The following is an 825,449-nucleotide window of genomic DNA, read 5'->3' as shown; positions in this document are numbered from 1 at the left end:
AAAACTCTTCATGCCCACTTTAATCAACGTTTAAATCCTAATTTCATGAAAACTACAGAACTGATCTATAGCAAATCAACAAAAGCACCATCCTTGAGTAAAGTCCTAACTTTGTGGCAAAATTGGTATAAATCTGTTCAGCTGTTTCTTCTGTACCAAAGAGCAAAGAACCCTATGACACTTAACATAGAAAATTGTACCCTTGGGCCTCCCCTTTTTCTTATCCCCCACTTGCTGGATCTGCACAAAACTAGCCATGAAAAACTCAAACTGGATGAACTATTTTTGGAAAGGTTTTGATAGCACCCAAGTTATTAAGAAAACAATTGAAGCCTTTAGTATGCTGGTATGGGAAATGTGCTGTATCCATAACTACAATGGCATATTCATGCTTGTGTTTTAAATAAATATATATATATATATATATATATATATATATATATACACATATATATATACACATATATATATATATTCACTGAAAAAACCATAGGTTTCACACATGTTATAGTTAGCGGAAATTTTACTGATAAAAAACCAATGAAATTCCCCCGTTATAGTTAGTGCAGGCAACTATAACTCACGCGACCGCAATCCTCTGCTGATGCTAATACTGTATTTAGACACTTATTTGCCCATGTCTTCTTCCATACATTTTTAGCTATACATATATTACAAATATTTTTTTTTCATAAAGACACATATGTCATCAGCAGAAGATTGCGGTCGCGTGAGTTATAGTTGCCTGCACTAACTATAACGGGGGAATTTCATTGGTTTTTTATCAGTAAAATTTCCACTAACTATAACATGTGTGAAACCTATGGTTTTTTCAGTGAATTTGCAAGGTTTTTAAAATGCTAATTCCTAACTATAACGTGTGTGAAACCTATGGTTTTTTCAGTGAATTTGTACGGTTTTTTAAATGCTAAGTTACTTTACGCCATTCGTGGCGAGCGCGCCCACTTAACGCAGTTCGTTCCGTGCGCGCACGGTGCGCTTCGCGCACCGTGCGCGCACAGTGAGCACGCGGTGCGCTTCGCGCACCGCGCGCCCACTTTACACAGTTAGTGCCGTGCACGAACGGTGGGCACGCGGTGCGCTACGCGCACCGCGTGCCCACGTTACGCTAGATGGGCCATGTACACACGATGCGCTTCGCGCACCGTGCGCACATGGAGGACATATGATGCACTTCGTTTTGAAAGGTAATGTTTTAATTTTTCGTATATTTTATAAGCCATGCACAAATGGTGCCCTTCGGGCACCATTTGCACACGGGGTGGAGAGTGTGTGGATAATTTTTTTTTTTATTATTTTTTTTTTAAATATTTTAGTTTATCTCAGGTGTAATAATCAATGCACAATTGGTGCACTTCGGGCACAAATTGCACTCGGGGTGGAGAGAGTGTGGATAATTTTTTTTTTTTTTAAATTTTTTACCGGACGCGTACGGTAAGCGTAATCGGCGAAATTACCGAAAAAATACAAATTCCGTTTTTGGCCTTGGGGGATCTTTGGGGACTCCCTCAACATGGCTATGTGTGTGGGAGCTGTCTAAACAGCCCCTTTACATGTTTTTGGGCTTTATATTTTAAAAATCACTCTCAGTGCGAGAGAGAAAATGGCGGCCGCCGCTTCCTGGTTTCGGCCGATTCGAATGTTTACTTAGATCTAAGAGCCAATCAGAATCGCGCTCGCGCACGCCACCGTTCGCGTACGCGTACGGTAAGCGTACCGTAACCGCACCGTAAGCTGGCTCAGATATATATATTGATTTAAAGGCTATTTTCTCAGAATCTACTGAACAGATTTACACCAAACCTACAAAAGGCACTTTCTTGACCTGAGGACTACCTCTCTGCCAAATTTCTAGTAATTCTGTTCAGCCGTTCGGGCTGTAGCCCTGTCTAAAGGTCCTATGGAAAAATGCATGGGAAAAACGCGTTTTGGGACCCCCCTTTTATCTCAGCCCCCGCTTGACGAATCCCCCGAGACTTTCAGGGTAGGAGCGGAGCGTAGCGCCCCACCTATTTTGAAAAATTCGCGAGGATTCGTCGACCGGCGCCAAAGTTATTCAAAATAGAATGTTGCGGATTTCCTATGGAAACGTGGTCCTAACTATAACTACCTACTGGCGACCGCCAGTAGGTAATATATATATATATATGTATATATATATATATATATATATATATATATATATATATATATATATATATATATATATATATATATATGTGTGTGTGTGTGTGTGTATATATATTTATATATATATATTCACTGAAAAAAACATAGGTTTTAGGCCTGATATAGTTAGGAATTAGCATTTAAAAAACCTTAGAAATTCACTGAAAAAACAATAGGTTTTAGGGGTGTTATTGTTAGCTGGACATTTCACTCAAACAAAACCATTGAAATTCCTCTGATATAGTTAGTTGTACTAACTACATCGCGCACGCCCGCAATCCACTGCTGATGATGTCACATATTACATCATTCATGACATGGTCAGTGACATCACTGATGACATCTCAAATGACATCACCGATGACATCACTGATGACATCATCCAGTGAATGTGGTTTGGTTCGTTATTTAAATATGTATTATATATATATAGCAATTTGCATTGAAGAATGAGTGGATATATAAATATAAATATCTGGATGGAGGATTTAGTAGCAGTGTGATTGACTGTTTACTTGACTAATTTATAGTGTCTCACTAAATTTATTGGATAGTGACTAAACTGTGTGAATATCTGTATCACTTTGTAAGTTGTTGTGTAAAGTGCTGCACCAGTTGGTTACTAGCTACGTGAAAGTCTATATTATTGATTGATTAGTTAACTGAGTATTTGTATGGGAGAGTGAATGTGTGTGTGGTTCGGTGGGGGGTGTGTGACTACCCAAAGATGTGTGAATAGTTGATTCAGTAGGTATATGAAGTTAAAACTACGTGTTATAACAGTTGTTTGGGTGAGTGAATATCTTTATGGGTGTGGTGATGAGCCAATACATGTCTCAATGGTACATGTCCAACAAACTAGGAAAATAAAAGCCAGTGTATGTGTCAGTTGTTGTATATAAATAACTATATATATGACTCAGTGATTGTATGAGTGACTGAATGGATAACTGTATACTTGTAATAGTGTTTTTATAACACACTAAGTATGATTTATTATCTATATGAATAGATGAAGTGGTGTTTTTATAAGTGTATAGGTAAGTAAAAGTAAGTATGATCCATTGTTTGCATAAGTGAGTAGGATGCCTTCATAAGTGATTAGGATGTGTGCTGGTGTGTAATGTCGATATAGGTGTATAAGTGATAGTGTTCTATTGATCATTGACAGCATGTATGAGTGAATCTATAGGTAAGTGATTAGATGTGTGTATAGATCTAGGAATCACTGAGTGGGTGTTTAGTAACTTGTATTGGTGTATCAATGGTTTTAAATCTGGCACTCTGTATTTTACAGTGAGTGATGAAAGGTTATACTAGTGTATGAGGAGGTGTATCTGATTGTCACGTGGATGATGCCATCAGTGATGTCATCAGTGATGCCATTTGAGATGTCATCAGTGATGTCACTGACCATGTCATGAATGATGTAATATGTGACATCATCAGCAGTGGATTGCGGGCGCGCGAGATGTAGTTAGTACAACTAACTATATCGGAGGAATTTCAATGGTTTTGTTCGAGTGAAATGTCCAGCTAACTGTAACACCCCTAAAACCTATTGTTTTTTCAGTGAATTGCTAAGGTTTTTTAAATGCTAATTCCTAACTATATCAGGCTTGAAACCTATGGTTTTTTCAGTGATTTTCAAAGGTTTTTCAAATGCTAATTCCTAACTATATCAGGCCTGAAACCTATGGTTTTTTGCAGTGAATTTCAAAGGTTTTTTAAATGCTAAATCCTAACTATATCAGGCCTGAAACCTATGGTTTTTTCAGTGAATTTCAAAGGTTTTGTAAATGACAATTTTTAATGTATTAATTGTTATACTGATTGTTTTGATACTGATTTACTACATTTTTAAAAATATTTATTTTTAGATGTTTTTTTTAAATTACATTATAATTACATTATACATTACAATACAAAATATACTTTCTCAGAATGAATTACTTTAGTTTAAATACTTGGCAAATAGGCAACAGACTTTTAAGTACAGTAGTTACAGTTGTTGCAATAGGCAACACAATTTCAAACACAAAGCAACATTGAGCTCAATGTGAATTTCTATTTAAATGCAATTAGTTACTTTATGGATTACTTTTCTAACCACAGGACTGGATCCTAGATTCAGCCCTTGGACATCTCCTGTAAACAGTTGAGTAAAAGCGTTTTGGTTACAGTAGTAATTTTTAAGGAATATTATTGTATTTTAAAAGTTGACACATTTTTCACATAGAATCACCAATGTTATCCTATTAGAAAATTCACTTAGCAGGTAAGTAGTGTTATCGTTACTTTTTCTTAATCAGTGGTGGATCCTGGACCCAGTACTGGCCAACCTTCTGTAAACAGTTGAAAGAATGTGTTTAAGTCATACAGACGATTTTTTAGGAATATTTTTAGTTTGTGAAAATAGACACTTAGAAACTTTTCTGCTGAAAAACACGCAATGGATTCCTATGGAAGGAAATACAAGTTACTGGTAAGTATGCTTAGAATTACTTTTCAGGGTCAGTGCTGGTCTAAAAGATGCAGCCCTGGGTTCTCTCCTGATAACAGGTGAGTAAATCGGAATTCGTAGTTCGGTTGATTTTAGAGGAATATTTGTACAATGGTAAAGGAAGAGGGCCTGAGGTGACGTGTGCAAACACGCCCTGTGGCGCGTTTTAAGTTGGGGAATTAATTCCTCTTCAATCCTGCGGTCCCCTGGGGGCCAACTAGCCCACCAGGTACCTCCAGTATGCGTCAGGGAGCTGCGTTGCAGAGAGGTGTTCAGAGGCCACACCCCTTTTTACAACACTCTGCAATGCAGCTCCATGGAGCTTACTGGAGGTACTTGGTGGGCCAGTTGGCCCCTAGAGGACCTCTCGATTGAAGAGGAATGAATTCCCCAACTTAAAACGCGCCACAGGGCGTGTTTGCACAGTATCACCTCAGGCCCCGCCCCCTATCTTCACCACTGTGCAAACGCACCCGTGGCGCGTTTTAAGTTGGGGGATTAAGTCCCCTTGAATCCTGAGTTCCCCTAGTTGCCAACTAGGCCACCAGGTACCTCCTGTAAGCGCCACAGAGCTGCATTGCAGAGAGGTGTAAAAAGGGGTGTGGCCTTATTACACCTCTCTGCAACGCAGCCCCCTGGCGCATACTGGAGGTTCCTGGTGGGCTAGTTGGCACCCCCAGAATTCAAGGGGAAGTAGTTCCCCCTCTGCAAACGCGCCAGGGGGCGCGTTTGCAGAGTGGTGTAAGGAGGGGGCGTGGCCTCCGGCCCCATCCCGTTTTTAGGTCTCGCCTGACCCAGCGCATGCGCTGGTCTGGCGAGACTTATTGAGAGGGCTCCAAAAAGTGCTACCAGGCCAGCCTAGAGCCACAGTGCATGTGCGCGGGCGCGTGCGCCGCGCTTTACCGCCATTACTTTCGGTTTTGCGGCCGCACGGCCGCTTTGATGTTTGATCGTGATCGCGATCACTTTCACTTTCGCGGCCGCTTTGCATAGCCAATAGGGCTCGCTTTTGGGACCTTATAAATATTTAGTTATGCAACTGTTGCATGGCTAAACACTTATAAGGTCCTAAAGGCGAGACCTATTGGCTATGCCAATGCTTGTTTTTGTTCCTTCTTGTTTTTTTGTTGTAAATTTAATTTGGGAGGGGGGCCACGTTGCCCCCCTCCCGGGCCACTTCTGGCCCCGGGGACCCCATCCCCCGGGGCCTGGGCTCTCGTTGGAGACCGTGCGGGGTCCCCAATCCCCCCACGGTCCCAGCTGGCTCCCCGCCTCCTGCGGGAGCCGGCATTGCTTTTCCACATGGGGAGCAGCTAACATGCTGTTCCCCATGTGGAAAAGCAATCTGATTTGCTTCATTGAAGCGAGAGCAGGTTTCCCTGCTCTCGCTTCAACGAAGCAAAGCAGTTTGCAATGGCAGGGCGAGGTTCCCGCCCTGCCATTGCAAACAGCAGTGTCCCGGGGGTGGGCACCCCGGGACACTGCAGGAGCCGGCCCTAGGGGGTGGCGGTCCCCAAGGCCAATACAAGGTCCCTGGGGCAGTGTGGGGGGGATTGGGACCCCCCCACACTCTTTTTTTAATTTAGCCCCCGGGATTTGGCCCCCGGGGGCAAATTAGAATATTCAGCGCGGTAGCCCGCTTTTTTTTTTTTTCGACTGAAATTCGTGCTGGGTGCGTGAATCTCACCGATTTAAAAAAAAATAAATCTTTTTTTGGCCCTGGGGGTCCTTGTGGGACCCCCTGAGCAGGCCTAGGTGGTCAGGGTGTTTCTACCCTGCCCCCTTGTCGCATTGTTCGCGTTTGTTTTTTAGGTTTCTTGTGCCTCGGTTCTACCGAGGCACAAGATGGCTGCCAACACTTCCTGATCTGGAGTGTTGACAGCCAATTAGAATACAGCTCGTGCACGGCAGGGTGCGCGCTGGGTGCGGGGAGGGTACGCGGATCCTCTGAGGCCATAGATATATATGTACATTTAACTCTAATTTTCTCAGGAACTACTGAACGGATTTACACCATTTAAGCAAAAGGCACAAGTCTGAACTGAGGACTACCTCTTTGCCAAATTTGGTGTAATTCCGTTCAGCAGTTCGGGCTGTAGCTGCGTCAACAGGGCCAATGGGAAAATGCATGGGGAAAACGCGTTTTGGGACCCCTCTTTTTTCTCGGCCCCTGCTTGACGAATCACCGTGAAATTTTCAGGATAGGAGTGGACCAGATTTGGCCAAAAGTTTTGAAAATCTCGCGAAGATTCGTCAATTGGCGCCAACGTTATTCCAAATAGAATGTTGCGGATTTCCTATGGAAAATAGGTCCTAACTATATCTACCCACTGGCGCACACCAGTAGGTAATATATATATATATATATATATATATATATATATATATATATATATATATATATATTTTTTTTTTTTTTTTTTTGAAACAAAGATGCCCTGAAGCATTAAGAGGTCACTCGACCGTGTTCTCCCCTTTGGTATTTAAATGCAGCATGTCATCTCGCTCCGACTCAGTTTGTCAAAGCCGACGCGTTTCGAGGAATTCTCCTCTTCTTCCTGGGCTTGCATGAACGACACATCGACGACTCACAGCATTAATTTTCCGGCGTTTTTTATTGGCGTGCTGGCCCCCAGTGGGCGTATATGTATAGTACAAGTTCACTTCATGCATGCTGGGACATGGAGTCCGTGCCGTGAGTAAAATTATTCCTTAAGTAAGTTCGGTGTGCAGTCTTGCATTAAAAAACAGTTTTGAACCTTAGTAGGTGTCGGTAACTTTAGACTTGCCTGATTTAGCATAGAACACGGTGCTGCAATGGTGCCAATCAGTGTAGCCCCGCAGCCTCGTCCATTCACGATGGTGCTCCTCTTCACGGCCGGGCCGCCGTGGAATTATTTTTGAAACAAAGATGCCCTGAAGCATTAAGAGGTCACTCGACCGTGTTCTCCCCTTTGGTATTTAAATGCAGCATGTCATCTCGCTCCGACTCAGTTTGTCAAAGCCGACGCGTTTCGAGGAATTCTCCTCTTCTTCCTGGGCTTGCATGAACGACACATCGACGACTCACAGCATTAATTTTCCGGCGTTTTTTATTGGCGTGCTGGCCCCCAGTGGGCGTATATGTATAGTACAAGTTCACTTCATGCATGCTGGGACATGGAGTCCGTGCCGTGAGTAAAATTATTCCTTAAGTAAGTTCGGTGTGCAGTCTTGCATTAAAAAACAGTTTTGAACCTTAGTAGGTGTCGGTAACTTTAGACTTGCCTGATTTAGCATAGAACACGGTGCTGCAATGGTGCCAATCAGTGTAGCCCCGCAGCCTCGTCCATTCACGATGGTGCTCCTCTTCACGGCCGGGCCGCCGTGGAATTATTTTTGAAACAAAGATGCCCTGAAGCATTAAGAGGTCACTCGACCGTGTTCTCCCCTTTGGTATTTAAATGCAGCATGTCATCTCGCTCCGACTCAGTTTGTCAAAGCCGACGCGTTTCGAGGAATTCTCCTCTTCTTCCTGGGCTTGCATGAACGACACATCGACGACTCACAGCATTAATTTTCCGGCGTTTTTTATTGGCGTGCTGGCACCCAGTGGGCGTATATGTATAGTACAAGTTCACTTCATGCATGCTGAACGGATTTACACCATTTAAGCAAAAGGCACAAGTCTGAACTGAGGACTACCTCTTTGCCAAATTTGGTGTAATTCCGTTCAGCAGTTCGGGCTGTAGCTGCGTCAACAGGGCCAATGGGAAAATGCATGGGGAAAACGCGTTTTGGGACCCCTCTTTTTTCTCGGCCCCTGCTTGACGAATCACCGTGAAATTTTCAGGATAGGAGTGGACCAGAGTTGGCCAAAAGTTTTGAAAATCTCGCGAAGATTCGTCAATTGGCGCCAACGTTATTCCAAATAGAATGTTGCGGATTTCCTATGGAAAATAGGTCCTAACTATATCTACCCACTGGCGCACACCAGTAGGTAATATATATATATATATATATATATATATATATATATATATATATATATATATACACACAAACACACACAAATATATATCAGTGGCAGTCGACATTGGGTAATTATAGGTAGGATTGCTTTTCCATAGACGAGGTGTTTTTTGTTTTGCTAATAGCTAGTGAGTCATTTGATAAATCTTCCCCCCAAAAAAAAGAAAATTCACCTCACCTCCTTCCTATAAAGCTTCAGGCAAGGTGATCCATCGAACAGGGGCCGAGAAAGAAAGGGAGTTCCAAAATGCAAAATCCCCATGCATTTTTCATAGACTTCTTTAAGAAGCGCTACTTCAAAAAGTGAAAGTGCTGAACAGAATTACACTTAATTTGGAAGGAAGGTAGACCTTGGTATGCATATTGGGCTTTGTGTGATTTGGTGTAAATCCATTCAGTCGATTTTAAGAAATTAAGGTTAAAATATATTTGTTTAGCTGAATTGTTTGTGTGTTTGTTTGTGTGTTTGTTTGTTTGTGTTTGTTTGTTTGTGTGTTTGTTCATCCTAAGCTGAAATTTCCCACTTTGTATCTGTTTTAGGTACTTGTGGGGAGCTTGAACTACAGTACCATAGGCTCTACCTGTTGTATTTAAGACGTTAAGTTCGTTAGAGTCTTGTGGGAGAGGTATTTTAAAAATAAATCATTCTGCCTGGCCCAGGGAGCTTTTTTTTCTTGGGCTATGTTGCTCCCGTCAGAGTCTGACTCCTTACGGAACAAGTGCTCTAATTGACTGCCTTCAACCTGCGAAGAATTTTGCTGGCTGCCATTACAGGACTCTGGGACTTAGTCCCCTAGCCTGAACATTTAAAAGAAAAATGATGTAAGGGGGCAGGGCAGGGAGAAGGAATGGAACTGAGGTCGGGAACCAAAGCCAAACAAGTACAGCAGCGCAAGTTAGAAAGATATCGAATACTCAGACAGTAGTCAATCTATTGGATTTGGAACTTCATACAGAAGAAGAAGATGTACTTACACTTGGACTGTCGTTCTGAACTCGAACTAACTTTAATTATGGCAAACTAGCATTGAAGTTTTCCGTTTCATGGAAAAGTTAAAACTCAGGACTTTTTTCAGCAATTAGGATAAAAAAGGTGGCAGAGCAAGTGGTAGGGGGAAAGTGTTTGAAACCAACCTAGCAGTCACTGACATGGAACTCATATATGATTTAGAGCAGCTTGAAAGGGACAATGAAGGGAGAAACCTCTTGTCCTCTGCCAAGGAAACAGCAGACGCCCTTGGAATTTACATTTACGGGAGCGCTGAGACTCCATTTAAACCTAAATCAGTTTTTCTTCCAGTTCTACACAGGGACTCTTTGGATATGGTTTTGGAATTGGTAATTATTGATTTGAAATCACTATCAGTGACATCAAGTGAGGAATTTTTGTCAGGCAATGGGGCACAGGGGGCCAAGATACCAGCAAGTTGTTAATAAAATCATAAACAGAAAGGATATAGTAATCTGATAATCGCACAAAGGGGGCAATATTGTTCTGTGGCTCCTAGATAAATATGTCACAGAGGAAACCTGCTGAGCGTAGTGCAGGAAGCGCGGGCTATGGAGCAGAACAGCGTGGGCACAGTTTATTGACAGTGACCGCAGGCGGTAAGAGGGTGGAGGTGCAGCAGCCACGTAGAGAAAGAAGGAAACTCACTGCAATCAAGCCTTGCCCAACGGGCCAGAGTAATACTGTTCCAAAGGGCTTCAATAAAGTAATTATGCTGCAATAAGTGATCCTAATTGTGCTGACGGTATGGATGAAGAGTGTTGAAGCAGATATGGTGATGAACCAGTTCTTTATTAGAACAGGCCGCGACTAACTAAGGTGCTTCAAAGACAGTTGCACGCAGAGGAATCACCGAAGCACTTGAACCGTGCTGGGAGGCAGGAAGACAGCGCAGGAGTGCTATAACTGTACAGGAGGCGTCCAGCAGCGTAGGGCATGTAGAGGAATCACCGGAGCACTTGCACTTTCCTCACGATCCCTCAACCCTGCTGAGAGGCAGGAAGACAGCGCAGGACACGGGCAGGGTGTCCCTAGGCTCGCCCCGGGCGAATTCCGGGCCAAGACACACTCGTCTTAGTCTGTCATAGCCCGTAAGAGGCCGGGTCGGGCAACCCCTCTTGGTTGTGTGGGACGGAAAGAGCAGTTTCCCTGTTTTTCTACTGGTGAGTACCCATAGGGACAGCCCCTTAGCAACTTTTATATCCTCACGGGCCTTTTAAGATAATAATGTAACCAGAACTCTAAGAGTGACTGCGAGACCCGCTGTTCAGATTACACGGCACTATCCCCTCCTAGACTTATAAACTTTTAAAAGGACCCCAAATATTGTTGCCTACTGGCTAAGATCAAACTATGATGAAAAGGAAGGCTGAAGCTAAAAAGATGCCTCTTGCGAAGTCTGCATCTAAGATGGGCTCTCGTTCATCTCTCTTAAACTATCTCACGGGGTGATGGGGGGGATTGAAAAGCAGATATTGAACCTGGAGGAGACCTTAAACGCAGAAACTAGAGGACAAAGCCATAGAGAGGAGACAAATGAAAGAGAGGGGTTCCCAATACCCGAAGGAACAGAATGTCGATCGTCTAAAAACGGCTGTGTGCAAAAAGCACAAGGCAGCCAGGTAGACCTAAAAACAGGGAGCAAAAAGCCACCGAAAAGGGTAACAAAGTAGGAAAAAGTATTAACTTCACCATACGAAGGACATAAGGAGGGGACACCAACTCCTACGAAGCGTTATTGCTCAAAATATGATTTAAACAAGCTATCTAAGCAGATAGAGGGGTTAGAGAGTATACTAAAGGAAGCCCTAGCAAAAATGGCAAAGAGGCTAAAATCCATAGAGGCATCAATAAAAAAACGAAGGAAATGCTTCCCCTAGCAGTGATATTTACATAAATAATCGTGTGGGTTCCACAAGACCTAGGTCTGACCGAGTATCTCAGTCAAAAGAAGTTGGACCGCTAAATAAGCAAACTACACACAAAGGGAATTATTGAGCGTTAAATCTGGCAAACTAGGGAGATCAGGGGAATCCGACAGGCTAGGGGGGTTGAAAACTTGCCCTGGTCCTGAAGGTCACCCTCACCACAGTAATATTAGTAGGAGAGATACATATATAAATTCCCAGAAGAAGGCCCAAAATGAAACATTATCCCTAAATAATCAATCTAACCCTGATCTTTTACGCAATTGAAGGGTCTCTCTTCAAACTAACCTACAATCCTTAGAACTCCCACCCGAAGCTACTCCTTACGCAGTAGTTCTTACAAACTCCCTGACCATGAAGGGGAATCCTGGATCGCCCTGAGAAATAAATCTATTCACTGGATAAGCACACCGATAGGATTAAACGAGGCTCTGTTCTCCGAATTCAAAATGGCCAAAAGAATAGCTTGAATAGGCAAAACCCGTAAAACACTGGAAGGGGACTGTGTGGTGTTACATTTAGATCTCCCCACCTGGTGCAAACAATTTTTGAATGAGCAGGTAGCCACGTCATTAGGTCCCAGGAGGTAAATATTGTTCCATTAGGTTACTTTTACCCACCACTAAAGATGGAGAGTAATAGAAACACGACTGGGTACCACCCAGTCAAAATCTACCCAAGGTATAGTGTCACAGTAACTAATCATTTTGACAGTCTAAACAACTTGGACAATATTGATTGACTGAATAAATGGCTTGAACAACAAATTGAAAATAAGAAGGTTGGAGTTAGAAATCTGCCCACCAAAGCAAGTAGTCAAAAGCATCTTCCAAATTACCCTGCTTCTAAAAATAAACAATGGATATCACTCACAGTGGCTCATTTATCGACTCAGCCTCACTTGGCTGATAAAGTGCAAATTATAAGTCACACAATAGAGGATGCTACCATCATTGCAGGGACAAGCCAGATCCAGATGCCATCTTGTGCCCCTACTGCTATCACTGTAGATGATCCCCTAAAGAATTGCAATTATAGAAATTACTCCGAGATAACTAATATAGTTTATTTGAATGTTGCAAGAATTCTTTCAAAGATAGCAAACCCGTTATGGTGCGCTTTTATATCAAAGTTTTACATTATGTGTTTTAAAGAAACCTGGGTAGAGGACTCTGTTCATATTAACAGTTATCACACTTTCCATACTTCGGCTGAGGCAGGGAGTCATGGGAGGGCAAAGGGGGGATTGTCTACTTATATATCCAACATGCTAATTTTAAGAGAAATAGAATTTAAATTTGTTGAAATCTATTATTAAGTAATAGCATTGCATACTAATAAAAAGCACTGTGTTGTATTGATAAACTTTTAAAACAATGCCCCGACCAATCAGATTGGGAGGACTCTGAAAAAACTCGAAAATTATCTTAAATCAATCCAAAATGATAGACAGAAGAGGGGAATAGTGTTACGCACTTCCCGCATTCACAATATGGGGAATCCTTAAACGATCTTGGTTTTGCAAATGAGATATGCGCGTCACCTTCCTCTTTTAAAAGCACTTTTAATGGCAGAGGTTACTTTACAACAATAGATTACATTCTGATATCAAATAGATATTGTCATAGAGTTAAGTCATTTAGCACCTATAACATAATTCTGAGTGCCCATTTTCCACAGAGTGTATCTATTTTAAGGGTGGGCGCAGTGCTCCGCTCTGCCCGCGGAGTGTGCGTAGTGCTGCCTACTTCGAGCTTCGCAAAGTAGGCCTAGCAGGGGCAGACTACGCACACGCCGCGGCGGAGCAGAGTTGCCCACCACCCGCCTCCCTCCCGCCCTCATTTTAAAATTACTTAGAACCTTACAAATAAAGAAAATTACTTACCTGGGCTCCATCTTCCTGCTTCCTGGCTAGCTTCTTCCTCATGAATGCGCATTCGTATGCGCACGCCCACGCATGCGCATTCGTGAGGAAGAAGCGAGCCAGGAAGCAGGAAGATGGAGCGCCGGGATGCGGCAGCTCAGGTAAGTAATTTTCTTTATTTGTAAGGTTCTAAGTAATTTTAAAATGAAGGCGTGAGGGAGGCGGGCGGCGCGTAATGGGGCTTCGCGAAGTGTGCGGGTGGGCGTAGATTTGCCCCCACTCCGTAATGCTTCACGTAGCCTCACTACGCAAACTAGATCCAGGGCTGATCTATTTCATACATAAACCGACCAACACATTGCGGGATGAAAGGTATGCATGTCCCCTAAACTTATCAATAGATAGAGTGAACAGTTATTTCCTCCGTTGGGCAATGGTGGATCCCTCAGAAATTAAAAGGAATGTATTAAGCAAGACTAAGTCAGCTGTTGCGGCTTGCGTGGCAGAGAACGCCATACATGAAGTAGTCCTGACCTCTTTCCAGCACATCACAGCAGCTATACAGGAGGCCCTATTTGTATGAAAAAGAAAACAAAATAGTAACACAAAAGGGTGGTTTGACACAGAGTGCGCGCAGGCTCATGCCAAGGTAAAACATGAGACACATAAAACTCCTAGAAATCAGTGTGATATTAGGCAGGCAAGATGGGACTACAAAACGCACTGAAGTTACGGAAACCGACGCTGAGAGACAAGGCATGGATGGCACTGCATGAGGCCGAGATGTCTAAGGATGGGGTGGCCTTTTGGAGGGCTGTTAAGACCCCTTTTCTAGATCTCGGGGAAGCTCCATCCATTTAAATCGCAATAACGGAGGAGCAATTGCTGAAGCATTTTGCGAACATATTTAATAGCAGCCTGTCCAACAATACTGCAGAAAGACAACCAGTAGGTGACGAAGACATGGCTCCTCTAATAACAGCAACACACCTTCAGGTAACCCTGGATGATGTAAATCGTGCAATCTTGGCAAGCATGGGAGGGAAGGCCCCTGGTCTTGACGGGATCCCCGTAGATGTATATAAAAATAATACCGCACTATGGGGCCCGTTGTTAACCTAGGTAATTACATCTAGCTGTTCCTCCCATTTAATAGAGACGTGGACTGAATCGATTTTAGTACCAATATTTAAGAAAGGAAATCATCAAGACCCCGCCTGCTATCAGGCGATATCGCTGCTAGATTCCTTGACAAAGTAGTTGGGTGTATCGTGCTTGAAAGACTGCAGGACTGGGCTGAGGATAACAAGATCATCTCCGAATTACAGTTTTGTTTTTGCAAGGGGCTAGGAACTGTTAAACAAAGCTTAAACCTGAATATTATCATAGGGACGTATACCATCGCAAAAAAGGGTAGGTTGTTCCTAACCTTTGTTGACCTCACTGCAGACTTCGACTGCGTGAGGCATGACAAACTATGGAGGATCATCCAGGATTTAGAAGTAGAGCCCACCATCATTCTTTTTGTAAGACAATTGTATAGGAATGCCAAGGCCAGGGTACAGCATGGTACCAATGGAGAATGTATAGCCCTGTTTCAAATCAAAAGGGGGTAAGGCAAGGCTGCATGCTTGCCCCTTTTCTTTTTAATCTCTATAAAAATGGCTTAGGCCATGCACTTTTGAACATCTGTCAAGACCCTCCCCCAAATAGAAGGACAGCCTATACCAGCTTTAGTGTACCATACCCAAGTGGCCCTACAAAGAATTTTAAATAGCTTTTCGGCATTTATGGATGAACTAAGGCTGAGGGTAAACACAACAAAAACTTTTGTTATGAGATGTGGTATTGGCTGCCAAAAGTGTAGAGATATGTACATTGACAAACAAAAAATAGATTTAGTAGACAGATTTAGCTATTTGGGCATCTTATTTGATTATAACGTCACGTGGACTTGTGTGGCCCATGCAAGAAAACTGGCTTTCATGAAAACTACTGCCGCCTTAGTAAAGTTTTCCAAAAAGTTGGGCAGGAGGCCTCCACTTGAGCTACTACAAATATATGGGGCCAAGTGCATCTCAACGGCCATGTATGGTGCAGGGGTATGGAGATATTCTGATATTCAAGCATTGCAAGTTATTGAAAATATGTTTTTAAAATATATTTTGTCAGTCCCGGGTAGCACCTCCTCTTCTGTTTGCCATTCTGAATTGGGGGTCCCATACCTAACAGATCTCATAAAAGTGGAACCAATCCTACTATGGCATAGGATAGGGACATCTGAAGAAACTGATCTTAATAGTGACATCTTTAAAGATATTTTTAAATTGGAAGGTGCTTTAAGAATCACGTGGCTAATGTATATGTGGGATTTTATGCTTGATTTAGGCCACCCGGAGTTTTTTACCGAGCCAAATACAATGACTAGTTGGACAACAAAAATGTTAAAGGCAAAAGACTTGAACCTACTCTTAACTCTTAGACTATCGGAAGAAATAATGAAGCCCACAGTATTGTATAATAAAACAATTCTAATTACTTATAGTATGCAACCTTATCTTTTACATGTCTGTGGTTTATACAATGGGGTTTCATTGACAAGATTTAGACTTGGGATATTACACCTCTTTTAAAAAAGTTTGGAATTAGACAATGTCACCCTGCATTTCTAGTACTACAGTTTTTAGAAAATGAATATGTAACCTGAATTTTGTTAATGTTTTAATAAGTGTAGTAATATGCCGAAATCAGTTTTAATGTGACAGTTTTAATCGTTCAACAAAGTAAACATGTAAGAGGGGTGTAAAGAAAATTGACCTCAACTGTTAAAATGAATTGTGATTTAATGTACTGTTTGTGCTTTTATGATCTTTTTCCTTATGGAAATCGAATAAAGCTTTGTTTCATTTGATATGATGTCACAGAGGCAAATTACAGATTACGAGATGCTACATGTTATCGTAAAGTATCACAATCAAATTTGGCTGAAATTAAAGAAAAGCATTTTGTTGAGTTGTTGAAGTGGAGTGGAACAGGTTTATGTACTCAGGAAGAGTATCCTTATTTGAAAGTTGATACTCCAATAACTCCCATTTTATATTTGATACCAAACATTCACAAGAACTATCAGAATCCTCCAGGCAGACCAATAATTTCTGTCATAGGGAGTTTATTTGAGACCACCTCCCTCTTTATTGATTACTTTTTGCAAAAATATGTTTGTAAGCTACCTTCTCATATTCAGGATACGGAAGAGCTCCTGAAAAGGATTTATGACATCACGTGGGAAGACTCATATGTCCTTATAACATTAGATGTCACCTCCCTCCATACTAGTACCTCCAACAAAGATGAACTCAGGGCTGTGTCACACTTTTTAGGCTCTAAGTCAAAACATCTCCATCAGCACACAGCCATGCTTCTGAAAATGACCTAATGATGTCTAGAGAATAACTTTTTCATGTTTGGGAAAGATACAGACAGGTAAGGGGCACCACCATGGGCACCTGCTTCACCCCAGGTTATGCCAATCTCCACCTGGGGTGGTGGGAGGAGCAGGTGCTCATGAGGAAGTATGCATTGTCCTCTGAACTAGGTGTATTGATGATTTATTTATCCTCTGGAAAGGTACCCTTGAATCTGCACCCGTTTTTGCACTTGAACTGAATAAGAATGATTTAATTTTGAATTACACTGCCAGCATAAGTACTACAGAGGCCTGCTTTTTAGAATGGGTTGTCTTTGCGAAGGACAATAGACTACATACATAACAAAAGCACATAGAAATCCCTTGGCAAGAAATTTCATTTTGCATTCAAGTAGTTTCCACCCGAGTAAACTAAAGCAAAGCATATCTGTGAGAAGTTGGCCTGGTATATGCTGTTCACTAGTTCTAGTGACCACCTTGTACCATGCCAAGCAACCCTTATGGTGTGGTTGTAAGTCAACCTTTTCGGACTAGCTGCCCTAGTGGTAGCGTAGGCTAAGCAGTCTTTGAGGCTAAACTCGTGAAACGTGTTAAGCAAGCTGTTTTACCAAATGCAACCCCCTTTTATACCAATGAAAGGACACCACACAGATATATATTCAAAATATATATGTATTTATTTCTCAAAGTAACGCCTAGTCTCTTTATGAGCACAGGAGCACAAATCGTCAAACAAGATTACAGTAGAATACACAGAAGTTGCACTTTATATGGATAGGCCCTGGTGGCCGCTCGAACCATATACTAAAATAGTGGTATAAGTACCACGAACAGAAAAGGGAAAAGGCCTAGGGCCTCTAGAATCGCTGGGCCTACAAGGAGCTAACTTCAGTTAGTGACCAGGAGGTCCACGGGTTGCGTGTGCAGAGCAAATAGTCACACGCGAGCTCCCATAGGTTTTCAATGGGTGCGTAAAAAGTACAAAGTTACTGCAAAGAGGATCTTCCGGATGGACTAGGAACTCAAGATTTGGAACACAGGCACTAGAGATGTAACACTACACTTGGGCACAGGAGTGCCAGCTTTACCTCACCCACAGGAAGCGGGTGCATAGGCCTCGAAGTGCGTCGGGTTTCTTCTATCTGTTCCGTGGAGCCTGAAGACAAAGATGCTGCAGGCGACCGGTCCGGAGGAGATGCAGTGGATCCAAGGGTGGATCAGAGATGTTGAAGACCTGTAAGCAGAGGGGACAGTGTTCACAGTCACTAGCCAGTGACCAGTGTGGCACCAGGTGGGTACCAGGCGATGTCGGGTGCAAACAGGAAGAAAGGTGTAGCTTGTCTCTGCAGCCACGTGGTCCCTGAAGGTCGACGACGTCCAGGAGTCGAGTCACGAGCTGTCCCACGCAGGATCTTGCTGTCGGCGGTGTCGGCGGTGTCGGCGACTTGATCGAAGCAAACAAGCCTTGGCAAAAGCAATTGTTGTAGGAGATGAAATAAGCTGATGGTTCTGACCAGCAAGGTCAGAGGGATTGCTCCTTTGGAGGGGAGCAAGGGCCAGTCTGGAGCAACCAGACCAGCGGTGTATTTTGTGAAGTTCGTCGCCAAGATGGCCACTAGCCAGCGGGCCAGCAACCGGTTAGGCGCGTCGAGTGGCAAAATGCAGAAGGGCCCCACGCAGATCATGGAGACGCTGGAGGGCTCACCTTTGGTGCAGATGCTGCTCGGGTGTTGGGCTTCTCAGATCCCAAAGCACAACTTGGAGGGAGCCTTGGTTGTTGCGCTTGCAGCTTGTCGTGGTCTTTTCAAGATGGCTGGCTCCATGTGTCTCGGTGCCTCCACGGGTCTCCTCTTCTCAGGGACTGTGGATCGGGCGGTGAGAGGTCTGGAGGTCCAGGTCTTGTCAGTCTCTGGGCTCGGGCTCCGGCGGGAGGCGGCGGCAAAGCAGACGTTGATTCGCTGGATGGTGCTTGCGTTAGCAAGGTGGTCACTCCCTGACCACAGGGGAGATTGGCTTCAGTCCTCTGTGCAGCAGAGCGTCGAAGTTCCCGTCTTCTTCTTAGTTTCAAGTTTATTCCAGGATGTCTGAAGTCTTAGGACACAGCTCCTACCTTTAAGCGGATTCTAGGGGCCGGACTACCTGCTAGGTCCCTCCCTAAGGGTGGGACCAGGAAGGGGGGTGGTTACACCCCCAATCCTTTGTCCAGCTCGCCCCAGGCCCGGGACTGGTGTGCCCCAGGACCGGATTGAACTGGCATATGCACCGAGGCTCCTTGTGAGCCTCAGGCATGTCTGGTTTCTTTCAAGCCCTACCTGACCAATACACAAAATCCTGTCTGGGGTGGTGCATGCACCTCCCCTGGCAGGAAACCCTTTGTCCACACCTCCCAAGCTGGAAGGACTCCCAGCAGCAGGAGGGCAGACTTGTGTCTGTGGTGGCAGCATCCATTTTGTGGAGCTGAGGCTATGTGTGAATTTACCCGGGTTTCAGGTACTGTACATGTCGTGTCCCTCTAGAAGGGTGGAATGCTAACCCCGTCGCCAGAATTGGCGAGGGGTTAGTATTCCAATTCGTATGACACCTTACTCGACATGTTTTGATAAAGCCAAACCAAAGTTAGCATTTAACCGCGAGGTTCATAATGCACTTAAGAGTATATGGTATGACGATATCTGGAAACAGTAGAAGGAAGTTGTTCCGACCACTGCAGACAGGCTCAGCTCATGCCAGAGCACCATCTCACATGGAACCAAGCACTCTGCCTTCAGGATTGTTAAGGCCTGCCTTAGGAGTGACTTATAGGTTACCAGGTGTCCCATTTAAGGTTAGGTATAGGTATACTACACCTAAGTAAGAGGTGGTTACACCAACTTACCCCAGCTGAGTGATCAGCCAGTTGTGTCAAATTTGTTAGGCCAAGCCTGGGGTGGCATAATACATGCTTCAGCCCCTGGCAGGCCTTAGATACACCAATGCCCTGGGTACCTAGTGTACACTGGTACAGGGCCTGACAGGGTGATCCAACCAATTGGGTATGTACCTAGGGTACATGGAGTCCATTTTACAGAGAGAGCAGATAGCCTGAGAGCCTGAATGGCAGGATCTCAGGCCAACTAAGTCGAAAAACCAGCTAGACACTAGGCAAAAATTTGGGGGTAACCATAGTCAGATATCCACCTTCCTACACACCTTCCTACACAACTTCCCCCAAACGAAGGTAAGCCTATATTGCCCAAGTGGCCATATAAGGAGGAACCAGCACTGGCATGGTTACCCCCTGTCTCATGGTCCACTAAGCAATCCCTCACCCTAAGGGTATCAGAGGGTCTCCACCATAGGGAATCTCTACCTTTGGTGTGTCTTGGCAAAGTAAAAGGCTGGTGTTGAGATGGAGTACTGAAGTGAGTGTCCTCAAAGTGAGGCCTCAGCTTCCTCCAATCATCCTCCACCATGGATGCCTTTCTTTCTTTAACTGAGTTGCACTGTGCTCTCAGGGTCAGCCTCTGGCTACCTAAAGCTGGAGGCTGGGTCCCTTTTGTGGGCTTACTGGAGGGACAGGTCAGGTTTGGGGCCCTAAGGTCCCATGTTTGCCTGTGCCCAACAGAATCCCTCTGGGGGAGGTCCCTAACTACCTGTAAAGGAGATCCCTCAGGAATGTTTTTACCCATCACCTGACTAGGGCTACTAGCCAGGCAATCCTCATTCTTTTGATGGGGGGGGGTTCTTGTGGACAGGGGCCCTCTGGGGGTCCACTGGCCTCCCTGACCTCTGCAGCCCTGGGCTGACTGAGGCAGGGTAGAGAGAGGCAGGCTACCTGCACCAGACTGGATCCCACCTTGGAAGGGGCCACTGACATCAGAGGCTCTGCCAGGCCAGGCCTGGCTACCTCTGGTTCAGTTCCTTCACAAGGGGTGAGGTCAGATCCCTGAGGAGGCTGACCTTTTCCTAATGTCTGGGGAGAGGGAGACTTTTCTTCCTCCCCACTACTCTCAGTTTGTGTGGAGTGATCCATTGTTTCAGGCTTCACTACACCTATGTCAGTCTGAGTATAGGCTGAGACCATTACAGCCTTGCCAACCTTTTCAGGGGGGCACTCAGTTTGTGTTTGAGCTGTGACTGTCACAGCTCTGCCAGTCTCTACAGGGAAGTCTGTCTGTGCCTGGGCTGTGGCTACCACTGCCCTTCCAACCTTTTCAGGGAGGAAATCTATTTGGACAGGGGTTGTGAATGGCACAACCCCCCTACCCTTTTGTGAAAGGCCTACCATTTTAGAATGGGTGTCTTGTTCAACTCCAGCCCAAGCTGAGAGTTCTAAGTCATTCCCCAGTAAGCAGTCTACAGGCAAGGTTGGGGACACTGCTACCCTTTTAGGGCCAGTGACCCCTCCCCAGCTGAGACATACCTCTGCCATGGGATGACTGTTCTGTTTGCCATCAATGTTAGTCACCTGGTAGGAGAAACCAGGCAAAAGCTGCTCAGAGGGAACTAGCCAATGGGCCACCATTGTGATGCTAGCTCCAGTGTCTCTGTAGGCCTCAGCTTTTGTACCATTGATGTAGGGCTCCTGTCTGTACCTACCCAAAGTGTTGGGACAGGCAGTGAAGTTGGCAAACCCCATGCCACCATCACAGACAAGAGTGGTTGCTGTAGGGGAATTGGCTAAGCCAGGGTCCCCCTGTGTTCCCCAAGTAAACCCACCCAGATTTCTGGGGGCACTCCCACCACCTGGGGGATTACTGCTGACAGTAATAGGTGGTGTGACAGGAGTAATTGGAGGAACAGTTTTGTTTTTAGCCCTTGGGCAACCGCTGTCAGTTTTCCAATGCCCAGGAGTTTTACACTCATGGCAGTAGGGCTTTTTAGCTGTGTTAGAGGAGGGAGCTTGGGACCCACCACCCTGTGTGGAGTTTTGGGGCCCTGAGGAAGATTTCTCTTTTGTTTTATCCCCACCCTTCTCTTGAGGCTTGGTGGTATCTTTCTTTTGGTCACCACCCTGGTTTTTAGGCCTGATCCTGGTCCTGACCCATTTATCTGCCCTCTTTCCCAATTCTTGGGGAGAGGTCAAATCTGAGTCTACCAGGTGTTGATGGAGAACCTGGTTTTGACAATTACTTAAAATCTGCTCTCTCATCATCAAATTGTACAATCCTGTATAATCAGATACCTTACTTCCCAGCAACCAACCCTCCAAAGCCTTAGTTGCACATTCCACATATTCAGACCAGTCCTGAGTCTGTGTCTTCTGGGTGTCTCTGAACATTAACCTGTACTGTTCAGTGGTTAAGCCTAACCCATCAACTAGGACACTCTTCAGGACTCTGTAATTTCTGACATCCTCTTCTCTAACAGTGAGGAGTCTATCTCTGCCTCTTCCTTCAAAGGAGAGCCAGAGGATTGCTGCCCACTGGTCTTCAGGAACCTGCTGCACTTTGCGGGCTCTCTCAAGAGCAGTCATCCATTTGTGGATGTCATCCCCACTTTTGTAGGGGGGCACAACCTTAGACAGGTTCCTATTATCAAAGACCCTATCTTTGTCCCTAGGGACAATGCTGCCACCAGTGGGTATAGACCCACTCTCTTTATGCTGCCTAGCCTTGCTCAGTTTCTCTTCCATCAGGGCTACTTCTAGCTCCTGCTTCCTGATCCTCAGCTGGGCTTCTTGCATTCTGGCCTCATGTTCCCTCCTCTGAGGGGTGGTCATCCTTCTCCTGGAGTGACCTTGAGAGCCTCTAGAGCCATGGGAAGCATTGGATTCACCTGAGCGATTCCTTTGCCTCCCAAGCCCTGTGTTAAGTCCACTGGGGAGATCCAATGGGGTAAACCCACTGTCAGTCCCCAATAGCCTTAGTTTAGCTGGGCCAAGTATAACACTTGGCACTGGGCTAGTTCTCCCTTCATCCCCACTACCTTCTGTATCAGCCCCCTTCTCACTTTCATCCTCTGTAGTAGGAACCTCATCTAAGGGGTGACTACTGGAAAGGGGTACCTCGGTAGCATCTTCAGAAGGGGGGCCTCCTGTTCCTGTCCCTAAGGGGGCTAACTGGGAAGCTTTCTTGAGCTCCCTTTGATTTTCATCATTTTGCAAGAGTTCTCTGAGCTCAGCAGAGGTAGGGTTCTTGGGCTGTTTAAGGCCTCTAAGAGTTGCCAAATGCCTGAGCTCATTCTGATTAAGGGTAGCAAAGATGGATGGTGCCCTCTGGGGGTCACTCTCAACAGAGATGGGTACCTTGGACCCCTCTGCCCCAGCCATTGCTCTTAAGTGTGGGTGGATGTGTTGCAATCTACCTACACTTGGGTTTACCTACTAAACCTATCTAGTAGTTGTAGTCAGGGTGTGCTACTCCCTTTGCTCTACAACAACTAAGTTCAGTAGAACTTAAGTATATCTAATCTTGTTTTATATGTACCTATAGGTACCTATGTGATCTTTCAATTGGTAACCAAGAGATTACAATGGTAAAACACAGCAAGCTCAAATCCAACCGCTGCTCACCAATGTGAGAAGTTGGCCTGGTATATGCTGTTCACTAGTTCTAGTGACCACCTTGTACCATGCCAAGCAACCCTTATGGTGTGGTTGTAAGTCAACCTTTTCGGACTAGCTGCCCTAGTGGTAGCGTAGGCTAAGCAGTCTTTGAGGCTAAACTCGTGAAACGTGTTAAGCAAGCTGTTTTACCAAATGCAACCCCCTTTTATACCAATGAAAGGACACCACAAAGATATATATTCAAAATATATATGTATTTATTTCTCAAAGTAACCCCTAGTCTCTTTATGAGCACAGGAGCACAAATCGTCAGACAAGATTACAGTAGAATACACAGAAGTTGCACTTTATATGGATAGGCCCTGGTGGCCGCTCGAACCATATACTAAAATAGTGGTATAAGTACCACGAACAGAAAAGGGAAAAGGCCTAGGGCCTCTAGAATCGCTGGGCCTACAAGGAGCTAACTTCAGTTAGTGACCAGGAGGTCCACGGGTTGCGTGTGCAGAGCAAATAGTCACACGCGAGCTCCCATAGGTTTTCAATGGGTGCGTAAAAAGTACAAAGTTACTGCAAAGAGGATCTTCCGGATGGACTAGGAACTCAAGATTTGGAACACAGGCACTAGAGATGTAACACTACACTTGGGCACAGGAGTGCCAGCTTTACCTCACCCACAGGAAGCGGGTGCATAGGCCTCGAAGTGCGTCGGGTTTCTTCTATCTGTTCCGTGGAGCCTGAAGACAAAGATGCTGCAGGCGACCGGTCCGGAGGAGATGCAGTGGATCCAAGGGTGGATCGGAGATGTTGAAGACCTGTAAGCAGAGGGGACAGTGTTCACAGTCACTAGCCAGTGACCAGTGTGGCACCAGGTGGGTACCAGGCGATGTCGGGTGCAAACAGGAAGAAAGGTGTAGCTTGTCTCTGCAGCCACGTGGTCCCTGAAGGTCGACGACGTCCAGCAGTCGAGTCACGAGCTGTCCCACGCAGGCTCTCGCTGTCGGCGACTTGATCGAAGCAAACAAGCCTTGGCAAAAGCAATTGTTGTAGGAGATGAAATAAGCTGATGGTTCTGACCAGCAAGGTCAGAGGGATTGCTCCTTTGGAGGGGAGCAAGGGCCAGTCTGGAGCAACCAGACCAGCGGTGTATTTTGTGAAGTTCGTCGCCAAGATGGCCACTAGCCAGCGGGCCAGCAACCGGTTAGGCGCGTCGAGTGGCAAAATGCAGAAGGGCCCCACGCAGATCGTGGAGATGCTGGAGGGCTCACCTTTGGTGCAGATGCTGCTCGGGTGTTGGGCTTCTCAGATCCCAAAGCACAACTTGGAGGGAGCCTCGGTTGTTGCGCTTGCAGCTTGTCGTGGTCTTTTCAAGATGGCTGGCTCCACGTGTCTCGGTGCCTCCACGGGTCTCCTCTTCTCAGGGACTGTGGATCGGGCGGTGAGAGGTCTGGAGGTCCAGGTCTTGTCAGTCTCTGGGCTCGGGCTCCGGCGGGAGGCGGCGGCAAAGCAGACGTTGATTCGCTGGATGGTGCTTGCGTTAGCAAGGTGGTCACTCCCTGACCACAGGGGAGATTGGCTTCAGTCCTCTGTGCAGCAGAGCGTCGAAGTTCCCGTCTTCTTCTTAGTTTCAAGTTGATTCCAGGATGTCTGAAGTCTTAGGACACAGCTCCTACCTTTAGGCGGATTCTAGGGGCCGGACTACCTGCTAGGTCCCTCCCTAAGGGTGGGACCAGGAAGGGGGGTGGTTACACCCCCAATCCTTTGTCCAGCTCGCCCCAGGCCCGGGACTGGTGTGCCCCAGGACCGGATTGAACTGGCATATGCACCGAGGCTCCTTGTGAGCCTCAGGCATGTCTGGTTTCTTTCAAGCCCTACCTGACCAATACACAAAATCCTGTCTGGGGTGGTGCATGCACCTCCCCTGGCAGGAAACCCTTTGTCCACACCTCCCAAGCTGGAAGGACTCCCAGCAGCAGGAGGGCAGACTTGTGTCTGTGGTGGCAGCATCCATTTTGTGGAGCTGAGGCTATGTGTGATTTTACCCGGGTTTCAGGTACTGTACATGTCGTGTCCCTCTAGAAGGGTGGAATGCTAACCCCGTCGCCAGAATTGGCGAGGGGTTAGTATTCCAATTCGTATGACACCTTACTCGACATGTTTTGATAAAGCCAAACCAAAGATAGCATTTAACCGCGAGGTTCATAATGCACTTAAGAGTATATGGTATGACGATATCTGGAAACAGTAGAAGGAAGTTCCGACCACTGCAGACAGGCTCAGCTCATGCCAGAGCACCATCTCACATGGAACCAAGCACTCTGCCTTCAGGATTGTTAAGGCCTGCCTTAGGAGTGATTTATAGGTTACCAGGTGTCCCATTTAAGGTTAGGTATAGGTATACTACACCTAAGTAAGAGGTGGTTACACCAACTTACCCCAGCTGAGTGATCAGCCAGTTGTGTCAAATTTGTTAGGCAAGCCTGGGGTGGCATAATACATGCTTCAGCCCCTGGCAGGCCTTAGATACACCAATGCCCTGGGTACCTAGTGTACACTGGTACAGGGCCTGACAGGGTGATCCAACCAATTGGGTATGTACCTAGGGTACATGGAGTCCATTTTACAGAGAGAGCAGATAGCCTGAGAGCCTGAATGGCAGGATCTCAGGCCAACTAAGTCGAAAAACCAGCTAGACACTAGGCAAAAATTTGGGGGTAACCATAGTCAGATATCCACCTTCCTACAATATCCTATGCAGAGTATCTTCAGATAATTAGAAACTGCAGTGAGGGAACTACTTTGAGAGAAGCACAGATGGAATTCCAGGACAGGTTTGTTGAAAGAGGATATAGCCCCAAAGTTCTGAATAAAGCAAAAATAAAGCTGAGGGGATCTTTAGGGATCACTTGGTTGTTTTCACAAAAAGAAACAAACAAGAAGGTAAGCGATACAAAGGAACTTTTAATGATCACAGGAATTCATGCCTACCACCAGAAAGTGAGAGGGATATTAACAAGACATTGGAACCTCATAAAGAGTGATACACTAATAGGTCATGGGGTATAGATAAAACCTTTACTCACATTCAGACATGCAAGGTCCATGCGGCAGGAATTGGTAGTCAGCACCCCAGAGTTACAACATTCTGACACTTGGCTAAGAGGAAACCCGGGGTTTCTCAAATGCCACAGATGTAAGGCATGCCAGCATGGTCAAAGTATGAAAGAAGTTAAATCACCATTAGTTAAAACTTGCATTTATTCAATTGCAGGAGTGACCATCTGGGGTATATATTGCAGTGTCCCTGCCTTATTATGTATGTGGAGAGCACCATACATGTGGTGCATGTATAAATTCTGCAGCATTTAAGGTTTATGGAAAAATTAAGATTGGAGCTATCCGGTTGCAAGGCATATGAATGAAGTGCTTAATGTCAGATCAGATGAACTAGTATACTTTGTAATTAACTCAGTACCAAAAGCAGAAGATGAGGAAATAGAGAACTTAAATTGAGGTAATTAGAGTCTAGAAAGTATATTATAATTCTTAATACAAGAATCCCAAACAGTTTGAATTCAGAAGAAGAACTATATGTTAAAATCAGTTGAGTGTTCTTATAAGTAATGAGGGATAATATTCCCTAATAAGGGATTGCTGCTTGCATCTGAATGAGTAAGCTGCAGACCGGTCTGCAGCTTACTAGCTCGGATGCAAGCATAGACTGATTTTAAGGTGGCAGCGTGTTTGCTGACTGATTACAAGATATTTTATGTTCCTGGGAGGATTGTCCTGGCATATGACAAAGAATTCACTGAGATATAGAACACATTTCCCAAATCTGTCTTACCTTGCTTTGAGATACAGTGACAACGCAAATTCATTTCATGGGGCTACCCCCAAATATGACAAACACGTGTTGGCTGAAAGGGTTTAAAGCTCACAAGATCTACTGAAGAAGAAATATCTTCCCACCTTTGCTTTTTCAGACTATTTGTTGTATTGAACCAAGATATAATTATGTGTACCTCATGATGGTATATTGTATTGATCAATCCTAGGATTGTATATAGGGGGAGTGGGGAGTACATCCCCTTCTTGGAAGCACCAGGTAAAGACCCTTGTCATTAAGATTTATATGTGACTGTTAATAGAGCGCCACACACCTATCAAACGCCCATGAGGATATATATAGTTTTTATCTGTATCTAACCTATCACAGTCACCAAACCTACCTTGAGAAATTAAGTTTATGTAACATAAGTAGAAAAGTGGGTACTGTAAACAGTGTTTACTCTATGGAGAGAGTTTACTCTGCATCACACTGTTTGCAGACAGTGAAACTTCCATGAGAGATACACCACAGAGTATTAAAAGAGTATCTGCTAAGAACAGTGTACACTCTATCCAACACTTGTCAAAAAAGAAATTATTCACTTAAACTAACCAAGATCTGAAGGTGCTAAAGATCATACTACCCGCAGTCTTCATACAGGGGTGAAAACATTACAGACAACTCATCGTTTGAAGTAAAACAAGCAAATGTACATAGGTTAGTACCTGGTGCACACACTCTTTTATTTTATGTAGAAACTGTCATTCTGAGACTATGTTGTCTAATAACTCAAGGCTGCTTACGATACTTAGTATGTAGAATCTTTGCCCAGTTGGAAACATTTTCTGCAGAGCCAAAAAACATGTGTGGAACAGGGACCTCAACTTTGCACCCAGCTGGTGGGAGCAGTTACAAAATGCTGCTCCTGCCCGGGCTGGAGCTCCGTAAATGTGCCGGATCCCACCAGAACCCAGTATGCTGATGGTATGGAAGCCGGCTGGGGCTGTGGGGACCATGTGTGGGGACCCACACACCACCCAACAAGACCTGCAGTTTGGGTGCCTCGGTGGGCCTGGAGTGCACTTCAGAGACCTGCAATGTGAGCACCCACCTACAAAAATGAGTGGCTAACTCCTGCAAAAGAAGCCGACTGGGGCTCATGTACTATTCACTGCTCCTTGAAGGACCACCCCATAATGCCTTGCAAGGGCTATTTACAGTTTCTTTTAGTTTTTAGATTACTGATGTCCCTAGAAGGCGCTAGGGCACTGCCAAGTATTTTGTTTTATGTTATGGGGGCTGCAGTAAGTGCAACAAACCCCCAACAACATTTATAAAAAACCTTTAAATCCATGACACCAGAAGAACGTACATATTTTTTTAAATGACTATTAGCTGTAGTTCTATGCTCTTCAGTTGGCATGCAAAACCCTCTTTTGGTTGTTTTTATGATTGCATTTTATGGGCTGAAAAATGACTCAGATACGTTAGCTTTATTTATTTATTTAAATTATAATGTCTCTGAGTCTTTCTTTTAACATGCTTCAGCCCAGAAAATGAAATCTTAAGAACTATTTTAAAAGAAGACTCACAGAGATGTTGATTTTATTTTTTTAAATAAAATGTTATTAAACCTTTTTATAACAATCACTGTCATTAAACATTGTATTGCGTGAATAACTAAATTGTACATTTGATTAAAAATATTGTTGATTTTTCGACAAAGAGAATAGTTTTTCTTTATAAATATAGATATGCTCACCCCTTCATTAAGCATCTTGGCCCACTTTTTATTTCTTGGTGTTGTGACTCTTTGACAAAGTCAGTAAGTCTGACTGAGTGCTACCAGGACCTGCGGTACCAACCGCATGCTACAAATGCCAGAATGCCATGTGCTGTGTGAGATAGCTCACTTGTACAGGGTTGGGTGTAGGGCCTGGCCACAGGCCAAGCTTTTCACCAATTCCCACACCTCACTACGTATAGCGGAAGGCCATGCATGCCATAGGGTTGCTTGCCTTTCAGGGGTTAGATGCAGAGCCGGGCCAATGCAAGGCCACAGACACCTGAAGACAGTAAGCAGCAAGGGGAGGTCGACTGAGTGTGAGGGTTAGACTCCGTTTATCATTTTATGTTAAAAAAACCTAGAAATTCACTGAAAAAACAAAAGTTCAAGTGATGTTATAGTTACGTGAAAATTTCAGTGACAAAGTAACTTTTAAATGAAAAAAAACCCACTGAAATTCACCACTTATAGTTATTTCTAGTAACTGTAACTTTTGCCCTAAGGAAATATATTTCTTACACCCTCGCTACACACAGCTAATTACCCCACAAATTAAATCACTCATGACATCATTGATAGCATGACTGAAACATTTAAAAGTACATCACGGATGACAAAACTGTGCACAATTAGGGCAGAGTCCATGCCCAGGAGAGCCTTGGCGTCGACTGGCTTCAGCTCAGCATCGTTCTCAGTGAAGCCGTCTACATTTGGACTTAGAAATGTTTAAGGAAATCAGATCTCCTTCAGTGGGGCAAACCAACAAGCTGAATCTGATGTAGATGGCTACAGTGTTGACTGTGGTCTCTGTTAGTTCTCCTGGCAGAAAAATAATGAATAATAATAAATCCCATATCATGCAGTATAGGGACAGGAGGAGTGCCCTTGTCCACCCCTAAACCAGTTCTGGTCAGTTCCTTTACTCCCCTGGGTTTGGTGCCAGCATGACTAGCGAGACAAAGGTGAGACAATCCTATGTGTGAGCTTCATCTGCCAGTGAAAAGGTAGAAATCCTTTGAAGCTATTGAAGGAGCTGGGAATAGTCCTCCAGGGCATTCTGTCATGGGAGGAGTCCCCTTCTCACTCCCAAGGCCTTTTGTCCACTCTCTGGGGAAAATACACATCTAACCACAGGGGAGCCATCATTGGACAGGTAACAGCTAGACACTGGCAGTAAAGTCCTACTTTTTTCAGCAGGAAAACCTTCCAAAAGTGTCATTTCCAAAATAGTAATGTAAAATCCAACTTTACAATTAAATTAACATTAAAAACACAATTTTTGTAGCTGCTCCCACCTGAATGAAATTCACACTTTTTAAATGTAATGGTATAAACCAATGATAACCTAATGGAGGATGGGTCTAGTCACAGTAAAAAACTTACTTTAGATGGTTTTCAATGCCAAGACATGTAAAACGTTAAATCTACATGTCCTACTTTATAAATACCATGCACCCTGCCCTATGGGCATTTAGGGCCTATCGCAAGGGTGACTTATAAGTATCAAAGAGGAAGGTTTACGCATGGTAAAAGGTTTGTTTTGTCAGGTCAAATTGGCAGTTTACAAATGCACACCCAGACTGCAATGGCAGGTCTTGGGACATGTTTACAGTGCTAATTTAGTGGGTGACAACATGAGTGCTGTAGCACACTCGTAGAATTTAATTTAAAAGTCCCTGGGTACATGCTGAATCATATATTAGGGGCTTACAAGTAAATGAAAAACTTGCCAATTTAGGATTTGTCAATTCTAAGAGGTTTGAGAAGTGAGCACAAGTACATTTCAACTAGTTAGACAGAGAAACGTGTGTAGAACCTCATGGCCAGCAAAAACAGGTTCAGAAAAAGAAATAAGAAACACTGGGGGAAATACCTTGTGTTAGAAATGGGAATCTCTAGTTGGCAATGGCTGGCCACTGTCCAAGTAGGGACCCTTCTTCCTAAGTCAGAGTAAGCAGCCTACACCCTTTGATAACCCCTGCTCAACCCTGTGGTAACGTAGCACGAGCAGCTAGGCTTATCTCAGAGGCAGTGTGTGAAGCATTTATGACCATACACAGTAATACAATGAGGAACACTACAAATGGACACCACTCAAGTAGTTATAAAAAATAGGTATATTTATATAGACTTAATCACAAGACCAATAACAGTAAAAATCCACAATACTAGAAAAATAGGGTTACTTTAAAAATGCTGCGAAAATAGTTCAAGGTGCACAAAATGAGGTTCAGTTCAATGCTGTGGTCTCTGCGACCCTTTTACTCACAAGGTATCTGGATTCTGTAGCAAAGCAACAAAAATGTCGCTAAGGAGTTGTAGCGATAAATATCCTCACGCTAACCAGCGATGCGTTGAATCCTTACCGCAAGGGAGGATGATGCACTGGGTTGCGGGCAGGAGAAAAGCGACAAACTTCTTCACGCTAAGCCGGTGATGCGATAAAATCCTTCCCGCTAAGGGGGTGTGTGTGCGATCTTGCTGTCATAGAAGAAAATGGCGCTCCGCGAGGGAGCGACGATCCTGATGCGATGCGGGGAAAATGGCGAACGCTCGGCGTCCGTGCTGCGATGAGCTTGGTGCGATGATTCTGGGTTAGCGAGCGCTTTGGGGCACGCCAACAAACAATGCGACAATCCTTGGGTTACCGAGCGTTTTCAGGCCCGCCGTCAGGCGATTCAATAACTTGGGTTAGCGAGTGTTTTCGGACCCGCTGGCAGGCTCTGCGATGATCTTCAGGATAGCGGGTGTTTTGGGACCCGCTGACAGGCTCTGCGACAATCGTCGGGATAGCGGGCGTTTTCAGGCCCGCTGACGGGTGATGCGATAATCTTCGGGGTTAGTGAGCGCTTTCAGGCCCACTGACAGGTGATGCGACGATCTCCTGTAGCGAGCGCTCGGCGGCAGCAGAGTGATGATTTTTCTCACGCTCACCAGCGGCAGTGGCTCGCTAACGGGGGTTAGCGACGATTTTCAGCACTCTTTTCTCAGCAGTAGAACTAGAGGCCCTGGAACTCACAGGAGCCTCACCTGCAGATAGAGATCCTAGCTGGGAGGACACAGGAGGCTGGTGGTGGAGTCTGGTGTGCCTGAGACTCCTGCAGGAGGCTAGCTCTCTTCTAGCCCCTGGGTGATTGCCACAAAATAAAAGTTCCTTCAAAGTCCTTTTCCACTTCTTCCAAGTACAGTGGTAACCACTGCAGGCCAGTCCCAGAAACAGCACACAAGCACAAGGACAGTCCGTCTCCTGCAGATTCCTGTAGTTACACGGACAGAGGTTCTTCTTGTTGTCCAGGAGCAATACAAATTGTAGGGGTTGGGGTACAAATATTTATACCCCCAAAGTCTTTGTTCCTAGGAGCCACAAGTCTCTGAACCCAGCCAGAACCAGTTCTGCCCAGCCCTGGAGCACTTTGTTTACCAGGCTGCATCCTTCCTTTCAGAAAGAGGGGGTCTGCCTTCAGACGCACAGTGGGAGGTGGAGCCAGCATTCACCTTGCCAGGCACAGCCCTATTCAAGTGCAGGAGCTACCCCTCCCCTCACACCAAGGCAGATCTCTCTATTCAACCTGGGTCTGACTCTGCCTGCCCTGTCCCTCCAAAAACAGACAGCCAATAAACATAATAGCAGAGCACACTGGAAGGCTTAGGCAAGAAAGTACTTATACTCTAAAAGTGGTAGTTTCAAACACAGAATATAAAAATAACCTTCACTAAAAGATGTATTTTAATATTCTGAGCTCAGGCATGCTAAATTCGTTTTTCTACCATGTTCTGTGGGTCAGTTAGGACTATAGAATGTAATAGCCAAAACCTCCCATTCTGGCCTATGGAGAACAGGTAGCCTTACAGTAGTGAAAAACGACATTGGGTGTAATTCACTACTAGGACATGCTACACACATCAGAGCATGTCCTACCTTACACATACAATGCACCCTACCATAGGGGTGCCTTACATGATGCCAAGGGAAGATTCAGGGGCTGGGAAGTGGGTGCACTTCACAGCCAAGATGGCAGTTCTGGACTGCACGTAGACACTGCAGTGGCAGTCTGAGACACGCTTTACAAGCTGCTTCTGTGGGTGGCACAAACCAGTGCTGCAGGCCCACCAGCAGCATTCGGTTTACCAGCCCTGGGCACACATGGACCACGCTACTAGGGACTAACAGGTAAACCAAATAAGCCAATCATGGATGTACCAATTCACATGTCATCTTTACAAAGGGAGCATTCGCGCTGTGGCACTGAATGAAAGTGGCACAGCGCCCAGAGCATCTATAACCAGCAAAAACAGAGGAGACACAGCGAAAAAAGGAAGGGAGACTCACGCCAATGGTGCCAGGTCTAACACCTTGCAAATGATGGTCATTTACAACTTGGTTTCCCCTCCCATCCCACAGCAAAAAACAGGGAGAACCACCCACACTCAAGGGAGTTCGCATCGCTAAGGCAGAAAAACATGGAAAGATCATCATCATTAGCATGGTCAGTTCCAGGGTTGTTCCATTGCAAAGTCCATTCCCTGAAGTAAGATGAACAACCTCAAAAGTTTTGGAGTCAACCCTGAATTTGCATGGACCATCTGAAAGGTCTGTGGTCTGTCTCAGTCTAGAGGTGAGTCCCAAACAAGTAGAGTCTCAACTTATTCAGTGCCCAGACCACTGTGAAGGCTTACCTCTATATTGCACTCCATCTCTGTTCTGTGAGACATATCCCCCTGCTGATTAAGACTACAGGTTGATTCCAGCCCTCATCATTTAGCTGTGACAAGACAGCCACAATGCCGTGCCCCGAAGCATTCATCTGAACTAGGAATTCCTTGGAGAAGTCGGGTACCTTAAGCACTGGTACTGTAAACGTCCTCTTTCAGGGTATTAAATATTTCTGACACACATCTGTACATTTGATCTTTGACCTTTTTGGACTGCCTCTTGGAAGTCAGCTCATTTAAAGGGAGGCACAATGGTATCATATGCCTTAACAAGTTTCCCGTAGTGCCCAGTGAGGCCTAAGAAGGCTCTCACCTAGGTGGAGTCTCCCAAGCTGTGATGGCCTGTATCTTAGGCTGGAGAGGCTAACGTTTGCCTCCACAGCCCAAGTACACCACTGATCCCTGCCCTATCTGGCAATTACTGACCTTGACAGTCAGGTATGACTCCTGCAGGCCCTGTAACACTTCATGGATGCTGTGGAGCTGGTAATCCTTGCTGGAGCTGAAAACAACAATGCTATCCAGATAACTTGCACTGAAGTTTTCCATTCCAGCCAGGACCCTTTGACCATCTTCTGAAAAGGGGTAGGGGCATACATTAGTCCAAAGGGTATCACTCTGAACTGGAAGTGGCCCTCCGGGGTGGAGAGTGTCAACATCTCCTTTGCTCATTCAGTAAGGGTCATCAGCCAATACCCTGACATCATGTTGAAGGTTACCAAGGAACGTGGCACCCCGAACCAATCTATGAGTTTATCAGTTCTGGGGAAAGAATAAGGATCTGTATTGGTGATTGAATTGAGGCTCTCTAATCCAAACATAATCTAAGATCTAGGATAGTGTCCAGGGGGGAAGCCTTGGGTAGCACTTCCACTGCACTGGACCAGGGTTTACAGCAGGGCTCAATTGCCACCAAATCTTGAACACATTATCTTTGATCCTGGCCCTCATTTTCTCAGACAACCTGTAGATTTTGTTCTTGACATGGATGCTGTCCCCTATGTATATGTCATAGGTACACCAATCAGTGAACCATAGGGTATGAGAAGTTTGAGGTGAACTGCCCTACCAAGTGGAATCAGTCCCTCTGTTGTTTCAGGGTGAGGGTAAGGGAGAGAACAACTCCTTCTTTTGACCCATCTTGCTCTCTGGAAGACAGGAGTTCAGAAAGAGGCTCACTCTCCTCCTCACCATTATCTGTCATCAAGAGCCTAGTGACTTCAGACCACTCAAAGTGGAGCTTGAGGAGGTGCCTAGGGGTCTTGAGCTCCACAAGGTAATTGATACCCTCTTTGCACATATTGGCCAAATAGAAGTTTAAAGGGAGTGAACACCACTTCATTCTGAGGCACTTCCTGGTATGCAAATAGTAGATATGTCAAGAGAATGCCTCACTTACTCGTCAAGGGATCTGTTAGGTCCATGATCATGCCTTTTAGGGTCTTGTTGAATTTTTCATGGTGTGGAGAACTTGTAGCTTACCCTACACTCATCCCACATTGATTTAATGTACGTAGACATGAAGTTGGCACCTCTGTCAGGCACAACCTCCTTGGGAAAGTCCACATTGGTAAAGATCCCCATCCGTGCCGTAGCCACCACAGGAGAAGTGACCAATCTCAGTGTAATGGTGTGAGGGTACTGAGTAGCATTGTCCACTAAGACCAGGGTAAATATGTTGCCTTAGACAGTCTTGGGGTCCAGAGGCCCAACAATATCAATGATCACTCTTTCAAAGGGTGTCCACACCTCAGGTAATAGAAGCAGGGTGGCCTTTTGCTTTACTTGTGACTTTCTGCTGGCCTGATGGATTACACATGGTCTGCAGAATGCATCTGATTGCATCTTCATCAGTGGCCAATAAAAGTGGGTGATTGGTTGGTCAAAGGTTTTTAACCTGCCCTAGATGTCCTCCCAGAGGGATGTCATAAGCCAACTCCAGAAAAAAGCATATTAATCCAGAGAGACCACCAACAAATGGGTCAACCCTGGCTCAGGGATTTTAGGTTCACTATGCAGGAGACTATTCTAATAAATGAGCTAAAGGTATAGCCAACTTACTGGGCATTAGCCTGCTACTGGAGAGCCTTAAAAGTGGGGCATTCCCTTTGTGCCTTGTAGAACTCTGCCTGGGACACAGCCTCCTTCAGTTTGCCATTCAAATAACTGAGGTAAGTCTCACAGGGCAGCACCATCTTCCCCTAAAGGTTCTGAGGTGTCACCCTTAGGAGCAGCATCCTCCTGGACCTTGCGAATTTCAGGGGCAAGTTTCTCATGCCCCATGCCCTTCCTCCTCTTGGCAGGCACCTGGGCCACCTTTTAAGGCCCCGGTCCATCAGAGTTCCCTGATGGGCTGCCTTGGACCTTGTGGTCAGGCACACCAACTCAGGCAATCTCAACATCTCCAAGTGGGACCTAAGCTCTAACTCTTTCCAGATGGTGTTCTTTAGGTATTTTCCTAGCAGACAGTCAACAGGCATATTTGGATGATTCACAGCTACATTTTATGGAACCTGAGATCCTCTTTCAATCAAAGGGAACTAGAGCCACTAGATAGTGACTCACCTGGTTGTCTGCAGTCACAACTTGGTGGACTACAACAAGTCCAAACTGCTCTGAGGACAACAGATGACTCAGAGTCCTAACAGTAGTCATACTATCTCCTATGTCTGTCAGAGCCTCTGACCTCTGCCCAATGATAGTGAGCTACTGCCTATACGTTTTAGTATTGTAAAAAATGTGGAACAGGACATCTTTACTACGCATACCATCTCCATGCTGACTTTTACAATGAATATGCCTTTACCACACATGCCTTTACAACCAAAATGTAAGCATTTCATAGGTAAGTGTAAAATATACATACATATATATATATATATATAACAGCAAACCTCTCACACGGAGAAGGGAGTGAGCCGCACACATTAGGTGATGTGAAATCCATTTATTTCTTTAAAAGCGCTGGCGCTGGCATGTTGATGCATTTCGGTCAGCATTGACCTTTTTCGATGCATTTCGGTCAGCATTGACCTTTTTCAAAGGAAGCCAGAAGCATCTAAAGGTCAAAAGGAAACTGTCACTTGTTTTAAGTGTTTGCCCCCTGGTGGGCTCCACGTTAGGCTGAAGTGGGGCATGCTGGTATATGGAGTTTCACTTTTGTCCCGCAGTTGTTTCCCTTAATGGGTGATGCTTTAAAGTTTTTTCCGCTGATTAGCGCTGTCACCTAATCCCCATGCATACTACCTTTCAAGTTGCTGGGGACCAAAGCCAGGATCCAGTTCCTGGCGGCTGCCACTGCCCTTGTTGCTTCCGCAAAACTTCATAGAGGGTCCGATTTCGGGCAGTAATGGCGCTCTTTTCCTTGGTGGTGCGTCGCTCTCGGCAGGACCACGCCGAAAAACACAACAGCAAACCTCTCACACGGAGAAGGGAGTGAGCCGCACACATTAGGTGATGTGAAATCCATTTATTTCTTTAAAAGCGCTGGCGCTGGCATGTTGATGCATTTCGGTCAGCATTGACCTTTTTCGATGCATTTCGGTCAGCATTGACCTTTTTCAAAGGAAGCCAGAAGCATCTAAAGGTCAAAAGGAAACTGTCACTTGTTTTAAGTGTTTGCCCCCTGGTGGGCTCCACGTTAGGCTGAAGTGGGGCATGCTGGTATATGGAGTTTCACTTTTGTCCCGCAGTTGTTTCCCTTAATGGGTGATGCTTTAAAGTTTTTTCCGCTGATTAGCGCTGTCACCTAATCCCCATGCATACTACCTTTCAAGTTGCTGGGGACCAAAGCCAGGATCCAGTTCCTGGCAGCTGCCACTGCCCTTGTTGCTTCCGCAAAACTTCATAGAGGGTCCGATTTCGGGCAGTAATGGCGCTCTTTTCCTTGGTGGTGCGTCGCTCTCGGCAGGACCACGCCGAAAAACACAACAGCAAACCTCTCACACGGAGAAGGGAGTGAGCCGCACACATTAGGTGATGTGAAATCCATTTATTTCTTTAAAAGCGCTGGCGCTGGCATGTTGATGCATTTTGGTCAGCATTGACCTTTTTCGATGCATTTCGGTCAGCATTGACCTTTTTCAAAGGAAGCCAGAAGCATCTAAAGGTCAAAAGGAAACTGTCACTTGTTTTAAGTGTTTGCCCCCTGGTGGGCTCCACGTTAGGCTGAAGTGGGGCATGCTGGTATATGGAGTTTCACTTTTGTCCCACAGTTGTTTCCCTTAATGGGTGATGCTTTAAAGTTTTTTCCGCTGATTAGCGCTGTCACCTAATCCCCATGCATACTACCTTTCAAGTTGCTGGGGACCAAAGCCAGGATCCAGTTCCTGGCGGCTGCCACTGCCCTTGTTGCTTCCGCAAAACTTCATAGAGGGTCCGATTTCGGGCAGTAATGGCGCTCTTTTCCTTGGTGGTGCGTCGCCTTCGGCAGGACCACGGCGAAAAACACAACAGCATACCTCTCACACGGAGAAGGGAGTGAGCCGCACACATTAGGTGATGTGAAATCCATTTATTTCTTTAAAAGCGCTGGCGCTGGCATGTTGATGCATTTCGGTCAGCATTGACCTTTTTCGATGCATTTCGGTCAGCATTGACCTTTTTCAAAGGAAGCCAGAAGCATCTAAAGGTCAAAAGGAAACTGTCACTTGTTTTAAGTGTTTGCCCCCTGGTGGGCTCCACGTTAGGCTGAAGTGGGGCATGCTGGTATATGGAGTTTCACTTTTGTCCCGCAGTTGTTTCCCTTAATGGGTGATGCTTTAAAGTTTTTTCCGCTGATTAGCGCTGTCACCTAATCCCCATGCATACTACCTTTCAAGTTGCTGGGGACCAAAGCCAGGATCCAGTTCCTGGCGGCTGCCACTGCCCTTGTTGCTTCCGCAAAACTTCATAGAGGGTCCGATTTCGGGCAGTAATGGCGCTCTTTTCCTTGGTGGTGCGTCGCTCTCGGCAGGACCACGCCGAAAAACACAACAGCAAACCTCTCACACGGAGAAGGGAGTGAGCCGCACACATTAGGTGATGTGAAATCCATTTATTTCTTTAAAAGCGCTGGCGCTGGCATGTTGATGCATTTCGGTCAGCATTGACCTTTTTCGATGCATTTCGGTCAGCATTGACCTTTTTCAAAGGAAGCCAGAAGCATCTAAAGGTCAAAAGGAAACTGTCACTTGTTTTAAGTGTTTGCCCCCTGGTGGGCTCCACGTTAGGCTGAAGTGGGGCATGCTGGTATATGGAGTTTCACTTTTGTCCCACAGTTGTTTCCCTTAATGGGTGATGCTTTAAAGTTTTTTCCGCTGATTAGCGCTGTCACCTAATCCCCATGCATACTACCTTTCAAGTTGCTGGGGACCAAAGCCAGGATCCAGTTCCTGGCGGCTGCCACTGCCCTTGTTGCTTCCGCAAAACTTCATAGAGGGTCCGATTTCGGGCAGTAATGGCGCTCTTTTCCTTGGTGGTGCGTAGCTCTCGGCAGGACCACGCCGAAAAACACAACAGCAAACCTCTCACACGGAGAAGGGAGTGAGCCGCACACATTAGGTGATGTGAAATCCATTTATTTCTTTAAAAGCGCTGGCGCTGGCATGTTGATGCATTTCGGTCAGCATCGACCTTTTTCGATGCATTTTGGTCAGCATTGACCTTTTTCAAAGGAAGCCAGAAGCATCTAAAGGTCAAAAGGAAAATGTCACTTGTTTTAAGTGTTTGCCCCCTGGTGGGCTCCACGTTAGGCTGAAGTGGGGCATGCTGGTATATGGAGTTTCACTTTTGTCCCGCAGTTGTTTCCCTTAATGGGTGATGCTTTAAAGTTTTTTCCGCTGATTAGCGCTGTCACCTAATCCCCATGCATACTACCTTTCAAGTTGCTGGGGACCAAAGCCAGGATCCAGTTCCTGGCGGCTGCCACTGCCCTTGTTGCTTCCGCAAAACTTCATAGAGGGTCCGATTTCGGGCAGTAATGGCGCTCTTTTCCTTGGTGGTGCGTCGCTCTCGGCAGGACCACGCCGAAAAACACAACAGCAAACCTCTCACACGGAGAAGGGAGTGAGCCGCACACATTAGGTGATGTGAAATCCATTTATTTCTTTAAAAGCGCTGGCGCTGGCATGTTGATGCATTTCGGTCAGCATTGACCTTTTTCGATGCATTTCGGTCAGCATTGACCTTTTTCAAAGGAAGCCAGAAGCATCTAAAGGTCAAAAAGAAAACTGTCACTTGTTTTAAGTGTTTGCCCCCTGGTGGGCTCCACGTTAGGCTGAAGTGGGGCATGCTGGTATATGGAGTTTCACTTTTGTCCCGCAGTTGTTTCCCTTAATGGGTGATGCTTTAAAGTTTTTTCCGCTGATTAGCGCTGTCACCTAATCCCCATGCATACTACCTTTCAAGTTGCTGGGGACCAAAGCCAGGATCCAGTTCCTGGCGGCTGCCACTGCCCTTGTTGCTTCCGCAAAACTTCATAGAGGGTCCGATTTCGGGCAGTAATGGCGCTCTTTTCCTTGGTGGTGCGTCGCTCTCGGCAGGACCACGCCGAAAAACACAACAGCAAACCTCTCACACGGAGAAGGGAGTGAGCCGCACACATTAGGTGATGTGAAATCCATTTATTTCTTTAAAAGCGCTGGCGCTGGCATGTTGATGCATTTCGGTCAGCATTGACCTTTTTCGATGCATTTCGGTCAGCATTGACCTTTTTCAAAGGAAGCCAGAAGCATCTAAAGGTCAAAAGGAAACTGTCACTTGTTTTAAGTGTTTGCCCCCTGGTGGGCTCCACGTTAGGCTGAAGTGGGGCATGCTGGTATATGGAGTTTCACTTTTGTCCCACAGTTGTTTCCCTTAATGGGTGATGCTTTAAAGTTTTTTCCGCTGATTAGCGCTGTCACCTAATCCCCATGCATACTACCTTTCAAGTTGCTGGGGACCAAAGCCAGGATCCAGTTCCTGGCGGCTGCCACTGCCCTTGTTGCTTCCGCAAAACTTCATAGAGGGTCCGATTTCGGGCAGTAATGGCGCTCTTTTCCTTGGTGGTGCGTCGCTCTCGGCAGGACCACGCCGAAAAACACAACAGCAAACCTCTCACACGGAGAAGGGAGTGAGCCGCACACATTAGGTGATGTGATGCTCCACAAGGTAATTGATACCCTCTTTGCACATGTTGGCCAAACAGAAGTTTAAAGGGAGTGAACACCACTTCATTCTGAGGCACTTCCTGGTATGCAAATAGTAGATATGTCAAGAGAATGCCTCACTTACTCGTCAAGGGCTCTGTTAGGTCCATGATCATGCCTTTTAGGGTCTTGTTGAATTTTTCATGGTGTGGAGAACTTGTAGCTTACCCTACACTCATCCCACATTGATTTAATGTACGTAGACATGAAGTTGGCACCTCTGTCAGGCACAACCTCCTTGGGAAAGTCCACATTGGTAAAGATCCCCATCCGTGCCGTAGCCACCACAGGAGAAGTGACCAATCTCAGTGTAATGGTGTGAGGGTACTGAGTAGCATGGTCCACTAAGACCAGGGTAAATATGTTGCCTTAGACAGTCTTGGGGTCCAGAGGCCCAACAATATCAATGATCACTCTTTCAAAGGGTGTCCACACCTCAGGTAATAGAAGCAGGGTGGCCTTTTGCTTTACTTGTGACTTTCTGCTGGCCTGATGGATTACACATGGTCTGCAGAATGCATCTGATTGCATCTTCATCAGTGGCCAATAAAAGTGGGTGATTGGTTGGTCAAAGGTTTTTAACCTGCCCTAGATGTCCTCCCAGAGGGATGTCATAAGCCAACTCCAGAAAAAAGCATATTAATCCAGAGAGTCCACCAACAAATGGGTCAACCCTGGCTCAGGGATTTTAGGTTCACTATGCAGGAGACTATTCTAATAAATGAGCTAAAGGTATAGCCAACTTACTGGGCATGAGCCTGCTACTGGAGAGCCTTAAAAGTGGGGCATTCCCTTTGTGCCTTGTAGAACTCTGCCTGGGACACAGCCTCCTTCAGTTTGCCATTCAAATAACTGAGGTAAGTCTCACAGGGCAGCACCATCTTCCCCTAAAGGTTCTGAGGTGTCACCCTTAGGAGCAGCATCCTCCTGGACCTTGCGAATTTCAGGGGCAAGTTTCTCATGCCCCATGCCCTTCCTCCTCTTGGCAGGCACCTGGGCCACCTTTTAAGGCCCCGGTCCATCAGAGTTCCCTGATGGGCTGCCTTGGACCTTGTGGTCAGGCACACCAACTCAGGCAATCTCAACATCTCCAAGTGGGACCTAAGCTCTAACTCTTTCCAGATGGTGTTCTTTAGGTATTTTCCTAGCAGACAGTCAACAGGCATATTTGGATGATTCACAGCTACATTTTATGGAACCTGAGATCCTCTTTCAATCAAAGGGAACTAGAGCCACTAGATAGTGACTCACCTGGTTGTCTGCAGTCACAACTTGGTGGACTACATCAAGTCCAAACTGCTCTGAGGACAACAGATGACTCAGAGTCCTAACAGTAGTCATACTATCTCCTATGTCTGTCAGAGCCTCTGACCTCTGCCCAATGATAGTGAGCTACTGCCTATACGTTTTAGTATTGTAAAAAATGTGGAACAGGGCATCTTTACTACGCATACCATCTCCATGCTGACTTTTACAATGAATATGCCTTTACCACACATGCCTTTACAACCAAAATGTAAGCATTTCATAGGTAAGTGTAAAATATACATACATATAAATATATATATATATCAAACAGCAAAGCGTGGTCAAAGAGCGGCGCGCTCATCTGCTGGTGCGTCGTTGGGGGTAGAGACCACAACCCCTGAATATGTGAACAGCAAGGAGGATTACGACGCACTCTTGGAAGTTCAAGTAAACAGCTTTATTTCAACAGTTAGTCTGACAGCACCACTCTTCATCAGGTGGTTGCAATATGCCGTGCCTCTAGTGCTAGGCATGCTGGTATTTATAGTCCAAATATTATAGGAATAGTCCATTTTTAAGTTATTAGCTAAGTGCTTGTGTTCAGCATAGTTATTGTCTTATTTGTTATTGCTGTAACTTCCATGCCCTTCCTCCACTTAATTAACTTGGGCCGCATCGGTGTTTCAAAAAACTAAAGGAACGCTTCTCACCTCAATTTTTAAAGTGAGGCAGTCCTTTGTAATGGAGTTGCGTATGCGGGTTCATGAAGTTGGGTCCTCCGGTTCCCTTTGTCTTCAAGTGCTGAGTGCGCCCCGCAGGAGATTTGTATCTCCCCGCCTGCTCCAAACTTCCTTGCATGTACCGGGTGCATGGTGCTGTCAGACTAACTGTTGAAATAAAGCTGTTTACTTGAACTTCCAAGAGTGCGTCGTAATCCTCCTTGCTGTTCATATATATATATATATATATATATATATATATATATATATATGGCAGTTGCTCGCTTTCACCTTGTTGCTTTTTTTCACCAACCAATGAGAATGGACACAAATACGGGCAAATTTGTTTATTACCGCTCAAACAGCCTAACCATTACGCGTTTCGACAGTCGCCTGCCTTGATCACATGACAGCGTAAGGAATTCAGATCGCCATTTTTAAAGTGACAGTGCATGAGAAAAGTTAATGAAAATAGAAAAAATACTCTTATTTCAAAGTATTTTAAACGTGACTGGTAATGTTATTGTTTGCTTAAATGAATTTTCATAATTTTATGACCATTGTACTTTTACCTTTCCTCGACAGTACATATTATGAATAGCAATACTAGTTTTATTTCACATGCCCGTAAATTTCTTGCATAAATGCTGCTTAGAACCAGTACCCATATTTATATTATTTCACATTTTCATTTTGTGACTTATCTAACCTAATATGTGATTATACCCATATGTATAAATAAATACCATAACTAAGTGCTAAATCAAAAGAAGTGAAGACAGTGCTAGTGCTGAGTATTTTTTAAATTAACGTGTCCCATCCTAGCCAGGGCAGCTTGTATTGATGTAATGTCATTGACCATACTATTTGAGCAACCCTTGGCTTTAAATGGACATTAAGTGCAAATCACAGCACATGCAAACAAGCAAGTAAATCTGGAGAGAATAGTTAACTATTATTGCAACTGATTCCCATGGTTGTAAACATAGACATAAATATATGTAGATAAATAAATAAATAAATAAATAAATAAATAAATACATATAAATATCAATAAATATACAACTCAATCACTAAAATCATCAGTTTATACTAAAACTCCTTAAAATTGCTTGATTATCAGTCTATGTTTTGCAGATTGAATATACGGACTGGCAACATCATTGTATAAATATCATCTATAAGACCAATATTAATACATAAATAACCTTTCATCGGAACTACTTACAAAATCGACATCATAATTTGAAGAAGTCATAAAATGCCAGAATTTCTGTAATAGTGGACTTAGTTGTTGGGGTTTCATAAAAACGTATAAAGGTCCTCACTCGTATTAGGACCACCTGGATATTTAGTATCTAATTCTAATATAAAACGGGTTTCCAATCGCCTTAATTTCACTTCCCTGTTTCCCTCTCTTTTCTCTAAGGGGATAGCATTAAACACATAATATCGTAAAAGAGTTAGATTACTTTCATGACATTCCTTAAAATGTTTGGCCACAGGGTAGCTTGGATCGTTGTTGGTGATTGCCCTAGTATGGTGTAAGATTCTCTTGTGTACCGCCAATTTGGTCCTTCCAATGTATTTTAAATTGCAGCTACACTCTAAAACATAGACCGCATATTTAGTTTTGCAGGTCAAGTGTCGAGTGATAGCTCGAGGAATGTTATTGAAAGCTGTGCAATACTCTGATTTATCAATTCCAAATTTGCAGGCCTTACAACTGGTGCATTTAAAAAACCCCTTTCTTGCTGTGAGCCATGAACCCACCTCCTGGTCCTCAGGATTATTGTGCACCAGGACATTCCCCACAGATGTAGTTTTTCTCTGTGTTATAGCTGGTTTTCTCGATAGGGATGCCCAATAATCGGGTCATCTAGTATTATGGGCCAACTACGTCTCACTATCCCCCTGATTTGTTTTTCCTGCTTTGAAAATTAAATAATGAGACGTGTGGGTTAATTTTGTGTCCCCAAGGAATTACTATATTCCTTGGGGACATTCCTATATATATACTATATATAAATTACCTACTGGCGGTCGCCAGTAGTTAGTTATAGTTAGGACCTAGTTTCCATAGCAAAAGCGTTTTTTTGTTTTCCCAATAACTTTGGTGTCGTTTGACGAATCTTCGCGAAATTTTCAAAACTAGTGGCCCGCTCCGGGGGTCGAGAAAAAAGGAGGGTCCTTAACGCATTTTCCCATGTTCTTTCAATGGGAAACTTTAGACAAAGCAACACTCCGAACTGATGAACGGAATTACACCAAATTTGGCAAAGAGGTAGCCTTTGGTTCAGAAAGTGTAAATCCGTTCAGTAGTTGCTGAGAAATAAAAGAAAGAAAAAATGTATATATCTGAGCACCGAGGAGGGTTCACAAACCCTCCTGGGCACGAGCTTCTCTCTGAGTGGCTGCTAACACTCCAAACCAGAAAGTATTGGCAACCACCTTGTGACTCGGTAGAACCGACTCACAAGAAAACAGTGAAAAAGAGGTTAAAAAAGAAGAAAAGGAGGCAGGGTAGAAACACCCTGACCCCCTAGGCCTGCTCAGGGGGGTCCCACAAGGACCCCTAGGGCCCAAAAAAGCATTTTTTTTATAATTTTGGCCGAATTCGCGCTGGGGTCGCGAATCCAGCCGAGAGAATAAAAAAAAAGAAGCACGGGCTTCAGCGCTTCGTTATTTATGAGTCCCCGGGTGGGCCAGGTCCTGGGGGCAATGCCAAATTGTATAGCAGTCCCCACAGCCCCGGGGAACGCCACCTCCCCGGGGCTTTTTTTACTGTTTGCGGGGGGCACGCAGCCCCCCGGAGCCCCAGGGTCAACCACCTCCCGGGGCTCTCATGTTTTATATTAAAAAGTATGTGTGGGGGGGTTTGAGCCCCCCCACTTGCCCCGCGGAGCACCACCTCCCCAGGGCACTAAATATGCAAATGCGGGGGTCCGTTACAGACCCCCAAACCCCAGGGACCACCACCTCCCCGGGGCTTTGCACTCGTAGGGAGGGAGCCACACAGCCCCACTCCTGGAGCCCTTGATGGCCCTGGGGACCGCCACCCCCCATGGCCGGATCCTGCAATGTCCCGGGTTGCCCACACCCGGGACATTGCCGTTTGCTATGGCAAGGCGGTAGCTCAGCTCCCACCCTGCCATAGCAAACTCCTGCTTTGCTTCATTGAAGCAAGAGCAGTAAATCCTTCTCTCGCTTCAATGAAGCAAAGCAGAATTGCTTTTGGGCAAGTCAGCAGCTCCCCTTGCCCAAAAGCAATGGCGGCTCCCGCAGGAGGCAGTGAGCCGGGGGGACCATGGGGGCATTTAGGCTTCCCCCACGGTCCCCAATGAAGAGGCCAGGCCCTGGGGGATGGGGTCCCCGGGGCCAGAAGTGGCCTGGGAGGGGGGCACATGGCCCCCTCCCCTTTATTAAAAAAATAAAATTAAAACTTAAAACGGACATGTCGTCCCCAGGGGAAGGGGTCCACGGGTCCATAATTGGCCTAGTCCCCCTCTCAAAAATGAAAAGGCTGGCCAGGCCCCGGGGGATGGGGTCCGCGGGCCATAATTGGCCTTTGGAGGTGGGCTACGCGGTCCCACTCCGCAAAGTTAAAAAAAAACAAGGCTGCCAGGCACTGGGAGATGGGGTCCAGTGAAATTCAGCAGTGATAGTTACCTGAGCTAACTATAACTTACGCCCCCGTAATGAACTGCTTTTGACCTCCCATATTACATCACTCAAGGATCCTTTCTCAGAGGCCCACCAGAGTGAGTGAATGGATGTGTCAGTGGTATATGGGTGAGTAACTGCATATATGAAAGGCAGTATATGTGAGTGTTGGAGTGTATGAGTGACTGTATGTGTGAGTGAGGGATTTTTATAGTGGCTGTATGGGTGATTGTGTGCTTGTGTCAGTGACTGTTTAGGTGAGTGAGTGAGTGTGTGCTGGTATCTGTATGAATAAGTGAGTGGGTGTATGAATAACTGTATAGGTGAATATGTGGCTGTGTGATTGACTCCATAGATGTGTGAGTAGGTGTGTGAATAGCTCTATGCGTGACTGACAGTGTGTGAGTGGCTATATGGGTGTATGAGTAAATATATCAGTGGCTGTATTTTTGAGTGAGTTTGTGTATGAGTGGCTGTAAGGGTGACTGAGTTGAAGTGTGTGTAGATGTTGGAAATGGCCCTTTTTGCAGGGTATCCCCAAACTTTTTGCTTCTTCCTCCTTAGTTGTTCCTGACCTGTGGTTGTTGGCAATAGGACTCTGTGCATATGCTCTCTGTGTACATTGTTATTGTGATTGGTTACCCATGATTGGCTTATTTGTTTTACCAGTAGGTCCCTAGTAAAGTGCACGGAGTGTGCCAGGGCTGGTGATTCAAATGCTACTAGTGGGCCTGCAGCACTGATTTTGCCACCCACATGAGTAGCCCTAAAATGGTGTCTCAGGCCTGCCACTGCAGTGCCTGTGCTCAGTTTGTTAACTGCCATGTTGTCCTGGCCAGTGTACACACTTGCCAGGCCTGACCCTTCCCTTTTCTTACACATTGGACACCCACATGGTACCCCCCTGGGCAGGGTGCATTGTATGTGAAAGGTAGGACATGTACTAGTGTGGGTAACATGTCCTGATAGTGAAATACTGCCAATTTCGTTTTTCACTATTGAAAGGCTATCTTACCTATAGGACAGAATGGGAAATGCTGTGTAATATGTTTACCTGCAAATCTTCCCATAGCAGCAAGATAGAAATTTGGAATCTGGCATCCCTGAACTCAGAATTTAATAACACATCTTTTAGGGAGGATTGATTTTAAATTCAGAGTTTGGAAATAGCACTTTTAGAAAGTGGTTATTTTCTTGTTCAACCTTTCTGTGTGCCTCTGCCTCTTTGTGAATTGACTGTCTGGTTTGTGAGTGACAGAGGCTGGGGTGGCTCCAGGAGACTGGGTGAGGCAGCACTAGGCTGAATAGACCTATCTGCATTTGGAGTGGTGGGAGGAGTAGCATCTGGGTCTGAATAGGGCTGTGCCTGCCTTACACAATGCTGGTTCCACCTCTTGCGGTGCGTCTGATGGCCCTGGCCTACACTCACAAAGGAAGAAGATGTGCACTGGCAGAGCGCACCCAAAACTGGTTTGGACTGGGTCCAGTACCCCTCACACATGAAGAACAAAGACTTTTGGGATATAAATATCAGAGCTGAAACCCCCAAACTTTAGACTACCACTTCCTGATCAGGAAGAATCCCTGCCAAAGAAGATCAGCTGAAGAGACTGAGAAGTACTACCCTTACTGAGTGTCTGGGGTTGGCCTGCCGTTTGTTGTTTCCCTTGAGGAGAGATCTAAAGGACTTTGCTGTGTGCTGTGTCCCTCTGAAGAAAAAGTCTCAAAGGGCCTGAGAAAAGCTGGCCTCCTGTTTCTGAAGTCCCAGGCACAAAAGGACTTCAACCCCAACTCCCTGAACTTCCTTGCTGGGAGTTCCAGTCTGCCAGGTGGACCTGTAACTGTGTGTGAGGTCTTCTTGCTTTTGGGAGCTGGAAGCGCAACGAGAGAGAAGCGTGACGCTGCCGCAGCAGCAGCTTTTGCATCATCGAGGAAGCATGTCGCCGCTGCCGCTGTTTGCCGATGCATCACCAGAGAAGCATGCCGCCGCACAGGGGGTACCGTCGCATCACAGGAGAAGCATGTCGCAGGGCTGTCGCATCGCTGAGGAAGCACGCCACCACTGATCATCGCCGCAACACCGGAGAAGCGTGTCGCAGAGCCTGTCGCAGCTCAGAAAATCACTAAGTGGGTGCACGGCCGTCGGGCGTGCACGCATCGTCTCTACATTGTCGCATCGCAGCAAAGATGCCATTTTGCTCATCTCACCCGATCGTCGCAACGCATCAAGGCACCATCTTGTCATATCGAAACCGGAGCGCAGGAAGAACCGACGCATTGCCTTCTCTGCGCCCCTTTTTGGTTGTTTTGCGTTACGCATCCCAGGTACTTTGAGACTGAGTATCGCATTTGATCATCTACAAGTTTATTTTTGCAACAACCTTTCTAAAGACATTCTACTGAGCTTTGTATGTTGGATTTTGTCGTTTGGGTCTTGTTAAGTTTAGTAAAGATACTTTATTTTTCTAAACTGGTTTGGTATCCATTTGTGGTGTGTTCACTGCGTTACTGTGAGTGTTGGTACACATACTTTACACATTGCCTTTGGGATAAGCTTGCCTGCTCATGCCAAGCTACCATGGGGGGAGCAGGGGTTATCTAAAGTGTGTATCCCCCTCACCCTGACTAGAAGCAAGGGTCCCTATTTGGTCAAAGGTACCTACCTCTGCCAACTAGAGACCCCCAATTCTAATAGTAGACCTATGAATTATTGAGTGGGTGTGTAAGTACTGGTATGGGCGTGTCAATGGTTTTGACAATGATAGTGTGGAAGTTGGAGTGGGTGTATTAATGGTTATATTGGGGGTGAGTGGGTGCATTGGAGATTCTGTGGATGATGTCATCAGTGATGTCATCGGTGATGTCATTTGAGATGTCATCAGTTATGTCACTGAACATGTCATTCATGATATAATATGTGAAGTCATAATCAGTGCATTGAGGGGGTGTGGTTATAATTAGCTCAGCTAACTATAACTGTTGAATTTCTCTGATTTTGTATGAGTGAAATGTAAGCCTAACTTTAATGTCTCTCTAATCTTTGGGTTTTTTTCAGTGAATTTCTAAAGTTTTAAAAATTCTGTTTCCTAACCATAACGTCCTTGTAACCTTTGTTGTGTTTCAGGGAATTTCTAATGGTAATAAATGTTAATTCCCAACTATAATGCCCTCGTAACCTTCAATGGAACTGTGATTTGGTTGCATGAGTCTCTCAGTCGATCTGTGAGTAAGTGTATGAGTGTCTTTGTTCATTTTAAAGTAAGTATATGATTGTCTGACTGGATCTGTGAAATGGATACATGTGTCTATGTGCATGTCTCGGTGGGTGAGTGAATGGGGTGCATGAGTGTCTGAGTGGGTCTGTAACTGAGTGCATAAGTCTCTCAGTGGGTCTATGACTTGGAGATGAGTGTCTGAGTGGTTCTGTAATTGGGTGCCTGGGTCACTGAGTGTAACTGCATGGCCTAGCGGCTAGGGTGGTCAACCTCAGAGCTGGGGAACCAGGTTCGAGTCTCGGCAGGAACACTCAACATTCTGTGGTTCTGGGCAAATCACTTAATCTCCCCGTGCCTAACAAAAATGAATGTGTCCGTCTGTAACATAACTGGTGCACATGTAAAGTGCTCTGATACCTCCGGGTCTAGTTCATGCTATATAAAACTCAAAAAAAAAAAACCTTGAGTCGGTGCATAAGTCTCTGAGTGTATGAGTGACTGGGTGCATACGTCTCTGAGTTGGTCTATGAGTGGGTGTGTAAGTGACAGTATGGGTGTCTGAGTGGGTGTATGAGTGTCTTAGTGAATCTGTGAGTGGGTATGTGAGTGTTTAAATGGGTCTCTGAGTGAGAGCATAAGTCTCTGAGTGGTTGAGTGAACAGGGACATGCATGAGTGTCTGAATGGGTCTGTGACTATGAGGGCAAGTGTCTGGGTGGGTCTGTGAGTGGATGCATATGTTTTTGAGTGGGTGCGTGTACATCTGAGTGAGTCTATGAGTGGATGTGTGAGTCTTCGAGTATATGAGCGAGTGACTGAGTGCATAACTCTCTGACAGGATCTGTGACAGAGTGTGTGAGTGATTGTATGGGTGTGTGAGCAGATGTATGAGTGTCTGAATGAATCTTTGAGTGGGTGTATGAGTGTCTCAGTGGGTCTGAGAGTACATACCAGCATGTGTGAGTGGGTGTGCAAGTGGGCATTTGAGTCTCTGAGTGGGTCTGTACATGGGTGCGTGACTCTATGACTGAGCATATAAGTTGGTGCAAGAGTATCTCAGTGGGAGTGTGTGTGGGTGCATGAATGCCCAGGTGGGTCTGTGAGTGGGTGTAAGAGTCCCTAAGTGGGTATGAGACTGTGCGCATGATTCTATGATTGGGTCTCTAAATAGGTGTGTGAGTCTCTAAGTGGGTCTGTACATAGGTGCATGAGTACCTGAACTTGTATGTGAGTGGGTGCATGAGTTTCTGAGTGGGTATATGACTGGATTTATAAGTGTGTGAGTAGGTATGTGAATGGGTGTATAAGTGTCTGAGTGAGTTTGTGAGTGCGTACATGAGTCTGTGACAGGGACCAGCGAGTGTGTACAAATATATATATTTATATAAAATATATTTTCACCAATATTTGCGATGTCAAAGCGATATTCACGATGTCACCATGAAAGTACATGGGGGCTGTGCTGTCGCTCGCGGCGGAGTCCTGAACATCGAGCATGATCCAAAAAATTGATTTTGGACACATAACTTGTGTCACTAATAACCCAATTTCTCAAACATGGGGTCACAGTATCTCCACCCTGACCCCTTATCTTAGCTTCCAAAGACATTTTCAGCCCCGTAAACCATTCCTGGTCGATAAAATGGCAGCCGCAAGTTTTTTTTTCAGTTTGCGTCCAGCTAATGACAGAATTGCAGCTGGTATGCTTTCGCAATTTACCTCAAAAATGTAGAGACTACAGCAAAAACACCATGGAATATCCGCGACCAGAGATATCACTATATTGCTTGGTTTTAATTTCACAAAAACTACTGAATAGATTTGTGCAAAATATCACAAAGCACAATCTGTGTAACAACATCTACCTCTTTGCCAAATTTGGTGTAATTCCGTCCAGCTGTTCAGGCTGTATGTTTAACAAGATGTTACTTTGGGAATTCACAGTACATACACACCCTTATTTCGTGCCCCTATTTCATGGGCCCCACTGCACAGGTCACCCCCAAGCTTTCCACGACACACAGAACCTACTTTGACATTTTTATGGGAAAATTTCATGAAGATTGGTCAAACTATGCCAAAGTAATGGGCAAGTCAAAAAATGCTTTTCCTATGGAAACTAGGTCCCAACTATAACTACCTACAGGCAACCGCCATTAGGTAATGTATATATATATATATATTACCATGCATGTGCCTTTACCATGCATGCCTTTACTGTGAAAATGGTCATTTTAAAGACGTGTGGTTTGTGGTAAAGGCAAGGTAGTAAAGACACATGCATTGTAATGTCAGCATTATAAAGGCATGCGTGGTTCCATCAGTCAATCAATACTTTTGTATTGGAAAATTTTATCAGGAGTAACAAATGTCATTAGATGTTATAATGATGGAGCAAGAGCAATTTTGTGATACGCTGAGTGGTGATCAAACTTGCTGAATATGGTGGCATTGTTTAACTTGACTTTAAGATCATATATTTTAGGCAGTGGATGAGTATCAAGCTAGATACATTGGGTACGTGTTCTACGCTAATCACAAATTCTTAATTCTTTGTACTTCTTCTTGGTCACCACAATCGGAGAAAGCTAAGTGGAACTATCCACTTGTTAAATAATCCATTCAGATTGAAGTTTTTATTATGATAATGATAAATCCTATCTTATGCTTTAAGGTTATATAAGCAGTTGGGTTATTGATTGAGGCAGAGAAACCCTACTGAAGCGACAATCACAATCCTTGTCAGGGTGAATCACAAAAGTCACCTTGTTAACATGTGCTTAACCCTCTGGTTACTTGGCGGAAGAGCAGCGAGGCTTAACTTGGAGGCACTGTGCAAAGCATTTATCCACCGCACAAACAGTATTAAAGTCAAAACACAAGACAAGAAAAATATTAAACCAATTTAGAAATATAGAGAAATGTGTAATAAATAAAATGACACCAAAATGAATTAAATCCAATCAGTAGAACTGGAGTTATTCATTTCTTATGTTTAGGTAAAAAACAGCACCTAAATGATCAAATCGCCAACCACGGGTATCTTGTTGAGCGAGACCAGGGCAAAGTGAAAAGGTAAAGCCGGAAACACAAAGTAGATTGAACCCAGCTTCAGCTTACCTTCAGACTTAGAAATATTTTTGAAGAATGTTCCTGATAAGGTAAAGTTCAGCGGGCCAAGGCAGCCATCAGTGTCCAATGAGGAGGCGTCATCATTGTTGAGCCACTGGACGGATCCACAGCAAAAATTATTACCTTTAGACTTCATTACTTTTTGGGAAGCGAAAAATCTCCTGTGGGATGAAGCTGCAGGGTGTAGCTGATGTGGGTTCCATGAGGCCCCGATCCTGCGCAGAGAGATCCCACTGAACAGGATTTTCTGCTGCGGAGAAGAACATAGTGGGAACTACTGTGGAGTGACAATGCACCTTGAGAGGCTGGTGAGCTGGTAACCCAGTTTTCAGGCCACTTTTTGTGAAAAGTCCCAACTTTTATGGATAGGCAGGAGCAGTACCTTTAACGCTACAACCAAGGGTACCAGATTTGAGGAGCACCGTTTGGTGTGTTGGAAATCACTCCAGAAGACGCCAGGTGCAGGGTTCAAGGTCTCTGGAGCTTGTTCTGTTCCTGTAGCTCACACAGGAGGCCAGCCAACTAGCCCTTTGAATCACTCTGGTAGTTCTGGGATCAAGCAGCAGCAGGTCTCAAACAGCAGGACAGTCCTCTGAGAGGCAACACAAGCCTCAAGCAGCAGGGCAGTCCTCTAGTAGCAGCAGGACAGTCCTCTGAAGTACAAGGCATGTCTCAAGCAGTGGGGAATCCCTCTGGGGGTCAAAGGCAGTCCTTCTGAAGTCTTCCACAGGTACAGGAGTGTAGTCAACAAGTATTCTGAGGGTCCAATATTTATACCTGGTGCCAGCCTTTGAAGTGAGGGAATCCTCTAGGTTAGGCCCACACCCGGTACCATAAGGCTAGTCAGGTTCTTTTGTGTGGCGTGTTGGAGGCAACCCTTTAAAGTCTAAGTGGGGCACATTCTGACACCAGCTAGTCTCCTTTTGTCTCACTGTCCAGCGAAATACACAAAGCCCTATATCTAAGCTATTCACAGTCATGTGACCTGGTACACTGGCAGCAGGCACCATATGTTTAGGACAAGAAAAGGCTGACTTCCTGAAAGTGGCCTTTTCAAAATTGTGACTTAAAATCTGACTTTACCATTAAAGACAATTTGAAATGACAATTAATTTGATTCATAACATTTGTACCTGTTCCCAATCAAAAGGTTACATTTAATAAATGTAATAATGTTTTTCAATGTTAGACTATGGGATACGTAGGCCTTACAGTAGTGAAAAACAAATTCAGTAGTTTTTCACAACCAGGACTTGAAAAATGTGAAAACACATGTCATTCCTTTTAAATACAATGCTCCCTGCCCTATGGGCACTTTGGAGTGTACCTGAGGGGGGACATATGTATTTAAAAGGAAGGTTTAGGCCTTACAAAAGGTTTATTTAGCAAGCTTGCATTGGCAGTTTACAAATGCACTACAGGCTGCAATGGCAGGTCTGAGACATGTTTTATGGGTTACTGTAGTGTGTCTTACAATGGGTGCTCTAGTCCCACTAGTAGCATTTAATTTACTGGCCCTAGATACACCAAGTATCATATATTATGGACTTATAAGTAAAATAAATGTGCCAGTCAGGGGTAAGCCGAATTTACCATGTTAACAGTCATCATCATCATCATCAAAAGCTTTTATTTGGCAACTCGCCATCAAAAGATTATCACATAAAAACAATAAAAACAGACAATAAAAGCACAGTGTGAATATAATAAGTTACAATACAAAGATTATCTAAATTGCAAATAAATGCATCCAAATAAATTCTTGCATTAAGCAAAAAGTTTGACAACATAACAAGAATTAAGCCTAAACAGTTATAACACTACGGCCTGGGCTTAAATATCTAGTTGTTTTCCTGATCCTGAGTGTCTTACTAATGTAACTGATTACAACAGAACAGAGAAGCTGCATATCTTAAAGCTGCAAACCTTGAAAATCTGCCATAGACGTTGTTGGACGATAATCACAGAGTAAGGGGCATGCCAATGTTTCCTCTGTGCTGTAGAAAAACTACAAAAATGTTACAATGAATGAAGGATTGTGGTGAGACATTGTTACAGGAACAACATAGCAGAGAAGGTAATCAAGAACCAAACTGTGGAAAAGGCAGCAAAAAGTGCGCTGTGCAGAGTATGAAACGGGTCAGATAAAATATCTGTTCTGGGTTGGTTATCTACAGTAGGTAAGGCTCCATTTCACCTGTAGTGGTTATCACCAAATAACGAAGGGGTGACTCGATTTTTAACATTTTAGATTATGACGGCATTTCTATGTTCTTGGGATAAGACTTTAACTGTTTTCTTGGAGTCATTATCTATTTCAAATGGACAGTAAATAAGATTTGGGCTTTAATGTTCTAAAAAGGATTTCTTAATATAGGTCAGCCACTGGATGGAATCCATATGATCTTGTTTTAGGCAATCCTCTAACACTAGGCGGGAACATTTTGTTGAGGGAGAGTGCCATAACTTTACCCACAGCAGTAATGGTGACATTTCTGAAAGGGTAATAACTCTTTTGGTACTCCTTGGGGTTCATAAAAGCCTATTTAAATTCAATAGTTTGCAAATTCCCTGGCTTAATGTGACCCCATACACCTGCATCATACATACTCACAGAAAGGCACATACTTTTATACAACGTAATGAATTATTTTATGGTTTTGTGACCGAGTTTCTCTGCAAAGTTATTGTGGTCAATCCTAAGGTGTAATTTCTTACACAAAAGGATTTCTGTTGTTTGACGTTCAGACTAAAGCTTACCATGAATTCATTAAAAAAGTCAAGTAATACCTGTAGACCATTGGCGGTGCGTGCTAAAAGGACCCATTTATCGGCGCACAGTAAAACAGGAACTGGGTGGTTGTCAATCCTTTGTTAGATCCTATCCCTTTGATGCTAAAACTGAATCAAAGGAATTATAATAAAAAAAGAAATAAAAACGGGGCATGGATTCAAACCTGTCTGACTACGCAGTTAGACCTAAAAAAGGGGTACACTCCCCATTCTGCCCATATCTGACTGTAGTGATCGTCCCCGAATGCAGACGCTTGAGGAGGCCAATAACAGGGATCTTAAAACCCGCCTCTTCGATTAAGATCTAGAGCCTCCCCTTATCCACCAGATCAAAGGCGCTTGAGAGATCAATAAATGCCATATGGATCAAATCTCTCATAACTTTTACATATTTAACACTAAGCAAGGTCAGATTCAATGATTGTTCTATGGTACCCACATCAGGACGAAAACCAGATTGCACGGCTCCTAAAAAAAAATTCTGCTCCACCCAGGCTTCCGGTTTTTGGAGTATGATCCTCCCAGATATCTTAACAGAAGAATCCAAGAATAAGAAAGTTTGATAACAAGACGGTTGGTTTCTATCTCCTTTTCAAATATTGGCACACTAGTAGACTTGCTCCATGAGGACAGGAGTCTGTTTCTGATTGCTTCACGAAGCATGTTAGTTAGTAAGGGTGCCCAATATGTTGGATTCTGTCTATAGATGTCAATGGGCACCCCATCTGGGCCAGGTGCTTTCCCAAGAATAGCTTTTGTGACTATGCTTACAGCTATTGTGGTACTTAGAGAGGGTGATTGACCCAGAATTATATTAGATGAATCTAGAGGGGGTAGCTGCTGTGATGAAGTGTCTTCTTGATTAAAAAGTTTAGAAAAATGATAATCAGCGATTGGGCACTCTCGTATGGGTTTAATATTTACTGAAAAAAGTCAGATTTATAATTTCCCCAATGCCTTATTATCCCATAGGTCAGCAGCAGCTGCTAAGTCCTCCCAAGCCCTCTATCTCAGCTCCTGTTGCCTCCTCTCTAGGGTCACTTTAAAGGTGTGTCTTGCCGCTCTGATGTTCTCAATATTGTGAGGTAGGAAATTTGTTGCTGCTTTCAGATGTTTCAAAGCAACTGTGCATGCAGGATCAAACTACTTTGAATGAGGCGACTCTTATTAGTTCTCTTTATTGTCAGCATTAGGGGTGTGTGGCAAACTCTGCTCTGCTCTGCCGTGGAGATTTGCCATTCTGCGCTCTTCTTGGAGCGCAGAGTTCAGCATAAATTCTGTGAACCACCAAATGGCGGAGTTTACCAACACCCACCCAGAACAATAGGCTTCCATGCTTCTTCCCAAGTTTCCTTGCTGTTTTGTTGTATTTCTGTAAAAGGAAAGTGAAAGTACACAGCAGCAGATTCTAAGACACGTGCTTTCCAAGAAATCAGGGGATTGTCCTCGGCTATTAGTAATGACTACATAAGTGAGGGGGCAGGGCCGGCGAATCAGAGCATCACCTCCCTCCTTAAAATAAAAAGCAGTGTCTGAGCTGCTGCTAGGGCCAGTGGTCGAACTGGGGGAGAAAAAAGTAGGGGAACTGTGGGCAGAGATTCAGAGGGTGGGAATAATCAAGGATTGGTCCAGTGGGCGTAGTCAGAGGTGTGACCAGAAGAGCAAAACATCCCAATTTTTAGCATTTGTTTGGCATTTCACTGACCAGTTGCAGCATATTACATTATTTAATTCAATCAATGGATATACATGTTCATTTAAGGTTTGATATTTGGATATTTGGATATTTGGAGGTGTATTTATAGAGCGCGACGTTCGCTCCGGAAGGAGCATCATGGCGCTACAAGACCTTGATACCAGAACACAGAGTGGTGTGAGGGGGGCTAGATTGAAGCTTTGGACCAGTCATCGGGAAGATTAAAAATCCAAGTTTTGAGGAGTTTCCTAAAAGGTTTCTCGAGCGTCTGAAGTCTGAGATGTCTTGGCATGCTGTTCCAGGCTCTAATAGCCAGGGCACTGAGAGTTTTACCGCCTTTCGATTTCAGGTTGAATTTGGTAGAGGTCATGAAGTTTTCTTGTGAGGATCGGAGGGAACGACTAGGGTTGTAGTGAGGAAAGCGTCTGGTGAGGTAAGAGGGACCTGATTTGTTAAATGCTCGAAATGCGACAGTGAGAATCTTGAAGAGTATTCTCTTGTGCAGGGGGAGCCAATGTAGGGTTTTCAGGGCTGCAGAAATAGAAGATTTACGTGGAAGTTTTAGAACAAGGCGGGCGGCGGTGTGTAAGACACTTTGGAGTTTTGACAGAGTAGATTTCTTGGTCCCTGCCAGAAGGCCATTACAATAGTCTACTCGTGAGAGGATGAGGGCCACTGTGACTGTCTTTCTGGAGTCAAGGGGGAGAAAGTCAAAGAATTTTCGCAAGGATTTGATTATGCCGAAGCATTTACCTGCTACGCAAGCGGCGTGGAGATCGAATGAGAGGTCAGAATCAAAAAGGACTCCGAGGTTTCTGGCCGAGGTAACCGTCTGAGGGGGAGCTACAGAGTTGTCAGGCCACCATAAGGCAGGGCAAAAAGAGGCGTTTTTTCCAATGGGGAGGATCTCGGTTTTATTTGAGTTACAGCGGAGGTGGTTTGCGTCCATCCATTGGAAAACTGCCGTTAGGCAGTGTTTGAGATTGAGCTCTGCCTTGTTTGAGTTGTCATCAAGGGGGATGATAAGTTGGGTATCATCGGCATAGGAAGTTACGGTTATGCCGAAAGATTCTATCAGGGTGAGAAGAGGGATAAGATAAATGTTGAAGAGGAGGGGGCTTAAGATAGACCCTTGGGGGACTCCGGAGGATACCTTTTTCTCGCTCGATTGGAAGGAACCAAGGGTGATGGTTTGGGACCTATCGCTGAGAAAAGATTTAATCCATGATAGGACTGAGTTGGAGATACCGATATCAATAAGTCTGTTGATCAGGATGGAGTGGGAAATGGTATCGAAAGCTGCCGTGAGGTCAAGGAGGATCAAGATCGCCTTCTTCCTTTGATCTTGTACGGTTTTAATGGTGTCGGTCAGCTCGATTAGGGCGGTTTCCGTAGAATGTTTGGACCGGAAACCAGATTGCTGGGGATGGAGTAAGTTGTGGGTTTCCAGAAAGGTCTTCAGCTCTTTGTGGACTAGCTGTTCTGTTATTTTACCCAAAGCGGGTAGCAGGGTGATAGGGCGGAGGTTGGTCAAGTCCGTTGGGGATTTGTTCGCCTTTTTCATAATTGGCTTAACCACGCCTTTCTTCCATGAGAGAGGGACAGAGCCGGTACTAAGGGATATGTTGATTATTTCGTTGACAATAGGGTTGACTTCGTTGATGATGAGGTGGAGAATCTTTGGGGGACAGGGGTCAGCGGGGGAGCCCGATTTGCAGGAAAGGATAGCTTCTCTGGTCTGCGCCAGGGTCACTGGAGTGAAATTTTTGAGGCTGTTAGCGGCCAGGCATGGTTGGTCTGGTATGAGGGTGTTGTGTATTGGAGGGGGAGGGGGAAAGTTTTTTTGAATGGAGGTAATTTTATCGTCAAAGTAGTCCGAGATCTTGTCACATAGCTCTTGTGATGGGGGGATTTCGGGTTGAAGAGCTTTGGGATTGGTGAAGGTTCTTACTATTGAAAACAAAGTTTTATGTTTTTGGCTGGCCTCTTTAATGGCATTTACGTAATAGGTTCTTTTGGCCGATTTGATGGTGGAGAGGTAGCTTTTCCTCTGCAGTATATAGGAGCATCGGTCGCTATTATCGTAGGTTCTTCGCCATTTCCGTTCTGCTTTCTTACAGAGCAGATGTGCGGAGGCTAAGTCGGGGGTGTACCAGGGAGCTTTGATTTTAGTTTTCTTCAAAGTACTGACCTGGTGATTGGATGGGCATCGTTTGGAAATTTCTAGTGCGAGCCAGTTGTCAAGGCGGACTGCATCTCTGTCGATGTTGCCGGATAGAGATGGTGCACTGGTTGGGGAAAAGGATGGAGGGTTAGATTTTTCTGGACCGTTTTCCAATTGGTAGAGTGAGAATGGGGAAGAGTGCGTTTATGGTTGGTAGAAGGGAGGCAGCTGGAGATATGGAAGGGGATCAGGCAATGATCAGTCCAGATCTGGGGTAGGGGGGATAGGGTAGTGATGGAGGGGAAATTGGAACAAACACCGTCCAAGGTGTGACCAAGGGAGTGAGTAGGTGGCTGGACGCTTTGTTGTAGGTTGAAAATTTCAAGAGTCTGCAGGAAGTTGCTAGTTTGGGAGTCGGCGTCAGTCTCGAGGTGCAGGTTGAAATCTCCCAGTAGGGTGAAGTGGGGGTAGCGAAGTAGGAAGTGTCCTAAAGCGTCGTTAAGAGAGTCTATAAACTTAGCTGCATTACCTGGTGGGCGGTAGATCAGGCCACCGGAGAGGGAGAGGGATTGGCTGAGTTTGATGGAAAAACCTAGTCCCTCTGCGTCCATGAGAGGGTCCAGGCAGAAGGTGTGGCAGTTAAAGGTGTTCTTCAGTATAATTGCCACACCTCCTCCTCTGCCTTTCTGTCTGTCCTGTCTATGGAAGGAGTAACCCTGGGGGAGGGCTACGGCTATATCGGGGTTACTGTCCTCAGTGAGCCAGGTTTCAGTGATCATGAGGCAATCAAGATCATGGTCAATGATAAGGTCGTGGATGTCCTGACTGTGCTTGCTGAGTTGTTGACATTTAACTACAGTCACAAAGTAGGACACATTTCCAATCACAGAATGTCCCAAATCCACTTACAAGCGGAATCACAAGCCATTTGTCTCCAACAGTGGCGGCTCCTCTGCTAAGGCAAAGGAGTGTCGCCTCACTGCTCATTTTGAGTATTGGATAATGTGAGAAAGTGGGTTTCTGTTGCAGTAACCCCCCCCCCTTTTTTGCCTAATAGCTGATGCACTTTTCCTTGCTGTGCCCTGGGCTCCTGCCAATCAGGTGCCCAGGGCCTGTGTTCCTTCCCTAAAATACAAACTCCCAATTGGCAAACCCTGGCCACATGTCAGCCCCTAGTAAATGGTACCCTAGGTACCCAGGGCCTTGTGACCAGGGAAGGCCTCTAAGGGCTGCAGCACTCATTGTGCCATCCTTAGAGGCCCTGTGCCCTTACACACACACACTGCCTTTGCAGGCTGAGTGTCTTGGTGCAGGACAAAACAAAGAGTCGACATGGCACACATCTCTGTGTGCCATGCCCATCACCTACACTGCCAAGGCATATGTCAGCCACCCCTCTGGCTGGGTGCCTTATTCCTATGGTGTGGGCACAGGAGCAGGAGCCCTGTGCCCCTATAGTACCCAGGTCCATTCCTGGGCACTGTAAGTACAGTGCTGCCATGTACGAGTACATGGTGCTGAGAGCTCGTCAAACACGAGCTCCACAGCACCATAATGGCAACACTGAAGACTGGGAAGTTTGGTATCAAACTTCTCAGCACATTAAACCCACACTGATGCCAGTGTGGGATTTAATGTACTAAGCACCCCAGAGGGCATCTTAGAGATGCCCCCTTACAGCTAACCTACAATCCACGTCTGCTCTGAGGCTGCCCAGGCTGCCACACAGCAGACACGTTGCTGGACCCCTGGGTGGGAGAGCTCCTGCTCTCCCGGGCCTGCAACAATGCACATCCTGGGTGAGGTGAGAAATCTCCTCCCCCAGGACGAGCAGAGGGAAGCTTCAAAGGCATGCCGCCATTTGGAGTTTACCCAGGCCACTGCAATCCCCCACCCTGGCGGGAAGCTTGGCCGGAAACCCCATACAAGGACAGGGGATGTGCCAGCCTGCCCACCCCACCCCTCAGGTGGGGGAGGCGAGGTGAAGCACATTTCCGGGCTCTCGCCATCTTGAAGATGGGAGGCCCTACCCTATCAGGATTAGGCTACTGCCCCCCTCCCACAGGAGAGAGGCAGAATAGGGGGTGTACCCACCCCAGAACAAGGACCCATTGGTCCCTGGCCTTCACCTACATGTAACGCCCCTAAATCTAGTATTTAGGGGCACCCTGAACCTTCCTTCCTGAGATTCCAGATAGAAAACTACAAGAAGAGCAAGAAGAACAAGGACCTGCCCTGCAGCTGCTAAAAAGAGAAGAAGACACCAACTGCTTTGGCCCCAGCCCTACCGGCCTGTCGACTCTCGAACCTGCACCAGCGCGGCATCTCTCGTGGCCAGCAACCTCACCAACCCCGGAGGACCTGGCTACCTTTTGGCTCTAAGCCCCTGGGACTCCCATGAGTAGAGGCTCTACTCAAGAAACCTATTTTTAACCCCTGGCAGCAGCCCGGAACCGCGGACCCAACCCACTCTGCACCAGCCAAGCCTGGCCAGTGCCAGAGTGGACAAAGACCCTGAGGACGACCCCACGGCGACTGTGACCACGAGTCCGGCACCCAAGGACCCCCCTCGACATTCCGGAAGAAGCCTGCAGCCTCAGAACAGAGTGCCACCCCAACCGCGATCAACAAGAGGGTAAGATTTCCGACATCAAAAGGCACCCCTGCACCCGGCGCCCTGCGGCCCCCTGTGCCCAATCCCGGGGTACCCACCTAATCTACAACTACCCAACTTACCTCTCGAAGTGGTGGTGGCACCTGAAGCATCCTCGTCCCCGAGCTTGCAGCCTTTTTCCAAACCGGAACATTCCCATTGATTTCCATTGAGCGCCCGAAGGCTCAAAAGCACCCTGCACCCAGCCGCCCGAGTGGCCCTGGCAGTGCACTCTCTACACTAACTTACTTCCCCACTTGCCCTGAGTAAGTGACCAGGAGCCCAGCTCCCACAGCCGCGTGACTTGCCAGACAGCAGCCACCAACCAAGGCCCCCCTATCCCTCATAGGATAACATTGGGCCTAACTCTCTCTGCACCCGGCCGTCCTGAAACCGCTGAGGGTGAACCAACTGTACCTACCTGACACTGGGGGACCCCTGAGTCTATGCCCGGAATTTCAACTCTGCCAGTCGAGTACTTACCCTTAAACCGCTAACTTCATTTTCCTCATAGGGTAACATTGACTGGCTTTTTCTTCAAAAATCTTCTAAGTGTGAACTTTTCAAAACTGCAAATATTCACCAAAAATCAGCCATGTGACAAAAACGAATTTACTCACCTGCTCCTAGGTGAGCTCCCAGTGCTGGATCTTGGTGCCCAGCCCTGACTCTGAAAAGTGTCCACAACTATACTTACCTCTAACTCATTTTTCTCCCATAGGAAACCATTGTCTGCTTTTCTGTGAAATTTCTTCTGTGTCTATTTTTGCAAATTTGAAATATTCTTTTAAAATCGTACCATTTCTGCAAACAAAATTACTTACCTGTTTTTGATAAGGACCCCAGTCCTGGGTCTAGGTACCCAGTCCTGGATTACTAAAGTAACGATAAAGTACTCTACCTGCAATTTGAATTTCTTGCCATAGAGATCCATTGGATGTTTTCTTTGAAATATTTTCTAAGTGCTAACTTTTGAAATAGCTAAATATTATTTAAAAATCATTACAGTTATTAAGTCGACTTTCATCACTTGATTCTGAATTCTGACCCAGAGCTGGATCTAGGAGCCAGACCTGGAATTCCAAAAGTAATCTGAAATACAATTTATTACAAATAACCTGAATTTACCATTGAGTTCAATGCAGTTATGTTTAGGAAATAGGATTGTTTATTGCAACCAACTGTAACTGTTTACAAAAATGTATTGCTTAAGACAAAAGTATTTATATCCAACCTCTCATTCTGAGAAAGTATATTTTTATTCCCTTTGTGGTTCTAAAAATAAAACAAGCATATATTTTATATATATAAACCGTTGGCCTGGAGTTCAGTTATTGAGTGTGGTAAACCATTTGCTGACTGAGTGTGTACAATAAATGCTTTACACTGTCCTCTGGTACTGCCTTACTGTTCGACCAAGCTACCACTTTTGAGAGTAAGGTCATACCTTACTTTGACCTCTATCAGCCTCTGGGGGACTGTGGACTCTGTACACCCTGTACCTATTAGGGAACAGTATATACAGAGCCACTTTCTCACAGATAATAAAAATCAAATGATAATAACAAGAAGTTATTATCATTAATTTTCCTTTGCTACTCCAGGTGGGGCGAATCTGGTTCTCTGCAGAGGGAGCATGAGTGGTTTGCACTCCCTCCCTACATGCACATGACGCTTTGACCGGCCCTCTAGGGCCGGCCAAACAGTCACGCGTAGTTGGCATGTTCTCTATTGGGTTGTGTTGTACAGCCCCGTGGAGAACATGCCCAGCCTCCCCAGACACTGCCTGAGGCCGCTCAGACCAATCATGACACGGCACCTGCAACATCGTGATTGGCTGGCAGAATCCAGAATCCTGGGTGCTTTCGGTGCAGGCTGCAGGCAGCAGCCAGGAAGAAGACATGAAGACGGAGGAGATGCATGTGGTGGAGATAGAGGTGGCGGCAATAGCAAAGCAGGTAATTTTTTTCTCCTTTATCTTTTCAGGGGTCGCAAATGAAGTGCCTGGAGTAGCAGGGAGCAAGCTTGAGATCAAAGGTGCGACTCCTGGCTACTCCCAAATGACGTCCATGTGCCGTTCCCTGGTGAGTTGCACTACTACTGCTGAAACAAAGCCCATGAAGGTATCAATGGGTGTGGCGACTGGCCTCAAGGGTCCTGTGACCTCAGCGACAGAGTCACTGTTGCTCTATGGTGTGCTGCTTCATAGGCCTGCCCGCAAGACTGGAGGTGAACTTCAGTATAGATTGTGGTGGACAGGCCTACAAGATTAACCCACACTTGCCTGCTGGTGTTAAAACCTTCTAAGGTCTTCTAAGGTCTAGCGGGGGCTTCTAAGGTCTAGCATGGGAATATGCTCCCTCAGGAGAGTGGTCTGGTGGACTGGTCATAAAGGCTTAACCTGGCTCCCCAGCCTCAAATTCGCTAGCTCTGGCCATAGTGCCACATACTCTCCCCCACTGTCACTGAACACCATACTGCTCCACTGAGAGAAACTCGCACTGTCTTCAGCTACAACTCAATTGTGCCCCACTATAAACACCTGGATGCAACTCAATTCAAATAATGCACTAGACAAGAGTAATATGCTGCCTGAAAAGATGTAAAAGCATTCTGGAAAAACCAAACACTCATAGGGAATGCAAGATGAATTAAAGCATGGGAAATATAAGCAGGAACAACATGGTTACCTTAATACAGTTACACTCATTATTCAGAAATCAATGAGTGTTTGTGACTAAAAAGTTAAGGACATGAATATAGGGCCCTGAAGGGATCCCTTTCAATGTCCATTGCTTATATTCGTACAAAACATAAGCAGTATGGTTTAAAAAGACAGAAGTGGGATGGGAGCACACTGCTTCAGCTCCCAGCAGAGTTCACCCTTAAGCATCCTGGTAAATGCTGTTTAGTTTAAATGCTTACTTGAAGTTCTGCTGACGTGTTTCACCAAAGTTGGTGCAGGTTAGTGCTATTAATCTCTAGACACATATGTTTCTGGATATTATCCTTCATCAGTAGAGATACAAATTAAATTCGCCTGGGGTTGCTGAGAAAGCTGCCACAATCCTCTCAGATCTCTGTATCTCTCCTCGGCGCACAGGTGCATCTCCAAGAGCTCGTCAGCTCAGTGGCTCAAGGGAGCCTTTTTACCAGAAGTGGGATGGGAGCACACTGCTTCACCTCCCAGCACAGTTCACCCCCTAGCATCTTGGTAAATGCAGTTCAGTTTAAATGCTTACTTGAAATTTTGCTGAAGTGTTTCACAAAAGTTGGTGCAGGTTAGTGCTGTTAATCTCTAGACACAAGTTTCTGGATATTATCCTTCCATCTGTAGAGATAAAAACCAAATTCATCTGGGGTTACTGAGAAAGCACCCACAATCCTCAGGTCTCTGTACCTCTCCCTGGCGCACAGGTTTAAAAAGACCACATCCATGAACCCATAGCCCACATCCATGAACCCATAGCCGCGGTACACATTTTATAAACTAAAATAAGGAAAACAGCTGATAAGGATCACATTAAACGTTTTCCACTCCATGCATCAACCATGTATTCTAGTACCTCCAGGAATCGTATGAGAAAACGACAGTATCGCTTCACTGGCAAGCTCTACAAAGTGGCGCTAGTGTGTTTGGGTGTGTATAAAACTAATCTGGCCACTTTGGAACCACCCTGTCCTATTTAGTTATTTATTTATTTATGTTTTGCATTTTGAACTTTATTTTCTCTTCGTGCCGGGGCTGCACTTGGAATAGAAAAATTTCAGAAAAAGAAATTTCCAGCAAAAGCGTTTCTTTCTTTTTTGGATACATTTCACAGGGGAACGAATTAAAGAAAGGAAGTCACGGATTTCAGCAAGTAAGGAGGAGCGAGACAGACAGAAAGAGAGGGAATAAGAGGAAGTGGAACAAAGGGAGGGGGCAGCTGCCAGTAGCGGCTCGTGGAGAAAGTGCCGCAGGGCGGTGGAGTGGGGCGGGGCGGGGGAGATAGTAAACTCTGGCTCACGGCCGACCAGAGTAATGTAAATAAATAAATCAATAAAATGAATTTCATTGCGTGCACTGAAACGCCAAATGCGTTTCAGCGTGCTCAATGACATTCGTTTTAGTTATTTATTTATTTACATAACTCCAGTCGGCCTTGAGCTGGAGTTTACTACCCCCACCCTGCCCCGCCCACTCCCCGCCTCACCACCCCGTGACACTCCCTCCATGAGCCACTACTGGCAGGTGCCAGTGGAAGTGGACACTGTTCTTGTCTTCTCTGGGTAGGAAGGAAGAGACAGAGTACTTTTCCTTCTCTGCCCAACCCCCCGTCCTCGAACGGCCGAGCCTTATCTATAGCCTTGGCTATTTCTGCTGTCTGTGTTTTTAAAATACAAAAGTAGGGTAACGGATTCTATTAAATATGAAAAGTGGGAGCACACCATACCCCGCTGATCCCGCCCACTTCGACCACTGGCTAGGACTGGGCAGAGCACACAGGGCTGCCTTACACTGAGTAATGACAGATACACATGCCGGGCTGCAGCACACACACACTGGCTGCATGGCTTGAGGGGTTATGTTGGCTTTGGCTCTGCGCACGAGGACTCCACAACCCCCCTCGAGGATCTTTTGGAGGGGTACAGTAGCTGTGCATTTCCCCAGCCCGCTTCAGTGCTTTATGTTTGGATTATGTTGCAGCAATATGTGATGCCTAGGGTTGACACATAAGGGGAGGGGATGCTTGAAGCCATTCTATATACACCATTGTGCCCTGTAGCCAGTGGTGGGGAATGGAGAGTGTTAGGGTGTCAGGATGCAGGTTTGGCCCCACAAGGGTACTAATTATGTACTTATACTGAGGTAGGATGTGAGACCAGGCTCCGGGCCTGCATTGGCTGCAGCTCGGGAATCTTTGCAATTTAAGAGATAAATTACTGTCCACAAAGACACAATTGAAGACGTGAGGCTCGCCTGGGAAATAAATGTGTCTTTTGTTGATAAGCAGCCTTATCAGGGATGACTCATGCTTGGGTAAACCAAGGGGAGGGCCGTGATCTTTGCTTGTTGTGAAGCTAGAGGGTCAAGTCGGTGTAACAGGGAGCTCACCAACCAGGGATTTTTTTAATTTACTACAACACAGTCCCCCTTCTAATTTTTTGTTGAGTTTCCCAGGCATCCCACCGTCCAGACTATTAATATCTCGTTGACCAGGTCTGTCAGCCGAGCTGCATTTTTCTTGCGCCAATGTGCGACTTTATTTTTGAAACCCCACCAATCTTCTATTACTTCATTACTTGAAGGAGGACCTCCTTCCAAGACTCAAACATATGGGGTGCAGTCAGTGGGTACTTGCAAGTGAACATTTGACCCCATATTTGTAGGAGGGTATATTTCAGTGCACTATTGAAATATAGGCTGAGTAGTAGTATAAATTGGGGATGGCTTTGTGTTTATATTGCTAGAGTCTTGAATAAACGTCGGAAGGGGGACCTTGCAATGTGTTTTAGACTGTGCAGAGCGATCTGGCTGGGGGTGAGGTCTAATCACTGGGTCAACCTGCTTGCCCATGGACTGGAAATGATGGGATTTTTCTTATATCTGGGTTAAAGCTTTAACTTTAGTTTCTTATGACTTGATTTGCTCTAAAATTCCCCAAAAGGAGGCTAACACCAATTCCTCCATCTTTGTGAAGAAGGGCTTGCAAATTTCAGACAGCTCTGCCTTGAGCCCAGATCCATCCAGGGTCTTACAGCATTTACAATGGTCATCTGTAGCTTCCACCCTCTGTGCTTTGCCTTCTCCCTTCTTGCATTTTATAGGCATGGTTTTGATATACTTTGCTGAGGACTAGATGGTAAGTCCATAGAGATCTCCACCGTAGGGTCACTTTTAATACATTGATTGGCTGAGTTCAGTCTGCCCTTTGTTTTTTTTGCTTGTTAACATGGAGTCGCTTGAGTCAATAGTGGTCAGTCTGCCTGGCGAATTAGTATGACCTTCTGCAGGCATTTCGCTGGATTGCGAAGGCTGGGTTTCATTCATTTTCTGACCAATGTCTATATGGTTCTCCACCAGCTGGAGCTCGGTTGTAATTGCACCAATACATTATGTCAAATACATCGTTATCAATAGAGCCTTGCCTTCTCCCTTCTTAAGTATGCTTCTTTTTCCCCATCCTTTAAGTGGGCAAACAAGTAAGCAAGTTAGGAAAAAACAGTCAATTAGGAAACAAGTAAACAGGCCAACCTTAAGTCTTTGTTGTTTATGGGAGTCTTTCTAAAATCCTGATCAAATAAAGGCCCTGGCCTGCCCTCATATGGCTGCAGATGGGCGCAGATGGCCCCACCCTTGGCCCGGGCTATGCCCGGGCACGTACCGTGCTGTGGGACGATTGATTGCACTATTTATTTATTTTTAAAATTTGTTTTTATTGTTTTTTATAGTTACATAAAACTTTGTTAAACAAAACAGTTTAGGATAGTCCGTCTACATAGTAGAGATCATCCAATACATATGTCCAGTACACATTGTGGCGTGGTTGTGAACAGTTTACAATTATCCGTCAAATAGATGATTATAAATCCATTTGGTGTCAGGCTCAGACATAGTATATAACGTATAAAAAGGAGAAAAGTAAGAAGTGATGGGGGGGAAAGGGTGGATAAAAAAAAAGTCTCAACCGGTTCCTACACATGCTAGTATACTGAATAGTATTTCACTCCATTAACTTCGTCTACACAAGTTAAAGAAAAAAGGAAGGGGTACAAATACAATATATCAAGGAATTGCTGGTCTGGTGTCAGTAGTTAGAGCAAATATAAACACTTTTGTATGTGTGGATACTGTGCAAGTTGGAGAGATAAAGGGAGGGGGCAGGGACGGCTAGGAACTAAGTGTGTTGTATCAATGCATTAATGAGTCTGGGTGGGCATCGGTTTGTGATGCAATGTGGTCATCGGTATGGACTGCCATATCGGGTGCTGTGTCCTGATCCTGATCCGCTGTGCGGAAATCTAACAGTATTGCATCCCATTCTGGAGCTAATGGTTGCCTACTTATTCCTATTGCATCTTCTCGGCGGAGTGCAGCACTTTCCGCCTGTCCCCAACATAAGACAGATCGGTACCAGGGCTTGGCCGCTGGAGGTTCAGGCGACTTCCAACGGCGTGTGAGCAATCGCTTAGCCACTATGAGGCCTTGGTCAATGTATCTGGACGTTACTTTATGTCTCTTGGACCTATGATAAAGACCCAGGATGCACACCTTCCATGTCCAATCCAGTGTCCTTTCTGTGCATGATGTCGTGGGACTATTGATTGCACTATATAGAGCTGAGGAGCTGCAGGTGACAGTGATTCAATGTGCCATCTCCAGGGACCCAAACCAGTCTGGGACATGAAGTCCCTGCAAAGCCAATGCAGGCATTGTAGCAGTCATAAGTCATAATGTCTACAAAAATGACCTTCAGAAAACTGGATGGGTGACGTCAAAAGGTTTGGGGGAAGACCACACCAAGGATGTCAGGTCCAACAAGACCATTCTTCAATTTATGCTTCACATGGATGGATCCCTTCTTAAGTTTTATTTCTAACTCAGAGTTTTACAATAGAACTAAATCCTCTTTAATAAATAAATTGGTGTTGATCGATATGTTTGTAAAGATCATTGGGGATCTGCCTGACCAATTTATCACTCAGTTTTGTAAAGTATTCATCTACACTGAATTGTCTACAGAGATTCATTCTGCAACTTTCAAAGTATTTACATAGCTCATGAGAAGACATTACTTGCTTTTCTGTACCTGGCAGAAGTACAATGTCCAACATGCCTAGATGCATCCAGCCATGAATACTTTCCCTTTAAAAAGCCACAGAGTATTTCTCTGTAATACAACATCCCTCGACTGCTTCGTGTGACATAAGATACCCAATGTAATCAATTTTAGTTCCTTGAAAATATTTAGTCTTAATGGCTGGTTCAATCACAGCTTAATCTTTCCAGTACTTTGGGAAGGAGTAGTGAGTGATGAGTGTGATCCTGGCACCAGAATCCATAAGTAGTTTCAAAGTGAAACCTCCTACATCGATTGAAGCTGTGGGATTCGAGACGTTGTGTTATTCGGACACGTCTACACTCAATACTAAATTTTGGACACAAGGTGGTAGTTTTTAAGTCAAGCCCAGGCAGCGCGCCTGCGCTGTCTGCTAGAGCTGGAGTACTTGAAAAATTGCTTGGCTCCCGCCTGCTGGTTTTCCATTGGTACACTGCACTGTTGCTCTTTTATTCTGCGTCCTAAATGGCTCTAGTAGCATAACGTCACTTCTGGGTACTGGCACAGCAGCACCGCTCAACTACAGTTCTCTTCCACTTCAATTGCGTTTCTAGAATTCCTGAGAACTCTTTTCTTTTATTACAGCACAGGCATGCCCAGCCGTATCTTCAACAATGGCGGCTGCACCTTTGTTTTGTTTTGCACAAAGTGCGTCTCGCACACCTCCATTCACTTACCTGGGAGATGAATGGGATCCGCTGCATGTGTTTATGCGTTTGGCTTCTGTCAACAGATGCCAGTGTTTTGGTGACGTTCAGGATTGACAACTTGGTGGTAGTGGAGATTGTAAACCACCAGTCTGCCAGGGAGGAACAGGTTTTGAAGTTATTGAGGGTGTTTGTTTTGGGTTGCTTAAGTTTTGATATCACTTTCAGAGCATTGCATGTGCCAGGAGTGGACAATGACATAGAGCATGGGTACTCACAAACTTTCTCTCGGGGGCCAAATTTACGGTGTAGTTTGTGGCTGAGGGCCGCACCGGTGGGGGCGGGGGCAGTGGGGGAGGAGGCGGGGCTAGAGCAAAAAAAAACCTATGACCATGAGGTTGAACACAGGCCCCTGCAGCGGACGCCTTCGTCCACTGAGCCACCAGACCCGGCATTCACACATCTATCTATCTATCTATCTATCTATCTATCTATCTATCTATCTATCTATCTATCTATCTATCTATCTATCTATCTATCTATCTATCTATCTATCTATCTATCTATCTATCTATCTATCTATCTATCTATCTATCTATCTATCTATCTCACGCTCCGTCTCCCTCCCTCTCTCTCTCCCTCTGTCTCCCTCACTGTGTCTCCCTCTCTCTGTCTCCCTTCCTCTCTCTCCGTCTCCCTCCCTGTCACCCTCCCTCTCTGTCTCCCTCCCTCTCCCTCCCTCTCCCTCTCTCTGTCTCCCTCCCTCTCCCTCCCTCAGTCTGTCTCCCTACCTCTCCCTCCCTCCCTCCCTCCCTCCCTCTATCTCTCTCTCTCTCTCCCTCTGTCTCCCTCTCTGTGTTTGTCTCCCTTTCTATGTCTCCCTCCCTCCCTCTCTCTCTGTCTCCCTCCCTCCCTCTCTCTCTCCCTCCCTCTCTCTCTCTCTCTCTCTCTCTCTCTCTCTCTCTCTCTCTCTCTCTCTCTCTCCCTCTCTCTCTCTCTCCCTCCCTCCCTCTCCCTCCCTGTCTCCCTCTGTCTCCGTCTCCCTATGTCTCCCTCCCTATGTGTCCCTGTCTCCTTCTCTGTCTCTCTCACCGTCTGTCTCCCTCCCTCTCTCCATCTCCCTCCCTCTGTCTCCCTCTGTCTCCCTCCCTCCCTCTGTCTCCCTCACTCCGTCTCCCTCCATCTGTCTCACTCTGTCTCACTCACTCTGTCTCCCTTTCTCTCTGTCTCCCTCTCTCTCTCCGTCTCCCTCCCTCTCTATCTCTGTCTCCCTCCCACTCTCTCTCCGTCTCCCTCCCTCTCTCTATCACTCTCTCTCCACCTCTGTCTCGCTCACTCTGTTTGTCTCCCTTTCTCTGTCTCCCTCTGTCTCCCTGTCTCCCTCTCTCTCTCTCTCTCTCTCTCCGTCTGTCTCCCTCCCTCTCTCCATCTTTCTCCCTCCGTCTGTCTCCCTCCCTCTGTCTCCCTCCCTCTCTCTGTCTCCCTCCCTCTGTCTCCCTCTCTCTCTCCGTCTCTCCCTCTCTCTCTCTCTCTGAATCACCGTTTGTCTCCCTTTCGCTCTTCCTCCCTCCCCTCTGTCTCCCTCCCTCTCCCTCTGTCTCCCTGTCTGTCTCCCTATCTGTATCCCTCTGTCTTCCCCCTCTCCCTCTCCCTCTGTCTTCCTCCCTCTGCGCACTCTATCTTCCTCCCCCTGTCACCTCACCTGCTGCTCTCACTCCCTGCTGCCCTCCGTCACCTCACCCTGCTGTCCTCCTCACCCTTTGACACCTCACCCGCGCTGAGACAGCTTCCGAGAACACACACAGCCGCCGCCGCACCCAAGTACTTAACAGGTGTTTTAAAAACCATTCACTTGTTAATGAGGCTTTATTGTATTTCACCTCTTCTTAGCGCCCCTGCATCAGGGGCGCTAAGAAGAGGTGAAATTCAACAAAGCCTCATTTACAAGTTAATGGTCTTTAAAAGAAATCGCCCGGGCCCCAGAAGCTCCACGCAGCTGCAACCGGCGATGTAAAAACACACAGGTATGATGTCTGTAAGGTCCGCGGGCCGCCACGGAAGGCTTGCCGGGCCGCCGCCGGCCCGCGGGCCGTACTATGAGTACCCGTGACATAGAGGATGCTTTGTCTCGTTCACAGTGAGGGAGATTCCATGGGCTAGCCAAGGACGCAGACAGGACTCCGACCCGCATGCCGCAGCATTTGTGGTACATAGGCAACACAGGATGTTGGAGCTGGTTTTAGGGTCCCTTGCACAATCCTCGAAGACGGCGTACAGGACAGCGTGGGAGGAATTATTGCTCTCGGGAACAAGTCGGCGGTCTTCACTGGAGCATCGAAGGGATGTGATATAGTTCATGCTGGATTTGATTGATAAAGGACTTTCTAGGGTGACGATCGTGAGTAAACTAGCAGGAATTGCATTTGTGGGAAAGCTGTTATGGGGCAATGCGCCATCCGCAGGAGAAATCGGGATGCGGATGCTGGAGGGGTGGGCTCGGGAGCAAGACCGGTTAGGCAGGTTGAGGAACCCTTTGTCTTGGAGTTTGCTGGGGAGGGTGCTGCAGACTTTACCAGGGTTATGTACCAACGGTTATGAGTCGTGCCTTTTCTCCACACTGATGGTGTGGATGGTTTTTGGGGCTTTTCGAGTGTCGGAAATGTTGGGAACGAAATTGGGGGGGCGGGCTTCAATGGGGGGAAGTGGCACCTTATCAGGATAGAGTTTGCATATGGCTGCGAAAATCTAAAACGGATCAGAGGAGAGTGGGAAAATGGGTGTCTCTTCAGGCTTCCAAGCCACAGCTGACTTGCCCTTGTAGGTGGGAAGCGAAGTGGAGGAGCCTGGCTATCGGCAAGGATGGCTTAGTTTTTGTACATGCGAAGGGGCGTCGAGCTACGGCTTTTCAGCTATTGCCGGTTTTGAGAAAAGCGCTGGCAGAGTTGGGGATTGACGGCAGGGGTTTTGTGACGCATTCCTTCAGGATTGGGGCAGCGTCGGAGGCAAGTAATATGGGTTGGGGTGGGGGGACATTATAAGGTTGGGTAGATGGTCCTCGGATTGTTACCAGCGCTATGTGCACAGCGCAACAGGGGGGATGTAGTGCGGTTTTGTTATTTCTCCTGCTGAATTACTTTTTCTCGTTTCAGGTTCGGTGATGGGTCCCCTCACCAGGGAGATGACAATCTGGATAGTGGGACATTCATTTGTGAAGTGGGTACAGGTCCAGGCCCGCTCCAGTTATTTTGGGGAAAATTTAGTGTTTAATAAAGATTTGTTTAAAGTTTTTTGGAGGGAAAAGGGGGCCATGCTCTAGAGGAAGCTGGTGCAGGTTTTGAATGGCATGTTGGTGGCTGGTAGGTGCCCCGACGTTTTGTTGATCCATCTGGGGGAGAACGACATGGTCAGGGAAACAGGGTTAGCTTTAATGAGGAGTATGAAGCGGGACCTGTCCTTGATAAAGCAGCAGTGGTCGAGTTGTGCTGTCATTTGGATAGAGTTATTTCCCCATAGAGTTTGGAGAGGAGCTGTTAATCCTGGGGCAGTAGACATGGCTTGGAGAAAACTCAATACCAAAATTGTGCGTTTTTTGCAGGTATCTGGGTTTTGCTAGGATAGCACATAAGGACATCAGGTATGACACAGCGGAATTTTTCAGGGGTGATGGAGTTCACTTGTCCAGGATGGGCATGGATTTGTATCTGCTGGAAATCAGGGAGGTCCTGGCCAGGATGATGAATGTTCAGCAGTGCTAAAGGGTCATACAATGAGGCAGGGGATGGAAGGAAAATGGGAAGGCGGCGTTTCAAAAAACAAAAAACAAAAAACAAAAAAAAACCACAAAAAACAAAAAAATAAAAAAACACTATGGCAACCCGGGTCTCGTGCTGAGTCAAATATAACAACCAGGAGAAAGTATATATATCTCTAATCCGACATCTCTTTAAGAGAGAACCCTTTAGGGACAGGACCCATCAATCACAAAAGGTGGTGAGTTTTTCATCATTTGGGTCTGTACATCTCAATATGACGGACCAGATCTTGGAGTAACGACCTGGTAACATACAGAGAGAATGCAACAAAGGAGGGTTGCTGTCAGATCTCCAAAAAAATGTGTCAGAAATGACATTGTATCCAAAAGTTAGTGAAGGGAATCCTAAGGTCAGCAGCACTAAATAATAAGAGTGAAAATAAAAATGGCTAGAGGAACTCAAATGTTCTTTATTCAGTAGAGTGCCCCTGTCATAGTTAAAAAGCAATATGGCAATTTAGCACAAATATTTTGTCATTATGCTAATGTCCATAGCAGTATGGTCGACATGTTTCTGCCCATTGTGATCTACAAGTATCAGGGCTTTCTTCAGGACCTTAGATGCTGCTGTGGTTTAGTGAAAATATGTGACAAAGTAATTCAAGTGAAAAAATACTTAAGATAAAATAATCCTACCGCACCGGTCAATTCAAAAGATATCGAACCCGGGTACCTAGGAACACAAAAAAGACGGTTGGAAAATACAATCAACCTGGTAAATAGAAGAGATTCAGCATAAGGTCATCACTATTCAATGACACTAAGAACAGCATACAATGATGCTTTAAAGCATTTAATTAATAAATCAAATTGCACTTACCCATAAGTATTGGGTGATGCCCTCACCTCAACCTGGTCCTGACTCAGGGAAAAGGGGTCCCGCTCTAGTTAAAAATGAAGAAAGAATTCAGGCTGCTAGTTATCATGCCTAAATTATATCTTCTCATTAAACATAGCGGCAACAGCGAGAACTAGCCCATGTACTGTGAAAAAGAGGGGAAAAGAGTGGATTTGAGGCGACATGGTCATGATCTGAACAATAGCCTTTTAAGCTTCGTGGTGAATTCAAGAGACGATTTACTTAGTCTAAAAAACGATCCCTAATTGGCAGTGATATTAAAAGGGAAACAACGAGCAAAGTGACAGCCCCACTATCATTTGGAGACTATCTCGTTTACAGGTGCCACTATATTTAAGTCAAAGGAAGCATCCAAACATTAAGAAAGCAAGGGAGCTAGCGCTCGCATGTTACGCGCAGAGAGACAGCCCCCTATCGTTTAGAGACATATGTCGTATACTGATGATAGTGTATTTAAGTTTGAAGGAAGCATTCAACACACTGGGAAAGTAAGAGAGCTACTGCTAGACCTACGTCTCCGTCGGTACCCCGGGGCGGTCTTTGAGAAAAGACCGGAGGTGCCGACGAGAGGGTCTAAGCTCTCTTTATAGTCGAAAAAAACCAAAATAGTTCCAGGTGCGGGAATTTCAGAAGGAGGCCAAGTTAGTGCCTGTCCCAATTTAAAGTGCAATGCGCATGTGTAACAAAACAGACACTGATTGAGGAACACCTAGTCCCGGTACGCATGTGCGGTACACAGCCATTAACCAACTGCAGCATGCGAACCTACGTGTTTAAACAGAAAGAAAAGAGCAAACGCATCCGTGTAAGGGGGAAACACGACCTCGTATGCGCTATCTCTATGATAAAAATAATTAGAAATAATTAGATCCCTGCAGGCAGAGGGTACAGAATCCAGTAAGATACATAGTACCAAGTTCTATCTAGTTGCCATACGTTCGAGCACAGAATTGCAGCAACATAGAACTACAACAAAAGCCAAGGAATGTCATCATTGAGCTCCACTATGTCAGAATGTAATCGGTGTACCCATCTTTGTTCTCTGCGTAGCAGAAAGCGTTGGACATCTGTAACATGTGGAGGAATATGCGGTTGTTCTAGGATAACCCAACGTAAATCATTCTCTTTATGACCTGCTGTAATAAAGTGATTAGTGAGTTTAGTCGCACTTTTTTTGCACCGTATGGTGCTTTTGTGTTCTGAAATCCTCAACTTGATCTTGCGAGATGTCATACCCACATAGTCTTTTCCACAGGGGCATTTAATCAAATAAATAACCCTTTTGCTGTTACAATTGGTGTGTTTGCTCAGGACCCAAGGTTTACTCGTGCCAATGTCTATCTCTGTTGTATGTGAGGTTTGAGGGCATGCTGAACAGGTCCCACAGGGAAAATGGCCAATGACCGGAGGTAAGCCCCATAATGTGGTATTTGCAGGGTTTTTCATTACTCTGGGACGTGTATGTACTAACTGATCTTTTATGTTGGAGCTCCTCTTAAAGGCAAATAGCGGAGGAGGCAGAACACTACCTTCAATTTTAAGCACTCTCCAATTCTTTAGAATGCTCTTCTTTAATGCATTAGAGTAACTACAAAAAGTATTGACTCATGTGATTCTTTTGTCTTCATCAGTCGAATTGCAAATCTTCTTCTCTAGGAGAGCCTCCCTATGACTATTCGCAGCCCTTTTCATAGATGTCTTAATAGTTCTCTTGGGATACTGTCTCTCAAGAAGCTGTGTAGAAAGGTAAGAGGCATGTTCTCGGTATTTAGAAATGTCGGAACAATTCCGGCGTATACGGAGAAATTGGCCGAATGGCAGGTTCTCCCTAAGAGCTTTAGGATGGAAGCTCTGAAAATGTAATAGGGAGTTGCGTGCCATCGGTTTTCTGTACAATTCTGTGTTGATTACTCCATTGTTAGAGCCAATTAGTAGATCCAAAAAGGGTATGCTTTCCTGAGAGAATTCACAGGTGAATTTTAAGAATTCGTTCCTGTTGTTTAACCAGGAGTGGAAATTCTTGATCGTGTCAGCGGTACCTCTCCATATGACTAAACTGTCATCTATATATCGTTTCCAGGTCAAAATGTGACCTAGAAACGGATTAGCTGTTGACAGGATCTCAGTCTGCTCAATTTGATGGACATACAGGTTCGCTAGAGAAGGAGCAAAAATACTCCCCATGGATGTTCCGGAGATCTGTAAAAATAATTCATCCTCAAATTTGAAAAAATTCTCCTTCATAGCCAAGGTGGCGCAAGACATGATGAAATCAACTGGTGTGGGACTCTCCAGATCCACTCCTTCCAAAAGCGCTCTAACCACAGACAGTGTCTCATTTTGTGGAATACAGGTATATAATGACTCCACGTCAAAGCTTACCAGGAAATCTTGTGTAATGTCAAATGGCATCCCATCTAAGATACGTAACAAGTCTTTGGTATCCTCAATGTAGCAAGGCATAGTTCTCACAAGTGGCTTCAGGAAAAAATCTACAAAGGTAGATAGTGGCTCCAGGAGCGACCCTATCCCTGAGATTATGGGTCTCCCTGGAGGGGGAAGCACACCCTTATGTATTTTAGGTGATACATAAAAATATGGAGTGACTGGATATGCAGTTTTCAGAAATTGCACCTCATGATTGGTAATCCAGCCTTGTTCTAATGCACCATCTACCAGATCTCTAATGGTCGCCATAAGTCTCTTGGTGGGGTCCAGTTTAATAGGATGGTAGAACTTTTCATTATTGAGTTGTCTCTTGCATTCAAATCTGTATGCTTCTGAGTCCATGATGACCGTGGCTCCCCCTTTATCTGCAGGTTTTACAGTGATGGATTTATCGTCAGCTAATAATCGAAGAGCAAAGCGTTCATTTTTTGACAAGTTGGTAAAAGAACGGTTCTCAGTCTGAAAAAGGGTTTCGGCATCTCTTAGAACCGCCCTCTCAAAAGTGAGTACTTCTGGCGGAACCACATGAGTAGGTGGAGTAAATGTGGATTTAAGACGTAAACCAGTATTAGTTGTATCCTCCTCATCACTTTCATGTGGTTTATCTTTAAAGAAAGCACGTAGTCTGACTTTCCTAAAGAATCCGGCTAGTTCTTGTCTAGTCTGAAAAGGGTCTCCTTTGTATGTGGGGACATATCCAAGTCCTTTCTCTAGGACAATGATCTCATCTTTGGTGAGTGTCCGTTCACTTAGATTAACAATCAAGCTGTCGCGTTGCTTGGGCCTGGTAATGACAGATCTTTCTGTGCGAGACGATGGGGGGCTCCAATGGACATTGGATTGAGCTGTTCTTCTCTTGCCTCTGGAGCGGCGTTGGCCTTGCCCTAAAAAAGGCTGCTGTTGGAAAGTGTCTTGATGCATCGAACCTTGGTACATCGGATGGGGGTAGAAGGGCTGTGGATAATTGTAAGGTCCAGGCGGCCACCACTGTGGTGGCGGAGGACCTCCAAAAAAATTACCTCTCCTAGGCCCCCTCTTCCTCCAATTCTGACCTCTCGATGAATGGTTAGCACCTGGGTCTGAGTCAGAAGAGTCGTTCTCACTACCAGATGTGGAGTAATTCTGGCCAGGTCGTCTACCCTGTTGGTTATACACTGGTGGTACATAAGAGTCACTAGTATAGGGGTATACTCTTGTCATTGAGAATTTAGCCAATTCTTTTTTAAATTTAACTATCTTGCTTGCTAGAATGGTATCTCTGAATTCTTTGCTTGTTTTTTCGGTCTCTTTAGATTGTTTATTAAAGGTGGCTGTGACCAATACAGATTTAATCTGAGACTCCAACAATTGTATCTCAACTAAGATACTATCTGCTATTCTCTTGGCTGTTGTTATAATCAAGATTAACCAGGCCTACTCTCCCGCCTTTTCCTGGGTGGCGGGGTTGTTAAAAGTTGACCAAGATTGGCTGAAGTTTTTAGTTAAGTGTTGGTAGTTTGTGAGCAGGGGCAGGGAAAGGGTAAGCAGGTAGGCTAAGTTTAGACTAGATGGTGCATATTAGGAAGGCCATACGATGATTATTGCAAATAGCGATTAACGCGATTTACATTATCGCCGTCTATCGCTGGATTCCTGCGCCAGGTTAGCGGTGTTTTATCAACACCTTTCACCGAGGCGATGTATAGAGGGTGTGAACCTGCATTAACATGTGAAAAGCAGTGATGATTATCCTCCGATCACAAAATCCTTGGTAATAGACAGGTGTGGGCCTAGCCTTGCAATCCACCTCCCATGTCACAGATAGCTAAGTAGAAAATTTAGCAGGAGTAAAAATCCAGCGTTAAGGGGCATTAGCGCAACTTTTATCATTGCTTCGCAGATCTGGGGCATCCTTGTAAATATCGCGATGCTGTGTTAGCGATGTTTTACAAGGATATTATGTGAGGAATGCCTACTTTGCATCTAATTAGCAATGCGAGGCGAGGCGTTCGGAAAACGGCAGCTAACATGCGCTAATGCATGTTAGCGCCGCCGTGATGATTGTGTGATATTAAAATCGCCCCTTTTTCGGCGATATGTGCCGAAAAAGCAGCGATATGTGTCTTGATAATATGCCCCGATGTTTGGTAGTTTCAGTTGCACAAAGGCAGGTAGGGGTTTGGATCATTGGAGGGCAGGATTTGTAAATGCAATATTGTGCAATATTGTGTAATATGGTTGTTATGTAATGTTATTTTGTTATCAGCAGGGTGGGGGATTTGATGTGGGGATCATAGGGGTGGGGGGAACAGGATGGTCAGGTAATTTATGTATAGCGAGGTTTTAGTTTTGGAAGGCAGTTGCCAGTGTTGATCATTGTGATATGCACCTGTTTGAATTAAGAGGCCTTTTACACACACAAATATTGGTCTCGGTTTGGCTTGTCCCCCTCCCTCCCAAGGTCTTTTTGTAGTAAACTGAAAGTAAAACTGAACGGTAAACATATCATGTTTTGCGTAACCAACGCTTGCTGATAAAAAGTATTTTTGTTTTTCAACTCTTTTCTATTTTCCCTTGGTTCACATGTGGTCTGCTTCTCTTTTATTTGGGCCACCATGGCCTCTGGATAAACAATATGCAATGGCACATTTGAATATATTTTGAATCCTGTCTAGAGGAGTTGGTAGTGTTATTTTATAGCGCCTTTATGCATTCTGTAAGGTTTACAAAAAGGGCACACCATATTATTGCAGTAGACGCCTCCGTGAATTGCTCAACGCTCATCCCTGCGTGCTGCTGCTACTAAACAGAACAAAAACCAAAGGAAATGATGGACGGAGTGTTGCACATTGCAAGCACTCACCCCCAGTCAAATTGTCTGGGTTTAATCCATCACCGTTCTTTAGCCCACTCTGCCACCCCAGTTGAGACATGGCCATATGCAAATCAGTCTGACCCTGTGCCTCATGGGAACAGTCCAGCCCGAACTGCCAAGCCATGTCTTCCCTGGACCGGAAACAAGCTTCTTAGGACCGGTTTCTGGCATTTCAGCCGTCTTCAGCCAGGCTTGCTTGAATCCAGTGGCAAAGTGAGCAAGGGACTCACGTCTGAGCATACCCTGCCAACTTATGGCGAACAAAGCAAAAACCAAAGGAAATGATGGACGGAGTGTTGAACATTGCAAGCACTCACCCCCAGTCAAATGATCTGGGTTTAATCCATCACCGTTCTTTAGCCCACTCTGCCACCCCAGTTGAGACATGGCCATATGCAAATCAGTCTGACCCTCTGCCTCATGGGAACAGTCCAGCCCGAACTGCCAAGCCATGTCTTCCCTGGACCGGAAACAAGCTTCCTAGGACCGGTTTCTGGCATTTCAGCCGTCTTCAGCCAGGCTTGCTTGAATCCAGTGGCAAAGTGAGCAAGGGACTCACGTCTGAGCATAAGTGGGATGGGTATGCCTAGACGTGGGTCCCGTGCTCACTACGCCACTGGAGTCAAGCTATCCTGGCTGATGACAGCTGTTAGCCAGAAACCGGTCCTAGGATGCTTGATTCCGGTCCAGGGAAGACATGGCTTGGCAGTTCGGGCTGGACTGTTCCCATGAGGCACAGGGTCAAGACTGATTTGCATATGGCCATGTCTGAACTGGGGTGGCGTAGTGGGCAAAAGAACGATGGATTTAACCCAGATCTCTTGACTGGGGGAGAATGTCTGCATTGTCAGCATTCTGTCCATCATTTGTTTTTTGCAACGCTTTTCGCCCTAAGTGGGATGGGTATGCCGAGACGTGGGTCCCGTGCTCACTACGCCACTGGAGTCAAGCTATCCTGTCTGATGACAGCTGATAGCCAGAAACCGGTCCTAGGATGCTTGATTCCGGTCCAGGGAAGACATGGCTTGGCAGTTCGGGCTGGACTGTTCCCATGAGGCACAGGGTCAAGACTGATTTGCATATGGCCATGTCTGAACTGGGGTGGCGTAGTGGGCAAAAGAACGATGGATTTAACCCAGATCTCTTGACTGGGGGAGAATGTCTGCATTGTCAGCATTCCGTCCATCATTTGTCTTTTGTAACGCTTTTCGCCCTAAGTGGGATGGGTATGCCCAGACGTGGGTCCCGTGCTCACTACGCCACTGGAGTCAAGCTATCCTGACTGATGACAGCTGATAGCCAGAAACCGGTCCTAGGATGCTTGATTCCGGTCCAGGGAAGACATGGCTTGGCAGTTCGGGCTGGGCTGTTCCCATGAGGCACAGGGTCAAGGCTGATTTGCATATGGCCATGTCTGAACTGGGGTGGCGTAGTGGGCAAAAGAACGATGGATTTAACCCAGATCTCTTGACTGGGGGAGAATGTCTGCATTGTCAGCATTCCGTTCATCATTTGTTTTTTGTAACGCTTTTCGCCCTAAGTGGGATGGGTATGCCCAGACGTGGGTCCCGTGCTCACTACGCCACTGGAGTCAAGCTATCCTGGCTGATGACAGCTGATAGCCAGAAACCAGCTCTAGGATGCTTGATTCCGGTCCAGGGAAGACATGGCTTGGCAGTTCGGGCTGGACTGTTCCCATGAGGCACAGGGTCAAGACTGATTTGCATATGGCCATGTCTGAACTGGGGTGGCGTAGTGGGCAAAAGAACGATGGATTTAACCCAGATCTCTTGACTGGGGGAGAATGCCTGCATTGTCAGCATTCCGTCCATCATTTGTTTTTTGTAACGCTACTAAACAGAAGGCATGAGTTTATTTTTCCGACTTGGGGGCATATCAGCAGCAACCGGCGATAATTATCGCTAAGCGCACTTAGCGCTAGGATAATTATCGCCGGCTAGCGTGGATTTTTATCGCTGAGATAGCGTACTATTTGCAACGCTTATCTCAAAAGCGATAAAAATCCTAGCGCTAACTACCAAACATGAGATTATCGCTGGAAACCCAAGTTTGGCAATAGCTTGCTGATAGGGCCACACATACTTAGCCATGATATCCACCTTACATAGGATATCATGGCTAAGTCAGTTTCAAAGCAGGCGTAAGGCAAGTAGCGATAACAGGCTTTGCGTGAGGCTTGATAATAGGAGAAATGCTTAGCGACATTTCTCCCGTTATCCTGGGGAATGCAAAGTTGGGCGTTAGAAATTCAGGCGCTAAGGCAAGGTTTCAGGCGATAGCGTGACCTTGCTAATATAGCGATAAAATTATCGCCACTTTTCAGCCGAAAACAGCCGCAAAAGCGGAGATAATTTTAAATCGCCGCCTTGTAGATATGCCCCTAAGGGGCATATCGTCAAGGACTGGCGATAATTATCGCTAAGCGCCCTTAGCGCTAGGATAATTATCGCCGGGTAATGTGGAATTTTATCACTGAGATATCATGCTCATAGCAACACTTATCTCCAAAGCGATAAAATTCCAAGCGCTAACTGCCAAATGTGAGATTATCGCTGGAAATCCAAAAATAATCTCACAGAGTTTGGCGACAGCTTGCTGAAAGGGCAAGGCATACTTAGCCATGATATCCACCTTACATAGGATATCATGGCTAAGTCAGTCTTGAAGCAGGCGTAAGGAAAGTAGCGATAACAGAGATTATCGCTACTTTGCTTGTCACTCTGCAGGTTAGCGTGCCCATTGATAATTGGAGAAATGTCGCTTAGCGACATTTCTCCAGTTATGTTAGGGCAGGAACGTTCACTTTGCATCTCATTAGAGATGCAAAGATGGGCGTTGGGGAAAATGGCGATAATGCAAGGATTTACGCGATAGTGTGACCTTGCTGATTAGGCGATAAAATTATCGCCGCTTTTCGGCCGAAAACGTCAGCAAAAGCGGCGATAATTTTTTATCGCCACCTTGATGATATGCCCCCCTGTTTTTTCTGTTGTTAAAGTCATTACTTCATAGGACGATCGACTTCTTGGTCTGGTATCTGCCTGGGAGAGTGTGTTTGTTTCGAAAACCTATTGCAATTTTTTTAATGTGGGCTTCTGTGTCCAATTAAAACTGTCCTTCCATTATATTTTATGTACCTTGCCACTACCGGATTAGGCTTAGGTAATTAAATCTATGGGGCATATTAGCAAGGGCTGGCGATATAATTATTGCCGCTTTAGCGTCCGTTTTTGGGCGAAAAGCGGCGATAATTATATCGCAATATCATCAAGGACACGCTAGCGCGTGTTTCCTTGATGTAGAGCCCGTTTTTTCACAGCCTCGCTAATGAGATGCAAAAGAGGCGTGGCTGTGAAAACAACACATGTTAATATCGTGAAGGCAGCTTCGCGATATTAACAAGGAGGTGCAGCGATAAAAAAAATTGCGCTACCTCAGTCTTAACTCAGGAATTTAACACCTGGTAAATTCCTGACTAAGGCATACTTTTAATGGGATATGGATTATACTGATAGGACCAAAGGCTCCTATCAGCAATGCTATCGCTGTTTTCAATGGAACATATCTGGAAAACCAGCGATGTTCCATTGAAAACACCGCTATCACTGAAATATTATCGCCATAGCGCTATGCGTTGTAAATATAGCGTTATCATGGCGATAATATTCAGCGATAGCTCGCGATAATATTTCTATCGCTATGAACGGCCAGCGATAATTATCGCTGGCCGTTGATAATATGCCACTATATTTGTTTAATTTCACCTCTACATTCATCTATAAATTCGCTAATCCCGCCTTTGTAACGTGGGTTAGGGAAAAATATAGGCAAATATATGTTTTCGGATTTCGGAAATGCCAAGAGGTGTTTATTTTTTTAATGCCCTTTTCGGTTCATTGTTTTTAAGTTTATATTTCTTGAGGGAGCGCGGCTGTTGCTGATTTTTCATTGTTCATTTTATCCAGACCCACGTAAAAATACTGCACACGTCGTAAAATACTGCTAAGCAGTGACGCTAACTTCTTTTTCTATATTATTACGTCGTTGCCGATACCGGTTCTGTTATCGCTGCAGCGTTTGCATATCGAGCCACTTATAGTTTCACCAAATTCTTAAATTAGTGTCATTTTGAGGATTTTGGGATCCTCGGGCAAGAAATATGCTAGGAGGCTGTTCAAATCAACTTTTTATTATTCCCTGTTTTATGATAATTCAAGTCTCATTATCAAACAATATTGAATTTTATGCGAAAGGTTGTGACGAAGTAAACTACAGATGAACTATAAACTAGGCCTGGGCGAAAATTTCGTTCCGTTCGCGGAAATTGCGATAATTTGACATTTTCGCGTTCCGCGGAGAGCGCGAAAATGTCAAAAATTACGGTTTCCGCAGCTTGGTGATAATTTGTTTCTTGCTCGCGCTATAACATAATACATTCTCGCGCGCGATCGCCTTACCTGAATCCCTGCGTTCGCCGACAAGTTTTCTTGATCCGGTCGCGTTCTCCATGAGATGTTGTATTGTTTTTAGCCATTTGCGCTGTCTCGCGACAGTTCGCGCCCGCAGTGACGTCATGCGTCGCGCGATCACATCTTTCTTCTCGCGATCATGCACCGCAAGAAAACTCAAAACAAGATGGCCACGCCCGCAAGCAACCACATGGGTAAGTTGGCGACCCGCAACCATGCAGAAAATCTCGCGAACATGCCGGAAAAAAACTTCCGCATCTTCGCGATATTTCCGCTTGTTTGCGATAATTTTAAACATTTTCGCGATAATTTGCGAAAGTTAATTTCGCAAATTCCGCCCACCCCTACTATAAACGTCATTTTCCGGCTGGGCTTATTAAGGTTTGGAACACATGGCCCCTAGGCAATTGCCCATGTCTTTAAAAGCCTCTGCTGTAGCATTCATGCACCCTCGCCCTTGTTTTGCACAGAAGTACGTAGTTGATATATTTTTTTAAAGGTATTCTTCCGTTTTGAAGGATGCTAACCCACTTGACCTCGATGAACCATAACCTCATAACTAGGTGTAGACGAAAAGCTGCACAAAATATAAATGTACTTTCCATATCCCCCCAGCTTGCATATTCTGATAATTGCATTAGAAACATTTGTGGCACTTTTCTGCATCTGTTTGACCTGACGTGCGCGCTGTCGCACTTACTTTTACACAGCCGCGGTCGGTAGTAGGAGTAACTGCAGGGCGGTGATGTGGGGAGGGGCAGGGTGGGGGGTAGTAAACTATGGATTACGGAGGGTTTACAGGTAAGTTAACAAATAAATTAATAAAACGAATTTCGTTGCGTGCACAGCATCGCATTTGGGGATGCAGTGCACGCAACGAAATTCGTTTTATTAATTTATATGTTAACTTACCTGTAAACCACAGTTTACTACCCCCCACCCTGCCCCTCCCCCTCCCCACGTCACCACCCTGCAGTTACTCCTACTACCGACCGCGGCTGCAGGAAAGCGAAGAGCTGGTCGAGCCCCTGACAAATCGAGCCTAAACTCTCTTGGAACCTCGAGCCCATAACAAGCCGAGCCTCCAAGTGGCTACTGCGTCCCACCCTCCCTCTACCAAGGATTTGAGGTTAGGGCCAGGGCTTGAAACTTGGGAACTAGGTTCCCGTCTCAGTCTCGCCACAGTGTCTTGTGAGGTTAGGAAAATCACCTAATTTTCCCATGCCTATAAGAACAAGCATTGGTATAGTCAATAGGTCTCGCCTTTGGGACCATATAAGTGTTTAGCCAGAGCTATTGGCTTTGCCAACGTCTTTAAGCCATGTTGTAGAGCAGCATGGCTTCTGTGCAGCATGTTAGAAAGTTATAATAAAAAAGTGTTGTAAGCATTTTTGTTACCTTATATATATCCAAGTAGACCTTATGTACAACTGAACTATCCTATTAAAACAGGCATTTGCAATGTAATAGGTCGCACATTTGCAAGTGTTTGAGCTATTGGCATTGTAAATGACAATTCCTTTTATTTATGTGTTTTGAAAACCTGCAAGCGGTGCGTAAACACACACTTGAACTTATAGTCGTTGCTTACGAGAAGCAAGGCTGGCAGTAACTGCACCTCTTTTACTGACAACCTTGCTACAAGGACTATAAGTACAAAGTGTGTGTTTAACCACACCACTAGCAGGTCTTCAAAACACCTAAATAAAAGGCATTGTCATTTACAATGCCAATAGCTCAGGCTCTCTCAAATGCAAGATCTATTGCATTGCTTCCTGTGTATCTTCAGTTTCACTTACTCATACTTTTTTTCATGCACACTTTACAGAAGTGCCCAAAGGTTCCAAAGATTATATGTTTAACATTTACTTCACCTCCACCTACTTGGTCATCGAGTATAATAGTGCCAATTTTTAAGAAGGGTGACCGGTCACAACCATCTTGTTATAGGCCAATCTCCCTTATTGATAATACTTTAAAAATACTAGGCAGAGTACTTTACAATAAAATTTTGACCTGGACTGAGGACAACCACATTTTAGAGAGTTGCCAACTGGGTTTTCGAAATAAGGTTGGTACGGCAGAACAATGTCTTAACCTCAACCTTATTCTGGGCAAATATACCGTAGCTCGCAAAACCCCATCTACCTCGCGTTCATGGATTTATCCACCGCCTTCGACCTCGTTAACAGGTCGCTGCTCTGGAAGGCATTATTGCAATACGGCCTGGATGAATCTTTGGTTCATTTCTTGGCCTATTTGCATAGAGACCTGAAGACCCGTATTAGGATCAGCCAAGGGGGCGAGGTGACTGACGTGGTAAGAGTACACAGAGGGGTTAGACAGGGCTGTGTTTTAGCCCCCCTTTTATTTATTATCTATATTAATGGGCTACATAAGTCCCTGGTCTCCCTAACCCGTGACGTCCCTAAAATTAAGGGCAATTATCTTCCTGCTCTGCTATATGCAGACGATGCGGTCCTTATGGGCTGCACCCCTAGGGCGTTACGAACTCTAGTGAATGGTTTCGTCGTCCATATGGACTCTCTGGATTTAAAGACCAATTTTAAGAAATCTTTCATCATGTCCTGTGGCCCGAAGAAACGACACATTGGAAGTATTGCTGTGGGGAATGAGAGACTAGGGTCTATTAGTAGCTTCCCATACTTGGGGGTGGTCTTTGCTGCGAACAACTCCTGGAGTGGGCATATCGCCCACTCAAGGGGTAAGTTCTCAAAGGCCATTAACTCCATTTTAAGTCTCCCCTGCCCTAAAAGGACGGGCGCATTGACCGCTACTTTAAAAATATATAAGGCCCAATGCGTCCCGGTAGCCACATACGGAGCTGAGGTCTGGGGAATATCTAGATGCTCACCCATCCTCGAAGAGGAAAATAGATTTTGCAGGAAGCTCCTTCATGTCCCTGTCTCTTCCCCTCATTATATGTGCCATAAAGAACTGGGGTTGCAATTTATCGAGGACTCTATTCGTGCACGGCCGGCTCTTTTCTGGTTGGCCATTTGGAAAAACCCTGCTGCTAAACTGACCCAGGATATTATAGAGGATTGTCTATGTTGCGACAGAGGCATGTCTATTCCTTGGCTCTCTGGAGTGCAGAGCGTTCTTGATAGTGCGAACTTTCAAAATGTTTTTTCTGACCCTACCACCACTCAGCTCCCACCCATGTGTGTACTTAGACAAGCTCTCTATACATTGTTTAGCGACGAAAGGGCTGTGAGAGAGTCTGCGAAATCCAGTGTCACTAGATACCTTGCCCGTAATTTTTTAACACACCCCATGTCCTGTTATTTAACTCTTCCAATGAGTTCTTGGGAGCGAGGCCTTTTATTTCGTCTTAGGGCTGGCACTATTAAATATGCTCTGAGCTTCCCATTATGGAATTTTAACGATCAAATTGCAGTGCCCTGCTCATGTGATTGTAGGAGTGACCAAACCATCTTACACTTTTTATTCTTTTGTAAATTTTATTCCAAATATATTAAATGGTTTTTAATTCCGTATTTTAAAAAATTAAAACCGATTAGCCTGGATCTTTCACTACCTATGATATTAACCCTGGATGAGCCCGAACTAGTTTTTCGCGTGGGTTCTTTTTTAAAAACTGCGGTTCGTGCCCGTCTGACCATGTCTTAACATTTGAATGAACTTTCGTTTTTATTATGTGAATATTTGTTCATCTTACATTTGTTCATGTTATTAGTATCTTGTGCTTTTATGGATTTTTCTTGTAATCCGAATAAAGTCTTTTTGAACTTTGAAATATGTTTATCGTGCTGCTGGAAAATATAGAAAAGATGCTATATCGCGCATTGAGCCACACAGAAAACAGCAATGAAAATTATTTTGTGAAAAAGAAGGTCCACTAGACTTGCAAAAACATTTTCTTTGACATCAAGAAGATTACTCTTAATGGAAGAAATAGACTTGTCAGAACTCTTCCTTATTTACTTCATCTTTTCTCGTGAAGATTCAATTATGGCAACTGCTTCAATTAATTAATGTTTTTTAAATGACAGTAACGTTTCTTCTATCACTTTACTATGACATCTCACAGCTCACTGATCCCTATTGGTTGATCTGTAAAATTTTCAAACTCGCAAGTTGAAGCTAGTACTCTGAGTGCTGTAACATATGTCTCAACAAACTCATCAAGACAGTGTTAACTTGCAAAAAAAAGTGAATCTTCTGACTACTATAGTTTTCTGTGAACTAAAACATTGTTTTGAGCAGTTTACAGCTTCTTGGAATTCATCCAACTCCTCTCCTTTAATAGAAGTGAAACAGGAAAACATTCAAAGATGCGATTACTCTCTCTTCCAAGACAATGTTCAAGAATAAATTTCTTCCTTTCAACTCTGAAAAGATGTATCTCTTTTGCAACAAGCCATGCAGCACAAGCAGCAAGACAGCTTGCTGCAGAGCATTGAGTGACAGGGAGAGAGCAGGAATGTGCCAAATCTATGTAGAAAGAGGAAAAATTAGAGAAGAAATAAACATATTTCTCTTTGTTACGCATAACATTTTGATGAATTCCCAGATTTACTAGTGTTAATACATCTGGGAATGCATCAAAAACATGGGTGGATGCATGGGAACACCTATGCTTCACCCATGGAATGCCTTCCCAGGGCAGAGTAAAAAAAGGCAGTGACTTGTGCTGCCTTGCGTTACTCCAGATTTACTAAGCCTAGCACAGTCACGCAAGGTGGCTTTGCGTGGTTTAGTAAATTTCACTGAAGCCCTTGCATTGCCTTGCGCCTCCTTGCGTGGTGCAAGGGTTTTGTAAATCTAGACCTAAATGCTGAACACCATTCTTTCCATTCAATTGGGGTGTTCTCCTAGAGACTCTAAAAACAGTGGAGGAGGATATATTGTTTGCATGTTAACAAGTGATACAACAGAGGGGGATATTCACAAGGATCTATCTCCGATTTAACGGTACTTTAGCTCAGCCTAAGTCGTGATAAACCTACCTCCTTATTCACAAGCCAGTGCAAACAGCCCACATCACCAGCTGCAAAAATCATCGCCACCGATGATTCTCGCAACTATTGCTAATGAGATGCAGAGTAGGCGTTACCGTGCAAAAGCCGCGACAAGACCACTCCACAACATTCACAGCGACCAGACAGAACTGCGATAAGAACACAAAACAGGCAATAAAGCGCGTTAGCAGCAGAAAAATAACACCTGCTCTGACCTGGTGCAAAGTCTGACCACAGCCTGCACCACAAAAGGGAGCACAGCCCACAGCCACATTGGAAAGGCAAAATATGAACCCGGGCAACTAAACATGCAGCCCTGAGGCCCGAAAGGGAAACACAACACCCGCCGCCACCACCCCCAGGACCACCCCTCCCCAGCACCCCCGACAAAAGACATGCCACATCAGCTCTAAACACGTCCAAAATAATCCGCTTGATGTCGCACAATCACAACTGGTGACATGCATGTGTCGTCACAAAAAGGAGCATCACACATTCACTTTCGAAGCAACAGATGAAACGTTATTAACATGAACACTGGAATGAAATGAAGACACATGGCGGCTCCCCGCAGGACAATCTGTAGGCCACAGTCTGCAAGACAAAAATCATAATGAGAAGGTGTGTCCTGCGCACATCAAAGGTCAGAGAGAGAGTGAAGGAGAGAGAGAGGAAGAGAGGGAGAGAGAGAGATAAGAAGAGAGGGGGAGAGAGAGGGAGAGAGAAGAAGAGAGTGGGAGAGAGAGAGAGAGAGAAGAAGAGAGGGGGAGAGAGGGGGAGAGAGAGAAGAAGAGAGGGGAAGAGAGGCCACACTGCTCACCTGCTGCCACCGGTGTGTCTCCAACCACTTGCCAGTATGTATAGTAGTACACTAGGTCACACATCTGAGACAGACCCGTCATCTGAAACAGAGTCCAGATGCATAATTGGCACAGTACACACAATTGCACAAGACAAAATTACCTGCCCGCCCATGCACACCCAGGCAGAGGCACCCCAGCCCCTCCCGCCGCCCATCGGAGCATGCTCGCCCATGCACACCCAGGCCTCACTGCTCACCTTCCCCCACCGGCGCGTAGACAGGAGGTCCCACCACGTGCCGCTGCAAGCCACAAGCCAGGGGCCCGCGGACATGGCACCCTCAACACCATGCAGCTCCGCTCTGCAGGCCACCAGGTCTCACGTTTGGTGCTGGGTCTTGATTTCTCCATGGCATAGGACATACCAGTGCACCCGGCATCATCGCAGGCTGCACACCAGCTCAGCCCAATGGGTGCCACTAACTCTGGGAACCCAGAAGCAACACCACGTGGCGGTAGGCCTGCGCTGCCTGCTGGCTCTGGCCTACAATGCGGTCCTGCTCAATAGACAATGGGGTAACCCTGTGTCCCTCAGAACCTGGTTATAGGATTATGAAAGTACAATGGTTCTGTCGGGTATAGCCACAATATTTCTTATAATTACAATTAAATCTCAAAAGCAAATTATTTACTGCACAGATTGAATGTGAACACATTAACAAAGAACGCACAATCAAGGCAAAGTAACCACAAAGAAATCAGGTTTGCTGGGTAACTGGATACTTTATATAAATTACATCATTTATATTTACCCACATATAAAAGTTTCTATACTGCATATGTACGTGCCAACAGCGTGAAGGTTAAAGTGAATTGTGATCAAGTGACATAGTGTGATCAGTGACACAGTGAGTAAGTGATATGTACAGGGTAGTTAAAATATATACACATTTAGGAGAGGCCAGAGTGAACACAATGACCCTGCCACTCTATACAATTTCAGTGTTTTGGGAGCAGGGCCTTGAGCTGGACCTGGTGGTAGCATCGACGTTTCAATCCTATGTGCACGATAATAATTCATCACAGCAGGTCTTCATCAGGACTGAAATGATGGAGGGGGATGGCAGCCTAATGATGAACTAGTTATTCCTGGTGAGGCTCAGGTCAGGGAAGATCAAGGGCCCATCCGGTTAGTTATCGGTTAGTCTGACCGAAGATATGCGGTCAAGTTGCAGGAAGGTTTACTGCCACTGAATTTCACGGATTAGTTTCCACTATCCAGATATCATCTGCAGAGGTTTATGAGTAAACCCCAAGATCGTCTCCGATAACTAACTGGATGGGCCCTTGATCTTCCCTGACCTGAGCCTCACCAGGAATAACTAGTCCATCATTAGGCTGCCATCCCCCTCCCCCATTTCAGTCCTGATGAAGACCCGCTGTGATGAAATATTATCGTGCACATAGGGTTGAAACGTCAACGCTACCACCAGGTCCAGCTCAAGACCCCGCTGTCAAATCAGTTGAAGTGAGCGCGAAATACAATGCAGCTGTGTTCTTGAAGCCACCACGACCATTTGACACATCCAAGAAACAGAACATTGAGGCCAGGTAGACTGCGTGGATTCAAACATTCAGTGAGTTCGTAGAAGCCCTAGAGGAGGAAGATGATAAGAAAATCATGAAATATTTTAAAAAACCTTGCAGGTGATGGCATGAAAGAAGAACTAAAGAAAGTTTCACAGACTGATGCAACATCGTACCAAAAGGTGAAAGAAGTGCTGGAAGTCAAGTTCAATTCAATGCCAAATGTTGAATATGAAGGGTGTAGGAAAGTAGGGTCTGCTTTCACGGTGACCCCCAATTTTTGCTGTTGTCATTATGTTTTTCCGACTAGTCTGACTGTGATCCCTCTAACCAGGACCCCAGTTCTTTGTGTTTCTCCCCTAAATTGGACGCAGGGATTACTTAGGTACCCCCCAGATTGGCTACTGATATACCCTTGTAAGTCCCTAGTACATGGTTCTAAGGTACCCAGGGCATAGATACACAAGGGGTCCCTCATGGGCTGAAGCATGTATTATGTGACCCATGGGAGACCACTTGGATTGTGACTACAGGCCTGCCATTGCAGCCTGTGTAAGCTGGTGCTAGCACCACTTACTACAGATATACGTTTCCTTATATCTAAAGTCACTGCAATTAAACCAATATGTCACCCCTAAGGTATGCCTTTCAATCCCAAAGGCAGGGTGCTCAGTTATAAGTGTGAGGGTGCCTTTGCATGAGCAGGACACCCCAACAATAAATAGAGCCTATTCTCCCGGGTTGTAAATGCATCAGCCATTACGATATATAGAGTGGCCATGCATCATTACAAGATGGCTAACTCTAAATTGGCTGTAACAAACCCTGTAGTGTTTGGTATAAAACATGTTGGAATCATACCCCAACACCGTAAACGGTGCTGGGGTATGATTCTATGCACTGTAAAGCTCCTCAAGGAGGTCCTCAGTGCTTCCGGTTCCAGACTTCTACACCCTGACAGCAAACTATGGCTGCTGCTGAACAGAGACATGATTTTGCCTCCTGCCGCTGAGCCAAGCTCAAGCAGGGGAAGGCAGGACACTAGGTTTCCTTTCACAGGGAGGTGTGTCCACCACCCAGACAGGACTTAGTGTATTGGGCCATGCTTGGGTTGCTTGCCAGCGCCACTAGAATGCTTTGAAGGGCACATTTGTTGCCCTCCTTGCATAATCCAGTTGGAACCAGTTCAGGGACCTGTTTGCTCCTGCTCTGGCGTGAAACTGGACATGGGAGTATCCTCCCCACTGTCCAGCCCCTCCTGTTGGAGGGACCCCTGAATTGTCCCAACCCTTTCCTTAGGGTATTTAATGGCTTACCTGTGGGTGGTTCCTTAGTTACATCATGGGACAAGATTCAGATCTGAAACCACTTCCTCTTCACCCGTCTGGGAACTTTGGACTTCGCTGGACTTCGCTTTGCGAACCGAGACTGCAACTGGTAAGACTTCTGCTGCTCCTGGTCTTGTCGTCCTGCCAGTCTTCTGCGTTGTCTGTGCCTGTGCTCCATACTAAGCAAAACCAAAGGTGTGAGTGTTTGATTGGTTCTGATGCTGCGTCCATCACCACCCCCTTTTGTACCGCTTTGTTCGCCATAAGTTGGCAGGGTATGCTCAGACGTGAGTCCCTTGCTCACTTTGCCACTGGATTCAAGAAAGCCTGGCTGAAGACGGCTGAAATGCCAGAAACCGGTCCTAGGAAGCTTGTTTCCGGTCCAGGGAAGGCATGGCTTGGCAGTTCGGGCTGGACTGTTCCCATGAGGCACAGGGTCAGACTGATTTGCATATGGCCATGTCTGAACTGGGGTGGCAGAGTGGGCTAAAGAACGGTGATGAATAAACCCCAGATCTGTTGACTGGGTGTGAGTGTTTGATTGGTTCTGATGCTCCGTCCATCACCACCCCCTTTTGTACCGCTTTGTTCACCATAAGTTGGCAGGGTATGCTCAGACGTGAGTCCCTTGCTCACTTTGCCACTGGATTCAAGCAAGCCTGGCTGAAGACGGCTGAAATGCCAGAAACCGGTCCTAGGAAGCTTGTTTACGGTCCAGGGAAGGCATGGCTTGGCAGTTCGGGCTGGACTGTTCCCATGAGGCACAGGGTCAGACTGATTTGCATAGGGCCATGTCTGAACTGGTGTGGCAGAGTGGGCTAAAGAACGGTGATGGATCAACCCCAGATCTGTTGACTGGGTGTGAGTGTTTGATTGGTTCTGATGCTCCGTCCATCACCACCCCCTTTTGTACCGCTTTGTGCTCCATACTGGTTCTTCTACAGGCCTGTGGGCATCCAAGACACCAAAGGAACCTCTCTTGAAGTGAAGGAGTCACTTCCCTACATCTGCAGGCACCAGAACAAAGCTGACCAATCTGCTGTTCTTAAGCTCCTACAGACTCTGAAAGGTACGGCAACACAGGTGGTGGTTCTGCAACTCCCTCGATGCCTTCACGGTCTTCACAGCAAGTTTGAAGCCAGTATTCCTCATCAGAGCCGCTGGAGCAGCACCTCTGTGCACCAGGTTGACTTGCAGTTGCCAAGGCTTGTTGACTCTCTTCACCAGAGATCTACGGGCTCCAAGAAGCCCCAGCCTCAAGCATCTCCTGCAGCCAAAAACTTGTGCTACATCCTCTGCACCATGGGCCTTCATTCTTTGGTGAGTTGCTCGAGGTTCTCTTGCGACTCCTGTGCCTTTGGCCTGTGGGTCCTCTTGAGGGTCCTCTTTGGCTCCAGTGGGCTTCCATGCTTGCTCAGGGACTGCTCTGACTTACCTGCTTGTGGTGAGTCATTTAGACCTTGCTGGTCCCAATACTGCACCTTTTTCGACTGCTACGTTGGTTACCGTTGCCAAGGCTTGTTGGTACCTCTGCCTGACACTGACCACATGGCTCTTGACATCCAACATGGGACAGTTCATGAATGGCTCTTGGTCTTCCACAGCATCGCCTGGTCTGCACTGCTGAATCAATCAATCAAACAGGGAATTGTAAGCGCGCTACTCACCCGTGAGGGTCTCAAGGCACTGAGGCGGAGGTCTGCATATCTGTTTAGCTGAAGAGCCAGGTCTTGAGGGTCTCCCTGAAGGTGTTCAGGGAAGGGGCACATCTGATGTCTGCCGGTAGGTCATTCCAGGTCTTGGCTGCAATGTGAGAGAAGGATCTTCCGCCTGCTCTGGATCTGTGGATGCGCGGGGTTTCACCCAGTGCGAGGTTGGAAGATCGGAGGTTTCTTTTGGGTATGTGGATGTTGATTCTGTCGTTGAGGTATTTGGGTCCGTTGTTGTGTAGGCATTTGCAGGCGTGAGTGAGGATTTTGAAACTGACTCTTTTCTCCACGGGGAGCAAGTGGAGACTTCGTAGGTGTTGACTGATGTGTTCGTGTCAGGGGATGCCGAGGACGAGTCTGGCGGCGGTGTTCTGTATTGTCTGGAGTTTGCGGAGTAGGAACTTGTTGATGCCGGCGTAGAATGCGTTTCCATAGTCCAGTCTGCTGGTGATGAGTGTGTGGGTGACTGTCTTCCTTGACTCAGGGGGATCCACTTGAAGGACTTGCAGAGGATGTGGAGGGTGTTGAAGCAGCTGGAGGTGATGGCGTTGACCTGTTGGTTCATGGTGAGTGATGAGTTGAGTACGATGCCGAGCTTCTTGGCGTGTTCTGAGAGGGTAGGTGGGCTTCCAAGGGTGGTCGGCCACCAGGTGCTGTCCCATGCAGAAGCGGTGGTACCAAGGACGAGGACTTCTGTCTTCTCGACGTTGAGCTTCAGGCAGCCGTTGGTCATCTAGACTGCGACGTCTTGCATTCCTTTCTGGAAGTTGAGTTTGGCAGTGGTGGGGTCTTTGGTGAAGGAGAGGATGATCTGAGTGTCGTCGGCGTAGGAAACGATGTTGAGGCCGTGTTGTCGGACGATGGCTGCGAGGGGGACCATGTAGATGTTGAAGAGGGTGGGGTTCAGGGATGAACCCTGTGGGACTCCACAGGTGATTTTCGTTGGGTCGGAGAGGAAGGGTGGGAGTCTGATCCTTTGGCCTCTTCCAGTGAGGAATGATCAGATCCAGTCCAGGGATGTTCCTTGTATGCCTGCGTTGTGTTGTCTGGTGACTAGTGTGCAGTGGGAGACGGTGTCGAAGGCCGCTGATAGGTCGAGTAGGATGAGGGCTGCGGAGGGGCCTTGGTCCAGGAGGGTGCGGATGTCATCTGTGGTGGTGAGTAGGGTGGTCTCTGTGCTGTGGTTGCTTCGGAATACGGATTGGGGTGGGTCGAGGACAGGGTTCTCTTCAATGAATCGTGTCAGTTTCCTGTTGACTGTTTTCTTTGCAACTCTGGCTGCGAAGGGGAGGAGCGAGATGGGCCGATAGTTCTTGAGGTCGGTGGGGTCAGCTGTGGGCTTCTTGAGCAGAGGTCTGACTTCTGCGTGCTTCCAGTCATCTGGGAAGGTGCCTGTTTTGAAGGTGGTGTTGATGGTGCGTTGTAGTTCGGGTGCGATGGCAGCCGCTGCTCTGTGGTAGATGTGAGGGGGTAGGGGTCGGTGGAGGCCCCCGAGTAGATGCTTTTCATGGTCGAGGCGGTGTCTTCGGCCATGATCGTTGTCCAGTTTGAGATGGTGGGCTGGCTGGTGTTTTCTGGGGGGTGGGGGGCCGTCTGTGGCACCTGGTAGATGGTCGATGAAGTTGTCATAGAGGTTTTTGATCTTGAGGTGGAAATAGGTTTCAAGCTTGTCACAGAGGTCTTGGGATAGGGTGATGTCTGTGGCTTCGCTGCATGGGTTGGTGAATTCTTGAATGACACTGAAAAGTTCCTTTGAGTTGGTGGATTTGGCCAGGATTTTGTTGTGTATGAAGTTCCTCTTGGTGGCTTTGATCTGGTTGTGGTAGTCCATCATGGCGTCCTTGTAGGTGGTGTGGTTTTCGGATATCTTGGTGTTTCTCCAGTTCTTCTCCAGGCATCGGCAGGTGAGTCTGGCTTCTTGAAGAGCGGTGGTGAACCAGGCGGCTTTCCTGGGGCGTTGTCTGTCAGGGTTGTGTAGTGGGCGGATGCATTTTAGGGTGTCACCGGTGCTGGTGTCGATGGTGTTGGAGGCCAGGGTGGCGGTGAGGGTCTGGTGGCAGTGGAGGGAGAAGAACTGGTCGTGGGTCATGTTTGGCGAGGCCTGTTGGCATTCTCTAAGTCTTCCAGGGTTGAGTGCAAGGAGGGTGGTGGTGTCGTAGTGATGGGTAGTGGGAGGTCCAGGGTTACTGGCACTGGCTGCGGTCGGGTTGCGGACGGGCGCAGACTGGCTTGCCTTTGGTGAGCCTGCAGCGCGACAGCGGCGCGTCCGCTGCGCAACCGCGCAGCAGCTGCCATTAAGTAGTGGAGGTGGGAGGGAGGAGAGGCTGGGAGGCGGGAGAGGGGGAATTCCGGGGGGGAATTCCCCAGGGGAATCCTGGGTGGAAGGGGCCGCAGGGGCAGCAGTGACAAAAGGCGAAAGGAACAGGCAGGCACGAGAAAATAAAAACAGTTGTGGAATTAGAGCAAGACACAGATGGGCACAGCTGCAACTTCAAGGGCACCATCAACTCACCTGCAGCTCCAACATCCATGGGCATTCGTCTTCCATGCCTCCTGGTCACTCCTGAGTGGCATAGACTCTGTCCTCTCTGCTTGCAGGTACCTCTCATCTTGTATCCACCTTCGGGTAGCTCCGGACTCTTTCACCTTCTTCGCCAGCGACATCTTCACTGAAGTCCTCCATTTTGGTCTACGGTGGTTTCTGATGTCACTTCTCACCTATGCACCCTGGTGTGGGTATCCTGGTTCCCGGGGTATCCACTAGTGGGATGACTCTCCAACCTTCCATCTTCCACAGGGTTTTTTCAGGGTCCCCTGGGAAGAGTCCTTCTTCTTAAAAACTGCAATGCAACTTAGCCATTGACTTGTATTGAGTCCGCGATCATGTTTCCACTCTGCACACGGCCCCCGTGGGGTTCCTGGGTACTTACCTTGGGTGGTTACTTGGGTCCCCGACTTCTACGTCTTCTGGGTCCAGTCTAGACTTAGGTCATGGTTCGCATTCCACTATTTTAGTATATGGTTTGGTCTACCCCTGGAGACCACTGTGTATTTGTGCTACTTACGTGTTCCATTATGATAGTATTGTGTGTATTATGGTTATATCTCCGGATAGGAGATATTGCAGTGTGTTAGTGAGTGTTTATAATAAATGCATATTTTTATAACCACACTGTGAGGTTCTTTTTCACTTAGCCTACACCATAGATTAAGTACTGGTACAACACGTGCTTTACACTCCTTCTGGACTAAGCCTGAAGGCGGCTCTCCACAGCTACCACTTCAAGAGCTTTTTAAGGTTGTCTAAGACCACTAAAATCACCATAAAGGTTTTCCGAATTAGTGCAGGGCGCTACACTTACATAAGTGAGCACCATATACTAAGCCAGCCTCCAAAAAAGGTATATTTTTAACAAAGCACAACAGGCTGGTGAAACAATGGATGAGTTTGTTAAAAGACTTGACACACTTATTAAACATTGCAGTATCTGTGAATTTACACATGAGGAAGCAATGCTCCTCACAGTCAAACCATGCTTCCAATGTGGATTTTCATTTCCTCAGGAAGGCAAGTGTCAAGCCTTAGGACAAATCTGTAAGGGTTGTGTGAAAAAGAACCACTTCATAACTGTATGTCGAGCTAAGGAAAAATCAAGTGCGTCAGTATGGAAAGAAAAGATGGACATGGGAATATTCCAGAAGCACTCTCGCTACACCCACAAAGTCAAAAAGCAACATCAACTACGACAAGTAGAGACCAAGCTAAAGTAATCGTCAGCAAGTTCGTTGTACAAAGGTTCTTCAACGTTGCTATTGGGTACCAGAGAAGAAGATGGGTGTGTGATGAAGATGTCCACACAAAAGACAATATGCACATGTGGGGTTAGCTGCCTGTGAAGAATCAGTCAATCGAACAGTATTTATACAACATGGCGCTGTCACCCCAAGGAGTATCTGAGTGCTGAAGAAGCTGTATCTCAGTTGAACAGCCAGGTCTTGAGTTTCTTTCTGAGGTCCACCAGGGAGGGAGCAGTATGGAGTTAGAGGGGCAGGTCATTGCAGGTCTTGGCGGCAATGTAGGAGAAGGACCGCCAACTGCTGCGGATGCAGCAAATGCAGAAATTGTGCATGAGAGCTAGAGATGATGAACGAAGGTGTCCAGAAGGCTGATGGAGGCTCAGTTCATGTTTGAGGTAGGATGGTCCTTGGTCGTGGAGGGCTTTGTAGTGTGCATGAGGATCTTAAACTGGCATTTCTTCTGGATGGGGTGCCAGTGGAGGTTTCCGAGGTGGGGGGTGTGATGTGGCACCATTTGCGGAGGTCCAAGGTAAGTCTGGCTGCAGCGTTCTGTATGGTGTGGAATCGTTTGAGGATCTGGGAGGAGATGCCGGTGTTGAGAGTGGTGCCATAGTCGAGGCGGCTGGTGATGAGTGATGGTATTTCTGGTTTTGACATGTATTCATCAGAAGTTTATGCAAGCATGCAAAGTATGTGGAAGCAGGAGGAGGCAACAGCATTGACTTGTTGTTTTATGAATAGTTGGCTGTCGAGAATGATTCCTAGGTTGTGTGTATGGTCTGTTGGTTTGGGAGTGGGTCCAAGTTTGGGTGGCCAACACCTGTGGGCCCAGGTGGAGGTGGAGTTTCTGAAGATCAGTACTTCTGCCTTGTCAGAGTTGAGTTTGAGGCAGTTGTTGCTCATCCAGTTGGCTACGTTGGTCATGGCATTGTAGAAGTTGGTTCTGGTGTTGGAGGGGTCCTCAGTGAGCGAGAGGATAACTTGAGTGTCGTTCCTCATAGTAGCTTATGTTGAGGCCATAGGATCTGACGACGTCTGAGAGGGGGGTCATGTAAGTTTTGAACAGAATTGGGCTGAAAGAAGATCCTTGGGGTACACCGTATATGGTGTTCTTTGGTGCTGAGGTGAAGGTAGGCAGCCAGATGCTATGTGTGCATCCTGTATGGAAGGCAGCAATCCACTTGAGGGTGTCTTGCTGTACGCCGATGTTGTGAATTCTGTTAATGAGGGTGCTCTGGGAGATGGTGTTGAAAGCCGCAGAGAGGTCAAGGAGGATCAGAGACACCGTTTCTCTGCGGTCGAGGAGAGTTCTGACATATTCTGTGGTGGCAATCAGCGCAGTTCGTGCTGTGGTCAGTGCAGAAACCTGATGGTGAGGCACCCAGTATGTGCTTTTATTCCATGAATTCGGTTAACTGTCGGTTAATGGCTTTCTCCAGCACTTTGGCTGGGAAGGGGAGCAAGGAGATTGATAGATAGTTTCTGAGGTCGGTGGGGTCGGCGGTGGGTTTCTATAGGTGGGTTCTGACCTCGGCATGTTTCCATTTGTCTGAGACCGAAGTTATAAAGAAATTCCCCAAACAAAGTGCCGAACTTCTTTTTTACTAAGTCCCAGAATGAGATTGAAGGTGAACGGTCTCCCCATAACCTTCATCATCGACAATGGAGTGTCAGCTAATATCATGGCAGTGGAAAAGTTCAACAGAGTCTCGTCTGTGTCACTCCTCACTCCTTCAGACACAAAGTCCTCCTAGGCTGCTTCTAAAGCATTATGAAGCCAAGGGTCGTTCACAGCGGCAATGCAACACAAAACTACATCAGTATGAGCCACCTTTCATGTTCTACAAGGAACCTCCTCGAGTGCATGCTTGCTCAGTTTTGCCACAGTGGCTGAGATGGGGTTAATATCCCTCAACTGCAACCTCTGTGCTCAACCTGATATCGCAAGCCAATTGCCGAGGTTGTTTCACGGTCTGGTAAAACTCAAGAAAATGAAAGTACAGCTATTTTCTTTTTTGGAGTAGAATTTTAAAAATTCTACTCCAAAAACAGAATCACTTGACTCACTGATCATGATTACAAATCACAGAATGGGGGTAAACATAAAGTATACACCAACAAAGAAAAATAACATTCAGAAAAAGAAATTACGAAATCCATTAATAAATACAGAATATCTAAAAAGACATTTTGAACACATTAATAAATGCAGGATATCTAAAACATTTATTCATATGAAAGTACAGCTTCATTTCAATGACAACATTCATCCTGTTGCCCAGTGGCACCTTAGAGTCGCATTTTATTTGCAAGAGGCTGTACAGAAAGAGTTGGAAACATGACATCATTGAACGTTCCACAGGCCCCATGCCATGGGTTTTGCCCATAGTAGTAGAACCAAAAAAGGACAGTAGTGGAGCAGTGCTCATTTGTGTTTATTTATTTATTTATAAAGTTTTATATAGTGCGAACATGACCCACGAGGGTATCAGAGTGCTTTACAGTAAAGAACATAAATGGATGAGGTGTTATGCACGCATTCAAAAGTGTCAATTCGAACATAAGAAATAGCAAACAATAAGAATAACATATATAGAGGACCATGGAACTGCAGGACATTGTACAATAGATAGTGACAATTAGGTGACTTTGCTAGCAAACATATATACATATTAAGACCACAATCGATTCACAATAGAAATAAAGTGTATAGTAAACCAAGAGGGACCCACCGCCAGCTAAACGTTACATAGCATACAGTTGATGAGCAGTATGAGCTGTGCTAATGGCCTGAATAAAAAATATATATAAAGACTCGACCAATCACATGAGATAGGTAAAGACATTCGGGTCATGAAGATAACTCAGTGACATCCTAGAGTTGAAAAATGAAGGCAAGTATTTGTTCATTAGGTGTATTTTTACTTCTTTTTTGAAGGCGTTAAGGGATGTGATTCCACGCACTACTGGAGGTAAGGAGTTCCAAATCTTAGGTGCAATCCCTGAAAAGGCTCTAGGATTGAGGTTTCAGAAGGAAAGTGTTCGCACTTCGCAGTTGTCTACAACCTCCAGACCTTTCTAACTTTAGAGCCAAGTAGCTGGGTGAATTGTTGTGAATTGCATTGTGTGTCATGCAGGCCACTTTAAGGTGTATTCTTGCCTCGTAAGGTAACCAATTCAGGGCTTTCAAGGTTGGCGAGATGTGAGTATTTCTTTTTGTTCCTGCTACCAGTCTGGCCGCGGCATTCAGTGCTGCTCTCAGCTCCGCCAGCTTGTATTTAGGAAGACCACAGAGGGTAGTGCTTCCGTAATCTAATCTTGGTAACACTAAGGCTTGAACTGCCATTTTTAGATCCGCCTGAGAGAGGAAGGGTTTGAGTTTCCCTAATATACTCAACTTGTGATTAGCACCCTTGGTGGCGATAGAGATGTGCGACTGCATATTCAAATGTTTGTCTATAGCGATTCCAAGTGATTTTGTTGGACAGAGACATTAACCCCTTGTGTGCCCATGACGTGCTGGACACGTCATGGAGCACAGTCACGCTGTGCCCATGACGTGTCCAGCACGTCATGAGGCATTCCCTAGGGCGCCTCACTAAGTTTTGGGCCCTTGCCTGTCGCGGGTACTTGGGCCTCCCAAACGAGTGAGGCACCGTTTTTATCGGGAGACCCGGGGGAACGCTGGGTGGTAGGAAATTTGTGTCAGCCCGGTGATGCCTCAACTTTCCCACACAAAAATGTGTGAAAAAGGTGATTTTTTCAGCTAAATTTGAGGTTTGCATGGCATTCTGGGTAAGGAAATGTTGGGGGATCCAAGCAAGCCATACCTCCCTGGAATTCCCCGGGTATCTAGTTTTCAGAAATGTGTGGGTTTGGTAGGTTCCCCTAGGTGGCCGCCGAGCAACGGGCCAAAAACCCAGGTGACCCCCCCTTGCAAAACCAGGTCGTTTTGAGGTAGGCAATTTTCATGTCGCCTCAATAAGTTTTGGGCCCTTGCCTGTCGCGGGTAGTTGGGCCTCCCACACGAGTGAGGCACCGTTTTTATCGAGAGACCCGGGGGAATGCTGGGTGGTAGGAAATTTGTGTCAGCCCGGTGATGCCTCAACTTTCCCACACAAAAATGTGTGAAAAAGGTGATTTTTTCAGCTAAATTTGAGGTTTGCAGGGCATTCTGGGTAAGGAAACGTTGGGGGATCCTCGCAAGCCATACCTCCCTGGAATTCCCCGGGTGTCTAGTTTTCAGAAATGTGTGGGTTTGGTAGGTTCCCCTAGGTGGCCGCCGAGCACCGGGCCAAAAACCCAGGTGACTCCCCTTGCAAAACCAGGTCGTTTTGAGGTAGGCAATTTTCATGCCGCCTCAATACGTTTTGGGCCCTTGCCTGTCGCGGGTACTTGGGCCTCCCACACAAGTGAGGCACCATTTTTACCGGGAGACCCGGGGGGACGCTGGGTGGTTGGAAATTTGAGTGAGCCCAGTGATGCCACCACTTTCCCACACAAAAATGTGTGAAAAATGTGATTTTTTCAGCTAAAATTGAGGTTTGCAAGGGATTCTGGGTAAGGAAACGTTGGGGGATCCATGCAGGCCATACCTCCCTGGAAGCCCCCGGGTGTCTAGTTTTCAGAAATGTATGGGTTTGGTAGGTTTCCCTAGATGGCCGCCGAGCACCGGGCCAAAAACCCAAGTGACCCCCCTTGCAAAACCATGTGGTTTTGAGAGGCAATTTTGATGTCGCCTCACTGCGTTTTGGGCCCTTGCCTGTCGCGGGTACTTGGGCCTCCCACACAAGTGAGGCACCATTTTTACCGGGAGACCCGGGGGAACGATGGGTGGTGGGAAATTTGAGTGAGCCCGGTGATGCCACAACTTTCCCACACAAAAATGTGTGAAAGATGTGATTTTTTCAGCTAAAATTGAGGTTTGCAGGGGATTCTGGGTAAGGAAACATTGGGGGATCCATGCAAGCCATACCTCCCTGGAAGGCCCCGGGTGTCTAGTTTTCAGAAATGTATGGGTTTGGTAGGTTTCCCTAGATGGCCACCGAGCACCAGTCCAAAAACCCAAGTGACTTCCCTTGCAAAACCAGGTGGTTTTGAGATAGGCAATTTTTGATGTCGCCTCACTGCGTTTTGGGCCCTTGCCTGTCGCGGGTACTTGGGCCTCCCACACAAGTGAGGCACCATTTTTACCGGGAGACCCGGGGGAACGCTGGGTGGTGGGAAATTTGAGTGAGCCCGGTGATGCCACCACTTTCCCACACAAAAATGTGTGAAAAATGTGATTTTTTTCAGCTAAAATTGAGGTTTGCAGGGGATTCTGGGTAAGGAAACTTTTGGGATCCACGCAAGCCATACCTCCCTGGAAGCCCCCGGGTGTCTAGTTTTCAGAAATGTATGGGTTTGGTAGGTTTCCCTAGATGGCCGCCGAGCACCGGGCCAAAAACCCAAGTGACCCCCTTTGTAAAACCAGGTGGTTTTGAGATAGGCAATTTTGATGTCGCCTCACTGCGTTTTGGGCCCTTGCCTGTCGCTGGGACTTGGGCCTCCTACACAAGTGAGGCACCATTTTTACCAGGAGACCCGGGGGAACGCTGGGTGGTGGGAAATTTGAGTGAGCCCGGTGATGCCATAACTTTCCCACACAAAAATGTGTGAAAAATGTGATTTTTTCAGCTAAAATTGAGGTTTGCAGGGGATTCTGGGTAAGGAAACGTTGGGGGATCCACGCAAGCCATGCCTCCCTGGAAGCACACGGGTGTCTAGTTTTCAAAAATGTATAGGTTTGCTAGGTTTCCCAAGGTGCCCGCAGAGCTAGGGTTCAAAAACTACAGCTAGACATTTTGCCAAAAAAGGGTCATTTTTCACTGCGAAATTGAGGTGTGACCACGTTGTGTTTTGCGCCGTTTCCTGTTGCGGGCACTAGGCCGACCCACACAAGTGAGGTACTGTTTTTCTCGTAAGACTTTGGGGAACGCAGGGTGGGTGGAAATTTGTGGATCCACGCAGATTCCGGAACTTTCCACCACAGAAATGTGGGGAAAATGTGTTTTTTTTGTCAATGTTTTAGGTTTGCAAGGGATTCTGGGTAACAGACCCTGGTGGGAGGCAGTCAAGTCACCCCATCCTGGATTCCCCTGGGTGTCTAGTTTTTCAAAAATGTATAGGTTTGCTAGGTTTCCCAAGGTGCCCGCAGAGCTAGGGTTCAAAAACTACAGCTAGACATTTTGCCAAAAAAGGGTAATTTTTCACTGCGAAATTGGGGTGTGACCACGTTGCGTTTTGTGCCGTTTACTGTCGCGGGCACTAGGTCGACCCACACAAGTGAGGTACCGTTTTTCTCGTAAGACTTTGGGGAACGCGGCGTGGGTGGAAATTTGTGGATCCACGCAGATTCCGGAACTTTCTACAACAGAAATGTGGGGAAAATGTGTTTTTTTGTCAACTTTTTAGGTTTGCAAGGGATTCTGGGTAACAGACCCTGGTGGGAGGCAGTCAAGTCACCCCATCCTGGATTCCCCTGGGTGTCTAGTTTTCAAAAATGTATAGGTTTGCTAGGTTTCCCAAGGTACCCGCAGAGCTAGGGTTCAAAAACTACAGCTAGACATTTTGCCAAAAAAGGGTCATTTTTCACTGCGAAATTGAGGTGTGACCACGTTGCATTTTGCGCCGTTTCCTGTCGCGGGCACTAGACCGACCCACACAAGTGAGGTACCTTTTTTCTCGTAAGACTTTGGGGAACTCAGGGTGGGTGGAAATTTGTGGATCCACGCAGATTCCGGAACTTTCCACCACAGAAATGTGGGGAAAATGTGTTTTTTTTGACAATTTTTTAGGTTTGCAAGGGATTCTGGGTAACAGACCCTGGTGGGAGGCAATCAAGTCACCCCATCCTGGATTTCCCTGGGTGTCTAGTTTTCAAAAATGTATAGGTTTTCTAGGTTTCCCAAGGTGCCCGCAGAGCTAGGGTTCAAAAACTAGAGCTAGGCACTTTGCCAAAAAAGGGTAAATTTTCACTGCGACATTGAGTTGTGACCACGTTGCGTTTTGCGACGTTTCCTGTCCCGGGCACTATGCCTACCCACACAAGTGAGGTACCATTTTTATCGGGAGACTTAGGGTAATTCAGATTAGTAAAGGAACTGTTATTATCTATTGACTTTCGATGCATTTCTGCCTTCCAAATGAAAGATATTGTGTAAAAAAGAAGTCATTCTAAAAAATGACTGATAATTCTCATGCTAGTATGAGTATTCCCAATTTCAGAAATGTGCAAATATCTACTGTTTCTAAACTCTATATTTTGTTCCCATTTCAGAAATACATAGGTGTCTTTCATACCGATTTTTCCATGTACACATTTTTACAGAATAATTACTATATACCCGGTACATAATAAAAAACCATTGCAAGTTGCTGCTCAGTTTTTGGCTTTGGGTTCGTCGGGTTCTTTGTGAACCTACAAGTCCTATATATCCCCACAACCATTAATGTCCAGCGGATGTAATGGTATATTGCTTTCAAACAGCTGTCATAATTATAAGAAGTTACAGGTGAAAACGTTGGCACAAAAGGCTGTTTTTGTCAACTAATTTTCAATTTATCCTATAATTAACTGTTAGTTTCTATAAAAAAAACATTGATGGAGCTACACAAATAACCCCTTGCTGAAATCAGAATATTGTCTTCTTCTCGAAAATGTATAGCTTTCCAGGATCCATTATTGATTTTGTACCCATTTCTGCCATTAACTGGAAGGAGGTCAAAAGCACAAAAAATAGCAAAATTAGGCTATGTCCCAGAAAAATGCCAAAACTGTGTAAAAAATGGTGGGTTTCTGACAAAAGTCTGGTATCCCCGAAAAGCTGGGAAAATGGTGATTTCAACCCCATAAACCCTTTTTTGATAACATTTGCAGGGAAAAACCCAGATGCTTTCATTTGCAGCCCGTTTTTCCCATTTTTCCGAAAAAAAAAAAATGTTTGCTGTATTTTGGCTCATTTCTGTGACCCTTCTAGGAGAATCCACAAACCCTGAGTACCTTTAGAATCCCCATGATGTTGGAAGAAAAGGACGCAAATTTGGCGTGGATACCTTATGTGGTCAAAAAGTTACAGGGGCCTCAGCGCGCACTACCCCAAATAGCCAAACAAGGGCGTGGCACAGGAGGGGAAAAGGCCTGCCAGCGAAGGGGTTAAGAGGGAGAGACAACCTGGTCCCCATATCGCAGACATGATCATGTAACTATACAGAGCTAAAGTCTTTTCTCATCTTGACCTAAACAAAGGGTACCACCAACTTGAGGTAGAAACAAATTGCGGATATGTTACCACTTTTCCCACTCATATTGGTTTGTTCAGATACAAGATACTGAGGGGCAAATTTACAAGCCCCTTGCAGCACCGTGGCATCACTTTTTTTGGCACTCAAGTTGAGGCACTGTGTTGGCCTGTATTTATAAGGCCACGCAACGCCATCCTGCATGGCTTTTCATGACCTTGTAAATATGGCCCCCTTTCATGCATTACTGTGTGTGAAAGGGGCATTCCATGGCTGTAGGTGTACGCATGCAACACCTAAGGATTCTGACACATTCCCAGATTTACAAGGTTTCATAAACTTGGGAATGCATCAGATTCTAACGCCTCCCAAGGCATAAAAGTGGCACAATGAGGAGAAATGTCTTAATTTCTCCTTGTTGTTTCCTCTTTCTATATGGGCTGCATTCTGCAGCACACATGGGAGGTGGAAAATGCCATCAATTATTGTTTTTGTGCAGGAAGGTCTCGCTTCCTGCACAAAAACAATCATCCTTGCAATGCAGGCACTCTTGTACGATGGTGCAAGTGTCCTGGCATTGGCACTAGTCAGCTTATTGTGCACCACTGAAGAGGAAAGCACAGGGATGTGTTGGATTGTTGTAAATACAATGCATCCCTGCACTTTCTTAATGATGCAGCTCAGCATATCTCTGCGTCATTATCTTGTAAATATACCCCAGGGTCCTGGATTATCTTCAGCTGCTGATATATTTCTTGATGTTATCCGCAGTGTAATCCAATCTGTTATACATGCTTTCAATTACGGTGATGATATACTGGTCTTTGGGAGAACCCAGAAAGAACACGACAAAGCCCTACTAAAGTGTGCCAGTTACTTGCTAATGCAAATCTGACTTGAATGCAGCGAAATGTGATTTCCACAAAGCCAAACTTAAATGTTTTGAAACATATTCTCTGATGGGGAAATGACTCCAGATCCAGAGAAGGTGCAAGCACTGTCATCCACTTGCCCTTTCCCTCAGTTGTTACCATGCTACGATCCTTTCTAGGCATAGCCGGTTATTTATCAAGATACGTTTGTAACTTCGCCACAGTGAGTGTCCCATTGAGAAACTTGACAAGGCAAAATGTTCCTTTAAGTGGTCTCCTGAATGCAATCAAAGTTTCAAAGAAATAAAGCATGCAATTGAGAATGGAACTGAAATGGCCTACTTCGACCCTAAGCCACACACTGAAGTCATGGTAGACGCAAGCCTGGTTGGGCTGGGTGCAATCCTTGCTAAACACAACATCTATCCGAATGCTCAGAGACATATTGTGGCCTATGCCAGTCAAAGGCTGTTTGAAACAGACGTTCCTATTGTCAGCCGGAGAAAGGGAGCCTGGTTATGGTGTGAACCTGCAAACATTTTTATATATTCCTCTATGAAAAATTATTTACTGTCATCATGGACCACCAGGCATTGCTCACTAATTTGGAAACCAAAGGCTAAGGTGCCCACTCGCATAGAAATGTGTGGGTTGAAGTGCAAGAGTATGACTATGAGGTTGGGCACAAACATAGGAAGGATCAGAACCCAGCAGATTAATTTTCACACGTGCAGCTACATCATCCTAGTGCAACATCCCGGATGGCAGAAGAATATCTAAATTTCATGGTGAGGTCTGGCACACCAGCGGGTCTGTCTGTTGACCAAATAATTACTGCCACCAACATAGACAAAGACACAACTATTAAAGAACTCATTAAGACACATTCATGGAGACAGCACTCATGGCCTCTAGCTAATGATACTGAATTCCAAAAGTTCAAAAATATACAGGATAAAGTAGCAGCCACACAACAAGTCATACTACTGAGAGGCTTGAGAATGGTCATGCCTGAGAGCCTCAGGCAATGGGTCATCGAGTTGGCCCATGAAGGACACCATTGCGATGTAGTCACCAAGAGAACACTGAGAGACACAGTGTGGTTCCCTCGACTAGATGAATGAGTAGAAAAGGAATTGAAAGCATGCCACATCTGCAATTACCTGCCATCTGATGTGACGCAGCACCCTGTGACCATGTTTGACCTTCCTGGCAATGCCTGGTAGACAGTTGCAGCTGATGTCTTCGTACCATTAGGAGATGGACAGCATCTCATGGTAGTCATAGATGAATATTCACAGTTTCCTTTAGTGGAAACACTGTCTTCGATGACTCATCATAAAGTCATAGAAAGGCTTGATGACATCTTTGCAACTATGGGTATCCCCAAAATCCTCAAATCTGATAAAGGCCTGTCCCTCAACAGCAAAGAGTTCAAATCGTTTCTTGTACAACTCAACATCAAACACCAAAGGAGTATACCCCTCTGGCCCCCAGTCAATGGAGTAGTTGAAAAATATATGAGCATCTTCAAGAGGATAATTCAACGAGAATCTATGGAAGGGATCAACTTGAACCAAGCTATGTGCCAGGCCCTCCAGGCCTATCGATCAACTCCTCACTTCACAACTGGTGAGAACCCAGCTACTTTGTTGTTTGGGAGAGCCATTAGAACAACCTACCTCATTGGACATCAGATCAATCAGCGAATACTGACAAACTTCATAACACTGACACTACTTATAAGAGTAAAATGAAAGCATATGCTAATCAGCACCATCATGCCCAGGAAACAGTCTTTGACAAAGGAGACTGGGTACTGGTGAAGCAGAGACAGAAATGAAAGACTGACACCCTTTTTGACACTGATTCTTCACAGGTGGTGGCGTGCAAGGGACACATGGTGAACGCGCATCACCCTGGCAATTCTATCACTTAGGACACATCATACTTTAAAAACCTACCTCGACACTAGGCAGTTCCTGCAACTATGTCGGAGGCAACCACTTCTGTGGGTCTGGCTCTTGAGTCTGAGCCTGTGCCTCTGTTGTCTAATAGGAGTGAACCTTGATCACCTCAGATCACCCGAGCCGGCAGACATGTTTGAGCTCTTTGCAGACAGATTAAGGTGATGTGATTTCAAATGATGCCTGACAGTTTTTAATTAACAAAGGAGGAGATACAGCACACTAGGACCCTTGCGGTTCAGGGTGGAATCTAATGTATGAGTAACATCGCATACATTCACAACACTGTATTTTACATTGTGTTCATTACAACGCAAGTCATTACAACGAATTGCGCTAGAGGGCGCTGGACTTAGGAATAGTATGATTTACTATTCCAACTCCAGTCTACGTAACAGTAGGGAAGGTGTTGGAATAGTAGATCATACTATTCCTTAGTCTAGAGCGCCGTCCAGCGCAAGTTGTTGTAACGACGTGCGTTATGACCGCGATGTAAACGTACCACGGTGTAACAACCGCGTTGTAAAGGTCATTCTCCGGTGGAACCCTGTGATATGTGGTGTTAGGTGTAGTTCTGGGAAATATAAAGTAATGTGCAGTGTGTAAATGAATGTTGGAGAATAAAGACACGTTCAATCGCTGTTCTGGTGTGTGTTGTAATGTATTTGCGTGCTCCAGATCTGGGGAAGAGGCCACACATACAAAAAATTGGGTTCTTTCATTCTATGAGATGATTTCAGCTTATTTACTAAACATGGATAACCTTATCATTTATGGGGATTTTAATCTTCACTCTACTGGGATGACCCTTTTTGTTTTTAAAGCACAAGAATGATTAAATACATGTTAAGCATACAGGTGCTACACAGCTACACATAGTTCTGGGCATAGTATAGTCCTTATGTTTTATTCCGTTCCTTTAGTGTCTCTTCGGGCTTTGGAAGAGTTGGTTTGGACTCACCATAAAATTATTCTCTTTTTCCTCCATGCGCCACCAACCAAAGTAGCCTTTCAAACCTGTCTCAGGCCTCTGCCACTGCAGGGCCTGTGCGTGCAGTGCTACTGCCGCTATGACGGGGCACTTAAAGTGTGTGCCATTTCTGTGACCCCCCTTTTACTGCATATCAGTCACCCCTAAGGTAGGCCCTAGCTAGCCCTGTGGGCAGGGTGCATTGTAGGTAAAATGTAGGACATGCACCTTCAGTGTGTGACATGTCCTGGTAGTGACGAATAGCCATTTGGGGGACATATCATCAAGGTGAAGAGATAAAATTATCGCCGCTTTAGCATCCGTTTTCGGGCGAAAAGCGGCGATAATTTTATCGCCCTATCAGCATGGACATGCTAACGCGTGAATCCATGCCTTAGCGCCCGTTTCCTGAACGTCCAGCTTTGCATCTTTAATGAGATGCAAAGTGGGCTTTCCTTCCCAAAATAACTGGAGAAATGTCGCTAATCGACATTTCTCCAATTTATCAATGGGCACGCTAACAAGCATAGCGATGAGAAAAGTAGCGCTAACCGCGGTTATCACTACTTTCCTTACGCCTGCTTTTTGTTTGACTTAGCCATGAAATCCAATGGAAGGTGGATATCATGTCTGAGTCTGCCCTGCCCTATCAGCAAGCTATTGCCAAATGTTGTGCGATTATTGCTGGATTTCTAGCGATAATCGCACATTTGGCAGCTTGCACCTGGAATTTTATTGCTTTTGAGATAAGCATTGCTGATACCACGCTATCTCAGTGATAAAATTCAGCTTTAGCCGGCGATAATTATCCTCGTGCTAAGCGCGCTGAGCGATAATTATCGACGGCCCTTGCTGATATGCCCGTTAGTTTCTCACTGCTGTGAGGCTGCCCTCCCATAGGAATGCATTGGGGATTCCTGATAAGTGTTTCAGTGGTAATTCCTGATATGAGAGGAGCAGCGTGGTCAAGTTTGGTATGGTTGGAATCGTAATGATAAATTCTGCGCAAAGGTGTGCGCAGATTTATTATCACTATTTTAGAAATGCCACCTTTAGAAGTTGGCATTCCTGTGTGCTATGTGTCTGCCTGCCTGATGTGGATTGCATGTCTGGCTTTGGAGTGACAGGGACTGATGAGGTGCGTGTGGTTCCAGGGAGGGCAGGGTGAGTCAGCCCTAGGCTGAATAGGGGATCTGCATTTGGAGTAGTGGGAGGAGTAGTCCCCTGACCCTGAATAGGTCTGTGCCTGCCTAGGTGAATGCTGGCTCCGCTCCCTGTGGTGGTCTGATGACTGAGCCCCATCTAGCAAAGGAGGGTGTGAGCACAGTACACAAAGTGCTTCAACACCCCCCAGAACCAGTTGGAACTGGTTCCCCCAAGCCCTGTGCCAGCGCAGACAAAGGAAAATGATGTATATATGCTGGGGCTGTGACCCCATGAAAGTGTTCTTTCTTGTGACTTTTGGGGTACCTGCTGCTGCTGGGCCCCAGTAGGAACCGCCTAAGGGACTGCCTCCCTGCTGGAGGGCCCTGTGTGTTGGCCTGCCTGGGCCCAGCTTTGCCCCCCTAAACTCTGGAGTCCTAGCACCTTGGGAGCCCTCTATTTTTATTACTGGAGCCCCAGAGAAGGGGACTCCAATCCTGCCAGAAAATGAAGAAGCGCGTGTGTCCTGCAGTGCTGGACTGAGTGACGATTTAGGAGGTATCCCAGGGTGGGTATTCCCCCGAGTTGCTGGGAGAAGTGGGAGCCCACCCCGCATTGTGTGTTCTGAGCCAGAGCCCACCCCGCATTTGATGGTTATTTTTACGGCGGGAGCCTACCCCGCACTTTGCCCTGAAGAGGAGAAGCCTCTGCTCTGAGAGTGACCCGGAAGCATGCGGCCTTGCCTGGTTGTGGGCAGGGCTGGAAGAGGCATGCTGTGCCATGGAGCCAGGAAGGGAGCCGGATCGACGGAGACCTCGCTCTGTGTGAGCTTCAGGTCAGGCGGGATCTAGTGTTAGATAGGAGCCTACCCCATCTCCAGGAGCAGCAAGGTAAGGCTGCCGGATCCAAGGGGGGGCTCCCATTGAGAGAGAGCCCCGCGGATCATCCGCAGAAGCGACACCTCCCCGTGGAAAGGAGAAGTCCAGTGCACCGGCACAGAAGACAGGCCAAGACCAGCAGGAAAAGCCCCTGGTGAGTGGGGGGCTAAGCGGAGCACATGGGCTCACTGTGCCAATCTCCGTTTGGGCCATTCTTGCTCCGTGAGTCCCGGTGAGTGGGGCTCCCTAGTGAGGCAGTGTCGGTGCTCCCGGAGGGAACCGGGGTGGCCGGGACGATTTCTTCTGGGGCAATTCTTGTTGGGCTCAAAAGGCACAGCGGTGCCTGGCCTAATTCCCCAGCTGCACCGCAAGAGAGAATGGGCAGCTGCAACATCGAGGGCACCACTTTAGCCACATAGAGCAGCTGCGCCAAGTGGTAGTAGGCAGCTGCCCTTACAGGAATAACTCATGGTGTGTGTGCTCTAAGTTTGGGGGCATGTTTTGAGAGAGAGGAGCCCCGATATGGAGGGTCTCCCCAGGCACAGTGGTGCCAGCGCCCATTTCCCCAGCTGCACCACAGGAGCGTGGGCAGCTGCAACACGTGGGCATTTTGGTTTTAAGGAGAAAGGAGTGAGATACACTCCTCTGCCCCAGCTCATTGCGCACTTTGGCTACTTGAAAGGCCCGCGGTTTACACCCTCACATTCTAGACAGAGGGCACTTTGAACCCCAGTGAAAGGCCAGTTAGCCTGGGGTCATTTTGGAAGGTGATGTATGCACCCAGGGAGTTTCACTGAGGTGCCCTCCTGATTGTGTTCTATTGCATAATTTGTTTATGCTGGTGATGCCTATGGCATAATGGGTTTATGCTTTTTTTTTTGTGCATATTTATATAGCGCAAACTTGACCCGAAGGTATTGGAGCGCTTTACATGAGCACCGTATTTACATTACACATTCAGGCACGGGTAGATTAGGTGATTTTCCCAGAATCACAGGATGTGGACGCAACCCCGAGGCTCGGACCCTGGTTTCCAGCACCAAAGTCAGCAGTCTAGCCAACGGACCACATCCTCTCCCTAAGAAGGTTTATGCAGAATGTGTTTTGTGCCTAATGTTATTACCTAATGTGGTGATGCAGACATAATGCGGTTATGTTGCTAATGCTAATGGAATACATAGCTGAGGTCATTATTATGCCAGTAGTTACTGGTTGTGTTTTATATGTGTTACTAGTGCTTTCTAAATGTTCTGACAGTGGCCAGATTGACCCTGTCCTGTATATAATCCCCTGTGAATATTGTCTAGTGCCAGTTAGCACAGTGTATATTGTGTGATTATGATTCTAATGTGTTTATGATAATACAAAGTCTATTTGTTATATAACCTTGTGTGGAGTTTCTTTTGTAGTGTGCCTAGTGTGTTGCTGCTGTGTGTGTGTGTTGCGCAAACACTTTACACATTGCCTCTGGGATAAGCCTGACTGCTCGTGCCAAGCTACCAAGGGGATGAGCAGGGGTTATCTTCAGCGTGTAACTCCCTTGCCCTGCCTAGAGTGGTGGTTTCTGCCTGGCTTAGGCGCATGCCCTAGCCAACCAGAAATCCCATTCCTAACACTTAACAAATACAGCGAGTCAATGGAGTAGAACAAATAATAAAAAATACTCTTCTAGAGCCATAGCTTTGAATGATAACCCTACATAACACAAGTAAGAAAAATAGGTGCGGGGCATGCTCCTCATGAGAAGAGCTGCCTTGCCAATTCATCCAAACAATCCAAATATTAATTTATCCTTTCATTCTAATTCACCCAAAGCTACCATGATTAAGCTTTGCTTTCTCTTGTCCAGTGTTTCAACAAAATTTCCAATCCTTTATCCATCCATTCAATAGCCACCCTTTCTTCAATCTATCCTTTTGCCCTTCCATCCCTTTACCCACCCACGCACCCTTTCATCCACCCACCATTTCACTCATATACCATTTCCTTTTTTTTAACCTTCTAGTCTTTCAGGTCTTCCTCAAGCCATCAAAGCTCATTATGTTAGCTTTTGCTGAGTTGCAGATAGAACAGGCCATAATAATAATCAACCACCGCTGTGGATGGTAAAGCTGGGGTTTTCTCTTCACAGTCATATATTGATGACGGGGCCCTGGCACTAGCTAGTGAGCATAGGAATTGTATGAAATTATGTGACTTACCAGTGAAAGTCCCTGCTGCCGTTTCTCCCCCCAACCCCCAACTAACCAGTCTCCTCCTGCGGCCGCACTGGAGCCAGCATTACCGATGTTCTGTGTGGCTAGAATAAAACATTATATATAGTTCAGATGTCAGATACGCAACCCCAAATACAACTGCAATACAGCAATACAGTTCAATTAGCACTGTAGTATCTTCGAAATATCACTCTGGGTATTTGATTGGTTGGTTTACATAGTTCGACAAGCCAGGGGTGGAATAATGGTCAATGAAAGACATTTATGTGTTGGTTGGCAAATGCCACAGGAGTGGGACCTCCTACTTTTCTCCAGCCATGCTGCACTGTCATGTGAAACTGCTGGTATACTGTAACTATAAATGAATAAGACAGCAGCACACTACAATGGTGGATGGAGGTGTTCCGTGATGACCATGGCCAATCTCTCATGAACTCAACTGTGTTAGAGCCTGAGCAGGAAAAAGAAAGCCTTCTAATCAAACATACATGCTGAATTTTATTTATAATACTAGCTTAATTGAGCCTGCAATCTGCATCTTCATGATAGATAGTAACATCATTCCAATACCCCAAGATTCTACGCTAAGAAGTCCACAGCAATCATAAAAGGAATTACTGGGGTACGCAGAGCCCTCGGCAACAGCGCTGGTGGTCGACACCGGCTGACAAGCTTCTCCCGGACCCTCGACAGCAGCCCTCTTCTTGCCCTTGGGTGCTGATGTAAGAAATTAAGAAGATTTTTAAAAAATAGATTAGTGATTCAGGTAATAATCTCCACAACAATTTTTATGGCAAGAAAACGCAGTCACATTGTACTTCTCTAAAGCAGATCGCCTATAGTACTACTAGTTTTGACTCAAGTCTATCGACTGTCGTTGAGTTGCCCATAGTAGTCCTGAAATCCCTATTCCAAATTTCCTTACCAAAAACTATATTTGGAACTAATGCATTGCAGTGAATGATCTTTGATTCTATTCCCATTTCTCAACCCCCTTGATGGACCAACTCAGTCTCCCTTTTTTGCAATGCATAGATGCATACTACACATCGGTGTGAAATAAATAACTTTGAACTGTAGAAGCTACATAAACAAAGTCACAGAGATAATACGCTACTCAGTGATTCACTGTAGTGGCAGCAGAACAGTCTGCAATGGCTTCCTAATTATTCAGCCAAAGTGAGTGCCAATGATGAGTACGATTAGGTAGCACTGAGTACCTGCCTAGCAGAAACTAGAAACTGGATCACAAAATAATATATCAGGGTGAACTAAATGTAACTTACCTCTGAGTGTGAGCAGCATGGTACTCGGATTTATTTTTTAGAACACAAACACAAAAAAATAATCAACACTCACCGAGCCCCCAAATCTCGATGCCTATCAGATAGAGCAGGTCCTGTTCCCGGTCTAGAATGCCCGCTCAGCAGCGCATCAGCTGCTGGGTGGTGCCCAGAACCTGGCTAGTGTGCCACACGCACCGGCGCGCTGTCCCAGAGTGCCGCTGGTGCTCCCGCAGGGGGTATCCGCTACCAGGACTGATGCCAGCATAGAGGGGAGGTGGCACTGCACAAAAAAGAACTAATGCTGCCACCTCCTCCTATCCAAAATCGCCCGGGCTGCACACCTCAGAGGTGGCGCCGCTCGCAAGGAAGTCGTCCATCTGCCATGGCGCTGGATGGGGTAGAAGAAAAGATGGAAAATGAAGGGAAAGGAAAGTAAAAACAAGGAAGCAAGGGGAAATACTAAACAAAATATGAAAAGTCACAAAAATTAAAAACATTTCCCAAGCACGTAAAATACAAAGACACAAAGATACACTAATATAAAAAATAAAAATGAGAGGTAGATACTTTTTAAAGGAGGAGGATTACAGTGATTAAAGAGAGAGATTAAAATGTAGGCCCAGCACCATAACAGAGAGCAGAAAAACAAGATGGGCGCACCCATGCGGACTGTTTGCGTGCAATTTAGAATGCTGGAATGCACTTGAGAACCACGCAGTGCCGTTGAAGCGTGAATTGGAACGCGAGGATGCACTCTGCATTCCAACTGCAACGCCCAAAACGACCAAAAAATATGTTTGCCTTAAGCCAATGTTTTATTTGATTAACACATGCCCAGCAGCTTCCCAAGCAATAACGTTTTGCAAAAGCCATGATAAAACAAGAATAGCTGATGGAATAGCCAATAGGTCTGGCGGACGACGCCAGACCTATTGCCTTTGCCAGTTTGTTGTATTCTATGAAAGTGCCTGACAGTTGGAAAGCTGAGTGTCCCATTGCTGAGAACTGCAGGCACGGACCCTGCAATTCCATCTAATTTTAGACCTTTTTCTTTATTCCCATTGGCAGCTAAACTCATTGAACATGTTGTTGAAGGTCAACTGCCTTGGTGACTTGAAGCTAACACTTTGTTAGTCCATCTCAGTCTGGTTTCTGACGCAATCTCAGCACTGAAACCATACTTAAAAAGGTCAGTAATGACATCCACATGATTTTGGGCCCTGGGGGTGCAGCTTTGTTAATTCTTTTTGATTGATTAACATCCTTTGACACCATTTCCCAGGCCATTCTGGTAAATTGGCAATTGGGCATTGGTGTTAAGGGCTCTGTATTGAACTGGTTTCACTCTTTTCTGTCTCATTGTTCCCAGGTTTTTTCTTATGGTAACTTTAGCTCCTCAGCCAAACCCCCCTTATTTCTGATGAGCTCCAATTCTCAGCTATCAGTCCAAAACTCTTTAATCTGTATGTTTCACCATTGGCTAACCTTATTGACTCTTTTGGCATCACCTTTTCGCCTATGTGGATGACGCTTAAACAAAACCATCCTTAGATTCGATGGGGAAAAAGCAGGTGCCTGAGACTCTGTTTAATGCTTGTTTATTTATATAGTTATGTGGGTATCTATAAAACTATCTATAAATATCCTTGCTACAAAAGTGACATACCTAATTTAATTATGGTTACATTTTTCATTTGCATCAGTTGTGTTTAAATCACACAAGATAAATCTAATCCTTGCTAAAAATCATTGTATTTGTTTGAAATTAGTTCCGTGAACACTGTTTTTGCATACCCAGGGGCAGATTTACAAGCCCCTTGCGTCACTTTTGCACCGTTGTTGCGTCACTTTTGTGACGCAGCTGCAGCGTAAAAGTTGATAGAAGGAGAGTTGAGCGGAGATGCGTCACGTTGTGAAGCCCTGCGCCACATTAAACCTGTGTCAGGTTTAATGTATGCACGGTGGGCGTTCCGTCGCAAGAAGCCCCGTAAAAGTGACACAGTTAAATCTACAAGATTTCACTAAGTCACTTTTACGTCCATGCTGCGTCAAAACCCTGCACCTGCTTGAAGCAGGCGTAAGGAGTGACGCAGCATGTGAGGCACAGGGCGACCCTGAGCATTACTGGAGTTGCGTTGTGCTTGTAACACGACTCCCGCAATGCGTGACTTTTCCAAAAAATAGATGCGTCAGAATTTCTGACGCATCTGTCAATCCTTGCGCCATGGTGCCCCATATTGTAAATACAGCGCATCCATGGTGACGCAAGGATTTGGCATGTTGCCGCAGGGAAAGTGACGCTTCTCTACAGATGCATCACTTTCTTCTAAATCTGCCCCCCAGTTCGCAAGGACATTTGGGTCGCTCTTGTTCTTTGTGATTTTTGTTGATTTATATTGGCCACCTAGATAAAAGTTAACTCACTCGCCTTAAATGGCAAGAAGATGGTAGTGTCAGTCTTTGGTAATTCCTCTCTGTGGACCTCATACTGGTGGCCAGATATCGTAGGACAGTCCCCATCACTTTCTCTGACAACTCATAATCAAGGCATCATTTTCACAGCTGCCATTTGTATCACATATTAACAAGCTTACTTCGACCAGCCTTCTCTTGATGAAGATCATTCGGAAAGTTCTGCCTTTCTTGACAAATTCTGCCAGGAAAACTTGTACCTGTGCACTAATTACATCCAGGTTAGTCAATTGTAACCCTTATTGTGTGGGTCTTTCCGATTACCTGACGAAAGATACTTTAGTGGATTCAAAACGCAGCTGCATGGTTAGTACAAGGTCTAAGCACGCGTCACAGATTTCTTTGCACCTTGCCCAACAACAATTTCAAAGCTCTCTGCTTTTATCATAAGGCATTGATAACTTACCCTCTGAACAGGAGCGGCCCGTGCAGGTAAGAGTGGTGGGGTGGGGGGGGAACTCGACAGATGACGACGAGGGAAAATTAAATAAATAATTCATTTCCCCTCCTCGTCGTCTGTCGAGTCCCCCCCACCCCGCTCCACCACTCTTACTTTCACGGGCCACTCCTGCCTCTGAATAGTATATGCCATCTTTCTATTAGCATATATACTATTCATAAACATACTTTTAGGCTCACTTAATTGTGGTTCTGTATTAGTCAGCCATTCCCTGGCGGTGGGGACCGCAAAGGCTTGGAATGCCCTTGCTTTTTGCATTCGACCAAAAAGATGCCTTAGTAAATTCAAGAAACTGTTAAAAAACAATTTCTTCAGGACCCCATAGAGTTGGCCTGTCATCATGATGTTCCTTCCAGTGAGCGCCTGGATACCAATTTCAGGGGTATTAGTGCACTTTATAAATTCTTAAATAAACAGAAAAATAAAGAAATCAGGTAGGGTGACACCTCTCTCCAGCCCATTATGGACACTGTCTCTAGTCCTGAACTTTTCACCTACAAATCACTGATTTCAGAAGGGTCAGTCTAATTAGTTCAATGGAAGCAAAACAAAAACAAAGCATCCAGAATGCATTAGGCTATTACACAGACATCCAGGACTGGAAACAGTGCCCTGTGGGAGAGGATCAACCTAAGGAGTAGTTTGAAATATCTTCATGAACAAGAAAAGTAATGAGTAGTTGGTTTTTAAATCAAATTTGAGGATGTTAGACATTGCTATATTGAAATATTGACATATTAAACATTAAGATATTGAGATGTTAGATTTTAGAGAATAGACATTAAAGATACTGGGATATTAAATAATGAGATATTGAGACAGTTCAATATCATCAAATATCATATTTTTGCAATATTAGATTTAGCTCTCACGCCTCTGGCTCTCTGGCACTTTAGACAACTGTCAAATAAATAAATAGCCGAATTGAACTCTTACCACTTGTTCTGTGTCTATATTATTTTTATTTGTGTCTTTTCATGCTAACCTTCCCCTCATTCTTTGTATCCTTTCTGGACTTCCCTGCTTTTGCCTGATCCCTACCCCCTGCCTTCTCACCAACCCTCTTCTTCAATCCAGATCCCCCACCTCCCAATTCCCCCAACTTCCTCCGCTGCCTTCCTATTTTGCCCCATTTCATATAACATGTCATACTCTTTTTTTTGTTGTCTCCCTTTTTAGATATCTCCCTCCAGCTTCTATTTTCCCCTGAAAGTCTCTGCTACATACTCTCGCTGTTAGCTCTCCCTGTTGTCCTTCTACACACCTAGTGAGTCTCTCTCCCTTACCCTGTTCCCGATGCCTTCCCCTTCCCCTTCCTCTCCTTCCTACACTTTACCATCTCCCTGACCTTTTCTTCTCCACATTCCTCTCAAAGTCCACCATCTTCCCCAACTCTCTCCCCGCCTCCAATACTCCTCCTTCCTTCCCTATCCTTCTTCCCTCTCTCTTGCTCTCTTCTCCTTTTCCTCCTCTTCGCCCCTCCCTCCTCTTTCTGTCCTATCCCTCAGCTTTAGCTTTCTCCTCTGAGCCCTCTGTCTCCCTACTCCTCTCCTTTAGATTTTTAGGTCTCGCTGAGCCCAGCGCATGCGCTGGCTCGGAGAGAGATTTTGGAGGTGAGTTTTCAAAGTGCTGCTGGCTGGCCTAGCGCTTGCGTTCACGCGAGTATGCACGTGCGAACCGCTAGCCTTCACCAGCACTTTGAAAACTCGTACTCTTTAGCGCGTCTTCGCGATCACTTTTGCTTTCAAAACGATCGCGATGACTTTCGCTTTTACGGCCGCGTGGCGTTACTTTTACTGCTGCGCTGCCAATGCTTTTTTTTTTTATTTCGCGGCCGCGCAGCGTTACTTTTACGGCCGCGCGGCCAATGCTTGTTGTACTTGTCCCACTGCTTCTCATCATGCCATGATATCTTCCTTTCATTTGTTCTCCTACATCCCTTCCTCTACCTTCAAGTGTCATTTATACCATTCTAGATTCCCCTAAACATCTCTCTTCCTCATGTTCTACCTTTCCTTTCCTTTCTCCTCTGTGCATTGACAATATTCACCCACACCTGGTTTGGTGTTGCAGGTTTCTCAGGCTGTGAAGTGGCTGGCTTCGCACACTCGTAGTGCATCGGAGCTGTGCTGTCAGACCCGCCTTCAGTTCATCGAGGATGGAGTGTGTCGGGAGTTCAGTGTTCCCTTCTGCCATGATCAGGCAGCGCGGCAGAGGGCCGGCCTGCCCTCCCAAGAACCCAGCGCCAATGTGGAGCTCTACAACAGTGTACTGTCATTTCTGGCAGATGTGGTGTCTTCAGATTACCTATCCGAACTGTCCTGGCCTGTCACGGAGTTCTCAGAACCTGGAGGGAATGCAGCACTCCCTCATCTTCAGTGGAACGCCCCAGAGCATCTGACCTGGATGAAGAAAACGGTGCTCTCCTTCCAGATTCCACACATGGATCTTCCTCCATCACGTGGTATGTACAAAATAATGAGAAGGGGAAAGTATGTTGTTCAATGTCAAACTTAAGTTGTTTAACCCCTTTGATGCATGTGATGGAGCGGTTCCGTCATGCGCGTCGGTCGCGCTGTGCGCATGACGGAACCGCTCCGTCACGGCCCCGCCCACGCAACGAACCTTCAGCACGGCGCGGTAATCCGCGCCGTGCTGAAGGGGTTAATGCCAATGCTGTGTGTTGTTGCGATTGGTGTTCATGCTGTGTTTTCTAAAACTGTTTGTATCTAGAAGTGTAGACTTGGAATGACTCTAGTCCAGGCCAGATCAAAGAATACCGTTGATTGCACAACTGTACAACTGTTCTTGTGTTTGCAGCTCCCAGTGTACCTCTTGTAGGGCATGTGGTAGCCCTGGGATGATAGCAAGTGTCCGATGTGACCTTGCACACACCCATCCTCTTCTCTCCCCACCATATCCCCCAGGATGCAGAGAGATGTCACTATCACAGGGTTGGATTGGAGTGGGCTGCCAATGCCCTGGTTGGTCTGCATTGCCAGTGACAGAAAGCCAGATTACTGTAAAAGGGGGTGCTTGCCAGGCAGAGGTTCAGGGGTTTTGGAGAATGCCTAGTCTGACCCACCTGTACTCCAGCCCTTTCCTTCTCACATGTGAGCAGCCTTTCGAAATCAGTCTCAGGACGTGAGCTCTATTCGGTGTATCTTGTGTTCATGCCCACTGTGCCAGGGAGAAGGCTGGGCATGGGGCCAGTAGGGAAGAAATAGGAAGCTGTACTACCAGTACCCAGTGACCACGAGTGCTCGCTGTTAACCGGTTGGCACATATGAACAGGGCACATAGCTAATGTTCCTTCTCTAAAAAGTGGTCTCTACATAAAGAGAAATTGCAAATAATCATTTCGTGGAAGGAACACAAAAAGGAAATCTAACTCTGTGTCCCCTCTCCTGAAGTCCAGGTTACACCAGGGCGAGGACTAGAAGTACAAATTACTTCAACTGAGATTGAGGTGGGAAGAAGCTCGATGGGACCCTGCAAATGCTAGAAACAGGCCTTAAGCTGAACAAAGAGTTGTCTTTTAGTGGGGATAAATTGAGCATTTTAGTATACTGTTCAGAGATGAGCCATGATTCACTAAAGCAAGGAGACACTCGGGGAAACATCAGATTCTGCAAGACATGAGGCGTCCCTGTGGCAATTGAGGCAATCAGCACTCTTAACAGTGTCCCAAAGGGAAATCTATTGTTGAGGAAAAATTGGTAGATTTATATGGTCTTTTCTTTTGGAATCTACAACTGTCCTGCTCTTTTCTTTGGTGCATGCATTTTAGACCTTAAGACCCAGCATGTGCACATTTACATCACAATCATGTTTTTCAAAATATATGAAAAGTTGGTCTTATTCTTAACCATGATTTATGCGCTGTTTTGACTTTTTTCATCAAACAACGATTTATTTGCTCACACAAGTAAAGCAGTTGTGATTATTTGCATCGAGAATGTCTGTTCGTAGCAAAGTGAACATTATCTTTGGTATTTAGCCAGGTACTTTTAATGAAGTGTCGGTCTAGACAAAAATATTGTTTTTCTTCATCTAATCTTATGATCTTTTGAGTTATGTTTCTTCTTTTATGTCACATTTGGTTGAAAGTGCTCATCTTGTGGTTAGAATTACAAATTCTTCTTTTTAGTTTCCTGCAGTTCGAAATCTGAAAATGTTTATAAACAATTGAAAATCTGTCTGTGAGTCACAGAAACTGGTGGCAGGGGGACCCCCCCTATCAACCCAAAATGAGTAAAAGCTGGTCAAAAAGAGGCAAGACATAAATGTATACGTTTTTGTATACAGGAACCCAATGGAAATCATATAATGAGACTGAAAAAAGGAGTTACCCATAAGCAGACATCTAAAGTCATGACGGCGTGCGCAGACTACCTTCAAAATTATTCAGAAATGTAAACTCTTGCCACTGAATAAACTAATCATACATTTCTCACTTCAAGTGCCAATGGAAACAAAGCTTTCCACGACATGGACTGGCACAGCTAGAAGGCATGGTTAGCATGAGCAGGTTGTGCTAAGTCAAATTTTACATCTCACAGTTTGTGCCTATTCCGGCAGGGCTACTTAGTTGACTGGCCTTCGCCACTGGGATTTGGACATCCTTCTTTTATTTTCTTTAATAAAAATATTTATTTCAAAGATGTGAAAAACAATTGCTGACCCCTTCATAGTGGGGTTTCATTATGGACCGACAAGTGCGTGAAAAGGTGTGTGAGCCTACGCTTTTGCTTTCTTATTTTGGGATAAACAAATATGCACAGCAGTGTACATTAAGGCACTTGTGCCTGGCTAGAGCATACCTTTATGCAGGAGTCTATTTATCTTGTTTCTCTAACCTTTGTTGAATGATATAACTTGGACCCTTGTGCAGCATCTGCTGCTTATTGGTGAAAACAGCAGGCGTGAGTGTGCGGTTCCCTTATCAAGAAATGCCCGCCGTCACCCTGTTGGATGTCCAGACCACACCTGGAGCTTCTTTGTGACCTATTAGTGTAGATGTTTGTGCAGTGCTATATTTCATCTTTTAAACATACATTTCTTATAAAGGAAATGCTGTACCTACATTTTAGCATCTGTCTACCTTTATGAACAGGCAGTTACAAGTGGGGCTTTCATGGTGGCTATATTGTAATGTGGCTCATGATGGACTTGAGGTGTATGATGATGTATTTGTTAGCCTCTATGTTGAAGACTGGCATTGGTGTTTTTGGAGCCTCGTTTTGTAATCTTTACCAGGCTGCAACTGAATATGAACCTTTTCTATTTGGTCTTTATTCACACTATTGAATGGCAATAAGATGAAATAATGTACAGAAAATTGATTGATCTGTATATTATTTTAAAATTTTGTCAAAAAAGGGTCCCAGCTGCAGGTCATATGACCACTGCCAGCAACGTTAGACTGCGTTTTTGTATATGTCTTTCCCAAAATAATTAATAAAGCAACAGGGTAGGTTCCCATGCATTTAAATAATTGATAACATCAGTCCGTGTTGAAACTCCACTAAGAATGCATTAACAATGTATTTGAATCTGCTATCATTCACTCTAGGTCCACGCTGTGTATTGACGACGGTAAGTCCATTATATACAGCAGCCAAAACAAAATATATCATATAAGATAATCAGGGTGCAAATAAAGGAAAATAAAGAAGCATTTGTAACTCCAACTATGCCGTCAGAGTACTTTGAACCCATTGTGATATTTTGAATTTGTGATTGTTTTTAATATGGACTAGGATAATTTTAAAAAATTGTTTTATGGTTGGTCCTACTCTCCATTACGATCCTCTGGCAAAATACCAATGATGTTCACTTTCACTAGCTCATTCGAATAAAAAATGACATTCTTAATGTAAATAACCACAGGCTCTTCACAAAGTACACAATTAAGTCACGTGTATTGCAACACGTTAAAGTGTTGCAGCCTAAAATCATGTAAAAGAATAAATAATTGTGTATGTATTAAAAATAGAATTGTGTTATAAATGCATGACAGTTGGCAGGACAGTTGGCACTAAAGCTTTCTAGTTATTGTGCCACCAAAAATACATGAAAGTAATGTAATAGTAAAGCAATGGATCATGGCTGAATCAGGTTTCAAACATAATTTGTTGCTTGAGAGGGCGTGACCTAGATAGAGGTTGCGCTCCTGCCACAGACAGCCAACACATCCTTATCCACCGTATTCTTGAAGCAAATACTTAGCTCTGAGATACCTCTGCAGTTGTTGAGGCTGGGATTCTGCAGTGGTGATGACATTGGACCCTGCAAGGTGTGGAGAACAAGCGATGATGGTGGCCTGAACGGTTTCTGTCTTGGATGCGTGATGAGGGGCCAGAGAGACAGGGGCCTTCACAGTAACCCACCTGAGACTTCCGAGTAGAGGTTTGGGAAGGCTTATGGCGATGCAGGGGTTACACAGCTTCCTGATTCATTGTTGGGACTGGCATGCTTCCCCTTTGCTGCCTGGATCTGCTGCCTGCTGCAGCGCTGTGAACTTGCTTTAGTGAGGCAGGTCCAGGAGAGCCGCTGGTCCACCGATATGGAGTAACGCAATAGCAAAGAAGGGAAGGCCGAGCCCTGAAGACCTGTTGTAGCCTGGAAGCAGTGGTAAGAGGGGCAACTGTGAGACGCTATTTCCAGAGCCCTAATGAGGGTCATGGTATTTTATATTACGTTATGCAGATTTGTAGAGCACACTATCACCAGGAATGTCATCTGGCACTGAGCAGGTGTGAGTCTAGCCAAATGTAGGACCTAGTGGAACTACTCAAAAAGCCAGGTCTTCAGCTGCTTGCTGAATTGAACAAGTGAGGTGGAGGCCCTTATCTGTAGCAGCAGGTTGTTCCATGCTTCAGGAGTGATGTAGAAGGTTCAACCACTGGATCTGGTTTTCAGTATGCATGGGTCCCAGCTACATCTGGTTGGACCCAGCCAGCGAGAAAGTAGGCCTTAGCGTGAGGTGGAGGAGCATTGGCCTAATAGAGGAAGAACTGCCACGGGACAAGGAGGCGACGAGCGTGCCCTCCACTGCTCCTCAAAGAGGGCCCAGTGTGCTGCATGGCAAGAGACATCAACCCCTGCAAGAAATAAAAATTGACAAGTATGTGAAAACTATGCATGAGTTAATTGTGCAGTCTGACCCTTTACTAAGAGAGCCTATAAAAGAACCTGTGATGGGAGTTCTTATCCACTAATGTGATTTTGCAGGCAATCCTGGACACCAAAGCGCTGCTGAAGGGCAATAGCAGAAGTTCGACAGGATGGGTCGGTCCTCCACCAACCCCTCTGCAATACAGTCAATCAAGTTGCTGAGAGTCTCATTTCTGCAACAGAAGGCATTGGAAGCCACAGTGGTGCTTATGGTAGTTGCTGCCAAATGTCTGTAAGGTATGGCTTGATGTAATAATGTCAGGCTGGAGGGTGCCCATGATGGGGTGGAGGGATCAACCAAGAAACATCTTCTTGCTCGCTGGCTCAAGACCTGGATCTCAAGGATTAGAGGGAAGCTCGGGCCAGGAAAAGTAAGAACAGCCCGGCAAAATGTGGCAGCCAGACACAGAACTGGGAACTGTAAATAGTTTTTGGGGGTCATTCCAGAAGGCCTGGGGTCCTCATTCGAAGCCCTGTGGGCTAGATCCACATACTTGTGACACACTGCATATGCAATTGTAAGCAACTATGGGTAAGGCTAACTACACACACTTGAAAGGAAGCCGTGGGTGCTCCTGGGGCAATAGCATGAATAGCTCAAAAACTTTTATTCCATAAATAATGGGTATTGACTGTACGGATAGCAGACATTGCATACATTTATTGCTTTACTTTAATGCTGAAACTGGACTTCACAATGACGCACAGCACACCCAGATGAATTCCGGTGTTGACATGGAATGTTAGTTGCTTACACATCAAAATTAAGAGGACCAGTTTTTCAGTTCATCAAAACCATGCCTCTGACGCAGTTTTACTACAAGGAACTCAACTGTGGGGCACACAGCGCAGCTTTATATGACACTAGGGGTACATGCATGTCTCCCACTCTGGTTTCCTAGGGGATAAGCTAACTTGTTACACAAATCATTCCTATTACAGATTTTCCAAAGTCCACACAGATGAGCTGGGGCATTAGGTGTTCTTAACTGACAACTGCATCTTTTTAAGTCTCTCATCAAAGTCTCATCAATGAAACCCTTCACTCACTCGCAGACCTCTTATTAGAAGTGCCAGTGGGTAAGAAAATCAGTGGATAAAATTAAATACCAGCCATGTCAGTTGGGGGAATAATACTTTTGCACTCTTATTGGATACATAAGCACTTGACTCTCTTAGGATAAAGAAGGCGAGGAATCCATGCCTACTGTTGGTGGTAGTAGGATTAGAAACACATTTAAATTCTGATATACTGCATAAAGCTGAGCAACATCAGTGTGTTATGTTAAAAAAGAAACAAGCATTGGCATAGCCAATAGGTCTCGCCTTTGGAACCTTATAAGTATTTAGTTATGCAGTACAATATCCTTGGTGCAACAACATCAACTGTTGAATTTCTAAACACTTATAAGGTCCCAAAGGCGAGACCTATTGGCTATGCCAATGCTTGTTATGGTTTATATCAGTGATACTCAAAGTACGGAAAGGGAGGTGCATGCAACCCTCCTGACCTTTACATGAGCCCCCTTGGCTGCTGTTTCTTGACTCAGCACTAATGTTGAAAAATATGTTAATTAAAGGGGCACACATTTGTTTACAGCTTAACTGAAGTTAAAGAAAGTAATTAAGGTATCCTGCACCATTTAAATTTAGGAACACCTTCAGCTTGTAAAGACACGTTGCAACTATAAAAATCTGATAGTATCTTCAAAATTCAAAAAGTGTATTTCATTAATATGCAGAAGCACTTCGTCTTAGTACATTAGAATATGTCAGTGCATTGAGGTTCTTTTTCTTTAAAGTGATAGCTTGCAAAGACGAATTTAGAAACATTCATGCTTCTTCTCCACCCTGTCAACACTGTAAATAGTGAACTAAAAGGCGTCAGTTGTTATGTTTACTATCTGAGTGGCCAGGGTTCCTATTATACGTGGATGACATAATAGTTTAGCAAATAAAACGCAAGAGAAGGTTTCATACAGTGCGCATCATGAAGTCATGTATTTCGAGGACCTCTTATACGTGATAATGAAGTAAAACTAGGCAAAGTGAAATAAAAACATCGTCTAGGATCACACAATTCGGTGAAGTAGGGAAGCCGAGATTGAGCCCAGGTTTTCTTGTTTCATAATGTGCAATTCAGCCTTTATATGTACATGCTTTGCAGTCCCTATGCCCACCTTACACCTCCCACCCCCACCTGCTATCAATGCGGACCTCGATCGCAGGACAGGCAAACTTTTTGGCCCCCTGAAATGTTTGCGAGTAGCCATGGTTTATATCAAACTATTTTACAGTGAGGGACTCGTGCCCCTTTTACATATATTTGACATTATGTTGCCTTCTTTGTTAGGTTGTTTCATGTAATCCCTTGAGTCCATGGCATTTCATGTAAAGCGCTCTAATGCTCTGGCGCTATATTAAACCTTTAAATATATAAACACATTAGACCAAGAAACACATTCTTCGTTATTTAAAGCTGCTTACAAAAAAGGACTTTTCTTTGCTAACTAAATTAAACCTTTAAGACAGATATTGTTGCTCATTGTAAGATTACAAGAAGGACAACCGGTGAAGGTGACCTTGGAAGGATTATAATGTTTGACTTTACATTCGCCAGGTTCAAATTTCTGGGTCCTGATTACGATGAAGATGCAAAACGAGCGCAAATTGTGCGAACCTAAAACTGTGGATCCACCCCGCATGGCAGAAGTGCTATTACATGCAGTTTGCATGCCCTGCGATATCGGGTCGTGCATGTGAATCTAGAACATGTGAAAATAGCACACGCCAGATCCGATTGCGCAATGGAAAACTCTGTAGGCGCAAATAGCGCTAACTAACTCATAATCGACCCTGGCGCTGTTTGCTATTTTTTGACCCAGATTCAAATATGGAAATTGGCTTATGGGGCTGAACATGAACAAGGCAATCACATGCTTTACAATCGCCAATAGGATGTCATATCTGACGCAAGAAAAACATGAAATGTAAACAAATACATGTAAAAGAATGATCATTCAAAAAACGCCAAATAACAGAAATCCTGTTCCAAAAGCTTAAGGTCATCTAGAGTGTGTATTACAGTTTTTACAATGACCAGCCTCCTGCCACAAATAAAATATAAAAGCCACGTTATCCGAAGAGTGTTCAGAATATTGTAAATCCGGTTTGAGCCATGCGGATCAGCTTACGTTAGACCACTTCCAGCCTAGTAATGTAATAACCAGAGTAGGAATGTTCCATCTGCATTGTACGATGCCAGATTTATCATCATTCGAAAGTCCCCACGTGTCCCTTCTTTCACAGCAAGAATAATAAGTAATGGAGAACAGATTGCAAATGTATGAAACTCAAGAAGTTGTTGGTAAACCAAAACTCCTCCAGTGACAAGATTTAAAGTAAATAGGGGCATATCAGCAAGGCGAGGCGATAGAATTTTATCGCCTAATTAGCAAGCTCACGCTAACGCGTGAAAACTTGCGTTAGCGCAGGAATTCCTAACGCCCAGCTTTGCATCTCTAATGAGATGCAAAGTAGTCATTCCTGACCTGACATGACAGGAGAAATGTCGCTAAGCGACATTTCTCCTATCATCAAGCCCCACGCTATGAAGCGTAGCGGCAAGAAAAGTAGCGATAACCCCTGTTATCGCTACTTTCCTTACGCCTGCTTCAGGACTGATTTAGCCATGATATCCTATGGAAGGTGGATATCATGGCCAAGTTTGTGGGGCCCTATCAACAAGCTAACGCCACATTGTGTGAGATTATCGCTGGGTTTCCAGCGATAATCTCACGTTAGGCAGTTAGCGTGAGGATTTTTATCGGTTTTGAGATAAGCGTTGCTAATAGCACGCTATCTCAGCGATAAAAATCCACACTAGCCGGCTATAATTATCCTAGAGCTACGTGCGCTTAGCGATAATTATCTCCTGTTGTTGCTGATATGCCCCATAATTCGAGCGGCAGGAGCAGGGCTTTAAGTGGGATGAAAATAATCGGTCGTCTCTTAAAGGGTCGTGGTCAATGGTAATTAAGGGCCTGGCACCATGATTTTCATAGCGCTCTGCCCATAACTGTATTTTAGTGTCTCTTTGAGTTTTCTGTTACTGTATCCAGATATATAACACAACTAATGTACACCTAAAACCAACCAGGACTATTGGCTTTGTCGAAGATTTTGTTGTAAAAAATTATTATTGAAAATGTTTTAGTTATGAGGCTGTGACTTAAACATTACTGTGGCCTGTGAAGTGGGTCTTTAGAGTGTCTGGATCACTCCATTTATGTTCACTCAATGCTATACGTGTGTGCCTTTTTCTCTCCACATCTCTCACATCCAGAAATTACACCTAATCTTTTTACTCTGCAGCACCCATTTTTCACTGTCTACTGAATGCACTTCCTTGTATTTCACCCCCCCCCCCCCCCAAACACACAGCACACCCACCCACAGAAGGACTAAAAAACCAATTGCAAAAGTTCTGTACCTTGTTTCTATTTATAGGTTATAGGTTGCTTGCCATATTGCCATAAAGATTAAATTACAGATAATTTATAGATTGCACCCTAAATACAGCGGGCCGAGTCACAAACGTCTAGCTGTACGACTTTTGGTATTCACAAAGGGTATTTACTACTTGTGAATGCCCTTTATGAATACACAAAGTTTAATTTTACGCCTTTCACTATTCGCAATGAACATTTACGAGTATTAAAGGCCCTTTGTGAATACCGAAAGTCGTAAACTTAGACTTTTGTCTCATTTTACCTTTGTGAATCGGACCCAGTGGGTTTGAACCATGCTTAAAAAGACAAATGGCCAATGATCGAGCCGCTAATTAGCAAATGAGAGGCAATTTTTCAGATTTAGCAAAGGTTTACCAGAAATCATAAATAAATAGCAGAAATGGTGATTAACCACTTTCAGTGGGTTCTCAGATTCTCAGTGATCTGTGTGCATCTATGTTGTGCCATATGCAGGGTGTAAAGCTATGTACAGGCATTGACGAGTGGAACATCATCCATAGACAGAGACAGAGTTTCCTTATTTTTTTGCACTGTTCTAATGTAACAGAAGTGAAACAAGCATTGGCATAGCCAATAGGACTCGCCTTTGGGACCTTATAAGTGTTTAGCCATGCAACAGTTGCATAACTAAATACTTATAAGGTCCCAAAAGCGAGACCTATTGGCTATGCCAAGCGGCCGTGGGGCCGTGAAAGTGATCGCAATCAAACATCAAAGCGGCCGTGCGGCCACGAAAGTGAAAGTAATCACGGTTAAGCGCGGCGCGCACGCCCGCGTACATGCACTGTAGCTCTAGGCTGGCCTGGTAGCACTTTTTGGAGCCCTCTCAATAAGTCTCGCCAGACCAGCGCATGCGCTGGGTCAGGCGAGACCTAAAAATGGGTTTTCACTGTCATCACGTCACAGCACTGAATAACCTGGTTGTTGTGGTGTCGGGGGCTCTCGGCCCACATGCTGATTAAGCACTGACACAGACACAGTGTCTATGGTGATTCAACTGGCCACGAGCACGTGCACTCGGGCCCCTTTATTAGCCGGGTCATGTCACTCGTGACGCCGGTGATGGATGGGTGTGGGGTGTGTGTGTGCCCACTCCCATAGGGGAGTGGCTACTAAGCAGTGCCTGGCGAAACACTAGAACGTGTCTCGCAGGACACAACATTTGTGGATCTGTTTTTTAAGATAATGACCCCCAGTGGCGGGCATATACAACAGTTCGAATTCAACAATGACATAACTCAAAGAAGCTAGACACAATGTAGAATAATCACAGCCTCTAACTGTTTGCGAATGCTGTGCTGTGTACCAAAAAAATGGTGAGTGGCTCAGCTTGCAACATACAGTTAGGAGGTTTAGAGTGTAAACAAAAGGGCATATGGAGGGATCGAATGTAGGTACACAAAAGGGCAATGCAACAACTGGCAGGTGGAGGGAATGTGTGGCCTAGGCAGAATCACATCCAAGCTCAAATACACTTGATGATGGCTGTTGGGCAGTGCCCGCCGGTCTCTGGTCGAGATGGATTCTTGGCACTTTCTGTTCATTACTTTGGCCGCCTACCCATGAGGAAAAGGCAATATGCGTCTCAGTTTTCATGAATCTCAGCACCAGTGTTCACGCAGGCCTCTCTCAATTAATGTGTTCAGTAAGGTGGGGTGGAGACAGTCAATAAAAGGTAGCATGCAAGCCTGCTTTGAGTTATCTGGACCTTTGTATGATATAGATGAACAGATGTTTAACCTCTGCACCGTAAGGCAGCGTCCTCAGGCGCTCCCAAGCATAGTTCATGAGACTCCTATGTTTTGAGACATAGGACACTTAAGGTGGTGATGTGCCCAAGCTCACATCCCATCAGGTGGAAGCTAGGAGAAACAGGAAAAAAAATAGGTGTGAATAGCATTAAAGTGTATGTTGCAAAATGGGTTCAACCCATTTCGTACACCTGGATTTTTAGGTTTTTTTTATCACCCGATTTTGGACTTTTATACTGCTGGTAAATCTCATTACATGTGTCTCACCCCAGGTAATCACAAGGTAAATTGACTCTATGTGTTTACTGCCAGTGTCCACCTTTCAAGAAAAGGCTGCTGCAACGCAGCAGGGGGAAGGAGCACTTGGCTGGGTACATGTGAATATGGGTGCACACGCATGCGCACTTGTGCGGGCTGTGCATGTGAGACTACCGTTGTGTGCAGCCTGGTAACTGTGCACAGGTAGCCTGATGTAGAGGGGATTCTACAGGGTTAGGTAGCCCTTATAATCAGTGGGAACTCATAAGTAAGGCAAGTATGGTTTACTGTTTATCTGCAGTGATACTTTATTATATAGGTAGGGGGTAATCTGCCTTAGATTGCAGTTTCACTTTCCTTAGGCCTACAAAGTTCTTCTAAATATCAAAATGTGTTGAAACTTGGGCACTAGGATGAATTATGCAAGTCACAGGCAGACACATGTACATCTTATGGGTCTTCCAGAATTGTCGTATTTTTCTGGCTAAGCTCAGGATCAGAGCAGAGGGCTTTTGTCACCTTGCTAGGCCAAGTTAATTATGTTGCTCCCCAGCAGAAGGAATAAAGACCTCCCCACACAAAAGTAGTAATTAACATTGCTTCCCTCAGCCCCTGAGGAGAAAGGGGTGGGGAAGAAAATCTGAATCTTTAATTAGCTGTCACACTGTGCCAGGGATGGGGACAGCCCAGGCCCTCTTAACAAATGAGAAAGCCAAGACAACTAGAGCCAACATAGGAGGGGGCTCCTCTATGGGATTTTAATGGGAAAGGCCCTGACAGTGATGTCAGCAAGGGGTGAACCTGTGCAAACAAGAGCAAATGTGACCTGTGACTCCTGGATGATGCCATCTTGAACTGTCCCTGCATGCTGTGCAGTAGGGTTGGGAGAAGGGTGGAGAAGTGATGTGGCACCCTGGGATATTTAGGACTACCTGGCTTCTAGAACCTTCACCTTCCTTTCAAAACTCCTGAATAAGGGAGAGAAAGGGCTGCTTGTGGTTTTTGTAATTTTTTCTGCTGGACCCTGGAACCTCAACAGCCCTAGATAACTAGAAGGAGAAATTCTCTGATGCCCAAAAGGACTAAGGACATGTACTCAGTTGACCTCAGAACCAGTGGGTGCCTCCAAGGGCCAGTGAGCCTTGTCCCCTCAGGACCAGCTGGAGGAAAGATTTGGACTTCTGAGTCCGGAGACAAAGACCATAAAGAAATCTGACACAGGGAGTTAATGGAAGCAGCTCCCTGCAACGTACACTGCTTTTTAGGCCAGGACGCATGCTGGAACTCGTCCCGGTGACTAGAGCTTTCCACCAGGAGTAAAACAAGCCCAGGATTGTCCCGATAGGCCCAACAGGGCTTGAGTTATGGCCGTTTTAAGTTTGGTGATCTTTGCCCCCAGCAAGGATTGAACGTGTGAGGGTCCACCGCTTGTGGAAGATTTACCCATGGGGTGTGTCAGGGCCCAGGGATTGGCACAAGGACTATCTTTGTTTTTTCTCCTAGGGAGGGGACGTGCATGTGGCCCCCATCCCCAGGGCCACCCTATACTCAGGGGGTAATTCAGATGGAAACCGGGGGAATGATGTCATGTCCTGCTAACAAAGGGAAAAGGGGCCTGGGACCTGATCTCTGGGCCTCTACTGGTGGTGGCCTTGCTCCCACTCCCTTTGTCTGCCACCACACAACATACTTCCTGCGCGCATGAAGCGGGAGGAGAAGCACGCTGCCTGCTTCTGCGCCAGAATCAAGAAGTGCTGCATGGGTGGGGAACTGGCTAAGGCAGTTGGGGTGGGCTCCACAAGCTGTCCCACCAAGGAGGTTTAGCCAGGGTGCCCGGTAGAGACAGGGCACCTCTAAATATTAAGTAAAAAACTAAGGAGAAAATCTTTGCGGCTCTCTTTGACACAGCAGGAGAGCCTCTCATAAAATATTCACTGAAGTTCACTACTCACTACCCATAATGCCCTGCGGGACCTGCTAATTTGCATGTTTTTCTTTCCTTGTGCTGGCCTCAGGAGGATAGGGGCACCACCAATGAAGCTGGAAATTGTTGTGGGGAGCTGTTGGAGTTACAGCAGCACCACAGAAATAATCTTTCTAAACTGCCCCTACATTTTCAGTGTCAAGAAAGCTGTTAGTCTCTGGGATTTTTACATTTTTTTAAGCATTTCAAAGGCTGGAACTTTTGATCTACAGGTGGGAGGGTAGTGTCTTCTATGGGCTGGTTGTTTGACTGCGTTTTATGTGATCTGAATATATACAGATAAGACACATGGAATGTACCACCCTCTAGGGGCTTTTTTATGGTCTCAGTTTTTGTGGCCTGAAAGTATATAAAAAGCGCACAGTCACATGTTATGTTTATTTTATACTGCTTTATTGAAATAACTATAATGACAGTGATTACTCATCAAGGTTGATATGCTTTATTGATGTTTAAAACTGCATTTACTCAGGGTAATTAATGATTACTGCATTTGAGCAGAAAATGGTGGTGTTTTTGACATGTGGTATGTTGCTTTTTCAATATGGTGGATCCTTGATAAAGCCAATAGGCCTGTTTAATCTAAAGTGATAGCCTCCGATATTGTGATGTGTTGTCTGGTATAGGTGGGGAATGGGGCACTCTGATTTTCAGAGTCATGACCTTTTGAGGTCAAATGTAATTTCATTACATAATCAAGCTATTTCTGATCTGTTTTATTTATACATTTGTAAATCAATGCATTGTATTTAGTCGTATGTATGTAATATATGTACTTTTCCTTTTATAAAGAACAACAGTGACTGGGCAACCATTTATTGAGTGATATTATTGTGCGCCAGCAAATGGTGATTACTAGCCCACACCACCTCTCCTGAGTAGGCACAAGACTGCTCTGCTTCGCTACCCTGAGAGAGTCAGGCGCTACAACAGGGGTTTGATTCCCAATAGGGGAAGATTGAGAACCTATCACTTCCACGGGCCTCACATCCTGCACAACTAATAACCCAATTTCCTATAAATGAAAATTCCATTTGCTTCGACACAGGTCCTGTATGTGTGCTGACAAGATTTGTTATGTGGCAGGCTTATATCAAGGTGCACTCATGTTCTAAGGTGGTGAAAGTGAGCTTTCACTTACAGAGGGCATGAGTACTGACTCAGATATGCAGGCCTCAATTGTAAGTGACTATCCCAAAAAGAGTAAAGAAGAGGTCAAAAGGATGAGCTTTAACTCAAGGTCAGATGCAAATCCTCAAAAATTGGTGATCACTGTGTATATAGTCACTTGTCACTCCATTCTATCGGACACAGAATATGCTTTGGGCAAATGTTGTGTGCTCGGTATGGCAATATGGAATGGGAATCTCTTTCCAAAAACGCCTGCATGGCATAGTATTTTGTACTGGAAGGGTAGCCTTCCAGTACAAAATCAGTGTTAGACATCATTCACACACCTTTGCACTATGGTGCTGTTAGCGCTTTTTAAATCAAAACGGTCAACCGATGGATCAGGGCTTTGTGCGAGTCTCTAAGATACTATAAATACAGTCTAGAATTTACAAACATAGGAAAATCCACACAGGAAAATCCACTCAAGACAAGGTTCAATTTACAAACTAAGGTGCATATTAACAAGGGCTTTATCTCCACTTTTTTGGCTTTAAAAGCCAAAGAAGCGGAGATAAAAATATTGCCCTATCAACAACAGGGTGCTAACATGCAAAATCACATGTTAGCACCCTTTTTCTTTACGCTTCCCTTTGCATCTCTAATGAGATGCAAAGTGGGCGTTTCAGAGCAAAGTAATAGGAGAAATGTCGCTAAGCGACATTTCTCCTATTATCAAGCTTCACGCTAACCCTGTTAGAGACAAAAAAAGCAGTGCTAACCACGGTTAACGCTGCTTTTTTACGTCTGCTAATTTTCAGACTTAGCCATGTAATCCAATGGGAGGTGGATTACATGGCTAAGTCCACCATGGGCTATCAACAAGGATATCCCTATCCTTGTAGTTTTATCACTGCATTACCAGCGATAACCTCCCAAAATGCCGCTATCGCTGGATTTTTTATCGCCTAGGTGGTTAGCGTTGTTAATAACACGATAACACGATAACCAGGCGATATTATCCAGCGATATTATCCAGCAATAGCGGGCGTTAAAGGAATTAATGCTAATCGCCCTTAGCGTTAATTTTCCCTGTTCCTTGTTAATATGCCCCCATGTAGGTTTATTTAAATAATATAAAGAATCAATATAGAAGGCAAAAGACATTGGTTGGTTAATCCAATCAAATAATGCAAAATATTATTGGCAGCAGAATTAGAACCTTTATCGATTCAATAGCAAAACCAATTATGGTGAGGCACAAAATTAATGGAAAATAAAATGTCATAAAGACTGCTCAGTTTGAGGCAGAAGCGAACATGGAATTATTAAAAGTACAGATCAATAACACACTAGCATGAGTCTGTTCTCTAAGGAGACCACGAAAAAGTCTTAAGGACAGTATGAGAGATCTGAAACTGGAATCTGCCTCTTAGGATAGTCAGGAAAAAATCTTGGGTCTCCTTCCAAATGGAGACACTTTTGGACAGAGATACCATACAGTCACCTTGGGGTGTCAAATAATGTTACACTTGTACACTCAACAGTAGAAGAGAAAACACATCATAGGGCATCAATAACCTTTGCTCTACATCTCTTACACAGAATAAAAGCACATTAAAAAACTATATAAACATCTCTGTGACCATCGTTCTACTGGACAATGTGATGAAGTGAAACAGAAAAAAGGAAGAATCAAGCGAAGTACTCTAGGAGACCCACTGCCTTACCATGCAGAGATTTCCAGCCCGAAAGCAGAGCCTCCCAATGGTAAAGCAAAAGGAAAATTAAAAGGTTAATTAAACTTGGAGAAGAATATTAAAATATTTTGTGATAAATATGTGCAATCTAGTTGTACATGTTTATTTTAAATATAGAACTAAATTCAACAAGCAACTGCATTATTAACTTAGATTTTAATTAAATGTCATGATATTTTTATTGTAATTGTATTATACATTAACAATTATTAAAAGTGATGTAAAGAATTTATTAAAAGTAATGTAACTATATTTTAAGAAAATGTATTGCTACAATATGCTTAACATTTTTAAATGTGAAAGTGTGTATTGATATATTTTATGTTCAAATAAATATGTTGTGCTGTAATAATTAATTATTTGCATCGTTAAAGTATTTATTTATATTTTTAAATGTTAATTTAATTTAATTGAATATTATTTCCTATAGGGTTTTGTTTAAAGACCCTCACTCCATTATTTTCCATGGGAAGGGGTTGCAATACCATGGGGTGCTCATATGTGGTGCTAGACTTACTCCAATTCTGAGCCAGAGTACTTTACTACTTTTTTGGGGTCCTTTATTGCTGTAGTAACTATGGGGCATATCAACAACAACCGGCGATAATTATCGCTGAGCGCACTTAGCGCTCGGATAATTATCGCCGGCTAGCGCCAATTTTTATCGCTGAGATAGCATGCTATTAGCAACGCTTATCTCAATAGCGATAAAAATCCTGGTGCTAAGTGGCAAACGTGAGATTATCGCTGGAAACCCAGCGATAATCTCACGTTAGCTTGTTGATAGGGACAGACAAACTTAGCCATGATATCCTCCTTCCATAGGATATCATGGCTAAGTCAGAAAAATACCAGACGTAAAAAAGCAGCGTTAACCGCGGTTAGCGCTGCTTTTTTTGTCTCTAACAGGGAAAGCGATATTCTTGATAATAGGAGAAATGTCGCTTAGCGACATTTCTCCTATTATTTTACTCTGGAACGCCCCTTGCCCTCATTAGAGATGCAAGGGGAAGCGTAGAGTAAAAGGGTGCTAACATGCGAATTTGCATGTTAGCACCCTGTTGTTGATAGGGTGCTAGTTTTATCTCTGCTTTTTTGGCTTTTAAAGCCAAAAAAGCAGAGATAAAGCCCTTGTTGATATGCCCCTATAGAAGTGCAGACTATAAACACTTTCAATAGCCCTTCTGACTCTCCTTAAACAACTCTTTCTCCTCCCTTACCGCTCCCTTTTATTCATAGGTATTCTCCATTTTCCTGCCAACCCCTCAGTTCCTTCCATATTTACTACTAAAACATGTACCTACATGTGAGGGGACTTCGTAGTCGGGGAATTGTTCTCTGCGCATATAGGTATAGATAGAAGAGACAGAGGTGTAAACTCCACACCTAGGTATGCGAATACCATTTTGTAGTACGTTTTGTAGTAGTAGAAAACAAACTACAAAATGCAGTTTGTGAATAGGCTCCCAGGATCGTACCGTAGATGGAGTGATCAGAAATTTTGTTGCTGAAGGGAGTTACAAGTCAATTGTTACTTTATAAGCATGTTAGTGTGGGAGCTGTCTGGGAGCTGGAAATCTCTGTCTCCTTAAAATCTCTCGCCCTTACTATATAAGGGTTTTGATAACCACAACAGCATGAAGACTACCATCTAGGCACACTGAATCGCCCCCTTTCATTATGTCAATGAGATACGGTACCAGTGTGCACTGCACGCAGATCAGAAAAAAGTAAGAGCCTGGTATTGAGTTTAAGATTCTCTCTACAAGGTAAAAATTATTTTTGCTAAACATATATATTAGTGGTGGGCGGAACTTACAGACTTTCAATCCTGGTAGTTACGTGAAAACTCTGCAAGATTCCGCAGAGTTTCGCAAGTGGGCGGAATTCGTCACCTCTTGCTGCTCACACTGATCTTTAGCACCGGGAGTTTGTTCCACGCTGTAAAATCAGCATGAATGGCACCATGCAGTGCACCAGAGGGCGCTGCTTCTTTCTGCCACTCAAGTAGTTTTTCTATGTGAGCAGCAGCTTTTTCAACGTGCACTGTGCGACCTGCAAGTGGCCACCAAGTTTGAGAAATCTCAGCAGGAGGCGTTCTAGCACCAGGAAATTACGCTAGGAGACACAAATTTTCTCTTGCGCTCGCCAACTTAACGTTGCAAGATAAAACTCTGCCACAAAGAAGTTGGCAGAGTTTTGTCGGAAATCTGCATGCAAGAGGAGCAAAACTCTGCATACTCGGCCGGCGGAGCGAACATATGTAAGTCGCATGCACTAACATTCACAATTACTACTTTAATTGTATTACTGTATTACCTTTTATCATTTGCATACTTTAAAAAATGTTTCAACTGATGGTTCTATAAATGTATTGTTGACACTTTACGTTCAATATTCTTTTGCTGTTGTTAAAATATCCGCATACACTTTAATTAAGAAAACCATTTTCTTATATTTTAGTTTTATATACAAAGTACCTATTCTCAAATTTAAATTACCGAAGATGTTTCACTTTGCATGAAGAATGGATGTCAGTTGAAAGCTTTTCCATACATGCTCCCCACTTGAATAAAGAAATACATTTTCTGCTCATTGTATCTGCTCTAAAACTGCACTACTGAGCAAAGTGAGTGTTGTTTAGGTTTTAGTGCCACCCAGCGTTCAGACAACAAAAATGCAATTTCATTGAATAGGCTGAGGCTGCTGTAAATTTTAAACCATAATGCTCTAGATTTGCCATTATAGTTCCGAAGCACCACACCTGACCAGTCACCTAAATAGTAAAACTATGCTGTTTATTTTCCCAGTTTCAGTTGTTTGTTAATTGTGAGCTACATAATTTACAGATGCTGATAATGAACAGGGAGACATAAAGAATAGGTAAGAATAATGGAGAGAACCATTCAAATGGTCTGTCTAGTTGGGTTTGTATCATTCTTAGTTTACTTGTATGTAAGCGGTTCACCATCATGTATTTGGGTTGCATTTTTAGAGTAAGGTTTTTCCTCCATTAATGTTCACGTAATGCTATCCTGTAACATTAGTGTGTCTTCGAAATGTGCTTCTGCCTGGCATGTCTCTCGCTGCTAGAAAGATATGAAGAGAAACACTAAAAGATTGAAATTGAGTAGGTGCTATGGTACCGAGGTCTAAGAGGCTGCAGGTGTACTCTAATTCAATTTAGCTTCACCTATCCGTCATGACTATTCAGTGACTCACACCCTTACTTCTGCCATCCCATCCTCCTCCAATAAAGCGTCTCCCTCAATCGTGTCTATCACTAGCCCCGCTGACGCTGTCCAATTCTTATTGCGCTAAACATAGGAAAACGACTCTCTTTCAGATTCTAGAGGATCTTTGGGGCATATTATCAATGGCCAGCATAATCCACCCCCTATGTAAAGCATGGGTAAGTCTGGATTTTAGCAGACGTTAATTTTGGGCAAAAACGTCCGTTTTTGCCAAAATCTAACGTGTGCTAAAATCCTGTGGGTTGCCTTGTAAATATCGCGATGTGAACATCAGCGATATTTGCAAGGTAGTCCATCCGGGGAACGCCCAGTAACGCCCACTTTGCCTCTCATTAGAGATGCAAAGGGAGGCGTTGGGACAAAGGGTGCTAACATGTGATTATGCATGTTAGCACCCTCTTGTAAATAGGGCAATATTTTTATCTTCGCTTTTTTGGCTTTTTAAGCCAAAAAAGCGGATATAAAGCCCTTGTAAATATGCCCCTTACTTTTACTATGCTCAAAGTCTGAGATTGATGAGTTTCTGTTGATGAGTTTCTGGGGCATATTATCAAGACACGGCGTTAAAATTATCGCCGCTTTAGCGGCAGGAAACTGCCGCTAAAGCAGCGATAATGGGCTTGATAATATGCTGAGAATGCCAATAGAAGCCCATGTTCTGGTGTCGACATGGGCTTCTATTGGAATTCTCTGCGGCATATTATCAAGCCCATTAGCGCCGCTTTAGCGGCAGTTTCCTGCCGCTAAAGCGGCGATAATTTTAACGCCGTGCTTGATAATATGCCCCTTAGTTTCTTTTCTATGGCAACCTTCTTTATTAAAGCAACGGAGCCGGGCATGAGTCAGCTAACAAATATTCAAGAGGTGTAAGTAACGAATGATTTGCAGAAGGCTGAGACATCACTAGGCATGGATGGGTTCATTAGGCCTTGTCATTCTTTTTTAAAATGAGATTTCCAGGTTGTGGCTTGGCGCCCAGTGGTGTTGGTTGCTTCAGGTGCCTGAATGACAGCCACTTTCTATATGTTTTACAGAGCTTTGAAATTATCTTTAGTGTGCTGGCGCATTGTATCCTCCTACCTGCAAAATGATTATATTCTTTCTCCTGACAGGGTCATGGGCCTGCGATAATTATCGATCAGTGCTCTTAGCGCGATGACAATTTTCGCAGGCTAACGCTGGATTCTATCGCGGAGATAGCATGCTATCAGCAACGCTTATCTCCCAAGTAATAGAAATCTATGCGTTTTCCACAAAACACTGCGATTATCGCTGGAAATCCAGTGATAATCGCACTGTGACCGGCGATACCTTGCTGATAGGGCAGGGTGGATTTAGTCATGTAATTCACCTCCGTTTGGATTACATGGCGAAATCAGAATAAAAGCAGGCGTAAGGAAAATAGCGATAACTGCGGTTAGCGCTACTTTTCTTATCGCTCTGCATGTTAGTGTACACCTTGATAATTGGATAAATGTCGGTTGGCGACATTTCTGTAGTTATTTTGGGGAGGAACGCCCACTTTGCATCTCATTAGAGATGCAAAGCTGGGCGTTCATGAAACAGGGGCTAAGGCATGGATTCACGTGTTAGCGTGTCCATGCTGATAGGGCGATAAAATTATCGCCGCTTTTTGTCTGAAAACGGACGCTAAAGCAGCGATAATTTTATCGCATTGCCATGTTGATATGCCCCTCGGCTGTTTGTTTTTCTCCTCACAGAATGCAAGGCAGCCATGACAGCAGGTGAAAATACTCACTGACAATGTATTTTATTATGCTGCAAGAAAGAATAGGATGCCTTCATTTCTTCAATGTAATACTTAGGTGTTTGAAAGGCGCTTTCAGTGTCGACAGCTGAAAGCGAGCACACATCACTCTAAATAAAGTTATTTCTTTTACAGCATGTACATCTATGTTGCTCATTCTGGGGCTTAATTACAAGCCCCTTGCGCTGCCGGTACTTCACTTTTTCCCATATTAAAAGTGACACACCGGTGGCGCAAGGGGCTTGTAAATATCTTTAACCATATGCCTATATCATAATATGCATAATATGTCGCTCAATGATTCTCATGTTTTGTGTGATTTCCAAATCATTTGCAGTTAAACAATCAAGGCCGCAGATCATTGAGTTTTTATAGGCATTGATATGGCCAGAACATTGGGCTTGATTTAGAGTATGGTGGACGAGATTTACTCTGTCAGGGCGATGAAGTAAAGCACTGAGTTGCCCTGATGGAGCTCCTGTCCACCAAATTTAGAGATGCCACTGCCCCAGTGTTTATCTCTTGCATTGGCAGGAACAGCCGTTATGACAGTTCCTGTTAATATATCACACCCTGCTTAATATATATAACCAGAAAGGGGAGTGAGAAGATATGTAAGGTGCAACCCTCAGCCTCCCAGACTGTTACAAATAACTACATTCAAGAGTGTTAACTTATGCTATCATCATCTTTTCCGATCAAGAGATCAGCTGCGTGGTCCTTGGTATATCCCTAGAGGATGAGGGATACGCTCCCAGATAAATTAGTGCGAGCCTGGCATCTCTTGAATATTTTTGGAGGTTGCTCACTCACAAGTACCACCTGTGGCATGCTTCATCATCGGGTCCTCACCCACCCATGTGAGTGGGTGGGCTCAACGCAGTTTGGAAGCAGAGCTCTTATACTAATAACGTGGGATTATTAGTGAATTAAAAATGCCTCCCAAATCCGTGCTACTTTTACTGTGAAGGTCCTTTGGCAGAGTTTGGGCCAGATGTACAAAGCATTTTTGAGGTCGTAAACAGCCCGATTAGTTTATGCACTCAAAAAAACATTTTTTAATGTACAAAGGCCCAATTTGCATTTCGGTAACATATTACGAAATCGCAAATTAGGATTGCGATTCGATATTAGGAAGGAGTGTGTTTAGGGCATCTCTTCCTTATACAGAATCGCAGTGGTATGTGTAAATTCTTTGTAACTGAAATGCTGTCACAAATGATTCACATTTTACCTCCTACTTCAAGTAGGTGGTAATCCATTTGTAACTGAGACAGGGTCCCCTAGGGACCCCTTCTCCTTTGTGACCGTTCAGATTTTTTTTTTTTAGAGCCGTAAATTAAAAGAAAACTTTTCATTTTTCTTTTTGAAAGACATTCCGTTTCCTTTAAGGAAAATGGGCTGCATTTAAAAAGAAAACCTTTGCATAATTGAAAATCAATCACAGACATGGTGGTCTGCTGACCCCAGCGAGGCCACCATACCTGTGATTTTTTAGTTTACTAATGGGTCGCAAACTGAGACCTACTTCATGAATATTAATGAGGGAGGTCAATTTGTGACCCACTGGGAATTCCTAAATTAGTGTTTGCGATTACCAGATAGCAAATGGCAAAAATTCGCTATTTGGCAATTGCAAACCATACACTGCGCATGTCTGACTCTTAAAAACAGTGAGTGGGTATGATGACCTAGAACATCAATAGTTCAACATGTTTCAGCCTGTGATTTGCATCCAAGGGTCAGTAGGCTTTCTTCAGGACCAAGAGATATATTGAATCCCTTCAATTCGGGGTTGGTATTTCCAACTGTAGGCTAGTGTAATCAGACAAACAACATGAAGCATGCATGCAAACATACAGACCATAATGGACCTTTTCCTCTTAATGGTCTATGTCCTATGCAAGGCGTGCGGGGAGCCAAATAGGTGAAATTATGAATGATGCCCCTTGATGAATGTGTGACTACAGGGATCACCCACCCCCACTACCTTATGATATCTAACTAAAATGTACGACACAGACCCTGCCAAAGGACCTTCACAGTAAAAGTAGTTAGGCTCTGGAAGGCATTTTCAATTCACTCATAAACCCTAGTTCTTAGTATAAGAGATCCGCTTACAAATTGCATTGAGTTCACCCACTCACACTAAGTGCAGTGGGTATGGATCCCATGTTGAAGCATGCCACAGGTGGTACTGGTGGGTGATGATTCTACCAAAATATCCAAGAGATGCCGGACTCGCACTAGTTTATCTGGATGTGGATCCCTCATTCTCCTGGGATATGCTAAGGACCAGGCAACTTATTTCTCAATCTGAAGACATCACAATAACATAGGTTAACCCTCTTGTGGATAGTCAAATATCTCTGACCATCCAGGATATTGCGGCATTGATTTAAAAACTTTGCGGCATAAAAACTGACATTTTGCGACACACAATTGCATGTATTGCGAAATTTGTGCGGCAAATACAGTGATTAAAATGTAACTGTTTTTCATATTTGTTTTCTTTTTGGGATAGCTCAGGAAGCTATTCATCTTAAAAGATCATTCCAGACAACCTGCTGACCACAAACCATCGCTACCTGCCCATATACTTGGCCTCCTGTCTCCTTTCCCACCCGCCTCAATACTTTCTACTCTAGAAATATAGACACTTTTTGTGAAAATCTGTTGCACGGTTTAGAAAAGCTTTGCACACGTTCTCTGTCCATTTTTCTAGCATGCCCTTTGCTTACCTCCAGTGAACTTAACAACCATGCCAATCCATTTACATTTCGGCATCACTTTTTCAGCTGTTTGCAATCCATTCAGCGCTTGAGCAGCCAGATTTGCCCTATGTGTGCTCCCCATATCCAGTTGTTACTGTCTCTCAACCTAGCCTAAGTTGTAACTGGAAATTGTGGCACTGTCTTCACAGTTGAGGTCCATAGGCCTTTGTTTTTATATCTGTCAGTGGAGTATGTGCATTGGCATTCCCTACTCAAAGATCCATCAAATCCCCATAAATTGATTCAACTGCCTTTATCACGTGTGGCATATGTGGAAGTTGTGTGTTGATGGGTATGTGGTTAGCACAAGCAAGACTACATTGTAATTCCATTTTGACCCTGTGTGCGTAAGATGGTGACTCTCCTTTGGGAAGACTGGCACTTCTCTCTCACAGGCCAGCCTGGCACTTCTCTCTCACAGGCCAGCCTCTCCAAAACCTACTGTACCTCCAAAATTGTGCCTGTTGCTTAGTTCTAAGTACTATGGTCCTAATTATGACCATGGTGGACACACCGCGAGACCACTGTAGTGGGAGTCGTGACCACGCCGCCAGCATCCCAACCGCTGCATTACGACATGCTGTTTCCCTGCAGCATGGTCTGTAGGAGAAACAGTGCATGCAATAGTGCAGATTGCATGGGGGCAAACACAGCTGGCTACAGTAAAATGTCTCAAGGGCACACTCACCCGCAGACATTTTTGCACTCCAAAACCGCCGACCTTTTCAAGGTCGTGATCAGCCCAGCAGTGGAAATGCTGGGACCGCTTCTATGGGCTTCCGCTGACACTGCTGCTGTGGTAGCAGACATGTTGGTAGCGGTGGTGGTCTTGAGGTTGTCTGCCTGCTCTGCTTGTGATCCGGCAGTCAGACTGCCAGGGTAGCGGGCGGTCAGACCGACAAAATACGACATGGTTCAAAGACTGCCAGGGTCGTAATCGGGCCCTATGTCATAATATTGGTACCAAAAATATCATCAGACAGAAATATGCCTTAAATTCCCTTTACAGAGGCATTGTGCTATTAGGTGTACATTTTCTATTATTTTCTCCAGTGGTGCAATATTTTGATAAACTATACTTCGTATTCAATATTTCTGTCTGGCAATATTTGGTTACTATGGGGCATACCAACAACAACCGGCGATAATTATCGCTAAGCGCACTTAGCGCTAGGATAATTATCGGCGGCTAGCGTGGATTTTTATAGCTGAGATAGCGTGCTATTAGCAACGCTTATCTCAATAGCGATAAAAATCCTCACGCTAAGTGGCTAACGTGAGATTATGGTGGAAACCCAGCGATAATCTCACGTTAGATTGTTGATAGGGACAGACAAACTTAGCCATGATATCCTCCTTCCATAGGATATCATGGCTAAGTCAGAAAAATACCAGACGTAAAAAAGCAGGGTTAACCGAGGTTAGCGCTGCTTTTTTTGTCTCTAACAGGGTTAGCGATATTCTTGATAATAGGAGAAATGTCGCTTTGCGACATTTCTCCTATTATTTTACTCTGGAACGCCTCCTTTGCATCTCATTAGAGATGCAAGGGGAAGCGTAGAGTAAAAGGGTGCTAACATGCCAATTTGCATGTTAGCAACCTGTTGTTGATAGGGTGCTAGTTTTATCTCTGCTTTTTTGGCTTTTAAAGCCAAAAAAGCAGAGATAAAGCCCTTGTTGATATGCCCCTATATTCTGATACCATACTGCCTGAGTGATACTCACCCATCCCCATCTTCCAGTACTGTTCCTGGTCTTCTTAAAAATGGCAGCAAATAGAGAATTTTGTTTTATCTGCAATCCAGAAACAACCAGGACCAGTTGATACTGGTTTGACTGTTGACACTTGGTTTTGTAGCCGATGAAAACTGTAAAATGACCACCAGATGCACTTTAGCCCTCAGAGAAGGACAGACACTTAAGCCAATATTTGGTACATCATCTGTAATGAGCCGTACATCAGAACAGGAAAGAATATTTCTTAGCACTGCATCCCACTAAGTTGCTCCTTTCCAGCCAGACTAGCCGAAGTGCATGAATCTTACATGAAACTGCTGCAGTGACTTGAGGAGAAAAAGTTTGTCTGATTGTTTTTTTGTACCTCTGGTCTCAAATTGTTTATTAAATCATATTCTGATTTTATAAACTAGTATGGAATATTTCTTGTTTTGTGTTGTCACTTTATTACTGGTTGTGTGCTGCATACATACTTTACACATTGTCTCTATGTTAAAAAGACTGCTTTTTGTGTCAAGCTACCAGAGGGTTAAGCACAGGTTACTTTTTGTGGATTTTGTGGTTGACACTGACAAGGATTGTGGTTGTTGCCTGAGAAGAGTTAACACCCCCATCAAACAATAACCCAATTTCTAACTCTCTCATTGCAGGGTAGCTTTTCAGCCCGAGCCAATGCTGGTTGGTATTTTTCAGGTTATAGTTTTATAATATAAGGATGGTGGGGTAATCGAAGCAACACCCTCAATTTCCCTCCATAATGCACACAGAGTGACGCAAAGGCATGAATAGTGAAGGTAAAAGACTGAAGCCCGGATTTCTCAATTTTGCACACTGAGGATCACACACATGGGTGCTGATTCCGATCGGGTAAAATTATTTCCCGTACGACTCGTATCCGTATATTTTTACGTACGAATCGTACAAGTCCCGTCCCACCGGTGAAGTACGATTCGTACATGAAAAATACATACGAATCGCTTCGGGAAAAGGTCTACGAGACGTACCCGGACAGTTTTACATACAAATCGGAAAACTGAAGTCCGAGCGCACAAGTACGATCCGTAACGCCCTTCCGAATATACAAGCGTATGTAAAACATCCCGTATGGAGCGAACTCTGTACCACTCGTATCCCGGGTAAACTTGTGCCCGGGATACGAGTCGTACAGCCCCTCCCTCCCCCGCGTATGTCCACACATCCCCCCGTATGTCAGCACCGTACCCCCGTATGTCAGCACCGTACCCCCCCATGTCCGCACCGTACCCCAGCCCCGTACTTGTACGCACCGTACCCCAGCACCGTACCCCAGCCCTGTCCTTGTATGCACCGTACCCTAGCACCGTACCCCAGCACTGTACTTGGATGCACCGTACCCCAGCACCGTACCCCAGCCCCGTACTTGGATGCACTGTACCCAAGCCCCGTACTTGTACGCACCATACCCCAGCACCGTATCCCAGCCCCGTACTTGTACACACCGTACCCCAGCACCGTACCCCAGCCCCGTACTTGGACGCACCGTACCCAAGCCCCGTACTTGTACGTACCGTACCCCAGCACCGTACCCCAGCCCCGTACTTGTACGCACCGTACCCCAGCACCGTACCCCAGCCCCGTACTTGGACGCACCGTACCCCAGCACCATACACCAGCACCATACCCCAGCCCCGTACTTGGACGCACCGTACCCCAGCACCGTACCCCAGCCCCGTACTTGGATTCACCGTACCCCAGCACCGTACCCCAGCCCCGTACTTGGACACACCATACCCAAGCCCCGTACTTGTACGCACCATACCCCAGCCCCGTACTTGGATGCACCGTACCCCAGCTCCGTACCGCAGCCCCGTACTTGGACGCACCGTACCCCAGCACCGTACCCCAGCCCAGTACTTGGACGCACCGTACCTCAGCACCGTACCCCAGCCCCGTACTTGGACGCACCGTACCCAAACCCCGTACTTGTATGTACCGTACCCCAGCACCGTACCCCAGCCCCGTACTTGTACGCACCGTACCCCAGCACCGTACCCCAGCCCCGTACTTGGACGCACCGTACCCCAGCACCATACCCCAGCACCATACCCCAGCCCCGTACTTGGACGCACCGTACCCCAGCACCGTACCCCAGCCCCGTACTTGGATTCACCGTACCCCAGCACCGTACCCCAGCCCCGTACTTGGACACACCATACCCAAGCCCCGTACTTGTACGCACCATACCCCAGCCCCGTACTTGGATGCACCGTACCCCAGCTCCGTACCGCAGCCCCGTACTTGGACGCACCGTACCCCAGCACCGTACCCCAGCCCAGTACTTGGACGCACCGTACCTCAGCACCGTACCCCAGCCCCGTACTTGGACGCACCTTACCCCAGCACTGTACTTGTACGCACCGTACCCCAGCACCGTCCCCCAGCATCGCGTACGTACGGACCTTACAACAACATTGCGTATGCAAGCACGGTACAACAACATCGTGTATGGACACACCTTACATACCCGAAAACGACTCGTACTGAACCAGGACACTGTAAAACAGCACAAGGAGGGTCAATTCGACTCCCACAACACCACAAAACACATCTACAGTACAAAAAACATCAAAATAACTGACCTGACACTTCCAAACAGGTAAACAGAGGCCCAAACTCACAACCACCTCTTATAACACACCCACCAAAAGTTCAAACTCAGGCCCACCCACAAATGGACCAATAAAAAGGGCCCTCACACACAAACCATGAGCCTTACCAACAGACTCACTGCAGATACAGACCACACCACAACAACTGCACCCATACACCTTAACATATACACCTTCACTCACACTCCTTCACACATACCCCCTCTTCACATTCTCACACACACCTTCACATTCACACCCACACACCCACAACCATCCACACCCTCACCCCACACCATGCCCACAGACAAGAATCCAAGGTTCACAAGGGAGGAGCTGGACATCCTTGTCAACGAAGTCATCAGAGTCGAGCCACAGCTCTTTGGAACATTGGTCAGACAGACCAGCATAGCCGAAAAATCACGCCTCTGGCAGAGGATCGTCGATAGGGTGAATGCTGTTGCGCCCATCAGAAGGACCAGGAATGAATGCCAAGCCAGGTGGTACGATCTGCGGAGGGCAGTCAAGCGGAAAATGAACGAGGACTACGCCCAGAGCAACATCACTGAAGGTGGGCTGCCCCGCAGACCGGTACATTACCATCCCTGGGAGGAGAAGGTGATGGCCCTGCTTCCGCCGGTGGGAGTACACGGAGTCGAAGGAGTTGCAGAGCCTGGTGAGTACACAAACAACTTACGTAACATGGGGGTAATGGCATCCACACCCCAACTACACCAAATGCACGCAACTACCCCCAAGCCCTCACCGGACACCACCACACTCAAAACAACGCTCATACCACTAACATGTGTATACCCCATCCACGAAGCAAGGCCATGCCATGTCCCAGGCTACACGAAGCACAAACCCAAGACTGGATGTCCGGGATGCTGGAAGGGTGGGGCTCACAAAACACATTGTTCAACTCAGAATCAGACACCATTGCCCTCAGCCCATATTGCCCAGGTACATACCGATGCACCATGCTCAATGCGCAGGGACTGGCAAATTACTGACAAGGTAGCTGACACTTGGCCCTGCTGTAGGCAGCACAAGGCCCTCCTGTGACCACTGTAAATTCAAATACCAACACCACAAGCTCAGATATCTAGGACAGGAACTCACACTCACTGTCATGGCAGCATGCACCATGAGGGGACAGATACATCACCTGGGAGACCCACAGCCAAATCACACTGCACCCACCAGCAGGCCCTGTCACACACACCCCTTACACAAGCACACACCCCTGGGGCAGGCAATGGACTTACCCACTCTCACAATGGACATGTGACACAACAAGATCAATCCATAGCCAAAGAGGCATCCAAGCCAAAAATCCACATGTCAAACACTCAGGAGAACATATCAATCTGTCCCCCACAACATACCCATCCACAAGTGAACAGTGAGGGGAATGCTAGGGACATACAACTACCTGGAGGAACTGTGCCAACTTGAATATGTATGAAACATGGATGTCGCATGAAACAGCATTAACATTGTCTCTCTCTCACACACAGGGCAACGTCATGGATCTCCCCCCGACAATGGGGGGGAAGAATCACAGTCCCAGGCTTGGAAGGAACCTGATCCCACTGGCAGCGATGCCTCTCAACACTCCGCGGATGACCCCAACCCACCTGGACCCTCTGGTGTCCAAGCCCCTGCAGCACCTGCCTCAGGAACATCTGTGCCAACCACCACCCCCATTCCTGCCACATCCCAGGAGACACCCAGGAGCCCCGCCCGCACTGAACAACTGAGCCAGTCTGACCTGGAAGGACAAGGTTCGCCGGGCACCCAGGAGGAGGCAGACAACCCCACAACTGCCATCCCTCAGGGGTCCCGTAGACCCGATGTGCCCACAACGGCAGGCCAGGCTCGTGTGGGCAGGGGTGGTGGGAGTGGAGGCGAGAACATGACCAGCCAGCTGAAGGGACCGGTATGTCACACATACGCAACATCATGGGCGCATACCGGTGTGACACCAGGGCCATCAGCCAGGTAGTGGAGACCCTAACAGAGATTAAGAACCAGCAGGCCGAGCAACACGCCAGTCAACAACAACACCAAGGACGGATGGAGGCAAGACTGGCTGAGCTGCAAACGGACATAAGCCGTTCACTCCGTCGGATCGCCGACAACATGGCCAACCCTCCCTGTGCCACCAGGCGAAGACCAACACCAGCCACAGGGATGGAGGAGGAGGAGGATTCGTCCAACAGAGCGTCCCAAGCATCGTCAAGGCCTGCATCTGAGGGTCCCGTGAGGAAGGTGGGTCATCCACGGAAAAGACCGTGAGAGGCAGCGGACCATCCACATCTCCCAGGTCACCTGGCCTGGCACCTGGCCTTCATGCGCAACAGCAGCACCTCATTCACTGACAATCTCTGCCACATGGACTTGCTGGTCACAGTCTGACCAATGATGACAAACACTGTGTTCTGGACTCTGATGACTTCAAATGCAAAGGATCCCATCTCCCCCTGCGAACTTTGGATTCAAGGCACACTGTATAGCACCTATTTTTACCCACAATAGACGCCCCCACCGATAATAAAACAAATTTTCTTTAATTAGATGTTGCAGTCATTTTGCATGAGTCCACAACATGTGTGTGGGGAAATGTCAAACTATGCCTGAGTGTTGAACTAACTCCAGCCATCCATACCCTGGGATCTGAGTCCGGTACAGGACACATGGGTCACAATGTATCATCTAATACAGACATGGAGCACAATACTCACCCGTGATGGCCTCAAGCTGCTGAGGGGGGCTTGCAATACTGTGCGGACAGACCAATTTGGAAGAGCATCATTTAGGTGTAGTGGTCATGGCTCATGTGGAGGTGCCCGGGGAGGGAGTCCCAGATATGTTTAGCCAGGTGGGAGAACTATGTCCTGCATGCTGGACTTCGGTGGATGTGAAGAATGTTGGCCAGGGCAAGGTTGGATGCACGGAGTTGGCCCAACGGGGTCTTGAATGACAGACGTCCAAGGTTGGTTTGGGGTCTGGGGTTGTGGACTGCCTCCTGAGTGTGGGTGAGGAGTCTGAAGGTCATCCTGCAGCAGACAGTGATCCATTGCAGCTATCTCAGGTGGACGGTGATGTGGCTGGGGCACGGGATGTTGAAGCTGAGGTGTGCAGATACACCCTGGATGTGGACAAGTTTTCCGGGAGTTTGGCTTTACTTGCTCCGTAGAGGGCGAGGCTGTAGTTGACACGGCTGGTGTCGTGGACCTGGGGGACGGTCTGTCTTGCCTTGGAGTGGCTCCCTCTATCTGTGGGTCATGTGCATCATGCGGAGGGTGTTGCAGCATGAGGTACAGATGCTGGTGAGTTGCCTGACAATTGGGAGCGATGAGTCCATGATGCACACCATCTTGTGTGCGTGGCCACTGGGTGCTGGTGCAGTGCCCTGGCGGGTGGGACACAAAGAGTTGACCCAGCTGTAAGGGGACAATCCTCAGAAGATTACCTCAGTCCTGTACAAGTCCAGCCTCAGGTGGCTGATGTTCAGCCATTCATCAACGGACCTCATGCCTTCTTGAAGGTTGGAACTGGCAATGGCTGTGTCTTTGGTGAGGGTGAGGAGCAACTGGCTGTCAATGGCATACGAGATGATGATGAGTTTGTGTGCGCATGTGATGGTGGAGAGGGGGGTCATGGACACATTGAAGATTGACACGCTGAGAGATGATCCCTGGGCCATGTGCCAGATGACGCCACTGTACTACATGCTGAAGGCTTGAGTCCCACTCCCATGGCCTTGCTGGTGAGCCACTTGATGATTTCATCCTGGTCCATCCCCTGGATACCAGTGTTGGAGATGTGTGAGCTGACAGTGTGTGATGCTGTGGAGAGGTCAAGGGGGGTGGCCTCACCATTGTTGAGCAGGGCAAAGTTGTCGGTGTTGGTGGGAATGATGACGGTTGCAGTGGGGTGATTACTGTGGAAGACGGTCTTGTGCAGGTTGCCTGGAGCTCTTTGCGTGGAGGAAGTTTGTCTATTGCTCGTTGACTGTCTTCCTGATGACATTTGCTGGCTAGGGAAGCACGTTGAGGTTCCTTGAGAGCTAGCGTTCCTGCCGTCCATTGTCTAAGAAGGGCCTGGGTCACTGCATGGCTCTATCTACAATGGAATGTGGCTACCTCCAAAGATACATACATGACTTGCTGGACGGGGGCTACAAGGATGGGGAATGATGTGGTTGAGATGTTGTGTGGGAAGGGTCCTGATGGAGATCCCCAGGGGATGTTGCACATGAGCCGGGTGTTGTATCTGCTGATGATGGAAGTCCAAAACCTGAGGGTGGTTGGTCACGCGTATAATAGTGCGTTCTGCCTCTGTGTGCCAACGCTTGAGTGTATATCCATGAGCTTGCAGTGGTAGAAAGTTGCAAGGGATTGGCTCAGCCTTGTATGGGTGGGGTGCCTTTTGGATGGAGAGCTGATGTCAGTGCACTCACGATGCTGATGAGCTCCTTGATGTCGTGCTGCTTTTTGGCCTCGTCCCCATCTGAAAGATCTCCAATTGTCCTTGCTGATGATATGGTGATGGCTGTGTGTGCCGTTTTCCAGGGTTGTAAGGCCACTGATTGTTATTTGTGTTGCAAGCTGTGCATAAGAGTCCTGCTAGACGTGTATGAGTCCAGTAGGTCTGCCTTGTCCCAGGTGGCTTAATTGTTGATGTGCGTCACAGGAAAGTCTGTCAACGTGGCTAGATTGTTGGATCAGTTGCTGATCCAGTGTGTGAGGTTGCAGGGTGTGGCGGTGGTGTTGGTTCCAGTGTCCCACACAGCATGTCTGTGTTGACTTACATCAAGCATCTTTGGGGGATTGGTAGCAGGGTGTGTGACAGTGTGTTACCCGTCGGAGACGTGGATGCTAATGTGGATGGACCAATGATGGATGCTGGTGTGGTTCTCATCCAGCCAGAAGTTCCTGGCCCACAGCCACATGTATCCTGTGGATGTGAGGGCGTGCGTGACGAAGGACGGGTTGATGGCTTTGCGGAATTGTGGATGTAGGCCTGGAGATCTGTAGATGAGTGTTACTCTGAGGGTTTGCAGGGGGTTTGTGCCAAACCGGATTTGTGACCCTGAGTGCGTACTTGGGAATAGATATCAATTCATCCTCCGGGATTGTCAGTGCCATCCCTGCGGGTGCTCTTGTATCCGGCTGAGATGGCAATGAATAAGTTGTGTGCTGAGAATGATTTCATCCAGGTCACTGTCATGATGGTGATGTGTGGGCCTGTTGTGTTGAGGAGGTAACAGAGTCCAATGGCGTGCTGTTGGACAGAGCCGGTGTGGAGAAGGAGGGACATGACCTGGTTGGTGTGACAGGGCCTGGAAGGCGGGGCAGCGCTGTGTAGACAGTTGGAGTTGCGCATTCAACATGCAAAGTTGTCGTGTGTGCGCTTAGGGTATGCCTGAGAGCAGGCGATTGATTTTCGCTTGGACATTGCTTGGAGGGTGGCTGCAACATGAGACTGTTGTGTGATGTGGGTCATGCAAGCACATGAGGGTCGTGCAATGTGCACGTTGCATGTGCTGACGGTCCTGCCTTTGGCACCGCCTGGCCGCAACAGTGGCACAGACAAGCTGATGACAGCCTAATGAATGGGTGGAGGTGTGTGGGTTGCAGAATCGGGGAACTTGGTGGGCCCTTGCCGCAGGGCCCGCAGCAGCAGGCGGCATGTACTGGAAACTAGGCCAAAAGTGCACACAAAGGCAAGGATGTCAGAAAGGACAACTGCAACAGGTGCATGTAAAGGAAGGAGTGTCAGGTTACTCATGACTCACCCAGAGAAAATGAATGAACAATCACTAAAGATGACTGACACAGGATCAGGAAACAGAAGGCCCAGCTGCGCACAGGAGACACACCCTCAGCAGGCGTTGACGGCCCGTTGGTGAGAGCAACCTGCCCAAATACATTCACAACCATGGACTTCATGCACAATAGAGATTATTATCCATGAAGAACTGCATGCATGTTGCCGAACTACACATACACTCATATGCACAATCTTTGACAACTATGCCAGAGATGACGCATGCAAAGTGGCAAGAGTCCTGCATTGACAGAGATGAGGCACTTCGGAGGGTGAGGCACACCTTTATTACTCAAGCTCACACTGAGGGAAATGCATCAATATGAACAGACTCGGGGCGTGGTTTGGACGCCGGAGAAGATGGCGGCTTAGAGCGACGCTCCTCCCGTGGCAGGGAAATACGGTGTGATTTGGGAGTTAATACCTAACAATTAGGTGACAAGAATTATGATTTCATTGATCGGAGGTTGAGCCCTACATCTGGGTCGAATTTGGGTCGGCGAGGTTATCCTGACGGCAAGTTTGAGCACAGCGGCCTGGAGACCGAGCGCGAGCTGTGTGCGGCAGCTGGAGCCTGCCGGTCCCCGGACGGGAGCTGTCGCTGCCGCTACCTCACCGGAGTACTGGAGGAGATCGGAGGGGGCACGTTGCCACCACATGAACAGTGAGTGGATATGTGTGCACATGGACCATTCCCGACTCGCCAGGATACCGCCGATGTGTGGAGTGTGTAAGATGGCGGATGTGGAGGTGCTCTGAGGCGCTTTGAGAGTCTCTGTATGTCCCGAAGCGAGACGAGGAAGCGAGGACAGTCGAGGAGAAGCCAGCGCAAGATTATTGCTAGGTGCTTGCAATGGATAATATTTTATATCACCCCAAACATGCTGAACGAGGCCAATAAACAGTGAGGTATGGAGAGGCAAAATGGAGGCTGCATGAATCTCCGTAGCCCCTGTGTGTGATCGAGACACAAGAGTTGCCACTGGAACGTAAGAGGGGCGACATACCCCGCGACTAAAGCTGCATGACTACGGGGAAATTGGATGCGGCAGCGTATCACAGGTGAAGCGTATCGCAGGCAGAAGTGGTGTAAGAGAGTGAAAACGGTTTTGGTGCACACATTTACTCCCCTGCTCCTTACGAAAATGGCGGCTGTGTCGGCGGCTGTGTCGGCGGCTGTGTCGGCGGCTGGTGAGGCTATTGAGGCTCCTCTCGAACCACTGCAGTAAGCAATTTGGTGATTCCCACTCACAGAGGCAAACGTGGGGTGCGCATAATATGCCCATGTTTGAAGGCAAGATACACTGCAAGAAGGATTGTTGGCGACGTAAGTGCCATGGCTTTTCCCATGTTTGTGTGAACACCAGCATTACTTTGCTGATCTGAGAGATATGAGAGACATGAGGGGCCTGGAGATCTGAGCAAGTTGAAGATCTGGAAATCTGAGAGAACTGGAGATCGGAGAGTGCTGAGAAAGCTGAGAGAGGCTGTAGAACCAAGTTCGTGGCATGTGGGAGTTGTGCAGCGGGGCAGCGGTAAAGTTCGTGGACTACGAGAGGATTGCCGAGTATGCCTGGGTAGCCCGACCTGCTCGGATCGGCTGAGTGATTAGGTCAACTATCAGTAGTAGTGGAGCAAGGTGGAGCACGGAGGATGGAGCAGAATGAGTGTGATGAAGTATATGCTCCACGGCATGCTGTCCACAAGTGATCACCAGTGACACAAGTGAGCCCAAGTGATCCAAAGTGAATATCTGAGGTGCACTCTGCAGTTTTAAGTCGCTGACTACGCCACTGGCAGCGGTGGGAGGGTTTACGGTGGAAGCGCTCTTGCTGTGGTAATATCTTGTCCGTGTGCGCATATTTTGTCTGGAGTCCTAGCCAAATCTATTTGGGCCTGCTTAGAATCATCAGTCTCAGCAACCGTATCAAGTGACTTCCAACAGTGAGTACAAAATGGGGGACAAAGATACAAAGAACCTGAAAAGACTTAAGGCTGAACCGCCGGCTCCAATCTCACCCATCAAGGGTAAAAAGGATGTGACCGACACAATGGACATAATACTGAACAAACTGGAAGAGGTGAAGGAGATTGCAAGGTCCACAAAGGAAGAAATTGTAGCTATCCGTAAAGACATCAGAGACACTAATGCCAGACTTTCAGAGTCAGAATCGAGAATCAGCCGACTGGAAGACTCAGAGACCAAAACCTGTAGCTCTCTTAAACACCTACACATCTCCACAGAACTGATGTCAAGGAAGCTGTCGTAGTTGGAGGACAGAAATCGAAGAGGGAATTTACGCATTTTTGGAATACCGGAGGGATCAGAAGAGGCGTACGAGTCCTGTGTCCCATTTCTGGAGGCATGGTTCTCACAGGCAACCAACCTTAACTTCCATCACCCGTTGGAATTTGATAGAGCTCATAGGGTTCCAGGCAGGATCCTGACGGGTCAAAAAGGTCTGCGTCCTATTGTGTGTAAGCCTTTGCGCTACCAACATGTGGATCAAATACTGTCCTTTGTACGCAAAAACAACCATGTCTTATGGAAATCAAATAAGGTCTACAGATCACAGGACTATAGCAAAGAAACTGTAGACACGAGGAAGGCCTTTCTTGCGTTGCGTCCGAAGTTGAAGTCGTTGGGCCACCAATTTGGTTTTGTAGGTCCTGCAAGGTTCCGTATCTTCGTTAAAGGCTCTCCACAGATTTACACAGATCCGCTAAAGCTCATGCGATTTCTGGAAGGAGGCGAGGATTTGCTTATGGACACTTCGTCGCTGGCATCTACTTCTACCGCTAAATAGGATCAGATCAGATCTCTGCCTGCTATGCAACAGGTTCTTTTTTGTATCTCCTGTGGGAACATACTCGTAGATCCGGATAATATGCTGCACGGACATAGTGTGGGGTTATGTTGAGCTATGCTCAGGAGGAAGGGGAATATACTTGTTCTACTCCGAGTCGATCTTAAGCGCTCATGGGCACTTTCAGTCTTGTCCGAATGCTTATCACTAACTGGTCTCCTAGGTGCACTGGTGGGCTCCAGTTTATCTAGAATTATGAAGGCGCGCCCGGTGTCCTGCTATTGTGAGGATCTTGTTTTACACCGGTCTAAGTGACTTGGGGCGGAGGGGAGGCCTGTTAGGTGATGTTTTCTTGGACTGGGGGATATGTGGTTACTGTGGTTACTGTGGTTACAGAAGTAGAGATAGTAGAGATCCCCGTCGGGGACATACCGCTCCATTTATGCATTTTTCAGTTGTTACTTAAAACAGTATTACTATTTCATGGATACACCAGTTATGGGACGTTTCGTTTGTTGGGTTGACTTCCGTATTACTATCAAAATAGATACGGCTTGAGCCATGGGAGGGACACTGTCTTTTCCGTGTCACCATGTCTACTAACATATCTCGGGGAGGGGAGGGGGGGATAGAGGGGAGGGTGGGGGGAGGTGGTAAGGGGAGAGGATGGGGTCCATGTGTGTTGTTAGTGTTAATTTTTTTCTGTGTGGTTTATGTTGTCAGGATCCAATGCATACCAAGGCCGACACCACTTTACCGCCAATGCCTTTGCCAATGCCAATTCCAATGCCTATACCAATGCCAGTACCAATGCCAGTACCAATGCCAGAGACATTTATACTACCACGACACCGTTAGAGTACTCTATTGCGTTGAGGGGTCCCATATAAGTACATATAGGTGCAGTTTATTAATCATCCGTTATGTCTCGTGATTGAATACCTATGTCAATATCCACAATCGATACTCCTATGGGCATGACAAGAGTGAACAATCTGAAGATACTCTCTCTTAACGTCAAAGGTCTCAATCAGCCTGTTAAACGCCGGAAGGTCTTGGACTATCTACGTAGGCAAAAAGCAAGAATCTAAACTTAGTGCTGCACAGTTTCACACTCTTAGAGATAAGTTTTTTGTGGAGGTTGCAGGGTCAGAGGCATTAGGGAAGAAGAGTGGGGTCTTGACATTGATTGCAAAAAAATCTAATGTAGATTTGCTCTCCTCCACTACCGACACTAAAGGGAGATGGGTCACAACTAAGTTGACTAAGGACGATACTGAATTCTACGTTACGAACGTCTATGCTCCTAATACATGTGATCTGGCTTTTTGGTCCGAGCTGTCTAAACATCTCGAGACTATCCCTGATTCGGCCGTACACATTCTTGCAGGGGATTTCAACCTGCAATTCGACCCGGTGTTGGATAGAGACTCTAGATGCTCCTTTCGAAGCAATAGATCTCATAAGGCCTTCACTAATCTATGTACACGGTTCCATCTGGTGGACACATGGAGATTGCAGAATCCTGACAGGAGAGACTATACTTTCTATTCTCCTCCGCATGATTCATTCTCCCGGATTGACTATTTATTCATCACAAAGAATGGTATTCCCAGAATAGAAGAAACATCCATAGAGCCGAGGGTTTTGTCTGATCACTCATGTATCTCCCTGTCCATCTCCAACGTCAGATCTTCCTCTCACCAGTCAATCTGGAGGTTTAATGAGGAGGTCCTTGATAAAGAACAACATAGGGGGATGATTGAGTCCGCGATTAGAGACTTCTTAGAACATAATTGTAGGGGGGACACTACTGACTTGATTCGTTGGGAAGCACTTAAAAGCACGATCAGAGGGGTTGTTATTAAAATAAAATCTGCAGTAAACAAGAATCATAATAAAGTACTGGAGGCCTTGGAGGGAGAAATCGCCACTCTAGAGAGGAGACACCTGCTGGATAGGAGGGAGGAAACACTGAATATACTAGCTAATAAGAAATACGAATATAACAAAATAGTAAGTGAAAGAGCGGGGATCTGGTTAAGCAGGAGGAAGCGATTCAAACTCTGTGAGTCAAATAAGGCAGATAAGAGTCTCGCTGCATACCTCAAATTCAAAATACAGATAAACTCCATTAGGGATCGGGGGGGCGACACACTCAGACCCAGTTGAGATAGCGGAGGTATTCAAACTATTCTATGAGCAACTTTATGCGAAAAACACAGAAGTAGTAAACCCCGAGATTGAAGGTTATTTGGATAAGTACAATCTTCCCTCCCTATCTGATACAGATCGTGATGACCTTAATGGTCCAATCACACTTCAAGAAGTGGTGGGGGTCATTAAATCATTGATGTGCGGGAAGGCACCCGGCCCGGATGGGTTCACTGCTGGATTCTATAAGGGTTTTTCCTCCCTCTTATCACAACCACTCTTACATCTATTCCAGGAAATCAGCACTGTTGGGGAGGTGAAAGAGACGCTTTCTGAGGCAATCATTGCAGTACTACCGAAAGAAGGGAAAGATCCAACGCTTCCAAAGAATTATAGGCCTATCTCACTCATTAATCTGGACTGTAAGCTCCTAGCTAGCCGACTGCAAAAGGTATTGCCCAAACTAATACACGCTTCGCAAGCGGGTTTTTTTAAACATAGACTGTCCAGTGATAACACCAGGGTACTAGCACATGTACTCGAAAAGGCGAAACTGTTGTCTACCCCCACTGTCGCAATCACACTTGACGCCGAAAAAGCGTTTGACAGAGTTGATTGGAATTACTTGAATGCAGTCTTAAATAAATTCAACCTTGGCCATTTCTTCACGAAGATGGTAATGTCCTTGTATTCGTGCCCCTCTGCAAGAGTTAGAGCTGGAGGTTCGCTTTCCTCTGCGTTTCAGTTACACCAGGGAACCAGGCAGGGGTGTCCCCTCTCTCCTTCTCTGTTTTTACTAGCCATAGAGCCATTCCTCTATCGTTTGAGAACTAATGAAGGGATTGCTGGAATTCCATTTGAAGACTGTATAATAAAGCTGACCGCATATGCGGATGATGTCTTGGTAGTGTCTGAAAGGGCGGAGGAGGCTATAACAGCCCTCATCTCTACCATAAATGATTTCTCCAGGGTGTCGGGATACAAACTCAATAAAGATAAGACAGAGGTTAAATTACTGAATAATTTGGGCAATAGGGAAGTTCTGGGGACCTCTGGCCTGATGTGGCAACCAGGCTGCTTTAAGTATCTGGGGCTGGAGTTTGACAAGGATCTAATCACAACATTGGGAGTCAATGAGAGCACAACTCTGAAGAAAATATCGAAATTACTAGAGGGGTGGTCTCTGAAGTTTCTTTCATGGTGGGGCAGGGCGGAAACTTTAAAGATGATGGTGACCCCATTGGTAAACTACTTGGCGAGCATGCTGCCAATTTTCTTTTCGGAGGCCTTCCTGACAAAGGTGGTGAGTTCCTGTGGCAGGGGAAGAAACCCAGGATATCTATGAAGAAGCTACAGCTATCAAAAGAAAAGGGAGGCCTGGGTCTTCCTAACCTCAGGAATTATCAAACGGCCTTTCTCTGTAAGCAGGGGGCACAATGGCTAACTGAAGATGCGGGACACACTCCGTTGTGGATTGAGATTGAGATTGAAAGGTCCTTGATCGGTAAAACGCCTCTTATAGCATTGCTCTCGATGGATCTATCCCATCTGCCCCATTCCAAATACATCCTACTAAACACTAGAAGAGCACTTCTGAGGCTTGACCAAACTCACAAAGTGGGAATATTTTGGAGAAAGTCCACTATGGTAGCCCTATGGCATAACCCCTCATTCAAGATGGAAGGGAAACTTCTACAGTGGGAGAGTTGGTCTAGGAGAGGAATTAACCTGGTGAATGATTTATTTGAGGGAGGGCAACCGTTGCCGTTCTCCACGCTCCAAGCCAGGCACAATTTGTCTCCGATGGATTTCTATGATTTCTTGAAGCTTAAAGTTATTCTGTCTACGCGCTCTCTCAATACGAATGACCCATGGCTTAAGATCCATGTCCCACGGCTTTTGATGGTAGGGCACTTTGTTTCCAAAATTTATAAACTACTTCTCCCTGTCCCACGGAAGGCACACAAAAAGAATGAATCCAGGTGGGAATCTGAACCCAATTCAACCGGTTTGATGTTTGATTGGGACTTGATCCATGCTACTGCACTAACGAATAAGATCTCCCCGATTCTAGCCCAAACTAAGTATATGCTCATTAATAGGACACATTGGACGCCGGAGAAACTTCATAAATCACATCTGAGAGATAGCACCATATGCTGGAACTGTGATTCAGTGGTAGGAGACTTAGCTCATATGCTCTTTGACTGTTCAGCGCTGGGATCATTCTGGGGAAAAGTGTTTGATTGCATAGATCGTGTTTTCAGGATCAATTCTAAGAGAGAGTTCGTCTATGTTCTATTGGGTGTGTTGGATCAGGAGGTTCATAATGACAATGATCGTCAGTTATTAGATATCTTACTCACGTTAGCTTGTAAGGTGGTATTATGCAAATGGAAAAGCGCCTCCGAGGTCTCATTCAGGGTCTGGCAGGAATGGCTCTCGTTCCTAAGACGGGGCGATAATCCAGCTCTGCACTCCTCTCCACGGCGTGCACCACACAAGCGGTTATGGAAAGCCCTAGACAGATCCTCATTCTCATTTGACCCCCCTTGAAGTGTGAGGCTGGATATGCGACTGAGACGACTCCGGTATAAGTGTGGCAGACTACGACAGGGGCCTTCGGGAAGATAATACACATGAATAGGGCGTTGGCAGTTATGATGCTTGCTCAAAACAGGCGAGCGGTTCTTGGTATGCTGAGCGTAGGTTTCATGACATACTTTGTTTGGTCCATTTAATTTAAATTTAAATTGAATTTAATTTATATGTAAATTGGACTTGATACACGTTCATCCATGTAACCCGGATGTGATTTCTGACCTACTGTATTGGTCTACTAATTCTTTTATTATATTCTGTGGTATATGACATTTATGTGTCCGGGAGGAGTATGAATCACCTACTGCATTGCTGGTTCTCAGGTAACATTTGATTATTTGCACTGGATCTTATTTGATTTCATTTGTTACTTATTGTTTGTGTTTGTCATTTTTGTTGTTGTCATTTTTCCATTTTCCTTTTCAATAAAAACGATTTGAATTAAAAAAAATATGAACAGACTCACAGGTCATTTGACTGAACATGTGGGACCTACGCTGGACACCCCCGTCACAACACGGATGTTGTAAATCCAAATGAACTGGCACACAAGTTAACGGGATGAGCCAAACACCTCCTGCTGCACACAGAGAGGCTGCAACTCCCCATTAAGCCCGTCATACTGAATACTGAATACTGAAATATTTATAGAGCGCTCGAATGCCGAGGCGTCTTGGCGCTGTAGTGACACAGGGAGCTGTAGAAAGTAGATCTTAATGTGAAGAGAAAAGCCAGGTCTTTAATGCCTTTCTAAAGCATTGTTTGGATTTTTGTGAACGTAAGTGAGAGGGCAGAGAGTTCCATAATCTGGAAGCTTGGTACGAGAAGGACCTGCCGCCCCACCGCATTCTTCTTATTCTTGGCTGGCATATCAGATCATGGTTGGCTGAACTTAATGCGCGCGATGGCACATAGCGAGGGAGAAGTTTAGACAATCCTCTGGTCCCGTGCCATACAAGGATTTATGGACCAAGCAGAGGGCCTTAAATTGTATTCTGGCTTGAACTGGGAGCCAGTGAAGTTCCTTGATAGCTTTGGACGTTGGGTGACGGTAGGGAAGATTTAGTAAAACCCTAGCCGCAGCATTTTGAATTGCCTGAAGTTTATTCATTTGTTTTTCACCTGTGCCCAGATAGAGTGAGTTGCAATAGTCCACTCTGGACATTATCAGGGAGCCCATTACAGTTTTTTTTAGCATTGGAGGAATATAGGGTAGGATTTTTCTAAGAACCTTGATGGTGTAAAAACAGGTGGAAGTAACCTGGTTAATCTGCGCTTTACAGGACAGATCTTTTTCCACCAAGAAGCCGAGATTTCTGACCTTGTCAACAGGGCTAGGACAGGCGCCTGCCTCAGGAGGCCACCAAAGGTTACTCCAGACAGATGGTTTATGACCAAATTCGATTATCTCGGTTTTGTCCGCATTTAGTTTCAGGAAGTTACAGCTCATCAAGTTTTTTACATCCAGAAGGCAGTTTTTAAAGCATTCTGCCGTGGCATCAATGGTCTGGGATACTGACACTATAATTTGAGTGTCGTCGACATAAGACACTAATTGTAGGCCATGGGATTGAACCAAGGCAGCTAAGGGAGTAACATATAGGTTAAACAGGGTGGGCGACAAAGCCGAACCCTGGGGGACCCCGCCTGGGGATGTCCCACACTATGTCCACCCGTAGCATCCCGTATGTTTCAGAGGGAAGTTTTACACACATTGATGCCTTCATCAGAATCCAAAAACCATTACAGATGACTGTCACGAAGGGTGACTGTCAATTCATGGGAGTCATGCTACATATTATGTGCCCCATGGGGAGTCAACATGTATGCATGGTAACACAACATGCACAGAAGCAGTCCCCACACATTCCAAACACGTACCACCCCCAAAATGGCTTGCTGCAATCCTTACCCAAAATGAAATTTCCCCATGTCCGTGCATGGAACGCTGATTCAGGACACGTTGCAATACTCATGAGGAATAGCAGGAGGACAACGATGACACGAGCAGACAACATGCGCAAGAACCTGGGAATGACAGACACACAAGAAGTCAGCTAGAAGATGTTTCTCCACATACATGGTCATTTACTAAACAGAAAGAATGTTGTCCCCATGCAAATTTAAAAGAAAGTGTCCCTGCTAAAATGTGTGGAATGACATCATCACTCGAGTGACACATCAGAACACACATCTAAGTCACTTAGCATACAGTCAGCTGGACACACACATTTCAACACTTGCCACCCAAGGCTACAATCGTGCACACTCAGACCCAGTGACTCACCATTATGAGAAGAAGTTGGGTATGAGCTGACTCTGGATATCCTCCTCCTCCTCCTCCTCACTTGCCTCATGACCAAGCCCTTCATCCTCCACGGGTGGATGTTCCTACTCATCCTGCTCCAGGACGAGTGGCACTGCCTTCTCCACTGCCATGTTGTGCAGCATGCAGCACACGAGGAAGATTTTGCAGACCTTCGCCGGTGCATATGGGAGGGACCCGCCTGTCTTGTGGAGGCACCGGAATCGGCTCTTCAGGAGGCCAAACGTCCGCTCAATCACTCGCCTGGTCTGCCCGTGTGCATTGTTGTACCGGTGATCTGCAGCTGATCTTGGGTTGCGGAGAGGCGTCATCAGCCATGGCATGTTGGGATAGCCAGAGTCCCCTACATGGAAACATCATGTAAATAAGTGGGTCAGGAGATGCCGTAAGAGCCAGAGATACCGCAACACACAGGACAAACAGAGTATACCCACCAACAAGACATGCTCATTCGTTGTGCAGCCGCGGCATCATTTGTGGCACCCTGCTACGCCTCATGATGTAGACATCGTGTGCTGACCCTGGAAAATGTGCACAGACATGGGAAATCAGCATGTTAGCAAGACACACCACAAGGGCATTTATAGAGTGGTAATGTTTACGGTTGCGATAGGCTACCTCCTGTGCCTGTGGTGGTACCAAAGTCACATGTGTCCCATCAATGGACCCAATGACATGGGGCATCCCTCCCAGGGCATAGAACTCACCCTTGACACCTGTCAACTGCTCACGAGTGGGAAAATGGATGAATTCATCAAGGTGCTCCAACATGGCTGCCAAACATCACGCAGGACACGGCTGAACATTGTCTGTGACATGCCACCAACATCAGCTATGGTGATTTGAAACGTACCTGTGGCAAACAAATGTAGGGCTGCCATCACCTTCATCTTGGGGGTCAGCGCAGTGGGATACCTGTGTCGAGGTTGGAAGTGTGGTGCCACCTTGGCGGTCAAGTCCTCAATCAACTATTGAGTGAATCTGTAACGTCGGATGCAGGCACGTTCCCTCATGGCACCCAAGTCTGGCATTGGTCGGGGGACAGGCGGTGCCCTGCAGAAAATTGTGATGAATGACGAAGATTGAGAGCATAACATCATCAATGTCAATGAACAGAGCACATGCTCAACTGCTACTACACATCGGCTAAATACAGAGTCTGGTGTGTGCAATACATCCAGGACACATATGCTAGCTTGGTGATACTCCTACAAAAAGCCAGATACACCCGTTGATTGGTAAGTCTACATGACATGCCCTGAAACGAGCTGGGGGCCAGTCTGAGTGAACAGCCAGAGACATCACAGGAGTGACATACATCCACATAGCTGCATTTAAAGGATGTCATCTCATACAGACAGCTGACGGCAAGCTAGACGCACAGGTCACATGGAATGTCAAATGTACAGATCACACACATTGCGATGGGGTACACGTGAAAACAGAAAACACAGACATTGAGACGCAGATATGTCCTCATGTGAAAATATCATGTCCGATGCATACAGACCCTGCTTACGTGGGAATCCTCATGTGGCATGGTGTGCGTAGATGTGTGCCATGCCCATCTCCACATAGACACATGTTGGATGCAGCAACAGCAGATGTAGTTGACGGAACAGTAACAGCAAGCTCATGGGAACACATGACACACACATGACATAGTCACATCGGGGCACGCTGATTGTGAAATGTCAGTTGTTAGTTTCCCTGTCCCTGGCATCAGGGGACAGTTGTGGGTAGTGGTGACTGTGCCACGCCAGTGACACACATATATGTCTGTCCACTGCTGGGAGTGATATGCACCCACCCAATGTCTCTGTCCACTGCTGGGAGTCCTCTGCACCCACACACATATGTCTGTCCACTGTTGGGAGTCATATACACCCACCCCTCACATGTCTGTCCACTGCTGGTAGTGATATGCACCCACCCCCATGTCTCTGTCCACTGCTGGGAGTCCTCTGCACCCACACACATATGTCTGTCCACTGCTGGGAGTGATATGCACCCACCCCATGTCTCTGTCCACTGCTGGGAGTCCTCTGCACCCACACACATATGTCTGTCCACTGCTGGGAGTCATATACACCCACCCCTCACATGTCTGTCCACTGCTGGGAGTGATATGCACCCACCCCTCATATTGCAGGCCACTGCTGGAAGTCCTCTGCACCCACCCCTCACATGTCTGTCCACTGCTGGGAGTGATATGCACCCACCCCTCATATTGCAGGCCACTGCTGGGAGTCCTCTGCACCCACCCCTCACATGTCTGTCCACTGCTGGGAGTGATATGCACCCACCCCTCATATTGCAGGCCACTGCTGGGAGTCCTGTGCACCCACCCCTCACATGTCTGGCCACTGCTGGGAGTGATATGCACCCACCCCTCATATTGCAGGCCACTGCTGGGAGTCATGTGCACCCACCCCTCACATGTCTGTCCACTGCTGGGAGTGATATGCACCCACCCCTCATATTACAGGCCACTGCTGGGAGTCTGCTGCACCGACCCCTCACATGTCTGTCCACTGCTGGGAGTGATATGCACCCACCCCCATGTCTCTGTCCACTGCTGGGAGTCCTCTGCACCCACCCCTCACATGTCTGTCCACTGCTGGGAGTGATATGCACCCACCCCTCATATTGCAGTCCACTGCTGGGAGTCCTCTGCACCCACCCCTCACATGTCTGTCCTCTGCTGGGAGTGATATGCACCCACCCCCATGTCTCTGTCCACTGCTGGGAGTCCTCTGCACCCACACACATATGTCTGCCCACTGCTGGGAGTCATATACACCCACCCCTCACATGTCTGTCCACTGCTGGGAGGGATATGCACCCACCCCTCATATTGCAGGCCACTGCTGGGAGTCCTCTGCACCCACCCCTCACATGTCTGTCCACTGCTGGGAGTGATATGCACCCACCCCCATGTCTATGTCCACTGCTGGGAGTCCTCTGCACCCACACACATATGTCTGTCCACTGCTGGGAGTCATATACACCCACCCCTCACATGTCTGTCCACTGCTGGGAGTGATATGCACCCACCCCTCATATTGCAGGCCACTGCTGGGAGTCCTCTGCACCCACCCCTCACATGTCTGTCCACTGCTGGGAGTGATATGCACCCACTTCTCATATTGCAGGCCACTGTTGGGAGTCCTGTGCACCCACCCCTCACATGTCTGTCCACTGCTGGGAGTGATATGCACCCACCCCTCATATTACAGGCCATTGCTGGGAGTCCTCTGCACCCACCCCTCACATGTCTGTCCACTGCTGGGAATCAACCGCCTTGGTGCAGTACACTGCTGTCCTGGGCCTACACACATACCAATATAGAGGTAATATGCTGCACCAGGCCATAGGCCAACATTCATGGCGTGTGTACGCCTTGTATCCCCAAATGTACTGGTGCCGTAGGAGTATGCGTGGTACGGCCCGTACACACGCCCTGTGAGCGTGTGTACGGTCCGTTCCACGTGTACCCCTATGGCACCACTACAATGGTGTTACAGACTGTACACATGCTCTGAGGGCGTGTGTACGGTCCATACCACGCGTACCCCTACGGCACCACTACTATAGTGATACGGACCGTACACACGCTCTGAGGGCGCGTGTACGGTCCATACTACGCGTACCCCTACGGCACCACTACAATGGTGTTACGGACCGTACACACGGTCTGAGGGCGTGTGTACAGTCCGTACCACACGTACCCCTACGGCACCACTACAATGATGATACGGACCATACACACGCTCTGAGGGCTGACATACTGAAGGTCCATCTAACTCTAAATGAGGCAGGCAGACTATCAGTACAGTAGAAATAATACTCTGATGCCTTTGCAACAAAGTATCTTTTCTGCGTCCTCTGATTCAGGTCCATTGTCCTTATCTCCTATTTTATTTAATGGGGAGAATGAAGAAGGTGAAAACAATTAATAAGGCTGGGCTCTCATTCTGGAAGCTTGAAATTAATACCCTATATGATCAATAGACAATAAATAGTCAATAATGAAGTTTAGAGTATTTGAGGTAGAACAGTATGTTAGTAATACTGAGATGTGATGAAGAGATTATCTAATCTTGAATATGAGATCAAAATCTTTAAAAAACAGGCACATGATTTGGAAACAGGAACAGAAAAAATAGCCTTAGGGTGGATGGTCAGCTTGAGGGGGGCTGAAAATGAGATTTTGAGAGTATATTGATCTTGAATGAATGAATGAATAAGCAACTTGTAAAGAGTGAACAATGCCCGACGGCATAAAGGCACTAGTGCGAATAGTCTGCTATATGATAGTCTGCTAGTCTGATTTTGGCCCTAGTGGAAATATTATAGTGAGAAGAGCCAGGTTTTGAGAGATTCAAGAAAAAGGAGATGGTCTCTTATGAAGGTGATGACGGCAGCAAAGGAAAGAAAGCCTCTTGTCTGGTCAGGTTATAAGATTTGTGTTTTCACAGGCGGTAGTAAAGAGCACAGCCATAAGATGAATGAATGAATACATTTATATAGCTCACAGCTACTCAACTAAAGTGTCCCAGCACTATACAGGCCTACCCAACAACCCAAACTGACACCCCTCGCCACAGTGAATCATGATCAACAAGTGCTTCTAAAAAAATAAATTACAAAAAATGGAGGATCAAAGGCAGAATAGCCAAGTTTTAAGCAGTTTCTTAAAAGTGGCTAACTTAGGGGCATATTATCAAGCCAGGCGATAAAATTATCGCCGCTTTAGCGGCAGAAAACTGCAGCTAAAATGGCGATAATGGGCTTGATAATATGCTCTATTGAATTCCAATTGAAGCCCATGTTAGATGTGAAGGGCATCTAACATAGGCTTCAATTGGAATTCCATAGAGCATATTATCAAGCCCATTATCGCCGTTTTAGCGGCAGTTTTCTGCCGCTAAAGCGGCGATAATTTTATCGCCTGGCTTGATAATATGCCCCTGGGTCACCGTTCTCAGAGACAGTGGAAGCAAATTTAAGGCCTGTGCTCCCAGGAACCTGAAGGATCTGCCACCCGACCGGGCATGGTATATTCTGGGAATGGAAGTTAGATTCAGAGAGGATGATCTCAAGGTTCTTGGAGGCACGTGATAGGTTACTCTCCATCTGAGGTAACCCACGCCACTCCCATGAAGGGCCTTGAAGAATAGCACCAGAGCTTTAAACCTGATCCTCATTTTACTGGAAGCCAGTGTAGAGCCTTGAGGTGCCGGGATATGTGGGTCCTTGGTTTAAGCATAAGATCCGCTCTGGCAGCTGCGTTTTGGACCACCAGCAGATGACTGAGTAGGCATTCAGGAAGGCCCTGGTACAGGACATTAACATAGTTCAGTCTGCAGGTAACCAGTGACTGAACCACAGACTTCCTACAATCAAGTGGCAGAAGTGGAAGAAATGTCCTCATCATACGCAAGAGGCCCATGCATGTGCCAACTACTGACTGGACTTGGGATTTAATCGTGAGAGTATTGTCTATCAAGATGCCCAGAATTTTTACCGTCTGTTTTGCCACGAGAGGAGGTGACATATCTTAAGGCCACCAATGTCTCCAATCATCCGGGGGTGGGGAGCCAAAAAAGATAATTTCTGACTTTTTCGGAGTACATTTCAGTTGATTTGTCTACAGCCACTTAAACACCTTCATGAGGCAAGTGCTAATCTTCTCACCCTCAAAGTCCTCTCCCTTATCACAGGTAAAAAGAGGCTCAGTGTCGTCGGCGTATGACAGCCGGGGTCCATGCAGGTAACAGCGGTGGGGCCGGGTAAGGGGGCATTTCGAGGGACGATGCCAAGGGCAAATTAAATATATAAACAATGTTCCCTCTGCATCATCCCTCGAAATCCTACCTTACACGGCCCTACCGCTATTACCTGCACGAGCCTCTGCTGGCGTATGAAATAATTTTAGCATCATATGCTACGGCCAGTGGTGCCAGCGGGGACATATAAATATTAAGCCCCATGGGGCTCAATATAGAGCCCTGTAGAACACCTACTTCAGACTAGGGATTGTGGCCACAAAGGGGGGAGCCCATACCTCCTGACCTCTGTCCTCCAGAAAGAAAGAGAGCCATTTTAATGCAGAGCTGCCCATTCTGAGTTCGCTCACCCTGTCTTGGAGTCTATGATGGGGAATCAGTATCAAAGGTCGCTGATAGGTCTAATAGGATCAGGATGGCTGTCACTCCCACATCCAGCTTCTCCTTAATATGTTCTGAGACCTCCAGTAAGGCAGTTTCAGTGCTATAGTTGGCCCTGAAGTCAGAGTGGCTGATGTGCAAAAGGTTATTCTTTTCAGCATAGTCTGAAATAGCCATATTCATGTATTTCTCCAAGACCTTAGAGAAGGCTGGCAGCAGTGAAATGGGCCTGTAGTTCGCAGACACCATGTGGTCAGCTGATGGCTTCTTAAGAAGTGGGAGGATTTTAGCTTGTTTCCACAGAGAGGGCATATGGCCAGCGGGAGTGTCCGGCTCGCAAATCGTCCGGGTGATTGCCTTTGGGGGTCCGCGTTGGACCCCCTGTCACCCACAGCCCTACGACTCGGACACAGGGAGAGACCCAAGGGTCCCCCCAACACAGGCATGTACGGTGCGGATGGCACCGACGCGTACCCACTGTAGGGGGCGCCCTTGCGCGAGACGTACCCATTCAGTCAATGGGAGCCCATGTACACGTCGTACGACCGGCTCCCATTGACTTCTATGGGAGTCCGACCGAACCGAGTCCGGCAACATACGGCCGCATCATACTCGCTCAGTCGGACTGCAGGACTCCAGCTCGGTCGGAAAACACTCCGGATCGGAATCGGCACCATAATGTTGTCTATCGAGTTGTTGTAAAAAAACAATGTTGCCCAATGTGTAGCAAAGCCTCCATTTAATAGTTTCTAATGCTCCGATTTGTGTCCTGGAATGTGAAAGATCTGAGTAACCACATCACAAAACAAAGAGTTCTTTCCATTTTGGCTAGGCATAAGGTAAATATTGTATTGATTTAGTCATTTCCTTTTTCTGTTGCTGAGACAATGAAACTAGAATGTCAGGGGGTAGGATCATGTCTTTACTTCAGAAGCACTTCAGAAGAAAATGTGTCATTATTTTATGTCATATCTCTTTAAGGGCCAGATGTACGACCCTTTTTTGCGGCCGCAAACAGGGGATCCTCCCGTTTGCGACCTCAAAAAAGGGTAATGGTATGTACACATGATATTTTGCGAGTAACTGACTCGCAAAATAGCTTTTGCGACTCCCGTTATTAGGAAGGGGCGTCTCTTCATAAAAGCGAGTCCCCATGCCATGTACAATTGTTTTGCAACCGCATTTGAGGCCACAAAATACTCGCAGTTTACCACCTACTTCAAGTAGGTGGTAAACCACGCGCAAACAGGAAGGGAACCCCAAGGGACCCCTTCCCCTTTGTGAGTATGTGAGAAAATATCTTTAAAAGCAGGCAGTGGTCCTAAGACCACTGCCTGCCCTTATAAAATTAAACTGAAAAGTTTCATTTTTCTTTTTTAAATGCATCCCGTTTTCCTTTAAGGAAAACGGACGGCATTAAAAATAAAATACTGCTTTATTTAAAAGCAGTCCCAGACATGGTGGTCTGCTGACCCCAGCAGGCCACCATCCCTGGGAGTGCTAGCAATTCCTAATGGGGTTGCAAATTGTGACAGCCTTATTAATATTCATGAGGCATTCAATTTGCGACCCCATTAGGAATCACTAACAGTGTTTGAGACACTGTTATACATCCCAATTTGCAAGTCGAAACTGCGAGTCGCAAATGCAACGCAATTTGCGAGTCGCAAATTGGTGGGTCGTATATCTGGTCCTAAGTGTTGAGGTTCTGCTTTAAAAGAAGGATTCTTAAGGCAGATGAATTTCATTAGACCTTTAAGTAGATTGTATTACTATTTGTATCTGAAATATAAATGGCACAATGCATTTTGAGGTTTCCTTTTGGAATGTTGTAAAATTATATTGTATTAAAATCCATATGCAAATGTCTGAAGCGGGGTGATTAATCAAATACTTTACCCATTTAGACAAAAAAAATCTGAATCTAAATATATTCCAAATAATATGTAAAAATGCAACAGAAATGTTGAAGTGTTGTTTCACAAAGGGCATTATCTGATAGAGGATATGTAATCTGGATATTGTTTAATACTCTTTATTTCTCACTAGCATGTCTCCAGTTCTAGAATTGATTATATTTTTTCAAATTCAGATTTGACAAATATTTTTCTAAATTCTGAAATTGGAACTATCTTTTAATTGACTCATGCACTGATTATATCTGATTTAGAATTAATTTTTCAAGTAAAGAATAATGAGAGTTCCATCCAATTTCAATACATATTGCATATCAGATTAAATTGGACAATACAGCTAATACTTTGACTATACATTTTTCCATTTTATACGTTCACGCCATCACTGAAGAAAGTTGGAGGACCTATGCCACTGCTGTTTCTGCCAATAAGTAATGTATACATTTGAATAGGGTTGTTACTGACAGAAGTGGGCCCAAATAATGCAGTTTTTCATTGAAGACATATTTCTTGCTCAATACTGTTGAGTTACATGGGGGCATATTATCAAGAAACAGCGTTAAAATTATTGCCGCTTTAGCGGCAGAAAACTGCCGCTAAAGCGGCGATAATGGGCTTGATAATATGAGCTTGAGATTTCCCATAGAAGCCCATGTTCTGGTGTCAACATGGGTTTTTATTGGAATTCTCTGCGGCATATTATCAAGCCCAGTATCGCCGCTTTAGCAGCAGTTTTCTGCCGCTAAAGCAGCAATAATTTTAACGCTGTGCTTGATAATATCCCCCATAGTTATTTTCCCCAAAATATTTGTAAGAAAGTGCAGCTAGCAAACATCTACTTGTTCACCTGTATCATAACCCATTTCCACCTCACCAGTTTGCATATTTTATGAGTCCTATAGCAAAAGTTAGAATTTGTTTTGTAGTACTGGAATCTGCACTGGGTACAGTTAGAATTGCATGTTGTTCTAATCTACACTGACAAAGCAGATCTGATGGGATTCATATGGAAATCCACTAGGACCACTTTTTGGCCAACTCCTCTACAAAAACAATAACACACGAAAAAAATAGATAGTAGCTGCCTCATGTGATTTTTGTTTAATAAAACCCTAGAAAAGGGTTATTCCCCTATGTACCTTCTCCAAGTGCACTTATCTGGGCAATACATTGACTTGAAATCTTCAAATACAAAATGGTGCTGGGGCCTGCCATTCCCCTTGGTGCACTGCTTTGGATCTAGTTTAGTGTTTTCAGAAATTGGATTATTAATTTGGGAGTGGTGACCCTTTACATCTTAATGAATCCAGTCTGTTTAAAACAAATCTCAATTTTTAGGGAATCTCTGCTGAGCCTTTGATATCTATGGCACAAGCAGCAGACACTCTCCAAAGAAGTATGTGTTTCATTCAGGCAGTAGTAACAATTTTGAAGTCAAGAACAGTACACATTAAGATTTACAGACAAATTTAGAAAAATAAAGAAAACTTTAATCAGCAAAAAGTCACCTAATTGGGCAGCTGGCAAGATGTTTTAGGCAAAAACACACACAAAAATTAAAGCGCCAATGAAAAGCTACAGTTGGCTTCTGACTAAGATGCAGACACAATTTCAGGCCAATGGCAATGGAGTGGACGTCAGAAACATCAAGTGGCTTTTTTATCTTTGGGCTCAGTCACTCAACTCAAAGTCAATACTTAGCAACTACGCAAAGTCCAAGGCTGAGTCTAGTGAGGGTTCCTCAAAATTGGATATCTCTTCTTCGTGCCCCCTCAGAAGCCATTGGTTTTGGTATCAATAGCTATGAACTGGACAAAGCTGAATTTCATAGTTACTGAGGTTACTTTGCAGGTTGGAATATTTTCTGCCTTACCCCAGTCAAGGTTTTACCTTAGGACTTAGTCAATGTATTGCTTCTCTACATCCTCCAGCAGGACAATGCTGGAAGCTGTAGTAAGGCAGGGCTCCAAGCAGCGGATACCTTTGCTACGAGTTCAGCTGAACTCTTTTTCAGTGCAGCGAAAAGCTCTGAGCATGACAATCCTGGTTTTCTTGCTTACCTTGGATGAAACATCACTGGGCAAGCTTTACCACCTTGTTCTGGTCCTCCAGAGGTAGAGGCTAACTACAACTTTGTTCAGAGAGCTGAAAAAGATCTCGTTGTTAGACTTACATCCTCTAATTCCTAAGGACAAGCTTGTATGCAGTGTCTCTCCTGGCAGGTCTCCTGCAGGGTCCAGTCTTCTATGGTCAGCTGGGATCTCTTGGAGTCAAGGATTCTTTTGTTTATTTTCTCCCTGCAGCAGGCAAACAAGAGACCAACCCCTTGGTCATTGAAAGCAGTTCTAGACCTTGGGGGACAGCAGCAGTCAGGGGGAATTGAGTCCTTGGGTCATTTTTGTTTAGCAGAATCAGTGGTCTTTTTTATTGCAGGAGGCCTTCTGCCTCAGGTGTGGCCTTCACAGGTCCACAAATAGTCTTAGGAGGTGTTATTAAGCAGGAATGGGCATAATTGCAATTTGTAGATCCGCAGCTAGAAGATGTGAAATTGAGCTCTTTTCAGCCCATTCCTTCAATTCGCAAGCCTGGTGAAATACCTTCTCGGTGGATTGAAGAAATGTCCATTTTTGAACTTTCCTGTCTTTCTCTAGGTTCTTTGTGCCCCCTGTCCCAATACATTCAACTTACCTCCATTGCTGGACTCTCAATCCTCATGCATTGTGAGATTCTTTGGCTTTGTTAATGGGCCAACCAAAGTATGCGCCCCTGGGTCTTATATGTTTTAGTCCCAAGTTCTTTGCATTTTTCAAACCCTTTGGGATGCTAGACTACTCCAATGATACTTTTTGTCTGCCAATCAGCACACATTTCTTACCACACCTCATCAAGAGGAACCAATCAGGATGGTCCTTATAGTCCTCCCACTTCTGTGGTTTTAAAAAGTCAGTATTCCTCCAGAATCATACTAGACTCTGAAGCCATCAGCCAGAAAACCCAGTACTAGAATAGGACCACAGCAGCCCAACAGAATGATCAACAACCAGTTAGCAGCAGAAGCCTATTTAGGACTATGACTTAGCCCAGGTCTAGGAGAAAGCCCAAGCATCAGTCTCAGCAAGCCCCTTCTTTTCTCTAAATCTCTACCTTCCCCCAGTTCTGCAAATACCTTCTCCCGCCATCTCTCTACATTTCCTCTTTATTTCTATATCCACTTCATTTCTCCTTCCTTCCTTTGCCTTCTACCCCCACCATCTAACGCCTACCCCTATCATCACCTTTTCCCTGACCCAACCCATTCCCAAACTCCATCCCTCTCCTACTACCCCTGACCCATTTCTCTTCTCTCCTCCAATGTGTCCTCCTTTTAGTTATCACTGTCACTGTGCTGCACTTTCCTTTGATTTAATTTTTCTTTTCTCCTCCATTACCACTACCACCACCAACATCTTTGAGGCTTCAGCAGCAATGATTGCTACCTCTACCATCAACACCACAAATGTTGCTGGCTCTGCTCAGATGTCTGCCACCCTCAGTATCATCAGCAGGGCCACCACCAGTGCCACTGAAGTTGTCGGCATCACCACGAATGCCACCCACTTTTAGTGCCCAGTCCCATCACCTTAACATACAGCTCCCTGGCAGATGTTAAGCAGACTTCTATTTTGTTAACGCAAGGAATAGCAGTGCAGCAGGGTGAGCAGTCACTGATTGTGCCCATTGCTTCACCTTCAACATCGCTTTTCAAGATTCTTGGCCTCACAGAGAACCATCTGTGCCGGCCACATGTTTCAATGCCGAATAAGAAGAAGGCACCTCATCTTCTAACAGCATCATCACAACAATTGGTTCAGCATTCAATGCAGTAAAATTAAAGAAAAGTAGCAATGATAAGCACATAAAGAAGATGCCCGGATTCCAAGTATTTTCTTTTTGTTCCAATTGATTCTTTATTCAATATTCGTTAAAATACAAAGGACCATAGCCAACGCGTTTCGTCTCGGAAAGAGACTTCTTCAGGGCTCCTAAAAGTCACAATATGTTTTCACAGTCATTCTGCATTACATCAACCCAAAATTCATAGAAAGAATGTCATGTAAAACTTGATTCCATGGATACGGCGCGGTAGCCGGCAGCGTGTACGTGCATTAGTTTCAAGGTCGAGAAAGAATTTCTTTCTCAACATTTCTTCCTAGGAATTTTGTTTGTGATGAATAAGTTGAGCATTTGCTGCTTCCCTCTTTCACCTGTTGCAATCTATCTTTTACCTCTATCTTTCTCTTTTCATAGCATACTGCATTCTCTAGTTTTCTCTGTCTCTATTGCTTTTCCTTTCTCTGTCATCCACATCATCTTACCCCCACCTTTTTATCCCTATATCTCTCCCTGCATCTTTTCTCCAGTCCCTTGGTAGACTTTTACACTAGACATACCACCCCATCCTTTGCTCCTTGTACTACCTCCCTATCTTTCTGCCACAAACTCTGTCTGTTTTCTAGACCTGGGAGGAAGTTCAATTGCGCTAGAGCAATCACAGTAATTTAGTTAATTCTGTGTTACTCTTTGATGCGGAATTACCAATAATTTCTCAATTAATGCTCCTCATGTAATCTGGGGAAAAAGCTTACAGTGAGAGTTCATGTTCTGCTGCCATTAGAGCTATTTCTTAGTGCAAAAATGCCTCCTCGCATTAATTTTGGATGCAAGGGTACATTTTGAGCTAAGAAAATATCGCTAAACGCAAGACATAAGTTGGGTTAAAATCCTACCCCAAGATCACATTTAGCGAGTTTGAGTGGCTGCTTCCACTCACTATTTGTGTTCTGTGCCATTTAGTGCTATTTCTTAGCGCAAAAATGCCTCCTTGTGTCCAAAATGGATGCGAGGGGGCATTTTTGCTCTAAAGAATAGCACTAAATGCTGAATTACTATTCTTGACTAATTCAGCTGATTACGCAGAATTCTCAGGTAATTCCAAAATTAGATGAGTTAGGCCAAACTCTACCTTTTTGTCCCATAGGCTTGCAGCCTCGATTCAGACGCTTGCTATCTAGCATGGACTGATGGAGTGGAAAACTAAAGAGGATGCACTATCAACAATGCACAACCAGTGCACATTGATAGCCATACAATGAATGAAAACGATGTAGTGGATTGGCATATTCGGTTATGTTGCTAAGAAAACAATGATACACTGAAACCTATGTTCTTGACAAAAGAAAAGGCAATGTCCTGGCATTGAGGATAATGATCTGCTGAATGAGATGGTGCTACTTGAGAAGAGGCACGTGGTGGACCAACATTTCAGGCATTGTGAGCTGCAGGAAGTTGTTGTTGCTTGGCACCAGTTGTAATGGTTGTTTTGGGAGTTCTTCTAGGTTATAAGAGGAAATTGCAGCCATTGAACTTCCAACAAAATATTATCTTACTTTGAGACACAAATATTGTGTCTTAAATATTGTAATGCCAGTATTATGGTGGTTCAGTGTATCACAGGCAAAATAATCATTTTTTAAACTTATTTTGAAAATATATTTGTAAAAAAGATCAATAGATCAATATGGGTTATATAATTATAATTTATATAATTTTAAAGTATGTTTTGTCTATTTATTATTGTAATGCATTGTATTTGGTTTGAAAACATTTATAGTTTTTTAATGATAACATTAGAGAATGAATGTTGGGTTTATAGGGAAAAAGGGTGGGAGTAATTTCAAATTTTTAATGTTTCAAGTTCATTATTATTCAAATTATTGAGTTAATTGTTCTTTTGAATTTTTCTTTTTTCATAATAAATTGTTATATCTTTCATTTTTTCTTGTTTTTTAGTATGTAAAATTCGAATTTGTATATGTAATGTTTTGATATTTCACATTTACTAATTGCTTTGTACACAATTTGCTAAAACTTGTTTGATTCCTTTCTAATTTAAATTTCATGTTTTTTGTTAATTACATTAATTTAATTTAATTAATGTTGATATATTTATTGTTTTAAAATAAGATGTTTGTGTAATTTATTTGCATTGACACTTTTATATTTTTGTTTTTTAACTTTATATAATTTTTTTAAAATAGTTGTTTTCTACTTTTTTTTAATTAAGCATAGTTTTGAAAGTTTTAGTAAATATATTTTTGGGTAGTAATCAAAATTTGCTTTTATTTTGTTTAGGCTAACTAAATAGATTTTTTTTATAATATATTCTTTTCGTCTCATGTCTGCTATAAATGTGTGGTAGTAGTTAATTTTTACATATAAAAAAACCCAGAATTTGTCATAATGTTTTTAAGTTTGGAGTGGGAATAGTATATTTTCATTCCCCCAGTGTCCAAGGTTTGGACTAGGAATAATAAATCTGAACCTACCCCAAAGTTCAAAACATTCTCCAATGTGGTTAGGTTTAGAGTTGGAATAGTAAAACTGATGCCCTCAAAGTCCAACACTATCCCTAAGGAGGGTACGTTTTGAGTTAGAGTATTCAATTCAAATTTCCCAAAATGTAAACACTTTCTACAGCTTGGCTATGTTTTTTTTATTGGTAATAGTAAATGTGATATCAATTAATTGTCAGCATTGACATGCGTTTTTTAATTTGTATATTAAAAAGGTAGTTTTCATAAAGTATTTTTATAATTTATTTTTATATACATTTTATGAACATATCTTTTGATAATAAATCTAAACCTTCCTAAAGTTCAACAGTTTCCAATAGCAATAGTAAATTTGACCTCATCCCACCCAAAGTCTAACACTTTTCCCAATTTAGATAAGTTTGGAGTGGGAATAGTGCATTTGACCCCTCATACGCCTCAAAGTCCATTACTTTACCCAATTTAGCAAAGTTTGGAGTTGGAATAGAAATTCTGAACCCTACCAACTCCAACACTTTCCCTAATGAAGTTAAATTTGAATTGGGAATAGTAGGTTTGACCCCAAATGTGGTTATGTTTGAAGTGGAAATAGTAAATCTGAACCTCCCTAAGTCCAACACTTTCCCCAAAATGGTTAAGTTTATAGTTGGAATAGTAGGGTATATCTGAACTGCCCAAAGTATAACATTATCCCCAATGTGGATAGGCTTGGAGTGGGAATAGAATATTTGACCAGTTGGAAGCCGAACACTTTCCCCAATGCTGGTAAGTTTGAGAAGGGAAAGCAATTCCGAACCCCCAAAGTCAAACACTTTCTCCAATGTCGTTAAGTTTGGTGTGGGAACAATACATCTGAATCCCCTAAAGACCAACACCATCACTAATGTGGTTAACTCTGGAGTGGGAATTATAAATCTGAACTCCTCAAAGTCAAACACTTTCTGCCAACAGCCTAATTTCGAACTGTGAGTGGTAAATTAGATTTTTCTCAAATTTTAATACTTTCTTCGATGTGGCTTAGTTTGTATTGAGAATAGTAAATGCGGTATCAATTAACTGTTAGCATGGGTTTGTATTTGCTTAATTTTGGACATAAAAAAATTATACTCATAGTATAAATTGCTTTTAAATGTAGGTTGTCTAAAATATTTTTTCATTTGATTTTTTTATACATTTTCTATACATCTTGCACTATTATCAATAATTACAGTTTTTCTATTCTTATAAATTAGAAGGAAAATGTTTTTTTACTTTAGAATAATTTATTTATACATATCAATCAATCAATCTATCAATCAAGGAATTTGTAGAGCGCGCTTCTTACCCGTAAGGGTCTCAAGGCGCTGGGGGAGGGGGGTCGCTACTGCTCGAACAGCCAGGTCTTGAGTTGTTTCCTGAAGGCGAAATGGTCCTGGGTCAGCCGGAGGTGGGTGGGGAGGGAGTTCCATGTCTTGGCTGCCAGATAGGAGAAGGATCTTCCTCCGGCGGTGGCTTTGCGAATTCGTGGGATGGTGGCGAGGGCGAGGCTGGCGGAGCGGAGCTGGCGGGTTGGTGTGTAGAATGCGAGTCGGTTGTTGAGGTACCTGGGGCCCGCATTGTGGAGAGCCTTGTGTGCGTGGGTGAGGAGTCGGAATGTGATTCTTTTGCTGACGGGGAGCCAGTGCAGATCTTTCAGATGGGCAGAGATGTGGCTGTGGCGGGGGATGTCCAGGATGAGTCTTGCCGAGGCGTTCTGTATGCACTGTAATCTTTTCTGGAGCTTGGCTGTGGTTCCGGCGTAGAGGGTGTTTCCGTAGTCCAGGCAGCTGGTGACAAGGGCCTGGGTGACCGTCTTCCTGGTTGCGGTGGGGATCCATCTGAAGATTTTTCGAAGCATGCGCAGGGTGTTGAAGCAGGATGCTGAGACGGCGTTTACTTGCTTGGTCATCGTGAGGGAGGAGTCCAGGATGAAGCCCAGGTTGCGTGCGTGGTCTGTGGGTTTGGGGGCGGTGCCCAGGGCAGGTGGCCACCAGGAGTCGTCCCAAGCAGAGGGGGATTGTCCCAGGATGAGGACTTCCGTTTTGTCTGAGTTCAGTTTCAGACGGCTGAGCTTCATCCATTCCGCGATGTCTCTCATCCCTTCCTGGAGGCTGGTTCTGGCGGTGTTTGGGTCGTTGGTGAGGGAGAGGATCAGCTGTGTGTCGTCGGCGTAGGAGATGATGTTGAGGTTGTGTTTGCGTGCGATGGTTGCGAGGGGGCTCATGTAGACGTTGAAGAAGGTGGGGCTGAGCGAGGATCCTTGTGGGACGCTGCAGATGACTTCGGTAGCCGCGGACAGGAACGGGGGGAGGCGGACTCTCTGGGTTCTTCCGGCGAGGAACGAGATGATCCACTTCAGGGCGGCGCCTTGGATTCCGGTGATGCTGAGGCGTTGTATCAGGGTGTGGTGGCATACCGTGTCGAAGGCTGCTGAGAGATCCAGGAGGATGAGGGCGGTGATTTCCCCGTTGTCGAGCATTGACCTGATGTCGTCGGTAGCTGCGATGAGGGCGGTCTCGGTGCTGTGGTTTGCTCGGAAACCGGACTGTGACGGGTCGAGGGATCCATTTGTCTCGAGGAAGGCGGAGAGTTGTTTGTTGACCGTCTTCTTGATGACTTTGGCAGGAAAAGGGAGGAGCGAGATGGGTCAGAAGTTCTTCAGGTCCGTGGGGTCCGCGGTGGGTTTTTGCAGGAGGGCGCTGATCTCGGCGTGTTTCCAGCTCTCCGGGAAGGTGGCGGATGTGAAGGAGATGTTGATGACGTCCCGGAGTTGGTTTGCGATGATGGAGTCCGCTTTGTTGAAGATGTGGTGTGGGCATGGGTCTGTAGGGGAGCCGGAGTGGATGGTGCTCATTGTGCGGGCGGCGTCTTTGGTGCTGACCGGGGTCCAGGCGCAGAGGGTGGCGGTTGGGTGCACGGGTTCGGTGGTTGTGTGCTTGGTCTGAGTGCCGAAGCTGTCATGTATGTCGGCGATCTTGCGGTGGAAGAACGAAGCGAGTGAGTCGCAGAGGTCTTGCGAGGGTGTAATGTCGTTGTTGCAGGCGCTGGGGTTGGAGAGCTCTTTGACGATGCTGAAGAGTTCCTTGCTGTTGTGGGTGTTGTTGTCCAGACGTTGTTTGTATGTATTTCTCTTGGTGGTGCGGATCAGTTGGTGGTGCTTGCGGGTGGCGTTCTTGAGGGCTGTCATGTTCTCTGTTTTTTGATCCTGGCGCCAGGTTTTCTCCAGGGAGCGGCAGGTTTTCTTCGAGTTTATGAGGTCGTCGGTGAACCACGGGGCTTTCTTGCTGTGGGGTCTGCTGGGTGGTTTCTTCAGTGGTACGAGTTCGTCGGCGCAGTTGGCGAGCCATTGTGCGAGGTTGCGGGCTGCTTCGTTGGGGTCCGTCGTGATGGTGGGAGGGTTCAGGCTGAGGGAGGTGATATGATATAGTTTTAGTATACATGCATTTTTATTTGTAGTTATACTGCTTTTTTAAACACATTGCAGAATAATTTCCAACAAATATAAAATAATTTTAAACATATTGTAAAAATTAAAAGCACACAAGTATTTTTATTATACAAAAATGTTTTTGTACAATATTTTAAGAAAGAAACTCTTTAAAGATTTTTAAAAAAATTTTTAATTGTTTTATAAACATTATGAAATTAAATACATGTTTTTACATTGATTTCTTTGGAATGGAAGTCTTTCTTTTATTTTCATTTTGTTCACCCATTTTTCCAGTTTTTTTGATTTTGTGGTTTCCCATTGTTGGCCTCTTTTTGAGGTGAGACTAATTTAAACTACTTTTGTAAGATTTTGGTGTGGGTAAGGTATGTAGACTTACTTCGTCTAGTGTTTTTAAATGGATTTTTTTAGTGCATTTTTAGTGTAGCATGTGCTAAGTATTTTACGATATTGTATTAGTTCATAGTATTGCGGTAGGCTCTATTGTGAAATCATATGTTTAATTGTATAGTATATGTGTGGTTTGTGTGTTAAAAATGTATTTTTATTCTTTTTTTACTATGCTTTAGTTTGCATCATAATGCATCAATAATTATCTTTAACTGTGTATTGTTATGTTCTGTATAAACTCAGTGATCTAGGAGGGAAACCCACATTTTTCTAAAATACAAAAGAGAGTCTCCCAGACCACGAGGCCAAAGGCCTTCTCGGCATCTAACAAAAAATAGCAGCGGAAATTTCTTTTACAAAATGATGTCAAGGGCCTCCATTAAATAATTTGAGTTGGTGTACAGCTGATGACCGATAACAAAGCCATTTTGATGTGAGTGGATTAAATATGAGGCCACAGTATTGAACCTATTTGCCAGCAGTTTCCTAATGATTTTGTAATCTGTATTTAACAATGTAATAGGGTGGAATGAGTTTGGGTCTTTCAACAGCACTTTCGCTCCCTTGGGTATGATATAAAAAAGAACTTTGCATGGTCACTTCTGATTTGGTTTTCTAGCTTTAGCTTTTGCAGTTTAACTTTTATTTACAGCTATATCTTTAACAATTATTCATGCTCATAGAAATACCTTTAAAGCATCTCAAATTATACTAAATAAGGCTGTATACTGATTCGATATCATGAATTCCCATATCTTCTCTCTAAATGCTCCCACACTTATTATCCTCCAAAAATGTCTGATTGAAAATCCGTCTTATTTGTTTAAGTCTTCATTTGCCTCCGGATATTCAGGGGAATGGCCCAGCCTACCTCAAGAAGAAACTCAAACAGTATCGCCCCGTGCGTCAGTTGAGATTTAGTAATCGCAATCTGTTCTGCACGCCGAGAATTAGGAAGGTCAAGATGGGCAGTTGGGCCTTCTCTCACCTAGCCCCAAGTCACTGGAACAGTCTCCCTGAGGAGATTTGTGCCTGCGCCGACCTGTCTCGATTTAAGAAAATGCTTAAGACCTGGCTGTTTTAAGATTATATTGCTCAGTGGGTGTCTACTTCTCAGGCGCCGAGAGATCCCCCTGGGGATGATTCGTTGCGCCGTACAAATGAGTAAATAAATATTCACAGCTCAATTATCGAATGGTTTGAAAACCCATTTGACAGTGTTGTCAGATATTTAAATCCAATGAAAAAATACTAGAAAGAAATCAATTAGTGTGGCAATTTTAAATCTACCAGAGATGAAGGTATTCTCTTTGTTGGGAATTCATTTCTCCATCAGTCTATTAACATCAAATTGTCCTTTTAACCCCGTAAAATTATGGCTGTCTTAGGTAAATGTTGTCTTTTATTGCTGGTTGTACTATCAATCTCTGGGTTGTGTAGAAAATTGAAATCCCACTCATTTTCAATTCTTACCGGGACCGCCAATAGAGATTGCAATAAATTAATATAGGGTCCCAGGTTATCCTCCACGGGAGCCTAAAAGCTAGTTTTTAGCTATATACATTGCAGTACATTTGTGTGTGCTCTCCCAGCAGAGATCCTTTAAGCCATGCTGAAATTTTAAACATCATGAATGTAGCTAGATTACAAGAATGGGTGTAGGTCTCCTGCAAGAAAACAACTGACTTTTGTTGGAGACCACAGGGGAGCCTGAAGGCACTCGCAGTCCCTGCCAGCGCCCGCCTCCTGCAGAGCTGGCAATGCTTTTACACACCGGGAGCTGTTGGAAAGGCAGCTCCCTCTATATGAAAGCAATTCTGCTCTGCTTCCAGCAAGTGAGAGCATTTTTAATGCTCCTGCTAGCTGAAAGTGGGGTGTTTTTGCCAAGCCACAGTAAACAGCTATGTCCTGGGCGTGGGCACCCTGGGACATATCAGGAGCCAGACCTGAGGGGTGGTGGTCCCCAGGGCCATTATTGGCTTCAGGAGGGGGCTGCGTGACCCCCTCCTTTCTTGTCATAGGGCCTGCCATGGGGAGGTGGTGGCCCTTGGGGCCGAGAATGGCCCAGATGGGGGGCCGTGCAGCCCCCCCCCCAATTAAAAAAACATTTTTTGCCCCGGTAGGTGGTGGTCCCCTATGGGCGCAGTAGGGCCCCATGAGGCTCCCATTTTAAATTTAATAGCCCAAGGGATGTGGTAGTCCCCAGGTCACGGGGGTCAGCATGACCGTTCAATGGTATCAAAAAGCCCTGGGGAGATGGTGATCCTTGGGGCAAGGGGAGGTCTACAAGACACCCCATCTCTTTATAAATATAATGGCCACATGCCCCAGGACTTGGCCCACCTGGGGGCTTAATAATAGAGTAGCGTGGGAGCCTGCACTTCTCTTTTTGTTATTTTCGGCGTGAGCCGTGGCTCAAGCATGCCTCCTGCCAAAATATCTTTTGTAAACTTTTTTTTGCCCCCAATCAAGGGACCCAGGGGGGCAGGATATTTCTGCCCTGCCCCCTTTTCTATTTTTTAATTCTTTTTCTGGGACTCGGCTCAAGCTGAGTCTCAAGATGGCTACCAACACTTCCTAGTTTGAAGTATTGGCAGTCAATCAGATCTCAGCACAAGATCAGGAGGGGTTGCAGATTCTACACGCCCCATATATACAATTGGACATTTTTTAAAATAACGCTGCAACTACTGAATGGATTTATACCAAATTACAAAAGGAAACTTCCCTGAATCAGCATCTGCCTATCACCTACCAAATTTGGTGTACTTCCGTTCAGCAGGTCAGGCTGTAGCCGTGTCTAATGTTCCTAAGGAAATTAACATGGGGAAAACTCATTTTGGGGTGCCCTTTTTCTCGCCCTCTGCTTGACCAATCACCCAGAAATGTCAAAACTGCAGCTGGAGTGAGCGGCAAACTAGTTTTGAAAACTTAGTGAGAACTCATCAAACAACGCCAAAGTTATTGGCTAATGAAAAAATACTTTTCATATGGAAACTAAGTCCTAACTATAACTACCTACTGGCGACTGCCAAAGAGCGAAATAGAAAGAGAGAGAGAGAGAGATGGATATATAGGTATAGAGGTATAAATATATTACCTACTGGCGGTCGCCAGTAGGTAGTTATAGTTAGGACCACGTTTCCATAGGAAATCTGCAACATTCTATTTTGAATAACTTTGGCGCCGGTCGACGAATCCTTGCGAATTTTTCAAAATAGGTGGGGCGCTACGCTCCGCTCCTTCCCTGAAAGTCTCGGGGGGATTCGTCAAGCGGGGGCTGAGATAAAAGGGGGGTCCCAAAACGCGTTTTTCCCATGCATTTTTCCATAGGACCTTTAGACAGGGCTACAGCCCGAACGGCTGAACAGAATTACTAGAAATTTGGCAGAGATTTAGTCCTCAGGACAAGGAAGTGCCTTTTGTAGGTTTGGTGTAAATCTGTTCAGTAGATTCTGAGAAAATAGCCTTTAAATCAATATATATATCTGAGCCAGCTTACGGTGCGCTTACGGTACGCTTACCGTACGCGTACGGTGGCGTGCGCGAGCGCGATTCTGATTGGCTCTTAGATCTTAGTAAACATTCGAATCGGCCGAAACCAGGAAGCGGCGGCCGCCATTTTCTCTCTCGCACTGAGAGTGATGTTTAAAATATTAAGCCCAAAAACATGTAAAGGGGCTGTTTAGACAGCTCCCACACACATAGCAATGTTGAGGGAGTCCCCAAAGATCCCCCAAGGCCAAAAACGGAATTTTTATTTTTTCGCTAATTTCGCCGATTACGCTTACCGTACGCGTACGGCCAAAAATTATAAAAAAAAAAAAATTATCCACACTCTCCCCACCCCGTGTGCAATTGGTGCACGAAGGGCACCAATAGTGCATGGCTTATTAAAGATGAGTTAAACTAAAATATTAAAAAAAATAATAATAAAAAAAAAAATTATCCACACTCTCTCCACCCCGTGTGCAAATGGTGCCCGAAGGGCACCATTTGTGCATGGCGTATAACTTTCACGAAAAATTAAAATATTACCTTTCAAAACGAAGTGCATCATATGTCCTCCATGTGCGCACGGTGCGCGAAGCGCATCGTGCGTACATGGCCCATCTAGCGTAACGTGGGCACGCGGTGCGCGTAGCGCACCGCGCGTGCACGGCACTAACTGCGTTAAGTGGGCGCGCATGCCACGAATGGCGTAAAGTAACTTAGCATTTAAAAAACCGTACAAATTCACTGAAAAAACCATAGGTTTCACACACGTTATAGTTAGGAATTAGCATTTAAAAAACCTTGCAAATTCACTGAAAAAACCATAGGTTTCACACATGTTATAGTTAGCGGAAATTTTACTGATAAAAAACCAATGAAATTCCCCCGTTATAGTTAGTGCAGGCAACTATAACTCACGCGACCGCAATCTTCTGCTGATGACATATGTGTCTTTATGAAAAAAAAATATTTGTAATATATGTATAGCTAAAAATGTATGGAAGAAGACATGGGCAAATAAGTGTCTAAATACAGTATTAGCATCAGCAGAGGATTGCGGTCGCGTGAGTTATAGTTGCCTGCACTAACTATAACGAGGGAATTTCATTGGTTTTTTATCAGTAAAATTTCCGCTAACTATAACATGTGTGAAACCTATGGTTTTTTCAGTGAATAGAGATATAAATATAGATATATATAGACATATACACATACACCTATTACCCACTGGGTAGTTATAGTTTGGTCAGCGTTTCCATAGAAAATTTATTTTTTGTGTTGCTAATAACTTTAGTGCCTTTTGACAAATCTCCACGAAACTTTCCAAAAAGGTGCTACCTCCTGACTAGTTTGTGCACGGTAAGTTTCCAGGTGATCTGTCAAGCAGGGACGCGAACAAAAAGGTGTCCTAAAATGCAACTTTCCCATGCATTTTCAAAAGACTTTTTTAGGCACCTTTAAAGCAAAAACTGCTGAACGGAATTACACCAAAATTGTCAGGACGCTAGATCTTGCCTACAGATTGTGCTTTATGGGATGTGGTGTATATCCATTCAGTATTTGTTGAGGAATGAAGGTTTAAAAATATTTGTACATCTGGATGGTTGGTCAGCGAGAGACTCACAAGAGTCTCATTGTAACGCTAATTTAATAATGGAGTGTTCTGATTGGCCCAGGGAGCTTTTTTTCAGACTCCCACAGGAGCGACCGATCTGATTGGCTACCATCTAAATGAGACACTGTAGCTGGCAGACATTACAGGACTTTGGGACTTAGTGAGCATTTTTAAAAAAAATAATATAAGGGGCAGGGTAGAGATACCTTGCCTGGGCCCCATGGCCCCAGGGCCAACATTTACCAAGAATTGGTGCTTGGCCACACTCCCCAAGCCATATTCAGCCAAGGGGGCCCCATAACCTGGGCCCAAAGTATATTGATAAAACAATCCTCAAAATGGTGCTTCTCATGGCTATTCACCCACTCTTAACACACTATTCAAAATGGCCATTTCTCAAAATGGCCTCGAGGATGGCCTGATTCTTTGACTTTTCAACATCAAAGCTAGGTATGCTCTGGATCCTTCTCAAATGGCCTCGATGTTCACCAGAATAGGATTTAAATGAAACTGTTGAAACAATTACTTGCTGGTTGTGTCCTCCTCTGATCCTCCAGAAACAACTTCCTCTTGAAATAACTGTTGAAATAATTACTTTATTTGTCGTCTGCCCCTCTGATCCTGCAAGCTGGGACTCGCCCACCTTGCTCCTGATTTAAGCAGGTTTTGTCTCCTCTCACTGATTCAGCAACGCCAAGTCTAACACATTCACCTATTGATGGTCAAAATGTATTAATCACCTGGAAGTCCCCTGGATCATCTAGTCTCTCAAAAACATACTATGATTGACTTCCGTCCCTCACTCAAAACCTGCTGTGCCAAAAACACCCCTCCCTTGATCCCAAACTATCCTCTAATGGACATCTACTCATTCTATACTAAATGTCTCAATACTGTTGTACTTTTTATATTGCTGATTTAACTACAGTGCTGCTCTTTCTTAATTATTTCCACATTGCTAATTAGCCTGTTCCCTCATCTTACTTCAACCTTCCACCCCTAACTCCTTGTTATCCCCTTATTAGCTTAATATCACTCCACCCTCCCTCCTTTCTCCCATCTCCTCCAACCTTTTGACCATCATGCCCCACCTTAGTCCTAATCCCACATCCTACTCCAACCCTGCTCTCTCCTCCCTACAACCCTCCCTCACCAAACATGGCCCCAACTCTTGGTCCATTCTCTACCCTCCCAATCTTTCTAAAAATGCTAAGAAAAATGTCAAACATAAATTACTAATCCGGCATCCCGAAACCCTTATCGCGGATAACTACCACAGCCTCACGTCCCCATAATAACCAACTACATTTTCTATTCTAAGCGCCCCTCCAATTTGAAGAGCACCTTCCTACTAGGCCTGGGCCAAAATTCCGTTCCGTTCGCGGAAATTGCGATAATTTGGCATTTTCGCGGTCTGCGGAAAGCGCGAAAATGTGAAAATTTCCGCATTCTGCAGCTTAGCGATAATTTGTTTCTTGCTCGCGCTGTAAAAAAATACATTCTTGCGTGCGCGCGATCGCCTTACCTGAATCCCCGCGTTCACTGACAAGTTTTCCCGACCCGGTCGCGTTCTCCACGAGATGTTGGATTGTTGGTAGCCATTTTGCGCTGTCTCGCAACAGTTTGCGCTCACATTGTCGCGCGATCACGTCATTTGTTGCGCGATCATGTCATTCTTCTCGCGATCATGCAACGCGCGAGTATGAGAAGATTGAGATCTCGAACACGTCATTCTACACCGCGAGCGAGAGGGCGAGGACGCGGGCACATCTAATCGAACGCGAACAGGAGAAAGAGACCGCGAACACGTCATATCCAACGCGACAGGGAGCAAGAGAACGCGATCATGTCATTTTCGACACGCCGGCGGAAGTAATGTGAAGCTCGAGAACTCGAACATGTAAAGTTTTCAATTTGGAGAGGAATATCAGCTCTAGCAGCATGAAACCTTCTGCAAATGCTGATTTTGGATGAAAACAACTCCTCACATTGACATTTGGCTGTCCTTTTTTGTGCAAGGAGTCCTTTTTTAAAAAGGTGGGGAGAGGGAGGAAGTGACACAGAATCTCCAACTTCCTGTTCCTGTCCAGCAGGCTCCTCCCAATGCTTTGTCCATCTCCTGCTCATTCTGCCTTTGGATTTGGAGCTGGAAAGATCACTCTTTTTGTCTGCTGCATCATTGCAATTGGATTTGAGGATTTTTGGAATAGGATATTTTACAAGTAAGTGGTTGTTGTGTCTGTTTGATTGTGGGCGTTGCAGTTGTTGTAACTACAATTTATTTTTGATAACTATCATCATTCCTTTTTTTAAAAAATGTTGTGGGTAGTAGTAGTAGGCCCGAGCTAGCCATGGGCATGGCCTCATGGGTGTGTGCATGGTGAAGCAACTGTTCCTTTTGGTGTTTTTTTAATGTATTTCAGTTCAGTTTAGTTCATACGTCTTTATTTCGATATTATTTCATCATAAAAGACATGCAATAAAACATTCCACTCATGACTAAAAACTCCAGATGTCAAAATTACACATAATATTAAAAAATCGGGAAAATAGGATAAGATACATACAAGAGTTAATTAGCACAAATCATCACTAATAAGCGGAGTTAAACATATTATACACAATAAAATAGGATTAAAAAATATTTAAATTGTCGGTTAAAGACGTATTAGAAATATGTACTTATTATAAGGGGCTATTTAGCCGCTATTACAATGTTGTCTGGCTCTAATAGTCCATGTCCAACCCAGAAATTTTGCAACGGCTATGGCCACTGGAATCGATGTATTAGTCCTTAAGAGCCATAATGCCTCCTGGCACACCCGAGTTTTCATGTTTTTACAGATGGGTTTGAGCCATTTTCCTCGGGGGGCTGAATAGGATGGGCAAACAAAAAATACATGGCCTATGGACTCTTTTTTGTCCCTACACCAAGGGCAGTACTCATTCGTCTGGCCACGCCCTGTAGATGTAAAGGATCTCACTGGAAGTGACCCCACCCTAAACTGATGGTATAGTTTTCTGTCACGGCTCTTTATAATTACATCCCAATACTCCTCTAAAGAAGGAGTGAGCTTGTGTTCCTGGAATCTACCAGAAAGAGAAGTGGGATCTGACTGGACTATCTGTTGATAACGTATAGTCGCCCAGTACTGTTCTTTAAAATCCTTTTTTGAAGGGAAAATGCTATTACCGGGATCCAACCATAACTGATCATGGCCCATGTTTACCAGTATCGATCTCACATTTCTAAACCAAGGGATGTTAGCAGATCCCAAAATGGATCTAACATCTAATATCTCCTTTGCAAAAGTAGCAAGTTCAGGTGTTGACCAGATCCTTCTCCACAGAGAAACGGATCTAAACCTTGCCACTTCGTCAATGGGATAACAACCCAGGTCTAGTAACAGGGGTTTCAAGGGACTAGATTGGGGCAGTCCAATTAGGTTACGTAGAAATTTATTTTGGACTTTAATCAAGGAAGACAAGTCTGAAGAGCCCCATAGATCTGCACCATACAGGATTGCTGAACTTATTTTGGCATTATAAATTCTTAATGCAGGGCCAATCCTTTTGGTTGTAGAGGTTCTTTGTTCCTTGATTAAAGTACCAGATAGTTGGGCATATTTCAGTGACAGGACATCAACCTGTGGTTTCCATCTTAACTTGTTTTCAAGCACAATCCCTAAATATGTCATAACTTCCACCTGCTCTAGTTCGACACCGTTCATCCTAACGTGACCCTTCTGTGGCTTATTTCTAGTAAACACCATAAATTTTGTCTTGCTGACATTGACTTGAAGGTCGTTATCTTTACAAAACTCCTCAAACTTATTTATGGCGAGTTGGAGCCCCTTTTGAGTCTTGAATAGGATGAGGGTATCATCCGCAAAGATGAGAAGTGGGAAATTAGTACCACCTAAGATAGGGGCATCAGTAGGAGTGTCTACGAAATACTGCACGACCCTGTTGGTGAATAACAAAAACAGTGTCGGTGCAAGGACACATCCCTGGCGGACGCCACGGGTGACTGGAAACCTCTCTGTTATCTGTCCTTGCCTGCCCCATCTCACCTGGGCAAAGTTAGCCTCGTGTAATCTTATTATTATATCCAGGAGTGCTGGCGGCATTCCCATGTTTCTTAGGGCAGCCCATAGCTTTTCTCTTGGTACGAGGTCGAATGCAGACTTTAAGTCTACAAACGCTGCGTAAATAGTTCCGCCGCCCAAAGTCACCACCTTCCAATATATAAGAAGGAATCTAAACACCTGAACAATTGTACTGACACTGGGTCTAAATCCTGCCTGCATGGGAGATAATATATTCTCAATCTCCATCCATTCAAGGATTTTAACCAACACCATTCTAGCTACAACTTTCTGAATTGAATCTATTAGACTTATAGGTCGATAATTTTCCGGGGCCGAACGTTCCCCCTTCTTACATATAGGTAAAATTTCAGCCCCACGCCATGAATCCGGAATTTGGGCACCACTTGCAATGGCATTAGCTATAAAAGTGATAAAAGGGATCCAATTCATTAAATCAAATTTGAATAAGTCAGCCGGGATACAATCTATGCCAGGGGCTTTAGCTGCTTTAATCAAACCCAGTGCAAACTCTGCATCTGTATTCTCAAAAACTATAGATGGACAGATCAGTGATTCACTTAAAGAAAGAGCAGGTAAGCCACACACAGTTTCTGGTTCACTACCCCTAAACTGGTGCTCAAAATGTTCTACCCACACTTCTGGTGAGACAAAATTCGCCGGGATCTGGCAGTCCTGATTACTACCCCATTTGAGTAACTGTCAAAACTTGGTTTGGTCCTTTGACTTACTGGCTTCATACAAGTCCAGCCAATGCAGATCTTCCCATTCTCTCCTTGACTCTCTTTGTACCTTTTTATATGCAAGCCTTGCCATCCTAATTTCTATTACATCTCTAGATTTTAGGGCTTTAATCAGATGAGTATGTGCCTGTCTACAGGAATTATTATACCATTTTTTTCCTGTTTTTGGGACCTTTAAGTTCATAGGTTTAAAACTTGTAGTAAAAAGACATTTTAAAACACCAAAGAGCTTGTCATGCTGACCAATTATGTACGATGATTGGTCCAACGGGTCAACCAGAGCTTGCAGAGCAGATAAGGCGGAAGAGACCTCTAATGAAATTCTATCTAATATTATAGGATCCTCCACTATCCTGCTCCACCTGAGCCTTCTACTGTTGTTTGTTAGAATTGCCTCTGCAGTTGCACACTCAGTCGGACTTAATCTCCTTAGGCAGTCCTTTTGATTTAGACCAAGCACTAACGGGCTATGGTCGCTCTCAGGTCGTGCCATAATTAACATATCCTCCAATAGCACCCAGTACTCGACCCCGATTAAGATATAATCAATTCGACTAGTACAGGTGCCATTGTGAAATGTGGCCCGGCCTTCTTTATCAGAATGTGATCGGCCATTGACCGCTCTCAGTCCCCACTCAAGACACAAACCCATCCATTGTAGTGCTGCCTCTGTCCCTCGCTTAATCGGTTTTAGTTCGAGGTGAGGGATATTCCATTGCACATCTTCTTCAGCAAATATATCCACTCCCTCATATTGGAGCGGTTCGAAGGTACAATTAAAATCCCCCGCCACTACCACAAACTTATCCCTACCGATATTGTTAAGGAGGAGATCTAATTCTCTAATGACCAACGGACTACGTCCCCCAGGGAGTCCGCGAGCATATATGTTAACAATGAAAATCTCCTGGAGGTTCGGACTCGTCAGCAAAATCCCAAGAATATCAGGATTATCCACTAGCACTTCATTGGTCCTATAACTGAGTGACTGCCTCACCCAAATAGTTAATCCCCCAGAAGCTCTGCCCATTCTACCCCTCTGGGCGGGTTTATAAAAATTAATGTACCCATGTCTATAAATATGATCAAGGGCCCAGGTTTCCTGAAATATTAAAATGTCATGGTTGTCCACAAAGTCAGCCCACTCTCCTAGGCCTACCTTGCTTTTCAACCCCGCGATATTCCAGGAAGCTATTTTAAGCGGGGTATTCATACTAGGGGATTGAGAATGTTCGAGAGCCTGGAGACTATTACTCGATAACCCTCCACTCTCCAACAAGGGATCTCTATCTATAGTTATCCTGGTTGGAAGTGCAGACTGCCCCTTTCCTTGCACACCCTCCGTTATCGCCGTCACCAACTCCAATGGGCTACCTAAAATTAATCCATCAGGGATGGCTACTTCCCCCCCAAAGGTACCGGTCCCTATGGAGACCACTACAGGATTCATTGGCCAACTGTTTTTACCGTGCCTGTATGAAAGTCAGTCTACCCCCTATAGACCTATAAGGGGCTCAAACCGATTGGACAAAGGAAGGTGTCGCTCCATCTGGACTACAGGATGTCCCCCCGGATATCTTCTCCTACATGCATTGAAAAGTAAGTAGGAAGAGCCACTAGTTGAGCGAGGGTAGAAATAATCAAGACCTAAGGATTGTAGATCTCCCTCCCTCCCAAATCTTGGCTCTCTGCGGATAAAATCAACCACCCAAGGGTCCCTAAAATTCACGATAATACAGTCACCCTCTAAATCCTTTGGACATTGTCCCACCCAATTCACCCTTCTAACACACAGTATCTCAGTATTAGAGAAGGGAGGGAGAGATCTTTTCTTGTTAAGCCAAAATATGACTTTATTTTTTAGCTCTCTATCTGATTCTTGTCTATCCTCCCCCAATGAAGGGACTCCCACCAGAATGATAGTATAAGGTGTAGATTCTGGGGGAAGATTTACACAAGGCAATCGCTGCTTGTTTTTCTCCTTCTCCAACCGAGAATACCCAGATAACCCACTACCTGGAACTGGAACTTGCAGTGCAACCTTTGTTTTAGACACTGCCCCCACCCCGGTATGCCTAGCCTGTGTGGTAACTATAGTGGTTTTGCCTACATGGGGAATCTCCGTACTATGTTGTACTTCTTGGGAATTAGGAATGTCATTTACGACTGGTGTTGAAGCACTTATTCCATTATCTATCCCTGTTTTTTGGGATTCAACAATCAGTACATTAGGGTTTTCCATTCCTTTAACTAATTTGTTCAGTACATCTGTATTTGATGATACAAGGTTCTCCAGCTTGTCTAATTTCAAGTTAATCGACCTTGTTCTCTCCACTAGGGGTAAGATCAAGGATTTGATTAAGGTTTCCAGTTTGCCCAAAGACCATCACCAGCACCACTCATGGGGGTCTGTTGGGCTGGACCTCTTTTGACCAAAGTTGGGTTTATTGGCTGGGTAGTATCGTTAGGGATCAGTGTTTTCCCAATTTTCTTGGGGATTTTGGGCATTTTAGCAGATCCACCCTTCTGCGGACCACCCCCTCTTTTCCTTTTACTGGGTTTGGTATTTACCAGTGAACCTATTTTTTGGGTTTCTGTAGTGGGTCTATGTGACGGAGAAGGGCTAGAAACTCCACTGATTAGACTACTAGAAATCATACTAGGTGGAGTGAGATTGGGGGTAGAACAATCCTCTGAATTGTCCGCAACCAGAATCATTGGGCTCGGGCAGAAACGAGATTCCTGGGTAATAGGTAATCTTAAAGGATCAGGGGAGATCACAGTCCCAATAGGGCTTAAAGAAGAGTGTTCCCTGTATTGAGATCTAGGGACAGGCGTTTCTCAGTGAGAGCTATCTCTTTCTCTAAAATCACTGTTGCTCGTTTTATAAATTGGTCCATTGTTCCACTGACCACCCCACCCGTGGTTGACAATTGAACAATTCTTCCCTTCCCAGAGCGTAATGCCATAACTGGTTAATAACAGTACTAATATACAATAAATAAATAGCAAAAAGTAAACAACTTAAAAACCAGATGTAAGGGAAATAGCCCAGCCCGGCCTCAAACGACCTCGGACGGTCCCGCCCTTGTCCCGGGCTTCTCCCGGGATGCTCCTGCAGCGCTCCCGCGCAGCGGTATGATCAGCTTGCTTTGAAGGGAGGGAGAGTGGTTAGGGGGCGGGGCAGGCATGCAGGGAGAGCGGACCAGGTGATGTTAATTGGTCATGCAGGGACTCCTGGGAGATGAAGTCCCTGTATGTACGCTCGCAGCCCTGTAGCCAGTTGAACCCTCACCTTTCCTAGACACAGCGTTTCAGCGCTAGTCCTGATGCAAGCAAAGTCGGTAACCTCAAACAACAAAGCGGGACCCGCGGAGCGGGTGCGGCGAGCAGTGGGCAAAATCACGGGCAGAAGCACAATCAGATCTCCAGTTCTGCTACACCTCCTCACGATCAGCAGCAACTTAAATGAATGTATTTCATTTTCAAGCAACATTTAGGGCATGGATGGCATTGGATTGAGTTCGGGAAGTGTGCTTTTTGGGGTGGCCTTTCTGATGTTGTTGGGCCTGGCCATGTGGCTGGTGGCCATTTTGAAGCCTAGGCCTGCAAGCTTGCATGGCCTTGTCTGCCAACAGGCCTGCTTTCATCCACTAGGATCAGAGCAGGTAGCCACAGCTTTATTAATCAAGTGTTTTCTGTGTGGTCTGTTGAATTTAGACTTCATTTAGGGCATGGATGGCATTGGATTGAGTTGGGGAAGTGTGCTTTTTGGGGGTGGCCTTTCTGATGTTGTTGGGCCTGGCCATGTGGATGGTGGCCATTTTGAAGCTTAGGCCTGCAAGCTTGCCTGGCCTTGTCTGCCAACAGGCCTGATTTCATCCACTAGGATCAGAGCAGGTAGCCACAGCTTTATTAATCAAGTGTTTTCTGTGTGGTCTGTTGAATTTAGACTTCATTTAGGGCATGGATGGCATTGGATTGAGTTGGGGAAGTGTGCTTTTTGGGGGTGGCCTTTCTGATGTTGTTGGGCCTGGCCATGTGGCTGGTGGCCATTTTGAAGCCTAGGCTTGCAAGCTTGCCGGCCCTTGTCTGCCAACAGGCCTGCTTTCATCCACTAGGATCAGAGCAGGTAGCCACAGCTTTATTAATCAAGTGTTTTCTGTGTGGTCTGTTGAATTTAGACTTCATTTAGGGCATGGATGGCATTGGATTGAGTTGGGGAAGTGTGCTTTTTGGGGGTGGCCTTTCTGATGTTGTTGGGCCTGGCCATGTGGCTGGGGGCCATTTTGAAGCCTAGGCCTGCAAGCTTACCTGCCCTTGTCTGCCAACAGGCCTGCTTTCATCCACTAGGATCAGAGCAGGTAGCCACAGCTTTATTAATCAAGTGTTTTCTGTGTGGTCTGTTGAATTTAGACTTCATTTAGGGCATGGATGGCATTGGATTGAGTTGGGGAAGTGTGCTTTTTGGGGGTGGCCTTTCTGATTTTGTTGGGCTTGGCCATGTGGATGGTGGCCATTTTGAAGCCTTGGCCTGCAAGCTTGCCTGGCCTTGCCTGCCAACAGGCCTGCTTTCATCCACTAGGATCAGAGCAGTTAGCCACAGCTTTATTAATCAAGTGTTTTCTGTGTGGTCTGTTGAATTTAGACTTCATTTAGGGCATGGATGGCATTGGATTGAGTTGGGGAAGTGTGCTTTTTGGGGGTGGCCTTTCTGATGTTGTTGGGCCTGGCCACGTGGCTGGTGGCCATTTTGAAGCCTAGGCCTGCAAGCTTGCCTGCCCTTGTCTGCAACAGGCCTGCTTTCATCCACTAGGATCAGAGCAGGTAGCCACAGCTTTATTAATCAAGTGTTTTCTGTGTGGTCTGTTGAATTTAGACTTCATTTAGGGCATGGATGGCATTGGATTGAGTTGGGGAAGTGTGCTTTTTGGGGGTGGCCTTTCTGATGTTGTTGGGCCTGGCCATGTGGATGGTGGCCATTTTGAAGCCTAGGCCTGCAAGCTTGCCTGGCCTTGTCTGCCAACAGGCCTGCCTTCATCCACTAGGATCAGAGCAGGTAGCCACAGCTTTATTAATCAAGTGTTTTCTGTGTGGTCTGTTGAATTTAGACTTCATTTAGGGCATGGATGGCATTGGATTGAGTTGGGGAAGTGTGCTTTTTGGGGGTGGCCTTTCTGATGTTGTTGGGCCTGGCCATGTGGCTGGTGGCCATTTTGAAGCCTAGGCCTGCAAGCTTGCCTGGCCTTGTCTGCCAACAGGACTGCTTCCATCCACTAGGATCAGAGCAGGTAGCCACAGCTTTATTAATCAAGTGTTTTCTGTGTGGTCTGTTGAATTTAGACTTCATTTAGGGCATGGATGGCATTGGATTGAGTTGGGGAAGTGTGCTTTTTGGGGGTGGCCTTTCTGATGTTGGTTGTCTTAAAGACATGCTTTTGTTGTATGTGTCTGGTCACTGGTGTGTTGGTGTGCAATGCATGCACCCTGCAGACCTTTTTGGGGCCTGTGAATGTTCGTATTTACATTTTGTTGCATTAAAAAGGCAGAGCAGTGTGCTTTAGCATGCATCCATTACCTGGCTTTTATAGGCCTTTTGTCAGCTCATGGTGTTTCCCAGGCCCCCGGCTTGTTTGTGATTTGTGAGTGTCCATGTGGGTGGTGGCCTTTTTTTGTGTTTGGACTGGGAGTTATTAGTGTCCTGCTTTTGCCATAGGCCTGCATGGTTTTCCTATTGGCTATTTGGCTTACTGCTTCCATCCATCCACCCCCTTTGCCAGCAGCAGCTCCATGGATGCTGAGATGTTCAAATAATTTATTGGCAAATAGGGTCCACCCCACTTCCATTACATTTTTATTTTGGTGGTTATTATTAACTTTCCTATCCTTCCTGAGAGTGTAGTGTGTGGCTATACACAGTAGTATAACATAGCCCTAGTTAAAAAAAAAAGTCATAAATGGCTAGACTATCTTTTGTTTGCACTAGTACAGTACTAAGTAACTGAACCACAACAACAAATGCAACATTTCACTGTTGTTCTTCTCCTGGCTTATTTGCTTTTAGGTGCACAAAAGACAGAGTAGGAGGTGTCATCAGCATCACCCGGCTACCCGTTGTACTGCCAGCCAGACAGAAGTCCTGCTGCGCATCACGTCCACGTGTGACCAGAACTTGTTGTGCATCTGCATCCTGCCTGACATCTGAAGAAGATGGCCCCAAAGAAAGGTACCAGGTCCAGAACCAAGAAAGTTGCCGTGAGAAGAGGGAACAAAAAAAGGAAGTGCCATTAACCACGACTGGTGGTGTGCCGGCCAATGTATTTTTTGGCACCAAAAAAGTTTCACCTGCAGCAGCGTTGTCCGGGAACCAAGCTGGGAGCAGCACAGCGGTCCAACCCCACCAACCTAGGCCCAAGCGCTTTAGTGTCGCAGAGGTAGCCAGGTTACTAACAAGCAGCGATGTTGAAGAAATGTAAATTTCCGCAAAGTAGTACACAATCAAGTTCAACGCAGGCGCAAACTCAGCAGATCAGTGTGCACCCGCAACAAGAACAGCAGCAGCCGCTGCAACAAGAACAGCAGCAGCCGCCGCAAAAAGAACAGCAGCAGCAGCCGCCGCAACAAGAACAGCAGCAGCAGCCGCCGCAACAAGAGCAGCAGCAGCAGCCGCCGCAACAAGAACAGCAGCAGCCGCCGCAACAAGAATAGCAGCGGCCGCAACAGCCCACCATAGTAGTTGTTGCTCCTGATGTAGGGGCATTTCAGGAAATCGAGCTTCCTGCAGACAAAGTGGAGCAAAGTGAAACCACTGTTTCAGAAGATCTATTGTCTTCCAGACCACCAGCAAGGAAAAGGAGGCTTAGTCCATCATCTTCTTCTTCAAGCCCCGCTTCTGATGATCGTGATGCCACTTGGCTCCCACCAGCTCAGTCTGAGAGTGAAATACGCCACAAGACAATGCTTCTGAAAAGGAAGGTCCCAGAAAAACTTAAAGTTATGGAGGTAGATGTAGAAGAGGGGGGTGATGATGTTGATGAAGACGAGCCAGTCATCACGCACATTACTCCCGCCCCAAAGGGATTGGAGACCAACATTCTCACCCTATCCAAAAAGGCTGCTACTGAGCGGGATGTAGCACGGATATCACCAACACAGGTTACACCACCACTACCTCCAGCTGCCATATTTTCCAAGGCCCGGCAGGGACCTACATCCAGCTCAACCATCTCAGTAGGTAGTGGTAGTAAAAGTCACAGTCTAGGTGCACAGGGTCACATTTCAAGCACCCCCTCCAGTTCATCTGGTGTTGAAAGTGGAACATCCAGCAGTGCCAGAAAGTTCTCCTCCCCAGTTTGGGACTTGTTTTCTGTTAGCACCAAGGAGGAGAACGTTGCTATATGCTCAATTTGTCGTCAAGGTGTCCGGCGTGGTAAGCTTGGTACAAACTATGGTACCGGAGGACAAGCAAGTCATCTCAGAATACACCACACTATCGTCTGGGAGAATCACCTACTTAAGTTAAAAGAAAGTAGAAAAACTCAACCCATTGAAGTTGGTCAGGATGAATCAGAGAGCGATATTTTTGCGGTGGCAGGTGAAGAAGAGGGAGGCATTTCTAGCCCTGTCCCCAGTAGTGCAGTGGTAACGCCCACATCCTCCTCAGTAACATCAGAGTGGCACAGCAGTAAGAGCCCTACTCAGAATCAGGGTGAGACACCAAGGCGACCGAGTACCTCAATGAGACAATCTGTGTCGTTGAGCCTTAGTGGATTAATGAAAACAGCACCACAAAGGAAAGTAATCCAGCCTAGCATTGAGAGCATGTTTAGGTTGGAGGGGCAGTTCCAACGCAACCACCCAACGGCACGATTGTACAATGCGAAGCTGGCTAAAATGTTAGCGCTGGACCTTCTTCCTTTTTCATTTGTGGAAGGGATGGGTTTCCTTGAATTTGTGTCTGCCATCTGCCCTAAATGGAAGATTCCCAGCCGGTCCTATTTCGCAAGAATTGCTGTTCCAGCACTACATCATGATGTGCTGGAATTAGTTGGACAAGCTTTGCAGCAGAGTGCTGTGCACACTATCCACCTGACAACAGACATGTGGACCAGTTGCCAAGCCACAGATTAAATGTGCATCACTGCACACTGGATCTCTTTTGTGGGGGTTAGAGATAAGCTATCTGCACGAGGTGTTGTTGACACAGCTGCAATTTTTGAAGGTACTCGGAAACATGCAACTGTAGCCATGTTCGCCATGGAGAAATCTCATACGGCTGAAAACATTTTACACGAGTTTCGCAGCAAGGTTTTGGAATGGCTGCGGCCCAGAGGGCTTGGTATTGGTTTTGTTGCCACAGACAATGGCAGTAATGTACTTAAAGCCATGGAACTTGGTTTCTATTTCAGGGTTCCGTGTTTGACGCACTGCATAAACATTATAGTTCAAGACTTTCTGAAAAAAGAACCCATAGTCAGCAATATACTGGCCATCTGCCGAAGAATATGCACTCATTTCAGCCATTCTTTTAAAGCTCAGAAGCAGCTGAGGATCATCCAACGTGAACAAAGGATGCCAGTCAAGGCACTCATCCAGGAGGTGGCAACACGTTGGAACTCAACGTATTACATGCTTGATCGTCTGTATGAACAGTACAGGTCACTCCATGAATATGTCTGGAACTTAAGCGGGGATGCTAGTGTTAAAGGCATGAACCTTGAGAGGGATCAATGGACCCTAATTAAATGCCTGACTGAGATGCTGTGTCCTTTTGAGGTCTTCACACGTGAAGTCAGCAAGGAGGACTGTACAATGGGCCAAGCTATCCCATTATTGCAAATGCTAGAGCATGAGCTGAATAATGTGTCTGAATCATACAAAGGTGTAGAGGACAGAAGGCAAGCCCATGACTTGGTGGAGAGCTTATCCCGGCGCTTAGCTGAAAACGTAAGGATACAAAATAAAATTTTGTCACAAGAACATTACATTTGTGCCACAATTCTGGATCCACGTGCAAAAGTAGGACTACTGAAGACATTCTATGCTTTTTCCGACATTGATGTTTCCCGCTACAAAAGTTGTATAGCTGAAGCAGCCAGTAAGTTGGAAAACGAACGGCTGCTAATTAAAAACCCCCAAGATCAACCCAGAAGAAGTACTGAAGCAGGTCATGCAGGATCAAGTGCAACTTCGTCGGCTGAGGGCAGTGCGTTTGGATCACAATCACAACACTCACCCTCACTATCGACTACAGAAACAATGACTGGATCATTAGGCCGAGTACAATCATTATCATTACAGGATTGGTATGTAAAGGTAGGCCTTAATAAGCACAGTGCTGATGCACAGAAAAAACAGCACGAAAGCTTACCAGCAGCAACCCTGAACATTGAGCGGATGGTCCAGGCCTATCTGGACGACCCAACAGAGGTGTACGTTGATCAAAACCCATTGCAGTATTGGTATAGGAAAAGGTCTGAATGGCCACAGCTCAGCAGGCTGGCGATAAGCTATCTGGCTTGCCCTGTCACAAGTGTCTCTTCCGAACGTGTTTTCAGTGCTGCTGGTTCCATTGTAACATTGAGAAGGACCAGTCTATCGCCAAAAAACGTGGAGAGGTTAACAATGATCAAAATGAATCAGCACTTCATACCACCGAATTACACAATACATGAAGCAATGGAGGAAGATGAGGACAGCGGCTCAGGTGACGGAAGTATTGTGTCAGATGATTACCTACTACTGGCTGAACCCCCAGAGTTTGAGGACGAGCTATACTTCCCTGACAATTAGGCTCGCACTTACTGTCTTCCTCCCTTTTTCCCCCTTTGTTTGTGTGTCTGTCGTTCTGGTTACAAACTTGTGAATCACAACAAATCCATTACCACCGTCTTCTACTCTTCTAATTTAATATACAAGTTTCAGGTGTCTGCAATTTGACAGTACAGTGCTCCGAATCCAGCTCCTCCGCTCCATCATACTGAATCTCCCGCCCAAATCCATTGCCCTCATGAATGATGATTGGATGAAATAGAAGAACAAAGTCAAACTTTCCTAGTCCCGCCAAAAGAAGTGGAGCATGAATCAGATGACTACTATAGCTATCCTCCTTTCAGAGCCGAGAGAGACATTAACTGAAAATAAGATGGAACAGGTAATGATTGATGCCATGCATTGGACGCAGAGTCGCAGCCTGAATGATTTAGATTTTGTTGTGTTTGTTGTGCATGAATTTATGTAATTGTGCACTGCCACTAATCAACTTTCTACAGAACACACTAAACTTAACTCAAGGTAAATTCAATTTTCCCCTTATTGCAAATATTAAATTTGTACTTCTCCTACAGCTAGGTGATACATTGCTTTTAATTCAATACAGGAAGGGGCCTCACTCAATCTGCGCAATGAGTATGATTGACACAACAGCACTGTCCATCATGATGATGGCGAAATAGACGGCCCGTTAACTTAAGATGAGAAGGAACAGGTAATGACAATTAATGGCATGCATTGGACGCCTGACTCTGAGCGATTGGTCTTTGTGTTTTCGTTGTTTGTTTGTTGTGCACAAAGTGAAGTCAAAGTGTACTAGTAATCTATCTTTCTGTACACACTAAAGAATGACTCAAGTCAGTAATATTTATAATTCTACTCTTATTGTGTCATAAAAATTTTACTTATACTGCAGGCCGATCTTCACAGTCAGTCAGTAAAAGTATTGGAGATGATGATGAAGTCAGGAGGACGTTTCATGAGTGGCATAAAACGGAAAAGCCTAAAGGTAAACACGTCAACAACAACCACAGCAGAACCAAATGTCTGTGTAGAAGTTGAATAGAGTGTGGCGGTGGGATGACTGCAGTGCATTGATTTTACTAACTTAAACTGTAAAATGCTATGTTTGGAATGGATAATGTGCTTTGCGTTTGTCCAACTCTTTGAGAGAAAAAAAAGGATTCTAAAGTGTTAACGTAGGATGTGCTACTGCTAAGCACTGTGGGCCTGCTCTCTCCTGTTACTGTTGAAGGTCAATGCTGGAAACAGACTAGAGTAGAGATGATGCATACATGCCACCACGGAAAGTGTTCTTGTTGCACTACACAATAACTTGTGCATTTGTTTCAAATTTGTTTCTCAATATCCCCTTTGGTTTTCCCATCTACAATTACAGGCCGGGCCTTGCCCTATACTTTGGAAAACATTACAATGCATACTTACCTTACCAATAAATCAACATTTTTTTCCAGCCGGGCAGTGGCAAGTGGCGAGGCGACACACCCAAGATTGATGGACGAGAGGAGCAAGAGGACTGCCGAGATGCAAATCCAGTCCACATTTTTTACCAGGATAACACAGTAACAGTATCCACTTTAATCTTCTTTTAAATAATTTGATTAATATTTTGTATACAATCTTTACAACAGTGTGTTCTTGGAGTTGTTATTATCATCATTAGGTTTGCTCTGTGTTTACGATTCTTCCCTACCAATATTTAAAATTTCTATTTGCTATCTGTAAAAGTATTAAGGCCGGAACAACAGAACAAGAACTAGAAGTGTATGTAATCCGGGTCTCTCATCATATTGCATGCATTGCCTTTTTCTCCCTTAACATATGGATATGGTAGTCTTCAATGATTGTCGTTTGTTTGTCTCTGTATGCATACTGTTTTTCTATGTCAAACCTTTCCCAAAAACACCCCTTCCCATCCATTCAACAAACCCTAACCCTCTTCCCCCGGGCTGTGTGACTTATTGTCGAGGTGTAACTAAATTAAATGTACACCAATACTTAATCACACACTTGCTGGGGCGGATGTGGTGAAAGCAACACTACTTCAATTTCAAGGCAGAGCGATGATCTTCATCTGCTTGCCCACCCATGAGTAGGATATTTCAGAGGTTATTTTATTTAACAAAGGAACATATACCTCAGCATGAATTGCCGGCATTGATTGGATTTGTTTGTTGTCATTCCTCATATACAGCACTAACTGTTAGGCTGTAGGCCTAGTCAAGTGACTCAACACAACTATAGTTTGTAACTCTGTCTAGTAGGCTATCCCAACCACCATTATGTTTTTTTGTCAAATATTTGAGCATATTATTGTTGCTCGGTAAGTTCTGTACTGTACTTCATTCTACTACTCCTCTAACAGTCTCTCAAAGGCGATTGACTGTCTCCTTTTCTTTTTTTGCAAATGCTGCCGCCCTGCCAGTGTCTACTACTACTACTATGCTACCACCACCACCACCCCAATCATGGCAGGTATGAAAAAGGAAACCATCTTCACCATGCAGCCAGTGCTGTGCCACAGTTGGACGTAAACATCAAGCACCGGTAAGAGAGAAGTTTGGGGGAGGCAGAATTAAGACTAGAGGACAGACTGAAAGTACTAGAAGGACAAGTCAATGAGTGAGGTGTGTCGCATCTATCTGTTTGTGTCTTATACAGTCAGCCAATTATTTAAATCAAACACAGGCTATGGGCGGTCATGCACCAGCAAGGAAACAGTGTGATGTAAAACAGTTACCCCACCTACAAAACATTAACAACATTGCATGTAACATAGAAAAATATATTTAATTTACCCTAACAAAAATAAACTAAACCCATAAAAGCTGACCCACCCCCTCCCTAACCCCAACCAATGTCCATAGGAGAAAAAAGTCTGTAACGCCCAAACAAGTTCCCACCCACCCACCCAAACAAGAATTAAAAAAGGGGCAGAACAGGAAGACAGGGACTAAGTGGTGGGGCTGGACTCAAGGAGGACACTCATCTGGCCCTCTAAACGGGCGACGCGGCGTCTAAGGGCGCGGCAGTTGCAGCCACAGAGGGGGGCACCGGAGATGGCACTACGGTGGCGGCGGGCAGCCGCCAGACGGTGGTGCCGTACCACTGGAGGGCGGTGGCTGGGGCCCGGGGCACTGGAGGAGGCTTGAACAATTGCTGCCGCAGTCTCCTCCTCCTCCTCGGCTAGGACCACCAGCCGCTGGTATTCCCGCTGGATTGCCTCCAGCTTCCGGCGCCATGCCTTGGCAGCCAACTCCTTGCGATTTTGTTTCGGAGTAGCTGTGTATGAAAAAGAAAAAAACGAGACAATTGTAAAATATACTCTTTGAAAAAACAGTAAGACAAGTTAATTATTTATACAAATAGTGGCATGGTAGAGTAGCACTATAAAGCACAGTAGTACATAACATTTTAAATCTCGCCTGTCCTTCCTTCCACCCATCTTTCACTTTTTAGTTGAACAGTGCACCAGGTGCTCTTCTCCATAAAACTTTCAAAGCGGAGTTGAAATCAGATAGATGAGGCCATTGGTTACTCAATACTCCCGCTCCTATACCAATTAAAGGGAATTCTAGTCTTCTAGTTCACTCTTCAAACGTCCCCAACAACTCATACTTACTTACGACATCGGATAGCGGGCGGACTTTGTCCGCCCGCCATCCTCACACTAAAAAGGGTGGGGGTCCCGTGGGGACAATTAATTAGGATGATGCGCCCGGCACAGTGGCGGGCGCATCCTGTTTTTTTTACATTCTGGTTGGCGTTGCCGAAAGCAATGCTAAAAATACATGTTGTACTGCTTTTCCAAGCACAACATGACGGGCCCCGCACGGAGCCTGTCACGTTTTGCTTTGAAAGGCGGGGGGGTACCATAGCATAGGTAGGTACCCTCCATGGGGGCCCCCAAGCATACTCTGCAATGTCTGCATGCCTTTCCATGGCGGACGGCAATGCCGCCACGCAAAGGCATTCCAAAATGCAGATTATATGGCTGGCGGTGTGTTCAGAGAGACACCACTGCCATATTGAACCCTTTTCTGCCTGGACGACATGTGGGGGGTCTGAATATTTTTTACAGGGATGGCGGGAGGTTTGCCCCTGCGGTGACGGCAGTGAATTCCAGCCGGCCCGGCGGGGGCAATATGCCCACCATCCTAATGGGGCCCTAAGTCACAACTGTACAGTATACATATACATACAGTACACCCTTGCAGTGAGAGTACTGTCAAGTTCAACAATAGTTAAGGATTATGAATCTAACTTACCACCGCCTGCCACTGGTGCTGCCACTCCCCCTACCGCTCCATTGCTATCTGCAGCAACTGCCGCATCCTCGCCCTCCGCGTCGCCTTCGCTGGCCCCGGTAATGGTGATCGGTAGTGCGCCTAGAAAACATTACACATTTATTAGGTGTCATATACACCTCCCCCCTATTGATCAGTAGCAAGGTTGAAAAATGAGTTAATACTAACATACATCACTAGTACAAATCAGGTAGTAGTAGAGTAGACACTAGTAGTTATATATGATCATTGTAGCCTTTGCTTAATTAGCCCTAGCCATGCTACCATTTTACCTTTGTGTCTTTTATTTTTGCACATGTGACGTTACCTTGCAGCTTCTTGTATAAGACACCTTTGAGCCCACATGACCTGCCTCACACTGCTACTGTCTAGTCTACGAGCTACGTACAAGCGGTCAACAAAAACATTAACAAGCCACTTTTTTAGGAAGTACTGGTGTACTACTGTTACTGTTAGTCCATATTGCTTATCCATAAATGCTACACTTTTTGGCACGGCTGAGAAATGCTTGAAAGTTGCAATATACTAACGCACACCATTTCATTTTTCGCATTACAGACGGAAGATTCCCTTCTACGAACCAGAGCTTCTGAATGATGCAACAACTACCAGTACTAGGTTCTTCTAAGGTGAGGGGTCCCTTCACTCACATCTTCATTTATACATTTATATAAACTAAATTCCTAGGGGATGGTGGTGCTGCCTTCCACCACTGTTCAGTTATCATGATTTAATTCCCAACTGTATAAGTGTAACAATGTATATTGTTTTAATGTTATTGATTTTCCGGTTGTTGCTGCATTTTATAATAAAACTGTGTACAGAGCTTCTCAAATTGAAATAAACATTTTGAACTTACATAGACTTGGTGGTATTTGGTGTGGACTAACTTACACGAGTGAGCAAATTAAAGTAAGGGTGTGCATGTGCATTGCTTCCATGACTGAGAGGTTGGGTGTGTTATGTTCTTGGTTGTCTACTTGTTGGGTATCTTGGGGGGAGGGTTCCGAGACCTAATAGTTATGACAAGACAGTACTATAGTCAAGCAGTGGAATTGTGGTGGGTGCGGAATTTCTGATTGAGGTGTGCGAGGAAGGTCCAACCTACCATCACCAACATCCTATTTTCTGGTGCAAATGTCTGTGTATGTGCAAGATCCCTACAACAGTAGTAGTATGTCCTGTAGGCTATCATATCAAAATAGTAATAAATCTGGTAGGGCTGTTGTTGCTGTGAATTTTCAAAGCCTCAAGATTAACAAAGACTCAAGATCAATAAGAGTAAAAGTAGTACAAGACGACGACCCAAAGAATTGGACTCAATGGCTCGAGCTACTGGTGAATATGAGTTTTATATTACAACCTTTCACATAAAGAGTGGCACTGGCCAACTGGGCAAGACTAGCTACTACAGTACAGACAGACTGATAGTATGTAGTAGTAGTAGTACTGAGAGTCCTCATAGCGGAGGCAGGGATAAGATTTTTAAAACCGTACAGATCGAAGGATAATTGGTGGTAAAAAATTGGAAACAAACAATAGTTTGTGAAAAATATGGGGCAGTAAAAGTTATGGAATAAGAAATATTATTAAAAACAAGAAGACTTACTGGGGCCAGCAGAGGAGCCCTCAGCGGTGCCCTCCTGGTGGGGTTCTGACTGTCCCGCCGACTGCCCACTCCCTGTCTGTCTGCCCCTGGGTGCTGATGAACAGGAAAGATATAAGAGAGAGACAAACATTGATGGATGGTGTCAAACAAATACAATATTTTTCAACAACGGTCAAATAACACTTATGTAAACAACAATTGCAATAACTAAATTGACCGATCTCATCTGGTCAATAAGTAATATCGGGGGATTCGCAGTTCGACTACTTAAGTTACTATTTATCAACAGTAATCCAGTCTTCCATTCTGATTCCAGAATACTAAGTTACAACTAAGCCTAAGTACAACGTACCACCCAACCTAGCCCACCCATTCCAGGCATGCCAATTGTACATTAATTATGCATTTCCACTGTATTCCTCAACAATGCATATGGTCAAATCATGGAGGACACATGACTACCTTTTTTGTATACACCAAATTTTTGGTTTGATTGATTGATTCTGATCTGCTAGTGCTAACTGCTAAGCCTACCACCACTCATTGAACAAACTAGAAAAGGTTCTAATAAAGACTGCCGTACTAGCAGCACGTCACGTAACTGAGTGAGGGGGCATCACGCATACCACTAACAAATTAGAAGCTCATACAAAGTACCTAAACCTAAGTATCAATCCGCCCCTATCTATTAGTGACAGGACAATGTAAGGAGTGGACTAGAGTCACTGTAGCATTATGTAACTTAATTTCTCTAAAATAAACTCGTAAAGAATCACGCTAAGCAAGCGCAAACGCAAAGCTGCAAACAAGTAAGATTAGAAGTAGCGCAGAAGAGCACCTGTGTCATAATCACAGAAGACTTTTAAACGTTATTAACCTGGAATGTATTGTAAGCAGCAACATTCTAGCTGGTTGGAAGGAAAAAAAGATATTCGCAATATATAACACAGAGCAGAAGAACAGATACAAAGTTGTAATAATTAAATAGGTACTCACCAAGCCCCGGGACCTCCACTCCTAGCAGGTCCAGCAGGTTCTGCTCATGGTCCAGGATGTCAGACCACCGGTGTGTCAGCTGCGCCTGGGTGCGCCGGACCCCAGAGAAGCACGACACTGCCCGGCGCACCTTCCCCCACCGCTGCCGACACTCCCGGAAACCGTACCCGGACCCAGGCCTGCCACCTGCTGCCAGGGTTGAGGGGAGGTGGCGCTGCACAAAGAAAATTAGTGCAGCCAACTCCACTTTCCCAAATAAGGCCCGTGCCTGCACCCCTTGTGGGCGCCGCCTTCCGCAAGGAAGGCGGTCGCGGCTCTGGCTGCGACGGTGAACAGCCCTACCCTTAGACATGGTTCTGGGGACGGGGCAGGAAAGAAAAGGTAAAAAAAATAAAGGAGTAAAGGAAATAAATAGCAGGCAATAGAAAGAGAGAAAAAGTAACTAAAAAACAAAAAAAAGTAGACAAAAACAAAAAATATAGAAGCAGGAAAATAGTTAGAGAAATAATAAGTAAGAAAGATCAAAAAAAAGTGGCTCTTAACAAAGGATTGAAAAGATTTTGGGAGGATTCAAAATCAGGCCCCAGTACCATGCAATAGAGTGAAAAACAAGATGGCCGCGCCCATTGCGACCGCATTCGCAAGTTCGCGCGATATTTTCTCCCCGAGCAAGCAAAAAGCAACGCGATCAAGTAAAAGCGGTCGCGAACAGGAAATAACTACCGCAAACGGGCGCGAACATGCATTGCGCGACCCGGAACAGGAAGTAAGCATCGCGAGAGGGAGGGACAAGTGAAAACAAGATGGCCGCGCCCGGTAGCAACCGCATGGGTAAGTTGTTGACCCGCGATCACGCAAAAAATACCGCGAACAGGCGGGAAAAAAACTTCCGTGTCTTCGCGATATTTCCGGCGTGTTTGCGGAGATTTTCAGCATTATCGCGATAAATTGCGATAGTTAATATCGCAAATTTCGCCCACCCCTACTTCCTACGCCCCCTCCCAGTTACTAAATCTAAAAATATTCCTTACGGTTTCAAACTATCTACTACCCCTCCCCTATTTTCCCCGGTGAAATTTACATCTCCATCTTCAAAACTGGAAATATCCTCATACAAGCCTCTGAACACCACCTCAACATCTTTGAGCATCATTTGAGCACTCTGTCCCACCAGTTGCCCTTACCTACTCCTCTCCCCTCTACTCCCCTACCCCCAGACACGTCCCTGTGCTCCCCTGCATCCACAACAAATACCCTTCTTCCCCTAGACATCTCTAACCTCAGGAATATATCCTAGTATATGACTTCCTATCCAGCATCCAACCCTGAACCCCCAAACCATCCCAAACTCTCACCATCCCCCAAACTCCCATGCTCTCCAACAACTGTTACCTTCTGACCTCGATCACCACTGCTAACCCCTTTCCAGCCCCCCAAGCTCCCCTCCTAGCCCATACCACAACACCCCTCCTGCCCCCACTCCCCCCTCTCTGAATTTCACCCCCACCCAACTCTGATGTTGCCTCTCCACTCACCCCTTACAACCTCTCTTCTCCTACTATCCCGTCCCCTACCCCTACAACTATCCCATCCCATTCCATGCCTGTCCCTCCCACACACTGCCAAATCACCCCTCTCTCCCCCAGTCCTCTCCCACTCCCACAGCCTCAGCACCCCGTTTACCACCCCCAGGCCTCTCACCCTCTCCCAACACCGGACATCCACCCCAACCAACTCCGAACACACCTCTTCCCCTCCTCCTGCCCCAAATACCACTTAACTATCCCGTCCTTCCTCACGCACCTCCCCTCCGACTGCCGGAACTCCCCTCCCCCCACAGACCTCCCCCACTCCCACAACGTCAGCACCGGTCTCACCTCCCCCAGACCGCCCTCCCTCTCTGAACGCCAGAACACCTCCACTGACCAACTCAGAACACACATCACCCCACCTGCTTCAACTACGTCCCACCTCACTCTTTTAACTCAGACACTTTGCAACATTGACCACAATATTGCGTACTTGGTATCTGAAGTCGCCCGGCTTAGAGAGAATTTCAAAGACTTCAAATCCCATAACACCAAAACCTGCGCCTCCTGGTCCACTTCACCATACACTGGTCCTCAAAAACCCACTAATCCCAAATCTTGGAAAGCCACACCACTACACAACCGTACACATAGACCTCTTTGCACCTTAAACGACCACTCTGCCTCTGACCTATCCGACATCTGCAACTCCTACCCACCAATAACCTCACTTAAAGATATGGCCGTTCCTCAGTCCAACATCCCTGTTATTATAGGGACCAGCAGAATCCCCTCCTCGCCCGGCTCCCCCAGACCCTCTCCTCAACTTTCCGCCATCCACTCGTGCCCCCCCCCCCTAAAAACAACCCTAAGCCACTGGCCTGCATGCTCATGAACTGCCGTTCGGCGGTTCAACATGCGACCGAAATTTCAGAAACTATCCTTAGTGAAGATATAGACGTCGCCTTCCTCACAGAAACCTGGCTCAATGATCATTCAACACCCATCCTGGACTTACTCTCACCCCAAGGTACTCTATCATCAGAAAAGACAGACCAAAGAGAATAGGAGGTGGATTAGCAATAATCTTTAAAAGCGAACTCCAGCTCTCCCTAGTCAAAAACACAGACTTTGCAACCTTTGAATACCTAGGAGCAGAACTTAAGATCCAAGATGCTCCCCCAATACGTCTACACAACATCTATCACCCTCCGGGTGAACCTCTTCCCTTCGCTGAGGAACTATCTGACCTTCTTACTCAATCGTCACTTTCTAGCTCTAAAAATCTCTTTCTAGGAGATTTAAACCTTCACTGTAACGTGCACGAGGACCCTACTATCAAACTTCTCAATAACCTTCTTGAAATTAATTACCTCAAACAACTCTGCCATTCCCCAACCTACTCTAAAGGGGCTACTCTTGATGCCATCATTGCAAACAATGATTTGGCATCCCTATCCAACATCATCCCTGTTGATTGGTCTGACCACCACCTCATACTGTTCATGATCTCCCCCTTAGCTCCGCCCCCACCTAAAAACAACAAAAACTAAATTTCTACCAGAAACCCTAATCTTATCCCCCCTGGTGTACTGGAGGCCACACTCCAAGCTCAACTTAGTTGCACCCCTCCCTCTCTTAATGCAAATGAGCTCACTGAGCACTATAATAAAACTGTCTCTGAGGTTTTAGATCAACTGGCACAACCCAAACTAAAAACTCAAAAAAATATCCCTTCCAAATCGTGGTTTAACTCAGACCTCAACAATGAAAAACGTGCTCTCAGACTGGCTGAAAGAACTTGGAGACAACACCCTTCCCCCTCCAATCTCGTCCTCCTTCGAACCGCTAGATCTACTTCCAAAACACACATTTTCTTTGAAAAGGCATCCTTCTTTCGTTCACAACTTGCCCCATGCTAAAAATAGACCCAGAGAACTGTTCAACATTATTTGAAACCAAACCTCCCCCGCACCCCTCCACTTGATGGCATCCACCAACAAATGTGAAGAAATTGCTAACTTTTTCTCTGAAAAAATCGCCCAAATTGACCAATCCTTAATTTTAACTCAGATACCTCCTAACCCCCAATATATCCATGTTACTACTCCAACACCCTCCCCCGTGATCCTGCCCCCTGCCTCCCCCACACCAAATTTCAATAACCGCTCCTGAAACCTACCCTGACAAAATACAGCTAAAAAATAATGCCTCCTGGCAGAATTTCCACTCCGTTTCCGAACTAGAAGTCTTTAATGTCCTGTCCAAATTAAAACTGTCCTCTCACACAAAAGACCCCCTCCCATCTACCCTCGTCCAAGGCCTTAAGCACGTCATTGTCCCTTATTGGACCAAAATCATCAACTCTTCCCTTTCCTCGGGGTGCGTGTCTGTCTCCCTCCAACTCGGACAGGACACGCCCATTCCTAAAAACCCTAAGGCTGACCCCAACGACCTTAATAATCTCAAACCTTACCATTCTTTCAAAAGCCCTTGAAAAATGTGCCCTTATTCAATTGAATAAACACATTGACACTTACAACCTACTCGACCCTCTACAATCTGGGTTCCGTAAAGGTTGCAGCACTGAAACTGCACTGCTAAATATAGTTGATGACATCCACCACGCCCTGGATAATGGTGAAACCTGCCTACTCATTCTCCTAGACCTCTCTGCGGCATTCGATACAGTTAACCATTTAACCTTAGTCAATACACTTAAACTTCGCTTCGGTCCAAATGGCACTGTCCTCAACTGGTTCACCTCCTATTTCCAACACAGAACCCAATGAATCAAAATCCAAAACTGCCTCTCCAGCCCCACTCCGGTCTCCCTTGGTGTCCCCCAAGGATCTAAACTCTCTCCTGCTATTCAACTTATTTATAGAACCCCTTACACTCATACTTAAACAAGCCGGTATTAACTACCACCTGTAAGCCGACGATACCCACTCCTACTCAGATGTCCTACACCTTAAACCCGCCCTGGCTAATATAAAACCTGGTTCTACTCAAATCATCTCAAACTCAACCCAAACAACTTAAATCATTCTTGTCTCTCCTAAAAACAACCCACTCCCCATCCAAACATGGATCTCTGACCTTAATGCCCTAAACTGTTTGCTGTCCTTATCCGAATCAGTAAAATCCCTTGGCATCACCATTGACAGTAGATTAACGCTCAATTCCCACATAAAAAACTCGGCAAAAGGAGCACTTTTCAGGCTCCAACATCTCAAAAAAATCAAACATTGCATTCCACTGGAAGATTTCAAATCTGTTGTCCACTCTCTAGTCGTCTCGAAAATTGACTATGGCAATGCCCTACTCTCCGGATCTCCGAAAGTCCACCTTGCCCTCCTCAAATCTGTTCTCAACCTAGTGGCCAGGCTTACAACTGACTGCAAACGCTCTGACCACATCTCGCCTGCTCTTAAGACCCTTAAATGGCATCGAAGGCAGATCCTCCTATAAAATAGCCTGCATTACGTACAAAGCCCTTCATCAAAAGACCCCCCTCTACCTCTCAAACAAGCTCAATAAAGCGGGTAGTGCCCGACTGATGAGAAGTACCAACTCTCTCCTCCTCGTCCCACTTCTGTTAAAAAAGAAAGCCGTGCAATCTCGCTCCTTCCCTGGTAAGGCTCCCAGCATCTGGAATGCCCTCCCTAAAGATCTTCGACTTAACCCTTCATACGTCAGTTTAAAAAAAGACTTAAAATGCACCGGCTCAATAAATATTGGGGTCCTTAATCCTTCCATTACCATACCTGTTATACTCTCCCCCCCTTCTTGAAACCCCGTTTTCCCCCTCTCTTTACTCTGCCTGTGTCGACCTCACCTATTCACCCCCTTCCCTACCCATCTTCACCTTTTCTTCCACCCTACCACCCCTTTCCGAACACTTCCCCGCCCCCCTTTTTTCTCACTTGCACAACCCTTCCTTATTCACAAAAAATTAGTCTACCTCCTTTATACTGTGTAATAATTTGTAATTACTCTATTCATGTGTTGTTTTGTAAATTGCTACTTCTTTGCATTTTTTATTAAGTTAAGCTGTATTACTCAATGTGGTTCTCAAAGTCCGTCATGTCTGAATGCTTCTTTTGGACACCACTGTTTTGTATTCCGTGTACTATTGTCATTCCAATGTAAAGCGCTCTGATACCCCTGGGTGGAGCCAGTGCTATATAAAACCTTTTAAATAAATAAATAAAATAAATAAATAAATATTATAAGGGGAGGGGAGCTGCGTGTCACCCCCTCCTTCAGCCTTAAAAAGGCCCTGGGCACTCCATCCCCCAGGTTCACTACTTGAATTTAGAAGGAGGGGGCCATGTGCCCACCATCCTGAGCCTTTAATGGCCCAGGAGACCTCATCCACCAGGGCCAACTCACATACTGTGTCCAAGGGAGTTCACCCAGTAGCACAATTTAATAATTTTGCCTGGAGGTTGACCAGCCCCCCAAGCCATTTTTGATCATATCCCCTAGAGCCAAAATGAATTATTATGGGGAGAGGAGTGTGTGGCCCCCTCCGCCCCAAGCCATATTTGGCCCCAGCGATCCCATCTCACTGCGCTTAAAGTACATTTTAAGGGGAGGAGTGCTGCATGTCCCCCCCAGTCTTTAAAATGCCTTGGGAACTCCGTTGCCTAGGTATGCTACTTAAATTAAAAGGGAAGGGTGTCTGACAACTCAGATACTGTGCCCAAGGGAGCCCACCCCTGGGACACAGTAGTTTCCCTACCCGCACCAGTGTGGTCAGGGAAACTTTTGTTTGCTTGGGTCTGGCCACAGCTTTAAAAATGCTTCCCTAGCTGGGAGCAGACTTAAGATCTGCTTCCCTACCCGCACTGATGTGGGCAGGCAAACAGATTGCTCTGACCTGGAGGAAGCAGCCTGGATCAATGCTGGCTCCAGCAACATTCAGGGAGCTGGCTAGGGCCACTGGAGCACTCGTGCTCCCCCCTTGGCCCCTACATGCTGTTTGTGGGTGCTCAGGGTGAGTGCCAAGGCACCCACCTATATTAAAACCAGACCTCAGGTGATGGGGTCTCAGGATCATTATAGGCTATGGGAGGGGGGCTGCATGGCCCCCTCCCCCTTCAATATAAAAATAGCCATGGGGGATTGGGTCCACAGGATCTAATGAAGCTCAGGAAGGGGGTCATGTGCCCCACTCCCATTTAAAATAAAAACAACCCTGAGGGGTGGGGTCCCCAAGGCCAAATGAGGCTTGGGGAGGGGGGCCAAGATGTCCCCTTCCCTTTTATTTACATTTTTGCCCCTGAGGGATGGGGTCCCTGGGGCCCAGTTAGGCTTAGATAGCTGAGCCATGCGCACACCCCCTCCCTTTATTAATTACTCAGCTCCTGGGGACGAGATCCCTGAGGACTAATAAGGCTTACCGTGATATACCTTGGCACATATATCTTAGTTTTTTTAAATATATAACTTTTACACTACTTACACTATTCACACATACTATAAATCTTTAACAGTTACACCTCCAGTTACACCTCATAATGTTATAATCCCAATTTAGGCCCTTTTAGCAAAGCAGCTTATTTCTTACGTTGTCCTCACAAATGACATTTTCAGCTGTGACATTTTGCACATCTATTTATTTGAAAAGTTTTATAGAGCGTAAACAAGACCCGGCAGGGTATCAGAGCGCTGTACAAAGAAGCCAGCTGGTAGGCTGGTACAGGAGGACATAATAGACAGCTAAGCTTATGCAGTAGAAGAACAATGGAGACAAAGTAGACATGTAAGCAGTTAAGAAGATGAAGATTGCATAGTAGACAAGGGAATACAGGGTTGCAGGTCAACACCATTAGTTTGTATGGCCACATAACTATTGTCACATGCAACTATTCTGGAGCAAACCTTTGACTTCTTTTTTAAATGCATAGGTCGAGGGGTTCATTCTGATTTCTGGTGGGAGAGCGTTCCAAATTCTTGGAGCATGACCTGAGAAGGCGCAGATGTAAGTTCTCTTCTTTTTAAACTTTGGTGGTTTCAGCAGTAGAGTGTGTGAACTTCTTAGTGCGCGATTCCCACCCGATAACTCAAGTTTATTTGCCAGGTAAGTGAGCGTGTTCTGATGGAGCACTTTGCCCGTTAAGCAGGCTATCTTACACCTGATCCTTGTATCGATAGAGAGCCCGTTGATTTGGAGTAGGTCTGGTGTGATGTGATCGCACTTTCTTGAGCCCGTGATGAGTCTGGCAGCAGACTTCAGAGTGGCCCTTAAGGGTGCCAGTTTATCTTTGGGTAACCCTGCCAGAGTTGCAATTCTGTAATCTAAACTTGAGATAACTAGGGATTGTACAGCTTGTTTCAGATCAGTAGGTAGCAGGAACGGTTTGATTTTCCTTAATTCGCATAGTTGGTGATTGGCTCCTCTTGTTGTTGCACTGATGTGATCTTGCACATTCAGGCATTTGTGCAGGATTAAGCCAAGTGATCTAGTGGAGCTCACAACATGTGGGGTGCAATTGAGGGCTTTTAGTTGTTTGAGCCAGTCCTGAATGTGTGCAGTATAATTGTGGGGGCAAGCAAGAGCAATTCTATTTTGAGTGTATTTAACATAAGGTGGTTGTGAGATAACCACTGCTGAGTTTTCAGAAGAGCTTGGTTGGGAGTACTTATGTAGTCTGGTGAGTAGATTTTCATATACGGTTGAGTTGCATCCACATACATGTGATATTGTATGTCAGACAGTTTCAGAATTTCGGTGAGAGGTTTTAAGTAGAGGTTGAAGAGAGTGGGTGAGAGTGCGGATCCTTGTGGAACTCCAGTGGAGACCGGCTTACTGTTGGAGAGGTCATTGTTGATTTTGATTCTTTGAGATCTATTTTGAAGAAACAAGGCAAACCAATTTAGGACTGGACCTGATAACCCCATCCTTGTTTCTAGAAGGTTGATTTGTTTGTCCGGTTTGACTGTGTCAAACGCTGAAGAAAGATCCAGCAGAATAATTAGGCATGGTTTGTTTTGGTCAAGTATTCTTAAGGCATTTTCTACTATGTGTGTTACCGCAGTTTTGGTACGTTGACCAGATCTGAAGCCAGATTGGTGTTGGTCAAGTAGTTGAAAATGCTCAAGGTAGTTGCAGAGCTGTGTATGAACATACTTCTAGTTTGGATAGAGTAATGATATTGGAGATTGGTTGAAAGTTGTTAGGATTAGATAAGTCTGCTTTAGGTTTCTTTGGGATGGGGTGACTCCCCGATCTTGAGGTAATCAGGAATCACTCCTTGTGTGAGAGATTCATGTACAGTCTTCAACCATAGAGGAAAAAATAGATGAGATAAGTTCATTAAAGAGTTTGGAGGGCATAGGATCAAAGAAGTGATTTGACGGTTTTAATGTAGTCATGATGTTAAGCAGCTCAGCATCTTCCTGTAGTCTGAAGGTATTCCAAGAAGCATCATTTTTTTGAGTGTAGGCAACCGATTCCACCAGATGAGAGCTCATCCCAGGTGTTCCTGAGGCATCGGAGGAGAGAGCCTGATTTTGTAGGTGTTGTAGGGAGAGTTGCATATCTAATTCAATCCTTCTTGTTTTTTTAATGAAGTGGGCTGAAAATTCCATGCTGCTTGGGATTGAGTCCTTGAGTGCCCCAAGTTAGTTAGAGTGGTTCGTTTGTTGATTAATGATTTCGAATTATCAAAACACAGCTGGAGAAAGGGGGAAGTGCTGTATTGATATTGCTAGACTTGTCTGTGGCCTTTGATACCATGCCCCATGACCGGCTCCTGCAGAGGTTGCTGGACTGTGGTATTGGGGGCATGGTATTCAAGTGGTTCGCTTCCTTTTTGAGTGAGCGGCAGCAGGAAATTTGGTCCCCTCCTCTATCAGCCCCTATCCCATCCATCAAGGTGGGGGTCCCACAGGGAGCGATTTTGAGCCTGACGCTCTTTAACATTTATATGGCCACCCTCGCACTTCTAGCTAAGTCTCACGTTGCCAAGATTGTATCATACGCTGCTGATACACAACTTCTGTTTACGTGCGACAAAGGGGCTAATTTTAGAGGCAGGGAGATCAACATCTGTCTGACGGAGGCCTTTTCTTGGTTGCAGCACAACCAACTAAAGTGCAACCCTTAAAAATGGGAAATTATCTTCTTTGGCTGCCCACCACCGCTCCAGTTAGTATGGTAAAGAACTTGGTGGTTCAACTAGACGATAACTTAACAATGAAGACTCAAATTCAAACTGTTGCTGGCTCCTGTTTTGGTTTGCTAAAAATGTTATAAAACCTTCTTCCTATGTTACCGGTCGAATACCGTAAGACTGTAGTGCAAGCCTTAATCACATCCAGGTTGGATTACGTCAATGTTCTGTACCTGGGTCTACCTGAATATTTACTCAACCCACTGCAGGTAGTTCAGAATGCTGCAGCCAGAGCTATTCTAATGGTGGAACCCCCAGCTCGTATGATGCCATACCTGAAGGCATTGCACTGGCTCCCGGTTAGAAGAAGGATCCAGTTTAAGGCTCTAGTACTGGCTTTCCGAGCTTTCCATGGTACGGGTGCTGTACATTTGAGGAGGAGGGTCCAGCACAATGAGCTGCAATGCGTCTTGAGGCCCTCAGGGCATTCCCTGATACCTCATCCCAAATGTGCCTGCTCCCGGGCAGGTGACCGCTCCTTTCAAGTTCTGGGGGCCCGCCTATGGAATCGTCTGCTTCTGCATCTTAGACAGGTTCAGGACTTGCTCATGTTTAGGAGACAACTAAAAACTTGACTGTTCCAGCAATAAGTAACTTGGGGGCGAGATTTGAGCTCCTGTTGCCTGTGGTTTTAGTGGTTCTTAGCCCCGGGACACTCTATGTGAGTAGCCGTGTGCTCTACAAATACGTATTTTCATTTCATTGATTGATGATTGCGAAGAGTGTTTTTGGTCTGTTTTTGGCCTTGTCCAGCTGTGATCTAAAGTGATCAGATTTGGCAATGTGTATATGTTTGTTATAAGCTTTCCTTGTCTTTCTTAGTTGTTTGAGGTTGTCTAGGGAGGGAGAATTTCTCCAAGTTCTTTCATCAAGTCTGAGTTTACGTCGTTCCTCATTGAGGGAGCCGTTAAGCCAGGGTTAGAATGCTTGCTAGGGATTCTTTTGAGTTGCAAGGGAGCCAGTGCGTCGAAGATATCAGTCATGGAGTGGGTGTAGTGATCGGTGAGCTCCTTGAAATTTGTCATGTTAGGGGATGGCGGCAGAAGATTACTGCTCATGATGGTAAGATCATTTACGTTGATGTTTCTCAACTCAGGTGCCCATTGTTTATTTCATATTTGCATGCATGACAATGTTGGATTTGTTTCCCTGAAACTCAACTTGATTACACATCTAGCTTCGCACAACATTATCACAACACCCTGACCATCATGTACAAGGTCTCATTTCGCACTATGTACAAATGTCATCAGTATCTTCATCCATGAGACGACAGGGCTATCTACATATCCACAACATCACTAATCTATACTCACATCGCAAGCCTGCTTTCTATTATAAAAGATGAGCATACCAAAAGATTAGCAGAGGAGGCACTTCCACTGACACTGAGGGCCATTGCATGCTGAGAAATCACCACACAGTGGTCTGACATCTCGTGAAGGGTGTCCAGTTCATGACCAAGACAGGGCCCTTCATTCTATCCCTTAAGGTAATGGGGTTGGATCGTCCCTGTGGGGGGATTCTTGGCTCTACACCTACACACACTCTAGGTGCACTTAGAGTAGGGTTTGCATAGTAGGAGTACAGTTGATTGCTGCCTAGTTTTATATGCCTATATTGTTTTAGCAACATGGTAGATTTCTATCTACTATTCACACTGTTGTTGCTTGTAATCCCTTTTATCTGCTTCTGTCTTTTAATCATTGCAGAACATGTATTCTACAAATAAACAAAGTGGAGAAGTCCTTAGTAGGTTTGAGGTCGTAGTTCCTGACCTGGACCTTCGAAAAAGGAGCGCAGACAACAAATAGTTGTTTAAGGAAACCCCTCACCCACCTACCTAGGAGGTGGCATGCTTCATCGGGGCCCAGCTGGATCACTGAGTGCAATCCAGCTGTGCTTCAAGGCCTGAATTACAGCGGAGCAGGTTGTTGTGTTAAGTGCTATGTGAAGTGAAATTATGTGTTAAAAATATCTCTAGGAATCACCCTTATAAAAGTTTTAATGAAAGGGTCCTAGGACATGGGTAAAAAACATCATCGGGATATGTATGAGGTTTTAAAATGTACCTCCGTATCCCTGCTCCGCTGTAATTCAGGCGTTGAAGCACAGCTGGATTGCATTCGGTGATCCAGCTGGGCCCCGATGATGAAGCATGCCACCTCCTAGATAGGTGGGTGAGCGGTTTCCTTAAACAACTATTTGTTGTCTGCCCTCCTTTTTCGAAGGTCCAGGTCAGGAACTACGACCTCAAACCTACTATGGACTTGTCCACTTTGTTTATTTGCATACTACCCATGGAAAAGAACAAATTGCCTTTCTATCTTTCCTTACTCTCTAGTTGTTCTTTTTAGGCCTGGGCTAAATTTCCGTTCCGCTCGCAGAAATTGCGATAATTTGACATTTTCGCGTTCAGCGGAGAGCGCGAAAATGTCAAAATTTCCGCATTCCGCAGCTTAGCGATAATTTGTTTCTTGCTCGCGCTGTAAAATAATACATTCTCGCGCGCGCGCGATCGCCTTACCTGAATCCCCGTGTTCGCCGACAAGTTTTCCCGATCCGGTCGCGTTCTCCACAAGATGTTGGATTGTTGGTAGCCATTTGCGCTGTCTCGCGACAGTTCGCGCCCGCAGTAATGTCATTGGTTGTGCGATCACGTCTTTCTTCTCGCGATCATGCACCGCGAGAAGAGTGAAAACAAGATGGCCGCGCCCGCAAGCAACCGCATGGGTAAGTTGGCGAGCCGCGACCATGCAGAAAATACCGCGAACGGGCGTGAAAAAAACTTCTGCGTGTTCGCCATATTTCCGCGTGTTTGCGGAGATTTGTAACATTTTTGCGATAATTTGCGAAAGTCACTTTCGTAAATTCCGCCCACCCCTAGTTCTTTTGCACATGTATTCTATACAAGAATAATGTTGGTTCAATAAATATATTGAAAACGTCCCACTGTGTATCCTCTGTATACTGCTCTGAGAACAAGTGAGCCTGAGTGACTGAGTAGAAGGTTCTGTACTGTTTCCACCATCCCTGAGGGTACAGGGCTGTCATGTTCAGTGGTTGCCAGAAACCATTTGTTCCCTGATAGGTTAGGGGGGCATACGGTGGCACTATTAGTTAACCGGTATATAGGCCAACATACCCTGCAGGAGTGTCCGTAATCAGTCTTGACACCAAGCCCCTAGTTTATGTTGTCTAAACAATGCACAGATCCCATGGATTAGTAGGAACTACACAACAATAATGCATCTTCCTGCCACATTACATCTATATCCGTTCACACATTTTGATACTAAGTCTGTTTCAATTATCGCATTCTACTCTTTGCCCCTCCACTCTATGCCACTCCACTCTATGCCGCCCGACTCAGCACTTTTACACTCTACGCCACTCTATTCTACGTAATTCCACTATACGTCACTAGACTCTACACTAATCCACTGTATGTCACTCCATTCTACTCCACTCCACTTTATGCCACTCCAATCTACGCCATTCTACTCTATTATACTCTATGACACTCCATTCTATGTCAGTCCAGTCTACACAAATACACTATACACACCTCCATTCTATGCTACTCCCCTGTACGCTATTCTATGGTAGGTAACTCTACACTACAACACTACACTCTACACTATTGAACTCTCTGCCACTCCACTGTACGCCTCTTCACTGTACACCACTACACTAGAGGCTATTCCACTGTATGCCTCTCAACACTATGCTATCCAAAGTATGCTACTGCACTATACACCACTCAACTCTACGACAATCCAGTGTACTCTATTACACTGAGCAGCACTACATTCTATGCCAGTCTACTATATGCCACTCCACTCTACATCACTGCACTCTACGCTACTACACTCTCTGCAAATCCACTGTACGAAACTGCACTCTACACCGCTCTACTCTACGCCACTCCACTATATGCCACTGCACTCTACGTCCTTAAACTGTACACAACTAAGCTCAACGTTACTGTAATCTACGCCACACCCCTGTATTCTACTCCACTTAGTGCCATTCTACTCTATGACACTGCTCTCTACGCCACTACACTCTACACTATTTCACTGTGTGCCACTAAAGTCTACAACACTCCACTCTATTGTATTCTTCTCTACAAGACTCCACTCTACCCACTCCACTGTAAGCCACTCCACTCTGCAGGACTCTGCTGTATGCCACGCCACTCTACGCCACTACACTATAGCTCACTCCACTCTATGCAATTGCACTCTAAGCAACTCCACTCTATACTGTTCGACTTTGCACCCCTACACTGTACCTCACTCCACTCTAAACTGCACTCTACACTATTGCACTCTATGCCACTCAACTCTACAACAGTTCACTCGACCCCACACCAGTGTATGCAATTCTGCTGTGCGCCACTCCTTCCTACACTATTGTACTCTATGCCACTCCACTGTACACTATTCGTCTTTACGCCATTCCACTGTACCTCACTCCACTGTACACCAGTCCACTCTAAAACAGTCCACTATACACATCTCCATTCTTTGCCACTCCGCTCTATGTCACGCCACTCTGCACCACTAGACTCTACACCACTCCACTGTATGCTATTTCACTGTATGCCTCTCCACTGTTTGCAACTCACTATAAACCACTCCATTCTATGACAATCCCATGTATGCTAATCTACCGCATGCCACTCCATTCTACTCCACTCCACTTTACACCACACCACTCCACTCTATATCACTCTACTCTATGCTATTATACTCTATGCCACTCCATTCTATGTTACTCCACTGTATGCTATTCCACTGTACAGAACTCCACTCTATGACAACACACTCTACGCTATTGTACCCTATGCCACTTTACTGTACACCACTTCACTGTACACCACTTCAATGTACACCATTGCCCTGTAGAGTAGTTAAATATATGCCTCTCCACTATACACCACTCCACTGTACACAAGTGCACTATACACCACTCCACTCCAAGACAAGACCACATTATACGCCACTCTATTCTATGCTACTCCACTATATACCACTCTACTCTGTGTCCCTACACTGTACACCACTAAACTCAACATTATTCCACTCTACACCACACCACTGTATGCTACTGCACTATATGCCACTCCACCTTGTGCCACTACTGTGCTATGACACTTTGGGACCCAGGGAGCTGCATGTCAACAGCTCCCTGGATCCTAAAGCAATGCTGGCTCCCACATGAGGAGGGGAATGGCAGGGACCGTGGAGGCTATCAGGCTACCCGTGGTTCGATTGGTGAGTGGGTACCCTGGGGGCGCCCACTTTAAATAGGCAGGTCCTATGGTATGGGATCCCTGGGCCCCAATTCAGCCCAGGAAAGGGGGCTGCACATACCCCCTCTCCCTTTTGTAAAACGCCGGGCCCCAGGGATGGGGTCCCCGGGGTCTAAATTGGCCCGAGGAGGGGGCTGCGCGGCCCCCTTCTCTATTAAAAAAAAATGTAAAGGACTCACAAGACCCAAGGGGACTTCATCCCCCAACCAGTAGAGCACCAGGAGGCGCGTTGGCAAAATGGTGGAGAAAGGAAGCGTGGCCACTGAACACCTTTCAGAAAACCCACTGTGTGGCACTTACTGGAGTTATCAGGAGGGGTAGTTGGCCCCCAAGGCCCTCTGGAGCCAAGGGGACTTCATCCCCTACTAGTAGTGTGCCAGGAGGTGCGTTTGCAGAGTGGTGGGGAAAGGGAGCACAGCCTCTGGCAACCTCTCAGCAATCCTGCTGTGTGGGACTTACTGGAGGCAAGAGGGGTAGTTGGCCCCGAAGGACATCCTTGGGGGCCAACTACCCCTCCTGTTACCTCCAGTAAGTCCCACACAAAGGTATTGCTAAGAGGGCTTTAGAAGCCAAGCCCCCTTTGTCCATCAGTCTGCAAACTCTTGGTGCACTACTGGTTGTGTCGTGTAGTTCCTATTAACCTATATAGGATCTGCACTTTTAGACCACATACACTGTGGGATTGGTGTCCAGACAGATTCCAGACACCCCCACCAGGTATATATTCACCTGTATACCAGCTAGCTCACAGTGCCATGGTAAACTCCTCTTACCAAGGTGAGAATAGTTCTTGGCAACTATCGAACATGACAACCCTGTCTCATCAGGGATCGTGGAAACAGTGTAATACGTTCACTCAGTCACTCGTGCTCACTTTGTCTCGGAGAGAAACACAGAATAAACGGTAGGCACATTTTCAATAAGCATTTATTGAACCAGCGCCATTCTAATGTAAAATGGGTGTGCTGAGACAACCATAAGACAGAAACAGATAGAAATGATTACAAGCACCAACAGAGTAAATGGATGGTCGTTTCCTACCATAGTGCTAAAGTAAAAACAATGGGTATTTGCAACATATAAGTACATGACAATAGTAATGCCTACTCCTACGATGTACCTAAGTGTACCTAGCATGTATGTAGGTGTAGAGCCAAGAATCCCCCTAGGATGAAGCCAACCCCATTATCTGAAGTGAGAGACTGTGGGACCCCATCTTGGTCTCGAGATGGACACCCCGCAATGGATGCCAGTCCACTGCGAGCTGGAGTGTCTGCATGCAGGAACCTCAGCGTTCTGTGTCAGTTTTTCAGCATGGAAGTCTTTCTCCTCTTTCTGCCTTGGCAAAGACATGGTGTATATATACCCCAAAGGTACCCTTAGGGATTCTACCGTGCTGTGTCATGTTGGCCGAGGATGACGGAAGGGATGACAATGATACATAGTTATTGTGCAGAACAAGGTAATCCTGCTGTGATTCTGAGAATCCTCATGCATAATTAATGAGGCTCGTTTTCGGGGAAAACCTCAGGACATTTTAGGCAGTGCTTAACTAGGTATAAGGTCAATACCAAAACCCGTTATGTAGTGTTATAGTACATTAGATGTAGGTGAAAGGTTAGGCGAATACTCAGGCCTATATTGGGGTACCCTATGAAACATAACAGTTGGAGGATGAAGTCCACTTTACTACTGAGGGACCTTGGGGGCCAAGAAGCCCCCAAGGTCCTGTACCTCCTGTAAGTCCTACACAGTGGGATTCCTGAGAGGTGGTCAGAGGCCCAGCCTCCATTCTCCACCACTCTGCAAACATGACTACAAGTTAAAAAACCAAAGGTTGCACATTATAGTTAAACTCAGGTGTCAATCATACAAAACAAAAGAAATTAAGTTGTTATGATTAGTGAGCTAACAATATCTTGTTCCCCCACAATGCACTGCTTATGACCTCACATATTACATCACTCATGATCTGGTCAGTGACATCACTCATGACATCGCTAATGACATCTCAAATGACATAACTGATGACATCAATGATTACATCATCCGGAGGCTGTGAGTGTTTTAAAAAAGTTTAAAAAGTTTGAGTGTTAAATTATATATCAAGGTGTATTGGTGAATCAGTGGGTATATGAGTACCTGATTGGAGGACTCAGTGGGTGTATGACTAACTGTATAAGTGGGGCATATGAGTGAGTGTAAGGATGAGTGAGTGAATGAAAGAGTGGCTGTATGGGTGAGTGTGTACTTGTATCAGTGACTGTATATGTGAGTGGGTAAGCATTAGTATCTGTATGAGTAAGTGAGGCAGTGTGTGTGTAACTGTATGGGTGAGTAAGTAGCTGTGTGATTGACTGCATTGGTGAGTGAGTAGATATGTGAGTACCTCTAAGAATAACTGACTTAGTGTGTGAGTGGCTGTATGGGTGTATTAGTGGATATAGCAGTGGCTGTATTAGTGAGTGAGTGGGTATATGAGTGGCTGTATGGGTGAGTGAGTGGATGTATGTGTTGATCTATGAATCAGTGAGTAGTTGTATAAGTACTGGTATGGGTGTGAAAATAGGTTTGTGAAAGGTAGTTGGAGTGGGTGTATGAAAGGTTATATGGGGAGTGAGTCAGTGCATCAGAGATTTTGTGGATAATGCCATGAGTGATGTAATTTGAGATGTCATACGGGCTGTCACTGACCATGTCATGAGTGATGTAATATGTGAGGTCATAAGCAGTGCATTGCAGGGTGCAAGTTATAGTTAGCTCACTAACTATAACAGCAATGTTTCTCTGGTTTTGTATGAGTGAAATGTAAAACCTAACTATAATATCCCTGTAACAATTGGTTTTTACGTGAATTTCTAAGGTTTTTAAAAATTCTACTTCCTAAATATAACATCCCGGTAACCTTTGTTTTTTTCCGTGAATTTCTAAGATTTTTTAATGCTATTTCCTAACTATAACAGGCCTGAATCTTTTGTTTTTTTCAGTGAATTTCTATTTTAGTTCTATTTCCTAACCTTAACGGGTCTGTAAACTTTGTATTGTTTGTCAATTTCTAAGGTTTTTAAAATATTTGCTAACTGTAACCTGTGGACTTTGAGTGTAGGTATGTGAGTAGTAGTATATGTCAATTAGTGTGTGTGTGTGTGTGCGTGTGTGTGTGTGTAGCTGTATTGCTCTGTGAGTGTGTATGTGTGTAGTGGTATGGGTCTGTAAATGAGTGTATAAGTGGTTTTTGCAGGTGTGTGAGACGGCGTATGAATGGTGTATGGATCAGTCAGTGGATGTTAGTAGCTGTTTGATCTCTGAGTGGATGTGAGGGTGGCAGAATGGGTGTGGGAGTGGGTATGTAAATGTCTCTGTGGGAGTTTGAGTAGCTATGTGAGTGACTGCACCAGATTGGAACCTCACCTGCCACTTTATATTACAGGAAAACACAGTTTTCAACAAAATATCTACCTAACAGTAGTACTTTCTTCTTGTTCATTACAAAGAACTTCCTCATTGGTCTAATGTCCAGTGCGTATTCTACATTACATCTGCGTAATGGGCCAAAGCCAAATGTGTCTAGTGACCTTGTGTGTGTTTCAGCAAAGTAATTGTTCCTTGTGCATCTTTATCTATAAATCTGTGGTAATATGAATTTTCCTATAGATAAGACAAGAAGACTGCACAGAGGTAAATATCCACCAAACAAGAATACTTTCTCTTAACTATATGAGGTAAGTGCTTCTTTATGTGGTTACGATGTCCTCATATACCACGGCATTAAGAACACATCATCAGCACTCAGTTGGTTTTCACCTGCCATCTGGTGAGGCCACCCATCTCCTCTCTCATCGACCCCTCCATGCCTCCCCACATGAGTACCTCTTTCAGGTCACTTGCAGACTTACACTATTGTGAGGACAGAGGGTATTATGGAGGGGGCATAAGGATGGTCTCCAGATCTCAACAGGGTATGAGACATGGGGTGCACCATTTCTTATTATACATCTCCCGGAACAGCCTTCCAGGGGAAGGAATGGGGTCAATGAATTGAGGTGACCCTGTGATGAACTGGCAGATGTGGCATCCTCATATGGCATCCCTGGTCCACCTTTCATGGGTACCTCCTCACCGGCGTACACTGAGCGTCCCAGATAAGAAGGTTACCTAAAAGTAACTGTGGTGTAAATAAATATCAGAGAAATTGGAACATCTGTTGTTAAAGGTTACATTTTCCATTATTGGCTCTTAAATTCGTGCCCTCCTCTTCTGGTTGACAGAGAATAGCAGATGTGCTTTTACAGCTGGTGCGATGGTCCCACCCTCTTGGACTCTGTTCTGCAGTTGCGCCTCCTGGCAAGCATCCTGGTAGGAAATGGGGTCCCCAAGTATAGGTGAGGTTAAAAGGGCCTAGTGACCCCAAGTCCAGGTAGTGTATCGTCCCGCAGGGTGGGATAGCAGAGGCGATTTTAGTGCTGGGGTGATGGCCCCACCCCCTTGGGTTCCATTTTGAAAGCAGCTTCAAATTGACTTGTGAGAATTGGCATGCTCTTAATAAGTAGTCAATCCTCCTCAATCTTTATGATAGCCCCAGGGAGGTGGCAGTCCCCAGGTTGGGTCAGCATAGCCCCACATATATTTTTAAAGTTAGAGCACCAGAGAGGTGGTGGTCCATGGGGCATGGGGGTGGTCCAGATGGCCCCCCTCATTCAATTTAGCATAATCCCCAGGAAGTTAATGGTTCCCGGGGCTCAGGGTGGTCAATGTGGCCACCCTATTCATTTTATTTATTAATTGCCCTGGGGAGGTAGTGGTACCCGGGGCCCAGGGGGATCCATGCAGCCCCCTGCAATACTTAAAATATAAGGCCCATGGAGGTGGCGGTCCCTGGGGCATAAACATGCCCTAGAAGGGGGCCCCATGTCCCTCCTCCTTTATTTTTTGAAATATGTGCACATGCCCCTGGGACCTGCTTTAGTAATGGACAAACTCAGGAGACCGTGCTTGTTTTTTTTTTTCATTTTTGCTGCAAATTCATCATGATTTTGCAGCAAATCGTTTAAAAAAAAGTGATTTTCTGCCCTGGCGGGGTCCCTCTGGGACCCCAAGACCAAGGCTTGGGGATCATGGTATTTAATTTCCTACCCTGCCTGCTTTCCTTTAATTTCACATTATCTTTGTTGGACTCAGCTGAAGCTGAGTCGCAAGATGGCTGGCAACACTTCCTGATTAAAGGGTTGGCAGCCAAAAAGAACTCTGAAGATCTCTGCACAAGCTCGTCAGTATTTGGGAAGACTTCCTGATTTTAGATATACAATTTCCTTTAATATCTCATAAACTACTCCATGGATTTACACCAAATAATAAAGGCACAATCTGCAGACCAAAATCTAGCTTTCTGCCAAATTCGGTGTAATTCTGCCTAGTGGTTAAGGCTGAAGCTGTGTCTAAAGAGTTTATGGGAATTAACATGGGAAACACACTTTTTTTGACCCCCATCCCTTTTCTCAGGACATTTATTAAAGATTCATCAAACATATATATAGGCAAGACAAAAATCACTTTTCCTATGGAAACATGGTCCTAACTATAGCTATTTACTGGCGATTGCCAGTGGGTAATATATATAAATATATATTCACTGAGAAAATACAAAGGTTACAGGGAGGTTATAGTTAGGCTGACATTTGACTCAAACAAAACCAGAGAAATTCAGCAATTATAGTTAGCTGAGCTAATTATAACTCATGCCCCCGCAATGCACTGCTTATGACCTCACATATTACATCACTCATGACATGGTCAGTGACATCACTCATGACATCTCAAATGCCTCCAATAGCTTTTCAGCGATCCTGCTGTGTGGGATTTACTGGAGGTAACACGAGGGCTTGTTGGACCCCAAAGGCACTCAGCATTCAAGGGGATTTCATTCCCCATCTATTAGTGCGCCAGGATGCACAAGTGTCGGACAAAGGGGGCGGGCCGTCATAATTTAAGCCCTGGAGAGGTGATGGTCGGCAGGGTTCTTAAGAACCACAGGAGGGGGGTCTGTGCTTCCCCCATATTATATTACAAGCCCCAGGGAGGTGGTGGTCCCCAGGGCTCAAGTGAGCCCATGGAGGGGGGTCCGCGCAGCCCCCTCCAATATATACAAAAAAGCCCTAGTGAGGTGGCGGACCCTGGGCCTCAAAAGAGCCTAAAGAAGGTGACCCATGCACCCCTCTGTGTGTTTTATATTCCCACATGCCCCAGGGTCCTGGTCCAACCGGGGGCTATACTGTAAACAAGCACAGGAGACCATGCTTGTTCTTTTAAAGTTTGTGCTGCAAATCCGTCGCAATTTTCACTGCAAACCTTTAAAAATGTTTTTGGGCCCTGGTGGGGTCCCTGATGGACCCCCAGCAAGAGGCCTAGAGAGTCAGAGTATTCTACACTGCCCCTTCTCTTTTCTCTTTTTTCAAATTGTTTTTCTTTGGGAATTGGATGAATCCATGTCCCGAGGTTGGTGGCAACACTTTCTGGACGTTAAAGTTGGGAAATAGAAAAACAAACGTAGAAATGTACTGAAAAAACACAAAGGTTACAGGGTCAGTATAGTAAGGCTAAGATTTAATTCTTAAAAAGCCATTTAAATTCAGCAGTTATAGTTACCTAAGCTAACTATAATGCCCCTGCAATGCAGTGCTTATAACCTCACATATTACATATTATGGTCAGTGGCATCACTGATGACATCTCAAATGACATCACTGATGACATCAATGATGACAGCATCCAGTGTGTTGGTGTTTCATTAAACTTTTTGAGACTTAAAGATATATGCTAAGCTACTACATGAGTTAAATTACTATGTTTCTGTACTAATAATTAGTCATACTAGTTCTAATATATCTCACACACCCACACAACCACTTACCCATTCATAGACCAATACAACTATTGTACACAGTGGCTTGCTCACTCATACAGCCACTCACACAACGACTCATTCACCCATACAGCTACTAACACAGCCACTCACCCACCCATACAGCTACTAACGGAGCTACTCACTCACCCATTTAGCTACTCACACATACATTTACTCTTCAAAAAACAACTTACAAATGCATTTACACATCAAAACAAGAATTAACATGCCAAATCGCTCACTTATAGAGCCACTCATATAGACACTGACTGAATAATACAGCTACTCACACACCCACTCAGTTACCCATACACCCACTTAAATGCCCACTCACTCACCTATAGATCTACTCACACAGCCACTCAGTCACTGATACAGCCACTCACAGAACCCCTCATCCACCCATATAGCCACTCACTCACTCTACAGCCATAAAGCACACACTCACCCACCTATAAAGCCACTCACATGCCCACTCACTCACCATAGAGCTACTCACACACCCATGTATTCACTTATACAGCCATTCACACACACAGTCACCCATCCATACGGCCACTTACACAGTCACTCACCCACCCATGCAGTCTCTCACATACCAACTCACTCACCAATACAGCCACTCACACAGTCACCCACTGACCCATACAGCTACTCACACACCCACTTAGTCACCCATACAGCCATTTACACAACCACTCACACACCCATTCAGCCACTCACATAGCGAATCCCACACTAATACAGACAGTCACGCAGCTACTCAAATGACGTGTTAAAAATAGTATCACTCATTAGTAGTACATAAAGTATAGTCATTTAACTTGTGTAGTAGCTTAGTATTCATCTTTAAGTCTCAAAAACGTTTTTGAAACACACTCACTGGATGATCTCATCAGTGATACCATTTCAGATGTCATAGAGGATGTCATCAGTGATGTCACTGACCATGTTATGAGTGATGTAATATGTGAGGTCATAAGCAGCGCATTGCAGGGGCAAGTTATAGTTACCTCAGGTAACTGTAACTAGTGAAATCTGAGGTTAATTATAATGTCTCTGTAACTTTTGTATTTTTTCAGTGAATTTCTAAGGTTTTTTTGTTCTAATTCCTGACTACAATGTCCCAGTAACCTTCATTTTTTTCATTGAATTTCTAAGGTTTCTTTTGTAACGTGAAGTAAGATGCCCATCGCAATACACAGTGGGGATCGGGTTGAACACAGGGCCTGGCCTGGCATTGTGCTCAACCCACCCAAGCTTGCTGCTCCTACTCCCCTCCTTCTTGCCATCCATTGTCCATGTCCATGGCCCTGCTCCCTCCTTACAGCTGTGTGTGGCCATTGTTCTGCCACAGCCCTTCCTGCCTGCCCTAAACAGATGCCTTCCTGCCCCATTCACCTCCTTCCTACCCTCTGTTGTCCGAGTCTATACAGAGTCCCTCCCTCCTGCCCTGCATGGTCCGATGTGCTGCCACTGCCTTCTATTTAGCTTGATGCCCCTGCCCCCTGCTCCAGCTCTTTGTTGCCCAATTCTATGCAGCATCGTTGTCCTCCTGCTTAGCCTCCGTGCTTGCTGACCCTACTCTCCTTCTGCCTGCCCTCCGATGTCGTTGTGCATGCCCCTGCTACCTCCTTTCTGCCCACCATATTCCATGGACCTGCCATCCACCTACCTACTCTGAGTGTTCTGTTAATCTGCCACTGCCTCTCCCACCTGCCTAGCATGGTCAGATGGCTGTCGCCTGTCCCTACCACATCCATTCTGCCTGTCTAATTTCCATGCCCCTATCCCCGCCCTTATGGTTGGTTTGTTGCCCCTGCCCCCCTTTTGCCTACCCTCCATAGTCTTTTGTGCTGCCACTGCCCATCCCGGCTGTACAGCGTGGGTGCCTCTGCACCCTCCTCCATGAGAGGGTCTTATTCCCATAGAAATTATGGCTAGTGCTCTAAACAACTAAAATGAGGACTTATTTTCTGAGTTCTCAAATAGCAACAAAGCACTTTTAAATAATTTGCTATCTTTATGGTTTTCTTTATCCAGTTGATCACTTGATTATATGTTCCACTTAAGGGAGAGGATGTGGCGTTACAGCCAGAGCTGCAGACTTTGTAACTGGGGAGTCAGATTTGATTTTCGGTCTCAGCTCAACTTCCTGTGATTCTGGGAAAATCACTTCCTGTGATTCTGGAAAAATCACTCAATCTCCCCATGCCTAGAACCAAAATGAATGTGTCCTTGTGTAATGTAACTGATACGCATTTAAAGCACTCCTATACCGTGGGTGAAGTCTGCGCTATATGAAACTGCAACAAAAACAAAATTATTAAGTGTTTTGCACACTTCTGTCATTGGGCTACACGTGGGCTACATTTGGGTGATATTTGTGCTATATTTGGGGTCCTTTTTCTCCGATGACCATCTTGGGAGACTTTTTTGTTATGAAGCTCCCTAATTTCATCATTTACTGCAGTATCCTCGGTAGAAAAGGATTTCAGTTTTCTACTTTGATCCCATCAAGATGGTGTTCATATGTGCCACACTTTTGCCATACATTCATAATGTTAGCACTCTAGTTGCTCATTGGAACACTGTAGTAAAACTAGGGAGTTAACTGGCAGTCTGCTGCTGGTGTTGAAAATGCATGTTTAAGTCTTCATGTTTGAGTCTGAATGTCAGAATGTTTTAATGAAATAGAAGAGGAAGATATTTGAGAACTCACATAAAATATGTCCTAATTTTTCTTTCTACATCACTAACTATAATTTCTATGACAAACTGAACACATTCATTTTGTTCCTTTCTGAATTAAATGTTTTACATTTTACCAGTTTGCTTCAATCAACATGGCTTTAGGTGTGCTTTTGTCATAAGTAACACCGTTAGCGCTCTAGTTGTTCTTTAGAACACTCTGGGAGGCTGCATTAAAGCACAGTATAATCAACTGTCAGACTTCATTTTCATATGGCTGAAAAAGATAGTGTGAATTTATAGAAAATATGTTCTCATTTTAGCTTCTGGAGCACCTTCCATAACCTCTATGGAGAAGTCCTAAGAAAACAGTTTTCTCTCAAACATGATTCTTGAAATCCCAGTAGAAGGCTTTTCCATGGGGTAAAATCACTTTAGAACATACCACCATTCCGAGTGTGGTACCATCAAAAATGTATTATATAGTTACTAAAATCTGCTATCACCCTTTATGCATTCTCCTTTTTGTGACCCCCACTACAATGTGTTTCATTGGGTGCCATCATGTATATTGGTTCCACGATGTCTGCCAACACTCCCTGGTTGAAGTGTTGGCAGCCAATCAAATTCAAGTAAGATTTCAGTAGGATTTTGGGATCCAATACATCTATATTTATTAAACATAACTATCTCTGAAACTACTAAACAGATTTACACCAAATCACAAAAAGCACACTTTCAGAATCAACATCTAGCTGTCTGCCAAATTTGGTGTAGTTCCATAAAATATTGGGAAAATGCGTTTTGAGACCCCCTTTTTTTCTCGACCTCCGCTTGACAAATACCCAGAAATTTTTAGCACAGCAGATGAACCAAAAAAGGGAAGTTTTGTGACAATTTCGTGAAGATTCGTCAAGCAGCACCAATGTTGATGGCAAAACAAAAACACTTTTCCCATGAAAACTTTGGTCCTAACTCTGGGGCCGATTCACAGAAGTAATCTGAGACACAATCCTAAACTTACTACTTTTGGTATTCACAGAAGGCATTTAGTAGTAGTAAAGTTAGGATTTTGTCTTAAGTTTGAGTTAAGACAGACTTAAGACAGACTTAAGACAAACTTAAGACAAACTTAGGACAGACTTAAGACAGACTTAAGACAAAATCCTAACTTTACTACTACTAAATGCCTTCTGTGAATACCAAAAGTAGTAAGTTTATGATTTTGTCTCAGATTACTTCTGTGAATCGGGCCATATATATATATATATATATATATATATATATATATATATATATATATATATATATATATATATATATATATATTACCTACTGGCGGTCGCCAGTAGGTAGTTATAGTTAGGACCACGTTTCCATAGGAAATCCGCAACATTCTATTTTGAATAACTTTGGCGCCGGTCGACGAACCCTCGCGAATTTTTCAAAATAGGTGGGTCGCTACGCTCCGCTCCTACCCTGAAAGTCTCGGGGGGATTCGTCAAGCGGGGGCTGAGATAAAAGGGGGGTCCCAAAACGCGTTTTTCCCATGCATTTTTCCATAGGACCTTTAGACAGGGCTACAGCCCGAACGGCTGAACAGAATTTAATGAAATTTGGCAGAGAGGTAGTCCCCAGGTCAAGGAAGTGCCTTTTGTAGGTTTGGTGTAAATCTGTTCAGTAGATTCTGAGAAAATAGCCTTTAAATCAATATATATATCTGTGGCAGCTTACGGTGCGCTTACCGTGCGCTTACCGTAAGCTTACCGTACGCTTACGGTGGCGTGCGCGAGCGCGATTCTGATTGGCTCTTAGATCTTAGTAAACATTCGAATCGGTCGAAACCAGGAAGCGGCGGCCGCCATTTTCTCTCTCGCTTCCTGAGTTGGGCAGCAAAAACGAACCCCAAAAATGTGTAAAGAGGCAGTTTCATGAGATCCTAACCACCCAGCATTGATACATGGGTCCCCAAACCACCCCCAAGCCCAAAAAAAAAAAATATATTTTTTTCGGAAAATCGCCGATTACGCTTACTGTACGCGTACGGTAAAAAATTGTAAAAAAAAAAAAATTATCCACATTCTCCCCACCCCGTGTGCAAATGGTGCCCGAAGGGCACCATTTGTGTATGGCATAAAACATGTAAGAAGTTAACAAAGAATACATTTCACAAAGATGCGCAAAATATGTCCCCCATGTGCGCACGGTGCGCAAAGCGCATCGTGCGTACATGGCCCATCCCGCTTAAAGTGGGCACGCGGTGCGCGCAGCGCACCGCGTGACCACTGTGCGTGCACGGCACTAACTGCGTAAAGTGGGCGCGCGGTGCGCACGGAACGAACTGCGTTAACTGGGCGCGCACGCCACGAATGGCGTAAAGTAACTTAGCATTTAAAAAACCTTGCAAATTCACTGAAAAAACCATAGGTTTCACACATGTTATAGTTAGCTGGACATTTTACTGATAAAAAACCAATGACATTCCCCCGTTATAGTTACTGCAGGCAACTATAACTCACGCGACCGCAATCTTCTGCTGATGACATATGTGTCTTTATGAAAAAAAAATATTTGTAATATATGTAAAGCTAAAATTTAATGGAAGAAGACATGGGCAAATAAGTGTCTAAATACAGTATTAGCATCAGCAGAGGATTGCGGTCGCGTGAGTTATAGTTGCCTGCAGTAACTATAACGGGGGAATGTCATTGGTTTTTTATCAGTAAAATGTCCAGCTAACTATAACATGTGTGAAACCTATGGTTTTTTCAGTGAATGTATATATATATATATATATATATATATATATATATATAATCTACTGGCGGTCGCCAGTAGATAGTTATAGTTAGGACCGAGTTTCCATAGGAAATCTCAAAATTCTATTTTGAATAACTTTGGCGCCGATTGACGAATCTTCGCGAAATTTTCAAAACTAATGGGGCGCTCCGCTCCTACCCTGAAAGTCTCGGGGTGATTCGTCAAGCGGGGGCCGAGAAAAAGGGGGGGGTCCCAAAACACGTTTTCCCCACGGATTTTTCCATAGGGACTTTAGTCGCAGCTACAGCCCGAACGGCTGAACATAATTACGTGAAATTTGGCAGAGAGGTAGCCATAAGGTCAGTTTGGTGCCTTTTGCAGGTTTGGTGTAAATCTGTTCAGTGTTTTCTGAGAAAATAGCATTTAAATCAAAATATATATATCTATACGCGCGCACCGTGAGCGCAGGGTGCGCGCACTCGGCCGCCCGCGAGCGTACTTCTGATTGGTTGTTACATCTTAGTAAACATTCGAATCGGTCGAAACCAGGAAGTGTCGGCCGCCATTTTGTCTCTCGCACTGAGAGGGGGGTGAAACACAAAGGAGAAAAACATGTAAAGGGGGCACGCTGGACAGTTCCTGACCCCCTAGCAGGGGTCAAGGGGTCCCAAGAGGTCCCCCAAGGGCAATTAAAAAAAATGTAATTTTTTTCGGTAAATCGCCGAGTGCGCGAAGCGTGCGCGCACTATAGGAATTAAAAAAAGGCCGCGAGGTTCGCGCAGCGTGCGCGCACGGTGTAAACGCTTGTAAAAAAAAAAAAATCCAATGTCAGTCCCCCCGTGTGCGCATGCTGCGCGAAGCTCAGTGTGCTTGCATGGCATATATTTAGTTGAACAGTTTATGCCTAAACCCTTAACAACAAAGCGTATCATGTGCCGATTAAGCGTAACGTGCCCACCGTGCGTGCACGGTGCGCAAAGTGCACCGTGCGTGCACGGCACTAACTGCGTAAAGTGGGCGTGCGGAGCGCAAAGCGCACCGCGTGCTCACCGTGCGCGCACGGAACGAACTGCGTGAAGTGGGCGCGCGGTGCGCTTTGCGCACCGCGCGCCCACTGCACGGCACGAACGGCGTAAAGTAACTTAGCATTTAAAAAACCGTACAAATTCACTTAAAAAACCATAGGTTTCACACATGTTATAGTTAGCTGGGCATTTTCCTCGTGAAAAACCAATGAAATTCCCCCGTTATAGTTAGTGCAGGCAACAATAACTCACGCGACCGTAATCCGCTGCTGATGACGTCAGATATTACATCACTGATGACATATGTGTCTTTCTGAAAAAAAATAAATAAATATATGTATAGCTAAAAAAAAAAGAAAGAAGACATGGGTATATAAATGTGTAAATACAGTGATGTAATATCTGACGTCATCAGCAGCGGATTACGGTCGCGTGAGTTATAGTTGCCTGCACTAACTATAACGGGGGAATTTCATTGGTTTTTCACGAGGAAAATGCCCAGCTAACTATAACATGTGTGAAACCTATGGTTTTTTAAGTGAATATATATATATATATATATATATATATATATATATATATATATATATATATATATATATATATATATATATATATATATGTATATATATATATATATTCACTGAAAAAACCATAGGTTTCAGGCACGTTATAGTTAGCAATTAGCATTTAAAAAACCTTAGAAATTCACTGAAAAAACCATAGGTTTCAGGGGCGTTATAGTTAGCTGGACTTTTCACTCGTACAAAACCATTGAAATTCCCCCGTTATAGTTAGTTCAGCTAACTATAACTCGCGCGCCCGCAATGCACTGCTGATGACGTCACATATTACATCACTCATGACATGGTCAGTGACATCACTCATGACATCACTGATGACATCTCAAATGACATCACTAATGACATCACTGATGACATCATTCTTGTGATAGAGTGGCAGACCTCCTCTTCCCCTAATATAACCTTTGATACACACATTCAAAAATAGAAACTACAATATTCATCCAAGAAGTGTTGGCAGCGATCTTGGGACCAATATACATGATAGCACCTCATTAAAAAGCATTGCAGTTAATAGAAGGTTTAGTTACATTATAAATCATTTGTTGATGGTACCATACTCATTTTAGGAATTGTAGTGTGTTCTAAGGTGATTTTACCATGTGAAAAAGCCTTCTGCTGTGATATCATGAATCATGTTTGAGAGAAAACTATTTTCTCATGCTTTTCCCACAGAGGTTTGGAAGGTGATCTATAAGCTAACTGAGAGCATATTTTCTGTAAATTCACATTATCTTTCTCAGTCATGTGAGAATGAAGTCTGACATTCTCAGTAAACATGTACATCCAACAAGGGCAGAGACTGTCAGTTGATTCCTTTGTGTTCTACTGCAGCTTCCCAGAGTGTTCTAAAGTACAACTAGAGCGCTAACAGTCCTACTTATGACAAACGTATGGCACACCTGAAGCCATCTTGGTTGGAATAAAGGGGTAATTCTTAAAACATTTAATTTAAAAAGGAACAAAATGAGGGGGTTCATTTTGCCATAGAAAGTATGATTAGTGCTGCAGAAAGAAAAATTAGGGCACATTTTGACTTCTCAAAACCTCTTCTATTTCATAAACAAAATCTGACATGCAGACTGAAACATGCACTTTGAATACCAGCAGCAGACTTCCCTGGTGAACAGTAGTTTTACTACAGTGATCTAATGAGCAACTAGAGTGCTAACATTCAGAATTTATGGCAAATGTGTGACACATCTGAATGCCTTCTTGATGGAACCAAAATAAAAAAACTGAAAGTATTCCCACTGAGGAGACTGCAGTAAATGAGGAAATTAGGAAACTTCATAACAAATAAATCTCCCAAGATGGCCACCAGAGACAAAAGAGCCCAAATGTAGCCCAAATATCACCCAGATGTAACCCAAGTATAGCCCAATGACAGAATGTCCCAGAGTGTTCTAACGAACAACTAGAGTGCGAACAGTCTTACTTATGACAAAAGTATGGCACACCTGAAGCCATCTTGATTGGAATAAAGTGGTAACTCTTAAAACATTTAATTTACAAAGGAACAAAATGAGGGGGTTCATTTTGCCATATAAATTATGATTAGTGCTGCAGAAAGAAAAATTAGGGCACATTTTGACTTCTCAAATCCTCTTCTATTTCATAAAAAAATTCTGACATGCAGACTGAAACATGCACTTTGAATACCAGCAGCAGACTTCCGTGGTGAGCAGTAGCTTTACTACAGTGATTTAATGAGCAAGTAGACTGCTAACATTCAGAATTTATGGCAAATGTGTGACATATCTGAATACCTTCTTGATGGAATCAAAGTAAAAAACTGAAAGCATTTCCTACTGAGGAGACTGCAGCAAATGAGGAAATTAGGAAACTTCATAACAAATAAATCTCCCAAGATGGCCACCAGAGACAAAAGAGCCCAAATGCAGCACAAATATCACCCAGATGTAGCCCACATGTAGCCCAATGACAGAAGTGTGCAAAACACTTATTTTTTGTGTATTTGCAGTTGTATATAGTGCAGACTTGTCAGGTATTGGAGGGCTTTACATGAGCATTGGTTACATCACACAAGATCAAATTCATTTTGGTTGTAGACATGGGGAGATTAAGTGCTTTGACCAGAATCACAGAATGTTGAGCTGAAGCAGAAACTCCAACCTTGTTCCCCAGATGCAAAGTCTGCAGCTCTGGAAGTAACACCCCATCCTCTCCCCTAGGTGCAACATTTAATCAAGTGGTCAACTGGATAAAAAAACATGAAGATCACAAATAATTTAGAAGTTCTTTGTCGCTATTTGAAAACTCAGAAAATATGTCCTCATTTTAGTTTTTTAGAGCACTAACCATAATTTTGATGCAAGTAAGACCCTCTCATATATGTAATTTCTAAATGAAATGCTCTAGGTATTACAGTTTTGATTACATCAAGATGACGTCAGGCGTTCCACACTTTTGTAATAAATATAGAATGTTAGCAATCTAGTTGTTCATTGGGATACTGTTGAGAAGCAGAGGCCAGGGGCACGGACTCTGAAAATTGAAGGTAGGTAGGAGAGTGCAGAGGCAATGATTTGACCACACTGGGCAGGCAGGAAGGGCAGTGGCAGCACAACAGACTATGGAGGGCAGTGGAAAGGGGGGCAGGGGCAACAAACCAACAATACAGGACTGGCAAGAGAGGCTGTGGCAATATAATAGACCATTGTGGGCAGAAGGAAGAGGCAGTGGTAGTACAACCATGCATGCCAATAGACCCGTTTCAGCCAGGAAACGTCCAATGTTTTTAAGCTCAAATGGGCTTTATTTGATCTGTCTCCTGTCTACAATCTCCTCTTTTTCAATGTAACTCAAAGGGGAAAATCAATACCCCAGTTTTTTTTCAAAATCACCCTCTTACCAAGTTCAAAATGTTCGCAAGTATGGTACATTGGATCATGGTAGGCAGGAGGAATTGGGGTAGGGACATGGACTCGGATAACAGAGGACAGGAGGGACATGGAAAGGTGCACCAAACTGACCCTACAGTGCAGGCATCAGGGTTTGCAGCAGCACAATACACCACACAGGGCATGCGGGACGGGAATGCAGCACAAAAATCCATAGAAAGCAATAGGGAGGGGACAGGACCATGCACATGGACAACAGAGAACAGAGGGGAAAGAGGCAATGGTAGCTAACTGACCATAATGGACAGACAGGAGAGAAAGTTGCAGCATAACAGACCATAAAGGACAGAAGGGATGGATCAGGGGCTTTACAATGGAACAGACAAGCCAGGAGGGGGGGAATAGGGGTCTGCACATGGAAACAGAGGGCTGGGGGCAAGGGGGCAGGGCAGGAGCAGCAAGATGACCATGGAGGTCAGGCAGGACAGGCACTAGAAACAAGACACACCATGGAGAGCAACAGTGAGACTATGATGGCATTTACACAGATCATGGAGGGAAGGTGGGAGGGGTCAGGGGCAGCTAGCTGACCACACAGGGAAGGTGGGAGGGGCTATGGCAGCACAGAAGACCATGCATGGCATACGGGAGGGTTAGTGGCAGCACAATTGCTATGATGGGCAAGAAGGAGGGTGCAGGGGCATGCACAAAGGACCATGGAGGATAGAAGGGAGGGTCAGGACCTGGGCACAGACAAGAAAGATCAGGGGAAGAGGCTTCACATCAGACCACGCGGGGCAGGCAGGAGGAGCAGTTGCAGCACAACAGACCAGCGAGGGCAGAAGGGCGTGGCAGTAAAATGGACCATGGAGGACAGGAGGAAGGGGATAGGGGCATTACATGTGGACAGGCAGGGTGGAGGTGGCAGGGACAGGTTACAGTCATCTGACAATGCTAGGCAGGTGGGAGGGGAGTGGCAGCTCAACAGAACACTCAGAGTAGATAGGAGTGGCAGGTCCATGGAACATGGTGGGCAAAAAGGATGGAGCAGGGGTATGCACCACGACATCGGAGGGCAGGGGGAAGGAGAATTGGGGCAGCAAGCTAAGCACAGAGGCTAAGCAGGAGGTCAATGATGGGCCATAGAATTGGGCAATGGAGGGCAGGAGTAGTGGACTGGTACATCATGCTAAATGGAGGGCAGTGGCAGCACATCAGACCATGCATGGCAGAAGGGAGGAGGCTAGTCTATGGATTCAGACAATAGAGGATAGGGAGGAGGTGGATGGGGCAGCAAGCTAACTGTTCAGAGAAGGTAGGTATTAGGAACTTTATTGTTTTTAAAATGTGTGTCTGTGCGAACTACTTAAAATATGAACAAGTATGCAGCATAATCTCACTTTTATTAAGGAAGAAGAGGAAGTTTGTGACTGTGACTCCGGGCTCACTTGGCAGAAACACCCCCTGACCCTCCACCCCATCGCAAAATGTAATGCCAGTGAAAATGGTAGGTGGACACAGTGTTATATAGAACATAGGCCTGAGAGCACGATTGAAAATGAAAACTAGATATAGTATATGGTATAAACTATGCACCAAAAAGTGTGATATAAGATGAACAGGGGCGTGAAATATAATATGCAATACATTGTGCGCAATGACAGATTCATTGGAGAGCGCGAGATAGCACAGGCACTAGCGCGTGCTATGCGATATGCGCCTTGGAGTGTAATATGCACAGGGCAGTGTTGTGTAACCTAACTAGTCTCTAAAGTTGTAATATAAAATATGTGCTGGGGAGTGTAATGTTGCATATGCACTGTGACAAAGATATGGATCCCAGATTGTAATATGTATGGCATAGCGCTGTGCGTTATAACATAGGCATCGAGGAAGGCACGTTAGATAGGGCAATATAACCCGTGCAAAGGCAAATGTGGCATGATATATTCACGGGTTGGTGTTACAGTGCACATGGGCTAGAGAGTGTCATAGCATACGCACTAGCTGGTGGAATACAACACAGAGGTGTGTGGCACTCGGTGGGCACTGGTGGGTGTAACACAGCATTGGGCTCAGCCAGGAGCACGCTGTGACTCTCAAGTGAGGTTTGTCTCCTTTCCAGAGAGTAAAATAAAAAGTATTACACATCCGGTGGTTGATGTGTGTTTTATTAACCGTGAGGGGGGGTTTCTTGAATAGTTTGGTCGAATTTTTGTCGAATCCCCTTTGAATGGCTTGGTGTGCGTGTGTATTAAATGTGCCCGTCAATAGCTACCCATGTTTGTATAAATAAACGACAAGGGTGTCAACTAGGAGAGTACCCACTGGCGGGGGCGCCGGGATTAGGCACGGTAGGGCGTCAGACACGTCAAAGCTTCACTAGCCGTGTAAATACATTCCACGTGGATTCATTGTATGCATAGTCGCCTTTTAATGAATATCATGCAAATCGTCATGGTGATAGGTACATACGGTTTGTCCAGCATGTCCTAGGTGTTTCTATAAATATATATTTTTTTTAAATAATAAAAAACAAAGGCCGGCCCGGGGTATGGGGTCCCCGGGGCCATAAGTGGCCTGAGGAGGGGGGCAACACAGCACCCCTCCTAAAGAATAAAAAAAAGGCTATGACCCGGGGGTTGGGGTCCCCGGGGCCAATTAAGGCCTTGGGAGGGCCAAATTTATATTTTTCAACAAAAAAATTAGGGTGCAGGCCCTGGGGGATGGGGTCCCCAGGGCCAATAAATTAGAAAAAGAAGGGGGGCCACACAGCCCTCCTTCTTAAATGCAGCCACTTATACACAAAGTGAGAGACTGATACAGATATTTACATATTTAAACATTACTCACTAAGCCATGTATTCACTAAGATACACTTAATCAGTCAGTTATACCAGTGGTTCCCAAACTGTGCGCCGCGACACCCCGGTGCGCCATTAGAACATGGCAGGGGCGCCGCGCACGTCTTGGGAACCGGGAAAAGGTAGTATGATTCACAATCAGGGCTATTTCCAAATATTAATGATGAAAAACATTTTTACAGATGTAAGGGTAATTGACTCTTCTTCCCTCTGCGCTCCGTGTCCCCTCTCCCTCCAGAGTTTTCGTGTTCCTTTTCACTTCTGAACCCACCGTGTACGCCCTCCCACTAATGTGCACCACTCGGATGGAGGAAAGTTTCAACAGAGCAATAAAAACGTATGTGTTATATTTGTTTAAATAACTCCTTTCTTCATTTATCAAAATCTCCTTGCGCCAGAATAACAGTACCTCGGTAACTATGTGCTTTATAAATATTTTAATTTAATTATACCAGACAGTCCTCTTCTCACTGTCTGACACCTCACACTTCGGCGGGACCGCAGCTTTCTTTGCGCACAGAGGCAAGAACGGGCTCCGATTAGTTTCTACGCACGACTTGGAATTTAAAACTGTGTCTGGTGCTGACTGGTGGAAGTTCGTCAACCTTGGCTCTTTGCAGGACTTATGATTGGCTTCACAGAACTGTCCATGCCCCTAAGTGCCCCTCTGTAGGCTGTGTGCGGGACATGTGCAGGAGCAAAGAAGTCTGCAACGCATGGCCGAGCACAGAAGAGGCACGCTCAAAGTGCGAACCCCCCTGGAGCTAGCGACCCACCGACTAGATGAGAGCACCCCAGAGCCACCATAGACGTTTGAGGAAAACCTAAGAAGGACTCCCATAAGTGTCAATGCTCCAGAGCCAGCCACTTGTCAGCTTGCAAGGACGTGAGAGAAAGACACCCCTCACGTGTGAACATCCCAGAGGCGCCCTTCTACGGGTGAATAACCCTGAGCCAACCACATCTCGATGTCTGAGGGCCCCAGAGCCTCCCTCCACTTGTGATTACACTCAACCTCTGCTTTGTGGGAGAGACGCTTTGCTCTGATCCATGTTCACCCCTTTCACGCACGTCTGAACAGGGTAAGGATTTATTTAGTTCGTTTCTCATAAAATGTTTTTAATGCCAGATCTTTCCCTCTATGTTTATGTATATTATTTTGTGTATATAACCCAACTCTTACTTTATGTCACCAATTTAATACGTTCTTCTGGAACACCGCTGTTCAGCAGATGGTAGGGGCGAAGGTGAGACTGCAGCAGAGGCGCAACTAAAGGCAAATTTCGGGGGGGGGGGGGATTCTTCCAGCACTAGGCAGAGTGAAGATTAAGAAGAGAAAAAAACAACAAATGTAAATGGTCTTTTAAAGACCTGAGAAGTACTCGTGTGCGGCTGTGATACGCTCAACAACTGTCTGTGTGCGTGCCCGAGGCTGACACACATGACGGGGGGGGGGCTGAAGACCTTTGAGACCTATGGGCGTTGCTTGCCTGGACTGAAGTTTATGTTAATGTATCTAGAAGGGGCTTGTCCTTTTGTCTGGCTAATTATCATTACTACAGCTGGGTGCACATAACTCCCTTAATTGTGCCCATGTTTTACACTCCTGCTTGAAGCCAGTATAGTTGCTAACTGCTTCTAGAGAAATCACCTACTACTACTGTAGTTCAGTCTTTGCTAGTCTTCCAGCATTACGAATCCATACTCTTCAAAGGCCGCAAAATGCTGTTGTCCATTTGCTCTCAGGAGGAAGAGACCATGTTATGGAGGGCAAGAATAGTTTGCCATGTCTTCAAATGTATTCACGCACTTTCCTCGTGCTATATAACTCAGACAGTATCTGATAGCAAAAATAAACTCCCTAACCCACCCCGGATGGTACTAAATTCAAAAGGCAAAATGTCTGCTCTCCCACAATTTCCTACCCAGAAACCTCTGGGAAATCTCCTTCTTTGGTTCCTTAACAAAAGGAACTACATATGGCTCTTTACTAGGGTAAGTAAAATATCTGCTCCAAGAGATCCTAAGGTAGTGAGCCGAGACTGGGCTTACATCCCCCCACCACCCGAATAAAAATAAAATTACATAATAGGGAGCCACGGCCAAAGGCCAATAAGTCAAGGGAGCCGCAGGTTGAAAAAGTTTGGGAACCACTGAGTTATACAATCAATTTTTCAAAACAAATCATCCATTTAGACACTTATATACCCATTTATTCTTCCATCGACCTTGAGATATACATATATAAAACATATGTACTTTTCAGAAAAACACACATTCACTGGATGATGTCATCAGTGATGCCATCAGTGATGTCATTCGAGATGTCATCAGTGATGTCATTCGAGATGTCATCAGTGATGTCATGATTGATGTCACTGACCATGTCATGAGTGATGTAATATGTGACGTCATCAGCAGTGTATTGCGGGCGCGCGAGTTATAGTTAGCTGAACTAACTATAACGGGGGAATTTCAATGGTTTTGTACGAGTGAAAAGTCCAGCTAACTAGAACGCCCCTGAAACCTATGGTTTTTTCAGTGAATATATATATATATATATATATATATATATATATACACATATACATACCAATATATTAGTTTGGTTTATGTGTGGATGAAATTTTAGGAGAACAATGAAATTCCGTGAATACTGTCTAGCTGAACTGATTTGCGAAACATTTCAAAACTGTTCTGCAAGTGAAGGTTTCCTCCTGTCTGATTTTGTAAATTTGGCTTTACAGAGAAAAACTTCATCCACCTCTACTGACAAGATACTCTGCGAAGCAAGTGTATACAGCACATTTTATATAGGAATGTGATAATTAAATTCAATAATGTGTGAGTTACCTATTACCTATCTGCCAAAATAGCCAAGTTGTTGTCTCTATCTACTTGTGAATAGTCTCTTCTGCAAGAGCCCTGGATGTACTCAAAATCTTTTATTGGGCTGTAGTCCTTTGGTGAGAATCCTATGAGAACATGATTCAGCCTTCTAACATCCTTTAATATCACCGATATCTATTGCTGTAAAAAAAACTATCTTGCACCAAGTTCCGATACCATGTCTTAGTCATCACTTAAGTAAATAGGAGACACAATATATGAAATAACCACCAGGTTTATTACAATTAAAACTGTTTATTGCAGATAATTCATATCTTACTTTTGGACTAATATCACATTAACGATGTTTCGACAAATAAGCAAGTCACTCAGAATAACAGAGGGGTTTAATGGTGTATGAAAAATCTCACATTTGACTGTGGAACTGACAATAATTCATGCAAGAGAAAAATTCAAAACTGATCTATCATAAATACAAATGCATATATTTGATTTATGTTGTTATATTTTAAATAAATAACTTAGGTAATAGGAGCTCCAAAATGAGTTTAGCCACTTGTTCCTTAAAATAACAATTGGACATAGTGTACAAAGCAATTTTCATAAATAATTTTGCATTCATTGAACAATGAGGATGTGCTGAACTGAAACTCATAAGGTGAGTGAAGCAGGGCTATGAAAAGTGACAAAGAACATTTTCTCATCTTTCCATTAAAGTATAACTCATGAAACTATTTGTCCTCAGGCTACTAAAACAGTGAAAATAAAATTAATTTCCTAGAAAAAATTAATTTTAGATTATCAGTTACATCTTCCTAGCAGTGGAATTATAAATATGCTGAAAGAAATGGAGACATTATTGGCCCAACTCAGGAAGGTAAATTTGGAAATAGAAAAGTTTACAACCGAATTCAACTTTTTTACACCCACCAGCAATTAACAAAAGGGTTCCTGCCGGGCATAAGTCTATTTATGAAAGAGGAAAGTTCTCTGCACCCGTAAATCCCACTTGAGGAGTGGGCATTCCAAAGCGTTCAAAAGCATGTTTGTAGGCATTCAGAAACTCTTACTCTCCTTTCCAGCCTGGAAAAGGTCTGATTTTTACTCCAATGCAGTGCTGACATTAATCACTTTCCAGGTTGGGTAGTGGAAGGAATTCTCTAGACTTGGTTTGTTTGCAGGGGAAGTGTTTCTCCATGGGAAAAATTATTTTCACCTTTTTTGAATACTTATGGGAATGTCACATGACTTTCCTAGGAATCAACATGCAAATCTGCATCTGGCACAGCTTTCCTTGTGGAATCCTGGAAATGTTTGTGAAACCCAGAAAGTCATACATTTTCATTCACGAGTTGGTGTAAATTTACAACGGTAGGACTAATTACATTGTGAGTTAAGCATTATATAACCAACAGTTTTGCCTTTTCCAAGCAGTGTCCGTTTAATGGATTCCAATTATATCATCTCAATTCCAAGGTACAATTCATATGTTTGAATTTGGACCATTTCTTCTGTAGCACCAAAGGCAAACATTGACATATACTTTTTTCAGTTTGTGACTCTCAGTTTGCACAAATGAAAGATCTTCCTAAAAAAGAAGTGCTTGCTATTTTAAACCAACAAATATAGACTTTCTTAACGAAGATTGTGGAATGAATTTGTTTCCATATTTTCTTATGGATTTAGGCTCAATGTTATGCATGAATGCTTTACATTGCATGTAGCATTTGGTATGCATAATATCACACTGCCAATCAAATTTGATTATCCCTCAACTAAACAACAGGACCTTCATTTATTTTATTTAATGGAATATCATAATGCTAGAGCAAAAATATATTTGTCTTTCTCTATACATATCTGTTATTGCTTACATTCTTAGGTCTCCATAACTCAAGAACAACACAGTTTATATTTCAAATATTAAGCCTTTAACTAATCAGCTACAGTTAAAGATATCCTACATTTTATGTTTAAAGTGGTAACTATGTAAATTGATAGACTGAATCTCATTAAATTAATTTTAGTGTGAATGTGTTAATGTATATTCTCGATACAGAAAGAAGTGTTAACATAAGTCAATTCTAACAGTTTTCAGGACCAGTACTTCTTCCAAAATAACCCTGAGTAAAGTGCATATTTTACAAGGCAACAGTAGAAGGGAAGCACTTTAGCCTTTTCTTCATTTGATTGTTGTTTTGTTCTTAGAAAATGTTTGTTTTTCACCATTAATGTCCAAGCTTGAATTGTCTAGTGGAGTCAATTCATTTATCCACATACCAGAGACTGTTATCTTTAGGACGATGCAAAACATTGCTTCATAAAATGGGTCATGTGGGTGTAAATATGCCTGTGTGCGTTATCACCAATTCCATGATCTTTGTCAGTATACCACTGAAACAAAAAAAACATAATTAATACATGCAGGTATTAGATCATCTGATGTCAGACAAACACCATTTAGACAATTCCAAACATAAGCAAACTAACTAATCCAGGACGAAAAACAGTGCAAGAATTAGAGACCAATGGGAAAGTAAAAAAGCTGTTTCATTATTACCTCCAGAACAACATTTCTCAAAAACAACATCAACTAACATGTTTAAATTGTAAAATTATAAAATTAAGTGCATGCCTTAAATGTCTCCACAAATATATCTAGGTACTCCACAATAAGTTTTTTTTTTTTTTTTTACTTTTGACCGTGTCTATATAGATGTGTCATCCATTGCAATTTCAAGAAATGAACAAAACAATACAAGCAAAATTAAAGATACTAGTTCATCCATTGTCTTCGAGCCTGTTGATCAATTGAAACTAACTAAAGATAGCGTAATCAATAGGAGAACCTGGGGAAATATGTATGAGGAAAAAAGAGCTTGGGCTGAAGTAAAAGCATGTGAGAATCATCAGTGTACAAACTAACTATTGCCGTTAATCCCCGTTCATAAGGCTCCAAATTGTAATTGTGCAGCAAAACTGCAACCATTACTATTACCCACAGTACAAGGATTCCCAGTACAGCATTACTAGATTAGGAATTAGAATGACTATGTGAAGCACCTCAAAATGTTGAAAATTGACTCCTATTCCACAAATATTAAAGAAGAGGATACCAAGTGGTTAAACCTTTTTATTAGTAGGAATGCACAAAGGAATTTCAGCTAAGTTACCTTGTTTGTAGTCTTCATTACCAAAGGTCACAAGGGCCTAATTGGACAAAGGTGTGCAGGTATACCCCCCCACTACAATCATAGTTTTTCATCAATAGACATTACTTTACAGGCACTACCTTTGCACTACCTTTGTTGGTTAGTTATGGTTAGCATGGATGCATTGTGAGTTATGTATAAATTAAATAAATTCATAAAATAATTGATTGATCGCAACAGCTTCCGAAAGTAGTGCATCCTGCACCTTACAGCTTTAGGAAACTGGGAAGGCCAGTTATACAAATAACCAGTTCTTAATCTTTTTCCTGAAGAGTAAGTATTTGGTCTCAGAACTAATTTGCAAGGAGAGCTCATTCTAAAGCTTAGGGGTGCAATTACAATTAAAAAAGGATCACACACATTCATTCTAGGGAACACAATTATTTGTCCATTGGCAGACCAGAAGGTATGAGATGGGCAATAAAGAATAATGTCTGCAGATAATTTTCCTAAAAAGCCTTGTGCTAAATACATAAAGCTTTAACATTGCATGCATGATTCCATACTGTAAGCCAGTGAAATGAACTCAATATGGCCTGCAAAAGAAGACCCACCAAAGTCTGGTTGTGGTATTCTATATTAACTGCAGCCTATTGAGAAGTGTTGCAGGAATGCCAAGATGCAAGTTCCAGTACTTTCATGCTTTTTCGGACATGGCTTTCCATTGGACACACCTCTCCACACCCACACAATGGGTAAAGCAGATAACAACCAATCAAAGCTTCAATTAGAACCCAGGTGGGGTACCAAAATGCGACACAGGACAGCAAAACAGCTGGACCTTTTGATTTGATCTCTGACCTGGGAGATACAGATGATAATAATGAATCGCTGCTGGAAGCAATGCAGAAGAGTCTAGTGTCCACAGCCAACAAACTGGACATATGTACCTCCTGTATGAACTCCATTACATGTAAAATTGAAAACATGATGACCAATTGTTGGAGGCAGAACAAAGACTCTTAGCTGCAGAGGACAGCCTCATGACAAAAGGAGAGAGCATCTTCAATATGGAAAACATTTTGCATGTGATTGCCTCCAAGAATGAAGACTTAGAAGCTAGGTCCAGATGAAACAACATTTGCATCCAGGTCATCCTGGTGGCAGGAGATACAGGGCGATGGAAGATTAGGTCCAGAGGCTCCTCCTTGAAGTTTTTGTGGCAGAAGCTTTCTCATAACTAGTGGTTATGAAAAGGTCTCATCGACCACTTATGGCCTACCCCTCTAGACACACCTGTACCTCCCATCATTGCCCATTTATTAAACCTCTAAGACAGGGACATGGTACTGAGTTTGGTCAGTGAAAAAATAAAAATATCCTATGAGGGCAATTGCATCTCATTACACCCGAACATCACAATTAACATGCAGGAAGCCAGAAGAAAATGTGTGCCAATCAAGCAACAACTTCAAAATACAATATGCCATGCTCGACCCAGTCTGGCTAAAAATTACCTACGAAGGGAAACAGCACATATTTTAAACACTCCAGAAAGCTAATAAATTCTTGAAAAAAGTCTTGGTGGGCTTGTCAGGTGGGGTGGCAGCGTGGAGTGTGTCAACTCATTGATGCATCAAATAACTCTGATAAAAACATCAACCTAGTACTGTACTAATGGGCTCTGTGAAACCTCCAAAAGGCTTGAGTGGCTATCAACAAACATATTTAGTCATCTAGAGTGTTGATGTTACTGACAGTTCCTGCCATTTTCTGATTGCATAGTTTTATATTCCATGCAATATGGCTACTTGATTATGATGCACTTTAATGACTCATTTGACACCTTCGATCTATGATCGAGGGGAATTCTGTTGAATCTTCCGGCGAACCCCAGGGGTTTATCCTAAACACTAGTGACTTCAATGCTAAAGTTGTTAAATGTCTGCCCAGTTGATAAGAAAAAATGGTTATGGTTCATCTTAGGATGGCTCCAGGGTTTGTTCTGATGGTATTGGGGCTATCAGTTTGGGGACATTAGTTGTGAAAGATACAGACTCGATATATAACATACAAACCACTAGGCTCGACACATCATACACCCCAAGATAGTTACTATATAGGCCTAGCACACCTGTTGATGCACAGATCTTTTGCTTCATGCTAGGCTCCCACACCAACACAATGGTAACATAGTCAAAATAGTGGAATGCCTGGCCAGGAATGCTAGATGTCTCAGCAACCTCAGGATAAAGCATCAGGTACTATAATTTCTAGACAGACACCATGTTAATATTGCCCTATCACAAGAGACGCACCTCAAACCCTGCCTACAATCTGTCTTTGCTAAAATGTGGGCCTTGCATTGCATCACATCTTCATACTCCTTATAAGCCTGCATCATTTCCATTCTGGTAAAAGGGTCACACCCTCCATTGTCATGGGCTCAAGCATGGATGAATGTGGGTGATGAGCAATGCTCTGGGGCAGGCTGTGACTCAGATTATGATTGTCAATTGCTATTTTCCTAACATAGAGAATTTTGGATTTTATGACACCTAATGGGGAAGATTCTTTCCACAATCCCCTGCTCACTGCTGTGACAGATTTCATTTCCATCCTACAGGAGCACTTCGACAGGTCCAGGATCATGCCAGGTGGGGTCTCCCTGGCCTCCTCACATCTACATGTGATAATCTGTGAGCATAGGATTTTGAATGTCTGGAGATAGTTACACCCCTTGCAAAAGGAGGGTGCTCTTCATTCTGTGGTCCATAACACCGGGTCTAGGCTTGATTTGTGGCTCGGCACACAGGATGTGGGGTTGTGGGTGACCTGTATGAGACACTTGACCCAAACTTTCTCTGACCACTCCCTAGAATTGTTTGAGCCTGCAACGTCTGTGCTTTGCAGGGACCGAAGAGCACAGGAGACCGAATGCTGAAGGATTCCTGGATAAGGTCTTTTTTCTGAAGAACTGCACGCAGAATATTTCCAGGGTAACTTGGACTTGTTGAGCAGTGTGGGCATAGTGCGGGAGACATTTAAGGTTACAGTATGGGGCAAATGAATTGCCAGATATTATGGAATCCCAAAATCTCTTCACACACATCTGACTTGTTTGAGCTCAAAACATTGGAAATGTCCCGGTACCCCAACAATCATGAACAGGTACAACTACATTTCAAAGACAAGATTGAGGGTAAACATTAGTACTATTGATCAAGTCTTAATACTGCTGATTATTCTCTGGAAATATTCTAGACTCAGAGAGGGACAAATTTATATTGTATTCGTAGAGCTCAGAGCCGCATTTGACTTGGTTCCCAGAGGGTTGCTCTGGGCATCGTTAAAGGAATTCAGGATCACAGATGTCCTCCTTACCCAGATAATTAGCCTCCACCAGAGCAAGTATGCCCAAGTTTGCTGCTGACCTGTAAATCAACTGACTGATTGAATCCCAACAGGCAGAGGAGTGAGGCAAGGGAACGTCCTGGCCTTACCGTTGCTTTCCTGTATGTTAAAAGCAAAGTGGAGGCCCTTTTACAAGGGAACATAGATGCACCAAAACTGGGCAGGGCCAGGGTGCCAGCACTCAAAGTCACTAACGACACCTTTTTAATCTACCAGACTCAGATGGGCCTCCAGCAGGTTTTGGTTAATTTTAATGCTTTTTGTTCATCGAAAGACCATGATCTGAAAAACAAAATTTATGATAGACTACAGAAAACATTTAAGCACGCTTTTATCCCTGGCTATTGGAAACTTGGATGTGGCTTCAGATTTGAGTATTTGAGCATAATGCTTGATAGCAGATTATCATGGTCTCCACATATTGAAAAGAGAAGGGTTGTAATCCAACATCAAAACTCCGCCATCTATAGGATGTTTCTGAGAACAGCTTTGAGAGCCTTACTCTGGCACTTGAATTATACAAACTAAAGGCCCAAACTTCTACCTTGAATGGGCTTACCTTAATTCTCTTACCTCCAGGAAAAAACAAGTTTGTTCGCTCATTACTCTTTCTCTCCATGAGCACTCCCTTAATACTGATGTTTTAAATGTCCACCGAAAAAGAGCGGGTGAGACAGCTAGATTAAGATCCTTCCTTTATTCCATGTAAATATCTTTTTCCGATTCTAAGGAACCTAGGGTTCACGAAGTGCTGATCAGCACTACTTTAATTGCTTAAGCTTCCTTCTCCTGATGGGTGTGTGAGTGTTGGTCCCTTTCTTAAGTAGATTATTCCTTATCGCAAAAGCTTGGTTTTTTAGATTTTTTTTGTGAGCAGTTTGATATTATTTATTATTTTTAATTTAGGTGTGGTGAGGGGGCCTGCTGTTGTTATTTTTAACATATCTTATAGTAGATATTTTCAATGATGATTGCATATTTTATAGATGTACAGTGAAGAGGATATTTATGTTTTTATTGAATAAAATCGGTCATCATTACAAGTACACTGATAAAGCACTAGGGATCACCTTCTACCCCTGAGTCACCAATATTGTAAGTACTGGTAACTCCAGGAAGAATTTCCAGCTGTTTACAAGTGGTAAGCTGGGAAATGTTCAAGTGAATCAGTAATTTCAATTCTTCTGCTCTGTTCCCATTTCTCTGGAAATTAACAAGGAGACTTTTTAAGCAGGTGCCCCAAATGAAATTAAAAAGCAACTTTGCAGGAATACCAAATAATTAAAATACAGAACATTGCCATTACCATTTGTTTATAGATTGAAATTGTATGATTAGAAGTACATTTCAATACCATATAATAATCCTGAACAATTTTTGAGTTACGCTAGGTTAAAGGATTTTGATGTGCCAAACACCAGTATTCTAAACAGAGTTCCAATTTTTTAAATGTAATGATGATTATGGTCCTTGTACTCTGTGGAACATGTCAGCTGAGGTCAGGTAGTTATAAATGTCAAATGCACACTGATATTTCTCAAACAGTTATTCACAGCAATCATTTTTTGGGCCATTGTACCTCTAGGTAGAAATGTCATTTGTGAGCAGGAGGAAGCTATAATTGAAGCAGTAAATGCAGTGGCACCAGGACTCAGATGTGTGTGGTGCTCACAGCACCCACACACCTCTGAATGTCTTCTACTTCTCAAATGAGATTCAGCAGGATACATTATGGTTTTTTGGGGGGTTGTGGTCTGTGGCATACTTCCTTTACCACTGATAGTTTGACTATGGAATGACCTCCCTCCGAATATAAGAGTAAGAATGGAATACCAACAACATATTTGCATATTTACATACCATTGCTTCAAAATCCACTTGAGCATCGACTAGCGCTTGAGAGATTTGTGCAGCTTGCTGGAAGTGAACATTGTCTAAAATAGAAAAGAGTGCATTTTTAAAATATGTTTTGGACATAAAACCAGTATAGTTTTAGATTTTGAATCACAAAATCAACTAAGCATATAAATATGATGAATGTTTGACTATTGTGACTTGCTTAGCGACCGCTAAACAACATTGTTACCTAATCTTGAACTCGCTTAAATCCTCAGATACAATCTTCCAGAATGTACGCAAATCAAGTGTTTTAATCTTGAAACAGTTCCCTCAATTTTTTAAACCTTGCCTGCATGTTTATGCTTTCAGATGTTGCAGAGGCTGTCTCAGTGATCTCGTTGCTACATTTTGTTAACAAATATAGGACAATTATCTCTAGAAATTAAAGATGTCAGGTTTCAAGTCAATTTTCAATAAATCCACATCAATCAACATTTGAGAATTATTTTGTTCTCGTTGTTTCCCCTTTCCATGTTTGTTTTCTTTGTTTGAGGTATAATAGTCATATGAGGAAAGAATAAGGCACCCTATGTATGAAGCCAAGGTCACAATCAAGTTTGTGTTTTTGCACACCGACTTGTTTGCCACCTCAGCTTCATCATGGCATGCGACTGATGTGCTTAATCATGACATTGTAAAATGTACATTAGCAGGCAGGTCCCATACATCTTACCTCCTTAACATTTATGAGGAAGGACATATTTTGCAACTCACGAGATGCCTGTAAACACGAGGATAGGGGCATTATTTGAAGCAGCCGCTGCCCCTTTAAGTAAATAGGCATTACAATCTGTAAGTGACTGAGTGAGTGAGCAAATAAGTGAGTGTGTGAATTATTAAGTTGGGTAGTCAATGATTAATTGAGCTAGAGAGGCAGTCTGTAAGCAAGAAATTAAGTAAACTAGTGAATGAGTCCCTGAGTGAGCAAGTGAATTAGTGAACAAAACTACTAGCCAGGAAGCAAGCAAAGAACCGAATCACCCTAAAGGTGATTTAGTGTTTAATGCGTGAGTGAGTGACTGCACACCTTTGTATGGGACATATTATAGTGATTAACTCTCCAGGAATTGGTGGTAACTTGGTCTGGGCACCACCTAGGCAAGAGACATTTCCTTGAGATTTCACAGCTGCAAAGAGTCAATTCTGAGCAAGGGGCCAAGGTGTGTACTCTGCCATCAGTTGGGAGCTCTTCCATTGGTTTCCAATGCATTTACAAGTCACAAATCATAAGTGATCAAGACTAGGGGTACTCAAGAGCAACAGCAAACAATTTTCTAGCATGGAAAGGGTATGACATGCCAAGAATAAATACCTTCTAGGTGAATGTAAAAAAGTGTCTTGGAAACCTGTAAGATTGGATAATAGATGTTATCGAACTTTAATATGTTCTTGTTTCTTTATTTTAAAACTAATGAAAGAGCAAAGACAGACCTATAGGCAAAATTGTGTGCTACGATGCTTAACCCGAAGAGTGGGGCACCAGGTGGCTGTTCACGGTCACCTATAATCATTAAACCTTGAAAACATCAAAAGAGCATAACCATGTAGGAACAAAGCGGTGGAAGCCTGTTTTGTGAATATGTCCATGGTCCTCATTTCCTGTACTGACAGAAAGGGGAACAGTTTCGTAGGGAGAACTGCCCAATATCAAGCCTTCAAAGGAGCCTTTTAACTCGTAAACCAGCCATTTATTTCAGCATATACTATTTTAGTCTCGTAGACCTTGAGATTGGGTGCCAGCGCTCAATGAGTAATGAATCTGTGTTGGGTTCCAGCTGTGTTTTTGACACACACTTCGTAGTAGGTTTTAGCCTGATTCTAGGTACTCTCAATGCCAGCTGAGATATATGAATTTTGGAGCACCTATAAATTACTCAATTCAAAGTCGGCGGTGTACAAAGAGTATGTATGCTTCAATAAACGGTAATGTTTCTCTGTGCTCTGTGACATCCCTTCCAAATGTGACTGGCTGTCTGACATTCTGTTCACTTGCTGCTAGCTGCCATCTTCCGTGATCTGTAAGTCACAAACTTTGATCCCTAAAACACCTACAGAGCCTTCTATCTTATCAAGGTTGGTGATTTGATTACAAGATCCTGATGAAGTTGTGGGACCTGCGTTTTCTTCCTGCGGCTCAAGAAGTAATTCACAGGGATCAAACAGGATTTATTGCAGGTCGATCAATGGCTATGAACACGCAATTCCTAATACATGCCTTAGATTTTTTTAGCACTAACAAAATCCCTGCAGCAGTTATAACGGTCGACGCAGAAAAAGCTTTTGATTTGGTGAATTGGCAAACATTATTTCTTACTCTAGAGTATTTTGGCGACCCACAACAAGTAATTAATATGCTTTGAAATATCTATCAGAGTGCGAGTGCTAAGGTGGTCATTAATCAAGAACAGATAGGGGAAGTGTCAATAAAACGGGGAACGAGGCAGGGATGCCCGCTTTCCCCTTTACTTTTTACTTTTTTTATCGAACCTTTGGTTTTAAAAATTCGAAATAATGCTGCTATTACTCCTCCAGTACCTGCGATGTCCAAAGTCAAGCTATTTGCTGACGATATTATTTTATACTTAGCCCCGGAGAAAGAGAATTTAGATCAAGCTTTTTATTAATTCTCTCAGTTCCAACAGATTGGTGGTTATAAGATCAATAAAAAAAAACTGAGCTACTCGACCTTAATTCGGATCCCAACTTGTTTCCTATTAATCTCAGGGCTCAAGCCAGGAAATTAGATCCAATAAGATATTTGGGCATATATGTCACGAATCAGTACCATAAATTATTCGAATTGAATTACCTGAGGACTAAGCAGAAGATAAAAACCTTATTAGAACAATGGTCTGTGCTCCCTCTTACTATCATAGGGAGAGTCTCTATGATCAAGATGTCTATCCTTCCTCTTTTAACATTTTTATTTTTAAATGTCCCCATTCGTATTAACCAATTATATTTCAATGAATTGGACACTTTGTTTAGGGAATTTATATGGGGCAAAAAATCCTCCAGAGTAAAATTAGCTATAGTGCAATTACCCATTACCCAAGGGGGTCTAGCGCTCCCGCAGGTACGGACATATTATGAGGCTGCTTTGTTAAATGTTTTGGTCGATATTTTATACTATAAGCGTAACTGTGATAGTTTTTTTTTAGACAAAGTAATCTTAGAAGCAGGAGCTCAATCTTCCTTTTTTCTAAAAACATCTAAATTACCGAAAAAGACCTGCTATAAGTATCTTCAAGAATTATCGTCTTGGCTTCAGGCAGTCTTTAAGAAAACAAGCTCTTCTGGTTTTCAATATGTTACATTAAGGGAGTGTAATACTATTGGCCTATACCTTCAATCTAGACATATTGATATATGGGAAGAATGTGACTTTTTTCAATTCAAGCACTTTATTGTCCAAAATAGAGTTCTGTCCTGGCAAGAAATTAGCATAAGAGCAGAAGGTCATAGAAAACCCACGTTTCTCGAATACTTACGGCTAGTCCACTTTATATCCAATACGGCGGGCATGTTAAATACTCCACACAAAATTATGATAGATTTATATGCTCCTAATTTTTTGGGGTTGGGTAAGTGGTACTCTATACTGAGGAATCAAGCCCAGGATAAAGTTATATTAAATCATTTGGAGAAAATAGTGCGAGAAACGGGTTGCAGATTTAGTCTCCAGGAGTGGGAGAAAATCTGTCTCTTAGGCTATAGGTCCTTACGTGCTGCTAATTTTAACAGAATGTCCTTTTTATCAAGGTGGTTTGCCTATTGGACACCGTCCATACTACAGAAAAAATTCCCCGATTGTGTGAATAGGTGTTTTCGGTGTTATCAGGAGGACGAAGGTGGTTGGCATCATATTTTTTACTCCTGTCCGTTATTGGACCAGTTTTGGGGAGAAATTTTTAGCGATATGGGCACTGCCTTGGGATTGTGTTTATCTCCTCAAGTTGAAACTGCATTGTTTGGGGGTGTGAGGGACGAAGCTATTCTATCCAGTGGTGATAAAGCATTTGTAGCAATCTCCTGTATGGTGGCTCGTTCCCTGATAATTCAAAATTGGAAATCGAAGGAGATACCAAACCATTTAACGTGGTTTAATAAAATGAAAAGGATTTGTAGATTTGAAGAGGCCTATGCTAGGATAGTCGGGGGAATAATGAAATTTAACAAAAATTGGAAGGGGTTTAGGAAATTGCTTGTTTTTAAGGACAGCTGCGGATCTATTGTCGCTCGTTGATTCTTAGAATTTTAACGGGGTATATTGACTTAGGATGATTGGGAATTGTATAGATCTGTATGTTTTGAGAGATTGATTGGGGCAGTGCGCCTTTATTTGTTTAATCATGATTTAGGCAGTTGCGGGGGGTGCGATGGGGGGAAAAAGGTTTTTATTTCCTGAAGGTGAATTTACAATGCTATTTATTGCTTGCGATTTGCACACGCACTTTAGTTGCTCTACTTTTTGCACTTCATGACTCAAGTACTGTACTTTCTTGACATAATTATTTGCTGATATCGTATTTCCACCTTATGTGGAATTAATTCTCGTGTGCGATGCTCGTTGTATTGTATTCTATCAAGGCAATGATTTGTTGGTATTGCATTTGCACTTTATTTGGGGGTTTCATCTTAAAAATAATTGTAGTTGAAGACATGAGTATCATTTCTTTCTTGTGCAAGATCAAATATTTATTCAGATATATACTTGCCATGGAGTTCTTTTATTCTCCACTACATTGTAATACCGTTTCATTGTATGATAAAATGGAATGAAATGCCCACGGCATCAATCTAAGGAATTATCTTGCATTTCCCATTGTAAGTCTTCTTGTTTACTTATATTCAGCTATCATTCAGATGTAATCCTTGAAACCTTGTACATTGCACTTTTTTTTTCTGCTCAATAAAAAAAAAAAAAGTTGGTGATTTGAGTGTCATTAACCCCTTCGCTGCGGCGGGAATGCCGCCGCAGCGCTGGGGTGTGCGGGGGGGCAGCGCCGTGGCGCTGTGCTCATGACGGAGCCACTCCGTCATGAGCCACGGTTGAGCTGTGCTCATGACGGAGTGGTTCCGTCATGACTCCGCCCAGTTGCGTTGTCCCCCCGCACAGGCGGGGAAACAGCGCCGCGTGGGCGGAGCGGCCGCCAACGGTCGTGGCATGACGGAACCGCTCCGTCATGAGCACACGGCAACCGTGGTTCATGACGGAGCGGTTCCGTCATGAGCGGGGAAGGGGTTAAACACAACATCTGTTATTTACAGGACTTAGGGGCCAGGTGTACCAGTAGGCAGGATGCAAGTAGTGTGTGCAAATTGCTAACTGATGTTCTGCGACCTGTCTATCATTTTGCGATATGACCTATTTGATCAAAAAGACATTTTTCACAAATTATTTTGTCAGAGAACCATTCATACTGTTATCCACCCGTACATTTTTGTCTGTGAAATACATGTATATCTCTGAACTATGCTTCAAACAATGGTAAAATCTTAAGGTCCTTTGCCCAGAAGAGCCATGTTATGAAAAAAGCTGAATATTTGATTGCAGCATTTTGTATCAGAGATTTCTGCGGATTTATTGTTTTGAATATGACGGGCTTGAAAGGTATAATAATAATTGACTGTGTATTGTGGCACCCTCAGTACAGCTAAATGCTTTGCCGTATTTAATAAAAATGTTCACAGTAAACAAAGAAATGTACACTGAATACAACGTAAACAATTCACATTATTGCTTTAAATACTGCCTTTTTCATAAGCAGTCATTGGCATTAACTGAGCTGCATCAGTAAATCTGTGCATTTTTAAACAGATTTAAAACACAAAGGTTATTTTTGAGGGCACGCTGCAAGCAATGAACCAAAATAAATACATTTTATGGCTGCCCTGCCTGCTGTACATTCCGCTGCGCTACACACTCCCTGTGAATATGAAAAATAAACAAAATACGAAACCATACAAGACGCGTCCAATGGTACTTAAACACTGCCTGTACCCAGCATGCATTGCACATCACCAGCAGTAATTAGCAGCACAATGTGACTTGGTGTCCTCGGCAGGCATTGAGAGCACATGAACCCATCCCCCATGTCCTAGATTCTGAAATGTCGACCCTTAAGGTGTTAGTTGTAGCATGAACGCCTTAATGTGACTGCGCGCGGCAAAGGGTCTGGTGATGTATCTTGACAGCGCTGCTGCTGTACAGCTGACTAATTAGCAGGAACGTACCATCTGCTGTTCCGTGAATAAGAAGGTATTGAACGTTTTTGAAATGTGCAGCTCTCTCCATCACCGTAGAACTCTAGAATAAAACAAGAAAGGACTTGACTCATTATTGATTGCAATCATTGCTCTCATTAACATTTTCACATCATAATTTAGATAATTGTTCTATTCGCAGCATCCTCTCAGTGGCCGTGACTTCCTGTAGGCCACCCATATGTCAAACAGGAACTTCATTATTTGTCTGTGTTTGAAAAAGATGGAGGACTACACTGACTTGAGCCTAACTGTGCACCCATGTGTGAAGGGTATGTCCCCTTGTATATTGCGTTTGGAGACAATGGAACTTTGTGAAGATAACTTTGACGAGGTCACGTGGTTACTGGGTGGTTAAGAGATTGTCCTTTGTACACTGGGGCTATAAGTAGGTGAGACATAGGTTTATGTGGGCGGTTGGGGTACAAGGGGTTGCTATAATCAAGTCTACTCTCGATAATAGTGGCTAAAACTATTTCTTTTAAAATATAGGGTTGCAGTGGTTTGCAAGACACAATTATTTACACAAGGAACTAAAAATGTGCTGGAAATATATGAAACGAATACTCGAAAGCACTACACCAGGCTAAATTTGTCAGAATTGTTCAGCTTATGTGTTCCACAAGTAACTAAATATATGAAAATCTGACTAAACATAAAGAAAAGAAACTTGGTCAGTCTGCTAGAATAGGTCAACTGAGCATGAGGAACCAGGCAACTACCAACATGTTTCTACTACAATGGGAATTATAGCTGAGTTGTAGCGACGGTCTCTAGTGTTGTGAACACTGTGATAGGACCTATTTAAAGTTGTTTTGATTTTATCATGTGCTTGACCTGCAGGTTCTTTTATTTTTGTACATTAGAAGGCGCGAAGTGTTCTACACGCCCTGAAGTGTTAGCCTTATGTCCGCCTCCTACCTATGCTGCCATATTTTTTATGTTTATAGTATGGTCACTGTCATAGAATTATGGATCCTTACAGTGTAAGTTGACATGTTTCTGTTGTTTTAAATATAGGGGCAGATTAACTACATGTAAATCGCGATGACACATTTATCGCCATACTTATTTTGTCTTGTTGGGACTTAGAGTCTCCAAACTCATAAACATGAGGAAAAAGTGACCAGGTACCTGACCACTAATTCGAGAGGCTTCACAATGGAACCATCAAGCCAGTGTTCACGCTGGTTTGCTATGACAACCAGCCTCAGTCAGGTGTTGCTCCTGGAGCAAATCAAAAAAGTATCCCTCAGCCTGGCACTCGTTCCCGGGCAAAGTCTACGATAGAGAATAGCTAAAAATCTAATATGTCCAGGGAGAAGGTAGGATGTGTGATCTATGTTAGGAAACTCGATGTATAGGCTTGCTATTTTCTGCTTCTGCTAAGTTTGAGCATATCGCTTAGAAGCAGACATAGGGTGTGAAGAAGCTAGGAACATACTAAGAATGTTAGAGATGCTCATGTTGTTTTTGCTGGCCACGTCATACATGACTACATTTATTTTCTCTTTCTGTATGGTAACCATTCATAGTTTATGCACTAGTCTTGGGTTTTAGAAATAAACATTTTAAGTTTGAGCCCATGTTTCTTAGTTCTATTTTCAGTGTATTATTCACTTACTAAGGATGGTTTGGAGTTTCACTGTGAACTCATCTAGTGAAACTAATTATGATAAAAAAAACACTGCTCGTACATAACTCAGTGGTTTGTGTATGGGTCGCAGTTCATCTGGATTTCTAATTCGTATTGGTGCACTAAACTAAGTTCTTTCACCGAGGGGTTAGAAATCTGCCTCTTGCTGCTCTATGGGCTCTCCTGATTGGGACACTAGGTACAGTGAACAAAGGGCAAATGTCCATGTAGGCTGTTCTGAGTTAGACTCAAAGTAATATGGCATGTCCCAATGAACGGGGATAGTATTTTCTTATTAAAGTTCCAGTATCAGGTAGTCTCATTGTTGGAAAGTGGGTTATTGGTAGGGGCAAATGTAGGCCTTTCACTGGCTATAAGGCTACTACCACATGATAGGACTCAGCATAGGTATTAGTAAATTATTTCTATGCTCAACCCTTGGTAATGTGGCTGCGAGCAGACAGGCTTAACTTCAAAGACAGGTATGTAAAGCATTTAAAAACACCATTTCAGTAAATAATTAGGACACAAAACATAATAAAAATCCAACACCAATTTGCAAATGCAATGTAGGGAACCGGAGATATGAATTTTCGAAGATTTAATAAAATATAGCACTTAGAAGATTATCGCACCATATTGTGAAACCTGCTCGCAATAGACCGGGCCAAAGTCAAAGTTTTAGGCCAGGCGCGATGGAGCCCTGAGCGGCTACAGCTCCCGGCAGGTCCCAGTCTCAGTTTCTACCTTCACACTTCGAAACTTTTCCGCAGCTTTTCTTCCCGAGGGCTCTCAAAGCTCCCAGTCAGTCCGGATCCGGTGAGGGTTCGCCGGCTTGACTTGTGACAAGGTCCCAGTCAACTTCCCTGGAGCGGACTTAGAAAATATTTCAAGATTGCTTCAGCGGGACAACCCAGAAATCCAGGCCTACACGCGATGGAAGGCAAGCGGCTTGGCTCTCACGGTTTTTCCCGGTCACCTTTCCTATGAGCGGACTTAGAAACTTTTCTGGAGCTTTTTCTCGCGGGGTCTCTCGATGCTCCTCATGTAGCCGGATCCGGTGAGGGTTCGCCGGCTTCAGATTTCTCCTAGTCCCGGTCAAACTCTGGAAGTTGGACCCATGGAGCTTTCAGCGGGATGAACCTGGATGGCTGCCCAGGTTGAGTTCGTCCCTCTCTGGTGCTTTTTTTCAAAGTTGCTCCAAACTTCTTAACTTCTTCCTGAAGTTCCCCAAGGGGTCCCAAAGTGTCACAAACTTACTCAAAGGGTCTGGAAGCTCCAAGATGGTCCTTGAAAGTTGAGGATGTCAGTTCCCACAATCCACTGGTACAAAACCCTTACAAATCCACAGATGGTTCTCCAAGGTGTAGATTTAGTTGGTGATGTTCCAGTTGAGCTCTTTTAACCTGTAGCTTTCAGGGAGTCCACTCGTTAGTTCTTTTTCAGCAAAATAATCCACAGGGCTGTAGTTGCAGATGGTGCAGTTTTCAGAGGTCAGGCCTTAGGAATCTTTGCACAGCAAAACTTTTCAGCAGGGTACTTCTTGCTTCAGTAAGTTTCAAGCAGCAGATCTGGAGGGCTCTGCCCCTCTCAGATACTTATTCAAAGTTCTCTGGGTCATGCAGGAGGTCATTTTTGACCAATGGGAGCAGGGTAACTCCTCAAAGTTATGACCACATCCTGTAGACTGTGACATTATTTTGTCCCAGAGTGCATCCAGTCTTCCAAATCCATAATGTCTGATTTTCCAGCAAGGAGGTAAGAGCTGGCTAAACACACCCCTAGGATGGCTAATTTACTTAGACACTCCCCCCTGCATCTGCTCTTTCCTTCCTTAATCCTACCATCTGCCTAAGGAGGGAAGTTCAGAACTGTAAATGACAATGGTCTCTACTCTTCCCTTTGAAGAGCATAGTTTACGATGCCTCCCCCTGGCCTGGCATTCCTATGGAACAGCACACTGCCCTGCCAGCAGAGCTGGTTAACCCCAGGGCCTCTTTATCACCTCTTCAAAGCAGCCTGGCTAATCCACTTAACTATGACCAATCAGGGTTGACCACTGGAAGGCTGAATTTGGACTTACAAACAAGAAAGTCTTATAACTTCTTGTATGTACATTTTACGAGAAATTCAACAATATGATATTGTTGGATTTATTAATTCCATTCTGGGAAGTCTTTGAATGGCATTTCTATCCCTTTCCTATCAAGTGTTATTAATCAATAACTTCCTAGCATATTAACCTATGTGACAGGGGATTTGCAATGGGAGAAATTACTTGGGCCATTTTTCCAGCACCAGGACTTACAAAAACATATTTTATAAGTACTTGCCTTATATCTAAGGGAACCCCACCCCATGTGCAACTAGGGGAGACTTTAGGGGTGCTGAATCTGTAGAAATATTGCAGATTCTCCCTATAAAGTGCTCCTAGCATCAAAGTCGAATTTGAGCAGCATTTTACCACAATGTGGGGAGTGAAATGTGAAATTTCACTTTACCCAGGCATATAAAAACTCATTTTATAAGGGTGTACCTTATAAATACCTGACCCACCACCCCTGGGGTACCTAGGAGAGTCTCTGGGGGTCTCTAATATGCCCAAACATTGTAGGTTATCCATTTGTAAGTGCTCCAAACACCAAAGTCAAGTTTGGGCACAATTTACTTTTTAAATGCAGTCCTGGCTCCCAGGGCTGTTTTTAAACTGACCTCAGGCTTCAGCAGTGCACACATACAAGTGCAGAAAAGGCTGCTGGTCTCTAAACTGCCATACCCCAGTGTACTGGGGACTTCTAGGGAGTTTCAATCTCCCTGGCCTATTATATACTAGGGGCTTATAGGGTAGGTCATGCCAATCACAGGGGTACCCCACCATACCATTGTGTACCCTAGTGTATGTTGTTTTTGTAACTGTATTCTAATGTGTTTCCTTCAGCATAGCACTGGCCTTGGGCCTGGTTAGGCAGAGCCGAGTGTCAGTCAGAGTCAGTTACCACCAGCATCAGTCAGCAAAAAGTTGGGGGTTGCCCAGGGCATAGAATGACTTTGCAACACTCATGTAAATCAGATCCAATTGGATGTACAGTGATGTTTAGTATCAGGATGGCTATTCATGAAATTAACCTCCACCCTCAATGTGGTTCTAATACCAACTCAATAAGCAAAAGGCTTAGAGCAGATGGACCCACTCCTGGGTGAGTAGTAGCAAACTGTTCACTTCAAAAAGGTAGGTGGTGCAGTTGGGTAAATCCTCCTGAGTATGAGGATGACGTTAGACTTCAACAAGCACTGACCTCAAGTCATGAGGGGCGTCTCCCATTTGCACTTGAGAAAATAGTACATGAGTTTCATCACTCTTAATGAATGTTTCAATAAAGTTTATTGAGATTGAGGTCAGCCCTTATTGAAGTCTAATACCAGCTCACCAGAGATCTTTCAAGATTTATAGATGAGGTTGAGCTTCATGAGCATATGTGCTGGTCCGCTGAGCCATAAATTCTAGGCTCAACGCCAAGGATGTCAATTCACCAAAATGGCAGGTATAGAGATTGTGGCACAATGCACCATTTGAACTTAATGACATCCCAAGAAATAAATGTATGACCTTTGAACCTTTCTGTTTCCAGGAAGTGATGTAACATGACCCTAATCCTGATGATATCACAATAATTGACATCCCAAAAATTCCATACTAACTGCCTAATTGAAAAAAAATAACAAACACAGACAAATGTCTATCTTAGATTTAACATATATTAGGGTTCTGACATATGACATGGGTGTATTACTTGTTTATCTTTGATTATATGAAAACGTAAATGTTCGTCTGAGGACAATATAGTGACAAAACAAAGAACAGCATTGGTAAGCTATATTATTTATAACACAAACTGTCATTAGTGAGCAGTTCTCCTTGTGCATACAGCAACAAGAAATGTATTGATAAATCACAGGAACAAAGAGGATTAAAAAAGTACCAAATATGTCCACATATAATAATTGATATAGACCAAATATTGAATAATAACAATGTAATTGGCTTAAATTATTTATATTGCCAATACATTTTGATTTACGATAATTTGGCAAGGCACTATTCTGCATGCGAAACACATTTTTAATTAATCACATGAGTGTGCATTGTGCCTCCGAAGTTATTTATTTTACAAGACCTAAAGTGTAAAGCTCAGGTTCCAGTGAAGGCTGGAGAGAGTAACTAGTGCTCATCAAGACACTGTTAACTTTCTGTTCTTGAAGTGGCAGTCAGTGATCTTTGAAAGTGGTTGTGCTTTAAACATACGCTGAACTGTAGAAAGTTAGTGAAGTGAGCGATCCCCAGAGAAAAGGGGATAAATTGTGCATGTAAAGCAAAATTTTCACATACATTTGCTGAAAAGCGATAGAATCTGACAAGGCTGGTCAAATCTTTGCATGGTGCGTCAAGCCAATGAACCCTGACACTGCTCATGAATTGACATTCAGTTTCCCAAAATGTGACATGGGTGGCTCCAAATGTCAAGCATTTCCTACATTGTGCACTCTCACTCTGACTCACACTTTGTCACTCACTCAGCTACAATGTTACCGTCAGTCACCCATTGTCACACAGTCTGACTTATTCTCATTCATTCTCAATCACTCATTCTCTGTCAGTCTAACTCACCCACTCTCATTCTCACTCATAGGTACACTCTCTCACTGTCACTTAATCTCCCTCAATCTCACTCACACTCTTTCACTCTATTTTACAGTCCCTCACACTCCCTCTTACTCATTTATTCTCACTCACATGTAGTCACTTTTACTCTCATTCACTTGGGCTGATTCATGCCCACTTACGGACTTATTCTCACTCACAAACTGTCTTCACCTTCACTGCCCCTTTTCACTCACACACTTGCACACACACTCTCTCCCTCACACAAAAATCTCTCACAGGCACACAAGCCCAAAATATACATTTACATGCATTTTATTTGTACTTACCTCAGCTACAAGCTAAGGCCCTTATTTATGGTATTTTAGCATAGGGCAGTGCAGCAAAATTCCTGAAGGGACGCACCCTCCAACTCTGCAACTGTAGATGCCATGCTACGTGTTGATCTGCCCTATATCTGCAAAGGCGGAGGCTTTCTTACCACCGCATATGCTTATCAATTAAGGTTTTGATTGCTCTACTTAAGGTGGCTCTAGCCAGCTTTTAACCTTGCCTATCTGGCCCAAAATGTACAAATAAGGAATAGTCCTTCCTAAAGGCCTGACCTCCTTTCAAGATACACTAGCAGTGCCCTCCTTATATCCAACAAATGAAGCCTTGTCTCTTCCTCCGAAGCAAGGGATGGATAAAGGGCTTGAAAAATCGCTCCTTGATCCCTGTGAAAATAAAGAAATTAACTTTTGGAACAAAAGAATGTACCCAAGCTAAAACCACCCTGTCCTGAAACATTTTATCATAAGGAAATTTGAATGGCAAGCTCCCAATTCACCCAGCCTCTTAACGGAAGTGATAGCCACAAGAAAGAATGTCTTGAGGGTTAGATAGTGCAAATCAACCACCTCTAAAAGTTTATATGGAGACTTAGTTAAAGCTGCCAGCATCAAATCCCAAGTGGGAAAGGATTGAAACACCCTAGAACAAGTATTTTACAGACCCTTTAACAGTCTAGAAATGAAACCTTCATTGTTGCTCCAATTTTTCCAGGGAGCTTTGAATGCCTGAATCGCTCCCCATTGTACTTGTAGGATGGCTATGGAGAAACCTAACATTTCACCTCACTGCAAAAATTCCACAATTACTACCAAGCTGACTGACTGGGGGTTGAGACTTCTGGCAGTACACTAATGAGAAAATCACCACCAATGCCTGCTATATGACTTCTGGGTTAAAGACCATCTGGATTGAAGACCTTCTGGATACCTTGAACGTAGCTACCAAGTGATCTGGGAAACCCAGCCCACTCAAACCTCTCGTCTCAGCTTCCAAACCATCAGGTGGAACTTCCTTAACAACTTTCTTTGTAGAATTAGGAAGTCAAGAGGAAACAGGATCAAAGGATTTACCCAACCTGGGACCAACATCATGAGTATTATCAGAGAAAACTAATTGGACCAAGGCCACCTGGGAGCAATCAGAATGAGATCGAACTATTCACAATTGCTTGCTTTCTGAGCAATGCTTTTACTCCCTTCAATAGAGCCTCTATCTCGTCACTTTGGTACCTGTGTGTAAATAATCTTTTGCATAACCCTCCTTGATTATGTGCAACACTCAATGTCTCTGATGTCTTCCCTCCAAACTTCGAGAAACTGATGGAGTCAATGCCCCAATGCTGTCTGTCTGAGAGAACCATAGTTATCAGGACCTCTTCTTTGCTGGTCCCTTCTTTCCAGCATCCTTCTTAGGAGAAAAACATCAAGGCTGGTAATTTCATTTACATACACTATACGACTTAAACTCCCATTGTAGGGAAGACTTAGCTCTCTAACTCCAGAGTATGTGAGTCTTTGTTTGGCCCTTAAATAGAAGGAATTGCTTTCGGTATTTAAATACCCTAGAGAGCATGGAATCCATCTGTTCCACAAAGAACAATTTATCCTGGAATGGGAGCTGGAGAAATGCAGATTTTACGATAGCTTCGATTCTACATTTTCTTATCCAGAGGTAATGCCTAACTGCAATCATCACCCCAGATGACATAGCTTTAGCTTTGACTACATCTGAGGAAATATCCAACAAAAATCTTGCCTGCTGATCCACACCAACCGGAAAATCTCAACATTCTAGCACATCCTGAATAGCCAAAGCCAAATCATCAAAGTCTTTAACCAACAATTGCTCTGTGTATGCTGCTCACATGCTGTCCTTAAGAGCTAGAATCTCTGCTGTGAAAGACTCCACCTCCTTATCTAAAAGATCAGAAGGAGCACAATCTTCTGGATTAATAGTTGTCTTCATGATTAAGGGAGCCTGAATTGCATCCACCTTAACCAAATGGGATAGCACAGCATCACCCTCCAGTCAATGCAGTTTCTGCAGAAAACAAGACACGTTAACTTTATCCACCTCCTTCCATTCACCCATTACCATGTTTTTAATTGTCCCATGAAAGGGCATAGATATAGTGGAAGGCCTCACACATTGTGGAAACAGCGAGTCCCTTCTGTTTTCTAACCAAAAGGGGGGACCCCAAATTCTGCCTCATTCTGCCATCATTCTACCAATATGCTGCTACAAAATAAACCAATTGTGAACCCTCATTAAGTATAGACGATCAAATCGTTAAAGACAATCTGACTCCCCTTGCAGTTGACATGAAAAAAGCCCTCTAAAGAATTGATAACATGCATTTAACAATAGTGGGGAGGTGTAATGTTTTAAAGATGACCTTTTTCCCTAAACTTCTATATTTTTTTAGGACTATTCCGCTAGAATTTCATAACACAATGTTTCAGACTTTTGACCGAATATTTTCCCAGTTTATTTGGGCATATGCACAGCCAAGAAGAGCCTTCAAACTTCTTTCATTACCCAGAGAGAGAGGAGGGTGGGCTCTCCCCAACTTAAAACTTTATTACTGGGCCACTGTCCTGCATTATAATCCCGAGCTATTACAAGACTCTCCAATAGTGAACCCCACCGGCCTTCCGTCTCCCTATACTATACTATTAGGGGAAAGAGTAAGAGGATGTCTCTGGCGCCAATTGGATTATGGCTATTTTAAACGGGTCAGATTTAAGACTCTTATGAATGCCTATAATGTATTCTTTAAACTACGCAAACTATTTGGACTGTCCAAATTAAATTATTATACTCCTACTTGTAATAACAGTAATTTACCACTTATTTTTCAAAACTCATACCTTCCACAGTGGTATCTAGCGGGCCTCTATAAACTGGGGGACCTGATTACCTCAGAAGGCATTTTGCCTTTTAATACTTTGAAAATACGGTATAATTTAGACAATAACCAGCTATTTCAATATAACGCAATTACCAGATATTTAGCTAATAAAACCGGAGGCCCAGCTGGCTTTGCTAAGCTGGCCCTTATAGATAAAATTCTCGAGCCCAGCACACCTCGGATTGGATGCATTTATCAAATGCTTAACGAGCGTAGGCCCGATGATATTAGCAAAATTAATGAAAAGTGGCAGCAGAAACTGAATATACCTTCGAATACCTTTTGCAGCGCCCTAAGTCTTGCTCAAACACACCTACTGTCATCAAAGTTGCAAGCTCAGTTCTTTAAAACTGGCTTCTTCTTAAATATTACACCAAGTAGGGTGGCCAAATGGGGTACTGGCAGTGGAACAACTTGCCCGAGATGTGCTGAGTATAGTGCTGATTCTATACACATGTTTGCTACATGCTCAAAATTGGCCCCATTATTTGAAAGGGTACAATTATTTATTAGCAGAGTGCTTCTTCAAGATATACAACTGCTGCCTGTTACTGTAATGTTAGGATTAAATAACACGCTTAATATAAAATCTGGTGGTGCCTTTCTGTTTCTGGCTATGACTATTCTCCGAATCTGTATTGCCTCTTATTGGAAGGACCCGAACCCTCCCTCCTTTGCTCAATGGCAGGCTAGATTGCTCTCTACTTATAAACTTGAAACGGCTATGTATGCTAGACAAGGCAGGGTCGGGAAAAAAAGGGGTTTGGAGATCTGGGCACCACTAACCAATTGGCTCAGCATATTGAATTTACAGGAGGCGTAGTTATGCTGGGGTATCTGGATTTGTGTCTTTGCCTTCTGCTCTTTCATTCGCCCGTCGCTTGCCCCCCCCTCCTTTCTCTGCTCCTGCTCCTTCCTCCATCCGTTTGGTTCTGTTATTGTAATAATTAAGTCAGGTTCCAACACAGTCAAGTTGAAGAAGATATCTTTATTCTTCATAGAAAGATCCTATCCAACAGCATCCCATCAGCTCCAACCGCTAACTAAGAACCAACCTCCCACCTACACTCTACAGAACTCCGGTATGTCATACATAGCAACAACACCAGTATGTCATACACGGTCACTACGATAGAAATAGAAGATGCCACAGTTATCTCTTTCCTTTCTCCTTTTTTTTTTTTTTTTTTTCTCTTTTGGTCATGAGTTTCCATGTGTTGCATTGTTACTTCTCATGTATTTATTTGTTCCTTATTGATCTTCGGCTAATTTGATTTGATCAGTGATTTCACTGCTTGCAAATACATATTGTCATGGTTTCCAGACGTGGTGTTGTGGGTGGGTTAGTTCCTCTTGGTCCGGAATTGCAGTTGTATTTTGTATTGTAACCTTTTGTTTAAAAAAAAAAGTATAGACGATAAGCTATCCAGCAGCCTATCCGTAACTGACAACTCTTCTGATCCCGTGCCAATCAACATTTGCCAGAAAAAACAGGGCCACATTTTATAAATAAATACCCTAACACGAGAGGCAACTCTGAGGAGTCCTACTTTGCTGGCTCTTGCATCACCGCTGTTACCAGGGCGCCTGGCAAGCCTGTGAACCCGAAACAGTTCTATAGCTGCCACAGAACCACCCGACTCCATTAGAAAGCTTTGCCCAGCAATACGATTCTGCTGCCTTGCAAGTGGTGACTCTTTGAAGAATGGCCGCTGGAATTCCCCACACATCACTGCTGGCCAGGTTCTCCTTATCCACCTTCAAAAAGTATTCTGGTTGCCTACTACATCCTTATCTTGTTATAGTTCTGTTTCATTCAGTGAGGCACCACCATTTATATCTGATAAGGCAAGAAAACAAACAGATTGCATGGAGGGTGAAGGGAGGTTTTATCTATAGGAGTAGCAGGTCTGATGGGGCAGGGAGCCACATGTCTAATGAAGGAAAGTAGGGAAGGGGTGATAATGTAATTTTGTTCTTCGCTTTCACTCAAAGGCTGCTCCCAAACAATTAATGCATTCTCTCTATTCCCTTCTCTTGATTTCTTTATTCTGTTGTACATTTAAACCATAAATGTACATGATAAAAACAACGCAGTGTGTAATACAATAGATAAAAGTGAATAGTTCATCATAGATATGGATCAACAGCTAAAAAAGCAACTCCTAGAAATTTCTAAAAAATATGCTAACATTCTAAACCATCACGTGGGTTTTATTTTATTTTATTTTCATTTTTTCCTTATAGTCCACGTCACCACGACCACCGAGAATATTTCTATAATTTATGCTCACTGAATCAGACATCATTTACGTCCACATTGCATTAGATCTGCAGCCATTGATCACTGTTCACGTATAAATCTTAGGCTTTGTTGTTATGCTATCAGCTTTTGGAGATTATTAATATATGGTCATTTTTGTTTATAGGGAGTATCCCCTGATGAAGGGAGACCCCGAAATGCATTGGGATTCATCCCTGTAACCCAAATATTCATATTGACAATATGAGATCATGTTTACAACATTGGAGTTTATTCAAATGAAGAGGTTTTAAACAAACCTGAACTATGAAAATAACAAATAATGCATATTTCTTTGAAGCAACAAAATGAAATGGAGACTGTGAAATAAAACAGTTCATTGATTAACAGACATTCGTGGTTTAACTTATTACAGTTTTAAGTCGAAAGAGTGCACACTGGGATTCACCTTCCACTGCGGAAGGAATCGAAAATTCAAAAAAAACATTCTAAACCAGACATAGATTTCTGTGCTCGCACTGCGACTTTCAGAAACAGCCTGGCACATTTAAAGATATCCTCATTATTCAGTTGAAATAATGCATTATATGGTTCTCTAAAGTCGCTGATGTGTAGCTTCTTAATTAAGGGTAGCAGGATAATTTTGGTGTACATTGAAAAAAAAGTGTATCATGGATTGACCAGTCTTCCCATTACATGGGCAAGGGCAAGAAACTAGATCAGCTTGAAAGCCTAATGGGATGTTTAACAGATATTTTTTAGAACCTTCTCTGAAGCAGAACAGCAGGCTACATTCACAATAATTCATAGGATTTTCAGATATCTTACTGGTACAACATTCCATTCCTGGTTTCTACTCAGGTAGGCTGTAACTCTGGGTTTCTCAGGTTCCCTCCTTAATCTCTCTGCCTGCAAAAGTTTAAACCAGCATACCTGCAATTGTTTATAATTAGTGGTAAAAGGCCCACTGTATGTTCAAATAACTGGATAGAACCTATCTTGTGCAAGCAGGATTCAAAATACTTTAACCAGGGGATTTTTGCCAGATCGCGTACCAGAAAAGCAACCGGCGGATATTGATATAGTCCTCAACTTAGGGGATGCCAAATTCTCTATGACAAATTAAGCTGGAGCTAGAGATCGGCGCTCCCAGGATCTTCCTGCAGAATTCAACTTGAATTTGGTGACAGTTCTCTATTCCCCAAACTTCAGCCCCGTAGGTAGCAGTCGGAAGGCACTGTGATCTATAGATCTGAATTAAGGGGACTAAGGCACTCCCTTTCCTAGGATGTGGTAAACTAATTACCAAGCCTATTGCTCAGGAGATCTTGTTCCCACTATTTGCTATGTGCCCTTTCCAAGAGCCACTATCACTGAAGGTAAATAGGAGAAAATGCTCATGCTGAATAGGCTATAATCACCTACATTCAAGGATGATGTATTATATTTTTGGGGACCACAAATATAATGTTTATATATATATATATTATTTGTATTATGTTTTTGGGGAACATAATAAAAGACTTGTTAAAATGTGTTTGGAGATCTAGCGATGCCATAAAATTAACAAAGCCACTCGCAAGAAGAGAGAGGGCTTTTGGGGTATGGGCCATTATCACAGCATCATCAACATACAACAATACAGGTAAGGGAGAACTTCGAATTCTGGGAATATCATGGGTGGTGGTAGTCAAAAAAGAGTGAATGTGATTAATATATAGAATGAATAAAAGTGTCGCTAAAACACAACCTTGTCTCACACCTCTCATAATGTTTACATCTTCTGAAACATCGCCATTGGTGTTGATTCTTTTTCTTGCTTTCATGCCTCTATGTAGGTAAGCTAAAATGTACACAAGTGCTTCTTCCAAACCGAGGGAGATTAAAATGAACCACAGGTTTCAGCGGTTAACATTAGTTATGCTGTAGTGTATTTCCCTATAATTCGTTTGAGATTAAGACACTGCTCTATAGTGCCCACTTTAGGTCTGACGCCATACTGACTAGGGTGAAGTAATGACTTCTCTTTAGCCCATTCATTTATGCGGTTGTATAGGACCCTACCCAAAATGTTTATGGTGGTGCCAATTAATAAGATAGGCCCGTAGCAGCTGGGATGGGAACAGTCCCCCTTTTTAAAAATAGGCACTATAATGGATGTCAACCATGATGCAGGAATAGGGGCAACTGCATTCATTTACACATCTCAGCAATCAATTAGGATATTGTACCTACCCTTTGCCCCTTCTTTAAAAAAAAAAAGGACACTCTCTATATGCAGCCATTTGTCAATAGTTCCTGTTTTAAGGATGTATTCAACATTTTGATAGGGAATATTCCCCTTCTGCTTCTGGGATCCTTGTATTGTACACATGTAGTAATAGTTACATATGAGTCCTCCTGAAAAGGTTCTTGATTTTCTATAGTTACTTTTTCTTTAGGAGTGTGTTAGGCCTGTCAGCCTTAGGGTGGTCTTTCCCCAGACATTTTGCCTTTTGCCTCTAATTTTTGCTGAGTTATGTTTGACGTTCACTAAAATTCCTGGAGTTAGTCAAAATTCAAGATACATTCCTTATGAACTGAACCTATGATTATATCAAAATATATGAAAAGGGATGGCAGATCATGCTATCATGAGATTATATCTTTTTGTAGCACTGTTGGAAAATGGCCCTCTCTGACTGGTCACCCCAAATTTTTGACTTCCCCCTCCTCTTTTTGTGGAACTCTTTTTGTTGGCCATAGGTCTCCTAGCACTTTACCACTACTAGCCAGTGATAAGGTGCATGTGCTCCTACCATAAACATTCTGACAATGGTGTATACCTGATTCGCATATTTAATGTATTGGAAAGTCCCTCGTAAAATGGTATAACATGTACCCAGGGTCTGTACTTCAAATGGGCTCCAGCAAAGATTGTTTGACCCACAAATTTAGCTTTTCAAACTTGTCTCAGACACGCCACTGCATTGCCTGTAAGTACAGATTACAGCCACTTTGACTTGGCACTTAAAACCACTTGCCAAGCCTTAAACTCCCTTTTTATTACATATAAGTCGCCCCTAATGTAGGCCCTAAGTAACTCTATAGGAAGGGTGCTAAGTAAGTACAAGGTAGGACTTGTACGTTTATGTTTTGCATGTCCTGGTAGTGATAAACATCCCATTTCTTTTTTTAAACACCGTGAGGCCTTCTCCTCTCAAAATCCAGCATTGGGAATTCCTTAATACACTTTTAAGCAATAATTCCTCAGAATAAGAGAGGAGTAGATTTTTCATGTTTCATATCTTTGGAATGGTAAGGATAAATCCTCCTTAGTGGTGGAGTTGGATTTAACATTACTGTTTTCAGAAATGGCATTTACTGCTCTTTGTGCCTTACAGCATGTCTCCATTACACGTCTGGGTTGGGTGAAAGCTACACTTTGTGCATTCCTTCTAGACAGCCACAAACACAGGAAGGTGAGGCTCATCAGTATTCTGAGCACTCATCCGCATTCATCTGCATTCTGATTGGTCTTCCTCTGCAGGGAAGAATCGGAGGGGCTGACATTTACCCTTCAATAGGTAGCATCCTGTCCAAACACAAAGCACTGATTTACCTCCCAGGGTTAGCCTGGCAGACAGGATTAGGTTGGAAAGGATCCTTGTGCTCTTCTGAAATATCTTTTGAAGTCACCCCCTACATCAAAGGTACTTTTGGCTATACGTACTGGGGCTCTGACCCTCTAAAATCAGACACTGCTGGATCTTGAAGGACTGCTGTGCTGCTGTACTGCTTTTAAGACTCAACTCAACTGCTTTTCTGGAACAACTGATTTTCTGCTTGTTGCCCTGCTGCCTACTGCTCCCTTACTCTGCTGCAGGAGAGCTGGACTCTGCCTTCTCTCCAAGTGATCTCCAAGGACTTGCTGGTTGCCTCCTGTTTTCTGAAGTCTCAGGAACACAAAAGACTTCCTGCAATTCTGCTGGTGCTGCTGGACTCTGCCATCTGTGAGTCCTACCCTTGCCTGAGGTGCCCTCTCAAAGTTCTGGGACTCAGAAGTGGGTTCTGCAGCTGTTTTGCTACAAAACTGACTCATCGTCATCCTTGCACCAGTCAGAACCACACATTGCCATCAACTCAGCAAAGCTCAACAACGATGCAGTGACCCAACTGTGTGAAAAAGATCGGTACATCATGCCCACTGCGTCAACGCTTTGTTACATCCAAAGTAGCGGGGGTCCTGTAGCCGGCCTACACTCCATCGCGGTCGGCCTAAACTTTAGATTTGCACCGGTCCCTCATGACCTCAAGTAACCTTTGACTGCAGGTGACTTCTAAGCACTGTGTGAGCATTTAATCTTTCAAAATTCATATTTTGACTTCTACTGGATGGATTTTTGTCATTTTGGTCTTTTATACTCAGATAAATATTCTTTATGTTTTTTAACATATGTTAAGTATTTTATGGTGTATTCATTGTGTGACTGTGTGTGTGTGTTGCACAAATACTTTACACATTGCCTGTTTCTATAAGCCTGACTGCTCTGTGCCAAGCTACCAGAGAGTGAGCACAGGTTATTTTTTAGTGAGTACTAGCTCACTTTGACTAGAGTAGTGGTTCCTGCCTAGCCTGGGTGCATACCTCAGCCAACTAGGAATCCCCTTTCTAACATTGGTGATCAGCAGTAAAGATAAGACTTGTGTTTGTGCAATATCATATACTACCTTCATTGTTCACTGCAACTCTATACTTTGACCAATTTGAGCCTTTCTCACTTCTACCTGTTCTGACATCTTTCCATTTTTTCCAAAGTCCTTTTGCCCAAGTCCCATTTTCTCAGCAATGTCTGTTGTCCTACCTGGCACTATGGAATTTTAGCTTGACAACCTAGAGGCGTACACAGCATTGGAGGTCATAGAGTAGTCTGAAAGGAGAAGCTGACGCTTGATGAAAGTGTGACTACATGGTGGCGTTCCCACTCTGGCTCCAAGTTTGGACAAGCAATAATGAGATTCGGGTACTCATCTTGAGTGTGTCTATTGACAGGCAAGTAATACCTATCTGTTATAAAGTTGAAAGAATTACAGACTCTAGAGCAGGTGAGTCCAGGTGTCTTTATTTCTGATCCTCCACTCTCCATCTCACAGGATGGAACGCCAACATTCTAACTCAAGCTCCCTGGGAGGGACTAATAACTGGGGACTGGCAGGGATGAGGTTCTGTAGCGATCCGAACCCGTGAATTCGGTATCATAGTACTGACACGATTTTGGTACCAATGAACCGCAAATGATCCATTGTATACGTGACAGTGTTTTCGCTGCGCAACTAGCACGAATTCACTGGAAACTAGGGCATTCTCTCTAAAAGTCACGGCATCCATTTTAGTTACGGCATCCATCTTGTTTCTTGCCATCACATAGTCAATGAACGGACGAAGACCCCGGCAGAGTCACCTTGTTAAGGACACGTAACCTCGAGCCCGAGAAAGGCTGACGATGCGTGACTAGGCAGAATCAAGCTGCCTCCCTTGCCTGAGGCCAGTCCTGCTATACTAGTTCTCGTGTCCGTTGTCCTGACTGAAAAGGCCGAAGACGATTGCCCTGCCCGTTTATGATCCATAAACACCTCTTATCCTATGTTTCAATCCTTTACACCTGGCTCTGCTCCTTTCCTTCTGGGCTTTTACAATGGGGAGGTTACGATTTTTATGACGGGGAGGATCAAGTAGAGAATGAAGAACTGACAAGAGAGCCTGATTGAATACCGAAAACCTACAACTAATCATTGTTTGATATTTATTTATTATCTGTTTGGGATACCGGGTTGGGCATGAGAAATATTCGTGAAATGTTGCCCCAAGACATTTTTCTTGTATTTAAGAAACGACCCACTTAATGCAATTTGAACAGTCTCGTAGATTCTGCCTCTGTGTGGTTCCTATGATTTCTGTGTCCCTGCAGTAAATAAACCTTGGTCTTTGACGCCGCCATCGAGAAGCCCGTGTCTCTGTTATTTGTGCACCGAGACAGGAGGAACTCAGGGGTCTTCGGGTGTTGTTTCCCTGACACCTCTGGACTCTTAAAAGTCCAGAACCTCAAATTGGCGCCCAACGTGGGGCGACGTCATCCGGTACCGGTCCAAAGCCTGAAAAGTTCGAGAAGTTTCGTGTGAAGATTCCGAAGGGAGGTACCCCGCTTCATCGATCCCTGCATGTCGTAAAAGTGGCCCGACGATCTCTTCCACGAGGGTTCCCGTTCCCAGACGGCTACAGAGGACCGCTGCCTTGACTGTCGCCCTGTCTTGGACCCGAGGTGCAGACCTTAGTACGGCGAGACGTAGACGGGTTCTCCTTGGTGACGTCTTCCACATTTCAGTTAAGTATTAAGTGGGTTGTGCTCAGTTTGGTTATTTGGATACGTTTGTTTTGGATTTGTAGATTATCATTGGTTGCTCTTGTTAAGATAATCTTTGTATTTGGTATTGGTTCTTTTTGGTATGCCTAAGTTCTCTGCGCATTTTGGTTGGAATTTGTCTTTGTAGTCATGACTAAGGGTAACAATTGTTTTTTGTCCTGGTTACGTTGCAACGGGGATTCACGGTTGGAGGATTCGTGTTCGGTTCCTCCGATTGGGACTCCTACATATGAGCTCTATTGTAAACATGGTGTGGGTCCTATTACGTATAATGAAGTATGGGTCCGTTATACCAAGAAAGATGGTGTCCTTAGTTGGCCACCGCATGGTAGTTTCGAAACAGAAATACTAGATAATTTAGAAATGAAGTTGTTCAAGAAGAAAGCCCGGCCGGCAATGTTTGATTCTTTTCGCGTATGGCGCAAAGAAGCCAAACAGAGAGAAATTAGGAAAACGAAGAAAGAACAGAAAGAGAAAGGGTTGACCTTAATGGAGTCTGCTAGGCAGCTGCATGTCAACGAGACCAAAAAAGCAATGGAGATAGAGAATAGAAAACATAATTTGGCGATTGATAAATGCTACCCTGTCTTGCCATCTTGTCCTGCTAAGCCGATAGAGGACCCTGAAAAGGATCCTCTGTTGTCTTATCTGTTGAGTTCACCTCCACCGTATGCACAGGGTATTACAGCACCACAGTTACTACCTGTTGTACAGCCAGCTGCTGGTCAGCATGGAATAGGTGCTCCACTTCCTTTGAATCCAGCTCCTGTCTTTCCCGTGATCAATGATCCTACGGCACCCCCTCTCCCTGGGTCGCCTATTCCGCCTTTGCCTATCGTTTCGCAAACTGCTTTACCTACTACTCCTACCCTTACTACTTCATCTGCTTCAGCTGCCCTGTCCCCAAGCCCTGTCATTCTGACTCCGCTTTCCGTTCGTCGGAAGATAACCGACTCTGTAACTAATATCTTAACTCCTCTCTACAGGTCCTTAATTGGGACCCCCGTTTCTGACTCTATACAGAGACGTAGCCAGCTTCCTGGTCCCGAGGAACGAGACACGTTAGATTCGACAGCTCTTAGGTGGATGTCGAAAGCTGCGAAGTATGATGCACGAAGAGTGTTAGACACATTTATGCAATGGAATGAACCGACTCAACGATATGTTTTTGACGTGATGTGTTCTCTTGTGCGTGAAGAATGGGAAGATGATGACCTAGATACAGTCCCCTCTGATTTAATAAATATTCAGCAGAAATTCGCCGCAGGAATGGTGATAGGTTCAGAAGTAGGGAGAGCGATAGAATTGATTTTAGCTTATCGGGATGAGTCCCCTTTTAGGGCGACAAGAGACCCTAATGGTACACCGATAACTAGGAAAAGACGAGGTCAGTATCCGATGAGAGAAGTTCCGCCCATATGGCGCGAAGCAGTTGCCGCTGATGGGAACTTGGGTATTGCAGCTGCTCCAGCACAATTCCAGAGAGTGTGGATACACATCCCTTGGAAGCGAGCTGAAGTACTAGCAGTAAAACAAGCATTACCAGATCCTCGTAAGAATCCTGCTGGTTATTACAAAGAATTAACGCAGACAGTCCAAGCATGCATCATGAATTTGGCAGACATTGAAATGCTATTTGGTAATGTAGTACCACAGCCTATATGGGCTAAGATTCGGCAAGAGAACCACCCAGTCGCCTTAGGAGGTGATTGGCCAGCTATCGTAGCGGCAGACGCACAGCAGGTTGGCGGAGCTAAACCCGAACCTCTGATTGCTGACTTACCTGGCAGAATAATTAATCTGATGAAAACGCTGATGCCAGCGTTGCGAGTAAATTGGGATAAACTATCAGCATGTAAGCAAAAGAAGGACGAAAGCGTCTCTGACTTCTTCACTAGATTTGAAGAGACTTTCGTAGACCACAGTGGGCAAGATATGAGTACCGAGGGAGGTCAGAGGTTGTTTGTTGACAAGTTCGTGTTTAATTTATTACCTGAGCTTAGTAACAAGTTAAAGGATTCAGAAAGTGCATGGGCGGTGTCGACGACAGCACAGATACTTGCAACTGCACAGTATTACGAGAATAGAGAGAAAGAAGAGAAGGAAAAATCAGAAAAGAAAACGAAAGATTTAAAAACCAAAGTCCTTTTGCAACAGGCATATCCGCCTCGTTCAAATCAGTCAGATTCACAGCAGCGACCCCAGTTTCAACAGCAGCCACAATTCCAGCAAGGGACGACACAAAGATTTAATTATAATTTTCCCCGGCAACAGTTAGCATGGAATCAGTGTGCCTATTGTAAAAAAGAGGGTCATTATAAGAATGAGTGTCCAGTACTACACCCACAAACTAGTGGTATCCCAGCTCAGAGAGGTAATGTTGGGATTATGCAAGCTCCTAGAGGTAGAGGGCGTGGTATGATGACACCACAGGCTGATCACCAATCGAATTATTTCGACCAGCGAAATATACAACCTACGCAACCAGGTAGATCTCCACAGTATCATGTTGAAGATTACTACGATCATAATGAAGAGATTCATAGAAGCGAGCAATAGGACAGCCGCAGGCAGAGAGAGGGAGTAGTATCAGTTCCAGTTGATCAGAGTGGACCTTATGTCGCAGTAGCTACCTCAGGCGTGGTCGAACTGTTTCTGTTGGATACTGGTGCGGCAAAAAGTTCAATCATGCATGCGAAACTCCCTGGCGCACCTTTGTCCGGCTTAACGAACACTTCAGTAGGTTTCTCAGGCGCCCCTGTTCACAATCCTGTGTCCAATCCTTTATCTATCTCTGTTGGGCCATGCAAGCTAGAAGCACCCCTTATCCTAACTACTGGTTGTAATGAGAATCTCCTTGGTTTAGACCTGTTGAAACGCCTGCATGCGACACTGTACTGTTCTCCTTCGGGAGTACAGCTCACATTAGGCAAAAGAGTCATCTCTCCGATGTACATGTCGATGGACAAGCTCCCACCGGAGCTACGTTCTCTCCCTGATACTCTTTGGGCGACTGGTCCAAACGATGTAGGCCTCTTGGAAATTCCCCCTTATGTGGTAAGTCTGAAAGCTAATGTTAAATTTCCACGAATCCCACAGTATCGGATTTCGAATGAGGGTGAACGAGCACTCTTGCTGATTGTGAAAGACTTGATACAGAAAGATGTGATTGAGGAAACTAGAGGAAACGTCTGCAATAGTCCTGTCCTGCCGATTTTGAAACGCACTGACCCTTCCAAACCTCCAATCTACAGATTTGTGATTGACCTCAGAGAGGTTAACAAAATTGTGATTCCACAGTTTCCAGTGGTACCAGATATCACTGCATTACTGACGTTGATTCCTGCATCGGCATCATGGTTTACGGTGATCGATTTGAAGAATGCCTTTTTCAGCATTCCCATAGCAGAAGAAAGTAGAGACATTTTTGGTTTCTCCTTAGGAGGACGCAGTTTCAGATTCAAACGCGCTCCACAAGGTTATTGCGAAAGCCCTTCAATTTATAGCCAAGCATTAAAAAGTCAATTAGATGCTCTTGTACTTCCTCATGGTGTTGCTCTGATCCAATACGTAGACGATCTTTTGCTAGCCGCTGACGACAAGGAAACTTGCAAAGCAGCTACTATTTCTTTATTACGTCATTTGTCCGACTTACATCACAAGGTGTCACCTTCTAAACTACAATATTGTTGCCAACAAGTGACCTACTTAGGTCATGTTTTGTCAAAGGAGGGAAGAAGGTTGACCCCAGAGAGAATCAAAGCAATTTCGCAGATGACTGTACCAAGCACACAGAGAGAAGTGCGTGCGTTTTTGGGTATTACGTCATACTGTAGGCAATGGATCCCAAATTTTTCTCTCATGGCGAAACCATTGGTAGCTCTGACTGGAAAAGGTGTTCCGATCCCTTTGCCATGGTCTGATGAATGTCAACAGAGTTTCTCTGACTTACGTGATGCGCTGTGTTCAGCTCCTGTGTTGGGTACTCCTGACTACAGTAAGCCGTTTACACTATATGTCCATGAAAGAGAAGGTTGTGCATTGAGCGTATTAACGCAACAATTTGGCGACAAACAGCGGCCTTGTGCATATTTTTCATCCACGTTAGATCCGGTAGCCAGAGCATTGCCAAGTTGTTTGAGAGCCACAGCAGCAGCCGCAGTGTCTATTCGACAGTCTGCCGGATTAGTCATGAACAACATGCTAGTAGTCATGGTTCCACATGCTGTGGATACACTCATGAATCGAACGAAAACTCAGCACCTCACCAGTGCTAGATTATCAGGCTATGAGCTGACGCTTTTGGCAAGTCACATTCAGATCAAGCGATGTAACATATTGAATCCAGCAACACTGTTGCCGACTACTCAGGAGTCGAGTGATTCAGAGCCCCATGATTGTTGTTTCAGAACTGAAGAAGAGACAAAAGGTAGAATTGATTTAAAGGATGCTCCGTTATCAGACCCAGACGGCACGTTATATGTCGATGGGTCCTGCTTTAAACTCCAGAATGGTGACGTGACGGCCGCGTATGCAGTTACGACTTTGAGTACGATTGTTGAGGCTGCAAGAGTGAGTCAGAATTCTGCCCAAGCAGCAGAATTAATTGCATTGACAAGAGCGTGTGTTTTAGCTGAGGGAAAGAGAGTGAATGTGTTTACTGACAGCCAGTACGCCTTCGGCGTTGCACATAGTTTTGGACGTCTCTGGAAAGAAAGAGGTTTTCTCACGTCCCATGGAACTAAGATCCAACATGGACAGTTAGTCAGCGATCTATTAGACTCCCTGACCCTACCGAATGAAGTTGCGATTGTGAAGTGCAGTGCACATCGAAAAATCACGGATGATGTTGGCCGAGGGAATGCATTTGCTGATGAGGTCGCCAAAGAGACGGCCAAGAACATGACGAGCTGAATGTACGTTGCAACGTCTGCAAGATGGATTGCTGAATCAGGAATGTGTGAGAATACGATTGACAGTGTGAAAGCAATCCAGAATGAGGCAACTGAAAATGAGAAGAATGAATGGAAGGAGAAAACGGGTAAAATAGATTCGAGTGGATGTTGGATTGATCTGTCTGAGCAGCAACGTTGGATGTTACCCAATGCGTATGTACTTGCAGTAGTCACGATGGCACATGGAGCGGCGCACATCAGTTCGAAAGGGATCTGTAAAATGTTAGCTCCAGTATGGAAGAATGATGGAATTACTAAGTGTGCGGAGAGAGTGGTGAAAAACTGCATGGTATGCCTGATGCATAATCCTGGCAAGGGAACCCCAACCCCAACTGGTCATTTTGCTCCCCCTTCTTGTCCCTTTGAAGTGATTCAGTTGCATTATATCCACATGGACAGGTGTAACAATCTTAAGTATGTCCTAGTGGTAGTATGTGCCTTTTCAAGATGGATTGAGGCATACCCACTAAAGGATAACACTGCCATGTCCACTGCCAAAATCCTCCTCAAAGAGTACTTCCCTAGGTATGGTATGCCACGGATTGTTTGGTCAGACAACGGAAGTGAGTTTGTAGGGAAAGTTATGAAGAGTGTGTGTACAGGTCTAGGAATCGTACAAAAATTCCACAGTGCGAATCATCCACAGTCAGCAGGTTTGGTGGAAGGGTACAATGGCACCCTGAAACTGAAACTTGCGAAAATTCAAGCTTCCACTGGTCTCTCTTGGCCAGACGCACTGCCTCTAGCTTTACTGTCCACCAGAGCGACTGTACACTCTCGAGTAGGGCTTAGCCCATATGAGATTGTGTTCGGCCGCCCTGCTAATGTTTGGGGAGTCCCTAGGCCAAAGGAATTCCAACAAATAGAATACCCAATGTTGATTGATTACCTTCATGATCTGACTGCTAAACTGAGCCTTATTCATCAACAGGTATTCGAATCCTTGCCTAAACTGCCGGAGAGTCCAGGTCATACGTTGAAACCCGGCGACCAGGTTGTTGTGCGGAATTTTGAACGCACTCGAAACCTTCAGCCAAGATTCGTGGGCCCGTTCCAGGTCCTCCTCGTAACCAGAACTGCAGTACGGCTAGCTGGAAGGAAGAATTGGGTGCACGCCAGCCACACAAAGTGTGTCCCTCTTCCACTTCCCTATGACAACTGGGTTAGACGAGGAATTGGTGTGTCCGAAACAGAACCTGTTCCTAGGCACATCCCTTTCAGTGATGCAGAGTACCTAACGGACCATCCACGAACCGAAACGCAGAACTTTGACACCTCAGCAGAAACCGCTCCTTTGAATCCTGAACCAAGTATTGCACAAAGTGAACACTTGTCACCTGTGGATTCGAACATTTCTGCACCTGTAGACCAGCTATTTCAAGACCAAACAAGACCCGGAAAGTACAGATATAATCTACGTTCTCATGTTATGAACTAATGACATTGCATTATTGCCCTTCTGTTTAAAGACTGTAAAACTGTTTTGATCATACTGCATTCCAGTCAATCAGGAAGTTTGCTAGAATTTTTATTTTTTTATTTTTATGTTTCTTACACCTTGCCATCTGGGTTACCGTAGGGTCGTAACGTGTGCCTTGTTTTAATTTACAGGGAATCAGACGTTAGGTCGGTTTCTTCTGTTTGTCTTGGTAACTCCCAGGATAAACAGAGGTAAGTTTTTAACAGGTACAAACCATCCGTTGCGAACGGTTGTAGAAGATGGAGCTTCCTGAATTACGACGGGTTAAAGTCATAAATGTGCACAAGACAAAATTATATGACATATTGTACAGTAAATGTTTCCTAATGCAATGTGCTCTGACACTTCTGATTGTTTTTATAACTCTAGTAGGCGGAATTATTTTTGGTATTCAATTGATCTTTGCACCTGTTACGTCCACAGTATCTCCCCATATTTCTGTTTCCCCAACTATTGGTACTATTCACTCTTTCCATCCTTTTCCTGCTCACGAGCAAGCTCGACGCTCTGAGTTTATAAATAACACTTTCATTCAGCTCTTGCACCAACATCAACTAGTGGTTAACACAACAAACTGCTGGGTATGTGGCTTGATACCACATACCATGGACAAGGGCATCCCTTATTTGGTTCTGCCTTTCAGTTATAATGGATCATTCTGGGCATTTCAGACCATGTTCGCCTATGCTCTAGAGACCTACCCTCCACGACCTCCGCGTTCCACCCGGTATAACTCTGCTAATAGAGCCTTGGTAAAAGGAATCACTGATATGGTGAGAGATGTCACTAATACTCCGTACATTCCCAAGGATGAGTTGCGAGTTTACATGGGGTGGAACATTACAGAATATGGCATTACTCTGGGTGAGAACAAACGTAAGAGCTCAACTCCGATCTGGGTCGTACCCCACCAAGGTCAGGTCTGTTTGCAAGGAAATGGGAGGAATCCGAAAGCTCGACTGGGGAAGAGTGACTGTATTGAAACATACGTGTTCCCGTCACAATCTTCCCCTGCATTCTTAGCCGCTAAGGGTACCTATTTTGTTTGTCAAGACAGAGCATATACATGGCTGCCCGCTGATTTCTCAGGTTCATGTTATATCGCTCAACTGTTACCTCCGACATACACTGCTGCACCGGACTATCACAAAACGAGAGTTGTGAGAGGTGTATTCAGTAAAGAGGATACTGCTGGCCAAGAAGCAGGAGACTTTTTCAAAGGTTTCCTCCCGTTCTGGGGGCCTATGGTCAACAGTAGAAACCTGCGTCAACTAACACGAGTAGTTGAATCCACCATTATTAAAACTACAGGTGCCCTTAGTAACCTGACAGCTGAGCTTCAAGCGGATCGCCTCATGACGTTACAGAACCGTATGGTTCTTGACGTGTTACTTGCAGATCGAGGTGGGGTATGCAAAATGATCCAATCAAGTTGCTGCGTTTTTATCCCAGATAATGCGCCAACAGTATACAAGGCCATCTCTAAGTTACACAAAATCTCCGACTCCATTCACGTAGAGGAAGGTGACTGGTCACTAATGGGATGGTTCTGGTATCTGTTATCTGCATGGGGGTGGAAGGTTCTAATGGTCATTGGTGTTACGTTAGTATTTTTATTCTCGTGCTGTCTCATTATTCAGTGTGGCCCTGCCTTATGTAGCGTTTGTGTTTCATCATGCGTAAGAAGACCACCTGTTTTCAGAGATACGCCACGGGATAGAGTAATGCTACAACAACATATCAGTGACCTGATGAACATAGAACTGGACTCTGACATAGAGTGAGTTGTTGCCTATGTAAGGGCAAAAGGACGGTCTGAGGTTCTGTAGCGATCCGAACCCGTGAATTCGGTATCATAGTACTGACACGATTTTGGTACCAATGAACCGCAAATGATCCATTGTATACGTGACAGTGTTTTCGCTGCGCAACTAGCACGAATTCACTGGAAACTAGGGCATTCTCTCTAAAAGTCACGGCATCCATTTTAGTTACGGCATCCATCTTGTTTCTTGCCCTCACATAGTCAATGAACGGACGATGACCCCGGCAGAGTCACCTTGTTAAGGACACGTAAGCTCGAGCCCGAGAAAGGCTGACGATGCGTGACTAGGCAGAATCAAGCTGCCTCCCTTGCCTGAGGCCAGTCCTGCTATACTGGTTCTCGTGTCCGTTGTCCTGACTGAAAAGGCCGAAGACGATTGCCCTGCCCGTTTATGATCCATAAACACCTCTTATCCTATGTTTCAATCCTTTACACCTGGCTCTGCTCCTTTCCTTCTGGGCTTTTACAATGGGGAGGTTACGATTTTTATGACGGGGAGGATCAAGTAGAGAATGAAGAACTGACAAGAGAGCCTGATCGAATACCGAAAACCTACAACTAATCATTGTTTGATATTTATTTATTATCTGTTTGGGATACCGGGTTGGGCATGAGAAATATTCGTGAAATGTTGCCCCAAGACATTTTTCTTGTATTTAAGAAACGACCCACTTAATGCAATTTGAACAGTCTCGTAGATTCTGCCTCTGTGTGGTTCCTATGATTTCTGTGTCCCTGCAGTAAATAAACCTTGGTCTTTGACGCCGCCATCGAGAAGCCCGTGTCTCTGTTATTTGTGCACCGAGACAGGAGGAACTCAGGGGTCTTCGGGTGTTGTTTCCCTGACACCTCTGGACTCTTAAAAGTCCAGAACCTCAGGGAGGAACGGAGCGAACCATTGCATGAAAACATATACATGTTAAATTACAACCACAGACTTGTTAAATTACAACACATCTCCCTAAGTAGGGGAGGATTTATCCCAATGTTCACATTAACTACTTTCACCTAACCTCTGATCAGGAAGTGTTCACAATTCTATCCTTACTCCATGTCTGGCCATTTTCCAGACGAACTACGTCCTTACCAGACTTGTCCACCCGTATGGTGGGCCCATTTTTACTCGACCCCGGTGGCACATGTGTTGGTTTCTTGACACTCACCAGAGTGTCTGGCTCAAAATCCACATTCTTGACACCATGTTTGACATCATACCAGACTTTGTACTTCTGTTGATGACCCTCTACTTTCTCTTTGCTCTGGCTTAGATCAGGACAGATACTTTTCCCACTTCCCAACCACCTGGGGTACATTTTGGTACTGGGCTCCCTCCCTCTCAGGAACACAAAAGGAGATACTCCAGTAACAACATTGGGAGCGGTGTGGTACGCCCACAACCACTCTCTTAATGAGTCTTCCACATTGAACCCATTTGTGATTGCTAGTTGAATGTGTTCTTTCACCATCCGATTCACTCTCTCAACTAAGCCATTGGCTTTCGGACAACAGAGTGCAGTCTTCTCATGCCTTATATTAAGCTCTTCCATGAACTCCTTCATTGTCTCAGAGACAAACTGCACCCCATTGTCTGTGACAAGAGTGGCTGGAATACCCTCATAGACAAAGATGTTCTTCAAAAATGAAATGAGACTGTTAGTCGTAGTAGATGCTGTAAACTTGAAATTGACCCAATGAGAGGTGTAGTCCACCAGAACAAACATGAACCTCTTCTGCAGACCTAGCATCTCCATGGGACCAATGATATCCATGGCCAATTTGGTCCACTGAGTTATAGGAACACTGACCGGGGCCAAAGGAGCTTTGTGTGGAATCTTACTCTTATCACTTCTGGCACAGCTGACACACTCCTTAACTTTTACCTCAATCATGGAATCCATTCTTGGAAACCAATAACAGCTCCTAACCTTGTTTTTTGTGAGACTCCTGCCCAAATACCCTTCATGGGCTAAATCAATTATTTTATTCCTCATACACATGTGCGGAATGATTTTATCACCCCGGTGTATGCGACCCGAGAGAATGAATAACTCTAGTCTCACTTCCCAAAAGTCTCTGATACTGTCGGGAATTTCCGAAATCTTATCTGGCCATCCTTTAGTGATGAATTCTTTTAATGTCTCCATGGCTGTATCCTCCTTCATTCCCTTATCCCACTCATCATTGGTTATCGAGGTGAGATGGATGGGAAATATGGGAACATCTAGCACTTCTTCACTTTGATTGCCACATAGGGGTGACCTAGGTAAATAGTCAGCAATCACATTTTCTGGACCTGGTAAGTACTCCACTTTAAAACAGCAATTTTCCAAACCTAGAACCCATTTACTTATCCGCAGAGACATGCTTTGAGTATGTTTGGGTGAAAACATGAAAGTTAGAGGCTTGGGGTTAGTGTGTATAACAAATTTTGTGCCCCACACAAAAAATTTGAAATGGTGCACAGCCCAAAAACACGCCAATGCCTCCCTCTCAATGACTGAGTAATTACGCTCTGATGAGCTCAATGTACGGGATGCAAACGCTATGACCGTCTCTTCCCCTTCACCTTTCTGAGACAGCATGGCGCCTAACCCTTTATGTTTGATGCATCAGTGGTTAGTACTGTTTTCTTTTTGGGGTCAAAAGTGCCAAGGGCTGGAGATTCTACGATATGCCGTTTTATCCTTTCAAACATCTCCCCGTGTCTTTCTTCCCATTCAAATACTGTATTTTTCTTGAGGAGTTCCCGTAAATCCTCACACAGATCAGAAAAATTCCTTACGAATTTGGACATATACTCCACTAAACCCAAGAACGATTTCAGTTCCTCTTTGTTCGATGGGTGTGGGGCATCCTTTCCCGCTTGAATTAGGCTGTATTTAGGCCTAAAACCCTCTTTGGATATAGTATGGCCTAAATAATCGACCAATGTAACTTTAATCTTGCACTTATCCAGTCGAACTGTTAACCCTGCCTTTGAGAGTTTGTGACACACCATATTGAGCGTCATGTCATGCTCTTCCTCAGTAGACCCATACATAAGTATGTCATCCTGAAAGCAGAGTGTGTTTTTGACTCCCTGCAGTACTTGTTGCATTATTTTCTGAAAAATGGAAGCCGCTGAGGCGAGGCCAAACGGCATTCTTCTGAACATATATGCCCCAAAATGTGAACTAAAAGCTGTTAAGGGTCTTGACTCAGGGTGCAGTTCGACCTGGTGATAGGCCATGGACAAATCAATAACCGAGAAAAAACATGCCTTCCCCATCGTACTTAACATTTCATTTATATTGGGAAGAGGAAACCTCTCTACCCAAATATTGTTGTTAAGTGAGCGGAGATCCACACACAGGCAGATGCCTTGTCCATTGCCTTTGGATGCAAGAACTAATGGGGCGAGCCATTCTGTGGCCTCAATGGGTTGAATGACCCCCATCCCACCTAGTTTATCCAACTCTGCCTTGAGCATCTCTCTAAGGCGGAAAGGTACAGGACGTGTCTTGTGTACCACGGGTTTGGCCCCTTGCCTGACTTTAATTCTGTGTTAGAAGTCCCGTAACTTGCCTAGTCTCTCAGTGAACAAATTCGGATATGCCTCCTGCAGGTGTTCGTTACTATCAGGAATATTGACTTGTAGTACTTGATTATTATCATTTGGATCCAAAATGATCCCCAGTTCCTTCTGATCTTGCCATCCTAACAGGTTAGCCCCACATTCTACCACATACACTTTGCCCACCGTGGACCTTCCCTTAAAATTTATGTGACTGCATACCATGCCAACCAACGGAATGGGATCTTTCGTGTAACCCTCCGGAGATATATCCGGAGAACTTAACATCATTTTACAACCATTTAGAGACTCCTCAAAGTCTTTGACATTTATCAACGTAAAAGGTGAGCATGAATCAGCAAACACCTCCAGCGGTTTGTTATCAAATAAAACAACACACTTGGGATAGTAAGGCTTTGACTCTGTATCACTGTCTTTCACATTAAACACAAATCTGGCCTGTGGTTCTTCCTGAGAATTGGCTACATTAACCATGTTACTCACACCATCTCTACACACCCGAGCCTGGTGCCCTCTCCTGTTACATTTCTTACATAAAACACTACGTGCAGTACACACAAGATTGTTTGCAAGATGGTTGCTGCTACCGCATCTAAAACATTTCAAACCATGCCCCTCCATACTATGTTTCACCGTAGCAGTTTCTTTAATGCCCCGCTTGTCAGAGATCTTGTGTATATCATTGTTACTGGCCTCCGCTTGTACTACGGAGACTACCTCTTCTTTAACTTTCATCTCCTTTACACATTTAGCAGTGTGTTCAATAGATTGCGCAATCGAGATAGCCTCCGTAAGCATGGGATTTTTCGCTAGTAGTTTCTCTTGAACCCTGCTATTGTTCGTGCATCTGACTAGTTGATCTCGAATGAGCGAGTCATTTAGATCCCCAAATTCACATAACTGAGTGAGACCCCTCAGGGCTGCAATATCATTGTAGATGGACTCATTTTTCCCTTGCACTCTGCTAAAGAAGTTATGTCGTTCTAGAACCACATTAACTTTGTCCCCAAAGTGTGTGTCTAATTTTATTAGGGTAACATCGTAAATATCATAATCATCCTCATTATCCACTTCAGGTTCAGGTAGAGTTTCATACACTTTACGTCCATGTATGCCCAAATTATGCAATAGTATGTGTTGTTTCCGGAGAGCAGAGAATTTTTTCCCCCCCCATTGCAATAAGATAGGATTCAAATAATTTTGTCCAATCCTTCCAATGAATCTCAGGATCCCCACACTCATTAAGAAAAGACGGTGGCTGGTTGATACCTATAATGGAGATTGAACTGCTCCCACCACTGTATCTGTGAGTTGGATAGAACACAACCCCTTATTGGGTACCCCCCCCCCCCCGCCCTGGAACCCGGCTACACAGACCTTGTACGTAAATGACTATAACGAAAACTATGAATGAAATTGGAGGCTAGCTAGTGTTTAAAACCCCAGTCCCACAAGTGACCTAAACAGGTACCTCATAACATGCAGAACTGACAGCACCTGATACCCACTCCACACAATAGTCTAATCTTGCCAGGTTCTAGTATGCACTCGAAGGATTCAGATAGCTTGAAGCTCTCCAGATATCCCCACATGTGGGTATGTACGAGTGCGTTAAAACACCACGGCTGACACACACTCTGGCGCTCCCTACACCAAGTCCTACTTGTGAAGTTCACCACAGAATTTCAGTCTGGATGGCTTGCGGGGACAGCGCACCTCACCCCGCAATGCCGGTAATTTCTTCGACATTTACATGGCAAGCACAGCTTGGCCTGGGCCCTCTTTCCACAAATTGGTCCTCCGGACAGCTGCTGACAGGGCCGATTGAAGATTGACCCCAGCACGGCCCTCACGTGATTGGGGCGCCGGAGCTCCGTCAGCCTGGGGAGACCCCTGCGAAAACGGAGTACACTCTGTCCTCAGGAGCTAGAGCGCCAGAAGTGCGAGGAAACAAAGGACTCGGCGTATCACGGCCCTCTAGTGGCTGGGGTGCCGGACTGCAGGAGTGCCGGAAGGAAGCTGAAGAAACGAAAACCCGGCCCTCAGGAGGTGGGGCGCCGACGCTGAGGAGACTTCCTTTACCCCTCTGCTTGCCGACCTCTGGAGGGTCCGAGAGAGCTTTTGACACGGAGACTCTCAGAGCGGAGGCTCTTGAAGGACTGCCATCGCAAACTTATGGCACACTCTCCACAGCCACAGACAACTCGAACAGCACCATCAGCGGATACGGAGGCTACCACAGATGCCATAAGCCTTTCTGCACACCACGGAGCTGCTCCTAATAACGCTCCCAGAAGCCGGTGAAGGTCACGCTCAGCAGATGCTCACGATGGCGACCCACGGAACTGACGCCTCTGAAAGAAAAAAGTGACCTGAAGGCTTGACCAACGAAGACCATGCGCCTCCCTGGCTCCACACTGAACGGCCACTTGAACGCACCCTCTGCTTCTCTGGCCCTACTGAATGGCCACTAGAACACACCTTACACCGGCCGGTAAGAAATCAGGGTAAGGACCTTGAAGGGATTCTCCTTTCCTCACCCGTGGTCCTACTCGGCTGAAAGTATTCACGGTGCAAGCATCGCCTCAGGAACGCCAGGCGTCTGGTGTCTCACAGGACTCAAAGTGTAGGCAGGTAACAGCGCACCCTCCACACTGTAAAAGACCACCAGTAAGCGGATCCAATTCCTGGAGAGCAGCATCACAATACATTGATGGAGAGAAAACAAAGGGATGATCAGCTGCCCCCTCCGCAGCTCGTCGCCAGTGTTATAAAGTTGAAAGAATTACAGACTCTAGAGCAGGTGAGTCCAGGTGTCTTTATTTCTGATCATCCACTCTCCATCTCACAGGATGGAACGCCAACATTCTAACTCAAGCTCCCTGGGAGGGACTAATAACTGGGGACTGGCAGGGAGGAACGGAGCGAACCATTGCATGAAAACATATACATGTTAAATTACAACCACATACTTGTTAAATTACAACACTATCCTTACCATCCGGCTTAGTAAACTCAGAGGATTAGGATTGGAACGAGGGATCAGTATCCTGAGGAAGGCCAGTGACCCAGTAGGGCAATTGGTAATGGCTGAAACATGTTGGTACAGGCAGATGGGGAAATGGAGATGTAGCTCCTCCTATATACCTATTCTTTATTTTTAACCCTGTCAAGGGATGCCAACAATAAATAAAAATATTGACACCCACTTAGATAGTCTTAAATACAATTCTTTCTGCAGTATGGATACCTCTTTTGAGAATTTGTTTTTCTTTTCTATATAAAACACAAGCGATCCACTCCACTCCACTGTTGGTCTGCACCAGGGTGTGTTAGTGGTCTATGATTAAGCATGGCACTATATTGTGGGTAAGGGCATTCTTAAAAAAAACTTTGGGTTTCCCAGTATGTTTCTTTCTTTTCTTTTCTCTTCTTTGTTCCCCTCCTACAATTACTTCTTAATTGGTATATGTCTCCGGCTCCCTATCTCAGTAGCTGGGATTTGTTCTTTTTTATAGTGAAGTCTATAGTCTGGTTGGGAGAGCAAGGGAAGGCACATCATCTAGTCTCTCCCTGTTTTGTATATGTGTAGGGCATACACATTGGCTCAGCTTAAGGGGTTCTGTCAGGAGACAAGGGTGTTCCATAAGGGAAGTGCCAAGAAAGCAGAGCTTCAGAAAGCCTAGAGATCATGGGTAGATGCCCACCTAGAAGGAGAAGTGGATGAGGAGGAGGGACCTGTGTCCGAGGAAGGATCACAGTGGGACCTGCCAGAGGGTCTTGACATATAGCCTACAGAGAAGGAGGAATTTCCTTCTAGGACTGGAGGTCCACTCTAGAGAAGGCAGCAGTGTGTCCTCAAAGAGCCTGTCCCCAGAGAAGCTGGCGGACAGAAGGGAGGAGAGGAAGCTGAGACTAGAGCTTGCAAAGATTGACAGGGAGAAGGCCCATGCCAAGATTGATAAGGAACTGGCCCTTGCCAAACTGGAGAAGGAGCAGGTCTTTGCTGGATTGGAGTAGGACTAAAACCTAAAAGAGAAGAAGCTGGCCATGGAGGAAATATAGATGGCTCATGAACTTTACCTTCAGAGAGTTGGATATTAGAGCCCTCTATATGGGTTCGAGCAACCACAATAATGGAGGCAGCATACATGCAGTGTCTTCACATGAGTCCAGATTACATATCCCAAAAGATACTAATGTGAGGGATGACATAGAAAAAGGGTTGGCAGCCCATGAAGTGGCTTTGATAGAGCACAGGATCCCAGAGGAGCTCTAGGGGGGTGGCCTATGGTGGTACATGCCTACAGTGCAGTGGGACACACTCCTTACATTAGAGAGGGAGGACCAGTACAACTACACTGCCATGAAGACCATTTTTGTCAGTAAGTTTGGGTTGATACCTGAGAAGCACAGGCAACGGTTCAGGGCAAGCCACAAACTCTTTATACAAACATGGGTGGATTTTTTGGACTATGTTGGTAAGGCACTGAAGGGCTAAATGAGAGGCAACAAAGGTAATGGTTATGAAGGATTGCACAACATGTTTTTAAATGAGCAAATTCTTGATATTGAGTTGTGCCAAAACATGGTTGATAGCATGCTTACTGATTCCAGGAAGCTTGTTTAGGAGGTGGACCTCTGGGTCAGCACCAGAATGTCCAGAAAGGTATTGGGTGGATCCCAAAATGGTTGGACTTCCCACCAGAAGAAAAATGGGGAGATAAAAAGACTGAGTTTTCTAAAGGCCCACAAAACAGCTCAAAGGGGAAAGGGTCTGATTTGTATTACCAATCTGGCCACCAGATGAAAACTTACCCTGACAAAGGTCAGCAGCCCAAACTCATCAAGTACTATGGACACTACAAGGGGGATCCCAAGTGTACGAAAAGAGCCCCACCTCCCACTGGAGGAACAATTCCAGGTGTGGCTAGTTTAGTGCTGGGGGAGGAGTTTGTCCCACTTAATGGGGAGAGTTTACTATGGTTATCCAAGTGTCTCTTTGTGACAGTGAAATGGTTCCTAAGACCCATGTGCCCTCAAATACTAAGAAGTGGGTCGCCATCAATGGGCACTGTTTAGAGGCTCTGAGGGATACAGGAGCCAGTATGACTATGATGAGGAGTCATCTGGTTCCCCAGAGCAGATAATTCCTAATGCATTCCACCAGGTTGTGGTGGTTGACAAAAGAGAGGGTCACTATCCTGTGGCCCTTGTCCATTTGATTAGAGAAGGATTCAGGTTTTCTGAAAGTCGCAGTGAGCCCCGCGTTGAATATGGACGGTTTACTAGGTATTGATCTGGAGCACTCTATCTGGAAGGAAGTGGACCTCCAGACTCATGTGGAGATGTTAAGGTTACCTGAGTGGATCTGTGCCATGACAAGGTCCATGGCTGTTTGGTAAGGGAGTCAGGAAGGGTTGGAGCCTGGAACAATTGTCCAGCCAGCTGCTAAGAATGGGAAAGGCAGAGGGCATGGAAAACCAGCCCTTCAATATGCCTCCTGTGACATAGATGAGGCACCTGTAGTGGCCACCCCGTAGTCCACTGGGGATATTGTTTCCCTTGGTGCCCTGCCTGACCTTGCTGTATGGCATGTGGAAAGAGGACCCACCAAGGAGGAGTTCTGTAGGGCATAATGGGAGAGTCCAACACTAATGGGTATGATGCAACAGGCTGACGCCGAAGCAGCAGGTGATACCTCTGGTAGTCACCACATTAACTGGGAGGGCAACCTTCTGTACAGTGAGCCTAAGTCTTTGAGGCATGGAACATCAAGTGCCCTGGTGGTCCCCCAATGCTACAGGGCCTTCCTACTGGAGCTGGCTCACTAAACCCCCCTGGCAGGACACCTAGGCCAAGACAAGACCATTACAAGACTTGTCCCCCACTTCTATTGGCCTATGATCAAGAATTTCTCAGATGCATTCTGTAGGACTTGTGTGACCTGCCAGGCCAGTGAAAAGACGGGGCAGAGACTTCAAGCCCCCCTTAATCCATTAACTGTTGTTAGCACCCTCTTTGAGTGGGCGAGCATCCACATTGTAGGCCTATGGATCCCCAGACTGCATGAGGCAACAGATGTATCCTAATTCTGGTGGATCATGCCACTAGGTTCCCAGAGGCAATACCTCTGAGGACTACTACAGCACCTACAGTGGCAAAGGCCCTGGTAGGGATTATTACCTGAGCGGTTTTCCCAAAGGAAGTTGTGTCTGACAGGAGCAAAATCTTCATGTCTGCTTATATGCAGTCAATGTGGAAGGAGTATGGAGTAACATAGAGGTTCTCCACCCCTTACCACCAAAAACCAATGGGCTTGTTGAGATGTTCAACAAGACCCTGAATAGCATGATTAGAGGCTTGCCTGAGGCCTTGAGACAAAACGTAGGATACCCTCTTGCCTTGCCTCTTGTTCTCTTACAGAGAGGTGTCAGAGAGAGGAGTGGGTTTCAGTCTGTTTGAATTGCTGTATGTGCACCTCTTCAGAGGACCTCTGAGTCTGGTGAAAGAAGAGTGGGATTAAGCTCCTGGAAAGGTACCCCAGGATGTAGTGAGATACATGCTGGCCTTCAGAAACCAGATAGCTAAGTTATGGAAGCAAGCTTCCAGTAACCTTGAAGGCAGCCAGGAAGACAAGATGGAGTGGTTTGACAAAAATTATATCACTGTGGAATTTCAACCTGGTCAGAAAGTGTGGATGTTGGAGCTGGTAGAGCCCAGGGCCCTCCAAGACCACTGGAATGGGCAATACGAGGTGATTGAAAAAAAGGGTGCGACCACATACCTGGTGGACCTCAAGACTCCTAAGCACCCCACAGGGTGCTGCATGTAAATCACCTCAAACCACACTTTGAGAGGTCTGAGTTCACCATGCTCTTGGCGATTGACTGATGGAGAAGTGGAAGAGGAGAGTAAACCTCTTCCTATCCTCTTGGAAGCCAAGGAGAAGGATGGGTCTGTGAAAAATCCCAGTCTAACTCCTGAACAAAAGAGAGACTGCCACCACGTGTTGGGGCAATACTCTTCTCTGTCTCCCTTATCCCTGGGATACTCACCTGTGCACCCATGATGTAGACACAGGGGACAACCCCCTCTTAAGAATAAATCTTACAGGTTGTCAGATAAGGTGGGGTCCAGCATTAAGGCTGAAGTGTCCAAAATGCTGGAGTTGGGGGTGATAGAACCCTTCAGTGGCCCCTTTAGGCAAAGAAAGAAACCGCCATGGCTGGGCTGGGCTCCAAAACCCAGACTGTGGTCAGAGCATTCATGGGCCTCACTGGGTACTATAAGATGTTTGTCAAGGGATATGGCACCATTATTGCCATCTTGACTGAGCTGACTTTCAAGAAGCAGACCAGAAATGAGATTTGGATATAGACTGCATATGACTCCCTGAAGCAAGCCATGTGCACAGCTCCTGATTTCTCCCAGGACTTTATCATTCTGACAGATGCCTCAGAGCATGGCAAAAGGGCAGTGCTATCCCAAATTAATGAGGAGGGCCTAGACCAACCTGTAGCCTTCATCTCCAGGAGGTTACTCCCCAGGGAACAGAGGTGGAGTGCTATTTAAAGAGAAGTTTTTGCTGCGGTCTGGGCCCTGAAGAAGTTGAGGCCATACTTGCTTGACACTCACTCCCTGATTCAACTGACCACAGGCCCCTCAGCTGGCTCATTCAAATGAGGGGTGGGAATCCAAAACTGTTGAGGCGGTTTATTTCTCTAAAGGGTGGAACACAGGCCTGGGGTAGACCACACCAGTTCTGATGGCCTGTCTAGGTTTAAATCCTTAGTGATGAGACCTCCCTAGAGTTTGGGTAGATGTCCCCACTTTCAGCTGGGGGGACACATATTACACCTGTTATCCTTAAGGTGGTCTTTCCACAGACTTTTTGCCGTTTGCTTCTCATTTTTTCAAATTCGTTGTGTTGGCCGTTTATTTCTGTTAACCATTGCTAAAGTGCATGTGCTTCTCCTCTAAACATGTTGACACTGGTGTATACCTGATTGGCATATTTGTAGCACTGGTAAATCCCTTGTAAAGTGGTATACCATATACTCAGGGCCTGCATTTCAAATGCTGCTAGTGGGATGCAGCATTGATTGTGACACCCACAGAAGTAGCCTTTCAAACCTGTCTCAGGCCTGCCACTGCAGTGCCTGTGTGTGCACTTTACTGCCACTTCGACTTGGCGTTTAAAACCACTTGTCAAGATTTACACTCCCCTTTTATTGCATATTTGACTGCTAAGGTGGGCCCTAAGTAACCATAAGGGCAGGGTGCTATGTAAGTAAAAGGTAGGACATGTACCTTTATGTTATCCATGACCTGGTAGTGACAAACAGCCATTTCGTTTTTTTCATTAATGTGAGCCCTACTCCTCTCATAGGCTGAGTGCAAATCGGTATGAGCATAAAACGCTTTGTGAATCTGTTTGAAGTGAGTATATATATAGATGTGTGGGTAACTCTAGATGTTAAAACATTGCTATCATACAATGTACATTGCACAAAGGTTGGACAATTCCGGATTCCAGGCATTTTAGCACATGTTCATGGCAATTTGGCAGTGACATATAAACTGCCAAATGGTGCAAAAACAGCACGTGCACTGACTGACCAGTACAAAAAAAAATGTGCCACTCAGTAATTTCAAATGTCAGTTCATGATTGCAATAATGTTGAACCCAAAAAAGTTTCAACATTCACTGCAAACCAAGAAAAGTTTCAACATTCACTGCAAACCAAGAAAAGTTTCAACATTCACTGTAGAAGTACATTTACATTAACTTTATACATAACATTGCATGCTTCAACATCTATTGAACAAAGTGCTGTTAGGGGTGTTCTTCTTTGGATTTAGACAAACATAAGATATGGGTTAGGTAGCGTATGACATGTATCACTCTATGTTGAGAAAATGTGCTTCTTACCTCATAACTGTTAAGGTTATCTTCTTCGGTAGGAAGACACATGTAGCGCTCAGTGTATATCGAGTCTGTGCAAAAAAAAAAAAAACTGCCTATTAGCATACTGTAGTTTGTATGGGAAAAATACGATATTGAAAGCTGCAGATTAGATTGAAAGTACCGACAATAAAACATGGTTGAGTCGAGACATCAAAGCAACATCAGTCAATAGGGATTTAATTAGGTTGGAAGAAAAAATACTTGAGTTGCGCAACTACATGGAATGCTGATATTGAAAGGCAGATGAGGGGGTTGGTTGTGGTGGTGGTGGTTGTGAAGGGGCTGTGCACCATTAAAGAGCTGGAGGACAAAGCAATTACAGAAGAGATATCAAAACACGAAAAGCTGCCTGCTTCCCATTTCAAACTGAACCAAGAGACAGAGGAAAATAAAAAGAAAAGAACATTCCAATCTAAAAATGATCTTGAAACCATTATTAAAATTATTATTCGGTGATTCATGCATCAATAGTACAGCCTACAGCAATACTGTACGACACACTATCAAATTATGTATCATTCTAAACAGGCCATGTACAATTTGAATTCAAAAGTAGACTGAGTTCATACACGTGAAAAGGTTTGAAAAATATATTAATTTGTTCACGTGTTTTTTAACTCTTACATGTTTTTCGCACCTTGAAAAATAACTGCAATCATATTTAGCTTAGTGCAGAAATGTTCATGTGATGTGCTCCAGGTTGAACAAATTATAGTATGAAGTGGGGGGTTTAGTAAGTCTTTTTACAGTTTCTCGGAAATGTGATTACAGAACATGAAAGTAAGTCCTGTGTGGTGCAATCGGACAATCGACAGAAAAACCGTCAGGGGCATATTATCAAGAAAGCCGTTAAAATTATTAAAGCGGCGATAACGGGCTTGATAATATGCCGCAGAGAATTCCAATAGAAGTCCATGTTCTGGTGTGAACCTGGGCTTCTATTGCAATTCTCAAGGGCATATCATCAAGCCCATTATCGCTGCTTTAGCGGCAGTTTCCTGCCGCTAAAGCGGCGATAATTTTAACGCCATTCTCGATAATATGCCCCTGAGTGTTTAGTGGGAATAGGAATGAAAAATGGTGAGTTTTCTATCAATATGTATGTGAGTTCAACTGCTTACCTTTTATGTCTGCTGTGAACTTGTGCACAATGACATATTCTACCACAATGACACAATCAACACACGTTAACTCTAAGTATTTTTCCGTTGCACCTGTATTTTTGGCTTTTGAGACTGTGTGGGGGCTTCGCAAACAGCAAATCTGTTCCTTATTAGGGACATCCTTTCGCTTGCTGCGTGTTAGACAAATATCTCCTTGAACCACCAAGGGGCATATTAACAAGGGCCAGCGATAATTGTCGCTGGCCGTGCTTAGCGATAATTATATTATCGCAGGTTATCTCTGGTATTTATCGCCCTGGTAGCGCGTTATTAACAACGTGTTACTCCAGGTAAAATTCCAGAGATAGCGAGGTTATCGCCCTTTTGCAGGGAACATCGCTGGTTTTCCAGCGACGTTGCCTGCAAACGGGCGATAACCTTGCTGATGCGAACCACAGGGAAGTATCAGCATAATCCACCCCCTATGTTAGGGATGGCTAAGTCAGGATTTTAGCAGAGGTTAGGTTTTGGCGAAAACGGCAGTTTTCGCCAAAATCTAATGTGTGCTAAAATCATGTGTGCTGCCTTGTAAATATCGCGATGTAAACATCAGCGATATTTGCAAGGTAGTCCATCTTGGGTATGCCCAGTAACGTCCACTTTGCATCTCATTGGAGATTTAAAGTGAGGCGTTGGGAAAAAGGGTGCTAACATGCGATTATACATGTTAGCACCCTCTTGTAAATAGGGCGCTGGTTTTATTTCCACTTTTTTGGCTTTGTAAGCCAAAAAAGCGAAGATAAAGCCCTTGTAAATATGCCCCCAAGTCTTTATCCTCGAAGGAGTCGGTGTCCTGGACTCACTGTGCAGAGGTACGGGCTAGCAACAATTTTTATTGGTCTTGGGGTGCAATATCTGCTCCCAAAGATTATATCTAATGACATTCAATGTCCACGGGCTGATTCTTTTTTTCATATTTATGTTTTTGTGTTTGGAAATTTCTGTATTCCTTATGGACATAGATTTTGCAATGATGATAATGATTTTTGGAGTGTGTGCTCAGAGATGATAATTTTAATGATAACAAAAGAAACCCATAGTAGGAGTCTGGGTTAAAGCATTTCTCAGTAACAAATATTCAGTGTATATTTCCAAACACTGGTAATTCAATATCATTGCAATAAATCATTCCAACAAAGAGCTAGCCAATCTATAATAACTAAAGATACAGTTCAAATATAGCTGAGAAAAGGGCCTAGAGCACAGAGTGATCACAGTGTGATAAGTGCGAGTTTGTCGCTATCCATAACAATTGTCCTAGGTGAAGATATCACTTATAGGGTTACAAATGTGAAAATGCAGCACAGACTTTTATTAATCCAGAAATTACTTTGTGTGATTGTTAAAATGTCATGGTTTCAATCTTGTAGGTTATTTAGAAGTTCAACATCAGGACTTGGTTATTAATCACCTAGGGCCGGATGTACAAACATTAGGAATACCGATTTACAAATTGTGATTCTCCCTGAATTGCAATTAGGAACTTGCTATTCCTAATGTATCATTGAGTTTCATTTAGGGGTTCCTTGTGGGATGCAAATTGCCCTACCTCGGGAATATTAATGAAGTAGATCGCAGTTTAAGACCCATTAAGAGTCACAGCCATCACACGGATGGTGGTCTGCTGAGGTCAGCACACCACCATGACTGTGATTGCTTTTTAATAAAGCAATCTTTTTTTGTATTTTAATGCAGTCTGTTTTCCTTCAAGAAAAACAGAATGGGTTTAGGAAAACAAGCAATGGCATAGCCAATAGGTCTCGCCTTTGGGACCCATATAGTGTTTAGCCATGCATCACTTTATCCTGGGAACTACAACATCGACTGTTACTTCATGTGCCACTGGTGAACGGCCACACCCACCCAAGGTTGGGCTTTCGTGCTAGTTGATGAACACTGGAAATGCAATTCATGACCAAAAAGGGCAAGTCTGCAACCTAAAAGAAATAAATGATGAATAAAAATAATGTGATTGAAATAATACCTTTATTAACTGCACCAGTTGGTGATGCAATGAAAAAACCTATATTGCTTAATGGCTGGAGTGCATGATGCATGTTACTTGATTATTTTTGCAGCTTCTCTCTGAAATGTGCAAATAAATGAGGGATGAATTTGTCTTATGTTTATAGTTTCACCATGCTTAGTGTAATTTCGCATTGTGGTTAATATTCCTCATTAACCAGAGTTTACAATGTGCAGTGCCTGGAAGGAGCTTAAAGGCGCTCTTTTCAACGTATAGTGTACCATTGAGTACTTAATTAATAAATCAGACTACCCAATGCACCACAAAACCTAAAATAATTCAATGAAAATGGTCTGATAATCATCAGCTATCTTCCAGAGAAAGCTTGGAGCACGTAATGATCTTGCGGCGCACTCGAAAACAGCGTCAATACCTTACATAAAAATTGTACTAAAAAGTCATGCAATTTTTGGGCTATATTAATTAGAAAAGAACACAACATATGTTTCCATTAAAGTCAGCTGTCCCACATTATCATCCTAGTATCACAGAAATATTCTTAATTTCTCCTTTGAAATGCTTGCTTTTTCCAAAGTGTTTGAAAAAGTAATTTCTGGTCTTGATCAACCTGTGAAGTGGCAGGCTAGCGTATTAAATTTAATAGGAATAACAAACGTGCCCAGGACTGGAAATAAGGAGTAATGACGACAAGCAGTGAGTTCACAACAGCGTCAATAGCACATACAGCTGACAGAAGAACACTCACACTTTGGATTGGACTATTCAGACAGCAGAGCACAAATAGAGGACCTTAGCTGGGAACAAGAATTGGTGGGGTTCAGGGAAACATTTGGGTGGTAGCAGAAGCATCACAGAAGAGGAAGGTAAACACAGAAGCAACACAAGGGGCTGCCTAAGCATTATGATGGATGGTGGGGTGGGGGGAGACGCCAAAGCAATACAATTTAGTAAGGGGGACGCCAACGCAAAACAGGGAGGTAGAGGACGACACCAATGCAACAGTAAGAGGCTGGGAGAAGTAGAAAAGCAACATGGGTATTGGGGTAAAGCTGAACAATAAAGAGGGAAGAAGAAGGACGCAGGTGAGGAGAAAACAACACAGAAGTGTGGGGAGAACCACTATGGCAACAGACAGCAACACAGAGTGCACAGGGAGAGAAGTAGACGAGGGAGACTCAAAAGAAGGAAAAAATAGCAGAGATTACAGCCAATCAAAGAGAAGGTAAAGCAGGAATTGACCACAGGTGAGACAAATACAAGACTGATACGCTGGGACACTCATAAGAACCAAGCAAATGAGTGACTAGAAAGCCAACCAATGGCAAGCAATGGGTAGGCTTCTAAGCCCCTCCATTTTCTTTCTAAGTCACAATATTCCTCACAATAGCCAGTGCATGCGCTCTACAGTAGGCTCGACCTAAAAAGTATTTTCCTTCTACTTTACTGCTGTCAGCTAGTGTTTTTGATTAGAGGGAAGTATTAGGCTGTTTTACACTGTTCATCTCACTTAATGAAAAAATAACCACAGGAAAGTGCTACAGCATTGTTGAGTGGTACTTAATAACTGAAGGGCGCACCACAACTTGACAATATAAGGAAATCAGGAATGGGAGCACCTTCTGAGCTACCTCCAGGTGTAGAACTAGGATACATGTAAACAATGAGTATGCCCTACAAGACTGCATCTAATTTCGAACCATGACTGATGGATTTATTTATTTTTAAAGTTTTATATAGCACGAACAAGATCTTGAAGGATATCAGAGTGCTTTATAATAGGATGGAGGGAAGATAATAAATGCAATAACGGCATCAGATAAGAATACCAAACAGAACAATTAAAAGACAAAGGCATCAAAGGAGAATAATACAATAATTGGTACATAGCAAGCTAAGAGGGGAGCAAACGATAAGTTAAAGAAGAGTAGCATCAAATGAAGGTCTTAAGGTTGTAGGATCAGTGACTTAGAGCAGATGATCTTAACCCATTAAAGTAAGAACTTGTTCATAAGGAATCTTTTGTCTTCCAATTTGAAAGCAGCCGTGGAGGAGATTCTGCGTACTTCCGGTGGAAGAGAGTTCCTGATCTTCGAGGCAGCGCTGGAGAAGGCTCTGTGACAAGTTCTCTTTTTGCAAAAGATCTGTGGTTTGAAGAGGAAAGTCTTAGCACTTCTTGAGGGTCTGCCACCTCTGGATAATTCAAGCTTATGCGCTAGGTAACTTGGGGTTTTGAAATGGAGGGCTTTGTGGGATTTTAGGACTGGGGATAAGTGCACATTTCTTTTGGTACCCGTAACCAATCTAGCCACAGCGTTCAATGATGCCCTTAGTGGGGCCAAGGTATATTTGGGGAGGCCACAGAGCGTAGCACTGTCATAGTCTAGTCTCAGCAAAACAAGCGTTTGGACCACCTGCTTGAAATCAGCTTGTGGAAGGAATGGTTTGATATTTCTGAGTATCCTCATCAGGTGATGTGCTCCCTTACATACATTGCTGATATGATTCTTCATGTTCAGATGCTTGTCCAGGGTGATTCCGAGAGATTTGGCTGAGTCAATAATGAGGGGGGTGCAGTTGAAGGCAGTGAGATGATTAATCTAAAGGTCTAGTTTGGGGATGTGATTCGGAGGAGAAATGAGAAGGAATTCTGTTTTGGAGGTGTTGAGCAGGAGGTGGTTCTCGGTTAACCAGTTTTGAGTAGACGTTAGAGTAGTGTTGAGTGAAATGAGGTTATCCGGGGAGGAGATTTTCAGATAGAGTTGCGAATGGATAGAAAATCAAACAAAACCGTCACCCATAAGTTGTAAGGAAACACAATCTACCACTGTAAATGGATTTCCCTTAGAACAGCAAATGAGGAGTCATCATGCACCTTAAGCATTTGTTAATTATGCTGCAAACTGGTGGCAAGCTAAACTCAAGGGAAGTTATTTTGTCAAGTGGTGGTATGTATATATTGTACTGATTGAACCTTATACTGAAGGACACCTGGATACCCTCACGCAGATTAGCTGTGCTTTTCAAATCCTATTTTGATATAATTTGAAATATGTCAGAAAAGATTTTCTTTTGTTATCAATGTGGCAGCCACTGTAGTCGACACCAGCAATTAACAGATCAGCTTTTATGCAAAAGCATGACTTGACTAGGGAAACCTTTAAGTTTGAGGCCTAGCTAGAAGAAAACACTTGAAATGTGCCTGGTTGTTGGTCCTGTGCACCACAAGCAGCAGTTTTAGCAGCACTAGCTCTATTATGTCCTGGCAGTACTATCTTTATGGTTCATACATGACCTCCTGCTTTACAAACTTGAATGACAAGCACGTGTAAACCATTGAAAGAGTTTGCTTATGTTCCTGAATCCGAAATGTTTTTAAAAGGGCCTTGGTTGGCAGTCTCATACATCTAACTGCACACATTACATTTGCAATCATTATGGAAAGTATTTTCCTAGCATTAAAAAATAAGTTATAAGAGGGGGAGTATCAACTATAAAAAGACTGAGCTTGGCCAAAGTGCAGTGCAGTACAGAATTCCACAGGTTACTGATCTTCCCTATGCTCAGCTGGAAATATTCAATTTCAAGACTGGACACTGCTTTTACGCAATGGAGATACTACTTCCTGGCACCTGTGTAACACTAGGAAGCAAAGAGGACCTCCAACTATGAACCGACCAACATAACCCAATGACAATATCAGACTAAAACAGGACACGCATTGAGCTTATGGCTACTAAATAGACTTGATCCATAAAGATATTGCTTAGTGGGTGTGACTTCCCCTTGTAGCAAGTACTCTTAACTTTCTCCTATATTGCAGTGGCAAGTCAGGAGTACTCCTGGCTTAGCCATAAGTACTCTAAAACATAAGTCACAGCAGAAAGTTTCTGAATCGGGCCCAGTCGTCATTATCCATGAAGGTACAAAGTCAGTTTCCACACCTAATCTTGCACAATGATCAATAGTAGGCCATGTGGTTTTGCTGCACGGCAGATCTGTAATTGTGTGACAACCCCAATCTCTAAGGTCTTTTCCAAAAGTAATTGTAGTAAATATATGATATTTAAGACTTTTGCTTACTGCCTTGTTTTTGAGGAACAGTAAAATCTATGTTACCCATTATAACCTGCCTCCATAAAAGCTCACTCAAACTGCAAAGTAACAAGGGCTATAGCTGCACAGATACTAATCCATAGAAAACTTTTCATGCTTCAAAATATGCTGCATGCTGTGCCTCAAGCAGTCTAAAGTTTTATCAAAGTGCACAAGTTCTTCATGTACACTGTAACCAGCACGTCTCCTCCCAAATCAGTTACCAACTATCACTATCTGGTACCATCGTTAGTATAAAAAAAAAACTGCTGAACTTAAGATCTGTTTTGCTATTAAAATAAAAACAAAAACGTCTACCTAGGCAGAGATGGCAACGTTTTGAATCATAAGCTTAATCTTCATGGGTTTATTGGGTGCTTCTCTCGTGTTCCAATTTAGAACTTATAAGGTATGTTCTGGCCATATGAGGCTGTCTCTTTGACATGTCGGCTACACCGAGAATTTTTTTTTTTTTATTCCTCACATCACTGATAGGCAAACAAAAAAAGAATTAGGTAATACTGACAGACTTAAGGTATATTTGTGAAAATTCACATTCATCTCTGGGTTCCTGGAGCTGAATAAAAGAGGTTTATAGTACTCAATAGCAGCCTAGAAAGGATGATGAGTTGACTCATCAGGATTCAAACCTGCGACCATTTAAAGAGCTCTACGAGAAATAAAGTCCATAACACCTTTACGGTCACCTCTGTTTTGAATGCCCCTTTGCAGCAACACACCGACTAAAAAATATAGGGGCATATTATCAAGGACGGCGTTACAATTATCGCCGGTTTAGCGGCAGAAAACTGCCGCTAAAGCGGCGATAATGAGCTTGATAATATGCCCTGGAGAATTCCCATAGAAGCCCATGTTCACACCAGAACATGGACTTCTATTGGAATTTTCAAGGGCGTATTATCAAGCCCATTATCGCCGCTCTAGCTGCAGTTTTCAGCCGCTAAACCAGCGATAATTTTTACCGCTATCCTTGATAATATGCCCCATAGTTAGCAAACAAATATTGAGGAAATTAACTAGAGGCTGAAATTTAATGAAAGGGAGGGGACAATGTAAAGGGCAAAAGTTGAAAGCAAATACAGGTACAAGAGAAAAGCGCCAAACCTGGATGGCTGCATTAATCAACATGAAAGGAAAGCGTGAATGTCGACCGACTACCAAACGTGATATAATACTGGCTCCATTCAACTGGCAGGTCTTATATTTTATTAGGTAGGGTCGCACACCAAAAGTTAAGACCTTATTCCATTCCATATTTTGGAGTGTCATCTCATTTAGACAGACGTCTCTGGATACTTTGGAAGATGTGATACCAGCTTTCCGGTTAAATGCTCATCTTTATAAATTTGACTTTGGTTTTTAAAGAAGGTAGTATTTGAAGGCATAATAAACAGAGATCGGTATGGGAACAGTGGTTCTGCTAAAATAGGTAGCAGAACCACTGTTCCCATACCGTACTAATCCCCAGGTTCTGTGCATTACTGGGTTACCCAATTGAGATTAATAATAAACAAAGATCAGCAAGATCGATTTTAATGGCACATTCACCTCGCTTTACAGATTATTAAAATTTGCAATAATTCTCCACTAGGTGGCAGATTTGTTTCATAATGTTTGCTTGAATTTAAAAGAAGTCAGCAAAACGGTAAAAATCCACATTTCGAAGGTTACACTGCTTCTCTACCACAAAACATTGCCAGCATAATAAAAACAAGCATTGGCACAGCCAATAGGTCTCCCTTTTGGGACCTTATAAGTGTTTAGCCATGCAACAGTTGATGTTGTTGCACCAAGGATATTGTGCTGCATAACTAAATACTTAGAAGGTCCCAAAAGCGAGACCTATTGGCTATGTCAATGCTTGTTAATACCAGTTATCCAACATGTAACAAATCTGCAAGACTACTGCCACATCAACAGGGCAAAGGAAGGAGTCTGTAACAAAAATTACAGTTTCTTTCAGATTTGAATTCTCTTCATTGGCTACTGGAAAAGGATACACGCTTTGCAAAGCCACGAAAGATACATTTCTTGCACAAGTTACAATTGCACTGCAGGAATGTTGGACACTATGCAATAGCTGTAACGCATTTTTAAGATACAAACATATCAAGGTAAACTAAGGTCTGACACTTAGATCTCTGGATTGACCAAACTTTGTTTTAATTAAATGAGCAAAGGGGGAGAAGCTTAAACATTTACTTGTTACAAAGTTTCTGACAATCTAACAGACTAACTCACATCACCATTCAATGGTCTGGGCTGCATCTGCCATGGCCACCTATTCAAAGATAGTTTATTTAGAGACAAAGTCCATAAAACCATACAGATAAAGGACAACGCCATGTTAGACATAAATATAGTACTTTGAAATCAACCTTAAAATTGATGATGGACACAAATTAAGATAAAGTGAGCGTAATAGGTATAAAATAAGCAAATGAATAAGAACTTGTGTTCCAGACCACATGTGCCCAATTTAACCTCCACATAACATTTAGTTTGATGACTTTTCGGCAGCCGGCTCTACTTTTATTTCAAACTCAATTTTGAAGATGCATTTTTCAGCTGTTCTCAGGATTATGTTAAAAGCAGTGTCCAAAAAGATTACTATTGTTGGTGCTTAGTGTATCGACAACTAAATTACCGAAGGGATTTGCATTTCACTTGCTGAAGATCTAAACATCACAGCAAACGTCATAACCAACAACTAAGTGGGTATAGGGTATACACACTGAAGTGCCTACACGAGTTCGTGCTTCTCCAGGGGAAAACAACCTATGCTGCTTCCCTTGTGCTCTGATCTCTGTACAGAGCCGAGCCTGTTTGGTACTGGGATGTAAATGAAGTGTGGCACGCATCCCAAACACAAATCTGGCATTCTGCCTCCATCATTCCTAATTGGACATAATAATACTTAAGGTGAGACGGTAAGGACGCGCTAAAGAACACATACAGGGTGTTTCCCTGTGCTAGTCTTTCGGTGACAAGGAACCTAACAGTTAATTATTCCGAAGGAATGGTATTATTGATGCCTGGAAGGCTGCAGGAAGTGAATCCTCTTAGTGCGTTATCCTGTGCAACAATATGTGGTGCTCCCTGCAGAAAGGGTGCAGGCCCATCTGTCTCGAGGGTCGAGAAGCCCTCGGCTATCATTTGCCTCACATCAAGGGACGGGTCGAAAATGACTATCCTGAACTAAACAATGACCGCTTCCGGGAGCAGCCAGAACGTCAAACAGCGCGGAAAGCATACACAGCCAGCGGCGAGGCCCATTTTGAGGGAAATATCTGACAAGTGAATCACCTTGGGGCAGTCGCAGTAACCAGATTTACCTCAAAATGCACTGGGGAAAGTACAGAACCCGAAAATATTTACGTCAAACTACGCCACACAAAAAAACCAAAAAAGACAGTCAGTGGTTGTTAACAAGCAGTCGATTACGAAACTAAAATACACCAACTAAATAAAGCAAAACTTGCAAGTATGCGGGAAAAAAATCTGTATATCGTGGCGGCTCAGGAGCAACATTAAGGAATATTTCATGTCCTGTTGAAAGCATATGACGGCACGGAATAAAATGTAACTGACGCGGCCGCAGGAAGAAAATAAAAGTGAGGGGGCACGCGTCTGCGAAAGTGATCGCAGGGAAGCGCTCTACGCCACACAAAAAAAAAAGAGACACTCAATGGTTGTTAACAAGCAGTCGATTATGAAACTAAAATACCCCAACTGAATAAAACAAACCTTGCAAGTATGCGGGAAAAAAATCTCTATATCATGGCGGCTCAGGAGCAACATTAAGGAATATTTCATGTCCTGTTGAAAGCATATGACGGCACGGAATAAAATTAACCTGAAGCGGCCACTGGAAGAAAATAAAAGTGAGCGGGCGCGCAGGGACGCACTCTGTGTTGGGGGAGGGGCAGAGCGAGGCGCTTGGGAGAGCGCTGTAAGGCTTTATGAGCCATGACGGCCAGACGGAGGAACGACAGATGGCGTCTGCGCGCGGGCACGTGCTCGTGAATGCAAGCTTGAGGGCAGGAAAAGCCTCTGGTAGCACTTTAAAAATCCACTAACTAAATGTCTCTCAGAGCACCACATGCGTTAGCTCAGGCGAGACCTAAAAATAACCTCCTAAGGCTCACACGAAAACGTGCATACCGACAAATAAGAAGCACATGGGGCTATAATGAGCGGTCATGTTCACATTAAAAATGCATGTTTTACAAAAATCAATGGAAGGGAAAGGTGCGATTTATTACATCTCAAAGGAAGAGTCCATAAATCTTAAAATGCGTGTCTGAAAACCTCAGGCTGCATTACAGGGAATGTTCAAAAGCTGGCATGCTTGGGAGTAGGGGGGACTCCCGATAATGTTTGTGAAAGGTTAGTTAGTCTTGTGGATGACTGTCACAAAAGGTAACTAGCTTAGTTACCGTTTGTGAGATTTATCCACAAGATCACACGCTCTGCTAGAAAGGGCTGGAGTGATGTGAAGCGCATGCGTCCCCGCGCAGCTCCTACATTTACTACAGTTACAGGAAAGCCTTGCCTGAGCAGGGAGAGCTAGAGTCAGTCAGTCGTAAAGCTAAACAAGGAAATGTGTTTGGCTTCTTGGGCAGTAGCGGCCCGTGGTGGGAGTGCTGCTGGGCGCTGACGTAGGGTGGGGAGGGGCAGGGTGGGGGGTAGTAACCTACAGATTACGGCCGAATAGAGGTAAGTAAACATATAAATAAAACAAATTTCGTTGCGCACGCTGCACCGCCGCCCCGGCAGCACTCCCACCAAGGCCGCTACTGTTCCTCGGGGCAGCGAGTGTCTGACCTGACGCACGTTGTTTCTTTGAAGTGAACGCCCTAGATGCTCTAGCTCAAAGCAGTGAGAGAGGAGATCGGCAGGGCATGGCTAAATTGATAGACAGAGACAAAGGACAAACAGGCAACACCGTCAGGGCTCAAGCAGAAGGGGGAGGGGGTTAGGGGTTTAGGGAGGTGCAAGCAAAATCAGTAAATCCTCTAACTTTAAGGTCAAAGAAAGAAAATAAGCGCTGGAAAGCAGCATCTGACATTTGACCTTGGCCTTTGAATGCACAGCAAATGCGGCTAGATGACAAGATTTACATGCCTGTTTACACAAACAGAGTGAGCTAGTGAAAACAGGACCAATCCTGTGAATTGCTTTTCAAGAAATAAGAAAGGAGTTCCTGGACAGATGTTAAAATGGTGAACAGTGTATTTATATTGTACTTAGTCCCTGGTCTTGAGGGACAGCTAATCACAGGAAGAGGCATGACAAAAACATGCCATGGGCAAATGGGGAGAAAGAAAATGAGAGTGACAATGGAGCCAGCAAATGGGAAGCCTATGGGCGAGCTGTAAGCCCAGTATATACTGAAGTATATAAGAAGTATATACTAAAGTATGCACAAGAGGTCTTGAAGGCTCAACCTAAAAAATGAAACCCTGAAGTTTCATTTTTTAATAGTAGGCAATGGTCTATTGGACCTCTTCCTGCTGTTAAAAATATTAATATTCACATTCTCAAAGGGGAGGGGGTTCCTTGGTGATGCCCTACCCTTTGCAAATTGGTTACCAATAGTTTTAAACTGGTGGTAAAGTATTACTGTTTTGCAACCAGAATTCTGTGCAAAACAGTAATACATACCATACAGATTTGGTATTTGCAAGGAGCATCCTAAACATGCGCCTTCCAAATACTGAATAGCAAATACAACAAGTTACCGAATTGCATTTTGCATTTTGTACTGGAAAGCATTTTTCTGGTCTCAAATTTGCGACTGGAAAAATGCTTTGTACATCTGGCCCCTAGAAACTTAGGACTGCATTAGAGGAATCAGAGTTGCAGAAGAGGACTCAAGTAACCACTTTTGGCCTCCTCTATCATGACATTCTTAGGGAGACTCTGGACCTAGGTCATTTCCCATCATTTGGTGCAACATTTTGGCGGTTCCTCTGTTGTAATTGTCATTCCTGTAAAGCAGGCACAAGGATTTAGGGGCCATATGTACAAACACATTTTCCCATAGATATAGAATGGGTAAATCCCTTTGAATCACCCCCAAACGGGTACTTCGGAGCTGAAGTACAACCCAGTAAAGGGAAGGGAAAGCTATTATTTTAAGAAGTGTTTTAAAAATGGATAAAGTCAAGACAAGCACGAATGTGCAGATGTAGTTTATTCTAATGATATGGGCCAAGATAGGAAAAAGAACAACGCAGTATCTGGCTGTGTGAATACGGTGGGTGCAGACTGAGAACTGGTCTTTTGATCTAAGATTTCTCGTGGGGATAATAAAGGAGAATTTTGTTTTGGAGGTATGCAGGACCCTTGACTGATAGGGATTTATGTACCAAGCATAAAACGTTTGGAAATGGCATGTTTCCTGATTGGAAGCCAGCAAAGAGATCTTAGAGCAGGCTCTGAGGGAATTAGGGGGGGTAGATTGCAGTCAAGGCGTGTGGCAGTGTTCTGGACTACCTTAAGTTTTGACAGCAGTGAATTATTAGCTGCGACCAATAAGGCGTTTCCGTAGTCCAGGAGGCTAACCACAAAAGCCTGCGTAAGGGTTCTTCTTGAGTGAAGAGATAACCACTGAAACGCTTTTCTAAGCATGCCCATCATTCCTAAACAGGTGCTGCATGTGAAGCCTACCTGCTCCTTCATTGTAAGGTCATCGTCCACAAAGATGTCTAGATTCTCTGTAACCTTTTTAGATTGTGGACTGATGGCATAATCATATGGTCACCAGTCATCCGACCAGTATGGCTGGACTTTCCTGAACAGCAGAACCTCTATTTTGCTGCTGTTGAGCTGCAGATAGTTCTGAGACATCCAGGCTACGAGTTTCCTCATGCATTCTCTGAATTTGAGCTTTGTGGATTTGGGGTTCGGGCACATGGAAATGATCAATTGCGTGCCATCTGCATAAGAGATGACATCCAGGCTGCAAGATCTTATTACTTGAGCTAGTGGGGCAACATATATGTTAAAGAGCATGTGTCTTAGTGAAGAGGACTGAGGTACCCTTTAGTTTAGTGGCATTACACAGGAGTTAAAAGAGACTGGGTATATTGTGTGGGTGACATTGCTTAGGAAGCTCTGGAACCAACTCAGAACAGTGCCACTGACACCAATCTCTGATAGTCTCTGGACCATGATGGTATGAGCGATGGTGTTGAAAGCTGCAGGTAGGCCGAATAACACCAGCATCTGAAAGTCTGATGGTGTCCAGCAACGCCATCAGTGCGGTCTTTGTACTGTGTGAGGCTCTAAAGCTTTTGCTTAGATATGGAAAAAAAGTCATATAAAATTACCTGGTTTCTGCGGGTCTGTGCTGGATTTTTCAGAATGGAAATAACTTGTGCTGTTTTGCAAGTCTGAGGTATGGTCACAGGGTTTAGGGAGAGGTTAAACAGTGCTGTGGTGTCTGGAAGCAGAGTGTTATCAATGTCGCCACAATGTATATGGTGAGAGGTCGGGAGAGCCTTATTTGATTTTGTACATCATGTCCAGAGCAAGTTTCAGCGTAATGGGTTCATAGTGCTCCAGAGCAATGGAAGGGTTGGTGACTGGGAGAGTGATGGGTAAGGGGTTAATTGGTGAGGGGTGGTGAGAAAGATTCCTATAGTCTTGATTTTTTCTTCAAAATGGTCTGCCAGGAAGTCACACAGTTCCTGAGAGGCCGGTATGGAAGATGTACATGCAGTGGGCCTCGTAAGCTCGTTTAGAGCTTTGAATAGTTCTTTGGTTGAGTTTCCTGCACTGTCATTTCTGTTAATAGGGTGTGATTTTCGGTGTACTTTTAGCTTTTTGTGATAGCTGTTCAAGGCTAAAAATACACAGATGGCATGGCAATGTAACTGTCACCTGTGGACTACAGCACATGTTGTGACATTAACTAGAACGGAAAAAAGGAAAAATGGTTCGAGGCTTAAACGTGCAGCCTACCTCCTTGATCTTTTAAACCTGTCAATGAGCCTGTGAAAACAGCTATTTTTGACAGGAAAGAACCCTACTTTAAGACATGAAATACTTCACCCTTATGTACGTATACCTTGCAGTCCACAAGGTAGGGTATCTCATATTTAAAAGTGACACATGTAAACATTTATTGTTGGCATGTACATACAGTGACTAGCCCCCAAAAGATATTTTATCTAACGTTCAGATAAAATATTAATTCTTCTATCTTTGGTTTGGGATAAGTTCCAGTTATGATTCAATCACTATTTTTCATGACTATTAAAAAACAATTCACAGATAAAGTTGGATTTGTAATAAATATTTAGTAAATGTACTTGTTTAAAAGGTTTTAATTTGTGTGCCTATACCACCTGTAGGCTAATTGATGTTAGCCCGCAAGCAGCTGGACCTGATCAGGGCTTCCCCTTAAGAAGGTGGGAAAACTGCTTGTTTCTAGAGCAAAACCAGCGGCTTAGGCCTTTTGATAGGAACATCTGGGTGAAAGGTATATTACTCCTATCAGCTCAGGAAGGGCAGATAGGGAGGATTCAGAAACTTGAAAGGGACCAGGGGGAGACCTGCTTACTCATAGTTTAATGTGCAAAGGTAGACCTGGGGAAGAGAAACCTTTGTTCTCTATGGCCATCTGTGGTCAGCCTGGCACCAGCCTAGAGCGAGGAGAAATTGGTTCCCGAAGTAATTAGGAGTAGTTGAGGAGGAGTGGAATGCTTATTTCCCTAAAGACACCACTGGTTGGCACAGCAGCAACCTCCAAGGCCAGACAAAGCCCATATCTTGGATATCCATAGTGCACAGTGCCGTAGTTACAGTAAGGCAAACAGGATGGGGTGAAATAGGGGGAAGAGTTGCACTTGGAGATTTTTTTCTCATTGGTTAGGGAGTGTCCAGGAGTTACACCCATCCACTGGCTATTGAATCCTAAAAAAGCTGAATCTCACCCTAAGCTCGTCAGAACATTCTCTTGACCTGTGTATGAATAAATGAAGACTAAACTTGCTGTTCACGACCTGTGTGGAGATCTGAATGGCTGCAACAGCTCCCACTTGTGCCCAGGACTAGGCCTGGGTGGAATTTCAATTACACCATAGTATTCAGAGTAATCGTGGTAATTCAGCATTACTCTTTGATGCAGAATTACCAATAGTTATGTGTACTTCTCGTCATGTAATTAAGAGCAATTTCAGAGAAAACTCCTACCGCAAGAGGCCAATTAGCAAGCACAAGCAGCTGCTCATGTTCGCTGTTCATGTCCTACTGCATTTAGCACTGTTTTTTTAGTACAAAATTCATCCTCACATCCATTTAGGCTAAATGCCAGTAGCAAGTTGGTGAAATATCCTACCGCAAGAGCACATTTAGAGAATGCGGACAGTCGCTTGTGCTCACTATTTGTGGTTTTTTCGCATTTAGTACTATTTTTTAAGCGCAAAATGCATCCTTACCATTTGGAAGCGAGGAAGCATTTGTGCGCTAAGAGATAGCGCTAAATGCAGAATTACTCTTCTTGTATATTCCAATCTCGATATCGCAGATTTCTTATGTCATTCAGCATGATTATGCTATACAGAATCATGCAAGTTATGCTCACTTTTACGCAGGGCTAAGATGTGGGCTACAAGGGTTAGTCTGCTTCCCTCCTTTGTGACTACAAGGACACAATAAGTTTCAAGAGGCCTTTTTTCAGAAGTACAAAGATGACCATTAGCAAATGGACCTCTACTGGACCTTGCTGCTGACCTATGCTGGAGGGAGTCTGTGCCCCTTAGTGCTGCCCCTGAGGTCCTGAAACCCTAAGAATTGACCAAGAGGAGCTGCTCCAGAAAGTCACAAAAATTGGGACTTATAAAATGTTTGTAATCTCAAGATCTCTGGAACGTCAGTAGGACCTTGCGTAAAAGGTGTCAAATTTCAAGTGGACATTGGATACAACTTCAGGCTTGCCCAGATGGAGGATTTGAGCTCCATAAAGAAAACGAAAGTTTAAGGTAATAATCTTGATTGGGTGAAGGTGTGAAAAGTATCTGCCAGATATGAGGACTTCAGCAGCTGCAAAATTTCAATTTCTCCCAGTCAGAGTTTTCCCTGTAAAACCAAAAAGCTTCAGTGGGACCTCATCCATAGACCGACCAAAGGAGTACTTCACCTGATACAGCCTGTAGCCTTGTTACGCTGGAGGATTTCAACTTTCATTTTAGAGACTTAAGACCTGATTATGAGTTTGGCAGTCTTGGAGCGAGCTGCCATGCTAGCGCCTCACTCCAAGACCGCCAAACTGGACCGCCGACTGCCTGTTAGATGACTTTGTGGTCTGGTGGGTAGTGCTTTGGTGGTCCTGTGGCAGTGCAGTTCTAAGGCTCATATGCGAGCCTTAGAACTGCAGTGCCGTGAGAGCACCAAAGCCCGTTCCTGCATGGCATGGATTGTGCAATCCACGCCATGCGGAAACAGGGGCGCATACAAACAGGGAGCCAAACATGTGCCCTCCGGCCTGGAGCACCACTTTTCTGACCACTACAATGTTCATGGTGGGCTCACCACCATGAAAAGTGTGGAGGTCTGGAAAGTCATAATATGCTTAGTGGTGCCGCAGTGACACCACCAGCATATTGGTGCCCCAGACTGTCATGTCCAAGCTGAGGGATCGCGGATCCCGGGTGGTTGAGGCAGTTCTGTGATGGGGGGACCAACACACTCGAAATACGGCAGTCAGACCACCAGTGCGGCGGTTCCCGCCACGTCACTGTGAATTTGGCAGTCCGATGGTCCACCAAACTCGTAATCGGGCCCTAAATCCGAAGGTGAAATCTTTAACTGGGGTTACCAACTTGTTATATCTGACCATTGCTCCAGCACAGTCAGCCTCAAATCGCATCTAAGTTTCAATCAAGTACAAACAGTGACTTCTTCTTGGAGTTTTAGTGGGGCTTTTTCCCTTAAATCTTTAAACATTCATATCTCTAGTTCCCCTTATTTGATTTTGTTTGATTTTGTTGTAATTTTGCTCACTGAATTTTCCCCTATTTTTTAGAAATGACTTGTGGAATTTTTGTTGCATTGTGTTTTGACTTTTTAACAGTTTTATTACTGCTAATTACTTCACACAATTTTCTAAGAAATGTCTGCAAGGGGTTGAGTTCAGGATTAAACTACTGAAACTGTGTCTTGCCTGACAGGTTCAAGGCCATATTCATTGTGTGGGATTCAGATCCACCCACCTGTTTAGCCTTTCATGATCAGGTACTTCCAAACATGGAGTTCATTATAGTTTTCCAATACCAAATTTGCATTTGGCATCATACTTTTCTCTACCTGTTTCTGAAATCAAAATTACTCATTGCAGCTAACATTATTTTGACATCCAAAACATTATATATGGAATTTTTTCAAATTTTGTGACATAGCGCAATATTGTGTTGAAGATTCGATATGTTTTTACATATCTGAATGTAATGAAAGTTACAGTGTTGAGCGATTTGATTGTTTCAAGTTATTCTACTATGAAGAGGTGGCACTGAATTTTGATGACATGCTTTGTTCATTTTATGGAGTCATATGTAAATTTGGTTTTGGGAAAAGGGTATTAGGGGAGGGTTCAGTTACCGGTATTTTACCAAGTTTGAAGAAACTACTGTTATATATGTACAGCATATTTTTATGAAGCACTGATTGAAATGTGGATGGATGTGAAACATGTAGCTGAATGTTGCCTGGTCCCTCTTGGCTAGTCTAGTCATGTCTAGAGGCACTCATTAATGGCTGCTGTTAGCATCCTGCTGCTGGTAATTTGCCTTCATGGAAGTCCCTAGCCAGCCCAAGAAACCCAAATTTAAAAACACAAGACAGAGAATCCTTTTTTACCCTCAACAGGGTCTGAGGAAGGCTGACTTTACAGTCAGGTGAGCTGATTGGCGACTCTTCCTTGTGCATTACAACAATCCAGGAAAGGTGCTTGGTCCCTTTTCATTATTCTTCAACATAGGATATACATTACTATTCGAGGACTGCACTGTTAACTATTTCCAAGTTTGTTTATAAAAGCAGTGGAAGAAAGAGAATGACCACTAAGGAACACAGCAGCCACTGATGTGGGAGTAGCATATGGCTCATTTTTTAAATGTTAAGATGTTGCACGGTTACCAATTAATCAGAAAAAGTTGATTGCCAAGCAACGACATCAAATAATTGGCATGGATACAAACCGATTTGCTAACTGATTAGCACAGATCAAGCTAACTCATATGGGAGTGATTGATCACAGGTAGATAATTAACCCAGCTATAATATAACATTAATGCAAGCCAACATTGTCCCTGAAGAACAGATGGAGTAAGGGGCCAGACTGAAGCAAAGCCCTATATTAAAGCTGAGCCAAAACGGTTCCCTTGAGTACTCGATAAGGATATTGTTAGTTGCAGCTCTGGAAATATACGAATCGCCACAAAGACATTGGCCCTCATGTATCATGCCATTCAATAGTCGGTAAGGCTCTGATTCATAAAATCACAGCCTCTCCTACAGCAAAATGGCATTTTGAAATTCACCAAACTCAGTGAGCGATTCAGTAATATGTTACAGAATATAACGAAATCTCTAATTGGGTTTGCGAATCTATATCAAATCAGTATTTGGAAGGTGCATGTTAAAGACATCCCTTCCAAATATCAAATACTTCAGGTGCCTATTAGAGTTTTGCAACTGAAATCTGGTCACAAAAAAATTAATATTTTACCACCTCTTCAAAGGAGGTGGTAAGCCATTTCCAAATGGGAAGGGGTCCTTAAGGTGTCCCTTCCTCTTTGTGAATGTTCACCAAAAGGTTTTTATTTATAGGCAGTGGGCCATGACACTATTGCCTACTCATAAAAAAGGTTTGTGTATTTTTATTTAAATGCATCCCATTTTACTTTTAGAAAAAAGGGCTGCATTTAAAAAAAAAGTTGTATTTACTTAAAAGAAATCACAGGCCTGGTGGTCTGCTGACCCCAGCAGGCCACCATAACTGTCAGTGCCGGCAATCGTTGTAGGAATGATCTCATGCATATTAATGAGGTAGGTTGAATTCCGCCCCTTTGCAAATTGGAATTTTGAGAACCATCCTTTTAACCCCTTCAGCGCGGCGCGGATTTCCGCGCCACGCTGAAGGTTCTGAGCGCGGGCGGGGCCATGACGGAACGGTTCCGTCATAAGCACAGCCCAACCGACGTGCATGACGGAACCGTTCCGTCATCGGCGTCGAAGGGGTTAATACATAGGTGGATTCTCAAAATAACTATGGATTCGTTAGACATCAGTGCACAAATTGTGGTCACTTCTAAAAAATCAATTTTGTGCATTCCGTTTAAGGAATCGCAAATTGAGAACAGTTATTTGTCACAATTTGCAATTCCTTAAATGGAACCTTTTCTTAAGTTGTATATAGCACAAACTCAACCCAAATGTATCGGAGCACTTTAAATGAGCACTAGAAGCATGACATAGAGATACATTCATTTTTGTTAGGCACAGGGATATTAAGTGATTTGCCCAGAATCACAGGATGCTGAGCGCCTCTGCCAAGTCTTGAACCCGGTTCCCCTACTACCATGAAGAAGGGGGAGGGTTATGACGATGCTGAGCTGGATGTCATCCTAAGTGGAAACGTATAATTCTACTTGAAAAATAGTTTTCAGATTCACCTACGGTCGGTTACTGCATAAACCTCTAAGACATTAATAGTATTATGGAAAATCGTGATTGAGCCCAAGATTCTGGGTGAATGAAGGAAATACGTTTGGTTATTTGGTTATTTCTTTGTCTAACTTTTCATCAGTGCGCCCTTACGTAATTAGGCTCAACATCTAAGCCTATTTTAACATTTTTTGGAGGACACGCAAAGCTAAAATTGGAAAGTTCATGATGATAGGGAAGATTAAAAAGGGTGCTTTTTCTTTAATTCTAAAGGTACTATCAGCCTTTTGAAAGGCAGTGCAAAAGTAAAAGAACCTAGGACCCGGCAAAGATACCCGTCCACCAGACTCTAAATGAGGCCCTAAGCCATGTCTCAGTGTGTACCGAAAAGAAATTACCAAGCTGCTGGGACCTGCGAATTGGTAAATGTTTCAGTAACCCAAAGGACAGGTGAAACACATGCCTAAAGTTACAATTATCAATTTAATTTAAAATGATAATCAAAGAGAATGGTTTAGCGTAAGACCTGGGCGTGATAGAGTTAGACACAACGACTATCAATGTTACCATGTGCATGAAAGCTTGGAATATAAACCAGTCTTAGAAAAGTAATGTCTTAGAAAACCCAGAATGAACTGACGTCTAAATAAAGATTGTAGTTAAGATGTAGTATGTTGGACACTCAGGAGCACTCTGACTTGGACAATTACTTCATAACAGACACATTTCGCTAAGACCCTAGTCCTCACTACCAGTGACAGGGTAATAACCTACTACTTTTGAATGCATGTTACAGCAGCACTCAAGTTGTGCATGGGAAGTAAGTCAACATTCTGTACTGCATTAAGCACCTGTACAGAGCCTACCAGTGCTGGGTGCAGCACAGCATTGTTTCCTCTAAGACTGAGTGGTAAGTGGGAGTATAAGGGCTCTTCTTGGCGGGGGTGGGGGGACAGCCAATGAATGATGCTTCTTTGCAAGGGCCTGTTGGACATGTGCATTAGGCTCTGGCGCTGTAAATATACGATGCACATGCTCAGAGGTTCCCAGCATTAGATATTCCTATTCATTAAACAAAGCGTAATAATGTAGCTCATGAAAATTCAGAATACTTTGTTATTAAGTGGAAGATAAGGAGGCTGAATTGCACAATTTGTAACCTGTAGGCCCAGGGTGCAATTTTGCTACGCCAGCGTAATCTTGGTAATTTTTGAAATTTCGCATTATACTTGTTATGTGAAATTCCTGAAATTACACCTTTGTATGACACCACAAAATTTCAATTCTGTTGGTGTAAACATCTTATCGGAGTGACGTGAATGAGCAGTACACAGCGGCTGGTTTTAGAGGCACTTGTGGTTTTTGTGCTTTTTAAGTATGAAATGCCAGATTGGCATTTCAGATAATTTCATGTAATTTTTCTGAAATTTTGTGTAATTATACCCAAAAAAATGACTCATAGTTTCACACAACCGTAGCAACCAGGAATGCTAGGCTGAAATTCCAGTTTCCTTATGTGGCCCAATTGTGCCTCATTTCCTTGAGTAATCAGTTTGACAGCACCACAAATTAATTTAGTTCAATATATACTCATGTACTTTTTCTCAAATTTTGTGTAATTACACGTAAGGAAATTACTCATGTTTCGCATACCCCGAGTGACAATGAATGCTGGGCTCAAATTCAACCTTCCTCGTGTGTACAAATGGCGCCTCATTTTCCTTGAGCAACCAGTTTAACAGCACCATGAAGTAAATTATTTCAAGAAGTACTCTTTCAAAAACATCAAGCCTACAAGTTTTGATTGGCAATAATGTTCCTTCCAATATAAATGCAATATTGACTGAGAATTCGGTGCACATTACAAACTGATATCTTTTTTGTCTGACTTAATGCATGTCAGTATACAGAGGCATTCTTCTTGAATGATCATAAGTTTATATTTAGAAACCTTTACTTTAATAAATGACGCCAAATATACTTATATATTAAATTGAAACTCAAATGTTGAAGACATGACCTGCTTTGAATTGTATAGCTTTTTTAAAGAACATTGGTTCCGTAATGTATATGCTAAATCTACGGAAGGCTCACCACGTGTTATGACTCTTTGGGCCAAGGAGAACCACACACTCGGCTTTGGTCCAGACCACTCGGCTAATGTGCTGGCTTGCCCACCTCCAATCTAGTGTGTGGCAGTTCTTAAATCCTCGATTAATAACACAATTAATTATTTTTGTCATGATCCTGGAAAAGTGTTTACTTTAAAAAGTTCAATCTGTGCCTCAGTAAAATGCATATTTCTGTAGGTCTCTTAAATGCACGCCGGCATCCAATAATAACACACTGGAGTAAGATACACTGAAATACACTGAAGCACAATGGTAAACAATAAATCTTTTTTTACATCAAAAGGCAAATGTGTTTTTACAAATGACACAATTTCTAGAAAAGATATATGATTATGTTAGTGATGCACTGAAGAAAATCCTTCCCTACAAATATGACTTGTCATAACTGAAATAAGACAGTAGGTAGAGTAACAAGATTGTGCGAATACCAAGAAGGACATACAAAAGCAGGTGCAACTTCCGTAAGTATACCTAGTAATGTGACAGTTGCAAGACATTAAATTTGACCCAGCAAACATTTTGGTAAATCAGGGTAATATGACCCATATATTCAGATCACATAAGGCCATCAATCTTCTTATTTTTATCATCGTGTGGTATATGCATCTCTGCATGGATGTCAATTCATCAAAACGCCAGGGGTAGCGGAAGCAACATCACATATCATGTGGCCCCCGACGGACGTCTGAGGAAGTGATATCACATGAACTTTCACCATGGTGACCTGGTGAATCCTTTCCCTTCAAGCACCTCCTATTTTATCTAATTTACTTCTTCCGTACGTCCCACGTCGTGAGTTGCGCTCTGCAGACTTTCACCTGGCTTGTGCTACCTGAGTCAGAAGAACAAGAGCTGGAGGGCGCTTAATCCGAGCGAAGGCTTTGGCCCTTTGGAATGCTCTCCCAGTGACTATCAGGAACATCCAGAATCACTGAGCTTTCAGAAAGGTCATAAAGACCTGGCTTTTCCCTGTTTAATCCCTCTCCTCCGCAATCTGACCGGAACTAGCGCTGAGACGCCCTTTTGCTGGGGCAGCCATGCGCTCCACAAATCCACTAACATAACATAACATCACAGGAAGTGACATGGCAAGGCATTTGACCGTATTAGATTAAAGAAAGTGAAATCGTGTGACTGTTTGGACCCCATGAAATCAAAGGAAGCGGTATTGCATGGCCTTTGGCTTGGTGCTATCACCGGGAGTAATGCATCTAACTTTTGGTTACCTACATCACGCACAGAGGCTAGAAAATCTCTACAGATACAAATGAAGTACCCTATAAACAGACGTACTTAAAATCCTATTGGAAATGCAGCTACATAAATTGTTTCAAGTAGTATCTTCAGATATACAATTAAGATAATGTAGCATCGATTAAGAACCTATCAAATAGTGTACAACAATGGAAAATACGCTTGTCAAGTTGAAATTAGCCACTATCAATATCAAATAATTTATCAAAATGGGATGGTTGATGGCCCTATAATGTTCAAAAGAAGTTCACCTTATCATTTGTTTTAGAAACTAAGCATACCATGTAATTAAATCTCAGTCTTGGAACGTAGATAACTGTGCTATTTCATGCAGGTCAAAATCTCCAAGCAACCTTCCTTTCCATGAGATGTTATATAATACTTTTAAACCTGTGGAGCCATTGAACCTTTCCAGGTGTACTATCATTAATGTTTAATTACAGAAAATATGCACATCACTGGTACAGTACTTGTGTTGATCAATAATATGCTTGTTCTGCATTAATATGCTTTACCAGGAACAAATATATTATCTAACAGCCAGAATGCCCAAAGGCATGAATGCTTGCTTTACAAATCGAGATGTTGCAGTCCACATTTAACAATCACTCCATTAATCACTGCTCCTCAAGTAAAACTTTCTACATTTTCAAAATCCATCACTTACAGATACAGAGACAATGAGTCATACATTAGTAAATCATTGTACAGAAAATGTTACATAAGTCAGAGGAGACTACAAGGTGTAGGATTCCCATGTCATCCATACTGGTAGGCACTTTTTACGAGAGGTTGGTCTAGAGAAGCACAAACACAGGATTCAGAACATAACACAGTGGTTATGGTTGACTTTAATATAAAGAAAATAATTGATTTCTATCCAAACAAACCTTTTTAAGCAACATCTGGATAGAAAGACTGATAAAAAAAGAACTTTCTAAACTGTACCTTTCAGCTTGCATGCCGCTTTTGGATGGCAGTTCATAGCTCACTGTGATAGATTACAAATGTTACTTATGAATTGCACAGTAACAACAGAATATCTATGACAAAAGCAGTAACCCACTTAACTATCCAAATTATATATTGTGCTTTGATATGCACGGTACACATTCTTTGCAGCAGGCATATTAAACCTCGGCGCTCAATCAATCAATCAAACAGTACTTGTAAAGCATGGCTAATCACCCATGAGGGTATCCAGGTGCTGAGTTGCTGGGCTTAGTCGAAAAGCTATGCCTTGAGTTTCTTCCTAAAGTCTGTCAGCGAGGGTGATGTTCAGAGGTGGAGGGTGATCCAGGACTTGGCAGCAAGGTGGGAGAAGGATCAGCCTCAGCAGTGGCGAAGACAGATGTGCGGAGTCTGCAAAAGCGAGGGAGGTGGAGCCAAGGTTTCTGGATGGTTGGTGGAAGTTTGGTCAGTAGTTTATGTAAGCTGGCCTTTGGCCATGGAGGGCTTGTAGGCGTGTGTCAGTAGTTTGAATTGGCATCTTTTGTGGATGGGGAGCCAGAGGAAGTTCATGAGGTATTGGGTGATGTGAGTCCATTTGGAGAGGTTAAGGATCAATCTGGCCACTGAATTCTGTATCACTTGAAGCCTTCCCATGAGTTCGGTGGTGGTTTCTGCCTAGGGTGTGTTACCATAGTCCAGACGGCTAATCAGGACTTGGTTGACTGGTTTTCTTGTGTTTATGGGGATGCATGTGAAGAGTGTGGAAGCAGGCAGAGGAAACTGTGCTGATCTGTTGTTTCAAGATGAGTTTGCTGTCTAGGATGATGCAGCGGTTGCGATCATGGTCTTTGGTGTGAGGGTGGATCTTGTGCTCTTCGAGCCACAAGGTGTCATTCCAGAGGTAGGCATGGGTGCCAAAGATCAGTACTTCGGTCTTGTCTGTGTTGACCTTCAGACAGCTGTCCTTTATCCAGGCTGCAACATTATTAATGCAGTTGTGGAAGTGGGTTTGGTGGTGGTGGGGTCTGCTGAGAGGAAAATTATGAGTTGGGTGTCGTCAATGTATGATATGATGCTGATATCATAGGTTCTGACGATGTCGGCTAGAGGCATCATGTATGTGTTGAAAAGGGGGGGCTGAAGGATGAGTTTTGAGAGATGCCACAAATGATGCTCGTGGGTTCCGAGGTGAAGGGGGAGGTGTATTCTCTGCGTGCGACCCGTGAGGAACGATCTGGTGCAGTGCTTCTATCCAGGTGAGTTTGGGGCTTATGGCAATCTCCAGTACTTTGGCGGGAAACAGGAGCCGCAAGATGGGGCGGTAGTTTTGGACTTCACTGGCCTCTGCAGAGAGTTTCTTGAGGAGAGATCTGATCTCTGTGTGTTTCCATGCGTCGAGGAAGGTGGCTGTGGTGATAGATGCATTTAGGATGTTCGTGAGTTGGTGACTGATCTCGTTGCTTCCTTGTTTGAAGAGGCAGTGGGGGCATGGGTCTGTGAGTGTTCTAGAGTGGATGGAGTTCATGATGGTTGTGGTGTGTGTTGTGGTGAACAGTTGCATGCAGTGAGATGTTGGTTTCCATTGGAGTGAGGAGGCTGAGGAGGTCAGTGGGTTGGGGCTTGAAGATCCTGTGGATGGTGGGTATCTTGTTGTGGAAGTGATTTACTAGAGAGTCACAGAGTTCCTGTGATGGAGGGATCATGTTCTCAGTGGCTGTTGGGTAGGAGAACTCTCTGATAATGGTGAAGTGTTCCTTGGTGAGGTTGGCGCTAGATTAATGTGGTCTGCAAGGGTATCCTTTTTCTGTGTCTTTGAGTCATTGGTAGTATCTGCTGACGGATGACTTTAAAAGTGGTTCAGTCTGTATTGCCTCTGCTGCTGTGCCATCTTCTCTCCAGTTGTTCACAGCTGCTTTTCATTGTCGGGCGCGCCGATTGTGCGCCGAAGGCGCGCCAAAGGTAAGCCCGTCTGCGCCCGTCCGCGACCGGACCGCGCCCAGCGCCAGGACCCCTGGCCAACGAAGATCCCGACCGACCCGCCTGACGTACTCCGCCGCCACCCTCACCGCACTCAACACCGGCCGACTCCCAGAATGCCATCAAGCCACTCCACGACGTACCCACGGACCTTTCAGCTGCCACGCCTGCAAGTTCACCTGCATCCGGACCAGCCTCGCACCAGCACCCACCAAGTCGAACACCAGCAGCACCCACCTCAAGTGCATCCTGCTCAACACCCGCTCCATCCACAGACACGCCATCGAACTCTGGAACCTTCTAGACGCCACAGCCCCTGACGTCGCCTTCCTCACGGAGACCTGGATGAACGCCTCTTCAGCTCCCGACATCGCCATCGCTATCCCAGAGGGCTACAAGGTCGTCCGGAGGGACCGAAACGCCAACCAGATGGGAGGAGGCATCGCCATCATCCACAGGAACACCATCCGTCTCACGACCAGCACCGACAACACCCTGACCAGCGCCGAACACCTGCATTTCCAGATCCACACCAACCCGAACACCACCCTCAGAGGCACCCTGATCTACCGACCCCCTGGACCACGCACACAATTCAGCGAGGACATCGCCGACTTCGTCAGCCCGCATGCCCTCCCCTCCGCCGACTACATCCTCCTGGGAGACCTCAACTTCCAACTGGAGAACAACAACGACCGCAACACCAGCACCCTGCTCGACAACCTCGCCAACCTGGGACTCAAGCAACTGGTGTCCACCCCCACCCACCTCGCCGGACACACACTCGACGCAGTCTTCTCATCCAGCACAGACATAGACTTCAGCCACGCCACAGAGCTTCAATGGACGGACCACAGCTGCGTCCACTTCACCTTCAAGAGAACGACGACCCACCAACACCAGCAACAGGCAGCCCGCAGAAGCTGGAACAAGATCACAGCAGACCAGCTCGCCACCTCCCTGAACCAGCACCCTCCTGCCAGCTCAGCGAACCCCAGCCAAGCCGCCGACAACCTCACGAAGTGGATCAGCAACTGCGCGGACGAACTCGCCCCACTGAGGACCCCGCCTAGCAGACCCGGCAGCAATAAGGCCCCATGGTTCACCGACGAACTCAAGAGCTCCAAGAAGAACTGCCGAGCCCTCGAGAAAGTCTGGAGAAGGGAACCGACACCAGACAACAGGACCTCCTTCAAACTTGCCACCCGGAAACACCACCAGCTGATCCGCGCCGCCAAGAAAACAGCATTCAAAGACCGGTTGGACAACAACGCACACAACTGCAAGGAACTCTTCAACATCGTGAAAGAGCTTTCCAACCCCAGCGCAGGAAACAACGACATCACCCCATCGCAAGACCTCTGCAACTCCCTCGCTTCATACTTCCACAACAAGATCGCGGACATACATAACAGCTTCAACAACCAACCAACGCACACCATGACCGAACAACCACCCCCCACCACCACCCTCCACGCCTGGACCCCGATCAGCACCGAAGACACCATCCGCACGATGAACTCCATCCACTCCGGATCACCGACCGACCCCTGCCCTCACCACGTCTTCAACAAGGCCGACGCTGTCATCGCACCCCACCTGCGAGACATCATCAACACTTCCTTCGACACCACCATCTTCCCTGAGAGCTGGAAGCACGCCGAACTCAGCGCCCTACTAAAGAAACCTACAGCGGACCCCACCGACCTCAAGAATTACCGCCCCATCTCGCTCCTCCCGTTTCCAGCCAAAGTCATCGAGAAGACCGTCAACAAGCAGATGGCCGCCTTCCTCGAGACAAACGGATCCCTCGACCCCTCACAGTCCGGCTTCCGAGCCAATCACAGCACCGAGACCGCCCTCATCGCCGCCACCGATGACATCCGAGCCCTGATGGACAATGGAGAAACAGCGGCCCTCATCCTCCTAGACCTCTCTGCGGCATTCGACACGGTCTGCCACCGCACCCTAGTACGGCGCCTCAGCAACATCGGAATCCAGGACAAGGCGCTGGACTGGATCATCTCCTTCCTCGACGGAAGAACACAGAGATTCCGCCTACCACCGTACAAGTCAGAGGCCTCCGAAGTCACCTGCGGCGTCCCTCAAGGATCATCTCTGAGCCCCACCCTCTTCAACGTCTACATGAGCCCCCTCGCGGCCATCGTACGCAAACACAACCTCAGCATAATCTCCTACGCCGACGACACCCAACTGATCCTCTCCCTGACCAACGACCCCGCCGCCGCCAGATCCAACCTGCACGAAGGGATGAAAGAGGTAGCCGAGTGGATGACGACCAGCCGCCTGAAACTGAACTCGGACAAGACGGAGGTCCTCATCCTGGGCTCCTCACCCTCCGCCTGGGACGACTCCTGGTGGCCTCCCGCCCTGGGCACCGCACCCAAACCGACAGACCATGCACGCAACCTGGGCTTCCTCCTGGACTCCTCCCTCTCCATGACCAGGCAAGTCAACAACGTCTCCTCGGCGTGCTTCAACATCCTACGCATGCTACGGAAGATCTTCTGGTGGATCCCCACCGAGACCAGGAAGACCGTCACCCAGGCCCTCGTCACCAGCCGACTGGACTACGGCAACGCCCTCTACGCCGGTACCACCGCCAAGCTCCAGAAGAGACTCCAGCGGATCCAGAACGCCTCAGCCAGACTCATCCTCGACATCCCACGAACCAGCCACATCTCCGGACATCTGAGAGACCTTCACTGGCTCCCCGTCAACAAAAGAATCACCTTCCGCCTCCTCACCCACGCACACATAGCCCTACACGACCAAGGCCCGAGCTACCTCAACAGCCGAGTCAACTTCCACGCTCCCAAACGCCACCTCCGATCAGCCAACCACGCCCTCGCCGCCGTCCCCCGCATCCGAAGAGCGACTACAGGAGGAAGGTCCTTCTCCTACCTGGCCGCCAAGACCTGGAACTCCCTCCCGACCGACCTGCGCCTGACCCAAGACCACCTCTCCTTCAGGAAGAAGCTGAAGACCTGGCTGTTCGAGCAGTAGCGGCACCCCCCCTCCCCCCCCCCCCCAGCGCCTTGAGACCCTACGGGTATGTAGCGCGCTTTACAAGTGTCACTGATTGATTGATTGTGCTGAATCTGTTGTGTACCTGCTGGCCTGTTCTGTGGCTCTGCGGTGTTTGGCTGGTTTGATGGATGCAACGTGGTCAGCGGAGTTGGTGATCCATGTGTTGAAAATGTTGACTACCTGTTCCAGGTTGGTTGCGGCATAGGGCTGGGTGATGCTGAGTGCATCTGTCCATTGGGTCTAAGTCACTTTGCTCCAGCTGTGAAAGGAGGTGCTGGGAGGATTGTGGTGGTGTGAAGTGCTCCTTTGATGGTGAAGTAGACAATGGAGTGGTTGGTCCAGGTGAATTTCATGGTATGGCTGCGCTACCTTAGATAAGTGAAAACTGCCACCAGACAAAATTCCCATCTCACTCCAGCAGGTACATTAACAAAATCATCAGGGTTAACTTGACACTTTTATTGTTGCCCAAAACTGCTGAATATACAAGGAACTTTACAGTGCTTTTAAAACTGTTGCACTGCTACAAAACTGGCCCCTCTAACAAAACCTGCCCCCAACCCTTACAGCCTTCCGGGGAAATGCCTATCCATTGCCTGATACCCGGTATAGCCATTCCGGCCTTGACGGTGTTCAAAACAGACACGGTCTTGTTGGCCAGTCCACCAGGACTTACTGACCAACAAGCGCATGCAGTGACTACACAAATGCAGTGTTAAACATAAAAAATGGCAATTAATGTGTTACTCACATTGCCTAAACGATGGCTAGACCACTAGAAGGGTTGAACCTGAAATGTGTGCTCCTTAACAATCATTTCTGAAATTTTGCAGGGCATTTGAAAACCTTGTGATAGCTCCCAAACTACAGATAACGTTATCTTACTCTAATTGTTGCTTCTGTTAGAGGTTTGCCCAGGGTCCGCAGCTCACAGGAGTCACAAAGACCGGCACTACCACAAGGGGAGTCGGAGAGTTGAGACTATAATCGAGTCGATGTGATGACTCAATCAGTCTCACTATCACATGACCTCACCTGCCCCTCGGCCTGACTCAGTCAGAGAGTAACAATTAAGTTAAGCAAGTCACTCACGGCCCAATTCCGAACTTGCGTTGCTTCAAGCCGGTCACTCTAGAGTCTTGACAGCGCAGCAGGCATGAGTCTGACTCGACTCCAAGGCTGCGTCAGTGCAGCGTTTACTGCAGTGTGGGGGGCTGATCAATAATGTGTACCAGAGCTGTCATGAATGGTAGCGTTTTCGCATGCTACCAGATTGAGGGTTGGTAGTCCCAAACACAGTGGTAAACATACTGCACCAGGCACCAAGTCCTCAGCTAGGGTAGGGTGCAGCAGGTGTGTGCTTACACTTACACACACGTTCTGTTAGCTGCAGCATGTGTAGTTAGTCACTTTCCAATTATGCCCAGCTATGCTGCACGTGCTCCCAACTCAGTCGCTCTGCTTCCTGGCCCAGGCCCGCAGCAGATCAATCAAGGACTGCACTGGCTGGCCTGGCCCAGGTCGCCATAGCGATGAGTGAGAAGAGTTATTTCTCCCACCCAGGCTCAGCTTGCCAGCCACCATGATGTCTCTTTTATGCCACCAGAGTGCTTGGCAAGGATGACAAACAGCCAGGGGTCACAAGGAAGGTGGCAGGGGTCATAATGGGTGCCTTATGGGTCGTGGTTGCGACACCTAGGGACCCCAAATTTACCTCCATTCCTCTTTGCTGTGCCATTTATCAGTACTGGACTAGAATTCATAGTACAGGAGATTCTATCATAGACATATAGGGTCTCATTACCATCACCCTGTTAATTCTAAAGATTTATTGTGGACATGGTATTTCCCTTCCAGATATTTGAACTGTCCCAATCCAGTGAAATCTCCAGGAGGAAAGCATGAGGAAAACAGGAATTATCAGGGGAATTGGAAGCAAAATTGCTGATTCTCTAGGTCAACCCTAATTTTTCAGGGGAACTAAATAGTCCCAATTTTAATCAACCAGTACCCCAGGTATTGGTAATGTCTGGGGAGGGAGTCCAAGTAAACGGAGGATAGAAGAGGGGCCATAGTTAAAAAATATGTTATGCTTATGTAATGTGTTGCTAAACTATGTGGTAGTGTTTTGTAGCATTTCTTTTTAATCGGCCAATTATCTAAGCAATATTTTAATTGTAAGAATTTGAATACATTTACCATAATACTGCCAGCGGGACACCGGTGCTACAGCAATTCCACACTTGAATAATCCACTATTACTTCCGAGCACCATTGATGACACATAGCCCCCATAGGACTGCAGAAAACAAACCATGTAATTTATAAGGACTAAGAAGAAACATGGTTTACTAACATGACAGGAGGAATTTTTTAATATAGACTTACATTGTCATCATCAATTACTCTCTGAACACTTTAAGGTATAATATAACAGTTAGTACAATATAAATTAAAACAGTGGAAATCAGTTTCTCCATGTGACACTGAATGAAAGTTCACATGTGAACACATAGAAAAATTATCTTTTTCAATAAAAACTAATAGCTCTTCAATTTAATGAAACATAATGATCAGTTATTCACCAAAATGCTTATTACACTTCTTTAGTTATACATGGCTACAAAATAAATCACAATATATAAACATAAATATGAAGCCTGAAATACCTTTCACTATAACTTCTAAACATGAAAAAATAGCAATAGCAAAAACCAAACACGCTGATCTGTGGAGAGTAATATGTTACATTATCACCATTGTTGAAGTATGTGTTGGGAGGGAGTGTGAAAGGCATGACCTGACTCCTAAAGGCTTCACCTCTCATTAGTCATGATCCCTCCAGACTCTCAACAAGATAATGAATAGCATATTACTCTCAGAATATAATTTTAGCAAGTCACCTTTTTCTGAGTCGACCCATCCTTATTTTTTACCATATTTGGACTTTAATTCACCTATTTTTATTACTGTACATTCTGGATGTGCCATTCAGAGTCACAGTACATGTGCTCAGTCCTTAAATCTTTACTTGTAAATTGGCTTTATGCAATTGATTTACTTAACTTTCCCGTAAGGTCATAGTACCATGGTAATGGCATAGGAAATGCGACAGAGATAAGGGAGTTAAATTTAATAGGTCAGTTGCAGTGTGTGTTTACAAAATTCACATATATCACTAAAGTGTATGTCTCCATACAAAACCATTGTGGTCTGGTTAGGGTGCAGTTTTAAAACACTTCATTAACAGGTGGCAAGGAAATGTACTTTGAAATATGGGAAACCTATTTTTATATCAAGTTTATGGCACTGCTAAGTATGCCTTATAAATGAATGTCGGAAAGTGCCTATTTTGACATGGTTAGTCCCCACTTTTTGCCAGATGTCTGATGTGATTTAGAACTGTAAATACACTTTGTCCCTGCTAATCAGGTCCACAGTGCCAGATCTCTCTCCCAAAACCTGTACCATGATTGGCACAACTTCAGTTACCCCTGTAAGTCCCTAGTAAAGGGTACCCCTGGTACCTAAGGCATGGGTAATGAAGAGGGTCCTCTGGGGCTTCAGCACTGGTTGTACTGGTAATGAAGAGGGTCCTCTGGGGTTTCATGACTGGTTGTACCCCTCGCCAAATCTATGCATGCTGCCATTGCAGGCTGCATGTCTTGGTGCTGAGAAATTCCAAGAGTCAACATGGCACACAGCCATGTGTTCCATGCCCCCATACACTGCATAGATATAGGTAAGTCACCCTACTGCAGGCCTTTGGCCCTAAGGCAGGGTGTACTATATCCTATGTGTGGACATATCAGCATGAGCAAACATGCCCTACAATGTCCAGTATATTCTGAGATGTTGTAAGTGCACAGGGATTTCTAAGGTGTTTGGTACCAAACATCTTGTCTTAATAAATCCTCCCGATACCAGATGTATCAATAAATGCACACAGAAGACCCTTTTCGAGGGTGAAAGTTGAACTTTTGGGCCCAGGGGACCCTCTAGGACAGATCTGTGCCAGGGGCAGAAAACCTGTCCTACCTTTAGGGTAGCTGCACCCTCTGGTGACAACTTCCTGTGGGAAGAGATACTACTCTAACCCTGATAGGAGGTTTTCCCACCTCCCCAAGAAGGTGGAATCTCAGGAGAGGCCTGCCCCAACCTAGGGGTGGTGTAGGCTAAGTGGAGACACTCCTAATCTAACAATTTGTTTTATTTACTCATGTGGTCACTAATTGAAAAAGTGGTTCCAACAAATGCAAAGTCTTTTATCCCACTGCTGAACCACCAATGCAGGAAACTAGCACTCTGTACCGTGTACTAAAAAAGAAGTACACCATTTAGAGAGTTCAGGGAATCCCCACTAGGTATGCAGAGGTATAACTATATAATACTAACTCTCTATCAGAGGGTAGTGCAAAGTATTTGCTGTACTCACAGAGGCAATAAACGAGATACACACTCAAGAATAAATACAAGAGCAATTTGTAAAAATTACATTGAATTTTATATAATTTTTAAGACCAAGAACACAGTTGTAAGGTAATTACTTTCGCCGATACGATTTTGCAAAGTTCAATAAATATATCAATTCTTTGCGCAATTACGCTCTATAGGAAACAATGGGGAAGAAGCTGAAAAACGCAAAGAAATTCAGGCAATGCTTTCACGAAGTTTGCCTTCTCGTTTGAGGTTGATTTCAGGTCCAGGTCTTAAGTATTGGCAGGAGAAGTTCAGGAGTATCCCGGATCAGCTGGGACTGAGGTCTTTTAGGCTGGTGCTCAAAGACCAAGGGGGCCACTTGAAAATGCACTGCACTGAGGTACTTACAGGTAAGCCCAGTGGGTCGACCTAGAGGGAGGAGGTCATAAGGGCCTGGGGATGGTGGAAGCAGGGCTGGTTGGCCAGTGCTGGGGGCCGCTGGGTGCGGGTGCAGAGGGAAGAGGTCAGCTGGGCGTTGTGCGTCCTAAGGTCCTTGAGGTCAGGAGCAGGCAACTTGGAGAGGCGATCTTGGGCTAGCTGGGCCACTTAGGAAGTGGATCTCAGATGTCTCGACGTCCTTCAATGGGTGCTTACTTCTGGTGCTTTGGGAGTCTGGAGAGGACTCTTCCTCTAGGTGTGTGCCATTGTGGGTCTGGTACCCTGAGTATTGGTATGCCACAGCTCCAGTAGGTTCTGGTGTGCCCAAACTTGGTGAGGAGACACAGCCGACCCTCAAGAGCTGTTGTACCTTCTCTTGCTATGGTACTATATTGAGGTTGTCAGGGAGCAGCAAGTCGACAAACCAGACTTCACGGGATTGGTTCCTGTGATGTGCAGGGGAGTGACACCTTCGCTCCAAAGGAGCTTCTCAGTGATTTCTTGAAGGCTGGTACTCCAGGGTTCTTGGAGTCCTCTCAGGAGTCAGAAGGGCATAGCAGCAGCAATTGTCGAGTCTAGGGAGCAGCTGGAAGGGTTTAGTGCCTTTTTCTTCTGCAGCAGGACTTTAGTTTTTGTGCAGTGGGTCTTCTTTGTCCTAGGCTTCTCTTGTCAGTCGAATCTGGTGTGTGGGTCTCGGTGTGCCACCTAAATACTGCTGCTGCCGCACAGGAAGGAGGTGATGTCAGTGGTTCCCACAGGACCTATTGGGAGGAGGGAATCCTTTACACTGAGGCCAGAGACCCAAAATCTGGTGCCAAAGTGGTAATACCTCAAGCGTTTGAAGAATTCCTCCAAACCTTGGCCCATTACATCCCCATACCTGGACACCTTGGGCAGACCAAAACTTGGGGTCGGCTAGTCAGCCACTTCTACTTGACAGGGATGCACCAGAAGGTGAAGGAGTTTTGCAACTCCTGGCCCACCTGTAAAGCCATTGGCAAGACAGGTGGGCACCCAAAGGCCCTCTGAATTCCACTTCCAATGGTTGGGATTCCCTTTGAGAGGGTAGTAATTGACATTGTAGGTTCCCTTGGCCCTCCTACACCAGGTGGTGGTGGATCTTGCCACCAGGTATCCTGAGGCTATTCCTGTTAGGACTACCACTGCCCCTGCGGTGGCACGGGCCCTCATTGCTGTCATTATCAGAGTGGATTTCCCTAAGAATGTGGTATCAGATAGAGGTGCAAACTTCATGTCTGGATAATTAAAACACATGTGGAATGAGAGTGGAGTGACCTACAGGTTCACTGCCCCAAACCATCCGCAGTGTAATGCCTTGTTAAAAGATTCAACAAGACCATAAAAGGTGTGATTGGTGGACTCCCTGAAAAAGTCAGGAGGAGATGGACTGTCCTTCTGCCATGCCTGCTTTTTGCCTACAGGGAAGTGCCCCAGAGGGGAAAGGTTTTCTACCCATTTAAACGTTTGTTTAGTTATCCTGTTAGGGGACCATTGTGCCTTGTGAAGGAGGGATGCGAGAAGCCTCTCATTGAACCTAAACAGGACATAGTGGACTATGTACTTGGCCTCCACTCCAAGATGGGTGAATACATGGAAAAACGGAAACCTAAATCTTGAGGCGAGCCAAGAGCTACAGAAACAATGATATGACCAAAAGGCTGCTATGGTGGGGTTACAACCAGGCTTTGGAGCCTGTGCCTCCAAGGGCCGTCCAAGATAAGTGTAAGAGTAGGTTCTACCCTGTCCTAAAAAGAGGGAGGGGAGGTCACCTATCTGGTGGACCTTGGCTCTTGCAGTAACCCCAAGAGGGTCTTCCATGTAAACTGCCTTAAACCCTAATATGACAGGGCGGATATGACCATGCTCATGGCTACAGAGGAGGAAGAGAAGTAGAGAGTACCCCCCCCTGACCTCCTATCCAGCGTCCCAAAAGATAGGTAATTGTAAAGAGTGGTTTGTCAGACACTTTCACTGCCCAGCAGCAGACTAATTGCAGGCAAGTCCTAAATCAGTTTGGTGAACTCTTTTCTTTGACTGTTGGTCAGACTAGATGGTGTACCCATGATGGCGACAGTGGTTAAAGCCTACCTGACAAAAAAAAAAAAAATCTACAGGCAGTCTGATCATGTGACAGTGCGCATCAAAATTTAAGTAAGCAAGATGCTAGAATTGGGAGCCATAGAGCCATCTAGAAGCCCCAGGGCCAGCCCAGTGGTATTAGTCCCCATAGCTCATACTAAGGGTGCTAAGAAAGAAATGAGGTTCTGTGTGGGCTATAGGGGCCTCAATGCTGTGACCAAAACTGATGCACACCCAATACCAAGGGCAGATGAATTAATTGACAGGTTGGGAGTAGCCAAGTATCTGAGTACTTTTAGTCTCGCATCTGGGTACTGGTAGATAGGTCTGACTACAGGAGCAAAAGTGGATCTGCATTTTGAACCCCAGATGGGCATTATCACTTTTCAAAGGTTGGTGAACAAAGTTCTTGCTGGCTTGGAATTCTATAGTGCAGCTTATCTAGATGATATAGCAGTCTTTAGCTCCACTTGGCAGGATCACCTGATCTTCCTTGGGAAAGTATTGGAGGCTCTGAGAAGTGCAGGCCTCACTATCAAGGTAAGCAATTGCCAGATAGGGCAGGGAAAAGTTGTATAATTGGCCCACCTATTAGTGAAGGACACTTTCAACCCTTACAACCCAAGATCCAGACCATTCTGGACTGGATGGCTCCAACAACCCAGACTCATCTCTGGGCATTCCTTGGCTTGACTGGATACCACAGGAGGTTTGTGAAGGATGATAGCACCATTGTAACTCATCTCACAGAATTGACCTCCAAAACAATACCCACAAAGGTAAACTAGACAGTGAGCTGTCAAAAGGCTTTTGACACTCTGAAGGAAGCAATGTGCTCTGCACCTGTTCAGAAAGCTCCAAAATATGCCAATCAATTCATTGTGCAGACTTATGCCTCTGAACATGAGATAGGAGTGCTACCATCCCAAATAAAAGACCAAGGTCAAAACCAGCCTGTGGCTTTCATCAGTAGAAGTCTACTCCTCAGGGAACAGCGTTAGAGTGCCATTGAGAGCAAGGCCTTTGCTGTTGTCTGGTTCCTAAAGAATCTGAGGCCACACCTGTTCGGCTCTTACTTCATTGTTCAAACCGGCCACAGGCCTCTCAGACGGTTAATGAAGATGAAAAATGAGAACCCCAAACTGGTAAGGTTGTCCATAACTCTACAGGGAATGAACTTTGAAGTGGAACACAGACCTGGGACTGCCCCTTCCAATGCAGATGGACATTTCAGGTTCTTCCACTTAGATATGAAGACTGTCTAGGGGAGGTTAGTTTCATCTTCTTTCGATTGTGGTGGGCCAAGTAGAAGAGTACCTCTTTTGACAAGGTGAGCGCCCAATTTTTGCCTGATGTCTGATGTGATTTCTATCGGTAAGTCCACTGGGTCCCTGCTAATCAGGTCCACAGTACCAGATGCTTTTCCCAAAACCTGTACCACGATTGCCACACCTTCAGTTACCCATGTAGGTCCCTAGTTAGGGGTAACCCTGATACCTAGGGTAAAGGTACTGAAAAGGATCCTGTAGGACAGCAGCACTGGTTGTGCTACATCAGAGACCCCTCACCAAGGCTAACCACTTTGCCATTGAAGGCTGCATGTCTTGGTGCAGAGAAATCCAAAGAATTGCCATGCCCCCCAGACACTGCACAATATAAGTCACTCCTACTGCAGTCCTTTAGCCTTAAGGCTAAAGGCCTATGTATGGGCATATCATCATGAGCAGATATACCCCCTACAATGCCCTGTCTATTCTGAGATATTGTAAGTGTACTGGGAAGCCTTGAAGAGTACATGAGCTGGATACTTGTCAACATGAGTTTAACAGATCCATGATGGCTTCACTGGTTCTAAGATGTTTGGTACCAAACATCTCACCTTAATAAATCCAACCTGATGCGAGTAATAGATTTATCAATAAATTCACACAAGAGACCCTTTTAGAGCACTGGTGTGGTTCTTGACTTGTTTTCGCCAGCCTGCTACTACCAAGTTTCTGACTTCGTGAGGTGAGAGTCGGCACTATCAGATGACAGCGACAAAACCTGCTCTAGGCGGAGGTGCTTCACACCTCCTCGAAGACAGGATGGCCTTCCTGGGAGGGAAGCTTCAAAGGTGTTGTCACCTTTGAAACGCAACTCAGGAACCTCCAGATAGTGGGAGAAGTCAAGCCCCCTTTCCTGCTCCACTTTTGGTGGGATGAAAGGTGGGAAAATTAGGGAGATTAGGAGGAAGATCCCCACTTAGCCTACACCACCCCTAGGGTGGCGCAGGTGATGTGAACCCCTCTCCTGAAATTCCAACAACTTGAAATGGTGGAAAAACCTCCATTAAGGGCTAGGGTAGTGCCACAAGTGGGTGTAGACAGCCTAAAAGTAGCTAGCCCATTGCTACAACCTATCCCCCCTTGTAACACCCCTAAATTCAGTATTAAGGTAGTGCCCTGAGACCTGAACATCAGATTCGATGGACAAGAGAAGACCAAGACAAAAAAGACCTGCTGCACGAGAACTGAATCCCTGCTGCAGAAGAAAAAGGCACCAAACCCTGTCTGCTGCTCCCAGGACTTGAAGATCAGTGCTGCTGTGTTGTCCTGAAATGTGAGAGGACTCCAAGAACCCCAGAGCACCTCCAAACATCAAGAAATCACAGAAAACTCCCGTACAGTGAAGGTACCACTCCCTTGCAAAATGCAGGCACCAATTCCGTGAAGACCGGTTTGTCGACTTGCTGCTCCACGACAGCCTTGATGCAGCACCTAAGCAGGAGAAGGTACAACAACTCTGGGGGATCAGATCTGTCTCCCCACCACTTTTGGAGACTCCAGGACCTACAGGAGCCACAGCGTACCAAAACCCGGGGCAAGGACCCCTAACAGCAAACACCAAAGCTCCAGAAGCAAGGGATGTTGAGATACCTGAGACCCACTTCCTGAGTGGCCCAGCTGTCTTGAGATTGCCTCTCCATGTTGACTACTCCCGTACACGAGGATCTCAAAATGCATGACACCCAGCTGAACTGTTCATTCTGCACCCAGCCCCACCTGCCCAAGCATGGACCAACCAGCCCTGATCCTGTGGTGCCTATGTCCTTGTGGTCTCTAAGGAGACCCAAAGAGCTTACCTGTAAGTCCCTCTGTGCAGTGCATTTTCAAGCGGCTCCCTTCGTCTTTGTGCACCAGCTTCGATGACCTTAGCACTCTGCTCCCGCCCAATCCAGGACACGCCTGAACTTATGCTGCTAGAACTTTGGACCTGGTCACAACATCAACCTAAAACTAGAATTTGAACTTCGTGAAAGCATTGCCTGAATATCTATGGCAGGTTTCTGCTTTTTCCCCATTGTTTCCTATAGTGTGTAACTGCACATAGAAGTGATATATTTATCAAACTTTGCAAAATCGTATCTCTGAAAGTAATTACCTTAGAACTGTGTTCTTGGTCTTCAAAATGATATTAAAAATTATACAAATTGGTCTCAGATTTATTCTTGAGTGTCTGTCTCATTTATTGCCTCAATGATTACAACAAATGCTTAGCATTATCTACCTAAACCTCTGCATACCCACTGGCGATACTCCAGACTCTCTACATAGAGTACTTCATTTTAGTACACTATACAGAGAGACAGTTTCCTTCAATGATCACCCCCATTTTTTTAGAATGATGATGCTGATTTTATTGACTCTGTGCAATGGGCCTCTGCTAACCGGGCCCCAGTGCATGTGCTTTAACACCGCAAACATGTTAAGATTGACTGTAAACCCGATTTAAATATTTAGCTCACCTAAAAGTCCCTCATTTATGGTACAGAGTGTACCCAGGCCTATAAATTAAAAGTTGCTAGTGGACTGCAGCACATATTGAGCCACCACTAAATTGACAATGCAAAACATGACTAAAGGCCTGCCACTAGTAAATTGGCCATGTAGGTTTAAACTGCAAATTGAATCTGTCAAAATAATTCCCTTTGACATGCATCAACCTTTCTTTTACATTTTAAAAAGTCACCCATCAGTAGGCCATGAATGCCCCTAAGGCAGGGTGCATGATAATTAAAAGTAGGACATGTAAACATTTTAAGTTGGACATGTCCTTACAGTGACAATGCCCTGAAAGCTATATTCACTATAGCACGGTTTACTGTTACCCGAGGAAATGAATGGGATGCATTATTCAAGTCAATAACATTACCTCTACCTAGGAACCAGATAAAAAGTTAATTGTTAGACTTTTTTCAAATATGTTTCGCAAATTCAATTCATTCAATTTGTAACAAATATTTTGGAAAAGATACTTTTAAACCGTCACATTTAACCTGCCTAAAGCCTCTAGAAATCAATTTGCCTGAGCTTCTAACTTTCACCCACGAGATGAATAGCTCCTTGATGTGTGAATTGATGTGTGAATTGGCGAATTCCTTGTATGTGGGAAAAAGACTGGCCTTTCCTTGACAGGATGGCCTGGAGGCTGTGCCCAGCCCTTGCTTATCTTCAAAGGATACCTACCCTGTCTCTGACAAATGTAGTTTACGCCTTCATCGCTTTTTTCCCACTAGCCAGGCAAGCACAAATTCCAGTGGGAGTGGAGTAGCACCCAGAACAGAGGAGGGTTGCTCTTTTTCCTGGTCACACTTCAAGGGTGGGCACAGGAGCTCCGCACAAGGGAAGGAATATTCTTCTATGTTGGATTTAGGTAGAGAGAGGCACCGTGGGACTTTTTGTAGTAGGGCACACAGGAACTGCTGCAAAATTGAGTAAATTTATTACTGGAAATGTTTTCCCTTTTGGTCAGGGAGGGGTCAGGAGCCACCTCTACCCACAGGCTAGGGCCATTCATAATTTGGGACTCTTGGGCACCCTCTTCAGAATACTACTGGAACTGCAGAAGACAGAAGAAGACTGCTGTTGTGGCCTGTGGGTAGATCCCTAAGGGCTGGACCTGCACCCAATTGTATTCAGGTCAGAGAAGAGGGTTCCAAGGGTAGCTGGTTGACATATGGCCATGCTACAGGTACACAAAAGCCCAGATGACAAGGCTCAACTGGACCTGCCCTGGACCCTGCTGGTGACTTCTGTTAGAAAGAGTCGTGACCCCTTCATCCTGTTCCTATGGTCCTGGAACACTTGCCTGGTGTCACAGTGAACTCATCCAGCCTAACCCTAAAGGCTGGGACTTAGAAACCTTTATAAGACTTCTTGCCTGGAGACAGAAGACCAGGACCAAAATGCCAAGCTCATCCATTGAAAATGCATCGCCGGACTTTACCGTAGCTCCTGTTCCATTCTTCTCCATAGCTTTATATCTGATTCAATGGGCTTGACATCGAACTGCATCCAATGACGTTGAACCCTCTTTGACTACAGCCTGCACCCTTGCACCACGCAGGAGATCTTACTTCCAGAAAAGAGTCTGAGGGCCTCATGTAGGTAAATAAATTTTACCGGTTCTTAAATACCGAGCCGTACCGAATCGGTAAATTAGAATCGGTAAGTTATATGTAGGTAAAAATTCGGTAACAGTTACCGATTCGGTAACATTCGGTAAATACGAATCGGAATTCACCGATTCGGTAAATACCGAGGTGATAATTACCGAATCGGAAAATACCGAGGTGGTATCTACCGATTCGGAAAATACCGAGGTGGTATCTACCGAATCAGAAAATACCGAATCGGTATGTACGGATTCGGTAAATAACATCACATGACTTGACGAAACAGCTAATCCTGTGCAACGACAGCCCACCCAACCAGGAACTGCCCACACCCAGGCAGGTGTACACAATTAGCCGACGTGGCCACACCCAGGCAGGTGTACATAATTAGCCGACCCTGGAGAGGCTTGGAGTGCAGAGGAGAGGCAGGGAGCAGTTGCATGTGCGAGCGGGAAACGAACAGCATGTCCAGCCAGAGAACACAGAAAGACGGAGGGGAAAGGAGGAGGTAGCTCAAATTCAGCCCCAAGGAACTCCAGGTGCTGGTGGAGGAGGTGGTGAAGCAGCACCAGAAGCTGTTTGGGAGGCAATCCCTGCAAGTGCCTGAGGCCGAAAAGCGCAACATATGGCTGGCCATCCAGGCGCAGGTCAATGCTGTGGGAGTGACCCACAGGGACATTGAGGTCCTCAAAAAGCGCTGGTATGACCTGAGGATTGTGACCAAGAGGAAGATGGGCGACATCCAGAAGGAGGCCAGCCAGACCGGAGGTGGAACCAACAGGGCACCTGCCCTCACCGAACTGGAGGAGCTGGTGGCGGCCACAATCGAGCAAGAGAGCGTCGTGGGTCTTGGGGACGCCGACAGCTCTGCCAGAGCCGCAACACACCAAGGTAAGACGAGAGCACAGCAATGTAGCCTCCCCTACCCCTATCCCACATCCCCCATTGTGAAACGAGAATCACACTGCAGTCCACACGTGTCAGTGCAGACAGGCAATGCATTCCGGGAGATGTAGTCAGGGCAACACTAACCATGACGTAAATGTCACAGGGCAACAAGGCATGTCACGCACTCGAGGCACAAGGAGACAGAGGACAGATTGGAATGTGAAATGATTTATTGTGACGCTTGCAATGCAGCCCTTCGGGGACACTGAGCCGATGTTGTTTTTCTGTCCACAGATGTGACATCATGCAGTACAGGGCATGCTGCAGGGGAGACGGCACACCGGCCACAAAAATCACCTCTAGCCAGCACGAGTTCAGACCAGGGAGCAGGCCCACTGGCAGCCGCACCACCAACACAGCCAGCCTCGCCGCACACAGAGCCAGCATCACCTCACCGAGAGCCAGCATCACCACAACCACAGCCAGCATCGCCACTCATGTTCGAATCACCGGCCACATCTCCGCTTGCAGGTGTGAGAATGAGGAGGCGTCCAGCAGCCAGGCTACGAGCCTTCGACACCTCGTCAGACGACAGCATGGGCCCAGAAGACCGCACCGGGCACCAGGAAGGGAGCCATCCCACTGTGCCCCACACCTCACAGGCAGCACAGACGGGAGCAAGAGGGCGCCGCAGGTCGCGTGTCCAGAGTCCACCAGCACCCACTGACGGCCATGGTGTCTTCTTGGGGCTCGAGGGCCAAATGTTGAAGCAACAGCGCCTGCAATCAAAGGCAGTTATGTCAGTCCAGAGGCACATGCGGGTGATGAAGACAAGCTTAGTCAACATGGACACAAACATTGGCGGCATGGCTGCGGGCATTCGGGACATGTCCCAGTCAATCCAGCAGTTGTGCAGCAAATTAGATGCTGACATCGAAGCACGGCGCCGGGAACGCCAGAGAAGGGACACTACCAGCAGGGCACTCAACCGTCTGGCAACTGCGACTTCCCTACTTTGCCGGCGCTCTGTGACGATGCAGGAGGGCCTAACACAGTGCTGCAGCGACCTGTCTCGGGGGATGGTGCAGGTGACAAGTGCACTAGGGGTGCTATTGACTAGTCAGGCGTCAACAACTGCTGCAGGGGATGCTGCGGAGAGCATCGACACCAGCAGCAGCATCACACCCCCCGTCCCCGAAGCACGCAGGAGCAGCAGGCGGCTTGGGGTTGGCTCTAGTGAGGATGCACAGGCCGTGCAATCCACCACTGCAGCGCGTATGCGCAAACATTGATGTGGCCCTGCTTAGCCACTTCCCATTGGGTGACGTAACCCTGGACATACTCCTTGTATAGATGGTATATTGCCAGATTGGCCTGTTCATGTGTTCATGGCGTGGTGCCACATTAAACTACGTCATGACTTCTCACAACTCGCTGTGTCCCCTCACTTACTCAGAAATAGTTGCATGTGATCTCTGCCCGTCTCTCTCTCCCATCGATTGCAGTTGGCACTCTAGCTGCGCTGCCCTCTGGCTGGCCTGACTCATCCTCGTTGTCCTCAAAATATGTTAGTTCCACATCTGTACCTTTTTTCGTGGCAAGGTTGTGCAGCATTGCACAAGTGGCAATAATCTTGCAGCAGGTGATGGGTTTGTACTGGCGTGCGCCTCCGCTCTTGTGGAGGCAGCGGAACCTGCTCTTCAGTAGTCCAAACGTGCGCTCCACCACATTGCGTGTTGTTTTGTGGGCCACGTTGTATCGTCTCTCACTCTGGGTTGCTGGGTGTAGGTAGGGAGTGAGGATGAATGAACGGCATGCATATGCACTGTCGCCTGGATGAGTAAAAGGGAACCATCAGTTACATGCCTCTATACACTCTGATTTGCAGGTTGCAAGGGGCGTCACTGTTACTTACCCAGCAGGTATCCCTCTCCGAATTCGCCGGCACTCAGTCGTGTGTAGATCCCACTATTCTGGAAGATGTAAGAGTCGTGGGTGCTCCCAGGAAACTTTGCAACAATATCTGTGATGATGTTCCCTGCATCACAGATCACCTGCACATTGATGGAGTGGGTGGACTTCCTGTTCCTGTAGATGTGCTCTGTATCAGCTGGTGGACAGATTGGGATGTGTGTACCATCAATACAGCCGATGACATGGGGGAACTGTGCCATGTGATAAAAGTCTGTTTTTGTTTTCTGCAGTGCAGCCTGTGTGTTTGGGAAGCTTATGTAGTGGTGCATTCTCTGCATCATGGCATCCAGGAACTTCCTGAAGAAACGGGACAGGCAACTCTGGGATACACCACCCACCGCAGCTATCACCACCTGATAACTGCCGGATGCCAGTAGATGTAGGCTGCAGAGCACCTGCACATGTGGTGGTATGGCGTGCGCCCTTCTTGTTGGCTGGTCCAGGAGTGGGTGCAGGTCCCTTATCAGGTCCATGATGGTTTCGGGGTGTAGCCTGTACCTCTCATGTATCTCTGCATCAGTCAGCTGTAATAGTGTGATGCGCTGTCTGTAGATTTGTTCCTCCCGTCGCCACACCCTCAGTCCTGCTGCCTGTAGACGTAGGCGCCTTGCAATGACGTACATGGCGGCCATGTTGTCCACGCTGTTGCATTTTGGGATTGCTTATGTGCATTGTTGATGGTTACCACCTGCTTTCAATCCGTGTTAATTACCGACTCTTATTTACCGATTTTCCTGGATTTCTTAATTACCGACTGCTCCTACATGTCATTTTAAATTTTTACCACTTCATATTTACCACTTCATATTTACCGATTCGTTAATTATGTATTCGGTAAATATGAATCGGTATTTTAGAATTCGGTAACTATGAATCGGTATTTACCGCCTCATATTTACCGAAAAGTGGTTTTTGGACTCCTACATCTCACTTGTCTGAATACCGGTCGGTAACGGCATATTTACCGAAAATCGGCCGTTACCGACCGGTATTTCGCTACCTACATGAGGCCCTGAGTCCCAAGGAACAGATCCTCACTGGGCGCGATGTTGAAGTGCATCCAATTGATGTTGGCGGCATCCTGGAGACAAACACTGGACTTTCCTGCTCTGAGCTTTTCCTGCCTTTGTTGCCAGCATCCCCAACACTTTGTTCTTTACCATCCCATCATCAGTGTGCCCATCGTCGGTTCCAGCCTGTAGCCTTGCCAGCTGAGGACTCTACCTTCTTGAAAATGTTCAGAGTCTAAAAGTAACTCTTTCGTCTTCTCCCAACCTGGTCTTTGTGTCTGGCCCGCGCTCCATCGTGGTTGGCCTCAAACCTTACCCTTTTCAAGGTCTAACATGACTAGTTGGTCGCCGTTGGTGCTTTGAGCTTTTTGGTGATATTTTTATTTAAACTTTAAAAATTAATTTCTATTTTTCCCCTTACTGGATTTATGACATTTTAGTATTATTTTGTTCATTAAAATATTCATTATATTTTTATAAATTGCAGTAAGAGTTTTATTGTGTTATGTTAGTTAAGACTGCCTTCTCTTTGCCATAGCTTCCAGGGGTTGAGCTCAGGTTTAAATTACCCCAACCTTTACTGGGCCTAACAAGAATAGTGCTATTATGACTTGTGGTGAACTACCAGTCATCCCAACTAATCCACTTTCTCACAGGAGGCAACTCATTAAATAGATATTCAAGGGGAAAGAAAGCACTGGAAAATGTAGAACTTACAATTAAACAGATAGAACTGGACAGGAAACCTAAAGTGTATTGATAAAACATTTTAAGTAGAATAGGAACTTACCCAGCCCCAAATGGCTACTCTTTTTTCATCAATGAAGCCCATGCTAATGAATTGCCTAAAGAAAGATTAACAACATTATTCATATTATGCAGAAAAATGAGAATGTATCTGTGGGCTGAAAAAACATTCTAAAAGTCTTTAACTTTGCATGTGTCTGAGTTTAATAAAGTTGCATACAACATTATCATATGTTTTAAAGCTGTAGTTTACATATACACAGAAATCAGCTACATTATATCTTAACGTATTTGGTGCATCCCTGAAAAAATTGTAACACAGCATGACATGAAATTACAAATTTAGTTTATCTCAAATTGATTTGTTGAGCACAACACATTCAACCCAGGTAGTCTAATTGCACTATATTTATTCCACCAATATCACTTGACTCTAAAGTGAAAAAACAAATATTCCTATTGCATTCATGTTACCGAACCCTGAGCATCCTACTTCAAGGCACTGTTTTGTCTTATCACTCAGAAAGCATAATTACTTTATCATAAACATCTTTACAATGTTAAGAATAGAATATTCTTCAAAGTGCTAATAACGACCCTAAGGACTTCATCTCATTTAGAGGAGGGTGGTAACAGGACCTCTGCCAAACAATTGCAGATGTTCTGACGTCTCACCCATGCCTTCCACTGTATTATCAGAGAATAGGGGAAAGCAGAGACCAAATATTGGAGCCACACCATTGAGAACACCCTATTGTCAGACCTGATGCTGGTGAAAATAGATAATTTTCTGTCCTGAATTATAATAAATCCACCTTGGTGGCATCACATGCTCAACCTGTCATCATGGGTTATTTCCCTCCAAAGGTACTCACACCACGTATGCTTGAGTCACTTTGGGGAAATATGTCTGCAACAACTGAAGATCTGTTCCCACCTGGCGATGTCCACTACAACAGAGATAAAGTGGCCGGCCTGACAATGTTTAAACGAGAATCATTACCTATAATCCATCAAATGATCTTGCTAAAATATCATATCACAGCCTGCATGCATGAGAAATAAAAACTACATTTAAATTTACAGAAGTAGAGCACGCAACACAGACCATCATATAGAATAACTGATTAGTTATTCTGTTTTCAAATGTACATTTTAACCCGTTGCATGCTTATGACGAGCTCAGCTCGTCATAAGTCACAGTGGAGTTGTGCTCATGACAAGCTGAGCTCGTCATAACAGCCGCGGCCCGCCCACGCGCGATTAATTCCCTGCCTGTGTGGGAGAATTAATCAGTGGGCGGGGTCTTGACGAGCTCAGCTCGTCATGGGCACAGCTCCGCTGTGAGTCACGATGAGCTGAGCTCGTCACAAGCACAGCGGCGCTGCGGCCCTCCCCCCGCACCGCGGGGGAATTACCCCCGCAGGGAAGGGGTTAAGGCATAGAAGATAGATATCAAAATGCTGCACTCACCTTACTGCTGAGATTTGATCCTCCACCTCTACTGTTCCAAGTTTTCGATAGAGTGTATGCATTATCCCATCCCCTTGATAGCCGCTTCCCCTTCCGTCAAAGCTTGCCACAATTATGTTTTCTGTGCTTGCAAGATATGTTGCCCAATTGATTCGGAAAACCTGATCCACTTTTTGACTGCAAGGGCCAGCATACCTAAAATAGATTTTCAATATGCTCATTACTTTGTTAATGTTGACTCTTAGTAAACATTTTGTATAATAACATGGGCTCTACATGCCCGTGCTGGACATACAAGGCTAATCCTGGGATCACAATCCTTTCCTAATGAATCATTCTCGTGTATCAGTGAAAGAGGCAGTACATTGGCAAATAAGGCAGTAGATTGGAAAATGATGGTTAGAAAAACCTGATCAAGGCTAACCTGAGAAAGCTGATCTTCGAATATGTTGGTGGCAGGTGAAAAAATAATAAACTACATGTGTGAACAAGGCTGTATTTACATGTGGAGCTGAATCTGGGCATATAATGTTGCTTCTGGTATATGATAGTGACATATGAATATATGAGCACATGGGAATAAATGTGACGATGTGCATAAGCATATGAGGAGGTACATTGAAAAGTCATGCGTCAGCAGGGCATGTTATGGCTGTAACTGAACAAAGAACCCATGAGGATCACCCCAGATTTATGAAGCTGGTCTTGGTATATGATGGTGGCAATATGAATATGAGATGTAATTGGGCAAATACGGCAGCATTTGTGTACGTGAGTTAATGCATGAAATACGAGGACTTACCAAATGTGTCTCTATATTGGCATAAAATGAGTGAAAGTTAACATATGATGGTTAAACCGAGAAATAGAGGCAGTGACTGTCCCAGATTAGAGGTACCAAAGTAAGTATACAGAGTAAACATAATCCTATACTTAGGGAAAAATTATTCATTTTTTTACAATCACATGCTATATTTAGGACAAAAAGAATATATTTACTGAAAATGAAAATCAGTAGTTGGAGTTCAAGTTAACACATTTTAAGAAAGTAAAAAGCAGATATACTAGAAAAGAACTAGTCGTAGTAAATGAAAATGAAATCCAAGGATGTGGGTATAAAATGAATATATTCCTAAAGTGGCATACTGATGATTGATTGAGGGCAAAATGAAGGAAAGGATAATACTTCCAGAAAATGTGTGCCTCAAAGAAAATACTCAATGATATTGGAAGACGACATTATTGCACTTTCAGAAAATCACAAGCTGATAATTAAAAACACATTTAGTTAATTTCCCAAAAATGAAAAACACTACATAAGGGCAAAAGAAAATATTTCCAAAAATAGACAAGTTGATATTCAGGAACATTATATTATTTATAAAAAACAAAAAGCTGCGCCTACACCGGTTGCAATTTGGGGCTGGAACTTATACAGTTTATGGATGACTTCAGGTTCCAGTTACCAGTGAATAATGTCCACTCAAATAGTGAGAAATACTTGTGATATGTCAGAATATGGTCAATGGAAATATCACCTGACTAAAATATGATGTCTTAAGTATAGTTTACAAAAACACCATCTTATTGGATGAAATTATATAATATTAATAATATTAATTCCAATGGTTCAATTTTTCTGTACATCAAAACAAGTGCAACACCTTACACACAAAGTGGACAGGGTTTGGTAAGCCAAGCAGACAATATATCTCCCACTGTGTTACTTTTATAAGTGCAAATAACTAAACTCAGTTTTCCCTGGTAAAAACATTTCAGAAACCTATTGAATAGCAAAAAAGACTACCGTCACTTTAAAAAATATATACATATTTATTTAAACTCAATTTTTCCAATGACCTCGGACTAGGTATTGCTTTACACCGCTTCTCCACCTTGTTTGTGGCATTTATTTTCAACGCACATGTCATTTTGAGTAGCTTTTACTTACACATCAATAAGCAGAGGGTACTTCTTTGATCTGTCAAAGTGAGGAGGGAGAATCATCTGGTACCACAAATCTAAATTAAAAAAAATAACAGCTGTAATCGAAGTCTATGTATACATTTTCTCTTACTGGACTTGAATGACCGCCATGTGCTGATGGCTTCAATCACAATAAAACTACGGATCCAAAGGAATCCCTATTCAAGTCCAACAAATCAAAAAAACTTGTATTTCCTCAGAAGACTTCATTTGTAAAAAAGGTATATCAATAAATAAGGAAATCTGTGTGGTAGTCGGCATTGTTATCTGAAAGTCTAATATGAAGTTCAGTGGTTATACTGAATAAGCAGCTACCTACATCATTAGCATGTGAAATCTCTTTATTGATGTCACAACTACACTTTCACAACTGCCTTCTTGCTTTCTCAAATTTCCTTGCTAATGCACAATTTGTCAACTCTTTTTTCAATTTTTCTTCTGCTATGCTTGATTGCCACAGGTCACTCTGTTGGAATTTTTAGGCTTCACCACTTTCAAATGTCACCCCCCTGCCACTGCTGGTATCTCTCATAGAATTATTCTGAAATTAAACAGGCATTATTGCAAGGGTAGCTGGTGAGCGTGGGCAAAGGGAAGCTGCTGTAGTGGAAGGTGAGCCGGTAAAGAGTGCGACAATTGTTAGTGCAGAATGGGACACAGTGAAAAGGGAGATAGCTAGAATATGAAGTGGGCAGGGAGATAACAGAAGTACACTTTCCCATTTCTGTTCCTTGCACTTGTGCCCACATATATAACAACAACATTTCTTTAGCCGCAGCAAATTAGGATTACATGAGCTGTTTGATACTTTGGCTACCATCATTACAAGATGGTGAATGCCTTTGCATAAAGTGTCTGAATGAATTGATATATCAATGTATATGCATAACAATGGTAACCAGGACATAAAATAGAGTGCCCCTCTGTTTGTATATTCATGAATCTGTTGCAGCAATAAAATGGTCATATGTGATGTAAAAGCAAAACTCCATGCTACACGATTTACAGGTGTCATCAAGCTAAGGCTAATGAATACGTGTTCATCAATATTTGAATGATACTTACAGCAACAAATAGTTGAGGGGGGCTACACTTTATTCTCTGCCTCAGCACAGAGAAAAAGTGATCGAGACAGCTAAAGCACACTTTAGTCAGACCTAAGATGAGAGAGGTGAGAGGTAGACAGAGGGTGGAGACAGAGAGAGAGAAGATGCTGACAGGGAGAGACAAAAGCAGGGAGAGGTGAGGCAGAGAAAAAAGTGATTTCATCATCTGCAGCTGTTCCTACCACATACAGCTAGAAAATCATATAAAGCAGCATTTAGAAGAATGTAAAGGGAATGAAGCAAGCAATAAGATGAAAAAACAATGTGGCACAAGTTTTAAAAGGCAATGGAGCCCATCAGTTAATCAAATGATTCACTAAGTGGAAACATTTGGCAGTTTAATGTAGTAAACTTTGGGATTTATATGATTAATGGGAGAGTTCAAAATAATTTTAAAATTCAATATTATAGCATGATTCATCAAAGACATGCTTATGCCTCTACATTTGATAGTCGTTTTATTGCAAAGTTGAAGATCTGCTGTGCTGTATGTGCTGTATGTATATATATATATATATATATATATATATATATATATATATATATATATATATATATATATATATATATATATAATATATTCCCCAGGTGTCACTGTGGTACCACAAGGTGGAACAGACAAAAATGGTGACTATTTCACCAATACGGAGGTCTGCAGCCCCCTTGAGAAGTGGTGCCCCTCCTATACACTGAAATAAGAACCTTAATATGTAATTTTTTTATCCTAAATTGCACTCTAAAGTGTGTTTACTAGATAGATGTCTCTACTAAGAATATAGCTATTACCAAATGTACAAATAAAAAATATTTTACAAATAAATATTCACACCCACTTAACTTACCAAATCCAGCCACTTTAATTGTTTTGTTTTCAGTTGAAGGCATCTGGATATCACCTAACTTCGTTTCCAATGGTTTGTTGTCTTCCAGGACCCGGATTTCTACATAGATTCATTAATATTATTACAGGTCATGAGAGCAAAATGGTTTGAAGCAAAAAATAGAGCTCTTCTAGCTCTGCTTTTTCTTAGATTTCTCCTGATTTTCTCTCTTGATAAAATCCATTTAAGAATGTTAGAAAGCAATTTACCTACTCCTATTGGGAGCTCAGGGTGTGAGTGTGAGTGTGTGTGTGTGTGTGTGTGTGTGCGTGTGTGTGTGTGTGTGTGTGTGTGCGTGTGTGTGTGTGTGTGTGTGCGTGTGTGTAAATACATATATATATGCATGGAGTCCACTTGTGTCCTGAGGTCCTCAGGACACAAGAGGACCTCATCGCCCCACCAGCAGTGCGCCAAGAGGCGCGTTTGCAGAGTGGTGTGAAAAGGGGCATGGCCTCAGACCAACTCTCTGCAACGCAGCTCTGTGGCGCATACTGGAGGTACCTGGTGGGCTAGTTGGCTCCCAGGGACCCTCAGTATTAAAGTGGAATTAATTTCCCAACTAACAACGTGCCAGGGGGCGCGTTTGCAGAGTGGTGGAGAAAGGGGGCGTGGCCTCTGGCTAGGTGCCATTTTTTTGTAATTTCTTTTTTACAAGGGGGGCTGTGTGGCCTTCCTTCTTTTACATTTTTTGGGCCCTGAGGGCCCCATCCCCCAGGGCCTGACCCCTTTTTATAATTTTTTTAATCGGGAAGTGGGTCGCATGGTCCTCCTCCCGATGCCAATTTCGGCCTCGGGGACCCCATCCTCCGGGGCATAGCCAGACCTTTTACAAATTTAATTTTGTAATTATTTTGAGGGGGGCACGTGGCCTCCCTTTTTGGGCCAATTATGGCCCCGGGGACCCAATCCCCCGGGGCCGGCCTTTCCATTTTTAAAAAAAATAATTATTTTTTAATTAGAGGGGGGGCCGCGTGGCCCCCCTCCCGGGCCACTGCTAGCCCTTTGGAGGATCCCATTCCCCGGGGCCTGGCCTCTCCTTTGGGGACCGTGGGGGGAACCCCAATGCCCCAACAGTCCCACCGGCTCTCCGCCTCCTGCGGGAGCCGGCATTGCTTTTGCAAAAGGGGAGCTGCAGACATGCAGCTCCCCTTGTGAAAAAGCAATCCTGCTTTGCTTGATTGAAGCAAGAGCAAGTTTACCTGCTCTTGCTTCAATCAAGCAAAGGAGAGTTTGCTATGTCAGGACAGGAGCCATGCTCCCACCCTGCCACAGCAAACTCTGCTTTGATTGATTGAAGTGGGCACCCCGGGATATTGCAGGAGCCGGCCTTTGGGGGTGCCGATCCCCAGGTCATCAAGGGCTCCAGGAGGGGGTTGCGCACTCCCCCCTTCATTCCGAAAGCCCCGGGGAGGTGGCCCAACCGGGGGCTTAGCAATAACAAAGCACATTATTTTTTTATTTTCTCTGCAGGATTCTCGCACCCAGCACAAATTCTACAGTTTAAAAAAAAATCTTTTTTTTTACCCCCTCAGTAGGCCTAGGGGTTCAGGATGTTTCTACCCTGTCCCCTTTTCTTGTTTTTCAACCTTTTTTCACCCTTTTTCTTGTGATTCTGTTACTGAGTCACAAGATGGCTGCAAACACTTCCTGATTTGGAGTGTTGGCAGCCAATCAGAAGTCAGCTCGCGCTCGGGAGGGGTTGCGACTCCTCCTCGGTGCTCAGATATCGATATTTTTCTTTTTTAATTTCTCAGCAACTCAGCAACTGAACGGATTTGCACCACTTAAAAAAAAGGTTGCTTTCTGAACCAAAGACTAACTTGTTGCCAAATTTGGTGTAATCCTGTTAATCAGTTCGGGCTGTAGCCTGTTCCAATTTTTCCTATGGAAATTAACATGGGGAAAACGTGTTTTGGGGCCCCCCTTTTTTCTCAGCCCCCGCTGAGTTGCCAGTTGGAAAGGCACATCCTAATTCCAACAGTGGCGCCTACGCAGGTACCGCCTCAATTGAAGGGAAAGGATTCTGACCATCACCCCGACAGGATCTTACATCTTGACGGAGGTGGCGGTCTTTCCCCCTGACCGCTGCCGGCCTATCAGTGGCGGTCCCACTGATATCATAACTAGGCCCTATGTTCCAAGATAGGAATTAATTTACATGTTGGGGTTCGAGTTGGGGTGGTTATCAGAGATGTTCTTCATAACTGGTTTGTCTTGCAAATTATTTTCTTCATTTTTGTATTATGCAGTTCACATAGATCCCTTTCTGTATGCTCTGAAAAGTATCTTGCAATGAAAACACTATGGAACACCGAATATGACCTGAGTATCTGAAAAGACACACGGGAAACAATAATTACAGCCCCAGCTCTATAACTAAGGGACCCAAGCTTGACTGTGTCACATTTCAAGATCTATTCACTTTCTTCTTATCACTTTATTTTTATGAATGTATGTCTTATTACAGTGAAGATATTAACTTATGAGTACACATTCACATTTTTGTTCCCTGATCTGGAAATATTCTGTCTAACGTTCATTAATTTCCACAATCATTTGCAAACATCGACAACATCATATAGTATCACCCTGTCAAAGGCACATGTGAATTATCTGACGAACCATGAGAGCAAAAACATTTAAATTCTCTCTTTTTCTCTGACCACATCGTTTCCTCAATCCATCTCTTATGTGACTTTCAGTCAATTGGTTATTTGTTCTGTTTGCTTGATTTCCTAATTGATTACAAGCCAACTGCAGTTTTACCTATACAGCTGAAAAAAAGTAATACACACATAAAAAGACTAACTACTGGAAGATCACAAAAGCTGAAACAATACTTTTTATTTTGGAGTAAATATTTTCCCACTTCAGTGCATTGCCTCCATCTAGTTATGTTTGATCGAAATACAGGAGTAGAAGGCACTTACCTTTTTTGTCACTGCTCCTGTGGAGAGTATATATGGGCACTCCAGGACCTATAAATGAAATCAAGTTGATGCATAATTTGTTTGCACTTGATACTTTTAGTAACCATGGCAAAAATCAAAGCATGATATAATATACAGAGAATCATTGAGAGTCTCATTCTAAATTGGGCAAGAAAACCCAACATTGGAAACTGAATTTCCACTTTTTTACCGTACACTGAGTTGTTGAGCTGTGTTGCATGAGAGGGAGAGAGCTCTACTAAGATATGGCACTATCCAGCTTTCTCCCTAGCACTCACACATTATCATGATGCCTACCACCTTGCACACAATTTTGCACCAGAGTGTGCACTAGGTTTTGTACTGAAAGGTACCCTTCCAGTACAAAACGCTATGGCTAGACACATTCTGAAACTCTTAACACTTTGGATCTATATACAGTAGAGAACAGATGCGAATTCGGAAAGGTTTGGAGAAGTAAAAACTTTTCTCCTTTTTTATGCCTTCCTTAGAGAGGCATTTTTTTTTTTGGTGCAAAACCCTGTTCACTATTGTTAACTGAAAGTGTTTTGTGTCAAAAACCCTGCGTCGCTGCATGCGAATGCCCTTGTACCACCCATGAGATGCTTCCTTGATGCAAAGTAATGTAAAGCAACTTAAAGATCTGCTTTGTGCTACTTCCAAGCATCTTTCTAGTAAACTAAAAACCTAAATGTTTTGCTACTTTGTGTCTCTTTTTGGGCAGAGTCCTGGTGCAAACTGTTAGTACATCTGCCTTCTGGTCTAATAAGATTGATAACATTGTTACCTGAGAGATTCAAGTGCATCACTGTCCAGCAGTGTGTATTAGCCTGATAGCTACAAAAAGGATACTTCTGATTCGTGAACTGCATTCGTTCGCATTTACAAAATGGGACCCATTTACAAAAAGCATGTAAAAATGTTCTGGGAAGTAGAAACAAACAAAGGTTTTCAGGCGTACTGCTGGAAGAGTAATTTGAACTCTTCTTTGGCCTCCTAGGCCCCCTGCTTAGCATAGAGTTTTCTTTATGTATCTATAAATTGGAAAGGATGGATTTTCCACCTGAATCAACGGTCATTCCTGAATACAATGTTTCAGACCAAACAAATTGGACTGGTAGATATAGTACACAAAAGCTATAGTAATGGGAGGGATTGTTACCCTTGTGTTTCAGTGCACTCACATAAGAAGCCCAGTGAATAATGTATAAAGATGTTAATATTTATGATTATGAACATTTCATTGTACAATCATTTAGGCAGTCGGGACATTACAGTGGATAGCAGGATAGCTATTAGTGAAAAATAAAAATTATTTGTTAGGAATCTGACAGCTGCCTTATAAGCAACAGATATGCAGACTGTGAGATGTTACTTCTGGGGTAACAGGTAACATAGTTGGCAAAAAGAAAGTGAGAGAATCATAAAAATAAGGAATGACAGCAAACTTAGGTTTATATGTATACGATGTATAGACTTACCATGATACTTTATACTGTATTTTAGGGGATTTAAGGTACTTAGTCACATATGGCCTATAAATTAGAATTTGGCTCTATTTATGACTAAGAGTAAGTTAAAATGAAGTTCTAGTACTTCTAAAATGTCTTTGTAGATTCCAGACAAGATGGCACATTTATCATATTCAGAATGCTAATTAAATTAGTGTGATACTGGTGAAAGAGACTACAAATGAAAAGCAGTGCTGAAAAATTGACAGGGATGCTTTAGAAGGTCCTTGTGATGGAAAGAGGATAAACTCTTACCTGATCTTCTATATTTGAAACAAATATTAGAAAGAGAAGATTACAAGTATGGTAATAGTTCAAGTTGATGGCTGCCCTAATGAATTATCTATGCATTTTCTCATTATTTGTATATTATTGAGATGTCATTTTGAACTCATAGGATAAACGCAAGGACCATAATCAGTGTTTTTAACTGCTCTTTTTCTATGTTTCTTAGTAAAGTAGTTATATTTACTTAACTGTAAGCATATGGTGGGTTTATTATTATATTGTTGATTCCAAAGAAGATTGTTCATGCCTATACGCACCCTTCAAAGTAATCAACTATCATAGAGTGTAAAAGGAAATCTGATGAACACCGGAAGAGTTCAGAAATCTCAGTTTTGTGTGGTTAATGGTAGCACTTATTTGAGATATATTAGTGTAAATGTAAGCACAGGGAGAATAGTGCCCACTGTGCAAATGCATCTTTTTTCTTTTTTATCTCCACTTGGAAAATATTTTTCTCTGTGGAGAAAGCCCTTCTCTAAAGGCCATCAAACCTGTTTGTGATCCATCCCCCTTCATATCCAGGAAAAAGTGTAACAACAGACCTTGGTTCAAGTAAATTTCCTATCATTTACAGGCAGGAAAGGATCAGTGTGTGTGAATAACTGCGAACATACATGTTTCTAGCTGTTCACAAACGTACACGCTAAACCACGCCTTATAAAGACAACGTTCAACCCCTTGCATTGGAGTTACTACTGCCAATTTCTCCGCGCTCATGACAGAGAAATCTGCAGTAGTAAATCGATTTACACCTGCCAGGCCTAACAGCAATTTAGATCACATGGGGAACTTGGAATAGGTGCAACATTTGGAATGGCAAACTGGTGGAAGTTTGGGAAACTCTGGAGAGTTGAGGTCTGGGTCACTGGCCATATATTTTATTAGTGTAGGCTTGTGATTTCATCGCCTACTAAAGATTCTTTGATGCCCAATGTTCTATCTCTATCTGTTTGTTATGTTTGGCGGGAGTCTGATAGGTCGCTTTTTACTGGACTGAGCTAGGCGTTTCTGGGTTCAATTGTGCAGCTATTGCATAGAGCCACTTTTTAGATACATTCTAGGTGTTAAACTTGAAGATGTTGTAGATGATGACAGGTCCATTATAGGCATCTGTATTTTAACCAGGAGCTGATGTACACACGTTTGCAAGATCCTGGTGTTTCCTTCATTAACTTATATTGTGCCTGCAAATTGACTATCATGTGCAGTATTAGAGTTATTTTGTGGGAAAACCTATGTTAAGAAGTTTCTTCACTCAGGCCTTGCTCTTGGGTGTTGATTCATCAGTGAGCCAGCTGTACCGAGATAGATGTCACATAACGTTTACAGTGCCATCACACAGTAGACCCTACGTACTACTCTTAAGACCTCAGCAGCCACATATTTGCTGCTGAGAGGCTAGTGGAAGTCCAATAAGAGAAACCTATACAAATTAAACAGGCTGAAAAGAAGCCTACCCGACATAGGCATGACAAGGAAAAATATCTGTATTTCTCCTTGTTACTTCATCTTCCATGTGTGCAGCATTCTCCAGCACACAAGAAAGAGAAATATATGCCTCTAAGGATTGTTTTTGTGTAGGAATGCATTTCTTCCTGCACAAAAACAGTTCATTCCGTAACACAGACACCCTTGCGCTATGATGCAAGGGTGTCTGCGTTGGTGATAGGCAGAACACATTGTGCTAGTGCTGGGAGAGAAGTGTGCCACACCTTATATGACGTGGGGTGTTCCTGTTCTCTCCCTGGCACACAACGCAGCACAACAAGTTACCTTAAAAGAGTAAATCTGACCCCAAGTGTCCAGCGCTAGTATCAGAGGATTTTACATTTCCATTATTTCTCAAGTACCTTTTATTTAAATATGACAAGGTGTTTATCAATGTGATAGTATTTTTTATAATGTCTTTATTGAAAGCTTATGCAATAAAAAAATGACACAAATCTTAGCACCGCAAATAATGTTTATATATCAACACTTCATAGGTGAGCCAAGGGGTCATATTCAATGAAAAATTGGAACTGTGCATCACTATGCCAACAACCTTGCATGGGTGTGATTTCTCAAAATATGTAATTTACTAGGGGCCCTAGAGTTTGCCTGGAATACGGTGCAAATAACAGATTTCTAGTCGTAGCCATTGGATACATTTAGCAAAATATGAAATTCAACCCTGCCCAGGCTTTTTTGCACTCATATTTGTACAAAGAGTAAAATTGTGTATAGTGAAATTACTTTCCCTGTGTGCAATTAAATTTTTCTTCTCGACAATATAAATGATTCCCTGTAGGTAGACCTCTTCACTGCCCTGACGCACGCATCCATTATGAAGCTATCCAGTTCACCATTCCACCAAGTAAGGGGAGTTTTACGGCCCAGGCCTCACCGCCAAAAAGTATTACGTCATTTCCGTAGGTTCTAGTCACAAATCCATGGGTTTGGGCGCCTCATTTGGACTTACATGCTCAAACAGCTTTGTGAATTAGCCCTCAATATTTATTATTCATGGTGATAACAGAAGCCAACTTTGAGGTCAGGAAGGCCAAAGCTACCAGCAAATTCACCAACACTGTGGACTGCACGTTACCGAAATAGTTTGGAGGTAGAGTTACTGGCAAGGAGCTGGTGAACCGGAGAAGCCAGCCTAAGCAAAGCACAGGGGCTCGTTTGTACATATTTTAAATGGGGGCCTTAGTACCGAAAATGATTTTTATTGTAAAGAAAAAAATATATCTTTGGGCTCGATACTGACTGAATTGAGCATTCTTTGCTGATTATCTTGCTGTGTTTGAAAGTTGTTATAGGACACCATATAGTCTTACAATATAATGTTGCAGGATACATGGAAGCCAAATCACTGTAAAATGAGATTCTGCAGAAGATGAGTGCCTGCTTACCACTGCAAGTTAATTGGTAAAACTTTGAATTCTTGCTGAAGGACGCTGAATAGTATTGGCATCGTTCTGGCCGCAATTGGCAAGTGAGACATTCAGGAATTTTTGAACTCTCTTTGAGGTTTATTCTGAAAAAGGAACATAATTTGTTTTCACTTCAAGTGCATTATGATGAACATGTCATTTAGGCATCCCTCAGATGTTGGAAGGAGAGAACATGTGCATTTGAAGAAGCAAGAAAAGTAAGCACAGCATACCGACCAACCTGGATGAAGATGCCAAGCCAGGCTGAAGTAAAGAGAGCTCGAGGCAAAGTGTGAGACTGAAAGAGCTATATGATGAGAGATGTACTGCCCACAAGAACACACTTTCAGGACATCTCCCCTTCTAGAGATCTGTAAAATCCCTGCACTTCACCCAGTCCTACACAGGTGTTGCAGGTCAGGTGATCTGTGCCTTTGCTACAGTTCTGCATTAACCCAGTGTCAATGTCAGCATTAGTCGGTGCATGGACTGTACCACTTACAACCCAAAGAGCCATTGGAGAGATGGAGAGAAGAGTGAGAGAAATTTGCTTCAAATTCCAAACACCAAAAAGTATTCCCAAGGGTTGAAAACGTTCCAGATCCTCTTAAAGTGAAATTCAACCCAGGAAACAAATAACAGGAAGACCTATATGTGTTTGTTCACATCAATAAATAATGATTTTGAGTTCGACATAAGGATTAATTGGTACCCTAAAGTTTCATTCAAGACCTTTCTCAATTAAACTTACCTTCTGTGAAGCAATTGTATTTATAGTAGTTACACGAGACTATACACTTATGAAAAATATGAGAAAAACGAAGTTTTTAGGTGAATGGTTTAATGAACATCATAAATTATTGGTTATGTATAACTTCTTAAATAAAGTGGTGATTGTTTTTTTTTACATAGTTTCCTTTATAACAACAGTCTTGATACATTTAGGCACAAGTATTGAAAAACATGTAAAAGTAATATAGCAGATTCATTTCCCAGTTAATTAAGATAAAAAGCAAATTAGTTAGTTCTGCGACACACTCTATCCCTCCCATCCACGATGCCCTTTAGCCAGTACCTTTGTGCATGGTTCCAAAGTTCTCAATCCCGAACCTCTGTTCTTTCGCTTGCATTGCCCCTCACATCCCCTGCCTTACCTGTGGGTGGGTGTTGTTTCCCAGCTGCAGTGTGTTGCACCTTTCACCAGAAGGACATCAGTTAGGTGGAAATAATCCTAGTTGTGGAGTCTCTGAGTGGGCAAATCTGGCCTCAGCTAACTCAGATTTTACCGACCTTTTAGGAGTCCCATTAGCATATCAAGAACATCAAGCATGCTTTGGAGGTCAGTGACTCCATGTAATTCAAAAAGTTTGAATGGGCCCTTAAGTAACGACAGGACCACCAGGCCAATATTGACTGAGTATATACCATATTCAGTCGCAAAATATTTACGGATTGCAGATGTTATAAATATCATGTTTTTATTCATCTGGGTACCTCCTCATAGGTTTCATATGTTAATCATTCTTAGTATGAATGAATAAAATACAATGCATATTTGTTATAGGTCACTTTTCTTTGCGACATCATAATAAATCAGCTAGGATATATTAACAGTTTGTAATCCAAAGCTGCATTGTCTCTTCTAAAATAATTATTATCAAGTCTTGAACAAAGTTGTTAACAAAGTTTTATGGAAGTTGATAATTCCAATTCACATTTATTATTATAATTCAAAGAGCGTGCTTTCACACTGGAAATCAATGAAAGGGCATCAGGTCTGTTAATTGTTTTTTCTCAATGATTCAACAATCAACAGATAATGTTACATATGTTAGGTACAGAGTGTTGTGGGCAAAAGCAGAGCTTTATGCAAGGACTCCGAGAAGAAACAGGCTATGCAAAATTGCTTAACTGACTTTTGCAGAAGGCCTAACAGAGGGGCATTCAGCCTTCACTTGCTAGCAGATTATTAGCCTTCTTTCCATCCAGACGATAATACCAGACAATGCTTTTTCATTGAACAATGGCTTCATTGTATGGAAGAAGTGTGAGAGTGGGAACCATCTTTGAAACTTCAATTAGATATTCTTTTGGTACTGAGTTTCACTTAGTAAGCCAAACATTTGAGCGTAGGATTTATATCAACTTAAACAGCCAATATTTTCCAATATTTTCTGCTGTTCATGTTACTTGTAAATGTTACCGCTACCATACAGTTTGTTTTTAGTATAGTTACAATTCATACTGTGCTCACTATGACAGGATTTACATTTTAAAATACACCTTTAAAATGTATCTATCATTACCTAGTGTTGTTGATGTGCCTTTACAATATGAAAGAGGATTTGCCTTTCACTAATCATACCTGTGATATTTCACAAGATTTATAATTTATTACCTGAAACGCATCATACTTAGGTACTTCTCTGCTGGTTGCAGTGTGGTTGCAGTCCAACTATCTTTCTCAGTTCGGCACATTGACAAAGACCTTAGTGCCTAATGGTCTAGAATGCCTATTACCCAGGCCTTGTTCTAGAGCATCTAGAAAATGTATCACTGCCTCTAATCAAAACTGTAAGTTTTTTAGCTGACAGTTTTCAAGGAATTGTAAGGCTATTTGTAAACATAGATTAGTATTTGATATTTGAATAAAAACTTCACATTATATTTGGAAATATTGCATTGAATTTATTGAGAAATGTAATGATACGCATGGTTAAGATCATGCCAACGGGTGGTGGGAATTGACTGTGGCTTGGCTACGGTGTTCATGCCTTCAGAACCTGCAGGGCATGGTCATTGTCAATGACTTCTGGATACTGATTAAAAGTACACTGGAGTGGTATTGAAGAGTGGAGTAAAGTGTCACAGAGTAGAGTGGGGTGTTATAGACTATAATGGTTTGGAGTGCACTAGAGTGGAGTGGCAAAGTATTAAGTCGAATGAAATGTCATAAATTGGAATATGAGTTGTACAGTAGAGTATAGCAGTGTGTTGTACAGTATTGTAAAGTGATGTAGACTACATTTAAGTTGACTGGCAATGATTAGTGCAATGGCATAGAGTGGTGTAGAGTAGAGTGGCGTACAGTGGGGTAGTGGAGTGGAGTAGAGTACTATGTCACAGAGTAGAGTGGACTAAAGTAGGGTGCGGTGGCATACAAAGAGTTGTGCACAGTATTGTATGTTGGACTAGAGTACCATTGAGCTGCATGGAGTGGAGGAGTGTGTTGTACAGTAGCCTACTGTATAGTGCAGTGTTGTACTTTGGAGTGTAGGGGTATAGACAGGAGTAAAATGTCAGAGAGTGGCATACAGTGTAGTACAGTGTTGTAGAGTGGAGTTCCATAGAGTACAGTAGTGTGTCAAACAGTGGAGCTATTTAGAGTGCATTGTTGTACAGTAGCATAGAGTGAGATAAAGTCTTGTTTAATGGAGCAGCGTCAAGTGGAGTGGTATAACGTAGTGTGAATTAATTTACAATAGAGTGCGTTGGCATGTCAAAGATTAGAGTGACATGGAGTGGAGTGGAGTGGAGTGGAGCGGCATAGCGTAGGTAGTAAACTGATATAAATTGGAGTGGGGTCTCATTCAGTAGAGTGGGGCACTATGCCAAATAGAAAAGTGTTGAATTGTGGAATACAGTGTTGTACAATGGAGTGCACAGATATAGAGTGGTGTACAGAGTTGGATAGTGGAATGTACCACTCCACTCTACGCCACTTCACTTCACTGTATGACACTCTCCTCCACTCTATATATCTACACTCTATACATGTCTACCATAGTTTATGGCACTCTATGACTTACTACTCCATTGTATTTTCGTACACTCCACTGTCCAAATCTATATTCCTCTCTATAAATGTACGCTCCATTGTACAACACTCTATTCCACAATTCGACAATTTTCTATATGACACAGCACTCCACTCTACTGTATGAGACCCCACTACAATTCATAACAGTTTACTACCTACGCTATGTCACTGAAAAAAACAAAGGGAAAGGGACTTTTAGTTAGGAGACAGCATTAAAAAAACATCGAAATTCACAGAGAAAACAAAGGTTTGAGGGATATTATAGTTAGGAAATAAAATTTTAAAAACCTTAGGAATTCATTATAAAACAAAGGTTACAGGGATGTTGTTGTTAGGTTCACATTTTCCACACACAAAACCATAGAGTGCATGTAAATGGTTTAGTACTAGATGTTTTTTTGATGCCTGATTCTGGTCCTGCAAATCTGCTACATGTTCAATCTTCCTCCTATATGACTGCATTCTCATTTTCTCATGGACAGACAAACTACTGGTTGATCTCAACAGTAAAATGTATCCGGGTGTTTTTATCACCACATTCTTCACTTTAATTTCAACACTTCCTCAACATTAATAAAATATCCCAAAAAGTCACCCTCCATTGTAGCCTAACAAACAGTAGCAGTGAATAATGTTAATGGACATCAGACAACAAGTAAAGCGGTAATGCACAAACACACTGTTAAGTAATTCAAACAATTCAGTAGGTGTGTGCTACATTGGACTGTATTCTTGCCTCCCAGGTCATACACAACTGGGAGTAGTTAGACTCCACACTCAACACAATATCTACAATGGCCCAGATTGTCAGTTTGTGCAAATACTCTTACTGTGTCTCCCCTAGGCACTCACTAGTCTGTACAAACACCATACCATTGCATTGACTGTGTATCTCTAGAGGAATTCTCAAACGTTTTTCAAATATTCTCTTGTTGCACTGTTAAACATGTATTGGGCAGCTTGTAATAGTACTCAGCTACTGCACTGTGAAGTTAGTTTTATATTTGTGCCTTGCTAGTTCTATCATGGTTGCTGCAACTTTTTGGGACTGTGTTTTAAAAACATGAACTATTCCAAGTGTAGTTGAAAAATTACCTTCCATGGTGTTCTCTGATCTATTCTAGATTTCCCCTGCCATTGTGTGAAGATGCTCATTAATTCCTGTGGCTATTGCGAGGGAAAGTACTACATCAGCCCATTCATGGACCTCAGTCACTCTCCTCGTGAATCACTCAGAAAAGTGCAGTTTTTTCCATCCGCAAATGTTTAAATCTACCATGACATATGAACATCTCCTAACATAGATATTAGACAGGCAGCACGCAGAGCACAACAATTCACTATCGATTTTCCTATTTCTAGTATTGAAATATATTAATGACCTCTAACCATAAACTGGCCTTCTCCTTTGAAAGCACTGGTCACCACATTTGCTTAACAATTAAATATCATGTGACACCTGTAAAACCCACTACATCAAATTATAACATGTTGTTTTGCTGTAATGCCTACATGGAGTAGGAACTATTACTGGACCCCAAATATCACCTGCATGATAGATCTGAAACACTCCTCTTGAATATGGGTGCTTTAAGAGTCTCAAGGGTATATTTACTAGGGGATAGCACCACCAGAACATCACTTTAAGCAACGTTTTCGTGGCACTATGCCTTTCTCCATATTTACAAGCTTAATGCCACCTTGTAAATACAGCCCCTTTACATGCATCACTTTGCATGAAAGAGTGTGCAATGGGTGTTGCTGTGGCCATTCAACCACAACACCCACTGCATTTTGATGCTTCCCCAGATTTACAAGGTTGTGTAAATCTGAGGCAACGCCAAAAATGAATGCCATGAAATAGCAGGCATATGAAGGGCACAACAAGGAGAAATACTTTTATTTCTCCACGTTTTTGATTTTTCTATGTGTGCTGCATTCTACTGCACACATAGAAAGAGCAACACAACATTATTGGTTGTTTATGTGCAGGAAGGTGTTCCTTCTGGCACATAAACAACCAATAAATAATGATGATTTGCTACTCTAATGTATGCTGCAAACATAGAAGTAACAAATCGCCATTTTTGATTGTTTATGTGCAGGAAGGGACACCTTCCTGCACATATACACTCAGTATGGTGCAAGAGTGCCTGTGTTGGCACTAGGCAGCTAATTTTAGCGCCAGTGCTAGGGTAAACACAGGATTGCGCTGTATTGTTGTAAATATGGCACAACCCTGTGTTTTAGAAATGTAGAGCGTGGCACTGCCAAATTTGGCACAGCTCCTTGCTCCAACATTTCCTTCTAACATGCCCCTCGTTATCTTATTTACACACTCATACAATTGCTCGGAATAGAAATAAAATACTCACTGAGATGTAATGTACAATGTATAATGATTGTAAACATCTCAAGAGGTCTCACTTGCACCCCTTTACACGCATAATATTATTTTTTATTTTCACACTCATTTCATGCGCCTGGACCAATAAGAGTTATGGAGCCAGATGTACAACCGTTTTTGCATGCAAACCCATTTGCGAATGCACAAACAGCAAAGTGTAATCACAGCAAAAAATTTAAAACTTAAAATACTGGTTTCTTCCTATGGGCAATCACAAATTTCCACTTAAAAAAAGGATTCAGGGTCACTTTGCAGTTAAGTAGAAATAAAGCATATCAAATAACAGATGTCAGCATTTTATAGTTAAACATATTCAATTAAAGATCTCTGCATGAATATATCAGTATTTTATTTTGAAAACCATGCATCTTACCTGAAAAGATTTCTTCTCCCTGGAAAGCCTTGATTGCTAATGTAATACCTGTAAGAGATCAAACAGTTAAATGTTATCATGGTTATTTTACATAAACAGCTCTTCAACAGCCATGTTCTTTGACGAAAATACAGTCAAGCTGTATTGTCATAAAATGTACAATCTGGACATAATAATTTCCCATTTACAATAGCACACAATGAATTAAATGCACGGTAATTGTCACCAGTACAAGACTCAAACTACACAAAATTTTATAATACATATAACTTGCTTTGCTTCCATTGAACTAATTTAACAAACACACCTGAAAACAGTGATTTGGAAGTGAAATTTTCCATAATGGACACAGTGGGACCTTTTCACAATCAGTACCTTTAGAAGTATTGCAATGGTAGTACTAGACAGCACTCACATGCTACAGAATCCTATCGACATATCTATCTGCAAGACCTCCTAACCTTTAGATAGAGAGATCTTCCACGATTGAGGAGATCTCCGCAAGCATAGGAATAGGTTGTAGTAGTAAATGCGGGAAAGTAGGGAACATTTACTATTAAATGGGCTGGGACTAAGAGCTGGTACGGAGGGGTTTAGGGAGGGGTAAGGAGGAGTTTAGGAAGGGAGTTTCAAATACAAACACCCACCAAAAAAAGGTAAGGCTATTGCTTATTCACAAATTGCATTTCTAAAGTTACTACAGTGAAAAAGGATGCAAAAACTGTTTTAAATGTACTCTAGCCGAGCCTTGGAGAAAGTTCAGCACTATGCATAGCCACTCAAAGAAACTGCAACACATACCCATAGAAAACAAAATAATGAAGGGACAAGTTTAAAATATCACCACATAGGAAATAATGGTAAATAAAGTACATTAATGTGACTTTTAAATGTTATATATACACATATACATATATACATATATTTATGTATTACAAGTTATAATCAAATAAAATTACATTTTTATGAGCACAGTAATATTTAACTTTTAGCTTAAATATAATTAAATAGAACGTATAAACATTTAATAAAATTGCAATAATACACATCATGTTAATAAAAATTACTAAACCATAATAAAATATAAAAATGCTAGCATTTTAAATAATAATTTAGTTACATTCAATTATTATATTTAATTTAAATATTTATTAAGCATTTAGTTTTGGTGAGTGCATGTGCTATACGTTGTTTTTAGTTCTAAGCTAATAATAGTTATTTTAAGTTAATTTATATTTGTATCTACTATTAAAATAGGTGTAATCTTTTTTATTAATTATTTACACCTTACTATTTTTCCCCATACTTTACCATAGAAAGATCTCCACCCCGTGTCGGAGACCTCTGCCTAAATGTGAAAGGTTACTATTACTAACTTTACTCTCTTGAATCCTGTTCTAGCATGCTCCATTCCAAACTTTGAGAGCACGGAGACATTTAAAACTGTATCTAGTTGTATATTCACTCTCGGAAATGGCAGATGTCAATAAAGATACTACTACGTGGAGCAGTAAGTTAACTTGTGAGTAAATCTACACATGTACATTTACCTTTGAGAATATACCCCAATGTCTGTAATGACTTCGAGTGAGGTGGTCATCCCACCTGCCACTGGCATTGTAGGTCTTAGCCAGTAATTGCAGGTACTTAACATATTTGCTCATAGTCATTTAGCATTGACTAAAAAAACAAAAGTCAATTGTCTCTGCAATAGTATATATTCTTCGCCTTAATAGACTTTGTACAAAGTTAATATGTTTATTGCAACATATAATCACTTGCATATCCAAATTACATGTTCAATTGTTTCAGGAGCCTGTTTAGAGAGAGGACAGGTCCATTCACTGGATGTATGACGTTACAACGCACACTTTTACAACGCATGCACTTACAACACATTTTTTACAACGCATAATCCATTACAACACACTACACTTACAACGCATGACACTACAACGCATTTTTAAAAACTACCTTTACAACGCATACCATTACAACGCATAATATTAAATTGCATTTAAGGTAAGTATTGGATAGTATAGGGGTAAAAACTAATTTTCTAACTCCAGGGGGTGCAACAGTAGGGTAAATGTTGGATAGTATAGGGGTAAAAATTACTATTCTAACTCCAGGGGGTGCAACAGTAGGGTAAGTGTTGGATAGTATAGGGGTAAAAATTACTATTCTAACTCCAGGGGGTGCAACAGTAGGGTAAGTGTTGGATAGTATAGGGGTAAAAATTGCTATTCTAACTCCAGGGGGTGCAACAGTAGGGTAAGTGTTGGATAGTATAGGGGTAACAATTACTATTCTAACTCCAGGGGTTGCAACAGTAGGGTAAGTGTTGGATAGTATAGGGGTAAAAATTACTATTCTAACTCCAGGGGGTGCAACAGTAGGGTAAGTGTTGGATAGTATAGGGGTAAAAATTACTATTCTAACTCCAGGGGGTGCAACAGTAGGGTAAGTGTTGGATAGTATAGGGGTAAAAATTACTATTCTAACTCCAGGGGGTGCAACAGTAGGGTAAGTGTTGGATAGTATAGGGGTAAAAATTACTATTCTAACTCCAGGGGGTGCAACAGTAGGGTAAGTGTTGGATAATATGGGGGTAAAAATCACTATTCTAACTCCAGGGGGTGCAACAGTAGGGTAAGTGTTGGATAGTATAGGGGTAAAAATTACTATTCTAACTCCAGGGGGTGCAACAGTAGGGTAAGTGTTGGATAGTATAGGGGTAAAAATTACTATTCTAACTCCAGGGGGTGCAACAGTAGAGTAAGTGTTGGATAGTATAGGGGTAAAAATTACTATTCTAACTCCAGGGGGTGCAACAGTAGAGTAAGTGTTGGATAGTGTAGTGTAATATTATGCGTTGTAATGGTAGGCGTTGTAATGGAATGCGTTGTAAAGGTAGTTTTTAAAAAATGCGTTGTAGTGTCATGCATTGTAAGTGTAGTGCGTTGTAATGGATTTTGCGTTGTAAAAAATGCGTTGTAAGTGTAGTGTGTTGTAACAGTTGCGTTGTAAAGGTTGTTCCCCCCATTCACTATTTGTACACCTGGGCACACAGCAGTGAACTACAGTTTGGAAAGCAAAAGAAGCCTCAATCTTAGAAACTCATGTTTAACCTTATTAACATGACCGGTAATATGAATGAGCAGTTGGAAGGGAGATAGATGTTAAATTACATACTACCCAATGATTTCTCAGGATTTGGCCTTAACTTTCTTACTGAAGGCACCCCTGAACTATGATTTATTAATACCAGTTTGTTCTATCAAGCAATCCATGCAGTATTGTTTACAACTCCAAAAACAGCAAGGAGAACTCTTTCCCCCTAGCTATATTAGTAATATAACTCATCCTTGGGCTACAATTTTTAGTGAGTCAACCTTGCCTTGTGAATGCCAAATACACAACCCGCTTGCATTTTTCCTTTTCCAGACTTACGTTAAAACTATTAATATAAAAAAAGTATTTACATTTTGACCTTTTTATCATATTAGCTATAAGATGACAGGCAGTTCATTGTCACTTTCCCTGACCTATCCAGATGAGACTCCAGATGTGTAAGGACATCGGTTAATTTGCCATCTATAAGGAGAAGAGGAGAGGGTCCAATATGCACCCCTGTCCAAGGTCAATTTCAGAAATAACCTGGGGAGGTGGTTCTCCAGTTGGATAGTTTCTCTTTCTCCCACTTATCCCTGTGCAGTTCAACAGTCCGATGCAACAATCTTTGATCGATTTCCCAAGCCTATATTTTGTATCACAGACCCTCTCTGGCGTATCAAAAGGTCGGCATAGTCAAGAATGAAGGCTATTAGATTCTTATCATACAGCATGCTTTTTGAATCAAGGACGCAAGCGCTTCTATGTCACCCAAGTGGACCATTTTCACCGTAATCTCCTTTGAGAGAAATGTATGTTATCATAGACCTGCATCTAGCACCGCAATAGGCCAAAACTTACTCCGGCTATCTAGTAGACCACGTTTACAAATAGGTTGAATTATTGAGCTTATCTATGACAAAGAAATTCAGCACTGAAGACCACAGCACCTGGGCTTGTCTCATGATGTCATAAGGCATACCAATAGGTCATTGGACAAGCAATGATCAACTAAACCATATCAGTACAGTAGGATGGTGAAATGTGACAGTGGGGAGGAGGCAAACACTGATTTGGAATTGCAAGGAGAGGAGGAGTGAAACATCTAAGCAAAGGTAATTGAACAAGCACGCTTATGTATAAAATGCTGATGCATCTCTTGAAAGACACCGTGCTACCAAGAGGAAAATGGCTTTATTGCAGCACTCCATTCCCAAGATATTCAAGACTATACATGTTCTTCTGTCACTAACCAATGCACATTGTTGGAAAAGCCTCTGCTCTTTCTCCTATCTGCAGTTTTATTTAGAGAGCCTAGGCACTGATCCATAGTTCCCTCTTTCAGGGGCACCATACCGGCAACTGTGACTTGGAGCAGCAGACAGTCCTTAGGAAAAGTATTGTCTCCCCTGAAGTGACTGCTCCTTATGATGACTTAGAGTTCCAGTCAAATTGGAGTAGGGGAGCTTCCTTTTCTGCCCCCACGACCCATGCAAATTGAGCAACACATGACACTTCACAATATACTATAAACATATAAAAGCACCCCTTCCCAATGTATAACATCTCTAGTGACCTGCATCCCCACAGAGAGTGGCATGTAGAAGGTAGGACTGACAGACAAAAGTCAGAATTTCACTGGTTGCCGAAATATGCAAGGGAATAGCGTCCTGAAATTCCCCACTTGTCCAGTTCCACACACATTATGAAAGATAAATGAACATGGAGGATACTGTGCATGAGTGGGTGAATTGAACACAGACCGCTGAAGTAGATGCTAGCATTCGTTATAATATTGAACAGTCTATTACAGCAATGGTTTGGCATGTTCGAGTAATGAAAATATTTAGAAATCGACTGACTATGTTATAGTTACTTTAAAAATGTAAAATGTCACAAAGAAGAAACCTGATACATGAAGGAAGTAGCCCGGTTAGGGTCACCCGGGTCACTCACATCAACCTCTTAGCCTTTCTACCAAATGAAGAGTCGGTCAGACAGTAGAGAATGCAAACAATTTATTCAGAGTACACTCAGAACGGAGCCCTTTCTGCCCAGTCGCAAGGAGTGTCACAGAGGGACTGACTTTAGCAATAACAATACAATAACAATACAACCAATGAAAACACTCCCACCATGGAATTTTCCAGGGAGATGCAGCTGGACAGTAAATTACAAAGGAGTGAGTTTCGATTCTGAGGCCGGGCACATATTATCTGCTATTCAAGGTCACTCTGCCTGTACCGACCACTAGACAAGTGGGAGAAGGCCTATATCTAACAGTAAAGGTATGCGCTAATAAGGACAGTGCTTTCATTAGTGTAGCAAAACTCAGCTCTAAAGAAACATAACCTAGAGAAGACCGTTTCTTGGAAATGGCAAAAAAATTAGTTTCGATTATGATACAAAATGGCGCCCTTACACAAAATGGCACCGTGAATGCTAACTTACGTAAAACAGTGCAGAAGCATAATTTTTCATTCTAACAGACCCTCCTTTTAGCATGAGCTAAACATTTTGTTCAATAGCAAAAGCAATACATTATTAGTGCACTGTATTAATAGTACTCCATCCCTTTAGCATCAGAGAGGGGAGCAGTAAGTAGGGAAGAAGTCTCAAAAATACACTCATCTATGTGCATGAGGTCTTCTACTTCCTTTTGAACCATAATTGTTGCATTAGTATCATGAATCAATATTCTCTAGGAGCGCGAACGATGGTAGAATACGAGCAACATGAGGGGAGACACTGAACCAGGACACAGCAAGAAATCAAAATCACCATGAAGTAAATCACTTTTTCATGGATCCAACCCCAACCACCAAAAAGTGACCAACTCCAGTTCCCACTCTCCATTCCTTTAACATTTTCTGGAATATTTAAATGGGTTGTGTAATGTTCTTTTCCATATTGGTGATCCCGACAACACACTGGTCTCCTACTACCGCGCACACACCACCACTCTTAGCTAGAATAAAATTGAATGCATGTCTAGTCTGTTCAGAATATATTCGCATACTTTCCAATTGGGTGGTGATGTCACGCAAAGTCGCTACTGTGGAGTTGGACAGTATCTGCACCTTACATCCAAAATATTCTCTTGCTTTTTCACCCCTGGCCATATCAGTACCACCAAAGGTAAGAATGGACGAAAGAATATATCCAAAGGTGATACCATTACTATAATTATTAACTTCAAGGTCTGTCAACCCTTCGCAAAATTCCTTTGTCAGGGTCATTCAACCCATCTTTCCTTAGGCTTTGCATGTTTGCAAGGCACGCCTAGTGGCAACACCATCCCAAGGGCCACATCATCTGTACCATTATGCATATTAGATTTAGAATAAGTCCCATGATATAAATAGAAAAACTCTGGGGGTGAATAATAGGCCTGTCATAATCTACAGCAGCATACCTGGAATTCCATCCAACGGTACGAGGATCCTTTGGATCTACCATAGAGTATGTGCCCGTATGCAGAATTATCCCTGAGCAGTTGGCATACAGAATGAGGTCAGTATAATTGACAATTGGGCAACATGCAGGGTAATAACCAGCCTCTCGGGAACTGTCACAATAAGTATTGTTGTTACATCCTGGATAGCATGTGCCTCGTGGTTTTCGATGATATAGACATGGGCCTGAATAACCAAATTCAAATATTCCTTGCACTTCTACAAATTCAGGGGGCCGAGTATAAGTGTAATTACCAAGTGACAATGGATATGCAGTCCATAAGCTAGTAACAGACTCAGTAGTGTAGCAAGCAGCACCTTCTCCCAAAAACTTTTTATGTGTGTCCAGAAACACATTACTGGGGGCTGTCCTCTTTGTGCGAACTTGAGAAACAACCTTATTGTTAATAAATGACAGTGCATCCTGATCACATTCCAAAACCCAGGACACCCCACCCAACATCAATAGCAGTAGAATCACAAGAATAGCACATAATATCTTTTTCTTGGTAGACCACAAAATGCGGGTATGAACAAGGGGAATCACTGGCTGCTCTTCATCAGCAACCATTCTACCAAAGGGATGCATAGCAAATAATGAAACAAGGGGCAAAAAATGCCAACAAGAAGAATATACAAGTCCCCAGTGTCCGTAAGAGCCTCATTGGTACAGGCTCCTATTGTTTATCAAAAGTTCATCAAATCACCAGTGGTGGAGCTTGCTCTGTCCTAAGCTCGGGTTCCCACATCAACCAGGATAATGTACCCCCAAGGGGATACTTGATATATCCTGTCCAATGTTCAAATAGTGCACAAGTTCTCACATCACCCTAAACTAACTCCGTTGGTACTATAGCAAAGTACACCCTAACTTACACAGTCCATCCCTAACTAGTCTTACTTCTCCTTTGGGTCACTGTTTCTCAGCCGAGAGTGCAGATTGTACCTAGGACTTCAGACACAGAGGGATCCATGAAAAGGGGCTCCTGGATTTCCTGTATTTCTGGAGGAACTGCTGCATTCAGCACTTCATCATTTTCCTCATCCATTTTGGTCCAGGTCAGCCTGGCGTCGCTGAAGGGGATAAATTGAGCCACCATCTCACATTCAGAGTCACATACTCCATCTTTCGCCCACTGGTCATAGGACAGAGGCAGAGGGACCCAGCAACAGTGAGACGCATTGATCCAGTTCTTACCGCCGGCGACCTTGACTGCAGTGAGTGTTGATAGGAGGACCTGCTCTGGTCCCTTTCACCACAACTCCACACTCTTTTTCCGCTGGGAGTTACGCACGAGCACAAAATCCCCAGGCTAAATATTGTGTCTTGGACCCTCTGGTGTAGTTGGCAGGGATTCCTGGACCTGTTGGTGAATTGAACGCAAACTTTCAGTTAACTGGCAAAGATAGTCTACCAACTACCGGTACTCAATGTCAGAAAACTGCTGGGGACGAGGGACGCCCCAGACATTTGCCGGGCATCTAAACACAACCTTGTATGGTGACAATCCTGCCCTAGAATGTGTTGGTGTTCTTGGTGATAAAAGAGCTAATGGTAAAGTATCTGGCCACTGTAGCCCTGTGGTCTCCTGAATCTTTGCCTGTTTCAATTTGAGAGTACCATTGTACTTTACAACCAAACCCGCTGACTGTGGATGATTGGCATCATGAAACTTCTGCTTGATACTCAAACCATCACAAATCAATTGAATTACCTTTGCAATAAAATGACTTCCTTTATAACTCCAAATGAAACGGGGCAAGCCGAAATGAGGAAAGAACTCCACTAGGAGTACCTTTGCAGTCGTAGCAGCCGTATTGTCTTTAGTGGGATAAGCCTCAACGCATTTACTGAATGCACAGACAACCACCAACACATACTTCAAATTGTTACATCTATCTAGCTCTATATAGTCAATTTGAAGGACCTCAAAAGGGAAAGTGGGTGGCGCAAAGTTACCAGGTGGTGTAGGGGTACCTTTTCCAAGATTGTGCATCATGCACACCATACAGTGTTCAACTAAATGTTCAGCTGTTTTCGAAATGTTATCATTCTGCCATACAGGGTCTAACAACTTGCAAATACCCTTAGCATTTATATGGGCTGGGCCATGTGCCATTGTGAATACTAAATGCAGATACTTCTAGTCTTTCTTTTCTGTCCCACATTTCTGCCAATGTGACCATGCGCGCTGTAGTCTTTATCCCCTCGTGAATTTTCCCGCACCACGTGACCTGTACCTTGTGACTTGCATCCTGCATTTTGCCGATGCAAGCCGTGGATGCCCACAGTGCCTGACTCTTGCTGGCTCCGTGATGTATCTTGCCATGCCCCGAGCTGACTATACCAAGTAAGTCCTGTCCTCCTGCTCGCTTCCACTAGCACAGCCGTGCTGTTAACGGCTCCTTTACTCCTTCACTACCATGGCCTGACAGCCACTGGCCACCCCCCCCATCCTGGCTTTCTCTTATCCAATGAGTGCCCTCCCCAGCCCCCAGATCCAGTCCAACGCCCACAGCCTCGTCGGAGGCATATACTGGAGGCCAACTTCACTAGGCAATTACGCCCTCCTTCACCCTCACAAGCATCCCTTAATGGTCTCCGCCCCAATTACCAGGCCTTCTTTTTTCACCCTGGCCTGACAGTTTCCGGCCCGACCCCCGCATTACGACGTTCTCCCGCATATCTTGCGTGATGGGTCCCACTCCCACAGCCAGGTGGCTCCCCGCCCCACACCTGTGGCTGCAGCACATTATGATGCGTTGCAATCCCCCATTCCAGCTCTGGTAGCTTTTTGCACATTGGGTCTTTCCATAGGTGGGTCCACTCCCACAGTCTGGTGGCTCCCCATCCTGCACCTGTGATTGCAGTACTATTTGACAGAGCCCAGTATTCCTCAACCCTTGCCTACCTTTGTCCCGTGTAACATTACCACAGCCCCCTACCTCGGTCTCCCTACGGTGCCACGCCGTCCCCTAGCAATGTGTATCCCTCCCATACACCTGGCCGCGCACCTAGCAACACCCACCCCTTGCCCCCAGAGGGCTCATACACCTTCCATGTATCCCTTATTTACCTGGCCCGATCTCTTGCTTTCTAGGTAACTTGACCAGCAGCCCTTGGGCCATTGCGACTGTGAGCGTTTACTGTTCCCTCCTTGAGACTTCTAATTACGTCCCTCCCAGTAAGTCTCCCTCCCCCCATCCCTTCCTACTCTTCGGCTTGGACTTCGGCCTACCCCCGCTCATTTCTTCCTTTCTCCCCTCAGATAGAACCTTCGCAGGTCCCATCTCAATAGCTTGGTACCTTGCCGCACCCGAAATTTGACAGCATCCCACCTGGATTTTTTACAGTGCCTCCCCTCAGTGGGTCCAGCGCTTTTTTTTTGCACTATTTCTTCTCTTTGAGCCTAGTCACGCGGTAACTGTCTGCCACGACCCATCCCTTACCTGTCCCCCACCCCTACTTGGGCTCATTTTTGATTACTTCTTATACTTTCCCCTTTTTCATTTCTCTTCTTCTTGGTCCACCATGGAGTGATCTCATGTATACAGATATGTATATATAACCTTTCATCCCCAGAACTGCCATATAAATAAGTAAACTGGTCCTGATGATGGCCTAAATACCTCAACAGGCCGAAACGCCGTCGACTTTTTATAACGGAATTCTCGGCGCCCCATCAAGGATACCCTACTTCATTAATTTGTATTCATTACCATTTACTGTTTGGGTTTCCTAAATATGTAAATTTTACTTACACTTGCTCTTTGCTGCGCACCCTCCTATCACTGTACATGCTGCATCACGTGTCACTTGTGCCGTCACAATCCTTCACAAGCACTTATACATAGTATCCCACAGGTTACATGTCATTCAATGTAAAGCAGTGCCTTCCATACGTTTGATTATATGAAGTTTAATATGTCAAATGTGCATATTCACTCAAATACAATTTATGTTACCAAAACAATTTGTCTCCCTGGTTTGCTCACCTTTTGATTCTAATCTCAGCAACTAATTGTGCCACATGTAACTTATCTTCTATTTACACACTTTTGAGACATTTTTTCATGATACAGATACCTATCAGCCCCATCAGCTCCACAACCTCGCTCACGAGAACCTTGTACTCTGGGGACCGCTAACTTCTGCAAAAGCACAGGACACTTGCAACACCAATGTCCCTCTTCCTTACAGTACGCACACTGATTCGGACCCAGAGGTGTCTTATTTGGCTTCCTACTAGTGCGTGAAAGCTGTCGGGCAGGACCACCACGTCCTTTTCCATTCCCTCTAATAGCCTTCTGCAACAACACCTCTCCTTCTCCTCATTATCCCTATGCTCATTATACTGTACCATATTCTAAATAACAGAGGGGGAAGAGGTGGACCAAGTACTTTCAGAGGCCTGCAAACGAGTCGCAATTTTTAGGAAGCAGATTATAAACAAATCTGTTAACAAACAACCGTACACCTCCCTCAACAGACAAATTCTGCCCACTATAATCCAAAAACATACCTTCAAACCGAGTGAAAAAATCAGACACACTCTCATCTTTCTTTTGTCGACAAGCCGACAGTTTATCCCAATCTACTTTTCTTGGCAGAATAAGGGAATGCATATAAGTAATAATACGGCCTGGCAACGCTAAAACTTTCGCTCAGGGCTTATCACTTGTCTTTTTATCCAGGTCCCATGCTTTAATTTGATCCCATGTACCTCCCAATTCCACAACATGATCTTGCGTGTGCACCTGCCTCCAAATATCAACCAGAACCAGTAAACCAACAAAAATGTCAACATCAGCAAGAGTCATTCCAGTGGATTACAATTCTTTATAATATGCAGTAGGAATTTTCCTAGGATCAGGCAAATGTGTCTTAAGAGACAAAACTTAACTTCTTTTCCACGGATTATAGGCCCATTGCTCCTGAAAATGCGCCGCCATCCTCGCCCTAGTAATATTACCACGACCATCTGTTAATTCCGGCAACTCTGGATGATATATAGGATGAACCTCCTGAATCCGAAACTGAGATACTGACCTGGGACTTTTCTCATGCAGTCTTCCCCTGTAAGCTAGTATTGTTGTGTAGCAAAAACAGGTTCTGTCCTCAATACACTAATATACACCTCATATCTAATGTCATATAAAATTTGAGGTGTTTCCGCTTCAAAACACTGTTGCCAAAGACCAAATAAAGTTGCATACATGTGTTTAAGGGCATGCTGCTGTATAAAGGGATTAAAATCTCTCATAGTCGCCCAGACATCCTCTACACTGTAAATAGGATTACGAGCCCACTGTGCAGCCTGATTAGCTATTACCTGTTTCTCATCCTCTCCCACATCAGATCGCACTAATGGTCTCATGCATTCCTTAAATTTCGTCCAATCCCTATCCTCAAATCCACGTACCGGCATTCCACTACTTACCAATGTCAGAGGATGAAAATCCATGGTGGGAGAAGCAACAGAGGTAATAGGCACTATTGTTGCTAATTGTTGTGTCACAGGAGAAAGAGCTGGCGAGAGGGACACTGAAACAATAGGTGTGGCAGGGGTACCAACAGTCGCAGTTGCCATTAACAGCAAAGAAACAGAAGGAAGAGGAGGAGCCGAAATCATAGCCATTGAAATAACAGCAGTATATACAGGAACAGAGACAGTGGAAGCAACTGGAAAAGATGGCTGCGAGGACACCGGAACAGTAGGATATATTCTTTGCTGTGCATATGGAGATGGGGGTCAAGTATCTAACAATTCCTCCACAAAAGCATCATCTTCTTCTTGAACTACATACGATTTATCAATTTGTAATCAAAACCTTCTATCTGCACATTCAACACCATTTCCTGTTTTTCCCTGTCATATGCTACAGCTTTCTGAATCAATGTCTGCATTTTCCCTTTCCGGGCCTCTTTTTCTGCTTTCAATCGCCTCTGTCTAGCTGCTTTCTGCCATGTTCTGAGTGAATCAAACATAGACTGCCTACTTCGTCTCTTAAACAACTGTTCTTGTAAATACTCAATCTTTTGTTCATCAAAAGTGCCCGTCAACGGCCACTGCAATTTGGCATTGTCCTTCGTATATTTGTGCTATAATGTACTAAACATAATACGGCCAATATCATGCTTCACATACATATCATAATTTGGAGTGCCTTCTATAGGCGCCGGCTGAGCTTCTTCCAATCGAGCATCTGCAGAACAACAGCGACAGCACAAAGAAAACAACTTGCTGAATCCGGGCATTTTTCAAAAGAAAACATGTTCACTATTTATGCCTGGCGAAACAATTTCAAATGCTTTACCCAAAAGACGGCCCTTAGACCGTACCAAATACAAACAGAAATGTTACCATGTCCACAAAGAACCAAAACAAACTCACCTGACATATGCAGGTCAAATGAGTTTATTCTCCACTACCGACTCCTCAGACCAAATGATCAGATCCAAGATTGCCGTTCAGGACTCCAGTCGGGATGACCACTGGGCGAGTCACCGTCCAGAGGGACAGAAGGGGCAGCCGCAAGTACCAGGAACTCTTTCGTGCAGGGATCCCTGATCTGTCTGTCCGACGTAACGATGGCCCCGACTTCCCCCCTGTTGGCGATAGGGGATGGGTCACTCACCCGAAGGAGTCCCTTTTCGGACACCAACTGAAGGAAGCAACCCGATTAGGGTCACCTGGGTCACTCAGGACCACCTCTCAGCCTTCCGTACCAAATGAATACAAACCAATAACAATTTATTCGGAGTACACTCAGGGGTATATTCACAAGAACGTGTGATAACTACCGCAAGAGTAGTTTAGCGTAACTCTCAACATCGCAGCCCATCGCGGGAATATAACCCCGTGTCAACGTGGAATTCACAACAAGGTGGTACCATGCGATAGTCTGCCGAAACCAGGGACGATGTCCGCGACACAACCACCTCAATGGAGATAAAAACACAAACCACAACACTAAAAAACCTGCGATGGGCCAAAGCGTAATGAGGAAATCAGCGATAAACAGTGTCAGGCCTGCAACACACACCTGGGAGGCAGGAAAAATCTCCATAAAAGTAGAAAAAAACACCCAAACACAAACTGACCAACACCCAAGCACCATGGAGGCAGCCGGCGCAGGCGCAGAGGACGAGCGCAAACCCACAAGCACCCCGGACGACCAGCCCGGGACGTCGGGGACAGGGAAGGGCAAGGACAAGAAGAAGAGGAAGACAAAGTTCAGTCCACAGGCGAACAGGATCATAGTCACGGAGGTGATGGAACACCATCAACAACTGTTCGTCACCTCCAATGTGTCATTTGGCACCAAAACTGGAATATCGCAGGACAGCGTGGGCAAGGTGAATGCCGTCGGAGAGCACAAGATGACAATGGACGAGGTCAAGAGGCAATGGAATAACATCCAGCGGAAGACCAAGGAGAAACTCGCAGCCAACCAGAAGGCAGCAATGCAGACTGGAGGTGGGGACCAGTGCCACAGCTCGAGCAGGATGACAAGGAGGAGCTGGTGTCGACAGTCATCAGTGTGATACTGTGGACGGAGTCGGGGGACCAGACACTGCTCGACAGGACACAACACAACCGCAACAGGGTGAGTGACCACCAGGTACTGGGGGGACGGGTGGGGATGGCCACGGTGGCACACATGCACAATCAAGCAGAGCACAGTGCACACCCTCAATGACTCTGGGTCATCGTGCAGATCTATAGACTGTCACAATGTACAATGCCATGCTGTTTGAATGTCAACATGTACCATGTGGCTACATACATGTGGACACATTGCAATACACCATCTACCCTTCACATTGCAGGACCACCGTCAACACCCCCTGCAGAGCAGTCCCAGCCACTCTTCACTGATGACGAGGAGGACAACCCCAGCATCAATAACAAGCCCTCCTAGACATCACTGACATCATCTGCGATGCACCTCCAGGATCAGGGCTGCATCGAGGAGACCCCACCCACCACCCAAACCACCCAGCAGGAGGCACCCACAGCACCGTCAGTCTCCCAAGACCCCCAGGAACAACACATTGCCTTCCAACGCCGTGTGCTGGAGGCCCAGAGGGAGACGGCTGAGCAGGTGCGGGTGGGGTTCGACCTCATGGCTACCAAACTGGACGCCATCCATGGGTGTCTAGGCCCACTCCATGGCCTCCAACGAGCCCTGACTGACATCGCTGAAGTCCTGACATGGAGAGAAGAACACCTGTCCACTCAGAGGGGCTCCAGCGATATTAGCCATGAGCTGGCACACATGCGGAGGCTCATGGAGGACATGGTGAGGATGGAGGCAGAAAGGATAGCAGCCACTGCTGTATATCAGCAAAATGTAGCTGGGATCTACCATGCCCTGCAGACCATCATCATAACATTGCTGCCACAAGGCGTGGTGCTGATGAATGCTGCTGACCCCACACCATCCACATCTCCGCCCCCTTGTGTGTCAGTGCCCCACAGTGCGGCAGGTGTATCCACTCCGGCACCTGATGTATCACTGCCACACAGTGTGGCCGACAACCCTCCTCTGGCCCCTGATGTTTCAGTGGCACACAGTGCCCCAGCCGGTACTGCAACATCCACAGGTGGGGCAGAGCACAAATCCAGGGATGAGGACGTGGATGGGTTTGTTTTCAGGAGGCACTAGCATTCATTTCTGCCACCTAGACTGTTCCTGCTTGGTGCCGCTCATGGCCCCATGACCTACCACTGACCCCCCGATACACTCCGATGCACTCACCTTGGACAGTGACATGGGCTGCCATATCCTGTTTGATGACCAATGACACAGCGACCATACTGCGGACTGTACCCAATCTCTTCCGCAGGACTTGTCATCCCCGGATGGACTCTGGCTGGCCCTCTATGGGCCCATATTGTGTTGTGTGGTTGGCAGTGCCCTGTACCGCTCCAGCTGCAGGACTGCACTGGATGTGCAATAAACATCCAGTGACGCACTGCTGTGTTATGTCGTTCATCATCCATGTATGAATGTGTGGGTGAATGTAGGGACAGTGATGTCCCTAGCGTCAATGATGCTCATCCTGTGGGATGCTATTCAGGGGGTGCTACATAGCATATTGTGTACCGGGTCCCGTGAACAATACAACGGGGATACACACATCAGTCACTTCCATGTTCGGACATAGACTTAACCACGCCCAGATACCACGTGTCATTGTTGCAAGCCCTGCGCTGGTCTGGCTTATGGCAGGCCAGACCACACGTCTTACGCTCCGAGGGGGGGGCCCTCATTGCTACCTGTCGCAGGCGTACTTGCTGGTGGTGTGAAGGTCACTGGTCTAGTTGTTAGCATGTCACAGCCACTCCCTGAGGGCAGGTTTGCACGCACACCACACCCATCCGGCACAGGCATCACAGGCCATGTGACTCTGCCAACATAAGGGGCCGACGACATCACATTGCCCTCTGCCGGTGGTGAATGGATGACGGAGCCTCCAGAGTTCTCAATCATAAAGGTTCCTATGAGTTGTTGTGCACAGGGTTAGTGGCACCCGAGGCCTTGCATCTGTCACGGGCCTCCCACCACGTGGCGCTGACTGGGCTTGCACAGGGTTAGTGGCAACCGAGGCCTTGCGTCTGTCACAGGCCTGCTAACACGTGGCGCTGACTGGGCTTGCACAGGGTTAGTGGCACCCGAGGCCTTGCGTCCATCACGGGCCTGCCACCACGTGGCATTGACTGGGCTTCCACAGGGTTAGTGGCACCTGGAGTATTGCGGCCGGCACAGGCACTCCACCACGGGACGGTGACTTTGGGTGCACTGAGTCAGTGGCCTTAAGCTGCTGAGCGGGTGTGCAGCCTGCGATGATGCCCCGTCCCGGCGGTCCGGACAGCTGAGATTTTTTGTGCCCTGCTGGACCACAGTGTAGGCCAGAGCCAGCGGGCAGCGCGGGCCTACTGCCACGTGGTGTTGCTTCCGGGATCACAGAGTTGGTGTCACCTATTGGGCTGAGTGGGTGTGCAGCCTGTGATGAGGCCGGGTGCCCTGGTATGTCCTCTGCCATGGCGGAATCAAGACCCAGCACCAAACGTGAGGCCTGGTGGCCTGCTGAGCGGGGCGGCATGGTGTGGAGTGTGCATGTCCGCTGGCACCAGACTTGTGGCCTGCAGCGGCACGTGGTGGGACCTCCTGTCTGCACACCGGTGGCAGAAGGTGAGCAGTGCAGCCTGGGTGTGCATGGGCGGGCATGCTCCAATGGGTGGCGGGAGGGACTGGGGTGCCTCTGTATGGGTGTGCATTGGGGGGCAGGCGATGTTGTCTTGTGAGATTGTGTGTACTGTGCCAAACATGTATCTGGACTCTGTTTCAGATGACGGGTCTGTCTCAGATGTGTGACCTAATGGACTGCACTACATGCCGGCAAGTGGTTGGAAACACACCGGTGGGAGCAGGTGAGCAGTGTGGCCTGGGTGCGCAAGGCGGCACTCTCTCTCTCTCTCCCTCCCCCTCTCTTCTTCTTCTCTCTCTCTCTCCCCCTCTTCTTCTCTCTCTCCCACACTCTTCCTCTCTCTCTCTCTCCCACTCTCTTCCTCTCTCTCTCTCTCTCCCTCCCTTCCTCTCTCTCTCTCTCTCTCTCTCTCTCTCCCACTCTCTTCCTCTCTCTCTCTCTCCCACTCTCTTCCTCTCTCTCTCTCTCCTCTCTCTCCCACTCTCTTCCAATCTCTCTCTCTCCCTCTCTTCCTCTCTCTCTCTCTCTCTCCCACTCTCTTCCTCTCTGTCTCTCTCCCACTCTCTTCCTCTCTCTCTCTCTCTCCCACTCTCTTCCTCTCTCTCTCTCTCGCTCCCTCTCTTCCTCTCTCTCTCCTTCGCTCTCTCTCTGTCCTTTGATTTGCGCAGGACATACCTTCTCCTCATGATTTTTTGTCTTACAGGCTGTGACCTACGGATTGGCCCAAGGGGAGCCACAATGTGTCTTCATGTCATTTCTGTGTTTATTTTAATAAAGTTTGATTTGTTGCTTCGGAAATGAATGTGTGATGCTCATTTTTGTGACGACACATGCATGTCACCAGTTGTGATTCTGCAACATTATGCAGATAATTTTGTTTGTGATTGGGTGTAGCTGATGTGGGATGTCTTTGGTTGGGGGGGCCGGGAAGGGGGGATCCTAGGGGTAGTTGCGGCAGGTGTTGTTAACCTTTCGGGCTGCATGTTCAGTTGCCCGGGTGCATCTGTTGTTCTGCATGCGTGGCTCTGGGCTGTGCTCCCTTTTGTGGTGCAGGCAGTGGTCCGAACTTAGCACCAGGTCAGAGCAGGTGTTATTTTCATGCTGCTAACGTGCCTTATCGCCGGTTTTGTGTTCTTATTGCAGGTCTGTCTGGTCGTTGTGAATGTTGTGGAGTTGTGTTGTTGCAGCTTTTGGCTCGGGAACGCCTACTCTGCATTTCATTAGCGATATTTGCGGGGGTCATCCGTGGCGATGTTTTTTGCGGCTGCTATCACAGGTAAACTGGTGCTATGGGCTGTTAACACCAGCTTGTGAATGGGGCGATAAATTTAATGCAACTTTGGCTGCGATAAAGTGCCGTTAACTCAGCGATAGTTCCTTGTGAATATGCCCCTCAGAGCGGAGCCCTGGTTGCCCAGTCGCAAGGAGTGCTGCAGAGGGACTGACATCAGCAAGCATAACGATACATTATGTACACTTTGAAACCAATAAAAACCCACCCATCAGGGAATTTTCCAGCAGGATGCAGCTTGATAGTAAATTACAAAGGAGTGAGTTTTGATTCTGAGGCCAGGCACACATTATCTACTATTCAAGGTCACTCTGCCACCACTAGACAAGTGGGAGAAGGCCTATATGGAACAGGAAAGGTATGCACTAATAAGGACAGTGCATTCATTAGAGTAGTAAAACTCAGCTCCCAAGAAACATAATCTAGAGAATGCTCTTTCTTCAGAAAAGGCAAAAGAATTAGTTTTGATTATGATACAAAATGGCGCCCTTACACAAACTGGCGCCGCGAATGATAATTTACGTAAAACAATGCAGAAATATAATTTTTCATTCCAACATACACAAGCAGCTTTAAAAGTAACATTGCCTCAGCCTTCCTACACAGATCTCAAGACCAGCATATTTTAGTAATTTGCAAATCAGAACAAGCATTGATAAAGCCAATAGGTCTTGCATTTGAGAGAAGTAGTGGTGTTTTTGCCTTGTTCTACAGTAGTGTAGGTGTATAGTTAGTGTACTGGAGGTAGTCTGGTATCATTTGCATAATGCAGTCCTATTTCTTTGGACCTGCTGTCATGAACTGATGGAACTAGACCATTTATTTAGCATGTCATTCTTAAATGAACACATAAACACCAAATTTTAAATCAGGGGTCTCCAACCTTTTCTGTAGTGAGAGTTACTTCTGGTCAGTGAAAATGGTCATGAGCTACTAAAGGCCAAACAACTCACACATTTTTCCGAGAGACCCCCACACCCAGCTTCCTTTACTTTTAAGCTGAATTTCTCCGGCACCCATACAGTGGTTTGCACAAAATACTTAGAGTTCCTTTAAAACACTGATAGGAATGACTTTGGATTTATATTGTCACCATGCGTCAAGACCTTTCAATTAATAACATGATAGCCGCACCTTGGTGTTCATCAGGCAAGACATGGAAACACTTCCCAGTATGCCTCAAAGAGACAGCGCATGTGCTGTCTAGGCAAAACCTAAAAACTGTACCTTTAAATATAAGTCCTTTAGAGCTAGTGAGTTTTACCAATTGATTATTGTGGTGGTCTAGAGCTATGCGCAAGAAAGCTGAGGCAGTCAGCAGAATGTTTGCTTACACATCAAGATATTATTTTCCAAATAACCTCAACTAAATAATTTTCATGAACCAATTTTTAATGCTGTAAGTCTGTATTGCAGTATCAGAAGGAATTAAAGGAGCAAGGCAGGCAATGGTGTGCTCACAGTCCAAAACTATTTAGGGGGGTAGTAGGACAGGCGTGAAGTTTATTGAAAGCAGTCTATGCTCCTGAATCCATTTAGTCCGGTTACCACTGTGATAACGCAGTGTGTCTTAATCCTCTTCTGAATCCCATTCCTTAAATCATCTCATGGCAGAAGGTGGTAGAGGGTGCATCAGACTTGCTATTCCCACCCTGAGACGAAATGGGAAAGGGTGGGGAGCATCCTCGCTGATTGCCATACTGCCTCAGAAATTTAATGTGAAGCCTTATGTGCCCAGCTGGTGTTCAATGAATAAGATTGAAGGATATCACAGGGCGTGTGGCAGTGGAGCCTAAAAGGCGACCGAGGGCCAGAGCTGACAACCGGTGAACCCCAACCTCCTCCCTGGCAGACTTCAGAAATAGACACAAGACCTAGCTATTCGACAGAGACACAGTGCCCAGATACCCCTAGGGGTGACATTGTTGTGCTCTACAAATTCTGTTTGACTGATTTATTGATGTCATTTGAGATGTCATCAGTGATGTCACCAGTGATGTCACTGACCATATCATGAGTGATGTAATAGGTGAGGTAATAAGCAGTGCATTTTAGGGGTGTAAGTTATATTTAGCTCAGGTTAAATATAACTGCTGAATATCTCTGTTTTTTTTATGTGAAATCTGAACCTAAGTATAACAACCCTGTAACTTTACTTTTTTTTCAGTGAATTTCAAAAGTTGTTTTTACTCTATATCCTAACTATAATGTCCCTGAAGCCTTTGGTTCTTTCAGTAAATTTCTATGGGCTTTTTAATGCTATTTTCTAACTAATACCTCCCTGTAACCTTAGTTTTTTTTTTGTAAATTTCAAGGCTTTCTAATTTTATTTCCTAACTCTAACCTGCATCCTTTGAGAGTGGGTGTGTGAGTGGCTGTATAGGCCAGTAAGTGGGTGTGTGAATGGCTGAATGGGTCTGTGAGTGAATGTGTGTGGTTTTGAGGGTGTCTGATAGGGTCGGTGTGTGGCTGTATATGTCAGTGAGTCGGTGTGTGAATGGCTGTATGGGCCTGTGAGTGGGTGTGTGAGTTGCTGTATGGGTCGGTGACTGGGTGTGTGAGTGGCTGTATGGATCTGTGAGTGTGTTTGTTAGTGCCTGAGTGGGTCTGTCACTGGGTGTGTGAATGCCTAAGTGGGACTGTGAATGGGTGTGTGTGTGTCTGTGAGGGTCTGTGAGTGGGTATGTCAGTGTCTGTGTGGGTCTTGGCTGTGTAAGTGTCTTTGTGGGTCTGTGAGTGGGTTTGTGAGTGCCTGTATGGGTCTGTGAGTGGGTGCATGAATGTCTAAGTGGGTCTGCAGGTGGGATTCTGAGTTTCTGTGTGGGTCTGTGAGTGGGTGTGTGAGTGTCTGAGTGGGTCTCTGGGTATGTGAATGTGTGTGTGGGTCTGTCAGTGGGTGTGTGAGTGTCTGATTGACTATGTGAGTGGGTTTGTGAATGTCTGTGTGGGTCTGTGAATGGGTGTGTGAGTGCCTGTTTAGGTCTGTGAGTGAGTGTGTAAGTGCCTACATGGGTATGTGAGTGGGTCTGTGAGCAGCTGCATGGGTCTGTGAGTGGGTTTGTCAATGCTTACATAGGTCTGTGAGTGGGTGTCTGTCTGAGTCTGTGAGTGAGTGTGTGAGTGGGTGGGTCTGTGACTAGGTGTGTGAGTGCCTTTGTAGGTATGTGAGTGGGTGTATGAGTACCTTCATGGATATGTGAGTAGACCTGTTAGTGCCTGCATGGGTCTGTGAGTGGGTGTGTCAATGCCTGCATAGATCTGTGGTGGGTGTGTGAGTGCCTATGTGGGTCTGAGAGTGCTTGCATGGCTCTGAGTGGATGTGTGAATGCCTGTGTATGTCTGTGACTGGGTGCATGATTGCCGGTGGGGCTCTGTAAATGGGTGCGAGATTACCTGTGTGGGTGTCTGAGTGGGTCTGAATGTGTTTTTTTCCAAAGTGCATCGAGATTCATGATCTGTCACAGATTCACACGGGAGCTGCACTGAGCCTCCGGGGATCTGCAGATTCCCAAAGTGCAAAAAAAAACTGATATACCTAAATTTTGTATCCAACATAGGTCCTTCACACACTCCTCTAACACACCCATGGGGTCAGGATACCTCTACCCTGACCTCTTTAATCATTTTCCAGAAATATATTAAGTCACCATGACCATTCCCCGATACTTAAACTGGCAGCCACAACCTCCCGGTCAGGTCATGGTGAGCCAATCACCACGTTGCTGGTGGCGCCTGAGATCCACGGAGGGTCCTTGTCCCTACATATAAACTTTGGTTTTCCTTTAATAACTCTGCAACTATTGAACAGATTTAAACCAAATATGGTGTAATTCTGTACAGTAGTACGTGTTGTAGTTATGTTTAAACTCCTTATGGGAAATTGCATGGGAAACACATTTTTTTACCCCCCCCCTATTTTTCTCGGCCCCCACATGATGGATCACTCTGAAACTTTCCATGCAGAACTAGATATCTCATGCCACTTTTTTGCAAACAGTTCTTGAAGATTGGTCAGACAGCCCCGAAGTTATAAGCAAGTCAAAAAATGATTTTCCTGTATAAACTGGGTCCTAACTATAACTACCTACTGGCTGCCACTGCTCATTGAAAAATGATGATATCACCATGAGTCTCAGGATACTGTGAAGTGAAATTTGAAAAGTAAAGCTTTAACTCTTGTAAAGATTGAGGTTGCAGTTGAAATACACAGAAAGATATGGTAGCTGGTAAATGCTTTTTTAGAAAATATCCTAAGATATTTATTAAATTGCAAATAACTTATAAAATCAGATATTGGACTATGCACATATCTAAAAAATGAAGTCCAATAAAAATAAGGTCAATCTGAAATACTTACAAAAAGTCATCCGTTACAGTGGCAATCTTTGTTACTTCCCATTTTCCACTTGTAAGAGCTTCTTTCTGGAGAAAAGGTGTTTCAACAAGACAATAATGTGTGAGAAAGACCATGCACTTACATTTCAATAAAGAAAAAAAACAAACACAAAAAAAGAAATACTCACCTGGGGGATATTAAAATAGTGAATGTGCTTGTAGCCCTCTTTATCGCTTACAATTTTGTAGTAGGTTGAATTGTCTGATTTAAAATATGGACCTGAAGGTTGAAACTGAAAACATGCATATGTTATGTAAACAGGTTTTCTCAGGTAAGATATCATCACAGAAAGCAGTAATTAATATATAGTGTTTGCAACTACCTGGTCCACGTTGCTCTGTAAATATCTGCAACACCACATCTATCACTCAGTGCTCATTTTCAGATGGGTTTCTATTATAATGGTTTAGTTCTATTTCTTTTTATTCTATGATAGACATATTTGTGTCCATGTGTTTTTATACAGTAAGGAATATGAGAAACCTCATTAAGCAGTCAAGCATGTGAGTTAATAAGCAATATCATGTTTATAGTTAAAGCAAAACATGATACAATGTGCCTATGGTTGTAAGCAATGACTTCCTAAATTATTAGCTTTTAGCGGTTTACCTTGAAATGATCACCAATTCATGCAATGTTGTAAAATGTCTCACAAGCATTGTAGGTTTTGCAAATGGATTTCCTGAACAATAGTTATTTTTCTTTTGCCAAGTATTAGTTCTAACTGCCTTTTCATTTACAAAGAAATCTAACTGAACAATAGTTAAATGTAATATTTTGATTTTCATCCAATTCCTTCTCTGAAGGCATAGCAAGCATGACTTATGCATGTGTGATTTTGATCAAGACCAAACATAAAGGAATGCATATCTGTGAGTTGTTAAGAGTACAAAATGTGCTTTAGCCACTTCCCATTGCAATTTTTTGGGCAACTTCTAAGCTTGCACACTTGAACTAAGCATCAAGGGCAATTTGAGTCAAGAAGAAATGTTCGTGAAGCAATGAACCATGAAAAGTGAGATTTAAGTAATTAGTTTATCTGGTACACTGTAGTGCCATTGCTCCTACTAAAACATTCATTAACAAAAGTATAATAAAATCCCTGAGAATAATATTATGAGTATTGAAATGTTTGACCAATCTATGTACAGTACACCGTTTTCTAGAAACAGATTTTTACAACTGGATTTGATGCCATTTTTATGGTAACGAAAAAATGAATGGGGTGTTTCAGTGAATCTTGACAGATCAGGCTCCAATTTTTAAATCGCAGCTGCCAGGCTACAGTGGAAGACCTGGAGTCATGTTTGCCTGCTCACACTAGTTGACAGCACAGTTGTGCTGTATTCCATGGGTGACGTTTAACTATACATACTATGGCATTAAATGAAGATTCAATATGCCAATTAGGAGTTAGCCCATTTCAACAAGTTTTAAGGGTCAGATGAGAGTATTAGTTAGTTAATTGCAACATGTTTTAGGGGCCAGAGCACGTGTACTGTACTGGGACCTGATTAGCATTGTCACAGTGTCACAGTGCACAGAATCAAAATCCCAGCTGCATAAGTCCATAAAAAATGGGGGTGACATGCAAAAACAGGCACCTTCTCACATAATTATACTGAGAAAAATCAAAGGGAAGAGGTAGGAAAGCTTTCACAATTTTTATGAATGTGCTTAGAATCCTTAATATTTCCCTCTTTTCAAATATGACCACAGACAGTACTCAACACTACAAAGGAAGAACTTTCATCATTGACCATAACAGGAATAGTCCAGTAGCTGTCAACCCCATAAGGGCCATCCTTGTGAAGATAAAATTGCCTGCTTTTTAATAATTTTACAGAGATAGTACACACTGTATTTTTCCTTTGCTCTCTTATCCTGGCAAATACAGAGATAAATGTTCAAAGCCGCAAACATAAACTCAGAACTGAAATGCAGTCTCAAAATGCTACAGTAATTACAATAGGAATTGTTTCACAACTATATGTTATTGCAAGTGGATAACAATTATTATGTTGTTTTATGTATGTAAAACAATACATATATGATAAAATAAAAGAGTCTAAGACAACAATAAGTGAATTTACATTTAGTTTTTTTTCAAATTGAGGTTTTTATTACATTTGTAAAACTTACCTGTGCCCCAGAGCAAGAATGAGATTTTGTTTTACATTAAAAAAGCCAAGCACCTTTATGTTCACTGTTCATAACGCTAGTTTTCAAACAAGTATTACATTCAGTGTTGATTATAGAATTATGCCTGGCCAGTGTCTTTGACTAAGGGATTGTTAGGGAGTTAGAAATGTAAATATTGTACACTGATTCAGTCTACATATATCAAGTGTCATTGCAGAAAGGCAGAGGGGCAAGAATTTCAAGTAACGCATTAACCCTAGACATACTCGACGTGAGGGCATTTTATTCATCAATTTGCACACTTCGCAACGGTCATCATTGGTCAGTCTGGGCTGTAACATGGGCTTAACAGCGCTTCACATTTGAGACACTTTCCCGGTTAACAGCTTGTTGGGAACTGGACCTTGAGTCTTTGAGCTGTAATCCTGGTTCTCCACACACAAGGCAGTATCTTTCATGCACCACTGCATATCTTCCATCATGTAGTGACTTGGGGCCAGATGCACTTCTTACTGGGCATAAAATACTGGTTGCAATTTGCAACCAGTATTTTTTTGACCAATAAATATTTTTACAAACTGACGTATGTACTATTAAGTCAGCTCATTAAAAAACAGAAACAGACTGAGTCGCAAGTTAGCCTACCTCATTAATATTCATATGGTATATTCTAAATTGTGACTCAATCTGATTGACTAAAACGACAGTGATGGTGGCCTGCAAGGGTCAGCAGACACCATGTCTGTGATTGATTTTCAATAAAATGTAAACTTTTTAAGCAGCCCACTGTATTTAAAAAATAAAGTTTTAATAATGTTTTTAAAGCTTGTTTCAGAGTAGGCAGTGGGCCAGAAGAAGTTACCTATTTTTTCTACATTCACAGGGGGACCGCATTCACCTTTGTGAATGTATTACCACCTACTTTGAGGTGATAGTACATTTTCAATGTTTTCCACCGGATACCACTGGCAAAACATTAATACATAAGATATCAATCTGTTGAGTGGGCAAAACTTTTCCTACTCCTAGAATGAGATTGAGACATAGGAAACATCATTTCAACAGTCACAAATGCAAATAGAAGAGCTTGTGGCTGTTAAAATGCTTCATAAATCTGGGCCTAAGTCACTAAAAACCAAAATATGAAAAAAGACATTGCTGTGCTCTGTTTCAGCTCCACAGCTTGAGAAACATTGTGCGCCACAAAATATTACCACTGGGTGCTTATGTATTTTTCCAACTATACATGTGATAAAATCACCCTACCATACATTATAAGGATATTGCAAATCACAGAGGCGCTCCACTACTGTAGCGAGCAACAAGACCAAATACTAATTTCCTTTAGGTCCTGGAACTCCTAAGTATCTTGCAATATCGTTTTAATGTATAGGAGGCAGTATTTTTTTAGCTATAATACATGAGCACACTATCACTGTTCCAACAAAAGCATAAATCCTTGGTGTCTTGCTCCTTCATATGAAAAATGTGATAAGATTGCAGATATTGCAAAAGAATACAAGTGGACTTTATAGTGGGAAATTTAACACCATACACCACTTAGTAATTTGTCACAAAAACATTAGTTTAATGTAAGTCAGGCAAAAGAAAAAGGCTATTGCTCATCAAGAGTAGTAAAAGGCAGAGAGAATATTTATTTCCTGTAATATAATGTGTGAACAAAGATCCACATGCTGCCAAAAATATCTCTTTTTTGCTGAGCACTGATAATTTTAGAAACAAAATATCATAAACATAAAAAGTCAGTTCTCATTTTCTTTGTTTAAACTGTCACTACAATGATGCCCATGACCATTCTTTCACCTTGGTTGCTGGGTCTGGCATTCTGTATTATGACATCACATCTTAAACGTAAAAGGTTGCTACATTTCAGCAGCTATGTCATTTTTGACTAGAGACTTCACATCCCAACTGAATTGTAATAGTGATTACAGTTACAACAGCTGCATAATTTACTGACTATAGGCATTTAGAGATATCACAACTCAAGAATAATAATGAAATTAGAGACAGTTTTTTATGCTGAAATTGAAGGCTGCTTTGAATGAAAGCTTAATTCTGATGAAAGACATAGCTTGTAATATGAACTTTTTGCATGCGACTTCGCGGAAGAGGCATGTATTAAAGGTACATAAATCTAGCCTATTTACGATTAATCTGTATATTGCATTAACAGATCTATATGTTTTTAAAGATATTCCAGTGGTGCAACATCCATTATATATGAATATGTCTTAATTACTGTGATTTTCATAGTTTCAACCCACTGCTAGATGTAGTAAATACCCTTATCAGATAATAATAATACAACATTCTACACATATGTTTCACTCAGACTTATTCAGACTCTGGCAGAGCTGGCTCTCTCTATCTCATAATTAACATTTTCAGTCTTTACAGATTAGAGACTCTAAACATTACTATTTCAAAGTTCTAATAGCATATGTACTATTAAAGCAGTGTGCATGAGGTTTACGAACATGAGAATGACGAGTAACTGCTGCTGGTAACAGTTAACAGCAAAAACAATGTCTACCCAATTATGTACAAATAGTGCAACAGAAACTTTGGAGCAAAGGGCCATCCATTGCACATTGAGTATGTTTTGAGACAATAAAAATGCTGTAAAACGCCAGCCGTGGACTTTTTTTTTTTTTTAAATCATTCCTAAAGTGCAATATAAAGAATTCAGGAAATATTGATATTATATATTCACATGAACTTTCCCTTAGCAGCTACAAGGCACTGTGCCATGTTTAAGGATGCGTTTCAGAGTGAATACCCTGAGAATGGAGAACTCTCTAGTAGAAATACCCCTCACATCATTATAGCAGTGGTTGCCCATCCATTGTTGACACTGGAGTTTTGCCCCTCCAATGGTAATATCAGCCTTGCCTAGTACCATACATCAGGAGTTAAACTAACATATTTTAAGGCTAGAATCAGAATCATGCATTTTATAGCTCCTAGTGCCATTATAAGAGAGTATGCACACTTCATGCTCCAGCTTAGCCAGTCGCAGTTATGATTGTCATCTCATTGCTGACTCAGCTGGGCCTGGAGTGTTAATTTTTGCTAGGTTTTTGGCTGCCTTCTATTTCGAACCAACCTTAAAAACTCTAAACTAGAAATTATGTTAAGGACATTAGGATCATGGCTCCAGCATGTGGATCTCTTTTGGTGGAAAGTTGCATGGCTTAGTAGCAGCCATGGGGGAGGAGGATAATGAAGTTGCCATTTTCAACAAACTACTTTTATAAGGAATAGTTCCCCTGGCAGTGTCATTCAAAGTCTAAACTTTACTTGATTAATATATGAGTTGTCTGTAACTGACTGTGCACTCACTTCAGTTGCCATCTTTACAAATAGTTCATTATGCCCTCAGCGGTCACAGGCATCACCTCCAAGCAGCACCAATGGCAGTGTGACTGTGCTTCGAGCTGTGTCTGCCATCAGTGTGAGAAAACGGCCTGTAGAGCTGCATTCTGGGGAGTACATTCGTCAAGGGCTGCATACAGTCTGAGCCTCCGATCCAAGATGCTTTCTGTTGGTCCTCTCACGAACCAGTACATCAGCGTCATTGCATGGATTGGAATCGGTGCATTACCCCTGTAACGTGACCCGAACGTGCGCATCGCATCTGCTGTATGGATCGACCTGATGCATCGCCTTTGGAACCAGCCTGTGTGACGCTCTACCCCGGGTCTTTGTAACTCCTTTGACAACAGCCTTGATGACGAGAACTACGCATCACAGCCCCTGCGGTCATCGGAGCCAACGCATTGCCACTATTGCACAGTCCAGTGCATAGTCATCATTGCGAGGATCGATGCTGACGCATCACTTTGGCTGCACCGCTCATCTTCTCCGACGTCGACACAGTCAGGATCTTGGCACTTTTGTTCAGTGGGCCTAGCTTCTAACAAATCATCCAATTTTTTTACTCTCTCAGTTTGCCTTAGCTGATCTTATTGCAGCCTTGTATTCGATTCTCAACTCCCTAATCTTCTACCTCCTTTTTTAATGCCAAACGAATCATCCCATTTTTTTACTCACCCAGTTTGACTTAGCTGATCTTATTGCAGCCTTGTACTTGCTTGATTCTCAACTCCCTAATCTTATACGTCCTTGTTTAATGCATACCCATATTGTTGTTTGCCTCCCTGCACTCTGGTGAGAAAGAGACAATCAATTTGCCATTCACATGGGCCTGCGTGAAAGTTTGACCAAAAAATCTTTAAGCCCAGCAAATAAATTAGGGTGTTCAACTATAATTCTCTCATAGTTCCCTAAGCTCTTGAGCATCAGCCATTTGGGCAACCACTTTGGCATAGATATCCAAAACCACTTCGGGAGAAGGAAAAACGGATTCCCACTTCACATTTCTATGATTGTTATTCACCTCCAACTCATACCCTCAACGCTGAGTAGATGTCTCTGTAACACATGGCAAGAGATCCCTCACAGCTAAAATCAGTGGGTTATGGTCACTCTCTTCCCTATCTCCACTATCATATCCTACATGAATCACCATATCCTAATATGCAGAATGATGTAATCAATTTGGCTAGTGTATGTCCCTCTCCAAAAGGTGGGGGTGAGGGACACATCGGAGGAGGACCGGCCATTACATGCAGACTGTGTGTAAGGGATAAATCCACCATTTGGAGAGCAGCCCAGGAAAGATTACTCCTTGCAGGGGATGTTAACTTGAGAATTCCCCACAATATGTCTGCTTAAATTCTGCTAAGATACTGTTGGGTTTATATGGTAAGTTCAAGTCACCTGCCAAAATGACGTGGTGGGTTTCGCTATAGGGAGATAAGATGTCATCCAATAAGTGGATAGAGTAAGATTCCTTCTGGTTACCAGAACTCCTGTCATAGATTTAATTAACAAAAGGTATATTCCTTTTGATGATGTAACAATCAGTCCTTGGATGTCAGTTGACACAAGTGGGAGTTTTACTATGGAGAAAGACAATGCAATATTCAATCAGATGAGAATGCCACCCACTGGAGACCTTATTGAGAGGACACAATAACTATTGAATTTACTTCTGTGAAAGTTTTCAGTAGCCCATGTCTCCTGTAAAAGACAAATCTCTTCACCATCAATGGATTGATCCTACTCCATATCACCTAGTTTAGAATTTATTCCAGCACTATTCCAACTAAGGATAGCTGTAGCTATTGGTATCATTGCCAATGAAGAGGGGAAAGTGGCTGCATCTACTGGCCCTGTATCAGCTAATGGAGAATAAACCAAGTTGACTCCAGTCACATGTGCACCAACTACAAGTGCCTAATGGAAGACTGAGGAACCAATCCAAAGTTTGGCGGTCCTGTAGCAGAATCATTTTGCTAGTAACCAATATAGGGTAACCACAAGCCAAATGAACTGCAGTAATGGAGTGTAGAGAGAATCAAGGGAGCACTGAGTCTTTCATTAAAAACAAGTCAAACAGCTTTAGGCAACATAGGAAAAAGACCCGAGGTAAAACTAGTAATCCCCGGGTCAAAGCAAGGACTCCAAGTGAAAGATAGCCATGACAAAACATGGCGTGTTGGAGGCAAATGGCACTAAGTAAAAAACACAAGGTTTCCTGAAAGAAGTAGCCAAACATGGAGGCTCACAGAAATATTGAGATAATCACCCATTGAATGGCTAATAATGCTTTACACCACACTCCATTGCTTACTGAGTGCATATCAACTGAAATGAAATGCTTTACACATATGCACATATAATACTCAATATAAGTATAATATATGTGCACTAAATACATAGCTATATGCAATGCAATAATAAAAATGTGAGTTAGATCAGCTCATGCCTTAATCTTGTTATGATTAGACTTTGGCAATGATGTTCTAACAAGCCTACCAGAAACCAGGTACTACCTTCTGAAAGGTGTTCTCCACTTCCCAAACTGAATTTTCTCTTCCTGCAAGAGGTATGATTATATCACCTTGACTGTATTCAATCTGTATTGGCTACCCATTGAGACAAAAGTTACATTTAAACTGGGTTGCCTAAGCTCCAAAGGAAGATATCTTAACTAACCCTCACTACCTCTAAAACCTCCTATAATTACCAAGAGGCTAGGGAGGCCTCAGAAGGGAAGGTAGCTTTCTACTACGGATCACAAGCTTCAGAGAAACATAAGCACACCATCAATACTTTACAGGAGTTGGAACTCTCCTGCAGAGGTCTCTCCCAGCAACTCTCACAAAACTGCCTTACTGTTGTTCTGCCAGCACCTAAAGACTGACCTATTCAGATTCCATGTAACTCTAATATTTAATTGTCCTCTCAACTATCCTGTCCCAGCTGATAATCTTACACTTTGTGTATACACCTTGTCTATAAGGGCTGTGCTGTAACAGCGCTTCTATCCAACTATTATCCTCTGTCTTGACTCTATAGGTCACTCTTTATAGCAATGGTCTATCCCATCAATCAACCACCTCATTCAACTATCAGCCAGTGAGTATATCAGTTCCAACCCTGGTCATCTATGCCATGTTCCTAGGCATCATGCATTTGTACTTGTGATTAGTTAAGACCATTCTTAGCTTAGTCCTCAATAACCTCTCTAAAGCATCACCTATCTTACTGTCTTTACATTATCAGATTTTCTTCTGCTTACCTGGACTCTCACAGTATGAATTATAATGGAATTGGGCGATTTTGCACACATTGATTATTTGATTGACTAAAAGTGTTTACAGTTATTTGATGTTTCATTGTAATAGTCAACTGTTTAATGTAAAGCACCTACATACTTCACAGTGAATGAGTGTTACATAAAACTGTTAAATATATAAATAAACAAATGAATAAACAGACCAAAAATTGCTAATCAGGTGGTCAAGATCATGTGTGTCCTTTACCAGAGCAGTAGAAATTATAAAATAATATTGATGGAGGTTTTATCAAACTAGTTATTAAACAAATCACTCATTTCTGCTGTTTAAACAAGACTTCTCAAGACAGGACAAATAGCCCAATGCAGTAAAGCCAATGCAACTTTCAAAACATTATCCACACTTGAGGCAAATGATATAGTGTGTTATTTCAAGTCAAGAGAAAAACATATTGGCATCAGATAATCATTATTAAAAATACATTTTATCAAAAGTCAAACTTACATTTCCAACCCAGCCAGTCGTGCTTTCTTCTCTGATTGTCTATTGAATAATAAAACAAAGCATGTGTTTTAAATTTGGTGCAATAGATAATTAACTATCACAATTATAATTAAATTAAATTGATAAATGGAATGAAAATCCCATAAGCAAAACAATCATTCTTTTATTCATGATTTTCCTATCTACGATCCTTTGGCAAAGTAAATCACCTAAAACACACAGTGCGGTGGATCTAGCTTTATAGTATTTCCAGGTTGCCCAATAATCAAACAGATTAGTGGAAACGTTTCAACATCCTTTGGACAGATCAAGGGCCTGATTTATAGTTTAGCAGATGTGTCAGACATCCAATCCTCTTGCCACAAGCACATCCTAAGCACTTGCAATAAGGAGAACAGGATATCCGTTATGTTTGCTATTGAGTAACTTGTCACCAAACTCTAAACCAGGCCCTTAGTTTTTAATACTTCCATTAGAGTTAACAAGTGATCCATTTTCCCAGAATTTTGCGGTAAGTTATTCCAAAGCACTGTTCTGCACACAAAAAACTATTTGCTTCAAGTTTGTTTAATAAAATAACAGTACTACCTTCAAAGTGGGTTTCCGAGACATTATTTATAGCTTGGAACAAACCCAGACTATTTTAGCAATTCGGTATATTGGGCCTTTATTATGCACTGCAGTGTACACCAGGGTCCAGCCTTTAAATATGAGTCTGGGTTCAATGCTAATTTCCAACTTTACAGCAGCATGTTGCAATAACAGCAGTTAATAAAGAGAGCACTATTAATGACTTTACAATGGGTATGACAATTTTCTAAATTGGTTTTTAAATTGGGGTATCACTACTGAATATAATGCATCCAAAGCAACAAAAAAGGTATTATTTACAAACGAATGAAGTGTGAAAGCCAGAGGACATTATCACAATAATACAGCTTTTCATTTGACACAGTAGGGTCCAATGAAGCACTAAAGCATATTATCTTTATAAACCACCTTTGAAATACATTACAAGACAATTTTCAAGATTGCCTATGATCTTGGAGAACCAACAGTTAGAAACCCTATCTCAATAACATTAAAACAGAAAACACTGTCAGTTTTACTACACTCTGAACTTGTCCAAGTACCGGGTTGATCTTCAAATTCAAATGTGACCTTGTAGCTCCAGAAATTGTGTGCCCACATTTATAAGAACAAGCAAGACAACTCTCTGGTCTAGAAAAAAGTTCACAATTAGTTGGAGGCAGGTGATTGGGTATGATTTATCTTCTTTTAACTTTTTGATCCATGTCCTGCCATAGAACACGCTTAGCTTCCTCGAGACTAAACATGCATATGTAATGTCTTTGATGCCAATCAAACAACAGGAGTGTTCCAATTAGCCACAACAACATCCATGAACATTTATTCACAGCATACATTGCAGTGTCAGTTGGTTGAATTCCGTTTTTTTTGTTGCAAAATACAACCAACTACTAAGGAAACAGAAAATAAGTTGAAAAATGTATTCTTGTAAAAGGTTTCAAAACCACATCTTCTAAAAGCTGATCAGACCTGAAGGCTATTAAAGCTTATTTCATACTATGAATAGAACACAAAGATAAAAACAGATGGGAGGAGCCAATCTGAACTGGACCTAAATTTGGACAGGTATTGCAACTGTGTATTGTTAATGAAACTGCTAAGGTCTTGGTTATGAGTGGCCCATTAAAATGCAACTTCTCCATTATATGTAATCAGATGCAACTTGACAGGGTTTAATAAGAGGAATGGCTCAGTATTTATCAAAACTAATGAATTATATTGCCTTAAGCATCAAACAGACATTTATTTACCCAAACATTTAGAACAGGTGAATACTGCAACAGAGAAATTCTGAACACCTTATTGCCAATATTGTTGAGTGCAATAGCTATTGCATCCAGGATTTTTTTTTTTTTTTAAAGCCAAACATTTTGGACTATCTATATCTGTCTACTATAATAATTCCAGATTTGTAAAGCGTGACTTATCACCCCTCAGGGGGTTTAAGTGCTGGGGATCGTCAAGGAGAATAAGTGAGCTATTGTCCATAGTCACATGATGCTGAGCTGAGCTGCCGCCGTGGATTGAAGCAGCTCGGGAGTCAGCTGCTCTGGCCACTGCACCACACCTCTCCCTCTAGAGATTTCCTCATTAGTACCAACTGGGCTTCTGGAAAAATTCATTACAAAGTCATGCATATCATACAACCGATTCACCAGCCGATATTGTTGGACAGCATATATGCCACAAACACTGAACAAGACAGTTTATGGGACCACCTGACAGGAGTTCTAGCCCAATTTGCATCTATACCATGGATACTGGGGGGCGATTATAACTGCGTATCGAATCTTGCACTAGATTGCTCCCACCCTCCACCTGAACACTCGCCTGCTTACAAGCAAACGGAACATAATCAAACATGGGTAGCACATTGGGCACTCAGGGATGCATGGAGGGATTGCCACCCACAGGACAGACTATACTCATTCCACTCCATCCCACACAATCTGCGAGTGAGACTGGATAGATTCCTATGCACAACACTGTTAATCCCCAAAATTCAATATGTAGATTACCTAGGACGGGTCCTATCTGACCACGACACCCATATTTTAAGACTACACTGGAGACCCGCCCACCTCCGGTTCCCACATGGAGATTGCCACGGGACTGCCTGACAGACCAGGTTTTTAAACACAACCAGCGACACAGCATACAGGAATACTTCTCTATAAATGAAGGAACAGCGACATCCAAATTTATTGAATGGGATGCATTCAAGGTAGTAGTCCGAGGAGAATGCATAAAACAAATAGCAGGGGTAAAGAGGACACTGGATCGCGCAATGACACAAGCTGAACAGACATTAGCAACCATGACAAAAAAGACAATGCGGGTAGGGCTACCATACCTCAGGTAGCGGAAGCAACCGCAGCCACGGACTTACGGAAATACAACTTCAGAGCAAAGGCAACCAGAGTACATAAAGAGAGGGATAAAACAGGAACACTGCTTGCATGGCTAGCCCGACAGGATACTGACATCAAACCCATTACAGAAATACTCAACCTCACTGATACCCTGGTGAGCTCCCAGGTAGAGATACTCCAAACATTCCAACAGTACTACGCAAGCGTATATAGAAGCCAGACACAGGCTGGGCAGGAAGGAGTAAACAAGTTTCTTGACCCATTGACATTGCCACAAATAGAAGCGGCAGAGAAAAAAGCACTAGACACAGAGATCTGATCTACAGGCATTACCCATGCAATCCGTGCCCTAGCCCGTAACAAAGCACCGGGGCTGAATGGTCACCCCCTGGAGTATTACGCAACCGTCTCCCCCAGCTGGTCCCCCACCTCGTGGAGATGTTTGCAGACGTGCTGAAGAAGGGTGAGCTTCCGGGATCCCTTAGAGAGTCAGTCTTAGTTACATTCCTGAAACCAAACCGGGACCCACAACAGCTGGCTTCATGTCACCCCATCACATTGCTATCCGCTGACTGTAAGATACTGGGGAAGTTTTTGGCGGACCGATACATGCAAATCCTGCGACCACTAGTCCACCCAGACCAATGCGGATTTGTCCCCGGTAGGAACACTTCCCACAACCTGCGCCAGTTATTCCATTTACAGGATCAGGTGAGGACCACGTTCCCCAGAGTGGCCTGTCTCATTTTAGATCTCGTGAAGGCCTTTGACACCCTTATAGCGCCAAACCTGTTCATGGTCTTGCAACACACAGGGATAGGCAGGACACTTTTAGCATATACACTCCTCTTATACACTAAACTTACCTGGTGAGTTGGCATGGGATGGTACATATCGGAGGAGTTCCTAGTGGAGAGAGGCACGAGACAAGGCTGTCCATTCTCACCCTTACTGTTCGCCCTAGCGGTAAAGCCCCTTGCTACACCAGGACAGGGAGGAATGGGGCATCCCTATTGCGAACACCACACATAGTGTCTCCATGTACGTGGATGATCTTTTAATATATGTACGGGACATCACCGCAGATCTGACGTCCATAGGGACGACACTAGCAGAATTTGCAGAGGCATCTGGGCTCAGAGTGAATTGGGATAAGTCCACAGTCTACCCGCTGCACCCGGACCTTCCCCCTCAGTATGTCCAGATAGGGTAGCAGAGTATAGCATGGAATACGAGTGCCCCCCGATACCTTGGGGTTCGCCTATATCACTCTCCTTCTGACCTGTTCAAAGTCAATCACTTTAAGGCACTGGCCGGGATCAGGTCGGCAGTAGGCTTCTGGAAGACCCTTCCCTTAGCCCCGATAGGACGTGTAGCCATAGCAAAGATGATCATGGTCCCACGTCTCTTGTATCACTTTACAAACATACCGGTCATCCCGCCCGAGCCTTCTTCAAGGACTTAGACTCGTTACTCAGCTCACTAATCTGGGGAGCGAGCAGACACAGAATAGCACTGGCCAAGCACCAACTGCCCACCACTCAGGGAGATTAGGTGCACCCTCCTTCGAGTCCTACTTCCTGGTGGCACAACTACAGTGGCTATCCTATTGGACGGCGGGCAGGTACATGGGGGAGACCCACACAGTAACAGGCCCCACACCCACACCAGAACTCTGCCGTTTGTTACTACCCGGCACTAAACCACGACGCATTCACCCAATACAGGTATCGGTGGCTTGCAAAGGATACACAGAATGTCCGTGGGGGTGCCTTTATATTCCCCTTTATTGCCGTTAGCGGGCTGGCCCAGATGAGAGGAGTATTACACGACCAATATGCTCCGAATATGGACAGGGCACTCCCTCACGGAGATAGAATCGAGGACGGACAGCTTCGACCATTTCACCAGCTAGTGGAAGAATACGACCTTCCACCTGGCCAAATTTTACTCCACAGACAAATCATAGAAAGTTACCGTTCAATACATGATCTGACAGAGGGAGAACCAACAACACACCTGGTCCTTCACGCAATCATGCACATGGGGGCAGGTCGTCACTTGGTCACATGGCTTTATAAAGCCATACGGGAGCTTCTCAATAAACCATTGGCCCCGCTGCGGGAAAAGTGGGAGGATGAGCTAGGGCGCCAGCTACACAACAGGGAATGGGAGCAAGGGCTCGAATATCCCAAAAAGGTTTCCTGAAACGCACACTTTAAGAACATAAAGTACTACATTCTACACAGAGTGTATCAAACACTAGCGCGACTCGAGCGCTTTTATCCACCCACTCAGTTCCTCTGCCCCAGATGTCAAATACTGGATGCGGACTTCTACCATATGTTCTGGGCCTGCCCCACAATAGGTCCATACTGGCACACGGTCCACGAGACACTTAGGGAACATGGATACATGGGAGGCCTGCGCACTTGGAATTTTCCGGAGACGAAAACAGGACAAAGTACCAATTTGTTTCGCCTCACTAGCCACACTATTAGCAAAGAGAGGCATAGCTATGCACTGGCGAGCAGCTGGGGGACCCCCGATAGCAGCCTGGGTGGGAGCAGTGAATAAATGGGCAGCTGCGGAGGAAGAAACGCTCCGGGAGGAGAAGGTAAAGGGGATACGTAAACACTCTATATCTTTTGGAGTAGACCCTCTTGCTACATCAATTGAAACAGCAAACAATACCAGACAATTCGGACACCCCACCACAAACCCCGATAAACCCGCAACCACAGACCCAGATTGATAGCACACACGATGGTTCCCACCCAACAGCAAGTACATAACAGGGCACAACAAGACATTCATCCCCTTACTATGCCAATCAGATAGATGGTGATGACAAGGCAGGTTCCCGACCCACTGACACTACACACAAGTATAAGAAAGACATGCAGTAGCCTCGAAACCCCGTCTGACTCATATACCCCGAAATATAAGAACATTACCCCAGTTAAACCTCCCCAGTTAGTAATTCCATATCATAACCAGTAGTTAATACACTGGCAAACAAAAGGGAAGGAGATATTTCCGTATGCGAAAGGACATACAAAGTTGAGTGACATCGTATGTAGCGGCACTTACATTGTGTATCCCAAAACTCTCAAACTGGAGACGTGACCACGGTTCCGCAGATCGGAAGCACGTGTAACAATGTAAATTTACATGTACATTCATGCAATGTGATTCTCATATGAAAACGTTAATAAAAATACTAGGAATAAAAAAATCATACAACGGATTCACATTCCATGGTTTACTGTGGGCATCGAAGGAGTTGTGATTCACAGTCCATGGTTTACTGTGGGCATCGAAGGAGTTGTGCTCTGAGTAGTGCAGTATAACATACTAATAAAATATTTCATAATTAAATCTGATTATGAGAGATTTTATTTTGAGTAGATGTTTCATCAAACAATATAATGACATCTGAATCCTCCTAAGAAAAAAAGAAAAAGAACATGGGACAGTCGTCGTCCATTTAATTCGAAGACCACTTAGGTTCTAAGCATTACCAGTGTTCCCAACAAGCATGTTAAAGAGACTAATCTTGTGCCTCATTATAAAAATGAATGGTGCAATACTGCTGAGCATGCACTGGAGTTAACAGGGGACTAGCAGTGTATATTTCTATTATGGCAAGCTCCTTGGAAATTAATCCCGCCTAGTTTCACAACTGGATCTGTGACACCTTTTCGGATTATAGTACAGGCCGGGTAGGAGGAAAACAGCTGAGTATAAGATCATTAGTTTGCTTTGCTTTTTTCCCACAGTTTTCAAGGGAAGGCAGTGGTCCTTACCAATTCCCAAAAAGTGGAGGGAAAGTCTTCGGTCTGTGTCTACAAAAATGGGACCATCGTATTCCCTCCAACAGATGGAAGGGACTGAACGCCCAATCTCTAACTCAGTTGGGTCATACATATGAAGCATTCCAGTAAATCTCTGAGAAGAAAAGACATGGATGGGCAGTGAAATGGTCAAGTGCTCCATTATTCTATCAACAAGAAAATGTATTTTGCTTTTGGTGGGTGTGGGCATTCTTGCCAGGTTAGTGGAGGGATGTCATCTCCTTACTTTGTGAAGAAAAAAACACTCTAGCTAGAGATCCCTGTAGGCTCTCTTTTGTGAATCAGGTCACTGCCACAGTGACTTGCTTCACAATGTTGAACATTTGTGCAGCATGACCTATGTTATGTGCACAGCTCCACCACCCATACTGCCTTTGATGGCTCATACTGCCAACACACAGTTTCTCTTTCTCTATTGTATGGCTGTCTGGGAGGGATAGACAAAGGCCAACGACACCTAGTCATGTGACCCAGGAAACAGGCTGCATGCACCAAATGGTTAGGATAAGAAAATTCCAGCTTTCTAAAAGTGGCCACCAAAAATGAGATTTCTACCTACTCTTAAACAAAAGTTATTACTTATTAAATGTAAGTAAGAAACCCAAGGTTATGTTATGGGAGAGGTATGTCTCACAATAGTGAAAACCAAAGTTGTCAATCTTTCACTACTAGGACATGTAAAACTCCAAAGTGATTACAGTGCTCCCTTTCATATGGGCTGCTTAGGGCATACTCATGAGTGACTTATTTGTATTGAAATGGAGTTTGAGGCTTTGCAAAAGTTTTATATTGTCACAGAAAATTGATAGTTTAAGTGCACACAGGCTGCAATAGCAAGCCTGGGACATATATTGACTGGCCACTTAAGTGGGTTGCACAATAAATGCTGCAAGCCTACTAGTAGCATTTGATATTCCAGCCCTGGGTATATGGTATACCACTTTATTAGGGAATAATAAGTAAATTAAATATGCCACTCATACGTAAAATAATGTTACCATGTTTTAGGGAGTGTGCACAGGCACTTTAGTATTGGTGAACAGTGGTAAGGTGCACAGAGTCCTAAGGTCAACAAAGACAAATTTTGAAAAAATACGAGGTGAGTAGGCAGAAATGTTTGGCGGAAGGCCACCCTAAGGCAGACAGGTCTAACAAGAAGTAATTGGACTTCGCCAGGGTAAGTAACTGGTGTGGCTTGACTGCAGCCATCATGAGTACATCAAAGAATTTATCGGTTTTATAAGTTAGCACCATCATGTAATTCAACCTAATACTAGCCAATTACATTGGCTATAGGGCTAATTGGCCAGATTGGAACCTCAGCACTCTGATTAATGAGGACTGTCTATGCCACTAATCCAAGGGTAACCAACAGCATTCATCTCACCTAAACCAAGGCTGAAAACATCAAACAACCAAAGAAAATTGTGCATTTCTTTTCCTCTAGTGCCTACCCCATTGAAAAGTATGGATTTAAAGAGAAGATGTTCTGCTGAAACCAAGAAACCTGCTCAACATATCTTAGAGAATTTGGTGAGTGTTTACAAGAAAAATTTAAGATAAACAAAATAAAAGGCACTACAACAATGGGCCTTTTAAAGTTATTCATAGTTTTCCGGTAATTGAATCCACCGTAATAGGAAGGCAACTCATAATGAAGGACTAAATTCTAAATGGGTTCTAAAAATGTTACATTATTTGAGGCTCTATTCTACAGCAAACATTCCACCTTCCTTTTGGATGATCTGGTGGTACCTTTTGGAGGAAATAGCTTTAGGATACAAATTCTTGCAGCTTCACATTGACCGCACATATCCACCAGTTTTCCTTCAGTCTTGAAGGCTGGCATTGCACCATCTCTGATTAAAAAGATTAACCGAGCAATATTAACTGGGTATATGGATGTGATAAATGTTCTACTCAGAGTCTGAAAACACAATAGTGTCATACATTTTTTGCAATCAATAATTATCCACAGGAGTGGCAAACGTCTGCTAGATATACTTGTTAGGATATAATAGCCATTTTTGTTGATTTTAAGTTTGTCAAACATTTTGTGAGATACTCAAAGGCTGTGCTGATTTTGGGTGTGAGTCTAGTAGAATAACCCTTCTTTGTCAGATGGAGGGACTGTAAATTAGTGAAATAGTAAATATATGTTCTGGCTTTAACATGAGCCGCTGATTGAGAAGTAGAAACCCTGTAAATTGATGCAACACTGGAGCCCACACTATTGCACAGAGAATAGGGTACTATATCAGTTTAAATAGAGAAAGTACAAATTATTAGTTCAAATTAACACAAGCAAATTTCTTTGCCTCTTCATGATTTACTGAGAGCATTCTAACAATGAATGTAGAGGATCCTGACCCTTTCTTTGTCATAGATCATCTTCTTTTTTTTTTAAACTCTTTTTATTATGCGTCATAGATTATCTTCAACAGCTTGTACATTTTTTCTGCCTAAAATTTGTAGATATTGATGCTAGTAATCTATCTTATTTATAAGATACGAATAGTCTGGTTTCAATACAAGAAGCTACAAGGAATAGGAAACGTTATGCATACTTAGATTATAGAGGTCAACTTAAAGTCATTGTCATGTTTTTAAAGATGATTGCCTATTAAGCTAGGAGCTCTTTTTGCTCAATTTTGGGTGTTTTTCCAGGCAAAATTTGAAACAACTGTCAGAACTAATTAATTGCACCATACTATCTCTACCTATCTAACTCACACTATATCCAAGGTGTTGTCCTCTCCTAGTTGGAAGACAAGTTTCATCCTCTGTTAAAGAAGAAATCTCTTATGTCAATAAAACTCTGCAACTTCACGCTTTTCTCCAACCTATACAACTGAGGGAACATTATAGCAAGATTATTGCAGCATTTTCCCACTGTACATCACTTCTTTGATCATTGTCAAGGTCAACTTTAGACCAGCAACTTTGTGGTTCTGATGAGTTATTTCATATGCAAAATATGGACAGTATCAGTACTCTGATCCTGTATGATCAATCAATGAAATTCTACATTGTCAGTCATACCGTACTGCTAACTGATTTGGTAATTAAAGGAATTGCTCAGAATTGCATTGGCCCTCATTTGTTGACTATTACACATGTGGCCCTGAAGCCTTGTAAAACCACTCAGGAATGTCATTCCTGAGGAGTTCCTCATGACTGTGCCCTTCCTAATACTTATGTTGCTCCTCTAGCTCATTTGATTAAAAATTCCGTGCTGCGCCTCTTTCATATGCAGTGAATACACAGATATTTATATACACTCATGCAGTTATTCCATCTCTCCATGCTCTCGTAACATCATGGCCCAGAATTGCTGAACACATGTTAAATAACTTCCTGAAACTAAACAGCAATAAGACAGAATTCACTATATCTTGAGATAAGTCTAATGTTTGAACTATTTATTAGTTTTTAAACAGGTTACATTCATTGTGAGGAAGCAGTTTGCACAGAATCGATGCAGCATTAGTACAGACACGGCAGCTCAGCGGTTACACCACCTATTTGTACATACATTATTTCTAGAATGTCTCGAGCAGCATATTGGCTATGAGATAGGTTAAACAATCATTTACAGACACACTCTGTACAATCTCCGTATCGTATTGAAAATATAGCATCCTTTTGTTTTACAGTCCAGCCCGTACAATGTGATATCTACACCGCCCACACCCATATCTCTTATCATAAAAATCAAGTTCAAGCCAGTTGCTTAGTCATAGGGCTCCACTGCTTAGGGTTCCATATTTCAATAAGTATTTGTGGTGTGGCTACCATATGTTTTTGGGTTCTTGGGTTGGTAGAAGCTCATGGTACATTTCACATTGGTCATTGCAGTAGACCATGTCTTTAATCCAGAGCTCGATAGTGGGTAGAGATCTCGGCCCCTGTGCCTTGTGACTAGTCTTCTGGCCATGAGTAAGACCACTGCAGTAATTTTTCTCACTTTTTTGGGTATGTTATACATGTAGCCTAGCAACGCCCAAACTGGAGAAGGTTTAACCCTTAATGCGGTCATTTATAATAACTCGCTAAATATAGCTTTTCATAATGACACTATGCATAGACAGTATCATGCCACTTATATAAAATGCGCCAAAAATGTCCCTGCATCGTTAACCTGTAGTGTTGTGTTGCAGGTCCATATCCCTTCATCTGTTTTTAGTTGTGAAGTAAATTCTATGAAGGAGTTTATAGTGTACTGCTCACTGTACACTGTTTGCTGCAATTACCTTGGTCTGCTGACAGCAGCATTTCCACTGAGCATCAGTCAAGTGTTTACCCAGATCTCTCCCAGCTACCCCTGACTGCCCAAATGGACACCTCAGCTCCCTGGGCTGTGATATTATACACAGTTAAGATATACAATGGGAAGGATCCTCAGTGTTGCAGATGTTGCCAGAAGCACTAAAGGTTCCTCTGTAAATGTATTCAATGTGGTTTTACAAGCAAGTCTTAATCTATAATAGAAAAAATGTTTCTAGTGGGGACCTTATTGTAGACATAAAGTACTCATCCAAAGGGCTATATTATCATTCATGGAACATATCCTTAATCGCCTGTTTACCAAACTTCGCTCTCTATTGACACACCCTAATTTAGTTGTCAGCAGAATAGCAAGATTGTCTATCAGTGGCATGCCGCTGTCCGCCTCATTCTGGATATTCATAAATTGAGACCAGTATCCGCAGAGCTAAAAAAATTGCATTGGCTCTCTCAAAACTTCTTTTTTTACTCATTGTGCTCTGTATGGTCATGGATCTTATTTCTTCCAGTCTAAATTTCACTGGTACCATACAGCTACGCCACCCTCCTCTTCTCAGAGGAGACAGTTAATTACACACATATATCACAAAGCTGGGTAGGTAGGCAGGTCTGTCCTTCTGCCTGCTCAGATTTTGGTATTCTCTTCCTCACCATATTTCAGAACTAGATAGTCACTTATTACTCTGAAAGAGCCTGAAAACCTGGCTCTTTTCTTATTAAGAGCTTATTTATATTTTGATCGGACGGGTTACTCCGTCACAACGGTGATGGATATCCCATCCCCTGAAATATAAATCCCATAGGATAATATGGGATTTATATTTTGGCGGAGGTGATAATTGTCACTAGTGTGATGGAGTAACCCGTCCCAAAAACTCTAAATCAGACCCTAAGTATGATTTGCTGATTTTTACAGAGAGTTTCTTTTTGCTCCATGGAAGAGCTGTCGGTTCATAGTTCATTAGGGTATTTGTGCTAATTAAGCATAGGTTAGTTAACTGATTTTTGTGATTCACCCTGGCAAGGATTCTGGTTGTTGCCTGAGAGAGGCTTCCACCCACCTCAACCCAATTTCCTACAGTAAACAAATATATAGCTCAATTGTGTGTAAAACCAGATTTTCCGAGGTCTGGGAAAGTTAAGAAGTTGGTCCCCATCTGTAGCTCATTTGAGATAAAATTCCACAAGACAGCCAAAGGCACAATGAAATCTCAGAACCCTGATCCTTAGTTTGCAAACTGGCAAACCGACTTCATCTTTGTCTGCTGACCTCAGGTGAGTGAAACAATATGCACTATTGTGTCATCTTTTACTAAGGATGGGGAATTATTATCGAGCAGGGCTTAAGGAAGATGCACTAAACCTAAAATAGCTCTTTGAGGTTGAGAGAGATAGTGTAGCCAGGCTAATACAGGGGTGATAACAGCTCACTTACTGAAATCTGTCACAATGTGGACCACTGTCCTCTCGGAAAGTTGACAGGCTGCCAGTAATTTGTGCAGCACAACAAGATAAAGGCTGTTACAATAGTCCAGTCTTGGCAAGATAACCATAGAGAACACTATCAGTTAACCTCTGATGAAAGTTCTTTCCTAAGTACGTCAAAAAGATAATGGCAAGGTTTATCAATGCATTTATCTGAGAATTAAGCACCAATTTGCTCGTCAATCAGGACTCCAAGTTTCCACACAACAGATAATAGCTTTGGTCTACAGTCAGATATCCAGTAAGACTTCACACCATGTACAACTGCACTCAAATAACGGACTCTCTTGAGGACGCTGCCCTTGCATGATTGGAAAGTCCACATAGGGTGCACCTGGTGCAACTGACGTTAGAGAAGGACAACAAACAATCGATACATAAACTGTCTGGTGGTAAGACTTCTCGGAGCAAAGAACTCACATCTGAGTTCTACAAAGAGCAAACAAATATACTAGGGCTGCATCTCTTGAGGAGTCAAAAGCAGTATGGCAATTGCCACCTATAATGCACAAGGACCTTCTAATAACACTCCTCAAGACCCTATACAATGCTCCTCCTATTCCCCTATGTCTCCGATAAATTTTGACTACAAAATCCTAGGTAAAATATTGGCAGGGGCCTTATGCGTCTGATCATTCAGATAGTGGTACTTGAGCAAGCTGGATTTGTACCTGGGCGCTCGTCATCATACAACCTGCAAACTTTCACTGTTCTAAACCAACTAGACCCCACACTTACAGGCAATGGCTGCATTCTTGTGCGCAGCCAAGATGTTCGATTCCATTTAAAGGAATTACTTGTTTAAAGTACTAGGAAAGATCAGCTTGGGAGCCGAAGTCCTGTCCTGGCAGAGACTATTGTCTATTCAACTCGTGGCTCAAGTGTTCATTAATAATGCACTCTCCAACCTGGTGAATGTATCTCAGGTACCAGGCAGAGATGCACCGCTCCTCTTTGCAATCGTGATAGAGTCTCTACCATGCTTTATCCTCCAATACCATTCCCAAACGGTGTAAGTTTCATATCCCACCTGATGCTTGTACCACTCTACACTGATTAAGTCCATTACATTAGACACCACAGAACCAATATTTCATTCTTGATCAGGGTGTTCCTGAAGCTCTGCAGGATGTCTGGTAATAATATGAACTGGTTAAGTTACTGCAATTTTGTCCTACTCCTGGCACAAGCCAACGCTAGCTGGAAAACGCTCTATCTGGCAATCAGAATTAAAATACACTCAGAAATAGGGATGATGCAAAAAGACAATTATGGAAGGGCTATATCTAATCTTATGGAGCAAGTCAATCACTGGATCAAGCTTCCTTTGACAATGGTAGGAATGATCGCCTTCATAATGATGGTGGTCCTCTGAGATTTCGATACCTGTTTCACAATACACCAATTTACCCAACACACCAATTGTTTTTCATCATTGCAACCTCATTGAAGTAGGCTGGTATGGGGTGACAAACAACCCGGAATTAAATGGACAGTGCTCTGAAAACAAATGGGGAGGATGAGCTGGAAATCCAGAAATTTGAAATATTCTATTCATGTAGGCCTGTGCACTTTGCCCAATGTTGGTACCACACAACAACCCTTGTACCACTTGTTGTGGTCCAAACAGACTTGGTTGATTCATACCATCTGAAGGTGGTAGTGAGCAACCTGCACATCTGAATGCCTGAAGATATTAATATAATTAAGGCTTGAAAAAAATCTCAGTAAAAAAACTTTGCAATTTGGTATAAGAGCTGTGCTTCGTGTTGAGGAATAAAGCACTGCAGTAATCAAATCTAGAAGAGATTAAGGCAAAGAAAACAGTTTTCTGCTGCGACTCCAGAATAAAAGGGTAGATTTTCTTAAGGGAGGGAATGATGTTAAAACAAGAAGAAATCATAAGATTGACATGGATATGGAAGGCAAGAAGGAACAGGAGGTGAGCCTAGGGCAGAGGGCCAATAATTGTGAGACCAAACCAAGGAATGTCAGCATTAAGTTTTAGGGAATTGTCTTTCATCCACTTGCTGATTGCCAACATACAATTGTGAAACATTTGAGCGAAAGAAACTATGTCATCCGTAACTGTAACAATTATCTTGTTATCCCCTGCATAGGATAATACACTGAGGCCGAAAGATTGAATAAGCTTGGACAGAGGAGTGACGTACAGATTGAATAAAGTAGGCGAAGGGACAAACCCTGATATACCCCCAAAGGGCTACAGCAAACAAATGATAGACGGAATGCGGACAATGCAAACATTCTCCCCCAGTCAAAAGATCTGGGTTAAATCCATCGTTCTTTTGCCCACTACGCCACCCCAATTTGGACCCAGCCATATGAAAATCAGTCTTGACCCTGTGCCCCATGGGAACAGTCCAGCCCGAACTGCAAGGCCAGGTCCTCTCTGGACCGGAAACAAGCATCCTGGGACTGGTTTCAGGGTATGTCACCCTTCTTCAGCCCGGCTAGCTTGAATCCAGTGGCACAGTGAGCAAGGGACCCACGTCTGGGCATACCCATCCCACTTAGGGCGAAAAGTGTTACAGCAAACAAATGATGGACGGAATGCTTACAATGCAAATGTTCTCCCCCAGTCAAAAGATCTGGGTTAAAACCATCATTCTTTTGCCCACTACGCCACCCCAGTTTGGACCCAGCCATATGCAAATGAGTCTTGACCTTGTACCCCATGGGAACAGTCCAGCCTGAACTGCCAGGCCAGGTCCTCTCTGGACCGGAAACAAGCATCCTGGGACCGGTTTTGGGGTATGTCACCCTACTTCAGCGTGGCTAGCTTGAATCCAGAGGCACAGTGAGCAAGGGACCCACGTCTGGGCACACACATCCCACTTAGGGCGAAAAGCGTTAGAGCAAACAAATGATGGACGGAATGCTGACAATGCAAACATTCTCCCCTAGTCAAAAGATCTGGGTTAAATCCATCGTTCTTTTGCCCACTGCGCCACCCCAGTTTGGACCCAGCCACATGCAAATCAGTCTTGACCCTGTGCCCCATGGGAACAGTCCAGACCGAACTGCCAGGCCAGGTCCTCCCTGGACCAGAAACAAGTATTCTGGGACCGGTTTCAGGGTATGTCACCCTTCTTCAGCCAGGCTAGCTTGAATCCAGTGGCACAGTGAGCAAGGGACCCACGTCTGGGCATACCCATCCCACTTAGGGTGAAAAGCGTTACAGCAAACAAATGATGGACGGAATGCTGACAATGCAAACATTCCACTGGAGTCAATCTATCCTGGCTGAAGAGGGGTGAAACCCCGAAACCGGTCCTAGGAGGCTTGTTTCCAGTACAGGGAGGACCTTGCCTGGCAGTTCAGGCTGGACTGTTTCCATGGGGCACAGGGTCAAGACAGATTTGCATATGGCTGGGTTCAAACTGGAATAGCATGGTGAGCAAAAAAAAGATGGATTTAGCCCCAGATCTCTGTACTGGGGTGAATGTATGGCATTGTTCTGCATTCTGTCCATCAATTGTTGTTTTTGCATTTGTCACCCCAAGTGGGGCGGGTATGCCCAGATGTGGGTCCCATGCTCTCCATGCCACTGGAGTCAAGCTATCCTGGCTGAAGCGGGGTCAAACCCCGTAACCGGTCCTAGGATGCTTGTTTCCAGTCCAGGGAGGACCTGGCCTGGCAGTTCGGGCTGGACTGTTCCCATGGAGTACGGGGTCAAGACTAATTTGCATTTGGCTGGGTTCAAACTGGAATGGCATTATGAGCAAAAAAAAGAGGGATTTAGGCCCAGATCTCTGTACTGGGGTGAATGTGTGACATTGTTATGCATTCTGTCCATCAATTGTTGTTTTTGTATTTGTCACCCCAAGTGGGACTGGTATGCCCATAGATGGGTCCCATGCTCTTCATGCCACTGGAGTCAAGCTATCCTGGCTGAAGAGGGGTGAAACCCCCAAACCGGTCCTAGGATGCTTGTTTCCAGTCCAGGGAGGACCTGGCCTGGCAGTTTGGGCTGGACTGTTCCCATGGGGCATAGGTTCAAGACTGATTTGCATATGGTTGGGTTCAAACTGGAATGGCATGGTGAGCAAAAAACAATGGATTTCAGCCCAGATCTCTGTACTGGGGTGAATGTATGACATTGTTCTGCCTTCTTTCCACCAATTGCTGTTTTTGCATTCGTCACCCCAAGTGGAACGGGTATGCCCAGGCAACGGGTCTCGTGCTCTCCATGCCACTGGAGTCAAGCTATCCTGGCTCATGAGGGGTGAAACTCCGAAACCGGTCCTAGGATGCTTGTTTCAAGTCCAGGAGGACCTGCCCTGGCAGTTCGGGCTGGACTGTTCCCATGGGGCACAGGGTCAAGACTGATTTGCACATGGCTGGGTTGACACTGGAATGGCATGGTGAGGAAAAAAAAGATGGATTTAGTCCCAGATCTCTGTACTGGGGTGAATGTATGACATTGTTCTGCATTCTGTCCATCAATTGTTGTTTTTGCATTTGTCACCCCAAGTGGGATGGGTATGCCTATACGTGGGTCCCGTGCTCTCCATGCCACTGGAGTCAAGCTATCCTGGCTGAAGAGGGGTGAAACCCCGAAACCGGTCCTAGGATGCTTGTTTCCAGTCCAGGGAGGTGCTGGCCTGGCAGTTCGGGCTGGATTGTTCCCATGGGGCACGGGGTAAAGACTGATTTGCATATGGCTGGGTTCAAACTGGAATGGCATTATGAGCAAAAAAAAGAGGGATTTAGGCCCAGATCTCTGTACTGGGGTGAATGTGTGACATTGTTATGCATTCTGTCCATCAATTGTTGTTTTTGTATTTGTCACCCCAAGTGGGACTGGTATGCCCATAGATGGGTCCCATGCTCTTCATGCCACTGGAGTCAAGCTATCCTGGCTGAAGAGGGGTGAAACCCCCAAACCGGTCCTAGGATGCTTGTTTCCAGTCCAGGGAGGACCTGGCCTGGCAGTTTGGGCTGGACTGTTCCCATGGGGCATAGGTTCAAGACTGATTTGCATATGGTTGGGTTCAAACTGGAATGGCATGGTGAGCAAAAAACAATGGATTTCAGCCCAGATCTCTGTACTGGGGTGAATGTATGACATTGTTCTGCATTCTGTCCATCAATTGTTGTTTTTTCATACACCAAAGGGCAGCAAAATGGACGTGGAAGTGAAGTGTTCACATCTAACAGTCTGAGTTATTTCGGCAAGAAAAGAACTAACTACATTCAGGGCTTTAACCTTGATCCCCATCGGTGTAAGATGCAATATCAGCAGTGAGCGGGACACAGCATCAAAGTCTGTAGACAAATCGAACATAATAAGCATCATTGACTTTCCGGTGTCCACAATGGTTCTGATGTTATCAACCAATGCACTAATGCAAATTCCGTTCTATGTCCTTTCCTAAATCCAGTTTGAGATTGGTCTGGTAGATCATAGTGATCGACGACAGATCCGTTCCGAATTCATAGTTTTTAGCTGGTAAATTCAAAAGTGATATAGGACAATATTTCTTTAAATATTTAACATAAAGGTTGGCCTTTGTAAGCAAAGGAATTACCAATGCTTCCTTCCAAATTTTTGGGAAGCAGCTAGAGGTAATTGCAGCATTAAGGAGAGCTGTGAGCTGACAAGCGACTGCCTCCCAGACCGAGTGTGGAATTTTAAGTGGACAGGGGTTCGGAGGAGATCCTGACTTAATTTTCAACAGAAGAGCCTCAACTTGGGAGACTGAGAGCGAGGAAAAGGAAGATAGTATGGTGGTGTCATTTAACTTACAAGCAGGTGAAGAAAGCTAATTAACTGGAGATTTTAGTGTAGGCAAAGATGGAGAAAGAAGGGGAATGTTCCTATTGGCCACCTCTAAGTAAGTAGAAGTGTCATACAATTGAATGCTATCCCGAGGGTTGGAAAACTCTGAAAATATATTACAAATCTTGTTGAGGAAAAAGGTGGCTAAATCGTCACAAAAATATGTTACAGTTCTGTGGCTGCTGGTGCTTTTGAGTCAGAGAGCAAGTTGACATCTTTTTAAAAATCGTTTTACTAAACATGGTAATAAAACAGAGCAGGCATGAATATCACAGGAGTTGTGCATAAGTACAACAAATGTACACAGTGGGCTATATTCTCAAGGAGCTATCACCGAGTTAACGGCACTTTAGCGCAGCCAACCTTCTAGCAGTTAAACAATCCATCTTGCCATGAAGGATATCTCATTAGAATTTAACCCGATCCTTCGTTTTCACACCGACGTTTTTGAAAATTCCAAAAAGCGGGTTTTAAACATTTCTCCCGCTTTCACGTTGTCAGCACATGATGGGGCGTTTACCACGCTGACTCGACCCCAACCTGCCAGTAAGGATAAGCCAACTAGGATTCACTCTGGTTATCCGTAGGCTGTCTCCCCCCCGTCCCCCAGTCCTTATGAAGACCCGAATTGACTATTCAAAAGTGCATATATTGGGTTGAAACGTCGACGACACTTCTCGGTTCAGATCAAGGCTTTGCTTGTAAACAAACAAACTTGGATAAAGCATCACAGTCATTGTTTACTCTGGCCCACCTTTCCCTTGTACATATTTTAATCACCTTGTACATAATACACTTTATCACTGAGCACAATATGTCACCTAATCACGTATCACCTTGAATTTCACATTGTGTTGACAGCTTCTATATCGACATGTGGGTATATATAAATGATGCAATTTATATAAAATAACGCAATACCCCTTAACTTGTTGTCGATCTTTTATGTGTGTCCTGTGTGTGTTCCCTATGCCATTAATGATCTAAGAATTGCATAAAATAACTTAGAAAATTGAATTGTTTGTATTAAGAAATAGTTGTGCATACCCAACAGAACCATTGTTTTTGTTTATACATTTATACCCAAGTCCTGAGGGACACAGGTTTGCCCCATTGTTATTTGTGTACACACCTGAAGAACAACAGATGCCATGGAGCCACTGAACATGTGTGCCGGACACCCAAGAGGGCCACAACACCCACCACCCCCCCGGCCAAAGACATGCCACATCAACTACACAGAATCATGTACCAAATAATCTGCATGATGTCGCACAGTCACATCTGGTGACATGCATGTGTTGTCACAAAATGAGCATCACACATTCACCTTCGAAGCAACAAATGAACATTTATTAAAATAAACACAGAACAGAAATGAAGACACATGGCGGCTCCCCTCGGGACATTCCGTAGGTCACAGCCTGTAAGACAAAAACCATGATTAGAAGGTGTGTCCTGCGCACATCAAGGGACAGATAGAGAGAGAAGGAGAGAGAGAGAAAGAGAGGAAGAAAGAGATAGACGGACGGACAGAGAGGGAGAGAGAGATATACGAACAGAGACGGGAGAGAGGGACAGGGACAGAGTTCTGACACTGCACACCCGGGCCACACTTTTCACCTGTTGCCACCGGTGAGTCTCCAACCACGTGCCGGTATGTAGTGCAGTTCACCAGGTCCCACATCTGAGACAGACCCGTCCTCTGTAACAGAGTCCAGATACATGAATGGCACAGTACATACAATTGCACACAACATCATCACCTGTCTGCCCCCGCACAGCCAGGCAGCTGCACCCCAGTCCCTCCTGCCGCCCAGTGGTGCATGCCTGCCCCTGCGCACCCAGGCCTCACTGTTCACCTTCCGCCCTTGGTGTGTAGCAATGAGGGCCCACCACGTGCCGCTGCAAGCCAAAAGCCCAGGCCCAGGCCCATGGCACCCTCCACATCATGCAGCCCCGCTCCGCAGGCCACCAGGTCTCACGTTTGGTGCCGTGTATTGATTTTGCCATGGCAGAGGACATACCATTGCACCCGGCCTCATTGCAGGCTGCACACCCACTCAGCCCTTGAGGTGCCACTAACTCTATGACCAGCGAGGCCATGCCAATTGGCGGTAGGCCCCTGCTGTCTGCTGGTTCAGTCCTACACTGCGGTCCAGCAGGGCACATAAAACTTGAGCAGTCCGGACCACCGGGACAGGGTATCATCGCAGGATGCACACCCGCTCAGCACTTACGGTGCCCCTACCTCAGTGCACCGAAAGTCACCGTCCTGTGGCGGTGTGCCTGTTCGGCCGCAGTGTATCTACCAAGTCTGTGCCCCACAAGTCATGGACCCTCTATGATTGGGTATCGTGGTGCGGACGCCATCATGTTACCTCCGGGACTGCAGAATGTGATGTCGCAGGCCCCTGGGCCCACATGCCTACATGCACACCACACGGACACACCCCAAGAGAGGTTGGAAATGGTGTCTAGCACGTGCACCCGGCACTTTTCATTGGCAGGGTCATCTGTGCTGTGACGCGTGTGCTGGATGGGTGTGGTGTGGGTGTACACCAGCCATGAGGGAGTGGCATGCTGACAACTAGACCTGTGACCAGAAGATCCCAACAGGGATGACCTGGGACATGTAGCGTTGTCGTCCCCCCTTGTGAGCGTAAGCGGAGTGGGCTGGCCTGGCGTATGCCAGTCCGGCGTAAAGTTTTGAACAATGACCCCGGGGTTCTGGGCGTTGTTCCGTACGCGGCTGGACAAGGAAGTAACAAATGCGTGTGTCGCTGTTGTTGTGTCGGCGCCACCAAGACAACATTCGGCAATGTGTCACCCTGTGACCCAAGTCCAATGACATGAGCCACATGGACGTAGGAGGAAATCACTGACCCTACATTCATCCATTCTACCACATTTGAAAGACCTTAGACAAGACACTTCTGTGTGATTCAGAATGTTTAATGCACATTCAGTGAAGTGTTGCATCTGGAGCAGTATAGGGTCATGTAAACCCCACTTTAAAATGTTGGTCCGTGGAGGGCCAGCCAGAGTCCTTCAGGGAATGAGAAGTCCAAAGGAAGAGGAAGAGTTCAGTCCGCAGTCTGATAGCTGTGTCAATGGCGATTATACACAAAATGGCAGTCCATTGCGAGGTCCAAGGTGAGTGTCACAGAGTGTATCGGGGGACAGTGGAAGGTGATGATGCAGAGAGCAGAACCAAGCTGAAACCGGCCATGTGGCGGAGATGAATGCTACCATTTTCTCCGTACCAGTAAGGCGGTTTCATCCGCATCTTTGTCCTCTGCTGTCTCATGTGCCTCACGTGTGGGTGGTGATGGCCTTTCTCCAGCACTGTGTGGCAGTGGCACCTCAGGGGCCGGAGGTGGAATGTCTGCCGCACTGTGTGGCACTGACACCTCAGGGGGAGGAGATGTGGATGATTTAGTAGCAGCAGCATGCATCAGCGCCAGGCCAGGTGGCAGCAATGCCATGAGGATGGTTTTGAGGTCATTGTGGAACCGAGCTACCTCTCGCTGGTGTGCAGCCGTGGCAGCCGCTCTTTCCACATTGGCCTACTCCATTTTCTCCATGAGCCTCAGCATGAGCCCCAACTCCCGGGCGAGCTCGCTAGAGCCACTCTGACTAGACGTTCTTGTCTCTGAGTCAAGACTCTGGCGATGTCAGTCATGGTTCGTTGGAGTGGATGGAGCGGACTGTGGGTGTCCGTTAGGGACTGTCAGTGGTCCTTGTTGGGACTTAGACACCCACATATGGCATCTAGTTTTTCTGCCATACGGTCAAAGCCCACCCGCACCTGTTCAGCCAGCTGCTCCTGGCATCCCAACACATGGCGTTGGAAGGCCATGTGTTCTTCGTGGGGGTCCTGGGAGGCAGCCATGGGGGTGGGTGCTGCCTGCTGTGTGGTCTGTGCAGGGGGTGGGGTGTTACCGTTGCAGCTGGGCTGCCCTGCTCCTGGAGGCGGACTGCAGAGACTGTTAATGAACTCTTGGAGGGAGTCGGAGTTGTAGCTGTGGTGGTCCTCTTAGTCATCAGAGAAGAGAGGTTCGGGCTGCTCTGCAGGAGGTGTTGACTGTCCCTCTGCAATGTGAAGGGGAGATGCAGTTTGACAATGTGTTCACATGTGTGTTGTCGGATTGTACATGTTCACATACAGACTGCATGGCTGTGTACATCGTGGCTGTTTTGGAGGGGCTGCCTATTTGCTGCGGGACAGTGGACATTTCGACAACATCACGGATGTGTGTTTGAACTTGTGCATTGTCTAACCACATTTCCCTGCAATGCCACTTGTGATTGGCCAGTGTCTACACCCAGTGGGTGCCAGTTGTGTTGTGTGTTCTGTTGTGGACGTGTTACGGTTTGTGCCACTTTGTTGTCAGTGTTGATGTGCTCTGCATGTTATGTGTGTGTGCTGCATTGGGGAGTGGGTCCTGCTGCTTTGTTTTGCTGCCCCTTATCCCTTTCATGCGGTGTGCCTTTGACTTCTGTGCTTGGGCAGTGCTGACATGTAGCATACTTGGGTACATTGTTCTCTTGGTGGGAGTTGGGGTCTGGGGCATGGTTTGTCCGCAGATGTGCTCAGCTCAATTGTGCATGTGTGCCATTGTGCCCATCTCCCCCCAGTCCCTGGTCGTTACTCACCCTGGTGCTGTTGTGTCTGGTCCTGTTGAGCAGTGTCCGGTCCCCCGACTCCAGCCACCGTCTCCCCACTGATGACTGTGGAGACCATTTTCTCTGTGTCGTCCAGCTCCTCCTGTGGCACAGGACTCCCACCGCCAGTCTGCATTGCTGCCTTCCAGTTGTTGGCGAGTTTCAGCTTTGTTTTGCGCTTGACTTCATTTCAGCGCCTCTTGACCTCTTCCATTGTCCTCTTCAACACTCCGACTGCATTCACCTTGTCCACGATGGACTGCCATAGTCCATTTTTTGTTGCCAATGACACAGTGGAGGTGACGAACAGTAGTTGATGGTGTTCGACCACCTCCGTTATCAGGATCCTGTTTTCCTGCGGACTGAAGCGCTTTTTCCTACTCTTCTTCTCCTTGGCCTTCCCTGACCCAGAGGTCCTAGGTAGGTCCTCCAGGGGGCTTGTGGGGTTCTGGTTCTCCTCCGTACTTGCTCCTGCAAAATCCATTGTGCTTGGTTGTTGTTTGGCATTTGTATGTCAGTTTTTTTTCTACTTTTATGGTGATTGTTCACGCCTGACACGTGTGAATTGCAGGTCTGTAGCTGGTTTCCGCTGATTTTTGTATCGTGATTGGCATCATCGCAGCTTTTTTTGCGTTCGCGTTTTGCATTTTTGCGGCATTGCGTTGATTTTATCGCGGTCAGTTGATGCGTTATCTGGTGACTATCGCATGGTACCGCCGTGTTGTGAATACCTGGTTAACACGGCGTAAATTTCCTGCGATGAATAGCGATGTAGAGGGTTGCGTTAAGTAACTTTTGCGATGGTTATCACATGTTCTTGAGAATATACCCCAGTGTTGTTTAGCCCCAACCACACTTTGACTGATACTAAAATACATAGACTGTCTAGTGGAGATCGGAGTTGCCCCAGATCTTCTCCCATTTGTTAGGACAGCCTCTACTTTCGTGAACCACCCTCTCCTCTACCATACACCAGTCCATATCCTTCTTCCAGACTGTGAGTCTCTGCAGGGAATCCACCCCCCACAGATGGGCAATATTACATATGGCCATCATCAATCCTAGGTTGACCAATAATTGCTCGCGACCAAGGTCCATTGCATCCCAAACATTAAGCAGACACCATTTGGAGGAATGAGTTAACTCATCACCACACGCTCTACTTAGACACATCATAGCCGATTTTCAGTAGGTCTGAATTGTGGGACATTCCCGAAGAATATGAAAAAAGGATCCCTCTTAGCCACACTGCCTGCGGCAAGCTGGATCGAGGCCCCTCTTAACCAAAGCGCTGCAGGAGATGTAAGATCTATGGAGTAACTTTAGCTGGACTAACCAAAATTGCATATGAATAGCTTCGTCCCGTGGGGAGTCCAGGGCCTTGGGACAGTCTCCATCAGCACGGGCCTCTAAATCTGCATCCCAATGGGCATGTAAGGGAAGGACGTATCAGGAAAATTATTGATCAACTTTCTATAAGTGAGGGAAATAACTCTACCGCTCATGTGACCTAGCAAGGTATCCTCCAGTGGTGATGACTCTGGCAGGACATCTCCCCGGGAGATCACCATCCAAAGTGCATGTCGAACTCGGAGATAGCAAAAGTTTTCTGTAGTCGCCAGCTCATATTCTCTCTGTGATTCCGAAAACGGCGCTACTGTCCCATTGGAGCAGAAGTCTCCCACTCTAGAGATACCAATAAGTTCCCACTTTTCAAAAGCCGGCCATCTCCCCAATGTGCCCAACTTGTCATAGTCCCACGCAGAGTAGCCTGTGTGATTTTTCACTCCCAACCCAATGCCCTGTGTGCTGTGTGCGAAATCTGAACCTTAAGTGCAATTGGTCCCATAAGCGTCAGACGTTTAGGATTGGTATAGAGTGCATGTAGATAACCTTCCGGGTGCAAGACATAGTGGGCCATACGATATGTTGGGCCATCCGCAGGTTGGTGGACCAGTATTAATTACCGCTAAATGCTCTGCCTAGTAGTATTTTTGTACATCGGGTAAAGCTATTCTCCCATCATACAAATTGCGCCTTAATTTGGAGTAGGTGATATGAGGGGATCCATCATCCCACAATAAAAGTCGGACCTTGCTCTGCACAGTTTTAAAATAGGCCGCGGGGATGGACAATGGTGTGTTTTGTAGCACATAGAGAGACTGTGGCAATGTCATAATTTGGAATAAGGCCACTCTCCCTAGGAGTGAAAGGAGAACTGACCTCCAATGCTGGGTGTCCCTTTTAGGATGCAACAAGGGACCTTGAAGATATAGGCATGAAAGAGTTCAGGATCAGTGGTAATGTAGATCCCGAGATAGCTGAACCCATCTGATTTCAAGGTCACCCGACAATCAGACGGAAAGCGGGGGGCTCCACCATGGAGGACATATATTGTGGTTTTGTACCAATTAATAGTATATCCAGCATATTTATCAAAGTTAGTGAATATATCTAATACTCTGCAGATGGAGGATTGCGGCACAGCGATATATAATAGGACTTAATCTGCATTAGTGATATCTTATCTTTCTACTCCTTGGTCCAGCACAGTTGGTGAATCAATGGGTCCATATGTACAGAGGCCGCCAACAGTTCAAGGATCAAAGCAAAAATAAGTGCAAAAGAGGGCATCCCTGCTTGGTACCACATTGGAGGGGGAACACCCAGGAGGTCCATCCATTCACCATCACCTGATGCAGGAGCTCTGTGTAGAAGAGTCTTAACCGGGACATAAATGTGGGACCAAAGCCCAGTCGGTCCAACACAGCAAAAAGATATGACCAATCATTCATATCAAAGGCCATGCTAGCATCAAGTAACATGACTACCGCATTTTTCCGAATCCTGTCAATGCAACCCAGTACTCCATTAAGTAACCGTAGATTAAGAGCAGTATTTCTACTGCGCATAAAACTGGACTGATCCGGGTGCACCAGTTTAGTTATTGGATTAAGTCGAGATGCCAAGAATATGGCCAGGATTTTAGCTTTGGCATTGAGGAGTGAGATGGGCCTATAGGAGGCGCAGTTCTCTACCGGCTTACCCTGTTTATGTATTACAATGATGGATTCAATCTTTGGTCTTTGGGGAGGACACCTTTGGTTCGACTCTCCATGTACATTCCCAACAAGTGAGGCGGGATGGTGGGGCTATTGAATTTATAAAGTTCAATTGGAAGACCATTGGGTCCCATCGTCTTGCCTGATTGGATGTTACTGATCACAGCGTAATTTCCTCTGTCGTGGTGGTGCTTTGCGAGAAGAGTTTTGTCCTCTAAAGAATGAGTCGGAGGTGTAAGTCAGTTAATAATTTATGGCAGTCTCCGTTGGTGGTTGTACACACAAGACAGTGAAGATGAATATGATTGGCCGCAAAGGCATCAGTAATATTTCGCGATCTCATTAAGTTTCCCTCATAATCAGAGTAAATATCGGTTACCCACTGACTCGCCCTCTTAGGCCTGTCTAACCACACAAGGAACCTCCCGGCTTTATCTCCTATCTCATATATGAAATATTGAGTTGCCGGGAGACTAGCCCTGGCTGCCTCCATCAATGGATCCCTATATTCTTGCTGTTCAAGTTTTAAATTGTGTTTGACCTCCTGAGTCTCATCTCCGGTCAGGGCAGCCTCTAGCTTTAAAATGTCTTGTTCAAGTATGTCTACCGCATTTCTCTTTTTCTTTTGATGCGTAACGGCCCCTTAATGACAGTTTTGAAATCCTCCCAGAGAATTTGAGGAGATTCTATTGATGTGGCATTTTCTGCAAAGTAGTGCTCCATGTCCTTAACCAGTCCCTCTCGTACACCAGGGATCTTAAGGTACCAGGGGTTTAAAGTAATGACCCTTCGAGCTCACAGCCTGATCAAACTGAAAATCGCCCACAGTGGAGAATAATCAGAAATAACCCTGGCCAAATAGCGTACATCATGGAAGCAAGAGGTGTGGCCGGTTAGTGTAAGGATAAAATAAGTCCAGGAAAGGCTACTGTGAGCCTTGGAGTAGAAAGAGTAAAACTGTGCAATGGGGTTCTGCGCATGGCAAATGCCAACAAGTCGTAGGGCACAGAGAAAGCCTGACAGGTGAGAACAGGGAGGTCGTGGGGGCCTACGAGTCTTAGTGTTGCAGAGTGCCATATTAAAGACTCTCCCCATAAGACGTTCTCCATTAGGCAATCCAATTAGACACTTCCCCAATTCCGGGAAGGTACTGTTATGCATAGTCGGGGGAACAGGTACGGATAGAATATTGATTGTTGCGCCTTCCCACGGCCCGGAAAGAGCTTCCTATCTACCAAGCTTATCTGTCCAGGTTTGGTTTACAGTGAGGGGAAGTTGTTTTCTAAGAAGGATACCTGTGCCCCTGGAACTGGAGGTGTATCCCACATGCACTATCATTTTATACCACCAATGATCCAAAGCCTTAAAAGCACTGACTAGAAGGTGCATTTCCTATAAGAGAAAAACATCTAGGGAGTGATGTTTAAGATACAGAAGCACCACCCACACTTGATCTTGTCTCCCAAACCATTTACATTCGAGGACATGAGCCATATTTCTGAGGTGGTCATTGCAAGTACCATCACCCAGTACTACTTAATGATGTCTGCAGATATTCAGCCAACAGCTTTATCCGGGGGGGCGGAACAAGGAACCACACTCATACACCTTGCAAGCTCAAGAAATGTGGTAGATGAGAAAATTCAGTGTCATGCTATCAAAAAAATAAAAAGAACAATGTTGACAAACAAACCCCTCACCCACTCCCCCCTTCCCCAGTTTAAAACTCAAACCCCCCTTCCTGTCTCCATGCTAGACAACCCTAAAACTGCCAGTCTCCCCAACTCACAGAGCATCTGTCATCCCTTCCATCATGAAACATTGAGGAGAGCGCAGACCACCCTAGACACCACCACACTAAGCATTACCAGTAACCCACTAAGCAAGCAAAGTGTCAACATTTGAGAATGATAAACTCAGTACGGTCCCTCCTCACTACTGACCCTTACAGTATGAGGACTTATCTGCAGACACAACGATGCAATCTGCCATAAAACCATGTCCTGTTACAATTGATATGTTCACAGGGTGTGTTGCTGCGGCCGCAGCGGTCAATGTCATTGTTCACAAGTGAGTGAGCAATGTTAGCTCTCACAGAGTTTGCCGTTGCGGTGACTCGATCCCTTCTCAATCTGAATTTCCATCCACTTGCCTGGTCGACTCCTCAGATCGTTGCCCATGGCATCTCTGTTGTCCTTTAGAGCCATTGCATCCTGCCGTCCTCCACCCCTCGAGCCAGTCCCAGACCTCCAGCGAGGTGGAGAAGAACCATTTCTGTCCCTCAGATTCTACACACAGTTTTGCTAGGAAAATCATTGAGTATTTCCCTGTCTTGTCTCTTAATGCTTTTTTGACTTCTAAGAAACTGCGACGCTTCACTGAACCTTGAGTGAAAAATCAGGAAAGAAGGTTATAGTCGTGTTTTCATATCTCACTGGAGGAGCACTACATGCTGTCTGAAGTATAATATTGCAGAAATTGAAAACAAGGGCATCAAAAAGTTTAAAAGGTAGTCTAAGCATAGTTTTGTGTTCAGGAAGAGTACCCTCCCAGTACAAAACTAGACTTGTGCAGACACTTTTGCACTATGGTACAAAGGTGTGTGCATGGTGCTAGGCAACATGATTCTGCACCGGCGCTAGGGAGAATACAGGACAGTGCCATATCTCTATAGATATGGCATTTTCCTGCTTTCTCTTTGTCACACACCACAGCAAATTTGGGAGCTGCATACATTTTGTGACAGGTTCATAAATCTGGAGCCTGGTGCCCAGCGGAGGGTCTGGAAAAAAAGATTAGATAATCCATATAGGAAGGTTGCATATATATATATGGTGAATGTGTCGTCCGCTATGCAAAACTTCTATGCAGTGGAGTAGCTAGGCCTTCTACCGCTCGTGGCGGTCCCAGCCTATGTAGCCCCGCATGGCCACAGGAAGGAGCAGGGTGGGCACCGTCCCAAAACTCATGACCCCCCTGCTATGCCACTGCTTCTATGTAACTTTAGGACTGAACATGGTTATGATGTCCTCTAGGATGAGGTATGAGTTCAGGGGACAGTCCAGGTTATAAGCTGGTAAATACATTTTAAAGCTCAGGTAGAGAGAAAGAGAGATTAATGTGTTCTACATCCCTCCATGTTCTAGCATGATGTGGATATCTGTTAAGGGAAGAAGTGGGGCAGAGAACAACTGCAGCAAGAAGTGTGTTGTGGACATCACAGCCAATGTCTTAGGAGTGAAAAAATGTCAGCAACCACATTGTCCATTGTCGATATGTCTGGTTAATTTAGAAGTCTAGAAATGCATCATCTGTTGCCCACTTAAATTTACTTCACTCATTCAAACATTTTCAGTTCATAGAGTTTTGCATAGATTTATATGTTAATGGCACTTACGTTTGGACAATTCCAGGCTCCTCCTGCGCCCGCTAGTTCACATATGGCCAATTCTGATACGTTTTGGATTCTTTTAAGCCATTGTACACAAATCTTTTCATCTGTTACCCACGTTGTAGAGCTAAGGTAATAATCACTGAAAGAAAGAAGAACGTTTTGAGTGTAGAATTAAAAGATAGCACAGAATTCTAGGAGTTCTCTACTCGTATTCCTTATACACAAAGTAAAAGTAACTAAGATGGACAGGTTGAATATTTGTAATGTTTGAATCAGAAGATGGAAAATTGTGGTCGGAAAAGGGATCAATTTCCTTCTAAAAAGAGTAAATTCCAACATGATTTCTTCCCAGGACATTTAAACCAATATCTAAAAATATTGGTTTAAAGGATGCAACACAACTATGTTAAAGCTAAGCATTTCATCACACACACTTTGTGGCAAACATGTACAATACTTTCAGACAAAGGTATGTTAATCCCAAGAAAAATCCAATCTTGTTTGTTTCCATTACATGTGTCATCCTCATAGACCAAGTTACACTGACCTATATTTGAAATAGCAGCTTTATCCATTGGATCCAGTATGGCACCTGAGTAGTTAATTTGTGATTGCCAGTGGGCATTTACTTTAGTGGACCATGACTCTTTGCCTCCTCCTGCACTGTCCCACTCTAAGCAGTAGGAAACAGCAGATTCGTCCTTTTATTTTCAACAGTCATAGACACAGAAGAAAGACAGTTACTAAAGGGATCCTTTATCTTCTCAATATATTAGTAGTTCTTCAGTTTCCATGAGCCACAATAGTAATAAAAGTGGGATTGTTGCCCTGTTAAAAGTGGTGTTTCTGGTTGGCTCTTGTTTGCATTTAAGTCAAGCAGAACCCACCACTCTAGTCAGGGCAAATAAGTTGTACACCAAAGATAACCTGTGCTCCCCCTCTGGTAGCTTGGTGCAGACCAGTCAGGCTTATCATCAGAGGCAATGTGTAACACAGTAACACAATGAACACACCACAAAAGAGACTCCACACCGGATTATATAAAAATATATAGTATACTGTAGAAAACACACAGCCCAAAATGACATGAATCAGAAATGCTCTGCATATTAGGCAATTACTAATATAGTGTTCATTATCCTGACAGTGCAAGAATCAAAACAACATACATTTTAACCTCAGTGAAGACTTAGGGCATGAAATGCAACAGGTTATGAAATAATGCAGGATTTGCCACATTAATGCACGAAATGTAACTATGTTTAGGGATCAAACTCCTGAATCCCCAAATATCACCATGAGCACATCAGTAATAGGAAGCATGGATCCAGAAACTCGTGCACCTATATTAGCAGGTTTACTGTAATCCCTATTGGTCCAATAAGGGTGTTTAGGAATCAGCCGGCGTTCATTTTAGAACCTTTACGATAATTCTAGCAGGACAGGCGCAGGGACTGGTTTCCCCTTTCGAATGTCCTTGTGGTTGTGAGGAGACTGAAATACCCCCTCTTACCCCAGTAAGAGGTGGGGCAATTGGGGACATTGGACCTGCTACAGTACAGGGGTGCTGGCTATCGTCAGCGAATTCCAGCTGTGAGGGGCACAGAGAAGTCGATGAGACCGTTCGGGTTTATATTAAGTTAAATCCACACAGACCGCTGCAGCCCGGGGCCAGGGCCAGAAGTGAGTTTATAATCACCCCTATATGGTGAGGTGCACCGTGTACTGCTGTAGGGCTCCAAAGACGTTTAAGTAAACATACACCCAAGCGGCTGTGGGCAGAAATTGCGCTGGTAATCACCTCTCAATGGTGAGATGCGCTGAATACTCTTGTCGGGACCACTCGAGTCCAAAGCAATTTTAAATAAATATACACCGCTTCGGTCGCAGGGTGAAATTACATTGGTAATCACCCCTCAACAGCGAGATGTGCCATGTGCTGTCATCGGGACCTCTCGGATCCAAAGGAAACTAAATAAAAACACACTGCAGCAGCCGTGGGCTGGGGCAAGGAATAATTTTTGTGATCACAGGTGCTGAAAGTGCATTTGAGGAGGAACCTTGATGACCAGGCGGCGGTCAGGAAGATGCTATGCAGCTCTTTGGCCCCAGGCGATAGGCAAGAATGTTCTCACAGCACAGGGGCACTGCAGTTTAAAAATCAAATATGTGAATCTTGTTGTAGTGAGGTCATTTGTGTTCCTGAGACCTCAAAAAAGAACAGGGGGCAAACCAACAAGCCCTTGGAGTCAATCTGGGGATGCATTAGTCCTATGGTAGCAGGGCAAAGGGCAGCAGGGCAGCTAAGCAAAGCATGGCAGCAGTTCCTGGGAACAGTCAGGAAGAGCACAGTGGCTATCCTTCAAGCGCAACAGCGTTTACTCCAGCAGAGATTTGTTCAGGTCCAGTCGTGCACTATCATCATGGGATCAGAGCCCCTGTACTTATACTCAAAATGTCTTTGATCTAGGAGGCACTTCCATAGAAGACTTAGAAGTGCACAACACTCCCTTTCAACCCCATCCCTGGCTCCAGACATCAGTAGGGGGTAAATCAGCCATTTGTTGGAGAACAGGACACAGACTATACAAATGTAAGTGTGCCCCACCTCCCTCTCTCCCAGCCCAGAAAGACTATCAGTATGCAGATGTAACCCTTTCACACTTAACCTTTCTTGTGTGATGGCTGTCTTGAGAGATTGCACAAAGTGTAACTGTCACTCAACCCTAGATGTGGATTGGAGTCAGGTTGCACAGCACATCGCGTTATAAGCAAAGAGAAATGTTCACTTTCTAAACGTGGCATTTTTAAAATAGTAATATAAAATCCGCCTACACCCAGTAAGCAAGTTTTATCACACTATTCCAAATATACCAAATACGGCAACGCCACTCCTTTCAGATAAGGAATTACCACTTAAATACATATAAGGGAATTCCCAATGCTAGCCTATGAGCGAAGTAGGCCTCACAGTAGTGAAAAAAGAAATAGGGTGCTTGTCACTACCAGGACATGCCACACACAAAAGGCAAATGTCCTACCTTTTACTTACACAGCACCCTGCCCTTAGGGCCACCAAGGGCCTTCCTTAGGGGTAGCCTATATGTAGAAAAAGCGGAGTTTAAGGCTTGGCAATTAGTTTTAAAAGCCAAGTCAATGTGGCAGCAAACTGCGCGTGCACACCCTGCCTTGGCAGGCCTGAGATAGGTGTGAAAGGCTACTTCTGTGGGTAGCACAAGCAGCACTGCAGGCCCAATAGTTACAGTACCTGGGTATATGGATATGGTATACTACTTTACAAGGGACTTATATGTAAACTTAATATGCCAAACAGGTTTAAACCAATCATACCTGAGAAAGCACATGCACTTTAGCACTGATTAACAGCGGTAAAGTGCCCAGAGTCCTAAAGCCAACAGAAAGAAGGACAGAAAATATGAGGTGGGAGGCAAATGGTTTGGGGATAATGCTGCAGAAAGGGCCAGATCAAACAATACCTTTCTCCAGAGCGATGTGCATGCTGTTCACTGGCCAGGCTCACTCTATAGGGGATGAGGAGGGGAAGCTGGCAGAGGAGGTCCGGGGCTCCAGGCTGTAGTGGTGCTGCAGGTGCAGGTAAGGCTTACCTCTACATCAGCCCCCACTTCCCTCTGCTTGACACTTCCTCCCCAGAAAGATTTTGGGGAATGGATACTTATTACTTACAACTTAAGAACTGTAAAAGCCTCCTTGGGCCACCTAACATGAGTGAGTTTTATAGGTTGAGCCCCACCTTAGAATGACGGTGGAGTTTAACTACTAGCAGTTAAACTGATGAACCCATGGATTTTTGGAGTGGCCAGGCTGCCCCACAGATAAAAATAGCCTGATGGCAGCAGATTCAAACAACATCCCAGGACAGCACCATGATATTATCACCTAAATAGTAAGCTGAAATGAACTGTGCCAATAGCCCTGGTGCACTTCTGATGGAAGCTTGGACAGAGGGTGGAAAAGCAGTGGAGTTGAGAAGCAGATGCAAGTCCCACTGAGGGCATGAGTACACCACTGGTTAGGCCTTCGTAACTCTCTGTGGTTCGGCCAATAGGAGAACTAATATAATGAGGCATCAGCTGAAGAGGCTGTTGAGTGACCCAGAAGGATCCTGAGGCTAATTCACTTCTGATACTTGGAGGCCGACTATCAGAGAGACAAGGTAGTGGTGTCAGTTGAGTTCTCAAATAGCATATGACATATTGATGTTATCTGAGAGGTAAGGCGATGGGCAGAGAAGATAAGCACTCAAGTTGTAGGGAGCTGCCTATTTCTCACTATATAGAAAATGAAGGAAAAAAGAAAATCACAGTTTTTTTAGATAAAGAAAGCAAATGCAAGCTGATGAGGCAATGGGATCTCACAGTGCTGCCTGCACCAGAAAACAAGATGACTATAGAAAAACCATAGTAGTGACCACAATGAAATGCCTGGGCCAGATTTACTACAGGGTTGTGTTGCCCATGCTTTGCGCAGGCAACGCATGCAAGCCTTTAAGTAAGATTGACTATTCCACACAATGTCACCTTGCATGCCTCTGCATGGTTTAGTAAATCGAAGTTAATGCAAGGCAGCACATTTCACTGCCTTGTGTTGACTTGTGGCTGGGAGGCCTTCTATGGGTGCAGTGTGGGCATTACCATGCATCCACCCATGGATTTTAGCACATTACCAGTTTTACAAGGAGTTGTAAATCTGGGAATGCGTCAAAATGGTATGCCTCCTAGATCCAGGCGTAACGAGGAGAAATACATTTATTTCTGATCGTTGCTTTATTTTTCTATGTGTGATGCATCACACATAGAAAAAGGAAAATGTCTCTAAGAATTGTTCTTCTGTTGCTTCCTGCACAAAAACAATCCTGCCTGTAAAACAGGCCCCCCGGCACCATGGCGTAAGTGTGCCTCCATTGGTGATAGGCAACACACATTGCGCCACTGCAGGGAGGCAGCAGAAATATGCCATAACTTTGTAAATTTGGCGTATTTTTTATGTCTCCATTTCACGGGACGCAGCACAGCATTGCGTGAAATGTTAGTAAATCTGCCCCAAATGTTTTGATTCAAAGGTGCTATCCATTGACATCCTGCTGAACATGAAGATGATTACTTGTGTGAAGATACTCATTAGCTAAATATTATAAGTGAAACCTTTGAATGCAAAGGGAGAGAGGTGAATATTTCTAAGACGTTTCATGGGCATTTTCCAAAATTGTGCTGCTCTCTTCATCGTACAAAGGAATGGGAAGGATGAGAGGCTCAATAATACAGCAAGAGGTAAACATTTGCAAATCTGTGCTTTTAGGGTACTTCAGGATGTGAAGAAATACAGGATCTCCTAGAGATAAAACTTACAACAACCTACTGGAAGGGAAGTGTTAAAGTGCCAAAAGCATGGCGTCTTCCACCAAAGAAAACAGGGGAGAGAAGGATTGGTTTCCATGATCAAAAGGTCCCCTAATGAGAGACATGAATTACAATAATAGTTTCCCCTGGGAGGAAAGCACTTGTTGTCATTGTGCAACAGTTACTCAACAACAAACCCATCATTGTCGACAGCGCTAAATCCCTAGGTGTCATAAGTGACAAAAGACTCAACCTAATCTCCCACATCAACTCTATTCCTAAGAACGCACGTTACCAGTTGCACCTTCTGTTCGGGGATTCGACGGTTCTTCCTGGAGAAAAACCTAAAAACCTTGGTACAATCGCTGGTTCTCTCTAGAATGGATTATTGCAATTCTCTTCTAACGGGCTTACCCAAATCCAACCTCTCCCCTCTCAAATCAATCCTCCATTCAGCAACTCGCTTCATTTCAGGGTCTAAACTTCCGATCGAGGCAAGATCTATTTACAAAACTGCCTGCATCACACACAAAGCCTTGCACATGTCCTCCCCTGGTTACTTGGCGAATAAATTGAAATTGTCCGGAGGCTCTCGACCTTCTCGCAATGCGGAAAAGCTTCTGCTTGAGCCCCCCTCCTTCAAAATGGAAAGATCGATGGCGCAATTCTTCTCAAGCAATGCGGTGAGAATCTGGAACTCGCTTCCCCCATTGCTCCGTGCCACCTCCTCTACCCGGATCTTCAAAGCTGACCTCAAATCTCTTCTCTTCCAAAGACACTTTCAGAACTAATACTTTCATTTTCAGGCCCCTCGAGAAAGTTCGCTCATCATTGTAAAAAAAAAGTTTTTTAACATTCCTCACCCTTCCGTACTGTGTTGGATTTTGTGTTTGTGTACCCTTCCTTTTAAGTCTCCCGTTTATCGTTGTAATGTTCTATTGTATAACACTTTTCTCTTGTAACATAACTGGTTCTACTGTACAGCGCTCTGACACCTTCGGGTAATGTCCGCGCTTTATAAAAATGCACTAAATAAATAAATAAAAATAAATCTGATATTTTACTTAAAGCATTTAGTTGTACTGCATGTAAGTAAATCGCTGTCCACTAGAGGGTAGTATGCAACAGACTAATATATTTAGGTAGGTTGAAGCTAATTGCAGGATGAACTTCTCCGCGATTAAAAAACACAGTCGTTATGTAAATTTATACCTGCAGTGCATGTGAGTTCAGATAAAAGAGAGCACGAACCTCCAACTAATTAACAGTTCTCCCTTGGAATTGTCAATGTAGGATGGTTAGAATTAGAGATGCGATATACATGTCCAACTGCTGTAAATTGTAAACAGAGCCACCCCAATTAGTTTGATTTCTTTGTTACATTACAATATGGAAAATAACACAAAAGAAATACGGTTGTTGTCTTCGATCAGCACACTGCTAAAGTCGTCGTATTTCTCGGTTACTATTTGGTAAATTAGGATTAAACGAAGATAAACTAGGGGGGGCATGGCCAACTACCTAAAATGGCGGACGCGAACTGGTGAGGCTCCGGACCCTGGGGGGATTCATCCTGAAAACTCACCGTGTCGCAGAATGTAATTGCTGCCAGGAGGGTCCCGACACTTGCGCATTACTGTCCTGCAGGAGAATTTAGCTCTGCTCTGAAGAAGCGATAATGGAGGGACGGCTGCTGGCGCTTGGCTGCGGGCACGGAGGGTGCGGACTGCTTGTGGAGCCCTGCGGGAGCCGCATGACGAGCGACGGCCCTCGCCGTTCCTGACCGCTTACGCTCCAGAGGCCGGAACTGTAGACAGCGATTGCTCCTGATTGACCGGGAACGGACGACTGCTGGAGCAGGACTTGCGGGTCACCGGTGGGTCGGATCGGACCGGGGAGCAGCACACTATTGCAAGCCGGGCCAGAAGCAGGGGCTCCCCCCGTTTTCTTTGGTTCTGCTGATCTCCTGCGGGGCTCCACGGCAGGGGTAGCGTGAACGGGGACTTGCCTGTGCTGAGGGCGGAGTACAGTAGCGGCTTTCCAGCAGCAACGCCCGGCTGGGCGGTGAGCCCCCACCTCCTTAGAAGGGCGCAGAGCGCAACCCACTCCTTCTCTGTTGGGCTGCGGTGACGCCGACTGCGGCGCGGTAGGAGACCACAGAATTGGTGACCGCTGCAACAGCCTAGCGCATAACAGTGCAGACGGCGGCCTACCTTGCGATTGGCCCCTTGGTGATGCTGTAGAGACTTGGACACAGTTAGTGAACAGTGGAGTGGCAGAGGTGGTCAGCGGCGTCGGAAGGCCCGGAGACCCTGCAAATTTATATACACTGGGAGGTGAGGATCACAAGATAGGTCTTCAAAAGGTAGATACACTATAAACTGGAGGCGGCCACAACATCAGTACCTTAGCTTGCGACTGACTGACTCAAGGGATGGGCAGGCTCAAGGGCAAAGTGCTGGACACTGGCCTGGCGGCGGTGGGGGGGGGGTGATTCTAACGCTGGAGAACCTCCGCCGGGCACGTCCGCCACTGGTCAAGCTGAGTCCCAAACAGAAAATCTGGACTTGATATTGAAGGAAATCCGAGACTCTAAGAAGTTAATGGAACAGCAGATTGGGGCTCTCACGACTGGCCTTACCCTCCTGAGAGCAGACCATGGGAAATTCGCAGACACAGTATGCGACCACGAGAAAGCGCTGACAAGCATTGAACCCCAAATTACGGAACACGCTGCACAAATAAAACAACTGCAACATCAAGTCACTGGCCTCCAGGACCGGATTGAGGACGCGGAAGGCCGCAATCGTCGCAATAATGTCCCGAGTCATTGGGCTTCCGGAGCGAAGCGAAGGGACTAAACCTGCGGACTTTATGGAAGCATGGTTCTGGGAGCATGTCGCCCCTGAGGGCCTATCCCCATATTTCTGTGTGGAGAGGGCACACTGGATTCCAACTGGCGCACCAAAGGTGGGAGCACCCCCGCGCCCTCTGATCATCACAATCCTGAACTACAGAGACAGTGACACGCTGCTACAAAAAGCGAGGGAAAAAACGAACATTCAATTTGAAAATCAGCAGATCTCACTGTACCCGGACTACACTATTATGGTACAACGTCAGCCAACCTCCTTCCACGCAGTGAAGAAAAAGCTACAGGCGGCTCAACTTAAATATGCCCCACTGTTCCCGGCCAGACTCAAAGTGATACACAACAGGAAATCTTATTTCTTTGACAGCCCCAATGACGTAGAAGAATGGTTGGAGGTGATGGACCTCGAACACAGTCAGGAGAGATCATCGGGTTCGGTGAGGCATAGCCCCGTACTGTCACAACAACAGCTACCCCGAGGACGTGGTGGAGGCCCGAAGAATTCCGCAAGACGTGGTCCGACTCTGGCTGAGAGGATGCCAGACAGGGCGGAGGCGTTGGCAGTCGCGGGAACCTTCCGCGAGGACAATACAAAGATCACGTCGGACACGGAGGACAGTACCATACAATCGGACTCTGATCCCTGCATTACTCTTTTTTCCTCGGCGACGCCTCAAACGGGGGATGACCTGCTTGACAACTGAAGGACAGGAATTACACCTTTGTACACTAGGCTCACATGGGATTAGCCACTCGAGCCACTGACACGATCTAACACGCTGAGCAGTATCCTTTGTTTCCTGATTTGGTTCGCTGTGCACATAATGGATATATAATGTATGTACTGTGTTCCGCACTGTTATGTTTTTTCCTCCGTATGTCAGTAATCACAATTAATAGGATCTAAAAAAAACATTCAAAGTGCCAGACACTCATGGTTAGGCTCCTCTGGTGGACCCCCCGGTCTCACGTGCGGTAACCCTTCTTATAAAGTGCACAGATAAGTATATCATGAGAAGACCCCCCTTGTCCGGGCCCAGTAGAGCCACCGGAGTTCCACACCTACACACGCAATAGTATGGTTGGCGGCGCTTACCCCCCACAAAGCGCATGCACCATTCTATGGACTTGGTATGTTTTAGTTATTGGTTTGGCTCAGCATTGTTTATTGGCTGCGCCGTATATGTTTAGTTCACGAGGGAGGGGGAATTCCTGGTCTGTATACGCTCATGGGCTCCATACTGTACGGAGAATAGTACACATAACAAATCTATGTCTCGTAATCAAGCCACCTTGGGCTCATATAACCTACTGACCTGGAATATATGTGGGCTAGGGGCTGTACATAAGCGACACAGAGTGCATAACTACCTCCTTAGGAGAAGGGCGCAGATAGTGTTCCTCCAAGAGTCCCACCTGATGGAAGCGGAGGCATTGAAGACTCGGAAAAAATGGAGAGGCCGAGTGTTCACCACTAATTATTCGGCCTTTGCTAGAGGGGCGACCATATGGATTCGCCATGGTGTCCCGTTTACAGAAGTGGACCGGCGTACGGATGATCAGGTACGATATATACTTATAAGGGGCACCCTTGTTTTTGGCCTACCCGTAGTCAAGGTAGTATTTACGTGCCAAATTTCGATGAGGACACATTTTTCTATGACCTGGGCAGAGCTCTGACGGGATGGGATACTGTTCCCTGGATCCTGGCGGGGTACTGCAATGCGATTCTAGACAGAGTTGGATAGATCCCATCCTCCATTGCATGGGGCCGGTATTCACAAACAGGCTAAACTCCTGAACACTTGGATGCAGGGTTGGAGACTCACTGACGCATGGCGCATGCTACATCCCACATACAGGGAATACTCCTTTTACTCCCCGGTCCATCGGCTCCATACCAGGCTTGATAGGTTCCTTTGCTCTCATATGATAGACACACACATACATCAATCAACATACTTAGCCAAAACTTTCTCTGATCATAATCCCCTAGAACTTACACTAACGTGGGGCAGAGTCCCAACCCCCGTACCGACCTGGAAACTGTAGCCCCAACTCCTAGAAGATGCCCCTTTTCGGACCATATTAACGGACACCGTTAGCAATTACTTCACCGACAACTGGAATACAGCATCCTCCAATCTCATAGACTGGGACGCGCTGAAAGTTGTGGTACGGGGTTTTGCCATTAGTGCTACTGTGGGGGCAAGGCAAGAAGCAGATAAAAGACTTATGGTTACAGAGGATCTACTGACGGAGCTCGAACCAGCCGCAGTGACTGACATGGACAAATGGGATCTCTTCAAGAGGCTTGAATTAGGCACGCAGAGACCCTAGAAACTATTAGACGTATGGACTATCGAGCGTACACACAATGGAAACACATGGACGCTGACAAATCAGGTACATTGCTAGCTCGGTTACTGAGGGATAACCCGGAAACGCCACTTATCACCTGCATACGCTCACCACTGAAGGGTCTGGTCCATTCCCAAATAGAGATTAATGAAGCATTCTGCACCTATCTTAGTACCCTATACGCGGCACCAGCACATACGGAGGATAGCCTGATAGATGCCTTTTTAGATGACCTACAGTTCCCTACGATCACGGAGGCTACAAGTAAAGATCTTTCGGGACCCATTACCCAACATGAAATAAGAATCGCAATCAAAGGCCTTAACCGTAATAAAACCCCGGGCCTCGATGGCCTGCCTGTTAAATTTTATGCTACATATTCAGATATCTTGGTCCCTAGGTTAGAGGAGCTGTATAAGACGGCCTGGGAAAAAGGTAAAATTGCCACAATCCACTATGCAAGCACTGGTGGTGTCACTCTCCAAGCCAGGGTGGGACAGCACTGAGATGTCCAACTACAGACCATTGTCGTTACTGGCTTCCGGATATAAAATTCTTAGTTAAGCCCTTGCCAATCATCTGGTACCTGCCCTCCCCACCCTTATACACCGTGACCAATGCGGGTTCCTTCCTACATGTAGCACCTCACTTAATACTAGGAGACTTCATCATATAATGAGGGCCATCCCCATGGAGTGTACTAGGGCGGGATGTCTGGCATTAGATTTACGTCAGGCATTTGATTCTATAACATGAGGATACATGTTTGCGGCCCTACTGCGTTTTGGCCTCCCCCCGGACTTTCTGCGGTGGGTGCGCCTGCTTTATCTTGAACCCAAGGCAAGGGCACGTACTGGAGGATACATCTCCCAAGAGTACACCATACACAGAGGTACTAGGCAGGAGTGCCCGCTTTCCCCTCTCCTGTTTGTTCTTGCACTGGAACCGCTGGCTATAGCCTTGAGACAATTGTCTGATGCTCTGGGAATACACCTACAGGGCACCACACATCTTATTTCAATATATGTAGATGACATGCTCATATACCTGCGAGACTTGGAGGGCAGGGCGAGCCCCCTTCCCGATGTCTTCTCCGCCTTTGAGGGCATATCAGGATTAGCTTTTAATGCAGGGAAGTCCCACGCTTTCTACGTCCAAGAGAGAGCACGCCCAGACATGATCCAATTCGGTACCTATCAGATACCTGCAGCGCAGGATACATTTAAATTTCTGGGTATCCACGTGTACAGGACTCAGCCGGACCAACTGGAGGGCAATCTAATGAAAGCTATAGCTTCGCTACGCTCCAGCATCTCCTTCTGGACATCCCTGCCGTTGTCAGTGATGGGGAGGGTAGCCATCTCTAAGATGGTGATGCTGCCTTGTCTCTTGTACTTCTTTGTTAATTTACCCCTGATGATACCACCGTCCACCTTTCGCACCCTAGACACGCTACTGTTGGAACTTATTTGGGGTGAGGGTAGACGTAGAGTAAGCCTCAAGAAGCTGCAACAAGCATCGAACAAGGGAGGGCTGGGTGTCCCCGATTTCCGGGCTTATTACTACGCTTCCCAACTACAATGGCTGTCTTACTGGACGGCAGGCAGGAACCTACAAGAAATAGGTTATGACAAACAAGATTTGGAACAAGGTACCCTGCATAATATGCTGCTCCCAAAAATGAAAATACCCTTAGACAGACCCCCGCTGTTAATGATGGCACTACTTTGCTGGAAAAAGACCCTGCAGTATACCTCAGTCATGATCCCTTACGCGAGCAATATCCCATTACTGGGGATGCCAATTATGGGTGGCAAACTAACAATGACTAGGCTACAGGATTGGATAGCTGCAGGAGTAGCAAAGGTGGGTTCTTTCTTTGGAGATGGTGTCCTCTTGGACCATGCCAAATTTGTGAGAAACACCGGCGCTCCTTACCGGCTTTATTTGCTACATGCATGGATAGTGCACCATATCAGGACGACATGGGCACCTCAGCGTAGTGAGCCCCCACAGCACGAGTTGGTGCATCTACTCTATTACATAGGGAGGGGTGGCCACCTAGTCAAATGGCTTTATACAGGTATCCGAGCACAGGCTTCCACTAACCTCATGGACCTACGCTCAAAAGGGGCGTAAACTACAGACACGATGATTACAGATAAAGCCTGGGAAAGCATTTTGGAACATCCCAAAAGGGTCTCCCGAAATGCCAAACTTAAGTTCATACAAACTATGGTTCTCCATAGATCTTACTTAACCCCAAAGAGGATCCAGTGCATGTTCCCATAAACCCAAAACTGCTGCCCGAGATGCAAAGCGGAGGAGGCGGGCTTTGTTCATATGTTATGGGCCTGCCCGCATCTTCAGGATTACTGGGGTAAGATCCGGAATATGCTTGGGGAAATTACGCATCCCACAATAACAGACAACATATTAGAGTGCCTGCTGGGTCTGCGCAAGCGCACCAAGGCCCAGAAAGTTAACCTGCGTTTCCTAGACCTAGCGGTTATACTGGCTATCAAATCAATTACTATGAGGTGGAAGTCCCCGAGAGGCCCCCCACTACATGTATGGCGAGAGGAGGTAATTAGATGGGGTAGTGCCGAAAGTGCGGCGCTTAGACGAGAGGAGGCGCGAGGGCTGAGGAAACGTCCCATTTCCATGGAGTGGGATACTATGTTAGAGGAACTCACACAATTGGATATCCCACTGGCATTTACAGACCCCAACTCATGATTAACTTAAACAAGTGATGTATAGCTCTAGCGACAGCTAGAGCTAATTATACGGAATGGCCCTTTGTACACCAGGAGTATAGGTCGGTGATTAATGATAACTCAAGAACGTGAGACGGGATAGATGGTGGAACACAGACGGACCAGGAAGGGGAGGGGGAGGGGGAAGTTAACTCAGTTTAGGGCCTTAAGGTTCAGATAGGAGGCACGTTTCTTCTGAGACATTAGTAAATATTATGGCCGATTCCACATGTTTTCTTTTATTTGCATTCTATATTTTACGTTGTGTCATGCTGGACACAAAGATTTGAAGTTTGTTCAATTAATTACGGAGAAGGATGAGATAATGATCAACAAAAATGAAAATGCCATGGATATTTGATAAGCTATATTGTACTCAAACGGAAGGCTCAATAAATTTTGATTAAAAAAAAAAGAAGATAAATTATACATCTGTGTCGCTTTTACGCTCATAACATTACTTTCGCAAGGAGTTTGCATTACGCATACCATTTTCAATAGTATCGGTCCATCTGCTTTTACATGAGTAATGCAATTTGCTTCTGTTCCGAAATATTCGGTGCCCTTGATATAATGGACTTGAAAATTGTTGGTCCCTTTTTAGGTCTCGCGTGGCGTTGCAGCGCATGCGCTGCTCGCCTCGCGAGATGTATTGTGAACAAGGAGTTTTAGAAAAGGGCTTTAAGCCCCGCCACTCATTTTCATTGGAAGGCGTCATCGTTTATGGTAAACGGTGGCCTTCCATTGAAAATGAGGCTTCTTTATTACCGCCCTTTCCCCTTTTGGTCAGGCCCAGCCGGACTGGCTCGTCTGCTTTGCGGCTGTTGCAAAGCAATTTCTTATCTTTAGGAGGCGTGTTAGATAAACAAGCCATGAGAGCCAGTCTGGTTGGGCCGTCTCAAAAGGAAGCAGGGCGTTGCATGTTTATTATTGCATCGCACTTTCACTTTAAAGTGAAAGCGCAATGCAAAAATAAACAGCGGCTGCCTGGCGAGCGCTTGTTTTAACTTCATTTCGTGGCGAGTGGCTTTGAAACATGCTAGAAGGGCATGTTTGATTTTCTGGCGAGCGCTTGTTTTAACTTCATTTCGTGGCGAGTGGCTTTGAAACATGCTAGAAGGGCATGTTCGATTTTCAGCGTTGGTGAAAAGCAGCACAGCGGTGTCACGAGCAAAATGTCTCAGGGAGTTAAAATACTTCCCAGTGATCTGGAGGTCTCAACAAGATCACATACCGGAAAGGTCACCTGAGCTTTCCGTCATTTTAAGGTCAATACATTGAGTAAAATTAAAACTGAATAATACTAGGCCCATTTGTTTAAAGCGCTTAGAGGCAACAAAACTGCAGTTTGCAGCACTATGTAAAAAACAAGCCATCAGAAATAAACATCTTTACTGAAATATCCTGTAGTAGACCATGTGATGATAGTATGGCCCACTTTTTTAGCGGCACTGTATACAACTATATAAGACATTACCATTTAAGTAAACATATATTAAACAGCATTGACTCAAGAGGCCAGGATTATTGCAGGTCCAATGTAAGCACAGGAAGAGAAACCACTATGGACTACAATAGATATCGCCTACAGTGACACTATAGGGCGCTCGTGAAGCAATCTACATATGTAAATCGGACGTATGCATGAGCAAATACCCTAGTTACGAATGGCAAAGTATTTTTCTAATTCCGAAAAGTGGGCTTTGCACTTGTAAATGGACTTGCTCAGATGCAGATTTTAATGTAAGTAAGGCTGGGGTGGGGCGTGACATTGGAATGGAATTCACAAAGGATTTCCAGGAGGATGGCTTAAAGTCTGTGATTGGTTCCCAGGAGTACTTTGGAGACTCCTGCGGTTTCCTGAAAGTCATCGCTCATCTTTCTTTCAGGATAGGGCACTGTGTGGTACAGATTGCTAAATGCACTGTATTCTGGGTTACGCCCGAGCCATCTCTTCAATAATTACTACGCACTTCCTGGAGCAGGCAGCTGCCCTCTGTGATCTCTGCAGTGGGTTCAACAATGCCCACACACAAGGCCATCGCTCCAGGAAGCACAGCGTTTAAACTATGTACACATTGCATTCTTCGAATGATTGACGTAGGTAAACAGAGCTCCCAGCTCCACTGCAGACGCTCAGTGCGCTCTGAGGCACAACACGATTTGCCAGTATTGTGCAATCCGGGCAGGGCACGTCAGTGTTTCAGTGCTATCTCCGGGTCAAGGCTGCCCCAAAAAAGTAGCCCCTCCAAGTTAACTTGGACGTCATGCTGTGTGCCCAGGGCAGTGCCAGGCCCTTGTATTCTCACGTCACGCAGAGCCATACATCCATATCTGGGATGCAGTGCGAATAGCAAAATGTTGTCCCGTTCCCCCTTATCCATCCCCTCCCCGTAGTATGCAAGTGTCCCATTACTCAAACATAACAAGCGTCCTTGGGCTCACAAAGGGCCCCCTAAAGAGTTAGATAAAGACCCCCCACCCCCTTCACATAGGTTGTTGCTCGGAGGGGCCTGACTTATGTCCCTCCCGGGGTGTTTTTTGTTCTTTATAACTCTTCCTAATAATGTACCAGTGTCATTAATGTCAGCCTGCTGTCTCCCTCTGCCCAGGGCTCGTCAATGCCAACACAAGGCTGCAGGTCTGTGCACAGGGCAAGGTGCCCTCATTCAGAAGGGTCGGTGATGCCGTTGCAGTGCATGAAGTCTGTATCTTTCAAACCGTGCACTCTGCCCAGGGCTCTGTAATGCCGACACAAGGCCTCTGTCTGTAGCTGGGTCATGTGCGCTCCACTGATGAACACACGAAAGCGTGTTACATCAAAAGAATCATATTAGTTACGGCACAAACATTAAGGGGGTCCTGCCATCTAAATAATAAATGGAACAGGGTGAGAACACGTTTACATGCTTAAGCCTGATAACAGATGCATCCTAAACGTTCAGAAGGGCACATAGGCTCTAACTTAAGACAGCAGTGCGATTTCTCTGGAAACTAAACTTACAGTACCAGCCATTCCACAAAGAACTACACATAACTTAAATAGTCTGGCCTTAAACAGTCAGGCTCTCCGTCAGGTTACACAGAAGTTAAAGACTCGGCCGCACACAGCAAAGCTATCCCTCAGGTTACACAAAAATTAAAAACACAGGCCTCACACAGCAGAACTATCCCTCGGGGGTATAACCAACACGGCTCATGCCTCAGACAACAAAGCTATCGCTTAAGTTAGACAACGTTTACAGGCCTAGTCTTCACAGAGTAAAGCTATCCCTCGTGACACGGAAACTACAAGTTCACTTTCCAGACGGCAGAGCTATCCCATAGACACAGGCCTAAAAAGGCAGAGCTACCTTGAAGAACACAGAGCAATAGAGTCAGCATAAGACATCAGAGCTATCGCGCATATAACAGAGCTCAAAGGCTATGACTTCAGACTGGAGAACTATCTCTCAAGTTACATAAACATTGCAGGTGTTGGCATAAGAAAGTAGAGTTAGCCTCGTTACCATACGGAATTAAGCCTCAGACGGCACAGCTATCTCTCATTCCACACAGAACCTACAAGTCCAGGCCTCACATAGCATAGCGCTAACCTAGGGGTCTCAGAATTTGCACGAGGAGGCCCCAGACAGCTGAGCTATCCCACGGTTCCAGAACTTCAACAGCAGATCAGACAATCCAGGATTAATGCAGCAGAACAGCCCCTCAGATTGCACAGTTCCTATCACATGGCAGGTAAAGGCAACACAGATCAACATTGCTAGCTAGCTGCCCAGGATCACACCAAGTGTCCGCACTGTCACTGGGACCTTCTCACCTGAAACCCAGTCCGTGGCATGGGCTGTCCACTCTGCACCCTGCCTTGCCTGTTCTCAGATGCTGCAGCATGAAATGTCAGTTTTCAGAGCTCACTCTGGTCTGGTCTCTGGCATTAAAAATGCAATAGGTCTTGGCTTTCATTAAGTTAAAGCCATTTGCTTTGCTATACAGTATCATTATCAAAGCAAATGGCTTTAACTTAATCAAAGACGAGACCTATTGCCTTTTCAATGCTTGTTCTGTTAACCATTCTTTACCCCATATATCTTTCAGACCCAAATCCGGGGGGTCACGGATGTAGCAGGTAGGCAGTCCTGTTTACTCTGCCTCGGAACCGGAAGGTGCACGCACGACTTCCTCTGGCCAGGTGTGGCCAGAGGGGATAGAATATAATGGCGTTGACCGCACATGGTCACACTGCCGTACCCACAGGCTGTGTGTGTGTTTGTGGGATTCGTGGAGTGGACAACGTCGAGCCGCATATCATGTGCGAGGGGAGGCATCCCCGTGACAACCGAGAAGAAAGGGGCTACTGACCCTAAAGCATAGGTGCTAAAGCAGTGCCTCCAATGCCATGAGGTCCATCCTAGTGTTGTTCATGCATACTAGGCCAACCAAGTACTAATCCTCACCCCTAGCTCTGGATCTCAGTAGTAGGGATGGTGAGCAGTCACACGCTTCTCAGGGAATTAAAGCTCAGAACTCAACAATCACACAATAAATGGTACACCATGTAGGGGACATTTTCATCCTAGCAATGCTGTTCATGTAAAAAAAAGAGTCCAAAATAGTGAATCTGCATAATAGCCATTTTGCTTTCAAATTCAAGCTTGAGCATACTTGATGGATCTCAGATACATATACAAATTGTGGAATTCTGTCTTCTCTTACAGCGTCAGATAAATGAAAAGTCATTCTGATTATCATTTGTATCACCAAATAAGAGTCGCATCGGACACCGAACATGGTCAAGGGGTTAAATGATGAGATTAAAACTTCATCCACTTCCCTTTTTAGCCTGTATGCAGATGGTTTAGCTGTTTCGTATAGATTTTACAATTTACAAAGAGAGGTTGAAGGATCAACCATGTCACCTATTAGATGGTTTAAGTGAATTGATCAACCCTCTTTCATTAGCGATTGGTTGATTGTGACCATCATCACGACATATGGAGTTTCACTACTACATATATTTAGAGCCATATAATTGGTGCAACAGTAAATTGGGCAAGTGCTTTATTGTGAAGGTTTCCTGGCTGGGTGTTACGTTGTGCTAAAATAGCCCCTACTTGCTGTAATTGGCTTGGCTGACCAAACTGAATATCTCAAGAGACAAGGCTCTAGGTTTTTCTTTACATGTCTCACGGCTCAGTTTCCTTTGGTGGTTGAACAATCCCTCCAATGGGTTGCTCTCTTTTACTCCTTGGTAGATGGCAAGTAATACTCCCCTGTGATGTTAAAGTGTGTTCAATGTTTTGCTTTTCTCTTGCTCTTTTCTAACTTCTTAGTAGACTCCAACATATTTGTCCTTTGTGATTCAACATTACTCAAATAGGTTCTTCTCTATTATGTCTGTGTAGATTCAATATAATACTAACAATGTGACTCCTCAGATGCAACAGGGTTGTTGGATAGGACAATTTCTGCAGGGTCATCCCGGTTTTTGGTTTTCTTTTGCTGATTCTGGTTTTGACCCCATCTTCTCCTCCAGCAAACACATCACCTTCAGCCACACCACCGAACTCACCTGGTCGGACCACAGCTGCGTCCACTTCATCTTCAAGAAGACCACTGTGCACCACCACACCCAGCAACCACCAAGAAGACACTGGACTCGTATCACCACGGATCAGCTCGCATCAACCCTCTCCCAGAACCGACCCACCAGCACCACCGACCCAAACGAAGCCGCCAACAACCTCACCAACTGGATCTCCGACTGCGCCGACCTCCTGGCCCCCCTGAAAACTCAAGCCAGCACCAACAACCACAAGATAAACTCCTGGTTCACCCCCGACCTCAAGGACTCCAAGAAAGAATGCCGCGCCCGCGAGAAGACGTGGCGCCTCAACCAGACTGAAGAGAACATGTCAGCTCTCAAGGACGCCACCCGCCAACACCTCCAACACCTCCGCGCCGCACGAAAAACAGCCTACCGGAACAGACTTGACAACAACGCCCACAACAGCAAGGAACTATTTGGCATCGTCAAAGAGCTCTCCAACCCGGACGCAGAAAACAACTCCATCCCCCCATCACAGGACCTCTGCGACTCCCTCGCGACCTTCTTCCACCACAAGATCACCGACATATACAACAGCTTCCCGACCACCGACACGAACCCCCCTCCCCCGGAACCCGCTACCGCCGACATCACCACCATCCTCACCTGGAGCCCAACCACCACCGAGGAGACCACCCGCGTCATGAACTCGATCCACTCAGGATCCCCATCGGACCCCTGCCCGCACCACATCTACAACAAAGCCGACGACATCATCGCACCGCACCTCCGAGATGTCATCAACGCCTCCCTCACCACCGCCACCTTCCCGGAGAGATGGAAACACGCAGAGCTCAACGCCCTCTTAAAGAAACCCACAGCAGACCCCACCGAACTCAAAAACTTCCGGCCCATCTCTCTCCTGCCGTTCCCCGCCAAAGTGATTGAGAAAATTGTCAACACTCAACTCTCCAACGCCCTGGAAACCAACGACTCCCTCGACCCCACACAGTTCGGTTTCAGGACCAACCACAGCACCGAAACCGCCCTCATCGCAGCCACGGACGACATCAGAGCCCTTACCGACAAGGGTGAGACTGTGGCCCTCATACTCCTGGACCTCTCCGCAGCCTTCGACACGGTCTGCCACCGCACCCTGATACGACGCCTCAGCAACGCCGGCATCAGAGGCAAGGCCCTCGAATGGATCATCTCCTTCCTCTCCGGAAGGACTCAGAGAGTCCGCCTGCCCCCCTTCAGATCCACAGCCACGGAGATCATCTGCGGCGTACCTCAAGGATCCTCCCTCAGCCCCACTCTCTTCAACATCTACATGACCCCCCTGGCGAACATCGCACGCAAACACGGACTGGACCTTATATCATACGCCGACGACACCCAGCTCATCTTATCACTCACAAACAACCCCACCTCAGCTAGGACCAGACTTCATGAAGGGATGAAGGAAGTGGCGAACTGGATGACAGACAGCCGCCTGAAACTGAACGCCGACAAGACGGAGGTCCTCATCCTGCATGGGACGACTCCTGGTGGCCCCCCGCCCTAGGCAGCACTCCCCAACCCACCGACCACGCACGCAACCTCGGCTTCATCCTGGACTCATCCCTCACCATGACCAGACAGGTGAACTCGGTGACCTCAGCATGCTTCAACACCCTCCGCATGCTCCGCAAGATCTTCCGCTGGATCCCCACCGACACCAGAAAGACCGTCACCCACGCCCTCGTCACCAGTCGCTTGGACTACGGGAACACCTTGTACACGGGCATCACCACCAAGCTGCTGAGGAAACTCCAACGGATCCAGAACGCTGCCGCAAGACTCATCCTGGACATCCCTCGCCACCACCACATCTCAGGACACCTGAAAAAACTCCATTGGCTCCCCGTCAACAAGAGGATCACCTTCCGACTCCTCACCCACGCACACAAAGCCCTTCACAACCTCGGACCCAAACTCATCAACAACCGCGTCTCCTTCTACACTCCTCCGCGCACTCTACGATCCACCGGACAGGCCCTGGCAGCCGTACCCCGCATCCGCAAAGCCACCGCCGGAGGAAGATCCTTCTCTTTCCTGGCAGCGAAGACCTGGAACTCTCTGCCCAGCCACCTTCGTGCCATACCTGAACAGCTCTCCTTCAGAAGGCAGCTCAAGTCCTGGCTCTTCGAGCACTGACCCCCCCCCCCTCCCCAGCGCCTTGAGACCCTTTATGGGTGAGTAGCGCGCTTTATAAATGCGAATGATTGATTGATTGATTGACATTGGCCCCGTGCTCGCTATGCCCCTTGATTTGCCTGGGCCGTTTCCATGGGGAGCAGGGTCAAGACTGATTTGCATATGGCTGGGTCAAAACTGTGGTGGCGTGGCGAGCTAAGCAACAATTGATTTAACCCAGTTCTGTGACTGGGGGTAAATGCTTGATTTGTTCAGCATTCTGCCCATCACCTGTTATTTTTGTAATTGTCTCCCTAAGTGAGAAGGATATGCCTAGACATGGGTCCCATGCTGACTGCGCCACTGGATTCAAGCTAGCCTGGCTGATATGGGGTGATACCCCAAAACCAGTCCCAGGATGCTTGTTTCCCGTCTGGGGAGGACCTGGCCTAGCAGTTCGTCTGGACTATTTCCATGGGGAGCAGGGTCAAGTCTGATTTGCACTTGGCTGGAGTCAAACTAGAGTGGCGTGGCAAGCAAAAAAACAAACAATGTATTTAACCCAGATCAGTGACTTGGGGTGATTGCTTGATTTGTTCAAAATTCAGTCTATCATCTGTTCTTTTTGCATTTGTCACCTTAAGTGCCAAGGGTATGTGCAAACGTGAGTCTCATGCTGACTGTGCCACTGGTTTAAAGCAAGCTTGGCTGATGAGGGGTGATACCCCAAAACCCGTCCCTGGATGCTTGTTTCCCATCCAGGGAGGACCTGGCCTGGCAGTGCGGGCTGGACTATTCCCATGGGGAACACGGTAAAGACTTATTCGCATATGGCTGGGTCCAAACTGTGGTGGCGTTGCGAGCAATAAAATTATGGATTTCACCCGGATCTGCGACTGGGCGTGAATGCTTGATCTGTTCAGCATTCTGTCCATCATCTGCTCTTTTTGCATTTGTTGCCCTAAGTTGGAAGGCTATGCCCAAACGTGGGTTCCATGCTCACTATGCCACTGGATTCAAGCTAGACTTGCTGATGAGGAGTGATACCCCAAAACTGGTCCCAGGACGCTTGCTTACGGTCTGGGGAGGACCTGGTCTGGCAGTTTGGGCTGGACCGTTCCCAAGGGGAGAAGGGTCAAGATTGATTTGCATATGCCTGGGTCTAAACTGAGGTGATGTGTCAAGCAAAAAAACAATGAATTTAACCTATATCTGTGACTGGGGTGAATGCTTGATTTGCTCAATGTGCCTTTCTGCAGTGTATAGGGTCATTGTGAGTGGCTCTCCTGTGGTGTGTTGTGTATTCCTTCCAGACATGTGGGCCAAAACAACCTGGCTATAGAAGACATTCCTGACAGAATGGCTGGGGAGGAGTTGTGCCCTGCCATGATTACACTTTAATGGATTTTGCCAGCAGCACACACAAAGGAACCTGACACCCGGCCTGTTCTTGCCTTTGTTAAACTAGGCAGTTTGAACCCAATCCCATGAGAAGGGGGGGACTGAACCACAACAAGTTTGGGAATAGGCCAGGGATTGATCTCACACAAAGGCTGGCAACTCTCATCAGAACACTCCTGGGCCTGTAGAAGATTGAGAAGAAGGACTGCCCTGCTGTCCAAAGACGGAATACTAGACACACTTGCCTTGTACCCAGGATCCCCATAAATCACTGCAATGGTCAGTTGGTTGACCTCCTGTTTGAGTTACAGGGACACAACAAGCTTTCAGAGTCTTCACTGCAATTGCCCAGCTGACCAGCATTAACTGGACCTGCTCAGCCCTGCTGGAGTGAGTCTTGAATTTCAAGAGAAGCCCCCTAGGTCCTGGACCCTTGGCTAGCATCAGAGTAGACCCCTCTTCCCTCACAAAAGAACTCCAGGTGAAACTCATGAAGTTTTGGGCTCCTTCGGAACCACATGCCAAGAATTAACCACCCGATATGCCCATCAACGTGAAGCTACAGGTATGATCTGCTCTTCGCATCAGCTATGGGCGCACTCTTCAGCAATGTTATGTTATGTTATGTTATTTGGGGTTTTGTTAAGCGCTCAGCTACTCAAGCAGAGTGTCCCGGCACTGTCAGACCCATAACCGTAGAGCTCCACCAGGGGTAAGAAAACTTATTGGCCAAACAGCCATGTCTTGAGCTTCTTTCTGAAGGCCATCAAGCTCTCACTCTTTCTTAAGGACAGTGGGAGGGCATTCCAGGCCCGGGGCGCAAGATATTTAAAGGATCGCCCTCCGATCCGGGCGCGCCTAATTGCCGGGACCATGGTGAGAGACAGTGACGCAGAACGCAGGGCTCTGGCCGGTAGATGAAAACCGATCCTCTTCCTCAAATAGAGGGGACCAGTGCCATAAAGGGTCTTAAATGCCATAGTGAGCGCCTTGAATTCAATGCGCCTCTGAATAGGCAGCCAGTGAAGAGACTGCAGCAGTCCCGAAGCGTGGGAGCGGTGGCCAAGGCCAAAGATTGCCCGCGCGGCCAAGTTCTGCACAACCTGCAGGCGTGAGAGAAGGAGCTTCGGAAGACCCAGATAAAGGACATTGGCATAGTCCAGCCTAGATCCTATCATGGCCTGCACCGTAATTTTCCTATGGGCAAAGGAAAGGAAAGGAAGAAATTTTCTTAGCATTTTTAGAATCCCAAAGCATTGACCAACTAGGCTCATAATCTGTGGTTTAAAAGTAAGACAGTTGTCCATCTTAACACCGAGATTTTTAGCCACCGAGGCCACGTCGGAAGGGGGAAACATATCCGCCGGCCACCAGGACATCCAACATGGTTCCGGAGGACAACCAAAGAAGAGAACCTCGGATTTATCCGAGTTGCATTTAAGCTGATTGCATTAGAACCAGGAAAAAACCGCACCCAGACAGCTTTTAATGCGGTCTCCGTTGACGTCCATATCTTTTCCACATGTGAAAAGGAGCTGGGTGTCATCAGCATATGAGAAAATCTGGGCACCAAAGGACTCAACCAGCGCCGCCAAAGGAGACATATAGATATTAAAGAGAGTCTGGCTTAATATTGACCCTTGAGGAACTCCCACTTCCAGAGGCGGCACTGCCGCGGAGTACGGAGGAGCCCAGACTGTCTGTTGTCGGTTGGTCAGAAAGGACTTGAACCATTTGAACACCGTTCCTCCAACACCAATCTCCGCAAGACGCCCCAATAGGCGATCGTGAGGAACGGTGTCAAACGCCACCGAGAGATCAAGCAGCACCAGCAGTGCCTTCCCCCCGGAGTCCTGAACTTCCTTAATGGCCTCAACCACCTCCAGCAAAGCCGTCTCCGTGCTCATATTCGCACGGAAGCCGGATTGGGTATAGTGCAAAACACCATGGGACTCAACAAAATGTGAGAGGACGGACTGAACGTGCTTTTCTGCCACTTTAGCCAGGGCAGGGAGCAAAGAGATAGGTCGGTAATTAGCATGATTGGCATGGTCCAGGGAAGGCTTCTTCAGAAGAGGAATGACCATCGCCTGTTTCCAGGCAGGCGGCACTATCCCTGTTTCCAGTGAGCAGTTTAAAATTGGGTTAACCATAGGGTTAATAGCATGAGCCACTTTAGCTAGAAACTTCGCGGGACAGGGGTCCAGTGGAGAGCCGGATCTCATTTTGGAGAGAAGTTCCAGTGAGACTTGAGGTTCAATAGGTGGAAAACTCATAAAACTGGGCTTTCCCGGGTCAGACACAACAGCCTGGGTTTCAGGACAGGGCACTCCCCCCAGCGCAAAAGATGGAAAAGTTGCCTGAATGCTCTTAATTTTATTGGCAAAAAAACATGCTAATTGCAGAACCCAAGGATCCGAAAAAGAGCACTTAGGAGTGATGGCAGCTGGTGATGTGAATTCTTTCACAATCGCGAAGATTTCTTTGCTGGTGTTGGCGGCCTCCTCAATCCTTTGAGCAAAGTAGGCTTTTTTGGCCAGATAAATTTCCTTATGATAGGCCTTGGTGCAACACCTATAGGCCTTCCTCAAAGGATCCAGGTAGTTTGCTCGCCATGCTCTTTCGGCTTTCTTACAAAGCCTTCTGCTGGAATTAAGCACATGCGTGAACCAAGGGGCAGACGCTCGCGAGGACTTCTTATAAGACCGCCTAGGCGGGGCCAGATCCTCTAAACACTGCACAGCCATGCTTGAAAACGGGCTAGGTCCAATTCTAAATCACCCGTAAGAGAGCAGGGGTGGGTTAGCCGATACTGACCGACCATTTCCGGAGTTACTCGATGGAAAGGACGCGACATCCGGGGTTGACACCCATCACCTCTACTAGTCATAGTAATTTTAGACTGGATATTAAAAGTCACCAGAAGGTGGTCGGACCATAACACAGGAAGGGGGGGCGCATCTGTAACAGAGGAGGTGGAGAAAATCTGATCCAATGTATGCCCTTTGTTGTGAGTGGGCGACACCACATAGGGTGATAGGCCCAGAGGAGTGGTAATATCTAAAATTTTGATAGTGTCTGCAGCATCCGCATTATCAAAATGAACGTTAAAATCGCCCAGAAGAATGAAATGCTTAAATTGAACGCTCATAACCGATATCACAGCGTCCAACTCCTCGTTAAATGATCCAACAGGGCCTGGGGGTCTATAAACCAACAAACCCGTGCAAGATTGAGCGGGTGAAAGTGTTAGACAAAAACCCAAAGCTTCAACCCCACGAATGTCATCAGTGGGTATGATAGAACACTCAAAGCGTCGGTCAATCACCAGTGCCACTCCCCCTCCTTTGTCTTTACTCCGGTCTTTCCTTAGTATAAAGTAATTGGATGGCAGGGCATTTACTACATTTGTGCCTGATGCTTCGCCAAGCCACGTTTCCGTAAGGAAAAGGCAGGCGGGCTTAAAATCAGAGAGAAAGTTAAACAGATCCTGAGCATGCTTGCACGCAGACCGAGTGTTCAGAAGGGCGCAGCTGAAAAAACGTTCAGCTGAGCTCCGCACCGTTGTTGCGATAACATGTTGGCTAGGCTTTGCGAAGTCTGTCTCCGTCCGCCCACCCTTCAATGACCACCCACAACCAGTGCAAGAATAATTACCCCGAACGGAGAGGTCATGGACACTGCAGCCACTATTACTACGCGGTCTTAAAGCTAGTAGCTGTAAGGCGGTGTAATCTATGATTCCCCCGTGGCACAGTGTCTCAGGGTCCCCAACCCGTCCGCATCCGTCCGCATCCGGGATGCTGACGGGCGCAGACGGGCTTTCCTTAGGCGCTCCTTTGGCGCGGGAAAGGCGCATCCGCTGTACGCGTCCGCTGCGCGGAGCCATCCCCGTCTTACTTTATACTTCCCGCCCGTGAGGCAGCAAGCCTAGTCCGCCGACTAGCAAGCCTGCCTCACCAAAGATGGCCACCGTACCAGTGCGTCTGTCCCGCTGCTCGATTCGGCAGTGAGAGGGTCGCCCGGAGAGCACAGCAGAAGGAAGGCAGGGGAAGAGCGGCCTGACCCCAAGAGCAGCAGCAGACTACTCCACTGCCCCAAAGGTAAGAACCGAGTCCCCCACAACAGAGAAAGAGAGAATGCAGCAAGAGATCTCCCGGCTTTCCGCCTCAGGAGAGAAAGGCAGTGTGTGGTTCCAGCAGTCACACAGTATACAATACACAGTACGAAATAGTTTAAACTAAATTTTAAAACAGCGCGCTAAGTGTGCAAAAAAGCAATTAGATACGAGCTACCAAAGAGAAGCTCACTCCGATAGGCAGCCGCCCCGGCAGTCTCAATGGCGAAGGTCAATGACCACCATGTCTTTCGTCAATGCAAAGCTCCAGCAACAACCTACTCTTTGTGTCAAGCAGTGACCACCCGTATCAACCACCAATGCTAAGCCCCAGCTTTGACCTGCTCCGCGCACCGACAACAGACTCCGTGTGGTCCCCACCAACACGAAGCTCCAGCTGAGGCTACCTACATGGACTTGGACTGTGATAAGGTAAACCCTTCACTGGAATAAGCCTGGTACCTGTATCTGACCCACACTCCATTGCCATTGGCCTGAATGTGTGACTTTTTCCCGGTCCAGAGCAACCAGATACCCGCAAGTGGTGCTTTGTCCTTTTTGGCACAATTTTCACCTAAAACGTTAAACATTCAATACTCCGGTTTATTGTTTTGGTTTTAATTTATTCAATACATGTTTCTATTGTTTTCTAAATTGGTTTGGGATTTCTCTTATGTTTTGTTTTCCCTCTATTACTGTTTTAGTACTGCATAATTACCTTACTCATTTCCTCTAAGCTAAGCCTGACTGCTTTTGAGGAAAGCTGCCAGAAGGTTAAGCACAGGTTTATTTAGTGACTTTTGTGTTTCTTTTTCTGTGTTTTAGCTTCTTTTCTCTCTATGTTTCCCTATTTGTTCAGACAAGGATTGTGCTTAAGATTTTAGTGGGACTTCCACCCGTCTCAACTAATAACCCAATTTCTTAAAAGGGTTGACTGCATATAATGCCACTTGCTAATATAACAGTGCCTCCAATAGATTGTTCCTCCTCATTCTCTCCAATAGATTGCTCCTCCCTCATTCATGTGTAGATCCTGTGTTGCTCATGGTAGAGTTGGTGTAATACTCCATGACACTGCTCATATCAGCATGCCTAGCTGAATCACAGGCCTGTCCTATATTTCTATGTGCAGAGTTCTCCAACATGACTGCAGAGTCTCCACAGTTGTAAAGTTACTATTAACTCATTCTCAGTGAATAGCCACAAATAATAAACTTACACAAAAGTGTAAGTTTACCTTTGTGAATAGGTCTGTCCTATCTTTTTATGTGCAGAGTTCTCTGCCCTGACTACAGAGTCTCCACAGAAATAAACTTACTATTAATGCGTAGATTGTGAATAGCAAAAAATAGTAAACTTTCACAAACGTGTAAGTTCACCTCTGTGAATCAGGTTCGAGTGTTTTCAAGAAGGTCTTTTATGCCAACTAGTCACCTTATCTTCTGGCAAACCTGAAGGGAACTTCTACTTTGTCCAGCCCTTGACAACAACAAACATATTTCTAGATCTCCAACTTCAAAAGCACGCATACACCTTGGGGCATAAAAAACAATCAAAGGCATGTACATTATGCAAAATAAAAATGTATTTATTTAGTGTACATTCAGAGGACAACTACACCCTCCCAAGCTTCATCTATACCTTCCTTAGGTAACTATTAACCCACAAATCAGGATATCTAGACTCCTTTATAATGGAGTGAGGTTGCATGTGTGAGCACACAGATGTTCTTTACATATTAGTTTCACTAATACTAATATTTTTTGGGCTAAAATCTGTCAGGTCTTACAATTACTTATAAAAATAGATAATTCTTCTTACAGGATCTTACGATTTAAAGGCGCCCAATGCCATGCAGCAAGAACTTCGCTGTACACTGAGATGACGCTCAAATACCATTCCAAATACAGTAAAAGAACCAACCTTGATGCTATGGCAGCCGGTGGAGCAATTTCTTGGTGTATTGCTGGGTCAGGAAGCCGTGTGTCCACAATAAACAGTTTCACAGTGGGATTTGTTGCTCCAGCCTAAGACAATCAGTAAAAAAACTCAATAAAAGAATTGCATCATTACTTCATTTGCATACTATGGATAATACCATTCTAAAGGAAAACAAATATGCAACTGATGTATTTAAATAAAGCATGATGCACTATAGTGTTTTATGAGAAAAGAGGAATATAGACTTTAGTTGACATTCCATTGTGTAACCCAGAATGCAGACTGGAATTGCACAAGATCAGCTTTGAGGTACACAGAAGCTGCAACTTTACACATATACGGGGAATTCAGGCGTTGGTGCGTATACATTTGTGATATTTGACATAGCATGGGCCTAACTTCAATGAGCTGCTGATTGCTTTAGGGAGATTCAGGTTGTATCAGATGGATCTCCATCATGAGGTGCTGTACAGAGATATTTTGATGTGGGATTTCAGCTTGGAGGCAGGTTATTGCATTCAGGATACCTGATCACTGAAAGCCATGATGGTTTTTCCATATTCATCAAACTCAGCAGTAGTGCACCTGAAAATTTGCACCAGGCACAGCTTTTCAGGTGGAGTAGCAACTGCAAGTAGCACGTGATTTCTTTAAAATGCTGCTATTTTCCAAATACATATGTATCCATTGCATAAAATGTTCGGAAGGCCTTGTATAACACTAGACCTAGACGTTTAATACCCAGAGTCGAATTTTACAAGCCTACACACAATGTAAGATCCAGTAACCTGGCCCTAGCCAAGAAAATACGTATTACGAAAACCAGAACTGGTGAATGCTCCTTTTCGTATCTGGCGGCAGCCAGGGGAATCTTTTACGTCTGGCTCTCTGCCTTACTTTCAACCATCTTCAATTCAGAAACAAATTGAAAACTTTGCTGTTTTCAGGTTAACGCCTCTTGGGTTTATTTTTTGACTTCTGCAGTGGAAAAGTTTAGATAGGAGTTTGTGAATATACCCCCAGCTTTTTGAGTTTTTAGGTTTCCAAAACTTACAAAGGAAATCATGTCTTGTGATCGTTTTGTGCACAGCTTTGAGGTGTAAATGGAGTCATTGACCACTGTGAATCGATCTAAATTGCTTTTTGAACGGTTGTACGACATTACAACGCATACTTTTACTATGGATGTCTTTACACGCATTTTTTAAAATACACGCCTTTACAGCGCAAATGCTTTTACCACGCATGCGTTTACTGTGCTGGTAAGTATAACGAAAGTATATATATATATATATATATATCCATGCTCGTGCTTGGTTGGTCGTTAAATTGAAAAGCACTCGAAAAACACCAAGATGTTCCAAGCAAGGCACCTTTATTAAGCGGAAAGGAAAACGTCTCTCTGCGCTTAGCTGTTCCCACCACGTACGCCGACGCGTTTCGAGGCAATCCTCTCTTCAGGGCTGGTAGTGGAAAATTGCACCTCCGACAGTCCCTGCTTAAAAGCACCTTGTGACATGCCACATGATCGTTTGCCACCTGTGCAATAAGCAAAGTGTTATGGGAAATGTAGTGTCGGCTTTGAATAAGAGTGCCATTTCAGCTGAACGGAGCCCCCAATGAGCCCCGGCAGATCGACGTGATCCCTCAATTCCTTGATGCTGATCCCCAATTGGAGGCCGGCAGATGTCAGCCCCCGGGGCCCCCAGGTTCTCGGGGTGGTGCTCTTCGACGGCACGACCGCCGCCAATAAATCCATGCTCGTGCTTGGTTGGTCGTTAAATTGAAAAGCACTCGAAAAACACCAAGATGTTCCAAGCAAGGCACCTTTATTAAGCGGAAAGGAAAACGTCTCTCTGCGCTTAGCTGTTCCCACCACGTACGCCGACGCGTTTCGAGGCAATCCTCTCTTCAGGGCTGGTAGTGGAAAATTGCACCTCCGACAGTCCCTGCTTAAAAGCACCTTGTGACATGCCACATGATCGTTTGCCACCTGTGCAATAAGCAAAGTGTTATGGGAAATGTAGTGTCGGCTTTGAATAAGAGTGCCATTTCAGCTGAACGGAGCCCCCAATGAGCCCCGGCAGATCGACGTGATCCCTCAATTCCTTGATGCTGATCCCCAATTGGAGGCCGGCAGATGTCAGCCCCCGGGGCCCCCAGGTTCTCGGGGTGGTGCTCTTCGACGGCACGACCGCCGCCAATAAATCCATGCTCGTGCTTGGTTGGTATATATAGACTCCAACTCCCGCTCCAAGTAAAAACTGGCTCTGACACAGCTCAAGTGTTCTTGAGGTAAATTTTAATTCACCACCTGGCTAAAAGATTTTCATGGCACAGCTCAAAAAGTGGTACAAAAGGGGGTGGTGATGGACGGAGCATCAGAGCCAATCAAACACTCACACCCAGTCAACAGATCTGGGTTTGATCCATCACTGTTCTTTAGCCCACTCTGCCACCCCAGTTCAGACATGGCCATATGCAAATCAGTCTGTCCCTGTGCCTCATGGGAACAGCCCAGCCCGAACTGCCAAGCCATGCCTTCCCTGGACCGGAAACAAGCTTCCTGGGACCGGTTTCTGGCATTTCAGCCGTCTTCAGTCAAGTTTGCTTGAATCCAGTGGCAAAGTGAGCAAGGGACTCACGTCTGAGCATACCCTGCCAACTTATGGCGAACAAAGCGGTACAAAAGGGGGTGGTGATGGAAGGAGCATCAGAGCCAATCAAACACTCACACCCAGTCAACAGATCTGGGTTTGATCCATCACCGTTCTTTAGCCCACTCTGCCACCCCAGTTCAGACATGGCCATATGCAAATCAGTCTGTCCCAGTGCCTGGCAGACGCGTTTCGGCTGTGTGCCTTCCTCAATGCCAGTTCCAAATGCACACTTTCATCCAGATGGATTTATGAATCCTCGCTGGTTAACTCCCACTGGTATATATATATATATATATATATATATATATTAATTATGATCCCGTTCCCCCAAGCAAATTCCGGAGGAGAAAGGGACAGCACACCAGGAAACAGCACAAAAAGACTTTTATTTGTGCACTAACTTAATTCAGGACGACGCGTTTCGGCGTTTAGCCTTTGTCAAGTAACTTCCTGTGTTTCCACAAGCCGTAGAAATACACGGACATGGTTAATAGACATGGAGAAAATACTGCCATTGTTTACGGATAGCGTTACAATTGTACAAAATCATTCTGTTAAATAATTTACGTCCATAATAGGTAATCTATTCCCGAATTCATGGACCCCAATGGTTTAAATGATAGCAACTTATTACCATGATGAAATTCAATTACGTACTCCAAAAGCCCTTGTAATCACGGACATAGTTCATAGACATGGAGGAAATACTACTATTGTTTAAGCATAGCGGTACATTTATACAAAATCATTCAGTTATTTGATTTACGTGCATCACAAGCAATCCATTTTAAAATTCATAGATCGCAATTGTTTAAATAATAACAAATTATTGCCATGATTAACCATGATGAAATTCAATTATGCACCCCAAAACAGACACTACATAATGAGTCCCTCATAATCACAATATAGTGTGATAAGAATTACAGCGGTGGTCCATATCACAGAATTTAGCTGAAATGGCAACTTATACAATTGCAAGCTATATCTTAAGTGTTGATCATCCTTTTTAAATAAAGTTGAACAATTCAATCGAACTCGATTTTCACGTTAGTACGTGTGCTTGTATTTCGTAGCTCCTGTCACTCCTAGGGATTAGTGCCCAATCATTACTTTTAGGTGACATGGAGTATCAATAATGCAATACAGTACCTCTGTAAAGGAGGGCTTCTCCAATGACAATAAATAGAGTATATGACTTGATACCGGTGTAGAAGCGCAATTGCGCCTACATCATACCTACGGTCATTTATGAAAATTCATATGAGTGAGTGCTCTGCAATGGTGTGTGCTATGGGGAAAGAACAGGAAGAGGCCTTTATTTAGTGCTAAATAGGAAAGAAGTGATGAGGGAAAATGGGAGTGATAAACATGATTACCTAGTGACACAAGAGAGGGTAGTAAGACATACCATCAAGAACATATACCACAATTGTGGTTTATTAAAGCATGTTGTCCCGATAGGGGTGAATTATAAATTCATCGGTATCCTAATACCCTAACTAAATAAAATGTGTGAGAAATAAAAATGATAAGATATCGAAACCTTAAAATCCCAGCCTAAGTAGGTCGGGAAAAACATTACTACTGATTCCGAGATTACAGGAAAGGCGAAGATGGCAGGTTATAGCCCTATGTGGGTCGCAAGTTCTTCCCCACTATTGAGACCCTTTGGTACCTTGCAGTCTAGATCGATGATAGATTTGGACTCGAGTACTCTTAGACTTCTTTCCCTGTCACCCCCCCGTGTTTGTTTCAAGATTCGTTCAATGCCAAAGAATTTTAAACTGCTATTGTCACTGTTGTGAAATTCTGAGTAGTGACGTGCCACAGGATAGTTGTGATCACAGTTCGTGATGGCTCGTAAATGCTGTAAAATTCTCAATTTAAGGGGCAGCTTTGTGCTGCCTACATACCGGAGGCCACAAGGGCATTCCAGGACGTAGACAGTAAAATCGCTAGTGCAATTGATAATGTGTTTGATGGGACGTACTTGTCCCGAGCCCGTAATGTATTCCTTGCAGTTCTTGCCATTACGATCAGCTTTGCACATACCACACGTGGTAAAGCCATTGGGCATTTTCAACCACTGTGATCTCATGTCATTGTTTTGAAAGCTGTGGACCAATCTGTCCCGCAGTGATCTAGCCTTTTTGTAAGTTATCTGTGGTCTTGTTCCTATGCGATCACCAATGATTGGATCCGCAGTTAATAAATTCCAATGCCTATTCATGATTCTCTCTAATGTCCATGCACCCCTGCTGTATTGTGTTATCATTCTAGGTGCATTGGACTTGTTCTCCTCATCCTCTTTTTTTCTAGTACTGGTTCTTGATGGTTTAAACAATAGGTCATGTTGTTTCAGGTCTTTGACCTTGTTCTTAGCTGTTGTTAGGGTTTGTTCCTTGTATCCCCTTGATCTGAAGCGGGTCAACATAGTCTGTTGTTCCCGCTGGAAATCATCCTCAGTACTGCATGTACGGCGGGCTCTCAACAGCTCCCCATATGGTATGCTGTTCTTTAATGGTGTTGGGTGGTGGCTTACAGCGTGCAATAATGTATTCCCAGCAGTTTGTTTGCGGAAGAGACGTGTAGTAATCCGTTCCTCCTTTATCTGTACTGCAATGTCTAGAAATTCACAGTAGGTTGTGCTCATGGTATGTGTGAACTGTAAGTTTAAATCATTATTACCCAATTGCTCAATAAATTCCTTAGCTAAATTCATGGTGCCGTTCCATATAAGGAACAGGTCATCTATATACCTGATCCATACAAGTATGTGATCAGTATATTTCTGTAGATGCTGTGTCCATACCACTTGCTCCTCCCACCACCCCAAGAACAGGTTAGCTAGACTGGGGGCAAAGCATGTGCCCATCGCGGTGCCAGATCGCTGTCGATACAGCGATTTCTCAAAAAGGAAGATGTTGTTTTGGAGACAGAAAAGGATCATGGTTTCAAGCATTCTGTTGTGCTCCCAAAATTCAATGTTTCTACTTTTTAGAAAGTACATGCAAGCTGCTACCCCTTTGTGTTGGTCAATACATGTATATAGAGAGCAGACATCCAGACTGATCATCATATATCCTTCTTCCCATTGTATATCGTATAATCTACGCAGGAAATCGGAACTGTCTTTACAGTACGACATTAGATTCAGTACATATTCAGACAGATATGAGTCAAGAAAAATAGAAGTGTTCTCCAAAAGTCCCCCATTTGATGAAACAATTGGACGCCCTGGTGGTGAGGTGGCATTCTTGTGTATCTTCGGCAGAAAGTATATGCACGGTACACACGGTTTTTCGGTTCTTAAGAAATTGAATTCATCACTGTCAATTAGACCTAGAAAATACCAATTGCTTAACAGACTGTGGTAATCCGTAATGGTTTGTTTGTATCGGCTCCAGTCGATAAGTTCATAGCATGTTTCGTCTGTAAGTTGCCTCATGGCTTCTGATCTGTAGTCTTCTATATTCATTACCACGACATTGCCCCCTTTGTCTGAAGGCTTGATGACAATCGCGGAATCTGATTCCAAAGCCTTAAGTGCATTCCTCTGTTCGGTTGTTAAATTGTCCCATTTTGATTTTTGAAATGTGTTTCTCATCCGTTTTAGTTCGGTGATGACAGCAGAGCTGTATGCTTCAATGTTGTCGTAGGGTACATTGGGATTAAACTTGGATTTCCTTTTCAATCCACTATGTTCATTCAGTGCTCCACGTGTTTGTAGCAAAGCATGCTCATTCTTGTCGTTGTTCGCGCCCATTTCTAAATCACGCATGACTTTCAGTAATTCCATATCCTGGACTTGTAAATTATACAGTTCCTGATTACCAAATGTAGATGGTAATGGTTTGGCCTTGGTTTTCACATGTGTTTCATACATTTTCATTAATTTAAGTTTTCGGATATACAAGAATAAGTCAATTCTAGTATTGGTATAATTTAGATTACTGTTTGGACAAAATGACAAGCCTAGCTGTAGTACTGAGACTTCCGCATCATTGAGATTTCTGGCAGATAGATTTACAACTGATTTGTCTGAAGCTTGATCACTGACGTGAGGGGATAATGTTTGTGGGATTCCACGTTTGTTCCTTTTTAGTCTTTTTCTTTTGTTGTCCCTCGTCCTCTTCCTCTTCTTTGCCCCCTTCCTCTTGTCTGTCCTCTCGTTTGGGGTTTGTTTACCTGATTTTGTTCTTTCTTCTGCTTCAATATTTGAAATTCGTGAAGAAAGGTGAGAGGACGTGAGACTAAAGGGGCCACAGTGCCGCGGTCTTCGGAATCAGTACTTATGTCGGAACTTGATCCTGTTGATAGTAGTTCGGTTATACGTTCAGAGGTCGCGACTTTTAGATTTCTTTGGGCCCCATCGTATTTTCTCGCGTATGTCAGAATGCGCCCTTCCGCGTAATCCCGTTTATCCCTGAGAAATTTGCGTTGTTTCTTCTGTTTTATAGCGTCTTCGTATTCCTTTAATCTTTTAGGGAGTGTTTTCATAAACTCCACTGTGGCACTTTCATCGGAGTATTTCTCAAGGTCAGCTTTAAGTGTTGTCAGTTCCTTTCTAGTTGATTCAAGGTCTATCTGTGCATACTTTATAAGCATTTCCAGCATGCCTTTACATGTTTTGGCCATGAACAGGGCCCATTCCGTAAGCAAATCCTGATTTGGATTATCATATGTTGGTACAATTGTAATTCTCAGGCCCCTGGGTACACGGCCAACTTCTACGTAGTTCGTTAGGGAGGCAACTTCCCACCACTTGTTAATTTCACGTTTGCTCAGTTTTTCCAGTAGAAGTAATTTCTGTTTGAGAGACGAATCGGCTCCCACGGGGGCTGCACCGGTTGTTGCTTTAATTACTGGCTCATCCTGCTCCTCATTAAACAACGAGATCGCCTCTGCTCTTCTCTCGTTCTCCCAATTGCTCATAATTTGTCAGTTTCCTGACGCCGCACTTAGTTCTGCGGCAGTCGCGTCTGTAACCCGTGCCACAAATATCGATGCTGGACTCAGCAGACAGGGCAGAGGCTCAGTGTCGAGCATCACGAGAGATGCGTTTGGCCCAATATTCCCCGCTATCGACAGGAATTATTAACTTCACACAAAACTCAGTCGTCAAGACACAGGCTTACCCGTAGTAGTTGCTGCAATGTGGATTTAGTCGGGAACGGCGGGGATCACCAATCGTCATTCTTCATCATCTTACTGCCAAAGCTTCCCCCAGGCCTGCGACGCTGGTGCCGTCAGTGGTAGCAGTAACCACTTCAAATAATTATGATCCCGTTCCCCCAAGCAAATTCCGGAGGAGAAAGGGACAGCACACCAGGAAACAGCACAAAAAGACTTTTATTTGTGCACTAACTTAATTCAGGACGACGCGTTTCGGCGTTTAGCCTTTGTCAAGTAACTTCCTGTGTTTCCACAAGCCGTAGAAATACACGGACATGGTTAATAGACATGGAGAAAATACTGCCATTGTTTACGGATAGCGTTACAATTGTACAAAATCATTCTGTTAAATAATTTACGTCCATAATAGGTAATCTATTCCCGAATTCATGGACCCCAATGGTTTAAATGATAGCAACTTATTACCATGATGAAATTCAATTACGTACTCCAAAAGCCCTTGTAATCACGGACATAGTTCATAGACATGGAGGAAATACTACTATTGTTTAAGCATAGCGGTACATTTATACAAAATCATTCAGTTATTTGATTTACGTGCATCACAAGCAATCCATTTTAAAATTCATAGATCGCAATTGTTTAAATAATAACAAATTATTGCCATGATTAACCATGATGAAATTCAATTATGCACCCCAAAACAGACACTACATAATGAGTCCCTCATAATCACAATATAGTGTGATAAGAATTACAGCGGTGGTCCATATCACAGAATTTAGCTGAAATGGCAACTTATACAATTGCAAGCTATATCTTAAGTGTTGATCATCCTTTTTAAATAAAGTTGAACAATTCAATCGAACTCGATTTTCACGTTAGTACGTGTGCTTGTATTTCGTAGCTCCTGTCACTCCTAGGGATTAGTGCCCAATCATTACTTTTAGGTGACATGGAGTATCAATAATGCAATACAGTACCTCTGTAAAGGAGGGCTTCTCCAATGACAATAAATAGAGTATATGACTTGATACCGGTGTAGAAGCGCAATTGCGCCTACATCATACCTACGGTCATTTATGAAAATTCATATGAGTGAGTGCTCTGCAATGGTGTGTGCTATGGGGAAAGAACAGGAAGAGGCCTTTATTTAGTGCTAAATAGGAAAGAAGTGATGAGGGAAAATGGGAGTGATAAACATGATTACCTAGTGACACAAGAGAGGGTAGTAAGACATACCATCAAGAACATATACCACAATTGTGGTTTATTAAAGCATGTTGTCCCGATAGGGGTGAATTATAAATTCATCGGTATCCTAATACCCTAACTAAATAAAATGTGTGAGAAATAAAAATGATAAGATATCGAAACCTTAAAATCCCAGCCTAAGTAGGTCGGGAAAAACATTACTACTGATTCCGAGATTACAGGAAAGGCGAAGATGGCAGGTTATAGCCCTATGTGGGTCGCAAGTTCTTCCCCACTATTGAGACCCTTTGGTACCTTGCAGTCTAGATCGATGATAGATTTGGACTCGAGTACTCTTAGACTTCTTTCCCTGTCACCCCCCCGTGTTTGTTTCAAGATTCGTTCAATGCCAAAGAATTTTAAACTGCTATTGTCACTGTTGTGAAATTCTGAGTAGTGACGTGCCACAGGATAGTTGTGATCACAGTTCGTGATGGCTCGTAAATGCTGTAAAATTCTCATATATATATATATTCACTAAAAAAACCATAGGTTTCAGGCACGTTATAGTTAGTTGGACTTTTCACTCATACGAAACCATTGAAATTCCCCCCTTTATAGTTAGTTCAGCTAACTATAACTTGCGCGCCCGCAATGCACTGCTGATGACGTCACATATTACATCACTCATGACATGGTCAGTGACATCACTCATGACATCACTCATGACATCTCAAATGACATCACTGATGACATCACTGTTGACATCATCCAGTGAATGTGTGTTTTTCTGAAAATTACATATGTTTTATATATGTATATCTCAAGGTCGATGGAAGAATAAATGGGTATACAAGTGTCTAAATGGATGATTTGTTTTTGAAAAATTGATTGTATAACTGACTGATTAAGTGTATCTTAGTGGATGCATGGCTTAGTGAGTAATGTTTAAATATGTAAATATCTGTATCAGTCTCTCACTTTGTGTATAAGTGGCTGCATGGGTTGGTGAGTAGCTACATGAGTGTCTATATAGGTTATTAGTTGTTTTTTTGAGTATCACTATGAGTGTCTGAGTATCTGTATGGTTCGGTGGGGGGTATTACGTAGTGCATAGGTGCATGAATAAGTGACTCACTGTTTGTATGTGTTGAAGACAGCATGTGTGCAGGACTGTATGGGTAGATGAGTGTGTGCATGGGTGGGTTAGTTAGTGAATGACTGTCTCAATAGTGTCTTTATGAATAACTACATATGTTTTAAACTAGTATATGTGACTATTGGTGTATATAAGTGAGTATATGTGAGAGTGATAGATTGGAAGAGTTCCTGTATGAATAAGTATGTGTTTCTATAAGTGATTGTTTAAAAGACTAAGTATGTGTAAGTTTCTGTAGAAGTATGTTTGGTGGTGTGTGTATAACTGTATATGCAAGTAAATGGATGTTTGATTCTTTATTAGCATGAGTGACTATGTGTGTGAGTAACTCTATGGATGAGTGGTGTTGTGTAACAGGATGTATAGGTGTATGAGTACATATGATGAGTGAGTACATGTATGAGTGACTGTATAGGACTGTTGGTAAATGAGTGGATGTGTATGTGGATCTTAGAATTACTGAATAGGTTGTTGTAACTGGTATTGGTATGTCCATTGTTTTATAAATTTTAGTTTCTATTTTTGAATGTGTGTATCAAAGGTTATATTAGGGGGAGAAGAGGTCTGCCACTCTATCACAAGGATGATGTCATCAGTGATGTCATTTGAGATGTCATCAGTGATGTCATGAGTGATGTCACTGACCATGTCATGAGTGATGTAATATGTGACGTCATCAGCAGTGCATTGCGGGCGCGCGTGTCATAGTTAGCTGAACTAACTATAACGGGGGAATTTCAATGGTTTTGTACGAGTGAAAAGTCCAGCTAACTAGAACGCCCCTGAAACCTATGGTTTTTACAGTGAATTTCTAAGGTTTTTTCAATGCTAATTCCTAACTATAACAAGCCTGAAACCTATGGTTTTTTCAGTGAATTTCAAAGGTTTTTTTAAATGCTAATTTCTAACTATGCCTACAGAGATAGGACATGTGAAGAAAGAAGAAAAAACGCACAGAAATAAAAAAAGAAATGCAGAAAGAAGCAACAGAAGTCCTCAAAGATGAAGAAAAGTGCAGGAAGGAGGATAACATGCAGAAAGAACAAACAGAAGAGGAGAAAGAAGCCTTTTTGCAAAATCATCCTTTACCCTCAACTTTTTCAGACGGATACTGGTCTTAACTGAGTCTGACTAACCAGTCCTAGAGCCAGTGCTATGTTAAAAGACACTCAGAATACAGTGAAAACACCTACATACACTAGGGAACACTATGCGTTGGGGCCCCCTGTGATTAGCATGAACTCCTCTGTAAGCCCCTAGTATATAATAGGGCAGGGGATTAAAACTACCTCTTAAAATGCACCACAGGGCGTGTTTGCACACGTCACCTCAGGCCCCGTCCCCTCCCTGGCCGTTTTAAGTTGGGAGATTAAGTCCCCTTGAATCCTGAGGGTCCCCAGGGTCCAACTAGACCACTAGGTACCTCCAGTAAGCGCCACAGAGCTGCGTTGCAGAGAGATGTAAAAAGGGGCACGGCCTACACCACCTCTCTGCAACGCAGCGCAGTGGCGCTTACTGGAAGCACCTGGTGGGCTAGTTGGCCCCCAGGTTTCCTCAGGATTAAACGTGAATTATGTCCCCAACTTAAAATGCGCCACAGGGCGTGTTTGCACATGTTAACTCAGGCCCCGTCCCCTCCCTTCACCACTGTGTAAACACGCCCTGTGGCCGTTTTTAGTTGGGAGATTAAGTTAATTTGAATCCTGAGGGTCCCTAGGGTCCAACTAGCCCACTAGGTACCTCCAGTAAGCGCCACAGAGCTGTGTTGCAGAGAGATGTAAAAAGGGGCATGGCCTAGACCACCTCTCTGCAACGCAGCGCAGTGGCGCTTACTGGAAGCACCTGGTGGGCTAGTTGGCCCCCAGGGTCCCTCAGGATTGAAGGGGAATTATTTCCCCAACTTAAAATGCGCCACAGGGCGTGTTTGCACACGTTAACTCAGGCCCCGTCCCCTCCCTTCACCACTGTGTAAACACGCCCTGTGGGCGTTTTTAGTTGGGAGATTAAGTTCATTTGAATCCTGAGGGTCCCTAGGGTCCAACTAGCCCACTAGGTACCTCCAGTAAGCGCCACAGAGCTGCGTTGCATAGAGGTGTAAAAAAGGGCGTTGCCTCAGAACACCTGTCTGCAACGCAGCTCCCTGTCGCATACTGGAGATACCTGTTGGGCTAGTGGGCCCTCAGGGACCCTCAGTATTGAAGGGGAATTAATTCCCCAACTTACAACTAGCCAGGGGGCGCGTTTGCAGAGTGCTGCAAGGAGGGGGAGTGGCCTCCGGCTCGATGCCTGTCTTTTATTTATTTTATTTTTTTAAGAAGGAGGGCTGTGTGGCCCCCCTTCTTTTTCTAATTTATTGGCCCTGGGGACCCCATCCCCCAGGGCCTGCACCCTAATTTGTTTTGTTGAAAAAATTTAATTTGGAAGGGGGCCACGTGTCCCCCCTCCCAAGGCCTTAATCGGCCCCGGGGACCACAACCCCCGGGTCATGGCCTTTTTTTTTTTTTATTCTTTAGGAGGGGGCTGCACTGCCCCCCTCCTCAGGCCACTTATGGCCCCGGGGACCCCATCCCTTTGTTTGGGCCTTTGTTTTTTATTATTTAAAAAAAAGATATATTTATAGAAACACCTAGGACATGCTGGACTACCGTATGTACCTATCACCATGACGATTTGCGTGCTATTCATTAAAAGGTGACTATGCATACAATGAAGCCACGTGGAATGTATTTACACCGCTAGTGAAGCTCTGACGTGTCTGACGCCCTACCGTGCCTAACCCCGGCACCCCCGCCGGTGGGTACTCTCCAAGTAGACACCCTTGTTGTTTATTTATACAAACATGGGTAGCTATTGATGGGCACATTTAATACACACGCACACCAAGCCCTTCAAAGGGGATTCGACAAAAATTCGACCAAACTATGCAAGAAACCCCACTCACGGTTAATAAAACACACATCCACCGCCGGATGTGTAATACTTTTTATTTTACTCTCTGGAAAGGAGACAAACCTCACTTGAGAGTCACAGCGTGCTCCTTGCTGAGCCCAATGCTGTGTTACACCCACCAATGCCCGCCGAGTGGCAGACACCTCTGTGTTGTATTCCACCAGCTAGTGCGTATGCTATGGCACTCTCTAGCCCATGTGCACTGTAACACCACCCCGTGAATATGTCATGCCACACTTGCCTTCGCACGGGTTATATTGCCCCATCTAACGTGCCTTCCTCAATGCCTATGTTATAATGCACAGCGCTATGCCATACATATTACAATCTGGGATCCATATCTTTGTCACAGTGCATATGCAATGTTACACTCCCCAGCACATATTTTATATTACAATTTTAGAGACTAATTAGGTTACACAACACTGCCCTGAAATTATTACACTCCAAGGTGCATATCGCATAGCACACGCTAGTGCCTGTGCTATCTCGCGCTCTCCAATGAATCTGTCATTGCGCACAATGTATTGCATATTATATTTCACGCCCCGGTTCATCTTATATCACACTTTTTGGTGCATAGTTTATACCATATACTATATCTAGTTTTCATTTTCAATCGTGCTCTCAGGACTATGTTCTATATAACACTGCGTCCACCTACCCTTTTCACGGGCATTACATTTTGCGATGGGGGGTGGAGGGTCAGGGGGTGTTTCTGCCAAGTGAGCCCGAAGTCACAGTCACAAACGTCCTCTTCTTCCTGAATAAAAGTGAGATTATGCTGCATACTTGTTCATATTTTAAGTAGTTCGCACAGACACACATTTTAAAAACAATAAAGTTCCTAATACCCACCTTCTCTGAACAGTTAGCTTGCTGCCCCATCCACTTCCTCCCTATCCTCTGTTGTCTGAATCCATGGACTAGCCTCCTCCCTCCTGCCATGCATGGTCTGATGTGCTGCCACTGCCCTCCATTTAGCATGATGTACCAGTCCACTCCTCCTGCCCTCCATTGCCAAATTCTATGGCCCATCATTGACCTCCTGCTTAGCCTCTGTGCTTAGCTTGCTGCCCCTATTCTACTTCCCCCTGCCCTCCGATGTCTTTGTGCATGCCCCTGCTCCATCCTTTTGGCCCACCATGTTCCATGGACTTGCCACTCCTATCTTCTCTGAGTGTTCTGTTGAGCTACCACTCCCCTCCCACCTGCCTAGCATTGTCAGATGACTGTAACCTGTCCCTGCCAACTCCACCTGCCTGTCCACATGCCATGCCCCTATCCCCTTCCTCCTGTCCTCCATGGTCCATTTTACTGACACACCCTTCTGCCCTCCATGGTCTGTTGTGCTGCAACTGCTCCTCCTGCCTGCCCCACGCGGTCTGTTGTGAGGCCCCTTCCCCTGAACTCTCTTGTCTGTGCCCAGGTCCTGACCCTCCCTTCTATCCTCCATGGTCCTTTGTGCATGCCCCTGCACCCTCCTTCTTGCCCATCATAGCCATTGTGCTGCCACTAACCCTCCCACTTGCCATGCATGGTCTTCTGTGCTGCCATGGCCCCTCCCACCTTCCCTGTGTGGTCAGCTAGCTGCCCCTGACCCCCTCTCACCTTCCCTCCATGGTCTGTGTGTATGCCATCATAGTCTCACTGTTGCTCTCCACGGTGTGTCTTGTTTCTAGTGCCCATCCTGCCTGACCTCCATGGTCATCTTGCTGCTCCTGCCCTGCCCCCTTGCCCCCAGCCCTCTGTTTCCATGTGCAGACCCCTATTCTCTCCGTCCTGGCCTGTCTGTTCCATTGTAATGCCCCTGATCCGCCCCTCCTGCCCTTTATGGTCTGTTATGCTGCAGCTTTCTCTCCTGTCTGTCCATTATGGTCAGCTAGCTACCATTGCCTCCTTCCCCTCTGTTCTCTGTTGTCCATGTGCATGGTCCTGTGCCCTCCCTATTGCTTTCTATGGATTGTTGTGCTGCACTCCCGTCCCGCATGCCCTGTGTGGTGTATTGTGCTGCTGCAAACCCTGATGTCTGTCCTGTAGGGTCAGTTTGGTGCACCTCTCCATGTCCCTCCTGTCCTCTGTTATCCGAGTCCATGTCCCTACCCCAATTCCTCCTGCCTACCATGATCCAATTTACAATACTTGCGAACATTTTGAACTTGGTAAGAGGGAGACTTTGAAACAAAACTGGTGTATTGATTTTCCCCTTTGAGTTACATTGACAAATAGGAGATTGTAGACAGGAGACAGATCAAATAAAGCCCATTTGAGCTTAACCCCTTCAGCGCTGCGGGAATTCCCCCGCGGTGCTGAAGGGTTCGAGCGCGGGCGGGCCCATGACGGAACGGTTCCGTCATGAGCACAGCGCAACCGATGCTCATGACGGAACCGTTCCGTCATGGGCATGGAAGAGGTTAAAAACATTGGACGTTTCCTGGCTGAAATGGGTCTGTTGGCATGTATGGTTGTACTACCACTGCCTCTTCCTTTTGCCCACAATGGTCTATTATATTGCCACAGCCTCTCTTGCCAGTCCTGTATTGTTGGGTTGTTACCCCTGCCCCCCTTTCCACTGCCCTCCATAGTCTGTTGTGCTGCCACTGCCTTTCCTGCCTGCCCAGTGTGGTCAAATTGTTGCCTCTGCACTCTCCTACCTGCCTTCAATTTTCAGAGTCCGTGTCCCTGGCCTCTGTCTCTCAACAGCTAGATTGCTAACATTTAATATTTATTACAAAAGTGTGGAACGCCTGACGTCATCTTGATATAATCAAAACTGTAATACCTAGAGCATTTCCTTTAGAAATTGCATATATGAGAGGGTCTTATTTGCATCGAAATTATGGTTAGTGCTCTAAAAAACTAAAATGAGGACATCATTTCTGAGTTTTCAAATAGCGACAAAGAACTTTTAAATTATTTGTAATCTTTATGTTTTTTTATCCAGTTGACCACTTGTTTAAATGTTGCACTTAGGGGAGAGGATGTGGTGTTACTTCCAGAGCTGCAGACTTTGCAACTGGGGAACCAGGTTGGAGTTTCTGCTTCAGCTCAACATTCTGTGATTCTGGTCAAATCACTTAATCTCCCCATGTCTACAACCAAAATGAATTTGATCTTGTGTGATGTAACCAATGCTCATGTAAAGCACTGCAATACCCGACAAGTCTGCACTATATAAAACTGCAAATATACAAAAAATAAGCGTTTTGCACACTTTTGTCATTGGGCTACATGTGGGCTACATCTGGGTGATATTTGTGCTGCATTTGGGCTCTTTTGTCTCTGGTGGCCATCTTGGGAGATTTATTTGTTATGAAGTTTACTAATTTCCTCATTTACTGCAGTCTCCTCAGTAGGAAATGCTTAGATCACTGTAGTAAAGCTACTGCTCACCATGGAAGTCTGCTGCTGGTATTCAAAGTGCATGTTTCAGTCTTCATGTCAGAATTTTTTTATGAATTAGAAGAGGATTTGAGAAGTCAAAATGTGCCCTAATTTTTCTTTCTGCAGCACTAATCATAATTTCTATGGCAAAATGAACCCCCTCATTTTGTTCCTTTGTAAATTAAATGTTTTAAGTGTTACCACTTTATTCCAATCAAGATGGCTTCAGGTGTGCCATACTTTTGTCATAAGTAAGACTGTTAGCGCTCTAGCTGTTCGTTAGAACACTCTGGGACATTCTATCATTGGGCTATACTTGGGCTACATCTGGGTGATATTTGGGCTACATTTAGGCTCTTTTGTCTCTGGTGGCCATTTTGGGAGACTTATTTGTTATGAAGTTTCCTAATTTCCTCATTTACTACAGTCTCCTCAGTAGGAAATACTTTCAGTTTTTTACTTTGATTCCATCAAGAAGGCATTCAGATGTGTCACACATTTGCCATAAATTCAGAATGTTAGCACTCTAGTTGCTTATTAGATCACTGTAGTAAAGCTACTGCTCACCAGGGAAGTCTGCTGCTGTTATTGAAAGTGCATGTTTCAGTCTGCATGTCAGAATTTTTTAATGAAATAGAAGAGGATTTGAGAAGTCACTCAAAATGTGCCCTAATTTTTCTTTCTGCAGCACTAATCATACTTTCTATGGCAATATGAACCCCCTCATTTTGTTCCTTTTTAAATTAAATGTTTTAAGAGTTACCACTTTATTCCAATCAAGATGGCTTCAAGTGTGCAATACGTTTGTCATAAGTAGGACTGTTAGCGCTCTAGTTGTTCTTTAGAACACTCTGGGAAGCTGCAGTAGAACACAAAGGAATCAACTGACAGTCTCTGCCCTTGTTGGATGTACATGTTTTACTGAGAATGTCAGACTTCATTCTCACATGTCTGAGAAAGATAATGTGAATTTACAGAAAATATGCTCTCAGTTTAGCTTATAGATCGCCTTCCAAACCTCTGTGGGAAAAGCATGAGAAAATAGTTTTCTCTCAAACATGATTCATGATATCACAGCAGAAGGCTTTTTCACATGGTAAAATCACCTTAGAACACACCACAATTCCTAAAATGAGTATGGTACCATCAACAAATGATTTATAATGTAACTAAAGTCTTAAAACCTTCTATTAACTGCAATGCTTTTTAATGAGGTGCTATCATGTATATTGGTCCCAAGATGGCTGCCAACACTTCTTGGATGAAGTACTGACAGCCAATCAGATCTCACGATGAGATGTGTGGTTAGGCTCCGCCCAGCGCTATCTATCTTTTTAACTCTAATTTTCTCAGGAACTACAGAACGGATTTACACCATTTGAGCAAAAGGCACAAGTCTGAACTGAGGACCACCTCTTTGCCAAATTTGGTGTAATTCCGTTCAGGAGTTCGGGCTGTAGCTGCGTCAACAGGTCTTATGGGAAAATGCATGTGGAAAATGCTTTTTGGGACCCCCCTTTTTTCTCAGCCCCCGCTTGGCGAATTACCGTGAAATTTTCAGGATAGGAGCGGACCGGAGCTGGCCAAAAGTTTGGAAAATTTCACGAAGATTCGTCAATCGGCGCTAACGTTATTCCAAATAGAATGTTGCGGATTTCCTATGGAAAATAGATCCTAACTATAACTACCTACTGGCGACTGCCAGTAGGTAATATATATATATATATATATATTCACTGAAAAAACCATAGGTTTGACACATGTTATAGTTAGCGGAAATTTTACTGATAAAAAACCAATGAAATTGCCCCGTTATAGTTAGTGCTGGCAACTATAACTCACGCGACCGCAATCCTCTGCTGATGCTAATACTGTATTTAGACACTTATTTGCCCATGTCTTCTTCCATACATTTTTAGCTATACATATATTACAAATATTTTTTTTATAAAGACACATATGTCATCAGCAGAAGATTGCGGTCGCGTGAGTTATAGTTGCCAGCACTAACTATAACGGGGCAATTTCATTGGTTTTTTATCAGTAAAATTTCCGCTAACTATAACATGTGTCAAACCTATGGTTTTTTCAGTGAATTTGCAAGGTTTTTTAAATGCTAATTCCTAACTATAACGTGTGTGAAACCTATGGTTTTTTCAGTGAATTTGTACGGTTTTTTAAATGCTAAGTTACTTTACGCCATTCGAGGCGTGCGCGCCCACTTAACGCAGTGCGTTCCGTGCACGGTTTTTATCAACTTTAATAAGCCCTGTACATTTGGTGGCCTTCGGCCACCAAAAGCACAGGGGGTGGGGTCAATGTGGATAGTGTTTTTTTTATTTCGATTTTATAATTTCATGTTGCCAAAATATAGTTTTTTTACAGATGTAATAAGCCCGGTACATTTGGTGGCCTACGGCCACCAAAAGCACAGGGGGTGGGGTAAGTGTGGATAGTGTTTTTTTTATTTCTATTTTTTACCGTACGCTTACGGTAAGCGTACGGTAAGCGTACTCGGCGAAATTGCCGAAAAAAAAATAAAACCGTTTTTGCTCTTGGGGGATGTTTGGGGACTCCCTCAACATGACTATGTGGGAGGGAGTTGTCAAAACAGCCCCGTAACATGTTTTTGGGCATCATGTTTGATAAATAACACTCAGTGCGAGAGACAAAATGGCGGACGCCGCTTCCTGGTTTCGGCCGATTCGAATGTTTACTAAGATCTAAGAGCCAATCAGAATCGCGCTCGCGCACGCCACCGTACGCGTACGGTAAGCGTACGGTAAGCGTACCGTAAGCGGGCTCAGATATATATATTGATTTAAAGGCTATTTTCTCAGAATCTACTGAACAGATTTACACCAAACCTACAAAAGGCACTTCCTTGACATAGGGACTACCTCTCTGCCAAATTTCTAGTAATTCTGTTCAGCCGTTCGGGCTGTAGCTCTGTCTAAAGGTCCTATGGAAAAATGCATGGGAAAAACGCGTTTTGGGACCCCCCTTTTATCTCAGCCCCCGCTTGACGAATCCCCCCGAGACTTTCAGGGTAGGAGCGGAGCGTAGCGCCCCACCTATTTTGAGAAATTCGCGAGGATTCATCGACCGGCGCCAAAGTTATTCAAAATAGAATGTTGCGGATTTCCTATGGAAAAGGGGTCCTAACTACAACTACCTACTGGCGACCGCCAGTAGGTAATATATATATATATATATATATATATATATATATATTGTGTCATGTGATCAAGGCTCAAGGGGAGCCGAAACGTTATGGCGACATCAAGCAGTTGAGCGAATAAATTCCTTGCACTAAAGAAGGTGGTCCGTGTTTGTGTTGTTGCGCGGGGGTTACGAGGAGGCTGCCCTGCCAGGAATGCAACTGAACTGATATATATATATATATATATATATATATATATATTATCTACTGGCGGTCGCCAGTAGATAGTTATAGTTAGGATCGTGTTTCCTTAGGAAATCTCAAAATTCTATTTTGAATAACGTTGGCGCCGGTTGACGAATCCTCGCTAAATTTTCAAAACTAATGGGGCGCTCCGTTCAGCTCCTACCCTGAAAGTCTTGGGGTGATTCGTCAAACGGGGGCCGAGAAAAAAGGGAGGTCCCAAAACGCATTTTGCAGGTCTGGTGTAAATCTGTTCAGTATTTCCTGGGAAAATAGCATTTAAAAGCATATAAATATCTATACGCGCGCACCGTGCGTGCACCGTGCGTGCACGTTGCCGTGCGCGAGCGAAATTCTGATTGGTTGTTAGATGTCAGTCAACATTCAAATCGGTCGAAATCAGGACGGGTTGGCCGCCATTTTGTCTGTTGGACTGAAAAGGAAAGGTGGAAAAAAGGTGGAAAACGTGAAAAGGGGGCAGGGAAGAGAGTTCCTGACCACCTAGCCTTTGTCAGGGGGTCACAGAAGGACCCCCAAGGGTGATAAAAGCATTTAAATTTTTTCGAAAAAAATCGCTGGGTGCGTGCACAGTGCGCGCACCGTGAGCCCACCGCGCGCGCACGGTGGGCGAAACGCATCGTGCGCGCACGGTGAAAAACCTTAAAAAAAAAAAAATTAATAAATACATAACTTAGCATTTAAAAAACCGTACAAATTCACTTAAAAAACCATAGGTTTCACACACGTTATAGTTAGGAATTAGCATTTAAAAAACCTTGCAAATTCACTTAAAAAACCATAGGTTTCACACAGGTTATAGTTAGGTGGACATTTCCCTTGTAAAAAACCAATGAAATTCCCCCCGTTATAGTTAGTTCAGATAACCATAATTCGCGCGACCGCCACTCTATCACAAGGATGATGTCATCAGTGATGTCATGAGTGATGCCACTGACCAAGTCATGAGTGATGTAATATGTGACGTCATGAGCAGTGGATTGCGGGCGTGCGTGCGAGTTATAGTTATCTGAACTAACTATAACGGGGGAATTTCATTGGTTTTTTACGAGGGAAATGTCCACCTAACTATAACCTGTGTGAAACCTATGGTTTTTTAAAGTGAATATATATATATATATATATACACACAACAGAACACCATAGAATTCCTAGATGTTCTAGTGGAGGTGAGAGAGGACAGGATTCATACTAGAAGAAGAGAGCAACATGGTGGGAAGATTCAGAACACGTGGGTACTCAAGACGAACCATCAGGGCAGCAATAAGCAAAGCAGCCAGCAGGGATAGGATGAGCCTCCTAGTTCCTAAGACCAGGGACACCAGCAAACAAGAGGTGAGGCTTATTACCACTTACTACTATGCCTCTCAAGCAATACACAAGATAATAGGAAAACACTGGCACCTGATCAGGACAGATCTGACGATAGGCAAACTAGTCAGACCATCCCCCCACATCACTTATCGCAAATGTAACTCATTGCGAGACATTTTGGTCCACAGTCACATGTCACCAAACAGGCAGACCCAGGGATCTTGGCTGAAAGAGTTACCAGGGTTCCACAGATGTGGGAAATGTAAGGCCTGTGCAAATAGTCCCAATGTCAAGCAGTACAAGCTTCCAACAGGCAGGAGTGCCAAAATACACACATTTTTAAATTGCGACAGCCATTATGTGATTTATGTGTTGACTTGCATGTGTGATTTTTGATGTATGTGGGAAGTACTATCTTTCCGGTTAAAAAGAGGATCTTGGAGGATTTGCGTGCGATTAAAAACAGGGATCTCACATACGCTATTGCCAAACATTGTGTACAGGCACATGGAATAGTAACTGACGTCTGTTCTAAAATCTCCTATTTTGGTATTGACAGGATCCCGCCACATGCAAGAGGAGGCGACCGTGAACGCAAGCTGCGGCGCATGGAGTTAGAATACATTATATGACTTCAGAGCAAGATTACCGGCGGCCTCAACCATGATGAGGCTCTCCACATCCATTTAGGGTAGAGTGCAATCAGGACTACATTGGTGACTTTCCAAGTTTTGGACACTAATAGCTCCGTCTTGCCTTCCATTCTTAATTCTTAATTTTTACTTTTAATTTTATCTCTTCCTTTTTGGATAAATCTGAATGTGGCGCTGCAGTCAAAACAAGTGAAATCTGCATTACATTTATCCTGGTTTTTAATTTCATTTTTGTTATGGTTTTCACTTTATAATCCAGTAGGGGGTTAATTGATTTGTCTCTTTATCAGGGGTGTGGAGTTGGGTTATAGGCACCTTTAGTGCATGGCATATCGTTTAAGGTGAACATTTAATAGAAAACCTTTCACAACGAAGCGCATAATATGTCCTCCGTGTGCGGACGGTGCGCGAAGGGCATCGTGCGTACATGGCCCATCCAGCGTAACGTGGGCACGCGGTGCGCGTAGCGCACCGCGTGCCCACCGTGCGTGCATGGCACTAACTGCGTTAAGTGGGCGCGCGGTGCGCGAAGCGCACTGCGTGCACACTGTGCGCGCACGGTGCGCGAAGCGCACCGTGCGCGCACGGAACGAACTGCGTGAAGTGGGCGCGCACGGAACGAACTGCGTGAAGTGGGCGCGCACGGCACGAACGGCGTAAAGTAACTTAGCATTTAAAAAACCGTACAAATTCACTGAAAAAACCATAGGTTTCACACACGTTATAGTTAGGAATTCGCATTTAAAAAACCTTGCAAATTCACTGAAAAAACCATAGGTTTCACACAAGTTATAGTTAGCTGTACATTTCACTCGTAAAAAACCAATGAAATTCCACGTTATAGTTAGTGCAGGCAACTATAACTCACGCGACCGCAATCCTCTGCTGATGCTAATACTGTATTTAGACACTTATTTGCCCATGTCTTCTTCCATTAAATTTTAGCTATACATATATTACAAATATTTTTTTTTCATAAAGACACATATGTCATTAGCAGAGGATTGCGGTCGCGTGAGTTATAGTTGCCTGCACTAACTATAACGTGGAATTTCATTGGTTTTTTACGAGTGAAATGTACAGCTATCTATAACTTGTGTGAAACCTATGGTTTTTTCAGTGAATATATATATAGATATATATATAGATATATATTTAGATATCTATTGAAGTATTCTCCGCTCATTCCAGTAGCAGGAGAAGAACCAGAGCCCGGACCATAGAGTTGTTGAATAAGGTGAGTTTATTTTCAGTTCTCACAGACCACAGCCATGACGCGTTTCGACCCCGTGGGGCCTTGATCACATGACACGCTCACAGTAGGAGTCTAGCTTTTATACAATTTTTTAACGATCTTTTAAAGTGAAAGGTGCATTTTTGTGTGAGGTTACATAGACATGGATACAATGCTATCGACGACCATAGGTTAACCGTTACCTTGTGTCCCGGTATAAAAACCGACCGACAATAGACATTTTGTAACTTCACCGGTCCGAGTTATTTTTAAACAATAAATATAACAAAGTTATATGCCACATTCAAAATTCTAAAAAAGTATTGTTCTCATCCTGATTGGTATCCGCTTTAGTTGACCACCAAAGTTCTTGTCCTTCTACCATTTTTGTACCTTGTAAATACATGGCTTTGTTAACCTGACGCATTAAGACAAAAGTGCTAGTGCATGAAATGTTTTAAATACAGTGCAATGTGTATCTTACACCTGTGTGTTTTAAAAAAGCTACAACTATCTAAAAAACTGTGCTGATAATATCTGGGGGCATGGTGCGGTCTAATCTTGCCTTGCTGTTTTTTGGAGGTAAGGGGGCTTCTCTGTTGTAACCCAACTAGAGGCAGGTGTGTAGGTCCTCAGTGGCATTGAGCCCCCCATGCTTAGAATCCAACTCCAAAATGTACCGCGTTTCCAATCTCCTGAGCTTTTTCTCTCTATTTCCTCCTCTCTTATTTGGTGGCATGCTATTAATTAAAAAGTATTTAAGATCCTTCGGGTCTGCATTATGGATCTGCTCAAAGTGTCTTGCTACTGGATAGGTTTGGTCCCTGTTTTTAATGGCTCTTATGTGCTGTAAAATTCTCTTGTGTCCTTGAAGGATGGTACTGCCTATATACTGTAGGCCGCAAGGGAACTCCAGCACATAGATCACAAAGTCTGACTTACAAGTCAGTGCTTTGTTGATGGACCTGGTCTGATCGCTGAATGGTGTTGCATAGGAGGTTTTATTAACCCTGTTTTGACAAGCCTTACATAATTTACATTTAAAGAACCCCTTCCATTGGGCTAACCATGTGGTTTTAGGTTGGTTCCCAGGATCTTGGCGAACTAATGTGTCTTTCATGGATGGATCTTTGCTGCATGTTATAGCTGCCCTAGTAGGTATCAGATGTCCTATAATTGGATCGCTAAGGATCAAAGGCCAGTCTCTGTGATGATGTTATTGATGGCCTTAGCCCGCTTGCTATAACCTAAGATAAATAAAAGGTATCAGGTTTTTCTCGTAGTTGGGTATTCTTTTTTATAGATGTGGTTGTATCTGGAGTAGCTGGCAATGTTAATAAGGTGTTTCTTCTGATTTTATTGCTTTTAACAATGGCAGCCTCAATCGCTTTCTTGGAATACCCTCGTGCTAGAAACCTATTCCGGCTGGCTGCTTGTGCCTCAGCTAAATTATCCTCACAACTACAGATATGTTTGAGTCGGAGCATTTCACCGTATGGTATGCTCTGTATCAGATGTTGTGGGTGGGCCCTCCTGGCATGAAGAGCCGCATTGCCAGCAGTTGCTTTTCGATGTAGTTTGGTGGCAAGTTTACCGTCCCTGATGTAGACCTGTACATCCAAAAAATTAATAGATTGCTTGCTAATGGTGGCTGTGAATTGCAAATTTAGGCTGTTGGTATTCAGATTGTTGATGAATCTCTCTGCCTCTGACTGGGTCCCCTGCCAGATAATAAAGAGATCATCAATAAATCTCAGCCACAATCTGATGTTATTGTTGACAGTATCCGCATAATCTTTCTGTAGGACCAACTCCTCCCACCATCCCATATGTAAACAGGCATAGCTGGGGGGAAAGCTGACCCCCATAGCTATGCCCCGTTGTTGTTGAAACAGTGTATTTTGAAAAATAAAAACATTGTTGCATACACAAAATTCGACCATATCAATATGAGGTGCATATTTGGGCAGTCTCCTGTCTAAATAGAATTTCAATTCTCTCAAACCATCCTGGTGGTTAATGGATGTATACAATGACGTAACATCTAGAGTAATTAATATAAAGTCAGTTTGCCACTCACTGTTCTGTATTTTTGCCAGGAAGTCCCCAGTGTCTTGTATGTACGATGGAAGTTGCTGTACAAACTCCTGGAGAATGTAGTCGACACACTAGGATGTTCTCTCTAGAAGGCTATTCCAGGCTGATATGATCGGTCGACCTGGAGGGTTCTTGGGGTCCTTATGGATTATGGGAATGAAGTACATAATGGGGGTCATACGGTTGTCATTCCACATGTATTTGTACTCTTGTTGTGTGATCAACCCAGCGTTCTTCCATGCTATTAATTTCGTATGGTAGGTGTTGTATATAGTTTTAAGAGTTGCCATATCACCTTTGTGGTAACATTCCCTATCTGAAAGTTGATTCATTGCTTCTTTTATATAATCTGTTTTATTCCATGGGAACAAACTGCCCCCTTTATCAGAATTACGAATAAGCAACTCTGTGTTTGATTTGAGTTTATTCATTAATAGGTGCTACTGTAATTCCGTTTTGTTGCTCTTCTCTCTTGATAGTCGTTGCAAATTGTAGTTGAGCTTTTTAATGCCTGTCACAACCTGTTCCTGAAAGATGTCGGTAGCGTCTCTTGGTGTGACAGGAGAGAAGGTGGAATTTGTTCTAAATGGTGTCACTTCAATCTTGTCCACCTCTCTGTCGGTCATTAGGAAACTGTTGTCATTATTCTGCATGGAGGTCCGGTTTACATCAATATATATATATCAAACTTCTGAATCCGCCCTGCCGTCCCCCTCTCGACGGTCTCAAAGAGCACGAACTCCTCTTCCCTTGCAAAATTATTTTATTCACCTTGCTCACAATATTTATATGTATATACACACATATATGTAAACAAGAAGCAGAGAACTTTGGGTAGTTCTCAAATTTAGGTGGAAAGCAGCTCCTGTATAGGGCACCTTCAACACCAGCGACACTCTAAATTTGCTCTCCTCAAATGTTTGCTTTTCTATCAAAGTATTTAAGCAAAGGATTAGCACAGTGCCATCCATGCCAAGATAGAAAGGGACAAAATAACTGTCGTGGCGAGGACACATTGATGCAGGTCCGGAGTGATCATTCTACACGTCATACAATGGGAGGATGTGCTGGAAATGTACTGGACACAGCTAAAGATAAGCTTAAAACACAGAAGCGAGAAAATCTGCTATTTGGCATGCACAAGAGGCAGAAATAAAACACTGATAATAGTCAGATTCGCTTGATTACAGGGTACTCAACCTATCATGCCAGATTACGCAACATCTTGTACATGCACTCGCGTATTATCAAAAGTGATTCGGTGATAGGACATGACATACCCCGCATACCCCTCATATCATTTAGAAGGGCAAAATCCATGCGGAATGAACTAGTGCAGAGCCTACCCCAAACCAGGAGTGGTTCTAGCGGCTGAGAACAAGTAGGGGTTTCCAGAAGTGTTCCAGGTGTAAAGCCTGTAAACATAGTAGAAATATCAAAACAGTCCAGTCACCCTCATGAGAGACACTTATGACCATTGGGGGGATGTTCAACTGCAAGACAGAATTTGCAGTGTATGTACTAGAGTGTATGTTCCCTAAACAGTATGTAGGCAGCACTATTCATATGGTCCATGTTAGAATATTGCAACACCAGAGGGCCATAACAAACAATGACTAGAGCTACCCAGTTGCCAGGCACATCCATGAACACCACCAGGGAACCGCTAAAGATCTGGTGCATTAAGTGATAAATGCCATTCCCAAAAACCCGAGGGGTGGTAGCGGGAATCAGCAATTGAAGAGGTTGGAATCACGTTATATCCTCATGCTTAACAGCAAAATCCCAATATTGCCTTAACTCAGATGAAGAGTTAATATTGCATCTGTAATTATGTTTGTGTTCACCTGCTCCCTAACAGCCTTTCCAGTGCAGAGTTACAATGTATTTAATTTACATTTTGCCATTGGTAAAAGGCATTAGATTACATCCTGTCACTTTGTCGTATATGGTGTGATTTCGATACTTCTTAGGAATTTTATAAGTAAAGGGTACTTAGAGTTATGGGTGTATGAGCTCAACATGCAGTTTCTAATAAATCATTGGGGGCTGGGAAAAGCTACATATAACCCACTTGGGCTTGATTTAATTGATGTATTGGTACTTGTAAATAGTCCCTTCTACTTAGCTTTATATTGCTTCAATTCATCAGCTACTTGGAAATGTGTATAAAGAATGAACTCATAAAATTTTAACCAATGTTACATCCATTCACCCCCTATGTTTAACCGTGAATTGCCATTGATTGCATTTATTGCGCAGCACACTTTCAACCAGATACATCACCCCCATACTTATGGTTTCTATTGGAATTGTACTGCATATGTGGCTTATAACCTAAGATTTCAATTTTATATCTAAATGTCTATATCCAATGCTGTTTATTGATTTTGCATATATATTCTCGGTATTTCTATTCGCAATGTGTCATCAACATGCTTGTAAAGTATTGTTTGGTGTTTCTTTTATGTCCATGTTAGTGACATGGTTTCCATGGCAACATTATATAAACCTTACTTTCAATGGCGCTGAATTGTGTGAACCAGTTGGTTTGTCCACCGAAACGTGCCAGAACCTTCTGTCTCCAGTAAACTTGTGATCAAACTTCAGCGTGTCGTTATATATATACACACACACATATGCAAACAAGAAGCAGAGAACTCTGGGTTGTTCTCAAGTTTAGGTGGAAAGCAGCTGCTGTATAGAGCACCCTCAACACCAGTGACACTCTAAATATACTCACCTCCAATGTTTGCTTTTCTATCAAAGTATTTAAGCATAGGATTAGCACAGTGCCATCCACGCCGAGATAAAAAGGGACAAAGTCTTTTACCATTCATACAGCAAAGTCTTTAAGCATCGGAATAGCACTGTGCTATCCATGCTGAGCTGTAAAATGCTCAAAGCTTTTTACCACTCCAGGCACAGTATAACAGCTTTGGATTGCTAAAATACCATCCAAGCCAACCTGAAATGAATAAAAGCAACCCCTGACACGTAGAGAGGTATAGCTTTGTCCATACACAAGGGAGCATCCAGTATAAGTCAAAACAAAACTCTGTCAAGCATAGAGTGATGCATAAATTATTCAAAGAACCCAGAATTTCACGACTGCCAGACGTCCCTGGGACTGGTGGGAGGTTAGCAGCTTAGCTATTGGCGCTGCTTAATTGACTCTTTAGGGCAGAGCAAGCCTTTGTTGATGGTTGACTATTGGGGGTCACACCTGAAAGATGCCTCCATCATCTAATGGGTAATAACCAACTCCATTAGAAGGGAAGGGGAGACTTGGGGTCATTACCCAGGACGGTGGTAGCATGCCAACCTTTAGAGACTGTGGATTTATTGTGTGTGTTATCTGTTATGTATATAATGTGTATTTACTTTGCGTGATTAGATTAAACTCTACTTTTATTGCAAAAGTGAGCATTTAACTAGACAATATATTTTCTTTTGGGGGGGTAAGTCCCCTGAGAAGCCTGGATGCTTGTCCTGTGCTACCACTGAGAGTCAATTGCTGAAGTGGTAGTACTTGGCCCACTTGTTTAGGGGTCATAGTAGTTCAGGAGTAACAAGCATTGGCATAGCCAATAGGTCTCGCCTTTGGGGCCTTATAAGTGTTTAGCCATGCAACACTTGATGTTGTTGTACGAAGGATATTGTGCTGGATAACTAAACACTTATAAGGTCCCAAAGACGAGACCTATTGGCTATGCCATTGCTTGTTGTCTTACTGTTGTAGCCCAAAATGCTACTTCACTCCAATCGTATTTCTAGGACCCCTAGGGCCAACATACACTATTGTAAGAACACGTTCCCTAACATAGAGCCAGACCTGTTTATTTTGCCAATTTGCTTTGGAACTATTCCATACACCCTTCCTCTTAGGAGGCTTTAGGGTTTTACTGTGAACAGGGGAGGGTCCTTATGTTATGTGGAAGGAGTTGCACTTTCTATTCCTGGTACAGCCACTCTCAAAATGATCTTGCCATGATTCCAATTCTGTGGTAGCCTGCAATGTGTTAAGTGTTACATTTCCAAACCTGGCTAAGCACAATTCGCCTGCGTACAAACATTCTGTTAATATGTGTGTCAACGACTTGTGGCAATGTTGGTGTTTTCATAAAATATGGGATTTTGAAAACAAAAAGACAATGTGCAGAAAAAATTGAGGTAAATTTGGACCCATCCCCGTTTATACTATATGTAATGTTTATCAAGTGCACATTATCTGTATGTGTTCTAGCTAGCAGGTGGCTGATAAATCTTACTTTTTCACCCTTTGCATACATGCTATTTATGTAGGTTTGGACAACTCTTCTGTCAAGCAAAACCTACATAGAGTGAGCGTTGGCTCTTCCCAGGGAGTTTAGCTCTCACTAAATGTCACTGACTGTTTCTTGTATCTTTCAGACTCTTGTGCAATGCTTGCAGTCGCAGTACATGAGGGACGATTTTAATCCTCAAGTTCTGAATCATCACACACTGAATTCCTTGGCATGGGCGCATTGGCTATAGAATACAGCATTGTTCATTTTCCAGCGCACAATTTCTTTAAAAAAACAAAACACTGCTGCAAGAACTCCAAATGCAAGCCAAGCAATTAGCTTCGCCAATGCTTATAAACCATATGTGAGGTCTCTAAAATCTGTGAAGCAATCAGCCACGCAGGAGAGCTTGGAACTGGGTGGAAATATGGGGCCGTTTGGCAGCATTGGAGTCGGATGACCGCTGCATGCCAGCCGCAGTCAGTTCGCCTCTACAGGTCCTGCTTCAGGAGGCCGGCGTATTGTTGTGGTTTAACTTGGCAGTGGAAGTAGGCTTTTCTGGAGGGGCGGATTCTTCCATGAAGTGGAGGCATTGGGGTTTCCAGCACTACATTGCAGAGTGTGAAAATGACTGTGTTGTGGTGCTGTGTGGTGGTTGGGAGGTGGGGGAATACTTTCTCTAAGGTAAAGCAAGTGCGCATGCACTAAATGTCCTTGCCAGTGTTGCCGAGATGGGTGTTCAGTTAGTACACGTCACATGCTCCACATGCTCCATTCCTCGTACTTTATTCATTTCAAATCGCTGCATGGAGCAAACTTGTCTTGAGCCACTTTAATGCATACATCCGCTAGCCTTGCACCCATCGGTTTCCAAGGTGGGAGTATGGAAGTGCAGTGATCTGTAGGCTATCAGTTTCAGTCCGGCAAGACTGATTCCGAGGTCGCTAAACTGGGTAGCATTAAAGTTAGTATTAGTAGCACCGGCCATTTAAAGTGCCGAAAACTGCAGAAATGCGGTATGAGGCGCTTATAAAAAAAAGTATGGATCTCCAATAATTGTGGAAATGCTGGCAGCGTTTTTCCTCCTAGTAAGGAGTTAGACTCTACGTTTGAAATATAAATAATCAAACCGGTAGCAAAGGTGGTAGTTTAAACAAAGATCCGTTTGACCTCTCTCCCTCTCCTTCATACCAACAGAGCTACAAACGCTCTGACGGGCAATCTCCTGAATTTCACGTGTCGTCTGATCTGAATTGCATAGCAGGAGCGAGTCTTTGCATCTCCTGTAGTGGAAAGTTAGATATTCAAGGGGCCTCTTCAACGTGATGGCATAATAATAATGCACGGCTGAAGGGGAATCTGCGGTAATACCTTAAGAGCATAGCCTATCTGAACTGGCAGTGCGCAGCCTTTTATGCAGTGGCATTAAATATATTGTCGTGGAAGCGGATGCTTTCAGACATGTAAAATGGGGTTTTCTTGGTGGGGTGCTGCTCTCGCCGAGGCCCATCATATGCACTGAATACAATGAAGTAGCTTCATGCAGATGAACTCAGGGCTGGGAGGAGGCCAGCGAGAAACCTTGTACTGCAAGAAGTAGTGCTTTTCTAGCAGCGTCGCGCTGGATGTTGCCAATGTGAAATTGCTTATAATCGTGCATTTGTCTTGCAATTTAATTTTATTAAATTGCAATTAATATTCTGTAACCAGGGTAGTAATGGAAGTTTTAAAAGTATGTCTTTAAAAAAACTGGGATAAATCAGCCAAGGGTGGGGGAGGGCATAATCGTGCATTTGTCTTGCAATTTAATTTTATTAAATTGCAATTAATATTCTGTAACCAGGGTAGTAATGGAAGTTTTTAAAGTATGTCTTTAAAAAAACTGGGATAAATCAGCAAAGGGCGGGGGAGGGCAGAAGAGGTAACGAGCGATGACATGAAAGGGTGCCCGGAAAGAGGCGCTTAATTACCCATGACAACAAAGGAAAGGCAGGAAAGGCAGGTGGCCGCGCGTGCACGCGCACGTGCACTCAAGCTTGTAGCCAGCCAGTAAATGCCTGGGTAGCACTTTCGAGATCCCCTTTACTAAAAGTCGAGCAACAGCGCATGCGCTGTTCTAGGCTCGACCTAAAAAGCCACTAGCCCATACGTTGGGCCCTGTAACCTCTGCCCCATGGCACTCTTAAAGCTGTTCTGGCAGTAACAAATAAAGGACACGGGTAAATGAAGAGATAGAACATACATGGATTATCCATGGTAATGAGTATCAAAGGAACAGTTTTGTTTTATAAAATGTTTATTTGTGATCCAGAAAAGATTTGTATCTGTGATAGCACTATGAAACTTCTAACAAAGACATTGTTGGATCCGGCCGTTTTTGCAGGGTTATTCCCAAGCCTTTTTCCTTCTTCCTCCTATTTTTCTGACCCTTTTGTGTTGGTTTTAGGACTCTGGGCACTTTGCCACTGCTAATCACAGTTAAAGTGCATGTGCTCTCTCCTCTAAACATGGTATGATTGGTTTACACATGTTTGGCGTATGTAGTTTAATTGTAAGTCTCTTGTACAGTGGTGTCCAATATACCCACGTCCTGTAATTATATGCAGCTAGTAGGCCTGCAGGACTGCTTTGCCACCTACAGAAGTAGCCATACAAATTTGTCTCAGGCCTGCCCCTGCAGGGCCTGCATGTGTCGTTTACTGCCATAATGGATTGGTATTTAAAACTACATCCCAAGCCTTAAAACTCCTATTTTACTACAGCTAGGTCACACCTAAGGTAGGCCCTAGGTAGCCAAATGGGCAAGGTGCTGTGTAAATAAAAGGTAGGACATGTTCCTTTATTGTTTGACATGTTCTGGTAGTGGCAAATTGCATATTCGGTTTCACACTATTGTGAGGCCTACTCCTCTCATTGGCATTATTGGGAATAGTATTAGGAATTACCTTGTATGTGTTTAAGTGGTAATTCCTGATCTGAAAGGAGTAGCCTTGCAATGTTTGGTATGTTTTGAATAGTGATGATAAATCCTGCTTACTAGTGTGGGTGGATTTTACATTTCTATTTTAGAAATCACACTTTTAGAAAGTGGGCACTTCTCTGTGGTTGTAACTCTGTGGGGCATATTTACACGCTCCTATCGCCACAGGAACGTCACTTTTTCGGACGTTCCTATGGTGATGGTACTGGTATGGGTGGATTTTACATTTCTATTTTAGAAATCACACTTTTAGAAAGTGGCATTTCTCTGTGGTTATAACTGTGTGTGGGGCATATTTACAAGTCCCTATCACCACAGGAATGTCACCTTTTCTGACATTCCTATGGCGATGGGGGCTTTGCCTTATTTACAAGGCGGCATTAAGCCACACAACTTGGCTTAGATCCGCCTTGTAAATAAAGCACCCTTTCACGCTACACTTAGCCTGAAAGGGCAGGGCAATGAGTGTTGTGGTGGGCGTTCTGCTGTAACACCCATTGATTTTGACACTGCCCCCTATTTACAAGGGTGGCGTAAATAGGAGGCAGTGCCAACATTGATACCTGGGAAAACCAGGTGTTGTTAACATGGCGAAACGAGGAGAAATGCTTAATTTCTCCTTGTTTTTGCTGTTTCTATGTGTACTGCATTGTGCAGCATACATAGAAACAGCAAATCATTATATATGATTGTTTATGTGAAGGAAGGTGTCCCTTCCTGCACATAAACATTAATTAAAATAAATACGATTTTGCAACTTCTATGCGTGCTGCACAATGCAGCACACATAGAAGATACAAACCACCATTTGTGATTGTTTACGTGCAGGAAGGGACACCTTCCTACACATAAACAATCATTCCCTCAATGCAGCTGCCCTTGCACTATGGTACAAGGGTGCCTGCCTTGGCGCTAGGCAGCTTAATTTAGCACCAGCGAAAACGCAGGGGAGCCCCATATCTGTGTAAATACGACGCGTTCCTGCGTTTTGGAGATAGCGGCACATGGCGCTAGCATTTTGGGCTTAACGCCATGTTCCGCCATTCCCTTGTAAATATGCCCTTGTGTGCTTTGCAGCCTGTCTCAGTTCTATTTATTGGCCTGATTTGCAGCTGCACGTTGTGCATACTTTCCAGACAGCCATCACATGGAAAGGGTTAGGTGTGACCGGGTTACATATGCATTCATCTGCATACTGATGGTCTTCCTGAACTGGGAGAGAGAGGAGTGTTCACGCTTTTTATTTGTATAGTCTGTCCTCCTCTCACACAAAGGGCGGATTTACCCCCTACTGATGCCTGGTGCCAGGGCTGGAGTTCAGAGAGTGTGCTGTGCACTTCTAGAGTTTCTTTGGAAGTCACCTCGTGAACAGCAATATTTTGGAGTATAAATACAAGGGGTTTGACCCGATAAGACTTCGCGGAATTTGTAACCAGACGCTGCTGGCTCTACATGCTGCACATTGCCAGTGAACTGCTGTGTTACTAGGAAGAAACCACCATTTGGACTACCTGCTTTGTTGTGCTGATCTGCTGCCTTCTGATTGCTGGGCTGGTTGCTGGGCTGCAAGAGGGCCTGCCACTGTGCAATTGGTCTAGTGTGCTGTCCTGCTGCCCGCCTTTCTGCTTTTGTGCCCCTTAGTTGTCCTCCGGGGACTGGGTGACTTGCTCCTTCCCTGTTGTCACCATCTGAAATTTACTCCCAGCGTGGGTTTAAAATCCTGGGGACCAGGGGCTGCTGAGCCCTTTGTGCTCCCCACTTTTCCACAAAGAACAGCATGTGAGGCAAGCTTTTGGTGGGAAGGTGCATGTGGATGTCTTCCCCTTTCAAATAGAAGTTGCTTGGATCAGCGTGTGTTGCGACAGCATAGGGTGAGCACTTGCGGGCACCTGCATTTGCTGATACCGCCAGCGGGGAAGCCAGTTAGGACTCCTTGTAGAATTTGATAGTGTGTAGGTATCCCCCTGATTGGGCTGTACTAGAAGGCACTCGTGCTGACCGGCTTCATTCTTGTGAATGACGGGTAAGTCCTCAATGAAGGCCCCGGGTCTAGAACTGGTGACCTTTTTGACAACTACAAATTACCGTATTCCATGTAATAGGCACATTGGTGCCTAAATTACTGCATAAAACTTAATAGGAGTGCAGAGGCGCTGCACCCTATGTGTTTTGGGCAATATTGGGGATTTATGTGTTTTGGAGATTATCTGTTGCATTACCAGCACTAATATATTGATGTATGTGGTTTTGCCTGGCCTTGGTTAGGATAATGAGTACTATATAATATGACCGCGTAGTTTGCAATGTAATGTTGTTTCATGATGTTTGCCGTGTATAAGTTTTACTCTCATTGTGCTCATTGTAATGATTGGTAATTGCCTAGCCGGCAAAGTAATTATGATTCATGATGATTTTGTTTTATGTGTTATGTACAATAATATTATATTTTGATATAATCCGGTGTGGAGTCTCTTTTGTGGTGTATGCTTTGTGTTGCTGGTGAGGGTAAGTTGTGCAAACGCTTTACACCTTGTCTCTGATGATAAGCCTGACTGCTCTGCGCCAAGCTACTATGGGGTGAGCACATGTTATCTTTGCTGTGTAACTTACTTTCCCTGACTAGAGTGGTGGGTTCAGCTTGGCTTAGGTGCTTACCCTAGCCAACCAAAAACCCCACCTCTAACAGACATCATAATCAGGGCCACTGGAATTATAGGATTGTGCATCCACAGCAATTTTTGCATAATTAAACATTTGCCGCATTTGCCACATAATCCATCATCTGGCACATAATCTGCAGATTTCAACAACAAAAAAAATTGTTTCTAGCTCAAATGGTTCAAAAGTTACTAAAATGCAGTAACACATGTTTCTACGCAGTGGAAGGCCATTTACAAAGCTGGACTGGTCACCTTTCTGTTCGTTATTGCTATGTTTGGGCGTTAAACTGTTATTTACAAGGTACAGTCAATTCTCAGACTAAGTTTAAAATTGACAAAATAATGAAATAATACTATCACAAGATGTACCGAATTATGCCACATAATTTGGATTTGCTTGCCACATAAATTTCTCAACCCTGCAGCATAGTTTTGCCCTGTCCTGCCGCATAATTTCAGTGGCCCTGATCATAATGGATCCAAATCAAACTATGTCTGTAGAAACTGAATGTGTGGACAGTGGGAAGAAGCATCTGCTTACAGTATCAAATGTGCTTCACATGAATCACTAGTGAAAAAGCAGCATTCTGTTTGCTGAATGCTCCCACTTTAGTCATGATACAAACTAATCTCATTCTGGAACTGTTATTGCATACTTTGATCCAAAACGATACAAAAATAGTTACATTTGTAGAATGGGGTTTAGGGATAATGCTTCAAAGAATCATTTGGGCAATACAACTTAATCTGCATTAAACATTATGCCACATGGAGCTCTAAACTAACTAGGCACATTGTAGGAAAACATGATTCAACCACAATTTGCATAACAGGACCCCCGAAATAGAGGTTTCAGGGATACTAAAACAGGCCATAAAAGAGACACTAACAACGATAGAGCAATTTCCTGACTTGATGCATATGGTAAGACCTTTTATAAGGTTTTGCTAAATTGCACAGGGGATCAGAAGGAAGAAAATCACATATTGGTTAATGCTTAAACAAGCTTTAAAAAGGAACAGCTAACAGTTAAGCCATATCTCTGCCTGCAACCTATCTTTTGGAAAAAGTTCAACTACAAAAAGGCTCCTTTAGGCGAATTGGTAATAGGTCTCTTTTTTAACTAGAATACAGAGATGTCTTATAGGAGCACCCTGAGACGCAACAATTATCCCCAATCATGATCACTACTTTGGAATCGTTGTACAATGTCACAATAAAATAGCTCCTGCCCACATGCCCGAGAAAACCAGTTATAGCCCTCCAGAAGATTGTTTTTATCCTCTAGCCTGTCGAGAAAGCTTCTGAATCTGCTAGGTCTGCGCTGGAGCATCTGTTCAAGTGAACATTGGTTCTACTGATCAGTGTGTGTTCTACGGGAGAATATCTGTGGCAGTCAGCTGGGTCACCGTCCTGTTTCTCCCATGCATCTTTCCCTCCTGGTCACCTGAAGTCTTTTTTGGCCCCAGATCTTTTGGTGCCCGTCATCTCCTGGCTGGTAGAATGGCAATCATGGTTTTATGTACCCTTGAACTTGGCTGCTTGCTGGATGCAAGGTTCCACAGGGAAGTGTCAGAGAATCTCCAATTCTCCCTCCGGGTTCTTGAAAGTTCCAAGTCAGGTTTGCCATACACATGCATTCATCTTCTTGCTCTTGTGTCCCCTTAGATAAGAACTAAGCATGCACTTGCATACATTTTGGTTATTATTGATCTGTCTTGGCCAGGAGTCCAACTCTATTTTGGGATGCAAGAATTAGAGCATTAGATGGAATGCTTTCTGTACTTTCAGGTGCTCTCAATTGACTCTGACAGCTCTTTCTGTGATGACCAAGGCAGCATGTAGAATTTGAGTTTGGGCAGTTGTGTCCCGTTACCACTTACATTGTAACAAGCATTTGCAATGCAACAGGTCTCGCATTAGGTAGGTTAGTGCTATTAGTGTTGTAATTACAACATCAGCAACATATAATAGAAGGAGGAGGGGCCCGAAGGGGGGAGGGAGGGAGTGAGGGGAGGAAGGGAGTCTGTGCTACAAATTAACCTGTAAGGTAGCCAAAGTGGTTTAGGGCATGTGTGTGGCCTGTGCAAAGTATGGAGGGCAAAATCTTTTATTCAAGGCAAAATTAAAGGTGCAGAAGGCGATTAAATGTGGTTAGTGGTACTTTGTGGGGTAATGTTCAGTTTGGGTCATCGGCTTAAAACTACTACAGTGTTTGTGTATACCCATACGACCTTTTGACCAGCAGTAGCAGAGAATGTAAAACGAGGGACGATACGGTGTGGGTGTAGGAAACGAGTGAAGGTCGAACGGGAATCCATGCGGTAAGGCGCTGCAAGATGGTGCGAAGATAAAATTAGGAAATCGGTCTTTGAGGCAGCAGAAAAGGGCTGGAGGGCATGTGTTTAAGCTGATGTGTGACTAGCACCAATAGAGTGGAGAGAGGAGGGGCTGGACGGAGGAGAGGAAGTGAGCTCGCAAAGGGAAACAAAAATCTGTGGCTTAAGGCCCCCCACATTATACTGAGATATGGGGGAAAAAAGGTACTATCAGGCATGTGTATGTGCCGCAAACAGTTTGTAAGACAAAATTAGTTAGTAAGGGTAAATACAAGGTGCAAGAGCGTATTAGTAAATGGGTAGTGGTACGCTGTGGGATAATTCTGTGGTGCAAGATTATTGTGGTAGCACTGTGGTTAGATGCAAAATTGGGCACGTGCTATGTGTATAATGCATTGGTTTTAGGGTAGCGGCTTGATACCCTTACACCGTTTGTCAATAGTCACGTTGAAATGTAACCAGCACGGGCACAGAATGGAGGATAGAAGAAGTGGATGGGAGGGAAGAAGCGAACGAAGGGCGATTTAAAGTGTGTGTGTTAAGTTGTTGTAAATTAACGTGTGATGTACATCAAAAAAGTGCTTGGACATGTGTGTGAGGCGTGTAAAGTAGGTAAGCCCCAATTATTTATTATGCCGAAAGTGGAAAGTGCACAAGCGTATTAGCAAATGGGTAGTACTGTAGTCCGTGGGGGATTCCTATGTTTTAAGAGTATTGTTTTAGCTGCCAGTAGTTGAAGATGGCTAGAAGGGGCCGGCAGGGAAGGGAAAAGCGTGGTAAGGCGCCACAAATGAGCTTGTGATGTAAAATGAGAGTGCTAAAAGGCATAGGTGTGGGCCGCGAAAAGTTTGTCCAACGAAATAATGTATTAAGAGCAGGATTTAATGTGCAGTAGTGTGTGAGCAAATCATAAATATGGTAGTTTGTGGGGTAATGGGCTGTTTGGAAATAAATCGTGTAGCTGCGGCTACGCTAAACATGCTCGCTTGTACAGTGACAGAGCATGCCTTATAAACATTATTGGATTGTTGTGGTAGAAGCTAGTTATAGTTATGCAGGGCTATAACCACCAGCAACATATAATAGAAGGAGGAAGGGCCCGACGGGAGGAGGAAGGGAGTGAGGGGCAAACGGGAGTCCGTGTAGGAGCACTACAAATTTACCTGTAAGGTAGGCAAAGTGCTTTAGGGCATGTGAGGGGCCTGTGCAAAGTATTAAGGGCGATTTAAAGTGTGTGTCCTAAGCTGTTTTAAATAACGTGCGAGGTACATCAAAAAGTGCATTAGCATGCATCTGGGCCGTGTAAAGTACATCAAGCCCCAATTATTTATAATGCCCAAAGTGGAAAGTGCAGAAGCGCATTAGCAAATGGGTAGTACGCTAGTCCGTGGGGGAATGGTATGTCCTAAGAGTATTGTTTTAGCTGCCGGTAGTTGAAGATGGCTACTTGTGTAGTAACCAGCAGCAAAATATAATAAAGGGAGGATGAGCCCGACGGCGAGAGAAAGGGAGCAAGGAGCGAACAGTAATCTGTGTATTAGCGCTACAAATTAACCTGTGAGGTAGCGAAAAGTGCTTTAGAACGTGTGTCTTGCCCGTGGGAAGTATGGAAAACAAAATGAAAGGTGTAGCAGGCTATTAGCATGTGGATAGTATGGGTATATACAGCAATGGGAGTTCAAAATGAGCAGAGGGTGAAGGGTATAAATATAAATAGGAGCAGCCAATGCAAAATAAAGGGGAAGCGGGCAGTAAAGAAAGTGAAAGCGGGGAGGAAAGAAAGTGAAAGTGTGCCATGCGCGTGTTCTGCTAAGACGCTGTAATTACAAGAGACGGCCGGGGAACTCTGCAGAATGCATTGCAAAGCGGCGCGCCGTGCTCGCACAGCATACGCGTGCATATCTCCTGTCTGGGCATGTGCACATGTCGTGTCCGGGCAGGCACGCCAAACGAAGACAGGGATGGAACAAAACATGCTTCCCTCCCAATAAAAAGCACACATTTGGAAGCCGCTCTAATAAGAAGCATGGGTGGAGCTTCCACCCTCTCTTCCCAAGCTAAAGCAACGGCTATAGATCTCGCCAAGAGCGTGCAGCGCATGCGCTGCGTCACTAGGCGAGACCTAAAAAGGGAGTAAGGTTTCAATGTTTAGGTTCATGAATACTGTCATATGGATGGGTTTATTCACTCCTGGAGTACATCCTTACATCCTTAAGGACTGACGAGGAGTATGGATAAGGAGGTAATGTACCTGACACTTGGAAAAAATTGAATTATATTTGGTGTGGGACAATACCCACCTCAAAGAATAATCTTAATTCTTGTCAGGGTGAAACCTAAAATGTACTGAAGTAACTTGAGCTCAACACCCAGGAAGCTATGTAACAGAGCAAACATGCTTAGTGCAGGCAATGTGTAAAGTATTTATGCAGTTCCACAACAGTAATAAAGTCAAAATACCAAGTAATAAAAGTTCCAAACTGAATCAGAAAAATAGAGTAAAAAACATTAAACAAAATGACAGCAAAACAATAAAAGGCCAATAAGGGGAAACTAAGATATGAATTTTAAACATTTTAAGTACATTTTCTCTAAAAAGTGTAAAGTACCAATGATAGACTATGGGAGATATAGACTGGAACATAGACATGATTTAAGGCTGATCGCAAAGGAGTGCGGGTCGTGCACACCAACAAGGTTCATACCAGTAGAAGATATTGCGTTCTGAATTAGGGCCTGAATAATATTGGAGTAGTGATAGGGTGAAGGAGTAACCGCACTCCAAATTTAGTGATCTGCACTGCCCCAGAGGATGTCTCTTACATTGGCAGGAAATGTCATCACAGCAATTTCTTAAAGTTTCTAAAAGTTACTTTTCCATACTATTTATTAATAATCGAACTTCACTATAGAATTTGATTTTAATAACTTTAATAAAATAGGTATTTAATTGTTTTTTTTATCGGCTCGAATTCCTGAGGTACAGAATTAGTATTTTTAATCTGTACTCTAATTTTACAATCAGGCCAGTTAAGACCTTTAATCGTGAAATTAGATTAAAGGGCTTTGTCACTGTAGGAGACATGGTGACAGTAATTTTCTATATCTCCCACCGTTAACTACCATGTACCTTATCTTGTGAACTACAAGCCTTCCATAGGGTTGTGGCCTAGCAACATGGCTGACTGGTCATAATGCGTGAAAGATCCGACAGCACCAAGAATAATACATTGGAATCCTGCGGGGAGCAATGCCCACATTGGTGATTCAACGCAGTGCATAGGGTGAAACAAGGTACCCGTCCCTTCTGAAATGGCACCACCTGTGTGTTTAAGGTAGAAAGCATGCTGTGAACACACCAGGATCGGGGCACAAGAGCCAGCGGCCATTTTTCAAAAGTTGCAGACAGACACAGAGATGACAGAGTCTGAGACTGCAAGGTCAGTAAGTTCAGATTAACAGCAGGCCCGCCTGTGGAGAGATGTGGTTAGCCTGCCCGAGGCAAGTGCGGGCTGCAAAAGAATGGCCAATCCACATAGCCTGGGTGTGAGAAAGTTATCCTTTTTGCCCTCAGGTTGGCTTGGCCAGCTCTTATTTCCAAGGAGAGAAATTCTCCTTCTTGAATTTTAGAGTACTGTGAAATAATATGCCACACTTTGGAGGAAGCTGTCATGCTTTTGAGTGGCACCATGTACCCCATTGGTCGGGAGTGCGCCCCAGCTTGTCGTTCCAGAACATCGGATAAAAATCAGATCTGCTGTCTGAAACTGCAAGGAGAAGAAGAGCTGCCCTGCTGGAACCCTGTCTGAACCCCCAAGGATTGCACTCTGCAGGACTGTTCCTGCTGCATATTTGGAACTACAGCCCTGAGGACTTTGCATTGCTTCAAAAAGGATTTAGGAGTGGACACTCTGAAAGCAACAGGTTAACAGACCACACCTGCACCATCACCTCCAAGAAGTTCCCAGCCTGGAGAGTGTCCAGTGGACTTTTAAGGATTTGACCATGTGCATTGTGGGAATTGTAGTCCCAATCTTCCAAGGAGCAACTCAGAGACTCTGAAACCTTGGATTTGTGTTGTGGATACTTTTAACCCTCAAGAGGAACTTCAGGAAGAAGTTCCAGAAGTTTGGAGCAACTTTTGGAAAAAGCACCCTAGGGTGACCAAACCGTCTTCGAGAGTCAAACCTACTACCTTGCACCATGAGCCTGCCTGGATTTCAGGTTTGTCCCGCGGAAAGCTCCAGAGCTCAATACTTCCAGGAGTTGACTGGGGGCTTCCACTGAAATAAGCCAATGCAGCTGCTGTGCATCTGGCCTGCTGGAGAGGCCCGCTCGACATCACAAGAAAATCCTGCAGAATAGTTTCTAAGTGCGAAGGTAAAATTTTGACTGAGGCCTCCCGCTTAAAGTATCTGACCAGGAACTTGTCTGGGCCTTATATTGTGTTGGTGGCCTTATAGCTAATAGTAGGAGCAAGCTTACCCCAACTAATGAACCACCTTCCAACACTGGGTCTAAGTGAGTTGATTTGAGAGAGAGGGTGCAGTCCAGGACATAATGAGAGCAGTCTTACCCCCTGCCTTGCAAGCGAGCCCCCTGCAGAGGAAATCAGCCGACCTCGCCAAATACCCCAAAGGAGATTGCAGCTGACAGAGGACAACCTCCCTGTCGCTGCAATGGGGATCCAAGTATGGGAGGTCTGGAAGACATCAGGGTAGCTGGCACCAAGAGGTCACAAGACAATGGACTCGGGGGGGCAGGGGGGAACTGCCAGCCCTGAGTGGGTGAGAGCAGTGTGACCTTGCAGGACCTGCTCTAGTAAGAAGTGCATCAGCCAACTGATTGGTTGGGAGGCATCTACCACTGTGAAGTAGATGCAGCCTGGGGATATGCAGAAGGGGCCCGGCTGGACTGCTGAACTGGGTGTGCGATCCTTGAGGAGAGTGGGCTCCGGGGCTATCTTGTCCAGTCATCAGTGCTGATTTGGCCTACAACTCAGAAGTCTCCCTGATGCCGGTCTAATCCCTAACAACCCCTAAGAAGTTCACCTTGGGCCGGATTTGGCAGGAGGTAGCTGCCAGCTGGGGCACACCTTGTGCCCCCTCGGGAGGGAATACACCGGGGCACCTACTTATTGAGACTGTGGCACTAGATACCACATGAGGCAGTGGTGGATTTAATGCACTACCAGCCCCTCCTACAGATGGATGGATAAGCCCAAGAGTCAAACTTAGCAGAGACAGGAAGGCAACAGCCACCATGGTCAAAGACACTATAACACAATACACTACACCCCAGGCTCTCACACAAAGGACTACACGACAAACATAATAGCAGAAGGAGCACCAGCCTGATCACCAGCCAAAAGTGCCCACCCTGGTGGAGCTCCTTCTTGCCATCCAGGGCAGACGCACAGCCCTAGAGGGGAAAATTGAAACAGTGCCAATAGACATCAACTTGCTGCATGCGGATCTGCGGAAACTAGTGGACTGCGTTCAGACACTAGAGAGTATGTTAACAGAACTCCAGTCTGAAGTCTTTGAAGGATAAGATTGTATGCTTTACGAGAGCCACTGTGAACCTGGAAGATCATGCAGAGGATTAATAAAACCTTTCCCTGGCGGAACAACCTCCTATTCCAGGAGTTTCTAGAACAAGCAGAGAGAAACAACGCTGAATTTTCCTGAAGGACTGGATCAAGTGGGAGTTCAATCAACCGGGCCTCCTGGCCCTGTATGCAGTGAAAAGGATGTACAGAGCACTGGCACCACGTCCTCCCCAGTGCCCCGCTGAGAGCCTTGCTTGTCTGTATCATGAACTATAGAGACAGAGACAACATCCTTAGGGTGCCCCAATCGGCCACACAGAAGCGATTTGAAAACCAGATGATCACAATTTACCCAGACTATACAATAAGGTCCAAGGTCAGAGGAGGACATATATGGAGGTGAAACAGAAACTCTGAATTATGGGCCTACGCTACATGTTATTAATTTCTGCCCATCTAAAAGTAATGCTAAATGGAAAGAGTCGCTTCTTCGATAGCTCGGAGGATGTGTAGGCATGGCTAGAGAGATGTGACAAGGCAAAAATGGTCAGCAGGGGCCGTCAAGCTCACAAGATACTGATTCTTCCTGGAGTGTGGTGCGTAGGTGGAGACAGAAACCTGGCAGGTGTACTCATGGCCACACCCAGCAGCACCAATGGATTATGATTGGAGAAGATGGGACAAGGATGAGAGACAGAGAGTCCTCATCAGAAGACTGTCCACCCTGATGGGGTGCGGTGGAACAGACTGAGGTGGAGACTGCTTGGACATTGGAAAGTGACTGTGCAGCACCTGATCAAACTAAAGGACAAGGCTCCTGTGCTCCATTATAACCAAAGTGCAATGTTGGTGTAACTACAAAACATGGAAAATACTATGCTTTTGCACTGCATACCTAAATGTACTAACACCACTGTGTAGAGGGCCATCTGCTTTGAACTACTGGGGCTCGGGCCCACACCTGTCTGCAGCAGCCTTCTCCCAGATGCCTCTCTCCACAGGAGAGGGACTATAGGCATTTACTTGCCAGAGAGGCAAGTACTGGCTGAGCTGACTCGTTGAACTGACCCTGCCTCAGGGAGGCTGATAGCAGCTTAAACTTGGTCCACAGCATTGTTTTTCTATAGTATATTGTTACTTTATCTTAAGAACATTTGATGTTGTGGGGGAACGTTCACAACTCTCCTATATTTTGGAAGTGTTAGTGATGTATATGGGTGAGCCCTCAGTTGGGGTGGAATATAGGTTTGCTCGAAAAGAGGTTTGGAGGGGTAGATATTTCAGCTAAATCAAGGGCCGGGAGGGTCTGTTGGGGAGATGCTACACATTACAGCCAGAACAGTCTGGGAGATGGGATGACATCTCAGAGAAGAGGGGTGGGTAATGCAGACACCTTGCTTCGATCTGACATGAAACATACATCATTAATGGTAATGTTGGAGGGTTGAACGGCTGCCTAAAATGCTATAGAGTACATTCCTATCTTATGCACCATAGTGTACAGATGTCCATGTTACAGGAAACACACCTTCTTGGAGCAGATGTTCCCATGTTCTGTAAAAAAAAAAGGAGGGACACAGTGTATGTGGCAACTTATTCCAATTACGCTAGGGGTGTACTCACATGGATAGCAGCTGGGATCCCCTAAATTGAGAAGACAGTAAGTGCAGACCCGGGGAACTGTACATGCTATCGGTCGAGATCCTAGATGGATATGAAACATGCTTAGACAACATGTGAGCCCCTAATGTAAATGACAAGACATTCTTTCCAGGCCTAATAAGGCGTATTGCCTCACACCTGCATACAAGGATTATTTGGGAGGGAGGCTTTAATTGTGTCCTAGCTGGGCAGGCCCCCCGCCAACCAAGTCCATGGCTGCAAACCTGAATCGGGGAATAAAAAACCTACAGCTGGTACATCTGTGGCACGATCATCACTCCAGAGTGCAAACCTACTCATATAATGCACAGACACACTAGGGACACAGTAGGCTGGTATATGTACTGGGATGTAAAGAAGATGTGGGGATGTTTAAACAGTCTTCATACCTGAACCAATACCTTTATGACCACTTTTTGCTCCTGTTAGTTCTCTCCCCCAGAGAGTCTAGGTCCAAGGCGACACTGTGGTCACTACAAGCTGATACGCATCTCATATTGGGGAGTTCACTTCAAGGTTCTTTCAGGAAAACTAGGGAATGATCATGGACAGGGCGGCTGAATAGGAAGTTTGGAGTAAGGATGGTCTAGCTCCATCCTAACTCCAAACCTCCCATTCTGCCGCCCTGTCCATCATCCTATGGTAGCAGTGGCCAAAATGGTGATTCTCCCTAGATGTCTGTACATGCTGCAGAATGTTATGTGTCTGATTCCAATGAAAACATTTTCGAAATGTGACCAACTGCTCAACCGACTGGTATGGGCTGGTAACCTTTGCAGAAATTACCACTTGGTCGGCAACAGCCCTTCACGTCCCTGAGGGAAGAAAGGTCCTTCACCCAATGGCGAGAGGGTTGTTGCGAAACAATAGGTGATCTATACTGCAATAACAGATTTATACGTTTTGAACAAAAGTGAGAACTGTTTGGAGTGGCAACAGGCCATTTCCAGCAATATGCAAGGATAGCTCATGTGGCACCCCAGGTGTGGATGACATTCCTAGATGAACCTCCAGAACATCGAGTAGTGTATCAATTGGAGGACCTGATGGGATGTAGGAGATCAATCACGCACATATATAAGACGCTGCTGGAGGATAAAGGGGCACATAGACTAGAGCAAAGGACAAGTGGGAGGAGGCATGCTCAGAAGCACTGACAGGGCATGAATGGCAAAAGTACTGTGCATGGGTGAAAATGGTCTCTCCCAACGCCAAGTTTAAGGTGATTTTCTTTAATTATCTGCACCAGATGTCCCTCAGACCTGGTAGACTAATGCAAATTGACCCCCCTGACACCAGTGGCCTCTGCCAGATGTGGACTGCATGCAGCTGACTTTCTACATATGAAATGGACTTTCCCCATAGTGGCAGCCTTTTGGGACTCCTTCTCCGCAGAACTTTCTCACATTAGACCATCACCACTGTAGAAGTAGGTAAAGTATGCATATTAAACATTCTCAAAGAATAGAAAAAACAGAAATGAGGAAACCTAACATGACACTTGGAATGGCCCTGGCTTAATGCAGGATCGCAAATCACTGGAAGTCACCCCAGGCCCTCAGGTGCTGTGGTGGAAGAGAGATCTCCTAGAATGGGCAGCAGCTGACACTCAACATATGATACGTGTGAGGTGAAATGAAAAAATGGAGGAGGATTTAGAGGTATGGGAGGGGATGATCAGCCAGATCATGGGTCATGGTAAGGGGAACCAAGGAGCCAGAGGAGAGTAGCATGAGGTCCAATCACTAAAGGTGGTCTTGACTGGATGGGACCCCTCTGGGATGGCACCAGAGAGTATAATGGTATTGATTTATGTTTGTGTGATATCAACTGTCAATGGAATGGTTGCAATGATTGTTCAACTGTTTAATCGCTAAAAAAAGAACAATTAAAAACCAGTTACAAAAATATTTTAAAAGGAGGTTTTTACCTGCTACAAAGGGTTATTTTAACAGGTCAAGGTGCAGGCTTTACACTGCAGCAGTCAGGCTACAATGGTAGGCATGTAATCATGTTTGCACTGCCACTGTATATACACCATATACTAGGGACTTACAAGTTAAATAGAATTTTCTGCCCACTTGGGAATTAAAATGTTTCAGATTTTTGCACTTTACACAGTATTGCTCTATTTGCTGAGAGCCTTTATGGCAATAACTTTATGCATTTGCATTCATGATGTCTGTGCAGCACCTTTTGAATTTTGGGAATAAATCTTCTAAAATTTCTATTAAATGAAATGAAATGACATTTGTTTTTATATAGCACACCACTGCCTGGTGGCATCTAGGTGCTGCCAACTGCCAAAATGAAAAGGGCTACAAAGGGGTTCAAAAAATCTATTCCTTAAAAAGCCATCTTTTCATGGCTCTCCTAATAGACTGAAGATCTGTACAATTTTTCACAAAAAGAGGAAGAGAATTGCATATTTTTGCGGTTCAGTAAATGCCCTAAAATTTCATTATTGAGCCTGTCCGCAACTGCATTTTTGAAATGCTTAATATTCCTTATCTCTGGGATACATTACCTTATGACATTGATGATTACCACTGTCTTCAACTCATTCACACGTGGGCGTGATGGTGAAGTAATATTTTGAGGTATAAAAATTTAGAGGTTGAAATAGGATCAATGGGGAACAATCATCATTTCATATTGTGTGATTCAAGTCCTGTTTATTTACTTGACAGAGATCAAAATGAACTGCAGGATTTATTGCACACCAGGTAGAGTTGCAATTGAAACGCAAGATCAAGCCTCAAGGGTATTTTATTTAAAAAGTATGCAGCACAGCTAGTCACCTTGCTGCACTGCATGATAGAGAAAAGCAGGAATGAGCAGAATCTAACATGATACAGTGCATTCCTGTCTTTTCCCTGCTCTCGTGCACAATGTGCTGCCTAGCACCAATGCAGATACACTTGCCCCATGGGTGCCTGTGTTGTAAGCAGGATGCCTGAGAGGCATTTTCCTCTTTCTATGTGTGCTGCATAATAATTCAGGACACATAGAAAGAGGAAGTAATGAGAAGAAAGAAAGATATTTCTCCTTTTTAACATATTGCGAGTTCTACCAGTAATGGTAAATATGGGAATGCACTCCACCCACTAAATGGCGCACTGGTGCAGAGTAACACAATGCGGCGATTTGCGCTGCATTGCGTTACTCTAGATTTATCAAGCCACGCAAGGTGGCCATGTGTGGATTGATAAATCTAACTTAAGAGCAGTGTCAATCTTTCGTCCCATTGTGTGGCACTAGGGCGATGCAAGTCTTTAATAAATATGACCCTCAGTGGAAATCTCCCTCTATCAACTATGACCCCCCAAAAAGGGAATTAAAGCCCGCACTTGCAGGAAGCCGAAGCCTCCCTCTTTTAACAAAACAGTGGACCCTGCAGAGAACAGAATAGCAGCTAGTAAGCAGAAGGCAATCAGCTCTCCAGAAGGGGTACCAGATGACCCCTCTGCCTTTCCTATGAGAAGAGGTTAAAATAGATACCCCCTAAGGAATGCAGATTTTGGGGTAAAAATAATAGGAAAAGTCAGAAGCTCACAGAAACAACTGTCTGCCCCATGGAGGTTAGTCAGAAAACAGCCTATAATCAACCCCCCTAACAAGCTGTTATCCAAAAGATTTCTAAAAGGGGGACGAAAACCCTGCAGCTGGCTGCCACCGGTTTGGGGGGTAAAGTCAAATTCTGGGGGCCAATATTGAGGTAAGCCTACCCTTAATTATCTTTGGGGTACTGAAGGTAGGCAAACCTGGTTTGGAAAAAATAAGATCCTTCCTACTCTTTAGACTAATAGCTATCGCACGCAGAGAAATCTGTATAAAATGGGTCTCTGAACTCCCACCTACCTGTGAGGATTGGCTAAGGTTTTCTAGACATGTGGCAAGATTAGATTACCAATCAGGTTCTCTTAAGAGAGAAAACATGTGGGCCACCTTTCTTAAGGTTTTTGCCCCCCTTAATCTGATCAATTTAACCACCATAAGAGGACTGGGACAATAGAACATGTGGGTCTCGTTACAACTAAGTCCAAGGATTAAGACAAAGCTCAACAGGGTGAGGAGGTTAGTGGTGGCTACTACTAAAACCATCCTTGACAAACAGTTAAAGAAGGCACTTAATGATGGCAGGAGCATGGAGGTATGCAGCGCATGGATACCAGATACCAGTTTGCCCTCCCACAGCAGGGTCCAAGCTTTTGTCTTATATGAGGACTCAAAAAAGTTCAGTTATTCTCAATTCTTACTATTGTTGATCTGCCTCTGGATTTAAGACATATTGTCAAAGAAGAGGAATTGGATTTCGCAGGTAAAGAGATAGGGTTGATAAAAAGCTGAATAAGGAATGAATGCCATAAATGAACAAATTATATAACAAGCCATAGTCCTTGTAACTCTCTGATAATGGGCATTAGAAAACAGAGCGATAATTGGAGAATTGTTCAAGATTTGAAGAATATAGAAAAAAAAGGTCATCCTGTGTAGTCTGGTGGGACTAAATCCTGGAATAGTTCCAGATTCCTGCAGATGCAGAATAGTATATTGTCATTGACTTATGCCAAAAGATCTTCTCTATTCCTCTGCATGAGGACAGTACTTTTCTTTTTATGTTCCAGTTCCAAAATAAAGTACTTGTTTGGTGTCAAATTCTACAGATGTATATTGAAAGTCTTTCAATTTTTAGTCAGATCCTAAAGAAAGATTTGTAGGATCTACAGTTGCCCTGTAACTCAATTCTGGTACAATACATTAATGAACTACCTGTGGCATCAAAAACAAGGCATGACTGTAAGCTAGATACTATTGGCCTTCTGAGCCATCTTGCTGACAAAGGCACAAAATTTCACCCAAAAAGATGAAGTGTTATAGAAACAATTTGATTGATCTTGGTCTATATATTGAAAAGGGACCAAGGAAATCCTCAAAAAGCGTGATTTTGCAATTCAGAAGATAAGCTTTCCAACTACCTGGTGAGAGGTGATGATGTTGCTGGGAATTGTTGGCTACTGCCGCCAATGAATTCAAAACTTGTCCCTCACTGTGAAGCCTTTAAGTAGGCTACCTCACAGTTATATCAAGGGTATCACCATTTGATAAAGAATGTATGAAGAACATCCGGGGATGAAGAATAAAATTACATAATAAACTCGCCACCTGAATACCCGATTGCAATAAGGCGTTTTACCTTTTTTGTCATGAAAAAGGTGGGTATGCTCTGTCAACTTTGACCTAAAAACATGGGAGAGCATGTGGTCTGTGGAATATCTATCTGCTATGTTGCTCTTCCTGGTTGTCTGAAAGTGGCTGCAGTTTTTTACATTGCAATTGAACAAAGTGAGGGCTTAGCACTGGAACATACACAAATTGTGTTTGTCCCTAATTCAGCCGAGAGTTTGCGGACCCATACTAACATTCAGCTTATGACAAACAGACACCTTACGAGCTATGAGCAGGTCATAGTCGCAGTTAAAAACATCTCTATCAGTAGATGTAATTGACTGAATCATGCCACACTGCTTCCTGCTGCAGATAGGAATGAAGACAAAGACAGAAATGATTACAATGTTGGTGATAATGAACCAGAACATGGTTATATTAATGTCACAGAATTATGTACCAAACCAAAACCAGAAATCAAAGAAATTCCACTTGAAATGACTTATCCAATTTTGTTTGTAGATGGTTCTTGTGTGAGAGACTATTGGGAAGCATTCAAAGCCTATGCACTCTGTTCCATTTCTAGAATTTTGTAAGAATCATATCTGCGTAACGTAACTACAGCACAAGTGGCAGAAATGAATGTATCGACAAAAGCTTATTACCTTGCAGATAATCTAAATATCATGATTTATACAGACAGCCAGTATGGTTTTTAGAGTGGTACATGATGTTGGGAGTTGTGGTCACAAAGGGGTTTTATGACCTCCATTGGCACTTCCATCAAGGATGATCTTTGTATTCTTTATTTTTTAGAAGCAATACTACAACCAAAAGAAATTGCAATGGTCAATTGTGGTGCCCATAAGCTTGTGGAAGATTTGATCACGATTGGAAACAAATACGCTCACCAAGTGGCAAGATACTGCACGCTTGAGAATGAAACTATGAGATCAAATGAGCAGATTGCAATTCAAGAAACCTAACTAAATGCATCAAGTGAAAGTTTTGCTGAAGGTGCAAAAAATGTCAGTTGTTTCCTGCTAAATCCAATATAGACATCATTAAGTGAATAGAGGGAACTCCAGAAGAAGGTACCAGAGGATGAGAGACAGACGTTGAAGCAAACAGGTTGCAAAGGAAGTTAGAATAATGTTTTGGAGCCTACTGAATTTAAATATGTTCTCCCTCTTAATATGCTATAGTCAACGGCCCGCTATTTACAAACCCAAAATTAACCTATGCTTAACCCTCTGGTAGCTTGGCACAAATGCAGTCAGACTTGCATTGTGTAAAGTATTTATTCACTGCATCAAACAAGAATAAAGTGAAAACACAACGCAAGAAAAATCTCACACCAATTTATAAAAAATGGATCGGTATTTAATAAATTATTTGACACCAAAACAACAAAAACCCAATCAGAAGAAGTGGGGTATGAAATTTAAAAATCTGAGGGACAAGCAGTGCTGAAGAACACAGAACTCCAAGTGTGCTTATCTAGTCATGCTTCACCAGGACAAAGTCACAAGTTTAGGTCGATCACAGTGGAGCGTGGGCCGGATACAGGGACCAAGTAATGCCCATTGAACAAAGTACCTTAAATACTTGTTAAGGAGAGTTTCGAGGTCACGTATTGCAGATAAGTTGCACAGCAGCTGTTCCAAAGAAGCTTTGGGTTACGATGTGAGGTCCTGCATCGGAATTGTATCTTGCAGCAGTGGTTCCGATGAAGCTGTAGACCGGGATTGCGAGGCAAGGATCTGTGTGATTGTCAAGGATACCGTTGATGAAGACTTGTGATGCAAAGTCTTGAGTCAGGGATCCTTAATGCAGTAGTGGTTCCAATGAGTTGAGTTATGAGGTCCTGCATCAGAGATGCATTGCACAGTGGCAGTTCTGATGCAGAGAAGCATTGTGTTGCATCTGTTCTGCCCAAGAGGCCACAGCTGGGAAGAGCAGCTACAGGCCCACTTCCAAATGTCCAGGCCTGGGGTGGCACCACTTGAGGGGCAAGACTCGCAGAAGACAGTGTCCAGGTGCTGGGTTCCAGGTGGTTGGAGCTTTTTTCTGTCCATGAGGCTCTGAGCAGAAGGCCTGCCAACTAGTCTCTGGAGTCACTATGGTGGTCCTGGGTTCAAGAAGCAGGTCTAGTCCTTTTCTCTAAGGCAGCAGGGCAGCAGAGCAACAGTCCTTCTGGCATAAGAACAGCAAAGCAGTCTTTCTGAGTCTACCTCAGGTCCGAAGGGGTACTGACGATTTAGATCTGAGGGTCCAATATTTATACTTGGTGCCAATTTTAAAGTAGGAGATGGTTCTAGAGGTTTACACCCCGAGAGGTGTTTGGAATTCCGTGCCTCCCTGCCCTGGCAGCAGCTTGTCTGGGGGCACAAAAGACTAGTGTGAAATCCTTGGTGAGTGTGCTGAGGCAGAGCCTTTGTGATGTAAAAGTGTGGTTGTTGACAGCTCCTCCACCCCTCAAGTCAGAGATACCCCATCATGCCAACATTGATTCCCCATTTTTCTCCCTGTCTGGGAGCAATACAAAAATACCAACTGCCAGCTAAAGCTAATCATGTGACCCAGGATAGAGGCTGCAGGCACCAAATGTTGGGACAAGAAAAGCCAACTTTCTCAAAGTGCCATTTTCAGAATTGTGACTAGAAATCTGACTTTACTATTAAAGAAGGCTTTAAATTACAATTTCTTAGCCATCAAACTCTACATTCCTACCTGCTTCGAAAGTTAGCACTTATTAAAGGTAATAAGGTAATGCAATGTTATTCTATAGGAGAAGTAGGCCTTGCAGTAGTTGAAAATAATTTAAAGAGTTTTTCACAATGAGGACATGTACAAGTAAAAAGTACATGTCCAAACTTTTAAATACACTGCATCTTGCTCTCTAGGCTGTTTACGGCCTACACTAGGTGTGGCATATATGTGTTGAAAAGGAAGATCTGTGCCTGGTAAAAGGTATATTTTGTCAGGTTCAAATGATAGTTTAAAACTGCATGTACAGGCTGTAATGTCAAGCCTGAGACATGCTTATAAAGACTACTGTAGTGGGTAGCACAATCAGTGCTGCAGACCCACTATTAGCAGTTAAGTTACAAGCCCTGTGTACATGCAGTGCCCTTTTACTAGGGACTGACAAGTAAATTAAATGTGGCAATACATGCAAGCCAATTATACCATGTTTAAGAGAGAGAGCACATGCACTTTAGCACTGGTAGCAGTCTACAGAACCTTCAAAAACAGGTTCAGAAAATAGGAAGGTGAAGATAAAATGTTTGGGCATGACCCTGCAGAGAGGGCCAAGTGCAACACATGGCCAGACTCGCATAAAAGGGATATAATGACCAGGATTTTTAGAAAGTACTGGTTCAATCCAAAATTCTGAAATGCTGCAGACGATTTGTGTCAGAGATGTGTCATTTATCAGAGAAATAATCCGGGAAAAAGGACTATGATGCTTATGATTCATATGGGCAAATCAGAGGGCACATTTATGAGACTACAAGTAGACTTCATTTAGATGCTAGTTTACAAAGTCCTTCAATATATTCTCATGATTGTCTCCTTGTGGTTTGAGGCCTACTGTATCCAGAGTTGAGTCTGTATGACAGGTGCCAAACTCTTGTTAAGGGAATTGATGCTGCGGTTTGGCATGCCAGGCTCTATTGAGACAGATTTTGGAACTCATTTAAAAATGAAATTCTAAAATTGATTTGTTCATCTCTAAAGATTTGATTAAAGGTGCTATTGTAGTTATTGTCCTCAATCATCTGACATAGTGAAAAAGATGAATGGAACCATCAAAAACAAGCTGGTTTAAGTGCGTGCATCCACTAGTCTGTAATGGCCATATGCTCTACCTCTTGCCCTGATGATTATTAGAAGTACAATGGACAAAACGACTGGCCTCTTACCTCATGAATAGGCTTTCCTGTTTTCAGTTTCTATTTTTGGCAAATTCTGGTATGGTTTTTGCAGTGTTTTCAAGTGATTTCAATACCTTAAAAAAATAGTGGTTATCAGTGGTTCTACATTTACGAACCATTAAACACTACAGAAACAGTGTTTTCCGGTGTTTATGGACCGTTTTGCTTTTATTATTGCGTGCTTTCTGCGCTGATAGCGCATGGTATATAGACGGTGTACGTATAGCGTGTGTGAGGTCAAAATTGATTTTTGCAAATTAAACTTATTGTAGTACACCATACAATTCTTCTTTAGTGAGTCCTTAATCATGTGCGCTCGCTCTTTCCTTCCCATGTAAACTTCTGTGAAAAGGCCCTCTCAACATTGGCACTTGAGATGGGCAATGCCAAAACAGCCAGTACACAATTTGTTAACTCTGGCCACTGACATAGCTTTCCATGCCAATACTGGTCCACTTAAAGATTGTGGTTCTCAGGGCAGGTTCTGAAACATTTGCATTGAACTAGGTGCTTATGCCATCAGAATTATTGAAGCGGTCAAAAATAAAGAAGCACTTTTGAAACTATGGAGGGAATCCTCTTTACGGAAGGGATCTAGAACTTGTATAGAGTACCACAGTGAGGTTTCATTGACTTCAAATGCCATGGTTGGTGAAGGAACATTTCTATGCATCATTGCAAGCAATTTCTCATACATTGTAAAATAAAAGTTCCTGAATTTCTCTTCAATATTGTGGTACTTTAAAATTTGGAACCACATTGGAGGCAGGCCCCTACCCTGCCGACTTTGGTATTAACAAACCGCAAATGACAAATGCGGTATGTACAAGTGTTTTTGTCATGTTTAACCAATGAATTCACCGTATATATATATATAATACTACATATTGAACCCTTGGGTTCCATATTAGAACAGTAGCCATTTTTGTGATTGCCCTCACATAGGCTGTGTGCTAAGGCCATGCCTAGGCCTAAAGGACACGTACACCTTCTGTGACTTCTCTGTGACCTGTGCAAACTGACTCCACTGCCTGAGGTCAGCCCTGTCCGGCCGGTTCCTTTTACTGCGGCCAACTGGGATAAGCATCAGGGCCCGAGGCATCATAAATTCCTTCTTCCCACACGAACCCTGACTAATCTCTTTCACATCTGACTCTGTTTCCTACTTTATGGCTTGTTTTACGAGCAGGAGGTGCCCGTGTTATTGGGGTCTGCTGATATCTGATGAGGGTTCTGAGCCTTGCTGGGTTAAAAGATTGTGGGCTGAACGAACTGGAATGTGGGATTGTCATCATGACTCTGCCTTTTCTTTGAAGCCAAAATATGTGAATAACCACTTGTAAAACAGGGGCGGTGTTGCCCAAAGCGGAATATTCTGTATAAAAGAGAAGACTGTTTTTTGTTCTAGAGACTGCCTCATTCAGTTGCTAAGGCTTCTGTGCGACGTAGTCTCACTCATTTGAGTTTAATAAAGATGTCTTTTCATATTTCAGCTTCTTTGCCAAGTTCTTTGTTATATTACTTGCGCCATGAAAATTTGAAGTACCGCAGTGTGGTCCAAGACAGGAAGTGCTCGAAGTCATAGGGTGCTACCCCTGGCACCGCTGGGGTCCTAAAATCCCCAGTACTTCAATATTGCTTTGCTTACCAAGTGGAAAGCACTCTAACATGGAACATGTTGCAGTGCCAAAGCCACTAAAGGTGTCGCGTAGCCTACTCTCAAGGAGATGTTTCACATCTACACCAATTATACTGAACACTTGGCAAGCAAGGGTGTTTTCAGGTTCTAGTTTTTTATTATGTCCTCTACAGCAGTTATGTTTTCCTGTAAAAATCTAAGAATGCAGTAGAGTGTACTTTCTTTCTCATCACTATCAATATGTGACCACGATCCTCACATTTCTTGCCTTTGGCATCATCACTGAGCAAAATTTCTGTAAACGGTTGCCACATGGATAATATAGCATTCATAGCCCCTTGGACTGAGAACCATCAGCTAAGGAACACAGTTGGGATGACTCTTTCTTTGATGCCACACAATGCACGAAATGAGAAATATTTGCATTTTGTTCCTGCGCATAAAAAAACTGCACCAGAATGGAATAGAAAGTCAATAGCATTTCTCATTAACTCTGAAAATTGTAAAGACGCTTTCAGCAAACCATTTAACAAGTGGCAAGGATCTCTTACAGGGAAGCACTTCAGCTCAGGTATCAATTTTGACAGGTCATCACACAACTTTTTCATATATGTAGCTGAATTACTGCAAATACAAATAATATAACTCCAATCTTTGTTGAACTTTGAAAGAAACTTTTTTGCAGAGCATTCCAAGTGACACTGCGTTCCATGTTTTTCAAAAGTCTGGTGTCATGTTTTCGCCACTATCCTAGATGCTTGGTAATAGCGCTCATTTCACATATACTTGTCACTATACCTTGCATTACATTTTTAAAGCCTGAGGTGTTGGAAATTCACCTACTATCAATACTGACTCACTAGAAACTGGGGGCTGATGAATTAAGTATTTTTACCCATTCTTTGACACATATTAGGAAAGATTCTTATGAAACCAGCCATTTTACCTATCAGTAAAGAATCAAACACCGCCAAAATATCAAATATGATTTTGATATTTCCTGATTATTTATAAAATAATTAAACAAGACCTAAAACAATCTCATAAACCATGCATCTTTAGACCAAAGACCACAAAACTGAAAAAAGCAAAAGCAAGAGGAAACAATATTTTAGTGGCATCCCCAAACAAAAACACTCAAACAGAATAATGTTAACCCAGTCTTTCTTACTGCTAGATTGTATAATGATGTTACATTGTATTGGTCCCTTCAGGAAGAAAGAAAAATGACTCTTTCACTCTCTTTTTGCTTTCTTTGAATGGCATTCAGTTTGTGGTTGTGCAGGTGTTTTTTCAGTGTTGATATGTTTTCACTGATGAGGGCTATTTCTGTAGGGTTTTATCAGTTATTATAGGTTAAACTTAAAACCGGACAGCCTACTCATGAAGTACTAATGTGCAGAGCTATAGGATTTGCCTACATAACTTCAACAACCTTTCTATCAATAACTGATGAACTCATGTTAGATTATTGCAAATTGCAAATCTGTCTCTCATCGGGGGAATTTGGTAACAGCACCATCGAAAGAAACCCATTGTCATCCCCAGCAACCAGGTGATTTGCTGATAATATAACGCTTTTGCTTACAACATGATGGTTTTGCTGAAATGATGACTTCCTATGCAAGACAACTTAAAACTCCCAGATTTTGGGGGTGAGTCAGAGCTCTTTCCCATGCTATTAGTAATGCTGTACGATTTCTAATTTCAGTTTGCTGCTCACTTGAGACTTTTTTCAGACTCATGCAATTCATTCTGTATTGCTCAATTTGCTGAGATTCTTTATGGCAATACCTTTACGCATTTGCATTTATGATTTCTGGACTGCAAATTTCGAATTTTTGTAATAAACATTTTAAAATTTGTATTCCTGCCCTAGAACTCGATTATTGAGCCTGCCCTTACTTAATCAACTGTATTTGTGATTTGCAGTTAGGTGCCTTGCCTCGGGACACATTACTTTAGGAAATAGAAGCTTAACACAGTCACCAATTCATTCTCCTGTGGGCATGCTGTTGAGGTAATATTTTGGGGTGTAAAGCTTTAGAGGTTCCCTGCTCCCAACATGACTTTTTTACTGTCAGGAAGGAGGAACCCCATCCATTGGGGCAGGTTAAGTGGAGAATAAGTAGTTGTTTTTGGGTTAGGTTGGAAAATCATGTGACTTGTATGAGGCTTCTCCTCACTTGTTAACAAATATGGCAAGGAAGATTAGGGCTTGGATTATAGTAACCACTAAATAATCAGGGCATTAGCGACATTTAAATGTCAACATTCACTATTGTTTCACATATCACACATGGCTTTTATTAAGGTGACTTCCAGCAGAAATTAAGAGAAAAACAAGAGCATTGTAACATCTCTGCTTCATAGAATGACACACAGTGTTTACCTTGGGATATGGAATTGAAATGGTCTCGGGATATTGCTGTTTTTCATTTCCATACCAGGAATATTCAATTAGAGGAACTTCTGTATCATTAAATTGAACATAGGCTATAAATGATGCATTTGGAGACCACCATAGGGCGTAATTAGTGCTGAACATTTCCTCTAAAAACAAAAGACAAAAGGAATAATATTGAATTCATTTAAATTGTTATATTACGCATTAAAAATAACGAACACACCATGCTGAAACACAACATCTCATATCTGTTCGTTTCATGAATGCATCACATCTTCATTTCAGTTTGGAAAATATTTAGGGTCTAGTTTTTTAAAGATGCCAAAAATCTACACCCGGCAATATACAAACTTGCAAATATGCAGATTTTAACGACTCTTGCAGAATTCACAACACACTCGGAAATAATACTGGACCCTGCAACATTCTCAAGCCTGTAGTAGCATTCTGATATATTTTTTTTTACAATTTCAAAAGTCAAAATTTGCTCATGCAAAATTCTGCCAAGCAAGATCAGATGCAATTGTTAACATTTTTTTCCATTTTTAAAAAATTAGTTTTTTACCTTGAAATCTCTTCCTTTAAGCTACCTCTACTTGTGGGGTTGATTCAATCCCCCTTCCACACACAAAAAAGATGTCAACTTTTCCTTCTCAGGAGTACATTCCCAATATATCTAGTTTGATCCATATACATGGAGGACTTCATGAATACCCACAAACATGTAAGGTAGAGGTGTATCTCAAGCCAACTGTTTTCTCTGGAACCCTGATGACCTCTTCCTCTAACGCACCACTAATTTTGGGAGTTATCCAGCCCCTTTCCCACTGTGAAAAAGGATTTACACTTTCCATTCATAGGAATGCATCCTTTTCAGTGTGGTTTGGGGAAGCGATGGTATTGAAACTACCCATAAGCATATTAGTTAGTGGGTGCATCCAAAACCATAGAGCATTGCTACTCTGGAAAGTCCTCTTCATACTACAGTTAGCAGATTTACTCACATGAAAGTTTTCATGAGGAAACATGTTATGAGTGCAAAACCAACTATTTCAAGTTCAAAAGTAGTTTGACACTCATGAAAAGGCTGAATGTAGAACTTAAACTTACACAACAAAATAGCTTTGTAAATTGGGCACTCAGTGTTTAACGATATATCGGCTGCTTGAAGCCCTCATGTTTGTAACTATGGCAAGTATATAGAATATAAACCATCTTCAGTAATTAAGAAAATCATAACCAAAAGTTTGCCAATTGGTAAAACTTCATACAATGTTTTTCTTTTCCTCTTTGTAAATAAAGTAAACGGAAAAACATAATATTGATTAGAAGATGTAGAAATGTCACTAGGTTCTATCATTTGCATTAACGCAAGCTTACTTCAAAGGCCACATATAAAAACAGCATCTGAAATATATCCGTACATCAAAATAAAATATTAATAAAAGTCTATTAAGAAATGAGGGGCTCTCAATAAGCTCTTTTGATGTGAAGTTATTTCTCATTTTACTTTTCATTTGGGAGGTTGGTGTGAGACGTCGTAGACAATGTGCAGTGGTACACCTCGGTGCAGTGTCTTATCAATGAAGGACAGGGTTCTATGATCAAATCTTCACTTAACCAGTATAGATTAGCAAGGAGAGGGCTTCAAGGAATAGTCAAGCAAGCACTGTGTGCAGAGAGAGTAAGTCATTTTTGGGTTTTGTCTGCCCAGTGCTTGTGAAATCTATTGTTTTTAATATATCTTAAAAGGGACTTACATCCCGCATTTGCTTCCTATAGGTCAGTGTGCTTGCCAGTTTGCTTTCCTTCTATTTTTATTGGTTGTAGCCTGTTCTTCCTTCTGTGTCTCTCTCTTATCAGTTTCCCATGGCCTAACTACTCATTCCCGTTCACGTTGGTGGTTCCACCTTTTTCCTTTTGGTTAACGCTGCATACTATTGGCTGCATCTGAGACCCGAGCGACATCGGAGCAGTGATAAAATCACATGTGGGTAGGTCGCATCTGAGCTCCGATATTGTCAGAGCCCAATGGTTTCTTTGTGGGGTCTTACTATAACCCGCCTTCTCTATTATGCCCTATGTTTTGACATGCTACGGCACTGGCCTGTTTCAGCAGCTGGTTAGTGCTTCTTCTCTTGCTCTTGTTTTGGAACGCACTTGCGTTCAACGCCTCTGTGGTTTGCGCATCAAGCCTCACTACCAGTGCTGCAATGTGCCTGCAGCTATTGACACAGTGACTATTAGCTGCAGTGCACAATTACAGCCCAGAGTTCCAATTACGGAGGGTTTCTGAGGTTCTGTGGAGCAAGTGCAAGCTATAAGAAGCCAGGCTGACACAATGGGATTATTTGCAAGGAACGTTACCTCTTTGTCTAGATTTCTTTGTCCTAATATGGTAATGGCTAACGTAACACCGAATGTGCTGACGCGCTTAGTCACCACATTACATGTTTTATTAGAACACAAATTCAACACGCAGAGGTTGAAAGGCTCGGGAGGAATTACAGAATGACAATGCAGACGCTTTCAAGTCAACACACTCATGTCAAATGCTGATATCATTAGTATCCAATGCCATGCAAAAGTACTCCCTTAGCTTGTATTTAATTGAAGTCATGAAGCACGATGCACCACTCAGGACCATCTCTTCTACAGCAAGTATTGCCCAATTATCAGTGCTTGAGCAGTGGTAAGCAGACTTTGTGAACATTCAAAAACTTGTCCCATGTCCTCACAGCCACCTGCCCATAGAGAATAAAGTTGCTCACTTACGATCTCCCATCTACTATTAAGATTAGTGCTACGAAGAGTCCATATTATGATCTAGATTTAATAGGGGTATTGTGGGTGGTCGGGTGACTGCACAATTTTGAATTGCTCACGCTGGAATTTCTAGTGGTAAGTAAATCAACGCAATGCATTACATCAATTTGTACCCAGCAAGCACTCATACAAAACACCATATAATGTAATAATTTTGATCTCTCACTGCTTCTATTTTTGTTGTTGTTTAATGTTAAGGGCATTTCCATAACACCAACATCACCCCGGTCTTTGAACTCTCCAAGACCGCTGTGCCCTCCCCCCTACTTCTCATCTTTAATCTGTGCCACTGGAATTATGCGATTGTGCAGATGGTACGCTTTTTGCATAATTCTAGATTTGCTGCATGTTGGACTTGGCCCTTTTTGCAGGGTCATCCCTAAACTTTTTGCCTTTCTCCTAGCCTTTTTTTCTGACATGGTGTTGGTAGTTTTAGGACTCTGGGCACTTTAGCACTGCTGTTCAGTGTAAAGTGTGTGTGCTCTCTGTGATAAATATGATAAGGATTGGTCTACACCTGTTCGGCATATTTAATTTACCTGTCAATCCCTTGTAAAGTGGTATCTCATATACCCAAGGCTGGTGAATTAAATGCTACTGGTAGACTTGCAGCGCTGATTGCGCTACCCACCAAAGTAGCCTTTCAAATCTGTCTCAGGACTCTGCCATTGCAGGGCCTGTGTGCACAGTGTTACTGACGCTGTAATGTGGCACCTAAATTGTGTGCCATGTCTGTGCCCCCCTTTTACAACATGTCAGTCACCCCTAAGGTAGGCCCTAGCTAGCCCTATGGGCAGGGTACATTTTAGGTAAAAGATAGGGCATGTACCTTAAGTGTGTGACATGTCCTGGTAGTGGCAAACAGCCATTTTGGTTTCTCACTACTCTGCCCTCCCATAGGAATGCATTGGGGATTCCCTGATAAGTGTTTCAGTGGTAATGCCTGATATGAGAGGAGCAGCCTGGTCAAGTGTGGTATGTTTGGAATAGTAATAATAAATGATACGCAATGGTGTGCACAGATTTATTATAACTATTTTAGAAATGCCACGTTAAGAAGTTGTCATTTCTGTGTGCTATGTGTCTGCCTGCCTGATGTGAATTGCATGTCTTGCTTTTGAGGGACAGGGGCTGGTGAGGTGTGTGTGGCTCCAGGAGGGGCAGGGTGAGTCAGCGCTAGGCTGAATAGGGCATGTGCATTTGGATCAGTGGGAGGAGTAGTCCCCTGACCCTGAATAGGATTGTGCCTTCCTATGTGAATGCTGGCTCCACCCTCCTGTGGTGTGTCTGATGACGAGCCACCACCTGACAAAGGGGAAGAGGAGCATTGTCAACAAAGTGCTCCAGAACCAGTTTAGGCTGGCTCCACCAAGCCCTTGCCAGGGCAAACAAACAAAGGGAATTTGTAATATAAATATAGGGGCTATGACCCCGGAAAGGTGTGCTTGTACTTACTTGGGTGGGGGGGGGGACACTTTGCCAGGAGGAACCGCCGTGGGACCCAGCTTCAGCTTCTTGGCTGTCCCTGCATGCTGGCCTGTCTGGCTGGACCCTGTTGGGGTGTCCCCAGCCCCAAGGACTTTTTCCTGCCTGCTGGATTCCTTGCCCAGCCTTTTCCCCTTCACCTGTGGAGCCTGAGCGCCTTGCGAGCGCTACATTTGAATTACCACAGAGAAGAAGAGCGCATGGGCTCTGCAGCATGGAGCTGCAGCTTACTTCGAGGGAATCCCGACATGGGATTCCCCCATCTGGATGCTTAGAGAAGCGGGAGCCCACCTTGCGTTTTGTCAAGTGAAGCGGGAGCCCACCCCGCTTTAATTCATCTTAAACGGCGGGTGCTCACCCCCCATTGTGGTGCCGATGGCGGGTGCCCACCTCGCTTTATGCATATTTTAAAGGCAGGTGCCCACCCCGCATTGTGGTGCTGATAGCGGGTGCCCACCCTGCATTTCTGCATAATTAAAGAGGCGGGTTCCCACCCCACACTTGAGCTTTACTTCAAAGCGGGTGCCCACCCCGCATTGTACAGCAAGGAGAAAGTGAGCCACTGCCACAGTGAGTGGCAAAACTGGGAGTCAGGCGCATCCGCTTGACTGTGGGCGGAGCCTGAGGGGAGTCCAGAAGATGGCCGCAGAGGAAGTCTGGCCAAACGGTGCCGGTCGTGAAGCAGGGCTCCCGTGAGTGTGGGAGAGCCCTGCGGGTTTCCTGCATCTGGTTGTGGGAAGGGCCCCCTTGCAAACAGAGGCTGCGTGGGAAGAGGAGGAGCCCTGCTGGGATCGGACAACAAGATGGAGCAGGAATAAGAGCACGACCAGAGTCTTCCCAGGTGGCCGGTCGAGAGAGGAGCTACCTGCCAGCTTCCTGGACCTGCCTACAAAGAGCCCCAGTGAGTGGGGGCTCAAATTGAACAGGTTGGCATCAGAGCCTGTTGTCTACACAGATGCACCGCAGTTGTGGGCAGTTGCAACGCTTGGGGGCAGGTTTGTAACACACAGTCCCGGAATGGGGCTCCAGCGTGACCAGTGGTGCCAGTGTCCTTTTGGCTAAACAGCAGTTGTGGGCCGCTGCAATGTTTTGGGCAAATCTGTTTTCAGAGTCCCAGTGGGGAGCCGGTAGGCACAGTTGTGCCAGGGCTAATTGTTTTACACAGCTGCCCCACCTGACAGTGGGCTGCTGTAATGTTGGGGGCCAGTTCTTTGCAAGTGAGGAAGGGGTGAGTTGCACCCCACGCCCCAGCGCCTGTGTGCACTTTGTGTTTGCTGCCAAGGCAGCTCGGGGGTAATTTGAGAGATCCCCCCTAGAGCCCTGACTTTCTGGACAAAGGGCCTTTGAGCCCCCGTGTTTGGCCAGTTGGCCTGGGGTCAGTTAGGTGATGGTGAGCGGGGTGCAAAGCCCTAAGGTGATGTATGCCCCTTGTAGTAGGATTAGTATGGTGCACTGCTGAGTTCCTGCACAATATGTGTATGCCTAATGTGATTTATGCATAATGTGGTTATGCTAATGTGATGCCCAATGCAAATGTCATGATATGATGTTTATGCTAAGGAGGTTTGGGCCTAATGTGATTTATGCATAATGTGTTTATGCTGGTGATACCTAATGCATAATGTGTTTATGCTTGTGAGGTTATTGCATAATGTGTTGATGCTGGTGAGGCCTATGGCGTAATGTGTTTATGCTAATGAGGTTTGGGCCTAATGTGTTTATGCCTAATGTCATGCTATGATATTTTAGGATGGTCTCTAATGCTAATCGGATCATGCTTAGGTCATTATCGTACCAGTAGTTAGTGGTTGTGTTTCATATTTACTACCCGCATTCTGATGGTTCTGACCGTGGCCCGATTGGCCTGATCCTGTATATAATCCCCTGTGAATATTGCCTAGTGCCAGTTGGCACAGTGTAAATGTGTGATTATGTTTCTAATGTGTTTATGATAATACAAAGACTAGTTTTTTTAATAACCTTGTGTGGCGTTCCTTTTGTGGTGTGCCTAGTGTGTTGCTGCTGTGTGTGTGTGTTGCGCAAACACTTTACACATTGCTTCTGGGATAAACCTGAGTGCTCGTGCCAAGCTACTAAGGGGGTGAGCAGGGGTTATCTTCAGCGTGTAACTTCCTTGCCCTGACTAGAGTGGTGGTTTCTGCCTGAATTAGTCGCATGCCCTAGCCAACCAGAAATCCCATTTCTAACAGTGCGTTTGCTACATAATCCCTTGTCTGCCACATAATCTGCAGATTTTAGCAAAAAATGTTTAGTGTCTCGCTCAAATGGTTCAAAAGGTACTAAAAATGATGCAGCGACGCATGTTGCCGCTCAGTGGAAGGCCCTTTTCAAAGCTGGACTGGTCACCTTTCTTTTGCTTATTGCTCTATTTGGGTGTTAAACTAGTACTAATGAGGTGCAATCAATACCTGGGGAGTGTTAATATATAGAAATGACAAAATAAGGTTGTAAAACTGTTACAAAATGTGCGGCATTATGCTGCTTAATTTGCCTTTTCTTGCTGCATAATTTATTCAAACCTTGTTGCATAATTTAGCCCTCTCATGCCTCATAATTCCAGTTGACCTGTCTTTAATGAAGCTATACATTTCACTCTCTCCAGCTTCCTATCTATAGCGATGCTGTAGTCCTCTAAACATCTAATATTGATGTATTTTACTGCTAAACAGGCAGTCACAATTGCAGTTACCTTCCTATTAAAAAATTGATTTGAATGGTGCAGCCGGGGCCAAAAGCTGTAGGGACCCCACTAAACACAGAAGATTGCAAATTTTTACTACTAAATAGGCAGTCACAAGTGCAGTTATCTAGCAGGCACTATGGTCATGATTTCATTGGTGCTGCAGGTGCAGTGGCATTGGGGACAAAAGGTGTCAGAACTCCTCTAAATGCCAAATATTGCTATATTTCACCATTAAACAGACCGTCACAAGTGCAGTTACCTTGTAGGCAATAGGGTAATGATTTCAATGACCCAGCAGGTGCAGTGACTCCGGGGTCCAATGCACTAGGGACCCTTCTAACTACCAAATATTGCAGTATTGTACTACTAAACAGGCAGTCACAAGTGCAGTTACCTTACAGGCAGTAGGGTTATGATTTGAATGGTGCAGCAGGTGCAGTGGCAATGGGGCATAAAGCTGTCATAACTCCTCTAAACACAAAATATTGCTATATTCCACCACTAAACAGGCAGTCACAAATGCAGTTATCGTGCAGGCAGCAGAGGCATGATTTAAATGGTGCAGTGGCACCGGGTCCAAAAGTTGCAAACTCTTCTAAACACATGATATTGCTTTACATCAATTAATTCTATTATTTCTCCCTTTCACATACTTTTTAAAAATTTTGCTATTACTTACCTGCACTATACAACTAGTAACAACACAATATATTGCCTTTTTGTACATAAACAAGCCATAACACTTAAACAGACTTTCTGTAACTTATATAGTACAACTACTCAGCAAGCTACAACTTACAACGCCAAAACAGCACATAATTAATCACATGGGTGAAACCTAAAGCATTTACCAATGCGTGTTGCTTTAGTGGGCACCTTTTGTGGCATTTTAATAGTGGTTTTACTTCATTCACAGGGGCTGAGGGATCTGAGGCACTGTCAAACACCCAAAAGAGTTGTAACTTGCGCCTGGTAAGATGCCTCATTAATGCGACAGATATATAACAAGGGTGGCCCTCCTCTAGGCGTGCTCTATGGCATGCCCCCGTTTGACATTTCATCAGATTCTTGAAGCACTTGTTGCAGTTTCCAGACTGATGATATTACAGCTATTTAACGAATTTCTGAGTGCAGAAAGCGTTTTTGCTAATTTACAGGAGATCTGTCATTGGAAATATTCCTGTGGGGTCCCTCTATTAACTCTAAGTCGACCTAACCAAAGCTTATCTCTTTAGCAGGTTATACAACAAGGCAGGTATTATTTACTCTTTTGCTATCATGTAATGCATGCCCTGAAACCACATTGTATGGCATTGGTAATCCTGTTAGGGTCTGCTCTGAGCTTCTAGTCTCTGGTATCTCCTAGTAAAGCAAGATGGTACTTCTCCCGTTTGTTGCCATTCTGCTGAGAGTTAGGAATTAAAAATGTGTTCTCAGATGGTGGAATCGCCTTAGTTTCCTCTAACATTCAGCAAAGATTACATTTTCCGTACAAACACTGGAATTTCTTTCTTGCGAAAAGCACAGGTTGGTGCTTGTGCTTGTCAAGAACAACCCTGAAGGGGGCGTGGTTTTGGCGCCGGCCAAGATGGCTGCTTGAGTCGGGAGCTCCATTACGCCGGACATCGCAGTGAGCATGTAGATGCGTTTTCTCTCATCTTTAATTCATGGACTGCAGCCCTACTAACGGCGGAACACCCCGATATCATGGTGAGCCAATCTTGCTGCGCGTCCCGCTTCTCCTCTAACTTTGCCATTTTTAACGCGCCTCAGTGCGGCCGCCATTTTGTTTCCCGCTACATCACATTATATCTCCTCACAACAATGGAAATACACTCTGCAGTTGTCTGCTTGACTTTATTATGAACTTGAAGACCAGCACATGATGTTCTTATGTATCTTTTTGCTCCCACAGTGCTCTTTTTTCATCATTTTAACGGAACTTTTTCTCTGGCATATTTTATATGGTGTTTCTTAAGAACTCCATATTACTTCTGGTACCCAGTCTCCTCCTTTGTACAATCAACACTTTCTGGGAGATTACTTCTTTATAATCATAACATCTCTCACCACTCGCCTGCTGCTGCATGCCCATTTTCATGTTCTGGAGGTTACTTTTCCAATTTTCAAGGTTTGCAATTTCCTGAAGGAGGACACTTTACTTCCACAGATACTTTCCTTTTTCTAAAAGCAACGTGCATTTTTTTTCTGGATTGACACTTGTATATGGGCAGGCTACGCAAGCCACAGTTTGTTTTTGTCCCTAAAACTTCCTCCACAGTGACGCCTTCACTTTCTTTATCTTCTGCATCTGCTACTTCTTCTTCCACTGCAGATATGACTGGAGTGACTTCTGCTCGCACCGAACCGGCGCAATTGATGCCACATAAATCTTCTCTGCCTACTTCCACTTCTAAACGATTGAAGCAGGACCCTCCATCTCCTGATAAGACATCTCCTACTATTTCCTTGGAACTGTTGTTGGAGGAAATCCACACCTTACGGCCGTTTATGGAAGAAACAAACAGTAAAATGCGATATCTGGAGTAAAAGTGGTCTTCAATGGAGATTAGAGTCTCAGCAAAGGAACAACAAATTTTGACTGTTCAAGGTGACTCTCAAAGACATTCCTTTCTGGAGAAGGAGGTTCATAAACTTTAACAGCATACTGAAGATTTGGAAAACCGCAACAGGAGGAATAATCTACGTATCTATGGACTACCTGAGGCTTTGGAAGGTGAAGATCCTGTCACCTTTTTTGCTTCTTTTCTATCAAAACTACTGGATATGCCTACTTCAACAACACTAAACATCCAGAGAGCTCACAGGCTTGGGCCACGTCCTTCGCTCTCTTCATCTTCGGTCAGACCCCGGGGAGTCATTATTCTCTTCTTGAAATTTACTGACCTGCTCTCTGTTCTTTCTGCAGCAAGAGCCAAATCTCTTGGCTGGGTCAGAGGGTCTTCCTCTCTCAAGATGTCTCCAATGTTACAGCAGCCAGGCGAATAGAGTTTCTCAGTCTTCGTCCACCTCTTCGCTCAATGGGGGCTCGCTATGACCTTTTTCACCTCTGCATCTTTAAAGTGACCTTCCAAAATTGAACTCTCTCTTTCGAAGATCCTGCGGAACTTAAGAAGTTTATCCATTCTCACACTTCGACCAACATGGATACTGCTGGCCCTCCTACGGGTTGACATGTTATACTCATATTTCTATTTCTCTTATTGTTGCCATACTATTAATGTATGATTCAATTATGTTTATATTTGTTCCTCTTTTTGCCCTCCCTATTTGATTATATATTAGTATAGTCAATTGGTCATTTTTAATGTTGTTTGGTACGTCTCCATACCCCGATTTGTTCTGCGTGGTCCGGACTCCCTGGTTCGAGTGTCTCATCCTCCGACCGTCGCCATTGCCCCAGTCTTATCTTGTTTCCGTTCCCCTCAGGTATGTTTTTTCAGTCGTCCTCTCTGGATATGTACTGTCTCTCATTGTATTTCTCCTCTACCTTCTGTCTTCCCTTTTTCCTTTCCTAATTTTCTTTCCCTATTCTACATTTGTTTCTCCTTTCATTCTCCTATTACTGCATATTTGGTTCTGAATAAATCTTTAATGTTTTTGCATTCAGAGTTATTTTCTGGAATGTGAAAGGTTTTATTAATCCAATTAAGAGACAGAGAATTCTTTCCTACCTTGCCTCTTATAACCCTGACCTAGTACTCTGGCAGGAGACCCATCTTACAGAAATTGAGGCTTTAAAATTAAAAAGAGGTTGGGTAGGTACAGTTTTATTCTCTCCTTCTGCTAATAAAAAGAATGGTGTCATAATTTTATGTCATAAGAAGTTGAATTGTAAAGTGTTATCCCATGAAACTGACACAGAAGATAGATGGCTACTAGCTAAGTTGTTAATAAATACTGTTTCTTTAACTGTTTTTAATATTTATGGACCTACACATCCTGATTGTTCCTTCTGGCCTCTGATTACGCAAAAATGTGTCCAATTTCAAGATGATCTTTTCATACTAGGAGGCGATTGTAACAAAGATGTAGACCCATTTCTTGATCGTCAATCTCAACTATGTTTTGTTCCCCATAAGACCCATAAACATTTTCTCAACACTATTTCCCAAGCACATCTTATAGACTCCTGGAGACTTTCCCACCCCGACTCTTTAGATTTTTCCTTTTTCTCTCCTCCCCACGCTTCCCTTTCTCCCTTGGACTATATATTTCTCTCTCAATCCTTATCTCAAAATTTACTATTTTCCTCTATTGAACCTATTGTTATTTCTGATCATGCCCCAATTGTAACAGATCTTGATTTGCTCCCACCGCATCCCAGATCCTCTCGTTGGTGTTTTAACAATTGTCTCCTCTCAGACCCTCTCTTTTCTTCCTCTTTTCGCTTCTTTACAAATGAATTCTTTGATCTTAACTGTGTCCCCAATTCCTCCCCACATATCATATGGGATTCTTTTAAGGCTACTGTGAGGGGCTTTATCATAGACTTTGCCTCCAAAAAAAAGAAACTTTTTTTCAGCAACGAAAAGCCAATCTGGCGCATATCAAGATTTTAGAACACAAATGTTATACTTCTTCGAAGGATTCGGTCTCGCCAGAATTGATTCGCGCTAAACTTGCTTTTATTAAAACTACCACTGATAATGCGTCTTCCATGCTCCTTCGTAGTAGTGCTCGTTACTATGGTGGTCGTAATAAAGCAGGGAAGCTCGTGGCGAATTACCTCAAAACACACAAGGATCGCACCTTCATAGACGCTATTATTCTTCAAATGGCTCCCTCTTGCACAAAGATCAAAAAATACTTAATGAATTTAAACTCTTTTACCAAAATCTTTATACTCCAGAATCGCCTCCTTCCTCTTCTATCATTCAGGCATACCTTGATAAAATTCCTCCTCCCTCTTCATCTCATCTTAATTTTTCCGATCTTGAAACAGATCTATCCCTTAATGGACTATCCATTGCCTTAAATACTCTCACTAAAGTGAAGACTCCCGGCCCAGATGGTTTTTCTGTTGAATTTTATTTGCACTTTTCAGATCTACTACTTCCGAAACTTTTAACACTTTTCCACTCATTTCTTTTAACTGGTAAAACAGAAGGCACTTTTCAGGAAGCCACAATTTGTCTCATTCATAAAGAAGGTCGTGACCCTAAATATTGTAAGAATTATCATTCGATCTCCCTGGTTAATGTCAATTATAAATTATTTGCTAAAATGCTTGCTTTACGTCTAGATCCCCTCATGCCTCATCTTATTGGTAAGGAGCAGTGTGGTTTTGTCAAGGGAATGTTTACCTCTGATAATTCTCGGCTCTTCCTCAATGTTTTAAACAAAATTCCCTCCCTTTCCACTTCTCTGGCGGCCATCTCTGTTGATGCGGAGAAAGGTTTTGACATAGTTGATTGGTCCTTCCTATTTGCCTCATTGCAATGGCATGGTTTTGGTCCCAAATTGATCTCACTTATCTCTTTACTATATTCTGCCCCCAGAGCTTTGGTATTAGTCAATAGTCGAGTCTCATCTTATTTCCCTCTTCAACGAGGAGTTCGTCAAGGATGCCCCTTAACCCCTCTTCTCTTCATTCTAGCTCTTGAACCCTTTCTATCTTCTATTCGTAACAACGATTCCATTTCTGGATTTCCTTATGGTGACCAACAACTAAAACTGTCCGCTTATGCGGACGATATCCTTTTATTTATTTCCGCACCTGATTCCTCTATTCCCCTATTATTACATGAGTTTGACTCCTTTTCACAAGTTTCTGGTTATAAAATCAACTCAGACAAAACAGAAATTCTCCCCCTTACAACATTTTGTCTTCCCCACTCCTTTTCTTCTACTGGGTTTTCCTGGAATAATTCAAAAATTAAATATTTAGGTATATGGTTTTCCAATTCCATTCCTCCTTCAATTACATTAAACATGTCTGCAGCTCTATCTCGTATTGATAAATTACTCTCTTCTTGGAATCCCGTTTTACACTCTCTTGGTGGGGCCGGTTAGATTCAATTAAAATGATGATTGCCCCTATTTTAATTTATACACTTTCTATGCTCCGCATTCACATCCCTGCCCTCTACTTTAAGCGTATTGATTCCTGTGTCTCTAAATTTCTTTGGAAAAATAAGAAAGCTAGAATTTCCTTATCTTTTCTTCGCAAGACAAAGTCTAATGGTGGTGTGAACTTCCCTGATTTTCGCCTCTACCATAAATCTTTTTCCCTTCGTCAGGCCTTGAAATGGCTCCTATCTGATCACTCTCCTTTTACTCCTCTTTGGCTTTCCATTGAACAAAGTTTATTATTACAGTTTTCTCTCAAGGAAGTTATGACTTTCTCTGCCAAAACTCCTCATACATCCCTTCCCTTGTTTAGACACACTTGTTCCCTTCTGAAACCTTCAGTACTACCTAATTCCGTCTCTCGCGATTCCTTCTTAGATTCTCCTATTTGGCATAATTCTCTCATTCTCCTCAATAACATACCCATCTTCTGGAAAGCATGGAGATTAAAAAGCATCATTTGGGTTAAACACCTTTTTAATGGACTCTCACCATGTTCTTTACCCCAATTTCAAGCCTTATTCCATTGTCCCCGTTCCTTTTTACAGAAGTTTACCATTCTCATGGCAGGTATTCTTGATGTATACTATTCTCTTCCCCCTTCATCTCTCACTGAAGCCCAAAACTCTCTTCTTAAATTACTCCTCTCTTTACCCAAAGCCTCTCTTATATACAAATATTTCGTAGCCCCCAATCCAGATCGAGTTAAATTTAAATTGGAACTCTCATGGGAATCTGATCTGGGATGCGAATGGACTATCACCTTCTGGGATAAAATCTGGTCCAGATCTTTAATATCTTTCGCTCTGGTCCTCTCACACAATCTATGTTTTTTCTTGATCATAGACTTTACCTTACCACTGCTTCTATAGCTTGTTTTTCTTCTACTACTGATTCTAACTGCTGGATTTGCGGTTCCTCTGATGCTAATCTTATGCATCTTCTTTTCTTCTGTCCTTCGGTTTCCAGTTTTTGGGTGAGCGTTTGGTCCTATATCTCTCGCATGTTTCCTTAACTATACCCTCGTATAACCATGGGCTTTTTGATCTCATGCTTGCTTTAGCTTTCCAACACATTACCCTCAATTGGAAAGCCCTTACTAATCTTTCTACTCAACATTGGTGGAATAGTCTTAGCCATTTTCATGTTGATGTTGCCTTCGCCTCCTCCTGTAAACCAACAGTTAATAGAGATCTCTTTTGGTTACCCCTCACTACTTATTTAGATCAGATTGTTTTAAAATGCAACTCCTCTCTAAATTCTGAAAATTGTAAACCCCCTTGAATGCTGTTCTCTCTGTTTTCTTTCTTTTTCACCCATGATGATCTAATATATGGTATTAATTGACCAATGGTTCGCTCACATTCCTTTGTGATATGCAATGTAATATGCAATCTTCTTTTATGTCAAAATGTTAGAATTTTCCCCTTCCCTACCCCTTCTCTCCCTCCCTTCCCTTCTCCCTTCGCCACTCCATATAAAACCTCAAAAAATAGCTTTTATTCTCTTCCTCAATGTACTAGCCACCTCTTCTGCTATAATTCTGCTTTGACATTTGATTCTGTTTTGCTGGTATTTATGTCCTTTTGACTGTTAAATAAAGCTTTAAAAAAAAAAAAGAACAACCCTGAAGCCAGGCACAATTTATTTAGTGAGTTTGATTTTAGATTGGAAGTATAGGGACTTAAATCTTGACGAACCTGGGCTTTCCATCTTCAGTGTTTTAAGATTTGTCGTGGCCTTTCCCATTTTGCAGCAGGTCTTCAAGTTCAGCTAGTGTTGAGCGTATTGCAAATGTCTAGTAATGGTGCTTTTACAGCAATTGCCGTTGACTCACTTCTCTGAGAATGCAATATACCTCTTGATGACCTCTCTCTACTATTCCCTGTAGAAGTTTTCGATTTTACATTTATTTTGCATTTGTATAATCCATTGCTAATAAATGTATAACCACATACTAGAGAGCTGAGGTATTAATACCACTCTCCATCTGAAACCTAACAATATAGTAATCTCAATGTGGGAAGGCTTTTTAAGCATTTTGTCTCTGAGCAATTGATTGATGTTTGCTTATTTACAGCTTTGGGCCCATTTGAGACATATTTCTGGTCCTAGATCGGCTACTGGCAGGTATGGTCCTTGTGCTCTTTCAATTTTTCAGAGGAAGCACATATGTTCTTTCTAACTGAAGGGGCAGAGGGACATGGAAGGGAGAACTGGGAACCAGAGTCCTTGGTTGAACATGGCAAGGAAGTCTGGCCATAAAATGGTTATATACCATGTGGAATGATCCATATAACTGTGCATTCTCCCAGGGTATTACCAAATTGGCCGGTCTCTGCAGAAGCCCTGGATAGGTTGACTGGGCTGTGTTTCCCGGATCACCTTTGAGAGGTTCCAGTTGTATCCCAGGTGGCCCCAACAATATACTATGCATGGGTATAGATCAGGGCAAGACTGGGAACCCAAAGCAGTCCTGGCAAATTTTGTTAGACCAGCCCCCATACGGTGCATAGCAAGTGCAGCATGTGAGCCTGACCACTACAAAGGGGTAGGGGGGACTCTCCTCCCAAGAAAACTTGGGGATAATGGTGCATCCTGCAACACATTTGCCATTATATATTTAATTGTGTTTGCTTTTAAAGTATAATAAATTATGACCTTACTGTGCACCAGGATATAACAATCTTTGATGGGAGTCTTCAATGATTCCCTTATTATCACCCTCCAACAATGCCTCTCATCTCTCCTTAGCTCCTCTCTCACATGTATTTCATTTGTTTTATAGCACCTTGCATACCAGTGTAGCGTATCAGAACACTTTACATCCGACAAACATACAGAGACAATGAATCAAACGTGTGTTTCAGTGTATAGAAAATGTTACACAAGGCAAAAGGGAATACATGGTGTAGGATTCACGTCATCCATACTGGTAGGCATTTTTTAAGTGTGCTTGGTCTGGAGATGCACAAACTCAGGATACAGAGCATAACACAGTCGTTAGGGTTGAATTTAATAGTAAGAATGTATTTCTACACATAGCAACACCAGGATCATGAAAGACTGGGAATAAAACATAACTTTTTAACCTGTACCATGCAGTTTGCATGCAGCTCTTTGATGGCAGTTCGGAGCTCACTGTGCTAGATTACAATTGTGACTTATGAACTGTACAGTAACAAAAGAATCTATGTGACAAAGTCAGTACCCACCAAGCTATGCACATAAAATAATGGCCTTTGGTATGCATGGTACACATTCTCAGCAGCAGGCATTTTAATTCTTTGCGCTATCTTAGATGAGTCAAAACTGCCACCAGACAATACTTCCATCTCCCTCCAGAAGGTACATTAATCACCAGAGTTATCTTGACACTTGTATTGCCTCCCAAAAAACTGCTGTATATACAAGAACTTTGCAGTACTATTACAACTGCTGTACTTCTACAAAACCAGCCCCCACACTTGCAGCTTCCCAGGGATACGCACGATGCCCAGTACGGCCAGTCAGGCCTTGGTATGAATCACAAATAGTAGCACTAGAGGTGCATAGGACTCTGATTATTCTTGTGGGATACCAATGGAATAAGATGAAGTCCTTCAATAGATGGGTCTACTTGAGTGCCTGGTGTAGAAAACACTTTGTGCCCAATTTATTAAACTTGGGACATTCTCGATTTTAGACCTAATATACCAAATAAAAACAGTAGCACCCAATAAGAAACAGTGGCATGAATGTCAGAAGGTCTTTTACTTGGTTGAGATGCATCTGGTTTGTTTCAAAGCCATGCATCTGGCCCAGTAGTGTTCTTTTGTTAGGGCAGTGAGATAGAGTCAAAGACATGGAAGTTTACGATTCCCTCAAAGAAGCATGGACTAGATGGAGGTAGGGGAAGAAAAGGTAATCTTTCTTGAATTGATTCCCCTTCCTTTCAACCCACCTCGCATTCCAAAGGTGTTTCTGTCTTGAAACTATAGAAGATTTGATGTTAACTTAGTAAGGCTTTACAGTGGAATAGTCCATTTATGGGTCCTCCAAGTACAGGGAAATAATTCATGGGAATACAAGGTCTTTCCTTTAGATGAACAAAAACTTAGGAGTTGGTAACAAGCTGCCTGCTGGTTGAGGTGGTCACAACTAAATAAAATAAGTTCAAGAGAAAACTGAAGTGATTATTGCAAGTAAGTAACCTGAGCATCATATCTCTTTTCTTTCTGATCAATCAATGTGTCTAGATGTGATCCTTGTCCCTTCTTGGCACCAAGTAGCCCAGAAAGAGATGTTCTTTCAGCAGAAAAACCAGGGTTATGTGCCTGGTGCTTATTTCCACAGTTAGTAAGAATTCCAAGTTGCCAATTATCCAATTTTTTCTTGTGAATGTGCTTGGCTCCCACACACCTACTATGGCACACGGCAAGCACAGCATATAATTCCAAAGTCTCATATTAGCTAGAAGCAGAACACAAAAATAACCACTGCATCTACAGGTGGATAGAATTCAGCCTCCAGGATGGGATTCCAATAGCAAACAAGCCAAAATTTTTCACATTTATGGCACACTATATTAAGGCTTCAAATACGGAAGTATTATTACTAATGGATTCTCTATATTTTGCCAGGGCCCAACTAATAGGACATAAAGAATAAAGCAATTTAATGAAAGGGCACACGTTGTATACAGAAGGTTCATGGTCATTGGACTCAAGGAGAAAATGCAGTTGACAGAATTGAAGAACACTGTTTTAAACCCCAATCAATAACACAGAACATCCGGCCTTTGTTAAAAAAAAAACATAACGCTTGTTTATTATCCGGAAGTGCATTTTTCACATTATTGTATTTAGTTCATGAATTCAAATATTTCACCATATGATCAATTTCGAGATCCTATTAGTTTCTAACATAAGTATGCGAGAGCCCTTCAGGATTGCAATGGCATTATTGCTAAAAGATAGGAGTGCCATATAGATATAGATAGGTAAGACTTCCCCAGTGGGATGGAAATCTATTATTTCCTCACTGAGAGGAGTACGACCTCCAATGAAGATTTTAGAAGAGATTCTCTGAGAATGGCGGTGAACATTCTGCAATCAATATATAATAACATCGAGCAAACATGCATAGCAGAAATACTGCAAACCTTTAAATAACACAGACCGTATCAGGTTACTATATATTGTCACCTGTGAGTATATCTAGACTTACATTGTTTCAAATGAAAATAAACAATAAAATGAAACGCACAAAAACTTACCTTCGTAAACCCAATCAGGCACGCCATTAAAAATTTGATTTTCTTTTCCATTTGTAGTGATAGGACGAGGTTTTTCACCTGGTTTTTCCATCATGTATATATTATTGTCAAACACATAGACCTATAGACGAAAAATACAAAATTGATCAGTCAATGGAAAATATAATTAAATTATATTATCTACAATGCAATATAAAATTAATAAAATGATAGAAATGACAATGGTCGCACCAACTCAAATATCCATTCAAAAGCACAATGTCAAAGGAATGGAAATATACGTTTGCTATTATAAAAGAGTTATCTTCCCTACCATGAAAGAAGTTAACATGTAACAGAGGGCCACATGTACCACCATTTTATTTTGTGAGTCTCTAATTGCAATTTTTTGTAACTCACATTTATAGACTCGCAAAATGAAATGTGCTGATGTGTCTCATGTAGCGGTCTGCCTTGGGCCTAATCGTGCTGGGTTGCGCACCGCGGCTGAGCACAATGATGGGAGACCACACAGTTTGCTTGTCGGGCTCCAAGTGCCCTCGAGCGGTCACACCCCTTTATTTTAACGCGCTCCGCCTTCCTGGCGTCAGTGCGTGGGTGGGACATATCCGGCATGGAGGCCAGAGCAGTCAGCTAGACTGCGGACTCCTCACATCCCATCCCAAATCAGTTCTTTTGTCCTTCACCAGGGTTCCGCCGATCACTTACTTGGCAGACAAAGTCTTTCAGGCATGTGCTTGGGCAAGGATTTCCCCATAGTCTATACCTCGGGTGACCACTCCGGGTGCTGAGAGGAGACGCTGGCTCTCGGGGCGCTGAGGCCGCCTCAGGGGATTCTCATGTCACAACTGCACGGGGTGAAATGGACTGTGGTCTCACCGGCGGACTTCCACAGGGATCTTCTTGCTGTGGCTCACTTTGTTCCCATGCACAGGGATCTTCACCGACTCTTTCCTCAGTGGGGGAAGCTGGAACCCTTTCGAACAATGAGATGTTGCATGTCACGGTTTCCCCTTCCGTTTCTGCTGTTACCATTGTTCCTTTCACGCTAACCACCAACCACTGGCCTGGTTCAAAACGGGTCCGAAATTTACCCCCTGGCCTCCTGTCCTTCAGTATGACAGTGTCACCTCTCTGAACTGTGTGGATTGTTGCTCTCTGTGTTTGGCTGGCCATAAGGTTTTGTTTCTCTCTCCTCCCTGTGGCGCCTTCCTCGTCAAAGGGCAGGTGGGGAGGGTGTCGCGGCGAGCGCCGTTGAACATGAGCGACCACGGAGTTTGGTGGGTGGTGCAGTGAGGGGTGCTCCGCTACTCCCGGACGAACATTTGTAGGTGTCTTTCAGAGTCCACATTCTCGGCCACTACAATGCGGAGGGCTTTGGTGAGAGTCCTCATAAATCTTTCAATCTTCCCGTTGGCTTGGGGCCCTTGTGGGGTGATGCGCTTGTGTCGTACCCCGTGCTGTTGCATGAACTCTCGGAACTCGTGGACCTGGAACAGGGGCCCATTGTCACTTTTGATTTCTCCTGGGCATCCGAACATTGCGAACACCTTCTCGAGCACTGAGGCCACCTGGGAAAAGGCGGTGGAGCTGATAACTACCACAATGGGATACTTAGAGTAGCTGTCGATGAGGGTCAGGGTCGTTCGACCATTGGGGAGGCTCCCGAAGTCATTACTCACTTTCTCCCATGGAATTCTCCCATGTTCTTCTGTGTGAACAGGTGCAGGTCTCTCTGAGGCGCTTGTCACCTGGCAGGCAGTACACCTTCTTACTGTCTCTTCGACTTGGGTTTCCAGTCCTGGAAACCAGACTTACTGGGGCTTTCATCTTTTCCATGTCCTGATGACCTCCATGAGCTAATTGTGTAGACCGGTGCTGTAGCACTGTTGGGATGACAATCCAGGTACCTCTCAACAGGATCCCGCTTTGGGTTACACTCAATTCATCCCGAATCCGCCACATCTGCATGAGACTTTCCTTCTCCGGGCCTGACCAGGCAGTGGCAGTTGTGCCCGTGCCCCCCTTGGACGGCCACACAAACCTTGGTGATGACAGGATCCCCTTCTGCTGCTGCAGCTACCTCTTCCAGTGTTAGGGCCTTTGGGCAGGTGATAGTAGAGATCATGTTGAGAGGGGCCTCTAATGCTTCGGCGTCCAGTTCTTCTTCCTCACCCTCTTGTGGGCTGGGGTGCCGCAAGAGGAAATCGGCGGGGTTTTTGGTGCCGCGCCGGTACGCCATGTACATCTCATACTGTTAAAGTCCAATGGCCCATCGCTCAATTCGTGGAGGCGGGTGTGGTGCCGACCCTTTGAACAGGGGTACCAATGGCTGGTGGTCGGTGATGACTAGGAATGGTTGGCCACAGACATACAGGTGGAAATGTCGGCATGCCCATCGGATTGCCAGGGCCTCTCTCTCGATTTGCGCATAGCCCCTTTCTATGGGGGACAGGTCTATGCTGGCGTAGGCTAGGGCAGCCCATCTTCCTTGTTCCTGCCCTTGTGTGAGAATGGCCCCAAGGCCTACGGGACTGGCGTCCACGAGTACCTCCGTTTGCTTGACCGGGTCGAAGTACACCAGCTTGGTGTGGTCGAGAAGAGTGCTCTTGATTTTTTGAAACGCCGATTCTTCCAGAGTTCCCCACTGCCACATGGCATCAGCACGTGTGAAGTTCCGGAGGGGCGCTGCGGTGGTGGCTAGGTCAGGAATGAACCTGCCACAGTATGTGGCCAACCCAAGGAAACTTCATACTTCCGACACTGTCAGAGGGGCCGGGGCGTCCTTGATTGCCTGAGACTTCCTCGGGTCTACTTGAATCCCTTCCTGATTGAAGGTGTATCCGAAGAATTCTATTTGCTTTCAGAAAAACAGGCCCTTCTCTCTGTGGAGGATGACCCCATGGTCCTAGAGTTGCTTAAGGGTGGCTCTCAGGTGTTTGTAATGCTCCTCTGCTGTCCTCGAGTGGATGAGGATATCGTCACTTACGTTCAATACCCCCGGCAACCCAGTCAGGATCTCCCTTATAGTGTCTTGGAAGATCTCAGCCGCCGACGAGATGCTGAAGTTGAGGTGTTTTTACCTCCGCAGGCCCAGGTAGGTACTGAACGTAGTAATGTACCTGTTTTCCTTCGCCAGCACCAGCTGGTGGTAGCCGGCATTAAGGACCAACTTCGAAAACCACCGGGAGCCGTTGAGGTCAGCCACGATATTGTCCATTGTTGGCGTGATGTGGCGCTCGCACCAGATGGCTTTATTAGGAAGCTGCATGTCTATGCACAGCCTGATTTTTCCTGGCTGTCGGGGTTTTTCTGCGATTACCATCGGGTATACCCATGGTGTGGGTCCAGACACCTTCTCTATGACCCCTTGATCTTCAAGCTTTTGGAGTTCCTGTTCTACTAGCAGTCTGAGGTGGAAAGGGTTCCTCCGGTGCCTCAGGGCTGTCGGGGTGACAGAATGGTCTATGTGCAGCTTGATTGGACTTTTCTTTATCCGTCCTAGGCCCTCAAATAGGCTTACGAATTGGTTGAGTAGGTCCTTTGTTTGGTCCACTTGTACACTCCTCGCGAACGTCACCAGTCAGGACCTCCCTTATGGTGTCTTGGAAGATCTTGGCCGCCGACGAGATGCCGAAGTTGAGGCGTTTGTACCTCCGCAGGCCCAGGTGGGTACTGAATGTAGTAATGTACCTGCTTTCCTGCGCCAGCACTAGCTGGCGTTAGCCGACATTTAGGTCCAACTTCGAAAACCACCGGGAGCCGTTGAAGTCAGCCATGATATCATCCATCGTTGGCGTGATGTGGCGCTCGCCCCGGATGGCTTTATTCGGAAGGCGCATTTCTATGCACAGTCTGATTTTTCCTGGCTGTCGGGGTTTTTCTGCGATCACCATGGGGGATAACCATGGTGTGGGTCCAGACACCTTCTCTATGACCCCTTGATCTTCAAGCTTTTGTAGCTCATGTTGTACTAGCGGTCTGAGGTGGAAAGGGATCCTCCAGTGCCTCAGGGCTGTTGGGGCGACAGAAGGGTCTATGTGCATCTTGAATGGACTTTTCTTGATCCATCCTAGGCTCTCAAATGGGCATGCAAATTGGTTGAGTAGCTCCTTTGTTTGGTCGCTTGTACACTCCTCAGGAACGTCACCAGTCCAAGATCTTTGGCTGCATGGCTGCTTAGCAGGGTGTCTGCCTCTTGATGTCTTACGTGGACGTCCGTGAGGATCCCCTTATCTTTGGACCGTATGGGTACGGTCATCTTGTCCTTGAGTGGCAGGGGCGTGTAAATCCTGTATGCAAAGATCTTTGTTTTGGAGGGCCTGAGTTCTGGTTTTGGCTTCAGTCGCTTATACTGCTGAACCCCCATGACATTCACTGATGAGCCAGTGTAGATTACAGCGCTGACTTCAGATCCTGTGATTCGCACATTGCATGTGGGCTGAGGCCTTCTCCTCCTTTTGAGTGCTTGCGCAAAAGAAACTAGGTATGTTTCTCCTTTGTCCTCCCCTGAGGTTGTGTCATCTACAAGGTAAGTGGTTCGCTCGCATTTCATTCCCCCATGTGAGGATGTGAGGCAGAGGTTGGAGAGTTGGCGCACCATCTTCCGTGCGGGTGCAGCTCATCGTCCGTCTTTCTTTGGGGCTTTCCTCCTGCATACCTACACAAAGTGGTTTAATATATCACAGTTGTTGCATTTTTTTCCCAGGGCCGTGCAGGATTGGGGGGGGGTGTTCCTCATAGCTGCAGTACCCACATTGGCCTCTCGGGTTTGGCGGCAGACGGTCTCTTCGTCTGTTGCTTCTGTCGCGGGTCTTGACTGCATCAGCCTGTTCTACTTTGATGGTGGCACTCTTCTCAGTTGATCGAGTTAGAGCTAAGTCCAATTCATCAACGTGAGCTGCTAATAGGTCGTGCGACCTGGCCATGACTAGTATGTCATTCAGCGGTATATTCGGTTGTCGTAGGATGAGTCCACGCAGCACCTTGCTGCGTATCCCTTGGACGAGCTGTCATTTGATTTCTTCGGCCGCTCTCTCATCCACTAGGTGTGTGCTGGCTAACTCCCCAGCCTTGCATGGAAAGTGTCTATTGATTCCCCCTCTCTTTGCCCGGCTTGCCTCAACATGAACCGTTCAAAGTCCGGGTTCAGTTGAGGGTCAAAATGCGCATTGAGCGCTATTGCTGCTGCGTTATTCGGGGGTCCGATATTTGGTAGGTGTTTGAAGAGCAGGTATACCTCTTCCCCGGCATAATGGAGCAGGAGCGATCTCTTGATGGCTCTGTCTGTTTCCATGGTTGCTATAAAGTAATTTTCAAGACGTCTGAGCCACCTCTTCCACCTTGGGGACGCAGTGGTGGGGTCAGCTGCTTCACAAAATGGTGGAAGTATTCCTGTGGGGGGTGTTGCGGGACCATGCGGGCTACCGCCTGGTTCTTGTCTGGGTTGTCCCCCATTGTGATGGTGGGGAGGTGGCTTCGCTCTGCGTGGCGCAGAAGATGCTGGGTACCTTGTTTTAGCAGTTCTGCATCACGGGTTAGTCAGGAGTGCCTCTTCCGTGCGCACAGGTGTGACTCAGGTTGTTGTCAAGTAATGGTGAGAGCGGGCTTTGTGCTGGGTGACGCGTGGGCAGCTGGTCACATGGACGTTCTCTACTGGTGGCAGCTTCTGCTCGCGCAGGGGTTCACTGGTAATTTGTTCCAGGTGATATGTGGGCTTGGCCAACCAATAGTGCCTTCCTGTGGGCAGCGTGCGCCGTCTCTGTGGTTTCTGCGGCCTTGCCGCCATCGACCAGGTGTTATCAGGGCAGGCCCTCAGTCCGATGATTGAGTCGATGTTTCCCTTTTACCTTTCTCCAGCAGTGCTGCTGCGGGATTCGGAGCGTGGATCCGGCTAACCTCCTCGTCGCCAATGTAGTGAACTGCCTTGGGCCTAATCGCGCTGAGCGCAATGATGGGAGACCACACAGTTTACTCGTTGGGCTCCAAGTGACCTCCAGCGGTCACGGGCCTTTATTTTAACGCGCTCCACCTTACTGGCGTCAGCGTGTGGGTGCGACATATCCGGCGCGGAGGCCGGAGCAGTCAGCTAGACTGTTGACTCATTACATCTCAGACAGATTAGGGATTCCCACTGGGGTGCAATGGACCTGCCTCCTCAATATTCATGAGACAGGTGGCAATTTGCGACCCCTGGGAATGGGGAATAACACAGAAATGGTGGCTTGCTAGGGACAGCATACCACCATGTCTGTGTTTGCTTTTAAATAAAGCAACTTTTTTAATGCATTGGGATGTGTTTCAAAAAGAAAAATGAAACGTTTCAGTTTTGTTTTTTAAGAGTAGGCAGTCACCCGTGGGACTACTGCCTGCTCTTAAAAAACTTTTTTTGCTGCCAGTCACAAAGGGGAAGTGGTTCCTAGGGGACTCCCCGGGGACTCTTTCCCATTTGCAACTGCCTTACCAACTACTTGAACTAGGCGGTAAACTGCAATTGTTTTGCGATCGCATTCTGGTAGCAAATCAATTGTAAATCCCCCTGCGACTCACTATTAAGAAGGGACGCCCTTGGCACGCCCTTTCCTAAGAGCGACTCGCAAACCCTATTTTGCGAGTTGGTAATAGGTTACCGACTCGCAAAATAGAGTTTGCAAATAGTAAAATGCATTTTACCAGTCGCAAAGCGTCTGATGGACCATTTGCAACCGGCAAAATGCGTCATACATCTAGCCCATACTCTCAATTATAAAGTCCAGTGCCATAAATGAGTCCTCCTTCAGTGTAGAAGAAAACTGTCTCATCGCTTTGTGTGTACAAGACAGAACGTACGCTGACGTCTTGTGCTCAAGACACATTTCAGTCAAAGTCTACATCACCGCCAGGGCCAAACTGGCTACCGAACATTTGATGGTCTGGGAGGGTGGAGGGTGGGCACCCTTTTTACTGCCATGGTGGCCAGTGTCTACCTCAACCTCCTCCCAGTATTCACAACGATTTTTAACAGCACCAGAACTGATGACAGTTACATCATCAGAAATCCGAGAAAATAATGGATATAGATCATTCAACAGTTGGCCACTGCCTCTTAACATAATTGGATGATCTGCAACCACAGGAAAATCAACATATCAAAAAATGTAATCGTATTGTGTGGAAAATGGTGGACTATCCCAGCCATGTTCCCTATGCCCCAAGGAACCTAAAGCACCAGCATTACTCTTCATTGCCACAGTGCTGTCACTTATCTTAAGTAATTCAGTTACCCAGATCGTCTTTCCACACTGATCCATCTGAGGCTCAGTTTCCCATTCCTGGGTTCTCTCAGTGAGTCTAAGCTACCTTGATACTTGTACTAGATTGCACTAATGGCACTTTCCGTGCGGGTCCTGCCTTCTGTCTTAGCAAGCTACAGTGCCCAAGAACCCTCTTCTAATGGATCATTGAACCATCTCGCACCAGCCTTTAGAGCCTGGCACCTATTCCTGGAAGCCCGGACAAACCTTTTTCAAGGCTTTTTGTGGGGCAAATTGTGCCACCCACTATGCAGGTCCTTTTTTACAGCGACAACAGAACGTAGCGCCTCTAATTAACCCTCCCACTCATCAGATGTCTTGCAAAGGTGGTGCAATATTTGGGGTACAACATGAAAAGCTCTAAAACTCTCAACCAAAACAAGTAAGCTCACAAGCTTCCTCTAATTTTGAGTTCCCCCTCTCATATGACTAACACAGTTTATTTTTTTTTATCAACGGGACACCTGCCCAGAATAAGACGAGGTGCTAGAAGGATAACAGTGTCAGCTAAACATTAGTACACTAGCTATGATGGTGTGAAGAATCACTCTGTAAGCCTTTCTCTTCTCTGTGACATAAGAATAGATCTGTACAGTGCTAAGGTCAAAACTACAAAGAGGGACACACCTGATCTTTCCACATAGCGGATAGACAACCGTGCACTTTACCGACCATGCGTACACACGCTAGTTTACATCAATTTGGCCAAGTACTGCACTGTTCTGTAGAGCAACATAAGCGACAGACAAGTGCTAAACAACTGCCATATCCAATCCAGTCAAACCCATCCAATCCAATGCACCAGACATATCTGGGGTAGGATGAAAAATCTGTTTACTAAATAGACACATACTGATTATTAATGCCACTTTATTAGCTCTCAGTGGGATCAAAATCTAAAACACATTTGAGACAAGAACACAATGAATGATTGTGCCAGACCCTGCCACAATTTCTCTTTATTGGATTGTAGGATTTAAAAAGGACTCAAACTAAACTATTGATGCAACCTTACATTAATCGAGACCAGAAAGTGGCCTGAACTAAAATGGTCTAGTTACAGGGGTGATTTTGTGTATGCCATAAGTAGCAGTTTTCAGTGAATCTCTCTTTGGGTGACTCTGACTTGAGTATGATATGAATGTGATTATTTAATGTAATTAACAACAAAGCGTCTAATGCTGAATAATGGGTCCTCCTATTGATAAACAACATACACCAGATATGGCTGCTGATCACTGGTGTAATGACAGAAAGTGACAGACTGACATAAACAGGGGCGTAACGGACAACCCGCAGCCCCTGGGGTGTCTGGCTGGGGGCAGTCTTCGATACATAAGTCGGGCCCCCTCAGCTTGTCAACTCAAGGGTATGGGTAATGCCAGCCCGTCCCCCCCCCCCACCAAGCATCCTCTGCAAGGGGGCCCTAATTTTTCCTTACACCACTGGACACAAATTCGATCAGGCTTACAATAAAAGTATATATACTGAGGCCAGATTTCAAAGGGGCATGTTGATTTGTACAAGGGAGAATGATCACATACACACTTTCAGCCTTTGGTTTTTGAGGATAATTTGAAAAATACACTCTAATGAGTCTACTACAGAGCATCTCAAATGTGTGTCCTCTGTTTGTCATAATTTCAATTTCCATAACTTTGTGCACATACTCATGTTGCATATATGAATTGCAATAGTTACAGTACCACAAATTCTGCTTATTCATTATTTACAGTAACGAAATATGTACCCACCAGCTTGTTTCCAACAGGAGACCAGGTTATGTACTGTATGTTGTCAGGAAGCAGACTGGTGTTCAGCAGTACACTGGGTAGAACACAATTAGCAAAAAATTAAAACCAAGATTGTCAGTATTTTGTTAATTGAATAACAGATCTTGTTAAACCATTTGGATATTGTAAATAAAAATACTGACCTATTTTCAAGGTCATAAATGCCATAGGACGCAGTGTAGGAATGTCTCCATTGCTGTAACAGAATAAACATTGCTAGTTATAACTTGTGGTTGTTATTATTTACAAATTATTGTACAACACACCTTTTGATTTATGTAACCAACACCATGAACGTCTATTTACTCGAAACCATTTCATCTTATGGAGGTGGTGAGCAGGTGGAAGAAACTTAATGAACATTCACATCCATAAAATGCCTCACTGAGGATATTTACTCATGTGAAATTCATCTCATGGTGTGGATTAAATAAAGTGCCCTGGGGAAGCAATGGACATGAGCACCCGCTTTTGCACCCCGGGGAACTTTGGGTGCTGCCTGCACTGTGAAGGGTGGAGAGCCGACTACAAATAGCATCTCCAGTGCCTACTTATGCACTGCACCCAGTTCACATCTGATCCAGGCGTAGCACGCTATCTGTAACTGTATTTGTACTTGCATTTATATGGAGCTTACTACCCCTGACGAGGCACTGGGTGCATTGTCTTGGTTATTGGCTGGCGCACCAAGTTAAAGGTATGCTGTGGTGTACAAATGGTCTTTGAGCTCTTTACATAATGGGGTCTCAGGTGTCGTTTGCTTTTTATTAGAAACATTTTTCAAAGGTCAGACTTATATAAGGATGATCAACATGGATGTTTCCATATTAGTGAATGTGAAAAATAGCATGTGAGCATTTGTTAGAAGAACAATGACAAACTATTTGTCTCTTCTCTGTGCATCTAAATAACTGAAGCTGTATTACAACCTGCAGGTGACTTCTTTAATGAGTCCTAATTCATGTTTTGTACTCTCAAAAAAACTAATTTATACTTCCAAAGATGTAATACGGTGGACGGAGTGGGGCGGGACTAGATAGACGACAATGAGTGTAAATTAAATAAATAAATACTTTTCCGGCGTCTTTGTCTGTCGAGTACCCCACCCCACCACGCCCCTAGCCCACTGCTCTTACCTGCACAGGCTGCTCAGTAGGTGAACACGCACCAACTTGCAAATTTCTGGGTGTTCACACAATTTTGTACACCTCATTTCTATCATGTATGTGGTCATATATTTACTCCTATCAATGGCAGTAGTCAATCTTCATCCAAAGCTGGAACTAAGAGAGAACACCCATAAAATGTTACATGGGAGGGGGGTTCTCCTTCAAGAAGCGTTAAAAGTTTGATTATTTAATGAGGTGGGAGACTGTCCATCTCAGGGATTAATCACACCTCTTGTCAGCAGGACCCTTAAAATACACTAAATTAACCTGAGTTAGCTCAAGCTCCCGGTATCTCTGGCACACACCAGACAGACTGAATTTAGCACACTAAGTAAAAAAATCCCCCAGCAGATAAAAGAAATTACAGTAAGTTACTAAATACAATGATACCAAAACAACAAAAATCCAATTAGATCAACCAGTGGTGTGAATTTTTACCGATTTGAGGGAAAGTAGCACCACAAAGTACAGTGACAGTGGTAGTCAGAGATCACTATAGACCAGGACCTAAGTGTGATTTCAGGTGCTTGAAGAGGTTCAATTTGAAGCTGTTTATTAAGAAAAATTTAAGTTTTGTGACATTTACTTTGCTTCAATTTTTATAAAAAATCCAACTTCAGGGGCGTGGCCAACTGCCGACAGGGATGGCCGCACGGTATCCAAGCTCTGGCGCGCTACTCCCAAAATATTCGTCTAAGCCGAACGGCCCCGGCCGAAACATCGCCCCGAGGGGATTACTGCATGCAGCTGAGGCTTGCCTAGACGCGGGCAGACTTTTGTGCCGATCGCGACTGCTATGCGGGGATGGCTCCAGACACCAGCTCTGTTAGAATTAAAGGTCTCCAAGCGATGTGAGGTGGAGAACAAGTTTATTACAGGTGAATCCTCCAGCCTTCATTAGCCACTGACCCAACGTTCTAACCCAAGCTTCACGCCAACATTCCATGCATGGGCGAACCCAAGAGGGGAAGAGGGCGGGGGGGGGGGAAAGGGGAAAGAGGAACAGGGACAGGTTATAACACATCTCCCTGCGGAACAAAGCAATGAACAGACAAATCTACTGCAGGTTACAATGAAACCAATACAAACTGAAACTGTGCATGGAAATTGACTAAGGTTACTATCCTGAACTAAAGGAAAACAATGACCAGTCACGGTCCCATTTTGTAGTCTGCTTGCCAACTTGGGGGTCTACGTGCTCTGGTAATTTTGTGTTCCTCTCTACCCAGCCTACCCGCGTTATGATTACTCTCACATGTAGGTTGGGTACCAACTGTGCTTGGGCACCCCGCTATGTTGTCCATGCTCCATGTGCCCCCATCTTCTAGCACTACGGCATTGTTGTAGACCTTCGTTATCCTCAGTGGTTTATAAAATGAAGAAACCTTGGATTTGGATAGGGAGGGCTTCTTAACCACCACCCATTGGCCTTCTTTCCACTTTTTTGTAGACGCTCCCCATCGGTTGTCATACCATAGTTTGTACTCTTGTTGATGTTTCCGCGTCTTCTCAGCCACATGATCTCTGTCCACCCATACGGGGGTTCCTCCATTAAGCCAGTTGGGCGTGAGTTTAGAGCCTGGGTTCCTCCCTTTAAGTGAAACAAACGGTGACACACCTGAGACCGCATTGGGAGTTGTATGGTATGACCACAGCATCTTCCTGATGGCCTCCTCCACTGATACTCGAGAACTCAATGCAAGCTGAATGGTGTTCTTAATCATCCTGTTTGTTCTTTCTACTAGCCCATTGGCCTTGGGACAGTAGAGTGGTGCCTTGATGTGAGTGATAGCCAGTGTGGTCAAAAACAGCTTCATTTCTTCCGAAACGAATTGAACTCCGTTGTCCGTTATTAAGACTTCTGGTATGCCCTCTTTGGCGAAGGTATCTCTAAGGAAACTTAACAACACCGCCGTTGTGATGGAGGGGACCAGTCTTGTCTCAATCCAATGAGAGTGATAGTCAATTAAAACGAACATGAACTTCTGAGATTGGTTAAGTAGGTTGAGAGGACCGATTATGTCCAACCCCAATTTAGCCCATGGTGTAGTAGGGACTTCAACTGGAACAAGGGGAAACTTGCGAATCACTTTGGTTTTGTCGCTGGTACCACATGCCGTGCAGTTCTTAACCTGCTCCTCCACTCTGGAATCCATCCCTGGGAACCAGTAGTGTTGTCTGATTTTACTTTTGGTCATACTTCTACCAGGGTGCCCCTCATGTGCAATCTGGATTATCCTTTCGTACATGTCCTTAGGAGGAACAATTTTACTTCCTCTGCAGACGTGTTCACTCACAATGGATAGTTCATCACGTACCGGCCAGAATTGATGGATAGTTTCCGGCACCTCGGACTTGTTATCTGGCCATCCTGTGCGAATCATGTTCTTCAGTATGATCATCATGCTATCCTCCTTTAAGGATTCTTCCCACTCTTTGCGGTTGATGGCAGGAATCTCCACCCATAAGACCGTCTCTTCCGGTGGGTTTTGCATCGGATCACCCCCGTTCACAGGAAGCCGTGAAAGACAGTCTGCTATCCTGTTATCACTTCCAGGGACGTATACCATGGAATAGTTGAACCCTTGAAGACTCAGCACCCACTTTGCTATTCTAGGAGTAGTACCTTCCAACCTTTTGGTGGAGAATAACGGTAATAACGGTTTGTGATCCGTCCTTAACACAAATGGGATACCCCACAGAAAATACTTAAAGTGGTTGATGGCCCAGTAGCAGGCTAAAGCCTCTTTTTCCACCGTTGAGTAGTTAAATTCAGCGTCTCTCAACGTTCTGGATGCGAACGCTACCACAACTTCCTGTCCGTTTTTTTTTTGAGTTAGTGCTGCTCCTAGCCCCTTTGTGCTAGCGTCCGTGGAAAGTGTGGTCTTGGCATTGGAGTCAAACGCCCCCAGAATAGGAGCATCCGCAATTGCCTTCTTGATGAGAATGAAAGCTGACTGATGCTGTTGATTCCATTCAAATTTGGAACACTTCTTAAGCAACTCTCTGAGGGGCTGCACCTGGTCTGCAAAGTTTTTCACGAACTTGGCCATATACTCTGCAAGACCCAGAAATGACTTGAGCTCTTCTTTGTTGGTGGGCTCTGGAGCTTGTTTGACGGCATCAACCAAACTTGATTTGGGTTTGATACCTTCGCTCGATATGTTGTGACCCAGATAGACCACCGAATCCACTCCTATTTTGCACTTGTCCCTTTGGGTGGTAAAACCTGCCTTGCTGAGTCGGGTCAGTACTGCTTCCAAATTTTTATTATGCTCTTCAACGGATGAACCATGGATCAAGATATCATCTTGGAAGCAAAGAACTTTTTCCAAGCCTTGCAGGATATGTTGCATGATACGTTGGAATACTGCTGCCGCCGACGCCAATCCAAAGGGTAACCTGGCGAATTGATACGCTCCCAGCGGGGTTATGAATGAGGTAAGAGGTTTGGACTCCAGATGGAGGGCGACCTGGTGGTATGCTGAAGATAGGTCTAACACCGAAAAAACTTTTGCCTCGTGGATTGCAGATAACATTTCATTTATGTTGGGAAGAGGGTGTCTGTCCACCCAAATATTAGAGTTTAGATCCCTAAGGTCCACACATAGACGAATCCCTTTGTTTCCCCCTTTAGCTGCTACTACGATGGGCGCCAACCATTCTGAACTTTCAATTCTCTCTATAATTTTGCACCTTTCCAATCTATCCAGTTCTTCCTTTAGTGGCTCTCTTGTTAGAAGTGGAATGGATCTTGGTTTGTGAACTATTGGTTTCGCATTAGTTTTTTAGTTTGATTTTGTGAAGGAAACCCTTTAGAAGTCCTACTCCGTCCGTAAACACCTCAGGAAATTTGTTGCATATTTCTCTCCCCACATTAGATCTGTCGATCAAATACACAGGTTCAGGTGCGTTGGGGTCTAACTTGATCACCAAATCCTTTTGGTGTTTCCATCCTAGTAGGTTTGAACCGGTTTTTGTGATGTAGACTTTTCCCACAGTGGATCTATCCTTGAAATCAATGTTCATAAGTAGCATCCCCACCAATGGTATAGGATCTTGATTGTACCCCCCGGGTTTGATGTCAGGGGGTAGGAGTTTGTATGCACGTGTACCTGAATTAGCTTGGAAAGTAGCTTCATTTACAAGAGTGTACGGGGAACAAGAATCAGCGTAAACTTCGTACTTTATACTGTCTAACAAAATTACACATTTAGGGTATTCAGTGCTATTACCTTCTGAGGAGTTGGCTATTTGAAAAATTATCTCTTCACTAAATTGTTGTGGCTCTAACGGTGGTTCTAAATCACTACCTATCATATGGGTGACACTAGTTTTTTCACTGTGACAGACTTTGGAAAAGTGACCCCTCTTCTTGCACTTGCTACATACAACACCCCTTGCAGGACAATTCGTGCTGTTGGCCATATGATTGGGATTCCCACACCTGTAACATTTGGGTTTATTACCCGTTGCAGCATGTACTTCTGGACTAGAAGGTGGGAGTTTATGCTTGACATCTTTGCTAACTATTCTATGAACATTTCCCTCTGTACCTTGTTTAGCATCAACAGCTTCCTTCATTTCATTCATGCAATACGCAGTATGTTCAATACTTTTAGCGATATCAATAGCACGTTTCAAATCTGGGGCTTCTGCTAGAAGTCTTTCCTGAATTTTCTTATTACTAGTACATCTCACTAACTGATCTCTGACTAAAGACTCAGTTAACATTCCAAAATCACATGTAGAGGCTAACCCTCTCAATGCAGCTACGTAATTTATCACTTTTTCACTTTTCCCTTGAATGCGCAAGAAAAATTTGTGACGTTCTAAAACAATATTGATTTTGTCCCCAAATTGTGCCTCCAATTTCAATAACGTCAGTTGATACACATCATGCTGTACATCACCCTCACCCCCAGTTTCTACATTTACATTGTCAACAATGTCATCAGGTAAGTCTTCAAAAGTTTCTCTCCCTTGTTTGCCCAAATTGTGTAGTAAGACATGTTGTTTACGTACTGCTGAAAACCTGTCCCCACCAATAGCAATAAGGTACGATTCGAATAATTTTACCCATTTCTTCCATGGAACCGGTGGATCGTCCCCTTCCTCAAGAAATGGTGGAGGTTGCGACATTGCGAATGCAGACATGATGAAAACAAGAGGAAGAAGGAAGGTAAAAACCAGCAGGGAGTGAAGGAGAGAAACCAGGGGGAAAAACGAAGAAAAAGTGAGAAGTGAGTGAAATGGTAAATAAAAGTAGCGAACGAGAAGAGGGAAAGGTGGAAATATACCAGTAAAATATTTGAAAAAGACAGTGTACTGCGTTAAACCAGGAGCAATGCACAAAAATTACTTCAAATTATCCACAGAGGTAATGGAGCTGTTGTGAAAAGGCTCTGAAGGAAAATAACCGCAAAATCACGAATGGCCAGCAGGTGGAACTGATGAGGTGAAAAGCGGTGAGGAAAAGAGTCACGTGAGCGTCTTCTGTGAGGAAAAGTTAATCACAGTCTGACGTACTGGATTGCAGGCAGTGTCATCACACGGAGCGCTCACACGGAACAGCAGGCAGACACTCGTAAGCGCGCTTCAATAGAAGCAGGGTTGAAACGCAAACAGGCTCACCCCAGCGGTCCAGCTCACCAGAAGCGCTGAAGGTGGAGAGCGTCGACGGTGTCGGAAGGAATGCTCCTTGAAGCGCGCGGACCACAAAGCTGACTGGAACTCCGGAGCTGCACCCTGGAACAGCTACGAGGACAGGAACAAATCGTCCCTCAAGTCGCTGACATTCGCGCTGTGGCAGATGTGGAATGAAGTACTTCAGGAGAAGAGTTCGGTGGCCAGGGTTTCACTGAAGGCAGAACAGAACTGGGGGAAGGATCCAAACCGTCCCCAGCACAGTGAGTAGATCGTCGCCAAATTTCTGTTAGAATTAAAGGTCTCCAAGCGATGTGAGGTGGAGAACAAGTTTATTACAGGTGAATCCTCCAGCCTTCATTAGCCACTGACCCAACGTTCTAACCCAAGCTTCACGCCAACATTCCATGCATGGGCGAACCCAAGAGGGGAAGAGGGCGGGGGGGGGGAAAGGGGAAAGAGGAACAGGGACAGGTTATAACAAGCTCCAAATGCAACGACCTCGCAGGGCGGAAGTATCGCCCCACGGGGCGAGTGCACAAAGCAACAACACGGCTGAGGCCAGGTCCGCGAGTGGATTGGAGGAGCCGGCCGGGCGGTTCCCCCGTCTGGACTGCATTCTTTTGCCCCGAAGCCTGCCAGCACAACAGAGAAGCAGGTTGGTGAATGACTGCGGGAAGGGTCACCATCGGCATTGCTTTCTGTGGACCCCCCCCGAGCTGCTGTGTGTCTTCGTCACCGGGAGGTGGCGTGCCTGGGCAGGAGTCTCCCCACAGACCCCAGTGCCCATAAAGACTGTCGCCCTTTGCACTCAACAATATTTCAGACGCCTCAGGGGGCCGCCGCTATTTTTGAGAGGTGGTGTGCCCTTACACTGCGTAGACCCTTGCCTGCCACAGGTCCTCTTCAGGCTTACGCGTTACCCCGGATAGAACACTGGGCACCCAGCAGGGACAATGAATGACTGTTCGTTGCCAGTCAGGTGTGAGGACCCAGAGGTACTTGCCTGAAGTGGCCCTGTTGGAAATTGAAGGAGTGGCGCAGGGAGAGATTGTGCACCAAGCGAGGGGCTGCCGCTACTTTTGAGAGGAGGCCTGCTCTGGAACTGTAGAAACCCTTGGCTGCTGCAGGGCCGCTTCAGGTCAAAGTGATACCCAACATAGTACACTGGGCCCCAGGTGCGATCATTGCAGGACAGCTTGTTGCCCGTCAAGCACTAGGACCCAGCAGTGCTTCCCTGGAGGGGCGGGGGGCATCAGTGGCCCTGTGGGAGATTGCAGGAGTGGCAAGGGCAGCGATTGCATAACACGCAAGGGGAAGTTGTGAAGCATTACTTTGGTTGGGACTAGATTTGGGCCTGATACATTTGTGTTGGGCGAATACGGAGGTACTGGACCGGAGCGCCATGACGTGCACCTAAGTGGAGCTCTTCGCGCCTGGAGCCAGAGGTGAGTGATTGAGGTCCCTGAGGGAACTTGAGGGGTGCATCATCAACACGGGGTGGGAGGGCCAAGTACCACAGCAGACAGGTCGAGTGGGTTCCCACGGCAGGCGGCAGTGAGTGGTGTGTACCCCCCTAGCCCTGCAGTTTAACCCCTACCACGGTGCTGAGATGGCGACGGGCTGCAGCGGCAGAACAGTGACACAAGCCAAGCTGGACAAATTCGCATGGCAGAAGTCCCAGGAGGAAAGGCCAAGCGTGTCTGGAACTCAGGGGGAGGACCCGGAGCCTTCAAACAAAGATCTTCTAGCGGCAATCACCACGGTGCAGACCTCTCTCAAAAACCGAATCGACACAGTTGCCACGGAAATGGCCTTAATGAGGGAGGACATGAGGAAAATAGCGGACCAGGTGAGCACAATCGAGAGTACGACTTCAGGACTAGTAACAGAAAACCACCATCCTCAAGACACAGGTAGCTGAACTGCGCAAATCCCAAGAAGCGATGGCGATACAACTTTATGACTATGAAGGGAGAATGCTCCGTCCATCACCACCCCTTTTTGTACCGCTATGAAGGGAGAATGCGGCGCAATAATGTCCGAATTCTTGGTGTTCCAGAGCGGGTGGAGGGGCCGGCCGCAGATTTGTTTGTCGAGGAACTGATTTTAAAACATCTCCAGCCCAGAGGACCCTCCAAGTGCTTCTCCATTGAACGAGTCCATCGAGTGCCTGGGGGTAAGCCGAAACCAGGGCCCCCCCGCCCGCTTCTGGCCCGAGTGTTTAGCTTTCACAACCGCAACGTGATCCTGCAAACTGCGAGGGCTGCCCCTTCACTGATGCTGGAAAACCGTTGTATTCTTCCCGGACTTCACCTTGAGGGTCCAGAAGCAGCACCGAAGTTTTCTAGAAGTGAAACGTGCACTCACGAGACCAAGAGATCAAATATGCCATGTTATTCCCAGCCAAACTCGATTTGAAGCAGATGCAAAACTGTGGTTCTTACTAGGCCTGAGGAAGCTTGGGACAGGCTGGACGGGTGGCGCACAGTGGGCAAGCAATTGCATAAATCTACACCTGTGGCTGAAAGTACCAATGAGTGGCACCAGCAAAGACGGTTCCCACATCCCTCTGATTCAGAGTCACGAAGCCCTCCGGGATGAAAAAGAAAAGTGGGCCACTTCCGGGATTGGTTGGAGTTCTATCTGTCTCTGTTAGGTTATAGGAACTACATGTTGCACTCCTGTTATGGTTCCCGTTGGTGTCGTTTGCTGAATGTACTTGCGTGCCACTGACCCTCTGAACTCCGAAGATGTTTGTCATGTAGGATCTTCACCTTTATGCTGTTCTATAACTTGAGTATGATGCAATGGTTTTCACCCCCGGGGGTTTTGGCCGGGGTTGGGTATTTGGTTTACCATTTCTTTCCCCAGGGAGTGGGGTTGGGCTTGGCGGGTGCAGGGAGGCAGGGAGGGGGTCTAACCTGGGAGAAGGGGGGCGTGTTGTTTCTGTTGTATTTTCTATGTTTTGTATCAGTACTGCACAACGATTGCTTTTACAATGTCACCAATGGGCCCGCAGCACTTAGACAATTTAAAGGCCAGTTAAGCTGCCTCTGGCGACCAATGATACTCTGCTATGTGATGAAGGGAGGCACTGGGGACCCCCCAATGGGCGAATATATCTGGATATTTATCTCTCTTAAAGACTGGAGTGATGACGCGTGCGTTAACACTTAATTTGTCCACGTGGAATTTCAACGGCCTTGGGGATAAGATCAAGAGGGGTATTGTATTGCAGTATATTAAATGGCAGGAGCTTGATATGGTGATGCTGCAGGAGACGCACTTGGTCGGAAACTCCTGTGGGGCACTGAATAGAAAAGGTTACAAAATGGTAGTTCATTCCGGGTTTTCCTCGGGCTCCAGGGGGGTGGGGATTCTCCTTCGTAAGAGTTGCCCATACATTATCCATAATACCCGGACTGATGCGCAGTGCAGGTACGCAGCAGTTGCGGGCTCCTGGGAGAGGCGCGCCCTTAATGTTGTCTCTGTCTATGCTCCCCCAGGGTTACAACGATTGACACTACGTGACATAGGCACTTTACTGTTGGAGTTGCCTCTGGGGGTGCTAGTGCTGGGGGGTGACTTCAACTTCACAATGGATGGTTCTCGGGACCATCTGCCGCCCAGGGAGGACCCACCAAGAGGCTCGCATCTCTCAGCATTTGCTAGCGCGCTGGGAGTGGTGGACATATGGCGTTGGCTTAACCCGCTGCACACACACTACACATTCCAGTCAGGGGCGCATGGTAGCCAATCTCGAATAGATTACAAATTCACTCACGCCCAGGATATCCACAACTTCACCAGCTCTGGCCGCCTGGCCATAGGGATCTCCGACCATTCACCAGTCCTTACGACTTTTGGGATACCACAGAACAGACGTCCCTGTACCATTAAAACACAGCTGTGGGTTTTAAAGATACCTCAAATCAGAGAGGCCCTCCGAAAAGATACTGAATACTAGTTCTCCGAGAATGTGGGATCTGTTGACGATACGGGGAGCATTCAGAGCTGTCATAAGGGGCAGGGCGTTATCTTTGACTGCGGGGTATAGGGCTGAGCGAGCCAAGAGGGTGGGTGAGCTGGAAGCAGATATGTTGAAACTTGAGGATGTGGTGGAACGGATCCCCAATCAGGCGGACCAACATAGCCTTACGAGCAAGCATCAGGATTATTAACAACTTCTTTTAGAAGAGGCCCCGTTGCGGACTCTGTCTTCCCGACATAGGATCTACGTACAGGGTAAAAGGACAGGCAAACTCTTGGCATGGCTGGAACGCAAAGAGCAGGCGTCACGTTGGGTACGTGCGTTAACCGGCCCAGATGGTACTCTTCTCATTGACCCTCAATTGATTACTAATACCTCTGCATCTTATTTTGAGGAAGTTTATAAGATTCCACAGGTGTCGCAGGCCCCAATGTCGGCCGACCTCCTTGCGACTCTTAATGTGGTCAATATCTCCCCACAGGACAGAGAGGCCCTAGAGGTAGACATCACAGAGACGGAGATTCAGAAGGCCATACATGGAGTCCGATCTGGAAAGGCGATGGGTCCAAATGGGCTTCCTGTCGAGCTTCTTAAACCTATGACAACAATCCTAGTGCCCCACCTATTGAATCTATATAACGAATGTTTCGCGTCGGGTCTCCTTCTGGCAGATATCCGCACGGCCGCTATAGTAGTCATACACAAACCGAACAAGCCGGAGGAAGACTGTAAATCGCATTTCCCCATCTCACTCTTGACCGTCGAGGCTAAGATCCTTGCCAAACTCCTGGCCAATCGACTCCTTCCCTACATTGTCGATCTGGTACATCCGGATCAGTCCGGATTCATGCCGGGGAGAAACACGGCTCGAAATCTGCGACGGGTACATGGGGCCCTCAGCAGGATTCATACTATTGAGGAAGAGGCGATCCTATTATCCTTAGATGCCGCCATGGCGTTTGATACCATAGAATGGGACTTTCTCTTCGTGGTATTTGCCCGTATGGGATTCTGACCCAAGCTCATACGCTGGATTAGGCTCTGATATACACAACCCACTGCGCATGTTGTCGTCAACAATCACTGCTCGACTACTTTTGCCCTTCAACGGGGCACGAGGCAGGGATGCCCTTTGTCTGTCTTACTATTTGCCCTGGTGCTGGAGCCACTTGCTGTCTGGATTAGGGAAGATCCGGAGATACGAGGGATCAAATGGACAGCTGATCACGAGGACCGCCACTTCTGTCATTGGGCTACATGTGGGCTACATCTGGGTGATATTTGTGCTGCATTTGGGCTCTTTTGTGTCTGGTGGCCATCTTGGGAGATTTATTTGTTATGAAGTTTCCTAATTTCCTCATTTACTGCAGTCTCCTCAGTAGGAAATGCTTTCAGTTTTTTACTTTGATTCCATCAAGAAGTTATTCAGATATGTCACACATTTGCCATAAATTCTGAATGTTGCACTCTAGTTGCTCATTAGATCACTGTAGTAAAGGTACTGCTCACCACGGAAGTCTGCTGCTGGTATTAAAAGTGCATGTTTCAGTCTGCATTTCAGAAGTTTTTAATGAAATAGAAGAGGATTTGAGAAGTCACTCAAAATGTGTCCTAATTTTTCTTTCTTCAGCACTAATAATAATTTCTATGGCAAAATGAACCCCCTCATTGTGTTCCTTTTTAAATTAAATGTTTTAAGTGTTACCAGTTTTTTCCGAACAAGATGGCTTCAGGTGTGCCATACTTTTGTCATAAGTAAGACAGTAAGCGCTCTAGTTGTTCTTAAGAACACTCTGGGACATTCTGTCATTGAGCTATGCTTGGGCTACATCTGGGTGATTTTGGGCTACATTTGGGCTCTTTTGTCTCCGGTGGCCATCTTGGGAGATTTATGTGTTATGAAGTTTCCTAATTTCCTAATGTACTGCAGTCTCCTCAGTAGGAAATGCTTTCAGTTTTTACTTTGATTCCATCATGAAGGTATTCAGATATGTCACAGATTTGCCATAAATTCTGAAAGTTAGCACTCTAGTTGCTCATTAGATCACTGTAGTAAAACTACTGTTCACCATGGAAGTCTGCTCCTGGTATTAAAAGTGCATGTTTCAGTCTGCATGTCAGAATTTTTTAATGAAATAGAAGAGGATTTGAGAAGTCACTCAAAATGTGCCCTCGTTTCCTTTCTTCAGCATTAATCATAATTTCTATGGCAAAATGAACCCCCTCATTGTGTTCCTTTTTAAATTAAATGTTTTAAGTGTTACCAGTTAATTCCAATCAAGATGGCTTCAGGTGTGCCACACTCTGGGACATTCAGTCATTGGGCTATACTTGGGCTACATCTGGGTGATATTTGGGCTACATTTGGGCTCTTTTGTCTCTGGTGGCCATCTTGGGAGACTTATTTGTTATGAAGTTTCCTAATTTCCTCATTTACTGCAGTCTCCTCAGTAGGAAATACTTTCAGTTTTTTACTTTGATTCCATCAAGAAGGCTTTCAGATGTGTCACACATTTGCCATAAATTCAGAATGTTAGCACTCTTTTTGCTCATTAGATCACTGTAGTAAAGCTACTGCTCACCAGGGAAAACTGCTGCTGGTATTGAAAGTGCATGTTTCAGTCTGCATGTCAGAATTTTTTAATGAAATAAAAGAGGATTTCAGAAGTCAAAATGTGCCCTAGTTTTTCTTTCTGCAGCACTAATCATACATGTTATGGAAAAATTAACCCCCTCATTTTGTTCCTTTTTAAATTAAATGTTTTAAGAGTTACCACTTTAATCCAAGCAAGATGGCTTCAGGTGTGCCATACGTTTATCATAAGTAGGACTGTTAGCACTCTAGTTGTTCTTTGGAACACTCTGGGAAGCTGCAGTAGAACACAAAGGAATCAACTGACAATCTCTGCCCTTGTTGGATGTACATGTTTTACTGAGAATGTCAGACTTCATTCTCACATGACTGAGAAAGATAATGTGAATTTACAGAAAATAAGCTCTCAGTTTAGCTTAAAGATCACCTTCCAAACCTCTGTGGGAAAAACTGGAGAAAATATTTTTCTCTCAATCATGATATCCCAGCAGAAGGCTTTTTCACATGGTGAAATCACCTTAGAACATACCACAATTCCTAAAATGAGTATGGTACCATCAACAAATGATTTATAATGTAACTAAAGTCTTAAAACCTTCTATTAACCGCAATGCTTTTTAATGAGGTGCTATCATGTATATTGGTCCCAAGATGGCTGCCAACACTTCTTGGATGAAGTGCTGACAGCCAATCAGATCTCAGGATGAGATGTGTGGTTAGGCTCCGCCCACATATATATATGATTTTACAACAGATTGACACCAGACCTGCAAAAGGCACTTCCCTGAGCTGTGGACTACCTCTCTGCCAAATTTCAAGTAATTCTGTTCAGCCGTTCGGGCTGTACCTTGGACTAAAGGTCCCTACGGAAAATTGCATGGGGAAAACGCGTTTTGGGACCACCCTTTTTTCTCAGCCCCCGCTTGACGAATCCCCCCGAGACTTTCAGGGTCGGAGCGGAGCAGAGCGCCCCACCTATTTTGAAAATTTCGCGAGGATTCGTCAACCGGCGCCAAAGTTATTCCAAATAGAATGTTGCGGATTTCCTATGGAAACACGGTCCTAACTATAACTATCTACTGGCGACCGCCAGTAGATAATATATATATATATATATATATATATATATATATATATATATATATATATTCTGCACACCAAGTTGCCGTTATATAACAGGAACCACTCGGACGCCTCGACGTGTTGCAAAATTCATATTTTAATGGCAAATAACTACGCGTTTCAGCATTACGCCTTGTTCACGCTCATAGAAGCCTCATTTCACCTCGTTTTTAAATTCATTATAACGAAAATAAACAAAGGACTCATTACAAACACTCGTAAGTTACTGCTATCGAATATGGCGGCCGTTTTGTAGCATATCAACTTGAATTGAAACCGTATATGTGACAATACACACATCCGAATATCCCATGAATTTCAACATATATATAGTTGAAAATTATTGATAAACATATATGTAATGTTTTAAACTGTCGCCATTGACACAACCCTCTTATAGACAAGGTTTATCACAAATGTCGTCAGTAAGTACCAACTATCATATTTAACCCCAGTGGGTCATGACTCGAAGTCAATGGCGGCCATTATTATAGCATATCCACTTGGATAAAAACCGTATATGTGACAATACACACATCGAATCTCCCATGCATTTCAACATATATATGGTTGAAAATTACACATTATTGGCAGACATATATGTTATGTTTTAAACTATCGCCATTGACACACTTTTATAGACCAGATTTATCACAAATGTCGTCAGTAAATACCAACTATCCTCTCTAACCCCAGTGGGTCATGACTCAAAGTTAACATCCCTTGCAATTTAAGGCTGAATAAACATTCCATTACCCAAGTGGGTCTGATTACATTATTAAATCTTAAAACCTATCTTCATTGTTGTGTCACAATTATTGATCCAGTTGACATAAGGCCAGCTCAATTTTTCAAGCCGCAGATAACTGGAATGTCTGAAAATAAAAGGTTAAAATTATCAGTTCTTGAAAGCAACCGTTGCCCTCTAACATATTTATTTAATTAATCATCTTATTTCTCATGTAGGTGGATAGCTAATTCTTCGCTTGAATTTAGACCTTTAGGAGTCGAACTCTCCAAATCTATGATGTACTTTGACTCCAATTTTCTTAGAGATAATTCTCTGTTTCCTCCTCTCATCCCCAAATTTATTGCATCAATCACTACCATACGTAATTGATTCTCATCTTGACAATGTTTTGCAAAAATAAATGCCGGGCTACCGGGTATTGTTTATTATTGTTTCTTATAGCCCGGATGTGTTCCAACACTCTCTTTTTGGCCTGATGTTTTGTACTCCCCACGTACCATTTTTTACATGGACAAATCAAAACATAAATACAATATGTTGTATGACAGGTAAGAGTTTTTTTGATTTGGAATTCTCTTTTAGAATTTGGAAGCTCCAATTTATCACAATCAAAGCTTCCCCTACAGGCTTTGCATTTTCTGCAGCACTTAAAACCTGCTTTGCCTGTAGGCTTTGTCAGCTCCTTATCAGTCACAAAATTCTGACTTAACTCATCTTTCAGTGAGCGACTTTTCCTAAATGTTATCTGGGGATTACTGCCAAGATCTTTTTTGATGTGTTCATCTGTCAGCAACACATGACAATGTTTCTTAAAGATTTTACTGACTTCATTTGCTTGCCCTGAGAATGTGGTAATGAATCTTATGCCCTCTTTACTTACTTCCTCTCGATTTGGGTATAACAATTCATTTCTACTTACTTTTTCAACTCTTGATTGGGCTTGTTTATTTATTTATTTATTTGCTGGTTTGTATAGCCCTGGAATCGACTCCGGTTGGAGTATCTCTGCGCTTTGAGGAGCCGGTACAACAGAGGAATAAAAGAAGGTGCTAGATCTTATTTCTGAACAGTACGGTTTTCAGGAGTTTCCTGAAAGTGAAGTGTTCTTTGCACTGTCTCAGCGATAGGGGAAGTTTATTCCACAATGTAGGGCCAGTAATTGATAGTGCTTTGCTCCCATGTCTAGCTTTTTTAGCATGGGGAATCACTAAAAGAAGATTGTTGCTGGACCTGAGCGAGCGAGTTGGAATGTAGGGAACAAATTTATTTTGAAGATAGACGGGCCTTGACCATTTAAACATTTATGAATCAGGCAGCATATCTTGAATTTTGTTCTCTGGCTGATTGAAAGCCAGTGTAATTGCTCCAGGAGAGGTTTGGAAGCATTTCTCGGAGGGGCATTAAGGACAAGATGAGCTGCCGTGTTCTGAATGACCTGAAGCTTAGCCAGTACGCCTTCATTGGCAGAGAGCAACAGGCCATTACAATAGTCAATCCGACTTAAAACCAAAGTCTGAACCAAAGTTCTCCTAAATGAATCAGGTAGTAAAGGAAAAACTTTACGTAGCAGGCTAATGGTATGGAAGCATATTCCTGAAATATAATTAACATGCTGTCTGAATAGTAGATCTTGGTCCAAACGGATCCCTAAATTCTTCACGACCTGTTTAGGTTTGGGAACCATTCCCAGGTCGAGTGGCCACCAGTCCGGGGTCCACAATATTTTGGCTTCTCCAAACAGCATTACTTCAGTTTTGCTGACATTACACTGAAGGTAGTTGGAGGACATCCAGTGTGCCACCGCCTTCATGCCTGCAGAGAAAGAGCTTTTTGTTCAATAACTTTGTACCCCCGTTCTTTGAATTGTTTACACCTGATTTTTTCTTCAATCTGGTATGCAGGTAATGTGCTGCAATTTCTTTTAGCACGCAATAGTTCTCCATAAAGGATACTATATACAAGATTGCGTGCATGTGAACTACTTGCACTGAGAATACTGTTACCAGCAGTTTTCTTTCTAAATAATCATGATTCGATTTTGCCTAACCAATAATTTTTTCATTTTCAATAACGTCATCTATAGGCAGTCACAGGGTACTGCGATGGGCACCTGCTTCGCCCCCAGCTATGCAAATTTATTCATGGGCTGGTGGGAGGAGCAGGTGGTCTCACGCATGACTGAATTTGAGACCAATGTAACACTGTGGCTGCGCTATATTGATGACATTTTTTTCATCTGGAAAGGGGATGAAAGATCAGCGAAAGGTTTTATTGACAAACTTAATGTGAATGAGTACAATTTGGCTTTCACTAAACACATTAGCACAAGCTCTATGGAGTTTTTGGATGTTTTGTTGGAAATCAAAGGGAACACCTTGGAAACTAGATTATTTCGAAAGAAAACTGCTGGTAACAGTATTCTCAGTGCAAGTAGTTCACATCCACGCAATCTCGTATATAGTATCCCTTATGGAGAACTATTGTGTGCTAAAAGAAATTGCAGCACATTACCTGCATACCAGACTGAAGAAAAAATCATGTGTAAACGATTCAAAGAACGGGGGTACAATGATAAAGTTATTGAACAAGCCCAATCAAGAGTTGAACAAGTAAGTAGAAATGAATTGTTATACCCAAATCGAGAGGAAGTAAGTAAAGAGGACATAAGATTCATTACCACATTCTCAGGGCAAGCAAATGAAGTCAGTAAAATCTTTAAGAAACATTGGCATGTGTTGCTGACAGATGAACACATCAAAAAAGATCTTGGCAGTAATCCCTGGATAACATTTAGGAAAAGTCGCTCACTGAAAGATGAGTTAAGTCAGAATTTTGTGACTGATAAGGAGCTGACAAAGCCTACAGGCAAAGCAGGTTTTACGTGCTGCAAAAAATGCAAAGCCTGTAGGGGAAGCTTTGATTGTGATAAATTGGAGCTTCCAAATTCTAAAAGAGAATTCCAAATCAAAAAATCTCTTACCTGTAATACAACATATTGTATTTATGTTTTGATGTGTCCATGTAAAAAATGGTACGTGGGGAGTACAAAAAGAGAGTGTTGGAACACATCCGGGCTATAAGAAACAATAATAAACAATACCCGGTAGCCCGGCATTTTTTTGCAAAACATTGTCAAGATGAGAATCAATTATGTATGGTAGTGATTGATGCAATAAATTTGGGGATGAGAGGAGGAAACAGAGAATTATCTCTAAGAAAATTGGAGTCAAAGTACATCATAGATTTGGAGAGTTCGACTCCTAAAGGTCTAAATTCAAGCGAAGAATTAGCTATCCACCTACATGAGAAATAAGATGATTAGTTAAACAAATATGTTAGAGGGCAACGGTTGCTTTCAAGAACTGATAATTTTAACCTTTTATTTTCAGACATTCCAGTTATCTGCGGCTTGAAAAATGGAGATGGCCTTATGTCAACTGGATCAATAATTGTGACACAACAATGAAGATAGGTTTTAAGATTTAATAATGTAATCAGACCCACTTGGGTAATGGAATGTTTATTCAGCCTTAAATTGCAAGGGTTGTTAACTTTGAGTCATGACCCACTGGGGTTAGAGAGGATAGTTGGTATTTACTGACGACATTTGTGATAAATCTGGTCTATAAAAGTGTTGTGTCAATGGCGATAGTTTAAAACATAACATATATGTCTGCCAATAATGTGTAATTTTCAACCATATATATGTTGAAATGCATGGGAGATTCGATGTGTGTATTGTCACATATACGGTTTTTATCCAAGTGGATATGCTATAATAATGGCCGCCATTCACTTCGAGTCATGACCCACTGGGGTTAAATATGATAGTTGGTACTTACTGACGACATTTGTGATAAACCTTGTCTATAAGAGGGTTGTGTCAATGGCGACAGTTTAAAACATTACATATATGTTTATCAATAATTTTCAACTATATATATGTTGAAATGCATGGGATATTCGGATGTGTGTATTGTCACATATACGGTTTCAATTCAAGTTGCTACAAAACAGCCGGCATATTCGATAGCAGTAACTTACGAGTGCTTGTAATGAGTCCTTTGTTTATTTTCGTTATAATGAATTTAAAAACGAGGTGAAATGAGGCTTCTATGAGTGTGAACAAGGCGTAATGCTGAAACGCGTAGTTATTTGCCATTAAAATATGAATTTTGCAACACGTCGAGGCGTCCGAGTGGTTCCTGTTATATAACGGCAACTTGGTGTGCAGAATTTGAAAGACTTCCGGTGTCTTGGCTCGGACCGCCCGTGACAGCCTGGTTTTGTTGACCGGAATTGGTGGAAGCAATATATATCACCACACAAGTTGCCCTGCAATGAGGACGCACTCCTCCAACAGGTGAGTTGACAACATTTATTGTAGAAAACCAGCACAGCGGCGGAGCTTTTCACGCTCCTGGACGACATTTACTATGGCAGAAACGTACCACATTTCCCAGCAGTCTCCACTACGGAGTCGGGACACTGGAGTCTTTAAAAGTATAAATATATGCTGGGAATGATGGGAGCCAGATATGGGGTGTGAGCGAACGCCTATGAAAAAGGAGCACGAAAAACTGCGAAACGCGTCGGCAAGGACAAAGTAAATAGCGAGCCGTTGTGCCGGTTTTCTACAATAAAGGTTGTGTCAACTCACCTGTTGGAGGAGTGCGTCCTCATTGCAGGGCAACTTGTGTGGTGATATATATATATATGTATATATATATATTATCGCTTGTTACCCAGATTCCTATTGGAGCAGCCTAGAGGTATTAAACCTTAAAGCAATTACCCAAAAAGCAGGATATTGGATCTATGCACAGGAATTAATCAAAAAGGTCTGGAGTGCCTTTCAGAAACCGAGATGATTTTGAGTGAGCCCAGCGTGAAAGGAAAGAGTGGTCCTTACCCTGGGGACTACGAGCAAGATCACCCACATGTTCTGTTCTCGTGAGTACGAGGGATTAATAAATGCAAGAAGTAGAAGACCTTGAGTTTCTAGCTGGACACTGGGGCAGTGCTACACCTCAAATGTTTGCAGGTGAGTGTATTGTTTTATTCCATGTGGCCACTTAGCACAGTAAAACCCTTGGATATGGTGCGTGTACATTTATCAGTTAATTAACAATTGCTGTTGTCTGAGGTCACCAGAAGAGCTGGGAACCGGCAGTAGAAGTTGCTGCAGTCAATGACAATTACCACTGGTTGATCAGTGGTCAGTGTAAACTACCAGTGGAATTTATGTAGTCAGTGAAAATTACCAGTGAAAGTTGCTGTAGTCAGTGAAAATTACCAGGGAAAGTTGCTGTAGTCAGTGAAAGCTACCAGTGAAAGTTGCTACAGTCTGTTAAAATTACCAGTGAAAGTTGCTGCAGTATGTTAAAATTACCAGTGAAAGTTGCTGCAGTCTGTTAAAATTACCAGTGAAAGTTGCTGCAGTCTGTGAAAATTACCAGTGAAAGTTGCTGCAGTCTGTGAAAATTACCACTGGAAATTCAATGGTCAGTGATAACTACTACTGGAAGTTAGTGAAAATTACTAGTGAACGTTGTTGGGATCAGTGACGATTGCCAATGGAAGTTGCGGTCTGTGAGAATCACTAATGGAAGTTGCACTGGTCTTTAATAAATAGCAGTGGAAGGTGTCCATGGTCAGGGTAACTAACTAGCAGTGGATGTTGTCCTGTTCCCTCCTTAACAGTGGTAGAAAATGTCCTGGACAGTAATAGCAAGTGGTGTTTGTTACATTTTTACCTTGAGTGAAAACCAACAGTGAAAGTTGGGTTTGCCAGTGGTAGTAAGTGGTGAATGTTTTACCATTTATGGACAACCAGCAGTGTAAGCTTTCTGCCAGTGTTAGCAGTAGAAGTTGTCCAGCCATAAACACTGCCCATCAGTGATAATTCATGTTGCTGCACAGAACAGCCGCCTGTGTCATTCAGCACCAGAGGTTGAAGATGCCCAGTCAGTGACAACAACACTGTAACAGATAACAGATTCCCTCAAAAAAATCGAGTCAATTGGATTAGTTAAGATTTTGTATTTAGATATGTGTTTATTTTTGTATATAGGGTCTCTGTAGAGGCTATTTCAAAACCCAAGAGACAGAAGAAAGAGAGCACAGGAGTATGGGCCAGAGGCTGGTTTAGATATTCAGGGAGAGAGAATAGAGAAAATGTTGTATGCCTGGAGTGTGTGGTGGTGGTAGAGGGTAGTGTGAGAGAATTGTTCAAGGAGTTGGACTAACGGCTAGGGCAGTCGACCTCCAACCTGGGGAACCGGGTTCGAGTCTCAGCAATGACGCTAAACATCCTGTGATTCTGGGCAAATCACTTAATCTCCCTGTGCCTAACAAAAACATGAATGTGTCCTCATGTAATGCAACTGGCGCTAAGTAAAGCGCTCTGATACCCGATATCTTCGGGTCAAGTTCGCGCTATATAAAACTCCATAAATAAAAAAATAGGATAGGGTTAAAAATAGAGATCCAGGATAAATAGGTCTGAGGGATCAAAGTACAGCAAAAGGAGAGAGAGGGGGTAGAGAAAAAGAAAGTGATAGAGAGAAAGAAATAGATAAAGAGGTCGAAAGGGAGAGAGAGTTACTCAGGAAAGGACTCTTCCTTAGTTATCTTCCCAAGGAAGCACCATTGGCAGCCAAATCATTTTTTTGTAAATAATAATTAAGGCTCCCAGTTATCTGTTTTTACAAATATTTACACTCAAGGATTGACATCACAATGTAGTTTCCATCTGTATTTCCTTTTAAAAGTGGAAATGTAGAGCAAGTAGGTTTTTTTCAGAGTGACCCTCTACTCTTCCGGTTGAGATAGATAGACCAATATTTTTGCCCAAATAGAAATAGAAAATTTCTGCCCAAGGTATCGCCATCCGTTAGGTTGTTGGGCCTGATGCGGAGCTCAAGGACGTGAATAGATTTTGGGAGGACGGGGGCACGGGAGCGGGGTGATCACCAGTGATCTGACTTATATAATACAGTGTAGTGACTGCACTTCACACTTCCTTCCCCATAGTCTCCTGCCTAGCCCTGTAGAATGTTGACATCATGATGATGTAATAGAATGCTGCAGAGCTCTAGGATTTCAGTTGAGAGTTAGGGCTTAGCTGGTACCATCCTGCTCCTGGTGGGGTTTTTATTTCCTTTATTTTTACTTAATTAATGTACTCTTCTCCTGTACCATCTACTTAAAATAAATATACTTTATCAACTACCTGGATTCAATGATCATCCTTCACTACACATATTTTGGCGACGATTTGGTCTTCAAACCCTGCGTGGATTCAAATTCTTTGGACTTTCACTTCAAGTAACCTTCCTTCAGCAACTAAGAAACCTACAAGGATTTTCAAATTCCAAGCAACTTCAAGGTAATGAACTTCGTATTTTTTCTCAAGCATACTGGCCTGCCCCACCAGTGACCAATCCACCGGTTGCCCTCTTCTTCCTTAAACTGCCAGTCCCTACTGTAATTAATGCCTTCTTGAAGCAAGCATTTCAGTCCTTGCTGTAATTTACTGCCTACCTTTGTGAGGATTCCCCTGCTTTTCTACTTGTTTTGCCAAGTTGAGAAACCCTGTGAACTACGATCTGGCATTCGTTTTAAAAAAAAACTGGCAGTGTTTAAAGTACTTTAATAACATAATTTGACAAAGTGTTAAATCTGTCTGCCATGATGACCACCTGTTATCTTCCTGCTACCTTCGAAGTATGTTTCTCAAAGGCACAGTTTTCCACAGCAGCATTCACTTTCAATCCTGCTTTCTTCAAGCCTTCATTCTACATGCTTTGCTGCCTACTTGCCCCTTTGCCTGCCTGCCTGCCTGCAAGGATTGAGTTTACATTCAACGGTCCTGGGCCTTCTCTGAGAAACTGGCCGTGTAATTGGTTACTGGAGTACAGGCATTTTGGTGAGCATATGCGCATATTTCTGAGGAAAAGACTGTGCCATTTTCTTTCATTTTTTAATTATTTTCGAGGCGCTCTCCGACTATGAGTAACGGCAGCGCATTATTCAAATTCAAAGCACACGCGCGCGCTCATCACCTTACTTCTAGCGTCGCATGGAGCCTGAGTGCATCTGTTACGTCTTTCTCTCCTCGTTCCTCCATGGTGCTTGTGCAGCTGCCTATCGATGCCTGCATGCCTCTGCGCGCCTTGAGCCACCCTGCATTGCGTCAAGAAACGTACCGCCATCTTGCGGTTGGCACATGCCCAAGCATTCTTTATGCGTTTTACCACCTACATTTGTTTCTGCCTCATTTTACCTGCATCTTCAAAGGGGAGTTACTGCCAACCACGTTTTTTTTCAACAGTTTTGTCAACGTGCTTCAAGTACACCTTTTACCACGAAATCTTTTAAATTTAACATGACTTCGGGGATGTCGACCCTTTTCTCACCTCACAGGATTGTTGTTCCCCAATTCTTCTTAATGTGCAAGTCATCGGCAATTTCAATGTTTTGTTCCCTCAGATACTGTTGGTGATAGTACTCTCTTCATTAAATAACCACGAAGTGCGTGAGTACTCTATTTTTTTTTCATTTCTACGCAGATGACAGCGGTGACCACTTCTTTTATTTTATTTTATTGTTTTCTTATTTCATTCACCGGAGTCTGACTCTGTACAATTTATTTATTATATTGTGCTTACTTCCTGAATGTCCTGCGTTGCACTACTTTTTAGTGCCATTAATTACTCCTCTTTCAAGTCATTTGTGTATGATGCAAGGATTAGTTCCAATTTAAAAAAATATATATGTATTATATGTAATTTGCCTTATCTCTTCTAATTGTCTATTCACCTAACTACTTATAAGTATGTACAAGTTATTTGATTTGTGTTATGCATAATTCTTGAATGTTTGCAATTAATTTCTCTTTATTCATGAAATATTTTCAATGATATATTCAATTTATGTATAATCTTAATTTTATTGTTTATTGTATGTTCTGATATGACTTTCCATATTTTTTCAAACAGCTGTTCATATTTGCTTCATATTTTCATGATGCATTGAATTGACTATGCTTGTTTTAAGGCTTATATTAGCAGAATTTTTCGCACCTTCGTTTAAAAATTTGCAATGTGTATTTCTTCACAGGTTTTAATTTAGAATAGGTTTCATTTCATATAGTTCTATGAAGTTTCTTGTGTATGGATGTCGACTCCTGCATTTTCATATTCACTCATGAGTTTTTACAGCGGTTCTGTGCACGGAACCCCTGTTGTTGAATGTTCTTCTTAAGTTATGCCAGGTTCTGTTCTATTTTGCGCAAAGTTTTCATTCTGAAATTTTCCTGGCAAGTAACATTTTCCTTTAATTCATTCATTATTGTTACTCCTGTTGGGTGTAGTTTTCTTTTCCTCACCTTTCTTCTCACTTATGTGTTGGAGATCTCTTATGTTCTCCTGTTGGAGTGATTTTCATGCTTTTATTTGTTCTGTTTTCATCGCTCAGCGTTCTTTGATTCATGCATCCATTCCAGTATGGCCAACTGGTGTGCCTTGCTGTATCTTGAACGTCTTTCTATACGTGTTACCTTACGTCCTTCTTCCTCTCTTTCTTTCCTATATTGACGTTGAAGGAGAAGATGCCCTGTCTTCCTTCTTGCATCCTTGTTTATCTTTCTTCTTTCTTTTTGGCTTAGCTCTTGTCCTACTCAGTGCACCCTAGCAGCGTTTCTTTCATGTTTTCTAGTTTTTTGTTCATGTGTTGTATACCTGTTCCACCTTATGCTTTTATTGCTTTCTCCTATTCTCTTTCTTGATGTGATTTTCTTGCTGTTCTTCCTTTTAGTGTTTTTCCTATTCTTCTCTACTTTGCCTTCTTCTTACTGCATTGTTTAAGCCTTGTGTTTTTTGTTGTAAAAGGGGAAGATGTGTAGTGACTGCACTTCACACTTCCTTCCCCATAGTCTCCTGCCTAGCCCTGTAGAATGTTGACATCATGATGATATAATAGAATGCTGCAGAGCTCTAGGATTTCAGTTGAGAGTTAGGGCTGACCTGGTACCATCCTGCTCCTGGTGGTGTTTTTATTTCCTTTATTTTTACTTAATGAATGTACTCTTTTCCTGTACCATCTACTTAAAATAAATATACTTTATCAACTACCTGGATTCAATGATCATCCTTGACTACATACAGGCTCCGGAGATCCAAACAGCAGGGTAGCGGGACACAGTGCAGGCGGGAAACTACCTCTGCATTGGCTGGCTCTCCCAGCATCACGCTACTGTTCGGGCACAAAGAGCCCAGTTGGAAAGCCTTGGAACTTACCTGTTGCGGGTGGCAGTCGGTAGGCAGGGAGACTAATGAAATTATGGCCATGGCAACGGCCACTGTGCCTCTCTCTGTCTCAGTCGTCTCAGGGATCATAGATGCCTCAGCGTCACCAGGCAGTCATGCGCACGTTTAATTGCGCGAGCCCGCATGCGGCATGAGTTACTCACCAGCCCCACCCTAAGGTGAAGTAAGGCGCGCAGAGGCGTACGTTGTGAACCCATTTAAACAAATGGAAATGAAGGACACGGGAAGGGTGAGGAATGTTTGTAGAGTAAGTGACCCTATTGAAGTCTACGGCATAGGTTTTGCTTCCATTGAGGGTGAAGACGAGTGTAAACAGGGTGACACGATCCAGTTGAGGGTGGGTTGAGAGGTATGCATCCCCTTGCACTCTGTCATAAGGTTCTGCTGTCTGGGAATAAAAGCACAGGCACACAAATTGGCACTGTACTCATTTTTAGCCTCTGTGCTTGTAAAGGATGTGAAGGGTGGTTGGTATAATTCCCCCCCTATAATTTCAAGCGTGCAACAATCTGCATTAATTGATGTTATCTCTAGCTCTGCTTACAGGGTCTCAAACTTTGTAAACAATTTCTTATACCTTATCATCTGTGTGATCAATAAAATGCAAATTAATATGCATTGTGTCTCAAAAAGTTAAGTTGTCTCATTTTATTTGCATTTGTAATGTGCAGTTCTGCTAGTTGAATAGCCTTCGATTCGAACGGTTTCATGGGGAATTAGTGACAAATAGCGCAAAAACCTCTATGCCTGTTTTACAAACATTTTGCTGGGACTTGTTTTTGTTTTGTAGTACTCCTGAATTTCAGGTCAAGTCCTGCCTTACTACTGAAATTTATGAGTAAGCAATAAGTACTACACGAGAAAGTTACACCTACTCATATGCCAGTCTTTGTGAACTGTGCCCTCTGTTTTTAAAGGAAGGGAGGTAAATGACGCATAACAAAACCATATCTAAAACAGCATCACTAAGCAGATGCATCATTCATTCAGTCACAAATTCAATCACTAACTCATTCTTGGAGTAATTTATCTAACCATCCACATAACAGTATGCACACAAACTCGAAAGTGCCTTTTGTAGAAATAATATATTTTCATCTTGGGTGATTCACACTCAGGCTGATAAGGCTCGCCATGATCCCCAATTGCTCTTTTTTTAAGGTTAGGAAGGTTTGAAGCTACAGTTTGTCCTTGGCTGCACTTGCTTTGTGTTTATTGGAAACACCACTCGATATGTTTATCTTCTTCTCTCGCTTCACTTGTCGTTTGCTCTGTCTGCCCCCTGCTGCTGAAAGATCAAAACCTCTGAGTTCTACAAATCTTGTATCGCCGTCTTTAATGCGGCGCTTTGTGCTGCTAACTGTGGGAGATTTTCATTTGTGCAGCTCAGGCCTCCCCGAGGTGCTGGGGGCAGAGGAGATATCTGCGCGAACGCGCTGCTCACTGGCAGTCCGGTACTGATTTTTAAATGTAATTCACCTGGCTGGCTGCACCGGGTCACAGTCGGATGGTGCACCACACTGCAGTTGTGCTTTTTCCCCTGACCACGGAGGTGAGACACGGAGTAGTAGTCTGTCTCACCTCTGCTCCTATGCAGACAGACAGTCAGACTAGTTTGTGACTCTCTCTGAGCACGTCACGGACCGAAAAAAAAACATCCCCCTGTCTAAAAAACGGACCCCATCCAGCCTACCGGGGGATTGCCCGGTGCCCGAAATTGCCAGTCCGGCCCTGCTTCTACACAAATTTAGAGAGCCTGTAATCTGAAAAACAGGTATTCTAGTATTTCTAAGTTTCTTTGTATGTATCATGTCAGTAGGAAAAGGCACAGACACATGCATTGATGCCTTCAGAAACATGGTGAGACTTACAACACTGATATGGGAAGGGTTGCTGTTTTAAATTTGGCTAGGCCCAACATGCTGAGCAGCCGGTGAATAGTAAAACTTCCAGAGAAAAGTGAGGTTTAAGACATGTTGGCAGTCAGATTAGTGATTAGGCTAGTTCGTATGGGTCTCTGGAAAGGTACACTCGAAGTAGGCCATATAAATGTAGGTGTCTGCTTGAAATGGGAAGTGCACTCTGTCAAGTTTAATGGTGTGCCTGCTCTCATGACTGAGATATGTGTTTATTTGAACATGTATCTTGACATGAGTTTTGCCACTGATGACCCTAACTTAAAAACTATGTAGCTTATCATACAGGTGCACAAATCTTGTCAGTCCTACTACACCATTCAGTCACCGAAACAGATATCTGTTACCTATGTAGATGTCCCGGTAATCCTACTACAGCATTTAGTCGCTAAAGTCTAAATCATTTACCTAGGTAGCAATCATAGAACCACAAGAATATAGAGTTAAAAATCTGACTGTCCTGTATAATAAGCAAAAAGTAATTCATACATTTTCTTGTATAGAGATTTACAAAATCAAAGTGTACAGTATTTTATAAATGTTTTCTCCCAGACTCGCAACCACTTACAGCTTTGCTAATGCACATAGTTACATATCCTACATATTTGTTTGTTATGAAGAGAATGCTAATATAATTGTAAGCAAATGCTTATTGTTTAATATTAATAGTAATATAAAATTAATTTAAAATTATTAATTGATGTAACAATCTATTGAAACTATTCTTTGTTTTTTAGATATTTACTTTATTTGGAGAACAAAATTGAAGATGGCAAGAAAACATGAAAAGAGAAGGGAGCAAAAAAAAGTATTACTTAAAGAAAAGTGAAAAGAGGAAATTAGAAGAAGCGCAAAATGTTATACACGAAAAACAACTGTTCTGATAAGAGAACTAAACAGTTTCTTAAAACAGTTTTCCAGAGATTGAAAAAAGTTGAACATGTTTAAAAGAAAATGAAAAGTTTTACAACAAATCAGAAGGAAAACAAAAATTGTCGTGAAAAAAAGAACATCATTTTATGGGAAAACAACGCATATTACAAGAAGGCAAAAAGAGCATAAGGATATAAGAAGAAGAATGTTTAGAAGTAGAGTAATTACCCAAAAAAATTTAAAAATATAAAAGAAGATCAGCAGCTTATAAGAAAACGCAACAGTTTGAAAATGTAGTAGATAGAGCTTTAGGATTGAAATGAAAATTATTCATATTAGTATTGAAGAGAATGAGAAAATTGATAAAATAGAGGTGTTTATGAAGGAGAAAAGCAAAATAAAAAGACTGGTTAATAGAAGTAACTTTTATAAAACCTTTACTGGTAAATGGAAGCACACTTGCAGTACTGAGCCTTTCTTTAAGGAAGAAAGCTATTTTCAAGAGAACACATTAGTACATGCAGTTGATACTAGTAGTCAATGCTATGAGGTGAAAGATCGTTTTCCCATTCCAAAAGAAAAAATGGTTCCTAGGAGTGTGGAAGCAGTAATAGCTAAAACAAAGTTCAAGGGAGGCGTACACAAGCTCCTGTATATAACTGGGATTGCAGCAGTGTTTGCAGTATTCGACAGGAATCTATTGACATATCACAATTTTTTACGAGAATATACAAAAAAAAGTGTTAAACAGAAGATTAAGATGTTACAAGGACTAGATCCATGTAAAATAAGTAAATATACTAAGTTGCAAGTTCATTCTCTGGATTGTCTTTCAAGAAAAGTGTGCCAAAGTAATTTTCATCATTTAAGAATGTTAGCTGTACACCACTCTGAAATGCAGAGGTTAGTAAAGAGACTCTACTGTGTAAAAATCCCCGTATTACGTTTAAGGGAAGTGAACAAAGCTCTTTTACACGGTTCTGTATCAGATGTACAAAAAGTTTGTGATGATATACAGTTTTGTGTTTTTGGTTCAGAGGAGGAGTGTAGAGAAACGGAGAGTTTGATGAGTGAAGGTGTTGAAGAACACGAGAAAGAGATTAGTATTGATGAGTTTGCAGAAGAAATTACAAATTTTAATACAATTTCGTCTGAAAAACCAAACTATATTTGTATTTGTTGTTAAGGTATTCACTGTAGAAGTCAAACTAGGAATAACGATTTATATTTAAAAAGTGAAAAGGAAAACAATGATAAGTGGCAGCATTTTTGTGCTTATTTGTTTGTAGAAAGTCAGTTTGACTTGGCTAGTGATCATGTTATTTGTAAGTACAACAAATTAGAAAAATACAAAATGCCAGCTAGAGCACTACATAACAACTTAGAGTTGGCGCCTATTCCTCAGGATCTGGCAGATTTAAATATATATGAGTTTATTCTTATTCAATCTGTATACCCATTTCAAGCAATAGTTTGCCTGGAGCCTGAAACAGGTAAGCTGCCACCAACAGATTTGCAAAAAGGTCTCAAAGGAAGAATTGTGTACTTACCGTTAGATTTTAAGAAAAACAATGAAACTGTTAGTGTAGAGAGAGAGGAAAATGAGCCAGTAGTTATTCTAGTAAATGGTGTATCAACAAAGAGTAGGAAAATCTGGCAATAGTTTGTAGATGTTAATAAACTACAAAAGGCCAAATTATACCTGGTACAGAATAATATTTATTATAAGAATGTAAATGTTGATGAACAAGCAATATGCTTGCAAGATGAAACTCTAATGTCAAGTGGCCAAGTTGAAAAATAGGACAAGTCCAGGACTGAAGAGAAATATTATTGAACTATTTTAAATGAAAGAAGCAGAGTGAACTCCCATAAGTGTATGGGAAAAAGTTTAGAAGTTCATTGTTTTCCCCAGCTATTCTCCACTAGAGAAGGTGGACGATTTGAAGAGCGAGCTGTACGAATTCCAGCTTCAGAATACCAATCAACAAGAATGTATTGTGAAGATCCAAGATTTTGGGTGTCCATTCCATATATATTTCATCTTCTGTTAGAAAGTGATTTGTCTGCACTTTCATATGCAGTGAACCATATATTAAAAACAAGTGTTCATCTTCAACATGTTTCTGCAAAAGAGTTCATGGACAAAGAGATGAAAATTTAGAATCTCAGTTAATTAATTTGATGGCGTGCCAACGCGGTACCAATGAATATTGGTATCGTCGTCATTGTGAAATGCATGCTAAGAAACCTAGGTAAACCTAGGGACCGATTCACAGAACTAATCTGAGATGAAATCCTAAACTTACTACTTTTGATGTTCACAGAAGGCATTTAGTAGTAGTAAAGTTAGGACTTCTAACTTTACTACTACTAAACTGAGACAAAATCCTAACTTTACGACTTTCGGTATTCACAAAAGGCATTTAGTAGTAGAAAAGTTAGGAGTCCTAATTTTACTACTACTAAATTCCACCTGTGAATACCAAAGTAGAAAGTTTAGGATTTTATCTCAGTTTAGTAGTAGTAAAGTCAGGAGTCCTATCTTTACTACTACTATATGCCTTCTGTGAATACCAAAAGTAGTAAGTTTAGGATTTTATCTCAGATTAGTACTGTGAATCAGCCCCCTAGTTGGTTTCCAATACTTGGCTGTGCTGAATATGCTTGGGATGATTTATTTAAATTCCTATGAGAAGCAAATTCAAATGTTAAAAACATTGAATTGAAGACAGCTGGAGAGCTCTGTTTCTTGGATCCTGTAAATATCTGCAGATATTTTAACCATAGATTTCAAGCTATGATGTCATTTATCTGCAATAACATTCCACTTCTTGGAGAGGTAACTGATTTCTTTTAGCGAAAAGAGTACCAAACTAGAGGTCCTAATCATATACACATGCTATTATGGATAAAGAATGCACCAAGATTTGGAACAGATAGTGATGAAACTGCTTTGTCTTTCATTGAACAGTATGTTACATGTGCCATTTAACGATATGGATGTGAAAACAGCTTGAGGCAACAAGTTTTAAGCTTATAAAACCATAGATGTGGGAAATACTGCAGACGAAAATGCAAATTTTTTGTGTTTGTTCTATAATTTCTAAAGGAAGTGTAAACAGTTGTTTTCTCAGCAATAAGAACTACCATAACTCGAAAATCTCCCAAGAATACGTACAACCTAAAAAGAACAGAACCTTCAAAGTACATTAATGACTACAATCCAGTTATTTTGAAAATGTGGAATGCAAACTTGGATATTCAGTATGTTGCAGAAAAATCAATTGCTGTTGCTCGTTATGTTACATCATATTATACAAAATCTAAGAAGACAGGGATGAAAGAAATGTGGGAAGAAATTTTGGCAGAAAGGAGTCTAAGCAAGAAACTGTACAATTTCAGCTAGAAAATGTTTTGCAATAGAGAGACTGGATCCTATGAATGTTTGGATTGCTTGAGCTAAGCCAGTTTATATTGAAAGTCAAGAGGAATCATTTGGATAATTCTAGGTCTTGCCTCCACATAAAAGAGAGTATTGAAATCTTTACAAGAAATTGAATACTTAGCACAGTATGAGCCAGAAAGTATTGATATTGTCAAAACTAATATGTTGGATATATACGATCAAAAAAGTAGTAAACATCTTGAAAACCTATGTCTGTATGAAATACTTCAGCATTATAGGTTTCAAAAGAATGTTAGAGAAAATATAAAAGAAGGAAAATATGCAGTAACTGGATCTGACGGATGTTTAGTGATACATGTCAAAGGCAATCATATTAACGACAGAAAACTGAGTTGCAAAACTGCAGGTGAGAGAATGTTTCCATTTAGCACTTCTGCAACTGTTCAAGCCTTGGCGTAATGAAGCAGAATTACTTGGAGATTTTGACTGCTATAAAGGTTCTTTTAATACAGCTAAAGACAGCATTCGGTGTATGATTTTTCAAACTTACTTACAGATGTTTATAATGAGATTGAACTAGAAGGTACTATTGCAGCTGAAATAGCTAGAGAAAGTTCACAAAGCAGTCAAAGATCTGGTCCACTGACTCAAGATCCACTGGGAAAACCAATTATTGGAAATGAAGCAGCAGCAGCCGTGAATGAGGTAGAAACTGCAATGCAGCAAGAACAACAGGATATTAAGCAGTTTGAAAAGCTAGAGGAACAACTAAAAATCGAACAAAAAGAAATGTATCTACAAGTCAAACAATTGAGAGAACATGGTTTGCTCCATGAAAAAAAGAATCTCAATGTTCATCATTTAAACCTATTCTATTGTACATTAGTGATCAAGCTGGAACAGGAAAATGTTTATTTAATGTTTTCACCTGTTATGTACACAAAACTACAGATTCACATTTATCTTGTGTCATAACAGTGCCAACTAGATTAGCAGCAGACAGCATTAAAGGTATTACTTTACATCGATTACTTATGCTACCTGTTGAACATGATAATAATTTGGAATATCAAAAGTTATCAGGAGTAGGTTTTTATGAAGTTCAAGGGTCCTGAAGAAACAAAATCTTTTAATCAATGATGAGGTGAGCAGGGTGTCAAATGTAATGCTTGTGTTTGTACACTTATGAATGCAACAGATTTTGAAAACAGATTGTTATGTTCTGTTTGGAGGAAAACATTTAATTGTATTTGGAGTCTTACTACAACTTACTCCTGTTAAAGGACAACTTGTTTTTAAAACAGTTCTCCATGATGACACAAAAATTCTTTGAGATGTATTGAGAATGTAAATATTTGGTTACACTTTGAATATAAAGAGCTTGTTAATAATATGCGAAAAGCAAGTGATGAAGATTATGGAAATATTCTTAAAGACATAACAATTGGTATGTTGACGGAACATGGTAAACAAGCTTTAGAATGTTGGCTACTAAGGAAATTGTATGCATCTGAAAAAACTGCAGTAGAAGTAATGTACAATATGCTTATAGAAACCAAGTCTATAGTTTGCCTTATGCCTTCACTACAAGAGTGTTCTGCATTTAATGAACCACTTCTCAAACTGGAAAAACAACACATTCTGCAAATTAAAGCTATTGACAAAATCAAACACCTGGGAGTGACAATTCTTCTTACTGACAAACTACAGGCTAAATTGGATTCTTTGAAAAAGTCTGCATCTAAAACTGCAGGATTTGAAAAGAGTTTACATATATGTAAAAACTGTCAAGTAATTTTGCGGCATACTTTGAATGTAGAAGAAGGATTAGTAAATGGAGCGTTGGGAAAAGTTTTAGATTTTGTACATATTCAAAATAGAGATGGAATAGAATTTTTGATTATTAAATTTGATAAGATTTATGAGGCAAGACAGATTGGGCGTTGCGTTGTATGTTTTTTGCTTGTAATGGACTTTTATGTTCGTAGACAACAGTTTCCTCTATCTCTATCATATGCAGTAACTATTCCTAAATCTCATGGTTTGAATATAGACACAGCTTTTGTAAATATTGGAAGTACGGTGTTCAAAGAGGGAATGGCTTGAGTAAGAACGTCATCTGGTTTGTATTTGATAGATTTTGATTAACTGGACTTTTGCTCCCATCTTCCGGAGCTCCTCCTTCTTGCCACCTAACTCCCACTGCCTCTGTTCTATAGCATTACACACGTCAGATCTGACAAGCAGTGAATATCCATTTACCAAATAGGGATAATTGTTTAGCGCTCTGATGAGTATCTCTTCTTTAATAGTATATGAGAGGAAGTTTACCAAGATCTTCCTGGGTTTAGTTCTTTGTAGATTACGCCGGAACGGCTCTCTATGCGCCCTCTGGATTTCATGCTCGAGGGTAATCTCTTTATCTTTCAACGTCGTTTTTCTCAGTAGCGAGGTTATAAAGACCTTCATATCTGCTCCTTCCTCGGTTTCAGGAATATTAAGAAACCTTAGATTATTCCTGCAGGAATGGTTCTCTACTCTCTCCAAGTCTTCTCTTAAGGTTTGATTTTCCCTTCCGAGTTTGGAAATCTCAGATGCGTTCTTCTCGACATCCTGTTTCACTGTGTCTACTTCTTCCTCCAACTTCTTTGTGTGCAGAGTTGCTTCGTCCAGCTTCTGCGTTAGCTCTGAACATGAAGCTTGTATGCCCAGTTGATTTGCTTCTGAAACTTCGAAGCACTTTCTTATATCGTTCTTAAGGTCCAGTAATATGCTTGCCAGAGAAGTTTCTACTTCTTTGCTCACTTCAGACGTTCCCATATCTGGGCTACTCTGTCTGTCCCCATTTACTTCTGAGAGCAGAGTTTCCTGGTCTTCGTGGTCTTCAGGTGATGCTAGCACTGCAAACCTGTTACTCAAGGGGACTGTTATACTGGTTCCCTTGGATGTCCCAGTCCCATTCCTTGCCGTGCTCAATTCCACCAAACCACCAGCACTATTTGCACTCTTTTCCGCATTGATAGTAGTATCTGCTACATTACCCCTACTCCCAGACATGTCTGAGGTGTGCTCTTCTAAACTGGGGCTTGAACCCCCTGTGCCATTTTTCTGCATACTCGGAAGCACCCGGAAAAAGGATTTAAGAGGAGGAGTAATTTTTACTCTAGAGGGTAAAGTGCCAGATTTTTTGTGTGCCTTTCCCCTCATTAATTTTTCCAACTGGAGACTTTCCTAATCCCCTGCCTTGGGAACTTCCTCCTTGTCACCCCTGCTTTGCCTTAATGATAGTTTTAACTCCTTGTGGCAATTCTAGCAATACGTCCGGTGAGATAGGAAGGGGATTTGCCTTACCTCCAATGTTCCTTGTCCTCAATGTGTACCTGGAGGGTGCCTCACCTTCCCTGATATCTCCTGTCTCCATATGCAGATTCTGCCCCCCGCTTCTACTCCGCTCTCCCCGCTTCAGCTGCTTCCGCTGTTTTGCCACTCTACTCAGGCTCCTTTCCTCGTTCCTCATCTCCTCGACATACTGGAGGCAAGCCTGACTTGTTCTGTCTCTGTCACCAGCTCTAATCCCAGCCTTCTAGGCTCGCTGAAGTTTCCCAGCTGCCTCACTCCAGCGTGCCCCTGAGAACCCACGCATCGATCGCCGATCTCCAGGCAAAGAAACGCCGCATCTCGGAATTATCCCGAGAGCTAGGAGTCCCGTAATAGGTAATTATTCGGGAGTACAGGCGCCCGATTTTAGCAATATTTTGTGCCTGCTTTTTGGCTACCACGTAGCCGTGTAGCTGCCGCTCTCCCGGTAACACCTCCCCGTAATGGCGCCCGCGACCGCTGGCATCTAGCTAGCAGCCGCCATGTTCCCCACCTGCAAAGATGGTGTAGTTAAAATTCCCCGCTATGTTGCATGTCATGTGGAACAATCAAATGTTTAATTTCCGGACAGTTGAAGATGTGGAATCACTAATTGATAGGATCAGAATGGGAGATACTACCAAATGATTGACAGGGCTACAGGATAGTTCACTCTCTAAAGTTTGAATGTATTAGCGGAAATTCCCTAATGGTGCGCCCATAGACATTGTTATGCCTAAAAAGATAGGGAGGGTTCCCCAGGGTTGGTGAAGGAGGGTGGGGTGGGAAGGAGGTGGGGGAGCACGGGTAGGGAGCAGTGGGATAAAAAAACAAAAAAAGCCCTCAGAACCTTTTATGCAGGAGAAGTTCAATAACGTAGTAAAAAAGCAAGGTATAGAATATCTTGGGACGTTTTATGGCTAACATTCCCAGTATTGACATTCTCACATGGAATATGAATTGTCTTGGGTCTAAACCCAGACAGAGGAAAGTGATGGAATATCTAAGAAATAGAAGCACAAATTATGGTCCTACAGGAGACGCACTTATTAACAAATGAAAGTAAGGAGCTGTTTGGTAGGTGTGGGCAGGTTTGACATTTCATCGCTTCAGATCAACCACAATGCTGTAAGGGAGTAGCAATATTAGTAGGGAGTGGATGCGGGATAGAATTTAAGGTGTCTAGCATGGATAGCTCGGGCAGATGGGTCCTAGCTCATTTGAAGTGGGCAGATAGGGATTTTTTATGTGTGGAGTTCTATGGGCCCAACGAGGATGATCCACAGTACATTATAGATCTAGAATTGAGGCTGGCAGGAATTCCAGCTCTTGCAATTGTGGGTGGGGACTTTAATGTACTGATGGACCCAGAATTGGACCATTCAACGAGGAGGGAGAGTGCATATGTCCCCAGAATGAGGAACGCCTTGAAAAGTATGATACGTGATTTCGATCTATTAGATATGTGGAGATATCTGAGAGGGAGGATGAGGGGGTACACGTATCACAGTATAAAGCACCATCACTTTTCCAGATTAGATAATTTTTTAGTTGATAGATGCCTCACAATGAATATCAAAAAGATTGAACACTTCCCAGCTCACATTTCAGACAATTCAGCTGTAATAATCTTACAAGTACTAGGACCGCAGCCTCCTAAGAGATGGACGCTAAAGGGTGCCCTGCTTCTAGAAGAGGGGGTGAAAACAGCTCTGAAGAAAGCAGCAACAGAGTATTTTGTCAACAATAAAGACACTGCTCCCCCAGGAATTGTAAGGGATGCCTTTAAGGCATATATGAGTGGGATCCTAAAAAGCCTTACCTGTGCAAAAAAATCGAGAAGACAGGGCAGAATTAATGAATTTGGAAAAAGAAGTTGGGATCCTAGAGGAGGTTTTGTACACCATAAGCACGGGAGAAGATCGAAGGGAGGCTAGAAGAGGTCCAAATAGAATTTTAAATCAGGCTGGAACGAAAGTGCAAGGAAAGATGGCAAGCAGCGAATATGAAGGAATTTGAGTATGGGGAGAAAGCAGGAGCCTTGTTAGCTTGGAAAGTCAAAGTAGAAAGATCAAGGAATGATGTAAAGGAGTTAAGAAGTGATTCCAGGGTGAAGTTGGACAGCTGGGAAACTATGCAGGAACATATAGTAGCGCTGTTCTCACAGCTTTACAAGGAAGATATCATTTCTGATTCATCAAAGTTAAGAAGCTGGCTTAGCTCGCTTGGCCTTCCTGTAATGAACGAGGGAGGTAAGGAAATGATGGAGACCCCAATCAAAGCAAGAAGAGATTAGGGGAGCAATTAAAAGATCTAAAAATGGGAAGGCGGCGGGGCTCGATGCCGTTCCATGATAAGTATATAAAATGGTAGAAGAAGAAATATTACCTGTTTGGGAAAGTCTGTTCAATATGATTTACAGGGGAGAGGTGCAGGGCCTGAAATGCTGGAGGGAAGCTTCTATAGTTCTGATTTTAAAACCTGCTAAGGACCCGGTAAAGGCGGAATCGTATCGGCCGATATCCCTGCTAAATGCAGATTATAAGATCTTTGTCAGCTTCTTAGCAGGGAGGTTATCCAGAGTTGTATCTCAGTTGATACATGAAGATCAAAAGGGGTTTATCCCAGGGAGGCAAATGCACGAATTGACCCAGCAATTAATAGGATGCATAGATATAGCTACATCGAGGTCGGTTCCTTAGGCAATGGTCACCTTGGACGCCGCCAAGGCTTTTGACCGAGTCTGCTGGGATTACCGATGGCCAGTACTGGAGATTATGGGGTTTGGGCCCTTTTTTATAACTACACTAAAAGCCCTATATCATTGCTCCACGGCTAGGATTTTTCTTAATGGTGAGTTTACTAAGATATTATAATTTTTAGAGGAACGAGACAGGGCTGCCCCTTTTCTCCTTTGTTGTTTGATATATATTGAACCATTCGCCCAGGCGCTCCGTCAAGATGAACAGGTCATGGCTTTCCGTGTGGGAGTATTTGGGAAGAAAATTGCCTTGTATGCGGATGATCTTATTATCTATACATCAGATCCTGCTATTACAATTCCAAGAGTAGAACGATTAGCAGAAGAATACGGGGCCTTTTCAGGGTACCTGATAAATAAGGAAAAACACAGGATTATGTGCTAGAAAATCCCAGATTGGAGGGGGAGTATCCAGAGAGAGATTAGGTATTTGGGAATTAGTATTGTAAATACATTGCAGGATATCCCCCAACATAATCTAGCAAGGGTTGCTAAGGACACTGAGAAAGTACTAACTAGGTGAAAGAATCTCCCGCTAACATTATATTGAAGGGTCAATCTTAAAAAATGGTGTTATTGCCGAAGTTTACATTTCTTTTTAATTGTATACCTCTCACCTTCCCGAGAAGTTTGATTGATAAAATACAGGGCAATTTGGGTAGTTTTGTTTGGGCAGATAGGGGAGCACACATGTCTTGGAAGAAATTGCGGCGTAAATTGATAGAAGGAGGGCTGGCACTACCAGACCTACGGTTATATTGCATGGCATTTCAGTTTAAGAACTGTAGAGCTTTATTAGGTACACCAGGGCACAGGGTGTGGGGTGGGCTGATAGAGGAGATGGTTAAAGAGTGGGGTGCAAAAGGGTTTCTGTATAAATTTGAGGCAAAGAAATTTTTAAAAAAATGTAAAATTGAAGACGCTAAAGGCAGCACTAATTCTGTGGGTCAGAATAAGGAACACACTAGAAATTGGATACTACTCAGGGGGGCACCAATATAGGATTCACCAGGCGCGCCGGAATGTTTGCAAGATCAATTAAGTATCCCACTTAGGAGGACAGGAATAGAGGTCTGGGGGGATCTCATGATGATGAAAGAGGTGGTGCCATGGGAAATATTGTGGGCGAGGACAGGGGGATCCCTCTCAAGGTTTAAGTACCTGCAGTTACTGTCCTGGGGGAGGCGAACAGGAATGAGACCGAAGGATTCTGGGAGTTTGAAAAAAAGCTCCAGAATGAAACCCCAATAAAGAAGGAAGTAAGTGTTTGGTATCACACATTGGTGTCTTTTGAAGAGAAGAAAATCAAAGCACCTTATGAGATCTGGGATGGTGTGATGCAGTTGTCGGACCCACAGACACCTGTGGCAACTTCCTTTTAAGTTGCTTTATAAAGTAGTTAAACCATGGAATTTAAAAAGAAATCATTTTTTATGGCTAACAGGCTCTATTGGACACCATATAAATTGGCAAAGTTCGGAACAGTTGTTGCCCCAAGATGTCATAGATGTGGTGAGCTGTATGCTGACGATAGACATATGTTTTTTGAATGCTTTTTGTTAAAGGACTACTGGTCCACAGGGGAATAAGCTATAAATGAAATTTTCTGCACTAACATAAAAATAAGTCTATCATTGATAATTTTGAGAGTAGAAAATAAGCCGATTTCGCCCCTTACTAGGGATAAGCAGGCTCTGCTCTTTTATCTGGTTCTCCTTGCTAGACGAGAAATTAGCAAAAAATGGATAGAAGCTGTACCACCCCTCGGGATAGACAGGTTCCAGGTGGTAAAAAATACCTGTAAAAAGGATACAGGATTAGAAACTAATACGCATTTTAAGATCTGGGAGGCTTTTCTGAATTGGAGTGGCACAATAAGAACCTAATTGTATTAGTCCTATGATTACACCTGCGTGGAACTTGCAACCAGGTTACTGCATGTGCTCGTGTGCAGGACTATTGAGATATTGGGGAGGTACAGAATGGCTGACAGGCTGTAATTTGCATACAATGGGGGTATGAGAACAAAAAAGAAAATAAAAAAGATAGATTTTGATTAATCCTGGGTGGAGTTCGCGGAGTTGAACAAAAAAGACTCTGCCGCATGGGGAGCTCTGCGAGCAGCGGAGTACGGTCAAAAAAGGCCATTCGCGCTGATTACACAGTGCGTGATGCTTGTCCACACTGGGCAATCATTGTGAACAGCACCATGCACAGTGCAAGTTTACCTTTTCTGCCGCTCGAGTAGATTTTTACTCGAGTGGCAGCTTTCTCAACGCCAACGGGCAGTTTCTCAACGTGAACGGTCTAGAGCATACGCGAAAATTCGCAATGAGAAACCTGACCCCCCCTGCGTTGAGAAATCTCGCTGGGAGGTTTCTTTCCACACTCGCACTCAGCAACTTGATGTTAGCGAATGAGGAGAAATCTCGCCGGGAGGTGGATTTTCCTCGCTCGCGCTCGCCAACTTGACGTTGGTGAACGAGAGCGAGTAAAAAAACTCTGCTCCGCTGCGCGAAGCGGAGTTTTTCGGAACTCCACGAGCTCCACGGAATACAGAGTGTGAGAAACTCCGCAAACTCCATGAGCCGAGCCGGGTTCACCGCCCAGGGTTAATTTTGATGAGAAAAAACGTAGTGCTGATGCGAATTGGGTAAGATCGTACAATCATTTAAGAAGAGTTTATGCTCCTCATTTAGGTGAATATCCAATATAAGAGAAACGTTAAGTCTGTCCAAAATGGAAATATATCAAACAGTCAAGTGAGGTTCAAAATAAGAAAACAATTGAAGAGAAGGTTGAAGGGTAAAGAAAATAAAAAGTGGAAAGTGATAATGACATTATAGTATACAAGTTGGAAAACAGTTCAGGTATCAACTGTTATGCTAATGTGATTCTGAATGTTGTGTTTCATTTACCAAATCTTCATCAGGAAATCATGGGAAATCGTCAAAAAAGATTTTGTTCTGCACTACATCACTTATTTCGACACTTGATAAGTGACAGAAGTAAAATGCATTCTGCTTCTGGCATTCGGCAACTTTTAGATATGTGTACTGGCTCATGGACATTTACTCTAAACATAGAACAAGATGCACAAGAATTTCTAATGCCCATGCATGGAGCACTAGAACATGGTGGAATACCATTGATAATGTATTTGGACTAAGTTACAAATGGAACCATAAGTGTGAAGAGTGTTCATTTACTTCTACCACTGAAATACAAACAGAACGTTTCCTATACTTAACTATACAGATTGCAAATCAGTACCTTTTAACAGACGTTTGATTAAAACAGCAAATCAGGATATGATATGTTCACATTGTAGATCAGAGATGTTGTCTACATTACAAATAGAAAGATTTGGTAAATAGTTACAACATTGTAGAGCAAATGGAAGAAAATTGGAAACAAAAATAACTGATTTTAAAGGAAGTCAAATATCTATTTCAGGAAGAACTTATACAACAGTGGCTACTATTTTTCATGAAGAACCTACGGCAACATCTGGACACTATACTGTTTATTTAAAGTGTAACAAAGGATGGACGAATTGCAATGATGCCCACCTGCAATTGAAAGTCAGATTGCCTTCTCAATTACCAAATTCTTTTATGTTATATCTCCATCCAAAATTTGGAGAACATCTTTGAAAATTGTGTTAAAAACAAATAGTGTTTATACTTGTTGTCAGTATTATTCCAGATGTAAATGAGATTGTACATTGTTTAAAATGTATTTGTGATAAATAATAGAGTTAATATAAATGAAAGAAGTGAATAGCAAAGTGTAGATAGGAAAACGCATAGCTACACATATTGATAATGATGTACTATCATGATTTTGTTTTCCAATAATCATGCACTCATCGATTCACTCAGGCACTATGTATGCACTCTCCGAAACATCTCAATACTATCCATGCGTTCATCCAATCACCTAGACACTACCCTTGCACTCATCCATTCACTCAGGTACTACACATGCACTCATCCATTCACTCAGGCAAATGTATATATAATCTTCCACAACAACCATCTTCATCTAACAATCCAACTGCACTCTCCCCAAAGTTCCAGCAAGGGTGACACAGGTAAGTCCGGGTACTAAACAGTTTTTTTTATTTATGTGTTTCAGCAACACCCAACATAGGAGGCCTACACATTTCGGCTTATGCCTTCAACCGGGAAACCCCATAACCCACAACCACAATGTTTAAAAAAAGTTAGTCACATGATCCTAGCACATTTTCCATCAACAGCATCTAGCCTGCCTGACACATAGTCCAGTCTCAAGGCGTCAGCCATATTGGAATTGCAAAGTGTCAACTATCTTAATGTATTTAAAACTGCATTATATTCTTGGTCTTGGAGTTGTGATTTATCAAGTAAGTTAATATGTGAAACCTTGCATTTCTTTCTTGGTCCATGCATGAAATATTTAAACCATATTTCCAGAGGTGATATCTACATGTGGCTTCACAACTTGTCTGTGCATTTTAATCGCCTTATAATTACACTGCTATTGGAATAGACTGGTGCTCACTGTGTTACACCTACACACTGGTGTCCCAATCTCCAAGCATCAGCACAGTCACATTCTTTGGGCTGCCATTGTGCATATAAGTTTAAACATATAGGATATACCTTGAAACAATGGATATCCATATGTCTCATATCTACTGTCTATATCTAGATAAGTTAGCGGTATACACAGTCCATATCCATTTCTATATGGGATCAACTCATTATCTCACAAATTATATTATTGTATCCACCTAAAGAACAAATTCATATTTGTAAACACTGTTTCACGGACATCAACAATGTCAAAGAATAAAGTGAAAATGCTTGCTGTAAACAGGTGTCCCCGTACTTACTCTCCCTCCTGTATACACTTAAAGTGCAAATTCCTATTTGTAAACTATCTTACTATATATCATATCTAAAGTGCAACTCCTGTTATAAATCATATAAATAATCCTCTCCACAATGACAGCTCTGTGTGCGTGTATCTAAAGTGCTAATGCCTTTATATGGGTAATACCTCAAAGGAATCTGTTATATCCAGCTAAAAGTGGTAGTGCTACATGTAAACAGTTGTCTCTCCAATTTAATTCCTCTCGTTTTCCAGGCTTATAATCTGCACCACTGCTACGCCAATGCTAACACCTCTATTCTCAATACATTTTCATTCTCATGTTCTCAGGGACACTATATGTTCCTTTATATGAGACTGGACATTATCACTCCAACTATGATATAAAACACATTATGGCAAGATACCGGAATAAAACCTTCTCTGCATCCTTCTCAACATCCAGTACAGTGCATCAAATTATAAGGGTAAAAAGCTATATATATATATATATATATATATATATATATATATATATATATATATACATATATATATATACATATATATATATATATACATATACAGTCCTGACTCACTACAGCCACCAATACGGGGAAAGCAGGTACGGACCACAGGGTTTAGATTTACAAAGTTGCAGTGCTTTATTTGCAGAAACAAAATTCAAAAGCATCCATTCGATTGAAGCAAGTGCCCAGCATGACGCTTTTCGACTGCGTTTCCACGGTCTTGATCACATGACGTGCTGGTCAAATCACTGTCATTAAATAGTGAACACATCCTAGGTTGAAGACTCTCAAACACACCCCTGAGCAATAGAACTGGACAAAAGACTTGACATTGATATAGATCATACATATGTATAGAATAAATATAATGATTTACATGTAAAAATAAGTATGATTTGCGAGGATAAAACAAAAAGGGTAAAACTGTAAAAACAGGATAAAAGGCACATAAATATGAAATGTATTAAAATGTTACCATAGTGGTAAAATATGCCAAAACCTGAACAACAGTAATACCAGAGAGTTGTAATCATTTATACCTCCTCAATAGTGTCAAGTACTCATGTTCCACTATTGCACGCTCCCAAGAAAAGTGCTAATAATAAAGTGCAAATGCAAAATATTGCAAATAACAAGAATGTGCAAAATATAAGTTATAAATGACATTTTGAAACAGCGAAGCCTGAGGTATGCCCAATTCATAAGGCATTGAAGTGCAAGTGCACTATAAACATATGGATGAGTGCATACAAATTGTAACATCAGTAAAAACATATATATATATATATATATATATATCAAAACTGAAAACACTCCTCGCGGAGATCGTAGCCCATCGAGGGGTGGCGCGATGCCGGTGGAGTATGCCGGTAGTCAATATCCTTTAGACAACGGAGTTCCAATCGCGCACTCAGAGAAAATCACCACCACCAAATCCAAGGATCATTCAAAAGAGGTTTATTATTTTCTTTATTACCTTGAAGGAATGAAGAAGTGACTCAAATTGGAGGAAGAAGATATAAAGGCAAGGAAACAGCGTAAACTCCACAGAGACTTTGGTGACTACGAGTCAGGGAGGATCCTAACATACAGTAGAAAGTATGACCACCTCTACGAGAATGATAAGAACAGCTCTACAACAAAAACAACAGTACAAATCGAACATGAAAAAGAGGCTGAATGCTCTAGTGACACCAACACAGAGGGATCTGAACAAACACGAACCTCTGAAAGTTTCACATCAGAAATAGATGATGTTACTCGTCCTAAAACTTTTTTAGACGAATACCGGCTCATGAGACGGAGCCGGCAAACATCAAATGCAACCCCCAAAATAAGCCAGAGAGAGAATACCCCGACACCAAGAGGACGGGGAAGAGGAAGAGCAAAGGGAACAAGAGGAAGAGGCGGAAGACGGACCAGCAGAGGAGAAAGAAAAGAGAATGGTTTGGAGCAAGTGGGAAGAAAACAAACACGCTCCAAGAAGACAAAATAATGGATGACAGCACAGTAAACCAAACCATTGTTAACTTATCTGACAAACAGATTAGTAACAAGGTCAAACGAACCCTCTGCCTTGGGCTCTCTTTCTGTTCAGCTACCCCTATGATTTTTGGGGACAATAAAATTGATGTTTTTAAATTCTGTAGAAAATTGAAATTAAGAAAGTGGCACAAGTTGAAACCAGCCATAAGTAGGGGAACCCACCAAGGGTCAAGACCTGAGCCCAACAACGAACTAACCATAGGAGACGTAGATACCTTGGTGGTACTACATGAACTACAAAATGACCCTGAAGGAAGTAGTACTAGAGGTGACACCCAACGCATATTAGAAGAATTGGAAATCAAATATGACACCACAGCTAGTGCTGGTTTTAAAGTCCACGTTTATGCCAACCATGAATCATGATAACATTGATACATTTCAGTCACTGGTGGGCAATGAGTTACTGGAATTCAGACAAAAAAACTGGCCAAAGAAAATGAAAGAATTTAAACACAATCTAACCTTTTCCCATAAACAAGATATACAGGAACTAGCCAACAATGACAGTATTGTAATCAGACCCACGGATAAAAGGGGAAACATTGTCATTTTATCTAGAGAAAAATATGTAGCAGAGGCAGTACGACAATTAAGTGACGCCAAGACATACATGAGAACGAACAGACTAGAATATAACTGCAGTGTCACTAGCATCTGGGATAAATTGAACAAATGGAAAGACATAGGGCTGATTGAGTGGGAGGAATATCGTTATTTGAAAAAGGACTATCCTCTCCTCCCAGTCACGTATCTACTCCCCATGATACACAAAGACAGAGATAACCCACCGGGCAGACCCATTATTTCAGCTAGGGGTTGTGCCCTTGAGAACCTTTCATGCTATGCAGATAATTTTTTGAGAGAGTTTGTAGTCACCCTGCCCTCATATGTTAAGGACTCTAAGGACTTTTTGGGCAAAATTTATGATTTAAAATGGGAAACAGACCTTCTACTAGTAACCATGGGCATGAACACACTGTACGCAGTGATTAATCACGACCAAGGTATTAAGGCAAGTGCCAGATTCATAAAATGAAGACACATATGACATTGGCATCACACACAGATGATACTAGACATCATCAGGTACTGCTTGAACAACATCTTCTTCATGTTCGATGGAGCTATCTTCAAGCAGACCCTAGGTACCCCGATGGGTACCAGCTTTGCGCCAAGTTTAGCGAATCTCTTTATGGGAGCATGAGAAGAGGACATCAGAAAGGAGGGTAGACTGCAGGACGATTTCACTGGGGTCAAACTATGGCTACGACACATTGACGACCTGTTTGTTGTCTGGAAAGGCAGCAAACAGGAAGTTCTCACTTTCATTGGCAAACTCAACAACAATTCCAAGAATCTGACTTTTACATGCACCGTCAGCAACCAAAGGGTGGAGTACCTGGACACGAGAGTCGAGATAGGAAACAACAAAGTGGTCATAAGTCTTTTCCGCAAATGCACAGCAGGCAACACCTAGCTGCACGCTTTAAGTAGCCACCCGAACACACTTAAGTGGAGCATCCCCTATGGGGAATTGCTCTGTGCCAAAAGATATTGCAGCACCGAGGCAGGATACTTAAGGGAACAAACTACTATGATACAGAGATTCAAGGAAAGGTGGTACCCAACTTGGGTCCTCAGAAAAGCAGTAGAAAGGATAAAAGCGGTTAACAGAGATACCATCTTAGGGAATCCACCCATGACAACCAGGACTGATGAACAGGACAACACAGACACTCACATGATCCTGACTTACAATGGACACTCTAACCAAATCAGGAGGACGATAGCACGTAACTGGAACATACTGAGAGGCGACCCCATCATAGGGAATACCTTACCCACAAGACCAATGATAACATACAGAAGGGGACGCAATTTTAGAGATCTATTAGTACATAGTGACCTCTCTAACTGCACGGTAGAAAAAAGAAAAATAGATCTTCAGGGCTTTCTCCCGTGTGGCCACTGCAAGGCTTGCGGGAACAGACGCATGCAGAAGGAATTTTGGAACAGTAGTACCAACAAAATGATAAGCATAACACAATTCCTAACGTGCAGCAGTACCTATGTCGTTTATGTACTGGAATGCCCCTGTAAACGTAGGTATGTAGGGAGCACGACACACATGGCGAAAAAAAGAGTCCTTGAACACATGAGGGCCATTACATATAGGGATCGACAGTACCCCATTGCATGTCATTTTGAGAACAAACACTTATCAGACTACACAAAACTTTCCTTCTAAGTGATTGAGCAAGTCAATCTCAGGAGAAGGGGGGGCAACAGAACACTGAGACTTAGACAACTGGAATTGTGACATATCATAGGGAAGGGGACCCGGTACCCGAATGGCCATAACCTGGATGAGGAGATGGCCATACACCTACAGGAGAATCAGTCAACACTGTATGCTCCACTGATACATCTAGAAGTTGTTGTTTTGTACCAGTAATTTCCCAAATACTCTTTCTTGAAATTGCTATCTGTCTGTATTACATACCTGTTAATACTGCTTTGCTTTACTATTATATCTCTATAGGAGGGAAGTAAGGGACAGAAGGATCCCTACCCTTTTCTTCAGCTGCATCCCAGTGAACAGATAAGATCTCACTCAAAATGTAAAACTGTATTTGCATTTGACTTGTTTCTATTATGTATTTATTACTGGACATCATGATTTATTCACCATTGCTTTGGGTACAAAGGGGTGCACCACCGGGACAGGCAAACATGTAAATACAGGTACGGACATCACTTAGGTATGACGAAAGGCACATAACCTCACGCAGTCCCTACTAACGAAGGGAGGCACACTAAGTGGTGATGACATTACCACGTACACATAAGGACTGCCATTCCTAGCTGGGACACGGTGACAGACTTTCCTGTGTAGGATAATACATGTCTTTACTCATTCAGGCTTCCTCACACATAGGACGCGAAGTCCACCAAGGACAACACAACATTCCCACTAACCAGGGGAATAAAATATGAAGTATGTCTCCTATCATTTTATGGAGGCACATTACAGACCTAAGCCACTGTCATCACTACAGTATGGGTGAACACGCTAGCTGAGCTCCAACGAACAAGGGATTATAATACCATTCGCCGAATTTAATGCAGCCATGAACAAACCTTAGATAGCCCCTTCTCAATAATTGAGAAGATACAGAGGGGCACTGTTATGGGAACTCAAGATCCGCAATATGATATATACAACCTTTACTGAATGCATTCGCACTACAATTACCAGAATGCTTTGCGAATGCAGACGGACAACACGACCGGCACCGTAGGTCACAGAACCTTGCGACAATGAAAACAGGAGAATGCCGCAAACACTAAGCATACTTATACGAGTGTTTACATTTCGCTCATGCAGTTAAGAATACAAATGCACATTTAAGTATTATTTGTATTTTGAATATCAAGTCAAAATGGCGCTCTAAAACAAATGTGCAGTCCTATGTTAATGTTTATTGTTTATGTTGAACCGGAAATGTATGTAAGCCTTTACCGGTGGGCAGAACGGTGTGTGAATAAGCCCCAGGAGGGTGAAACGCATCACATCGGGTTTATGAAAGTAATAAACCCCTTTTGAACGATCCTTGGATTTGGTGGTGGTGATTTTCTCTGAGTGCGCGATTGGAACTCCGTTGTCTAAAGGTTATATATATATATATATATATATATATATATATATATATATATATTACCTACTGGCAGTCACCAGTAGGTAGTTATAGTTAGGACCCTATTTCCATAGGAAATCCGCAACATTCTATTTGGAATAACTTTGGCGCCGGTCGATGAATCCTCGCGAAATTTTCAAAACTAATGGGGCGCTACGCTCCGCTCCTACCCTGAAAGTCTCGCGGGGATTCGTCAAGCGGGGGCTTAGAAAAAAGGGGGGTCCCAAAATGCGTTTTCCCCATGCATTTTTCCATAGGACTTTTAGACACAGCTACAGCCCGAACGGCTGAACAGAATTACTTGAAATTTGGCAGAGAGGTAGTCCTCAGGTCAAGGAAGTGCCTTTTGTAAGTCTGGTGTAAATCTGTTCAGTAGGTCCTGAGAAAATAGCATTTAAATCAGTAAGCGCGCTCCGTGCGCTTACCGTAAGCTTACCGTACGCGTACGGGGACGTGCGCGAGCTCAATTCTGATTGGTGGTTACATGACTGTAAACATTCGAATCGGTCAAAATCAGGAAGTGTCGGCCGCCATTTTCTGTCTCTCGCACTGAGAAACAAAGGTGGGGAACGTGAAACGGGGGCAACGAAGAGAGTTACAGACCCCCTAGTGTTTGTCAGGGGGTCCAAGAAGGACCCAAAAGTACGAAAAATAAATTTAATAATTTTAAAAAAAAATCGCGGGGTACGCGTACGGTAAGCTTACCGTACGCGCACGGCAAAAAAATAAAAATAAATAAATAAAGAAGTAACAATCACATTTATTAAATAAATTAAAGGACCCACAAGGGAGAAAAAAACAAATGTTACTGCGTAAAAAAAGGCGAGGCGCGCACGGCATGGACTGCGCAATGTGGGCGCTCGGTGCGCGAAGCGCACCGATTGCCCACAGCGCGCGCAGGGTGTGCGAAACGCACCGTGCGCGCAGGGTGTGCGCATAGTGAAAAACCAGAAAAAAAAATAAAAAATAAATACATAACTTAGCATTTAAAAAACCGTACAAATTCACTGAAAAAACCATAGGTTTCACACATGTTATAGTTAGGAATTATCATTTACAAAACCTTGCAAATTTACTTAAAAAACCATAGGTTTCACACATGTTATAGTTAGCTGTACATTTCACTCGTAAAAAACCAATGAAATTCCATGTTATAGTTAGATCAGGTAACTATAACTTGCGCGACCGCAATCCACAATGTGTAATTTCAGATGTCATCATTGATGTCATGAGTGATGTCACTGACCATGTCATGAGTGATGTACTATGTGACGTCATCAGCAGTTTATTGTGGGCGCGCAAGTTATAGTTACCTGATCTAACTATAACGTGGAATTTCATTGGTTTTTTACGAGTGAAATGTACAGCTAACTATAACATGTGTGAAACCTATGGTTTTTTAAGTGAATTTGCAAGGTTTTGTAAATGATAATTCCTAACTATAACGTGTGTGAAACCTATGGTTTTTTCAGGGAATATATATATATATATATATATATATATACCTCAACATGTATATATCTTATATCTCATATCTATATCAATCTATCTATCTAACATAAGACTAAGGCGTCAGCCGAAACGCGTCATGTTTCAGAGCGGATAATTTAATAAATTTGAAAAGAAAAATCCCCCCACGAGTGCTTGCCTTGTTTCTGGAAGGAGGAAGGAGTGAGCGATCATTTGAACGCGGTTGTACCTCCGCGTACAAAGCACCCGTCCGTGAGTGCGCCGGTCTGAGGTGCAGTTGGAGCGAATATATATATATATATATATATATATATATATATATATATATATATATATATATATATATATATATATATATATACCTCAACATGTATATATCTTATATCTCATATCTATATCGATCTATCTATGTGTATATATATGTATATATTTATATCTATATATTTATCTATGAATATATATATATATATATATATATATATATATATATATATATATATATATATCCCTCAAATGCTTTTCACAAATCCGGTAAAGGCGCAGAAGGTTCAAGGAGAGACTGTTGGCTTGGTATGTTCTTTCAGTGATTGAAATGAGTTATCATTGCCTGTCACCACCACTCACCTTTCGACTGTCCTGCAGCCTTACTCACTGATAGTGAGGTGCCATTTTAAGTGCACATATATTTAACAATACGTCTGACCTCACAGCAACAAAGAAAACAGACTCACATTTGTCTTGTCTTGGCTTGTTAACTTCTGTTGAGAAAATGTAATGTAATTGATCAGAGCTAGTAAACAAGTGATAGTAAACTCACTATTATTCACTTGCAAAGTGAGAGCAACTTTTAGCTGTTCGGGCAACATGAACAACAATTGACAAAGTAACCAATGATATTGTGGCAGATATCAAGGCCCTCATTACGATAGCAGGCGGTCAGACCGCCGACTGCCATCCTATCCGGCAGTTGAGTGTCCGACATTGAATCAGCGGTCTCACCCAGACTATTATGATCAGACCACTGTGCAGGCGGTCAGAAAGTGCAATTTTTTACTGCTGCTTGTGCTACAGCCCAGGAAAAGGGCTGTAACATAAGCTGAAATAGAAAAAGGCACTTTGTGCACATCCATGCACCGTTCGCCAGACACCATGCCATAAGCAGTGCATTGCAGTGGCGCGAGTTATAGTTAGCTCACTAACTGAAACAGCTGAATTTCTCTGGTTTTGTGCGAGTGACACGAGCTACTATAAGATCTCTGTAACCTTTGGGGTTTTTTTCAATGATGTTCTACGGTTCTTTTAATTCCATTTCTTAATTATAAAGTCCCTGTAACCTTTGTTTTTTGCAGTGAATTTCTAAAGTTTTTTAAATGCTAATTCCTAACTATATCTCCCTGTGACCTTTGTTTTTTTCAGTGATGTTATATGTTTTTTTAACTAGTAGTTGAGTTTGCAGAGTGGTGGAGATAGGAGGCTGGGCCTCCGATCAGTTCTCAGGTATCCAGCTGTGTAGGACTTTCAGGAGGTCCCAGGAGGGCTCCTTGGCCCCCAAGGTCCCATCTCCAAACCTGTAGTGCAACTTGAGCCATGTTTGCAGAGTGGTGGAGAAAGGGGGCTTGGCCTTCGAAGACCTCTTAGCAATCTTGCTGAGTGGGACTTATTGGAGAAAACAGGAGGGGTAGTAGGGCTCCAAGGATGTCCTTGGGGGCCAGCTACCCCTCCTGGTACCACCAGTAAGTTCTACACAGCAGGATTGCTGAGACCTGATAGGAGGCCACGCCCACTTCCTCTACCACTCTGCAAACACACCTCCTAGCACACTACCAGTAGGGGAATGAAGTCCCCTTGGATATTCAGAGTCCTTGGGGGCCACCTACCCTCCTGTTACCTTCAGCACATTCCACACAGCAGGTTTACGGAGAGGTTTTTAGTGGCCATGCTCCCTTTCTCTACCACTCTGCAAACACACCTCCTGGTGCACTACTAGGTGGGGGATGAAGTCCCCTTGGCTCTTGAGGGTCTTTGGGGGGAAACTAGCCCTCCTCTTTCCTCCAGTAAGACCCACACAGCTGTTTTGCTGAGAGGTCATCAGAGACCACACAACCTTTCTCCACCACCCTGCAAATGTGCCTCCTGGCACACTGCTACTTGGGGTATGAAGTCCACTTTAGTCCTGAGACCCTCAGGCAGCAAGGGGGGCATCATCTCCCCACCAGCAGTGTGTTGAGAGGCGGGTTAGCAGAGTGTTGTGAAAAGGGGGCATGGCCTCCGACCACCTCCCTGCAATCCCACTGTGTGTGGGGCTTACTGGAGGTAATAGGAGGTCTTGTTGGTCCCCTTTACACAGGGGTGCCCTGGACCATTTTGGGCCCCAGGGCCCTAACCCACCGGGACCAGCACTTTATTTCATTCATTTATTTTTTACATGGGAGGGGGCTGCACGGCCCTCTCCCAAGGTCGATTTTGGCCCCAGGGACCCTAACCCCACGGGCCAGGCCTTAATATACTTTTTAACAAAGGGAAAGGTGGGCTATGTGCCCCCCTCCCCAGTTCAATATCAGCCACAGGGACCCCACCCCTGGGGCCTGGCCACAGTGTTGGGTACCACGGGGAGCCTGAAGGCCCCCGTGGTCCCCGCCAGCTCCCCACCTCCTGCAGTAGCTGGCATTGCATTGGGACTCAGGGAGCTGCTATCATGCAGCTCCCTGGATCTCAAAGCAATGTCTGTTTACCTGCTCGCTTGACAGCAGGTGGGAAAACAAACATGCTCTACTTTCAGCAAGCGAGAGGATATTTTTATGCTCTTACTTACTGAAAGCAAAGAGTGCTTGCTGTGGCTTCCTGCCAAACCATAGCAACCTGCACTGTCGTAGGTGTGGGCACCCAAGGAAATTGCTGGTGCCGGCCCTAGGAGGTGGTGGTCCCCAGGGCCATGTACAGCTCCTCGAGGGGTGCCAATGTTAATTAAGCCCTAGGGAGATGGTGGTTCCTGGGGCTGCCTGGGCCGCATGGCCCCAAATGTAATTTAAAAGACTTGCCCTGGGGAGGTGGCAGTCCCCAGGGCTGCGGGGGTAGACCCCACATGCATTGATATTTAATTTAGCCCCGGGGCGGTGGTGGTCCCCGGGAATGCTAGGGAGGCCGTGTGGGCCTTCCCTGCATTCATTACATTTGTAGCCCAGGGGAGGTGGCGGTCCCCGGGGCTGCTGGGTGCCATGCAGGCCCCTGTATCACAATCAATTTTAAATTTTTGCCCCGGGAAGGTGGCAGTCCCCGTGGCGCAGAGTTGCTGCATGGGTACCCTTTGCATTACTATAAGTACTTGTCCCTGGGATCTGGCCCACCCAGGGGCTATATTGCATTTTTTTATTTCAGCAAGAGTCACGGATCCTGCATGACTCCCGCCAATTAGATTTTTTTCAAAAATGCTTTCTGGCCCTGGCGAGTCCCTGTGGGACCCCACCAAAGAGTCAGGGTGTTTCTACTCTGCCCCCTTTTCTTTTTATTATGTTTTTGTCTTGTGATTCGGTTCAACCGAGTCACAAGATGGCTGCCAATACTTCCTGGTTTGAAGTGTTGGCAGCCAATCAGATCTCCGGCATGAGATCGGGAGGGGTCATGGATCCTTCGCGGCCTCAGTTGCATATCTTAAAAATCTTTACATTTCTCAGCAACTACTGAACAGATTTGGACCATTTAACAAAAAGGTTGCCTTCTGGACCAAGAGCTCCCTTTCTGCCAAGTTTGGTGTAGCTCAATTCAGCAGTTCTGGCTATAGCCGTGTCTAAAGTTTCCTATGGAAATTTACTAGGAGAAAAGCATTTTGGGACCCACTTTTTTTCAGTTCCCGCTTGATGGATCACCACAAACCTTTCTATTCAGCAGCTGAAGTGACTGGCAAATTAGTTTTGATACTTTCGTGAAGATTTGCCAAAGTTATTGGCAAATAAAAAAATGCTTTCTCTATGGAAACTACATCCTAACTATAACCATCTACTCGTGACTGCCAGAATGTGCCAAAATCCATGGGTCCATGGGTGGATGCATGGGAACACCCATGTTCCACTCATGGAATGCCTTAAGTGACACAACACTTAAAATGACATTTAAGAAACCATGCAAGGCCACAATGCGTGGCCCTACTTGGCTTCATAAATCTGGAGTAACGCAAGCCAGTGCAAGTCGCTGCCTTATGTTACTCCACCATGGATTTTGGCATATACCAAGATTTTTCAAGACAAGTAAACCTGGGAATGTGTCAAGAAGCTATGCCTTCCCATGGGAGGTGCAATGAGTAAATGAGGAGAAATATCTTTATTTCTCCTGGTTGTTTCCTCTTTTAAGTGTGCTGCATTCTTCAGCACACTTAGAAGGAAGAAAATGCCTCTGAAGACACATGCCACAAACGTCTTATGGTGTCATATGTTGTCACAAAAGCCAAAGGGTGATTAATAACACATCTGCTACCCCTAGAATTTTGGTGAATCAATATCCATGTTGATTAAATATGAGTTTAAGAAGTAAACCATATGACTTCTGATAGTCTGAGGTAATTAAATAGTAATGCCAGTACTATGTTGGACTCAGTGTCTCGGAGGATCTTAGAATTGCAAACCTAAAAACAGCTGAATAGAGTACAATTCTTTCCTCAAGCTACTTTACAATTATATTGCAATTTCTTATATTTAAAGATTATGTGTGGAATACATTTAAAGAAAGTGAAACAAAGAAGAGTAATTTTTCCAAAATGTACCTTTTATAGGGATGCGAAATGAGGAAAGGTTATTTGATGATAAATACATGTATATTACCTTGTTATAGTTGGATCTTAGTAGAGCAAATTTTAGGTCAGCAGATAGTGAAAAATAGGTTGCATTGGAGTTGTCCTGTTGATGAAAATGAGAAAATATTTTCAGTTGATGTATTACATTTTGTATGTACAAGTCAGAAGACATATATAAAAGAATCATACCACTGTGGTGTTCTTCAGAATCACAGTAGTGGTATCCGTTTCCACATTGATTCGGACTATATCTCTCTCTCTTGTGGTGTAGATATACTCATTCTCTGCAGAAAGGAAATCAACACAATCATGCAATTATCAGTTTAGTTTATATATTTTCTTTTGAACATACAGGATTGGAGAATACTGAATTGGGGTACCCTGGGCTGTAACACACAAAGCAAGAAGGCAGAAACTGGTGTGTTGAACATAGGCATATATATTGGGTTCAAATACATTTGCTGAAGTAGGAACCACAACATGTAGTTATGTAAAGAAAGGGATTAAATTCAGGCAGGACTAATTGAACAAAATGATAAATTAGTTTTTTTTACGTGGGTTGAAAGCCTAGGTTCTCAATTTATGATGGTTATGCGAGTGGCACAAAGTGACGCAAAGTAGCACAATGCAACGCAAATTATTCCATCATTTTATGCACCATTTTAGAAGCCTGTAGTCACAGCACAGAGTTAGGCAGTGTAACATAAGTGCATACTCTACCTTTAGTAAATAACCCCTGGATACCAGGGGGTAGTTACAGGTAGTATTACTGATTTGTGACTACTACTGTAACTCTGTAGTTCTGTGTAATATTTTTGAAGACTTTTTCATTTTCACTCAATAACCACCTTACACATGTGAGCACATTTACCAGGGAAAAGTATTAATTCACACTTTTTGTGCATACCATATTTATAAAATATTTGTTTTGAAGCACAACGTTTTAAGTCTCCATAGTAAACTTGAAAATAATAACCCTTTTCAAAGCAGCCAAAATCTCCAATTCACACTCCATGAGAAAACATACGGGAATCAGAAGGGAAAAAATATTTCTGCATGTTTTTCCTCACAAAATGTTAATCTTTGATATTTCCCTGCCCCCTAGCCCCCCTTCCCTCCCCCTCAATTACCACAAGGAGAAATATTGGTGATCGTAATTCCAGAATTAAGAAATAATGGCAGTTTTAAACAATTCTAATTGTAATCAATTTAACCAATTATAATGAGGCCTCGCTAAGGAGCACTCATACTTCACTCTTGACCACTATCCAAGATAAACTTCGGTGCCAAAACAAAATTTTTGAGGTTCACTACATGTCACAGTGGTTATGACTGCGAGAGTATTTTTCCTAGAGTCCACTGTACTAAACTAGGAGTACAGTGTTCCATTCTGGGCATTAGGGACTTGCCACCGGTGGTGGCCCAGAGATGCCATCGAGCACAGAAATACACAGAACTGAATCCTGATTGATCACTCGGCTTAGATGGGAAAGGAGTGGTATGACAGCTAACAGACTGGCGGACTGACTTGGGGAAACAGAAGGGAGAGCATCCACCTGGACTTCAGTTGTGCCACGGCCAGAGAGACTCTCCTGGGCTCGGTGAGTGGCGAATCGCAGTTAGAGTGACTGACAAGACCTACAGGGCATGATGGCCAACTAAGGGGCAACTGGCCTAGGTAAAAAGAGTGGGGCCAGGATTGGTAGTGCAGAAACAGAACACTGAAACTGAATAATAGCGTGCAGCAGATCGGACTTTAGGGAGGCAATATTTGGAGGAATTTCTGTGAGTCCCTCAAGGACCTGTTTGTAATCTTGGACCCCACGGATCTGCAGACTCATTAGACGGAGGGTTAATTAAGGAACAGAAATGGTTGCTGCATGTGCACATTCCTGGGAGGGACTAGAGCATAGTCAAACCCACACAGGACTACTAATCCAAGGATTCCCAGTGCTGCCCCCCGTGGACTGAGGGAGCAAGGCGGGTTCACTTTCACCATCCAAGCCCAGCCTTTGCTCATCATTGACTGGAGGAGGCTGGGCTGGGCCCCTCTAATGGTTCACCATCTTTCAGCCATCTCTTAGGCTTAGCTTACGGCGCAAAACCTCTTGTGGTTCAATTAAATCATTCAGTCATTACCTATCCAATCATTATAAATAATTCCCGTTGAACCACCAAGTCCTCTGTACATATTTCACATTGTGTCACCTTGCGCCTTCCGCTGATTTCACATTGTCACTTGCGTCGCCACTTTTATGTGTCACAAGCACATTTGTGCACCAAGTCCAATTCGGGCTGCCTATGCATTCTATGCCTACAGTGCTGCTACAACTGTACAGTTTCTAATTTTTACTTTAACTATATGATGCCATGTGCACATTTAAAAAACCTATGATGAGTCTCCCTTTTTCCTTCCTTGTGATGCATTGCACATACTTGTTTAATTGACTCCCTTAATGATACCAGTTGAGATATTGTTGCTTATTTATTTTTTTATTCTTTTTTTTTAGCTTATACCTTGGCGGCTCGTCTGGGAACTTTGTAGTGCCTATTTATTTATGCATCCCTCTTTCTTAGTTATTGTGCGGCCAGTGAGGTGGCAGCTCGTCCGTGACATTGTATGCCTGGTTTCGGACTACTGAAAGTGTGTGCGGTTACAACATGGGAAAATACAGGTTGGGGATATCTAATTCAAACAAATCCAAAAACTGTCCGGTAATGAGAGTTACTGACAAAGAAATGCAGCTTGGAGAAAGGTAGCTCTCCCCTCTGCTGTTGTTAGCCATGAACCTTCCCCATTTACTGGCCTCAGTGACCTGCTCACCCAACCAGGTGGGATTCATGATAGTAGTTTGGAATTTGCCCTAACACTTCAACTCCCTCAAATTAGCCCCCGCTAATGATACCTATCCTGATCCTGAGGCCAGATCACCCCATGCAAAATGCAAAAAACATGTCAAACAGTCAAGATTGGTGGATGCTGTTGTGGACCAATCAGAGTTACAACTATGTGACCCTCTCCTCTGACCCTTCCTAAATTTATAATGATACCAATGAATTTCCTATTCAAATGTTTGAGAGGTTTAACTCTATCTTGACTGCCTGACTCTGTCAGCTGCTTGATCGTTTAGAGGCCATCAAAAATAAAGAAATTGAGGTCATGGGGTGGGGGCCAATGGCACGTCACAGGGGAGAACCCAATATTTATTTTATTACCACCTCAACACAGACTCTTACCTCTATTGCCAATAACACAGCATTCCAGTGTGACCTCTCATCAACTGCAATCTGTACTGATATCGCTTATCTTCATCGTGCTCCAGCTGCCCTAGCAATCTCAACCCCCAGTTGACTGTCTAAATATGCCAGCCTTGGATGGTATAAAAGGAAATGCTTCATTCAGTATGCCATTTATCACCTACCACTTGACCTTATGTTGCTACTCTGGCCAAGGACCTAGACTGCCAGCAGAAATAACCCCAAGAGTGCCGAACAGTTAATGAATTGGCTACATTCCAATGTCATTCCAACATTCGGAGTAAAGCTCGATTGCCTTCAGACATACTGTTTGTTTGCCGAGTGGGATGGGTGGCACACATGGAAAAGGAATATGTGGGCGAATGTATTGTCAATTTTACTAAACCGTTTGTTCCAAGAGACTTGATTCAGTCATCCAATTTGGGTCTCACCCAAGGAAGTCGAGTCAAGGTACTACCACTGGGATATTTATATAGCGATCTGATAAGAGGCCAGGGGCTTCAAGAGAGTTAACCACTCCTGTGATGTCACAGACTTCATCCTCACCTGTGCCCACCAACAATTGTTTTTCTATCCTGGTTGGGAAGTGCAGCAATGATTGACAGAAGGGCTCCACTTTACCTTCTTTAATCCACCACCGGCATTATTACCACTTATAGGGTGACAGCAAGGCCTTCTAATAATGATGTGGTTGCGAGTAGGAGAAATGCTTTCTAATCCCCCATCAGGACCCTCCCGTCTGGCCAAAAGGGTTAAGCTGTTAAGCTGGAATAAGCAGGGCTTGCTGTCAAACTTTGAATGAAGAACTGGGTGGAATCTATCACTCCCATAACATAGTTATGCAGGAGACTTAGGCCCTAAGTTATATATTTTGTGATAGTTTTATCTATTTTTCTGTCCCTGCCTTGACCTTCATGTCCAGGGGGGTCTGTGCAGGGTTAGCCGTTTGATTCAAAACTACCCTTGATTGTACTCTATTGCCCATTCCCGCGAATTGTGGACTAATCCATGCATTTCAAGTGAAATGGTCCAAATTGTTTTGTGTTTTTCTAATTAATTTTTTCAATGATAACTTCTCCACTAATGACAATCTGAATTTTGTATCTCTCTTTGATTTGATTGGTGAGCTCGAGCACAGCCCTAACAACAGAAATATTGTACTAAGCTTCCTAGGGATTTTAATGAAAAACATATTTGTGCCTGATTCCTTAGATAGCCACGTTGGTCCTACTGACCGTAGAGGAATGCTATTGTATCCCTATCTGCTCAAGATTGACCTTCCTAACACATTGAAATGAGTAGCACCTCAATGGCTATCAATTGCCACTTTTAACGGGAGTCGAGGGTGCGTACATCAATAATTTGCTAATTGTTTTCCACCAGCAATCTCATTAATTGTATTGCGGATGGATCAGTATGCCCTAGCATATATAGTGATTATAACCCACTTATTACTGTGGACTGCCGGTAACTTGTTCATGGGATATCTCTGTAGGGCGTGTAAATGTTCGCCCAAGGGCTAATGGTTGGAAGCAAGTATGGAGGGCTTCAAATCCGTGTGATGTCCAGTGTAGGCTTTGTGCCAACCACTTGGATTTGTTGCATATTTGTCTGAACTCGACTCCAGGCCCAACCTATATTGTGGACACCTTTGTTGCTCTGGGGCATATTATCAAATCTTTCTTTTTAAAGGCCAAGAAATGCATTAATACAGCTGACCAGCCCTGGCTTGAAAAGGCATGGAGGGAGGCCAATAGATGCTTGCATAGGGCCTTGAGGGTCACACCAAGGGACACTGAGACAATTGCTGTCTGTAAAAGATTATATAAGCAGGCTATAAGTAGGAGGAGGTCGGATCTGAGAGATGAAGTATGGTCCACCTGAAGGACTAGAAATATGAGCTTGTTTTGGCATGCTGTTAATGATAAACTCTTTAATGCTCCCTAGAATGTAGTGTACTCCATTATTGCTGCAGAAGAATGAGTAATACATTTTAGTACAGTTTACCACTTGCTTGACATAACTACTGATGTTATGGAACTTGTGGTGTTTAGCTTTCCCCTTGGTATCGAATTCCCTGAGGAATAAATGGCCGAAGCTATTCGCAAAAGCCCTGCAAACAAAGCCCTTGGTACAGAAGGGTTGCCAATGGATTTATATAAGTTAGAAGTGAACCTAAGGGCACCACTAATTACATATTACACAAACTTAGCCTGCAATAATGGCCTGCCTCAGCCATGATACTCAACTATCATCGTCCCCAATTTAAAAAAAGGAAACAGTACATAACCTAGTTGTTGCAGGCCTATCCCTCTACTTAACTTCTATGTCAAAGTCATCAGTAGGGCCATGCCTAATAGGATATTATTGTGAGCCACTGATAAACAAATTATATCTGCTGTGCAGTATGGCTTTAGAGCTGGGTGAAGCATGCAGGAACAGTGCCTCAATTCCGATTTATTAATTAGCAAATACACAATAGCTAAGGGTGGTCCTGTTTACTTAGCCTTCATGGACCTCTCATGTACATTTGAAAGCATGGTCAGATCAAAATTATAGGATATGCTAGAGTCCATGGGGGTGTTGTTTTTCTTCTGTGCCTTTCACCTAGATCTTAAAGCATCTATTAGATTTGGATCCACTGGTGAATGCACAGAGGGTATTGCTTTGGGGCATGGTTTCAGCATGGATGTGTTTTGGCGCCTATCTTATTTTTACTATATATAAATTAGCTGGACTCGCTTTTAATTAGTAAAGGCAGGGACATGCAAACTGTCAACGGTCACCCTGTCCCTGTCCTTCAATATGCTGATGACACTGTTTTAATGTCTAGAATATCTAATGGACTCCAATTATCTAAGATGCTTTTGTTAGTTTTATGGCCAGCTTAGGCTTGGCCACTGCTAAAACATTTTTCATGGCTTGTGCAAAGAATCTCAAGTCACATTGCATCTCGACCGAGGTACCCAATTGCCAAAATACATGATTTTCCTTACTTGGGGGTCACGTTTGACTCCTGTAGATCTAGGGCCCATTGTATGCCCCAGAGAAGATTGAAGGATTGTAACTCCATTGGCTTCTTATTTAGTCTGGACTCTAAAATTGGGAAAAAGCCAATTGCACCACTTATAGGAATCTATAAAAGATGTGCCCATCACTTTTAACTTATGGTTTTGGGGTGTGGAACTACAAAGCTCCCAAATGACTGCAGGATGACCTAAATAGAGTACAAAGGGGCATCCGTGATGTTCCATCCAGGTCACTGACGTATGCAGCCCATGAAGAACTTGGGTTACCCTATATTGTGGACTTTATTAATGTGACCCCTGTAAGGTTGTGGTGTTCCAACAGGTGTAATCCTGAGGCCACTTGACTAGGGATATTATTATGGAATACCTCCTGTGTGACAGGGGTCACCACATTCCCTGGCTAAGCAACATCAAGGATGTTTGCAACCAGAAAGAAAGACTGGCTATATTTTTTAACCCTGATACCTTGTCCACTGTGTGCAAATGTTGGGTTAAATCTAGTTTTATGGAGTTCAGGAGAGGGGAAGAGAGCACACTGAATTGCAGAAGCCTCCCAATAAGGAGTATTTGCTGATTCAAACAAATTCAGGGATGAAGCTGCATCTTACGATTGTGCCTAATGCCTGGGGCAACGAATTTTTGACAGGATTTAGGCTTGACCTAGTCAGGTGTCAGCTTTCATGTCCCTTGGGCCAGTTTGGCCTTAAGACTATTCTTATTTGCCCTTGCGACAAACGTTCTTTGCAAAACCTGTTGCGTAGATTTTATCGTATTTACACCAAAAGGTTATAAATTAAGTTACTCAAAAGTGCCTTGGTGATCAGATACACTCCGGCGCTTTCATACTTGCGGATGCTCCCTACACCCGAGGTATGCATTTGTGTCGCCACTTTTCTTAAATTTGCTCTCTGGCATAGGAAATCTTAACTGCTTTAGGTTATTAAACATTCATTCTTGAACTCAATTTATATGTATTGTTCATATCTGGAACTGCTATTTACTGCTTTATATTTTCGATGTGATTATGTGCTTTTATGATTTAATGATCAAACAATTCTATTGATTGATTGATTGATTAGAGTTTGCTATCACTGTCCTTATAATATGGGTTAAGACACTACTTGCACATGAGCTGCAGAGCCAGAAATACACTGTATTTCATATAGAGCACAGTGTGTACAACATTTCACATATTGTTTTTCTAAATGTACAAGGTTTTCACATAAAAAAACAGCTGCCATAGTTAGAAACGTTTCCGTTTTTTTTTCTGACCAGTCTATGAGATGCACTTGCAAATGTATTGTTTTCTGTCTGCATATTCCATTCACACATAGTGAAGCTCTTAGATATACTTAAGAGTTTTCACTGAAGATGACGGATAATATCTTCTTACCTGAAATCCACTTTAAGCTGTATGAACCATACCGATAGGCACCACTAAAATAATCTTCCAATTGAAAGGTTGGACGCTGGTCAGGCTTGCTTTCTTCTAAAATAACAAAAAAAGTATTTTTAAATTTTCTTTGCATTGATTGTACAAAAACATTTGCATTGATTGTATTCAGTTACAATAAATATGCCAACGTTATTACCCAATAACTGTTGCTTCAGCACAATCAATGTAAGAACAGTAAGAATGTAGTGCACCCCACGAGCGGATATGAGTTGTGCTGACCCTTATCCAAGTATACCTGCATAATTCACGTTCAAGCCCCGCAAAAAGCATCAGTGATTTCCTGTGAGTTTAGGGCCATATATACCATTTTTTGGTCACCAATTACGTCCAGTATTTTTGTTACTAGTAAACAATTTTACGAACCGATGCATACACGAATAGGTTGGTTAAAAAAATCGGAATCGTTGTGCGCCACAATCCGACCTACTACATGAATTCTAATGAGTCACAAATTGTAACTGTCTATTTTTAGAGTCTGTCCTAGGGATGGTGGCCTGCTGGGGCAGCAGACCACCATGAATGGGATTGCTAATAATTAAAGTACTTTTTTTTTATAACTGAAGTCCGTTTTTCTTGGGACTGTGATAAATTGTGTTAAATCAATAGTTTGCTGTTAACAACCGACCATATGTTCTGGATCTGCTCACATTTCAAGATAGCATAAATAAAGGTGAGTGCCATCAAATTTATCTGCATTTTAAACGTGTACAATTAGTGGCAAGTCCCATCGCGTGCATTCTTTTGCAGTTAAAATATGCAAAATAATTTTAAGGCCCATTAAACACAGATAGGTTTGCATGGCCACCTCCATTTGGAGTGCAGGCATTTACTCCCAATCAGCCTCCTCATGGATACCCACATCCATCTTATCTCCTATTTTTCCATGTGTCTCACCAGGTGGTCTAGCATATTATTGGCAAACGTTTCCTGCATGAGTTCTTCAGGCATGACCCTGCTCTCCGTTGCAGAGAACTCAAGGACATCTTCCCCAATTAGCATCATATCAAGCCAAGTCATGCCTAACTGGTAGGTATATATAAAACTCAATGTGTGAGATCCACGCAGACTCAATGGTTAAATGTCTGAAAGACTACCCATCCCCTCAAATCTATGACAATGGACTTACCTATCAAGCCCACCCAAAAGCACAACCACTCCCTAATTCATGCAGACATAAAAGGTTAATTTGGGTTAAATTGTCCTTTGAGTCCGTTCCAAACACACAGGAAATGTTGACTTTTATTAAACTCAGAACGTAAAACAAACGCATATTTAGATCTAAAACAGCGATGATTATCTGATGTGAAATGATGAACAAATTTAACATAACTGCATACACAAAAAAAAAATTGATTAGGTAACTTAAATTGCTTTAGGTGTGAAAATGGAAAATACTGAGAGGAGAGAAGAACAATACACAATGCTACACTCAGCTTAAAGCGGAGGCGCAAATACAACATAGCGTGTATCGGTGCTACTGGACAAGCAATTGGGGTCTTTAAGTAGACAGAGGTATCTCTGGAAAGCTCCTTGAAGAAGGAAGTTGACCCCATGAAAGAGAGAGGGTTTTGCAATGAAGGGGTGAAAGACAGCAATGGACCTAAATCTGGAAGTGTTTGAGAATAGTGTTTGAGAATAGACAGTCAATAAGTGTGAGTGCAAGTAAGAATGAAGGATTGGGTGTACAGATGTCCCCATCATTATCATCATGATAATCATATAAACATGTTTTTTATTTTTCTTAAAGAAAGCAATCACTGATAGGATCCTACCATATCAGACAATTAGAATTTAGCAAAGCTCAGGCATTCCAAATGTAGGTCTTGTGCAGAAACATAATGTGTTTTCTTCAAAATTTCAACAGATTGGTTCAATGTGCATCTTGCACCGTTGGTCTACCACATCTGGCCCCTGGCCGCTGACTTTGCTTGCATGCTATTGATGAATGTTCTCGATGTAGTGCAGTCTGGTTGTCTGTGTCATAAAATTCTAGGCTTTCAGAACAGGATGTGAAGTATTTAAATTGAATTTGGTGTCAAGTTGAGAGTGGTCCTAATTTTTCAGGCAAACGATGACTTCGCATTGATTACTTTCTAACCCCGAATGGCTATTTTCTCTCAATAATGTGAAGAGCAAAAGGTTTAAAATCCATAACAATCTCTCCATTAACATGCAGGTCAAAGTAGTAGTATCATTCTCTTTACACCATCATTTAGTATTGTGTAGGATCTCTCCATTCCATATAGTTAATAATTGACAGCATCAATATCTAACATAGATGGCTTTAGGCTAGATTATTCCACCTCATTATTAGAAATGCAGCAGTCGCCTGGTACTGGCCACTGGCTAACAGGATGCCTTCCACGAGCTCCTTGTGATATCTAGAACACAGTTTAAAGATCTATGTATGGCAGTTGGCCTTTGTGTATTCCTCCCAGACAAAAAGAAAAAGGGGCACTATGTGCTGGTAGGATGGGCCATTCTGCCAGTGTGGGAGGAGCAGACCTGTTCCCTCCCTCATTTACATTTCAAAGAAGCTACCTTAGCCCACTCACAAAGAACTTTACACCAGTCTTTTGTCACCCTAGACCTCATGGAGCCTGGGAAGGGAGGAAGGAAATTCCAGAACCAACTGTTGGTGGGGAAATTCTCAAATTTTCTTTCACTTCAAAGCTCACACCAGGTACAAAAATAGGACCCTAAACCCCACCCTTCAGTTTAAACCTTGACCAGCAAAGGACACTAAGAAGGCCTGCCTTGTACCTCAGAAGACTGCCCTGCTGCTACTAGCAGACCGCCATGCTGCTTAAAGCCTGCTTGAACCACCAGAAGACTGCCATGCTGCTTGAAGACTGCCTTGCTGTTTGGACCCAGGATTACCATGATGACTCCATGGGCTAGTTGGCTTGTCTCCTGTTCTGAGCTACAGGGAGACAAAAGGCTTCAACAACTTGAACCCTGCACCTTGACCCTGCCTGAAATGAGTCCTACCCTAACAAGTGGTATCCACCCATTACTGGACCCTTGGAAGTGGTGCTAAAGGTGTCCAAACAGCCAAAATCCCAAACTTGGGACTTAAGTTTCAGCCAGAAAGTGCTCCAAGAACCGTTCGGAGACAAGGACCTACCGGCTTGCCAATCCACTCAGGGTGCATTGCTGGTCAGACTGATTTCATAGTAGCTCCCGCTACATTCTTCTCCACAGCAGCAAACCCTATTGAGCGGCTCCTTGCAAAAGAGGTATCCTACCTCTTGGAGCCCTCATGGGCCAAAGCCTGCACCTTCTTCCCAAAAGAGATTTTTGACTTCCAAAAGAGTGGCAATGTCAGAAAGTAGAAATCTTCACCGCAGCTTCATCCAGCAACTCCCCGATGAGGATGCCTTCTACTGGGACACAGTTGGCTGCCTTGCTCAGCTGACTTTTGCTTCTTTAAATTTCTTCTAAGTCTGAAGGTAAGCTAAGACCAATCCCAATTCACCTTGTGTATATAAACGGTGCTCCATCACTTTCAACTTTGCCCCAGTCTCACGCAACCTTCTTTTAGGTGCTAGTTTTTACTATAAACTTCAAAACTTCATAACTCCAGTTGTGCTGATTGCAGTTTTGTTGTTTCGATGTCAAATAATTTATTAAATTTTCTCTATTTTGCTAAATTGTGTGGGATTTTTCTAGTATTTCTTTAGTGAATTTTTATCTTTCACCCTGACAGGGATTGTGGTTATTGCTTGAGAAGGTTTCACACCCCCTTCAACCAAAAAAACAATTTCCTAAAATAACAATATATGCTATAACTCTATAGCAATAACAATAAAAGATGCAACTTGTGAATTTCCCAGGTAATATTTATGGTTGGACTGACATAATTGCAGAACAGACCTGATGAATTCTATTGTTAAGAAGGAATTTACTTATTAAGTACGGACATTACGTAGCTATTTAAATTAAGAGTGCCCAATTTTAGACTTTCACAATTTCGATTTAGAGTTATATTAGCACAAACCGTTTTGTAAAGATAAAAATAATAATATCAATGGATGTATGAAATAGATGGGTCTGCATGTATTATGTGTAAGCTGGCTAAACATTTATACACAGGTTACAATGGCTCCTACAGTGTGTTTAAAATAAGGGTTGCATAATTCCGAGGCCAGCACAACAGTGGTGACTGGAGTCAAAATGCATAGTTAAGAACAGTCCAAACTACGTTCAAGTCGACTTTTATAAAGTTTTGCATGTTCATAATTGGGATATTTGATGGACCACACAAACCATAGCTCCATTGCAGGAGGTTCTTTACGTGAGATCAAACAATATGTAAAAGATAAATAGTGGTCTATTTTTTATGCATGTTGCACATCAGCCTTGTTGTTCTCAGTGTCACCTGATTTTTTGAGGCCTTATTTTGTCACAATTATTGCAATTTGTAACTACATATGGGACTCTATTTATAGTGGATTTCTCTTTTGCTGTTGCCTACACATGCTTTAAGGATTGCTCAAGGAAGTGAACATTTGAGGGTGAACAAATTCAGAGAATTGAGTCCCAGCAAAGCCGATTCATCATTTTATCTATTCAAAGTAAAGTAGGTCAAATGTGGAGCATAAACATGTTAATATTATAATCTGTTATTTACAGTGCTTGGTTAAGACAGACATTTTGTATGTAGAGCAATATAAAAAGCAAGTTATTATTAATATTGGATAAGTTCTTCCATGTGCTTGAATCTATGACCTTGAGTTTAGGCACTACTGTTTTGTTGGTCTCCAAATCACATGTTACAGCCTTTGTTTTTTCTCACGACTCTGGAGAAGCCATTATTCATTTTGATTTTTAGGTAGCTGGGAGACAAAATGAAATAGTTAAGGCAGGATCAGACCAGTACTGGTTGAGATTATGATGCCCTTAACCTTGAAATAAACGATTAAGAGTGTGGTATGGTAGTCTGTTTTAGATCCATTTGTCCCTATGAGCAACCCCAGATTTTCTGGCTGCCTCTAATGTCTTAATCACCTTCACTGATTACTACATCCAGTTTGTTTTGCTTAGTCATAATTTAATTATTTTGCAATAGCTAAACTTCCATTACACTTCAGCTACAATGGTAAGATGCTTGACTACCCCTCTTTATGACAGGTCTCTTATAGGATGTATAGTGAGACCCTGTTTATAAATTCAGTTCTAAATTAAAGACCCTTTGCAAACCAGAGTTTGCACAAGGATGTGAATTACTAATCATCTGATAATTATCACACTTCCTGCTTACCTCTGATAGATTCCTGCAGGTCAATCCTGTTGAAATTTATCAGGGGAAAAAGCCCTATAAAAAGTATACCATGATGAATTCAGTGTGTTGAATATTTTTTCTGTGAGGGCAGGGTTGCGGCTTCCCAGCAAGAAGAATTGACTACCTGATTCTTGAGCACCCAAAGGTAGGCAACCAGAGCTTAATTTGTAATAGAATGAGTGCCGGTGCCCAAAGCTCTGTTCTGAAACCATCTACAGGTGCATTTACATGTCTATGCAGCAAATACTAAGGCTGCGTAGTCTTAAATCAATCTCTTCCATCCACTACTGGCCACTCCCTGCTTGTTATATAACTTTCTCCTTCTCCATTTGCAGCACTTTTCCCACCATTCATTTCCTTCTTTTTACCCCTCACTACTATGTGTTTTCCCCCTCTTGCTCACGGTCAATGTCTGATGTAAAAAAATAAGTGTTGGTCCCCAAAAATTAGTGCCTGTGGGCCCCATCGGCACCCACTGTTTCAAATTAAGCACAGTATGCCACAAAACTTGAGAAAATGTCCTGCATACGTGTCACAACAGAGAAAAGAACAAAGGCGCAAAAAAGGCGCAGAAGCAGTGACTCCATAAAGAGGTTTGAGTATGGCAGCATGGAAGGAATAGAGGTAATGAAGGAGCAGAGTATCATTCATTCTGCCACCTGGAATGAAGGGTCAGAATAGGGCCTGAGGCTTCAAAACATGGTTGTGGTGGTCTGAGATAAGAAGGACTCCTGGAATTGTGACAGTGTTAGGGAAGATCCCAGAAGATATTCCAGTGTCGTAGCCAGTAATCTAGCTCCAATACAGAATCAATCAAGCTAGGGTTTTTGGTGGGTTCTATTTAAAAAATGCAGTGTATTTTGTGCTATTTTCTTTCACATCACACGTTTTTTACTATGATGTTTTTCCCATTGACAGATTTCTGGAGTAAGGTTGTGAGAAATAGGAGACTGTAAAACACAATGACCGAAATTATAATTTAAACTCATCTTTTTCAGGCAGTTTGCCACTCTTCATAGGGAATTATTAGTGTCCTGTAGTGCATATAATGCCTATTTTGCCAGTAACATTGATGAACAGTGGGCAAAATGTTAAGGTAATTTTTAATGGAAATTGGAGGTTCACTAACCAAGGGATTTCTGACAACGGTAGTCACAAATCGAGCACTACAAAGAATGATGGAATATTAGAGATAGAATTAAATGCAACTTCAGAGATACATTTTTCTGTCTTGAATAAACTTGTTGAAGTATTAAGTAGTACATTTTTCTTCAAAGAAATATGTGGCGCAATATGCAGGTGTGGTTATGATGGAGTTTAAAGACTGTTTTCGCTAAAAGCCAAAATATGGGTGTATTTCAACATTAATCCTAACGAGGCTTGCGATGGATGGACAAACATTTTTTGCATCAACTCTCCCTTGTGAACAAGAAAGACAATGATAGTACTGAATTTGTGACCACTAATATCTTCGCAAAAAATAAAAAAAATCGTAACATTTTGAATCTCCCCATCATCTTTCAAAATCACTGCTTTCATGAACACTTAGGGGCCGATTCACAGAACTAACTTAAGACAAAATCCTAAACTTACTACTTTTGGTATTCACAGAAGTTAGGATTTTTTTTTTTTTTTTTTTTTTTTTTTTTTTTTTGAAACCGTTTATTGCAATCTCAAATATATACAGGTATGGGCCTACAACCTTCCGGCCGGCCGCTAAAGTGACGATAACAAATGAGAAACATACAATGAGGCACTTAGCTTTGCATAGACACTAAGGCAGGAGGTATCAACAACGCAGGCCATATGGCTCAGAGCCCGCAATACGGTTTCATTTTCTACAACACAACCACATAAGTAAACACACACCCGCAAGGCAACCCACGATCGAGAGTGACAGCACGTGCTCCTCAAATGGGGGACCCCAAACCATCCACTGAAAACCCCCAAGAGGGGAAGGGAAACAAGTCCAGGACTGGGGGAACACTATGCTTGGAGCTAGGGAAGGGAGAAAACTAAGGGGATGGAGCTGGTGAGGCGGGAGGCAACAACGGCGGCTCGCAGATATCCCCGCGGAAGGCGTTCCAGGGGCCCCATATCTTCACCCATGCACCAGGCTTACCCCGCGCCACATACACCACCTTTTCTCGGAACATGCACCAATCCATGTGTTCTTTCCAGGCCGATACCGCCGGGGACCTCTGGGATCCCCACAGCTGTGCAACGTCCCGCTTAGCCACCATATAGCCCAGAGTCACCCATCGCGTCTGCGGAACTGAGTAATCGGTCGGTTCCCACACATTCAGCAGACATCTCCTCGCTTCAGGCAACAGCGCGACATGCGTAACCGCTCGCAGGACCTCATGCACACCACGCCAGAATCGCTCCACCCTCGGGCATTCCCACAAAATGTGTAGAAAGGTCGCTGAGGCACCACATCCACGCTTACACAGTCCGTCCTCGGCATAGCCCATACGCAGAAGCCTTGGCCCCGTCATGTACACCCGGTGGAGTATCTTAAGCTGGACGAAACGAAGGCGAGCCGGGATGGCCACCTCCTTCGGAGAGGCCACCGCGGAAATCCAGTCCTCGTCGTCCAACTCCAGCCCATCGGCAACCCAGGCCTCGCGGAGGCCAGTCAGTAAGCCCGAGCGATCATTTATCAATTTCTTGTAAATGAGGGAGATCGTGCTGTCCGGAACATGGCCATCTAGCACTCGATCCTCCAGGGGGGAGGACTCCGGGATGGAGGCCACGTCTGGGAAGACGGAGCCCAGTGCGTGACGGACCTGCAGGTACCGAAAGTATTCACTGCTCCGCAGCTGAAACTCTGCCTGCAACGTCTCAAATGTTTTAAATCCTCCCCTCGTCCAGAGATCCCCCACTGTACTGATGCCTATAGTGTCCCACTGCGCAAAGCCCTTTGAGGTCCACAGAGAGCCCAACCTCTCGGACGCATACAGCGGTGACGCCCGGGTCAAACGGTCCTTCCAGCCCATAGCTGCACTAGCCGCGTGCCATACTCGCACCATAACACGCGTGGGTCCCGTCAAGCGGGAATCGGGCACACTAGCATAGAGCGCTCGATTGTAGTCGCCACCGGGCAGGAGCACCTTGTCCATTTCAAATGCCGGGTTTAGGGCGGGCCCATAGAGGCCGTGATTAATTGCAGCTAACTGGGAGGCCCAGTAATACCGTTTAATATCCGGGAGGGCAATCCCTCCGTCGTACCACGGGAGCGTCAACTTTGCCAGGGCTATACGCGGCCTCCCGTCCCAGAACAGGCGGCGCTGTAGACCCTCCACTTCACGGAAGTAGCGCGCTGGGACCAGGTCCATGGTGTTCTGGAGAGCGTACAGGAAGCGCGGCAGTGACATCATCTTGAACAAAGCCGCCCGGCCGAGCGGCGAAAGTGGCAAGCGCCTCCAGCGCGCGACATCCTCCTTCAAACGCTGGAGGGGGGGAAGCAAATTTCGCTCGTAGCGGGCCACTGGGTCAAGCGTAATGTAGACACCCAAGTATCGAAATCCCTCCGAGGCAATCTGGATCGGACAGCCCCGCGGGAGGACAGGAGCCTCCCCGGAAAGCACATAGACACAGGATTTGGCCCAGTTGATGACAAGGCCTGAATTACGGCCAAATGAGTGCAGAACATCGACCAGGACAATCAGTGATTTACGCGGGGAGGCTAAATACAAAAGGATGTCGTCTGCATAGAGAGACACGCGGTCCTCATACTCGGGGGTCCAACGGAGACCTCGGATAGAAGGGTGCCACCGCAGCCACTCCGCCAGAGGTTCCAAGGCCAGTGCGAACAGGAGCGGCGACAGGGGGCAACCCTGTCGCGTGCCCCGTCCCAGCACGAATGGGGCCGAGACTCGACCATTCACCACCACCTGCGCAAGTGGGTCCGAGTACAACAATTTGACCCAGCTGACGAAACCCGGCCCGAAGCCGAACTTCGCCAGCATCGCCCAGATGTACGGCCACTCGAGTGTGTCGAACGCCATGGTGGCGTCCAAAGACGCCAAGATGGCCGGCTCCCGCACGAACGGAGCACGCGCTAGCACGCCGTGCAGGCGTCGTAGATTAAGAGCCGTATTGCGATGGGGAATAAAGCCGGACTGGTCTTGGTGGACCAGGTCGCCCACCACGCCGACCAGCCGGTTGGCGAGCACCTTGGCGAGGATTTTAGGCTCCGCATTCAAGAGCGAGATAGGCCGATAGGATGTGACTCGGTCTCGAGGCCTCCCCTCCTTGTGGATAACCACGATGGTAGCCAGACGCTGGTCCGGCGGGAGGGAGCCCCGCGAGTGGGCCGCAAGAAACATCGCGCGGAGGTGGGGTGCCAGTACATCCGGTCGCAGCTTGTATAACTCGATAGGAATGCCGTTCGGGCCCATGGCCTTGCCAGAAGCGACCGAGCGGATGGCGAGGGCGATTTCGTCCGAGGTGGGGGCGGCATCCAACGACTCCCTGTCCTCCACAGAAAGGGAGGGGAGCGCGATGTCACGCAGCAGGGCATGGGAATCCTCCTCCGAGCAGGTAGAAACCGGGGAATATACCTCGCGGAAATAATCCGCGAAGCAAGAAACAACGCCTTCCGGCTCAGTGACATGCACGCCATCCGCCCTCTCAATCAGCGGGACTACACGACTCGCTCTCTCCTTCTTATCCAACCACGCAATCAACTTGCCCGCCTTATCACCCACATCATACAATCGCCCCTGTTGCTCTCTGCTGAGGCCCCTGGCCGCCTCCGTGACGAGGGCCCTATAGGCCGCCTGCTTAAGGTGCAGAACGTGTAGCGCAGCGTCAGTCATCCCACTCCCCAAATCACCCTCCAATTCAGTAATTTCAGCCTCCACCCGGGTCACCTCCTCCTGTGTGCGCCTCCGGGCATGGGAAATAAAGGAGAGGGCCTCCCCTCTCAGCACTGTCTTGAAAGCCTCCCAAAGGGAGATAGCCGACAGGACTGACCCCACATTCTCCTCAAAATACCGTTGCAAGGATTTAATCAAGTCAGCGCGAATAGTGGGGTCGCGCAGGTACCAAGCGTTGATCGGGGCTACCCTGCCCTCCCCCCTCGGGAAGACACCAAAGTGCAACAGGAGCGGGGAGTGATCTGAAATGCCCCTCGCCAAATGGCGCACCTCCCCCACCCTCCCGGCATAGGCCGCAGGGACAAGGATATGATCAAGCCGCGAAAGGCTACCATGGGCACCCGAATGGAAGGTGTACTGCAGCTGAGTGGGATGCTTTAAACGCCAGCAGTCCACCAATCCCAGTGTATCCAAAAGGCCCGACAGCCACGCCTGTGCCCGGGGGAGGTCCCTAGGGGGATAACGATCCATAGTCCCAGAAACCACTGCGTTGAAATCCCCCCCAACCACCAGAAGCCCCCCCGGAAGGTCAAGAAGGAGGCGCCCCAGGTCCGCAAAGGTGGTGGACTGCAACCCCGGTGGGACGTACACTGAGACAAAGACGACCACTTTGCCCTCCATTCTCCCCACCAAAACAGTGTAGCGTCCCCTCTCATCATGGCGCACCTCGTCTATTTCTAGCGGGAGCGAGGTCTTGACCATAATGCCCACCCCCCGTGAGCCTGACGTAAAGCCCGAGTGGGCCACCAAACGATAACCACGTCGATTCATGGCACAAAAGGAGTTACCAATAAGGTGTGTCTCCTGCAGAAAGACCACATCAGGCGAAATCCGTTTCAGATACTGCAGGACCACACCCCGCTTAATCCTATCCCCCAGCCCGTTGACGTTCCAGGACAACAAAGTCAGGTCCCTACCCCCCATCACATACAGAAGCCATCATTTGTCCCCCCGAGAGCAACTCAAGAACACCAGTACAATAAAGGGTTTGCCTTGCGGTAGAAACGAACCACACCCCACCCCAACCCACCCATCCCAACAAAACTCCCCCCACCCTGCACCCCTGCATGAGCCCAGACAGCCCCCCCAAAGTGCAGTGTGCCTGTCGCCCCATAGAAGAAAACTAACTAGTCCCCCAGAGGAGGAGGGAGATCCCCCAAGAGACCCCGCACGACCCCCTCAGGAGGGGAACTTACCCTAACAGTCAATGGTGACAATAACACAGTCCGGAGCAAGGCCTACCATTAGTCTCTTAGTCCTGATCCGGCGGGCCCTCCCCACCAACCGCTCCCCCCCCGCCCCCCCGGCCCCGATCTCCGGGCAAAGTGTCCAGCCAGTCCCCGGCCGCCTCGGGACGATCAAAAAAGTGTGTGTGGCCATCCACCTCCACCCTCAGCTTAGCTGGAAAAAGCATAGAATATTTGAGATTCAGGTCTCGTAGGCGACGTTTGACACCCAGAAAGCTCAATCGCTGCTTTTGGACCGCCGGGGTAAAGTCAGGATAGAAATTAATATCCATGTTGTCCAGTCTGACCGGCCCTTGGAGCCTAGAAGTCTGCAGGATAGCGTCTCTGTCCCTAAAATTGAAGATCCGGGCGATGAGAGGCCTCGGAGGGGCGCCGATCTTAGGTCTACCCCCGGGGACCCTATGGGCCCGTTCCACAGCAAAGAATTTGCTCAGCCCCCGAGGCTGTAGGTGGGTGAGGACCAGGTCCTCCACAAACAGATCCGCTGCCTCCGCCTCTCGTCCCTCCGGCACCCCGATAATGCGGACGTTGTTTCTCCGGGCCCGACCCTCGGAATCCTCCAGTCGACGATTCATCAGGGCGCTCGCCTGGCCAAGCCTGCGCACCTCCTGTTGAAGGGCCGCCACGTCAGTGGTGAGGCCCGAGGTAGAGTGGGCCAAAGAATCGACCCGGTCATTTGTTTTCGACAGATCGGCTCTCACGAGGCCCACGTCCACGAGGACCGAGTCGATCTTCTGCGCCAGAGTGTCAAAGCGCTGGTCCACCGAGGCCTTCATCTCGGCGATGGCGCCCATGACGTCCCGGAGGGTCAGGTCCGTGGGCAGAGCGGGAGCATCAGTCGGGCCCGTGGGGGACTTACGCAGCACCTCTGGAGATCCCTTCTGGAGGGTGTAGCGGTCCATGTTATTGGATTGTTGGGCCGTGCCACGACGGGTCGACTTCACCTTGGCCCGGTCGCCATCTTGTTTTGTGGCCATGGTCGCAATCCCCAAATCGAGCCAATCTCCTCAGAAAGGGGGCAGACAGTCCCGTTCAAGGGCTCCGGGGGGGGGCAACCGCCGATCCTCAGGACAGATCGCTGCCGGCGGGTCGGCAGGGCAGCCCAACGAGGCCACAGCACCGCACACCGCCCCGCAACCCAACCTCGCCTGGCAGCAAGGAGGGCGCAAAAAGCGAAAGTGAAAGTGCGGGGCACGCGAGCCACCCAGCCTTACCCGCCGCTGTTGTTCACTTTGTGTCCGGATCGCCCCACTACTCCAGGACGGGGGGCCGGTGTGGAGAAGGCCGCAAACCTCTATCGATGCTCCCGCCGGTGTCCGAGGTCCGATTTAAAAACGGAAAACGGGCGTCACCTCTGCTCGGGCTCACAAATACAGTCCCCTCATCTGGGACAGGATTCTGTCAGGATTTATGTAGGAGGTCGCGGAGGTCCTCGGGAGCCTCGCACCTACGCGGCCATCTTGGTTGCGCGCTAGGCTCCTCCCCAGAAGTTAGGATTTTGTCTTAAGTTTGTCTTAAGACAAACTTAAGACAGACTTAAGACAGACTTAAGACAAATCTAAGACAAAATCCTAACTTAAGTCTGTCTTAAGTCTGTCTTAAGATTGTCTTAAGACAAACTTAAGACAAAATCCTAACTTCTGTGAGTACCAAAAGTAGTAAGTTTAGGATTTTGTCTTAAGTTAGTTCTGTGAATCGGGCCCTATGAACCTGGAGATAGGTTTCCACCCTCATTGCATAACAGACCCTAATTAGCTTCAGTAGCATATTGCCACACCAATGTTAGTATCATTGCATAACAGACCCTAATTAGCTTCAGTAGCATATTGCCACACCAATGTTAGCATACATGTACTAAAATGAATAAACATAATTAACAAATATTATATTTTTCATGTTCTAGTACAGTCAAGTATTTTCTTAAACGTACTTTTCCTTTAGATACCACTACATGATTTTGTATACTTCCGAACCTATACCTTTAATAGGAAGCAAGGCAGTGTGCTCTTGCCTAAAATTCCATGCTTGGCTTGACTTACATGTGATATACAATACTCGTCCACCCTTGCAGTCTCTTTTTGATAACCCTTCAATACATCAATTAGTTAGGCTCAAAGACTTTAAAGGGCCATTTAATATTCTATCACTGAATCAGCATAGGAAATTTGACTAACATCTACATTCTGTTAAGATATTGATTACAACAAGTCATTTTGCACAGGAGAGCACACAAGTATTTTGGTAATTGGCATAGAGAATAATTGCTTTACTTATTCTTGCAATCCATGCCTATGACATAATCTCACACCATGTTGGAGTGATCATTAATGTTGATGATGAGACCAAAGGAGTTTTACTTTTTTATGTATCAAACCATACTTTTCTGACAATAACAGATTGGCTACCTTTCCTTTCATTTACTTCAAATGGTTAGAGACAATTCATCCCAAATCCTGTGTGGGACAGTATCCCCTCCCCATGAATATGGAATTCTTCCACAAAAACTTCCTGAAAGACCAGAGGATGACAGCCAGTCATCGCCAGGGACTCAAAACAAACCACAAGCTTTCATGTCATTGCTCATCCATTCTTCACTCTCACCTACCATCTCATGCTAATTCCTGAAGACGTACAGTCCTGGGTAAAATAACACAGTTTTCACAGATACCTTCCTAGATTTTATCTCATTAAATTGCCATAAGAATCTCTGCACCCAGGTGACTAGAACATCTTCAACCTTCAGGGGAGAGGAGTTGGCCTAACGACTAGGGCGTTCGACCTCAAATCTGGGGAACTGGCTTCGAGTCTCGGCAATGCCGCTGACCATCCTGTGATTCTGGGCAAATCACTTAATCTCCCCGTGCCTTACAAAAATGAATGTGTCCTCATGTAATGTAACTGGTGCTATGTAAAGCGCTCTGATATCTAATTCGGGTCAAGTTCGCGCTATATAAAACTCTATAAAAAATTTTTTAAAACAACGAACATCCCCTAATGAAGAACCCTCACTTAGACCTAAAGACCCTAGCATCTCCTAACTCATACCTGAAAATATACATAGAACTGGCCATAAACTGAAGAGAATCTTATCTCTGCCTAGACTCATCACAGTAATAGGAAACATCCCATTGTACAAACTTACACCCAGCTCATCTACGTTATGGTCAATAGCCCCATGTGATCAGATGATACAGTAACAGTTACAAAAAAACTTCAGCTACAAAGATAATCGACTCACTCTTATAGCACTCAACTCTCTTCGCTCAGTCATGTCACTTTGTGATCAAATAACAGAAGTACAACTGGCTTTCTAAAGGTTGTGACTTAATCATTTCCTTGAAGATGTCCATTCAACCTAAGACCCTTAGACTCAATGAAGAACAACATTTTATAACTCATAGGATTCCAAAACCAATGGATAAATTGTAACAAACCGCATGACAAAATTCCCCGCCAATGACTGAACCTGTTGCAAAAGCAGGAACACAAAAAGTCTCTGCTGCCCACAATGGATTTCCAATGACAAATGCCCTGCAAAGGAACTTCATGGGGTTTTAAAAAAGTTATACCGAGTACACAATGACAAAGGCACCTCAATCTCTAGCTCTTTATGACCATCAAGATTACTTTCTTTCAAAAGCAAGCATCACTCACCCCAAAATTAATAATATTATGCCCATTCCCCTCAGCAGCCTTCCATCAGCAGTTTTCGATCAACAGTCTGACTCCAAATTCAAATAAACTGTCAAGGCAAGTGAGCCAGCAAGATCAAAATCATATGTCTGCTCTCTCAGGCCTTTAAAACGTTCCACTCTTAACATCTCCAATGACCCCTGTAAGACACTGGAGTATTAGTTGAGGGGCTAAGTACCCATTTCATGTATAAATTGCACTCTTTGTAAGGGGAACCAAAAAGGTCACTAGATTAACCCGAGCTCAACCCCCCAGAAGCTATGGCACAGAGCAGGCAAGATTAACTTAGAGAACATTGGTAAAGTATTTATGCAGTACTAAAACAGTAATAAACATAAAACACAACACAAGAAAAGAAAAGTCCCAAAATCAAAATAGAGTAAAATGACACCAAAATAACAAAAATCCAGGAAGGAAAATCAGAGTTATGAAGTTTATAAAAAAATAAAATGGGCACCAAAAAAGTGTTAAACGCTATACACGGTTATCTGGATGCACAAGACTGGGACTTAGGTGCAATTTAAGGTGGACTGTGATGGAGGGCAGGTCAGCTACAGAAACCAGGTGCAAAACGTTCGTAAGTTTTAACTTCAGACTTTGTGGAGAAAGACAGCAGCCTGTGCTTGAGGAGGGCTCCACAATAGCTGTTTGACGAGATCCCAGTGAAGCCTTTGACTTTTGGCTAGAAGCTCCAAGTGGCGGAAATTCGAATTTTGTGCCCAGGGAAGGTACCTCACTGGCCAGATACTATAGGCAGCTTTGACCAGTAAAGACTTCTCCTTTCACACTTTGTTACTTTGTTAGAGCTCAGATCAATCCAGTGGGGCATGGCTGCAGGTTGTAGCCAAAGAGGGCTCCATGAGGCCAGATACCTTCTTCTCCAGGTTCCACTAAATCGGATTTGCTGCTGCGGAATAGCTCTGAATGGGAAAAACCTGAATCTTCACCCCAGCGGCAACATAGTTTGGATGGATAGGCTTGCCAGGTTTGTCCTGGTCGTCTGGAGGTCTTTGGAGCCAAAAGGTTTCGCACGTTGAAAGGAGTACATTTTTGCACAGCAGGGGTCAAGACTTCCTCCAGCAGAAGTCACCTGCAGGGTACAGGGCAGGTCCAGTTAGAACTGGCAAGCTGGATAGTTACTGGAAAGACCCCTTGTATCTTGTTGTATCCCTGTTGCTTTAACAACTTTAACAGGAGGTCAACTGTATGACCCATGGAGTCCACTTCTTAGTCCTGGGTACAAATGTCAGAGCATGTCCAGTCCTTCAGGGCTCTTCTCAGGTCTCAGACAGCAGGATGAGTCCTCTTTTGATCTTCTACAGGTTCAGTAGTTTTCTGAGGAAAAGAGGACTCCTAGCTCCTTCTTAACCAATAGGGCAAACATTCCCAAAGATAACCCTACCCATCTTTACAGCATTTCTTGTCTGCCTTAAAGCAAACAATCCCACTATGCCCCACTCTGCCTAAATTCAGGAAGGCGAAACCCATATCCGCTTGTGGAGAGGAGAGCCTGTGCGGCCACCCCACTTGTGTGACCAGGGAAATGAACAGCCCTTCAGCTGTGGTCACTTTGAACCAGTTTAGGGGGCAGCTCCCTCCCCACTGTGAATGGAGCCTGGCACTGGGGGAACAAAGAAGGAGGCATCTGCCTGTGACAGGAGAGGTACTTTTGAAGATGATTAAATTCCTGGGCACTGCCCAAAAGGTCATCCTGTTAGAGGAATAGGAAGACCTCCCCACACCCAAGCCTCTGTCTCTTTCTCTGGAAGATGTTTTCACACCTCAATCAAGGTTAAGTGCTCAAGGGGCTGCAGCTAGAGGTTGGTGCAATTTTGCCTTCCAAGGCTTTAGGAAGGTTAAAGGTAACTTTCAAAAAGTACATTTCCCTTTATACTTATTAAACATGCGACTTCAATAGTGAATCGGTCTTTTACTAAATAGTACAAGAATTACATTACTAAATAGTACCAGAATTACATTTCTTTGTTGTAGGTATTGAAGTCATGCTTTATACTGTCATATGAAGTGGATGGCACACTGGGTACTGAGGTTCATTAGTGGAATTTAACTTACAAGCTCTGAGTACATTTTATACCATATATTTGGGACTTACAGATAAGTTAAATATGTGAATTAGGGGAATACCACTTAGATCATGTCGAAAGGTGGGGTACATACACTTTACCACTGGTTAGCAGGGGTAAATAGCACAGAGTTCTACAGCCATCAAAACAGTTATGGAAAAAATCTGGGGGCACACCACACAGATGATGTTCACTTCCTACACCCCCATCAAAAATCCTCCTCAATCACTCTACTATCATGGAGGTGTCTCTTCAAACTCAAGTCCTCCTCTCTGAAGTCAATATTTCCCACATCAGACCACAGATCAAAATAAAGAAACATGATTTAGCAACTCTGATAGCTACCAGCCATCCCCAGTGACTTAGTCTTAGGACAACTGACTGAAAGAACCTCCATTTATCAGAGCTTCAGATTCTGTAACTAAACAGTATACTGTCAGGGCAACCAGCCAGGTTCAGTTCCATAGAGTCTGCCATGATTTCCATGAGAGATGATTCGAAGATTATGGCGAACAGAAATCGAGTTTCAGAACTTCCAGTTTTGAACCTGTCCCTCTCCTTTAACACAATTCAACACCTGACCCATCTGCTGAAACTAGAGAAACTTTGAATTAAAAGAGCTAGCCTAAACTGGATATTGTTCTACCTCTCCAGCAAAGCTAGCATCATCATGCTGCTCGTATATTTGTCACCTCCTTTCAGAAGTCAATCTGATATACCTGAAGGATCTATCACCTCACATCCCCTCTTTTAACCTCATCAAGTTCTTCAGCCTAATCTGCTACAACTTGGCCAATCACGCCTACCTCATCATAGAGATGGGAAATTCAAAGGAAATAGACAACTTAAAACTAGACCACTTACTCAAAGTTGTTAATCTATGGATGCTGTGGAACCACCATACCCTTCACTTGTCCAAAACAGAGATCTTTACTTGCTGAGTTTGGAAGACCTGTCATAACAAAATCTTGCTCCATGGGTGTGGCCCAATACCTGGGATATCAACTCAAATAAGGATTTTTTCTATGATCAAGGATATCGGCCTTACATCTGTCCTCATAGTGAACCAAGTGACGATAAGTAATTTCTACACTGTGCTAGCTCTTTGATGCATCTTCGGCTGTCTGTGTTTCCATAGAAGCTTAAGGCATCTATTGTCCTTGTCATGTCTTGCATAGACAATGCAAACAGTTCCAAATATGGGCCTCACTCTTCCTACTCTGAATTTTCTAATTGAGTGCAGAAAGACAAATCCTATACCTTATCCCATTGGATCACATGATAGAAATTCTCCAACCTCTTTACTAGCCACCCATGGCTAGATGGATTGGTGAGGTTTAGGAGTAGAAGGGTTTTTTAAGACTCATGAATGAGTTGAGTTTAGGGGTAGAAAGAGCTTTCTTGGTTCAGGGATGGGTGGAGTTTGTGGATCAGGGATGGGTGTAGTTTAAGTAAGGTGAGGGGTTTTGTAGGATTCAGCAATGGAAGTAGTTTAGGGGTAGAAAGGGCATTCAGAGTTCAGGGATGGGTGGAGTTTAGGGGTCAGGGATTGGGGAGTTTAGGCATGGTGCAGGATTTTTAGAAGGGAGAAAGAAATGGTGCATAGGGATTGTGAGGGGGTCAGGGATGGATGGTGTTTGAGGGTGGTGAGGGGGTCAGCAAATTAAAATCATTCAAAATAATGTTATGACAATGGATAAGATATAATCTGAGATAATGTCCCCTGAAGAAAAGCATGGAAAAAACCACCTCTGACAAAAAAGGTTTTGAAAGTAAGACCTGCCACCATTGCATTTACACCTTAAAAACATGCAAAAGCTAATTTTGAAATCAACTAATTCCACCTTTTTCAATGAAAGCTTGTCACACTGAACTACCAACCCAGTTCCTGCTTACTGATAGTGAAGAGGGTCAGGATGGAAGTAAAGAGAATCGGAACGGAAATGTGGAAGGTCTGGTTCGAGGTGAGGAGGTTGATGAAGGAGGGAGCTCTTATTGCTAATGTAGCAACAGACAATGGGCTTGATTAACAAAGGCAACTTACACTTTTGAGGATTTTACCCAAGAAGTGTCTCCAGAACTGTAACTAACATGTCTGCACACATAGGCCTGAAAGAAGTTGGATTATTGAGTGAGCGGAGTGAAACCCTACTCAAGCAGAAAGCACAATCCTTATCACGGTTAAGTCACAAGCAAACCCCAGATTAACCTGTGCTCAACCCTGTGGCAGCTTGGCACATAGAAGTTAGTCTTAATTTAGAGGCACTGTGTAAAGTATTTATGCAGTACTTCAAATAGTAATAAAGTTAGAACCCCGAGAGGACAAATCCCACATGACATCATACAAATAGAGGAAGTTTGAATAAATAAAACAAGACTAAAATGACAAACATCCAATTAGCAGAATCAGAGATATACAAGTTTAAAGATGTCAATTAATGTAGTGCCAAAAGCAGAAACACATATATAGTGCTAGAAAGCACAAAGTGCTAAATGAGGTTATTTGGTCGTGCCGGACCAGGGTAAAGTCACAAGATCATGCTGACTGCTATGGAGCATGAGCTGCCCGCAGGGACCTAGGTAGATCCGCTGAACAAGGGTGCCTTAATTCCTGAATGTGTGGTCCCACGTCAAGGATGTGTTGTACAGCTGAAATGATGCGAGGTCCAGGTCAAACATGCATCTCAAAGCATTGGTTCCAGAGAGCTGGTAGGCTGTGATGTGAGGTCCTGTGTCACCATTGAGGAAGCAGTCGAGAAGGGGGCTTTAAATGCGAAATCCTGCATCGAGGATACAACGAGCACTGGATGGTTCAGAGCAAGCTGCAGTTTTTGCTATGTGGAATCTTGCTTTATCATCAAGGCTGCTGTCAATGAGGGGCTTCCGATGCAAGAGCCTGCATCAAGTATGTGTCCCACAGCAGCAGTTCCAATTAAGCTGCAGAGGTGATGAAAAGTTCCTGCACAGGAAAAGTCCACGCAGAAGAGGCAATGTTTATTTCGGTTCTGCTTGGTGTTATGCCGCACAGCAGGGGAGATGTGTTGGGCCTGCTGAGTCCACAGATGGGCTGGCAGAGCACCTTCGGCCCACTTTCAAATGTCCAGATTGGCATGGCACCACTTGGTAGAGTAGGACTCACAGCTGCAGAGTCCAGGCTCTACTTAAAAGAGACTAGCCCTTGGAATCAATCTGGTGGTCCTGGCTTCTGGTTACAGGGCTAGATCATCTGACCAAGATAAGGGGGCAGCAGGGCAGCAGTCCAGCAGAGTGGCAGTCCTTTCAGCAGCACAGCAGCCCTTTTTCCTGGCAAAGACTTTCACTGGTTCAGAAGTGTACCGAAGAGTTGGGATCGGTGGTCCAATATTTATACCTGGTGCCCAGTAGAGGAATCATCACGAGATTTCTAGCTCCCTGAGGTATCAGGCATCCCCTTCCTCCTTGTCCTGTCCCCATCTTGTGTGGGGTCACTTAAGACAAGGCTTAAACCTTTTTGTGAGAGTGCTCAGGCAGAGCCTTTGTGAGGAGCAAGTGAGGTAGGTGACAGCTCCTCCACCTCTTTAAGAGTGGCCCATCGTAACAACACTTAGCTTCCCTTTTGCTCACTGTCTGTGAGCAATACACAAAGACCAACTGCCAACTACACCTAATCATGCGACCTGGGATACAGGCAGCAGACACCAAATGCTTGGCACCGGAAAATGCCAACTTTCTAAAAGTGACATTTCCAGAACTGTGATTACAAATCTGACTTCATCATGTGAAAGGGCTTTTAATCACAGTTTCATAGACACCAAACTCGACCTGTCCACCTGCTTCCAATTGAAAGTTATCACTCATTAAATAGAATGAGGAAACACAATGTTATCCTATGGGGGAGGTAGGCCTTGAAGTGGTGAAAAACAAATTTAAGAGATTTTCACTACTCGGACATGCAAAAACTTAAAAGTGCATGTCCAGCTTTGTAAATACACTGCACCCTGCCTTCTGAGCTGTCAACGCTCTACCCTAGGTGTGACATATATGTATTAGAAAGGAAGGTTCTGACCTGGCAAAAGGTTTATTTTGCCAGGTTGACATAGTAGTATTAAAAACGGCACACACAGTCTGCAATTGCAGGCCTGAGACATGTTTAAAGGGCTACTTAAGTGGGTGGCACAACCAGTGCTGGAGGCACACTAGTAGCAATTAATTTACAGACCCTGAACACAACCAGTACCCATTTACTAGGGACCTACACGTAAATTAAATCTGCCAATTGGGTATAAGCCAATTCTACTGTGTTTAAAGGGGAAGAGCATAACAGTGGCAGTTGGTGAACTTGGAAAGTGGTGAGGCAAAAGGACATGTCTTAGATCCAATTTAGTAAGCAAATTGAACAATCCGTATGTCCTTGAAAGGGATTTATAGGGGTATTCCTTCTAGCAACTTTGAAAACAGCCTGGGCCTAGAATTGTTTTCGAATTAGTAAAACACTTTTTACACTAGATGTGCAGCCATCTGCTAACTTTTTGAGTTGGTAAACCCAGCTTTGCACTAGCAGTGCATCCCGGGGATGATGTTTTCAGTTGTTAAAACTTTCCCAGGGTGCTTTTTAGAACTGAAGTGCACACAATGTTTTCTAGGGTACTTCAATAGTGAAAGGATGTTTTTAAAAGGTTTCACATGTAATTACAGTTATTTTCTTTTAAGTTGACATTATAGTTCTTTAGTGCACAAGCTGGGTCTGGTAGCTTGGTGGACTATGCACAAGCAAAACAAATGTGTTGATTCTGCCTTATCCCCTCAGCCTTTCATCTTTCAAAGGTTGAATATCCTTGAAGAATGTAACAAACAACATTTTACCATTCATAAGGCTGAGAGGCGCAAATGGGTAACCGTTATGACCTACAAAAACTTATGTCGTTTTACCAAGTAATAACACCTGTGCATTTTCCCTCAATTATATTTATAGTAATTTTGTTGTTACCATTTTTATAGTGCACAATTTGTCACTGGCATGTCATCACTGCCCTTTCATGTATGTGATTTGGAACAAGTATGCTAAAAGTAAGTAACTTTGTGGCCATAAGCTCAGATATGTATACAAATCGCAAAGAAAGTCTATTTTTTAACATCTTATCCCAGCCTGAATATTGCTTTAAAAAAAAATATTTTTTAAACAATTTAAATTAGGGTTTTTGGCAAAGGGTGTAAACACCAAAGGGTTCATGGCACTGACAAATCTGTAAATATACTGCACTGACAGATGAAACGTGTTTTCTGTTTCTTGATGAAAGAGGTGAGAAGGGATGGTGCAGCAGTGGCAGGAGGAATATGGAAGCGCCACTAAAGTGAAGACAAGTTTGCTTGGAAAGGACACATCATTTTGGATTTTGTAAATATCAAATAAAAATACTCTACAAAAAAATTAAATTAAACTATACTCATGTTTCTTGTCGGTGCAAATTAAATCGCCTCGCCCTGTTCATTAGCAGAAATGTAACTTAAAGCAGAGCATTTGCCTAGAATCACACACTTTAGGCAAGTGGAGTGCAGGAATTAAAATCAGTGTTTTGATAAGTCGACGTACATCCCACGAGTAGTTATTGGTACATGGTAACAATAGAAACATGATTTGAGGGAGAGAATGCTATGAGTGAAACATCGAAAGGCACCTACAGCAGTTACAGGGAACGTTATGCACTGAAGATCCGATGCTTTTAAAATATACGGCCAACAAGCGTCTCGTTATATGTACCTTTAGGGCTTGCTGGAACTCCACAGCTATGTAGGAATCTGGCAGATTGAGCTGTGTGCTCCTACCCAACTGCAAGTGGGTCTGTTGTACTCCAGATCGGAAGTCAGTATAGGGCTGGGTCTGAACCAACTTCACCCCGCTCTAACCTGTCTTCTGATAGGGTGCTTGAATAGCAGGCTGAAATGCCCATCCACCCGAGCAGGCTTCATTCTTCAGACATGCTGCTCTGATCTGGGCATGCGCAGCATGTCTATGGCTTGCAAATGTTTGAAGGGAGCTGAGATGTAAAGAGCCCCTCAAACATGCGCAGTCCCCAGAACTCTGCTAGTAGTACTTTCCATTTTACTGCTGGCATGCGCACTTAGCCCTTACAGCACACAGACAGCAGAAATGAAAGCACTCAAAGTGACAGGTGTGTCAGTTTTTCTGTTTTCATTTCTGCTGCCGTAGCTGCTTCATGTTTTTCTGGTTAGGTTAGTGAGGCTTGACCCCAGCACCCCATAAGGGTCAGCCTCCCCTGGAGCACAAGCACTTTAGTACTGGTTAACGTAGTACCGTGTTCACAGTCCTAAAGGCCAACAAAAATAGGTTCAGAAAACAGGATGGTGAAGGCAAAATGCTTGAGGATGACCCGTTAGAAATGGCCAAGTCCATCAGGGCTTAATTCACAAACTGCATTTTCAGTAAATTTACACTTTTGACTAAGTTTACTAATCTTTGGTACAAATTGCACCTACATAGTAGATTACACTTTTGTAGTAACGTACACTACTCGTGGCCAACCACTGGTACTGCAACATCCATTCCATTATTTTCTACGGAAGGGTGTTGCAAAACTAGCAGTTGGTGATGTGTACTGGTGGAATTACTACTGCTTGTTTTAATGAGAACTTAGGGACAGATTTATAAGCTCCTTGCGACACTTTTGCACCGCCGTTGCATCACTTTTGTGACACAGCGGCGGGTTAAGCAATGCGACCAATTTACAACGTGATGCATCTAGGGAGGTGCATCATGTTGTAAAGCCCTGCGTCACATTTTACCTGCGTCAGGTATAATGTATGCGGGTTGGGTGTACCCACACAGGAGAGTCTCATAAAAGGGAGGCAGCGAAATCTACAAGATTTCACTGCGCCACTTCTAGGACGCCACTGCGTCAAAACCTTACGCCTGCTTGAAGCAGGTGTAAGGAGTGACGCAGTACAATAAGTATAGGCCTCAACATGCATTGCTGTAGTTGCGTCGTGCTTGCGACACAACCCCTGGAATGTGTTGACTTTTGGGCCAACAGATGCGTCAGAATTTCTGATGCATCTGTCAATCCTTGCGCCATGGTGCGTCGTATTGTACATACGGCGCATCCATGGTGGTGCAAGGGTATCACAGGCTGGCGCAGGGAAACTGAAGCACCTCTACAGATGCGTCAGTTTCTTGTAAATCTGCCCCTTAGAGTCAAAGGGCCAGATTCATAAAGGTAAACTTACACTTTTGTATATTTATTATTTGCTAATCATAAACTTACACTTTTGTGTATTTTTGTTTTGCTATTCATAAACTGAGTTAACAGTAAGCTTAGGACTGTGGAGAATCCATATTCAGGGCAGAGAACTTCTCACATAAAGAGCTAGGCCTGTCCTATCTGTTTGTGTGTGTCGTTATCCACCCGACTATGAAGTCTTCACAGTCCTTACCATTAACTTGCAGTTTGTGAATAACAAAAGAAATGGACAACTGACACAAAAGTGCAAGTTTACTTTTGTGAATCAGGCACACAGTCTGTGAATACTGAAAAGTAGTTACCTTACTGAAAACTGTCAGCTTACTCAAACGTATCCGACACCTTTGTGAATCAGGCTCTTTTGGATTAAAGTTACATTTAGAATTTGAGAAAAGCCAAAAGTAGAAAACATACTCAAAAAAGTCACCCTTGCAAATCAGGCCCAAGATATTCAACCCCAGCAAGGTAAGGAATCCGCTTTAAAGGTAATTAATAAACCTACACAAAAATCGAGTTTTCCTGCAACCAATGCAGAAAGAGAAAAAAAAGTTCCCCGCCACGTACTGCATCTCTAACAAAAAAAATAGGCATCCCATGATTTGATGAGGTCTGCTTGGTTTTTTAAACATACTGTGACATCATTTGCGGGGTGATCTATGTAAAGGAAAGGGGTGCTTTAATGAAGTGAAAAAGCAGAATTGAACTGACAGTTAGACTTCCCTCAAACATAATTTCGAAAATGTTTGCTTTCACTCGTAGAGAATCTCAGAAAAAAGAAGTATGTGTAAGACACGTGTATACAATCTTTGCAAGGCTTGACGTGTTCTTTTGAGAGTTTTTGGCAGCCACCACTGAAACCTGACCCAGATGTTGTAAGTGGAACAGACGTGAGCCAAGAAACAAGCCTACAGTGAAAAGCAGACCAGCAAGAGGAGAAACCGGATGCAAAACAAATCCGGCGTGGCGATATTCTGTCGCAGTAATCAGCTGCACCTATTAGTGAAGACTGTATGTAAAAATACATAACTAACTAAGCAACGATCCTCGTTACGCGGCAATCCTATGGATATTTTGACATTTTATGTCTTAAACAATGCACGGATGCATACATGAAAATGATGTCCATGTTAAGTCGAAATGACTAAACTCTAAACTCTAAAGTACTTTATTTCTTTTTTCATTTTTGGGTGTGTTTGCTCTCATGGAAATAGAGAAACGTCAAGAAATAGCGACATGTAAGCATGGATGTTAGCCGTATAATCGGATTTGTATTTATGGCATTTAAAACCAGGTTTTAACATCAAATTGCATGCCACCACTTCTGGGGCCTGATGTACAAAGCAATTTTGCAGTGCAAAGCCTGCAGTTTGCAAAAATCACAGGATTTGCAACCGGAAAATGCCTTTCTGTTGTTTGTTAAACCCATTTTACAACTCAGTGACTTATTACCGAATCACCAGATGAGTTTAGAAGTCCCTTCCAAATAGCGATTTGTTATTTATTATTGTTTTTTAATCAAAATCTGGTAACAAAACATTGAAATGTTATCGACATCCCAAAGGAGGCATTAACCCATTCACAAATTGCAAGGGGTCCCACTGAGATCCCTTCTCCTTTGTGAATGTTTAAAAAGGTTTGCTGGGTAAGCAATTCTCAAACAAACAAACAAAGCAAAAATTTATTTTTAAGTGAAGCCCAGTTTCCTTTAAGGAAAACAAATTACATTTTTAAAAAAGTTGATTTTATTCAAAATACCATCACAGACATGGTGGTGGTCTGCTGAACACAGCAGGCCTCCATCATTGTGATGGCATCCAGTGTTAGTGAGTGGTGATATGCGGCCTACTTCATGAATGCTGATGAGGTAGGTCAGTCTGAGGCCCACAACAATTCAGACTTTGTGAACTGATCTATAAGTACATCCGTTTGTTCGCAAAATCACTTTCTTTTCGCAAAAAGCCGGGACCTAATTTAAGAGTGTTTTTGACAAATGGAAATTTCATGCATCAGGCCCTAGTTCGCAGTGGAGTCTTTTTCGTATTGTTTCATACTTGTGACGGCAATTAAGAGTAAGAGTCACGATTAGGATCCCTTAGCCATAATGTAAGAGAAATAAAAATAGTATGGACAAAATATTGTATACTGTGCTCCTCCTCTTTGTTTACTGTTAAAATGGATCAACCACTGCCACAAAATGGTTTGCCTCAGTGTCAATACTAACAGGTTTGCACTACCAGATGGGCTGGCTTTAAGGGCGCAGTGTGTGGGCCAATGTTCCTGGTCCTTTCACAACCTATGGGAGCAAACAACTGTCCCACAGACTCATAAAGCCAGCATTCCTGACGGTGGCAGACTGCCAAACAGGCCAGTCCAACACTGGGTTTATCACTTTCACTGTGTGCGGAAATTAATCATTAATACTAGATAATGCAAGAACGTACCCTTGCCTGTGATCTATTGAGGCAAAGCTATTCTATTATAAAGATAATAGAAGGTTTGCTAACCTCCATCAGGCTCATAAGAGTGTGATTGGTTACCTTGATTACTATTACAGAAAGCAATTCCCCTGAAATGTGTGGCAAACCTAGGGAACAAGGAGCAATATGCTTAGACACATCCTTGGAAAATACATGAAGAGTGTACAATAAAGCAAATATAGTATGAAGATTTGAGATTATTTAACTTTGCCAAATTAATGATTATGTAAACTGGTTGTACCTAAGAGTTTAGGACTCGTTCTAGTCCAAGTTATATTATCAGGGCTTGCTTTGGCAACACTCCTGCCTCATCTTGACTTTAAAGAGATGTACTATGTTGGGCAAATTATTTTCACTTCAGCATAAGAATCAGTGACAACAGTTATTTTTAGTTATTCCTAATTTTTCATATTGTCTTTGTATCACACATTCTGAAAAATGAAGGTAGCTGCATATACTTGAAAGGGGACATATTATGTTATTTAAATCAAGGGAGTAAATGCTGTTTAAAGCACCTGGCATATGACCACTGTCTGGTATTTCAGAAAGACTGGCCAATTAATCATTGTCTGCCATCATTTCTTAAATGGTACCCTTTGATGATTCTTCTACCACTGTATGAAATTGCTTAATCGTATTTTTAGTTTTCTCTATACATTTGTCCTGAAATATTTTTTGTAAAAAAAAATTACTTATAGCTTTATACTATTTACTCTCAAATAATGCTACTGGCAAATGACTTAATGTAAAGGTTAACTTTTCCTGACTCCTTTACAATCTTGGTATATCTGCACAAAAGGTTCATGAGAGTATTGTGATCAAAATCTCCTAAATTCCTTGTGAATTTCAAGCAAGTAGTCACACTTTTCTTACCAATCAATGTCTCAAAGCTGCAATTGTGTGCTTTTCATTTTAATTTTGTTTTACATTCTGAAAAATTGCATAAGTCCCGGATTGCTTACATCAAGTGAACAATTTAACAATTCGGATCAGATTCTTCGATGATCAAATTATGTGAAAATATTCCCAGGAACTTTCCTTCCTTTCCTACCTCGCCTAGTGAAAGGTACAATTCACGGATTCTGAGCCTCATTACGATCTTGGCGGATGGGATACTAGTCACAAACGTGCTGGATATCTTGTCTGCCATATTACTAGTTCCATGATATCCTCTGGAACTTGTAATACGGGGATGGGATATCCATCTCATTTGTGACTAGTATCCCATCTGTCAATATCTCTCTTCTCTGTCCTGCCCTTGCCCCAGTGCACCTTTCTGTACAACCACTGCTACTCTCACATTGTTAAACATTGCCAAAATCCCTTATTTTTTTATGTCTGATCCTTTTAGTACAACCCACAGAAAGCCAAGAACACCCTGTCGAAGCCTAGATCAATAGTCATAGTGCCTTGTAGTTTAGTTTGGCAGGCTGCAGTTAAAATAACACTACTCATTACTGAAACATGCAGTTCAATGTATGAGGCTAATAAACAGTGTGTAACAGATTAAAAAAATTACTAACTCGATTATTTATAAAGCACATGAGTTTCAGCAAACTACATTGCGTACACTGCAAGCACTGCGTCAGAGTACGACCTCTCAATGAATAAATTAAACCATGTTGGGGAACTGCGCTGTGATGCTGTGTTGTAAAACCTGACATTTCCTCACACTTTAAATTAGGTGTGTTCCCAGATTGCCTAAAAATCACCAGGTCACTCCTCTTCCAAAAACTCACAGCGAACATAGAGGATCTCGATAACTTTCATCCTGTTTCTGGTCTTCCCTTTCTTGCAAAAGTGATAGAAAGCTGTGTTGCACCATAGCTTACCCAGCATATCTTTCACAATGATATTTTTGATGAGTACTAATCTGGCAGCAAACCAGGTCATAGTAAATGAAATACCCTGCTACAGGTCATGAATAATGCACTTCTCATCCTTGATACTGGCAGCTCCCGTCTCCACGTGCTGCTAGACTTTGATACAGTGAATCACTGTATGCGCATCAGAATTCTTCATGAACATAGGGAGATTCATGTTGTAGTTCTTAAGTGGTGTGCCTCTTAGCTCTCAAACTAGTCAAAGCAGATCAAAATTGATAATGTTATATGCAGTCCAGTCCTCTTGAAACAAGGTGTCACACAAGCTTCCATCATGTTTATTGCTACTTTTAACCTCTAGAATGAGCCACCTTCAGTCATTAAGTCAGGGATCTAGTATCATCAAAACTCACACTGTCACTCATATCTGCCTAAAGATCTCCTTCGATAATGTTTCAAACTTTGCAAATGGTACAGGACTGGATGTCGTCTTCTAATCTGAAGCTTAACCCCCTACAAATGTAATTCTTACTGAACTCACCCAAACACTCAACCTTACCTATCCAAGAAAGCCGGTTATAATTGACATTGTCAAATCTTTAGGGATCACTTTTTAAAACAAACTCAACATGCTAATGCATATCAATGCTACGCCTAAGTCTGTGCATTTCTAGCTGCTCCTTTTTTAGGAAATTCTAAAATTCACACCTGATTTTGATCTAAACACACAAATCCACTCCCGAGTGTTGTTGCGGAAAGACTATGGTATTGATTTAATGACTGGAGTTACTAAACACACCTTAAGTAGCTGCTTCAAGCTGCACAAAAAGTGATTCCCTAATAACTCTTCAGAAGGTACAAGTAGAAGCTAAGGCTACCTACAATATTGAATGTTTCATCCACAAACATTTACATGCTACCAGCCAATGTTAACTGCAGCAAAACTGAAAATGTCTGGTGGGTTATGATCCCTGCATAGCTGGGAACAATATTTCTTTGGCTCTCCAATTTTCAAAGCGGAACACATGATGACACAATCCTTCACTGGATACATAACCAGTATGTAAAACTCTCTTTCTCAAGATTTATGAACCACATCATTCCTAGGCTCCTGCAAATTTGAGCAGAAACGTGTCATCTTCCAAAAGTACCTTCTGTGAGATCCTAGTTAGCGCATCTGTATGACAACTTCCTTCTTTGTTCTGCTCTCCTTTCTTTCTCACTCCTTGTTCTTGGACTCCCCTCTCCCGGTGTTGTTTTCTGACACCTGTATCTTTTATAACCCCTATGTTTTTTCTTTAATTCCCCTCACGTTTACATCACTAATTCCCTCACACTCATTATTTTTGTCTATATTCCCACACCTAGCCTGCGCCTCTGCTATTCTCGGTCATGTCCTTGGATCAACTTCTTGTCTCAGGAAACTCTCTCACTTCTGCTTCTTTTAGTATTGTGCATACATGTACAATTTCCAATTGCTTTGCTTATCACTATTGTTGTATCATTATCTTTCCTTCTATGAAGCGCTCTGAGGCCTTCGGGTCATGTTTTCGCTATGGATAAATAATAATTAGCTGTTCATTAATCAGAGACTGAAGCTACTGGAGAGACAGATCAGCTTCTCAGCCCAGATAGACTGCTTCTTGTTCACCATTCATGAGAGGTGTAGAATAGCTCTCAGAGGAGCTTTATTAAAACCATTGATGTGCATAGTTATTTAAGGCAAGGGAAATTGGTTGGGTTTCCCCTGGGTTCATGTACACATTGGCATATCTCAAGTGGAGCTTTTGTGTATCTTAATGTAGAATTATGCTATTTTTTAAATATACTTTTGTAGACGTATTTGCAAGTGTTTGGAGGTGTACAAACTCCTAAGCTGCTGTCGATTAATATTTGTATGCCTTTCCTTGATCATAGCAAGAGCTATACTTGGAAGAATTGTGTATTTTAAATTTGAAACTTACGAAACAATCACCTTTGGCATTTTTCTTTAATTGGTAACCCTTTTTTCCACCACCAGTGAGCGGCTTTAATAACCGATCACTTAAGAGCTAACATTCAGGTAGCGGTGAGAAAAATGATGACCTTCGATTGCTTGAAAAACTTTCAGTGGAAAAGTAGGGGAATTCTCACTGCCTACTGGATGCTGGGTCTCAGAGACTCTCCTGTTTGGGATTGACTTTGGAAATGTTAGCTGATTGTTCACTGGCTGTGCTTTCCAAGACATTTCATGTGACTCTTGCACAGAATTTGTGCTCTGAATGTCCCAACCTTTCATCAGTGGATAGGGGCTCCCTGAATCCTCACTGAGAGACTTTGCATGTCCCTCTTGTGATTGAAAGCCAGAGGGGGCTTCAGGCAGCAGAAGCATTCTGGTTTCCATCTGAATGGGACCAGAGTTGAAGAGACTCTTCTGCAACGTGGCCAAAGTATACCTGAACTTTGAGTACAACCTATACTACCTTCTGTAAGTTCATTTGGTGCCGGGTGCCCCCCCCCCCCAAACTTGTTCTGCCATAGTAAGACAGGGATTTATTAACTGTTAGGTCCTGCAGAGATTTCAGTACTTTAATCCTGAACTCAACCACTGGTAGCTATGGCACAAAAAAGACAAGTTTAACTTAAAGCAAAATGTGCAAAGCATTTAGAAATACCTAAAATAATTAGCAAGTCAAAAACACAACACACTAAAAACTCTACCTCAATTTAAAAAAAAAGAGAAAAATGTAATAAACAAAATGACATGGAAATGGCAAAAATCTAATATTTGAACCAGGAAAAGGATTTGTTAAAGATAGAAGGCAAAAGACTCAAAAAAGGGACCATAGCCCAAGACAGGATTACGATGGTGTCCCATAAATGGACTCCTGCCAGGCACTCCTGAATCTACCAAAGCATGATGATGTGAGGAGACAAGCCCCTCTGACAGATGTTTCTGATGCTGGGGGGGGCTGATTTCAATGGGCTACCATTCACAAAGCTGAATTTTGCATCCTAGAGAAGAGTGAGGGTTGTGCCAGCCACCTTGGGCCCGTGTGCAGCAATGAGTGGTTGAAATTGATGCCGGGCTCAAGTAAACACTCAGCCTTTGCAGAGACTGAAGTTGGGGAGCATTGACAATGAGGGCTGCCGCGTGGAGCAAACTGTTGAGGGGCAGTTTGGATGCACAGTTTTTTGCACTGCACATCCTCTACATGGTCGCTGATCTGTAATTTTCTATCCCTCTGCACCATTTACTTGTACATGAGACTCAAACTGGCAATCTGATAAGATTTACAGTGTATGGGAATATGCACAACAGATTTCATGGACAGAGCCATATATTCTTAATACTACTGGTGCCCCTCTGTAAATTTCAATTGCACAGCCATATATTTAATTCTACTGATGCCTAAGCCTAAAATGGGTGAAAAAGAGATGGAACTTAAGGACTGCTGGGAGCATTATTTTGGAGGATTAGAAGAGGAAATGCACAATGACCATCCACCAGAACTGCCAGAAGACATGGCTGTCAGAAGGACTGAACCCGAAGCACCACTAACACAGGAAGATTTACAGGATTTCTGGCTGACCTTCATCAAAAGATCACGGACATGGCAGCAACACAGCTCCTATCAATGAAAGCCTGTGGATTGGCAATACTTTTACAGACTTAAAACAGTGATATGTTTGTTCTCCCTAAAACACTTTTCAGTAGTAAAAAGAACAAGCATTGGCATAGCCAATAGGGCTCGCTTTTGGGACTTTCTAAGTATTAGCAATGCAGCACAATATCCTTGGTGCAACAACATCAACTGTTGCATGGCTAAATACTTATAAGGTCCCAAAGGCGAGACCTATTGGCTATGCCAATGCTTGTTCTTTTTACTACTGAAAAGTGTTTTAGGGAGAACAAACATATCACTGTTTTAAGTCTGTAAAAGTATTGCCAATCCACAGGCAGGGAGCCTTCACGTTTCATTTTGTCGATCGAAGTACTCAATATTGTAACTGTTTCAATTAATTATCTGGACTATTGGGTTATAGTTTGTCTTTATAAGTAAGGCATGCACATTTAACAATCTTCTTTCAAGATCAGTGTCATGTGAACAGTAGGCGACGTTTCTCTATTTTTTCAATGGAAAGTTAAAGTAACGTTGCTGTACAGAAGAAAGCAGGAAAATGGAAAATATGGCATTAAATGGCAGGATAGATGCAGTAATAAGAGTGTAAGTAAGACTCATGAGAGAGAGAGAGTCAGCAAGAGAGAGAGGGCAATGGGGCTCAATACAGCTGGATGTAGATATGAGAAGTATTGAATTGTCCATTCACCATGATCAGGTGGCAGTTGAAGGCCAGAGAGAAGAAAATAAATCATATGCTCATGTCGTAGAGCATGCATGAAGTCTAAATTATAAAACATATCTGGCTAAGAAACACGATGAGAGTGACATACCCTGTAGGCTCTTGGCATAGCTGATTCTATCCAAGAAAAAAGGAAGTCCCCGTTACCATTATTCATAACAGCAAGAGAGTGGAAGTCCACACGCCATGAGATCAGTTGTGATTTTTATGACTATTATGCTACACAATACAGAAAGGACACCAATGTTACTTAGGCTGATATATAGGGTTTCTTGGATGGGGTGGGGATAGTTCACCTTACAAGTTGGCCTTCTGTCATAACCTGACAGCACAGGAAATCAAGAGGGCGATCCGCAAGCTGGCCAGAGGAAAGGGGCCTATTGCAGATAGATTATCTGTAGTTTTATGACACATTTGTATACGTACTGGCACCAGAAATAATGGAGATGTATTTTGCAGGATAGCAGCCTGCTACCACATCCAACTAAAGAAGTGCTGATAGTTTTGCTTCCAACATTTGATTGGGATACCCAGAAAAAAAAGTAATATAGACCACTTTCCATGCTCAACACGGATTATAAAATAGTCAGCAAGCCTTGGCCAATCATTTGCTCCCTCTGTTACCTACTGTAGTACACGTGGGTCAGACTAGGTTCTCACTTGGTCGAAATAAGGCTTCCAACATCAAAAGGCTTTTTTATGTGATGGAGCAAACCCCTTCCACTGTGACATGGTCAGCTGTACAGTCGACTGACTTAAAGAAAGCTTTTGACATGGTCAATTGGCTGTATGTGAATGTAGTGTTGAATGAAGAGTTGAAAGACAACGTACTGGGAACAGTACTGTCAAATGGCGAACTCTTTTACAGGTTGAAAGAACAGCCAGGGTCCATACCAGTTAATTTCTGATAACAACCATAAGGAGAAAGGGATGTGCCGTGAATGCCTCATACCCCCTTTAATTTTTGCACTAATGAGGGATAGCTTTGCAAATCTGAGGTGTAGGATGGATAGGTACTTTGGTGTCACCATATCAGACATACCGCACTGAATATTGTTGTACATTGATTGCGATCTGCTTTCTACACAAGATGTAGAGGGAGAGCTTACAAGTCCTGAGAGACAGCATATAGCTATCTGGTGATAAATAAAGCCTCTGGATTAATTGTGGTAAGTCTTGTGTGTACACCACTTGGTAGGCTCAGGCTGCTTGTGTATGCTTCAGAGTGTGTGATCAGCTCCACTGAGAACAGCATACGTGCCAGTATTTAAGGAAGCAAATATGTGACAGAGTGTAACACTGGTAGGGTCCTGATAAAACTGAAGGGGATAATTACGTTTGGTGAGGGGGGGACACTCCCATTGTCTGTGATATAGAGGATTGCTTAAATTAAAATGGTATTACCACCTTCATTCCTTTATATTCATTCCAATGACATGACCAGGTAAATCATGGGTACCCACAAACATTTTCTCCGGGGCCAAAAAGTACAGTGTAGGGTGTATTGGAGTGCCGCAACTCCAGAGAGACAGGTTCGAATATGAAACTATGGGGACATAAAAGAAACACATACTTTTTCAAAACATTAAGAGAAAATGCTTTGTTTCAAATCTTTTTGCACAATTTTCAGCAACCTATCTCAAACTATGTGTATCCTATACATTTTTCAAATTTTGTTGCCTATGTTATCCAGTGTGTAAAAAAAAAACCCACAAATTTCATATTCATAGCACTTACAGACACAAGATGAGATCCAATACCATTATAAATGTACATCACTTTTCCCCAGTGCACCACCCAGGATTTAAGTCAGTAACCTTCCAGTTACACACAGATATCTGAAGTGTGTAGTGATAAACGGTGCTTTCCCACTGAAACTATGCATTTCCTCATATTAAAGGGTTGCCACGTTTAAGCCTACTTATGTGTAACATTGCCATGTTTGCATGGTGCCTACTTGTGACATTTTCATATTTTAAGTGTTACACTTCATCCTAAAATGTATTGACCTAAAGCAGAGAAACCGCCACTGGTTAAAGCAGGGGAGAGAAAACTGATCAAGTTACCTCTGGGGCGCAAGAGCCATAATAAAAAATTAATCAACTGATGGCAGCTGAACTATATTGCTTAAAGAGTTGCTAAGGACACTTTACAACCTCCTAAAATATTTTAAAACACAGGATCACTGTTATCAGGTGGCAGGAGCCTCGCCGACATGGTGTGCCATGCTTCATCATCGGATCCTATCTCATCCCAGACACATGTCTTGTGGGATGGACTCCACAACAATTAGGAGCCCTTGAGATTATCTGTAGGGATCAAAAGTGTGAGTGAAAAAAGTTCTAGAATTAACTACAGCATAATGCCAGAGGTGAATGCGTACCGGACACCAGAGCGGCGATGCAAAGCCTTCATTTCTGCAACTTTTTCACTCTGATTTGTCGACCTTCTGCACAATGGAAATGGTTATAAACAGACACGAGGAACTTTTCACAAAAGTGCAATCTAATGACAGTGAAAGGCTGTAATAGTGAAAAATGTTTTGAAGTAATCAATTGCAAGGAATATTTTTATTTAAATAGTTCAATACAAAAGGCAGTCTCCAATCGCAGTTCTAGACGGTTGAATGGATGCATGAATGAACAATGAAAAATGCAAAGTTCGTTCCTGCAACTCGTCTATTTCTAATGCAGGGAAGGGATGGGCTGTGCTCTTCTACATCCGTAGTGACACTGAAAACAGAGGAAATGGCTGACTTACCCACATAATGAACCGGAGTTTAGAACGCAACGAGCACCTGCGGTATATCCCAATAAGACTGTCTCGACGGCCACCGTAGAGCAAGCCCAAAGCACAGCTCACATGAGTTGTATTTCCACTAAGACTCACCGCACACTCATAAATCCTATCCTGGAGTGAAACTGTATCTCAGTTTGTTGTCATCGACGGTAGAGGCAGCTCTTGAGAAGAGACGTGTCCTGGAAACCCAAGAGACCGTGGCTTATTTTTTCCTGAGAATTAAATATTTACCTGTGAACAGAAAAAGCTCTTTTCGAAACTGGCACAACACATGCGCATACCACAGGGAGATGCTTACTGCATGTTCGCTCAGGCTGAACTATCTTTAGTTTCTGGAGACTGCAATGCCAGAAGGTACAACGGCCCTGCCGTGCCATCATATTACACAAGCATTGGCATAGCCAGTAGGTCTAGCTTTGGGACCTTATAAGTGTTTAGCCATGCAACCGTTGCATAACTAAATACTTATAAGGTCCCAAAAGCGAGACCTATTGGCTATGCAAAGCGGCCGCGAAAGTGATCGCGATCACGATCAAACATCAAAGCTGGCGCGCGGCCGCAAAAGTGAAAGTAATCGCGGTAAAGCGCGGCGCGCGCGCCCGGGGACATGCACTGTGGCTCTAGGCTGGCTTGGTAGCACTTTTTGGAGCCCTCTCAATAAGTCTCGCCAGACCAGCGCATGCGCTGGGTCAGACGAGACCTAAAAAACAGTAGGGGACTAAATGACGACTGATGAAGATGACATAGCGACTTTGAGCCAGGAGATGGGGAAGTCACAGTCAAGTAAAAAATCAAGGGGAGAGCTAGGGAATAAGTACTAGGGGTACGTCCCGTTCCCCAAATGAATACTAAACTCAAACAATGTGGACGAACCCACTATGTGTATGCAGTTAGATCACTGTATGTAGTGGGAACATGGACCCATACGGTGCTCTTAAAAGACCCCTCACACACCAACCTGGTTGGTGTCATGCTTCATCATTGGGGTCCCAACCGGGCGGCCGAATGCCTCCCGGTTGTGCTACGACGCCCGATTACAGCGGAGCAGGTGTTGTGCATATATGTGATGTGAAGTGATTTTGTACAGTTAAAAATATCTCTGAGAATCCTTGCCTCTAACTTTAATAATGGCGGCTCAGGATATGGTTAAAAAACAATATGTGTAGTGTAATGTAATGTAGTGTAATTAGGCAGAATATCGGGGCTCGGGTTGATCGTCCAAGAATCCGATTTGGTCTTGGAGGTCCCTCCGCTGCAAACCTGACTCAGTCCCTCGTAGTTCCAGCTGGGACTACTAGGGACTGAGTCAGGTTTGCAGCGGAGGGACCTCCAAGACCAAATCGGATACTTGAATGATCAACCCTCCCCCCGAGCCCCGATATTCTGCCTAATATCCCCATACATTGTATTTTTCACGTGTCAGTGAGTACGCCGACACTTAAACCACACACCTTAGCGCGTGTATAGGTATCACAACAGGTTTCATGTGGCACCTTTCACCTTTGCCACTCACCATTCACTCACCTGGTCCTGAAGAAAGCCCTTTCACTTTTTAAACGGGCTGAAACATGTAGACCGCCATACATAGTCAACTTACGGTAATAATTCCAGATCAGTTGCACTACACATATTGTTTTTTAACCATATCCTGAGCCGCCATTATTAAAGTTAGAGGCAAGGATTCTCAGAGATATTTTTAACTGTACAAAATCACTTCACATCACATATATAGACAACACCTGCTCCGCTGTAGTCAGGCGTCGCAGCACAACCGGGAGGCACTCGGCTGCCCGGTTGGGACCCCAATGATGAAGCATGACACCAACCAGGTTGGTGTGTGAGGGTTTTTTTAAGAACACCTAATGAAGTCACAGTCAACACAAGCCCAACTGGAGCAACAACTGAAGGAAAGCTGGTAAAAGAGAAAAAGACACACAATTTATGGATGGAATGCAGAACAAATCAAAACATTCACCCCCAGTCAAGAGATCTGGGTTAAATCCATCGTTCCTTTGCTCACCATGCCACCCCAGTTTAGACCTGGCCATATGCAAATCAGCCTTGACCCTGTGCCTCATCGGAACAGTCCAGCCGGAACTGCCAAGCCAGGTCCTCCCTGGACCAGAACAAGCATCCTAGAACCGGTAAAAGAGTGCATATTTTGAGGAGAGATCCTACAGGGAGAACATTTGAATACATAATGTGAATGAAGCAGAATAGAGAGCTGATACAATAAAACACTGTATGGACCTCTTCCAAGCTATACTGCAGGAAGCTGATGGTCTCAACCTTCTGATCATCAGAGCCCCAGAGTTAGAGCTCCCTGAGATTCACCTAAAGCATAATCCAGAGACATTATAGAGACACTTAGATCCTCACAGCTCAAAGATAAAGTTATGTGGGATGCCAGGAAGATAATGGAATTTGTATTTCCCGGTTATCTACCAATCTTGTTCCAGGATCTTTCACAAAATACACTGAACTGACGGAGAGCTCTGATTTCCATCACCACAGAACTATGGTTGTCAAGTGCAGTACAGATAGATATTCTCTTTCTCTCTATGGTTCCTGTTGAACTAGAAAACCACTTGATTTGCACTATTAGGGAGAGTTAGGAGGCCTTCAGAGATGTGGTAAAAGATTAATAAACCAAAACTGAGGTGACCTAGAAGTCAGGAAAGCAGCAAAAAGGAGAGGTGGAAGAAATCACGATTGGTGTGGATAGTGACACCTAAGTTGTAAAGGAACTGGCGGCCCTCATCATTTGAAACAGTTGCAGCACTGAGCCTGGGATTGCATTGCGGCTGATGAGAGCAGGCATTCAGAACCCTTTCGAAGAGGTTGCTACCTGTGTGCCTGTCAGGAGCATAGAGCATAGTTACTTTGCTGTGGCATCGACCTATGATTTAATGGCTATTTCTCAATACATGGAACATCAAAAAATCTAAGTAAACATCAAATCTCAAACTGACTGCAGCAGGAATTTCAGGATGCTGACTTGAACCTAAACAGGAATGATGTAAGAACTTACATATTCCATAATTCATCCACTTATACATTCATCACAGTGACTTAAGCACCTACTTCAGAAATCTGTCTGTAACCTACCTGTCATGCCTTATCTATATGTGTTCTATGAAGGAAAGTTTCTTTGTTACTGCCATACTGTCTCTGTTCTGTTAGGAAGTAAAGCTTTCACTGCTACTGCCTGAACTGTACCTATTCTGTGATGGGAAAGAACGGTTTATGTTGATGCTACCCTGGCTGTTCTTGCGCTCTTAAGTTGAGAAGCTTGAACAGTTTCTTCCCAAGGTGCACCTGTTCTATGAAGCGAGGGGTTTCTGATGTTACTGCCCTATCTTATAAAATCGCAAAGGATATTTTGAATGCACTCGGATAACATGCCTAGGCCAGTCAGAAGCTTTTGTAGAACCCAGTTCAAACACTAGCTGTGGATCCCTGACCCAGAGACTTTGGCTTAATTCACAGCTCCCTAGCTTGTCCAAACTGTTTGACCCTGGGCAATTACTATTATTTCGCCTCTGACTCATTTTCCGTGATCCACACATTTGAGGGCAGTTTGGAATAATTCAGATCAGGAGTTACAGTGTACAAACACCCCTCTTGTATATGGTATGGTAGACCATAATGTTGTTTCATCAATAACAACAATAAAGGCCTTGTATAAGTGGCACTAAACAACTGACATGCCTCTTTGGTCATCCTATCCTCACTTTCACTTCTCGAAAATTTCTGTCAGAAGTGTCTGTGCGCCTAACAGAATTTCATGCATTCATCCTCAAATAAAATTGTCATTAGGGTAGAAGCAGAAAGAATGTGATGCCCATCAACAATACTGTACAATGTCTAATCAGGAAACCTGGCTTCAATCCTGGCTTCCAAGCTGGATCTAACACTGCAACCTTAGCGATTACTTTTCTTCCCCATGCCTCCTTATCCATGACCATCGCATCTGAAAGCACTCTCAAATAATTCACTTGTACAACAATCTCTCTTGTGTATGGTTTAATAGACCCTAATGTTTCTCCATAGGAGAAACAAGACAACTGACTTGCTTCCTGAGTTACAATGCACATGCCAACGTAAAACGTGTGTGGTAAATTAATTCTAATACAGACCACTGGGTGCAGTCATCTAAGGTGCTAAAGGGAAACAATAAAAAGTAAACATCTTTATATAAAGTTGACACCTCAGTTATAAAGAAAGTGGAAATCAGCACCACTTGGAGTTTTTATGGACAATAGGAGCTTGCACCAGTAAGGCTCTGACGGACACTGGGAACTTGAATATTTCTGTTCCATATATTGTCCCCATTTCATCATTCGTTATGCATTCTTTTGGTTGGCTGGTCGCTGAGAAAGAGCAGCCAGTGATTTTTGTTGCTCGGCATAATGTGGTGTGGACTCGTAAGAATAAAATGACATGTGTTGTTCTTGTGGTTTTATTGTTGATTATATTGTGTGGGGTGTCATGGGTTTTGGAAAATGTACTGAATGTGCCTTTACGTACTAAGGTTAATATTAGTTCCCCATCAAGAAAGAAAAGGACGGTCCAGAGTAATGTGTTTTTAGACACCCATAAGAGATTCTTTGGAGAAGGGACCACTTGTTACCCCACTGAGTCCGTCACTAGTTTATGGACTGCATACCTATTATCTCTTGTGAACTATACCTACATTCGTCCAGAGCAATTTACTGAAGTAAAAGGAGTTTTTGGTTTTGGCTACCCAGGTCCTTGTCTATATTATAGAAAAACACAGGGAATGGGTTACCCAGGATGTTAACAACACATATTGTGATATTTTTTACTTGGAAGAACAGAATGTCACATTGGTGGGTTGACACTATAAGGAATTGATAGTTAACCGGGAGGCTGGTTATTATCCTGGTTGTTGGCCCATTGTGAACTGTATGGACACTTCTTTATATATCAATTATATTGGGTTAGTGCTGGTGAATGATAAAGATCCAAGTACGTTTGGAAGGAGCACTAGATATGCCGCAGTAGATTATGAAGGACCGATTTATGCACACCCAGGATTTTATTTTCTGTCTAACAGTACTTATTCTAATCTTCATAATGGTACCGACAATGTCGCTCTTGGGATGGTGTTGCCCTTAGGTGTGCCCTGTAAGTACTGTAAGCCCAATGTCCGCTGGGTTAAAAGGACTTTGACCAAAGAATTTTTTGAAAGAGTGACTGACATAGAGGTAAATAATTATTGTAATGGGATTACTTTTGGATACATCCTCTCTTCCTTTCACTTTGGGTGGTACCTCTACGGCCCAAGGTGAGAAAGCCAGAGAATATTTTGGGTGCAAGTTGCAAATTTGATCTAACACTACTGTAGCTGCTTTACGCGACATCGCCACTCCGTTGGAGAGTATGCCAATATATTCTGAACAGACTAGATATGCAGTGGATTTCATTCTAGCCAAGAACTGTGGGGTATGCGCGGTAGTGGGTGACCAGTGTGTAGTCGGGATCAAAAATATGGAAAAGAACATTACTAAACACATATTAGACATCCTCGAGAACATCAAGGGAATGGGAAAGTGTAAATTGGAGTTGGTCTCTTTTTGTTTGCTGGGGTTGGATTCTTGAAAAACTGATTTATTTGATGGTGATACTGGTATTTTGTTGTTCCCTCATTCAGTGCCTCCCCTGCTGTTGCTCTTATTGTACTACTCTTCTCACTCCCAACAGACAAATATTGATTCATGATACCAATGCCTCAATTATGGTCCAGAAAGAGATAGACAACCTAATGCAGAAAGATTAGGGTAATTTTGAGACTTCTTCCCTCCTTACAGTCTCCCTTCCTGATACTGGGAACATGGAATGCTCATAAGGATTTATTGTTATTAGTATTTGTAGTTTCCTGTTTTTCTGATTTTCTGTTTTCCTTGCTGTTGCTCAAAAATGTTTTAGCTCATGCTTAAAAGGAGGGTCTGTTAAAATGAAATTGTTTCTGCTTGTGCATTATCATATGTAAGATAGCATTTGCGGCATCATTTTCTAATCAGGTGCCATTTTCAATCATGATCGAAACTTATCCTTTGCTATTTCTGAGAAACGGCCTTCACTAGGTTTCATTTCTCCAAGGTTGGGTTTTGCTTAACTAATAAATAGACTGTTCTTGTTAGCGCAAACCTTTCTCACTAGATAGAGGCCTTCTCCCACTTGTCTGGTGAAGGGCCCGACAGAAGTAACCTTGGACTTTACTTTGTAAGATATGATCCCTGAGATTGGTTTTCTCCTCGTTTCTATTGTTTTGCAGTACCTGCCTGGAACGTTCCATTATGGCGTGTTCTAGCCCAGTCACAAAATATACTAAATGTATCTGCATGCTTGTGGATTTCAGTCCCTCTTGAGCACTTCTAGCGACTGGGTAGACTGGGCTACGCTCCGAGTGTAGATTGAATAAACATGTATTGGTTTGTATTCTCTACTGTCTAACCAACTCTTCATTTGATATGGAAGGCTGAGAGGTGGACATTAGTGACCTGAGTGACCCAAATCGGGCCACTTCCTTCAGCTGCAAGGCCTGCAATGTTCCAACTCAATATTTTAACATTATTAACAGAAGAGGGAAGGGAAGAGGTCTAGTAGAACATTTGTAGGCATATTCATTAGTTGTGCCAGTACCAAGTTGTACAGTGGACACTCTGGGAGATGCGTTGCCTCCATTTTCCTTAACCCTGGATGATGGCAAGGCCGGGCTATGATGTCAATCAATGTCACCCCACCCCAGACAAGGCTGAGAAGCGATTAGTAGTGGGGCCAGAATAAGACAGTCTTTGGTGGCAAAAGGACAAGCCTAGATCTCGATGCACCACCCTTCAGGCCCACATCTCTGTAAAAGTAGCCCAATGACAAAACCTTCACATCACTGGGCTTGACAATACTCAGATCAGAAGAACAAATCAACTCTCCAGCAACAGATGGCTTAGCAAAACTGACAACAAAACAATCACCTTCCAACCCCTTATCCATGGGGCACTGAAGGTAATCTTTAATACATCTTGAAGGTGGTTGTGTGTGAATTCTTGTCTTGTGAAGGGTTTATTAATGGACATTAAGACTTTATGTTACAACATACTAGGTCTTCAGAAGAACCCGCTAGTCCTGCTTCTGATCCTCAACCCTCTAATTATTTCATTAGAATGGTGACACTGTATTCTGTCAATATGATATAAATACATTTGTGCAGGCTGGTTTCCACTTATGGCTTGTTAAACCTATGAGCATTCAACAATTTAGAGAAGCCCTTACCCTTGATCTGACAATGTGTTCACAAACATCATACATATTCCTAGTGATGACATTACATATCACATTACCCATTAACACTATGAAAGTGATGACTATGAATGTAGTAGTATTTATTAGTTTGAGTTGTTGTCATTTATGTTCGTTGTGCTTTCGGGAATTGGTATTTACTAGTATGAATAGGGTGAGATGATAACTATTGCATTTGTTTTGTGAGTTATGGTTTGCATGGCTGCCGTGCAAATTATGGAATGCACTCCTTTTGTGACCCTGTCTTGACGGACCTCCACCTGTAACGGGATATGTGTGTGATTGCCTGTGTGTGTTTGTTTTGTGCATGCGTGCGTGCATGTGTGTGTGTGTGATCGTGTATGTATTTGCTTTCAGTTCACTTAGAAGCTTAGACATGTGGGTTTGATTGTCTATTTGGAAACTATGGAGTTTTATGATGAAGTGAAAGCAAAGCATTAGGCAGACATGGTTTATGATAAAACTAAGACATGGAAATCAAATAGTTCCTGCATTGATTTAAAAGGCTTCTCCGAGACTATACCACTAAGTGAAACCATGTCCTATCTTTGACCCTGTGGAATTTGACCGATCTCTTGGCTACTGGATAACCGGGTACAGTAAAGATAAAGGCAACTATCATCCTTGTTTACTTAGAAAAAATGGCATACTGTTATCTCTTCTCCAGGGCAGACAAAGCAAATCTGGGGAATCATTGATTCATCTATCAAGATCTGGCACATTACTTCGAGGAGATTTTGAACAAAACATGTCCGTTTAACTCCTCATGAGCTGTTTCATATTATCACCAATTTCTGTATCTCAAGTATGTCAAGTTGTTCTACATAAAATATTTTTAATGTTTATGTGCATTGCTATTTCATATTTTCTCTCCTGCTAAAACAATTGCCATTGTTTCCTTTTTAAAGCTGGTGAAATAGCTTAGTGAGGTGAGTACATACTTCTTACATATGGCTGTTATCTGCAGGTCAAATGTTTTTAGCAAGGCATCGACAACTTAGACCCTCATCTTTCTGTAGTCACTAAAATGTGTACTAATTATTATGGAAGTGGGAAATTTACAGAACCACTTACAGGCAAAACATTGGTAACAATAAATACAAATAGAAACATATTTTATCATTGATATGAAATGTTGGGAAATGACCATCTTTGGCTCGATTTCCCCCATTTGTGTTCCTTTCTGTTTTGCTAGCTTTAGAACATGGTACTCCTTTTACCCCTGATAAGCAGGAGTCAAGTGCTTGTGCTCCCCATTTTAACATGGTTGAATTGGCTTACCCATAATTGGCATATTTAACTTTCGTCTAATTCCATATATTATGGTGTAGACAAAACACCAATTGGATGGAAAGGTAAGTGCCACTTGAGGACTGCTGCACCTATTGTGCCAATCACTTAAATGATAGGGGATACATGATATGAGCCTAACCTGTACAGCCTGACAGCAGCAGCCTAAAACCTGCTGCACAAACCTGTCAAAATAGCCCTTCTTGACATGTGGGAAATCCTGCTTTTAAGTATTCATAAGTCACCCCTAAGTACACCTAGTTGCTCATAAGGTAGGATGTCTGATATTTATGCAGTATAAAGACCTTGGAAGGGAAATTGTAGATCTAACCTTCACCCAGTGAACCGAACTAAGGGGCATATTTACAAACCCCTATCGCCACAGGAACATCACTTTTTCTGACGTTCCTGTGGCATTATGGGCTTAGCCTTATTCACAAGGCAGCTTTAAGCTTAACATGGCTTAACACCGTCTTATGAATAAGGCCCCCTGTCACGCTACACTTAGCGTGAAAGGGGTGAGCAATGGGTGTTAATCACAAAGATAAATTTGCAAGCATAAATTTACTGATGTGTAAATCTACTCCTGCACCTAAGTGTAAATCTACACTGTATTGCCATTCACCATTTCCGAGTCTAGTTTTGCAACTATGTTTAGATTTTTATGTCTCCACCCCCTCAGTTCATGGAGTAGAGACATCTAAGCTTAAATTTAAGAGTGTAAAGTAAATACTATTAACCTTTCACAAGTGGGTAAAGATCTCCACCACCATGATGGAGGTCTCTCTATGGCCATGATTAGGGAAAAATGTTTACATTTTTATTCTTCAACAACAGTATTAAAATATTGTTACATAAAACATAAATTTGCAATAATTGTAAATATGTAATTTTAACAAAAGGTTAATACAATGAAACAATACAGAATATTAGCTCATCAAATTAAATTTCTAATACATATTTTTTTCTTAAATATTTCTTAGAAATTCCACTCACAATAACATTTATTATATTTAATATGTATTACATTTTGCTAAAATTCTATGTGAATTCCTTGGCATTATGTTTTTTATCAAATTTTTACGAGTTTAATATATAGCTCTTAAACTAAGCAAAAATAAATGTTTTATAATAATAACAATTGCTTATTTATTGTTATTTTTGACATTAACCAAAAGATGTATATATTCTTTTAATGTAATTTCTTTTGTTTTACATTATTTCTGATGGTGTGTTATTTTAAGTCCCTGCCTTAATTGTTTTCTATGTGAGTGTGTTGAAGTTCCTGTGAATGGCCATGTGTGGTGCTTGACTTACTCCAAGGCTGGGCTGGAGTACATATTCTAATTTTTAAGAGCTTCAGTAACTTTAAAAGCTTAGTTTGTGATTAGCAATTTTTGTGGGCCAATCATGGACAACCAATTATGTTCACAATTTACACAGAATGCATATGCACTTTAGCCCTTATTAACAGTGGTAAAGTGCCCAAAGTACTAAAGCCAACAAAAACAAGTCAGGAAAAAACAGGAAGAAGAAGCAAAATGGTGGGTATAACCCTGAAAAAAGGGCCAAGTCTAACACAATGTGATTACTTTTTTGTGAGTGGATGTTGGTGGTAGCTTGTCCTTCCCTAACCCCTACTCACCACTCCCTATACCACTTCCCCTTTATAATGGGTACTCCCGATTTTCCACCACTCCCTCTGACATTTACTACCAAGTAGTGATCTTACATGTGCCGAGATCTCCCCATAGAAAAGACAGAAGAGGTGCAGGTGGAAATTTCCACTTAGTACTGCTATAGTATTTCTTTATGTACTATGAAATACAGTTTGTGAACTGGGCCCTTAGTGTAGTTTTTTAAACAGATTGCAATATTTAACTTGGTCTAAGATGTTATGGAAAAATTGTGTTAGTGTTAATGATGCTATGAAAAGTAATTTTTGCAAAATATTCTCGGAAAAGGTTATCACATAATACCACAGTCTGAACTCCCACTATGTCCAGGATGTTCCACCCCAAATGGGAAGATGTTTTGCCTACATGGGACGAAAGCCTTCATCAGTCTATTGTCTCCTTGAAGTAAATCAAGAGACCAGCCAACTAACTTTTGGAGAGAACTTTGATTACCTGGATTGAAGTGGAGAACAGGATACCTCTCAGCCTTACTAGATAAACTGGTGGTGGGTTGCCTTTTAACTTGTACACTAGCCAGTGAGCAACGTTAATCTATGATCTGTTTCCTGCAGAATTCCCATAAACCAACTATCCCAATTCCTATTTGACTGCCTACAAACCATCGCAGAAGCCTGTGTGCAGAACTACCAAACTTCTTGCAGGGCTTGGCCTATCAGAATCAGGATCACCCAACCATTCTCACTCTTCTCGAAACAGGTTTATTACAGAGACAACATCACAGAAGGGATACCATACTAAAAGGCCTTCTTCACACTAACACTTGCCTTCCGTCAATAAGAGATGAAAGCCAAACATTGGATATTTCTGATACCATCCGTGAGCATGCCCACTCCCAACTGTCACATTGCAAGACAATTGCCCATTGATTACTTTTATCAAACTTAGCAACTCACAAAAATAGCTCTATTGTTTACTTGCAGAAAGACTTGTTTATACCTTATCAAGACCTAATCAGGTGCAGCAGGAAATTTCAAAAGAAGTGAATTCATTGCTGTTAAAACTCACATGCAGCACAGGACATGATTGTACATAGTTACCTTTCTAATAAAGTTATCAAAAATTCTACTTTCACAATTGAACTACATTTCTGATGAATATTAAAAAAATAAACAGTGAATGCATTTTCTAGTTGCTGTTTTACCAGAATTGTGTAAAAACAATGTTTATTCAATGTTGGGTTGGCAAAGGCCTCTGCATTGTGACAGATGTGCAGCCCTACCCAAAGCTCCACAGCTGCATAGATATCTGGACTGCTGGTAATGATTTGTGGTTATAGACAGACACTGGTAATGCCTGTGCACCATGACTTAGGCCTGTGTCATAAAAATTGGGTCTTATTTGACCGGAACGGGTGTACCAAGCACTACTCTTATGATGGTAGAAGGAGTTAAGAGACACACTGGTGGCAACATACCTGTTTTGTGTTTCATAGTGATCAGTAGTATGAAAAGGCCTTTTTCCCTGTATTACAGGAGTGGTGCCTACTGGTCCACTCATGTAAAGTTTGTATGAGTGTACCCAATTCATTCTTGGCCTGTATGGATTGTGTGTAACACCGGACAGCACTTATACTTGAGTGTCCATGCTTGGATGTGTTTGTGCCTGTGTACAGTATGTATCATGAAGTCCTGTGGGTTCCACTTTGGAAACACCCGGCCCGGAGAGGCTAGGACAGATGAAGACTGCAACCACCAGACAGATGCTATGTATTGCTGACATTCCTGCGGGCCAGGGTCAGAGCATACACTGAAGGAAGAGAAACAGAGCATCCTCTTTGCACATCAAAGTTCTCTTTGATTTCAAGAAAGGTTACTGTTTAGTGGGGCGTTATGCAAATTGTCAGGGAGATAGTGGGACTGATAACATTAGCACTGTAGACCAGAATATTGTGAGTGTGAGGAAGACTTAGGCCTTTAAATTTTAATGAGGCATAATTCAGTGGAGGCTGACTGCCAGGTGTGATCCCCAATTGCTCTCTTGACCTGTAATGTTGGTCAATCAGAATTGGAGCCATTCCTGCTGTGACAGACTGTCCCTTTGACACATGTCAGTGCAGAGAAGAGAGCACTTCAAAGGACCTGACACCACAATCTGAATTTCAAAGGATCACACACTAAATCACATTTGTGTCAGGAGCTGGATTATAAAGGGGGAGCAAGACACTCACAAGCTGTTCAACAGCACTGTTCATCAAGCGAAAGAAGATCACCAGGACAACTAGCTGATGGAACCAGGACTAGGGACCAAAGTCTGCTAGTCTACATGCTAAGTGAGGGGGCATCATCCAGGAAGTCAATACAACACACCCTTAGCCTGGAGCACCAGCCTTCTGCCTCCCTGCCATTAGCAGTAGAGCCTTTAAGGAGAAGAACACCAGGAGGAGCAAGGCCTAGTGAGGCTTCTGGCAAGTGGATCCTAGTGGGTGAAGTGTGAGACACGCCGTCTGGTAGGGACCACTGCAGGAATGCAAGCTGCCCACTGATCTTCTCAAAGTTGGTGACCCCGTGTCACCAGGAAGAGTGCCACCCTACAGTGCGTGACGTCACTTATGTGAGCCCCAAAGTCTGCAATTCCTGTGGGAACCGGAGGGGGGCCATTGTGAAGTGCCAGCCATTGCCATGTAGGTACCAAGAGTGCCAATCCCTGTGTCACCAGAAAGCGGGCCACCATGAAGACAAGGCCATTGCCCATGTGTGAGCCGAAATCGGCAACCCTCAGTGTGACCAGGAGAGGGGTGACCATGATTCAGGGCCATTTCCCTAGTTCTTCTTGTGAGCAAGCCAGGCCGAACACTTTCTGATCACCAGAGGAGCCAGGAGAATACATTCGACACTGACGAATCCATCTAAAGGGTGCGAGGCAGACATGTTATCAGAGAAAGACTACGAGAGTTGTGGGTTCTCAGTGCTGGGAGACTGGAGCTTGTGAAGGAGCGCACTGATCCTCCCAGGATTGTTTGCCAAGGGTGTTCCTGGCCGCTGGGCCTCCTGTGACTTGCATGAACATAGCAAATAAACTTTGCTAGTATTGCCTCTTAAGCAGAGATATAAACTTTGTTGCATGGGGGCTAGTCTGGGCCACAAGTTGCCTCCAGTATGAGATGGGGAATAATGGACTCCACGAGACTGGAAAGAGGGATTCCATCTGGGACAACACTAGCACACCGTCCTTAAAAGTCTGTGGGTATTGTTTAATATATTTGATTCTATGCTTTTTTTGATCACATTAAAATACTCGTTTCTAAATAGAAGCAAGTATTGAGCACGACAATCACCTTATTGCTGTTACAGTGTGTGTCTTGAGTCTTGAGCCTGTGTATGCCTCACTCCTATCTTCACTTTGAAGATCTTTGGAGAGCTCGACCCATGCTACCTCTGAGAGTCAAGTGCTGAAAGGGATAGTACTCTGTCCAGTTACATAGGACCTATAGTAAGCTGGACGCTGGGATATCAGGATTAAAAGGCCTCAACCCCCAGGGTTGGGCCCAATAGCTCCTGCTTACCCTATGACCCTCTGAAAAAGGTTGTGACAACCACTCACACATGTGGATGGTTAAATGTTTATACAGCCACTTCAATCACTGGGGCGTACTGACGCCCCAATCCAGACGCACAGCATTGAATTGTGCATAAAAATAATGCCAAAGTAAGTCCATTTAATCACATTTTATTCCAAATTAATCCACTTTTTACGCATTTAATTCTTGTTGATCCGTCACATATAAGACATTTATGAATACTTTGGCATTATTGTTATGCACAATTCAATGCTGTGCGTCCGGATTGGGGCGTCAATAGGCCCCAGTGATTGAAGTACTTTCACTAGCACGTGATTGGGCAGTTCACGATACCGGGCTTTGCACGCAAACAGGTTGAAAGAAAAGTGAAAAGGGCAAACTGGATAAAGAAGGAGTGTACTATGTCATTCGTTTTTGATAAATGTTTATACAGGCCACATGTGATATTTAACTTATATGTGACTGGTGCACTTACAGCAACGCGTAACTGTGTGCTTCCTAAAAATTGACCACAAATTGTTAGTCCCATATTTTCCCCCATATTTTAGGGTCTGAGTACTCTGAATGTCAGCCTCACAATGACCGGAGTCAAAATGCAGGAAAAACTCAAACCAAAAAATAGCATTGACTACGCAGATTTGCACAGCTATATTTTCCGTCACAGCAGAATACTAGAAACTTGATTTCAATATTGAAGTTCATAAACAATTTACTGAATGAATTCATCTCAAATGAACGGAGGTCCTGTGCCAGTTCGACCATCACACTCCAAATACGGCGTGCAGACCCGCAGGAGTAGCAGTGGTCAGGCCACGACCACAAGTATGGTGGACCTAGGACCCCAATACTCGTAATAGGCCCCTAATTCTTTAGATACTGTCATCTAATTCTCTTGCTTGGCACCATGCTTAAGGCTGCTTTTGATTTCACACTAGTGGCAGTGGAGGACATACTTGTAGTGGCACATTCCTCTGGACCCTCAATGTATTTATCATCTTGTCACAAATACTTGCAAAGCCTATAGTGGCTCTAATGTTTTCTGAGGGACAGGTTCCAATATTTGCACATGCAGAGGTTCTGGTTTAGCTCCTTGTGCTGGCACACTATGTGCTACATACTGCCAACGCAATCCCCCTTGTACCAAGGTGCTTGCATTGCAGGCAGGATGGTTGTGCAGGAAAGGGCACCTTTCTGCATAATTACAATCGTTTGAGGCTTTTTCTTTTTTCTATGTGTACTAAAGAACACAGAACGGGTAGAAAGAGGAAAAAACAAGGGGAAATAAAGATATTTCTCCTTGTTATGACTCCCGTGCGTAGGCGTAGCATAATAATGCCTTTCCCAGGTCTAGCACTCACGGTAAATCTGGAAATGCTCTAAAATCCATGGATGGTGTGTGGGGAATACCCACACTCCACCTATGGAATGCCTCCTTGAGGAAGAGTAACTCAAGGCCTTGATTTGCACTGCCTTGCGTTACTCTAGATTTACTAAAAACTGCAGGACTGTGCAAGGTAACCTTGCGTAGCTTGGTAAATCTCATCTAGGTTTTGCGTCTCCCTTGTGTTATCATGCATGGCACAACCACGACGCAAAGCTTTGACAAATATGACCCATTGTTTTTACTTGACTTAGGGCACCCATGTATACATTGTATATTAGATATCCACTTATGTACATAAGGTATGCGTGATACCAGCTCCAACATATGTTTATCTGGTTTGTAAAGTCATGAGGTGAATTTTCGCATTGCAGTGCGTCTGGGTGCATTACACAGGCAGTTTCAAAGTTTCTACAAGACATTTTCACCTCCATGTATTTAGAGGGAGAACATTACACAATTGATATAATCGCACAGAAAGCAAAAACTGTTTTTATCACGTTTAGCTTAATAATCTGGGTTTGCATGAGATTTTCACATTATTAAAATTACAGCAGACTTAAACATGCCTCACTCACACATTGTTTTGAAGGCTTTGCAGTGCTAGAATCTTCTCGTGTGCAACTTATGTTTAACATTTTACAAAGCTGTCAAATTCCACACCTTGGAAAGCTTGCAAAGTTCTCTCAGATGTATAGCTTAGTGGAATGAGTACTGCATCACAAACATGGCGGATGTCTCGTCCGCGCCGTTTTAAGTGCATGTGTAAAACCGTGGGCGGGATATTGGTTAAGTTATTGATGGCATTCTTTGACAAACTTCAAGTATTACCCTGTGAAAGCCTGTGATAATAGTTTTCTAGATACATTTTGCTATAAAAAATATTTTTTGTCTTAGTAAGCTGTCATGACAATTTAGTTTCTGAGGAATTCTTCCTGCGAAACTCATATTTGCTGTATTTTCCCTTGCATTTTCTTTTTATAATTTTCCAACCCCTCACAAAGGCTCCTGGATTTGTAAACATGCAAGAATCTCATCCCCTCCAGAACTTTAGAAAGGAATTGGAGCTAATCTCTACAATAGGAACGTATGTGTAACCTGATTCTCTAGTGAACGACCTTCAGTTACATCCCACACACCCGGTAGAGGAGTCCATTGCTCAACAGCCAGGCCTGCACTGTACAAGTACTAAACACATCGAATGCAGCAAACCTTTTTGAAGATTCTGTGGGAAACTTTTGCAGCTGCTCGTGCCAAGCACCGATTACCAGCTTCAGTGTGTGTTATTTATTGCTGGGAAATACTACTACAAACAATATACTGCTCTCTCTATAGCACTATCTTTAAATTCTAGCTATTGCTGGATAATGAACAGATAGTGAACACAGCCGAGTTACACCTTTAAAAGCCCCACCATTTGTTTGGCACAGGAAAATCATTTATTTTCCACCTGTGGCCATGAAAGCTATCCCACTCATAACAATTTAGATTTTTTATGAGTGCAGAAAATTGAGAAATCACTTTAATTTATCTGGGAGACTACATTCTATGTAGGCTTTTTTGATAACATGGCATTAAAAAAAAGATTAAACTGAGAAGGTAGTTGAAAGAAAATAAAACATTGAACCCTAATCTGATATCATGAATCGTAGTTTTATGATCTTACAATAGTTGTTTAATGAACCTGAAGTATAGGGCTCTTCGCTTGCATCCATTCATTGTGTGCGGGGCTTTCCTACCTCTACAGTGGCTTCGCAAGGGTATCTTCTGAGCCCTAACGCAGGCAAGGAAAACGGCAATGTCCTGGGACCAGTAAGAAATGACAGCAACAAAGGGATGCAGTGCGCCCATCCTTGCCTGGTCCGAGGTGCCACTGCACCTGCTGCACTATAGATAGAAACTATCCTCCTCCTTCACTCTTCCTTTGCTCATTTCGTTTTCAATTGGTGTCATGCCCAATTCACTGTATAAATGCGATTTCTGACAGCTCCATTTCCAAAACCTTCTCTAAATGTGTTGCCAAGTGCTGTTCTCGGCTGCCAGACGCATTGGGCTTGTTTTACTAAACAATGTGGTAGAAATAAATATTTTTCATCGTTTAGTAATTTTTGACCTCAGATATGTTTTCAGAGAGGACTTCGTGATTAACTTTTACCAAGACGACTCCATTTTACTAAACTCGTTCCAGTGAATAATCCGCCTAATTACAAATCATACTACTTAGCGTTTTAGTTGGAAAAAGGGACCAGACTTAGAAAGAAAGCAGAGTAACTGGTCTTGCTGAGTGACATACACATTAGCAAAGCAGTCTGACTTTATTCCACTTGTTTGAGATTACATGTCTCATTATACACCTGGGTCAAAACACATTTTAGGAGACTTCAAGAAAACTTGTTAAAAAAAAAGTCGCATGACATTTTGTACTTTCAGTACAATCTATGCACAGTTTTTTTCATTCAAACATTTCAAAAATCTGCTCCCTGTTATCCATTTTCATTGTCTGGCTTGACAGCGTGGCTGTCGCCAGACAATTAAATGATCATCACTAAAGAGGGCCTTTGGCTCCGCCCACCTGTTGAGAGTTAGGAGTACATGTTTTGATTGGGCAGAAGTTGTGTGCTTCTACAAAAAAGTGCTTGCCCTCTAGCAGCTGTGATCATTTTATTCATTTATCCAGCTGCCTAAACTCGAACCTTCGGGGGCACACAAATGACATTGTAAGGCTATTTAAGTGTCTCAGATAACAAGTTCATTTATGTTGGTTTTCTCTAACAACAGCACAGATTAGAGGAGGACATTTGTTAACATACATGGCTTTTTAGGTCTGGCTTGACAGTGCAACAGTCACCTGACCTTTTAACTTACACCAATATTATTCTACAGTTCTTTGCTTCCGCACAAATACATATCTATTCCCTTGCTATTTACTTGTAATGATTGAAGGTGCCATACACTATTCCTTTAACATCAAACCAGTTGGCATAGCCAATGCTTTGTAAAGGTGAGGTTACAACAGGACCAATATTTGTCTCCATATGATAAATAACAAAAACAATGATGGGGACATAGTTTAATGGAAACCCTTGTATAGTTATGTCATGACAGTCAAAATAAATGTCCAATATCACAAGGTATTTAGTTCTTCTGTACTTCTACGCACATTCACCCACCTCTTACTGCAGTGCAAAAATCATATTGTAGTTTATTACCATAGTAGAGCGAACTTCAAGAACTCTTTACTGCCTCATAGATTGCATATTACAGGTAGTTAATACTTGGACACACTATTCTACTGGTCGCGAGGCCTCTGCAACGTAATCCTATCATACTTCGCAAATCTAACCCCTTTGCATACTGGTTTTGGTTTACTACATGGTAAAACACTATGGGCCATATGTAGGTAATATATATTTACCGATTCATAAATACCGAATTTTACCGATTCGGTATTTATGAATCGGTAAATAGAATGTAGGTAAACATTCGGTAATTATTACCGAATCGGTAATATTCGGTATTTATGAATCGGTATTTACCGATTCGGTAATAATGCATCCCTTCCAATTCATTCCTAGGAATGAATGGGAAGCCATTCACAATTACCGATTCGGTAAATACCGAATCGGTAATAGGGGGAGCATATTCATGGGTGGCAGGGTGTCACATTGACACCCTGTTGCACCCCTGAATCGTGCATGTGTGCACATGTGGCGCACATACATGCCCTAAGGGCATGTATGTCTGCAACATGGCACTTGTCAAAAAGCACAAAATTGCTTTTTAAAAGGTTTTTGTTATTTACCATCAACTTGTAGTTGGTGGTAAATAACGAATCCAGAAACCAAAAATGCACTCACTTGAGTGCCCCCTACATTGGATTTCAGGATTCGGTAATTTACCGAATCGCTATTTTACCGATTTCTTAAAATTCTGATTCGGTAAATTACCGAATCCTGAAATCCAGCCACCTACATCTCAATTGCCTAAATACCGGTCGGTAACGGGATATTTACCGATTTTTGGCCGTTACCGACCGGTATTTAGGTACCTACATATGGCCCTATGACATCAATCAAATATGCAGATGTGCTGAGTATATCATGCTAGTTGTTACCATTGTTGAAGGAGTAGGGTCATGACTAACTCTGGGTTTCACCTTCCCTTACCTTTGGTAAGTTGTGGCCCCTCCCCGCACTCAAGAATGGTAATAAATAGCATATTAGAGTTTTATATATGTATAAAACAGAGCAAATGCAATGTCATTGTTGATGCTACTGTGATGTGGCTTCATGTACGGTCATTAACAGTGCATTCAGGCCCACTTTACGTTTGCTCGAATACAAAAACTGGATGTATTTGCACAAGAGTATCTTACAATTTCCCAGTCATCACCCAAATGATTAGAAAGTAACAAAACTCAAATGTAACCTTCTCATAATATATTGCATTGAAACATTTGTATAGGGGCTCATTTTACTGGTGAGTCCGTGCAGCAGTGACTTGCCCTTTTCTATGCTGCAGGGAGGAGTGACAGTCACCCCCTGCATAAAACTGCTGGCGCACTTTGGGCATGGGCCGCCTCACTATGAGCAGCTGCTGAGGACAGCTAGCATCTCCCATGTGCACTGTGCGGCCCAGAAGAGGACAGAACACAGGGGAGGCTGAGAAGTGCACTTTCATGCACACCACACGCACAAACACCGAGCACTCCATGCCCTCCCTGCAAAAGCATGGGCAGAACTTCACACAAGCATGGTTAAAAGCCACACACATTGCATAGCCAGCTTCCTTGCAACAACACCACACAAGCCCAGCTTCACACTATGCGCTCTGCCACCCACCTCCATACTGCACACCTAGCTCCGTCCGAGTACAGCTGTTCTTGCCCCAGCTCACACCGAAAGAAACAGAAGTATCAGCTGCCATACACACCATGCGGAACAGGGCACTGCCTGGTCACCCGACACTGTGTCAGCGCCTGCATTGCTTCTCCTCATACACACTGCATTGCGAGCAAGCACTCTGGTTTCAACACGGTCTACCCCAAAGTACATGTGCTGCATGCCCCACTTACCAATCAGCTCTCATGTACCCCCAGAACCTCAGTAATAACACCTCTTCCACTCCACCAGAGCACTCCCATACGACCCTCCACAGATCACGCGCAATGCCTATACAGCACCCATTGATCCGTTGCGTTATACACCCAGCACCACACCCTGCCTCCCCACCAACCTCACAACATTTACTTACAGTGTGTCATTTTTTCTGTGTGTGCGCAGTGAAACACTGGAAATATCGACAGTGCACAGTTTAGTCTGTGCAGTGAAACACTGCAAATGTCTACAGTGCGCCATTTGGTCGGTGCAATTAGCACTAAACATGGTATACAGCACCACTTGTTCTGTGCTGCGCAACACTGGGAATATCTAGAGAGCATCATTTGTTCTTTTCAGTGTTACACTAAACATGTATAACGTGTACCATTTTTTCTGTGCTTTGTAGCGCTGGAAGTGCTTACCTTCCATGTTTTTTTCTGTGCAGTGCAACATTGGGAATGTCTACAGTACAGCAGTTCTCTTGCTTTGTAACGCTGGAAATGTCGAGAGTGAGCAATTTGCTCCATACAGTGCCACACTGAAAATGTCTGCAGTGCACTATTTCTTCTGTACAGTGAAACACGGGAAAAATCTACAGTGTATCATTTCTTCTGTGCAGTGTAACACTGGAAATGTCTACAGGGCAACATTTGTTCTAACTCTGGACATGTCTGCAGTACACCATCTGTTCTGTGCATGGTTTCCTCTGGACATGTCTCCAGCAGCCGCGGTGCGTCCATTAGGGCGTTGGGGCGTAGCCCCCCCTGCCCGCAGCTCCCTCGGCATCTTTGAACTTAAGTAAACTGAATCAGTTTACTTAAGTTCAAAGACGCCAAGGGAGAACTGACAATCATGTCAGTCAGCATGACGTCGGACCGCCCACCCCCTTCAGAGTCTGAAGGGGGTGGGCGGTCCAGTGTCATGTTGACCGACATGATTGTCAGACGGACCAGGGTCAACAGGCAGCAGCACAAGTGCACATGAGTGGGGAAGGTGAGCCAATTTTCGCACCATGCCTAGTCATGCGAGCTAGTGTCTGCTCTGGCTGGCGCATGCCCATTAGAAGAGCGAGGGTTGAGCAAAGGCTCAAACCTCGGTCTCCTAATGGGCTGGAGGGCGAGCAGTAACCATGCCCTAAGCCAATCAGGATTGGCTGAGAGGGGCTGTAGGCGCCAACAGACCAGAGGAATTGTTGTTGAGCTGCGCTTTCAGAGCTGTGATGTCCTCGAAGCGGCAATGCGTCTAAGGGTATGTGTCGTTTCCGACTTGCGCAAAGTCGATGATGTGTGGATTTCACAGAAAACAGCCCAACAAACACTTCCAAAGTCCCAGGACTGAATTGGTACCAATTGGTATGGCTGGGCTCACAGTTGGCAGAGTCAAGAGGTTGTAGCAGAGTTAAATGAAGTATTTGATGTATCTGAAAGTTCAGAACAGGAGGCAAGCCAACAAGCCCTTGGAGAAACTTGGTTCTGGGCATGTAGAGATGCAGGTCCAGCCCTTCTCACTACCATGCAAAGAGGGCAGCCGTCAACAGGGCACATATAGCAGAGCAGGAGTCCAGTATAGTGACAGTCCTATCAGCAGCACAGCACTCCTTCTTCTTGGCAGAATGTCCTCAGGTCCAGAAATGTAATGAGTTGGTGGTGTCAGGGATCCAGTACGTATACCCAGTTGTGCCTTTGAAATGGGGGGGGGACTTCAAAGAGAGGCCTTTGAAGTGCACAACGTCCCTGCGCTTCGTGCCCTGGCTTCAAACTCACTACAGGGGGGTATGCAGCTCTGTGTATGGAGACAGGCACAGCCCTATTCAGGTGCAAGTGTCAGCTCTTCCCTCCCATCCTTCCCAGGATGGTCCATCTGCCTGGTGATGGCCCATCAGGCACACCTAAGTTCTTTTTGTGTGTGGCTGTCATGTGGAATGCACAAAGCTCAGCTGTCACTCATCCCTGACATGTATTCAGGGACAGATAGAGACACAGGATGGTGAAAGAAAGAAAATGCCACCTTTCCAACAGTGACATATCCAAATTTACAACTTAAAATCATACTTAATCCATTTGAAAATTGCGTTTGTAAAATGTAATAAGGTATTCCCAATGTTAACCTATGGGAGAGATGAAGTCAACAAAACAGGAGGTCAGAAGACAAAAAAGTCAGGGAAACCACACCAAAGATGCCAGGCCAAACATGTATGTCTCCAAATCGAAAGTGGATTGAGCTACCCAACACCTTGGGAGTTCTCTTTACTAAGGGGTAAGAACCTTCAGAAACCATCAACATAGGCAGTCTGTTCCAGGATGGTGTTCCACTGTAAAGTCCATTCCCTGTAGGAAGATGGACCACCTCAACAGTTGGGATTCTCACCACTCATAAGCATTAGCCTGCTGAGGGGCCTGTGATATGTCTGAACCCAGAAGTGAGGGCCAAATAAGTATGGCCTTAGCTTCTTCAGCACCCAGACCACAGCAAAGGCTTCCCTTTCTGTTGCGCTCCACTTCTGTTCCCTGGGAAGTAGCCTTCTACTGATGAAGCCTACCGGTTGATCCAGCCCTCTTCATTTAGCTGTGAGAGAACAGCCCCTACAGCATCCATTGAGGCATCTTTTTGGACAATGAATGTACTGTAGAAGTAAGAGGGCTTGAGCACAGGTGCTGTGTACATGGCCTCCTTTAGGGTGCCAAAAGTGTTCTGGTATGACACTGTCCATATCACCTGGCGTGTCTGCTTACTGGAAGTCAGCTCTGTTAAGGAGGCAACAATGGCGTCACCCTCCTTAATGAATCTCCTGAAATAACCTGTGAGGCCTAAGAAGGCTCTCACTTCTGTGTGGGTTTTGGGGGGTTTCCAAGACAGAATGGTCTCGATCTTGATCTAAAGGGGCTGCACCTTGCCATCTCCCACTTGGTGACCCACGCAGATGACAGAACCTTGCCCTATCCGGCACTTACTGGCCTTGATAGTCAGGCCTCCACTCTGCAGAGCCTGAGGCACTTGATTCACATACCTCTGGAAGGTGGCAGGGGCATTCTTCAACTCGAAGGGTGTGATCCTGAACTGGAAGTGCCCTTCAGGTGTGGACAACGCAAACCTCTCTTTAACCCCCACCCCCTCAGTCAAGGCAATCTGCCAGTACCCAGACATAAGGTCAAACGTGCTGAGGATCTATGAGCTCATCACATCTGGAGATGGGGTGTGTGTCAGTCTTACTGGCTGCATTGAGCTCACAGTAGTTCACACAGAACCTAAGTTCAGGTGTGACTCCTGCAGGGGCAGCCTTTGGGACCAACACCATTGGGATGGACCAAGGGCTCTTTGAGGGCTCAATTATCCCTAACACCAGCATCTTGGAGACGTCCTCCTTTAGGCTGGCTTTCAACTTATAAGGCAACTTGTAAATGTTGTTCTTTACAGATGTGCTGTCCCCAGTATCAATATCATGGGTGCACCATGTAGTGAGTCCTGGGAAACGAGAGAACAAAGAGGCAAACTTTCCCAGCAACTGGCATTGGTTTACGGTCAGTGTAGGGGAGAGGCTGACACCCTCAACTGACCCATCCTGCTCCTTGGAAGATAGGAGGTCAGGGAGAGGTTGACTCTTCATTTCCACCCCATCATCAGTGACCAAGAGCATGATAATCTCAAACCTCTGAAAGTGGGGCTTGAGGTAATTAACATGCAAGACCCGCAAAGGATTCCTAGGAGTTTTGAGGACCACCAGGTAGGTGACTTTGCTCTTGCGCTCCTTTACCTCATAGGACCCAGACCAGCAGTCTTACAGAGCTTGAGGCTCCACGGACTCAATTACCCATGCTTTTTGGCATGGGTGAAACTCAGCCACAGTGGCATTCTGGTCATACCAGCATTTCATGTTATCTTGGCTGGCTTCCAGATTCTCCTGAGCAGGTTTCCAGAAACTGGCTGTTTTGTTGTGACCAGCCAGCATGTAACTGACCACATCCTGGATGGCTCTCACAGGAGCTTGCTCCTAGCCCTCCTTTACCAAATTGAGAGGCTCCATCACAGGGTGCCCATAAAAAAGTTCAGAGGGGCTGCAGCCAAACCCCCTCTGTGGTATCTCCCTGTATGCAAACAAAGATATGGCAGGAGGATGTCCACTTCTGACTCATGGGTTATGGTAGACCCACAATCATTCCTTTTGGGGGTCAGTTGAACCTCTCAACAAACCCATTGGTTTGGGGGTGGAAAAGAGTGTAGAACTTGTAGGTTACCCCACATTCCTTCCGCATTGCCTTCATGTACTAAGACATGAAGTTGGTACCCCAGCCAGGTACTACCTCCTTGCCTCCACATGGGTAAAGATCTCTATCAGTACCCTGGCCACGGTGGGTGCAGGCACTGTCCTAAGAGGGATAGCTTCTGGATAACAGGTGGCATGGTCTACTAAGACCAGATTGAATCTGTTGTCCATGGCTGTCTTGGGGTCCAGAGGCCCAACGATGTTGATGCACACCCTCTCAAAGGGGGATGCTAACGGCAGGAAAAGGTTCCAGGAGGGCCTTTCACTTGCCCTCTGTCTTACCACTCTGGCAGGTAGAAGAGGACCTACAGTAACCATCTGAGGCCCTCCTCATTTGAGGCAAATAAAAGTGATTGACAAGCCTCTCAAATATCTTGTCTTGCCCCCAAATGACCTGCCAGTGGCATATCATGAGCCAGACCCACTAGTAAGGCCCCTTATCACTGGGGGACCACCAAAACACACATGTTGCACCAGGCTCAGGAGCCTTGGGCTCACTTTCAGGAGGCAAGCCAGCAAGCCCTTGGAGCCACTTGGTTCTGGGGATGTAGAGATGCAGGTCCATTCATTCTCAATACCAGGCAAGAAGGGCAGCAGGCAAAAAGGCAGACACAGCAGAGTAGGAGTCCTGCCGAGCGACAGTCCTTTCAGCAGCACAGCAGCCCTTCTTCTTGGCAGAGTGTCCTTAGGTCCAGAAGTGTATTCAGACGGTATCAGGGGTCTAGTACTTATAACCAGCTGAGCCCTTTGAAGTGGGGAAGACTTCAAAGAGAGGCCTTTGAGGTGCACACAGCCCTGCTTTTCCTGCCCTGACTCCAGACTCACTACAGAGGGGTGCACAGCTCTTTGTGTGGGGACAGGCATAGTCCTATTCAGGTGCAAGTGCCAGCTCCTCCCTCTTGTTCTGTCCAGGATGGCCTAACTGCCTGGTGATTGCCCATCTGGATGTGAATGGCCCCTCAGGCACACCTAAGTTCCATTTGCGTTTGGCTGTCTAGAGGGAACGCACAAAGCCCAACTGTAAATCACCCAGACGTGTAATCAGAGACAGGCAGAGACACAAAATGGTTAAAGTAATAAAATGCCATCTTTCTAAAAGTGGCATTTCAAGGATTACAACTTAAAACCTGACTCTACCATAAGTTGCGCTTTTAAATTATGAGTGCAGAGACACCAAACTTTTTTTCCCAAATGGATATTATACTTATAAAATTTAATAAGGTAATCCCAATGTTAACCTATGGGAGAGATAAACCTTGCAGTAATGAAAAACAAATGTCACTACCTGGACTTGTAAAACTTAAAAGTACATTTCCAACTTTTTAAATACACTGCACCCTGACATGACCTACCTTAGGTGTGACATATATGCTAAAAAGGAACGTTTGAGCCTAGCAAAATGGTTCACTTGCCAAGTCAAAATGGAAGTTTAAAACTTTACTAACAGGCACGGCAATGACAGGCCTAAGACGTGTTTAAACAACTATTTGAGTTGGTGGAACAATCTGTGCTGCAGAGACACTAGTAGCATTTAATATACAGGCCCTGCGCACATGTAGTGCACCTTACCAGGGACTTACAAGTAAATTAAATATGCCAATTGTAGATATGCCAAGGTTACCAAGTTTTTGGAGAAAGAGCACATGCACTTTAGCACTGGTTAGTAGCGGTAAAGTGCCCAGTATACCAAGGCCAGCAAAAATGAAGTCAGCAAAACAGGAGGTCAGAAGGCATAAAAGTCAGGGGAAACCACGCCGAGAATGCCAGGTCTAACACATGAAATTACGGTAAAGCTGTGAATGCTCCAAACTCCATGGGTTAATGCATGGGAAAGCCCATGCTCCACCCATGAAATGCCCCCCAAGTTGAAATGTAACCCAATGTGGTTGCCTTGCAAAACAATTCTTTACAAAGCCACACAAGGCCACACAAATCAGGCCTTGTGTGGCTTTGTAAGTATTACTGAAGCCTTTGTTTGTCCTTGTGTTGTCTTGTGTGACGCAAGAACACCACAAAGGCTTTGTTTTCTTCTTTAATATTTGTGGAGAGGCCCATCCACTGAGGCTCAATATCATTTGTATTTTTATAACCTCCAGGATGGCCCAATAGCGAAATAATACATATGGATATAAACAACGCCTAATTCTTGGTCAGTGGTATGTAACACCTGAGACATTTACAGTTTGAGATGTTCCTACACCATTGTAAGATAAATGATATAAAAAAATACAGCTTATCAGGCCAACATCCTCTACAGATCATTCAATTGTGTATTGTCTATGTAGTAGATAGTGTAATAAGGAAACACATAATGAAAAGGGTTTATTTGTACCTAAACTGTACACAATTCAGTAAATCCTGGTATCTGATCCCGTTCTAAAGGTCCTCCAGTAGGAGAGAAGGGAGGTATACTACATCCATGATTGATCTATATGCTTCATCTCTCCCAATTTGAGTGCTTAGTAGATAATACATTCTCTAATAGGACATGCTGGCGTACCCAGAGCCCTCTTTTATATAGGTAACAGCTACCCTCCCCTACTTTATCGGATTGGTCAGCCAGGGCCATATTGTGCAAGGTACCCTGGGGGTGAAATAGGCATGTGCACCCGCTAATGGCACATTCAGGGCACTCCGGCATTCCAGAATGGGCCGCATATGCTTGTGCAGCCCCTTCTGTCATACCTATGGTGCTGGCACACATGTAGCACTATTACTGTCTGTAATGGGCATTCCCTCATTTGCATGGGGGCATGGTCTCATGCAAATGAGGGAATTTCTTTGCATTTGTGCCAGCTCTATGTTATGGATGTGGGCACATGGGCAAAGAAACTGTCAGGAGAAGCAGTTAAAGTGCACCCCAAAATGGTGGTGCACTGTTCGTGAGCTACCTGATGGCAGCCCTCTGAAGTAGGGGAAGGATGTCCTTTGTACCCCTCAGACAGCCCCTTGCAGGCGGGGGATCTCTCTCTCCTCTTGAAAGTGCAGGAGGATTGTCACCTGCACTGTGAAACACAGAAAAGCCTTTAAACACCTGCCCCTGTTTTCACTTAAATGCACTGCCCCCATGGCAGGCACACATTTCCGGCTACCCTGAGGGCACCACATTCATCATATTAGGGCACACTTAGCTTATTTGCACCCGGCTCACCTATTGAAAGGTGCTCCTTGGCTCAAACAGGGAAAGTGCACCCTGTGTAATTCGCCCCAAATATTTCATAAAAACACTGCTTTAATAGCCCAGACCCGTTAAGGTCTGAGGCTCCTGGTGACTGGAAACAACCTACGCCTTTTAAGATGCAGGTCCATGGTTACTTTGTCCTCACTGTTTAAGTAAAATTGCTTTCGTAACCATTAACTAGCTGCTACGCATTTTACTCCTTGTATTAGGGTTATCCATCCGTCTTGTGGTAATGATTATACTAAATGTCCCCCCCCCCTTTCAAAGCACACAACAGAACAATAATTCCTATTAAATGTGTATAGAAACTGAACTTCATTTTTTTTTAACTTACCACGTGTTGCTAGTAGAGCCACTGGAACAGCAATGATGACAATGGCAACCACACCAACAAGTAAACCGAGCAGCCATTTTACATATGTCTGCAGGATGGGATGTGAGAAATGGAAACATGTTAGGGACAATAAATACAATGAATTAGAGTAAAAGTTAACTGTGGTTGACAGATTTACATATTCAGGCTCATGTTTATATTCGTCTGCTTAGTGATATTTTGTTATTGAAATCTTACAACATATCATACAAGTATTAACTTCCATGGGGCTGATCAAATAAAAAATAATACTAATACTATTAGATAAAGCCAAGGCCTTAAGTACAGAGGGTAGTTTCTAGGGAGTCCAAAACAACTAAAGCATATTTAGCTTCAGAATCACATCAATTATTGCAACACACTGACTTTGTTTGATAAAGTTAATCCATTTTCATTATTGTTTCATTTATGCACATATTCATGTGGCAAAATAGCACTTTATTTCAGTATTCATCATTTAAGTATTACTCCATACATGCTAACCATTTCAAAGAATACTACTTCGATATGTTAGTTAATTTCCTTCAATCAATCGTATCAAAGCATTTATTCTTAGTCTTCAATCAAAATGAAAATAAAGTACTTGAGTGCATTGTTCACCTATCACTACAGCACTCCCAGACAAAATTGACAAATAATGACATTCTGCCAGAAATTCTTCTCTTCCCTCTCCCCATTACATTTCATTCCATTGCCGTCCATGTGAACTAGAAAAGCAAAATTATAATTCATTGCCCATAGCAGGTGCTCAAGGGATGCGGAAAGTCCCAATGATAGGGGATAAACATGCCACAAAGGACCCAGTAACGCTGGGTCTGTTTTATTTTCCAGACCAGTGCCTTGAACTCATAAGTCCAAAGTGCAGGGGAGGCAATAAAACCTACAATCAGTAATCATGACTCCGGAAATTCCATCATGATGCTTAATTGGCCAGTATTTAGCCCCTGGGGATGAGTTTGGTGAGTATTGTATTGGACCTTACATGCCGATTTTCTAGACAGGTTATTTCAGGGCACTGAAAAAAACGGAATAGATCTGATGCTGATTGCATTCAGTGAAAAAAATTGTCCTAGGAGTAGTGGTGTGCCAAGTTGAATTACTTGCAATTTCACAATTATTTTTTAACGTGCAAGATTTGCATTTTGCCCCCACCCCTACCTAATGTATCCTGTCACATTAATGAATTATTTTTCCATGTGCTAGAATATAAAGCTCAACAGCATGTTTTATTCTGTTATATGGAACCAACTACACTTGGCTGTGCTCTTGGATCCCTTTTGTCCATAACACTCCAAGACATCTAGGGAATCCCTTAATATAGCTAGCTCAAGTCTTACAGACTCCATCAGATAAGCAATGATCTGACCTTAAAAGGTCCAAGTTATGCCACAGAATGAAAACGCCCAGCAGAGAGAAGTTATAAGCAACTAGTCCCCACAAGAAGACTCTCCTGTACATTTGAAACCATGTTGGTGAGTGTCAGACAATGGTTAATAATTTAGTAGAGGGTGACTGAAGTACTGGGTATTTTAGACCCAGCGGTGCAGGGGCACACACCCTATGACTTCTGGGTTCACCCTGTTCCAGACCTACAGAAACACAGAGTCTTCTGGGTGAAGTCAAAGATTCGTTTATTGGCTGCAGACCAATTACAGGTATCCTAGAAGTACAACAGCGTGTATGTTCTCAGGAGACTGCTGAAAATCATAGGAACGGGCTTCTCCTTAAGTACAAAATATCATGCTCCAGGCACACATTCCTTGGTTTACGATATGGCCATTATAAGTATACATTACAAACGAAAAAGCAGAGTCATGATGACCATCCCACATTCCAGTTCGGCCAGCCCACAATGATTTACACAGTAAGGTTCAGATCCCACATTTGATGTCAATAGACCCCCCAATAAACATGAGCATCTCCTGTTTTGGGAAACAAGTCATAAAGCAGGAACAAGCAGGTGTGAAAGAGATTAGCCGGAGGATTGTATAGAATGAAAGGGTTTTATGACGGGTCAAGCCCTGATGCTAATCACAGGTGGACGGAGGAAGGGGAGCTCGTGAGACCGGTTTGACCTGAGGCAGCAGAGCCAGCTGCCCAGGTCACAGAGAAGTCAGAGGGAAAGCCCATGTACTGTGAGGCCCGTATTTACTCCATCATAGCCTATGTGAGGGCAATGACAAGATGGCCACTGCTTCCAAAATGGAACCCGCGTAGTGAAGCAGAATAACGTGTACACAGTGCATTCATAGCTAGAACGATATATAAAGCACTCGTACATGCCGCATTTACCATTTGCGGTTTGCTAATACCAAGATAGACAGGGGTAGGGCCCTGTCCCCTACGCGGTCCCGAATATTAAAGTACGACAGACCCTCCTTTTGCCCTTACATAGGCAATCACTATACTCATCTTAATCCGAGTCTAGGTCAATGTTCACAAAATCATGGAGATGTTGCTGTAGCATCATCCTATTACTTAGTTCGTCCCTCGATACAGGTTTCCTTACACATAAGGTAGCACAGAGGCCACATATCGCAGGAGCACACTGTATGCACAGACAGAACAGGAAAAGAATGGCTAAGATCATTCCAATGACCATCAGAACTTTCCAACCCCAGGCAGATATCAATTCCCAGAACCACCCCACCAGTGACCAATCTCCCTTATCCACGTGTATGGATTCAGATATTTTATGGAGTTTGGAGATGGCTTGATACACTGTTGGAGCATTATCTGGTATGAAAATGCAGCAACTGGATTGGATGACCTTGCATACCCCACCGCGGTCTGCAAGAATAACGTCTAGAACCATGCGGTTCTGTAAAGTCATAAGGCGATCCGCTTGGAGCTCAGCTGTCAGATTACTAAGGGCACCAGCCGTTACATTGACAGTGGATTCAACCACACGAGTCAGCTGTCTCAGGTTCCTACTATTGACCATAGGTCCCCAAAACGGCAGGAAACCCAAAAAGAAGTCTCCTGCTTCCTGACCCGCAGTATCCTCCTTACTAATCACACCTCTCACAACTCTGGTCTTGTGATAGTCAGAGGCAGCAGTAAATGTCGGCGGTAGCAAGTTCGCAATATAACATGTGCCCGAGAAATCAGGGGGCAGCCATGTATATGCTCGGTCATTACAGATGAAATATGTGCCCTTGGCAGCCAAAAACGCAGGGGAAAACTGCGACGGGAAGGTGTACGTTTCAGTACAGTCACTCCTTCCCAGTTGAGCTCTAGGATTCTGGCCATTACCCTGTAAGCAGAACCGACCCATGTGGGGTACGACCCAGATTGGAGATGAGATTTTTCGCTGTCTTTCACCCAGACTAATACTATACCCCGTCGCGTTCCATCCTACATAAGGTCTCAACTCTTCTTTGGGAATGGATGAGTATGCATCGATATCCCTACTCATATCGGCAACTCCTTTCATCAAAGCCTTATTATTGGTGATAGGTCTGATGGAACGCGGTTGGCGAGGGGAGTATGTATCTAGAGCATAGAGAAACATGGTCTGGAATGCCCATGACGATCCATTGTAACTATACGGCAGCACCAGGTAGGGAATACCCTTGTTAATGGTATGTGGCATTAACCCACACACCCAGCAATTGGTCGTATTCATTACCAGTTGGTGCTGGTGCAAGAGTTGGATAAACGAGTTATTTACGAACTCTGATCGTCTGGTCTGTTCGTGCTCAGGCAAAGGGTGAAAAGAGTGAGAGGAGGCAGTAGAAAGAGGTATAGGCTGTTCAGTGGGTTCAATGGGCTTTTGAGCGGAGAAAAACACAAATCCTACAATAAACATTATGATACTACACAGTGTAAAAAGGCACAAAAAGACAAAACATTTACTTTTTACAATTCTACACATCCTTGCGTTAAAGTTCATTTCCTCAATCGGTCTCTCCATCTTAAAAAACTCCATCCTCTACTCGGGCCGCTCGCGGTGGATGAGTTTCTTCTGCTAAGGAGTACGCCTGTCAGTCCAGGGAAACGCCCTAGACCAACCAGAACCGTCGACCTAGCGTCTTCGGCCTGTACCCCAAAGTCTTGGCACCGCGACCCTGCGGCAGAACCCGGATGGTGGTTCGAAAAACAAAAATCAAGAAAGTCCTTCAGATGGGAGAGCAAAAAATGTCAAAAAGGAAATAGTAAGGAAATCTTTATTTGTCCATGGGCCTAGGTCTCAAATTATAGCGGAGACGGCCAGGTGCTGTTTGGTCTTGAAACAAAAGTTCAGGCTCAGTGGTGTCCAGTCGATTTGATGGTGGCACAGCTTCCTGCAGAATATTGTCACTCTCTTGGTCTGAAACTGTGTCTCTTATGCGTGCGTCACTGAATGGTACAAAACGAGGTACAGTGTCTGTCTCAGAGTCGGCGATACCCTCCTTGACCCACTGGTCATATGGCAGAGGCAAAGGGACTACTTTACAGTGGGTACCATGGATCCAGTGTTTTTTTCCTTTTACTCGCACTGCTGATCTTGTCGAAAGAAGAACAAGATGAGGGCCGATCCAGCGAGGCTCGTCGTTGCTCTTGCGCTGGAAATTTTGGACTAGCACCCACGTACCAGGGTTGATAGGGTGTCCAGGAGGTTCAGAAGCTTGGGGAAGAGTATCATGTACCTGTTGGTGCAAAACACGCAGTTTAACAGTCAAATCATACAGGTAATCAAGCAGTACTGGATGCTCTATCTCACTGAACTTCGTAGGCCTCGGTACACCCCATACGTTGGCCGGACGGCCAAAAACAACCTCGTAAGGGCTAAGTCCCACTCGTGAGTGTATGGTCATTCTGGTGGACAGGAGTGCTAAAGGCAGAGCGTCAGGCCATTTAAGACCGGTGCTCGCCTGAATTTTGGCCAGCTTGAGCTTTAAGGCTCCATTGTAGCGTTCTACTAATCCAGCTGATTGGGGGTGATTTGCAGCATGGAACTTCTGCTTTATCCCTAGCCCTTCACATACATTCTTCATTACTTTACCCACAAACTCACTTCCATTATCACACCACACCATTCTTGGCATCCCAAACCTAGGGAAAAACTCTTTCACAAGGGCTTTGGCTGTGGATAGGGCAGTGTTATCTTTCAGAGGATAAGCCTCTATCCATTTTGAGAAAGCACAAACAACCACCAGCACATATTTCAGGTTGTTGCACCTTTCCATGTGAATAAAGTCCAGTTGCAAAACTTCGAATGGACATGATGGGGGTGCAAAGTGACCAGCTGGAGTTGGGGTTCCCCTACCAGGGTTGTACTTCAAGCATACTATGCAATTCTTGACCACATTCTCTGCACACTTGGGAATCCCAGCATTCTGCCATACTGGAGCCAACAACTTGCATATACCTTTCGTACTGATATGTGCCATTCCATGTGCCATAGTAACCACTGGAAGCACATATGCATCAGGCAACAACCATCGCTTATGTTCTGTCAGATCAATCCAACAACCATTCTCATCCAACTTACCCATACTTTCTCTCCACTTGCTTAACTCTTCCTCTGTGGCTTCAGCTTGAAGCGACTTCACACTCTCTATTGTGTTTTCACACATTCCCACATCATTAACCCATCTTGCGGGGCCTGCAACATACATTTTAGTCTTCACATTCTGTGCTGTTTCTTTCGCGGTCTCATCAGCAAACGCATTCCCACGTCCAACATCATCTGTGACTTTCCTGTGCGCACTGCATTTCATGATCGCAACTTGCAACGGTAGGGTCAGTGACTCAAGGAGATCATTCACCAACTTGCCATTCTGAATTTTAGCTCCATGCGACGTCAGGAACCCACGCTCCTCCACAATCGCCCAAAATTATGAGCCACGCCAAAGGCGTACTGGCTATCTGTGTATATATTCACTCTCATTCCTTCAGACAACACACATGCTCTCGTGAGGGCGATTAATTCTGCTGCTTGGGCCGAATTATGTGGCACTCGTGCAGTTTCCACGACCGTGTGCAAAGTCGTGATAGCATATGCAGCAGTCGTGTCACCATTAGGGAGCTTGAAACGTGAACCATCTACCCATAAAGTGCCATCACACTCAGTCAGGGGAGTATCTTTTAGATCCACTCTCCCTTTCGTCTCTTCTTCTGTTCTGAACAGACAGTCATGTTGCTCAATCCCATCTGAGTCTGCTGGAATTGGCAACAATGTAGCTGGATTCAGCGTATTGCATCTTTTTATGTGTATGTGATTTGCTAACAGTGTAAGTTCATAGCCTGATAATCGCGCACTAGTCAAGTGTTGTGTCTTGGTCCTATTTAATAATGTGTCTACTGCGTGTGGAACCATAACAATCAATGTATTGTCCATTACCAAACCATCAGATTGTCGGATAGACATCGCTGCAGCAGCTGTCGCTCTCAGACAGCTTGGCAATGCCCTTGCTACAGGGTCCAAGGTTGATGAAAAATATGCGCATGGGCGCGGTCTGTCGCCAAAAGGCTGTGTTAACACTGACAACGCACATCCACCTTTCTCGTGAACATACAATGTAAAAGGCTTACTGTAGTCAGGGGTACCCAACACAGGAGCTGAACATAATGCATTAAGCAATTCCACAAAACTTTTCTGGCACTCTTCAGACCATGGGATAGGATTCGGTGTGTCTTTGCATGTTAAGGCTAACAAAGGTTTTGCCAACAAAGAAAAACTAGGGATCCAATGCCTACAGTATGAAGTGATGCCAAAGAAAGCACGTACTTCTCTCTGTGTTTTTGGCACACTCAACTGTGCAATGGCTTGAATTCTTTCTGGGGTCAGTTTCCTTCCCTCCTTCGATAAGAGATGACCTAAATAGGTCACTTCTTGTCGACAATATTGCAGCTTAGAGAGAGACACTTTGTGATGGAAAGCGGATAAATGTCGCAACAGTGACAATGTGGCTTCTTTACAGATCTTTTCAGTATCCGCAGCGATCAGTAAATCATCCACGTACTGAATCAGGATAGCGCCACTAGGTAAAACAAGTGCATCAAGCTGCGCTTTCAAAGCTTGACTATATATTGATGGACTTTCACAGTAGCCCTGGGGAGCGCGTTTGAAACGGAAGCTTCGGCCTCCCAGACTAAAACCAAAAATATCTCTGCTCTCTTCTGCAATTGGGATGCTAAAGAAAGCATTCTTTAAATCAATCACTGAAAACCATGCAGCAGAGGCTGGAATCATCGTTAACAAGGCAGTTATATCGGGGACAACCGGAAACTGTGGCACAACAATCTTATTAACCTCTCTGAGATCGATCACAAATCTGTAAACAGGTGGCTGTGAAGGATCCGTTCGTTTTAAGACAGGTAAAATCGGACTATTGCAAACGTTGCCTCTTGTCTCTTCAATCACACCCTTATTAATCAAGTCGCTGACAATGTCTAACAATGCTTTCTGCCCTTCATTAGAGATCTTGTATTGGGGAATACGTGGCAGTCTGACATTAGCCTTTAAAGTCACCACATATGGCGGTATCTCCAAGAGGCCCACATCATTGGGACCAGTAGCCCAAAGGGCATCCGGAAGGGATGACAATTCAGGTGGCATTGTATTTTTAGACAAGTACATTGGGGAAATCACTTTCTTGCCTAATGTAAGTTGTACTCCTGAAGGAGAACAATACAGTGTAGCGTGCAATCTTTTCAACAAATCTAATCCCAGCAAATTCTCACCACAACCTGTTGTCAGAATCAGGGGTGCTTTCAGCTCGCAAGGTCCAACAGAAAGTGACATGGGACTAGAAATCGGGTTCCTAACTGGGGCGCCAGAAAAACCTACCGAAACATTTATATCGCCAGACAAAGGTGCGCCAGGGAGTTTTGAATGCATGATTGAACTCTTTGCAGCACCAGTGTCTAGCAGAAAAGGCTCCGTTACATTTGCTGTAGTCACCTCAACATACGGTCCACTCTGATCCACTGGCACTGAAACAACTCCCTCTCTCTGTCTATGGCTGTCCTAGTAATCATTATTTTCTGCATCACCGTTCTCTGCATAATAATCATTATTATAATACTGGGCCGTATTACTAATCGCGTTAGCTTGCTGATCAAAGCTATTAATGGTACTTTGAGGCGGCAGAGGACGCGCATTCTGGGGAGCATTTCCACGCCCTCTGCCTCTAGGAGCTTGCTGACCACCCCTACCTCTTGCGCCATACGCATTACCGTTCCGCTGCATTAATTTAGGGCAACTATATTTATAATGACCTTCCTCTTTGCAGTATGAACATTGGTTGGGACCTACAGGGACACGTGGTTGATAATACCCATTCATTTGCTGGTTGTTCTGAAACTGTTGGGGTTGGTGATAGACACCTTGGGGTTGCCTATAATTATTCTGACCTCCACGTGGCGGATAGGCCTGCTGTAAAAGGACCTTTGTCTTTAGTTCCTTCGTTTTCTTTTCTGTTCTATCTTTCTCGTCTTTATCTCTATTTTCATAATACTGTGCAGTAGCCAGTATTTGCGCTGAAGAAGAAACAGCCCAAGAACTTTCTGAATCTTTCAACTTTTTACACAGGTCAGGAAGTAAATTCTGCACAAACTTATCCACAAACAACCGTTGGCCACCCTCAGTACTCATATCCTGCCCACTGTGGTCAATAAACGTTTCTTCAAACCTAGTAAAGAAGTCTGACACTGTCTCATCTTTCTTCTGCTTGCATGCAGATAACTTGTCCCAATTTACGCGCATCGCAGGCATTATTGTCTTCATATACGTAATGATTCTACCAGGCAGTTCAGCTACTAAAGGTTCTGGTTTCGCACCACCAGTTTGTCTAGCATCAGCAGCAACAATGTTAGCCCATGTATCCCCTAGTTCTGCATTGTGATCTACATTACGAATTGACCCCCATAGAGGCTGTGGAACAACATTACCAAACAACATGTCTATGTCGGCCAGATTCATAATGCATGACCCTGCCGTCTGTGACAACTCTTTATAATAACCTGCTGGGTTTTTACGGGGATCAGGCAAGGACTGCTTAAGCGCTAACACCTCAGAGCGCTTCCATGGAACATGCACCCAAACACGCTGGAAATGCGCTGCCACAGCGGGGTTACCACCGGCAGCTGCAACCGCTTCCTTCCATACCGGGGGAACTTCTCTCATGGGGTATTGTCGCGCTTTTACCTTTTTCCCTACAAGGACATTTTGTTCAAACAATGACTGTTGGCAATCATCATTCCTGAAGGACAATACAACCGCAACTGCTTTATCTACTCCGCGGTCCACAATTATACCAGTTCCAAAATCGAACCTCACTCTACACAACTCCTGCGGGTTCGTATTTTTACCACTATCCTCCAATTCTTCACAGAGAATTTCGCACATTTTCTCAAACACATATCTCTGTTTTGGGGCATCCCATTGATGGAAAACGTTGACAACTGATTCCACATCATACAGTGAAGGAAAAACAATCCATCTACGCGCCATGTTATCTATTACCTTTTTCTCGTCAGGTTTAGGCAATTGGCTACGCAATTGCTTACGCTGTAAACCAGGAGTCGCACCAGATGCCTCAAAGAGAGGAGACATTAATGTAGTAACCACATTAGCTAAGCGCTGTCGCGCTGAAGGAGAAGCTGAGGCGAGAACAGGGGGAAAAACAGAGGGAAGAAAAGAGGATGTAGAGACAGGTACTGGAGTGGTGGAAGGAAGAGTGTCAGGGGAGGCAGCTGCTGTATTAGGAAAAGTCGCAGGAAGTGCGGGGGCAGTTGGAAGCACAACTGGCGGCCCTTGAGAGGGCTGCGCTACAGGAATAGGAACCGGCTGCAAAGCAACTGGCGGTTGCGGCAAGGCTTGCAGTATATTCACTGGAGGTGGCATATTTACAAGCTGGGGAGGCGCCGTGGCATTTTGAGCATACGGGGGTGGCGAACTCAACAAATGTGACATCAGGAGATCTTTCTCCTTTTCTTCTAACTCATTCTGCTTAGAATATGGTAAAGCTGGGTAACATTTGTCAATCCCTAACTTGCGCTGCCTATGCAATTGCTCACTCATTTGCTCCTCTTCATTGTCTTTAAATTGTACAGCTGCTTGCATTACTGTCATACCTTTCTCTCTCTTATTCTTTTTCGCTAACTTAATTTCCTTTTGTTTGGCTTCCTTTCGCCATAAGCGGAAAGAGTCAAACATCGCCGGCCGGGCTTTCTTCTTGAACAATTTAATTTCCAAATTATCTAAAATATCGGTATCAAAACTACCATTTTGGGGCCATTTTAAAACACCATCTTTCCTGGTGTAGTGGATCCATACTTCGTTATATGCAATGGGGCCTACACCATGTTTTACATAGAGCTCATAAGTTGGAGTTCCAACCGGAGGAACCGGACATGATTCCTCTAGCTGGAAATCCTTTCCACAACCCAAACAGAATAATCTACCAAATAGTCCAGAACCAGGCATCTTTGCTCACTAGTCTAGATCCAAACGTCAAAGGATTATCGATTACGATATTCTCGTGAATACACGAGTCCTCTGGTTTTGGCGTTTGCAAACTCCAAAGTACCAAATTACCAAATCAAACGATCCCGAAGGATACCAAAAACAAATGGGAGACGCTCCACTTATACTTAACTGAATATTGCTGATCGATGGCGTCACCAGAAGACTCTCTCGATTGTTTCGCTCTCTCAAATTCGTCAAGGGTCCAAAACAGGTCGATTAATCAGGGCAGCAGTCCTTCGTAGCCGTCGGGACGCGGAGAACCTCGCAGAAAAGACTTTCGGACCACGTCGACATGCAGGGGTCGATGAAGTGGCGGCCTTCCTCCGGAATTTCCACACGAAGCTCCTCACGAACCTCTGGCTTGGACTGGTACCGCTGAAATCGCCCCACATTGGGCGCCAAACTGAAGTACTGGGTATTTTAGACCCAGCAGTGCAGGGGCACACACCCTATGACTTCTGGGTTCACCCTGTTCCAGACCTACAGAAACACAGAGTCTCTGGGTGAAGTCAAAGATTCGTTTATTGGCTGCAGACCAATTACAGGTATCCTAGAAGTACAACAGCGTGTATGTTCTCAGGAGACTGCTGAAAATCATAGGAACGGGCTTCTCCTTAAGTACAAAATATCATGCTCCAGGCACACATTCCTTGGTTTACGATATGGCCATTATAAGTATACATTACAAACGAAAAAGCAGAGTCATGATGACCATCCCACATTCCAGTTCGGCCAGCCCACAATGATTTACACAGTAAGGTTCAGATCCCACATTTGATGTCAATAGACCCCCCAATAAACATGAGCATCTCCTGTTTTGGGAAACAAGTCATAAAGCAGGAACAAGCAGGTGTGAAAGAGATTAGCCGGAGGATTGTATAGAATGAAAGGGTTTTATGACGGGTCAAGCCCTGATGCTAATCACAGGTGGACGGAGGAAGGGGAGCTCGTGAGACCGGTTTGACCTGGGGCAGCAGAGCCAGCTGCCCAGGTCACAGAGAAGTCAGAGGGAAAGCCCATGTACTGTGAGGCCCGTATTTACTCCATCATAGCCTATGTGAGGGCAATGACAAGATGGCCACTGCTTCCAAAATGGAACCCGCGTAGTGAAGCAGAATAACGTGTACACAGTGCATTCATAGCTAGAACGATATATAAAGCACTCGTACATGCCGCATTTACCATTTGCGGTTTGCTAATACCAAGATAGACAGGGGTAGGGCCCTGTCCCCTACGCGGTCCCGAATATTAAAGTACGACATGACCCCTATGAACTTATTAGATACAACTGGTTATGCTAAAACACAAGCCTTAGTTAATTTCTGTTCAACAACAGGTATCTATTGCACAAATAACAGGCAGTAGCAACAATTTTAAATTTGAGAACACCACTTCCCAAATCAAAATCATTAAAATTGGATAAGGGTAAACAGAGGTGTGAAGTTTTAAAGTTTAAGGGCCGAAAGAACCTACAAAAGCAACAGTACACTCTTTACCGAGACCTAGACACAATTTCAGGCTGGCTGTGATGAAGTGCAGTTTGGATACACCAAGCAGCTTGACCCAATTAAAATTGTTACCTTCGGACTCAGTCCTTGAGGCAGAAGGAAATATCCTTCACAGAAGCAAGGTCAAATGCTGAAGCTGGGGAATGCCCCTCGAAGTGGGGTACTTCATCATCAAATTAACTCTAAAGCTTTTGGCTTAGATGGGCAAAGCTGGATTTCCTAGCTGCTGAGGAAGCATCATGTGTTGGATACATTTGCCACCTCATCCATTTACATTCGGACTTAGTCAAGTATTTGGGGCAAGGATGGAGGACTGTGGCAGGCAGGGCTCTATGAGGCCAGATACTTTAACCATGAGGTCTTCCGTAACCCATATTCAGTGTAGTGAAAAACGCTGAGGAAGAACAACATGATTTTCTTGACTGCTTTGCTTGCGACCTCCATGGATGTGACTCAACACCTTGTCCCAATCCTCTGGACCCCGAAAGATTAACTATGTCCCTCTTTTCTTGAACTGCTGGAAAATAGTTTTCTGGTCAGTCCTTTAGGCTTTAATTACACCAGTGCAAAATGGTTAGTTTCCATAATTTCCTGTTATGGTTGTTATACAAATTTCCCGAAATTAAGCCATTACACTATATTGTGTATTTATGCATTGCTTGTGGCAGAATTTTACCACACAGACTTGGGAACACCATGGATGGCAAGGGCATGTGCAGCTGCTGCTTGTGGCACTTGTGTTTTTCCTACAATTTTTCTTTTTGAGCTGAATGCATCCTCTCAACAAAACATTTATGCTGGGATGAATTTTATCCTAAAAAATGGTGCTACAAAATGCATAATTTTCCTGAAATTTCATGCAATTACCAAAAAGCAAATTACACAAATTTCACATACCCCCTGTCAGGAGTCCTTTTGTCCTCCTCTTCTAGTGGGTGTCAGGGGTCTTCTTCCTTCAAGCAGGGCTTTTTTCTTCTAGTAGAGACTTCCAAGGTCCAGGTGTGTTTTGAGGAGGTGGTTGTGATTTACCCATCTTAATCTGTACACTATCCAGTGTTTGGAAAAATGTCCCGATCCATTCTTGGTTAATTTCTTGCCCTATCCCCATCTTTTGCAGCACTTCCGCTTTACCTTACTGTAAACCTATTCAGGAACCCTTGTGGCCAAATGCGAGAATGCTTCAGCCAAGAGTCAGCCCACTCTCCAGCTCCCTAGTCACTCAGCTATTTGAAATGAGCTCTCCTCCCACCTGAATGGGTCAGAACAGATTCTTCTTTCCGCTGAGGCTGAGCCAAATGGTCTCTGAGGGCTCTGGGAATGAATAGCAGCAGATCCTGAGAGAAGTGTTAAGACCTGCTTTTGTTCTGAAAGCTTTCCTGCATCGCTCCCAGATATCAAATCCCTCCTAAGTGGTCAGTACTTAACGCCACCCTGTTACTTCTGACCTTAGAGGCAGGCTGTTGTCTTCTGAGCCAAAGTCATACACTCTTTTAGCAAAGGTTGCACATCCCCCCTTCTAGAAATGTAATAAGTGGCAAAATCTGAAAGTTATTTGGAACATTACTTTGAATTAATTCTCTAGCATTTGCTTATTTGAATATTAAAAAGGGGGGCTCCTCCGCGTGGGCAGAGGAGCTTCACCCACTGCTTTCTTACAGTGAGAGAAGCAGAAACATAAAATGGTATTTTAAATACCATTTTATCTTTCTGCTTCTCGCACTACGAGAGACCAGAAGGCAGGGTTTGGTTGGGGGCAGGTGGGTGGTCGTTCTGGCTCCAGGGGAGTAGTGGCTTGCTGTTGTGATCTGTGTTTAGAACTAACTTTGGAATGCTCTCCATGTAATAGAATGCTGTGATGTACTTGATGTGGTTGAGGCATTCCAGTTGGAGATAGAGCAACGGAGTAACGTTGGTGCTGTACTGTGTTACTGGCTGTATGTCAAATAAATCCTTGACATCAACTTTACTGAAGAACTGACTCTTCATTACACTGGCGACGAGTGGTTAATGCCTGATTGGGGACAGGTAACGAGCTGAAGCACCAATTCCCCTGCCTTTGGACTTTGGACTTTAAATACGAATCGTATTTAGTTTCTCCGACTATTTTTGGGATCGAATGAAGCAAGGCGACATCTTCAACCGCTATGGTGAGACTTTTGTGAAATTTTAACCATTACCTTAACTTTAAAGAAGATTCTTACCGTTGAGGTCTGGCAGTTAGTCTTCGCGAGCCTTGTATTGCTTCACGAGCCTTCCGCGAGCCTCTCCTGCAGTGAAACGCACCCGGAACTTGTGTGGAACGCACGTTTCACGTTGCGTTACGCTCCTCGTCATCGGGGCCATTTTGTTTAGGATCTCCATGGCAACGCTTTCACAAAGCGAGTGAAACGCGAAGGAAACACGGACAAGTTTTTTTTCTTCTAATGAACTTTATTTTACTGCACAAACAAGGGAAAACTGGTATAATCTCTATTTTAAAGTTGACTGAGTGGAAGGAGAGTTCAATTACAACATTACATGGCATGTTAAATATTACAAAATATATTAAATGAATTCCCTGTGAAAGTTTTGTCAACTGGGCGAGATGGCGTTGGCCTCATCTTCCAGCATGTCACAACCGCCACCATTTCTTTCTGAAGAAGGTGATCCTATCCTACCCTGGAAAAGATGGAAGAATCTTTTCGATTCGTACATTGTGGCCATTGGAGGGGAAAAATTTTCTGCGGTTAGGAAGCAAGCAATTCTTCTTCACAATTTGGGCGTAGAAGGAAGGAATACATATGACAGTATGGATTTACTTCCCATTGGTGAAGGTGATGGTTCCCCCAATGATGTGTACGAAATGTCTCTGGTTATGCTTGAGAAATACTTTGGCCCTCGCATCAATGTTGTCTTGGAAAGACATACGTTTTTTACTAGAATCCAAGGTCCAGTGGAACGTGTTGGCAGTTATGTCGCAGCATTGAAAACTCTTGCTCGCACGTGTGAATTTGGTGACCTTTCGGATTCATTAGTAAGAGACCAATTGGTGAGGTGCTTCTATCTAAAAACCCTTCTTTAACTGAAGCTGTTGCTATTGTGGAGGGAATGGAGAACACTTCCAAATGGGTGAAGGAAATTAGGAAGAACAAGGAAGAAAAAATTCCAAAACCCAGTGATGTACATGCTATTGAGGAAGAGGAAAGTCAGGAGGGTTGCAATACATTAGCGAAGATTTCTTCTTCTTCTTCCACTAGCAAAACACCTGTGGGAAAGGACGCACGTGCACGTACTCCTTTTAAAGGTGTTCATAACAAGGGAGAACGTGACAATCACTCTGTTGAGGGGGGTAATGATCCTAGTGATAAACCCGTTCCCTCTAACTCTAAACCCAAGTGTATGACATGTGGAAGTTTTTCACATTTTTCTAACTACCCACATTGTTTTGCAAGAGAGGCTGTGTGCAATAAGTGTGGTGTTAAAGGACATTACGCTAGGGTGTGTAAAGGGTTTGATAAAAACCGCAATATGCAGAAAAATCCTGAAGTCATACGCACTGTTCTCTTGAATGTGAAGGCTGATGGTGGGGAGGTGGATGCTGACAGGGTGATTATGCCAGAATGTAAGATCATGGTGGATGAATATGATTTTACTGTACTAGCGGATTCTGGTTCGCCTTTTACCATGATTGGTAATAAACAATGGGATGAATGTGTGGGTCTTGAAAATATGGCCTTGTTACCACCTGACATCAACCCTGTTAGTTATGGTGGTGCCAAAATTGATGTCCTCGGGTATGTTCAAGCTCGCATCCGATTTAAGGATAGGCATACTATTGGGAAAGTCTATGTAGCTGTAAGAGGGGACAATTTGCTTGGATGGAGGCATCAGCGGGATCTGGGCATAATGCTTAACCCTTGTGCAAAGGATCCCAGGGATCAAGTCATGTTGGTAAACTCTCTGAGTGTGAGTGATGATTGTTATGACAAATACCCGGAAGTTTTCTCAGATGCTTTAGGTTGTCTCAAAGGATTTGAACATCGCATCGTCTTAAAGGAAAGAGCAGTACCGTGTGTGCACAAAGTAAGAAGGGTGCCAAACATGATGATTGAACCACTTAAAGCTGAATTGCAGAGGCTGCTTAAATTGGAGATAATTGAAGAGATTGAAGCCTCGGAGTGGCTTGCACCCATTGTTCTTGCTCCTAAGGATGGTGGGGCAAGTGTTAGGATGTGTGTGGACTTGAGAGGGTTGAATGAGTGGATTTGGGTTGACCGTCAACCGTTACCCAACATTTCTGAGTCCATTAGTATGCTAAAAGGGGCCAAAATCTTCAGTGTGCTGGATTTATCTTCGGCCTACCACCAAGTCACTCTGCACAAAGACTCAAGACATCTTACATCGTTCGTGACGCCTTTAGGGGCTTATCGGTTTTTACGAATGCCTTTTGGGTTGGCTTCGGCGGCGGCCTGTTTTCAAAGGGTCATGAAGATGGTTCTTGGAAAAATACCCAACGTAATGTTTTTCCAAGATGATATCTTGATCTATGGGGGAAACGAAGAGGAACATCGGTTGACTCTCTATACTGTGTTAGAGAAGTTGAGAGATGCAGGACTTACTGATAAAAAACAAAAATGTCGTGTGGGTCTGAATTCTGTGACATATTTGGGGCATGTAATCTCAGGGGAGGGTATACAACCCAAACTGGAATTAGCTGAAGCTGTGGTGAAGGCCCCTGTCCCTCAAGATAAAGATCAGGTGAGATCATTTTTAGGTCTCGCTGAGTTTTACTCTAAATTTGTTCCAGGGTTCGCTAGTGTAGCTGAACCGATTAGGACTCTACTCAAGAAGGGGACACAGTTCACATGGTCTGGGGAATGCCAGGAGGCCTTTGCGTGCATAAAAGCTGAGATTGGTAGGATGCCCACCTTAGGTCACTTTGATGTGAATTGCAAGACGGTCTTGACGACGGATGCCAGTTTGAAGGGTTTGGGAGCGGTGCTTTCCCAGGTAGTGGATGGTGAAGACAGGGCAATAGCGTTCGCTTCCAGGGCCCTTAAAGATGCGGAGGCTAATTATTCTTGCATTGAAAGAGAAGCATTGAGTGTCTTCTGGGCAGTTCAACACTTTAAGTTTTATCTTTGGGGTATTCCCTTTCTGGTCCGGACAGATCATCGGCCTTTGGTTCAAGTTTTTTCGTGCCGTCCTAATGAAAATGTTACACCTAGGCTCAAGCGTTGGAGTGAAGGACTCCAGGAATTCAATTTTGTGGTCCGTTATATTCCAGGTTTGTGTAACAAATCTGCGGATTGTCTTTCGCGTCTACCGGTTGGACAGGTTTCAGACTGTAGTGTGGAGGAAGGTGTGCTGTGGGTGGCAGAATCTGCCTTTTCGTCTAAAGAGTGGGCGGAGGGTGTAAATAATGATAGTGATTTTGTTCTCCTTAGAGAGTGGATTAGACATGGTTGGCCTGACTACAAGACTCTGGATTTGGAAATGAGATCTTTTTGGGGTGTGAGAGAGGAGTTGTCTTTTTGTTGCGACAATCTTATGAGAGGTGACAGAGTAATTCCTCCAAGTGCTTTTAGGGATAAAGTAATTAACCTTGCTCATGAAGGTCATTTGGGCAGGAGTTTAACCAAAGCTCGGGTTAGGGAGAAGTATTGGTGGCCTAGTATGGATCACATGATCGAGGCTGTGGTTAAGGACTGTTTGTCATGTGCTGCTAATGATAAGTCGCATACCCCTAGCAAAGTTCCTTTGTCTCCCGTGGAGGTTCCTGAGAGGGTTTGGACGAAGTTGGGCTTAGATATAGTGGGTCCATTTGAGTTGTTACCTTCTTTTGAACGTTATGTTATTTTGCTGGTGGATTATACCTCAAAGTGGGTTGTCACTAAATGTGTGTCTGTGGCTAACACAAAAACGGTGTTGAACTTTCTTAGGGATGTTTTTGCAGCAGAAGGAGTTCCAAGTTTTTTGGTTACGGACAATGGGGTACAGTTCGTTTCCCATGAAATGTGCAATTTTCTGAAAGATTTTAACATTGTTCACCAGAAGACAGCTTTGTACTCTCCCCAGGCTAATGGGTTAGCTGAAAGGATGAACAGGGTGGTTAAGAGTTGTGCTCAGCGGGCTTTGGAGTTGAGGTTACCCTTTGATACTGTTTTGAGGGACACCTGGTGGGCTCACCGCACCACACCTAATGCTATCACGCTTAAGTCTCCTTTTGAAGATTTGAGGGGGAGGAAGGCTTCTTCTAAGTTGAATCCTTGTTGGCTACCTGCTAGTATTGGCAATGGTATGTTTGCAGACATGAGACGCACCAGGGTTACGGTTTATCAGAGGAGGTATAAATCATGTTATGATTCTAGGATGAATGTAAAATACAAGAAGTGGTGTGTGGGTGACAAAGTTCTGGTGAAGAATCCTAGACACTCTTTTAAGGGTAGATCTGGGTTTTTAGGTCCTTTTACCATTGTGGCCATCAAGAAGAATGTGGTCAAAGTTGACACAGATTGCTGGTGGAGCATGTCTAGGTTGGTCAGGTATTCTGGTGGGTTCCGTGACGAGGAAGTTTCCAGACCTGCGTTGACGGAGGTAGAATGTTCTGATGACAGTAGTGTTTCTGATGGTAGGGAGTTCAGAAGTCCTTCTACTAGGTGCAGGAATGTGCCTGTCAAGTTGAGGGATTATGTGCTGCATTAGGGTCATTCCCATTTTACTTTTCTTATTTTAGATATGTTGTCATACAGTGTTATCTTTTGCATTTGTTTTAATGTTGTTTTTTTTAATGCTATTATTTATGTTGGGTGGTTGTTTATTGGGAGGGGGATGTGTTGTGATCTGTGTTTAGAACTAACTTTGGAATGCTCTCCATGTAATAGAATGCTGTGATGTACTTGATGTGGTTGAGGCATTCCAGTTGGAGATAGAGCAACGGAGTAACCTTGGTGCTGTACTGTGTTACTGGCTGTATGTCAAATAAATCCTTGACATCAACTTTACTGAAGAACTGACTCTTCATTACACTTGCCCACTGTTGTGAGCGCTGACTGTTTGGTCGGCCACAGGGCCGACCAAACCAGTCATGCACACTCTGCATTTTCTCTATTTAGGCTGCATGCAGCCTACATAGAGAAAATGTCCTCCCCTTAGACGCCTGTGGGGTCGGTGTCCTAGCCAATCGCAACACTGCCATTGCAGCATTGTGATTGGCTTAGGGGAAAAGAGGGAGGCTGCCTGCTTCCTGTAAGGCACAGAGAGAGGAGACGTGACGTGGGACTGGCGGCGAAGGTAAGTTTAATTATTATTTTTTAATTATTCCCCCTCCCTGCGCGACCCCCTCCTACACGAACCCCATCCCATCCACGAGTCATGCCGGCCGCAACTGATATTAAAACGGCATATTTAAATCTCACCCAGGCTTCTGTCATGGACGGGACAGCTGAAACTACACAATGGAAATAGCTTTTCGGCCTTCAGACACTGTGAGGGCATACTTTTTAAGATATACCGGGTTCTGTTATCTATATTTTGGGCATTCGGTTTTGTGAGCTGAAAGTGACACTTCAGGGATAAAACTAAAGTATGAAAATAGGAATTCTTAAATAGAAAAGGGCATTTGCTTTGTCATGTTTTACTGCCGTGCCTTTAATCTGCAACCCAGCCAGAGCAAAGTGGGGTACTTGCCAGCCCTATGGTTTTGTCACATGAGTAGTGGCTGGTGTAAATACACACTGAAGCTCGTCTATGACATTTAGCTCCCATGCTTCTGGACCATTTTTGGCACCATCTACTATGTCCTTACAGGAAATTTAAATAGATAAATTGGCTGGAACAAATTTTACCAGTGCAGTTTTAGGGCTGGTTCACAGACTGTGGCATTGAAGAACAGTGCCACAGTGTGCAGATTTCTAATACCAGCAAAGACGGGATCCAGAAAAAAGGTGGCAAATTAGAGGTAGCCATGCAGAAGGGCATCTATGAATAGAAGATAAAGATTGTGCTGCATTCTCTCACACATAACATGAAATACTGGACCCATGGTAATGGCACAAGCACTCTGGAGTATTTACCAGTCACCCAGATTCTGTATAATATTATTGAAGAGATTTTTAAATTTTTTATAAGTTTTCTTAGCAATTCCCCTAAATTACTTCAAATACTGCATAGGGATTTCACAAAACTTTAGCAAGAGTAACTCAAGCGTACTATCCAAGTCTGTGCTCTCTATCAATGATCTTCTGCATTGCAGGAGCAGCAGCTTCTCTGTCACATTTTTCCACATGTAGGTCCACTCACCTTTGGTGTTTTAGGAATATGTGCAATGGCATCTCCCTTTTCAGCACCATAATCATGAATGCTTTCCTTTGCTGTTATTTTCAGCCATATATGAAGGAAATGTCAGCAATTCATTTATGGGGCAACACATAGAACTGCCAGTGATCCCGCAAATGCAGTGCACCTACGGTATTGGTAGGGTTATATTCTTTGTTACTACCTTTTCATGAAACCAGGACATCAAAGGCATTTCGGAGAATCCAACAGTATAGCGCATGCCATCAAAATGATGGAGGATGCCATTAAATCCCCACCAATTCATCCTCAATAGAAATGGCACACATAGATAACTGTGAACCTTTTCTGCATATTAATCTGCCTCATGTGCTACTGCCCTTAGGGTTCTATAGTCTGTCCAATCGTTATAGTTGTTTTCTCTATTGATTCGACCACTTTTGCACAAAGATACGGTTGGCGCTTTGCATATTTCTTGTGAATTCCTTCTAGAGGTTGAAACATTTGAAATGTGCTAGCATGTTGAAGCAAATTCTTTTTTGTATATAGTGGAAGAAAAGAACCTAAGGTACCCGAAGGGCATCAGAAGGGTACCCAATTCCATGCACTGAAATCAGCAACAAAAATATGTGCATATATTGATAAAAATGTGGGAAGGCTCCATTATGTTTATTATCTAGAAAAGGACAGAGTGATCATGCTCTTTGAAGGGAGCAAGAGGACAAAGGGTGGACTGACTGGGAAGACACAAATCGAGCACTACTCTGTTTGAAATGTATGTGCCTACAATTGAACTTCAAAAACCAATGAACATGCAGAAAGGAGGACCTCTAGCTGAGAAGACTCACTCACAGTGGATAAGGTACTCAGGGTGGATGACAAAGCAAAGGATACTGTGCAACAAAGCCAGCATTTTGACCTGGTACTTTGCAAAAGTTCCATACAGGGATAGGATGCATAGATTAGCTAATCCACTTCAACTCAGATTAAATAATCCCTGTGCCGAAGGCATGGATTGAGAACTAATGGGAGTAGAGAAGGGGCTGTTTATACTTCTGTAAACCAACAATCTGGAGGGTCTAAAGAAGGAATAAAGGATGGTTGCGGATTTTATACAGTGAAAGCAAGCACAATCGCCAAAGACACTACAGGATGGTTGCAGATTTTATATAGCAAAAGGAAGCGCAGTCACCCAAAATGCAACAGGATGCTTGCAGATTTTATACGGCGAAAGCAAGCAGAGTCGCCAAAGATGCTCCAGGGAATTGCGGATTTTATACTTCAAAAGCAAGTACAGTCACCAAAGATGCTCCAGGAGGCTTGTAGATTTTGTAAAGCGAAAGCAAGCACAGTCATCAAAGATGCTTGTCGATTTTAAACAGTGAAAGTAAGCACAGTGGCCAAAGACGCTACAGGATGCTGGTGGGTGTTATACAGTGAAAGCAAGCATATTTGCCAAAGAGGCTACAGGCGACTTTCACATTTCATACAGCAAAAGCCAGCATAGTCGCCAAAGACATTACAGATTGCTTGCAGACTTTATACAGTGAAAACACGCACAGTCACAAAAGACACTACAGGATGCTTGCAGATTTTAGACAGCCATAGCATGCACAGTTACCAAAGATGCTACAGGATGCTTGCAGATTTTATTCAGCAAATGCAAGCATAATCACCAAAGATGCTCCAGGAGGCATGCAGATTGTGTACAGCGAATTCAGCTGGAGTGTGCCCTTGTGCAAGGGTCAGCCACTTAAGTGCCGCATTCTGCCACATCTACCGCACTCCCTCACTGGGACCCCCCACGGGAATTCCCCACATCCAGCGCTTTCACCGCGTAATTTCCAGTATGCATGGGGCTGGGGTCAGGTAGTTATACCTGCCCCACCCACTGCCTGTCCTCGTTCCCTCGCTGGACACTCTGCCCCATCTCGCTGTGGGTTGCGCGACTCAATCAAGCCCAGATTAAGACTGATCATTCAGAATTTGGTAAATCTGCCCCCCCCCCCTTCTAGTGGGACGGCTGCTTATCCCAGCGTGATGGTAGTTGAATGGATACTTTTTCATTTACTGGCTATGAAGACTTGCCCAAAGGGAAATAGGTTAGGATCTCAGAGGCACACATGGGCAGGCGCGATAGGGGATTCAAAATAAACACATTTTGTTGTGTCACGCCGTGCTCAGGAGCCGGGAGGCAGCGTCGGTAACTTACAGCTGTGAGTCTGTGCCCTTTGGGGTGGTTCACCCCACCTTGTGGCTGTGCTCTATTGGGCTAAATGCTTTGGCCCCCGGGTGTGTTGAGTGAGCCTAGTTTTGCAACCTTTCGCGGGAGCAATGGGTAAACATGCAGTGTAGGTCATACCACCTATTTGTTTATGGCAGAGTCGTGTGTTAGTCAGCATGGATCGGGTGTGTGAGGGCCTCCCTGGGGTTCCACGTTGTTCTCCCCTCAGACCCCCTATGGCCGTGTTTTATTGGGCTAGGGCAGTGTATTCAGGGGTTGCTGGTAGCAGCTTGACCATGCCGTTGCTGAGGGAACTTTCTACTCTGCAATATTGGGCAGGGGCAGACAAAGGTGGATTTCTTCTATCACTACACAGATGCATGGATCAAGCTGAGCAGGGTATTGGTATGCATGCATGCAGGCATAGCGGGAAGGTAGTCAGCATGCAGTGGTGTTGCCAACATTCTGTTTATACTGGGAATGCAAGTTTTCCCCTGCAACTCATTAAAGGAATATTTCAGGTCCGCGCTGTCGGGGGTCTTACCTTAGTGGGCTGAGGTGTATGACACTGGAAATATGTGCTCCTCAAGTCAAAATGTGGTTTACTGAGTCAAGCGCCCAAACCGAGGTGTGTGTAGGTTGCTGGTTCGGTCCCGCATTTGAAAAAATACATGAGGCGAAGTTTATTGGGCTCAGCTCATTTGGAATGGGTACGTCAGCATTGTTGAAGCAGTTAGAAGGGGGGTTGGTGGCAGCTGACGGTAAGGTGGTCTGCCCCCCGGGCAGATTGGGAGAGATGGGGGCAGTCAGTCCGTGTTACTGTCATTTTGCAATTATGGGCTTCATTGGGTATAGCCCAATTATAGCCCAAGGGTATAAGGGTACAGGTTGTTGGGCTCCAGGCCACCATTTTAGGTTTGTTGACCTGGTAGCCAGGAGCAGGGTTGATGCTGTAGAAAGTTTTAGGAAGTTTTGTAGGATTATCAGAGTAGGTTTAAGAGTGTCGTTGGTCTAGTACTCACCCTTTGATGGCGGAGGAGAAGGTCCAGGAGGCGATGCGCCTCTTGAAGGAAGCCGGGTGTCTGGACTTGCTAGTCGAAGACGCAGCGGAAGCAGCAGAGGCAGTGCACTCAGCCCTTTGTGCATCGGCAGGGGTAGCCATCTTGATCGCAGTGTGTTCTCTGCCCCGCAAACAGAGGGCATCTGGCAAGGGACAGGCCTGGGGGGTAAATGAGAGGGGCTGCTCCTCTGCTAGGAGAGTGGCCTCCTAGGGTATGAGGCGGGCAGCGGCCGGAGCGAAGAAGGCTCTTCCAGCGCGTTGAGCGAGGCAGACTGATGTGAGGCATGCCATGTGCGAGACGGTGCCCCCCCTGGAGAAGGAATAGTGAGCCGCGCGAGAGGGCTTGGTACGATTTGTCATCAGGAGATACGCTTTGACACAGTCGAGTTTTTAAGGGATGATGGAGTACACCTCTCTAGGATTGGCATGGATTTATATCTTTTGGAGATCAGGGAAGTTCTGGCTAGAACGTTGAATGTGCAGCGGCACAAGTGAGGAGAAAATATTGGTGAGCAAGGGGGGGGCAGAAAAAAGGTTGTGTGCACCCCCCCTTTTCTGGGTGGCAGGGGCTTGCAAAGTTTGCCTGGTGTTGGCAAAAGTTTGGTTGGCATTGAAAGATGGGAACATGAGCAGGGAAACGATAGGCAGCTAATTTAAGATTCAGTTGTAGACATTTGGTTATTTACAGTTTCAGAAGGGCAGGTATATGATATAGGTTTAACACTTGTGTGTTTTAATTGCAATACATTGTAATGTTTGTAAAATGTTAATGGCAGGGTGGGGGACATGTTGAGGGGATTGTTGGGGTGGGGGTGGGAATCGGATGTATACAGAGGTTTTAGTTTTGTTAGGCAGTTGCCAGGTACGTTATTGTAATGCACACCTGTTTCAATAAAGTGGCCTTTTTCACTCAAAATGGGCCCTGAGTCTGTCTGCCCCCCTCCCTCCCAACATCCGAATGGCTAGTTCATAAGATGAGAGTTCAGACTCTGACATGCTATCCTCCAGGGCACCATAGAGTATTGAGGCCAAAGGGTGGCACTGTCCCCCTGTTTAGTTGTTTTCTTCTATCTCGCCAGAGTTTTAACGTTCAAGATTTTAAGGGTGTTTTTCGCACATTTCTTATAAAGGTGCACCTCTGGAAGACTGATTTCATTTAAACATTTTAGTGCCCATTGCAGGTTCCTATCGTTGATCGGGGATGTTGCCACACGCTGTCCACAGGTTGCGACCGTGTGGTACCGTGCTGCGTCGCAGTCTTGTGCCTGCAAACAGCATCAGTGTTTTCTCGCAGTGAGCCCAGGGCCCATTGGGATGGTTTATTTGACCTCCTGTCCCCCCTCCCTTTTGGAGTAGACCGCACCTGCCTCTGGGTGTTTCGGGGCATGCATGCCCAGCGGTAAGGGGGAACCATTGAGCTCTTTTCTGCCCACGACCAGTAGCTCCAAGGCAGGGTTTTACGCCGGTCCACAGGAAGGTTTCAAATCCTAATGCGGGCAGAAATATGCGGGATGGTTATCTTACTTTACATCGGGAGGCGGGGCACATGAGATGCAGACCAAGGTAGTAAACTCAATATAGAAAATAAACTGCATCTCAGGGGATTAAATACTAAAACTTTATTTTACCTAACACACTGGTATTCAATTTTCAGCATCGGACAGATGAATGTTGAGCAAGCTTTGATGGTATTGGTACCAGTGACCAACGGATCTTTATCACTCACACACACGTTTTACCCTTTTCATAAGAACTGCATATTTTAATGAATGCCACTGAATGCTGAGTGACATCTTATCTTTACCCAGGTCTCCAGAGCCTCATTAGAAATTCATCGGTACTCTTGGCCACCCCCAGCTTGGTCTTCCTGGATATTTTTGGATTTCTCCTATGTTTTATTTTAAATTCTTAGGGTTGTAACTACATGTATTTTGGGTGGCGTTATAATGCATTATTCAGTGGTAAAGTACTTGAATGATGGTACTGCACTCTCATCCTCATTTTGGAAAATATCTTGGCTGAGTTACTTCCAATCCTCCCCTCACCCCTTATTTTGCACACTTCATTCAGTAGATGCACTCTGGCCTAATCTACTGTGGTATTTGGATGTCTCTACTGTGAACTCCTAACTCCATGAAACATTCTCACATGAGACCGGAGACCTTTCCATCGCTACTCAACACATTTCATTGGCAGACCATGCGCCAGTGCAGTGCCCCTCTCTGCACTCTCCGATGTGTCCTTCTTCAGTTGGCCTGCTATGTGATCATTTACTGTTCCAATGTATGTTTACAGTTCTTTGAGCCTTTCATTCCTATACAGTTGATGGCTAAAAACCCGTTTCCGATGAGTTAAAACTATTCTTTTTAGATTGTCCACAAATATGCTGTTTGAGATTATGCACTTATCATCGAATGAGTGGCTTCAATTTTGAGGACTTGGGATAATGCATAGGTTGTTTACCTCCATTTGTTTCTCAGTGTGGTGACACTTTGATTTGTTTGTTTAATTGCCCTTTATGCCAATGTCCAGCAGGGGTTCTGGCCTTGAGTGGTTGGTCTCATTAGCATGGATACACCACGAATGAGCAATTGCTTGAAGTTGGACACTTACATCCGTTTGTACTGAAGGTACCAGTTTCTTTTACAATCGCCATAATTATTACCCTGTCTTATTTGTGTAACATTGTGAAAATATAGGAATACCTAGACATGCCTTTAATCAACTGAATATTGTGACAGAGAGCGTGTGAGGCCATGGGGATTGGTCTGTTTGTATGGGGAAAAGAAAGAGAAAAATGTAAAGTTACCTTGAAAGTTTACGAGTCATTCATTACCTGCACACAGCACGCTAAGATTATGCCCTTCTGTTTATCCATCAAAAAAGCCAGCGTCAAGGCGCCTCAGTTGTATGATCAGAATTATGACTTCTTTTCTTGGAGGCCTATGAACAGCTCAGTGCCTGTCCAGATCCCACAAGCTGTATATAAATGCAGGCGGCCCTGATGTCTTCGCTGCTGTATCCCCCCTCCCGATTCTCGAGATCTATAATATACAGTTTCCTCGGTATTGCCCGGCCAGCTAAACAATGTGCCAGAGGCTACTACGTCCCCGGAACACAAGTGCTGAGGGGCAGCGTGAACCAGGTTGCCTAATCCGGTCATTAAGCTAAGCGTGGCAGTATATTTCCATACTTTTATTGGTAAAAGGGTGAAGGATGTAGCTATGTGGCTGACAATTTTCAGGGGGTAGTGTTAGGGGTAACAGTTGAGCACCCTGGCAGAGATCTGAGTTGTGTCCATCATGGTTCTGACCAGGCGCGGTGCGTCCATTGGGGCGTGGGGGCGTAGCCCCCCCGCCCGCGCCAACGCCCGCAGCTCCCTCCTCTGTGAATGTCCGCAGCTCCCTCCTCTGTGAATGTCAGTCAGCATGACGTCGGACCGTGGGCGGTCCGGCGTCATGTTGACTGACATCATTGTCAGACGCCTTTGGGAAAGGCAGCACAAGTGCGCATGAGTGGACTTGGAGCTTAATTTTTTACTCCGTGCCCAGTCATGCGTACTTGTGTTTTTGCTGCCTTGCGCATGCCCATTAGGAGCCCCTCGGTCTCCTAATGGGCAGGCGGCGGGCGAGGAGTAGGCTGTGCCGTCAGCCAATCCTGGCGCTGCTGCAGCGCCAGGATTGGCTGAGGGCCGGGTTGCCAGTCACTTGCGTCACGTGGACGTGGTGTTCCGGACCGTTTGAAGGGGCAGAGAGGCGCCAACGCGGGCCAGGAGAAGAGGCGGTCACCGGTCAGGTAAGTGTTTTTTAATTTTAGGGTGGTTTGGCTGGGTTGGGGTTGGTCAGGTTTGGCTGGATAATCTGGTCGGGTTGGCGCCTCGGCAGTGCTGGGCTTGCTTGCAGTTTTGCTGGTACTAGTAATGTCGGCCTCCATGTTTAAGACTGTCTTTGCTCTGCATTGCTGCCAGGGCCTAAGTTCGATCTTGACAGAGGGCCTTTTGCCTCTTGGGCTGCATTAGCTCTCCGGTGTTTCTTCACTTATCAATGTCGCCTTGGATGTCTTTGGTAATTGGTTTACTCCTGGGCTCCTACCGCTTCATGTTTTTTTAGCCGGCACACCTTCAATGGAGACAGTGCTCCAGACCCTTCTGGCAATTGGGCATTCCGTGCTCCTCTAGTTTTTGCAAACTAAGCTGGCTAGTGTGTACCTCGTGGCTCTTCCAGTGCTCCGTTACCTGGATTTCAATCACCTGTCCTGAACAATATCCCTGTTTTTTTGTACCTTGATGGAGTTCTAGGGAAGTACTCATACTGTTCCTACCCAGGGACTACAGTGGGGTGTTGAGCAAGCAGTAGAGTAGCAAGGATGCCATAGGCTCAAGTGTAAGCAGGGGAAATGGCCCCTTTGCTGTTGGAGCGAATAAATCCAGCAATTACTAGGGTTTAATGGCCCTTTCAATTCCCTAGTGCGGCTGCACCTGCTGCACCCATGCAAGGTGACATTGAAAGGGATGGAGCAGAGCAGTCGATTCTCAGGTCTGCTTCTTTTCCCTGCTGGCCACGGTTCCCTTTCCTTGTTTTAGGCATTTATTCTTTACACTCTCCATCCCCTCAATCTACACCATAACAATCTAATTTCAAAAACTGCCCAATTTCTTAGACTCTGTGTAGTATTTGAATAATGTCTGCATACTTACCATCACGCTGTGTTTGACAGAGCAGGGTCCATTCATGCCCTGTGCTGTCAATCATATTCGCACTATTGTGTGCATTTGTGCAAACACAGTCATCATGACAGTACCCTGGCAGTGCCAATTAAAAAATCCATGGTAAATATCCTCGACAATGCACCATTTGCACACTATTTTTACCCCCCAAAATTGGGGGGGTTCTACCTTATGACGGTTGGGCTTGCTCGCCGTGCGAGCACACCAACAGCCACCCATCCCAAACCTTTACGCCCCACTAATTTCAAATGTCCCCAGCCGCCCCTGGTTCTGACTCATCATAAAGTAGCATTGAGGTTTGAGGTGCCTGCTGGAAAGCACAATGGGTATTTTGGTGAACAGCTGGATTCTGTTTAGGGGAAGGTTATGTGTTGGCAAACACCTGTTTGGGCACTTGTGGGTGCACGGAGGAGGCTGTGGGTGTCCCAGGCTTTCTAACACAAGAATCCGAACCTGATTGTGTGCAGCTCACCCACAGTGTATTTAGTAGTGACGATGGTTTACTTCCTCAGATTTTCATTTGTCTCTGACATGTATTACCTGTTTTAGCACCCCAGATGACGGACATGCTTAGGCATTGCCCAACTCAGCTTGTAACCATACCGGGCCTTACACTGAAACCGCTGTAATCTTCTCTTAAAGTAAGAAGTGCTAGAGTCTTTTCTTGCAGAAGTTTCGCTTCACGCCGAGCTCCTAAGTGCACCTTCTGGAGCCTGGAGGGTGGCAGTGGCCAACTGAGTCAGCACTGATTTTATGAGGACTCTTATAGGGTTTAGGATAACACTTCTTTGTAGGTTACTCGGATTACAAGGCTGCACAGGCTTCCAGCCCTTACACCAGTTTCCCTCCTCCCATCAGGGAAGCCCAAGCACATCCCAAGAGACCACATACCAATCAACTACATCCACAAGACCACTGGGAACAGCAACAGAGCTGTCCGCAGGTATATCTGAACTATAGTCATAGCGGCAAAATCCAAACCTGATGGACATTGGGAACGTTTACTTGAAAAATAACTCGTAATTTCCAATTGCATCGCTTGATTTCATCATTGCCCCCTCTTTACTGGGCAGTTCAAGTGACACATGCATGCCTCACAAGTTAAAGTGCTAACTTTCTCCCGTCGGCTACTAGAACAATGTTGTGCAGCGGGGCTTACACTTTTCCGGGGGTTTTAGAGGTTGTGCTGCCAGGACATTACTGCCTTTACCCCTTCTGATCGCTATAGCAGGCTTTTACTATATAGATGTGATGGCTGCCTCTGTGATCGGTTGCAGCGAAGAGGGATTCGCGAATTTCTCGCGTAAGCATAACATGTATAGAGCAACCCACTGCTGAAATTAGTAAAAAAGAGCCCCTTGCTAAAGCTTCTTCTGAATTTTAAAGGTACAAGGGGAACACCGTCGTTGTCCCATCCTATGGTATACAAAAGGCAACTGCTTTTTGCTTGTCTGTGTTCATTCAAAGCGGCATGGAAACTGACTGGACTCTGATTTCGGACACCAGAAATGTGATTAATAGGAATAACAAGCATTGGCATAGCCAATAGGTCTCGTCTTTGGGACCTTATAAGTGTTTAGCCATGCAACAGTTGCATAACTAAATACTTATAAGGTCCCAAAAGCGAGACCTATTGGCTATGCCAAGCGGCCGCAAAAGTGAAAGTGATCGCGTTCGCGATCACAATCAAACATCAAAGCGGCCGTGAAAGTGAAAGTATTCGCGGTAAAGCGCGGCGCGCGCGCCCACGCACATGCACTGTAGCTCTAGGCTGGCCTGGTAGCACTTTTTGGAGCCCTCTCAATAAGTCTCGCCAGACCAGCGCATGCGCTGGGTCAGGCGAGACCTAAAAATAACTACTTACTCTGCCAAGACAGCCATAAACTTCACTGGTCCTCCAATGTATATAGGAGGACACACAATAAGGTGGGCTGCGTGAGAATATGTTAGTAAGCCACTCACATGGTCAGCAATAAAGCAGCCTGGTAAGATGGTGGGCAGAACATTGCAGTAGTAAACTGCAAGGAAGGTTGGACATTTTGCAATTACATAGGGGCATCTAATCCTTAAGGCCATCCCATCAGAAGTTGGGCTGCCACATATAATAGTGGAGGCAGTCACCAACCTATAACGGTTTTCTGGGGCTGTTAAGCAGGGCACGTACACACACTTTATACTAACGGGAGCCTCTAGATGGTATAGAAATGCTTCTTCTAAGCTTAGCAGCAAGACGCTGCCAGCAGGACGCTCAGGCATTAGGGCAGTGATACTCAGAGTATGTTCCGCGGCCACACGACCGCACTGGGCGACCAAGAGAACTAACATTCTTAATGATACTAATTAAACAGGCAAGCATTTATTTACACTAACTGAATAAAAGAAGCAAACAAGGTGCCCCGCACTATATAAAAGTAGGAACACAGTCAGTTTAAGACATCTTTCAACAAACGTGCAAATATAAAATCTCTTCAAAATTAAAAAGTGTGTTTCATTAACATGCGCTTCTCCCTGGCGAGTCAGTAACATGAGGAACCTTCTGAGTGCCCTGGCTTGTTGGTTTTTATTATATATGGACAACATTATAGTTTAATAAAGCAAACAGGAGAGAAACTTTTATACAGCGTATATCTGGAACACATGTACATTCACATGCCCGTATATGCAAAAAGAAGGAACAAGTGAAATCAGGCAATTGCCTAGGGTCATAAAATTTGGCCAAGTAAGGATACCAAGATTAATCCCTGGATTTTCCGCTTCAAATTTCACAATTCTATTTAATTCCTATTCAATAATTAAGTTATGTCCATTTTAAACTGGACTCCCTCAAGGTAAGGATAGCAAGCAGAAAAGGTTAACCTCAAGGTGCAGTAGTGGGATTGCAACTCTGAGACAGCATAACAAAAAGTTCCATTGCCACCATGTTGGCATTAATGTGGCCTTCGGGCACACCACAGACCTTACTTTGAGGTCACTGGGGTAATTGTTTGCGGGTACCCATGCACTACGGCAATGGTAGCAGTGAAGTGTTGCTTGCCCCCTGAGCAGATGATGCGATGGCCACTTGCGTGGGCTGGTTAACTGGTGATTTTAAAAGGGCATATGAGGGTGATGGCGTTGGCAACGGAAAAGCAAGCCGGAGAAGTTTCCACATTGTGTAACATGTGACGTTTCATTCAAGGCAACATTGTAAGAAACAAGAATTAAGATGACTCGCTCCCAGCTTGGGATGACCAACAGAGAAAAACTGCTAAAAAGGTTTAATCCTGGTGGTGATGCAAAGGGCCATGGTACAGGCCATCTAGTGTTCGAGCATTAGCAGGAAGATCTTTAATTGATCCAGTTGGTTACACTTGAAGGGTCCCCAGTACGAACGGCGCTGCCCCTTTTAATGTACTGGAACCCTCTGAATGATGTGCAAGGCTGAGATGCAATTGGGTGAGCCATGCCGTGGACATTCGCGAGCTACCTGTAGCTTGAACATTACAGTTTGAGACATGTGACGTGAATGATATGCACTTCACAGAAAGCGAAGAACACATAAGGATGTCCAGACACATAATCGTGAATTGGTATATCAGGGAGGATTAGGTTAAAAGAAACAGAGAAGACTCCTAGTTATCAGAAGTTTGCAGGGCCATTCGCAACCAGTTTCTAAGGACACAAATAGAGTACTGCCAGTGAATACTTGTCTGGGTGAACGTGCACAAGGGGACTGTACAAACAGCATGGGCCTGACATGTTACGATGCATGTTACAGTGCAGACCCATAAGTTTACAGGCTGCGGGAGGCACCACACCCTTCCAGGCTAAACTATATACACCGGAGAGTACCCATCCCTAAGTGTCTCGGCGGCTACTGTGGCAACCTGTTGGAATCTCCCAACAAAATTGGAAACGCCGAAACCGCCGCTTTCCCGCAAAAGTGTCCTGCCAGCTGAAGTGTTGGACTGTGATTCTGCAGGGTGCTTCTACTTACTTAAGTGGTGGCTGCAGGCTGAAAACGGGCTGTTTGCGGTGGGGTGAGGGTCCCTGGGAGTTGTTCGCTGCTCACCGAAAGATCAAGGTAGGCGTGGGGAAAGGAGCAGACCCCGCCCACTTGGGAAGTACTAACGATGTGTGCAGCAGCCCACCTGGGTCGTGGTAGGTCATCCTTACGGCCGGGACAGGCCGTTACATATCACCCACAAGGTATCCCACCTTCAAGGACGACACTTGAGTGAACCAGCGGATTCTGTGTATTCAGACAGCATTCCTTTATTCTTTTCAAACCGGAACATCAAGGTGCTCGTTTCAAATAATTTGGCCCTACGCGTTTCGGAGCTCCTGCTCCTTGGTCACGGGCTCCCGGCAATGTTCGAAGATGGATTAGCGATTTAAACCTTCCTTTTTTACTCTCGCACTGAAAACAAACAAAATGGCGGCCGACACTTCCTGATTTCGACCGATTTGAACGTTGACTAACATGTAAGCACCAATCAGAATTACGCTTGCGCACGTTAGGGTGCTTGCACGGTGCGCGCACCCTACGCGCGTATAGATATTGATATGCTTTTAAATCCTATTTTCGCAGGAAATACTGAACAGATTTACACCAGACCTGCAAAAGGCACCTCCTTGACCTTATGGCTACCACTCTGCCAAATTTCAAGTAATTCTGTTCAGCCGTTCGGGCTGTAGCTGTGTCTAAAGGTCCTATGGAAAAATGCATGGGGAAAACGCGTTTTGGGACCCCCCTTTTTTCTCGGCCCCCGCTTGACGAATCACCCCGAGACTTTCAGGGTAGGAGCTGAACGGAGCGCCCCATTAGTTTTGAAAATTTCGCGAGGATTCGTCAACCGGCGCCAAAGTTATTCAAAATAGAATTTTGAGATTTCCTATGGAAACATGGTCCTAACTATAACTATCTACTGGCGACCGCCAGTAGATAATATATATATATATATATATATATATACACACATACATATATATGAAAAACACGATCTCTTCTGATGAAGCAATCAAGGGGACACAGCGGGGATTACAGGAAGGATCTTTAATGTGGCAGAGGCATGACGGGTTTCGGTAGATTACCTTTATCAAATGCCTGTAACATCAAAGTTCCTACCTTCTAACCTCCTTTTCAAACTGACCAATCACTCTCGCAATAAATTGCAGTCCAGCTGAGCCGAGTTAGCATGTCCTGCTTCCCTGTAGCCCACATCGGTGAACTACAGTACCCAGCGTGCACCGTCAGGACAACCAGGTAAGTAATCTCTCTCGGCTTATTCTTCTCATAGTGAGGGCTGGAAGAGTGTCTTTTAAAAGTTCCAGTTGGTGAAAAACAACGTTGCTGCAACAGAAAGTTCTTCTCTCCGGTCCCCTACGCCCAGCCGGATAAACCAATTTCCAGCCTGTTCTGAGACATCCATACCATGACTGGGTCTCACCGTGAAGTCACGGGCTGCTCCTGCAGCGGCAACTCGCCTTCGCTGGATGCGGCGGTCTGGAGTCATTCGATACCTTGAACACAAACACAGATTTGCCCATCTTGCTCCAGACGCTTCGTGGACGGGTCCCCACAGCACGCAAGGGAAGGCGTGCGAAATATGAGACACACGATCTCTTCTGATGAAGCAATCAAGGGGACACAGTGGGGATACCAGGAAGGATCTTTAATGTGGCAGAGGCATGACGCGTTTCGGTAGATTACCTTTATCAAATCCGCAACATTCTATTCCCAATAACTTTGGCGCCGGTTGACGAATCTTCACGAAATTTTCAAAACTTTTGGCCAGCTCCGGTCCACTCCTATCCTGAAAGTCTCGGGGTGATTCTTCAAGCGGGGGCAGAGAAAAAAGAGGGGTCCCAAAACAGGTTTTCCCCATGCAATTTTCCATAGGAACCTTTAGTCGCAGCTACAGCCCGAACTGGTGAACAGAATTACACCAAATTTGGCAAAAAGGTAGCCCTTGGTTCAGAGTCGTGCCTTTTAGCTAAATGGTGTAAATCCGTTCAGTAGTTTTAAAAATATTAATGGAAAAAGAAATATACATATCTGGGCAGAGCCTAACCACACATCTCATCGTGAGATCTGATTGGCTGTCAGCACTTTATCCAAGAAGTGTTGGCAGCCATCTTGGGACCAATATACATGATAGCACCTCATTAAAAAGCATTGCAGTTAATAGATGATTTTAAGACTTTAGTTACATTATAAATCATTTGTTCATGGTACTATACTCATTTTAGGAATTGTGGTGTGTTGAAGGTGATTTTACCATGTGAAAAAGCCTTCTGCTGGGATATCATGAATCATGTTTGAGAGAAAACTATTTTCTCATGCTTTTCCCACAGAGGTTTGGAAGGTGATCTATAAGCTAATATGAGAGCATATTTTCTGTAAATTCACATTATCTTTCTCAGTCATGTGAGAATGAAGTCTGACATTCTCAGAAAAACATGTACATCCAACAAGGGCAGAGACTGTCAGTTGATTCCATTGTGTTCTATTGCAGCTTCCCAGAGTGTTCTAAAGAACAACTAGAGAGCTAACAGTTCTACTTATGACAAACGTATTGCACAACTGAAGCCATCTTGATTGGAATAAAGTGGTAACACTTAAAACATTTAATTTGCAAAGGAACACAATGAGGGGGTTGATTTTGCCATAGAATGTATGATTAGTGCTGCAGAAAGAACAATTAGGGCACATTTTGACTTCTCAAATCCTCTTCTATTTCATTAAAACATTCTGACATGCAGACTGAAACATGCACTTTGAATACCAGCAGCAGACTTCCCTGGTGAGCAGTAGCTTTACTACAGTGATCTAATGTGCAACTTGAGTGCTAACATTCAGAATTTATGGCAAATGTGTGACATATCTAAATATCTTCTTGATGGAATCAAAGTAAAAAACTGAAAGCATTTCCTACTGAGGAGACTGCAGTAAATGAGGAAATTTGGAAACTTCATAAAAAATAAATCTCCCAAGATGGCCACCAGAGACAAAAGAGCCCAAATGTAGCACAAATATCACCCAGATGTAGCCCACATGTAGCCCAATGACAGAAGTGTGCAAAACACTTTTTGTTTTTTGTGTTTTCGCAGTTTTATTTAGTGCAGACTTGTCAGGTATTGGAGTGCTTTACATGAGCATTGGTTACATCACACAAGAACAAATTCATTTTGGTTGTAGACATAGGGAGATTAAGTGATTTGACCAGAATCACAGAATGTCGAGCTGAAGCAGAAACTCCAACCTGGTTCCCCAGTTGCAAAGTCTGCAGCTCTGGAAGTAACACTATATCCTCTCCCCTAAGTGCAACATTTAATCAAGTGGTCAACTGGATAAAAAAACATAAAGATTACAAATAATTTAAAAGTGCTTTGTCGCTATTTGAAAACTCAGAAAATATGTCCTCATTTTAGTTTTTTAGAGCACTAACCATAATTTTGATGCAAATAAGACCCTCTCATATATGTCATTTCTAAAGGAAATGCTCTAGGTATTACAGTTTTGATTACATCAAGATGACGTCTGGTGTTACACACTTTTGTAATAAATATAGAATGTTAGCAATCTAGTTGTTCATTAGGATACTGTTGAGAGGCAGAGGCCAGGGGCACGAACTCTGAAAATTGAAGGCAGGTAGGAGGGTGCAGAGGCAACAATTTGACCACACTGGGCAGGCAGGAAGGGCAGTGGCAGCACAACAGATTATGGAGGGCAGTGAAAAGGGGGGGCAGGGGCAACAAACTCACAATACAGGACTGGAAAGAGAGGCTGTAGCAATATAATAGACAATTGTGGGCAGAAGGAAGAGGCAGTGGTAGTACAACCATACATGCCAACAGATCCGATTCAGCCAGGAAACTTCCAATGTTTTTAAGCCCAAATGGGCTTTATTTGATCTGTCTCCTGTCTACAATCTCCTCTTTTTCAATATAAGTCAAAGGGGAAAATCAATACCCCAGTTTTTTTCAAAATCTCCCTCTTACCAAGTTCAAAATGTTAGCAAGTATGGTACATTGGATCATGGAAGGCAGGAGAAATTGGGGTACGGACATGGACTCGGATAACAGAGAACAGAGGGGAAAGAGGAAATGGTAACTAGCTGACCATAATGGACAGACAGGAGAGAAAGCTGCAGCATAACAGACCATAAAGGGCAGCAAGGACGGATCAGGGGCATTACAATGGAACAGACAAGCCAGGAGGGAGGGAATAGGGGTCTGCACATGGAAACAGAGGGCTGGGGGCAAGGGGGCAGGGCAGGAGCAGCAAGATGACCATGGAGGTGAGGCAGGATGGGCACTAGAAGCAAGACACACCATGGAGAGCAACAGTGAGACTATGATGGCATACACACAGACCATGGAGGGAAGATGGGCGGGGGTCAGGGGCGGCTAGCTGACCACACAGATAAGTTGGGAGGGGCCATGGCAGCACAGAAGACCATGCATGGCAAGCGGGAGGGTTAGTGGCAGCACAATGGCTATGATGGGCAAGAAGGAGGGTGCAGGGGCATGCACAAAGGACCATGGAGGATAGAAGGGAGGGTCAGGACCTGGGCACAGACAAGGAAGTTCAGGGGAAGGGGCCTTACAACAGACCACGCGGGCCAGGCAGGAGGAGCACTTGCAGCACAACAAACCAGGGAGGGCAGAAGGGTGTGGAAGTAAAATGGACCATGGAGGACAGGAGGAAGGGGATAGGGGCATAGAATGTGGACAGGCAGGGTGGAGGTGGCAGGGACAGGTTACAGTCATCTGACAATGCTAGGCAGGTGGGAGGGGAGTGGCAGGTCAACAGAACACTCAGAGTAGATAGGAGTGGCAGGTCCATGGAACATGGTGGGCAAAAAGGATGGAGCAGGGGCATGCACAAAGACATCGGAGGGCAGGGGGAAGGAGAATAGGGGCAGCAAACTAAGCACAGAGGCTAAGCAGGAGGTCAATGATGGTGCATAGAATTGGCAATGGAGGGCAGGAGGAGTGGACGGGTACATCATGCTAAATGGAGGGCAGTGACAGCACATGCATGGCAGGCAGGAGGAGGCTAGTCCATGGATTCAGACAACAGAGGATAGGGAGGAGGTAGATGGGGCAGCAAGCTAACTGTTCGGTGAAGGCGGGAAGGCCAGTGGCAGAACAACGGCCACACAGGGCTGTAATAAGGGAGCAGGGACATGGAATTGGATAATGGATGGCTAGGAGGAGGGAAAGCAGGAGCAGCAAGCTTGGGTGGGGGCAGCACAATGCCTGGCCCTGCTTCCAACCCCCACCATCCATTGTGATATGCATCTTACTTAACGTTAAAAAAAAACCTAGAAATTTGCTGAAAAAAACAAAGATTACAGGGACGGTATAGTTAGACTCAGATTTCACTCATACACAACTAGTGAAATTCAGCAGTTATAGTTACCTGAGCTATCTATAACTTACGCCCCCGCAATGTACTGCTAATGACCTCAGACATTACATCATTCATGACATGGTCAGTTACATCACTCATGACATCACTCATGACATCTCAAATGAGCTGTGAATGGAATGGAACTATAATCGCTAGAACTTCATTGAGGGATAGTGTGTGTATATTAACACCCCTTTTTTTCCTTTTCTTTCGTGTAAGAACCATTATAATACGCAACGTGCCCAGATTAATATGGCCGATAGCCTTTCACTTTAAAGTAATGTGTAGTCCATTGTTTATGTTGATGTTTGCAATTCTAAGTATGTTTATTATGAATAAGTCACGTTGACGAACATACAGGTATGGTGGTCACGGGGCAAGATATGCTGAAATGACATTGTGTGCATATTAACACTTGTTTTCTTTTCTTTATTGTATCAATTCCTGAATTTTCACATCGTGACCAGGCCAATATGGCCACCAGCTTTTTGGATTAAAGTATTGCACTGCTGATGATGTCACATATTACATCACTCATGACATGGTCAGTGACATCACTGATGACATCTCAAATGACATCACTGATGACATCATCTACGTGATCATCTGATGCACCTCCTCACACCCTAAAATACAGACTACCATTCTCGAAACCATACACACCCCAATACTAGTACAGCTACAATATTCTGTGCACTATGCATGCAGACCTCTAATCAGCTACATAGCTTTGCTACAATCCTTTAAATACTCAGTTAGTACCTATGCAGTCTAGGAATCCTTCTGCCTGTCCCATGCACTTCTCCATTCAATCATCCAGCACTATCTATGTATCCTATCACACTGTCAATACCAAAGCACAGATAAATGTAGCATGCACTCTCTTTGCAGCACTGAAATTACTCCAGTTATTAGTCGTATACTTAAGGAATGTCATAGTCAAAAACACAAGTGCAGGTACAATATTATGTACACTATGCATGGACACCTCTAACCAGCTACAAACTATTAATACGCTCTTCTACATACCCAGTTAGTACCTATTCAGTGTAGGAATCCTCCTGTCTGTCCCATGCATTTCTCCAATCACCCACCCAGCACTATCTACTTATCCTATTACTCCACCAATACCTAAGCACTTATAAATTCACTATACACTCTGTTTGTAATACTGTAATTATTCTAGTTACAAGTCATGAACTTATGGAATGGTCTAGCTACTAACACAAGTACATCTATAATATTTTGTGCACTATCCAAGCAGACCTCTAACTAGATACATACTTTTGATACACTCTTCTAAATACTCAGTTAGTACTCATGCAGTGTAGGAATCATCCAGTCTGTCCCATGCACTTCTTTAATCACTTATCTACCACAATCTACTTATTCTATCACTCCACCAATACGGAAGCGCTTATAAATTAAGTGTTCACTCTGTTTGCAGCACTGTCATCATTCCAGTTACTAGTGGTAGTCTTATAAAATGACCTAGGCACCAACACAACTACACATAAAATATTCTGTGCATAATCCCTACAAATCTCTAAGCAGATACATACTATTGGTCCACTCCATTAAATACTGAAGTAGTACCCATGCAGCGTAGGATACCTCCTGTCAGTCTCATGCAATTCTTAAATCACCCATCCAGCACTATGTTCTTATTGTATCAGTCTGCCAATACCTAAGCACTTATGGGGCAGATTTACAAGCACCATGCGCCACCAGTACGTCACTTTTTGTAACGTAGTGATGGCGCCAGGCACTCCTTCATATTTACAAGGAGAAGAAAAGCCACCCTGCGTGGTTTTTCCTCTCCTTGTAAATACGACCCCTTCATACACAGAACTTTGCGTTGAAGGGGTGTCCCATAAGTGTTGCTGTGGGTGTTCCCACGCAACACCCATAGAACAAGACATATCTCTAGATTTATGAGAAATTGTAAATCTGGAGATATGTGTGAATGCTGAGACATCCTAGAGTTGGTGTAGCAAGGCGCAACGAGGAGAATTGTTTTCCTTTCGCCTCATTTTTCCTCTTTCAATGCATGCTGCATTCCACAGCATACATTGAAAGAGGACAATGCCTTTACTTTTTGTGCAGGAAGGTGTCCCTTCCTGCACAAAAACAATCTCTACACGACACAGACAGCCTTGCACCATGGTGCAAGGGTGCCTGTGTCACCGCATGGCTGCAGTTTGTGCAGCAGTGCAGAGGGAAGCACAGAGTTGCAACATGTTCATGTACATATGTCACATCCCTGTGCTTCGGAAGTGCCACAGTGCAGTGCAGCTAAAGAGCTTGCAGTGTCACGCTGCAGTACTTCCTCATAAATCTTCACCTATAAATTCACCATACACTACTAATGCATTCTTTCAGTCAATCATGCTGTATACATATATTCAACCAAACTTTCACACATTACCTTGCAATTATAGTTCTTTCTTTAACCAGATAAGGTAGTTCTGATAAGAACTTTTTTTTTTCTTCTTTTTTCTTTTGTATTTTTTATTATTTTTTTAACAATTTTGTATTTTTTTTGGTGTTTTTTCAAAAAATGAACAAAAAAAAGAACGAATAAAACAGGAAACATTTGGAATTATTTATCATTCCAAAAGCAAAAATACAAAAAAAATAACAATGATGGTTGCGTTGCGCAGCACAAATAGCATCCACCGACTGCTCACCGAAGCATATAAGTTTCTTACACTTCACGCAGTGTTGCTCGAGAAAGGCGAATTCTGGCCTAATGTCCATTGCAGGTGTCCCTGAGGATGCTCCAGATGTACTTGCCACAGCAGGTGAGGGGTTCAAAGCAGCTCGCCTCATTTCCTCCCGAGCAAGATTGAGAGGATGTGTGGTCCAGAGATGCTTGTACATAGAAGCAGTGCCACAAGAGTATTTTTATTCACTGCCTCTTGACAGGACTCGGTCACAAATTTTGCACGTCACCTTTCTTGCATTTACTTTCTTCCCTTCAGGTGGAAAAGTGAAGAATTTCCACACGACAGATTCCGGCCTCTGTGGACGTGGCGCCTCCTGCAAGAATTCTTCTTCAAAAGATACTTCCTCCTGCTGCTCCTGCTGTCCAGATGCCATTTTATTTGATACTTTTTGAAAAACACAAAAAAAAAACAAGCAAAAAGGGTTCTTGTAGGAAAAGAGATGTCTCTCTAAAGATGCTCCAACAAGAATGATTAAAAAGGGTGGGGTCCTTCAATAGTCACAGTGGGAAATGTTATGAACCAATGAAATCTTTTTGTTGAAGTCACATGGGATCCGCGCACTCTGCGCTCACAAAGCACGCACCCGACATGACTTCGCAAAAATATATTTTAAAATAATATACGTTTATTATAAGTACAAATATATTATTTTTATGAATATCTTAGTCTCTTGCCCTAATATGTATATTAAACACACATACAAATCATTTTAGAACATAAAAAAAATGTGCGGGAAACGCGCACCCAGCGCGCCCCAGTACGTATATGACGTCACGCGGGACCCGCCACCGCGCAAGCGTCGCGTACTGTAATGCGCATGTGTTGCGAATGCGTGGGAGCAGGAGTCGCGGACTGGTCGCATACCAATTGCGCACATCACGTAATATTAAATGTATATGATGTAACTGAAAAACACGCAGCCTTCGCACACCGCACGCGGATCCTTCACGACGTTTCTAAAATGGCGGCTAGTATCCACGCACCCACCGTGATGTGTACGCTTTGGGTGCACGACTCCGAAAAAAAATTGGAAAAAAAACATTTCAAAAAGAAAATATTATAAATATATTAAAATAAAAAAAATTTAAAAAATTAAACAATATTTCAGTTTAAATTTTTTTTTAACTTTTTTTGCGATTTTCAGTAAAATATATAATGTTATTTAATGAATAAAATATTTATAAATAAACAGTTTAAAAACTGTAGAAAATCAGTACAAAAAAATAGGTATAACTACTATTACACTTAAAAATTAGCATTTAAAATACCTTTGAAATTCACTGAAAAAACCATAGGTTTCAGAGACGTTATAGTTAGAAATTAGCATTTAAAAAAGCTCTGAAATTCACAGAAAAAAACATAGGTTTTCAGGGGTGTTATAGTTAGCTGGAGATTTCACTCGTGCAAAACCATAGAAATTCCTCCATTATAGTTAGTTCTGCTATCTATAACTCGCGCTCCCACAATGCATTGCTGATGATGTCACATATTACATCATCATGACATTGTCAGTGACATCACTGATGACATCACTGGTGACATCGTAAATGACATCCCTGGTGACATCATCCACGTGACAATCTGATGCACCTCATCATACACTAGTATAACCTTTCATCACTCACTATAAAATACAGAGTACCATATTTGAAATCATTGACACACCAATACCAGTTACTACATATCCACTCACTGATTCCTAAGTCTACACACAGAACTACCCATTCAACAACAGAATCACTTATACATGCAGTCACTAATTAATAGAACACATCCTACTCACTCATGAAAAAAATGTATCACACTTACATTTACTCACTTACACAATTATACACACAACACCTCATTTATTCAAACACATAGTAACTCGTTGTTAATATGTTAAAAAATCACCATTACAATTATACACTCATTCATATAGTTACTCTCACAATCACTGACTCTTATACATACTTATTTATATACACCAACTCTCACATACAATGCCTTTTCTTTTTTTACTTTGTTGAAGATGTACAACTAAAACATATATTCGCTCACCAACACACAAATAAATACACTCAGTCACCCAAACAACTGTTTCCACATGCACTCTTAAACCTATACACCTAGTCAATCAACCATTCACACATCTATGCATAGTTACACACACCCCATCCAACCACACACAAACTCAGTGTCCCATACAAATACTCACCCAACTAATCAATAACTAATATACACACTCATGCAGTTAGTGACCAACTGATGCAGCATGTTATACAACAGAGACAGTGATGCACACATTCACATAGTTTAGTTACTAATCCATGTATTAAGTGAGACACTTTTAATTACTCACTTAAACAGACAGTCAGACAGCTACTAAATCCTCCATCCAGACAGTTATATATCCACTCAATCTTCAATACAGATTGGTAGATATATAATACATATTTATATTTCAAACTAAACCACATTCACTGGATGATGTAATCAGTGATGTAATCAGTTATGTCACTGACCATGTCATGAATGATGAAATATGTGACATCATCAGCAGTGCATTGCGGGCGCGCGAGTTATAGTTAGCAGAATTAAATATAACGGAGGAATTTCTATGGTTTTGTACGAGTGAAATGTCCAGCTAACTATAACACCCCTGAAACCTATGGTTTTTTCTCTGAATTTCTAAGGCTTTTTAAATGCTAATTTCTAACTATAACTTCTCTGAAACCTATGGTTTTTTTCAGTGAATTTCAAAGCTTTTTTAAATGCTAATTTGTCACTATAACGTCTCTGAAACCTATGTTTTTTTCAGTGAATATATATATATATATTCATATATATTCAGCTCCAAGATGTGTCCATCAGTTGAGTCGCACTCGGCCAGCAGCAGCAAGAGAACTCTCTATTCATGGTATGGACTGATACCACTTAGAGCCCAGCCTCCATGTAGGTTTACCTATTAATAACAGAGTATAATGCGTGCATCCATTTGAGGGGTGATCAATTACGGACTATAGTTCCCATAATGCACAGTTCCATATGACCATCCCATTGGAGGGAGTGCAGTATTTAAATGGGAACGTCATATGTACGCATCCTTTCCGTGAAAGCCTCTGAAGAAAAAGCTGAGGAGCTTTCGAAACGTGTCAGGCAAACCTACACGGAGGTTGTTGCTGGCTGTAAGCGGTATCCGTCCATACCATGAAAAGAGAGTTCTCTTGCTGCTGCTGGCCGAGTGCGACTCAACTGATGGACACATCTTGGATATGGATTTATATATATATATATATATATATATATATATATATATATATATATATATATATATATATATATATATATATATATATATATATATATATATATATATATATATATATATATATATATTTTTTTTTTTTTTTTAATAAGTCATCCATTTTGTAGTCTACAAGCTGCACCAGAAACTAGCTGGGGGGAGGGAACCTCCTCCTCACATGTTAGTTATCCACCTTGGTGGCATCGACCTTACTTCCCTGGGGCGCGGCCCCCCAATAAAGGCTATGAAATCTACCGTGGGTGAGATCAGCAAGTGCATAGGACATTGCAAGATATGGTGGTCTGAGATTGCCCCACTGAGGGTTTGGCGCTGGGCCAGGTCTGGGGGGCTATTGAACATTGCAGCAGAAGGGTAAATAGCGCTATGCGCAAGTTCACAGAGCAGAGAGATTTTAGGCTTCATAAGGCATGGACTAATAATGCCATCACAAATGGGTACTTCGAGAAGAACGGGGGTATACCTGTCATAGATAGACCTGGACCTGTTCCAGTTGGATCTGAGAGAAGCATTGGTAATGACGGGTTGTAGGTAAATTAACTTGCCTGCCTTGGTTCTTGGGAGCTCTGGGAGTGGCGGCAGCCACATCCATGGCACTTGTTACGGATCGATCCGGAGGCTAATTGGTACAAAGGGGTACCCTTTCAATGAGCACAGTAGGAGTGCTACATGCCAAACCCCAGGACTCTTTTCAGCAGGACCCTGGATGGTAACTTCAGTGTCCGCTAGTCCTTTGGGAGGTTGTAAGCCTGAGCAACTGGCACCTTGCCTTGCAATGGTCCGCCCCTAAAAAGACATGAGTAAAGTCATGGACTGGTGGTGTACGGTAATTAAGGAGGGAATATCCCCAGATTAAATAATAACACTGATTGGGTTGGCCACAGTGCTGTTTGGCTCATCAGCTGGGTGGGCAGCTTGGGTTACTAATCTCTGTTTGCCATTGGATCACCCGTAAATTAACCCTCCACGTTGGCATATTTCATGTATGAAATACACCTGCAGCAAACTGTTTTCCAACAAACTTTGTGTGACGTGATTATTTAATGAACTGTGTGTTAAGTACCCTACTATGCTGCTGGGGAGGGATGCCGATATTGGCACTAAGCAAGCACAATCGCCAAAGATGGTACAGGATGCTTGCGGATTTTATCAAGCGAAAGCAAGCACAGTCACCAAAGACGCTACAGGATGCTTGCAGGCTTTAGAAAGCAAAAACAAGCACAGTCTCAAAAGACAGTAGAGGATGTTTGCAGATTTCATACAGTGATAGCACGCATAGTCGCCAAAGACGCTAGAGGATGCCTGCAGATTTTATACAGCAAAAGCAAGCAGTCGCCAAAGAGGCTATAGTATGCTTGTAGATTTTATAAAGTGAAAGCAAGCACAGTCTCAAAAGACAGTAGAGGATGTTTGCAGATTTCATACAGTGATAGCACGCATAGTCGCCAAAGACGCTAGAGGATGCCTGCAGATTTTATACAGAAAAAGCAAGCAGTCGCCAAAGAGGCTATATTATGCTTGTAGATTTTATAAAGTGAAAGCAAGCACAGTCGCCCAAGATGCTATAGGATTCTTGCGGATTTTATACAGTGAAATCAAGCACAGTCGCCTAAGACACTACAGGATGCTTGTAGATTTTATACAGCAAAAGGAAACACAGTCGCCTAAGACACTATAGGATGCTTGCAGATTTTATACAGTAAAACCAAGCACAGTCGCCTAAGACACTATAGGATGCTTGCAGATTTTATACAGTAAAACCAAGCACAGTCGCCAAAGACACTATAGGATGCTTGCATATTTTATACAGTAAAACCAAGCACAGTCGCCTAAGACACTACAGAATGCTTGTAGATTTTATACAGTAAAACCAAGCACAGTCGCCAAAGACACCAAAGGATGGTTGCATATTTTATATACAGTAAAACCAAGCACAGTCGCCAAAGATGCTATGGGATGCTTGCATATTTTATACAGTAAAACCAGGAACAGTCGCCAAAGACACTGTAGGATGCTTGCGATGCTTGCATATTTTATATACAGTAAAACCAAGCACAGTCGCCAAAGATGCTATGGGATGCTTGCATATTTTATGCAGGAAAACCAAGCACAGTCGCCAAAGATGCTATGGGATGCTTGCATATTTCATGCAGTAAAACCAAGCACAGTCGCCAAAGACACTATAGGATGCTTGCACATTTTATACAGTAAAACCAAGCACAGTCGCCAAAGACGCTATGGGATGCTTGCATATTTTATACAGTAAAACCAAGCACAGTCGACAAAGATGCTATGGGATGCTTGCATATTTTATACAGTAAAACCAAGCACAGTCGACAAAGATGCTATGAGATGCTTGCACATTTTATACAGTAAAACCAAGCACAGTCGCCAAAGATGCTATGGGATGCTTGCATATTTTATACAGTAAAACCAAGCACAGTCGCCAAAGATGCTATGGGATGCTTGCATATTTTATACAGTAAAACCAAGCACAGTCGACAAAGATGCTATGGGATGCTTACACATTTTATACAGTAAAACCAAGCACAGTCGCCAAAGATGCTATGGGATGCTTGCATATTTCATACAGTAAAACCAAGCACAGTCGCCAAAGATGCTATGGGATGCCTGCCGGTTTTATGCAGTGAAGGCAAGCACAATCTCTAAAAATGCTTTCTCTCCACAGATACATTACTGGTAGGAGACATTACTCTGCTCAGTGGCAATAAGCGACGAATAATAAATAGCTACGCAAATTGTTCACCATGAAATGCGTCATAAATCTGCTAAACACTGTCTCACACTATCCAAAGTGATGCAGTTCATCAATTTCTTATCTGCAAATTAAGTGTTAATTAATCAGAATAGCGCGGTCCCCAGGAACGACGCACAGTCCCTTGGGGGGGGGGGGGGGGGGAGGGAAATAAAGGTGCCCTTATGGAAGGCCAAATTCGGAGAAAAGGAAATTGTAACTTCAGTCCTGAATTTGTGCTAACCTTCTTGTAACAAATACTTTAACTTATTTATTTATAAAGTGTTATATAGCGCCAGCTAGACCCGTGGGTATCAGAGCGCTTTACATACACAAAGGAAAAGAAAATTGCATTACATCGCAGGACATGAGGATGCATAAAGATATAAGCACAGTGTAGGAGATCAGCGAAGACTGTGTTGTGTTTCTTGTGCAGGAGATGGAACACTGGCTTCATCTCCAAATCATTGTCAGTGTGATGTGGGGAGTCTGGGGGCCAGCAACGCATGGAAATATGGAAGAGCGGTGCGGTCTCAAAAACACGGACTTTATTCACTACAACCATATATGCATATATTATTTCATGTAAACTAGCAGAGCTGAATCACACAGTGACTGAACTTTACTCAGTACGGTGGATTGTTCGTTCTTCACCCACATGTTGAATTTCAGCAGAGAAGCGAACATATGTTTTCACTTTTAACACAGTCAACATAAAAACAGACATTGCTACAAAACAACGTGCAATAATTGTGAAAAATGAATTAGAACTACCGACCTTCATTTCTTTTCCGATCTTGGCTGGCCTGGAGTGTTTCTTTCCTGAGTCGGTGCGGTTTGTGCAAGAAAGGGGAGTGAAGGAAACAAGAGAATGTAAGTGTCAGGAAGAGGCGCCGGGCATCCGTGTACGCAGTCCAAGTAGCCTGCACTTCAAACTTTAAACCCCAAGTTAAATATTAGTGAGGCGGAACAAGACGAGCAGTTAGACGCCTGAAAATCTCTCTCTTGATGGCGGATGTCTGCCAGTGTTCAGCCACCGCCCCCCATGTTTCACCAGAGAGTCCCCCGACAGATTGTCTCCGGAGGTGTTGGCCTCCCGGAGTTATAAATGATTGGGCTCGGAGCACGGTTCAAACACTGCGTTCAATCGTGGGCAGCACAGCCTGAAAAAGTAACAGTGTTAATCTACTCAGGAGTGAAACAAAACAAGAATGCGAGACTGTTAGATCAGCATGAGCCGCCAAAGGAAACTGCCTCCTATCAGGTTACACAATCACCAGAGATAAAGTATTTGAAGAGGTGTGGGATGCACCTAACACACGTCACACACATCACATTAAGTGAGCGTGCTCCGTTAAGACACTGACACGCAGGCGGTTTTGTTAACATATTTAAAGTAAATAACAGCGTGACACAATAACACACACAAAGCAAAGCAACGCCACAATTACAAAATGAGAGGTCGCTACCAACCAACAGTCAGCCCAACATGCAAAAACACAACCACAACACAGCTGTGCAGTAATGCAGCACAAACCCACAGCAGCACAAAAAAGAAAGCAAAGGAAACGCAACACAATAAATAAACAAAATAAGAATTGACCCACATTACCACCTCCATAATCCTGCTTTCATGATACGATGGTAAGAGCGTTCTACACCATGCACCTTTTAAACTTACCACCAAGGACATTAAATAGTGCCCGCCAAAAGCGTTTGGTAATACGGCCCACTCTTTTCATCCTTGGAACCACACATTAGCATAAGACTGGAACAGTCTCTGATCAGGTGAGGGGTGAAAATAAAATTAAACTGACCAGAGAGATTTAAAGTCTCAGAATGCCACGAGGCCGCCTCTGATCAGCCCGCGGAAGCCGAGAACACGGTAAAAAGGTAAGAATGTTTAATATGCCCCCTGAAAAACAGAAACGGCCCCTGAAGCGCACGGGACTGCGTGCCTGGCAGCAATACCTGGTGCGCAATCACCTGAAGAGAAAAGGCAGCAGGCGGAAAGGTGTCTGCTCACACACAGGGTGAAGGAGGAGTGCTTTGGAAGAGGAACCCAAAGGCCTGGCACAGTTCGGGAAAAGTAAACTCAGAGCAGCGAAAGACAAAGTAAACATAAGGTAATACAGTGTGGTATTTCAAGAGCACGCTGAATCCGCCTCAAGTGGTGGGCATGACAGCATTAGTCATGGATAAGCTTTTTCACCAGTCAGGTTCTTCTGGGAGTACCAAGCTGAGTGTACATATTATATTAAACAAGTGTAGGGAGACATCACTATATGCAAAGCTGCAGGGTCAGAGAGGGCGCCTTACTTCACACCAACTTGTTTCGAAATAGTTGGCAATAATTGAAACACATGATGCCAGTAAGAAAAGATGCAACTAGGCCCTGAAGTACTTCCTGCTGAATTTTAAACTGCAGGTTCCTCGCATTCCTCCTGTTGAAGTTTTGGTGAGGTCACAGCAGCGATATAATTGAAAATGCAGCACTCTGCTAGAAACCGTCTTACATATTCATAACTAAGGCAGAGCAGAGTCAGAATAATGAAAAAGTCAATCATTATCTGTGAAATAAGATGTTTCACACAGGAGCTTCAGCAGAGGACACAGGCACACCCAATCTGCCCTCAAACCATGCTCCCCCATAAAAACTGCGGAAGTGTGTTTGGAAGTGCCCTACAAAAAAAGATGTTATTGGTACAAAGTGGACAAAACTATATCCGTTAAGCGAGGACAGTTGTGGCCCCTCACACCGCTGCATTCATTTGCACAGAAGTAAGTTTGTTGTGAAGTGACCAGGACATCAAATGGAGCTCAGTGGTAAAAGGGTACTTATTCTAATGATTCTAATGACACTGGTACATGTAATTAAAGCAGTAACTGACCCACCCTGAGATGAATAATTGACTTGGGAATTTACTGAGACACAAAGTGAGTCTTGCTTGCCTTCTTCCATATTGCTCTAGAGAGCAATGGTCTTCAAACTTTGATATACCGTTCACACCTCATGTAAAATATTTTCATCATGGCCTATAAAACTGACAAACATACTTTCTCATAATTACTGTAAGGAATGTTAAAGACTACAAGCAAGTCTGAGAGATAACATGAGGCCTGAAGCCACATTCTCTAGCAGACAGAGAAAAAACTGATCTGCAGTAGTGCTTTTCAATTAATGAGAATGTATGCAGTGTTAACTCTAACAAGCAAGACCAGCATATCTAGTCAATTATTGTGTCCACAAAAAGTGCACCTTATGATCGATAGACATATTAACTGAAATGTAAAAAACAATGCCCATTTTTTAAATAGACACCACATGTGAAATGAAAATATATTGTAAGCGAAGAAGACACAACGTGTAAGAGATTTTAGAGGGTGTCACAGAGCATTCGAACCGAAATTGCTCTTGATTCTTTACTTTTATTTTGTCAAATTGTCATCTATTATTTTGGCCCTGTGTCAATGTGTGATACTTTCAGCCACTCCTGGCTTTATATTAAAATCTAATCTAATCGAAAAACTTTATTCGAGAATTTCTCATAAAAGCAATACATACAATAATTATTAATATCATACAACATTTAAAAAAAACAAAAAAAACCAATCAGTTTATAGAAAAAAAGAAATGTGAATAGTTACAATAAATTAGCACAAACCCAGTGCCACATTCATCTAGGCGGTAGACTCCTAAGCAATGGTGCTTTGTCTAATAGACCATGCCCAACCCAAGAATTTAGCAGTTGCAACAGTCATTTGGAGACAGGAACTAGAGGAGATAATTCTCATAGCTACGGAACCCTTGGAAATGCTTAAGTTTCTGCAGGCCGGTGCTAGCCAAATGCGCCGGGGGGCAGAATAGGCCTTACAGGAAAACAAGAAATGCCCAATAGACTCCTTTATTATTCCACAAGCGGGACAGGAAAAATCAGTGGACCCCCTCCACCTCCCGGTTAAAGACCTTAAGGGGAGGGCGCCTATCCTCAGTTGGAAGAAAAGTTTCCTGTCCCTTGGGTTAGTTATAGTGTCCCAAAATAATTCTAGTAAAGGGACGGACTTGACCTCCAAAAAACGGCCAGACATAGAGCCTGCATTAGATTTTCTCCATGCCTGTTCGAACACATAGGCCGAATACAATTCCTTAATTACATGCTTACTAGGGAAGACAGCTTCATGTGGGGTTTCCCATAGCATCTTTAACCCAAGCGTACATAACAGTACTCTAAGTTTGGTCAACCATTGGATCTTGTGATAGACATCAGCCTTAATCACTGCTGCGAAGCCCTCAGCATAATGCTTAAGTTCTGGTGTGGTCCAGAGCCGCCTCCAATACAAGATCGGACGTAATCTTGCCAAATCCCCTACTGCCTCCCTTCCCAGATCATATCTCATATGCATCAGAGGTGTACTTTTAGGGAGACCGACTAATGACCTAAAAAACTTGTTCTCAGAGATCTGCATCGAGTTAAGACTACCAAATCCCCACAATTCTGCACCATACAGTGCAGTCCCCAAAGATTTTGCTTCATACACCTTTAGAACTGCTGCAATGGGTTTCGACCGTGATTTCCTGTGCCCAAGCCCAAGGATTCCAGACACTTGCCTATGCTTTAAGGCAGCCAATTCAATATGCTCAGCCCATCTTGAGTCATCGGTTATATGGACGCCCAAATAGGTGAAGGCTCTAACTACATCCAGGGGGCGTTGGCTCAAAAACAGCCTGGGTCTAGCACTGCGATGCGGATTAAAAAACATAAGCTTGGTCTTTGCCACATTTACTTCAAGGCCATAGTTCCTGCAAAAGTCGTCAAAAATACAGAGAGCACTTTGCAGGCCACTAGGGGTCTTAGACAGGATCAGCGTATCGTCAGCGAACATCAAGATCGGAATCTTGATGCCCGCCAACGAAGGTGCGTCCACGTTCGATGCCAACATTCAGGCTACTACCCCATTAATAAATAAAGAAAAAAGCAGCGGGGCCATCGCACAACCCTGTCGCACACCCCGTTCCACTGGGAAATCATCAGTAGTCTCACCCTGTGTACCCCACTCTATCCTAGCGAAATTAGCTGCATGTAACCGCATAACCATGGTCAACAAGTCGTCAGGCAGACCCAGACTACTTAGTTCAAACCACAACTTGGACCTAGGCACCAGGTCAAAGGCAGCCCGCAAGTCTACAAAAGCAGCGTACAAGCTGCCTCCGCCCAGCGCCACTGCCCGCCATTGAACCATAGTAAATCTGAACACTTGGTCTATCGTGCTAGTAGCCGTCCGGAACCCTGCTTGGTAGGGTGAAAGTGCATTATGCTCATCCACCCATTCCATGAGTTTATTTACAACCATCCTCCCCACAACCTTTTGTATTGTCGCTATCAGGCCGATAGGGCGATAGTTCCCAGGCAATCCCCTATCGCCCTTCTTGAATATGGGAATGATGATTGCACCCCTCCAGCTCAACGGTACCGGTGCTCCTTGGGCAACTGCATTAGCAAGGAGAAGGATATATCTGCCCCATCTATCCTTATCATAGATAAAGAGATCTGCCGGTACCCCATCCATCCCAGGGGCTCTGCCCGACGATACAGCACTTAGAGCCAGCAAAACCTCCTTATGGGTAAAAAGCGGCTCATTCGGGTAGACATCCCTAAACCCTTCCATCTCCCTGCCTGGGTTAGGGTCAGCGTATTGGGGTTTAAAGTATTTGACCCAATCCTCCTCTGGGACATTGTTATCAGGGCAATCGGGGGCGCCACCTCTCCCCCATCTAACAATATTCCAGAAAAGCCTGGAGTCCTTGGAGCCGCAGGCTTCCAGCAACTCTCTCCAGTGCCTCTCGTCCCACTCCTTTTTTGCTGCAGCTATACAGTTTTTATAATTGCTTCTAGAACCACGAATTAACCCCCGGTCCCTAGACTTAATGGCACTACCCAGGGCCAACCTTGCCGTCCGGCACTGTGCGTTATACCACTTTGCAGTCGTATTAGGGGCACTGCGGTTATTAGTCCTACCTGCCTTCTGAAAGTGTGTCTTGATAGTTAAGAAGAGGTTATCGTGTATCATTGTTACTTCCTGCGACCCCTGGGTAACAGCGACAGCCTGCTCCAAATCCTCGATAGCTCTATCCACCTCCCTGTTTATACTAGCTATAGAATCTTGGTTGGCCAGTACGCGGGGCCATTTTAGCCGGCGTGTGTTGTTAGAAGAAACAGGTAAAGGGAGGCGTTCCCACGGTGTTCGAGCATTCCCACTAGACAAGGACCACCATCCATGGGAGATACACAGAGGGTCATGATCGCTTTCCATCCTATGGGTAACCTCCATATCATTAACCAGGTTCCATATTTCCAGGTTACACATGACATAGTCTATCCTGCTTCTACTCCGATTGTTATTAAAAGTGCAGGCGCCCATCCTATCACTCTTGGTTCTCCCATTTAGCGCGCGGAGGCCTCTCTCCAGGCAGATGGCATTTAGACAAATAATGTCGTCGGTCCATCGCTTTATCGGATCTAAATCAAGTGGAGGGACGCCCCAATGCCTATCTTCAACTAACCCTGGACAATCATCACCTATGGCCAGTGGTTCAAATGTACGATTAAAATCGCCAGCAATTATCATATTATTAGCCAGGGAATGGGTATCTAGGAGAGCCACCAGGGAAGCTAGGGTTTCTGACTTACCACCCTTGTTACCCCTTATATATACATTGTATAGATCAAGGCACCCCAGCAATCCCAAGTCTAAATTTATTAGTTGGATATCCCTGCTCCCTGTCTCGATGACTCTTGTATTTAAGGACAGGTTTTGGCGAACCCAAATCGTCAAACCTCCCATTGGCCGGCCCTTGTTACCCTTAGAGGCTGGCACAGAATAGTTCAGAAAGCCCTGCAAGAACATGGGTTCGCACACCCATGTCTCTTGGATATACAAATATCAAAGCCATTGACAAAGTCAACCCACTCTTGCGATTCATATTTATTACGCAAGCCCGCTATATTCCATGACATTAAGCTTCCAGCCCCGACCCCACCTTTGTTAGGGTCTTTCCTGACTGGCACATACGGAAGCAATGGCGCCTTAGGTGTTGTAATTGGACCGTTTCCGTCTGTAACACAAGTCTCACCAGCCATCAAAATCACCTCCCTACCGATGTTATCATGCACAATGATGGAATCACGCTCAATTAGGGGAGCAAACCCAGCTACTTGTTTGCTAGGAGAGTCGATACATTGTGGCTTCACACTGGTCACACCTCCAACCAGGGAAGACCTCGAACCCCACAGCTGCTGTGATCTTCAGTCGCACCCTTCCATATCTGTTAACACATCGAACCTGTTTACAGTCTCCAAGGGTGTAAAGGGTCTTAAATGCTCCATTCCCCTATTGGTGTTTATATTAAATCTAGGAGGAACAATATTCCACCCAAAGGGATCAACGACAGGTGCTGGGTGTTGTATTTGTGCGGGGCACCTCGTGTTAGAAGGAACTAAATAATTCCGGTAAATGGGTCCTTGGCCACTTACAAGAGTTGAAGGGAACACCAATGATCTTGGATAGAAATATGTCAATGCACGAGGTATAATGGAATTCATTCTATTACCCGAGGGCCAATTTAGAATATGGTTAACCACTCGAGGATCTCTAAAATTAACTACGACTACATCTCCCTCTAGATCTTTACTTCTACCACCCAGCCATGAGAGTCGCCTAACATGCACTATTTCTCCATTGATGTTATTTGTAATAGGTCTGTATATACTAAGCCAGTGCATGGTTTTGTTTTTTAGTTGGGCGAACCCTTCCCTTTTGTTATCTGTCAATATGGGGACCCCCGTCAAGACAACCACATAAGGCACGGCTTCAGGGGGGAGTTCAACTATTGGACCTTTATTCGTTGGAACCCTTATATAACTGGAGCTCCCCGCCCCCTCCTGCAGATTTCTTGCATGTACATTATCTGTTCTTCTCTTCGGTTCGTTAGTAGATATAACTGCTGGTTTGTTTGCCAACGTTGGGGGAGGTAACCTTTGTTGTTGGGGTTTTTCCAAATTAAAAGGTACTGATGCAACTTTGTGGGCTTGGCTATTTGATTGTACGCCCAAGTGTGAGGGGGACAACACCATATTCACAGCATCCCTGTTTGCAACATCCTTGCTCCCAATAGCACACTCGATGACTTCGAGATGTTTTTCCACCCTCTTTAGGCCTTCTATGATTGGAGAAACGAGGGACCTAATTAGTTGTTCCATACTATCTAGTAGAGGGGTGGAGAGAACTATGTTCGGAACCAAATCAGCCGGAAGGGCAATTGGTGCAATGATGCTAGCTTCCTTGTCAAAATAGGTAGATTTAGGGGAATTGGCTAATACGGCAGCAGACGCCTGATTTATTCTAATAATCGGCTTAGGATGTCTGCCAAAATCTTTGTGGCTAATCTTGGGTTTTTGGTATTCGCCCCCTTTTCGTCTTCTTTTGCCTGGAGGGGGACCATGTACCTTAGGCGGAATTGATTTAGTCATCTTATGTCGAATGGGTTTACTCCTGCTAGAAATTGAGTTAGTTAACTTAGCAGTTAATACACTGGGGCTGGAAGGCGTGGGATGGCTGCCAGTCTGATCGATTAGAGGGGTAGGAGTACATATAAAATCTCGTAACAGAAGAGGCACGCTCACAGAAAGTGTAAGGCCGTCAGTGCCACTGGGACTTTCACCACTAGGTGCAAAAACCTGGTACGAAAAAAGATTTTGAGTTTACTCTTTTACCTGATCATTAAATATATGCAAAGAGTGGAAGACATACACACCATTGCCAACATGCTTCTGGCAGAACTATCGCAATAAAAGTTATAATATCTTGCACATATGGTGTAACAGGTTCCTCGCAAAAGACATTGATGGTATCATTGATGACAATGAATTTCACCTTAAGACATCACATTATGAATGATATCAGTGTGGCTTCCGTATCATTTTATGTTTGGCTAACTGATCACATTTCACAAAATTATTACTCGTATTTCAGCTCCATGCGTCAGAGTGGGTTTAGTTCCTCAGGGCATCATCATGCCCATCGTTGAAGACATTGATAAGTTTTGTGTACTTCTCCCGCGGTCACATCAACGATATGCAGCCAATCGTCACATGGAGCTGGAATACGAGTAATAATTTTGCTTTTGAAAACTGAACTTGTCTATACAATCTTTTAAGCCCTGACGAAGTTTCCACGGTGTGGAATGAAACGCGTTGGCTGATCTGTTTGTTTTAACAAGGAAATGTATTAAAAAATGATGAAAGAATATGAATAAAGGTCTTTGAAACAATAAGATTGCATTGACTTCATTACCTGATGCACCTCCTATTGCTTTATGAATTTAAATATATTTAGGTTATGAGCTGTAGATTTGGTGGGAGAGTTATGCTTTCCATTTAGAGAAACCTTTGTATTGCTTGCTATAATTATTCAATTTCAGGTCTTTTAGGTGTATTCTGTAACCATCACTTCACCATCACTTCACTTTTACATTTATTTAATGGAAGTATAACGTTTTTGTTAAACATACATTCATATTTTACAAGCAGAAGAAATTATAACTTCTCTTTACAAAGTTTAAGTTTTTTATGATATACTATATCGGACTTCTATGAAAGCCTTTCACCATCCACAGTGGTTGGGACTAGCCTTAGAGCCTGGCTTTCAGACAAGCCATGTTCCAAATGCTCTGTGAGTAGCCAAACCTCTGTGTGCAGAGGGTATTGGCCACAGTGTCTGGCCACTGTGTTCGATGACTTTGAAAGCCTGGCCTTGTTAACCTGAGCTTCACTGAATCCAGATATTGGGCTCATGAGTCAAAGATAACATTGTGAACCCAATTGTGTAGAACATTATTGTTACCAATTAAACAGCCTTGGATGTCCCTGTAAAACTGTAACAATTCTTCCCCAATACACTGTTCTAAGGTGATTCCTCAGGAACACATTTACTGAGAGCTTGACACTGATTGTAGTCCAGAATGTGGACATCAACAATATCAGCCTACACAAATATTTAGGTCAAAATACCAAAGACATAAATATTCTCTATTCTCTAACTCAATATTTTTACTTAAAATAACAAAATCAAGTACAAATTATTGACCTGCAAGGTATCTAAAGTTAAAACAAATGAAATACCAAAAATATAGATTATAATAATGTTGAGTTTTAAAAGTTAATATTAAAATTTATGAAAATACTGGAAACCAACAATATACTGTACACAAAATATCAAAAATAAAATTGAAGAAATAAATATCTATAATATTATTTTCGCATTTTAAATAACTAAAGCCATATGAATGTATAGAACATCTTTATATTTATTTTCATAATTTACAATTTGATGTAATTTGTTTAATTTTATTTGCAGAATAATTGCAAATTATATATATTCCTTCTGTTAAAATGTTTTTAAAAATAAAATACTGGATTTATAAGAATAGTAAAATACCTGTATAAATGTTTCTTTAACTAAAGCAAATAAATAAATATATTCATAGATAAATCAACATTTTTAAATCTAAAATATTTTTCTTAATTCTACAAAACTGTAAATAAAAAATACTATGATACACTGAAACGATTAAATATTTAACATATGTATAAACACCTTAAGTAAAGTAACAAAAGCTAAGTGTATATTTATAAAAAATAGAAACAAATATTAATAAATGGAAAACAAAAATAACTAAATGAAAACCTCCGTGACCTCATCAAAAAGATTCAAAATGTACATAAAACAAAACATAACACATAAGGATTCACTAAAACTATATTAAAAAAATCTTGAGTTTAGGAGTTAGATATTGTTGAATTGGCTCACCTGGCATGGTCGCCCCAGAACTTCTTGCCTTTTTTTATTTTTGATCACCTTAGGACTCGTGGCACTTTACCACTGCCAACCAGTGCTAAGCAGTGCGTGCTCACTCCCCTAAAACATGGTTAAATCAGCTTATACACAATTTACATACTTAATCTACCTGGAAGTCCCATGTTGAGTGGTTTATCACATACCCATGGCCTGTAAGTTCAATGCTACCAGTGGGCCTGCAGCACCTATTGTGCCACACACTTAACTAGCACTTTAAAAATGTCCCAGGCCTGCCATTGCATCCTGAATGCAGTGTTGAACTCCCAAGTCTTAAACTTCTCATTTATTAAATATATCATCCCTAAGGTAGGCCCTAAGTAGCCAATAAGGCAAGTTGCTGTGTAAGTAGAAAAGGTGGGGCATGTACTTTTAAGGTTTACATGTCATGGCAGTGAAAAACTCTCTGCTGTGAGGACTACCCCTCTTATAGGATAACATTGGGGAGTCCTTACTACATATATTAAGCTGTAATTCTCACCAAAGGGTAGGACATCATCTCACTAAGAAGCAGGTAGGTGAAAATGCATATATTTAAGGGTGCCAAAGTTACTATTCTGTCTCCGTTCCAATTAACACTGGGGAAAGTGAAATGTCATCATCAAGAAATATAATTGACAATGGGAATCATTGGCATTGCAGCCAGTCCTGCTGTGCATAACACAAAGTGATTAAATGTTATGTATCATTTAATTGCTTATGTTTTGACACCATGAATTCATAGGTTACGATAAATGTTTGTGTGTATATGCCCACACTGGACCAGGCAGGGAAATGTATGTTTGCTACCGCTTGGCGGAAGCATTTTTTAATCTCCCGCCAAGCAGGAACAATTTCCGTCTCACATGGTGGAGCGGCGTGTCATAGAGAGAACTGGAGTAGCATGAGCTAGAGTGTCATACAGTATAGTACAGTGGCAGAGAGTGGATGGGCATGGAGTGGAGTGTCACAGAGTGCCATAGAGTGTAGTACAGTGTAGTATATTATAGTAGAGTGGAGTTGCAAAGAGGACAGTAGGGTGTCATACAGTGGAGTGACATAGAGTAGAGTGTCATGCAGTGGGGTAGAATGAGATCACCTGTTCTGCAGTAGAGGAGACAGGAGTGGAGTCGAGGGGAGTTGTAGAATGTAGTCTGTAGTAAAGTATAATACAATGTATTCTTGTGTCGTACAGCAGAGTGGCATGAAGTAGAGTAGAGTGGAGTGATGTAGTGTGGAGTTGAGTAAAATGTAATAAATTGGAGTGGCGGCTTGTGCAATAGAGTGAAGTGCTGAGTCGTTGAGTGTTGGAAAGTCTTGTAGAGTGAAGAATAGTGTTATACAGTGGAGTGTACAGGCATATAGTGGAGTACAGAGTTCTATAGTGAAGTGTACGGGGATAGAGTGTAGTACACTGTTGTAGTGTGGCATAGAGTGTAGTAGAGTTGACTTATATAGAGTAGAGGAGAGTATCATAGAGCGGAGAGGCATAAAGTAGAGTCTTGAATAGTAGCGTAGAGTGGGATAAAGCATCATACAGTGGAGCAGAGTGGAGTGGAGTGGACTGGAGTCTCATAGGATATAGTGGAGTAAAGTGCAATAGAGTGGAGTGTTACATTGTAGTGTTGAGTAGTGTGGAGAGGGGTAGAGTGTTATGGCATGGCATACAGTGAAGTAAAGTGCCATAGAGTGAAGTGCTGTATTGTAGAGTGGAGGGAACTGGTGTGTCGTAGAGTGTTGGAAAGTAGAGTAGAACAAAATAGAGGAGAGTGCCACACAGTGGATTAGAGTGTTCTTGAGTGAAGTGGCATGGAGCACATTAGAGTCTGGTACAGCGTAGAGTGGAATGCCACAGAGCCTTGTAGAATTTAGTGGCATAGAGTAGCATAGAGTGAAGTGGAGTAGACTAGAGTAAAAAGCAGTACTGTATTATACAGTAGAGTGTAGTAAAGTGGGTTGGAGTGGTATAGAGGAAGTTGTGTAGAGCGTCACTGAGTGCAGTAAAGTGTTGTATATTGGCATAGAGTAAGCTAGAACAGCACACACTCGGATTTACTGGAGTACAGAGTTGTACAGTATGGTGCTATAGCGTGGTGTATTGTGTGGTAGAGTGGAAGAGCGTAGAGTGTAGTTTAGTGGAGTCCAGTGTCATAGAGTGGAGTAGAGTGGAGTGGCGTGGAATGGAGTCGGGTAGAATCGAAAGGCACACACTGGATTAGTGAAGTGTGGAGTGACATAGAATGGCATAGCACAGAATGGAGTTTAGAACAAGCTACCATCCCTCTCCAGATAGTGATGGATTCAGGCACAGGGCGATAACAAGTATCCATCAAAATGCTCCTCGACCGAAAAACGGCATAATAAAAAAAGTGTCTCTTTGGTTCTCTGCAGGAGTTCTCGTCCAGCTGTTATTGCTGATTCTACCCAGCCAAAGCTGTTCCCGAACAGATAACAAAAAACAAGGCAGTTTGCGCAGTGTACCCATTCCTTAGACAGATTGTTCTCAGGTATGATAATGGTTCCTTCGAAGAAATGTCAAACCTTTTCTGAGTACACTATCTCATAAGGGCACGGAAGCAAATGTGTACTCAAAGTCATTATTTAAAATGATGTCAACTTTAAACGGGAACATGTAAAATGGAAGTGTTTGTTCACAGGGCCTATTAACCTCACCACAGAGTGGCTTACAGTACATTGTGGTAGAGTGTAGTGGTACATAGCTAATTGTCATAGAGTGGCATAAAGTGGAGTGGCGTACAATGGAGTAGTTGAGTAGAGTGGAGTAGTGTGTCATATAATATAGTCTAGTAAAGTGAGGTGCAGTGTAGTGGCTTAGAACGAGTTGTGCAGTGTGTCTTAGAGTGGAGGAGAGTGTCGTACAGTAACAGAGAGTGGAGTAGTGTGTTGTACAGTTGAATGTAGGGGCAGAGAGTGTAGTAGAGTGTCGTAGAGTGGCATAGAGTGTAGGAGAGTGTTATAGACTTGTATAGAGTAGAGTGTTGTAGAGTGGAGCTGGGTAGAGTGGAGTGCCGTATTGTGGGGTAAAGTGTCATACAGTGGAGTTGAGTGGAGTGGTATAGAGTGAAGAAATGTGTCATACAGTGTAGCGGATTGTCGCATAGTACAGTGCCGTGAAGTACAGTGTAGTAGGGAAGCAAAGACTGAAGTAAAGTGTTAGAGATTGAAGTGGCGTGCTGTATAGTGGATTGGTATGCAATGTTGAAGCGTATGGAAAACTGTTGTACAGTGGATTCGACTGTAGTTGCATAGAGCGGAGTACAGCGATGAAGAGTGGAGTAAGGTAGAGTGTGGTAGAGTGTGGTAGACTGTGGAACAGTGGAGTGGCATAGAGTGTTGTAGAGTCAAATGGCATACAGTGCAATCTGCCCTAAGAAACAGCTTCCTCCCATGCAGACAATTACTAGGCCATAAAAGCAAGTATCTGAATTCTCATTTTTAGAAGCTTTACAGACTACTCCGCTTGAACTTTCAGGGACAGTATGCCCCGACTTGATAATTGTTAATAGTTGGCTAAATTCAGCCTAGGATCGCATTGCTCCTCTCAAAACAGTATTCCAATGGAATCAACGCCGTCTGCACCCTGTTCACTGCTGCATCACAAAGTAGAGGTCACACTGTAAACTCCTTGACAATAGGTGGAGGAGAGCCTATGACCTGGATGCAAAATTCACCTACAAAAAGCACTAAATGCGGTTTGCAAGGCATGTAAAGAGTTCATCTTATCTTCTATCACCACCGCCGCTAATAACCACAGCAAACTTGTTAAAGTGATGAACTAATTTCTGTCACCTATTGCTTCAAAAAACACCTTGACTCCATCCGCTGCAATGTTCAAAGAACTCACAGACTACCTCTATAGCAAAATCCAAATGATTTATGATAGGTTTCCCCCATAGGAAGCCTAATTTTCTACCACAGACAGGAGCACCCATTCGGTCCCTCCATTAGACAATCTAGTTCCCCTTACACTCATGGACTCTACCTCTCTATTGGCCTGCTGTAAGTATGGATCTCCATTGGACCTATGCCCCCCAGATGTTCTCAAAAAAGCTGCACCAACAATTAACTCTATTTTACATAAATTGATAAATTTATCACTCGAGGCAGTGATAGTCCCGCAAGCCTGGAAGCAGGCTTTGCCGCTACATTAGAAAAAGTTAATGAGGACCCCAAGGTGCATAGCAATTTTCCGCCCATCTCCCTGCTTCCAGCTTCTGTCAAAATGCTAGTTATGGGCCAACAGCCAAATCGCCTATTTAAAAAAAATGATAATAACTTGCTCTATGATACTCTGTGGGGTTTCCATGCAGGACATAGCATAGAATTTGCTCTGTTGGAGGTCTCTGAATTCATTAAGGGAAATCTCAATCAGGGCTCAGTAGCCATGGTTGTCCTTCTTGATTTGTCAATGGCCTTCAATTTGGTCTCCCACTCTATCCTTTAAACAGATTATGCGTTGTGGGTATTAAAGGTTTAGCTTGGGCTTGGCTGAGGTCCTCTTTGGAGGACCACTCACAAAAGTTTATTTTTACCTCCCTTCACATTCGCAGCCAATCCACTTGAATTTGTGGTACTCCAGGGCTCTGCCCTGAGACCAACTTATTATTAATATTTACTAATACTCTTTAGCTAAGCTAATGGAGACCTTGGGCATAAGGATATGCAAATGATGCTCTCATTCCAGGAGAAAGAGGTGGGTGTATTGACAGTGTTTAAGAGATGTGTGAGGGCCATCAGAGAATGGATGAATGTGAGTTATTGTAATTTAAACTCTGATAAAACAGATATTCTTGTTTTTTGGCACTAACCATCATCCTGATGCCCTCTACTGGTGGCCCCTTCACACCCCCCACAGTGGTAGTAAGAAACCTTTGGGGACAAATTTCACAACAATTTATCCTTCGTTCCTCAGATCAGATCAGTGTCGGATAGCTGTTTTCATACGTTGAAAGTGGTTAGGAAGATGATTCACCTGATCCCAGTGGAGAGTCATCCTATCTGCTTGACAGACTACAGATCATTCAGAATGCAGCAGCACAGCTGATTTTGAACTTAATGCCATGTGCTTCTGTCATGGCTTCTCTGTGCAGTCTTACTTATCTGCATATTGCTAGCCAGATCAAAATTAAAGCCTTAATACTCGCCTAAAGAGCATACAAGCAGAAAGGCCTGGCTATCTGAGAAAAAGACTGCTTCCCTATAATCAGGTGAGAACACTTCAGGCCTCATTAGGATGATGGCTGGACTTATGTCTGACAGCCATCCATTCGGAAATAAGACCGTCTGTCTACAAGTCGGGGGTCCGGCCAGGTGAATTAGGATGCTACCGCCACCACAGCGGTCGCAATGTCTATATTCTGTATTGCGACGGGTGCTTGGGCTGCAGCACACGCCACAGTACAAAAGATGGACATTACACATATGCCTCCTCTACGTAGCAAGCACCATTAGGAGCCTGCCACAAGGTGCAGGGAAATGTAAGGGGCACCATAGGTGCCCCTGAAACCCAAAGTTGAGGCCCAGGGGTGAAGGGGGGCCTGCCACAAGCTCCCAATGTCCCTTTCCACCAGCATTTTCATGGCGGGTTCACCGTCATGAATGGACCGGTGGATAGGAACATTCTAATACCTATGGCAGTGCCTGGCAGGCACCATCACCATTATAACTGCACCTCCGACAGACCGACTTACTCCTGGAGCCCATCGAATCCGTGGCGGTCGGGCTCTCCGACCGCCAAAGAAGAGTTTGCCATCATAATGATCGGGCGGTGTTGCAGTCACAGATGGCGTTGGGACCGCCACCGATGGGGTGACGGTGGTGGTCCCACCGCCATCCTAATGAGGCCCTTAGTCCTAATGAACACATTTTTTTAATATACCAAGGATCAGTAAGGCAAGAAGAGGGTGCCACTCCTTTTCTTATTCAACTGTGAAACTCTGGAATTATTTGCCTTCAACCCTTCACCTTGCATGTTCTGAACCAATTTTCTGTAAACTCTTGAAAACATACTTGTTTGACGAGTAGGCCATACACTGCGGTATGGGTCTTTTCTCTTAGTGCAACTCTGAAGTGTTAGCGCCAGGGAGCCTCTTCGGAGACAGTTGTGTGCTTCATAAATCGTATTGTATTGTAGTGAGTGGAGTGGCATAGAGTGGCGTAGTGGCTTAGAGTGGAGAAGTGGAGTTGAGTTGAGTGAAGTAGAGTAGTGTGTTATAGAGTATAGTGAAGTAAATTGCGGTGGAGCTGGATGTAGTGAGTTCTATAGATGGGACTAGAGTGGAGTAGCGTGTGGTAGAGAGTCTTAGAGTGGACTACAAGGTTGTACCGTGACATAGACTGGAGTACAGTGTTATACAGCAGAGTGGCATACAGTGGAGTAAAGTTTGGCAGAGCATTGAGGTGTAGAGTGTTGTAGAGTGGAGTAGAGGGCCGTAGATTGTAGTAGACTTAAGTGGCATAGAGTGCAGTGCCATACACTGATGTGTCATAGAGTGTTGCATCTTAGAGTATTGTGCAGTAGACTGTTGTGGCGTAGAGTGTTGTGGTGTAGAGTGTCACAGCTTACAGTGGAGTGGTGTAGAGTGGAGGGCCATAGTGTGGAGTGGCGAACAGTGGAGCAGCATAGAGTGGACTGGCATCCAGTGGATGGGTTAGAGTTGAGTGGCATACAGTGGAATAGTGCAGAGTGGAGTGGTGTAGAGTGAGGTGGCATCCAGTGGAATAGAGTAGAGTGGAGTGGTGTAGACTGGAGTAGCGTACATATGAGTGGAATGGAGTAATGTATAGTGTAGATGCAAATAGTGGAATAGTATACAGTTTAGTGGCGTAGAGTGTGGTATACAGTTGAGTAACAAAGAGTGGAATAGTGTACAGTGGAGTAGCGTACAATGGGGTGGCATAGAGTGGAGTGGCCTAGGTGGGAGTTGTGTACAGTGGAGTGGGTTAGAGTGGAATAGCTACAGTGGAATAGCAAAGAGTCAAATAGCATACAGTGGAGTGGCATAGTTGTGGAATACAGTAGAGTGGATTGCCATAGAGTGGAGTGGCGTACACTGGAATAGTGTAGAGTGGAGTGGCATACAGTGAAGCTGTGTACAGTGGAATAGCGTAGAGTGGAGTAGCATAAAGTGGATTGGTGTCTAGTGAAGTGGGGTAGAGTGTAGTAGCATAGAATGGAGGTGTGTACAGTGGAATGGTGTAGAGTGAACTGACGAAGAGTGAAGTAGCAGACAGTTTTATGACGTACAGTGGAGAGGCATGCAGTGCAGTGGCATACAGTGAAATAGCACAGAGCGGAGTGATGTAAAGTGGAGTGGTGAAGAGTGTACGCCATTGTTCAGCAGAGTGGCATACTGTGGAATAAAGTAGAATGGAGAGGCATATATTGGAGAGGCAAATAGTGAAATAGCATAGAGTGGAGTGACATACAGTGGCGTGCCATAGATTGGACAAGCATACCTTAGAGCAGCATAGAATATAGTGGTGTACAATGGCGTTGCGTACATGTGTATCTTGATTTTGTAACTTACTTATAAGATGCACGTGGTGTAATACGTTTTGTGACCTATGCATCAGGGTGGCATTGTGCTCGGTTTGTACACTATTTTTTAGTTCAAGCACACTGATCTTTTACTGATCAGAAGCCAGCATTTACAATGACACAAGCCAATGACAAAGATGGGTGGAGAGTGGGTGGGGCTTCAAGTCCATACTCCAATACAGCATGGCTCAGAGTGCAGTGCATGCGCTGGCCAGGCTCGACCTAAAAAGTGCCTATATTATTTGTTTAAAATGATGCTACAACCCTTAAAGCTTGCATTTGGCAGGTATAATTTCGCCAGAAACACTTACTTGTGATTCTAATTATACATCATTTTCTATTTCGTTACTCTATGATTTTCCCTTTTTCAATCTGGTTCACTGTCTGTTTTGACCTGTAATATGCAAATAATTTTAGTGTTGCAAAGTTAATGTATTGGCCTTGAAACAACGACCTTGATGTCATGAAACAGGCCTAGGCCAGCTTGTTATGTGAAAAAAAATAAAAGATTTAACTAACAAATTCTTACCTGACAAACTGCCTTACTTTTCAGACCTCAAACATAGTCTGTCCTTGTATTCTTATGCCGAGGCAAAGGGAGAGCCTCTTAGTTCTCCTTCTTTTGATTTTTTTAATACACATATCACCCTTAGGGTAGGACCTAGACACCCTAGAGGGTGGGTTGCACTGTGTTTAAAATGTAGGACATGCACCTTTAAGTTTCACATGTCCTGGTAGTGAAATACTCTTAAATACCTCTTTCACTACTGCAAGGCTTATCCATCCCACAGGATAACATTGGAGTTGCTGTATTACATTGTATAAGTATAGTTTCCTAATGGGACTATGTAGGAAGGTGGAATCTGACTGCATGGTTGCCCCCATTTATTTTCCTGGTGTTTGGATGGTTTTTGACAAGTCTGGCTGGGATCCTGCTATCCAGGGCCCCAGCCTATCTGCTTACTCCCTTAAATGACATGGAGTGCATATTAGATGCACTAGTGATTGGATACCGTGGTACCTTATGAGCCCCTAGTATATGGTACCTTAGGTACCAAGGGCATAGGTACTTCACAGGCCTACCAGGGGCTGAAGCATGTATTATGCCACCACTAGGAAGCGTACTAAATCTGACACCACAGGCCTGCTACTGCAGCCTGGGTGAGGTAGTGTTAGCACTCCTCACTGAGGTATAGGTTCCCTATATCTCACCTTACACACACATATAAACCTATCAGTCACCCCTAAGGCAGGCCCTATCAATCTTGAGGGCAGGGTGCTTGCTTTCCATGTGAGTGGGTGCCTCTGCCTGAGCAGGGCTCCTCTGCAGCTCTCAGAGTTTATTCTCTGTAGCTGTTTGTGGATGCGGTTAAACCATATACTCTTAAGTGCATTATAACCTAGCAGTAAATGCTAACTTAGGGATGGCTGCATCAAAACATATTGTGTTTGGTGTCAAACACTTTGGAATCATACCCCCACACCAGTAACTGGTGTGGGAGTATGATCCCACCCTTCTATAGGGATAGACATGTACCCACTGTGGAAACACGGTAGAATCCTGAAGAGCCCTGGCATCACAAAATGGATGCCGTTAGCACAGACACTTAGCTGCCCTCCTGCTGCTGACCGAAACTCACAGTGGAGGAGGTCCAACAATAGGCATCCTGTCACAGGGAGGTGTAACCATCTTCCAGACAGGATTTAGTGTATTGGGGCTGAGTGGGTGCACTCCTAGAGTGCTTTGAAGTCCTGCACTGGGGGAGCAGTAGGCTCCTCTGTGCATATGCCAACTCAAACCGGTTCAGGGGCTACCAGCCCCTGCTCTGGTGTGAAACTGGACAAAGGGAAGTGGGTGTAGCCACCCACTCCTCTGACCCTCCCATAGGAGTGGTCATAGAGCTAGTCCCTCCCTTACTTGCAGTATAAGTTAGGGAACCCTTGCCATTGCAAACTAGAAATCCCTGGACGGCGCTCTGAAAGAAGAATCCTGGACCTTCAACGTTCCACTACCTTTGGAAGACTGAAGAATCTCCCTTGGAGTCAAGGAGTGACTCCCCTGCTTGGCAGGCACCAAAACTTTGCATCAATGGTCGCAAACTTTCCCGCTCCCGCTGGAGTTCGAAGTCTCTGTAGCATTAGAAGTAGAATTCCTGACTTCCCAATGGCCGTTGTGAGTCCCCAGTGAAGCTGAGGTAAGTGGACCCCACGAGTGACGAGGAACAGCAATACCTGGGTACCGTACACTATTGTCAAGTGCAACCCCTTCACGACATTCTACGAACTTGTGCTTCGGATCACATATGGCTCAAGCCTCCAGCAGGATTTCCTTAAAACATCAAAGGCCTACCTTGTCTCGAGTGACCGTGGGCTCCTGTGAAGTGAATCCTCCTGAGGCGTCTTTGGGATCCCTTGCCAGTTGGCTTGTGGGTCCCCTGAAGACTTTTCTACAGAACCAAAGAGCTCCCCTGGTTGCTCCGTGCCTGTCCTGACTTACCCTTGCTGGGTGAGTCCCTCAGACCTTGCTGGTCTGCACCGCTGACTTTCTTCACTTTACATGAGACTTGCTGTTGCCAAAGCTTGTTGGCTCCAATCCGGTTGCCGACACCTCAGTAAGCTGAAGACTACATGGGACACTCCGAATCCAGCTCCTGGTCATCATCGACGCCTCCTGGACCTCGTGGCTGAAGAGTCAAGACACCTGTGATCACCCGAAATCACCAGACTACTGTGGGCATCCAGCTCCCTGGCCTCGGGTCACTGGCAAGTGACTGTGAACACTGTCATCCTCTGCTTTCAGGTCTTCTTTCTTCTGAATCCAGCCTTGGATTCCACCGGACACTTCTCCTGTCTTCACAAGCAGCAAGCCTTCTTTGGCTCCCATTGAAAACGACGTCGCAACCCGACACCAAAAGACACCTATGCACCCGGCTTCCCTGGGTGAGGTAACTCGAGTACTCTGGTGCTCCTGTGTGTGTGTTGGCTCTAGAACTACTTACCCTGTAAGTGACTTGCTTGTAGACTCTCCCGAAGTATCCTAAAACTTAAAAATTCCAACCACGACTTGCTCCATTGAAGTCTATTGGGATCCATGGCTGTGTTCTCACACTGCATGCGTCTCCCGTGGGTCCTTTACTTACCTGCCTCGGGTGGATTAGTGAGGCCCCAGCACTTCTGAAGACCTTAGGCCTTCTCTCTTCTCAAGTCGTTCTTCTTATACCTCTTTTTTAGTATATGGTCTGGTACGCCCCTAGGGCCCCAGCTATATAAGTGCTTAATTTGTTGTGAAATGTTGATTTGTGCATATGTCCTTGACTTCTAATCTCATAAAGAGATTAGTAGAGTGTGCCTAGTAATAAATACATATATATTTTATATATATACCTGTGTGGTGTCCTTTCATTTAGTGATTCAAGAGATTATAAGGTAAAACAAGCTGCTTTACATTCCTCTGAGACTTACCCTGAAGGCTGCTCTCCACAGCTACCACTAGGATAGCTTTCTTTAAAAGGTTGTCTTAAACCTATCTACCATAAGAGTCGAATTGTACTGGTGCAAGGTGGCCACTTTAACTAGTGACCAGCATATACCAGGCCAACTTCTCACAGAATAGATGTCCAGTTCATGTTTGGTGACTCTGGATCACAATTTAAAATCCTAATTTATGGTGAAGTTGAGTTTTAAATTGAAGTTCTCCCCCCCAAAAAAACCTTTTAGAAAATTTGCACTTTCTTGCCTTAGGACCTCCTCACGAGTTTGGCGGTCCAATGGACCGCTAAACCCGTGGTGGCATTCCGCGGACCGCCAGACTGCTGGTCCGCCCACCCCATTAGAACTGTGGTGGTTGGACAGCTACAGGACCACTGCTGCTGCTAGGGTTCCATGATCCCTGGCACTGGTGCAGCACCCTTAATATACTGGTGGTGATGCTGTGGCACCGCCAAGCATATTAGGAGTTTCCTCACTGCCACAATTTTCATTATGGTACAACTGCCATGAAAAGTGTGGTGGTGAGGAAACACCCTGTTGCCTCTGCACCATGTTGTGCCTGCCTGTGTACATGCGCCCCCAGTTCCCACAGGGCATGGACTTGACAGTTCATGCCCTGCAGGAACCACCTTAGATGCTCACATTGCGGTTACTTTTTTAAAGGCACTGCAGTGGGACCGCCAAAGAACCTCCTACCAGAGTAAAAATGAGTTGTACTCTTGCTGGTTGTCTTTAATGGCTTTGGCTCTCTCAGATCAGGGCAGCAGCATGGTGGCCCCACACCGAGACCGCCAAAGTCATAATAGGGCCCTTAGCCATTTTGTGCCTGCAGCCTGTCTCTGGGTCATATGACTGTGTGGGCTTTGTGTAATCATCCTATACAGCCACACACAATAGGGAGTTTAGGTATGACTAGATGGGCCATCACTGAAAGATGTGTGCAAGAAGCTAGGCCAAGCCCCACTTACACTTGAATAGGCTGTGTCCTATCTCCACACAAAGGACTGCATGCCCCCTGTAGTAAGTCTGGAGCCAGGGCCAGGTAGGCAAGACATTTGTGCACTTCAAATGTCTGCCTCCAGAAGCTTTTCCTCACTTCAAAGGTGCAACTGAGTATAAATACTGGACCTCAGACACCACCACTTCAGTACACTTTTAGACCTGTAGACACTCTGCCAGGAAGAAGAACTGCTGTGCTGATACAAGGACTGGCACTCTGCGGGACTGATACTATAAAGGAACTGCTGCCCTGCTTGCCTGCTGCTTGCAGTCAGCTGCCCTCTTGCCTAGGGAAGAACTGGACCTGCAACCTCATCTTGAACCCAAGACCCCAGAGTAACTCCAAGAGCTAATCTGCTTGTCTCCTGATCTGATCCTCAATGACATAAAAGGCTCCTCAACATCCTGAACCTTAATATGAAACCAGGTGCTGGGTGTTCCTAACCTCCCATATGGTGCCTCTCAGGTCCTGGACCATTGGTGTGGCTCATATGTGCCACAATCAAGCTTTTGGGCTCTTCACAGCTGCAAAGTTTCCTATTTGCACTGAGACCATGCCACTCGCACAGAAAATCAGCTTGAAGTGCAGCACTATCTTTCTTCCTTACACCCTTCTGAAACATGAAAAGGACACCTGGTACAAAACTTGAAGAGGTACAACTTAAGCTGGACTAATCTGGTGCTGTATCCAACCTGTGCTCCATCATGGTCGACCTGAAATTTTGACTTTAAACTGGTCAAGTGCAACCAGATAGCCGCGGATTGTGCTTTGTGCCTTTAGGTGCTATTTTAAATTTTGTTCTTTAAAAATTCATAACTCCACAATTTATTAACTTTTGCTCTATTTTTCTAGCTAGTTGTGGGATCCTTTTTGTGTGGTGTTTTCACTGATTTACTGTTCGAAGTGTTCCACAAATACTTAATACCTTGCATCTAAGTTAAGCCTGGCTGCTCTATAGGGGTGAGCACAGGTTTATTTGGGGTTTGCTTGTTCCTTACCCTTTCAAGGATTGCCGTTGGTGCTTAGCCAAGGGTCACACCCAGTCAACAGGCAACCCAATTTCTCCCAGGGCGTATTGCCACATCAAATTGGCAGTATAAAACTGCATTCAGGCTGCCATGGCAGGCCTGAGACATATTTTAAAGAGATACTTAAGTGAGTGGCAAATTGGCAGTATAAAATTGCATTCAGGCTGCCATGGCAGGCCTGAGACATGTTTTAAAGAGATACTTAAGTGAGTGGCAAAATAAGTGCTGCAGGCCCACTAGTATAATTTTATTAACAGGCCCTAGGTGTATGGTACACCATTCTACAGGGGACTTATAAGTAAATTAAATATGCCAATCAGGTGAAAGCCAATTTTACTATTCTAAAGGAGACAGCACAAGCATGTGGGCAATGGTTAGCAGTGGTAATGTGCATGGAGTCCGAAGGTCAACAAAAACGAATTTCAGCAAAAAGTGGAGGGTAAAGGTAAAAAGCTTGGGGACAAACCTGTATAGCAGTGAAGACTGGAGTGGAATACAGTAGAATAGCATAGAGGGGGGTGGAGCAGAGTAGCTTGCAGTTGAGTAAAGTGGTGTGGCATAGAATGTAGTGGCGTATAGTGGAATAGTGTACAGTGGAGTAGCGTAGATTGGAGTGGCGTAGAGTGGAGTGGTGCAGATTGGAATAGACGTGGAGTGGTATACAGTGGAATAGTGTAGAGTGGTGATGAGTGGATTGGCATATAGTGGAATAGCGTACAGTAGAGTGATGTAGTGTTGAATACTGTAGAGGTGGGTGTCATACAGTGGAGTGGCATACAGTAGAGTGGTGTGGACTGGAGTGTCAAACAGTGGAATGGCATAGAGTGAAGTGGCATACATTAGAATAGCATAGAGTGGAGTGTTGTAGAGTGGAGTGGAGTAGAGTGGAGCGGTCTACACTGGAGTGGGGTATACAGGAATACCGTAGATTGGAGTGGTGTACAGCGGAATGTCATATGAATGTACATAAAACTTGGCAGGAATGTACAATAATGTGTGCAGAATAATGCAAGACAGCAAAATACGCTGCTTTGCATTTCTCCAGATTTACCAAGCAACGCAGTGCCAAGCATGGTGGCCTTCTGTTGCTTTGTAAATCTGACTTAAGTATTGTGATTTACGGTGAGTAGCATGCTACTCTGGAACCCAGGATTAGTGGTTAATCGTGTGGTTATTTTTGGTTATTGTGATTAGGCATGTGCTCTCAAGAAGCAATGCATGCACTTACTCCACTTACTTTGTGATATATTAATACCAGGCTGGTGTGATTATTAGTGAGGGCTATGTGGTTTTAGGTGAATGGTTGGTGAGATAGATAGATTGGTGGAGATTCGATACTGTTAGATTACAGGGATAGGGTTTTAAAGAGGAGAGGTTGTAATTTATGAAATGAGGTATCTTCCAATTGCAGAATTACAATAAGAATGATTGCAGCAGGTAGGCATGAGACTGAGAGGAGACTGGCATCTGAGACCGTTGAGCCCTCTGTGACTACAGACTGCAGCCTTGCTCTGCTGATGAAATCGAACTTCCAGAAAAGGTCAAAAGTAGAAATCTTCACTGGACTTGACATCAAGCAGAATCCAGTTGATGCCAACAGCTTCCTGGACATGAACCCTGGACTTTACCAGCTCAGAGCTTTTCCCATGTTCATCAATAGCTTCACCAAGACCTCGTCCTTCATCCGCCCATTGCGGGGAAGCCTGTCTTTGGATCCAGCCTGCAGCCTTGCCACACTAAGGACTATGCCTTTTTTTGTGTCATAATGTTTTATTGAAATAAAACCGTACAACAAAGTTTCAAAGCGAGAAATGCAATAATGAACAACATTGAGTGGTACAATAAGAAAGGAAGGAATGGGAGGAGAAGGCCGGGATAGGGAGCGGCGGGGTGCAAGGTGAGTGGACGCAGGTTGCGAGTGGAGGCAGGGTATTCGCCCTTTCACCCTATTGCTGTGTGCTGGACCACGGGTAATGGTTGTGGTGTAGTTGGCATAGGCTTTTCTCCCATTACAGTCAACATAGAGACCTTTGTGCCATGATGTCTCAGGAGTTGGGGGTGAGGGAGAAAGGAGTGGGTATCCGGGGTCTCTGTGTGGGGTCAGTGAGGGGGAGATAGGGCAGGCAGATAGGGAAGGCTGCCATCTGCCTCAGGGCCATAAAAAAAATGCCGCAGTGGGGGAAATGGGGTAGCAAGGGGGTGACTGTGGGGTGGTCTGAAGGCTAAGAGAGTGGATCGGGGAAAGGGGGAGTCTTAGCTCAGAGGTCCCCGTTGAGGGGGCGGATTCATACAGCTGCATGTCCAGCTTGGTGGGGGAGAGGAGAAGCAGAAGACAGAGAGGTAGGGATGGAGGAGGGGAAACAGAGAGAGAGGGAGAGGTAGAGAGGGGATGACGGCCCAGTGTGGTATGGAGGGGAGTGGAGAAGAGTCAGTGAGAGACGCTGGGGTCGATGGGAGGGCCGGTGTCCCAGACAAGGAAGAAAGATAGGGGCCTATACCACTGTGGTGAGTGTCAGGTTGTCCTCTGCACACAGCAGGAATGGGAGGGGGAGAGAGCAGGTAAGCGTGCAGTCAGCTTTCGGGAGCATCTTGGAGGAAGGGCACCTATGTCTGAGTAAACACCTTGGCATGGTCTTGCATACCATAGATGACATGCTCATAGGACGCCGTCTGTATCATTGCCACCACCCAGGCTTCCTAAGAAGGAGTTGTGAGTGAGCGTCACTGGTGAAGGATGCAGAGCTTGGCTGTTGACAGAGCGGTGAGCCACTCCAAAGAGATGGTAGGCATGGTGCCAGGCTTTGGACATGGCCTGCAGCACTGGATGTGGGTGTGATGGTTGTGGGGCATGGAACCCATACAGAAGATAGAGTCCATCATCGCGAGCGAGGAGCAAACATTCAGTGTGAACCCATTGTGCAGGGTCCAGGGTGCCTGGTATTAAGTAGGCAAGTTGAGAAAGATATAGGGCCACAGAACATTGTCACACCGATGGTATGCCCAGGCCACCACAGGACCGGTTCACAATAAGTTTGGCTGCAGCTAGTCGGAGTTGGTTGAATCCCCACACAAAGGCTCGAATCAGGGAGTCTATGAGACGTAGTGTGGCCAGGGGCACCCCAACAGGGAGCATCCTGAGCGTGTAGATAAAGCATGGTAGCGGGACTATCCACACCGCTTGTGTCCTACCCCACATAGTAAAACCCAGCAGGGACCATTTATTAAAGTTCCGTTTCATCTGCGTTATGAGGGGAGTCAGGTTGTCCGTGACAATCTCGGCTAGGCCCCTATGGACCAAGATCCCCAATTATTTGAGTCGAGAAGCTTTCCAGCGGAAGGAGTATCTATGGATTGCCACCATTGTAGTGCAGGTCCACAGCAGGAGGGCCTCACCCTTGTCCCAGTTTACTTTCCACTGGGACAGGGTCGCAAAGTCGTCTATGACTTCCCGTAATGTTGGAAGGGAGTTGCGAAGATCCCACAGGGTGAGTAGGATCTGGAATGGGTCAGGGATGAACCCTCCGCAGTTGACCTGAGCTGTCAGGCAGTTGTATAGCACTGTACCTCAGAGATAAACTGTTCCCCCGGTTCCAACCGCTTTACGGTGGTGAAAAGGTATTCCCACTCAATGCTGTCAAAGGTTTTTGGCATCTATGGATAGTGCAACAGCCTCCTCCGGAAGGTTCCTGACAGTCCAGAGAGTATATTCCAGGGTGCCGAGATGATTTCTGAGGGAACAGCTGGGTACAAAGCAGACTTGTGAGTTATGGGTGAGGGGGAAGGACCGCATTTAAGTGTTCGTGAGGATCTTAATGTCGCCGTTTAGGAGCGATATGGGTCGGTAACTACTACAGAGCAAAGGATCCCTTCCTGGTTTGGGGAGGACTGCAATCACCACCCTGTTAGAGAGGGACCTCAAAGAGGCCCATCAGCTCTGCCTCTTGGAAGGCAGCTTGGAGGAATTTCGATCACCTCTTCCCCTGATCATTTTGTAGAATTCAGCCGGGAAGCAATCCTCTCCTGGGTCTTTGGGATAGGATAGCTTTGAGATGGCTGCTGCTATCTCCTCCTTACTAATTTTCTCCACTAGGAGCTCTTGACCCTTGTCTGTTGAGCGCAGGAGGTCAACCTTCTCAAGGAATGCTGTGATTCGATCCGCACCCGCCTGTGTCTCAGGGGCATATAGTGTGCCGTAAATGGGCGCAAATTCATTAGCAATGGTCTAAGGTTGGGAGAGTCCACCTCATAGCTGGTATGGCCATGGCAGCCTCCCGTCGCCGGAGTTGGGTTGTTAGCAGTAGTCCTGCCTTCTCCCTCTGCTCATAGTGCCTCTCTTTCATGCACTGGAGGGCATACTCCACCTTGGAGGTGTAAAGGCCATTGAGGGCCATAAAGACCTGCTCTAAATGGTTGCAATTGGGCACAATTGGGCAGGAGGAGTAGAAGCAGTTTAGAGTGGTGATCTGTGCCTCCAACCCGACACTACGAAGAGAAGCCTGCTTATTGGCCACGGCAGCATCCCTCCTTAGTTGGCCATGGAGGGTTGCCTTCGTGGCCGCCCAGAGTATCCTGTGGAAGTCTACGGAGTGCTTGTTGTATGTTGAGATATTATCCCAGATTTGGGTCTTGCCTTCAGGGGCGCAGTATCTTCGTACGCTTATGCGCCATGGTTTATGGCTCGGGGAGGGCAAGCCTACATATAAAGACAGTAGGATCAGGGAGTGGTCAGACAAGGCTGCATCTAGTATTCCCAAACAAGTGCCACTGCCAGGTGAGAGATGAGGAAATAATCTCTACTGGATTGCATGCCAAGGACAGGAAGGTATACTCCTTGTCCGTCGTGTGGCAGATATGCCAAGTGATCGACGAGGCCATGGTCGGAGGTGATATCCCCAGTAAGGCTCTATCCACATCATTTACCCTGTCTAGGGGGCATGTCCTATCTAAAACCACGTTGCGACCAAGGTTCCAGTCCCCATGGATGATATGCTAAGATGCACTGATCACCACAAGGAGGCGATTTAACTGGAGGAGGAGGCGCGTTTGGCCACCGTTGGTGCATATACTGAACCCACACACAAAGACCTATCCCACACCCTCAACTTGGCAAATGTGTATCTGCCCTCCGGGTCAGACCACATCTGAACAACGGTGAAGGGCAATGATTTGCGGAGGAGTATCGCTACTACGCATGTACACTGTGGACTATTTGAGGCAGTGGAAGGCGTTGAAGTCCAGTTGCAACACCATTTGTCGGCTTCTAGGTCGTCCAGGTGTGTCTCCTGTAGGAGGGCCACATCCGCTCTTTTAGCATGAGAGTACCTTATCCCATTTAATATAGTGCGTGAGGCCATGGGTGTTCTAGTAAAGAACGTGCAGAGGTGGCTTGCGGTGTGGGTGCAGTCATGTGGAGTCCGGGTTCTTGCGGGGTTGGGAGCGATTTCGTGGGGTGCAAGAGTGGGTGGCGAATGTCAGCTAAAGGGGAGTGGGAGAGAATGGCATGCTGGTGTGTGGGAGTGGCATAGGTGGCAGGAGACCAAGAACCATCAGAGGACAGGAGTGGGGGAGGAGGGTAAAAAGTAGGGGGAATATGTCACGTGGTGGTCGAGAGGGGGACAAGGGTAGGGGGCACAAGGGGAGGAAAGGGGGGATCGAAGGGTGTGAAGAGGGTGAGAGAAGGGGGTAAGGAGGAAAGGAGGAGGGACTCAGGTAGGGAGGAGAGGGAGTAGGTGGGCAGGGGAGCCAGGCACACTAAGAGGGTGCTTGCAAGCGGACAACGGTCGGGGAAGATGGGAGGTCTTGTGACACTAAAATGTAATAGAGGAAGGGTTAGAGGATGGAAGGAAGTATAGGAGGTGAAAGGAGGGATTCGGTGGTTGGGTTGTGCGGGAGAAGCACATCAGAGAGCGTAGATCCTGGGCTCTAATTATTGAGCTGTGGGTCTAGACTTATGGATGTTACGCACATGGAGAGCCCCTTCCGGGGTTAGGGTGGGTTAGAAGACGCACTGATGTGCAGATATGGACATGCAGAGGTAGGAGGTGGCCATGAGTCTGAGGTCCCCTGGACGTCGGGGGCAATGTCAGCACGTACGAGTTCCCTGGGAATCTAGATGCGCATTGCATAGGGTATGGGAAGCAGGGAGCCGATTGGTGGGGATTAGTGTGAGGGGGGATTTAATGCCACCCCTAGTTGAGAGGTCAATGCGTTTGTGGCCTATTGGTCAAGAAGCTGGGGACTGCGCACGAAGCTCGCTACGGTGGAATACATCATAAGTAAACAGTGGCACCAAAGAAACAATGACAGAACTGTGAGAATGACATGAAACATTAATAACATTCGGGAAGAGAAAGATAGTATGCAGAAAAGCATGTCAGTACTCAGCCATCCGCCATCTTTCTTCATTAACACTCTGGATTCTTACCCCCTCCGCCCCCCAAAAATCTGGATCGCCATGGCTGCTCAGTCCTCAGGGCTTGGTCTCTGGGTCAGAGTTGGGCTTCAAGGGGGAACAGGATTTGTCCCTATCTTGCTCATTCATGAGTGCAGCCACCACCTGATCGGCTCCTGTTGCCCTTGGTGCAGGCTGCTCTGTCGTAATCTCTGCCCCTGTGCCGAGAACCCCCGGAGTTCTGCAGAGGCAGCTGGGAGAGGCAGTGTGAGAGGACAATGATCGGGCATGACCCTCTGTGGTAGCTGGTGAGGCAATGTCCATGTCCTAGGTGGAGAGGTCAGCAAGGAAGCAGCGCAGGTCCTCCCGGTCAAAGAATTATTTTGAGTCTCCATCCTTGGTGACCTTATAGTGGGCAGGTTAGAAGATTCCATATTTAATGTCTAGCAGCTGGAGCGTGAAGTGGAAGGATAGGAAGGCTTTACAACTCTTGTTCTTCTCCCTGTAGAAGTCCACCATCAGCCACTTCTGATGCCCCTTGTAAATGATGGCCTATGAGTTTTTGCTGCTGAGATGAGGCCTGTTTTTAATGCAGGAAACAGGCTATGAGGGGCAGTGGACGTGTGGGCATTCACCGCCTTGGTGGACCTATGCGATGAGCTCGCTGTATCTCCAAGGGGCGGTCAAAGGTCAGGCCAGTGAGCATTGGGAGTGTGTCTTTAATGAATGTTTTGGCATCTGGCCCCTCCACAGACTCCGGGAATCCAGAAAAGCGCACATTGCCCCACTGGCTCCGGTCCTGTAAGTCTATTAGCTTGCTGCAGGGGATTAAAAGTTCCTGATCTCGCTCCGGCAGGGTACTGATGCGGTCCTCCAGTGTGGAAATACGTTGGGTCAGACAATCCACCCTGGTCTGGAAGCTTGCAATGTCCAAGTGGATGGATTTAGAGTCGGTCATCAATGTGGAGATATATGCGTCCATGCCCTCTAGGCAGCAGCCCACTGCAGTGATCTCCTGAAGGATATCATCCATGGTGGTGTCCGCGGCGCTAGCTAAAGCAGGTCCAGACTGGTCTTGTCCAGAGTGGGTAGTGCCTGGGGAATTTGATGTAGTGTGAGGCAGGTTGAGGGCCTCAGAGAAGAGCAGCTGTTGGGCAAGTTTGCCTGTGATCTTGCCAGGAGATATCCCCTGTCCCTGCTCTACAGTGGGCAGACGCTCTGTGGCGGATGTTGGCAGAGGCCCCAGGTCAGGCCACAGGTGGTAGAGAATCACCTGCAAGAGGTCTCCCAGTGATTCAGTGGTGGCAGTGCACAGGGGATTGGTGGGCGCCCCATTGTCAGTGATGCAGGATCTGTGGCAACAGGGTGGGTGGATGACAGGCCCCGGTCAAGGCTCGGGTCCAGCAGTCCATGGTCTTTGCGACCACTCACCCCCACGTATCAAGTAGCTTCAGGTGACCACTCCGCTCGGAGTGGTGTCCTGTGTCATGCAGGGAGGGCTCCATAGCGCACAGGATTTTGGAGGTGCAGCACCCCATGTTAACTCTAGTGGGGTCCTCCGATGAGGGGAGGGTAGTAGGGTCTTCATGCGGTCTGTGGTAGAGGGGCCCGTGGCTGCAAGTGGCAGCTCTAGTTGGACGGCAATGTCACAGTTGTGGCAGGAGCACTGGCCCTCAGGACCGTGCAGAAGAGGTAGGTCCAAAGTTACAAAAATAAGGGGGGACACAGCAGTAGAGACCAGGGGGTGCCCCCTCTTCACCCTGCACCCTGGGATCACTTACTACCAGCCCGGCCACACTGGGACTCCAAGGATGTCGTGGAATTTGCTGGCGGTGGCCCAAATGGTGGTGTGGCTCAGCTGACAAAGGAGCGGTCCTTTTAGCCAGTTTGCTGGCAGTGTCCACAGGTGGGGTCAGGTGAAAACCACTATGGGCGGAGGCCAAAGGAAGGTTTGGGACTCTGCCCAAGGGGCAGGCCACAGTCCTGCACAAGCCACCCGCCTGAGGCGCACCCAGTGTTTCCGTCATTATCGGGCCGGCTGTTCGGGGGTGTCACAGCAAGATCTGCAGCTGTGCCCCACAGTCAAAGTATGTGGCAGGTGCGGTGGGGTGTGGGGATGGTTCGGGCCCCCACCACTCTGTAAGGAGGAACGCCTGTCGTCTTTGAGCACCGGCAGGGTGGCCATTAATGATCGGCCCGGCCGGGCCTCCCTTGATGCTGTGGGCCATGGCACATCCCTGCTGGATAAACCCTGTAGCTGTGCCCCGCTGTCAAAGTATGTGGCAGGAGCGGTGAAGGGGTGGTTCGGGCCCCCATCACTCTGTAAGGAGGGACGCCTATCATCTGTGAGCACGGCAGGGGGCTTATTGATGATCGGCCAGGCCTTCCTTGATGCTGTTGGCCGCGGCTCCTCTCCACTGCGTAGGTTCTGTTCATATCAGGGCATGCTGGACCAGCAGAGGAGATCCGCAGGCTTTGTGTTGCCAGTCTTCCCTGCCACAGTGCTGATGATTGGTGTCGGGTTCGGCAGGGGAGGCAAGTTGCCACCATGACCACCATCCAGGGCCCGTCCTCGCACAGAGCTCCTAATTCAAGCTGTCATCTCTTTCCGTGGCCAAACCACGGCCCAGACTACCTTCTTGAAGATATTCTATGTCCGAAGGTAACTGTTTGACTGGGACAATCCTGCTCCAAATATCCAACCTGCGCTCCTTCGTGGATGGCCGCAGACCTTACGCTTGTCCCAGCCTGACGTAACCTGTGAGCAGCAGTTGATGCTTTGTGCTTTTTGTTGCTTTTTTTATTCAACACTTTAAAATTTCATATCTCTGGTTCCCCTTATTGGATTTGTATCATTCTGGTGCCGTTTTGTTTTAAAATATTATCTATTTTCAGAAACTGGAGTGGCATTTTTAATGTTTTGTGTTTTAAACTTGTTAACTGTTTTGGTATCTCTAAATGCTTTGTATATTTACTGTTAAGCTTGTCTGCTCTGTGCCCTAGCAACCAGGAGTTGAGTTCAGGTGTACATTTTTGCATCTTTTACTAGATATAACAACAATAGTGCCATTATTTCATGTGGTGGACTACCACCCACCCCTACCAATAATACATTTTCTCACATAAGACAATTCTTTGACCATGTGCTTAAGGCTTTCTTTACAGAAAACCAAAAGCAAAATGAACATTTTCAAATCCTAGTTTCCAGACAGAATTTGCTTACATTTCTACATAAATGTTATCAATAAGAATTACCAGCTGTACACATAGAAACCTTATATATTCTAGATTTACATGAGCATCCTTACTGTCCCACAGTTACTCCAGAGGATTTTGAAAGTGTGAGATTGAACATATCAATTCACCTGAAATTTTGATTGAGAAATGCATCCTAATATACTCATTTAGAGTGATTTGTTTCACAGGAATTGTTCAAATTTTACCCCACCGTTTTGTTGGTGATAAAGCGTAGCTGTGGAGATTGGTAGGAAAATGCTTTTAAAAAGGTTGGTCAAATCCGCAAAACTACTAATTTGAGGGTGTTCACTAACATGTCAATGGTCATCCCCAGCTCTCTCCTCTAACTTTAAATTCAAGGTAGATAGAAATTTGACCTGTATGTTTTAAGAGCATGTTCACCTATGCTTCAATGTATAGCTATTATCAGAGTTTAAGTCTAACGCATGTTTCATTGGTGCTATTGAACTCAATCTCATTTCAAAGTTGTATTTTTCAATATTCATATGTCAACATGACACAAAGCACAAAGTGGAATGTATCTAAACGTACCATGTTTGATCTGTAACCACTGGCACAGGTCACAGAGGGCACACTTGATACTAGACTTGGACTTGCAGAGTTCACTGCTTTCATCATCACTGAAAATCAAAAACAAGGAAATATCACCATGTGGACTTACACTGCACAATGACTGTAACACAACAAGAAAGAACAGGATAAGCCTCATAGTCTTTCAAATTACAGCATGTTCTTGGAAACAACACAATTAAGTAAAGTTTGTAAAGGGATGGTGCATAATGTTAGGCCAATTTCAGAAAGTTGCCTGGCCAGCAAATTGCCAATATAATGATCGGCCTAAAACACACAGGAAATTGTTAATATCAAATTATTTGAATGAAGAGCTCTGTAACTTAATACAATTTATTCAAAAGTATATTATTATTGTTATTATTGTTATTGTTATCAGCGTTATGATCGGTGTTGTGGCTGTTCCGGCTGTCATTGTTATTATTTTCTGTGACACTGCGTTTTTTTTGTATGACTGATTAAATTATTTGATAAGCCATCTGTTCATCAGCATTCAAATTATTCTTTATAAATAAAAGTAATGGAATAGCAGTATTTGATAAATTTATCAAGACAAAACACGTCTCAACCAAATATTACTGTTTGTGCTGTTTGCTACTAAAGTGTTACCGTCATATTCTAAATGTGAAAGAGTACAATATGCTGCCTAAGTGGCGTGCCATGGGCTAGGTCATACTTTGGTCAGCTATCTATTCCTCCCTGTTCAATATTTTCCAATGCAATATGTTTTTCTTTGGCCTCAGTGGAAACAACTTGGATTAAGATTTCCAGTATATGCTCTCAACCAGATAAACTCTTTACCCTCTTTTTCTGTTTTAGTACCATATCTTTTTCTTTCTTTGATTGTATAAACATTGTTGTGGTTTGAATGTTCACATTATTGTGACTTTTATCAAACCAATAAAGTAACTTTGACTTTGAACTTTGACTAATAACCCTTGCCAAATGACTCTTATTACATTAGACAAGCATTGACAATGCCAACATGTCTGGCTTTAGAGGAACGCTGTATACTAATGTGAAGCATTATGAGTAAATAGCATGGGAATAGATATGTATTTGTGTGAAAAAAATGAACTGTAGAACAAAATTGATGCATGTTAAAATTTCAGGTGACAGCGGCACTGTGAAGGCAGACATAACAATTCCTATAGGTTAATGACTCTTCTCTGCGCTGCTTCCAGAGAAAAACAACATAAGATGTCTAGTTATCTAAGAAACTTTAATGGCGTTGCAATGTTAAACGTGTGCCCCTGAAAGTCTGACTTGGGCAGTTGTATAAATAATCAAAATGATCACAGCTGTGTGGCGGGCAAGTAAATTTTTTGTGGTAGCACACAACCTCTGCCCTATTAAAACATGGAATTCTGGCTCCCAACATGTGGACAAAGCCAATGCCACTCTCTAGTGATGAGCACGTAATCAAATTGGTGACAGCTGTGCTGTCAAGCCCAGACCATAAAGAGGGAGGAATATAATTAAACATTTTCTGTCAGCCATGTACATTTTGATTCACACTCTGCTCCATAAATTGTCCTTAAAAAATCTGACACCGAAGCTAACAATAGTCTTATCACCTTTTTCAAATCCATTCAATAAAGTAGTTTTCAGGAAATATTGCAATTTATTCTATTTCAAAATAATTTTATTATTAATGTTGTGTATACATTTATGATTAATTTTCTTTTTATTTGTGCGATAAAGTGAAAGTTGCCTTTTTCTATTATTTTATGTCTGATAATATTTGCTTCAATTGCTGTTTTTGTTTAATCTAAAGCTTCTAAATTTATATTTATTTTTGGCATATGATATAACGTTCGTTATAATGGTATGTTGTTGTCTATTATAGGTCTTTCTTTAAAGTTATAATATATAGGATTATAGATTTGTAATAGTGATTAAAGGAATGCCTTACACCAGGTGATTCTCAGTGACATCAATAGACAAAGAGAGGAATGCTCAATTGGTTTATGATGTCATTCAGAACCTCAACGTGGTAAAAATCCCCACAATTCACTTTTAACACATCTATAATTTTATGTTTTATATGTCCCCACAAATCATCTACTCCTGCCTGTTTTCAGATACTACACATGGTGAGAGGAATAATGAGGGAGCCATACCTAAAATGGCATCTCCTCCTGGTCTCTAATATATAAAAACACCTGGTTTCCAGACACTCAACCCAACCACGCTCAGTATGTTTCGGTCCAATAACTTTTGTTTCTCATTGTTGCTTTGCCACTGCAGTGAATAACCACATTTTGAATCTGTTGTTCATGATACTGGTTCTTAGTGTGAGACATATATAATATAAGTCTAAATTCTATACTGATTTGGTACTATTTTTACTTATATGGCAACTACAAGGATGCATATGATGCTGCTCCAATATGTACTACAGTGACTGTCTACGAAAACAGATTACATTTAAAGTGTTACCATGTTCATGTTGGAATTAAATAAACATCACCTTCGGATGGTGCATCAGAGCACTGTAGTCTATAACAAATACCAACTTTGCAAAATTGATTAGAAAAAAAACTGTGAGTACATAGGATGATACAGGTTGGTGAAGGCCATAAATATGGAAGTGTCAATAGTCAATTACCATATATCCTTGTGGTTTGTGGTGTACTATACATACTTGGAAAAGCTTGGTTCACAGTTTTGACTGTTTTTAAAGCCTCTAGGGTTAGAATGGGTTTGCTTATTTTCCCTGAGTGGTCAGCCATAGATTCCTTAAATGCAATCGCAATTAAATTGCGATTTTTGCATTTGAGATGATGCATCCCAAAGGCAAAAATACCGGTCGCAATGGGCAGATTCAGCAAATCTGCCTGTTTGCGAGCGGTTTTTAGTTTGATGCATGTGGGGGATTGTTCAATATCTTGTACAATTTTCAAAATAATAAACCTACGTATGCTAGGCTTCCTTAGCTCCTGGTCTTCCCTATGTAAGGTTTGCTGTCTGAAGAAGGATTCTTTACCCAATCCCCGATAGTTCCTGCTGGTCAATTCTGGGCTCAGAAAAAAATAAACTCTTCCCAGGCTCATAAAACACTCCTTGATATAGTTGAGCTAGGGAATGTGATGAGTGTGATCAAGGGCCATACAGTCCTTCAAAATCAGTTTATTTATGGCGGTCTCTTTAGTGAGCCATGTTTTTATCCACAGGGAAAGGGGGTGAAAGGCTAAAAAGTCAGAGAGATAAGCCATACACATCTCTTCATGTACTGCTAAGTTAGAGGTTCCCTCTATATCATGAGCGATATTTCCCCAGATTTCACTGCCTCAAGACACCTAGGCAATGCTCTTGGCCCTATATATCTGCAGAAGAGCCCTAATATCGAAGAAAAGTTAAAAATAGCAGCATTGGCCCGTAGGAGGTCTCCTTTCTTTCTGCTTTTTAGAGGCTCCCAATTTATGTTATCATCTAACAAGAGCCCCAGGTAAGAAAAAGCACCAGTCTGAGGGACTGGAATAGACCCGACCTGGAAGGGCTAAAACTTTCTCAAAGAGGGTCCCATCTGCATCACCTGGGATATTGAGTTATTAATTAGCAAGTCCTGTTCCACTGATAATAGAGCAAAGAAGTTAAGCAGGGTTTGCTGGCCCCTAGCGGTCTGAGCCATCAGGACGGTGTCATATGAGTACAAAAGTACAGGCAGACCATGCCGATCCACCTGAGGAAAACCCACCTTGGACACTACTAATACCTTCTCCAAGTTGTTTATGTATTAGTTACACAGAAAAGGGGACACAATGCAATGCTTTCGGACTCCTCTCTGTATTGGAAACAGGCGGGAAACCTTGAAATCCTGTGAGTATCGAACCTCAGCCTTTGTATCTCTATGGAGGTCCTGCAGTAAAAGAAAGATGTCTCTAGCAACACCAATAGTCAACATAGTCTGCCAGAGCTTAGTTTTGTTGACACGATCAAATGCAGATGACAGGTCCATAAAGGCCAGGTGAATAGTAACTTGGTCACATTCATTGGAGTGAAACGCCCAGGCCTAGTGAGGACATGGATTCTGCTTTCTCTTGAATCCAAATCTCTGGAAGCTGTTCTCTAAGGGTTAGAGAAAATAGCATACTGAAGTCTACTGGAAAGTCAAAGACATGAGTGACCCTTGGGAGTCCAAGCACAGTAGAACACTACCTTTAGCTGTTGCTTGGAGAAAGAAAGTGTAGCTACAGATCTTCATTGGATCTGTGGCATTAGTCACACAGAAAAGCTCCTAAAATCCTGTGAGCATTAGGATACATACATGAAAAAATTATTAAAAATTGGAACATAGTACAGTTTAGTAGCTGAAAAGGGTGACAAGGTAAAGTAAGTATCAAGAGGATTTCAATGGGTACAGTTTTCAAGTCTGTCCCATAGAGACCTTTTTGTGCCAAACTTCATCAGGACACCAACTCAATGCTCTGGTCTTGTGGAGACTTTGGCATCACAGCATATATATAAAGTTTTGGGGTGATCAGTCAAGCAAGGGGGGGAGGGAGTCAAAACACACGTGTTTCTAATATAATATCCCATAGAGATTTTAGACACAACTACAACTCAAACCGCTGAATGGAATTAGGTCAAGTTTGGCAGAAAGATAGATCTTGGTCCACAAAGAGCTCTTATTGTGATTTGGTGTAATCTGTTCAGTAGTTTTGGAGTTCTTAAATAAAAGATGTATAGATATCTAAGGATGTGAATCCTCTGTAGATCCGACAGATCTCATGCTGAGATCAGACTAGCTGTTAACTCTTCAAGCAGGTGTTGGTAGTCATCTTGGGACTCAGACTCAGCCGAGTATCAAGAAAAAAAGAAAAAATTACCATAAGGTGTCAAGGTAGGATTTCCCCGACCCCCTAAGCCTGGTAGTGGGGTCCTACCAGGGGCCAAACATGTGTTTCTGCTGTGTTATCACAGTAGATATGCAAATGTATGGCAAAATTAACAAAAAAGCGGGTGCAGCTTCCTGCACTTGTTTTCTATATGCCCCTCGGGTGGGCCAGATCTAGCAGGGTGCCCACCCGCTGGTATTGGACTTTTCATCTATTTCCCTGTGTGCTGTCAAACGGGCAATGAAACAGATAAACATGCAGGAAGCTGCATTTTTTGCCACTCCCAGTGTGTGGGAGCAATTCCGGCTCCCACTGGAGGCAGGGAGATGGCCGAGAGCTTTGGCGGTATCGCAGCCCCCTAGGTGGACTATAGGGGACCCACCATTGACTGGCCAGGCCCCAGAGGATGGGGGTCCCTGGGGTTGAAATCGGCCCGAGAGGAAGGCTCCCCTCCCCCTTCACTAATTTTGATAGAGCCCCGGGAGATGGGTTCATCGGGAATGAAATAAGCCTGGGGAGGAGGGCGTGCCGCCCCTCCTCTAATTTATTGGGGACAGGCCCCAGGGGATGCTGTCTCCAGGGCCAATATTGGCCCAAGGAAGGGGGGCTGCGTGACCCCCTCCCTGCATGGATTCTGACCAGGCCCTGGGGATCGGGTCTCCAGGGCCAATAATGGCCTGGAGGGAGGCTGCATGCCCTCCTCCCCTTTAAGAATAAGCCGGGGACCCGAAAGAGGAGGTCCCCGGGTCCAAAATCTGCCTGCTGAGGGGGCAGTGTGCAGTGTGGGGTTAGCTGCATGTGGAGGGTTGCGAGGGTTGGTCACAGGCCAGGCCCACCTGCCAACCCTACGCCACACATGGCCAAAGGCAGTGCATAGGGTTGGCTGCTGTGCACAGCTGGAGGCCATGCACAGTATGGGTTTGGCTGCATGCGGAGGGCTGGCCCCAGGTTGGATTAACATATGGTAATTAAATATTACTTTACATTAAAAAAACATAGAAATTCAGCAGTTATAGTTACAGTCCTCTGAAGAAACTATACCTCATGCCCTAAGGTAATTAAAACTCATGCCCTCACCATGCACTGCCCATTCCACCACATTTCACATCACCAATGACATCTTCTCTATGACATCATTGATAATATCACTGCAACATCTGAAAAAAAAATATTGATATGAAAACTTCATGACAGGGGCCTGTGTTATAGTCACCTTGGAGCAGGAGCTATATCTTCTTCAGATAACTCTAACTATAACTGCTGAATTTCTAAGGTTTTGAGTGTGTAAAAGGGGAACCTAACTATAATGTCCCTATAACCTTTTTTCTTTTCAGTGTAAATATATATATATATTCGAATCCCTTCCACGCGCCATTCCTTTTTTCTGAGTAGCCATCCCTTCATGGGTTGGAAGGCACGAGTGAGCCAGGCTCCTCAATTTACATCAAAAAGAAGCAAAAGCGTTCCCCCCGTTTCCAGAGCCCTAGGCCCTCACTGCATGGGCACGGAGCAGCCCACAAACACCACACTGGCAAAACAGACGATGTGAGGCCCAATACCATGGAATTCACTTTATTTCAAGAGTCTTTTGAGAGCGCCTGTTCCCTCTTGCCCAACGTTTCAGCTAGTTGCCTTGATCACGGACAGGAACACAAGCACCCAGGTGCGCTCAGGCGTGATTTAAAAGGTGGATCACGTGACTGCATTCACTAGTACTACCATTCCCATAGTGCATTGTGCATATTTGTTAATTACATATTGGCAATCCAAAAATGTTTTTAACCTCGATGGTGATTTCTGTTGCACAAGCACTGATGTTTTTGTGGAATCGTTTTTAAAGCAGGCAGGTGAGTTTTGTCCACATCGCAAGTGTTCTTAAAATGTTTGAGTCACGAAAGACGGCTTCTTCCAGGCATGATCAAAGCAGGAAATCATCCCCCTTTGAATCTTTTCCACGCGACATTCCTTTTTGCTGAGTAGCCATCCCTTCGTGGGTTGGAAGGCACGAGTGAGCCAGGCTCCTCAATTTACATCAAAAAGAAGCAAAAGCGTTCCCCCGTTTCCGGAGCCCCAGGCCCTTCAGGGTGCCTCACTGCATAGGCATGGAGCAGTCCACAAACACCACACTGGCAAAACAGACGATGTGAGGCCCAATACCATGAAATTCACTTTATTTCAAGAGTCTTTTGAGAGCGCCTGTTCCCTCTTGCCCAACGTTTCAGCTAGTTGCCTTGATCAGGGACAGGAACACAAGCGCCCAGGTGCGCTCGGGCGTGATTTAAAAGGTGTATCAAGTGACTGCATTCACCAGTACTACCGTTCCCATAGTGCACTGTGCATATTTGTTAATTACATATTGGCAATCCAAAAATGTTTTTAACCTCGATGGTGATTTCTGTCGCCAGTAGGTAGTTATGGTTAGAACCTAGTTTCCATAGGAAAAGCATTTTTTGATTTGGTAATAACTTTGGTGTCGTTTAACAAATCTTCATGAAATACTCCAAACAAAAAGTCTATCCAGGTCAGCTCCTATCCTGAAAGTTTGGGGGTGATTCGTCAAGCTGGGGCTGAGAAAAAAGGGGGGTCCCAAAACGCATTTCCCCATGTTAATTTCCATAGGAACGTTTGAGACGGGCTACAGCCTGAACTGCTGAATGGAATTACCCCACATTTGGCAGAAAGGTAGAGCTTGGTTCAGAAAGTGACCTTTTTTTAAATGGTGGAAATCTGTTCAGTAGTTGCTGAGAAATTCAAAAAATAAGAGTAAAAAAATCAATTTCCCATAGGAAACTTTAGGCAAGGCTACAGCCGAAACTACTGAACGGAATTACCCCAAATTTGGCAAAAAGGTAGTGCTTGGTTCAGAAAGCAAACTTTTTTTTTAAATGGTGTCAATCCGTTCAGTAGTTGCTGAGAAATTCAAAAATAAAGGTTTCGATATCTATGGCCGCGGTGGATTTGCGAACTCTCCCGACCACGAGCTTTATTCTGATTGGCTGTCATCACTCCAAACCAGGAAGTGTTGGCAGCCAACTTGTGACTCGGTAGAACCGAGTCACAAGAAAAGAGAGAATTAAGCATGAAAAACAAGAAAAGGGGGCAGGGTAAAAACACCCTGATCCCCTAGGCCTGCTCAGGGGGTCCCACAAGGACCCCCAGGGCGAAGAAAAGCATTTCTTTTATAAAACATTTCAGCGGAATTCGCGCTGGAGTCACGAATCCCGCCAAAACCTTTTTAAAAAATGACGCACGGGCTTCTGCACTTCATTTAAATGAGGCCCCCGGGTGGGCCACAAAAATAATAGCAGGGGCAGTCCCGGGACTGCCACCTACCCAGGGCTTTCTAATTGAAGGGGAGGGTGGCTGCGCAGCCCCCCTCCTGAAGCCAGTTATGGCCCTGGAGACCGCCACCCCCCAGGGCCAGCTCCTGCAGTGTCCCGGGGTGCGCACGCCCGGGACACTGCTGTTTGCTATGGTAGGGTGGGAGCACAGAGCAGGAGCAGGGAAATCTGCTCTCGCTTCCAAAATCCAAAGCAGATTGCTTTTCCACAGGGGGAGCTGCATGTCAGCAGCTCCCCGTGTGGAAAAGCAATGCCGGCTCCCGCAGGAGGCAGGGAGCCGGTGGGACCGTGGGGGAATTGGGGACCCCTCCACAGTTCCCAACCGAGAGGTCCCTGGGGCCAGATGTGGCCTGGGAATTTGTTATAAATATTAAAGTAATATGGTATTACCGTGCGCTTTCCCAAGTCTGTGCTATCTTTAAAAGTAGTGTATTTTTAAAAGACAGTGGTAACATTATTTGTAATATATTTCTGAACTCCCGTATGGATTTGCGGTGCCATCGCTTACGGTTCACGGTGCAGGCGCGACTCCAGAAAATTCCAGAAGCATTTTGGGTTCAGTTAGAAGTCAGTTGGCAAGGGTTGATATGTGTAACCAATAGAAATGTGTTTTAGAATTTGAAATAACCTGGGAAGCAATGTGATTTATTTTTTACATCTATATGTGTTGAGAAAGAGAGGGAAAGTTTGCCATTACTGGTTTTGCTAAGGAGCAGTGCATTATATTGATTGTGTGAATAAGAAAATCTGGTGTGAGATTCTGATACTTCATAATCTACAAATCAATTTGAAAGGTGAGTTATCAATTTGTGATGTGCCTTTGTTTTTAAAGATAAAATATAAATCATGAAATTTGAAGTTTGAGATATATTTTGAAATGAAGAAATGTTTATTGCAGTTTTTTGTAATGTATTTACATGTTGTTTAATATAAATTCTGTATAGTATTATGTGTGTTTTGGAATAGGGATTGGCGATCATGCTAGTTTGATTCAGTGTGTGGATATGTACATTAGTAGTATATTGCATAATGTTATGTGTTGATTTCAAATTGGAAGTGCATATGTTGAGTTAAGGTATTAGTGATGAGACTAGTTTTTATAAGTCTCTAGAGAGGTACAGTTGAAATATGCCACATAATTTTGGGTGTTTGGTTTAAAATTGAAGTTTGTTCTGTGAACTTATGAGGTGTAGATAGTGTTGTGGTAGAGAGATATCCATTTATGTTTTTCAGTAATATGGTGAGAGTTATAGCAGAGAAATGTGAATGGTTCCTGCTTTGTATTTGGCTAGGTGTAACATTAAAAGTTGTTGAAAAATAGTAAAGTAGCAGCAGAGATTAATGCACTACTTTAATCCCATAAGCACTGTCCTGGCAGAGGAGCCATTGCCCTGTCAGTACTCATACACTAAAATACTTACATAAATTCACCATCCATTCTCTTTGCAGCACTGTAAAAAAATGTCACTACACTCGTACTCAAGCAATGGTACAGGCACTAAGATATGTACGCCTATAAATCCTCTGTGCAGAATCCATGCAGATCTCTAACCACCTACATTCTACTGATTAACTTGTCCAATTACCCAGGTAGTACCTATGCAGTCTAGTAATCTCTCTATCACTGCCCATGCACTTTTACAATGAGGTATCCAGCACTATGTACTTATGTAATCACTTTGCCAATACACAAGCAGTTATAAATGTGTCATGCACTCTCTTTGCAGTCCTTTAATCATGCAGTCAGTATCCACATACTCATGCAATGACCCAGGTACTAACTCATGCAGTGGTACAATCTCCTGAGGACCAGTATTGCAGTGCAGCCATCACCCTGTCAGTACCAATACACTCCTCCAATTACGCAGCCAGTTTCATGTCCTTATCTAATCACTGTGCCAAAACAGAAGCACTTATAAATTTGCCATGTACTCTCCTAGCACTACTCTAATCATCCAGTCAGTATGTGTGTACTCATAAAATGACCCAGGCAGTAACCATACATTTAAAAATACAAGTGCAGTCTGTCAAGTATTAAAATGTAGATGGATGTGTGTGTGAAGTATGTCTGTACTTGTATATGTTGAGTTAAGGTATTTCTGATGAGACTAGTTTTTATAAGTCTCTAGAGAGGTACAGTTGAAATATGCCACATAAAGTTTGGTGTTTGGTTTAACATTGCTGTCCCATAACCACCTTCACAGTACTGTTTCAGTCCTCCAATTACCCAGGTAATACTTATGCAGTCTAGGAATCCCCCTGTCAGTCCCATGCACTTCTCCAATCACCCATCCAGCGCTATCTACTCATGCAATCACTCCGCCAATACCTAAGCAGTTATAAATTCACCATGCACTCTTTTTGCAGCACTATAATAATTTTTGTTACTAGTCATGTATTTATGGAATGGCCTTACTACTAGCACAACCATAGGTACAATACTCTGTGTTCTATCCATGTAGACCTCTAACCAGCTACATACTACTGATTTACTCCACTAATTACCCAGGTAGTACCAATGAAGTCTAGGAATCCTCCTGTCAGTCCCATGCACTTCTCCAATCACTCATCCAGCACTATCTACTTAACCAATCACTCCACCAATACCTAAGCACTTATAAGTTCACCATGGCCTTGGTACTAACACAAGCATAGGTACAATACAAGGTGCACTATCCATGCAGACCTCTAACCAGATACATACTACTGATTCACTCCTGTAATTACCCATGTACTACCCATGCAGTCTAGGAATCCCCCTGTCAGTCCCATGCACTTCTCCAATCACCCATCCAGCACTATCTACTTATGCAATCAGTCCGCCAATACCCAAGCACTTATAAATTCACCATGCACTCTTTTTGCAGAACTGTAATCACTCCAGTTGCTAGTCGTGTACTTATGGAATGGCCTTGGTAGTAACACAAGCATAGCTACAATACTCTGTGCACTATCCATGCAAACCTCTAACCAGCTACATACTACTGATTCACTCCTCTAATTACCCAGGTAGTACCCATGCAGTCTAGGAATCCTTCTGTTAGTCCCTATGCAGTTCTCAAATCACCCATCTAGCAGTGTGTACTTATCCAATCACTCCGCCAATACCCAAGCACTTTTAAATACATCATGCACTCTCTTTACAGCACTCTAATCATCCAGTTACTAGTCAGATACTTATGCAATGGTGCAGACACTAACAAGCACTGCTACAATTCTCAGTGCACCATCCATACAGACCTCTAACCAGCTACATACTACTGATTCACTCCTCTAATTACCCATGTACTACCTATGTAGTCTAGGAAAAACACTATCACTCCCCATGCACTTCTCCAATTACCCATCTAGCACGATGAACGTATCCAATCACTTTGCCAATACACAAGCACTTATAAATACACTATGCACTCTCTTTACAGCACTGTAGTCATCCAGTCACTGCTCACGTACTCATACAATGGCCCAGGCACTAACACAAGCACTGCTACAATCCTCTGTGCACTATCCATGCATTCCTCTAACCACCTATACACTGCTCATTCACACCTTCATTTTCCCAGGTACTACCCATTCAGTCCAGCAATCACACTGTCACTCCCTGTGCATACCTCCAGTCACCCAGCCAGTACCATATACTAGACATGCAGTCCTGTAACCATCTATACACTGCTCATTTACACCTTCATTTTTTCAGGTAGTACCAATACAGTCCAGCAATCACACTGTGACTTCCCATACACTTCTCCAATCACCCATCCAGCACCATGTAGTTTTCCAATCACTCTGTAAATACACACACCTTTATAAATTCACCATCCATTTTCTTTGCAGAACTCTAATAATCCAGTCACTACCCATGTACTCATACAATGACCCAGGCATCAACTCATACACTGCTACAATCCTCCATACACTACTCATGCAGACCTCTAACCACCTACACACTACTGATTCAGTCCTCCAATTACTCAGCTAGCACTTATGCACTCCTGCAATCCCCCTGTCACTTCCCATGCACTCGTCTAATCATCCATCCTGCACCATGTACTTAACCAATCACTGGGCCAATATGCAAGCACTTATAAATTCACCATGCACTTTCATTTCAGTTGTCTAATCATCCAGTCAGTAGCCATGTACTCATGCAATGACCCAGGCAGTAACTATCCACTACTGCAATCACTTGTGCACTACACTCGTACTTATCTATTCACTTACAGAGTACTCATGCACTCCTCTAATTATCTTGCTATTATCCATGAACTCATTGAATCATTCATAAAATAACCATGCACTACACTTGCATTCCTCCAATCACCCACATAGTATCCATACACTCATGCAATTATGCAGGTAATTTTTCTTTTTTTAACCAGTAGATATGGTTCCGTAAGAACCGTTTTGTTTTTTTTGACCAGTTTTAATTTGTTTTTGTATTTTTTAAACCTTTTTTACTTTTTTTGTGTGTTGTTTATTTTAAAAAGAACAGAAAAAGATGAAGAGCAGGAAATGAACTGTTGAACAAAAACAAAAGCGCATTATAAAAAAAATGATCATTTGTGCGCTTTAAGGGCAGCTGAAATCACATCGATGCATTGCTCGCCAAAGCAAGGTTCGGTGGCGCACTTGATGCAGCTGATTGAAGCGTTTTGGAACTCAGACATAATATGTGGTCTTGGTGTTGAAGGAGTTTGTGTGCAGGTAGATGGACTATTGGGGTCTTGAACAGCAGCCGCATTTAATTGCCTCTTCATTTCTTCTCTTGCGAGGTGGACAGGGTGTATGGTCTCCATGTGTTTTTTCATTGAACTCGTCCCACAAGAGTATTTTTTCTCTGATCCTCTGGAGAGTACTTTTTGGCATATATTGCAAGTTACCTTCCTTGCATGAACTTTCTTCTCCCCCTCCGGCACAGTAAAAAAGGCCCACACAATACTCTCTCTCCTTTGCCTCTTCGACTGCCCCATCCTCTGTTCCTCTGTAACAGCAAGAGGATCCACTTCAGCTAAACTGGAAGCCATTGTAATATTAAAATAAAGTAACACACCAAAAAAGATAGGTTTGTTAAGAGAAGGAACAAACAGGTCTTCTCTCTGGTAAGGTCAAAAAGAAAGGGAAATAACAGAAGGATGGACCCTCCCTCATTCATAATGAAATTGATTTCGACCAATGAGATTCCTTTTTTCTTTTGCTGACATGAAGTCACGTAGGGTGTGCGCACTCATCACGCACTGTTTATTCTAATGTCATATTCAAACTTTCTATAGTCATTTTTTCAACTTGAAAAATACGCCGAAGTCGCAACTTCGGCGCGATCTTGGTGCGATGACGGCACAACCCCGGAAATACGTGCAGGGAGAGGTCGCGGAAACTAAGCGACTGCACCGCGCATTTTGTAACTTTACTTTCGTCAATATTATGTTGAAAATAATACTTTAAAATACGTTTATAAATAAATTTAGACAAACACTTAAAGGAAAAGGTTTATTTATATGAAAAAAAAAAACAAATCATACTTTACAAACCACGTCGAAATCGTGACCCCCGCGCGACTTCTCAAAATTAAAAAACAATAGAATTGAGGCACATTAGACTTACATATCTTCATTTAAAAAAACATTGAAATTCACTGAAAAAACCATAGGTTTCAGGCACGTTATAGTGAGAAATTGGCATTTTAAAAAACCTTTGAAATTCACTGAAAAAACCATAGGTTTCAAGCATGTTATAGTTAGAAAGTAGCTTTTAAAAACCATAGAAATTCACTGAAAAAACCATAGGTTTCAGGAACGTTATAATTAGTTGGACATTTCACTTGTACAAAACCATAGAAATTCCAGCCTTATAGTTAGTTCAGCTAACTATAACTCGCGCCCCCGCAATGCACTGCTGATGAAGTCACATATTACATCATTTGTGACATGATCAGTGACATCACTGATGACATCTGAAATGACATCACTGATGACATCATCCATGTGAAAATCTGATGAACTCCTCACAGCTGAATATAACCTTTGATACACCCACCCTAAAATACAGATTGAAAAAATAGACACATCAATACCAGTTACTAAATACGCACTGACTAATTCCGAGGTCTACACACTCATTCACCCATACAGTCACTCATACATGCAGTCACTCATCAGTCCAACACTATCATATGCACTCATACACCTATACAGATACTCACACACTGCCACATATCCAGAGTCATGCAAAGAATCAATCATACTTCCATTTCCTCACCTATACAGTTATACAGACACCAACTCACTTATTCATACAGATACTAACACATAATTACTCTCTTATTGAATCACTGATACAAATACACACTCATCCATGCAGCCACTCTCACAATTACTGACTCTCATATATAGTTATTTATATACACCATCACTCACATATACTGCCTTTTACATATGTAGTTACTTGGAAATGTACCACTGACACATCCATTCACTCACCAACACACCCATATACACACTCACCCACCCATACAGCTGTTTCCACATGCACTCTTGAACCCATACACCCAGTGAATCAACCACTCACACATCTATGCACAGAGTCACACACCTCCCACCCACCCACACACACAGTCAGGCAGCCATACAAATACTCAGGCAAGCAATCAATAACCCATATAGATACTCATGCAGCTACTCACCAACCCATGCAGCAGCTTACACAACAACAGACAGACTGATACAGACTTTCAGACAGTTTAGTCACTGACCCATGCATTCAGAAAGACTCATTTAATCACTCACTTATACAGTCCGTCACGCACCTACTAAATCCTCCATACACACACTTATACACCCACTCATTCTTCAATACACCTTGGCATATATATAAAACATATTTAAACTTTACAGAAACACACAATCACTGGATGATGTCATCAGTGATGTCATTTGAGATGTCATCAGTGAATGTCACTGACCATGTCATGAATGATGTAATATGTGACATCATCAGCAGTGCATTGCGGGGGCGTGAGTTATAGTTAACTGAACTAACTATAACGCCGGAATTTCCATGGTTTTGTACAAGTGAAATGTCCAACTAACTATAACGTTCCTGAAAACTATGGTTTTTTCAGTGAATTTCTATGTTTTTTTAAATGCTAATTTCTAACTATAACTTGCCTGAAACCTATGGTTTTTTCAGTGAATTTCTATGGTTTTTTAAATGCTAATTTCTAACTATAACTTGCCTGAAACCTATGTTTTTTTCAGTGAATATATATATATATAAACATTACCTACTGGTAGTAGCCAGAAGGTAGTTACATAGTTATATTTAGGGCCTAGTTTCCAAAGGAGAAGAGTTTTAGACTTGCTTATATCTTTTGCATGTGTTAAAAAAAAGCGTGCCAGTGATTTGTGTTGTGCATGTAAAGTTTTGGGGTGATCCGTCAAGTAGGAGCCGGGAAAAGGGGGGGGGGGAACAAAAATATGCGTTTCCCATGTTAATTCCCATATCAACTTTGGACACGGCTACAGCCCAAATTGCTGAACGGAATAACACTAAATTTTGCAGAAATGTTGTTGTTGGGTCAGAAATCCCCCTTTTTATAAATTGGTGTCAAACCATTCAGTAGTTTTGGAAATAGTAAGGAATATCCCAGTAAGTGTTGGCAGCCATCTTAGGACTCAGCTTGAGCCGAGTCTCAAAATAAAACGTACAAAAAGAAAGAGAAGGGAGTAGGGTATAAATACCCTGATCCCTTAGGCCTCTTGGCGGGGGGTGCAAGGAAAACCCCCTTTAAAAAAAAAAAAAAATAATTGAATGGAAGTCGCACTGGAGCAGCGGCAAAAAGTGATGCTTGGGCTCACACGCTTCTCTATTGTTTAGCCCCCGGGTAGGCCAGGTCCCGTGGGCATGTGGCCATTGTTATTTTTATGAAATCGGGGGTCTTGAGGACCCACCTGTACCCCAGGGACCACCACCTCCTTGGGGCTTATTGTTTGGTAATGTGGGGGGTCTTTTGGACCCCCGTGTGCCCCAGGGACCACCACATCCTCGGGTTATTGTTTAAATTAATGCCAGGGACCCTACGGCCTCCCTCACAGCTGTGGGGACCGCCACCTCACTGGGAATAATATGAAGCAAATCAGGGGGGCCTGAAAGGAGCCCCCCATTCCTCAGGGGCCACCACTTACCTGGAGCTGTTTGATGTATAGTGAGGGGCCTCACAGACCCCCCCCCCCCTTCCCGCAAGGACCACCACTCTCTGGGCCAAAATCTATTTTTTTAAATGGGAAGAGGCCCACATGGCTTCCCTGCTGAGCTGCTCAAGGCCCCGGGGACCGCCACTTTCCCGGGGCAAACCCTATTCCAATAAAGGAGGGGGCGCAAGGAGCCGAAAATGGCCCTGGGGACCCGCACCCCCATGGCCAGCTCCTATGTCCTGGAGTGCCCACCCAGACAGCTCATTGTTTCTAATGTCAATTGTATTCTTTAATTGCCTTCAGAGTCATCTAAAAAAAATAATGAATCATGAAATGTACATATATTTTGGGAATTCAGATGCTGGTCAACTTCATCCAACATGTCATAATCCATATCTGACATAACTATCCAGGTACATATCATTTTTGCTGTTGTAAGGCAAACGGCCATTACTGTGGGCAAATTCTTTTTGTATGGTCAATCTTTAGAAAAGCACTACATTGTCAAAGATATGAGGATTATGAGTGATGATGAGTATGAGTAAGTCATCAAATGTACTACTCTTGTGGGATGCAGAAATGCTCTTTGAACCATACCCGTCAAACAATGTCAGAGTGCTCACTTACTTGCATTATGTTGGCTATACACATAGAAAACAAATACAGTAGATAGATGGTGCATCACATATCACTCACTATTCACATTTTATCGTTTAATCATACCTGAGTTACCGCATTAATATAGGAAGATTTCCATGGGATTACTTAAGCTATCTTTAGATCTGGATCCTTGTCTTTATTCAGCATCAGTTTATACAGAACGTCTGTGAAACAGTTGAGTCCCCCATACTTACGACAATGTAGACAGGTCACCTATGATGAAGCATGAAACAACTTAAGTGGGTGACGTAACCTACCCAAGTATCTTGGATACCTGCAAAACCTTTGGAAAAGGACTTAGTAGTGGCAGCTCTTCCATTTCCCGAGCATTTATGGTGGCGTATTTATTATAAAGTAGGTTGTTCGAGGTTGATACCTCTACCTTTCTATTGGTGTATTGTCACTTAATAACTTTAGAATCCTCGTTATTGACACTACATTAATCTCTGGCATACACAACCACCAATAACTACATCGATGGGCAAGATCACAAGTCTGTTTCAGAGATTTCACAATTATCAATGACATACAGAGAGGAAAGGGGCATATGCTATGTCCCCAAAGAGTAAAAAAAACAGCAGGGGATACAAATCAATCATAGATTGTACCAGGTCTGCAAGACGTTCATGTCAGAGGAGTTTGCAGGGCCAGAGTCAATAAGTTGATGTGGACCCACTGGATGCTTATTCTGCTTGGCCAGGTTTTATAAGCACCTATTTCTATGGGGAAAAAGTGAAGAAGACTTGGCAGCTGTGGTGTCTGTTATCCTCTATTGGCATGGCGCCGTAAGCTGCCTCTTTGTAAATAATGATGGCAGGCTTGCTTTAAATTAAACATCTATAAACAATGGTGCTACAGAAGTGCGTAGCATTACAACTTGTGGGTCTGTGACATAATGCCCCCTCTCCCCATCTCTCGTCCTGGCCCTGACAACTTCATACTGCAAAGAACAACACGCAATATAACATATACAAACCTTTCAATTTGAGGAACAGCACTCCATTTCACCTCCATCTAGGGCCTTGAAGAAAAGAAAACACAAGGTCAAAAAAGCAATCAGCTTAGGTTCTAAGAGCTAGACAAGAAGTTACAGTTTTTTGAATAAGCATTCTTCTAATCCGGTTAAAAAATACTTTTTAAACATTCAGGGGCAGATGTACAAGAAAGGGGTGCAGCATGGCACCGCAAGCCCTTTGGCTGCACCACGCTGCGGCACTTTCAGAGCACAGGATGGTGACATATTTACAATGATATGTCGCATTCCTGTGCTCTCCCCTGCGCTGCCGCACAAACAGCTGCCACGCGCCGGCGCAGGCACCCTTGCACCATGGTGTAAGGATGCCTGTGCCAAAGGGATTTTTTTTTTGTACAGGAAGAGGCACCTTCTAGCACAAAAACAATCACTATAGGCATTTTCCTCTTTCAATTAGTGCTGTAGAATGCAGCACGCATTGAAAGAGGAAAACAAATGAGGAGAAATTAAAACATTTCTCCTCATTGCGCCTCCCTACGCCTCCCCTGAGGAGGCGTAGCATGCTGATGCATTTCCAGATTTACGAATCCTCGTAAATCTGGAAATGTGTTTTGTTCCATCGGTGTTGCGTGGGAACACCCGCAGCAACACCCATCGAACGCCCCGTTCAAGCAAAGTGCTGCGTGTAAAGGGGCCATATTTACAAGGACAGGAAAAACCATGCAGGACAGAAAAAGGAATATAGCCTACTCTGAGCTAAACATATGTGGATTTATGGGAATATGCAAGATTTTAAGCCAGGTGTGTATTAATTGGAGGAAACTCTTCCTATTGAAGAATGTATTTTAATGGAAACTAGTTTAGTTATAGCTAGCGATTGCGCTGGTGAAGCTTTGCTCTAATATTGAGAAATGTGTGGCAAAGTCTTGTGCATTTGGCATCTTATCTTATCTATGATCTCAATTCAATTCAAAAACTTTATTCGATCATAAATTAATGATCATAAAAGTACATACATACATAGATATAAAAACATGAGGTTTCAGCAAATTTTAAATTAATCACATGTCATAAAACGGTGCTTTTCCTCATACATATCGATTTTAAAATATATACAGCAGTAAAATAGCAAATGTCCTGTGAGTTAAGCCCAAATAAAAGCCCCATGGCTGAAACAATATTAAATACTTTATATTTTTTAAAAAGTGGTTTCAGGTATATTTTTCGAAGATGGAGATAAAGAGGGCATAGCAGTAAAAAATGCTCCGTACTTTGTTTAGTAGTCCCATCACACGGACAGGGGGCAGTAGTATATATCTTCATTTCAGGATATGCAACAAGCAAATGAACAGTCCCCATCCGAAGTCTTGTTAACACAAATTGGTGGGAACGAATATTAACCATATTGAGGTATCCTGGGGGCCCCATTTCTTCCTTGTTATATTTGTCATAAAAAACATGTGTGGAGAACTGGACAGTAGCTGCGATACGCTTCATCCTGCTAACCCTCAGAAATTCATGTTTAATCTCAGTCTTCGTGATGTCTAAAACACAGGAAGGGTTATCACAAACCCTAAAATTAAAAAGGTCATCAAACGTTCGAATGATATAGTTAAGCCACGGGATACGGGAACATTTATCCAGGTTTAGACAATCGGAGATTATCTTTCTAGTAAAACCAGTCTGTTCCTTCGACCAGATAGATCTCCATACTAACAGGGGTCTTAATCTAATCAGGTCTGATAGATGTTCTAAGCCAGACTCTTGATGGATCAACTTTGTTGAAGAAGAAGATGGCAGACAAAGAAGTTTTTTAATAAATTTGTTCTCCTCTACCTGGAGCATGTTATTGTTACAGTGGCCCCACACTCCTGATCCGTATAGAGCCAGAGCAACACATTTATGTCGGTATAGGTATAACATGTCGAATATCCGTCTTGAGCCTAGCTTGGATGCAAACCTAAATAGGCCAAAAGAGCACTTAGCCATCTTGGCTCTAACATTTGTCATTTCAGAGGTCCACATCCCCCCACTATTAAAAGTGATACCCAAATAACAAAATTTATCCACCACTGTTATGGTTTGATCTATAACTGTGAAGGGCCTTAAGTTCTTAATTTTCTTCCCACAGGGCATTATAAAAGTTTTTGAATTATTAATTTTTAATTTCCTCCCCTTGATAAAATCTGCAAATTTATTCATTAGTTTTTGCAGCCCTAAAGGGGTTTGAGAGAGCAGAACCGCGTCATCCGCGTAGAGCAGAATTGGGATGGGCAAGCCGCCTGCAGTCGGTACATCTGCACTTATGGAGCGAAGTTCCGTCTCAATCGCATTAATAAAAAGGGAGAAAAGAAGAGGTGCAAGAACACATCCCTGCCTGATACCTGATCCTATTTTAACACTAGGGGTACACTCCCCCGATTGCCCATATCGTATTTTTGCTGTCAGATTCCTGTACAATTGGGCCAGGAAATAAATAATATCTTGAGGTGCCCCCATATCCAACAAGGTTGACCACAGAAGACCATGGTCAACCAAGTCGAAGGCACTGGATAAATCGGCAAAACAAAGAAACAACGAGCCTTGTTTGGCTCGTGTATATTTACATATAATGAGATCTAGATTGATGCACTGTTCTATAGTGCCCAACCCCTTGCGAAATCCATACTGTGAATCCGCAAGGATCCCGTTGTCTTCTACCCATTCTTCCAGACGACTTAATAATACTCTACTCATTATTTTTAGGGAAGCAGTAAGAAGGGAGATCGGGCGATAATTTTTTGCCTCGCCCCTATCCCCTTTTTTATATACCGGAATAATGATTGATTCCCCCCAGGTCTGTGGAGCCGCAATCGTCGCAGCTGCATTGAAAACCTTTGTTAACAATGGGCTCCAAATGGAGATCTCAGCTTTATAAAGGTCAACGGGTACCCCATCCGGGCCCGGTGCCTTTCCCCCCTTGCTAGCCCGAATGGCTGCATCTACCTCTAAGATTGTAATATTAAGAGGTATGGGGGTTAATGCCATACTTTCATTATCCCCCCCTTCAGCTAATCCTTCGGGGTTGAAAATACTAGTGAAGTGAGACACCCATTGTTCCTCAGATACCTGGGCTGACATTACCGGGACATCTTCGTTTTGAAGGAAGGGGCTATTTACCGTGGACCAAAAAAGCTTGGTATCCTTAAGGTCCACTGCTTTAGTCAGGTTGTTCCAAGCCTCTTCCCTTAATTCCTGTTTCCTATCCCTCAGATGAATTGTATATTCCCTTCTGAGGGTATTAACTGCTTCCTTATCTCTCGGTTTTCCCTTGAGAGCAGCTTTAAGTCTTTGTAAAGATTTGGTACATTCTCTGTTAAACCATCCCCCATTACTCCTAGGGCCCTTTTTTATTCTTCCAGTTAAAATTTCAGCAACATTTTTATTAATAGTGTCGAAACTAACTAGAATGTCAACATTATTCTTTCCAGGTTCAAGACAGCATTCCACCTCTTCTATACAGGCTGACACGATAGTACAAAGTAGATGTTCCTCGTTTTGCCTACCCCATTTAATTCTAGGGCCATTGGGTCTGTGTGGGACTATATCTGTCACTACACCATGTACCATCATTTCTTTGACCCCCCACAAAGAAAGAAACATTGTTAAACAATTATGATCACTAAGTGACGGATCTACTATTACAGGTAAGGAACACTTGGCTACAATACTGGTAGAGACAATGAGGTAATCGATAATCGTGGCACAGTTCCTACCAATAAAGGTTGGTACCGAATTACCCTCACTGTCACCCCTAGGTGTCATAATACATAAATCCATTTTTAACAAAAACGAATTAAGAGAATCCCCATAAACCGAGTGCATAAAGTGGGTCTGTTCATCCCCCCCATCATCCTCATACCCACACACCCTATCGCCAGCAAGTGGACACATGTAGATGTTAAGATCACCACCCCACAAAATGTCAAAGTGCACGTCATTACACCCATATAGGCTTTCCACCTCAGCTTCAAGTTCATCAACCGTGTCAGTATTTAAGTGGTTAAAGGCATTGTTGTAGTGATTTATAACTAAAACATTTCGCCCATTCCTATTTTGTAACCACAGCAACTGAGAGTGTTGACCGACTATCCGGTGTATTTTTACTCGAACCGGTAGACTCACAGAAAGCAGTATTACCATTCCTCCTTTGGCTCTCCCCATGTTGGATGGTTGGGCATGGCAATTATAGGCAACATACCCATCAAGATAGACATCTTCGGCCGCCCAAGTCTCCTGGAGACACAGAATATCAAACTGGGTTATAAATTCTAACCATCCAAGACGTTCTACCTTGTTATTCCATCCCGCTATATTCCAGCTCGCCATCTTATAACCCCGTTCCATTAAACTATCAGCCTCGGTGGATAAAGGGGGCAAGATGTGAACATGGGTTAAATCCCCTGGCACGTGATCTACAATTGGTAAGATTTGACTACTGCTTCCGTTAGCCGGGGAAAGAGCCTTGAGGTTGCAGTCAAACTGGGCAAAATTACTTGTGCAACCCCCAGTACTACATATAACGTTGTATCCAATGGGTGTATCAATATCTATTAGACCTTTTTCCCCCGTTCGTCCGCCCATATCTCCCCCGCTATCCCCACCAAAATCCCTCTCCCCCTTCCCTATGACTCGATGGCATCAATCGCAATCTTCCAGTCCACTAAACACCTCAAACCTGTTGGTGGTATCTAGGGGTGTAAAAGGTTTGAGCTGTTCCATTCTCCTATGTATTAGAGGGTTATATCTTGGGCCTATAATATTCCACCCATACAGATCTACTGCTGGTGGAGGTTGCCTCTCACTAAACATAGGTCCATTATTGTAGATGGGTGGGCAATATGGGTTTGGTTGCAATTGCCTCGATAAAAATGGGGGGGGAGCTCGCTGTGAATGATGATTTGGTGGAAACACCACTGAGCGAGGGTAAAAATAGGTTAGAGGGCGGGGGGTAATAGGTTTGCTATCGTGGTCTGTCGGCCAATTAAGTATAAAGTGGACGGCATTCCGATCTCTAAAATTAATGACCACTATATCTCCCTCAATATCCTTGGGTCTTCCTCCCAACCAGGGAAGGCGGCGGACATGAATAATTTCTCCATTTATATTATTTGTAATAGGTCTATGTAGACTTAGCCAGTGTGATATTTTATTTCTCAACTGGGTAAAGCTCTCCCGTTTATCTTTCTCCAGCTCCGGCACCCCAGTAAGAACTACCACTAGGGGTACTGCTTCTGGCGGAAGTTCTGGAAGAGGACCCTTGTTAAGTTTATCTCGGGCCAGTTGCTCGTTACCTCTCTCTCTATTTATATTCCCTACGGCTTGGCCAGAGTTATTCCGCTGTCCGTTGGACATTTCAGCCTGTTCTGATATAGATTTACTATTAGGTCCAACAGGGATATTCCCTGATACACTTCCACTCATACAAGTTGAGGGTTGAGGCTGAGTAATAATCTGTTCAGGGGTAGTTAATGTTATTGTAGCGGATGTCCCTGATGAAGAAGGTACCGTTGGGGCTTGTATAGGGAGAATAAACGGTACTTTGTTGGGTACGAGCTTTTTCTCCAGTTCTTGTTCTATATTCCCAAGTCTGTCTTCTAGTTTATCAAGTCTTTCTATGATAGCCAGGGAATAGGTCCTCATTATGGACTCTATGCTCCCAATCAGGACCCTGTCTGGAGATGCCTGTATCTTTCCCATCGCAGGGGGGCTATCGATAATAGGAATAACAGGGTCGGTAAACGTAGTTACACATGTATGCGTTGGAGAAATTCCTTTCCTTCCTTCGTCTAGTACTTTAACCAATCCTCCTTTGGTACTAACACCCTTTTTCGTACCAAAGTCTGCATGATTAAATTTCCTCTTGGAAAGGTTACTTTTACGCCGTTTAGCCGGAGGGGGGCCATGAATTTTAACTTGCGTAACTTTTTTGACCCTACTGTTGACTACTTTTATATGTGTAGGAATTGGGGTAATTTGCGCTTTAGTTATCACAGCTGGATTAATGATACCGGGAGTAGTAACTGTGTCTACCTGATTGCTATTTGTGCCCAAGAGTTCAGGTTCCCTCGTAGATGTACCTTCTCTAAATATTAGAGGGATACTATCCTGTGAGGTAGTGCAAATATCGCCCTTGGAGCTCATTAGCACCGGTGACAGCGGCAATGGTCTGTTCTTTAAGCTTTCAATCGACCGCCGTCGTTCAGTTCGTAGTTCTTCAAGGGTAGGGGTAATAGAAGGATCGAGTAGGGATTTCTTAAAATACCTGTCTAATGTTCCGTCTACCAAGCCCACCGACTTCACATGGCCAGGTAACTCCAATGTTGGGATTTCAATGGACATGATGTACGTACGATGAGCCCCACAAACAAACACTTACACGATTAGTCTATGTTGAACGATGGTCGGGCAGAGGTTCTTGCCCAGTCCAGTCTCCTCGTGTCTATGAGGGTCTTAGAGGGTCCGCCCTTAGTCCGGGCTTTGTCCCGGGCGATGTCCCGCACACGCGTCCCGCTAACGCGTGAAGTCCTCCGGTCTTAAATTAGTCGGGAATAGAGGGGGCGGGGTCACGGGAAGAGGCTGCAGGTGTGCTCAATACAACCCGCACAGCCTGCTGGACCTCGCAGTCCCGTCCTCCTCCCCCACACTCCCTCTGGCGATTCACTAGGTCCACAGGGGCTCCCCGCTTCCAGGTTCAATAAAATCAATGCCCGGCAGGGCTCCGCACAGCTTCTGGCAAGGGCTTGGATCAGGCAAGTACTCCTTCGGCGAGTGGCACCCGCGTAGCGGGGGCCGCGAGCTGTTTTCTCCGGTCAGCAAGGGGCGGGGTCACGGGAAGAGGCTGCAGGTGTGCTCAATACAACCCGCACAGCCTGCTGGACCTCGCAGTCCCGTCCTCCTCCCCCACACTCCCTCTGGCGATTCACTAGTTCCACAGGGGCTCCCCGCTTCCAGGTTCAATAAAATCAATGCCCGGCAGGGCTCCGCACAGCTTCTGGCAAGGGCTTGGATCAGGCAAGTACTCCTTCGGCGAGTGGCTCCCGCGTAGCGGGGGCCGCGAGCTGTTTTCTCCGGTCAGCAAGGGGCGGGGTCACGGGAAGAGGCTGCAGGTGTGCTCAATACAACCCGCACAGCCTGCTGGACCTCGCAGTCCCGTCCTCCTCCCCCACACTCCCTCTGGCAATTCACTAGGTCCACAGGGGCTCCCCGCTTCCAGGTTCAATAAAATCAATGCCCGGCAGGGCTCCGCACAGCTTCTGGCAAGGGCTTGGATCAGGCAAGTACTCCTTCGGCGAGTGGCCCCCGCGTAGCGGGGGCCGCGAGCTGTTTTCTCCGGTCAGCAAGGGGCGGGGTCACGGGAAGAGGCTGCAGGTGTGCTCAATACAACCCGCACAGCCTGCTGGACCTCGCAGTCCCGTCCTCCTCCCCCACACTCCCTCTGGCGATTCACTAGGTCCACAGGGGCTCCCCGCTTCCAGGTTCAATAAAATCAATGCCCGGCAGGGCTCCGCACAGCTTCTGGCAAGGGCTTGGATCAGGCAAGTACTCCTTCGGCGAGTGGCACCCGCGTAGCGGGGGCCGCGAGCTGTTTTCTCCGGTCAGCAAGGGGCGGGGTCACGGGAAGAGGCTGCAGGTGTGCTCAATACAACCCGCACAGCCTGCTGGACCTCGCAGTCCCGTCCTCCTCCCCCACACTCCCTCTGGCGATTCACTAGGTCCACAGGGGCTCCCCGCTTCCAGGTTCAATAAAATCAATGCCCGGCAGGGCTCCGCACAGCTTCTGGCAAGGGCTTGGATCAGGCAAGTACTCCTTCGGCGAGTATCTATGATCTAATTAAGCTTAAGAAATTGTGTTATTAGTTGAGAGGGATGATAACCCAGCTCAATTATTAATCACCATCCTAGTCAGGGTGAATGACTAAAGGCCCTCAAACCCCTTGGTGCTATAGCACAGAGCAGACAGGCTTAACTTTAGAGGCATTGTGTAAAATAGTTTTGCAGCACTCAAACAATAATAAAGTCACAACACAATGCAAGAAGCTTCCAAGCCAATTTAGAAAAATAGAGAATATTTATTAAATGAAATGAAATGACACCAACATGACAAACAAATCCAATAAATGAAACTGGAGATGTGAATCTTTAAAGTTTAAATTTTAAAAAGTGCCAAAAAGCATACAGTGCTGACCACAGTCATCTGCTTGCTCTTCACTGGTACTAGAGTGAAAGTAAGGGCTGACTGCAATTGAGCGTGGGTCAGGTAAAAGGATCATGTTCATATTCTGCCTTTGAGAAAGTAAGCAGAAATCCAAAGTGTAAATCAACAAGCAGAATAAAATAGAGACTGCTGAGTTTGACAGGCAATATGTATATATGTATATATAAACTTTATTTGGTTGAATTACCATCAAAATACACAGAAACAAATAAAAACAAAAGCACAAACAATCAATTCACAGAGAATAAACGAGAAACTAGTATACATGTCTCAATTTGTCCCAGGGGGACCTATATACATCCAATGCAGCATCATTACAATTACCATAAAAAAGCTTCAGTCAGTTCATTAAAGCATTCCTTATATTTCATAATATCCCAAAATATCCATAATTCCATCAATTCCCACAAGGCAGTATTTTAAATGCAGAAAACACAGTAAAAGCAGCACGTAAATTTTTTTTTTTTTAAAAAGAGTACAAAACAAGCTAACGTGTGTTTCTTCAGATAACAAATAACTGAGGCCTAAGGGTTCACTTTTTTGATTATATATAAAAATAGCAATCATTTTCCTCCTGTATATGTGCAAATCCTATCCTCACCTATAGTGTGAGGGCTGTGCAAACAGTGCAAGAAAGTGTTTGTGCATAGTGCATAGTGTAATGTAAAGTTAAACTACAGTACATAATGGGAAAAGTCAACCAGTGAGGCACATCATTCTATAGCCTTTAAAACTTATAGGGGGTCATTAGCATGGCGGCAGATCACCACCGCCTATCCGGGGGTGGCGAACCGCTCACCAAAACACCCCACCAGACGGCCTGTTACCCCCACCACATTAGCATGGTGGGGGGTACCGCGGCAGACGGAAAGACCGTTCGCCGCTTTTCCGCCAGTAGGCAATTGTTACGATTGCCTACCGGGCGGAAAAGGCCCACAATATCCATATTAGGATGTTGGCGGTGTCATGCCTTTTCATGGCGGAGACTCCGCCATGGAAAGGCATGTAGGAATCGCTTTGTGGGCCCGTGGGGGACTGCACTTAGGGGGTACTACATTGGCATGAACAAGGTGGCAGGCACCGCGCGGTGCCTGTCACGTTGCACATGCCAATGCACAACATGCATTTACAACATTGTGGCAGGTGCTGCTCACAGCACCACCCACCACAATGTTGTATATGCGGGATGTGACCGCCACAGTGGCGGTCTTATCCTAATTGGCAGTGCGGGACCGCCGCTCACCTGGCAGCCGGTCCAAGCACCGCTAGGGTGGCGGGTGGACTGAAGTCTGCCCGCCATTCTAATGGACCCCTTAGTCTCTTGTACCACATTGTTTGTACAAATTTACTTACAGCAAATACTATTTTTTGTGCATTATCGCTTTTTATAATTCAGGCAATAAAATTGTGGAATTTATGCCAAAAAGGGAATGAGAAAAAATAGGGCTGCACTATAACCTTACATATTCATGAACTTTTTTGCTTTTCAAGAAATTATGATACATCAGATAGGAACCATTTTGGAACCCCTGCTTTCATGCATAATTATAATAAGGTATATATTGGAAATGAAAGCAATAACATGACAGGTATGCAGCAAAAGAAGTTATAGGGAGCAATAATGAGGAATGATCTCTTTGAGCAGACTTGGACAAAGAACCTTGAGTTTGTTACAAATGCAGGAACAAATGAATACATGTCAACTTGACATGTAAATAGCACCATGAAGTGAATTCTATTTTACTTATTTCTGAAATGGGCAGACACAGAAGAGAAACATGAATGTCACAAACTTGTTTATGGAATTAAAAAAGCACAATTCTTTCTATTGTTGTAAAATCAATGCTAGGTTGGACTAATCGGAGTTTACGGAGCTCCGCAAAGTGACTGAAAACTCTGTGGCGCTACGTGGAGTTCCGCAAGTCGTGGAGTACTTAGATTGCGCCATTTGTGCTGATTTTGAGAGCCGGGTGTTTGTTCCGTGCTGGAAAATCAGCGCAAACAGCACCTTGAGAAGCGCAAGAGGGCACTACTTCTTTCTGCCACTTCACGTAGATTTTCTACTTGAGCGGCAGCTTCCTCAACATGAACGGGTTTCTCAACAGTGCGGTCAAGAGCATCTGTGACCGCCCACGTTGAGAAATCTCGCAGGGAGGTGGTCTAGTCTTGGACTTTCCTCGCTTGCGCTCTCCAACTTAACTTTTTCAGAAATCGGCGTGCTCTGCGGAGTGGGGAGTTCATGGCCAAGACCTAATGTTAATGCAGGCTGACTAGGCCTAGTCATGTCAAATGAAGCCTGGTTACGTTAACTGAAACACATTTAAATCAAACATTATTTTCTATTAATTAATAACGTGCTCACACTTCCCCCTTGATGATCTCTGAATCATGATCAAATTTCTTTACACTACACTACAACACTTCACCAATAATGTTCAGCTTCTTCAGTTTAATCTTCTCCATGGCCTTCATTTCAATATAAACTTGTGCTTTGCGGTCATCAAGCTTAATTTCTTCCTTCTTATTTTTTCTGGTGATCATCAAGTTAAACTTCTTTCTTATTTTTTCTGCTTGCCTTCTTTTTACAATCATATTTTAAACACTCCTTAAAAAAATAACTTCTGAAAATGCTCATATATTTACCATAATATTAATAATAGTGTTAGTATTTTCTGTAGTAAGCACACCACCTACATCACCAAACCTACATTCACCAAGCTTACCAAATCCCTTTAAAATCTTACAAAATCATGAGCCAACTGTTTCATATACACCAGTCTCTCCCAACATATGAGCTCCATTTACAATACCAGTCATATTGTTAATAAATGTAATAATTTCCATGTCTTCTTCAGACACACAGCAGGACCGTAATTAAACGGCACACTCCACCTTCCTATACCAATGCATGGCCTGATTCTCAAAGTTGACTTACACTTTTGAGTAAGTTCACACTTTTGAGTAAGTTAACTACTGTTCTGTATTGACAAACTCAGTTACTACTTTAAAAAAAAAAAAATGTTGTAAGTCCAGCACTACACGTGGCTAACCACTGGTACTGCAACACTCTCATGTAGAAGAAAATTGAGATAGGGACCTAACATAAAACCCAAAATTAAATTATTTAAAATATATTAAAAAATAAATATTAATTCATGTGAAAAAAACTAAATTGATACATATTTATTATTAATTATAAAATATTCCAGCAACCTATTCAGAATTGAAAAATAATGTAACAATAGAGTTTAAAAAAATATTTACATCAATTTTAATTAATTGTGTACATCACTTTTAATAATTATAAATTAACACAATTTGAATTTTTCTTATATCTATTAAAGTACTGATTCGAAATTAATTTAGAAGTCTGTAGCATTTAACACAAAAATATTTTTGACATTTATTTTCAAGATAAATAAGTGTTTTTATTTTTCCCCATACTTTGCCATGTGGAGCTCTCTGTGCCAAATGCAGAACCTCCCAACAAGAAAGTATGGAGAAAATCTAAAAGATGATTGTAACTCAAAAATAAATATTAAAAATATGTTTATGTAAACACATTTTCCATATTTACTTTAAATGTAGATATAAATTAATAACAATCTGATGGGTAAGTTACCAGTATGGCAGTTTACAGATTTTACGGGGATCAATGGGATAGACTGATTGAAACAACACACCCTAATGTACTTGTGGTCAGCTACTGGAGTGTTCTATATGCAAATGAAGCCCTGAAGAAGTTCAGTGATATACGTGAAATGAGTTCACTGAACTGTGAGATATTCTTTGAAAATTCAATTAAGAACTGTTTTTAAGGACACAGAGCATGCTGCTGGATATGAAGATGAGATGACCAGGACATTATTTCTACTTTTCACCTAATCATATTGAAATGCCTGTATAGGCTTTTAGCACATGTCAGACATAGACAATTCCTGCCTCATTGGATTAGCAACACCGGCAACCTGTGGCTAGAGCAAGTGCTCAGAAAGCCTAGCCCCTGCAACATTGTGACCGGAGATTGCCTGTGCTTAATCGCAGCCTATGTGTCTGACACTGATGTCTCCGGAATTCCAGAACCTCAAATTCTTTATAGCAAATGCCACTCCACTAGCCTTCCCTTCCTTAAGCTTTTCCTGTAACTCTGGTCCTTAAATTTACATGGATTATTAGTGAGAGGGAACAGAAAAACCTGTCTGTGTTTGAAGCAAAGTGTTTCAATTACTGAAAAAGATCAGAAAAGTCCACATTTCTCTGGAATGTTCCAGGACCAAGGTCTGAGAACACACAAGCACATGGACAGAGAACATACTGTCAGCCATCAAAACAGAGGAACAATAGGCCAAGCTTGAACTTGCCAATGACACCAGATCCATGCCTTGCTTGAATGACATTTCCTTATTAAGTGTAGAAGGCAGAGCTGGCTCTCATCTGTCATCAACCACAGAACTCCACCACACTTCCCACACTCAACACATCTGTTCTTCCCTTGCGCCAAACAACACAAACACCAGTGCTATCCCGTGCCTTTATCAGAACAATCCCGTGCTCAGCTGACTGATCGCTCTTTCAGTGCAGAGAGCAGAGCTAACCTTCACCTGTCACAATTGCATAGCTATTGCTCACCTTTCAGAACAGCAGACTTACTCCCATTAGTTACCGAGAGCAGAGCTATGCCTTGCTGTACTGATCTACCCATGAAAGGATGCATACCTATCTGTTTGGTTGTTTGTCTAATCGTCTGTCTCTCTACATACATCTGTCTTTTAAAGGGACCCTTGGAGCACAGACAAGGACTCATAAGGGACATAAAGCCAAGAGAAAGGGGACCTAGGGAAAAGGGAATTTTAATGACAACTCTGGTGGGACAAGGAGACATTACATGTGGGTATCAAGGACCCCCTGTAGAATAATATAATTCCTGGGACAGGGCACAAACACAGTGGAAAATATAGTTGCCAGGCAATGTGGGGTTATCAAAACAACAAATTAGTACAGGGAATGAGTTAAGCAAACAAATGATAAAAGAATTACAAATTTAATTAGGAAAACATATACAATGACATATTCTTAAAAATACATGATCTAATGTCACCAAAAAATCTAATTAAATTACAACGATGACAGAATTAGAATCTTCTAATGAAATCAATGGATCTATTAAAATACAGAGGTGGCAGAATTAGGTTTCTTCGACGCGCGTTTCGGCACATGAGTGCCTTCGTCAGGAGTAGCCACAATATACCTAAAATTTAATTAAAACAGTATTTAAAAACTCATTCCTGCAGTATAGGACAATAAATCTCATTACATTTGAATTTTGAAAAGCTGTGTTGCTGTCTGCTAAAGTTTAAAAGAATTACAAATTAAAATTTCAGAGTCTAACATATACGTGATATTTATTCATATAATCAGACACTTTAAACAAGTGCATGGAAAAGAAAAAGAAGTTTGATAGAAGCGTGCAAAGGTAGACAAAATTCCCTGTTTTGCTCATTCTTTGTTCCACTAAATCACCAGTGTATTTATGGAAAGAGCCTATTCATGAGACTGAGACACATTATGCTTACTTGTCTCTTATTTTATATGTGGACGTAATCTTTTGTTTAAGAACTTAAGGGTACCATAAATGGATCTCGTTCTGTGAAATGTAAACATGATAATATAATAAATTAATAGGATGCTGTAGGTGATATTATCTTTGTAATCTTTAAATATGTGACGTATGATGCTTACTTATCTCTTGTTATATATAGCCTTGATCCTCTGAACGAAAACCCTAGGATGCAGTAAATGGATATCGCACTATGGAGTATAAACATAGAATAGGGATTAATTTAATATGATGTTCTGTTATGTATTATCTTTATAATATATGAATGCTCTATATAGATACAATGTGACATACTTAAGTAAAACAGGATAGTCTCTTTGACAGGGAACTGAAGGAAGGAACTTCTCTTTCAGATTTGTTTTTGTTAAGTTAAAATCTGTAAATGAAAATTCAGGAAAATAAAAAGGAGGTACTCATTAAGTATATATTGACGAACACTGTGCCTGAGTATTAAGGTATCTCTGAAATATAAAAGATACTGGTGATAAGACAAATAACAGGTCAAGTTTGTTCTCGGTAAAATATAAAAATCTGTCTTCTTATCTATGAACTAATAGGAAAAACTGATAATGTTTTTAAATGAAAACTTCCATTTGTGTTACGTAAATGGAAGCCTAATTAAAAATAATTATCATGGGATTTATGATGCGGGCAAAAGGCCTTGGTGCGGTCTAAATTTTACCTTCAAAAATAGAACGGATGCGGAAATGTCGGAATTTTCGTAAAAACAGAGTTCGAGGATAGGCTTCGTCTAAGTGACCTTGTGGGTATAATGTAAAAAAAGAGGGTAAACGTCAATATAATAGACGTGAAAGATATCAGGAGTTTAAATGGAAAGGGTCAAAACTGTGCTTACCGGATAAAGATAAATATCTCTATTACATCAGATCCTGGGTATGGCGATGTAAACAACCCGGCAGTGTAGCTGATCTGTTTAAATAGAAACAGCTAATTGGATAATGGGATCACATGTATCGTTTGCGCGAGGCAGGTAACGAGACATGTGTTCGGTGTTGCTTATTGGTCTATTGTTTACGCGAATATAGAAAGCAAAGAAAGACTTGAGTATAGTGTTTTGATGTTAATAAATGCGTGAAATCATACCATCATTGAGGATTCGATAGATGCAATGAAGAGATTTCGAAAAAAGTGGCATTAATGCATTTTTGAAATAACCACTATTACCTTCAAAAGCGTCAATATTATATAGTAAAATCGATACTGTAAATGAGAATCTATTAATAGTGGAGTCGATGTTTATATACTTATGAACTCACATATATAGTAACAGTTGACATGTAACTATTATGTATATCAACATCCGATTACGATGTTATGATTGGATGTACAATACAAATCAGGAGAAAAGAAATTCTGGACGGGATACATATATTGTCTTAAAAGGAATATAGATAGATGTGAGTCCATAGGTATGTAAATAGGTGTGTGGGGCTTAAACAGAACTATCAGCTCCAATGAAGATGGTATGTGGTCCCTAATAGACTGGATGTTATCACTAAGTAAGGACATGCTAAGTGGCCATGCGTTTTCTTATCCATTATATATTTTCATTTTAAGATCTATTTATATAGTGTAAATGTATACTAAAAAAGTGAAGTATATGGTTGTATGATCATATACTTAAAGGGTGTTTTAGGCGTTATCTGAATTATCTATTATGAACTAAGCACATTAGTTGCGGGCCGAAGATGAAAGTATTTGTTGAGAATGCTAAATGATAGCATTTTCCCAAGGAAGATCGTTGTTCAACCCACATTTGAATGTGTTCAATGAGAAAATCCAGTAAACTTCTCTTTTTTTCCGGATTTGGAACCCGCCTTTATCATCTGCTGTTTTAATTTTTTCCAATATTCGCCACCGAATGTCATCTGGTTTGTGATTGAACTCTATATAGTGTTTGACTAGGGGTGCCATGGTTTTGGTAGTTTTAATGGCTGATCGGTGCTCAGTAAGTCTGGTCTGAATTGCTCTAGATGTTTCTCCTACGTAACCTAAGTTACAGGGACAGAGAAGAAGATAGATAACATTCTGAGTTTTACAGTTCCATAGCCCTTGTGCTTTTATATTGAAGTTATTCAAAGTCATGCTTTCACCTTCAAGTATATTGCTGCATGATTGGCACATAGAGCATCGTATTGTTCATTTAATGGGATTGCTACCATCAATGTTTTTTTGTACAAGAGGCGGTTCTACTGTATTTGAGGTAAATCTTGAGTGTACTATCAGATCTTTAATATTTTGATTCCGTCGACATGCGAATACAGGTTTTGCAATCTTTTTCTGATCTGGGTTACAGTTCAAGAGATGACAATTTGAGTTTATGATCTGTTTAACTTTAGAGTTTAGGGTGGAATGTTTGGTGATACATACTAATTTACGGTCTGTTTCAATCTTATTTGTATTAAAAAGATGGTCTCTGTCAAAGAAACGTGCTATTTTATATGACTCCCTCACCAGCCGGTGAGGGTAGCCTCTGGCTAAAAATTTCCCTTTTTCATAGCAGCTACTTGGACATCAAAATCTGAAAGATTTGTGCAGTTGCGTCTCACTCTCAAAAATTGAGAGAAAGGAATGCTTTGTTTTTGGCATCGTGGATGGTTACTTTTAAAATGTAGCAATGTATTTCTTGCCGTTGGTTTTACAAATAGATCAACTTCCAATTTACCTAAATTATGTTTTATCACTATGTCTAAGAACTCAACTCTATCTGGACTGATGTTAGCAGTAAATTTCAAGTTGTCATCTGTTAAGTTCACCCATGCTGGGACAAGGAGACATTAGCACAAGAGAGACAGTGACAGATTCTCACACTGAGCAATATTGAGGAGGAAAACTCATGGATCATTCATCCAAGACAAATGGAAACTGTTCAAGAAAAAGACAGCTCTGTTCCTACTACAAGATGTGTGCTGCCTAAGAAACACCATTATAGAGAAATCCCTCATCTTAAAACCACTCCACACTCAACTACTCTGGCCATTGGCAGGTTGAATGCCCTCCCACTGATCCCTTACCTACGTAAAGCCATAAGGAATACATGAACCTGCTAAAAGAGAGCATACATTTCAGGTAAACAAGTAATTGTTGTTCACTGAACCATACATATATCTTTTAACATACATAACACCTGATGGATCTGAGATCTATATGACACATTCGGAGTGTACTAATGTTCAATGGAAGAGAACTTTCTGTACATAGATTCACATCAACAAACGGAAATGTTTTACAATTATTGTAGAAATTATGGAGCAGTGTGGAGGAACCAACCACACCTCTTGCTATCTCTTCCATCTAAAATCTGCCCCTCCATGCTCAAATCTCTCTGTTAACTCAATCTGCAAAACATTTACAGCTAGAGACACATTCAATTTCAAAGTTTCATCTAAACACCCATTAAGCATCACAATTCATTACCCGAAAATAGCCTGTGAACTGCAAACTCTATTGGTCACAAGATTGGCTAGTAAGCTTTATTCTTTTTTCCATTTTTGCTTCGTGGAATTACAAATAGCTCTATAACAGGCCTTCAGCCTTTATGTATAACAGTTGTATTTGATTCACCAATTGGCAACAGTTTTGCGAAATAACAATATTTAAACTTTGTTTTTAAATAGTTGAGTATTTTTTTACCTTCCCCCGAAATAATCAAGTATTGAAAATAGAATATCAAATAAACCTCATGGAGTATTTAAGGAAATGTTGCACTTTGTCCAAATATTCTAGGAACAGAGTTAGAATACTACATTTGCCTTTCCAGCATCTACAAATCCTCTGCTTCTGAGAGTGCAACTGTAGGAAAAAATCAAATCTTCCATTTTTGAGTAATTCTTTCTTCACTGACAAAACCAAAATGCTTCACAAAATGTATCGGAAATTGATGGCTTATGTCTAGACATCAGATGCCAAGCTTGCAGTGACATTTTCTACATATTTGCCATTGGCAAGACTGTATAATGTCTAACTGTGTTCCTGCTTCATTTTTTGATTAAAAATCTGTATCCTCCTCCATAAAGCACATGAAAAAAATTGACACCTTTTCAAAACTTCAACCAGCAGCTTATTGGAGTTTTTGTCTTTTGTCAGTGCATGCTAAAAACATTCCAAAATGGCTGTCAAACATTTGCACGCATGTACTGCAGCCTTCTTGGAATGATTTGTTTTAAAACGAAAAGACAAACTATTCCAAGATGGCTGCTGTGTTTGCACACACATGCGTGGTGGCAATTTTTGACTCTTCTCATGCTTTAAGAACTATTGTGAAAAAATGGCAGCAGCACATTAATGAGACCACGCAGTGGCCATCTTTGAATGTTTTTTCTTACAGCATGAGGGAAAACATTCCACGATTGCATGCATGTTTTGGAAGCCTTTTGGAATAGTATAAACTATTTAAAGATGTGGCTGGAGGTGATCACAGTGTGTGGAGCTGGGAGTTACGCAGGCGCTGGGGGTGTCAATATTTTTTATAAAGATATTAGTATAAAAATGAATGTAGGAGCAAGAAGAGACAGGGGGGCATATTCTCAAGGACCTATCACCGAGTTAGCGGCACTTTATCGCCGCCAAAGTGGCGATAAATTCATCGCACTATTCACAAGCTGGTGCTAACAGCCGATGTCACCAGTTTTACGGTGATAGCAGCCGCAAAAAACATTGCTACAGATGACACCGGCATCTAACGCTGATGAGATGCAGAGTAGGCATTACCGTACAAAAAGCCGCAACAACACCACTTCACAACATTCTCAATGACCAGCCAGTTCGGCAATAAGTTCACAAACATGCAATAAGGTGCATTAGCAGCAGGGATTTAACACCTGCTCCGACCTGGTGTTAAGTCGGACGACACCCTGCACCATAAAGGGACCCCAGCCCAGAGCCACACCTGAAGAACAATGCCATGGAACTACTCATCATGCAGCTCGGAGCCCCAAGAGGGCCACAACACCCACCGCCACAACCCCCAGATCCGCCAACCCCCCCGAACCCCCCTGCCCCCCGAACCACCACAGAGGCAGTGCAGACAAAGACAGCGGACCTTCAGAAAACGCACCAGCCTCACAGACTTAACACAAGAGGATATCATTGCCCACTACAGCCTCAAAAGGACAACCATCCTATGCATCCTGACCATCATTGCCCACAGGCTGATGGTACCAACACAGCGGACAACCAACATCCCTCCGCAGACAAAGCTGCTGTCTGTGCTGCACATGTTGGCCTCGGGGACCTTCCAACCAACAACTGCCAGAGTCGGAGGAGTCTCACAGCCAGCCCTATCCAAGTTCCTCACACCTGTCTTGTATGCCATCATCAGCTTGGTACCCCAGTACCTTCACTTCCCACACACTGTGCAGGAACAGCTGGAAACCAAGCAAGGCTTCTACGCCATAGCTGCCTTCCCGCACGTGTTGGGGGCAATCGACTGCATACATGTACTCCTCGTGCCCCCTGCTACCACTGCACACAATTACCGCAACAGGAAGCACACGCATTCCATCAATGTGCAGGCAATAGTGGACCACCGTGGACTCTTCAACAATGTCGTCGCCAACTACCCACGCAGTGTGCATGATTCCCTTATCTTCTGACAGTCCATCATCAACCAGCGCTTTGAGGCTATCATCTATGGGAATGCAGTGCTCGTTGATAAGTACCAAATGAACACACCACACACCTCAGCTCCACAATCGTGCAACTCACAACTCTGGGAATGCACACGTTACAAACTCACACACAACATGCCAAACAACATTCCCACCTACCAGACATGACAGCACAACTTACTGTGGTGACCTGGGCAAGCCATGTACACGAGCCATCAATGACATGGCACTTCAGCCACACAATAGCAGAATGTGGGGAGAGGTGGGAACCATGCATGTGTGAAGGAGGCAAGTGACCCATGAATGAGAATGTATACAATGCCAAGTGTGGCGTGGATGCGCTGGCCAGACTGCAGTATGCAGACCACAGACATGCCCATGTCGACATATACTGCTGGTGTTTGGAGTGTAGTGAACAGTGGATGCAACCATGTTACCCCAGGCAGTGGGAAAGAGCGCGGAAAGTAGCTCATTACATCCCCCCCTTTAAGCGTGAGCGGAGTGGGCTGGCCCGGTGTACGCCAGGCCAGTGTAGGGGTGTGAATAAAAAGCCAGTAGCTCTGGGCGTGGTTCTCTTCCAGAATGGCCAACGTGTCTGCTAAGGCGGCACCTCCCAGAACGCCACGAGGCCAACGCCATGAGCGGCGGTGCCTGCGACCAGGTGCACCTGCTGCACCCCAGGCCACAGGTCCCCAGACCCGTCTTGGCCGCCCCTGCGCAACCAGGCCACATCGCTCACCTTCTGACACCGGCGTGTGTCAAAGAAGGCCCACCTCATGCTTGTGCAAGCTCCAAGTCCGAGGCCCGCGACCTTGGCAGCCTCCTCAGACTATCGCAGTCTTCCCAGAGACAGGCCCGCAGCACTGCTTTCTCATTGACGTACTGCACCGGCCTACACTGCGGTCAAGTAGGTCACACATTTGGAACTGAGTCCTGATTAAACAATGGCCAAGTACACATATTAATGCAGAGTTTAAATCACTATACTCCCTTCGATGTGGTGCCACCAACTCTGTGCATAGCATTCCAACCACACGTGTCTGTGGGCCCTTGCTGACTACGCCTTCGGCCTACACTGCGATCCAGCAGGCCTCACACCAATCTAAAGTAGTCCGTAACATGCAGGACATGGCATCGTCGCAGGCTGCACACCCTCTCAGCTCTACCTCCATCAACCACAAGTCATCTTCACATGCCATTTCAGCATCGTGTGTTAGAGTTCCAGGAGGAGCTTGCTGAACAGCGGTTGGCCCGCGCTGACCGCTGCCTCCGGCCTACACTGCGGTCAAGTAGGTCACACATTTGGAACTGAGTCTTGATTATGCAATGGCAGAGTACACACTTTATGGCTGCGTTTATACCACTGTACTCCCTTCGATGTGGTGCCACCAACTCTGTGCATAGCATCCGAACAACACCTGTCTGTGGTCCCTTGCTGACTACTGCCTTCGGCCTACTCTGCGGTCGAGTAGGTCACACATTTGGAACTGAGTCTTGATATTCCGTATGGCAGGGTTCATATCATTGTACGCAAAGAGAGGAGTAAGAGGAAGACGTGGTTCAGTCTAGAGGAAAAAAGGATCCTCGGTACGGAGGTGATCGGACACTAACGACAACTGCTCTGGTGCCACTAACTCCGTACATCACAAGCCAATGACACGTGGCTGTGGGCCCATGCTGACTGCTGCCTCCAGCCTACACTGCGGTCTTGTAGGTCACACATTTGGAACTGAGTCTTGATTTGTCCATTGCAGAGTCGACATCATTGTACAGGCATCATCGCAGACTGCATCCCCTTCCAGCTCTGGTGCCACAGACTCTGTGCCCCGAAAGTCATGGACACTCTCTGGTTGGACTTTGGTGGTGTCTGAGAATATGGCCTGAGGGTTTTCTTCATCATCATGTAGATGATAATGAGTCTGTAATATTCATCTCCTCCATATTGCCTGTTTCTGCTTGGTACTGCCCTCTGCATCATGCCCTGGAAGAACAGCTTCCACTGCCCCGGAAACACTCCACGACACTCACCTTGGACATCGACAAGGACCCGCTTAGCTCTCGTGGCCCTACCTCAGTGCGCCGCAAGTCATCGGCCCTTGCGGGTGTGCCTGTGCCGGCCGCACTGCATCCGGGTCCACTAACTCTGTGCAGCTCAAATCATGGACCCTCTCTGATTGAATAATGGATGGCCTCTGAGTCGATGGGCTGGGGGTCCTTGATGCCATGTGTCTGTGGCCCTGCGCTGACTGCTGCCACCGGCCTCAAATGCGGTCCACCAGGGTTCAAACATCAAATCCAGTCCTGACCTGCCTAGACGACGCATCAACGCAGGAGGCACACGCCACCACCGCCAGGACCACCTCCAACCAACAACTGCCAGAGTCGAAAGAGTCCCACAGCCAGACTACCAGAGTTGCTCACACCTGTCGTTGATGCCATCATCAGCTTGATACCCTGCTCAGCATGTGCCACTGACTCAGTGCACCACAACTCATGGGCCCGTTCTGATTGAGTTTTGTACTGTGGACAGCTCACGGAGCAATGTCACCTCAGGCAGTGGGAAAGAGCTGGAACGATGATGGGGAAGATGAGGCATGTGTAACAGTGGCGGTTTCTCGTACCGGGCGTCGGGGCTCCGCCCCCTTTACTTTTGTCCCCATCATCACCGTCCATCTCCACAATAAAAACAGTTTGCAGTTTATGTTATTAAAAATGCAGGCTGCTGCACTCACCTAAATTCGGTCGGTAAATAGTATACATGCCATCCTTGTTTTCTGTGAATGGGGCCATAAGTAATGCACAATGCCAGCCTGAGTCACTGACGCTGAGTGACGTTGGGCAAACTATTTGCCGGGCTGAAGAGCTCACCGACCTGAGGTCTGTGAGGTCATCAGCTCGGCAAACACATAGCTCAAAGGATCAGTCTCCACCCCCTGATGACGTGGGGGTAAAGTTAGCCCCGGGCGCTTCAGGCTTAAGCCCTGTAGTGCAGGGGCTTCACGTCAATCAGGGAGTGAAGAGCATGGCTACCCCACCCATTTCCAACTCGTCACGGTGGGTTGGTCCCACCCTGTGAGGAGGAGTTGGCAAGGGGTGGGGTAGAGGCTCCAGGCAGACAGGAAGCGTAGAAATTGATTCTGTGCAGTGTATCCACATGATTCCTGAAGACACACTGCGCAGACTCGAGTTTTCTGTTTCCGGTGTTGAATTGTAGGTGCATCACACGTCTACAGCACTACACAGTGATGGACTGTCTGGCAGCCAGCAGAAGACCCCTGGACACGATGGCAGCATGAAGGGAAGGTTGCTTAGGTGCCCACTTCAGTTGTCTGGGACTCGTGGCTGCGTCACTGCTTGCAGAGTCCAGATGGTGCTCTGCAGACTCTCAACCCTGTCTCACGAGGTGAGTGATTTGTATTTTATGGCTCCATCTGACTGGCTGTAGGATGGGATTTCCCTTAGGTTATGTTCAAAGTTTCTTTATTATAGTTATACTTAGAAACAACTAAAGAATGTATTTAATCACTACATGTTTATGACTGTAAATATTGGATTTTACACGAGTGTGATATATTTATATATAAGAAATACTGAATGCATATACCGACAATTCTGTTATAGTATATTCATCAGCTTGTATATCACAGAAAAGTGGTAACATTCCTTTGGTTTAGAATAAAATTAAAGTATGTTTGTGGTTTTTTGGGGCAATCAGAGTGGCGTGAGATAGAGCGTGGAGCAGGGCAGGGACAGAGGAGCAGGGAAGAGACAAAGGGGCAGTCAAAGGACAGGCAGAGCGGGGAGAGTAAGAGGGGGAAGAGCCTCGAAGGCAGAGAGTGGCAGGAGGAGGGAGAGGGGCAGTTGGGCCAGAGACAGAGCTCTGAGTGTAAGAGGGCAGAGAAGGGCAGAGACAGAGGGGCAGTCAGAGCGGCGAGAGAAAGAGTGTGGAGCAGGGCAGGGACAGAGGAGCAGGGAAGAGACAAAGGGGCAGTCAAAGGACAGGCAGAGCGGGGAGAGTAGGAGGGCAGAGAAGGGCAGAGAAAGAGAGGCAGTGAGAGAACCGCAGGCAGAGAGGGGAGAGTAAGAGGGGGGAGAGCCTCGGAGGCAGAGAGTGGCAGGAGGCGGGAGAGGGGCAGTTGGGCCAGAGACAGAGCTCTGAGTGTAAGAGGGCAGAGAAGGGCAGAGACAGAGGGGCAGTCAGAGCGGCGAGAGAAAGAGTGTGGAGCAGGGCAGGGACAGAGGAGCAAGGCAGAGACAGAGGGGCAGTTAGAGGACAGGCAGAGCGGGGAGAGTAGGAGGGCAGAGAAAGAGAGGCAGTTCAAGAATCGCAGTCAGAGATGGGAGAGTGAGAGGGGGGAGAGCCTGGGAGGCAGAGAGAGCAGTGGGGCAGAGACAGAGAGTGGCAGGAGGTAGGAGAGAGGCAGTTGGGCCAGAGAGAGAGCTCTGACTGTAAGAGGGCAGAGACAGAGGGGCAGTCAGAGCGGCGAGAGAGAGCACGGAGCAGGGCAGAGTCAGAGAGGGGTAGAAGGAGGCAGATGGGTAATTAGAGAGCCACTGGCAGAGCAGGGAGAGTAAGAGGGCAGAAAGCACTCAGGGTTCTTCAAATTAAAGCAGGGTGCACTTTCACTCAGGGTTCTTAAAATTAAAGCTGGGTCCACTTTTGGATTCAGGTCCAAGTATCAGTGCTGCTCAATGGCAGGTTCCGCCACAACTTTTTGACATGGATACATGTGTGCCAAACTAAGCCGATCTGCTTCTATTTATAGATTGGTGTATGAGAGCACCCAAAGTATGTCAGAGAGCGCATGTTATTTCACTTTAGTGCTGTAAAGAGGTCTGCAAACCCAGAATACCTACATAGAGTTTCACATTGTTGCAAGTGTTAGAAACCACATCAAAGGCTCCTTGCCGCCTAAGCTAGGTGGCTGGCACGCCATTTGATGCCTTTAACTTAGTAGCGTAAAATGCAGTGCAATTTGCGCAACAGATTCTGCTGACAGAAGGCGAGAGTAGAGGTGAAGTGGGAACCCTTCTCTCAGCAGACTCCTGAGGCCGAGTGAAGTCATCACTAACACAGTGAGGTAACGTTTAATAATGGGAAAGAGTAGGCAGTTTTTTTTGTTATGTTTGTGCTCCTGTTTTATGGTCTGGAAGGCTGCTTTTACTGTTTATTTCTCTGGTACTACCACAAACATTGTCTGCAGCAAGTAAAGTGCATGCAATCTCCTATACCTTGCAAAACACCTATATGAACTTGGACTTTGATGTTTCTGGGGGTACAGAGCTGACCTCGGGTGACTGTCCAATTTACAGGCAAAACTACTGATTATGCAGCAGTAATGCACTGTTGTGCTTTGTTATGATTTTTAAATATTTTTTTCAGCAGTTTTTCAACTGTTGGCTTTTATATTTTATAGAGCAACAACAGTGTACACTGATGCATGTGATCGATGTTTCGCTGTGAGAAATAGTTACAGAATGTATTTGGGAGATTATGTATTCCATCTAGTGTCCTTTTTTCAATAAAAGCCACAATGCTGAGGCAGAATAGGACTGTCGCTGTGTATGTTTTAGTAATTACAGAAGGAAGTGTGTTTTCACATTAAAGCTTTCATGGTGGGTCTTGTGCCTTACACTGCCAACTTATGTTTTTATTTTTTGTTAGATTTGTGACAAAAATACAAGTCAGGTTTAGTCCAACACTATGTCCCTAGACTGCTTACTGAGGTGCAGGTGTACTTTACTAGAAGTGTTCAGCCTCCCTCCTTACAATAATGCCATTAACAAAGAGGCAGCTCAGTTGTCGTGCACCCTATGTGTGGTCTAGATTCTTATTGCTTTTTCATTTTTTTGTCTAAATTAGCTTAAAATGCACTATTTGCCCTTTTTTTCTTTCAAAAACTTCTTAGATGAAGAACCCCCTCCCCCTGATCTTGACTTATATCAGTTGGGCTCAGTTGGTTCTAACTTTTTTACACTTTGAAAAATCACCAGCTGCCACTGCTTTACTTATTTTACGAGCTCAAACAGTTAAGGTGAATGCTTCAAAAAAAGAACATTTTGATGGCAAATGTGCTATGTATGAATGGTACTCAGCATTGTTATCTATAAGTCTGCTATGCAGTTCTGTGATTATACTGAATAAAGAACTACCTATGTTATTAATATGACATTGACATCTCTTTATTAATGTAATAACTGTACTTTCACAATTGCTTTTTTAACCATCTTGCTTTCTCAAATTTGCTTGAAAATGCACCATTTGCCCACTCTTTTTCCACATTTTCTCGGGGGGGGACCCCCCCGAACCCTCCTTATGCTGATCGGGCGCGCTCGCTCGCCGCGGTGCGTTCCACCACACGTTTGACGCCCCACCACTTTCAAATGTCACCAGCCGCCACTGATGTGTAACACACCCCACTGCATCTGCAGCGAGAATATCGCAAAGGGACACAACCCTAGACAATCACTTAACAAGAGCATCAATGCACTTCAGCTCACTGACCCTTCTGATTGCATATTGTGTGACGTCTGTACTTGCTCCGGCTACAACCATGATGCTTCGCAGTTGTTTGTGTTATGTTGATATTTTCGGTTTCCGCTTAAATAGTGATCAATGTTCAAGTTGTTGCCAGCAGCAACCACTCCATGAGGGCTGGCTTACACTCACCCCACACCCATCCAGCACAGGCATCACTGTACATGTGACCCTGGCAATAAAAGGGGCCGGGAGCATGTGCCCGTAGCCAGGTCCGCAAACTATCTAAGTGTGTCCGTGTGGTCATTATGCATGCATGAGGGACACCGGGGCTCTGGGTGTGGTTAAGTTGTGGCCTTGCCAATGCAGTAACTAATGTGTGTGTCTCTGTTGTGATGTCGGCGCCACCCGTCACGCAATGGACAATGTTGCAATGTATCATGCCCCCGGAGTACGGGCTCGGCCAAAGGGGTAAATGAGGGAGCACAAGCCCGCTCGGGGTGTGGGATCATACATGCCAACTGTTGTGTGTGTCGCCATTACCGCAGCATAAGCCAAAGGTCTATCCTCAACCCCATCGCGAGTTCAGCCAGCCATGAACTCTACATCTGTTTCTGCCCTGTCCTTACCATAGGCCTACACACACGTGGCTGCCCACCTTCAACGCACAACATCACAGTGTCGTAGTCAGGCTTGTGGACATTCGCAGACAAGTATGACAATGGTGTGCCGTAGGAGTGCAAGTGATGCAACCGCGCTGTGCACAGTAGTAAATAGGCTCGGGGGGAGGGAGGAGCAGTAGTGAGGCTACGTAATACACATTGATGCCACTCATTTGCTACAAGCAGTACATGTCAAAAAGGAATCACTAAGACACACATATCATACACCAATGAACCAGTGAGCCTGCCAACACATCATGCGGAACCAACTATTGACTCATGTCACTCTGCACTGTCACAGGTGACCAAGGATATGCACTCTGCCCTTGGATGATGACACCCCTCCGAGCCCCGAACACACAGGCCCAGAGGCAGTACAGTGCGGCCCACAAACGAACCAGGGGCATCATGGAACGCACATTTGGCGTGTTGAAGTCACGTTTCTGGTGCCTGGACATCACAGGTGGAAGGCTCCTGTACAGCCCAGACATTGTGTGCAAGATGATCGATGCATGTTGTGTGTTGCACAAAATATGTGTACACACCAATGCCCCATGGCTACAACTGCCAGATGCACCAGACGATGATGAGGAAGATGAGGCATGTGGACCACACCCCACTTTAGCTGCAGCAGGAATAGCCTGTAGGAACACCATCATTGACAATTTCTTCACATGAGCACGTCACATTGTCACAGTCCTTAGCTGACATGGGACAGTACAAAATGAGCACAGGCACATCATGTACAAATAAATTATTTCATACACACATTCCCTGAGTTCATGTCACTCCTGTGTACAGGCACATCACTCTGACAAGTGTAAGTGAAACATGTAGTGCTAACAATTTTGAAAATTTGGAATAGGTTTTGGGGGTGTCACCTCTGTACAGAGAGGCTGTTTGGGGTGTCACGTATTCGAAAAGCCATTTCTGTGTGTCAGAGATAGTACGGAATCCCACATATCAGCGTCTCACATGTGTCTCACTTAATTGCATATAGGCTGTCATTTGTGACCTACAATTGACAACAGGGCTTCTTTTGGGGTCAGATATGTACCACCATGATGCAGGGATGCACCCTGTGACTCAAGTCCCACAACATGTGCAACATGGACGTAAGGGGGAATCACTGCCCCTACATCCGTACATGCTTTCATACTTGATTATTCATGTACATGACACATCTGTGTGTATTGGAAGGTATTATTCACGTACAGTGGAGTGTTGAAGCTGTCTTAGTACTGCGCCATGCAGATAACGCTTTACAATGTTGCCCCATGGAGGGCCAGCCAGAGTCCTATAGGGATTGACAAGTTACTGGGAATGGAAAGAGTCCAGTACACAGGCTGATTGCTGTGTCATTGTTTTGCAAACGAAATGTGGCAGTCCCTGTCGAGGTGCAAGGTTAGTGTGGCTGGGTGTATCGGGGGACAGTGGAAGGTGTTATTCCAGGGCACGATCCAGAGTGCAGAACCAAGCAGTGACAAGCCATATGGCGGAGATGAATGCTACTGCTTCCTATTTACCACTGAGGCAGATTCATCCTAACCTTCGGCCTCTGATGTTTCATGTGCCTCACATGTGGGTGGTGGTGTTTGGTCTGCAGCACTGTGTGAGACTGATACATCAGGGGGCCGAGATGTAGAAGTAGCAGCATCATTCCTCTGCGCAATGTCTTGTGGCATCACTCCCATGATGAGGACCTGCGGGGCATGGAAGATCCCATCTACAGCTTTCTCGTGTGCAGCCGTGGTAGCCATTCTTTGCTCCTGCATCCGCTCCATGTTCCCCATGACACTCCTCATGTTTCCCAAATCACGGATAACATCGCTGTAGCCACTCTGACTGGACAGTTGTTTTTGACTCCGAGTCATGACTCCAGCGACGCCAGCCATGAATTGTTGGTGGGCATGGGGTGGACTGTGGGTGACCGTTTGGGAGTGTAAGTGGTCCCTGATGGGACTTAGACACCCACGTATGGCATCCAGTTTGGCTGCCATGAGTTGGAACCCCAGCCGCACCTGTTCAGCCAGCACCCTCTGGCAGTCTAACACACGGCGTTGGAACGCCATGTGTTCTTCGGTGAGGTGCTGGGAGCCAGACATGGTGGTGGGTGCTTCCTGCTGTGTGGTCTATTCAGAGGGTGGGCTCACCTCGATGGTGCTGGGCTGACCTGCTACTAGAGGTGGGGTGCAGCGGGTGTCCATGAACCGCTGGAGTTCGTCTAGGTCGATGTCCTGGTGGTTGTATCCATCATCACTGACGTGATGTAGGGTCTGCTCTGCCGGAGGTGTTGATTGTCTCTCTGCAATGTAACGGAGAGATGCAGTTTCACTGTGTGTTACATGTATGTTGACGCTTTGGTGAAGTTTACATACAGACTGCATGACAATGTACATTGTGACTGTTTGTGGTGAGTTGCCTATTTGATGCGGGACAGTGGACATTTGTGCGACATCAGGGATGTGAGGTTGTACTCGTACCTTGTCATCTAACAGTTTCCTGTTATGCCAGGAGTGATTGGCCATTTTGTACACCCATGCTGCACCAGTTGTGTCCTGTGTACTGTTGTGAAAGTGTTGCAGTTTGTACCACATTGTTGTCAATGTTGAGGTGCTTTTATTCCTATGTGTGTGTGCAGCATTGTGGGTGAGTCGCCCCTGCAGCTCTGATTTTGTGGCCCCTTATCCCTTACAGGCGGTGTGCCTTTGCCTTCTATGCCGCTACAATGCTGAGATGTACCGACTTGGTTGTTTAGGGCTGTTGGTTGAGTTGTGACTCTTGGGCATGGTTTGTCCGCAGATGTTATTGTTGATGTCAGTGGTTGTTTGTGCTCGTGGCTGTGTCAGAGTGTGACCTGCTCCTTTCCGGATGTGGTCGACACTCAGCCACCTCAGTGTCGTGGCATGCTGATTATCATGTTGTGTCACTTGCATTGCCAGGGTGGCTCACAAATGGGCATCTTTGCTGGGTTTCGCACGTGTGCATGTGTTGGTGGTGAGATTATTGATGTGTGGTGTGGGGCCCCTTTGGGGACATTGGATATGGGGGCCTACTTGGTGTTTGTGAGTGTGATGCGGTGTGCCACGGGGATCAGGGACAATATCCAGAGTCATTGTGGGTGTGCAGTGTGCTCTACTAACATGTGCATGTGTGCCATTGTGCCCATCTCCCCCCGTCCCCCCAGTCCCTTGTCGGTACTCACCCTGTTAATGTTGTGTCAGGTCATGTTGAGCAGTGTCCGAATCCCCAACTCCTGGCACCGTGTCCCGACTGATGACTGTGGCCACCATTTTCTCCATGTCATCCAGCTACTGGTGTGCCGCTGGACCCCCACCTCCGATGAGCGTTGCTGCTTTTATGTTGGCATTGAGTTTCTTCTTGGTTTAGGCCTTCACATCATTCCAGTGCCCATTGGCCTCTTCCATTGTCCTCCTCAATGCTGCAACTGCATTCACATGGTCCAAGATAGTCTGCCATATTTGTGTCTTTGTTGCCAATGACACGTTTGCGGTGCCGAACAGTTGTTGGTAGTGTTCTATCACCTCCGTAACAATGATCCTGTTTTCCTGCAGACTGAACCGCGTCTTCCTCTTCTCCTTGGCCTTCCCCGACCCCGAGGTTCCTTGCTGGTTGTCTGTGGGGCTTGTGGAGTTCGCGTTGTCCTCTGCACTCGGCCCGGGTGCATCCATGGTGGTACGCAGTTTATTTTTTTGGGCCTTTTTTTTTTTTTCTTTTATAGTGTATTTTCCCAAATGACGCACGGGAATTGGAGGCCTGTCGCTGGTTATCGCTGATTTTTGTAACGCGATTGGCCACATCGCAACTTTTTCCGTGTTTCGCGTTTTTCCTGCGTCACGTTAGTTTTAACGCGGTCATTTGGCGCGTTATCGTGAGACTATCGCATGGTGCCGTCGGGTTGAGAATACAACGTTAACACGGTGTTATTTTCCCGCGATAGTCTACGATGTGCAACGTTGCGTTAAGCAAATTTTGCGATAGTTATCACACGTTCTTGAGAATATCCCCCAGAGAGAGGTAAAGAAAATAGTTCCTCTGCTCTACAAGGTCTAATGTGGGGGTATAAAACGTATCCAATCAAAACGCGGTGAGACTGAAATTTGTCTTAGGCAGGACAAACAAAAGAATATGGAGAAAAGCTAAGGAGCAGGGAACTGAGGTGGATAATAAAGCCAATAAATTATGAGCAATGGTCAGCATAAAACCCACTCTAATACCATTCCCCCAGGTGAGATATTTATGACGTGTCGTAAATACCTCCTAATCTAAGTTTTTAACTAGCACATGAGGCATATCATGTAGAATAGGTATTTAAATCAATCAATTCTGATGTTTTATTAAGTGCAAAACATAAACATGTTGCAGCAAGCACAAAACCTTAATTAGCAAACACAAAATAATTCTGCAAATAATGTTAAACATTATTTTCATAAAGTTCATTTTCTGAGAGTGCACACATAAAAAATTTAATTAGAACATAAACAATATGTTAGCCTTTATAACAAAAATTAAATATGAGGATAACAATAAAAATGGAAGAAAGCGAGAAAGGGAAAAATCTTTACTATCAAATGTCATAATAATTAAGAATCGCACTACTTGAATTTATGATTTATATTGAAGTTTTTTGAGTTACGTATGCCAAACATCATCACGTTTTAATATGTGATTGTTAGATTCTTGTTTGATGATGTGGTTAACACTTGGGCTGGGCGAAATTTTAATTAGGCTGGCGTAATTTGCATAATTTTGAGACTTTTCATTATGCTTGTTACATGAAATTCCTGATATTATGCTATTACACCAGATGCGTTACATAAACTGGAAGACGCAAATTATATCCTTTGGCAAGAATTAATGCAAGGACACATTTCCCAATAAAATATTGCACTTTTAAAAAAACAAATACTTTTATTAAGTTTTTACAACACATCTCAACAAACCAATGTGTTTTAGAACAAATAATGCCTGGCAAGCTTAACTCAGACTCAAGATAACAGTAGTCTGATTGCATAACTAAGGGGATGCTTGTAGCAGCAATAGCATCAACATACACATCAGGGGAATGCACCACCATGGAAAAGGGCCAGGGAGTGCACAGTAATGAAGCATGCACAATGTAGAAGTATTTGAGCCAGATCACCTCCTTCCAGTACACCTGTCATGCACAGTCCCCAGGATCCCCAGTCACAACAGAGGAAAGAAGCAGAGCAAAGGAGTAAGTAGGGAGAGGTGAAGGCCACTAAGGAGTGCCATCTGAGGCCAGACTCAGCATTCCAGCTTCCGGGCCGGTACAGAGCTGGCAAATGAGGAGCCATCCACAAACACCCGACCCCCTCGATGCACTTGCGGGCAAGCTAAAAAGATAATATCCCATGCAAGTAATATCTGTACTTTCCTAAACCCGTGAAAATATTTATGTTTTTTTTATATTAAAAGAAATTTAGCTGCACAGACAAATACTTGAATACTCTGATATAACTAAATATATTATGGCTATAGGGTCTGTGACTAATACTTTCCCCTCCACTTCTGTAAATGCGGTGCCCAGAATATGTTCGCTTATGTTGCTTTCAGAAAATACTTTTAGTATTTTTTATCTTGTTTTTTTAAGTGGACTATATTGTAATTGATTTTCAGTACTTGAAACAATATCTTGGGCTTTGGAGCACGCCAGTCATCCATGTAATTTTTTGGCATCCATACATTGAAATGCTTTCGGTCAGCCCTCTTTATCCTTTGGTGTGTACTCTGTGATCCACTTAATGTTCATGCCCTCCACAGCATACAGCATGCAGCAATGAGTCAGTTAGTTTAATTAAGCCTTGGCAGCTTTGCAGTGTGAGAGACATTTTTTTTCTGATCACCTGTACAGTCATCTGAAAAAGAGATGCACTTTTCACATATTTTTCTTTGCAAGTCTGTGCCTGCCATAATTTGACATCAGCATTTTTACTTTTTTTAACTTTTAAACTTTTGATTTCTATTGGATATGCTTGCTCAATAGTAACTCAGAAAATGGCACGTTTCTAAATGACTGCCAATACTATTAGAAATGCCATTAAAGGCCTGATTACAAGAGGGTTGGTTAATTCTGACCCATGCTAAAACCTTTGTTTATTCATAGGTTAGAATTACGAGTTGGTAGGTACTTCATGCATCCAATAATTATCTGATGCATTAATTACCTTAACCTTAGTTAAATCACAGCAGGTCACACCTGCCCAAATTTAACAAAGGAAGAGCGCATGTAATTACCAGATCATGCTGATTTTAGTGCGTTAAACACTTCAAATTGCATGTTATTCCCCACCTACTCGTAATTGGTGTTACCACGGGTATTGTTATTTATCAGGTGCGATAAATAGCATCTAAACTTGGAACCAGGCCCTAAAACTTGCTTTGTTATCAGTTTCCCCACAGATAATACTGCACCCCTTGCCCTTGGTAAGTTTGTCTCCCAGGTTGATGAACATGATTAATCGTAGGTGTCTTTTACTATAGTACATGTAAACCTGCTCTCTCTTTATTTATTACATATGTGACGTCACAATGGCTACTAGAGCCAGCTTGCAGTTTGAGCAGCTGCTCCCTTGGCCTTCCGTCAACTACATATGCCACTTACACACTCACATTCGAGCGCTCTATGTATCTATCACGCCAGTCATTGATGAATAGGATATATTTATGGATGTAAATTTGCGGCAATGTTGGATTTCGCCTCAGGAGATCAGGGAAATGCTTAAACTGTTTACAACAAATTACAAGCCACATATTGCGGTTCTATTTTTTTAAAAACTCTGGTTTATATGAATCCTTTATATCGGCAATCAGAAGAACGTACTCATAGACATACCTTTTGAAAGAAGCGAAGGGCGAAGAGTAACAAACAAGGCGAGACCACCTCTGCCTGCTCAGTGAAGCCTGCAGGCCTGCAGAAGTGATTGTCACAAGTGAATGATCCGTGCCACCTGCGGGAGACTACAGCCCTCACTTCCTTTCAGGCTGGGGTTTTCTGTTCACCTCGATTCTCTATCCTGTTGCTTTCGTCAGAGTGTGTTGTTTCGTTTTCTATACTGTGTGCACAGAAGGCGTGTCAGGTGCAACCTGCTGGGGAACATTTTGCAACACATGACGACTCCTAAAATAAAACTAATTCAATCTGCAGACCGTGTGGCTGTGAGGTGAACATACACATCTGCATACATTCTCCTGAGCGAGAAAAGCAGACCAGACATTCATTACTGGCTGTGGCAGAACTGTCCAAACCGGTTTCAGTGTAACAGGCAGTTGTCGCTGGTGGAGTTGATTTATTGAGGCATTTCGTTTACAAAAACCAGCTCCCTTCTTCACAGTGTGGGCGTGGTTGATTTCGTTTTCAAGAAAAACCTGATGCTACTGAAACCTCCCTGAACACCAACGCCGTGTCTGCCAAGCTAATTTTAGAACTACGTGTAAGGGTGTATTTTCTTAAATATACTACTTCAAGCTGGGTCTTAATGCTGTGCTTTCATGCCAGGGTCTGACAGGAAGGGGCTAAAACATTTTTATTTTGCGGGTTGGATCTACCACCCGTGTACCCTCAGTTCCACTGGCACGTGTTATTTTTGTGATGCACAGTGCCAGACTCTACAAGAATCCCATCGGGCATTCCCCCGCAGGGCTGAAGTCTTTGGAGTATAGTTCATGAAACCACAGGATTCTGCCGACACCTCTGTCACTTTCTCTAGCTCACCCAGGTTAATCGCGGCTGGAATTGATGAAGTTTTAGGCGAGCTAGAGGAACGAGAGAAAAGAAAGCCAAAAGAAGAGAGAAAGAGACGAGGGAGGAGGAAGGGAATGGGGCTGGCTTGAACATCATTGCCAGGACTGCTTTCGATTCCCAGTCAGGCCCTGGTGATACTCATTGCCTCTAGGGAAGCTTGGGATTGCTATTGTAGATGCAGGAGACCATTGATAGTAGAAAACAATATTTGGCAGGAGTTTCCTTTAAATAAAGGTGCTCTTTGTTTGATTACTTGTGTTCAAGTGCTCTGTCTTTTGCAATCTCCTTAGGAGCACAGCACGGCTGCGCACCAGCATAGACATGCTTACCCAGCCGGCACTTTCATGGAAAGCAGTCAGACAACTTACTTTACAACACTTGCAAGAACTAAGGGGCAAGTCTATTAAGATACCATGCAGCACAGCACAGCAAGTCACCTTGCTGTGCTGCATGATAGGAAAAGAACAGGAATGCTCTATATCTAACACTATGCCTGTCTTTTCCCTGCGCTGGCGGACAATGTGCTGTCTAGCACCAGTGGAGGCACCCTTGCAGTATGGTGCAAGGGTGCCTGCGTTGTAAGCAGGATTGTTTTTGTGCAGGAAGGGGCATCCTGCTGGCCATAGACTGTATCATGAAGATATCCATAGCAGGGAGAAGAAATGCCTATCAGCAGATGTAAGAGAAAACCAACAATGTGGCAGCCACATCAATACAATTGGCCTCGACATCCACGGAAGGATTACACGGCCCACACAGTTGCAGTCATTCTTACACGTAATGCACTGGAATAGGCTGAGATCTTCACCTACATGGGCGTTAGTTTGAGAGCAGATAGGAAAATTATGTTTACACTCAAATAAAATGTATTTTAATGGCAAAGTTAGATTTTAAGTCACACTTTTAAAAATGGCACTTTTTGAAAGTTGGCCTGTGTCCTGGGTCAAATTACGGAGAATAGGTTGGCAGTTGCCTTTCGTGTATTCCCCCCAGACAGTGAGTTTTGGCAGAATGGGCAATCCTGCCAGGAAGATTAGGACGGAGTGGTTTCCTGCCCCACTTACATTTCAAAGGGCTGCCACCATCACACACACAAAATAACTTTACACTAGTCTTTTGTCACCCTAGACTACTTGGACACATGACTGGGGAAGGGAGGAATGTTTCATATGAAGTTGTGGGGCTAGGGTAGGGAGTCCCCCCACTTTAAAGGCTGGCACCACGTATAAATATTGGACCTCTTGAACCACATATCAGTTCACTTTGGGTGCTGTGGAAGACTCAGAAAAAGGACTGCAGGAAGCCTGGATTTGGTCCTTGAACCCAGGACCACCAGAGTGACTGCAAGGATTAGAAGGCTGGCCTCCTGTTCTGTGCTAAAGGGCAACAACAAGCTCCAGAGGCCTCCCTGCAACTGCCCAACTGGACCTGCCTGAGCTCTGCGGGCCTCTGCTAAAGGTAATCACTTATCCACAAGAGGTACCTCCGCAGGTCCTGGACCAATGGCTGGCATAAATGTGCACTCCTATGCAAAGAACAGTGAAATCCTGAAGTTGTGGGCTCTTCATGACAGTGAACAGGTCAGTGCGTGCCAAAACTCACCCAGCACCCATGATGACCGCCAACTCGAAGCTCCGGTGAACCCAACTCTTGGTGATACAACAATGACCAGCAACATGAGATCTGCACTACGTGCTACAGCAACAATAGCCCGCTGTGATCACCAATGCAAAGATCCAGCAATGGCCCTATGCAATGACCTACTGTTCTTCATTGGACAGTGGCAACCGTCCATGATGCCAATCTGTTGTGATCTATAGATTGAGACAAAAGCAGCTAAGTATGCACTCAATATTCTCAAACTCAAACTATAATGTTAATGTTTACTCAAAAGTGATTGACATTTCAATCAATTTAGTGTGCACCTGAAAGATGGCACTGCCAGCCACCTGTAAACAACAATGTCAATAGAAAATCTAAACAGATGTCTAGAAAAACAAGTGCACTACACGATGCCCAGGTGGGGCATATTAATATTTAGACATGAATAAGTGACCTAACTATAACGAATATCTTATTGGAAAGTGAGACAATTATTCATAAAGGACACCAAAATATAACATTGGAATCATCATCATGGTTGATTCTCCACACTCAGGAAACAAATTAATAACGAAGCTGGATCCATGTGTCCATATGGTTTTTACTCAATGACGAAAAAAAGGTTAACAAAACATTGCTTCTTCTCAGCAAGAATTCACAATTTCGGAAGGCAAATCCCAATGCATTTCGGGCTTACAACTTAGCCCTTCATCAGGGGAATCTCTAGAAACAAACCATACATATATCAATTGAAAAACATCACAAATTATCGCACTGAATTCAGTTATGCTGTACAAGGAAAGCGCAAGGGGATAACATTATGGTCATTACAACAGAAGCAGAATACCACCACCAAAGAAACCGAAACATCATGGTGATGAATGCCTAAAAAGTGTGTGTGTTAAAGAAAAAGCATCGGTGCTCAAAACAGTGCCTAGTTAATAACTACGCGAACTATTACACGTGTAACACCATTAAGAAACCACCACCTCAAGAAACCAATGCATAAGTACACTGCATAAAAAAACTGTCCTCTTTTCGCAAAAACAGTGCATACCTGAAAAACTGTGATCTTGCATTCATTCCTTCATGGTGACATGTCATTGGAATGTGGAATGTACTGTGTGATTATGATTTGATTTATTGATACCATGACATTTTATTTGTTGTTTTATCTGTTTTCATTTGTTGTAAAGAAGGGAGATATTGTTGTGATCTTGCATTCATTCCTTCATGGTGACATCTCATTGGAATGTGGAATGTACTGTGTGAGCTTGTAGCTCAGAGATTCCAAATGTTACTGTTACTCTGACTGCAGCAGCTGTGGCTAATAAACACACGTCTTGAAGTAGCCTGGTCTGATGTCCTACATACCATCATACTTCACTACACAATCCTGCTCTTTGCATGACAGCTGTGATCTTCAGCGATGCTCTCCCTGCTCCAGGCATCGTCTTATACTGCAAACCTATCTCTTTGCCCCTGAATTTCAACAGGTAACTTTTTCATCAGGACTAACTTGGTCTCTGTATCTGGTCTGCACTCCATGGTGTTTGGCTCAAACTTGTGAGTGTCCCTCGGTCTAGAATAACCAGATGACCGCGAGTGGCGCCTTGGACTTTTAGGCACTATACTTACCTAAAATAATTTAATTGAAGATCTCCGGTTCTACTGATCGTATTTTTGACATTATAGTATCATTTTTGTAGGAAAGTGCCATGGCAGACCTCCTTTGTGCTATGTCTGCAGACAGTGAATGTAATATTTGTTAGTCATGCATACAGAAGACCTTACAGTCCTGAGGCAGGGTGCATTGTATTACATTTACAGACATTTCTGCATCAGCAGATTTGCCCCTGTGATGTCCAAGTGACTGTTGGACATTGTCAGTGAACAGAGAGACCATCTTGAGAATATGTAATGGGCACTGGTGATTACGATTTCCCCAGCTACATGATAGTTTCACTGAAACCAAGGATGTTTGGTATGAAACATCTCATACTAAAAACCTATCATGATTCCAGTGATGGATTTATGAATACATGCTCACAGAGGGCACCTTAGAGGTGCCTCCTGAAAACCTACCATCTTCCAGGTGACGGATGTAGACCAGCCTGCCACCACAGACAGGTTTCTGACCCCCTGCAAGTGAGAGCCCACTCTGAGGGCAGAAACAATGCCTGCTCCGACCCGAATTATTGGCACCTCCTCCAAGCAGGATGGCTAAATAATCAGCATATCAAGGCAAGAGGATTTAAAGCCCTCTGCCACCTTTAATATGTGCCCCAGGATTCCTCCAGACAGGGTAAATTGCACCCCCTGCCCCAGGCCCATTTAGCACCACGACAGGCGAGAAATTTAGCAAGTCAGGAGGCGTGTTCCCTCCCAGACTAGTCCCACCTGTAAGGTTGCTACCTGATGTGAGAACTAGAATTCCACCATCATGGTTTTTGGTGGCATTAGGCTCACAGGATCAGAGGTATGCCCTCTTCCCACAGGAAGTGGTCATACAGGGGGTGTAGTCACCCTAAAGGTAAATCAACCATTGCTACTACCTGTCACTCCATAATGCCCCTAAATTGAGTATTTAGGTGGCACCCATGATGCCAGGAACTTAGATTTGACTGACCCAGAAGAAGAGGACAAAGAAGAGCTGCTAAAATGAGAACTGAAGACTTGCTGTGGACTTTTGTCACCAAACGTTGCCTGCCTGCACCAGCCTCGACAGTTGTTAAAAACAGATTTTTGGTGGTGAGTCTCCAAGTGGGATCCTTAGTATGCCCTGACCAGTTCGGAGAGCAGTCTGGGATCAGAGTAGAAGCGCTGGAAGATACAGGTGCAAGTGTCACCATGGTGACTGAAAAACTGTTAGCTCCAGAACAGTACCTGGCTTGACAAACTTATCCAGTCAAACAACTCACCTGCGGAGTGCCCTGGGGCTCAGCTTTAAGCCCACTGCTCTTCAATATCTCTCTTGCCCATCTCCTCAAGAGGGGTGAAAACAGTGTCCTACGCAGATGACACTCAGCTGGTGATTTCTTTTTCGGGAAAATTCTACAGCAGCCTTTGACAGGTTTAAGGACTGTTATAATCAAGAAGAGAGAGGAGAACTAGAGAGGCTAGTCCGCTTCCCCAGTTTATATGTTAATAATCAATGAGAACTAGCTCTTGTTTAATTTGTTTGTTTGTCTGCGGGTGGGGGAAAACCATTAGGTTTTTATGAAGGCCCTCACCCACCAACCTAGTTGGTGGCATGCTTCATCATTGGGCCCCACCCGAGGTTCCAAGTGTACCTCAGGTGTGCTTCGACGACAGATTACTGCGGAGCGGGTTTTTTTGGTTCGTGAGGGTGCTGTGGGTGTGCTCTGAGTAAGGTTTAAAATACTGTCCTGGGTGTCCCAAAGACTGTTTTAATGGTGGGCCTAATGGTTTTCCCCCACCTGCAGACACACAAACAATTTAAACAAGAGCTAGTTGATTATCAACAAGGTTTAAGGACTGCCTGAGGGACATTACTGGCTGGGTGGACAAAAATTGTCTGAAGCTAAATGCAGATAAAACCGAGGTCTTGTTTTTTAACCTCTGATGGCCAGCCGGGGGAGCTAGGATCCCCTCCCAGCCCCAAGGATTTGTTTGAAAACCTGGGAGTGAGAAGGGAGAAGGAGCTCTCCCATGAGGCACAAGTCAGGCACATTTCCACTGCTTGCTTTGGAAAAATTAGAACTATAAGGAAATTCTTACGCTTCCTGCCTGAAGAAAGCAGTAAGATCATGGTCCATGCCTTGGTCACCTCCCTACTAGAATATGCTAACTGTCTCTACCTAGGACTGCCAGTTCGTCTGACCCATATGTTACAGATAAAGCAGATGCAAGGTTAATCCATAGGGTCCATTTTCGCCAGCATATTTTGCCTCATTTGAGACAGCTACACTGCCTCCTGGTGACCAGGAGGATTGAAGATAAGACATTAACCCTGTCTTTTCAAGCTTACCATGGCAAAGGACCGAGCTATCTCAGGTCAAGGCTCATACCTTATCACCAGGAGCGGACTTTGAGATCCAATCAGCATCACCTTCTCACTGTCCCCAGTTTTGAAAAATGCAACAAGGAGGTAGGTCCTTCACAGTCAGGACGTCCAAACTGTGCAGCTCATTGCCCAGCCACTTGCGTTGGCTGGAGACAAAGCAGGATTTTAGAAAATCTCTAAAGACCCGGCTATTCAGGCAGGGGCAGTAGTATCTGGAATCTTAGTCTGACTAGTCTGCTTGGGCTAGGACACCTCTTCCGAGGTTGCTGCACCCTTTAAAAAGCTGTAATTCATGCATTCATTAATTAATTCTCTCCCTCTAGCTGGACATCATGGCCAGAGCAAAACTTGGAGTAGGCTGCTTATCCACTTCTATTGGCCAAACATATCCCAGGAGAAGAAGGAATTTTGTAACTCCTGTGTTACCTGTCAAGGCTGTGGCAAGACAGGTACCCACCCAAAGGCCCCTTAATCCCACTACCAGTAGTTGGGGTTCCCTCTGAAAGGGTAGGGATTGACAACGTTGGTGGTCATGCCACCAGGTTTCCTGAAGCAATTCCCCTTAGCACTGTCACTGCTCCTGCAGTTGCCAGAGACCTCATCAGTATCTTTACTAGCGTGGACTTTTCTAAGGAGGTTATCTCAGAAAAAGGTACAAACTTCATGTCTGCCTACATGGAAAACATAGTGTGGGTTGACATCCAAGTTTTCTGTGAGAAGTTGGCCTGGTATATGCTGTCCACTAGTTATAGTGGGCACCTTGCACCAGTCCAAACAACCCCTTGTTGATGATAGGTTAAAGACAACCTTTATTGAAAGCTATCCTAGTGGTAGCTATGGGGAGCAGTCTTCAGGCTAAGTCTTGAAGGAATGTAAAGCAGCTTGTTTTACCAGTCTACAATCACTTGAGTGGCTAAATGAAAGGAGACCACACCAGGTATATATATAAAATATATGTATGTATTACTAAACACACCCCTCTAGTCTCTTTATGAGGATAGAGGCAAAAGCACATAAGTTACACTTAAAATAACACAGTAAATAGGCACAATATACGTTAGGCCCTAGGGGCGAGCCAAACCATACACTAAGAAAGTGGTACAAGAACCATGACTTAACTAGACACAAGGCCTAGAGCCTGTAGAATCGCTTGGACCCCAAGGAACCACCCAAGGTAGTGACACAGATGACCCACGGGGGCCGTGTGCAGTGTGAGAACACAGCCGCAAGCCCCCGTTAGCTTCTATGGGAAACATCGCAGTTAGATTTTTAAGGTTAAAGGACACTTAGAAATGGACTAGGACCAAACCCTACTGGGCTTAGACAGTTCTAGGGTCAACACCCACGGGAGCACTGGAGTACTCAAGTTCGCTCACCCATGGAAGCCGGGTGCATAGGTGTCAAATGTTGTCGGGTCGCGTCGTCGTTTTCAATGGCAGCTTGCGAAGAAGTGCTGCTGCCGGGAAGATGCGAAGTGTCCGAAGAGATCCAAGCCTGGTTTGGAGATGTGAAGAACCTGAAAGCAGAGGGGACAGAGTCTAGGTCACTTGCCAGTGACCAGGGGCACGATAGACGAATGCCCACTGATGTCGGGTGTTTCAGGTGAAAGAGGTGAAGCTTGATTCTTCAGCCACGAGGACCAGGAGGTGTTGAGGACAACCAGGAGCTGAATTCAAGCTGTCCCATGAAGGATGTCGAGTGCTGCAGCATCGGTGCCCGGATTGGACACAACAAGCCTTGGCAACAGCAACCCACGCGCAAAGGAGAAAGATGCTTCGGTGTGGACCAGCAAAGTCCTGGGGACTCCTCAAGCAATAGAGAGTCGGGGTACATCTGTAGCAACCAGGGAAATCTAATTGAAGGAAGAGTTGCCTTCACAGGGACCCACCAGTTGACGGACCAGGGATCACAAAGGTACCTCAAGCGGGTATGCAAAGAGCGGGCTCACGGAATACTCATGGAGTGTAGGCCCACAATCTTCAGTGCAAGAGGTGCTCGGGGTGTGAGCTACAAGTAACCCAATGCACAGCCTTGAGAGTCATTGGGAAGCTGAAACACTTGAAAATGTGCATGGTGTCCAGGGGTTCTGGTTCCAAGGTACCCACGAGAACTACGGGTCTCAGCTTAGCTGGGGACTCGGTTCGGCCTCTGGGAAGTCTAAAAATCCACCTCTGGTGTTGCAAAGTCTTCGGTGTCCGGCAGGAGCTTCGGAGATGCAGACTGGAAAGATGCATCTTTGGTGCCTGCCAAGCATGGGAGTAACTCCTTTACCCCAAGGGAGATTCTTCAGTCATCTGGCGTTGAACAGATTGTCGAAGGTCCAGGATGCAGTTGCAGAGTTTCCTCCAGGAATATCTAAAGCTCTGGTTACAGAGGTTCCTTCTTTATACCCAAGGCAGGGGTTGGACTAACTCTTGGGTACCCACCTACGGGAGGGTTTGGAAAGAGGGGTGGCTACACCCATTTCTTTGTCCAGTTTTGTGCCAGAGTAGGGGCTCGTAGCCCCTGTGACCGTTTTGAACTGGACTATGCACAGGGACAGCAAATGTGCCCCCAGTGCAGGACTTCAAAGCACTCTCAGAGTGCACCCACCCAGCCCCAATACACTAAAGCCTGTCTGGGAGGTGGTAACACCTCCCTGTGACAGGAAACCTATTGTCCAGGCCTTCCGTGCCGGAGTTTCAGTCAGCAGCAGGAGGCCAGACTTGTGTTTGAGGCTACAGCATACATTTTGTGATGCCAGGGCTCTTTTATGCTGGTACCGGGTATACTGGTGCTGTCATGTCTCTCCCTCTAGAAGGGTGGAATCATACTCCCTCACCAGTTTATGGTGTGGGGGTATGAGTCCATGGTGTTTGACACCAAACATGACATGTTTCCGTGCAGCCAGTCCATAGTTTGCATTTACCATTTGGTTAAAAGGCACTTAAGAGTATATGGTCAGGCTGCATCACAGACAACCCCGGAAAAGAGATTCCGAAGGCTGCAGAGAGGGCTCTGCTCATGCATGGGCACCCTCTCACACAAAACCAAGCACCCTGCCTTCAGGATTGATAAGGCCGGCCATAGGGGTGACTTATAGGTTTATATGTGCAGTGATAGGTGAGATATAGTGAACCTATATCTCAGTAAGGGGTGCCTGCACCACCTTACCCAGGCTGCAGTAGCAGACCTGTGGTGTCATTTGGGAGTATACCATATACTAGGGACTTATAAGGGGACCTCAGAAAGCAATCTGTTGTGTACCTAAGGTACTAGGAATCCATTTAGAGAGGAAGCAGCTAGGCTGGGATCCTGAATGGCAGGACTCCAGCCAGACTAAAGTCGAAAAACATTGTACATCAGCAAAAAGTGGGGGTAACCATAAGAAGCAGATCCTACTCTCCTAAATTTACCATCCCATATCACCCACAAACAAATGGTTTAGTTGAGAGATTCAAGAAAACCATGAAAGGTATGATCATATGACTCCCTGATAAACTCAGAAGGAGATGCAATGTCCTTTTGCCATGCCTGCTTTTCACGTACAGAGAAGTACCTTAGAATGGTGTAGGGTTTAGCCCCTTTGACATCCTGTGAGGGGACCAATGTGTCTAGTTAAGGCAGGCTACATCCTCTCAAAGAGCCTAGACAAGATATTGTGAAATCTGTGCTTAACCTACATATCAGGATGGCTGAGTAAATGGGTGAAGCCTCCAAAAACCTTGAGGCCAGCCAAGAGCTCCAGAAGCTTTGGTATGTCAAAAGGTGGAGTTCCAACTAGGGCAGAAGGTATGGGTTTGGCACTTAGGACCACCTAAGACAAGTGGAGTGGACCATACCCTATCCTTGAGAGGAAATGTGAGGTCACCTATCTGGTTGACCGAGGCACTTGCAGTAGCCCTCACAGGGTCATCAGTGTCAACTGCCTAAAACCTTTCAATGACAGTGCTGATGTGGCCATGCTGGTGGTCACTGACGAGGATCAGGAAGCAGATAGTAAACCTCTGCCTGACCTCCTCTCCTACAGCCCAAAAGATGATTCAGTAGATGAAGCTGTCTTCTCAGACACCCTCTCTGCACAATATCAAGGTTACTACAGGCAGGTCCTTGAGCAGTATGCTGAGCTCTTTTCCCCAACTCTTGTTCAGACAGCCTGGTGTACCCATGATGTGGACACTAGGGACAAAGAACGCGTCAAAACCAAAATATACAGAAAGTCTGACCAAGTTAAGGGGAGCATCAGAGACTAAGTTAGCAGGATGCTGGAATTGGGAGTTATAGAATCCACTGGGAACCCCTGGGCCAGCCCAGTTGTATTAGTTCCAAAACCTCATTCCAAGAGTGGAAAAGCAGAGCTGATGTTTTGTGTGGACTATAGGAGCCTCAATGAAGTAACCAAGACAGATGCACACCCAATTCCCAGAGCTGATTGATTAATTGACAGTTGGGGGCAGCCACAGTTCTCAATACTTTTGATTTGACATCAGGGTACTGGCAGATTGATCTGACCACAGGAGCAAAGGTGAAGTCAGCATTCTCGATCCTAGATTCGCATTGTCAGTTCACTGTTATGCCCTTTGTTTTAAAGAATGCCCCTGCCACCTTCCAAAGGTTGGTGAATAAAGTCTTTGCTGGGTTGGAGACTTTTAGTGCAGCATATCTGGGCGATATTGCCGTCTATAGTTTCTCTTGGTAAGATCACTTCACCCACATTGGAAATGTCCTGAAGGCTCTGCAAGCTGCAGGCCTCACTATCAAGGCAAGCAAGTGCCAGATAGGGCAGGGCACAGTTATATGCTTGGGCCACCTTGTAGGTGGGGGCCAAGTTCAACCGTTACAGTCCAGATCTAGACAACTTTGGACTGGGAAGCTCCAACAACCCAGTCTCAAGTCAGGACATTCCTTGGCTTGATGTGGTACTACAGGAGGTTTGTGAAGGGGCATGGCACCATTGTGGCACACAGTGTTGGGAATGCTCCGCCTCCACTGCAGGCTGCAGTAGGAGCGTGCAGTGTGGGCTTCAGACGGCACTGAGACTGCGGAAGAGTGCTTCGAGTTCTAGTCATTGTGTGCTGCTCTTCCACATCCGGTGCACTCACCTTTGTTCTTCATGGGTGATAGGAATAACGCTGTGTTCAGGGTACCTTTGTCAGGCTGCTGAAATGACTGGTCTCAAATCCTGTAGTCTCGGTCGGGGTCTCGGTATCCCATCTCAGAACTTCCTGCAAAGCCAAAATAGAAGAAACAAAAACCTAAAGTATCAAGTTACATCTATAAGGCGGTATCGCACTACGCACTGCCATGCTATAAAGAGCTATGCAATACTTATCTAATTGTTGTCCCTACGACCTTGGAGATTCATATTTTCTCTGTGAAGGTTGAGTAGAGCTGTGAATTAAGAAACAATATATTAGTGTTTCCTGAAGACAAGGAGACAGATATAGCTTGAACATTTTTGGCATATTTTGTTTTTCTTATTTTCAAGAAAGAGTTCATATATACTGTTTTTACTCTCTGGTTAATTATTTGGGAGTTTATATGAACCTTTGGGCTATCTTTAACTCACTGCTACTTCTTAATAGTATGTGAGTGGTTTGTGTGTGCCTGTATTTATGATGTCATGCTTGCACTACTAAAATGAGTTCACAATATCTTTATTTATTCTCTCTCATATAGATTGCTTCTATAATCCTGTGTGGATTGTTATTGATGTATAGTGGAAGAAGCAAATTAAACAGGTAGCATTGCTTTTTACAGACAGATTCACTTACATAGAATTATAGGCACTGGAATACAACTACATACAGGGAACACCTACACCTGCAATGAACATTACCTGTTTTCATTGAGGACGTCGAGGGACAATTCTTAATTTCTTTTTCCCATTTTCCCCATCACACCGGTTTTTGCTTTGACACTGTTGGGCAGGATTGGTGGATAGGGTACGTTGGGATCTTTTCTTCTGTTGTTTGCATTTCGTTCCTGCGGAAACACAGGTGAGAGTTAGCAGAACACAAAGTCCCCGTTTATTTTCTTCCCGAACGATATGGAAGAACACCAACTATCTCTCAGTGTCCTAGCCCAAATGATGGGGAATCTACAGAAAGGAACTCAAGCCCTTACATTGAGGGTAGACTCTTTACAGCAAGGCTCTAGACGTGAACAAGCATCAGGGTCCAATACTGGAGCAACAGGCAGTTTCTTTTTTCCGCTCTCCTCCTCTGCCAGTTCCAGTTTTCCTGTTATTCATGTTACTACTCCTCCTGCTGTACCATTGCCCCCGAAAGGTTTATGGGAGAACCTACAAGATTTGCCACATTCATAAATCAGTGTCAAGTCCATTTTATGTGTAAAGCCTCATGTTTCCTTACTGAAGAAGCTAAAGTAGTATTTGTTCTATCTTATTTATGCGGAACGGCTGCTGCCTGGTCCATTCCATTGGTAGATCGTAATGATCCTCTACTTTACAATTATGATGTTTTTAAAGAAGAGTTAAGGAGGTTGTTTGATAGACGCTCATTTATGCAGACAATTGATACAGAATTGCTGAATCTAAAACAGGAAAACAAGGTACAAAGGATTTGACAATTTATATCTCCAGTTTTAATCAGATAGTAGCAGAAGCAGGGTGGCCTGAAGCAAAGCGTAGTGCTTTATTCTAAAAAAGACTCAGAGATTAACTTAAAGACCTCTTAGCAGAAGTGGCAGATCCTTCAGAGTCATGTAGTACTTACTCTCATTGACTTGGTGGTAAAGTTGAACCACCGACTATGAAAGAAAATGAGAGAAAGGGTGTTCTGAATCCCTGATAGTGGTATAAAAAGACAGAAAATTTGGACCTGAGAAACCAGGAGACGAATCAGAACCCATGCAAATTGGTAATAATAAAATTGGACCCCTCAGTGAAGAAGAGTGACAAGGACGTCGCAATAATACACTTTGTCTGTACTGTGGAAAGCAAAAACATTTCTTCAGAGACTGTCCTGTAAAACCTAAAACAGAAATGAGTCGGGAAACTCTTAAGACCGAAGCCTGTAAAGGCCAGTGCTTCGGGTAGGTAAGGAATGATTGTCTCACAATTTGTAGCTCAGGATAGTTTGTTACTTTCTTTTCATCATTTCTTGCTAAATCTCACTTGGAATACGAAATGCATTCCATTAAAGTTCAAATCATGTTAGATTCAGGTGTCACTGGGGATTTTATGGACATCCAATGGGCCACACAAATGAAAATCCCTTTTCTAACTAAGGCCAGCATGGATGAAGATAACACCATCAATGGTAGTGACATTAAATCAGGTCCCATCACACATGCTACTGGAGAACTTACTCTTTTCCTCCATGATAAACATAACATAATATCGTTTGACCTTTTTCGATCCCCTCAGTTTCCAGCTACATTAGGTATTCTGTGGCTAACACAATACAATCCTGATATAGATTCGACAAAATCAGTTTATGTCATTTCGTTCAGACTACTGTAACCACCATTGTGCCTATGAAACAGAAAGACACTTGGAAATAGCATGACCTCTGAAACTGTAGTTCCTGAGCTGCCTTCTTGCCATCAAGATCTAGCTGCAGTATTCGATAAAAAGAGGCGTCCTCTCTTCTGCAGCATAGACCATATGATTCCAGTATTGATTTTTAGTTTCTGAAGCACAGATACTGTGCAGTAGCGTGTATGCCTCCACAGAAAAAGAGAACATATACTTAAGAGAATACTTGGATGAAATGCTACGCATTTGGTTTATAAGACCTTACCTATCACCTGGCTCCTCTCCTCAATTTATTATCCCAAAGAACACTGGAGGTCTCCGATGTTATATAGACTACAGAGCTCTCAATGACATCCTAATAAAAAATCGATATCCTTTGCCCTCAATTCCATCTTTACTTGATCAAGTAAAACATGCCAAGATCTTCACGAAGCTAGATCTGCGAGGGGCATATCATTTGGTAAGGATCCAAGAGGGGGACTAATGGAAGACTGCATTCTGCACCAAGTTTGGGTTATAAGAATACCTAGTTATGTCCTTTGGTCTGTGTAATACCTGGCAGCCTTTCAATTCTTCATATATGAAGTCCTGAAAGAAATGTTGGATATTTATGCTATTGCATTCATCGTTGAATTTCTGATTTACTCCTCATCAGTGGCAGAGTATGAAGAACATGACAGGGCTGTGCTTGAGAAATTTTGTGATAACCACCTCCATGTGAAACTGGATAAATGTGAGTCCAGTCACCTTTTTGTGGTATATGTTATCTCCAGATGCGGCAAGCATGGGCCCTCACAAGATATCTGCCACAACTCGTTGCAGTCTCCTAGACCAATGAAGGAAGTACTAAGCTTTCTAGGTTTTGAAAACTTTTACAGGCATTTCATTTAAAAATTCCCAGCCTTGGCTTCACCAATACCTAAACCGTTAAAGAAGGGAGTTAAATTCCTTTGAACACCCGCAGCTGAAAGAAGTGATTCCAGTGGTGGATTTATTAATACATGCACCCAGAGGGTGCTATAGATGTGCCCTCTGAAAACCTGCCATCTTCTAGTGTAATTGCAGACTGATGTAGACCAGCCTGACACCACAGGCCGGTTTCTAACCCCCTGCATGAGAGCCCATTCTCTCTGAGGGCAGAAACTATGGCTTCTCCGACCAGAGGTGTCAACTCCTCCAAGCAGCATATCAAGGGACGAAGCTTGAAAGGCCTCTGCCATCTTTGATATGAGACCCAGGCTTCCCAAAGACAGAGTTAATGCCACCCCAGGGCACATTTGGGTCCAGGACAGGTGGGAAAAGTTGCTTGTCAGGATGCTAGCACCTTCTCAGGCAAGTTTCACCCCTAAAGTTAGCTACCTGATGTGAACACAAAAACTATAATTCCACCATCTTGGTTTTTAGAGAAATTAGGGTCACTTTCCACAGGAAGTGGTCATATAGAGGGTGTAGTCACCCTAATGGTAAGTGGCACAATGGCTGCTACGTGCCACTCCCCCTAATGCCCCTAAATTGAGTATTTAGTTGGCACCGCTGATGCCAGGAACTTAGTTACAACTGACCCAGAAAAAGAGAACAAAGAAGAGCTGCTAAAATGAGAACTAAAGACTTGCTGTGGAAGTTTGGCTCCCAATGCTGCCTGCCTGTACCAGACTCAACAGTCGTGAAGAAACAGACTCACTCTGCAGCTGAGACTCTACCAAGAACCCTGGTAGACTTGCAGCTCATTGCAAATTGCCAACAATCTTCCTTGGAGTAGAGGAGCTACTCACCTCTAGTCCTGAGGCACCAAAATAAGCAGAGTACAGTTTACTGCACTGAGGCTTCCAGCACATTCCGAAGCAGCAGCTGCCCAGGAAGTGGTCTCCGTGCTCCAGAAAGTCAAATCTATCTCCCCACCAAGTGAGAAGGCCAACCAGAGCTGCACAGCACCACAACCTGGGGTACCGGACCCCTTGCAACAATCAAGGCATGTGTAAGTCCAGTCAGGACTCCAACAGCACAGAGATGGAGCAGCCACCAAAGGACGTCAGCACCGCAAAGACCCACTTCCAGAGTGGTCCAGCTGCCCCGATTTTTGCACCCTTAACCGGAGGGTCCGTCAAGCGCAAGGCCCTGCGATGCACCAGCCGACCAAACCCCTCTACCCTTGAGCACCACAGCCAGGGTTACCGAGAACCGACGTGCTGCCTTGCAACCCAGTGCCCTTTTGAACCAAGCCCTCTGTTGGGAGCTCCCAGACTTGTCCCCAAGCCCCCCTCTGCATCCTGGTTGTAGATGACCTCCTCTCTCTCCTTTGATGTACCTCATAAGGCTACCAACCCAGCCAGCACCACTGCACCTGGGCCCTCCAGGGCAGTACACTCTAGCTGCTGGTAGTACTTTGGACCTTACCTCCCTACCACTTTAAGCCCTGAAGCAGAGCCCGGAAACCTACTACAAGTACCTGTATACTGTATATGCCTTTTTCTCGCATAGGAAAGCATTTTGCGTAAAGACGCATTTAAGTGAACATTTTACATACCTGAGAAATTCAATATTTTAAATTGTATTTAAAATACAAGTTGTTTTCCTAAATTGGTCTTGGATTTATTCTTTGAGTGTGTGTCTCATTTGTTGCCTCTATGAGTACAACCAAAGGCTTATGACTACCCACTGAGAAGCCTAAACTGCCCACCCACACTACAATAAAAGAGAGCATTTACTGTTATCCTTTTTGTCTTTGTAAACCAATAAAGGTTGCCTGGACTCTGTAAACAGTATACCTCATTTTGGTCCACTATATAGAGAGCCAGCTCCCTACATTTTTTTGGGTTGAATTTACTCTATTTTTCTAAATTGTTTGGGATTTTTCTTGTGTTATGTTTTTACTTTATTACTGCATTAATATTTTACACATTACCTCTAAGTTAAGCTTGACTGCTCTAGCATCGCATTACCAGAGGATTAAGCATAGGTTAATTTAGCAACTTTTGTGGTTCACCCTGACAAGAGTTGTAGTTGTTGCTTGAGAAGAGTTTCTCACCCTCCCAAAACCAAAATCCAACTTCTTACAGTGGAGAATATAGAAAAATCTCTTGAAATGTTGTGCTTAGAACTGGAGGTACTGCTGAAGAAGAACTGTGCACCTGTAGTGATATATTTGTGCAGTGCCTGTAAGTAGCAGGTCTTCAAGCCAGCTTCCCTCTGCTGCTTCTGCCCATCGCTGCCCATAAACCTTTAGTTACCTGGTTTTGCCCTGTATGCCCTGCCTTGTTTTGTTGCCTGTTGTATTTCCCTGACAGACCTCCAGTGCCTTGTTTTTCCTTGCCCCACTCTTTCTGCCTTGTGCCTTTTCCCACCATTCCCCTGTGCCTTTCCTTTCATTATTTGCAGCCCTCCATCTCCCTCACTCCCTTCTCCCAATGCTCACCCTCTTCCCAGGGCCTACTTAATGGAGGCCGCAGCACAACCCCATTGAGCAGGTCTTCGAGACAGCTCCCCTCTGCCCATCTCTAGCTGCCGCCCATGAGCTTTAGTTGCTTAGAACGCTAACCGCCTAGGCGATAAAAAATCCAGCGATAGCGACATTTTGGGAGGCTATCGCTGGTAATGCAGCGATAAAACTACAAGGATAGGGATATCCTTGTTGATAGTCCATGGTGGATTTAGCCATGTAATCCACCTCCCATTGGATTACATGGCTAAGTCTGAAAATTAGCAGACGTAAAAAAGCAGCGTTAACAGTGGTTAGCGCTGCTTTTTTGTCTCTAACAGGGTTAGCGTAAAGCTTGATAATAGGAGAAATGTCGCTTAGCGACATTTCTCCTATTATTTTGCTCTGGAACGCCCACTTTGCATCTCATTAGAGATGCAAAGGGAAGCGTAGTGAAAAAGGGTGCTAACATGCGATTTTGCATGTTAGCACCCTGTTGTTGATAGGGCGATATTTTTATCTCCGCTTCTTTGGCTTTTAAAGTAAAAAAGCGGAGATAAAGCCCTTGTTAATATGCCGCTCGGTTATTCCCTTTTTCTGCCTGTATGCCTTGTTTTTTGCCTGGTTTTTTTCCCTGACTTGCCTCTAGTGTTTTATTTTTCCTTGCCCCACTCTTTCTGCCGTGTGCCTTTTCCCACCATTCTTCTGCGCCTTTCCTTCCGCTTTTTGCTGCCCTCTGCTTCCCTCACTACCACCTACCAATACCCCTCTTATCAGGACCTACTTAGTGCAGGCCTCTGAACAGCCATGCAGCAGACATGTGCAGTGGGTGCGTGCCGTGACTACGCCCCGTGCCAGGAACCCTGGTTCTTCTACCTCACGCTGCTGTACGACCGCAGACCTGCAAACCCAGGATCCCGGGTGCAACAACAACTGCTTCCTCACATCTCTATGCACCACCAGAGTACTGTTTACCTGCAAGCACTGCCACTTCACTTGCAACTCTAAAGTAACCAACAATGCTGGAGACACCGCTACCTCAACTGCATCCACCACACTGACCAGTACAGCCACAGAACAACTTCAGTGCATTCCACTCAACACATGATCACTGAGATCTGGGACACCATCTCATCCCTCAACCCACACGTCATCTTCTTCACTGAGACCTGGCTGAACCCCACCTCTGCTTCGGACATCGCCATCGCCACCCCGAAGGATGCAAGATAACACCCAGGGGACAAAACAACAAATACTGTGGCGTAATCACCATAATCTACAAGGACACCATCCACTGCATGACCTCCTCAGACGAAACAAGCCTCATAATGGAGCACCTCAACTTCCAACTACACACAGGTGGGAAAAGCACCACCAGAGGCACCCTCACATACAGACCACTCGGACCATGCTCCAGCTTCTGCAACACCGTCCCCGAACTCATCGCCCCGATCACCACCTACTCTGAGCACTACATCTTACTAGAAGACCTTAACTTCCACCTCAATGACCACAGCAACACCAACACAACCAACCACCTGGAAAGCATGCACAACATCGGCCTCAAGCAACTTGTCACTGACCCTACCCACATCACAGGACACAAGCTCAATCCCATTTTCACATCCTGCGACAGAGTCAAGTATAACCACATCTCACAGCACACCTGGACCGACCACTACAGGGTCCACTTCACCATCTTGGGACCTACTAACACTGGCACCAGGCTCCCCATCTCTGCACAGAAACTGGAAACAAAATATCGGAAGACCAGTGGAGCAACACTCTCAAGTCCCACCTCCCAGACACAACTTCCAACCCAGAACAGGCTGCGAAAAATGTCTCCTAGTGGATCACTGAATGCACAGACCCAAACACCCCCGCCAAGGCAGTCAAATCCAAAGGACTGACCACAATAGCCATTTGGTTCACTGCAAACCTGAAATCCACCAATCTTACCTGCCAGCAACTAGAAAGAAAGTGGCACGCAAGCAAAGAGATAGGAGATCATACCACTTTCAAGACAGCACTCAACTAGTACCACCACTTCCTGAAAGAAACTAAGAAGAATGCCCTAGCAGATTGCATAGATACTAGCACAAACCCCAGTAAGGAGCTCTTCTCTATTATCAAGGAGTTTTCCAACCCTGCAACCACCAGGAACGACATCATACCCTCCCACCCTGGAGGACTTCTTCAACAGCAACATCTCCGCCATCTACAAAAGCTTTGAACCACAACCCTCTGCTGCAGACAGTATCAGCCTGCTCACTGCCATGAACTCAAACCCCATCTCCCTGCTCCCCTATCCAGTGAAAGTTCTCAAGAAGGCAAACAACCAGCAAATCACCGAACATCTGGCATACAATAACCTCCTGGACCCCGCTCACTCTTGGATTGCGAGCAAACCACACCACTGAGACAGCTCTGATCGCTGCCACCAATGACATAAGGGCCAGCCTGGATCATGGCGAAATGGCAGCCCTCATTCTCTTGGACCTGTCAATCACCTTTGACAATGTCTCCATTCAATCTTGATCAACAGACTCCAACACATTGGAATCCAAGGAGATGCCCTTAAATCGATTGTGTCATACCCAGAACCCCGAGAATCAGTCTCCCTCCGTCATCTCGGGACTAAAGTTTTCTTCTGCCCACTTGTTGCTTCCTGAAACATTCTTGCCCTCCATCAGGCAGAGAGATGGGGGAAGGATTTTAACTGCTTTCACCTGCACTGTGCTGCAGCTATCCTGCACCTGTTTTGTGTTCTAATCGCATTATGTGAGTATGAGCTTAAAGGAGGGATTTAAGACTGGCATTTGCATTCAGAATTTGTTCGTCAACTGCCATTACTGGGAGCTCTGCTTTCTACTCCAGTGGCCTGTACTGGTGATATTTTGAAAACCTGCTACTGCTTTTTACAGTGCACTGTTTTCCAGTGGCTGCCCTATGTAGCAAAGAGCTGTATGTATTACTTCTTTGCTTCACACTCTCAACTTGTTTCTGCCTTTCCTTTTTAACCTGATATCCTGAATTATAGTGCTTTCCCTGTTGGTCTTCTGACCACATATTTGCTTAGTCAGCAGGAGTTCTTTATGTTTCCTTGGTCTAATTTACTGTTCTGGCCTTGTTTTGAATTCCTATGTTTTTTCCTTGTGCAAACTGGTCCTTACTTGGTCCAGTGCCTGTTGGGTACATTATCGCGGTCCTTGCAGTGAATCCTAGTGCACATTTCCTTGTGTTGATGATGTCATTGTGTGGTATAATAAAATTGTACACCAAGTTTTGGGCTGTATCACAGTAAACATAAGTGAGGAGATTTTGCAAGCAGACCTTTGTCTTAAGGGGTGGCTGGTTTGATTCTGCCTGCCAAGAGCTGAAGCGACTGGTTCGATGGAGAGCCAGGGGTGCCAGGCGTCATCCAGGTACTTTACCCTCCCAGGAATTGGCTAAACTTAAATTACAATATAAATCCCTTGTGCACTGAAAAAAGGCACCTTCTACCATAGTAAGTGAGATGAGATGCAGAAAATTATCCTCTCCAATGATCAGCAAAGGTTTTGGGCAAAGGTCAATGGGTCTAGTGCTCTAAATAGTGGTACTCTTGTTTGTATGATCCTGGAAGATCAGTGGGCTACCCATTTGATTGACCTATATAGGGGACCTTCAGGCTCAGATAGACCCCTGACAATTCTCGGACAAAGACCCCCCGCCACTTGCTTCTCAATAAAGGAAGTAAAAGCAGTCATTGAGAGAGTAAAGCTCTCTTGAGCCTCTGGCCCTGACAACACTCCTGCAGTAATAATTCAATCAGACAGTGTTTGGTAGACCATGGTTTATTCTTTCTTGTTTTGTTGGATTGCCACGTCTGGCCTTTACCCTTCATTTTGGAAAGGGTCTATAGTTGAGCCTATTTTAAAAAAAAAGGAAGTGGTACAGATCCCATACATTATAGGCTTATTAGCCTTCTTGAAATTTCACTAAAGATCTTTTCTAAGATTATTTTATCTAAACTTGAAAGCTGGCCTATTGAAACCAAGAGAATTCCAATAGAACAGGGGGGCTTTCGGGATGGTCATTCCATCACAGACCACTGCTTTGCACTATGGACTATTATTCACAATGATATAATGAAAGAACTGAGGAGAACCCAAAAGATTAGGATATTCAGTAAATGACCCATAGAAGCTGGTAAACAAATAATGAAATCATGAAACTGTCCAGCAGTGCAAGACTAATTTCCACCATCCAGTACAAGACATCACAGGTTTTCTGCACTTAATAAATGGTGCAAGAGGATGAGGGATTCATCAAATTGAATGTCACATTTTTGTCTCAATTAAAGAGACGGGCACAGTCTTCAAATTCAAGTCAATAAAACATTTCTGAGCAGGACTCTTGTTAAATAATGAAAATCTTTTTGACGTTTTCATCACGAAATAAAAGCTGACACGGTGCAATAGTCAGCAAGAAAACTGCACAGCTGAAGT

The 825,449-nt window shown here is 44.1% G+C and overlaps 1 protein-coding gene across 6 annotated transcripts; it reads right to left on the bottom strand.

The window, feature by feature from the left end:
* Positions 1-249,195: 249,195 nt before the first annotated feature.
* DPP4 (dipeptidyl peptidase 4) lies at positions 249,196-803,928 on the bottom strand. 6 transcript variants are annotated; one of them, XM_085645429.1, is made up of 30 exons: positions 803,527-803,856; positions 770,009-770,053; positions 751,963-752,051; positions 718,593-718,636; positions 671,337-671,424; positions 607,322-607,417; positions 599,831-599,925; positions 599,670-599,744; positions 595,590-595,616; positions 544,974-545,026; positions 544,792-544,864; positions 535,746-535,866; positions 517,366-517,526; positions 459,540-459,643; positions 431,009-431,144; positions 401,484-401,522; positions 392,294-392,398; positions 392,128-392,192; positions 369,692-369,739; positions 363,071-363,195; positions 358,354-358,401; positions 355,385-355,483; positions 353,402-353,471; positions 351,451-351,645; positions 350,021-350,075; positions 335,164-335,263; positions 302,627-302,691; positions 263,624-263,696; positions 257,348-257,421; positions 249,196-251,315 (listed from the first exon to the last, which is right to left on the bottom strand). In XM_085645429.1, exons 2-30 carry the CDS (start codon positions 770,044-770,046, stop codon positions 251,217-251,219), a joined length of 2,460 nt encoding a protein of 819 aa, XP_085501555.1. In that variant the 5' UTR covers positions 770,047-770,053; positions 803,527-803,856; the 3' UTR covers positions 249,196-251,216. The 6 variants fall into 6 exon arrangements, with proteins under 6 accessions (XP_085501555.1, XP_085501557.1, XP_085501561.1 ...); XM_085645431.1 differs by lacking the exon at positions 595,590-595,616 and having other exon boundaries at positions 803,527-803,928; XM_085645435.1 differs by lacking the exons at positions 751,963-752,051; positions 770,009-770,053; positions 803,527-803,856 and adding an exon at positions 719,786-719,829.
* Positions 803,929-825,449: the final 21,521 nt, after the last annotated feature.

This window comes from Triturus cristatus, chromosome 3_1, assembly GCF_964204655.1.
Source record: "Triturus cristatus chromosome 3_1, aTriCri1.1, whole genome shotgun sequence".
Classification (NCBI taxonomy): Eukaryota; Metazoa; Chordata; class Amphibia; order Caudata; family Salamandridae; genus Triturus; species Triturus cristatus.
Note: the sequence above shows the minus strand (reverse complement) of the source record. Positions and strands in the feature narration are given on the sequence as shown.

Coding starts and splice junctions, on each gene's coding strand:
- DPP4 (XM_085645429.1), bottom strand. CDS start 770,046: ATGGAGGTGAAATGGAGTGCTGTTCCTCAAATTGAAAG. Junction 595,617..599,669: donor TAAGATCCAACTATAACAAG/GTAATATACATG, acceptor TTTTCTCAACAG/AAGTTAACAAGCCAAGACAA. Junction 401,523..431,008: donor GAGCCTGGAATTGTCCAAAC/GTAAGTGCCATT, acceptor ATTATTCAATAG/ACAATCAGAGAAGAAAGCAC.